The 1,153,433-nt window shown below is 41.5% G+C and overlaps 2 protein-coding genes and 1 pseudogene across 5 annotated transcripts; 1 reads left to right on the top strand and 2 right to left on the bottom strand.

Moving 5' to 3' along the window:
* Positions 1-253,955: 253,955 nt before the first annotated feature.
* Positions 253,956-1,005,422, bottom strand: LOC140483870 (metabotropic glutamate receptor 7-like). Of its 4 annotated transcripts, none has more exons than XM_072582653.1 (10): positions 1,005,403-1,005,422; positions 800,685-800,901; positions 662,902-663,037; positions 659,387-659,541; positions 605,882-606,019; positions 542,783-542,983; positions 522,604-522,743; positions 438,453-439,388; positions 305,921-306,167; positions 253,956-254,745 (listed from the first exon to the last, which is right to left on the bottom strand). In XM_072582653.1, the coding sequence occupies exons 2-10, from the start codon at positions 800,794-800,796 to the stop codon at positions 254,696-254,698; spliced, it is 2,115 nt and encodes a 704-aa protein (XP_072438754.1). In that variant the 5' UTR covers positions 800,797-800,901; positions 1,005,403-1,005,422; the 3' UTR covers positions 253,956-254,695. The 4 variants fall into 4 exon arrangements, with proteins under 4 accessions (XP_072438754.1, XP_072438752.1, XP_072438751.1 ...); XM_072582651.1 differs by lacking the exon at positions 1,005,403-1,005,422 and adding an exon at positions 1,003,552-1,003,661; XM_072582650.1 differs by lacking the exon at positions 1,005,403-1,005,422 and adding an exon at positions 1,002,209-1,003,418.
* LOC140483517 (serine/threonine-protein kinase NLK-like) lies at positions 906,626-908,302 on the bottom strand (annotated as a pseudogene).
* Positions 1,005,423-1,086,149: 80,727 nt separating the features above from the next.
* Positions 1,086,150-1,153,096, top strand: lmcd1 (LIM and cysteine-rich domains 1). The gene is made up of 6 exons (XM_072582649.1): positions 1,086,150-1,086,458; positions 1,100,146-1,100,231; positions 1,111,196-1,111,451; positions 1,132,838-1,133,212; positions 1,146,775-1,146,990; positions 1,149,039-1,153,096. The coding sequence occupies exons 1-6, from the start codon at positions 1,086,432-1,086,434 to the stop codon at positions 1,149,198-1,149,200; spliced, it is 1,122 nt and encodes a 373-aa protein (XP_072438750.1). The 5' UTR covers positions 1,086,150-1,086,431; the 3' UTR covers positions 1,149,201-1,153,096.
* Positions 1,153,097-1,153,433: the final 337 nt, after the last annotated feature.

Here is a 1,153,433-nt window from a genome sequence, read left to right as displayed (position 1 = left end):
GAAACTAATTTTATTCACTCATGCCCTTGAGGGAGGGAAACTGGCATCCCCCACCTGGTCTGGCCTACATGTGACTCCAGACCCACAGCAATGTAGTTGACTCTTAACTGCCCTCTGGGCATTTAGGGATGGAAGTAAATGCTGGCCAAGCCAGCAACGCCTTCATCCCATGAATGATTTTTTTTAAAACTCAGGCTAGTTGGAAACTGGGGAATTTTGGTTTTCTTTTGTCTCTACGGGAGAACTGTGCAGCTCAATGTTGGTCATATTTGGATTCAGGAAGTTCCAACAATAACTTTACAGTCATACATTTGTGATAATAATGGACCAAAAACCCCTGCTAGGTCTACTTAAAGGGGAAAGGCAGTGCTGCCCAAAACTTCAGGCCTAATTTAGCAATGGACTTTAATACTAAGTGAGTATAACTACAAGCTGGAAAGTTGTCTGGCAGGCTGAGAAGAGAATGTGGATACATTGAGCCACCTCCTTCTGGTGGATACACCAATGGTAATGCCATCACTAGAAGAATCCATAATCGTTTTAAATGTTTTGGACACACTTTCAGTCACAGTTGATACTATCAATCTTTGAAATCAGAAAGATCCAGTTCAGGCAAAACGGAAACAGCTGGTGGTGGTGGGGTGGGGGTGGGGGGGTGGGGGGGATGTGGGGGGAGTGGTGGGGGGCGCGGAAAGCAAAGCGCCATCACAGCCAGAATTGAAACCTTTTTGGACATGGAGAGACCAGTTCACAGTCAAGGACAGCAAATAATTATGGGAAGCAACAGTGATTGTTCCAAGCAAACGCCACCACCAGATACTGACTAAACTCTGATTGTTCCAAGCAAACATGACCGCCAGATAATCTACCGGGTCATCCAGAGGCTTCCAAAATGACGATGTTGGCGAGATAGAATCATAGTGTCATGGAGATGTGCAACATGGAAACAGACCCTTTGGTCGAACTCGTCCATGCAGACCAGATATCCCAACCTAATCTAGTCCCATATGTCAGCACTTGGCCCATATTCCTCCGAACCTTTCCTATTCATATACCCACCCAAATGCCTTTTCAATGTTGTAATTGTACCAGCCTCCATCACTTCCTCTGGCAGTTCATTCCATACACACACCACCTAAGGGGCATGAAGAAGTTGCCTCTTAGGCCCCTTTTATATCTTTCCCCTCTCATCCTAACCCTATGCCCTCTAGTTTTGAACTCCCTCACCCCAGGGAAACGACTGTCGGTTTATCCTATCCATGCCCCTCACGATTGTCTAAACCACTATAAGGTCACCCCTCAGCCTCCAATACTCCAAGGAAAACAGCCCCAGCCTGTTCAATCTCTCCCTTTATTGTTATGTCTGATGGCCAGGATTGGATGCAGACATAGTTACATTGGTGGGGAGTGCCCAGAGTGCCAGCAAAGACAAAGATTATTGGCAACAGCTCCTTCACATTCATGAGAATGGCCAAACAAACCCAGGACTTGGTTACACATTGGCTGTGCAGGTCTTTTTGAGATCTCAATGTTTTTAGTCATTGTGGATGCTCACACAAAGCAGCTGGATGTGCATCAAATTAGTCAAGCATAGGAACGACGATAGAAAAACTGTGTGCATGTTTTGCAATACACAGACTTCCAGATGTGTTGGTCACAGATGATGGGCCAACATTTACTTAAAAGGAATTTGAGTATTTTCTATAGTTGAATGATACTTGCCATATCAGGACAGCCCCATACCATCTATCACCCAATGGTCTGGCAGAAAGAACAGTTCAAAGTTTGACAGCAGACTTAAAGGAACAGCCTACTGTTTCACTAGATACCGAATTGTCTCGGTTCCTATTTAATTATAGGATCACCCCTCATGCAACCACAGGGAAAGCTTGTGTTAATGGGAGGAGACTCCACACCAGGTTAAATCTGATCTTTCCAGACCTAGAGGGGAGTGTGAAAAGGCATCAGGAATGGCAAAGCCGGACTCAAGACTCCACTAAACAGAGAAACAGTTTACATCAGGGTACAAATTTTGCAGAAATGGCCTTGCATGGGTAAGAGGCACGGTTAAGGCATTTGTGTAGGTGTGACAGTCCTGAACATGTTTGTGGGCCACAGGAAAGCTGCAAACTTGCAAATGGTGCAAGAGCAAGACATGCCTGGCTCCACGACAGACTCTCCGCCTGTTCCAAAACCCATGGGTTCTTCCTTCTCTTTCAAGCGCTGATGATACCTCAGAATTTGAGGTGGATACGGTGGATGTTGAGGTTTTGACACATTTGCTGCCTGAAGAGGAGAATGAATTTCTTCCGAGACGCTCTGGGCATAAGCGGTGAGCTACTGAGCGTTACTCATTCCCCATATCAAGGGCAGAGTTGGTGGAAGCTGACCTGGTGCCAAAAAGCTCCAGAAGTAGTTAGAAAAGTGAACGAACCTATGTAAAGGACCTCTACTGTTTTTCATCCACAGAAGAATCCATACACTAAACAAACAGTTCTTCCGAGCCGTATCAGAAATTAAAGACAGTAAGTACCAAAAACTTTCATTTACTTACCCCCACACTCTGGGTTCCTCAACTGTTCCGGAATCTTCCATCAGCCTCCGAAATCATTCGGATGCCATTAACCACGTGGCCACTGCAGTGCCCGTGGCAGCAAGCGCCGGCACGAACCATGACGTCATTTCCGCCCCCACTGACCTCGCAGCCTCCGCGATCGCCGCCCAGACAACCGCCTCCACAATCGCCAGGAAGACCATCACCGACAGATTCGCGGCCTCCGCGGGTGCACGGCTATCGGGAACATCACCGTTTCTGCTGTCGCCACAGCCACTTCCGCCCCCTGGGTTGCCGTCGCCGCAGCCACTTCCGCCCCCAGTGACATCACTCACCTTCACAACAATCACGCCGCATGCGTCTCCGCCCCCACGCCAATTTCCGTCACCATGCCTAACCCCGCCCCCACGCTGATCTCTGTCCCCATGCTGACCCCACCCCACCCTGATTCCCGCACCCATGCCTAACCCCGCCCCCACTCCTAGCTCCAGCCCCACACCAAGTCCTAGCTCCCAGCCCTGCCGTGTTTTCACTATCCCTCCAGAACTACCCCTCTCTGAGGATGAAAGATCAGTCCTCGACAAAGGTCTCACCTTCATTCCCCTACACTCTCGGATTAATGAGTTCAACACACGGCGAGACATCGAACAATTCTTCCTCGCCTTCGCCTCCACGCCTACTTCGCCAACCAGAATTCTCGCCCACCCTCTGACGACCCCTTCTCCTGCCTCCAATACACCCCATCCACCTGGACACCCCATGCTGGCCTCTTACCTGCCCTCGATCCCTTCATAGCCAACTGCCGCCGCGATATTAACCGCCTCCACCTCTCCACCCCCCTCACCCACTCCAACCTCTCACCCTCGGAATGTGCAGCCCTCCACTCCCTCCGTTCCAACCTCAACCTCACTATCAAACCGGCAGACAAGGGAGGCGCGGTAGTAGTTTGGCACACCGACCTTTACACCGCTGAGGCTAAACGCCAGCTCGCGGACACCTCCTCCTACTACCCCCTTGACCATGACCCCACCTCCCACCACAAAACCGTCATCTCCCAGACCATCCATAACCTCATCACCTCAGGGGATCTCCCATCCACCGCCTCCAACCTCATAGTCCCACAACTCCGCACCGCCCGTTTCTACCTCCTGCCCAAAATCCACAAACCTGACTGCCCCGGCCGACCCATTGTCTCAGCCTGCTCCTGTCCCACTGAACTCATCTCTGCATACCTCGACACGGTCCTGTCCCCCTTAGTCCAAGAACTCCCCACCTACATTCGGGACACCACCCACGCCCTCCACCTCCTCCATGATTTTTGCTTCCCCGGTCCCCAACGCCTTATCTTCACCATGGACATCCAGTCCCTGTACACCTCCATCCCCCATCACGAAGGACTCAAAGCCCTGCACTTCTTCCTTTCCCACCGTACCAACCAGTACCCTTCCACTGACACCCTCCTTCGACTGACTGAACTGGTCCTCACCCTGAACAACTTCTCTTTCCAATCCTCCCACTTCCTCCAAACCAAAGGAGTAGCCATGGGCACCCACATGGGCCCCAGCTATGCCTGCCTCTTCGTAGGATATGTGGAACAGTCCATCTTCCGCAGCTACACCAGCACTATCTTCCACCTCTTCCTCTGCTACATCGATGACTATATCGGCGCTGCCTTGTGCTCCCACGAGGAGGTTGAACAGTTCATCCACTTTACCAACACCTTCCACCCTGACCTCAAATTTACCTGGACCGTCTCAGACTCCTCCCTCCCGTTCCTAGACCTCTCCATTTCTATCTCGGGCGACCGAATCAACACGGACATTTACTATAAACCGACCAACTCCCACAGCTACCTAGACTACACCTCCTCCCACTCTGCCCCCTGTAAAAACGCCATCCCATATTCCCAATTCCTTCGTCTCCGCCGCATCTGCTCCCAGGAGGACCAGTTCCAATACCGTACAACCCAGATGGCTTGTTTCTTCAAAAACCACAATTGCCCCCCAGACGTGATCAACGATGCTCTCCACCGCATCTCCCCCGCCCTTGAGCCCCGCCCCTCCAATCGCCTCCAGGACAGAACCCCACTGGTCCTCACCTACCACCCAACCAACCTCCATATACATCGTATCATCCATCGTCATTTCCTCCATCTCCAAACAGACCCCACCACCAGGGATATATTTCCTTTCCCTCCCCTATCAGCGTTCTGCAAAGACCACTCCCTCCGTGACTCCCTCGTCAGGTCCACACCCCCCCCACCAACCCAACATCCACTCCCGGCACCTTCCCCTGCAACCGCAAGAAATTCAAAACTTGCGCCCACACCTCCCCCCTCACCTCCCTCCAAGGCCCCAAGGGATCCTTCCATATCCGCCACAAATTCACCTGCACCACCACACACATCATTTACTGCATCCGCTGCACCCGATGTGACCTTCTCTATATTGGGGAGACAGGCCGCCTACTTGCGGAACGTTTCAGAGAACACCTCTGGGACATCCGAACCAACCAACCAACCCAACTACCCTGTGGCTCAACACTTCAACTCCCCCTCCCACTCCACCAAGGACATGCAGGTCCTTGGACTCCTCCATCGCCAGACCATGGCTGGAGGAAGAGCGCCTCATCTTCCGCCTAGGAACCTTCCAACCACAAGGGATAAACTCAGATTTCTCCAGTTTCCTCATTTCCCCTCCCCCCACCTTGTCTCAGTCCCAACCCTCAAACTCAGTACCACCTTCCTAACCTGCAATCTTCTTCCTGACCTCTCCGCTCCCACCCCCACTCTGGCCTATCACCCTCACCTTAACCTCCTTCCACCTATTGCATTTCCAATGCCCCTCCCCCAAGTCCCTCCTCCCTACCTTTTACCTTAGCCTGCTTGGCACACTTTCCTCATTCCTGAAGAAGGGCTCATGCCCGAAGCGTCAATTCTCCTGCTCCTTGGATGCTGCCTGACCTGCTGCGCTTTTCCAGCAACACATTTTCAACTAACCTATATCCTCAGACTCAGAGAGGGAGGGATGTAGTGATTGTAATGACATTATCTGGGTGGACCTCATAGAATATGAGTTGCCTGTTTGGGACTGTTTACCTGGTCCAATCACGGAGCCCTGACTGATAGAAAAACACAGGAGTGTTGGAGGTTATGTTCACTCTGAGAACTGGCTCTGAGGGAGCTGGATCCGTGTCAAGTACTTGTGATGTGTAAATAAAGGATTTCTTGGTGATCGGGTGCCAGCTTCTGTGGAGTTATTTCAATCATAAAACTCTTCTTTTCCGAAAGCTGGGACTTGTGTTTCTTCCTCCAGGATTATTTGAGGATTAAAATATTTGACCAACATGCGATGGCTCAAGGTAATTGCTGAATAATTGAATATTGACTACATTAGGCTTCTCTTAAACATGTTTTAAGTTATTTTTGCACTGGCAAAGCTTCATTTATTATGCGTTCTTAGTTGGCATGAGATGATGTTGTAGGTGTTGATGGTTAATATTCAACACATGTTGGAGGTGGCAGCCTAGCCAAGCAGGAGGCAGTAGGTTCCTGCTCTGAAGCACATTCATGAACCAGTTGAATTTTCAATATATCATATCATTGTTACCTCATGTACTTATCCAGTTTCTGTTTTTATGCATAAAGAAATGTCAAATTTCCAACACAATGGAGAACCATTTTAACACACAGTGATGGAATGAGTGAGCACTGCAATTCATCAAAGATCATTTTTACATCCATAGAGTGGAGGAGTTAGATGTCAGAAATTACTTGTTCATGCGAACTGTGAAGGATGATTCAGCTGGCAGCTGTACGTTCAAGTCAGGGTATTATTAATAGGCCAAATAAATGAGTAATCAGCCTGAGGAGGAGAGTGAGAAATCAATATCAGTAAATCACGGCCGTCTGACCTGCTCATGGCAGATGCCTCTTAATTGTTTCCACAGACAACACATCAGAAAAATGAAAGGGTTTATTTTGTTTGTCAAGCAAGGAAGAGAATGCATGACATGTAAAATTAAGAAATCCAATTCTGAAAATCCAAAGAATGAAAGAAAGAGAGAACTTTTAATGGAATAGCCAAGTGAATAAACCAGCATTCTTCCCTCTGGAGCATTATCCAGCTAACTGCTTTATTTCTTCCTGTCACAGTTTATGTTCATTTTAAAAGCAGTCATATGGAAAAGAGCCGACCCGTCACCAGAATGTATTGCTCCAAATAACCAAGAGCAGAGCCACTCATTCAATTCAATACAAGCATTTTGTAACTCTTTTTCCTTCTTTGAACATTTTATTTAATTGAAAGTTTACTTTTCAACTTGATATCGCAATATCCTGTCTCACAATAAGCTTGTCTCTTTTCCATGAAGCCATTGGGAAGTGACAGACAGACGACAGAAAGAGAGAGAGAGAGAGAGAGAGAAAGAAGGAGAGAGAAAAACAAACAATTGTACGAAGGTTCACATTCAGAAATTTCCATGGCAGGGTCAGTTTACATTACAGCTTAGTATTGTGAGAGAGGCAGTTGACCTTAAATGATTAACATGAAGCTTTTATATACATAGGACAGTCTGTGGGAGGCACTAGTCAGCTTGCTGTATCTGGCTTTCTTTTTACTGTTAACAACCACCATAACTTAGATTAGGGTTGAAGATACTCAAGTCTTCGATCAGTTTAATGTAGTTAATCCAATCTTACGGTTAACCTGCTATTTTACTCGCCAGGTAACAAACTTTCTTCTTAATTAAAGACCTGTATAGACTTATATGTAGTCATCCATCACCACTTCCTATAAGTAAGCCTTAACTAGTACTAGAAGAAGAATTGGTCTCTACTCATAGAGGATCTCAGAAGAACCAGGTACCATCTATACATATCTCTTCCAACAAGTGCCACAAATGTGACTTGTTTCTCATTCTCATTAAGCCCTAACAATTCCTAATGCATGGTGGCTTCAATCCATTTACTGATTGATAAATCTTTTTGGCAATATGTTGACCAAGTCATGGCCAGTGAAGTGTTTACTCTCCTTTCTTCTAAAGGGATTAATCATGATGAGTGGTGGTTTTCCCCTTGATTTTCTATAAAGTGTGGGGATGAACATATTGGATGGTAACACACCAGCCTCATTATTGAGAAAACTTGACTCATCATGTGCTAATCAGCTCATTACAAGAGGAAAGGCAAACCTAAGTGAATTTTTTTTGCTGATCACAAGCCTTGACATTGGTGGCCCAAAATGTCAGCAACTTCAGCCAATCCAGATTACTCTTTGGGCTGATCCAACAGTGAGAAGGTAAATAATTTTATACTCTCTTCAAGGGGTGAGGATCATAGGAGAGAGGGTTTGGGAATTTGGAGGCAAAGTCAGGATAGTGGTTTTTCAGAGGTCAACCATTTGCCTTACCATTCATGCCTCTGATTGCTCCCAAGTTTTGGGTGACTACAGCACCCCCCCTCCCCCAGCCCAGTGGGTAGGTTGCCACAGTTTCTGAATTGGGAAAGTGGCCACCTTCCCTGCTAAGAAGACAGATATCTGGAGAGTTGGCTATTAGTGAACTCCTCCATCTGCTGAAGCAGGACCTGGGACATGATGGGGTTTTTTTATGACCATCCAACAATGGTAGCTATCCTGGTGACAGCTACACTGACCTTTTGTAAAACTAGCTCTTTCCAAGGAACCACTGAGAACCTGGAACATCTCAGTCGCCCAGTCTATACACTGATGCAATTTGTGCCAGATCATACCGGTTCCCCTTGGATTGGCTATTTTCCCACGTGTTCACAGTGAAGAGCGACTCTGGTTTGTTCAGCTTTAAAACTATAATTTGAAGGTTCACCAGTGCCAAGAATCTCAGGACATCCTGGCAATAGCAAGTTCCTCTTCTGACGATGAGTAGCAATATTGGGCTAGCGTCGGACAAGTAAGCTGCCACAGATGCAGGGTATATATTTACTGGGTTTGGGATGAATGCATGAGAAAACTCAATTGGCCTCACAGAGAGAAACCCTCTTAGCCAAAAATAACACGTAGTCGATTTCTGTTAGGATTCAGTCCATCAACTCAGTATATCTGGGGTTGGAAGGGTAAAGTGGGGGGGATGAAGATGTAGATAAACAAACTGGAGAGTGGGAGGGCAGAGGGAGACAAGGTTCATTGTGCTGCATGGGAGAATGGGAGGGGAGAGATAGATAGAGTTCACTGTGCTGCATTGTGGACTGGGGATGGGAGAGAGACAGGGTTCACTGTGCTACATTGGAGAGTGGGAGGGGAGAGAGACAGGGTTCACCGTGCTATATTGGGGAGTGGGAGTGGATGAGCGACTGGGTTCACTGTGCTGCATTGGGGTTTGGGAGGGTGAGAGAGACAGGGCTCACTGTGTTGCATTGGTGTTTGGGGGGAGGTGAGAGACAGGGTTCGCTGTGCTGCATTGGGACTGGGTGAGAAAGAAGAGAACATGTACATTTGTGTTCCAACATTTGGTTCCAGGATGTGGAAGTTTGTCTTCACTGACAAAGTCCAGGATCCTGCTTTCCTAGTGGGTCAGGGGCTAAACATTGGCTGCCCCACCATCCATGCTAGCTATTTCTGCCCTAGTATGGCTGTTATCTCTTGCAATGTGATTGAATGAGATGTAAGCGTGTGATATGGCTATTGGTGCAGGTGCAGGTCGAGGGAAGGTTGATGAGGTGTCCCCAGTGACTGAGTAGAAAGCACAGAAAGCGTGTAGGGTTAGTAATGTGGGAGCATGGAGTACATGAGAGTGAGTGAAAGAAGGTGTTGCATCATGCAGGGGGAGTGGTAGAGCATGAGCCTTAGTCAGAGGTGGGGGCAGAGATAGAGGGAGCATAAAGTAGCAGAGACAAGACAGTAGCATTTATCCCGGTGGAACAGAGAATGTTACAGTCCTTTTCTCTATATTGCTGGATGTTTCTTGGGATAGTTGAGACCGCACTGTCTCAAGTAGCAACTTTGGACCAGGGTGGCAGTGCGTGGCAAGTCTCATTTGTCAGTCCTGGGAAAGAGGGTAGCCCTCCTTTGTACTATCTGGTAGACCAGGGCCTCAAGTCTTTGTCTATAGAGCAGAGCATCATTTCCCCCTTACCTGCCACGTGAGGGACAAATACATCGAAACATTGGATACCTGTTCCACTCACTCCTCTCCCCCATTTGCTAACACTATGCAAGTTATAATTTTCCAGTTCCCTTCAGTCTTATCAGGCATGAAACATTAAGATTGTTCCTGTCTCCACTGTTGCTGTGAGACCTGCTGACTTTGTCCACCAATTTCCATGTTTATTTCAGATGTCCAGCATTTGCAGTTCTTCGCTATACCTGTTGTTTCATTTGCAGGCTAATCAATTCATTCACATTTACCCCTCAACTGCAAATTGACTTTAATTCGACTGTTTTCCTATTGATGGCAACAATAATGTTAAAACTGTGAAGTATTGATCAGTGCACACTACATCATTATGGGATAGCTTTCCCCATTACTGCTATGCTCAGAGGGCCATTGCACAATGCAATTATTTTGGCAGGCTCACCCAGTCAGAAGGCAATTTGAATGTCCAGGTCTTACTTGCCTGGTTCTGGTGCTCAGGCAGGAGTGCTCACAGACAGCTCACCTGTTAGGGAGTTGTGAATTGCATACCAAACATCAAACACTTCAAAGGTGAATCACCTCATAAAGTGAGGTGTACTGAATCTCTCCTACATCTGAACACTGTGATACTTTCCCTCATGCAAAGTAATAGGGTCATAGAATTATAGATGTCATTATAGAGTAATACAGCATGGAACAGACCCTTTAAGCCAACTTATCCATGCCGACCATGTTCCCAAACTAAATTAGTCCCATCCGACTGCAGTTGGTCCATATCCTTCCAACCTTATCTAAAATGTCTTTTAACTGTTGTAACTGTACCTGCATCCCCCACTTTCTTTGGCAATTCATTCCACACATGAACCACTGCCTGTGGTTGCCCTCATATCCTTTTAAATTATTCTTCTCTCACCTTAAAAATATGCCCCTTTTGAATTCGCCCAACCAAGGGAACAGACCTTTCTCTTCAACTTATCTATCCCCCTCATTATTTTATAAACCTCTGTAAGGCCACCCTTCAATCTCCTACCCTCTAGTAAAAGAAGTCCCAGCCTATCCAGCCTTTCCTTATTACTCACTCGTGGCAATATCTTTGTAAATCTTTTCTGACCCCTCTCCAATTTAATAATATCCTTCCTAAAGTGACCAGGGGATTACAGGCAGGCGAGGAAGGAGCTCAAAAATGGTCTGAGGAGAGCCAGGAGGGGGCATGAGAAAGGCTTGGCAGAATGGATTAGGGAGAACACAAAGGCATTTTACACTTATGTGAGGAATAAGAGAATGGTCAAAGAAAGAGTAGGGCCGATCAGGGATAGCATAGTGAATTTGTGTGTGGAGTCTGAGGAGGTAAGGGAAGCCTTAAATGAGTTTTTTGCTTCTGTCTTTATGAAAGAAATGAACTTTGTAGTGAATGAAACCTTTGAAGGGCAGGTGTGCACGCTGGAATGGACAGAGATAGAGGAAACTGATGTGCTGAAAGTGTTGTCAAACATTAAGATTGACAAGTCGCCAGGCCCGGACCAGATTTGTCCTCGGCTCTTTGGGAAACGAGAAATGCAATTGCTTCGCCACTTGCAAAGATCTTTGCATCCTCGCTCTCCACTGGAGTCATACCTGAGGACTGGAGAGAGGGAAATGTAATTTCTCTCTTCAAGAAAGGAAATATGGAAATCCCCAACAATTACAGTCTTACGTCTGTCGTCTGCAAGGTGTTAGAAAGGATTCTGAGGGATAGGATTTATGACCATCTGGAAGAGCATGGCTTGATTAAATGCAGTCAACACGGCTTTGTGAGGGGCAGGTCATGCCTCACAAACCTTATCGAGTTCTTTGAGGATGTGACTAGAAAAGTTGATGAGGGTCGAGCTGTGGATATGGTGTATATGGACTTCAGCAAGGCATTTGATAAGGTTCCCCATGGTAGGTGCATTCAGAAGGTCAGGAGGAATGGGATACAGGGGAACTTAGCTGTTTGGATACAGAATTGGCTGGCCAACAGAAGATAGCGAGTGGTAGTAGAAGGAAAATATTCTGCCTGGAAGTCTGTGGTGAGTGGTGTTCCACAGGGCTCTGTCCTTGGGCCTCTACTGTTTGTATTTTTATTAATGACTTGGATGAGGGGATTGAAGGATGAGTCAGCAAGTTTGCAGATGACACAAAGGTTGGAGGTGTCGTTGACAGTATAGAGGGCTGTTGTAGGCTGCAGCGGGACATTGACAAGATGCAGAGATGGGCTGAGTGGTGGCAGATGGAGTTCAACCTGGATAAATGCGAGGTGATGCATTTTGGAAGGTCGAATTTGAAAATTGAGTACAGGATTAAGGATAGGATGCTTGGCAGTGTGGAGAAACAGACAGATCTTGGTGTGCAGGTACATATTCAGATTCATTTAAGAAAGAGTTGGATAGAGCTCTCAAGGATTGTGGAATCAAGGGTTATGGAGATAAGGCAGGAACAGGATACTGATTAAGGATGATCAGCCATGATCATATTGAATGGTGGTGCAGGCTCAAAGGGCAGAATGGCCTACTCCTGCACCTATTGTCTATTGTCTATTGTCATATATCCCTTAAAATGGCCACCCAAGTGGGCAGGATTGTTAAGAAAGCATATGGTGTTTTGGCTTTCATTAACAGGGGGATTGAGTTTAAGAGTTGTGAGATCTTGTTGCAGCTCTATAAAACTTTGGTTAGACCGCACTTGGAATACTGCGTCCAGTTCTAGTCGCCCTATTATAGGAAAGATGTGGATGTTTTGGAGAGGGTTCAGAGGAGGTTTACCAGGATGCTGCCTGTCTGGAGGGCTTATCTTCTGAAGAGAGATTGACTGAGCTCGGACTTTTCTCATTGGAGAAAAGGAGGAGGAGAGGGGACCTAATTGAGGTATACACGATAATGAGAGGCATAGATAGAGTCGATAGCCAGAGACTATTTCCCAGGGCAGAAATGACTAACACGAGGGGTCAGAGTTTTAAGCTGGTTGGAGGAAAGTATAGAGGGGATGTCAGAGGTGGGTTCTTTACACAGAGAGTTGTGAGAGCATGGAATGCGTTGCCAGCAGCAGTTGTGGAAACGAGGACATTGGGGACATTTAAGAGACTGCTGGACATGCATATGGTCACAGAAATTTGAGGGTGCATACATGAGGATCAGTGGTCAGCACAACATCGTGGGCTGAAGGGCCTGTTCTGTGCTAAACTGTTCTATGTTCTATGTTCTATACACAGTACTCTGGAGCATTAGTTTGTTTACTTTTCAGAAAAAAATATATAATTGGAGAAAGAAATTGGAATACAATGTTCAAAACGAAAACATTTTAAAATATACGATAAAATTTAAATTGAATAAACTTATCAAACCAAATAATTCTCACTTAAAGATGCAATACTGTTAAAGGAAGACGCCAGTGATTACTTTGTGATGGTGTTTCAACTCTGATTTAGAAGAGTAGTGGGCTGAAGGCTCACTTAATAAGTGAGCACATAATGAGTCTGAGAGTCAAGTGTAGGCTTTAAAGAATACTGCACTCTCAGAAATGCTGTATTTTAGATGAGATGTGAAAACGAACACATCCTTTCAGGAGTACACAAAAAATCATGCAGTGCTATTTCAAAGCAAAGCAGTGAAGTTGTCCACAATGCTCATCAATGAGTGCTCCTCAACCAACACTATCAGTTATACATTGCTGTTTTGTGAGACCTTGTTCTGTATAAGTTGGTTGCTGCATTGCCCAATGTTACAAAATGACTACTCTTCCAAAGTGACTTCTTTAGCTGTAACACGCTATGGCATGTCTTGACGTCATGAAAAGCATTACATTAACGCAAACAATTCCTTCACTTATTTTACAACAATATTCTTTCGGACAGTTGGTGTGAACAACCATGGATAGCTAATGGCAATGTGTGCAAAAACATGCAAAGATGCACCTCAACATGCAGGTAGAAAAATGGTCAAGTGTCACACTTAATCTCTTGCATGGCTTTATGACAGCTGAAAGGGATGTGTAATGCCCCTTCATTTAACAGAATAATTTTACTTCAAGGCAATTAACAAATATTGTCAATGAACTAACTGCATTTTCTTGAAATAAAGAAACATTTAAAAAAATGTCATCATGCTGTTAGAAACTTAAACGATTCACAGTACCATTTATTTCAAAGAAAATTGAGGGTTGATAAGGGAATGGGCTCATTTATTGAGTGCGGCTGAATGCAGATTTGCCAACACTGGTGGGTGCCAAAAGAGTTAAATTATTTTACAAGCTCTTCAGGTTCTTCATTTGCATTTGCTGTCGAGGTGCACTTGGCGTGTGGCATTTTGAATTGAACTTAGAGTGACAGTACAGCAAACACAATAGCCATCTGCTTCAGGTGTCCAACTGAAGTCATTGTTGCACTTGAGAAGTAGCTATATGTCATACGCGATAGCATCTTACATTACTCAAACATGCTGACAGGCGGTCACACTGAAAAACAGCACTCCACATTAGCAATGAAGAAACAGTCAACTGCACAGTTCATTGGAATGATGCACACAACACACAATAGGTGATGGCTGGAAGAGATGGCCCTGAATAGGAATGCCATAGCAACAGGAGTAGGCCTTTCATTATCGCAAGCCTGCTTCTCCATTTAAGGACATCATGCTTATTTTATGTCTCAATTCTAATTACCTGCCTTTTCACCATAATGCTTGATCCTAGACCTAGCAAAACACTATCGCTGTAAGCCTTGTAAACTCCACTTAATCCAGCATTCAGGGGAAGAGGAGGGGAGTTCTTTCTTGATGTGATGAATGCTTCCAGATTTTGCTTTTGAATAGCAAAGTCAGGACGCAGTGGTGCAGTAGCAACATCTCTAGACTAGTAAGCTAGTAGTTTAGGCCAATTTTCTAGGGAGAGCGTTTTGAATCCCACCAAGGCAGACAGTGAAATTTGAATTACAGACATTCTTCAGAATCCATGAGGGTTCCATTCCTCAGAACCCTGGCAAATGATGAAATTAGCAAGTGCAGAGTTCATTCAAAACTGGGTTAAAAATTGCAGATACACGATTTTGCCCACAGATGTTCATTTATGTTGTTACTTATTTTTGGGTACAGCTTGGTGAACTAGTGATTTCATGGATACAGAGGATTAACTGTAAATAAAATTTTGGAATAAAAACCTAACCCAATGACAACCACGGGAACACAGTTGTAATGAAAAGAAACCAGCTGGTTCACTAATTTCCTTTCGGGATGGAAATCCACCATCCTTACATGCTCTCCATGTGACTCCAAACCCACCGCAATGTGGCTGATTCTTAACTGCCCTGTGGATAATTAGGGATAAGTAATAAATGCTGGCTGAGCCACTGACACTTACATCCTGGAATGATTTATTTCTAAATCCTAAGCTTATTGGGATAAAGCAACTTTAAGGATATTGTCTATAATTGATATGTGTTTTTTGATAACCTTTCCTGATTAGTCTACAGCCCAAACAATGAAGTTGATTTTTTTCTCATTGCTCTGCACACTTCTCTTTGTAATTTTAATCTTATCATAGACATGAAAGACATGGACATCACAAATGATGCAGTTGTAATGTCAAAAAAGCTGGGTTCAAGTCCCATCTGTCCCAGATGTGCTTCCTAATATGTCTAAACAGGTTAATCTATGTTTTTATTGGAATATTAAAGAGGATACTGATACACAAGAATGGTACAATCCTTCTCGACTGTAACATGAGTGAGGCAGCAGTGAAACCAATTGTTGCTATTGTTGTATTCCGAAATGTCCACAAATCCCTGGAGGTTCCCCCACCACTGCACCTGAACACTGTTATCCTCACCCCACCTTGGCTAGGAAGAAAGCCCTGGCTCAAATGCCCGACTTCCTGTTATATGTGACTCTGAAATTGAATAAACTTGCTGAATGATCATGGGGATAAAGGAATAGTATCTTCCTATAATTCAAACATAGACTATTGTAGCTGCTGGAATCCAGCTGGCCTAGGATTCAGCTGGTTTAGAGCACATGTCTTCAGTCCTATTGCTGGCATGTTTTCAGGTCCCATTGACTTTACAGTATCCAGTGTCTTCAACATTTCCTTAGTATATTTGGAATGGATTGAATTGGCTGAAGATGCCGTAGCCCTCAATAGGAGTTCAAGTTTGATTGTTCTTTTCCTATATTGATTCCTATATTGAATCAAAAGATGTGCAGGTTAGGTGAATTGGCCATGCTAAATTGCCCATAGTGTTAGGCGCGTTAGTCAAGGGTAAATATAGGGTAGGGGAATAGGTCTGGCTGGGTTGCTCCTCAGAGGGTCAGTGTGGACTTGTTGGACTGAAGGGCCTGTTTCCATACTGTAGGGAATCTAATCTATCTAATCTAATCTCTCTTGCAATGATTGATCTTTCATGATGGTGATGTTGTGGAGGACGCAGCAGATCAACGAAAGCTCCAGTATGTATCATAGTACCGTGTCTGAGCCACTTTATTTGAATACTGATGGTTTTATTCACTCTGTGTCTGGTGGCAGAGTGGCTCTCATTATATGCACACTGTCTTGGTGTGGTGGCAGAGGTGACTTCTGAATAAGATGGAGTGGGAGTGTTTGATAATCTTTGTCTCTGGGCAGCCACTTTTAAGTTCTCCCTGAAGGCCTGAAGATGTTGGGAACACCAGGCTGCCTTAGAAAGAAGGCATTGCAACTTTGTACATTCATTGAAATTAGCAGGATAATGGGTAGTCATTGAAATTAAGGTCTATGTTTAGTCACACACTAGATACACATTAATGTAATGATGGTCTTTGTGATTCCTATGCCTCTCCTCATTGACAGGGGTGTCCTGCAATGTCCATTAACTCAATGGCTGCCTGTACCATCATGAGTTCCACTAACCTAGCAATTCCACACAACCCTGCATCTTGCTCGTCTTTCCATATTGAGAAATTGATGGAATAATTTCTCCTTGCTTTCAAAGCTTCCATCACCTCCCAGGTACAGTGATACTTGGCAGTATTTCATCATCACTAACACTCAACACCCCAGGAGTGCGTACTCAGCCCCCTACTGTACTCACTGTATACCCATGACTGCGTCACCAAATACCATTTACAAGTTCGCTGATGACACCACCATAATCGGTCAAATCTCAGATGGTGACAAAACAGACTACAGACGGGAGGTGGATGACCTGGAAAAATGGTGCACTGAGAACAACCTAGCTCTCAATGTTAGCAAAACCAACAAACTCGTTATTAACTTTTGGCGGGATATTACTCATGGCCCCCTACACATTAACAGCACAGAGGTGGAATGAGTGGAGAGTGTCAAACTCCTGAGAGTGGCCATCCACAACAAGCTTTCTTGGACTCTTCATGTGGATGCACTGGTTACAAAGGCCCAACAACATCTCTTCTTCCTCAAGCAGCTGAGGAAACTTGGCATGACAGCGAATACCTTTGCTAACTTTTATGGGTGCACCATTGAGAGTATCACTACCTGGTATGGCAACTGTACCATTCATGATTAGAGATGGTCAAAGAGAGTGGTGAACTCAGCCTGGACAATCACAAAGGCCAACCTCCCGTCTATGGAATCCATCTACCAGGCCCGCTGTCAAGGAAAGGCTGCCAGCATTCTTAAAGATCCGCCCACCCTGGCAATGTTTTTCTACAACCACTACCATCAGGGAGAAGGTACAGAAGCCTGAACACATGTAACAGTCTTTTTTGAAACAGTTTCTACCCTACTGTTGTTAGAATACTGAATGGACTCATAAACTCTTAAAAATTCGCCTGTACTTGGGTTTTTGTTTTTGCTGCTGTTTACCTATTATTTACTATCTATACTACTTATCTCTGTGATCTGCCTGTATTGCTCACAAGACAATGCTTTTCATTGTGTCTCAGTACACGTGACAATAAATTCAATGCAATTCAATTCAATTAAAAAGTCTGGAAAAAGTTTTCTCTGTCATGGTTCAACTGAGAAGGTTCAGGTAACACTGACATTGGTACATAGCTCTGTCTATGACGGCCACTAACAGTGTCATCTCATCATGGTGTGAGGCTCTAGCCCCCCTCTTGTCAGAGATGGCAAAGTCCTGTGAACCAACTCCTCACACTGCTCATGGCTGTGATGGAATTATTAACTGTACTAGCTGAAATCTCACAGTGGGTATAAGATCCCTTCCTACTGCTGTCTCTTTGAAGCACTATTCCCTAAAGGGTCTGCAGCCTCTGCTTCCTTTTTCTGCTATGTTGCAGACTGGAAGCTCAGCAACCTCAACCTTCATACTTCCTTCATAGACAGGTAACTAAATCCACAGTCCTGCATGAGTAGATGCAGCAGTTTGGCAACAAACCTCCAAAGATGAGCCACAATTCTTTCCCAAACATAGTCAAAAACAACCATCTTTCCAAAAGGATTTGGAGGGCACAGCGGGGTCTAGCGAGTTCAGCCAGTGTTTGGGACAGCTTTGCATTCTATCATACAGTGAAAGTCATCGAAACCTGCATTAAAGCAACTAAAATTCTCCCTGTTAGACCCCTGCTCACTCATCTGGTGCACACAATGCTCGGGCCCTTCCCAGCAGGGGTTACTGCAGGGTTGACACCTAAACATTTAGCATCATAGATAACATCGCCATCTTCTTCCTTCAGGTCTTCTGGAGCAGTAATGCCAGTGAGATCCAATTTCATGGTCAATGTCACTTCAAAAGGATCATACTTGGAGGACTTTCTCATGTATGAACATTTTCACGTGTCAACCAGATTTTGAAGTGCTCCAATATATACCGTTATTGAAGATTGCAGTGGGTCTACAGCTGTCTTGGCTTATTTACTCTAAGGTACTTAAATGATGCAACGCATTTTGGGATATCCTGAGGTGATAATAAGCGCAACTAAAATGATTTTTTTGTCTTTCTTTCATTCTCAAGTTCGTACAGGAATTTTATAGCATCATAAAAATTACATTGAAGCTTATTTCTTTTGCCTCAGTGACTGTACCAACAAATAAAGCATTTCTATCAATTTAGTTTGTCAGAACTTCAGAAAGGATAACCAGTTCTGGATCTCTAACTTTGGAAATAATGATATGAACAAAGACAGCCCTCAGATGCCTGAGGGTTGAGAGGTGGAGATGAGGAGTAAATGATGAGTTTCTTTGAAACTGGACAAGAAAAAATGTCTACGCACATGCAGAGAAAAAAATTCAGTGGACCTTGTTCAACATTCCATTTAATAACTAAAGATGATAGTCATCAAACGCAGTCACTGAAAGTTGTAATTATTTCTGAATTTTAGTTTCAGGATTTAAAGAACCTCTATTATTTGAAAGAGGTTGACCATGAAAGTTTAACCCAGTATGTAATCAGCATAGTACATGTTGTGCCATCCCGCCACTCAGAATAATTGGCTTATTGTTAGGTTTCTCATTCATTTCTATAAGCACTTATATGAAAAAAAATCCACAAACAACTTATTGATTAAAATAAAATGGAGGTGAATAGAGAGTGAGCAATAGTTGAAGAAGATTTTAAATTGGGAGAGAAAATGAAAATCAACAAGAGTGGATGACACCAAATTTAGGGGATATGGTTAATACAGAGCAAGACGATGACAAAATGCTTGAAGATTTTAGTGAAAAATGGGTCAGTAACTACTTTAAACCAGATATTTAAATTAATCAACATAGATTCTTTTGACATCCCACAAGGCTGTGACTGGGGCGAATTATCCCTCCTCACCATCCTTCACTCCTTTGAGCTAATTATGTGGAGCAATGCTCACATGTTTCCTTTCTTATCTGCCATCCATTGCACTGAGCTAGTTCTCTTCCCCTCTCGACATCACTTCCTCTTATCTCTCCTAATGATCTTGCTCCCCTCCTACTTCCCATTGACACGTCTCCACTTTGTGATTTGTGCATCGCTGACACCAAGCTGTAAGTCACCACCATCTCCCTCAACTTTCCAACACCTTGAAATTGTCACACTCTTCACTTGACACCCAATGAAGAATAAGATAAGGGCTGCTTCAGCTAGCAGAGGGGAAACCAATGTTGGTATCTTCAGTCCCTGCTACAAAATCCATGTTCTTGACCTCGTTTCCCATCCCTCTCCCACGTATCTGTCTGAAGTTGAGCCAATCTGATCATAGTGTTGCTTATACACTTAGAGTAGAGCTCAGCTTCTCAGCACTCATCTATTTCATCACTATGACCGGCTTATTTTTTAACGCTGTAAAGTCACATGATTCTAACCTACCTCAGCTCGTCAGTTGCTGAATCCATCATTCATACCTTTGTGGTCTCTAGAGTTGGCCTCGACCATTCTAAACCTTCTCCTGGCCTCTGGAACTGCTCAGACATGATTAGCCACGTGGTTGCTCCAGCCACGACCGCCCTGGAAAATTATGGTGCCACTTCCATCCGCGCCACCCCACAGACCAGAGCCATTACCAACCACACCGCCTCTGCGATCGCCATCCAGGTAACCACGTCTGCAATCGCCGGGAAACTCCAGGGCAGCCGCCGCAACTGGTTCTAGATCCACCACCACTGGCACTGATGCGATACCTACTCTATATGCCACTTCCATCCCGAAGTTGCCGCCACCGCAGCTATTTCTGCCCTCAGAGATGTCACTTACCAGAATACAGATGACTATATCGGCCATCAGTAACGTCACTCACTGGAACTCAGCCAGCAATGTCGCTGACATCATGCGTTACATCACTTCCACTCCTGCGGGCAGGGCCGTAGGCCCCACATCTGCCCCATGGTGAGTGTCACTTCCGTTGGTGATGTCTCTCTCCACCCCGTAACTGCATCCACTTAATTGGCAGTCTCCGCAACCCACCCCAGCTTCAGTTCCATCCCAGGCCCTAGCTCCCAGCTCTGCTTTTTTTTACTATTCCCCCAGACTTCCCCTCACTGAGGATGAATGTTCAGTCCTCCGCAAGGCCTCACCTTCATCCCTCTACACGCTCAGATTAATGAGTTTGACACACCCTGCGATGTTGAACATTTCTTCCATTGCCTCAGCTTCCAGGCCCACTTTTTCAATCAAGACTCCTGCTCACCCACTGAGGACGCCTTCTCTCATCTCCAACACACCCCATCCACCTGGAGACCCCATGCTGGCCTATAACCTGCCCTTGACCTCTTCATTTCTAACTGATGCCGTGACATTGACTGCCTCACCCTGTCCACCCCCCCTCACCTACTCCAACCTCTCACCCTCGCAATGCATAGCCCTCCATTCCCTCCGCTCCAACCCCAACCTCACCATCAAACCAGCAGACAAGTGGGGCACTGTGGTAGTTTAGTGCACCAAACTCTACACGAGGTGCCAATTCGCAGACACTTCTTCCTATTGCCCCCTTGACCATGACCTTACCTGCCATCACCAAGCCATCATCTCCCAAACCATCCACAACAGTGTCACTTCTGGGGATCTCCATTCCACAGCCTTCAACCTCTTCATCTGTAAACTCTGCACCACCCGGTTCTATCCTCTATCGAAGATTCACAAACCCAACTGCCCCAGTCGACCCATTGTCTCAGCCTGTGTCTGTCCCACTGAATTCATCTCTTCTGACTTCAACACTGTCCTGTCCCCCTTATTCCAGGAACTCCCACCTACATTCGGGACACCACCCACACCCTTCACCTTCTCCAAGATTTCTGTTTTCCCGACCCTCTAATCTTTAACTTCACCATGGACATTCAGTCCCTGTACACATCTATCCGCCATGACGGGGGCTTCCAAGCCTTCCGTTCCTTCCTCTCACACTATCCCAACCAGTACCTTTCCACTGACACCCTCATCCACCTGGCTAAACTGGCCCTCATCCTTAACAACTTCTCCATCCAATCCTCCCATTTCCTCCAATCTAAAGGGTTAGCTATGGGTAGCCACATGGGTCCCCGCTATGCCTACCTCTTTGTCGGGTACACGGAACAGTCCATCTTCCGGTACTACACCGGCACTATCCCCCACCTGTTCCTCCACTACATCGATGACGGTATCGGCGCTACCTCATGCTCCCACGAGGAGGTTTAATGCTTTATCAACTTCACAAACACTTTTCACCCTGACCTCATATTCACCTGGACCATCTCAGACATCTCCCTCCCCTTCCGAAACCTCTCCCTCTCTATCTCTGGTGACTGACTAACCACAGACATCTACAGCAAACCCATGGACTTCCATAGCTACCTGGACTATACCTCCTCCCACCCTAACTCCTGTAAAAATCTCATCCCTTATTCCCAATTCCTCTGCCTCATCTGTTCCCAGGGTGACCAATTCCACCATAGATCATCCCAGATGACCTTCTTCTTCAAAGATAGCAGTTCCCCCTCCCACATGGTCATTAATGTCCTCTAGATCATCTCCTGAATTTCCCGCACCTCCGCCCTTGAACTCCATCCCTCTAACAGCAACGAGGATGGAATTCCCCAATCCTAACCTTCCACTCCACCAACCTCATACATTGCATCATCCACCGCCACTTCCGCCACCTACAAACAGACCCAACCACAGAGATATATTTCTCTCCCCACTCCTGCCAGCGTTTTGGAGAGACCATTCCCTCCGTGACTCCCTTGTCAGATCCACACCCCCCACCAGCCCGCACCCCACTCCTGGCACCTTTCCCTTCCATTTCAAGAAGTGCAAAACCTGCACCCACACCTCCCCCCTCACCTCCGTCCAAGGTCCCAAAGGATTCTTCCACATCAAACAGGACATTGCCGTAGCTCCACTAATGTCATCTACGGTATCCGTTGCACCCGGTGTGGTCTCCTCTACATCAAGGAGACAGGACACCAACCTGCAGATCGTTTCAGAGAAAATCTCTGGGGCACGCACACCAACCAGCTCCACCGCCCCGTGACTGAACACTACTCCTCCCACCCCACCAAGAATATACAGGTCCTGGGCCTCCACTATCGCCAAACCCTAACAATCCGACATCAGGAGGAAGAATACCTCATTCTTTCACCTTGGGAGCCTGCAACCACATGGGAATATTTTGGATTTCACCAGTTTCCTTATTTCTCCTCCCCCATCTTATCCCAGTCCCAAGTCTCCACATCGGCACTGCCCTCTTCACCTGTCCATCATCTTCCCCATCTATCCGCTTCACCCTCCACTCCAATCCATCAACTTCTCCCCCACTTTCATCTACCTAATGCATTCTCAGCTACCTTCTCCCCAGCACCACTCCTCTCCCATTATCTCTCAGCCACCCCCAGCCCACAAGCTTCATTCCTGATGAAAGGCTTATGTCTGACATGTCGATTCTCCTACTTCTTGGTGCTTTTCCAGCACCACATTCTTGACTCTTGTCTCTAGATTTGCCTGATTAATGTGGACAATCAGGCACAAAAAAAAGGCTCTCAGGGTATTGCATGTTAGTACAAGTAGAACAAAAATAAGCCATACTGGTTCTAACCCAACAGTTGCATTGTCTGCATCCTCGCATAATAGAAAATCATGCTATGGTGAAAAAGTTTGTAGCCTTACATTTGACACATATGCCACATACACTAGAACTAATCAGGATATGCAAGAAAGCACTTGACCACGATGTGAGGGAGCCCATTTGTTCAGAAGAATTAAGGATATCTGTTATTAGGGTCAATAGACCAGTGTAAAGAAGGTGATAACATTTGTTCACTTGTGGAATGTGTGGCAGTACTTCCTTTTGACCCCAGGGCTGAAAACTGCACGTATTTTACAGTTGGATGTTGGATAACTGAATTTCTGACTTTGTTCAGAAGTCTCTGAACAAAACGCATACTCAATAGGAAAAGAACTTGTAATTTAATAAGCTGAATAGAATATGCACGTAACACAACAATCCTGGCACATTTTCATGTGTACCGCACTGAGACAGATTTGAATTTGTGAAGCTCAGCTCCTTAATCTTGACTGTTCTGGAAGATGAATATCTCATTACCTTTACAAGCTCAGAAACCAAAATGGCTGAAACTGAGATAGTAAGAAAGTTGGATGATGTTCATACATGAGAGAGAGAGAGAGGGAGAGACAGGATGGAAGCCAGTGAGAAGGTTAACTCTTTGTGGTTTGATTAGAGTGTACACTTGCTTTTCATGGATTGAATGTTTGTGTGTTGTTCCCTGGAGCTCGAGATCCAGGAATGTTATGAATCTAATTTGCATTACGGGAATCTAGGATGATTTTTTTGAAAGCCATTTTGTATGACAATGGTACTGGGCATGTTAGCTGAGCGAAGTTACCTCATGACCTTTTCCACATAGTTTAGACTCGTCTCTCATTATGATGTACTGTTAAAAGGAAAGATTATCTTGCCAAGGTAATTGGCTATTTGGCCTGGCTTGATCAGGGTTCCCACTTTGCTGTGCATGTAGCCTAATTAGTCAAACATACTCAGACCTGTCAATTAGTTTCTCTTCCTTTACAAACTTTTGCCGTTTTGTTGCTGCTTATCTGATTAAGGACATGTGGTGTTTTTGCAATCTCGGTATCAATTTCTGTATAAAGACAGTTTGTTTGCAGCAATGAGGGGAGTAGCCTGAGAGAGCTCTTAGGGGTAAGAGCTGGCACCGCTACTTTGCTAATGGTTTTAGAACTTTAGCTCAAGTCTGGCTTGTAGGTCTCTATGTTATAATGTAACATTGATGCCATTGATAAATAAAGGTAATAATTTAAACTGAACTGCCTGTTAGAGTTTTATATTCCAGATTACCACAGAGTACAATCTCTGGGACAAACCAAGAGAGGCTTACAGGTCAAGTCCATTAGGGATTTGAATGGGAAATCATTGCAATTCTTTTCTGACCCCTTTCAAGTTTCACAACATCTTTTCTATTGTAGGGAAACCAGAATTGCATATAATATTCCAAAAGTAGTTTAACCAATGCCCTGTACAGCTGCAACATGACCTCCCAATTCCTATGTTCAAAGCTCTGACCAATAAAGGAAAACATACCAAATGCCTTCTTCACTATCTATCTACCTCGACTCTACTTTCAAGGAGCTATGAACCTGCACTCCAAGGTCTCTTTGTTCAGCAACAATCCCCAAACCTTACCATTAAGTGTGTAAATCCTGCCCTGATTTGCCTTTCCAAATGCAGCACCTCGCATTTATCTGAATTAAACTTCATCTGTCACTCCTCATCCCATTGGCCCATCTGATCAAGATTCGATTGTAATCTGAGGTAACCTTCGCTGTCCACTGCATCTCCAATTTTGGTACCATTTGCCAACTTACTAACTATCCCTCCTATATTCACATCCAAATCATTTATATTGATGACAATAAACAGTGGACCCAGCACCAATCCTTGCGGTACACCGCTGGTCACATGCCTCCAGTTTGAAAGGCAACCCTCCCTCCACCACCACCCTCTATCTTTCACCTTCAAGCCATTTCTGCATCCAAATAGCTAGTTCTCCCTGTATTCTATGTGCTCTATCCTTGCTAACCAGTCTACCATGAGAAACTTTGTCAAACATCTTACTGAAATGATTAGCTATACAATTTTTTCAAATGCATCATGTATTATTGATTGTTCAATTTAAGTTAATGTATGACTTGTATTTTGTATTTTATTTATTTTGACTAAAACTGGTTGAAACAGATCTGGGCATAATTTAACTCTGAAGACATAGCCCCTTCTTCTGATTGTACATTTTCATTTTTGTTGGTAGACTGGCAATATTTCAATTTTAAAATCTCTTCTTTGTTTATAAATCACTCCAGGCTCTCAATCCTTACTATCTCGGTAATGATGTGAAGGAGCCGGTGTTGGACTGGGGTGGACAAAGTTAAAAATCACACAACACCAAGCTATAGTCCAACAGGTTTATTTGGAAGCACTAGCTTTTGGAGCTCTGTCACTTCATCAGCTAGTTACTACACGATGAAGCTTCCAGATAAACCTGTAAGGCTATAATTTGGTATTGCGTGATTTTTAACTTTATCTCTGTAATGCCATCAAACTGTACAAACCGTCAGCTTCTCTGCACTTCTTGATCACAGTGCCAACTTGATAGACACTTAACTGTATCGTATCTAAATAAGAAACTGAATGTACACTGAGTACTACATCGATAGTCCAGATAGCACACGTGACAACAGTTAGAAGCATTCTCCATCAAAGCTTTGATAATCTTTATTTTTTTTTAAATTTTGGCTGTGAATATTGGTCCTTCAGCCCGACATGCATCAATCCCCAATTCTGGCCTCTTGAGTATGCCCAGGGTTAGTAATTGTACCATTAGTAGCCTTGCCTTCAGCTCCTGAGGCACTAAGCTAAGACAGAGATGAAGGTGATTATTTCTCTCGGAGGATAGTGAAGCTTTGGAATTCTTTATTGCAGACGGCGATTAAGGCTGGGTCAATAAGTATATTCAAGGCTGAGATAGATTTTTAATCAGTAAGGGAACCAAGCGTTATGGAGAGAAAGTAGGAAAGTGCAATTGAGCATTATCATCTCAGCCATGATCTCATTGAATGATGGAACTGGCCCAAGGGGACAAATGACCTACTTCTGCACCTATGTCTAATCGTAGAAGTTATGGAATTTCTTTCCTGAACATCTCTGTCTTACTTCTTTTCTCCTTTAAACAGTCTTTAAGACTTCCCTTTCAACTGCCCTAATTGCTCCTTGATGTTAGATATTGTTGGGCAACCTTCTTGTGAATCACTTGGGATGTTTTTGTACATTACCAGGCCTAATGTATGGAAGATGTAATTTTTGTAGCTACCAGAAAAGAGCTCATAGTCCACCTCGCCTTTTTCCCAAGAATGATAAAGTGATAAAAAGGTGAGAACCGATGCTCAATGGATGGGCGCTAATAAGACACTCACGTTTGAAAGTCTGGCTTCAGTCTTGATTTGATCCTTACTGCTGATAACCATAATTTGCATTTGCTTTAGAAATCCGTGGGTTTAACATTCACTCCTGATTAGACATGACTTTCTTGAGGTGACGTTTGCGGGCTGAAGTTCAAATTACATTTGCCCTTAAGGCGTATTATAACATCTGAACAGACTGATTCATTATTTTCCTATATATGAATGAGACTCTTCTCCTATGGAAGTGTGGAGTGTACCGACAGGTGCATGAAAGCAGATTTCAGGCTGAACAAGAGGGTGGACATGTTCTTAGGCATATCAGTGGAGTTCTTGTTGAAGCAGTCTGAGGAATAGGGATGGACTGCGATGGTCAAGAAAGCACAACAATATCTCTACTTCCTCAGGAGGCTAAGGTATTTTGGCATGCCCACAGGGATTTTTGCCAATTTTTATAGATGTACCATAGAAAGCATCCTATATCACAGCACGGTCTGGCAACTGCTCTTTTCAAGACTGCAAGAAACTAGAGAGAGTCGCAAACACAGTCCAGTCCATTATGAAAACCAATCTTCCATCCATTGACACCATCTGTACTTTCCGCTACCTGGGAAAGCAGTCAACATAATCAAAGAGCCCTCCCCCACCCCGGCTATACTTTCTTCCACCCTGTTCTGTCAGGCTGAAGGTATAAAAGTTTGAAGCATGTATGAACAGACTCAAAAATAGCTTCTTCCCTGCTGTTATCAGACTTTTGAACAGACCTCTCAAATGTTAACTCCGATCTCCCTCTGTCTGTATCTTCTCGGCAGCTACAACACTGCATTGTGTACTCTGTTTTGCTACCATAGTGCACTTTTTATGGTACAATCTGCCTATATAGCCCTCAAAATAACACTTATCACTGTATCTCAGTACATGCGACAACAATCAATCAATTAATCACTCGCTTTTTGGTAAACTTCTCTTAGAATTTCCAGAATGAATGATTATGGAACATTAGTAGGCAACTTAATTGTCAATCTATTGTTGTTATTAGTGCTGGTTTCAAAAGGTTTATCAACATTTGCCTTTTCTCCAGAATAAGAGCTAAATTGACAATTCAGCTTAAGATTTCAGGTTGGCTATTTCTTTAATGCTGAAGAATTTGGTCTAAATAACTCCTGGAATATTTACCAATGGTGCGCTAACTAATCAAAGAGGCACATGGAATGCAATAATTCATATTAACAACATCCTCTCAGAAGATTAAAGCAAAATAGTTTATTATTGTGTACGATGGCGTATGTCAAGTCTTCTCAAAGTGGATGTTGTTCACTCAAACTGGCAAGAACTGGCCATCAAACTCCCTGAAGAGTTCCAGCATGACAAGTACACCTCATGGAGTAGAAAGTGAGAAATTAATGCCAGATCTCTATAGCAAAGCATATTTGATGGATATGTCCACAGAATTGTTGTGGCACAGAGGAAGTTAATTTGGACCATCATGTCTTTGCTAGACATGCCTGAATGCTTTTAATGGAAGTAGTCTATTTCATAATCTCAGTCAGGATCTGGCATAGTTACAATAAAGCTCTTGAACCATACTTGAAGAGCAATGTTCCCTTTTGACCGCACAGTCACTCTGAGGCTCCTTGGGGTTCTGCATACACAAATAAATGTATCGGCTTGTTTGCACACTGACATTCTGTTTTGGAAAACGGAAGCTTTTTTTCACCCACAACCTAGTTTCTCAATTCTCCTCATGTAATATAATGCAAAAGCAGCACAAAAGGTCTGTTAATTGTAGCTGTTACAGTGGACTTCCCCGGCCCAGATGAAATAGAAGGGCAGGCCGCTCACCCACACATCTAATCATAGTGACACTTGATGACAATTCCCTTTTTGGACATGCTCATTTCCTGGAAAATGTGTTTAGAACAGAATTCCCTTTCCTGGGAGAACTTGAAAACCGGGAAAGTTGCAGCCATTGAATGATTATGGGAGTTTATTTGCCCAGTAGCAAAATAGAAAGCGGGAGGGCGAGAAGATGGAGAAAGGGACAGAGGGAGCACAGAAGGGAAGGTGATGGAGGAAAGAAGGAAAGGGAGCATGGGTAAAGTAGTTCAGAGCAGGATTATGAGGTGTTTGGATGAATTGAACAGAGTCCGTGTGGAGTCACCAAACAACCTCAATGAAGGGGGGGGCTTGGAGCTGAAATTCAGTCATGTTTGAGGAGATGGCCTGTCCCTCCCTCCATCAAACACTAGAAAATTCTTTCAGAGAAAATCCCTCAAACACTTTCTCGCCACATGTCAATTTCTCAGAAGTGAGAAACATTTTTCACATTTGGAGTTCACCGGGTGCCTGGAAAGTGTGGGTGGAGGGGTGGCCTCCAGGGGCGGTAGCAGCAATGCCAAGATGAGCTGGATATGTCTCCATTTCAGTCCGGGGTCTCTCAGAGAGTGAGGAACTGGTCCTGGGCAGGTATTCATCCAATGCTCCATACCCTCTTGTCACTAGTGATGGACAAACAACTAACAGGAGCTGGAGATTCCACAAACACCCCCATCTCATTGCTGGGAGTTCAGCACTCAGTGCAAAAGTCAAAACTGATGTACTTGATTCCATCTTTGGCCAGATATGTTGAATGGATAATCTCTCTCGCCTCCTCCTGAGGTCCCCTAGCTTCATAGATGCCATTTTTCAACCATATCTATTCACTCCACACGATATCGAGAAATGGCTAGAGGCACTCAATATTGCAAATGTGTGCATCCTGACAACATTTCAACAATAGCACCAAAGACTTGTGCCCCAGAGCTCACTGCAGCTCAAGGTAATCTATTCCTGTACTGTTACTATACTCACATCAATGGGGCAACTTCGAACATTGCCCAGGCATGTCCAGCATGCAAAAGCATGACCAACCCAACCCGGTCAATTATCACTGGATTCATCTAACTTTGAATATCAGCAAAGTGATGAAATGGGTCATTGAGAGTTGTACGAAGTGGCAGCTGTAAAGGAATAACCTGCTCAATGCTTGTCCACCATCTACAAGGGACAATTCAAAAGTATAATTAAACACTCTTCACTTGCCTGGATGGATGCAGCTCCAACACAACTCAAAAAAACTTGACACCAGCCACTTGACACCAAAGCAGCCCACTTGACTGTTTGCCATCCACCCACCTTAAACAGTCACTCCCTTCACGTCTGACACACAGCAGTGTGCAGCATCTACAGGGTTCACTGCTGTAATTCACCAACAATTTTTGTCAGCACCTTCCAGCCAACTGAAAGACAGGGCAGCTGTTTTTGAGAACACCATCACCTGGTAGTTCCTCCTGAGTCACTCCTTCGAAATCTATCACAGCTCCTTTACTATCACTGGGTTAAAATTCTCAACCTTTCTCCTTCACAGCGCTCCAGGTATTCTTACATACCAAGGGTATTGAATTGAATTGAATTTATTGTCACGTGTACTGAGGCACAGTGAAAAGCTTTGTCTTGAGCAATAAAAGCAGATTGCACAGTTAAGTAGCATCGAGAATAAATAATAGATAAAAAGCAGCAAAAACACAGGTACAGACAAATGTTAAGAGTTTGTTAGTCCATTCAGTATTCTAACAATAGTAGGGTAGAAACTATTGCGAAACTGGCTGGTGCATGTGTTCAGACTTTTGTACCTTCTCCCCGATGATAGAGGTTGTAGAAAAATATTGCCAGGGTGAAATGGAACTTTAAGAACGCTGGCAGCCCGCGGGCCTGGTAGATGGATTCTATAGACAGGAGGTTGGCCTTTGTGATTGTCCGGGCCGAGTTCACCACTCTCTGTAACCGTCTTCAATCTTGAATGGCACAGTTGCCATACCAGGTAGTAATACATCCAGAGAGAATGCCTTCAATGGTGCACCTATAAACGTTGGCAAGGGTAACCGCTGTCATGTCAAATTACCTCAGTGCCTGAGGAAGAAGAGACATTGTTGGGCCTTTGTAGCCAGTGCATCCACAGTAAGAGTTGAAGAAAGCTTGTTATTGATGACCACTCCCAGGAGCTTGACGCTCTCCACTTGTTCCACCTCTGTGATTTTAATGTGTAGGGGGGCATGAGTAACATCCTGCCAAAACTCAATAATGAGTTCCTTGGTTTTGCTGGCATTAGGGACTAGTTTGTTCTCAGTGCACCATTTTTCCAGTTCTTCCACCTCCTGTCTGTAGTCTGTTTTGTTGCCATCTGAGATTCAACCGACTATGGTGGTGTCATCAGTGAACCTGTAAATGGCATTAGTCTGGTATTCGGTGGCATAGTCATGGGTCTACAGTGAGTACAGTAGAGGCTGATACGCACCCCTGGGGGGCTCCAATGTTAATGTTAGTGACAATGAAATATTCTCCCCAATCTTCACTGATTGTGGCCTTTGGGTCAGGAAACTGAGGATCCAGTTGCAGAGAGTGGGGCTTAGTCCGAGGTCACTAAGTTTAGTAATCAGTCTCAAGGGGATAACAGTGTTGAAGGCTGAAATTTAATCATTGAGTAGGATTCTTATGTAGCTATTCTTGGTATCAAGATGTTCTAGGAAGGAGTGAAAGGCAAATGATATGGCATCTGACATGGATCTGTTGGTCTAATAAGCAAATTTGAGTAGGTCAAGAGTAGTGGGGAGTCTGGAGTTGATTAATGCCATGACCAGCCTTTCAAAGCACCTCATGACCACCGAAGTTAGGGCCACTGGGCAGTAGTCATTGAGACAAGCTGCATGAGACTTCTTAGGCACAGGGGTGATGTTGGCCGTCTTGAAACAGGCAGGGACAGGGGCCTGCTGCAGGGAGAGGTTAAAGATGTCCGAGAAGACCTCTGCCAGTTGGTCTGCACATGCTCTGAGTGTACGGCCTGGTACTCGGTCTGGTCCTATCGCTTTCCTTCGCATGAAGGAAAACTGATTTGACTTCTGATGCAGTGACTGTTGGGATAGGTTCGTCAGGACTTGTCAGAATAGGTGTTACCTCTCTGCCAAAATTCTGCTCAAAGCAAGCAGAGAAGACATTGAGACAATCTGGGAGGGATATGTCATCACCTGCTATCTTGCACGGTCTTTTTTTTTGAACCTGTGATATCAGAAGTTGTTTAAGAAAGCAGCTCATCACCAGTTCCTCCGAAACAATTGGTGATGTGTAATAAATGCTGGCCCAGGAAGGAAAATATACGTTCTCTCAAATGATTCAGAAAAATGATGAATCACAATTGACAACTAAAGAAGACAACAGATGAGATTATTATTAAAGACAGGATCACTCATAGTAAAGTACATTCATAGATCTGTCTAGTACATCGCCACCATAGGCGTGAGTTGAAGGGAGAACTAATCACCCCAAAAGCAGTTATTTCCAATTACCTCTAAATTTTATGATGGATGAGGAAACTGTAGACTCTTAAAGGGGTGATTTTAACTAATTTTGCCTAGTGATGAACTAATGGAGTTGTGCTGGCCATTCATTTTACACCCCACCTATCTTTACTTTCCATCAACATCAATGGCTGGTAAAACTGTAAAACAGGCATTGACCTGATCCAATGAGTAGTTTTGATTAAAAGTATCATTCAAAGTTCTTCTACTTGAGATAACATCAATGCTGTAACCACTGGGTAATAAAGGGTGGCAACAGTTTCCCTCACCCCTTCAACTAGCCCAATAAATTATATGTGCTGAGTTAGTGATTAAACATTGCAGCCTCTCCTATTTACCTTTTATTTACAAAATGAAACCTGCTAAACGCTATGCTTAACTGAGACTAGTCAAAATGTCTGAAATTTAACACACATTATCAGAAGAAAATGGGGTAACAATCAAATCCAGGCAGAAAGAACCAGTGCTTCTCAAATATCTTTTCTTTAATATTGCTTCAATTTGTAAACCACACAGAGAGCTTCTGCAATAGTTTCTTCTAAAGTCATTCCACAAACGATGTGCCTCAAGGGTATTTACCTTAGGTTAGACTCAATAACCTTTATCCTAATTTCTCCTATGATCCATGAGGAATTCCTGATAGAGCACAAGTCACTTATAATGGATCCATCCATAACAACCTGATGGTTTTTTTCCCACAATGAGTGATGAAGTTTGTAATTGGGCATAGTGCATTGGCAGCCTGAGCACGAAGTGAATTGGCTGGAAGGTAATTTTGTTGTGTCTAACGAGAGAAGCTGTTTACAGGAGCATGGCTTTCATACTTCTGGGACTGTGTGAGGAGAGATTAAGGGAAAATGATGAAAGCAATTTAAACAAGGCCACAACAGCAGGAGGCATTTAAGCAGCATTTAGAGCAATTAGCCAGGGTCACTGATATCAGAACAAGGGAGGCACAAAAATCTTCCAGACAAAAGATGCTCACAAACTAGGTGGACAAGTTCAATACTCTTGACAACCAGAAACTAAACATGTGTTATTTTCATTTGAAACGCTCTAGTTGTTTTTGCAAACACTTTAGCATATCCAAATGATGAAACAAAAACAAAGAGCAATGATTCTCAAATACAAAAATATCGTTCACCATTTGAAAGCTGATTTTCTCACCAGAAGAAACTTAAACAATTTAGTGTTTGTAACACGATGTGTTCACAACAATTTATTTTCTTTGACCAATTCTAAGTGAAGAGAATCAATTGTAATTGTGAATTTAACATGCAGTTTAATTGCATTTCAAACCGTAATTTTAAAGTTTAAAGGAACTCATAAGTTCATTGCACCCCAAATGGCAATTATTTCTTTATTGGCTATTCTGAGCCAGGTCTGTGAAAAATGACAAATTATTTATAAAAATGATTATTTCTAATTTGAAGTCATTTTTGGATCCGTAAATGATCTTATGGGTGAAATTGACAAGATACTTTGAATAACAACAATCCTTAAAATAACAAAACAAATACACTTTAATATGTCCATCAAAATGACACCTGTAATTAGATATCCATGTCTCTTTAGTAGTAATTGAACTAGTCATTTGTACCCTGTACTGTCCACGAATAGTAGGCACCAATGATAGTGCCATCGGGATCCCAATTATGGCAGAGAACACTGATTAAAATATTCCTATTTGACTCCCAACTAGTTCCAGAGAGCAGCTTAAGAACCTTAACCTTTTGTTATAATGTAATATTGCCTCATTGGTGAGGTGAAAGTCCCTGCCCTTGACATCAAGGTTGCATTTGACTGAGTGTGGCGTCAAGGATTTTATCAAAACTGGAGTCAATGGGAGGTAGGGGTAAACCCCTCCTCCATTTGGAGTCACACCTAGCACATAGTTGTGATTGTTGGAGATCAATCACATCAGCTCCAGGGTATATCTGCAGGAGTTCCTCAGAGTAGTGTCTGAGTGTCCTTCAACTCCTTCATCAATGACCTTGCTTCCATCATAAGGTCAGGTGCAGGGATGTTCGCAGGATATTGCACAAAGTTCAGCATATTCCCATTTCCTCAGACACTTAATCAGTCCATGTCCAAATGCAACAATACCTGGTTAATATCCAGGCCTGGGGAAGTAACATTCATGCTACATAAAGGCTAGGCAATTGACCATCTCCAATAAGGTACATCTAACCATTGCCCATTGCCCTTCAATGGTATTACCATCACTGAAGCCCACACGATCAACAGCTGGAGTGTTACCATAAACCAAAAATTGAACTGGCTAGCCATATAAATACAATGGCTACAAGAGCCAATCGGAATCTAAGAATCCTGCAAGTCTAACTCATCTCCTGATTTCCCAAAGCCTGTCCACCATAAACGAAGCACAAATCAGGAGTATGATTGAATGCTCCCCACTTGCCTGGATGGTTGCAGCTCCAACAACACTCAAGAAGCTTGACACCATCCAGGACAAAACAACCCATTTGATTGGCATTACATCCACAAACATTCACTCCCTCCGCACCATTGATCAATTGCAGCAATGTGCACCATATATATGATGCACTGCACAAATTTACCTAAGGTCCTGAGACAGGTCCTTCCAAACTGCTGTCTACTTCCATCCAGAAGGATAACGGCAGCAGAAATGCCACCTCAAATGTCCCCTCCAAATTTCCCTCCTGTCAATAAAGGTTTTGCTGTTCCTTCAGTGTCATCAGGAATTCCTTCCCTATCAGCATTGTGAGTCTATCTACACAATATAGCAGTTCAAGGTGACAACTCACCACAATTTTCTCAAGGACAACTAGGGATAGGCTATAAAAGAGGCTAAGCCAGTGACACCCACATCCCATGAGGATACATTAAAAAATTGCTAGTCCTGCATTCTAAGGAAGACATCAAGAGAAGGATTAGACTCTCCTTTATTGCATTTATAAGATTAAATCATAAATGGAAACCTAAAGTTTGCTTTAACTGAAAATAGATGAAAGCAGTTATGAAGTGCTAGTTATCTCTATATTCATAATGACATCTGAGGGCATTCATTTAGTGTAAACAGACCATAAATCAGTGCTGTGCTAATAAGACATGCTTGGTTTGAAAGCCTGGGTTTAAATGTAATTTTAATTCTAATTATGAATAATTTGAACTTGCCTAGAGGTGGTAAACCAGACACAGACAGATTTAGTGCTCAACCGCTGATTATTGCAATTTTCATGGAACGATCTGTAGTGATTGTAACAAGGTCAGCCAGCTAAATGTCACAGAATATGAGATCCCTGACTGGGGCTGTTAATCTGGTCCAATCAGGGAGTCTTGGCTGGCAGATGAAAAGGGGAATGTCAGAGATTCTGCAACTCTGAGAGCTGCAGAATTATGTTATAGTCCTTGTGGGTTCCAGGCATCCACTGGTGTAGTGTACACTTGTTGACAAACACTGGCAATTATAAGCCTACTTCAGAGAGTGAGTGAGACAGTGTATTGCTTCTCAAATATGGGGAAAAAGCCAAGAAAGAGGATAACCTCACCCCATTATCCATTTCCCCTATAACAGCTGGTGCTGCCCTTTCTCTCTTCAATTCCTCCACCCATCCCTCCTGCTGACCAACAGGGGTTAGTAACAAAGTGCTCCCTGTCTCCTAAAAACTCTCATTAGATATCCAATATGGTAGACTATCACAGCAATTACTCTTTTTAGTCCTCAGAGAATTTCAGGAATAATGGATGAAGGGAAACACTTGAGTTAAAAATCGCACAACATTATGGGCGGCACGGTGGCACAGTGGTTAGCACTGCTGCCTCACAGCGCCAGAGACCTGGGTTCAATTCCTGCCCCAGCTGACTGACTGTGTGGAGTTTGCACATTCTCCCCATGTCTGTGTGGGTTTCCTCCCACAGTCCAAAAATGTGCAGTTTAGGTGAATTGGCCATGTTAAATTGCCTGTAGTTAAATGTTAAATGTAGGGGAATGGGTATGGGTGGGCGCGCTTTGGCGGATCAGTGTGGACTTGTTGGGCCGAAGGGCCTGTTTCCACTCTGTAAGTAATCTAATTAGGTTATAGTCCTACAGGTTTATTTGGAAGTACAAGCTTTTAGAGAACTGCTCCTTTGTCAGGTCTGAAGGAGCAGGGCTCCAAAAGCTTGTACTTCCAAATAAACCTGTTGGACTATAACTTAGTGTTGTGTGATTTTTAACTTTGTCCACCCCAGTCCAATACCGGCACCCTCCACAACACGCAAACACTTGAGAAAGTGTTCCAAACAGTGTTTAATGAGGTTCAATTATCTTCCTTATAACCTGCAGTAAAAGATATACTTTTTCAGCCGTACACGATCCTTCACAACAACCCGTAGACTCCTGTTCAAGCAAGTTACTGTTAGAAGAGGTTGTTAGGACAAGTACCATCTTCCAAAATGCAATGCAGCTTCCTTAATGAGTGCAAACAAGCAACCTAAGTGACAATCAGCCCTGAATGATTCTCCTGGCACAGTTCCTAGCACAATCCTTGCTCCTTTATCCAGATGGCATCTTGCAGCCAGTTAGGGATAAACCAACATTTCCATTGAAGATCACGTAGTCACCACATGGGAGGGCCTTTTATGCCTGAGTGTTTGGGGAAAACACACACTGAGCTTCGAAGCAAAGGAAGAGTTGATGAGCAAAATACTCCTAACAGCTGAGCTGAGTTGTTCACGGGAATACTGAGCATACCAAGAACGCAATAAATCAGGAATGACACTATAAGAACATTTCTCCAACCAATAGTAATGAATCAGAAATTATATATCTGAGTCAATAAAGTGTGAAGCTGAAGAAGTACAGCAGCTCAAGCAGCATCATAGGAGCAGGGCAGTCAACCTTTCAGAAATTAGACATTAAAGCATGGCTTAGACTGGCAACAATGACATACAGAAGATCCACAGAATATGGATGGGATACTTTTGGCGTCCTTCAGGAATGGATGCAGCTAGGATACTTTTCCTGTTTCTGCAGACATGAAGCACATGGTACTGAGGAAGATCAGGGAAGAAAATTGTGTCCTAAAAAAGGGATACAAATTACTAAAACAGCTGATGACTTGAACTGTCAAGACTGCAGTGAATTAATTCACCCTATCATCATTGCTGCATAGGCAATAGGGAGTGCATTCATAGCGCTACAACATTTGTCTTAAGCTCCTGGCCCAATGGCAAGTCCCAACATCACAACCTCCATCACCCTGCATAAGTCAATGAGTTGGGTCCCAAATCTATTCCAGCCAGATTGGAGAAATCAGACTCCATGCTGTGGAACCAATCCATTCCATACCAACTGAGCTAGCTGACCAGACTAAATTTTGTTCCCCTGAAGGTCGATTGGCTGTCAAGCTAAGAGGCATAAAACCTGACATCATTTTAGGTGCTAATCTGCTTGTGTGCCACTGCAATTCTATCTGCAGAAGGGGAGATGTTGGGTAGTCACCCACCAACTTTCTCACGTGCCAGGTAAGACCCTCATGTGGCCAATTAATGACTACTTAATGGCTCCTTCCCATGCTACCACAATTCTACCTATAGTAGGCAAACTCTGGTGCCAAGTAGGAAGCCTGGCAGCTTGCATTGCTCATGGTGGTGGCAGGCAGGAAGATGACATGTTTTCCCAGGTCTAAGGCACCCCTGCAAAGACCTTTTCCCCAAGGTTATCTCCTTCTCACAGTCCATCTATCCTAGGCCTCTCTCTTCATTGATGACCTTTTTTGTGGATTGGCTGCAATCTCATCAGTGCTGAAAATGTGTTGCTGGAAAAGCGCAGCAGGTCAGGCAACATCCAAGGAACAGGAGAATCGACGTTTCGGGCATCAGCCCTTCTTCAGGAATGAGGAAAGTGTGTCCAGCAGGCTAAGATAAAAGGTAGGGAGGAGGGACTTGGGGGAGGGGCGTTGGGAATGCCATAGGCTGAGGGAGGTCAAGGAGAGGGTGATAGGCCGGAGTGGGGTGGGGGCGGAGAGGTCAGGAAGAAGATTGCAGGTTAGGAAGGCGGTGCTGAGTTCGAGGGATTTGACTGAGACAAGGTGGGGGGAGGGGAAATGAGGAAACTGGAGAAATCTGAGTTCATCCCTTGTGGTTGGAGGGTTCCCAGGTGGAAGATGAGGCGCCCTTCCTCCAGCCGTCGTGTTGCGATGGTCTGGCGATGGAGGAGTCCAAGGACCTGCATGTCCTTGGTGGAGTGGGAGGGGGAGTTGAAGTGTTGGGCTACAGGGTGGTTGGGTTGGTTGGTCCGGGTGTCCCAGAGGTGTTCTCTGAAACGTTCCACAAGTAGGCGGCCTGTCTCCCCAATATAGAGGAGGCCACATCGGGTGCAGCGGATGCAATAGATGATGTGTGTGGAGGTGCAGGTGAATTTGTGGTGGATATGAAAGGATCCCTTGGGGCCTTGGAGGGAAGTAAGGGGGGAGGTGTGGGCGCAAGTTATGCATTTCTTGCGGTTGCAGGGGAAGGTGCCGGGAGTGGAGGTTGGGTTGGTAGGGGGTATGGACCTGACGAGGGAGTCACGGAGGGAGTAGTTTTTTCGGAACGCTGATAGGGGAGGGGAGGGAAATATGTCCCTGGTGGTGGGGTCCGTTTGGAGGTGGCGGAAATGACGGCGGATGATACGCTGTACATGGAGGTCGTTGGGGTGGTAGGTGAGGACTAGTGGGGTTCTGTCCTGGTGGCGGTTGGAGGGGCGGGGCTCAAGGGCGGAGGAGCGGGAAATGGAAGAGATGCGGTGGAGGGCATCGTCGACTATGTCTGGGGGGAAATTGCGGTCCTTGAAGAAGGAGGCCATCTGGGTGGTACGGTTTTGGAACTGGTCCTCCTGGGAGCAGATGTGGCGGAGATGAAGGAATTGGGAATATGGGATGGCGTTTTTACAGGGGGCAGGGTGGGAGGAGGTGTAGTCTAGGTAGCTGTGGGAGTCGGTCGGTTTATAGTAAATGCCCGTGTCGATTCGGTCACCCGAGATAGAAATGGAAAGGTCTAGGAAGGGGGAGGGAGGAGTCTGAGACGGTCCAGGTGAATTTGAGGTCGGGTGGAAAGTGTTGGTAAAGTGGATGAACTATTCAACCTCCTCGTGGGAGCATGAGGCAGTGCCGATACAGTCATCGATGTAGCGGAGGAAAAGGTGGGGGGTGGGGCCAGTGTAGCTGCGGAAGATGGACTGTTCCACATATCCTACGAAGAGGCAGGCATAGCTGGTGCCCATGCGGGTGCCCATGGCTACTCCTTTGGTTTGGAGGAAGTGGGAAGATTGGAAAGAGAAGTTGTTCAGGGTGAGGATCAGTTTAGTCAGTCGAAGGAGGGTGTCAGTGGAAGGGTACTGGTTGGTACGGCGGGAAAGGAAGAAGCGGAGGGCTTTGAGTCCTTTGTGATGGGGGATGGAGGTGTACAGGGACTGGATGTCCATGGTGAAGATAAGGCGTTGGGGACCGGGGAAGCGAAAATCATGGACGAGGTGGAGGGCATGGGTAGTGTCCCGAACGTAGGTGGGGAGTTCTTGTACGAAGGGGGACAGGACCGTGTCGAGGTATGCAGAGATGAGTTCGGTGGGGCAGAAGCAGGCCGAGACAATGAGCCGGCCGGGGCAGTCAGGTTTGTGGATTTTGGGCAGGAGGTAGAAACGAGCGGTGTAGGGTTTTGGGACTATGAGATTGGAGGCGGTGGATGGGAGATCCCCTGAGGAGATGAGGTTCTGGATGGTCTAGGAGATGATGGTTTGGTGGTGGGAGGTGGGGTCATGGTCAAGGGGGCAGTAGGAGGAGGTGTCCGCGAGCTGGCGTTTAGCCTCAGCAATATAGAGATTGGTGTGCCAAACTACCACCGCGCCTCCCTTGTCTGCCGGTTTGATGGTGAGGTTGGGGATGAAGTGGAGGGAGTGGAGGACTGCACGTTCTGAGGGTGAGAGGTTGGAGTGGGTGAGAGGGGTGGAGAAGTTGAGGCGGTTAATGTCGCGGTGGCTGTTGGCTACAAAGAGATCGAGGGTGGGTAAGACACCAGCACGGGGTGTCCAGGTGGATGGGGTGTGTTGGAGGCAGGAGAAAGGGTCGTCAGAGGGTGGGCGAGAATCCTGGTTGGAGAAGTAGGCGTGGAGGCGAAGGCGCGGAAGAATTGTTTGATGTCCCGCCGCATGTTGAACTCGTTAATCCGAGAGCGTAGGGGGATGAAGGTGAGGCTTCTGCTGAGGACTGATCTTTCATCCTCAGAGAGGGGTAGTTCTGGAGGGATGGTGAAAACACGGCAGGGCTGGGAGCTAGGACCTGGTGTGGGGCTGGAGCTGGGAGTGGGGGCGGTGTTGGGTGTGGGGGCGGGGACGGAGATCGGCTTGGGGCGGAGTTGGGCGTGGTGATGGAGATCGGCGTGGGGGCGGGGTTAGATGTTGACGGACATCGACATGGGGGCGGGGTTAGACGTGGTGACGGAGATCGGCGAGAGGGTGGGGTTAGGCAAGGTGAGAGAGATCGGCGTGGGGGTGGAGTTAAGCGTGGTGACGCAGATCGGCGTGGGGGCGGAGACACATGCGGCACTGTGGTCGTGCAGGTTAGTGATGTCACTGGGGTGAAAGTGGCTGCAGCGGCGGCAACCCAGGGGGCGGAAGTGGCTGTGGTGACGACAGAGACAGTGTTATTCTCGATAGCCGCGGAGGCCGCGAATCTGTTGGCGATGGTCTTCCTGGCAATCGTGGAGACTGTTGTCTGGGCAGCAATCGTGGAGGCGGTTGTCTGGGCGGTGATCGTGGAGGTGGTTGTCTGGGCGGTGATCGTGGAGGTGGTTGTCTGGGCGGCGATCGTGGAGGCGGTTCTCTGGGCGGCGATCGTGGAGGTGGTTCTCTGGGCGGCGATCGTGGAGGCGGTTGTCTGGGCGGCGATCGTGGAGGTGGTTGTCTGGGCGGCGATCGTGGAGGCGGTTGTCTGGGCGGCGATCGTGGAGGTGGTTGTCTAGACGGCATTCGTGGAGGCTGCGAGGTTGGTGGGGAGGAAGTGATGTCATTGTCCGTGCCGGCGGTTGCTGCCGCGGGCGCTGCAGCGGCCGCATGGTTAATGGCGCCGGACTGGATTCGGAGGCCGATGGAAGATTCTGGAACAGTTGAGGTACTTACTGGTAAGTGGTACTTACTGTCTTTAATTTCCGATATGGCTACGAAGAACTGTTTGTTTAGTGTATGGATTCTTCTGTGGATGAAGAACAGTAGAGGTCCTTTGCAGGTCTATGAGAGTGTTGTCCTGAGCTGGGGTAGGGCTGACTGTAGGGAATGTAGGTAGCAGCGCATGGCTGCAAGCGTGGAGCGGAGGATCCGGAGGGAGGTCTGTTGCTGGAGGCTTCAGATTTGTTGTAGGTACTGGTTGTCCTGGTTGGGTCCAAATTTTGTTGGTCGGAACGTAGTTCAGAGTCCGTGCGAGATCGGTCGGTTCCGTAGGCAGGTGCTGAGGAAGGAGATGTGGCTGTGGTAGCGAGTCTGTTTGAGAACGTGGCTGAAGAGCTTCTGTGCAGAGGAGATGACCTGGCAATCTTATCAGTGGTCACTGATTTCAGTGGCAGCTATGGGACCCAGACAACCAGCCAACATCTGAGGTGGAATTTCAACCCCAAATGATTGGAGAACTCCCACCTTGTGACAACTAACATCCTGCTGAGCAATAAATGGTTTCGAGGTAACTTCAGTGGTTTAGAGGACTCTTGCACCATGGTGGTAGAATCTCTACCTCCAAGCTAAATAAGCATCAGGTTGAAGTCCCGACTGCTTCAGAGGTGTGTATAACACCTTTGTGCAGGTTTATTAAGCTTATTTACACTTGTGCACATTTATTATACGTTTTGAAAATTATCGCTTTTTTAACTTGTCTTTAAGTTGACACTTTTCCACATCTTTTCATGTGCACTGTTCTGAAAAGGAAATTCTGAGGGGTGATCCAACAGTTTAAAGTTATGATGATGCTTGGTAGACTAGATGTTACTGCTCATGGAGCTAGTGAAATCAAGAGGGCATGAATCTAATGTTGTTGTGAATAACCCAGTAAGGACTTAGACAAATCTCATTATCTAGCGACTTATTGGAATGAGGTGCTTGCTACAACATAAAGCAGTTAAGATAAGTAATGTAGTATTTGATGGAACTGTGACAAGTAAATGAAGGAGAAAGTAATAGAAGGATATATTGATGGTTGTGGAGTGTGGTGCACCCTATCGCAGGTGCCTGAGATACTGGGTTTGACTCCTTCTCATTGGACTTGGGCAGTGGACATTAAAACTTACAGGAGATTTTGAGGTGCAGTCTCTACCTCTAAGCCAACAGTTTAAGTCTGCTCCAGAGGTGTGTAACAACTTCACCGAAAAGGAACATTAGGAGGTGTTATATTGATAGGGTGAGGTGAGAATGGTTGGGAGAAAACTCATGTGGACCATAAAGACTGACGCAAACCTCTTGGTACAAACGGCCTGTTTCTGTGCTGTACAATCCTTGTGATCCTGTGTAATGTTCATCTTTTATTTTGTATTTTCCTCCTTCACCTCTCATTTTGACCATTCTCCACCTCTTCAGTTATGTACAGTATTTTTAAAATTCAGTTAAGAGCTATGGGTGTTGCTGTTAGACTTGCATTTAATTGCCCTGGAGAAACTAATGGTGAACTATCACTACAGTCCTTAAGGGATAAATTTACCGACATCACTGTTGGGAAAGAAGTTTTAGGATTTTAACCTGTAGGCAGTGAAGGAATTTTGTCACAGTTCCAAGTCAGGATGGTATTTGTCCTGGAGGGCAACTTACATGGTTTTAAATATGTTTGTTGTGGTTTTCCTTTCAGGTCACGGGTTTGGACAGTGCTGTTGATGGAGACTGGATGAATTGCTGCATTACATCCTGTGACTGGTACACACTGTTGCCACTACAGTGAAGGTAATGAATGTTGAAGGTGGTGAATGGGGGGGGCAGGTCACACAGGCCACTTTCCCTTGGATGGTGTCAAGCTTTTGGAATGTTGTAGGAGCTGCATGCATTCAGGCAATGAGAAATATTCCACCACATTCCCACCTATGCCTTGTTGATGTTGGACAGACACTGGGAAGAGTTGGGTTACTCACCCCAGAATTCCCAGCCTATAACCTGTCCTTGTAGTCATAATATTTGTATGGCTGGTCCAGTTCAGTTTCCGCTCAATGGTAAAGCCTCAAGATCATCATGGCACTTCCAGCTGAAGATGAATACAAACTCTTAACCTTGCCTTTTCACTGGTGTGCTGCTCTTCCCCGTTGTTATGGGTGAGGATATTTATACGGCTTTGTCTTCAAGTGAGTTGTTTAATTGTCTCTCTTCTATTCATGACTGGATATTGCCAGATTTGAAGTACTTTGATCTGATCCGTTTGTTGTGGGATCGTTTATGCGATCAAGCAACCACAAGCCCAAAGTTTGTGCATTCTAAATTGACCCAGAGCCAGAGGAATCAGGCATGACAGAAAATTGGCCAAATTAGAGTAAACAGCAGTCAACATCTATTAGCTACAGAGAACAGTGGAAACCAAGGGCAGATAAGCTACAAAAGTTTGAAAGGAACTGGTTACAACCAGCCCAAAGATTATGTAGTGGAGAAATGTTGATCAGGCATTTTGGCATCTTGATTGCCAGATATACACATTTTACACTTCCTGGCATGTTAACAGTGTTGATGTGACAGCATTGGATGATTTGAACCCACCTCATGAATGCCATTGGCGATTGGCCACGGAACATTCTGGAAGGTCAAGGGCAGGAAGGGTGAAAGCTACCCCCTCAGTAATGACTGGCAGGGAACATTTGCAGCAAGCCTCATGTCAGAAGACCCATGTGTCAACCCAAGAAGACCGAGGAGAAACTCCACCCTAACATTCAAGACCCACCTGTGGGGAAGAGAGCCAGTACTACATCAGAGAGGAAGGAGATACCAACAGCCCAGCTCAAACATATGGATTGCTGTGGGTAACATTTTTTCACTGGTAGATACAGTGAGGACAAAGTAAATATTATGGGAATTTGGAAAGTGCTCACATTGTGTTTTAATAAAGAATATCACTGAATTCTGTGTCTCTTTATTCGCTTCACCAACAAGAGCACTCAGTTGAAGTGTTTTTAATACTTACAATGCCAAAGTGTCCAAAGCACAGCCAGTACTTAGCCCTTACCTATTGGATGCTGCTTTCACTGTTTGAGATACAACTATTCCAGTAATGTTATCCTCATTAGGTTGGCAGCTCTTTTTCATGGATTTCTGGCATTGGTACCTGCTGGCTGTCCTGACTGAATGAAGATTGATTTCTGGCTTGATGTTAATGATAGAGTAGGGGATATGTCGGGTCACGAGATTAAAAACTGTGATTAAATGTAATTCTGCTGCAGCCAATACCCCACAGTGATTCATGGATGTCTAGTTTTTGAATTGTTAGGCCTTTTTAAAAACGTTCTGATTTCACATAGTGTTAGTCCCACATATCTGTAATACATCAAGGATTTAGAACATAGAACATAGAATATAGAACATAGAAATTACAACAAAGTATGTTTTATTCCTTGAGTAAAATCCTCAACACATACTGTAACTTTGATTATGTTTCAAGTCATACCCAAGAAAACAATGACTTTTTTTTTCGTTTTCTGGAGAAGGTTCAGAAAAGACTTAGCAGGATGTTGCTGGGAATGGAGAGTTTGAGTTATAAAGAGAGGCTGGATAGGCTGGGACTTTTTTCACTGGAGACAAGTTGGAAGCTGGAAGAATATAGCAAGCCAGGCAGCATCAGGAGGTGAAGAAATCAATGTTTTGGATATAACCCTTCTTTAGGACTTCAGTCACATTGAATGAAGCATTGACTTCTCCCCCTTCTGATGCTGTCTGGCTTAGTGTGTCCTTCCAGCCTTCTACTTATCTACTTTGAATTCCAGTATCTGCAGTTTTTTTTGTGTCTAACTTTTTTCACTGGAGTGCAGGAGGTTGAGAAGTGACGTTAGAGAGGTTTATAAAATAATGAGGGATATAGATAAGGTGATTAGCCGGTGATTTTTCCTGAGGATGGGGATTTTCTAGACTAAGGGCATATTTTTAAGATGAAAGGAAAAAGATTATGAAAAAGACATGGGGGCAATCTTTTTATACAGAAGGTGTTTGAGGTGTGGAATAAACTTCCAGAGGAAGTGATGGATGTGGGTACGGTTACAACCTTTTAAAGACATTTAGACAAGTTCACGAATATGAAATGTTTGGAGGGATATGGGTGCAGGCAAGTGAGAGTGTTTAGTTTGAGATTATGGTCAACATGGATGAGTTGGATTGAACGATCTGTTTCCACACTGTATGACTCTAGGACTATGTTAAAAAATAGTGACAGAAACTCAAATGGAACGCAAGAATAGAGGAACAGCCCAGCTTGAAAATCCTTCCTGAAAACTGAACTATTACATAAGCACAATAATGCAGCTGCTGGGAATCTGAAAGAAAAGTGCAAAAGGTTGAAATTACTCAGGTAGATCAGGCAGCATTCGTGAAGTTAACAGTTCAGGTCAATGCGTCTCAACTAAGATCAGCATGGCCAGACAGTGAATGCAAAAGGGCATGAATCATCTGCTTATGATGGGAATAGCTTGCTGACTCTGAATACGTTGTACCCGGCCAATGAAATATGGAGAGACACAGGGCACGGCCAATTCCATGCCTTCAGCTGATGGGTTCAGAGATCGTGGCACCACTTTTGAATGGCAGCTGGGCAGTCACTACTGCTGTACTGGTGAGGGCGCAGTTGGAAGGGACTCCAGTAGCAACATCTCAATCTTAGCCTTCCTCAGTAGACAAATGTCACTTTACAGACTCCTTGGTCCAGTGTTTCTACTTTTCTATGTTTCCTGCAGATTCTTCCTGAGTCAGTCCTGGAGCTGCCTGGAGCTGCCGATCCCCATTAGCAGCATCGGGAAATCCTCTGATCTGCCCAAGGGAGGCTGGACAGAGATTGCAGAGGAGACTATCAGCCCGGGGTTCCACAGATACATCTCAGGTCTATGAAGGAGCCTTCAGTGCTCAGTAAGGATAGGCAGAGGGAAATAGTCAGGCACAGTAGTAGCATCAGTAAGCCTGTGTGTAAGTAAGAGAGCTTTTGCCCGAAACATCGATTTTGAAGCTATTTGGATGCTGCCTGAACTGCTGTGCTCTTCCAGCACCACTAATCCAGAATCTGTGTGTAAGTAGACCAACAAGTAACTCATCTTTACCGCTTTCATGCTGAAAGTAGCACAAGATTGCGAATGTTGATGGATAGCCAGGGAAATGACTTGCTAACTATCTTGTTCAACCTTGAACTTCTCACTCAGAGCTCCCTCTGAGCAGCAGAGGGTGTGAACAGTGGCAGCAGAGTTTATGGATAAATACCTGAGGAGTGGGGTTCAGAGCAAGGCTAGTCGGAGCAACAGTGGGAGAGGAGCAGAGTGGAGTGAACATGAATTCCACAGGTGGAGCTCCTGAGTGACATTGGGGTCAAATGGTGAAGTAGGGTAAGAGAATTGGATGCTAGGAATCAATTTTAGAGAGTTGGTGAGCAGTGCCTGGAGGTAAGCAAAGTGTAAAGTCCTTATTTTTGTTATTTATGGTTTGTTAGGAATAAAGAGCGAGAGAGAGATCTGATTTGGTGAATAGTAGGTAAAGTTGTGTTATTGGGTTCCTAGCGGCATCACTGGTAGACAGAGTGGTGAAGAGAGCATTTAGCATGCTGGCCTTCATCGGTCAAAACATTGAGTATAGGAGTTGGGATGTTGGATTACAGTTGTATAAGTCATTGGTGAGGCCACATGTGGAGTGTTGTGTACAGTTTTGTTCACCCTGTTATTGGAAAGACATAGTTAAACTGGAAAGAGTGGAAAGAACACTTATGAGGATGTTGCCAGGACTAGTAGGCCTGAGTTATAGGGAGAGTTTGGCCAGGAAAGGACTTCATGCCTTGGAGGTTGGAGGAATGAGGGGTGACCTTATTGAGGTGCATAAAAACAGGAGGGGCATAGATAGGATGAATGTGTATAGTCTTTTTCCCAGGGATAGGGAATTGAAAACTAGAGGGCATGGGTTTAAGTTGAGAGAGGACAGATTTAAGAAGGACCTGAGGGGTAACCGTTTTACGCAGGCAAGAATGCGTACGTGGAATGGGCTGCCAGAGAAAGTGATTGATGCAGGTACAATGACAACATTTAAAAGCATTTGGATAGGTACATGGATGGGAAGGGTTTGGAGGGATATGGACCAAATGTGAGCAATTGGAACTAGCTCAGTGGGCACCATGGTCAGCATAGTCCAGTCTGGGCCAAAGGGTCTGTGTCAGTGCTGTATAACTCTATGATTCCATTTAAATCCTGAATGGTTTACCCCCTTATTCTTAGACTATGACCTTTCATTCTGGATTTTCACAACATCTGGAACATTTTTCCAGTATCTAGATGGGATATTGTTGGTGTGGACCCCTTGGCCCGAATGGCCTGTTTTCACACTGTAGGGATTCTATGATTCTACGATTCCATGATCTAGCCTGTCCAGTCCCATCAGGATTTTATATGATTCTATGAGATCCCTCCTCATTCTTCTAAATTTCATGAGTACAAGCCCAGTTGATCCAGTCTATTTTCATCATGACATGCCAGTAGTCTAATAATCAATTATTTCTCTGGGTTTGATTAACTCCTTGGGTTAGGTTGCTTCAAAGAGGATATTATAACTTATGGAGAAGATGTTACAGCAATCAAGTGATTTTTCTGTGTGTGCAGTTTCCAGACCTATAGCAGTTTAATTGGCAGTCAGTCGCACACATTGTATGCACATAGCGCATCAAATTCTTAAAGGTCAACTCTCTTAGAGGCAAGGTTCACGAACAACAGACAATTAAACAACTCACTGGAGAAGGAACATCCACAAACCTCTGCATCTTCAATAATGTGAGATCCCAGATTATTAGTGCAAAAGGCAAAGCTGAATCATTGCGTGCATCTTCGACACCATGTCAGCAAAGTCGATAAATTATCTCAAAATACTCTGACATTGCTGCTTCACCTGTCGACTAATTGTTTAGCTATTGTACAAGAAGGGTGACTTCCATTCAACTACACAGACTCCAGCTCAGCCAAGAATTCACAGTCAAAAAGTCTTGGAAATAAAATTTCATTTTCTGAAGAGAAGTGAGAAGTTGAAGGCATTTACCAAAAAAAAACAACAGCAGTCACCAACACTTCAACGTAGAAGCTATCACAATATTTGGCAGAAGTATCAATCAATATAGATCAGCCTTCAGCAATAATGAAAATAAATTATTGAAACAGCTTTAGCAATTTTGAAAGAAGAGAACACAGATTAAAAAAAAAGCTTGGCATCTAAATGTAGAAAGCCAGCTAATTAGAGGGCACACATTTCTGTCACAGCCCATATTTCTGTCAGCACACTGAGTGGGCAACAGCACGTAATGTAGTCAAGTTATTGTCAAGTCTACTAATATTTGCATAACTTCTGGTCTTGTGGAGAAAGAATAGCACATACTGCTGAGTTTCCACAACTCACAAGCAAATGGAGTTCTTTCAGCCCACGTATGAGCTAATTAAGCATCTCTTACAGACAAGATTGTTTCGCAAAGAACTGGGTTTGGGTGATGCTCCAGCTAAACAAGCATTGGATTCAGTGGTCCCATAGCTAAAGGAGATAAGCACAGCTTCTTAAGATATACTGAGTAAACCATACAATCTGTACAGCATTGAAGGTGATCATTTGGCCCATTTTTTCTGTCCGATCTCCTTGAAAGAGCAGAGTAATTTACTATCATTAAAACTCCATATATATCCCATATTTTTTTAAATAAAATGTCAAATTTCCTTTTGACATTTCCAGCACCTTTCTGGGTAGTACGTGTCAGAACTTAACCCTCCATACGAAGGACATCTCTCTCTTAATTCCCCCTCTGCTGGTACTTTTGCCAATTATTTCAAATTTATGACCCCTAGTTACTGTGCCATTTGCTAGAGGAAGCAGCTTCTCTCCACTTGATATACCATAGCCTCTCATAATATTGAAACTTCCCAAAAGGTCTCTTTTTTTTTTCTCTGCAGTACCAGTAAGAGATTATATTTAGTCAGAAGACAGTAAATGGACTGTGGCATTTTGTATATGAAGGCCTCCAAATAATTGACATTAAGGACAGCATTAGGTGTCAAAATCAGCATAATCTTCAAATTACACATACTCATCTCTTTGGAGAATACAGCTGAGGATAACCAGTATTTTATTTTAGATTCCCTACAGTGTGGAAACAGGCCATTCGGCCCAACAAGTCCACACTGACCCTCCGAAGAGTAACCCACCCAAACTCCTTTTTCCCCTCTAACTAATGCACCCTACACTATGGGCAATTTAGCATGGCCAATTCACCTAACCTGCATATCTTTGGATTGTGGGGGGAAACCAGAGCACCAGGAGGAAACCCACGCAGGCACGGGGAGAATGTGCAAACTCCACACAGTCACCTGAGGCAGGAATTGAACCTGGGTCCCTGGCGCTGTGAGGCAGCAGTGCTAACCACTGAGCCACCATACCTACAACCATTCAACAAGATAGCTCACCACTAGCTTCACAAGGGTGACCAGGGAAGGACAATAAAATGCTGAACCAGCCAGCAACATCCATGCCTCATGAATAAAAAAAAAACCTCTGCATACTTTATTGAACCACCACAGCACTATGTTATTCCCTTTTTATCAGCAGGGCAGTCACCAGCCACAGTTCTCTCACAAGAACAGTATATTAGCATGACCAGGTCACACTGTTGTCAAGGCAGGGACAGTAGATTAGAGAAAGCACAATTAATGCCGACACTGTTTTGTGAATGCTGCATGAATATCATTTTCTTACTTTTGGTGGAATTCATTAAAGGAAAACAGACCACTGCAATGATTATTTTTGTGTACATGTTAGTTCTATACTGAACTTGCATTATCAGGTGACTTTTTTATGATGTGAAATGTATACTTGTGAGGAGTAGTCTTGTTGGTTCATGAGACAGGAGCTGAAGTTAATTGTGGTATAAGGCATTGAAGGGGTTAATTTCTGGCAGAGCCTCTAGCAGTTCAAGCTTCTGATGGTCTGCAATATGCCAGCATTGTTTTCAAGTAAGGATCAGTTAGACATATGGCAGTGAAAGGTTTGCATCAATATCCTGCAAGCTGATTTTCCAAATCTGTACCCAAAGCTCCCAAGTGGTTCTGGATAATAACAAGCAATTGTTTGATACAGCAGCCTGTGAAATGGCATCTTGAGCTCTCTGGAACTCCAGTGAATTTGCAGCATCCCTCAGCCACATCTGCAAAGCTTGTTCATCTCTTGCGGTCTCCTAAGGGGGATGCAGAACATGAATACTCTGTTACCTCAACGTTTGTAGCATTGCCCAGTTGCCAGGGGTTATTGATGTTGGGATGTTAGATGTAATTAATTGCAGTGCACCTCCTGGTTCTGCCCATCACACTGAATTAGTTGTGGAGTGCTGAAATCCAAGTCTGGAGAAACAAAATAATTTGCACATATCTTCTGCAATGGCTTGAATTTTGGCAGAACGATCTTACTGAGACATCATGGAGTGAAAATACATGCAGTGAGTCATGCTTAATGAGATGTTTCATAATACTTCATCTAAAATAAGCTTTCTGCCTGACTGATTTTTATCGCGAGAAGATGCAATGATTTATCAGTTAACTAGATGTCATAACAAGCATCATTAAGGACATTTGATTACTGAGTGACATAATGCATCTTGCTCTGAATATATTCATCTGTCATCTATTTCAACCACCCATCCCTGGGTAAAACTGAAAAATTAAAGTTCCGCAGAGTAGCAGCTAACATTTCAAAGGAGCAAATCATTTGTATTATGTTGGTGGCCCGTCATGTTTGAAACTGCCATGCAGTATAAATTTGAACTCGTGGTCAAAAGAGTGCAGGATACACAACAAATTGCTAGATATTAGTACAGACAGGAATCACCATTACTATTTACTTATTAGGGACTGAAGCCTTTCCAGATTTTCTGTTGGATGGGTTTACGGCATTCAGAGACTGGAAAATGTTTTTCACTGTCCCCTACTTTCACAGTGCAGAATTTCCTGGAGCACCTTTTACACAAGTGATGAGTCACTTATGTAAGATTAGAAGGGATGTTGATGAGATTGTGTGCTTATGCACTCTCAAATCAAGAAGAACAGGATCCATCAAGTTAAAAATCACACAACACCAGGTTATAGTCCAACAGCTTTACTGGAAGCACTAGCTTTTGGAGCGCAGCTCCTTCATCAGGTGGTCCACAGCCAGCTGATGAAGGAGCAGAGCTCCAAAAGCTAGTGCTTCCAATTAAACCTGTTGGACTATAACCTGGTGTTGTGTGATTTTTAACTTTGTACACCCCAGTTCAACACCGGCATCTCCAAATCAGGATCCATCTAGCATGCCTTCTATCATGCTGGTAGTCTGTGATTATAGTAAATTCCCTGTTTTTGAACTTGGGACATCAAGTTCCGATGCGCACATGTTCTCCCAGCCACCACTAGCAGCGCTGTCCATCATCTCCCTTTATTCAGGCGCTATTACAATGGGTAGCTCATTGGATTTGTGGTCACTTCGTGAAACCTTTCATTCATAAATCTACTGTGTCATTGAAGAAGAATCCCACGCAAAAGTGAAAAAAAAATTCTGGCTTTGAAACCGAAAATGGAAATGGGTGAAAGTCTGAAAAAGGAAACGAATCCCAATGTGCTTTAGGAAGGAAATCAATGCTGGTTTGCCAAGGATTTTTTCAGAGGACTGGTGTGTGAAAAATTAGGTCTATCTAAGGGTGTTTCTCATGCAACTTAATGTAACGAGCATCCCCACCCTATACATGCCGGACAATGGGAGAGTTTACTGTAGATGATAATGCAATTGTTTATTCATTTATTATGGTGATACGACTACAAAGGCTTTCATGAACCTTTATAAAATTGGCTCAGTCTCAGTTGGAGTAATGTGTCTAAGTTCGAGCATCACGCTTTAGCAGGATGCATGTGCCTGTGGAAAGTGGGGAGAAAAGACTTACGACACTGGCCTTAGGTATGAGGAAATTCAGTGGGGCAGAAGCTGAAGATGTTCTCCTCAGGTAAGAGAAGGTTGAGGGGACTTTGAAGTGTTTCACTTCGGGGAACAGAAGAATGGCAAGAATTAAATTGATCTATTTGGTAGAATTGTTGAGAACTAGATGGCATTGATTTTAAAAAAAGGAAATAACTGCAGATGCTGTAAATCAGAAAGAAAAACATGAACTGCTAGAAAAGCACAGCAGGTCTGGCAGCATCTGCAGAGACAGATCAGTTGTAGCTTTCCAGGTCCAGTGATCTTTCCTCAGAATGGGGTCGATTTAAACTGATTGGTAAAAGAATTAGGAGCAAGTTGTGGGAACACATCTTTATGCAGTGATTGGTTGGGATCGCTAATTCAAGCTTGAGATTGTGCGAAGGAAGATTTAATTATGGTTTTCGAAAGGGAAAGCATCTGTCGACCAAAGATTTGTAGTATTACAGAGAAAGGATGGGAATAAGATTAGCTGAATTCCCACACAGTCATGATGGGCTGAAAGGTCTTCTGTTGCTCTGTTGCATTCTATGATTCTATTCTATGATTTTAAAGTCCTGTGAGAGCTGATCAGACTGTTAAAAGGCCATTGATCATTTGGTTTAAAGAATGTATGTTTCATTTCAGTCTCTCTTTATGCCCATGTAATCTGTTTTAATGTTTGCATTGTTAAATGATTCAAAGTAGCTTTGATTAATTAACATACGGAAAGTCTTACGTTATTCGCCTGGCTACTGTTCAGGTCTGTGAATCCCTGGAACATCTGTTTTGTTCATTTAGTGGCAGCTGAATAAACAAGGGCTACAGTGGCCAGGCCATCTGTATGAAAACAGATGTTTCAGTGCAACAACAAAGGCAAAAACACTTGATGCTGAAAATCTGAAATAAAAACAGCAAGTGCTAGAGAACTTCAGCAGGTCTGGCAGCCCAGTGGAGAGAGAGCAACGGAGATAATGTTTCAAGTCCATGTGACTCTTTTTCAAAACTATTCTTCTGATTCTGCGGAAGGATTATGCTGGATTTAATACATTCATGTTGTTTCTCTCTCTACAGATACTGCTAAGACTGCATGAGTTTCTCCAGCACATTTTGGTTGTATATTGGATTGTATGGTCCTGGATTTAATTATGAGATAGATCACACAATGAGATAGATTCTGGCTTTTTTTTTTGCAAAATTCACAATATTTAGGGTGACATGTTGGCTCAGTGGTTAGCACTGCTGCTTCACAGCGCCAGGGATCCAGGTTCAATTCCTGCCTCAGGTGACTGTGTGGAGTTTGTACATTCTTCCTTAGTCTGCATGGATTTCCTCCCACAATCCAAAGATGTGCAGGTTAGGTGAGTTGACTGTGCTAAATTGCCTGTAGTGTTAGGTGCATTAGTCGGGGTAAATGTAGGGGAATGGGTCTGGGAGGGTTGGTGTGAACTTACTGGGCCGAAAGACCTGTTTCCATATTGTAAATCTACAAAATCAGTGATACACCAGCTTTTATTTCCAAGGAAGAATACATCATGAAATGTGAAATGGGTAAGTGAAGCTACTCAGATAATTTATATGACAATGAATAGGAATAGAGAAATTATAAGAGGAAAAATCGAACAAACTAACAAATGATCACTGTTCTTTCAGTTCATCATTTCATGGGATTTGATCCTGGCTAGCCCGGCTTTTCCTGGTTATTCCCATTGCTTTTCAGAAACCTACTGGTGGTTGACTTTTTGAACTTCTGCAGTCCTTCCAGTGAAGGCACACTGACAGTGATTGTGAAAGGAAATTCCAAGTTATTTGAACAAATGCCAGTGAAGGGACAAATGAGGAAGGAGATTTGACAGGATTTCCGTAAGCAAATGGAATTATTTGCCACAGAATTCCCAGCCTCTGACCTGTTGTTATAGGCAGAGTAGAATCATTGAAGAATCTTAGAATCCTTACAGTGTGGAAGCAGCCCATTGAGTCAAGACCAACCCGTCCAGACCCACCCCCTCTACCATACTCCTGTAACTCAGTATTTCTCATGGCTAACCCACCTAAGCCTTACATCCCTGGATTGTATGGGCAATTGGGCATGGCCAATCCAGCTAATCTGCATATCTTTGGACTGTGTGTGGAAACCAGACCACCTGAAGGAAACCAACGCAGACACGGGGACAACATGCAGACTCCACACAGTCACCTGAAGGTAGAATCGAACCCAGGTCCCTGGCACTATGAGGCAGTATTGCCAACCCCTCAGCCACTGTGCCACCGTTAGTGCCTAATAGTGGATTTGTTAAATATTTGGTCAATGATTGAATTCAACAACGGCAATGCCATTGAATGACAGTGGAAAATGGTTAAATTCCCTCTTGTTGGAGACGTTCGTTGTCTGGCATGTGTGCTGTATGCTGCCTGCAACTTTTCAGTCCAAGCCTGAATGCTGTCCAAGTCTTGCTGCATATAGGCACAAAGTAATTCAAGTATCTGCTGAAGAATGAATGGAAGCTGAACTCTATGCAATCATCAAGGAACATCCCCAGTTCTGACCTGATGAAGCTGCCTCCCTTCACTCGCCTCAATCTGTGGAAAGGTCCAATGTTGCAAATTAGGCAGTACTATTTAGAGTCCATCAAGTTAACGCTGTTGTGCTTTTATTGCAATGAGAAAATCTAACAGTGCTGCCTGAAAACAGCAAGGACAGTAAATATTTCACATTTTGGATTACTGCATGGCCATTTCTTATGGACAAAGTCAAAAATCACACGACACCGGGTTATAGTCCAGCAGGCTTTTTTGAAACTGCAAGCTTTCAGAGCCCTGCTCCTTCCTCAGGCAGCTAGCTTTGCGGTTTCAAATAAACCTGTTGGACTATAACTCGGTGTCATGTGATTTTTGACTTTACCCACCCCAGTCCAACACTGGCACCTCCACATCATTGCTTATGGAGACAAGGACTGCCTAAGATGTTTCAATTAAGAAAGGACCGTTTTGTTCACTGTTTTTGAAGCTTGACTCACTTTCTGAATAGCTCTCTTCATGCCAGCAAAGAACTTAAGACTATGCTACATGTAAATCTTTATTGGGATTTGGTAGTTCAGTTGGCTGGATGGCTGGTTTGTAATGTAAAGCGAGGCCAACAATGTGGGATTAATTCCTGCATTGGTTGAGGTTCCCATGAAAGACTCTCTGTCTCGAACTCTCCCCTCACCTGAAGCACCGTGGCCTTAGGTAAACCATGACCACCCGTAGCCCTATGATTTGGTACGGCTATGGTAATTTGGATACAAAAGAAAATATGTATGTCAAACAGTCTGCAGTGAAGTGCCACATACTGGGAAACAACTTCTTAATAGCTCAAAAGCTTTATCCAAAAGCTAGAGCATAATGACAAGTGAGGCTGCATGGCATCTGCTTCAGATGGCTCCATGTCTCAAAGAGTCACTTATTCTTACCTTTCAGTCTGCGAAAATTAGCAAAACATTACATTCCACAAAAAAACATTGAGTGAATTAGAGTTCAGTTCACATCTAAGAGGATGAAATACTCATCAAGGTGGTTCCAGATGCTGCATTGAAAATTAACTTTTGGAAGGGCTTTTGCCTGAAACTGCTCCTCGGATGCTGCCTGACCTGCTGTGCTTTTCCAGCACTACACTCTTGACTCATTAACTTTTGTTTATCAAGGTATCTGAAGTATCATAGATTCACAAACCTCTGATTGATTGTTTTATTGATTCTTAAAAGAAGCTGTATCTTACAGTCATCGAGCCATACAGCATGGTAACAGACCCTTCGGCCCAACTCGTCCATGCTGACCAGATGTCCTAAATTATTCAGGTCCCATTTGCAAGTATTTGGCCCATATCCCTCTTAACCCTTCCTATTCATATGCCCATCCAGGTGCCTTTTAAATCTTATAATTGTACCAGCCTTCACCACTTCCTCTGACAGCTCATCCCATACACACACCACTCTCTGCATGAAAATGTTACCCCTTAGGTCCCTTTAAATCTTTCCCCTCTTACCTTAAATCTCTACCCTCTAGTTTTGGACTCCCCTTACCCTGAGGAAAAAGACCTTAGCTATTCATCTTATGATTCACCTCATGGTTTTATAAAACAATATAAAAACAGCCTCCTGATGTTCCAGAGAAAACAGCCTCAGCCTATTTACCCTTTCCCGACAGCTCAAACCCTCCAACACTGGCAACATCCTTGTAATTTTTTTCTGAACCCTGTCCAGTTTCATTTCATATTTTCTGTAGTAGGGAGACCAGAATTGCACACAGTATTACAAAAGTGGCCTAACCAATGTTCTGTACAGCCGCAACATGACCTCTCGGCTGCTCCTATACTCACTGCAATGACCAATAAAGGCAAGCATACCAGACGCCTTCTTCACTATCCATTTTCAAGGATCTATGAACCTACACTCCAAGATCTCTTTGTTCATTAACACACCCTACCATTAAGTGTATAAGTCCTGCCTTGATTTGCCTTTCCAAAATGCAGTACCTCACATTTGACTAAATTAAACTCCATCTGCCCTTCCCCAGCCAATTGGCTCATCTGATCAAGGTCCCATTGTACTCTGATGGAACCTTCTTCACTGTCCATTACACCGCTGATTTTGACGTCATCTTCAAACTTACTGACCATCCCTCCTATGTTCTCATTCAGATCATTTATATAAATGATGAAAAGCAGTGGACTCAGCACTGATCCTTATGGCACACCGCTGGTAACAGACCTCCAGTCTGAAAAACAACTCTCCACCACCACTCTCTGTGTTCTACCTTTGAGCCAGTTCTGTATCCAAATGGCTAGTTCTCCCTGTATTCCATGTGATACACAAATCACCCTCTGTTAATCAGTCTATCATGAGGAACCTTGTCAAACGTCTTACTAAATTCAATATAGATCATGTCCACCACTATGCCCTCAACAACCCTCTTTGTTACTTCTTCAATCAAGTTTGTGAGACATGATTTCCCACGCACAAGTTGTCTATCCCTAATCAGTCCTTGCCTTTCCAGATACATGTAATTCCTGTCCCTCAGAATCTTCGCCAACAACTTGCCCACCACTGATGTAACGCTCACTGGTCTCTCGTTCCCTGGCTTTTCCTTACCACCTTTCTTAAATATTAGCACCACATGAGCCAACATCGAATCTTCCAGCATCACACTAATTACTATTGATGACAGAAATATCTCAGCAAGAGGCCCAGCTTCACACAGAGTTCTAGAGTATAATCAGTCCAGGGGATTTAGCCACCTTTATGCATTTTAAGATATCCAGCATCTCCTGAATTGAATTGAATTTATTGTCATATGTACCAAGTCACACCAAAAAGCTTTGTCTTGCGAGTAATACAGGCAGATCACATGGTAAATAGCATAGATAAGTAAATAATAGGTGAACTGCAGCAAAAAACCAAAACACAGGTACTGGCGAATTCTATGTTCACGTCTCCTCCTTTGTAATATGGACACTATTAACTTTTCAAGATGTTGTTATTTATTTCCCCAAGTTCTCTAGCTTCCATATGCTTCTTCACAGTAAACATTGGTGCAAAATACTCACTTAGTATTCCCATCTCCCCATCTCCTGCAGTTCCACAAAAAGGCTGATCTTTAAGGGGCCCTATTCTTTCCTGAGTTACCCTTTTGTCCTTAATGTATTTGTAGCATCCCTTTGGATTCTCATTAATCTTATTTGTCAAAGCTATCTCATGTCCCATTTTTACCCTCCTGATTTCTATCTTAGTATACTTCTACTGTCCTTATACTCTTCTAGGGATTCATTCGATTCCTGCTGTCTATACCTGGCATATGCTTCCTGCTTATTCTCGACCAAACCCTCAATTTCTATAGTCATCCAGCAGTCTCTACACCTACCAGCTTTACCTTTCACCCTAACAGGAATATACTTTCTTTGGACTCTTGTTACCTCATTTTTGAAGGCTTCCCACTTCCCAGCCATCACTTTGCCTGCGAACATCCGCCCCAATCAACTTTTGAAAATTCTTGCCTAATACCTTCCTCCAGCATAGAACTTTAACTTTTAGATCCGTGCTATCCTTTCCCATCACAATTTTAATAGAATTTAATAGAATTACGATCTTTGGCCCCAAAATGCTCCCCCACTGACACTTCAGTCACTTGCTCTACCTTATTTCCCAAGAGTTGGCCCAGGTTTTCCTCGTTCTCTAGTAGCTACATCCAAATATTGAATAATAACATTTTCTTGCACCCACTTAACACATTCCTCTCCGTCCAAGCCCTTAAACCCAATCGGTGTTTGGAAAATTAAAATCTCCTATCATAACCACCCTATTATTCTTGCAGGTAACTGAAATCTTCTTACAAATTTGGTTCACTGACTATTCAGGGGTCTGTAGCACAATTCTAATAAGGTGGTCATTTCGGATTTATCAGTTCCACCCAAATAACATCCCTGACAAATTCCACAGAATATCCTCCCTAAGTACAGCCATAATATTATCCCTATTCAAAAATGCCACACCCCTTACTTTCTTGCCCCCTTTCTATCTTTCCCATACCATTTTTATCCTCAAACATTAAGCTCCGAGTCCTGTCCGTCTCTCAGCCACATCTTTGTAATTTCTATGATATCCCTGTGCCATGTTCCCAACCATGCCCTGAGTTCATCTGCTTCACCTGTCAGGCCTCTTGCATTGAAATAAATGCAGCTTCATTTATCAGTATTATCTCATTCTCTGCTTTGTTCCCACCTGCTTTGACGGTTTGACTTTGTCCTCTTCACAACTGTAGCAGTCTTAGACTGATTTCTTTTCTCACTATCTCCCTGGATCCCCACACCCTGCCCCCCCCCCACTATCACACCTTTAAATCCTCCCAAGTAGCACATAGCAAATTTCCCTGCCAGTATATTAGTCCCCTTCCAAGTCAGATGCACCCATCCTTCTTGTACAAGTGACTTCTACCCCAGAAGAGATTCCAATGATCCAAAAATGTGAATCCTTCTCCCCTGCACCAGCTCTTCAGCCATGCATTCATCTGCCCCATTCTCCTAATATAACCCTCACTAGCTTGTAGCACCAGGAGTAATTCAGCTATTACTACTCCCAAAGTCCTACTTTTTAACCTTTTTCCTGTTTTCTCTCCTCAGAACCTTGTCCCTTTCTCTTCCTGTTTTGTTGGTTCCAAAGTGCACAACAACCTCCTGTTGGTCTTTCTCCCCTTTGAGAATAGTCTGCACTCTCTCCGAGGTATCCTTGATCCTGGACTAGGGCAGCAATACACAATTCCGATGTCTCGCTGTCGGCCACAGAAACGTCAATCTGTGCCTTTGACTAGAGAGTCCCTCATCACAATTGAATGCTTGGAATCTGATGTTGCTTTAATGCCTGTCTCGATACCGGAAACTTGGTTGTCAGTTCCCCTGAGAGTCGATTGCATCCTATATTTTCCAAAACAGCACACTTTATTGAGATGGGGATAGCCATTGCAGACTCCTGTACCACCTGCCTCCCACTCCCATCTTTCCTAGAGTTAATCCATCTACCTTACTGGGCATTTGCAGTCTTTCTCCCTTCCTGAAACTGCTATCCATCTCACCCCCGGCTCCTGTAAATTCCTCATTGCCTCTAACTGCCATTCCGACCACGTGGTCCGATAGGATTCGCAACCAAATACACTTCCTGTAGAGGTAATCATCAGGAACATTGAAATACTCCCTAATCTCCCACATCTGACAGGATAAGCACATCACTCTACTAAAGGCCATCTCTGCACCTTAACAATGCGCAGACCCAGAAAATAACTGCTCCGAGATAAATTAATACATGCGTTGCATATTTGTTTAAAGAGTTTAATCAAGAAACAGATCTTCTGTTGGAATTTAATTCCTTTTGCAAATCCTAGGCCATGTTTAGATAAATGGCATGTGCAATGGGTCACATATGGGCAGAGGCCAAATAGGAAGCTGGAAATTTAGGAGACTTGGATAATGTGACAATTCCACATCTTCTGAATTGCAAGATTTGACAGAAGGGACTCGATTGATTCACAACAGAAAAATTCTTCTGTACATTTGGGTTTATTGAAGTTCACTTCTCTGGTTCACTGGCACCAATCACTCTTGCAAGCAAATCTGAACATTTTACTTTTCGGAATGGAAGGAGAGTATACCCAAGAGACCTGGACCAGACATTGATGTTTTTTGCATGGGTGCCCCTTCATTTTCTTTTGAAAACAGACCAAGCAAACAATTCTTAGTGAAATGATGTTTGATGAATAGATGCGTGCTTTCTTTTACAATAAGAGCAGTAATAATTGGATCCAGAAGGTAATGAATATTTTCATGGAGTCATACAAAATAAAGAACTAGCCATGTGGTTAGGTTTTATCTCATGGTCAAGATTAAAGTGGTGCTGGAAAAGCAAAGCAGGTCAGGCAGCATCTGAGGAGCAGGAAAATCAATGTTTTGGGCAAAAGCCCTTCAGCAGGACTATCTCGTGGTGTTCAATCAAAAAAAATGTTGTCCAATACAATAGCTGTGAGTTGAGTTCTGCAGGCAAGACAGGGTGAGGATTTCCTGCAAATCCAGCAGAATTTTCTTTAATTTTCTTTCCCTGTTTAATTTTCTTTCCCTGTGCAGTTTTCTGCAATAGGCAGCATATTTGACAGTCTGTGAGTGAAGCCATCACCAATTCTGGGGAAGTGAGATAGACCTGAATAGTTCAGGGTTCAAAGTCCACTCTGTAGGAAATGGGTGTGATCAGATGCAGTTCTGACATTGGGGCAGGGTGTGAGGACTGCCTATGACAGGAGTAATCCAATGATTTATTGATGCATTTGTCGGATGTGAGTGTTGCTGGCTGGGCCAGCATTTATTGCCAGTCTCTAGTTGTCCTTGAGAAGATAGTAGAGAGCTACCTACCTGAAGTGCTGCAGTCCACCTGCTGTGGGTTGACCCATCAGGGAGAGAATCCCAGGGTTTTGTCCAAGTGACAGTGAAGGAACGCTGATAGATTTCCAAGTCAGGATGATAAGTGGCCTGGAGGGGAAACTGAAGGTGGTGGTGTTCCCATATATCTCCTGCCATTGTCCTTCCAGATGGAAATGGTCACGCATTTGGAAGGTGCTATCTAAGGATCTTTGGTAACTTTCTGCAGATTGTACACACTGCTGCTACTGAGCGTCGGTGGTGGAGAGAGTGGATGCTTGTGGATGTGGTGCCAATCAAGAGTGCTGCTTTGTCCTGGATGGTGTCAAGTTTCTTGAGTGTTGTTGGGGCTGCACTCATCCAGGCAAGTGGGAAATATTCCATCACACTCCTGACTTGTGCCTTGTAGATGGTGGATAGGCTTTGTTGGGGAGGGGGGGGCGGTCATGATGTTGAAAGGAGAAGAATGCAGACCGATTCTGAGGATTTGAATGTTTAATTGAGTAGTTTGTCAGTGCTGAGAAAGTACTATCTGTTTTTTTCTGGCTCACAAGTGACATTGTAAAACTGAACTTACTCAAAGAAAAACACATAATCCACTCAATTGATATCAGCCTTTTCACCATATTTATGGTATCCAATCGCCTCAGACTAGGAAAACTCGCTTTCTGTGGTAAAAACAAAATAATAACGTGAAGGCATTGAGGCAAGGAACACGGGCTAATTTACTAAATTAGGAAGAAGATACTGAAAAGAATCACAGTGAAAAACGTGGTAGTTAGATACATGAAGGGTTTTTAAAATTAATAAGGAGGAGGTATTGAATAGTCTATTTGTACTTGAAGTTGATAATGAGCCAAGACCACATGAGATGCATCCAAGAATATATCAGAAGTTCAACTCACTGTTAAAAGTCGTCACAGAGTTTTTAAACTCTTATAGCCAACATACATTTGAATTCTATTTGTGATATATTTATTCTTCTGTAGCTCATTTGTTCTCAAGCTAAAACTGAGCTTACTCAAAGAAAAACACATAATCCACTCACTTTTTAGTGACTTGTTAAACTAATTTTTTTTTCGATTGCTTACCTCCCAGGGAATTGGTCACGTGACCATTTAAAGATACTGTCACTTCACATAGAATATAGGTTCTCCCCAAAATGTACATTGGTCAACACACCATAAAGGCATGGCATGATGGCAGTGGGGATGAGCCAACAAGTGGCAGTCACACCACTGTTGGCATGCCATAATTTATGGGTCCATCCAACTATTTTCCTGCCCACAGATAATGGCTCGCCCATCTTTTCTGCATCTACTGTATCAAACCTGTATATTACCATAAACACCACTGTCAGATCAACCCTCAAGGACCTATCTTTGCAGAGTAGAGCCCTGGCGTGCTCAATCTTTCTTGAAATGATAACCTGTCACGCAACATAAAACATGAAGTGAACTGTGCTCCTCAGGACACTTTTCGTATCGTTAAGTGGGAGAAGAAGTGGCATCTGATGGAAGAGGGTGCATGGAGCAAAATACATCTTCTGACATACATTCAGCAAGATGGATCTCACATATTAATGCTTTAACCTGCCATTGTTGTCACATTAAATTCCTGAGGGGAAAGTTGAAATGGAGCTGAGATTCTTCACAACTCCCTGGAGTTCTCTCCTGTCATTGCATGTAAGTGCAGACGCATCTGTGAATGCATTTCCAAAATTCTTATTTTAGTAGACATGCTGACCTTCTTCGTATATTTGTTGCTACGGAACTTTGCAAAAGATGTGCAGGAAGAAACTCTTTGAAGATTGCGGATTGAATTGATAGAAAGAAAGTTGGAGAGACATGAATAAATAGACTTCAGTCATTGGTGATCCTGACTGACACTTGTGAAAAACGAAGTACATGTCAACGAGGTAACATCTCAAGTTGAGTGTTTCTCCTTTGTATGGTCAATAGTTAACAGAGCACCACCAAATATAACCATAACAAAGGCAGACATCTCACACATTGACTGAGTAGTTTGAAAGGTAATAAAACTCAGGGAATAAAAGCTACCAACAGATATGTCACCTCGCCGTTGAATTTCAGCAATTCACAATCAACATTGTGAGGAAATTGAATAAACAAGTGAGAGAATATTGGTCCAGATTCTCATTCCTGAGATAGTTGAACAGAGTTGGAAAATATCCAGGCTTAGTACAGTGTGCCTTGGGAGGAACTGGCCCAAATGGCCTGATATTCATTGAGAAGTTGGGGTAGGGGGGAGTTGGTATGCAGCAGCATAGTTGCTATTTGAATTACACCTGAAAAACAGCTCAGAAACCGGCCAAATGTCAGAGCTAGGAGAAAGTGAGGATGTAGATGCTGAAGATCAGAGTCGAAGAATGTGGTGCTAGAAAAGCACAGCCAGTCAGGCAGCATCCGAAGAGCAGGAGAGTCGATGTTTCGGGCATAAGCTCTTCATCAGGAATGAGGCTTGTGGGCCCAGGGGGCTGAGAGATAAATCAGAGGAGCATGGGGCTGCAGGGAAGGTGGCTGGGAAGGTGGGGGTGAAGGTGATAGGTGGGAGAGAAGGGTGGAACAGTAGGTGGGAAGGAAGATGAACAGGTCAAGAGGGCGGTGCCGAGTTGGAAGGTTGGATCTGGGATAAGGTGGGGGGAGGGGAAATGAGGAAACTGATGAAATCCACATTGATCCCATGTGGTTGGAGGGTCCCAAGGCAGGAGATGAGGCATTCTTACTCCTGGCATCGGGTAGTAAGGGATTAGCGATGGTGGAGACCCAGGACCTGCATGGCCTTGTGGGATTGGGAGGGAGTTAAGGTGTTCGGCCAGAACTAGCTGGTTAGAAGGCCCACATTAATGCCCGGGCTTTGTAGCAGTTGTAATAGAAGCAGCTTAGCATATTCCCTCACCCCTCTTATCCACAACCCACTCCCCATTTCTCTTTCACAAGAATTTCTGCCTCATATGCCCTCACATCCAATTAATACTGGTACCTATCTGGGGTATTGCCCCTCAAACTCTTCATGCCAACCCAGAAGCCCCAGCTCAATTCCAAGTTCCTGAAGCAAACTTAGTAACAATTCATATCAAGCCATACCCTGTTCCATCTGACCACCCTTTGACCTATATCAATTTACCAAATAGTCACCATGGGCTGACATCAGGTGATATGCTAGCATGAAACAAAATAAATTTCCAACCATCTATTGCTAATTTTAATATTGAAAAATGCTTTCACTGATAGAAGTCAATCCGATAAACTTTAATCCACCCTAAAAAGTAATAAATGTTTGAACTTGTAGCCTTAACCCAAAAATATGCAATACCTTAATAACCTTAGAACTTTCAATCATACTGTGAATTTTGAAGTTAAAAATCATACAACACCAGGTTGTGTGAATGACTCAGACTATGGGAAACAAACCTCACTCCAGTGAAATGGGATCTGTTTAAACTCGGTTAGAGACAGAAAAAACTGCAGGTGCTGGAATCCAGAGTAAACAGGCAGGAGGCTGGGAGAACACTACAAGCCAGCCAGCATCAGGAGATGGAGAAGTCAATGTTTCCAGTGTAACCTTCTTCAAGATTGGGGTGGGTATAGGGAGAGCTGCAGGTAAAGGGGGTGGCGGGGCAGGGTGGTGAATTGGGGATAGGTGAACACAGGTCGAGGGTACGACCTGGTTGGTCACTGGGAGGAATGAATCCAGTAGGTGGCAGGGAGGAGTGGAAGGAAGGGCTGGGAAGGGAGTCGAGGATGGAGAGTGAGGTTATTGAAATTGGAGAACTCAATGTTGAGCCCTCCAGGCTGTAAGCCCTGCCCAGGCAGAAGATGAGGTGTTGTTCCTCCAATTTGCATTGTGGTTCATTGTGGCAAAACAGGAGACCAAGGATGGTCATATCAGAAAGGGAGTGGGAAGGGGAATTGAAATGGGCGGTGACTGGGAGGTCCGATTGGCCCCTGCGGGCTTGGCTGTGATGCTCAGTGAACCATTCCCTAAGTTTACGTTCGGTCTCCCTGATGTAGGGAAGACCACATTGGAAGCACCTGATACCATAAACTAGGTTAGAAGAGAGGCTGGTGAATCTCTGTCTCACCCTGGAAGGACTGTTTGGGGCTCAGGATGGAGATGATGGAGGCTGGTGTACCGGCATGTTTTGCATCTTTTCTGCATGCAGGGGAAGGTACCTGGGGATTCAGGTTCGGGGGTGGTTAGGGTTGGTGGAGAGAGTGGCACAAACCAAGGACTGTCAAAGGGAACAGTCCTTGTGGAAGGCAGAGAGGGTTGGGGAGGGAAAGATGTTCTTGGTGGTGGGATCTAGTTGGAGTTGGTGGAAGTGTTTAAGGATAGTGCATTGGATGCGGAGACAGGTGGGGTGGAGGTGAGGACAAGGGGGACTCTATCTTTATTGTGTTGTGGGGATGGGGTGGTTTAGAGCAGTGGAACTGGGAATGGAAGTGGTGCACCGGAGTGCTGTCTGGATGACAGAGAGAGGAAAAGCATGAGATGTATGAATCACATCTCATCCCCTTTCCCCAATCCAGTGAAAGTAGGGTTTGTTTGAAAGTGGGGGCAGGAATTCCAGATTATGCGTCCCATTGACATTATGGATAAGATGTGGAGCATTCTCAACTCTGCAGAGATCCAGGCCATTGTCTCCAAGCTGCAGATGAGAGAAGAAAGCTTTACTGAAAATTGAACAGAACTGCAAGGTTTCTTCCTGATGGTTGGATGTTCTGTGGTTGTCATAGTTTCACTTGAGCCCTTTTACTGGAAAGTCTATTTTAAAGCAAGTCATAGAACAGAAAGGCACCCTCAAAAGAGCTTGAATTACTTTTGAATCTTTTTTTTTCCTTAGCGTTATTCATCTGAAAGAGGAAATGTTTTATCAACCTGCATGCAAGCTTGTGTTTTTTGGACTCCTGTTGACTTCAAAAAGTGTGGTGCTGGAAAAGCACAGTCGGTCAGGCAGCATCCAAGGAGCAGGAGAGTCAACATTTCGAGCATAAGCTCTTCATCAGGAAGTGCTTATCCAACGCCTCCGCATCCAACGCATCATCCTTAAACAGTGCATGGACAGCTTCCGTAATCTCCCTTACACTGCAATGAATAGTGCATTCTGGGATGCTGGAGATCTCACCTGCTCCTGCCTAAAAGCAGGCCAACCTGTAGTCCAGCCCATGGTTACAGACACTGATATTGCCACCTTGCCATGCTCTTAGTGAGATGGAGACATTGCACTCATTGTTCCTGCCTGAGGTTGAGATGTGAGACTGGGGTAGGTGACATTTAACCCCTGATGCATTGTCACTCTGGGCGGTTGAGCGCTTGCTAACCAGAAAACGGCTGATCATCCCTCCAACTCGCATTGGTGGAGTGACCTTTCTGGACTGAGCATGTGTTCATCCGTTTGTGATAAAGAGATGGTGTTAGCTAGAGCATTAAAGTCAAAAAATGGCATCGTTCAAATCAAACTGACATTGGAATGTGGACTCAAATTGCAACCTGTCTGGTCTGGTAAATTGAACAGCACTTACCAGCACCCTGACTTTCAATGAGGTTCCAGTGAACTTGCTCTGGATGTGTGCAGGAGTGGTGTAAGCACTATTTTCACCCTGAGATGGCACATTTGCAACCGAAAAAATATGGCTACACAGGTGAATTTTGCAGCATTGATATTTCATGTAATTACGTATGCATAGACTGAAATCAGTATCAAACAAGAAGCAATTCATTCATTTGTACACCAAAACTAGATCCAGTGTAGCCTTTTTGAAACTAGCAACTTATCTGATATAATTAATCCATTCTCTTTTCATTCTCCTCGTGTAATTCAAAAGAGAGCGGTACACTTGACAGTTTGCTTGATTCCATGCCTTTGTTAATGAGATCCATTAAGCATTTGATGTCAGGCTTATTTTGAGTTACTGCCTCCACTAATTCAGTGGAGCAGTAGCAGCACAGTGCTTGTACGTGAGGCAGAACCGTGTTATCATAATGCGAATGTGAAACCTGCTAAGGTAAATGAGAAAAATTACAGCAATTGGTAATAAACCAGAATTGAAATGAAGTGACTGTACAGAGACATTGCAGGAATAGAGAAACAATGGACAAAAACCAGTATTATAAGAAGCATTATTCATTTTCTTTTGTTGTAGGGCTAATGCTGTGTAAAACTATGTGTTACTGAGGAACTAGGTTTCAGGGAGACAGTGGACCTTTGTTTACCAACAACAATCATGCAACGTCTTCACAACATATGATTGTAATGAATATCCCTCTTCACCATCATAACTGCTCCCTGTCCCCTCTTCAAAATCATCACAACCTCTAGTAGTTTCCATATTGTCTTTAATTCAACAGATGTAGTCATCCAACAGAATTTTTGACTCACAGCTCATAGATCATGAGTTTCCAATCCCACAATAACTCTCACATCACTCTGTGACTCTCACATCAGTCAACCTAATGTGTTGTTGATAGCACTGGAGAAGAAAACAATTATTGAGCATGAAAGGAGCCAAATTATCATTTAAAAGCCTTCAGGGATAACTGTGTCAGTTTTATCACCACATGGATCCAGGTCCATATGGGATTTCCTAGAGCACTTCCCAGTCAACAGCTAGGTTCAGGTTCAGCTAAAAATTGATCCCCCAGGTCTCAATTCCATTCATTTTCTGGACCACTAAGCCCCCACAAACAGGTCATCCAGTGAGTGTAAGGTTGCTTGCCATGCTGACTGTAAACTTAAGATCAATCCCAGGACTCTAAACATCAATGAAGCAATGCTGTAAAGCACAGCTTCATAGTGAAGAACACTCACTATTGGCTCCACCATTTCTTTTCCTGCTTCCATATGAAAAGTATATTTTGAGGATGAATACTGTATTGATTGTGATGAGGTCAACCAGGAGAACGTCTTGGAATATAAAGGTCCTCTGTCAGCAAACAAGGATCCATAGAATATGTGGCAAGATGGTGGCAGAGTAGGACACTCCACTCACAGCTCCTCAGCTCTGCCCGTTCTTTTTCTTTCTTTTTCTCTCTTTTTAGTAGTTTTGAAGCAGTGTATGGGGCAAATACGTCCCAGAGCAGCACAAGGGGAAACGAGTCCTGGAGCAGCGCGAGGAGAAATGACTCCTGGAGAAGCGCAAGGGGAAATGAGTCCTGGAGCAGCACAAGGGGAAATGAGTCCTGGAGCAGCGCGAGGGGAAATGAGTCCCGGAGCAGCGTGAGGGGAAATGAGTCCTGGAGCAGCGTGAGGGGAAATGAGTCCTGGAGCAGTGCGAGGGGGAAGTGAGTCCTGGAGTAGTGCGAGGGGAAATGAGTCCTGGAGCAGCGCGAGGGGAAATGCGTCCTGGAGCAGCGCGAGGGGGAAATGAGTCCCAGTGCAGCACAAGGGGAAATGAGTCCTGGAGCAGCACAAGGGGAAATGAGTCCTGGAGCAGCGCGAGGGGGAAATGAGTCCTGGAGCAGCGCAAGGGGGAAATGAGTCCTGGAGCAGCACAAGGGGAAATGAGTCCTGGAGCAGCACAAGGGGAAATGAGTCCTGGAGCAGCGCAAGGGGAAGCAAGTCTTGGAGCAGTGCGAAGGGAAATGAGTCCTGGAACACCGCGAGGGGAAATGAGTCCCAGAGCAGCGCGAGGGGGAAATGAGTCCTGGAGCAGCGCGAGGGGGAAATGAGTCCCAGAGCAGCACAAGGGGAAATGAGTCCTGGAGCAGTGCGAGGGGAAATGAGTCCTGGAGCACCGCGAGGGGGAAATGCGTCCTCGAGCAGCGCGAGGGGGAAATGAGTCCTGGAGCACCGCGAGGGGGAAATGAGTCCTGGAGCACCGCGAGGGGGAAATGAGTCCTGGAGCAGCGCGAGGGGAAATGAGTCCCGGAGCAGTACGAGGGGAAATGAGTCCTGGAGCACCGCGAGGGGAAATGAGTCCCAGAGCAGCGCAAGGGGAAATGAGTCCTGGAGCAGCGTGAGGGGAAATGAGTCCTGGAGCAGCGCAAGGGGAAATGAGTCCTGGAGCAGCGCGAGGGGGAAATGAGTCCTGGAGCAGCGCGAGGGGAAATGAGTCCTGGAGCAGCGCGAGGGGAAATGAGTCCTGGAGCAGCGCGAGGGGTAATGAGTCCTGGAGCAGCGCGAGGGGAAATGAGTCCTGGAGCAGTGCAAGGGGGAAATGAGTCCTAGAGCAGCGCAAGGGGAAATGAGTCCTGGAGCAGCGTGAAGGGGAAATGAGTCCTGGAGCAGCGCGAGGGGAAATGAGTCCTGGAGCAGCGCGAGGGGGAAATGAGTCCTGGAGCAGCAGTAGGGGAGATGAGTCCTTGCTGCTATTTGAAACTCTTTACTGAACTGTAATGTCAAGCCTTTAACTGTATTATAAACTATCTTATTTTTAACTTATTTTTTAGACGCTGTAAGTAATGCTACTACTTTTCTTTTTATTTCTTTTATTCCTGTTGGATCCTAAATTTCTACCTCAGTACTTGTACCCAAGATGGCACCATTAGAGGCAGCCATTGTAAAAACTATATTCCTGTACTTCTGTACTAGAATGCATGTGACAATAAAAGGATACCTATCGTCTATTCTATATGAGTTTCCTGATTGGACCAGATTAACAATCAGGGAGCCCTGGTGTCAGATATAAACAGGAGTGTCAGAGGTTCTGTTCACACTGAGAGCTGGCTCTGAGGGAGCTGGATCAGTGTCAAAGACTATGCACATGTTAATAAAGGATGACTTGGTGGAGTTATTTCAGTCCCCACCACCTGATGAAGCATTTCCTTATGGAAAAATATAAAAACAGAGAGAATGTGATTTGACTACAGCCATTCCCTGATCACCTCAGTTGCAACGTACACTGATTCCAGAGAAACAGAAGCAACTTTGAGGGTGAAGCTCAGTCCATTTATAATTTTGATTCAGATTTATGTCAATTTACGATGTGTTCCATTCTATCCATTTTTTAAAAATATCTTTTTATTGAAAAATAGATTTTTTAATATTACAAAAAATACAAAACAATACAATTCAAAACAATACAAAGAAGGAAGAACACAAAAAAATTAAAATCCCAAACGACATTCATGTACAAATGTAAATATATATATAAAATTATAACAAAAAACAACTAACTACTTAAAAATAAATAATAACTGACAGCAAACTAAAAAATAATGCTAATACAGCTCAGCAAAACAAAACACTAACTCTCGAATATCGAGAGCATTAATTACCACATATTCATATGTTCACAGTTCCCCCTCTCTGGATATTGGACTCGTAAAGCACAATCCTTATGGCTGTATAAAAGCCCTTATTAGTGTGGCAGACAAATCTGTGTCCAGATATTCCACACAGGGCCGTCATGTCTTTTAGAAATTCTCAGTTTTGTGGTTTACATACTTGTAAGAAAATCCAAGGGGTTATGCTCCATAACAATCTTACGCCAACCCAACAGGCCCAGGGAATGTCCGCATGAGCATGAATTTCAATGCAGACCACAGCGCTGTAATCCTCCGAAGCTTGGCCAACGAGGACCTGTCAATCTTCATGGCTGCCTTCAACCGTGCTTTGAGGAGACGTTGATGTTCATCCTTCTGCCGCTTCCTACTGGCAGACTAAGAAATAACTAACCCCCTGGCATAGGCTTTGACAGTTTCTCAAAGGATAGATGGACTAGTAACCGAGCCTGAGTTAATGTCTAGGAACACCCAAAATTCCCTAAACAAATACTCCACAAACTTATTATCCTTAAGGATAAAGGGGTCCATTCACCAGTGCCTCAGACCCACTATAGCATCCTTATTCTTAACCAACAGGTACACTGGAGTGTGATTGGAGATGAGAGTTGAAAAGTGTGGTGCTGGAAAAACACAGCAGGCCAGGCAGCATCCAAGGAGCAGGAGAATCGATGTTTTGGGCATAAGCCTTTCTTCAGGAAGGAACTGTGATTGGAGATGGTAATATTACTAATCGTACAAGATGCCACCAATTTCAGGGTTGCCACGAGGGTCAGAAAAAACTCCATCCTGGTGTGACATCTGTGTAGATTGGGAAGAAAACTTAAAATCTCGACCTGTAGGGTGGAGACGCATCCAGACGTCCACCAACCCTAACTCTATACACAGTTCCACTAATTGTTTAGTTTGTGCAGAGTATGGGAGGGCCTTTAGGCAATCTGTCTACCATGGGATCCATAAGACAATTAAAATCTCCCCCGATAATGATGTGCCGGGACTCGAGACTGACCAATTTAGAGAACATCTACCAGAAATTTGAGGGGATGGGCTGGAGGACAGTAAACATTTAAAACACCGTATTCTTCCCCATTATCATAGCTTTGAGAATTACAAACTGCACCCCCCACCCCGCCCTGTGTGTGCCTTTAACACAGTCTAGTAATTTAAATGGGAGATTCCTCCGAACCAATATAGTCACTCCCCTATTTCTGGTATTAAATGATGAAAAGTAATCAAAGCCATTCTGCTGTAGTTTCAAATGCTCCCTATCATCCAAGTGTCCCTCATGTGATAATGCAATATCCACCTCTTTCTTTCTAAGACTCTAAAGTACCTTTTTCCTCTTAATTGGTGAGTGGCTCCTCTTGATGTTTGAGGTACAACATTTAATCAAGTCATTAGCCATAAACTTCCACAGTAACATTTAGATTCCAGAGAGGAGGAACTCGAATTACAAATCCCCTTGCCTTAGTGTTGCAAGATCCATTGAACATAAAAACTACATAAACTAAAACCACGACAATTAACAAACCTACAAAGCTATCAAAGACTATATACAACAAAAACCAAAAAAAAACAAACTAACATAGAAAGCGGGGGAACTCACCCCCTGCCCAAAGGGGGCAACTACACATCCCAAAACCCAACTTCCCATCCCGCTGCCAATAGAGCAGCCAGGGCATTTAAATACCTGAACCAGGCATACACTGCCCATATGTAGGCATCTAGCCATCCCAACCATTTTCCTCCTCCTAGCTAGAGCCGCACCACAAACACAAGCAACAAAGAAAGAAGATGCACCATGGAATAACAATGTGTACAAAGAAAATTTGAAAAAAAATTAAGTACCCCACCCATCCTTTGGTATAAGTTGGGAAACAGCCATCCCCGAGCACAGATTAGTCCCAGTAGTAAAAAGGAAAATAAAGCCCCAACTGATCTTCCTCTCTTTTTTAAAGAAAAGTCAAGATATACCCAAACAACACCACTATTTGTTCAGATTAAGTTAATTTGTCCGAAAAGTCTCTTGCCTTCTCCAACATGTCAAAGAGATGTACAGATCTATCTAAGGTGAACCGAAGCACTGTTAGATACCTCAGAGATTACTGGATCCCAACCTCCCTCAGTCTTTTCTTGATGCCAACGTAAGATTTCCTTTTCTAGATCACCGCCGTTGAGAAGTCCTGGAAGAACATGATCATTGAGCCCTCAAATTATGGCCTTCGGATCTTCCCCTGGATTCTGGAAGCTTCCACAATTCTCTCCCGATCTCTGTAGTGACGAAACCGCAACAAGACTGGATGAGCATGTTGGCCCAGACCTGACCTCCACGCTGTGACCTGGGGAGCCCTCTTAATATTCAAGCTTCTCTTCCAGTCTCCAAGTCAAGGAATTTTGGTAACCAGTCCTCAATAAGTTCCATTGGTCACTCACCTTCCTTAACCTTGCTTACCGATGATCTGAGTTTTTATTCTCCTGCCCCTGTTCTCGAGGTCATCAACCTGGTCAAGCAAATTACGGACCTGCGCCTCCAGGGCCTGGATTGAATTCTTGGAGGAATCAGTATCAGCTTCCACCACTGTGACCCTGTGTTCTGCGTCATCCGTCCTTTTCTCATGGTCTCCCAGCTGCTGTTCATGCTTCTGCAACATGATAGAGATCAGGGCCAGCTTGTCCTCTATCTGCTTCCCCAACATCACGTGTGATTTTGTGAGCTCCTTTACCAAGACCTGGTAGGTAATTGAGTCCAAGGATCATGCAGACTGGGCCACGGATCTGGCCTCGGATGTACCTCCTCCTTTCTTTGGCATCCCTGGATGGCGAAAACTGAGGTAAGTTGATCTCTAACAGTTTCTTGGGACTCCACGACCTTTCCAGAGTTCCAGGATGTCGCAATGGTCCGGGTGTGGTGGGTTAGGACTTTGTCCCACTTGCAACATGGTGCAGAGCTCTGCAGCATGATCTTTCCAGATCGCTGCCATCTTGGATCCCCCCATTCTATCAATTTTGCTGAGCCGATCACCAGACTCACTGAGTTGACAAATGCAATGCAACTGCAATCACAACATTTCTTCATCCAGTTGACCAACTTGTGCATTAATACCAAAACCGTGTGTATGTCAATAACATATGTTTTCAGAGTGGTATACACTTACATTTTGCACTGATGTACTGTCAACTAGCATTGTACAGCAAACTGAAGTAGGTATTTGGGATGAGTTGTCCTGCTGTTTTAAACTGGTGGAGAGAAAAAGGAATAATTTCTGCTTCTGGTTGTAATAGTGTTGCACAACAACTTTATTTAATTCTTGTTCTGAAGCTGCAAGTTAACCTTGGGCATAAACAAGTTTTTCAAAACTTGACAACAGGATGCCAGACACAGAAGGACATTAAGATTACAGGGAAAGTAAGGACAGAAGAACTTTAAGATTAAAGGAATCAGTAAAGATAGTTGGAAGTGCAATGCGATTGTTGTGGAGAGTTAGGTGCTACTCTGTTAGCTATGCAGTGAATATATGCCCTGTGCTAGTCACCCATATTAAACTTCCACTACAGCAGAAATTGAATTCAACTTAGAAATCAGAAAAAGGATATCTGTTAAGATGGTGTTGAATTATCAAAAAGACTCAAATGGTTCACTTAGATTCTTCAGCGAAGGAAAGCTGATGTTCTTATCCAGTTTAGCTGAAATCCCACAGTAATGCAATTGATTCTCAACTGTTCTCTTCTTAAGTAACCTGTATTCAATTTAAAGTACTCATAGGGTTCAAGCAGGTCTCTGACTAACTTGTCGGAGCAACGATGGATGAAAAGTGCATGCCTTTCCAACTTTGCTCACATCCCAAGAAACAATAAAAGCAATCAAGAGCAACACATTAACGAAACTCTATATTTTCCACTCATCAGGATAAAATATTCAAATACTAGAATATCATATTGTAAACAATGACAACAATGTATGCTCCAGGAACGTGCCTGAGTAGGGTAGTCATTGTCCAACAGGCTAAATATAATGAGGTCTATTTCTGCACCAAGCTTGGAAAGTAAGAAAATGACAAAGGCCCTGTTTATGAGATTGGTTAAAAGGCTATTTTATGGAGGTTGGAGCTGTATGAATCTGTGTGCATATTGACTGGTGGAGGTGCACTTGCAGTACTTGTGGAGAACCCATCAGTGCATTTCTCAACTGGGGCAAACATCTGTGGCAAGAGGCCTTTAAATAATGGTCTTTTCCGATTGAATCTTTTTGCAATGCCCCAACATGCATCACATAGTTCTGGAGGTTGGAATGTAGCAGTCTGCAATGCTTGGTCTCCATCAGCTCTTTGCACTAGAAGCCCAGCAATACTTGAGCAAGCTGAAGTGTGTGTTTTATCAAATTGATGGTCCTCCAGCAGTTGTTGACATTTATCTCGATACTCATCCCTGCAGGTAGGATGTTGTAAATTAAGGCTTTTGGAATGAAAGGGGGCTTGCCAACCAAGAGTTATAGTGATGCTATGGAGCTAATCAGCGTACACCTGCTCTTCTAACTCCATGGTCAGGTAAGTGTGTGAGTTTTGATTGTTCTTCTATCTAAAGGCCAATAAATTTGTGGGACAATTCATAAAGTTGGCCTCAGACCATATACAGAGGAGCCTCGATTATCCGAAAGACACAGACAGGGAGTATTTTATTCAGATAATTGAATGTTCGGATCATCGAATGTTCGGATCATCGAATGCTGGATAACACGGTTTAGCCTAGCATCAGGACCTTGCGATCTTGCCTGAATAATCCAAAATTCGGACAATCGAATGCCAAATAATCGAAGTTCCTGTGTAATTTATTCAAGGGGCTTAAGGTGTGGTTTAGTCAGATGATTGAAACATTTCCCCAGTGCCACAACAGATCAGTTTTGGATCAGTATGATTAACACAGTCAGGAAAGAGAGTTGCCATCCAGAGTGAGACACAGCCTGAATATATATTTTGGGGAATTTGGAGGCAGTATGGAATTCTGCGCAGAGGGGAAGGGGTGCTGTTTTCTTGCTTTTCTTGGTTCATAGTTTGGAAGGTTTTTTTCAGCAGGATAAATCAAAGTCCAGGATCAGGGCCCCAATACAAGAGAGTGGACAACACAGGTAAACCGTAAGTTCATTGCTTGGTGATAGCTACTAATTTGACTATCTATTATAGGTGATTTCAGATTGATGGTAAACAGGGAAAATATTGACAAGCTATAAACTAAAACATAAGTGTGTAATTTTAAAAATCAAATTAAGAGCTAGGTAATCAAAATAGAGATTCTAGGCCAGGCCATGTATTGTAACTGCATGATGCGGGAGCTGGTGGACCCCATTATAGTTTGTAATGACCACATCTGCAGCAACTTTTGGTTCCTTGAGGAACTTCAGCTTAGAGTTGATGAGTTGGAGTCTGAACTTTGAACACTCAAGGAGAGGAAGAGTTAAACAGCAGTCATATTGTTTAAATTAATTACCTCAAATTTGATCAGTGGTCAGTGACAGGAGGGTGTGACTATGAGTGTGGCAGGTAGAGAGATCCAGGAAGTAGTGCTGAAGGAGCCTCAGCCCCTTGAACTTGTCTAACAGGTTTGAGATTCTTGCTCCCTGCGTGTATGAGAGTGGGGCTATAGGGAGGATGAGTAAACTGGCCAAAGCATTGTGGTATACAAAAGGGGGAGAAACGAGAAATATATTTGTATTCGAGGATAGTGTAGTCAAAAGACTAGGCTCTATTCCCTGTGAGCAGAATCGAGGGTCCTGAAGACTGTGTTGCCTGCCTGGTGCCTGGGTTCAGGATATCTCATATGGGCTGCAGAGGAACTTGATGTGGGAGAGGAAAGTTCCAGTGCTCATGGTCCATGTAGGTACGACTAACAGCAAGATATAGATAGAAAGAGGAAAGGGGTTCTACTGAGGGAATATGAGTGGCTAGGGGCTAAATTATAAAGCAGAACCAAAAAGAAAGTAAGACGAGTTTTGGGAGAGACTGCGCAGGAAGTCAGAGAATGGCTCTAGAGTTCAACAAAATCAAAAGACCAAGCACGGAACTTTCATGGCTGACCAACTGTGAAATTGCAAGCAGCTCTGGAACAAAGAGTGAAATTTCACAGCTGACCTTGGAGAGATTTCATTATTGCAACTGCTCACAGCAGGGAATGTCAGCATTTCAGAGCCCAATCAACTAAGTGTTTGCTTTGAAGACTTATAAAACTTACTAATCTTGACCTGTTTTGATTTTGTAGATCTATAAAAGTGAGTAGGGTAGGGTATATTTTTTATATTTTCGTGAAATCTGTCTCTTGATAAATTTTATTTTAGGTGTTAAGTTATCCTAGAGCAGCATTTTCTAGAGCAGTAAGACTATGCTATTTTCTGGGTCTGTAGGTTGTTAAGACACAGAGATGCCCTTTAGGAGAGTGATGTGTTTTCCTGTCAGATGTAGGAGGTCAAGGAGAATCTATTCGTCTCCAAGGAACATGTTTGGCTCTGAATCCTATCGGATTGCATGGATCAGTTGGAGTGAAAGTTAGAGGCAACGAGGAACTTACAGGAGCCGGGAGTGTTACGGATGGCGGTATCAAATGTAGAGAAACCACACCTACAGGCAGATGGACAGGTTACCTCCTGGAAAGGTAGGAGAGAGAGGCAGGAAGTGCAAGAGTCTCCTGTGGCTATCCCCATCTCAAACAAATGCAGTCTTTTGGAAAATGTAGGTGGTGATAGACTCTCAGGGGAATGTAACACATAAGCCAGATGTCTGCTATTGAGACTGACTCGACTGTAATGAGGGACACATCAGGTTCCAAGTAGTCGATTATGATAGGGGACTCTCTAGTCAGTGTTGGGTCCACTGCTGAGATAATCTTCTTCACTGTCCACTACACCACCAATTTTGGTGTCCTTTGCAAACTTACTACCCATGCCTCCTATATTCACATCCAAATCATTTATATAAATGATGAAGAACAGTGGACTCATATCTCTGGTCATAGGCCTCCAGTCTGAAAAACAACACCTTCTATCTCCAACCATCAAGCGTATTTTGTATCCAGTTGGCTAGCTCCCCCTTGATCTAACCTGGCTAACCAGTCTATCATATGGAACCTTGTTGAACACCTTGCTGAAGTCCATATAGACAACCTCTACTGCGTTGCCTTCATCAATCTTCTTTGTCACCTCTTCAAAAAAAGCTTTCAAATTAGTGAGCCATGATTTCCCAAGTACAAAGCCATGTTGACTATCCCTAATCAGTCATTGCTTTTTCAAGTGCATGTAAATCCTATCCCTCAGGATCTCCTCCAGCAACTTACCCACCACTAATGTAAAGCTCACCACACTATATTCCCTGACTTTTACTTAAATAATGGCAACCCTCCATTTTTCGGGCATCTAACCTGTGAATGTCAATGATACAAATGTCTCAGCAAGGGGCCCAGTAATCTCTTACCTAGCCTCCTAAAAAAATTTGGGATATACCTGATCAGGTTCTGAGAATTTATCTCCCTTTATACGTTTTAATGATTTGGAGATGCCGGTGTTGGACTGGGGTGTACAAAGTTAAAAATCACACAGCACCAAGTTATAGTCCAACAGGTTTATTTGGAAGCACTACCTTTCAGAGCGCTGCTTCTTCATCAAGTGGTTGTGGAGTATAAGATCATAAGACACAAAATTTATAGCAAAGGTTGTCCCAGAATGTCCCTAATCCCCTCATCCAGATCATTAATATATAAAGTGAACAGCTGCGGCCCTAACACTGAACCTTGCAGGACATCACTTGTCACCAGCTGCCATTCTGAAAAAGAACCTTTTATCCTAACTCTCTGCCTTCTGTCAGACAGCCAATCCTCAATCCATGCCAGTAGCTCATCTTGAACACCATGGGCCCTCACCTCACTCTGCAGCCTCCCAGGAGGCACTCATCAAAGGCATTTGGAAGTCTAGATAGATAACATCCACTGGGTTTCCCTGGTCTAACTTACTTGTTACCTCTTCAAATACTCCTAACAGGTTTGTCAGGCACAACCTCACTTACTAAACCCATGCTGACCTGTTCTAATCCGACCCTGCAGTTCCAAGAATTTAGAAATCTCATCCTTAACGATGGATTCTAGAATTTTACCTACAACCGAGGTTAGGCTAATCAGCCTGTAATTTTCCATCTTTTGTCTTTATCAGTTCTTGAGCAAGGGGGTTACAACAGCGACTTTCCAATCATCTGGGACTTTCCCTGATTCCAGTGATTTTTGAAAGATCACAACCAATGCCTCCACTATTTCCTCAGCCACCTCCCTCAGAACTCTAGTATGTAGCCCATCAGGGCCAGGAGATTTATCAGTTTTTAGATCTTTTCATTTTTCTAGCACTTTCTCTTTTGTAATGGCTACCATACTCAACTCTGCCCCCTAACTCTCCCTAATTGTTGGGATATTACTCATGTCTTCCACTGTGAAGACTGACACAAAGCACTTATTAAATTCTTCAGCTATTTCCTTTACTCCTATCACTAGCCTTCCTGCATCAATTTGGAGCGGCCCAATTTCTACTTCTGCCTCTCATTTGTTACTTATATTTAAATGAAGCTTTTGTCTCAATTCTAATATTACTGGTTGGCTTACCTTCCTTATTTAATCCTTTCCTTCCTTATTTCTCTCTTTGTTATCCTCTGTTTGCTTTTGTAGTCTTCACAATCTTCTGATTTCCCAATGCTCTTGGCCACTTTATAGGCTCTCTCTTTTTCTTTGATACATGTCCTGACTTCCTTTGTCAGCCAAGGCTGTCTAATCCCCATCCACCGGATAATCTTTCTTTTCTTTGGGATGAACCTATGTACTGTATCCTCAATTACATCCAGAAGTTCCTGCTTTGTTGCTCTACTGTCTTCCCCACTAGGCTTTTATTCCAGTTGATTTTCGTCAGTTCCTCTCTCATGCCCCCGTAATTACCTTTACTTAACTGTAACACCATTGCATCCGATTTTGCCTTCTCTCTTTCAAACTGCAGACTGAACTCTACCGTATTATGATCGCTGCCTCCTAAGTGTACCCTTACTTTGAGATCTTTTATAAAGTCTGGCTCATTACATAGCACTAAGTCCAGAATAGCCTGCTCCCTTGTGGGGTCCATCACAAGCTGTTCCAAAAAGCCATCCTGTAAGCATTCCATGAATTCTCTTTCTTTGGATCCACCGTTAACATTATTCACCCAACTCATTTGCATATTGAAGTCCCCCATGATCACCATGACCCTGCCTTACTGACATGCCCTATCTATTTCCTGGTACATCTTGTGCCCCTGGTCCTGACCACTGCTGGGAGGTCTGTACATAACTCCAATTATGGTTTTTTTGCCTTTGTGGTTCCTCAACTCCACCCACACGGACTCCACATCATCTGATCCTATGTCATTCAGTGCCATAGATTTGATTTCATTCTTAACTATCAAGGCAAACTGCCCCATCTGCCAGCTCCCTGTCTTTTCAATAAGTCGTAACTCCTTGGATGTTTAACTGCCAGTCCTGAACCCCCTGTAACCACATCTCTGTGATGTCTACCACATCATAATCATTCACAATGATTTCTGCCTAACTATTGGGGTGCTCATAGTCCAATCCCAATAAAGTAATCATCCCTTTCTTATTTCTAAGTCCCATCCAAATGTCTTCACTGGGCATTCTTCCAGGAATTTCCTCCTTAAATACAGCCATAATGTTATCCTTACAGTGGCTATTCCTTCTCTCTTGCCCTCCTTTCTATCTTTCTGAAAGAATCTATACCCGGGAACATTAAGCTGCCAGTCCTGCCTCTCCCTGAGCCACGTTGCTGTAACAGCTATGATATCCCAGTCCCATGTTCCCAACCATGCCCTCAGTTCATCTGCATTAGCTTTCAAGCCTCTTGCATTGAAAAAAAAAAGTAATTTATCAAGCTTGTCATAATTTTAAGATTTGGAGTAAATAGTCTCAAATTGAGCATAACCCGTCTTGTATGTTCATTATAGTTCACGACCTGTTTAAGTTAGAATGATAGAACATATCAAGTAATATCAAGTAACTTTGTTCTTTAATTACCTTTGCAGACAGCTGTAAAATAGAACAAACTTTGTAGCAAAATAAAAAAAATTACATTAACTTTTTTTTCAAATCGCTTCATGTTAGACCACTTGCAGTCCTTGATACGCCAGTTTAACTTAATTGACGTTGTTTGGATGGTCACAATTCCAATAGATTGTATGATTCTATGTTTCTTTCTCTGTAAAGCAATTCACCAGTTCTGAATTTGTCCTGAATAGCAGTCAATCAGGCAAATAGTTATCCTGGTGGTCTCATTGGGATTTTCCACATTTTGCAATGGCCTGTGTAACAGTGGGACCTGATTATTGGTATACTCTTCCAACTAAGTCTTCACAGTACCAGCAGGCACAATAATGTCGTAAACACTGAGATTATAGCCGATGAAAATTTGGGCACAACCCTACAATTCAACTTCAGCGCATCAGTCATAACCACTGCAGCATCAGAACATAGATATTATAGTTCCATAACTAAGCAGCTGCTAATCATTGCTTTCATTCTCACCATCCGTAGTTTTTGCCAATAAAACCTAGTGGTCACAAAATTGTGATTTGATTATAACTGTCCAGATTTTCGTGACTTGAAACTTAACAACACACATCGGGATCTCCGTGTCACAAAGAATGTTAGGAAATGTGAAGGTTTTAAAAGCTTTAGCCTTTGAAGGAAGTTATGTGACTGTAATATAGAAAAATCAGGTGGATAATAAATTGGAGAATTTAAGCAAATATTTCACTGAATTGAGATGTCATATAATCGCAATTTTTAATGATTGCGATTTCTTGTACAAATCTGCAGAACATTTATTATTTAAAAGTCTCTTTCTGCATTTAAGCTGAAGAAAAATGCATGACTCAACATAAAATGAGCCCATAATTGTCAAAATATAAATTTCCACGTTAATTTATTGCTGATATATGTAGATATGTAACCCCGGGGGATGGAATATGAGATGCTCTACATCTAATCCCACTTTGAATAGGAAGCTATTCCAAACTAGGTGGACATTCTTAAAACTGAAGAGAGACAGAGATAGGAGTAAAATGTGAGTGCACATTGAAAGTAAAGGAAAATTCCTTTATCCAGGAGATGCCGGGCTGAGAACAGACTATTTGATTTCACTTGTGCAAGTTAGCACCCATGAACATGGTCTTCAGTTTTGATTGAAGCTTTTGCTTTGACTGTTTTAATTATTTATGTTCACTACTAACCTGAGGTGATTTGCTCTTAAATGCATTATCTAGTTCATTTCTGGCATGTGGTCATAACTGGCTAGCATTAGTAGCCATGTTGAACTGGTGAATTCCTTCTGAATCAGTTTGGGAGGTGCCGTGTAATTGCTGCATTGGAAACGCAGTTATTATGGGATGGTGAGGTGTAAGCAGTAAATGTTTATGGTGATGCAATCCAACAGGCTGTTTTGCTCTGGATGGTTTTGAGCCTCTTGTGTTTTGTTGAAGTTGCGCCCATCCAGGTAGGTAGAAAGAATTCCATCACATTTCTGACTTGTTCCTTATAGATTATGGAAAAGAGTTGCAAAACTCAACCTTAATTGTTAACGTAATTTTGAACATCTGCAGAAGGTTTTTTGAGGAAAATGCAGAAAATGCCACGCTATTATGTTACGGGGCATTCATTTGGTATTGCAGCTGACACCCTAGGGGAGTAGCTTTGTGACAAGCGGAAGAGCTTAAAGTGGCAGAAAGAAGATCATAGCAGGTGGCAAAACTCAAAGGAAACAACATTCAAAAGAGGTGTCAAATATTTGCCTATTTTCTATCATCATTGGACATGGCTGTGCATTGGAGGGTGTGCCACCAATTCCAAGCTAGCCACTGCCTGTGCACGTGTAGATGGAACAAGTGATTATTAGCATGGCCTTTGTATTACAGTTCAGAGAAAATCATCGTTATCAGCAATGTTACAAATTACACAACAGCAGTTTATAGTCCAATAGGTTTGGACTATGACCTGGTGTTGTGTGATTTTTAACTTTGTCCACCACAGTCCAACACCGGCACCTCCACATCTCCATTGTCAGCAATGAGGAACAAACCTGCATTACAATTTAAATGGAAGATAAGAGGAGGTCGGAAGCATTTTTTATCTGAATCACCCTTGCCTGTGCAAAATGTCACTTCAACAGATCAAATCTAATTCGGATATTGGGAGTTTCTGATTTGAGGCTTAACAATCAACAAACTACGATAATGCATAATGAAGGATGTCATTATTTGTGTGCTCAAGGAGGTGAAAGTAAAGTGTTTATGAGAGCCACTTTAATCACTTTATGAGATTTTCCAAGTGTTAGAAATATCTCAGTAGAAAATATTGTACAATACTCACTAATACCTTTGCGCCTTCATGTTCTTTCCACCAGGTAGACGTGGTGTTTATATAATTCACAGCTATTGAACAAAGGGTGGTATGACCCCCAGAGCATTATTCTGCATTTAATTATACACATTAACCTACTACTAAAGGATTTATTTATTTTAACACATGAAAATAACATTTTAAGTATTCAGATTCCATCCCTTACTTTAATAACCATAATATTAAATTAAATTGAGTTGTGGTGATACTATGTGTGGAGTATTTCGAAAATATAGTACTCACTAGGTTATCAGTAAAGTAGAAGATAGGCTTCTCATACAGTGACATACTGGTAATATCGTGAGGCATATAAGCTAGCAGCCCAGACCAATGCTTTGAAGGCATGTGTTCAAATCCCACCATGGTGTCTGCTGAAGTTTAGATTTAATTAGTAAGATCTGGAATTGAAAGCCATTTTCAGTCATGGTGACCTCAAAACTATCATTGGTTGTGCTAATAACTCACATAGTTCATTTAGGAAAGGAAACCTGATATTTCACAAGCTCTGGCCTACATGTGATTCTACGAGGTAAAAACAATAACTGCAGATGCTGGAAACCAGATTCTGGATTAGTGGTGCTGGAAGAGCACAGCAGTTCAGGCAGCATCCAAGTAGCTTCGAAATCGACGTTTCGGGCAAAAGCCCTTCATATTCCTGATGAAGGGCTTTTGCCCGAAACGTCGATTTCGAAGCTACTTGGATGCTGCCTGAACTGCTGTGCTCTTCCAGCACCACTAATCCAGAATACATGTGATTCTAGATATCCAACAGCATGGTTAACTTGTAACTGTGCTCAATATTGACCCCAGTAAGCCATTCACTTCAAGGGCTGTTAGGGAGTGGCAACAAATATTGACCTACTCAGTGGTGTCCTCAATCCACGAAAAAATAAAGTTCTACAAAGATTATCCCCTCAGGCTCATTGGAGAAATGCCAGCTATTTTACTCTGTGGAAAAGTGTTAAGCTATATCATTCATCTCATTTTCATGAATCAACTACATTCACTGACAAATTAGACTCAAAGTATTGTTGAAAACATTACTATCTTACTTTCATTCTGCCTTTCATTGTTGCAGTTCTAGAAACCAAAATAAGTCAGTTTTTTTGAATGAAGAAGTCCCAGATACTGTCTATCATCCAAAGTGCTGTTGTTGGTCACCACTGGATTAGCATGAAGCACAGCATCCTCTACACTGCTTCAGCACTGCTGGATCAAAAAGGGAAAATGGGACAGGATTCCTGCACTCGGTTGCAATCCACAGATCTCTGGTTGAAGCTTTCATGTAGCTAAGGATTGACTGACACATAGAAAGATAGAAAAAATAGATCAGAGATAGGACATTTCGCCATTTGAGCCTGCACCATCGTCAGTATGGCTGATTATCCAATTCATTATCTTATTTCTGCTTTCTCCCCATCCCCTTTGATTCCTTTCAGCCCTAAGAACTATATTTAACTTCTTCTTGGAAACATTCAGTGTTTTGCCCTCAACTACTTTTTGCAAATTTAATGGGCTCATTGCTCTCTGGGTGAAGAAATTCTTCATCTCTGTCCTACTGCCCGACCCTGTATCCCTAAACTGTGACTCCCAGTTTTGGATTCTCCCACCATCGGGGATCTCCTTCCTGTATTTACCTTGTCTAATCCTTAGAATTTTATAGGCCCCAAGAGACCCCCTTATTCTAAAGTCCACTGATTGCAGTCCTATTAATCCATAACCTTTTCATGTGTCAATCCTGCCATCCCAGGAATTAGTCTGGTAAATGTTATTTGCACTTCCTTCACAGCCAGACTTTCCTTCCTCGGGTCATGAGATCAAAACTGCACACAATATTCCAGGTGAAGTCTCACCAAGGCCCTGTACATTAGTAGCAAGACATCCCCATTTCTGTGCTCAAATCTCCTTCTATGAACATAACATTTGCCTTCTTCATTGCCTGCTGCATCTACACGCTTACTGTCATCAACTGGTGTACAAGGACACCCAAGTCTCGTTGCACCTCTCCTTTTTTTCCAATTCAGGCAATAATCTGCCTTCCTGTTTTTGCTACCAATGTGGATAACCTCACATTTATCTTCATCTGACATGTATTAGCACTCAACTTGACCAAATAACGTGACTCTGGTCAAGCACAATTGACACTCACCATCAAGTCTCATACATGAAATAACTTCGATATTACACAACTTCAAAATTCTGCACATCAAAATCATAGTTATGTAAAACTAGAGTGTGCTGAGACAGAAAGTTTTAAAAGGGAATTGGACTTATACTAGAAAATGGAAACAAAGGTGGAGGTGGAATTAATTAGCTGGCCCATTCAAAGGAGATGAAACAGAGCAGATTGCATTTAAATATTTCTTTCAATGTTGTAACATGTCCCAAGACATTCACAGGAGCACAGACAACAGAATCTATGATTCATAAGGAGACATCAGAAACTGCTACTTGGGCCAAGTGGCCTCCTCCAGTAACTTATGATTCTATCATTTGAAGAGTTTAACTGCTAGGAAAGAGCAGGTATATGACAGTGAAACCCTGTGCATCTACACCCACAAACTTTCTTTTAGATCATAGAAATCTAGTAGTGCATGGCTAACACTCCAACTGCAGCTGAAAATGCACACTAAGATTTGAACACAATACTCTTCTAGATTAACACTACTGATGTAAAAAGACAGTAATGTGTGGCAATACTATAGATGATGGTTCTTACTAATAAAATTATCTATGAAGCCTTATGATATCACAAGTGATACATCATAGAACATTGGACAGTACAGCACAGAAACAGGCCTTTTGGCCTACATTATTGTGCCAAACATGATGCCATATTAAACTCATCCCTTCTGCCTGTCCATGGACCATATCTCTCCATTACTTGCTTCTTCATGTGCTTATCTAAAAGCTCCTAAAATGCCCCTATCGTATCTGACTCTACCACTACCCTTGGCAGCATGTTTACAGGCATCTATCACTCTTTGTGCCCCTCACATCCTCTTTGAATTTTCCTCCACTTTCCTTAAATGCATGCCCTCTAGTAGTAGACATTTCAACTCTGGGAAAATTATTCAAAGATTTTTCTGAGAAAAAAACTGTCAACCTTATCTATACCTCTCATGATATTGTAAACTACAGTCAGGTCTCCCCTCAACCTCTGCTGCTTCAGAGAGGTTCAGCCTTTCCTTATAGCTCATACCATCTAATCCGGGCAGATTCCTGGTAAACCTCTTCTGTACCCTCTGCAAAGCCTCCACACCCTTCCTGTAGTGTGGTGACCAGAATTGAATGCAACATGGCCTAACCAATATTTTATAAAGCTGCAACATGACTTCCTGACTCTTTTATTCAATGCCCCAACCAATAAAGGCAAGCATGCCATATGCCTTCTTTATCACTCTCTGTACTTGCCTGGTCACTTTCAGGGAGCTAATGTCTTGAACCCCAAGATCCCTCTGTACATCAATGTTGTTCAGAGTCCTACCGTTAACTGTATGCTTTCCCTTTACATTTGATTTCCCAAAGTGGAACACCTCACACTTACCCGGATTAAATGCCAGCTATTTCTCTGCCCACATCTGCAACTGATCTATATCCTGCTATATCCTTTGACAACCTTGTACACCAGCCACAACTCCCCTGATCTTTGTGTCATCTGCAAACTTACTAACCAACCCATCTACATTTTCATCCGAATCAAAAATAAAAATCACAAACAGTAGAGGCCCCAGTAAGGATCATTGTGAATACCACTAGTCACGGACCTCCAGCCAGGAAACACCTTTCCACCATTACTCTCTGTCCTCTATGGGCAAGCCAATTCTGAATTCAAGTGGTCACGTCACTGTGGCTCCCATATATCTTAAGCTTCTGGATGACCCTACTATTAGAGGATAGTGAGGACTGTAGATGCTTGAAAGTCAGACTCAGTAAAGTGTGGAGCTGGAAAAAACACTGCTGGTCAAGCAGCATCAGAGGAGTAGGGGAGTTGACATTTCAGGTTGGAACCTTGCTGCTTGACCTGCCGTGCTTTCTTCAGCTCCACAATTTATCACTCCTTTCATGAGGAACCTTGTCAAAAGCCTTACTAAAATCCATGTAAACATCATCCACTGCTCCACCCTCTTGATCACTCTCATCATCTCCTGAAAGAAATTAACCAAGTTATTAAGAGATGACCTCCCCATACAAAGTCATGCTGACTAATTCTGATCAGACTTGGCTTTTCCAATGAGAGTAAATCCTATCCCTAAGCATCTTCTCCAATAGCTTTCCCAACCACCAATGTGAGACTCACTGGTCTATAAATTCCTGCATTGTCCCTATTTCCCTTTGGAACAGAGCATTTGGAGTAGATTGGGTGTCTGCTTTGCAGAACACCTGCATTCTGTCCATAAAAGTGACCTTGAGCTTACAGTTGTCTGCCACTTTAACAGTGTGTTCTCCAGCCAATATTTCTGTCTCAGGCCTGTTGCAGTACTCCAATGAGGGTCAGTGCAAGCTGGAAATACAGCATCTCATTTTCCACTTGGGTACCCTGAAGCCTTCAGGACTCAATACAAAGTTCAATAATTTTAAGGCCTGAGTATGTCCTTTATCCACCCCCACACCCCAGGCCCTGTCGTGACATGGACTTTCAGTTCAGCCAACACATTTTCACTCAGTTATTATCCCCATCATCCGCATTTCTCCTTCTGTAATGTTCTCCTTTCTTCCTTTGTCTGCCTAACTTGGTTTCTCTCTCACTGGGTTCCATCTCTGCCAACGTGTTCACTCCTTTTCACCCCTTGAGCCTACATATCTACTATTTTCCTACCTACTATCAGTTCTGAAGAAGGATCACCAGACCTAAAACACTAACTTTGCTTTTTCTCCACGGATGCTGCCAAACCTTCTGAGATTCTCCAGCAATTTCGTTTTGCTCTCTGGCACCTTTTTTGGGTAATGACAAGGATTGATTAAAACAGCCAAAGAGGAATGTAGTGATTAAGGAATGATGGTTACTTTCTGCTTACATGGCCATGTGTGGCATGCATGTCCAAATAAATGCTCATTTTTTAACCTCCTGCATTTAGATAAATATAGCAATGGAACAACAATGATTCCCCAAAGTGGAAGTAACTAATTAAATTACATTAGCATTCTTATTATAACAACGCTAGACTTTCTAAATGCATGTAATCGGCATGTTAACAAATTTCCCAAGTTCCAATATTTTATTTCACCATTAGGATGAAGAAAGGCAAGAGAATGTGCTAGAGATCTCAGTAAGCTCCAGGTGAATTAAATTAAATGCAGACAATGTTAAAACCTGCACAATAAGGCCTTATTGAAATCTTTTTACCTTCATCTTTGTGCTTCCACAACCTGCTGTTTTCAGATTTGAATGTGCAATAAACGTATCAATCCATGGGTAGTTAACAGGACTCGAGAGGCATCAGCTCTTAGTGGTTGCAAAAAACTCTCAACCTAATTGAAAAGTTGGGGAAAGTACATTTTGGGTCTCTACAAGATTGCAAACGATGAAATTGCTTTACATTTTCTACTGCTGGAGCAGTTAAGATGTTACTGCCCCACCAGACCAAACAGAACAGCAGCATTTATGACAATATCAAACATAAGATTTTAGATTATATAGTGCTTTAGCACATTCTCATAATGTTTTATGGTTTCAACAAAAAATGTTGCAATGTAGTAGAATTAGGCACAGCATTAAACCATTCATGACTCTATAATTATATGATTCTATAATTCAATCCCTTGAAACTGCTATACCTTTCAATAAGATCATAATCAATAGGCATTTCAATTTTATTTTATTGCCTTTGCTTTGTTTCCCTAAGTGTTCAACAAACAAAGCCAATACTTTTGAAATGTGTTCATTGTTGTTATGCAGACAAACAGGAACATCAGTTAACAATCAGTGAACAGGAACAATTAACAAGTGAGGAACAGACAATTAGGCTTTTTTTTCTGCTTTTGGTTGAGCCACTAGCGTCAGCCATGTTGACTTCTGTTTTCCCGCAGAAGTGACAATAATACCCCATGATATTGAGTTGCATTTAAAACAAAGCGAAGATTTGCAAGATTTGTTCATAGAAAACAGTGCCTCCAGAATGTTGTCTATAGATCTCCTTGCCAGATCTTCATCATGGAACTGTAATATAGTAGGATATTTTGAATTGTGGAACACAGAGAATAGCAACTGGGAACACCTTATTTTAAATGTCAAGTTACTGTATAATTTTCAATATGATTTAAGTAGCTCGCTTCTACCCAAATGCAGACTGATATGAGGCACTAATATTTTCTTGATTGTAATACTGTCATTTACATTGAAAAAAATGACTGTTTGTTACATTCTCCGTAAATGTGAATCAAATCAAAAAATGCAACACCATAGTTAGATTAAAGATTAACCCTAAAAACCAGAAAGCAAATTATCCACTACCATTCTAAAGATATTTGAGGTTGCCTCTAGGTTGTACTTTCAAAATATTCAAACTTTATCATCCACTTAGTGCTTCAAGTGAGTGATCCTCAAGAGAAGCCCTGACAAAAGGTGAAAAAGTTGGTCCCACTGTGCATCATTTACCAAGAAGAAAAAAAATATTATGTGGGTTGTGTTTCTTAACCTTTTTTAAATGAGATAAAAGTGTCAAGTGTGTGACTCAAACTCACAAGCAAGAGTATTCATATTTCCCAGATGTAAAAAGTCTGCAACTTAAATGACAATGCATATTGATGGATGAAGACTAAGTCAAAGAGATAGGCTTTAATTTGAGAAGGTCCTTTTTTTATTAACTTGTTTGAATATCTTTATTTTCAGCTCAGACAGCACATGAGAAGAAGTCATCTCCCATGAGTCATTTAGCATGGTCAGAAATTTTGGATTAAGAATGATTATTACTGACATTGTTAATTCATGTAATAGCATTGAAGGGATGTATATATGTCCTCATAAGGACACAATATTGAAAGAGCATTGCAGCTGTATACTGTAGAGGGTCAAATCAGGGCTTTGCTGCTACCACACTCACCAGATTGTTAGCCAGAGTGTGCAAGTTTTTGATGTGATCATGGAATCTCAAATAGTCTAAAGGTCACATAAACTAAATGATATACTAACCTATAAACAGGAAAACCCATGAAACCCTTATTTAATACATCATTAGTACAGAGATATAATGATAAGCCCAAACAGATCAGCCAGAAAAAGCAATGAAGGTAGAATGCACTGTTCTCACTAAATGATAAAGAATAATGGAGTTCATCTTATTTATACTCATTTGTAAATAATTCAGGTTATTGGATGGGCTTTCTTTCATGAGACTGCTCCCCTGAATAACATGGAGCACACACTCTTCGATATTATTAAGATATCCTTCTTCCTTATCTTCTTTAAAATATTGAATTGTGCTCATTTTTTCTTCCTCTATCCTTTCCCAATGTCTATGGTTTAGCCTAAGCATAAGCTATTCAGCTGCATTATTTTCTGCTATCCATCTCACCACACTTTGACTGGGCTCTTCTGGTATAGAGATCCCTATCTCTGAGGTTTAAGTCCCATGTATTCCAGGGGTGTGTATTAACATCTCTGAACAGGCTGATTAGAAAATATCTCCTTCGACCGATTGCTTTTTCTGTGGATGTTTTCTATATAGACCAGATTGTATTGGGTGTATGTCTTCTTCTGTGGTATTTTCACTTTTTCTATTAAATGCTAACTATCCCATCATCCTTTGTGAGCTATTCAGGTTGCTATAGGAACAAAAGTAAAGGTCACTTATTCAGTGTGGCAGAAAGTGGGGAGTCTTATTCCACAAGGGTCAGTAATGGGGCAAATGATGTTTCAGAATTTACATTAGTAATGCAGACTTTGAAATCAAAAATCCAATTTCTAAATGCATGGATCAATGACACCATTATGTGTGTTTTTGTGTGATGGAAGTTGATAGTCAATTCTAAGGAAGGATGTTATTAAATTGGAAAGGGTAGGGAAAAGATTTGCAAGGATGTTACCAGGACTGGAGGGTTTGAGATATACACCGGCACCACTCCCCACCTCTTCCTCCGCCAAATTGATGACTGCATTGGCACCACCTCGTGATCCCACGCAGTGGTTGAGCAATTAATCAACTTCACCAACACATTCTACCCTGACCTTAAATTTACCTGCACCATCTCTGACACCTCCCTCCCCTTCCTGGACCTCTCCATCTCCATTAATGATGACCAACTTGACACCGACATTTTTTACAAACCCACCAACTCCCACAGCTACCTGGATTACACCTCTTCCCACCCTACCTCCTGCAAAAATGCCATCCCGTATTCCCAAATCCTCCGCCTCCGCCGGATCTGCTCCCAGGAGGACCAGTTCTACCACAAAACACACCAGATGGCCTCCTTCTTTAGAGACCGAAATTTCCCTTCCCACCTGATTAAAGATGCCCTCCAACGCATCTCGTCCACATCCCGCACCTCCACCCTCAGACCCCACCCCTCCAACCGTAACAAGGACAGAACACCCCTGGTGCTCACTTTCCACCCTACCAACCTTCGCATAAACCAAATCATCCACCGACATTTCTGCCACCTCCAAATGGACCCCACCACCAGGGATATATTTCCCCCCCCAGTCATTTCCACCTTCCGCAAAAACCGTTCCCTCCGTGACTACCTGATCAGGTCCACGCCCCCCAACAACCCACCCTCCCATCCTGGCACCTTCCCCTGCCACTGCAGGAATTGCAAAACCTGTGCACACACCTCCTCCCTCACCTCCATCCAAGGCCCTAAAGGAGCCTTCCACATCCATCAAGGTTTTACCTGCACATCCACTAATATCATTTATTGTATCCGTTGCTCCCGATGTGGTCTCCTCTACACTAGGGAGACTGCACGCTTCCTAGCAGAGCGCTTTAGGGAACATCTCTGGGACACCCGCACCAATCAACCACACCGCCCTGTGGCCCAACATTTCAACTCCCTCTCCCACTCTGCTGAGGACATTGAGATCCTGGGCCTCCTTCACCACCGCTCCCTCACCATCAGATGCCTGGAGGAAGAACGCCTCATCTTCCACCTCGGAACACTTCAACCCCAGGGCATCAATGTGGACTTCAACAGTTTCCTCATTTCCCCTTCCCCCACCTCACCCCAGTTCCAAACTTCCAGCTCAGCACTATCCCCATGACTTGTCCTACCTGTCTATCTTCTTTTCCACCTATCCACTCCAGCCTCCTCCCTGACCTATCACCTTCATCCCCTCCCCCATTCACCTATTGTACTCTATACTATTTTCTCCCCACCCCCACCCTCCTCTCACTTATCTCTCCACCCTTCAGGCTCTCTGCCTGTATTCCTGATAAAATCAAAACGTCGATTTTACTGCTCCTCGGATGCTGCCTGAACTGCTGTGCTTTTCCAGCACCACTCTAATCTAGACTCTGGTTTCCAGCATCTGCAGTCATTGTTTTTACCCGGTTTGAGATATAGGAGAGGCTGGATAAGCTGGAGTCTTTTCCACTAGAATTTAGGAGGTTGAGGGGTAACCTTTTAGAGGTTTATAAAATCATGAGGGACATAGGTTAGGTGACTAGCAATAGGGTTTTACATAAGATCAGGGAGTTCAAAACCAGAGGGCATAGGTTTAATGTGAGAGGGGAAAGATTTAAAAGTGTCCTGAGGGCAACTATTTCACACAGAGTGGCTCATATATGGAATGAACAGTCAGAGGAAGTGGCAGCTGCAGATACAGTAACAACATTTAAAAGATATTTGGACAGGTACATCAATAGGAAACGTTTAAAAGGATGTGGGCCAAATGCTGGCAAGTGGAACTAGTTAGGTTTGGGACTAACAAGTTGGACTGAAGGGTCTGTTTCTGTGCCGAATGACTTTATGACTCTACAAATTACAGGACAATATAGATAAGCTTGCAAAATCGGGAAATAGTTGGCAAATGTGTTTCAACACAGATTTGAGATAATATATTCTAGTGTGAAGGATAAAAGGGATACTTAAGTTTACGTGGAAGACACAAATGAAAGTAAGGTAGGGGTACAAACAGATCTCAGAGCACAATTATATCAATTGCTAAAAATTATTTCAGATTTTGACAAAGCCAAAAAATAAAGCAAACCAAGCAGTAGACTTAATTTCTAATGGGATCAAATTGGCCAGTAGCAAAGTTAGGCACTTGAATCAAAGATTGGTTAGACTACACATATTATACTGTTGACAGTTCTGGTAACTAGAAAACTACAGGGGCTTTGATGAAGATGTAGACAATGTTTGCCAGAAGAATACTAGAAACAGGTGTGCATACCTATAAGGAAAGGATTGACAGGCTGGGTCTCTTTGGTCTTAAGAAAATAAGTCTGAGTAGTAACCTAATGGGACTTTTTAAAAATTATGAACGATCTTGATAGAACAAATGTTCTCTCTTATTGGGAAGAGCATTAGAAGCCACTAAAATGAAATGGTTACTGAGAAATTCAAGGGGACATTAGAAGCTTCTTTCTCCAAAGTAGGTGAAGAATGTGGGACTAATTAACCCAACAATGGTTAAAGCAAAAACAGAAATTGTTGGAAAAACTCAGTAGGCAGATATACAAAGTCGGGTTAACATTTTGAGACTATTGAGCCTATTAGAACAGTTCTGTGACTTTGCAGTTAAGGGTAATTGTTATGTGATTTTTTCTGGAGTCCAACAGATACAGCAAATTCCAGACAGTGGATGAGTTTAAGGAAATTACTTGTATTTATATTCATGCTGGGATATTCAACAGAGGTTTGTTGGGAAAGAAATTTGGCTGTTGCAATAACTACTTGACCAGTGTTGGCAAGGATCTCCAATGGATTCCTTGTAGCTAGTGTTGTAGAAGGGTCTGAGGAGTGCTGCACCCATTATGTTGATTCCATGCACCACCCATTTTGTTGATCCCATATTGACTTAGAATAATTTAGGATAATCTACAGTGAATATTTTGTCCACGTCAAAGTTTCTCTCCCAATATCTAACACATCAATGTATCCCGTAACTGGTTGCTAACCTACAATAAATGATATCTTTTAATTACAAGAGACTCAGTTAGTTAGACCAGGAACGGAACTGGTTTCTCCTCACCGCATGAGAACTAGTAGGCTCCGTAGTTTCCTACACTTAAAGGCAGCATCTTTCATTCTAAACCAACTGCTCATTCCTGATGAAGAGCTTTTGCCTGAAACATCGATTTTCTTGCTCCTCAGATGCGACCTTTCCTGCTGTGCTTTTCCAGCACCACTCCAGTCTTGACTCTAATCTCCAGCATCTGCAGTACCCACTTTTGCCCAGCAGCTCATACAGTCCAGTGATGCGTACCCATACATCTTTCTGACTGAGTTTTAGGGTATAGCTGTACAGTCTTAAGAACAAAGAGTAATGAAAGTTTCAGTGCAGGAGCAGGCCCTTCAGCCCTCCAAGCCTGTGCTGATCCAGATCCTCTACCAAAGACCTGCTGCCCCTTTTCTAAAGATCTGTATCCTTTTGCTCCATGCCCATTCATGTATCTGTCCTGATATAGCTTAAATGACACTATCATTCCCCGCCTCTACCACCTCCGCTGGCAATGCGTTTCAGCCCCCACCACCCTCTGCGTAAACTACTTTCCACGCATATCTCCACTAAACCTTTCACCTCTCACTTTGAATTCGTGACCCCTAGTAATTGAGTTCCGCACTTACCCCTCAATCTCCGCCTATCTAATTAAAATAGTCTGAATCTATTCAACCTCTCTTCATAGCTAGTGCCCTCCATACCAGACAACCTTCTTTGCACCCTCTCCAAAGCATCTACATCCTTTTAATAATGTGATGACCAGAACTGTATACAGTATTGCAAGTGCAGCTGAACCAAAGACCTATACAACTGTAACATGACCTGCCAACTCTCGTACTCAGTACCCCACTCAATGAAGGAAAGCATGCTGCATGCCTTTTTGACCACTTTACTGATCTACGTTGCCACCTTCAGGGAACAATGGACCTGAACACCCAGATCTCTCTGTATGTCAATTTTCCTCAGGACTTTTCCATTTGCTGTATGGCTCGCTCTTGAGTTGGATCTTCCAAAATGTATCAGCTCGCATTTGCCCAGATTGAACTCCATCTGCCATTTCTCTGCCCAACTCTCCAATCACCTATATTTTGTTGTATTCTCTGACAGGCTCCTTCACTATCTGCTACTCCACCAATCTTGGTGTCATCTACAAACTTGCTAATCAGGCAACTGATACCTTCCTCCAGATCATTTATATACATATCATAAACAACAGTGGTCCCAGCAAGGATCCCTGTGGAACACCACTGGTCACAGGTTGCATTTTGAGAAACTCCCTTCCACTACTACTCTCTGTCTCCTGTTGCCCAGCCAGTTCTCCATCCATCTAGCAAGTACACCCTGGACCCCATGTGACTTCACCTTCTCCATCAGGCTACCATGGGGAATCTTATATAATGCCTTGCTAAAGTATATGACATCTACAGACCTTCCTCCATCAGTCAACTTTGTCACTTCCTCAAAAAATTTTATTCGGTTTGCAAGGCATCCCCTTCCCCACAAAAAAAGACCATGCTGCCCATTATTGATAAGCCCTTTTTCTTCCAAATGGGAATACACCTAATCCCACAGTATCTTCTCCAGCAGCTTTCCTACCACTGACATCAGGCTCACTAGTCTATATTTACCAGGAGTATCCCTGCTACCCTTCTTAAACAAGGGGACAACATTAGCAATTCTCCAGTCCTCCGGGACCTCACCTGTATTCAAGAATACTTCAAAGATATCTGTTAAAGCCCCAGCTATGTCGTCTCTCGCTTCCCTCAGTAACCTGGGATTGATCCCATCCAGACATGGAGACTTGTCTACCTTAATGTCTTTTAGAACACCCAAAGCTTCCTCCCTCCTTATGCTGACTTGACCTAGAATACTCAAAGATCTATCCCTAACCTCAACATCCGTAGTGTACCTCTCCTCAGTGAATACTGATGCAAAGTACTCATTAAGAATCCCACCCATTTTCTTTGACTCCACATATAACTTTCCTCCTTTGTCCTTGAGTGGGCCAACACGTTCTCTAGTTACCCTCTTGCTCCTTAGGTATGAAAAAAGGCTTTGGGATTATCCTTAACCCTGTTTGCTAAAGACATCTCATGACCCCTTTTAGCCTCTTAATTCCTCATTTCAGATTGGTCCTACATTCCTGATATTCTTCCAAAGCTTCATCTATCTTCAGTTGCCTAGACCTTATGCACGCATCCTTTTTCCTCTTAGCTAGTCTTACAATTTCACCTGTCATCCATGGTTCCTTATCTTGCCATTTCTATCCCTCATTTTCACAGGGACATACCTCTCCTGAACTCTAATCAACCTCTCTTCAAAAGCCTCCCATATATCGAATATGGATTGACCTTTAAACAACTGCTCCCATTCTTCATTCCTCAGCTCCTGCCGAATTTTGGCAAAGATGGCCTTCCTCAAATGTAGCACTCTTACTTTAGGACCACTCTCGTCTTTGTCCATAGGTATTCTAAAATATATGGAATTGTGATCACTATTCCCAAAGTAATCCCCTTCTGAAACATTAACGAACTGGCTGGGCCCATTTGCCACTGCCAGGTCCTTCCTAAGTTGGACTATTTACATATTGCTCTAGAATACCCTCCTGGATGTTCCTTACAAATTCTGCTCCATCCAATCCTCTAATACTAACTGAATCCCAGTCAATGTTGGGAAAGTTAAAATCTCCTATCACCACCATCCAGTGGCTCCTACATCTTTCCATCATCTCTCCACATATTTGTACCTCGATCTCACATTCGCTGTTGGGAGACCTGTAGTACAGCCCTAACATTGTTACTGCACCCTTCCTTTTTGTGCACTGCCCATATTGCCTCACTGCTCGAGTCTCCAATAGTGCCCTCCTTCAGCACAGCTGTGATATTTTCTTTGACCAGTAATGTAATTCCTCCACTCTTTTTACCTCCCACTCTATCCTGCATGAAGCCTCGATATCTTTGGATGTTTAGCTGCCAGTCATGGTCTTCCATCAACCAAGTCTCAGTAAAAGCAATAACACCACACTCCCACTAATCCAAGCCATAAGTTCATCTGCCTTACCTACTGTACTTCTTGTATTAAAACAAATGCACCTCAGATCACCCAGTACCTTTGCATCCATCATTTGTTCCCTGTCTCCTCTTGCCCTTAGTCACACTGACCTTATTATCTAGTTCCTTACAGGCTTTAGTTACTGCTTCCTTACTGTCCTCTAACCCCACCCCCCTGCCACATTAGGTTAAACCCTCTGCAACAGCCTTAGCAAAAATTTCCCCAAGGACATTGGTTCCAGTCCAGCCCAGATGGAGGCCATCCAATTTGTAATAGTCCCACCTCCCCCAGAACCGGTCCCAATGTTCCAAAAATCTGAACCCTTCTCTCCTGCACCATCTCTCAAGCCACGCATTCATCCTGCTTATTCTGTCCTTCTTACTCTGATTCGCACATGGCACTGGTAGCAATCCTGAGATTACTACCTCTGAGATTCTACTTTTTAGCTTGGCTCCTAACTCCCTAAAGTCTGTTGTAGGGCCTCATCCCATTTTTTAACCTATATCATCGGTGCCTGCATGCACCATGACAACTATCTGTTCACCCTCCCCCCTTGAGAATGTTCTGCAGCCAATCCGAGACATCCCTGACCTGTGCACCTGGGAGGCAACATACTATTCGGGAGTCATATTTTCGACCACAGGACTACCTATCTGCTCCCTTTACAATTGAATCCCTTATGAATATTGCCCTTCCACTCCCAAACAAAATGGTTTCACTCACCTTCCCAGCAGCCCTCTGGTCCTCACTCCCACCTCTCCACAAAAATGCAATAAAATGGTATGAACGATTACCAACAGATATTGGGTTTAATTTACAATGCATTGGACTATATTTTTCTCTCCAGTATAATGCATTTGATCTATGAATTATTACATTATTATTATTTGGCTCTTGCTCAATCCAAACTATATTCCAACCTTCAATAAGGTCACCGACTTTAATTGAAGGAGACTTCAGCGCATGACTGCCTACCTCCAACTGTTTTGCACTCATGTTCACACTGCAGCTTTCCTGATATGACACCTCACAGTGAACAGATGTTTTGACAGTAATTTTACTCCTCAAAACTGGGTGGTATTGGCTTGGGTGGAAACACCCAAACCTGAGCACTTCATTTCTCAAACCCATCCACCTCTAGTATAACAGCTGCTAAAGGGAATCAAGCAGCCTTCCCTTCCAATTCCCAATTATAAAAATATTCCAATTTTAATATATTATCATTGAAAAAAAGTTTGAAGAAAATTAAAAGAAAATACTTAGTTCTTAGTTATCATTGTCCTACATTCTCGAAACTACAGGACAATTCTGGGGCATTGGTAATTCACAACTTTTAGCCCAATTCCTTCTTAATTCATTCAGAGATAAACCATTTCTTGTGGCAATGAATACCACAGAACAAAATTTCCTAAAAATGTATTCAAGAGCCTAAGTTTTAGCTACCAAATAGTAACTAAAGCAATGTAGTTACTGGAAAGTTATGCTGTTGTCTAATTTTTTTTTTGTTGATGTTATATCTGAATTCCCTTTGCTCAGATGAGAATGAAATTGTCCTTTGTAGTTGTAAGCAGAAATTCTGCCAATTCCAAAGTGGATTTGAGTAATGGCCTGTCGCTATTATATCAGCAAACAGAAAAATTCAGGATTCAAGATTATTAGCACTATAGAGGAAAACACAGGTAATAATTTTTAATAAGGGAAACATTGCTGGAATAACAAAGTGTGAGCAAAATATCTTCAGTGGATGTCATGTACTTGACTGAAACCGTACACCCACATAGACATTGTTAAAGGCACATGCACCAGAAACTCCAAATAAATTAAATGCTGCAGTTGTTGACTTAGATCTCAGGGATGGAACTGGGTGTGTTGTGTATCAGTACAGCAATTTGCTGAAGCATACAGCCAATTGCTGGCTTTAGCTGCACAATGGGTGAGGATTGAGAAGAAATTACAATGTACAGGAATGCAAGAGGTCCTCTTAGGTCAACAGACTTTATGGTAACAAGTTACAGAGTAACAGTGGCAGCATGGTACGACCACAAAGGGAGGGATAAAAGATCTGTAAGATAGGAGGAATGAAGTCTAATTGTGGATAACTGAGCTGATGAGCAAATATTCTATCTACGACACAGACTACAGCAGCTCATAAAGGCAGCTCATCATCAACTTGTCAAATGTGCCTAAGGACAGGCAACAAAATTGCTGGCCAGCCAGCGATGCCCATGTCCTATGAGTGAGTAAATTAAAAAATGTAATAATTCAACAAATACAGTCACAGCCAAATGGAACAATCTTAATTAAACTTCATCAAGTTTGCTTTTCTTATCATTAGATTACTTAATATTCAGTAGCAATCAATTGTAATCTGAGAGATAAAAAGTTTGCAAATGCTATTAAGAGAGATTATGCTCTTTATCTGTGAATGCTGCAGGAGACATACAACATCAATCAACAAGTTCCTCGTTGTATAATCCAGTTTCAATAAATAGCACAAATAATCTGTTTTTTTCTGATCAGCACAGAAACCTGCCCTTCACCACTTCCAGCACATGTCACACAGTGTTGTGTTACTGAAGTTGTATCGGAATTGGTACAGTTTGTGGATGTTGTACCAAACCAAACTGTTTCGACTTTGAATAATTAAAGTAGCAGACAATCGAATACTTTCATAGTTCAAAATTACTTGGAATTTAAGTATCTGGTGTTGAATTATAGGAAATCACAACTCCCCTATATTTGACAAATGACTGCTGTTAGGAACTTAAGAAGATAAGTATCACTTCAGGCCCTCAAACATGTTCAGCTATTCAGTTTGAACTTAGCTAATCTGCATCTTAACTTCCACTTTGGTTCCCTATTCCTTAGTACCTTTGCCAAAAAAAACCAATTCAACTGCATTTGAGGCAGATTTCTGCCCACCCCGCATGTGAAAAAGTGTTTTGTGACTTTGCCCCTGAATTACATGGCTCCCATTAAGGTCATTACTAATTAACCTGCTTTGAGATGTTACAACACACCTCTGGAGCGGATGGGACTGCTTGGGATTGAACCTAGGCCTTCTAGCCCAGAAATACCAATATGCCACAAGATCCTGTTCTGGCTGTAATGGTAAGGTTGCAGAATACTACATGAAATTATGAATATTGAAGTGTTGAATTTAAGTGCTACTCCTTTAAAGAATTGCAACTGACTTTAATTCGTGCAGGTAAACTTTAAGTTCAGCAAGTCTAGCAGAAGGAAGTTTTGTGATGCACTGATGGAGTCCCTACCTCCAAGCCACAAGCTCCAGGTTTCAATCCCACACCAGGATGTGCTAGCTATGGTAGATGTTTCAGTAATGTGGCTGAGTAGGTCAATCGTCACCTTGTAAACTCTTCCTATAATACCCAGTAGGAGGCAGCAAGAGCAGGAACATTTCCTGGCCATCTATCCTGCAGAAAGTAATGACAAGCCGGTCCAGTACTTTCTGAATAAACATGGATCAATTCAATAGAATCTTCACAGACCCCAAACAAATTGGACTGTGGTGAAGTATCAAGTGAGGCCCTTTTAAACTCAAGACCGAAATGTTGCATTTTCCAACAAAAGTCCTGGGTATTGAGTTTTGGTTTGCACTGGAGAGTGATGAGAGTGGTAAAATGAAAATTGTTTCTCATTATCACCCTCATTACTACTAATCTTGACTCATTAATATGTAAGCTTCAATTCCCCCAACCGCCAGATGGAAACCACATGCCAAGCATTCCCGACATGGGAGTCAGGGCAGATATGTGGTGACTCCAGCTCAACGCTTGCTCCTCTGAACTTCCATCCTGGACACCCAGCACCATTTTCTCAATGGGCAACAGTTGCATGCACCCCAGTTCCATCGAAAGTGGCATCCAACATGGACCGGCCTCACCATATCATCGTGGGACATGTCCGATCCACTTACAGAATCCTTCCGCACTTCAACACTCCAGTTTGGAGTGCACAGGCAGCTTTCATTGTAATGTTGCTGCAAGGACATTTTACACACAGGCAGAGGCACTCAGCTCACAAAGTGGCGCACAGAGCATTTTAGGGCTGCTCACTCACTCCCCTAGCAACCAATGGGCTTGAACCTACCTGGGCTTGCAGCATCCCTGCCTTGCCTTGACTTTGTGCACTTTGTCCCCTCAGCCAAAGCATAAAGGCTCACAGTACTTTTGCCTTTCTGTTTAGTGTAGACTGAATACTAGGAAGCTTGTTAGCAGTCATTGGTTGAAGGAGTAGATAATTCACTGTGTAACAATATCTCAATAAAGTATTAACAGCCTACATGGCAAACACACTGCATGTACATCTACCAAACGGTCATGTCACAAAAGTCAGAAAGGAACATTCCTCATTTAGACCCAGGGACTTACTGTCAGTCACTAGAATCCCATGCAGTCTTCAAGGGCTTTAACCAATGTCAGTCCAGGAACATGATGTGGTAAGATCTCTCACCGTTTGGATACCTTCCCGGTAAGGGGGAGAAGCTTAATACCAGAAACCCCACCAGCCATCTTGTCTCTCTCTCTCTCGGTCCTATTGCAGGACATTTACTCTTGGAATGTGATAAAAGGAGGGATTGAGTGAGATGCAAGTGGCTGGTACAGCTGTTAGTGCAGGTGGAGATAAGGAAAATGTGCTCTGAGTAAGAGGTACAGTGGCCTTGTAGGGTTTGTAGCTTGGGAGATTGGAGTGGGTGAGATCAAGTGAAGGAAGATATTACATGCAACAGTGACAGTGGTCAAGCATGCATTTTGGCTGGACTTGGATGCAATAGCATAAGAACATCAGAATTAGGTGCAGCAATAGGGCATTCAGTCCTCAAGTCTGTCCTGTAACTCCAAAGTATTATGGCTAATCTGTTGCAAGCCTCATGCCCTCTTTCATGATAGCCCCTCATAGCCCTTAACTCCCCATTTTTAAAAAAAATCTATCAACTTCCTCTTTAAATATTTGCAGTGATCTGGCCTCCACAACTCTAAGAAGAACTTTCTTCACCTCTCTGTTTTAAACTGATGTTCTCCTATTCCATAACTATGGCCCCTTGCAGCAATAGAGTGACTGAGCAGAGAGAAGATAGCGGCACTTATCTTTGCAGAGCAGAGATTGCCCTTCCTGCAGCATTGCTGTGCATTACTCGCTCCAGTCAAGACTATACAGACACGGTAGTCAATTTCAGACTGTGCTGCAGGGTCTGGTGTTGTGGTCTCCTCTGCTAGTCCCAGGAGAAGATAAATAGCATTCCTCTTCACCATCCATTCTACCAGGACTCCAGTTTATTGTCTACAAGGCATGCTGGGGGGGGCAAATGTCACTAAACACGCATAGCAGGAGTTCCAGACTGTTTTGCACTTGACTGGGTGCTCAACAGCTTTTTAAAGATGGCACCAGCATCACAAGGATGTCTCTGCAGTGGTGAATGTTTCTGCTTAATAGCAAATGGAAGAGCCAGGCTATTATCAGGCAAGAGGGTCACAACAGTTTCTAGTGGATGAGTTGATTTTGGGATGATAGCATGAGAAAACTCATGTTTCAGTTTTAGGGCAAAATCCCTCATGAAATTTGACAAAAGTCACTCTTAACCAATGTTTGGTTGAGCTCAGCTTCATGGCGCAACCCTCAGAAATGAGGATGGGGGAAGAAGCAGACAGCCTATGCTCAGACCTGAGCTTCCTAATATGCAGTAACCTAATGGCATTAGCAGGCAGTAGGAATTCATTCTGGCATTTGTTTCCGGCTGGGAATCCATTTGTGGATGATAGGAATGAAGATTGAATTGGGTTCAGTTGATCGCAACGAACAGTGGCATTTTTTGCGATGAGCATGATTTGCTTGATATTTCTCTTGCAACAACCTTTTCCCTTTAGTCTTCACAGTTGGACAGTCTATCAACATTCAATTTAAAGAGTCGCACTTGGATGAGGTAGCAGAAAGTGGCTGCCATTATTTGAATTGTGAGACCAGCAAAAAGCTCAAACCTTCAACAGAAAAAGGTGGATTCAAAGAAACTAGGGAGAGAATAAGAGAAAACTCCAGAGACAATAGTCATTCCACTGCAAATTGTAGTGGCACTTTTGATCTGCATATATTTCATTCTAGTTTTTAATACAAAGTTTACAATTAATCACTTGGTACTTAAAATATGTCTATCATTGTGATTTGATTGCTTCTCATAAGACTGATAGTAAAAGGTGGCAGGCCAATTAAAGTGGAGATGTCAGATTGGAATAATTAACAGATGAAAATTGATGTTGAATATGTCATTAATTCAAATCATTTTGCGAAAGGTCATTACAATCTGGGTACTTAGACACATCACATAGATATCTCAACAAGCTTGATGTATTATATAGCAGTTATTAAGTTAGATTTAGCTTTAGATAAATAGAATGCAGCTTAATTAGAGAAGACCACACATTGATGAACCAGAACAAACTAAAATGGATCAAGTCTTTCAACATTAGAGAAGAGAGATTGAAGGACACAGCAGCTGTCCCTTCCTCATTACTCAATCCATGTCCCAGGAAATCTATTGCCTCTCCCATTTATATATGAAAATTGATAGATACACGGTCAGTAATTTTGTTGACTTTTGTTCTTTTGGTTTGCATATTCCTTTTGCTACTATTTTGTAAGCTATTAATACAAATAAAGTAAATAGACTCATGACTGTAGATAGAGTCAGAGATTCATACAGCACAGAAACACACCCTTTGATCCAACTCGTCTGCACTGACTAGACTGTTTTAAGCCAGTAGTAGTAAAGCAACTAAGCTAGTAACCCAACATCCCAGATTAATGTTCTGGAGCAAAAGGCTCAAATCCCATCATGTCAGGATGTAAGATCAAATTCAGTATGGCCACTTCCAATGAAAATTCCTTATCTCTCCATATGGTTCCCCGCTACATGATGTTACAAATAGTTGCCGTCCTCAAGTGTTGTCCTTCCTTTCCAATCAGTTCCAATCCCTTTCCTGCCTCAGCTTGAACTTTCAATCAATCAGACACCATCCACAACAGCAGGAATTGTAGTTGTGGAGTGGTAATGCTACTGAGCTAGTCACCCAACATCCCAGATTAATGTTCTGGAGCAAAAGGTTCAAACCTCATCATGGCAGATGTTGAGATTTCAATTGAATAAAAATGTGGAATTACAAAGTTAGCCTGCAACTAACTGTTGATTGCTGTAAAATTTCAGGTTCTTTTAGGGAAGGAAATATGCTGTCCTTTGATAGTCTGGCAGACATGTGTCTCCAGTTCCACAGCAATGCAATTGACTTTTAACTGCCCTCGAAGCAATTCAGATAGACAATAAATGCTGGACTAACCAGCGATGCCCACATTCCATGAGTGAATAATAAAAATGTGTTACAGATTCCTTTCCTCTCCATTGCAAAGACTGCCTGCTTTCACATCTGTAACATTACCCACCTCTGCCTTATCGCAGCCAATTCTGTATGGAAAACTTCACTCATACCTTTGTCACCTCCAGACTTGTATTTTCCAATATTCTCCTGGCCCACCTCCCATCCTCCACCATCTGTCAGTTTGGGATCATTCCGAAAACCTGCTGCCTTTTTCATCTTTTCCACATACCAACATTACTTTGATTTTTACATAGAACATAGAACATTACAGTGCAGTACAGGCCCTTTGGCCCTCGATGTTGCGCCGCCTACACTATTCCATGTACGTCCATATGCCTGTCCAATGACAACTTAAATGCACTTAAACTTGGCGAATCTATTACTGTTGCAGGCAAAGCATTCCACATACTTACTACTCTCTGAGTAAAGAAACTACCTCTGACATCTGTCTTATACCTATCTCCCCTTACTTTAAAGTTGTGTCCCCTCGTGTTTACTATTCCCATACTTGGAAAAAGGCTCTCCCTGTCCATACTATCTAACCCTCTGATTATCTTGTATGTCTCTATTAAGTCACCTCTCAACCTTCTTCTCTCTAACGAGAATAGCCTCAAGGCCTTCAGCCTTTCCTCGTAAGACATTCCTTCCATACCAGGCAGCATCCTAGTAAATCTCCTCTGCACCCTTTCCAAAGCTTCCACATCCTTCTTATAATGCGGTGACCAGAACTGTACACAATACTCCAAGTGTGGCCATACCAGAGCTTTATACAGCTGCAGCATAACCTCCTGGTTCCGGAACTCAATCCCTCTATAAATAAAGGCCAAAACACTGTATGCCTTCTTAGCAACCCTGTCAATCTGGGTGGCAACTTTCAGGGATCTGTGTACATGGACACCGAGATCTCTCTGCTCATCTGCACTCCCAAGAATCTTACCATTAGTCCAATACTTTGCATTCCGATTACTCCATCCAAAGTGTATCACCTCACACTTGTCCACATTAAACTCTATTTGCCACCTCTCAGCCCAGCTCTGCATCCTATCGATGTCTCTCTGCAACCTACTATATCCTTCGTCACTATCCACAACTCCACCGACCTTAGTGTCATCCACAAATTTACTAACCCACCCTTCTAAGCCCTCATCCAGGTCATTTATAAAAATGACGAACAGCAGTGGACCCAACACAGACCCTTGCGGTACGCCACTAGTAACTGGACACCAAGGTGAACATGTTCCATCAACTACAACCCTCTGTTTTCTTTCAGCAAGCCAATTACTGATCCAAACTGCTATGTCTCCCACAATCTGCATTTTGTACAATAGCCTACTGTGGGGAACCTTATCGAACGCCTTGCTGAAATCCATATACACCACATCAACCGGTTTACTCTCATCTACCTGTTTGGTCACTTTGTCAAAAAACTCAATAAGATTCGTTAGGCACGACCTACCCATCACAAAACTGAGCTGACTGTCCCTGATCAGATTATTCTTTTCTAGATGATTATAAATCCTATCTCTTATAACCTTTTCCAACACTTTACCAACAACTGAAGTGAGACTCACTGGCCTGTAATTACCAGGATTGTCTCTACTACCATTTTTGAACAAGGGAACCACATTTGCTATCCTCCCGTCCTCAGGCACTATTCCTGTAGACAGTGATGATTTAAAGATCAAAGCCAAAGGCTCGGCAATCTCTTCCCTTGCTTCCCAGAGGATCCTAGGATAGATCCCATCCGGCCCAGGGGACTTGTCTATTTTCACACTCTGCAGTATATCTAATACCTCTTCCTCGTGAGCCTCAATCTCTTCTCGTCTAGATGCAAGTATCTCTGTATCTTCCTCGCCAACATTTTCATTTTCTATAGTGAACACTGTCGAAAAATATTTATTTAGTGCTTCCCCTATCTCCTCTGACTCCACACACAACTTCCCACTATTATCCTTGATTGGCCCTAATTTAACTCTCATTGTTCTTTTATTCCTGACATACCTGCGGAAAGCCTTAGGGTTAACCCTGATCGTATCCACCAACAATTTCTCATGTCTCCTCCTTGTTAGCTCTTTCGTTAGGTCTTTTCTGACTACCTTGTAACCCTCAAGCGCCCTAACTGAGTTTTCACATTTTGTCCAAACATAAGCCTTCTTCTTCTTCTTGACCAGAGATTCCACTTCCTTAGTAAACCATGGCTCACACGTTCTATATCTTCCTCCCTGTCTGACAGGTACATACTTATCTAGGACACACAGGAGCTTTTCCTTGAATAAGCTCCACATTTTTAATATGCTCATTCCCTGCAGTTTCCTTCACCATTCTACACTTCCTAAATCTTTCTTAATGCATTGTAATTTCCCTTCCCCCCAGCTGTAACTCTTGCTTGGTGGAGTATACCTATCCCTTTCCATCACTAAAGTAAACCTATCAGAATTGTGATCGCTGTCTCCAAAGTGCTCACCTACTTCCAAATCTAACACCTGGCCAGGCTTGTTACCCAGTACTAAATCTAAAGTGGCTTCGCCCCTTGTTGACCTGTCTACATACTGTGTCAGGAAGCCCTCCTGCACACACTGGACAAAAACTGACCCATCTATCGTACTCGTACTGTAGTGATCCCAGTCAATATTTGGATAGTTGAAGTCCCCCATGACAACTACCTTGTCCCTCTCACTCCTATCGAGAATCATCTTGCTATCCTTTCCTCTACATCTCTGGGACTATTTGGAGGCCTATAGAAAACTCCCAGCATGGTGACTTCTTTCCTGCTTCTAACCTCAGCCCATACTACCTTAGTTAATGAGTCCCCAAGCATCCTTTCTACAACTGTAATATTGTCCCTGATCAACAATGCCACACCTCCCCCTCTTTTACCATCTTCTCTGTTCTTACTGAAACATCTGAATCCCAGAACCTGCAACAACCAATCCTGTCCCTGCTCTATCCATATCTTCGTAATGGTCACAATATCGAAGCCCCAGGTACCAACCCACGCTGCCAGTTCACCCACTTTATTTCGGATGCTCCTCGCGTTCAATCCAGGTTCTCACTTGCCAGTGTCAGATACTTGATTTGGGAACTCCCTACTCTCATCCTTTTCTGTACCTGTCCTACAATTTTGGTTCCCATCCCGCTGCTGTATTAGTTTAAATCCACCTTGGTAGCTTTAGCGAATTTCCCACCCAGGATATTGGTACCCCTCTGGTTTAGATGAAGACCATCCTGCTTGTAGAGGTCCCACCTATCCCAGAAAGAGTTCCAATTATCCAAAAACCCGAAACCCTCCCTCCTGCACCATCCCTGTAGCCACGTGTTCAATTCTTTTCTCTCCCTATTCCTCACCTCACTAGCACGTGGCATGGGCAGCAAACCAGAGAAAACAACTCTGTTTGTCCTAGCTCTAAGCTTCCATCCTAGCTCCCTGAATTTCTGCCTCAAGTCCCCATCTCTCTTCTGACCTATGTCGTTGGTGCCAATGTGGACCACGACTTGGGACTGCTCTCCCTCCCCCCGAAGGATCCCAAAAACACGATCAGAGACATCACGGACTCTGGCACCCGGGAGGCAACACACCAACTGTGAGTCTCTCTCGTCCCCACAGAACCTCCTATCTGTCCCCCTAACTATCGAGTCCCCAATGACTACTGCTCTGCTCGTCTTCCCCCTTCCCTTCTGAGAGCAGCAGGTGCCCCACTGCTTTCCCCTGGTAAGTCATCCCCCTCAACAGTGTCCAAAACGGTATACTTATTGTTGAGGGGAATAGCCACAGGGGATCCATGCATTGCCTGCCGGTTCCCTTTCTGTCCCCTAACTGTCACCCATCTGTCTTTTTCTTTTATCTGGGAAGTGACTACCTCTCTGTAAGTCCTGTCAATAGCCCCCTCTGCCTCCCAAATGATCCGAAGTTCATCCAACTCCAGCTCCAGTTCCCTAACACGATTTTCGAGGAGCTGGTGTTGGGTGCACTTCCCACAGATGTAGTCAGCAGGGACATTAGTGGTGACCCTCACTTCCCACATTCTGCAGGATGAACATTCCACTGCCCTAAACTCCATTCCCACTATTCTAACTCCCGAAGTGACTACTAAAACAAAAGGATTAGGAAATAAACTAGTTACCTTACCTTGTCAACCTGGCTCCCACAACTTTTTTTTAGGTTAGAGGAGGAGGATGGATGGGAGACACTACCCGAGAAGTGTTCCAGGTAATGCAACCACACAAATATAAACTGTTCTACTTACCCTTCCCAGAAGTCCTTTGCTCACTTTTCCCTTGCTGGCCTGAAGGTAAGAAAGTTAAATATACTTATTGGCCTTCCCGACAATCACCTCGCACCAACGTCACCTTCTCCCGGCTCCCGCCTCTCTCTGCTCCGAAGATTTTTGACCCCCATTGGCTCATGGAGAGTGAGTGCCTGAAATTTTCAACATTCATCCTAACTCTTTCATGCCTTCAGTTCGCTTCTATGCCCATGCCCATAAAGTCTGGATTTTTGACTATCACGCTATCCCTTCACTCATTGTCAGCCATGCCTTATGTTCTTTACACATTGCCTTAAATCTCTGGGCTTCTCTATTTCACTCTCATTCTTTAATACCCTCAATCACATGCCAAAATAGAGTACCTGCCTTTTCTCACATTGCTCTTTGTGGGAGCTTGCTGTATCGAACATAGAACAATACAGTGCAAAACAGGCCCTCGATGTTGCGCCGACCTGTGAACTATTCTCAATTTGTCCCTATACACTATCCCATCATCATCGATGTGCTTATCTAAGGATTGTTTAAATCTCCCAAATGTGGCTGAGTTGACTACATTAGCTGGCTTAACATCTAACATCTGGCTTAAATCTATCACCCCTCAATTTGTAGCTATGTCCCCTCGTACAAGTTGATGTCATCATCTTAGGAAAAAGACTTTCACTGTCTACCCTATCTAATCCTCTGATCATCTTTTATGTCTCTATCAAATCCTCACTTAGCCTTCTTCTTTCCAATGAGAACAGACCCAAGTCTCTCAGCTTTTCCTCATAAAACCTTCCCTCCAGACCAGGCAACATGCTGGTAAATCTCCTCTGCACCTTTTCCAATGCTTCCACATCCTTCCCGAAATATGGCGACCAGTACTGTACACAATATTCCAAGTGTGGCTGCACCAGCATTTTGTATAGTTGCAGCATGATATTGCAGCTCCGGAACTCAATCCCCCTACCAATAAAACCTAACACAACACTTCTTAACAGCACTTCCTAAAATACAACCATGACTACACTTTAAAAGGTGCTTCATTTTCAGAGTTGGCCTGCGGTCATAAAAGGCACTATACAAATGCAAGATTTTTCCTTTGTCTGCTGACAAAGCTTTACTTGCTCTGTGACTTCAGCTTTATGGACATAGCGCTCTCCTTTTTTAAAAGGTAGGCCTCGCTGAAGAATCTTTTGATGTTTTTCCATATTGAAGCTGCTTTATAAATGCAAATTTTTGTGGATGCCTTTGTGAAGTGTTCATTTAGAATGAATGCTAGTCATTCCAGAGTTTAAAATTGGACCGAACAGTCTAAAATGCTATCTGTATCCTTCCAAGGTGGGACTAATTTTGGGAACACGTTTTCTTTCATAAGCACATTTATGATGGCAAAGAACTTGGTTCTTCATATTTACTGAGAAAACATATAGCATTCTTACATAAATCTAAACTGCTTATTAATAAATCTGTTTGAGAACCTACAATGAGACTTTCACTTCCATACAAACCCCACTGACACAACAGTTCATTAAATCCTCCTGCTCATCAAGAAACAGCCTACCCTGCCTGCACAGCTTCCTTTCACTGCCTGAGGTCCCTTTCCATCCCAAAGCATATCATCTATTTATAGGCCAGCTAATGCCTGCTCAGTTGGTAGTGACGTTTACAGCAATCCTGTCACAACTGTGTCTTAATATTTGATATTTGGGGAAATATTGTATTTAATAAAATTCAACAGAGTTGTCTTTCCAGTGGGTGGGCAACTGGACTGCCAGGCTGAGCACAGAGTAGACCGTGGCAGTACTGCTCTGGAGAAGAATCGCTCACATCCCCATCCTCCTCCCTCTGTAAATGTTTGCAAACTCACCCCTAGTTACAGACTCGATGCTTTTCAATTAGATTTGATTCTGTGGCGAGGCTGGGGTGGTTTGAAAAGCTGGTGCAAGATTGGAAATCCTCAAGGAAGCTGTTTGATTCATCACTTTTCACATTCTGCAAATGCCCTGTCCACCCATTGACAAAAAAAACCCAACACATCCTATTCCAAAGAATACAGGTAAAACCGATCACTTTACTCTTCGCATTCAGTAAATGCCAAAGCCATGGCATTTAATAGGTTCAAGAAGGGCTGCATACTTCGAGCGAGAGACCATCCACCCCATATTTCTTCTCTTTTTTAAAGTAATCTCTTGGGATCAAGGATGACATTCCTCCATTCTGATATGGTGGATTCCTGAGGTGACTAAGTAGTTCAATGCTGGACCTATATACTTTGCCTCCTGCCGGGAGGAAGGACCTTGGTGGTCTTTGCTGATGCAGGTCAACGGAATGGGTCAGCTTTTCAGAGGGTCCCTCTGCTGTTTGGCCCTCACCTCCACCTGAGCTTGCCGGAGATGCTCAACATGATCGGACTGCCCCCAGGTTGGGCGAGAGTCTCCCCTGAGCAAGTTGGGCTTTCCATATTTTCAGGGAGGCTCTGAGGCCAGATTTGTAAGGGTTTTTTTTTTACTCTCTCCTCCTGGTGACCATTTGCCATATTGAAGCTCAGGTTAGAGAGCTCATTTTGGAAGGGGATAGTGCTTGTCTGAGGCATGTGGATATTGTGATCCACCCTACTGATTCATCGTGATTAGTACCTTAATGCTGGGACGTTGGACTGAGAGAGGATACTGATGCTGGAGCATCTACCCTCACAGAGGATTTGTAGAAATTTGTCAAAGGTTTAATGGTGAGATTTCTTGAGGTGTCTGTAATATGCTGGCCAATCCACCCAAAGATTGACCTCAGGGCTTTTGGGGAGATTTGCCTAGAAAGGGTGAATTTTGGAAAAGGAGGCAAAATGAACAGCATATGTGTGAAGGAGCTTATTTGGTTTGCTGTCCTGTAGTATGTCCCAAAGATTTCAAGACTAGGGGGTACATTTTTAAAGTGAGTGAAGAAAGATTTAGAAAAGACATGAGGAGTATTTTTTCACACAGAGAGTGACTTGTGTGTGGAGGAAGTTCTGGATCGGGTACAGTTATAACATTTCAAAGACATTTAGACAAGTACATGGAATCAGAAATGTTTGGAGAAATATGGGCCAAGCGCAGGCAAGTGGGACTAGTTTAGTTCTGAGGAAGGGTTACTCGACCTGAAATGTTAACTTCTGATTTCTCTCCGCAGATGCTGCCAGACCTGCTGTGTTCTTCCAGCAATTTCTATTTTGTTTCTAGTTTAGTTTTGGATGATGGTCAGCATGGACTGGTTGGACCAAAGGGTCTGTTTCCGTGCTGTATGACTCTATGACTCGACATCCCCCCTCATGCCTCCAGCAGAATCACAAGAGTGGCAATACTCCAATCAGATTCTCTGTTTATACTGGAACCATGAAATCTGCCGTAACCTCGACTTTACATTTTGTATCAGCACAGCAAGTGAGACTTAAAGCAATTCTTCATCAAGTGGGGATCTCTCCTCCAGACACTTGAAGTTTAATGTTCAAGATCACGTGCAGAAACACAAGTCACTTATTAAATCAAGAATCCATTAGGCTAATAGGAAAGATCAGATTGTCATGACTCTAACAGTGGGAAACCATTCTCATTATTTTTCTTGTCTAGTCTTTAGCCTTTTACACAACTGACCACAGCATGCTTCAGCAACACTGCCTGTGTCATCCTGTTTGGTGAGACATAATTCATTGGCTTCTGGTTATGTGTCTCCGATCATTAAACATGGAATCACCTGCAATGGCATTTTTTTCTCCCTACTCCTCTGCTGTTCTCCAAGGATCTATCCTTGATCCCTTCTGATTTCTCATCTATGCTGTATCACTCACTGGCATCATGAGAAAAGTCAGCCTCAGGTTACACTTCTACACTGACAACACCCAGCTCTCCCTCACCTCCACCTCCCTCAACCCTCTTCAACAACACTGAATTCCCACATTGCTCATCAGCCCACAGTACTGGATAAGCAGAAATGCCCCCAGTCAAAGGTTGGCAAGATGGAGACCACCATCTTCAGATCTTACAGTAAACTCCTTTCCCCAGCGACAGAATCCATCCACCTCCCTGGCAACGGTGTGAGGCTGTTCCCAACCTTTACATCATATTTGACGGCGGGATGAACATCAGCCACAAAGCTGCTCATTGTCTAGACTGCCTATGTCTCAGCTCCATCCCTATCTCAACTCATCAGATGCTGAAGCCCTCTCCTATGGCTTTGTTGTCCCTAAACCCGGCTGTTGAAATGGACTCTTGACAACCCTCTTGCATTCTGCCCTCTGTAAACTTGAAACCATCCAAAACTCTGGCATTCGTTACTGTACTCACACTCAGTTCCATTCACCAGTGCCCCTGGTACTGGATGGTTTGCTTTGGCTCTCAGTGCCTTAACATTAGAAGTCTCAATCTTGTTTTCAAACTCCTCCATAGCTTTTCCCCTCCCTATTTCATCCAACCCCAGAAATCTTAAAGGTATCTGCACTCTGTTCTTTTGAACAACTTTGGGTTTTAATTTCTCCATTGTTGGTGAAATTGGTCTTTTGATGGTGAAATTCTGCAACTCCCTCCCTAAAGTTCTTTGTTTGAGTTCTTTAAAACCTGTCTCTTTGGCCAAATCTTTGGACTTGCTACAACCTCACTCAGATGCCAAGTGTTGCTTTATAACACTTTTATGAAGCATCTTGAAATATTTTATTATATTGAATTATTACAAAAGTACATATGTGTAAGTGTTGAAATAGGAAACTGTGTAACCATTATAGGAAACTGTGCAGTGAGTATTGATAATAGCAAACTGAAGATGACTGGAGGCAGCAATGCTAATTAAGCTATATGATTGCTGGGGTGGCAGGACTGGCATATGAAGAGAGATTGAATTAGTTCAGACTATATTGACTGGAGTTTAGAAGAGTAAATGGTGGGAATCTCACAGTCACTATCAAATTCTAATAGGATAAGACAGGGTAAACACAGAAAGGTTGTTAATTGTGACCAGCGAGTCCAGAACCAGGGGTCACAGTTTAAGGATACAGGGTAAGCCATTTAAGATTGAGACAAGTGGAAATTTCTTCACCCAAAAAGTGGTAAGCCTGTGGAATTCTCTGACAGATAATGCAGTTGATGGCAAAAGATTACATATATTCAGAAGAAATTAAACATAGTTCTGAGTGTTCTGTTACCCAGATGTACTTTGCATGGTATGACATGCCTGTACCACACAAAACAACACTTTTCACTGTATTTTGGTACATCTGACAACAATAGCTCAATCAATCAATAAAGAGATCAAAGGGTATGGGGCAAAAGTGGGAACAGGATACTGAGTTGGATGCTTAGCCAGGATCATATGGAGTGGGGAAGCAGGCTCAAGGGCTGAATAGCCTACAGCTGCTCCTACTTTCTATGTTTCAGTCTGAAATACCTTAGGATATTTTATGAAATAAATATACTTTATACATCTGGCTATGTAAAATTTCATTTTATCTATCGTATTATGGAAGTTCACTCACAGTTACATTTATGACAAAGTCACCAACAGTTTATGATATACTAAGGCATGAAATAAAAATGGCAGCACCAACCTCTTTCCAACCATTTTCCTCTTTCTTTGTGAGTGCATCTCAAATCTAGTCATGATTAAGTAATGTCATTTTTCACCCAGAGAATATGAGCCTCATCCAGAAATGAAGAATGGACTTCCTCCATAAGGTGCACAAAAGCAAAATGGTAAATCCGTTCTTCCCAACACACCATTGCGCTTTCACTCCACATCATTGGTGCATCATAGGGGGCTTCTCTTGTAAATAAATAGCAAATGTTGCTGGGAAGTCATTGCTTCCTTTGCTTATCTGCTTCCTGACAAATAATGTTTGCAGCTACCTGAATGCCTACAAATTCGAACAAACTAATGCAACTGACCAAGGAACTCTGTGTGCTGGTTTAAAAAGGAATTGCATTAGAAGCTAACCCTGCCTACCGATTTAACCATGTCCCCACCCTTGATGAATCATTACAGTCTCCTCCGATTGTGCCCAATGTGGGTTTTTACAGAGGCTTCTGTAATGAAACTTTTTCTATAAGATTGCAAAGACACTAATGGATATTTGTTTTAAAAAAAGCTTTTTGATCCTTAACATTTATTTTGTTTGTTAAAACAAGTACTGCACACCGATGAAACTAGCAAGCTATTCTGTATTTTTTAAAGTCCTTGGCCGTTTAAAACAAACTCAGAATACTAATAGATGATAGACAGACACTGATTAACTGCATGTTTTGTGCTAAATATACTTGCAGCTCTATTAAGAAGTCTCCACCACGCTTAAACATATCAAAATCAAAGAGACAAAATTAATAATTACATGCTAACTCTGCCTAATAATACTGTTTCACAGAAGATTTTGTATCAACTTTGTGATGAATCCCTTTTTGGTTGTATGAAGTTGTGTTACAGCGTCAGCACTCAGTGAACATTGTAACATTTAGGAATACGAATGGATGTATTTTATTGTCCCCTGGTCAACATGGATTATGACCAGCAATCTGGGAGATTCCTGTGAGAAATCGAGCAATGCCTTTCTCACTTGTGGGAGCCACGCATTGCATTTTCAAATAGCGTTCCGAATGGAGAGACCAGATTCTCGCCAGGCTGCGATGAGCCGCTTATTAACAGCCTTATTATTACTTGTTGTCAACTTCACAAACAGTAAATCTCACTTCATTAATATGCAGCTTCCTTTCCAAAAACCCACTGCGGGGAAGCTAGTGCGTTGACAATTCCCGTTACGAAAGTCAGAATGGGTACCTGGGGACTTCAGCTCGGACTTGCTCTTCCACACCATAATCTTGGATACCAGTCAGTCACATCTCAGGGCCTGACCCAGACTCTGACCACAGGCATTGCATGGTATCTGACAACTACCAGTCTCTCCGACCACCCTGAAATCTTTCCCATCTCCTTACAAGACACAAGTGCTCTTTAAAGCTACACCAGAGGGTGCAACAGCAATGAACATTGAAATGTTGCTGCAAGGACACTCTGCACAGAAGGACATGCACTCAGCTTGGGGATTGAACCAGTCTGCACGTCATTTACTTTCTTAGCACTCACTCAACTTCAGCCTAGCTGCATAGTCACAGCATCCCTGCCTTAACTATTTGCACTCTCCTCACCAGAGTGTCATAGAGTGATAGAGTCCTACAGCACGGAGACAGGCTCTTTGGCCCAAACTGGTCCATGCTGACCAAACTGCCCATCCACGCTAACCCCGTTTCCCTGCACTTGGCCCATATCCTTCTACACCTTTCTTATCCATGTGTTTGTCCAAATTCGTTCTAAATGTTGCTAATGTACCTGCCTCAACCACTTCTGCTCACAGCTCATTCCAGATGCATACCACCCCCCTGTGTTAAAACGTTACCTCTCAGGTTCCCTTTTATTCTTTCCCCTCTAACCTTAAACTGATGCCATCTAGTCCTCGATTGCCCAACCCTGGGAAAAAGACTAAGTGCATTCACCCAATCCATGCCTCTCATAGTCTTATACACTTCTATAAGTCTTCCCCCCACCACACACAGTCTCCTACGCTCTAAAGAAAAATGTCCTAACTTGTCCAACTTCTCCTTATAACTCAGACCATTGCGTCCAGGCAACATCTTTGTAAAGTTCTTCTGCACTCTTTCTAATTTAGTAACATCCCCCCTGCAGCAACTCAATTCCACAACAACTAGCATATCCCCAGCCCCCAACAACACCTTGGACCACCACTGTCCCACCACTTTCCCAGCCAGAGTTACCAGGCTTACATTACTTCTGCATTGCCTTGCTATTTAGAGCAACCACAACATCAGGAAGCTTGTTATAACTGTCAACAGTCCTTAGTCTTATCAGCGGAGACCATCTTCAGATTGGTGGGGATCCGGTCAAAGGCTGCCTCTGGTATCAGTTGAAAGGTTTGCACATGGTTATTCAGCCACTTGGTGCTGTCAGGATCAGGGACATCACTTCATAGGGGTGAGGGGCTGACCATTATTCATCCTGCCTCTTTCTGCCTGAGGTGGACTGTTTTCTCCTGGAATTAGAGAAGGAGAGAGAGATTGAGTGAGATGAAAATAGGTGGCACACCTGGGTGTTTGTGAGGTCAAGATTGTAAGGTGTCCCGAATGAGTGAGTTAAACGATGCAGAGGACACGCAGAGCCATGTAGCTGAGACCAAGTGAGGGAAGGTGTCACATGTAATAATGAGAGCCGTAAAGCAGGAGGTGGGTACAGTAGCAGAGATGGAGTGAGTGTGTGATATCAGAGAGAAGATGGTGGGACTTACACTGGCCAGAACGAGAAGATAACTGACTTTCCTTTCATGCCGGGTATTCCTCCAGATGATGGAGACCAGAATGGCCTGGGTGGAAGTCTCGAGTGAGGTTGGGCTGATGACCTGGCATCCTGCACCAGTCCTGCTGGGAGAGAGCATCCCTGGTCTACACCATTCTGACCTCTAGGTACCCATCTGCAGGTGACAATTTCCCCTTGTCTGCCAAGTTCAGGGCAAATGTCATGAAAAGCCTAGGGGACCTCCAGACTGTTAGTGCTTATCCAAGTGATAGAGTCCTACAGCACGGAGACAGGCTCTTTGGCCCAAACCGGTCCATGCTGACCAAAATGCCCATCCACGCTAACCCCGTTTCCCTGCACTTGGCCCATATCCTTCTACACCTTTCTTATCCATGTGTTTGTCCAAATTGCTTTTAAATGTTTAAACATGGCTCGGGCCCAGTGATGGCACTCTGTTGTGGGATAAGACAGCAGTGATGAGTTCTTGCTGGTGTGGGAGTGGTAGAATCCAGCTAACATCAGAGCAGAAAGGGCAGGGAGGGAGGGGGCCATGGAAGGGTCATAGCTAGTTAAGGAGCCATGAGAAATCACTAAGCCCTATTGAAAGAAACCCCCCATGAAACCTAATCGAATCAGCATCCAAAAAAAGGTAAGATTCAGCCCAAAGACTCTGCCCAAAATCAGGACTGGACTCTGTTTCAGAGAGTTCCCAGCATTAGATCATTGTCCAATAGAAGTTTAAACTTCCTGGGACAGAATGTGTAGCCAGCACACCAGGATTTTCAAGAGCTCCTGACATACATCCTTCGGTATACATCCAGCCTTTAGCTGGAGGCCAGAAAATCTGGACCAATAAGAATTTAAATACAAGGAATTGAGCTAATGTTACCAATCAGTAGAGCAATCTCTTCAAATATCGTCTCAGTATCCAATGTAAACGGAGGATGATATACAGATGTTTAAAAACAAATTACATTTTCTCCCTGAGTGGTTAACACAGTTTTGAATAAAAGAACTTGCAAGATTTCCCAATTTGCCGTGACCTTTCTGCATTGAAATGGCACAAAATCTCCAGTGACTTCCAGATAAGTTATCCACTGGAACTTGCACAAGCATTAATTTTCCGCATGACTTTGTTTTCACCGCATAGCTGAGCCACTCCATCCTCTTCTTGTTTGCCTCACAATCCAAGAAAGACTGAGAACATTTTTTTTGTGATTTGTGTTTCACTTAACTTAGCCCTCATGTTCAGAAAATTGTTTACTGCGCATATCAGAATTGGTGATTGCCTGCTATCTTTCACTAATAAACAATGTCCCCTCCATCATTCCTCATTAGAGAATTCAATTGAATCTCTGTAATTATGTTATACATAACCAACTGTCCAATTATTAAAGCACAAGCATTCTTATTAAAAACTACTGGAATGTATTTTACAATTAGGAATGTTTCCAAATGACTGCCTGATGTTTTGGTGAATTGCTCTGTATGTTAGTTTAGAAGAATAGCAATCTATTTATTTCAAATGTGTGTAAAAATAGAGCACAGAGGAAAATCAGATTTTCAGCCTGAATATTCATCTGGTTTCACAGACCACTTTGTGATGGACCAAAAGGTCAAAGGGCTCTAATTTAGGGCATCAAACAACTAATATTAGAGACTGAATTTGTTACATATATGTTGCAACAATGCTTTTTGATATGGAGAATATTAGAAAGGATCAGTAAAAGATCTAGTTCCTGTTGTGACATGATGGGCAATAATGTGTTGCTATGGCAATGGGAATCCTGATACTTCCTGCATCTGTTCATTGTATTTGTGGCCAAGACTGGTGTGTAGAGAGGAAAGAGATTGCAAAGAAAGAAGCCAAATCTGTTCACATTTTCATGCTCTCATACACAACTATTTTCTTTTGCCGAGCGCCAAATCATCCGATGTATTTTTTTCAACTGTTAACCACTGCCAGTAAATCACCCACATTCTCCAGTTGAGTAATTTATATCTGAAGCCCTTTTAGAGAATACAGACCATCAAAGATGAGAGAGAGAGGTAAGGAGGCAGGAGGGGTCTAAATCAAAATGGAATTGGAAGGGGCTTGCACTTTTGTATTTTTTTTATACCCAGAAGGGCTCTGAACACACAACTGAACAATTGTTTTCCCCATCACCAAAACACCCGTGGTATTTTTGCATCAATTAACCATTGTCAGTAAACCATCCATGTTTTCCAATTGATTAATTTACATGCAAAGGCAATGCAGACCATCCAAAGTAGGGAGATGGGGAGGGGGCTAACTCAGGTTAATCATCTTTTTCACAGGTTAACACAATCTCAGGACACTGGAAATGCATTTCACAGCTAATGAATTATTTTTGAAATGCAATAACTATTGCAAATATGTGCTGGTAGCTAATTTGCATGTGGTAAAATCCCAAGAATAAAAATGAGAGAATAGCCAGTCACACTATTTTTTTTAAAGAGGCGTGTTGAATAGCTGGAAAACTAGACTCCTTTCATTGACAAGTGCCAGGGTATATTGTACAGATTGTACTTTGATCTAACATCTTGTCTGAAAAAGACACCTTCCTAACTCAGCTGAAATGACAAGTGTGCTACATCAAAGTTTTGAAGAAAAGGGAGGATTTAAAATGCACATTGTTTATGATAATATCAATACAATTTCTTTGAACAATTTTCTAATGCTTATTGTTATAAACTCCAAATTCACAAGTGTTGGTCACATTTTTATAGGTTTGATATTTTGCAATCGTGTCTTGATTTCGAGATCACCCCCATCCTCTTTGCACGTGTAAAACTCACTGCGCACTAAATGTATGCCTTCACTGTTTCCAACATTCTGCCAATTCTTTTCAGAGGCTAGAGTTTAGAAGTAGTCCAGGGTTGGGATTAGAGATGACGGGCCCATAATGTCACACTGTGGGAAGTTTGTTGAAACCCATTAAGGCCGATCATGGTGTGGCAAGAGGCATTGGTTTAGGTTAAAACCATGGAACTAAACTGGGGCTAACATAGAAATGACTTGTTTTGAATCACCTTCTCTTTCTTCATCATATGTTGGGGGCTCAGTGCTTCTTTCATCAAGCCCTCCAGCCTTGGTGACTGCACCTGTCCCTGATTGGAGAGCAAACCTGTTCCTTGTCAATAAATATCTGACTGCATAAGCTTACCAAGGAGGCAATGTCTAGCTGGAACATGCTATGTGGGATTGGGACCTGGAAGTCAAGCAGCTTCTCCACCCGATATTTTCAAGCTGTCAAAAGTTCCTAATGTTGTAAGCGTAGAATTAGGCCATCAAGTCTGCTCCACCATTCAATCCTAGCTGATATGCTCTCCACCCCCACTCTTCAGCTTTCTCCCCATAACCCTTCAAGTCATTACAAATATATCTAACTCCACCTTAAATTTACTCATTGTTCCAGCATCCACCGTAATTCCACAGATTCACAACCCTTTGGGACAAGCTGTTTCTCCTCAACTCAGTTTTGAATTTGCTACCCCCTTACCCTAAGACTATGACCTCACATCCTGGAAAGCGTGACAAGAAGAAGCATCCACTCCACATCTATTTTATCCATCCCTTTAATCAATTTGACTGCCTCAATTTGATGTCCCCTCATTCTTCTAAATTCCAGACAGTATAGGCCCAAACTGTTCAATCTCTCTTCTTACGAAAACCTCTCATCTCTGAGATCAATCTAGTGAACCTCCTCTGAACTGCTTCCAATGCCACTACATCTTTCCTTAAGTAAGGGGATCAAAACTGTGCACAATATTCCAGGTGCAGTCTCACCAATGCCTTGTTTGGTTGCAACAATATGTCCTTACCTTTATATTCTATTCCTTTAGCTATAAAAGACCATTGAGTCACATTGGGGAATGTTGAAAATTAATTCTCATTATTATTGGACAATCGCAAGATTAAAAATTTTAATAAGTATGCAGAGTTCCACCATTCATCTGACCTTTAGACTCAAGTTGCCAAAAACCTCAAACCGGATTTCTGGACTTCACAAAATTACCAATTCATTCCAAGTAAGTAGACTTGACCCCAGATAAACAATTATGAACCACCAACCTGTAATTCTATTAGTTAAAAAGGTAATCACCTTAGCAACTCTTGCCTCCACAAACACACATGCAAAAAAAGAAGTATGTGTGTTAGGGATGGAGGGAAAGACTGAGACAGCAGTTCAGTGGTTCCTTTTGATAAGGCTACTGAGATGATTCTTATGAGTCTTATGCTGGTCAGAACTTTGCTTCTCAATCTTCCTTCTCCAGAGGCTTTCACTGGTTTGCAGGAAGTGCAGGGGAATGGTTATAAAAGGTCTCTCACTTATTAGTTAAATTTCACAGCTTACAGCAACTGCTGAAGGCAACATAAAATGGTTATCTTCTGGCTTAAAGTAAATTTCATTTCAAAGAGTAGAGAGCTCCTGACCTGGTGGAGCTCTGAAGGCATTGTTGTATCTTGTTCACAGCCTCAAGCTGTTCAGCTACCTGAGAACCTATTACATTGTCATTGGCAGACAGAAGGCCTTTGTCATCAATAACTAATCACTAGCTCATAGATCAATCTTGTTTGTTGCAAATCAAACCTCTATTTGCACACAATCCTTTGGCTCCAGTTTGTCTGCAAACTGTACATCAACTACTGCAGCCTATTTAATACACAGAATATGGCCACGACTGCAGTAAAAGAAGGGGGGAGGGTGCAGTTTGCCTTGGTCCGACTGTCTGCAATGTGAGGGATCGATCAGATGTAAAGTGGGTTCTACATTTCTGAAAGAGGCCTGATTTGATTCTCCTGTCAGAAGTACAGAGCTTTGCTGAACATAACAAAGGCAGGAATGAAGTGGCTATCTGATTGTGATGGCCACTCCCCAGAAATTCCAGCCCCAAACATACCTGGTTGCATTTCACCGCGAACATGAATTCACACACTTTGCAAGAATAATTGCATGGTATAGGAGGGATGAGGTGAATAACATGGATTTTGCTTGGTTAATGTAATAACAGGGAAGGCATTAAAGTGATTGCCTAAAAGACTTTTTTTAAAGAAGGATTAAGTTGTTGCAATAATTCATAAGAATCTCTCCCCCACCCCCAGTGTGGAGAGAGATATCCCTGGTTTGGAACACATGTCAGGGGTCCTCACATCTCTCTATTGGAGCATTTTGAGACAGAGACATTCAGCAACAGGCAGGATTTATTTTTTAAATAAATGAAAAGCTGTCAAGGCAATCAGGTTCAATGAAGGATATCAGAAAGACCAAGTGCTGGAGAGTAATGTTATTTCCTCAATTCAAACAAGACAACCCACAGATGTGAGGCTAAGTTGTAGCAATTAAATTCACTGGATGTGATAATAACTGCTGCCCTTGTCGTTTAAAACCTATGAAATTGAGCAGCTGAGTTATTCATGATCAGCCTCAGCTCAGCTTGTCTGCTTTCGTGTTCAAAACAGTTGGAGAACCACATGCTAAAGACAGGCAAGAGGCAGCTGTGGAGGGAGTGCAGGATGCAAAGGGACATGTGGGGCTCATTAGCCAACATGTTAGATCGAATTTACAGCACGGAAATAGGCCACCCAGCTATGCCAGTGTTTCTGCTCTTCGTAATCCTCCTTCCACGAATCAGGGTTTCTTTATATAACAGCGATTGTTAGCAATCAGACATGTTCAGCACTAAAGTAGGAAGGCAAATAGCATATTGGCCTTCATTACGAGGTGATTTGAGTTCAGATGTAAGGGTATCCCATTCCAGTTATGGTATTGGTAAGACCCCACCTAGAGTATTCTGGGCAGTTCTAATCTCCTTACCTAAGAGAGGGCAGTGGAAATTCATGAAACCAATATCAGATGGCAGGACAAGCATACGAGAGGTTACCTTCGCATTGTAGAACAAAGAGGCATAGGGGTTCAGAAACATAATTCCTGATGAAGGGCTTATGCCCGAAACGTCAATTCTCCTGCTCCTCAGATGCTGCCTGATCTGCTGTGGTTTTCCAGCACTACACTCTCAACTCTAAGCTCAAACATCTGCAGTTCTCACTTTCTCCTACATAATTCTTTGAAGTTTACGTCACATGTAGACTGGACAATTAAATAGGTGTTTAGCACACTTAATCTGGCAGCATCTGTGAAGAGAAATCAGAGTTAACATTTCGGGTCCAGTGATCCTTCCTCAGAGTTCGACCCGAAACATTAACTCTGATTTCTCTACGCAGATGCTGCCAGATGTGCTGAGCTTTTCCAGCAACTTCTGTCTCTGTTTCTGATTTTCAGCATCTGCAGTTCTTTCAGTTTTTGTTCAGCACACTTGCCTTCATTGCTCAGGCATTTGATTGTATGAATTAGGAAGTCAAGTTGAGGTTGTACAGGACTTTGGTGAGGCTTCTTCTGGAGTACTGGGTCCATTTCTGGTTGCCCTGTTATAGGAAGGATATTATTAAGCTACAGATGGTTCAGAAGAGGTTTACCAGAATGTTACCAGGTCTTGAATGTTTAGGTTATAAAGAAAGGTTGGATAAGTGGCAATGTTTTTCACCTAAGCATAGAATGTTGAAAGATGACCTTATAGAGTTTTATAAAATCATGACGGGTATAGATAAGGTTAACCATGGATGTCTTTTCCCTCGGATGCTGGATTCCAAATCTAGGGGGCACACTTTTAAGGTGAGAGGACAGAGATTTTAAAAAAGTAATGAGGGGCAAATGTTTTGCACAGAGGCTGGTTTGTGTGTGAAATGAACTTCCAGAGCAAGTGGTAGATGTAGGCATCATAACAATGTTTAAAAGATATTTAGATAAGTACATTAATAGGAAAGGTTTGGAGGGATATGGGCCAGGAGCAGGCAAGTAGGACCAATTTAGTTTGGGATTATGTTCGGCATGGACTTGTTTCCATGTTATACGACTTTATTACTCCATGTCTGGGCTTGTATTCACTAGAGTTTAGAAGGGACCTGATTGAAACATGTAAAATTCTAACAAGGCTGGACAAGCTAGATGTAGGGAAGATATTTCAATTGCTGCAGAGTATAAAACCAGAGATCATAGTTTCAGAATAGAGGTTAGGCTACGTAAGACTGAATTCAGGAAATATTTCTTCATTCAGAAGAATGTGAAGGCATTGGACAAAGTCTAGGGATGAGGAGGCTGCGAGGAGATCAATTAGAGGTATTCAAAATGTTAAGCGGTCTGGACAGAATAGATATGAAGAAATTGGTTCCACTCATGAAGTGATCATGAATGAGAGAGAATGGATTTAATATAATAGGATAAAGAATCAAATGAAATAGGAGGAAAGGCAAGAAGTACAAGTTTAAGATTTGGAATGCACTCCCTCTGTATGAGGTGAAGGCAAATTTAATCAAGGCATTGCAAAGGGAATTACACTGTTACTTGGAAGGAACAATGTGCAGAGTTATAGGGAGAAGGCGAAGGAATGGTCAGAAGTGAGTTAGTCATTCAGAGAATCAGTGTAGACACAATGAGCTAAATGCTCTCCTTCTGTACTGTAACAATTCTGTCATCCTGTGAAGAAGGCACTTTTGAATAAAGATGTTTATAGTGGAAAAACCAGCTCTGAAACTTCTATGCTTATCAACTTGGTGCAGAATAAATAAAATTATTTGGCTATGGAGATGAAAGGATCACTTTTTTTAAAAAAAAATGAATGAGTAAGATCTTCAAATAAGTAGCCAGACAAATAATGCTGATGTTCACTCAAATTTGAGGTGACAGTTGTTGAGTCAAATAAATGGAGCAACATTGAGACTAAGAGATTTGAGCAGGCAGGAGGTGGTTGTTATTGAAGGAAAGGAGGTAACAGTGCCTATGACATCCTCAGTGTCAGGGATTACATAGAGGCAGAGTGTGGTCGACAAAGAATTTTCAGTATTGCAAAGGTGAGTGAAAGGGACTCCCCTTGACATTGAAGTTAATTCTGAGCAGGTGCAGCATCAAGGAACTCCAGCATAAGTGAAGAATCAGCAGGAATCAAGAGGAAAACTTGCTGCTGATTGCATCATACCTCACACAAAAGAAGATGGTCCTGGTTGTTGGAGGTCAGTCGTCTCAGCTCCTGGACATCTCTGCAGGAGTTCATCAGGATGGTGGCCTGGGTCCAACCTTCTTCAGCTGCTTCATCAATGACCTTCCCTTCATCATGAGGTCAGAAGTGGAGATATTTTGCTGATGAGTGCACAATGTTCAGCACTGTTCAAGACTCCACAGATCTCAAACAGTCCAAATATAACAAGTTTCGGACAATAGCCAGACTTGGGCTGACAAGCAGCAATTAACAATAATGCCACACGACTGCCAGGCAATGGCTATTTCTAATGGAAGGGCACTTATCCACCCTTGGTATTCAATGACCTTGCCATCACTGATTCCCCGCCATCACCAACTGGGGTGTTACCATAAACTAGAGCCTAAACTGGAATATGTATAAATTCTTTGGCTACAAGGGCAGGTCAGAGGCTAGGAAACCTGCAGCGAATAACTCACCTCCTGACTCCCCAGAGTTTGTCCACTATCTACAAAGGATCAGTCAGGAGAGTGATGGAAAATTCCCCTCTTGTTTGAATGAGTGCAGCTCCAACACCATTTAAGAAATGTGACACCATCCACAAGAAAGCAACCCATTTGTTTGGTGTCATATCCACAAGCATCCAGTCCCTCTGGTGATGATCAGTAGTAGCAGTGTGTAACATCTAAAACATTTAACTGGAGAAGTGACATGCAGTTTGATATCAGTAAATCAGAGGTGAACCAGGCAGGTCTTCGAAATGTCAAAGAGGTTTAAAAATATTGGAGATTATAAAGATTTATTGAGCGAAGCGAGGAGTCATCGTGGCTTCAAAGGAGGGAAGGTAAGGAGTTTGAAGGAGACATGGAAAGGGTTATAACTTGGAGTCTGCTCAAATAGGGGAAACAAACTGGAGAACTGAAGGGATGTCAAAGCTGTGAAACATGGTGGAACATGTTGCTGAGGAGGTCTCTGTCAGTGAATCTAATTTTCAGTCAGCACCAAGATGTTAACTGATTCATCAGGATCAATCATACATTTTCATTGCATAGATAATCTGCTGAAGTGGTCAATAAATGAGGAATAGGAAGATGATTAGAAAGGTGAGCCCTAAGGACTAAGTCATATAAGATCTGCATTGAGGGGTGGTTGTAAAGCAGTCGCCTTCGCTAATTTGGGGAAACGGGGGCCCCTTTGATTGTGAGGTTGGCAGACGATACTCAGCTTTCAGCAAAAGAAATTTTAAAAGTACGCCTATCCTTTCACCATGTCCCCTTTTATCTCCCATCCCACTTGTATGTCGGCCCTATTTCCTCCAAAGCCACTGATCCAGGATTTACTATAGGGAGGATGAAGCAGGAAATATCAACTTCTACTAATGAAAATCTCATTGAAACACACTATACCAAAAATGTCTCCTTTAAAAATCCCTTCATATGAACATTCCAACGTGAAACAAATAAAAGTCTACTTACAGCTAATCCTTAAATAACCTTCTAACACCTTTATTCAAAATAATGAGAGAGTTGACTACTGACCAGACCGTTCAATACTTGGATAAAATGGGCCCAGCTATGGAAACAATCATAAACAATGAAGGCCATTAAAACTGAAGGAATAGGTGACATTTTTCTTTCTAATTCACCTCTCAACATCCTCTCAATCGAAGCACTCTATGAGCATTTGGGGGCTTTATTTTTGATGTGCAAGTTCAAAAGAACATCTAAATGGGCATCTAAATCACTTCAAGTTATTACACCAGAGATTCAAAACACTGCAGTGAAAAAAATTGCAAGAGAACTAACAATTTAAACTGAAAGGACACTTGTTTTTGCTTTGAATGTTGAAGTTCATGAAAGAATTCCAGGGGCAGATTGATAGTTTTTTTTATTGGCTTCCCATTCCAGACTGGAGTCTTTCTCCCTCTAATGTAAATCTCATTTGAGAGGTGATAAATTATGCTTATTTACCGAGAGGTCTGAAACCATTAAAATTGCAGTTAAAATGCATATCCTGTAGTGGAACCAACAAAGGGGAGATTTGTGTAAGGCTTGAGTGATCCTGTGCCGGGCAAAAATATTCAGAAAAGGGAATGGGGGATTATTGACTTCTGGAATGGGGTCCCTGAATCCAGGCCAAGAGATCTAGTGATGGAAAGTTGTTATTCATCATTTGTCCTTTTTTAGCTGGAAAATTAAATAAGGATAAATGGGACAGCTCGAAGATGGGTGAAGCTTGCCATTGACAGTGGTAATCCAATATCTGATATGTAACAGAGGAGCTAGAGGGCAGACATCAAGTTTATGTGTTGGCAGTTGTGCTCAGGCCTGGTCAGTTCTCTCAGTCCATCAGAGTGCTTGTAATCCTGAGCTGAATGGACGCCTATGGTTTGGGATTGCTGAGGAGGCAGGGTTTTGGGTGTAGCCCTACCTCTGAAGGGCCAATCTGCCTGAAGTCCTGTGGCCTTGAGTTCTCAGGTGGCCCAAAGGGCAATTCTTTGAGTCACAATTGTAATAATATTCATCCAACCAAGATACCTCATATACCCACTTTTGTGGGGTTTCTGCAAATCCTCCAACAATGGTTTGGTGAGTGAGCTGAAAAATTTGACACTGTGCCAAACCAGTTGTTTGACAATACAGACTAAACTAATATCAGATGTTCTTCAAATACATGACAAGAATGATAATTACTGGCACTCAACATTCAAAATCAAACTGACAAGTCACTGAATAACAATAAGAACATTGCTCTTGCTAATGTACATATTTGAAGTCTTCATATTCATTACAATATCTTTCTACCTTTGCATATGATCATTTGCACCAGAAACATATTATCGTAATGTATTTTATCACTACTCATACTTAGACGATTAATGGAATGACCTCATTATGAGCGAGAATGTATGCACCATTCGTGAATAATATATTTCAGAACTGAGTTCAAATTAATCTTGTAGACCAAATTAATCTTGTCATACAAGTTCACTCATTACTTCGCTGAATCTAACTCCTTAAAGTAGAGCACTATCTAAGAGAGATTAAATATATAAATTTCTAGGTAAAATTCCATTGGAATTTGTCACAGCTCGCCAAGGCTTCATGCAAATGTGCTTGTCTCTTTGATAGGATTGAAGCATTATTCTCTAATTCTCATTATTTTTTGCTTCAGGTCTGCTTGGAGATGGAAAAGAATCAATAATTTATCAAGTAATGCTTTCCGTTGACTCGGTAACTTTGCAGTTATGGCTGCTGGACATTTTCTCACCTTGTCTTCCGCCTAGGAACCCTCCAACCACACGGGATGAGTATAGATTTCTCCAGCTTCCTCATTTCCCCTCCCCCCACCTTATCTCAGTTCCAACCCCCGGATTCAGCACCGCCCTCTTGACCTGCAATCTTCTTCCCGACCTCTCCGGGCTATCACCTCATCTTCTGCCTAGGATCCCTCCAACCACACGGGATGAGTGTAGATTTCTCCAGCTTCCTCATTTCCCCTCCCCCCACCTTATCTCAGTCCCAACCCCCGGATTCAGCACCGCCCTCTTGACCTGCAATCTTCTTCCCGACCTCTCCGGCCTATCACCCTCACCCTCACCTCCTTCCACCTATCGTATTCCCAGCGCCCCTCCCCCAAATTCCCTCGCCCCTACCCTTTATCTCAGCCCGCTTGGCATACCAGCCTCATTCCTGAAGAAGGGCTTATGGCCGAAACGTCAATTCTCCTGCTCCTCGGATGCTGCCTGGCCTGCTGTGTTTTTCCAGCACCACATTTTTCAACTCTGGTCTCCAGCATCTGCAGTCCTCACTTTCTCCTTTTTCTCTTCCATGCCAACATGGTGATCTAGTCTACTCAGGAGACTTTGGATCCCAGTTGGATTGAACTAAAGAGGCTTGACCTTTAATCCCTCGATGAGAACATTCCCATCAGAATGGTGGGCCATAAGGGCTGGGTGTGGGAGGAGGATTGAAAATCTGTCGGGCTTTCTATTGCTTGGAAATCCGACTACACTGGGGAGGTTTATGGCAGGGAAGTAATTAGTCATGGGGAGATGAGTTCAATTGCAGAATGGAGGCAAATGATGGCAGGCTAGGGGATGGAAGCTTGTTGTTCCTTCGGCTAACGATCTGCATGCATTTCCCTTCATCAGTCGAGTTTACTGAGATTCGCAAATCTGAGTCGAACAGTGCTACTCCAGAAACAAAAATAAACATTCAAGAACACAATTTCATTTAACAATCAAAATGACTGGCTGCCTCTCAGAGAGCAGGGTGGTCATGCATCCCGACCCCCACCTCAATTTGTGCCACTTAAAACAAGTTGGAGTAGATAGACCATTTAAACAGTGTGGTAAAGTGGGGTGCACGATATTTACTGTGTTGTCACATACACAAATTGGCCATGAGGGAAGTGGGAACAGCCTGCTTACTTGTCTATAGTGACAGCTGGGATGCCCAGAACATCCATCTTCATCATGAAGCTCATGTACACAAAGCCTTGCACCAACATTATACACAAAACAGAATGGATATCTCCACTCTCAACCTATGACCACACACACAGCCTGAGGGTAATGTGGCATGTGAGAACACATCGGTTACTCTTGGTCAACGTGGAGCCTTTCTTTGCTCTCCTCCTCACTCCGAGGGGTCCTCTGCCTCAGCCTCTGGTATCTCCTTCTGCACACCCACATTACACTCATCACCCAGTGCCACCCTACCTGTGTCCAAGGACCCATCAAGGTGACTGTGTCACTGCTGGCGGAAGGTTAGTTTGTAAAGAATGATTGGGCTTGGTCTGGTCTATGCCTTTGATCTGGTGAGACTGGAGTAGTTGGTTATGCTATGACAACCACAAGGAGGCATTATGATAGTTAATTATACATGAGAGAGCAGAAACCTCTGCAATGCTCTCCCACTGCCACTGATTAGATTAGATTAGATTACTTAGATTAGATTAGATTACTTACAGTGTGGAAACAGGCCCTTCGGCCCAACAAGTCCACACCGCCCCGCCGAAGCGCAACCCACCCATACCCCTACATCTACCCCTTACCTAACACTACGGGCAATTTAGCATGGCCAATTCACCTGACCTGCACATCTTTGGACTGTGGGAGGAAACCGGAGCACCCAGAGGAAACCCACGCAGACACGGGGAGAACGTGCAAACTCCACACAGTCAGTCGCCTGAGGCAGGAATTGAACCCAGGTCTCTGGCGCTGTGAGGCAGCAGTGCTAACCACTGTGCCACCGTGCCTGCCCTTACCACTGGATGCCCCTTTCAGTGAAAGCATTGCATACCCCAGTCACCATCTCCACCTTGGCTATCTTGGTATGTCTGAGTACGGCACAGTCACTGACCCTGGCAATCTCCACTTCCCCCTTGTCCGTGGTGATAAAAATGCAACTTCCCAGTCTGTCAGGCTTCCACCTTGACCATTTGTCCTGCAGAAAACATTGTTGGCTTCTTTTATCAGAGTTGCTCCTATTCATTAAAATAAAACTGCAATGTAGCAGGTGTTTGGAAACATTCTGGCTCGGAGCCATTATGGCAGAGTCAATAAGTGGCGTCTACACATACTGCTCCCTTCTTCACAGGAGCAGGTCATGCACTCAGGTGGATTGTCCCAGATACCATTAGTTGAGTTCAGAATGAGTGGAGAGCTGATAGATACTCTAGAGCTGTCATGCTCTGAGAGGTAGCTATGCAGCATCAAATAGGAGAATCCAGCTCACAGCAGCATGGTCACCTCATCTGCTGTTAAACAAGGAGTTGGAACTGATCTAGTTTCCTGTTGGCCATTCCGATGTTTCTTTTTCACAAACCATGTCTTCCCACCCACTTTATACAATACAACAAAATGAGTGAAAAGGGTATTGAAATGTTGCTCTTAGTTTTACAGAGGCAGGATTGCAAAGAAGAGGAAGATATGCTTCAGTTGGACAGAGCCTTGGTCAAACTCAATATTGTGATCCAGAGAATATATTGATGTTGGGGAGAAACTGCACAGATCTAATAAAATGGCACTTAAATCCATGTAACAAGAATTTGGCTTATGTTTCCGTGACTATGATGGATTGACAGCTACTCATCTAAATGGTTAAATGGCATTAAGTGTTAATAAAAGTAGGTCCAAAGAAAATATATCCTTTGTTGGAAGATATTTTAACCAAGAGGATCCGACATTAAAATTCAAGGAGTGATATCTGGAAACACTCCTACATTTAAATTGTTAAAAATTGCCAATTCTATCCGCAAGAAGACAGGGGATGCTGGGTCTATTAAAATTTTTAGGTTTAAGATTGACATACATTTTCTTTCATTAAAGAAATTAGGGACCAAGAACTAAAGATAGACAAATTAAGTTGAAGCACAGACCAACCGTGATGCCATTGAATAGCAGCATATGCCCAAGGGATTAAATAGGCAACCCTTGTTTCTGTGTTACTACAAGCACTACAAAGGTTGACATTTATGAATAATTTTATCGCCTTTTAAAAACTGTTTTGAAACCCCCTTATGCCACAATTTTATCTTGATTGGCAACGCGTCTATAATTTTGAGTAGGTCTGCCCACTCCCCATTTGCAAGCAGAAACTACCTCCCTGTGTGAGGCTTAAACTACTGCAGATGGCTTATTTAAATAAGATGCATGAGCTGGCCTGGCAGCATCTGGTGAGGCCAGCTCATCGCTCTGCTGATACAAACTATTGGGTCTGTGTGACTGTCTCAGCTACTCTTTTAACCCCCAATGGGACAACGTCGAGCATTGCTCCATTCCAAATAAGCTTTTGCCAATTGCACAAAGCAAAATCAAATGCTACGCCAGTTTCTGGGCCAGTCCATAGATCAAACCTTGGGATGTTCCTGCCTCTGTTGAAAAGGCAGGGGGATTTGACACCAAATGAAAAGCATTGACAAAACCTTTGAACACAATGAAACAATCTCCAGTCATCCCACATTGGCTTTGCCATTATGGTGTTTCAGCAGAGGATAATCAATGTTTAAGTTTTCTTTTGTCTTTTAAATACTTTAATTATAAAATTTGTCAATCAAAGTTTCACAGCGACTGTACTGGAATGTGAAATGAAGTGAGTAGCACTACATTAATCAGAGCCTTTTGAGAAGAATGCAAATACGCATCGTCCTCTGAGGATTTCAATTTGCTTTAATGTTATTCATTAAGTTTTGTTATTTATTTTGTTAGTAATCTACTGAAGCATAATTTTCTTTTAAATTGCATTTGCTAAAACAAATATTTTCTGCAACATAAGAAAAAGCTTTATAAACAAACACTCATATTTGAATTAATTAGCAAATGAAATGAGTTTATTTGGGATCAATGGCAAAATTGATTCCCGAATATGTTTCATTCGAACAGAACGGTACATTCTTGAAGTTAAGCAATAGAATGCGATTTGTGCTATTTTCCACAATCAGATTGGTAAATTATGAGATGGGGATTTTCAAACTCATGCATCTAACTGATGGGAATAGCTCAACTGTAACTCTAAAGTGCTCTCACTTCTATATCAGAAGGTCATGGGTACAAGTCGAATTCTAGAGCATTGAGTATACACTGTGGCCTGATAGTCATGAGGCAGTATTGTTGAAGATGCTGAATTTCAGATGAGATGTTAAAACAGGACCCCATCTATCTTTTAGAATAGTTATAAAAGATCCTGTAGCATTCCATGAAAAAGGCCAGTGGAGTTTTGCTGAATTTCTGGCCAATATGTATCCTTCAACGAACATCACAGTAATAAATGATCTGAGCATTACAGAATTGTCTGTGGTACCTTACCTTGTGTATGTTCACTGCTGTGCTTCCTAGTTCCAACTGTTCCAACGATCTTTCAAAGCACTGTGTTGACGGTGGCGCAGATGTCTTGAGGTTATTTAGATTGCAATGTAAATGCAATCCCTTCTTATTTCCTTTTAATTTTGTGTGGCCCATGTGGTGATGCAGGTTATCTTCAGAAAAAACAGAAGTGCCATTAATTGGGGTCTCTCTGACCATTGTTAGTCTGATTCTTCACTCCACAATGGTCCCTCTTCCCCAAGAGGTTTACTCATCGGTACATGCAGCTAAATGTATCCGATTCTTGGGGTCCAATGAAAACAAAAAATACTAGCAACCACAGCGGGTCAGGCAGCATCTGTGGAGAGAGAGCAAGCTAACATCTGAGTTTAGAAGATTTTTCATCAGAGCATGGTCGCCCAATATTAGGTTGAAGGATTCAGATTTGTTACTTCATGACTGGGTTCCTCAATATCTTCACTGTGCCTGAGGAAAGCAAAGTAGGTTTTCTGGTCAATATAGCCAAATTTTGCAATGCATTACATCAAATTTCCAGCTGTTTAGCAGTCCCTTTAATTTTCAGGTTTAACTCTGGCACAGATATACCTCATTGTTTGTAGTTAATTACTGCATATCAGAATTAGACTTCAACATTGTTATTTCCTGACAATACAAATTGTTGATGTTCACTTAGTCACCTCTTTTTAAAAAGATGGGCAGCCAGGACTATCACAGTGCACCTACGCCTAACAGGATTTGAAGCTAAAAAGATTTGAACTCCCTCAGTTAGTTTGTCACAATACCGTGGTGACACAATACAGTGAGCCAATTCCAAAACATCATAAGAGTTTGTCAATCTTTTGTAAAGTTGTTGGATCTTGGTTTCTTCTGGGTAGAAGAGGTGAATTTCTAAAAGAGGGAAAACCTAGAATGGGATGTAGAGGTTTGGATTCAGGTGTCATAGTCACCCAAGTTAGGTAGATAGTCAACAGTTTGCAAGTAATTTTAAACAGTTTCAGGTTTATTAAGAAACAACAGTTTGGACATGATTTTTAGATCAATGGACAGAAAAAAGTATCCAAACAGTTACAGATGAGGATAGTTCACTGATATCAATATAGTGCTGAAAAAGGGAGTGTTAATCTCTATAACTTGTGATGCAGTATCCTATTTTGTGGTTGGAATTGAGGGGATTCCACCCCTGGTCTTCCTCCATCTTTCATGGTCCAGTTTGCATTGAAAGAAGGTAGTCGCTTGATGAACATTGCCTCCTCAATGGGACTGCCCTCGAATAAAGATTTGTTAATATACTTTAATTCTGATGGAGTCTAGTTTATACTGTACTATGTCAGTCATCTGTTTAATGTTTTCCAATCAATGAATACAGGACAGATATCCAAGATGTCAGAATGGTCACCTCTGTTTCTGTCCATCTCCCACTCAATATCATTCTTTGGTTCTTCTGAGACACATCTGTAGATAACTAGCTGTACAAGGTGTCTGATGATTCCTTGATGTCAGTCAGGAATATATCATGGTACTGAGACAGTGAGTTTGTGCTTGACCTCTACCGCCATGCTGTCACTGTCCTTGCTGTTAGAATTGTTTATGCCATAATCAAGCCATATTAGTATATTTCATATGTTCTAAGCTCTACAGAAAATACCAGCTTCTAAAGGACTCTAATTTCTTACAGTGGGAAGAATAACCCATTGCATAAGGGAGTGATTCTGAAAAGGTTAATGTTGGCAATGGCATTAGGCTCCACCTGATCTGATGACATCGCACAGTCTTGGGTGGAGAATTGAGAAGTCCGACTCCAGGTTCCAATGAGATTATACATCTTATCTCTGGCTCCTCATAAGCTGGAGGCAGCAACTCTATAACTCCTTTCAAGTCCACAAACTCCATCACCAAGGATGACAAGGGCAGCCAGTGTATGGGAACAGCTTCTTGTCCAAGGTCCACAATATTTTGACCTGGATCAACAACAGCATCTGTCCACTGTCATTGAGTCAAAGTCCTGAAACTCCCTCTCGAACAGTATTATGGATATCCCGACAAGACAATGACTACAGTGGTTCAAGAAAGCAGTTCACTATCACATTATCCAGCAAATTAGGCATGGAGCAATAAATGTTAGCCTAGCCAGCAATGCCCAATGAATAATAACAAAAAAGATTTCCGTTCTTTACTTTATATTTTTCTTTCTGAAAGATCTTATTTTGTTTTAAGTGGTGGAATGATGGAATTTTATTTAATTTTCTTACTCTTATAAATATACATTCTCCTTTAATTCCGCTTCCACCTTTGTAGCATTACTTTGATTCCCTCAGAATTTGCTTTGTGTTTCTGTAATGGAAGTTTGAGCCACAAACTGCATTTTGGTTATTTCTAAGCTGGGATCAATTGCTCAAGTAAACTCAGTTTTTATTTTTCCGTTCTGTTGGGGCAAACAATGAGTAAAGAAGAAAGCATTTCTGGCCTCAAATAATCTGCGACATACTTAAATCACAACAGTAAAGGGCATATTAATTGTCAAGCATGATGGACATGGTGAGTGAACTGTACAAACAGCATTGCTTCTGCCTCATGGATCCATAAGGAAAGAGGAGACCACTCAGCCAATTATGCATATGCTAGTTCTTAAAAACTAATATCTGGACCCATGCGCCTGCTTTTTCCTCAAAATTATAGTTCAGGTCTACCTCCAACTTCTTTTCAATTGTATCAATTTCAAGTATAATTTTAAATATAGAAATAAAAGACAAGAATGCAATTCAACCTTTCTGGATGCATGGAATGATATTAGCCAATAAAAAGGAAAGTCTTCTGGGTGAACAGGTACCAAATCACCATTGTCTGTTGACAGCCTAGTCAACATTTAATTTTAACCATCCCACCAGCCTCCACACAACACATCCAGCTAAGAATTGGGGATACTAGTGATGGACTGCTTCTGTCTTGCAATAAACATTCGTGGGCGTTTTTCTATACAGTCTGTTGCAGCTCGTTCTTTACCTTTCATAGGTTATTTTTGCCGATCAAAGGCAAATTAGGATTTGATGACCTAAGACATATCTTTTGGCATAACTTTGCCTTGGGTATGAATACATCCCCTATTCATTTCTAAGGAGGCAGCTGTTATGAGGTATTTTGTGAATAGGGTACACTGAACAATCACTTAATAATGCATTTCTCAACAGTTGGTTAATTTGCTACATTCTTACTTTTCAAATGCTAATCTTCACTGTATACTACTTAAAAGCTTCTTATTGAGGTTTTCATTTATTGAGAACAAATCTACAGTAAATGTCACCCAATCCTCAAATGATCCATTAGCTATAAAATGATATTTCTTTAAAATGAGTTGGCATTTCAGTGTTGACCATCCATGAGGGAAGATTCCATGCATCAGTGGATGGATAGATACTGAAAGTCCAGAGTTTAAATACACAACAGCATAACTCCAAAAATTAATTACCAGTTGAACTCTAAGTTTAACTGCCTTGCTCCCATAAAGAATAATAGTTGCATGGGTGTGAGGCTTGGAAACTGTAAGTCAATGCCTGTTTCAGTGAAGTTATGCACAGATTATACAAACTGCAGAATTACAAGGTTAAGTCACAGAACCTAATTGAAGGATCTAGATTTTGAAGTCTTAGGTTAATCATACATTAGCAAATCATACACAAATCATTTAACGTTACCCGAACCTGAAGTGAAGTTATTTAAATTTGGTTCAAGCTCACTTTCTTTGGTAACTACGTACCTGAAAATTAATTGAGTGGTTGTACTCCGTGTTCTTCGGAGGGTTTTGGTTGACAGGAAGTCCCAGCATTTATGCAGCCTCTCTCCTGAGCACAGTAGATTTGCAAGGAACTCAAACTGAGCTGTATCATATTAATTCAGAAAGAATACAACTTGGATGATGGAGGAACTGTTGACTTCCAATAAACAGTGAAATGTATTCACAGGAGGGCTGGATGCTCACCAGCATATGGACATTTGAATTAGCAACAGGAGCAGACTGTTCTGTTCCAGAATCTTCTTCACCTTTTATAGATCATAGTTGAACTGATTATAACCTCATGCCTGCATTTCTGCCTATCCCAATAACCTTTCAACCCTTGGCTTAATAAAAAATTATTTCCCGGAGGGATCCAAGATGGCGGCAACCCAGCAAGTCTGAGTCTATAGTGCTCCTCCCAAGACTTGGGCAAAGTGGGCCACCACCACACTCACCAAATCATTTAAGATAGTTTTTGCTTAATGTAATTAGTTGCTCAGTACTAAATTTAAACAGTCTAGTCTCCTGTAAAAATGACTAAAGGGAAGGGAGACTGCAGTTCTCAGCAGGCAGGAACCCCTCCCCCACCCTCCCCAGCTGTAGTAGAGGTGTCCGCAGCCAACCTGGGGGACTTATCAATGGTGGCGAGCCTCGTGGAAATAATTTCCAGACTTGACGCGAAGAATGACGCCTCCATCGAATAGTCCCGGAGCAGATTGAATTCACTCTCGGCCGCGCTACAAAAGCACGACCAAGACATTGAGGAAATCGAGCACCGAGTCGGAGGGGCGGAGCTAAAGGCCGCAACCTCCGAGGCTACAGCAGAATCGGCCGTGAATCGGGTCCAGATTCTCGAACAGAGAGTCCTTAGAAAATCACATCAACGACCTTGAGAATCGAGGTCATTGAGAAAATATTCGTTTGCTGGGCCTTCCCTAACAGGAAGAGGAAGGCCAGCTTACAACGTTCCTTGAGCAGTAGCTTCCACAGCTTTTAAATCTGGAGGCTGGATCAGGCCACGTAAGGGTAGAATGGGCCTACCGGGTTGCAATGCGTGGCCCCGGCTGGAACCAGCGCCCCCGCCTGGCCCTGTTCCAGCTGCAGAGCTACAAGGAGAGGCTGATACTCTTAGAAGCTTCCAGAAATCTTGGGAAAGATCCACAAGCCATGATTTATAAAGGATCCAAGATTATGTTATTCCAGGACTTTTCCCCAGCTTTAGTCCAAAAGAGGAAGGCGTTTGACGAAGTGAAGAAGCATTTAAGGGACTCCTTGTGCTACCCAGCAACGTTATGCTTTAGCCATGAAGGGTCCATGTACAACTTCAAATTGCCGGAGAAGGCTAAGGAATTTTTGGACTCTCTTAGATAAATTGTAAGAGTTAATTGATGTTGTTTTGCCCTCCCCCCACCCTGTTTACCCCCCTTTTTTATCCCTTTCATTATCTTACTGTTTAATATTATCTCCGGGGGGTGGGGAGAGGAGTTTATTTGTTCTTCACTTAGCGATTTTCTCCACCTCCCCCTTTTTTAAAAATATATATATATAGGCCGAGGGGTCTAGTTAATGTAGGTGGGGGGAGGTGGTTACCTTATCCTATTTTATCTCTGTCTTTAGGAGCAGGGTTGTTATCCCCTGTTATTTTGTATTACTATATTTAATTATTATTTGTTGAGACTGTAATTTTATAGTTATATATGTTCATACATGTTATTAACATTACCAAATATATCCAGGTGTTGGTGTGGGTGGGGAGGGAGGGGGGGGGGAGGGGTAGGGTACTCACTGTTAACTCTAGCTCTGTAGTATATTTGAATTTTCTTTATCCTATCGTGGGGTGCCTGGGTCAAGGGTGGGGCACTGGTTGGGAGAGGATATGATGGGCTTTTGGAAAGGAAGTGATGCCGCCTGGGAACAAGGGGGAAATTCTCCATTTGAATACATTTTACAATTTTATATTTTTTTTATTTAGAAATAGTTTTTTATGATATTTATGATATTGATGTGAGTGCATTAAAGCGCCTTTATTTTTGTGAATTTTATATGCTCTATGCTCAGGATGTTTTGGATAGGGTTTCTTCTCCCAAGGGGTCTTGGATTTGCTCAGACGTTTATGGTTAATCAGTCAATTAAATGGTGCACCTGGAATGTCAAGGGAAGTATCTCTCCTTTTGGACTTTTCGAACTTACCCTCCCTGGATATGTACGGGAAGAGATTATTTTCTTTTCTCTCTTTCTGTGCAAGGAAAAATATTTTGGTAAACTGGGTGGCTCAGGGCCCCCCTGGACTTTCAAATTGGCACAGGATAATCATGGAATATACTCCCCTTGACTTCCTTACAAATATGGTGCACCAAAAAACCAAATTATTCCATAAAATATGGCAGCCCTTCTTGAATTACACAAATACAGATATTTCGGCCATCCTAACAAGGGCTTTGATCCTATGAGATGGCGAACCTGGCTGGTCCAGGGCCCCTTGGGAGAGGAATCCCGCACGAATACGGGTTTTGTTACGATCTGATATTAACACATTCCGAGCATATATTTCACTACTCAATTTCTATGTTATCTGTCGATTTTTTTTCCTGAATAATGTAAGAGATTTAATCATACACTCTGGTTAGTTGTAGGTTAGATTAGTAGTTAGGTAAAAAACAATGACTGCAGATGCTGGAAACCAGATTCTGAATTAGTGGTGCTGGAAGAGCACAGCAGTTGATGCTGCCTGAACTGCTGTGCTCTCCGAGATTAGTAGTTAGTTGAGTTTTGTTTTTTGTTCTCGGTATCTCTTTTTTTTGTTTGATAGATTTTGGTTATTATTTATTTAAGACTTAATTGTATATCAATGTTTATACTTGGTTTTTTTTATTTGTAAACTTGTAAAAACATGCTAAATTTTCAATAAAAATATCTATATAAAAAAAACTTCCCTCTCACTTAAAAATATTCTAGAACTCTGTTTCCAGCATCTTTTCACAAAGAGAATTCCAAAGACTTGTGCATGTCTAAGGAAAATAAATTCACCTTGTCTCTGTTTTAACTGGATAAATCCTGATTTTTGAACAGTCATACATCTTTAGACAGAGTCTTTCTCTCCACAAATATCCAACAACACTCCAGAGGAACTTGGACTTGAAACAAAAAGTTAACTGCACTTTTCTCTCACCATAGATGCTGCCAGACTTGCTGAGTTCCTCCAAGTTACAAGCAACCTTCTGTTTCCTCTTCTCAAGTGGTCAAAAGCCTAGTCTTTCCAACCTTTTCTCATAAGACAATCACTTGTCCCAGGTATTAGTCTGGTAAACCCATGTAAACTGCCTTCCATGTATTTACATCCCTCTTTGAATAAGATGACTAATATTGTGCAAGAATCAAAGCAACTCATTCTTCGAGGTTGGTCGTGAAAATTCCTCAATGGCATTTGTCTTTGCATTCCGTGGGGTCAACCTCCCATGACCGATGTCATGCCCCAAGAACGTCACCTCTGCCTTCGCGAATTCAGTTGTGTTTAAGGTTATCACTAGTTTTGCTTCTTGTAATCGTTCAAAGAGCTCTACCAGCTGTACCATGTGATCTTTCCAGGACTTACTAAAGATCCACTACATCGTTCAAATAGTTTGTTAACCCAGTCACAACTCTTTTCATGAGTCTTTGGAATGTGACGGGGGCATTTTTCATTCCAAAGGGCATCACTTTAAACTGATATAGCCTACTTGGGGTTACAAACACAGATATTTCTTTCGCTGTCTCTGATAATGGTACCTGCCAGTAACCATGCATTAAATCCAACTTGGTGATGTAACTGGCTTGTCCGACTTTGTTGACACAGTCCTCAATAGACAATAGACAATAGACAATAGGTACAGGCGTAGGCCATTCTGCCCTTCAAGCCTGCACCGCCATTCATTATGATCATGGCTGATCATCCTCAATCAGTATCCTGCTCCTGCCTTATTTCCATAACCCTTGATTCCACTATCCTTGAGAGCTCTATCCAACTCTTTCTTAAACGAATCCAAAGACTGGGCCTCCACTACTTTCTGGGGCAGAGCATTCCACACACCTACCACTCTCTGGGTGAAGACGTTTCTCCTCATTTCTGTCCTAAATGGCCTACCCCTTATTTTTAAGCTGTGTCCTGTGGTTCGGGACTCACCCATCAGCAGAAACATGTTTCCTGTCTCCAGAATGTTCAATCCTTTAATAATCTTATACGTCTCAATCAGATCCCCTCTCAGTCTTCTAAACTCAAGGGTATACAAGCCCAGTCGCTCCAATCTTTCAACATAAGATAGTCCCGCCATTCCAGGAATTGACCTCATGAACCTACGCTGCACTCCCTCAATAGCCAGAATGTCTTTCCTCAAATTTGGAGACTTGGACTTGAAACAAAAAGTTAACTGTAATTTTCTCTCCTCCAGTCTAAGAATTGGAGATGAGTCCAATTTTGTAATGGTGTTGACATTCCAGTAATCCACATAGAATCATTGAGTCGCATCCAGTTTGGGAACTAAGACAAACGGCGCAGTCCACTCACTCTGGCTTCATTTGATGATATCCTTGTCGAGCATGGCCTCCACCTCCATTTGGACCTGTCTGGCTTTGAAAGGATTAAACCGATAGGGCTGTTGTTTTATCGGAGCTGTATTCCCTACATGTACTTCATGTGTGTACTATGCTCCTAAGACAGATAGCTTACTAAGGCATCCCATTCCACAAGGACTTTTTCATTTTTTACTCCATTTTGAGGCACATCGAAATCCACATCATTTGGATTTGATTCCTCACTCTGCAGGGCAATAACTTACACCTATTTCTCCAGTTCTTTTTCTCTAGTATAATATAGAGTCATAGAGTCATAGAGATGTACAGCATGGAAACAGACCCTTCGGTCCAACCCGTCCATGCCGACCAGATATCCCAACCCAATCTAGTCCCACCTGCTAGCACTTGGCCCATATCCCTCCAAACCTTCCTATTCATATACCCATCCAAATACCTCTTAAATGTTGCAATTGTACCAACCTCCATCATGTCCTCTGGCAGCTCATTCCATACACGTATCACCCTCTGCAAGAAAAAGTTGCCCCTTAGGTCTCTTTTATATCTTTCCCCTCTCACCCTAAACCTATGCCCTCTAGTTCTGGACTCCACGACCCCAGGGAAAAGACTTTGTCTATTTATCCTATCTATGCCCCTCATAATTTTGTAAACCTCTATAAGGTCACCCCTCAGCCTCCGACGGTCCAGGGAAAACGGCCCCAGCCTGTTCAGCCTCTCCCTGTAGCTCAGATCCTCCAACACTGGCAACATCCTTGCCAATCTTTTCCGAACCCTTTCAAGTTTCACAACATCTTTCCGATAGGAAGGAGACCAGAATTGCATGCAATATTCCAATAGTGGCCTTACCAATGTCCTATACAGCCGCAACATGACCTCCCAACTCCTGTACTCAATACTCTGACCAATAAAGGAAAGCATACCAAACGCCACCATCACTATCCTGTCTACCTGCGACTCGACTTTCAAGGAGCTATGAACCTGCAATGTGGTTTGAACACATTCACATTACACACACAATACCTTTTTTTCTATCTGGCATCTTTACTAGATAGTTCATCTGACCCAACTTTTTCTCAATTTGATAGGGACCATTAAACCTGGCTTTGAAGGGATCTCTTATCACTGGTAACAGTACTAGCACATCATCCCTTCGGGAAAATGTCCGAGTACCAGAGCTTTTATCTGCTACCTGCTTCATTCTATACTATGCCCTCTTTAGGTGCTGTTTAGCTTACTCACCTACTTGATTTAGTCTCTCCCTCATCTCCGATACATAATTTAAGAATGAGATCTCCAAATTTGGTGCTGTCAATTTTTCTTTAATCAATTTCAAAGGGCCTCTCACTTCATGCCTGAATATTAACTTGAGGGGAGTGAACTGAGTAGATTCATTTGGGGCATCTCTAATGGCAAACAATACAAATGGAATACCTTTATCCCAACCATTCAGGTCATTCTGACAGTATGCTCTCAGCATGGTCTTTAAGGTCTGAGGCCACCTTTCTAAAGCTCCCTGGGATTCGTGATGATAGGCACTGGATTGAAAGTGCTGAAAAGCTAAGCTATCCATAACCTCCTTGAATAGCCTAAATTTGACCCTTGGTCCCACTCAATCTCTCTGGGTAGCCCATACCATGTGAAGAAAGCTGCTAACTCCTCTGCTACCTTTTTTGCCTTGATACTCTGTAATGGAATTGCCTCCAGAAATCTGGTAGACGCATCCATTATGGTTAACATGTACTGGTTCCCACTTCTGGTTCTCAGGAGGGGTCCTACGCAATCAATTATAACCCACGTGAAAGGTTCTTCAAATGCAGGAGTTGGCAACAAAGGTGCTGGTTTTATTACAATCTGTGGCTTACCTACCACTTGGCACATAAGACATGTATGGCAAAAGTTAACCACATCCTTATACATTCCAGGCCAATAAAAATATTTTTGTACCTTACCCTGAGTCTTTCATACCCCTAGGTGACTTCCTACCCATAACACATCCTGTTATGTTACCGACAACACAATCAGATGCAATTTGGCCCATTTCTCCTCTGCACTAACCTACCATGATCTCTATTTCCATTTTCGGATTCTATCTTTCCAATTATAATCTTCTGGAATATTCTCCACCTCCTTTTTGGAATACGCATCCACATATACATATCTTTTATAGCCTTGTCTTACTGTTGCAAGTCTCTTAGTCTTGAAGGACTAAACACTTCTGTCTGACCCTCTGCCTATACAGGTTTTTCCTGCACCATTACATCAAACAGGGTATCCGTGAAGTGAACCTCAATTCCTTCATCTTTCTCTTTACTTTTCACTTTGTGCTGTGACTTGTGATGGTGGGAAAACATCAGTAAAAACACCTGAGGACTTTCACCTCCTGTCCACCTTCTTGGGCTTCTTTTTTATCCTGTGGCAAACTCTTACCAGCATTCTGTATTCTTGGTTTCATAGAGTAAGATCTCCCCTTCTCCCATTTTTTATCCCTCACAGGACAAAATTCTGGCTGGAAGCTTGTCTTATGTACCAACATGTATTCATCTGCGAATTCTGCTGCCCTTCTCACTTCCTGAACTTTCTGTTCCTCTATGTGAATTCTTACCATCACTGGAAGTGAATTTTTAAACTCCTCCAGCAGAATCATCTCTCATAGAACCTCAAAGGTCTTATCTATTTTCAAAGCACATACCCATCTATCAAAATGATTATGTTTAATTCTTTCAAACTCAACATAAATCTGACCTGATTCCTTCTTTATGTTTCTGAGCTGCTGTCTATATGCTTCTGGCCTGCTTAACCTCTTCATAATCTCTTGATCCTTCATCTGACAACATGGCAAATACCTTACTAGCTCAACCTACCAGTTTAGTTTGAACTAGCATTACCCATAAATCCTCAGACCACTCCATCTACACAGCCAATTTTACAAATGAAATAAAGAAGGCTTCAACATCTTTCTCATCAAAATGTGGCAGATTTTCTACGTATTAATCTATATCAATACCTTCTTTTTTAATCTCCATCCTGTTAAGTTGACTTTGCTGACTAAGTCACAACTTCTCAAGTTCTCTCTCTTTATGCTCAGCTAGGAAACTTCTCTCTCTTTCTTTTTCCTCTCACTCTTTCTTTCCTTCTCCCATTCTTCTCTCTCTCTTTGCTCAGCTAAGAACCTTCTCTCTCTCCTTTTCCTCTCTCTCTCTTTCTCTTTCTCTCTCCGTCTCTCTTTCTCTATTTATCGTCTAACTTCATTTTCCCCAATTGTAACTTAAGTTTTTCTACCTCTACTGCACTTGTTTGTTTCTTTGACACACAAGTGTTTCAGTAATTCCCTTATAATTTCTGTTTTACATTTGTCCTTGTTTAATCCCAAATCTAATTTCTTTGCTAATTCAAAAAGTATGGCCTTTTTCTTTCTTTCTAAAATTTCCTGGCAAATTTGAGAATCATCTACAAATCCCAGAGCCTCTTCAGCAATTTTAAGAGCCATTTGCTCAGTTTTAATTTAATCAACCACAAGTCACCAAAATTAAACAAATTGCCTCACCTATGTTTATTTTCTGTTATTGGTCAGAACATTGAGTATAGGAGTTGGGAGGTCATGTTGGGGCTGCACAGGACATTAGTTAGGCCACTTTTAGAATATTGCATGCAATTTTGGTCTGGTTCCTATTGGAAGGATGTTGTGAAACTTGAAAGGGTTCAGAAAAGATTTACAAGGATGTTGCCAGGGTTGGAGGATTTGCGCTATAGGGAGAAGCTGAACAGGCTGGGGCTGTTTTCTCTGGAGAGTTAAAGACTGAGGGGTGACCTCGCACAGGTTTATAAAATCATGAGGGGCATGGATAGGATAAATAGACAAAGTCTTTTCCCTGGGATCGGGGAGTCCAGAACTAGAGGGCATAGGCTTAGAGGAGAGGAGAAAGACGGCAAGCCCCCAAACTGTTACATCACAGGGTAAATCCTCCTGCTTAATTTAAACCAGCGACACAGAAAAGATTTATCCTGTGCAGCAATCTGTGAACATTCAAGAGGCCGAGAATTATTTAAAGTAAAAATTAACAACTTTATTTCTTAAATTATCACAGAGAATAATTGACGAATAACTATCTACAACTCGTTCCTCTAACCTATTACTTTCCTTTCTGCAATTCTAGTCCAATAAACCCCCCAATTAAGATTTCATTCAAATTTCAAAACCAGCCAGCTGTCGAATCTTCTTTTTATATCTTCCTCTGTCTTCTTTTGTTCTTCTTATGGATTTCTGTTTCACAGTTCACTGGTCAATAAAAGTACCTTTATGAGAGCTATTTTTCTGGTAGTCTGTACATGCTGGTGGCTTGGCAGTTCTTCTCCAACTGTTCAATTTTCCCCAGTTTTATAACGCAAAACATCAGATTGTTTCATTGTGTTTTGTTAATATTGTCAATATCCTAAATGCAAACTTGATTGGAGGTTTTTTTTTGGGGGGTGGGCGTGTATAATTTAAACTGATTAGCCGAATTTGAATTTGTTTTTTGTCTTCAGGCAACCAGCTCACTAGCTGCTGGACCAAAAGGTTACATTGTATCTTGTTCTGAACACTTGGTGCTGTCAGGTAGTTTTGTTAGCTTTTAACTCTCTTAAAGGTACTCCTTACACCTTCATAACACCAGGATAGAGTACATCAGAACCCAGATACGTGTCAACTCACAATCTGGTGATTGTGCTTTTCCTGACTTACTCTCCTCTTTCAGTTCTGATTTATTACTGCTTCTGGGATATTTCCTCTAACCTCCAGTGAAGATTGATGCAAAATACTTGTTTGTTGTCTCTGTTACTTGATTATTTTTCATTATTCGTTCCCAATTTTACTTTCTATAAGACTGCACTCATTTTGTAATATTTTTATGCTTTAAATATTTATAGTCTCTTACTAACTGCTTTTTAAAAATATTTTTGGTCATCTCTCTCTTGTACAATATTTTCCTCCTTTGTTTTGATCAGTCTTTGCTGCTTTTTATATTCTGTCCAATGTTCTGACTTACCAATTATCTTTGCACAATGGTATTTTTTTTCTTTTCGTTTGATACTGTCTTCAACATTTCCACCTCACCTAAAATTAAAGAATTTTCCTAACTCATTCGAATGCAAATGCTTTGTGTTTTCTGAAATATCCATTCAAATGTCTGCCCCCTCATTTATTGCTGACCTATTCTTTAATCTGATTTGCCAATTCCCTCGGCTAGCATTGCCTCAATGCACTCATAAGTCCTCTAATTAAAATTTACAAAAATTGTTTTAGATCCAAACACTGTCCCTCGAATTGAATGTAAAAGTCAATCATATTACCTGATGAAGGAGCAGCGCTCCAAAAGCTAGTGCTTCTAAATAAACCTGTTACATTATACCCTGGTGTTGTGTGATTTTTAACTTTGTACACCCCAGTTTAACACCGGCACATCCAAATCAAAAATGTAAAGTTACCCTTTCAAGCCATTGAGGATGTTCAGCAGTAATAATGAACTAAAAACAGTTGGTTCTGCTAGAACATGCTCGTTCCATTCTCGTGTAATCTCGTATTATAAGAAAATTGCACAGTAGCTGCACTATTTAAACGAATGGGGCTTGAATCGTGTTATAGCCAATACAGGAAATATTGTACTGTACAAATAATGGTCTAAATTCTCCATGATGTGTTAAAGCCAATTCATGTTGAAAGAACACATGTTATAGTAGAACCAACTGTGCCAATTATATCTCATTCAAAATGTGTAATTTTTTTTAATAGATATTTTTATTGGAAATTTAACATTTTTACAAATTTACAAAAATAAAAAAAGCTCTCAAGTACAAAAATTGATATACAATTAAATCTTAAATAAATAATAACCAAAATTTAACAAAAGAAAAATACCGAGAGAAAAAAACAAAACTCAACTAACTACTACTCTAACCTACAACTAACCAGAGTGTATAATTAAGTCTCTTACATTATTCAAATAAGAGAAAGAATAAAAAAAAACCAATGGATAACACAGAAATTGGATAGTGAGATACATGTTCGGAATGTGTTAACGTCAAATGTAACAAAACCCGTATTCGTGTGGGATTCCTCTGCCAAGGGGCCCCAGACCAGCCAGGTTTGCAATCTCAATTAAGTAAAAGCCCTTGTTAGGATAGCCGAAATATCTGTATTTATATAATTCAAGAAGGGCTGCCATATTTTATGAAATAATTCGGTCTTTCAGTGCACCATATTTGCAAGGAAGTCAAGGGGAATACATTCCATAATGAATCTGTACCAATTTGAAAGTCCATGGGGGCCCTCAGCCACCCAGTTTACCAAAATATTTTTCCTTGCACAGAAAGAGAGAATAGAAAATAATCTCTTCCCATGCATATCCAGGGAGGGTAAGTTCGAAAAGCCCAAAAGGAGAGATATAGGGTCCACTTTAATTTCTGTTCCTAAAATTTCTGTCAGGGTACTTGCTACTTTAGTCCAGTATCTACAGATCTTATGACAGGTCCATAAGCAATGTACAAGAGTGCCCACCTATATTTTACACTTGGGACACATTGGAGATGTTCCTGCCTTAAATTTTGCCAATCTATCCGGTGCTATATGGGCCCTATGAAGCATATTCAGCTGGATAGCCTGAGTTCTGTTGCAGATGGTGATTCTTCTGGTATTTTCCCAAATGTCATTCCACGTTTCTATAGAGATTTCTAGTCCCAAATCCTGATCCCATGTTTTAAGCAGATTGTTCATATCTCCCGATACTTCATCATGTAGTAAATGATAAATAGTACTGATGGAAGATACCCCCATTGGCCGTAGCACTCTACATTCTCTATCTGATTTATAAAGACTATCTAATAACGTAGTCTTCTTCTGTATATAATCTCAAATTTGGAAGTACCGAAAGAGATCACCATTAGGTAATCCAAATTTCTGACGCAGCTGTTCAAAAGACATCAGGACCCCTTCTTTAAATAGGTCCCCTAAATATGAGATACCCCTGGATCTCCAGAGTTTAAAAGTGGCATCTGTAAATCCCGGTTGAAATCCCCATGCTCCCACTATCAGAGTATAGGGGGATGTTTTATATGAATTGCCCTCATTTTGCCGCATTATATTCCAAGCTTTAATTGTGTTTAGTATTATAGGGTTTTTACAGTGATCCATAATGATATTCCTCTTGTCTGAAAATAAAAGGTTAATAAGTGGGCATTTTACTTGAGAAGCCTCGATGTCCAGCCAGATTGATTGCGGATCAGACAAGATCTAATCAGCTATGTAACTTAATAGGGAACTTAACTGATTTTTTCCTAAAATCTAGGAAGTCCAGTCCTCCCTTGCCTGTGGAAGCTGTAGCTTCTTCAGCTTAATGAGGGGCCGTCTATGATTCCAGATAAAGGAACCCAACCAGCCATATAATTTACGTAGTGCCAGCCTCGGCAGCATCACCGGAAGCATTCTCATAGGGTATAGGAGACGGGGCAGGACATTCATTTTAATTAGTACTATTCTACTCAGCCAGGAAATTGGAAGGTCTCCCCATCGCTGGAGGTCCTGCCTTATCCTTTCCAGTAAATGCAGAAAGTTAGCCTTGTATAACTGACCAAATACTGGGGTGATAAAAATGCCTAAATATAAGACACCCTCCAGGGACCACCGAAAGGGAAAGTGGGATCCGTCCACTAAGTGGGGTATCATAGCAAGGCCACCCATTGGCATAGCCTCTGATGTTGAGAAATTAATTTTATAGCCTGAGAATACACTAAATGTATTAATAACTTGGATTAAGCAAGGCATGGACATCAGAGGATTACTGAGAAATAGAAGAACATCATCTGCATAAAGGGTAATTTTATGTTTACCTGTACCAATCCTCGTGGCCATTATATTAGGGTCAGCCCGTATAGCTTCTGCTAGTGGCTCAATTATTAGTGTAAGTAACAATGCTGAGAGAGGACATCCCTGACGGCAGCCCCTATCCATACTGAAGCTATCTGAGCCTAATCCATTGGTAACCACAACTGCTTTGGGATCACTATACAATGTTGAGACCCATTTGGTAAACACCTTTCCAACGCTAAACCTTTCCAATGTGTAAAACAAATATGACCATTCAACCCTATGGAATGCCTTTTCCGTGTCTAATGAGACTACTACTCCTGGTATCTTTCCCTGATGGCAGGCTTGAATCATATTCAAAACCCTTCTAATATTATTGGATGATCTACGGCCCTTAATAAATCCCGTCTGATCCTCCTTTATGATATGTACCCTTTTTAGCGTTTTAGAAAGGATTTTAAAATCTACATTTAGCAATGATATTGGTCTGTATGACACGTAATATTCTGGGTCCTTACGTTTTTTAAGGATAAGAGAGATATTCACCTCTTTCAGCGAAGGCGGGAGACAGCCCTGACTGTATGCGTAGTTATACATGTCTATAAGTGGACCAGCCAATATTCCTATAAATTCTTTATAGAATTCAGCTTGAAAGCCATCTAGGTCAGGTGCCTTACCGCTCTGAAGTTGCCTGATCGCGTCAAGTATTTCTTGGACTGTTAGGGGAGCATTTAACACCACTACCTGTTCCGGATTTGGGTCTGGAAAGGTCAAATTTTTTTAAAAATGATTGCATCCTCCTAGTCCTGTCTTCACAATCCTGCGATTTATATAAATCAGAATAAAATTTTCTAAAGATTGCATTAATCCTTTTATGATCATGAGTCAGAGTACCCGTACTTCCCTTGATAGACGTGATAGTTTAAGGGGCCTTTTTTTTCATTGCAAGAAATGCTAAGTATCTACCCGGTTTGTCGCCAAATTCATATAACCTTTGTTTTGCAAATAATATTTCCCTCTTAGCCATTTGGGTAAGCGTGGTGTTTAAAGCTGTTCTAAGGGCCGTAATTCTTTGCAATTTGATAATAGAAGGTCTATCAGCGTATGCTGTTTCAGCCGCTTTTAAGCGAGCTTCGAGCAGACGCTGTTGTTCTCCCTTTAATTTTTTCTGGGTCGCTGAGTATGAGATGATCAGACCTCATGCGTAAGCTTTGATGGTCTCCCACATCGTTGATGGGTTGCTAGCCGTACCTAAATTAATTTCTAAAAAAATTTTAAATTCTTGAGAGAACTACGTTACAAATTTACTATCTTTCATCAGGAAAGGGTCCATACGCCAATGCCGAGGGGATGTCTCATTGTTCCTCGCCTTGATTTCCATATATACAGCAGCGTGATCGGAAATTGCTATACTGCCTATTTTACAGGATGATATGGAATTTTTAAAAAATCGAGGGGGCAAAAAACATATCGATTCTGGTGTGACATTTATGTGGATTGGAGTAAGAAGAAAAATCTCTGCCCTGTGGATGAAGGCATCTCCATACATCTACTAATCCTAATTCTTTGTTCAAATCCACCAATTGTCTAGATCTGGGAGATACTCCTGGAGTACGCTTGGGAATCCTATCTACTTCCGGATCCATAATACAATTAAAATCTCCCCCTATAATTGTATGATGGGCACCGAGAGCCATCAATTTTGAGAAGGCTTCTGTTATAAATTTAAAACGCTGTGCCGGGGGGTAATACAAATTTAAAATCCCATATTCCTCTCCATTTATAAGGGCTTTAATCAGAAAATATCATCCAGATTTGTCTTTTATTTGATTTAGGATTTTGAAAGGAAAATTCTTCCGAATAAGAATAATAACTCCCCTACTTTTTGAAGCAAAAGAAGAAAAAAAGGCCTGATCAAATCCACCCTGTTGTAATTTCAAGTGTTCTTTATCCAATAAGTGTGTCTCCTGTCGGAGAGCTATATCAACCCTTTCTTTCTTGAGATTTGATAATATTTTTTTCTTTTTGATTGGCGAATTACTCCCCTTGACATTCCAGGTGCACCACTTAACTGATTGCTCAACCATAATCGTCCAGGCAAATCCGAGACCCCTCGGGAGGCGAAACCCTATCCAGAACATCCCGAGCATAGAGCATATAAAATTCACAAAAATAAAGGCTAATACACTCACAATAGTATAATAAAAAACTATTTCTAAATTTAAAAAATATAAAACGTATTTAAATGGAGATTTTCCCCCTTGTTCCCAGGGGGTATCACTTCCTTTCCAAAGGTCCGTCGTATCCTCTCCCAACCAGTGCCCCACCCTTGACCCAGGCGCTCTCCAGTAGGATAAGGAAAATTCAAATATACTACAGAGCTTGAGTTAACAGTGAGCACCCTACTCCACGCCACCCCCACCCCACCCACACCAACACCTGGATATATTTGTTAATGTTGATACCATGTATAAACATATATAACTATAAAATTACAACCTCAACAAATAATAATTAAATATAAATATACAAAATAACAAGGGAAAACAACCCCGCTTCTAGAGACAGAGGTAAAATAGAATAAGGTAACCACCTCCCCCCACCAACATTAACTAGACCCCCCCCCCCCCGGCCCATATATATAGAGAATAATTTAAAAAAATTAAGGGGGGGAGAAAATCGTTAAGTAGAGAACAAATATATAAATCCCTCTCCCCACCTGCCAAGATAAAATTAAATAGTAAGGTTAAAAAAAGGGGGATATAAACCAGGGTGGGGGGAAGGCAAACCAACATCAATTATGTCTTACAATTTATCTAAGAGAGTCCAAAAATTCCTTAGCCTTTTCTGGCGATCCAAAGTTATACACGGATCCTTCATGGTTAAAGCGTAGCGTCGCTGGGTAGCGTAAGGAGTACTGAATATTTAAGTCCCTTAAACACTTCTTCGCCTCATCGAATGCCTTCCTCTTTCAGGCCAGAACTGGGGAAAAGTCCTGGAATAACATGATCTTGGATCCTTTATAGATCATGGCTTGGGGATCTTTTCCAAGATTTCTAGTGGCTCCTAGGAGTATCTGCCTCTCCTTATAGCTCTGCAGCCAGAACAGGACCAGGCGGGGGTGCTGGTTCGAGCCACACTGCAACCTGGTAGGCTCATTATACCCTTACCTCGTCTGATCCAGCCTCCAGATTTAACAGCTGTGGAAGCCACTGTTCAAGGAACCTTGTAAGCTGGCCTTCCTCTTCCCCTTCGGGAAGGCCCAGCAATCAATGTGGTTCTCTAAGGTCCGGACTTGCTGTTCGAGAGTCCGGACCCGATCCACGGCCAATTGCGCTGTAGTTTTGGAGGTTGTGGACTTTAGCTCCGCCCCTCCGACTCGGCGCTCAATTTCCTTAATGTCTTGGTCGTGCTTTTGCAGCGCGGCCAAGAGTGAGTCCCATCGACTTCAGGATTCTTCAATAAAAGCGTCGATCTTCGCATCCAGTTTGGAGATGATTTCCACAAGGCTCGCCACTGTAGGTAAGTCCCCCAGGCCGGCTGTGGACGCCTCTGCTGCAGCTGGAGAGGGTGGGGGAGGGGTTCCTGCTTGCTGAGAGCTGCGGGCTCCCTTCCCTTTAGTCATTTTTACTGAAGATTAAATTGTTTAAATTCAATACTAAACAACTAATTAAATTAAACAGCTATTTTAAATGATTTGGTGAGTGTGGTGGGGGTGGGTGACCCACTTTGCCCAAATCTTGGGAGGAGCAATGTAGACTCAGACTTGCTGGGTCGCCGCCATCTTGGATCCCCCCAAAATGTGTAATTGTTATCAGTTTTTTTTTAACAGTCAGACTAAGAATACAATGTGTTAGCATATCAAAGATTCCTAGTTGATTGCAGTCCAGGAGGTGGGAGAGACATAGTGGAAGGGACTCAACATTACAGCCACTGAAGAAATGCAAAATTACACACAGCAATTTCTGGATTTCCGTATTATTCTGCATGGATCTCAATCCCAAAAATTGCTGTCAGTTTCAGAAGAGTAATGACAGTTTTGTCACCATTGCTATTGTAAAATCAGAACCAGTAGGTTTTAAAATTATTACTTTGTACTTCGATATTTTCCAGCAGAAATGAGCATTACATTTCTAGCAAACTGAAGTCGATATCTGCTGGATAGCTTACAACATGACAGCACATGCACAGCAATTCTGCAACTAAACGTCGGTTGGGAGGTGTCCTTTTTTGAAAGATATCAAGAAATGGCGGAAGCTTCTGAGGGGCTGAATGGGTCTGTCCTATTTTTATATTCCACAATATCACCTTCCAGCAGATGCATCAGCTTGTGGATTCCCCATTCCAGTGAAAATACTTGTTAGTAAAGTTTCATTTCAGCCGGTATTCTGGTCAAGAAATATCCAATTTGAGCTAATATACTTATCAGTTAGTGCGTGATTCCTGGCAGTAGTGTTACTTATAATAATCAAATCCAATCTTATAGATTTACAAATATTTTGTAAAATCCATGAAACCTTAATACTTAACCTTACTCTTTTGCTTTTATCTTTTCAGACTATGACTTCTTCACCCTCATCGCCTTTGATCTCATATTGATATCCTGAGCAATTCAGTCGGCCATCTATTTGTAGCCTCTACTGCTCGATACTTTATTTGGTTCCTCAAAGAAGGAGAACGATAATGGGTTGATATTCTTGTAAGTTCCCTTCTTTTACATGGAAAATGTTTCTAAACAATCAGAACTTACCAATGCTGAAGGTTTCCTGTATACTGGGTGAGCTTACCATGGGTGAAGACTTCAAATGTGTGTCGCAAGCACACTCACGACAATATTTTCCAACTCCTGTGGGGAGAAGCATGGGGAAGCTTCTTTCCCTTATTTCTCTACAGAGTAGTAGAATCGTATTTTCATAAGTCATAAAGCAGCTGGTTAAAATCCCACTTTGAAAACGTTCAAGTACCCTGCCAAATTTATAACCAGCAACTTGTGTTTGCATTAAAATAAGCCTAACACAATGTGCTGTTTTGTGTAAGTATGTCTAATATTGCTTCCTTGGGTTGTGTTTGAGGTTGAACTTTATCTCAACACAGTCTATTCTGGGAAAAGTACAATGCATATTCAAGTAGATTAATAGCATTATCAAGCTTCCTGAATCACTGTGGAGCTTAAGCTACATCAGCTACAGGCTGTTTGTTAAGAGGCGTCTGGCAATGGTGATGGTGCAGTGATTCAACTTTCTGACTGGAGCATGTTTCAGGTCAATAAGTTTGAGGTTCTGGAAGGAATGAGAATTAATTATGAAGTGCAACGGGTCTGATGAAATTGAACCTGATAAATGCCAAATTTAACAATGATGCAGAATCACTGACACCGAATTAGAACTCCACTGAGCTTTGAAAGCTTGGAATAATTGCTATTTGGATTCATACCATAGAAAAGCCGTAGCATACGGGGTCAAACATTCATTGCTGAGAGCGCAATGCTGGGATGCATTCTTTTTTAGAGATACGAAGAGCTTGTTATATCAAATCTATTGTGAGCTTTTCAGTGACATAATTACCAAATGATCAGATGGTGAGAAAAAGGCTTTGATGGAAAAAAAATTGCAACTTGATGGCAGCTTTATTTATTGAGCTGTTCCTTTTTCCAATGACTCTTAATCTTCAGTGGCTGAAGTAGTTTGTGGATCCATTTTTGGTTTTCTATAATCCTATTTACTGTGGAAAAGGAAGTTAGTGTCGAGCACTTTGATCTGATGGACAGTTTATAGATCCACACATTTTTCAGATATATGTTTAGACCTCAGGCTATTTCTTTTAGTTTAAATTTTACCTTGCTTAACCCTCTCTGGGCTAAAATGCCACTGTGAAAAGCAATGGGCAACAGCAAGATCCTCAAATCCAGTCAATGTCTGTGTCAGTTATAACTAGAGCATCAGTTTGGATTATTTTTGGTGAGGAAAGCGAACAGGTGAAGAATGGTGAACTATTATTGAAGAAAGGCTCAGATTTGTTTATATATGATTTATTTTAATATTGCCAACCACAGAGTTTAAATCACTTAGTTACAATAGGTGCAAAAGGTTGGCCTATTAGGAATGAAGGACACTCCCCGAGTTTCATTGTTTGAGTCTAATCTGCATAAAGATGTTATTCATTTTGAAGCAAGAATCATTTGAAGCTCTACCACTGGACATTGAGATGTTGAAAGACCATAAGTTGCTTAAATACTTATATTTGTCAGAAAAACAATTGAGATGGCATAACAAAAACAAAATGAAAATATAAAGTCAACTTGGGTCAAATGTATAACAAAAATGGGCAGGCTAATCAATAATAGTTGTGCTTCTTATGGCATTTTAATGCATAATTTCTATTTCAGTCATTATCATGGAGGATTGGAGGTTAAGGAGGTGGTGGGCGGGCGCCTCCTCGTCGCGGACGTTAAATACAGAAACGCTCCCGTGAGACTAATCAACGTGTACGCCCCAGTGGGTAAGAGTGAACGGTTGGCCGTCCTGCAACAGCTTCCACTGCTGCTGGCTACGTCTAGGCCGGTCATTCTGGCCGGAGACTTCAACTGCATCATTGATGCAGATGGACGATCCGGCGGGGGGGACAGTAAACCGGACGCTACGTCCAGGGCCCTGATGGAAACGGTCAAAGACGCCAAGCTGCACGACGTCTTCAGCACCCCTGCAGATGGAGCGCAGCGTAGATACACCTGGTCACGGGCAGACGGGTCTATCCACTCAAGGATAGATTACCTGTTTGTGTCCCGAACGCTCTCGGTCAGATCCACCGACGTCAAGCCGGTGTTCTTCTCTGACCACTGCCTCCTGATGGCCGACTGTCACCTACAGGACGAACAGCGGGCGGGCAAGGGAACGTGGAAACTGAACACTAAGCTGTTGACCCCGGGAAACATCGAAGAGCTCAAGAGGGATTATGCAGGTTGGAGAACCGTGAAGCCCCTCTTTGAGTCTCCAGCGGACTGGTGGGAAACGGTAAAAGGGAACATCAAGAGGTTCTTTATCCTCAAAGGTGTCCAGGAGGCGAGAGAGAGGCGGGGAAAACTGTCCCAGCACCAGGAAAGTATGCAGAACCTGCTCCTGCTGCAGACAATGGGGGTCGATGTCACGGAGGACCTCAAGGAGGTGAAGGGCCAGCAAGCCTCGCTCTTTGCCTCGGAGGCCTCCAAGATAATCTTCCGGTCCAGGGTCCGCTCGGTGGAGCAGGACGAGACGTGCTCACGATTCTTCTTCCAGAAGGTGCACAAAGAGAGCTCCGTGCTCAGCAGCCTGAAGAAAGAAGATGGCTCGGTAACATCATCTCAGGCTGACGTCATGAGGATCAGCAAATCCTTCTACGCCAGCCTGTATGACTCGAAGCCAACCGACAGCGCGGCCTCCCAGTCGTTCCTGTCCTCTATCACGGAGGTCCTAGATGACGGAACACGAGAGAGGCTGGACCAGCCGCTATCTCTGGATGAACTGACCAAAGCCCTCGAGTCCTTCGAAAAGAATAAAACTCCCGGAAGCGACGGCTTACCGGTCGAGGTTTATTCCGCTCTTTGGGACTTGATCGGCCAGGACCTGCTGGAGGTGTATGTCAGTATGCTTCGGGCAGGTACCATGAGTGAATCCATGAGGAAAGGCATCATCACCCTCGTCTACAAGCAGAAGGGGGAGAGGGAGGAAATTAGAAATTGGAGACCGATCTCACTGTTAAATGCAGACTACAAAATCTTGTCAAAGGTCATCGCCAACCGGGTCAGGTCTGCTCTGGGATCGGTGATCCACCCGGACCAAACCTGTGCTGTACCGGGCAGGAAGATCTCTGAGAGTCTCGCACTCCTCAGGGATACGATCGCCTACGTGCAGGACAGGGGGGTGGACACCTGCCTCATCAGCCTGGACCAGGAGAAAGCCTTTGACAGGATATCGCATACATATATGAGGGATGTTCTCTCCAAAATGGGCTTTGGGGAGGGAATCGGAAATTGGATCAGACTGCTCTACACCAACATTGTCAGTGCAGTCTCAATCAATGGGTGGGAATCAGATAGCTTCCCTGTAAGATCTGGAGTCAGGCAGGGATGCCCCCTCTCACCCGCCTTGTTTGTGTGTTGCATAGAGCCATTTGCCGAATCCATCAGGAAGGATGCAAGCCTGAGAGGGGTGACTATTCCTGGCAGCGGGGGCCTGCAGGTTAAGGCCTCCCTGTACATGGATGACGTCGCTGTTTTCTGCTCTGATCCGCTGTCCGTGCACAGACTCGTGTGCATCTGTGACCAGTTCGAACGGGCCTCGGGGGCCAAGGTAAACCGAGGCAAGAGTGAGGCCATGCTCTTCGGGAACTGGGCCGACCAATCCTCTATCCCCTTCACCGTCAGGACGGACCACCTGAAGGTGCTGGGTATTTGGTTCGGGGGGGCTGGGGCGTGCACCAAGACCTGGGAGGAGCGGATCAGGAAGATGAGACAGAAACTAGGCAGATGGGGGCAACGGTCGCTCTCCATCGCGGGAAAAAACCTGGTCATCAGGTGTGAGGTACTCTCAGTATTGCTATATGTGGCACAGGTCTGGCCTATCCCCAGGACCTGTGCCGCCGCAGTCACCCGGGCCATCTTCCAATTCATTTGGAGATCAAAGATGGACCGGGTCCGAAGAGACTCTATGTACAAAGACCGGTGCAATGGGGGAAAAAGCACGCCCAATGCCACCCTCACCCTGATGGCCACCTTTGTGTGTGGCTGCATCAAGCTGTGCGTGGATCCCCGGTACGCAAACACCAAGTGTCACTACGTACTGAGGTTCTACCTGTCCCCGGTGTTGTGAAGGATGGGCCTGGCCTCGCTGCCGCGGAACGCTCCGAGTAGTTGGACCGTTCCGTATCACCTGTCCTTCGTGGAGAAATTTATGAGGAAAAACACCTTTGACCACAAGTCCATCAGGAAGTGGTCAGCACGTAGCGTCCTTGAGACCCTTCGGGAAAAGGAGAGGGCGGATCCTGTCGAGCGGTTCCCTGAGCAGACTGTCAAAGCCATTTGGCAGAATGCCTCATCGCCAGAACTTTCCAACAAGCACCAAGATGTGGCTTGGCTGGTGGTGAGAAGGGCTCTGCCTGTGAGATCCTTTATGCATGCCCGGACTCTCTGCCGCACCGCACGCTGCCCTCGAAGTGGCTGCGGGGGGGAACGAGACTGTCACACACCTCCTTCTGGAATGTGCCTATGCAGAGGAAGTCTGGAGAGGAATGCAGTGGTGCTTGTCGAGGTTCGTCCCGAGCAGCGCCGTGACGCGGGACTCCGTGCTCTACGGCCTGTTCCCCGGGACTCACACCGAGAGGAACATTAACTGCGCCTGGAGGATCATCAACTCGGTGAAGGACGCTCTCTGGGCGGTCCGAAACCTGTTGATCTTCCAGCTGAAGGAGTTGACCCCGACCGAGTGTTGCAGACTGGCACATTCCAAGGTCCAAGACTACGTGTTGAGGGACGCGCTGAAGCTTGGGGCAGCTGCAGCCAAGGCGCGGTGGGGAAAGACCACCGTGTAAGATCGGCCTGCCGAAAGAAGAACAGGGGGCCCATACAGACGTTTTTTTGGGCTCTGCTGATGCCTCAGCCAAATATATGTATATATACAAGATTGAAAAATGCACAGGATTGTAAAGGACAAGGATAAAGTCGAATCTGTGTTTGTAAATATGGACATATGTATGGCATGATCCAATGTACAGACCATCAAATCATTTATGAATAAAGTATATTTTTGAAATAAAAAAAAAATCATGGAGGATTGGATTACTGTCAAAAGCAGGAAGAGGAAACCTCCCAAAGCCACCCAGCGAAGGGGGAAGCGACACCTACACGACGAGGATACAGGCAGCTTTTCCAACGGTGAGGACGGGCGCAAGGAGGATCGTCACCCGAGGAAGAGACAGAGCGCCGTGGGGAAAAAAGAGGGGAGCACTGCCCAAGCAGGAAAAGACAATCCCTCTGAGGGGATGGGTAAAGGCCTCCCCCGACCTGGTGAGAACCAAGAGGAACCCACCGGCCCACAGCTCCAGGAAACTGGGAGCAGTGGTCCTGTGACAGCCCCGCTGTCAGATGGAGAACTGGACTATGCGGACCCTGGGCCCAACTCGAAGACACCAGAGCAGGGAAATGGCTCCAGCGTGGAGCCGGACAGCTACCTCAGCCCTGGGAAGGTCCAGCAGTTTGCCATCACCACGGGAATGCACACAGCTACCCCAGAGGGGCAAGACCAGCAGCAAATGGACACTGTTAACCGTGTAAACTGTTAAAATGGGGTTAAAAATTGCCAGCATCAATATGCGTAGCATCAAATCGACTACGTGATGTGTTTCTGTGATGGCCTTCCTGGCCAACGTTAAAGCCGACGTCCTGTTTCTGCAGGAGTGTGGGATACCGCACCTCAACAGCTACAGGAGATGGTCGAACTTGTGGGCCCATGGGCCATCAGTTTGGTCGGGGGGCAATGATAGCCACGCCTCTGGCCTGGGTACCCTGTTGCGGGGAGGCAACTTCACCATCTCCAAGGTTAAGGAGGTGGTGGGCGGGCACCTCCTCAGCGCGGATGTCATATACAGGAATGCTCCCCTGAGACGAATTAATGTGTACGCCCCAGTGGGTAAGAGTGAACGGTTGGCCGTCCTGCAGCAGCTTCCACTGTTGCTGGCTACGTCCAGGCCGGTCATTCTGGCCGGAGACTTCAAATGTATCATTGATGCAGATGGACGATCCGGCGGGGGGGACAGTAAACTGGACACCACGTCCAGAGCCCTGATGGACACGGTAAAATATGCAAAGCTGCACGACGTCTTCAGCACCCCTGCAGATGGAGCGCAGCGTAAATACACCTGGTCACGGGCAGACGGGTCTATCCGCTCAAGGATAGATTACCTGTTTGTGTCCCGAACGCTCTCGGTCAGATCCACCGACGTCAAGCCGGTGTTCTTCTCTGACCACAGCCTCCTGATGGCCGACTGTCACCTACAGGATGAGCAACGGGCTGGTAAGGGAACATGGAAGTTGAACACAAAGCTGTTGACCCCGGGAAACATTGAGGAGCTCAAGAGGGACTACGCAGGTTGGAGAACCGTGAAGCCCCTCTTTGAGTCTCCAGCGGACTGGTGGGAAACAGTAAAAGGGAACATCAAGAGGTTCTTCATCCTTAAATGTGTTCAGGAGGCGAGAGAGAGGCGGGGAAAACTGTCCCAGCACCAGGAAAGTATGCAGAACCTGCTCCTGCTGCAGACGATGGGGGTCGATGTCACGGAGGACCTCAAGGAGGTGAAGGGCTAGCAAACCTCGCTCTTTGCTTCGGAGGCCTCCAAGATAATCTTCCGGTCCAGGGTCCGCTCGGTGGAGCAGGACGAGACGTGCTCACGATTCTTCTTCCAGAAGGTGCACAAAGAGAGCTCCGTGCTCAGCAGCCTGAAGGAAGAAGATGACTCGATAACGTCATCTCAGGCTGACGTCATGAGGATCAGTAAATCCTTCTATACCAGTCTGTATGACGCGAAGCCGACCGACAGCACGGCCTCCCAGTCATTCCTGTCCTCTCTCACGGAGGTCTTAGACGACAGAACACAGGAGAGGCTGGACCAGCCGCTATCTCTGGACGAGCTGACCAAGGCCCTTGAGTCCTTCGAAAAGAATAAAACTCCCAGAAGCGACGGCTTACCGGTCGAGCTCTATTCCGCTCCGTGGACCTTGATTGGCCAGGACCTGCTGGAGGTGTATGTCAGTATGCTTCGGGCAGGTACCATGAGTGAATCCAGGAGGAAAGGCATCATCACCCTCATCTACAAGCGGAAGGGGGAGAGGGAGGAACTCAAAATTGGAGACCAATCTCACGGTTGAATGCGGAATACAAAATTCTGTCAAAGGTAATCGCCAACCGGGTCAGGTCTGCTCTGGGGTCGGTGATTCACCCTGACCAAACCTGTGCTGTACCAGTCAGGAAGATTGCTGAGAGTCTCGCACTCCGCAGGGATACAATCGCCTATGTGCAGGACAGAGGGTTGGACACCTGCCTGATCAGCCTGGACCAGGAGAAAGCCTTTGACAGGATATCACACAGGTATATGAGAGATGTTCTCTCCAAAATGGGCTTTAGAGAGGGAATCTGCATTTGGATCCGACTGTCTACACCAACATTGTCAGTGCAGTCTCAATGAATGAGCGGGAATCAGATAGCTTCCCAGTCAGATCTGGAGTCAGGCAGGGCTGCCCTCTCTCTTCTACCTTGTTTGTGTTCTGCATAGAGCCATTTGCCGAGTCCATCAGGAAGGATGCGAGCCTGACAGGGGTGACTATTCCTGGCAGCGGGGGCCTGCAGGTTAAGGCCTCCCTGTCCGTGCACAGACTCATGTGCATATGTGACCAGTTCGAATGGGCCTCGGGGGCCAAGGTGAACCGCGGCAAGAGCGAGGCCGTGCTCTTCGGGAACTGGGCTGACCAATCCTCAATACCCTTCACCGTCAGGACCGACCACCTGAAGGTGCTGGGTATTTGGTTCGGGGAGGCTGGGGCATGCGCCAAGTCTTGGGAGGAGTGTATCAGCAAAGTGAGGCAGAAACTGGGCAGATGGAAGCTATGGTGGCTCTCCATCGTGGGATAAAAGCTGGTCATCAGGTGTGAGGCACTGTCATTGCTGTTATACGTGGCACAGGTCTGGTCTATTCCCAGAACCTCTGCCCCTACAGTCACCCGGGCCATCTTCCAATTTATATGGATGTCAAAGATGGACCAGGTCCGAAGGAACCCGATGTATAAAGATCTGGGCAACAGGGGAAATATCACACCCAGTGCCGCCTTCACCCTGATGGCCACCTTTGTGTGTGGCTGCATCAAGCTGTGCATGAATCCCCGGTACGCAAACACCAAGTGTCACTACGTACTGAGGTTCTACCTGTCCCCGGTGTTGCGAAGGATGGGCCTGGCCTCGCTGCCGCGGAACACTCCGAGTAGTTGGACTGTTCCGTATCACCTGTCCTTCGTGGAGAAGTTTATGAAGAAAAACACCTTTAACCACAAGTCCATCAGGAAGTGGTCAGCACATAGTGTTCTTGAGACCCTTCGGGAAAAGGAGAGGGCGGATCCTATCGAGCGGTTCCCTGAGCAGACTGTCAAAGCCATTTGGCAGAATGCCTCATTGCCAGAACTTTCCAACAAGCACCAAGACATGGCTTGGCTGATGGTAAGAAGGGCTCTGCTTGTGAGATCCTTTATGTACGCCTGGACTCTCAACTGCACCACACGCTGCCCTCGAAGTGACTGTGGAGGGGACGAGACTGTCACACACCTCCTTCTGGAATGTGCCTACACAGAAGACATCTGGAGAGGAATGCAGTGGTGTTTGTCGAAGTTCGTCCCAAGCAGCGGCGTGACGCGGGACTCCGTGCTCTACGGCCTGTTCCCCGGGACTCACACCGAGACGAACAGCAACTCTGCCTGGAGGATCATCAACTCGGTGAAGGACGCTCTCTGGGTGGTCCGAAACCTGTTGATCTTCCAGCTGAAGGAGTTGACCCCGACTGAGTGTTGCAGACTGGCACATTCCAAGGTCCAAGACTACGTGTTGAGGGACGCGCTGAAGCTTGGGGCAGCTGCCGCCAAGGCGCGGTGGGGAAAGATCACCATGTAACATCTGCCTGCCTAAGAAGAACAGGGGGCCCACGCAGTCATTTGGGCTCTGCTGACGCCTCAGCTTGATATATGGACATATGATTGATAAACATACAGACCTGTATATACAAATGATAAAATTCTGATCTCTATATGCAAATGTTTATGTATGTATGGCATGACCAACTGTACAGACCATCAAATTATTTTATGAATAAAGTATATTTTTGAAATTAACAAAAATCACGGAGGGAGCAGATGGTACCTGACGTATGCAGGGCAGCTGAAAGTCTGCCAAACCTGCAGGAGGTCGGGCCACGTAGCGGCGGACTGTAAGGTCACGATCTGTTGGAACTGTAAGCAGGAGGGTCACCCGAACAAAGAATGCAAGGAGGCCAAGAACTGCAATCTGTGTGGGGAGGTGGGCCACGTGGACAAGGCCTGCCCAAGACGAGGGGCCACCACCTACGCGCAGATGGCCAGAGGTGGACCACAAAAGAACAGCTATGCAGCACAAACCAGCAAGAGAACAGTGTCTGGAGGCACGCAAAAGGAAGGACAGGCCGGTGCGGAGCAGATGACAGCCACCGGAGAGGTACAGCGGCCAATCGAAGCTCCTACAGGACAGACGGAGGAGGAGGAGGGAACGAAGGAGGCAGACCAATGGATTCTTGTACAAAACAGGAGGGAGAAAACCCATCAGGCTGCCAAAACCTCCCAGAAAAGGGGGAAACGGCAGCTGCACGGGAAAGACATGGACAGCTCTTCAGAGGGTGAGGACGGGCGCAAGGAGGGTCGTCACCAAAAGAAGAGACAGAGCGCTGCGGGGAGAAAGGAGGGCAGCACCTGCCTAACAGGAAAGGACGAACTTCCTGAGGCAATGGGAACAGACCACCCCCCCACCAGGTGAAAGCCAGGAGGCCCCCACCGCCACACAGCTCCAGGTTACTGGGAGCAGCGACCCTCTGACAGCCCCACTGTCAGATATAGAACCGGACTGTGCGGACCCTGGTCCCGGCCTGATGACACTGGAGCGGGCAAATGGGGCCAGTGAGGAGCTGGACAGCTACCTCAGCCCCGCGAGGGTCCAGCAGTTTGTGTTCATCACAGGGATGCAGACAGTTACCGCAGTGGGGCAGGACCAGTGGCAAATGGACAAGGGTAACCTCACAACCTGTTAAAAATGGGAATAAGAATTGCAAGCATTAATGTGCACAGCATAAAATCTGCTGTGCGATGTGTTTCAAGGTTGGCCTTCCTGGCCAATGTCAAAGCCGATGTCCTGTTTCTGCAGGAGTGTGGGATACCGCACCTCAGCAGTTACAGGAGATGGTCGTGCTTGTGGGCCCATGGGCCATCAGTGTGGTCGGGGGGCAACGATAACCACTCCTCAGGCCTGGGTACCCTGTTGCGGGGAGGCAACTTCACCATCTCCGAGGTTAAGGAGGTGGTGGGCGGGCGCCTCCTCGTCGCTGATGCTATGAACAGAAACGTTCCCTTGAGACTAATCAATGTGTACGTCCCAGCGGGTAGGAGTGAATGGTTGGCCGTCCCACAACAGCTTCCACTGCTGCTGGCTATGCCCAGGCCGGTCATTCTGAAGGAAGAAGATGGCTCGGTAACATCATCTCAGGCTGACATCATGAGGATCAGCAAATCCTTCTATGGCAGTCTGTATGACTCAAAGCCAACCGACAGTGCAGCCTCCCAGTCATTCCTGTCCTCTATCACGGAGGTCTTAGACGACGGAACATGAGAGAGGCTGGACCATCTGCTATCTCTGGATGAGCTGACCAAGGCCCTCAAGTCCTTCGAAAAGAATAAAACTCCCAGAAGCGACGGCTTACCGGTGGAGCTCTATTCCGCTCTGTGGGACTTGATTGGCCAGGACCTGCTGGAGGTGTATGTCAGTATGCTTCGGGCAGGTACCATGAGTGAATCCATGAGGAAAGGCATCATCAACCTCATCTACAAGCGGAAGGGGGAGTGGGAGGAAATCAGAAATTGGAGACCAATCTCACTGTTAAACGTGGACTACAAAATCTTGTCAAATGTCATCGCCAACCAGGTCAGATCTGCTCCGGGGTCGGTGATTCACTCTGACAAAACCTGTGCTGTACCAGTCAAGAAGATCACTGAGAGTCTCACACTCCTCAGGGATACGATCGCCTATGTGCAAGACAGAGGGTTGGACACCTGCCTGATCAGCCTGGACCAGGAGAAAGCCTTTGACGGAATATCACACACGTATATGAGGGATTTTCTCTCCAAAATGGGCTTTGAGGAGGGAATCTGCAATTGGATCCGAATGCTCTACACCAACATTGTCAGTGCAGTCTCAATCAATAGGTGGGAATCAGATAGCTTCCCAATCAGATCTGGAGTCAGGCAGGGCTGCCGTCTTGTTCGTGCGCTGCATAGAGCCATTTGCCAAGTCCATCCGGAAGGATGAGAGCCTGAGAGGGGTGACTATTCCTGGCAGTGGGGGCCTGCAGGTTAAGGCCTCTGTGTACATGGATGACATCACCATTTTCTGCTCTGATCCGCTGTCTGTGCACAGACTCATGTGCATATGTGACCAGTTCGAACAGGCCTCGGGGGCCAAGGTCAACCGAGGCAAGAGCGAGGCCGTGCTCTTTGGGAACTGGGCTGACCAATCCTCTATCCCCTTCACCATCAGGACTGACCACCTGAAGGTGCTGGGTATTTGGTTTGGAGGGGCTGGGACGTGCCCCAAGTCTTGGGAGGAGCGGATCAGGAAAGCAATGCAGAAACTGGGCAGATGGAAGCTACGGTGGCTCTCCATCGTGGGTAAAAACCTGGTGATCAGGTGTGAGGCACTGTCACTGTTTTTATATGTGGCACTGGTCTGGTCTATTCCCAGAACCTGTGCAGCTGCAGTCACCCGGGCCATCTTCCACATGATGTGGAGGTCAAAGATGGACCGGGTCCAAAGAGACATAGTGTACAAAGATCTGAGCAAAGGGGGAAAAGCACACCCAATGCCGCCTTCACCCTGATGGCCAGCTTTGTGTGTGGCTGCATCAAGCTGTGCGTGGATCCCCGGTACGCAAACACCAAGTGTCACTACGTACTGAGGTTCTACCTGTCCCCGGTGTTGCGAAGGATGGGCCTGGCCTCGCTGCCGCGGAACGCTCCGAGTAGTTGGACCGTTCCGTATCACCTGTCCTTCGTGAAGAAGTTTATGAAGAAAAACACCTTTGATCACAAGTCCATCAGGAAGTGGTCAGCACGTAGTGTCCTTGAGACCCTTCGGGAAAAAGAGAGGGTGGATCCTATCGAGCAGTTCCCTGGGCAGACTGTCAAAGCCATTTGGCAGAATGCCTCATCACCAGAACTTTCCAACAAGCACCAAAACATGGCTTGGCTGGTGGTGAGAAGTGCTCTGCCTGTGAGATCATTTATGCACACCCGGACTCTCAGCTGCACCACACGCTGCCCTCGAAGCAGCTGAGGAGGGGACAAGATCATCACACACCTCCTTCTGGAATGTGCCTACTCAAAGGAAGTCTGGAGACGAATGCAGTGGTGTTTGTTGAGGTTCATCCCGAGCGGCTCCATGAAGCGGGACTCCGTGCTCTACAGTCTGTTCCCTGGAACGCACAGTGAGGCGAACATCAACTGTGCCTCGAGGATCGTCAACTCAGTCAAAGACGCTCTTTGGCCTGTCCGAAACATGTTGATCCACCAGCTGAAGAAGTTGACCCTGACTGAGTGTTACAGACTGGCACATTCCAAGATCCAGGACTACCTGCTGAGGGACACGCTGAAGCTTGGGGCAGCTGCCGACAAGGCACGGTGGGAAAAGACCACCGTATAAGGTCTGCCAGCTGAAGAAGAATGGGGATGGGTGTCACGCAGCAATTGGGCTCCACTAACACCTCAGCTAAACACCTGGATGAATAACATAAAAACTTGTAAATAGTCCAAAGATGTGCAGGTCAGGTGAATTGGCCAAGCTAAATTGTCCGTAGTGTTAGGTAAAGGGGTAAGTGTAGGGGACTGGGTGGGTTGCACTTCGGCAGGTCGGTGTGGACTTGTTGGGCCGAAGGGCCTGTTTCCACACTGTAAATAATCTAATCTAATCTAATCTAAAAATGACTCAGTCTGACCTCTGTATGTAAAGACATGAAATGTATACATATGAATGGCATCACCAACTGCACAGCTATCATAAAATTTTTATGAATAAAGTATATTTTTGAAATTTAAAAAAATTTACCACTTGACCGTAAGACATTGTGTCTTTAGGTTTCCAATTTAGTCCATTGATTCCTCAGTAGATGTGGAGCAAACAGGTCCAGCAAGATACTGAGTGATGTCTTATCTCTCATCTTCACCCTCTCCAGTTTAGAGAGGGAAGGCATTGTTGCATTAATGCAGGAATTCTAGACCAGATGGGAAGTCTGTATTTAAGATAATTAAGTGACATTACAATATGTGGCATTACATTATAAAGGTAACTGTCTCGGTGTAATGGAATGAGAATGGTGTGTTAGTAATGTTTACACAATTTATTGTGACATCACTCAACACAAAAGCCAGATGATGTTTAAGTCTGTAATATAATAATTACGTAAATAATTAATGCCATTAATAAACTTCAAAACATGTAACTCAATTCCTTTTTTTATTCCTTATTTCACTCACTATTTCTTTTGAGTATCTTTCTGGCACTGTCATAGAGTCCTAGAGTCCTACACCATGCCGACTAAAATGTCCATCCATGCTAACCCCATTCCCCTGCACTTGGCCCGTATCTTTCTAATTCTTTCCTCTCCATGTATTTGTCCAAATGCTTTTCAATGTTGTTAATGTACCCACCTCAATCACTTCTGCTGGCAGGCAGCTCATTCCATATGCGTACCACCTTCAGGTTCTCTTTCATTCTTTTCCCTCTAACCTTGAAGTGGTGCCCTCTAGTCCTCAGTTCGGCAACCCTGAGAAAAAGACTGAGTGCATTAACCCTATCCATGCCTCTCATGATGTTATACATTTCTATAAGGTCTCCCCTCAGTCTCCTACGCTCGAAAGAAAAAAGTCTTAGCTTGTCCAACCCCTCCTGATAACACAGATAGTTGTGTCCTGGCAACATCCTTGTCAATTTCTTCTGCACTCTTCTCAGTTAAATAACATCCTTCCTCTAACAAGGTGAACAGAACTGAACAGAATATTCCACGTACAGCCTCATCAACGTCCTGAATAACTGCCATATAACTTCCCAAGTTTGATATTCAATGCCCAGACTGATGAAAGCCATTGTGTCAAAGGTTTTCTTCACTGCCCTGTCTATCTGTGACTCCACTTTCAGAGAGTTGTGAACCTGAACTCCAAGATCCCTCTGTTCCACTACACTCCCTAAGGCCCCACTATTCACCATGAAACTCCTACCTTGATTTGACCTTCCAAAATGCAAGACCTCACACTTATTTATCTTAAACTTAATTTGCCATTTCTCGGCCCATTTCCCAGCTGATCAGGGTCCTGCTGCAATTTCTGATAACCTTCCTCACTGTTCACGAAACCGCCTATTTTAGTGTCATCTGCAAACTTACCAATCATGCATTGTACATTCTCATCAAATCAGATAAATAGATAACAAACAGTAATGGGCCCAGCAACGACCACTGAGGCACTCCACTAGTCATAGGCCTTCAATCTGACAAGCATCCTTCCACTATTACCCTCTGCTTCTTACCATTAAGCCCATTTTGTATCCAATTTGCCAGCTTGTCCCGGATTCCATGCAATCTAAACTTCCAGAGCAGCCTACCATGTGGAACCTTATCAAAGGCCTTTCTGAAATCCACATAGACCATGTATACCACCCTACCCTCATCAACCTTCCTGATCACTTCATTAAAGAACTTTAACAAATAAGTGAGGTATGAACTCCCACTCACAAAGCCATGTTGACTATTCCTAATCAAACCCTGTCCTTCCAAATGCATGTGTCTCAGAATCTTCTCAAATAACTTATCCACCACAGCTGTTAGGTTTACTGGTCTGTCGTTCCCAAGCTTTTCTTTCCAGCCCTTCTTGAATAATGGCATAACATTCACCACCCTTCAATCTTCCGGGACCACACCTATGGCTAAAGGTGATGCAAAATTATTAGCCAGGGCCCCTTCTCTAGCCTGTTGCAGTGCTCTTGGATATATTTGGTCAGGACCAGGAGATTTATCCACCTTCATACATTCTAATACATCCAACACCTCCTGTACTGTGATATGGACTGTCCCCAAGATATCACCACTAACTTCCCCAAGTTTCCAAGTCTTCATGTCTTTCTCCATGATAAACACAGTGAAAACATATTCATTGAGTACCTCACCCATCTCCTGGTTCTACACATACATGTTCACTTTGGTCCTTGAGGGGCCCATTTCTCTCTCTAGTTATTCTTTTTCCTTTAATAGATTTCAAGTACATCTTTGGATTCACCCTTATCTTCTCAGCCAATGCTATCTTGTGCCCCCTTTTTGCCCTCCTGATTTCCTTTTTCACTACACTCCTGTATTCCCTGTATACCTCCAGGAACTCCCTTGATCCCAGCTGCCCGAACCTGACCTATAGCTCCTTGTTTTTCTGGTCAAAGCCTCAATATTTCTTGTCATCCAGGGTTCCCTATTCCCAACCTTGACCTTCACCCTCACAAGAGCATATAGACCTTGAACTCTAGCTATCTCACTTTTAAAGGCCTCCCACTTGCCACAGGTTCCTTTGTCGGCAAACAAACTACTACAATCAATCCCTGAAAGCTCCTGGCTAATTCTATCAAAATTTGCCTTGCCCCAGTTTAGAACTTGAACCTGTGACCAGGTTTGTCCATCTCCAAAACTATATTTCTTCATAAATATTTTTATTGAAAACCTTTTTAAATCTTTTACAAAATATTTATGTACAAAGAAAAAGAATAACACCATCACAACAGAAAGAAAGGTAGTACAAAAAAGGTCATAACACAGTACCATTGTTAACAAAACAAACATATCTACTTAACTTAAACTAAACTACAAACATATTCAATAAATACTAACTTAAACTAAGTTCAAATAACATAGATTAAATAATATCTCACTACTTTATTCTATCTCAGTCATCACACCTCCTCTGAGGATCCCTCCCTGGGAGCACCATCTACAGTATCTATATTCTTTTCCCCTCAGTGTCCTCCTCCCAGGGCCCCGTGGGCACCCGTACTGATTCCCACGGCTATACCACGGCTCTAATTAATATTGCTGATAAGTCTGTGTCAATAGAATTTAGAAAGGGCCACCACATCTTATAAAACTGCACTGTTTTGTGGTGCAACACGTTTGTGAGATAGTATTGAGGGAGATGCTCCATCACCAGCCTACGCCTACGTCAACCGGAAGCGGCAGAGACAGGCCACTATAAATGCCGGAGAAAACAGCACAGAAGCGCTTCACAGGAGGCTCCCAAGCACTGAGGATGTCACCTAGACAGGGGACGAAACATTTGCAAGACAAGTTCCCAGCTCGGCGAACAGAACCACAACAACGAGCACCTGAGCTACAAATCTTCTCCCAAACTTTGGCCACCCCATAAGATCTGGGGGGGTTTTCTGACATCCAGTTCACCAGAATGTCCTTCCTCGCAACAGTGGGTAAGAAGATTAGGTAAAAGTGAGGACTGCAGATGCTGGAAACCAGAGTTTAGATCAGAGTGGTGCTGGAAAAGCACAGCAGGTCAGGCAGCATCTGAGGATCTGCTCCTCAGGTATGAATATTGCACAATCTCTTCTCGTGTTCCCCTAGAGAGGGAAAATTTGGCAACCCCAAGAGGAGAAATACCTCATTAATTTCAATCCCCAGAATAACCTTTAGCTCCCCCACTATAGCACTCCAGTATCTCTGGTTCTTACAACATGACCAGTAGTAGTGTGTGAGTGTGCCTATACTAATGTTACATTGGGGACACCCTGATGATACTCCTCTGTTGAACTTGGCTAGCCTCTCTGGCACCATATAAGCCCTGTGTAAGATCTTCAATTGCGTGGCCTGCGCTCTGTTACATACTGAGATTTTCCTTACATTCCCCCAGATGTCTTCCCATACCTCCGACGAAATATCCTCTCCTAAGTCTCGATTCCATGTCCTACAGAGTCCTTTCCATGTCTCCCCAGGCGCGACCTTTCTGTAAATGATATGAAGTACTAAGTGAAACAGCACCCATACACCGAAGTACCCTTTTCTCCACGTCTGATTTGTAATACTGACCGAGGAGCATGGTCTTCCTCTGTATATAGTCCCTTATCTGGAAATATTGGAAAAGATCCCTATTAGACAATCCATATTTCTGACTTAACTGACTAAATGACATCAGGACCTCCCCTCAAATAAGTCTCCCAGCAGAGAATTCCCTTATTCTCCCATGCCTTAAAGCCGGAGTCCATTGTCCCAATTTTAAATCCTTGGGTTCCCACCAATGGGGTAAATGGCGAAGTCTTGGACCAATTGCCTTCGTCTTGCCTCATTATCCTCCAGGCTTTTACCGTATTTAAAATAATTCGACTTTTACACTGCGGGGTCATGGATTTCATCCTGTCCATGAATAATAAGTTAATTAAAGGGCATCTCGACTGCGAGGCTTCAATATCAAGCCAAATCGGCTCCGAATTCCCCCGTACCCAGTTACCAACATATGTTAACAGAGCACTTATTTGGTATTTCTTCAAATACAGAAGATGCACCCCTCCCTCAGAATGCGAAAGCTGCAATTTAGTGAATTTAATTAGAGGACATCTGTGGCACGAAATAAAGGAGCCTAGCCAACCATTGAGCCTCCGTAACACTTGTCTAGGTAACAACAATGGGAAGCATTCTCATGGGGTACAGCAGTTGAGGAAGAACATTCATCTTAATCAGGGCTATTCAGCCCAACCATGATAATGGTAATCCCTCCCACTGCTGCCAATCTTGTTTTATCCTCTCTAGTAGTTGTACATTGTTAGCTTTATACAGCTGGTGGAAGGAAGGGGTAATAAAAATTCCCAAATACAGAAAACCTTTTGATGACCATCGAAACAGGAATTATATTCCATCCTTTAGATTAGGCACCTCCGCTAATCCCCCTACTGACATGGCTTCCAATTTTATAAAATTGATCCTGTAACCCGAGAAACCACCATATGAATTAATTGTTGAATCTGTCGAGGAACAGACTTCTCCGGATTGGCCAAAAATAAAAGGACGCTGCCAGCACGTAGGGTGATCTTATGCTCCCCCATTCCCACCTGTGGCAGCACTATTTCAGGATCCCTTCTGATAGCTTCAGCTAAAGGCTCAATCGCCAAGGCAAGTGATAAAGGACACCCCCATCGACTACCTCTTCCAATATTAAAGTTAGTTGACTTAAAACCGTTCGTAATGACTGCCACCTTAGGATCGTTGTACAGTACTGCTACCCATCTGACAAAGGAAACCACCCCTCTCCCCCACCCCAGACAAACCAAAGTGCTCTAGGACCTCAAATAGATACTGCCATTCTATCCATTCAAACGCTTTTTCTGCGTCTTGGGAGACCACAAACCCGAGGATCAATCTTTCCTGGCATACCTGTCCTATGTTCACCACCCTCCTGGTATTGTTGGAGGAGCTACGGCCCTTAACAAAACCTGTCTGGTCTTCTTTTATAATATAGGGCAAGACCTTCTCCAACATGAGAGGTGGCACCTTGGATAGAATTTTAAAATCTACATTCAACAGCAAAATTTGTCTATATGAAGCACATTCTTCGGGATCTTTCCCTTTCTTTAAAATGAGGGAGATATTAGCCTCCCTAAGACGAGGCAACAGACAATCCTATGTATAAGAATAGTTGTACATCCCCAGAAATGGCTCCACTAACATGTTATGGAATTCCGTATAGAATTCAGTTGGGAATCCACCTAGCCCCTGGAGATGCCTTATTGCTTCCTGCACTTCCTGTAGCATTATAGGCACATTCAAAAGGGAAGCCTGTTCCGTATTTCTATTGGGGAGGTCCAGACTTTCAAGAAAGGAGTACATTGCCATTGTATCGTGTTCGCTCCCCTCTGACCAATATAGCTCTTCAAAGTATTCCCTAAACCTAACATTGATCTTTTTCAACTCGCTGGTAATCGTATCAGCCTTCTCCCCAACAGAGGTAATAGATTGGGAAGCTTTTTTCCTCCTAGTCAGATAAGCCAGATATCTACCAGGCTTATCTCCAAATTCAAACAATCTTTGTTTGGCAAAGGAGACCTCTTTTTTAGCCACTTGTGTGTGCAATGAGCCGAGAGCAGCCGGAGAGCCATGACCCACTGCAGCTTGACCAATGAAGGCCTATTATAGTATGTTTTCTCAGCTACCTTCAGTGGGGCCTCCAGCATCCATTGCCGCTCCTCCTTCTGCCTCTTTCTAGTCATCGAATATGAAATGATCAGATCTCGTAAATATGCCTTAGTGGCCTCCCAAAGCATTGCCGGATTACTAGCCATACCTGAATTAATATCCCAAAAGGTCCTGAACTCTCTTGTAATATATTCAATAAATTTACCACCCCCTAACAAAAATTGATCCATGCACCAGTGACGTGCACCCATTCCACTACCATTGACTTTAACATCTTAATACACTGGTGCATGAGCGGAAACAGTTATATTCTCAATTTTGCATGCCAATGTTCTGTCCAAACCATCAGCTGGCATAAAGAGTATGTCAATTTGCATATGATGCTTGTGTGGGTTGGAATAGAGTGTGAAGTCTCTTGTATTAGGGTGGAGGTCCCTCCACGCATCCACTAGTGCCAACTCATCGCACGTGGCCACCAACTGTTGAGACTGCACGGGCATACCTGCTAGGCCTTTTGGCACCCTGTCAACCTCTGGATCTATTAGGTGATTAAAATCCCCTCCTATAATCATACGGTGAACCCCAATTTAGCCATTAATTTAGCCATAGCATCAGTCAGGAATTTAAGAGAGTGGGCCGAGGGACAATATACATTCAAAACACCATATTCTTCTCCATGTCTTAGGGCTTTAAGAATGCTAAACCGTCCATGTTCATCCTTAATCTGCTCCATTACCTGAAAAGAGAGGTTCCTTCTTATGAGTATAGCTAATCCTGTACTCTTAGAGCTGAAGGATGAGAAAAATACCCTGTCATAATCCCTGTGCTGCAGTTTCAGGTGCTCCTTATCAGTTAGATGCGTCTCCTGCAGTAGGGCAATGTCCACCTTTTCCTTCCTAAGGCTTGTCAGCACCTTCTTTCTTTTAATGGGGGAATGACTCCCTTTTACATTCCCAGTGCATCACCTGAACAAATCACTAGCCACAGTCATCTAGGGCAGCCTGTGGTTTCCCAAGAGGAGGGAGCTTATCTGAGGTATGACGAGTTACAAAAATATTAATTCTATGAGATCTAAGATCTATTCCTACAAAAACAACACACGGTGGCACAGTGGTTAGCCCTGCTGCCTCACAGCGCCTGAGACCCGGGTTCAATTCCCGACTCAGGCGACTGACTGTGTGGAGTTTGCACGTTCTCCCCGTGTCTGCGTGGGTTTCCTCCGGGTGCTCCGGTTTCCTCCCACAGTCCAAAAGACGTGCAGGTCAGGTGAATTGGCCATGCTAAATTGCCCGTAATGTTAGGTAAAGGGGTAAATGTAGGGGGAATGGGTGGGTTACGCTTCGGCGTGGCGGTGTGGACTTGTTGGGCCGAAGGGCCTGTTTCCACACTGTAAGTAATCTAAAAATAAGCACTACATTTAACTGAAACAGACAGCAAAATAACCCCCAATTCACTCGAGATCATCCCCTTGCCCATAGGGGGCACCCCTCCCAATCCTTAGTACCACCTTAACTCTCTCTAGCTGAGGCCGTGGCCTAGCCCCAGGCAAATCATAAATGAGGAATGCCTGTTATTTACATTCTGCAAGTTAACAATGAATACCCATCTCCCCTTCCTCTTTTCTTAGCCACACATATAGCCACCCCCAATACAAAATCAAGAGGACAGCAGTAAGAAAAAAGGAACCTTAGATAATATCAACCGACCGATATATAAAATAATTCCAATTTTACAATTTTACAACAAAACTGTACATATAAAACCAATAACCACAAAAACGGGTAAATGGGGAGGGGGAAGTAGAAAGGAAGGTAATTTAAAAAAAACTCCAAACCATTGTCCACAATGATGGCCCCTCCCCTCCCACCCCGGCTCAGGTCCTTCATTTCAAACACTTCACAAAGTCCTTCACCTTTTCTGTGGAGTCAAAGTTATATACCATCTGCCCCCCCCGGGTGGAAAGCAACACAGCCGGGTACCTCAAGGAGTATTGAATGTTCAGGTCCCTTAGTTCTTTTTTATCATCAAATGTTCTTCTCGTCTTAATCAGGGCTCCTGAAAAGTCCTGAAAAAAAACTTATCTTTGAGCCTTTATACATTAAAACGTGTGAATTCCTTCCCAATCTTCTTGCTGCTTCCACTATTAACTGTTTTTCTCTATAATACAGGAGCTGCACTAGGTGCAGGTCCGGCCCAGGCCTGAGCATTGCGATCTGGTAGGTCCGCTCCACGCTTACCAGGCCAGACGCCAACTCCAGCTCCAGGAACTTCGGGAGCCATCCCTGCAGAAAGCTGACTAGGTCCTCGCCTTCCTCGCATTCTCCCAGAATTCTCCCAGCATTCTCCATAAGCTTTTCTTTTGATTTCTGGTTTCTAGGTCATCGACTTGATCTTGAAGGATCTGAACCTGGTCTTCTTGCGTTTGGGTTCTTCCTCCCGAGACCTCCGCTACAGTCTCCGATCTCCACTGGTCCTCTCCTCCACTGCCTCCATTCTTTGTTCCAACAGCTGGATTTCCTGCTCAAGCGTTTTTAGCATGGCAGATAGTGGCTCAACTGCTGCTCCACTCTCAGAGCTTGGTAAACTCCCAGAGTATGTGCTGCTGTCCTGCTGAATCTAAAGGTGCCATCCGGGGAGACCGAGTACTGGCTGCAGGCACCTCTGATGCAGTAGAGGAGTGCCCTATCTGCTGTGTTCCTATAGGCCCCTTTCCTTTCCTAGACTTCATCCTGGCCTTAAAGCTGTCCCAGATGATTTCAACAGCTCCAAATATTCACTAAGTTTAAATTAATACTTTTTTTCTCCTGGGGGTGTTGATAAGAAGGTTGGGGGGTGGGGGATGGTGGTAAAGGTCCACCTTGCCCAGGGGTATGGCACAGATCCCAGCACAGCAGACCACTCAGACTGCCACCATCTTTGATTCCCCAGTCCATAACTATCTTAAAATTAATAGAACTATGGTCACTGCTCCCAAAGTGCTCCCCCAACTGTCACCTCAGTCACTTGTCCTTCCCTATTTCCTAATAGTAGGTTGAGTTTTGCCACTTCCCGAGTAGGACCCGCAATACACTGCTTGAGGAAACATTTTCTGAATGCACTTAACAAATTCTACCCCATTTAAGCCCTTAATGCTCTGGCAGTCCCAGTCTGTGTTAGGAAAATTAAAAACTCCGACTATGACAAACCTATTGCTCCTTCAAGTCATAGTTACAGAGTCATAGAGGTGTATAGGACCGGAGCAGACCCTGTGGTCCAACTTGTCCATGCTGACCAGATATCCCAACCCAATCGAGTCCCATTTGCCAGCACGTGGCCCATATCCCTCCAAACCATCTTATTCATGTACTCATTCAGATGTCTTTTAAATGGTGTAATTGTACCAGCCTTCACCACTTCCTCTGGCAGCTCATTCCATACATGCACCACCTCTGCGTGAAAATGTTGCCCTTAGGTCCGTTTTATATCTTTCCCCTCTCATCCTAAACTGATGCCCTCTACTTCTGGACTCCCCCACCACAGGGAAAAGAGTTTGTCTATTTATCCTATCTATATCCCTCACGATTTTATAAACCTCTATAAGGTCACCCCTCAGCCTCTGACACTCCAGGGATAATAGCCCCAGCCTATTCAGCCTCTCCCTATAGTTCAAATCCTCCAACCCTAGTAACATCCTTGTAAATCTTTACTGAACCTTTTTAAGTTTCACAACATCCTTCTGATAGGAAGGAGACCGGAATTGCACACAATATTCCAAAAGTAGCCTAACCAATGTCCTGTGCATTGCAACATGACCTCCCAACTCCTATATTCAATGCTCCAGCCAATAAAGGAAAGCATACCAAATGCTTTCTTCACTATCCTATCAACCTGTGACTCTACTTTCAAGGAAATATGAACCTGCACTCCAAGGTCTCTTTGTTCAGCAACACTCCCTGTATTCCATGAGATCTAACCTTGCTAACCAGTCTCCCATGGGGAACCTTGAGGAACACCTTACTGAAGTCCATATAGATCACGTCCACAACTCTGCCCTCATCAATCTTCTTTGTTACTTCCTCAAAAACTTCAATCAAGTTTGTGAGACATGATTTCCCATGCACAAAGCTATGCTGACTATCCTTAATCAGATCTTGCCTTTCCAAAAATATGTAAATCCTTTTCCTCAGGATTCCTTCCAACAACTTGCCCACCACCGAAGTCAGCCTCACTGGTCTATAGTTCCCTGGCTTGTCCTTACCACTTTTCTTAAATATGTTAGTCAACCTTCACCTTCCGACACCTCACTTGTGACTATCGATGATATAAATATCTCAGCAAGAGGCCCAGCAATCACTTCCCTAGCTTCCCACAGAGTTCTAGCATACACCTGATCAGGTCCTGGAGATTTATCCACTTTAATGCATTTGAAGATATCCAGCACCTCCTCCTCTGTAATAGGGACATTTTTCAATATGCCACCATCTACTCCCCCACATTCTATATCTTCCATGTCCTTTTCCACAGTAAATCTCCCCAATCTCCCTACATATTTGTTCCTCTAATTCCCATTGACTATTTGGGGGCCTGTAGTACAACCCCAATAACATCACCATTCCATTTGTATTTCTTAGCTCCACCCACAAAGCCTCACTGGATGATCCTTCAGTTATTTCATCTCTGATTACTGCTGTGATACTCACCCTAATCGAAAATGCAACTCCACCTCCCCTCCTACCAGCACCTCTGTCCCACCTAAAGCATCTGTACTCTGGCGCATTAAGCTACCAGTCCTGTCCCTCCCTTAGCCATGTTTCTGTAACGACTATAATATCCCAGTTCCACATACCTATCCACCCTCTGAGTTCATCGGCCTTACCTGTCAGTCCTCTTGCATTGAAATAAATGCTCCCTGTCATGTTCCAGCCTGATCTATCTCTTCCCTTAGCTATTTCTGATTACGATATCTCCTTCGAGCTTTGCACATGCTTCCCTGATGTTGAGGATTCCCACCCCAACCCCTGACAATCTAGTTTAAACCCTCTCTTGCAACACTACAAATCTGACCCCCCCCCCCCTCCAGTTCAGGAGCAACTCATCCCTCTTGAACAGGTCACCTTGGCTCCAGAAAAGATCCCAATGATCTATAAATCAGAATACCTGCCTCCTGCACCAATTCTTTAGCCATGCATTCATCTTCCATATCCTCCTGTTCTTACCCTCACTAGCACATGGCATTGCAAGTAATCCTGAGATTATCACCAACGAGGTCCTGGTTTTTAACTTTTTTCCTAGCTCTCTGAAATCACTCTGCAGGACCAATGTGCACAATGACTTCTGGTTGCTCACCCTCCCCTTTGAGAACATTCTGCAGCTGCTCTGAGACGTCCTGGACCCTGGTACCTGGAAGGCAACATGCCATCTTGGATTTTCGTTTGTGGCCACAGTATCTCCTATCTGTGCCCCTAACTATCGAGTCTCCTATCACTAATGTCCTGCTGTGCCCCAAAGCCAGTTGTAGTGCCACCAACCTGGCTACTGCTGTCTGAAGTTGTACTGTAGAAAAAGGTAATTATAAATAGACTTCTAAAGGGGATATTTGTCCAACACTAATTTGATATCTCTAACTCCTATACTCAAAGGACTGAGCATTGAAGGCAAGCATGCCAAATGCCTTTTTAACCACTCTGTCTATATGTGATGCAAACTTCAAAGAATTATGTATCTGAAATCCTAGGACTATCTTTCTCTGCAACATTACCCCAGGCTCTGCCATTAATTGCATAAGCCTTACACTTGTTCATTGTACCAAAATGCAACACCATGCATTTATCCAAATTGAAATCGATCTGCCATCTTTCAGTCTATTGACCCATTTAATCAAGAGTCCTTTGTAATCTTAGAAAACCTTCTTCACTGATGCATGGTCTTTAAATAGATTTGATTATCAGATCAAAGAAAATGAAATGAAATTAAGAGGTGAGGCTGAAAATGCAGACTTCATAGATTCCCTACAGTGTGGAAGCAGGCAATTTGCTACATCGAGTCCAAACCCATCCAGAAGAGCAACCCATCCAGACCCACACTATACCTGCATTTCGCATGACCAATCCACCTAGCCTGAACATTCCTGCACACTATGGGCAATTTAGCATGGCCAATCTACCAATCTTTGGACTGTGGGAGGAAACCGGAGCACGCAGAGACTCATGTAGAATGTGAAATCTCTAGACGGACAGTCAGCCAAGGCTGGAATCGAAACTAGGTTGCTGGTGCTGTGAGGCAGCTGGACTAACCACTGAGCCACTACACCAACCTTCTGAAAAGGTGTCACTTCAGATCATCATTTATTTGATTACTTATTTATCAACTCCAGAACAATTTGGATGTGTTCATTTAGCAAGAAAACTAACCAATATTTTAATGATAGTTTGAATCTTTCTTGATTGAAATGGAATTTTCAGCCAACCAAGATGCACTAGTGACAATGAAAGTTAAGTAAATGATTTTTTTTATTGCTTTGTGAAAGTTTTGAGCTGATTGAAAAGCACAGATCTCACTTATTTTCAATTTCTCAGGGGAGATCACTGAAAGACATTTTCTTTCATGGCCACACAGCTGAACATGGGAAATTATTTTCAGCAATATGCAAAATGATTTTGAAATTTGATAGAAAAAATACTTGACAAAGCACAGCCTGACAAAAGAAATAGATTCAAGCCTTAACTAATCCATTGGAGATTTTGTAGATATTGCTACTACACAAAGTAAATGCAGAAAATGCAATAAACCTGGAGGTTTTTTAAAAAATGGCGAAATTCCTGATCAGATATTAAAGAAAATGAAATGGCAAACTTGCATTTTAGACAGAAAATTGAGGAAAAATGCAAATAAATTGAGGGGTAAGAACTAGACATTTAAAAACAACAAAAAAAAAGGCATGTGGAGAACAGCATTGTGCAATTGGTTAAGGGACCTGTACAGATATATACCTTCAGCATGAAATTATGGATGTCATCAGTAGAGTCTCCCAATTCACTAATTCATATTATCCTGTCTCCATTTTCAGTGACCAGGATCAGTTTGAGCGTTTTAGGCAACTGGATCAATAAGGGGGGAAACTTTGCTAAATATTAAATAATTAATGAGCCAAAGCATCAATTATGAACTTACGCAGTACATGGATAGAACAAAGTGGATTTGTGGTTATGTGAAATGCAGAGTGAAGAGAAAGCACAAGGAACACACTAGTACTCCACCTCGGTGAACCGTCATCCCACTGGGACCAAACATTTAAGTACATTCTTCAGAAAGCTTCTCCTAAAGAAACAGAATGCTTGCAGCTAGGGGATGACTCTTGCTTGACACTCCAAAACACTAAAAACTAGAGATGTTGCAAGCTCAGTTCCTTGTCTCATAACAGCAGTGGTGCAGACATCTGTGTTCAGGTCGAGCAGATCTTCACTTTTATCCCCTTTCGAAATCTTTGCCTTTAAAACTGGACTCAAAGCTCAGCAAAGCAACAAAGTTGAAAGCTGGCTTGCTGTGATATTTCTGTTGCTGGTTCTCCTCCGAAATGGGAACCTGCCTTTGTCATTCATATCACCAACTGTGCCTTCAGCTTAAGGGGCTTCTCAAATTATGAGAGAAACCCATGCGCTGTTCCAAGACATCACCCTTGGTTCCTAGCCCAGGTCTAAAAGTAACCTCCAATGGCTGCTGAGCAGACTCCAGATGAAAAAGCCATAACAGGGGATCCCCCTCAGGATGTGGAGGAGTCATTGGAAGCTCTGACCCTACTGTCCTTACTGTCATTTCATCAGATGACTGAATCTAGTACAGGCACAGACTGAGGACATTCTGGGACACCAGAGCAGATTGGTGTCATCTGCTGAAGGAATGGGTGGCCTTTCCACATAGGAAGCATCTAATTTATGGGAGTTGGGACATTGTGTTGACGTTTCACAGGACATTAGTGAGGTCTCTTCTGGAGTACTCTGTCCCGTTCTGGTTGCCCTGTTTTGAAAAGAGTATTATTAAGCTGGAGACTGTTCAGAAGAGATTTACCAGGATGTTGCTGGGAATGGAGGGTTTGAGTTATTAGGGGAGGCTGGGATTTTTTTCACTGGAGCATAGGAGGTTGAAAGGTGATCTTATAGAAGTTTATAAAATAATGAGGGGTATAGATACGGTGAATGGCAGGTGACTTTTCTCTCGGTAGGGGATTTCAAAACGAAGGCGAATACTTTTAAGGTGAGAAGAGAAAGATTTTAAAAAGTCATATGAGCAATTTTTTTATGCGAGAGTAGTTCTTGATAGGATAGTGAAGAAGGAATTTGGCAGCAGAGGGTGGTGAGTATATGGAAAGAGTTGCCAGAGGAAGTGGTGGAGGCTGGTACAATTACAGCATTTAAAAGATATCTCGATGGGTATATGATAGGAAAGATTTAGAGGGATATGGGCCAGATGCTGGCAAATGGGACTAGATTGGGTTAGGATATCTGGTCGGCATGGACAGGTTGGACCAAAGTGTCTGTTTCCGTGCTATACATCTCTATGACTCTCTGAATCTATGTGTGGGTTGAACTTCCAGAGGAAGTGGTGAATGTGTGTGCACTTACAATGTGTAAATAAGTTTAGGTAAGCACATGAATGAGACATGTTTGGAGGGATAAGGGCCAAGCGCAGGCAGGTGGGACTAGTTTAGTTTGGGATTATGGTCAGCATGGACTGGTTGGACCGAAGGCTCTGTTTCTGTGCCGAATGGCTCTATGACTCCTTCCGAGGATCCATTGGGGACCTGTGTGATAGATCATACATGCATTGTTTAGAAAGAAAGTGAGGACTGCAGATGCTGGAGAGTCTCGGTCGAAAAATGTGGTACTGGAAAAGCACAACAGGTCAGGGCAGCATCCAAGGAGCAGGAGATTCGACGTTTTGGACATTAACCCTTCATCAGGACTGTGTTGAGAGTGCTGTGTTATCATGCATTTGAATTCATTAATTGAAGAATTCCACTTGATCAATGTCCGACTCATGTGTGATCATTGCCACCACATCTTAAATGTCTGCACCAGATGTCCTAGAAGCGGCCATGATGGCTACATTGTGATAACTCTGAAGATCCTGCCTCATTTCAAGAACTGAAGGCCATGAAAATGATTATTGTTGAGATTCCAAGAGCTAAATGTCATAAAGAGGATGTCTACTGTTAGACCACTGGAAGAAAAGTGGAGTCTGTTGGCCAGGAAGCAGACAACACTGGATAGATTCCTGGCTAGAGGGCTTCGATATGTTGAGAGTGCCCTGCTCAGATGTTGGCTTATCTTCCTCGGTTGCTATTTCCACAGGGCTAGGGATCACAGACTGACTGGACGTGGAGAGGCTAGGCACCTCTGAAGTGTCCTGAGCAGAGATTTCTTGGGGAGTCTGTATCATCCATCCACTAGCAACTCCCTGTTTGCCTGAGGGCAAGTGAGATCACAGACCCTCATCACTCAGGTTCCTTCGTTGCTGATTCTGAGCATCAATGTATCAAGTGATAGAGTGCAGTGTCCTTTTCTAGCAGCTACTGACCATTGTGCCAGAGCTGACTTTCATGGTGGCCATCAGCCAGAAGCAGCCAAGTACATCCGTGCTGGTACTGATAATGGTACTTGACTCCTCTGACCTTCAATCCAGTTTACCAAATATTTCACACTAACTTGCATGCTGCCTCAGTGTACTTGGATGAAGTTATCCATAGCTATCATCTCCAGTCTGGGGCTGGGGAGGTGCCCAATGTCTAGCAGTCCTCTGATAGCCAGTGATCTGGTGCAATCTTCCTTGGCCAGTTGTGCAGATGTCCCAGCGATGTGCCCGCTGGCGTGAGATCCCGAATGTATTTGACATAGAGGGCTCACTGCGATGGAAGTCTCTGAGCTAGTGGGGGGTGCAGGCGGCATTCTTGCAGCTGTATCCTTTGAGGGATCTGTGGCTTTTCCCTCAGAGGTGGTGGAGGAGGAGAGGCTGTGGATGGAGGCTGTTTAGGTACGGTTAAGACCTGCAAAAGAGAAGAGAGAGAGAGCAAGTTGTGAAATAGAGGTGGCAGCTTGAGCTTATCAGGGCAATGTCTACTGTGGTGATAATGGGAGACAGCACAGCACAATTAAACTTTCTTGGTTGTTTTCATAGAGAGGTTTTGACATTCCCACACGAGCAGCCTTGATCCTTTGCTGTAATCTCACGGGCTTTTTCCTTTTAAGGAGATGAAGAGATGAATGTTGAACACATCAGCACCTGCCTTTGCTCGTTCAGATCTAAAATGGGATATTTTCTCCTGCAATGAGACAAAAGGAGGGACTGAATGAGTTGCTTGTGGATGGAAGAGATGTTAATCATAGTTCAGGAACAGGAGATGTGATGAGGCATCACCAGTCAGCAAGTAGGAAGCACAGATGACAGGAAGGCCACATACTCTGGGGGAATGGCGTGGCTGAAAGCCATTAGGAGAAAACATTGCATACAATAATGCCATATGCCCATCAGCCTTGTTTGAAGGTGTGTGCAGTGGCTGGGTTAGAGTGAGTGCAAAGAAGCAGAAATGATGTGGTGGCATTGAGCACAGATAGCTATTGACCTTCTCACAGCGCTGTTGTACATTTCTACTGACTGTGGAAATGGCACTCACCAGGGTGAATATCACTGTTTATGCTGGCAAGGTCGGAACTGTGACTTCTGTTGGTGGGTCTGAGGAAAGAAGGCAGCCCTTTGTTTCATCACACCATCCACCTGGATCACCAGGTCCCTTCTGAGAGTCAGGGTACCAACCTCCCTTTCTCAGCCATTTCCTTTCAGATTGCAGTGGAACATCCATTCCACATTTAGAATGGCAGTTTCTGGTTTGCAGCGTTTGAACTAGTGCATGCATCCATGGTATAAATATAGAGGGTTAGAGTTAGCAGAAGCAAGCACTTCCACTCCAGCAACTGCACAACACAATGACAGGGCCTGGATGGAGCCTAGGTACATATTTAGTGAGCTGAGCAGGGGAAGCTAAAAATAACAAGATCCATGGAAGCACACCATCCATGAAACTGTCTGAAAATGATACTGTTGGCCAGGGCTGCAAAGGGTTAAAGCTCCAATGGAGAGACTGAGAATTGCTCAAGCTGAGTGAGTGGACATGCTACAGTCACATATCCAATGGCTATTGCTCAAAGCAATCAAGGAAAAGCAAAGCAGTTCCGGGACCTAATTGGGATGATCAGCACTTTGCATCATGACATGATTGGACAGAAGCCAATAAGAGGATCAGGGATAAAACTCAGCATGCCCTCAGCTTTCTTACATAACTTACAGAGAGAACAGCACATGAGCAACCCCATGCTAGGAAGTCAGATAAAGGAGGACAAAGGAACAGTGTACCTAGCCAACTAAACATTCCTGGGTAATGTGTTTCGATATAAGTGCAGTACAGGTCAATCTGCTATAATGCACGTTATGTTAACACGAATTCACTTGAACGCGATTGCGTTTCGATATGAGTGCGGTACAGGTCAATCTGCTATAATGCGCGTTATGTTAACATGAATTCACTTGAACGCAATTGTGAAATGGGGACACTGTTACTAAAACACGAACTCTTAAAACATGTGTTGGCTGTAACATGATTACATCAGCAAAACTTTAAGCACTGTTTCTAAAGCGTGATTTTCCTATAATACAAGGTTGCACAAGAACGCAACCATTATGTTATAGAAGAACTACCTGTATTTAGGTAGCAGAAAGGTGACTAGTGTTTTTTTATTTTAACTGTTTACAATTTGTATTTAGGAATAGTTTGATATTTGGATATTTTTGATACTTCCTATTCATATACCCATCCAGATACCTTTTAAATGTTGTAATTGTACCAGCCTCCACCACTTCCTCTGGCAGCTCATTCCATACACGTACCACCCTCTGCATGAAAAAGTTGCCCCTTAGGTCTCTTTTATATCTTTTCCCTCTCACCCTAAATCTATGCCCTCTACTTCTGGACTCCCCCACTGCAGAGAAAAGTATTTTTCTATTTACCCTATCCATGCCCCTCATGATTTTATAAACCTCAGTAAGGTCACCCCTCAGACTCCGATGCTCCAGGGCAGTCAACTCAGACCAACATCCAATGGTCTCCTCCTGTCCCATGAATTTCTATAATTCTGTGAGTAGGAGTATTCCAAGCACACAAATAAAAACATTAAGTCGATTCAGGAATGAATCAATGCGAGGCAGCCTTTTTACAAGTTGCACACACTCAGTTAGATGAAAATTCAAAGAGTTGGAAACAAAGCAATATTGCAGAAATAAAACATGATTCCATTGCTGCTACAACAAGAGGATGATGATCATAGATGAGGCAAAAGATGCAAAAGCAAATAAAAAAACTCAAGGCAATTGATAGACTGGATGATTATTGTCTCCAAACACTCAATAGACTGACAAATAACAGACCATGTGTACGAAGCAATAACCCAAGTCCAATTACTGATTTCAATAAAAATGAGATGGATGTCCAAGATAGGTTAGAAGGGTTCAACACAATGAATCCATGGGGATGGTCTGCCTTTATTTCAAAATAAGAGACAAGAGGAGATATCTGGGGCACTGGTGATAATTGAGAGATTCAGTACACACAACAATATGATGATATATTGATCTGAATAGCTGCCCATTTTCATGACAGACAACAAAGCTGTTACAGGCAGTCATAAACACATGACTCTTAATACTATTATTTTATGTAGTAATGAAGTATCAGGAATAAACAAGGGAAATGTCTTTAGGGTAATCCAGCCAACAAAAACTGATGTGGATTCAGAGAGCAATGTTCTTGACATCTTTGAGAAAGTGCCCTACGGAAACAACATATATGGACTTGCAAAAATAAGTTGACCAAACTCTACATTGAATTCACGGACAAGCAAATGGGATTCAAAGTGACATTTAGTAATCGACATTAAAAGGTATAATATAAAATAGATATACAAACTGTGATGAGCTGCAGGACAGTGTGCTAAATCAGATGCACTGGGATATGTTATTTTGAAGTTATCTGTTTGTAATTTATGTCAATTACCAGAGTGCAGAAATCGAATGCAAATCAGTCACATTCACAGAAGAGAGCAAATTAGGGAAGCTATTGATTCTGAGGTGGCTCTTTGGGAACTACAAAAGCATTTAGGCCAGATTTGAAAGAGTGCCTAACAATAGCAGATGTAAATTACAAACATGTAGGATGACACAGTGTAGTGAATAGTATTGAGATCATTCAAAGGGTGAAGTGGAGAGGCATCTTTGGGCCATAACAGATCTGATAGCAAGGACAAATCTCCTGAAAACCAAAAAAATGAGAAAGAAGGAAACATTTTCTTGAAAACCCAGCAGGAAATATCAGTTACCACTTTTGTTCTCCCACTAAAGCCTACCTTTAGCTCATCTTCTTGCATGTCAATTTGACCTAGTGTGGGGTGCGTAATTGACTGATTCTCCACACCCCCTAGGGTACATATTTACTACAAAAGTCTGTAGTCTAGTCATCTCAAGAGTTTTTAAAGTAAAATGGAGCCTGCATTGAAGCTTGCTGTGAAACCCATGTACCTCTAAAAACAGCAAATTCTAGATGGATATTCACAAAATTCAAGTGGGTAATTCAACAGTTCTGCAACGATTTAAAAATTTTTGATTGCTTTAGGAATACTCCTGTACATTTGAGAAGACAATGAGAATATGGAAGAAGGAAATGTCAAATCTACCTGCAGCCTTGCTATAGACTGTACAATGAAGCACATCTCTGTGTATTATAATCCAACAAAAGCAACAACATGAGCCACTCTTTATATTGTAAAGGAAACGTCAATAATTCACAGGAGGAGATATTAGGGCAAAAATGGTTATTAAGTTGGGTGTTAGGTCATCTTGTAGGAAGAGATTCTGGGGAGAGATGTCTGCCAGATACAATGTTGGAAGTATACCACCAACTGGCTGAAGATACCTGCCAGGATTCTAGACATATTGAGGGCCACTGATGCTATCAATTCATCCTAGGCATGGTTGGGTTATCTAAATCAGTTAGCAAATTGAGTTTATCGAAAAGGTAATGAATTCTTTGTGCAAATTGACATCTCATTCCTCCAGACCCATCAAAAGTGGGAGCGCGAGTATTCAGCTGTTGAATGGAAGAAGTTCCTATATTCCAGTGCATTAATCTGATCGAGCCAATATGGTGTGAAACACTTTATGTGACCAATCCTCAGTAACAGAATAGATTTTCAAGCCTTAATGTACGATTGAACGTGATGCCACTTACCTAATCCAACATTATGCTCTGGAAGATCCCAGCATTTTTTGCTTCCACAGCAGCCATTAAAATCTCAACAAGGCCAGGGTTTTCCAAGTGGCTGCTTAGGGATGGCGGAAGCCAACTTCATCCACGTCAATGAATTCGAGATTATCATATGCAAATAGGAAGTGGAACAAAGTGCTGTGCACTAAATGCCACACCACACAAACTAAGCTATTTGGACCCTCTCGATTGGTTTTATTGTGACCTTAACTACACTTCCCAACCTACCCTCTACAATGCCCTCTGTAAATTCCACCAGCTCTGTTGAGATTTTGAACCCAGACAATAGCCTGAGCTTCTTGAGTATTAGGCCAGTGACACTACTTTTACACCAGCAACTCACAAGCTAGATGGGCATTTGGGACTCCAAATGGGCTTGTAGTCTTTCTTTGCTTGGCTATGCCCCCGGGAGCATCGCAATACAGCCTATTAAAGCCACCCACAACTGTAGTCAAATACTCTGTAATTTTAAGTTAAAAAGTGACCGTTACTCCTATGTATACAAAGAGGCACAATCTGTTGGAAGGCCTTTATCATCAGAGCATAAAGAGATTACTCAGGATAGAGAGCTGGTGGCACTAGGCAACCCATGGGCAGTTGCAAGAAAGATTGGGTTATAAATCTTCACTAACAGTTTCAGTGGACCTAAGGCAGCTCATCTCCAACTGGAGAACTATTTCCATTTATGATTCTTTGCAATTTTTTTTATTGCTAGCCATTATTCAAACTAACACATTTTTAAACCCTCTCAGGGAAACAGCTATTATAAATTTTACCAGCACATAAAAAAAAGGGTGACCAGAGGCCTCAATGGAAAATTGCATAAAGGCTGCAGTCTTGAGAAGTACCTGCCTCACTTATCAGGTACAGTCACCTCCAGAGAAATGTTTTGCATTTTGGTGGTTTCAAATAATCAGGTAGAAGACGCGTCCAGTCACTTTTCCAAAGGGAGAAAAATCTAGCCTGCATCATAAGTTTAGAAGACATTTAGAAATGAGGAAGAGATTTAGCCCATCCATAACAAGTCTGCATTCATCGCCAACAACTTATAAATATAGAGCACATTTTACATTTTAAAAATCCCAAGATACTTCACAGAAGATTTATCAAACAAATTTTGACAGCCAGCCACCAAACGACCAAAAGCTTCTTTCAAGAATTCGGTTTTAAGCAACACATTAAAGAAAGAAAGCAATGTACAAATGTAACATTTTATATCCTAGTATCTGGACGGCTGAAGGCATGTTTATCAATGATGGACCAATTAAAATAAGGAATGATCAGGGTTGGAGTAGAGCAGATATCTCAGAGCATTGCAAGGCTGCTGGAGATTACTGGAATGAGGAAGGGTGAGGCCATGATGAGAGTTGAAAAGAAAGGCAGAAATTTAGATGTTAATCTGGAGCATTTGTGGGTCTGTGATCATAAGGTATTGGGTCAACAGGACCTTGTGAAGGGTAGGATGAAATTAACAATATTTAGGATATTTTCAAGTTCATGGAATGCAGAAGATCAGAGGCTGCCCAGCTGAACATTGGAATAGTCGAGTCTAGAGATAAAAGATTGTGGATGAAGGTTACATGACGGACTGAGAGCAGGGTAAGATCAAGCAATGTCATGAAAGTGAGGACAGTAAGATTCTCTGTCTCCTCTCCAAAGCTTACAATGAGTTCTTAACTGGAGTATCTGGATATCTGTGCTAAGGACTGGTCACTCAGTTGGATCTGGGGAGGCCCATTCAGGGAAGTATTACATTCAACATTGAAGTTAAAAGAATGTGGATATTGGGAATTAAAAGGCTGAAGGTTATGCATTCAAAAATGCCTTTTCACTTTACAAAAGTTATGTATCTACTTAATTCCTTTGTCATTTTCTTTGCCTTTATTAATAGCTCTAGTTTGGTTTTAGACCTTGTCTTTATGTGAGGAAGACTGATCAGCAAAGACCCCCAACTTTCATAATATATACAAGTGACCTGGATAAGTGAACCAAAATGCTACATTTCCAAGTTTGCTGAGAACACAAAACTTTGCAGAATGTGAATTGTGAGCAAGGTATAGGAAGGTTTCAAGGTGATTTAGACAAGTTGGGTGAGTTTGCAAACACATGATTGATGCAGTACAACATTGCTAAATGTGAAGTCATATAGTTTGGTGTGAAAAACACAAGGCAAGAGTATTATTTAACTGTTGATATATTGGAGAAATGTAGATATCCAAAGGAATCTGGTGCACCTTGTATACCAGCCAAGGAAACCAACAGGCAGGTGCATCAAGGAATTAGGAAGCCAAATGATATGTCACACATCATTGCAAGAAGATTTGAGTTCAGAAGTCGGGATGTCTTACTACAGTTATACAGAGTCGAGAGTGTGGTGCTGGAAATCTCATTCCTGATGAAGGGCTTATGCCTGAAATGTCGATTCTCCTGCTCCTCGGATGCTGCCTGACCTGCTGTGTTTTTACAGCATCACACTCTCGACTCTGATTTCCAGCATCTGCAGTCCTCACTTTTTCTACACGTATACAGTGTCTTCGAGAGACCATGCCCTGGGGTATTGAGTGCCTCCGGACCTAAGAAATTATGTGCTTGCCATTAGAGGGAGTGCAGCTGAGGTTAACCAGGCTAATACATTGAATGGCAGAATTGTCCTTAAAGGAAAGATTGCTTCAACTGGACCTGTATTCACTAGAGTTAAAGAACGAGAGGAAATCTGATTGAAAAGTATAAAATTCTAGACAGACTAAATGCAAGGAGGATGTTTGCTCTTATTGGGAGTTGGGGGGAGTCTAAAATCTGGAGATAGAGTCTCAGGATATATGATATACCATTTCGGACTGAGATAAGAAAAACATTTCTTCACTCAAAGGAGAGTGAACCTGTGGAATTCTCTACCGACAGAGGCCATGTCACTGAACATATTTGAGAGAAAGATAGATTCAAAGTTTGTGAGAAGATTTGTAGCTCGGGTGCTCGTTGTTGTGGTTCTGTTCACCGAGCTGGGAATTTGTGTTGCAGACGTTTCGTCCCCTGTCTAGGTGACATCCTCAGTGCTTGGGAGCCTCCTGTGAAGTGCTTCTGTGATGTTTCCTCCGGCATTTATAGTGGTTTGTCTCTGCCGCTTCCGGTTGTCAGTTCCAGCTGTCCGCTGCAGTGGCCGGTATATTAGGTCCAGGTCGATGTGTTTGTTGATAGAATCTGTGGATGAGTGCCATGCCTCTAGGAATTCCCTGGCTGTTCTCTGTTTGGCTTGTCCTATAATAGTAGTGTTGTCCCAGTCGAACTCGTGTTGCTTGTCATCTGCGTGTGTGGCTACTAAGGATAGCTGGTCGTGTTGTTTCGTGGCTAGTTGGTGTTCATGGATACGGATCATTAGTCTGTCTTCCTGTTTGTCCTAAGTAGTGTTTTGTGCAGTCTTTGCATTGGATTTTGTACACTACGTTGGTTTTGCTCATGCTGGGTATCAGGTCCTTTATCCTGGTGAGTTGTCGTCTGAGAGTGGCTGTTGGTTTGTGTGCTGTTATGAGTCCTAGTGGTCGCAGTCGTCTTGCTGTCAGTTCAGAAATGTTCTTGATGTATGGTAACGTGGCTAGTCCTTTGGGTTGTGGCATGTCCTCATTCCGTTGTCTTTCCCTTAGGCATCTGTTGATGAAATTGCGGGGGTATCCGTTTTTGGCGAATACATTGTAGAGGTGTTCTTCTTCCTCTTTTTGCAGTTCTGGTGCGCTGCAGCGTGTTGTGGCCCTTTTGAACAGTGTCTTGATGCAACTTCTTTTGTGTGTGTTGGGGTGGTTGCTTTCATAGTTCAGGACTTGGTCTGTCTGTGTGGCTTTCTTGTATACCTTTGTGGTGAATTCTCCGTTAGGTGTTCTCTGTACCATCACGTCTAGGAATGGGAGTTGGTTGTCCTTTTCTTCCTCTCTAGCGAATCTGATTCCTGTGAGCCTGGCGTTGATGATCCGGTGTGTGTTTTCTATTTGTGTTTTTAGTGATTACAAAGTGATTACATATGTCATCTACATATCTGACCCAGAGTTTGGGTTGAATTTGCAGTAAGACTGTTTGTTCTAATTTTTGCATTACAGCTTCTGCTATGGGTCCAGAGATGGGTGAGCCCATGGGAATGCCATTGATTTGTTCATATATTTGGTTGTTGAATGTGAAGTGTGTTGAGGGGCACAGGTCCAGTAGTTTGAGTAATCCGTCTTTGTTGATAGGTTCCCCGTCTTGTTGTTTGTTCTGTATGTCCAGCAGGTTGGCTATAGTTTCTCTGGCTAGGGTTTTGTCGATAGAGGTGAACAGTGCCATTACATCGAATGAGACCATAGTTTCTTCCTTGTCTATATGTATATTTCTGATGATGTCCAAGAATTCCTGTGTTGACTGTATAGAGTGTCTAGATCCGCTGATCAGGTGTTTCAGTTTCTGTTGTAGTTCTTTAGCCAGTTTGTGTGATGGTGTCCCTGGTAGCGATACAATGGGTCTGAGTGGGATGTCTGGTTTGTGCACTTTAGGTAGTCCATAGAATCTGGGGGTGGTGTTGTTTTCAGGTTTCATTCTCTGTAGGTCAGACCTGGTTATCTGTCCGTTTTTTTGCAGGTTCCTCAGTGTGTTGTTTATCCTATTGGTGAGCTGTGGGGTGGGGTCAAACTCCCTCTTTTAGTAGGTGTTAGTATCTGCAAGTAATTGTTGCGCTTTCTGGATGTACTCTGCTTTGTCCAGAATGACCGTCATTCTGCCTTTGTCTGCTGGTAGTATGATTATGTTCTTCTCATTTCTTATCAAGATAGATTTGTTAGATTTTAAAGGCAGGAACATGGTATTGAGATAGAGGATCACATTGAATGGTGGAGCAGGATTGAAGGGCGCAATAGTCTATTCCTGCTCCTAGTTTCTATATTAAGTCTAGATTCTTTCTACTAGGTGCCAATTATCTTGAGACATAATCAAAATCAGTTCAGTTTTTGCTAATAGGCTCAATGTGATTTCGTTCATTCTTTGTTTGGATTTGGAATACTTTGACACTTAAGTAGAAATCTCTAATTGAGCTTTTGTAATTCGGTCCGGTGTTTGCTTCACTCTGGTTCTGTATCCCAGGTTGGCAAAAGATGAAAGGTCTGACTATAGTTTCATTTCCATGAATTTCCTAGCACTTCCAATTCAAGACCAAATGCTGCATTTCTAGATTGGTCTTCATCATGCCTTCTGTGCCCCAGACCTAGTGATCAATTGGTGAGGCACTGACACTGACTCTACCCTTCATGTTTGGAAAGGTGACAAAAATCAAACAAAAATCGTTTAAGTCCTGTATGGACTCAACCCAAAACAGAGTCTCCCAAAACAGGATCCACAGCCCCAGCCTAACAGCAATTGGTGATGAGGGATCAAAGTTAGCAAAATAAAAAGCAAATGCTTTGATTAAGTATGTAAATACTTGGAGCATACATTTTCAAACTGTGAATGTCATGAAAGAATCCCAATATACCTATTAAAGTCCTGCCTCTCAATAGATACCTATATTTGCTGATTTATTAGAAACCTGTGTGATAACAGACAATGTATGATGAAAGCAAGTGGTAACTTGCTTTACAGTTCAGTGCTAATTCCAAGTAACCCACATTTTGGCTGGATGGTATTGAATAGTACCATCATTGGACGACCCATCATTGGCATTGAATGAAAGAATGTACAGCTACTGTGATCATGCTGTTAATTTCCTTTTTGTTTTCCAGACACCTTTTCAGTTAGCGAACATTAATGAAGTATTGAAGGAAGAACATTATTGGAGTATTATCGACATTGGGAAAGGGTGCAGTATGTCCAGGTGTTAAAATGGTCACAGTAAACAAGCCTCAAATGTCTTTCTACAATTGATTTTTATAGTCTCACATCATTATTGCATTATATTTCCTGTTCCATCTTGAGTAAAATTAGCTGGGCTGGGCAGAGGCTATATGCCGACTGGCTTCAGATAAGAGGAAATATTCTACTGTACTCCTGGCCTGGTTGCACGTACAGCTATTTCATTGCTTGCTTCATAACTGAATTTTTTATTAATAAATTCCAGTATCAGATTTTAATAGGGCAGCACAGTGGCACAGCGGTTAGCACTGCTGCCTCACAGTGCCAGGATCCCAGGTTCGATTCCATTCTCGGAGTTTGCACATTCTCCCCGTGTCTGCGTGGGTTTCCTCCGGGTGCTCCGGTTTCCTCCCTCAGTCCAAAGATGTGCAGGTCAGATTAATTGGCCATGTTAAATTGCCCATCGTGTTAGGTCCATTAGTCAGAGGGAAATGGATCTGGGTGGGTTACTCTTTCGAGGGTCAGTGTGGACATGTTGGGCTGAAGGGCCTGTTTCCACACTGTAGGGAATCTAATCTAAAAATGTCTCCCTGCTTTAGCAGCAGATGCTCATGGCACACATTCCACAAATCCATTCTTTCATCTATAAGTTGGAATGAGTGAAGTGTCACGTATGTAGGTTTTTTTTAGCAAAAGACAAATTATCTATTGTATTGATCCATTAAATTGCATTCCATGGTTCAAACATTTAGTGCCCTGAGCCCATTTACAGGCTCTTTTAACAGGCGCAGTTCCGAGCTCTTGAGTTTCCTCCCTACACTTCCCACTTTTCCAACCCTAGTCTCATTTAAAACGTACTTTAAAAGCTACCTCTTGGACAAAGACTTTGGTGAAGTGATCCAATATCTCCCTGAGAGACTAGGTATCATATTTTGTTTCATAATGCTCCTGTGAAGTATTTTGGGATGTGTTGATGATATATAAGTTGTGTTGTGTTGTAGCAAAAAGAAAACAGTCATTCATTACCACCTGGAAAATGACCCACCATATGGGTTTTAACAATGAAAGAAAATGCCGCCAAAATCCTACAGCCGATAGGTCTATTTGAGTCCTGCATGTAAAACTGGATTGTCCCATATGCAGATCATGAGGTGTCTTCTTCCAATTTAACTGTGGCTTGAGATGGCTGCAGGCTACCATCAAAAGGAACATATTTTTTTTAAAAGATGCTTACCTGAACTTAAAGGTGAGAGGAACATTGTGGCAGTCCCACCAGCATTCAGTCAGCCCTGCCTTGATCGCCTTCACTTTAAACATAACCTTGGGTAGCTCTGTCTCCATAGTAGCAACTGTGGATTATTGTTAAAATAGAAAGGCTCCCACCTCTGATGTGATGATCGATTCAGTCAAATACATCCCGAGCAGCGCCGTGAGGCGGGACTCCATGCACTACGGTCTGTTCCCTGGGACACACACAAGGCGAACATCAACTGTGTCTGGAGGATCATCAACTCGATGAAAGACGCTCTTTGGTCCATCCGAAACCTGTTGATCTTCCAGCTGAAGGAGTTGACCCCGACTGAGTGTTGCAGACTGGCACACTCCAAGGTCCAGGACTACGTGTTGAGGGACGCGCTGAAGCTTGGGACAGCTGCCGCCAAGGCGCGGTGGGGAAAGACCACAGTGTAACATCTTCCTGCCTGGGCCCACCCTGTCATCTGGGCTCTGCTGACGCCTCAGCAGATGAGCTGGATAGTAAATGTACAGACTTGTATATATGAAAATTAAATTTTTATGTCTGTATATAAAGCAATGTAATGTGTGCACAAGAATGGGATGACCAATTGTATAGAGATCCAATAATTTTATGAATAAAATATATTTTTGAAATTAAACAAAAATCGATTCAGTCAAATACTAATTGTTCCTTGTATGAGTTCAGCACACGCTGCATGAATAAACTTCAAGATCCTGCTTTTTCGCTAGAGATGATGAACAAAGTGCTACCAGATGGTCACATTCTGAGTTCTGAGGAAGTTAACTCAGAAGCTCAACCCGAAACATTAATACTGATTTCTCTTCATAAATTCTGCTAGACCTGCTGAGCTTGTCCAGCAATTTCTATTTTTGTCTCTGATCACAAGCTATATTGGATAACAATGACAATGATACAGAAAGACTGATTATCTGCGTTCTGCGCTAATAATTCAAGTTGAATTTATTTTGCTACTGAAACAAATTCAGCACCCAGTTAATTATATGTACACTGCAGGATTATATTTTGGGAAGAAAATGCTGAAATTGCACTTATTTACATATTAATAAAATTAAAATAATATACGATTTGTTCTATTATTTGTGTGGCAAAATCCACGCTGTTCTCAGCATGGTATATATTTGAATATTAGCTCAGCTTGCATAGAATCTGTTGTCATTACGTTTACTGAAATCATGTGAAATGACTTGCATCGATTCAGTGTCACCAATCCTTCTTATTAGCATCAGTCTATTTTACTGACACCTAGTGGTGATGGATGCCCAACAGATATCTTTGGCAGAAGAGAGAGACTAAGTCATAACAAATAAAATGGGTTTATTGCATAGAACTTAATAGCTTTATACACTATATCTGAGTTGTACAAGAGTCCTTGGTAGATATCTATCTCTACTTGAGTAATTACACATTACTGAAACTGAATTGGGAGCAAAATATCTGAAAATAGCTCCTGTCAGGAATACACTTTTATGTTCTGATGGGTAAAACGTCTTATGTTGTCCGTTTTTTTTTTCAGGTTCGAACTTCCTTATACAAAACAACCTATAGGTACACTGTCATCTAGCATGTTAGAGTTATTGAACTTTTAAACTGTAGTTCTCAAAAAAAAATCACCTAGCAGTCAATAAAATGCAAGATCTGGTAAACTTAACCTTTATCTAACAGACAGCACAGTGAACAGTGATGCAAAGTTCAAAAACAACACTGGCTATGATGCCTCTTCTTTACCACTCAGTATTTCTAACTCCCATTCTGTACTGGAAACAGCAAATACCAGAGATTATAGCAGGTCAGACAACATCCACGGAGAGACAACAAGCTAATGTTTTGAATCTAGATGACTCTTCATGAGAATTTTCATGAAGAGTCATATAGACTCAAAATGTTAGCTTGCTCTCCCTCCATGGATGCTGTCTGACTGGCTGTGATCACCAGCATTTGTTGTTTTCAGTCCAGATTCCAGCATCTGCAGTAATGTGTTCCTACCTCTCCTATTCTGTATAGTGGCACAGGGTTATTCACTGCATCCTTAATCTAGAAACTTGGAAAATGCTTACAAATACTTCAACAAGCAAACCATAATAGCAAATGGTGTCATCATTTTTATTTCAAATTGATCAGTACCACGATTTGATATCAAAAGGTGTAATTTGGAACATGATTTGTAAATGCCGGTGTTGGACTGAGGTGTACAAAGTTAAAAATCACACAACACCAGGTTACAGTCCGACAGGTTTAATTGGAAGCACTAGCTTTCGGAGCACCACTCCTTCATCAGGTGGTTGTGGAGGACACAATAGTAAGGCACAGAATTTATAGCAAAAATTTACAGTGTTATAAAAAATTACAGTAACTGAAATTATACATTGAAAAAAACCTTGATTGTCTGTTGACTCTTTGATCTGTTTGAATACCATGATAGTTTCACTTCTCTTCTGTATAAATCACAAAACTTTTTTTAAAAAAAGTTGCATTCTCAGGTTAATTTTAACAACTGGTGATAGCTAGACAATATGTTGAAGGTGTTAGCCTCCTTTATTCTCTGTCTATTCCATGATGTTTAGATTGATTCTAATCAAAAAGTGAGATAACAGAGTTTTATATGAATTCATGCAGTTTTTGAGCAAAGTACAATGTAACTCTGCAAGTACAAATTCACCCCACAAAATATATGTATATGTGTGCATGTGGGTCTTTGTGTGTATGTGTGTGTGTGTGTTTGTGCCTGTCTGTTTGGGCGGTTGTGAGTGTGAGAGAGAGTGTATATATGTGTGTATATGAGTATAGAGTGTCTTAAGTCTGTGAGGGAGTGCATGTGTGAGTGTGGGAGTGTGTGTGTTTGTGTCTGGGGTGGGGGATGTGAGTGTCTGTGAGAGAGAGTTTATATGTGTGTGCGTGAGTGTCGTGTGGTCTAAGTCTCTGAGAGGATGCATGTTTGAGTGTCTGTGTGTGTGTCTCTGTATATGTGTGTCCATGTGTAAGTGTGTGTATAGGAGTGCCTCTGTGTGTGTGTGTAGGAGTGTCTGTGTGTGCATATAGTGCAATGGTGGTCACCTGTAGTGTGTCTTGTACCCAAGGTCTCGGTTGAGTCCCTTCCTTCAGGTATGGAACTTAGCTATCAGCCTCTGGTCGGCCACTTTTCACTGCTGCCTATCCTGAAGTCCACCTTGGAGGATGGTCACCCGAAGTTCCAAGGTCGAATGTCCTGGACCGCTGAAGTGTTCCCCAACTGGGAGGGAACACTCCTGTCTGTTGATTGTTGTGCAATGCCCATTCACACACACAGACACAAAGACCCACATGCACACATATACATATATTTTGTGGGGTGAATTTGTACTTGCAGAGTTACATTGTACTTTGCTCAAAAACTGCATGAATTCATGTAAAACTCTGTTATCTCACATTTTAGATTAGAATCAATCTAAACATCGTGGAATAGACAGAGGACACAGGAGGCTAACACCTTTTGATTTCGCTGCTCCTTGGATGCTGCCTGAACTGCTGTGCTCTTCCAGCACCACTAATCCACCTTCAATATATTGTCTGGCTAATACCAATTGTTACAGTTAAACGAGAATACAACTTTTTCAAAAAAAAAGTTTTGTGATTTACACATGAAAGAAGTGAAACTATCATGGTATTCAAACAGATGAAAGACTCAACAGACAATCAAGGTATTTTTCAATGTATAATTTCAGTTACATCACACTGTAAATGTTTGCTATAAATTTTGTGCCTTACAATTGCGTCCTCCATTACCACCTGATGAAGGAGCGGCATTCTGAAACTAATGTGCTTCCAATTAAACCTGTCGGACTATAACCTGGTGTTGTGTGATTTTTAATTTGGAACAAGTTTATTAAATGTCAAAACCAGTGGCTACTTGTCTTGAAAAGCATTCAGTTGTTTTCTTTCAACATTGTGGTTCCCTTCAATCACCTCCAGTTACTTCACAGTCAAAATACTCTAACATTCAAAAGCCATTTGGTAACTTTGTGAAAGTGATTTGCAGGATCTGTAAATATATCTCTCAACAACTTGTGATTTGATAAGCGTGACTGATTATATATGCACCATCCTTATCAGCCATACTTCCTGAAAACTGAGGACGATCAAATGGGGCACATAAATCATGCACAAAAACAAAAATTTCTGGCAAACCTCAGCAGGTCTGGCAGCATCTATGGAGAGGAATTAAAGTTAACAGCTCTTAACATAAATTGTGTGCCTGCAAGTCTTAAATAATAGGAGTTGTCTAAGTATAGAAGAGTTGTAAAAGGTAATGAAAATGTCATCCAAAATGATTATCAGTCATGTAAATAAATTTCAAACAAGCAATGTCTGAACTTTGAAGAAAAGGAATAGAAGCAATACAGCAAAAGAAATCATTCCACTGTGTGATGTATTTGCGGCAGTTTCCTTTTGTCAGATGAGACTTGTAATTTTGTCATCTGACAAACTGATGAATGAGTAGCAATACTCAAGTGATACACAGAACGCATGATTTGGTTTCTTGCTGTCACAGCCCACAAACTGTAGGTAGGAATAAACTGATAGTAAAGAAATAGTTTACCTTGGAGATATACTTGCAAAACTAAACCAACCACATTTCCAATTACTCCGATCAGACCCCCAGTTGAAACCTTTGCCTTTATCAAAAGAGGTTTGCATTCAAAGTGGTTCCTAGTTTTCTACTTGAAATGTTTTTCAAACAGCAAAACAATGCAATAAAAAACTCATGGAAAATATCGATTAAATTATTTTTTAACATAGTAATTTTTCATTCTGCCCAAAATGTATTCCATTATGTCAACTTGAGAGAACCATCAAAACACAGATTCTCATCTAAAATATTGAAATATTTTAATCAAATTCCCAGGTTGTCAACAAAAATCACCATTGACTCATTGGCAACCATATACCTCAAAGGCAATTTGAAGTTTATGCCGCAGGAACTTATTTTTCAGGTTACCTGCACAATCCAACGTAAGTTGCAGGAATACACGTATTAGTGGAAGTCACTGATTTGTGGAGTGTAACAAACTTACAGAATTCCTGATGAAGGGCTTTTGCCTGAACCGGTGACTCTCCTGCTCCTCGGATGCTGCCTGATCGGCTGTGCTTTTCCAGCACCACTCTAATCTTGACTCTGATCCCAGCATCTGCAGTACACACTTTCGCCATAGAGAATACTTACCTGGTTTGTTATTCAGAAGTAATGCTGTTGGCTTAGTTCAACAGTTCAGATATTCCTGAAGTCTAATTTTCTGCCCATCAAAATGCATCCTCCTGTGTTCTTAGCTTTGCTACTTTGGTCAGTGTATCTGACAGGGCTGGGTGTTTTCTTTTCATTTGTCAGCCATTGGGCAAAATACCTAGCTCTCTAGATCTTAGAGTGGTGCTGGAAAAGCACAGCAGTTCAGGCAGCATTCAAGGAGCAGCAAAATTGACGTTTCGGGCAAAAGCCCTTCATCAGCATTCCTGATGAAGAGTTTTTGCCCGAAACATCGATTTTCCTGCTCCTCAGATGCTGCCTGAACTGCTGTGATTTTCCAGCACCACTCCAATCTAGAATCTGGTTCCCAGCATCTGCAGTCATTGTTTTTACGAAAATACCCAGCTGACATGGGATGATAGTTTAGCTTAGTCATGTATGAAGTTGGCTACAATGGCATGACAACTAGGTATGTTATCACTGGGCTTTGTCTCCAACCACGCACCTCCCCTCCTCCACACCTTCCACCCACCACCCCACCCCCAACTCTGCCCAAAAAAAGGCCTCAGCTGGAAACAGAGTCACTGCCTGGGAATGAGAATATGAAGATGCTCATGCAGGACCTTTGCTCTGGTTTGCTGTGGAGTGCTTGTCACAGTCAATATAGCCTGCTGTATGGTACCATTGGGACTGGTGTTTAAAACAGCCGTGGTGTTTGGGTTCTGCCTACTCCACTTTTTCTAACATCGCTGCACACGCATCAGCTCAACCCCAATTCATGTTGGGAACTGGTACCATCCCATTTCTCTCTGCTGTCTGGGAACATTTCAAGCTGCAAATAAAATGAGGTGCGAGCAGGTTTTAATGAGGATTAGCTGAACTGACCTTTTATCCTTTATTTTGTGCTAGTCATCCACATCACTATCATATCCATTGGCAGGAGACTTCAGACTCCCTTAGCCTTTGCATTCTTTGTCTGTGTAATTGTACCTTGATTATGTTCAGGACAAACACTACACTGAACTTTATTCCATCGCTTCTTTAATTCTGAAAACGTTATGTGAGAATGCCTCAGAAATATTTCAACTTACCTTGGAAAAGAAAGTTCTTTTGATGAAGTGATATTTTCAAAACATGCCGAGCAATAGAATAATCACTACGTGTATGACATCAGTGTGGTGGAGAAGGTAAATCATGCACTTGAAACAATCTAAAATGCTTCTGGTCTATTGTGACCCACATCACATATGTTTAGACAAAAGGATAATGGAAACAATTGAAGAAACAAAATGTTAAAGAATAGGTTTTGACCAGCTTATTTTCTTTTGCAGGGCTGCCAGGCCTATTCCACAACCTTGTTTTAATATCAATATGCAGGCCTAACCTCAGTGTATTTTCACTAATGGGACTAGATTAGGTTGGGATATCTGGTCGGTATGGACGAGTTGGACCGAAGGGTCTGTTTCCGTGCTGTACATCCCTATGACTCTATAACTCTGGATGAAGCAGCAATGTATAAGAGGATAAGGCAAGGCAATGTTGTGATCATTCAAGTAGGTGTAATGTAAGTAAGCACTAAGAAAATAAGCTAATAGCCCTGCATCAAATGCATGAGATGCTGCCTGTCCCTGCTTGCAAAGCAGCATTGAAGTATGAAGTACTGGTGCGTTCCAAAGTGCAGCACTCAAGTGCAGATCTGATTTGCAAGTGAGTACAAAATGCCTTATGCTGATGTAGGAAAGCTGGTGCTTTGATGATGCCAAACTCCATTGACAGAATGTGCAGATAGTCACTGGATGCAGAGTATGCCCTGTGCTGTTGGAGAATGCTGGCCAAGATTGAGGCCTGGAGAAGGCACCAGAAAGCTGCGGATACCTGTGCAGAACTTCTGTCGGGAACTGGTGCCGTCTAGTTTCTCTCGGCTGTCAGGGAACATTTCATTGCATGTAAATGAGGGCTGATCAGGTAATAATGAGCTCTCAATATGAGCAAATTGTCTCTTCTTCACTCACTAATGAGATTCTTATCTTGTTGTTGGAACCCCATGTGGGAAATTGAACTTTTTTGCTCTTGGTGTTTGAAGTCTTATTTTTCCAGTTTCATCATACTTGCCACTGGCTCGCTACTGCTCATGTTCTTCAGGGGCTGGACAAATTTCACCGACTGTCTTTCATTGCATTTTATGGCCAATATCACATACTACTCCCCCGTTTGATTTCAGCCTCAGGTGACTGTGTGGAGTTTGCACATTCCCCACCATGTCAGTGTGGGTTTCCTCTGGGTTCTCTGGTTTCCTCCCACAGTCCAAAGATGTGCAGGTTAAGTGGATTGGCCATGCTAAATTGCCCATAGTGTTCGGGATGTGCAGGCTAGGTGGATTGGCCCTGGGGAAAGCAGGGTTTCAGAGATAGGGTAAGTGGGGGCAAGTCTGGGTGAGTTGCTCTTTGAAGAGTCGGTGTAACCTTGATGGGCCGAATGGCCTGCTTCCACACTGTAAGGATTCTATGACTTCTCCCTCACACCCAGAGTGCACTCCAAAAAATATTGCGAGGGTGAACGTCAAAATTGGCAGCCCACCTACCAATGCAAATACACCATTACGCGTCAATTGAGCTCGGTAATGGCTCAAATTATCCAAATGTAATGTTACCTATGCAATAACATGGTTAGGCAGGTGAGAGTGGGTTGGGTGTTTTTTTGAGAAACAGTTTTTAATATTGGCAGAAAAGAATTGGGACTCTATTGTTGAGAGGTGTCCTTTGTGCATCGTGGATATACCGAGGTGATAGTACCTGCCTTCCTGGCTGCACTGCGGTGCCTACTCTTTTGCCCTCATGCTTCATTTTCTCAACTGTCTTTGTCCAAAGCCCTAACTTCCCTTTGCCCAGAATCCACAACTGCATTCCTTACAGGCCTGCCTACAGTCCCAGCAGTGCCCACTGCCAGGCCTAGTAGGCTGCAACAGATGCCAATCAATATGGTTAGAGAGACCTTCAGAGGGTGGGATGTCCTCCCAAGAGATGTATGAACATGTCACTCTATCCCTTGTTATCACTGCCTGCAGTGTGTTATTGTCATCATAGAATCCCCACAGTGTGGCAGCACCCCTTTCCGCCCATCGAGTCCACACCAACCCTCTGAAGAGCATCCCACCTAGACCCACTCCCTTACACTATCCCTGTAACCTTGCATTTCCCAATGACTAACCCATCGGACACAATGAGCAATTTAGCATGGCCAATCAACCTAAACTGCATATTTTTGGACTGTACGAGGAAACCAGAGCACCCAGAGAAAACGCACGCAGGCACAGCAATAATGTGCAAACCCTAAACAGTCAGTCACCTGACGGTGGAATTGAACCCAGGTCCCTGGTGCTGTGAGCCACTGTGCCACCATGCTGTTCTGGGGACATTTTATTTTGGTTGGTCCCCAACACACCTTTTAGTCAGCAGTTTGGAGGCTGGTGAGCAGTACACTTCCTTCTTCCCTCCCAATTAAATGCGACCCACCTCCCCTGTTGAAATGTAAAAAAAATTCCAAAGAAAGATGTTTCGGATATTTCAAACAGTTGAAAGCCTTTGTTGAAATAATGACCGTAACCTTTCACACAGGTACGGGATTGCTTCTAACATCATCACACTGCTATTATTACCTCCTTGACACCTCTCCTTTTTCAGGTGCTGCAAAATACTTCATTATTTTTACGTGTTATGTATTTAATTATAGTGGGTTCTGACAGGAAGCCTGTCACTACACCCAGAAGCAACCTTTAGGAATAAGGGAGAATGAGAAATGAGGATTAAACTCAGATAGACAGGCATACATTAGCAGATAGACAGCGGACAGATGGGTCCGTAAAAAATACAAGTGAAAACTAGTGGTGCATGGGGAACAAATGTTAAAAATAGGGGGATAATTGGTGGAGAATGCATAAAAGTGGTTTAATAAATGCAACGCAGACTTTAGTTATTTGCAGCTTGCTTGTAGTATTAACAAATCTGTTGCCCACCTGGGGGAATTTGCTAATCAGACCATGTGTTAATGACGCAAATGCCTTATTTAACTACTCAGAAGGGTGAAAATTTAAAACAGTATCATCTTACTGACCTTGGATTAACAGAATTTATTTGGGAAGTACTAGACATGCTCACAAGCCTGAAAGGAATCAATGAGAGTAAAGGATATAAACATATATTAGACCACTTAATTGCTCAGAAAAGTAATATTTATCTCATATCAATCTTCTTTTGTGAAGTTCAGCTCTCAATACCTCCTCATCACTCCCCTCACATGGTTATATCTCTCTCGCACACACTCTGGTCACAAGCTTAATCATCAACCCAACTACCCAGAACATTTTGAAATTCTGCTCATTTAATATTGAAGTCTGGACTTACAAGAGATTCACCAGATTAATTAAAGAGTTGAATTCCACAACAAGTTGGAAGGATATACGATTAATCCATTCATTGGCTTTAAGCAGATTACAGAGATGTGTTTGAAAAAAGCATCTAATCCTGTTTTCACTGAATACTTTCCTGCTCCAGTTATTCCAGACGTTCTCTCATCAGAAGGAATTTACAGAAATCTTTATTCAGCAAAAGGAATTGTAATACATTTGAAGAAAATATCAATCAGGGATTTTAACAAGAAAAGATCCAGTGATTTTTTTATTTTTTTTATTTTGTAACTGTACTTTAAAAGAAGAAACTTTTCAGCAGGGAGAAGTCCAGGGTAATAGGGCTGAGGCAATTGGAAATCCTGATGACAGATTTGAGAAGGATTCACAATAGTACAAGACCTCTGAGGGGTCTGAAGAAAGGTCACTGGACCTGTAATGTTACCTCTGCTTCCTCTCCACAGATGCTATCAGAACCACTGAGTTTCTGAACGAAACACCTTCATTAATGAGATGTACATGAGGTTCCAAGCAATCAATTGTGATAGGTGACTGTCTTGTCAGGAGCACAGACAGACATTTCTGTGGCTGACAGAGAGAAAGCTGAATGATGTGTTATCTCCCTGGTGCCAGGATAAAAGATATCTTGGAGAAAGTGCAGAAGAGGAGAGGGACCAGCAGGTTGTTATTGTACACATTGGAACTAATGACATAAGGAGAGAAAAGGATGAATTGAATTGAATTAATTTAATTAATTGAATTGAATTTATTGTCACGTGTACCGAGGCACAGTGAAAAGTTTTGTCTTGTGAGCAATACAGGCAGATCACAGGTTAAGTAGCATAGATAAGTAAATAATAGGTAAACAGTGGCAAAAACAAAAACACAGGTACAGATGAATGCTAAAAGTTTGTGAGTCCATGTATCTTCTCCCCGTTGGGAGAAGTTGTAGAAAAACATTGCCAGGGTGGGATGGATCTTTGAGAACGCTGACGTCCTTTCTTTGAAAACAGGCCTGGTAGATGGATTATATAGATGGGAGGTTGGCCTTTGTGATTGACCGGGCCAGGTTCACCACTCTCTGTAACCATCTCCAATCTTGAATGGTACAGTTGCCATACCAGGTGGTGATACATCCAGACAAAATGCTCTCGATGGCGCACCTATAAAAGTTGGCAAGGGTATTCGCCGTTATGCCAAATTTCCTCAGCTGCCTGAGGAAGAAGAGATGTTGTTGGGCCTTTGTAACCAGTGAGCCCACATGAAGAGTCCAAGAAACCTTGTTGTGGATGACCACTCCTAGGAGCTTGACACTCTCCACTCGTTCCACCTCTACGCTGTTAATATGTTGGGGGGCTTGAGTAACATCCCGTTGAAAGTCAATAATGAGTTCCTTGGTTTTGCTGGCATTGAGAGCTAGGTTGTTCTCAGTGCACCATTTTTCCAGGTCTCCCACCTCCCTTCTGTAGTCTGTTTTGTCACCATCTGAGAATCAACCCACTATGGTGGTGTCATCAGCAAACCTGTAAATGGAATTAGTCTGGTATTTGGCGACACAGTATTTGGAGACTCTGAGGCAAGAATATAAGAAGTTAGGCAGAAATTTAAAAAGGAAGTCCTCGAGGGTAGTAATGTCTGGATTACTCCTGGTGGCACAAGCTAGTAAGAGTAGGAATAGGAGGATAGAGCAGATGAATGTGTGGCTGAGGAGCTGGTGCAGGGGAGAAGGATTCACATTTTTGGATCATTGGAATCTCTTCTGGGGTAGAAGTGACCTGTACAAGAAGGACGGATTGCACCTGAATTGGAAGGGGACTAATATACTGGCAAGGAGATTTGCTAGAGCTGCTTGGGTGGATTTGATCTAGTAAGGGGTTATGTGGGACCCAGGGAGATAGTAAGGAAAGAGATCAATCTGAGACTGGTACAGTTGGGAAAAAGAGCAAACCACACAGTCAGGGCAAGCAGGAACAAAGCCAAAGACGAGGTAGGACTGATAAATTAAACTGCATTTTATTTCATTGCAAGAGGCCTAATAGGTAAGGCAGATGAACTTAGTGCCTGGTTGGGAACAAGGAACTGGAATATCATAGCAATTACAGAGATATGGCTCAGGGATGGACAGGACTGGCAGCTTAGTGTTCCAGGATACAAATGCTAAGGGAAGGATAGAAAGGGAGACAAGAGAGAAGGGGGAATGGAATTTTTAATTATTGATAAAGGAGATCTCAGTTATCTACCAGAATAGTAGCCTGGTTATGATAGAGAATTTTAACATTCCAAACATACACTGCCATAGAGTTAAAGGCTTGCATGGAGAGGAATTTGTTAAGTGTGTAAAAGAAAATTTTCTGATCCAGTATGTGGATGTACCTACTAGAGAAGGTGCAAACTTGACCTGCTCTTGGGAAATAAGGCAGGGCAGGTGACTGAGGTGTCAGTGGGGGAGCACTTTGGGGCCAGTGACCATAATTCTCTTGGTTTTAAAATAATGATGGAACAGGATAGATCGGATCTAAAAGTTAAAGTTCTAAATTGGAGGAAGGTCAATTTTGATGGTACATGGCAAGAACTTTCAAAAGTTGACAGAGGGCAGATGTTTGCAGTTAAAGTGAGGGTTGAAAAATGGGAAGGCTTCAAAAATGAAATAATGAGAGTCCAGGGACAACATATTCCTGTTAGGGTAAAGGCAAGGTTGATAGATGTAGAGAATGCTGGATGACTAGAGAAACTGAGGGTTTGGTCTAGAAAAAGAAGGAAACATATGGCAGATGTAGACAGCAGGGATCGAATGAATCCTTAGAAGAGTATAAAGGAAGTAGAACTTTCTTAAGATGGAAATCAGGAGGGGGAAAAGAGGGACATGAGATAGCTTTGGCAAATAGAGTTAAGGAGAATACAAAGGGATTTTCTAAATATATTAAGGAGAAAAGGGTAACTAGGGAGAGAATACAGATCCCTTAAAGATCAACAAGGCCACTTATGTATGGAACTGCAGGAGATACCAAATGAGTATTTTGCATTAGTGTTTGCTCTGGAGAATTATATGGAAGATATAGAACGTAGGGAAATAAATAGCGACTTATTGAAAAAATATGACTTAACATGTATAGTGGATAACTCCACAGGACCTGATCAGATGCACCATAGAATTCTGTGGGAAACTGGGGAAGTGATTGCTGGGTCCTTTGCTGAGATAGTTCTATCATCGATAGTCACAGGCGAGATGCCAGAGGACTAGAGATTGGCTAGTGTGTGCCACTATTTAAGAAAAGTAGTAAGGAAAGCCAGGGAACTATAGATGGGTGAGCCTGACAACAGTGGTGGGCAAGTTGTTGGACGGAATCTGAGGGACAGGATTTACATGCATTTGGAAAGGCAAATACTGATTAGGGATAGTCAGCATGGTTTTGTGCGTGGGAGGTCATGTCTTACGAACTTGATTGAGCTTATTGAAGAAGTAACAAAGAGGACTGTTGAGGGCAGACTGGTGGACATGATCTATATGGACATCAATAAGGTGTTTGACAAAGTTCCAAATGGTAGGCTGGTTAGCAAGGTTAGATCACAGGGAGAACTAGCCATTTGGATACAGAACTGGCTTGAAGGTAGGAGACAGAAGGTGGTGGTAGAGGGTTTTTTTGCAGACTGGAGACCTGTGACCAGTGGTGTGCCACAAGGATCGGTGCTGGGTCCACTGATTTTTATCATTTATTTAAATGATTTGGATGTCAACATGGGAGGTATAGTTAGAAGGTCTGCAGATGACACCAAAATTGGAAGTGTTGCGGACAATGAAGGTTACCTCAGAGTGCAACAGGATCTTGATCAGATAGGCCAATGGGCTGAGGAGTGGCAGGTGGAATTTAATTTAGATAAATGTGAGGAGCTGCATTTTGGAAAGGCAAATCAGGGCAGGACTTATACACTTAATGGTAAGGTCCTGGGGACAGTTGCTGAACAAACAGATTTTGGAGTACAGGTTCATAGTTTCTTGACAATGAAGTCGCAAGTAGATAGGATAGTGAAGAAGGTGTTTGGGATGCTTGTCTTTATTGTTAAAAATCACACAACACCAGTTTATAGTCCAACAGGTTTAATTGGAAGGACAGGCTTTCACAGCACTGATCCTTAGTCAGGTAGCTAGTGGAGCAGGATCATAGAGCACAGAATTTAAAGCAAAAGATCATAGCATCATACAACCGATGCGAGAGATTAAACAAACCTAGCTTGGTGTTATGTCTTTCATTTTTTAGAATGGATTGCAGGTTCCGATTCATTAATATGTAAATCCCAGAACTTCTTTCAAATCACATTCCTGAGATAACTTAAGTTTTTATTTTAAAAAAGTGACATCTCAGCTCAGACAATGCATTAAAGGCGTGAGATTAGAGTCTGTATGTATTCCAATCTTGAGTCAGACTGGTTCTATTTCCAAAGAAGGAAATTATAAAATGTCACATGGATTGACTGTCTCCAGCCAAAGCTAGAGGGCATAGGTTTAAGGTGAGAGGGGAAAGATTTAAAAGGGACCTAAGGGGCAACTTTTTCATGCAGAGTAGTAGTATACGTCTGGAATAAGGTAAAAACAATGACTGCAGATGCTGAAAACCAAATACTGGATTAGTGGTGCTGGAAGAGCACAGCAGTTCAGGCAGCATCCAACGAGCAGCAAAATTGACATTTCGGGCAAAAGCCCTTCATCAGGAAGGGCTCCTGATGAAGGGCTTTTGCCCGAAACGTCGATTTCACCGCTCGTTGGATGCTGCCTGAACTGCTGTGCTCTTCCAGCACCACTAACCCAGTACTACGTCTGGAATAACCTGCCAAGGATGTGGTGGAGGCAGTACAATTACAACGTTTAAAGGCAGCTGGATGGATATTTGAATAGGAAGGGTCTAGAGGATATGGACAAAATGCTGGCAAATTTATCTAGGATATCTTGTTAGCATGGACAAGTTGGACTAAATGGTTGTTTCCATGCTGTACATCTCTATGACTCTAAGACTCTGATTGAACATAAATCTACAGAAGTGATCAGACCTCAAGCTTCATCCTTCATCATCCATGAAACCATACAAACAGCATTCCTTCATAAACTCATTTACAACATTTCTTATACCCATAAAGCAGGCAACACAATTTATTAAAAGGACTGACAGATATTGTGAACGATCCTGAAAATCCTTTGTGAGACTTATTTACATTATTATTAAGCAATAAACCATAAAACAAGAACTGCACATGGGAGACTGAAAACAGCAGAATAACTGGATGCTGATTACTTAGTCCCTCATAAATATTTAGAAGCCATGAATTTTAATATATTTCATTCATTTCCACAATTACCAAATAGATAAAGCAAAAATGTAGGGGTAGTATAGACAGATTTCTCAATATTAATTCCGAAGTTCAATTATGAATAATTGAATTCCCACATCTTCAAAATGGGGACAATCATTTAAAGGGAAGACAACGTTCACCATAACATATCTGTGTCTTTTTTACTCAGGGAGTGATAGCAGTCTGGAATGCACTATTTTGCCTCAACTAACCCCCCCAAATCACTTCACAACCTTTACAAAAAAACGTATTAGGATGTGCACTCGAAGTGTCACAACACTCAAGTTCTAATGCTGAAACATTGGACTTGTGTAAAATTCATAAAGCCTTGGCTGTATGGACCTGATGGGCCAAACGGTCTCTTCTGCACTGTATGATTCTACAATTTTCCTGAATGCTTAACATTATATATCTGGATAAAATAAACCCTTGCCTCATACAGGGGACATTTTACTGCATCCAAATTGCCCTGCGGGAATTAACTTTCCAGTCTTTGGATCAAATTCTCATTATTTCCCCAAAGCATTGATTTTTTTAAAAATTAGCCTATTAACTAGTCTTTTCATTACATTTACATCTTCATCAAATTGGCCCGATTGGTTTTCCTATGCTGTTTGTATGGTTTGATGGATGATGAAGCATGAGGTCTGATCATGTGTACACCCTGATGTACTCTATAACAACAAAGCTCCCAGTTTAGAATCAGAGAATCCCTACAATGTTGATCCAGGCCATTTGGCCCACCAAGTCCACACTGAGCCTCTGAGGAGTACCCGACCAGATCCATTCCCTACCCTATTACTCTACATTTACCCCTGACCAATGCACCTAATCTCTACATCCCCGAACACCATGGGCAATTTAGCATAGCCAACTCACCTAACCTGCACTTTGGGTTGTGGAAGGAAACCGGAGCACTCAGAGGAAACCCACACAGACACAGGGAGAACGTGCAAACTCCATACAGACAGTGGCCTGAAGTTGGAATTGAACACAGGTCCTTGGCGTTGTGCGGCAGCAGTGCTAACCACTGAGCCATCGTGCCACCCTGAGAAGACAGGGTGCTCCCTTTCTATTCACTCTCAACTGTAGCTGGCAGGATTCAAACCTGCACAGGGAAACCACAGGCTTTCAGGGTCATTGCGTTAACCATTTGGCCAAAAACCACTTCAGGTTAAAAAATACACAGTTCTCTCAGCTCTGGTCAAACATGACAACTACTACAGTAGTGGTTGGCTGTTTGTGATTTCTAATTGAGTTTCTAATTGGGCCAATTTGATGAAGATGTAAATGTAATGAAAAGACTAGTTAATAGGCTAATTTTTTTTTAAAATCAATGCTTTGGGGAAATAATGAAAATTTGATCCAAAGACTGGAAAGTTCATTCCCGCAGGGCAATGGAAATTTTGTTTTAATGTCTGTGTTCCCCTCTCACAAATTTCATATTGTAATAAGCATATTTTATTGGATTTTCTAAATGCCTAATGTTTTACAGGCTCCTTGAGATCTCAAAGTCGCTGTGTTGCAGTCCATCTACATGAACTGTATTGACCCTGTGATTAGGTGAACAGAATTCTGGTGTTGCTTTCCATTAAGGAGCCACTTTACTGTTCCACTTAAAACAGATGAAACACATCACAATTCTCAGCTCCACCAATGTCACATGAATACATAATTAGAGAGTTAAAAGACACAGCCTCCAGCAGCAATTATTTAATCAAGTAATCACCCATTACTTCTTAATCACAGATATAATTAATAGTTAATTGATTAAAAATTACACTCCTAGTCAATACACTGCAGGAGACATGACCCTTCTGCTAATGAGCCAGATTACCACTTTATGATGTAAAACCTAGCTTCTCTGCAATAGTGATCTTCCCATTAGTCCAGAATTGTGTCTTAATTGCTGTTGATTCCAAGTTAGTGCTTTGATTGACAGTATTGTTAAATTCAGAAGTAAACTTTTAAAAATACACTCTGCCTGAACATTTTTATGAAGTGTTAATGAGTATTGTATAGAATCACAAACAAAGAGGCTATTCATTCCAATCAGTTTATACTTCTTGCCCTATCAAGATACCCTCATCTTCCTTCCTCCCTCTTGTTTGCTAGCATTTCAATTCAGCTGTGCTGTTCACCTCTATTACTCCATGTCGTAGCAAGTTACACATTCTGACCATCTTTTGAGTCAGTCAATTTCTCCTCTTTTTCATTGGATTTAGTGACGAGTAGTTTATATTTATGGCTACTTGTTTGGACACATTAAGAAATGGAAGCTTCTTTACCAAGCCAGCTTAATTTTAAAGATATTTATCAGAGCAGTTCTTAACCTTCTATTTCCTAAACCAAGCACCTTACAATCTTTCCTAACGGATACAATTTCTTGGGTCTGGTACCTTCTTTGTAAATATTATTTGTCTTTCCCAAATGCCTATTGGTTTTGTGATTTTAGATGATCAGAACTGAACAGATTATTCTGAGTATGGTATAGTAAAAGTGTAACACTGCTTTAATGAGTTTCTTAGCTTACAATTCTGTACTTCAAATTAAGCCCAGTGATTGGCTTGTACTTTTTAAAATGAAATTGTTAACTTGTTCACGATTTGTGAATCCATGCCTTTTGCTTCTGAAAATAATAGGCTCATGTATTAGGCGTTTTCCCTTTTTATTGTTACCAAAATGCCACAGCATAATTACCTGTCAACATTAACTTGCCACTTGTTTGCCTGTTCTACAAGTATGTGAATACTGCCTTGTATATTGTCAGTCATCATCTGTATTACCTACTCCAGCCAATTTGGAGTCATCTGACTGAAGCATTTAGACAGAAATGGATCAATTATCCTCAGGATGATTAAAAAAATCCAAGAAACTTTGAAAAACACCAGTGAGGTTACTATGTATATCATCAATTAACATTGATGGATGCAACTGTTATTGTTTTTTGACCAAGTTAAGATGACACAAAAAAATAATAATTGATGTCTTATGTACTTATTCACCAGCAAATATTCTGGTTACTAATATTTTTTTTGTAGCTTTTAGCTGAAGTCCTATATCAATGAAACATGTTTTATTTGTATTTACCTTTGATCTGAGTGCTGTGGACATATGCTGCTCACAATGTAGTCCCTTCTATAATAGGGAGATCAATAGACACTGAGCTTCCACAGGCTTGTTATTTTAATTCAGCACCATGCTCTCAAACTTGCATTTCTACCTTTCCTTGACAGCACCGTTCCAGTTAAGCTCAACACAAGCTTGAGGCACAAGCTTGTTGTCTGTATTTCACATTGAGTTCTTGGTTTGAAATTGTTGAACTCAAACTCCCATTTTATGTTTCTTTGTTTCCAAAGTGCTAGTCTTAATATCATTTTTACATTTGGACAGAGCGGTTCATTATTTTGCCATTCACACTCACTCTCGATAAATGCTTTTGTTTATTTATTATTCCAGTTGAGTTATTACAGGATAGGTGTACCACAGTAAGTGTCTTTTGCCAAGCTAATATTCTCAGTATTGAGGTACTAGACACACATGACCAGCTGCAGTGAGTGGGCTATTTGGTCCAAAAGTTGATAGAAGATTTCCTAAACGTGCTCTGCTCTAAGCTCTGGAATGGGAAGCGATCACTACAAGGGCAGGGGAAATGCTGCAAGGTCTTGCTGTAAGTAATTACAACATCCCCACTGTCGAGTGGGAGTCACTTGCCCTAGAATGTACACTGAGGAAGCAACCACAAAGACATTAACGACTTCAAGTGAAGCATGTGGAGACCAAGTAAAAGCAATTGAAAGAGTGCATCGAATTCAGAGCATCCCATGCACCTGCCTGACCAACTGCCACCTACCCTACCTGTGGTAGAGACTGTGGATCCAGAATTGGATTATTCAGCCCTCCCCAACCTCCACCCCAAAAGTGGAAGCAGGTCATCCTCCATCCCGTGACATTGTTGAAGAAGAGGAGAAATGGTTATTGCCAATTTATTTGCCTTTTATTCTATGACACTTTTTTTGTCATTTAATCAATCCTGCTCTTCAACCTACTTCAGGTCTTAAGCTGCTTCTTTTCAATTATACAAAGCACATGCTATTTCTGCCTTCAGTTATAAGTCATATTACACAGAAACAGGGCCCTAACCCCCTTATGTCTCTGCCAAATTACAGTATCCCAAAGCTACTGAAGAAGAGTCATATTTGACTCAAAGCATAAACCCTGGTTCTTCTCCACAGATGTAATTCCACCACTTTCTGCTTTTATCTCAAATTTCCAGTATCCATAATGTTTTCCTTTAATTGCATTAAAATTACCAAGGGCCAAGGTACTCTACTTCAATAAAATTCTAATTCAATTTTAATGTATAATAAAGTTGCTCAATTTTAATATGTTTAAAAATTCAAACAGTCGAAGCAAAAGGGGAGAGGTCAGAGTTTTGGGTGATATTAAGTAGAAAGAAATGCTATTTATGTTCCACTTTAGAATCATTGCTGTCATTGCAAAATCTGGAATTACAGTATGACTGAATGTTATCTGTGAGTGAAACCTTCATTACCTCTGAAAGCCATGGACCATGGTGAGAAATTTGGGAAAATAAAGGTTCTTTGGCATCGAAAGCAAAAAGTCCCAATTTGCAACCAAATGTTGGACATTGACATTATCACTCATTATTGCTTAATCTCGACTTGTTCTCCCCTTACTGGATGGAAACTCAACGACAAACGTTCCTGATGTAAACTTTTGAATAGATATTTGCCAATTCCAGCTCACTCTTCGTTCCTCCAGATTTCTTTCTTGGATGTCTGGCATCATTGTCTCCGGGCATTTTCCATGGGCAATAATTAAGTGCATCCCACATCCATGGACATTACTGTCTGTTGTGCCAGCCCCTGGAGAGGAGTCATGAAGGTTCTCAATCCCTTTGCAGGATGGATCTGCCTCTTCAAAGCTGCATTTTGCAGTGCACTGGCCAGGTCACTTATCATGCTTTCAGCAGTGATCTATCAAGGTGGTGGACATGTTCCCTGTACAACACTGTACTATTATCAATCTCAAGCCTACAGCTTGCACCACCAGCTCATGCGACCAACACACTGCATATGGGTCAACCAAATGGCTATGTCCCAGTGTCAAAGGGGATCACTGTGGGATCCATCATTCTTTTCTGTTAACTTAAAAATAATTATACACTCTCTCTCTTTTAAAACATGGGAGCCATTCACTCCATTCAGTCTATACTGGATCAAAGGTAGAGCTATCCAATTAAACTCGAGCTCTTGTTTGTTTGTATCATTTTGTAACTCCCCACCCACCTTTTTATGTCTACACCCAATTCTCTATCAAATTACTACTGAATCTGGTTCTACCGCCCCTCCAAGAAGTGCACTCCAAATCATTGTGTGTCTCATAACATAAGAGAAGAAATTGTCCTCCACTCGCCTGTTTCTTTTGTTCATAATTTTGAATCTGTATTCTCTAGATATCAACCCTCCAGCCAGCCTTCAGTACTAAAATCTCCAATAATTTTGAACACCTCTATTAAGTTTCATCTTTGTTCTCCGTAGCAGAGAAGGTAAATGTCAGACTGTGATAACCATGAAGCAGAGTTATGGGATCAGCTTGAGGTCTGGAAACTTGGATCAATGCAGAATGAAAAGTTGTTGAGAATGAAAATATTGGGACTGAGGTTATTTATTCCACCCTGTCATCACTTTGCCTGTTAGTCATGTCAGTATGCCACCCATTCCTTCAATTTCCAACAAAAATCCAATTGCAAACAAATATTGGCGCACACAGATTTAATTTTGTCTTGAAATGCTTTCTAGAGAGCTTGCTGTGAAATTTAAAAAATAATTTTTTTATTTCTTCAATAGTTAGAAGTCACAGAGGAAAATTGGATTTGTTGGTGTGCTCATGCATTCGTACAGAATAAATCTCCATTTCAACAGCTCAGAAACAATTGTTCCATTTTGAAAACCGAATACCATAGAATGATGAAGCATCTGATGGTTGAAAACTTGTATTTTCTTCTGGATGATCTCCCTATAAGACTAAAGCAGGCTAGGAGTACCCAGAAAAATGTATTAATGAATTTTGTGATTCTACATCACTTCCTTCCATAGATTCCGTATGTGGCCTGACAATTGATGAATAGATAATAAGTAATGGGGAAAATAGAAAACTCATTGCAGTGGGCTTGGGTCAGCCAATGTTTTTCTGATTTGGCCGGTCAGAACACACGGGAAATATGCATGAAGAGGAAATGAGTAAATGAAATAATTTTGTTTGGCAATCTTCAAACCAATCCTGATTTCTGTGATGACGCTATGGTTTTAAGAGGTGTGTTTTGTCCTGGTTTCTTTTGTACACAGATTGGGAGACAGGTGACAAGCAGTTTGAGATGATAAACAACATGAGGCCTTGGTTTTTTTTTAAATTTTGGAACAATCTAAGCAGCTTGAGTTGGTGTGGTGAAGCTCTCTCACATCCGGGACTTTTCACGAGGCTTCAGCAGCTGTTGCTGGGGTCTCAGCAGGGTTGGAAGGCAGTGAATCTCTCCCAGCTGCTACAAACTCTTTCAGAATTGTCTTTTGATCAGAATTAGAATCCTTACAGTGTGGGAACAGGCCCTTCAGCCCAACAAGTCCACACTGAACCTCTGAAGTATAACCCACCCAGACCCATTCGCCTACTATAGTATATCTACCCCTGACTAATGCATCTAATCTGCACATCCCTGAATGCTATGGGCAATTTAGCATAGCCAATCCACCTAACCTGCACATCTTTGGATTGTGGGAGGAAACTGGAGCATCCGGAATAAACCCACGCAGACACTGGGAGAATGTGCAAACTCCACACAGACAGTCACCCAAGGCTGGAATTGAACTCAGGGCCCTATGAGGCAACATTTTTTTGTTATTTCAAAAATATACTTTTATTCATAAAAATATTTTGATCTGTACAATTGGTCATGCCATATGTATGTAAACATTCCATTTCTTTGCATATAGAATTTATCATTGGTAACCATACAGACCTGTATATACAAATCCTATATACATATGTTTAGCTGAGGCGTTAGCGGGGCCCACTTACAGCGTGGGCCCCCATTCTTAGGCAGACAGACGTTACATGGTGATCTTTCCCCACCGCGTCTTGACGGCCACTGCCTAAGCTTCAGCGTGTCCCTCAACATGTAGTCCTAGACCTTGGAATGTGCCAGTCCACAACACTCAGTCAGGGTCAGCTCCTTCAGCTGGAAGATCAATAGGTTTCGGACAGACCAAAGAGCGTCTTTCACCGAGTTGATGATCCTCCAGGCACACTTGATGTTCGTCTCGGTGTGTGTCCTGGGTAACAGACATCCCGCTGCTCGGGACGAACCTCGACAAACACCACTGCATTCCTCTCCAGACTTGCTTTGCGTAGGCACATTCCAGAGGAGATGTGTGACAGTCTCGTCCCCCGCGCAGCCACTTCAAGGGCAGCGTGCGGTGCAGCAGAGAGTCCAGGCGTGCATAAAGGATCTCTCTGGCAGAGGCCTTCTCACCACCACCAGCCAAGCCATGTCTTGGTGCTTGTTGGAAAGTTCTGGCGATGAGGCATTCTGCCAAATGACTTTGACAGTCTACTCAGGGAACTGCTCGACAGGATCTGCCCTCTCCTTTTCCCGAAGGGTCTCGAGGACACTACATGCTGACCACTTCCTGATGGACTTGTGTTTCTCTTCATAAATTTCTCTACGATAGACAGGCGATACGGAACGGTCCAACTACTTGTTGGCCATCAGGGATAGAGTGCCAATTGGTGTGTTTTTTTTTACCCCGTTTCCAGAGTTTGTTCATCGAGTCCCTTCGGACCCTGGCCATCTTTGATCTCCACCTGAAGTAGAAGATGGCCCGGGTGACTGTGACTGTACGTGTCCTCGGAATAGGCCAGACCTGTGCCACATGTAGCAACACTGACAGTGCCTCACACCTGACGATCAGGATTTTTCCCGCGATGGAGCGCGACCGTAGCATCCATCTGCCCAGTTTCTGCCTCACTTTTTTTTTGATACACTCCCCCCAAGACTTGGCGCATGCCCCAGCCCCTCAGAACGAAATACCCAGCACCTTCGGGTGGTCAGGCCTGACAGTGAAGGGGATGGAGGATTGGTCGGCTCAGTTCCCGAAGAGCATGGCCTCGCTCTTGCCTCGGTTGACCTTGGCCCCCCCCGAGGCCCGTTCGAACTGGTCACATATGTACATGAGTCTGTGTACAGAAAGTGGATCCGAGCAGAAAACGGCAACATCATCCATATACAGGGAGGCCTTAACCTGCAGGCCCCCACTGCCAGGAATAGTCACCCCTCTCAGGCTCGCCTCCTTCCTGATGGATTCGACAAATGGCTCTATGCAGCGCACAAACAAGGCGGGAGAGAGAGAGGGCAGCCCTTTCTGTGAGGCAACAGTGCTAGCCATTGAGTCACCGGGATGTTTTTGCCTCCTGGATTGGAGAACTACATGTGATACCATCTATTTTCTGAATTTGCTTTTTGCCAAGGTTGAGTTTATGAAATGTTACTGTATTGGAACTGTTTAGTAGTAAAATAATTTATTATTCCGTTAAGTTTTGCAAGTTTAAGTTAAGTTTTTCCTGAAGTTCTTTTGTTATTCAATAACTATAGTGTTTGAATAAATTGTGTTGTGCTTAACGTCGAGTTGGATTGTGGGAGGAAAACAGAGCACCTGGAGGAAACCCACACAGACAGGGGAGAGAATGTGCAAACTCCACACAGACGGTCATCCGAGGTTGGAATCGAACCCAAGTCCTGGCACTGAGGCAGCAGTGCTAACCACTGAGTCACCGTGCCACCAAATAAAAATGTGAATGAAAAATATATTAAGTTTCCTTTTTCATAGCTTTCATCTTCTGGGGACAAAAATGAAATGAGACAACTTGAATTCTTAAAAAAAAAAGCTCAGTGACTTGCATTGAATTCTTCACTCTTAACCAAAAAGATGTTTGATCTTCGATCAATCAGTTCAAAAGGGTTAATACCAGAGAGTGCCATAAGCAGCACCCACTATAGTGATGGTGTATGGACTTGGAGTCAGAATATTTTAGGATTGATACCTACCATCTGATCATCTCAATGTCTCTGTAAAACTGTCTATCATATCGATATAATCTATAACCACTTACTGACCTGCTAAAGTTGCCACCCAGGTTGATAGTGCTGTTAAGAAGGCATACGGTGTGTTAGGTTTCATTTGTAGAGGGATTGAGTTCTGGAGCCGCAATATCATGCTACAACTATACAAAACGCTAGTGCAGCCACACTTGGAGTATTGTGTACAGTTCTGGAGACCAAATTTTGGGAAGAATATGGAAGCATTGGAAGAGGTGCAGAGGAGATTTACCAGGATGTTGCCTGGTCTGGAGGGAAGGTCGTATGAGAAAAGGCTGAGATACTTGGATCTGTTCTCATCAGAAAGAAGGCAGCTAAGAGCGGATTTAACAGAGACATACAAGATGATCAGAGGATTAGATAGACTTTCACGGTCTACCCCATTTCCTAGGATGGTGATGTCAGCTTGTATGAGGGGGCATAACTACAAATTGAGGAGTGATAGATTAAAGACAGATGTCAGAGGCAGGTTCTTTACTCAGAATGGTAAGGGCGTGGAATGCCGTACCTGCCAATGTAGTCAACTCAGCCACATTAGGGCAATTTAAACAATCCGTGGATAAGCACATGGGTGATGATGGGGTGATGTAGGGGAACGAGCTGATTATAGTTCACAGTTCGGTGCAACATCGAGGGCCGAAGGGCCTGTTCTGCGCTGTATTGTTCTATGTTCTAAAGCCAAATCCTGTTAATTACAGTATGCCCTTCAGTTTGAGCAAGAAGTGGTTTACCTCTACCACACTAGACCCTGTAGTCTCCCTCACTTAAAGAGGATGGTGACATTATTTTTTTGTCATGAGCAGAAGATCCCACAGAGTGGTGCACTTGTAAAATTCTTGTAAAACAATCTTGAGTTCTACCTAACTGGAAACTGTGTGGATTAATAAAATTTAGGCTTTCCAAACTTTGATCATGTTTGTTCACCTGAACAATCTGATAACTGCATGCTGTGTTGCATGTTGTACAAGGTTTGGCAGTAAGAGGGGCTCTTGTACTGTGTAGAAGTCAATGTGAGTCTTTAAATTAGGTTTAGATTAAAGCTATGGACTCACCAAAACAGGCATCGTGCTGCATTTCCAATGTCTTGTACTGTTGGTCTGTACAACAGAGAATGGACAGTAGGGGTGGAAGGAAGGTGGTGGTGAAGGGTCACATGAGGAAACTGGGGTGGAGTTATCGTGAACTGAGTGGGAAGGAGCAGGAGTATGAGAAATGACCCAGTGGTTGAAAAATAGTAGTGTGGAATCATGGAACAAATGGAGGGAGCACAGTCAATGGCAGAGGGGAGGGAAGAGGTTCCAGGAAAGCATGCTTCCACCAGCCGCCAGGAAATTCTGATTTCCTGTTTGGTGGGAGCAGGCATTGTATTTTTTTTTGTTGTTGTGTAATAGTTTTCTTGACCACACTAAGTTCCAAAACATAGCGAATGAAATATTTTTGAAATGTAGTTACTGTTGCATTGCAGAAGATGTGAAAACTGCCACAAGTAGCATTTGTGGGACAATGACCAAATAATCTCCGTTTTTGTTACAATGATTTAAGGGGCAAATATTAGACCATAAGACATAGGAGTGGAAGTAAGGCCATTCGGCCCATCGAGCTCAAATATAAACCCCATCTCCCCCCCCCCCCCCAATTTAGTCTCCTTTCAAAGTCAAAGCATGCCAGCTTCTATATCCATCTCCAGTTAGATTGAGCCTGGGCTTAATGTCTGAAAGTCGAGACTTCCAACAAGGCAGCTCTGCCTCAGTATCTCAGGGTCAGCCCAAATGCTGACAATCAGTTCTACAGTAGGACCTAAACCTTGAACATTCTGATTCAGTTTGAATCATGGCTGTACACAATTCATGGATGTGATCCTGCAGAGCAAGTTAACTACTTCCTCTTCTCCCTTTTGAACTTTCTCTTGCCAAGAGAGTTCTGCATATAAGCAAAAGCTTTGAATGCTTTCAGGCCGGTTACTTTTCTGTCAGCAATTTGTTTTGTGAACTGCCCTTGGCACTGAAGTATTATAATCAAGTCCCGAACTGTCCAGCTCTCACTTAGACATGATTAACATTACAGCCTCAAAGGAACTCAGTAATTGAAGCTACATATTTTTGTTTTACCGTCATCCTAAGACTGAAGTTATGAGGGAAATTCTGGAAATCTGCAGAGTCGGGTTTGCCCTATGTTCAACGTCTCTGGTACTACCTCCTGTATACCATCCTATGCATGAATCAGCATTTTCTAGTCACCAGCTTATACCAGAATGTGAGAGCTTAGCTGAGTATTTAGGAAGCTCCATTGTCTGATGCTCAATATGGTTAGGAGGTGGCTGTTAGCTTCTGTTTGGGATGGTGGTGATTTGGGTAACTCCTCCTACCCAAGATTCACAAGCCTGACTGCCCGGCTGACCTAGCATCTCGGTCTGCTCCTGCCCCACCAAACTTCTCTCCACATACCTTTTGATACTGTCCTATCTCCCCTGGTCCAGGAACTCCCCACATATGTTTGAGGAAACCACCCAAGCCCTCCAACACCTCAGACTTTGGTTTCCCTGGCTCCCCATGCCTTATCTTCACCATGGATATCAGTCCCTATACACCTCTATCCACCATGACCCGGGCCTCCAAGCCCTCAGTTTCTTCCTCTCCCAATGTCCCCACCAGTAACCCTCCACTGATGCTCTCATTCGTTTGGCTGAACTGGTCCTCGCCCTCAATTTCTCCTTTATATCCTCACATTTTCTCCAGGCCAAAAGGGTAGCTGTGGTCACCTGAATAGGCCCCAGCTATGCCTGTCTCTGACTGTTCCACGTAACAGACAATCTTCCGCAGTTACACCAGCACCATTCCCCACTTTTTCCTCCGCTGCATTGATATCAGCGCCACCTCATGCTCCCACGAGGAGGTTGAACAATTCGTCAACTTCACCAACATATATTCCACCCAACTTCTAGTTCACCTGGATCATCTCCAACACCTCCCTCCCCTTCTTGGACCTCTCCATCTCCAGCAACGGTGATTGACTCAACACGGACACCTACTACCAGGATGACACCTCCTACCACCCTGCCTCCTGTAAAAATGCTATCTCTTATTCCCAATTTCTCCACCTCCACCACATCTGCTCTCAGGAAAACCAGTTCCAATTCAGAACACACCAGAGGGTCTCCCTCTTCAAAGACCACAATTTCCCCTTCCATGTAGTCGATGATGCCCTCCAGTTCAGCCGGGCAGTCAGGCTTGTGAATCTTGGGTAGGAGGAGTTACCCAAATCACCACCATCCCAAACAGAAGCTAACAGCCACCTCCTAACCATATTGAGCATCAGACAATGGAGCTTCCTAAATACTCATTCACTTCCCACACCTCTGCCCTCGACCCACACCCCTCTAACAGCAACAAGGACAGAACTCTCCTCGTCTTCACCTTCTAACCCACCAACCTCTGGATACATTGCATCATCCTCTGCCATTTCCATCACCTACAAACGGACCCTACCACCAGAGATATATTTCCCTCCCCACCCTTATCTGCATTCCATAAAGACAATTTCCTCCATGACCCTTGTCAGGTCCACCAACCACCACCTCTTAGCACCTTCCCCTGCCACTGCAGGAATTGCAAAACCTGCGCCCACACCTTTCCCCACCACCCCCCACCTCCCCTCCATCCGAGATCCCAAAGGAGCCTTCCGCATCCATCCGTTTTGCCTGCACTTCCACACATCATTTACTGTATCCGTTGCTCCGGATGCGGTCTCCTCTACATTGGGGAGACAGGACACCTACATGCAGAACATTACAGAGAACATCTCCGGGGCACCCACACCAACCAACCCCACCACCCCGTGGCCAAACATTTCGACTCGCCCTCCCAATCTGCCAAGGACATGCAGGCCCTGGGCCGCCTCCATCGCCACTCCCTAACCACCCGATGAATGGAGGAAGAATGCCTCGCCCTCTTCCACCTCGGGACCCTCCCACCCATGGTATCAATGTGGATTTCACCAGTTTCCTCATTTCCCCTCCTCCCCCCCCCCCACCTTTTTATCCTAGATACAACCTTCCAACTCAGCACAGCCCTCATGACCTGTCCTCCCTGTCCATCTTCGTTCCCACCTATCCACTCCACCCTCCCCTCAGCCCTATTACTATTACCCCCCCCCACCTCCATCTACCTATCACACTCTCAGCTACCTTTCCCCCCCAGCCCCACCCATCTCCCATTTATCTCCCCACCCCCAAAGCTCCCAGCTTCATTTCTAATGAAGGGCTTTAGCCCAAAACATTGATTCTCCTGCTCTTGGTTGCTGTTTTTCCAGCACCACACACTCTTGCCTCTGACCTCAAGCATCTGCAGTCCTCACTTTCTCCTAGTTTTCTATTACTCCCGATGAAAGCTCCAATGTCATTGCAATAGTTTACATACTCCTGACATATTGTAATCTTGCATCACATTCTTTTCCTATGAGTCTGTCAGTGAAGTGGATTTTTCTAAATATGCTTTTCCAAGATAATCTCATTCAAAAACTCTGAAATAACAATAACTGTTCTCCCTTCACCTGTATCCATCCGGTTAATAAATCTTCCTAAATGTATTTATTCCTTATTCCAGTAATTGTTCAAATATGGCTGTCTTGCACTGAGACACTTTACTGAACAATAATAATGAAATGTTTAAAATACAAAACTTTGAGCATTCTTGCATGTTTCCAGCTATTAGCACATTTTGCTCAATCGTACGTAACTTTCATGTTCATTCTCTCTGAACTAACAAGACTACATTTTAATTGTTCTCAGAAAATCTCTTAAACTCAGATGAACTAAATGAATTTAGAGCACCAATTCTAATTCATTAATAATGGCTGATAAAATTCTTAAAATTGCTGGTAATCTTGTTACAAATATGAGCTAAAAGTTGCTGCTTGAGACAAATCCAGTGACATGAAATCTTGACTTTTTTTGTTCTCCTCTCCTGATCAAGAATCTATCTATATCAGAAACAAAAGCAGAAATTGCTGGAAAAGCTTTTGGTTTCTATCTATAACAGCGTTAAATATGCACAAGCACTCTGCGCCCACAGCTGTCTGTGACTTGGAGTTCCAAAGACACTCAATCTTCCAAGAGCAGAAACTCCTCCTCATCTCAGTCTTTAAATTAGCACCACTTAATTCTGAGACAATGCTCTCTGGTCCTATACTCTCCTCTAAGGTGAATTATCCTTTTATCATCTACCCTTTCAAGCCCCTTAAGAATCCTATACATTTCAATGAGATCACAATTCACTCTCCTAAATTCCATTGAGTAGAATCCCAACAGGTTTAACCTTTGTTTATAACACTCCAGACCAGGGATCATCCCAGTACCTCCAAACTGCCTCCAATGAAAAAATATTTCCTTTCATAGTGGGACCAAGACTGCTCACAGTGATCCAAGTGTGGTCTCACCAACACCTAGTACAGTTTCAGTCAGGCTTCTCTACTCTTGTATTCCAAACCTCTTGAAATACGGAGAAGTGAGAGAGTCAATAACTGATGAGCTTACACATGTAATGTTGACTCTCCTGCTCCTCAGATACTGCTTGACCTGCTGTGCTTTTCCAGCACGATACTTTTCGATGCTTGAAATTAATGTCAACATTCCATTAAACTACTTGATTTACCTGTTGCACAATCCTGTTCTGAACAAAAGCTTTGCAAATTATCTCCCACTGTATAGACTAACTGCAGGAAAGGAGCAGTGTCTTTCATGGTATTTCTCTGTTTTTAACATTTTCACATTGAGTTCAAATTGGACATTTACCAATTGCTTCTTTTCTCAACATTTATCTTAATGTTTTTGGAAATAAGCTGTAGGTATCACAACATTTTTTTTCTCACTAGAAGTCAACAGCATTTTTGATTAATGTCAATTCTCTTGAATTTTTTGGCTACTTTTATCAAACTTTTTTTTAATCAAAATCACTTCACTTTAACACTTTGAGCCCACTTGTCAAACACAAATTTGTTGTCAAATTCAAATTAATGGTATCTAATTTTTTTTTTGCAAATTGGGAACAAAAATTCTCAATCCTTTAAACATTGTTAGAAGGGCTTATGCCCGAAACATCGATTCTCCTGCTCCTTGGATGTTGCCTGACCTGCTGCGCTTTTCCAGCAACACATTTTCAGCTCTTCCCTCCATACCAGGCAACATCCTAGTAAATCTCTTCTGAACCCTTTCCAATGCTTAAACATCCTTCCTATAATGTGGCAACCAGAACTGTATGCAATGCTCCATGTGTGGCTGAACCAGAGTTTTGTACAGCTGCAACATGACGCCATGGCTCCAAAGCTCAATTCCTCTACCAATTAAAGTGAACACACCGTATACCGCCTTAACCACCCTATCAATCTGGGTGGCAACTTTCAGGGACCTATATACATGGACACTGAAATCTCTCTGCTCATCAACACTGCCAAGAATCTTGCCATTAGCCCAGTACTCTATATTCCTATTACTCCTTCCAATGTGAATCACCTCACACTTTTCCGCATTAAACTCCATTTGCCACCTTCTGGATTAGTGGTGCTGGAAGAGCACAGCAGTTCAGGCAGCATCCGAGGAGCAGCGAAATCGCTGTTTCGGGCAAAAGCCCTTCATCAGGAATAAAGGCAGAGAGCCTGAAGGGTGGAGAGATAAGCGAGAGGAGGGTGGGGGTGGGGAGAAAGTAGGATAGAGTAGAATAGGTGAGTGGGGGAGGGGATGAAGGTGATAGGTCAAGGAGGAGGGTGGAGTGTATAGGTGGAAAAGAAGATAGGCAGGTAGGATTCAGGACATGGTTGAAGAGCTTCAGGGCAGAGGAAATGACCTGGCCCTCCTCTAGCTTATCTCTCCACCCTACAGGCTCTCTGCCTTTATTCCTGATGAAGGGCTTTTGCCCGAAACGTCTATTTTAATGCTCCTCAGATGCTGCCTGAACTGCTGTGCTCTTCCAGCACCACTAATCCAAAATCTGGTTTCCAGTATCTGCAGTCATTGTTTTTACCTACTCCATTTGCCACCTCTCAGCCCAGCTCTGCAGCCCATCTATGTCGCTCTTAAACCTGCAACATCCTTCTGCACTATCCACAACTCCACTAACCTTCGTGTCATCCGCAAATTTACTATCTCATCCTTTACACTCTCATCCAGGTCATTTTTATAAATGACAAACAGCAGTGATCCCAAAACAGATCCTTGCAGTACACCACTAGTAACTGAACTCCAGGATGAACATTTCACATCAACCGTTACCCTCTCTGCCTTCTTTCACCTAGCGAATTTCTGATCCAAACTGCTAAATCACCCTCAATCCCTTGCCTCCTAGAATAATTTCCATCTGGCCCCAGGGATTTATCTATTTTCACACTTTCCAGAATTGCAAACACCTCCTCCTTAATGAGGCTCAATCCCACCTTGTCTAATAGCCTGTATCTCAATATTCTCCTCAAACCTTATTTATCCTGTGCGAATACTGATGAAAAATATTCATGTCGCACCTCTCCTATCTCTTTGAACTCCATGCACAACTTCCCACTCCTGTCCTTGATTGGCCGTAATGTTACCCTAGTCATTCTTTTATTTGTGATATACCTTTCGAAAGCTTTCCAGTTTTCTTTGATGCTACCAGCCAATGACTTCTCCTGGCTGCTCTTAGCTCTCTCTTTTAAATACTTCCTGCCTAACTTTTAACTCTCAACCACCCTAATTGAGCCTTCAAGTCTCATCTTCACAAAAGCCCTTTTCTTCCTCTTGACAAGAGTAAAAGACCGGTTCCCTCGCTCAACTACTCCCCCCACCAGACCGATACATACTCATCAAGAAGACACAGTAGCTGGTCCATGAACAAGCTCTACATTTCAGATGTGCCATCCCTGCAGTTTCCTTTCCTATCCTATGCATCCTCAGTCTTGCCTAATCGCATCATAATTGCCTTTCCCCCAGCTATAACTCTTGCCCTGCATATATACCTATCCCTTTCCATTGCTAAAGTAAACATAACCAAATTGTGGTCATTATCACCAAAGTGCTCACCTACCTCCAAATCTAACATCTGACTGAGTTTATTACCCAGTACCAAATCCACTGTGGCCTTGCATCTTGTTGGCCTACCTACATATTGTGTCAAGAAACCCTCCTGCACACATTGAACAAAAACTGACCCATTTAACATACTTGAACTATAGTGTTCCCAGTCATTATTTAGAAAATTAAAGTTCCCCATAGCAACTACCCTGTTACTTTCACTCCTATCCAGAATCATCTTTGCTGTGCTTTCCTCTACGTCTCTGGAACTATTCGGAGGCCTATAGAAAACTCCCAACAGGGTGACCTCTCCTTTCCTATTTCAAACCTCAGCCCATACTACCTCAGTAGAGGTGCTGCCATCAAATGTCTTTTTCTGCCACAGTAATACTGTCCTTGACTAACAATGCCACGCCTCCCCTTCTTTTACCATCTTCCCTGTTCTTACTGAACATCTAAACCCCAGAACCTGCAACAACCATTCCTGTTTCTGCTCTATCCATGTCTCCAAAAGTGCCTAGTCATGTCATAATTTGAATGCTCCTTGAACATTTTCTTTTATTTATTAATGTTACCTCAAGTTATGTCACTTGTCCTCTTTTTTTCGTTCAGTCAAACAAATCTGCAACTCAATTTTCCATAACATTTACCTCATTCCCACATTCACCCATAACACCACTCTCTGAGGCACCCTCGTACTTGCACACAATCTCTATATAATCATTCAATTTAATAACATTTGTTGTTTTTAAAGATATGTTTTGAAACTGCTAATCAACAACTATCTATTTCAGCATCACAAAGGAAGGAAGGAAAAAATAGTATCTTCTAGTTTTTTTACTTTTGTTTTCCTATTTATTCAGTGTTGGATTTTATGATGCATTAATCCAGAGAGAGCCTCATAGAAATTCTAGTCATATCAAATGAAACAAAGACTTTTGGACAACTGAAACATGCATTTTGTAGTGAATTTTGTTTAGACCAGTTTTGTATAGAGGCATTTCACGTATAACAGCTTTAAAATATACAGTAGCAGACCACAGAAGGTTAATGAATTATTACTGGCACTTGCAAGTAGATACACCCACAATAAGATAGCTCCATGAAGTGCACAGAAATGAGACTTCCATACAAATACCAACAATGTCTGTTTCTTTCAATAACATTCTCCGTTACTATGAGGCTTCCAACTTAATTCTTGTCAACCATTCACTGACATTTAGTAAAGTTAAATTTCTTCGCATATTAGGATTCATATGTCAGTTGACACCCTTTAGCAGCTGGATTACCCAATTTATGGATAACACCTTGACTCCACCTAGTTTTTTTAAAGAAGTAATTTCATTGTTGCTTGCTTTATGATTAGCACATTCACATATGTTCTAACAGTTATTCAATTTTCCAGATCTCTTGGCTGGCTTGCTGTTCTGCAAAACGTCCCCTTTTATGGTTCTCAGTACTACTATCTCTGGGGTCATTATCTCAGCAGACCTTGTGAGACATTGTTGAGGCAGGTTTGGCTCAGTAGTGAGTTGTTTTTGAGATTGCATTGAAACGGTATAAAGACAATAATTGTGTGCCACATAATGTAGTGTCTGGTTTTGGCTTATTTAATTGGTTTTTAACTTCTAACCCTGACCTGGTCAAAGCTACTGCCATATTTATTTTCTCTGGGTTACATTTCAAAGGCTATTCTTAAGCAATGCATGCAGTTGTCTTGGGTGTCCAGGGTGTTGTATCTCAAACCTTTAATAATCATCAGTATAAGAGCAAAGGAGTCAAGTTTTATTGCCATGGAAACAATGGGCCATAGTTTACCTACAGCTCCAGCACATTTTTTTAAACAAAAAAAAATCCCTTGTGTTTATAAAAAGTTGTTGTATTTTGACCAATACATTTTCTATGCTACTTACTTGTTCTCATACCCACAATGCAGTTCTTTGGTCAACATACTTTTTTTTTCTTCAATGTTCCACTTCACCACCATGGAAGAAATCAAGTGCACTAAACTCCACTACAACCAGCTTATCTTTATTAATAGGACAGAAATAAAAGTGTGGCTACATGATTCAAAGTAGTGAATACAACATAAGGATAGACATTTGTGTGTGTGTGTGTGTGTTAGAGTGCGGGTGTGAGAGCCTGTGTATTGGTGTACATGTAAGCATCGGTATACTCCACCTACAACATCTTTTTCAGGTAAGCAAGTCTGGCCATCACTGGGAGCTTCTTTAGATAGTTCTCTTTTTTTCATTTTAACTAGAGCAATAACGATGACATTTTCTTGAGGTTATTAATTCCTATGTCTCTTTCTATCTACTTCTTAAATACTTTAGCATGCTTGTGGAGATATTTTTTTTGAAAATAGAACCAAAGATTTTTAAAAATGTAGATCATTGGAAAATATTAATAATGTGGCTGTAACTGGCAGAAATGTCAATGATTTAAGTATTTTTTTTGGTTTACCTCCAAACACCAAGAAGTGCCTTGTATATGAATTAGGCAGGGAGGGATGAGCAATTCTGGGACTTGAGGTGGAGTCTAGATTAGAGTGCAGCAGGTCAGGCAGCATCCAAGGAGCAGGAAAATCAACATTTCAGGCAAAAGCCCTTCATCAGGAATGAGAATCAAGTGAAGTCAATTAGGGAAATTGTCCACATTTGCTCATTTCTGTAAAATCTAACTACATCTGTCAACTTTAAAGATGCAGTTAGAGAAAAACTGACTTCAATAGATTTTGTTCGCACCATGAACTGAGTGCTCACAATGTTTTGCCCAATAGGTAGGACAATCTCTGTGCTGGGTGGATTTTTGACTTGATACCTGGGCACAGTGGGTGGAAGTAAACATGAGGCAGTTTCTCAAATGTGTCCAATTGGCAGCAGTGGCTTCTGCACCTAGATGATGATTTGAATGTCCAAACCCCTAACTTCTCTTGGTGTGAACTGTGCTGTGATTTGTACTGTGACAAATGCCTTACTGATCTGAGTTGATTCACCTAATTCCAGGTCACAATGCTGTTGTTAGTTTTCTCACTAGTTGCGTGATCTGCGTAACTGAGCAGCATCAATAAGTATTGAGGTTATATAAAAATTGGGTTAATATTGTTCAGAGCTGTACATATTCCTGACAGGCAGCTAGGAGGTCCTGATTAACATAGACATTATACACAAAGCAAGACTCATCCGATCATAATCAGAGGTAGCATTAAAAAAGAATTAGCTTATAAATAAATAATATGGCATGTTTGCTGACAGGCTCATCAAGAATTATTAAGCAGAGAAGTGCTTAATTTAGTGGCTCTTCACTCAGTTGTATTTATTATTCACTTTGATTATAATCATTCAGCTTCATTGCATAAATATCAAAGTCTTTTTCTTCAGCTGGCACTTAGATCCTGGAAAAAAAAAGTGTGTTCGTGTTCCAACTTAAAGAATAACTAGCCACCATTTTAGGCCAAGCACACACTCCAGACTAAGCTCCTGAATCATTTTCCGATCTCTTTCACCATTCTCCACCCAGTTATCTGTTCTGTTTTCTATTCCTTTTCTCTTTTTAGTCTCATTTTAGCTTAATGGTTTAATAAGAACATAAGAGCCAAAGTAGGTCATTTGGTCCATCAAGCCTGCTCTGCCATTCAATAAAATCATGGCTGCTCTTTTCATAGACTCAACTCCACTTCCCAACCTACTCACCATAACTCTTAATTACATTACTGTACAAACATCTACCTTTGCCTTAAATGCATTCCATGAGGTAGCCTCAACAGGCAGGGAATTCCACAGATTCACAATTCCTTTGGTTGAAGACATTCCTCTACAACTCAGGCCTAAATTTGCTTCTCCCCTTAATTTGAGGCTATACTACCTAGTTTCACCTGCCAGTGGAAACAACCTCCCTGTTTCTATCTTATCTAATCCCTTCATAGTTTTATGTTTCCATAAGCTCCCCCTCATTTTTCTAAATTCCAATGACTATATTGCCAGTCTACTCAATCTCTCGTCCATAATCCAAAATCAACCTAGAGAACTTCCTCTGCACCCTCTCCAGTGCCAGTGCATCGTTTTCTAGTAAGGAGACCAAAACTGTACACAGTACTCCCGGGTGTGGCCTCACCAGCACCCTATACAGCTGCAGCAACTTAATTTTATTCAAATATCTGTTGTGATGTTTCTGAAGCTGATAAAAGACATTGCAGGTTAGAACTGTATTCTTCCAGGGAAAGAGAACATCACAAGGTCTACCTTCAATTCCTTAAGTGATAACTGATCACTCTAGTGCTCTACACGTTCTGATCTTTAAAAGCAAGTTGATATCAAGTTCTCACGAAGAACAGGTGATGTGGCAGAGTGTAGCATGTTAACTGTTTGCTCTCCCAATAATTATCATCAGGGTTTTGAGACTGAGTGCCTGTCATGACAATAGGTTCCATTTTCTAACGCAAATATCATTCATGATGATCTAACGAGGGTGAGAGTCGTACAAGATGGTACTAAACAGGGGAAGGTTCTGGTTTGAACCATCATCACCTAACTAAACAAATCTGAAGTACCTTGTTTCCCAATCTTCCCCTGAAAGTTTGTTTGAAGAAGTGGGCATTCTTATCCAATGAGCATATAATCTCAGAGGGGCAGCTTGGTGAGAGAGCTTGGAACTGCTCGCCAAAAGCAAGAACTTTGTATTTTCCTTTCACAGATAATAAAGGACGACAGTATTCAATATGTGATTAGCTAAGGAAACAAATGACAGAAAACATCAGTGAAATCTAAGTCGGTGAGTTACATTTTTTTGTAATTGTTTGAATAAAAAATTGAGAACTAGAACTAGCTTGAAAATTGTGATTGTGAAGGAGCTGGTGTTGGACTGGGGTGGACAAAGTTGAAAATCACAACACCAGCTTATAGTCTAACAGGTTTATTTGGAAGTATTAGCTTTTCAGAACACTGCTCCTTCATCAGGTAGTTGTGGAGCAGGATCATAAGACACAGTATTCGTAGTGAAAGATCAGTGTCATGCAATTGAAATGATATATTGAACAAGCCTAGTTTGCTGTAAAGTCTTTCATCTTTTAGAATGAGTTGTAGGTTCGGTTCATTAATATGTAAATCCCAGAATTTCTTTCAAATCACATTCAAGATAACTTAAGGCTTGACATAAATAAAAGGAGACAGCTCAGCACAAAAAATACATTTAAAGGTGTGAGGTTAGAGACTGTTTGTATCCCAATCTTGAGTCAGACTGGTTCTGTTCCCAAAGTGGGAATTTATAAAATGCTATATAGATTGACTGACTGCCTGCAGGTTGCCTGCCTTTTGAGTAAAAATAGAATATCTGCAAATCCAATTCTCCATTGCAAATTCACCCAATAGACATATGTGTGAATATATTGTCTGAGCTGAGATGGCACATTTTTAAAATAAAAGCTTAAGTTATCTTGAGAATGTGACTCAAAAGTAGTTCTGGGATTTACATATTAATGCACTGAAACCTGCAACTCATTCTAAAAGATGAAATACTTAACAGCAATCGAGGTTTGTTCAATATATCGTTTCAATTACATGACACAGATCAATGGCTATAAATTTTCTCTTATGATCCAACTCCACAATTGCTTGATGGAGGAAAGGGCTCTGAAAGCCAGTACTTCTAAATAAACCTGTTGGACTATAACCTGTTGTTGTGATTTTTTTCCACGTTGGAAATTTGTGGTTCTTGCCTTCTGTGGTGATCAAAAAGAATTGATATTTTCAAAACACTTTACAATGATGCACTCTCCAACAGAAACGAAATGTGAAACTGACCACCTTGCATTGTTGCAAAGTCAGAGTCTTTTACACGATGGTTTAAGATGTAATAGATAACTGGGGAATAATGCAGTGCACAGATGGTGAAAATTCATTTCAAAGTTACTTTTTTATTAAAATTGCCGAATTTATGCAACCATTTCAATTCCACACTTGACTGATATAGCAATCCAGATTTCAATAGAAGGGCCATGAATTAAGTTGAAAATGCTGTTATCTGCTGAAAATATCTTCTTAATACATTTGCAGCACTGAAGGGAATAATTAGGACCTTTTAGGATTGTGTTGTACTTTTTTATCTGCAAGGTCACATTTTATATTTTTTTCAATCATTAGATTACTCCCACTGTCTCATGCAAGCGAATACAGAAAATAAAAAACAGAAATGTGTCCACTGGAAGGATGATACAAGAGGGAAGGTTTTACATTCCTTGAACCCTGGACCTGGTTCTGGAGAGGTGACAGCTGTACAAAACAGATGTGCTTTGAACAGAGCTGGGACTGAGTTTCTTGCAGGGCATTTTACTAATGCTGCTGACGAGGCATTAAGGGTTTCTGTGGGCTGTTCCTGGAAAAGGTAAAACTGAGGAGGAAATTTCAAGTGATGATTGTAATAACCTCCCAAACCAGGTGCAGGGTCCAAAGAATGTAAAACCCTACATCATCCTTCCAGTGACACATTCGTCTGCTTGTTTTTCTTTTTTCTTTGTAAATTGCTTGCATGTGACTCTGGGAGTAATCTAACCACTATTATTTCATAAGTCCTGGGGCCATTCTGTGACATCCATAACCCTAGCACCAGGAAGGCAGTGAAAGTCCTAGGCCCAGCCATTTTCATCTGCTTCATCAATTACTTTCCCTCCATCATAAGGACCGAAGTGGAGATGTTCATTGGGGAGGTTCACTGATGATTACATGACGTTCCATGCCATTCACAACTCATCAGATTCTGGCTTTTCTTTCTCTCTCTGCACTGCATCAGGTGCTCCCGATGTGACCTTCTCTATATCGGGGAGACCAAGCATAAACTTAGGGAATGGTTCACCGAACATCACAGCTGGGTCCATAGGTACTGACCGGACCTCCCAGTCACCATCCATTTCAATTCCCCTTCCCACTCCCTTTTCCAATATGACCATCCTTGACCACCTCCATTGCCCCATTGGAGGAACAACATCTCATCTTCCGCCTGGGCAGCCTGCAACCGGGAGGACTCGACACTGAGTTCTTCAATTTCAAATAACCTCCCTTCCCATCCCCTGACTCTCTTCTCCACCACCAACTGAATTCATTCTTCCCATTGACCAACCAGGTCATACCCTCTGCCTGTTTTCCCCAGTCCCCACCTCACCATCCTGCCCCTGCCACCGCCTTTATCTGCAGCCGCCCCCACACCCACCCCAAGCCCTAAAGAAGGAGTACAACTGAAATGTCAACTTCTTCTCCACCCCCTGATGCTGCCTGGCTTGCTATGTTCTTCAGTCTCCTGCCTGTCTACTTCCTCAGATACTGAAGCAATTCATGTTCCAATGCAACAATATCCAGGCTTGGACTGACAAGTGGCAAGTAACATCCATGCCACACAAATGACAGGAAATTACCATCTCCAATAAGAGACAATCTAACCATCAGGCCTTGACATTTAATGGTGTTACAATTACTGAACCAAAAACTATCACCATCCTTGGGGTTGGCATTGACTGGAAACTCATTTGGACTCACTAATTATGACTTACAAGAGTAGGTCAGAAGCGAGGAATATTGTGGCAAATAATTCACCACTTGAATCCTTAAAGCCTGTCCACCATCTACAAGGCACAAGTCAGGAGTGTAAAGGAATAGTCCTTCCTTGCCTGGATGGGTGCAGCTCCAACAACAGTCAAGAAGCTTGACACTGTCCAGGGCAAATCAGTCCTCTTAATTGGCACCATATCCACCAACATCCACTTACTCCACCACCAATGCTCAGTAGAGACAGTGTGTACTATCTACAAGATGTATTGAAGCAATTTGGCAAAGATCCACCTTGGACAACACCTTCTGAACCCATGACCACTTCAATCTAGAAGGACAAGGGCAGCAGACACATGGGAATACCGCCACCTGCAAGTTCCCCTCCAAGCCACACTCCATCCTGACTTGGAAATATATTGCCATTTCTTCAGTCACTGAGTCAAAGCCTGGAATGTCCTCCTGAATGGTATTGTGGGTCAACCCACAGCACATGGACTGCAGTAGTTCAAGAAGTATTATCTTATCAAGTGCAGTTAGGAATGGGCAATAAACATTTGGCAGCCAGCTATGTTCATACCTCATAATCTAAATAAAACAGTATACTCTGTACACTTGTTACCCTCAGTACTACTTCCAAATGGTGTGACTCCTCAGCTAAGGGAAGGTGGTAATCAGCAGCAGACTTTTGTTCATGTTTGAATTGATACCATGAGATAGATGAGGATTGAATCCATTGAGAATCTAGGGACAACGTTCTCCTGACTAATACCACTCTCCACTTTGGATACGCCCTGTCCCACTGACAGGAAGGACATTCCAGTTCTGTCCCAATGTTGATGAAGGAAGCCTGGGCTTTTGATATAATTTTGTAAGTAAACTAGATCTGGCTTGAGTAGTGTGTTGGATAGCCAATTTAGATGTCCCTACTTGTTAGTGAGGAGAATTTTACAGGTTGACTGGTTTGGGTGTGCTTGTGTTTCGTTTGGCGCCTATGCTGATGCCAGATACTCGGATAGTTTTATTCTCCTTTTTGGCTCTGCAAGTGAATACTCCAAAGCTATTTCAGAATGAAGAGCCAACCACATTGCCATAAGCCAGAACAGATAAGGATGGCAGATTTCCTTCTCTGAAGGACTTTTTTAAAAGAGCAAATGTCTGTATAACTTTAGTTGCTTCAGAATAATCATTACTAATACTTGCAGTTTATTCTACATGTTGCTTAATTGGGTGAATTTAAATTCCCCAGCTGCCATGGTAGAACTTTATCTTCTGTCTTCTGATCATTGATCCTGGACTCTGAATTATTATTCCTGTAACAAAACCAGGATGCCACCATTCCCACAAGTAGGACACTATTCATAAGCAGACGGTTTAACCTGGTAGTTTTACTTTCCCTCTATGTTGAGTTCTTGGTGAGACCAGGAAAATGGTGTGAGAGAAGCTTGTAAATCACATTCAGCAAGTCAAAACTGAAGAAAACACTTTTTTCATTCCAACATTTTAAGAGTTTGCGTGGATTTAACACAATGCAGGAACTCTGCAGGCATTGGCTTGGTAAACCAAATGTTAATAAATTAAATAGAAAAGATAAAATTACTCACCATCATTCTTTGTCATTCCTGAGGCAAACTAAATGTAATGATTTGCTCTCCGGTCCAGAACAGTAGAATAATGAGATTCTTTACCAAAAGCAGATTTTTAGCATCAACTGCACGTGCTGTCACTTAATCAATTTCAACAGTTTTTTAAAATTAGTTGTTCGCTTTGATCAGTAAGTATACAATTTCAACAAATTTTGATGTTGATGCATTTTTATGTCCTGATCAAGGAGTTGGTCAAAATGTGAGTATTAAATCATGTTTATATAATGTTCGAATTTAGGGAGACAATTTTTCAGGCAAGTGTAATCTTTCAATATATCAGTTGCTATCCTGTTGTGCACACGTCTGTCATTGTGCGATCCAGAATTTAAAATACTAGGTTAATTATGAGCTGCTGTGACTAAGTAGATTCAGCTGAACATATTTCACTGCATTTATTTGTGACCACATTTTATAGGAAGAAAAGATGTTTAGAGATGTGAAAATGGAGACTTTGTTTAGGCAATTGCACTGCATGCTTGAGCAGACAGTTCAATTATTTCACTGCAGTATGCTTCAGCATTTCCTAACTCAAAATACAGAAAGTTACTGATGCATTTCTAGATAATATCAGCCATGGAAGCTGAGCCTGTGTTTTCATTTTTAAAAAAAATGCTAATTCTGTTGTTCCCCTTTATCTAGCTTTCATTTTGTTGGAATTCCTGAAAGCTGCATTAGGAAATTTCTAAGAATCCTCTTTCTGATCGATGAAATGTGCGGCAAAGTGTAGGCAAGGAATTCTAGCATGAGCAGTGGTCTTCCCCTGTATCTTTGTGATATTAAACAGTTTATTTAAGTTAGAAACAAATGGATAAAATATGGAATTTATCTTGTGACATGCAGTCCTCCCCTGTTGAGCTCATTTAAAGATCATGGTCACTGTCAAGCAAGCTTCAGAACTCGAGCCACTAGCTCATTCTTAAGCCCAGTTCTATCTTGTTTCCCATTAACCTTTGGATGGAAGAGATTATAGGCAGCTCCAATCAACCACTTGGAAAAAATTTTATATTACATCCTTGTACATTTTTAATCAAGCTCCTCAATGCCTAATTACACAGAATTTGCTTGTTCAAAAAATCCCTTTTGCATTGCCCATAATGGAAATCTGGAAGCCAAAAGCTTGAGACATCCAGAATATTTCCCATAGTGCTTAAAAAAAATTGGTGTTCCACTGGTATGAAATGTCATATTAATATAGAAATATTAGGTGTTAGGTCAGAATCCTAAGGGGGGCCCAATAGATATCAGATTCAATTTCAATGTATTTAATTTTGTAGATTTCATTCCAACCTAGAGTTATAAACTTTAATATTCCTCCCTGTTGCAGAGGAGGTTTAGTGCAAACTAGTGAGGTAATGTTGGTTCTTAATAAGATTGATATAGAATATTAAGTTGATGTACTTTGTGAAAATAACACTGAAATGTTGCATGTACCATAGTCAAATTCTTATCCGATTACTTCCTCAACTTAATGACAACTGCTTTAAAGAATCACCCAAAGTATTACCATTTGAGAGGATGGTCATTTAAACCATCGTGTACACCCTGGCTCTCTGAGCATTTTAATTTTTATGGCAATCCCCTGTTTTTCTTTTCACTTGCCACAATTCACATCTTTTCTTTCCCTCCTCAAATAACCACTCGTGCCATCTTTTAACCTGCCTCCATTGCAGCTCCAGGTATTTCAAATCCACAAAACTCACATGGCAAAAGTTATCATTTGCTTCTTTTTCAAATCACTTTAAATCTGTGCCTGAAATTTTTATCCTTTTTATAGAGAAGGAACACTTTTTTCTTTCCCCCCACCTCCCCTTTTTTTAATCTGCTCTGTCTAGTGCCCTGGTGACCTCCTAACAAACTTTGTCTTTGCCTTCTCCTCTCACAGGAAGTAAGTAGTCATTTCTCCAATCTGCCTTCACAGCTAAAATCTCTCAACCTGGGAACCACAAATGTAAACCTCTTCCGCATTCTTGTCTTTTTTTTAAGTTTGCCACCAAGACTTTACACACTTGTTGAGGGCTAACTATGACTTATATAAGTTCAGCGCAACCTCTTAGATTCTTGTGTACTCTGCCCTTTTTTAATAATGCTCAGGACACCACATGCTTTATTAAATACTCTCCCCACCTGTCCTACTTTTTTATTAACATGTACACATGCATCTACGTCCTTCTGAACCCTTTTTATATTTTTTTGAATACCTTTATCCTACCATGATGAATCAGCTCAAACTTCTCTGCATTGAACTTCAGCTGCCAGCTATCTACCTATTCCATCAGCCTTATTCTTTTGAGGTTCTACATTATCCTCCTCTATTCACAATGCTTTACAAGATTTGAACCGACCATGCACTTTGAAATTATCCCTTGTGCACCAAGATCTAGATGGTGAATATAAATCAGGAAAAGCAAGGATCCGAAATTGGTCCCTGGAGAGCATCGCTCCAAGCCGTACTCCAGCCTGGAAAATATCCTTTAACTTTCTGATTACTCTGCCAATTTATAACTGCATTACTACTGTTGCTTGCATTTTATGAGCTGTAACTTCTGCTCACAAGTCTGGTATGCAACACTGTATTGAACACCACGTGGAAGTCTACACACAACACTTCAACAGCATTACCTCCTTCAAGCCTCTCTGTTATCTCTTCAAATGACTCCAGCAATGTCAACACAACTTTCTTTAAGAAACCCATGCTGGCCCTTTGTAATCAGTCCATCATACTATCCTATTCCAAGTAACTGTGTTGTTAGAAGCTTGCCCACCACCAAAGTTAAACAGTTCTGTAATATCCTTTTTGTTAACAAAGGCTGTAATGTTTGTAATTCTCCAGTCCTCCAGTGAGTCTAGGAAAGAGGGCAACTAGGGAGAGAATAGGGCCCCTCAAAAATCAGCAAGGCAGCCTTTGTGTGGAGCCACAGAAAATGGGGGAGATACTAAATGAATATCTTTCATCAGTATTTACTGTGGAAAGGATATGGAAGATATAGACTGTCAGGGAAATAGATGGTGACATCTTGCAAAATGTCCAGATTACAGAGGAGGAAGTGCTGGATGTCTTGAAATGGTTAAAGGTGGATTAAACCCCCAGCACTTGATCAGGTGTACCCGAGAACTCTGTGGGAAGCTAGAGAAGTGATTGCTGGGCCTCTTGCTGAGATGTTTGTATCATCGATAGTCACAGGTGAGGTGCCTAGAAGACTGGAGGTTGGCAAACAGGGTGTTACTGTTTAAGAAGGGTGGTAAAGACAAGCCAGGGAACTATAGACTGGTGAGCAAGTTGTTGGAGGAAATCCTGAGGAACAGGATGTACATGTATTTGGAAAGGCAAGGACTGATTAGAGATAGTCACCATGGCTGTGTGCATGGGAAATCATGTCTCACAAACTTGATTGAGATTTTTGATGAAGTAACAAAGAAGATTGATGAGGGCAGAGCAGTAGATGTGATCTATATGGACTTCAGTAAGGCATTCAACAAGGTTCCCCATGGGAGACTGTTTAGCAGGTTAGATCTCATGGAATACAGGGAGAACTAGCCATTTGGATACAGAACTGGCTCAAAGGAGAAGACAGAGGGTGATGGTGGAGGGTTGTTTTTCAGACTGGAGGCCTGTGACCTGTGGAGTGCCACAAGGATCGGTGCTGGGCCCTCTATTTTTGTCATTTACATAAATGATTTGGATGCGAGCATAAGAGGTACAGTTAGTAACTTTGCACATGACACCAAAATTGGAGGTGAAGTAGATAGCGAAGAGGGTTACCTCAGATTACAACAGGATCTGGACCAGATGGGCCAATTGGTTGAGAAGTGGCAGATGGAATTTAATTCAGATAAATGCGAGGTGCTGCATTTTGGGAAAGCAAATCTTAGCAGGACTTATACACCTTAATGGTAAGGTCCTAGGGAGTGTTGCTGAACAAAGAGACCTTGGACTGCAGGTTCATAGTTCCTTGAAAGTGGAGTCGCAGGTAGATAGGATAGTGAAGAAGGCGTTTGGTATGCTTTCCTTTATTGGTCAGAGTATTGAGTACAGGAGTTGGGAGGTCATGACGTGGCTGTACAGGACATTGGTTCGGTCACTGTTGGAATATTGTGTGCAATTCTGGTCTCCTTCCTATCGGAAAGATGATGTGAAACTTGAAAGGGTTCAGAAAAGATTTACAAGGATGTTGCCAGGGTTAGAGGATCTGAGCTACAGGGAGAGGCTGAACAGGCTGGGGCTGTTTTCCTTGAAGCGTTGGAGGCTGAGGGGTGACGTTATAGAGGTTCATAAAATTATGAGGGGCATGGATAGGATAAATAGACAAAGTCTTTTCCCTGGGGTCGGGGAGTCCAGAACTAGTGGGCATAGGTTTAGGTTGAGAGGGGAAAGACATAAAAGAGAACAAAGGGGCAACTTTTTTCACGCAGAGAGTGGTACGTGTATGGAATGAGCTGCCAGAGGATGTGGTGGAGGCTGGTACATTTTCAACATTTATGAGGCATTTGGATGGGTATATGAATAGGAAGGTTTGGAGGGATATGGGCCAGGTGCTGGCAGGTGGGACTAGATTGGGTTGGGATATCTAGTCGGCATGGATGGGTTGGACCGAAGGGTCTGTTCCATGCTGTACATTTCTATGACTCTATGGCTAAAAGGTTGTGGCCAGTTTTTTTCCAATTTACACTCTTTATCTCCTTGGTTTATTTATTGTTATTTGTACTGAAGTACAATGAAAAGCCTTGTTTACAAGCAGTAAAGGCAGATGATAGTAAGCAAAGATGTACAGAACAGAAGATTTCGACGGAGGCATATAGGTAATATTTCACAGGGGGTACAAGAGAGATCAATATTAGCAAGATCAGCATTGTTTGAGGCTTGAGAATCCATTCATCAGTCCAATAATGGCTGGGAAGAAGCTGTCCCTGAACATGCTGGTGTGTGTTCAGGCTTCTGTATCTTCTGCCTGATGGAAGAGGTTAGAGGAGGTCATCACCAGGGTGAGAAATGTCTTTCATGTTGGCAGCCTTTCCACGCTATGGAGTCCATGGATGGAAGATTAGTTCCCGTGATGGCGTGGGCTGTGAACACCACCCTCTGTAGTTTCTTACGATCCAGGGCAGAGCAGTTGCCATGCTAGGCTGTTATGCACCCAGACGGTGTGCTTTCAATGGTGCATCTGTAGAAGTTGGAGAGGGTCCTTATGGAGATGCCAAATTTCCTGAGCTGCCTGAGAGGAGGAATGTCCTTTGGTGCCTTTCATCTCCTCCTAGTGTCTTATCAATGTTAAGTACTAACAGTTTATTTGATGTTGCCTCCTTGCCAATATAGAATTCTCCCGCTGCCCAAGTTTCCTCCCCTAGCACATTGGCCTGTGTAACATCTGAATCCTTGGTAAAGACAGATGCAAACTGCATACTTCAGGCCTATTTCCATGTCTAAATCCCCTTTTCCTTTGTCCTTAGTCTGCCTAACTCCTCCTTTAACTATCCTTTCCTACTGTTTGCCTACCTTCGGAAGATTTCGGGATTGCCTTTTGATGTTGACTGCAAGCCTTTTTTCCCGAATTCCTCTTCACTTTTTTTTTGCTTTTTTCTAATCCCAACTGAATCTTTTGGTTTTCAGTTTTATTTACTACTTGATGCTAGTCCATAAACACTTCTTTGCATATTTATTAGCCTTTATCTCTCTCTCTCTCTCTCTCTCTCTTTTTCCATCCAATGTGCTCTGCATCTGTTCCCTCAAACTTCTGCCTTTTTAGAGAGTGAACCTTGACAGCACCAAAAAAAAACATTCTTCAGATACTAAATGAGCTGCCTTCTAATGTTTTGTTTTCTGCCAATTGTTTGGTTATGGTCTACTTGGCATAGCTCCATTCTGGGGGGGGGCGGAAAGTGAGGTCTGCAGGATGCTGGAGATCAGAGTCGCAAGTGTGTTGCTGGAAAAGCACAGCAGGTCAGGCAGCATCTGAGGAGCAGGAGAATTGACATTTCGGGCCGAAGCCCTTCATCAGGAATGTGGCTGGGAGCCTTGGGGGTGGAGAGATAAATGGGAGGTGGGTGGGACTGGGGGAAAGGTAGCTAAGACTTCTAGCTCTGTTCTGCCCTATTAGAAGTCAATTCTTCCCAGTTAATGATTCTTACTCTGGATTGCCCAATACCGTTTTCTAAATCTTTTGGATGTAATGATCAATGTCTCTTGCATGTTTGCACACAGACACTTGATCTACTTGGTCACCTCATTTCCAAGAAACCGATCCAGTACTGCTGCCTTTTGTGTTGGATTGCACACTCGTCCAGTGGAAAAAGACTTTCGTTTAAATAAAAAGTCCAAAGTTCTTTAGTTTGACCCAGAAACTAATCCAGAAGTTTATTCTAAATATCTATTATTAATCTATTACTATTTCACTGTGAAGCTTTTCTAAAGAAGTCAAAACATAAAATATTTGATAGTGAAAGACGTTATGCAATGCTGCTCTTCAGATACCAATACATTCAGACAGAATTACATTGCAGGATTTACAAGTTTGATTTAAATATAGTTAATATACAGACTCTTTTCTGCAAATTTGAGACTTCGTTCTTCTGCCCTGCATATAAGTCAGTATATTTGAAAATATTTTATTTCATTTTTCATAAGTGCATAGAAGGATGGGGAATAAATGAAAGCCATTTCAAAGAGTAGGTCCTCCTGTAAGACAGAAATACATTGTGATGAGCCAAGAAGTATCTGCTTATGGACTCCATTAAGTAACCATAATATCTGATTTAAGCAGGAACCCACACAAAGTACAGGCACATTTTTTTAAAGAATATTTAATTAAATAATGTTAAAGTGATGTCCTGCAGATTATGGAAATCTGAAATAAATATGGGAAATGCAGAAGAAACTTAGCAAGATAGGCAACACCTGTGGAAATAGAAACAGAGTTCAAGTTTTGAGGCTTGTGACTCTCTCTCTAAAGCATTGACATTAAACCTTTCTCTTACTCCACAAATGCTGCAAGACCTGCTGAGCTTCTTCAGCACTTTGTCTTAGAAGATGAAACAAAATATATTCAATCTCTTTTATTTTTCACTTTTTTGACTTCTCCACCTCCATTGCAAGCGACTGGTAATGATGTCAAGAAGGGAAGGACAGATCACCCCTCCTTGATATGCAGAATGGGTTGTATTCTTGCTGAAAGCATTTTGTAAATCAGCTGACGGGATCATCCAATGTGGAAATCCAAGCGGATACCTAATGGGTTCAGCTCACCCTAGCTGCAAACAACCTTCATGATGTGTATAGCCAAACTGCAGAGCAGGGCATTACCAATGAGCACCAGCCTCACACATGCTCCTCTCATCGCACACACTTCCAGCCAAATTTCAGGCAGCTATTGCTGCCACTTTGGCACCTGTACCGCAGGGCAGAAATGTTAATGCCAAACTCCATTAACATGGAAACTAAAAGCCAGTGGCATGAGAGCACTTTTTGTCATTTCCACCATTGAACACATGGATATTACACACTGTTCAGGAGAATAGCCTCACACATATTTATCTGTCTTTCCATCACGTGATGACTGAGGTACGAGGGGAGAGGCTGTATTACAACCAGTCACTGGGCAGGTCTGAGGGGCAGATTGTTGGTACTTCACAGACGGGATGTTGACAACTTCTGGCATGCAGGCCGTATGCTCTCCCTATCCATTGCCAGCATTGAACTTTGCTGTGTGGGACATATGACTGCCTGGGGAACAGCCTGCACGCCAACTCCCACATAGCCAGTCAAACCGTGAGCAACGCTAAAGGTGAGGGTATGGGGCCTAAAGTGTCAGACTGAACCCTGCTCCCACATGATGGCATGAGTGCTCACTCTATTTCACCCACCACATCATAACGTGTGTTTAGGGACCAGCGAAGGGATGTCAAAATGTAATGAAGCATCTGTGCCCTACATGCAGACTCGGACAACCAATATGAATGGAGTAAAACAGACCCTTATTGTACTTTCTGAACTACCCATTGTGTTTGGGGTGGAGGTTGCCTGCTCCACACTGGAGATTGTTGGTCCTGACAGCTTGGGGTGATCCTGGTGTGGTCTTGACTGGGTCATCTTGCCTGAGGTCTGAATTCCTGAGGATCAGACAAGTTAGTGGTTGAGGCCCTCTGCAGTGTCCTGCACATGCAATATTGAGGGTGTGGCTCCTGACTCTCCAGTGAGGATGGGGCCCTACCTCCACCAATCTGACCCCTAAAAAAACTCCATGCACTGCCTTTGGTTCTGCTTCATGGGCTGATGTGCTTGAGACACTACACTAGCTGCAGTTGTAAGACCCAAAAGGCAGAAGGTATGGTGGTCAATGGTTAGAGGCAATGTTCAATGCAGCACAATGTAGGCCTAGCGAATGTTAATGTTTCAGTGCTGTTACAAGTAAATGCTTACTGGATTATCTGAACATGGGTGTTTCTTCATCCCAGTCGTCTCCTCTTGGGGAAGGAAGTAATCTGGCTTGTGGAACACCCCTTCCTCTCCACACCACCACCCTGCCCAAACCCAACCCCATTCTAAACTGGTTCACCTTCACTAGTTGTGGAAATGCTGCCTTCTGTTATGATGGAGAGAAGGTAAATGGGTCAGATACAAGTGGACGGTATAGCAGTTAGAGAAAGGTGTTCTGAGGAAGTGAGAGGCAATGGGGAGAGGACACACTGTTAATGGTGTTGGTTACTTCATCATCTAAATGGTTGGTTTGTGATACAGACTGGCACTGACCCTGTTGGTTCAATCCCTGCATCAGCTGTGGTTACTGTGAAGGTCTCAGCCTTACAATAGTAACCCTCAGGTTGAAAACACCCCATCAGTCATCTCTCTTTAGGGGGAGTGGGGTCTGGGACAGCACAGTGGTCAAGGATCTGGGTTTGATTCCACTCTTGGGTGACGGTGCAAATTCTACACTTTCTACCCATGTCTGTGTGGATTTCCTCTTTCTGTCCAAAAATGCGCAGGTTAGGGAGATTTGGCCATGGGAAATGCACAGTTACTGGGATAGGTTAGGGTTTGGGTCTGTGTGGGATACTCTTGGGAGGATCGGGGTAGGCTGGAATGGCCTGCATCCACACTGTAGGGATTCTATGATTCTTCTATAATTTGGATGGGATCAGGGGAGTGAGTGAAGCAAAATGTTGCATGAAACAGAGGGAGTATCAGAGCCTTGTTAGGAACTGAGTGCAAAAGCAGAGAAGCAGTGAGTTATAGAAAGTAGAGAGCAGTACTTATCCTGGCAACACAAAGTCACTGACCTTCTTTTGACACTGCTGCCTGGGCCTCCAAATCCTGGACAGGGCACTGACTTAGTGTTTGCCTGATCATGCAATCACCTATGCGGTGGCTCAGCCTTCTCCCTCTGTCCTTTTTGAGAAGAGGATTGCACTCCATAGCACCATCAGCCCGACCTCCGAGAATCCGTTGGAGCGTCGTGCAGCCAACTTATTCTTGTCTGCCATCTTCTTCCAGTCCTCTGCCATCTGCTACCAATCTTCTGGATGCTCAGCAGGCTCTGAAAGATGGCATGGCTATAAGCGATGGTGATCTTCTGGTGGATGCCCAGTGAGTCGCAGGTTATCCTGGGCATGTAGTAAGAAGGGATTGAGAAAGAATGTGACACTCGCCGTTGGATCAGCAAAATGGCTCCACAAAGCTCGACAATTATTTGCATATAGTGGGAAAAAAAAGTAAGATTCTGCTCCGTGGCATTAATTATTGTCGTTAATAACGTTCAAGACATCTGTTTCAACAAGAACCTGACTTTGGTGAATTTTATATGGGCCAACATATAGCAAACCTCAACCCGTCTCAGTTTTGGCCACTGAATTTCCATTTGGGCTCCTACCAATCTCTCTGCTGTCACTCCACTAGAAAAGCAAAAGTCCTTTTCTAAATAATGTAACCACTTCTCTGGGATTTCCATTGCTTTTACATTGAGTGACAGTGGGAAATTGACAGCAAAAGTATTACCAGTGAGCAATTAAATGATGTATATGAAAAGGACAGCTTAAGAACCAAAATGTGATTCAAAGAAGGTTTTGTTAATAACTTACATTCTATTTTACTTAAAATGTATGTGCAGTGATACAAATTGGATTTTCTCCGTATTAGTCAAATATTTCCCTCTGGAATTTGTAATAGTCTGCCCTGGTGAAATGGTGTTCAGTTGCTTTTCTTCTTCAAAGACTCCATTGACTGATTACTAGGTTACGAACTCCGCTTCATGAAGTAATCCGAGATTCCAAATCATTTGGGTTTCATTCACAATTTTTAAAACTTTCTCTGCCTTAATTTTTTTTTTGATTTTGGCTCATTACGATGCTAAGGAATAGAATATTCTTTTATCATCTGTTTGACTGAAGAGCAACAGAGGTCAAAAGCCAAACTGGTATGGATTCTGAGTATCATAAATGTACATTTAGCTCATCATACTTTTATCAATGTACTTCCCATATTAGTGAGCTACATACAGATTTATGAGCAATTTTGTGGATTAGCAGTTTGCCTGCTGGATACACTGAATCCCTTCATACAGCAACTGGAACAGTCTCATGGGTCTTAGAATTTAAAAAAATATTGGGGACTCTGTTCAACTTGTGAGCAAGTAAGACACCTGATGTAGCCAGAATTGGTCTGAACTGTGATGATACCTGTCGTTGTATTGGTTAGCTATTCATTAATCAGTAATCACACTCAGGGGCTGGCAGTACTCATAAATCATACTGTGACAGGCCTGAATGCCTTGGGAAACATAGGCAATAACAGCAACTAGGAAACACTCCAAATTTATTTCAAAGTCTAAGGAAGCATTACCAGCACTGAAACAGGTTAGTTGTCCCAACAGAGTCATGTGAGCTTTTATTCTCTATGTAAAATCTTCACCACCTCCTCAATTTTTATCAGTGCATTCTTTTACCATTTGTTTTAAAAACCCTCGCTCTTATTCTTGCATCAAGGAATTGTGCAGTCACTAGAAATGACTTATGAACTTCATAATGTCACTCCATGGTTGCTTCAAAGCAAAGAATAGAGTCTAGATTAGAGTGGTGCTGGAAAAGCACAGCATGCTGTCAGGCAGCAACTGAGGAGCAGGAAAATCGACGTTTCAGGCAAAAGCCCTTCATCAGGAATGGAGGCAGGGAGCCTCCAGGGTGGAGAGTTAAGTGAGGGTGCCGGTGGGGGGGGAGCTGGGACTGGGTGGGGGGGGGGGGGGGGGGGGGGGAGGGAGAAGGGAGAAGGTAGCAAAGAGTACAATAGGTGAATGGGGGTGGGGCTGGAGGTGATAGATCAGAGAGGAGGGTGGGGGAAGGTAGCAACGAGTAGATTAGAGTAGTACTGTAAAAGCACAGCAGATCAGGCAGCATCTGAGGAGCAGGAAAAGCGACGTTTTGGGAAAAAGCCCTTTGTCGTCACAACCTCAAAGCAAAGAATCTCCGCCTGAAAGGATTAGGCATTAAATAAACATTTTGAAAGGAGCATTTCATAAATGAATACTCTCTGTACAAAAGGGACATATTACGAGAGAGCTTCTGGTATGACAGTAGATTATACCTGGTTTTCTGAATTCCCAAAATATGTTCTTGAACGGAGTTCTGCACCAATTAGAAAATTTATTCCAGGGTCTCAACATCCTGAAATTATATCCTTTTGCGTTTTGTTCGCAATCTATTTTGGTGAGAAAAGGTATTGCTTTCCACTAGAGTATTCCCCTGCCAATCAGTTAGAGTCCAGAACATCTCTCCTACAAGTTCCTGCAATAACAAATCTGCATACCTCTTGCTCTCCATCAGAGAAATTTGCTTGCTAATGAAGGATCCTCTTAGCTCCACTCTTTGATTTCAACTGATAAATGTGGAATCGATCATAAAGACACATTTATTTGGTATTATATTGCATTTTGGACTCAAATTTCTGCAGTATTCAATCATTAATCATCATCTCATTGCAGAAATCTCTAAAGGCTGATATGAAATCTTTGAGCACACTAGTATACAAGTACCAATATAAAGGGCAATCAGGTTATTGCTGATGCTTAGTGAGTGTGTTTGCTTTGTTTATAATGACAAGTTGCATAGATGTATGCTGTTGTCAATATCTTGGCAATGGATGAATTTAATGATTTCAAAGTCAAATTAATAAGCAATGCCTTTTCTCTATTATTTTGAAAGTGCTGGTTAGGGCAAATGAATGTTATAACAGGTAGACAGTAACCTTTTCAACTGTGTGAATTGAATCCCTTTTAGTGACCAGACTGTTGACTGTCAAGGTGCAATGAGTTTCGGCAGTCTCAATCTATTCCCAACAGCATAAAATTGCAACGTAAGTGTCCACTGGATACACAGTCACTATATGAAAAATCTTACTTTGTCACTAATTGAAATCTGTTGAGAACTGTCACAGAATAACTGTTGTGAGAAATGAAGAACAGATGTTAACATGATGTACTGAGAGGCCTTCTCTGAGGCCGAGGTTGAAGAACATTGTTAAGCAATACTGAATAAGCTTTATTCCTTCATAATTGTGACACAAGATTGGGTGATTGTTTATGGAAAATTGACTTACTGTTGTATCAATATTTCTTGGCTTAATGACCACAAGTTTAAATATTCTAGAAAATGTTGAGCATAGGAAGTGATGCTATAACCTTGTCCCATATATCAGTTTACAATTTGAAATGGGCAAAAACATTACGAGCGATAGAAAAAATGTATAAAAATGGTACCTCATTACAGCACCATTGCAAGATTCTAAGGGTGTAAATACAACTTTTGGGGAAGGTTCAACTTGAATTGTACTATTTGCCTGTCATACAATAACCTGATTTTCATTTCCATTGAAGTGCTACATTATGGCTCATAATGGATAGCCATTCTACTCTCCACCAATTTGTGCTCCAACCAAAGCTGGATGACTTATTATTCAACCCACCTAACTTCCCTCTCCTCTAAAATCTGGTGTCATTGTTAATCAAGCCACCATTGGCTATTGCATTATTAATCATTATAGTCATTGAGTGAAGAAAAGACCCTTTTGGCCCATTTGAGTACACACCAACATAACTACCACTATAGGTACACGAGCCCTAATTTCCTGCTCTTGTCCCACATCCTTAAATGTTAGAACATTTCAAGTGCTCGTCCAATTTTTTTTAAAGGTTTTAAGACTTTCAGTCACCATTACCTTCCCAGGTAATGCGTTCCAGATTCCCAGCATCAAAAGTTTTAATCCCTTCTAAATCACCTGCCCCTTACCCTAAAACTATGCCTCCTTGTGATTTCCCAAGGGGAACAGCTGCTCTCTATTCACCCTGTCCATGCCCCTCATAATCTTGTACACCTCAATCACGTCTCCCTTCAGTCTTCTCTGCTCTAAGGAAGACAATCTAAGTCTATCTATTCTCTCCTTTGGGCTCAATTTCTCCATCCCAGGCACCATCCTGGTGAAGCTCCTCTGTTACCCCCTCTAGTGCTATCATATCCAGTAGTGAAGTGACCAAAACTGCACAAGAGTATTGGCTTGACCAACATTCTGTACAACTCCAACGTTACCTCCTTGCTCTTATACTCTATGCCACAACTGATAAAAGCAACTGGTCCATATGCCTTCTTAACTACCCTATTCACATGCTGACTTTAGGGATCTATGAATAATTATGCCAAGACCCCTCTGTTCCTCTAAGCCTTCCAGTGTTCTTCCATTCATTAAATACTCTCTTCTTTCTTCTTCCAAGTTGCATCGTACTTATCAGGGTTAAATACCATCTGCCCATCTGACCAATCCATCGTTATCGTCCTGCAGCCTACAACTAACTTCACTTTTAACCATCCTCCCAATCTTGGTGTTCTCTGCCAACTTGCTTAACATTTCCCCCAACATTTTCATCCCTATCATTTATGTATATAACAAACAAGGATCAGTGGTAGGATCTTTATTGTGGTAAACCACAGGACAATAGCCTCCAGTCATTTACAAACACTTCTACCACTACCCCTTTTATCCCCTTTTACTAAGCCAGTTTTTGATCCATCTCACCAAGTTTCCCTGAATTCCATATTTACAGATTAGATTACTTAGTGTGGAAACAGGCCCTTCGGCCCAACAAGTCCACCGAAGCGCAACCCACCCAGACCCATTCCCTTACATTTACCCCTTCACCTAACACCTCGGGCAATTTAACATGGTCAATCCACCAAACCTACACATCTTTGGATTGTGGGAGGAAACCGGAGCACCCAGAGGAAACCCACGCAGACACTGGGAGAATGTGCAAACTCCGCATAGTCAGTCACCTGAGGCGGGAACTGAACCCGGGTCTCTGGCGCTGTGAGGCAGCAGTGCTAACCACTGTGCCATATGTTTTAATCTTCTCTATCATGTGGGACTTTGCTAAAATCCATATAAACGGCATCAGCTGAACTTCCCTCAACCATACACTTAATTACGTTTTTGAAAAATTCTAACCAATTTTTTTAGGCATAACCTCCCTCTGACAAAGCCATCCTGTCTATCACTAATTAACTCCTGCCTTTTCAAGTGGAAATTAATTCTCCTCTCCTTTCAGGGAAAAGATTGGAGGAAATTCTATCACTAATGTAAGACTCACCAGTTTGTAATTTAGTGGTTCAGCTCTACCACCCTTTTAGAAAAGCAGAACCACATTAGCCATCCTCCAGTCCTCTGGAAATTCCCTGGTGGCCAGAAAGGAATTAAAAAGGTGTATCAGAGCCTCTGCAATTTCCTGCCTAACTTCCCATTGCAGCCTGGGATGATCTGAGTGAGGGGATTTTTCTGTTTTTAAACCCAACACCGTTTTCAATACCTCCCCATTCCCTGTGTAAAACTGAGCATGTTCCTCACAGTCCCATTTCCTTTTCCAGAGTGAAAACCGAAGAGCGTATTCATTTAACACCCTTCCAATATCCTGATGCTTTACACACAGGTTGCCCTCTTGTCCCCTAATGGGGTGGGGGGTCTCTTTCCTGGTCAACCTCTTCCCCTTTAACGTATTTATAAAATATCTTACAATTATCCGTAGTCCTATTCACAAATTCTTCTTCATGACCCCTTTTCTGTTCTTCGAATTGCTTTAAGTTCCCTCTTATGCTTCCTATATTCCTTGCGGGCAGTAGCTGAATTACTCACTTTGGACTCGCTAAAAGCCCTTATTTTCTTTCTTATCCAGTCCTGAATTGTCTCAGATATCTCCGAACTTATTGCTGCTCCATTTTCCTGCTAAAGGGTACTTGTTGGACCTGTACCCTCCCCAGCTCCTTGTTAAACGCTCTTGACCGTAAACTTACCAGCATGATTCTGTTCCCAGTCACCTTTTGGCCAGCTCCTGCTTTATTTCAATAAAATCACACACACACACACACACGAACACACAATCCAGGACTCCCCTTGCAGCCTCAGAACTTGTCTGCAGATCAGAGGAAAAATTTGTTGCCTTCACCTGTATCATCCAAATGAGTATCCTGTGAGCACGTCAGCTGGTGGGATATCAGGATAGTGATCCCTCACAGGCCCTTCTCAAGCAGGAAACCGCTGGCACAAGTAACAGAACCAAGCAAAACAACCTTAGGATTCTATAATGCCTCTACAGATCCAAAGGGAATGATTGAACTCTGAACTCTGTAAACAGCAGTAGCTAAATTTATTTGATTTCCCCATTAGAGAAGTCATCCTAAGCCACTGCACAAGTTCGCAGACAGTGATCATGAGCGTTGTCCATACCACCTGTCAGCTTTTATGATAACGTGGAGTCATGTTGTTGTGCGAGTTTGAACCACAGGACTGTAAAATATGTTTGTGACATCTGGAGCAAACTGAGAATTAAAATTTATTTCTCATTTTTAAAAAAGGTTTCCAAAAATAATTCATGTTTGCCTCTATCGTTGAAGTTTGATGACATCTCGAAGGTTGATCGTGTCTGCTTTATTTTAACTGCACCTTTTAATCAACCGTCTCTATTCACTAACTCTTTGCCTTGCTAATCAGATTGTGTGATAATTTAAACAATCTGAGACTACAAATTTTTTTGCAGTTGTCATGTTGACACTAAGACAGACATGTTTTAACAGATGTTGACTCCATTCAAAATAACCAACAATTTATAAGTTGTAAATTTTATTTACTACTAGATGTTAATAGCAATATTTGGAATTAATCACCAGCATAGAGTATAAAATAAATAACTGATTAATTGATCATAGGTTCCGGCATTATCCTTTTGCTCAACATCTCTATTTTAAATAAAAGGACAGTTGTGAGGATGTAATTCATTTTCAATTTTAAACATCTGATAGTCAATGTAACTATTTTTGAAATGGTAGTCCAATTTTTATATAGATAGTCATCACTGGTTATTTCTTCAAACACTTTGCAATGAATTTGCTTTGAATTTTCAGTGACTGTAATATACCAAAAATGTTTGTCCTTACATGACAGTTTTTGCTCCACTTTCAAAACATGTTTTGTGATTCATCCTGTCTATTTTTGTCACTTTTTTTTTGTATTTTGAAAACACTTACCCTGACAAGTTTTCTTCTGTACTCATACCCTGAAAGTTCTGAGTTGCTGTACAATTAATGTAAAACACGTGAAGTACAGAAACAGACTCATCAAGTGACATCAGTTACCTTTTGGACTGCCTTGTCCAGTGAGAGCCCAGACAGTGAACAACAAGTATTCACCTGATAGTTGTGCCTAATCATGTCTTCACATCAAGGTAGATAGGGTTATGGTTAGATAGAAGGTTAGACAGAAGTCCTGCCTGATCTTTCTTCCCCTCTCTCTTCGGATCAATTGCAACATGTTCTTCCAAGAACAGCAGTTAGATCATGGTAGACTATGTATTGAATATCTTATTTGTCCATTTTGCATGGTTCAAATACTAATACTAAAGCAAATTTGGATTTTGCTATGCATCTTAAGCAAGGTGGCCCAAGTTGTATGCAGCTCAACTATCCACATTCTGGTAACATTATAACTTTTTGTCAAATGCTTAATTGAACAGAGGCAGGATGAGGCTGCAGTTAGAGGTAGGACCACTGTGCACAATACTTCAACACAATGAAATTGAAGAAAACGGGTTTTCCACATTTCTCTGTTTGGCTCATTTGACATTTTAGAAACTCCCAGACAACTGAGTCAAAAGCTACAGCAGGCATTTGATAAAACATTAGTTAGTACATCTAAAACCAGACCATATCTTTTGTTTCTTAACTGGCAACATGATCTATGCTTCAGTTTTTTTTTTGCCATTTCGGGACCATGAATTTATGTATTCCCATTTTGGCTCTTCTGTTCCACTACTTCTTTTGTTTCTCTTTTATACTCTTTGATCTATCCACCCAGATGTGTGAGTGCTTTACTTAACAGGGAAAGAGAAATCCTTGTTGATACCTTATTATAAGAGGCTTTAGATGGCTGCTGTCCTGTTTTCATCTGTCATCTCCTCATTGTGTCAGATAAATATATTCCCATTGCTTGGAATAGACAAATAGTTTCCCACTCTTAAAAATGGGTCCATAGTTCAGGTCAGAATATCTCTGGGCTCATAGATTCTAAAGCAGCATCCTTAATTGCATTTAAAAAGGGAACTGAATAACTGATGTAAAAGGACAAAACAATTGAAGTAAATGTATGGCTGGTTCAGGGAGCTGGCACTGCCACAATAGAATGAATAGGTAACATGGTCAAAAGAAAAGTCTGCACCAAACAGAAGTTTGACAGTGTGAGATTTAAATGGGTCTTTGTTAGTGCTTATGATAAATTGTTCCTTGAGTTTTTTTCTGTCAGAAACACTTGCACAAGAAAATGAATGACCCTACAAACACAAGGTATTTTTAAAAAGTTATTCAGAGTACTTTATGCATATTTTATTCAAGATAAAAGGCTTAGTGATTGTCTAAAAGAGGCACTTCTGTGGAAACAAGAAGCAGAAAATACTCTGCTATTCAAATCAATGGATAATAATGTCATCACTCCTGTGTGTTTTTTCTATGATACACTTTCTAGAAGTTCACACTGGTACAGTTGTTTCTAGCACATTATTGTGGTAGGACCATATCTCTATCAGTTTGTATTTTCTGACAGGCACAACTCAGTGAACACTAGCCCTTCCATCATCATAATCTTCAGTTATATTAATCTATTTCCAATGAAGATGCGCGCACACTTTTTTTCAAGAGCATAACACTTCAAAAATGACCTCACTCTTAGCGTACTGCACAGTACAACTATTACAGCATGTGTCTGTCCCATTAATGTCTTCATCTTCCCAGGACTAAATATAGAATAACACCAGAAACAATTTTTTTGCATGAATAAAAAAATTAATCCAAATGGTTTTATTCCTTGTGCTGATACATTCTTTTAACAACAACATCATTTATTCCAATTAATGAGTGACCGTTTTAAAAAAAAACATATGTTTGGCTGAAAGAATATTCCACAATATTGGCACATAAGCATCAAGATTAATGTCAATACTTATTACAAACAAACTGTAGAAAATTAACATGCTTTCATAGTCCTTTATCACATAGCTCCATAGGGGGCATAACAAGACATGAACTGTTGACTAAACAGGGAATTCCAAGACCAATTAATAAGTGTAATTGCATTCAGGAAGCAACAGTGAAACAGAAGCAACAAAGATGCACTACGCAAAACCTCACAAACTATATAGATGGGATTTTATTTTCTTTGAGTGTACTTCCAGACTGCAGTTTTTGACAAAGATTTAACAAGCCCTGTGAGAGCTCCGTTTTTCATTGTAGTTTGCCCACGAGGAAAGATGCATTGGTTTTAGCTCTGACTGATGCGCCGGGTTACGCACATAACAACACAATAGTGCCAGTGGCTTGCAAGTCCAATAAATCCAATAGTTGTTTCAACGAATTATTTCTCAAGGAGCACATATCAAACGCCTGGATCCTCCATGTTCAATCGTTGAGATAAAGCCTGGATACAGACTCCTCCATAGATGGGCAGTAGGGCGTATGGAGACCTGTGCCTGATGTCTGAAGAACCTGGCCTCCCTCTTCTCTGGAGGAGGCTGTTTTTAAATAACAAGATCATTGTAGCTTACGTATTTCTTTTTGGCTGCTGGGCCTGTAGGAAAGCAGCAAGATGAAAGTTAGAGCTGGGAGGGTCATTAGTCAATGTTCTTACACAATAACAATGATTACTTTCTTCAAAGAAATGCATGAAGTGACACTGATCAACAGCAGTCACTGAATAAATGATTTCCCTTTTGATGAGAAACCTACATTCCTCAAGGCTTTACACAAACATTTACTTCCATGATCTCTTGATTAGTCAATGGAGTTGACCAGCATAGGCAGGAGTCAAATAGCATCCTTTTGTGCGGTTAAAGTCTGTAAAAGGTTCTGATATTTGCAAGTTTATACAACTCAGCTCGTTACTTAATCTCAAATCCTAAAAGTAAAAATTCCCTTTGTGCCCAGAACGGATCGAAATGGGGAAAACAGAAACACTCCACATAATTTCTCCCGCAATCCAATAATTACATCACTCAAAACTAAAGATATACATTACCTTGTGGAAGTGCAAGTCATATTGTATGTGGACGTTTGACTGAATCAAAATGAATTTGTAGAAAACAAAATGGGAAATGGTTTAATCTGCAGACATTCTTCGTAGTGATGATGAATTGATTTATATTAAGGAAAAGGATCAGGAATGAGATTTGCAAATATAATTAGTAATAACTGCTTTGATATCAAATTGCTTTTCCTTTGTTTCTCTTTCCAATTGTCTTCCCTCCTCTCCTCAGGGAACTGTCTCATACCCGATGTGATTTTTGATGTGTTTACTGCTTTGGTCAAATATTCACAATTGCTGCCTATCAACAGGTAATGACTGTTGTCAGGATATTCAACTGGGGGAAAACAATCCGAGCCAAACCTAGTGCTGTCCTAATAGACTTCTACCTTGGCTTTGATTCCAATAACATTCTCCTCATGCCAATCACTCCTTGCTTTTATTAATTGTGTTTTCCTCCATCCAGATGGGGGGTATTAGTTAGGTTTTCACAAGCACAGAAAAAGGAATACTGACTGAAACTGTGGTATGGCTGTGGTTTTAAAAAAAACCTTTTGGAATAGAACATGATAGCAGAGGTTACTGGAGCCAGTCTTTGGAAATAAATAACACCTGTGTGAAATATTACAAGCCTAAAATTCCTAACTGCAGCACACCACCATTTTGGTAAGAATTGATTTTTACATAGTAAAGGGAATGGTTAGCTCGGTTGGCTGGATGACTGGTTTGTGATGCTGACTAACAACAATTCCTGCACTGCTTGAGATTACTATGAAGGACTCTCCCTTCTCGACCCTTGCCTGAGGCATGGTGACCCTCAAAGCAGCCTGATGGTCCAGTAGGACTATGGTAACTTAACAATTGACTTCTCCATGTTTTAAAAAAAGGTAAACTCCAATTAATACCCTCCTAGATGCAATATAATTAAAAACAAAGACAGCATTCAATAGAAGAATGATACATCAATTAAGTAAAAGCTAGTTAATATTGAAAACCAAAGTTTCAGAACCATCTGAAATTAGAAAGTCAAATGGAGTGCTGCTAATCATTGGAAAGGGAATGTAATATGAAAGTAGGGAGGTTTTGCTGCAGCTGTAACAGGGCCTTGGTGAGACCACATCTAGAATGTTTAGGTCTATTTGAAAACACATGAGCAGGATTCAGCTACCACTTGAGCATGCCCTGCCATTCGAGAGTGTAGCTGTACATCGAGATTTAATGTAAACTTCCTGAACCATCCCATAATGTCTAGAAAACTATCAATCTCTGCGGAAGTTTACAAACAATTCACATCAGCTGGGTGATTAAATTCCTCCTCCTGTCCGTACAAATTGGCTTGTCTCTTTATTCTAACAGTGTAAGAATTTTCAAAGTATGAGGTTGTTTGTTTGTTTGTTATTCTTCAGAATACAAGGGCAATCTCCTCACAGCACAGTACCACCTTGGGACAACATGTAAGCTTCTGAAGTGTCTTGGTTGGGTGGATAGTGGGAGTGTGGTTCCTTGTGGGGGAGATCACAAGTAGTGGGTACAGTTTAAGAATAAGAGGAGGATTAAGAGAATAATTTTCTCCTGAGGGTCATCAGAATATATTCAAGTAGTTACATTTTTGTGAAAAAAAAGGGACTCTGAGATTATTTGGGGGGGTGGGGGTGGCAGGGAAAAAAGTGGAGTTGAGATGACTACCAGATGAGCTGTAACAATTGAATGAAGGACTGTATAGCCTAATCTTGTTCAGCTCTTTACACTCCTTTTGTAACTCATAACTCACATTTCTTTTCACATTCACCCATTTAGTGATTCTTTCTCCCCTGCAACTTTCATCTCTCTCTCTCTCTCTCTCTATATATATCTAATGTTGCAAACTCTGGAAAATACCTACACCTCTCTCTTCCTTTTCATCCTTTTAAAACCTTCTCTTTGACTAAGCTTTGTCTGTCTCCCTTCCTTTCTATTCTTGGCCTAAGGACTGGAGAATGTCAGTCCCTCTACAGTAAGGGTCTTATATTTACCCCTGACTAATGCACCTAACCTACAGATCTCTGAATAATATGAGTGATTTAGCATAGCCAGTTCACCAGTTAAAAATCACACAACACCAGGTTATAGTCCAACAGGTTTAATTGAAAGCACTAGCTTTCGGAGCGCTGCTCCTTCATCAGGTGGTTGTGAAGTACACAATTTTAAAACACGGAATTTATAGCAAAAGTTTACAGTGTGATGTAACTGAAATTATACATTGAAAAATACCTTGATTGTTTGTGTCTCTCATCTGTTAGAATGATCATGATAGTTTGACTTTCATATGTAAATCAAAACTTTTAAGAAAAGTTACATTCTCAGCTTAACTGTAACAATATGTGTCAGCCAGATAAAATGTTGAAGGTGTTAGCCCCGTGTTCCCTGTCTGTGCCATAATATTTAGACGGATTCTTATCTAAAAAGTGAATTAACGGAGTCTTACATGTCATGCAGTTTTTGAGCAAAGTACAATGTAACTCTGCAAGTACAAATTCACCCCACAAACGTGTGTGTGTGTGTGTAAATAAAGTGGTCTAAGTCTTTGAGAGGGTGCATATGAGAGAGTGCGGGAGTGCGTGTATAGTGCAATGGTGGACATCTATAGTGTGATATGAACCCAAGCTCCTGGTTGAGGCCCTCCCTATGGGTACGGAACTTAGCTATCAGCCTCTGCTCGGCCACTTTTCGCTGCTGCCTGTCCCAAAGTCTGCCTTGGAGGATGGTCACTTGAAGGTCAGAGATCGAATGTCCCGGCATCTCCAAATCAATTCACCCAGTCTGCATATCTCTAGATCTTTTGCGTCTCACTGAATTGTGTAAGTTGAAATTTTGTACAATTAATGGAAAATCACTGAGCTGAACCTTTGTAATATTAAAGAGAAAAGCACAAAGTTACTGATTATTTCAGTGGTAATTAAAGACCTTTGGCCTGGGGAAACTAATTTGTGTTTTCACATTTTTCTTTCTATTTTGACAAAATTCCCAAGTCCTTGACAATAATAATCTTTTGAAAGGTTAATTGTTATTTCAATTTAAAATGGGTAAGTCCAATCATTTATTTGATTCCTATTAAAACGTAAAGAAAAACGAGTGTCTTTTGCTGCCTTTGAGATATGATTGACAGCTTCTTTCCCTGCTTGACAATGTTACTTGCTGTTGGATGCCTCAAGATCCCTTGATTTGATGTCAGATTCAAATTAACATCAAGAAAGGGAAACCCATGCCCCAGAGATCTCTGTGGGAAGCTTTCTTTGAGGTCAATAGTGAAGGCCATTGCTTTGCTGATGCAAAATCCAGACCAAAATGATGCAATTTGCTGTTAACCTAATTCAGCTGAAAGCAGAGAAATAGTGGGAATATCACAAAACCAATACACTTTAAACAATGCAGATTTATTTTTGGAACACACAATTATGTTGTGGTTTTTGTCTAGTCTTCAATGCAAGCATTCCCCACCTCCTGAAAAGATGTGCAAATTCCTTAAAAGATAACAGTATCCCCCTTCCTTGTTGATATATGTTTATTAGACAAAAAGCCTGTAAGACTGTTTCCACATTAGAATCTTAAGACAATAGATATGGGAGCAGAATTAGATCATTTGGCCCATCGAGACAACTCTGCCAATTGATTGTACCTGATAAGCTTCCCAACCCCATTGATCCCTTTACTAATTAAGAACCTATCCATCTCTGTTTTAAATACTTTCAATGACTTGGGCTCCACAGATGCACCACACTCTCTAGAAATTCCTCCTCATCTCCGATCTATAGGGTTGCCTCTTCACTCTGAGGCTGTCTCCTTGGGTCCTCGTCTCTCTTTCTTGTGGAAACACCATCTTCACATCCATTCTTTTCAGGCTTCTCCGTATTCTGTAAGTTTCAATCCAATCCTCCCTCATCATTTCTGAACTCTAAATACACAGCCAGGGTCCTCAAATGTTCTTTATATAAAATGCCTTACATTCCCAGGGTCATTTTTGTGAACCTCCTCTGGACCCCCTCCAATACCAGCACAAGCTTCCATAGTTACTGGTCCCAAGACTGTCTGTGATATGCTTAACATGATCTGACCAGATCCTTACGCAGTCTCAGCAGTACATCCTTGCTCATGTATTTTAGCCCTCTCAAAATGAATGCTAACAATGCACTTGCTTTGCCAAGTCTCTTTTGTGCTTCAGATTTCTGAAGTTTTTCCCTATTTAGAAAATAGTTTACTCTTCCTAGCAAAATGCACAACCGCTCACTTTCCCACATTGTATGCCATCTGCTACTTCTTTGCCCATTCTCTCCTTGCCTGTCCAAGTCCTTCTGAAGCATCCCTGCTTCCTCAACACTACCTGTACCTCCATCTGTCTTTGTGACATCTGCAAACTTAGCAAAAATGCCCTCTGTTCCTTCATCCAGATCATTATTGTATAACATGAATAGTTGTAGTCCCAAGACTGACTGACTTCCTGCGGAACCCCACTAGTCACTGACTGCCACTCTGAAAATGACCATTATATTTCCTCTCTCTGCCTTCTGCCAGTAACCTTCCTCTAACATCATGGGTTATCATCTTATTTAGCAACTTAGAGTACGGCACCTTGTCAAAGGCCTTCTGTAAATCCAAATAGATCATGTCCACTGGCTCTCCTTTGTCTGACTTGCCTGTTAGCTCCTCAAAGAATTTGAACAGATTTACAAAGTCATACAGAATCAGCCCTATTTTGCCATGCACTTCAAAGTAATCTGCACTCAATCTCATCTTTAACAATGGATTGTAAAATCTCATCAACAACTGAGGTCAGGCGAACTAGCCTATTATTTATCATCCTCTGCCTTCCTCCCTTCATACACAGTGGTATTACATTAGCCACTTTTCAGTCCTCTGGGACCCTCCCTGACTCCAGTGATGTCTGAAGGACCACCATTAATGCCTCCTCGGCTATCTCCTTCAGGGCCCTTGGATATAGTTCATCTGGTCCTGATGATTTATTCACCTTCAGATCTTTTCAGTTTCCCAGCACCTTCTCCTTAGTGATGGCCACTGCACTCTCGTCTGCCCCCGACTCTCTTAAAGTTCTGCTTTGCTGCTGGTGTCTTTCACCATGAAGACGGATGCAAAGTACCTATTCAGTTCCTCCGAAATTACATTGTTCCCCATTACGATGTCTCCAGCCTCGTTTTTCAGTGCTCCAAAGTCCACTCTAGTGCCTCTTGCCTTTCTCCAATATCTTAGAAAGAACCACTCACCATCTTTATTTATATTACTGGCTACCAGCACAAGGGATAAGCAGCCAGTCTACGACTTGACATAACATCAGGTAGATCTTCAGTGAATAATTATTTAGGGCAGGAATTAATTCCACAATTTTTCTGAAAAGGATTATGGAATTCTCTGCCAGTGTGTCAGGAACTATAATTCTATTTTGTTGTAAAGCTGGTGGTCTGGTTGGCACAATATCTTAAACCTGTGCAGCTCTCCATCTTGCCTTTCTGCTATAAACTTCTAAAGTCCAAGCATGAGAATGCCTAATCACAAACCGCTGACTTTAATTCTCCTGTTTCCAGTGGTGCCCAGGCCTGAAGCTTCACAGAGGTTCCCAAATGCATAATTCACTACCCATTTGCTTTTGCTTCTCTTACAGCAAAGACCCGTGGTGTTAAAAGGTTTGAATTTGTTTCCACTTCTCCTCTGCACAGCACTGAAAATGATAGACTTGTTCATGAGTCTATTTCCAGCAGCCTCTCATGAGTAAAAATCTATGTGCTCCACAGGCACACAAGTTACAACTGAATTATTTTTCACGCATGAATGAGCAAACAGAAAATACACTCACTTCATGTGAAAACCAAATTATCTGCATCTTGTGTCCTGATCTGTTTGGAAGGCAAGACCAGTGCTGGTGCATGAACTGTGAAGTCACAGCCAATGCCATACACACATCTTACACATCCCAATTCTAAATTAGTTTTCCTTTTCCCATTCTCAAGTAACAAGCTACAATTTCACATGACTATTTGTTCCACAGGCATGTGTTGCTTTGTGAGGAAAGAGGATACTTTACATGCATTCCCTTTCCTAACTGTCGGAATTAAAGCTCCACAAAGTGGCTGCTATTTTAACACAGAATACTAAATTCTGGGGAGATCCTTAACTCAGAGCAAAACTTTCTCAATGATGTTGACAAGTGCGAGACTGTTGGGAAAATACAGCAATAATGAAGAAAATGATTCTTTAAGGTGAGTAGAAAAATGTTCTGATTATGCAGATATTGGCCTGGATTTGCCAATGGCAAGACAATCAATCATTTCTGCAATTTAGATGTGAGTCATACAACACAGAAACAGAGCGTTGGTCCAACTCGTCCATATCAACAAAGTTTTCCCAAACTAAATTAGTCCCGCTTGCCTATGTCTGGCCCATATCTCTCTCAAACCTTTCCTATTCATATACCTGTACCTGCATTGATCACTTCCCCTGGCAGTCAGTTTTGAAATGCTCCAGTTTAAAGAAAAGACCTGTGCTGTTCATCTTATCTATGCTCCTCATGGTTTTATAAATCTCTATTGAAGGCCACCCCTCAGTCTCCTGTGCTCCAGTGAAAAAAAAATCCAGTCTCATCTTACAACACAAACCCTTCATTCCTGGCAACTACTTGGTTCATATTTTCTGAATTGTTTCCAAATTAATAACATCCTTCCTATAGCAAGGCGACCAGGACTGTACACAGTATTCGAAAAGTTGCCTCACCAACCTCCTGTACAACCTCAACATGGTGTCTCAAACTGTATAATCGATGATCTGAGCAATACAGGCCCTTCTTAACACACTCTCTACCTGTGACGCAACTTTCAAAGGACTACATACCTGAAACCCTAGGTCTTTCTAGTTGATAACACTACCCCAGAGTACTACCGTTAATTATTTTACCAAGATGTAATACCTCGCATTTATCCGAGTTAAACTCTATTTGCCACTCCTCAGCCCATTGATCAAGATCACTTTGTAATCTTAATCTGCAAACTGAACAAACGATGCCTCCTAATTTATCATCCAAAACCGTTTCTATAAATACCAAACAAAAAGTGACTAGCACCAAACACTGCTGGTCACAGGCCTCCACTTCAAAATACAACCCTCCACCACCCTCTATTTCCTACCATCAAGCCAATTTTGTATCCAATTGGCAAGCTCTCCCTGAAAGTCTAATGCTGGAAAAGCACAGCTGGTCAGACCGCATCTGAGCAGCAGGAGAGTCGACATTTCGAGCATAAGCTCTTCAGGCATGCATGGGCCGGGTGCTGGCAGGCGGGACTAGATTGGGTTGGGATATCTGGTCGGCGTGGACGGCTTGGACTGAAGGGTCTGTTTCCATGCTGTACATCTCTATGACTCTACATGCACTAAAATTCCTGGCTACGAGCAAGCATGACCACGTGACTGATTTGATAGCTGTGGCTGTGAAGTAATGGCAGGTCAGCTGTAAAGTTTCAACTGCCTTCCACAATTCACGAAGACATTTCACAGACGGCACAGGATTCCAGATCTTTTTCCCTCACAGCTTTTCTGACTCCAGAGAAGACCAATATCAAAATTTTGACATTGATTTTCTCTTTTGGTACGATGAGCAGGCACCTCAATACCAACCTTGGCTCTCCCTATCTGGTCGTGGGCCATTTCCACCTGTATTGAGACAAGGCCAGGGACTGAAACTGGCTGCTTGTGTTGGCTCTGATTGAGGAAAGGTGGTGAGGTGACCCAATTGTTCGAGTAGGCAACTAAGAAGGGAGGAAGGGTAAGTGGTCGTAGATGATGGAGTAGGAGGAGAGCCTTTGAGGGAAGATGCTCAGTGGAGTTGAAGTGTGAAGCAGCAAAAACAAGACGGTGGCATTCACCCTTCCAGAGCGCAGAAAGCCATTAGGTTTCTTTCTGTGTGGCTCCTGACTGTGGGTCCCATACTAATTCAGCTGCAAGACATTCCACTAGTTATGGATCAATGGGTAGCATTCTTGCCGGTGTGAGGGGGAAAAAAAAATTCAGGCTCGAAGCTCACTCCAGAGCATACAAATCCAGGCCCACCTCCAGTGCAATACTGAGGGAGTGCTCCACAAGTCAGTCAGTCAAAGCGTCACAAATATCCACACCACAGAAGAATGCTCTTCAGCCCACCGGGTTTGTGTCCATTAAAACCAAGTACCTGATTATTCTTATCCCTTAATCTTGGCATTACAAGTGCACATCTAAACCACCCTTACAGGCATTTCAGATTCCCCATCACCGTTTGGGTGAAATTTATTTCCTCACATTCCCCTCTGCATTTCCTGTCACTCACAGAAAATCTATGATCCGTCCATCACAGGGAAATGCCCCCCCTGTCTTCTCTATAGGTAGTTAGGATAGTGAAGAAGGCATTTGGTATGCTTTCCTTTATTGGTCAGAGTATTGAGTACAGGAGTTGGGAGGTCATGTTGCGGCTGTACAGGACATTGGTTAGGCCACTGTTGGAATATTGCGTGCAATTCTGGTCTCCTTCCTATCGGAAAGATGTTGTGAAACTTGAAAGGGTTCAGAAAAGATTTACAAGGATGTTGCCAGGGTTGGTGGATCTGAGCTACAGGGAGAGGCTGAACAGGCTGGGGCTGTTTTCCCTGGAGCGTCGGAGGCTGAGGGGTGACCTTATAGAGGTTTACAAAATTATGAGGGGTATGGATAGGATAAATAGACAAAGTCTTTTCCCTGGGGTCGTGGAGTCCAGAATTAGAGGGCATAGGTTTAGGGTGAGAGGGGAAAGATATAAAAGAGACCTCAAGGGCAACGTTTTCATGCAGAGGGTGGTACGTGTATGGAATGAGCTGCCAGAGGATGTGGTGGAGGCTGGTACAACTGCAACATTTAAGAGGCATTTGGATGGGTATATGAATAGGAAGGGTTTGGAGGGATATGGGCCGCGTGCTGGCATGAGATCGGGTTGGGATATCTGGTCGGCATGGACATGTTGGACTGAAAGGTCTGTTTCCGTGCTGTACATCTCTATGACTCAATATGAGCTGAAATGTTAAATTGAGGCCACGTCTGCTCTCTTAGATAGACTGAAAAAATGCCGTTGCTCTATTTTGAAAAAGGAGCAGGGGAGCAAGTCCAAGTATGTAGGCCAAGGCTATTGGGTCCCTGTATTACTGCTGTTTGTGTGAGCTTGATGTATGTTACTTGGATGCTGCACGTTCTACATTACAGCAGTGACTGCACTTAAAATTGTTATCATTAGTGCTAAAACACTTCGGTATGCCCGGTGCTTATGGAGGGCGTTACATAAATGCAAGTCTGCTCTTCTCAAGTGAGCTTTGCCCTGTAACATCAGATACTGAATTCACCAGGTTGCTCTTCATTTTGAAAATCCCTTCAGAATTCTTACAGCTGCCTGCACAACAACATCTTGGTGCCCCACAGCTGACCCTCACATTTCACAGCTGGATCTGTGCCTAAATCTACATAACAGCTGCAAACACCAGATTTTATTCCCCATCAGCTTCACATTCGAACCTTCAACTTGCAGACTGTTGACCAATTTTAGTGAACTTGGAGAGAATCCATAAAGACTCTGCAGTCACCTTGGTAATGTAAATTGGCTTCTTTTCCAAATCCAGAAACAGAATTGCAAAAGAAGCTTGGCTAATTTGAAGCATTTTGAAACCAGTTTTATAACACTTGCATTCTGAAAGCCAGTTGTTTACTGGTCTTGACTAAAGCGCACCATCACCTTGGAGTCTGTTAATGCTGTGTGCAAGTCCCATGGTGAAAAAGGAATTTCTTCACCCAGAGAGTTGTAAATATATGGAATTCCTTGCCCAGTGAAGAAGTTGATGCTACTTCAGGAAACATTTTTAAAGATATTTATTTTGTACAATTAAAGGGATACAGTGAGTGCGCGCGGGTAAGTGGATCTGAGTTCACGAAAAGATCAGCCATGATCTTACTGAATGGCAAAGCAGGCTCGAAAGGTCAGACTGCCTACTCCTGCTCCTAGTTCTTATGTTCAGAGATTGGGAGGTATAATTTGGGCCAGCACTTTAACAGTACAGCCTGCTTTCGGCACTGTGCTAGTTGCTGCCTTGCTGATGAGGCTTTCAAGAAAGATCCCATCTGTCCTTTCAAGCGGCTATAAAAGATCCCACAGGTCTATCTGAAAAACAGCATGGGAATGCTCCTGTTGCCCTGGTCAATATTTCTCTCTCCATCGATATCATCAAAAATAGATCAATTGTTCACTTCTTATTACTTTTCACTAAAACCCATAGACCAAAGTTCTTACTTACACACAAATGTTTACAGTACAGGAGGAGTACATTTGGTCCATTATGTCAGCTAAGATCCACTTGTATTCATCTCATTTTGCAGTTCCAAAGCCTTGTAGGCTGTGACAATGCAAGTGAATATATGAATCCTCCTTCAATATTGTGAGAGTTTCTGACTCAATCAGCCTTTTAGGCAGTGAGTAGCAGACTCCACCACCTACTGAATGAAAAATTTCTCAATTCTCTGCTTAGCTTTCTCCCTCTTGCCATTAAACTGATGTCTCCTGATGATTCACCCCTCTGCAAATGGAAAAGGTGTCTTCCTATCCAGCCAACGTACCCTTCTCAAACTTTACTGCTGCAAGGAAAGCAATCCAATCTTTCCTCATAACTTTAAACCTCCAACCTGAGCAGTATCCTGATGAATCTCCACTGCTCTCTCTCTAATGTAATGACATCCTTAAGATAATGTGATTTGAACTGCCCTGCTACCTTCACGGATCTGTGCATATGCACGCTAAGGTCCCTCTGAACTTCAATACTTCCCAATGTCTGACATTCATAGTATAATTCATTTATCTTGTTAGACCTCTACTTGTGCATTACTTCATACTTTTCCAGGTTGATTCCATGTGGCACTGCTCTGTCCGACTGACCAGTCCATTAACATCATCCTGCACTTTACAGCTAACCTCCTTCGTATTTACCATTCCTCCAATTTTCAAATCACCTGTGGATTTCTTGGTCAAGCTTCCAACATTTAACTCCAGATCATTAACGTACACCACCAACAGTAAGAATCCCACAGGGAACAGAATTCCAGTCACAGAAACATCCCTCTACCATCCTGCCTCTCGGCCAATTTTGGATCCAATGTGCCACATTTCCTTAGATGCCACAGGTTCCGTCTTGACCAGTCTGCCAAGAGGAATCTAAAGTCTTAATTAAAAGGCAATGTCGATCATATCCAATGCATTAACCTCATCAACATTCCTAATTACAGAGAAGCATTATTTATACAGACTGCAGTCTGCGTTGAATTCAATCATCACAATAAGAGTGTCTTGGTCATAGTCATTTGGTTTAAAAAAATGGCCTTCATCCCGCCATGTCTATGCCACCCAACAAACACTAAACCATACTAATCCCATCCACCTGAACTTGGTACATAGTTTACTATGCCATGACATTTTAAGTACTCATCTAGGCACTTCTTAAATGTTGCAAGGGTACTTGCTTCCACCACTGTCTCAGGCAGCAAATTCCAAATTTCTACCACCCTCTGTGTCAAATCCATTTAAGAATATTCTGTTTCTATATGACAACCTTTTATTGTTCTAAACTCCAGAGAATACAGACCTAGTCTCCTTGCTCTCTCCTCATAAGCCAGGCCCACTGTTCCAAAAATGTTCACTCCAACTGTGGGAAATATATCCTCCCTTAGGAAAAGGAACCAGAACTGCACACAATACTGCCGGTGCAGTCTTACCAGTGATCTGTATAACTGAGACAAAACATCTTTGTTCCTGTAATGTGTTAAGGCTAACATACTGTTTGTCTTCCATTTAAAATCCAGTGTACTCAAGAAAGGATCCTTTGATATCAACACAGGGCTTAACTACTGCAAAACTATTCAAAACCTCAGCCCGACATCAAAGTATAGTGACAACCTCTGCATGACCAAATATTTTTAAAAGTCTATCACATAATACATTTCATACCTGCTTTAAAATGAGATTGTTTAGCTCTTGAATGTAGAACTTCTCTGACATAACTAGACTATGAAGATCTCTCTTTTGATCGTTATTGCTTGCAAATCATTTTTGCTCCCTCACTAAATGGAATGAACCCCAAGCTCAGATATTGTGCCCCAAAATCCTGCCACCTCATAGTTAAACTAGACTATCTGTAAATTACTCACTGCATCTCTAGCCATGTTAATTCAGCTCTCACATATTGACAGCCTCAATCACTCCTCATGAAAGATTCACTTAAAGTTGTCTCAGTTTTCCTTTATTTTGTCCACAAGCCTTCCTAAAGTAAATACCTAGGTAAAAAAACAATGACTGCAGATGCTGGAAACCAGATTCTGGATTAGTGGTGCTGGAAGAGCACAACAGTTCAGGCAGCATCCGAGGAGCAGTATTCCTGATGAAGGGCTTTTGCCCGAAACGTCGATTTCACTGCTCCTCGGATGCTGCCTGAACTGCTGTGCTCTTCCAGCTCCACTCATCCAGAATAAAGTAAATACCTGCCAGAACTAATGAGGCAAATAAGGAAGATCATTATTCTTCTGAAAGAGTTTTTTAAAATGTCTTGGTCACAAAATTCCCTCAGCAAGTATATTTTCTGATTGCATTGGTTATACAACAACCAGTAAAGTCATGAGATTTATTCTACAATAACATGTCTTCTACAATAACATAACCTGGCTTCTTTGTCTTCAAATGTTAAATTAGATTCAAAGTTCCTTATCGCTGAAGGATGGTGCAAATGATTGATGCAGCTAAGAGATTGATGACGGATGGGTTTGCAGAGGTGCCCATTGTACACTTGACAATATAATTTACCTTGGTGGAAGTCACTGAGGCATGAGATAAGATACTGAGTTGACAAGAATAAACAAAATTGAATTCTTGTAGCTCATTAATTTTCTCTTCATGTTGATGCTTATGACTTTCAACCTTTTATGTCTGATGTTTCCAACCTCTCAGATACATTATGCACAGCATTTCTTATGCCTGAGTATACATCCTTTTTCACTGACTCTTGCTGGGGCTAGTCACCACTGCTAATATGGGTCTCTGACATCTTTCCCTTGTGGCTACCCCATTGGGTGAGGTCAGTGGACTATTGGCCTTGGCTCATCCAGTTTTCAAATGAAATCCTCAGCGGCACATTATCCAGGTGTCATTACAACTTTAGCACTGGGAAAATCTGGCTAGTTCCTTCCTTCCCTAACCCATAAAGTGCTTGAAACCTAGTGCCACAATGTGTGGATTTGTTCATCTTTCATTTTCTTTTCCATTGTTAAAGTTTTGCCTTTAGCCTTCTCTTTACTATGCATGAATCCCTAATTCAGGTCAAGTAAGAAATCTACACCAGTGTTCAACAGCTGAGACTCAAACTGGTGAGCAGAATTACCAGAACTGTGTAAGTTACCACCTTCTCCAAAACCCATTTCCTCCCTTCCTTCATCCAGGAGGCACTTGGTTATTTTTTGCAGAAAGAATAAAGAAAACAATATAAAATTATGACAAAAAAAATTAGCAACCAATATGCTATAACATGGGAAATTTAATATTGATTGGTTGTGTTTTGTACACAGCAATATCAATACTGAGATGTTGGACTAAATCCAGATCAAAGTGAATGGAGCAAGTGGACTCATTCAGGACAGGGGCTATAAACTGGAAAGCACCTAAAATTAAGTTGATGTCATAGAGTCATAGAGACATACAGCATAGAAACAGACCCTTCAGTCCAACCCATCCATGCCGACCAGATATCCCAACCCAATCTAGTCCCACCTGCCAGCACCCAGCCCATATATATGTCTGGAAAATACTGTCAAGTGAGGTGCCATTGAATCCCTATAGTGTGGAAGCAGACAATACGGCCCATTGAGTCCACACCAACCCTCCAAAGAGCATCTCACCTAAACGCACAACCTACCTTATCTCTGTAGCCTTGCATTTCCCATGGCTAATCCACCTACCCTGCACATCCCTGGACACTATGGGCAATTTAGCCTGGTTAATCCACCCATCTTTGGACTGTGGGACAAAACCCATGCCAACACAGGGAGAATGGCTGTGTGGGTTTGCACAATCGCCTGAGGGTGGAATCAAACCTTGGAAATAATCTACTTGGTATCTCAAAAACAAATGTCTAGAAAAGCAAACACTGTTGGAATCATTAGATCAGAGTCAGGTCGTGAAGGCCGCTCTTTCACTGGGCATACATCAGGCTGGAAATGTTGGGTAAGATTTTTTTCGATCTAAGAGGAACTTTCAGCCCCACAAAAATCAGCGAGACAATGAAAACATACTTGGTTCTGGAGCAATCTACAGCTGTCCTTCTGAATAGCACTGTTGACTACATAATGCCAAACGCTGATGGGCTTAGCACTTTAGAGTACATCCTATGCCTAATGGCAAGCCCTAAATTTGTGCTTTGGATTCTCTGTACAAAATAGGACACCAAGTAGCATAATTCCAGTGGCTGACATGGAGGGCTGTATGCAAAGATGCCAAGTAGATGGAGACCATTGAGAATGGTGTGGCTAGTTCAGCTGTAAACCAATCTACATCCGGTTAAGGCTACAAAAATCATTCCTGTCACATGCTAGTCATAGGTATGCCACTGGCGCTATTCATTGCGAAGTTTTGTTAAAAACCTCAATGGTCCATATCAATATTTGAAAAATGATAATACGACAGAAGAGGTTCATTTTGTCAACTGGATGGAATTTAATGGCTTCCATGAGCGGGGAACATTTGAAGCTTGGGATTTGCAATCTCTTCAAATGGTTAAATTAATAATTTCTAAAAGATCTTTCTTAGTAATGGTGATACAAAAGTATGAACTTTTTAGTTTATGTGTTTGCTTTGTTCATCCAGTCTGTAGACCTGCAGTTGCACATTGTGGTTAACACCTTACAGTCCTTGGAGTTGGCCCAGCAAGCTAATGCGTGATAGAAGATCACTGCAGAAAACCATCTACAAGACTTCACTTAGAACTGTGATGAAATACTTTCCACTTGCCTGGTTGAGTGTCTTTCCATCCAGTGCTTAAAAAGCTTGACACCATTCAGGATAAAACAGTTCGCTGAACAGCATCCTAATCACTCCCTTCATCGTTGGTGCACAGTGACAGTAGTTTGTACCATCTACAAGATGCACTACAACTCAAGCATGGCTCAACAGCATTTCTCAAACGTGACTTTTACCAGCTAGCAGGACATCGGTATTCGATTATATGGGAACACGACCCATTATATTCTATTCTAAGGCACACATTTTCTTGACTCAGAACAACATCAGCATTCTTTCACTGTCGCTAAGTCAAAATCTTGGAATTACTTATTGCACAGAGCCTTGTGACTGCACTTCTATCACAGGAGTTCAACAGGCAGCTCACCATCACCACCTCAAGAACAATTAGGCATGAACAATAAATTCTGGTCTGGTTGGAGATGCTTAGAACGTTTGAACAAAGAACAAAGGACAGGAAATCAATTCAATGTGTGCAAATGCAAAGCTATCAATATGGAGCACAGCATTCTAACAGATGGATATGTTAAGTTGAATTGTGGTAGTATGTGTTGATCAGAAAGAAAATGTGGCTTTATACTGTGTAAAACATTAGGACTGTTGAGTCCTTGCTTCATTACAGCAACTGAAGTATTGGGGATAAGGTAGCAGAGAGCTATAACTACTGAAGGTTGGATTACTACTATATTGGTTGGTGACTGGGTCCTATTTGGCATGCAGTTCGGGATACAAACTCACTATGATGATACTATGGGTTTAAGAGGTGTATATGAAGACAGATTGAAACAGAGATCCCAAAACGTCTGACTCGTCAATGAAGTGAACAGCTTGAGAGGCCTTGGGATGTTTTATCAAGTTGGAACAATAGAGGCAGCCTGAATGGGTGCGGTCAAGCTCCCACAGTACCAGGATTTTTAATTTAGCTTTCTGCAGTTGTTGGGGTCTTCCTGGATGTGGAAGCTTTTATTCCTCTCTCTCTGTTACAGTAAAATTGACTGTCCCCCATGCTTTTGTAGCAGCAGGAAGAGAACCCCAGCTTTTAGCTGTATTTGCTTTTGCCAAGGGTGTGTTTATAGAATGTTACTATATTAGAACAGTTATAGGTGGATTCTGGGTAATCCAAGATGGAGGACGCGAAAACTTTCTGGTTGTAAGAGCTGCTCCTTTTTTTTTTGAGGTATTTTAGGTGTTGGAGGTGATGTCCTCAAATTCCAGGAGCAGTAATTACTATTTTATATGCTGTTGCATTGTTTTGGAACTTTGGGGGAAAAAAAAGTCAAAACAACAGCAGTTTAAAAGGGAGAAGAGCAGACAAAGGAAGCACATGGTGAGGACAGTGCAGGAGAGAGAGAGAAAACCTGCACAGTTACCGCCTTTGCTGTTTGAATTCGTGTATCGCTGGTCATCGGAGTGCATCTGGGAAAATTAACAAACAGTGAAATTCACAACTAATCTTGGAGGAACTGTCGGGTGAAGTTCACAGCACGGAATCAGATGTTAATCATTGTTTTAAGTCTATCCAAGAGAAAGGCTGCAGTAGTGGGAAAAGTGGGTTCTTTCTTGATTTTATGTTTTTGGAGATAAGTCGCTTGATTAAACTTAAAATATAAGCCATAGCTATTAATTTAACCTGGGGCAGTGTTTGTCAAGGAATAAGAAGGTGTTATTTTCTGGGTCTGTAAATTGTGAAGGAACAAAAATGGCCTTTGCAGTGATATGTACTTCTTGTCAGATTAGGGAGTTTAAAGAGAGTTTAAGGGTTACTGCGGATTATATCTGCCATAAATGCTGTTGGATGCAAATCTTATCAGATCGAGTGGATCGGTTAGAGAGACAGATAGAAGCGATGAGGAATTTGCAACAGCTACAGTATGTGATGGATGGCAGTGATAGGAAAGGGGGGAAAGTCTCAGATACAGTCAGATGGGTTAACTCCAGGAAGGGTAAGAGAGGTGGGCAGCTAGAGCAGGAGTCTTTTGTGGATATACCCATTTCAAACAGGAATGCTATTTTGGAAAATGTAGGGGGTGATGGATTCTCAAGGGAACATAGCACGTACAGCCAAGTTTCTGGTATTGAGACTAGCTCTAATGCAACGAGGGGTACGTCGACTTCCAAGAGATCAATAGTGTGAGAGGATTCTGTAGTCTGAGGTACAGACAGACGTTTCTGTGGCCAGCAAAGAAAAAGCAGAATGGTGTGTTGTTTCCCTGGTGCCAGGATCAAGGATGTCTCAGAGAGGGTGCAGAATGTTCTCATGGGGGAGAGGGGCCAGCAGGAGATCATTGTCCACATTGGAACCAACGACATTGGAAGGGAAAAGGTTGAGACTCTGAAGGGAGATTACAGAAAGTTAGGTAGAAATTTAAAAAGGAGGTCCTCAAGGGTAGTAATATCTGGATTACTCCCAGTGCTACGAACTAGTGAGGGCAGGATAGAGCAGATGAATGCATGGCTCAGGAGCTGGTGTATGGGAGAAGGATTCACATTTTTGGATCATTGGAATCTCTTTTGGGGTAGAAGTGTCCTGTACAAGAAGGACGGATTGCACCTCAATTGGAAGGGGTCTAATATATTGGCAGGGAAATTTGCTAGAACTGCTTGGGAGGATTTAAACTAGTAAGGCGGGGGGGGGGAAAGAGAAGAGGGGGAGGGGGGATCCAGGGAGATAGTGAGGAAAGAGATCAATCTGAGACGGATACAGCTGAGAACAGAAGTGAGTCAGGGCAGGCAGGGACAAGGTCAGACTAGTAAATTAAACTGCATTTATTTCAATGCAAGGGGCCTAACAGGGAAGGCAGATGAACTCAGGGCATGGTTAGGAACATGGGACTGGGATATCATAGTAATTACGGAAACATGGCTCAGGGATGGGCAGGACTGACAGCTTAATGTTCCAGGATACAAATGCTACAGGAAGGACAGAACAGGAGGCAAGAGAGGAGGAGGAGTGGCATTTTTGATAAGGGATAGCATTACAGCTGTGCTGAGGGAGGATATTCCCAGAAATACATCCAGGGAAGTTATTTGGGATCTGAGAAATATGAAAGGGATGATCACCTTATTGGGATTGTATTATAGACCCCCCCAATAGTCAGAGGGAAATTGAGAAACACACTTGTAAGGAGACCTCAGCTATCTGTAAGAATAATAGGGTAGTTATGGTAGGGGATTTTAACTTTCCAAACGTCAACTGGGACTGCCATAGTGTTAAAGGTTTAGATGGAGAGGAATTTCTTAAGTGTGTACAAAACAATTTTCTGATTCAGTGCGTGGATGTACCTAATAGAGAAGGTGCAAAACTTGACCTACTCTTGGGAAATAAGGCAGGGCAGATGACTGAGGTGTCAGTGGGGGAGCACTTTGGGGCCAGAGAACATAATGCTATCCATTTTAAAATCGTGATGGAAAAGGATAGACGAGATCTAAGAGTTGAAATTCTAAATTGGAGAAAGGCCAATTTTGACGGTATTAGGCAAGAACTTTCAAAAGCTGATTGGAGGCAGATGTTCACAGGTAAAGGGACGGCTGGAAAATGGGAAGCCTTCAGAAATGAGATAACAAGAATCCAAAGAAAGTATATTCCTGTCAGGGTGAAAGGGAAGGCTGGTATGTACAGGGAATGCTGGATGACTAAAGAAATTGAGGGTTTGGTTAAGAAAAAGAAGGAAGCATATGTCAGGTACAGACAGGATAGATCAAGTGAATCCATAGAAGAGCATAAAGGCAGTACTTAAGAGGGAAATCAGGAGGGCAAAACGGGGACATGAGTTAGCTTTGGCAAATAGAATTAAGGAGAATCCAAAGGGTATTTACTAATATATTAAGTACAAAAGGGTAACTAGGGAGAGAATAGGGCCCCTCAAAGATCAGCAAGGTGGCCTTTGTGTGGAGCCACAGAAAATGAGGGAGATACTAAATGAGTATTTTACATCAGTATTTACTGTGGAAAAGGATATGGAAGATACAGACTGTAGGGAAATAGATGGTGACATCTTGCAAAATGTCCAGATTACGGAGGAGGAAGTGCTGGATGTCTTGAAACAGTTAAAGGTGGATAAATCCCCAGGACCTGATCAGGTGTACCCGAGAACTCTGTGGGAAGCTAGAGAAGTGATTGCTGGGCCTCTTGCTGAGATATTTGTATCATTGATAGTCATAGGTGAGATGCAGGAAGACTGGAGGTTGGCAAACATGGTGCCACTCTTTAAGAAGGACAGTAAAGACAAGCCAGGGAACTATAGACCGGTGAGCCGGACCTCGGTGGTGGGCAGGTTGTTGGAGCGAATCCTGAGGGACAGGATGTACATGTATTTGGAAAGGCAAGGACTGATTCGGGATAGTCAACACGGCTTTGTGTGTGGGAAATCATGTCTCACAAACTTGATTGAGTTTTTTGAAGAAGTAATGAAGAAGATTGATGAGGGCAGAGCAGTAGATGTGATCTATATGGACTTCAGTAAGATGTTCAACAAGATTCCCCATGGGAGACTGATTAGCAAGGTTAGATCTCATGGAATACAGGGAGAATTTGCCATTTGGATACAGAACTGGCTCAAAGGAGAAGACAGAGGGTGGTGATGGAGGGTTGTTTTCAGACTGGAGGCCTGTGACCAGTGGAGTGCCACAGGGATTGGTGCTGGGCCCTCTACTTTTTGTCATTTACATAAATGATTTGGATGCGAGCATACGAGGTACAGTTAGTAAGTTTGCAGATGACACCAAAATTGGAGGTGTAGTGGACAGTGATGAGGTTTACCTAATATTACAACAGGATCTGGACCAGATGGGCCAATGGGCTGAGAAGTGGCAGATAGAGTTTAATTCAGATAAATGCGAGGTGCTGCATTTTGGGAAAGCAAAGCTTAGCAGGATTTATACACTTAATTGTAAGGTCCTTGGAAGTGTTGCTGAACAAAGAGACCTTGGACTGCAGGTTCATAGCTTCTTGAAAGTAGAGTCGCAGGTGGATAGGATAGTGAAGGTAGTGTTTGGTATGCTTTCCTTTATTGGTCAGAGTATTGAGTACAGGAGTTGGGAGGTCATGTTGCGGCTGTACAGGACAGTGGTTAGACCACTGTTGGAATATTGCTTGCAATTCTGGTCTCTTTCCTATCGGAAAGATGTTGTGAAACTTGAAAGGGTTCAGAAAAGATTTGCAAGGATGTTGCCAGGGTTGGAGGATCTGAGCTATAGGGAGAGGCTGAATAGGCTGGGGCTGTTTTCCCTGGAGTGTCGGAGGCTGAGGGGTGACCTTATAGAGGTTTACAAAATTATGAGGGGCATGGATAGAATAAATAGACAAAGTCTTTCCCTGGGGTCGGGGAGTCCAGAACTAGAGGGCTTAGGTTTAGGGTGAGAGGGGAAAGATATAAAAGAGACCTAAGGGGCAACGTTTTCACATAGAGGGTGGTACGTGTATGGAATGAGCTGCCAGAGGATGTGGTGGAGGCTGGTACAATTGCAACATTTAAGAGGCATTTGGATGGGTATATGAATAGGAAGGGTTTGGAGGGATATGGGCCGGGTGCTGGCAGGTGGGTCTCGATTGGGTTGGGATATCTGGTCGGCATGGACGGGTTGGACCGAAGGGTCTGTTTCCATGCTGTACATCTCTATGACTCTATTGAGTAGTTTATTATTTTAAATACTTCAATAGAGTTACAGTTAAGCTAATTCCTTTATTTTGTATGTATTTCAACTATTGTGTATGCATAAAGTATGTTTTTCTTCAAGCCTTTTAGTTTGACCAATTGAATTGCACCCATAATGCAATGGCTGGCTCTTGGGCCTTTAAAATAAGGAAAAGGTTCAGCTCTAGGCCATCTCCCTGATCTGTTGTGAAGGGGTTTGGTGCAGTCTGTACCACTTATACAAAACACATGATCACCACCGACAGCAAAGAAATGGTTTATTTCAAGAGTTGAAGCCAGGGAGGAAAAATGAGGGCATTGAGATACTCTGAGGTGATAAGAGTAATTCTAGAGTAATCACTTTTCAAGGAGACATTTCCACAGCTCTGCCAACCAAAACTTATCGCAGCAACTTGAATGAAGGGCCTGAAAATATAGTAGCTACATTCACTGATAAAAAATAGGTAGAAGCAAGAGGAAGCTATAAAGAATATCTCATTCGATAGGTTAAGAAAATGAACTAAAATTTGGGACATGGAGCATAATGTAGGGTAAATGTGATCTTGTCAATTTGGGCAGGGAGAAAAGATAAGCAGTATATTGTCTAAATGGAGAGACTGCAGAACTTCATTGTCGAGGTGGATCTGGGTGTGCTGAAACATGAATCGCAAAAAGTGTTGGTATGCAGGTGCAGCAAGTCATTCAAAGCCAAATGGCCTATTGGCACTTGATGCAAGCGGAATCAAACACAAATTTAGGAAGGTGTACAAAGCCTTAGTTCGACCGCATGTGGAGTACAGCACACAGTTTTGGTCAACTTACACAAGGCAGGATGCAATTATGATCAAAATATTTCACTACTTCTTGAATGTTCACCTGACAGCTGATTGTTAGTCTTGTGTAAGTTATTTCCTGGGATAGGAGTGGAGGATGGGTCACTGAGTTTGTTTAAGGGCTGAAATAGATTTTTAATCAAGGGACTCAAGGATAATGGGTGTTGCGCAGGAACATAAGAAGCAGGAGCAGGCATAGGTCATCCAGCCATTAAGCCTGCTCTGCCATTCAACAAGGTCATGGCTGATCTTTTCATGGGCTCAGCTCCACTTACACACCTACTTCCATAACTCTCCTCAATTCCTTTACTGTATAGAATTTTGAACTGTAAAAGGAGGCCATCATCATAACAGCCATGATGTTATCAAGTGACAAAATACTTGGTGTGTTGAAAGGCCACCTCCTTCTCCTAATCCTTGAGCTCTCTAAGAAGCAACGCTAAAACATGCATCCTTGCGCTGTCTCAGATCGATGCAACTAAAGCATAAAATGCAATCACTGGTTACTCAGGGTCACCCAGTTCATAGACACCTCCCTTCATAATGTTAAGCGCTGTGAGGCAGTACAGTAGAATGCCCTCCTCCTTTAATTATGAAATCCTAAAAACATCATGAAGTTGGTATTCCTCAAAAGATGGAGTGTCTCTTTATCATGTTGCTATTTTCACCATGATTGGATGAATTTTGGCCAAATCCAGAAAAAGTCTTTGAGGGGTAACAAATTCTTTGCTTACAAAGCTTTGATAGTAACTCTGCTGCCTAACTGAGATTTGACAATTGAGTCATATGAGCAATACTCTCAGTCAGGCAACACATGGACAAAAATAGAAATTGCTGGAAAAAAGCTCAGCCGGTCTGGCAGTATTTGTGGAAAGAAATCAGGGTTAACATTTTGGGTCACGTGACCCTTCCTCCTTATTTAGTATTTAGCACATTGACACATGACACACGACCTGTGAAGCTGTGCTGGGACTGTCACATCAGTATTGCTCAGAACAACATCCTGGAGACCCTACTGAGATAGTCTGGCTCCAGGGGAAAAAAAAGAGAACAAGCAAACTATTGTCTGACAAGCACATTTGGTGCACTGGCAATGAAATGTCAAATTATAATTATATACTGTATATACTCCTTGAAATTCAAGTCAACCTCAGTCAATACATTGCAGTGTGTTTGTTTCCTTAATCACCATTAAATCATTCAAACAATCTAGTAGTTTAGCTGCTGCCTGATACTGTTCTATCAATGAATAAAATCATTGAGCCGATTCGCAATGCTACAGGCTCTCCAAGGCTAAAGCACTTCTAATCCGTTATTATGTTATTATATAATGGAGGTATTACGAAAGATGGAGAATGTGAAATAGAAGATGACAAGCATAATATTCAAACCAATGAACCATTTGCTAGAAACACCAACATAGAAACGGTGGTCAATGTTTTACAGTGACTTGATAAACCCACTGGTTTGTGAGCAACAGCATTCCCACGGCCCTGATGCCCACCCTGTTCTGTTGCTGTTGTATAGTGGATCAAGCAAGGCTTAGACCTGCCCACACACCACTAAGGACTCTTTCGCAGGCCAGTAATAACCCTAAAGGGCTGCTTCCCGCTCTGCTTCGACGGTGAGCTTTGTATATCATCCTTGGGTGGGAAGTGGGCTTTGCCTCTTTGAGCAGTTGCCATTCTGCATGGAAACCTTCCCCAAAGGTGTGCCCTCTATGGATGTTCCCTACACCACCAGCCCCACTCCACTCCCTCAAACCCTATCCCTGATTTTCCACCACTTTGGGCCTCAGATCCTTATCTCACCGTGACAGTATCTGCACTTACCAGATCCTGTACTTCTGCTTGTGAATCTAGGCACTGTCCTGGCACTGCTACTACTGGGACTACAGAGTTTCCGACCAAACAGAATCGCCAGCAACACTCTCTCGGAGAGGAGGTCCCAGCTCCAGGCATTAAACGCTACACATTGAACGGCTGGTGCATAAAATGTCTGGGGGGGGGGGGAGGGGGAAGTGGAGGGGGGGGGTAAGTGGGGGGGAGGGGGAAGTGGAGGGGGGGGGGGAAGGGGACGGGGGGGGGAAGGGGACAGGGGGGGCGAAAGACAGTCAGCATCAGTAGGAATGTATTCCTCTTTGACTCTTCAGGTACAGAATGGGAAGCCTCATCAACCAAAAATTCATGCCCTGTAACCCATTCTAGGAATAACGACAAGTTGTAAATTTCTAGAATTTGGTAGTTGCTGGTAAAAATCACGTCAAGTTATTAGTGCAAATAATTTTTGGTTTAATTCTGTTTCATTTACTGTAAAAGTTCACCCCAATTATCTATTGTGATTGCACTATTAGCATCAGAGAATTGCCAGAACATTCTTAATGAATGAGACTAACTTTCACAGCTGGCAAAAAAAAGAAGTGCACACAGAAAGGATCAAATGCTGGCATATGTTACTGCTAAATTCAGGCTAAACTTTGGCTGTTGTGTTTCATTTTAAATGACATCAAATATGCTTTGATTTTTTTTTTATCTTCTAAAGTTCATTCATTATCTACCCTTCTCCAAATTAAATCTAACAGGACTGAGGTATCAAAGGCAGTCAGATAATATGCTCACACTGGACATAATGACGGTAGCAGGCTGAAAAATAATTCAAACTATTTACCAGTTAAAACTCCAGTCACATCAAGCAGATGTTAAAGCATTAACAATTAATAACCAGTGTGTGTTGTAGCAGTAAAGAGAATTTGCTCCCACCGACATTCTTAGCTGCAGCTGGGGGCTATTTTCCGCCCCTGGCTTTCAGAAGCAGCGAAGTGACCAAATCCACACCATATCACAAGTGAAAAGGTTTACAAGATCATCGGATTAAAATTTCCATTTTCAAACATTTCAGAAAGGACAAAATCATTTGTTGCCTTAAGATGAATAAATTGGGAAGGGTATCACAGAAAAATGCATTTCTTAAAAAATAAAATCTGTTCTGTCCAATAATGCACTTTCATTATTAGCAGGGAAAAATGAATGGCCAACCACAGTACTGTTCTATCAATTAATAAAAACATTGAGCCGATTCACAATGCTACAGGCTCTCCAAGGCTAAAGCACTTCTAATTTATTATTATATAATGTAAGTATTATCAAAGATGGAGAATGTGAAATAAAAGATGATGGACCCAAAGTAGGGTCAGGAGCTGGGGAAGCTGCCTCAGCCCTCAATCTTCTCTATTAACACATCTGAAGTTGAAGCAAGATGCAACATCAGGTGAATCGGCCATAGAGTAGGGAGGAATGGAGCAATGCTGCCTACAGCCAACTTTGCACCCCCTTGCTGAATCCTGGTGCACCTTTGATACAATAGGATTTCTGCCTTCCCTCTTCGGCCCTGGCTTCTGATCACTTCTCTGGCCTTGTTTTTGGGAGTTGATGACTGATGATAACAACAGTCTGCAGAAGCTTGATGTAGTGGAACAAGCCTGATGCTTGTGCTAGCATCCAAAGAGCCAACAAAAATTCGAGGGTTTTAAGACTTCTTGAGTTCTATCTGGTGCCTCAGGTTTTTCAGCCATTCAAGTTGTTCGACTGCCTGCCACTACCCAAAAAAAAATGAACATCATATTTAGGAAATGAATAAATATCCCTATTGCCTAGCATCATTAAGGCACACGCCAAGAAAGAATGTCACCTTCCACCGTTTGCTCAACACCTTTGGGCAACGTCGACAAACATCTAAACACATTGAGTAAACCAAAGGTTGTGCACTCTGCCAGTGTCCTGGGTGCAAGTATTGAAGACGTCTGCTCTAAAACTAGTTGTGCCTGCAGCCAAGCTGTTCCAGTTCAGCTACAACACTGACATTTACCTGACAATGTGGAAAATTGTCCAGGTATGATGTGTCCTCAAAAAGCAGAGAAATTCAAACCTGAGCAATGACTAACCTTTCAGTCTATTCTGAAACACCAGCTGGAAGGTGTCAATGATAGTACTGACAAACAGATGGACAATGCTATGACCTACAGGTTTGTATTCAGTTCCACTAGGAATACTGGGGCTACAGAGCTCGTTATAGCCTCGGTCCAAACATAGACAAAATTTGAATGTCAGAGCTGAAATGAGTGACTGCCCTAAACATCAAAGTAGCATTTAATAGAATGTGGTATCAACAAGCTCTCGCAGAGGTGAAATCAATGAGATGCACAGGGGTGAAGCTCTCCATTGGTTAGAGTCCTACTGAGAATAAAGGAAGGCAATAGTAGTTGCTGAAGGCCAACGTTTTAAGCCACAGCTTAACATTACAGACGTTCATCACGGTAATGTCTTCAGCCCAATGAACTTTAACTGTTTCATGAACAAGTGTCGTTCCATCATATGGTCAGAAGTGGGCACATTTGCTACTGTTTGCACAATTTCAGTAACATTTCTAACTTCTCAATTACTAAAGTAGCTCCTGCCCACAGGCAGTATTTAGGCTGTGGCTGATCAGTGACAAGCAACATGCACACCACAATGATCATCATTAATAAGAAAACACCTGATAATCTCCCCTTGCTTAATCCTCCTGCTTCCAACATCCTGGGGGTTACCATTGACCAGAAACAGCACTAGATCAGCCATGTAAATACAATGTCTCTAAGAGCATGGCTGGTAATTGAGTGGCGAATTTGTGACTTCTCAAAGAACGTGAACCATCTACAAGACACTAATCAGAATGTGATGACTCACCGGTTGCCACACTTTATGACATAGTTTTTCATCTGCCATATTCTTACACACACAGGCCCTTTTACTTCCTCCTCACAGCTTCCTTTTCCACTGAATTTCTTTTGTCATTGATAAACCAGGATCTTTTCACACATTATCTTTGCTAAGCCATTAACACAACCCACAAATAGTTGCCATCCAAATATTGATCATTTTCCAATATCCTGTGGTTGCTGACTGCCAATCCAAAAATGTTCTCTTTATCCCCAATCTCCATTTTCTGTTCATTGAACAAACTTCAATCACTGCCAATATATTCCCTGCAATGCTATGAGCACTAACTTCGTTTAGTAACCTTTTGAGTAAGACCTTTATTGTACTATTTTTCAAAATTGAAACAAATTACCTTCAATGATTCACTGTACCCAGTCTGCAGGGTACAACGTTAAAAATTACGACAGATTTAACACAGGTTCATAAATCTTTTAACTGAGCTCAGTCACATCATGATTTTCGAAGTGCCCTGTCATTACGTTCCTAAGGATAGATTCTAACATTTCTCTGATACCTGATGTCAGCTAACTAGCCTGTATCTTGTTACTTTCTCTGCTCGTACTTTCTGAATGGGGATAGGGTTAGGGGACTACACTAAAATCTAAGGCATTTTAATAAATAAAAACCAATACATCTGCTATTTCTGTCACTATTTCTTCTAAAAAACCAATGACGTAGGCCACCAACTGGGTAATTCCTGGCAATTTATCCTTTTGTGTTCTGACTGAAAAAGTACTGTTTTGACTTTAAGTAAATGGAAAACAGTGTATTGAGTTTCTTGGTCTTTCTGAATAAAATGCCATCACCCAGGAAGCACACTTGCTCCTTGTGCCTCAGTGCAATGCTAAATGTTGTATCTTGAATAATATTCAATATGATTGAAAACTTATTAAATTCAAACACCAGTTTTTATTTTGCAGTGTGTGGAAAATGTCTGGGCATGGATTAAAATGGATCATTTTCACACAATGCAAAACAATGTTCGCAATGAACAGTTCTAGCTTAGAATATCATGAGAATTGGAAGTTTACATCTAGAAAGGGAAAATGTAGTCATTGTAAATTGCAGTGTGTAACTGTGTGAAAACAATCCAGAAACTAACAGAAAAGCACCATGTGGAGAATGCATGTGGCTTTAATGTTTTGGAAAGGGAGGGAGTTGGAGGGAAACATCCAATAAAACACTTTTGTCAATCAACTCTTTTCATCCCGAACACAGTTTAAGGGATAAATGGGGGAAGCCAACCACCTGGGTGTGCAGTTACACCATTTGCTAGCTCCACTTGGCACCACTTCGAATCCTAAACTCAACCCACTTTACAACATATTGCTGAGCAAAGCGCACCCTCTGAAGAAAAAGCATCACACCAAGCTAAAGGAGCACACATTTTTATGTTAATGTATTGTGTAATGAATATCTCTATCTTACTGCAGACAAAGATTGTTTTTGTGAGTATTGATCAATAGAATGATGACTTCTCTGTTTAAAGGTAGAAATACAATGCTGAATCTACACATTCCATGAACGATTGAGATGAAGGTATTAATAGTGAGGTGCAGCATGCTGCAAAATCCATTCGATGAAATGGATTGGAATGAGGAACCAAATGATTTAAAGCCAGACTCTCATAACCTTTCTCCAGATAAAATCAGACTACTCAGCTCTTCATTTCCTCAGAGCTGTCTCAACTTGGGAGCGTTCCAGACAGCAATGACTGCCGGCCAAAATGACCAAAGAAATAATAGTAATTAGCTGTTATACATACCTAGCATGAAAATTCTACCTGGCATGTATCATACTTTACATGAATGATTAGTGTGAAGGCAAAGTGCTACACTTTTCTGATTGTTCTCGTGAAGGCCACACCAATTTGTACCAGAATGTGATTTGATAAAGGTTTTCAATGATGAAAGGAGGACAAAGTAGGCAAATACAAACTTTTTGCAATGTCAAGGGGGGGGAAAATGGTGGCATAGTGGTATCACCACTGAACTAGTAATCCAGAAGCACACGCTAATATCTTTAATTATGACACAGCAACTGGTAGAAATTCAATTCACTTTATTATTTAAAAATATGGAATTAAAAGCTAGATTTGATTTGATTTATTGTAGTCACACATATCTAAGTACAGTGAAAAGTTGTGTATTGCCAGGACGACAGGCATTTCATAGCAAACAAGGTCATACAAATCATAGGGCGATAGGGTGCTTCGACAGAGTGAGGCATACAAGGTTACAGCTGCACAGAAGGTGCGCAAAGCAAGATTACTATTATTTGAAGTTAGAGAGGTCCATTCGGTAGTCTAATAACAGCAGGGAAGAAGCTGTTCTTGAACCTGTTGGTGCTTGTGTTCAAGATTCTGTATCTTCTTGTAGTACCATGAAATTATCAATTGACTAAAAATCCATCTGGTTCACTAAGATTCTTAATGAATATAATAAACTACCCTCTTTACATGGTTTGCCATTCATGTGATTCTATACCAAAGCAATTCTGAAGCACCCTCCATATTTCCAAGAGAACTCAATTCAAAGGCAATTGGGAATGGGCAACAAATATTGGCCTTGTCAGGGATACCTGCATCCTGTAAAAATAATTAAAAATAAAACTGAAGCAAGATTGACATAAGATTAGTTGGAAAGACTTTGAACGAAGGGAAGTTGCTTCATTTTTGACACACACAAAGGGTTGAGTACTGTGAAACGCACTGTTAAAATTAGTAATCAAAGCTGATTCCATCTCAAATTTCTAAAAGAAATGGGTTAGTCTGATGCGAGAAAGTGACACAAGCAGAGAGATTACAATTAGTGTTTACATGGGCGATAAACAGCAGAGACTTTGTTGCTGAACCTGACCTGTACTGTAACTCCTCCGTATTGAGGTATAAAAACACTGTGCAGCAATTGACTCACCCTGACTTGACATGAGTTTCAAGAAGCAAATGTTTGTTTGATTTGTTACAAGTAAGTTGAGCTTGCATAGTAGCTCACAAAATTTGTCATACCCACTAATGCATTCTGACTATGCCACAGGGAAATGCATTAGGAACTTTCATGCAAAAAGCTGTCTGGCAAAATTACATTTCAGACAAAACATACAATTTTGATCACAAAGTATCCTGTAAACAATGGAGAACCAACAACCCTTAAAACACTAAGTTTAATGCTACTATAGTAATTATTGCGTTACTTGTTGCTGTACAAAGTTGATAACATCTGAAAGGATTAACTGACATAATGTGCTCAGTTCTGTGGGTGAGGATGTATCGGACTTAAAGCTCTTGAAACTCAGTGGTAGTGCCCCTAACTCTGGGACAGAAGGTCCAGGTTCAAGTCCTTCTTGCATGGCCAAGCAGGTTAATTAAACAAACTTTATAAAGGACAAGTACTACATCCATGCAGCAAACAGTCATGTGTACTTACTCTCAGCTTGAGCCTGATGTCTCAGCAGGGAGGATTATGTATCTTAGATATTATGCACACAGTGCAAAGAAAGGTGTATGATTTATACATATTTTAATGTTATTTCAGAGTTTAGGTTTTGAACTAGTGGTATGTGGGTTTTGATCATGTGTTTGAGGGGGTTTAATGATTCATTTGCCATTATTTCTGAACCCATGATTGTTTTAAAACGATTTGAGAGAGAAAGTGCCTGAGGTGTCAATGAGAATTTGCTTCCTGTGTGGGTGTTTATGATTGATAAAGCCAGAAGTCACACAACACCAGGTTATAGTACAACAGGGTTATTTGAAATCAGATGCTTTCAGAGCACTGCTCCTTCATTGTGAAGTCTTGGTGTCGTGTAATTTCTGACTTTGTTCACCCCAATCCAACATCGGCATTTCCACATCATGACTTAAAAATGAATAAGCATTAGCGTACTTTTAGTTTAGAAGGATACGTTTTTCTGCTTCAGGGGAAAAATATATAGCTTGGAATGCTTTTAGTTTTAATTTGCAGGTTGAATTGAAATGAAAAAAACCAGTTTCTCCCAGAGAAAAGAGTCAATACAAAACAATTAGGAAATAGGCTACCTCAAGGTAATGCTTTCGTTGAAAGTTCCAGAACAGAGGTGTTTATTTAGAATTGAGTGACTTACTTGAAGCTTAGAAGGTTAAGCACAGATGCGTGTCTAATCTCCCGAAATATCTATCAAACTTTCAAGACCAAGATTTGAAGAAACAATCAAGTCAAACCTATAGATGCGATTGATAGCAAAGGTGGATGGTGTTCAGATAGATGGGATGATATTCTTAGTGTGTGTTTCAAAAGTCCTAACTTGTCCAATTTCTCCCTGTAACTCAGACCATTGAGTCCTGGCATCATCATAGTTTCTTCCGCACTCTCTTTTTAGTTTAGTAACATCCTTCCTATAGCAAGGTGACCAAAACCGAACACAATACTCCAAGTGGGGCCTCGCCAATATCCTGGACAACTGCAGTATAACTTCCCAATATCTATACTCAATGGCCTAACTGATGAAGGCCAGTGTGCCAAAAGCCTTCTTCACTGCCCTGTCTACCTGTGACTCTATTCTCAAAGAACCATGCACCTGTACACCAAGGTCCCTCTGTTCCACAACCACCTGATGAAGGAGCGGTGCTCCGAAATCTAGTGCTTCCAATTAAACCTGTTGGACTATAACCTGGTGTTGTGTGATTTTTAACTCTGTTCCACTCTGTGTGGGAATTCTTCTCCATTTGACATCAGCAACATAGACTAATATCGGTAAGATGCATTGATAACAGTGTATCTACCCAAAGCATCTCATATGTTTCCAGTGTCAATATATCACCATGTTGAAAGAGGGACAGATTTCACCAGATATATCATTTGTGTGTAATTTGCCGTTGTTTAGGGGCATTGTCTTGTTGGACAGTGTAAATTCCCTTCTGTAGTTGCTGGATTCAGATGGGAATTCACTTCCGATCCTAGTTGACTAGGTCCATAACACACAACTACCTCAAACTTAATAATAATAAGGAAGAGAAATTTGTGTCTGCATATTTCAGGACCTCACATTGGTGCTTGAAGAAAGATGGTCAAGTTTATATTGTAGGAACAATGCATGCCAATTTGTATACTACAATTACATAATGATCAGGTATCCTGCCTTAGTGATACTTATTCTGAGCTAAATCCTGGTCAGGACATGCAGAATTCACTTGCCCTTCACTGGTACTTAGTAACACTGCTGAACCACATTCTGTCTCAGGGGTGAGACCATTACCAACTAAGCAACTGCAGCTGGTAAGCTCACAACTAGTATGGAAATAAATAAATTCACAATGTTACTGTTAGAGGAGATTCTGTTCTGAAACACCCAATATCAAACTGCATTTCCCAATACAAATATCACTCACCTCAGAAAAATCATAAAAGGTATAATAACATTAATTAATAGGACTGTTCGAACATTTTCTGGAAGATGAGTACTAACTCACTATTGATGAAACAGAATGACTATAAATGTCGTAATTTCAAAACCACCAACACTGAGAAACTTTTTAAAATATTATTGTTTTCAAATTTATGGCAGGTTTTTTTTAATTTAAAACAAAAGGTTACAATACAGAGAATTGAGAGAATGAGCAACAGACTAATGCTTTTGTTCTGAACATATTTGTGGTAAAATAAATGGTGAATGGTGAACAGTGAATTTTATCTGCAACGTTAAGATGAGATAAAGATTTTGAAAAGTAGGCTCTAGCAAGCTGATGGAAAAGGTGAAGTCACATGGGATTGACAGAGAACTACTAAAATGGATAGAGAACTAGCTTAGTTATAGAGTGATGTGGAAAAAGTGGTGTTGGACTGGGGTGGACAAAATTAAAAATCACACACCAGTTTTTAGTCCAACAGGTTTATTTGGAAGCACTGGCTTTCAAAGCGCTGCTACTTAATCAGGTAGCTGTTATGTTCCACAGCTACCTGACAAAGGAGCAGCACTCCGAAAGCGAGTGCTTCCAAATAAATCTGTTGGACTATAACTTGTTGTGATTTTTAACTTAGTTATAGATGATAGAGTAGTGATGGAAAGGTGCTTTTCTGACTTGAGTCGGTGGCCAGTGGTATTCCGCAGGGATCGGTTTTGGAACCCCGATTGTTGTAATATATATTTAAATCATTTGGAGGAGAATGTAGGTGGCCTGATTAGTAAGTTTGCAGATGACAAAAAGATTAGGGGTGCTGTGCTTAGTGAGCAGTATTGCCAGAGGATACAGCAGGATATAAGTAGGCTGGAGATTTGGGTATAGAAATGGCAGAAGAAGGTTAATCCAGACAAATCCAAGGTGGTGCATTTTGGAAGATCTTGTTCAGGAGGGAAGTGTACAGTAACTAGCAGGAACCTTAGTGTCATCAATAGAGTACAGAAATAGTTTACCAGGATGTTGCCTGGTTTGGAGGGTATTAGCTATAAGATTTGTTTTCACTTGAATGTCAAAGGACGAGGAGAGACCTGACAGAAGTTTACAAAATTATGAGAGGCATGGATGCAATGGATAGTCTTTTTCCCAGGGTAGAAATATCACTTACTAGGGGACATAGTTTTAAAGGAGATGTGAGAAGCAAGGTTTTGTTTTCACACAAAGGGTTATAAATGCCTGGAACACACTGTCAGAGGAGGGAGTGGAGGTGAATACAATAACAACCTTTTAAGAGGCATCTAGACAGATATATGAATAGACGAAGAATGGAAGGATATCGACCACATAGGAGCAAAAAGATTTTAGTTTAGAAAGTCATCATGTGTCAGTGAAGTCTTAGTGGGCACAAGCCTAGTTTCTGTGCTGCACTGTTCTTTGGTCTTAAGTTAACTTAAACAATTGGTAATTCTCTTAAGACTTTTTTAAACTCCTTGAAAGTAATGAATGTGACTTAACTGTGTCATGCACCGATCCTTGTGGCACTCCACTGGTCACAGGCCTCCAGTCTGAAAAACAACCCTCCATCATCACCCTCTGTCTTCTACCTTTGAGCCAGTTCTGTATCCAAATGGCTAGTTCTCCCTGTATTCCATGAGATCTAATCTTGCTGAACGCCTTACTGAAGTCCATATAGATCACATCTACTGCTCTGCCCTCATCAATCTTCTTTGTTACTTCATCAAATAACTCAATCAAGTTTGTGAGACATGATTTCCCACGCACAAAGCCATGGTGACTATCCCGAATCAGTCCTTGCCTTTCCAAATACACGTATATCCTGTCCCTCAGGATTCCCTCCAACAACTTGCCCACCACCGAGGTCGGTCTATAGTTCCCTGGCTTGTCCTTACCTGTAACACTATACTCTGCATTCTGTTCTATTACCCCCGATATACTTTTGTATGGTATGATTTATCTGGTCAGCACACACAAAAGAATACTTTGCTCTTTTTCTTGGTATGTGTGGAAATAATAAATCAAACCATTTGGCATTTGAGAGAAAAAGAGGGTTCCTCCTTCAAAATTAGACTACAGTGATTCCTCCCAAAAAATATGCATCTATGTGGGAGTTGGCTGAGAATAGGCATGGTGAGCCAGTGGTTAGCATTGCTGTCTCACAGCGCCAGGGACCAGAGTTTGATTTCCACCTCGGGTGACTGTCTGTGTGGAGTTTGCACATTCTCCCAGTGTCTGCGTGAGTTTTCCTTCCACAATCCAAATATTTGCAGGTTGGCCATGCTGAATTGTGCACAGTGTTCAGGGATGTGTAGGTTGGGTGCACTAGTCAGTGGTTAAATGTAGGGGAATGGGTCTAGGTGGGCTACCTCTTCAGAGGGTCAGTGTGGACTTGTTGGGCTGAAGGACCTGTTTCCACACTGTAAGTAATCTAATCTAAAAAAAAACACCCAAGCATAGTCAGCAGAGCTCAAAGGAAGAAATAACTTCAGCCCTAGCATCTTTACTCACATTCAATCATTTGTCCAATGGGAGCATTGATTCCATCAAACTCTTGATTTCCAATGCACAACATTGTTGTTATTATTATTTAGCAATTTTAAAGACAAATAAAACTGACATGTATTGTATGAACTGTCATCTCAAATGAATTGTAACATCTGAAATACAGACGATTTTGAAGAGACTGAACAGCCCGGGTACTCAGCAATTGTTTCCTGACTGGGGGGTGCAGAACACAGGGTGCAGTTTCAGGAAAAAAGGACCATCATTTATGACTGAGATGAAGATAAGCTAATTCACTTGAAGGCTGGGTGTCTATGGAATCCCAGAGGGATGTGAGTGCGCCATCACTGAATATAATTAAGGCTGAGATAGGGAGATTTTCAGTTTCGCAGTGAATCAAAGGATGGGTGGAGTAGCTGGGAAAGTGCAGTTGAAGGTGAAGATCCATCTGATCATACTGAATGGTGGAGCCTGTTCAAAGTGCTATCGATCCACTCCTGCTCCTTATATTCTTATGGATCAGAGGAGTTCAGTGACTGATTGCATTTAGCTGTCCACTGAGCTGGTTTCTGCTAGACAGGACCAATCCAAATTGGGGCTTCAGAGTGAAGAAATGGTCATTTCATAGATTCATACAGTGCAGAAAAGGCCCTTTGGCCTATTGAATCTACACCAACATCACTACTAAAAGTGCACAAATTCCAATTTCCTGCAATTGGCCCATATTTATGAATGTTATTAGATGTGAAGTACTCATCCAAAGTACTCATTTAGTGCAACTGTGTTTCTACAGATTAACTAACTAAGGGTTGGATGCTCATTGATTTTTTTTTCAAAAACAACATGTATCCACCTTGGATCATGGTCCAAGTCTTAACCTCTCTTTTTGTGGTGCCCATATGTGGTCTGCAGGCTTTGAGCCAGTGTATTGGAGATTATCACCAATTACTGAGCCACCTAAACTGGGTAATCCCATAATTCAAAGATGTGCGGGCCAGGTGAATTGGCTATGCTAAATTGCCCATAATGTTATGTGCATTCGTCAGGGGCAAATATAGGATAGTGGAATGGGTCTGGGTGGGTTACTCTTTGGAGGGTCGGTGTGGACTTGTTGGGCTAAAGGGCCTGTTTCCACACTGTAGGGAATCTAATCGTGAACTGTGACATACAAATGATATAAAGGATTATAAGGCAAACCGTGAATGCTAAACTGATCACATTAAATACATCATGAGAGCTAACAAAATAAATTTTATAGAAACCTTAAAACTTATGCATGACAATAACGGTTATCTTAGATTTAGTCATTTATTATTCAGTTTCCAATTAGAGTAAAAATCTTGAAGCCTTACGTTAACTAAAAGTACAAAATAAAGCCCTTGATTTTATGGAGATGCTTTAAGCATGACTGAACATGATAGAGAGGATTAGATTGGAAGGGAGGCTCAAGAAACTTAACATGAGAGAAATAAAACATTGTAAGCACTTTGTAAGCTGGAAAGGTAAATAATTCGATTAAGAAAATTCTTAAGAAATGACGAAACGACCAATAAGGTGAATTCTGATCTTGAGAGAATTGGTTTTGAATGAAAATCAGGGTTAATGCTCCATTGTGGTACTGAGGGAGTATTGGAGGTGCCATTTTTCATGTAGTACAGTATACAGGGGTCCCAGGAGCCTGATCAGGTGAATGTAAAAGATAACATTTTCAGGATGGGTGAAGCAGTTTTCTTTGGTATTTGTGGGAAGTTGCTGTACACAACTTGGCGACTATTTTATTGGCTTTAAGAGGTATATTTTGTCCTGGTTTTGTGAAAAGAGCTTTTAAGACGGAGGCGCTGAGCTGTCTATTTAAAGCTAATCAAGTAAACAGACTGTGCGGCCTAGTTCTTTTTAAATGTTGAAATAATAGAAGCAGCATGAATGGGCGGAGTCAGACCCCCCACAGAACTAGGGCTTTAGTTTAGTTTTTAGTAGTTATTGTGGTTCTGAATTTGGTTGTGGGAGCTGCCATATCGGTGTCTCAACCTGAATTACATGTGAGACAAACGGTTTTACGAACGTTGCCATTGCCAAGGGGTGTGTTTATAGGATGTTAACAGTTGCTGTTTAGTAGTTACATAATCTATTATTCTGTTAACAGCATTAACATTTTGCCAATTCTTCTTTCTTTTGTTTGTATTGTAACTGTAGGGCAAGAAAAATGTGTGTTTTGCTTAAAGCCTGGTTACATAACCAATCAAATTACATCTGCAACACAACACTTTACACCTGCCTTTAAATCAGATAAAAGTTATGGCCTTAGGCTATCTCGTTCATATGCTTGTGAGGATATGATCTGTCAATAAAAATTACTTACATGACAACAGTGGCTTCCCTTAAACTATTTTATTGGCTATAACATGCTTTCAGATATCCAGCTGCCTTGAAAGTGTCATATAAATGTATACCATGTTCTCTTTCCTCCTTTTAAAATGTGAAATAGGATAGCAGGAGTGAGACACAAGGTAGTTGTCATGGGGGACTTCAACTTTCCCAATATTGACTGGGAACACTATAGTACGAGAACTATAGATGGGTCAGTTTTTGTCCAGTGTGTGCAGGAGGGCTGCCTGACACAGTATGTAGACAGGCCAACAAGGGGCAAAGCCACATTAGATTTGGTACTGGGTAAGGAGCCCAGCCAAGTGTTAGACTTGGAAGTAGGTGAGCACTTTGGTGATAACGATCACAATTCTGTTATGTTTACTTTAGTGATAGAAAGGGATAGGTGTATACCCACTGGGCAAGAGTTACAGCTGGGGGAAAGGCAATTACGATGCGATTAGGCAAGGTTTAGGAAGCATAGGATGGGGAAGGAAACTGCAGGGGATAGGCACATTAGAAATATGGAGCTTATTCAAGGAAAAACTACTGTGTGACCGAGATATGTATGTGCCTGCCAGGCAGGGAGGAAGCTGTAGAGCGCGGGAGCTGTGGTTTATGAAGGAAGTGGAATCTCTGGTCAAGAGGAAGAAGAAGGCTTATGTTAGGATGAGATGTGAAGGCTCAGTTAGAGCACTTGAGAGTTACAAAACAGCCAGGAAAGACCTAAACAGAGAGCTCAGAAGAGCCAGGAGGAGACATGAGAAGTTGTTGGCAGATAGGATCAGGGTAAACCCTAAGGCTTTCTATAGGTATTTAAGGAATAAAAGAATGACGAGAGTAAGATTCGGGCCAATCAAAGATAGTAGTGGGAAGTTGTGTGTGGAGTCAGAGGAGATAGGGGAAGCACTAAATGAATATTTTTCGACAGTATTCAACTCTAGAAAACGACAATGTTGTCGAGGAGATTACTGAGATACAGGCTACTAGACTAGGTTGGATTGAGGTTCACAAGGACGAGGTATTAGAAATCCTGCAGAGTGTGAAAATAGATAAATCCCCTGGGCTGGATGGGATTTATCCTAGGATCCTCTGGGAAGCCAGGGAGGAGATTGCTGAGCCTTTGGCATTGATCTTTAAATCGTCATTGTCTACAGGAATAGTGCCAGAAGACTGGAGGATAGCAAATGTGGTTCCCCTGTTCAAGAAGGGGATTCGAGACAATCCTGGTAATTATAGACCAGTGAGCCTTACTTCAATTGTTGGGAAAGAGTTGGGAAAGTGTTATAAGAGATAGGATTTATAATCATCTAGAAAAGAATAATTTAATTAGGGATAGTCAGCACTGTTGTGTGAAGGGTAGGTCATGCCTCACAAACTTTATTGAGTTCTTTGAGAAGGTGACCAAACAGGTAGATGAGAGTAAACTGGTTGATGTGGGTTGTATATGGATTTCGGCAAGGCGTTCAATAAGGTTCCCCACAGTAGGCTATTGTACAAAATGCGGAGGAATGGGATTGTGGGAGATATAGCAGTTTGGATCAGTAATTGGCTTTCTGAAAGAAGACAGAGGGTGGTGGTTGATGGGAAATGTTCATCCTGGAGTCCAGTTACCAGTGGTGTACCGCAAGGGTCGGTGTTGGGTCCACTGCTGTTCATCATTTTTATAAACGACCTGGATGAGGGCGTAGAAGGGTGGGTTAGTAAATTTGCAGATGACACTAAGGTCGGTGGAGTTGTGGATAGTGACAAAGGATGTTGTAGGTTACAGAGAGACATAGATAAGCTGCAGAGCTGGGCTGAGAGGTGACAAATGGAGTTTAATGTGGACAAGTGTCAGGTGATTCACTTTGGCCGGAGTAACTAGAATGTAAAGTACTGGGCTAATAGTAAGATTCTTGGTAGTGTAGATGAGCAGAGAGATCTCGGTGTCCAGGTACATAGATCCTTGAAAGTTGCCACCCAGATTGACAGGTTTGTTAAGAAGGCATACAGTGTGTTAGCTTTTATTAATAGAGGGATCGAATTCCGGAACCATGAGGTCATGCTGCAGCTGTACAAAACTCTGATGTGGCCGCACTTGGAGTATTGTGTACAGGTCTGGTCACCACATTATAAGAAGGATGTGGAAGCTTTGGAAAGGTTGCAGAGGAGATTTACTAGGATGCTGCCTGGTATGGAGGGAAGATCTTACGAGGAAAGGCTGAGGGACTTGAGGCTGTTTTCGTTAGAGAGAAGGTTGAGAGGTGACTTAATAGAGACATATAAGATAATCAGAGGGTTAGATAGGGTGGACAGGGAGAGCAAAATAAAGATCAGTAAGGTATACATTGCAAAGAAGCTAAAGGTCGTATATGCAGCATTTTGGATATGTTACCTAATTATTTGCAAAATGAAACAACATTCAGTAAATGGACAAGAAAGTAATAGAAAGTTTATGAATGCGTGCAAGCTATATGGTTAAATGAGTTTATGCTGATGAATCAAAAGTTTCAAGTGGAGAAAAAAAGAGCAGCTGTGTGTGGCAGGACGTTGTGGGTGAACGTTATCAGATGGATTAGCATTTTCAGAGATGTGAATCACTGTGAATATAATGAAATGAACATGACTATAGCCACATGGTTGGATTGAAGTATTGATAAGCAGGAATGTTTTACTCCATTATTGGTAGTGGCACTTTGCAATGTATTTGGCTGAGTTTGATTAAAAACAACAGCACCATCCAAAATATTGCCAATCTGGTGGCTTGACATTTGGTATTCGGCAAAAAACAAACTCAGTTTATTACAAACGGGATATCGGAGATTCACGGTGTGGGAATAATGACTCAAAATAAAACACGGATTCATTAATGAATGCTTTTAATGTGCAAAATGCATTGGTGATGTTTGAAGATGCTTTTGAATTTGTGTTTGAAGTTAATGCAGATGATATGTTACATCTCAATGCAGAAGGCATTTGATAACATCATTCACACCTGTCTCATATCTCACAATGAAATTCTTTGCAATTAAAGAGCGAGTGACAACTTGAGTAGAAAGTAGAGAATGGTTTGCGTCTGGGTGGCAATAGTGTGACAGCCTGCTTTTGATGATTCAAAGGTGTTTGAGCACTATAAAAATTAGTTATCCAATAATTCAATTTGGTGGGAATTCAGTGCTCAAGAGCTTGAAACATGACTAGTTTCAAATGGCCTGCACGAGTCACTAATGGGAGCTTTTCTTATGTTTTTTAAAAGACATCACCTTGCAAAAAAAAATTTATACTTGAGGAAAATTTGAGTCTTTCAAAGAATTGGTATAATTCAAAGGAATCTACAGAGATCAGAGATCAATCTGTTCAGGAGATGAATTGCAAATGACATTGAACACTGGGAACTGCTGAATAGTATTAAGTGAAATAAACAGCAGATAAAATGACTGCATTTTAATTGAAGGAAGTGCTCAAAAGTTATCTTCAAAGCAGATGTGGCCAGGGAACAACACAGGAATGGCATAAAAGAGCTAGGTTCATCAATAAATACTAAATAATAACAATAAATCAACAGAAGTGGCAGGAGTGGACAGGATGAGAAAAGTTTTCGAGCTGCTGGGAACTAGGAAGCTCTCGGGAAAAAAAACATTGCAAAGACAATGGGAACATATGGCTCCCAGGATCAATGCCAACAGAATAGTTCCAGAGACCCAAACCTAGTACCACAGATGTTTAATGACCTCATGAAAGTATTCAAGATTAGTGAATGTACTTTCACACACCATCCCTGAGAACTGCAACATTCGTTTTACACACTGCTAAAGGCACCACATTCTCATTCGTCACCTATCAATTACGACTCATACCTTGGCTTCAGTGTTTCACTTCATCTTCATATAATTAGCACTGCTGCAAGGCACACAGACACCCTCAGAGCTTGCACACTGCTAGCTATACAATGAGAAAAGCACACCAGCCAAAGACATCACATCATGCTTACCGACTCAGATCCCTATCTCTTGAAGAACAAGGTGCTGCACAGCTGCAGCACCTAACCAGTGAGGAACAAGCCAATTAGAGTGCTGAAGCCACTGAAACTGACAGTAGATAGGTACTTAATCCTCCTTACATTCCACTTCTGCCTCACACAAAGCTCTCTTCTAGATTACAAGCTTCAGATGGTGTAACATGGATGTTAAACTTTCCAACCCGCCTGTCATGATCATTCTACCCATTCCTGCTTTCAGATACACAACTGGCCAGGCAGTACTGCGGCATCAAGTTAAGGAATACAAAGAAAACAGTGGTGCTGAAGAAACTTTCATCACTTGTACTCACACTTAACCAGAAACAATGTGTTCCAAAGTGGCACCTGGACAAGATGAGACACTGGACAAGTGTAGGCTACAGCAGGGCAAGGAGAAATGTTTCTGTTCAAAGAGACTCTGATGAGTTGGCCTACAGTAAAAGGCTGATGGACATACAAACTGAAATGTTTGGCGCAGTGACAGGATTGCTGAGGTGCAGCCCTCAAGGAGTAGTGGTAGCATTATGGAGCACAGTTGTATTAATTTCTCAGGAGCACAACATTCATCCTCCCATCACTGCTAAGCTGCTCATGCCTTTCTTGTCACCCAGCAGTCAGCCAGCCACCCCTTCCAAGCTCGAGATTATCCTGTAACTTCATCTATAATCTCCCTTGCCAAAAGATTATTAGGTGCTATCAGCTGGTGGAAACCTATGTTAACACTGAGTAACAGCACTAGGTCAGGCAAAGGCACATGGGAGACCATAGAATCGTAGAATCCCTACAGTGTGGAAACAAGCCATGCAATTCTGGTCTCCTTCCTATCGGAAAGATGTTGTGAAACTTGAAAGGGTTCAGAAAAAAATTACAAGGATGTTGCCAGGGTTGGAGGATCTGAGCTATTGGGAGAGGCTGAACAGGCTGGGGCTGTTTTCCCTGGAGTGTCAGAGGCTGAGGGGTGACCTTATAGAGGTTTACAAAATTATGAGGGGCTTGGATAGGATAAATAGGCAAAGTCTTTTCCCTGGGATTGGGGAGTCCAGAACTAGATGGCATAGGTTTAGGGTGAGAAGGGAAAGATATAAAAGAGACATAAGGGGCAACTTTTTCACACAGAGGGTGGTACATGTATGGAATGAGCTGCCAGAGGATGTGGTGGAGGCTGGTACAATTGCAACATTTAAAAGGCATTTGGATGGGTATGTCAATAAGAAGGGTTTGGGGGGATATGGACCAGGTTCTGGCAGGTGGGACTAGATTGGGTTGGGATATCTAGTCAGCGAGGACGGGTTGGACCGAAAGGTCTGTTTCCATGCTATACATCTCTATGACTCTAAGTCCACACCGACCCTCTGAAGAGAATCCCAGACAGGCCCAATCCTCTTCACTATCCTTGTAACCATGCATGGCTAATTCACCCAGCCTGCACATCCCTCAACTCAATGAGTAATTTAGCGTGACCAATTCACCTATCCTGCACATCTTGGACTGTTGGGGGAATTCAGAGCACCCAGAAGAAACCCACGCAGACACGAGGAGAAAATGCAAACTCCATGCAGACATCCGAGGCTGGAATCGAACCTGGGTCCCTGGTCCTGTGAGGCAGTAATGCTAACTACTGAGGCACCATGCCACCCTTGGGTACAGAAGAAATGCACAATAGTGATGAATGTCTTCTGCAAGTAATAATGGAACTTTTTAATTGATTTGCTTGGTTTAAAGAATTTGTTTCATGTTGGCTTTCATTTCACCCTTTGATGTGCAGTAATAGAGGGAGGGAAGATTACCTTCATATCACCTTTCTCCCCATTGGTGATGCCTTCCTCAAGATAGTGCAAGTCTGCTGACTCCATGACATTAGCTTTAGCTAATGATGCAGATGACCACCCTACTCTGGTTTTACTTTTAATTAAAAACCACTGAAAGTGGGAATAAAGTAGGGCTTTATTCAAACAAGCCCACTTCCCACCTGTTTGGATATGTTAAAATTACTGCTGCCATTGCACTATAAAGGACATGGATATCCACTTCCAAATTCATCCAAATCTAACAGTCTATATTTCCCGAGAAGGATATTTGATGGTAAATAAAGTATTGAGCTTATTCCCATTTGTTGATCAACAGAAAACTCCAATAAACAGGCACAGGAGGGAAGGAGTTGATATCGATAATATCTGTCTCTGCCTGAGGACTGTTCTCTGTTCACACCAACACAAAAGCCCCTTTGATTGCAAATATACAAATTCAATACAAATACGTGACAGGGATAGTCAGGATGAATACGATGGAAGAAAATTGTTGAATCATCAACATAAATTTAAATAATGAGTGAGCAAGACAGTTGCATTATTATCACAACTTTTCAAAAAATTAGATGGGTGACTTTTGCTGTCAAAGTAATGGCAAGACTAATTGTGCTCAATGTTATTTCTGTACACATATACAGCAACCCCAGGCAAGGAGCAGATGTGTGGTTAATTGTGAATATCTAAATGTTGCTGCCAGAATTAGTTTTGCAAAAACTGTATTTCACATCGACCTCACTATGAAATGCCATATCTTTAATAGATTTATGTCTTAAAATAAGAACTACTGGGGATATTTGGGGCTAGTAATTACAAGTGTATGCACCCTTTTAATTATAAAAGTTATGTTTTAACTTACATTTGGTATATAAGTTTAATTATATAAGGAACAGAGCACTGCTGCCTCATAGCGCCAGGATCCCAGGTTCAATTCCGGCCTCGGATGGCCGTGTCTGCATGGGTTTGCTCCAGGTGCTCCAGTTTCCTCCCACAGTCCAAAGTTGTGCAGGTTAGAGGGATTGGCCACGTTAAATTACCCATGGTATCCAGGGATGTACAGGCGAGATTGTTCTGGATAGGATTTTTTTTGGAGGGTCAGTATTAACTGGCTGGGCTGAATGGTTGCTTCCACCCTATACGGATTCTATGAAAGGTGTTGATGAGTGTGAAACCGCCTCACAGCCATTAACGATTACTGCAGGTTGTGGATTGTTTTGAGATTTAATCATGTCAAATTTCAGAAACTTTTTTATTTTGAGTATTTTCCCTTTTGCTTCTTCTGTTTTAGTTCTGTTTTACCTCTCAAGATTTCACAGCCTGTACCTCATTTGACATTATAGTTCACTATCATTGTAAATTTTCCAATACTTCAATCACATTGGTTTAATAGATATGCTGTTTTCTCGTCCATTCAGGTACCAGAGGCCCTGTTTCCCTTCCTCCCTTGAGGTGAATTGAGCTTGAACAAAACATGATTATTATAAGTGAAGACCCATTGAATCTAACTAACGAGGACAATTTCACAATCACCTTTAACTTTGTTGCTGATGGGCTACAAAGTCACCAATGAATTTTACTTCACTGTATCATAAGTTCCCTATATAACTCATTTATCTTTTAAATAGTGTTTATAAATACAGAATTAAACCATTTTTATTGGAGACAATTTTAATAAGATCTCCATGTAACATGAATAATAGGCTTAGCAAGAATCTTCTGTTCTTGTTTAATAATTTGTGGTAGCAAACTGCCAAATTTATTTCTGAAATCGAAGTATGTGACTTTAACACAGTGAAATGAATTACATTTTATTAGGCAATTATCAAATCACTTTGTTCCAAGACAGTAAACTGTAATTACCAAGTACATTGCATTTTTCTTATTTCCATTTTTTAAATTCTTCCGCTTTACAATGGATTTGCAGAAGTCTACAAACTCTTAAGATGATGGAAACCTGACAACGTTATTGAAAATTAATGTACAAAGCAATGCTTTGATTACCCCGGTCTGTCCTCCCACCCATTTTAGCAAAGGGATGACCCTCACTGCTCATTCCCTACTTCCTGGAGACCCCAGTACTCTACTGGAAATTGGCAGCCTTACCGGTGTCTAGGAGAAAATGAGTTTCAGGGCAGAGGAGATGGCAACACAACGCCTGGAGGAAGAGGGCCTCATCTTCCGCCTAGGAACCCTCCAACCACAAGGGACGAATGCAGATTTCTCCAGCTTTCTCATTTCCCCTCCCCCCACCTTTTCTCAGTCCCAACCCTCAGACTCAGCACCGCCTTCTTGACCTGCAATCTTCTTCCCGACCTCTCTGCCCCCACCCCCTCTCCGGCCTGTCACCCTCACCCTAACTTCCTTCCATCTATCGTATCCCCAACGCCCCTCCCCCAATGCCCTCCTCCCTACCTTTTATCTTAGCCTGCTTGGCACACCCTCCTCATTCCTGAAGAAGGGATTATGCCCGAAACGTCGATTCTCCTGTTTCTTTGATGCTGCCTGACCTGCTGCGCTTTTCCAGCAACACATTTTTAAGCTCTTACCAGTGTCTAGACCTGGCATTCACAATGTACTTAAGTGCCAGTCTCTGTTCTGTGATTTATCTTTTTAATATTCTGGTTCTAAAAAGGTCAATTTCTTTTCCAGATGCATAGTCTAATCATGTATAAGACAATGAAGTTCACAATAGCATGCTTAAAGGGGAAGGCACTTCCATTATTAATTCTCATGTCCACATTTAAAATGCAATCTGCCTATAACGGTCACATAGTAATCACAGCCTTTCAGCAGTGATTTAGTACTTTGCGTTTATTATATGTTACAGTTACTGCATTCTTATTGCAGGCAAACAGAAGTATTCCAACCACACTTTTTTCTCTGTCTCCCAAGTTGCCAAAACTTAAGTTTTATTCAATAGAATATAGAACAGTACAGCAGAGGAACAGGCCCTTTGGTCCACCATGTCTGCGCTGACCATGATGCTATTCTAAACTAATCCCATCTGACTGCACATGGTCTGCATCCCACTATCCCTGCTTGTTCATGTGTCTGCCTAAATGCCTCTTTCACGTTGCTACTGTATCTGCTCCTACCATCTCCACTGACAGCATGTTCTGGGCACCTGCCACCTTCTACACCAAAAACAAAGACTTGCTGCAACATCTCCTTTAAATGTTTCTCTTTTACCTTAAACCTATGACCCTAATATTTGACATTTCCACCCTGGGAAAAGACTCTCTCTATCCAGCCTATCTGTGCCTTCGGAATTTTAAATGCTTCTATTAGGTCGCCTCTCAATCTCCAAAGCTCCTGCGAAAACAATCCAAGTTTGTTCAACCTCTCGTTATAGCTAATACACTCCCAGTCCAGGCACTGTTCGGAATCCTTTGACCCTCTTCAAAGCCACCTTCTTATAGTGTGATGCCCTGAACTGCACACAATACTTTAAACAACAAAAGTTTCATACAGTTGCAACATGACTTGTCAACTTTTACACTCAATGCCCTGACAATGATGGCAAGCATGCAACATGCCTTCTTTACCACGTTATCTACTTGGATTGCCACTTTCACGGAGCTATGGACTTGGATCCCAAGATCCCTTAGTATATCAGTCCTCCTAAGGGACATGCCATAAACTGTACACTTCCCATTTGAACGCGCAAGGTGCATCACCTAATACTTGTCCAGATTAAACTCCACCTACCATTTTCTAACCAACTCTCCAACTTATCTAGACCCTGCTGTATCCTTTGCCAGCCTTCCTCACTATCGACAACTCCACTAATTTTCATGTGGTCTGCAAACTTACTAAACATACCATGGAAATTTTCATCCAAATAATTTATACATAGATTACAAACAATAGAGATCCAGCACTGATTCTTGCAGAGCACCACTGATCACAGACCTCCAGTCGGAAAAAACATCCCTTTCACAATTCCCCTCTGTCTTCCATGACAAAACTGATTTTGTAGCTGAAAAATGTGTTGCTGGAAAAGCGCGGCAGTCAGGCAGCATCAAAGGAAAAGGAGAATCGACGTTTCGGGCATAAGCCCTTCTTCAGAAATGAGGAGAGTGTGCCAAGCAGGCTAAGATAAAAGGTAGGGAGGAGGGACTTGGGGGAGGGGCATTGGGAATGCGATAGGTGGAAGGAGGTTAAGGTGAGGGTGATAGACCAGAGTGGGGTGGGGGCGGAGAGGTCAGGAAGAAGATTGCAGATTAGGAAGGTGGTGCTGAGTCTGAGGGCTGGGACTGAGAAAAGGTGGGGGGAGGGGAAATGAGGAAGCTGGAGAAATCCGCATTCATCCCCTGTGACTGGAGGGTTCCTAGGCAGAAGATGAGTCACTCTTCCTCCAGGTGTCGTGTTGCCATGGTCTGGGGGAGTTAAAGTGTTCAGCCACGGGGCGGTTGGGTTGGTTGGTGCGGGTGTCCCAGAGGTGTTCTCTGAAATGTTCCGCAAGTAGGCAGCCTGTCTCCCCGGTGTATAGGAGGCCACATCGGGTGCAGCGGATACAGTAAATGATGTGTGTGGAGGTGCAGGTGAATTTCTGATGGAAATGCTTCCTCATTTCCCCTCCCCCCACCTTTTCTCAGTCCCAGCCCTCAGACTCAGCACCGCCTTCTTGACCTGCAATCTTCTTCCTGACCTCTCCGCCCCCACCCCCACTCCGGCCTATCACCCTCACCTTAACCTCCTTCCACCTATCGCATTCCCAATGCCCCTCCCCCAAGTCCCTCCTCCCTAACTTTTATCTTAACCTGCTTGGCACACCCTCCTCATTCCTGAAGAAGGGCTTATGCCCAATATGTCGATTCTCCTTCTCCTTTGATGCTGCCTGACCTGCTGCGCTTTTCCAGCAACACATTTTTAAGCTCTGATCTCCAGCATCTGCAGTCCTCACTTTCTCCAAAACTGATTTTGTATCCAACTTCCCAACTCACTGCAGATCCCATGTGACTTAGCCTTCTGGACTAGACAACAATGGGGGATCTTAACAAATGCTTTAGGAAAAACCATATTGATAACATCCACTGCCCTGCCCTCATGAGACATCTTTGTCACTTCCTCAAAAAAAACTCAATTAAATTTGAGAGACAAGACCTCCCCTGCAAAAAGGCATGCAGACTATCCCCATTATTTTCCAAATGCAAGTAAATTCTGTCCCTAAGAATCTTCCCCCACAATTTTCCTTTTGCTGATGTAAGACTCATTGGCCTGTAATTTCTTGGATTATCCTGTTGCCCTTCTTAAACAAAGGAAAAACATTGGCTATTCTCTAGTGTTCTGGGACCTTGCTTGTGGCTAAATAGGATACAAATGTCTCTGTCAAGATCTCAGCAATTTCCTTTGCTTCCTTCAGTATTTTGGAATAGATCATGTCAGGCTCTGAGGACCTATCTATCTTTGTTTTTTTCCAACACCTCCTTCTTCTTAATATCAGCATGCCCTAGAATATCAACATAACCCTCCTTAATCTTACTACCATCCATGCCCTTCTTCTTGGTGAACACTGATGAGAAGTATTAGTTAAGGATCTTACCCACTTTCTCTGACTCCACGCACAAATTCCCTCCTTTGCCTTGACTGGACTGGACCGACCCTTTCTCTAGCTACTCTCTTGTTCTTAATATACGTATAAAATGCCTTGGGATTCTCCTTAATCCTCCTTGCCAAGGACTTTTCAACGCCCATTTCAGCCCTCCTCTTCCATCATTAAGATTTTTTTGCTTCCTTTATATTCCTCAAGTACTTTGATTTCAGTTTGCAGTTTCCTAAACCTTACTTATGCTTCCTTTCATTAATTAAACTTTCAATATCAATTTAAATTATACACGATATAGAAATTATCACAATATAAACAAAGGAACAATGTCTGACTTTAAAACGGTTGCATGAGTAGATCCAATTATTCTATTCAGTCTAATTTACCTTCACTCAAAGACTAATTTTAATCTTGACTTCCTATATTCAACATCACCGTATGAAAGGCAATAACCTGAATGTAAAGTACTGGGCTAATGGTAAGATTCTTGGTAGTGTAGATGAGCAGAGAGATCTCGGTGTCCAGGTACACAGATCCTTGAAAGTTACCACCCAGGTTGACAGGGTTAAGAAGGCATACAGTTTTTTAGCTTTTATTAATAGAGGGATCGAGTTCTGGAACCATGAGGTTATGCCTCAGCTGTGCACAACTCTAGTGCGGCTGCACTTGGAGTATTGTGTACAGTTCTGGTCACCGCATTCTAAGGATATGGTAGCCTTGGAAAGGGTGCAGAGGAGATTTACTAGGATGCTGCCTGGTATGGAGGGAAGGTCTTACGAGGAAAGGCTGAGGGACTTGAGGCTGTTTTCGTTAGAGAGAACAAGGTTGAGAAATGACTTAATAGAGATATATAAGATTATCAGAGGGTTAGATGGGGTGGACGGGGAGAGCCTTTTTCCAAGAATGGTGATGGCGAGCACGAGAAAGCATAGCTTTAAATTGAGGGATGGTAGATATAGGCCAGATGTCAGAGGTAATTTCTTTACTCATAGAGTAGTAAGGGTATGGAATGCTTTGCCTGCAACAGTGGTAGATTCGCCAACTTTAAGTACATTTACGTCGTCATTGGATAAACATATGGATGTACATGGAATAGTGTAGGTTAGATGGGCTTCAGATTGGTATGACAGGTCGGTGCAACATCGAGGGCCGAAGGGTCTGTACTGCGCTGTAATGTTCTATGCTCTATGATCCTGAAGCACAAATTATAATATGTTACAAATACTAATACAAAATGGTTTGTAGTACCCACAAGAATTGAATTTGTAGAACAATGGGCTGACAAGTTTAAACTGGGTTCCAGCCAAAGCATTGAATTTGTTGTACTGAAGACAAGAAAATAAACTTGACAGTCTACTGGTCATACACCCTTGTTACTGATCCACTTGATCCATTTCAACCTGCCTGCTGACAAACGTTGCTCTCAGGCTAAGGGGGAAGTTTACTGAGCTAAATCCCTGGATTTAAATCTTTTTTAAACTAAAAGAGCTGTAAAAGACGCAGATGGGCCAGCAAAGGACCACATTTGGAAGATGAAATATGAGAGAAAGTTATCTAAAAACACTGAAGCAATAATAATCACCAAGTTCGGCTATTATAAAGAGTTTGTTAGTTTTACATTATGCAAAGACAAACCATGTGGATGAAGATAAGTGACACTGATAACAACTGTTTACATAATAGGGATGGAGACTGGATTAAAAAAAAACTCTGCAAGTATTTTCTTAATCAGCCTTGAGACGGAAGTAATTATAAATGAGAAGGACAGAAATATTTAACTAGGATTAAAAAGAGGTACTAATTCATGTCTGGGTTATGCTCCTGTACAATCAGATACAGGATAGGTTGCATTAAATCCCATAAAATGGCTTGGTGGGGGTGGGGGGGGATGTGAGGAAGAACACAGTGGCTCAGTGGTTAGCACTGCTGCCTCACAGCTTCAGGGACCCAGGTCCGATTCCTACCTCGGTGGGGTGCTCCGGTTTCCTTCCACAATCCAAAGATGTGCAGGTCAGGTGAATTAGCCATGGGATGTGTAGGTTAGGTCAGGGGAATAGGCCTTCATTATTTCTTCACTTTTTTTATTAATTGATTACTATATATGTATTTTGCTCCCATTTTATATAAATGCATCTTTTTGAACAGGTTCTTCCACTCACTGTACATTGCAATTTTCCTGGTAAAAGAAAGGTTATCTGTGTAGAAATTTACTTGTATTTTTCTCTTAACATTGCATGAACAAAGTTCGTAGAAAATTATTGGTAGCAATTAACACTAAATGGATTATGCAAACAAATCAGCAACAATAATTTAAAAGCAGGCAATGACTTTTATGAGCATAGATTTCTGACATAGCGGTAGACTTTAGTTCATACAACCAGCCACATTTAATTAGTTGAAACAAAACATTTCTCGTAGTTTGTTTTCAGTGTTAATGTTAAATTAAGCAGATTTGCAGTATCTATTTCTGAATTTATATGACCCAACCCTTTACTCTTTGTATGATGGATGCCTGAGTAGCATCTCTAAATATTGTAGTACAAGGATTTTGAGAACTGAAATGAGTGCTACACCTCTAACCACAACAAATAACAGGCAATTTTATGAATACTAACTGAGTCATAGGTTTGGAAGGGCTTAGAACAGCAACATGCACACAAATGTAATAAATTATCAGTTTAAGATAGAGTTCCCTGCACTGTTTACTCAATAGGCTTGCAAATGGGCATCACATTGAATTTATTAGGTTCAGCCACTTGTCACGTCTTTAGAGAGAGACCACAAAAATAGAAGTTGCTCATATATCCCATATACTTACTGTTCGGATCTACATTTTCACACAGCTCTGTTTTGGCTTCACCATTAGGCCTGTCTGAGGATTTATGGGATAGTCGTGAAGACATTGTTGCTGCAGTTACCACCGCCTTAAAGCTGCGCTTTCGCTTCTGGACGTTCTGTTCTGGGTGGAAGATGATGATGTAAACCTTCGGCATGTATAGCATACCCAGAGCCACAGAAGCACTTAGGTTCATGGATATGGTTAGGGTGGTGGTCTGTATGTACATCTGGAAAAGAAGATAAAATGAAGATGATATGAAGATGGTTGCACCAACATTTGGTTCTTCAAAGCCAAAGATAACCACAGAACATTTCAGTATTTGGAAAGGGTACAGAATTATTATACTCAATATACACAATCTTGGAGCATCTTATGTACCAATGTTCACAGTATAATTTTCCCTGAAGGAAGGGGTCATCTAAATAATATCATTTACACCAGGCCACTACCACTGCACCACAGTAGCCCTAAGAAGAAAATTGTACTCTGTACAGAAACAACTATGGCATTTACAACCCTTTAATCATTTTTGTAATTTGAAGTAATTCATTGTTTTCTGACTCTGAAGCATTTCTGACAGATATGATAAGTCATTTTTTTTGGTTACATAACCATGGAGCAAATAAAAGTGACTACCTGTGACATGCCCATTTGAGACCCTCCTTTTAAGTGGGCAGATGCCACAAGACATTGAATTAACTTATCATATTTATAATTCACTTCAGTAGTCTGTATAATGTTGTTCAAATCACCATTTTCTAGATGAATTTAAATTGATACAATTGTTTCAGGGCAAATGTATTCAAACACAAATGCATCTGTAAATACCATTCTCATTTTCAGATTGTTCACTTTTACCTGGAAAACACTGAGGTAATTCCATATTTTAATCATCGCTTCCTGATTGTGTTTATTGTGAAAGACACACTCTGATTCATTCAAATACTGGGAGAAATGTAATTTACCTTGATAAAGTCAGAAGTTCTAACTTACTCCGTTTTTACTTATTTATGGGAAGTGAGCATCACCAAAGTCAATGTTTATTCACCATCACGATCTGCTCTTGAGAAGGGAACAAAGCCATCTTCTTGAATACAACTGAATACCTGTTAGGCCATTTCAGACAGTACATAGCTATCAATTATATTGTTGCAGTTTTGGAGACACTTATAGGTAAGACAAGGTAAGGAGAGCAGATTTCATTCGCTAAAACGACAGGGCCAAGAACCAGAAGTCACCAGTTTAAGCTTATTGATAAAACCTTTATATTATGAATGGTTAGGGTCAGCCTGAAAGTATAGTGGAGGCTGATGCAATATTAGCTTTCAAAGGAAATTGGATAAAGATCTGACGAGAAATTTATTGTGGGCCTGCTTAAAAATGGCAGGAGTGTAGAATTAACTGAGTTGCTCTCGTAGAAAGCTGGTCATGAGCTTAACAGGCCAAACTGTCCCTTCTGTACTGTAATAATTCTAAGTTCCAGTGAATCAGTTCGGCTTTTACAATAATCCAGTCATTTTATGATCACCATAGGTAATGCTACCTTTTTCTTTCAGATTGAGTATAAATTCCAAAGCTGCCATGATGGGTCACAAACTGACCCCACAAGATCCTTCGCCAAGATCTTGGAATTAATAATCTGGAAATATATCTACTATGCTACAGTACCCATCGTAGTATTTGCACTTACCAAAGATTGAATAAAACAGTGCCTCAGGTCTCACACAATGTCCTTCTCACTCGGTCTATTAAAAATCTAATTATTCACCAGTCTTGCATCCACCCTTCTCAGTATTTCTATTGCTTGGACTGAAAATCACATCAAGGGAGAAATAGCCGTACAGTAAGGTAAAGGTAGACAACCTTTCATCCAAAGTCCGAAAAGCTCAAAATCCGAAGGTTTCTTTATGAAATTTTTATCTCATTAACAAAGTTGTTTGGCTTGCAAACAGTTAACCCAACTTCACATCCGTTCGATGTGTGTTACTCAGATGCGATGTGAGTGTGTGGGGGATGGGGGATGGCCCAGCACTGGCAGGCCTCAATTCTGTCTCAGGGCCCATTACACTCAGTGAGTCTGCTATTCAATAAGGTTTTTTTTTAAATTTCACTGTTGAACTGTCACTTATTCCGAACTTCAAAAAATTCAGAATTTTAAAAAACCAGCTAGTCCCGAGCGTTTTGGATAAAGGATTGTATACTTGTACTAAATACAGGATTTAAACCATTTTGTGAATTGGTGCTGTGAGGATGCTGCTCCTTTAACAAGGTTGTGCCTTTCTTGGATTTTTTTTTCAAGAGGGTTCATAACCACAGAGACTCCAGGAGGTCTAGGTTTAAAGAGTTTTAAGGCCAGTTTGATTATAGTTAGCAGATACTGTCTCAGGCAACAGGCTATCAAGTTTAAAAAAAAACCTGGACAATGAAAGGGGAGTTATCAGTTCTCCCAGCTCAGCTCTTCTCCAGTTTGGTTTTGGTTTTAGCAAGCAGTCTGGTTGTTCAAGGCTACTAGTGAGTTGTGATGCTGTTGGACCCAATGCAGCTGGTCCAGGCTGGTCCGCGCTCTCTGACATTTCTCCTGTAAAACCCTGCATTTGATTTTAGCTTTTGTGCCAAAGGGTGTTTATGGGGATTGTTGCTAGTATTTGGAACAGCATCATTCAATTGGGATGATCTGTTGGATTTTCGGATAGGTTAAGTTATTCTATATTCTGTTCTGTTTTGTTTAAAACTATGTGGTTGGACCAGCTGCATCACGCCTGGAATATCCACCTTAAAACAAATAGCAAAGTTAGGATCCAGGCTATTTGCTTGAAATGTTTTGAAGGGGTCCATAACAGTGCCCATATCAAGACTCGCTTTAATGCGTCTCTTTTGTTGCTTTGGAGGTAGCGATGGTGGCTGTTGTTATTGTAGTCTTCCATGTGTTGTGATGAAGCCATTCCCACAATGCAGTTGGGTAGCTTGTCCTGCACCTCAGCCCCCACAACACTGACAAAGCAGTAATATATGCCCAAATCAGAAAGGGGAGAGAGAGACAGGAGACAGGAGACAGCACAAAGAAAGATGGTTGTGGTTGTTGGAAGTCAATCTCTTCATCCCATGCATCTGCAGCAGGCATTTCTCAGGGTGATGCCCTAGGTTTAACCATCTTCAAGGTTTGGGGGGGATTTATTGATGGTAACACCATTGAATGGTTAGATTGTTTATTTGAGATGGTCATTGCCTGGCATTTCTTAGAAGGAATGCTTTCACTTATCTGGATGAGTGCAGCTCTATTAATGCTCAAGAAGCTTAACATAGCCAAGACACAACAGCCTGCTTGATTGGCATCACATCCACCATCTTCCACACTTACTCCTTCCATCTCCAATGAACATTGGCAGCAGTGTGTCCCCACAAAAGAGACAATGTAGCAAAACACCCATTCCAAACCCACAACCTCTACCATCTAGAAGGACAAGGGCAGCAGATACAAGAAAAATCACAAACTGCACTTTTCGTCCAAGCCACAAATCATCCTAACCTCACAGTATAAACCATTCCTTCACTGTCACTCAATAAAATTTCTGGAGCTCCCTTCCGAATCACAATTGGGGATGGACTATTATACCCCAATGCATAGACTGCGGTGCTTCAAGAGGGACTACCAACCTCTGAAGGGAAATTAGGAATGGACAATAAATACTGAGATAGTCAACGATACCCACCTCCTTCAAATTCATTTTTAAAAATTGGAGGGGAAGTTGAAAGTGTCTCTATTCCAATGTACCTGAAGTCCCTGTATTCCTAGATGAATGTTATGGGTTTCTGCAGAGATGGAGGCTTAGCTTACTGGGTGAAGCATCAATCCACTGCACCACTTTGTCTGGACGATGTGAATTTTGTGAGTAAATATTCCATCATGTTTCTAAGTTGTGCATTTTAGATGGCGGTAGCCTAGCAAGTGAGCCATTCATCACAGAATGCTCGGTCACAGATGGAATAACCATGACATTTAGTGAGCAGGTTCAGGTATGTTTCTTGTCCATAGTAGCCCTCAGGATGTTGAAAATGGTGGAATTACTGATGGTAATGCTATGGAAAGCCACATGGAGTTGTCAGTCTTTGTGCATGTTGGAGGTTATTATTGCTTGGCAGTCATGTGGAACACGTAGTTCTAAGAGATTGCATTGGAGTTTAACACTGTATAATTATCAATCATGTCACCCTCATTAATATATAATCTTTTAATCTACTACCTGCAGGATAGAAAGATGCTGAGAATTCCCGACATGACAGTCAGAGTGAATACCTGGTGACTCCAGTTTGCTGCTTACTCTGGTTCTCCATCTTGAATCCCCAGTACCAATGGAATAGATCAAGGCCATCAGCAGCACACACTCCATATCACTGGATGCTGGCAATGATAGGCATCTCTACACCCTCATGGCACATGTTAGATCCACTTGGAATGCACTGGTAATTATCATTGGAATACTGCCACTTTGTGGACAGAGGCAGGCATCAACTTCGGATTGGACAAGGCTGAATCTCAGGGCTGCTCTCTTACTTTTTTAGTATTCATTCACTAAGCGCCCACCTAGGTGCTTACCTACCTCTTGCCTCTCAGAGCTTTGTCCCCTTAGCTAAAGGATCACAGTATTTCTGCCGTGACTTGCTTTTTACCACAGACACTGAGGCAGGCAGCTTGGCATGGTTGGCAGCAATAATCAGTCAAGGGACGTTTTGTTGTCTGACACCATGCTGTGTCATCTTGCCTCTGCACCACGTGCCTACAGCCTACATGGTAAACACACTCTCTGTGCATCAACCAGCCACGTTTCAAAGGGAAGCAGTTCTTAGTCATGCCAAAGGAGACAGATATCCTTCAGTCGGGGGGGTCCTGGCACAATAAGTCAAGGGCAGTCCAGGGGTTTGGGTATGTTCTTTCTCTGAGTCACCACTCCATCAAGAGTTCTAGGTCCCTGTCTGCCAAGCAGGGTGCCAGTTCCCTGTTATTTGCCATGTCTGGGGCAAATGTTTCCCCAGGATCTATAACCCAACTTCTGAATAAATGATGCCTTGTACCTTCTTTGCTTCACACTTCTTGCATTTTTTTCACATTTACAATATACGAGGAGCTCTCTGACAGGATTAAAAAACAAATCTTGTACTCACCCAGTACTGAATTCCAACCAATTGTGCCGCCGAAAGACACTTAACAAATGTAGGTGCTTATGGGCAAAGATGCTTTTAAAATCAGAAAGCACGTAACATCTCAGGCACATTAAAAGAGTTATTCTTCTTAATGGTGATGGTGGTCATAGCAACTGTGCTTCCTCTTAAATTGAAAAGTACATACAGGTCTATTGTGGCAATTTTAGTTCGCTTTGAGGCACCATCACAGAGTACATTAATTTCAAAATTACGTTTTATGATTTCTTTTATCACAGCAATAGAAACCTTTGAACTAAAACAGAGCAATAACAGGTAATATATGCTCACTGCAATGTTAGGTGTGTGCATAGGCAGTGTCAAACATCAACACATTGGCCATGGTCTCACCTCACCTCACCTACCTCTCAAATTTGAAAGAATGCACACAGAATCCGCAACATAAAACAGGTCACAACAATTGGGCCATGCTGGTATTTTGACTTGTTACATGCCTCCTATCAGCAACCCTTTCACAGAATTATTCTACTGCTTTCTCTGTCATGTCTTTATCTAATATTCCCTTAAATGCATCTGTGCCACAGTGTCGTGGTAACTTGGGTTCAATCGTATTTCCAAATCCATCCAGAAGAATCTAAATTGCTCACTACCTTTATGCTGTATTTGAAACGGAGATAAACGTTTGACCACTGTCTTGATAAGGGTGACCATCATACAGACATTATGGAAATGAAGTCTCAAGTTCACGTCAATGATACCATCTTTCATGCTTTGTGGCAATATTACTGAGATGGATTCAGGACAGACTTAGCAACTCGAAAAATAAATTCTGTAACGTGTAATGTTCAACCACAATCGGTAACCTCATGAATCAGCACATCATCTGCTCCATCATTACCATCAAGTCCAGTGATCAATCTACATTTAATGAGGGCAGCATGTGAGGAGATTCCTGATGAAGGGCTTTTGCTCGAAATGTCGATTTCGCTGCTCCTTGGATGCTGCCTGAACTGCTGTGCTCTTCCAGCACCACTAATCCAGAATCTGGTTTCCAGCATCTGCAGTCATTGTTTTTACCACCTTGAGGAGCAGCACCAGGCATACGCTAAAAATATACTCCAGGCACAAAACAGGATTGCAGGCAGGTTAACCAGCAAAACCAACGCAGTCAGACCATAGAGCTTCCATAACCAATGGATGAGATCAGTCCTCTGCAGTCCTGCCACAATCAGTTGTGAGTGGTGCTGGAGAATTTAAGAATTAACATGAAGAAGGGTCTCCAGCCACATCCCCCTTCTGCATTCTCAATAATGGAGCTGTCTGGGACATCACAAATGTAAAGGATGAGCTTGAAGTGCTATTTGGATTATGATTCAACAGTGTTTCCTTAGATTCCTTGCATCACTCCAGCTAACATCAAGAAAGGGTTGAAAGTACTGTACACTGCAAAGGCTAGCAATCCTGGCAACATTCTGACTGTGTCCAAGCTGTTCCCATCCAGCTACAACACTGGTGCCTATTAGAGTTTGAAATTTGTCTAGGTATGTCCTTTCCATAATAAAAGGGTGAATTCAAACCAGATAATATTGCCCCATCAGTCTACTCTTGATCATCAGCAAAGCGATGGAAGGTGTTAATGACAGCACAATTAAATAACATTTACTCAGTAATAACCTACAGAACAACATTCAGTTTTGTGTGAGGCATATGGTCCCAGGATGGATAAAAAAAGCTTAGTTTAGCTATGAGGTTGGAGTGACTGCCCTTGAGATGAGTCTTTCATCAAATATGACCTGAAGATCCTGGCACAATCAATAGGAATCTAGGAAACTCTCCCCTGGTTGGAATCTTAGCAAGCACAAAAAGGATGGTTGTTGGAGATCAGTCATGTCAGCTCTAAGACATAGCTACAGGAGTTCCTCAGGCTAGGCTGAACCATCTTCAACTACTTCATCAATGAATCCTCTCATCATCAAAATGTCAGAAATAGGGCTTCTCATAGATCACTACAGTGTTCAGTAGGATTCACAACTCCTAATATACTGAAGTAGTTTGTTCCTACATGCAGCAAGTCATTAACAATGTTCAAGTTTGGGGTAAAATGCGGCCAGCAATATTTGTGATAGGGAATGATCAACTCAACAAGAAAGTGTTTAACTGTGTGCCAATAATATTCTGAATCTTGCGTTATCAATGTTCTGGGGCATTGTCATTGATCAAAGACCAAACTGGATCAAACATAAATAATATGGCTACCAAAGGAGGTCAAAGGTTAGGAATGTAATTGGGAATGACTTAATCCCCATCTCTTCAAAGCCTGCCCAACATGTACAAGGCACAAATCAGGAATGTGATGGAATTGTCTCCATTCTATGGATCCGTGCAATTGCAACACCAAGAGGTTTGATACCATCCAGGAATAAAGCAGCCTGCTTGATCCACACTTTATTCACCAGTTTAAGCCTTCACCTACTACATCACCAGTAGGCATAGGCAGTAGTGTGCATTTTTTACAAAGCATAGCACAGCCACTTTCCAAATCCATAACCACTACCACCTAGAAAGAATAAAGAAAAGAGATACTTGGGAATACCACAACCTGAAAAGTCTTCAAGCTCCACAACATCCTGACTTGGAACTAAATCATTATTACTTCACTGCTGTTGGGTCATAAACCTGAAACTCCATACCCAACAGCTGGGTATGTGCACCACATGGACTCCAGTAAGTCAAGTTGGCAGCTCATCATCATCTTCTCAAAGATAATTAGAGATGGACATCAAATGATGGACAGCCAGCAATCTGCCCACATCCTATAAGTGAGGCCAATTATTTCCTCCTCTAACCTGAGCTGACTTCAATGCTGATGAGGCTTATGTTTTTCTGAATCCTTCATCCATGCATTTGTAACCTTCAGATTTGACTATTTTGATGCATTCCTGGTTGGTCTCCCAGATTCCACCACCATAACCTTGAGGTTATCTGAATGATGAATGGTGAATGGTTTATTTATTGTCACCTATATCCTGAAGATACAGTGAAATGTGTTTTGTTACCACAATCAGGCACAACTTTAGGTTCAATAAGGGTAAAAAGAAATTACTTGAATAAGAGTTCATCTTCTGTTCAAACTGAAGTTTCAAGCACAGTTTTAGGGCTTCTGCAAGGTTTTTGTAGGGTGTTATGGTCCTCAGGAAGTCCTGCTCCTGGAACAACGATGACAGCAGTGCCCAGGGAGACCCTGGCCCTGCTGACTCGTTGACATTACCAAGAGTCCTAATGCTGCCTGGAACCCCCATTCAAGGCACCGCAACGGCCAAGAATTCAGGCTCTGTACTATCATTGCCAGGTATCCCTGTTCCAGGCGTCAATGCGGTAGGGAGTCCCGGTTCGGAGCACAATTAGTTCCGCTAAGAGTCCCAACCCACGTTACCAATGCTGTAGGCATCGCCCTGCTGACACTGCTCCTGCCTCACAGACTAAGAAGAAAGGAAGAAGAGGAGAAAAAAAAGATGAAAATCACAAAGAGAAAACTAACCTGGGGGCCTGGAATGGACGGGCTCCAATGACCTACCGTGTTGCCACCAACTTGGGAAAAATTCCAATACGGACTAAACCCCTATTCACCATCACCAACTGCTTGCTGATCTCCGTTTTAAAATTCACATTCTTCCTTTCACATACCTTCCTGCATCACTCCTCCTTGCCTCTGAAAACCTCCAGGCATATTGCTCGACAGGGTATCTTTGCGGATCTAATTCTGGTTTCTTGTGCATCTCCAATTTTAATTCCACCACCAATGGCAGATGTGCTTCAACTAACCAGGTCCTATGTTTTGGAATTCCACCCCAAGACTTCTTGCTTTGCTTTCTTTTTCACTGTAAGCTGCTTTTTGAAATCTTCTCTGAGCAAGATTGGGGCCATGTGTTCTGATTAGATTAGAAGATTAGAATCCCTACAGTGTGGAAACAGGCCCTTCGGCCCAACCAGTTCACACTGACCCTCCGAAGAGTAACCCACCCAGACCCATTTCACTCTAACCAATGCACCTAACACTACGGGCAATTTAGCATGGCCAATTCACCTAGCCTGCACATCTTTGGACTGTGGGAGGAAACCGGAGCACCCGGAGGAAACCCACGCAGACATGGGGAGAATGTGCAAACTCCACACAGACAGTCACCCGAGGCCAGAATCGAACCTGGGACCCTGCTGCTGTGAGGCTACAGTGCTAACCACTGAGCCACCGTGCTGCCTTACGTGACTCAGTTGCAAATTTTTATACACAGCACTCCTGTAAAGTCCCTCTGACATTTTGTTTAAGACATCATATAATAAAATATTGTTGAATTTCCTCTTGGATTTATGAATTACCATCTTATTTTCGGAAGGTCTAATTTTACTCTCTTGTAAAAGTCAAAGTACCTTCACTACATCTCCCCTGTCAAACTCTCTCAAAATCTTTTATCAGATCAACCTTCTGTCATTCTTTTCTACACAAAGGTCCCTACAATCACGAACGGCTCATGGTGGTAAGGAACGATTCCTTTAACTTCATTTTCACTGTGGCGCAGAGGGTTCTGCATCATCTCTCTTGCTCAGGAGTCACACAACACCAGGTTACAGTCCAACAGGTTTATTTAAAATCACAAGCGTTACTCCTTCGTCAGGTGAATTTTCACTTGCTGGCATGGCTGCTTTCGTTGGGAAAAAGTGAGGACTGCAGATGCTGGAGATCAGTGTTGAAGAGCGTGGTGCTGGAAAAGCACAGCTGGCCAGGCAGTATCTGAGCAGGAGGAGAGTTGATGTTTCGAGCATAAGCCCTTCATCAGGAATGAGGGTGGCCCAAGGCGGCTGAAGAGATAAATGGGAGAGGGGGTGAGGGTAACTGGGAATATGACAGGTAGATGAAGGTGTTGGGGGTGGGGGGGTGATGGTGATAGGTCATTCCAGTACCACGCTGTTCGATTGCTTTATTTGGGAAGGCAGGCTTTCAAGTTCGATATAAAAATTAACAGAAAGGAGGGTGACTACGATAGCCTTCACTGCCAATTCAACTTTGAATAATCATGATGGTTTGCAAGTGATTTTGTGAATGATGGCATGCTAAACTTCCAAAATATCTGATAGGTGAGTGACCTGTTCTCTTTCTCGATTGCCAGGAGATAACAAAAAAAACTAATGACTCAATATAGACACATGGACAAGAGAAAGCTTGTGAATGCTGTTAAATAGATCTCTCCTTAAAGTAATAATGCAGGATGAAAGAAACAATAAATAAGACACTTGGGTATAAGGAGGATCATACAAGTAGTTATGTTCAACTTGGATGGAATCTTATTGAGACGACACATGGAATACTAAAACAATTCCGATCTCCATATTATAAAAAGGATGAAGAATCACTGGAAAAAAATGCAGAGACAAGTTAGAAGGCTAACATCAGAACTGGGGAGTTACTATGATCAGGAAAGGCTGAAGAGGCTGGGTACCCTCGTCTAAAAAAGAATGAGCTGATCAGTTCATTAAGAGCGTGAAATGGTTTGGTGAACTAGATAGAGGTAAGATGTTTCCACAACCAAAGGCCATTAATTTAAGATAGTCACTAAAAGAATTCAGTAAGGAATTTGGGCGAAACCTCTTTACTCTGAGTGGTGAGGATGAGGACTCAGAAAATCATTGATGGGTAACATCTAAGGAGAAGCTAGGCACACACATAGAAGGAAAAAATGGAAGATTAAGCTTTCAAAGTGGTAGGAGAAGTGGAAGGAATTTCATGGACAGCATAAACACCAGTACAGATTATGTGAACTAAATGGTCTCTGTCTGTCCGGCCCCTTCTACATTACCCATGAGATTTTTTTTAAAAAATGCCTTTTCAACACCTTTATGTGTTCTATTTTCTTCAGTGATGCCCAGGTATGTGGCCACCTCAGAACAGGACCTTTCCCAGTTTGGATCTACCAGATGCTGATAGCCATGCATTTGTACAATTGACAGTGCTTGAAACAAGTCAAGCTTGTTTTCTGAACACAGGAGGTACAGATTTCCATATATTCAAGGCAAATTTCATTAAGGAAAAAATGAACTGCAGATTCAGAAAATCTGAAACTAAATCAGTGTGTACTGAAGATATAGAGCAGATCTGGCAGCATTGTTGAGAGAAAAGCAGAGTTACCGAATCAAGACATTAACTCTATTCTGCTCTCAACGGATGCTGCCATTCCTGCTGTGTCCCTCCAGCATACACTGTCTTCGTTTCTTTAAAGAGGTTTACTATACCTCACTAGCATTTTTTAAATAGTTACAGGTCAATATGACACACTTGGAGAAAAAAAAATATTCTTCTCAGACGAGAATGGACAAACTGGCTTCCTAGCATCTTTGAATTTTCAGACTTTTTGACAACATGTTCCATGGAGTTTTGACTGATTCTTACTGTCCTGCTATGACAGACTTTTTAATGGGTTTACAGATAGAAACCTGGAACTTGACTAACTGTTTCAATGCAGTTTACAGGCATATTATCAGGCAAAATGTGACACCAACCAGATATTTAAAAATTCTGACAGGTGACTAAAATCTTGATGAATTGGATTGAACATAATTAAAAATGGTTGGGGGTCACATTTTTTATGTTTTACAAGTATTCCTATTTTCTGCCTTTTCCTATTGTTGTATTGCCCTTTCAGATATAGCTGTGGTCGCTATATCTGAAAGGGCGATACAACAAGAATCATAACTTTACCCGTGACATGCCATTAATCCAGTGCTTGACTGTTTAACATCTCTCGAATATGAATGGTTTGGCAAGATTTCCTTTTTCTCCAAATATAAAACCAAACTCAAACAGCATCCTGGTGAAGAGGTGGTTGGCAAATTAATTCCAAATCATTTCATTTTATCAGACCGTGGCTTGGCTTCAAAATCAGGCCTCCAGTGTGCAGGGATGCCTGATGAGCAAAGCTGAGGTCACTGTGCTGCCCATTAATTTTTTTAAGGTACTTATGATACTATGGCTTTAAGAAGTGCCCTTTCTTTTGGAGGAGAGGTTTTAAGACAGAGGCATGGAGCTGTCAACTTGAATCCAATAAAGTAAACAGTTGGAAAGGCCTTGGGTTCTTTTTTTAAGGTTGAAACAGTAGAAGCAGTGTGAACAGGTGGGGTCAAACTCTCTAAGAACCAGGATTTTGAATTTGAGTTTTCTGCAGTTGCTGAGGTCTTGATGCTGGATGTGGAAGCTTTATTCCTCTCTCTGCTACAGCTAAAAGCTGGGGTTCTCTTCCTGGTGCTAGAAATGCATGAGAGACAATCTGTTTTCCTGAATTCGCCTTTGTTAAGGGTGTGCTTATGGGATGTTACTATACTGGACAGTTAATTAGTATAGTTGTTATTTTATTAAGCATTTCAATATAGTTACAGTTAAGCTCATTCTTTTCTTTATTTTGACTATATTTTAACTGCAATGTAAAAAAAAGTGTGCTTTGCATAACTGAGTAGTTGACCACCTTAAGGTGTTGTAAGGTAATTGCAACACTTTACAATTACCTCTAAAATAAGAAACAAATATGGTCTATATTATCTTCTTAAACTATTTTGAGGAGGCTTGGTCTGGTGTATAATTTGAGGTATGTAGGGAAGAGGTGTTGGAAATTCTGGAAAGGGTGAAAATAGATAAGTCCCCTGGGCCTGATGGCATTTATCCTAGGATTCTCTGGGAAGCAAGGGAGGAGATTGCAGAGCCATTGGCCTTGATTTTTATGTCCTCGTTGTCTACAGGAATAGTGCCAGAAGACTGGATGATAGCAACTGTGGTTCCCTTGTTCAAGAAGGGGAGTAGGGATAACCCTAGTAACTATAGGCCGGAGAGTCTCACTTCTGTCGTGGGCAAAGTCTTAGACAGAATTGTAAGGGATAGGATTTATGAACATCTGGATAGGAATAATGTGATCAAGGATAGTCAGCATGGTTTTGTGAAGGGCAGATCGTGCCTCACAAACCTTATTGAATTCTTTGAGAAGGTGACTAAGGAGGTGGATGAGGGTAAAGCAGTAGATGTGGTGTATATGGATTTTAGTAAGGCGTTTGATAAGGTTCCCCATGGTAGGCGACTGCAAAAAATATGGAGGTATGGCATTGAGGGTGAGTTGGAGGTTTGGATTAGGAATTGGCTGGCTGGAAGAAGACAGAGGGTAGTAGTTGATGGTAAAGGTTCATCTTGGAGTGCAGTTACTAGCGGTGTTCCGCAAGGATCTGTTTTGGGACCATTGCTGTTTGTAATTTTTATAAATGACCTGGAGGAGGGGCTAGAAGGTTGGGTGAGCAAGTTTGCGGATGATACGAAAGTCGGTGGAGTTGTTGACAGTGAGGAAGGATGTGTCAGGTTACAGCGGGATATAGATAAGCTGCAGAGCTGGGCAGAAAGGTGGCAAATGGAGTTCAATGTGGGTAAGTGTGAGGTGATTCACTTTGGTACGAGTAACAAAAAGATGGGGTACTGGGCTAATGGTCGGATAATTGGTAGTGTGGATGAGCAGAGGGATCTTGGTGACAATGTACACAGATCTCTGAAAGTTGCCACCCAGGTAAATAGTATGGTGAAGAAGGCATATGGTGTACTGGCTTTTATTGGTAGAGGAATTGAATCCGGAGTCGTGAGGTCATGTTGCAGTTGTATAAGACTCTGGTGCGGCCGCATCTGGAGTATTGTGTGCAGTTTTGGTCGCCATACTATAGGAAGGATGTGGAGGCACTGGAACGGGTGTAGAGGAGGTTTACCAGGATGTTGCCTGGTATGGTAGGAAGATCGTATGAGGAAAGGCTGAGGCACTTGGGGTTGTTTTCATTGGAGAAAAGAAGGTTAAGGGGTGACTTGATAGAGGTGTACAAGATGATTAGGGGTTTAGATAGGGTTGACCATGAGAACCTTTTTCCACGTATGGAGTCAGCTATTATGAGGGGGCATAGCTTTAAATTAAGGGATGGTAGGTATAGGACAGATGTTAGAGGGTAGATTCTCTACTCAGCGAGTCATGAGTTCATGGAATGCCCTGCCAGTAGCAGTGGTGGACTCTCCCTCTTTATGGGCAATTAAACGGGCATTGGATAGGCATATGGAGGATAGTGGGCTAGTGTAGGTTAGGTGGGCTTGGATCGGCGCAACATCGAGAGCCAAAGGGACTGTACTGCGCTGTATTCTTCTATGTTCTATGTTCTATGACACACATCACTGCAGACCAATGGAGAACAATGAAGAAAGAAGTAAGGAGGGAGAAGATTAAACATGAGGGTAAGGTAGCCAGTAATATTAGGGAAGATTGCAAGTGTTTCTTTTGATATACAAAGGGCAAAAGAGAGGCAAAAGTGGGCATTGGGCCACTGGAAAATGATACCGGAGAACTAGTATTGGGGAACAAAGAAATGGCAAAGGAACTGAATGAGTGCATCAGTCTTCACAGTGGAAGAAGCTAGTACTGTCCCAAAAATTCAAGAGAGTCGGGGGACGGCAGTACACACATGAGTACAGTGGCCATCGCCAAGGAGAAGGTGAAAGGAAAATTGAAAGATCTGACAGTGAACAAATCACTTGGACCAGATGGGCTGCACCCTAGAGTTCTGAAGGAGATAGCTGAAGAGAGAGTGGAGGCTTTGGTAGTGAGCTTTCAGGTATCACTGGAGTCAGGGAGGGTCACATTGGACTGGAAAAGAGTAAATGTAACCCCCCATATTTAAGGAGGGAGTAAGGCAAATGATGGGAAATTATAGGCCAATTGGCCTGACCTCAACTGTTGGTGAGCATTTGGAGTCCATTGTGAAGGATGAGATTTTTGAATACTTAGAAGTGCATGGTAAAACAAGATCAATTCAGCATGGGTTCATCAAGGGAAGGTCATGCCTGACAAATCCGTTAGAATTCTTCGAGGTGGTAATAAGCAGGTCAGACCAAGGAGAGTCAATGGATGTTATCTATCTGGATGTCCAGAAGGCTATTGATAAGGTGCTGCACAGGAAGCTGCTGAGTAAGATAAGGGCCTATGGTGTTAGAGGCAAGGTACTAGCATGGATAGAAGCTTGTCTGTCTGGCAGAAAGTGGGGATTAAAGGGTCCTTCTCAGGATGGCAGCCAGTGACAAATGGTGTTCCACATGGGTCAGTATTAGGACCACAACTTTCTACTTTATCCTTTAATGATCTGGATGAAGGAACTGAGGGCATTCTGGCTAAGTTTGCAGATGATACTAAGACAGGTGGAGGGACAGATAGTATTGAGGTGGCAGATAAAATACAATGTGGGAAAGTGTGAGGTCATGCACATTGGTCGGAAGTATAGAGACATGAGCTATTTTCTAAATGGAGAGAAAATTCAGAAATCTGAGGTGCAAAGGAACTTTGGAGTCCTAGTCCAGATTCTCTTAAGTTAAACTTGTAGGTTGAGCTAGAAGCTAAGTATAATGTTGCCTTTCATCTTGAGAGGACTTGAACATAAAAGCAGAGATGTACTTCTGAGGATACAAAAGGCTCTGGTCGGAACACGTAGAGTATTGTGAGCAATTTTGGGCTCCATACCTCAGGAAGGATGTCGGGTCCAGAAGAGGCTCATGAGAATGATCCCAGGAATGAAAGCCTCAACATATGAAGAACGTTTGAGGACTCTGGGACTATACTCAATGGAATTTTGAAGCATGAGGCTTGATCTAATTGAAACGTACAGAATACTGAATGGCCTGGACAGAGGGAAGATACTTCCAATGGTAGGAGAGACAAGAATCCAAAGGCACAGCCTTACAATAAAGGGAAAACCCTTTAGAACGGAGATAAAGAAAAACTTCTTCATCCAGAGAGTCGTGAATCTGTGGAATTCATTGCCACAGAGGGCTGTGGAGGCCAGATCATTGAGTATATTTAAAACAGAGATAGATAAGTTCTTGGATACCAAGGGGATCAAAGGTTACGGGAAGAAAACAAGAAAATGGAGTTGAAAAACCTATCAGCCATGATCGAGCGGCGGAGCAGAGTCAATGGGCCAAATGGCCTAATTTCTGCTCCTGTGGTCTTCTGGTCTAAATAAGCAGCTGCCTGGTCTTGTGGTCTAAATAAGCAGCTACCTGTCCCTGTGCTCAAACTTGGTGATTGAATCAGACAGAACTTCTCTATAGAGACCCTGCATGATCTTCTATAAGTGACTAATCTCTCTCAGCAGCAACATGTCACTGTTTTCATACAAGTGGATAATTATCTGTTCACGAAAAACGTAACACTGTAAAAGTCTGTCAAACACTGGCAGTTAAGTGTGGGTTTGGGCCCAAATATTGGTCCCACATGCACACCATGTGCAATTTGCACCACAGAATGAACACAGCTTAGCTTGTCTGAAGAGACATGAGACTTTAATGCATTTAGCTTAGCAATTAATTTCCCACGAGTTGAGTCTGGAGCAATGATTGTATGAAAATGCACAGAAATACATCCAACCATTCTAATATCATCATAAAGTGGTGCACTTAAATTTTAATGCTGTCTGCAGGATATAATTCTCCTTCAGAAGTTGCTAGCAATGTACAGAAGATGGATGCTTTTGATCACATATACTGCGCTGACTACACAACTACTTAAAGCATACTTTAAAATGCTATGGTGAATTTGCAGCCATCCGTATAACCTTCTGTACACATGAATAAACAATATATTAACTTAAAGCACAAGTTTCCCCATTTGATTATTTCAAAGCTTTATTACATAACTAACTACATTAGCACAGATTTTGTTACAAAAATAATATTGAGGCTAATAGTGCTCATTGTTGTTTATGTCAAGTTTTTCCATGCTAACCACTTGCTCTTAGCATGATAAGTCTTAATTGTTGCCAAATGACTTTTCTGACATTGGCAATTAATATGAGGATGTGTAGAACCTCATTCTTCAGGTTTTAAATATTGCTGGAGAAGTCTTTTAAAAAGTAACTTTCTTTTTAACTTGTCGTTTTCTGTATCTGTTTCATATTGTGTTCATTATTCTGACTGACATTTCCTGGTACGAATGCCGTGATGCTCATTGATGGCTCTTCAATCAAATGCACTAAGTCGACACACAGATGTGTGCCCTGTTCACACAAGTAACCCAGAGCAGATGCTGCTCCATTTGGATGTCCCACTTACAGAAACCTGCCATGAAAGATCCCTTAGAAAGTCTATGGCAATCTCAACTCTAACGAATGACTTGCGGCATTCGCTCATCTCTCACAGCACAATCGGCATCTCATGGTATCAACTTTAATTCCTTAAAATTCAAAGCACTAAAAAGATCTTTCACTTCCAACCATGGAGTTAGAATTCCAAACAATATCTATCATCTGTCACTAGAAATCATGTCCAATAGGTATTTCTTGCGCTAAAAAAAGAGAGACAGACCCCTCTTCCAAAAGGCAACAGATAATAATAAGTAATTTGTCCTTCTAGTTATGCCCCTCTAGTTGGCTGCTAATCTATTCTATCTCAGATCAGAATAGGCCTCAGAGAAAGATAGAGAACTAGACAGAGAGAAAAAGAAGAAGGAGGAAAAAATGAGAAACAAAGGATCTGCAAAACCACAGCTTTTTGGCAGGATGTAGCTGGATATCAATAGACTGATGTTAAGAGCTCTTGGACCTAACCAGGTTGGGAGATGGGTCTCTTCCCAACAGGGAAAAAGGCAACACAGGAATCAATGTAACAAAAACAAAATCAGGCTGGAGAGCAAAAAGCATTCATGTCACTCTGGTTTTCTGCTTCGGAACCTTCAATATATTTAAAACATTTATAGGTCATTCAATTCTTTAACTAGTGTTGACTATCAAAGTAAGTAAAGAACTTATTTTATGCTGCTACGTGTGAAGTATACCCCAATCTTACCTAATATGGGAGCTGCTTTCTTCAACTGTAACATCCCATCACATGTGGGTAACCTCACAATGCTGTCAGGACAAACTGGAGTTCTCAGTTTGCTTGGTTACCTCCTACCGTTATATCTCAATGTTGGACACAAGTCAGTGTTACCTGTTATTATCTCCAAATCAATTGAAAAAAGTAATAATAGTGGAGCAATCAGTTACAGTGATTATATTAGTGAAATACTTCCGATTACTAATTTGTCTTTAGTTAGTTGGGTGATTGGCAACCTTATTGATCTTGGTATAAATGTAGGAGTCGAGGCTGAAACACATTAACTTGTGGTCATTGCTCTTTCGATGTTGAACATTCAATATCTTTTGTGCAGATGTTATTTATGCACATTAGCAAAACTGACTCCTCTTCAGTAATTCTAATATTAACACTATCCAACATTGGAGTTTATTACTTGACTGGCAACACATATCATTGAGAGTCAGTTCGCTCAGTTGGCCGGACAGCACGTTTGTGATGCAGAGTAATACCTATGCGGGGGTTCAATTCTCACATTGGTGAGGTTACCATGAAGGACTCTCCTTCTCAACCTCTCCACCTCTCCCTTTGTCTGAGGTGTGCTGACTCTCAAGTTAAACCACCAACAATCTCTGGCTCTCTCTCTCTCTAATGAGAGAGCAGTTCTATGGACCATTAAATTAGGGTGGTGCTGGAAAAGCACAGCAGTTCAGGTAGCATCCAAGGAGCAGGAAAATCGATGTTTCAGGCAAAAGCCCTTTATCAGGAATACAGGCAGAGCGCCTGCAGAGAGATAAATGAGAGGAGGGTGGGGGTGGGGAGAAAGTAGCATAGAGTACAATAGGTGAATGGAGGTGGGGATGGAGGTGATAGGTCAGGGAGGAGGGCGGGGGAAGGTAGCAAAGAGTACAGTGGGTGGATGGGGGTGGGATGAAGGTGATAAGTCAGAGAGGAGGGTGGAGTGGATAGGTGGAAAGTAAGATAGGCAGGTAGGACAGGTCATGGGGACAGTGCTGAGCTGAAAGTTTGGAACTGGGGTGAAGTGGGGGAAGGAGAAATGAGGAAACTGGTGAAGTCCACATTGGAGTTTATTAGGACTATGGTGACTTTACCATTTACATATCATTCTATTAAAATAACAACTTCCCATCATTATATTACGTACTGAGACATTGTTATTTTGCTCACTGCATGTACAATGTAGTGAAACTGGGGACTTTCAAACTTATCCCAAGTCTTTTGAAGCAATATTAAAAGAAAGACATAAAAACAGAAATTGCTGGAAAAGCTCAGCAGGTCTGGAAGCATCTGTGGAGAGGAATCAGAGATAACGTTTCCGGTCCAGTGACCCTTCTTTGGACCAGTTCCTCAGAAATTCTTAAGGAGGATCACTGGACCTGAAATGTTAATTCTGATTTCTCTCCACAGATGCTGCCAGGCCTGCTGAGCGTTTCTACCAATTTCTGTTTTTGTTTCTGACTTCCAGCTTCCACAGTTCTTTATTAAAGAAAGAGTTGTATCCATATAGCACCTCACAAGCCCTGATCTGCTTTGCAGCCATGTGATTTAAATCAGAACTGTTACTATGGAGGGGGCAACAGCCAATTTATTCAACAAAGTCCTGCAGACAAGGAGAGATAATCTACTTTTAGGTCATATCACACAACACCAGGTTATAGTCCAACAGGTTTGTTTGGAAACACTAGCTTTCGGAGCGCTGCTCCTTCATCAGGTGGTTGTGGAGAATAAGATTTTAAGACACAGAATTTATAGCAAAAGTATAGTGTGACGTAACTGAAATTATATGTTGAAAAAAAAAGTTCTGCGATTTATATATGAAAGAACTGAATCCAACATGGTCATTCTATAAGATGTGAGACTTAACAAGCAATCCAGGTCTTTTTCAATATATAATTTCAGTTACATCACACTGTAAACTTTTGCTATAAATTCTGTGTCTTACAATCTTATGCTCCACAACAACATGAAGAAGGAGCAGTGCTCCGAAGGCTAGTGCTTCGAAATAACTGTTGGACTATAACCTGGTGTTGCGTGATTTTTAACTTTGTATTTAAAGGTCATGTTGGTTATGGGAGGAATGTCCGTCAAAACACGGAGCAAGAGTTGAAATAAAGACAGAAAATGCTGGAGACATTCAAAAAGTTAAGCAGCATCTATAGAGAGAAACTTTGAGGCACACATAACTCTTCTTCACATCTGAAAGGGGCTGGAAATTTCTTTTTTTAAATACTGTTTACAAAGGGGGAGATGGAGTGAGTGGAATAGATGGTGACAGTTCCAGAGCAAAATCCAATGGGCTTCTAATGGTTTGCTTTTATGATTTTTTTTTTAAAGAGATAGTCTGCTCGTTGCTCTTTTTGCAATATTCTGATTGATTGGAATAATGCTGTGGGATCTGCTATAGGTAGCTGAGCAGGAGATAGAGTAAGCATCTCTCATCTCTCTCTCTCTCTTTTAGCATTGCCTCAAAATTGTACTGAAATGTACTTAAGTCCATCGAAAGGTTTGGAAACACCACCAATTAACTCAAAAATTTTCAGTCAATTTTTTTTTAGCAAGTGCAAAAAATTAGAAATGACTATTCTTAAAAATCAAATTCCAGTTGAAATTGAAGTATGTTCTCCACTAGACAAGAACTTTCATGACTTCAGGACATCTTCAATTATTTTACACTCAAGGATTTTATTTCCCCCCCCAAATATGACTTTGCAATGGAGGAGTTATGGCAGCCAATTAGGATGCAGGAAGGTCCCAAAAAGCAGGAAAAAAAAAGACCTGATAATTTGTTACCCTGATACTAGGTGTGAAATAAATATTGGTCAAGATACCTGGGAGAACTCCCCTGAATGAACATTGCAACTCAACAGAGAATTGCGGCTAACTGCTACCTTACTATGGCTCAAAATAATTTCTTGGACCACAACTGCTTGCAGACAGTATCTTCCATTTTAAGAACCACTGAGAGGGAGTCTTCCACTTTGAAGGTGAAAGATATGTCAAATAGAGGTAACACAACAGAACACAGCAGAACTGTTCTGCAAATCTGAAGCTTATCTTCGGATTTGGCTGAGCTGGTGTGTAAACATGCTGGAGATCAAAGTGGAGTGTGGGGTGCTGGAAAAGCACAGCAGGTCAGGCAGCATCTGAGGAGCAGGAGAATCGAGCCCTTTATCAAGAATTATAGTTAACATAGTTAACAAGAAACATAGTTAATACTCGAGTTCTGAGAAGAGGAACCCTGCTCTCAAAAGGTGCTTCAGCAAGGTCACCTTTGTCAGTGCTTCAAGGCTTCCAAATACTCTTGTGACAGCACTTGGGTAGTAACAGCAGCAGAAAATGTGTTGCTGGAAAAACGCAGCAGGTCAGGCAGCATCCAAGGAGCAGGAGAATCGAAGTTTCGGGCATGAGCCATTCGAGCTCATGTCCGAAACCTCGATTCTCCTGCTCCTTGGATGCTGCCTGACCTGCTGCGCTTTTCCAGCAACACATTTTCAGCTCTGATCTCCAGCATCTGCAGTCCTCACTTTCTCCTAGTAACAGCAGCAGATGTGGAAATCTGGCTCGGAACCAGATCACACCTTCCTTCATTACTGTGGGACAGGGATGCAGTGGCATATTTACCCGTGAAGACAAAGTAGTTCAAATGATGATACTCCCACTATAAACACAAATGTGAAATTGCAAAAGGTGGAATAGTGCAGAATGTTGAATTTGGTTGAGGGACCTGCCAAGCATGACATGGGAGTTGTGGATAGGATGGGGTAGGGGGAGTCCCAGTTCAATAATAAAAAAGGCGACATCCTACAAACCACGTTATGGAAATTTGCATCTGTACTGATGATGCATAATGTGCTTTTGAGGTCATCTTTATTCCATACTCAAGTTTGCCTCCATCATGTGTAGCTCATCTCCCACAATTCTACTTTCACTCCTAACCTTCCTCCCATAACTACAACAGGATTCCCTTTCTTCCTCACCTTCCATCCCACCTGCCTTCAAACTGGGTCATTTTTCACCTCTCTTTTTCAACCTTCATTACAACACCATCACCCCACTCACACATCTCACTTTGCGCCCTCTCAGCATTCCCTCTGTGCCTCCCTGATCCATGTTTCACCATCAATATCCAATCCCCTAAGCACAGTATCTTTATATGAAAAAGCGAGAGAAATAACATACATTCAAAAACTCTGCCTTTCTCCACTGCCCAAGGCTCCAAACACTCTATTCAGGTGGAGCAGTGATTTACATGTACCTCTTTCAATCTAATTGCTGTATTTGCTACTTACTATGTGGTATTCTTTATCCACCCATTGCTTATCATCTTAATCATCCAAATTCCTTTCCTTTTACTGACACTGTTCTAATTCCCTAGTCCACCAGACACTGCAGACAGATCAAAGTAGTTGTGAAGTGAGGGCACTGCGTATTTGGTACCTGGGGATGCCAGGTTGCAATGCAATGCCATCCAAGTCTTATCAATTAGAATAAACTAATATAAAAGGTTACATCTCAAACATTTCCCAGATTATATGCACCTTAACTGGGACACAGATATGACAAATGAATGCACAGGTCATGTCAGATGTTTTTTTTTGATTGAGGATCTGTGATGCAGAGCTAATGGTTTTTATAAATTCCAAAGCAGATCCCAAAGGAAAACACAATGTCAGTGCCACAATGACAAACTGAAGCTTTGAAAACAAGCTCACTGCAGTCAAAAGGTTCTTCAGTGGTTTCCTAAAAGTAATTATGAGGAAGAATGGAAGAATGAATATTTATAAAGCACTTCAAGCTTTGTTTCTCAACTTCTTCAAGATCTCTTCACAGTGGTCTATTTTGAGTGCAGTTGCTGTTACATAAGCAGCTACTTTGCATATATTGAGGCCATATATATAGTAACAGATCAATCAGTTCTTTTGATATGCATTTTGGCAATGCATTAGAGCTAAAAAGGGCCATCCACATTAATTGAACAGCATTATTTCCGTAGGCCTCTTTTAAACTGATCATTTTCTTTGAATTTATTCAACTAGGTGGGAGGCAGTCTGAGCCCAGGCCAGCCTGGGAGATGAGTCCCAGAGGTGAGCCTTGGGCTGAAGGCCAATGCTAAGGGCAGCGAGGCTCGTGTTCTGAAGCCCAGTGGGCACAGACTCAGCGAAAAGGACTGTAACTTGAGTACTTTAAAGATACTTTTTATTCTTCTTTTGCACTTGGAGTATTTTGTATACTTTAAAAAACTTTATATTCCCATGCTCGACTATGTTTGTACTCTTTCAATTTTGTAACAAACACTTAAAGTATCTGTAACCAGATATCCTGTACCAAAGATGGCATCAACGTGGTCACCTTACAAACTGTTAACTGCACTCATTTGAGCACACGTGACAATAAAAGTTCTTCTATTCTATTCTACATCTTATCATGACTTACAGTTCTGCAAGGGTTTGAGGAACAAAGTTACTTTGATTCTCTTATGAATGATATTGCTTGAAGTAAAGTGAATTATTTTGTTCAACAAATGCAGTATACTGAGGATTAGCCTGGGATGGCTGTAGACCTTTTTTTAATATTGACTTGTGGGACATGGGCATGGCTGGCAGGTCAGTATTTATTGTTTGTCCCTGGTTGCCCTTGAGAAGGTGGTGGTGAGCTACCTTCTTGAACTGCTGCAGTCCATTGTGGATTGATCCACATTCCATTAGAGAGGGAAGTCCAGGATTTTGACCCTGCAACAGTGAAGGAACAACAATATATTTCCAAGTCAGGATGGTAAGTTGCTTGGAGGGGAACTAGGAGGTGGTGTTCCCATAGATCTATTACCCTTGTCCTTTTATATGGAAGTAGTTGTGGGTTTGCAAAGTGCTGTGAGAGAATCTTTGGTGAATTTCTGCAGTGCATCTCGTAAATAGTATACACTGCTGCTACTAAGCGTCAGTGGAGGGAGTTGATGTCATGCCAATTGAGGGAGCTGCTTTGTCCTGGATAGTGTCAAGCTTCTTTAGTATTATTGGGGCTGCACTCATCCAGTTAAATGGGGAGTTTTCCATTACACTCAAGGCTTGTGCCCCACCAAGAGATGTACTTTATCAAGAAATTTCAATAGCCCAAACATGACAGAGGAAGTTGCACTCATGTCTTATTCTCTTGGATTCTCCTAATTCACTTGAGGTTACCACAATGGTTGGTGATCATCCCTCTCCATTTCTCTTCCAATCCTGTGATTAAATCTGTCAGCACATGTCTCCAACCTGGTCTAAGGCCTTCCTCATACCTTTATTCCTGACAGTTCCACTTCTATTTCTAGCTCACCAGATTTTCTCTCTCTATGCAATAGGTAACCAGCTGCTTTAATGCCTTTTGGCTACTTTCTTTGTTGCTGCCAGAAACTTTACAAAATCCTAATGGCTGCTTTTGGTACGATCTATTCACATTACTCCACTATATAATTAACACTTAGCTCATGCTTTTAATGAGTCTTAGCTTTTAGAATATACCCTTTAGAAAGTGAGCTGAATAGGTGCTCCTCCTCCTGGCATCAGGTGGTAACGGTTTGGCAGTGGAGGAGGTCCAGGACCTCCATGTCCTTGACGGAGTGGGAGAGGGAGTTGAAGTTTCAGCCACGCCAGTGGGGTTGGTGGGTGCGGATGTCACAGTGGGATCCTGCAACCACACAGGATAAATATGGATTTCAACAGCTTCCACATTTCCCCTCCCTCCACCGAGCCTCCAGCTCGGTCCTGCCGTCTGGAACCGTCCATCACTGCCTCCTCTGACCTATCACCCTCTCCCTCACCTTTATCCACCTGTCGCTTTCCCAGTTACCTCCCCCAACCCCACCCCTCTCCTATTTATCTTTCAGCTTCAACCCACAGGCCTCATTCCCGATGAAAGGTTTATGCTCGAACATCAATTCTCCTGTTCCTCGGATGCTGCCTGACCTGTTGTGCTTTTCCAGCATCACACTCTCAACTCTAAGATAAGTCAGTTTGATAACAACCCCAAAGGTGCTACCTCATCATGAAGGTGGATGGAGCCTGAGCAGACTTGGCATTTATCAATTTGAAGGGAGGGGGATTTTCTCATTATGATGTGATTTGCATATCACAAGGAAAAGATGGCCAAAATAAATTAATCATAGTTAGACAGACCAACATGAAAAGCAAAACAAAACACTAACTTCAGCTCTGAAATGAAGCTTAATCCCAGCTTGAATCCTGTGAGGAACAACGAATAGAAGATCGCCCTATTTGAAGCTTGTATGACCACTGTCTTACAAGCTTCAAATAAGGCAATCTTCAGTGGTCTCTCAGTGTCTTATTGCAAAAGATAGCAATCAAACTAAATTAGCTGGGAGATACTAGAAAAGTAACCAGAATGACTGAGGCTACTAAATTGGAGAAAATGAAAGTTTTACCTCTGAGAACAGCTGAAACAGAGGAAAATTCTCTACTGGACTTTAACATATTTATGGGTTGTCCCTTACACAGTTAATTTCATTAAGATTAATAGTTCTCAAAAGAGAATTAGTTAGGTGCAAAACACTTAAGTTATGGTCCATATTTCTAATCATACTTCCTTTGTTAATTATTTTATATACAAGGTTGTGAGATTGCTCAAATCTTGAAAGGCTTGATTACTTTATGATAATTAAAACATGTGATGTTTTAGTATAGAAGTCTTATTCACTGTGCAGACTAACAGCCAATTGGTCAATTAAGCAAACAGTCAGTAAGTCACTCAACTAGTAGCCGAAGTAAGCAGAGAACCTAGACTATGTGCACGTGTGAGGTGTCATGTTAGTTCATGTAGTTAATGTCGTCATAAACTTCCAAATATCTGATTCACATAAATCTGACTTACAGTGGCCTATGTTACATGGGCTGATGAATAGAAAACCATTATAATCTCATACAATAATATTTGCTTTAGTATAATTGACGTATAATTCTATTGATTAAAATGTGGTATCTGGATTTCTTATTTAAATGTTAATGGTCCCCAGCAATATCATAATGACATGTCCATCTCAGATTTCACATCTCATAAGTATTCAGGATTCTGGATGATATATCAAGGCCAATCTCTCAACTGCCTTTTGCATTCTTCCGTTCAGTTACAGTGATACTTTTCAATCACATAACAGCCAGCTCCACCTCTTGCAATGATTCCATGCAGGCCATTATTTCAATTACATTTCTATATTGTTGTATTTTGCTACCATTGACTCCACTTGAAAATACTTACTTGCATCAAATCTTCACCCATTATCTTTACACCATCGCTGTGATCTTCTTTGTTAGGCTCAAACTGACAGGATAGAAATTGAATGCTTAGTCTATTGATCCTTATCTTCCAGTGGTTTTCTCCAGTTCTCCATGTACTCAATCCTGTTCACATTAACCTCACTGATAGCTCAACATGAAACTTAACCTCAAATGATATTGGTTATTTCCAATTGGTCAACAGTCTCACCTACTTGCGCCTGCTTAGCTACTTGATTACTGCATGCCAATGTGCCTTTACAACTAAGTATGACCCTGGAACATGATGCTTACTGGAGCATGGAAGTGAAAATTTCTATCACCAATTTGTGCCTTTTCAATAGAACACGATGACCGCAGAATGGAGTAGCTTTCATTTCTGTATCACAGAGTTAAGTTATCCCCAAGGAAGGGTTCAAAATGTATCAGCTTGGCTGAATGCCACCCCTTGTGAGATTCTCTGAAATGAAAAGAGAAGAAATAGTTCTTTACTATTTTTTGTAATTCTTTACTCCTATCTAAAGAGGGCTGCATGGATTATCTCTTTACCTTCTTTCTATACTGCACATTTCTTCCGTGGGCTCCTTAAAGTTCTCCACTGCCATTCTTTATCGCAACCTTCTTTATCGCATCTCTTGCATTGTCCAGCTACTGTGGGACAGTTCCTATGTGGTTCTGTTCCGACCAAGGTGAACGTAATCAGTACTTCTCCAGCAAGTTACTCATTCCATCTCTGCACCATCACTTTGAGATCTCAAAGGGTCCATTTTCATTGATTCTGACCCTCTCTTGTTGCAAACCAATCTCCCAGCTGTCCCCTGCCTTTCCAAACTCCTTTGCCTCAAAGACCTTGTGTTGTTATTTGTCAAATCCGTGCTGAGCTTTCCTTGAACTCTACTTGACTCTCAGCAGACGTCGAGCCTTGTTATGCTTGCAGCTATTAATGTTTTTGCAGCAAAGTTAATCAAAATGATAAATGCAATCCTCATTGACATTTTGTCTTCCCTACAGCCTTTGACATACTGGATCACATTTTCCTCCATTGCCAACTATCAACTGAGGGATTTGCCATTACTTAAAGCCATTCCATCCATTCCAATGGATCAACTTTCAATTTTCTCCTGTCTAACCCTTTACCTTCTATGCTCTGCAATCTGCTGGTCACATCCTATCCTGCTCAGAGTTCCAATTTCTCATTATCACGTTACATTCACTGAAAAATGTGTCTCTTGGTTCACCAAATTTTCTATTTAAAATTCTCATAATCATCTCCGTGACCTCTTCCAACCAACAGCCAACCGATGAGTATCCAGTCCTTCAACTCTAATACTCTTGTGCACCTCTTCATTCATTTGCAGTATACCTTCTCCCACTTGGATCTTCCATATAGCCCTCCAGGGACTATCTCTTTCAAGATGCCTTTCAAGTGCCTTTTTTAAAAATCAAACTTTTGGACATCTGCTTTAGCTTAGCATCTATTTTTGTCTAATTATATCTCTGTGAAGTACCTTGGGATATTTTTCCTGTGTTAAATGAATGCAAATTGTTGCTATTAACACCACTTATTCCCATCTTTGTAACACTGCCCACTTCCATTACCACAACAGCCCTTCTGTCAATGAAACACATTTTTCTCAGCTCTAAATTTAATTGCTCCCACATACTTCTTCCAAGCTACTTTCCACAAATTATAACTTGACCAGAAATCTGTTGGCCTGTGCCAATTCTATTTGCTCATCACATAGATCCTATTCAATGTAAACTGGGTCTTTGATCCCCAATATGTCCAATGTACTCCCTTTTCTTCAAATTTGTTCATTTTCTAGCTTTTATAACCTCCTCCAGTTTTATACCTCCCTTTCCTCCTGATCCTCTGACTCCTGCCATTGGATGCCCTGTCAACCTTTGCTCTAACATTGTTGGTAAATCCATCAGCCATCTTGTGACAGTTTTCTCTACAATTCATTCTGTAAACCTACTTACCACTCCATGGTTTTCGCCTCTATCAAAATCCTGAAAATTTAGCATGAAAAGATGTAGATTATTTTAAAGACCCAATGACCTGATGAATGTATTTCAGGTAAGACAACCTCAAATACACTACTCATTCTGCCCCTTAATGTCCTCAGGATGACCAGAAATCAAAAACAAAAATTGATGGCAAACTTTGTCCCAATAACCTGAGAACAACAAATGTTGGCGATCACAGCAGGTCAGACCAGTATCCATGAAGACAGCAAGCTAATGACTTAAATCTGGATGACTCTTCATCAGAGGTCTAATGAAGAGTCACCTACACTTGAAACATTAGCTTGGTCTCTCCATGGATGCTGTCTGACTTGCTGTAATCTCCAGCATTTCTTGTTTTCAGTATGTTTTCCAACATCTGCAGTAACTTGCTCCTACATTTTGTCCCAATAACCTCTTTTTATTGCACAAATATAATTTATTCATTAAAAATAATAAGTATGAAGTTTTCTTGTTGTCCCAATAACTTATCCCAGTAATAAAAAGGAAAAGTTTTTTTTTCCAGACTAAAATTTTGATGAATATTCCTACTTTTGTCAATGACTTTGTGACATTTACTGTCCATTCACTGGAACATTCCACAGTTATTTCCAAGAAATACTTTGGGTCTCCTATAAATTATCAGTGATTTAACAGTGGTAATTTATGAGACAGTTTCTTGTACCTGTTTAAGAGGATCACATTCAATCAATTATTTAGAGGTAAATTCCCAGGTGCTGTCATTATAAAAGGAATTTTGTTCTCCGTGTTCTGGCTAAAATCCATCTCTCAACCAACATAACTAAATCAGATTAACTGATCATTATCAAATGACTGCTTAGGAAGTTTGCTGTGCAATATTGGCTACTATATTTTCTAAATTACAGCAGTAACATCCTTTCAACAAACTACAACATTGGCTATCAAGCATACTATCGAACTTGAACGGTCGTGAAAGTTAATAAATAAATGTGTCTCCTTCTCTCTTTAAAGCCATTGGAATGAAGTGTGAAAGCAAAAGGCCCCATCTCGCTCCTTAAACAAAGTGTTTTTTTTTCCTTTTTGACTCTCTTTATGCGAAAGAACAGTGACAGATAGTACTTCCTTCCAGGAAGTGAGTCTCTTTGGGCTGGACAGGAAAATGAGAGCTATTTTGTAAATGTCATCAAGGATTTGGGAATTTTAGCAGTTTGGAAGAGAGCTGTTCGTATGCCAACAACATTAAATTGTTATACTGTCTGATTTTCTATCGTATGCATTTAAAGCAATGTTGAGGCCCATTGGTGACTATTTATCTGCATTTCCTATCAAACTGATTGTGGAAAAAATTTGCTTGTTATCACACTGTCTGCTATTTGATTAAGGAATGTGAAATTCTGAGCAGCTCAATGGAGAGCGTATGCATACAATGTGGCTATCGATCAGTGTCTGACTCTGTGTTGGTACCTTTGATGATTTTACATGGCATCAGTCAGACAGTAATGCAGCATTGCCTTCATAATGACTACATTTCAAATATAATTCATTGTGCAGTGTTTTATGCTGTCCTGTGAATGTGATAAAGCACTGTACCAAAGTCAGTACATTCTTTCTATTGCTTGGTAAAAGCATGAAACTTGAAAATGTCTGAATGTGTTTGAAAAGTCCCATTTACATTTTATTTTACATGAGCATTTAATTCTGAAAACTTTAACATTTATGAACATATGCGTGGAAATAAAATAAAATGAATGCTTCTGTGATATTCCAGTATTAATTAGTAATACATGAATAATAGTTTAAATTTAAATGGTAAGCCTCTTTAATTATTATAATTAGAATATTTATCATATCCCAAAAATGAACCTTCAATACGGGGTGGCGGGGTGGCTCAGTGGTTAGCACTGCTGCCTCACAACGCCAAGGTTTCAGGTTCAATTCCAGCCTCAGGAGACTGTCTGTGTGGAGTTTAAACATTCTCCCAGTATCTGCATGGATTTGCTCTGGTTTCTTCCCACGTTGCAAAGATGTGCAGGTTAGGTGAATTAGCAATACCAAATTGCCCATAGTATTCAGGGATGTGTAGGTTAGGGGTAAATATAGGATAATAGCGTAGGGGAATGGGTCTGGGAGGGTTACACTTCAGAGGATCGGTGTGGACGTGTGGGCCGAAGGGTCTGTTTCCACACTGTAATGATTCTACGATTCTAATATTACACCTGTCACAGATATAATGTGCGCTCTCGACCTGCCCTAGATCAGTATGTTTTGTACAGTACAAGGTGTATCTTTTCTTACCCTTGGAGTGTGGATTCCAATTAAATAATTCAGTAGCAAACATTTGAGGGTATATAAACTGAAAGTGGTCATTTATTCTCACACAAATACCCTAAGTTATTCCATCATCCACCCAAACTCTCACACTCACACATACACGTAGATTGAATGCAGATAACAGTAGAAACTCTTTGCACAACAGTTAACTCAGTTAGCAACAAACAAAAGTTTTAGAGTTCTCCAGTTTTGAAGAAGAGTCCCTGAACCTGAAAGGTTAACTCTGCTTCCTCTCCACAGACACTGTCGGACCTGCTGGGTTTCGCCAGCTATTTCTGTTTTTGTTGCAGTTAACTCAGCTTTTGGTTTAAGATCTCCAGTCTCCTTTGTGGCAACCTTGTGATCTCCGAGATGGAGTTAGTAATTTAAAGTTGAAATGAGGGTCTACGAAGCAAAGGGTTTACAGTCGGCTGTGGGTTCCTTGTCATTGAATGTCAAAGGAGAATGGATCTTAGGTGTATTTTAAAACTGGATCACGTAAAGTGCTTTGTCTACATCGATACCTTGTAGTTGGTTCTCAAGCCTTCTCCAGAAACTGGCTGATGACTTCATAAATCTTTCCCTCTGCAAACAACATCATAGCTGATCTTTTAAATAGATGTAAAACCATCATTGCCTCATCCAATGGCATTTTGCAAGTTCAAGCTGGGCTCCAAATAAGATGGCAATACACTGATTCCATATCCTGTGCAGTAAGTCAACACTTCTGAGACCAACCAATCTAGTTTTGATAGGAAAGACCTTGATGGTGTAATGGAAGGTTAATGGTCGCCACTGAATTACAACTTTTCCTTTTGTCCAGTGTGTTAACATGGACAGTTTGGAGACTCCATAGTCTTTTGGGTTGGCCCAGCCTTAAACAAAAAGAAGTGTAAATTCTACAGATGACTATGAATATCCATATTGTTATGGACCAGACCAAATCGCCATCCAGATGCCTTTTAAATGCAGTACTTGTACCAACCTCAAGCTCTTCCTTTACCTCTTAGGTCCCTTTTGCATCTTTTCCTTCTCACTTTAAACCTATGCCTTCCAGTGTTGGACTCCCCTACCCTGGGTAAAACACCTTGACTATTCACCCTATCCATCATGCCCCTCTTAATTTTATAAACCTCTATAAAGGAAAAACACGGTGGCACAGTGGTTGGCACAGTGGTTAGCACTGCTGCCTCACAGCGCCAGAGACCCGGGTTCAATTCCCGCCTCAGGCGACTCTCTGTGTGGAGTTTGCACATTCTCCCTGTGTCTGCGTGGGTTTCCTCTGGGTGCTCCGGTTTCTTCCCACACTCCAAAGATGTGCAGGTCAGGTGAATTGGCCATACTAAATTGCCCGTAGTGTTAGGTTAGGGGTAGATGTAGGGGTATGGGTGGGTTGCGCTTCGGCGGGGCGGTGTGGACTTGTTGGGCCGAAGGGCCTGTTTCCACACTGTAAGTAATCTAATCTAACAAAAGTAATCTAATCTAGTCCCAGCCTATTCAGCCTTTCCCTATAGCTCAAACCCTCCAACCCTGACAACATCCTTGTGAATGTTTTCTGTACCTTTTCAAGTTTAACCACGTTTTTCCTATAGCAGTGAGACAATTTGGAAGGTAACTTACCACCACCTTGTAATTGTAGGGCAATTAGGAATTGGCGATAAATCCTGGGCTAACTAGTGATGCCCACATTCCTTGAATGAATTGAATAAACTGATACTAAGTAGGGAGATGATCATTTAATTATTGAATAACATAAGGTTTGTTGCACATGTTCTGCTCGATAAATATTACACAGCCACTCAGAGGCTCAAATTCACAAGCATACACCTGGACAATGCGTTTCCATCATATATTCATGCTTATCAATAAATTATTTGCAATAAGAGTCAATGTTGGGCTCAACAGGAATTTCGATTTTTGTTCTCAAGCTTTACATTTTGCAAGACCTACTAGAAGGAGTCAATACTGACATCATTGCAAAGTTACAACTCACCAATTACCATGAGTGATTAGAGGGGTTTTACTCTTCACAGTTGGTTAACACAGTTTTACCATGGTGACTCACCGTGGTTATAAAAAATCACAACAAACCAAAATTGAATCTATATTTCAAAGAAAACTATAGAACAACAAGAGTTACTAAACTACCAAGTCTGCTGCCTCCACAATGTGCTTCATCATAGACTTTAGCCAACCCACTTAATCTTTTTGAGAAAGGCACCACTTTGCAGGTAATATCTTTCACATGAAACAGCAGCTCTACAGCAATGCTACCAATGCTTTGTAATTCAGAAGATACTATATATTCAGCCCACTCCATTCAACTCTGATTAGTTGTTCCAATAAATGACTCACACTTGGTCAAAGAAGCTTGTGAATTTGTGCATTGTGAGGATCACGTTGTACTGTATCCAATCTGGGCACATTCACACATTGCCTTTGATGTTGCAATGAAATAGAAATCTTTCTCTTTTTGGCACCAAAGCTGGTACATAAACAAAGTTTGAAGCCAGTGATCTCAGAATGCATTTCACTCCGTACATGAGCAATACAAGTCATGACATATGGTCTGTGTAGGAAGCTTGGAAGCAGAAATACAGCTTTCAATCTACGGTTCCCAAAGCTTTTCATCACTTGGTGTTTCCTAGCCTCACTTCAGGATCTGCTGTAGACTAATTGATAAAGATCAATTGCCAGGAGAGGTGGATAGCCTCAAAGGGAAAGAACAATTTAAAAACACCAACAATACTTGGAAATGAGCATTGTAATGATGCTGTGTGAAAACGTGCTTGCAGTATTTCTTTGAAACATGATGAGAACACATTGTGAACTGTATAGACAACGTTGTTTTATTCAAGCAGCAGAGAAAAATGCTAGAAATAGTGGCATAATTGGTATTTGTTTAGAATAGTTTTGCTAACAGACAGTCCTTTGATTGTTTTCTTCAGGCAGGACCACTTGTGTGGGTTCAGGAGAGCTCAGAACAATAACAACTTCCATTTTGGTTCCTGAGCAGGGGCTTCCAAGCTTTGTATTTGGACAATAGAGGATAACCCTCTCACTTCCAAAGAGAAAACACATAAAACTTTTCCTCTTACTCCTCTATAAAGTAGTAACAGGAAAAAGAAATCTCGTAGCTGTTCTTACTTAGCATAAAAACTACTCTTTCTGCCTTTCAATGGTGGATTTGCAATGGGGAAAATACTTTCAGAGGCACTAAAGGGGTGAATTCTCAACTGATGAATCAAGGACTGAGAATCTGTATACTGTATGCTTCATGTCTTCACAGAATCCCTACAGTGTGGAAACAGTCCATTTGGCTCAGCAAGCCCACACAACTCTCCAAACAGTAACCTACCTAGACCCATTCCCTTATCTTATTTTTCTACATTCACCCCTGACTAATGCAACTAACCTACACTATGGACAATTTAGCATGGCCAATCCACCTGACCTGCACATCTTTAGACTGTGGGAGGAAACTAGAAGAAACCCACGCAGACAAGGGGAGGATGTGCAAACTCCACACAGACAGTTGCCCGAGGCTGGAATTGAACCCAGGTCTCCGGTGGCTATGAGGCAGCAGTGCTAACCACAGAATCGGAAGGAATTGAAAGGAGTTAAAAGCAGCTGAAAGAAAACAACACATCAAAGTCAAGTGAGAGTGAGTGAGTGAATGAGTGAGTGTGTTTGCATACAGGCGTGCATTTATGTATATTTTAAAAGGATGTAGACTTTAAGTTTTGAGGTTTAAACAATTCATATTTCTTTCTTGCCATAGGCTTTAAACAGTTTGATTACAATAAACAATTATTTTCTTGTTAATGAAATAAACCTGGTGTGTTTATTCTTACAACCTGAATTAGACCGTTAGGTAAATTTGAACAACTTAGTGGTTTAATGAAATGTTTATATTTGACAGAACTCGGGGAGTAGTCAGGCGTGATTTCCAGCTCACTAACCCAATGAATCATGACAACATACTGCTAGTACTGGAGCACCATTTTGAGGTTATCAAAACGAGTTGGACCAGTACGCGTCATTTGAAAGTTTTTCTGTTTTTTTCCTTATGCAATGGTGGTCAAAGGTGTTGGAGAGATGGGCTCCATCCTTACCCTGGATTGTCCTTACATTGGAGTAAATAGCATGCCCTTTCAACATGCCCTGGCTTCACTGGTGGGAAAAAAGCCACTGTTTGTACCTGGCAACATGAAATACTTTGGAATAATTTCTATCAGCTACTTCCTGAGTGTTCCAATTTCCCTTAAACTGTTAACAGTTGCTACTGAGATAAGATTATTGCTGCAAAATCTGCCAGAATAATTAAGTGATGATCTAATTAGAAAGGCTTTAATGTCCAAGTTTCATCCCAAGCCAAAGTAAAAAGTTTGGATCAGGATAAGCAATTGCACAATTGTATCATTTTAAAGTACAGATATTAATCCTTGCATTGCTATCATTACCCATTACAATTTGAAGTGGTATTCACTAACAGTAATACAAATAAATTCTCACTTTTATGCAGTCATAGAGGTGTACAGCATGGAAACAGGCCCTTCAGTCCAACTTATCCATGCTGCAGATAAGTTTGCAAGATGATAGAAAATGTGAAGGTTCACATAGAATCAAACAGCATAAGAAAAGACCCTTCAGTTCAACCAGCCCAGGCCGAATGTAACCCCAAACTAAATTAGTCTCACTTGTCTGTTTCTGGCCCCTATTCCTCCTCAGCTTCCTTATTCACATACTTGTCAAAATGTCTTTTAAACATTGTAGTTGTGCCCACATCCTTAGGAAGTTGATTCCATATGCAACCCAACGTCTATGCAAAACATTTGCTCTTCATGTCTTTTCTCTCACCTTAAGAAGGCACCCCCTAGTCTTGAAATACCCCCATTGTCAGGAAAAGACAACTACCATTAACTCTACCTATACCCCTCATCATTTTGTAAACTGCTATAAGGTCACCTCTCAGCCTCTTATGCTCCAGTGAAAAATATCCCAGCCTATCCAGCCTTCCTTTATACGGCAACTCAAACCTTCCATACCTGACAACATCCTGGGAAATCTCTTACATGGTTGCAGTATTCTGATGCTTCAATGGGCTTACCTAAGTTTGGTTGTAAACACTGATTATTATTAGATTATTAGATTCCGTACAGTGTGGAAACAGGCCCTTCAGCCCAACAAGTCCACACTGACCCTTCGAAGAGCAACTCACCCAGACCCATTTCCCTCTGAATAATGCACCTAACACTATGGGCATTTTAGCATGGCCAATTCACCCGAACTGCACATCTTTGGAGTGCGGGAGGAAACCAGAGCACCCGGAGGAAACCCACACAGACACGGGGAGAATGTGCAAACTCCACACAGACAGTTGCCTAAGGCTGGAATCGAACCTGGGACCACTGAGCCACCGTGCTGCTCATGGTACTTATTGTAATTAGTACCAATGACCTATGGTTGGAGAAAGGGGAGTTGTGGGGGGTTGGGCGAAGAGGAGGGTGGGGGTCACACAGGATAGAAGTTAATCAAGGCACCCATGCCAAATTGTTAACATTAACCCCTAACAAAAAGTGTAAGCACGTGGACATTATGTCAAGATGAGCTTAAAAGTCACTTCTGATATTAACTCTGCCCCAATACTCTGCCAATACTTTCAAGCAGTTTTTACAAAAATCTAGTCTGGGATATGGGAGATGCTAGCAGGGCTATCATTTACTGCCCTTCTGCTATAATGTCTGATAGCTGGTGATGAGCCACCTTCTTGAACTGCTGCAATTTGTATGATCAAGAAATATCTACATTTCTAGTTGATAATAGGACCTGGCATTTTACCCCAACCTTAAATAAAGGAAGGGCAACAAATGTTAAATTTATGACAATGCAGAATAAGGAAGAAAATCTACAACTGATGGTGTTGTCACGGACCTGTCATTTGTTACTATCTTTTAACTCTAGATGATTCACCAATAGAACGTTATAACCAAGTTGAAAAACATAAACTGTACAGAAATGAGCAGTCAAGTCTCTCTCCTCACAAGCCAGATAGGCTAATCTCATTCTCCTGCTTACCCCACCCCCCAAACACTTTCCTCCAGCTTTTTACAAAACAACTATCTAATATTCCTGCACAAGTTGTCGAGGAATCAGTATAAGGACTTTTTTTTTTACTTGTCAAACCACATTTTGTGATTATCTTCACTTCAAGGTTTGTGTAAAGATTTGTAGCTTGGGTGCCGGCTGTCATAGCTGTGGGTTTGTTCGCCAAGCTGAGAAGTCCCCAACAGGGGGCGAAAGATCTGAAAATCAACTTCTCAGCTCAGCGAACATACCCACAACTACGATTGCCTTCAGCTAATGCTAATAATCAAATCCTTCAAATCTTCAAATTTTCAACCCTTAGCATTCATTGCATTGACAAAAGCTCAATTTGTCAGAACTCTCTTATCCGCGGCATTGTGGCTCAGTGGTTAACATTGCTGCCTCACAGCGCCAGGGAGCTGGGTTCAATTCCCACCCCGGGCATCTGTCTGTGCGGAGTTTGCACATTCTCCCCGTGTCTGCGTGGGTTTCCACCGGGTGCTCCGGTTTTCTCCCACAATCCAAATGTGTGCTGGTTAGGTGATGTTGGCCATGCTAAAGTGCCCGTAGCGTTAGGTGGATTAGTCAGGCGTAAATGCAGGGGAGTGTGTCGAGGTTGGTTGCTACCCAGAGGGTTGGTATGGACTTGTTGGGCTGAAGGGCCCGTTTCCACAGTGTAGGGAATCTAATCTAATGTGGAATACTTCATTCCTTATCATAGGAGATGGAGTAAGCCATTTGGCCCATTGAATCTACTTTGCCATTCAACTGGACCACAGCTGACCAATTCAATACCATTTCCAACACAATTTCATATTCCATGATATTTTTAATACCGCAAAATATGAAAATCTCTTGAATATACTCAATAGTTGAACCTCCAGAGCACTCTTGGGTGGGAACATCCTAGATTAACCAGCCTTTGAGTGAAGAAATTCCTCCACATTTCAGTCCTCTAGATTTCCCCCTTTCCCCCTCTACAACTAACCCCCAACTACAGGGAACATCCTTACTGTTAAGCCCTGTAACAATTTTGAAACCTTCAATGAGATTAAATTTCATTCTTCTCTCAATACTACAGAATATCAGTCCAGTCTCCTTTATTTCTTCTCATAGGACAATCCTTCCACCTCAGGATTAATGGGTAGAGAATGTGGTGCTGGAAAAGCAGAGCCAGTCAGGCAGCATCCAAGGAGCAGGAGAATCGATGTTTCAGGCATGAGCCTTTCATCAGGAATGAGGCTTGTGCGTCGGGGCTGAGTGATAAATGGGAGGGGGGGTTGGGATAGGGAGGTGGTAGCTGGGGAAGCGATAGGTGGATGAAGGTGAGGGAGAAGGTGATAGGTGATAAGTCAGAGGGGGCAGTGATGGACGGGTCTGGAGGGTGGTGCCGAATTGGAGTCTTGGGACTGGGATAATGTGGGGGGAGGGGAAATGAGGAAGCTATTGAAATCCACATTTATCCTGTGTGGTTGCAGGGTCCCAAGGAGGAATATGAGGTGTTCCTTCTCCAGGTGTCAGGTGATAAAGGTTTGGCAATGGAGGAGGCCCAGGACCGGCATGTCCTTGACGGAGGTGGGGTGGAAAGGCAGGAGGGGGGGGGTGAGGGGGCGGTGGGTGCGGATGTTCCAACGATGTTCTCTGAAACGATCTGCAAGACGGCGTTCTGTCTCCCCGATGTAGAGAAGACCACACTGGGTGCAACGGATGCAATAGACTCCAGCATCTGCAGTCCTAACATTCTCAACAAGCTTTTATATAATTGCAAGATCTCTTTACTCGGTACTCAAATCTTTTTGCAATAAATGCCAACATTCCCTTTGCTTTACAAACTGTGATAACTTGTGAACAAGGGCACCCAGGTTATTTGAAAACCAACTCTTACCAATCTCTCATGGTTTAAGCAATACATTGCATTTCAGTTTTTCTTGCCAAAATGGCCTTTATATGATACTTCACACACCACATTCTTGCCCACTCACTTATCCTGTCTAAATCCTATTGAAGCCTCTTTGCATTCAATCAAACACACATTCCCACCACATTTTGATAATTCATAAGCTGTTTAGTTTATACTTCTCTTTCCCTGCTTTTATATGCTGACAAATAAAGTACATAATTCCAACTATGATTTAACCATGTCCTTGCATAAGTTTAAAGAGGCCTCATTAAATTTGTATTCTGTGGTCTGTACACAAAGGTAAGACATTTACCAACATCGAACTGACTTCTTTAATAACTTGAGAATCTGCAGACAATCAGCCCCTCCTCTGTTACTCCATTTGCCAATGATTTGGAGATGCCTGTGTTGGACTGGGGTGTACAAAGTTAAAAATCACACAACACCAGATTATAGTCCAACAGGTTTAATTGGAAGCACACTAGCTTTTGGAGCGCCGCTCTTTCATCTGGTGGTTGTGCTATAACCTGTTGGACTATAACCTGGTGTTGTGAGATTTTTTAACTCCATTTGCAATAGGTGTTTGGCTCAGAAATGTTATTTGTGTTGGTGGAAGTAATTCAAAGTCAGAGCAATTCAGGAGAGATTGGGGAAGAAACAAGATGACTTGGCAATTCCAGTTACTGTTATTAGTATCAGGAATATCTGATTGAAATGCCTTATGAAACACTATCTTGGTGGGACAAAGCATCTCCAGCAGGAGACCACTGAGGTAAAAGAGCTGTGCTAATTTTAAAAGTGCTGCAACCCACACACTCCACTGTCTTACCCAGAGTTGTTAGCCGAAGGTGGAGGGAGTAGGATATTTGTAATATATACTTTAGTAATGCAAACAATCTTTATTCCATAGTAACTGAACAATCATTCATCTAAAAATGAGGTTAAAATCAGAGAGCATTAAAAAGACCAAAAAAAACACTACAGCTTAAATTCATCATCTAACTTGACAATTAAATTGGAATAATTATGATAATAATAGTAATTATCCTGCATTCCAGCAAATACGCACATTTTCTCAGTTAGAATTACATAAACATCTTTCTAGCTTCCAATTGTTGGTTTTCAAATTACCTATTTGAAAATTAAACCCACTGCTGTTTACACAGCAAGGGTGAACAAAGTATAATGTGAAAGAGTTTAAAGAGACAATACACCGTGATTTGGTTAGCCCGGGGGTTTCAAAGCTCTTTAAACAATGGACCGTAAAATAACTCACTTGAAAGAACAATTCTAGTTCAATAATTCTTGTAGATAAGATGAAGATCACATTGCCAGTTTGGTTAATTTGAATCCAATTTAGCTAAGTTACTGTTATTAGTTGCTTGCAGCACAAGCAGAAACTTAAGTGTAATCACCACATTAATACCATAGCTAGAAGAGCAAGTCAGACAAGGTTAACTTATGCTTTATCTCGACCTGCCCTACCAACAATGATCTGTGCACATATACGCTCTAATCCTTCTGCTCCTGCACCCCCTTTAAAATCCAACTCATATCACATGATTGTCTATCCATGTTCCGCCTGCCAAATATATAGCCTTATAATTTTCTGCATTGAACTTCATTTGACAGCCTTAGTCTCCCTTTATCAATAGGAAACTCAGCGGTCACCTTGTTGGCTGGCAGTCTTTTCTTATAACTCCTCTGTGCTTCTCAATATGTGCTTGCATTTCCCTTATGAAACATCTGAATTCCTTTTGGTTCTCAACTATATCTTCTACCTGACACTTGCCATAAGCACAACATTTCTTCTTTATCATTATCTCCTTTTTGTATAGACTGGTGCTCAGTTACAAGTCTACCCACCAACCTTCATTTTCCAGTTCATCCTGTCCAGCGTCATTTTTGCCCCATTGAAGCAGGCTGTCAACCAACTGACTTTTCTTACTCTGGATTAACTATTGAAATACTCCACTATCATCCTAAATGTTATGACAAAATGAGCATTGTCACCTCAATGTTACGCTACAGACACTTGATTTGCTTAGCACACCTCATTTCCAAGAACCAGATCCAACAGTGCATTCTTTTTAGTTGGATTGGACACATACTGCTCCGGGACATTCACTTGAATATAATCTTGCCTTTACATTAACAGTGTCCTAATTTATGGCCAGATAATTAAAGTCCTGCGTTATAATTGCTCTACAATATCGGCATTTCTCTGTAATTTCCCTGTAGATTCGTTCCGCTACATTCCTCCCTCTGGTTGGTGGCCTATAGAATCCACTGAGCAAAGCAATTACATGCTTTTTTTTGTTCCTTACTCTAGCCAAATTGATTCTGTCTTTGAATGCTCTGAGATTTCCTCTTTCCCCAGCATTGCAATGTGTTCCTTCACTAATACGATCACCCTTCAGCCTTATCTATCATTTGTGAATACTGTGTGTACTAGGAATATTTAACAAGTAGTCATGCCCTTCTTTGAGCTGTGTCTCTGTTTACATTGCATCATATTTCCACATGGAAATGTGTGCCTGTAATTCATCAATCTTGTTCACTTTTGCTTCATACATTCATTTGCCTGTCCAGTAACTTCAATTTAGATATAATTATGTGTTCCCTGATTCTAATGTCACTTATTAAAACTTGCTATTCACTATGCTAGTGCTATCTGTCTCCTCACGTATTTTATGAGCTCTGGTATTCTTGTCTAATATTGTCTCTCGGTCCCTACACTCCTGCTAAATTTACTGCAAGCTGCCTCAATAGCATTAGCAAAATGCACTGCATGGAACTCAGTCCCAACTCAATCCAGGTGTATTCTGTCCAGCTTGTACAAGTGCTATTTTGAATAGTGCCAGTCTCAGTGTTCCAGGAATCTGAAGCCTTCCTTCCTGAACCGACGTTTAAATCATTCATTCATCTTCCTTACCCTCCTGCTTCTGTGCTCACTCATATACGGCACTGGAGAAATCCAGCCATTATTATATGTATGGCCCTGCTTGCTAATATTATACTTAGCTCCTTAAATTCAGATTGAAGGACATCATCCCATTTTCTACTGAAGTCATTGGCACCCAAGGGAACTACTTCCAAATGGACCTTTGAGCTTTCAGTATTCTGGCATCTAAGTCAAAATATTTTGCAGCAACTGATGGAGCAAGCATAGAGTTTCTTGACTTGCTTTCACATATCCCACATATTCATGAAACAAAGGGCTTTTGCACCATCCTTTACGAGATTGGCATGTGTTTTGTTGATAAGAACATTGGTTGTACTTTTATGCATAATTAACTAAACTGCATGATCTAATGATTGGTGTCTTTCTATGAAATTATTAGCTGTAAAATCAGTTGCCAAGACTAAAAACACTGTAATGAAAGTACTTTCTAGTGAGATCACAGACCAAGACCACAACTTTCAGTTAAACTTAAGCTGTTATTTATAAGGCTCTGAAGTTGTTGATTCATTCACGTATCTTTATGCTCAGTATTTAAAATACCACATATAAAAGTACCTCTTCACCTTGGGAGGAGGGATTGAAGAAAGCATTATTTGCAAAAATATAAATAGCTTGCTTATCCCCTGTCTTTCTTTTTGTAGCATTTTGTCAAAATAAAGGCTGGCAGTGAACACTATTTTGCAGTTTACATTTATCCAGTGACAGTTTTGAGCTCTCTGCATCAGATGCGCTTCCCACACTGTTTTGACAGATTGCCTTCAGATTACTTGCTCAATAATACATTCCTTCTTCCACTCGCATGCAACACTTCCACCTCCCTGTTCCAACATGGGTAAGGCTTTCCGAAGCATATTGCTCAGTAAACATCAATGAAACCACTTTGTACCAATGGCATTCATTCAGCAGTTGCGACTTGGTTGAACACCTTCCTCCCACAACCAAAACTCACTGACTGATCAGCCAAATGTTTTGGATGTTCTGGGACTTGCACTAATGCTTTTTAACCAACCAATGACTGGTGTGACATGGTGTATGCCAGGGATTTGTGCAGTCGGAAGCAAAGATGCGGTTTGAGCTTGGTGACATGGCACAAGGCTCAAGAGAAAAAGAGGCAGAGGAAGAGTAGGTGGCTATTGGCCACCATCAACATAGTTCAAAACACGAAGCACTGTGTTCACATTTGGCCCGCGTGTCATACTGCTGATTCAAGTCAATAACTGAAAGTTCCGACTGAAGCATCTGTTGTTTGCTTTTAAGCCACAAAAATATATTTGTTTTTTTTTCGATTAACTACCATCCCTAATGGGGAACAAGTAAAACCCATGCCACTTACCTGTGCAGGCTCTGCTGTCCTCTCATGGTCATAGAGACCTCATCCATCAGTTTGTATAGCCTCCAGCTACAGATGTGAAGGACCTTAAGAGACTACAAAGCCCCCACAGCGTTTTCTATCCTCCAGTGAGTGTTATGTGAAAAACTACTCTTCAAATACTGTGCTTACTTGCTCAGACAGCGTATTGTTACAATAAACCTTTCTGGGTTTCAGTGTGTGTTGATACAAATCTTATGACTTGGAGTTATATTCTTTGGTAAAATGGCTATACTGGTCTCTGCTAGCAGTTTGCAGCCTGTAAGAGTTTCTTCATGTCATGGTCCGACTCCGCAGGTATCTGCAAACTCTTTTATTTGCTCTGTTTCACATTACACTGTTCTCTCAAGTACACTTCTCACTAATTCAGACTTTTCCATCCTTTTTTTACAGTCACTTGTGCATGACTGCTGTTGCCATCACCATATACATTACCTCATGATCAAGGATGGAGAACACAAATCTAAGAGCCAATCAACAGGCAAGGCTAGAGATTATAAAAAGAATAAAACTAGACACTGTCTGAATGCGCATAACATTCAAAATAAGACAGATGGACTGAGAGCCCAAATTAGCAAAATAAGCACAATCTAGTAGCCATTACAGAGACATGGCAACTACAGGTGGCGTGGTTTGGTACCTGAATATTAAAAAGGTACTATACATTTCGACAGGGAGTTAAGAAAAGTGGTCATTTAATGATGGTTATAAACACAACAGAGGGGGAATTACCTAAATTCAGGAAACCAAACGTAGTGAAGGTTTGGGTAGAGATGAGAAACTATAATGACAAGGAGTCATTTATAGAAATGATGACAGGAAACACATGGTATCTGGAACATATAGGGACAAATCAGGAATGTTTGTCAATAAGACATGATGATAATCATCAGAAACTTTAATCTATAATATATTGGAAAATTCAGGTGAGCAAAAGAAGCATAGATGAAAAATTGAATGGAAATTTCTTCGAACAGTACATGCTGGTCTAGGTAACCTGTAATAAGATAGAATTAATTAATTAGTAACCTCACTATGAAGGTACACTAGATAAAAGTGTCCAAATTATGACTGAATTTAACATTCAGTCTGAGGGAGGAAGGAAAAAAAATTATTAAAACTTAAATAGAGGAAATTATGGGAACATGAAAGCAAAACCGAATTGGCAAATTTTGCTGAAAGATAGGTCAAAAGAGATGCAATGCCAGATATTTAGGAGGATGTTTCTGATTACAAGGAATGAACACAATCCAAAGAGTCAGAAGAATTCCAGGGATGGAATCGGCATCCACGGTTAACTAGAAAGGTTAAAGATAGTATTGAACTTTAAAGAAAAATTGGATTGACTGGTTTGGATAAAACATTAAAATAGTGACGAAATAATGAAGAAGGATGAAAAAAATTAGAGTATTAGAGGAAGTTAACCAGAAATAAACAAATGCTAGGAGATTCTATAATTTCATTTTCGAAAAGTTAATAAAGTGAACAATAGAAACGTGAGTCTGGAAAATTGATTGCGGCAAATGGCCGAAGAATTAAAGAAGATCTTTATCCATCAGTTTTCAGTGCAGAGGGTACAGAACAGGAAATTAAAAAGAAAGAGGAAGTCAAGGAATCACAATCACCAGACGAAGCTTACTGAGTACAGCAGAACCTTGATTATCTGAATGAGATGGGCGGGAAGTACAGTACAGCCTGAATTATCCGAACATCACTTATTAGAATTTCAGATTATCTGAACAAGGTCTCAAGGTCCCGTAAAAATGGTATTAGGTAACTCAGCATTCAGTGGTCAGTTAAAAGGCATTACAGTGTGCATTGCCGAATAACCAGCAAGCATAAATTAACGATCAGATAGGCTATCCGAACGATCAATTATCCGAACAAAATGCTCCCCATCTGTCTTGTTTGGATAATCGTGGTTTTACTGTATTTTGTTCGGATAATTGATCGTTCAGATAATCGATCTAATCGTAAACAAGCAGTAATTCATGAGTGCAGGTTATCCGAACATTTCTCGGTTATCCAGCCATGCACGCCATAATGCTGTTTAACTGATAACCGAACGCTGAGTTGCCTAATAGCGTTTTCACGGGACTTTGAGATCTTGGGATTATCCAAAATTCAGATAATTGATGTTCGGATAATCCAGGTTGTTGGAGCTGCAGGCGAACAAGTGTCTGGGTCCTGATAAACTTCATTCTAGAGTTACAAGACGTGACAAGTGAAATACTTGATGCACTGGTTTTAAGTTTGGAATACCCTGAACAGTGTGGGCACCTTATCCAAAGAAACAGATTTTGGAAGCATTTCAAAAAGGTTCACTAGGCTGATGCCAGATGTGGAGGAACTGTTTTAATAGAGAAGTTGCCTAGATTGGGCATGTAATCATTGGAATATACACAAACGAGAGGCAACCTACAAGATTCTAGAGGACTGGACAGGGTAGATGCAGCAAATTTATTTCCCCTTTTGGGAGAGTTTAGGGCCAGGGCGCATAATCTCAGAATAAGGGGTCAAACATTTAAGAAAGAGATGTAGAGGAATTTCTTCTCTCAGAGGGTTGTGAATCTGTGAAAATCTGGACCATGGAGGGCTGTCAAGCCTGAGTCAGTATACATACTCACAGCTGAGATAAACAGATTTTTAATGTGGAATTAGTATGGGGAAAAGGGAACAAAATGGAGTTGAGGATTATCGAATCAGCCACGATCTCATCGGACGATGGAACAGACTCAATGGGCTGAATGGCTTGCTTCTGTTCATATGGTCCCATGGCCTGAAACAAAACTCCACACTGAGACAGACAGAGATAATTAGGGCTGATGGACAACAACTTGTTCAACATCCAAAGAAAAATGAAGAGAAATAGAAGTGGACAGATTTAAGGCGGGAATTCCAGACCTTTGGCCATGCAGCATGGTTGTCGATGTTGGAGTGCTTAAAATATAGAAGTTAAAAGGTCCAGAATGGTGGGAGGGCTGGCAGAGATTCGAAAGGGAGGGAGTGTCACATGATTTCAAGATCAAAAGTCCGCAAGATTTCCTCAATTTTTTTCCAATAACTCAATTACATGAACCGAGAGATTGCATCACCTCCATGAATTGAATGGGCACCCTTTAGCTGAGGGCCAAACTCAACTCAAGATGTCGTGCAACCAAAACGCTTTACACTCTTAAGTTAATATATTCTCAGGACATTACAGAACATTTAAATCCAAGCATCTAAGGAGATGTTAGGAGAGTTCAGGAGCATCCCCGTTCTCATTGATTTAGTAATATAGTTTAGTTCTTCAGTTCTTCTGTTGATGCTTCTCCAGTGACCTGGCATGCTAAATACTGAGCAGACGTGGGTACTGCAGATGCTGGAGATTAGAGTCAAGATTAGAGTGGTGCTGGAAAAGCACAGCAGGTCAGGCAGCATCCGAGGAGCAGGAAAATCGACGTTTCGGGCAAAAGCCCCTCATCAGGATTCTTGATGCTAAGTACTGAGCTCACCTTTAGATACTGTGATATTTGCAGCAGCAGCAAATTCAGCAATGTAGATTTCCAGACAACAATTCTGAATTTAAAGTGCTTGATTTTCATCAATGTATTCTATGGCCATTCAAAAATATAACACCATGTGCTTTGCAAAAGATACTTGCAATGGATTTTCAACGTTAATAATGTGGAGCCATCAAAATAGTCATGTCTGTCCAACACATCCATTGATACTGATAAATACTAGGTTTTGGTGAATTACTGCCAATGGTGTATTAGAGCCTTGAAAGGATATTCAATAGCATGATCTACTTGTGTCCCTTTGTGCCAGTAATTATACCTCCAGAAAGTATCTGGGAGCAACTTAAATACAAATTACTAATTTCCAAATAACCTGTTAAAGTAACTACATAAGTGGCCATTTATCAAGTATGGATCATAGGTGTTTAATTCTCTTCCACATGGTCACTGCAATTATTGGCTAAATGTAGCCGTGAAATAGAGTCAAGGGATGATTTAGCACCAAAGAGAAGAAGGGTAAGACATACTGGGGGAAAACAGTTCACTTTACATGGGATTTGGGTGAAGTTTAACTTTCACAGCCAACTTAAGCCCCTAAATGTAGCATTGGTATAAAGATGAAACCTCTTCAACTAATGTTAAATGCATAACGTTGCATGAGTAATGCTGATACAGCATTTGACACTTTGAAAATGATTTACTCCATCGTAATTTCAAGACTCAAGTGGTACAGTTTGGAGGGAGTGGGTGCTCAGTTGGAGTGCTGAGAAAGCTGTTTGTGCTTTGTTGGAGCAGGAAGAGGGATTGATATTTCAAAAGATCTGATGAAGGGCTTTTGCCCGAAACGTCGATTTCGCTGCTCATTGGATGCTGCCTGAACTGCTGTGCTCTTCCAGCACCACTAATCCAGTATTTCAAAAGATCTGTCAACAGCTACACATTTCTGGTCCACATTTACATATTTTGCTTGTTTAAGTATCAGTAGGATTGTTTTCACAATTAAACCCAAATCAAGAAATCCATCCAACCACCACCCTGACAGACATGCTATCAGGATTGAAATTTACAGACAATGTCATAGCTACATCATCCCAGGCTAAGTTCTGTCCCACTGGCCAGATAGATCTGGTAGGGATAGGGGACAGTGGTGCATAGTCAAGGAGGAGATGCACTGGGAGTCCTCTTGGCCCCAGTAAATCATAATAACATCAGGTCAAACATAGTGGAAAATCTATTGCCCTCTCTCAGTTAAGGAATCAGACTCCTCTATATGAACCATCAACTGGATGAGACACTGAAGATGAAACAGGATAGATTTAACTGATATAGCAACCAAAAATTGGACATCCAGGAGGCATTTGGAGCAGTGGTCACTGAATTTTATTAAGTCACCTTTGGCAACCTCATGGTCCTGTATATCTCACACTTTATCATTACCATTCAACCAGGATATCAATCTTAGCTTAATGAAGAGTGCAGGAAGACATCCCTGGAGTAGCACCAAGCATCATTAAAAATGAAGGGTCAAGCTGGAGAAACTACAGTCCAGAACAATGCACGTGCCACACAGCTAAAGCAACATGCAATAGACAGTGCTAACTGATTCCAAAATTAGTGAACTAGATCAAAGTTCAGCAACCCTGTCGCATCTACTGTGAATGATGCTGGGCAATTCGTCAACCAACATGAGAAAGATGCTTCATGAATATTCCCATTCTTAATGAGGGGCACACCAACTGATCAATCCAAAAGACAAACTGAACCACTTGGTCCCACCTTCAGCCAGAATTGCTGAGATGATGATCCAACTTTTAACCTTGCTCAATCTTCAGCCTTTTTGCTTCAATCCACGTGATATCAAGAAACAGCTAAATGTACTAGATGCTGTAAAGATGATGGGCCCTGACAACATTCTGGCAATAATACATAATGAACTCATCATGTCCCTAACCAAGCAGTTCCATGACAGTTACAAAGTTGGTATCCATCTGCCAGTTTGGAAATTAGGTCAGGTTTGCCCTATGTAAAAAAGGCAGAACAAATCTACTTTGACCAATTACTGTCTTATCAGGGAAGAGGCACAATTATTACAAGGCTTCTCCAGCAACAACCTGCCCACTGATGCTCAGTTTGGGTTCTGCCAGGTCCACTCCACTCTTGACCTTATTGCAGCCTTGGTGTAAACAGAGATAAAAGAGCTGAACTCAACAAGTGAAGAGAGAATGACTGCCATTAGCAGCAGACAGTATTTAATGCATTTGCCGTCAAGGAGGTCTTGTAAAACGAGTTAACGGAGATATGGGGAAAAAGTCTCCACTGGCTGGTGTCATACCTGACACACACAGGGAGTTGGTTGTGGTTCTCAGAGGTCATCTTAGCTCCAGAACATGTCTGCGGGAGTTTCTCAGAGTTGTGTCTTAGCCCTAACCATCTTCAGCTGCTCCATCAATGACATCCCCACCATCATAAGGTCAGAAATGAGAATGTTCGCCAATGATTGCTCAATGTTCAACATCATTTGCAACTCCTCAAACACTGAACTGAGCTGTTAAGTGGCAACTATAACGGTTGTGTTCTGCAAGTAATGCCAGATAAAGACCTTGCTGAACAAGAGAAAACCTAAACATCCCTGCACTTGATTTTCAGTAGCATTACCATCACTGGACCCTTCACTATAAAGATCCTAGCAACTATTGTTTACAGAAAATGAAATAGTTGAGCTGTATAAATATTTTGACTATAAGAGCATGTCAGAGGCTAAGAATTCTGCATCAAGTAACTTACCTTCCACCTCCCATATCTACATCAATGTGGCACAAGTGATGTTATACGCCCCATGTGCCTGGATGGGTGCAGCTCCAATAACAATCGATAAATTGGAAAGCATCCAGGGCAAAACAGTCCACTCGACTTGCACCCAACACACTACCTTCAAGCATCACTCCCTCCACCATCATTATAATGTGATAGCCATGTGCATCATCTACAAGATGCACTGCAGCAAGTTAACCAGGGTCCTTCAACAGCATCTTCCAAGCCTGTGAGCTCTGCTACTGATAGGGACAAGGCCAATGTTTGTATCAGAATGCTACCACCTAGAAGTGCCCTTCAAGTCACACTTCACCCTGACTTGCAACTTTATTACTGTTTCTTCATTATGTTGTAGAAAAGAGAGATCGAGGGATGCACATACATAGTTCCTTGAAAGTGGTGTCACAGGTAATCAGAGTGGTGAAGGAGGCGTTTGGCATGCTTGCCTTCATTGGTCAGAGCATTGAGTACAGAAGTTGGGATGTCATATTACAGCTGTACAAGAGATGGTAAGGCCACATTTGGAGTTCTGTGTATAATTCTGATCGCCCTGCTGTAGAAAGGATGTTATTAAACTGGAAAGGATACAAAAAAGATTTACAAGGGCATTACCGAGACTGAAGGGTTAGAATTACAAGGAGAGACTGGACTTTTTTCCACAGGAGCATAGGATACTGAGGGGTGACCTTACAAAGGTTTATAAAATCAGGAGGGGCATTCATAGGGTGAATAGCCAAGGTCTTTTCCACAGGGTAGCAGGGTCCAAAACTAGAGGGGATAAGTTTGAGGTGAGAGGGAAAGATTTAAAATGGCCCTGAGAGGCAACGTTTTCACTTGGAGGGTGGGGTACATATGGAGTGAGTTGCCAGAGGAAGTGATAGAGAAGAGTACAATTACAATATGTAAACTTTTGGAAAGGTACGTGGACAAGGCAAGGTTTAGAGGGATATGGGCCAAATGCAGGCAAATAGAACCAACTTAGGAAACCTGGTCAGCACAGGTCAAAGTCTGGTTCCATGGTGACTCTCGTCGCTTTGTCAAAAATAATTCTCACGGTGTGTGAATGTACCTGATCCCTAAGGTCTGCAGTAGCTCAAGGCAGCAACTCACAACCAATGCCCTCTGTAAGCTGCATGGCCCACGCATCAGAAAAAAAAGTCACATGCACCCCACGAAGCCCAGCACCGCTGAACTGTCAGCCTGTACTTGGTACTCACATTTACACAACACTGAACCTCAACTTCTGAGGGAAAAAAAGGGTCTCAGAAGAGAGGAGTCTGTAGTGACCATGACTATGGTGGCTCAGTGGTTAGCATTGCTGCCTCACAGCGCCAGGGACCTGGTTTGATTCCAGTCCCAGGCAATTTCTGTGTGGAGATTGCACATTCTCCCAGTGTCTGCGTTGGTTTTCTCCAGATGCCCTGATGTCCTCCCACAGTCCAAAAATGTGGAGGTTAGATGGATTGACCTTGCTAGCTGCCCACAGAACCCAAGGATGTACAGGCTAGGTGGGTTAGCCATGGGAAATGCAGGGTTACAGGAGCAGGGGTGGGTCTAGGTGGAATACTCTTTGGAGGGTTGGTGTGGGCTGAATGGCCTGCTTTCACAGGGCAGCCACAAGGGTGAAGATGGAGGTAGCCAGAAGGTTATGATGCAAATAACCAAATTATATTTTACTTACATATTTCTTAAACTTATTTTAATCTTAGTTTATTAAGCAAACAATGTCTGAAAGAAAGGTAAAGGTGCCCTTGAGAAGGTAGTGCTGACCTGCAACTAGGGACAATCAATAATGGTTGACCCAAGCAGCATTGTCTACATCCCACGAATGAATAAAAAGGAAGATTCTGATCTGAATTTGTTTATAAGACTGTCCTTCCATCAATTTTGAAACTGACTGCTTACAACTGTGTTTCCTTTCTAACAGCAATGAAGTAATTTCATGTTAGCAGTGACCTTGATATATAGAAGATGGCGATGTTTACAGCAGAAGGAGCTTGTGTTATGCTTGGAAAGAAAAATTAAGTAGTGGCAGTGTTGGGACAGCATTGCATTTACCACAGGAAAGATCTTGGAATAGATGATGCTTCGAAAGAGGTCTCAATTATGCAAGATACTGAATGATTGTAATTGATTATACAATGTTCAGCAGGTCATCCATGAAGAAAGAACAATCTGAAGAATTTGCCAAAGTCACCAAAGTGTGATGCAGTTGTATTTCAATATTTCCATGAAGTGAGGGGGCTGTCAAGGGAGTACATTAATGCGAGACTGCAATGTCTCGACTGGAGTTCTGCACAGAGCAAGTGATTAAGTGCAACAATCCGATAAACAAATATTCCCCGGAAATGCTCACAAAGCCACAATGTTGTGTTGCATTGACAGCTCTGAACAATGTTCTAGGTGAACTGGCATCACTGAGCCAATTTTTTTTTCAGATAAGCTGTTTGACAACAATTGAAGCGATGCGATTTGCAAAGGCCAAGATGAATAAACTGAATGCTCAGAATCTACGTGAATGTGTTTATTGAAGTGAGGAACTTAAAAAGCTTCTGCCTACTTTCGAAAGTGATGTGAGCACTGCTGCAAGTTATTCAATAGTTTAGCAGATTTCCAGAAGAGGAATTAAAGGTAATTAAATCTGTTTGCTCAAGCTGGAATGGCCAAGACAACTGATGATGAATTTGGAAAAAAATTTGACTATGAAACAAGCATGGCCACAAAGATATGTGGGCAATACTACGCATTCAAATACATGGTGGTGGAAAACGTAATGTGGGATCCATTTCAACATTCAGTGAATTGGTGGAGTATGCTCCAAAACGTGACCAGTTTCAAAAATATCTATTCATCTGTGCAACATTTCAGACATCGAGTGCAAACTGTGAGCATGGCTCGAGCTAAATGAACTGGATTAAATCTAAATCCAGAAATACATCACTTGGGCATCTTGATTTTAATTAAGATGTATATTTCAACCGGATTAAGTATTAAACTGGATGTATTATACAATCACTGGGCAGCAAATAAAGACAAATGCTAAAACCTGCCAATAATTGAATGAAGATATTACCAGTGTTATCTTTTGATCACATGTGGTGAACATGGTGCCGCTGTTAAATGGGTGCTCAGACAACCGGGCCAAGAAAACACTTTAGCAGGTAGAACACCTGGAATAGCAAAGTAATATAAATGCACACCTTTCATATTTAAATTGTGGAAAAATTGCCGTACGATCTTCACTAAATGGATGCTCTGGGTTAAATATACCCAGTGTACTTAACAGCTCCACAAAGATTAGAAGGAGTATTGCTCACAACTTGCTCAAAGTCAATGGAGAGATGGGCAATAAATGCTACCCCAGTTAGTGACACCTACATCCCACCAACAAAGAAAATAAAACACAATCCCTAACAAAACCAAACAAAGAATTACTGGAAATCAGAAACTAAAACAGAAATTGCTCGAAAATCTCAGCAGGTCCAGCAGCATCTGTGTACGGAAAGCAGAGTTAACGTTTCGGATCCAGTGACCCTTTTCCAGAACAATACTTGCTGGTGCTAATCATCAAAGGTCAATGTTTCCACATCGCTTATCATCACTGAACTGCAACAGTGGCATACAGTTGGAAAATAGCCCACTGCATTTTTATTGTTAAAAAATCCATCAGCTGACCAACTTGCACCTCTGATAGGCAGCTCGGTGGCTCAGTGCTTAACACTGCTGCCTCACAGTGCTGGGGATCTGGGTTCAATTCCACCCTCAGGCAATTGTCTGTGTGGAATTTACACCTTCGCCCTGTGCGGCTTTCCACTAGGTGCTGCGGTTTCCTCCCAAAGATATGCAGGTTAGGTGGATTATCCACGCTAAATTACCCATAGTGTCCAGGCATGTGTAGGTTAGGTGTGCTAGTCATAGGAAATTACAGGAATGGGGTAGGGTGGGGCAGGTCTGGGTGGGATGGTGCCCTGAGGGTTGGTTGGGCCGAATGGCTTTTTACCACACTGTAGGGATTCTATTCTATGAATAGAAAATCAACTGTGTCATCTCTGCTACTGTAGGGTTGAATTCACCTACATTTCATGAAACAATCCTGGATGTATGAAATCTGTCTCTTCAAGTGGCTAATCGGGTAGATGGCTGGCAGCAGCCAAGGCATTCTGTTTAATCCATTTGTACACCTACGGTCTTCAAAACCTTAACTGTACATCAAGATTAATTACAGCGCACAGGTTTAATAAAGGCCACTACCTAAACATATGGGAAGATTCTTTGCCTCATAAATTTCTTGTCAGACTTCAGGACTACAAGTAGAATGAGAGTTATCACTCATACTGTCATCATAATGATTCTGATTTATAAGAGACATACTATAATAAGCTGCTCGGTGCTGAATCTGCTTTTTCTCGGCACTTTCATCTGCAATTTCTTTAGTGTAGAAGAGTGCAGCAGGTGTGTCTGGCAATTTTCCTGCCATATGTCGCTGGATGAATGTCAATAAGGATAAATGGTATGAATGTAATGACTCTGAGAGACTAACAGCAACAGACAGGATCCTGATAGAGAGCTGTTCCTAATAATCTATGTCTTTTTTAAAGTAAAGGATGGTTCTAAGCACATAATTTGCAGTCAGAGTTCAGGCACGTTCTTCTTCTCAACAAACTGTTTGTGTTTGAAGTTGGTGTGGTGCCATAACAATAGACTTTTGCTATTAAGATAACTTCAATGAATAGCGAACCTAGCTCAAGATCCTAAAAACATGACCTAGTTTCCATGTTATAGAAAACTCTACCCACTGGAAAATGTACTGCTGGGCCGTTGTGCCTATTACCATACCATTCTATAAACTGCATATGCCCACTGATTGTTGTGTTGGAGTATTGGTGACTGCCAGTTTAGCTGCTATAATAAACTCTGTGACAAGATTAATACAAATGTCAAGGTCTGTGACAAGGTTAATACAAATGTCAAGGCACTGTCTAAAACCAATTAAAGCATATGCAACTAGAACTCAGCTGTTCATTTTCTTGAATTCCACCAGTCCTTCACTGGTCCTTGGCCTCTCCTGGGTATATTGCCAACATATCACTGGTCTATGTAATGAGGAGCAACCAACTTCTGATTAGGTGGCACTTCTTGAAGTGAGCGGGTATTAGAATTTCCACCTTCTCACAACATGGTCCAGAGGAAGGTATATTGCTGATCATTTAAGTGTCTAACTGACACATAACACAGTGGGTCTTCCCCAGGGGAGACAATATGAGTGTGGTGGAGATGAGAGCTATGTTGCCGAGAATACATTTTACCCATAATCTTGCATAAACTTTGATTTATTCAGATTTCAGTTGCCCATTTCCTTTCATACATTATACCCCCACTCCCTTTTGTTCCCCTTAGCATACATTGATTTCATGTCCACCAATCCATTAAGTTTTAATATATTTCCCGTCATTTTCAAATCCTTCTATGACCTTAGCCCATCAATTATTTTACATGCTCACTGTTCTTATATTATTCCATGAACTCTTCAATGTTTGAATTCCCTAGGCTTCTGTGTATCTCCTCCCCTTTATTGTGTGGTTCATGATATATTATTTACTTAATTTATTCTTGTTCTGTAGACTTCTCTACCTTATTCCTCAACCCCATCTTTCTCACTCCATTTTCTGAATTTCTCAAAACCCAGAATTTTTATCCAGCCCCTTGCCCAACACTCTCAAAGTGGTTTGTCTGTGCATTTGTTTTGTTTCTCTCCAATCCCTGCCCATGGTAGTGTTACAGCAAGTCTTATAATGACATTGACACAATATACTTGCATACACTGCATATTTCAATACAGAAAATGACAGGCAGAAAAGACAGGAGCTGGTCCATCAAGGCTCTCCTACATGCATGTAAGCTGCATCCTGACTGTATGTCTCCAAGGACCTGAAACCACATTAATAACAGATGCTTTGAGATCTGCATCATCACTTCAAGATCAAATTGGTTGTGTGTTAACTATACTAAATGTGCAGAGTGAGCTATCCTTCATGTCAAATCGTCACGGTCTCCAAACATTTATTGTGAAGGCTTTGTTTTGCTTTGTGGATACTCCACAACCACCTGACGGAGCATCACTGTTTTCCTTGGAGCATCGGAGTCTGAGGGGTGACCTTACAGAGGTTTATTAAATCATGAGGGGGATGGATAGGATAAATAGACAAAGTATTTTCCCTGGGGTCGGGGAGTCCAGAAAGAGAGGGCATAGGTTTTGGGTGAGAGGGGAAAGATATAAAAGAGATCCAAGGGGCAACCTTTTCATGCAGAGGGTGGTATGTGTATGGAATAAGCTGCCAGAGGTAGTGTAGGTTGGTACAATTGCAACACTTAAAAGGCATCTGAATGGGTATACAAATAGGGAGGGTTTGGAGGGATATGGGCCAGGTGCTGGCAGGTGGGACTAGATTGGGTTGGGTTATCTGGTCAGCATGGACGGGTTGGACCGAAGGGTCCGTTTCCGTGCTGTACACCTCTATGACTCTATGACTCCACAACCACCCGATGAAGGAGCAGCACTCCAAAAGCTAGTACTTCCAAATATACCTGTTGGACTATAACCTGGTGTTGTGTGATTTTTAACTTTGTTTTGACCGAGATCAATCTGAACACTGAGGCACAGACGGCCTCACACAGGGTACCTCACACCTTAAATGCATTATCTGGGCCTCTTGTTAAAGTTTACTTGAGAATGTAGCTTTAAAAAAGTTGTGCAATTTACATATGAAAGAACTGAAACCAACTTGTTCATTCTGAAAAGATGAGAGACTTAATGAACAATCCAGGTGTTTTTTCAATATATAATTTCAATTACATCATAATGTAAACTTTTGCTATAAATTCTGTCTCTTACAATCTTATTTTCCACAACCACCTGATGAAGGAGCAGAGTTCCGAAAACTAGTACTTCCAAATAAACCTGTTGGACTATAACCTGGTGTTGTGTGATTTTTAACTTTCTACATAGAAAAGTAGAGAACAGCAATAAATAGTGGCTTAGCCAGGAAAGCCCATGTCACATGAATGAATGGTGGGAAAAAAACATTTTTCTCCCTCTCTTGCAAAGGCAGTAACACTTGCTGGATTGGAATTCTAAAAATGGGGACCACTATCAAGGTCAAATTTCTATAGTTGAAGTGTAAACTATTTGATGGCAAAGGCCATCACAGATAACTCTTGACATGATTCTCACCTTGCAAATAAACATAACTACACTGACAAGGTGGGCTTACTAGAAAATGAGGAGGAGTGCAAAATTTTTGTCTCCTGGATTCGGGGGTTGAGTCCAATTGTGGTGTACTTAACTGGTGTCTGACCTGAATTAATGAATAAGAATCTGAACAAACTAAAAATGTAAGCTGACTCGTTCAATCCTACATGAGGCTTTTCCTTCACTCAACACAGATGACATTGTGTTGATATTATTTGCTGTGATTCAAATATATTTTGATCTACAGTACTAAGTATCAACTTGTGAAATAAATGAGACAATTAACCTAGGTTACGTGAGATAAGGATGGAGATTCATGTGGAATACAAAGGCAACTTTTAAAGTGCAACTTTTAACTAGGAAAATATCTGAAGATGCTTAACTGTAATAATAAGCCACAAAAGCAGATCGAGATTATTAAAAGCTTGTGCAAAAAAAAATTGGTTTTAAAGAGTGACTAGGTGGAGCAAAAATAGAGGGCGAGTCGAGGTTTTGGAAGGGTATTCCAGAGATGGGGACCTAAGTAACTGAACACTCAGCCACCAATTGAGTCCAAATAAATTAGGGATACACAAAAGGCCTGAATTAAAGGGGTACAGATGTCTTGGAGGGTTGCATGGCTGGAGGAAGTTAGAGCAAGATGGACAAGATCATGAAGGGATTTAGAAACAAGGATGAGAATGTTTAAATAAACACCATCAGTTAATGTAGGTTTGCAATCACAGAGCAGACAGGGAAATGGGGCCTGCAGCAAATGAAGACATGGATAGCAGAGCTCTGGAGGAACTCTAGATTCTGAAGGCTATGAAGGGTAAAATGCAGGTTAGCAGCCAGGACTGCACTGAAATAGTCAAGATGAGATGGAAGTAAATGCTGGAGTGAGGGCTCCAGAAGCAGATGAGCTGAGAGAGGAACCAAGTCTAATTAGGAGAGAGGGAGGACTGCAGATGCTGCAGAGTCAGAGTCGACTAATTGGGGCACTTGGAAAAGCACAACAGGTCGGGCAGCATCTGAGGAGCAAGAGAGCCAACATTTCGGGCATCACACTTCATCAGGACTGCATTGTTTCAGAATGCGATTGAAGAACTTCAGGGTGGAGGAGGTGACCAGAGGGTTGCAGGAGACTGCGTTGGGATTAATAATGACATCCCTTTAATGTTACCAGGCCTCAAATTGTGATAGTAAGTGACACATCTCAGATCTGACAGATTACCATAGTGTCAGTTCTTCACTATCTAACCAGTTGATATATTTCTTTCTTCTTGGAATGGTTGTATTTATCAAAAGCAAAATGTTATAGCAAGAGAATGACGTCTTCATTTTACTCTTCACCTTATGACAACAAAAAGTATTCCAAATAATGTATCGTACAGATTGATTACAATTCAATTGCTCTGAAAATGCACATTCCACACAAACTAACTGCAAGTGCCTCCCACATACTTAGTCATGTTGTTAAAGAGATTTAGTTGGTGAAAATGTCTCAGAGGAATAAACAGTAAGAGGTTTTAGAGCCCTTGCTGCTTTTTCATTATTTTCGTTTTATCCTTTTGTCAATTTTTCATCTGGAACTGTGAACCGGGAACTGAGAGCCGAAGATGATTTGTCAGACTGTGGATAACAGCTTATGTTAAAAGTAAAACAGACCAAACAAGCTTTTGTTTATTCATGAAGCCAGGCCTGGAATTTAATGACAGGTTGATTCCTGATCAAAAAAGTTCTGCAGACACCTTGTCACCAGGGAAGAGCATTATATTTAAACAGAGAGCAGAAGCTGGCTGTTAGCAAGGTCAGTACCTGAGAATTAGTTCCACGATGTCTGAAAAAGACCTTATGTTCAAGCAGATAGCAATGTTCAATGGTACCTGGAATCTCGTGGTGGAGACGGTCAGTCTGTCAGGCAGAGGTCAGAGTTGGAATTGGTTTTTGAACTGTGCTTTCTGTAAAAAAGCAATCTGGCTGTTGATGCGCAGCATGAAGATTTGAAAGCTCTTTGCCTAACCTCCCAGTAGCAGTTATAGCTAGTTCAGAGAAGAGAAACTATAAGTACTACTGCCTTTATCGGAGTGAACTGAAAGGTGACCCTGACTGACAGCTTCAGAAAATCAATGAAGAAACAATCATCTAAGCCTGTGGAACCACACATCCAACAAACCAATTCAGTAATCTGGACAGTTTTGTTATTTTCTTTTATTTATCCCTTATCGGTGTTTGCTTGACTTTTGTTTGCAAGGAGCTGAAAACAAAGGGTTTTTTTAGGTTTCAATTATAGATTGATTAAACAACTTGTTTGTTTAATTTTTGTTTTGCTAAAGTTATTATATTATTAATAAATTGCTAAATGTTTTGTTTAAGCTACAAACCAGCCTCTGGAATTGATTATTCATAGAATTTGGAACTAGTTATTCAAAACTCTTGTTTGGGAACCACTGGGGGTGGAGGGGGGGTCTAGAATAGAGTGGTGCTGGAAAAGCACAGCAGTTCAGGCAGCATCTGAGCGGAACCACTGGCGTAAATCTTGATTTGATTTATTACTGTCACATGTACAGAGGTACAGTAACTAGGAGAGAGTGAGGACTGCAGATGCTGGAGAGTCAGAGTTGATAAAGTATGGCACTTGGAAAAACACAGCGGGTTGGGCAGCATCTGAGGAGCAACAGAGTTGACGTTTCAGACATAACCTTCATCGTCAACTCTCTTCCTCCTCAGATGCTGTGTCTTTTCCTGCGCCACACTTTATCGACTACTAAGGTACAGTGAACAGTGTTACCTTACGTGTTTTACAGGCAGATCATATGATAAAAGTGCATTGGTGCAATAGAACAGTGTGCAGGATACAGTGTTCTAGCTGCTGAGAAGGTGCAGAAGGAGATCAACATGAACATTAAAGAGGTCCATCCAAAGGTTTTATTATGTCAGGGGAAGAAGCTGTTTTTAAATCTGATCGTATGTGCATACAAAATTTTATAACTTACCCAATGCAAAAGGATGGAAGAGAGTATAATTGGGGTGGGAAGGGTATTTGATTACGTTGTTTGCTTTCCCAAGGCAGCAGCAAGAATAGATAGCAAGTTGCTTTGCAAAGTACACAATTCTCTGCAGTTTTGTGCAATCTTGGGCAAAGCAGTTGCCATACCAAGTTGTGATGCACCCAGATAGGATGCTTTCTGTGGTGCATCTATAAGGTTTTGTAAGAATATTTGCGGACATGCCAAATTTCCTTAGCATCCTGAAGAAGTAGAGGCGTTGAGGTTCTTTCTTTACTGTAGTGTCAATAGCTGTGAACCAGGACAGATTGTTCGTGATTGTCACTCCCAGAAACTTGACACTCACGACCATCTCCACCTCAGGTTTGTTGATGTAGACAGGGGCAGGCCCTCCACTCCACTTCCTGAGGGCAATAAACTTCTCCTTCGTCTTGCTAACATTGATGGAGAGATTGTTGAGGGTTTTTGCAGTTTTTAAACTTACTGTGTTGCGAATGATGAGGTAGTAATACTGATTTGGTTTAGCTTTGTGTCTCTGTGTCACAACAGAACTGCACTGAGACTGACAATTCAGGGTGGCCTTCTGACCTTGAACTCATTCACTGGTTAACAGGGTTAATATTTTTGCTTATTACTGTGTCAGTAATCTTTGATTATCAAATAATATATTGAACGTCTCAAATGAATATTTCATTAGTTACATAATATGTGGTGTTACATTATTTTAAATTTGCACTTTTGTTCACCTTGCTTTTTTTCTTCTCATTTTTCTCTATAAAACCCTGTTCAAAGTCTGCCTCTCAATATTAAATCACAATGTTTCTCTTCTTGATTCAGTTTATCTGACCTTCTGATTACATTCTCTCACAACAATGCTGCATTTTGGATGGAGGAGGTGTTCTTCCCTGCTGGGGGCCAAAAGGTCATCTTAATCTGTTAGTGTTCAGACAGGCTAACCTATCAGTGAATGTAATGGAAAATTAACAAAATTAACATTTATTGTGAAATCTGTAAAAGAATACCTTCCTAAGTCAATTTAATGCAGACAGCCTGACTTTGCAGACAGCCTGTCCTTGCAAGTTTTGCAAACAATCTAATTTGGCAGTGTCGGGGGAAAACACAAGGGCAGTCGCAGTTTTTTCAACAGTAAAGGAATGGGAAAACAATTCCTTATGTGGAAAAGGGCTCGAACTGTTCAGACGCTGATTGTCCTTGAGGTGAGATAAGGCTGATCGAAATACGATATAAAGGAAACATGTGAATGATACTCGGGACCCCTTGCATAAGGCATTTTGTCAAATGCACAAGGTCCCTTTGCACAGGCCTGTAATAAAATTTTTCTTTGCTCTTGCTAGCATTTGAGTCGAGTCGATTTAATTTCCATGACTGTGAGACTCCGGTCATTTATTCAATTCACTGACAGCAACTCCTATTTTCTATCCTCAGGATAGAATTTGTTCAAGTTGTAAGAAAAGCAAAAAGATCGTTATCATGTTCGCTCATTATCGCTACAGCATCAAAGATTTATGTTAGGAGAATAAGGAGATTTGGAATACTAAGTTTTGGCATTCCATATAACGTCAAGCAATGTTTTCTACAGTGTGTTTGTTGTGCCCTTAAAAAGACCAGGAATTATTTGAACTACTACAGACATTTCCCATCCATTTGAGATTTTTTTCACTCAATTTATTTAGTAGGGTTTGACACATTTTTTCACAATCTACTGAGTAAGCTTACAGTGCCTAAACATGTGCAGAATCTAAAAATGGTTACAGGATAAATGGGACCCCATTTGGCCCATTATGTCAGTGAAGGCTCTCTGCAAGACCAATTCAGCTAAGGCCATACCACCAGCTTTACACGTTAGCCTTATAAATTCTCTCTCTCAAGGTACAATTCCCTTTCATAATCCATGATTAAATCTGCATCCACCTCTCTCTCTCAGGCATGCATTAGTGATCTTAACTGCACGGTGTTCCTTCAAGAATTGGTGTCCTCTGATTCTTGACCCTTTCATCAATGGGAATAGTTTTTCCTCTACCCACTCTGTCCAAATATCTTGAGTTCGAACATCTCGACCTAGTTTTCACTTAACCTTCTCTCCTCCAAGAAAACCACCACCACTTTTGACAACCCACTTACATAATAGAAGCTTTCCCCTGAAGCATTCCTGTCAATCCTTTCTGCATTTTCTACAAAACCTTCACATCCTTCCCAAATTGCGATGCTCAGAATTCTTTAGTTGCAGACAAGTCAGTGTTTTAAATCGATTTATTATAACTTTCCTGCTTTGGTACTTTTATATCTTGTCTGAAGTAGTCCAGGATCACATACATCTTCTTAACCACTTTCTTGTCTTGCCCTGCTTTGTCATCAACAATGAATTGTGCACATATCAAGTCTGTCTGATTTTGTACCAACCACTTCCTGCCTTTTCAATTGTGCCCTTTTGTATTATACTGCTTCTATGTGTCCTTCCACCAATCAGTACCTTTTCACATTTTATTGCTTTGTATTCTGAAATATGTGGAAACCAGATTCTTTATGATCAAGACATGTCAAGAAAAGATTGGGCCCAGCATCAACGTGACGAACCAACTGTAACTCTTTGTCTCATCAAAAGGTAACTGTTCATAAGCATCCTCCATTTCCTGTCACACAGCCAATTACAAACAAGTAAATGAACATACAAATCAGGAGTACGCCAGTCAGCCGCTGGAGTCTGCTCTGTCATTCAATAAGATCATGTTTGATCTATTTGTGTTGCTCATTCATATTCCCATCTATACTTTTGATTCCCTCGCTTAGCAAAAATATTCAATAACACGGACTCCCACCACCCTCAAAGACAAACAACCTGCTGAGCAAGAGAAAAAAATCCGACCTCTGGCCTAAAAGGGCGACCCCTACTTTGAGAACGTCCTCCAGTTGTGGACGCACTCCCAAGGGGAAAATATCTGTATCCATCTTATCAAGATCATTCAAAACCTTACACACTTCAATTAAGCCACTCCTCATTCTTGCAAACTGCAGGGAAGACAAGACTAGTTTGCCAGGCAGACGTGCGTACTGCAAATGCTGGAGATTAGAGTCAAGATTAGAGTGGTAATTGGAAAAGCACAGCAGATCAGGCAGCATCCAAGGAGCAGGAAAAGTCGACATTTCGGGCAAAAGCCCTTCATCAGGAATGAGGCTGGGAGCCTCGGGGTTGGAGAGATAAATGGGAGGGGGTGGAGCTGGGGAGAAGGTTGCTGAGAGTGCAATAGATGGATGGAGGTGGGGATGAAGGTGATAGGTCAGAGAGAAGGATCGAGGAGATAGGTGGAAAGTCTGCCAACCTATCCTTACAAGTTAACTCATTCATTTCAGGTATCAATCTAGTAAGCCTTCTCTGAACTGTCTCCAATGTATTTACATTCTTGCTCAAATAAGGAGGCCAAAACTGCACTTAGCATTTGAGATTGGGGTCTCACCAATGTCATCTTATAACTGAAATATAACATCCTTACTTTGACATTCAATTCCTTTCACAATAAAAGATAACATTCCACTAGCCTCCTTAATTACTGGCTGTACCTGCATACCAACATTTTCCCCTTGAGTTAAAATACCTAAGTCCTTCTGAAGCTCTGAACTCTGCAGTCATTCTCTGCTTGGGTAATGTGCAGCTTTTTTCATTCTTCCTGTAAAATGACCCATTTCACATTTTCCTAACATTGTACTCCAAATGCCAGATTTTCTCCATTCTCTCAAACTATCCATATGGGTCTTCAACTCCTTATGTCCTCTTCACAACATACATTCCTCCTTACCTTTGTATAATCTGCAAACCTAGCCGCCATGCCTTTGCTCCCTTCATCTAATTCGTTGATACAAATTGCAAAAATCTGAAGCTGCAGGAGAGGTTTTGATAGGACAATACCGATCGCATCCTGGAAATTAAAAGTTGACCTACTTAGACCTATTATGGTTTCTGCCAGCCAACAAGCCAATCTTCTAATCCAATCCATATTAATAGATTACCCCTGCACAATTTCTTTTTATTTTGCATAATTATGTGAAATCCAAGTATAATGCATAGCGCTTGTTATTCCTTCAAAGAATTCCACCAAACTGGTTAAACAAAATTTTCCTTTCAGGTGCCAGGCTGACTTCTCCTGCTTCCCTTAAATTTTTCTGACCACCCAGTTTTAACCTCCTGAATGAGTAATTTTAATAACTTCACCATGAAAGGAATCAAGTTAGTTAGCCTGTGGTCTCCTCCTTTCTGCCTCCCTTCTTTCTTGATAAGATGGCTGACATTTATTTATTTCTAGTATGATAGAACTTTTCCCAAATTGAGCAAATTTGGATAAACAAACACTAATGCACCTATTACCTTATCTCCACTATGTATCAAGATCCTCGGATCAGGTCCATCACAAGGCTTTAGGACTTGTCAGCCTGCAGCTCTGTCAGATGGCTCAGACCATCTTACTTAGAGACAAAAACAAACTGCAGATGCTGGAATCCAAAGTAGACAGACAGGAGACTGGAAGAACCCAGCAAGCCAGGCAGCATCAGGAAAGGGAGAAGTTAGTGTTTCCTGAAGAAGGGTTACACCCAAAATGTCAACTTCTCCACCTCCTGATGCTGCCTGGCTTGCTGGGTTCTTCCAGCCTCCTGCCAGACCATCTTACCAGCAACTGTAACTTCATAAGTTCCACTTTCCTCGCAACCTTCTAATTTACAACTATCCCTGGATTTTTTTATATCCTCTCCAGTGAAGGCAGAAGCCTTCACATGCCCCTTCTTTAACATGTATTATTAACTCCTTATTCGCAGTCTTCAGAAGACCAACTTCTTTCTTTATTTACTTCTTTCTTTTGTAGATATTGCAGAAGCTCTTGCTATCTATTTTGATATTTATAGCTGGATTCCTTTCACGCTCGAATTCTTTCTCCTGATTAACCTTTTAGTCATTCTCTGCTATTCTTTACATTCTGATGAATTGTCTGATTTGCCACTGATTTATTTCACAAATATATGTTTTTACTCACATCTGATACTTCACTTCTCTTCAGATTAGCATGGATGATACGTTTACTATGGAAAATAAAGAACATGAAAGTATGGGAAGGGTTAAAGCATGAAGACCACTGGCAATCTGTGTTCTGTGGAAGGCAGGATGGGATAACCATAATGGAACATTCTTACACCAATTAGCAGAGTTAGGTTAAGGCTGAAAGGCCACCATGGTGAAATGAGATAACACAAGTAATAAAGCAAGTTTCTCTGTTAAGTGTTATTATGACAGGATTGGGACCGTAAATATTTGGGACATGACATTAAAATATCTAATTAATAGTTAGTAGAGTCAGCTTGAGACAGGAGACTATTGTACTAGATGGAATAGCAAAATATCTATCATGATAGGTTAGTCTGCAAAGAAAGATCACTGTAGCAGAAGTGATAATAAATATCTAATCATGACATGAGGAAAATATCAAGTAGGGTCTGGAATGAAAGACCATTATAGCAGAGTTAGCAATAAATATCTAACCGTGTCATTAGAATAACATTAAGTACAACTAAAGAGATAATGGGAACTAACATCACTGGTTTATTGTGTAGCCAGAGTGAGGTACTTTGATTAATATAGTCGGACACGCTGATAAGCTAACAGAAACATGACAAAAAAAAATAAAAATCCCTGACGTTCGTGAGCATTCGAGAATCTGCTTTCTCAGTGTCACGTTTTTTTGTTTGCAAATATAAGACCTATTTCTTGAAGAACTCTCTGCGTCTCCTGGTGGTTCTCTATATTTTCTCCATCACACTACTCCCTTGGAATTTTTCTCGGAGTACGACATACTTATTCTGAACATTCTGAAATTTCTCTTCAAATGTCTACGGCTGCTTCTCTTGTGATCTGTCTCCTAGCCTGGTATCCCAGTTCACTTCAGCTAGCTCAGTTAGCATGGCCACATTATTGTCAGTGATAGAGGTTTAAAATACTTGCCTTAGACCCATACCTCTCACGTTTATATCAAATATTAAATCCAATTGTAATATGGGTTCTGCTATCTCAAAGCCTTTATTATGGTCATTAAATAATTCTGTCTCATTATGTAATAGCAAAACTAATATAAGCTGCCCTCTGATTCATTCCACACTCAGAAACTATTGTAAAATCGTTCTATGAATTCTTTATTCCAGCCAATCTGACTCATCAAGTTTATGTGTAGCTTTAATAGCCCATGATTACTGCCATCCCTCTATATCAATCATTCAATGATTTTTTTCTTATATGCTTCATCTTGGTAATCAGGGAAGAAGCAGTCTACTCCCACTAGTGACATTTGTCATTTCCACCAAAACCAATTCTGCATCCTGATCTCCTGAACCAAGGTCATCTCAAATGATTGCATTGATACTATTCCTGATTAATATTGTGGCCCTTCTTGAACGTGATATTCCCAGTACTGTTCAGAACCCAACTATCATCATTCTGCAGCTTCATCTCTGTATGTGTTATGGACCAGACCAGACTAGAATCCTCAAAATGTTTTAGGAAGGTAGCCCAGACCCTAACTCTTTCTTATTTTAATGGTAGATAATGAAGTGCCATGTTTCAGATGTGATGCTATTCAACATCAAGTAAAACAAGATTTATTTTAACACTATAGTTAGAATAAAAATAAAATAAAGTATAATTTAGAATAATTTAATTATTAGAAAACTTAACTGAATAATAGATAATGGCACCTATCACTAATTAACTGTTTGAATATAGTGCCTATCTATAAACACACCCCTTGGCAAGAAGGCAAATTCAGATAGGGTTGCTCGCATGCAGTTCTCCAGTCCAGGAGGAAATAACACCAAGAGATATTTCAGAGGAAGTAGCAGCTAGGAATCATTCACTGAAACTTCCAATGGTTCTGAGACCCCAAATAGCTTCTGAGTGCTACAACTAAAAAACTCTAGAAAGCCTGGTCTGTACAGCTGGCCACTCCCATTCTAGCTGCTTCCATTGTTTGAACTTTTTTTTAAAAAAAACTAAAGACCTCCTAAGCCAGTTTGGCACCTCTGCCTTTACAACCTCTCTTTCAAAAAACCCAGGACAAAATATTTTTTTTAAAGTGACAGCATCATTACAAATAGCTATCAGATTATACCTATTTGGGCCAAAATTCACTTTCAATGAATCTACTTTGTTATGAGTTATATGTGCAATAAAATACAAATCCTTTAGCTTTGCCTATCTTTGTGGCTGTAACTTAACATCCATCTGCCACTTGACCGGTTATGTCATAGATTCCAACTATTTTGGCAAGCCCATTATCAAATATATTTTGGATTTCCTCATATATTTCATCAATCACATTTGCCTCATAAATCCTCTATTTGGTCATCGAAAAGCTAAATCAACAGATAAACATGATTTGCATTTGACAACTTGTGCCAACTTTCCTCAAAGAATTCACACTGACTCAAATTGCTGTAAATCTTCTCTGCAGCTTTGAAAAGCTTTCCTTTGATCAAAATTAAACTAATTGACCTCGAGTTACTTCATCATTGCGCACTATTTAGAACAGGGGTGCAATATTCAAGTACCAAGTCCTCTGGAAGATTTGGCGATCATGTCGAGTACCCGATAATTTCTATCCTTACGTCCTACAGCTATCACAAGTGCATCTTCTCCGTTCTTGGTGACAAATCAATTTTTAGTATAACATTTCTTAAACGTCTTTATCAACTATCTCCTCTTTCACAATAAATTTGGGAGGATCTTCTTCCATGAGCAAAATGAGTATGAAGTATTATATTGATGATATTACTGGACAAATCAGATCCCAGTTTGAAATCTCACTGGATAGATCATATTTTGTTTTTGCTTTGCTGAAAATTCTCCATAATTTTGTCTCTCCCTTTTTCTTTAAACCCTCTCAGCAATGAATGTTGTGTTTCTTCAACTCTTAGACTTGTCTACTCAAAAACCTTCGTGCCATAATTGATGCTGATGCCTTAAAGTCACCAAGTCTCCAAGTACTGACCTCACTGCTCTCTGAAACTCTCTTTTTTATCTTTTAAGAAAGGAATCAAAAATTACTGATTAATTAAGTTCTTGATCACCTGTAAATATCTATTCTATTACTTATTATAATATATATTATCGATTTCTTTGGTTCAGTGGAGAGATATGCCTGATTCTATTGCATTCTGGGATATTCTACTACATTAAGGACATTATGCAAATACAAGTTATCGTTGTTTTAAAGGTTTTTTTCACTGAAGAGATCTATGTGCTCCACTTAGCAATGCCCACTCCCCTCCATGTTTCTAACCAACTTTTCTTTTTATGTAGTATATTAAAAGGAAACACATTTAAGTACTTTTACAAATAGTTAGAATGCCACAAAGTCATCATGGAATTTTTTTGAACGGATGCACTGTTTTTATACAGGCAAATAAACCAGCCAATTTATACACTTCAATATCTCTAAAAGAGAAAAAAATGGCCACAAAATTGATGCTAGTTGAGGAAAGAATAGTGGCCAGGATACATGTAGAACTCCCGGTTTTTCTTTAAATGATGCTCTGGAATTTTTACCATCTATTCCCATGGGCAGAGGACACCTTATTTTAAATGTACACGTGTAATTTGGAAATATTATAAGATGGTAGGATGTCTGCAATCTTCTTCCACAAAGGAAAAGTGATGCTAGGTTAACCACTGATTGAAAACTAAGATCAGAGGAACTTTGTATGAAGGGATTTTTAGATAATGGCCGTTAATGATATTATGAATCGGTCACGAACACATTAAGTAGCAGAAATTACCCAAGAGGCAATATGACTTATTCCTACATTCCAAACTGCAGTATTGTATTAGAGTTTTAACCCAGATTAGTTATGGAGGTCTAAGTAGTGGGGCTTGAACCTGTGGCCTTAACTCTAAAGCTGACAACTTAAGTGCACAGTTTCTTTTTATGTCACGACACAGGATCTCTGTCTAACTTGTAGTTGCTCTTGCACTTCCATAATTCATTAAAAAAGCAGTTTGAAGTTTTGTGTTTTTAGAAGGGTAGACACTCAAAATAACAGGCAATCCCTTATGATTTTCAAATACTCTCTAAGTCTTTCCTATTGCATTGAAGGAATGTTCTGAAGTGCTATATTTTAATGAGGAGATTAATCCAATATATCAATATGCTGGTTCAGTTATATGGAACAGATCCCACAGTACAGAGGGTGCAAGGAAGTTCTCCTTGTGTCCAGCAGACCATTTTCACCATAACAATGCCAGCAGTAACATATTACGTGGTCACGTCACACTGGTCTTTTGGGGGATTTTGCTGCACATTAATTGGCTATTGCATTCATTGTGTAAACCTGGTGACTTCACTTTGTGCTTCATTGTGTCCTGTTGATGTGATTGTCACTGAAATAAATGCCTCTTTCTTTTACATGTTCACAATTTTAAATTGTTTGCCCATGGGACGATGGCTCAGTGGTTAGCACTGGTGCCTCACAAAACCAGGGACCCCACTTAGATTCAACCCTTGGGCGACTGACTCTGTGGGGTTTGCACATTCCCCCACATCTGCGTGGATTTCCTCCAGATGCTCGGATTTCCATCCACAGTCCAAAGATGTGCAAGTTAGATGGATTGACAATGCTAAATTGCTCAATGTATCCAGGGATGTGCAAGCTAGCTGGGTTAGCCATGGGAAACGCAGGGTAACAGGGATAGGGAAGTGGGGTGGGTCTGGGTGGGATGCTCTTTGCAGGGTCAGTGTGGACTCAGTGGGCAGAATGGCTTACTTCCAAACTGTAGGTTTTCTAGATCTGTAATCATTTCATAGCTATTACTGAACTACAATCCCAAACTGATGACAGTAGGAATATTATACAATTAATAAAAGCAATAACCTGGATTTTTTGACAAATGCAAGGACAGACAGCAAACTGCATTATTTCCAGCATGACATGTCATCTCCTCTTACAAGGAGAAATAATGTGTTTGATTGGCTGATCTCAGAGGTTGCATGAAACAACATCCTTTTTCTGATTTAAAAGAACTTGTCAAATTTTAACAAAATTAGGTCTCAAGGCAAGTCTTAAATGATGAGACTGGAAGTGCAGAAGAATCAAGAAGGCCTGAGAGACTTTACACTAATGTGACGAACTAGGTAATGTCCAGGAAGCCTCTAATTAACATCATTATTCTTTCATCAAACCCAGCTGTGCTGTGGTACATCTCCTGTCCAGGTTCTGCTGGGATAAGCAATGACTGACAGAATTGGAATGTTGAAGATGACGGGTTTTAGTTTGTTTCATCGAACAATAAACAAAAAAATGTCTTTTCCCGAGGTGACATAACAGAACGAGTCTAGGTTGTTATTTTTCGGTTTTGCAATCCAGAAGATGTAATTTTGCTCTCCTGTGATGTGTTATTCCTGGAAGCCATCAATAAATTCTCAACCCACATGTTAATATTCATTGAAAAAGATCTTTCGATTTGGTCCTGCGGCTACATTTTATGAACAAATACTTCTGAAGCAATTGGGAAGGACAATTTTATGGACATTCAATATTTCAGGCCAAAGACGATGAAATACAACTAATATTTCTGCTCTATATATCAGTAAATGTTATATTATTCAGATATATTTAGTTTAAATAGTATTGTTTAATTTGTCCTTCTGAAGTGAGACGCAAGATGAATCCATACATTGGGAAAATCTATATTTAAAAACTATTTTCCAGATATATTAGTGACAGAATTTAATTGATCTTAAAGTTGTGCAAAGATTTTGAAATTATTTAAGTTATCTTCCAGTTATAATAGAACTTTCTAAGAGAGATCTAATGCAAGCAAGTAAACATTCTCATGAAAGGTTTAACCTGGTGAAATGCATTGAAGAATTTTCTTCTTAGGAGAGTCAAATACACCTTCAAAGGTACCTGCTGCACCAGTAATATATTCCCATTTTCAATTCTTTCGACCTCAGCAACCTCAAAGAATTCATTTGTAATAATTAATGTCAAACTGAGGGCAGGCTTGCACCATTGAATGATCCCCATGGGACCTGAACTGGTTGACTGAAACTTATTGCATGTTGCATTACCAACTACCACGAAGGAAACATAGACCATCGCCTCTTTCATTTACAAAGTGAAGTGCCCTGGGACCTGCTTCTGAGATACTGTTAGAATTTTTTGTTGTTGTTAATGATTAGAATATAAATATAAAGAGTGCTCATTTCAATTGCAACCTAATTTTCCAAATTGCTTGAGTTTTCTTTATTGTGAAAGGATACTCTCACTTCGTAGTCTCAAAGTTTGATTATTGGCACTAACTAATCGAAATGAATATTAATATTGTATCACAGCTGCTTAAAATCCATGGAAGTTCACAGATACACAACACAAGGACCAGAGTTTTGTGCTGTTAATTAGTGGGAATTCAAATGAAGAGCTGCAACAGTGAGGGGAAGGCAGAGCCCTGTGTTGACAAACTACCATACAGATAAGTCCTCTGAGAATGACTGAGAGTATTCTTTATGTCACCAGTGGTCTTTCACTGTGGTGATTGTTAGTGCTGAGGAATTGGGACTTTTTTTTTCACTTCCAGTACCACTTCACATCATTATCAAGCACTCTCCCAGCAGTGGCCAGGTTGAGTGCCAAGCAATGTTCTCTTGGCTTTATCCCAAAAAAAGGTCAGTTAGCTCAGTTGGTTGAACAGCTGGTTTGTGATGCAGAGTGACACCAACATCACGGGTTCAATTTCCGTACTCGTTGAGATCACACCTTCTTGACCTCCTTCCTGGCCCAAGGTGTGGTGACCCCCAAGTGAAACCACCTCCAGTTGTTTCTCTTTAACGAGCGAGCAACCATTTGATCATCTGGGGCTGTGGTAACCTTGCCTTTATGTCAGCCTAAACATTACTTACCTCTCTTCTACCAGTTGATCCATTATTGCAAGGGCACATTTATATCAGTTTGATTCACCATATGCTGCAGGGCTATAGCTACTTTGATCTGGACTCTCAATTCATTTTGGATCAGAGCATTGGAGAATCAGGAGAATTGCCTATTTATTTATTTAGATGGGATTTACACTGAACACACAGATGTCTGAACCATCCTATCACCCATTGACTTGCTGCTGACATCTTGACTGATTAATCCATCAATGATTATTATCAGGTGCCTTGCTGGTGAGACCTTTAATGATTAAGAATAGTTGATGGAACAATAATCTCTTCAATACCCGGAAACTATACAGCAGTATCTTAGCCATACAAGAAATCACAGACAGAAATCTACCAGTCTCCGTCAGAACATAACAGTCATGTAGCTGACATGCATAAGTGCACAAATCAATCATTTATTTTTCAAATGATACACTGATAATGAAGTGACCATTAGTCAAAGCAGCACAAAGCACAAGTAGAGAAATCGACGTTCCAATAAACGTCGCTATGCTTACAGGATGATGGCATTCTTATTACACCTTCTTAATAGTTCCAAAGCAATTCCTGTTTGTAATAAACAACCAACTATAGTTTAATATTTCAGTTCAGCTAGTACATTCCTACCACTGCCAAATTTTCAAAAGACCTCTGAAGCAAATTTATACATTTTCCTGCTTGCAGTTTAGTTATATGTGATGAACGCAATAACTTGCATGAATAATTACTTGATAGAATAAAGACTAAAGCATTGCTAAAATGGCACATGAAGTTGAAGCTTTTCATCTTGCACACATCAGAGCTGAATTGCAAGAAAAATTAAGTTTGGAAAGGAAGCATGAATTTATGTGGCATGAGAAGGGGTTCATACAAACAAGGAACATGGGTAGGCCACTCGGCTCTTCAAACCTGTTCTGCTATTCAATAAAATCATTGCTAATCTGATCTTAAACACAACTCTACGTTCCTGCATATTCCTGGTAATATTTATTTACCCCCTTGGTAATCAAGAACCTATCTACCTTTGCCTCAACAATATTTAATCTGACTTTTGAGAAACCCCCAAAAGTATCAACACAGCTTCACTTATATTACTGTTGGCAATGCGATGATAACAGTTCTTAGAAGCCAGCATAACAAATAGTTAATGTCAGAATCTGGGATGAGTTAATTCGATTAGAAACTAGACAAATGTAGATACACAGCACACAGCAACAAGACTGAGATGCTGTCTTCAACACAAGAGATTCAACACATCAGGGAAAGTGAGAGCAATATGATGGAGAAGAGCAGAAAGGAAAACAATAAAACAAAAAAGGGAGAGGTCCAGAAGTGCATTAACACATAGGAGGGACTCTGAGCAGACCTTTGATTTATTTGTATATGGAATCCCATTTTCCTCAGGGAAGAATCTGAACACAAAGAGATGTCTGTTTGCTGTATCTTGCTATCATCCTACAATGTGGCATATCTCTCACTCATTTTGAAAGCATGAAAGATTGCAAGCAACTGAAAAGGATTCAAAATGTCACCAGTCCAGCATGAAACAAACTAACCTCACTTCTCAGCAGAAGCCTGAAAATTAAAGACAATTGATGCTTAAACCTTCAAGCAACACAACTCAAGAGTTTTAGGGATGGTTCAGTACATTATTTTAGCTTGTTTTTAATTCTGTTGGATCAATACTCATGTTACATATATTTTCAATGCACTTCAAAACATGTAACAATGAAAACTTGAATTTAAAAGCATCACATCCCAAAATCCATCAGAAGAGAAAACATAGTGTCCAATTGGAAGAGGAGGAATTAGGAAGCTTGATGGCTTTTAAGAACAATCTTAAAAGAGGTCAGGATGACGGAGATGGAACTCAGGGCTGAGGCAAGTAGAAGTAAAGTTTCTGATATGTGGACAAAGTAAATTTACAGCCCACGAACAGGCCCTTCGGCCCTCCAAGCCTGAGCCGATCCAAAAATCACTGTCTAAACCTATCGCTCAATTCCTAAGCATTTGCTTCCCACCTACTCATGCATCTGTCCAGATGCATCTTAAATTAATCTACCATGCCTGCCTCTACTACCTCTGCGGAAAACGCGTTCCAGGCACCTACCACCCTCTGTGTAAAGTACTTGCCGTGTGTACCCCCCTTAAACTTTTCAGCTCTCACCTTGAAAGCTTGACCTCTCATTATTGAATTCTTTACCTTGGGAAAAGGCTTATCTCTATCTACCCTGTCCATACTCTTCATGAGTTTGTAAACCTCAATCAGGTCCCCCCTCAATCTCCTTTTTTCTCGTAACCTACTCAACCTTTCTTCATAGCTAGCAGCTTCTATACCAGTCAACATCCTCACAAACCTTCTTTGCACCCTCTTCAAAGCGTCCACATCCTTTTTGTAATGTGGCAACCAGAACTGTAAACAGTATTCTAAAGTGCGGCCAAACTAATGTCTTGCACAATTTTAACATGACCTGCCAGCTCTTATACTCAATACCCATCTGATGAAGGCAAGTATATAGTATGCCTTCTTGACCACTCTATCCACCTGTGCAGCAACCTTCAGGGTACAATGGACCTGAACTCCCAGATCTCTTTACTCAACTTTTCCCAAAGCCATTTAGTGTATAATTCGCTCCAGAATTAGACTTATCAAAGTGCATCACCTCATATTTGCCTGGATTGAACTCCACCTGCCACTTCTCCACCCAATTCTCCAGTCTATCTATATTCTCCTGTATTCTTTGATAGTCCCCGATGCTTTCTGCTATTCAATCAACCTTTGTGTCATCTGCAAAATTGCTGATCATATCAACAGTGCCCTCTTGCAGATCATTTATGTATTTCACAAACAACAGTGGCCCCAGCATTGATCCCTGTGGAACACTACTGGTCACCTTTATCCATTTTGGGAAACTCCCTTCATCTACTCCTCTCTGTCTCCTGTTGCTCAACCAGTTCTTTACCAACCTAGCTAGAACACCCTGCACACCACGTGACTTCACTTTCTCCATTAGTTTACCATAGAGAACTTTATCAAACGCCTTATTAAAGTCCATGTATATGACATCTACAGCCCTTCCTTCATCTATCAACTTGGTCACTTCCTCAAAGAACTCTATTAAATTGCCAAGGCATGCTCTCCCCCACACAAAATCATGTTGCTTTTTACTAATAAGCCCATTTTTTTCCAAATATAAATAGATTTTACCCCTCAGTACCTTCTCCAGCAACTTTCCCACCACTGACGTCAGGCTCACTGGTCTGTAGTTACCTGGAATATCCCTACTACCCTTCTTGTACAGGGGGACAATATGAGCAACCCTCCAGTCCTCCGGCACCTCACCTGTGTTTAAGGATGCTGCAAAGATACCTGTCAGGGCCCAGCTATTTCCCCTCTTGCCTCCCTAAGCAACCTGGGATAGATTCCATCCAGTGCAAGGGATTCATCCACCTTAATAACCTCTAGCCTACCCAACACATCTTCCCTACTTATATCAACGTGACCCAGAGTAATCAAACTTCTATCTCTAATCTCAACATTCATCCCTCTCCTCAGTGAACAATGATGCAAAGTAACCATTCAGAATCTCACCTATTTTCTCAGCTTCGACACACAGCCTTCCTTCCTTAACCTTTAGTAGACCAATCCTTTCTCTAGTTACCCGCTTGCTTCTTATATAAGAATAAAAGGTTTTGGGGTTCTCCTTAATTCTGCTCACTAAAGCTATTTCATGACTCCTTTCAACTCACTTGATTCCTCATTAAAGACCGGTCCTACTCTCCTGATATTCCTCCAGGTCCCGTTCTGTTCTTAGCTGCCTGAACCTCATGTACGCTTCCCTTTTCCTATTGGCTAGTCATACGATTTCTCCTGTCATCCACGGTTCACTAATCTTGCCTTTCCTGTACCTTGCACTCAACAGGACATGCCTATCCTGCACTATCTTCAACCTATCTTTGAAAGTCTTTCACATATCAAATGTGGACTTCCCTTCAAATAACTGTGTCCAATCCACCTTTCCCAGCTCCTGCCTAATTTCGACATCGTGGACCTTGGCCCAGTTTTGTACTCTTCCCTTACAACCACTCTCATCTTTGTCTCAGAGTATTCTAAAACTTACAGAATTGTCGTCACTGTTCCCAAAGAAATCCCCCACTGCAACTTCTACCGCCCGGCCTGGACAGCTATGATAAAAAAGAAAGATCAAGAGTAGATGAGTGGAGAGTTTCAGAGATGTTTTTGTACACTGGAATTAGCCACAGTGACAGGGAAGAGAAATGGAATGGATGATGTAAACACAAGGGTAAGAATTTTAATGTTGAGGTATTGTGTGGCTGCAACTGAAGCAGCAAGGGCAAAGGCAACATGTGAGTAGGAGAAGGTTCAAGTTTGGAGAAGTTAAAGAGGGTGGAGAATGAAAGTCTGGCCAACACAGTGATTCTGGAGGATGAAAAGTTATGGTTGGACTGACAGTTTCAGCTTCAGCAGAGGCTCTGGTGGGAGTGTGTACAATCAAGAGGACAAGAGCTGATTTTAACTTTTAGGAATTCGAACAATTGGGTGTTAGCAGCTCCACAGCCAGTTACATAACTCACCCTTTTCATTGCCTTCATATGTATCAGCTGGTGTATTCCCTAACACTGCCAAATTTTCAAATGACATCTGAAGCAAATTTATATATTTTCCCCACTTGTAGCTTAGTTATGTGCAACGAACATCATAACTTGCACAAAGAATTACTTGTTGGGACAAAAGTTAAGCATTGCTAAAATGAGACATCAAGTTGAAGCTTTTCATCTTGCATTCATCAGAGCTGAAATGCAAGAAAAATAAAGTTTGGAAAGGAAGCGTGAATGTATATGGCCTGAGAAGAGGTCCATACGATCAAGGAACATTGGTAGGCCAATCGGCCCTTCAAATCTGTTCTGCCATTCAATGAAATCATTGCTGATCTGATCTTAACCACAACTCCACATTCTTGCACATGCCTGAAAATATTTATCCCTTTGGTAATCAAGAATCCGTCTACCTTTACCTTTAAAATATTTAAGAATCTGCACACACTGCCTTTTGAGGAAGAAACTGCAAAGATTCACAAACCTCAGAAAAGAAATGTTAATTATTTTGAGTTGAGGTGTTGAGTGAGTGGACTATGACATGGTATAGTTAACTGTCTTAGTTAACAGATTATTCTCACCAACAGAATGTCACTGTCTAATCAAAATGATATTCTTCCTACCACATAGATAAGTATATGAGTTTCAGTACCTGTGTGATGCCAGGTTTGTAGGCCGCATAAATCAATGAAAGCTTTACTGTATCAAACAACACATCTCTCTGGTAGTCCACAGTGATCAGCGCACCAGCTCTGCTCAACCAGCCTTTTCTCGCAAGACTCGGACATGGTGCCCAAACATTAGACGTAGTTCTGCATTTACTAAACTAATCCGGAGTACGCCAATAATGACATGCAAAACCAATTTATGATTATCCTTCAGCTTGCAGAGAGATTCATTTGTGTGTGATCTAATTGTTCATGTCACAAGCTACGTGTATTCACATGGTCCTGTTCTTTGTCAGCAAATGGAGTGTATCCACACATCACAATTTTATTGAATCTCTGCTGCATCCCCAGGGTGTTTCCGTGACCACAGTCAATTGGCACTGCCCAACTTGAATTTAATCAGTTAACCTAGTTACCTTCCTACTGCATCACAGAGCTAACCATAGTCCAACTAATCAGCTCTTTATTCTCATACCTCATTTATTTTCTTCTGCAATTTTTACATTATAAATTATTGTTTTGTTTCTTAAACAATGTTGGAGAAACTCAGCAGACCTAGCAGCATCAGTAGAGAGAGAAACAGTTGACATTTCAACTTTGAAATGATTCTTCTTCAGAAATTAAAGCGGTTTGAAATTTTTTTAATATACTTTTGACAGAAGGGCTTTGTCGTCTTTTTCTCTTTCGGCACCATTAATAACTTCTTTGTCTTTTGTGCTGGGCATCTCTGTCAAAAGTATAGAAAAAAAAATTCCAGTAGCTTTCAGTTCACAAGTAGAGTCATAGCAGTCTCAAAACATGAACTCTGTTTCTCCCTCCAAGATTCTGCCAGACCCACTGATTTTCTCCAGCATTCTGTGATTGGTTCAGATTTGCAGCTTCTTCAGTATCTTGCTTTAGTCGAGCGTTTTCTTCCTAAAGTTGATTTTCTTGCTATCTTGTGATGAGTACAAGATGAAAATCTTCATCTTGCTTTTTAGCAGTTTGTGTAAACTCATAAATCAGTAAAAATTGTTATGGATTTGTATTTCAAGAAGGCAGCCCAGACCCTCATTTTTATTTTTTTAATAAAGGCAGATGTAGAGTGGATATTCTAGGAGCGATGCAGCTGGGCAAATCACTCAGCTTTAAACAAAACACAATTTATTTAAACATTACAGAGGAAACTTGAACAAAAGAAAACAGAATAACAACATATTTGATGACCCAACTGACACAATATCTTAACAATGCTGTTCCAATCCCTGCAACATCTCATAAACACATCCCTTGGCAAAAGGTAAATTCAAACACAACACCTTACAAGCTGGAGAGGTTTCAGAGAGAAAGTTCAGGCAAGACCTCTGTTGAAACATGAAACCTCTTTTTACTGTAGCTGCTTCTCTAGGTTCCAAACTGGAAAAAAACTGAACTGGGAGAACTGGCCACCCCCCCTGCCATTGTTTTCAAGTAGATATTTCCAGACATATTGGAACCTCTGCCTTTACAACCCTTACTGAAATAACCAAGGACAACAAAACCTTGTTAAAGGGGCACAATTGTCACAAATTTCTAGTCAATTCTTCTGCTAACGTGCACTTACCTTGTTTATATTTAAGTCATTATTTGTTTTCCAAAGAAATTAGCTAATGGCAGCAGCAAACATTATTATGATATTCCCAACAGGACAATACCTGTTATACCCCAATCTCACAAAAGAAAAGCAAGCAAAGTTCCAAGGAAGAGAAATCAACAAGAATTCAAACAGGTGAATCATTTCTACAGGAATGGGAGCAGAAAGCTGGGGTGTGTGAAATTAGTCAGGCACAGTTTGGTTAAATGATGCTCAACGTACATATACTGAGACAAAAAAAAGAAGCTGAGATCCCAAGACTGTGACCAAGAGTGGAATGATCTTGGTGTAGAGTCCATGTTTAATTCAAAGTTATCTGATTTTTCAAGGAATGCTTTGCATTAAATTCCTGGTTTGTTTTATTCAAATTAATTCAAATGATTAAATAATTCTAAATTTTAAAACAAAAACTGAAATCATCTTTGAATGTTTGGTTAATTTATAGTAGACTAGTTTTTCTCTCACTGTAATTTTGCTTTTGGCATAATTAATGCAACCTTGTATATATTTCAGACAATAAGTATTATTGCAAGCTGACAACACACCAGTTAAGTCAATATTAATGAGATAACACAGCACAGATGAGCCAACTAGACACTTTCTAGTTATGCTTTAGTTCAATACATCACATAAATTTCATCAGATATAATTCAGAAGTTAGGAAGCACTTGCCTAAGTTAGAGCTCTGTCACACTGAAGACTAGAAATCTGGTCATTTTGGTGTCTTGCAGCAGCAAAAATGGAGCAGAGGAATAGGAATCTGCAGCACAAGGCATCAGTTCAGGTGAACAGTGTTCATGCCGGTTTTACTTCAGCACAGACAGCTCCCTGACAGGTATAATCATCGAAAGAGCCAGAATTGCATGCATTTATTCCCACTGCATTTTCTGTACCTGCAAAAAACACTGCAGACAACGATTCTGACACCTTGGATATCTTCCAGGCTCCAGCTGTCACTTTTTGACTGGAGCCTGCAAACTAGTTCAAAATAAAAGCCTAAATCAGTCTCTCAACTTTCTGTATGGGAATATATAGAATCCCTACAGCATGGAAACAGGTCATTTGGCCCAACAAGTCCACACCAACCCTCCGAGGAGTATCCCACCCAGATCCATTCCCCTAACTAATGCACCAAACCTACACATCCCTGAACACTATGGGTTATTTACCTAATCTGCACATCTTTCGACTGTGGGAGGAAACCCAAGCAGACACAGGGAGAACATGCAAACTCCATACAGACAGTCACCCGAGGCCAGAATTGAACCTGGGTTCCTGGAACTGTGAGGCAGCAGTGCTAACCACTGAACCACCATGGAGCTTTTCATTCCTCCGTTAGTACCCTCCACCCAAATGCAGGATAAACGTAGGGCTTATCATAAAAACACAGAAGTGGATGGAGCCGGTCCCTCAATTAATGACAGCTTTTGCAAAATTTCATCAATCGCTGTTGTTACCAACAGATCTCAGACTGAAGTCATATATTTGGCCAATTTAATGTGTGTAACTCAAAGTCTTGACATGACCCCCGAGCCTGGAAATGGTATAGACCTTCTTTCATGTAATCAGGGAATGCTAGTGGTATGAGTGGGGCATTCCAATGCAATGGAGCTGAGTGCCTCTCCTATGAACACGCCACTTATGATCCACTTTGAGAGCTTATCAGGTTGGGCAAGTTGAGGTGAATATTCCCAGGAATGGTGCAGTGAACCCCAATGTGCCCGGTGGTCCCTGTGTCAGCCAAGAGCAGGTGCTGTTCTGACCCAGAACTAGGTTCAACGCAAGGTGTCCCAGGCAGAATTGAGTCTGCGGCTGAAATGGAGCTGTAACCACAGATTGCAACATGGAGAGATAGCACGGTGAGCAAAGTGGAGCATTCAGAATTTGGTGAGAGTGGGAATTTGTGCAGGGTAGGGACATGAAAGGTGGCACGCCTTTTTTCCCTTAAATATTTATAGTGCTCTTTGTAAGCTTCACTCAGAATTTAAAAGAATCAATAACTAATATTTCATTAAATTAGATATGTAAACCATTTAAAATAATTAGTTTAAAAGCTAAATATAAATCAAAATCACTAAAACAATCTTTAAAACAATAAATACACAAAATATGGTTCAAGATAAATGGCAGTGCAGAAGGTGTGTTACAGTTATACTATGTGGGAATTCATACATAGCAGCATCATTCCAGGGACTCATATCTGCAGTAAGTCTCTGCAGCTCAAGCCCCTTCAGCAGAGAACATGAGTCTCAGTTGCAGACGTGACAATATATCAAGGAGGGAGTGAGTTACCTGGGTACCTTAATTCAAAGCCAGCCAGATTCCTTCTGTTAGCTGCGGCTTGCATCGCATTATTGATCAAGGAAAGGGGGATGTAACTGTGATCCAGGCAGGTCAGAAGACGAAATGCCAGGATGATGGAAGAGCTCTCACCTTCGTCATTACCCAATTGGTATGAGGAATTTTGTAATGATATGGATAAGAAGAATGAACACAAGCAAAGTGGCCACAGGCGTGTTGTACGGGGAGCTGTTCAAGTGAAAAGAGTGAAAAAACATAGCAGGGGACAGTACAGTCTGTACTAATCTCTGTAGCTACAGGCAAGAGTTGCCTGCCTGATGTAAAGATTAAAGACATAATCTTTGGCCTAATTCTAAGGAGGGGAGGATCCAATTGTCATGATCCTTATCAGAACCAACAATATTGGGTAAAAATGGTATGATACCCTGTTGGGAGAGTTTAAAAAGAGAGGAAATGCCTTAAGAAGCATGTAACAATCTCTCGATTACTGCCTGAGCCATGTCCAAATCTGTATAGAGACAAACAGATTACAAGTTTTACTGCACGAATGAAACAGGGGCACTAAAACTGGTATTTCCATTAATGTGCACTGGTACACATTGTTCTAATGCATGGACTCCACTCAAACTCTATTGGTACCAGAGTATTGGCAAAACATATAGGAACAGCAATAAAATGAGTTTGGTTACTAATGAGGGGGGGGGGGGGGGGGGGGAGAAGGGGGTGAATTTACTAAGAGTACATTTAGAAATCTGAAGCAAACATTAAAAACTGTCAGACAGAGTTGTGCTTTGTGGATACTCAAACATTGTATAAGGTGACAGTAAGTTTACTAACAGCATTTAGGTTTTTGGCATTTTAGGCAGGCTACATCAGGCGAAAACAGCAAAACATTAAAACATCTGGGGAGTGCCTAAAGCACATAGATGAATTAATGTTGTACATTTAGATTAAAGGATTTGATTACTAGCTGTGATTGAGACATAGTTGCAGGTTGAAAACTGCATATTCTATGTAGTATATTTAACTTTTAGATTATAAATGCAAAAGGAGGCTTCATAACCTGGATTATGAGCCAATGGCTGGTGCGAAATAATCCAAAAAGTATGAATGGAGCAAGAAGCTAAAATCGGAGAAGCAGGACAAAGATCCCCTCATCTCCACACACTGATAACTTCAATCACACCTTGAATTTTTCACTCTCATAGTTATTTTCAATAAATATTGGAAACTAGCCCAATGCTACAATAGCTTTCATGAAATTATGATTGTGACCTTCACGAGTGGTGAAAATATAACTGGACCGATCATCGTTAAGAACCTGTGTCAAATATTAAAACAAAACTATACCATTGATAAAGAAAAAGAGCACAAATGCTCAAAGGTGATTGTCTGTGGCAAAACGTCTTCCAATGCAATTTGCTTGCACTCCTCTGTTTCCTCACTGACTGCACAGACATATGGAAAGCTAAATAACATTCTAGGATAAGGAGATATTGTGGATTGCAGTGAAGGATAAAGAGCAAATGTGCATTTACACAGCGCCTTCATGACCTCAGCATATCCCGAAGCACTTCACAGCCGATAATGTACTTTTGAAATGCACTCACTGCTGCAGTAATGTCCGGAAATGGGTCAGCTAATTTGCAAACAAGGTCTCACCAACAGTGTTAAGATAAACAAGCAATTAAACAGCTTCATTGATGTTGGCTGCTGGACAAATATTGGGTCAGAACCACGAGTGAATTCTCATCATTTTTTGATCTTTGATGGGCAGACCTGGTCTGACATCATATTTCCAGACAATACTTTCAACAGTGCAGTCCACTCTACAGTCCAACTGCCATGTAAGCCAAGATGATATGCTGAAGCCTCTGGAGTGGGATTTAAACCACAAGCACCTAATGCAGCAGCAATCATGCCGCAGCTGCCATTTACAATGTACTTCAATTCTGTATCATGCTATATCTGTGAAAAGTTCATTTATATAAAAGAAAAATTGGTCAGCTCATCAAACATGATTAATCTCAAAACCTTTCAGATTACAAGCTTGCTCATCTTTGATTCAAAAGCCTAAGTATTTGCTAACAGCTGAATTCCTCCAAATTATTTTCTCACTTCCAGAAACAAAAGTCTAAACATATGGTAACCAAAAAGGTTTGGACAAATAATATAGGTAAGATGAAAATGAACTGTACAAGGTGATTTTGACTGACCCAATGCAAAAGGCAAGTAAAAGTGAAAGGACTAAGAATCTGTCACGACGCAAAGAGCACTTGTAAATCTACAGGTTCCAGCAGACCTCATCAGGTAAGGTTTTTTGGGACAGCGCAGGAAGATTAAAAGGATTCGCACATGATTAAATGCATTTGATAATGATTCTGAAAATGAACGTTAAGAAGAGGTGTGCAAGGAATGCGCAAACGCTCAGCAGGTTATTGATTATGATATTGCAGATTATATTTTACAGCTGCCTTCCATTAGAAGTTAATTTTTGTCTATTATCCCTTGGCACAGTCCAGGTTTTCATCTAATTGACTAAATGACTCCAGCTAACCAATTATTGTTGTTCCTAATGCATTACGATTAGAATGGATTCTGGCTGTGGAGACAGCTGGTTATATGTCAAGGAACAATTTTCTCTCATCCATTAGTGTCAGCTTTCTGTTAACTTTCTTCCTTCTAACCTGTTATCATTTTTACTGTGTTCCAACTTTCAGGTGATTTTAGTGACTTTAACATCTCATAGATAAGAATGACATTGAAAAACTTAACTAAGGTCAGACAAGCAATGTCAATGATTCTCACTAAGCTCTTCATGTTGTTCTTTACCTCTTTAGCTTACTGTTACCTAAAAATGACTCAATCCCGACCATGTGCATTAAATATACAGTTTTAGACCCCTTTCTTGTGATGACCCTGTATATCATACTCGAGTGAGCTTGTTTCAAAATGAAAGATCTATTGGTTCAAGCCAAGAGTAATTTCTGCTTGAATTTGCCACACTGAATCTCATCAGGGCTTGCACATTATTAGTAATTGAGTATGTCACAGTCGTGCATCATCTCAGGAGATTAAAACTCTGCCCACATTGTCACAAGACCAGGAATTGCACCGGTAGGAAGGAAATTAATCCTTTGTAGACGTACACTTGGGAATAAAGGACGATCCAAGATCAATACAGGACCATAAAAATTACACTCTGATTTCTATTTAATAACCTCCACTTCATATTTCACTATGTCAAAATTCAGCGGTTTAATTAAGCGAAGTTCATGATAACAGCATAATGTCTGCTCACTTAATGAAACCTGCTGATGTTGCTAATCATTGAAAGGAGAGCAACAGCCAATAAGATTCAAACATGATCAGTTCAGCATTTGACTTGTTCAAGGATGATGCCAGCCATTCCTAGGTTATAAATTCACCTCCCACTTTAGAAAAAAAAGTGTAAGGTAATGGTTGTGAATGGGTTATTATTTGTGTTAGAATGGGTGCACTGACATTGCACATATTTCTGTGGTGGAGGCATAGAGTTCCACTCTAGCTTTCATAGTGAGTAGACATATCTGTACCAGCCTCTTAAGCGCCTGGTGATTATGTCTGACCAAATGTAGTTGTACCTATTCTTATTGTGCACTACTTAAAAGGGTGCATGCCCTATCGTGAATCACTTGATAAGTCCAAGGCAAAGCAAAAACAAAAGAAGATCGGTTGCAGAAAACCACCTTAAACAATCACTACCCAATGCTACATACTGGTAGAGGTAGCACAAGACACTGCGAGGTACCCAGAGTTGGCATCTGGGAAAGCAGCACTGAAAGAACCTTCAAAATGATCTCTGAAATATTTTAACTTCAAATATTCAATAGGGAACAAAATAACTTTGAATATGCACATTTCTGAAGAGAAAACAAGTAATACTTCCTGTTAAAATCCATCAAAGTTCTGTTGGGCAAAGAAATGACAACAACATTTTGAGTCCTCTTAAAAAAAAACGAGTGCAACTTCTTCTTCTGTACACTGTGAGGCTGAGCATGTACAGGCGGAATGTATGAAGATAGCACTTCATCAGTTTTTAACAGAATAGAATGAACATAAAAGCTCAGGCAGAAGAAATGCTTGAACAAGGCCTTAATGAATAATTAAAATCACTTTGGGCAACTCCATTAGCAACCAAAACGCTAACAGAAAGATGAGAGCAACCAATTCCTCCTGGACTACAAAGGTCTCAATGATCCTTCACAAATAGATTCATTCCGGTTGTTTATACTGTAAGCTGGATGTAAGTGTAATTCGTCGAGGAGCAAGGTAGCCCAACAGCATCCAAAATAAGATGTTTTGTTGTCTGAATATATTCGCACAGTCTGAAGGTCCCTTTTAAATCTTTCCCCTCTCATCCTAAACCTGTGCCTTCCAGTTCTGGACGCCCTCCATCTCAGGGAAAAGACTTTGTCTATTTATCCTATCTGTGCCCCTCATGATTTTATAAGCCTCTATAAGGTCACCCCTCAGCCTTCGATGCTCCAGGGAAAAATTCCTATTTAGTCCCTCCCTATGGCTTAAACCCTCCAACCCCAGCCACATCCTTGCAAATCTTTTCCGAAACCTTACTTGATGGGAGACCACCTGGGAATACCAGATGCAGTCTGCTTAAAAGTTGGCAGCACAGTGGCTCAGTGATTAGCACTGCTGCCTCACAGTGCCAGGGACTCAGATTCGATTCCAGCCTCAGGGGCGACTGCCTGTGCAGAGTATGCACATTCGCCCGGTGGTGCATGGGTTTCCTCTGGGTGCTCCATTTTCCTCCCACACTCCAAAGGTGTACAGGTTAGGTGAATTTGCCAGGCTAAATTGCCCATAGTGCTCAGGGATATGTTAGGTATTTTAGTCAGGGGTAAATATAGGATAACAGGGTAGGGTGGGGTTACTCTTTGGAGGGTCGATGTGTGGACTTGTTGGGCCGAAGGGCCTGTTTCCACACTGCAGGGATTCTATGATAACACTGCAGATTCAGGAAATCTGAAATAATTGTTTGGCAGTACAGAACTTAACTATTGCTAAAAGGAGACAAGATGTCAAATCTTTTTTTTGTCTTGCACTCAGACTGCAGTTAGACTCTGATTGGTGAGGGTGTTGCCATGGGAATACATCCGAGATTGGCAGTATCCGTGACCCTTGGGGAGCTTAACCTGACAGTTCACTGCTGCGGCTGTGTTTGTTAACAACGATCCAATCAATCAGCGTCTTCTCATGATGTACAAACAGCCGTCCCTTCTTTCAAGTTTGTTTCTTGCATCCTCATCCTGATGAATGCAAAATGAAAAGCTTCAACTTCTTGTCTCCTTTTTGGCAATATTTATGAAATCCGAAATAACAACCGAGAATGCTGGAAGGACTCGGCAGGACAGGTAACATTGGTGGAGAGCGAGCAGAGTTAGAGGGTTGAGTTTAATGTTCTATGCTGTTGCATGTGCAGTAAAACAGAGCCTGCAACCTCAGCATTGGGTATGTTTGTTGCTATCGCCCTCCTTAAGAATAGGGATCTGTAGCCTGCTTGGCATAGTGTGCAGGGGAGAACTACTTATTGATCTAACTAGGCGAAGCTCTTGTATTAAACGCAATGTAGTTTATTTCAGGTTAGCAACTAGTTATAGCATGCATTCAGATATTATGAGAAGCTTCTGGATGTTAGATCTTGGTGCTCTGAGAAACTAAGCTGCTTTGTCGACAAAATATCATTATAGTGAGTGATACATAAATACTCCTCCTTTCAGACCCTGACACATGGCCTGTCTCAGCTGCAAAAGCAATCCCCTTCCCCTCCCAGGCTTCCCGACATGTCGAAAAGCTAACCGGGTTTCTTTCTGGATGAACGTCCCGTCTCTAAGAGCTTCCAGCCAATCAGAGGCAGGTGGCATTCCAATCCAGATCGAGTGATACCAAGAGCTGTTCACTATTTCTGTCGTCAGCTCAGCAGCAGCAGCAGCAGGCTGGGAGGTCCCAGAACACGGCTGTATCAAAGGCACTTGCCTGGGCCAGCAGTAAGCTGGTGGCAGGAGGGTTAATGTAACAGAGAGGAATGGATGTTCCTTTTTGAAAGGAGGGATGCACTTGCATCCAATATTATTTTTGGAAGTGAGAGCCAATGCTTCGGAACACCGATCTGTGAGCGGAGAACCTCCAAGCAGATGCGGGCTTAGAGGGAATATTTCTATCATTTGAGGCTGAGGAAAGGAACCTTCCAAGAAGGTTCACTGAGTTGGTTACAAATAGGTTAGGATTCTCCAATGAGGAAAGATCATGCAGTTTGGGCTGAGTGTGTGTGCCAATTCTGAGTGGGACTGACACAATATTGGCTGTGAGAATGGTTTGTTTATACGGGAACTTAGGATTGGGGACACGGCTCAAAATAAGAGGTCCCTGATTTAAGATGGTGTTGAGGAATATCGTTAACCTTTGGAATTCTGATCACTAGATAATAACGGGTATGGGATATAGGTAAAGCAGTGTTACTTCTGCAGTCATAATTACTAATGCAAGGTAAATGAACTCACCAGTGTATAATTGTTTCAACCAAGAGCTGAGTCAACAAGAATGAAAACTATGTGAAGGAAATATGTAATTGTTTTTGTATTAGCTAAAATGCGCATACAAGAATGAAATGTGCCTGCAAACAATGGTAGATGCTACAGACAAATAGATAAGGTGCTGTGAGGGGACGGGGGTTAAGCTAGATATGCCTTTGCAAACAGTAGTTACAAGCATCTGTTTCCTGCTTCTGCAAAAACAAAATCCACAATGAAAAGGTCATAAGGCTCAGTATGGATGAGGAATGGGAGGAAAGGTTACAAGCAAGGGAACCAGATGGTAGTGAAGGAGGATATACCTAACAATGGACCACAGCAGGATGTGGTGAAATGGCCAAGTAAAACTTGTACTTTGTTATGCACAAGGCTTGATAATTCAGGAGATAAACAACTGTAATGGGCGCCGAGTTTGGAGTTGTGGGAGGAGGGAAAGAGAAATAAATCCTATATAAGATAAACTCTGCGTGTCTATTTTAGGCACCATGCTTGCAAGTGTATAATAAACGGTACTGTTGCTTCAGATCTTGTCTCGGACTAAAACTATTGAAGTGAGTGGGTTCTATTTCCCACATGGGAGAGGGAGTTCATTATTCATCCCCCATACCCATCCAAATGCCTCTTAAATGTTGCAATTGTACCAGCCTCCACCACATCCTCTGGCAGCTCATTCCATAAACGTACCACCCTCTGCATGAAAAAGTTGCCCCGGAGGTCTCTTTTATACCTTTCCCCTCTCACCCTCAACCTATGTCCTCTGGTTCTGGACTCTCCCACCCCAGGGAAAATACTTTGTCTATTTATCCTATCCATGCCCCTCATGATTTTACAGATGTTTATGAGGTCGCCCCTCAGCCTCCAACGCTCCAAGGAAAACAGCCCCAGCCTATTGAGCCTCTCCCTATAGCTCAAATCCTCCAACCCTGGCAACATCCTTGTAAATCTTTTCTGAACCCTTTCAAGTTTCATAACATCCTTCTGACAGGAAGGAGACCAGAATTGCATGCAATATTCCAACAGTGGCCTAACCAATATCCTGTACAGCTGCAACATGACCTCCTAACTCCTATACCTAATGCTTTGACCAATAAAGGAATGCATACCAAATGCCTTCATTATCCCATCGACCTACGATTCTACTTTCAAGGAGCTATGAACCTACATGCCAAGGTCTCTTTGTTCAGCAACACTCCCTAGGACCTTACCATTAAGTGTATAAGTCCTGCTAAGATTTGCTTTTCCAAAATGCACCACCTTGTATTTATCTGAATTAAACTCCATTTGCTACTCCTCAGCACATTGGCCCATCTGGTCAAGATCCTATTGTAATCTGAGGTAACCTTCTTCCCTGTCTAGTACACCTCCCATTTTGAGGTCATCTGCAAATTTACGAACTATACTTCCTATGTTCATATCCAGAAACCATTTACATAAATGATGGAAAGTAGTGGACCCAGCACCGACCCTTGTGGCACTCCTTGTGGTCACAGGCCTGAAAAGCAACGCTCCACCACCACAACCACCCTCTGTCACCACAACCACCCCTTTGAGTCAGTTCTGTATCCAAATAGCTAGTTTTCCCTGTATTCCATGAGATCTAACCTTGCTAACCAGTCTCCCATGGGGAACCTTGTTGAACGCCTTACTGAAGTCCATATAGATCACATCTACTGCTCTGCCCTCATCAATCTTCTTTGTTACTTCTTCAAAAAACTCAATCATGTTTGTGAGACATGATTTCCCACACACAAAGCCATGTTGACTATCCCTAATCAGTCCTTGCCTTTCCAAATACATGTAAATCCTGTCCCTCAGGATTCACTCAAACAACCTCAGCTAGACTCACTGGTCTATAATTCCTGACTTGTCCTTACCACCTTTCTTAAATAATGGCACCACGTTAGCCAACCTCCAGTCTTCTGGCACCTCACCTGTGAGTATCAATGATACAATATCTCAGCAAAGCACCAGCAATCACTTCCCTAGCTTCCCACAGAGTTCTAGGGTAGATGTGATCAGATCCTGGGGATTAATCACTTTTATGCTTTTCAAGACATCCAGTATTTCCTCCTCTGTAATATGGACATTTTTCAAGATGTCACCATCATTTTCCCAACATTCTATATCTTCCATTTCCTTCTCCACAGTAAATGCTGATGCAAAATACTTGTTTAGTATCTCCCCCATCTCCTGCGGCTCCACACAATGGCTGCCTTGCTGATCTTTGAGGGGCTGTATTCGCTTCCTAGTTATCCCTTTGTCCTTAATGTATTTGTAAAAACCCTTTGGATTGTCCTTAATTCTATTTGGCAAAACTACCTCATGTCCCGTTTTTGCCCCCATGATTTCCCTCTTAAGTACACTCCTACTGCCTTTATACTCTTCTAAGGATTCACTCGATCTAGACCTGACATATGCTTCCTTCTTTTTCTTAACCAAAGCCTCAATATCTCTAGTCATCCAGCATTCCCTACACATACCAGCCTTTCCTTTCACCCGAACAGGAATATATTGTCTCTGGACTATCGTTATCTCATTTCTGAAGGCTTCCCATTTTCCAGTTGTCCCTTTACCTGCAAACATCTGCCTCCAATCAGCTTTTGAAAGTTCTTGCCTAATACTGTCAAACTTAGCCTTCCTCTAATTTAGAACTTCAACTGTTAGATCTGGTTTGTCCTTTTCCATCACTATTTTGAAACTAATAGAATTATGGTCGCTGGCCCCAAAATGCTCACCCACTGACACCTCAGTCACCGCCCTACCTAATTTCCCAGAATAGGTAAAGTTTTGCACTCTCTCTCTAGTAGGTTCATCCACATACTGAATCTGAAAAATTAACAAATTTCTCTCCATCTGAACCCTTAACACTATGGCAGTCCCAGTCTATGTTTGGAAAGTTAAAATCCCTGACCATAACCACCCTATTATTCTTACAGATAACAGAGATATCCCTACAAATTTGTTTCTCAATTTCCCTTTGACTATTAGGGGGTCTATAATACAATCCCAATAAGGTGACCATCCCTTTCTTATTCCTCAATTCCACCCAAATAACTTCCCTGGATGTATTTCCGGAATATCCTTCCTAGTACAGATTTAATGCTATCCTTTATCAAAATTGCCACTCCCCCTCCTCTCTTGCCTCCCTTTCTATCCTTCCTGTAGCATTTGTATCCTGGAACATTAAGCTGCCAGTCCTGCCCATCCCTGAGCCATGTTTCTGTAATTACTGTGATATCCCAGTTCCATGTTCCTAACCATGCCCTGAGTTCATCTGCCTTCCCTGTTAGGCCCCTTGCATTGAAATAATTGCAGTTTAATTTATCAGTCTCACCTTGTTCTCTGCTTTGTTTCTGCCTGCCCTGACTGTTTGACTCGCTTCTGTTCTCAACTGTACCAGTCTCAGATTGATCTCTCTCCTCACTATCTCAGTGGGTCCCAGCCCTCCACCTTAAAAGTTTAAATCCTCCCAAGAAGCTCTAGCAAATCTCCCTGCCAGTATATTAGTCCCCTTCAAATTTAGTTGCAATCCGTTCTTCTTATACAGATCACTTCTACCCCAAAAGAGATCCCAATGATCCAAAAATGTGAATCCTTCTCCCATACATTAGCTCCTCAGCCTTGCATTCATTTGCTCTATCCTCCTATTCCTGCCCTCACTAACTCGTAGCACCAGGGGTAATCCAGATATTACTACCCTTGAGGACCTCTTTTTTAAAAAAAAATCCTGTCTAACTTTCTATTTTCTCCTTTCAGAATCTCATCCTTTTCCCTTCTTATGTTGTTGGTACCAATGTGTACAATGATCTCCTACTGGTCCTTTTCCCCTTTGAGAGCACTCTGCACCCTCTCTGAGATATACTTGATCCTGATATCAGGGAAGCAATACAGCATTCTGATTTTTCGCTGCCGACTGCAGAAATGTCTGTCTGTGCCCCTGACTGGATAGTCCCCTAACACAATCAATTGCTTGGAACCTGATGTACCCCTCATTACATTAGAGCCAGTCTTGATACCAGAAACTTGGCTGTTCATGCTGAAAGTTCATCATCCCCTATATTTTCCAAGACAGTATACTTGTTTGAAATGGGGATAGCCACAGAAGTCTCCTGTGCTACACGCCTACCTCTCCTATCTTTCTTGGAGTTAACCCATCTACCTGACTGTATCTGCGGCTTTTCTCCCTTCTGATAACTGCCATCCATTATTCGCTTCCCCCCCCCAGTTCTTGTAAATTTATCATTGCCTCTAACTGTTGCTCTAACCGATCCATTTGATCTGACAGGATTTGCAACCAACATTTATTGTAGATATACCATACCACTCTAATAAAGGCCATTTTGCTCCTTCCAATCTACAGACCCAGAAAATAGCATGCTTGTTTCCAATGGGAAACTGTGCCTGGAGTTGACTGGAAAAGTGAGATTGTGAAAGAACATGAAAATTAGTTAAACTATTACTCAACACACTCAACTGAACTTTCTTTGTTGTGGTTCTGTTCGCCGAGCTGGGAATTTGTCTTGCAAACGTTTCGTCCCCTATCTAGGTGACATCCTCAGTGCTTGGGAGCCTCCTGTGAAGCACTTCTGTGCTGTTTCCTCCGGCATTTATAGTGGCCTGTCTCTGCCGCTTCCGATTGTATAAATGCCAGAGGAAACAGCACAGAAGTGCTTCACAGGAGGCTCCCAAGCACTGAGGATGCCACCTAGACAGGGGACGAAACGTTTGCAAGACAAATTCCCAGCTCGGCGAACAGAACCACAACAACGAGCACCCGAGCTACAAATCTTCTCCTAAACTTTGAACTTCCTTTAATGAGTGCTTTATACTGTAATAATTATGATATGAGAATGCAACAGCAATTTGCATTGAGATTGTGTAAAATGAGCAAGCTTTAGTACAGAGTCTCATCAGAAATACTAGGGCAAATGATCAAAGGTTTATTTTAAGCAGAGAGTTTGAAGGTATGACTTAAAGGAGAAAATAGAAGTGGAGAAGCAGAAGAGTTTGGGGAGAGAAAACTGAACCTTCAGACATAGTTGGCTTGGCTTGGCAAGATGACCAATGGTGAACTAATTAAAATTGCCGATGCTCAAGAAGCCAAACTGTAAGTTAGGGCACAAGCAGTATATTTTTGATTAGCCTCAAGGTTATAAAGAAAAACCAATTGCAAGTATATTAAATAGTCAAGTCTTGGGAGAGTCAAGTCTTGGGAGAGTCAATAGCAAATCAGTCAAGACAGGGGTGGAGTGTCATGATTTTCGAAAACCAGAAACAATTGGCTTTAATGATATAGTAAGTGGTGAGAAGCTCATTTCTGGATAAAATATGGCATACCATGTTGTGAATAATCTGGTTCATTCTCAGTCTGTTGCCAAGATTCTGAGAGATAAGATGTACATGCATTTGGAAAGACAGGGATTGATTTGGAGCAGTCAGCATGGCTTTGTGCATGGGAGATCATGCCTCACAAATTTGTTAGAATTCTTTGATGAAGTGACCAGGAAGGTTGACAAGACCAGGACGGTAGATGTAGTCTACATGGGTTTCAGTAAGGCCTTTGACAAGGTTCCACATGTTATGCTGCTCTGGAAGATTAGAACACATTGAATCCAGGGGGAGCTGGCAAATTGAATACACTGTTGGCCTAATAGTAGGAAGTGGAGAGTAATAGTGGCAGGATGCTTGTCAGCCTTGGAGGCCTGTGACTAGTGGAGTGTCTCAAAGGGTCAGTGCCGTGCGCATTGCTGTTTGCTATCTACATCAATGATTTACATAAGAATGTACAAGGCATGATTACCAAGTTTGCAGATGACACTAAAATAGGTGGTATCATGGACAGTGAGGAAGATTATCAGAAATTGCAGCAGGACCTCGACCAGCTGGGGAAGTGGGCCAAGAAATGGCAAATGGAGTATAATATAGATAAGTTTGGGGTCTTGCATTTTGGAAAGTCAAATCAAGGTAGGAGTTTCACGGTGAATGGTGGGGCCTTCAGGAATCCAATGGAACAGAGGGACCTTGGAGTTTAGGTGCATGAAAGTGCAGTCACGGGTAGACAGGGCAGTGAAGGTGGCTTTTGGCACACTGGCCTTTGTCAGTCAGGGCACTGAGTACAGAAGTTGGGAAGTTATGTTGAAGTTGTACAGGACATTGGTGAGGCCCCACTTGGAGTACTATGTTCAATTTTGGTCACCTTGCTATAGGAAGGATGTTATTAAACTGAAAAGAGCATGCAGAAGAAATTTACAAGGATGTTGCCAGGACACAGCAGTTGGAGTTATAGAGAGAGGTTGGATAAGCTAGGACTTCTTTCTTTAGAGCATAGGAGACTGAGGGGGGAATCTTACAGAAGTGTATAAGATCACGAGAGGCATGGATAGGGTGAATGCACTCACTTCCCCGGGTTGGGGAATCAAGGACGAGAGGACATCAGTTTAAGGTTAGAGGGGAAAGAATAAAAGAGAACCTGACAGGCAACCTTTTTACACAAAGGATAATATATATATATGGAAAGAGCTGCCAGTGGTTGAGGCGGATACATTAACAACATTTAAAAGACATTTAGACAAATGCATAGATAGGAACAGATTAGAAGGTTATGGACCAAGTGCAAGGAAATGGGGTTAGCATAGATAGACATTTTGGTGGGCATGGACCATTTTGGGCCAAGGGGCCTGTCTCCATGCTGTAAGACTCAATGACCCTAAGAGGGCTGGAGTTGGTGGGTCTGGAGTTGAGTTAATGACACAGCTCCAGAGGCAATGGTCTCCAAAGGTCTGCTCAATAATTAAAGGAAATTTCTGCTCGTTTCGCTGCCAAGTAAAGCCATCTGACAATTTAAAGACAATAACAGAGATTGTGGCCAAGTCAGGAGAGGGAACAATTAGCAGAGCTGGGTGTCAGCAGTAGCCTTAGAAGTCATGTGGCATGGTGGCAGTGTGCATACCTCTGAGCTAGGAGGGCTGGGTTCAATTCCCATCTATTCTACAGGAGTGCAACAACATCATTGAACATGTTGATTAGAAAGTACAGTGGAAATATCCATTTTGCATTTGAATGCTGCTGCTGAGGTGCAACCTTAGAAAACATGTTTGAAACAGGGTCTGTAATTGAGGACAGTATTTTGGCTCAACAGGTGAAGCTTTTAAGATGATCATGTGTTGGATTGTCTTTTTAAACTGAAATTAAATTTAGCCCATTCTGTATCTTGGCTCCCAACAAGCCACACTTGGGGAAAAAAAGACAAGGACAGATATGTCAATAGTAAATTGACTTACTGGCTCAATGCTCTGGGCAGAAGTGATTAAATAAAGGAAAAGAATAGCAGTTATTGAGGTCAACAGAGAGAAGAAGCTGCATGTTCTAATGAGCTGCCAAAGCTGGATGCATAGCAGTGACAATCTCCAATCAAAGAGATTCTTACCACAATCATGAGGAATCTAGGAGGTTCTCCTGGTATGGGCAGGGGCAAGATTCATCATCAGAGTGGGTAATACTGCTGGTAATGTTTAGCTCAGAGGTTGCAGGAACTGCGCAGCTCTCCAGTTAATTATCATTACCTCCCGACACAATGCAAGGTTTTCAGAATTCAGAAAAGAGAAAGAGCTATCCTGTTGTGGATTATAAAATCCACTGACCATTTCAGTGAAAGCCATGGCTTGACAGGAAAGATTCTTACCGATTTAGGTAATATTAATCACGGGATTATTAAACATTTGCCAAATAAGTAACATTGACCCATGATTTTTTTTTCTCTTTCCTCTCATAACGAAATCATGTATTAAATTTGATTAAGACCACACTTACTATTTAATCTGGAGATGATGGGTTAACCACTCTGGTATAACAGCTTTTCTGAAAAATTTAATTTTGGCTAATGGCAAGCTACAGGGCTATGCAATTGTGATCATTGAGGGAATAAAGACATCCAAGTATATTGTATTAGCATTCAAAGAACACATACCATAGTCATATAATCACATCGCTTTAACACTCACAGTGTTATTACATTGCCAATGTTACAGTGACATTGTGTATTGTTCAATTTTCTCTAGTCAGTAGAAGTTAATGTTTTTGTACTATACCTAGATTAAACATTACCTTTCCCCTCTGGAACCTGAGTTCAAGACAAACATAGACAGCTGGGATGAAATCTCCTCTCAAGTACAGTTATGAGAGTTCTACATGACATTCATCACTCAATCTAATTCCTAGTGGCAAAGGCTTACAGCACAAAACTGCCCTTAATTTAGCAATTTCATTCAGATGCCAGAGGATATTGTCAAAACAGCAAGATGCTGGCACAAAGGCAAAATGACTGTGTTTTTCTAAGACTGAGGATGGAGGTATAATTATCAGGACAGAGCAGGGTGAAGCACTATTCTATATCTAACTTGGCTATTTTCCTGTCTTGCTTTTTCATGTCCTTTTTTTAGCACTAACACTTAACACCAAATTCTGGACAAATTTCATAAACAAATAATTAGAATAAAACCTTTTACTTTTCATCAAAGTCACATCTTTCCAAATTAAAAACACAAAATTACTCTTGGCTCAGGATATATCATTCCAGGCAGCTGATCCAGTATTTAAAAATATAGCATTTCCAAAGGAGTTCGGTTATAGAATGACAGTAACACCGAGTGGTAAAATTCAGTTCATTCAATGTAAGTACACCATTCAAGAAACAAAAATTCTTGATAAGCAGCACCAGTGGAATCAGTACAATCTCAGCCTCAAGTCCAAGGTGCACAAGTGAGTGCTCCAAGTCCTCATAACAACAAAGATAAACAAGACACTGGGGAAACAACTGCCAGGACCTCACTGAGGAACCAAGTGCTGCCATTACATCTCCAATGTCTGAAACTGAGACTTCCCATACATTGAAATTGCACTAAATCTATTATGTAACATAGCGTGTATACCTGGACAACTGTGAGCAGTTCTGAGCACTATACCTTAAGAAAGATGATATCAACTTGAAGGGAGAACCCTTACTCAAAGAGTGAACATAACAAGGAGGTATTACACAAGTTGAATAGTAAAAGGTGAAGAGTTGAAACAATTAAAAGTTACAAAATATTAAAAAGTGGGGTATATAGTCAGGAACTATTTCTGCTCATTGGGTAGTGTAGGCCTAGGCTGGGCCTTTCAAGAGTCAAACACTTCTGAATAAATAAGTGATAGAAGCTTGAAATTTCATTCTGTAACTGGAGATTTTGGGTGGGCACAGCAGAGAGCCCAGTGTAGTGAGGGTTGGGAGTAGCATTCCTGCTAAGAGTCTCTGTGTCTGTTGTGGACCTAAGAGCTCAGTGCACAGCAGTAACTTCATGGACCCTTGTGCATGTTCCGCTCACACAGGCAGCCACTCAGCTTAGGGAGATTGTTAGTCAGGAGAGGCCATTTTTTGTTGGAGGTCCTGTGAAAGGACATGGAGAGAGTTAACATTTTGGAGGTGGTCTCCTCAGGGTTAAGGGGTCTCCACAACAGAAGTAGCCATTTTCTTGCCCATCAGTGGCCCACGCAATGAAAGCTGTTAGATTGCTTGCTTTGCTAGCTGCCTAAGCATAGTTAAAATGTCCACTTTAGGACCTAAGGGAGAGTAGATTGCTTGATGCCTTACCTGCACTCGGCTGTCCTACCCACACCATCCTCTTATAATATGTGGGACAGGTCCGGGTAGATAGGAAGATGATGGTGATGGACTAGCCTGCTGTTTCCTTTTATGTGCATCCTATCCTTCCTTTCAGTGGCTTCAGACACACTGATGGAGATGGGGGAACATGGTGGGACATAAAACTCCGCCATTGAATAGCACAGGCTCAATGAGTACTCAACATGGTTTCTTCTGTTCCCACGTTTCTGATAAAGTTAAGACATTATCTTGGGCAAAATGTCATATTTGCTTATTTATTACCAAGGTTCCCCTCAATTCGGCAAACATTTGTGGCTAATTTTAAGATAAAATCTCACAGCCATTAAGAGTAAACCACAGAATATTGTTTTTGTTTTATTGAGGAATCATCTCACTTTATGGTGTTGCATGTTTTCTTGTTCCTTGTATTTAATTCTTACAATACTGTCGTTCAGATGTCATTAACCTAGATGCCTGTTCTTTACAAATCTTATGAAATTAATGTTCAATCATAAAGTCACATGAGCCATGTGCCACCCCTTTATTTTAACTCAAATTATCAGCAATTTATAGATGCAAAACAAATTGTTAATGTTTAACTAATAGGTTTCTAATCTGTGCATTAACATTGGGGAAAATTCAACCACGTCCTGCATTCTAACCAAAAGCATTTATTTCCTCCTCTACCATGGTACAAATGATTTGGCTTTTGAAATCTCTTATTCCTTGACAATGGTAATTAGCCCAAGCAATGTTAGCCATCAACAATTGTATATTGGAGGCTTATAAAAAGAAAATTCAAGAAAAGAATGGGAGATACTTATTTACATTCCACATATTGACCTTGTCTAAATGTCCAGCAGCAGAGGATTGATACGCAAAACGATGGCAATGCATTTCGAAACAACAGGCTGGATTTTGTGGTTGTGATGGCATTCGCTGCATGAATTCTATGAAGCTGACAGCTATTTCTGGCATCCTTGCCTGCACAGTTCAGCAGCAAAAACCCATTGTTGTCATTGATTTTCTGCTCATCTACAGGACTGCTGCTGAAGCCCTCACAAGTAGAAATTACCAAACTGATATAAACATGCATTTTTACGCCATTATGCTCTCTGTTTACAAAAGTTATACTTGATTTTCATGGCTGAACAACCTCTGTGGCTGCAGGAAACCTTCTTATATTTGCGCAATGATAACAATTTGTTATGGACCAGACCAGACACCCTCAAAATATTTTAAGAAGGTAGCCTAGCCCTAACTTTTTCTTGCTTTTCAAGTGTAAAGTGTGTTCCAAATGCAGTGCGACTGGTCAAACTACTCTATGTTAAGCAAAACATAAATTATTTAAACACTGTAGTTAAAATACAGCCAAAGCAAAAGGAATTTACAATAACTTAACACTATTGGAAAATTTAACAGAATAATAGATACAGTAACCATCACTAATTAACTGCTCCTGTATAGTATTGTCCCATTAACACATCCCTTGGTAAAAAAGGAAAATTCAGACACAGATTCTCACACAAAGTCCTTCCATCCAGGAGGAAAAAACATAGAGAAAATTCAGACAGAATCGCAGCCAAGCGACATTCACTGAAACTTCCAACTCTGTTGAGACCCAATAGCTTCTGCTTAAAACTGAACCGAAAACTCCGGAAATCCTGATCTGAGAGAACTGGTCACATCTATTCAGGCTGTTTAAAAAACCCAAGGCCTCCCAACTTGTTTACTCTAGTGGTAATGATAGACTACTCAGCACCTCTGTACTACATACTCTCTTCAAAAAACAACCAGGATAAAACCTATTACTAAAAATAGGTTTTTATCTGTAAACTGCTATAATTAGAGTTAAAATAAAGTAGAATTTCTTAAGGGGTGGCACCTGGTTCATGTGACTTTAATTTATGATTGAACATTCCCAGGTGCAAAACACTAATTTCACAAAACAGATTTGCAGAGGACAGGTGGCTCAGTTAGTGGCATCTGTACAGTGTATTGAAAATTAAATACAGTGCTCGAGAAACAGAAAAACCTGCAACACCATAAAGTAAGATAATTATTTAATAAGACAAAAGCAATATTCTGTGATTTATTCTTAATGGCTGTGAGATTTTATCTTAAAGTTGCACCGTCAGCACAAATTTCATAGACTTTTAAAAGTATAAGATACATTTTTAAAAGTTTGACATTTTGGCTTCTGCTGTGATCTTGTGTGCATGTCCCAATTTTTACATTTTTTTTTCAATTGTGGGAAACAAAGGTTTCATGATAAATTCTGCTCAATAATTTCTGGATTGCCACCCATGATAATTCTGTAATATGACTATATGTATAGCCTGTTTGGTGGCATTAATTCTATTGGGCAGTGAAAGAAATTTATGTCAGGAAATATGAAATCCATTACCACATTGCTCGATCTTTGCAAGCAGGATTTGTCAAGTTCAGCAGCAAGTGATGTTGCCTCGCCACCAACCATAAAATCCTGGCAATTGTTTTCAAGAGCTTGTATGATCACAAAGACCACAAAACATTGGCGTAAATGTGGCCATTCAGCTCACTGAATCTCTTATATCATACAATGAGATCATGGCTGATCCAATAACCCTCAGTTTCACTTTCCTACCTTTTCCCTATAACCCTCAATTCCATTACTAATTAAAAATGTTTGCCTCAGCCTTGAATATACTTACATCCCAGCCCCAAAAAGCTCTCCACAGTAAAGAATTCCACGGAGACACTACCCACAGTGTAGAAATTCCTCCTCATATCCATCTTAGATACATGGGCCCTTATTCTGATATTATGCCCCCAGGGCTTAGACTCTCCTACAAGGAGAGACAACCTCTTGGCATCTACCTTGTCAAGTCCCCTAATGACCTTGCATGTTGCAAAAAAGGTTGCCTCTCATTCTTCTAAATTCAAATGAGTACAGGCCCAATCTATTCAACCTCTCCTCATAGGGCAGATCCTCTGCACCTGGTATCAAGCTAGTGAATATTCTCTGGATTGCCTCCATTGCCAATATTTCTTTCCTTAGAAATGGACCTAACTCTGTTCACAGTATTCCAAATGGCTAACACCTTGTATAATTTTAGAAATACCTCCCTACTTTTATATTCCATTCCCCTTGAATGGTGGCCCAGTGGTTAGCACTGCTGCCTCACAGCACCAGGGTACCAGGTTGAATTCCAACCTCGGGTGACTGTCTGTGTGGAGTTTGCATATTCTCCCTGTGTCTGCGTGGGTTTCCTCTGGGTGCTCCGGTTTCCTCCCACAGTCCAAAGATGTGCAGGTCAGGTGAATTGGCCATGCTAAATTGCCCATAGTGTTAGATGCATTAGTCAGAGGGAAATAGAACATAGAAGAACATAGAAGAACATAGAAGAACATAGAAGAACATAGAAGAACATAGAAGAACATAGAAGAACATAGAAGAACACAGCGCAGTACAGGCCCTTTGGCCATCGATGTTGCGCTGATCCAAGCCCACCTAACCTACACTAGCCCACTATTCTCCATATGCCTATCCAATGCCTGTTTATATGCCCATAAAGAGGGAGAGTCCACCACTGCTACTGGCAGGGCATTCCATGAACTCACGACTCGCTGAGTAAAGAATCTACCCCTAACATCTGTCCTATACCTACCACCCCTTAATTTAAAGCTATGCCCCCTCGTAATAGCTGACTCCATACGTGGAAAAGGGTTCTCATGGTCAACCCTATCTAAACCCCTAATCATCTTGTACACCTCTATCAAGTCACCCCCTAAACCTTCTTTTCTCCAATGAAAACAGCCCCAAGTGCCTCAGCCTTTCCTCATATGATCTTCCTACCATACCAGACAACATCCTGGTAAACCTCCTCTGCACCCATTCCAGTGCCTCCACATCCTTCCTATAGTATGGCGACCAAAACTGCACACAATACTCCAGATGCAGCCGCACCAGAGTCTTATACAACTGCAACATGACCACAGGACACCGGAACTCAATTCCTCTACCAATAAAAGCCAATACACCATATGCTTTCTTCACCATACTATTTACCTGGGTGGCAACTTTCAGAGATCTGTGTAAAATGTCAGCAAGATCCCTCTGCTCATCCACACGACCAAGTATCCGACCATTAGCCCAGTACCCCATCTTTTTGTTACTCATACCAAAGTGAATCACCTCACACTTACCCACATTGAACTCCATTTGCCACCTTTCTGCCCAGCTCTGCAGCTTATCTATATCCCGCTGTAACCTGCCACATCCTTCCTCACTGTCAACAACTCCACCGACTTTCATATCATCCGCAAACTTGCTCACCCAACCTTCTAGCCCCTCCTCCAGGTCATTTATAAAAATGACAAACAGCAATGGTCCCAAAACAGATCCCTGCTAGTAACTGCACTCCAAAATGAACCTTTACCATCAACTACCACCCTCTGTCTTCTTCCAGCCAGCCAATTCCTAATCCAAACCTCCAACTCACCCTCAATGCCATACCTCCATATTTTTTGCAGTAGCCTACCATGGGGAACCTTATAAAATGCCTTACTAAAATCCATATACACAACATCTACTGCTTTACCCTCGTCCACCTCCTTAGTCACCTTCTCAAAGAATTCAATAAGGTTTGTGAGGCACGACCTGCCCTTCACAAAACCATGCTGACTATCCTTGATCACATTATTCCTATCCAGATGTTCATAAATCCTATCCCTTACAATTCTCTCTAAGACTTTGCCCACAACAGAAGTGAGACTCACTGGCCTATAGTTACTAGGGTTATCTCCACTCCCCTTCCTGAACAAGGGAACCAATTTGCTATCCTCCAGTCTTCTGGCACTATTCCTGTAGACAACGAGGACATAAAAATCAAGGCCAATGGCTCTGCAATCTCCTCCCTTGCTTCCCAGAGAATCCTAGGATAAATGCCATCAGGCCCAGGGGACTTATCTATTTTCACCCTTACCAGAATTTCCAACACCTCTTCCCTATATACCTCAAAGCCGTCCATTCTAATTAATTGTGACTCAGTATTCACATCGGCAACAATGTCCTGTTCCTGAGTGAATACTGACGAAAAGTATTCATTCAGTGCCTCCCCAATCTCTTCAGCCCCCACACGCAACTTCCCACTACTATCCTTGACTGGACCTATTCCTACCCTAGTCATTCTTTTATTCCTGACATACCTATAGAAAGCCTTTGGGTTTCACTCTCAATCGCCCCAATTGAACCTTCACGCCTCATCTTGACATAGGCCGCCCTCTTCCCTTTGACAAGGGATTCCAATTCCTTATTAAACCATGGCTCCCTCACACAACCCTTTCCTCCCTGCCTGACAGGTACACACTTATCAAGGACACTCAATAGTTGCTCCTTGAACAAGCTCCACATATCAATTGTCCCCTTGCCTTGAAGCCTACTTTTCCAAGGCACACATCCTAAGTCGTGCCTCACCGCATCATAATTTCCCTGCCCCCAGCTATAACTCTTGCCCTGCAGTGCACACTTATCCCTCTCCATCACTAGAGAAAAATTAACGAATTGTGGTCACTGTCCCCAAAGTGCTCACCTACCTCCAATTCTAACACTTGGCCTGGTTCGTTACCCAGAACCAAATCCAGTATGGCCTCACCTCTTGTTGGCCTGACTACATATTGTGTCAGGAAACCCTCCTGCACACATTGGACAAACACCGACCCATCTAACGAACTCGAACTATAGCTTTCCCAGTCAATATCAGGAAAGTTAAAGTCCCCCATAACAACCACCCTATTACTTTCACTCTTCTCCTGAATCATCCTCGCAATCCTTTCTTCTACGTCTCTCAGACTATTAGGAGGCCTGTAGAAAACTCCTAACAGGGTGACCTCACCTTTCCTATTCCTAACCTCAGCCCAAACTACCTCAGATGGCGAGTCTTCATCCATCGTCCTTTCCACCGCTGTAATACTATCTTTGACAAGCAATGCTACACCTCCCCATCTTTTACCCCCACCTCTGACCCTATCAAAACATTTAAACCCTGGAACCTGCAACAGCCAATCCTGTCCCTGTTCTACCCATGTCTCCGTAATAGCCACAACATCGAAATCCCAGGTACCAACCCATGCTGCAAGTTCACCTACCTTATTTCGTATACTTCTTGCATTGAAGTATATACACTTCAAGCCACTTTCATGTTTACAGGCACCCTCCTTTGAGATTGATGCCATGTTCCTAACCTCCCTACACTCCAGGTCCTGCACCCTAAAGCTACAGTCTAGGTTCCCATGCCCCTGCAGAGTTAGTTTAAACCCCCCCAAGAGCACTAGCAAACCTCCCCCCAAGGATACTGGTGCCCCTCAGGTTCAGGTGTAGACCATCCTGTTTATAGAGGTCCCACCTTCCCCAGAAAGAACCCCAGTTATCCAGAAACCGGAATCCCTCCCTCCTCAACCAACCCTGTAGCCACGCATTTAACTGTTCTCTCTCCCTATTCCTCAACTCTCTATCACGTGGCACGGGTAACAAACCAGAGACAACAACTCTGTTTGTTCTAACTCTGAGCTTCCAACCTAGCTCCCTGAAAGCCTGCCTAACATCCTCAGCCCTCCTCCTACCTATGTCATTGGTGCCAATGTGGACCACGACTTCGGTCTGGGTGGGTTACTCTTCGGAGGGTCGGTGTGGACTTGTTGGGCCAAAGGGCCTGTTTCCACACTGTAGGGAATCTAATCTAAAAAAAAAAGGCCAACATTCTATTTGCCTTCCCTTTACCCACTGAAGTTGGATATTAGCATTTTGTAATTCATGTGCAATGATCCCTAATCCCTCTGTTCTCGAGCTCTTTGCACTCTACCTCCATTCAAATGATATTCAGCTACTCTATTCTTCCTGCCCGAGTAGATAATTTCACATTTTTCCACAGTATGTTTTATCTGCCAAGTTTTTGCCCATTGGCTTCACCTGACCATTGCGATATTGCATTCACTTTTCTCATCTAAGCCATTAATATTTATTATAAATAATTGTGGTCCCAGCACTAATACTCGTGGTACTCCATTAGTTGTAGGTCATCAACCTGAAAAGGCCTGCCTTTTCCAGAGTCTCAGTTCTTCCACAGTGTGTTATAATTCTGATGAGCTTCTCAGTCTATGATAAATTCATCAAGACTTGGGATTTAAAAGTTCTTTGTGACAAACAAAAGCGATTCTTTTGCACGAGAGTTCTGAAAAACATCATTCTGGACTCAAAACATCAACGCTGTTTCTCTCTCCACAGGGTTTCTCAAGCACTTCCTGTTGCTATTTATCCTGAATGCACTTTGAGGTCTTGCTGAAAACCCTGAGGTTTTTCTAATGCACTTAAAAGTTTCGCTAACTAGTGTAACGAACATTAGGGAATCACAAGTTAGAAAGTGCACAAGCTAAAAGGCCGGAGCCAATTAGTGCATGGTATATGCCATGTTACCTTAAATCCTAACATAGCTTAGTTTAACAGAAATCTTCCTGTGGCAAATAGCCTGAAAATTCAAATTCTGAAGCTCACATTTCACAGATTTCTCAATCACCAAATAACCTAGCATCAGCTAAGAAAGCAATTTCTAAAAGGAGAACAGTGTAAACTCTGAGCTCCCATGTTTGAACAGCCAAAAATTCCACTAGTTTAATAAATGAACAGTATATTTAACTCTTAGCCTTAATTACAGTTCACTCCTGCCCTTCACAGTCACCCTCCCTCACTTCTATAAATAATCTGAATGATGTTGATCATTGTAATAGCCCATGTCCCTTCAAATACCGTTCATTGGCTTTCATAAAGTGGTATATATGTGGGTAAATCAAATTCACACCATGGCCTTTTGCATTGTACGTGCAGTTAAATCAAGTCCACATCATTGGGTAGGTTTGCTATCACCACCCTGTAAGTGTAGTTATCTAAAGGGTCTAGTGTGGTAGGGGAAAACTACTTACTGCTCCAACTAGAAGAGACTCTTGCATTGAACTGCAAGTAGTTTATTGTATTTGTTACTGGTTGCATTCATGTGATATTGTAATGTAATCTAATCTAATCTAATAGACTGTAAGAAAGAACTAGAGGTCAGGTCTCACTCTTTAGTTCTATCCTCAAATCTGTATGATACCATCATTATGGCGGTGCTTGAGGCAATTCTCAGTACAAAACCTTTCAAGGTCTTTACGGTATTATACATGCAGATCATCTGACAAGAGAGTAAACAATGACGAACAGGAAAAAGCCCTTTTATATTCCTAGCCTGTCTGACACAGTGCAGTGATATGTACACCAACGTATAGGTACCACACTTTAACTGCAACCTGGGATAGACAAATCTGGGTTAATTTAAAATTCAGTGATCATCATATTCTCAAACATCTACATTTTGTGTCCATTTATCAATAGAGACATGTTAAAAAGAATGTTCTTATATATATATTGAACTATGACTTGGTCTAAGGTGTGAAGTTTCCAGCTAACAATGCTGAAAAAAAAGGAAAAAAAGTATTGGAACACAATTCGACCGACAAAAGCTGCTGTATTATAGGACTCACTTGCTAACTTTGGATCAGTTGCAAGGCTGATTCGTTTTGACCTTCAATAGCACTAAAGATGCACATATACTTTTTTTTAAAACCTGGTTCCCTTCCCACAGATGTATAACTCATATTACTGCATAACAATCTGAGGACATCATGTACCCAGTGAAATTGGATCTGGTTCCTGTTGTGAGCTGAAAAATATGTTGCTGGAAAAGTGCAGCAGGTCAGGCAGCATCCAAGGAGAATCGACATTTCGGGCATAAGCCCTTCTTCAGGTTCCTGTTGTGCCTACAGCTAAGTTACAGAGACAGTGTAACTTAGCTAAAGGAGAAAGATAGAAGGCTATTGTGTTTTGTTTGCACCTAATTTTTGATACGTTTAAGATGCAAAGGCTTTATTAATCTCTGAAGGTACAGTGCTGCATGAGTGCATTATGAAGAAATTTAAAGCACTATATTTGTGATTTGCACTAGCATATTAAGAGATAGTTGACTCAATTCTGTCAATTACTGTTTTATTAATATTTTGTTCTTTCATCCCATAAAAATAAGCAAAAAAAAGCAATACCATCAATTCTTCCTCACTGACACAATGTGCATATGTCATGTCGACTGAACTATAAGACACTTTCTGGGCAACTAAAGTTACAACAGGTTTTCCCAACTCAATCATGATCTATGGTGGAATATCAGAAATAAGCTCTTAGAGTTGCAAGATTTGAAGCAGTAATATTTGCTTGAGTTCCAGATTTTCCAGAATCAGAATGTTACAATGCTGAAGGAGGCCATTCAGCCCACCATGTTTGCACTGGCTCTCCAATCTCCTGCTTTATCTCCCATAACCCTGTTCAAATTGTAAATAATCATCCAGTGCTCTGTTGAATGCCTCACTTGTGCCTGCCTCCACCACATTTTCAGGCAGTCTGCTACAGACCCAAACTATTAGCTGCAGGAGAAAGCCTTCTTTCACCTTACATTTGTTTTTCTTTCACAAAATAGTTTCAAACTAGTTCTTAACCCTTTTACAAGTGGGGAACATTTCTTCCCAACTACACTGTCCACACCCCTTATCGTTTTGAAAATATGTCAACTTTCCCCTTGGCCTTCTCCTCTCCAAGGAAAACAGTCCCAAATTCTCCAACTTTTCCTTATAATCTAAAGTTCTTATAAGCTTCTTCCACATTCTTCACAGTGCATTCATATCCTCTCAGTATTATGGCACCTGTAACTGTACCCAATATTCTCACTGAGTAGCTATTCCAACAGACACTCTGATCAGTGTCCTACACAAGTTCAGCATAACTTCCTTGCTCTTGTATTCTCTGCCCCTATTAATGAAGCTTAGATTACTATACTTTTTCAAAAACAGCTCTCTTGACCTGCCCTGGTTAGAGACATGAAAAACTGCAGATGCTGGAATCCAAAGTAGACAAGCAGAAGGCTGGAAGAACACAGCAAGCCAGGCAGCATCTGGAGGTGCAGAAGTTGATGTTTCAGGTGTCACCCTTCTTCAGGATTTCCTCATGCTGCCTGGCTTGCTGAGTTCTTCCAGCCTCCTGCCTGTCTACTCTTAACCTGCCCTGCCAGCTTTAATGATTTTTCCCATACATGCTCAAATCTCACTATTCCTGCACACAATTTACAATGCTACACTGTCTGTCCATATTCTTCGTTCACAAGTTTATCACAGTCCACTTCTCTACATTGTCCTTTATCTACCATCTATCCACCCACACTACCAATGGGCCAATGTATTTTAGAAGTGCTACACTATCCACCTCACAGTTGACTAATGTCCTAAACTGACCCCTGCACACCAAGATCTTGATCATAAATCCACGAACACCACACCTTGCCCTCGTCAATTTTCTTTGATTGGACATGATTTTCCCTTCTCAAATCCATGCTGGTTCTTCTGAATTAATGCATGTCTCTTTGCCCCTTGTGACTATGAATTCTAATTTGTATAGCTGATGTGAGATGGTTTTCCATAAGCAAAGTTAAGCTGACTGCTCTGCAACTATCGGACTGATCTATATAACCATTTTTGAACAGGGCATAATATTTGCAATTTTCCAGTCCTCTGGCAATACCCTGAAATTGAAGAATTCATTTCCTTCAATGTATTTTATCCAATCTGGTTTAAGTACTGATAGCTTATCCAACACGCGCTCCTTGTCAATTTTTAACTCTTCCTAGTGGCTGAGTTTTCTCCTCTGTCACATGGCCTGGATAGTACCTGTCCCGTGGTTAAAGACAGAGGCAAAAAACTTCATTTAACTCCTCAGTTACACCTCTTGCCTCCATTTGTAAATTCCATTTTTGATCCTGAATTGATCCTATTATTCATTTGATTATTTCATCTTTTCATTACAGGTTGGTTATAGAAGAATTTAGGATTGCTCTTTATGTTAGCTGACAGTCTTGTTTCATTATGCTCTTTGATTTGCTTAATTGCTTTTTCACCTTCCCTCAGAATATTTTGCATTCAACTTGGTCTCAAATGTATTTATGACCTGTTGTAAGCACGCTTTATCTTTTTCAAGTTTATTTCTCAGAGTTTTCATCTAAGGATCTCTGCATTTGTCCCATCTTGCTCTTTTAAGGGAACATGACTTGACTGTGGCAGAATCCTCTCCTTTTTGAAAGTATGCCATTGTTTGTCTCTTGTTGCCTCACCAACTTTTGGCTCAAGTCTATCCTCCCTAGCTTTGTTGTTACTTCATTGAAGTCAGCTCTCCGCCAGCTGAATATTCTTACTGTGGATTAACCAATGTCATTTTCCTCCATCATCCTAAACCTATGATACAATGATCAGTGTCCTCCAAATGTTCCTCCACTATCACTTGATTCACCTCATTTCCAAGAACCAGGTCTGGCAGTACCTACTTTCTCACTTGACTGGGCCCAAACTTCTGTATTAACAACCTCTTTAACACAATCTAGGAATCCCTGCTTCTCACTGCCCTTTGCACTACTATTTAGTCCTGAATTTGGTTACAAGGTCCCTTTAAACGTACCTGTGGATGCATGTTGGATCTGGAGGCTGAGAATCAGGCAATGTTAGGTCCGGGATTGGGGGATGGGGGTTGGAGAGGGAATAGTCAGGCTTGGAGATTCCATAGGGTCTGGTTAGGTCCGTGGGCAAAGAGTCGTAGCTTGATGCATATGGGATCTCAAGATGGGAGGGTTGTTGGAGAGTTAGAACCACTTGCAAGTTGGGGGGGGGGGGGGGGGGGGGGGTCATCTGTCTGACCCTTAATGTAAGTAAGGGAGAATACTCTCAAGTCTCAGTCTCTAGCTCAGAGTTAGGTTCCAAATGATGGGTCATAGCCAATCACAAGTCTCAACTTCCCTGTCTATTCTCATGAAGTTAGTTCTGAAGGGTCTTCTACATGGTCCCAATGAGTGACCCTAGTCTCCGCTTATACAATAACTATTTTCCCATTGGAAGATTTGCTGACATATATTAAATGTGAACATTCATTTTGTAGAATCTGACTCTTCACATTTTCATTTTGTAGATATTTTTAGTCCCATCTAGCGGCTCCTTCACTAGGCTTCAAGACCCGTCCTGTCTCCATCTAGTTGCACTCTTACCCTACCAAACACCTTCTCATTATTCCCCAACTCAGCACTTCTATCCACAGCAAATCAATTGCTTTGTATTTGCATTTAGCAGTGACAAATCCTGAAGGAGGAGCAAGTTTAGGTCTTGTACATTCAATGAGGAAGTAGATGTACCTTTCCACTTGTGAAGTGAGTCTTGTGTTATGCCTTTCACTAAGTATTCCTTTAGGAAATGTGATACCATGATTGCACCATAGCATATGACTGCATCATAGCATATTACCTGAGGGTACAGAGGTCTCATACTGCATCTTACTTCAGATGACTAGGAGCATGCTTCTGTTGTGATGTAACAATCTATTATTATGCAAGACACTTAAATGCCTCAGAAATGTGATGTTGTACATTGTAGTTGCAAAGGATGTCTGTTGCATTCTTCAATACCACAATATCCACAGCTGGTTTCTTACAGTATATGCCACTTCAGATGAAACACTCTGTTGCAGGAATAACTACGCCAAGTCTGAAAGCAGGGATCATCAATATAAGATGATCACTGTAAAACCAGGAAAGATTTTAAGACAGAATTGTCATTAAGAAAGTGGTCAGAATGTGAAACTAGCACGTATTTGGAGAAGTTGAGCCAAAGAGCTGGTAACTATTTAAAGGGAAACCTTTGGAGGGGAGGACAATGTGTTGATATGATTTGGTAAGGCAGTATTCTATGGTAGGGCTTATGTAAAGTGAAAAGAGCAGGAACAGAAACTGATCATTTGAGCAATATTCCATGTAAGGCCTCATATTATGGGAGCAGAATCAGGCCATTCAGCCCATCAATTCTGCTCTGCTATGCAGCAAGATCATGGCAGATCTGATAATCCTGAACTCCACTAACTTGCCTTTGCCCCATAACCCTTGATTTGTTTACACATTAAAAATCTGTCTACCTCAGCTTTAACTATTCTCAATGACTCAGACTCTATTGCCATCTGTGGTAAAGAATTCTGCAGACTCTTTAGCCTCTGAAAGAGAAACCTTCATCTCAGTCTCAAATGTGCAGCCCCCGATTCAGAGATTATGCCCTTTGGTCCTATATTCCCCTACAAGGAGAAACAACCTTTCTGCACCTACCATCAAGTCCTTTCAGCATCTTACATGTTTCTATAAGGCCACCTCTTGTTCTTCTAAACTCCAGTGAGTACAGACCCAACCTACTCAACCTCTCTTCATAAGAAAGTATCTCCATACCCAGATCAATCGAGTGAACCTTCTTTTGTCTGCTAGCAATGCCAATATATCTTTCCTTTGATGGTACCAAATCTGTTTACAGTATTCCATGTGCAGTCTCACTAATGTCTTGCATACTTCTAGTAAAACGTCTCAATTTTTATACTTCATTTCATTTGAAATAAAGGTCGACGTTCCATCTACCTTCCCTATTACCTGCTGTCTAAAAGGAACATTGCAATTAAGGTTAACGTTCATTTCAAAATTTAACACTCAAGGGATAAGTATGGTTAATACACATATTAAGTCTGAAAATATTTGGTGGTGCCAGTGTTGGACTGGGGTGTACAAAGTTAAAAATCACACAACACCGGGTTATAGTCCAACAGGTTTATTTGGAAGCACTAGCTTTCGGCGCACTGCCCCTTCATCAGGTGGGTGAAACTGCAGTGCTTCCAATTAAACCTGTTGGACTATAACCTGGTATTGTGTGATGTTTAACTTTATATTGGGAAAAAATACCAAATCTCCAGAGCACAAATTTGTCAAAGAGCCAGCTGAGCACAACAATAGTGGATCACCAAGTCAATGCCAGATTGACAGAGGCCAAAACAAACCTTGATGTACACAAAGCAGTTGATACTTATCAGTAATCAGCAGAGGACAGTCTGAACCCCTGGACGACATGACAGCATGAGTGCAGCACAGCAATTATAACATGGATGGAATAAAGAAATTGGATTGAGCTGTCTAATAGATTACGCCTAATAATCACTGCAGTAAATCACATAAGAGGAGAAAATGGTTCACACACAGTATTAAATGTGTACACGTTGCTTATATTTTAAAAATTGCTAAAACACAGAGAATCAAGGTAAAACCATCCTTCCCAGATCACAGTAACGAATTAGTAGCATTTTCCAAAAGTGTCATTCACACAGGAGGTGGCATGAAGTTCACAGTCAACCTTCAGGGGCACAACAAGAAATCTTTGCCTTGAGCAACATACACACGCTTGGCTTTGTCTTTTAATGCTATCAGTTTGCAAGAAAGCAAAGACAAAATTAAATACATTTGTTGCAAGGTTGCTTATACAAACAGGCCACGTCATCAAGCTAATAGAAAAGGTAATGTGGTGTTTAACTGAAGAAAGATGTCTTCCAAGGCCTGGAAGAGAGAACAACCAATCCTTGAACTTCAAATATGCCAGGCATTAGGATTAATGCAAAGAACTGATGCAGTCACTAAAAAGTAAAACTTAAAATGACAGGTATGTTTGATGATGATAAATTTAAAAAGACTTGAGTTGCAGCACATGAAAGCAGATCAGCCAACTCAAGTTTGGTCATTTAGCCTACGATAAATCTATCAGGTAAAATGAGAATTAATGTTTGTGATGAGCTAAACATAAGGGAGGAATGTGATGCATTTCAATTTAAAAAAAAACAAACGAAACTGGTGGGACAGAAGTGTAGTACGAGCATTACAATTGCAGTCAGACCAGATTGTGATCAACCAAGGATTGATCTCAATTTTTAAAAGACATCTATAAATATAGCTGTTAAAAGAAACAATTAGATTGTAGAGAAAGGAATTAAAGGATTATTAAATGTCAAAATCTACTTGGCAGAAGCTGTGGCCACAATAACAAAAGCTTGCATTTATACACAGTCTTGATGAATTCTCTTTTGAAATTTGCTATTAAGTCAGCTCAAAACTTCCCCTTTTCAGACTCCAAAGCTGACTGTGCAAAGCAAAATCAATCTCCACTCAGGTTCTATTACCACTACATTAAATCTGTCCGTTCTCGTTACTGAAAGCGCAAACACATCCAGCTTGTTTACTCTGACAAGCCTATTAACTTTCTAGGGTCAGGGTCATTTACACGTTTCAGTTGATCCACACTGCAACTCGGACAGCCACCTGAGATAGGGGTGCAGATAATTGGGGATCCCTGCAACATTTTAGCAAAATATTAGCAAGCCCCAGGAAGGGGGCTTAAAGTCTGGGTTTTGAGTTTTTTTCTGGCAATGCAGTCAAGCGGTTTGGACAGACTAAAAGCTGTCTGTCAACATTTAATTCAGTCCTTCCTAATGGTCTTGCAATGCTCGAGTGCCAGGTGCATATTGCTGGTAGCATACAGTCTTAAAGAAAAGTATTTCCTCTGATGAACTCCCTCTCCCTCCTTTACATGATATATATCATGGCTATCTGTTAAAGTGTTGGTATTCCTGAAGAAGCTAGAAAAGAGGTAGACTTTTCTCTATTTTCCAGTCTAACAGCACAGAAACAGACCCTTCAGTCTAACCAGTCCATGCCGAACATAATCCCAAACTAAACTTGTCCCATCTGCCTGCTCCTGGCCCATATCCTCCAAACCTTCACTATGCATGCATCTGTTCAAATGTCTTTTAAATGTTGCAATTGTACCTGCAAGCCACTTCCTCAGAAGTTCGTTCCACGTGAGAACCACTCTCCACGTAAAAAAATTGCCTCTCGTGTTTTTTTAAACCTCTCTCCTCTCACCTTCAAAATGTGCCCTCAGTCTTGAAATTCCCCCATCTTAGGGAAAAGTCAACTACTATCAACTCTATCCACACCTCTCATTATTTTATAAACTTCTATTAGATCACCAGTCAACCTCCTACGCTCCAGTGAAAAAAAGTCCTGGGCTATACAGCCTTTCCTTCCAACACAAATCTTTCTGAAACCTTTCCTCACTAACTTCACAATCTCTTAATTTTAGAATAAGTTCAGTTATTTCTTTTTCTGTGTCAAAATTTTGTGTTCTTTTTAAAATCCTGAATCTTTTAAGTTTTTCTTGGTTTAAGGTATATTTCATCCAGTTTAATTTTAATCTTCAAGCTGTTCCTTTTCTCTTCCAGATAAAATATTCAATTAGTCTTTTCTTTCTCTTGCTTTCTTGGGGCTTACCTTCTTTTTCCCACAATTTCAGCTTTCAATTTCACACTTCTGAAAAGAAATATAGACTCTTTTTCATAGAAGTTTAAGCTCGAAATGGAACCAAAATACAGCAGGAACCCTTTTGATTTTAAAGTGAAAGCAATTCCTCTGTGCATGCAAAATAAATGGATTTATTCTGGTTAAAGTGTACTCAAACAGCTAAGGACTATTAACTCTCAATACTATGGAATTATGTGGAATCTGAAAAAACAAACATTTTCTGTGTTGGTGATGGCACATTCTAGCCAACTAAATTCTTCCTCATCTGACATTTTAGTTTCCAGCAGGAGTAAGGGTTAATAAGTTTGCAGATGGCACCCAAAATTGATGGTGTAGCGAATGATGAAGGAGGTTATCTGAGAGTACAACAGGACCTTGATCAGATGGGCCGAATGTCTAATGAATGGCAGATGGAGTGTAATTTCTATAAATGTGAGGTGTAATGTTTTGGTAAGGCAAATCAGGGCAGGATTTAGACACTTAGGGTCCTGGCAAGTATTGCCAAACAAAGAGACCTTGGGGTGCAGGGACACAGTTCCTTGAAGATGGAGTCACAGGTAGACAGGATAGTGAAGAAGGCATTTGATACTTGCTGTTATTGGTCAGTGCAGTAAATATAGGAGTTGGGATGTCATGTTCCAGCTGTACAGGACGTTGGTTAGGCCACTTTTGGAATACTGCATTCAATTCTAGTCTCCTTGCGATAGCAAAGATATTGCTAAACTTGAAAGGGCTCAAAAAGGTTTATATTGAATAAGCTGCCGGGTGGAAGCTTGTACAATTAAACATCTAAAAGACATCTAAATTGGTACATGAATAGGAAGGGTTTAGAGGGATATGGGCCAAATGTTGGCACATGGGACTATGTTACTTTAGGATATTTGGTTGGCATGGGCAAGTTGAATTGAACAATTTATTTCCATGCTGTACAACTCTATGACTCTAAAAGTACCTTGACAGCAATTAGAGAACCTGAAAATCTTTCTCCATCCCTCAGATGAACCGTGAATGCTATCTGCAGTATCAAAACTACTGTCCCAATTGGGAGTAGGTAGGTCAGCACAGACAGTAATTGAACTGGAATCTTCTGGGCTGGAAGGATTAGTATTTGATACATAACATGTACTTATGGAGGGCATTTGTCTTATTTATCTGTCCATCTTTGATTGGAATGGAGGTTCACCGAAAGACACTTAGACAATGTCAGTCTCTTCAAACCTGCAAAATCTCCTTCGCTAACAATGATATGTAAATTTAGAGAGCTGCCACTGCTGCAGTCATACTCAGAACAATTACACTCAATGTTCTCAATCATCATGCTTCCACTGATAAATCAGTACAATTGCATGTTAAACACACCGAGAAGCAGCTCTGAGAGAAACAAAGATGCAGAATGTGCTTTCGATATTGGAATTTACTCTTCACTGCCAAGAGTTGTTGGTAGTAACATTGGCTCTGACTGAGCAAACTGAGTCCTGAAATACAAAGGTTGCAGACTTAGCCTTGTCAAGTTGCAAATTTAGCAATACCAGGAAGAAACTTATTTTGCATTATGTCTGACAATCTCTATGTCCAAATATCTTTGATTCATCACTGTATCGTAGCATGTATGCCAAGGGTACAAAGGTCTCAAACTTCATCTTTTTCTGGGACTGTTTGAAGTATGTCATTCTACTTGAAGCATGTCTCTCCTCTGTTGTAATCTAATTGTCCAATGTTAGCACAGACACTTATGTGCCTCTAAATGTAATAGTTGCACTATTAGTTAGCTATAATGTATCTATTGGATTCTTCAATACCATGCCATTTTCTAACGTAACAAGAGGTAATGTAAGGATTGGCGCATCATCTAAAACCATCCTGCTAGAGGCAAACTCAGATGAAGTCAATCTAGTTTTTACTAAACTAAATGTTAACGAACACCAATCATCTGATTAGTGTCTCTGGCTTTATCAGTGTCTGTCACCTCTATTATTCATATACTGTGGCTGCAGGCCACAATATATAAAAGATATATTACAACAGCTCGCCACATGCAATTCAATAGTACCTCTCAGCTCAACCATCTCTGTTCTTGAGAGCAATGCCATGAAAACCCATTAGTTCCAATCAACACAAAAATTAGTTAAGTATGAACAATTCTCCACTTAGTCAAAATACCCCCTCTAAAGCAACGTCACATAAAAGATTAAGATGGCCCAAGGCCAACTAATGGGGGCAGATAATAAATACCAGCTTCACCCTCATGCTGAAAATCTCATGTTACTCCTTTATGAATGAATATAGAGAATTAATGTGCTGTGCTAGAAGCACAGACATGTTAGAAGAGAGCTATTTATTTATTAAATTGAATGACATTAGCATGTGAGTTATATTGAACATGGTAAGGTTTTGGAATTATGCCAGGAAGGGTGTACAGTAATTGAATCAGTTTTCAATTGATTTTCTGATTAAACAACTGAGATAAGGTGAATAATGCAACTGAGATAAGGTGAATAATGCAAGAGATGTGGGAAGGAGCCATTTCTCTTTTAAAATGGGATGGGGAGATTTTTAAAGGGTTGCAATAAATTTTATGCTTTCTCCCTGTCTCCACTGTCACCAGATTGCAAACGAGAAGCCAGCTTTTTTTTTAAATTGTGAAGATAGATCTTTCGGAATTTTTTTTACATTGAATTAGAATCTCAGCCGCAAAACCACAAAGACTTCCCCTGTGCCCCACTATCACCGCCCCCCCCCCCCCAAAAAAAAAGTTAAGAAATTAAAGGAACACCAGCATTGTACTTTAGGAAACAACGTCTTCCTCTGTACGAAAACATTGCCACTAAGAAAGGATGTTTCAAACAGATTAGATTAGATTACTTACAGTGTGGAAACAGGCCTTTGGCCCCACAAGTCCACACCGACCCTCCGAAGAGTCACCCACCCAGACCCATTCCCCTACATTTACCCCTTCACCTAACACTACGGGCAATTTAGCGTGACCAATTCACCTAACCTGCACATTTTTTTTGGACTGTGGGAGGAAACCAGAGCACCCGGAGGAAACCCACGCAGACACGGGGGAGAATATGCAAACTCCACAGACAGTTACCTGAGGCAGGAATTGAACCCGGGTCTCTGGCACTGTGAGGCAGCAGTGCTAACCACTGTGCCACCATGCCGCCCGTATGAAGAAAAGATATTTATTTAGTGCCAAAATCTTACCATATTCCAAAATGTTTCGCAAGCAACGAAGGTAACATTGCAATTGTCATATTGAAACATGGTAACCAACTTATGCATAGGTTCCTCAAAGCAATGGTGAGATAAGCATTTTCTTGGTTAGTTGAAGGTCAAATATTCATCAGAACACCCCGAGGAGAACTATCCTGCTTTTCATGCATAATACCATGAGATTTTTATATCCACCTGAGAGAGAAGTTGGGGTCTCAAGTCTATAGGCTCATTGAAAGTTAGCATTTCAATCGTACAATACTCCCTCAGTGCACTGAAGTGTTAGTCTGGATGTAGTGTTCAGGTAACTGAAATCAGCCTCAATGGACAGCTTTCAGAATCAAAGGTGAGTGTTCAACTGTGGTCATCACACAAAGCTACGTGATCTTGAAATAGAAATTGGATCGATTTGGACTGCTACATGCTGTTCCATAAATCCTATACAGTCCCAGAGCAAGACCAGATGATTACTAAGATCAATTATCAATAAAAATTCAAACTTCCAGACAGCGCAGATAGCATGTTGTTACACACTTTCAGCGTTCAACAAGATGAAACTAAATGGAATCGAAATTATTGTATTTTAAAGTAACCCTCGCAGGAAAAGCAGAATTTAGTGCTGCTAACATGGGTCTCACCGTCAGTTGGAAAACTGATCAAGAGTTTTGTGTCCTCCATCAGGGAGTGCCTATTGAAATGAAATTCCCACCAGGCCAGCACTGGACTTACTTGGCCAGCACTGGACCTTTCACAGGTGGAAATCCTACTACCCCATCCACCACATCCAACAACTTTCTTAGAGCTGCTGGCCAATCAGAACTCTCCACTGCTTGTCAGGGCCACCAGCAGTTGGGGCTGCTGCTGGCAATGCATCCACCAGAGGCTTAGGGTCAACAAAAGGCCTGGATGATAAATGATTGAGAGAGATGGATGGACAATGAGGACAGGGATGTAACTGGCTTGGGGACAGGGCAAGGAGCCTTTGGAGGTGAAAGCAGGATTTGGCTTTCAATGTATGTGCAACTAAGCCCTCTCCACGCCATACCCCTGATTTCCACCCAGATATGTCGACAAACAAACCTGACTGAATTGACTTTCAAGCTCGCTGATAGGTGAAACCTGAAGGGCTTATGACCAAAATATCGATTCTCCTGCTCCTCAGGTCTGCCCGACCGGCTGTGCTTTTGCAGTTCTCACTTTCATCAAGCTGTGCGTGGATCCCTGGTACGCAAACACCAAGTGTCACTACGTACTGAGGTTCTACCTGTCCTCGGTGTTGCAAAGGATGGGCCTGGCCTTGCTGCCACAGAACGCTCCGAGTAGTTGGACCGTTCCGTATCACCTGTCCTTCGTGGAGAAGTTTATGAAGAAAAACACCTTTGACCACAAGTCCATCAGGAAGTGGTCAGCACGTAGTGTCCTTAAGTCCCTTCGGGAAAAGGAGAGGGCGGATCCTATCGAGCGGTTCCCTGAGCAGACTGTCAAAGTCATTTGGCAGAATGCCTCATTGCCAGAACTTTCCAACAAGCACCAAGACATGGCTTGGCTGGTGGTGAGAAGGGCTCATGCTTATGAGATCCTTTATGCACAGCCGGACTCTCTGCTGCACTGCACACTGCCCTCGAAGCGGTTGCGGGGGGACGAGACTGTCACACACCTCCTTCTGGAATGTGCCTACACAGAAGAAGTGTGGTGAGGATTGCAGTGGCGTTTTTCGAGGTTCGTCCCGAGCAGCGCCGTAATGCGGGACTCCGTACTCTATGGTTTGTTCCCCGGGACGCACACCGAGACGAACATCAACTGTGACTGGAGGATCATCAACTCGGTGAAGGACGCACTCTGGGCGGTCCAAAACCTGTTGATCTTCCAGCTGAAGGAGTTGACCCCGACCGAGTGTTGCAGAGTGGCACATTCCAAGGTCCAGGACTATGTGTTGAGGGACGCGCTGAAGCTTGGGGCAGCTGCCGCCAAGGCGTGGTGGGGAAAGACCACCGTGTAACATCTGCCTGCCTAAGAAGAACAGGGGGTCCACGCAGTCAGTTGGGCTCCGCTGACACCTCAGCTCGATATATGGACATATGATTGATAAACATACAGACCTGTATATACAAATGATAAAATTCTGATCTCTGTATGCAAAGAATTTGAATGTTTACGTATGTATGGCATGACCAACTGTACAGCCCATCAAAATATTTTATGAATAAAGTATATTTTTGAAATTTAAAAAAATCTGCAGTTCTCACTTTCCTCTGGGAATACCTGCATACCCTGACATAAGAAGGCAGAGGCAGCAAGGCACCAGGGATCACAACTGTGCAACCTGCTGCCCAATTAACTGCACACCCCATGCTGTGAGGGGGCACTACATTTCACCCAGAGTCCACACTCCTGCCTGATCATCAGAACACTTGACACTGCTTATAGTGAACCCTGTAATAGACAGGAAGGAGGCTGGAAGAATGCAGCCAAGCCAGGCAGCATCAGCAAGTGGAGAAGTCGACGTTTCAGGTGTAACCCTTCTTCAGTCCTGAAACATCAAGGTCTTCACCTCCTGATGCTGCATGGCTTGCTGTGTTCTTCCAGCTTCCTGCCTGCCTACTTTGGATTCCAGCATTTGCAGTTTATTTTGTCTCGATAGTGAACAATGAAGGTGAGAAGTCTTCTTTACTAATTCTACACCCTGATGTACATTTAAAATTTCAGCACTGAATGCTGCATGTAACTCTCCTTCCAGGAGTTCAATAATATGATTTTATAGATTACAGAAATTGGAGATCATCTAACAGGCATGGCTTAGCATCTCATGATCTTGCTAAGCAGGAGGATTAAACCCAACTGCACAATTCCCAGGACAGAGAGCACACAATTTTATGGTTTAAATACAGTTTGCTCAGTGATACAAATTAAACATCACCAAAAGTTCAGAATGCACTTCTTTTCTCACACAAAACAATGGAGAAGCTGTATGGTGACACTGTAAAGGTGCATTGATCAGATGTAGTTGATTATTTTACAAGCTAGACTTTGTGATATCAAATGAAATATGATATGAATATGCTTATATGATATATGCACAAATTTACACCTTTAATCAACTGGCAAAATGTTTGGTACAGCAGAAATAAAAAGGATGAGCTGTTTCTCTGTAGCTAATTCCAACAATAGAAATATCTCCAACAATAAAAAACATTTTTATTCATTTGATCATGTTTTCCTGCTGGCTGCTCTGGAATGACAGTAAATATCAACATCACAACATCTGTAGAAATTTGCTAAATATCGAGCAACTTATACTGTACCCAATTTGCAACTTGTTTTGCAAAAATAAATTGGGGCTTAAACATGCTGCACTTTTATAGATTCAGATTGGTTCCTAATGCGAAACATTTATAGTGGGTCTTTACTTTTGTACAAAGTCCCATGGGTTAACCAGGCAAAATTTGACAATGGGCTAAAGGTGGTGTCAGGGCAGATGACCAAAAGCTGGTCAAAGAGGTAATATAAGGATTGTGACAAAGAGGAAAATACAGAGATTCCACTAAAAATCAACACATTTACCAAAATTCTCTCTAAGATTTTTTTTTAAACTGAATTCCACTTTGTGGTGCTGCCCCTTTGGAATTATTGTTCCTTTTTTTTGAGATAGGCAGATAAAATAAATTTTGCAGCTTTGGAACCTGACATTAAAAGGTTCAAAGTGATAGCGATTTTTGAGAAGATTTGTAGCTTAGGTTGACGATAAGTATGTAAGATAGCTCACTGAGCTTGAAGATTTGTTTTCAGATGTTTCATCACTATCACTAGGTAACACCAACAGTGAGAGTCTCTGGTAAAGCGCTGGTGGCATGTCTTGGTTTCTTAAGGTGGGTGATGTCATTTCTGGTTCTTTTTTCAAGGGAAAGTAGATAGGATCTATGTCGATGAGTTTATGGATGGAGTTCTGGTTAGAATGCTATGCCTCTAAGAATTCTCGTGCGTGTCTTTGTTTTGCTTGTCCTAGGATGTGTGTCGTCCCAGTCAAAGTGGTGTCTGTCTAGATAGAAATTAGTGACAGTAAGTCGTGTATTTTGGTAGCCAGTTGGTGTTCATGTATCCTGGTGGTAAGTTTCCTGCTAGTTTGTCTGATGTAGTGTTTTTTCACAGTTCTTGCATGGTATCTTGTAAATGACATGAGTTTTGCTGGTGGTATCTATTCAATCCTTTAGGTTCATTAGTCGCTGTTTAAGTGTGTTGGTAACTTTGTGGGCTAACATGATGCCACGTGGACTGAGTAGTCTGGAAGTCATTATTGATAAGTCTTTGATGTAAAGTTATGTGGCTATAGATTCTGGTTGCGTTGTGTCAGCTTGTTTGGGTTTGTTTCTGAGGAATCAGCGAATTGTGTTTACAGGTTCAATGTGAATTAAGCTTGGCTACAAGTACAGAACAATTTTGATGATAGTGATAAATTGATGTGTGTTATCTCAGCTGAGGAAGAGTTGGCACAGAAAATAGATGTGGATCAGCAATACATCAAGAGAGACTTAACCAATGTCATGAGCAAAAAAAAAGACTTTTACACCTTGACCTTTACTCAGACATGATCAGTCCAAAGAAGTGTCAGACTGGGCTTGAAACGATAGCCTGGGTCTCTCTCCACTGATTCTACAAGTCCTCCTGAGTTTCTCCAGCACTTGCTGTTTTTATACCTGACCAAGGTAATCAGTTGGCACCCAATGCAAAAGCTGGAAAATATCTCTCACAATTACAGGACTTCGCGACAAGTTATTGATAAAACTCTTTTGTCATCTCCAGACTTATTAAACTCCTGTAAAGTCCCTTGAGATGTTTGCCTACATTGCAGGTTATCAGTCTCAATCCATTCATAGAAATTTTGATGGCTCTTTCGCAGAGCTTCCCATTTAATCCCAATACCACACTCCCTCTCCATTGTCTTATAAATATTTGCTTCAATTATTTAACCAGTTCTGTTTTGAAGGTTACTGCTGAATTTACCAGTGACACTCTGTCAGATAGTGTTCCAAATAATAACAACTCATTATGGAAAGCAAAAAGATTCCGCAAGTCCTCTCTGACTTATTTGTAAAACAGCTTGGGTTGAATTTTACCAAAACTCAGCTTTCGACATCTGGGAGTTTCATGGAGGATTTCTCACCGTGAGGTCTAGTGCATTTTCACAAACATTATGAAGTGAACAACACACAACGTACAACTCCACGGTAACACTTGTGTTATTTTGCACTCACCAATATGGATGAGCAGGGAGATTCACTCCCTACTGAAGTTCAGGTTTGAGGCTTTCAACTCGGGCCATTATGGCCCATACAGGAAATCTAAGGCCGTCAGAGATGCCAAGAGGCAATACCAAACTAAGCTTGAGACCGAGATAAACCACATGGACATCATTTGTGGCAAGGCTAACATGACATAACAAGCAACAAAGTGGAGTCAAACCAAATCATGGGGAACCATACACCTCTACCTAATGAGCTCAATGCATTCTATGCTTGCTTTGAACAGAAGGACAGTGAAACAATGTCACCTATGGCAACAGTTTGAGATGCACCGGAAACCACAGTCACTGCCGCAGGCATCAGATTGGCCTTCTTGAGAGTGAACTGATGGAAAGCGAACGGCTGGAATGGAGTGCCCAGCCATGCACTCAGATCCTGTACAGACCAGCTGCCGCGAGTATTTGCTGACATCTTTAACCTCTCCTTACGATAATCTGAAGTCCTCACCTGCTTCAAGTAGACCAATATCATCCAAATGCTAAAAAACAATCATGCCACGTGCCTTAATGACCAGCATCCGGTGTTTCTGATCTCCACAATTATGAAGTTCAACTCCAGCCTCCCAGATTGCCTTAGTCCTTTATAATTTGCCTGTTGACGGCAGACACCATCTCCCAGATGCACTGGGACATCTGGATACCAAGGACATCTATGTCAGGACCCCATTTATTGACTGCAGCTCTGCCTTCAACACCATAATTTCATACAAACTCATCTCTAAACTCCGAGTCCTACATCTTGGCATCCCCCTCTGCAACTGGATCCTTGCCTTCCTGACCCATAGATCGCGGTCAGTCAGAATTGGCAACAACATCTGCTCCACCATAATCCTCAATACCAGTGTCCCACAGGCTGTATACTCAGCCCCCTACTATATCCCTGATACACTCGTGATTGTGTGGCCAAATTCCGCCCCAAATCCTTTTGCAAGTTTGATGGCGACATCACCATTGGAGGTTGGATCTCAAATAACAACGAGACAAAGTACAGGAAAGAGATTGAGTGCATATTGTCATGGTATCAAGACAACAATCTCTCCAAGATTAGCAAAATGAAGGAGCTGGTCATTGACTTCAGGAAGCGGAGTAGAGAGCACGCTCCTGTCTACATCAATGGAGCTGAGGTGGATATGTTCTGGAGCATCAAGTTCCTGGGAGTGATGATCACCAACAATCTGCACTGGTCCATCCAAGTTGGCGTGACAGTCAAGAAAGCACAACAACACCTCTACTCCCTCAGGAGGCTAAGGAAATTCAGTGTGGCCAGAAAGACTCTTACCAATTTTTATAGATGAACCATAGAGTGCACCCTGTCTGGATGCATCACAGTGTGGTATGGCAGCTGCTCTCCCCAAGATCGCAAGAAATTACAGAGAGTCATGAACACAGCCCAGTCCATCCCACAAACCAGCCTTCTGTCCATTGACTCCATGTCCACTTTATGCTACCTTGAAAAACCAGCCAGCATAATCGAAGACCCCCTGCCACTCCAATTATACTCTCTTCCACCCTCTTCCATTAGGCAGAAGGCATAAAAGTTTGAATACACACAAAAACAGATTCAAGAACAGCTTCTTCCCTGCTGTTATTAGACTCTTGAATGGAATTCTCAAATGTTAATGCAATCTCTCTCTGTGCACCATCTCTGTGGCTGTGACACTGTACTCTGCACTCTGATCTGTTAGCCTGATGCACATTATAGGGTACGATCTACTTGTATAGCACTCAAAACAATTTTTCTCGCTGTATCTCAGTGTACATGTGACAACAACAAGCCACTCAAATCAAAATCAAAACAAATCAAATAGTTAGCTCTCGCCAGTGTTGGGACCTTCTACACTGTGGGCCCCATGTTAAAACTACAACTGGGCAATCTGTCCCAAACATTGCCAGGCTGGTCTGAAACACCTGCCCCGGTCAGTGCAGTGTCCACCAGCTGGGAGACTGTGCAGCAATAAGGGAAGAAAATTCATGACCTTCAGTTCTCTCAACTCTGTCATTGTACTCCTCTGCCACCAAGGCTCATGGTCTGCCATTTTCAATATTGCATGGAGCACCTTCCTTTAATGGCCCTCACCTACCCCATTCCAAAAAGACCATGATGAAGGCCAGGCCTGAAAAAGACCTGCTCAGGATTTAGCATTGTCTATATTCTCTCCATTATCTGGAAAAATAGCAACCTCAGTATAAATGAGGCAGAGGAAATGTAGAGTAATAGGGTGGGGGAATGGGTCTGGGTGGGTTACTCTTCGGCAACCGGTGTGGACTTGTTGGGCCCAATGGCCTGTTTCCACAGTGTAGGGATTCTGTGAAAATCTATGAATTCACCCCCCACACTCTCACCCACACATACATCGTCTCATAATCTTATGCTCCATCACACTCTCACACACTTAACCAAGCATGCGCGCACACCCACAAACACACACATACTCTCTGAAGCGCACTCGCACATTCTCTCTCATGCGCGTGCACACACACACACACACACATAAGTCTATGGGGTGAATTTGCATTTGCAGAATTATATTTGCTGATACATTTTATTTTGTTCAAAAAGCACACAGCCTACAGGCTGTCAATCCATGTAACACTTTATAGATTCCTACTTTGGAAATAGAACCAGTCTGACTCAAGATTGGGTTACAGGCAGACTCTAACCTCACACCTTTAATGCATTGTCTAAGCTGAGATGTCACTTGCTTTCAAATAAACCTTAAGTTATCTTGAGAATGTGACTTAAAAGTAGTTCTGGGATTTACATATTAATGAAATGAAACCTGGAACCCATTCTGAAAGATGAAAGACTTAACAGCAATCTAGGTTTGTTCAATATATCGTTTCAGTTGCATGACACTGTATTTTTGGCTGTAAATTTTGTGTCTTATGATCCTATTCCACAGCTATCTGACGAAGGAGCAGCGCTCCGAAAGCTAGTGCTTCCAAATAAACCTGTTGGACTATAACCTGGTGTTGTGTGATTTTTAACTTTGTCCACCCGAGTCCAACACAGGCTCCTCCACATCATTGTCCATATTGTCCAGGGGCTGGAAAATCCCTTCTCTTAAAATAATATTGTTTTATTATTGACCTTTCTGCCATCGGAAATAATTTATTTGCTTTACAGCCACTCATGTTTTTGACCTTTCCATCAAAACCCCTCTCAATCTTCTTTACGGAGAATAATTTCAGTTTATTTTGAGTCTTTCCATCATGTGAAGCGAAACACTTGGTGCATGACTCCCCAGTGCAGTACAGAGGGAGCACTATGCTGCCAAATGTGTCATATGCAATATTGCCCATGGGACATTAAACAGAGTCCTTGCCTGCTCATCCAGATGGATGTAAAAAAATTCTAAGGCATTGCTTTGAGGTGCAAAGGAATTCTTCCCCATTGCTCAACATCTGCATCACTTAACAAACCACTGATTATCTGTTCATTAACACACAACTCTTTATGGGATGCTGCTGTGAGCAAATCCTTCGTTCCTACATGGTTGCAACATGCAGAGGTTGTGAGGGGTGCTCTGGAAATCATAGTCTTCACGTTAATAAAACTGGAGTTGCTCTTGTAGGTAAAGCATGTATTGATTTGTTACCTTTTTGACGCATAATATTGCTACTTCTACGATACACATCTGAGAGCCTGGTAATTAAATAAACTAGGTTACTTTTGAATAAAACACAAGTGAGTGGCAAATTTCTCTTTCCAAAAAGATACTCAAAACTTCAGATTTCCTCAAATAAAACTTGAATTTCATATGAAATGTCCCCTAGTTGTATTGACCTTGTGGCCTTGTCCAGTAGCTTTGAAATCAGCTGCCTTGCACCCTGGTTGTCTGAGTCAGGATATCACCGCCATTCTTAAATGGTACCATCTGCTTATCCAAATCACTCTGGCAAAAAAAAAAGACCCAGAACAAGTGCCCACGATAATGCTTGGATGTTCCCAGCAGCAACAGTACTGTTACCTATAGCTGCTAAACAGCAATCCTTCTGAAAAAACAAGTCACTGGGGATAGAGCCTTTATGGAATCATTAATTACAACACATCCTTTGTTCAGTTCTACTTGCTTCAACCGAATATACCAATCACCCATTTAACAGATTTTTAAAAAAAAATTCATCAGCTAACACCTCAACGGAGGTGACTTTACAGGTTGTCTTTGCAATAGGATCCAAAGTACTCCAGAGAATGCAGTGTGAATAATGATTATACTGCAAATGCAGCTTTTGAAATATAATCTCTGCACAGTACCCAGGGAGCCATACCTCTATTTTAATTGCAACAAATTCTATCAGAGCGGTCACTGATTTGGACCTTTATTGATCCTTCAACACTACTGCAGGCTGCCAACAGCAATTCAGAATGTTTTTACTTCCTGCGGTTGGCTTTGGTTTTCTGTAAAATAAAAGGAATGACCTACATTTCCTCAGCAAGAACAATTACTTCTGGATCTTTTCCTGAAATTTACTGCTCACTTGCTAAAGAAGAAAGTCATCCTACAGAGAAAGTTAGAGACAGATTTCTCCCCTACTAAGATTCAAAAACATTTGTCAGAAAACAAAACAAGCTGGGTTGATTATTCTGGCAATATCTGTGGGCCCTTCACTTGAACTTTGCTTTCTTTTCTCAAATTCTCTACAAGCATTGAATGATTTGTTGGAAGCTTTCTGTCATTGTTTGCAAAACCATAGGAGACCGGAGTACATGCAACAACAAAGGGAAAACTGCAGGTAATCTTTCAAATGAGGCACTTTCTGATGTGATATAGCATCAAATAAATATAACCATTATTTAGCTATTGATGCCCAGCCAGCACTATTTATTTTGTCTCTACAACATACTTTAGGCTGAATAAATTCAAATAAATATGCAACTAAGGTTTAAACTGGACCCCAGGCTGTTTAAAAGAAGTTGCTTTTACACAGCCACTTGCTATGATCGAGAATACATTGTCTAAAAAGCGTGGTGGAAACAGATCTAAAAGTCACTGTGCCAAAGGAACAGGATGTACTTTTGAACAGGAAAGCATTTGCAAGGTAATGGATTGAAAGCACTTTCAGAACCAGCATAGACACAATAGGGCAAATACCCTCCTGGTGTGCTGTATAATTGTATATGCATACAACTGGGATTGTACGTGATGTTTGGGCAGGCAGTTGATTACGATTAGATTAGATTTCCTACAGTGTGGAAACAGGCCCTTCGGCCCAACCAGTCCACACCAACCCTCCAAAGAGTAACCCACCCAGACCCATTTCCTTCTGACTAATGCACCTCACACTATGCGCAATTTAGTATGACCAATTCACCTGACTTGCACATCTTTGGATTGTGGGAGGAAACCAGAGCACCCGGAGGAAACCCATGCAGACACAGGGAGAACGTGCAAACTCCACACAGACAGTCACCTGAGGCTGGAATCGAACCTGGGACCCTGGTGCTGTGAGGCAGCAGTGCTAACCGCTGAGCCACGGTGCCTCACCATTTGATGTTGAAAATGGTATCCATGGCACAGAGCCACACCTCTGGGTTAAGTCATCGCAGGTAGTGTACAGGTGAGGGTGTTAGAAATTGTACAATGAATAGCAATCAAAAAGCAAACAAAGCAGGCAGATGACTATGTCCATCAGTGGGTAGTACCAACTTGACACTCCTGTTGCCATTTTGAATTCACTGCTTTAGCTAACACTCTTGTTTGAACAGGTGTTAGTGCAGGTTAGTTGCAGGTTGATTTCATCCGACCTGTTATGACTGTTATGATTGGTGCTAATTGAGTTTTACTGACTTCAGTTCTTCTAGTCAAACCAGTCGTTCCTAGTCATGAGTGCATCGATACCCATTTCGCCTGGAAGAGCGCAGATTGGGAGAACAAACAGAGACCAAACAGAGCAGGACAAGCTCGTGAAAGAGGGAGACGGACTCTGCAGGATGCCAAACCACTCCTACTTGAGGAAGCACTGCTCCGACTAGCACCTGAGTGATGTCTGTGCTCTGGTTAGGACGCCCTAATTGAAATCTGTTACCTGCTGGACCCATAGCTACAACATTAGGGTGTGACAAGAATCACATTGACAATGGGTGACAGGGTGATAAATCTTTCATACCCTCAAATCATTGAGATATAACTTAATTTTGTTCTCACTCACCATAGAAAAGCAGGCAGAATTAAACAGGTGGCATAGCCAGAATTTCCAGGGTTTCCATACACCATGACACTAACCTCATTCGCACTATCCTGCAGGTGCTTAATGTAATTTCTGCCTCATACCAGAACCCAAAGCAATTCTACACCCTCAATGGCCATCTGGTGTGTGGCCTCAATGTGTATGTCAATGCCTAATATGCTAGCACCCATCATGATGCCTTCATTTTGTGCCAACTGCATTTGAGCTTATATAAGGATGTAGAGTGGCTAATGCATGACAAGGATGTTTGCTAACAACTCCTAGCGTATGTCTATGGGCAGCAATAATAGCCATGCTGCCACATAAAAATGATCAAAATCGGCACTAGCATTCTGAACCAGTGTTTCCACTACTTAGACCATTTGGGAGGAGATCAGCAATACTCAACAGAGCAGGTGGCTGTAATGGTCTGCTGTGTCTCGTGTAACCTGATCATGAGGGAAAGCCCTTGTCACCAGCTACACACTAAGTAGCTGTGGAGCAGGTAAAGGACAAGGAGGAGGTAACATACACAGCCTTTTTCTGACTTGGCTGTCTGTGAACATCTCAACCAACAACAATAGCAGTAACCACAAGTCCAATTCCCCAGTCACTAACGATTCCCGACCTTATCTTCCCTCTGTTCGTGAACATCAGAGTGCTCACTTGGCCACAATGTAAAATTGGATAATACCACAAAATGAACAAAATCTATAAATGGAGTTATTTCCATATTTCATACAAAAGTCAGTAAATCACATGCTTGTGCCTCATTTCCACATTCCTTTGCCTGTTTTTATGTTCCTTCTCAACGCTACTCCAATGGCTGCAGCCTGGCTGGTGGAAGGCTGCTGACATTGGCTGGGGGAGAATGCAGACAGCCTTGGATAATAACCCTGAGTCTAGCAGACTGTACTAATGTGGCACAGGCAGCAGGTCTGTCTGACAGACAACAGCAAGAGTACAGCAGAGGGAGGAGTGATATTTGAGTCACTACCACTCCTCGGGTCAATGATAAGATATTGAAAGTAGCATTCAGTGATCCTGACCAGTCTTGCGAGGTCACTGACCTTCTCATGGCACTACATCCAGGTCCTCAGGTCTGGAACAACTATCCTCTCAGCATGTGGCTGCAGTGACTTCCTGTCCTTTACAGATATTAGATATTTGTGGGTGGCACAGTGGTTAGCACTGCTGCCTCACTGCGCCAGAGACACGGGTTCAATTCCCGCCTGAGGCAACTGTCTGTGTGGAGTTTGCACATTCTCCCCGTGTCTGCGTGGGTTTCCTCCGGGTGCTCCGGTTTCCTCCCACAGTCCAAAGCTGTGCAGGTTAGATGAGTTGGCCATGCTAAATTGCCTGTAGTGTTAGGTGAAGGGAAATGGGTCCGAGTGGGTTGCTCTTCGGAGGGTCGGTGTGGACTTGTTGGGCCGAAGGGCCTGTTTCCACACTAAGTAATCTAATCTAATTTCTCCTACTTCCCAGCTCCTCACTGAAGCCCCCCGAGAGCGGACCTGAAGAGCTTGGCACCCACTAACCATAACTGCTGTGGCAAATCTTCAAACCAAAAGCCTCAACTTGAGTTAGCTTTTTCTACTGAGCAATCCTTCACCCTGCAGATAGAAGTGCAAAATGTGACCCAAACATACTGTGGTGTGTTTGTCTATTCACAGAAAGCAGACAGCTGATCAAAATTCTGCCACTGTCGTTATGAACTAATAACCAGCCTTGCAATAAAATGTAGTCACAACAATTCTAATTCCTTCGATTTTCAGCTTCTCGGTATCTGCCTGTCCTCTTTCTCTGTTCTGCTGTTGGATCAGAAGGATCGATATGGGAAATCACCTTTGCAGCGTGACATCCATCATTGTTGGAGAAAGGATGATATACTGACTGCGGAGGTGAATGTCCAAATCGATACACTCGCTACATAAATCTGAAGCTACTCAAGGCCTAGTGGAATTAAGCCATTGATGGTGAGTAGTGATGCAACGATGCCCAGCAGACCCTACATTGATCATCTGGTCAAGGTCAGCAAGTGCGAAGGGTGTTTGGCTATTTTACAACAGTTTCAATTTAGTCATGTCGCACAAAAGGGAAGAGATTGGAAACAGAGAAAGTTTAGCTCTCCACGTTTGCAAGGCTCCTCCAGGTACCACGGACTAGTCCAAAAACGCAAGATGCTGATGCCCAGTGCCAAGGTTAAGGCTGAGAGAGAGAGAGAGAGAAAACAAACCAAAATTCTTTTCATCACCATTTGCGTGGAATTGCCCAACCAGAGTGGGGTCCCCTATGCATGGCACAATTTGTCAAAAAAAAACCAGCAATCATGTATTTTATAAGCAAAACTTATGTTGAAATATACAACTGATACATTGGATTTTGAATGCTTGCAGTGCTGAAAACAAGGAGGAGGGAGCAACTGAATACAGAACCAATAAAGTGAGAAACTTACTAGCTTCAAAGTTAAAAATCACTGGAAAAACTCAACAGGACTGGTAGGACCTGTGGACAGAAATCAGAGTCAACATTTCAGGTCCAGTGACCCTTCTTCAGATTAGAATTTAATAGACAATAGACAATAGAATTCCATAGTTTAAGGCCTGAATCGTGACTGATGAGACTCCCAGTACAGAGTGGAAGAAAATAGGAGTTACAAAATTTAGAGGAATGCAGTTTTCTTGAAAGGTTGTACATATGGATAAAGTTACAGAGATAGTAAGGGTCAAAAGGATTTAGAAAATGAGGATGACCATTTTAAATATTAATGTGTTGTTGGATCAGGAAGCCATAAGGTCAGTAAGCACAGGGGTAATCGGTGAATGGGACTGTGTTTGGTTTGGGCTTGTGCTCAATTAAGTGGAAACTATTCAGAAGAACTACAGGAAGACGAAAATTACATTTTTTTTCTGTAAGTTCAAGAAATGCAAAGGGTTCACTTGATTGAGATTGTTCCATTTCAGCACTCCATTGTGCTCATGCAGGATTTTGGTGATGGTTTTCTTAAGGCCTCAGGGAACAATTCTTTGTAACATTTGTTAAATCTCTTTTTTACACAAATCTCTTTTGCCATTCTCACCTCAGACAACAGGAATTTTTCCTGCGGTTGTTTTAATGGAAACTATCTGGATACAGGAATGGGGTGAACATCCCACAAAGCTGTTTGTTTATTTGAGCAAACCAACCACCAGCTGTACCTTGGTAGGATTCCTGAAACCCTGCTTGGAAAAACTACCAACCAGCCTCCAAAATTCATGTCATCACATTTAGTTTCCTGTTGTGGTAAATAGTTTTCTCTTTACCTGCAGCAGAGAAGGCTCATTAGATACACCACCACATCAAATGCACTTTTCCAGAACCCACCTGTTCTAAGCAGTGAGGTCCATTTTAAAAGGATCAGGTAAAATTGACACTTGTGTTTTACACAAGGGGTTGTGTGTAATGAATTAATGGACTGCTGTTCATTTGAATAGTCTCTCAATTATTTAGTACATGAAACGCAATGAAGCTTTAAACTTAAATCTCTTTCCTCATCACTGAAGCAAAACAATAAATTATTTCTGGTGTGAAACCCAATCATAACCTGCTCGAACAGTAGGGACAATGGAGGGTAATCACTTTCTTTCCCAGCTCAAAATTACTGCTGTAGATTGCTACGATCTCATGTTGATCTTGGTTATTTTCCAAGTTTCAGTAATGTATTCCAATACAATACAGTCAACTTACATAGGCAAGTTACCACTTGAAATCCACACCATGGGTTTATTTGTAGAACAGAATAGGATAAATTAATTGCATCAGGTCATACTTGGAATCAAGTATTTTAGGAACGCTATAATGTGAAGGTTGATGTTTCCATTAAATATAAGGCCAACAATAGACCACACAGTATCTCAAGTTCATTCTATGAATAAATTAAATCAAGGCTCATTTGTATCCAAAATTAATTTTCCTGTTATAACTCCATATTCTAACGAGCCGAACAGATATCTAGCAATCTAAAATTTGCAAGTCCAATTGCTTTACCATTTATGAACTTTTGAGGGAGCGAATTCCAGATTATGACCAGCTGAAATTAGAATTCCATAGTTGGATAGGATTCCTCAGAGTCTGGGGGAGCATTGGTGTGCCTGATGAGTATAGTTAATTACAGCACCTTAAATATATGAACCACAATCTCTTTCATGATGGAGAGCGAGAGAACCTGACATTGGTTGGCTCAACACAATGGACATTATAACTCATTTCCTGGTTACGGAGCAATTTTAATCACAGTTCTGTCGGACATGTCAGCCTAAACCTCCAGGAAGATATGAGGAAACACACAAGGAAAGAAGACAGGAAGAATTAATTAAGAACTGTGTATATGAATATCAATATTCACTCTGAGGAAAGTGAAACAGGCATTGGAGTGTAGTTATAATAACCACTGTGACCTGTCCATATTGTTAATGATTAAATTAATCACCACTGAAACAAAGACAAAGATTGGTGCTTACTGAACACATTTCCTAAACCAACAGCAAGAGCAGCTAATATCAAACAATATGAAGAAGAAATATTTTAAAAACAGTGAATCAATATCACACAGAAACCAAGAATTATAATTTTTGAAAAAAAAAATCTACCTACCTTTTCTGCTGACTTAGCAGTCCCAAAAAATATTGGAATAAAGGCAAGCCATACTATACAGGTAGTGTACATAGTGAATCCTATAGGCTTAGCTTCATTGAAGTTCTCTGGGACGCCCCTTGTCTTGATGGCATAAACAGTACATGTCACCATTAGAAGGATGCTATATCCCAGGGAGCATATGATTTGTAAATCTGTAATGTCGCATTTGAGGACTCCTCTCGCCAGCTCAGGATCCGAGGTCTTCTGCTCATCATAGTCGATGATGGTATTTGGTGGGTCAATCCCAAACCAGATGAAGACTCCGAGAAGTTGGACTGATATGAGACTGGATGTGATTGCTAGCTGGGATGTCGGGCTGATGAGTCTGGGTGCTGTCACAGCCTTCTTGCCCTGCTCAAAGATGCGGAAAATCCGGTTGGTCTTAGTCAATAAAGCTGCATAACTGATGCACATTCCGAGGCCCAGGAAGATGCGGCGGAACGAACAAATTCCCATGTTGGGTTTGGCAATCATTAGGAAGGTGATGATGTAACAGAGGAATATCCCTGTGAGAAGAACGTAGCTGAGCTCTCGTCCAGTCGCCCGTACAATTGGTGTATCGTTGTACCGTATAAAAGTAGCCATCACGAAAATAGTGGCAATGATTCCAAGCATGGCAAGAAACACTGGGATAATGGCCCACGGTGAATGCCACTCGAGCTTCACAATCGGAATTTGGCTGCAACCAGTCCGGTTCTCGTTAGGCCTCATGTCGTAGCTGCAAAGGGAACACGTGAATTCGTCGCGTTGATACTGATAGCCATCACAGAGCTCACAATGCCAACAGCAGGATACGCCCTTCACCATTTTCTTACGCTCTCCAGATTTGCACGGCAAGCTGCAGACCGAGGTAGGGAGCTCATGGCTTCCTCGTGGCCACAGCATGTCTTCTACCTGTGAAGAGGCAAACAGAAGATCAGCACAGTGAGAGGTCCTTGGACTTATTCTACTCAGATGGAATGAATGAACTAGCCAGCCATACTGGTGTGACCAGATTCGCTGTGTTTGACCTAAAAGATGTCGCCAAAAATACTCATACCAGACCCACTTTTAACAGAAGTGATTTAAGAATTCACCTCTGCACATGCTTCTTGTCATCGTCCCTGAAATGTAAAATAGTCAAGAGAAAAATGCCAGAAATGTCAAAGAAATAAATCAAGTTCTGAGACTGTGAACCCACGTATCATTCCTGCTACTTTTTGATGGTTCTTGACCTGAAAATTTAAAATAAGCCTGGATCCATTTCTGGGAGTTCTTCAAGACTAATGGTCCCTGCCACTGACAAATATTTCTTTGTTACAGAGATTCTGTGGGTGCTCCTGTTTTTTTCCCCACAGTCCAAAGATGTGCTGATTAGGTGAGTTGACCGTGTTAAATTGCCCACGGCGTTCAGGGATGTGTAGGTTAGGTGCATTAGTCATGGGAAATCTAGGGGATTGGGTCTGGGTGGGATACTCCGGAGGGCCAGTGTGGACTTGTTGGGCCGAATTACCTGTTTCCACACTGTGTGGATTCTATGAATATGCACTTTCTATAGGAACAAGGCAGTTCTTCAAATTATTCTTCATTCAGAACGGAGGAGACCTGTGGAAGTTGTGATCACAAGGAATAGTTCAGGTGGGTAGTACTGATGCCTTTAAGGTTAAGTCATATATAGAAGTACGTGAAGTGGGGAAAGAAAACAAAGAGGACATGTTGGTACAGTGAGATGAAATAGGTAAAGTGTGGCTTGGGTGGAACATAAGCAAACCTTGTAGGCTGAAAAACTGTCCCAATACTTTAAAATATCTTTGTAAATATATCATAATGTTCATTTATCTGGTAACATTTTAAAGTTCTTAATATTTCAAAATATATCATCAGCCTTTCTTTCTTACTTATGTTTGAGACAGTTATAAGGAAACAGTCCATTCAGTCCATCTCTTTCATACTGATCAAATATCTGCAATGAATCTAGTCCTATGTGGCCCATTTCCCGCTAAACCCTTCCCATTCATGTACCCATCCAGATGTCTTTTGAATGTTGTAATTGTACCAGCCTCCACAACTTCCTCTGGCAGCTAATTCCATACATGCACCACCCTCTACAAGAGAAAGCAAATACTTTGCCAAAGTGACCATACCAATTTCATTAATCTGTTAAGACTCAAGGAATTTCAAAAAGATCAAATTATTGTTTGTACAGACCCAATTTCAGAGATTCAATTAACTATAATTCACCAGCTTCTTCATTTAAAGTATCTTATTTTAATTTAATTAGAATGAGTAATTTAGTAGCACTCTTACATAAAGGATTTGTCCCTGACACTACAATTGTATTCTAAGTTATTTGTCCATTTTTATGGCTCAGTCTTCATTGCATGGTAGTTATGTTTACTTTTTAAAGTTTTCTCCTGGCATCAAATCTTCAGTTATATTTATTCCTGCTCCTCGGATGCTGCCTGACCTGCTGTACTTTTCCAGTACCACACTTTTTGACTCTGACTCTCCAAGATCTGCAGTCCTCACTTTCTCTCAGTCCCATCCACAACCAACCATCAATATATTCAGTTTTGATTTGCTTGAATTAACAGCTTCAGTACTCAGCTTTGAGTCAAATGCTTCACAAAAGATGCTTCCACTTCAAAATATATTGGGAGAAAAACTGAAATATACAAACTTTAAAATATATTTTCAAAGTTGGAAAGGATTATGATAATTGGATTCAGTAAACGAAACAAATCAAGTTGAAAATATAATGAATGACCGATTAGAGAGCAACCAAATTTTTTTTTATTAAGCATTTCTAACTTACTTTGTTTCTTGACATAATCTAAGAGCCATGCCAAAGTGGCAAAGGAGATCATGGTCTTCCAAATTCCAATGACATCATGGGAGCCAATCTCATTCATGTTCTTTTCTTAGTAACAGTCAGTTGTACTGACCATATTTGACTGGGGAATATGGAAGCATAAGGTGGGTGTCCATTGCCTTCCTCACATACAAAGAACAAAGAATAGTTCAGCACAGGATCAGGCCATAAGACCAGAAGACATATGAGCAGAAATTAGGCCATTCAGTCCATCTAGTCTGCTCTACCTTTCAATCATGGCTCTCTGCCTGTATTCCTGATGAAGGGCTTTTGCCTGAAACGTCGATTTTCCCACTCCTCGGATGCTGCCTGAACAGCTGTGCTTTTCCAGCATCATTCTAATCCAGAATCTGGTTTCCAGCATCTGCGGTCATTGTTTTTACCTGATAAATTTCTCAACCCCATTCTCCCGCTTTCGCCCCATAACGCTTGATCCCCTTGACAGTCAAGAACTTATCTATCTCGGTCTTAAATATACTCAATGACCTGGCCTCCACAGTATACTGCAGCAGTGAATACCATTAACTGACTACTCTCTGGCTGAAGACATTTCTCCTTATCGTCATTCTAAAAGGTCTTCCCCTTACTGTGCCCTTGAGTTCTAGTCTTTCCCACCAATGGAAATATCTTACCAGCATCCACTCTGTTCAGGCCATTAAGTATTCTGTAAGTTTCATATAGGCCCTTTAGCCCACTGAGACTGTGCTGTCACATGACACCTTTGTAAACTAAATATCTTTTCCCTCTACATGGTCTACATCCCTCTATTCCCTGCCTATTCTTACATTCATCAAAATGCCTCTAAAACATTGCCCTTGCATCTGCATCTATCAGCTGTTCTGATGGTACACTGCACGTACTTACCACTATGTCAAAAACGTATGCCTCACATCTTCTTTAAACTTTTCCACTTTTACCTTAACCCTAATACTTGATATTTCTACCTTGGAAAAAGATTCTAACTATCATTCAATCCATGCCTCTCATAATTTTGTAAACGGTCTATGAGATTGCCCCTCAGTCTCCAACAGTAAAGCGAAAGCAATCCAAATTTGTATAATCTCTCTTCACAGTTAATACGCTCCAACCAGCAATGTCCTGGTAAACCGTTTCTGTACCCTCTCCAGACCTTCCACATCCTTCTGCTAGTCTGGACACCAGAGCTGGATGCAATATTCCAAATGAGGTTTAACCCAAAGTTCTACATCGCTGCACAATGACTTGACACTTTTTCCACTCTATGCCCTGACTGATGAAGAAAAGCATGCATACATCGTCTTGACCACCTTATCGACTTGTATTGCCACATTCAAGGAACTGTGGACTTGTATGCCTGGATGCTCCTGTATATTAATGCTACTAAGGCTTCTGCCATTGACCATAAACTGCTTTCTTGCATCAGACCTTCCAAAATGCATCACCTCACATTTATCTGGATTAAACGCCACCTGCCAAGTCTCCACCCTTTTTACATCCTGTTGTATCCTCTGACTATCTTCCTTACTATCCAAAGCTCCTTCAATTTTTGTGCCTTCTGCAAATTTACTAATCAGACTATCTACACTCTCCTCCAAATCATTAAAATATATTACAAACAACAAAGGTCCCATCACTGATCCCTGCAGAACACCACAAGTCACAGTTCTCCAGTCAGAAAAATATGCTTCCATTGCTACTCTCCGTCTTCCATGACCAAACCAGTTCCATTTACCAACACACTGTGCAGCCATTTGACTTCACCTTCTGTACCAGCCTGCCACAAGGAACCTTGTCAAAGGCCTTGCTAAAGTCCATGTTGGTAACATCCACCACACATTGCCCTCATCAATCACCTTTATCACTTCCTCAAAAACTCAATCAAGTTTGTGACCTTCCCCTGCATAAAGCCCATCACTAATATGTCCAAACTTTTCCAAATATGAATAAGTCCTGTCCATAAGAATCTTCTACAATAATGTCCTGACTACTCTTGTTAGGCTCACTGGCCTGTATTTTCCCAGACTATCCCTGTTGCCCTTCTTAAACAAGGAAACAACACTGGCCATTCTCCAGTCTTCTGGAACCTCGCCTGTGACTGATGTGTGAAGGGAATATAGACTCTCTTCCCAGAGGATCATCTGCCTTGCACCAACCAGCCAGTGTTCTCAGAAGCCATAACTCCTCTGCCTTGTAGAATTTGTCAGATGAACTATTGGCCATTTCTGAGTGCCCTGAACACAGACCCTTCCTGGTGAGCCTGCTGAACCTGGAACTCTTCAATTACATTGTCAAGTCATTCAAGTACCTTGCATAGTAATGAGCTGTAAGGTGTTGGAAATTGTTTTAAATAACACTAATATCCCACTGAGTTGCATCTAGGATGCACGTAATAAACTTTTCTTCCTCTCCACCTCACTTTCCTCCATTCAACCACTTCATAAAACCTCCCTCAATACCTGTCCAAATATCTGCATGTGGTTCAATGTCAGATGTTTGTTGGTTAACGATCCTGAAGGACCCAGAGGCATTTCTACCTACATTAAAGACAATGCATAAGTACCAGATGTTGTTGTGGCCTGAGAGTTGTATACCAAATGGCCAAAGAAGACCATTTTACCAGAGCTATGGCTGGTTCCATAGTTTCAAGTAACATTGAAACATGTCCATTTTTCTTTGAATAGTACACTGGATTTGCTTTGGTACAAGTAAATGCTTTCTTTTGTGGAAATGCTGTTTTGGTTTGTTCCTCTGACTGACAGATGGCTTACAATGCAATGCCGGAAAGAAAATTTCAGCCAGTGCTGCAAATGTTTTTAAATATATTATGCTTTTTGCAGCATACAATACTCCATACAAGCCCAAAATAATTAATTTTCTTATTTCTCTAAATAGAAGGGTATGATTCGGATTTCAAACACCCATTCCCTGAAAGGGATATAGTAATTAAAAAGTCCTTTCTACATTCAATGTGGTTGGCTGAAATTCATTATTTTGACAAAGTCTTTAATCATTTATTTGAAAGGGGTTGAAGCCTGCCAGAACTTGGGCAGACACCCAACACTTAACTCCTGCCCACAGCAAAACAAACAATTTACAGAAGGAGATTCAAATCTCAAACTCAAATTTGCACGATGTGACTGGGTTCTGCACTAGAGAGCTTCTCACTGCTTTTTTCCACACGATTCTGAATGGTTGCACGAGCTTGCACCATGTTCTTCTATTAGTTCCAAAAGGAAGCAAATACCACATCAAAAGGCGATAATGCTCAGTTTAATTCATCATTGTATTTATAAGCTAATTGCACAGCAATACTGTGCATTTATTTATGACCTTTAAGGTAGCAAATCCCTTTTGTGACAGAATTAGCACATCAAAAATATCATGACATTTAGGCCACAAAAGGAGATATTAAGACCTTGTCAAAAAGGCAGGAAACTGGAAGTACAACACAAATTAAACTGATAAACCATTATGTGTTTGAATGTTCAGAATTTCATTTGAATAACTTTTGACTCAAGTCTCTCATAAATTGATGGAAAGGCCAGCTTCCATGTAGTGTCTCATGTTACCTCAGGCAGCGTAGCTCAGTTTCATTACAATCAACCTTGTCATTGAAATGGAGGCTGAGCGAATGGATTTTATCCAAAAATCAAGTACTCATCATATGAACCATTCCAACCAGTCAAGTGTATAAGGTGTGAACAATGAGCACTCGATGGGCTAGACAAGATTAAAGGATGAGTCTACTTTCCCCAGACTACAAGCTTGCATAAATTAATACTGTAAAAGGAATTGACTCAGACATCATGTACTTTTCGAAGCTCATTAATTTAGGAATACTGGCAATACCACCAAAGGGAAGCCTGATGAACCTAAGGAACAATAAATACTTTTGACAGCTTTGTACATTGGCCTTGGAGCCAAAGGAACTTAATGTCCCAGCTATTGCTAATTACAGCCAATGTTTAAATCCACAATGCTTTTGTGCAGCTAAATTCATGTTAAACGTGATTTTTCATAAAGTATTTTACAGCTAATATTTTCTAAGAACAGTCATTGTTATAATGCAATGTAAATAACATAGGAGTCAATTATGTCATAGCAAGGTCCCACTATGTGTTTTGGTGATGTTCGTTAAGGAGTAAACTTTTGGCTAAGACAGCTGCTCTTCTTCAAATGATACATGGAAACTTTTAATAGTGGCTTATGAAGTCATTTACTATCCCATCCATACAACGTGTCTCACTGCTCTACAGTGTGGGACATTTGCAAAGCTGCACCAAAGTGTCAGCCTACAAGGAGTAGGACTTGAACCTATACGTTTCTGAATCACAAGCACGAGTGATAACATTGAGCCATGATGTGCATAATATATCTAAGCCAAATGCTCAGGAAAGGATCAGCTGTTCTTATTTTTGTCTAAATTTAACCTTTAACCTCCCAATGAAATTGTCTACTGACCATCCATATTAAGGGATTTTCTGGATCCAAAATGAATGCTGACTGAAGACTACAAAAGTTCATTCCTTTCAGGACCTTGAGGTTCAGCTGACAAGATTTTCACTTCAACTCGTAATCTTGGAGACTAGTAATTAAAAACTAGCTTTCAAAATTCTGTAAATAACTAATTCTCTTTTTATTAAGGAAAAATCAAAAGAATCGCAACTCATGATCTGAAGTGCAAAACTACTGGATACAAGTAGCCATCATAGGTTTGGTATCAAAGAAGCATACACAGAGAGCATAAAAATGATAGAAAGATACTTCAGGACAGGAGGAATTACATTTGAGATTGGCAATAAAATTCCACAGGATGAGAAACATCTGTGAAGCCAACAGCTAAATAAATAGCATTCATAACATTGTCCTGTGAGGTTTTGTTGGAAGGTTAAAAGTGCCAAGATTGTGTCAAAGTAGCCCTTCCATTATCCAAGGCAATTCCATTGCTGATTAGTACAAAAGACTGCACTCAATGTGCTCATAATTGAATGCTCATTCCTAGAACAAAACAATTAGAATATTTACTTAGTCAGATCATTGTAACTTAAGCTGTGTTTAATGCAGGCCTTGTTCATCTTGTCTGGAAGTGAACAACTGCAGCTTAAAGACTGAAAAGAAACTTGCATAGTGAAGGTGAATTATAATGCAATTTAAACACTTCACACAGTTTACATGTAGAGCTTTCTCCTGATATATGAAACAAATTTTTGACATGTTTCTTTCATGAGTTGCAAATCTAAAAGATTAAAGGATTTCTCTGTTTAGAACAAAAATATCTTTGTTTACAAGATAATATCTTTTGGTTTCTGAGAGTCATTAGTTTAGGCCATTTTGAACAGTAATTGGCATTTCATCCCACACACAAAATTTAACCTTTGGCCTCCCAATTAAATTGGCTACTGATCATCCATATTGAGGGATTTTCTGGTTCTAAAATATGCTGACCATTCTTGACCTTTACCTTTGACCCACAGAAGTCAACTTCAATACGACATTACACTTGGGGGTTGTTCCGTTCAGGTGTTATTTGACAGAGATTGTATGTACAGTCTGTGCTCGGTTATATGCCATGGACACCAAAGCCATCAACATGAGTTTTCCTTTTTGTGTGTATAGAGGCCAGTCCAGCACTCCAAATTGCTGAAAGGAATGAATGCATGCCATTGCTGATATGCAGCAGAGTCTCCCAGGAGCAGAGACAAGAAACTATTGGAATTGTTGGTAATGGTCAGTTATTAGGTTGATAGAAAACAGGACTGATCACACACACTAATAGAGTCAGATACCTTTAAAATTATTTGGGTCTCTTTATAATTAGTTGTGCCATTCTTGTGCACACATTACATACAGACATAAAAAAATTATTTTTCCTATATACAAGTCTGTACATTTACTATCCAGCTCTTCTGCTGAGGCATCAGCGGAGCTCAAATGATTGCGTGAGCCCCCTGTTCTTCTTAGGCAGGCAGATGTTATACGGTAGTCTTTCCCCACCGTGCCTTGGCGGTAGCTGCCCCAAGCTTCAGCGCGCCCCTCAACACATAGTCTTGAACCTTGGAATGTGCCAGTCTGCAGCACTCAGTCGGGGTCAACTCCTTCAGCTGGAAGATCAACAGGTTTCGGACCGCCCAGAGAGTGTCCTTCACCGAGTTGATGATCCTCCAGGCACAGTTGATGTTCATCTCGGTGTGCGTCCTGGGGAACAGACCATAGAGCACGGAGTCCCGCATCACGGCCCACTCGGGACGAACCTTGACAAACACCACTGCATTCCTCTCCAAAGGCACATTCCAGCAGGAGGTGTGTGACAGTCTTGTCCCCCCCGCAGCCGCTTCGAGGGCAGCGTGAGGTGCAGCTGAGAGTCTGGGCGTGCATAAAGGATCTCACAAGCAGAGCCCTTCTCACCACCAGCCAAGCCACGTCTTGGTGCTTGTTGGAAAGTTCTGGCGATGAGGCATTCTGCCAAATGGTTTTGACAGTCTGCTCAGGGAACCGCTCTCCTTTTCCCGAAGGGTCTCAAGGACACTACGTGTTGACCACTTCCTGATGGACTTGTGGTCAAAGGTGTTTTTCTTCATAAACTTCTCCACAAAGGACAGGTGATACGGAACGGTCCAACTACTCGGAGCGTTCCGCGGCAGCGAGGCCAGGCCCATCCTTCGCAACACCGGGGGGACAGGTAAAACCTCAGTATGTAGTTACACTTGGTGTTTGCGTACCGGGGATCCACGCACAGCTTGATGCAGTCACACACAAAGGTGGTCATCACAGTGAGGGTGTGTTTTTTCCCGTTGCCCAGATCTTTGTACATCAAGACCCTTTGGACCTGGTCCATCTCTGATCTCAATATAAATTGGAAGATGGCCCAGGTGATTGTAGCGGCACAGGTTCTGGGAACAGGCCAGACCTGTGCCACGTATAACAGCAATGACAGTGCCTCACACCTGATGACCAGGTTTTTACCCCTGATGGAGAGTGACCGTAGCTTCCATCTGCCCAGTTTCTGCCTCACTTTGCTGATACACTCCTCCCAAGACTTGGTGCATGCCCCAGCCCTGCCCGAAACAAATACCCAGCACCTTCAGGTGGTCGGTCCTGACTGTGAAGGGGATCGATTGGTCGGCCCAGTTCTCGAAGAGCATGGCCTCGCTCTTGCCTCAGTTGACCTTGGCCCCCGAGGCCCGTTCGAACTGGTCACATATGCACATGAGTCTGCGCACGGACAGCAGATCCAAGCAGAAAATGGTGATGTCATCCATTTACATGGAGGCCTTAACCTGCAGGCCCCCACTGCCAGGAATAGTCACCCCTCTCAGGCTCGCATCCTTCCTGATGGACTCGATAAATGGATCTATGCAGCACACAAACAAGGCGGGAGAGAGAGGGCAGCCCTGCCTGACTCCAGATCTGACTGGGAAACTATCTGATTCCCACCCATTGATTGAGACTGCACAGACAATGTTGGTGTAGAGCAGTCTGATCCAATTGCAGATTCCCTCCCCAAGGCCCATTTTGGAGACATCTCTCATTTACGTGTGTGATATCCTGTCAAGGGCTTTCTCCTGGTCCAGGCTGATCAGGCAGGTGTCCAACCCTCTGTCCTGCACGTAGACGATCATATCCCTGAGGAGTCAGAGACTCTCAGCGATCTTCCTGCCCGGTACAACACAGGTTTGGTCAGGGTGAATCATGGACCCCGGAGCAGACCTGACCTGGTTGGTGATAACCTTTGACAAAACTTTGTAATCCGCATTCAATAGTGAGATTGGTCTCCAATTTCTGAGTTCCATCCTCTTCCCCCTTCTGCTTGTAGATGAGGGTGATGATGCATTTCCTTATGGATTCAGTCATGGTACCTGCCCAAAGCATACTGACATCCAGCAGGTCCTGGCCAATCAAGTCCCACAGAGCAGAATAGAGCTCGACTAGTAAGCCATCGCTTCCGGGAGTTTTATTCTTTTCGAAGGACTCGAGGGCCTTGGTCAACTCATCCAGAGATAGTGGCTGGTCCAGCCTCTCCTGTGTTCTGTCGTCTAAGACCTCCGTGATAGAGGACAGGAACGACTGGGAGGCTGCGCTGTCAGTTGGCTTCACGTCATACAGACTGGCATTGAAGGATTTGCTGATCCTCATGATGTCAGCCTAAGATGACGTTACCGAGCCATCTTCTTCCTTCAGGCTGCTGAGCACGGAGCTCTCTTTGTGCACCTTCTGGAAGAAGAAACGTGAGCACGTCTCATCCTGACTGCTTATCTAAGAGGCAGTTCATTCCAAATGCACATTGCTGTCAGGGACTGTCCCTCAGTTTGAGGATGGCTCAGTGTTGCATGTTTCTGCTATGGATGAGTGGGGAACATGCTGATTCACACATCTTTGGACACATGAGGCAGAATATCTCATAAGCTGATCTGACCTGAGGTGCAGGATTGGTCTCTTTGTCTCTTTTTCCTTGCCACAGCTCTTCCCCACCACAAATATATCCTTAAATCAAAGCTTGATGGAAAATTTCGTCGCCATTTTGACCAATTAGAAGCAAGCAGTCATTAATGCCAATTGTGCCACACTTCAAGGAGAGCTCAGAGTATCTAAGTTGTGCCTGCAAACACAGCAGGCAACCATTCAACTACAGTAGCAGTGATGTTTTGCTATGATTGTATAGAGCCTAAGTGAAACCACACCTGGAGTAGTACGGGGGAGAGAGAGAGATAGAGAGAGCCCAAGTTCCATGTCGAAGAATTGCATGGCCCGCTTTGTCACATTCCTCCAATTACCACTGTATGGAGGCTATGATGAGCCATAATTTGTCTGTGATGTGAATGCCAACTGCTCACATTACTAAGGGCTTGCTCGGTTTCGATGTTCCTCATACAGAATCATTGAAAGCTTGAGCAGTGGACTTGGCAGATGGAATATAACATGAAAATATGAGGTTATGCATTTTGGAAGGAAGAATAAAGAGATTATTAATTAAATGAGAAAGACTACAGAAAGCTACAACCAAAGAGGGATTTGGATGTCCTCTTGCAAGAGGGCAAGTGACTAAGGTTTCAGTGGGGGAGCACTTAGGGGCCAGCAACCATAATTCTACTAGTTTTAAAATAGTATTGGAAAAGAATAGACTGGATACAGAAGTTGCAATTTTAAATTGAATGAAGGCCAATTTTGACAGTATGAGGCAAGAACTTTCAAAGGTTATTGGCGGGGGGTGGGGCACGGAGTGGATGTTCACAGGTAAAAGGATGGCTAGAAAATGGGAAGCCTTCAAAAAGGAGATAACCAAAGTCCAGAGACAGTATATTCCTGTTAGGGTGAAGGGCAAAGTTGGTAGGGTTAGGGAATGCTGGATAACTAGAGAAATTGAAGTTTTGGTCAAGAAAAAGGAAGCAGTCAGATATAGACAGCAGATATCGAATGAATCTTTAGAAGAGTATAAAGGCGGTAGGACTATACTTAAGAGGGAAATCAGGAGGGCATAAAGGGGATATGAGATAGCTTTCACAAATAGAAGAAAGAAGAATCCATAAGGATTTTATAAATACATTAAGGACAAAAGGGTAGCTAGAGAGAGAATAGGGCCCCTCAAAGATCAGCAAGGCAGACTGTGCATGGAAGCTGAAAATGTGTTGCTGGAAAAGCGCAGCAGGTCAGGCAGCATCCAAGGAGCAGGAGAATCGATGTTTCGGGCATCAGCCCTTCTTCAGGAATTCCTGAAGGGCTCATTCCCAAAACGTCGATTCTCCTGCTCCTTGGATGCTGCCTGACCTGCTGCGCTCTTCCAGCAACACATTTTCAGCTCTGATCTCCAGCATCTGCAGTCCTCACTTTCTCCTAGAAGACTGTGTATGGAACCAAAGGAGATGGAGAAGAAACTAAATGAGTATTTTGCATCAGTGTTAACTGTGGAGAAGGACATGGAAGATACAGAACATGGGGAAATAAATAGCAACATCATGAAAAATGTCCATATTACAGAGGAGAAGAGGCTGGATGTCTAAAAGCACAAAGGCAGATAAATTCCCAGAACCTGATTAGTTGTACCCTAGAACTCTGTGGGAACCTAGGGAAGTGATTGCTGGATCCCTTGCTGAGGTATTTGTATCATCGCTAGTCACAGGTCAGGTGCCGGAAGACTGGAGGTTGGCTAACATGGTGCCACTATTTAAGAAAGGTGGTAATGAAAAGCCAGGGAACTATAGAATGACGAGTTTGACATCGGTGGTGAGCAAGTTGTTCGAGGAAAACCTGTCCCTCAGGATTGCCATGATTTGGAAAGGCAAGGACTGATTAGGGATTGTCAACACGGCTTTGTTCATGGGAAATCATGTCTAAAAACTTGAAATTTTTTTTGAGAAGTTAATGAAGGGGGTTGATGATGGCAGAGCGGTGGATATGATCTATATGGGCTTCAATGAGGTGTTTGACAAGGTTCCTCATGGTAAACTGGTTAGCAAGGTCAGATCACATGGAATACAGGGAGAACTAGCCATTTGGGTACAGAACTGGTTCAAAGGTAGAAGACAGAGGGTGGTGGTGGAGCATTGCTTTTCAGACTGGAAGCCTGTGACCAGTGGTGTGCGCCACAAAGATGGATGCTGGGTCCTCTACTTTTCAGCATTTATATAAATGATTTGGATGACACCAAAATTGGAGGCGTAGTGGACAGCGAAGAAGGTTACCTCAGAGCAGTGAAATCCCCCACGTTAGGGAGAAGATACCTGTTACTCACTTTATTGAAACCCCTCATTTTATAGACCTCTAAAAGGTCACCCCTTAACCTTCTAAGCTGCAGTGAAAAGGTCCCAGCCTATCCCATCACTCAAACCGTCCATTCCCAGCAACATCATGGTAAATCTCTTCTGAACCTGTTCCAGCTTAATATCCTTCTGATAACAGGGTTACCAGAACTGGACACAGAACTTCAGAAGAGTCTCACCAACTTCCTGGACAACCTCACATGATTTCCCAACTCCTGTACTCAAAGGTCTGAGCAAATGTGCTCAACACCATCTTAACCACCTTGTCTCTATGTTTTGGAAACTTCAAAGAATTATGTACTTGAACACCAAGCTCTCTCTGTTTGACAACCATTGGGAGCTCATTGCTCATTGGCAGTAAAGTTTGTGTGAGGTGCCAAAAAATAACGTGTGGTTGAAAAGTTCCTCCCAGCAGAACAGGTGAAGCAAAACTGTGCACCTCAACAACTGCGAAGGTGGCAAAAGATAGTCTCATTCATTGATCATAGCTAATCTGATAATCTTTAACAATACTTTCCTGCCTTTTCACTATAACCCTCGATTCCCTTACTGATTAAAACCTGTTTTTCTCAGCATGGAATATAATTAACAACCAGCCTCCAGAGTGCTCTGACATAAAGATTTCCACAGAACCACCATCCTTCCTCATCTCTGACTTCGATGGGTGTCCCATTACTGTGAGATTATGCCCTTTGGTTCCAGTTTCTCCAAGAATGGAAAACAACCTACCTGTATTTATCATGTCAACCCCTCCCAACAATCTTAAATATTTGCCTCTCATTCGTCCAAGCTCCAGCAATTACAGTCCCTACTCAACTTCTCCTCATATAACATTCCCTCCATTCTCAGGATCACTCTCGTCCTTCTCTGCACAACCTCTAAAGCAATTATATATTTCCTTGGATAAGGAGTCCAAAGTGATTTCCAGGTTTGGTCGGACTAGTGCTCTGTATTGTGCCCTTTATTTCAAGAAAGACTTTCTGATATTGCATTCCATGTACTTTGAAATAATAGCCAGTATTCCATTAACCTTCACTATTATCTGCTGAACTTGAATGGGAACTTTGTTTTTGTGATTAGAGTCATAATCATGGAGCCATAGAGATGTACTGCATGGAAACAGACCCAGTGGTCCAAATCATCCATAGGATGTTACTATGTTGGAACAGTTACTGATCAGTAGCAAAATTATGTCTTCAAATCCAAGCTTTCAGAACTTGAGTTATTTCTCTCACACACAGAGAGATGACAAAGAGAAAAGCATGACAACCAATGTTAGCAATTATTTTTTAAAAAAAAGCACATCTTGATATTTCCTCACTTTTTTGGACTGAAAAAGTAAGAAGCTGCTTTAAATCAAGGAGACCAGGCAAAGATATGGCTGCTGTTTATAAACTTGTAAACTTATAAACTTAATCACCTGTTATAGGAAGGATATTACTAAGATAGAGAGAGTTCAGAAGAGATTTACCAGCATGTTGCCAGGTATGGAAAGTATGAGTTATAAAGAAAGGCTGGATAGATTAGATTAGATTAGATTCCCTACAGTGTGGAAACAGGCCCTTCAGCCCAACCAGTCCACACCGACCCTCCAAAGAGTAATCCACCCAGACCCATTTCCCTCTGACTAATGCACCTAACACTATGGTCAATTTAGCATGGCCAATTCACCTGACCTGCACATCTTTGGAATGTGGGAGGAAACCGGAGCACCTGGAGGAAACCCACACAGACACGGGGAGAATGTGCAAACTCCACACAAACGGTCGCCTGAGGCTGGAATTGAACCCAGGACCCTGGTGTTGTGAGGCAGCAGTGCTAACCACTGAGCCACTGTGCTGCCCCCACCAGGGTGCCACCCTTGGGACTTTTTTCACTAGAATATAGGAGGTTGAGAGGTGACCTTATAGAAGTTTATAAAATCATGATGCGTAGAGATCAGGTTAATGGTAGGTGCCTTTTCCCTAGAATGGCGGATTTGAAGACAAGGGGACACATATTTTAAGGTGAGAGGAGAAAGATTTTGAAAAGACATGACAGAGAATATTTTTAGACATAGGGTGGTTTATGTGGGTGGCACAGTGGTTAGCACTGCTGCCTCACAGCACCAGAGACCCGAGTTCAATTCCCGCCTCAGGCAACTGTTTTTGTGGAGTTTGCATGTTCTCTCCGTGTCTGCGTGGGTTTCCTCTGGGTGCTCCGGTTTCCTCCCACAGTCCAAAAATGTGCAGGTTAGGTGAATTGGCCATGCTAAATTGCCTGTAGTGTTAGGTGAAGGGGTAAATGTAGAGGAATGGGTCTGGGTGGGTTGGTCTTCGGCAGGTCGGTGTGGACTTGTTGGGCCAAAGGGCCTTTTTCCACACTGTAAGTAATCTAATCTAATTTAATGTGTGGAGTGAACTTCCTGATGTGGTGGGTATGAGCACAGTCACAACGTTTAAAAAGCATTTGGATAAGTACCTGAATAGGAAGGGCTTGGAGGAGCAGGCAGGTAGGACTAGTTGAGTTTGGGATTATGTTCAGCATGGTTGGACCAAAGGGTCTGTTTCTATCCTGTATGACTCTATGAGCACATTGTGAGTTGTGTACAATGTGTTTTCCTGGAACAGTAAGAGAGCAGAGATAGACATCATGGAACTGATGGATTTTGAACTGAAGGAAAACTTTTTGACAACATTTCTGATTGGTCCTTGACCAGGTGATCATGGCATTTATGGAGCCAATGCAGCAGAGAACAACCAGCTGCAAAAAGAAAGCATAAAAAAAACAATGTCTCTCTCTTTCTCTTGTGGGGGTACCAGAAAGTTTCCAGTAACAGCTAACTGTCTTCCTTTAGTTTTCTCTGCAAATCCCCTTGTTAAAGGAGGAAACAATGCCTTTAAAGATAGTGAATGAATATATGCTTAACCAGTGAATGAAAGATTGCATTGGTGTGCAAACAACCTTATGTCAACAACAAAGAATTGAAAAGGATTTGAAAGGAAGAGAAAGAAAACGCTCATTGAATCTGTAGTGCAAACTGGTGCTTTAAGACTGTTTCTCCCTGATTTTTTTTAAAAATCACCAATAATATTAATGTATTGCATGCCTATGTTTGGGAAGGGGGAGATTTAGGAAAGAACAGAGTTAACTTGTAGAGTTATAAATCAGCAATTCATGTTGCATAACTGCCATTAGTTCAAGACAGTTTTCACACTAATGAGCTTTGATTTTGAGCACCCCACCCCAACAATGTAAACACTGGACGGTGAAGCAGGTTCGAGGAACAGAGGCTAGTTGTGTATCAACATCACTCAGACCTGCAAAACTTCATGTATTAGCATGAAACACTGATGGTAACACCTCCTCGACCTATTGAACTTGTCACCTCCTCAGTTTTTAATTCTAATGGCCCAAATGAACTTGGAACACAATCTTTTTGCTCCCAGTTGTTCCCTTTTGAATCACTCACTTTCCTAACATTTCACTCTGGTGAACTGGGAGCTTGACCTTTCACTTAGCTTCCTCACTGGGGAAAGAAAATGCTTTTCGTTGCTGCTGTGCAATTGAAGAACCTGGTCGACTGTGATATTTGCAATCTCACTTCCGTCAAAAATAAATTCCTTTCAAAGTTAGAGATAGAAGAACCAAAGTAGATATGTAAACTACGTTCATCTGAGGATAAGGGGGAAAATGAATCACTTATCTTCAGAAGCAGGGCAAGGTTCATTATCAAGAAAAACAGTTATATATTCAGCAAGTATTAGATATGTCACTAGAGATCATAATCAAAAATGATAGTGTGTGCACAATCCACATTTTTTTATATAAAAACTGCAATAGTTTAATCTGAAATGGAAACAAAGACTAATGTGGCCCTGAAAAAGGCAAGATCAGGCACCTCCTTTCAGTTCAGTACTGTGTTGTAGATTTCAAAACAAATCAATGATAATTTGAATTATTGGCATTGCACACAGAATGCGAGCCAGTATTTCATATTCTTTGTACACAGGTGTGATCCTTTGTGACACCTCAATTTCCACCTGAAATGGGTACACTGTTGGTTGAGTATACATACTACTTGTCTCACATTAACATTGGGAGGTCTTTTTAGGTACAAACCATCCTCTTATAACCATGACATTGATGTGCCTGGCTCAATGAAGCTTCTGCTAGCAGATACATTGATGGGAGAGGATTTGTGCATGGTGCTGCCATTGAAGCCAATGATAGAGGGCTTGCCTTTAATTGTTGAGATTTTCATTGCTGATCATTTGTATGGCATGAATGTTGTCTGCCTTGTCAGCACATGCCTGTAAACTGTTCAGGTGTTTTTGTGAAACTGGCATGGCTTGATGAGTTACAGGAGATGTTTTGGATGGATTTGAAGACAGTGGAATCATCATTGAACAATCATGGTTGATGCCATGACAGAGAAAAGCTCATCATGAAACAGAGGAAGATAGTTAAGCCGAGGATGCACTAACAAATATACATAGCAGATCTTTGATCCATCAATCTAGGGTGAATTAGAAATCAAACAAAGAATTGTTATGAATGCGTTACTAATTAACCACTTAATTTCTATCTCTGTTCCCAGAAAGAAAATATTCCACCATTGTTCAAAGTGTTAATAAAATCACATTGAAGAGACTTTTCCTTTAAGAAAGCAGATAGGTAGAAAGCAGGAAACTACAGTTCAGTTAGCCTGTCATCTGGCATTGAAAAATGCTAGAGCTCATTTTGAAGGAAGTAGTAACAAGCTTTTTCAAAAACCAAACTAAAATCAGGCAGAATTGATTGGGTTGACAAATTTATCAGTCTTCTCTGAGGATGCAGAGCTGGCTGAGTCACAGAAGACAGAGAGTAGTGGTGAAAATGTTTTTTTTAAAACTGGAGATCTGTGACCAGTGGTCTTGTACAGTGATCAGTTGCAGGGATCTCAGTTGTTTCAAATAAAAGTAAATGATTTGAAGGAGAATGCAGGTTGTCCGATTACTACGTTTGTGGAAGACACAAAGATTGGGGGAACTGTGAATAGTGGGGATGATTGCTCGAAGATACAGCAGGATACAAATAGGCTAGAGACTTGGGCAGAAAAATGGTAGGTAGAACTTAATCTGGAAAATTTGAGGTGATGCATTTTGTGGAAGATTTAATGCAGGATGCAATCATACAGGAGATCTCAGACCTCAGTGCAGGTTCATAGCTCCTTGAAAGTAGCGTCGCAGGTAGATAGAATAGTGAAGGCGGCATTTGGTATGCTTTCCTTTATTGGTCAGAGTATTGAGTACAGGAGTTGGGAGGTCCTGTTGCAGCTGTACAGGACATTGGTTAGGCCACTGTTGGAATATTGCGTGCAATTCTGGTCTCCTTCCTATCGGAAAGATGTTGTGAAATTTGAAAGGGTTCAGAAAAGATTTACAAGGATATTGCCAGGGTTGGAGGATTTGAGCTATAGGGAGAGGTTGAATAGACTAGGGCTGTTTTCCCTGCAGCATCGGAGGTTGAGGGGTGACCTTATAGAGATTTATAAAATCATGAGAGGCATGGGAAGGATAAATAAACAAAGTCTTTTCCCTGGTTTAGGGGAGTCCAGAACTAGAGGGCATAGGTTTAGGGTGAGAGGAGAAAGATATAAAAGAGACCTAAGGGACAGATTTTCACGCAGAGGGTGGTACGTGTATGGCATGAGCTGCCAGAGAAAGTGGTGGAGGCTGGTACAATTACAACATTTAAAAGGCACCTGGATGGGTATATGAATAGGAAGGGCTGGGTGCTGGCAGGTGGGATTAGATTGGGTTGGGATGGACGAGTTAGATCGAAGGGTCTGTTTCCATGCTGTACATCTCTATGATTCTCTTTGCCTGGGCTCCTTAGCACAATGGGATTGCCTGAAATCCTGACAATGATAGAGGCAGGATCACTGTCACACCTTTCTAGAACTACAGCGTTAGGACTGGAAGTCTCACCATGGAAGTATCGACATACAGAGGGATTGAGGTGTGCAGGTTCACGGTTCACTGAAAATGGCTAAACAAGTGGATAGGGCAATCAGGAAGGTCTATGACATGCTTGCCTTCATTGATCAGGGCACAGAATATTTAAATTACAGCTGTATAGTTCTGTAGTTAAGCCGCATTTGGAATACTGCATACAGTTCTGGTTGCCACACTACAAGAGGACGTGAAGGCTTCAGACAGGGTACAGAAAAGGTTGACCAGAGTGTTGCCTACTTTGGTGGGCATTAGCTATGGACAGAGATTGGAGAGACTCCATTTGTTTTGACTTGAATTTGGGAGGCTAAAGGAGAACCTGACAGAGGATTACAAAATAATGAGAGGCATTACAATAAGTTTCAATCTGCAATTTGAGAGGGAGAGGGTACAATCGGAAGTGGCAATATTTCTGCTGAATAAAGGGAACTATGGAGCCATGAGGGAGGAGCTGGCCAAAGTACAATGGTGCAATACCTTAGCAGGGATGACAGTGGAGGAACAATGGCAGATACTTCTGTGTATAATGCAGAAGATGCAGGATCAGTTCATTCCAAAAAGGAAGAAAGATCCGAGGAGGAGGCACGGGTGGCCATGGCTGACGAGGGAAGTTAAGAAACATATAAAGTTAAAAGAGAAAAAGTATAACATAGCAAAGATAAGTGGGAAAACAGAGGACTGGGAAGCTTTTAAAGAACAACAGAGGATTACTAAGAAGGAAATACGCAGAGAAAAAAATGAGGTACGAAGGTAAACTGGCCAAAAATATAAAGGAGGGTAGTAAAAGCTTTTTTAGGTATGTGAAAGGCAAAAAAATGGTTAAGACTAAAATTGGGCCCTTGAAGACAGAAACAGGGGAATGTATCATGGGGAACAAAGAAGAATTGAATTGGTACTTCAGGTCTGTGCTCACTGGGGAAGACGCAAGCAATCTCCCTGAGGTAATAGTGGCTGAAGGACCTGAACTTAAGGGAATTTATATTTGCCAGGAATTGGTGTTGGAGAGGCTGTTAGGTCTGAAGGTTGATAAGTCTCCGGGGCCTGATGGTCTACATCCCAGGGTACTGAAGGAGATGGCTCGAGAAATCGTGGATGTGTTGGTGATTATTTTCCAGAGTTCGATAGATTCGGGATCAGTTCCTGCGGATTGGAGAGTGGCTAATGTTGTACCACCTTTTAAGAAAGGTGGGAGAGAGAAAGCAGGAAATTATAGACGAGTTAATCTGACTTCAGTGGTGGGAAAGATGCTGGAGTCCATTATAAAGGATGAAATTACGACACATCTGGATAGTAGTAACAGGATAGGTCAGAGTCAGCATGGATTTACGAAGGGGAAATCATGCTTGACTAATCTTCTTGAATTTTTTGAGGATGTAACTCTGAAGATGGACGAGGGAGATCCAGTAGATGTAGTGTACCTGGACTTTCAGAAAGCTTTTGATAAAGTCCCACATGTAAGGTTAGTGAGCAAAATTAGGGTGCATGGTACTGGGGGCAAAGTACTAACTTGGATTGAAAGTTGGTTGGCTGACAGGAAACAGAGAGTAGTGATAAACGGCTCCATTTCGGAATGGAAGGCAGTGACCAGTGGGGTACCACAGGGATCAATGTTGGGACCGCAGCTTTTTACAATATATATTAATGATATAGAAGATGGCATTAGTAATAACATTAGCAAATTTGCTGATGATACTAAGCTGGGTGGCAGGGTGAAATGTGAGGAGGATGTTAGGAGATTACAGGGTGACTTGGGGAGGTTAGGTGAGTGGTCAGATGCATGGCAGATGCAGATTAATGCGGATAAATGTATGGTTATCCACTTTGGTGGCAAGAACAGGAAGGTAGATTACTACCTAAATGGAATCAATTTAGGTAAAGGGGCAGTACAAAGAGATCTGGGTGTTCTTGTACACCAGTCAATGAAGATAAGTATGCAGGTACAGCAGGTAGTGAAGAAGGCTAAAAGCATGCTGGCCTTCATAACAAGAGGGATTGAGTATAGAAGCAAAGAGGTTCTTCTGCAGCTGTACAGGGCCCTGGTGAGACCACACCTGGAGTATTGTGTGCAGTTCTGGTATCCAAATTTGAGGAAAGACATTCTGGCTATTGAAGGAGTGCAGCGTAGGTTCACGAGGTCAATTCCTGGAATGGCAGGACTACCTTACGCTGAAAGACTGGAGCGACTGGGCTTATATACCCTTGAGTTTAGCAGACTGAGAGAGGATCTGATTGAGACATATAAGATTATTAAAGGGTTAGACACTCTGGAGGCAGGAAACATGTTTCCGCTGATGGGTGAGTGCCTGACCAGAGGACACAGCTTAAAAATACGGGGTAGACCATTTAGGACAGAGATGAGGAGAAACTTCTTCACCCAGAGAGTGGCGGCTGTGTGGAATGCTCTGCCCCAGAGGGCAGTGGAGGCCCAGTCTCTGGATTCATTTAAGAAAGAGTTGGATAGAGCTCTCAAGGATTGTGGAATCAAGGGTTATGGAGATAAGGCAGGAACACGATACTGATTAAGGATGATCCGCCATGATCATATTGAATGGTGGTGCAGGCTTGAAGGGCAGAATGGCCTACTCCTGCACCTATTGTCAATTATGAGAGGATGGAATGAATAGTCAGAGTCTTTTTCCCAGAATGAAAATGTCAAATAACAGGGAATAATACATTTCAGATAAAAGGGGAAAAGTTGAAAGGAGATGTGAGAACCAAGGTTTTTGTACAGAGAGTGATAGGTGTCTGGAATGCACTGCCAGAGGAGCAGGTAGAAGCAGATATGAAAACAACATTTAAGAGGCATCACAACAGATAAAGAATAAGCAGGGAATAGAGGGATACGGACCATAAAGAGACAAAAGGTTTTTAGTTTAGAAAGGCATCATGTGTCAGCACAGCCTTCGTGGGCTGAAGGGCTTGCTCCTATGCTGTACCATTCTTTGTTCCTTTACGTCTCTCAAGAGCTGTTAGAGATAGATTCAACAGCATTTACGGATAGTCAGTAATACAGTCAATGAACAAATGACAAAGAAAGCAACAAGCAGTGTAGATAAATGGAATCAATGGATGTAATGTACTTGGATTTCCAAAAGGTATTCAAAAAGGTGCTACTTGAAATTATTGCACCAGATAGGAACATATGGTGTTCGTGGTTAAAAACGAAAGACATGGAGGATTGACTAATGGAAGGCAGGGAGCAAGGATAAAGATCCTGTTTGGTTTGACGGGCTATAACAAGTTGAGTGCTACAGAGATCAGCACTTAAGCATCAACTATTTACCATCATCATTTGTTCCTTTTATGAATGAACAGAGTGTATTTTGCCAAATGTGGTGGCAATACAAAAATAGATTAGATTAGATTACATTACATTACATTACAGAGTGGAAACAGGCCCTTCTGCCCAACAAGTCCACACCGACCCACCAAAGCGCAACCCACCCAGACCCCTACATTTTACCCCTTCACAAGTGTGGACATTGGAACACTGGAAAATGAGGCTGGAGAAATACTAATAGGAAATAAAGAAATGGCAGAAGAACTGAAATGAATTTTGCATCAGTTTGCACAGTGACAGACACCAGCAGCAAACCAGAACTTCAAGAGAGTCAGGAGGCAGAGGTAAGTGTAGTAGCCAAGGCTAAGGAGGAAATGCTAGGAAATCTGAAAGATCTGAAGATGGATAAATCATCTGGACCAGATGGACTACAGTCATAGAGACACACAGCATGCAAACAGACCCTTCGGTCCAACTCATCCATGCCAATTAGATATCCTAAATTAATTGAGTCCCATTTGCCAGCATTTGGCCCATATCCCTCTGAACCCTTCGTATTCACGTACCCATCCAGATGCTTTTCCAATGTTGTAATTGTACCAGCCTCCAACACTACCTCTGGCAGCTCATTCCATCCACACACTCCCCTCTGCATGAAAAAGTTGCCCCTTAGGTTCCTTTTAAATCTTTCCCCTCTCAGCCTAAACCTATGCCCTCTAGTTTTGGACTCCCCCACCCTGGGGAAAAGACCGTTGTTTATTTACCCTATCCATGCCCTTTATAATTTTATAAATCTCTATAAGATCACAGTTGAAGAGTGTGGTGCTGGAAAAGCACAGCCGGTCAGTCAGCATTTGAGGAGGAGAGTTGATGCTTCTGGCATGAGCCTTCAGCCTCAGACGTTCCAGGGGAAAATGACCCAGCCTATTCAGCATCACTCACTCAAACCCTCTAGTCCCAGCAACATTCTTGTAAATCTTTTCTGCACCCTTTTAAGTTTAACAACATCTTTCCTAAAACAAGACGACCAGAATTACACACAGTATTCCAAAAGTGGCCTAACCAATGTCATGTACAGCCAGAACATGACCTCCCAATACCTCTACTCACTGACCAATAAAGCAAAGCACACCAAACGCTTTCTTCACTAGCCGAATTACCTGTGACGCCACATTCAAGGAACTATGAATCTGCACTCCAAAGTCTCTCTGTTCATCAACGCTCCACAGGACGTTACCATCTCAAATTTCTGATGGAGACAGCTAAGGAGATTGTAGAGGCATCGGAGATGATTTTTCAGGAATCATTGGAGCCAGGGAGGGTCCCAGAGGACTAGAATCTTATAGGCTGTTTAGCCTGACCTTGGTCATTAGAGTTCATTATTAAGGATGAGATAATGGGGTGGCATGGTAGCTCAGTGACTTGCATGCTGCCTCACTGCGCCAGGGACCCAGGTTGGATTCCAGCCTTGTGTGAAGTTTGCATGTCCTCCCAGTATCTGCATGGGGTTCCTGTGCAAGTCCCGATTTCCTCCCACAGTCCAAAGGTTAGGTGGATTGGCCAAGCTAAATTGTCCTGTAGTGTTCAGGGATGTGTAGACTAGATGGGTTAGCAATGGTTAATGTGGGGTTATGGGGATAGGGTCCGATGGGTGGAGAGGGAGGGATGTGCTGGGGCTGAGTGGGATGCTCTTTGGACGGTTGATGCAGACTCAATGAACTGAATAGCCTCTTTCCGCAGGATTCTGTGCTTCAAGTTTGCGGAGTACTTGGTAAAATAGGTCTGAGTCAGCACGGCTTCATCAAGGGAGGTCATGTCTGACAAATCTGTTAGAATTCTTTGAGGGGGTAATGAGCAAAGGAGAGCCAGTGAGCATGGTCTATTTGGCTTTTTGGAAGGCCACACAAGAGGTTCCTAAATAAGGTAACAATCCATGGTGTTAGGGGTAAGGTAGTGGCATGGATAAAGGATAGGGTGACTAGCAGAAGGCAGAGAGTGGGGATAAGGGGGTCTTTTTCAGAATGGCTGCTGTTGACTAGTAGACTTCTGCAGAGGTCCATGTTGGCACCACAACTATTCATAAACGATCTGGATGAAGGAACTGATAGTATTGTTGCTAAATTTGCAGATAACACAAAAATAGGTGGAGGGACCCAGTAGTGGCACGGAGGCAAGGCAGCTGCAGAGGACTTGGACAGGTGAGCCGAGTGAGTAAGGAAGTGGTGGATGGAATACAAATGTGGGCAAGTGTGAGGTTATACATTTGGTAGGAAGAGTAGAAGCATAGATTATTTTCCAAACAGGTTTCAGAAATCCACAACACAAAGTGGTTTGGGCATCCTGGTTCAGGATTCTCTTAAGGTTAACGTGCAGGTTCAGTTGGGAGTTAGGAAAGCAAATGCAATGTTAGGATTAATTTCATGAGGGCTATAGTACACAAGCAGAGATGTAGTGCTGAGGCTGTGTAATATTCTGATCTAATAGCAATAAATTGAGAGCAGATTGGGGCTGGGGGAAGGTGGGGGGTAGTAGGGAAAAGTGTGTTTTTTGTGGGGCAGTGGTATTTTCTTTATTTATTTGAGGGATGTGGGCATTTCTGTATTGCTCATCCCTAGTTACTCTTGAGAAGATGGTGGTGAATGATCTACAATTTACAAGAATGATCCTGGGGATGAAGGGCTCGTCATGAGGAGTAGTTGAGGACTCTGGATCTACACCTGGAGTTTAGAAGAATGAGGGGAATCTGATTGAAACTTACAAAATATTGAGAAGCCTAAACAAACTAGACATGAAAAATATATTTCCACTAGTACAAGAGACTAGGACCTGAGGGCACAGCCTCAGAGTGAAGATACAAACCTTTAGAACTGAGATGGGGAGGAATATTCCAGAAGGCAGCAGAAGGTATGTCATTGAGTGTGTTGAAGACAGAGATAGATAGATTCTAAATTAGGAAGGGGGTCAAGGGTTACATGGAGAAGGCAGGAAAATGGGGTTGAGAAACATATTAGCGGATGTAATGGACTGAATGGTCTAATTCTGCTCCTGTATCTTAAGGTTTTATGATTTAATAACCCAAAGACAGTAGAGGAATGGTGATATATTTCCAAGTAAGGATGTGGCTCAGAGGGGAACTTGCAAGTGGTGATGTTCCCCTGTATCTGCTGTCCTTGTCCTTCTAGGTGTGCAAGGTGGTAAGGGGTCTTGGTAAGTTGTTGCAATACCTCCTGTTGACAGTACACCCTTCTTCTAACATGCATCTGTGCTGGAGATGTTTTATATTGAAGATACTAGCTGGGATACTAATCATGCAGGCTGCTTTGTTCTAGATGGTGTCTGGCTTCTGGAGTATTGTTGGCTCTGTACTCGTTCAGGCGAGCTCCATCATACTCCCATTGTGTGCTTTGTAGATGGGTAGATAGGTTTAATAAGGCTGGTCCCATACAGTTTCTTGTCAACAGTAACTCCCAGAATACTGAGCAGGTAGATGTCAGAGATGGTAGTGTTAAGGTGATGTCACTGACTGGTTAACCAGAGGCCCAGCCTAATACTTTGGGGATATGGGTTCAAAGCCCACCATGCCAACTGGAGGAATTAACATTTAATTAAATATCTGGAATTGAAAGCTTGCCTCACTAATGGTGGCCATGAAACAATCAGCAATTGTTGTAAAAACCCACCTAGTTCACTAATGCCTTTCAAGGAAGAAAATGGCCTCCATTTACCCATGAGCCTACAGCTGACTCCAGACCCACAACATTGTGCTTTACTCATACAAACATGCATCTATGCAGTGGAAGCAAAAGTAGGCCATTGCAGACACTGACATTCAATAAGATCATTGCTCATGCGATTGTAATCTCAAAACCACATCCCCACCTCCACCTAACCAGTACTATAAAACTGCAGATGCAATCTCACCATTTTCTCTGTACAACTGAAGCACATTCAGTTCCCCTTACAATGAATTCCAACATTATGTTAGCTTTCTTATTTACTTTATTTACCTGACAATTCACTAATTATGGGTGGCACGGTGGCACAGTGGTTAGCACTGTTGCCTCACAGCACCAGAGACCCGGGTTCAATTCCCCCTCAGGCGACTGACTGTGTGGAGTTTGCACATTCTCCCCGTGTCTGTGTGGGTTTCCTCTGGGTGCTCCGGTTTCCTCCCACAGTCCAAAGGTGTGCAGGTTAGGTGAAGTGGCTATGCTAAATTGCCCGTAGCGGTAGGTGAAGGGGTGAAATGTAGGGGAATGGGTCTGGGTGAGTTGCGCGTCGGTGTGGGCTTGTTGGGCCGAAGAGCCTGTTTCCACACTGTAAGTAATCTAAAACCTTTTGTGATTCATGCAATAGGATGCCCAGTTTCCTCTGCATCTCAGAGCTTTTCAATCTCTCACCATTTGAATAAGATTTCATTCTTCCTGTCAAGTTATGCCTTCTGAAATGGCTGAGGATCTTACTCAATTCAAGAATAATGAGGGATGGGTAACAAGTGTTGTCCTTGCCAGTGATGCCCACATCTCATAAAAGAAATAAAGTAAAAATCCAATGATAATGCCATTGAATGTCACAGGCAATTGGTGGCTTGCCTTTTGGTGGAGATAATCATTGCCTGGCATTTGTGTGGCATGAATGTTATTTGTCAGTCGTCAGCGTTGACAAATAGTCATGTACTGCTACGATGCCTAGGGAATCACAAATGATGCTGGCATGGTGCACACATATTCAGCTCTAACCTTCTGATAAAAGAAAAGATCACCTATGAAACAATTCAAGATATTCTGGTCTAGGACACAACTCTGAGGAACTCCTGCAGTGATGTCCTGTGGCTGAGAAGATTGCGGTCCAACAACCACAACCAACCCATCTTCCTTAATGCGAGGTATGACTCCACCCAGCAGAGAGCTCTCAATCTCAATCCAATTCCACATTTGCCAGGACTCTTCGACGCCACATTTGGTCAAATGCTACTTTGATATCAAGGGCAGTCACCCTCACATACACCAGAAATAGTTCAGGGAAAATCCATAAACAAACCACCCATGGTCATGAGATAATTCCTAATTATCTGCAGCAGCTAACAATGCAGCTGTCATGTTATAAAAGCAGGCTTTTAGTCAGAATTCCATTAACTGAAATGTTTTGACCATCACAAAAAAAGATTCTGCTTCATGGACAGCAGTATGAGTTTTATTCCGTAACATCTTGAGAGAACAGTCAACCAATTTCATGTATTGCAGTCATTGTCAAGCTGTAGAGAAAACTCAGTTGTTGCTCCTGTGTGGATTAGTCCAGAACAAAGAGAATTAAACAATCTTGTAGCAATTCTTGCAAGTGCAAAACAGATCAAATGGTTCAGTTTTATGAGGCTTTCTCCCGCATCTTAATGATATCTGTTATAATGTTCAAAGCCACTCCAGTTTGAGAAGAATTCAGATGTTAGTCTTCATGTCTATAGACCAAGAAAAGTTTCATCAACCTGAAACATTAACCATATCTTCCCAAAGCTGACTGACCCAATGACTGTCACTGGCATTACCTGTTTTAGTGCTTATTTAAGAGCTCCTCTTATTCGTGGGCCACTGAAGACTGCCAGCATACAGGAAAGTTTAAACTTTTGAAATGATAGTTCTTGAAGAGTGCATATCTTGATTATTGCTGAAAAAGGAAACATTTGGTTTGAACTTTTTCTTTTTGCACTTAAATCAGGACAATTGGCAAGAATACAAATTTAAGGAGAAAACCAACAGCTATACCATATGAGAGCGCGCTATTTGGCTGATTGGCAGAGGCATTGTCATGGAGAATCATTATCTGACACATGCTCCATGACGACACTTCCACCAATCACAGGCTATTTTCCAACTGTTCTGCCATTTCCTCTCATAATAGTGTGTGTTTGTTTCCCCCTTGAAGTGAATGTTCTTGCAAGTTGTCCCAATCGGTGCAATGAAAAGCTTGAAACACAGTATTTTTTGGCAAAAGTCAGGTTTTCAAACTTAACCTGAAAGAACAAAGATCGGATATGGAGCACTGGAAGCCCTTTCTCCCATTTACAATGCGCTACCATCTGCTCCTCTCAAACCTCCACCCCAGCTAAACTCAATTCTCTGCACCCGCCCCAACTACTGCCAGATGCATGCTTCCCTCCCATGGTTTAATTGAGGCCAGCCAAACTTATCTTCCCTAAACCACTGAAGTTTCTCTCAATGCCTAGTTACCATTGGAAAGAAGCTACAGAGATTGAGAGCCAATTTCCGACAAACCTTGAATGTCAGATGATGTGGCATGCCCACCAAGGACATTGTCTGTTTCAGAAATGAAAATGGATGCAAATCAACTTGTTAGCCTGCAATCTGCATTAATTAGTTGACTGGATGACAATGGCTTCCTTTTAAGAGCAGCCAGCAGCAGATGGTTGTGGCTTCAGTAAGATTGTCCTGGAACAGCAAAATAATTTGCTAATCCCTATTTGAGATAGCTACCCTACAGCCTCCTAATCCAAAGTTTCAACATTGAATGCACACAAAGGGACTTACTGGCTGACTGTTGAGCAGCTGTCTCACAGACAGGACTATTACATTTACTCCTGAGCACAAAGATTTTAAATGCATAGATTTAACATATTGTAATTTGCAGAAAGATTAAAGGGGAGATGAGGAAATGTTTTTGCACACAAGCTAGTGATCTGGAACTCTTTGCCTAGAAGGATGTTAGACGCTGAAACTGACATCACACATTAAAAAGTACTTGATGTCTGTTTGATCTCTACGACTGCAGACATCGGAGAAATTTATTCCCACAATTCACTCCTTTGAATCCTGTTTCATCCCAAACAAATTACACACAATACATTTAGAGCAGTTAGCTACTGCCAGACTATCCTTTAACTGATTTCACAAATGAAGAATTTGGATTTATCTTGTGCTCCTCAGGGGTCCCAAGGTGAGTGGCAATCACAGAATGTAATCGTCTGTGTTGGATAAGCAAATATGATATTCAACCTTGTGAGCAATAAGATCCCACAAACAACACAGGAATAAATAATTCAATACTTCGTTTGCACAGAGTTAAAAAAAGATTAATGCACCAGAGGAGAGGAAAACTACATTATGGAGCTGGGTCTTTGGAACAGCTACCCGATTTGTCCTATCCTTTTCTCATAACTACAAGTTTCTCATTTCAAGTACAGTAGATATCCAAATCTCTGAAAAGCTATTGATTGAGGAGAATATGCTGGCCAGATCACACCCATCCTATGTTTTTCACACAGTGCCACAGGTCACTTATTCATTCAACTCCCATTAGAGCCAACACGGTCTTTGTTTACATTGACAACTGAAAAATACCATCTCTAATAATGCCACAATCCTCACTGTTACATGAAAATACCAAGTACAAATGGCCAATAATTTCACAAGAAGCCCTCTTTATTAGATTTGTAATTGAGGCTAGATAATTAATATTTTACCTTCAAGATCAATAAGAGATATCACTATGCAGACAATATAAACCGACCAGAATGCTAATCATAGAGTCAGTTACATGATGTATACGAGGAGAAAGTGAGGACTGCAGATGCTGGAGATCAGAGCTGAAAATGTGTTGCTGGAAAAGCGCAGCAGGTCAGGCAGCATCCAAGGAACAGGAGAATCAACATTTCGGGCATCAGCCCTTCTTCAGGAATGAGGAAAGTGTGTCCAGCAGGCTAAGATAAAAGGTAGGAGGAGGGACTTGGGGGAGGGGCGATGGGAATGCGTTAGGTGGAGGGAGGTCAAGGTGAGGGCGATAGGCCAGAGTGGGGTGAGGGCGGAGAGGTCAGGAAGAAGATTACAGGTTAGGAAGGCGGTGCTGAGTTCGAGGGATTTGACTGAGACAAGGTGGGGGGAGGGGAAATGAGGAAACTGGAGAAATCTGAGTTCATTCCTTGTGGTTGGAGGGTTCTTAGGCGGAAGATGAGGCGCTCTTCCTCCAACCGTCGTGTTGCCATGGTCTGGCGATGGAGGAGTCCAAGGACCTGCATGTTCTTGGTGGAGTGGGAGGGGGAGTTGAAGTGTTGAGCTACAGGGTGGTTGGTTTGGTTGGTCCGGGTGTCCCAGAGGTGTTCTCTGAAACGTTCCGCAAGTAGGCGGCCTGTCTCCCCAATATAGAGGAGGCCACATCGGGTGCAGCGGATGCAATAGATGATGTGTGTGGAGGTGCAGGTGAATTTGTGGCGGATATGGAAGTGTCTCTTGGGGTCTTGGAGGGAAGTAAGGGGGGGGAGAGGTGTGGGCATAAGTTTTGCATTTCTTGCGGTTGCAGGGGAAGGTGCCGGGAGTGGAGGTTGGGTTGGTGGGGGGTGTGGACCTGACGAGGGAGTCACAGAGGGAGTGGTCTTTTCGGAACGCTGATAGGGGAGGGGAGGGAAATATGTCCCTGGTGGTGGGGTCCGTTTGGAGGTGGCGGAAATGACGGTGGATGATATGCTGGACATGGAGGTTGGTGGGGTGGTAGGTGAGGACCAGTGGGGTTCTGTCCTGAAACATTTACTATAAACCGACCGACTCTTATAGCTACCTAGACTACACCTCCTCCCACCCTGCCCCCTGTAAAAATGCCATCCCATATTCCCAATTCCTTCGTCTCCGCTGCATCTGCTCCCAGGAGGACCAGTTCCAAAACCGTACCACCCAGATGGCCTCCTTCTTCAAGGACTGCAATTTCCCCCCAGACGTAGTCGACGATGCCCTCCACCGCATCTCTTCCACTTCCTGACCTCTCCGCCCTCACCCCACTCTGGCCTATCACCCTCACCTTGACCTCCCTCCACCTAACATTCCCATCACCCCTCCCCCAAGTCCTTCCTCCCTACCTTTTATCTTAGCCTGCTGGACACACTTTCCTCATTCCTGAAGAAGGGCTGATGCCCGAAACATCGATTCTCCTGTTCCTTGGATGCTGCCTGATCTGCTGTGCTTTTCCAGCAACACATTTTCAGTACATGATGTATACAAAATACTCAATGATCTGTCACTCTAATAACTGGGGGGGGGAGGGGGGGTGGGGGCGGGGGGGGGAGGTGGTGGGGAGAAGGTATCCAAGAGTACAATAACTGGATGGAGGTGGGGATGAAGGCGATAGGTCAGAGAGGAGGATGGAGTGGATAGGTGGGAAGGAAGATTGGCAGGTAGGACAGGTCATAAGGATGATGCTGAGCTGGAAGGTTGGCACATATATACTGTCAAACTGCAAGACAGAGAAACTGTTTCAAGCTTCTGTCAATCAGTCAGGTGGTTGGTGAAGGGCTATTCTTCCAGGAGTTCTTGTCTTCCCAAAAGGGAATCAGAGTGTTTCTGGACAGCCTCCCAATGATTGTATTGCTACAATTAAGATTATATGACAGGTTGATGGACAAATTCTCTGTGCAACATTGAAAGTTGAACTGCAAAAGTGCAACTTTACCAAAGGTCCTTTAATGACAGAAATTAAAACGAAAGGTGAGAATCAAAAATACATCAAATAATTTTTGACAATCATACAATCTAAGCTGGTGTGCATTCCTCTGAAACAAAACAACAAATGGATCACCACCTTTGGTAAGGCATGCAAAAATGCAGCATATCCTAACTAAACTAGGGTGTTTGGGTAGGCACATACATCCATCTATTAACATAAATTTCAAAATACATTCTTCTATTCACCAGACCTGAGCCATTGACAGTCTTCAAACCCTGGTAGGCAGCCAGTGCAGATTTAGGGTCAATGATGAGGCAGTCAAAATGTTTGTATAGTATTACATCCAGATTGTAGCCATCCCTCAATTTTCCTTTTAAGCTGCTTGACCGCATGTTATTTCTTTGACATATTAATTTCATAACTGGTCACAGTTCCTTGACATAGAAAGTCCAATCTACAGAATGTACAGCTACCAACATATCTTTCATTACACTAATGACAGTGCATGGTAGCTGCAGTTATTAGAGTAAAGGCCAACTATACATTATTAAATATCACTCCATTGTATTATATTGCCAGTTTTAATAACTCCACTTGCTTGTTTGAAGTACCACATATGTGGTCATAATTTAATCTCCATATTAATAGTGAAAATCAGAATCTGAGGTAAAAATTCAAGTATCCCGAGCCACTGTAAACTCAGCTTTTAAAGTGAATTAAAAACAGAGAGAGTAATATGATTATTTTCAACAATTGCAACTCTGGGGTGAAACAGTAGGAATGTGTACTCACAGGATGAGAGACATCTCAGCTAACATTTTGCATTCAATATCTAAAATGTGATTAATTGTGATTAAATGATACCTTATAATTCATTGACAATAGGTCCACATGGTAAGGTCAACTGTCTTCACAGTCTTGTAACAGTGGAAAACACTCAGTTGTAAGTTTGAGAACTTAAATTCCAGTGATATGTATTCAAATTTAGTCAGCAATTAAGGAGGTTTGGTAGGAGATTCAAAACAAAAATGTTGGGTAACATTTGGTCTCCAGTCAATTTTTCTTCAACTTGGTTTCTCAATGTGTGCAATATGAGCAAAAGTCAATTCATCATTTATACCTATTTACCCTGAGGGCATGACAGGTGGAATTTAATACTCTCCCCCATGCAAGGTTTGGTGCCAGGAGGGGGAGTATGTCATCAGGCCCTTAGGGTGGGTACAGACCTCATCATCTTACTGCCACTACTGCCAGGTCGTGTTGACACTGCTCCGGGTCAACCTTTCCAACCTGCTCGCAGGTGAAACCCTTCAGTGGGCATTTAATGTCCATTTGAGGTCAGCAACCCACTGCTACAGGTATTCACTTAGCACCATGCAAGAGGCCTGGAAAGCCAATGTTATTGGCACTGTTTGCAGATCTCAGGCAGGTTCTTCATTCAAAAGCACTCAGCACCTCATTGATGGTTCCTGCATCAGAAAGAGGGGGGGCTCCTGTCCACCAAAGGAACTTGCTGCCAATCTCCCTGCAACAATCAGCCTGTTGCCCCCATCCCACCATTTCGCATCTGTGTTTCAGTCCTTGATGATAGGTCTTGGGTGGTCTTGCTGGTAGTTTCAAGCCCCTCCATGGTGGTAACGCTGACTAATGAAGAACTATCTACGTGGCCAGCGGTGCTTGGTGGATGGGACCTTTATTCCTGAGGACACTGCCCAGCTAAGTGCCTGATTGGTATTACATTGCTGGGTCGATATCACAGGTCCATAAGGAGGCCATTCAGCCTATAGTGCCTGCAACCGTTTATCTCCCAGTGGCAAGATAGACTATTTCTTTTTTATTCAATAGTGATTAAAGTGACAACAAGTAAGGAAAAAAAAATTTTAGGGAAAGGCTTTTGCCAAAAAACTTATCTCACTCTATCCCTTCATTGTATTGTATTTCTCACTTCTATTCAATCCCCATTGATGTTTTCCTTGGTAAGTCTAACCTGAACAAAAACTTCTGTCTAACAACCCTTTTACTCTTAACTTTTTCTTTATCAGCAAATGCTGAAAAAGCCTTCCATTACCATGAATGGTTTGCCTGGGTCACTTTTCTATTGTCCTTCAAAATCTTCAGTGGAGTCAGCTTTTTCCTAAAACAGAATGATGCACATTTTCTTTAACCATTCATCATAAAGCTTGCCTTCCACCACTATTTGACCACCTTTTTGCTTAGCTTCGTTACAGTAGCCTTTGTGTTTTGCAAATGGAGAGTATAAGCACAGTACTCCCTCAGATAACTTTCCCTGTCAGCATGCCATTCCATTTAACACAGACTAATTATTTGCATTCGCAGATTATTCACATGAACCAATTATCCCTGAAACAAAAGTCCTTCTGCAAGTGGCTGCATGGTTGCTCAGAATTTGTCTTGACTCTTGTTTCAGTGCCATCTGAAAACAGACAATTTTGCTTCTAATATTCTTGGTTAACTCATTGACATACAGTTAAAACAGCTAGAGTCCTCAGACCACCTCTGTGGTATCTTGCTTATTAATCACTTACAAGCCAGAATGGTTTAAGTTAACAGTTGGCTCTCTCTGCTTTCTACTTTTCAATCAATTGCCAGACATTACCCTGTGGCATCACCCACTAATCCCAAAAATTGAACCATGTTAAAACGTTTGAAAATGAAAGCATTTAATATCAAACTGTACTTATTTTGTTGACTAAGCCGATTTAGTTGAGGCCATTATAATATGTAAAACTCTACATCAGCCAAGATTTGTATTGGCTTTGTTCTATTCTGTAGCTGGTGTCCATTGCATACATATTTAAAGATCCAGGTATGTGTGCACCTACCTGATTCAACTGGATATGTTCAAGTGAGAAAAGCTTTTTCGTCTCTTTGTTCTCATTCCTGCAGATTATCAACCCTGTCTTTATAACAATGGTTAGCTGCTTGTAAATGCCAAATTATCTAAACTAATTTTTAAAAAAAGATATCTGCATTAACACAGTCTTTCACAAACTCAGGATTTCTTAAAAGGCTTCATAACAAAGAAAATAATTTGAAGTGTAAACCCTTGTCTGTTGAAGGGAAACATAGCAAGTAATTTATGCACAGCATGGTCGGCGAACAAAAATGATATCAACAACCAGATTATATAACTTAGTGATACTGATTGAGTAATATATTTTGGTCAGGATATTAGAGACATATTCTGCATTTCCCTGAATATCGCATTGGAATATTTCACATTAACCTACGGATGGAGATTTGGTTTGTCATTCCTTTTGAAAAAGATCACCTCTAATAGTGTAGGATATCCTCTATGCTATACTGAAATACTGGTCAAAATTACATGATCATAAAGCTCAGGCTAATATTTAGGTATTAAGCAGCATATACAGCTATTCAAACAGGGTAAACACAGATTGCTGCCAGTAAGAAGTAAATGGTGGTGTAGATTGTTCATTTCAATTTTAAAGATTTCCACAATCACATTAAAATTCAATGCTCTGACAGTTGGATTAAAAGCCAAATTGATGTGAGGTCTTTTCCTAACTAATATAATTTGCCAGACTGGTATCTGTTTGGCTGAAGTTATGCTGGACACTGTGCACTGCACCAAAAGCTCTTTAGAGCAACATGAAATATCTAATGAATTTGACAGGGTGATGTGTGAAACTAGAGTGTGGAATTAAATACCTGTAAAGCAGAAAAACATGACACCTTAACTACAACTGTGGTTTAGTTGAGAAATTAGGCCAAAGTAAACAAGGAATATTCAGAAAACTGTAAGCTCATTTAATACTGTGTATAATTATGGCTCTTTAAAAAAAATCGCCTTGCCTGAAATTGTGCACAGAAAGCTGGAATGGTTTTCAAAAGTACTTCATCCTTGTTGATTACTGGATAAGTCCACAGTAATCAGATCAGTCTGATTCTAAAGTCACATAGGTGAAAGACTCCAAGAGCTTGCTACTATGAGTTTTTTTGTCCTCAAATCAAGAGTTATTATTGTCAGATACCTTGCCATACTTAAGAAAAACGTGAAGCAGCTAGAGCTTATCAATTTCATAAGATAGCAGGATTGCTATGGCTATGTCTTTGACTTAAAAAAAAATTCCTTGAATTGAACATTATGAACAAATTTGATTCTCCATTTCGCACTCTGAGATACTTGCTGTAAAGTTATATCGCAATTAGATCATTCTGTTGGGAGTCCGCTGAGGATATCAATTGCAAATGTAATCTGTCCCAGTCAGAAAACAAGACAGGCTCTAAAAATTTATTTTCACTTTCAGCAGGAAATACCAGCAGTAATGTTGGGAGAAAAATTCTTCTAGCCATTCCTGCAAATTGATGCAGATAATGTTTTATTATCTGCTGGCTGCGAAACTGATGCTTAGCATTGACATGCCATGTGTTGATCTTTGAACATGTGGCCATTATTTAATAAATTTAATAGCCCATTTCGAATTTAAAGTATACAGGTGCAAAATAAATTTGGTGCAGTTTTGAAAACTGTCAAAGACTGTATAACCCATGCGACTTCCACTCTTTTGCTTGGATCCCATTGGAACTTTAGTTATTTTGTGACTGCAGTAATATTGAAGACATTCAGTTAATATTGTCTCATGTCACCAATTTCTATCACTTCGATCCTTTTAGGTGTTAGCGTGACTTGATGAAATTTCTTGCATATGTGGGGTGGTGATTTGGGGAGTTGAGCTTGGGCAGTTGTGTAAAAACAAGTCTCAGCAAATCGGCTAAACACCTCACCCTGATTTCTTTCCCATTGAGCGACAGAAGCATCGAATTCTGAATGTGCTGAGAAATAAAACACAATTATTGAGCCTAGGTATAATCAATTGCCATTAGCATCAAATTGGCACCAACGTTAATAACCATCAAACAATCTACCTTTGTGCAATAGGAGCACCGCAGTGTGGAGAATAAAATATGGAACTGTTACTTGAAAAACTACTCAGATCAATTCAGTACTGGTAAGGATAAAAACAGTTTTTTTTTCTCCCTAAAAACTGTTGAACCAATAAACAATTAAATTCAGAACATTATCCTAAATGCACCTGCCATTAAATTATTATTATGAAGGTTGAAGAAGTTTAAGCTATCATTCTAAATAATGCAACCAGATCTGAACAGAAGGTTACAATCTTACATGTGTAAAAAAAACAAATGAATCCTACTGACGAGACAGTGACCTACATTATTTTCTGCATCAACAGAATGCCCATTATAAAGCCCATAAACAGGGTACAAGTAAATTAGCTATCTTCAAGGATGGTGCATGTTTTGGCACAAACAGGTATATTTTAGTTGCATGAATATCCCATGTTGCTTCAATTTGTCAACTCTACCACCAAACCAAGCAAATTCTTGACATTTGCTACCCTCCAAAGAAGTTTTTCCTCATTCCTCTACCAATCACCTTAAATCTGTGCCCCGTATTAATGGATCTTTCGCATTTCAATTGAGTCACCAATCAGCCCCCTCTGTTCTAAGGAAAACAGACCCAGCCCATCCAGTCTTTCTTCATAGCTGCAATTTACCAGTCCTGGCAACATCTTTGCAAATTTCCTCTGTACTTTCCGGAGAGCATTTATGCCCTTCCTGTAAAGTGGTCTCCAGATTGTACTCAGAACTCTAGCTGGAGCCTAATCATTGTCTTGTGAAGTTCCAAGCATTATATCCCTGCTTATATATTCACTGTCTCGCCAACCAAGCGCTATCCGAAGGAGAGATTCCAGATATGGGCCTGTTCTGAACCAGGAGAACTGACAGCAAGAACCTCAGCAACTGGGAGCACTTTAAAACCGTGTTTTCCTCAGTGGCGAGCTGAAATTCCCGACACCCCAAAGTATCCGACCTAGCCAGCAGGAAGGGGAAGGTGGGCGGTGACAGTGCACTGGGGACCCCAGGTTAGGAAGCCTGATTAAAAGTTTCTGTGTTAAAACCGTTTTTAGGTTCTAATAGTGTTTAATCTTGCATATAGTATATTTAACAGTATTACTGTCCTCTGTTTAGTTGATTGTCTTATGGCAAATCTGAAAACTCAGGGCTGAACACAACAGCCAGCAGACTGGAAGACTGGGAGCGGAGCGGTTGCCGACTGGAAAACTGGAGTGGGATGTGACAGCCGGCACACTGACTCATAAACAATGATTTGTAATCAGTGAAGAACTAGGATCAAATTTTACACAAGATATGTGGAAAATTCCAGATTAATTGGCCAAAAATAGGGAATCAACTTTTACACAAGATCAACTATTACTCGAGCATATATGGTAAATGCGGAGATTCTTTTGCCCTGAAATACCAGTCTATTGCCTTCTTCATTTCACATTCCTTAAATAAGTCCAGTGTCGAGAACCAGGGATCTGGGGGTGATTTGAGCCATATATAAATCAGAAGATAACTGATTACAACCCAGACCCTACAGTTCAGTCCTATTTGCATCTCCTTCTGAAGCAGTTCATACAAGCATACAGCAAGATCTGAACAATATTCAGACATAGGCTGCTAAGTAACAAGTATAATTCATAACAGGCATGCCCATCTCCAACAAGAGAATATGTATTCTTTACCTCTTTGACATTCAATGGCATTGCCATCACTGAATTCCACATTATCAACATCCTGCGAGTTACCACTGACCAGAAGCTGAACCGTGCCAGGCATATAAATTATTCGGTAACAAAAGTAGGTCAGAGCTAGAAATTCTGAGTCAAGTAACCAGCTGCCTGATCCTCCAAAGCTTGTCTACCATTGGTAAGGCACAAGTCTGGAATCTGGTAGAATACACCTGCATGCCTGGATGTGGGCGGCACGGCGGCACAGTGGTTAGCACTGCTGCCTCACAGCGCCAGAGACCCGGGTTCAATTCCCACCTCAGGCGACTGACTGTGTGGAGTTTGCACATTCTCCCAGTGTCTGCGTGGGTTTCCTCCGGGTGCTCCGGTTTCCTCCCACAGTCCAAGAGGAAACAATCCTAGTGGAAGGAACACGGTGTCAACAATCCTTCTCACACCAAGAGTGTGCAGGTTAGGTAAATTGACCATGCTAAATTGTCCGTAGTGTTAGGTGAAGGGGTAAACGTCGGAGTATGGGTCTGGGTGGTATACGCTTTGGCGGGTCGGTGTGGACTTGTTGGGCCGAAGGGCCTGTTTCCACACTGTAAGTAATCTAATCTAATCTGTAAGTAATCTAAAAAAATGAATGTAGCTCCAATAACTCTCAAGAGGTTTGACACCACCACAAACAAAACAGCCCACTATTCTGTAAATGAAATACTGAAGCAACTTGCCACATTTCCTTTGGCAACATCTTCCAAAGCAATGAGTTCTAATGTCTAGAGAATCAAAGGAGTCAGGCACAAGAAACATCCATGTTCTGCTCTAAGTTGCACATCAATCTGATTTTCAACTAGATCTTTCTGAGGTGGTTGAAGATGCCGCTCAGTATTGCCTCCTCATGGCTAATTAAGGTTTGGCAATAAATGCTGGTCTTGTCAGATGACACTCACAACTAATGAATAAATAAAAAAGGCGGGGTACTGAGTAGGAAATAAAAATGTTTATTCTTTAATAGGGCAGGAGGGTTGGCTACAGCATGCTGGCCAGTACCTTGCCAGTACATGGCAGTAGATGCTGGAGGTGGTGAGGGGACAACTGGTGGAAAGCTTAGAGGCTCTGTGCACCTGAGCATGAATGATGGAGGAATCCATCTTCCACTGCAAACCACTCAAAGTTACTAGATTAGCATTTTTAAATATTTCAAGGAACATTTCCCAATGTTAAAAAAGTGGTTAAAAGAATTACATTCTAAACTTCTGCCTAATTACATTGGAACAATTTATTCCTGGTCATTTGAGATTGTAAAATTGTCTGAACAGGAAGCTAGGTTGCAAAATGATTTCAATTTTGAATGCTATTTGCACCCAGAATACGGACTGCATCCAAAGCAGAAACTCATAGCTGCTGTGACTAATATGCATGGATGATTGTTAAATGAGTCAAATCGTCAATTCTAGGTTAGAAAGAAAATATTGGGGCTGACTTTTTTTTTGACACCGTGTTCCTGCCACTAGGACTGGAAGCATCACCTTTTGCATTTACATGGGATAGGGCAGGATGTGAAATGGAATTATCTAATGGCTGGCTTGTTATCTGAATGGGAAAGTGGCATCCACCAGGATGGCAGAGTCAAGTGATGATGGTGGAAGTGTCGGTGTCACTTTTAAACAGCTGCCAGCCAGCTCTCTTTTGAATTGACACAGCAACAAAGGCGGCTGAGGGGACCAGTTGGTGTAACAATGGCACAAGCAAGATCCTGGGTTTAGCCATGCCTCCCTGGAGGTCTCCTCCAATGTTGCTCATTCAAAGCAGGCAGGAGGCCAGCCAGCCCAAAACAGCCTGGTACAGATTTCACATGAGCTCAGCAACCATGGTGTCACCCCTAGCTCCTGGGGGCAGTACCATAGAAGGGCCAATGATCTTATGAAAGTCATCAAAGGAGGTGCACCACAATGGGCTCTGCAATAGTGTAGCCATATGGGAAGGTATGACGCGGAATACTAAGAGGGGGGCGTCTATCACAGTTACTGGCAATGGAGTAGGGCAGGAGGGTCAGCTACAGCATGCCAGTACCTTGCCAGTACAAGACAGTAGATGCTGGAGGAGGTGAGGGGACAACTGGTGGAAAGTTTAGAGGCTCTGTGCACCTGAGCATGAATGATGGAGGAATCCATCCAGGTCCTGAGTGCTGCCATTTGTTCAGTGTATGCTTTCTCCATCCAGAGACTGGAATTCCCAGTCATAATCCATCAGGCCAGCCAGTAGACACTGGAGATTGCGGACTTGCATACCATAGCCTGGTATGTTGAGAAAATAATTGGGGAGGAATGTGCATTTTTTTGTCAGCATATTGGACTGTTGCAGGGAGTAGAGTGATATAGGTGTCCCTGATGTATCTGAGGACTCCCCTCCAGGCATTCCCAATGTGAACTGTGGCTCCTCAGCCCCTCTGTCAGTCGCAGTTGCCCCTCACTTGACCAATGGCATCCCAAGGTCAGCTGTCTGCCTGTAAGTACCAGGTAGTAGCACATAGAACAGATAAAAGATGAGACACTAGCTGCACTTAGGGCTCACGGCTTACATTTTGATTTTGTATATTTACTATTAAATTTCTGATGCAGAACGGCAAGAATTATTTTCCCATCTGTTGGACCTATCTGGACTTCAAGAACATTATGGCTCCAAAAGGTTTAATGACTGACAGCACACTATGAACCACTTCCCTTCCTACAGCATGCACAATGACTGGGGCCAGGTAAATGGTAAGGTACACAGGTGAGATGGCACAAGGGCTGAAGCTTCACTATGTTGCATGGATCTGTCAATAGTGGTCATATGAACCATTCTCATCACAGAGAGGGTCTGCTAGATGCGAGATGCATCAGAGTACACATGTACCTCACCACTTACTGAGACGGTCCAAAGTGCTGACAGTGAATGCATATGCCTCACCAATCCCTCTCTGCCTCTTTCCCTTGTCCAGTGCTTCACAAGGCTCATACAGTCGGCAACAGGTCCACATACATCTCCAGCATCCACTGGCAGTTCTGTTGGATATAGCTCCCCATGAGGATTGCTAGTCCTCAACATCTGAGAAAGTCAAATGCACGTTCCGTTTCACATCCTGTGCATCATGTGTGTATCATGTGTGAGCATCATAGGGTGGTGTCCTCTCATGGAGCCCTGGAGCTCAGCAGAATTCTGCAGCTGATCATCCTCTCAGTCCCTCTCCTCACTGCCGGAGGAGGCATTATGTTCAATGATATCCTCATTGTGCAATTACTCTCCCCCTTCTTGGCAGTCCAGGATACAGAGGATAGAGCACCTTACAATGATATTGCTAGGATATACAGTACAGCTCCATTAGAACTGTTTCAGCATCAGAAGCACACCGTCAGTAACTTTATGGCCTGTAAAATGATGACACCTAATTACACCTCAGCAGCTTTTGTAACTCTCCTCTACAGCAGGGCTAGGTTTCCTCGCATGTATCACACTTTAAATGGGTAACCATTTTCACCCAGTATCTATCCTTATAGGCACACGATGAGAGACATGGAATTGTCTGCCCATTGGAACTGCCTTAGTATGTAGGTAGCATGACCATTTGCCCAAGAGTCATGTACACCCAAGAGGAAATAGTTCCCATGTTCACAGAGCAGCCACACATGATGTAAATGGAAGCCCTTCCTTATGATGAAGGCTACAGGCTGGTCAGACTGCATTGGTGCAAATGCTTATACTGGCTGATCCTCCTGAACTTGCATTGCTGGTCCCTTTGGTGCTGTGATGAGGCAAAAACTGAGAGATCCCACATATATCTCTCTCGTGTGAGATCCTTGACACAATATGCCCAAGCAGAAGACACCAACTGCCTTTCCACAAAAGTTGGCCGCAAGTCACTGCAATAGGTCCCAATTCTAACCAACCTCTAATGTCTCCAAGGGAGGAGGGGGGACATAAAATGTCAACCTGCATTTCAAATGGGGCCATCGGATAAAGAAAATTCGCTTACATTCCAGAAAAATGTTTTCAAAAAACAATGTGAACTGGCAAAATAATTGACAGTGATATTATGTATTTTGGATTTGCAGAGTGGAGTTCTTACATTCAGCAATATTGTCTGAGAAGGGGGTGGGGGGCGTTCTGATGTACAATGACTGGTCATTGATCGGCATGTTGTATGAGCTATCTGGTAGAATTGCTGCCAACATTCTCCTTCCTGGCAGTACAAGTTACGACGTGAAAAAGATGAATATTGTCTCACAGACTATAAGGAAGACCAAAATGGTAGGGCTCACTCCTTTGAGATCCTAAGCTGTTCTTCCTGCAACTTTACATGACATGATCATAGTAAGTGATGCTTAAGGTGACTCCTTGAGAGGGTTAATCACATCACTAGATAAGTTCTACCCATCAGAATATCAACAAGTTCTTATGTGTTCACCAGAGTTCCTGAGTTATTATTCCCAATGTTAACAGGATGTAGCTAAAGTGCCATTATGTATTTTCTCTTAAGTTGAGCCTGATGTCTTTGGGTACAGTTTTGATCTCCTTACTTGAGGAAGGATGTACTAGCACTGGTGGAACATTCACTTAAGTTGATTACTGAATTGAGAAGATTGCCTTAAGAGGAGAGATTGAATGGATTGGGATTGTACCCATTAGAATTTAGAAGAATGATGGGGGCTGGGGGAATTTCATAGAAACATATACAATTATGAAGGGAATAAATAAGATAGAAGCATGGAAGCTGTTTCCACTGGTGGGTTAAACTAGAAGTAGGGGGCATAGTCTCAAAATAAGGGTGAGCAGATTTAGAAGTGAATCGAGGAGGAACTTCTTAACCCTCTCAGGTATTAATGGCCTTGTACAAACTATGGCAATTGCCAAGAGTCACCTTAAGCATCACTTACTATGATCATGTCATGTAAAGTTGCAGGAAGAACAGCTTAGGATCTCAAAGGAGTGAGCCCTACCATTTTGGTCTTCCTTATAGTCTGTGAGACAATATTCATCTTTTTCACGTCGTAACTTGTACTGCCAGGAAGGAGAATGTTGGCAGTAATTCTACCAGATAGCTCATACAACATGCTGATCAAAGAACAGTCATTGTACATCAGAATGCCCCCTCCACCCCTTTCCCAGACAACATTGCTGAATGTAAGAACCCCATTCTGCAAATCCAAAATACATAGTATCACTGTCAATCTGTGGAATTCCCTGCCCAATGAAGCAGTATGGCTACCACGTTAAAGATTTTAGGATAAAAAAAAAGACTTTTGAACAGGAATTAAGGATGACAGTGAGTGGGCAGGTAAGTGGAGCTGAGATCATGAAGAGATCAACCATGATCTTACTGAATGCAGAGCAGGCTCGATGGGCCAGTTGGCCTATTCCTGCTGCTATGTCTTATGTTCTTGTGTCTTATATGAGACAACCATACATTTTAGACATTATGTAATTAGTTACCATCAGATAAATATTCATTCTTTATCAAGTCATACGAATCTTTTGACAATGACATTTTGTGTGCATCCTTCCATGCATGCTATCAACAGCCCGACCAACACCAACAAGGATTGGTGGGGGCAACTCTACCTAGGACGTCCCAGATAGTATCAGCCAAAACTAACATTTTAAAATCTGCTGGCGGTGGTGCTATACAATGTTTCAATAATTTACAACCCCCTTCTATATAATATAGTAACTCGTAAAAAGGGAATGGAAGATGATTTACAGGTCTACAATGATAGGTTAGGGCAATTGAAGTAATTTGTTTGCTCATTCACAGACCTGGTCCAGACACAATGGGCCAAATAGTCTCTTTCTGCATTTTATGATTCTAATCATATAAGTTTCACCACAGAAGTTTGGCCTTTGAAATCACTGTATTCATGCCAGGTATTTTTGAGAACAATGCAACACTAAATCAATTTTTCTTCTCTTTCTCTCTCTACGGTCCTATATTCCCTTTTGTGTACTTTCACTGAAGGAATTGATGAATCTGCCTCAACAATTCCCTGTGGAAAAGCATGTCTTGTTTGCTATCAACAAAACTCTGCAACAGGGCTTTTTTTTAAACTTTGATTGCAGTGAATTAATTTATCTAATCAACTATTTAATATATTAATGACTTGGTAGCTGGGAGACAGAAAGTACTGTAGCCAAATTTACAGGTGACAGTGCAATGAAAAATAAGAAACTTACAAGTAGCTATGGATAGGTTCGGAAAACTGGCCAAAAATGTGGCAGATGAGGTTTAATGTGGCCAAGTGTAAGGCTATCCATTTTTGTTAGAGGAACAGAAAGGCAACTTCATATCTAAATGGAGAGAAACTTCAGAGTACTAAAGTGCTTGTTTTTGGTCCATATCTCTCTAAACCTTTCCTATCAATGTACTGATCCAAATGCCTTTTAACTGTTGCAACTGCCCTGTAAAGTTGCCCCTCAGGTTCCTTTTCAGTGTTTCCCCTTTCTCATTAAACCTATGCCCTCTAGTTTTGGATTCTCCTACATGAGGGAAAAGATTTTGGCTACTCACCTTATCTATGTCCATCATGACTTTATAAACCTCGACAAGATCCCCCCTCCTATGCTCCAGGGAAAAAAGTCCCAGCCTATTCACCCTCACCTTAAAACTCAAACACCTCAGTTTCGATAACATGCTTGTAAACCACTTCTTGCACCCTTTCCATTTTAACAACTTATAGTAGCTTCTTATAGCAGGGCAACCAGAATTCGATGCAATACTCCAGATGCGGCCTTACCAACGTCTTGTACAGACATAACATGATATTCCAACTCCTGCACTCAGTGCTCTGACCAATGAAGGCAAGTATGCTAAATGTCTTCTTCAACACACTATCTACCTGGGGCATCACTTTCAAGGAACCATACACCTGTGCCTCCAGGTCTCTCTTTTCAACAACACTCCCCAAGGCCCTACACCACGAACTGTGTAATTTACGACACGCTTGCCCTGAATTTGTCTTACCAAAATGCAATACTTTGCATTTATCTAAATTAAACTCCATGTGCCATTCCCCGACCCACTGACTCAGTTGATCAAGATCCAATTGTACTCTTCGACAACTTAGTTCACTGTCCACAGTACTACCAATTTTGGTGTCATTCTCAAACTCACCAACCGTGCCTCTTATATTCTCATCCAAATTGTTCATATAAATAACAATCAACAGTGTACCCAACACTGATCCTTGTGGCACGCCACTAGTCACACGCCTCCAGTCTGAACAACCACCATTCACCACCAACCTCTGTCTCCTACCATCAAGGCAACTTTTTTTTTTATTAAAAGCAAATTACTGCGGATGCTGGAATATTGGAGAGACAAAGCGCCGATTGGGTGATCGCTTTGCTGAGCAATCAGGTCCCTGGCCTTCCCGTGGCTTGCCACTTCAACACACAATCCTGCTCCCATGCCCACATGTCTGTCCTTGACCTGCTGCAATGTTCCATTGAAGCTCAATGCAAACTGAAGGAACAACATCTCATCTTCCAACTAGGCACGTTACAGCCTACCGGTCTCAACGTTGAATTCAACAACTTCAGATGATTATCCCATCTCGACCCCTCTGTTTTCAGTCATGCAAGGACTGTAATAAACAGTACATTGGACAAACAGGCAGGAAACTAGCCACCAGGATACACAAACATCAACTAGCCACAAAAAGACATGACCCTCTCTCACTAGTATCCTCACATACGGATGAGGAAGGACACCACTTCAACTGGGACAATACATCCATCCTAGGACAAGCCAAACAAAGACATGCACGAGAATTCCTTAAAGCATGGTATTCCAGCCGGAAATCTATCAACAAACATATCGAGTTAGACCCCATCTACCACCCCCTGAGGAAAGGAACAGGAAGTGACTTCACCACAGGAAATAACATCACCAACCCAAAGAAACCCAAACATATAAATAGAAAGCAGAAATTTCAGCATTGCTTCGCATGAGGTCCACTGAAGATGTTACCTAGTAAGGTAACAAAACATCTGGAAATGAACCTACATCCAAACCTCAACCTGAGCTACAAATCTTCTCAAAACTCACCAAGAGACTGAACAGTTTAGGCTTGGACTTTCTGGAGTTTAAAAGAATGAGGGGAGATCTAATCAAGTATAAAGCATGCCAAAAGGGAATAACAAAGTACATGCAGGCAGGATGTTTCCTCTTGTGTAGGGCAGTCTAGAACTGGAGATTATAGTTTTAGGATAAGGAGTAGCAAATTTAAAATAGAAATGAAGAGAATTTACTTCTCTCAAAGGATCATGAATCCATGGAATTCATCACCCCAGAGTGCAGTGGATACCAGCTCTTTGAGTCAATTTAGGGAGCAGATAAGCAGATTTGGAATTAGTAATGTTTTGAAGGGTTATGGGGAGTGGGCAGGAAAGTGAAGTTGAGACTAGATGACATCAGCCACGATCATATTAAATGATCGATCAGACTCGAGAGGCTATCTCCTCCAGCTCCTAGTTCTTACGTTAAGAACATCTCATCACAGATTTTCAAAACAGTTAATAACTGGAGCACTTTCAATCCATCAAACCTCGGATCACATTTTAATCTTTATTAAATCCTCTTAACCATCTCTGCTATGGTGAAAGTAGTTTATGCATCACAAAGATTTATTTGTGACTACAGTTCCTCATTCCTAAACAGCACGAAGTTAACAAATATTATTAAGTGCTTCGAGAAGCTAGTCATGGCCTACATCAATTCCGGCCTCCCATGATCCCTTGCAATTCATCTACCATTGCAACACCATCTCTCTCTGGCCTGACACTCATCCTTGGAACATCTGGATAAGAAGGATGCTTACATCAAGCTCTTACTTATTGACTACAGATATGCTTTCAACATCAAAATTCTAACCAAAATAAACTCCAAACTCCAAGATCTCGGTCTCTGCTTCGCCCTCTGTATCTGGATCCTCAACCTCCTGACCCACATACCGCAAACAGTGAGAATATACAGCAGCAGCAGCTCCTCCACAATGATCCTCAATACTGGTGCTCCACAAGGATGCATAATCAGCCACCTACTGTACTCCCTGTTCACTCATGACTGCGTGGCCAAATTTTGTCCTAACATCATCTACGAGTTCACTGGTGACACCACGCGTCGACTGGATCTCCAAAATGACGAGACAGAATACAGGAAAGAGATAGCGTGCTTGGTGGCATGACATTAAAGATTAACACTCTCTCCCTCAGCGTCAGTAAAACAAAAGAGCTGGTCATTGACTTCAGAAAGCAAGATAGAGGGTACATCACTGTCTACATCAATGGTGCTGAGTTGGAAATTGTCCAGAGTGTCAAGTTTCTCAGAGTGATGATCATCAACAATTCGTTGATGCGACGGTCAAGAAAGTACAACAACTCTTCTACTTCCTCAGGAGGCGAAGGAAACTCCATTCAGTCCATCCATTGACTCAGTCTACATTTCTTGCTGCCTCAGAAAGGCAGTCAGCATCATCAAGACACCTCCCATCCTGGTTATAATCCTTTCCAACTTCCACATCGGGCAGAAGGTATAAAAGTTAAACACACATACCAACACATTCAAAAATAGCTTCTTCCCCGCTGTTATTAGATATCTGAAAGGACTCTCAAATTTTAAACATAATATGTATCTCGCTCTTTGTGCACCTTCTCTACATCCATAACATTGTATCCTTCGCTCTGTTCTATTATCCTAATGCACTTTGTCAGGTGTGATCTGCTGCACTGCCCTCAAAACAAAACTTTTCACTGTATCTAGGTACATACGACAATAGTCAATCAAATCAAATCTAAAAATCAAGTCAAAGATTCCTATCCCCTATTACTTACTTGCAACTATTGATTACATGTGGGCATGAGGCTGAATTACAGCAATAGGTTGTTGGTCCTCTACGTGCATAATACTTTCCCATACTCATTACATTTGAGAGTAAAACATGACTAATAGCCTCTAGAGTAATGAACAGATGAGCAGCTATCAACTACAGAACTGTATCATAGTGGGAAGGAGAAGAGGTGGGGAAGGAATGGCTGATATTAAAAACTAAAGGAAAGGAGGGAGAGGAGAAAGTTTGAAAGATAGGAAAAGAAAATACACACAAAGAAATTTCACAAGTCTAATAGAGTACCAGTTGGAATATTCAATAGTTGTTGGGGGTGGGGGGGTGGGGGGAAGAAGAGAATCTCAAAATAGCAGATGCAACACCTATGAGTTAGCAAGTGTGGCTCACACAGGATAATTATGGCATGAGCCCAAGGGTGTCTTATCAGTGCTTAAAGCATGCACAATAGGTCACGTTTATCGACTGTGCAGTCTGCTTTAATGTATGTTCTGCATAGATGTTCAGTTGCCACCATCTCCATCATTCACTGCTGCGGGTGGGTACCACTAGGTACACACTTATTCTTCAAGTTAAATTATCTGTGGTTGGCAGGACATGTTATTTATATCCCTGACACAAGAATCTCAAAGCAACTATTCTGTTCTGAACTCCATTGTAGCAGGAGGCTCTCATGAGGACAGTGCACTAGCCTCTGAACACTCATCGATCTAACCCTTTTTCGCACACCTACCCACATGTTATAGAGACTGCGGGTTGTGCAGTGGACTTATCAGCCTCCTCAATCCATTGAACTAGTATGGAAATCAAGTATCCTTAATGCTGATGAAGTCCATACATAGTTCAGTAAACCCAGAATGCTACTGGGGAGGTACTCCAAGAATATTGAGCTAGCAAAGATGAAAGAATGTTGATAAATGCTCAAGTTAGGATGTATGTGGCCTGGAGTAGAATTTACAGGTAATAATGAGAAATATCTGCTTTCTTTGTCGTTTTAGCTGTGAGACATCATGGGTTCAGAAAAAACTGTCAAAGGAAGTCTAGCCATCTGCTTCAGTGCATCCTGAACGTAGTAATCACTGTAGTCACTGAGCATTGGTGTGAAGGGTGTGAATGTTTAAAGTGGTAGATGGGATGCCAGTTAAGAGGGATGATTTGTTTTGAATGGCTGTGAGCTTCTTGAGTGTTGTTTGAGCAGCATTTATCCCAGTAAATGGAAATTATTCCTTCCCACTCATGATTTGTTCCTTGAAGATTGTGGACAGCCATTGGGGAGATCGGTGGTGAGTTACTCAATGCGTAACTCCTGGTCTGAGCTGCTCTTAGAGGCACAGCATTTATTTGACTTGTCCAATATTCCCCAGCATATGAATGATGAGGGATTTAACAGTAATAAAACAGTCGAATATCAAGGGGGAGATCTTAGATACTCTCTTGTTGAAGATGATCACTGCCTAGCACTTGTATGGCTTGAAAGCTGCATGCCACTTATCAATCGAGTATGAACAGCGTTCAGATCTTTTTGCTTACGGGCACAGAATGTGCGAGTAACTGAAGATCCACAATTAGTGCTAAGCGTTGTGCATTCGTCAGGGACCATCCACACTTCTGGTATAAGGCTGGAAGTTAAATAATTGATGAAGCCTCTAAAGAGGGGTTGGTCAAGGAGAGGCCCTTGACAAACCCCTGCAGCAGTGTTTTCGGGTTCATTGAAACCAGGTAGCAGCATGATGTTTGCATGCTCTCTGCCTCAATGCTAGCAGGTGCCAGTTCATTGCAAGTTGGAGCATTTGTGCTCAAAAACTAGAGCTATCTAATTTTCAGCCCATAGTCATTAATCAAACATTGAAAATGTTTTTCTTCTTGTTAATACAGTAGCATTTATAAAGGACATCTATGAAATATAGTCAGCAGTATGGCCAGATTCACTGGTGAACTCTTCAGGGATATTTGAATGCCAGATGAGCCAAGTTTCCACATGGACCAGCTGTGTTCTGGCAGCCTGATTGGCAGGTTGATCACAGCCTAAGGCATAGCTTGGGAGTCTAAGGACTGTTGACATGTTCTTAACATGACCAACTGGAAAAGGAACCACCATTCCAATAGGCTAAACTTGAATTGAATTGAATTGCATTTATTGCCGTGTATACCAAGGCATAGTGAAAAGCTTTGTCTTGCGAGCAATACAGGCAGATCACAGAGTTAAGTAGCATAGATAAGTAACTAAAAGGTAAACAGTGGCAAAAACAAATGCTAACAACACTAGGGTAGAAACTGTTTCAAAACCGGCTGGCGCGTGTGTTCAGGCTTCTATACCTTCTCCCTGATGGTAAAGGTTGTAGAAAAACATTGCCAGGGTGGGATGAATCTTTGAGAGTGCTGGTGGCCTTTCCTTGACAGCGGGCCTGGTAGGTGGATTCTATGGAGAGGAGGTTAGCCTTTGTGATTGCCCGGGATGAGTTTACCACTCTCTGTAACCGTCTCCGATCTTGAATGGTACAGTTGCCATAGAAAAAGTATGAAGATTTTATGTCGCCTGATCCCACTATAGTTCCCACAAGAGGATATCGCCAGTCGCCTTTATCCTTGATGCATTTCAAAGTTTCTTTGCAAAAAGAATCAAAAGACAAGCTAGTTCTGGTTGAACACGTTGCTACAGCCTCACTTCCTTTTGAAGGAGGATGACTAATAATTTAATTTCAGCAAGATTTCCTTGAAGCAATGTCTTACTGGTAGTTCTTGGCCGATACAACATAACTACTTTTTAAAAATAAAGGCTTTAAATTAGGCTGTGCAAATGTTTGTCTAATACCAATTAACACTGCAATTAAAACAGCAGGTAAAGCAATTCCACACCACTGAATTACCATTGGCATATTAATAATTACACACTGCAATTTCAACACCAAGAATCCCTCGATGGCAGTGGCCGCTGTGAACATGCATTAAAAAGAAAAGAACTTACAAACAAGACTTCAGAGATTTAACTGTGGAGAAAACAGTTTTTCTTTTAAGAAATAACAACCATTGTAAAAATTAGCCTCTGTATCCAGTTCTCTGTTCTCTCGTTACTCCCCGACTCCACAGGACCTTCCATTATTGCTCAAATTCACCCTCTGCTTCTCCAGGAATGAGAGAGGTCAGACAGCATCATCCAAAAGACTGATCTCTTAGGAACATTACACTGTACTGGACTAGATTAGTCATTTAACTTAACCCTATAGCCAGCATATATTAGAACAAGGGTGGGTTTCAAGGACATTATTATCCCAGAGAATCACTCATTGGGTTCACAAGCTTTACTATTTGTTCTTTCATGAAGATGTGAGCATTACTAACTAAGCCAGCATTTACTTCCCATCACCAACTGCCAACTTCTTGAACTGCTGCAGTCCATGTGGTTCAAGGACACCCGCATGGCTGTTAGGAAGGGAATTCCAGGATTTTGACTCGAGAGAGAAATGATAATACAGGATGATGTGGGCTTGGAGGGAATGTGTAGGTGGAGGTATTCCCATAAATCTGCTACCCTGAAACAGAACATTAGTTATACCCTTAATCAGCCTTGCAACAGTGTGTTCACAGGAAATGCAATGCTTTGCCCATCAGCTCAGTGAAGTCTTAAAGTTCATCCCCTTTGGATATTGATGGCTGCTGTTCCATTGCTCACTCTTCCAAACTATGTGCACACACTCTAACAATTTCTATTTCATGGGTTGAAAGTAAACTTGAGACATAAAGGGGCAGCATGTTGGTTCAGTGGTTAGTCCTGCCACCTCACAGCGCCAGGGACCAGGGTTCATCTTCACCCTTGGGCGACTGTCTGCTTGGAGTTTGCACATTCTCCCCATGTCTGTATGGGTTTCCTCCGGGTGCTCTGGTTTCTTCCCACAGTCTAATGATGTGCAGATTAGGTGGATTTGCCATGCTAACTTGCCCATAGCGTTCAGGGATGTGCAGGCTGGGTGGGTTAGCCATTGGAAATGCAGAGTTAGGTGTGGGTGGGAGGCTCTTTGAAGGTTCGGTGTGGATTCGATGGACTGAAGGGCCTGCTTCTACACTGTAGGTATTCTCTGATAAAGCTGCCACTTGCAAGATTCTTCCAGTGAAAAAAGGAACTTGGTTATCCGATAAAAGATTACCTCACCCATGTCAAATAATGTAAATTAATACTTAAGCTGTAGTAACAGATCAATCCCACAGGAATCTCAGGAGGTGTAAATATATGAGTATTACTTGAAAACTGCCAGAGTTGGAATAATTCATCTCTGTCAATATGAACGAGATTTTCTGACCATCATACTAGAGCCACAATACTATTTTTGCCTCACTGAGCAATCCCAAGTAAATGGCTAACAGATATCTGTAAAGCTATATGCTGTGTATTCTAACAATAGTTTTCTCTGTTTCAACTAGTGGGACTTAGTTCTTTGCATATTTGTCCCAATTTATGAGCAGTGTGTCTGAACATCAGCAGAAATTCTTCAAAGTAAATTTTTTTAAAGCATTGTCACCAGAATTAATTTCTGCATACTGTTAATTTCTATAAATCAACATTAGGTTCTGCATTTTGTTTTTCTGCTCATGGTCTTTGAATAATTTATATATCAGCTATCCATCTGAAAACCGCTTTGGCAGAATAACGTACTCCAGATGGGGAATCTATGGCATAATGATAATATCGCTGGACTCATGGTTCAGAAGCACCGACTCAGGCACCAGTAACACAGGGTCAAATGTCAATAGGGCAGCTGATGGAATTTAAACTTAATTAATGAAATCTGGAAACATGGAGGTTGAGAGGTAACCTTGTAGAGGTTTGTAAAACCATGAGGGCCATGGCTAGGTTGAATAGCCAAGGTCTTTTTCCAAGGGTGGGAGAGTCCAAAACTAGACTGCATAGATTGAAGGTGTGAAGGAAAAGATTTAAAAGGGACCTAACAGTCACCTTTTTTCAGGCGGAGGTGGAATGAGCTGCCAGAAGAAGTGGTGGAGGCTGAAATTCCAACATTTAAAAGGCATCCAGATGGGTTTATGAATAGGAAGACTTTGGAGGAATATGGGCCAAGTGCTGGCAAATGGGATTAGATTAATTTGTGGGTGGCATGGTGGCACAGTTGCCTCACAGCGAAGGAGACCCGGGTTCAATTCCCACCTCAGGTGACTGGGTGGAGTTTGCACATTCTCCCCGTGTCTGTGTGGGTTTCCTCCGGGTGCTCCGGTTTCCTCCCACAGTCCAAAAATGTGCAGGTTAGGTGAATTGGCCACGCTAAATTGCCTGTAGTGTTAGGTGAAGGGGTAAAATGTAGGGGAATGGGTCTGGGTGGGTTGCGCTTCGGCAGGTCGGTGTGGACTTGTTGGGCCGAAGGGCCTGTTTCCACACTGTAAGTGATCTAATCTAATCTAATCTAATTTCGGATATCTGGTCAGCATGCATATGCAGACCAAAGGGTCAGTTTCCATGCTGTCCAAGTCCATAATTCATTCGCAGTTGACCATGAAATCATCATCAAAAACTCAATTGGCTTGCTAATATTCTTTAGGGAAGGAAATTTCCCGACCTTGTTCAGCCTGGCCTACATGTGACTCTTGGCCCAAACCAAGATGGTTGATCCTTAACTGTTATCCGAGATGGTCTAGCAAGCCACATCAGTTCAAAAGCATTTAGGGATGTACAATAAATACTGGTCTTACCAGTTACACTCACTTGCATAAAAGAATAAAGCAAAGCTGGTGAAGATAGTGGATGAACAACTGAAAAATCATTGGAGCTGAGTCAACCAACCCTTATGGAATTTTAAATATGCATGTTATCTCAGATCACCTTCTCCATCAAAATTAGGTCTCATCAAGCCCTTTAGTGACTGTTTGGACTGAAGGGTCTGTTTCTGTGCTGTACAGCTCTACGATAAATGTTTATACTTGGGGATGATGAGACCTTCTTTCAAAGGGAGTTGAGACATTAAAGTCCTCAATTAAAAAGAGAGCATGTGCCCCAGTGTTTTCACTCAATGTCAGAAATGATTAAAAGAAAGATGCAAAAAAAAGTATTGGACCACAAATCAGGGTGACAGATTTCACTTCACACTTTACATTTAAGCATCCTGGCAGCAATTAAATGAAAATAATGCACTTAATTTGAGTTAAACTGTTTCTTTCCTTCTCCTAAAAAAAAAGTTAAGGGAAAGATGTTTGCCTTCATCATTTGAAAATGTACAGAATAAGCTGGCCTAAAGAGAGAAATAGTTCCCTGGATTTCTTGACTGACTTTTTAAGCCACATTTTTTAAAAATATCACAATGCCCCTACCCACACTTTCAAATCAAAAAATTCAACTGGGCCTATTCTCCATATCTGAAAAATGTGTTGCTGGAAAAGCACAGCAGGTCAGGCAGCATCCAAGGAGCAGGAGAATCGACATTTCGGGCATAAGCCCTTCCTCAGGAATGAGGAAGGTGTGCCAAGCAGGCTAAGATAAAAGGTAGGGAGGAGGGACTTGGGGGAGGGGCGTTGGGAATGCGATAGGTGGAAGGAGGTTATGGTGAGGGTGATAGGCCGGAGAGGGGGTGGGGGCGGAGAGGTCAAGAAGGCGGTGCTGAGTCCGAGGGTTGGGACTGAGATAAGGTGGGGGGGAGGGGAAATGAGGAAGCTGGAGAAATCTGCATTCATCCCTTGTGATTGGAGCTAAGATAAAAGGTAGGGAGGAGGGACTTGGGGGAGGGGCGTTGGGAATTCTCCATACTCAAGGCAATCATCTTACATCCATCATTCCAAGAGGTGCTAAAACATTAAACTTTACCTCTTGCTCCAACAGATCTTTTACAGGTCAAAAAGGAAAAAACTAGTCATACATTCATGACTACTACAGGTCAATGGGAGAAGATGTTTTGTTCTAAGAACATAGTGAAAGTAGTCAACTATTTAGCCTGTCAAACATATTCCAACAAACAGGTTGATTTTCTTCAGTTACTCACCTTGGTTCCTTATCCCTCACTGTACTTAACAAAAATCTATCCAAATTTAGTTTTGAAGTATTCAATTCACCTAATCTCAGACATTGCATTTTTATGTTGTCTTTAACATAATAAAATGCTTCAAGTTTCCGCACAAGCACTATCAAACAAGAATCGGCATAACATCACATAGACTAATGTAGACTGGAGAACCAAAAGCTTTCTTGAAGGGGTAAGCTTTAAGCAATGTCTTAAAAAAGATAAGAAGGGTAGACAACAGAGCCGTATAGGAAGGGATTGCAGATGTTTGGGAATTGACAGCTGAAAACACAAGTACCAAAAATGGAGCTGTACAATCAAGAATGTCGAACAACTATATATTAGTGCAGAGCAGAGATCTCAGCAAGCTGTAGGAGATCACAGAAATAGAGGCAAGCCACAGAGGGATTTGAAAACAAGGATGAAGCTTTTTAAAACAGATACGCTGCTTCTGTAGTGTAGGTCAATGAATATCGGATTAATGGATGAACAACACTCCGTGCAATCAGGCCAAGGGAAGCAGAAAATTGAATGAGCTCAAGTTTTGACCTCAAAACCTTTACAGCGGCAGAATTTCAAGTTTTCTACCTCCCTTTGTGTAAAATGCTTTCTGCAATCACCCCCCTATATATTAACTGTAAATTTTAACAGGAGCATAAAGTGTTCTGTATGCCTTCTCCAGATGAAATAGCTTATTCATTTTCTCTGATGTTGTTTGGTAGCCATACAAAATGCAAAAAGGATGGTTATGCGAGTGGGTATGTCAAGCTACATGTAGCAGGGGAGGGCACCTCAGGGAATATCTGCACCTTCAGAAGAGGTGCTAAAAGAAGCGGGGAAAGTGAAATTTAGTGAAGCCAAAAATACAAAGCAAATCTAGCAACGCTCGCTGTATTCAGAGATGGCCCTTGTCCAATTAATTAGAGTTGCAATATTCTTCGCTTTGGGCTTTCTGTAAACTTGTCGTGACAATCTGACAAACAAAACTGCTAGGACTTGGTAATTATTGCAGCTCATATCTGCCTGCTTGACCTGTAGGCTACAGTAAGCTTTGCATTACATTATCTCCTGAGCCAACCTGTTTCTCAAAGATGTAAACTTTCCAGCTTTACTCTGGAGTCTTAGAGTTGGTACATAGTTTCTCCGTGTTGCTAAACTCTTGGTGTTTGGAAATTCGGTTGTTGAGAAAATCTGACGTCAACATCTGGTTTCAACTGAATAGAGCCAGCAACACTGCTTTCAATATGATAGGTTGGCATCTCTGAACTGGATTTCCAAACCTTGGAAGCGCTAAGAGTGGCTGCAGGCATACATTGAGAAATCACATTGCTAGAGTGTACCAGTGCATCCTGAGTTGTCATTGCCGGCAATGAAAAGCTTCTGATCAGTGGGTGGGGGGTGTGGAATGCCCTTGAGGCATGCAAGGCTGTTGGAATCATTCAGGCCCCAGAGATTGGCAAAGGATGCACTGATGAATGAACGTCCACCAGCTTAAGGAATAATACTGGTAGTTGACATCAGATAGAATTATGAAGAGGAACTTTAGCAGATGCATCTTCCAGGTGAGGAGGCGGTCAGCAGAGGAGCACAGCCAAGAGGAAGGAGGTGTTACCCAAGACAGATAACTCTCAGGCAACTATCTGCTGGAGGAGATTATATTCATCCAAGATGATGGTCTGAAACGTTTACGCTCTGGACCACACGTCTTGATGCCTTAGGCCACTGTCCAACTTGCAGCCTTCAAGCTCACTCATGGAGCTGACATTTTTCATTTCAGGGGGCAGATGTGAATGTGAGTGGGATCTCACAGCCAGGAGCTGATCAAACTGTCAGGCAGATCATGGGCTGCTTATTGCAAAGGGCAGAGTGGGCACTTTGACACAGATGGGCCACTACCAGCATACATAGAGTTTATTGGGATTTACTGCTTGAAAGGATTCCCTCAGGATATACGGGGTTGTTGATTGCACCCACTTAGGCATCGATGTGATGTCAGACCGGCCAGTCAGATTCTTGATCAGAAAAGTACTCCACTGACTTAACGCTCATCTGGTTTCTGACTATGGGAACGGCTGTTCTCAGTTGCTGAGCAGTTGCCATGATTCCTTCATCTCCTCAGGCCAACGTTCAGACAGTGTGTGCGCGCATGCTGGGAGATAAGGACAACTCCATGAGGAGATAGTGGCTGGTGACCTCTTCTGGAACACGGTTTCCAGTTCTGGTCTTCCCATTATAGGAAGGATAAAATGGAGAGGGTTCAGAACAGATTTACCAGGATTATGCCGAGAATGGAGGATATGAGTTATAAGGAGAGACTGGATTGTCTGGGACTGTTTTAACTGAAGCATAGGAAGTTGAGAGATGACCTTAAAGAAGTTTATACAGCCATGAGGGATACAGATAAGGTGAACGGCAGGTGTATTTTTCCTAGGATGGGGTATTTCAAGACTAAATGCCCCCATGTTTTTTTTTAAATCTTTCACCTCTCTCAAATTTTTAAGGCTAAGAGGACAAAGATTCAAAAAAGACAAGGGGACATTTTTACTTTACACTAGAGAGCAGTTTGTGTGTGGAATGAACATCCAGAGGAAGTAGAGGATACAGAAACAATTACAATGATTAAAAGATATTTGGATAAGTAAATGAATAAGAAATGTTTGGAGGGATATGGGCCAAGTCCAGGAAGGTGGGACTAGTTTAGTTTGGGATTATGGTCAGCATGGACTTGGCTGGACTGAATGGGCTGTTTCAATGCTGTAGGACTCTATGACTCAGTCCGGTATTGCGACACAGATACAGAGGGGCATTACGGCCAGAGCTGTCACCTGACACAAAGCAGCATTCAACAAACCACCAATTTATCAAAGATGTGCTTTTAATGTCTAGACCGTTCAGGTGGTGCACTCTAATAGGAGTCAGCCAGGGTGTTCCATATTATGGCTAATTGCTGTAGACTGTACAGTTTGTCCAAAGAGGATTTGAGCTGCAACACCACTTCACCACTGGAGGTGGATGACAATGAGATTGAAGAGGAGGTGGTGGTGGAGGAAGATGAATGACCACTGCCAGGAGCCTGGTGCCCAGGCATCGGAGGAAGGTAACGGTAGGCTTTCCAGGCCTCATGGTGATCAGCAGACCACAAAGACGACATGGATAAAGCAATATTTCACTCCTTATTTATATGACAGGATGAAAAAAAAAACCTTGTTTGCCACCAGGGGGCAGACTCTGGTGAGTTGTAGGTAACTGGGAAATGTATCTGTTGCTGGAATATTCAGGACTGGATACTGCAAGTTTTTGATGAGTTGAAGGCTCAGGATTTTCTCTATGATATGCATTCACTTTTGAAAGAGAAGGCAGCATTTTTACTTAGTCGTTTGTGTGCAGTGATCCGAAGTGAGTTTCTCCCAGGACTGGGTCAATATCAAAACTCTGAGGAGAAGCCTGAAACATTTCATTGCAGCACTGTCTTTGACCACGATGAGGGCGCAATCCAGACTCATGGCTCTCTACAGATGATCTAATAGGTGAGCATCGCTGGCATTCCGGCTCCATTACCGACTCAGCTCAACTGTGATTTTCTTATTATAGTATGGATGCTTGCAGTACCAGCTCAAATGAGATCCTCTGCATTTGCTGTTTTGTCTCAGTACTAGATCCTTAGGAGTTTCAAAATGCAGCTCATATTCAATGTTGTAATTGATCAGCTCTGGGCGAGATGGCTTTGCAACATGCCCCGCAGAAAAGGTAATTATCCAGCATGCGCACACATTTAAATCATCGCATTCCCAACGAAAAAGCATTATATTTGGGGTCACCATCATGATGAATTGCCCCAACAGATAGCACAGAACTGTACCAAGTGCAGACACCCTGTCCCCACCACCTCTCCCTTAATTTTGATATCCAGTTTTAATGACACGCATGTCTGACTGATTATAATTACTCCAAGTGAAAAGAATTAGTGTTTTACTCACGTAATCTATTAAGCACGTTCAATAGCATGGAGCCTTGCACTCTTGCCTATCACTTCTGGGTGCTCTGTCTGCGACTCAGATGCATTGGTAGCCTGCTGCATTGTACTTGCAATGCTCATGATTCTTATCTCCAATGTGCTGATGCCCTTGGGGACTCCCGTGCAGGCAGCTATACCTGCAACATTACAGCGACAGACTCTGTCCCAGGGCTTTGTGATTGAGACTGGCCCACATTCAGAGGAGCCTGAGAAGTGACCTCCACCAACGTCCTCCACTACATGTGGGATGAGACCAGCACTTGAAGCAACAGGCATGCACACCTTCCACCTCTGCACCACCGGAGACACTGAAAGGTCCTTTTCTTATATTATTTCAAAATGTACTTTATTCATAAAACATACTTTCATATACATAGTCACTGACACATACGGATGGGCACATGAATAGGAAGGGTTTGGAAGGATATGGTTCGGGTGCTGGCAGTTGGGGCTAGATGGATTGGGATATCTGGTCGGCATGGACAAGTTGGACCGAAGGGACTGTTTCCGTGCTGTACATCTCTGACTCCATGACACAGTTTGGTTCTATAAAATAACATATCAAAGAAACAAACATTGGAGTTTGACTCTACCCAAACAAACCAAAGGCATCTAGTGTTTGAACCAGTTTATATTCACATACCAGGGGGGCCTGAGAACTGAACAGACCCCCACTTAACTTTCCCAACTGCGCCATTGTGATAGCTGCCCCAAGCTTTCGTGTGTCTCTCAGCACATAGTCCTGAACCTTGGAATGTGCCAGTCTGCAACACTCAGTCAAGATCAACTCTTTGTTCTGGAAGACCAGCAAGTTTTGGCCAGACAAAAGAGTGTCTTTCACCAAATTGATGATCCTGCAGACACAGTCGATGTTTGTTTCAGTGTGCGTCCCAGGGAATGGCCTGAACCTCGACAAAAAGACATTGTATCATTCCTGTTGCAGACAGCCCCACTCTTTCTGTTTGTCAGTGTGTTGCTCCTACGTCCACATGAGGGTGGTCAGTGTCAGGGGAGCAGCTCACACAGTCGAATCCAGGTTAAAATGGTGGATTCCTCCATTTTTTGCCACGACCTAACATTTACAAATTCACCCATCCATCCTTAATCAGCTGGTTCTTATCCGTATGTTCACTCAGCCTCTGCAGATAGATTACAGTCGGTAACTGCGGATAGATTACAGTCGGTAACTGTAGATCGATTACAGTCGGTATCTGCTTATAGATTAATGTGACTGGCCCACAAATGATATTAAAATAACAGAGTCGAGGCTTCCAGGTTTCTCCCTCCTGCCTTCCAGATTAAAGGAGTAAGATCTCCAGTTCTCCAAATCTGAATGAAAAACCAGCAATACAATAAAACTGATCATTGCTGGTCTTATTATAAGCCAATTAGCATTTCCTTTATCAATTCAGACTTCATCACAACAAATGTGGTCAAACCTCCTTGTGAATCATTGGATGTGCTGTCAGCAGCAGTAAGACATTTGTTTGACATACTGCGAAGGCCTAGCTGTATAGATAACATTATGGGTAATGTCAGTATTCTCATTGTAGACAGCACTCTGATTGTGTGCAGAATGATCAATGGCGGTTTCTGAAGTTTAATATTGTATCGTTCATGGAAACCAAATGTGTTATTTTGCATATCTCTTTGCAGTTATCAAACAATTGTTCTTTGCATGAATCAGACAGCTATTCAAAGCAGTAATAAATGTCCGAGCAGTGAAGGATTGGCTTTGTGATATTGCACAAGCTCCCTTCTGTTGAATGCGCAAATCATGTAAATGCACAAATCATTTTGATGTCTTGGACCATTCTGTGTCAGCCCAGGTTGTTTTCAGTAACCAAAGTAAAGTTTGCCCTCTTCAGTCAGTTTTTGCATGCACCAGGGTATGTTGATTAAGTTATTGCTTAGCAAGAAGGAGTGTGATGTACTTGGCATTGGGCAATATGGAAAGCCTGGTTTGGTGCAATACTGTGCTTTGTACAATGTTTGGGTCATGACTTCAAATCTTGCCAATGGAAATTTTGGAAACGGAGCCATAAACGCTGATAAATATCCCCCATAAATAAAAGCTGGCTCACAAATATCCTTCAGGGACGTGAAAATGCCAAACCCACCTTGTATAGACAACATGCCAGTAGTCTGCATGAGTAAGTTGACTCTTAATACCTCCAAGACCATTGTGTCCTTGCAAGCGTCACTCCATTCCTGAGAGGGCAGAAGACTGTAGTTTGTAAAAGAAACAGATTTCTGCCATTCCCTCTGATACTGTAAAAGCAATACCCAACATTGCAACATTCATCACCCAGAAAGACAATGGAAGCAATTGTATAGGAGCACTATCACCTCCAAACTTCCTTCCAAATGAAACAGCAGCCTGACTTGGAAATTTATTGCTATCTTTCACTGTCGCTGGGTCAAAAATCCAGCAACAGCAGACCTGACCGTACTGTGGGAGCACCTTCCCTACATGGACTCCAGCAGTTCATGAAAATGGCTCACTATCATCTTCTTAGGGACAGCTAGTGATAGGGAATAATTGCTGGCCATTGGCAGTAACACTCCCATCCTGAGAATTAATTTAATAAAATCCTGACAACCTTCCAAAGAATGGTTGATGACAAAGGTAATTTTGAAATCTATTTACAGAAATATCGAGCTCCCAGAAGAACAGGGATAAAAGCATTCTCTGTAATAAACAACTGGGAGTTGGAGCCCACATGGCAGGTTAAGGGGGCGTGGGCTACTTGATATACTCAGCAAAGGTTCACAGAGCACTGCTGTCAGCTCTGAAGATATTCTGCTTTGGCATTCACCCTTAGGATAAAGAGAGCTTTTGTGTTCAGGAGGCTTATACATGGAGCAGAAAATCTCACTGGCAAGATTGATATCTTGCATTTTAAGCATCTCAGTTATAGGGGGTGAAGTTGGTGAGCAGTTTTTTTTTTGTTTTACAGCCGTGAGTGATAAAAAACTGAAACATTCAACGAGTAATAGAGGAACACATTGAAGTGATGCCTGAGATTAATAGGAGTTGCTATGGCCTGGGCCTCTTGGAAGTGCACATTAATGCCTGCTCCATCATACCAAACAAATCGGATGTCTGCTATTACCTCCAAAAGCTTGCTCATGTCAGGGTGTGACCCCTGCCACTTGGCCGAGAGGACATGTTGCAAAGAGGAGGATCTTGCAAAGAGGTGGTACTAGGATTCAAACATCAATATTGTCACACTGGAAGAGTGGCAGCAGATGCATGCACTGCCACTCTCTCAGCTGGTATCTCAGCAATACTGGTAATCCATTGACTGACCGAATACAGAGCAGCAGTGGAGTCTGCAAACCCCTTCAACTCTGGTGTCTGTAACAATGTGACAACCGTCTGACCTGACACATTGGGAAGTTTCTACCTCAGTGACAGCTTCTTCAGCAACATTTCGACGACGAGTAGCTTCCAGCTGTGTTGTGAAGGAAACTCAGAGGTCAACCACCAGACACTGTGTCACGGGCGGGTTGTAAATCACATTGGGAACCTAGCCCCCCCATTCCATGGTGAAAAGAATGGGTTCTGAGCTCTACATGAAATCCTGTGCTGTTGGAAATGGACTACGCCAAACTCCTTTACAGCAGACATAGTTCAAATACCTTGATGTGCTACATGATAAATCACTCTCTTGCAAATCAAAGGCCTCATCTATAATCCCAGAGCGGAGCCCTCCAAGAAGGTGGCAAATGAACTGCCCTGCCCTCAGGACTTTGTTGCAACACATTTGTACCCAGCGACTTACCGAGCTGAATTCAATGTTGGCAGCAGTGGCAATGATGCTGAGCCAGAAATTCAGGAACCTTAATCATTTACAGGACCCCTGATGGAATTCTATTCCAATCAGGGAGTTTATTACCTGCTATTGGGGTTTCTAATCCTGTAAGGATAGAGATCATGCCTTCAAGAGTTTTTGGTCAATTGCAGGGCCAGCACCTCTTCAGCGTCATTTGTTTCCCAACCAGTAGAGGCCACACTTCCGATTGTTGGTAGAATGCCAACGGTGATGGGAAGAGGCCATTAAGTTGCCTATTGGCCTTCTAACTTATCATCTTAATCTTTGCCACTGCTGCCGGAACTAAGCAGAGCCAAGAACATAATGGGCACTCCACCCATCCATCAATATGCAAGGTATTTGATACTGTAAAGCTTATTGCTGAGCCATACAGCATGCATCATGCTCCGGCCAGTATAATGATGAAAAGACCTGGGTTCACTGGATCAGCTATCGAAGTGAAGAATTACCAACGCTTTATAAACAACAGTGGGTCATCATTGCTGAAATCAAAAGGAATTGAGAGACACAATTAAACCCACCCTTGTGATCTGGACTTTTGATCTTCAGAATTTTGCTTACCACTGTCGATATTTTCCCACCCATAATATCTGTGTCAACCTGTCTTTTTTGTCTGTTTTATTTGTAAATGAGTGAGAATGTTTTTTGAACTTTTGTCGCATTAGTAATCAATTCTTTCCTCTGCCATTTGCTTGCATTATAGCAGATTTATTTTCTGAGCCAACATTGTCTATCTTATACGTTGCAGGCAAGGATGCCCAGAGGGAAACCGAGCAAAGGCTACGACAACGGATAAATGGGCACCACACAACAATCAACAGACAGGAGGGTTCCCTCCCAGTTGGGGAACACTTCAGTGGTCCAGGACATTCAGCCTTGGACCTTCGGGTGACCATCCTCCAAGGTGGACTTCGGGACAGGCAGCAGAGAAAAGTGGCCGAGCAGAGGCTGATAGCTAAGTTCGGTACCCATAGGGAGGGCCTCAACTGGGACCGTGGGTTCATGTCACATTACAGGTGATCACCATTGCACTATATACACACACACACACCCCCACTCCCACACTCTCACATGCACCCCCTCACAGACTTAAGACACTCTGCACTCACTACACACACACACACATACACTTTCTCACACTCACAACCCCCAACTCAGACAGACAGACACACACAGACAGACAGACAGACAAAGACCCACATGCACACATATATTTTGTGGGGTGAATTTGTACTTTCAGGGTTACATTGTACTTTGCTCAAAAACTGCATGCATTCATGTAGAACTCTGAGCTCAAAAAACTGCATGAGTTTATGTAAAACTCCGTTATCTCACTTTTTAAGATTAGAATCAATCTAAGCATCAGGTCATAGACAGAGAACACAGGGGGCCAACACCTTCAACATATTGTCTAGCTATCACCACTGTTAACAGCTAACCTGAGAATGCAATTTTTTTTTAAAAAGGTTTTGCGATTTACACATGAAAGAAGTGAAACTATCAGATGAAAGGCTTAACAGACAATCAATTTTTCAATGTTTAATTTCAGTTACATCACACTGTAAATTTTTGCTATAAATTCTGTGTTACGATCGAGCCCTCTGCAATCGCCTGATGAAGGAGCGTCACTCTGAAAGCTAGTGTGCTTCCAATTAAACCTGTTGGACTTTAACCTGGTGTTCTGTGATTTTTAACTTGGTACATCCCAGTCCAACACCGGTATCTCCAAATCATATTTTCTGAATATAATTGATGACACTTCTCAGGCTGTCTAATTGATTATCTTGGTGGATTAATTGGGATTTTACACATTTTTGGTGGCTTGTGGAAGAGCAACTCTATGATGAGCAGACTCTTTGCAGTAAAGGCATGATGAAGCGAAGTATTTGCTTTCTGAACTGCTTCCTGCAGATACATGCTTGCTTACAGTGACCAAGGTACAAAAGACATCCAAAGTGCCTTTGCCCATCAACACTGCCCAACTTACCACCATCGAAATAACACTCTGCCAGACTATCTTTCTTACCAAAGTGGATAACATCAGACGTATTCATGTTATACTGCATCTGCTACATATTCATCCACTTTCTCAAATTGTTTCAGCCTCTTTACATTCTCATGTGTGTTATCTGCAAATTTGGAAATATCACATTTGATTCCCTTATCTGAATTGTTGACATACACTGTAAATACCTGGGACACAAACTACTGATCCCTGCAGTACCCCACTAGTCAAGATAAGAATGAAGAGCATTAGCAGTTCCTTCATGTACATGTCACCACGACGTGGAGGTGTTGGACTGGGTGGACATTGTCAGAAGCCACATGAACAGGGTTATAGTCCAACAGATTTATTTGAAATCATAAGCTTTCCTAATAAAGGAGCAGCACTCTGAAAACTTGCGATTTCAAATAAACCTGCTGGATTACAGCCTTGTTTCGTGTGACTTCGGTGTCTGACACTATTCAATAAGATGGTGGCAGATCTGTTTGTGTTCCAAACTCCACACTTCCATCCAGCCCTGATAAATTTTGATTCCTATACCGAGCAAGAATCCATTTATCTCCACCTTCCACTCTGGAAAATATTCATTTATTCCTGTTGTTTCATGTCTGGAAACCACTTCTCAAATCATGACATTATATGATTCCCTACTCCCAACGCTTCCATGTGGCAGACTAACTTTTGAACTGTGCCAGTATTTGTGCTGCTGATGGTGCTTTATCAGAGGTGTGGGCACCATCTGTCACATGAACTTTTAGCCAGATAGGCAGGATAAAAGCAACCTGTGATTTGAAATGGCACATAATGCAGAAACAAACTGTCTTGCTGAATACTCTGCAGCATCAGACACAATGACATCTGTCACAGACAATTCCATGATGCCGAGCTGTCTTCACTAATGGGCTCATACTCTCTGACTACACATCAATCCTCACTCACTGAATCTATATAACATTTTAGCCAATCAATTTCATACACTGTCATAAATAACTGGATCCATGACTCAAACACTCACCATTGGTCTAAAGCTTCTCACGACTAGAACAATTCCTTCAAACTGATCATTATCATAGCTTCATCAACCTGTAAATTCTCTGTGTCTACATCACTTCCAAAACCCTGTTTTACAACTTTAGGCATATAATCATCACATGATATTTTGTTAACTAACTTTGGCTACTCATTTAACATGTCTATATCCCTTTGTAGCCTCCAAATGTTCTCGTCATAGCTTGCTTTCCCATCTAACTTTGTTATCATTAAAGTTGGCAAAAATACTCTTGGTCTCTTCATCTCAATCATTTGTATAAAATGAAAATATTGAGGAAACAGCACTTACCTATGTGGCACACAATGATCTTACTGATCAAAAAATAATCCATTTATACCAAACTCTCTGTTTCCTTTTAAATAGTCAATTATCCAATCATTCCCACTTTCCCAATGGCTTTATTTTTCTCAATGACACCTAATATGACAGCTTATCAAATATCTTATTGGAAACTGAAATACAATGTACCGACCAATTCCTCCTTATCCACAGCACATATTGTTTCTTCAGGGAACTGCAACAAATTGGCTAACATGATTTCCTGTTCATAAAACCAAGTTGACTCTCCCTGATTACCTTGAACTTTTTGAAGTGTTTTGCTGCAAAGTCTTCAATTAGAGCTTCTAACACCTTCCCTATGACAGATGTTAAGGTTACTGAACTGTATTTTCTTGCTTTCTGTCTCCCTTCCTCAGAATTTTTTAAGATTAGATTAGATTCTCTACAGTGTGGAAACAGGCCCTTTGGCCCAACAAGTCTACATCGACCCTCTGAAGAGTAACCTACCCAGACTCATTTCCCTACATTTACCCTTGACTAATGCACCTAACACTATGGACAATTTAGCTTGGCCAACTCACCTGACCTGCACATCTTTGGATCGTGGGAGGAAACCCACACAGACACGGGGAGAATGTGCAAACTCCACATAGACAGTCACCTGAGACAAGAATCAAACCCAGGTCCCTGGTGCGGTGAGGCAGCAGTGCTAACCACTGAGCCACCGTGCCACCCATCATGAATGAAAGAGATGTACCTGCTAATCCTGAGCATTACGTCCATCAAGACCTAGGAATCGTAAACCTACAGTTGCAACAATTTACGCAATACCACTTTCCTGATGACAGCAATTTTCTCCAAGATCCTCCTTTCATTCCATATCTTGATTTACATCTATTTCCTCTATCGTATGATTGCAAGATATATTTTCAATTTATCTATCGTCTTCTTATTTCATATTATAAACTGGACAGTCATACTTTCCGCAGGATCACACTCACATTGCTTGCTTATTTCTCCTTGAAGTATTTATGGCAAAAATTTTTATCTGTTCATATTTCTGACTAGCTTGCTCTTTTTCTCCAATTTTTCCCTCCTGATTTTTTTTTCTTAGGTCTTCTTTCAATATTCTGTCCAATTTAAACCTGCCGCTCATCTTTGCATAATCATATGTATTTTTCTTTAAGGTCCGGTACTCTCTTCAGCATTTTACCTGACCATGAATGTTGGAACGTCCCCTGGGAACTTTTCGTTTTGCTTGGAATGCATCTACTCTGCACATTCTGGAATGTTCGCCACTGCATCTCAGTTGACCTATCCCGCAACCCAACTTGCCAGCTCACTTTAACTATTCTGCTTTCATAGCCTCACAACTGCCCTTCATTAACATTACAATATTAGTCATCATCTCACTGTTTGTTCCCTCAAATGGAGTGCAAAATTCAATTATATTATGGGTCTTGCTACCTAGAAACACAAGTTGATAATTAATCTTATCTCAATACACAAGATCAGGTCAAATATATACCATGCTGTCTGGTTGGCTCTAGAATGCACAGTTCTAAGCAGCAACACTGAAAATATTGTATGAATTCCTCATCTAGGTTACCTTTGCTCATCCAATGTTTTTCTTTCCATGCAGATTATAATTCCTTATATCATTGCTCCTTTACCGAGCTCCTGTTCTCCCTTTATGCACCATCCTACCATGGAGTTACTGCCTGGAGGCCTTTACACCACTTCCACGAATGACTCAATGTCTTTATCATTTCTCTTTGTGACTTGAAAACTCTTTCATACCTTGATTTCCTGATCTGAAGTTAACATTCCCTATTATGCTAATGGCAGGATTAATTTAGTATTAATAATGAAGAATATTTCAGTCACCTAGCTCAAGCATAGCCTTTCCCAAGGTCTGAGTTCAATGACTGGTGTCTGAAAAAAAGAGTTAACTTCTAACTAAAATTAGTTACCACAGTTATAATAAAATGAGAGTCACTGAAGATTCCTCTGGAGAGGATGAAATCTGGACACAGCAATGCACATAACGCATTGATTACTCTCCCAGTGAATCATTATCGCCACAATACTGTTCTTTTTTTGAGAGTCAGAGAGAGAGAGTTCACTGAACCCTTTCCTCATATGTATGGCCTCCTCAATTTCTTAATCACTTGTGTCACTCCTATTCTTTGTAACAGCACAGCTACTGTTGCAGCGGTATGAGCACTTTGCTGTTCTTGTATGTAATCCTCCAATATCAATAGCCTGATCTGTACTTGAACTGTCCTTGGCTAGAAGAGTGTGTCAGAGGTTAGGAATACCAAGGTACTTAACTGTCTTCTGCCTCTCTGATACTTATCCATCATTTATAAGGCACAAGCTTGAGTTATTCTTGTCACATGTACTGAGATATAGTAAAAAGGTTTTTTGTGCGCGCTGTACAAGCAGATCATACCATACAATGTGCATCAGGGTAGCAGGACACAGTGTAAAATACAATGTTACAGCCGCAGAGAAAGTGCAGAGAGAGAGATCAATGTTACCATTTGAGAAGTCTGTTCAAAAGTCCGATAATAGCAGGGCCTTGAATTTGTTCGCACATGTATTCAAACTTTTATATCTCCTGCCTAATGGAAGAGGGTGGAAGAAAGTATAACCGCAGTGGAGGGGTCTTTGATTATGTTGGTTGCTTTTTGGAGCAGTAAGAAATACATATGGAGTCAATGGATAGAAGGCTGGTTTACATGATGGACTGGGATATGCTCATGACGCTCTCTATAGTTTCTTGCGGTCTTGGGAATAGCAGTTGTCATATCACACTGCGATGCATCCAGATAGAATGCTTTCAATAATGCATCTATAAAAATTGGTAAAAGTCTTTGTGGACATGTTGAATTTCTTAGCTTACTGAGGAGATAGAGACATTGTTGTGCTTTCTTAACCATATGGGTGGACCAGGACAGATTGTTGGTGATCATCACTCCTAGGAACTTGCCACTTTTGGCTATCTCCACCTCAACATCATTGATGCAGACAGGGACATGCCCTCCACTTCATTTCCTGAAGTCAACAACCAATTCCTTCATTATACTGATGTTGATGGAGTGATCGTTTGCTTTACATAATGCTGCAAAGTACTCAATCTCTTTCCTGTACTCTATCTCATTGCCATTTGAGGTCTGGCCGACAACAGTGGTGTCATCAGCAGAATTTGGTCACACAGTCACGAGTGTAATAGGAGTATAATAGGGGGCTCAGATCAGAGCCTTTTGGGATACTGATGTGGAGGATTATGGTGGAGGAGATGTTGTCACCTATTGTGGCTCAGGAAGCCGAGAATCCAGTTACAGAGAGGAGAGCCGAGATGGAGGTCTCAGAGTTTAAAAATGAGTCTGTTTGGAATTATGGCATTGAAGGTGTAGTCAACAAGTAGGAACATTATGTAGGTATCTTGTTATCCAGATACTCCAGGTATGAGTGTAGGGCCAGGTAGATGGTGCCTGCCATGGGCCTATTGCTTTGCTAGGTGATTTGCAAAGAATCATTGCAATGTGGCCCCTGGAGTTGTCATTCATGTTGACTGCTCTTTGCTGTGAGAGTATTGCTGGAGCTGCACCCGGCCAGCTAAGTGGAGAGCATTCTGACTTCTGGCCTTTCGCAGGCCCAACCTCATGAAAACCCAGAACAGAGGCCCGACCAGCCCAGGAACAAGACCTGACCCCACGGTGACCTGACATTGAGGGAGCCTTTCCAAACCAATTACAAGAGCCCCTGGAATACTCAAGGCTGCGATTAGTGGTCAGAACCCCATCAGGAGCACACACTTACCTTCCAGGGCAGCAGACTTCCCTCTCCGATGCCCAGCATCGACTAGGAGCGGCAACCTACCCAGGAAACATGAGAAACGTGCTGAAGTGCCCCCTCCCCAGCACACTCCTGGCAAATGGCCAAGCCATTGCAAACAAATTGGATGACCTCAGAACTAGACTCCCCTTCCAAAGAGGATTGCGAGATTGCTGTGTGCTCTGTTTCACAGTGAAACTTGACTCACTCCTGCTACACCAGACTGTGTCTTATACCCTGAGGGTTTCTCACCAAATGATTCGCTTGGCGTCCTCAGGCAAGGCAAGGGATGGTGAGGTCTGCTGCTTTCTGATCAACCCCACCTGGGGCTCAGACATGGTGACCCTGGCGGATTACTGCTCCCCAGACCAAGAATACCTTATAGTGAAGTGCTGTACCTCCTAGCTGCTGCATGCGTTGACCTCCACTATCCTGACAGTGGTCCACTCTGCACTCTATGCAGAACTGAAGAGTGTACTTGATGAAGCACACAACACTACAAACAGTCTTGAGATGGAGCATCCCATTCACTACCTTCAACATGTGCACCCTACACCACCAATGCACACTGGCAGGCCAGATGAATGTCTCATCCAAATGATGCATTGCAGCAACTTACACAAGCTGCCTTCTTAACAGCATTGCAACATACGCAGAACCATCCCCAGGATAGGCTGAACTGTCCTTCTCCTTGGGGAACCTTGCACTTAGACCAGAGGCACCTGGAAGAATCTAGAATCTCCTCGGATGCCGCCTGACCTGCTGTGCTTTTCCAGCACCACACTAATCTTGACCCGCATTTCTGGGTGTACCCACACCCCATGGTGTAATTCAAGATGTCAAACCACCACCACCTTCTGAAGGACACTTAGTGATGGGCAATAGATACCAGTATCATCATCAATGCCCACATTCCATAAACAGATAGGAAATAATCTTGATTGGTCCAATTGAAACCTAAACATCAAATATCTCATACTACACAGGAGTTCAGAATACACAGCATTAAGAAAGAGGTATATTGTATTCTCCCAGTTGGTAAGTTTACTAACACTTTTCACAGGTGCCTGCTGACTGCATATTGGTGGGAAAATAGTTGAAACTCAGTACAGGCAGATGGGATGGAAACAAGATATCTCTTGGACAGATTGGTAGGGATTGACACCTGTAAACGGGTGCAAGAATAATTAAGAATAGACGCAGCGTTCACAGAAAAAGAGAGAGCAATTCTCAACTAGCAACAACAGGCTTTTTGCTTCCAAGAAAAGCAAGATGTCTAGATTCTTTAGTTTACCAGCAGCTACAACTCTCTTGGATGGCACTCACTGTACACGGATGCAATGGAGAAGCCCAAAGACCTAAATAGATGAAATCTCAGGCCAAACCATGACAAAATGCACATACTGTGAGCAAGCTTGCTTGTCAGAGCCTAACTAACTTTACCCCGTTCTGGACTAGCTTAACTGAGTCAGGAGCACCATTTGATCATTTGCCTAGTCGGAAGGAGTCTAAAAATGCTCCAAATTTTTTTTTTTCAGTTTTACATAATGCCTTTTTTTAGGTTGTCACGCTACTCAAGTACTAAGACTACAAAATCAGAGTTTGCATATCACAGACTCTCACTGGAATGCAGCTCTCCAGTGACTGCAGGGCTTCTATTTCAATATTAAAATGAGGGACACTTGCAGCCTCCTGCATATAGATCTAAACCATATAGCAGTGTCCTGAACACCCATATGGATTGGAGAGGGCCCTTCTTACAGCTAAACTGGCTTTCAGTATTTCCATTTATGCCCAAACCAGTGGCAAAAATATTGTTTAATTTGCATCAGGCATTGTTCTGTGAAATTCTCCTGAATGCTCTTGTTTAGGATTTGATATGTAAGAAAGCACAAAAAAAAACTAAAGACAACAAGCAGCAACAACTTGATGCACAATGCCCATGTTCACGTGGTTAAAATGGATGTGCCGCAATCTGGGGGAACAGGAGTTGAAACCCTCTTCTTTCGAATGTACTTGCCAGTTTCAAAAAGCTGCAACTCCTTGCTCCTAGGATCCCGATCTAGAGGTAGATTACAAACACATTACCTTCTTTGGCCAGCCTTTAAAAGGGATTGTTAGCCTTTGGCAAACCTTTTAAACTGGCTCGGGCAGGTATGTCATATCAAAGCATCCCAACAAATTAGACAAGATACAGATCTTTCTCACATCTCAACAAAGCAAAAGAAAATCTGACTAACTCTCCTTCACGAAGACAAGCTCCTCTTCCATGGAAAACACAATTATCTTGAAGGAGGTGAGGAAGTGGGTCAGAAGTATGTGGGGAAAAATAACAGCTACATGTATGGATAGAAAATTCAATGAACAGAAGGCAATATCAATTTTTTATTTGGATCCTGGAAAGTAGTGGGAATAGCACTTCAGAGAAGTGTGAGATTTATGCTGAATATACATTATTCTGCTATGGTTTTACAATGTTTTAGGTGTCTGTGTATTGTCCTGAGAATACTGGGAAGGACAAAAGCTGAAGAATTCCAACAAATCAATCGCACTGTCCAATCTGTAATTCCATGCTATTTGCCATGAGATAGTTTATTGCCTGTGCAATGAGCCTGCAGTGAAATGTGGCTTGAGAAATGGAATTAGACAGGGTTGATGAATGGAGATAGTATTTGCGACACTGGGCACCCTCAATCACTCTGACACTGGGTTGTATTGGTGTCCCATGTTGACCACACCACAAGATACCTCAAAGAATATTTGTCATAATTCACATGATTTGACCCAAGTGCAAATGTGTGATTAATGAATGGGCAGAAGCTTCTCAAAGCATGCAGAACATGCTAATAAACTTGCCTAAAATCAATGCAAAAAACACGACAACTAAGTACTCCATTATTATGATAGTGATTCAAAAGTAAAAACATACAATTCATCACTCAATTGTGCTTTCCACTCTGTGAAAGACAAATATCTTGAGTTTAAACTGACTTTTTGTGCTACAGTAGCCATGAGGTCCTCTCCAAATGTGTCTCAGTCAAAGGAGGAGAACTGGGCTATGCACAACTCCTTGAATATTCCCTACCATTCAATTATAGCTTTATCCTTTTGAACTGTTAATTTAAAAATCTGATGTTCTAGACTTAATAACACTTCAATTCCCAATGCTAGATGTCTAATATCTTGGGATGAAAGAGTTCTCCCTGATCTCCCTCCTAATTGACCCTAGTTATGTTACCTGCTTCTCCCTCTACCACTGTGAGTAGTTTCTCAATATCTACTCTGTTGAGTATATTTAATACCTTAAGCTCCTGCTTCAAATCACCACGTCAGTCGTTTGGTCCAGTGCTTTGTCTGAAAATGGTAGTACTGCGGGCATGCTTTATGTGCCCATTGTGGGTACCTTGGGCTGTTTGTCCCTGCATAGATATTGCACTCTCTTTTGTCTTTGATCGTTGGGCATCAACGTTGTGTTTTTGTGAGGCCGCTGCTACTCTTCGCTCATTGGATCCCAAGCGCATCATTATTCTAAACTGGTGCTCTCTCATTGTCTTTCGTACTGTAATACTTTTTTATTATGCTGGGGTATACACGCTTTACTAAATACAGTTCTCTAGTAGTGTCTTACTCCTGGTCTTTCTCTAGACTCCCTTGTGCTCTTCTCTGCACAATTCAGTCACCTCATTAGCATATCCATATCTCATTATGTTACACTTACCATCACTTTAACTGATCTGCAAACTAGTCTTGGCACCAAATCATCTTCTTTGTTTTTAGCCCTGCTCTCCACTTCCTGTTCTCTTTCCCACTCTTGCTCAGTTTACATGCTGATTTTTCCCCTGTTTGGAACAATGCTCAGCCAAATGTCTCTCCATGTTGAGCAAAGGCAAGTCATTAACTATTGCTGCAGTCCAACAGCACTGCCTAAATAAAGCATTTAGATATCTATGTGCTAAAGCATTTAGCTATCTATGGTTGACACTGATAAGGTTGGAGTTGCTGAACAAATTGGTTCCTTCAGCAAGAAGGTGCAGATTCAATGAAGATCAATCAACTGTACCCTGCTCCATGGGACAACTTATTACAATTCCACAACCTTACGAAAGAGAATGAATGTTGATTTGTTCCTTGTAGTAGATCCAAGCTTAAAATTCTAACAATTTTCTGATACTGTTGTTGTATTAAAACACAGTTGGCATTGAATAGCAATTAAATTTCCTTGCAAATTCTACAAACATGCTATATTTCTCACAAGTGCAGATATTCTGAATTATGATCTGTAAGACTCACAAAAGAATTTGCCCTGGAAACCATGGTTTGCTCTAGTCACACTCTTCATTTTGGATCAGTTGCCTCTTAGAAAGTTAGGTATTCGGCATTTATCATAACAGTGAAACTCTGTCCTCATCCCAGTCTTGCCTTTCATCTGACAAACATTTTACAATAACCTCTAAGAAACATTGTCTGAGCAGCCCTGAAAATCACTTCATGTTTAGAGATAATGTTGTCAGTTAACTGATATTTAGATTAGCCGTCATATGATGTCAAGCTTAAAGTGTTAAATTATGAACTTATGAATTATAAGTTGCATAAACTTATTTGGTAGACCTTCCAGTATAAACTATTGTAAGGTGGTCCAGTCGACACATTCAGAATGTTAAAGTGATTCACTAGGGTAGATACAGTGAAACTCTCAACTGGAAGGACATCAGGAAAATAAGAAAGAAGCTCAAATTTTAGCCACAATAATAAAAGGTGAGTTCATCAATGCACTGCATTATTACAGAAAAAGATCTGATGGCAACGTCTGGCTTCCATAAATGCATGGTTAAATGTGATAGTTCAGTTGTCAGAGTAGTCTGCTTTCCTATGAGATGCAGTCTTCCCCAACACACTTGTGACTGAAGTCACTGTTGCGAGATAAACTTGGGACACTTACTAATTTTTCACTAAAACTAACAGAAAAATAAACTTGGTCTCATGCATTTAGGAGTGGGTAAGCTTTTAATAAATGGCACAATGATACTTTGAACAGTCCCAATGGCCCTGAAAGAAAAAACAGATTGTGAATCTCATTCCCTCAAAAAAAAATTTTGCAAATTTTGAAAACTAAATTAGATATTAGCTTTTTTTAAAATAATCTTGCTCTGTTCCTTAATCTCATCTTCATTACCAATCTTAAACATAGCTTTCTTGCTTAAATCTAATCTCTACTTCATGCTTGGACAGTGTATGGCCCAGTGAGAACTTTTCATTCAAGTTGGTGGAATAGGTTTGATATTGCTCGCCCTGTGCACAATTGCTACAGATCCCTTGCGAGTGCATAACTATGTCTCTCACTCCACATCAATAGACATCTCTGCTGCAATGTTCACAAGAAGTCTCTGGGCAACTGTTAATAGAGTCGATGGTGACGACTGCATATGGAAAAGAGTGAGAGTGTGTGAGAGCGAGAGTGTGAGAGCGAGAGTGTGAGAGCGAGAGTGTGAGAGCGAGAGTGTGAGAGCGAGAGTGTGAGAGCGAGAGTGAGAGAGCGAGAGTGCGTGTGTGTGTGTGTGTGTGTGCGCGCGCGCATGTGCACGAGTGTGCATGTGTTTAGATATGCATGGCATGTGTTTCCCAACCACCCCCTCCCTTTGTCCTGTTCTTCTTTAAATGTCATATGTATTGCTTCCACCTTTGACAATGAATCCGCATTCAAAACTTCAACATGTTTGATGTCTCATGGGCTGACCTGATAAGCATAAAGAGCGTTTACTACTTGAATTTCTTTTTCAAACATATATTAATTTGACAAACAACATTCTCTTCATATTCAGTTGACAATCTTAATTAGTCAAAAATAAAATACAAAATAAGCAAGTGTATCATCAAGTGCAGCCTCCACAAACTTTGCGCTGTTAGATTACCAAGTTGTCTTAACTGTAATTAACATGTCTTTCCCACCAGTGAATATTTCACCCCTTGCCACCATTCCTCAGGACATTAATTCTGGGAGGAGGTACAGTACAAAAGATACTGTCCTCCATCTTAAGGCTGCTTATAGCCATTGTTCATGCATGAGGTTTGGTTGTGAGTGACATCAAGCCTACTAAACCAAAGGGTCTCACAGCTTGAATCTATCCTTGACTGATGTACTTTTAGAGAAAATAGCAGACAGTGGTCAGGTCCAACAACTAAGGTACATTTCCTTATATATAGATACCAGTATATAGTCGGTATATAGATAGCGATGTTGTGGTTCTGTTCGCCGAGCTGGGAATTTGTATTGCAGACGTTTCGTCCCCTGTCTAGGTGACATCCTCAGTGCTTGGGAGCCTCCTGTGAAGCGCTTCTGTGATCTTTCTTCCGGCATTTGTAGTGGTTTGAATCTGCCGCTTCCGGGAAACAACTACAAATGCCGGAGGAAAGATCACTTAAGCGCTTCACAGGAGGCTCCCAAGCACTGAGGATGTCACCTAGACAAGGGACAAAACGTCTGCAACACAAATTCCCAGCTCGGCGAACAGAACCACAACAACGAGCACCCGAGCTACAAATCTTCTCACAAATATAAATATCGACTCTATCTCAGAACAGTAAAGCCAGTTCTGATACCAGTAAAGCCGGTATAGCTGCCATGCCTATTGTCAGTTCAGGTCAGATGAGTCAAAGCCAAAGATTGGGACATACTCTAATATAGAGATGTACATTACAGATGGAGCCAGTTCTCGCTGTTTGAAACGGTTACTTGATTCATCACACTTTCCCATTTCTTTCTCACCGCCCTGTATCTTCATTTTCCTTCAAGTATTTATTCAATTCCTCTTTAAAATTTACTGTTGCTTCTCTTTCCCCAGCCTCTCTAGGAATGTTTTCCAGACCATTACAGGTAGTTCTCCTGGTTCCTCTTTTCGTTCTTATCTCTGACATTAACAATCTTGAATCAGTGTTGTCAATCCTTCTGCCAGTGGAAACAGTTTATTTTTATTTACTCTATCAAAGCCTATTTAAGTTTTCAACATGTCCATTCATTCCTTCCTTAAACATCTTTTCCTTAAGGGAAATGATCCTACCTTCTCTAGTTTCTACACATAAAGGAAGTCCTTCACACACAAGTAAAACAAACAGAATTACTGGAGAAGCTCAGCAGGTCTGGTAGCATCTATGGAGAGAAAGACAAGGGCCATACCAGACCCAAAACATGAACTCTACTTATCTCTCCACAGATGCTGCCAGACCTGAGTTTCTCCAGCATTCAGTGCATTAGTTTCACATTTTCAGCAAGTGCACTATTTTGCCACCATTTTCATAAATCCCCTCTGCAAACTAAGGGCTTTATATCCTTCCTAAGTATGATGCCAAGGATTAAACATAAAAGTCTAGCTGATATCTTACTGGCATTTTATCAAAAATTTTACATTATCTCCTCGTGTTTGCACTTTATGCCTTTATTTATAACATAAAATCGACATGGATTTGGTATGCACTAGATAAATTTGTACAGCTTCTGGAGGGATAACTAAGCAGTTTATCCATTGATTAACATCTTGAACTAACATTTTAACACATTGGATTCATTTTTCAGGCTGTTTAGCTTGCCAGTACAACACCGTCATTGTACCTCCTCCTTCTCCTCCTACCCTCTTGTCAGTCATTTTAGCCTCTCAGTCACCTTTAAAAATGCATCATCTGTGGTTAGGAGTGGGTGATGTGAGTTCAGGTCCATGCCAACACTACCTTATAGAGCAACCCACGGATAACTCACTTCCCACATAGATGCTGTTAATATCAATGGGCCAAAATTTAGCAGGGGATCAGACTGGCATTCTGCAGTGCTGTGCTGCTGTGTAGTCACCATTCCTTAACATTATCACATACTAGGCAATATTGTAACAGAGTTCAAAAATAAGAATGAAAACACCTGCAAGGAAAGTCTATTTCCACTGTCCAGTTAGTTGCAGAGTGAAAACTGTTCAATTAAAAGGACACTCACAGTTCCACAACAATATGTTTATTGTAATGATGGCCCTTCTAGATGAGCTGAGGACTTTTTTTTTTATTTATTCTTTCATGGGATGTGAATATCACTGACAAGGCCAGCATTTGTTGTCCATCCTTAATTTCTCTTGAACCGATTGGCTTACCATGTCATTTCAGGGACTAGTTAAGAGTCAGTTTGAGTCTGAGTCTAGAGTCACATGTACGCCAGGCCTGGTAAGGATAGCAGCCCTCCTTCCATAAGGGCAATGATATCATTACTGAACACGTTTTGGTGTGGTGAGGGTGAATGACAGTGCTTTTTAGTTCTCATCCATTAATGGTATTAAGAATTTCCAAGTTAATTATAAGAAGGAAGATACATGGAATCCTTGCATTCATTCTAATCCTGAAACTTAAGTTTGATCAGATGCAACCTACTCAACCCTTCACGTAAGAATAGCATTACTGCTCAGAACAATGGTTGTTCTGAATCACTTAATTGTTTAATAGTAAGTGTCACAACTGAAATCTATCTTAATAATTGTTAGCACACTACTGGAAATCATGCAGCTTTGGAATCCAGATTACAATGTCTTGCCATTTTTCTGACAACTGCCTTCATTTTCCATTACAACACAGGCAATTATCTGTTGGCTTTAATAGCAACTTGCCTTTTCTTCCTAAATGCGCCAGAAATTTAAGTAGGATGTTAGAAAACACATTGAAAAACGCAAACCGTCATTAAAATTCCGACACACAAACGTTGGTTCAGTTTAGAGGTAAGTTCTGATGTAAACTGACATTCCCGCCTGTTCTGACCTGACATGTCATTAGATCCAAAAGGCTCGAGTTTTCCATTGAAAAACATTTCAAAATTTTAGCTCGTTTTCGATTGTTTCTGAACCTGGCATCGTAACGCATTGACTACTTGAAACATATTATTTCGAAGTCAGCAGCAGTTTAAGTTCACTACTGACAAGTAAGCTAACTGATCACTTGGCTTTACATGGTTTATTTTTGCTTCAAGGAAGTACTTGGTCACTATTGTCTTTACAGCAACACTCAACTCCAATTAGAAAACACTTTGAGTTACAGGAGTCCTTTTCGTAAATGTTACATCAATACCGCTTGCCCCAGCACAATAATAGCCTTCAGGAATTATTAAGGAAAATTTAAATCGTTTATTCACAGCAAAAGGGCAATTTCGAATTTCCATGCCTTTAAATAGGTGACTTCTCTCAGAATTCAACTCAAAGCCTTTGGATATCAACATTTTGTTAGAGATTCAGAACAAAAAACAGCTTCACTTTTATAAACAAAGCATAACTTAATTCTGTTCCGTAAGTTCTATACTTAAAGTTTCCAAATAAAAATCTGTCAAGAGCACCCTATGATGTCAGACCACCTTGTTTTCAAGGATGACTTATTCCTTTTTTACATTTGGAGATTATAGTCTGTAAGTAATGTATTCTGTGTTTTGCTGACACTAAACACTTAAGTTTCCAATGCAATTTTCAAGCATTATAATGGAGATAAATTATCAGCAGGCCAAGAACATCATGGCAGGGAATTTGTCCAACTTACTTCTGAGAAATTTCTATAAAGTATCACGGATGGAGAGGCATATGGATTAATAAAACTGTAGACAGTACAAATAAAGTGAAATTATAACCATTAATTGAGCTAACTCTTTTGACAGTATTAGGCAAGAACTTTCGAAAGCTGACTGGGGGCAGATGTACCCAGGTAAAGAGATGGCTGGAAAATGGGAAGAAATGAGATAAAGAGAATCCAGAGAAAGTATATTCCTGTTAGGGTGAAAGGAAAGGCTGGGAGGTATAGGGAATGCTGGATGACTAAAGCAATTGAGGGTTTGGTTAAGAAAAAGAAGGAAGCATATGTAAGGTATAGACAGGATAGATTGAGTGAATCCTCAGAAGAATATAAAGGCAGGAGGAGTATACTTAAGAGGGAAATCAGGAGGGCAAAAAGGGGACATGCGATAGCTTTGGCAAATAGAATTAAGGAGAATCCAAAGGGTTTTTACAAATACATAAAGGACAAAAGGGTAACTAGGGAGTGAATAGGGCCCCTCAAAGATCAGCAAGACGGCCTTTGTGTGGAGCCGCAGAAAATGGGGGAAGATACTAAACAAGTATTTTGCAGCAATATTTACTGTGGAAAAGGATATGGAAGATATAGACTGTAGGGAAATAGATGGTGACACCTTGTAAAATGTCCATATTACATAGGAGGAAGTGCTTGATGTCTTGAAACGGTTAAAGGTGGATAAATCCCCAGGACCTGATCAGGTGTACCTGAGAACTCTGTGGGAAGCTAGAGAAGTGATTGCTGCGCCGCGTGCTGAGATATTTGTATCATTGATTGTCACAGGTAAGGTGCCGGAAGACTGGATGTGGGTTAACGTGGTGCCACTGTTTAAGAAGGGTGGCAAGGCCAAGCCAGGGAACTATAGATCAGTGAGCCTTACCTCGGTGGTGGGCAAGTTGTTGGAGGGAATCCTGAGGGACAGGATGTACATGTATTTGGAAAGGCAAGGACTGATTAGGGATAGGCAACATGGTTTTGTGCATGGGAAATAATGTCTCACAAACTTGATTGAGTTTTTTGATGAAGTAACAAAGAGGATTGATGAGGGCAGAGCGGTAGATGTGAGCTATGTAGACTTCAGTAAGGTGTCCGATAAGGTTCCCCATGGGAGACTGATTAGCAAGGTTAGATCTCACGGAATACAGGGAAAACTAGCCATTTGGATACAGAACTGGCTCAAAGGTTGAAGACAGAGGGTGGTGGTGAAGGGTTGTTTTTCAGACTGGAGGCCTGTGACCAGTGGAGTGCCACAAGGATCGGTGCTGGGTCCTCTACTTTTTGTCATTAACATAAATGATTTGGATGCAAGCACAAGAGGTACAGTTAGTAAGTTTGCAGATGACACCAAAATTGGAGGTGTAGTGACAGTGAAGAGGGTTACCTCAGATTACAACAGGTCCTTGACCAAATGGGCCAATGGGTTGAGAAGTGGCAGATGGAGTTTAATTCAGATAAATGCAAAGTGCTACATTTTGGGAAAGCAAACCTTAGCAGGACTTATACACTTAATGGTGAGGTCCTCGGGAGTGTTGCTGAACAAAGAGACCTTGGAGTGCAGGTTCATAGCTCCTTGAAAGTGGAGTCGCAGTTAGATAGGATAGTGAAAAAGGTGTTTGATATGCTTTCTTTTATTGTGTACAGAGTATTGAGTACAGGAGTTGGGATGTAATGTTGAGGCTGTACAGGACATTGATTAGGCCACTGTTGGAATATTGCATGCAATTCTGATCTTCTTCCTATTGGAAAGATGCTGTGAAAGTCGAAAGGGTTCAGAAAAGATTTACAAGGATGTTGCCAGGGTTGGAGGATTTGAGCTATAGGGAGAGGCTGAACAGGCTGGGGCTGTTTTCCCTGGAGCATTGGAGGCTGAGGGGTGACCTTATAGAGATTTACAAAATTATGAGGGGCATGGATAGGATAAATAGACAAAGTCTTTTCCCTGGGGTCGGGCAGTCCAGAACTCGAGGGCATAGGTTTAGGGTGAGAGGGTAAAGATATAAAAGAGGACGAAGGGGCAACTTTTTCACGCAGAGGGTCATACATGTATGGAATGAGCTGCCAGAGGATGTGGTGGAGGCTGGTACAATTGCAACATCTAAGAGGCATTTGGATGGATATATGAATAGGAAGGGTTTGGAGGGATATGGGCCGGGTGCTGGCAGCTGGGACTAGATTGGGTTGGCATATTTGGTCGGCATGGACGGGTTGGACCAAAGGGTCTGTTTCCGTGCTGTACATCTCTATGACTCTAAAATTGAATTTGACTGGCTATAATGTAAGTTCTTCTGCAGCCATGTTTTATGTAAAATTCTGCTCGGACCATGTCTTTTTATGCAAACCCTATTATGTCCTTAGGTATTTCATTATGCAGCTTGGATCTTACAGGGCAGTGGTAGCCCTGTCCATGGACCAGAGAACTGTGTGAAATCCCATCTCCAAGAATAGCTCACTACTCAGACAGCTGGCTGCTGTTCTGTCCCAGCAATGCCTGCAAGAGAAGTGGCCACTGTTGGGACAGCACTCACCCAGAAAACTGCAGCATCATAAATGCCTCTCTGGAATGTAAGTATGTGGAGTCAGGGGACAAGGTGGTGCCTGGGAGGAAATTATCATTGCTCAGGGTGAGGGAGTGGGGTGGATGAGTCCTTGAACAATGAATCAAAGTGCATCCAAGCACCCACCTCTCTCAAAACCCCTCTACTAAAATGTCAGTGGCAGCAGGAAAAGGCTTTAAAGACGGACCTTATTGACACCTTAAGAATCTTAATTGTTCCCTGGTCTGGAATGTCTATCAGCTTCTGCCATGATCAATGACTGAAACCAACTATTACCCTTCCACTTAATATTTTGGCCATCCCTTCCACCAACCTGAAGCTCTGTGGCCCCAAATGCACTCCATGCATTCCTAACACACCGCCACTGAAATGTGGCTTTTATCTATACATTAATATAAAAATAGCATGCTAACATTTTGTCTGTTAACATGGTCATGTTCACACAGGAAGCTGAAAGTGTAATAGCAACTGTCATTTCACAACAAACATCACCAGCTGAGAACAGTTGTTTTGGTCAATGTCAGTGTACAATTTGTACACACTTGATTTACATTCCACACCACAACGAGGTATTTGACACAATTGCCAACATCTGCCCTGTCACATGCTGCCGCTTTGCTTTATATGGAGATCCTTTGTCTTGGTATTAAATAACTACTATAAGTGGGAAGCACCAGTTCTCATTTTAGAACCATTACAGATAATCAGGAAATCTACACATGGTAGAGAGCTATTACAATGATGTATGTAAAAATCATTTACTACTCGAGTGATCCCCAAATATTAAGCTTTTAGTTGTTTTCACCTCAAAGTTATAAGCATATTAATAAAGCAATGTGTATGGGTCAAGGCAGAGGATTCGACATCAGAAATTATTGTTTAAACAGGCCAATACATGTTGTTACAAAAATTGCGTTGCTAATAGAAACAACCTCAAACACTTTGTTTACAGCCTGCAATTGTTCCAGAGATGAAACAAAGCATTCCAGCATTCAGCAGTCTAAAGTTATTTCTGTGGGATACAATGACAAATCCAGCATTACGAGTCAGGGTTCACGAGATAATATTTGATGCAAGATTGGACCAGAGAATTAGTGCCAGAATGCTCTAGCCTATCTCCATGAATGCTTCCTTCAAACAAGTTCTGTGTTATTGATTTTACCCCTCACTGCTGCTGTTTACTTCGCCCAGACTGTGTTCATAGGGGTGACTTACCTTGAGATGAAGATGGTCTGTCCATTGGCCAATTTTGCGGTAGTCCCAGGTATGGTTTCCAACAAGCTGGTACTGGAAGATGTCGTAACGGCCTGGAGCATCTCCTTTATCATCAAACATGACAGGGGTTCCAGCACTGCCTGGAGGGAAAAAAAACAAACCAATGTAACTGAGCGGCATTTAAGAGAATGGGTTTCTCAAATAGAACAACCTATTGGACATTAAAATGGTAATTTTAAAAACACATTCTCAGAATTATTTATAAATAAGTGGCAAAGTCTAAGCTACTTTAAAGAATAATTTGTTTTCAAAGTTTAATAGAAGAATGTAGCATGGCACACAGGAGATCTTTACGGAGAAGCAAGTCAGTGAACAAAGCTTTTTCCCTCCTGTCATGTTCGATCTGCCTTTGAGAGATGTTCTCAGTAGATGACAGTCTCAGCTGAGGAATCTTGACTTGCATCCAGAAAGAGCCTCCCTTTGCAATATATAGTCCCCTTTTAGTAAACAGCAGATCATCATACGGATGTAAACTTGAGAAACTGATACAAATAGTTTTACTTCTCTTCAACTCGGCATTGCTTTCATCCACAAAGACAACATAAACCTAAATATACTGCATTGCTGTTCAGGCTAAACTTTTTTTTTGCAGCATGAGATGAGAGAGCATGAGATATAAAATGATTCAAATTTACTTAGCGCTCAAACTTACAATGTAAGCTTCATTGCATTAGAGATCAATTAACACATTAAAGACAACAGTAAATAGAATCTTGAAACATCATGAAAGGATACCCCAACATTTTACATTAAGAAAAAAATGAACTTGCATTTACCCAATTTCATTAACATCCTCAATATGAAAGTTTTTCAAAGCCATTTAAAATATTTTTAGTAGGAATCACTGCAGCATACGAATGCAGCAACCAATGATTTACAACACCTTTTGTTTAAAAAAAAATCACTTCCTGATTTCACTAAATGACCTTTAAGATATGTCTCTTGCTGAGAATTATTCAGAAAATACTTTGTTGTATCCATCCCATGGACTCCATTTATAAGGTTAAAGAACTCAATTAAATCAATTTTAATCATCTAAATGAAAACAAATGCAAGCCAAGTTCATATAAATGATATAGTTCAGTTCAGTTCAGTTCAGGTAAGTGACCACTTCAGAAAGATTAGTCAGACATGACCTTTCTTTTACAAGTACATGTTGTTGACTTTATGCAATTGGATGAGTTTCAACTGATCAAAGTCGATTCAACATTCTACTCATTTGGAACAATTATGCCCAAGTAAGGTAACCCTTTTGTTCACAGTTCAAAATTGCTTGGTGTTCACTATCTAAACCTATTCATACTGTGAGCATTTCTTTATCTAGAACGGAGGAGAAAGTGAGGACTGCAGATGCTGGAGATCAGAGCTGAAAATGTGTTGCTGGAAAAGCGCAGCAGGTCAGGCAGCATCCAAGGAACAGGAGAATCGACATTTCGGGCATCAGCCCTTCTTCAGGAAAGAACTTTATCTAGAACTGAACCAAGGCTGCAAGGATTCAATCATTTCTGATCTGAAAAAAAGTATCAGCTCAAGACAGGTATTCAATGTCTTCTCTTGGCTAGCATTGTCTATAAGAACAACTGACCTCATTGTTGAATTGAAGGATAATTCAATCGCCCCTATACTTAGCTGGTCAAAAACAAAATGGATCATAACAAGAATTGACTTTGCAAGCTGTCTGGCTCAGTAATACCTTGCTATGAGGAATCTCAGATTTTCTTTCACGGGAAAGTTGATGAAGTAATATCAGACTTCAGGCAATTATTTAGTATTTGTCGCAAATTACTGACTCATAACTCATTGTAATGTTGAAGGAATCTGCATTTATTGAGTCACCTGCGATATCAAACTTCGATAAAAATAGAAAAAAAAAATCACATCTCTACACAAACAAAGCATGAGGATTCCCAAAGTCTTGGGCAAGATTTATCCTTCACACAACAACTTGAAGAACTGATTAGGCTGTTAGTAATGTGTTTTGCTGCTTTGGCAGCTTTTGGTACAAAGTAAGCTAACTGCATTTGCTTGCATATCTACATTGGCTCCACCTTAAAAGTAACTGGTCGCACAGTGAAGTAGTTTGGGATATCCTAAAAGTATGATCTTCCTCCATGAATGAAGTCCTTTCTTTGAATGTCTTGCACATCATGAGAAAAAACATCTGCTTGAAGTTGTGCCAACACGTGTGTGACAATGAACTTTCCACTCGTGTTTCAGCTTCATTATGACATAGCCTGAAATCCTCGGTGTACGGCCAAGCATGAAATCAAGGACTTACATCAGGATTGCCACCACGAACCTACCAGCTTCCACAACATGGTGGGATTTCACAACAACTTTTAGCTCCTTCGTGTTGTGCCTGAAAATCTTGCTACATTATTGCTACTGGAACCATTTACTGGAACAGCAATTGAGCCCTTTTTCCATCTTGCAATGGATAGAGGAAGTATTTGAAAACCTCTATCCCTGGCCTTTCACTGCATTCCACAAACTCTATCTGAATTTGTTGCACACTGAGCAATGAGGTGGGAATCCCAACCGCCGCTGACCCCATAGTCAAAAGACTCCTCATAAAATATCTCAAATATATAACCACTATTAGACCTTCAAGATATTTCCCTTTGAAGAATTATAACATTTACACATCCAAGTCTTTAGTATTTTTGCTCTGAGATATAATTAGCTGTGGGATCAGAGTTAAAGAGTACCATCTGAGGGAGTCCGATTTTGGGTAAGACATTGTTTCTCACTGTGGAATTTATAACATTGCCTTTCGTCATTTATATAAATGATTTGGATGTGAATACAGGAAGTATAGTTAGTGAATTTGCAGATGACATCAAAATTGATGATGTAGTGGACAGCAAAATAGGTTACCTCAGAATACAATGGGATCTTGATCTGAGGGGTCAATGGGTTGAGGAACGGCAGATGGAGTTTAATTTAGATAAATGCGAGGTGCTGCATTTTGGTAGGGCAAATCAGGACAGGGCTTAGACACTCAATAGTAAGGTCCTAGGGAGTGTTGTTGAACAAAGAGACAATGGAGTGCAGGTCCATATTTCCTTGAAAGTGTAGTTGCAGCTAGACAGGGTAGTGAAGAGATCAGTGTATTGAGCATAGGAGTTGGGGAGGTCATGTGGCAGCTGTACAGGACATTGGCTAGGCCACTTTTGGAATACTGTTCGCAATTCGGGTCTCCCTCCGACAGGATGGATGTTGTGAAACTTGAAAGTGTTCAGAAAAGAACAACAAGAATGTTGCTAGGGTAGGAGGGCTTGAGCTATAGGGAGAGACTGAATAGGCTGGCGCTGTTTTCCCTGGAGTCTTGAAGGCTGAGGAGTGACCTTACAGAAGTATCCAAAATCATGGGGGACATGGATAGGATGAGTAGTCAAGATCTTTTCCCCAAGGTAGGTGAATCCAAAACGAGAGGAAATAGGTTTAAGATTAAGAAGAAAGATTTAAAACAGAGTATTTGGAAACCCCTTATCCCCTGCTCCCCACTCCACTTCCCAAACACTCTATCTGAATTTGTTGCACATTGAGCAATGAGGTGGGAATCCCAACCTCCACTGACTCCATAGCCAAAAGATTCCCCACAAAATATCTCAAATATATAACCATGATTAGACCGTAAAGATATTTCCCTTTGAAGAATTATAACACATTTACACATCCTTATTATTTTTGCTCTGAGATATAATTGGCTGTGGGATCAGAATTAAAGAGTACCACTTGAGCGTGCTCGATTTTGGGCAAGAGATTGTCTCTCACTGTGGAATTATGTTACATGCAGAAGTCCTATTTGTTAGCGAAAGGTCTGCAAGAGTTCATACTGAGGGCTGCTATGAGCACCTGTGCTATAATTATATGATGGTATATGGACTTGTGCGCACAACAGCTCAAGTGTTCGGAAGAGAAAGACCACATATCCAGGTCCTCCTCAGTCTCCGTGACAATATCATATTAACCTAACTTGCAAAATGCTAACATGCAAAATGTTATTTCTTATTCAATAAGAAAGTTAGACCAAGAATTGGTTTTCCTCTATCACAATATCATAGAATCCCTACATTGTGGAAGCAGGCCATTCAGTCCGCTGAGTCCACACTGACCCTCCAAAGAGCATTACACCTAGACCCACCCCCCACCCTATCCCTGTAACCTTGCATTTCCCACGGCTAATTCACGTCATTGGCATATCCCTTTACACCATTGTCAATTTAGCATGGTAAATCCACCTAACCTGCACATCTTCGGATTGTGGGAGGAAACCAGAGCACTGAGAGGAAATCCATGCAGACATGGGGAGAATGTGCAAACTCCACACAGACAGGATGGAATCGAACCTGGGTCCTTGGTGCTATGAGGCTACAGTGCTAGCGATTGAGCCACGGTGCTGCCCTTGCTAGATTAAACAGGTCCTGTAAATCACTATATTTAAACAGAAGAGTGGCAGCAAATCTACCATATGATGAGGTGCAGACACAGTTTAGTTGCACATTAAACATTATGAATAGGATTTCTCAGTTTTATCTGAAAGCAATGATGTTAACACTGTGCTTCAACATCTGTGATTTATGTATATTTTAGTATTACTTCTTTTAGAATGTGAGTTTTGAACTGTTGGTACATGGGCTTCTACAAAAGGCTTTAATCATTAACTTTTAAGTGTTTGAGTAGCATGGAAGCTTACTTTAAAACAGCATGAGAGAGAGATTTCCTGGAGTGCAACAGGGTTTTCTTTTCATTGGGTGAGTTTTATGAGCGAACAGAATAAACAGTTGTGCATTACGTTTCAGGCAGAAGTTTTTGAGATTATTTTGCTTTGGCTCAGGGGTAACACCCATAGCTTGATGAAATCCATTTTAGTTTCACTTTTTGCAGAATTCTTGGCTGAAGCTGGAATCGTAAAACAGTTTCTCCTAAGGGAAATAGTTTAGAACACATAAGAGATAGATCTCAGTGTAAGGCAGTTAGTTTTAAAATTTCAGACCAGACATATTTGGTTAAAACCTGAAGGGGTTGCCTGAAGGAGAAAAATAGATAATAGATGCAGGAGTAGGCCATTCTGCCCTTTGAGCCTGCACCACCATTCAATATGATCATGGCGGATCATCCTTAATCAGTATCCTGTTCCTGCCTTATCTCCATAACCCTTGATTCCACTATCCTTGGGAGCTCTATCCAACTCTTTCTTAAATGAATCCAGAGACTGGGCCTCCACTGCACTCTGGGGCAGAACATTCCACACAGCCACCACTCTCTGGGTGAAGAAGTTTCTCCTCATCTCTGTCCTAAATAGTCTACCCCGTATTTTTAAGCTGTGTCCTCTGGTTCGGCACTCACCCATCAGCGGAAACATGTTTCCTGTCTCCAGAGTGTCCAATCCTTTAATAATCTTATATGTCTCAATCAGATCCCCTCTCAGTCTTCTAAACTCAAGGGTATACAAGCCCAGTCGCTCCAGTCTTTCAGTGTAAGGTAATCCCATTCCAGGAATTGACCTCGTGAACCTACGCTGCACTCCCTCAATAGCCAGAATGTCTTTCTTCAAATTTGGAAACCAGAACTGCACACAGTACTCCAGGTGTGGTCTCACCAGGGCCCTGTACTGCCGCAGAAGAACCTTTTTGCTTCTATACTCAATCCCTCTTGTTATGAAGGCCAGCATGCTATTAGCCTTCTTCACTACCTGCTGTACCTGCATGCTTACCTTCATTGACTGGTGTGCAAGAACACCCAGATCTCTCTGTACTGCCCCTTTACCTAAATTGATTCCATTGAAGTAGTAATCTACCTTTCTGTTCTTGCCACCAAAGTGGTTAACCATACATTTATCCACATTAAACTGCATCTGCCATGCATCTGACCACTCACCTAACTTGTCCAGGTCACCCCTGTAATCTCCTAACATCCTCCTCACATTTCACCCTGCCACCCAGCTTAGTATCATCAGCAAATTTGCTAATGTTATTGCTAATACCATCTTCTATATCAAAAAGTCGAAGCTTAGCTTGGTGAAGGTTCAAGGAAGACACTATCAGATTCTCGGGACCAGGAATTGAAATACACGTTAAGTCAAACTCTTGAGATGTGAGAAAGGAATTCTCTCTCTTGTAGGAGTGACGTAACGTACTGCAGGGCTTAATGGCATTGTATTTTAACACACTGTATTGTGTTAATCAAATGCTTAATTGTTGCTACAGGTAAATAGCTTGGTTTACTTGTTTTTTTATTCATTTGATTTTACAGTAAATGTCTGTTTTATTGTTGAAAATGTGTCTGCAGCATTGTGGTTCAGTGAAAGACAATTTTGTTAAACACAATAAAAGCAGAATACGTTGCATTGAATGGTATTTCAGTTTGATGATCTGACTTGTGCAATAATAACATCAGCTCAGATCATAACTACATAATACAAAGGTTTTTTTTCACAATATATGATTCTCCTTATGTCAACGTTAAGATTTATCAAATTCTTAACCAGGTAGTTTGGTAATGGACATCACAAATCTTACTGTATCCTTTAATAATCTTACGAAAATACAAAGTTTTGTTACAAAATCAGACAAATTCCAGATGTTATTTTGGGTTCTCTTCGTGGGATTGAACATTTTTAGTCAAAGGAAATCAGAATTCTGGCTCATGAGGAGGATTTTGTTTTACTGATCTCATATCTAATAATTAACTAATATCTATAATGATATCTAATTTCTGCTATCTCCCCATTCTGTCATCTTCTTAAATGAGTAGCACCTGATTATGCCTCAATCTCCAAAACTATAATGTTTTATAGACTTGCTAATGATTACTAAATCTACAGAATAGGAACTTGTTACCAAAGTTTCACCACATTTCAACCGGTCTCCCAAAATACCCTCTTATCCAGTTATGGTCAATCTTTCCATAGTACAGGTTTCTTTACAGAGATAATAAGAGGGACAATGATAAGTGCAAAAAAATTAAGGTATGTCAATCCTGCTTCTTTTCCTCCTTTATTCTTTCATAGAATGTGGGCATTGGTGGCTTTGCCTGAATTTATTGTCCTTTCCTAGCTGGCCTTTAGAAGGTGGTGGTGAGGCACCTCTTGAATCACTGCAGTTGATGTGGTGTAGGTACACTCACAGTGCTGCTCAGGAGGCAATGATTCACTGGATGACTTTCTACCCCCTCCACCAACCTACCACCTCTCACACTTCCCACTTTCCTCATTAGCAATGTTAAGCTGAGCCAAACACTTTAATCCACAACAGAAAAATGTAATCCTTCCAGATTCACTTTTTCATTGCAACTTACTGACTTGATTCATGACTCAACTTGGTTGTTAATTTTTCTTGTATATGTTAATAAAACATTTTGCTATTGATTGATAATTTTTTTTCCCACACAAATGCATCAATATCGGAAGAATTCCACTATGGAATTGGAGATGAAAGTAGGATGAAATGTTATACTTCAGTTGTATGGGGCATTTATGAGGCAGTAGTTTGAATGTAGCTTGGTCTCCTTATTTAAGGCAGGATATTGGAGGTAGTTGAGAGGAGGTTCACTAGATTCATACCTGAAATAAGCAGATTGTGCAATGTCAAAAGTCTGCATAGACTGGGATTCTATCCACTGGAGTTCATAAGCGTGAAGGGTAACTTAATTGAAGCTTTAAAGATTCTGAATGGATTTGACAAGGTGAACATGGAATTAATGTTTACTCATGGCCGGTCAACAATGCAGGGTACTATTTTAAAATTTTTTGTCCTTTCAGTGCAAGGATAAGAATTTTCTTTTCTCTGAGGGTTGAATGACTTTCAAGTGCCTCACCTCAGAAGGCGGCCATTAAACATTTTTAAGATGGAGGAACATTGATTCTTGTTAAACATGAGAACAAGAGAGTGATCAGAAATAGATAGGAATGTGAAATTTGAAATACAAACACATAATCCATGACCTTATTGAATGACAGAATCGACTCAAAGAGGCCAAATGTTCTACCTATAGAAGCATAGAGTCATACAGCAGGGAAACAGACCCCTCAGTCCAACTCATCCATGCCGACCAGGTTCTCTGAACTAAACTAATCCCATTTGCCTGCATTTGCCCCATATCCCTTTAAACCTGTCCAAATGTATTTTAAATGTTGTAACTGTGCATGCATCTACCACTTCCTCTGGCAGTTCATTCTACATATCAACCACCCTCTGTATAAAAACATTGTTCCTAAATCTTCGCCTTCTCACCTTAAAATTAAGTCCTCTAGTTTTGAACTTCTCTACCCTAGGGGAAAGATCTTTGCTATCTCCCTTATCTGTGTCTCTTTTGATTTTATAAACCTAGGTGAGGTAACTTCTCAACCTCCTACACTCCAGGGAGAAAAGTCCTAACCTATCTAGCCTTTCCTTATAACTCAAACCCTATAGTCTCACCAGTATTTTTGCAAATCCTTTCTATGCCCTTCCCAATTGAATAATTTCCTATAGCAAGGTGACCAGAGCTGTGCACAGTATTCCAAAAGTGGCCTCACCAATGTCCTGCACAGCCACAACATGATGCCCTAACTTCCATGCTCAATGTTCTGACCAATGAAGGCGAGTACGCCAAATGTCTTCTTCATCACCCTGCTGGCCTATGACTCCACTTTGAAGGAACCGTGCACTTGAATCCCTCGGCCTCTCTGCTCAACAACACTCCCCAGGGCCCTACCACAAACTGAATAAGTCCTGCCCTGGTTTATCTTCCCAAAATGCAAAACCTGGCATTAAAACTTCATCTGCCTCTCCTCAGCCCATTGGCCCAGCTGATCAAGATCCCGTTGTACTCTTGCGTAACCTTCTTCACTGTCGACAATACCACCAATTTTGATGTCATCCACAAACTTAATAACCATGCTTCCTATATTCGTGACCACCAGTCTACCATGTGAAATGTCATCAAAGGCCTTCCTAAAGTCAATGTAAACAACGTCTACTGCTTTGCCCTCATCTAGCTTCTTGGTCATGTCCTCAAAAAACTCAATCAAGTTTGTGAGACATAATCCCCCATGCACAAAGCCACGTCGACTATCTTTAATCAGTCATAGCCTTCCTCTTAGAAGCCCTTCCAACAACCTACCCACCACTGATGTCAGACTCATCAGTCTATACTTCCCAGGTTTTTCCTTGCAGCCTTTCTTAAATAAAGGCACCAAATTAGCCACCTGCAATCTTCTAGCACCACACCCCTGGTTGCAGCTAACACAAATACCTCCGCTAGAGGCCCCGTAATTTCTTTCCTAAAATCCCACAATGTGTTGCGACACCCTTGATCAGGCCCTAGAGATTTTTCTACCTTTACGTTCCTATGCCTCCAGCACCTCATCTTCCATAATGGGGACTGTTTTCAAGACATCAATATTTACTTGCCGGAATTCCTGAGCTTCCAAGACTTTCTCCACGGTAAATACTCATGCGATTTTTTTGGTATCTCTCCCATCTCCTGCATTCCCACACAGACAGCCACATTGATCTTCAAGGGCTGCATTCTCTCAGCAGTTGCTCTTTTGCCCTTAATGTACCTGTAAAATTTCTTTGGATTTTCCTTAAACCTTATCTGCCAAGGCTATCGCATACCTGCTTTTTGCCCTTCTGAACTCCCTTGAAACTTAATAAATTCACTTGATCCCAACCTGACATATGCCACCTTCTTTTTCTTGACCATAGCCTCAATATCCACTGTTTCCTGTTTCTACCATTCCTATTTTGTTTATTTGTCTATATTTATTAAATCTTGAAAAGAAAAAAATTCAGTTGATGGGTCTGTTTTGTCTCCCTTTTGACTTGGGTTTCTAATGCTTTAGATTGGTCAGAATGCTCCAGGAATGAAAGATCCAGGAAAATATCTCCAGGATACTGTTAATAGCAAACCTGCAGACAAACAAAAAAACAATTTCAATCATAGGAGTTGTGTCTTATAGCTTTTTTGGGTTAAGTGCAGCTCACAACAAGGTTGGTGGAGATATTTTCACCATGAGGCTGAGCAAGTTATCTTGCTGAACCTTACTAAACTTGAGACATTAATTGCCATTACCGCCCCAAGTGTCACATTTGATATCTGCCCCATCCTATCATGTGTGAGGACAATTTGCTACTCACGGAATATCTTTTTTCAGACCAGCATCCCTTGCATTCTGGCCATCTTTCAAACCCTGCCAGGCACCTCAAGGAGGAGTGGCATCTGATCTTTGCTGGGCAATGAGGAGACACGGTTAAGAGGAGAAGCTGGCACAATGGTTCTCCAACCTTGAAGCACTGGTTGACAGGGTGGTGTAGAGAAGGATCATCCTCTTCTCTGAAGGCCAGCACTCAGGGCCAAGACACCACACCATGCCAGCCTGGTCACAGATCGCCACCTAGGTCAGTGCCATGCTCAAGACAGTGGAGGATTGGGGCTGCAATGCCTTAAGAAAAGTAAATGGCCTTCGCCGCTCCACCAGGGGAAGTGCCATTCTCTGCTGCCTCATATTCACCCTATCTCTGCCTCTTCACCCACCTCCCACCAAGGTTCATACACTTTCACCCTGAGACTCGCAACACTTTTCCTCACTTGGTCTCACCAATCCCATCAGCATCATTGCCAAATTGGATGGATCTGATTGGCAGGAGAGCAGGGGCAGTGGGTGCTGATGTCCACGTCCTCAGCAGGAACAAGGAGGGGATCCTTGCTTGTGCAGGAGAGGATTGAGGGCGCTCCTGAGGGAATGGGGAGACCTCCATGCCCCAGTAACTCAGTAAATCCCACTTGTGCTTGCACCGAAACCCTGACATTAGCTGGGCAGTCAGTGTCATGCATCAGGCACCGATTGTACCCAGTGACCATGATGCTTTTGGCTTCTTCCTTCTTACAGGTGCAGCCCGCATCCCAAGTACATGCGCAGAGAGCTGCCTGACTCCTCCAAAGGGCAGGACCTCATCTTCTGTGGACAATAGTGTCCAAGGCCCCATGGAAGCATTGACAAAGCTGCCTCCTGGACCTACTCCCCATCAGCTCCAATACTGAAACGTTGGTGAGATGGATAGGCATTGAGAGTGCGGGGTCAGACTCACTGATGGGGGAGGTAGAAACGTCCAGGGCTCAGGCACTTGGAGGAGGGCTGGAGATGAGGAACCTGCTGAGAGAGGGTACAGGAGAAGTCAGTCTGGTCTCGGTGATCAGGGGATTTATAGAAATCTGCAGGGAGAATCATGAATGGCAGATAGGCAGTGTGGAAGCCCATCACTGATGCAATGTCACCGATCCTGCATCACATGCCTGTCAAACTTAGAGGTTACAGCGAAGCAGCCAGTCATACCTGGGACAGTCTGTCTACCTCCATGGATAGGTCGGCAGATGCTAAGGAGAGACAGACCTAGCACCATCAAGGGCTGATGGAGAGTTATGCCCCCCGATATTGATACTCAGGACCAAAGGCAGGGAGGGAGTGGGGTTGGGTGGGAGCCTTAATTCTGGGTCAGGATTAAAATAGTACTGGAAAAGCACAGGAGGTCAGGCAGCATCAGAGGAGCAGGAAAATCGATATTTTGGGAAAAAAGCCCTTCATCGGGAATGGAGACTAGGAACCTGCTGAAAGAGGAACCTGCAGCCTCATCCCTGATGAAGGGCTTTTGTTCGAAACATCAATTTTCCTGATCCTCAGATGTTGCCTGACCTGCTGTGCTTTTCCAGCACCACTCTAAGCTTGACTCTGATCTCCAGCATCTACAGTACTCCCTTTCACCTAACCTTACTTTTGGACCAGATGCCCCATCCTCACAAGGAGACTGGGCAGTGCCAGGCGACACCCAGTCAGAGCAAGAGCCAAACACAGGCCGTTTGTCCCATTTGCATGCAGGTGACTGCAGAAATGGCTGGAGGCCTCCAGCTCTGATTTTTTGGAAAATCAGACTAAGGAGGGTCAACTTTCCTCTGGTAAGAAAACCCTCAGCATGACTGGCCCGTCCAGACCCAAGTGCCCCCAGGTTGTCCAAGCAAGTCTTTTGGTCCAACAGTCTCCACAATGGAGCAGGCATCTACAAACCCATTGGTGATATAGGAGAAATCATTGTGGCATAGAGGAAGGGAGGGGAGATTGGAATTGTTGTCAAGACACGTTGTGGAGGCCATGGCTGGCAGTAATTTAAATTGCTTGCTTTGATAACAAATTCTCCACTTTTCCCTGTTCATGCGATTATCCGTGACTTTGTGCAGGATCTTCACGGTTGGATTCAAATGGTGGCCATTGAAAGACTACGCACTATTATTGCCAGAAGTGCATTAGATCTTTACTGTGTCAAGCGGATGGACAACAAGGCGTCCCACTCAAAAAGAAACCCTACATCGAGGTTCAAGACCCACTTAATGTCAAGGCAACAAAAAATAAAGAAGTGCAGGTGCTGAAAACCTGAAACTAAATAAACAAAAATTGCTGGCAGCAGCTGTGGAGAGAAAGCAGAGTGACCCTGCTTCAGTCCTGCAGTTTCCGTTTTTGTTTCATAATTTCAAGATAAATGTATTCAACCTTTAATCTGTTTGTGGGACATGAGCAACACTGTCAAGGCTGACATTTATTGCCCAGCCCCAATTGTCTTTGAGCAGATGGTGGTGCATCACCTTTGGATCCAGTGAATTCATTGTGACATACTTGCATCCACAATGCTATTAGAGAGGGAGTCCTTGAAATTTAATCTAATGACAATGAAGTAATGGCTACATGTTTCCACCCCAGGTGGCCTGTGACTCCAGGGGAACCAGAATGAGGTGTTGCCAAGTTCCTGCTACTTTTAATCTTCTAAGTAGTAGCATTGTTACCAACGATTAGGATGTACCGACTTGAACATAGTTAACTGTCCCAAGGTGCTTCACTGAAATATGAAACAGAAACATTAATACCCAGGTGAATATTAAGACAGATGAGCAAAAGCTGTTCAGAATATTATCAAGGTTTTAAGGAGGATCTTAAAAAGAGAAAAGAAAGGTAGATAGGTTTAGGGAGGGTTATATTCTTCAAATATGTAACATAAAAATCACAATGTTCATAGATTCTAATGTACATGTAACGATTATTCAATAACAAAGTACAAACTTCCCAATAGATGGAGACATGCTGAGGTTTTTAAGCCCACTTATCCAATGCGTGTCGCAGTTGAAATTTGAAAGAATGCGCCTTCAGAAGGAGTGAGTTTCGTCTCAGGGGGTGTACTGTCACTTCATTGGAACTGCATTGATTAGGTTACTGATTATGGAACAGCATGTTCAACATGAAAGATCTTTGAGTTGGGCTGCTTCTACCTGCCAGTTGCAAAGGTGAAAGGGCCTGCAGTTCAAAACTGAACTAGGTAGATGAAATTAAAATAAGCAGATCACTATAATGTGCTGAGTTGCATTAAGACAAAAATATTTAGTGCAATGTAGTGACTTATAACCAATGTCAAGGTATCTTCAGTTTTAAGGTCCAAATTCATGTTTGTATTTTCTAAACAGGTCTCCCAAACAATTAACTTCCCTTAGCCCAAACTACTTGGTACTGTGCAGGTTCATTAATCCAAAAGAAAGAGGAAGTGAACTGATCACAGGGTTATTGTTGAAAATGACAATTGCAGCAAATGTTATGCATTAGAACTGAGGAATGCTAGTTATTGACTTTAACGTTAATTAACTTAAAACATCAATACTACTAGGTCTCTAAAACCGAATGTTGGAAATACTCGGAAGATCAGGGTATCTGTGGAAGAGATTTCATTTTAGGATTAACGTTTCATACCGTTGCTTTGTCATAAAAATTGCCAGCCTTCTTGCTGTGTGTTGACAGCAGTTTCTGCTTTCATTCCATGTTCAATTTACCTCATCAGCTGCTGTACCTATTTTTTCCTTCTGAATCACTGTAACTTCTTTCTTCCTCCCAACTCCCAAAGGTAATAAACAACAATATCAATCTATTCAACCATTGTGCAGCCATGATCCCAGGTGCACAGGCATCATCATACTCTGTGCTGTATTTGATAATCTTTGTCTGTACTTCTCTCTCTAAACCTTTAAACCTGTTCCTAATCAAATATTTATCTCACTCTTTTGAAAGAGAGTCCATCAACATGACATTAACTTCTGTTGCTCGTAGTCTGCTTAACACGTAGTGAGAAAAGGTTCCAATCTCTATCTTCGCTTCAAAGCTAACTGAAACTCCTGCCTTCAGTTGCACATTCAATCTAAGCCAATATGGCTAGTTGGCATTAATTCATTCTAACTTACATGGCCAATTGGCCTCTTCAATGTCTTCCAGCCTTGCTTTAAAATAAGCTGTAGCATATTGTCTCTTTAATACCTCGCTGATACTGAAAACATATTAATTCAGCACTTTTTAAATATTCAAAAAAAAGAGCGCTGCTTCCCAAATTTCAATGGTGCTGCCAATAGCCACAGTTACCCTAGGAGGCTGACATCAGATAAACTGAATCAAGTAATGGACATGTCTGCCTTGGTGCCAAGTTTTCTCACAGAATCAAGAGGCAAACTGTAGAAGGTCACAGACATAAAGGTGGTATTACTGAGTAAGCATACCTCCAAGGGTTTGCAGCTTAATCGTTAATCTTCTATTTTTTTTTCTCCCCTAATGAATACAACCAGCAGCATAAGATTTCATTCGCATCTTTGGCACTTCAGTTTTTATTTCATATTCTACATCCCTCTGCCTTCTCAAACAAAGCCTCAAGAAAATTAATGCTCAGACTCTGGCCTCATGTGCATTGTGACAGGTTACTTGGACAAGCACAAGCCAGATCTCTCTGACCTTCTGGTTTCAGCATTTGTAATGTTGGCGTTTTAAAAAAATTTCATCAACTAACTTGTAAGAATTACCACGTGATCACAACAAGAAAGGAAAATGGCAGAAAGGGTCTTTGAGTGATTTTTTAAAAATACTGTACAACTTTTCACAATCACAGGTGGAGTAACCAATTCCCCAGGATAATTTAGTTATTGAAGAAAAGCCATTTAAAATGATTGTTCGGCTCAAAGGCAGAATGCAACAAAACTTGATGCAGGCTGCTAAGGATTATTTTAGAAACATTCAAAAGTTCAGCCAATTTAAACCTTTTTTTATTCAAGCATATCTCTTCTTTTATCCAGATAGACAAGGGCATTTTGATTTACTTAGTTGCATTTGTACAGGCAAGATATCATGTTGTGCTACATTATCTGAATAGAAAGGACAGGAAAGGTCTCCAAGTTTGTGGAGGAAAATCTTCATTATATGTTCAGCCCAATGCTGTAAATAAGAATTTATTGCAAGTCAGATTTTGTTTTTGAAGAAACAAAAAAAAATCCATCAAACAAGAAGTGCTCTCTTCAAAGCGTTGATGACTTATTGAAGAAGTGGCCAATTTCAGAATTGATTGCATCTCATGTTACGAGGAACATGAGCCTACATATTTCCTTTTAGATCACGCCTTTTAGCACAATCAAAAATGGTTTGTTTTCAAAAAGATATTGCTGCTGCCATTGTTTTGTATCCATGAGGGCATTTTGGCCCATATACTGCCCAAAGTATGATTACTTGAATGTGATGCATTGTTATTAATTGGCAAATGAATCAGCAAATTCAGGGATTCAGAGATTTGCGGTGTATTGGCAATCTCTGGAATCTTTAGTTCTTTATGCTGTTCCACCTTTTGCTTCTCACAAGCAACGCTGCACTCTCTGCTATTTTAACAAATTTAGAGGATTTGAAAACTAATAGTCTTGCCACAGAAAATGGAGATTGGAAACCAAGTCTGCATATTCTTTTAGCAGCCAAGACATCATCATATCAATCACATTTTCTGACCCAAAACAGAAACAACTGGAACTATTAAGTTCCATTTGTTCAGGTAGTGAATTATTTTTCAAGATTGAAAGAATATTGAGATTTTTTTTAAAATGCTTTTCATTTGCTTCTGTCCTTAATCAAACTAATCTTCAATTTTTCCATCTATACTTTCATTCACACTCCTTCCTCATTGTTTCTTTAGCTATCCTTGAATATCATGGGTAAGGAAATAGATTGATGACCCAATCATTTCACAGGTCTCAGATATCCATTGCTCCTGTCAGTTTACACTTCTCACAATTTAATGCACAAAAATATCAAGATGCTAAAATAGTTCATCTAACTGCATACACTGCAAGATCCTTCTCATCGGCAAGATTTTGTTGTACTCATTACTTTGCACTTCAGAAAACAATAATTACTTAGAACACTTGATGAAAGTGTTTACAAAAGCCTCAAGGATCAGGAGAATACATGCCAGATGCTATGGTCTCCAAGCCACCAGTTATCTCCAGGCTAATACAATTATTAGTGAGTTTGAAGATATGTAGCTCAGGTTGAGTTTCTGGATGTAAGCTTGCTCGCTGAGCTGGAAGGTTCATTTTCAGATGCTTTGTCACCATGCTTAGTAACATCAGTGAGCCTCTGGTGAAGCACTGGTGTTATGACCCCCTCTGAGAAAAAGAACAGAAAATGACTTCAGCACAGGGCATGACATCACCAACCCAAGGAATTCTCAACACATGAACAGAAAGTGGGTCATAACACCTGCGCTTCACCAGAGGCTCACTGATGATGTTACCTATTATGGCGATGAAACATCTGAAAATGAACCTTCCAGCTCAGCGAGTAAACTTACACCCTAATACAATTATTTTACATCAAGGCATTAACTAGGTAGATGAGATTTGAGGAAGCCATAGATTAGTATTTGAGTCAAAACGTGTGGCGCTGCAAAAGCACAGCTGGTCAGGTAGCATCCAAGGAACAAGAGTCGACATTTCGGGCATAAGCCCTTCATCAGGAATTTGTATTTGGTCAAGTCAGTGAAAGGTCAAGATACTGCACTGTGAATGAAATAAAGCTTGCATTTGAAATGGGCCTTACTAGCATGAACCAACTACATCTATTGCTCTTATTTATGGACTCTGCACTTAAGAAGTAAAATACTACTTTAAAGCAAAGAGACTGTGTTCAGAAATGGTTGCTGTTTTAAAAACCAGGTCCACTGGAGCACGCTGAGTTGCATATATTTCCCTTAGTGGAATAGTGGAAGGAAAAAACAGACACCATAGAGTCGAGTGGCTCTGAACTAAAGGAAAATTGCTTGATGACAACATTCTAATTGGCTCCTGGTCAAGTGGTCATGGTTTGTGCTAGAGCAGTCAGGCAGAGAACCACCAAAACTGCAAAGAGGAAAGCATTAAAAACATTTTTTCCTTCATGTATGGAGGTACCGGAAAGTCTCCAGTAACAGCTAGCTGTCCTCTGCAAACTCAATGTTGAAGAAATAAAATGTGCTTTTCAAGGTAACAGGCAGCACGGTGGCTCAGTGGTTAGCACTGCTGCCTCACAGCACCAGGGTCCCAGCTTCGATTCCAGCCTTGAGCAACTGTCTGTGTGGAGTTTGCACAGTCTCCCAGTGTCTACGTGGGTTTCCTCCGGCGCTCCGGTTTCCTCCCACATTCCAAAGATGTGCAGGTCGGGTGAATTGGCGAAGCTAAATTGTCCCTACTGTTAGGTGCATTAGTCAGAGGGCAATGGGTCTGTGTGGGTTACTGAAAGGTCTGTTTCTGTGCTACATGACACAATAATTCTATAACAGCAAAGAACTGTAAAGGAATTGAAAATAAGCAAAAACAAAACAAATTGTTGAATTTGGGGGAAGTTGGATAACTCAATTAAATTGGTTCTTATTTGTAATAACTCCAGGAGTACTAGGGTTTGATTTCCAGTGCCAATTGCAAGCTTGTGCCATACTTTTCCTCTTCAGTAACCCATTCCCTCAACCTACCTCAGAACACTTGCAATGTTAATTCATTTGAACTCTAATGTTTCAAAGCATATAATGAATGACCAAGGCTATTAAACTTAATGCTCCCCAGCAACCCAACCCCCCGCATATGTTTCAATTACTGCTGTTCAGGTACACACTATTTGAAACAACACTACTTCGCCCTGCATAGATGTCCCTTCACAAAGCATTTCTGTGTACAGGATCAAGCTATCTCAGAATAACAAAAATTGTTACGGTCCAGGAGGTGGTTATTTCACCAAGCACATTTTACAAGCTCACTGAAGAAGCAATTCACTTGGTGTCACACCCTACGTTTTCCCCATAAACTTTCACATTTTTCATTTATAGATAATAATCAAACTTCCTCTTCAATGCCTCAGCTGAACTTTCCTCTACCACATACCTAATCCAGACTGATGGTTTTTGATACCTCAATCAAATCTTCTCTAATCTTTCTCTTCTCCAATGAGAGTAGTTACAACATTTCCAATCTATCCACATTTCTGAAGTGCAATAAGACAGTTAACTAGTTAGACCCCCAATGCAAACATGGCCCCCAGAGGCTAGGATTCCAAGATCTACCACTACTTTGATTTATTTTCTCAATCTTAGACTTTTTTTCTGACTTGTTTTTGCCTTTTTGATTGAAAAAAAATGTATTGAAGGTTTAGCTGCTGTGTTTTAGCATCAATACATCATTGTCCTTTGGGGGAAGCAGTCCTGTATATGAACAGCTCAGAACAGCAAGAGGATTTCACTAGTACTGTCTGAATATTTTTAAAAATTATTACAAAAATACCTGTTATATCTGAAGGCGCACTCTATTTGGTCTGGTCATAATCGATTACTTTTATTTCTGGGCCAGAATATTCCATCAAAGAATAACAGAAACAAAATGAAACAGCTTGTGCGTAATTGTTAGAATGGATGCATATCCATCAGAGGACTAGCATTCAGTTGCTAACATGTAAATGCTAAAACTAGCAATCTAGGGTCCCACATATATTTTTTTTACACCTCTTGGACATATATTTGATTTATATTCGATGAGGTGACAAACCCCCACTCCCCCCATTAAGTGTCTCACTCAGCTTCTTTTTGGAATCAGGTTGAAGAATACTTTATAACTTCAGTTTAAATGCCAAACCCTGATGTGATCACACATCTAAAGACAATTGGAAGTGCAGCGTTGGGATTTGATAATGCCCATTACCCTTTTTTTAAAATCGGTAATCAATTGTCCCTTTTCAAAGTCACCTTGTCATCAGTGGCCACAGTGAAACTCCTGGTTGCAGGAGGATAGTTTTAGCAGTTTCTGTGACAGTGATGCTATTTGTATAACACATCTCTTGATTCCATGCTGCTATCCTGATTTTTCTATAACAATAAGAAAAAAGGTTATACAGTGCCCTATTGGCTTTTTACTTCACAATAGCTGACACAGAGAACTAAACAAAAATGAGTCTGAGATCTGGAAAATGTCAGCATCATCATTATAGAGACCCATGAGTAAAAAAAAAACTTAAAAGCATTGGACAGAGATTACCAAGGGGTTTAACCTTCAGGTTTATAGTTCACCTGACTAGAAAGTTGCATTTTCTGAGATTGCATTTCTTGATTTAATAAATGTTTGGCAGCATTGGAAATACCATTACACAGGCATTGCTCATCATCTGTCCCAATCTACTGCCAGAACTTTCAAGGTAAAATGTCGTACAAGAGGTGTTAAATTCAGCACACAACCCACTGATAGCTAAATCCTACTGTCTAACCTCTCACTAAAATACCAACGTAAGGGTTGCACTGACTGCATTTATTATTCACTAGTGCCTGGTGAGTCAAAACATGTAATTTAATGTACTTTATCCAGACTTGGGGTCAATGTATACATATATACCAAATTACCAAGGTAGTTATTGAGGTAGATTTTCCCATCCTTCTCCTACACTAAAGTTCACTTTAAGAAAAAGCAGATTGCATTTTGAAGTTGATCTCAGGTCTCAAATGAAGTCCCCAGAGTTTGAGTTCTTTCCCTGCAAATTAAATAGGGCTGGTGCCCAGGAGGGACCAAAATCTCTTATCAATGTGCTGACTTAAACAGAGAACACTGATTGCGCTACTAAAAAAATGTCACAAGCACCTGAGATTAAAAAAAATTTGCTGCAGGAAAATTAGATGACCATTTGATGTGTGTATCTTTTCTGAAACACTTGCAATTGAACAATGACAAATTCAAAAATAATGAACAATGATTCCTCATTTCTCCAACAGTGTAAGAACAGCAAGCTTACCATTAAAATGTATATTACGGATGTATCCCAGGAGGTCATCTCCATTAATTGGGTCCATCGCAGGACAGATGCCAATATAGCCTGGGCACAGAACTTTGTGCATGTTGTGCAGGGCGTGGGCAATGGCATATACAGCATCAATCACAAACTGAACTTTGCCCTCCTGTTGGTATTGGGAATGTGTTCCAATCCTCTCTTCACCTACAATAAGGGGATGGAAATTCAGTAGTAAAAATTAATTGTTACAATGATCTTTAAAAGTAATATAGTTAATCTAGAACATAGTCTAAATGATATATATTGACAGATATTTACTTATGCAATATAGAACATATATAACATAGAACAATACAGCACAGAACAGGCCCTTCGGCCCACGATGTTGTGCCGAACTTCTAACCTAGATTAACCACCCATCCATGTACCTATCCAAATGCCACTTAAAGGTCGCCAATGACTCTGACTCTATCACTCCCACGGGCAGCGCATTCCATGCCCCCACCACTCTCTGGGTAAAGAACCCACCCCTGACATCTCCCCTGTACCTTCCACCCTTCACCTTAAATTTATGTCCCCTTGTAACACTGTGTTGTACCCGGGGAAAAAGTTTCTGACTGTCTACTCTATCTATTCCTCTGATCATCTTATAAACCTCTATCAAGTCACCCCTCATCCTTCGCTGTTCCAACGAGAAAAGGCCGAGAACTCTCAACCTATCCTCGTACGACCTACTCTCCATTCCAGGCAACATCCTGGTAAATCTTCTCTGCACCCTCTCCAAAGCTTCCACATCTTTCCTAAAGTGAGGCGACCAGAACTGCACACAGTACTCCAACTGTGGCCTAACCAAAGTCCTGTACAGCTGCAACATCACTTCACGACTCTTGAATTCAATCCCTCTGCTAATGAACGATAATACTCCATAGGCCTTCTTACAAACTCTATCCACCTGAGTGGCAACCTTAAAAGATCTCTGTACATAGACCCCAAGATCCCTCTGTTCCTCCACCTGACTAAGAACCCTACCATTAACCCTGTATTCCGCATTCTTATTTGTTCTTCCAAAATGGACAACCTCACACTTGGCAGGGTTGAACTCCATCTGCCACTCCTCAGCCCAGCTCTGCATCATATCTAAGTCCCTCTGCAGCCAACAACAGCCCTCCCCACTGTCCACAACTCCACCTATCTTCGTATCATCTGCAAATTTACTGACCCACCCTTCGACTCCCTCATCTAAGTCATTAATAAAAATTACAAACAGCAGAGGACCCAGAACTGATCCCTGCGGAACTCCACTTGTAACTGGGCTCCAGGCTGAATATTTACCATCTACCACCACTCTCTGCCTTCGACCGGTTAGCCAGTTTTCTATCCAATTGGCCAAATTTCCCTCTATCCCATGCCTCCTGACTTTCCGCATAAGCCTACCATGGGGAACCTTATCAAATGCCTTACTAAAATCCATGTACACTACATCCACTGCTCTACCCTCATCCACATGCTTGGTCACCTCCTCGAAGAATTCAATAAGACTTGTAAGGCAAGACCTACCCTTCACAAATCCGTGCTGGCTGTCCCTAATCAAGCAGTGTCTTTCCAGATACTCGTAAATCCTATCCCTCAGTCCCCTTTCCATTACTTTGCCTACCATAGAAGTAAGACTAACTGGCCTGTAATTCCCGGGGTTATCCCTATTCCCTTTTTTGAACAGGGGCACAACATTCGCTACTCTCCAGTCCCCTGGTACCACCCCCGTTGCCAGTGAAGACGAGAAGATCATTGCCAACGGTACTGCAATTTCCTCTCTTGCTTCCCACATAATCCTAGGATATATCCCGTCAGGCCCGGGGGACTTGTCTATCCTCAAGTTGTTCAAAATGTCCAACACATCTTCCTTCCTAACAGGTATCTCTTCTAGCTTATCAGTCCGTTTCACACTCTCCTCTTCAACAATACGGTCCCTCTCGTTCGTAAATACTGAAGAGAAGTACTTGTTCAAGACCTCTCCTATCTCTTCCGACTCAATACACAGTCTCCCACTACTGTCCTTGATCGGACCTACCCTCATTCTTGTCATTCTCAGGTTTCTCACATACGCATAGAATGCCTTGGGGTTATCCTTGATCCTATCCGCCAAGGATTTTTCTTGCCCTCTCTTAGCTCTCCTAATCCCTTTCTTCAGGTCCCTTCTGGCTATCCTGTATCCCTCCACTGCTCTGTCTGAACCCTGTTTCCTCAACCTTATGTAAGCCTCCTTCTTCCTCTTTACTAGACATTCAACCTCCCTCGTCTACCAAGGCTCCCTCACACGACTATTTCTTTCCTGCCTGATCGGTACATACATATCAAGGACACGTCATATCTGCTCCTTGAAAAAGTTCCACATTTCCACCACATCCTTCCCTGATAGCCTATGCTCCCAACGTATGCTCCTCAAATCCTGTCTTACAGCATCGTAATTTCCCTTCCCCCAATTGTAAAATCTTCCTTGTTGTGCGCAAGGAAGATTCAGTCCATTCCTTTTGTAGAAATGCCAAGCCACTTACTTGAAATGATTAAGAACCAAAAACGTAGACAGAAAATGTTATTTGAAGGCACTAAGCATTAAAACATTACCACTGCCATTAGAATTTAGTGTTCTAATACAACTATATTCTAATTGTGGATAAAATGCCCACATAAGACTTATTTCAGGGGGTGCAAATGGTCCAAAACATTGTTGTATCACAAGGCATCATTTATAAATATAGTTGACAACTAATTTTATGATTGCAATTTAATGGAGCATGGGTGAATTTTATCAAATGTATCACAAATGTAGAAACAATATCACCTTCAAACAATGGTGGCAAGTTTGAGGTGATATATGACTGAATGGCTTGCTTTGGAAATACATTTCATTCGTTTCAAATAAATGACAGATACCTAACTGCACAGAGATGGTAACACATGATCAAAGTGAAAAAGAAACAAAGTTGAAAATTATATTGTGCTTCAGGATTCAAAATATTGTTTGGACGAACACAAAATAACAAATTGAACATTTAACATAGACTCAAAGAGTCATTAAGCAGTAATCAATCGGCAGAATTGGTGGCCCAATTTTTAATGCCCTGTCCTTCAGCAACAGACTTCAGGTAAAAGCAAAGAGGCTCAAGTCTCAGACAGAAACAAAACTGAGCTAATTCAACTTTCAATGGTGTCTCCTAACCCAGGAAATCTAAATTTGAGATTCCTTCATTAATTTTCAATAAGAAAGCAAGCATAAGCATAGAGTTAAATAACAATGAAGCAAGTCCATTAAGGATTTCTACTGAAATGCCATCAATACTTCAGGTTGATATATGCCTGTTTCTTGACAAGGATGACACCCAGATCTTTCTCTTTATCTTATCGTTATGACACTTATTGACCTGTTGTGTACTTTGAGCATTCTCTACAGCAGTTATTGGAATCTTTGCAAACTGCTTCCAGAGATAAGTTTGCGCCAGCTCTTGGATGTCTGAAAGCTGTCTGCTTTGCATTGATAGAATGGCCAGAGATTTCCATTTGCACATTTCTGCAGCCTTTAATTTCCTTCCTGTTCATTCTAATGAGAGAACATAGAAACAATTCTAAAGGATGACTGCGTTTAATTTTGTCAAGAAAGAGTGCGGGGAATATTGAGAAAATAGAAGATACATGTTTTGAGATAGAAAATCTTTCTTGTTCCTCAAAATTCTTGTTTGTCTATTTAATTTGTATACTTAAGGGGGAAATCAGGAGGACAAAAAGGGGACATGTGATAGCTTTGGCAAATAGAATTAAGGAGAATCCAAAGGGTTTTTACAAATATATTAAGGACAAAAGGGTAACTAGGGAGAGAATAGGGCCCCTCAAAGATCAGCAAGGCGGCCTTTGTGTGGAGCCACAAAAAAATGGGGGAGATACTAAATGAATATTTTTCATCAGTATTGGCTGTGGAAAATGATATGGAAGATATAGACTGTAGGGAAATAGATGGTGACATCTTGCAAAATGTCCAGATTACAGAGGAGGAAGTGCTGGATGTCTTGAAACGGGTTAAGGTGGATAAATCCCCAGGACCTGATCAGGTGTACCCAAGAACTCTGTGGGAAGCTAGAGAATTGATTGCTGGGCCTCTTGCTGAGATATTTGTATCATCGATAGTCACAGGTGAGGTGCCGGAAGACTGGAGGTTGGCAAACGTGGTGCCACTGTTTAAGGGCAGTAAAGACAAGCCAGGGAACTATAGACTGGTGATCCTGACCTCAGTGGTGGGCAAGTTGTTGGAGGGAATCCTGAGGAACAGGATGTACATATATTTGGAAAGGCAAGGACTGATTAGGGATAGTCAACATGGCTTTGTGCGTGGGAAATCATGTCTCACAAACTTGATTGAGTATTTTGAAGAAGTAACAAAGAAGATTGATGAGGGCAGAGCAGTAGATGTGATCTATATGGACTTCAGTAAGGCGTTTGACAAGGTTCCCTATGGGAGACTGTTTAGCAAGGTTAGAGATCATGGAATAAAGGGAGAACTAGCCATTTGGATACAGAACTGACTCAAAGGTAGAAAACAGATAGTGGTGGTGGAGGGTTGTTTTTCAGACTGGAGGCCTGTGACCAGTGGAGTGCCACAAGGATCGGTGCTGGGTCCTCTACTTTTTTCCATTTGCATAAATGATTAGGATACAAGCACAAGAGGTACAGTTAGTAAGTTTGCAGATGGCACCAAAATTGGAGGTGTAGTGGACAGCGAAGAGGGTTACCTCAGATTACAACAGGATCTGGACCAGATGGGCTGAGAAGTGGCAGATGGAGTTTAATTCAGATAAATGCGAGGTGCTGCATTTTGGGAAAGCAAATCTTAGCAGGACTTATACACTTAATGGTAAGGTCCTAAGGAGTGTTGCTGAACAAAGAGACCTTGGAGTGCAGGTTCATAGCTCCTCGAAAGTGGAGTCGCAGGTAGATAGGATAGTGAAGGCGGTGTTTGATATGCTTTCCTTTATTGGTCAGAGTATTGGGCACAGGAGTTGGGAGGTCATGTTGCGGCGATACAGGACATTGGTTAGGCCACTGTTGGAATATTGCGTGCAATTCTGGTCTCCTTCCTATCGGAAAGTTGTTGTGAAACTTGAAAGGGTTCAGAAAAGATTTACAAGGATGTTGCAAGGGTTGGAGGATTTGAGCTATAGGGAGAGGCTGAACAGGCTGGGGCTGCTTTCCCTGGAGAGTTGGAGGCTGAGGATTGACCTTATAGAGGTTTACAAAATTATGAGGGCATGGATAGGATAAATAGACAAAATCTTTTCCCTGGGGTCAGGGAGTCCAGAACTCGAGGGCATAGGTTTATGGCGTGAGGGGAAAGATATAAAAGAGACCTAAGGGGCAACTTCTTCATGCAGAGGGTGGTATGCATATGGAATGAGCTGCCAGAGCATGTGGTGGAGGATGGTACAATTGCAACATTTAAGAGACATTTGGATGGGTATATGAACATAGGAAGGGTTTGGAAGGATATGGGCCGGGTGCTGGCAGGTGGGACTAGATGGGGTTGGGATATCTGGTCGGCATGGATGGGTTGGACCAAAGGGTCTGTTTCCATGCTCTACATCTCTATGACTCTATGACTGTGTTGACTGGTACATCTGACCGGTACAATAAGTTCAAATGTCTGGAAATTTAAACCAAAGAGAAAGGTTCCAGGTTTGCACGCAATAGGACAATGTCTCTTACCATAATGGTCACTGATACATCATTGGCCCAGAGTTTGATTTGAAAATAATGGTGAGGCAAACAGCATTTACTGTTCGTTATAGGCCCATCTGACAGGAACTTCCAAAGAAAAGAGACGTACATTATAAAAATAACTATAAATTTAAAAGTGCTATCAGAGATGCACTGCTCCTCCTAAGAATGTTCAAAGCAGTATCTCACCACTTGATTCCCATTTCAAATGGATTAAAAGGTATAAGTCACTGTACTGACAGAACAGATTAAGCTTTGTCCGTTTCTGACAATGACACAAAGCACAATTTGTGGTAAACCACCTTTCTGGCATTGAAAATTAACTTTAACAATTGTGGAGTATAAATCCTTCAGAATTTAATTGATGCACTTGAAATAAGTCCACAGAGGCCAGTACTCCGTCACCGAGTTATCCTTTATTTACATGTGCTCTGTCCTTAGCACTGATCGAGCTCCCTCAGAGCCAGCTGTCAAAGCGGACAGAACCTCCGACACTCTTGTTTATATGTCAGCCAGGGCTCCTTAACTATACCAGATTAACAGCCCCAATCAGGGAACTCAGATTCTGAGGTCCATTTGGCTGGCCTTGTTACAATCACGACTGCTTTTGAAGAAAGGTATACATTTTTGACTACTTTTTCTTTCTAGCTCTCTTAATTCAAACTTGCTATTTTATTTAAATTTCTGTATGTGATTTGCCATTGAATTCACTTTTCAAACCAACAGCTTGGACTCTACATGGTTCAATAAAGATCCATTAAACTGATTGGTTAAAGCGATACACTATGGTCTACTAAGTCCCAGAGGTCCTGTGAAAAGTGCCATACAATAGTACTAGATACAGTGAATGTTTCAGGAAAATAGGAACATCATGATGTCAAACAACATGGAGTACAGAAGCATCTTTTCACATTGTGAGCCAGTTAACTGCCTCTTCTAATCCAGAAAAGCTTAACAGTTGAAGCAGGCACTCTCTCTAATGCCCACTCATATACAACCTCCAATGTACTAATTAAGTGGAATGACACATATTAAGGGAAGACAGTCACATCATGGCAAGGTCACTGGATTACTAATCCAGAGGACTGGGCTAATTCTGTGATGAAATGAGATCAAATCCCACCACTCCAGCTGGTCAAACTTAGGCTCAACTGATAAAAAATTTAGTTGAAAGATTGTCTCAAAGACCACAACCATAAACCATCATTGATTTTCGCAAAAAAATATCAAGTTCACTAATGTACCCTACGGGGGAAAAGAAAGCTGCCATTCTTACCTAGTCTGGCCTCCATGTGACTCCAGACCTACAGCAACATGTTCACCCTCCGAACTGACCTCTGCAGTGGCTAACCAAGCCACTTAACTCAAGGGTAATTAGGGATGAGCCACAAATGCTTCCCTTGCCAGCTACACCTATGTCCCAAAGAATGAAAAAGTTTTTGCTGATGTCCTTCAAGTTGCAAATGACCACAGGGAGTATTGCAGTCGGCGAAGAACTTCAAATTCTTCTGGTCCAACCAGTTGCTCACAAACATGTGCGCACTAATAAGCATTATGTTTAGAGCACTGCAGGACTGGAAGATTGAACAGAATCCCCGCAGAGTGGTTCATCAGGTAGTTATAGTGTACCAGCCACCTGTGCTCGAGTAAGGATAACCTACTTGAAATGTTTAACCCACTCAGTGCAGGCGGAGGTGGCGGGGGAGGGGAACACCATCTGTAACTGTAAAGGTGACCATGGAAATAAGATCTTAAGCTTTTCTTGCTCCATATAGACAATCTGCAACACTTGGTAATCTACCAATTGTTGCATAGGAAAGACGCCACTGAGGCATTTTTTTCAATGAGTTGGATACACCTCATTCTGCCAGTGGTGGCCTGCCTGTACAAAATCAGGTGTCAGTGCTCATCACCATTTGTATCAATGGGTCTTCCCCCTGCGGCTAGTCCAGTTGCTACTCTTGGGCACTTGAAATGGAGAAGGGACCAAAAAATGCCAACACCATCAAAATGTATTAACCAGAAGAGCAAGCAGGATGAAGGACAAGTGGGATGAGGAGAGGATTAGGCAGGAGGGAATCATCATTTTAGTTGGTTTAATTATTCCCACCCATGGCCTCAGCAATAGCAAACAAAATAATGCCCAGCACCATTTCTTTCATTGTGGCCAAGAGATTCAGTCACCCCTGTCTCCCACTGGTTAGTTCCTGCTGCTTCCAGTTATCAATCAACTTTACCTACTAGAGAGAAGTGAGTAGATTCAGTGAGTGCCACATAATCTATTTGCTTAACATGGCTATCACTGTTGACAAGGTGGCAATATAGGCAACCTGCGAAATGTGGCTGTGTAGGCTGCAATTGTGTTAAGTCTGTCAGGTTGTGGGTGAAGTAACTGCACAGAGGCCATATGCTATCACCAAGTCACCCCTTACTTACATTTGGAGTGTCCTTGACACTGATTCTGCTTCCTCAGAGCCAGCTCTCAGAGTGAACAGAACCTCTGACACTCTTGTTTGTATCTGTCAACCAGGGCTCCTGGATTGGGGCGGTTAACCTGGTCAAATCAGGGACCTCTTATTCTGTGAGGGCCGCCTCATTACAAACACTACAGAAGGGAAGCAGACGCTAGGTATGAACTCCAATTGATAGACTGGTTCGAGCAAAGCTTCAAGTGCAGTAGCTAAAATTTCGAGAGTCCACCCTCTCCTATATACTGCTTTTCACCGCTCTTTCTCAGATTAGATATATTTTGTGATTTGTAGAACTTGCTTCAGTCACAATATGCTTCACTTTATGAAACGCAGGCATCGACAAAGCAATGCAGGACTATTTTTACTGTGTCATTCATTGGCGATATTGGTCTCCTATGAAAAAGTCCAGCCTTTGGATGGCATGGTTTGTGAAATAACTTGAGAGAGACCAGCACCAAGTAATCTTTTATTTAAATGTGCACATAGACTCTGACCAGCCAACTCAAAGCCAGTTGCTACACTAAAGAGAAAGTGAGGACTGCAGATGCTGGAGACCAAAGTTGAAAAGTGTGGTGCTGGAAGAGCGCAGCAGGCCAGGCAGCATCTGAGGAGCAGGAGAATTGACGTTTCGGGCATAAGCCCTTCTTCAGGAATGAGGCTGGTGTGCCAAGCGGGCTGAGATAAAAGGTGGGGGGTGGTGGGGGGTGGTGGGGGGGGGAATGGAGGAGGAGGGGCGCTGGGAATACAATAGGTGTAAGGAGGTGAGGGTGAGAGTGATAGGCCGGAGAGGGGGTAGGGGCGGAGAGGTCGGGAAGAAGATTGCAGGTCAAGAGGGCGGTGCTGAATCCGGGGATTGGGACTGAGATAAGGTTGGGGGCAGGAGAAATGAGGAAGCTGGAGAAATCTACATTCATCCCGTGTGGTTGGAGTGTTCCTAGGCGGAAGATGAGGTGCTCTTCCTCCAGGCTTCGTGTGACCAGGGTCTGGCGATGGAGGAGGCCAAGGACTTGGATGTCCTTGGCAGAGTGGGAGGGGAGCACTTTAACTCCCCCTCCCACACCTTCACCTCCTTCCACCAATTGTATTCCCAGTGCCCCTCCTCCTCCACACTGCACCCCCCCCCTCCACCCCCCACCCCCCACGTTTTATCTCAGCCCGCTTGGCACACCAGCCTCATTCCTGAAGAAGGGCTTATGCCCGAAACGTAGAGTCTCCTGCTCCTCGGATGCTGCCTGGCCTGCTGCGCTTTTCCAGCACCACACTTTTCAACCCTACACTAAGCAGCCCTTCTGAATCCCTTGTTTGTAAGTCAGCCAGGACTCCCTGATTGGGCAAGGTTAACAACCCCATTGAAGGATTTCATAATCAGTGAGATCCACTTGGCTCTGTAAAAACTATAGTGATTGGAACGAGAGAGCTTATTCAATAAGAACAAACTTGACCACATTGCAGTCAATTTGAGCAAATTAATGGTACTTTGCAATCCCATGCCCATTTTTGGGCAATAGTGTACAATTTAGGCCCCAACACATTTCATGTTACAAGATTTGATAGTGTTGATCCTATTGCAGGGCAAGGCTTAGTTACTTCAGATGAAATGTGAAGCAGCTTCTGTAATTCAGACCTGGAGATAGTCACCTTAAGTTCAAGGTGCTCAACCCTGAGATGAGCACGACTGTCCTACTCAAGTCTCCTACTCACAGTACAGGCCAGGGCATTGCGTAAATCTACCTCATGCTTCAACTTGTTGGATTTCAAGTCCCTCTGTTTGGTCAGTGTTTAGAGCACTGGGAGTGGCCTCTCAACACTAGCTTCAATAGTTCTATTCACATTATTTTCCTATAGTAGTGCCTCACTAATTATCGAAACGCAGTCAGCTCCATATTAGGACTAGTGCTTTGATGCTGTGAAAATAAGCAACCTTTGATGTAATTCTGATTTGAAAGGACTCAAATGATAGATTTTAGATTAGGAGGAGATCCATTTCCATGAATGCTCTGCCTGGAGGCAGGTTCTTGACACGTTTTCAAATGATTCTTCATTCTTGGCTGTTTTCTTAGCAGAGTTTTCCAGTGGTGTTTTCCAATTGCCTTCCACTCCCAGGGCAGGGCAAGGAGACAAGTTCCAAATCTATCTCAGCTGGAGCAGGAATGGAACCTACATTTTTGGCATTAATCTGAATTACATCTTTACCAGCTAGCCAACTGAGATAACCACCCTGCCCCCGGATGCTGGGTAACAGACAAAAATTAAAATGTTGTTGATTTATTCAGATAACTTTAGCATAAAGCAGATTTCTCACCCTGTTAGGCAAATAGGAACATACATATAACTGCCATGATCTTTCCAGTGTCACGAATTAACATCAATTCAGCTTCTATGATGCTCTCAGGACATATCTTGCCAAAGAATTGCACAGAAGATGTGAAAACTTTCGTCTTACTGCTTCACCATTTGTTACAATGCAGTCTGACAGTCAAAATATTTGCTTAGTTTTCTCTAAATTATGGAAGCTCTTTCCTGGTCAAACTGCCTTATGAAAATTGAGTGTGAGACAGATGGAATTTATCGTATTGGACAGTCATCACAGCCAGGACATGACAGATCTAGATGTTTGTTTATTTAACAGTCTCTTTTATGCTCTTTTTTCCCAATCTTGAGACCATCACAACATCAAACTTCATTTATTGAGGAGGACTGGCAATAATGTTCACATTTCAATGACCTGTTGCTTCATAGTTACTTAGTCGAACTTGGACTTACATTTCTGTTTCTCCCTTAGGTGTTTTTGAATCCTTTTGTGTAGGAGTTTACTGCCTTCACCAAAACTAACTCATCACTTTGAGAATAACAGTTTGTGGTGACACAGCATTTTTCTTGTGGAAAAGTACAACAAATTGCTTAGCAATGGTATAATTAAACACCATAAGCCCTGCAAAAGGAATAATTACTGTCGACCTTGCCTTTACAAAGTACTCATTACAAAATAAGATTACATCATCAAGGAAGACTGCAAATTTTGTTAAGCTTTAATCAGGTAAGTTATAGGTCAATTCCTACAATTGCATCGTAATCAATATTATCTCTGTGATGTTGCAGACCAAGTATTACAAATTACTGTAAATATCTTACTGAGTTTTGAAGTCATAAATAATCATAAGACATAAATTAATTGCATCTTGTAAATTAGTTCTTATCTTAAGCAGTGCAATTCTACACAAGGGATTTAGTAAATGAATAACGAAATTAATTGCTTGAAGCAATGAGCTTTGATTACAAGTAAGTTTTAATGTAATTTTTTTGGAGTTAGAACTAGTTAACCAGTTTTAAAGCTTACTTTATGCCTTTGAGTAAGTCATGCTTATTAACTGTTGACTGAATGAATTAACTTGATTCAACTTTAAAAAGATTAATAAACTAATTTGTTCATGGGCTATTTAGCGGTCTTAATTTTTTCAGAAAGTTTCAAGTAATGTAGAGTTTACAGATTAAGGGTGACTTTGAAGCAGTTTTTGGAAAACTTATTCTGATTGCATTTATGTTCTGGGATGGCTGAACTGGACTGTATGACGGAAACTTAAGAATGTCATTATAGTGAATAACCATTCTGAAATTTGAATTGAGTTATAAAAAAAAATGAGTTGCCCCTTTAGGCACATCAAAGCTCATCTTTCTTATGACCTTCATGGAAAATATGAACTATATCAGACTGTACTCAGCACAATTGTTCTGACTTGCTTCTTTTATTTATATTAATTTTGAGCATCTAGGCAAGCCCAGCATATATTGCTCATTTTTTGTGGTCCTCAGGAAGGCGGTAGTGAGGTTTCTTTCTGTACCATGTAGTTCAGTCCATTGGTTGAAGCTGCTCGACAGTACTGCTCAGTTGAAGGTGACATGTTGCAATGGTGCGCCTTTGTGACTGATCTTAATCTCAGATGATCAAAGTTGAGTGTTTTGGAGTTTTTTTCCCTGAAGAATCCTTGGCAATTGTTGGAAGGACCACTGCAGCTCTCACGATCTGCAGTTGTAGAACACCAATGTTGGAGAGGGTGGATGCATAAACCAGATGAGGTACTGAACAATAATTGTTGCATTATAGAAGTTTACAGGACAGCCAAGACCCTTCAACCTGTGCCACTCAAAAAAGTTAACGAGCCTAATTCCACAATTCAGATACTCATCTGTAAGTTTGAGTTTCAAATGCATGTTCAAGCACTTTTTAAAACTGCTGAAAGTTCCTGCCTTGGACACACTTAAGGGCGATTCCCGATCCCTGCCAATGTATGGATGAAACATTCGCTTTAATTCTTCTGCAAAAAGACTTAAAATTCATACCTCTGGTTGTTGACCACCTTGAAGATGCAAATAAATTCATCCTGTCCACTCCATGTTGGCCTCTCACCTTTTAAAAATATATTTCAATTAAACCACCCTTTTAAAGTTGTAAAGAAACAGCCCAAGACCAACTAATCATTCCTCATAACTAAAAGTCTCTGTTCCTGGTCACATCATCTTAAATCTCCAATGTGTTCTCACTAAACTATTCTGGATGGTACTCACGCTCTCGAGTATTGTTGGAGCTGTGTCCATCCAGAGTAGTGGAATGTTGTGGTACTAACTTTTTGTTTGGCGGTTTAGGAGAAGTTTTGAGATTATCACCTGATTATTTTAAACTGGGAAGTCAGAATTGCTATTTTTGATCCAGATCAGACAGGAAGATGGTCACTTCCCTTCCCAGGGCTTTTCCAGCAAAACTTCTGACCTAGGATCCATCCCAACAGAACCAGTTTAAACTTCCCAGGCTATTACCTCATTGTCAGTACATCAAGACTTCCAAGAGCTCCTGATGTGCATTTGTCATGGTACGTCCGGTTTCTGACTATCCAGAGACTGGCAAATTCAGGCCAATATGTACAATTCATTGGTAGATCGACTGAAATGTAAACTCAGATCTCATTGGTTTATTTTCTACCTTTTTAATTCACTACTTCCGTCGTAATATGCCGATCTTATATTAGCATAACTAAGATTAAGAATGTCACTAGGATGGAAATGTGAGACTGTATTAGATTTACGAAGGGGAGTGAGTGTATTTTATGAGCAGCATTGCATATGGATTGCAATTTATTACAAGATCAAAATAAAAGCAAGATGGATGACATTGAAATTTCTTATAAACAGTAACCAAATGCTATTGATTTGAAATAAACAGTAACTTATGTTGCAATGTATCATTCAAGAAATTATTAGAAAAATATGGTATAAAAAGATGTTGCATGGACCGGAGACATATCAATTTACAGAGATGAGAAATACATGATGCGTGCAATGTGTGCCTTGGCCTTGGATGAACTCAGGAGTCTCAAGCCTAATGATGATATGAAGGTATTAAGTATGTACCGTGTGCATGCATATGTTATATACCGTGATGAAATCTCCCATGGAGTTGCACACTAAGTCTCAAATTTACGATAGCAATTTTATATACTGCAAAACATTTCACCAGGTACCTATCAAAAAAAATTCCCATTTACACTTGCTACAAACTTCATTAATTACTTAATACTACAAAATCCTACCATCAGTCTTGCCATAAGGCTTCAGCCATACATTCTTATCAATAACACCAGAGGGAGTCGAGCAGAATGGTTTAGAGAAACAATTGTGGTCAGGAGTCTTGAATTCTGACAATGTGAGGCATTGCAAAGATGTGGCACAATCCCTCAACTCTGCACACACTTGACAATATTTGAGTTAAGTATGTTATTTTCTGAAGAGTTGGTGAGTTTACTTTAAGACTACACATTAACCAGTGCTCAATGTTAATTTAAAATTATTCAGACTAGAGGCCAGTCTCTTCGTTTCTTTGTGCACATTTCATTTGAGGAGCCAATTTGTATTGTGGCTCTCGTATTCCTAGTTCAATACATTTTCTGAATATTCCATACATTCTGCCTTTTTCACCATTTATTGAAAGAAAAAAGCTTTCATATCAACATTCTATTTACAGTAGATGATGTGAGAACTCATAAGAGTGTACACAAATCGCAAAACCTGGATATTGCTAGCAAATCTCCCATAGCAATGTTCAGGCAAGTCAAAAGATATGCTGCTTTTTGACAAAAGGCAAAGGGCAATGTGTTGTTGCAGCCACTTATTTACCAACTGAATGTTTGTGTCACGTAAATGAAATGTGGCAAAGGAAGTATTACAATAGTTTTACGTTTGGATAATATACAATGTAGATAGGCACACGGATAATGTCCATTAGTTGTGGAGGCACAGAGGTTCATTTGAATAGATATGGCTTTCTCGTACAGTTGAAAAGTTTAGAGGACAAGAAAAGCTACTTATTCTTTTACTGCACAATGTGATGCTAGTGATATTAGATCTCTCACGGCCTAGCTCTAAGGACAAGGGTGTGAGAGTGTTGTGTGTGAGAACCAGATATCATTTGCTGAAAACATTTTGTTGCAAAAAGAAAAATAGTCCACTGAAGCAGCAAATAATGATTTTCTTGGTAATACACGCAGATAGAACACGCATATGAATGTACCTCCATGTAGAAATGCATACAGATGATTACAGCACAGAAGTTTACACTCACAAATAGAGATATGTACATAAATTAGCTCAAAATCATGTTGCAATTCAGCTCACCATTTCAATTATTCCAGTTACATTTTTAGACAATCATCAACACTTCGCCCAGCGATCCCTAAGCTACCATGCCCGAATAGACTACCTCCCTCAAAGTAACTCAAACCACCCCTCCCAATGCAACAAGGACAGAACCCTGCTGGTCCTCACCTTCCACCCAACTAAACTCCGCATACACTGCATTGTCCTCCGCCACTTCCGCTACCTACAAACAGAGTCCACCACTAGGAATATACCTCCCTTCCCACCTCTAACAGCGATCCTGAGATAGCATGCCCTCCACGATTCCGCTGTCCGATCCAGATGCTCCACCAACCCACACTCCATTCCTGGCACCTTCTCCTGCCAACCACAGGAAGTGCAAAATCTGCACCCATACCTCCCCACGCAGCTCTACCCAAGGCCCCAAAATATCCTTCCACATTTGACAGAAATTTATCTGTTCCTCCAACAATATCATCTACAATATCCGTTGTACTCAATGTGGTCTCCTCTACATCAGGGAGACAGGACGCCAACTTTCAGATCATTTCAGAGAACATCTCTGGGACACCTGCACCCACCAACTCCACCCCTCTGCGGCTGAACCCTTCAATTCTCCCTTCCACTCCACCAAAGATATGCAGGTACTGGGCCTCCTCCATCGCCATACTCTAACCACTTGACGCCTGCAGGAAGAACACCTCATCTTCCGCCTTGCAAACCTGCAAACATATGGGATTAATATGGATTTCAACAGTTTCCTCATTTCCCCTCCCCCACCTTATGCCAGTCCTAAGCCTCCAAATCAGCACTGCCCTCTTGTCCTGTCCATCGTCTTTCCCATCTATCCACTCCACTCTTCTCTCCGATCTATCACCTGCTCCCACACCTTCATCTTCCTTCCCTCAGCCCTACACCCTTCCCTTCTCAAGTTGTTAATCGTGAGGGTAGCAGGTTAAATGATAGGCTGGGTATTTAAGTCCAGATTTTAGTCAAAAAATCCCTACATTGTGGAAACAGGCCATTAGTCTACACTGACCCTCCAAAGGGTATCCCACTCAAACCCATTCTCTTACACTATTACTCTACATTCCACCTAACTAATGCACCTAGCGTACACATCCCTGAACACTATGGGTAACTCACCTAACCTGCGCATCTTTAGATTGTGGGAGGAAACCAGAGCACTGAGAGAAACCCACGGAGACACTGTGCGAACATCCACACTCCACACAGACCGTCACCCCAGGCTGGAATTGAACCCAGATCTCTGGCACTGTGAGGCAGCAGCGCTAACCACTGAGCCACTGTGCTGCCCATGTATATAATCAGAAAGAGCAATAATCTTAATGTCCAATGTCTGACATAAACACAGCACAGCACTATCCAGTCTGAAAAATAACCATTCACAGATACAGAGAAAATAGCAACAGGAGCGAGTCATTCAGCTCACTTCACCATCTGATCACGGCTCTATCTCAACGCCATCCTCTCACTTTCTTCCCATACACCTTTAGGTGATATATATCTATTTCTTCCTTAAATATACTTTGAGGGTTGTCATCCATAGTCTTCAGGGGTAAAGAATCTTAGGCTCACTACTGTCTGGGGGAAGAAATTTCCTCTCATCTCAGTCCAAAAGTACCTATTGCATATTCTGAGGCCACAGCCCCTTGTTCTGCATCTCACAATGAGAGGAAACATTATCCCTGCATCTAGCTTTGCCATTCCAGTAATCAGTCTGGTGAGCATTTACTGTACACCTTTCACGGCAAATAAACTATTTCTTCAGAAATTAGACCAAATCTGCATGCAATACTCCAGGTGTTGTCTCACAGCTGTACAGCTGCAACAAGATTTTGTGCTCCTGCAGACAAATTCTCCTGTAATTCATGTCAATGTACCATTTGGCTTCTTTCTTACTTGCTGCACCTGCATGCTTCCTTCCAATGACCAGTGTTCACGGACACTCAGGTCCCTTTGTACAGTAACATTCCTCAATCTACCACCTTTTATCTAATATTTTGCCTTTCCTACGAAAGTGGAGAATTCTCTCTACAACCTCCTCACCACTCACAAACGCACCTAGTTTATGTCATCAAAAAACTTGGGAAATATTGCATTTATTTCTTTTATCTAAATCATTGACCTATTTGTGAATATCTTGGGTGAAGCACTGATCCATGCAGTACCCCACTCGTGACTGCCTTCTGCTCCAATAATGACCCCTTTATTCTTACTCTCTATTTCCTGTCAGCTAATCGATTCTCAATCCATGCCAATATATTACCAACAATATGCATTTATTTTGCAACATTACCTCTTATCAGAAACTTTGAAAATACAAATATACCACATCCATTGGTTCTCCATCAACTATTCTACTAGTTAAGTCCCTTCTTAAAAAAACTCCAATATGATTGTTGAAGACAATTTCTCTTTCAAAAATCCATGTTGATTTAATGCAAACACACTGGCATTTTGTAACTAGTATTTATTTCCTGGTTTTTCCCTCTCCCATTTCTTTAACAGTGGGGTTATATTTGTCACCCACCAATTTGCTGGACTGTTCAACAAACTAAAGAATTTTGGAAGATGACAATGAACATATTCAATCTTTCCATGGCCACCTCCTATACTGCCTTTCAGATTGTAAAGTAGCATACTTCACCTTGGTCCCAAATCAATCTCACCCTTGCTCTTTCGCCCCATTTTGAACAGATGTGACAACATTGATAATTTCTGCTGTTCTCTGATGTCACTTCCATTAAAAGAAGATTGGAATATTGTGACCAGAGCTTTAATATTTTGACATTTATTCCTCTCAGCAACCAAGACTGCCTGCCATCTAGACCAAACGACTTTTCCAACTGCCAACCTTTATAGTATCTCTACAGTACCTACTGTTATCCTATATAACTTCACTATTGAGAATTTACAGTGAATTTATGAGAGAGACAGAAAGATAAATAGTGAAGGTGATATTTTAGACTATAATTTGCTTAAAGTCTCTTAACCCCCTCTCATTTTAATTACAACTGAACAGCACTTATTGACCGTTAACTCCCTTGGTTTATTTAAATCACCTCTTAACCATCCAGCAGGAATAGCTTCAGTGACTCATTCATTTTCTGATAAGTATGGGTTTCCATCTCCGGTATCATCTTACTGAACACAAATGGTATCTATATACTTGTAATAATGGTGCACCCAAAGCTGCAGAGTACAGCAGAAACAATGTCTCACACCACTTCCACTTATTTTTTTATTCTGTGTTCTGCATTTGAAAAGCAAAAGTGTGTTTTATTTTTATGAGCTTCATCAACCTGCATACTCATTAATAATTTATTTCAAACCCAAAGGTCTCTTCTATTCATCTAAACCTTTCAGTCGTTTTTTTTTTCCCAGTACTCTTCTGCTGCCATTCCTTGTTTGTCTTCCTACCCTGAATTGACATTCCTTCAGACATGCATTCTCAAAATGCACTATTTCACTCTTAAAATAAATTGCATCTGCCAGTGAAATTACTGCTTTCCATCATGGAATTAAAATGTTGCATGCCAATACAATATTTCAAAGTGATAACTGTTCAGCTATCCATTCAGAAGTACTTTCTTGCATTTGATGACCTGGTGACTTTCCAATCCGCAGGTTTCCAATCCACAACCATTCACTGCTATAAATCATGAAAGTAAGTTAATTACAAATCTACCAAACAAAGTGCTATTCACAAACAAATATTTGTCAAAGTTGCAGGTGAGAATGCTGCAATTTGCTTGCACATTTTAGTAGTGTACATCAACCATATTGACACTCAGCAGATATATGGTCTAATAATGCTCATAAAAATAAGTTCATAAAATTTAAGTCACAGGTTTATCCAATTCATCAGCTTCCAGAGGATATAAAGCGTGGCTAGTGTTAAATCCATATTCCACATTATGCACTTGCATCAAACAATTATGGGAAGGCTGGTAGGTATAGGGAATGCTGGATGACTAAAGAAATTAAGGGTTTGGTTAAGAAAAAGAAAGCATATGTCAGGTATAGACAGGATAGATCGAGTGAATCCTTAGAAGACTATAAAGAAAGTAGGAGTATTCTTTAGAGGGAAATCAGGAGGGCAAGATGGGGACATGAGATAGCTTTGGCAAATAGAATTAAGGAGAATCCAAATGGGTTTTACAAATATATGAAGGACAATAAGGTAACTAGGGAGAGAATAGGGTCCCTCAAAGATCAGCAAGGCGGACTTTGTGTGGAGCCACGGAAAATGGGGGAGATACTAAATGAATATTTTGGATCAGTATTTGCTGTGGAAAAGTACATTGAAGATATAGACTATAGGGAAATAGATGGTGACATCTTGCAAAATGTCCAGATTACAGAGGAGGAAGTGTTGGATGTCTTGAAAAAGTTAAAGGTGGATAAATCCCCAGGACCTGATCAGGTGTACCCGAGAATTCTGTGGGAAGCTAGAGAAGTGATTGCTGGGCCTCTTGCTGAGATATTTGTATCATCGATAGTCACAGGTGAGGTGCTGCAAGACTGGAGATTGGCAAATGTGGTGCCACTGTTTAAGAAGGGCGAGAAAGACAAGCCGGGGAACTATAGACCAGTGAGCCTGACCTCGGTGGTGGGCAAGGTGTTGGAGGGAATCCTAAGGGACAGGATGCACATGTGTTTGGAATGGCAAGGACTGATTCGGGATAGTCAACATGGCTTTATGCGTGGGAAATCATGTCTCACAAACTTGATTGAGTTTTTTGATGAAGAAGCAAAGAAGATTGGTGAGGGCAGGGCAGTAGATGTGATCTATATGGACTTCAGTAAGGCGTTCGACAAGGTTCCCCATGTTAGACTGATTAGCAAGGCTAGATCTCATGGAATACAAGGAGAACTAGCCATTTGGATACAGAACTGGCTCAAAGGTAGAAGACAGAGGGTGGTGGTGAAGGGTTGTTTTTCAGACTGGAGGCCTGTGACCAGTGGAGTGCCACAAGGATCGGTGCTGGGCCCTCAACCTTTTGTCATTTTACATAAATGATTTGGATGCGAGCATAAAAGGTACAGTTAGTATGTTTGCAGATGACACCAAAATTGGAGGTGCAGTGGACAGCGAAGAGGGTTACCTCAGATTACAACAGGCTCTGGACCAGATGGGCCAATGGGCTGAGAAGTGGTAGGTGGAGTTTAATTCAGATAAATGTGAGGTGCTGCATTTTGGGAAAGCAAATCTTAGCAGGACTTATACACTTAATGGTAAGGTCCTAGGGAGTGTTGCTGAACAAAGAGACCTTGGAGTGCAGGTTCATAGCTCCTTGAAAGTGGAGTCACAGGTAGATAGGATAGTGAAGGCAGCGTTTGGTATGCTTTCCTTTATTGGTCAGAGTATTGAGTACAGGAGTTGGGAGGTCATGTTGCGCCTGTACAGGACATTGATTAGGCCACTGTTGGAATATTGCATGCAATTCTGGTCTCTTTCCTATCGGAAAGATGTTGTGAAACTTGAAAGGGTTCAGAAACAATTTACAAGGCTGTTGCCAGGGTTGGAGGATTTGAGCTGTAGGGAGAGGCTGAACAGGCTGGGGCTGTTTTCCCTGGAGCGTCAGAGGGTGAGGGGTGACCTTCGAGTTTTACAAAATTATGAGGGGCATGGATAGGATAAATAGACAAAGTCTTTTCCCTGGGGTTGGGGAGTCCAGAACTCGAGGGCAGAGGTTTAGGGTGAGAGTGGAAAGATACAAGAGAGACCTAAGGGGCAACCTTTTCACGCAGAGGGTATGGAATGAGCTTCCAGAGGATGTGGTGGAGGCTGGTACAATTGCAACATTTAAGAGGCATTTGGATGGGTATATGAATAGGAAGAGTTTGGAGGAATATGGGCCGGGCACTGGCAGTTGGGACTAGATTGGGTTGGGATAGCTGGTCGGCATGGACGGGTTGGACTGAAGGGTCTGCTTCCATGCTGTACATCTCTATGACTCTACTTATAAACTGCTTTAATGTCGGTTTCTGTGAAGTTGCGAATAAAAGGTGCCTCACTTTAACCAACAGTCGCTGAAGAATACTCCATCATTCTAGTTGGGTCAACACAACTTATGGAGGTGATGGGTACCCGATATAATCGAATTCCAGTGAGGTGGTCTCATGGCATGGCCATTTACAGCTTTCATGAAGAAACCTACACAATAAGGACTGGTGTGCTTAAATAATGAATAAAAATACCAAGAAATAATTCAAAATAGTCCAGTGTAGCTTCGCCCAGGTTGGGTCAACTACACTCAAAGGCCTTCAGCAAATGAGGTAGATGTTTCCTTGCTGCCAATAAACTTTCAGTTGACAGCAGTTTATGACCTCGCACAAACCAAAGCAAAGGCCATTGTGATACATCCCATGCAGCAATGTGACTGGAATCTGATAGTGCTATATTGTATTGGTCACTGGAATTATTAATCAGTAGCACCAGTTAGTTTCAAAGTGTAGTTGCGAGTAACCTGGGCTGATTTTTCCCGAAGCCAGCAAAGTCGGAACCACATATAGAAGACATTTAGATAAGGACATGTATAGGAAAGGTCTGGAGGGATATGGGCCAGGAGTAGGCAGGTGGGACTAGTTTTCTTTGGGAGTATGGACTGCTTGGATCGAAAGGTCTGTTTCCATACGGTACGACTATGGTTTGGTATTGTACACCACCCTACATCTCTCTGATGGTTTATTGAAATTAATTTATTATGCTTTGTGTGTTGGGTGAACGGTTGCAACTGCTTACTATTGAGTGAAATCACGAGGTCTGCGGTTGCTTAAACCCATTTGAAAAATACCATCATAAGATGGTTCCAGCAGAGAACAAGGTAATTTGTCACATTTGTCCAAGATATTTAAAAATAACTCTTCTGGTGTCATTTCTCTGCTGTTTCCCATGGTCCTTCCATACATAAATAATTATTTTCAAAGCCCTGATTAAATCTGTCTCCAGCATACTCTCAATCATTGCAGCCTGAATTGCAGCTCATTCCATAAACGTACCACCCTCTGCATGAAAAAGTTGCCTCGAGGTCTCTTTTATACCTTTCATGCTCCTGTGTATAGAAATCTTTTCATTGCATCAGAAGAAAAGGAAAGTCTGAGCGAACAGAAGCAGGTGACTTGTTGAAAGGTATCCTGTGGTATATCTGGGGCGATCACGTGGCAGAGGTCCAAAGAGTCAGATTTTGTGGCATCCGTCAGAGTGCACAAAACGTGCAATCCCATTGACCAAAGGAGTGGCAATCGGAGTCAGGTGAACAGTATCTTTAAGTGATGCAACAGAAGGGATAGCCTATTTTCCCCAACATGTAAAGGGTTGGCAATACAGTGCCAAGCAGAACCAAAGGTGGCCAAGGCCAACAAGAGGCTTTTGGAAATCACAAAGAGGTTTATTGGCCTCAATTGGAGGTGGAATATGAGTGCAATATTTCATCCACATTTACCTACCACCCAAGACAATGAGTCAGACAAAACAGAATGCTGGAACGATGGGATAGTTTCATGTAGCAATAGTCACACTTAGAGTCATAGAGATGTAGAGCATGGAAACAGACCCTTCAGTCCAACCCGTCCATGCCGGCCAGATATCCCAACCCAATCTAGTCCCACCTGCCAGCACCCGGTCCATATCCCTCCAAACTCTTCCTATTCATCCCCCTATACCCACCCAAATGCCTCTTAAATGTAGCAATTGTACCAGCCTCCACCACATCCTCTGGCAGCTCATTCCATAAACGTACCACCCTCTGCATGAAAAAGTTGCCTCGAGGTCTCTTTTATACCTTTCCCCTCTCACCCTAAACCTCTGCCCTCGAGTTCTGGACTCCCCAACCCCAGGGAAAAGACTTTGTCTATTTATCCTATCCATGCCCCTCATAATTTTGCAAACCTCTATAAGGTCACCCCTCAGCCTCTGACGCTCCAGGGAAAACAGCCCCAGCCTATTCAGCCTCTCCCTGTAGCTCAGATCCTCCAACGCTGGCAACATCCTTGTAAAACTTTTCTGAACCCTTTCAAGTTTCACAACATCTTTCCGATGGGAAGGAGACCAGAATTGCAAGCAATATTCCAACAGTGACCAAATCAATGTCCTGTACAGCCGCAACATGACCTCCCAACTCCTGTACTCAATACTCTGACCAATAAAGGAAGGCATACCAAATGCCTTCTTCACTATCCGATCTACCTGCGACTCCACTTTCAAGGACCTATGAACCTGCACTCCAAGATCTCTTTGTTCAGCAACCCTCCCTAGGACCTTACCATTAAGTGTATAAATCCTGCTAAGATTTGCTTTCGCAAAATGCAACACCTCGTATTTATCTGAATTAAACTCCATCTACCATCTTTTAGCAAATTGGCCCATCTGGTCCAGATCCTGTTGTAATCTGAGGTAACCCTCTTCGCTGTCCACTGCACCTCCAATTTTGGTGTCATCTGCAAACTTACTAACTGTGCCTCTTATGCTCGCATCCAAATCATTTATGTAAAATGACAAAAAGTAGAGGGCCCATAAGGAGTGCCCGATCCTTGTGGCACTCCGCTGGTCACAGGCCTCCAGTCGGAAAAACAACCCTCCACCACCGCCCTCAGTATTCTACCTTTGAGTCAGTTCTGTATCCAAATGGCTAGTTCTCCCTCTATTCCATGAGATCTAACCTTGCTAATCAGTCTCCCTTGGGGAACCTTGTCGAACGCCACACTGAAGTCCATATAGATCACATCTTCTGCTCTGTCCTCATCAATCTTCTTTGTTACTTCATCAAAAATCTCAATCAAGCTTGTGAGACATGATTTCCCACACACAAAGCCATGTTGACTATCCCGAATCAGTCCTTGCCATTCCAAATACATGTACATCCTGTCCCTCAGGACTCCCTCCAACAACTTGCCCACCAAGATCAGGCTCACTGGTCTATAGTTCCCTGGCTTGTCCTTACCACCCTTCTTAAAACAGTGGTACCACGTTTGCCAACCTCCAGTCTTCCGGCACCTCACGTGTGACTATCAATGATACAAATATTTCAGCAAGAGGCCCAGCAATCACTTCTCTAGCTTCCCACAGAGTTCTCGGGTACACCTGATCAGGTCCTGGGGATTTATCCACCTTTAACCATTTCAAGACATCCAGCAATTCCTCCTCTGTAATCTGGACATTTTGCAAGATGTCACCATCTATTTCCCTACAGTCTATATCTTCCATATCCTTTTCCACAGTAAATACTGATGCAAAATATTCATTTAGTATCTCCCCCATTTTCTGTGGCTCCACACAAAGGCTGCCTTGCTGATCTTTGAGGGGCCCTATTCTCGCCCTAGTTACCCTTTTGTCCTTAATATATTTGTAAATACCATTTGGATTCTCCTTAATTCTATTTGCCAAAGCTATCTCAGTTCCCGTTTTTCCCTCCTACTTTCTTTATACTGTTCTGAGGATTCACTCGATCTATCCTGTCTATACCTTACATATGCTTCCTTCTTTTTCTTAACCAAACCCTCAATTTCTTTAGTCATCCAGCATTCCCTATACCTACCGGCCTTCCCATTCACCCTGACAGGAATATACTTTCTCTGGATTCTCGTTATCTCAGTTCTGAAGTCTTCCCATTTTCCAGCCGTCCCTTTACCTGCGAACATCTGCCTCCAATCAGCCTTTGAAAGTTCTTGCCTAATACCATCAAAATTGGCCTTTCTCCAATTTAGAACTTCAACTTTTAGAGCTGGTTTATCCTTTTCCATCACTATTTTAAAACGAATAGAATTATGATCACTGGCCACAAAGTGTTCCCCCACTGACACCTCAGTCACCTGTCCTGCCTTATTTCCCAAGAGCAGGTCAAGTTTTGCACCTTCTCTAGTAGGTACATCCACATACGGAATCAGAAAATTGTCCTGTACATACTTAAGAAATTCCTCTCCATCTAAACCTTTAACACTATGGCAGTCCCAGTTGATGTTTGGAAAGTTAAAATCTCCACCTGAACCACCCTACTATTCTTACAGATAGCTGAGATCTCCTTACAAGTTTGTTTCTCAATTTCCCTCTGACTATTGGGGGGTCTATAATACAATCCCGATAACGTGATCATCCCTTTCTTTTTTCTCAGTTCCATCCAAACAACTTCCCTGGATGTATTTCTGGGAATATCCTCCCTTAGCACAGCTGTAATGCTATCCCTTATCAAAAATGCCATTCCCCCTCCTCTTTTGCCTCCCGTTCTGTCCTTCCTGTAGCATTTGTATCCTGGAACATTCAGCTGCCAGTCCTGCCCATCCCTGAGCCATGTTTCCGTAATTGCTATGATATCCCAGTCCCATGTTCCTAACCATGCCCTGAGTTCATCTGCCTTCCCTGTTAGGCCCCTTGCATTGAAATAAATGCAGTTTAATTTATTAGTCCTACCTTGTCCCTGCCTGCCATGACTGTTTGACTCACTTCTGTTCTCAGCTGTACCCATCTCAAATCGACCTCTTTCCTCCCAATCACCCTGGGTCTCACACCACCCCCCCCCCCTTACTAGTTTAAATCCTCCCAAGCAGTTCTAGCAAATTTCCCTGCCAGTATATTAGTCCCCTTCCAATTTAGGTGCAATCTGTCCCTCATGTACAGGTCACTTCTACCCAAAAACAGATTCCAATGATCCAAAAATGTGAATCCTACTCCAATACACCAGCTCCTCAGCCATGCATTCATCTGCTCTGTCCTCCTATTCCTGCCCTCACTAGCTCATCGCACTGGGAGTAATCCAGATATTACTACCCTTGAGGACCTCCTTTTTAAAATTCCACCTAACTCTCTGTAATCTCCCTTCAGAGTCGCAACCTTTTCCCTTCCAATGTTGAAGGTTCCAATGGGGACAATTACCTCCTGCTGGCCCCTCTCCCCAGTGAGAACATTCTGCACCTTCTCTGAGACATCCTTGATCCTGGCACCAGGGAAACAACACACCATTCTGCTTTTTCTCTGCTGGCCACAGAAACGTCTGTCTGTACCTCGGACTACAGAATCCCCTAACACAATTGATCTCTTGGAAGCCGACGTACCCCTTGTTGCATTAGAGCTAGTCTCAATACCAGAAATTTGGCTGTTTGTGCTACGTTCCCTTGAGAATCCATCACCCCCTACATTTTCCAAAACAGCATACCTGTTTGAAATGGGTACATCCACAAAAGATTCATGCTCTAGCTGCCGACCCCTCTTACCCTTCCTGGAGTTAACCCATCTATGTGACTGTATCTGAGACTTTCCCCCCTTCCGAGAACTGCCATCCATCACATACTGTAGCTGTTGCAAATTCCTCATCGCTTCTATTTGTCTCTCCAACCGATCCACTCGATCTGATAAGATTTGCATCCAACAGCATTTATGGCAGATATAATCCGCAGTAACCCTTAAACTCTCTTTAAACTCCCACATCTGACAAGTAGTACATATCACTGCAAAGGCCATTTTTGCTCCTTCACAATCTACAGACCCAGAAAATATCACCGTCTTATTCCTCTACAAACACTGCCCCAGGTTAAATTATTAGCTATTTTAAGTTTAATCAAGAGACTTATCTCCAAAAACATATAATCAAGAAAGAATCCACTGTACCCACTATGAAGCCTTTCTATTGGACAGACTTAAAACCACAATTAACTTATCTGATTCTGTGCTGTGATCTTCACCCAACAGTTCCTCCAAGATTAGTTGTGAAATTCACTGTTTGTTATTTTTCCTAGATGCACTCAGATGTCCAGTGATAGACGAATTCAAACAGCAAAGGCGGTAACTGTGCAGGTTTTCTCTCTCTCTCCTGCACTTTCCTCACCATGTGCTTCCTTTGTCTGCCCTTCTTCCTTTTGTACTGCTGTTGTTTTGACTTTTTTTTCCCCCAAAGTTCCAAAACAATGCAACAGCATACGAAACAGTAATTGCTGCTCCTGGAATTCAAGGAAATCACCTCCAACACCTAAAATACCTCAAAAAAAAAGAGGAGCAGCTCTTACAGCCAGAAATTTTTCCCGTCCTCCATCTTGGATTACCCAGAATCCTTTTGCGCCTCAAAGAGGATCTGCTGCATGAATTTGATTTGATTTATTATTGTCACATGTGCCAAGATAGTGAAAAGTGTTTGTGCTCTATAGGCAGATCATACCATACAAAGTGCATCAGATAACAGAACGAAGTGCAGTATGGTGTTGCAGCCACAGAGATGGTGCAAAGAGGAAGATTAACAGTAACAGTTGAGAGGTCCACTCAAAAGTCTGATAACAGCAAACCTGGAGGTCCTGCTTCAGTCATGGTCACCCACTGGAACACCTCAGAGTTGGACTTCATTAGGGAGTGGATCTCCTGGTCCATCCATGGATTTTAAGTGGGGAACATTCCGATTAACTGTACTGGCTAAGCATTATTCTACACACCTACTAATGAAGTCTATCACGGTAGTGGCACACTCTTTTAGGTTGGCTGCTGAGTTTTTAAATATGGACCAGTCCACTGACTCTAAGCAGCCCTGTAGAAGCCCTTCTGTTGCCCCACACCAATGCCATACTACTTTCTGTACTGGGTCCTCATGCTTCAATTTCTGCTTGCAAGCCAGGAGGAGCAGAAGGTATCAGGGCATTTCATCTCAATTTGTCGCGCTGTGTACTTCATCAAGTGCACTCATCACCTCTGCATGGATGTAGACCGCTGTCAGGTTAGCGGAGGTGAACTCGCACAGCAGATACTAGTGATGGTATTTCACTATAAGGTATTCTAGGTATGGGGAGCAGTAACGCGCCAGGGTTACCATGTCTGAGCACCAGGAGGTGTTGATCAGGAAACAGCAGACGCTACGCCCCCTTGCCTTGCCCGAGGACGTCGAGGGGTCCATTTGGTAAGAAACCCTCAGGGTGTAAGGGACAGTCCGATCTAGGAGTGAGCCAAGCCTCCCTGTGAAATGGAGCACACAGCAATCTCTGAATTCCATTTGGAAGGGGAGTCTAACTTTGAGTTCATCTGCCTTTTTTCCCCACTGGGGGTGTGTGTGTGTGTGTGTGTGTGTGTGTGTGTGTGTGTGTGTGTGTGTGTGTGTGTGTGTGTGTGTGTGTGTGTGTGTGTGTGTGTGTGTGTGTGTGTGTGTGTGTGAGAGAGAGAGAGAGAGAGAGATATATATATATATGTCGGGGGTGTGTCTGGGTGTGTGGGCGGGGAGGGCACATGCACGCATGCGTAGTACCGAAACCCTGAATTTTCGGTCTCATCTGAAGTCCAGGGGGTCTTCCCCATTTGCTGGGTAGGTAGCTGCTCCTGGTCAATCCTGGCCGTCAGTGAGGGATGCCTACTACATCACCTAAAGATCTGCATCAATTTCATTGGAATGGAAGATGAAAGGGCTAGGACATTTCAAAGCAATCAGGAATACCTTAACTTCGGAGGAGCTGGTGTTGGACTGGAGTGGATAAGTTAAAAATCACAACACCAGGTTATAATGCAACAGGTTTATTTGAAAGTAATTTCTTTCGGAGTGCCACTCCTTCATCAGATGATTATGGAGGTTAAGATCAGGCTCACAGAATTTAGAGCCAAAAGGTTCCTGTGTCATGGAGGTGTGATACGGTCAACAATCTTAGGTTAAAACTTTATTTTATAATGGGATGTGCTGGTTTCTGTGCTTTGACATGAAAATCTATGACTTTGCAGGTGATCTTGTTCAGGGAAAATACAAGAGAGGTCCAAATGTGCAAGTCCAGACAGGTAGCCTCAAGTTTCCACTAAGGGAAGGTTAGTTGCTCCCTTTCACATGCCCCCGGTTGATCATAGTTACTGGAAATATCAGCTTTGAGAACCTTCCCCATGCAAAGGGGTGAGCTAAAGTAGTCCAGGAGCATATATGTACCAATGATTCATCTGCCTTTATTGTTATCCCTCTTCGGAACCTCACAGGTTCAGCAAAGCAATCTCAGACCAAAACATATGCATAGCCTGATAAAACCTCTGATAGCCGGTTACATCTATTTGAAGGAGATATTAAAGGTCAATATAAAGAAAACGCTGAAGTGGAATCATCAAGCACTAGAATGCAGGACAAGGAGGTGGAGATGGAGAATAGGACTCTCCAGAACAAAAAGATACTTTGCCAGCAGCTACTGTGGTCTCAAAAATAATTTGTTCCAAAGAAGAGTCACTGCTTCTCTCTTGACACGTTACACCAGATCTGCTGAGCTACTCCAGTGTTTTTTCATTTATTCCAGATTTATAGTGTCTATATTCTTTTGTTTTGCTTTTATAGAATGAGGTCTCTGTCGTGTTATGACTCATGATGTACTTTCCAAAGACACGCTCATGATATCAGCACCATATCATAGCATTTGACCTGTGGGTATTATGGTCTTAGTCTCCATCTTAACTGGGGCCACTTGAAGCATAACACACTGATGCATGCATACCGCTTGAAACTGAAGGGTTTATTATTAGCCTAGACAATCAAATGCCAGGGATTGTAATGGAGTGGCTAGAATGAATCTGTATCGAATCTTTCAGCACCATGTTACACAAGTCGAGATCTTATTCCATGAGAGTTAACATAAGTATTGCCTCATCAAGTACAAATACGCTGTTGAAGATAGAAGTCAATAACATGATTTCAGATCATACAAATCACCATTAAGTTTACTCGAGGAGGGAATGCTTGGAGATAGACTAATGCAGTAACTCAGTGATACCTCTAGCCAGGAAGTCCATGTTTTGCACTTACACAGGGCAAATGTTTGGAATCGAACATGTCTCGACACCTACCACACAATCCCTATTGGTCAAGAAAGTTGCTTCAACAATCTAGTCTCCTGAAATACACAGAGAAAATAAAATTGCAAGTACTGCGCATATTTCTACTGTCAAAAAATGCGGCGCTGGAAAGCACAGTAGGTCAGGCGACATCCAAGGAGCGAGTGTGTCAAAATTTTGGGCATAAGACCAAAACATCAACTCTCCTGCTCCTTGGATGCCGTCTAACCTGTTGTGCATTTGCAGCATCACAAACTCTGATCTCCAGCACCTGCAGTTCTCACTCCCTCTCACTTGCATATATCTATTGCCCAAGTACACATTTCCTGCCTCTGCTCTCACAGGACATGTCCCACTCACTTATTTCTGTATTTAGAATGGTTATGTAAGTAACCTGGAGTCAATCAGGAAGCAAGAAGTTTCTTTCATGCAAAGATCATCTCCGTATGCAGCTTTGATTGGCCAGAGGGTTGCTTCTACACAGTATGATTCTCTGAAATGATAGAATGGATGCAGATGTGCACTTAACTTTGTGACCCTGAAATGCAAGTTGACTATAATTGACTCAGAAAATTCTAATGAATGCAGTTCCAACTTCTTTTACTTATGACAAGCAGATTCATTACCCAGACATGTAACAATAAGGCAGTTTCACAAATCAGATTCTCATGTAATCCAATGCATCGGCATAACAGCATTAACAAGGTTTGATTCATAATTGAAACTTGAACTGTTGACCTTCTGCGTAAAAGGGAATATATTAAGTCAAACACCGACTATCCAAAATTAATCTGCCTTCTTAATCAGTCCCCAAAGTTTACTGCTAGTCAATGTTCGCATGTTCAGTTTTTAGTTCAAGTCAGTGTTGTCAGTGAAGAAAAATAATGGAGCAGGGAATGGATAAAGGAGACAGCATGATTTTTTTTTAAACTACCTTTTATTTTGTATTTGTGAGTGATGGTACATAGTTTTTAGTGTTGTAAAAGCACTCAGCAATGTCAGGTTGGTCTAACATATCCAGTAAACATTGCAAAGTGCTATCGATTCAAGCTGCCAGTCTAAATCAAACCTCAAGTTAATGTGCAGGTGCAGTGTGTCTGAAAGAATGGATGCTTGACCTACCAATAATATTTGCCATAGGGCTCGATTTCCTAGCCCTGGGTCATAGATTGGGTCACAGAATGGTCACGATAATATTAGGGAGCCATGTCAGGACAGCTCTCCAGTATAGTCCCATTAATGGGGACTGTTCCTAGCTGTGGCACCATTTGTCAATTAGCTGCCTGTCAAAAAGAGGCAGCAGTTATTTTAAATAATTAAAAGGAAACAAAGCCTCCCATCCCTGACAAGGACGGGATGGCCAGCTTCCTGGAGACAGCTTTGCTGCAGTAATCCAGAGAGCTCCTGTGGCCACATTGATCCTCCCAGTAGAGTTTCCCCATCAATCAGCAGAGCCTGCTGCCCATGGCCAACCTGATTTGTGAAAAATACTTATTGTTCCAGGGTGTCTTAGCTACTTCAGCAGCTTCCATTCTATCTAACGTATGACTGAAGCTCCTGAGCTCCCCGATTGGCCAGCAGCATTGGGAGTCTACCCATTGTCTTTTATTGTTGTGTGACTTCTGACATGGTCAGTTAGGAGGCCACCTCAAACAATGTTAAACGCAGTTATCGGAGCTCTTGGCTTTGCTAGTCTGCCCGAGTTCAAGTCCTACCTGCTCCAGAAATGTGTAATAACATCTCTAGGCAGGTTGATTCAAAAATATTTTAGTTGTTAGGTCAGGACTGAATTGCAATCAGGTATGTCATTTTGCACAGTCAAATGGTTACCAATGATCACTCTTATGGGCCAAGACTCCATGACGATGATGGTTTGAATGAAGCATGCACAGGTAACCAACAAACACGACCAGTGATGACCCAGCACTCTCAGGAAAAGGGCAGAGTAGTAGCGTATTACAGATGTGGAGATAGGGTAACTCTATTCTTTTTATATCACCTTTCAGTTAACCATAAGATATAGCTTGTGAAGGAATGTTTTAAACTTTTGAGTGTTGTGACATTAAAGGGTAAACTCAAAAGAAACTTTCTAAATGTCACTGGGTCAAATATTCTGAAATTCACTCCCTCACAGCATTATGGGTCTACCCACAGCAAATGGACTGCTGCAGTTCACTAAGGCAGCTCATCATCACCTTCGCAATGACAACTAGGGATGGGCAAAAATGTCAGCTGAACCAGTGATGCCCACATTTCATGGATGAATTAAAAAAAGACAATAACTGTTTACTTACACAACATTCAAATGCAACAAGACACAGAAATACAAGAAAAGAGGAGTTCTAGATATGAAACATGCACTTAGATTACTAACATTGCAACAGGAAACATGTCAGGTATCCTTAACAAATCATTTAAGATGAAAGGAGTTGTAGACCTGAATGGTTCTCTCTTGGAAGAGAGTAGGCTTTTTATACAAACTGGTGCCAAGCTTCTGTAGAGAAGAAACATAATCTTGCAGGTGAAATAAGTGAGTCTTTCACTGCCTGACAATCCATTTGATACAGGATTCCCCCTTTCTTACTGAGAACGGTCTCTCAATGCTGCTGGTTCAACGCAGCCAGATTAGTTTGTGTCTGGTCAGCCACTTCTCCAGCTGCTTATGGTCACTTTGGGGCAGTTTTAACACGTCCCATATCATCAGCCAAGATGAGTGGTCACAATTGATGGGGTGGGGGACAGAGTGGGGAAAGAAAAGGGATGACTGCTATCCCATTGGCATCGCCATTGTAATTGGTTCACTGAATGTCCTCATTCGATACTGTTACCTCATGGTACCAAGTAGTCTGATAGCCATCACCATTAAATCCTATTCATTGCCATGATGGCGAATCATCAATCTGCGCTTGGAAACCCTAAGTGCATTTTTAAGCAACTTGCCAAACATACTTTCTTGTCTATACAGAATACACAAACAGTGGGCGGCACGGTGGCTAGCACTGCTGCCTCACAGCGCCAGGTTCAATTCCCGCCTCAGGCGACTGACTGTGTGGAGTTTGCACATTCTCCCAGTGTCTGCGTGGGTTTCCTCCGGGTACTCCGGTTTCCTCCCACAGTCCAAAGAAGTGCAGGTCAGGTGAATTGGCCATGCTAAATTGCCCGCAGTGTTAGGTAAGGGGTAGATGTAGGGGTATGGGTGGGTTGCGCTTCGGCGGGGCGGTGTGGACTTGTTGGGCCGAAGGGCCTGTTTCCACACTGTAAGAAATCTAATCTAATCTAATCTAAAAAGACTTTCCACAAACCACAGAGAATATACCATCAACTATTCTATGCCAAGATTAGAGTGGTGCTGGAAAATGCTCCCAGCCTCATTCCCAATGAAGGGCTTTCACCCGAAATGTCGATTTTCTTGCTCCTTAGATGCTCCCTGACCTGTTGTGCTTTTCCAGCACCACTCTAATCTTGACTCTTATCTCCAGCAACTGCAGCACCCACTTTTGCCTAATCAATTATTCTGTGTTGGTTCCTTTATTTAAAACCTGTCCAGTTGTGTGACTGTCAAAGCCAAGAAAGAAACACATGCTTATTATCTAACATTGGAATAACTTGGAATAAACTGTAGCATTCAGTAATGTAAAGCAAATAATCTCATGCAATTCTGATATTATAATCCCGAGTGGTACAGAAGTCAACGTTTTCATTCAAATGCTGCATTCAAAGAATGCTTTTCTTTTCCCTAACGCCTGAGTGGGAAACTCTCCATCGCTGAGCTGACAGTTCACAAGGTTCTACATTCAATCACAAGTTAGTGAGCTAGTGGATCTCACTCATGGTAGTGACTGTCATGCTGTCAAGTATCCAATGATCCAACCGCTGATCATCATGCACCAATGCAAACTGAAAGTAAGTGTGTGGGAACATTGAGAAACTGCTTCAATTACATTGCCTCTGAATCATAACAGGCATAATTATACAAGAATGGACACAAAACCAGGGTAAAATGTTTCATGATGCTTAGCTGAAGTAGAAGGTTGTACATCTTTACGACATGACTCTTCACTGCTCTTTGAGGTTTTGATCATTTCACAAGGGATTTTGGTGCTTATACATTTGTAAACATGCAATAAGACAGAACTAAAATAATATCGCTGTGACATTTTCCAAAATACAAACATTTGCTTCTTTGCTATCCAAATATTTACTCAGTACCACTTCAGCATCAATGACTTTCGCTTTCAAAACTGGTGGGGAATCCAATGTGTGATATTTCTTCGAGGTTAATGACAACAGTTTCTGGTGACACATTCCAGTGCTTATGCCAGTGGGTTTATGGATCCAAGATTTACTTCTAAATTGGAAGATCAAACATATGAGGTATCTCTGTTGTTACTGAATTTTCTTGTGCTGTTGTTATTTTCGAGATGATCGGGGTTTGGGGTGGCTGTAATAGGAGCATATGGCAATACAACAGTACTACAGAACAATATAAAAATACACAGAATACTGGGAAGGCACAGCTGGTCAGGCAATATCTGAGGCGCAGGAGAGTCGACGTTTCGAGCATAAGCACTTCATCAGGCTTACGCTTGAAACATTGACCCACCTGCTCCTCGGATGCAGCCTGACCTTGCTATGCTTTTCCAGCACCACACTTTTTGACTGTGATCTCCAGCATACGCAGTTCTCACTTTCTCCTAGAATGCTGAGAAGGACAGATAGAACCTGAGGAGCATACAATAAAATATTCGGATGTTCAGCCTAAGGAAAAAAGTAATGAAGTTTAAATTAGAGTTAAAGTGCACGTATACGAACGTGTAGAATGTGGAGAGAGAGAGAGAGAGAGATTGTTAAGTTGCAGGCGCAGATTATCATATGGAAATACAATATTTTGTGATGATAACTGAGATCTGACTGAAAGTAGTGTAACACTGGCTATTAAACATGGCCAAATACAAGGTGTTCAGGAAAGATAGGAAATGGAAGGAAATTAGAGGTGGCAAAATTGATTAAACAGAACACTGAATTGTTGATGAGAGAGGATGTCCTAGAGGGGTCATGGACAAAACCTATTTAGCTAAACTAACGGCAAAGAAAAGGTGCAGTTGAAATGCTTGTTGCAGTCTATAGGCTATCAACTTGTGAGAAAGTTGTAAAGGCATAAATCTAGGAGTAAATCAGAGAGTTGCAATAATTACCTTGTGAAAATGGAACAAAGGAATTGGGGGCAGGAGTCAGCAATTCAACCCAGCAAGCCCTGTCCGCCATTTTACACAACCATGGCTGATCTTATCCTGGTCTCAAGTCGACTTTCCTACCCGCTCCCGTAGCCCTTTAGACGGCTTTTCATGAGAAACATTGCTCTTCCTTGAATCTGTTGACCCCATTGCACTCTGGGACAGTGAGTTCCACAGATTCACAATCCTCAGAGAAGTAGTTTCTCCTCAACTCAGTTTTGAACCGACCTCCTCTCGTTCAAGATCTATGACCTCTTGTTCAAGACTATCCCACAGGGGCGAACATCTATTCAATGTCTACCATATCAATCTCTTTGAGCATTTTATATACCTCAAGCAGAACCTCTCCTTTATTCTGAACTCCAGTGAGTACAAGCCCAAGCTAATCAACCAAAGGGGAGTTTTTATTATCTACATATAGACTGGGGTAGTGGTCATTGCAAATATAGAGTGGATAAATGTCCCGAGACCACATTCAGGAGAATTTCCTACAGCACTGTGCCTCCAGAAGAACAAGTGGAAATGCTCGACCTAGTTCTTGGCAGTGAGATGGGTCAAAGAGATTAAGAATCTATAGAGGAACGTTTTGGGCAAGGTGGCCATGTTGTCATAACGTTGGCATTGTCTATGGAAAAAAGGCCAAATACCAATTAAAAATAAGAGAACGCATTAGCCCTAGATAAATTGGAATCAAACACTGACAAACAAAACTATAGTTGAACAATGGGAAACTGTTAAAGAGACGGTTCAAATATAGTCAGAACATATTTGCTTAGAGGAAAGGTAGGGCAAAAAATGCAAAGCTCCTTGGATGATGAAAGAGGTAGAAATTAACAGGAAGGTGTTCTTTTGACAGATATCAGGTGGATAATACAACTGAGAACCAGACTCAACATACCAGAGTCAGATGGGAGTTGAAGAAAAGCCAATAAAGGGAATCAAAGAAAGAGTATGAAAAGAGACTGGCAGCTAACAGAAAAGAAAATCTAAAAGCATTTTACAGGCGAATAAATTACTAAAAGGTGGCAAAAGGAGAAGTTGCTCAAATTGTACATGAAAATGGGAGTTTGAATGGGAAGTCAGGAGGCAAGGCTAGGGTATTAAAATGTGCATCTAGCAAGAAAGACGATGCTGTCCAGGTCACAGTGAAGGAAGACCAAGTTCAGAAACTTGAAGGGTTTCAAATTCACAAGGTGGTATTATTGGGTAAACTGGTTGTGCTTATACTTGTTCAGATACCAGGACCAAATAAGATACACGCAAAGGAAAGGGAATGTGGAAACTGCAGAACCACTAGTCATGACTTTTGTAATCTTCCTTGGATCCTGAGAATTACAAATATTTTTATTTTGAACAACGATGTAAGGTTAGGCCAGTTCGTTGTTGCTAAGAAGCTTCTGGAAACTATTATTTAGGACAAAAGTAATAGACACTTGGGCAAACACAGGTTCATTAGCATGGCCAACATAGATTTTAAGAGCAAATATGTGTGACTAATTTAGTGTGGTTTTTGATTAAGATAGTAGAGAAGGTTATTGAGGGTAGTGCACTATAGAGGTCACAGAAAAGGCATTGTGAAGTGCACACAACTGACTTAGAAGCAAAGTTTGAGCTGATAGAATAAAAGGAACAATGGTGACATGGTTATGAAATGGTTTGAATGACAAAAACTGAGAGTAATGATTTTAAAATAATTTCCCAGACTGGAGGAAAATTTATGTTTGAGTGTCCAAGGAGTTAGTACAGGACCCCTGCTCTTCCTGACAGATATTAATGATTTTGCAGAGCACAATGTCAACATGTGAAGATGATCCAAAACTTGGAGCAGCAGACGAAGTGACGAGGCCCAGAGGGGCAGCCGGGAAGGAAAGCAGTGACCATATATATCGGCAAGGCGGCTAAACCCAAGACTCTACAACTGAGTGGGTGTTCAGATATGTGGAGTATGGATGATAGGGCAGTTGCTCGCTCCTCCTGCAGAATGTGGCAGGTGGGAGACATGGCACATGTCTCCGCTGGCTACATCTGCAGGAAGTGCACCCAACTCCAGCTCCTTGAAAACCATGTTAGGGAATTGGAGTTGGAGCTGGATGAACTACGGATCATTCAGGAGGCTGACGGGGTAATTGAGAGGCGTTACCAGGAGTTGGTCACTCCTAAGGCTCAGGACAAGGATAGATGGGTTACAGTTAGGGGGAGGAAAGGAGACAGACAGACAGTGCAGAGATCCCCTGTGGACATTCCCCTCAGCAATAATTATACTGTTTTGGATACTGCTGGGGGGGGAATGACCTACCAGAGGAAAGTCATAGTAGTCAGTTCTCTGGCACTGAGCCTGACACTGTGGCAAAGAAGGGAAGGGGGCAGAATAGAAAAGTACTTGTGGTAGGGGACTCGATAGTTAGGGGAATCGACAGGAGATTTTGTGGTCAGGATCGGGATTCCCGGAAGGTATGTTGCCTCCCTGGTGCCAGGATCCGGGATGTCTCCGATCGGGTGTATAAGGTTCTAAAAGGGGAGGGCGAACAGCCAGAAATCATGTTACATATTGGCATTAATGATATAGCCAGGAAAAGGATCGAGGATAAAAAAGTGATTTCAGGGAGTTAGGATGGAAGCTGCAAAGCAGGACAAACAGAGTAGTGTTCTCTCGTTTACTACCGGTGCCACGAGATAGCGAGGCGAGGAACAGGGAGTGGGTGCAGCTTAACACATGGCTGCGCAGCTGGTGTAGGAGGGAGGGCTTCAGATATGTAGATAATTGGGATGCCTTCTGGGGAAGGTGGGATCTGTACAAGAGGGACGGGTTGCATCTGAACTGGAAGGGGACCAATGTCCTGGGTGGAAGGTTTGCTCAAGTAGTTCGAGAGGGTTTAAACTAGTATGGCAGGGGGGTGGGAACCTGAGCTGTATACCGGAGGTGAGAGTTGATGCAGATGAGGCAACAGCAAGAGGTAGACCAGCTAGTGGGAAGGAACCAAGGGATCAGTTAAAGTGTGTTTGCTTTAACGCAAGGAGTATCAGGAATAAAAGTGATGAACTTAGAGCATGGATCAATACCTGGTGCTTTAATGTTGTGTCCATAACAGAGACATGGGTTTCTCAGGGGTACGAATGGTTGCTGGATGTTCCAGGAGTTTAAAGCATTTAAAAAGAATAGGGAGGGGGGAAGAAAAGAGGAGGGGGTGTAGCACTACTAATCAGAGAGAGTATCATAGTTACAGAAGCTTCCATTGTCGAGGAAGATCTGCCTACCAAGTCAGTATGGGTGGAAATTAGGAACAGCAAGGGAGCAGTCATCTCGTTAGGGGTTTACTACAGGCCCCCCAATAGCAGCAGGAAGATTGAAGAAAGCATAGGTCGGCAGATTTTGGAAAAGTGTGGATGTAGTAGGGTTGTTGTAATGGGTGACTTTAACTTTCCCATATTGATTGGAACCTCCTTTGAGCAGAAGATTTGAATGGAGTTGTTTTTATAAGGTGTGTTCAGGAGGGTTTCCTAACTCAGTACGTTGACAGGCCGACGAGAGGAGAGGCCATTCTAGACTTGGTGCTCAGAAACGAGCCGGGGCAGGTATCAGATCTTGTGGTGGGAGAGCATTTTGGTGATAGTGACCACAGCTGCCTCACATTCTACATAGCTATGGAGAAGAGGAGGATTAGGCAAAATGGGAGTATATTTAATTGGGGAAGAGGAAACTATGATACGATTAGACATGAGTTAGGAAGCATGGATTGGGAGCAATTGTTCCATGGTAAAGGCACTATAGACATGTGGAGACTGTTTCAGGAACAGTTGTAGCAAAGTGATGAATAAATAGGTCCCTCTGAGACAGGCAAGAAGGGGTAAGATAAAGGAACCTTGGATGACGAGAGCGGTGGAGCTTCTCGTCAAAAGGAAGAAGGTAGCTTACATAAGGTGGAGGAAGCTAGAGGATTACAGGCAGGCGAGAAAGGAGCTCAAAAATGGTCTGAGGAGAGCCAGGAGGGGGCATGAGAAAGGCTTGGCAGAACGGATTAGGGAGAACACAAAGGCATTTTACACTTATGTGAGGACTAAGAGAATGGTCAAAGAAAGTGTAGGGCCGATCAGGGATAGCATAGGGAATTTGTGTGTGGAGTCTGAGGAGGTAAGGGAAGCCTCAAATGAGTTTTTTGCTTCTATCTTTACGAAATAAACGAACTTTGTAGTGAATGAAACCTTTGAAGAGCAGGTGTGCACGCTGGAATGGATAGAGATAGAGGAAACTGATGTGCTGAAAATGTTGTCAAACATTAAGATTGACAAGTCGCCAGGCCCGGACCAGATTTGTCCTCGGCTGCTTTGGGAAATGAGAAATGCGATTGCTTCGCCACTTGCGAAGATCTTTGCATCCTCGCTCTCTACTGGAGTCGTACCTGAGGACTGGAGAAAGGGAAATGTAATTCCTCTCTTCAAGAAAGGAAATAGGGAAATCCCTGGCAATTACAGACCAGTAAGTCTCACGTCTGTCATTTGCAAGGTGTTAGAAAGGATTCTGAGGGATAGGACTTATGACCATCTGGAAGAGCATGGCTTGATTAAATGCAGTCAACATGGCTTTTGAGGGGCAGGTCATGCCTCACCTTATCGAGTTCTTTGAGGATGTGACTAGAAAAGTTGATGAGGGTCGAGCTGTGGATGTGGTGTATATGGACTTCAGCAAGGCATTTGATAAGGTTCCCCATGGTAGGCTCATTCAGAAGGCCAGGAGGAATGGGATACAGGGGAACTTAGCTGCCTGGATACAGAATTGGCTGGCCAACAGAAGACAGCGAGTGGTAGTAGAAGGAAGATATTCTGCCTGGAAGTCTGTGGCGAGTAGTGTTCCACAGGGCTTTGTCCATAAGACCATAAGACATAGGAGTGGAAGTAAGGCCATTCGGCCCATCGAGTCCACTCCGCCATTCAATCATGGCTGATGCGCATTTCAGCTCCACTTACCAGCGTTCTCCCCGTAGCCCTTAATTCCTCTAGACAACAAGAATCTATCAATCTCGTGGGCCTCTACTGTTTGTAATTTTTATTAATGACTTGGATGAGGGGATTGAAGGATGGGTCAGCAAGTTTGTAGACGACACAAAGGTTGGAGGTGTCATTGACAGTATAGAGGGCTGTTGTCGGCTGCAGCTGGAGATTGACAGGATGCAGAGATGGGCTGAGAGGTGGCAGATGGAGTTCAACCTGGATAAATGCGAGGTGATGCATTTTGGAAGGTCGAATTTGAAAGCTGAGTACAGGATTAAGGATAGGATTCTTGGCAGTGTGGAGGAACAGAGGGATCTTAGTGTGCAGGTACATAGATCCCTTAAAATGGCCACCCAAGTGGACAGGGTTGTTTAGAAAGCATATGGTGTTTTGGCTTTCATTAACAGGGGGATTGAGTTTAAGAGTTGTGAGATCTTGTTGCAGCTCTATAAAACTTTGGTTAGACCGCACTTGGAATACTGCGTCCAGTTCTATGGAGAAGGTTCAGAGGAGGTTTACCAGGATGCTGCCTGGACTGGAGGGCTTATCTTAAGAGAAGTTGACTGAGCTCGAACTTTTTTCATTAGAGAAAAAGAGGAGGAGAGGGGACCTAATTGAGGTATATAAGATAATGAGAGGGTTAGATAGAGTCGATAGTCAGAGACCATTTCCCAGGACAGAAATGGCTAACACGGGGGGGTCATAGTTTTAAGCTGGTTGGAGGAAAGTATAGAGGGGATGTCAGAGGCGGGTTCTTTACACAGAGTTGAGAGAGTATGGAATGCGTTACCAGCAGCAGTTGTGGAAGCAAGGTCATTGGGGACATTTAAGAGACTACTGGACATGCATACGATCACAGAAATTTGAGGGTGCATACATGAGGATCAGTGGTCGGCACAACATCGTGGGCTGAAGGGCCTGTTCTGTGCTGTACTGTTCTTTGTTCTATGTTCTAACTACAAAACAGGAGATTGACCATTGTCAAAATGGGCAAACAACTGGCAAGTTAAATTTAAAGTAAATGAGTATTCAGTGATTCAGTTTGGTAGGAGGAACGAGGAGAAACCAGATAAACTAAAATGTACTATCTGTAAAGGGAGTGAAGGAGCAAGTGTCCTGGGTGTATACACACATTAATTATTGAATACAGGAAAATAGGACTTTGGAGCAGAAGTAGACCATTTGGCCCTTCATATCTGCTCCATTATTCACTAACATCATGGCTGACTTCGCATCAGCTCCACATCCCATAACCCTTAACTCCTTTGTCAAGCAAACATGGCAAGTCAGGTGGAGAGTGCAGTAAATAAAGCATGCAGCATCATGGGTATTTTGAATAGAGGTAGAGAAAGCAAAAGCAAGGTGGTTGTGAGAGACTCGTACAGTACATTGGTGAGGTTCCAAATGGAATATGGAATCCAGTTTTCAGTACCATACTTCAAGAAAGATGTGAAGGCTTTAGAGGTGATGGAGAAAAAAAACTCATAAGAATGGTTCCAAGATGAGGAATTTCAGAAAAAAATTGACAAAGTTGGGACAGTTTTCTTTGGAAATCGGAAGGTTGAAAGAAAATTTGATAGATACATTCAAATCATGAATGTTCAGAAAGACTGTTTTCATTGGTAGAAACATGGAGTGCACAGGTTTAATGTATTTGCCATCAGACAAATCGATATAATGAGTGCAAAAGTTCACACAGTGACTGAGCGCATTCTGGAAAACACAGGCCGAGAGTGTGTCAAGTCTGGTTCAATCAAGGCATTCAAGATCAAATTGATTTATTAGCTGAAAAGGAAGAATGTGCAGAACGACATGAAGTTGATGGAAGTGCAACACTCAGCAACTTTTCAGAGAACGTACCTGATGGGCTGAAGGACGTTCTATGCTGAAATAATTGTACAATTCTATGAATAACAATGAGTGGTGTTGCAGACCATATCAAATGGGGGGTTGATGTGGCAATACATACTTAATATTTTTCTCATGAAATCCATTACTTTTTTTTGTTGAAAATTTCATCATACAAAGGCATTTTCATAAAATGAGAAGGATAGCACCTTTATCTCAAAGACATCTCCCTTTTGGACCAAATCATATCCATTCTAATTAAGGCTACCTGGGGTGGAATATATTTTCAATTTGAAATTGCAAATTGATAAGATGAATATCATTCCATGGCGCAATGTGAATTAACTGCAGCTATTTCTTCAGTGTCCTGATCGTATAATATTTAGCACACAATACTAGAATAAGTAAACAGTCAAATATTATCATCAGTCTCCAGCTGACTTGGTTTCACCTATTGTTTTTGAACAGGAGTACACCACTCAAGAGCTCATATACTTGACCAAGTGGCCAAATAAATGTGCAAATGCTCAAATTTTGTATAAATTCAAAATAAATTATGAATTATAAACTAGCTGATTTCAAAGTAATTGTGTTCACTAACAACTGACAATGCCAAAAGGGAGAAAAGAAAATCAAGAAATCATTCATTCATTAGGTTAGCACTGCTGGCTCACAGCACCAGGGACCTGGTTCGATTCCAGCCTCGGGCAACTGTCTGCGTGGAGTTTGCACATTCTCCCCGTGTCTGCGTGGGTTCCCTCTGGATGCTCCGGTTTCCTCCCACAGTCCAAAGATGTGCAGGTCAGGTGGATAAGCCAAGCTAAATTGCCCATCGTGTTAGGTGCATTAGTCAGAGGGAAATGGGTTTGGGTGGGTTACTCTTCAAAGGGTTGGTGTGGACTTGTTGCGCCGAATGGCCTGTTTTCACACTGTAGAAAATCTAGTCTAACCTAATAAAATTAGGAGCCCAAGCCATTTGCTCCCGTTGGCACCTAATAGTGAAGTCCACATGTCCATCGAAATGCCTCAGGTCAGTAGGATTACTCACCATCAGAGACACCCCAGGTCATCTCCTCTGCACAGAAGCTCTTCAGCCACGTTCTCAAACAGACTCGCTACCACAGCCACATTTTAAAATTTTTTATCCTCACTTTCTCCTCACCATCAGGACTAGCCAGGTCCTAAATGAAGTTAGCAAGTCCCCGACTCCATCTCACGTGAAGGACCAAGTGGAGAAATCCAAGAAAGTCCTGCAAAGAAGATCCTTCCCATTTACTGGTGGGTTCTGTCAGTTTACCATTGGGAGGCAACAGAAACTGGAGGTGCCAAGGGAATGCTGAACTGTTGGAAGCAGCGTCTTTCAAACAGACCAGAAAACTGAGACCCTGATTCTCCATTCAGGTGGGTGCAAAAGAGCTCATGACATGAGTTATTCAAAAAGGAGTAAAGAACATGGAGTGCTGTGTACACTTCTGGTCACCATATTTGAGGAGGATGCATTTGGAAGCAGTTCAGAGAAAGTTCAAGAGGGTGATGCCTGGAATGAGGGTTTTCCATTGAGGCAAGTTTGAGCAGGTTGGACCCATATTGGCTACAGTTCAGAAAATGCAAGATTGAAATATCTAAGACTTTGGGTGAACACTGACAGGGTGTTTTCCCCCTTGGGGGAAATTAGAATTGGAGGCACAGTTTCAAAACAAGGAAGGATGCCCTGAGGCATGGTACATTGGTGAGACTGAGCAGAGGCTACAGCAATAGATGAATGGACACTGCACAACAATCAACAGACAGGAATGTTCCCTCCCAGTTGGAGAACACTTCAGCGATTAGGCACATTCAACCTTGGACCTTCGGGTGACCGTCCTCCCAAGGCGGACTTCAGGACAGACAACAACGCAAAGAGGCCGAGCAGAGGCTGATAGCCAAGTTCGGCACCCATGGGAATGGCCTCAACCAGGACCTTGGATTCATATCACACTACAGGTGACCCCATTGTACTACACACACACGAATACACTCTCTCATATGCTCACCCATACACTCACCCTCTCACAGACTTATTCCCCTTTCCACTCACACAATATACATACACCCATATGCACACATACACATAGAAGTTTGTGGGGTGAATTTGTACTTGCAGAATTACATTTTTATTTTGCTTAAAAACTGCAAGAATCCATGTAAGATTCTGTAAATACCTTTTTTAGATTAGAATCAGTCTGAACATTGGGGCACAGACAGCCTCACACAGGGCACCTCACACCTTCAATGCATTATCTGGGCCAACATGGCACCTATTGCTAAAGTTCACTTCAGAATGTAACTAAGTTCTGAAGAACTGAAACCAACATGCCCATTCTAAAAGATGAAATACTTAAACAATCCAGGTCTTTTTCAATATAGCATTTCAGTTACATCACACTGTAAACTTTAGCTATGAATTTGTGTCCTACGATCTCATACTCCATAATCATCTGATGAAGGAGCAGTGCTCTGAAAGCTACTGCTTCCAATTAAACATGTTGAACTATAACCAGGTGTTGTGTGGTTTTTAACTTTGTACACCCAGTGCAACACCGGCACCTCCAAATCATCAAAACAAAGAGTCTCCCACTTAAGATGGGGATGAGGAGGAAATTTTTTTATTAAAGCTTTCAGAATTCTCTTCACCAACTCGCAGGCTCAAGGGGCTCTTGTTCCTATTTGTTATGTTTTTAGTGCTCAGTCCTCACCAACATTACGGAAACAGATTATCTGGTCATTATCCGACTCCTGTTTATGGAGCATTGCTGCATAAAATTTTGATGTTTCCTACATTATGGCACTAACTACACTCCATTGATTGTACTGTTTGACATCCTGGGGGGCACAAAATGAGTTATATACATGCATGTCTTATACTCGACCTTCCCACATTGATAAGCAATAAGAAACTCTCTTACAGAAGTCAAAATAGATAACTGTAAAAACATTGAACTCAATTATATAACACATCACATGTCAGAAGCAACTTATTGTTTTACATAACGTCAGAACACAATCTCTCACTATATCACTTCACAGTGATTGTCCTGGGCTAGGTTGATCGCCGTTAAATGTCAGCAATAACTGGGGAATAAATCTGGATTATAAAATAGAATTCATTCAAGTTTAAAGTCTCACACCCAATTCTTATTTATTAATCAGTTTACAGACTGTTTTCCCCCTTGGTGCTTTATGTATTGCAGACAACAAGCAACATTTGGAAAAATGCTTCACAAAATTGCTTGCTACACTATAATGCATCTTAAAGAAACACTTTGGTTTGTTTATATTGTTTGGAATGGTAATTTTACCATTAATCAAATTCAACTGCCTTTTGTATTTGCCTCACAAAACACAAGGTCATAAATATTCAAAATGGAATAAATTTAAACCACATCTGCAGTGCAACAGACCAGACTTTATAACATACTTATTGAAGTGAAATTCACTCAGATGTTTTGCCAAATGGCACAATGTACTATTAACATTGACTGCAACACCTGAACAATGAAGGACATGTAGACTCTGATTTTGACACTTTGTATTTTTTTAAAAATGGCCAATCAGTCAAAACAAAGACTTCTCTCAGGAAATGGTGCAGCCTGTCCCATCAGTTGAACTGGATCAAGTCAACTTGTTTAATACACGAGTTAAGGTGCTCTTGTTTTGTTTGTGAGTGTTAGCCACTCTGAAGCTAGCAGTTGTGCCAGACACGTTCCACGAAGAAACAACTCTCCCTCGAGATCTGACAGCAGGCATGGGCAAGCTGAGCTTTTCATTTCTGCATATTTCCAGTCTGCAAAAACAAGATCAGCTGAAAATCTTGCTGGGACTGTGCTTGGAATTATCTTGTGAAGATAATGATTAAAGCCCTTTAATCCAAAGAGAAGCCATTCTTCCCATGTTGCATTTGAAACTATTTCTCCTAGCTTATGGTATCTTTCTGCACCTTTAACCTGAACAGGAGAAGTGATTGTCATGACCCCAATTATTTAATTGTGAACCAATTCAGCATCAAGCCATTAATGGAGTATACAAAGAAACTGGATAACTTCCTAATTTACACTGGATCATCTCTTGGACAGCCCAATGTTCTTCATTTCACATCATCTTCTTGCATTTATTCCCAATCTAAATACAGTATTTTTAAAGCACATTATAAAGTGATATGTGACAAAAACAAAAAGTAAGTAATGTGCTAAACTGTGCTATTTCTTTAGATCAATTTAACAGCAGTAGAATTTTTTTTTATTGGGAATCCACAAAGTTCCTGAAATGGTTAAGCACAAATAAATTAACCTGAATGTAGAGTGACTTCAAAAATAATGTCGAAACAATAGAGGCCTCTCATCTTTAGTCACTTCCACCGACTAAAATTCCACATTAGCTAAAAATATTTCAACTAATGTGATGTGACCACTGCACATTTTCATTGTGAACTTCAGAACATGAATCATGGGATTACTCATTATTTTAATATTCAGAGGAGCTTGTAGATTTATCTGCAGGGTCACTCATAAGTGGTGTGCACGAGGTATATGTTTGTCACTCTTATACCTCTAAGCATTGTTCTGAAAAGTATGCAATGAACAAAAATAATTCATTAATAAGAATGAATTAACGAGTTGTCAAAAGGGAATATTGCAATTTGTCATGTTAAGCTGCATGTAGGATTTTCCCAGTGGGTTTCAGGGCTTGACTGTCAGGGTGAAATGGGAGTCAGAATCTTACATTGTGTGGAGAACAGTTAAAACTCATCTGTGACTTTTCCTGAATTGGCCAAATGAATGGCTGCAGGATGGTCACATATTCAATTAAAGATGGTGGCCAGGCTCTCAATGTTGAAGTGCCAACATGAGACTCAAACGATACTGAAGGAGGAGCAGCATGCTCTTCACAGTAAGTGATAGAGAGGGGGGGGGGGCACAGTCATTTTGAGGCCATTAAATAGCCCTTTATATTTGTATTGACCACTAATATGGAAGGGAAACCCTTTTACAAAATGGCCTGTGGCCTCAGTTGAAACGAGAAAGGGAAGTCTCTCAACTTGCTTGCTGCACTGCCCCCTAGCTCTGCTGCTGGGCACTGCTTCCAGACAATGTCAAATATGTGTGATGTTCTGAAGAAGAATCACACGTGGCCTAAAACATTGACCCTGTTTTTCACTCTCTCTACAGATCCTACCTGACTTGCCAAGTTTTTCCAGATTTCTGCTTCAGGTTTCCAGCATCCACAACATTTTGCCTTTATTATAATATTCATGTTAGGCATGTGCCATTACATTATTAAACAGGTAACCGACCACTTTGCTATTTGTTGTTTTTTTGCAACTGCATGTCAACACACAAGATATTTTAATGAGATGGGATTAAAATATGTCAATATTGGTCACAAATAACAACTCTGACCCAGCTGGATCTCAATGATCTATCTGCTTGGATAGGGCAGAGATTGCAAATGGATAATTCTGAAACTCATTCTTCCTGGCAAAGTGCAACCTCACTTAATCAAACGGACTGTTCCACAGTCCCAGTGCCCACCAGAGTCAATAACTGACTGGACTGTCTCTGGGTGAGCTTGTTCCATTTCAAATGACTTGGCCTTTGTCATGGACACCCACAGAAAACTGGGGAATTTACGATGTGACAATAGAACATGCCCACGGGATACATCAAAACAGTAGGAATGTAGAAGAGAGCTTAAGAATATTTTTTAAAAGAGCAGGAATAGATATTTCAGTCCATTGAGTGTGCTCCCTCATTCAGTAGAATCGTGGCTGATCTCATCTCTACCTCAACTCCACTTTCTGGTCAGCTCCGCAAAATTCTTTACCACATCACTCTTCAAAAATCTGCCTGTCACTTCCTCAAATTTAAGGTTATAAATTCTTATTGAGCTGAAGATATTTTAGAATTCGAAAGGTGAAAGGGAAGAGATCTGGACTCCGAACAATTCTTGAGCACAAGAAAACGAATTAGCTAACAGAGATTAGCTTGGATGTACACAACACTTTAACAAATCTTCTTGCTCCTAACAAGCAAAACATGCCATTTCTCACAATCACAGAGTTGGAGAGAAATGCCTGTCTCAAGCCACTGTTAATGGAAAGACACACATTTGACACTAGAAAAGGTTTGTGCGCATATGTTGCAGCACTGAAGAGTTTATTGCATTGCATCTTTGGCCCACTCTTAGATGATGCATTTCGAAACAGACTAAGGCAGGTATTGCTGGCAAAGAATTCAAACCAAGTTACTAAAAACATGAAATCTTACGTTTGATCATGCAAGATTGATACGATCTCCAGGAATGAAAACAAAAAGTGCTGTGAATCTGGAAGCTTCCACCAAGCCTGAAGTAGAGAACGCCCTGGTCAGATTGGAAATGGCGCTCGTGGCTTACTGATTTGTTATCTCTGTAGTGGCATCCATGCAACAGAGAGACATCAACACAGAAACATCAATTACTTTAATTGCTAAAAGACAGAGCAAAAGCCAAAGCAGCAGTGACTGTTCATTCCAGTAGCCATGGAAAACAGTGATGCATCGAAGGGGAAATTTACAACCTTGCAGTCGTTTCAGACTGCTTAAGCAAAGAGAAGTAGGACTGTATGGTATTTCTGTCTTTAAAGAACTGGTAAATCAATTAGTCATGCATGACATCGTCATGCACATTGTTTTAGTGCAGATTGCCACTTTATCAGTAGAAACGTTGTTGCAAGATCAACAAATCAAAAGAATGGAATTTAATGAGCAACTTTCAATGAAAAGCTTCAGACAAATTTCATTTTCTTGGAAGTTTCATTTTAACAATCAGACCAAACATAATTTAAATAGGAATTAAGCATAGTATGCATTACATTTTGTAGCTTCAAGATTCTGATCGTCATCAGGTGGTATTCTAGCCGCTTTTCTTCAAAGATTTACCCAACAATTCCAAAAGCCATATAACACAGAAATAGAACCTTCAGTCCAAACAGTCCATGTCGACCATAATCCCAAGGTAAACGCGGAACACCCTGCCTGCCCTTGGTGCATGTCCCTCCAAATATTTCTTTCATGTTTATATCTAGATGTCTGTTAAACTTTGTAACTGTACCTACACTCATCACTTCCTCTGGCAGTCCAGACCACACACAAACCAGTCTGTGTAACAAAATTGCCCCTCATATCTTTTTTAACATCTTTATCCTCTCATCTTAAAAAATTTGTGTCCTAGTTTTGAAATCTCCTCCCGAGGGAAAAGACACCTGCCATTCATCATATCTATACCACTCATTATTTTTATAAACCTCTATAAGGTCACCACTCAACTTCCTCCGCTCCAGTGAACAACATCCCAAACAATCCAGCTTCTCCTTATAAATCAAACCTTCCATTCCCAGCAACATCCTGGTAAATCTCTTTTGTACCCTCTACAGCTTAATAATATCCTTCCTATAACAGGCGACCAGAACTGGATACAATACTCCAGAGAGGCCCCACCATCAACATAACATCCCAATTCCTATACTCAAAAGTCTGAGCAATGAAGGCAAGCACGCTAAGTGCCTTCTTAACCGCCCTATCTTTCTATGATGCAAATTTCAAAGAATTACCTACCTGAACCCTGAGGTCTCCCCATCCTGCAATACTACCCAAGGCCCCACTATTAAATGCATAAGCCCTGCTTATTTATTTTATCAGAATGCAATATCTCACATTTATCCAAATTAAACTCCATCTGCTACTCTTCAGCTCATTGACCCAATTGATCAACATCTCTTTGTAATCTTAGATAACCATCTCCATTGTCCACTGTACCACCAATGTTGGTGTCACCCTCAAACTTATTAACCATGCTTTCTATATTCTAATCTAAATTTATATAATTTACAGATAAAAGTGGACCCAGAACCAACTCCTGTGGAACACCGCTGGTCACAGGCCTCCAGTCTGAAAAACAACCTACTCACATCTAACAGCAACTCTATTCAATCTGAATTTCATGGGTGTGATCTTCAGCAAAATGGCACATTTTCTGTAGAACTTCCTCACCTCGACTAGTGGGAATCTCAATGGCATAGATCCATTTGTACTACTCTATATGAATGGAATTGAACTGAATTTATTGCCGTGTGTACCAAAGCACAGTGAAAAGCTTTGTCTTGTGAGCAATACAGGCAGATCACATAGTTAAGCAGCATAGATAAGTAAATAATAGGTAAGCAGCAGCAAAAACAAAAACACAGGTATAGGTAAATGTGAAGAGTTTGAGAGTCCATTCGGTATTCTAACAACAGTAAGGTAGAAATGGTTTCGAAACCGGCTGGTGTGTGTGTTGAGGCTTCTGTACATTCTCCCCAATGGTACAGGTTGTAGAGAAACATTGCCAGGGTGGGATGGATCTTTAAGAATACTGGTGGCCTTTCCTTGACAGCGGGTCTGGTAGATGGATTCTATAGATGGGAGGTTGGCCTTTGTGATTGTCCAGGCCAAGTTCACCACTCTCTGTAACCGTCTCCGATCTTGACTAGTACAGTTGCCATACCAGGTGGTGATACATCCAGACAGAATGCTCTCAATGGCGCACTTATAGAAGTTAGCAAGGGTATTCCCCGTCATGCCAAATTTCCTCAGCTGCCTGAGGAAGAGGCATTGTTGGGCCTTTGTAACCAGTGTGTTCACATGAAAAGTCCAAGAAAGCTTGTTGTTGATGACCACTCTCAGGAGCTTGACACTCTCCACTCGTTCCACCTCCGTGCTGTTAATGTGTAGGGGGGCATGATTAACATCCCGCCGAAAGTTAACAATGAGTTCCGTGGTTTTGCCGGCATTGAGAGCTAAAACTTCAGTGGCAACCCTGTGCATTTTATGGTCAAATGTGGTCAGGCAATCACCTCAATTAACAGTTAAAAACCGCACAACACCAGATGAGCATTTGTGACTTTTGTTTTTTCATTCTGTCTACCCCAGTACCTCCTCACCATTTCAAACAACAGAAGCAACTACAACTACCTTGAATTTACATATTACCATCTCCAAGTCACATGGAGTTAAACCTGCCTGCAGCAGACTACTGGATGACACGACCTCAAATGGTTCTGTTTCTTTATCTGCTTTTACCCAGATTTAATTTAAGGTGTGAACAATAAATACAAACTTTGAAGCAAGAGTCAGTGCACCTAACAAAATATTTATCACGTCATTTGTTCAGACAACAGTTCGCATATGCTCCCCAACTTAATCTCAAATCACAGATTCCATCACAACACAAAATGAGGGAATTTAGTGAAGAACATCTAAGTGAAAAATAAATTTAATTAAAAACGTGCTCCGTTAAAGTGCTAGAAATGTACGGATAGATGGACTGTGATGTCCAATGGAAGTGCAAGTCTCTCAAGTTATCCAATGTTATTGCGTGATAAGTGAACAAACTAATGTTAATGAGTGAGAATTAGCTTTGTTAGTTGAAATTAGACTGCAGATATATTTTGTAAGCGGAGACAGCCAACAGGTTTGATCACCAATTGATCATCTGTAACAATATTTACAAGGATAGTTATAGAGTCATAATTTGTGTGGAAGCCCATGGCTGAACTTGATCTGTTACAAGGCCAATATTTTGCACCCCAGGTCTTTGAGCTCTCAACACTCAGGTTGAAGAACTAATGAAGCTACAGAGACATGATGTACTGGTGAATACTGATCACAACAATTGGGCAACAACCCACAGTAATAGTGTCCAGGTGAGACAAAACCATGAGACTTCACCAGGTCTACAAAGGCACAATCAGACAACTGATAACAGGCAGTAACCACTATTGATCTCAAGATTTTGTAAGCAGATATTCACAAAGCTGGATTTGTCTCTTAAGTACAGCTCAATGTGGATAAAGCAAATCAATAGTACCAAATGATGAGCAAGGGCTTATACTCCAATGGACAGTGACTCTCTAGTGTGACATTTCTCCAAAAGGCTTCCAAACTACAATTGATACAATTTTATCAAGGAGTGCTGCATCGCATACACAGAATGACGTGTTCATCGTGATTAGGCCAGAGGAAGAGAATCTCAATTGGAGACTGAAATGGAGCCAGTGACAAGTAGGCCCCTAATGCAATCCAAAGTAGCACCTTGGTCTAGAAATCCATCAAAATTGGCCAAATAGATGGTTAAGCACAAGACAGAGGCTATTGTCAATGTAGCAATGCCAAAATACATGTCTAAGCTTTGATTTCTTTTTTAGGCATAAACCAATCCTACTTGCAATTTCTGCTTGAGTTTTAACGTGGTGCTAGCTCCATTACATGAGTAATTGAAGAAACATGTGAAAAGGGAATGGAATGATGCCTAATAGGTATTTATGACATATATAAGAGAGTTTGACCAGTGGTGCACTTCACCTTCATTTGGACACAAGTATTGGTGTTGGGCAGTGATCAGTCATATTGATGACAGCCAAGAAGCCTATAGCATTCTCATTGTGTATTACTATCAGGAACAAACACAATGATATTACACAATGAAGTGCTATGTGCTTCTCATATACAGTACAGACAAAAAAAGGATGATATACAGATAAAAAAGGAAGCAATAGGATCATTTTCAGAATCAAAAAGTTTCAAAAGTTTTTGTTGGGTAGAAATTTCACATTAGTAACAGATCATAAACTTGTTTTAACTATTCAGGGGCAAATTTCTGAAATATCAACAATGGTAATGTCAAGGAGCAGCAATGGGCTGTACTTCTCTCTCAGTACAACTGGAATATTATACATCACAGATGAAAAGAAAACATTTTTGCAAATGCACGGTTGTGTTTACTGCGTAAGGATCGAGATAGAATTTCAGAGTAAAGAATCAGCCAGTTCAGACAGATGAGGAGGAAATTCATCTCACTGAGGGTAACGATACTATGGCATTCTTCACCATAGACATCTGTCAAGCTTGGGTCATTGATCACACTCAAGGCTAAGATAGACAGGTTTCTAATCAGTAAGAGAATCAAGGTGTTATGGAATAAACAGGAAAGTGAGTTGAGAATTATCATATCAGCCATAATCTCATTGAATGTCAGAGCAGATTTGCTGGGATAAATGGCCTACGTTTGCTCTTACATCTTATTGTCTGATATAAGTTTGTAAAGGTACAATCTTCACAACAGTAGTAGCAGATGATAATTTTCCAAACTGAAACTATGGCTAAATCCAAGAAAGCCTCAATATTGAAATGACATTGAATGGTTGAACAGAGTTTGACCATCCTACAGACAAAGAACTAGAATAATCATAATGAGTGGTCATGTGAACATGGCTGCACAATGTGGGGTCACAAATGCTGGGAGTAGTTCTTTGCGAGATAGGATCTGGCAGAACATCGTGCTGACCACTCATTCTGAACATCAATAGCCTGATCTTGTCAGTGATTTATAATCAGTCAGTCATAAGCAAACGTAATGTTAGCCAAAACCGTGCAAGCAAGCCATCAAATATCGTCTGCAATTGTGGTCATGGTGGAGTCATTGAGAGGTCACGAGAGTGCCTGTGAAATGGAAAACACTGGTTCTTTGGATTATCAATATGCACCAAGGAAGTGGATCAAAGTGTCTGACATCAAAACACCAACGGACAATGAACAAACTTCATTTTTAGTGGTTATGGCATACTCAAGGGACTTTCCCCAGTGAGGGGTGAAATAAATCATGAGTCTGATCCATTTGATCATGCATTCATGTCAGAGTCTGAAACAACTCAGATTTTGACGTCATAAGTGCAAGTTTCCAAGAAGCTAACAATCTGTGCACACGACTGAAGTCAAATAGCCCAAATTCTGGCTCCATGTCAAAACCTAAAAGGACAATCATAGGAATATAAAAACACAGAAAATAGGAGAGGCCATTTGGCCTTTTGAGTGCTCCACCATCCAATACAATCCTGCCTAACCAATACGGTCCCCCGTTTCCACTTTCTCTCCATATCCTTTGATCCCTTCAGCCCTAAGAACTATATCTATCTCCTTGAAAACATTCAATATTTTTGTCTCAACCACTTTCTGTAGCTGAGAATTCCACTGGCTCAACACACTTTGGATAGAGAAATTTCTCCTCTTTCACAGTCCTAAATGGTCCGCCCATCAGGAAGGCTTTACAACTCAATTACTAAACTCAATTTGAAGGTGTATTTTCAAGGAAAAGTAAAATAATCATGACAAGCGTGCATATATATAGATTTGTGAATAATAGTTGAAGCAGGAAATAGAGTCGATAAAGTGTGGCGATGGAAAAAGTACAGGAGGTCAGGCAGCATCGGAGGAGCAAAAGAATCAACATTTCAAAAGGAAATAGTTCATTAAAGAAACCATTTTCTTTAAAGAATCAGTGTAGTGTAATGTATTGATATATTATGAGCCTGTGCAGTCCACAATGATTTCTATCTTTCTCTGCAAGCCCTACGTTGGAGCAACCAATATCTCCAGGAACCCAAAAGGCCAAAGTTCCTAGATAATCTCTGACAACAGGTCCCAATTGGTCCCTAATCAAGGAAACCAGGTAAACCTGGTGGGGTTGACCTAGGAAATAGACAGGCCAGCTAGCCGCACAAAATTCACATGAGATTATACTCCTCCATATCTTCTCCGCCTAGAGCCTAAAATTCTGTCCTCAATTTCCATTTTCTTGCTTCATCAAATCTTCCAACAGCCAGCTTAAGCAGCAAATGAAAGAAAACATTAACACAGGATCTCCTAATTTTGTATTCAGACACCAGCAATTCAACTGAAATTAAATTATTCCAGAGTTTCTTTCAAGCTTGGTTGGTGGGGGGGGGGGGGGGGGGGGGGTGAGTAAATCATATTGCTAACTAGGAGTATCCAAATATGACATGAACTTTACTAACCCCTAACAGCAAAAGGTTGGCAGAGGTAACTTTCCTACACTTTTTTTTAAATAGTCTGTTTGTGAAGGCAATGGAAAAGTTCAAGGAGGAACTGTATGATCTCTAAAGAGTGTCTTATCACATGTTCATTTCAAAATCATTCAACTAATTTTGGCTTTACCGCTGAAGGACAATTGAATGGAACTAAGGGTGAACTAAATGAATATGGATGGGGGGAGAAAGTAATGCAACTCCTACTAAATGAGAAAATAGAAAAGCATCTGGAAATCAAAACGTATCCGTGAATAGTCAGCAGGATTTCAAAAAAGGCATGTCTTGCTGACTCAATTCCATTTAATTCTGTGAAGAGGTTCGAGAGAGATCACATCAGGATTCATTTAAAAACAAAACCCTTGCATAAGGTGCCACATAACAAAACAATAAATAAATTCAGAGCATGCAATGTCAAGAGGTAACTACAGGATGGATGCATAGGTACAAGACAGAAAGTAGGGACTCGGTAATAAGCATAGCCATTCAAGATATCAGAACATGGAATGAGGGAGTCCACATGGATAGTGCTGGGACCACAAATTATGTCGATAGTCCCAAACTTTAGAATCAAAAACCGATTATATAAATTTGCAAACTATACATAATGCAGTGCTTTCTATGTAACAAACAAGAAAACATTTCTCCATAGACCTGCGTTACTTCATCATTTGGAAACTGCCCTTCCCTAAAGGTTGTCCTTACGTAGATGGCTCACATTTACATTTTGCTCTGCTGCGTCTTGAGCCAGCTTGCACAGTGGACAATCATGTTTTGTATCCATTTTGTACTGTGTAAGCCAGCAGTCAAAGCATGTTGTAAGAGTCACCCAACAAGCAGTTTCAAATAATGGCTACATTTGACTGTTTCAAAGTATCAGTAGCATTCAATGCTGCCTTAGAACAAGGGTGTAGGGCTTACTAGATCTCTAATAAGTCACTCAGAACGGTTCATGAGTTAGTCTGTCAATAGGTGCCAAGAGACATCCAGGGAGTTAGATGTTGCATCAGTGTTAGTGTTAGGGCAGAAGGAAATCCTTGAGAGCTGTGGGGGGTCTTGGATGAAACTATCTGCTGTTGATTGTAAAGGAAGCCCATAAGCAGTGTTTGCTTTGTGCAGCCGAGCAGGATCAGAGTTCTTAGAAATTCAGAGCAATTCTACTTCAACAAAATCAGGTGTCTGTAAAGATCTTAAATGGTGGCTGTGAGTACGTGCTGGAGTGCATTAACCAGGATCCAGAGCAGCACAGTCCTGACCAGGAGAGTGAACTACCAGAATGTGAGGCACCATTGAGGTGGTCAATGATGATATGGGAGCTTTGAGGAAGCTCGAAAGCTAGGTCTTTGAAAGAGAAAAAAAACCAGAATTATTTGTAAAGCTTTCAAGAGATATAATGATACGTGGGGCCCCTCAGTGACTGTGAAGTTGCTGAAGAATCAGTGGGACTTGCATTGACTGCATTCTCCTATTTGATGTGCTTTGTGGGGTGTTTGGTCACAGTTTGCCAGTATTCCAAATGTTTTTCAGATTATTCTGGATACTAGAAGATAGATTCTGTGTGTTAGAACATAAATCATGTATTCTAATTTTGAACAGTAAATTTTTTATTATTTGTTCAAATTAGTGGAATCTTGCAGCACCATCCTCTGAGCAAGTACCTAGCTCTTGTACTTTGGTAACTAAGCAAAAATTGCTGGTATTGAGCTAGATTATAAACGAAGTGCATCCATCTGGTCTGGGTTCATAAGATTGATTTCCACAACACTCCCAACTATTGTATTCCACAATATTTCCACCTCACAACAACATTTGAAACAAAAGGCCTCATTTTCCCTTGCTTGTGAGTAACACAATTGCAGTTATTCTAGTCACATGGAAACGAGGCAGCCACAAAGTGCCCTTCCCATGCTTGCTCTCTTTTCTCGGAGAGGAGGCATATTCAGAAAGATGCCTGAAAGAAATTGATATTTCAGGTGGCTTACTCAGAATGTAAAATGAAAACAGCAAACAACAAGGAGCCGAATAAAGGATTGCTTTCCTCTCTTGGTCACAAAGATTGCACAGATTTTGGAAGGCAGACAGTGGGCCTTCCAAAACTTGGAAATGCTAGTTGGTCCAGGGCAAGCCAAGTGAAACATTAGCCAAGGAAGGAGAAAAATCCTTGCTGTGTCAATAATTCTCCAGTTCAGGAATTTTTCACGATTATCAATTAAAATGGTCAAACCTCTTCAACAGATACAAGGAAACTTAGTATATTACAAGCTCATCTAAAACTTTGCACATCAGGAGATGCAACTTCTAACAACTGAGATCTTTTGCTGATGCATTTTTGACCAACTGTGAAAGCAATTGACTTTCACCTTGATGAATGCTATTATGTGAATCCAAATTCTCTATTAGCATATCAAACAGGTGCGCAGCATCTTCACAATTAATTTAGGATGAGTTCCAGATGGAATTCTGTCAGAATCAATCCAATTTGAGTTGATCCTGACCCATCCTGAATTGATTTAATTTCTGTTCTGCTTTGGGATCAATTCCAACTGTTAACCTCGTCAATGCTGTTGCTATCTATTTTATTGCAGAGAGCTTTTATTTTTAATTCATTCCCAACTGAAATTTTATTAACACATGAGAATGGGCAGCTTCCTGTTAATCCAGGAAGGGGTCCTACCATGTTCAGAACACCCAAGAATATAAGAACGATAGTCTTGCATATTATGGAACTTTCATGACATGAACTCACACCAAATTGCTTCCTAGCCAGCAGAGATTTATGTAATTACATTGTAGACAATGCCTAACAGCTATTTTGTACAGAGTAAGGCATGACACAACACAAATTAGCTAAGTGGCCACTTAATCTGATGGGCAATAGTGCCCTCCAACTTTTCAAAGGAATAAAGAATAGGATTGAACCCACCAAATACAAAATCCCACATAGTCACAGTACCCAGAAAATAATAAAAACTGGTTTGTGTCAAAAAGTACAGCTATTTGAATATAAAATATCCTAACGAATTACCATCAAATGTATGCCAGGCAATGCCATGGTCCTAAGGGAATTCCAGCAAAGTCATGGAAGGGGGGGGGAGCAGCTAAGGGGCAGAGATCCACATGTAGGTTTTACAAAGCCATAGCTTAAATCCACAATGCTGGAATACTTGGAGGTGATAGATGAACCACACTCATTCATTTGTACTTGCTGACACGAAGCGGAGACTTTCTACAGTGGAATAAGGATGCAATGAGTTAACATGGCTGTTATTTCCAAATCTATTCCACCCCTGACTTTCTGCCCCAGGGATTGACAAAATGCTTAACTTAGTAGATGTTTACATCTTGGGTTAATTGAGATCAGAGTGGGCTTTGGAGTCCACTGAAACTGATTTCAAATCAGGAATAACTTATTGGTCACCCATTTATGTCACACTTTCAGCAAATGGCTATTTTGCTTAATAGAACATGAAAATATCGAAAGGAGGGAGCTTCATGGAATGAAGCAGAATGTTCTCCTCATTTTAGTTTGGTTAAGTGGTTTTCTTTTAATTCACTCATGGGGGTCACTGGCTGGCATTCTTGAACCGCTGAAGACCATGTTCTGTTGGTTGACCCACAATTCCATTAGGGAAGGATTCCAGGATTTCAACCCAGTGACAGTAATGGAACAATGACATATTTCCAACTCAGGGTGGTGAGTGGCTTGCAGGGAGTGTGGGGGGGGGGACGGGGGACGAGGGGGGGCGGTGTTGGGAGTGGACTTGTAGGTGGTGGTATTTCAATGAATCTGCTATACTTACTGTGCCAGGTGGACATGATTGTGGGATTGGAATGTTGCTGTCTAAGGATCTTTGGTGATTTTTGGCAATGGATAGTATACACAGCTTTGCTGAGCATTGGTGGTGCAAGGAGTGGATGTGGTGCCAGTCAACTGGACTGCTTTGTCCTGGATGATGTCAAGCTTAGAGTGTTGTTGGAGCTGCACCCACCTATGCAAGTTGGGAGAATTTTCTTGATTTGTGCCGTGTACACAGGCTTTGGGGAGTCTGGAGGTGAGCTACTCGCCTCAATATTCCTTGCCTCTGACTTGCTACTGCTGAGTCCAGTTCAGTTTCTGGTCAATGATAGCCTCTGGGATGATGATAGTTGGAGACTCAGTGATGGTGGTGTCTCTTATTGGAGATGATCATTAGATGGCCTTTTTTGCTGCAAATGTTACTTGCTACCTATCAGCACTAAGTCTGGATATTGTCCACATCTTGTTGCTTTTGGACATAAAGAACATAGACATGGACTGCTTCAGTATCTCAGGAGTTGCAAATGGTGCTGAACATTGTGCAATCATTGACTAACATCACCACTTCTGGTCTTATGACGGAGGGAAGGTTATTGATGAAGCAGCTGAAGATGGTTGGCCCTAGGGCACTACCCTGAGGAACTCCTGCAGAGATGCCCTGGTGCGGAGATGACTGACTTACACCATCCTCTTGTGGACCAGGTATGACTCCAACCAGTGGTGAGTTTGCCTCCGACGCGTGCTGATGCCACACTTGGCCGAATGTAGCCTTAATGTCAAGGGCTGTCACTCTTATCTCTCCTCTGGAATTCAGCTCTTCTATCCATGTTTGATCAAAGGTTATAATGAGCTCAGGAGCTGAAACCAAACTTAATGTTACTGAGCAGATACTAGTTGATGACACTGTTAATACTACTTGATAGAATTTGTCATCAACAGTGCTATCACCGACGATCAAGAGTAGTCTGATGCAGTGTTAATTGGCTGGATCGGATTTATAGAGTCAAAAAGAGATGTACAGCAGGGAAACAGACCCTTCGGTCCAACCCGTCCATGCTGACCAGATATCCCAACCCAATCTAGTCTTACCTGCCAGCACCTGGCCCATATCCCTCGAAACCCTTCAGATTCATATACCCATCCACATGCCTTCTAAATGTTGCAATTGTACCAGCCTCCACCTCTGGCAGCTCATTCCATACACATACCACCCACTGTGTGAAAAAGTTGCACCTTAGGTCTCTTTTACCTCTTTCCCCTCTCACCCTAAACCTATGCCCTCTAGTTCTGGACTCCCCCACTCCAGGGAAAAGACTTTGTCTCTTTATCCTATTCATGCCCCTCATGATTTGCCCTGTTATACGTGTACAGAACATACCGGGCAGTTTTCCACATTGTCAGGTACAGAGTTTCAATCCTTTGCAGAATCCAGCAGCTGTTTTAAATATCACGTGGAGTGAACCTAATTGGCTGAAGACTGTCGTCTGGCATTATCTCCAAGAAATATTGGAGATAATAGCAGGTAGTTTGAAAAGGAAGTTATAATAGACCATTTGGGTGAGAAATCAAAAATTCCTGTGAGCTTTCAAAGTCTAATGCATTTTTTTGGACCTGGCTCCAGCCTTCAGGATGTAGCAGTCACCAGCAAATTGGGTTCCAAGACTGGTCACATCAGAGCTAGCCTAACCTTTCCCACCTCACTCAACAGCTATTCACCTGAGTTCACTTAACTGTTCACCCAATTCAAGAAGCGGGTGAATGATTATGCGTAATCATTTCTAATGACAGCTGCTAATACTGCAATTCTATCGTCAACATTGAGTCAATTACAGAGAAAAAAATGGATCCTTGGGAGCCACTCAATTCATTAAAGCAGTGATTGCATTCTCTGCAAATTTGTCTGAGAGGCTAGAAGGACAACTTATATAGAAAATGAAAATACGTTGACTTAAGTTGATAGGATACAATTTATTAAAGTTGAGTTGAAAGTGTAAATGTAATAAGGAAAAAACAACTTCAATTTCTTTCCCTTAAATCAGCCAGTAATACATGCATCTAAATATCTTGCAAATGCCTTATGAGTAAAAGGCTTATTGAACAGTTCCATAATCTCCTTAAGGCAGTGAACACAAGGACTATATATACACAATAAGCAAATTTGTTGGGGGAGAAATGAAGACTCCAAGAGGAAGGAATTGACCTTATGTCACACCTTACCAGTCCCCCATGCCCCCATGGTCACCAAATTAACTTTGAACTTCTATTACTGTTTATAGACAGGGGAATATGGCCACTATTAGGCCCCATAAACAGCAAAAAGATAAATCAAAGAATAGTTGCAGGAAGACAGAGCACAGAAGACATTCATTCGATCTGTCAAAGACATGCTAGTTCTCTGCGAGAACAAGTCAGTAGATCCCACTCCCTTTTCCTCAGAGCATTGCAAATGACTAGTTAGTCACTTCTGTTTTTAAGATTATTTTGTACATTGTTGACAAGGGAATAAAAATGTTGCCTTTTTATCTGCCTGAGCTATTATATCAAATAGTGTAACTGCTATCTGTAGATCTATGATCAGCTTTCTTTCCATACTCTTCTCTCCACACTATGCACTCTCCATCCATTCCCATCAGCTTTCAAATCAAAATATATGAAAAAGTATTCTGATCTCTAACTTACTTCATATATAGAACATTCTTATTGCAGTTTAAGTTTTCTGAAAACGCTGCATAGACTCCTACAACAAGAAAGTGAACATTCGACCCATCATGCTGCTTGGTACAGTTTCTATATTCCACATTCTCTACCCGAAGCCATCCCAATTAATCCAAGACTCATCAAGGTTCTTTAATGGGAAGAAGTATTATTTGCTGTTCCATGTCTTATTTTCTTCCACACTCTTTTGTACTGCAAAATCAAAACATTCATTGGCTTAGAAAATAATGTGGACCATTTATTCAACCTGCAGTTGTAGATTCCCTTTCCATCAGAGCGAATTCAACATTCAGCAATTAGGTTGGGGGGTTAGATCTTCAAATTGACCCAAAAGCCAAACTTCAACCATCCAAATTGAGCAAACAAAATCTTCCCAGGTTCTGCTATGAGCCACACTGGTGCATTTTTATTATTAGCAAAGTATTTTATCTAAATCTACTTTTTTTAGAAGGACAGTAGAGGAGCACTTTGGAGAAAATGTGCCTTCTTGTCTTTCCCACCTTGCTCAGTGTCTAATGGGTATATCCTCCACAGATATCAGGACCAGCAAGGGAAAGAAATATCCGTACATTCGTAAATGAATATCCATGCAAATGACAGTGAGATCCCATGTCAAATAACCAAACAACTCATTTTACGATGCCACAGTGGAGCAATCACAGTGGTATTCTCTTTAATTAAACTGTGACTAGATTCATCACAGAATTAAACCAAACTTGTGGTGAAGTAGAAAGCTCTCTCTCTCATGCAGACTCTTTGGCAAAGCATTATATCAAGTACAAAATTTGGTTTCAGATTTGGTTCTTCAGCCATGCTGCTATCTGATCTCAACTGGCAGCTTTTGCTTGGGGTAGGGTGTTGACACCAATCCTCTTTTCTACACTGGTTTTAAAGGTTGGTTCAGTTAACTGTGGCCCAGGATGAATCACTTGTGAGGCTTAACAAGAATTAGTGCTTGTCTCAACAGCAATACACAATAATAAATACTAGTTACACTAACTCTTAGACATAATTATTAAGACAATCCAGAGTCAGGGATGACATCCCCATTGGGATTGTGAATTCTCCATTCAATGCTACATGACTTGAGCTTTGCTGGAGCCTAATGCAACCTCCAATATCAACCGTTTCAGAACCTTCTACAACGTCAGCAAGGTAATGTTAAAAGGCATTGCATTTTTGTTGTAGGCTCTGATAGCAAACAAAAAAAGGCTACATTCTAGTTTTCTAGGGTGCAAAGTTTGCTGGAAGGTACACCCCGAGGTGAGGAATGAAACTAGCTCAGCTGTCCTGCTCGGTGAGTGACCTCACCTCTGTGCCTAGCTGCAGCCATAGAAGAGTGATCCCACGTTTGAGATACCAAGAGGAACTAGTGGAACCAAATTCTGTTGCATTGCAGCACATCCAACAAAAGGAGGGTAAAAAACTAGCCAAAATAGAATCCCATCAGCTTGAACTATGCTGCTTTCTGCGGTGAAGATCAAACCATCCTATCAATTTTCATGTTTAATACTTTGGTAAATCAAATTCAGAAAGTGTTCCTAATATCTAATCTTGTACGTCAAGTGACAAGTGACTACACTCAGTTGCAGAGTAATTCATTCATTTCCGCAGCCAATTTATTACACATCAATAATAATGACGCATCTATTGTATTAAAAGTCAGAATGAAATCAATTTTCTGCTTTTGTGAGAATGTTAAACTTCAATATGCAGAATGTTTACATTATTAATAGTTGAAAGACAAAATGGAAGCTGTCACCTCATAAAATATGAAAGAATAAAATCAGTCTGACTGTTACATTACACCACACTTTCCATTGTCTGCACAATTTGATCAAATTTCATTACTGACATTATATCTAAATTGCTGCTGTAGTGAGACCTACTTGGAAGAGTTAATGCTAACAAAGGACAAAAAGAAAGATAACCTGTGCATTTCTTTGCTGTGTCTTTTTTCGATCCTGTTCGAGTCACTTGACAGTCAAAGTTCTCTTCCCAAAACTCTGCAAACCAGACATTTCTTCGATTATTCTCCAAAGTCCGACTTGTGAAATAAGTGTCAAAACCTAGTGGGAAAGAGAACACAGATCATGTCTAGATTCATTGAGTAAGAGAGTCATACAGCACTGAAACAAATCCTTCTATCCAACTTGTTCATGCTGACCAAGTTTCCCAAACTAAACTAGTCCCACTTGCCTGCATTTGAGCTATATCTCTCTAAGTTGAGTGTGTGCTGCTGGAAAGGCATTGCAAGTCAGGCAGCATCAGAGGAGCAGGAAAATCGACGTTTTGGGCAAAAGCCCTTCACCACTTTCTCCTAAATCTCTCTAAACCTTTTCTATTGAGGTACCTGTCCAAATGTCTTTTGGATATTGTAAATGTAGCTACATCCAACAATTCCTCTGGCAGCTCAATTCACACATGAATCACACTCTGTGTGAAAGGTTTGCCCTTGGGTCCCTTTTAAACCTTTCTCCTCTCACCTTGAAAATATGCCCTTCCAATATACCTCTGCTATTCACCTTACCTCTGCACTTCGTGATTTTATAAACCTCTGAGGCCATCCCTCAACCTCCTAGGCTCCACTGAAAATATCCCAGCCTATCCTTAAACTCAAACCCTCCATTATTAAATTGGAGAGGGTTCAGAAAAGACTTTGCAGAATGTTGCCAATAATATCCTTCCTGTAACAGGGTAACCAGAACTGGACACAGTACTTCAAAAGTGGCCTCGCCAATGTCCTGTACAACCTCAACATGACGGCCCAACTTCTATACTCAATTGTCTGAGCAATGAAGGTAAATGTGCTAAAATCTTCTCAACCACCAGATTTCCTTTCCAGATTTGAATTGTATTGGATTAGCTTTATTGCCCCAGGTACTCACATGAAAAGTTTACAAGTCACCATTTAGGGCTCCATTTTAGCTACCAAAGTACCTAGGTCCAAATTCTTAAGTCCAAATTCTTAGGGTATGAAAAATTAGATAAATAATGAAATAAAAGATCCAGCAATAACTGAGTAAATATAGAGAAGAGTTCAGAATAACAGACTGTGCCAGGCTTCACCTTGAGGCTGGGAATCAAGGTGATGAACCACTACTGTTAGGAAGAAGGAAACCAGGCAGGAGTGGGTACTGCAGATGCTGGAGATTAGAGTCAAGATTAACGTGGTGCTGGAAAAGCACAGCAGGTCAGGCAACATCTGAGGAACAGGAAAATCGACATTTTAGGCAAAAGCCCTTTATCAGGAATAAGGAAACTCCCAGTGCTGTTCCAAAGTGAGTTCCAGGAGTTTGAATTGGCAGCAGTAAAAAACAATAAGCAATATATTTCCAAGTCAGAATGATGCATGACTCAGAGGTGAATTTGCAGGCGGTGGTGGGAGTGGTGGATATGGTAAACGTAGCTCTAAGAGATTGTCCAGGTTATGGTTATGGAAAGGGCTGTTGAAAGAGGCTTGGTGAGTTTCTGCATTGCATCTTACGGATGGTACTATCTGCTGACAATGTGCACTGGAAATGAAAGGAGTGAATATTGAATGTGCTGGATGGGATGCTAATTAACCAGGCTGTTTTGTCCTGTATGGCATGTGAAGCTGCTTGAGACCTGTTGGACTGGCATTTATCCAGGCAATTGGAGGGTATTCCATTGCATTCCTGATTTGTTTCTTGTTAACAGTGGCAATACCTTTGGGAGACAGGTGATGAGTTACTTGCTGCAAAAGTCAATGTTTAACCCGCTCTTGTTGCCAGTGTTTGTGTGGTTGGTTCACTTCAGTTTCTGACCAATGATAATCGTGAGAATTTTGATCATGGTGAATTCAATGAATTCACTATAATAGACTGGGGCTTTTTTCCCTGTAGCGGAGGTGAAGGGGGGACCTTATAAAATCAAAAAGGGGCATAGAAAGAGTTTTCCTCGGGTAGGGGAATCCAAAACTAGTGAAAGAAAAAATATATAAAAAGGACCTGAGGGATAAATTTTTCATGCAGAGCCTGGAATGCGTATGACATGAGCTGCCAGAGGAAGTGGGTGAGGCTGTACAATTACCATGTTTAAAAGGAATCTGATGGGTATATGAATAGGAAGTGTTTACAGGGATATGGGCCAAACACTGCGAAACAGGATTAAGTCAGTTTAGGATATCTGGTCAGCACAGATGAGTTGGACCAAGGGGTCTGCATCCATGCAGTATAACTCCATGACTCTACAACAGTCTTTTGCTAAAGCAGAAAACTAAATTAAGCAGCAAACAAAGAAAAGTTAACACAATCAATACAACCCCTTAGCCTTGTTGTCACATAATACCTTGTTCCAGCAAAGAAATTCCAGCCAAATGAATCACGGTCAGGAAGTCCTTGCATTTCTGGATAAGTGGTATTGAAGGTAATTCCAGATGCTATGACTTAGAGACATTTTTGCTTTCATGTTCTCTATCATATTCACGTAAACAGTGACGGTTTGGGTGGATAACGCAACATCCTTACGGAGCCCAGTTTTTAACTAACCATGAGCACAGAGCACCGTGATATTCACTAAAACATAGAAATAGGAAACACACAAACCAATCACCCAAATTAAAGAATGTGTTCATCTTCAACACTGCTAAATCATTCTATTAAAGGAGGGTATAGAGGACATGAAAATTTTTTTTTCAAAGACTTTAAAAAAATTGAGCATCTGTATTTTCTGTTTATTGTAGTCAATGTTTTCTGGTGTACTTTTTGAATAGATTCAATTTTGATGGAACTTACAGCACAGGAGAAACCTTTAGCACAAGGATAGGAGGAGAGAAATATCACATTGATATTGCACAATAATCAGGACATTGCAAAATGTGTTTCTACAACCAAAGACATACTCAAATCAAACTCATATCAGACCCAACTTGTTGATCCATACATTTACCAGGGATCTCATCTCTTTGTTTTGTATGGAACTCTTACCACATGTGGCGTGTCACCAGTAAATGGCTGTTGTAATAAATAAAACTCTTTGTAATTCTGCATGTGTGTATTCCACAGTAAGCAACTGAAATGTGTGTGTTAGATAAAATGTCAAAGACTGTATTACAAATGAGCAATGATTAGCGCAATCTTAGTCATTCCCTCTAACAACATTGTATTTAGCAAAATCACCCACAGGAGAAGTGTACACACACAGACCAGTCATAGTTGGGTTTCCAGAAACAAAATTGACATTGACCTCTTGGCTGGAACCAGGGTCAGGATGTGGGAAGAGGGAGGTGGTGGTGAGATCAATTATTTCTTACATTCTAAGAGGCTATAAGACAAGCGGTTATTATAACTCAATGCATTATATCAATTCAGTCATAATCTCAGTGGACAATAACTGAAATGTTATACTATATGTTGCATTTGGAAATTTTTCTGGTGCTCAAGAAATTTACTTGGGAAAACTTCATGTGTTCTTTTCTAGATTGGCAGTCTTTTTCTTTGCTGACATTCTAAACGTATTTAAGTTGAACACTATAGGAGAATCTAGAACTATGGGGGTCACTGTTTAAAAATGAGAGGTTGTCCTTTTGTAAAAGGAATGTTGTGACACTTTATTTTCACCAAAGCTGAACAGTCCTTGGCACCATCTTCCTGAAAATGTGGTGGAAGCAGAGTATTTTAAGAAAGTGGTGGATAGATTATTGATAAGGCAAGGGGGTTGGAAAGTTACAAGGATAGGGTGGGAAATGTGGATTTGAGATTACAATCAAATCAGCTGTAATTTTATTTAATAGCACAGCAAGCAAGCAGGCTTCAGAGGCTGAACGGCCTCCACCTGTTTCTTGATCACATGTGCATATACCATCATCACATACAGAGATCCATGCTTACCGTGTATAGGTGCACACAATTAGCTGAGCAATTCATTATCCGCATATGTACTCCTACACTCAAAGTTAAATTTTAAACTTGAATTAGCTCTGTGCAAGTGAACAGCCATGGAAGTACAAATGTCTTGTTATTTTCCCTTTCTAATATATCCTAAATCTTTCACATTTTGATCTGCTTGAGGCTGATCTAATCTCCGACATTCTAGCTAAGGCCCTGGGTTCCAGTTCCCTGCTGAATGATAACTCACTGCGACCACACACCAAACCAATCCAGGCAGCATTTGAGAGTGAGCGTTTACATTTTCCTTCTTTTCCCCAGTTTCATGTAGTCTCCTGACAATTTACACTCCTTAACCACTCTCTCTGGTATGTTGCCCACATTCTCATGATTCAGCTGTGAACCTTACTGAACAATGAAAGGAGGTTATTTGCCTCATTGCTCAGACTCGCACCAACAAGGGTTAGTGAAAAGCAAATACGATTCAGACACTGATTTCAATCCCTACCATCTTACCAGGGATGTTGAGGCCAATTGCAGTGTCCATACAGTCACCCGCTCTGGATCAGCTCACTCAGCACAGACCAAGAATTGAAGCTGAACTGCTTTCCATCCTTTTTCTGCCACTTACGGCATATACTCAGTCATTCAGGGAAATTGCTGCCGTGAGTTGTCAATCTTGTAAAAACCCTAAACAACTTTTTAAAGCAGTTCGCAAACAGCCAATGTTATTAACTGGACCACCTGAGAATTACTTGGGCAGCAGAAGCAAATCTTTTCCACTATTTTATTCTGTTGCTTTTAAAGCTATTTTCACAGTCCCTGCTCATGATTCTTCATGCCAAAGAGAAATAAATTGTACTTTGCCTGTCTTAACATATCTGCTGCTGCATGCACTACTGCAGTGATGTAGAGAGAATGACAAGCAAGAAATGGAAACAGAGTCCTATCATTTCATAATCTATGAGAGATATTGACAGAGCCTTCAATTTACTGAGGAAAATCAAAGCCATTTCAACAGTGATATACAATAACTAAACAACTCAAGCTGTGATGATTTGATATCCAACCTGTGTTATAAATGTGATTTTACAAGAAAAGAAATTGATGCTATTGATTGTTCTCAATTGATAAGCATTGCCAGGCTGCCATTTTGGCAATGGACTCCATTATAAAAACATTATGATGCTCAGGTAAATTTTATTTTCTTAAAAAGCTTACGATTATTTTGATGGAAACTGTTTATCTCAGCGATAACTTCAGATCTAAAGGTTCAAACATTTATGGCACTTTTCAAATTATCTTTATTGGTATTTCATTTCATGAATATCAATATTCACAACGCACATTGTAAGAATGAATTGCATTTATATAGCTCGCTTCAATGTAATAAAATACCAGTAGGTGCCTTACAGGGACATTACAAAGCATTGGCTGCTATTGAACTGCAGATGCTTAAGCGACCACAAATATCTAAAAACTAGGTCAATGTGAAATATTTTAAGGAGCATTTTAAAAGATTTAAAAAAGATAACAAAGGAATGAGGATTGGGGGGAGGAAACTGGACATTTGGGTGCAGACAAGCAAAAGCATGACCAGTAATTGGGCAGAATTTAAATCTGCAAACTCGAAGAGGCCAGAATTAGAAGAATGCAGATATGACAACAAGAGAGAAGAAAGAAGCCATTTGACTCATCTTTGAAACAATTACCTCATTCATCCAACCCAATCACAGATTCCACTCAGTTCAAACCCCATAGGGCTTCCAAAAGCTCTCTTTACAAATATTCACCATTCCTTAGTATTAGTGCTCCGAATTCCTACAATCCCTACATGCAATGCATTCAAGATCATAACAACTTACTGAACTAAGAAAAAAGAAGCCTACACTCAATGCTGAATAGCCTACCAGCATTCCTGCCTTGTGTTCTCTGGTTAATGATCGCCCTACCACTGGAAACAGTTTCTGTCCATTTAGTCTCATCAAAAGACTTCAATAAATTGAATACCTCAATTAAATTTCCCATGAACCTTCAAATAAAAGCAAAATACAGCAGATGATGGAAATCTGAATTAAAAAGAAAAAAGTGTTGAAGAAACCTAACTAGTCTGGCAACCTCTGTGGAGAGAGAAACAGAATTAACGTTCCAAGTACAGTATGACTCTCCTTCTGAACAAAATGGAGTTGGAAAGTGGTGGTTTTTATGCAGTTGACAGAGGGGCAGGAGGAGCAAGTAGATCAGATTGTGAGTGCACCCAAAGCAAAAGACAAAGGCGATGGTTATGGTGAGATAGCTGTGTACAAGAGGGGGTAATATACTGGCATCGATCGAGGTTTGATTAAAGGAAGCTAAACTGAACAAATATAAATGGGTTATTCTCAGATTAGTAAATGTGACTAGTCAGGTCCCCAGAGATGCTATACTTGGGAGTCAGATATTCATAATCTAAATCAATGATTTCAATGTAAAATATGTAACATGACAAATGGGTACCAAAGTTAATGTCATTACATTTAGGCAGATGACACACAACTGAGTGGGAATGTGTGTCCTTTAGAATAATGCAAAGAGGCTTTAAAGGCACTTGGACAGTCTGAGTGACCAGTCAATAATATGATGCTGGAACATAACATAGGTAAGTGGGAGATTATCAACTTTGGTAGTAGCAAAGGAGGTCAGAGTATTTTGTAACTGGTGAGAGATCGGCTTTATGTCTCAAGGAACCTAGATATTCTTATTCATAAATTACTGATAAAGAATATTCAGGAGCAACAAAGAATTAGGAGAGTAAACAGTATGACTGCCTTTCTTAAAAAAAAAGAGTTAAGATGCTCTGCTTCATTCCATAGTGCCTTGGTTGAAGCAGACAAGTTTGTTCTCCTTTCTCTAGGAAGAATACACTGGCCATTGATGAAGTGCAGTGGACTAGTTCCTGGGATGGTCAGACTATGTTATGAGCAGTGACTGAGGAGACTGGTCTATAGTCTGTAGAGTTCAGGAAAACAATCTTCACAAAATTCTTAAAGGAGTAAATAAGAGAGATGCAGAAGGGTTGTTTTCTCTGGCTGGGAGGTCTCAGTGGTTAGCACTGCTGCCTCACAGCGCCAGGGTCCCAGGTTCGATTCCAGCCTTGGGCGACTGTATGTGTGGAGTTTGCACATTCTCCCCGTGTCTGCGTGGGTTTCCTCCGGGTGCTCCGGTTTCCTCCCACAGTCACAAAGATGTGCAGGTCAGGTGAACTGGCCATGCTAAATTGCCCGTAGTGTTAGGTAAGGGGTAAATGTAGGGGTATGGGTGGGTTGCGCTTCGGCGGGGCGGTGTGGACTTGTTGGGCCGAAGGGCCTGTTTCCACACTGTAAGTAATCTAATCTAATCTAATACAGAACCAGGGGAAAAAAAGTCTTGGAATAAAGGGTAAGCTATTTAGGATGGAAAAGAGGAGGAATCTCCTCATTCAGAATGTTATAAATCTTTGGAATTCTATAACCCAGAGGTGAGTGGTCAAGACAGAAATGAGTAGAATGAGTAGATTCTTAGATGCTTATGACATCAACAGGTATGGGGATAATGGCGGGAGATGGGGGGGGGGGGGGGTGCGCATTGAGGTACATGGTCAATGGTAATAGAAAATGGCAGTGCAGATTCAAGTGGCTGAATGGCCTTGCCCTATTCCAATATCCCTAAAGCACATTATCACTCAGTAACCTATGGACAAGGACTGCCAGCTCCCTTTAGATATCAACACTTCCCAATCACTCATCATTCAATGATGATGCATCTATTCCTCCTAGGAATAATATCGACATCTGAAGATAGTGTGCTATATTCTGAATTTGAATTGTATTGGCCTGAATTTTGTGGTCAGTAACAAAGGAATGATATTTATTGTTTATGACACCAAAACATTCTTATGCAAATGTTTTAATGCTAACTGGTTGTCATGGGCAGCTGTTTCATTGTCTTGACCTCTGCTGATGATGTAAGATATGTGAAATCAAGATAAACATAGATGCACTTTACCCAATCAGATTAAAGATGTCTCACAATGAGACATGCGAAGTCTAAACCAGGAACTGTACACTTGATTTAATACGTAGATTGCAAAATAAACATTGGGAATAAAAGCTGGGATCAAAAACAGGAAAAATAAACAAAAAAATTATTTCAATTGTTACTACTAGTTATAATCTAACAGACTAAGACTCCACATTTGAAAAAAACGTGGGGGATCTTCTGGCAATAATTATCGTTGGAAACCCATTTATATACATATATATTATATATGAGAACTATGACAAAACAAATATGGAACGGCTTGGACATTCTGGATTGAAAGTGTTTTGAGTGGATGAGAAGTTTCTAGAAGTTGTGTTCAGTAGTAATTACTGAATTTAGAAGTTGCCATGCGATCAAACTACTTTGTGAAAAGCTTCAGAGATGAGATGGGTTTTATTCCTATAAAAGTTTGATAAACTTAGTTTGGAATAGAGGAGACCTTGAACTTGGTATCAAAAAGAAAGCGTTCTCTCTCGCTTTCTCATGAGAGAGAAGAAATCATAAATCAGGATGAGCTGCACAAATTTCCTTCAGTAAAATATCTTCAGGGAATCTGGGCAAGTTCCAGAAGTCAGTCTTTCTCATTAAACTCTGAACTGTTACCTCTATTCAAAGACCCAACTTTGACTGACTTAGAATTTGAACTGAAGTCTGATTTGAAGATCAAATTGATTCTACAACAGTGAGCGCTGTGAGCTTGCTGACAAAAAAAATGACGAGACTGTGAGAAGTCTTCCTTTTTTAAAAGCATCCTTTGAGTTTAGACCTTTGACCTAAGAGGGGTTTTCCATTTGCCTTTTTTCTTAAACACATCTCATCCCCACAGACTTTGTCTGCCAATCTAATTGCATGCTTCAGATTAAGAGGACAGTTACAAATTGACTATTCTATGATTAAGTGAATTATTTATGCATTTGGTAAGGTACACTGAGTAGGGAGTCTGATGCCAGTCGTGAGGAAGGTAATAGGATCCATTTTCAAAACTCTTAAAGCAGAGCACTTAGAAAACAGTGATGGAATCAGACAGTCACAATGGATTTACAAAAGGATAAACATACTTGACACATCTGCTGGAAGTCTTCAAGAATGTAACTTGCAGAAGTGATCAGGGGAGCCAGTGGTCGTGGTTTATTTGAACTTTCAGAAGGCTTGTGACAAAGTCCACATTAGAGATTAATGTGTAAAAGTAAAGCACATGAGATTAGGGGCAATGAATTGGGATGGATGGAAAAAAAATGGTGAGCAGACAGGAAATAAAGTTTAGGAATAAATGGGTCTATTTTTGAATGGCAGGCAGTGACTACGGAGGTACCACAATGCTCAGGATGAGGACCCAGCTATTCACAATATCTGTTAATGATTTAGATGAGGAAACTAAATGCAATATTGGATGAGCTGTGGGGAGGATACACAGATATTAGAGTGTGATTCAGACAGGCTAAATGAGTGAGCAAATTTATGGCAGGTGCGGTATAATGTGGATAAGTGTCATTTTATCCACTTTGGTAGCAAAAATGGACAGTCAGTTTATTATTTGAATGACTGAACATTCTCCTCACTGAATTCAATGAGACCTGGGTGTCCTCCTGCACCAGTCACTAACAGTCAGCATGCAAGTACAGCAGGCAGTGAAAAAGGTAAACTGTATGTTGGCCTCCATAATGACAGGATTCGAGTGCAGGAACAAGGATGTCTTGTTGCTATTATAAAGGACTTTGATGAAGCCAATTACTTGGAATGCTGCGTGCAGTTTGGTCTCCTATTCAGAGGAAGGATGGTCTTACTATAGAGGGGGTGCAGCAAAGGTTTACCAAATCGATTCGTGGGATTGATGTATGAGGACAGATTGAGCTTGGAGTTTAGAGGAATGAGGGAGATCTCATAGAAACCTATAAAATTCTAACAGGACTAGACAGGTACAAGAAGGATGATCCATTGGTGGGCGAGTCCAGACCAGTGGCCATAATTTAAGGATAACGGTAAACATATTAGGACTGAGATAGTGAAAAATTTCTTCACTCAGAGAATGGACAGTCAGTGGAGTTCACTACCACAGAAAGCAAGTTAGGTCAAAATAGTGCATTTTCAAGGAAGTGATAGGTATAGATTTTGTAGCTAAAAAAATCAAGGGATATTTGGGTGGGGGTGGTGAGGGGAGTGCAGAATTAGGATACTCAGCCACACTCACATTGAAGACCACACGATATAGGAGCAGAATTATGCCATTCAGCCCATTGATTCTTCTCCACCATTCAATCACGGCTATGCTTCTCAACCCTATTCTATTGCCTTATCCTTATAACCCTTGATCCCCACACCAATCAAGAACTTATCTCAAAGACCTGGCCTCCACAACCTTCTGCAGAATTTATTTCCATAGATTCACCACTTTCTAACTTAAGAAATTCTTCCTCATATCAATTCTGAAGATTCATCCCTTATTTCAAAGTTGTCTCTGCTGCTAGGAAACATCTTCTCCACGTCAACACCATCCAGGCATCTCAGCATTCTGTAAATTTTAATTAGATCCCCCCCCCCCTCCCCAATCCTTCTAACCTCCTATTTAGTACAAACGCAGAGTCCTCAACCACTGACGAGAAGCCCGTCTTTCCCAGGATCATTCTTGTGAACTCCTCTGGACCCCCTCCAAAGCCAGCACATTCTTCCTTGTATGTGGCTCAAAACCGGTCACAATATTCTAATGCAGTCTGACCAGAGTCTTATACTGCCTCAGCCGTACATCCCTGCTTTTATATTCTAGCCCACTCGAAATAAATGTTAATATCATAATTCCTTTTCTAACTGCCAACTGAATCTGCATGTTATTCTTAAGAGAATCCGAAAATGGACTTCTCAGTCCCTTTGTGCTTCAGATTACTGAAAGTGTCTCTTTTTTTTGAAAAAAAGAGGCTGTGCCTCTAGTCTAAGAGCAAGTGAGGACTGCAGATGCTGGAGAGTCAAGAGTCAAAAGGTCTTCCCACCAAAGTGTATAAACTCTCGCTTTTTATTCACTTGTGGGACATGGCATCACTGGCTGACCAGCATTTATTATCCATCTCTAGTAGACCTAGAGAAGATGGTGAACCATGCAGTCCATGTGCTGTGGTTTGACCCACAATGTTATTAGGGAAGCAAATCCAGGAATTTGACCCAGCAACAGTGAAGGAATGGCAATATATTTCCAAGTGAATATGGCGAGTGACTCAGAGGGGAGCTTGCAGGTGGTGTTCCCATGTATCTGCTGCCCTTGTCTTTCTTAATGTAAGTGACTGTGGGTTTGGAAGATGCTGTCTAAGGATCTTTGGTGAATTTCTGTACGACTTCTTTTAGTTAGTACACACTGCTTCTATTGGCCAGAGATGGAAGAAATGGATGCTTGTGGATGTGCTGTCAATCAAATGGGCTGTTTTTTCCCCGAATGGTGTCAAGCTTCTTCAGTATTATTGGAGCTGCACTCATCCTGATTTGTGTCTTGCAAATGGTGGACAGGCTTTGGAGAGTCAGGAGGTGAGTTACTCACTACAGTATTCCTAGCCTCTGACTTGTTGTTGTAGTCACTGTGTTTTTGTGGTGAGTCCAGCTTAATTTCTGGACAATGGTAACCCTAAGGATGTTGATAGTGGGGGATTCAGTGATGGTAACACCATTGAACGTCAAGGGGCAGCGGTCAGATTGTCTTTTATTGGAGATGGTCAATGTCTGGTATTTGTATAACATGAATGTTACTTACCACTTGTCAGCCCAAGTCTGGATATTGTCCAGGTCTTGTTGCATTTGAACACGGACTGCTTCAGTATCTGTGGAGTCATAATGGTGCTGAACATTGTGCAATCATTAACAAACATCCCTACTTCTCTCCAAACTGTACGCCATCTGCCACATCTTTGCCCACTCTCCTAGCTCAAAGATGTCGATTGACCTACTCCTGCCACTATCTTCTATGATCTTATGTTTTGTGGGGGCTTGACTATCAGCACACTCCTATCAGAATCATAATCCACTTCATCAATTAACTCCTTCACTCAGGTAATGATTTCACAGTTAACCTCAGGAATAGTGTTTACAGATTCCCCTTGATAATTGATATACTCGGGCCACAGTTTCCTGTTAATAAAATACTTGTATTTCTTCCAAAGCTATGTTGCAATGTATATTATCAATCAGTGCCTTGGTCCAATGCTCAGAAGTGAAAACAAGTTTGACTTCACATTCCATACTTTCAGTACAAAATGGTCTTGAAGTTGAAAACACCAGATTTGGTTTACAAATAAAAGTTGTGGTGGGTCATCAGAGAGAACCATTCTTGAATTCTCATCATCATGGTTTTGTTTCAAGATGAAAAGATACACAGATATTTCTTGGAATCAATGCCTGAGGCAGCTTGGACTGATATACGACAAAGAATTTAAGCCCAAAATCGTCAAGCAGAAAATTCAGAGAAATTTTGGCAGCTTTAAATGTAGAAGCTGTATAACAATATATACATTCTCTGTGACACATGCTTCACACAAGCATTGACTCATTATCAAAAACTGGTCTTGCTGAGTAAGATTCTACCTTCACTGAGACTCTTCAATTAGGCAGACCATTCATCAGCTAATTCTGTCTCAGCACTAGTTGCTTCACCAGGAAATTTAATTTTACGTAGACAGCAATGCTCATTGAAACACTTGAACTATCCAGAACTTGCAATGAAACCTTCTGTCAGAGAACCCTCATGTTGCTTATTATGTACATTTTCAGACTGACTTCTGTTCTTTTCTTGGATGTCTATCAAAATAAGAGGTAACTGATACCAGTCCTGGTGTTTGATTTGGAAAATAAAGTTTGCTCATTTTCTCTATTATGCCGTTTCCACCTCACCCTGGAAACACTCAATGGTGTCTGACTGTGCGATTAGTTGATATTGATCAGTGCTACAGTCTTCTTACTGTTGTAGGGGGCAGACCATACACTTAACCAACATCAACTGGTCATTCTCCATCCTCAAGAGATTATAATGCACCCAATATCACGGTTAGGCTGGTGGTTTTTCTTATTTCCTTGGCAGCGGGCTCTCTTCTACCATTCAATGAATTTATGGTTCATTTTAATTACACTTTCTCCTTTTTAGTGCTCTCTCTCCTTTCTTGTTCTATCACCACCTCCTCTTTGTCATTCCTCCTCTCCCTCTCCTTTTCAGCTCTCTCTCACCCTTTGACTTCCTCCTTCTTGATGATGTGACTGTTTCCTTCCCTTTCTCCATTCCAGCTCTGTCTCTCTCCTTCCTCATGCCCATCATGAATGAACCTGTTGGGATGATGCAATGACATGACATCAGAAAACATTACATGTTGCTTTGTATGCTAGATCTGGATGGAGCTGTCTTCCTCTTCAGTTCTCCACCTGGAGGCAGGTCTGATCCATTGTGCAACACAGGGAGCAGGTTCCAAATTTAACCCAGACAGAACAGAATCAAACCTGATGCTGTTGGCATTAATCTGACTTGTGCCAGTCATTTTTTAAAATTCATTCGGGATGTGGGCATCACTGGCTAGTCCACCATTTATTGACTATCCCTAATTACCTAGAGGGCAGTTAAGAGTCAACCACTTTGTGGTGGTTCTGGAGTCACATGTACAGCAGACCAGATAGGGATGGTAGTTTCCTTCTCCAAAGGACATGAGTGAACCAGTTGGGTTTTTCCAACAATTAACAATGTGCCATGGGCATCATTAGAACCTCAATTTCAGATTTTCATTGAATTCAAATTCAACTGTCTGCCAGGGGATTTGAAGCTGGGTTCTGAGAACATTGTCTGGGTCTCTGGATTAACAGTCCAGCGATAATACTAGGTTAGCACCTCCCCTGAATCCATTCAACTCAGCCAAAATTTGCCCCCCACCCCCCCCCACCGCTTTTCAATCAGAACTGCTGTGACAATATATAATTTTGTCTGGACTTTGTGAATGTTGATGGCAGAATCACCAATTTCCTTCAATCACATGACTGAGCAGGTGTATCTCTTCCTTTTTCAGCCTTCCAGTAACATCTGTTGGAAGGAATTATAGGTTGAAACTGAACCTGTCTGACAGCATTATGAATGAATCTTAGACAGTGCAATAGTGAGGAGTCAACTTCTTGGCTTTGTTTGGTCACTGAGTTTCTTCAAGGAGGATGCAGACATTTGTTTTCCCCCAAATGAATGTTTCCTGACAGGAAGACACAACAACTGCATTCCAAACTAAAATCCCTCTGCAGAAACGTAGAGCTGGGAAAGGAAGAAAATAAATTCAGCCCCGATCATCCTGGAAACAGCCAGTAGGTAGATCCCAGAGGAACTGATAGGCTGGTATCAATGCAACAGATTATTTACTGAAACGGTACTTTATATGAACAGCAAATAAAAGTGTAATATTGAAAGCACTTGCTCTCATTAAAAGTGCTTATGGTCTAAAGCAAAACAGGTTTGATGCTAGACTAGAAGCAAATTTCTTTTATCATCAGTCAAGGCAGCAAACTGCCAGTAAACCTGTCTTCACATTGTGATTAAAAAAAAGTTAGAGTTATTTACTTAATTTTCCCCTTGATTTGCATATCTTCAGAGTTTCAGTGATCTTTTCCATTTATTCCCCAACAGGCATTGACTACTCTAATTTGGTAGGGTGCATGCAAGATTATGCTTTTGACATTCAAAACCATGTTAACAATTAAAAGAATTACAAAATCAAAACTCCCAAAGGATGGAGGATACCTTGGATAAACAGCAGACAAAAAATTGGTCAAATGAACAAGAATGAATTCATACATTTGAAATATTTATCAATTATATCTTTGTTTTTAATAAAAAAGCCACATGCATTTCTACAAATTAGCACAAAGGTTCAACTTGAGGGATAATACAGTGAGGAAAGAGCATGTCAGCCCTGTTAGAGCAATGTGTTTGTTACATTTACAGTGCACTGTCCATTTTAAATAATGCAATTTTTTTTAAAAAAAGACATTCAAAGTCGGATCATGATTAATTCATTAATAAGACTTTTTAATGTATTAAAATCCTTTCATGGTCCATCCTTTTTCTATCTCTATACTATCCTTCAGTGCAGCAGCACCATCCCCTTAAACTGACACAAACATTCCAGCCTTTATGCTCTGTGTATCATTTTATCTTCACCCTACTATTACTAAACTATTAATACTAGACACAAGTTGTGCAATTCCTTCCATAAAGCATACTGCTTCTCCAGTTTCTTCTTATCTTTCAATACCTTTCACGGAGTCAACTTCATTGTTCAATAATTTGAAGATCTTTCCACTGTCTTCTGATTTGGATCAGCGTTTATTTGGTTTCTGATTATAACTGTGTGGCAACTTAGAACATCTTTGCACTAAACAACAATATTTGGTATTTGTAAATGTTAAATGAGAGTACTAGGAGCTATTGATCTTTTATGACTCTGCTTTCCCACTGTTAGACCTAACTGCCTCCAGAACAGCCTGGAGTCCTCCACCTTTGATTTTAGGTCTGCAGCTGAAATCAAACGACTGGCTTGCACCTTTCAAAGCACCTGGACACACACATCTAATAGCTAAGTCAGTACTTCTGAATTGTAGACACCATTGTAACTTGGAAAATACGCAGGTCAATTCTCTCTTACAACATGCCAAAAACAGCAATGTAAAAACTAACCAGGTAAGGTCATTTTCATGATTTCAGTTAGTGGATTTGTGGTGACCATGATACTGGAAATAACTCAGCTCATTCTCCTCTTCAACGACGTTATGGGAGCTTTTACATCAATCCAAGAGGACAGCCCAGATTTTGCTTCAATGTCTCAGCCAAAACATAGCATTCCCATAACAACTTTCTGAAGCATTGGACTCAGGCTCAAACATCGAGCAAGGGTTAACCCCTTCTAACTCAGAAGTCAGGATACTAATGTTACTGAATTCCTTTTGAAGATGGATGTTTTTCAGAAAGCATTTCACATGGTCCAGTTGTCCACCTGACAACTACTGCAATTTCTGAAAACTACTGCAATTTCTGAAAACCAAATCCAGTGAACTCAATTGCTTGACAATTCTCTACTTTAAAGCTGTAGAATTGGATGGAAAGCAAATCTTATTTTCACTTTTGAGCATCAAACCGAAGCACCCACTGATAATATACGTAGAAAAATATCTTTGGAAAATATACAAGAATTTCAATAATGGGATGTCTTGACAATTCATTTTGTGAAGAAATCTGGAAACCTAATAATATAAACAACAGCTGATCAGCCAAGTGGTAATTTTAGACTATTTTTCCAAGGCTAGAAAACATTTTCTCACTGATAAAATCATGGCAATCATGTATTATTTTTAGTGGCTTCATCAACTCTTAACCAAAGAATAGGACAGACATATAGAGAGGCTGATATTCTCAAAGTATGACTTATCTTTGCCAAATCAGAGAAGAAAAAACACTTGAAACATGGATGAATGCATGAGTTGTCTATTTTGGAAATACAACTGATACAACCCAGCGTTATACAAGCCTCTCCCCAGCCTTCATGAATATAGCCTCCTATTTCCCACAATGCACCACCATGCCATCCCGTTTATGTGCCTTTCTAGGTTTCCCTTCAACTCTTGTACCTATTCACTCCTTGGGGTAGGCAGTTCCACATTCTAGCCATTCCTTGATTAAAGAGGGTTCTTCTTAATTTTCTCTTGGATTTATTAGTGACCATCTTACATTGATGGCCCTTAATTGTGGTTTCAACCTCACTTCACATTTATTCGCTGATATATTAAAATCTTTCATAACCTTGAGGGCACCCCTCAGTCTTGAGTTACCTTATTTTGAATAGCTCCAACCCCTTCTATCTTTCTCAACTGATGCAACCTCTGTTCTGGTTTCACTACAGATCATATCTTTTTTAGCCTGTTCCCCAGAGCTATGTACTCTTTATATATGGAGACGAGAAATGTGTGGCCTAACCAAGATTCAGTCCACATTTTTAGCAATTTTTGCATGCTTTCATTTCTATCCCTTGAGAAATTAATCTGTGGTACTTGATTTATATTCTGCTGGCCTGAAAGTCTCAATCAATTGTGTATCTGCACACCCAATCCGATCTGTTTTCTACCCTGTTCTTTTTCTCAAGAGTATATTGCTTCCTTATTCAATCAAACGTAGTATCACTTCATGCTTATCTATAGTGAAGTTGCTGTGTCAATTCATGCATGTCCTATTAATGTATTAATGTCATTTTTTATTCTGTAATGATCCTATCAACTGCAGTCCTCACTTTGTTTCCATGAGAGAATTTTCAAGTTAACTCAATTTCAATTCCATCTATAAAGTGCAAGCAACAAGGGTCCATGGAAAATCATTTCCTACCTTTTATGATTTAAGTAACTACATTTGATCTCTGCTTCCTGTTTTCTATTCAATAGTCAGGCTGTCATCTATTCTGCTCTTTGTGCTTAATTCACATGTTCTGATGTAAGTTACAGATTATAGTAAGGTAATTTATAGTCACTTTTCATTCTGGAAATCCAAATATATTACATCCAGCAGACCATCCATATCTACCCTTCCTGTTACTTCAGGAGATTCAATTAGATTGACCAAGCACAACTTTCATTTTTATATTTATGCTAATGATCTTTTATCATGTGGTTTGTTTCCAGACTGCGATAAGGCAGCCATAGGGTATCACTAATTAAACTCCCTGTAGAGCTTGTTGAGTGCAAGTTCCTTTGGTAACAGACAATGACCTGCCCAGCTGGAACTCATCTGAGTCCTGGCTCTGACAGTGCTGAGATAGTGCCCCTAGTGCCCAGTGCTGATGCTGCGACAGACCCGGTTTTATTCCCCGTCTCTGGAGCTTTTCGATTGAGGTGGCAAGAAAGGCCAGAGGGCTCGGGGTGGCTGCAGCTAGGAGGTGAGGAGAGGCTTCCTCAATGTACGTGTGCACTCCGGAAAGCTTTGTCAGCCCAATGCTTTCAACAGAAGCTGGAAATATACGTGTTGCAAGATGGTGGCAGAGTAGCCAGAGCTCATCTGCTCCACCCGCTCTTATTTTCCTTTATTTTTGTCCTCCGTGTACTTTTTTTCTTCTCCTCCTCCATTTCGTTCCTTCAACTCCTGACCTCCAGTGACAACTCCCAGCTTCCTGCAGTGGCCCCCCCAGCATGGTGTGTTGCTGGCGGAGTGTGGGGCTGGGGTTCTTTGCTGACTGGAAGCTAGGTGCCAGTGTGGTCTGCTGTACTGAACTCTCTTTTGGAATGCTGGACATGTTATTTCTGTATTGTCTTAAAATCTTGAAACTAAAGAAACCATGCCTAGGTACTTTTGTACCTGAGTTGGTGCTGTAATTTGTGACACAAACTTTTCACTAGTCGCATTCAGTATGTGACAATAAAGCACATTATATTCTATTCTAGATCAGGAAACCAGAGTTAAAGACTTGCCTACTTCAGAGGTGTGTCAGAGGTTGATTGGAAAATTAAAGACAAGCAAAACTAGAGAATTCTTGTGTGACAGTGTTCATGTCGCTACCTCTGGGCTGAGAGTCCTGGGTTCACATCCCACCTGCACTAATATCTCTGAACAGGTTGATAAGAAAATAGGAGATCTTTCTTTAAAAAAAAAAGTAGACCCAGTTGGGCTCTTGTGGTGTGGTGGTAGTGTCCCCACCTCTGAGCCAGGAGGTCTGAATTCAAATCGCACCTGTCCCAGAAGCGTGCAATAATATGTTCAAGCAGGGCAATTAAATTATCTATAAAGTGGACCCAGGGATGGGTCTGAACATCTGTTTGTCCTGGGCCGGGACTAGCTTATGTACGCAGTGACCAGGGGCGCCATTTTGCTGTTGAACAATAAGCAATGTTCCTTTCCAGTCAAGCTTCCAGAGTTATTCCACAGATATTTCTATTATAAGTTGAATTAAGGACTTAATATCTACCCAGCCAGGGACATTGGTATATAGTTCCCTTGATTTGCTTTATTTTGCTTCTCATACACAGGATTATTTTAGCTGGCTGCTGGTCTTCTCACACACTTCCTTTTCAAATGAATTTTGATCAACATGAAATAGTGCCTCTGGAGTCACTTCTAGAACTTCTCGTTACATATTCTTGAAAAATTACTAACACAGCAGCCATTGCGCTATTCCTCAAGCCTTGATACGTCTATTTTTCCAGCTTTTTCATCTATACTACGAATTGTAACACACACGCTAGTGCTGAGATAAAATTAAACTCAATGACTTGCGCCTTCAACTGCAACACTGACCCTCCGACTTCGGTCATGTTCTATTAGAAAACATGATTAATAGTCATTATACTTCCTGCTGCTTTCTGAAACAGTTAACATCTACTGATGTTATACATAATTAAAGAGGCTCTCTCCAGCTCTGTTTTGAGAGGAAATACAGATCTGCAGGCATTGATCACCTCCTTGTTTTCTTCATTCACACCGATTTGTATTCTTCTTGTATGCATGTAATACAAGGGCAGTAAAGGTAGTCCCTTTATAGAGCATTTAGATTAGATTAGATTACTTACAGTGTGGAAACAGGCCCTTCGGCCCAACAAGTCCACACCGCCCCGCCGAAGCGTAACCCACCCATACCCCTACATCTACATCTGCATTTACCCCTTACCTAACACTATGGGCAATTTAGCTTGGCCAATTCACCTGGCCTGCACATCTTTGGACTGTGGGAGGAAACCGGAGCACCCGGAGGAAACCCACGCAGACACGGGGAGAACGTGCAAACTCCACACAGTCAGTCGCCTGAGGCGGGAAATGAACCCGGGTCTCACACAAGAGAAGCACAAAGCCAACTGACTGTATACTGCTGGAGCATGCTGACCATTTCCATCCAGCCACCCAGTTCTGTTGTTACCTGGCAACATTCAAGGGAGATAAAATGTCTGTAAATTCTACCCATCCAATTGTCTATTGGAGGTTTAAGACAAGAAATCAAAAGTATGTATTTCTTCAGAACAAAAACTATTGTACCTACTCTGTGCTTCACGACCTTACCAAGATTTTCAATGAATTGTGAAAGAACCTTTTAAGATTGTGTTCGAAGTGCTCCTACTCGTCAGACCATGAAAATCTCACAGGAAACTAATGTGTGCCTGGCTAAATTTTCATTGGTGGAAAAAATGCAGTGTTAAAACAAAACGTCATTGGATTCCAGCACCAATAGGAGAAAAGAAATCTAAACTGAATTACTCTAACACATAGCTAAAACTCACACCACAAAATAGAATGTAGCTGCAAATACAAATTCACGTATGTGTGTGAGAGTGAGAGTGAAAGAGACACACACACAGACAGACAGACAGAGCGTGTGCAAGAGAGAGAATGTGTGCGCGGCGGGGGAGGATGTAGAATGTGTGCACACTTGATAGAGTGCGTACACAAGTGTGATGGAGTACATGTCTGTGAGAAGGGTGTGTGAGAGAGAGGGGTGTGTGTGTGAGAGAGAGAAAAAAAAACGGAGAGAGAGAGAGTGTGTGAGAAAGAGAGCATGAGAAAGGGAGTGAGAGAGCAAGAGAGAGTATTGGAGAGAGCGCGAGCGAGAGTGCGTTTGAGAGATCGAGAGAGAGTGAGAGAGATGGAAACAAGTCAGAATGGTATGGGACGTGAAGAAATAATCACAGCTGGTTCTGGCTTCTGTACATCTACTGTCCTGCTTCTTCTAGGTGCTTGAGGTTGCAGGTTCGGAAGGTATGTCTGTCGGAGCTTTGTAAAGTTGCATAAAGATGGTAGACACTGCTCCCACCGTTGAGTGGTGGAGCCAAAGGGAGTGAATGTTTGGGGTGGTGGATGGGGAGGCAATCAAACGGTTTGCTTTATCTTGCATGGTCTTGAGCATACTAAGCATCACTGGAATTGCATCCATCCAAACAAGAGAAGAGTATTCCATCACACTGCTGAATTTTGCCTTATAGACGATGGGCAGGTTTTGGGAAATCAGGACTTGCATTATTTACCAGCTCTTCTTGCCATCAGAAGGTGGGCCTAGATCACTTTCTGGTCAATTGTAAGCCCCTCCAGAGGGTTGAAAGTGAGCAATTCAGCAAAGGCAATTGAATGTAATGTGTAGCTTGTTAGATTCTCTCTTGTTGGATATAGCGATTTCCTGGCACTTTCGTCGAACAAATATGACTTGCCACTCATCAGCCCAAGCTTAGATATTTTCTAGGGCTTAGCGTATCTGGGCACAGACTATTTCAGTGTGTGAGGAATCACAAATAATACTGAGAATTGTGGAAGACACCAGCAAACATCCTCAAATGAACTTTTGATGAGGAAAGGTCATTGATGAAGCAGCAGATGATGGTTGGGCTAGTGACATTACCCTGAGGAACTCCTGCAGTGATATCCTGTGTTTAAGGTCAATAAATTAGTAGACAAAAATATTTATATGCATTTCCAGAAGAGGATTCACAAGTTTCTACAAAAAAAACCTCTAGTAACAAAAATAGAATCTCAAATTAGGACCAATATAATAACATGAGTAAGGAATTTGTTGGGGTTTCACTTGCCAGAAACTGACCCACGGTGTCTTTCACAGAATAGAGTGATGCCTTATCTTTCCATGATATTCATAAATTATTTCAGTGAAGGAACAAGTTTGTTGAATGAACTAAGTGGCACAGTTAATAGTGTAGAGAGGAACAGAGAAAGTTGCAAATGAATTTTGATAGATTAAATGGGCAAAACGAAAAGCCAGTGTAATCAAGTTAAAAGCAGATCATGTCTGCCTAACTTGATTGAATTCTTTGCTGAGGTTGTTTCAGGTAACGTCATTAGTTTTATTTACATCAACTTTCACGGATGCCTTTACCAAGTGTCACACAAAACACCACCAATGGAAATTAAGTAGAAAGTGATTGCATGGCATTGAAAATGGGGACAACAAACACTAAAAATTCTGAAGTATTCATCTTTATCTTCGGGAAGTTTGAATACAAAGGGATAGAAGCTATATTGGAGTTATAAATAACAGAGGATTTATCATCGTGGTCTCAAACTGTCTTTACACTTTCAATGACTTATGCCAGTATATACACCCAGGTCATCTGCTCCTGCACCCATTTATAATGGTGCTCTTTAGTTTATACACAATCACTTCAAGGTTCTTCCTGCCAAAATGAATAACTTCACATCGTCCACATTGAACATCATCTTTCAGTCTTCTGCCATTCCACCAACTTATTTCCACCATACTTTATGTCATCTGTACCATTGAAACTGTGGCCTGTATACCAAGATCTGGGTCATTAACACACCAGAAGAAATAAGTGTGAGAACACTAATACACAGCAACTCCACCAAAGACCTTCCTCTAGCCCCAACAACATTCACTGACCATAGCCTCTACCAAAATTGGTCACTCAGCCAATTTTGTATGTATGTTGGTTTTATTCCATGAGCACTAACTTTGTCCACATATTTGTTGTGTGACACAGTATGAAACACCTTTTGGAACTCAGTGTACACCACATAAACATGATCAATCTCATTAAGTTCCAGCAATTTATTTAAACATGATTTCATAAATACCAGAGTTTCGTAGAACTGCAGCATAACCTCTGTGTCTTTATACTCCAGTCTTCGAAATATAGCGGCTTGCATTCCATAAGCCTTATTGATTATTTACTATGCCTGTTTGGGGCATTTTGAAGATCTATGCAGCTGAACCTCTAAATCTCTTTGGAAATCCATGGTATTTAACTTCATAATATGGAAAAAGTAGCCTGATCTCTCATCATCAATCCAAAACATGCAGCCTCTCACTTGTTTACATTGATGACCATTTACCACAATTTTGAGCATTCACCTAGTCTAGCTATATTCTTGGTAATTTCATGTTATCATCTACACTATTGACAATGCTGCCTAACTTTGTGTCATCAGCAAAGAGGCAATTATAATTCTTGACAGTCATGTTTGAGTTACAATTTGCAAACATCAACCAGAACCTTAGGAAACAGCAGCACTGAGATTGAAGTTCCCAAATCTGATAAACATATTCAGAAATGTTTTGATTGTTCAACATTCTGCACTCATACTTCAAGCATGGTTCCATATTTCACCCTTTCATGATTATCGATACCTAAGAGACGTAGATGCCAGGGTCGAATGGCCTCAGCCAAAGGAAAATGTGGCCCATCACCTCCCGTCTGTAAATGATGCAAAATTGGGCACGACATATGAACAATTTCCCCGGAAAGGTTCCATTGCCAGAGTTGGCAAGTATACAATTTACCCTAACACCTACACTAGAGTAAATGCCACAACTAAGGAATACAACATTGCATGTTGTCGTCATGCTCTGTTGATAGAAAAGATATTCTTCAAAAAGAGGCGGCAAGTGCTTATCATGAAAGAATGAGAATGCATGAGCCCAGATTTTGTGATCAGCTATGAAGGAACCACATTAACCCACAGCAATCAGCTGCTTATAATTCTGAAGCAATTGGCTATCTGATCCAATGGGGCATTGTCTGGAGTGGATCTGAAATAATGCTTTCACTGATATCGTGGGCCAGATTTTCAGAGTCATAGAGACTCCAGGAATGCTACCCAGATCTGGAAGTATCATTCCTATTTCAGACCTCTTTATAACTTTTGGGAAAAAAGGGCCAGGCCATGAAGCATACATGATAACAAATTGGCTAGACCATTTAAATTCAGCACACGGGATAAGACGACCAGAGTTTTGTTCCGGGGTTGGCTTCACAATGTCATGGCGGCAACATAAATATTCTTGAAGGACTGATGAGTTTGGTAGACGAGTTAAACTGTCAGGTTATTTAAATTCCCTGCACTTAAAAGGATTTTTTTAAAAAATGAACTGCATCTGTGAAAGTAAACAAAATCTGTTCCAGCAGTCTCAATAGCGGTTTGCTGATGTAACTCCAAGTGCAATCAGAATAACATTATTTGTGCTTAATTGCTTTCCACGGCATATAATTACAACAGAGTAAGGTTACAAAGTCAAAATTTTATGACAATTAAAGACATTATTAAAGAATTAGCTGTATTGAATGGGATTGTGAATACAAATGTTTGCCTTTATAATGGATTAAGTACTTTGGGGATTTAAATACACCGAATAGGAGTTGTTTGTCAATAAAGAAAACTCAACAAATATTTAGAACTTTATTTTACTCCATTTCATCATGATTCCTGAGTCATGAGTTGGCTGAATATTTATGATTAGATTAGATTCCCTCCTGTGTGGAAACAGGCCCTTCGGCCCAACAAATCCACACCGACCCTCCGAAGAGTAACCCACCCAGACCCATTTCCCTCTGACTAATTCACCTAACACTGTGGGCTATTTATAATGGCTAATTCACCTAACCTTCACATCTTTGGACTGTAGGAAGAAACTGGAGCACCCAGAGGAAACCCACGCAGACACCGGGAGAATGTGCAAACTCCACACAGACAGTTGACAAGGCTGGAATCGAACCTGGGACTCTGGTGCTGTGAGGCAGCAGTGCTAACCACTGAGCCACCGTGCCGCCCTATGATATTGAAGCGGCTATGTAAACGTTAGCTGAGTCTACAATCCTCCCAAGGCTTCAGGAAAGCTCAAGACTAAAGTAATATGAACATATGAACAAGGAACAATGGTCGGCCACTGAGCCCTTCAAGCTTGTTCCATCATTCAATAAGATCTGATTTAAACTCAACTCCACTTTGCTGAATATCCCCAGTAATCTTTCATCCCCTTGGTCATCAAGGTTCTAACTACATCTGCCTTAAAAACGTTTAAAGATTCCATACCCACTGCCGTTTGGGAAAGGGAATTCCAAAGATTCACAAAGAAAAAAAAATCAAAATCCTCATCTCTGTTTTAAACTATGGCCCCAGTTCTAGATTCTCCCACAAGGTTTGATGTGCTTTCAGGCAAGATGTAAAGAGAAAGCATGATAAATGGGTACCACTGGTTGATATGAGTTGGCACTAAATTTGGACAGAGGTTACAAAGGGTAATGGGAATGAGTCAGTGTTGGCACTAACTTGCATTAACTTGGCAATCGATACTTTTAAGGATGATGGAATTTGGCTGGGTATACAATGGCATGCATGCAGCACAGGAAACATAAAAGGATGAGGGGATTGAGCCCAATTTTCAATACATCATTGAAGACTGAGAAAGACAGATGTTTAATCTGTGGAACCAAGTTGGCTCTTTCAAACTGTGCCCTCAGCACTTCAATCTTTTTAGTTCCCTCCAGCCTCTGTATGGGGGTACTGGGATCAATCCTGCACCAATTAAAGGCATTCAAAAAAACCAAAAAGGACCTTTTCAGTGAACCCAATGAACAAGGACCACTGAACAGCCTTCCCAGTCTTTCTTTCCATCTATCACACCCATGTTCTTTTGCCTGTCTTTATGCAGAAGGAAGCATTTATAAGGTAGAGTTTTAACTAGTGTAGATATATGGTGACAGTTCATAATTGATTTTTTTTTGTAGCTAGAGGCTATTACTTTGTAATAAGTAGTAATTGTTAAGTACCGAAACCTGGCCCATGCTTTCTGTCGAGTGGCATAAAAGGCAGGTATAGTGGGGAATGTTGAGTACATTTCAAAGTATTTAACTTTTGTGATGACTCCAGAAACAATGGGGCTTGATTTTCAGCATGGTACCTCAGTAAGGTTTGACATGTGCTTTGATTAACTAATATTAACATGACCATCTGGGTTACTTATTCTCACATGAAAATATGCATAAACAACTGAAAGCTTTTTAATGCTACAAACAGCTATCATTGAAAATCCTGTGTTAATTCATGTTGAACATCATTCATTGAATGTTTTCTCAGATGTTGTGTTCATTCCTTAAAGTAAATAGATAGCTTTGCTGACATTTGTTTTCCTTGTTCTACAATGAAATTGTAAAAAATGATCCAAATAATCTGCAATATGGATGGGCTACATGTCTACATTAGTTATGCTATGTGAAAAACTGAATGATGATCTTTGTGCAACATTTTAAACACAGTATGACTTAGGTAAATAAAGCTTAATGTTCAAAGAGCTAACAAACTTACAAATGAGAAATTTTTCAAGGCTTCACTTCCACTTTACTGTTTCACAGAAAGCAGAAACTTGGCGCCTTTACAGTATTGTTCATATCCTCCGAGTATTAAAAAGTATTTTTTAAAGTTTAGTCACTCGTTGAGTATAATATGTGGAGGAAGGAGGTGATTTACTTTTGTACTTAAGAACAGAAACGCAGAATGATTTTTAAAAAACTTTATGTTCAGAGAGACTCGAGAGCATTCATACAAAGCTCAAAAATCTCATTTGCAAGTTTTGAAGGCAATAAGGGAAGGAAGCAGCATATTGGCAGTTGTGCAAGGAAATTGGACTACAATAATAACTAAACCTTGCATTGGTGAGACTGCACCTGGAGCACTACTTGCAGTTGTGGCCTTCATATTTAATACTTACATTCGTGGTAGGACTACAAAGGCTCCTGGATGAATATGGAGAGAGCTAAATATATTGGATCTATACTCTCTGGAATTTAGGAGAGCAAGTGGTAACTGAAAAGTACAAGATTCTTCTAAGCTATTGCAGTATAAACAGAGAGAATGTCTCCCCAAGGAGACTGAAGCACAGGGTCAGGATAACAAGACAATAATATAGGAATGAGGCAACAGAAAACTACTTTAGTCAGAGTCCAAACTACGTTAGTGAGTGTCTTTGGAATTCTCTAACCCAGAAGACTGTTGATGCTGATTTGAATTCATTTAAAACTGAGACTTTTTTCTCTTGGGGAATCAAGAAATAAGAAGAACTGGCTGGAAACTGGGGCAGATGTAAAAGATTTGCCATTCAGTATAATTATGGCTCAATTACTGACTCCTCTCTTTATTTCTTGTTTAACAGAGTGAATATGACAACCGATTTATATCTATGAAGGTCCAGTGAACAACAAGATATATGAAGAGGAATAAAGATCCTTAAAAATAGGAATATAGGTTAATAAGGCCATTTTAAAACACAACCAAAGCACTGGAATTAACTTCTAGCAGGACAGAATTGAAAAGCAAATATGTTAATCTGGTACAGAATCTTGGTCAGATCTTTGTAATGCAATGTATAGTTCTGATACATATTTTTGTACACACACAAATATATGGTGAAAGAAACAGTTAATGAGGCATTGAAGAAAGTACAGAAAAGACATGTTAAATGGTAGCTAACCAGAGATGCTATAATTATCAGAAAAGAGTGATTGGACTGGGACCTTGAAAATGGAACACCAAAGATGATCTTTTAGAGGTCTCCAACTAATGATTGAGTTGATAGGATCTATTTGTGCATAGATCAAAACTAGAAATCATAAATGTAAGAAAGACATTAATGAAACAAATAAGGAATTCTGGAAATGAATGTCTTAACAACAGTCAACTCAGCATCTGGTGGAGCTTTTGAGGCAAAAAATATATAGATACAATATGAAGACAGATGTTGCAAAAAGATCGAATGGAGTTATAGATCAGGAACATGGGGAAATCCTGATGCAGTTGATACCATGGATTTGTCCAACTAGAACCCTCAAAAACAGTCACCAACTTACAGCAAGAGCCAGAGGTATTGGAGATTTCATAGTTCCAACTTCTTTAAGCTCAATAATTATCTAAGAAACTTTAGAGGATTCAAACTAGCTCTAATTCCTGGATCACTGTTAAATCAAACCCCCTATAAGGTAGCCTGACACCTCCTCATAGACCCAACCCCCACCAACTCCTCCGTTACCCCTCCCCAACCTCAGATATAACTCCTGTTGCCTCTTCTCTGAGCCACTAATGTCAGACCCAAATCCTATCTCCAATCCTGACACCCTGGATATGGGACAGCCAATCCCTATAGATCCAATTCCATCCCTCCTCTTGATCCTTTGGATTACACTAACCACTTATCTACTTACTATCTCACTAACTGAACACTCGTATATAGCATGCAACTGCCACCCTACACCTTCATCTACCTGGCACAAGTACCCCTTACCTGATACCTGCCTGCCACTCTATGCTCTGTACATCTGTCGCTTCACCCCACTAACCCTCATCCAACTTGCACTAAATCTCTCCACCTCAATGCAACCCCTCAAACTCCCAACTGTGCACGCTTTTCTTAACCCATAACATCCTACTTCCTACCACCTTACACCTCTACTCCCCAACTCACCTGTTATCCTACACTTACCATCCCCATTTCTCGCTCTCTCACCCATACCCCACTGATTTTTATCTTCCTTACCCAGTAGTCCCTTCTCTTACCTGTCACCTTACACCTCCTCACTCACTTGCTACTGCACACATCTGCATGCCCCCATTACCCCCATTTGCACATTTACCTTCTTTTAGTAACTATTCAAGTGACTACACGGCCATTAAAATCAACAGATACAGCAGTTACTGCTATAAGAGAGGGCATTGGTTTCCACACCATCCAATCTACTCCTGCTTTTACGGATTTCAGGACTCATTCATGCTGCTTCATGGGGCACTGGCCTGAAAGTTCACACAAGAAACTGAGCCAATGGTAAGTGGGTAATTGATTGGATCTGGATCAGAAATTGAGATCTCTATCCAGCCACAGAGACTTGGACCTTTGATAATTGTGATGATGCTGCTCTTTTAACAAGGTTATGGTGTCCTTGATTTTTTCTTCAGGGAGGTCGTAAAAGACACAGCCTCCTAAAAGTCCAAGTTGAAGGGTTTTAGGGCCAGTTTGATTATAGCGAACAAATTCTGCCTCAGGCAGAAGGCTTTTAAGTTTTGGAAAAACACTTTTACAATGAAAGGAGAGTGGCCTGTTCTCCCAGCTCAAGTTTTCTCTGGTTTAAATTGGTTTTAGCTCAGTGTTCTGAAGCTGCTAGACCCAATGAAGCAGATCCAGGTTGGTACTCTCTCTCGGACGTCTCACCTGTAAGATCCTGTGTGTTTGACCTTACCTTTTGTGCCAAGGGGTGGTTATGGGGATTGTTCCAAGTAATGGGAACAGAATCATTAAGCTGAGATGATCTGTTGGGTTTTTGGATAGGTTAAGTTATTCTGTTCTCTCGTTTATTTTTCATTCGATGATCTTGTAAATAAATTCTGTTTTGTTTAAAACGAAGTGGCTTGCCGAGCTGCGTCACTCCTGGAATTTCCACTTTCCACCTGCTTAAAAAAACTAGCAAGGTTACGGACTGGGTTACTTTCTTCAAATGTTTTGTGGGGATTTGGTCCATAACATAATAATGTAGATAAACTCGAGAGAGAAAGGAAAAGATGTGTATGCTTCACATGGACCACTTCATTTGATTGACTTGATATAAATGATTAAATATAACCAGTGATGATCACCAAGAGAGAATTATTGACCTGGAACAAGAGCCACTACATCAATCTTCTTCAAACAGTACCAGTTCCTGAGAAAGCAGACAAAACCTTGGTTTACTTATTTCATCTGTAAACTGCACATCAGACAATGCAGCACTCCCTCTGTACTACAAGACCATAAGATAGAGAAACAGAATTAGGCCATTTGGCCCCTTAAATCATTCGATCATGGCTTAACCCCATTCTCCAATCTTCTCGCAACAGCGTCTGATCCCTATACTAATCAAAAACCTATTAATCTCTCACTTAAACACACTCAGTCACTTGGCCTCCATAGCCTTCTGTGGCAATGAGTTCTGCAGATTCACTATCCTCTGGCTGAGGAAGTTCTTCCACATCCCAATCTGTATCAGAACTACAGGTAAGATTTTGTGCTGCAGATTCCGCAGTAATTCTTGCTCTCCAAACCACAAACATGAATCAAAACTGGGCAATGGTCAATGGTGACTAAAACCTCAACACAGTATAAACCTCTATGAAACAAAATGGCAGCGATGCCAAAGGGACAAATGATCAGAGTGGAGTTTTTACAGAGTCAAAGCTAACTTTGGCACAGCAGTGACAACAAAGCTAATTCCTTTAGTCAATTATCCTTTCTTTAAAGAAGAGATTTTTTTGAACGGCACATGTTCCCAAAAATGTCATTTCAAATTCATAATTCATAGAATCATAGAATCCCTACAGTGTGGGAGGTCGTCATTTGGCCCATTGAGTCCACAATGACCATCTGAAGAGCATCCTACCCAGACCTATCCCCCTACTCTATCCCTGCAACCCTGCATTTTCCCATGGCTGTTCCACCAAACCAGCACATCCCTAGACACTATGGACAATTTAGCATGGCCAATCCACTGAACCTGGACTTCTTTGGACTGTGGGAGGAATCTGGAGCAGCTGAAGGAAACCCGCACAGACACTAGGGGGAATGTACAAACTCCACACAGATAGTTGCCAGAGGGTGGAATTACACCTGGGTTGTTGGCACTGTGAGGCAGCAGTGATAAAACACAGAGCCACCATGCTGCTCATTCACCTTTACTGAAGGAGAACTCATATTCTATGAGAAGGAGCATGTACTGATTGGATTTCAGTCTGAGGGGTAATAAACTCAAATAACTGCATTACCAAAATCCACCCTTTATTTATGAGTACACAAGCTAGCATGGAGTCAGTCCACAACTGAGGAGATTCTAATCTTCTGGTGACACATTGGCCTAGGTTAACAATCCCAATCAAGAAGCTTGTTATTAACGAGGTCACCTTCGTCTCAATTACTACATCAACAAGCATTAAATTGCTTTTCACAGCTGGATAAATACCCAATCCCCAGCATGGAGGATTTATTCCCAAAGCTGGAGGGGGGATTGTCCTTCACAAAGTTTGACATGAATCACGTATACCTGCAATTGCAATTAGATGAGGATTCTGAGAAGTATGCTGGGTAATTAATACCCAGAGGAGTGTGCACCAATACAGGACACTGTCATCCAGGGTATTATCAGCCTGTGCTATTTTACAGAAGATGATGGAGAACATTTTACAAGGTATATCAGAGATGGACATTTATCAGGATGATGCGCTAATAACTGGGAAGACCAAAAAAGGAGTTGGAAGGGTTTAGTGGGATATGGGCCAAGTACTGGCAAACGGGATTGGATCAGTTTGCGATATCTCATTTGCATGCACAAATTGGATCAACAGTCTGTTTTTGTGCTGTATATTTCCATGACACTGTACGTCAGCATCATCCCAGAAGACAATGTGCACATACTTTTTTGATGTCTGCAATAATATGCAGATGGGGTGTCAGTTGATGGCTAGCCTTGACTACGAAATAGCATTAAGAACTAGGAAATGACAAATGGTCCTCTACAGTTTGAATGCTGAAAATTGTCAGGAAGCAATCGTCTCAGAAGTGATTGGAAAGAAAGTTCTGCTGGAGTGTTGCGGGCTTGTAGCAGCGGACGTGTACTGCAGGAACTGCAAACAGGAGGGTCACTTGACGAAGGACTGTCAGGAAGAAAAGAGCTGCAACCTGTGGGGGGGGCGGGCCATATGTACAAGGCCTGCCCAAGACGAGGAGCCGCCACCTACGCACAGATGGCCCGAGGTGGCAACACGAGCCGCGGACCGACTAAGTCCAGCGAGGTACCGCAAATCAGCACAGGAACGGTGCCTGGAGGCACCCAGAAGGAAGGGCAGGCTGTAGCGGAGCAGGCGGCAGACAGCGGGGAGATGCAGCAGCTGACCCAAGCTCCTGCAAGACAGACAGAGGAAATGGAAGAGGAGGGATCAAAGGAGGCAGAGCAGTGGGTTATTGTCAAAAACAGGAAGAGGAAACCTCTCGAGGGCCCCAAAGCCACCAAGCGAAGGGGGAAGAGACACCTACAATATGAGGATACAGGCAGCTCCTCCGAGGGTGAGGACGGGCGCAAGAAGGGTCGCCACCGGAGGAAGAGGCAGAGCGCCGTGGGGAGAAAGGAGGGCAGCACCGCCCAAGAAGGAAAAGACGATCCCTCTGAGGGGATGGGTGAAGGCCTCCCCCTACCCGGTGAGAACCAAGGGGTACCCACCAGCCCACAGCTCCAGGTAACTGGGAGCAGCGGCCCTGTGACAGCCCTGCTGTCAGATGGAGAACTGGGCGATGCGGACCCTGGGCCCAACCCGAAGACACCAGAGCGGGGAAATGGCCCCAGTGTGGAGCTGGGCAGCTACCTCAGCCCTGGGAAGGTCCAGCAGTTTGCTGTCACCACGGGGATGCACACAGCTACCCCAGAGGGGCAAGACCAGAAGAAAATGGACCCCTGGTAACTGGTAAAATGGAGTTTTAAATTGCCAGCATAAATGTGCGTAGCATTAAATCGGCTACGCGATGTGTTTCAACGCTGGCCTTCCTGGCCAACGTCAAAGCCGATGTCCTGTTTCTGCAGGAGTGTGGGATACCGCACGTCAGCAGTTACAGGAGATGGTCGAGCTTGTGGGCCCATGGGCCGTCAGTTTGGTCGGGGGGCAACGATAGCCGCGCCTCCGGCCTGGGTATCCTGTTGCGGGGAGGCAACTTCACCATCTCTGAGGTTAAGGAGGTGGTGGGCGGGCGCCTCCTCGCGGACGTTAAATACAGAAACGCTCCCGTGAGACGAATCAACGTGTACGCCCCAGCAGGTAAGAGTGAACGGTTGGCCGTCCTGCAACAGCTTCCACTGCTGCTGGCTACGTCCAGGCCGGTCATTCTGGCCGGAGACTTCAACTGCATCATTGATGCAGATGGACGATCCGGCAGGGGGGACAGTAAACCGGACGCTACGTCCAGAACCCTGATGGAAACGGTCAAAGACGCCAAGCTGCACGACGTCTTCAGCACCCCTGCAGATGGAGCGCAGCGTAGATACACCTGGTCACGGGCAGACGGGCCTATCCGCTCAAGGATAGATTACCTGTTTGTGTCCCGAACGCTCTCGGTCAGATCCACCGACATCAAGCCGGTGTTCTTCTCTGACCACTGCCTCCTGCTGGCCGACTGTCACCTACAGGACGAACAGCGGGTGGGCAAGGGAACGTGGAAACTGAACACTAAGCTGTTGACCCCGGGAAACATCGAAGAGCTCAAGAGAGATTACGCAGGTTGGAGAACCGTGAAGCCCCTTTTTGAGTCTCCAGCAGATTGGTGGGAAACGGTAAAAGGGAACATCAAGAGGTTCTTTATCCTCAAAGGTGTCCAGGAGGCGAGAGAGAGGCGGGGAAAACTGTCCCAGCTCCAGGAAAGTATGCAGAACCTGCTCCTGCTGATGGGGGTCGATGTCACGGAGGACCTCAAGGAGGTGAAGGGCCAGCAAGCCTCGCTCTTTGCCTCGGAGGCCTCCAGGATAATCTTCTGGTCCAGGGTCCACTCGGTGGAGCAGGACGAGACGTGGTCACGTTTCTTCTTCCAGAAGGTGCACAAAGAGAGCTCCGTGCTCAACAGCCTGAAGAAAGAAGATGGCTCGGTAACGTCATCTCAGGCTGACGTCATGAGGATTAGCAAATCCTTCTACGCCAGTCTGTATGACTCGAAGCCAACCGACAGCACGGCCTCCCAGTCGTTCCTGTCCTCTATCACGGAGGTCCTAGATGACGGAACACGAGAGAGGCTGGACCAGCCGCTATCTCTGGATGAACTGACCAAGGCCCTCGAGTCCTTCGAAAAGAATAAAACTCCCAGAAGTGACGGCTTACCGGTCGAGATTTATTCCGCTCTTTGGGACTTGATTGGCCAGGACCTGCTGGAGGTGTATATCAGTATGCTTCGGGCAGGTACCATGAGTGAATCCATGAGAACAGGCATCATCACCCTCACCTACAAGCGGAAGGGGGAGAGGGAGGAAATTAGAAATTGGAGACCGATCTCACTGTTAAATACAGACTACAAAATCTTGTCAAAGGTCATCGCCAACTGGGTCAGGTCTGCTCTGGGATCGGTGATCCACCCGGACCAAACCTGTGCTGTACCGGGCAGGAAGATCACAGAGTCTTGCACTCCTCAGGGATACGATCGCCTACGTGCAGGACAGGGGGGTGGACACCTGCCTCATCAGCCTGGACCAGGAGAAAGCCTTTGACAGGATATCGCATACATATATGAGGGATGTCCTCTCCAAAATGGGCTTTGGGGAGGGAATCGGAAATTGGATCAGACTGCTCTACACCAACATTGTCAGTGCAGTCTCAATCAATGGGTGGGAATCAGATAGCTTCCCAATCAGATCTGGAGTCAGGCAGGGATGCCCCCTCTCACCCGCCTTGTTTGTGTGTTGCATAGAGCCATTTGCCGAATCCATCAGGAAGGATGCGAGCCTGAGAGGGGTGACTATTCCTGGCAGCGGGGGCCTGCAGGTTAAGGCCTCCCTGTACATGGATGACGTCGCTGTTTTCTGCTCGGATCCGCTGTCCGTGCACAGACTCATGTGCATCTGTGACCAGTTCGAACAGGCCTCGGGGGCCAAGGTAAACCGAGGCAAGAGCGAGGCCATGCTCATCGGGAACTGGGCCGACCAATCCTCTATCCCCTTCACAGTCAGGACTGACCACCTGAAGGTGCTGGGAATTTGGTTCGGGGGGGGCTGGGGCGTGCCCCAAGACCTGGGCGGAGCGGATCAGGAAGATGAGACAGAAACTAGGCAGATGGGGGCAACGGTCGCTCTCCATCACGGGAAAAAACCTAGTCATCAGGTGTGAGGTACTCTCAGTATTGCTATATGTGGCACAGGTCTGGCCTATCCCCAGGACCTGTGCCGCCGCAGTCACCCGGGCCATCTTCCAATTCATTGGGAGATCAAAGATGGACCGGGTCCGAAGAGACACAATGTACAAAGACCGGTGCAATGGGGGAAAAAACATGCCCAATGCCACCCTCACCCTGATGGCCACCTTTGTGTGTGGCTGCATCAAGCTGTGCGTGGATCCCCAGTACGCAAACACCAAGTGTCACTACGTACTGAGGTTCTACCTGTCCCCGGTGTTGCGAAGGATGGGCCTGGCCTCGCTGCCGCGGAACGCTCCGAGTAGTTGGACCGTTCCGTATCACCTGTCCTTCGTGGAGAAATTTATGAGGAAGTACACCTTTGACCACAAGTCCATCAGGAAGTGGTCAGCACGTAGTGTCCTTGAGATCCTTCGGGAAAAGGAGAGTGCGGATCCTGTCGAGCAATTCCCTGAGCAGACTGTCAAAGTCATTTGGCAGAATGCCTCATCACCAGAACTTTCCAACAAGCACCAAGACGTGGCTTGGCTGGTGGTGAGAAGGGCTCTGCCTGTGAGATCCTTCATGCACGCCCGGACTCTCTGCCGCACCGCACGCTGCCCTCGAAGTGGCTGCGGTGGGGACGAGACTGTCACACACCTCCTTCTGGAATGTGCCTATGCAGAGGAAGTCTGGAGAGGAATGCAGTGGTGCTTGTCGAGGTTCGTCCCGAGCAGCGCCATGACGTGGGACTCCATGCTCTACGGCCTGTTCCCCGGGACTCACACCGAGACGAACATTAACTGCGCCTGGAGGATTATCAACTCGGTGAAGGACGCTCTCTGGGCGGTCCGAAACCTGTTGATCTTCCAGCTGAAGGAGTTGACCCCGACTGAGTGTTGCAGACCAGCACATTCCAAGGTGCAAGACTACGTGTTGAGGGACGCGCTGAAGCTTGGGGCAGCTGCCGCCAAGGCGCGGTGGGGAAAGACCACCATGTAACATCTGCCTGCCTAAAGAAGAACAGGGGGCCCATGCGGACGTTTTTTGGGCTCTGCTGATGCCTCAGCCAAATATAGTTGCATAAGATTGAGAAATGCACAGACCTGTATATAGCAATGATAAATTCTGATCTGTGTATATAAATGTTGACATATGTATGGCATGACCAAATGTACAGACCATCAAATCATTTTATGAGTAAAGTATATTTTTGAAATAAAAAAAAGATTGGAAAGAGTTAACCGCAGCAAATATAGGCTTTAATTAAAAACACCACCACTAATGCCTTGATTAATGAAGTTATTGACACTAGTTCTTTGACCCGCAAACAAAAAAACACAAATTCAAATCCAAGGCTTACTTCCAACAAACATTTAATTTCTGCAGTTGAGTGTGTTCATGACTTTACAGAGCTCAGTTTCTCACCATGGAGACAAAGGCAAAAAATTGATTTAAGATGTACTTGCTGTCAGTATTGCTCTCATTGAGGGTCTACAGATTTTTTTTTGAAAAGCAGGTAGAAAATGTTTTCTTTCAGGGACTGACAATAACTTACCCTCACATATTTCTATGAAAACGGTAGGTGCCTGGAGTACAGTTAATGGTGCACATCATTTCCACTCGCTCATAATGAGAAGTCATTCTCATGAGGCAAAGCTTCTTCTCCTTTCTCCAAATGGACTTTCCTTCAGTTATCACATATTGGACACATTGTTCAAAGTTAAATCTCTGGCCCCTTTCCACTCTTTACAGCTGCCGCACACGCCTTGTATATTAATTAATTCAGATCCTCAAAAAGCTGCACAAAGCCCACATTTGTTTTTTTTTTGAAAACGCATTTCAATTTTCAAACACTTACCTGCTTTGCTTTTAACAGCTATTGTGGATTCGGCTTCCTGTTGCGATTCTGGAGACCACCTCACGGTCAAATAATTTTTGTGAAAAAGAGATTTTCTAAGAGTCTCCAATCTTTTGAAACAAGAACAGAAATTGCTGGAAAAACTCAGCAGGTCTGGCACAATCAGTGGAGAGAAATTAGAGTTAATATTTTGGGTCCAGTGACCCTTCCTCAGAACCCTCCTTCTATTCTTTTGATGATTTTAAACTTGACTCTAAGCATTTATTCATTGACCAATTTTGTGCAACTATTTATCTTATCAAAACTGGTCATCATTGGGAAACCCTTGTCAAATCTATTTAATTATCACGAATGAAATGAATGGCACACATGATCTAATCTGAAGTTTGAAAGTGGTTAGGTTTTTAGGTAAAACTTTGTATGCACCTTCTCTCATTTATCCTCATAACCTATACCTCTGGATGTAGACTTTAATGTCTATCTTTTTGCTTTATTTTTTAATTTCCAAACTTATATTACATATATCAGTAATGCAGTGTAATGTCTTTCTTTATTTTCCCTATCTTATGTACCTAAGATTTGTGCCAAGGTGCTTTGTACCTAAGATGGCATCACGCGTTAGCAACATTATATACTTTTCACCATTCTGCTGTTCTTTTGTAACTTGAGTACAAGTGACAATAAACCTAATTCTCTCATCCTAGGTATTAAATTTGAGAATCTCTGCAGTATCTTCTTCATTTTCTTAACATCTACCCTACCTGTAAGGATTCAGAAAAGATTTACAGGGAGAGGCTGAACAGGCTGGGGCTGTTTTCCCTGGAGCGCAGAGGCTGAGGGGTGACCTTATAGAGGTTTATAAAATCATGAGGGGAATAGATCGGATGAATAGACAAGTTTTGTTTTGCCTTGGGGAGGAGTGGGGTGCACAAGAGAATCCCGAACTTGATAGGTTTAGGGTAAGAGGGGGAAAAATTTTAAAATGGACCTAAGGGGCAATGTTTCCATGCAGCTGGTGGTGCCAGAGGAAGTGGTGTAGGCTGCTACAATTACACCATTTTTTAAAAATAGAATCCCTGCAGTATGGGAGAAGGTCCTTCAGCCCAACAAGTCTACACCGACCCTCTGAAGAGTTACCCACCCACCCAGACCCATTTCCCTCTCCTATTATCCTATATTTACCCCGACTAATGCACCTAACACTATGGACAATTTAGCTCGGCCCATTCACCTAGCCTGCACATCTTTGTGATTGTGGGAGGAAACCAGAGTACCCGCAGGAAACCCACGAGTTATAGGGAGAATGTGCAAACTCCACACAGTCAGTCACCCAAGGCTGGAATTGAAGCCGGATTCCTGGCGCTGTGAGGCAGTTGCGCTAACCACTGAGCCACTGTGGTGCCCATTTAAAAGGCATCTGGTTGGGTATATGAATAGGAAGAGTTTAGAGGGATATGGGCCATGTGCTGGCAACTGGGACCAGATTAGGTTAGGATATCTGGTCAGCATGGAGAAGTTGGACCGAAGGGTCTGTTTCCATGTGGTACATCTCTATGATTCCATTATGATGTCTAAAGCCGAAGACAAGATCCTAGTGAAAAATACCCAATGGACTATTAAAACAAACACTTAATACTAACAGTAAGGAAGGCTGATAGAGATAGACACTGGGGAACAATCCATCTTCCCTACATGCTGGAACACCATGTATAATGGTAAGAGAACAAAACTTCATGAAGCGACAAGTCTCCAACCATGTACAAAATGATAGATCACACTGTCACCATTACTTAAATTGTTGAGTTGACTTTTTTCTTAACTTCTTTTCCCCAAATCAAAAAAAACTATCCAAGTTGCCTTATTTACTGACTTACTTGAGTCTATATTCTCTGGAGTTTAAAAGAATGAGAGACAACCTCATCAAAACTTATCTGATACTGAAAGAGCTTGATTGGGTAGACATGGAAACTGGGAATTCTAGTAAAAGGGGCCAACTGTTGAGGACTGAGATGAGGAGGAATGACTTCACCTGAATGGTGTGAAGCTCTGGAATTCTCTACCTCAGAATGTTATGGACGTGTCACCATTGAATATGTTTAAGCCTATCGTAACTTTTTTTTAAAGTCTCTCAGAAAATCAAGGAAAATGGGAAGCAGGTGGGTCAGCAGAGTTTAGGCCCACAATCAGCTATGGTCACATTAAATGGTAGAGCAGATACAATAAGTCAAGAAGTGTGGCGCTGGAAAAGTACAGCTGGTCAGGCAGCATCCGAGGAGCAGGAGAGACCATCATGAAAAGCTTATGCTCAAAACGTCGACTCTTCTGCTGCCTGACCTGCTGTGCATTTCCAGTGCCACACTTTTTGACTCTGATCTCCAGCATCTGCAGTCCTCACTTTCTCCTGGACAATAAGTTGCATGGTCTACTTCTGTGTTTATTTCCTGTGTTCTAATTTACATATGGATTTAACTGTACAATCTGTGCCAAACAGCATGAGAACTCTTTTACAAGTGGCTGGCTTGCACTTGAGAAACTCTGAACCACAAATAATATTTGATGAGTCCTCCACAAGGTCAGGAGCCAATCATAAGACATCAGCCCACACGAGGTGGGAAGTTTATATCCCATGCTCATTTTTGTCAGCCATGCTGATAATTAGAATTAGCTCATTGTCACATGTACTCAAAATGAGTACAGTGAAAAGTGTATAAGTCACCACTTACTTGCACCATCTTAGGTACAAAGATCCCAGATGCAGCATCTTTAGTTACAGTTCATTGAAAAATAGAGAAGTAAAAAGTCCAGATAATGTATGGAGTTTGCACATTCTTCCCGTGTCTGCGTGGGTTTCCTCCGGGTGTTATGGTTTCCTCCCACAATTCATTGATGTGCAGAATAGGTGAATTGGCCATGCTAAATTGCCTGTAGTATTCAGGGATGTGTAGGCTAGGTGCATTAGTTAGGGGTAAATGTAGAGTAACAGGGTAGGGACATGGGTCTGGTTGGGGGACTCTTCAGAGGGTGGGTGTGGATTTGTTGGGCTGAATGGCCTGTTCCACACAGTAGGAATTCTATGAAAGAGGAATGGGATGAGAAATGCAGACCACATGTATTGTCATGACCGCAAATCATGTAGCTGAGAAACGAGAGCTCTTAACTTTGCAGTGATAATCGTTTTAATTGTTAGGTTTCCCTTCTGGAGATTACTGGCTGCTTGCGACATTCCACTGTACTCCAGTACCTCTCCCGAGTAACAGTCAATTTACACATTAACCTTGCTGGGAGTTAAAGTCATCTATTTACTTGCAGAAATATCACAGCAACATAAATCCTGTTTGCACCGAGTGCCCCAGACATGAGTTGCTAGTTAGGAGGTGAACATTTTGCTGTCATGTTCAACATGTATGGGTTTAACTGTACAATCTGTGCCAAACAGCATGAGAACTCTTTTACAAGTGGCTGGCTTGTAACAACTCTGAACAACAAATAATATTTGACGAGTCCTCTACAAGGTCAGGAGCCAATCATAAGACATCTGGCAGCAAATATGCACCAGCCGACCCTGTAAATGGACTGTTTTTTTCAGCTCGCTGCTCTTGTGCATGTCTGTCAAGTTGTGACTTCACACTCATTTCATTGATTTAATAATCTCTGTTTTATTAGCTTTAGACGCTGATAGTCAGACCTAGCAGATTTAATATTGCAGATCTGTACCTGTGGCAGCCTCAGACAGTGCTTGACCTTGCAAGTGACTGTAATGGATGTCAGAACAGAATACACAGCGCTCCCAGACACAGATGCCAACGTCTTCAAATTGCAAAGAAAGAATTCTCCCTTGAGATCCACATTGTGATATTCTTAGCATTACAAATCATGTCTTTGATTTGTGTTGCCTGCTTCCTGACATGTTTCACCATTTAGTAGCCATTCTTATAGCCATTGTTTTCACTTACTGTGCTCTGTCTGGAATCACAAGAGACGCATGTCAGTAACTCACAGTGGCAGTAAATGTGCTCTATTTACATTGGAAAGGCCTCTGATTGCATTACAATCAGAGTGCCTCACATGTTTTGAGCAGGATTCTTCTACCACCAGTGTCTGTGACCCGAGGGATCAGAAAATGTTTGTTCACTTAGTTCTTAATCTAGAGTCTGGGGAACAATAATGTCTGAACATCCTCTCAATAGAGCTGCATCACAGACTACTCCCCGTGGTTCCAAAACTTTATCATTCTTTCCCTGATTGATCACTCCATTTAGTTCTCAAGATCCCATCCATTTTATGGGAATCTTTTAAGTGAATTAAAATTGCAATATGTACACTATTTGACCCATCCATGTTTCCTTAAGTGCCGGTCAGATCTGAGTGACCCATGTGGTTTGGGATGAGGGTGGCCATGGAAAGGAATGCTACACATGGTGCAGCGTATTCTTAACACAGCCTGGGTTTGCCCCAGTCCCCTTAAGACTGAATAAAAACCGAAAGAACAGCAGATGCTGTAAGTCAGGAACAACGGAAATTGCTGGATAAATTCCACAGTTATTGGGGCATAGAGATGTACAGCACGGAAAGAGACCCTTCGGTCCAACTTGGCCATGCTGCCCAGATCTAATTTAGTCCCATTTGCCAGCACTTGGCCCATATCCCTGTAAACCCTTCCTATTCATATCCCCATCCAGATACATTTAAATGCAGTAATTGTACCAGCCTCCACCACATCCTCTGGCTGCTCATTCCATACACGTACCACCCTTTGCCTGAAAAAGTTGCCCTATTGGTCCCTTTTAAATGTTTCCCCTCGAACCTTAAACCTATGCCCTCTAGTCTGGACTCCCCTACCCGAGGGAAAACACCAGGTCTTTTTATCCTTTCCATGCCCCTCATGATTTTATAAACCTCTACAAGGTCACCCATCAGCCTCAACACTCCAAGGAAAACAACCCCAGATTATTCAGCCTCTCCCTATAGATCACACAAAGAAATCAAGTCTTCACAAGCCTTGTGAAGTGAAAGCTATTAGCTCATACCCAATTGATCCAGTCTGTGTTTGTCTTATAGTGGTGGGCTGTCGAGAGGGGAATGTAAGGCCATGCTGTGGAACTGTCCATCTGATCGGTGCTCTTCCCGATAGCATCAGTGATGGCGACAGGCAGTTAACCTGCTGATACGAAGGAGTTGTTTGACAAGTTGTGGAGGGAAATCAGAGAGTTAACATTTCGGGTGGAGTGACCCGAACATATGGCAGCCTCTGCAAGCCAGGTTCAGTCTCACACTCTATCCCTGCAGCCTCACTGGATTGGGAAGCAACAAGATGTGATAGCTTTGAGGTATAACCCACAGATCAAATCCCACCATTGCAACATGCCATAAGTGCTGTGGGTTGTGAATCTTATCAGATCGAATGGATCGGTTGCAGAGACAGTTAGAAGCAATGAGGAATTTACAACTGCAACGGTATGTGATGGTTGGCAGTTATAGGAAGGGGGGCGGGGAGGTGGGAAGTCTCAGATACAGTCACAAAGATGGGTTAACTCCAGGAAAGGTAAGAGAGGTAAGCAGCTAATGCAGGAGTCTTTTGTGGATATACACATTTCAAACAGGTATGCTGTTTTGGAAAATGTGTGGGGGTGATGGATTCGCAGGGGAACGTAGCACCAACAGCCAAGTTTCTGGTATTGAGACTGGCTCCAATGCAACGAGGGGTATGTCGGGTTCCAAGAGATCAATTGTGTTAGGGGATTTTGTAGTCCGAGATACAGACAGACGTTTCTGTGGCCAGCAGAGAAAAAGCAGAATGGCGTGTTGCTTCCCTGGTGCCAGGATCAAGGATGAGGGTGCAGAATGTTCTCAAGGGGGAGAGGGGCCAGCAGGAGGTCATTGTCCACATTGGAACCAACGACATAGGAAGGGAAAAGGTTGAGATTCTGAAAGGAGATTAGAGAGAGTTACGCAGGAATTTAAAAGGAGGTCCTCAAGAGTAGTTATATCTGGATTATTCCCAGGGCTACGAGCTAGTGAGGCAGGAATAGAAGGATAGAGCAGATGAATGCATGGCTGAGGAGCTGGTGTATGAGAGAAGGATTCATATTTTTGGATCATTGCAATTTCTTTTGGGTAGAAGTGACTTGTACAAGAAGGACGGATTGCACCTAAATTGGAAGGGGACTAATATACTGACTGGGAGAATTGCTCGAGCTGCTCAGGAGGATTTAAACTAGTAAGGTGGGTGGGGGGGGGGGGGGGGGGGGGGGGGGGGGGGGGTGCGGGGTGGGACCCCAGGGGGATAGTGAGGAAAGAGATCTATCTGAGACTGGTACAGTTGAGAACAGAGGTGAATCAAACAGTCAGGGCAGGCAGGGACAAGGTAGGACTAATAAATTAAACTACATTTAATTTCAATGCAAGGGGCCTAACAGGGAAGGCAGATGAACTCAGGGCATGGTTAGAAACATGGGACTGGGATATCATAGCAATTACAGAAACATGGGTCAGGGATGGGCAGAACTGGCAGCTTAATGTTCCAGGATACAAATGCTACAGGAAGGATAGAAAGGGAGGCAAGAGAGGAGGGGGAGTGGCATTTATGATAAGGGATAGCATTACAGCTGTGCTGAGGGAGGATATTCCTGGAAATACATCCAGGCAAGTTATTTAGATGGAACTGAGAAATAAGAAAGGGATGATAACCTTATTGGGATTGTACTACAGATCCCCTAATAGTCAGAGGGAAACTGAGAAACAAACTTGTAAGGAGATCTCAGCTATCTGTCAGAATAATAGGTTGGTTATAGTAGGGGATTTTAACTTTCCAAACATAGACTGGAACTGCCATAGTGTTAAGGGTTTAGATGGAGAGGAATTTGTTAAGTGTGTACAAGACAATTTTCTGATTCAGTATGTGGATGTACCTACTAGAGAAGGTGCAAAACTTGACCTACTGTTGGGAAATAAGGCAGGGCAGGTGACTGAGGTGTCAGTGGGGGAGCACTTTGGGGCCAGCAACCATAATTCTACTCGTTTAAAAATCGTGATGTAAAAGGATAAACTAGATCAAAAAGTTGAAGTTCTAAATAGGAAGGCGGCCAATTTTGACGGTATTAGGCAAGAACTTTCAAAAGCTGATTGGGGGCAGATGTTTGCAGGTAAAGAGACGGCTGGAAATGGGAAGCCTTCAGAAATGAGATAATGAGAATCCAGAGAAAGTACATTCCTGTCGAGGTGAAAGGAAAGGCTGGTAGGTATAGGGAATGCTGGATGACTAAAGAAATTGAGTTTTTGGTTAAGAAAAAGAAGGAGCATGTGTCAGGTATGGACAGGATAGATCGAGTGAATCCTGCGAAGAGTATAAAGGCAGTAGGAGTATACTTAAGAGGGAAATCAGGAGGGCAAAAGGGGACATGAGATAGCTTTGGCAAATAGAATTAAGGACAATCCAAAGGGTTTTTACAAATACATTAAGGACAAAAGGATAACTAGGGAAAGAATAGGGCCCCTCAAAGATCAGCAAGGTGGCCTTTGTGTGGAGCCGCAGAAAATGGGGGAGATACTAATCAAGTACTTTGCATCAGTATTTATTGTGGAACAGAATATGGAAGATATAGACTTTAGGGAAATAAATGGTGACATTTTGCAAAACGTCCATGTTACAGAGGAGGAAGTGCCGAATGTCTTGAAATGGTTAAAGGTAGATAAATCCCCAGCACCTGTTCAGTTGTACCCTAGAACTCAGTGGGGAGCCAGGGAAGTGACTGCTGGGCTGTTTGCGGAGATATTTCTATCATCGATAGTCACAGGTAAGGTGCCAGAAGACTGGAGGTTGGCTAACATGGTGCCACTGTTTCAGAAGGGTGGTAAGGCCGAGTCAGGGAACTATAGACCAATGAGCCTAACCTCAGTGGTGGGCAAGTTATTGGAGGGAATCCTGAGGGACAGGATGTACATGTATTTGGAAAGGCAAGGACTGATTCGGGATGGTTAACATGGTTTTGTGCGTGGGAAATCATGTCTCACAAACATGATTGAGTTTTTTGAAGAAGTAACAAAGAGGATTGATGAGGGCAGAGCGGTAGATGTGATCTATATGGACTTCAGTAAGGCATTCGACAAGGTTCCCCATGGGAGACTGGTTAGCAAGGTTAGATCTCACGGAATACAGGGAGAACTAGGCATTTGGGTACAGAACTGGCTCAAAGGTAGAAGACCGAGGATGGTGGTAGAGATTGTTTTTCAGATGAGGCCTGTGACCAGTGGAGTGCCACAAGGATCGATGCTGGGCCCTCTACTTTTTATCATTTACATAAATGATTTGGATGCGAACATAAGAGGTACAGTTAGTAAATTTGCAGATGACACTAAAATTGGAGGTGTAGTGGACAGCGAAGAGGGTTACCTCAGATTACAAAAGGATCTTGACCAGATGGGCCAATGGGCTGAGAAGTAGCAGATGGAGTTTAATTCAGATAAATGTGAGGTGCTGCATTTTGGGAAAGCAAACCTTAGCAGGACTGACACACTTAATGGTAAGGTCCTAGGGAGTGTTGCTGAACAAAGAGACCTTGGAGTGCAGGTTCATAACTCCTTGAAAGTGGAGTCGCAGGTAGATAGGATAGTGAAGGCAGCGTTTGGTATGCTTTCCTTTATTGGTCAGAGTATTGAGTACAGGAGTTGGGAGGTCATGTTGCGCCTGTACAGGACATTGATTAGGCCACTGTTGGAATATTGCATGCAATTCTGGTCTCTTTCCTATCGGAAAGATGTTGTGAAACTTGAAAGGGTTCAGAAACAATTTACAAGGCTGTTGCCAGGGTTGGAGGATTTGAGCTGTAGGGAGAGGCTGAGCGGGCTGGGGCTGTTTTCCCAGGAGTGTCGGAGGCTGAGGGGTGACTTTATAGAGGTTTACAAAATTATGAGGGGCATGGATAGGATAAACAGACAAAGTCTTTTCTCTGGGGTCAGGGAGTCCAGAACTAGAAGGCATAGGTTTAGGGTGGTCTGAATATGGAATGAAGTACCAGAGGAAGTGGTGGAGGCTGGTACAATTGCAACATTTAAGAGGCATTTGGATGGGGATATGAATAGGAAGGGTTTGGAGGGATATGGGGTGGGTGCTAGCAGGTGGGACTAGATTGGGTTGGGATATCTGGTCGGCATGGATGGGTTGGACCGAAAGATCTGTTTCTATGCTTCACATCTCTATGACCCTAATTCGCCTGTTTATTCATATTGATCTGCCAGAACACTACAAGAATCCAACTGATTAACTAATAGCTTTCAGGACAGGAAATTCACTGCCTTGACTCGAGCTGACCGATGTCTCCAATCTGAAAAAGCTAAAGGTTGGCACATTATGGGCCACAAACCATGCCACCCACATCAACAAACTCAGCAAAATCAGCAATAATCTACTGCCTGTACTATTTATCTGCTTTGGCATCAATATTCAGCTCAGTGTCATGCATGAAGATGCCAACAGAGAAAACTGTCTGTCTACGTACAACAGGTTTGAAATAGAATAATATTTTCTGACAGCACGTAAGACAATGAGGAATATCAAGAATGGGAACAGAGCATTTGGAGTTAACGTTTCGCAGGACACTTACAGAACAGCCATCTAATCAACAGATCATTAATCTTTATAAGGCTCATGTTAGAACAATTTGTATTAGTCCAGTGCCTTCAACAACAACTTACACTATGCAAGTTGTGTAAACCTCCTGAAACACTTCACAGGACCATTAGATACCACTGCTGGAGATATGAGATCAGATGACCCACAACTTGGTCAAAGAGATAAGCTTCATGAAGTGTCTCAAAGGAGGAAAGCAAAACAGAGAAGTGGACAGGTGTCGGGAGGGAAACTACAGAGCTTAGAGTCTAGTCAATTGTAGCATGGGCAGCAACGGTGGAGTTATAATTGGGAATGCACAAAGCATAATTAGTTCAGTAAAATATCACAAGGTAGATACCGCATTATCAAACAACAAACTTATAAGAGGTACCAAACAGATGATCAACTGCTGGTCAAAGAGGAAGGACTTTAATGTTCATTATCAATGAGGAGGAAGGGCTCGAAGGATTTATGGAGGGAATCACAAAAACATAGAGGCTAGGCAGGTGCAAAACCTGCCAATGGTGGAGCAGTAAAAACTAGAGACATGCAAGATGTCAGAATTGGAGGAATCCACAAATCCTACAATGTTCTACAGCATTAGATGCAATGGAGACAGGAAAGTTTACACCCAGGAGGGATAAAACAAGTTTTGGATTTTTTGAGTTTTAAAATCTGAAGCATCAGTTTAGACCAGCAAGCACAGAGATGGCAGATGAATAAGACTTGCTCAGGGTTTGGATAAGGACAATAGAGATTTGATTGAGTTTAAGATTGTGTGGTGAAAGTTGGGAATCTGACCCAGAAACTATTAGATTGATCAAGTCCAGTACTTTCCAGAGACACTTCAACTCCTTACCTAATTATTTTCACTCACATCTGGAGATGAACTATTTTATACAGATACAGCTTATTCCCCCTCCCCCACAACTTGTAAAACAACCACTTAGTGTAAGCAGGTTAACTGCCTGTCGCTATCACTGATGCTATCAGGGAGAGCACCGATCAGATGGACAGATCTGCAGCATGGCCTTACGTTCCCCTCTCGACAGCCAACATCTATAAGACAAACACAGACTGGATCAATCGGATGTCAAATAATAGCTGTCACTTCACAAGACTTGATTTCTTTGTTTGACTCTGATCTCCTGGGATATCTGTATAGTTCTTGCCTAAGTGCTCAAGTATTTGATAAAGGAAGTCAACTGATACCGCTCACTTCAATCAGACACACGTCCACTCCATCAAAGTCAAAACTTAGTTTGAGTACAGGCCAAACCAGACAGGAACAAGCATTAGACAGTCGATTGACACATATAAGATTGCACAGAGATAAACAGTGATGGAAATACTAGATTTAATTCAGAGCAGAATTTGGGAACATAATGTATGACACATCCTTTGGAGGATTCTGCAGGGATAACTTAATCAGAATATAAAGTACTGAACAGATAAATTTCTCCGATAGTCTGGATAACCAAGACTCCAGCAATTCTCTACTCTTGAAATCTAGTATTGGAAATCATTTCAACGAAGCCAAAAATACACTCAGCCTCACTCATCACCACTGCTAAAACATCAAGTCACTTTACAAAGGCTTTCTCCTGTTAATTACATATTAATCACTTTCTGGAACTGTTCTTTTTTTTAACGTTTGTTGCAATGTATTTCAGTATTTCTATTTTTAATACCATTTTAAAATCCCAGTTAACTTCCATCTTCTGGTTGGAGATTCCCAGTAGTCTATTATTATAAGCCCACCTCTCAGGTTTAATGATAAGTAAACGGTGATGGATTCTTTGTGTTGTGTATGTGAAACGAGTGATAGCTAAGATTCCCCCACAATGGATTGTTCACTTTTTTACTTCAGATAATTAAATATCTTTGCCCCTAGAAGCTCCTTAAATCCAATCAAAGGGAGGCATACAGCAGGAAGTTGGAAAATCTGAAACTGAAACAGGAAATTCTGGGAAAAATTTTGAAGATGTGGCAGCTTGTGTGTGTTGGGTGGGTGGGGGGGTGGGAAAGGAGAGGATGGGGAACAAGCACGAAAGCGAGCATGCAAAAGAGCGAGAGAGAGTGTGTGCAACGAAGAGCGAGAGAGAAAGCGAGGGAGAGTGAGAAAACATCTAACATTTCAGGTTTGTGACCTTGCATCAGTACTGAGAAGAAGTAACTGATGCAATAGGGTTTCAGCAAGGTCTGGCTGGACAAAGGGATAATGGAAGGCAGTAGAGACAGTGGGGCAGCTGACAACTCAGTCTTCCAGAACCAAAGGAACTCTCAGTGGGACGAGAAAATAATTAAAAAGATACTCCTGAAGGTTGCTGCTGTGGGCAAGCGAAAGCAAATGACACCAAGCAAGCAAAGAAACAGAAACAAAGTGCAATCAAGTGTTTACGGTCTGAAAATGCTAAAAATCTAACGTCAAGTCGAGAGGCCACAAAGTCCCCAACTTGAAGGTGAGCTGCTGTTCCTGAAGTTTATGTTGCGCCACCCGGCAACAGTCAAAAGCATTGAGGTCAGTATGGGCACAGACAGGAGAATTAAAATGTCAGGCTATCAGAAGCTACAGTCGTGTTGGTAGGCAGGGCAGAGGTGCTTCATGAAATGGCCATTCAATCTGCACTTGATCTCATCAACGTAGAGAAGGCTACACGAGCAGCAGTGGAAATGTGGACTACCATTGAACAGAGCACAAGTAATACTTGGAAGGGCCTCAGACTAAGCGGAGAGAAGAGGTAAATGAGGTGGTGTTGTACGTCCTTTTACTCTGACACTTTTCCCTCCATCCCAAAAACACAACAATCCCTTCACCTCATCTTCTCCAGATACGGTGGAACATTTCACACCATTTTTGCCACTTACAGCCACCACCACAAGGGTGCCTCCTTCCCTACTTTCCCTCGGGTCAGCTCCTTCCATTATACCTTGGTCCACTCCTCAGTCACCCCCAAAGTCCTACTCTCCTCCCACAGATTCTTTTCAGGAAAATATAGGAAATGCAGCACTCAGTATTTAAAGCTTCTCTCATGTCCGTCCACGGCCCCAATCAGTCCTTCGAGGCGATACACCATTTTGCTTGTATTCTCATCAGTCTGCACTCACTACTGACAATGCTGTCTCCTCTATACTGGTGAGGCCAAATACAGATTGGAAGGCTGCTCTGCAGGGCAACTCCATCCTCACGTTACTATCACCCTGAGAATCCAGGGGCCTGTGATTCGAATTCCCAGTTTGATCTCACACTGAAATCTCTGTCCTACGCCTACTGCAGTGTTCTGTGGATGCTCAACAAGTTGCAAAAACAGCACCCCCCCCCCCCCCCCCCCCAACAAACCCCGTCTGCTTTTCTAGACTCAACATGAAATAAATGGCCTGAAACAGCTGAACTCCACCTTCCCATTGTATTCCCTATTCTTCCCTGGTGTTTTGTTCCCAGTCAGCAGCACACTTCCTTCCAAGTAATGTTATCCAAGGTATTGGCTCTGAAAATAATTACATTGTGAATTAGGTTTACTGTGACGTGTACTCAAGTTTCAAACAAACAGGAGCAGAGTGAAAAGTGTACAATGTTGCCCAAACGTGGCGTCATCTTGGGTACAAACTACCTCGGTGCAAATCTTTAGCTCCAAAGAAATTGAGAAAATAGAGAAAACATTACACTACATTGTAAACAAACACAGTATAAGTTAGGAAAATAAGAAATAAGAAAATAAGAAAAATAAAAAGATAGTCAAGGGCTGCTTTAAGCTCCATGAGCAGCACGGTGACTCAGTGGTTAGCACTGCTGCCTCACAGCACCAGGGACCTGGGTTCGATTCCAGCCTCCGGTGACTGCCAGTGTGGAGTTTGCACATTTTCCCTGTGTCTGCGTGATTTTCCTCCAGGTGCTCTGGTTTCCTCCCACAGTCCAAAGATGTGCAGTTCAGGTGAATTGGCCATGTTAAGTTACCCGTTAGTGTTAGGTGCATGAGTCAGAGTGAAATGGGTCTGGGTGGGTTACTCTTACAGATAAATTGACAAATTCACCCCAGATCTTGAACGGGCTGGATCTATGTTTCACAACAATCTTCGCAACAATTCTTAACTAGCGAATTACAACCTGTACCAAATTGCTATCAGCAAACAAACAAGGCCTCTATCTGCTAAGACTCACCAATGGTTATTCCTCTACCATTGTGAATCAATATGTACTTAAGATCCAGTCAAGCAAAGAGCATTAGTGGCAACATTCTTCTATTTACCAAAATAAAATGCAGATCTTTTGTTTCCACATCTTTTCTTAGCCCATCTCCATTCCCTTTGGGTTCCAGAGGACTAACTTTTATTTCATTCTATCTCATCTGAGTTCCATCCCATCATAGGATTTCCTTTTGGCCTTGTCCAAACCAGCCAGTGCTCAAATCTCGAACTTTTTTCAGTTCTTAGAAAAGGTTACTTCAACTCTCTCTCTCTCTCTCTCTCTCTCTCTCTCTCTCTCTATTGATCTGATCGGACAAGGTCCCCAACCCACCCTTTCACTCCTGTCTGCTTGTACTGATGTGGATCTGTTCTCATGGAGAATTTCTCACAGTTAATGCTCATTTGAGTACAAGATGCATCAGAAACCCCAATCCCAGCCAGAGGTAAACCCCTGGGGAACCATGTTGACTTCACCATACAACTTCACACATCTCAGAAGCACACATGTTTCAAAGCAGGGGCCTTGCTGATGCCTCCAATTGGACTGACTTCAATAAATACACAAACGAGACTCCATTTACGAACCCAGATCATCCCAGTTCTGGACTTTAAGAATACACTTGTCCTCACAAACATCCATTCAGTCCCACTCAGAAATTCAACTAATTCACACAGCAGTAACTACATTCGCAATTCCTCCAATGTAATAAAACAGTGAAGTTGTCACACACGCATTTTTTAAAATTAGATTACATTACAGTGTGGAAACAGGCCCTTCGGCCCAACAAGTCCACACCGACCCGCTGAAGCGCAACCCACCCATACCCCTACATTTATCCCTCACCTCACACTACGGGCAATTTAGCATGGCCAATTCACTTGACCTGCACATCTTTGTGATTGTGGTAGGAAACCGGAGCACCCAGAGGAAACCCACGCAGACACTGGGAGAACGTGCAAACTCCACACAGTCAGTCGCCTGAGGTGGGAATTGAACCACTGGGCCATGCAAAAGGGTGTTTGGTCAGATTACCAAAAGCTCAGCCACAGAAGCAGGCAGAAGTGCTACGAAGGAGAAAAGTGAGGTAGAATGGTGGAGGGGTGCAAGCTGGGTGTTCCAGATCTTAGTGAACTGAAGGTGTTAAAATCTATAACGTCCAAGAAGCCGGAATTAGAGAAGGTCTGACCTCTCAGAGGGGCAAAGCCTTGAAGGATTGTGGGAGAAAACAAACACGTTTAAATAAAATTGAATGCAAGAGCCCAACAGACCAATGAAGGTTACTTTAAAATAATGCACAATTTGTCACAGTGTCAATGAATTCTGTTGCAAATTCCATTCAAGGTACAGAAGACTTTTCTACAGAGAGAGAAAGCAGGATAATGGACAAGATAGAAACCACTATACGCTCCTCTCCATATCTCCATAACCACTGTTCAGGCTTCACGTCAGAGTTTCAGAAGAGTAGGTGCTGTTTTTTTTTAAAAACACAAAAGCATAATTTCACATCTCTTCAAATTCATTAAGTTGACTTCAAACTGAAACATCCCAGTACTCTCAGCTAGGAGTTATCAGAAATTCTCACCATTAATGGTAAACCAATACACCTGCTGGACTATAACCTGGTGTGTGATTTTTAACTTTGTACACCCCACTCCAATACCGGCATCTCCAAATCAATGGTATACCAGGTTTCATCAGATCTCTCAGTGAGCAAGGGAGGGGGCTGATAAATGAGAAAGCAAGACTGCATGAACCGAAATGTCCAAATATTGTGCATGCGGAGGTGAGACTGAATAAATAGAGAAGGTAGTCCCTTCTAAAATGACTGTGTCACTGTAGTCACACTCTCTGCAATCATTATCCCAATGCTGATGGTGAATGTTTCAAGTGAGAGTTCAGTTCATGACTGGTGCCAACTAGAGTTCTGGACTCCCTCTGCTGGTTACTTAGGCAATTGCAGCATATTTTCCAAACACAAGAGAGAATTACATCAGCAATGAGGATCAGAGCATAAAAATTGTTGAGAAAGTTAAAGTATCACACCTTCAAGCTGTGGGTGTTTTACACTCCCTGTGCCCAATGCACACATTTATGAAAGATTACCCTTCAACCCTCGATTTCTCAATTACATGTTGTCGCTTGACAGCATCCTTTGTATGTTAATAACTAAGATTACAGAAGCCAAATTTCACTCAAAGTGACCAATTTCACTACGCCCACCTTCCTGCCTGCTTGAGTCACTGCAACTAGTGTGGAAAACTATTTGGGAATCAAATAACATATCTAGCCTTCCCAATTCAACAGAAAAGACTATTAACCTTGAGCAGTGTTGAAACATTAGGAATGACTGGAAAGCTGACTGAATGCCGACAATGGGTTTGAAGAGCAGTCTTAAGTGGGGCCTTCAGAGGTCAGTGCTGGAACTGCTAGACTCTATAAAAGGATGAGATCGTAAAACAAGGATGTGAAGTGGAGAACGTTCCAAACTGACCAACTGAACAGCTTATAAAGAGGAGGGCAAGTCGTCTGGACAATGGACAATCCATTTTGGATAAAACTTGACTGGTGTGGGAGCATACTAGAGTTACAAGAGTTGAAAATGCATTGCTATTCTTAAATGAAGATTAAGAGGCCAGACCATCCCAGACACCAAAATGTCAGTTATTTCAAGAAATATCGTGTCACAATCTTGTTAAATGGTGAAACAAGTCAGCTGAATGGACTACTGTTGCCATGACTTAATCAATCAGAGAACAGAAACTGTAGAATTTCATTATATAAGTGAATCTCTTACCCAAAGTTTTATCTGCAAAAAAAAAAGCAACATAGGAAATTGCAGAACAATGAGAAACAAAAGGAATCCCTTATGTACTAGATGCTTACAGATGTAAAGGCAGCGTACGAGATAAAGCTGATGTTATTCTAACACCATTCAATAAAAGCATTTGAATGGTTCCCTTGAAAAGAACTGTGCTCCAGACTCAAAACACCCAAATCAATCACTGATACTAAGGCAGACAATTCTGAAGAGATAGAATAAGTCAACTGCTAAATCAAGTGGGACCAACGTTTGAGCAATAGCACTTCTAAATGAGGATGCTGGAAAAAATATTACTCTATTATAAAACATGTCAGCTTTACCATCTAAAGCGTGATATTCATGAGTAAGATGGTGCCTCTTGAACACTCATCACTGCTGATACATCATGTCAGTTAAGCAATGGAGTGATTCAACTGCCCAAGTTCTTACCATCCACGGAGGCTCTTTTGGGTAGAATGGTGACTGCCCCCTCAGCCATTTCCCCTTGTTGTTTTACTGGAGAGTGTTTCGAGCCCCAGCTGTCAGAGCCGATCCAGATAAAATGGCCTGCTTTATTTGCTCTTTTGGCAGCTGCGAGGACCTGCCTGTGTGAAATAACCAAGAGGTCCTCAGTCAAGAGAGCCTGGATTGAACACATTAAAAAGGAATATTTAAACAGGTACAAAAGTAACGATTTACAAATACAGCACGTTAGTTTAAAAAAGACCAATCTGACAGCCCTGCCTTTCTTACTCACCGGCGACACTATAAATGTTTACTGGCTACTGAACAGTAGCATCCTGTTGAGTGATGGTGAACAGTGACTTGCTTATAGGGGGAAGGCTACTGGCACCTCTGTGGGGGAGCTGAAAAATGTATCCCATCAACCAGTGTGCTATGTTGCTGGCACAATCATGACCAAGGATCAATTTTCCCCAGGGATAAGATGGGGATTCACTATTAAGCAGGTTAAATGATCACTTCAGACCTCTTGGCGGAGGCCCACTGGAATTTCCAGTCAGCCCCCTCCATGCCCTCTGAGGTGTTTGGGAGGGGCAACCAAATGAGTTGCCTCAAGGAATCCCCCAGTGGAGGATGGCATCACTCCAAGCAGACTTCTACGCTCTCTCTCTCTCTCCCTGCCTGCCCACCACTGCTGCTCAACATCTACTGATGGTCAGACTGTTGAGGGCATCTCAAAATTGAGAGGTTTGGAAAAGTAGAGAGAGGTCACAACCATGAGAAGACATTCCTCTTTCTCACTTGAACTGCAGGCTTCACCTCCTACCCAGTTCTGAAAGCCTGATATACCTCACAATTTAAGGAGCCCACCGAACTTGGAGACGAGAGGTTTGGAGGGACAACTGGCTTTAAGTCCTAATTTTGCTGCAGCACCACTAATTATTTGTTTCAAAGAAAATCACAAATAGTGACTGGTCCCCACACAGTAGAGTTGGTGGGGGGACGTTTGAGAGAGAGCTCCATTTTATCCCAATGTAGAGAACCCAAATTATAACTCTGCTTAGGAATGAATGATTAATTCATGTTTTTCCTTAGTTTGACTTGATTCAAACAAGCCACCAAACACAAAAATTATTGAAGGTTCACAAGAAACATCAAACCAGAGGGAAAATGACATTTATATAGTATCAAAGGACAGTACTGATTCGTTGGCAAGGAACCCCTCAATGGTAGAGGCATTTCAATGGAAAATGCACCCTGTTAGTGATGTCAGACAGTTAACTGACAAGTGGCTAGCCATTAAGGATGTGCAGAAGTACCGTCCTCTATAAATGATTAACAATGTGTCCTTATTTATTTCCTCCATCCTACTTCAATTCTGTGGCAGACAACCATCTCTGGTCTTAAGTTACGTTAACTTGGGTCTTTTTAAATTCATAGTTTTAATATACGGGGGGGGGGGGGGTTCAATGTCATTGCGTCAGTGATGGAGGGTAACACGTAGTCAATTCCTGGATAGTCTTATGCCAAAATGTTTAATTCTTTTGTGGTCCTGTGGGAATTATCCTTCTCTTTAGTTATCTCATGTTCGCTTCCTTCCAGGACAGAGAAATCAAGATCTAGCTCTTGTTCAAGTGGAGACTACTCTGAATATGTATATGGTGAGAGGTCAACCAGTGCTGAGGTGGGAAGTTATTTATGCCCTTCACTATGATAACGTTTTGATGTTTCCATTGATGAAAAGCAACTCTCCAGGCCTAACTAAAACAGAGAGTAAAATTGGAATATAGTACACAACAAAGTAATGAACATCAGGCTTAGAATGAACCAAAACATTTTCAGCAAGTCAGACTCTCCAATTGATAGTCATTACAATTTCACAGAATTAAAACCTTCCAAACCTTAGCTCAATCTATCATGTTATGCTGTGTGAACTCATATCAATGTACAAATAGGTCCTCTTAAATAAATATCTTTCATTCTGAACGCATGTCCAAGCAAATAATTGTTCCCACTTAGACTGGAACAGAGTTGGTATTTGTGCTTCTCTCCATGACTGACACTAAGTTGACTTTCTTAATACAAGGATACTGAAATTAACTAGAATTAAACTGCAGGGAGTTGTTAGATATAGCCGACTGACAGGTATGCTATCTTTGGATGACAAAAAGTATTCCGAATCAGCATCACAAACTAACATCTGTTTTAGCTTACCCAGACATGACCTGCTGAGATGTTAGTCGTTTGTGAAATATTTAAGTGGAGATAATCGAAAGATGGATCTCGAGGAGCTAAGTGATGGGGCTGTAACTATCTCCTTTCACAGCTTGTTCCATTTTGCAATTCTCCTTGAAAAGATAGATTGTTGACACATTATCTTAGAGACGAATGGTTTCTATAGTGTGTCGATGGCTACCACATACTTTGTCATTGCTGGAGGGCATGTAGAGACTGGTTTCTGTCAGTTCCCACCAATGTGTTCCATATACGACAGAAGACAGCCAGGTATGATACTGGTACATCCTTATTGATTCCTGCTGAATTATGCAGCTCACTGCCTTGATATACCTCACTATGTAAGGATGCTGCAAAACTCGTAGACTGCAGGTTTAGAGGCACAAATGGTTGTAGGTTAGAACTCAGATTTCTCCTCAGAAATCTGACAGCCTTGGAATCCTTATTGAAGGTCATTTTAAAGAAGAAGCCCCATGTATGGTTGTGAGTTTACCTGTTGCAGAACTTGATTACAGAACTTAAAGTCATCTGTTTCTGGAGTTAACATGTCGATGCTGAACACGCCATGAAAATTGTTTTGATACTAAATGCTATCTGGCATTGGTCATGCCATATTTGCAATTGCAGAAGACCACATTATGGTGAATTGATATGACGTATACAGGACTAAGAAAGGAGAACCTTTCTAGCATACTGTTCAAGTTGGAACAAAGGAACGACTGAAGCTATATTCATGCAGCTAACTGAAGCATTCTGGATCACACCGTGCCCTTTGCCTGAGACATAGCAACCCTAAGGTTAAGCTCATCAGCAAGTCACCTTTCTCTCAACCTGGGACTATGGTGACATTGACTTCTCTGACTGGTGTCTTACAGATGCTGGATAGGTTTTGAGAATGGAGTGATTCACCACAGGCAATCACAGTTAGGGCTATGATGCACACTTTGTTGGTATAAACTTGTACTGACAAACTTAGTGGTGAAACAAATACTCCCAGAGAGTTAAGTGGGAACAACTTGCCTTTAAACCATCAAGAGTCACAAGAGTAACATCAAAATTTCATCCTCCGACCTGCACTCGTTGCCATTGGTTTCCAGAACTGGCTGGAGCTGTCAGAAATGGATTAAGCTTTTTCTTCAATGACAATTAACTGTCAAGTTACAGCTTGTGTAATACTTGAAATATTTATCATTGGTTGCCTTACTAGAAATAACTCAAGACGCCAACGTTCGGAGCTGACAAGTCGCATTTTGACTTGACCTGCTTACCTGATATCATCTTCATTGGCAAAAATGATGACACCACGAACCCCCGGTGTGTCTAAAAGACTCTTGATGATTTTGTCAAAGTCTGCTCGCTTGGGGTCCGCTGGGATTTTCAAAGATTGAGCAATGCAAATCCCACCTATGAAATATGAGAAGTACAAAGATGTAAAGAATAAAAGGTACAAGGAAAAAAAAAGACCCTAATTAAATTTTCACCAGGAATTCAGTTTTACATTATTATTCCATACATCAGCAGTGGACTTTTTTTGTTCTGACTGCCGAATACCTTTCACTTCTACCGCGTTCTTTTGATTTAAGATTAAATGACAGCACATGGCTCAATTTCACGAAGAATTTAGTTGTTAGGCCTTCTCACATGCAGTAACCTTGAATGGTAGCACAGACTCTTTCAAGCACAGCGTTTTGCTGCATCTGATCTCCTTCAATGATAGGCAATCTCAAAACTGACCCCCCTTTAAAGAGAATTTTACAATCTAACTGTTTTTCAAGAGGACAACACAGAATCTGGAGGGATGATTTAGTATGAAACTCAGTAACTGTCACAATGAAAAATAGCACTCAACTACTTTGATGACTCAAGTGTCTGTTTTGACAGAGAAGAGAGATTCAGTGACACTACTGTGTTCCTCAATTTAAAACTGACTTCACTCTCGCCTGATACATTTATTCAAGATGGTGGCAAAGTAGCAAGGCTCAGCCCCTGGCTCATCCGCACATGTCTGCTTTCTTTTCATTTTGTCTTTCCTTTAAAGCCTGGAGAGTGGTGGGTGAAGGAGGTGGTCTCCGCTGGCAGTGGCAACAACACCAAGACGAGCAGAACATGGCTCCATCGCAGCCTGGAGTCTCCCGGCGAGTGAGAAGCAGGTAAATTTCCAGGCCGAGCCTGTCCACTCCAGGCTGGGGCATTCTTTCCTCTCTCTCTTTCTTTTTCTTTCCTGTTTCTTCACCTGGGTCAGCACGGTGGCTCAGTGGTTAGCACTGCTGCCTCACAGCGCCAGGGACCCAGGTTCGATTCCTGCCTTGGGTAACTGTCTGTGTGGAGTTTGCACATTCTCCCAGTGTCTGAGTGGGTTTCCTCTGGGTGCTCTGGTTTCCCCCCACAGTCCAAAGATGTGCAGGTGAGGTGATTTGGCCATGCTAAATTGCCCATAGTGTTAGGTGCTTTAGTCAGAGCAAAATGGGTCTGGGTGGGTTACTCTTCGGAAGGTCAGTGTGGATTTGTCGGGCCAAAGGGCCTGTTTCCACACTGTAGGAAATCTAATCCAATCTACCCTTCATCTTCCCGAGGAAGGAGTGGTGTCAGCAGGGATTCCTGACTTTGTAAGCCCCATGGGCAGACTCCTGGGACAGTAGCTGGGCATTAGCTGCAGCGATGCTGGAGCATGGTCTCCTGGCTGTGGTAGACCTAGCACAGGGACTGTGTATGGGTCCCTGACTGAAGAAGACTAATCCTACTTAAGTATTTCCTTTTATTCTTCTTGGCTTGTGAAACCAAACACTTCTCACTGTATCTCCCCAGATACATGTGACAATGAACAAATCATTCATTCATTTGAATGTTCCCTTCACATTCGTTCCAACACCAGGAACAAAAGTGTACATATGTTTGATAATGATGAGCACGACACTGTAGAGACAGGTTTGAAGTAGTTCTACATTCCGTGGATGCAGACTGAGATAATTCATCTCTCTGCATCCCTACAGCATTTTTGGAAGATCCTAATAAATCCCACTCCAATACACTTTGCCCATAAAATTTCCTTCACAACTTCAGGATAGAACACTACCATCAGTCACAAATGACGGCACTAAAACAAAACTTGCACATTGATTGCATTGCTCATGGCCTTTCGATGTCCCAACATGATTTACATTCAATGGAGTACAGCCACACCCCCAAACGCTATATTTTCCAATCGTGTACCTAGCACTTTACCTCTGAGGATCCATCCAAAGCATTGTGTGCAATTAAATACAACCCTGATAGTTGCAGTCCATTCTTGACAGTGATAATTTGCCACCACTAACTTATCCTCTAGTGCATGCAAAAACAGAGCAGTCAGGGCTGTCTCTGCTACACACTTTGTTGGTATAAATACAGACAGGTGCAACAAATACTCCCACAGAGAGCTAAATGGTAACATCTTGCCTTTAAACTACCAAGTGTGACAATAGTAATATCAAACTTTCATGAAGTCAAAGGAGAAGATAACAGTCGTGATTTCTGTCTACTGTTGGTGAGTTTCCCCTTGACCTCAGATACACTGAATGGTGACATCTCAGGGGAAGCCGTTCAGGCCATTAAGTCAGTGAGGGCTTTCCAAAGCAGCAATACACCTACTACCACATCACACTCTTCTCCCTGTAACCCTGCACATACTTCCTTTACAGAAAGTAATCCAATTCCCATTAACATGCGTTGATTGACGCAGACCCATCACAATCTCCGGCAGTGCACTCCAGATCCCAACCACTCACTGCGTGAAAAGGATTTCTTAGTGTGGCCATTGTTTTGCTGATTGCCTTAAATCTGTGCCCTCTTTTTCTCCATCCTTTCATCAATTGGAACAATTTTTCCCCATCTACCTTGTCCAGACTCCTCATGATTTTGAATATCTACTAAATGCTCTCTCGAACCTTTCTTTTCCAAAAAGAATTGTTCCAACCTCACCAATCCACCCACATGACTGGCATGCCTCATCCCTGAAACCATTTTCATGGCTCTCTCTCATGCCTTTGTATCCCTGCCGCACACTTCAATCTAACACACCTTTCCCTCCCTCGGCCCCCAAGGTTCATGTGGACACTGTGTTCCTTCTCACAGGTATCCTCCCAGGCCAAAGATGTGCAGGTTAAGTGGATTATCCATGCTAAATTGTCCATATAGCATCCAGGGATGTGCAAGCTAGGAGTGCAAAGTTAAAAATCGCACAACACCAGGTTATAGTCCAACAGGTTGAATTGAAAGCACGAGCTTTCTGAGCGCCGCTCCTTCACAAGGTGGTTGTGAAGAATACCATGATATTCAAACAGATGAGAGACTCAACAAACAATCAAGACATTTTTCAATATATAATTTCAGTTACATCCCACTGTAAACTTTTTGCTATAAATTCTGTGTCTTACAATTGTGTCATCCTTACATTATCTTTTGGCTACATGACCCTCCACTTTTTTATTTTAAGTACTTCACAATTTCACAGCTCCTTGTTCAGGTCGCCAGCAGATATTCAATTGCCTTCCCAAGCCATCTCTCTGTATGCTTCTCTGTGCCACACTATACTGAGGACCACTATACATTTCTTACATCAGCCTCAGGAAAAGCAAATTCCTCAGCTGCGTTGTTTTCCAAAATGCAAGCTAAAATAAAGCCCAACCTACATTTCAACCATAAAAAGGAGCATTTTCTCTGCTTGAAATACACATCCAACAGTCACCTCCTTCTTGAGCTCACTCAATCAAAAATCCTCTCTGTTCCAAAGTTGAACTGTGTATTGCTCTGTCAGCAAATAAATCAAGCAAAGTGCCTTTTTACTTTCAAAAAGAACACTTGGATTCTGTAATCAAGATAATTAATGTTCATTACTAAAAGAGACACAAGTATTTCTCCAGACTGCTTGGCTTCACTGTGAGCTTAGAGATCTACACTGAATTTGAGGACAAGAACCAGGCTGCATTTAAATGTAATAAAGCCAGGCTGGATTGTTTTCTATTTATAATCAGAGCTGTTAATGCCAGTTGCACCCCCTTATGCCTAAATTTAAAAGTTATAATCTAAAATGTGTGAATTATGACACAGATATTTGCAGCTACACAGATATGCAGCACAGTTTAAATGATATACAAGAAATGCTGTTTGGAAATAAACATTGTTGTAGATTGACTGCTGGATTATAATTGGTAGAGGTTCATCTATGTCAGAAGTTATTTGAAAGGATGAACATAAGAGACAATGGTAATAAATAGCCCTGGCAAAAGCCAAAGCAGAACTAGTATTATTTCTTATAGCTGAGAATTGGATATCCACTTGGATCTACTGGTGTTATTGTTGCTATGGGAACTAGTTGCTTTTCTAACATTAACAATTGTAAGGTGAAATAATGCTTATGTATCTAATTTGAGCACAAAGAGCAACTATAGTTATCATACTGTCTGAGGTGGCCTCAGACAGTCAGAGTCTGTGCTGTCCTATGCTTCTTGAAAATGGTCCATTACTTAAGGAATTACACATGAAAAAAAGTCAACTGAACTAACTGCTATTGGGTTAAGATGCTCCAACAAAAGGTTGGAGCTGAATTTTCATGGAAGACTTGGAGATGGCAAACATCCCGACTTGCAAATCCATATCAATTGACATGCAAGATATTTTGGTTCTGAATGTCATGGAGTCCAGGAAGTCCATTGCCTCCAGAAGCAGATCTAAGATGGTAATGGATATTGGAACATACGGACATTGGCAGACCTGAAAGCCCACCTCAATTTATGGGGGCATCAACCCGATTATAATGCTGAATGTCAGGTCCTGAAACATTCATCCTTCACCAAGCAACCACAGGTCAACTCCCCCTCATGCATGTGACCTCCATGCCCACTTGTAACTTCACACTTGCTTCCATGCACCTGAGGCCTCCAGCATGTCTTTGAAATGAATATTTTTAAAAAGCAACAATCTAATAGAATTATCATTCAAATGTACTTTAAAAGAAAACTCTCATTGATAAATACTTGATTGAAGTTTACTCAATGTTGAGACTAAGTGCTTTATCCTCAACATTCATGCCCAGAAAGACACTGGTTCGGCCGCATTTAGAAAACTGTTTACAGTTCTAATCGTCACATTACCAAAAGGATGTGGACGCTTTGGAGGGTGCAGAGAAGGTTTACAAGACGTTGCCTGGTATGGAAGGTGCTAGCTCTGAAGAGAGGTTGAGTAGGTTAGGTTCATTTTCATTCGAGAAAAGGAGATGGGGGGTGGGGGGGGGGGGAGCGCCTGATTGAGGTTTACAAAATCATGAAGGGTATAGACAGGGTGGATAGAGAGGAGCTTTTCTCCCCCAGGGTGAAGAATTCAGTTACGAGATGTCATGCTTTCAAGGTGAGAGGTGGAAAGTTTAAGGGGGATACACACGGCAAGTACTTCACACAGAGGGTGGTGGGCGTTTGGAATACGTTGCCAACAGAGGTGGTAGAGGCAGGCATGGTAGATTCATTTAAGATGCATCTGGACTGATGCATGAGTAGGTGGGGAGCAGAGGGATATAAATGCTTAGGAATTGACCAACAGCTTCAGAGAGTACATTTGGATCGGCTCAGGCTTGGAGGGCCAAAGGGCCTGTTCCTGGGCTGTGAATTTTCTTTGTTCTTCTTCTTCTTTGAAACGGAGTCTATTTACAGAAGTGGCTCAATTCCACTAAAACTTGCATGGGATTTGAACTGACCAACCCTGAACTGGAGCCAACAAGGATGGTATGCTTACATACAGGTTACATGTTTGGACCCTTACTTTGGCAGTGAAAACTGCCAGAAATAGAAATAAGGGTAGAAATCAGGAATTAAGGTGTCGGCCTTTTAAGTACCATAAATTTACCTAAATCAACAAAAAAAAGAGATTGCAGTTAACTCTGTTTCTCGGTCTACTGATGCTGCCCACCTTGCTAATTGATTGCAACTCTTTTTTTTTGCCTAATTTCAGATTTCCACCTTCATTAGCGTTTAGTTTTATCTCACTGCATTGAGGGCCATGTATTTCTGAAAGGGCAAAGGGCAGATATCTTGTGTTTGTTCCTCTGGTCTCTGCATTGCACAGTATAACCGAGCAAGACAACATGGATGGAATCCACAGAAAAGGACAGAGTGTTGGAACAAAGGAGGCAATGACAATTGAGATCGAGTGAGTTCAATTCTAATTCTAACTAAAATAATGAATAAATTTGGGCTTTGAATTTCTATTAGCAAATTGGCCACTTAATAAAAGAAAATTTTGCTTTGCCCCAATCCTGGATTTGCTGCATTACAATGGGAAAGATGTTTTATAATTGGACAGAAATAATCTATTTCCAATGACAAGTCTTATAAGAAAACTAAACTGATGTTGACTCATTTCACATAAAACCAAAAAACACAAATTGAAAACAGGCAGTCAAAAAGATTAAAAGATGCTTTTATAAAGGAAGAAAAAGTCTATTATTGTATCCTCTTCATGCTCCAAGCCCACTATATGGCTTGAGTGTTACAGAATTGTGTGATATTTTCACCTAAAAGTCCATCTTTTCTCTCCCTGCATCTGCACTGTTATTTTCTGTGTACACAGTGAGACAGCTATTTTTAAGCAATTAATTATTATTTACTTAGATTGCCCATATCAATAAAACATCATACCTTCTGAAAGTTTAGATTCTGAGCACCGTATATTCTGAATTCTATGTCAGATGCATTCATTCACTCATAATATTCACCTGACTACCACCAAGGTAACATTGAATGATTTCACTGATCATATATCAACACAGAATTACCCTCAACTCAATTATTACCAATGACTGCCATTGATGTACAGGAAGTATTCCAACCTCAAATGGCTTAGTTTTCATGGTTTATAACATAACCAATTGAATTATTGTCTTTACATGTCAATGGACTCCAGTAACTATCCATCTTTTTGCTCTTAAGGTCACTTGGTTCTGTAATCCAAGGTGTCGAATGGGAGTTTTCTGTCATAGTGGCTGATACTTCAAACTACATCAAGTCATGTATCTAAGAGGAATGAGGACCTGTATGGTTTTTCAGATATCTATCCAATATTATAGAAAATCATATCAAATTGGTTCTTGTCCACAAAGGGCCTAAAAAACTAAGTGTGTGGGAGATTGTGTTCATGTGAATCGAGGGGGGGGGGGGGAAAGAGAGTACTTGTTGACCATCATCTACCCTGAAGAGAGAGAGCGCGCAAGAGAGAGAGAGAGAGAGAGAGAGAGAGTGTGTGAGTGTGTGAGTGTGTGAGTGAGTGAGTGAGTGAGTGAGTGTGCACACGCAGGTGCGTGTGCAGGGCATGCCCTCAGTCTTTCAAAGGAACCTTGGCATTTAATTCTAACCTGTTTTCACCTTTGCAGTCTAACATGAGGGAAATTACTCACTGTATAAAAGTACAAAGTTGCTTTGAATTCCAGATCATGTTTTTGCATGTCATCTAGTTTCTGAAAGTATTTCATTGTTGGTGCCCATTCAGACCTGATGGAATAAAGCTTCTGTGTACACCAGGAAATATGAAAAAAGCAGTTGCAATGCCAAAGGGTTTACCTTTGACTAAAACAACAGCATCAACCACCAACAAACTGTAGATCTCAGTTCTACATGACAGGCAAGGGATAGAGTCGGTCTCGTAGACAACCTTGCAGCTGTTAGGAGGACACTTAGATTCACATATCATTGCAAAGATTCCTATACATATTTATTGAATAATGTTTTTTTTAAGATTCCTTACAGTGTGTAAACAGCCCCCCTTCCCCCGGCCCAACAAGTCCATACCAACCCTCCGAATAACAATCCATTTCCCTCTGACCAATGCAGCTCATACTATGGGCAATTTAGCATGGCACATCCACCTGACCTGCACATCTTTGGATTGTGGGAAGAAACTGGAACACCCGGAAAAAACCCACGCAGACACGGGGAGAACGTGCAAACTCCACACAAGCAATCACCCAAGGCAGGAATCAAACCCGGGTCCCTGGCGCTATGAGGCAGCAGTGCTAACCACTGAGCCACCATGCCACCCATATGTCGTTGTGCACTTCTACATTACTATGAACTGTCTATAGTCTACTGGGACTCATATCAAAATGCAATCAGTCCTGTGAAATATACTTCCAAAATGAAGATAATTTGCTTTTATAAAGAAAGCGTCAAAGTTAACCAGAAAATATGAAAAACAAATTTCCAATTTAGCTCTAACAGATTTTCCCCATTCCCTCTTCTACTCATGTGCACTTTATTTCCCTAATCCTGATAATTAAGGAATTTCTGTTGATAACTCTTCAAATATCACAAATTGCTCAAAGAGGATCAATATTTTATTTACATCCATTATACAACAAGGTAACAAAGATTTGTCAGGATTGCAAGTGCCTTTTCCTTATCAGATCTATCACACAGAGAAAACCAGTGGAAACACAAAGGATTCATCATCTGACAATTCTCATGATGATTATTCAAACTCTATGTACTTACAGCTAGCTTGCATCTCTCAACACATTGCTCCACTCAAAAAAAAAACTATACATCTATTTCAGAGTTCAAAAAAAAAAGACACAGAGACAGGAATACAAATTTACCCAAACAAAACATTCAATCACAAGCAGACATTGTAAAAACAATCAGTCCTTCAATTCAGATACACACTTGTTGTTTTCCAGATCTGCAATCAGTGTTTGGAATTTGACTATTTTGGAGATTGAGGCTGCTGTTCTGTGGAGGCAACAGACAATTCTCATTTTCATAATACGATAGAATCACAGTAGTTTGACTTACAGGTGTCATAATCCTGCACTTAGGATAATGGATCAGAAAATCTAGGCCGTTAAGGTCAGAAATCCAGAGCAAGCAAAACAAAGTGCTCAATTACCTTTAGAGGGATTTCCAGACCTAGGAGCTTCCCCAGCTAAAACAGACTAGCCCAGCCAAGAATCCAGACTACCTGCAGCAGAATGGATCAACACCGAGGCCACAGACTTTTTTTTAAAGCAGGAGCTGCCATGCGCTAAGATTAATAGGCCATAAAGCCACATTGACAAACTACTGAGAGAAGCCTGTGGCTAGGTCTTGTTCCAAGGTTGATGCTCAAGTTTGCCACAATCTGATTTGTTGTGCGTAATTAATCCAGGTATTTAATCAAAGCAGCAGACTCACTTCAGTCCCTAAGTGAGGAGGTAGGGAGTCAGGATGGTGGGAGGAGGGGAGTGATGACATAGTGTAGAGTGGTAGAAGAATGAGAGAGTTGGGTGCCAGGCATGATAGCAGGCACCTGGCGAGTGATTACAGTCAGTTGGATCAGAGAAGTTGGAGAAACATGTCTGGAGTAGACATCTTCACCCCAAGAATGATAAGCTTGTGGAATTCTCTGCCACAGAAAGCGGTTGAGGCCAATACATTGAATATTTTCAACAAGGAGTTACATATAGATCTTAGGGCTAAAGGGATCAAAGGTTATGGAGAAAAAAAATGGGAACAAGGTCTTAATTCAGAGATTCAGCCATGACCACACTAAATGGCGGAGCAGCTTTGAAGGGCCAAATGAACTTTTCCTGTTCCTGTTCCTATTATCTATGTTTCCATGGAACCATAGCTCAGTCAGAGGGTTGAAGTTGACTTCAATGGGTGGGAGGTTTTGGAATCGGGCCCAGGGTTGGGTTTGATTGGGGGGGGGAAAGAAGAGTGATGGGCAGGTTGGGATAGGATGTTGATGCCGTTCTGTTCGCCAAGCTGGGAATGTGTGTTGCAGATGTTTCGTCCCCTGTCGAGGTGACATCCTCAGTGCTTGGGAGTCTCCTGTGAAGTGCTTCTGTGATGTTTCCTCTGGCATTTATAGTGGTTTGTCTCTGCCGCTTCCAGTTGTCAGTTCCAGCTGTCCACTGCAGTGGCCGGTATATTGGGTCCAGGTCGATGTGTTTGTTGATTGAATCTGTGGATGAGTGCCTTGCCTCTAGGAATTCCCTGGCTGTTCTCTGTTTGGCTTGTCCTATAATAGGAGTGTTGTCCCAGTCAAACTCATATTGCTTGTTGTGTGTGACTACTAAGGATAGCTGGTCATGTCGTTTCATGGCTAGTTGGTGTTCACGGATACGGATCATTAGCTGTCTTCCTGTTTGTCCTATGTAGTGCTTTGTGCATGGGATTTTGTACACGACGTTGGTTTTGCTCATGCTGGGTGTCGGGACCTTTATCCTGGTGAGTTGTTGTCGGAGAGTGACTGATGGTTTGTGTGCTGTTAGGAGTCCTGGTGGTTGTCGTAGTCTGGCTGTCAGTTCAGAAATGTTCTTGATGTATGGTAACGTGGCTAAGTCCTTTGGATTGTGGCATGTCCTCATTTCGTTGTCTTTCCCTTAGGCATCTGTTGATGAAATTGCGGGGATATCCATTTTTGGCGAATACATTGTATAGGTGTTCTTCTTCCTCTTTTTGCAGTTCTGGTGTACTGCAGTGTGTTGTGGCCCTTTTGAACAGTGTCTTGATGCAACTTCTTTTGTGTGTGTTGGGGTGTTGCTTTCGAGGTTCAGGACTTGGTCTGTGTGTGTGGCTTTCCTGTATACCTTTGTGGTGAATTCTCCATTCAGTGTTCTCTGCACCATTACACCTAGGAATGAGTGTTGATTGTCCTTTTCTTCCTCTCTAGCGAATCTGATTCCTGAGAGTGTGGCATGGATGATCCAGTGTGTGTTTTCTATTTGTGTTTTTAGTGATTACAAAGGTATCATCTACATATCTGACCCTGAGTTTGGGTTGAATTTGCAGTAAGACTGTTTGTTCTAATTTTTGCATTACAGCTTCTGCTATGGGTCCAGAGATGCGTGAGCCCATGGGAATGCCATTGATTTGTTCATATATTTGGTTGTTGAATGTGAAGTGTGTTGAGGGGCACAGGTCCAGTAGTTTGAGTAATCCGTCTTTGTTGATAGGTTCCCCGTCTTGTTGCTTGTTCTGTATGTCCAGCAGGTTGGCTATTGTTTCTCTGGCTAGGGTTTTGTCGATAGAGGTGAACAGTGCCGTTACATCGAATGAGACCTTAGTTTCTTCCTTGTCTGTGTGTATATTTCTGATGATGTCCAAGAATTCCTGTGTTGACTATATAGAGTGTCTAGATCCGCTGATCAGGTGTTTCAGTTTCTGCTGTAGTTCTTTAGCCAGTTTGTGTGATGGTGTCCTTGGTAGCGATACAATGGGTCTGAGTGGGATGTCTGGTTTGTGCACTTTGGGTAGTCCATAGAATCTGGGGGTGGTGTTGCTTTCAGGTTTCATTCTCTGTAGGTCAGACCTGGTTATCTGTCCGTTTTTTTCACAGGTTCCTCAGTGTGTTTATCCTATTGGTGAGCTGTGGGGTGGGGTCAAACTCTCTCTTTTAGTAGGTGTTGGCATCTGCAAGTAGTTGTTGCGCTTTCTGGATGTACTCAGCTTTGTCCAGGATGACCATCATTCTGCCTTTGTCTGCTGGTAGTATGATTATGTTCTTATCATTTCTTAGTGCTTTTCGTGCTTCCCTCTCCTTGGTATTGAGGTTGTGTGTTTATCTTTTCTTTGTTATCAGGGGTATGATACTTTGTCTCATTGTTTGTTGTGTCTCTTCTGTCAGTCCATTGTTTCTGAGTGTGCATTCTAGTGCTGCTAGGAAGTCTGCTGTCTTGGCGTCCCTGTGGTTATAGTTGAGTCCCTTGGCCAGTATTGTTCCTTCCATGTCTGTGAGCTGTCTGTGGGAGAGGTTTCTAACCCAGGTATGTGTTGTGGTGTCTTCTCTGTTGTGTGTTAGTTTGGCCATTTTTTTTCTTTTAGTGCCTGTTTTTGTGGTGTGCGGTCCTGTTCTGTCCTATGGCGACGGCCTGTTCTATGGTCCAGGTCCATTCTTGATGGTGGTTTTTGAAATTCATGATTTTTGGCACGCAAGTTCTTGTCTGTATTTGTTAGTATGTTGTGTGCGTCTATAATCATTACCTGGATCTTCCCGAATCCTTTCTGTCTGGTTGTGTCTCTCACTTGTGGGTTGTTGACTGGTGGTCTGTATCTGACACATGACAGCCAGACTACTACAACCACCAGGACTCATAACAGCACACAAACCAACAGCCACTCTCAGACAACAATTCACCAGAACAAAGGACCCGACACCCAGCATGAGCAAAACCAACGTAGTGTACAAAATCCCATGCGAGGACTGCACAAATATCTACATAGGACAAACAGGAAGACAGCTAACGATCCATGTCCATGAACACCAACTAACCACGAAACGACACGACCAGCTATCCTTAGTAGCCACACACGCAGATGACAAGCAACATGAGTTCCACTGGGACAACACTATTATTTAGGACAAGCCAAACAGAGAACAGCCAGGGAATTCCTAGAGGGATGGCACTCATTCACAGATTCAATCAATAAGCACATCGACCTGGACCCAATATACTGGCGACTGCAGCGGACAGCTGGAACTGACAACCGGAAGCGGCAGATGCAAACCACAATAAATGCCGGAGGAAAGATCACAGAAGCGCTTCACAGGAGGCTCCCAAGCACTGAGGATGTCATCTAGACAGGGAACAAAACATCTGCAACACAAATTCCCAGCTCGGTGAACAGAACCACAACAACGAGCACCCGAGCTACAAATCTTCTCCCAAACTTTGAGTGGGATGAGTTGAGATGGACTGGACAGGGTGGTAATGGATCACCAAGAGTTGGAGGAGTGTCTCAAGGGTGGAATTAGGTTGGTCAGGAACAGTGAAGTTGGGGGGGGGGGAAAAGAGTTTGTCATGTTGGATCTGTTCCAGAGTGTGGGTGTCAGCGTGCAGGATTCAGGGGTGGGGAAGAGATAGTTTTATAGTTTATTGGAAGTTAAAGCTAGTTTGAATCATGTAACTTTTTTCTGCTGATCTGAATGGGTAGTCAGGCCAAACCCCCGATTTCCAATTTTAACCCACAGCTGAAGTTCTAGCTACTGTGGGTCCTTGATAATCTGAAGTCCCATACACTATGAAATCACTCAATGGAAGTTCCAACAACTATTACGTGTCAGCTCCTCAGGACTTCTGAACGATCCCAACCTTTACATCCTTTCGGGTATGTTCGTCTCCAACTTACTACATGAGAGATATTCTGAGTCTAGTTATGACATTCCATGCTTTAAAATATCTGAAAGCCACTTTGACAACTGTGACAAGGCAAGTTCGAGATGGGTAGGTGGTTTGGGTGGCTGGTGGATGAGGGGGTTACGGTGACAGAGTGAATGAGGCAGTACAGGCTCCAGGAGAGAGAGAGAGAGAGAGAGAGAGAGAGAGAGAGAGAGAGAGAGAGAGAGAGAGAGAGAGAGAGAGAGAGAGAGGCTGGCGAATAAATGGCTGACAGCTCCAGGTAGATCGAAGTTTTGATGGGTTGGAAAGATCAGTATGGGCCCACAAGGTTAGGTCCACAGGAAGTTGGGAGGGTGTTGGATCGAGTCCAAACCAGTTGGCAACTATTTGGAGAGCATGAGACCTGGACTGGCTTAGTGACTGAAGTGAGGCGGCTACTTTGATTAGACACTTGTATTAATGATACACAACAAATCAGATTATGGCAAATGTCAGCATCAACATTGAGAGGATAGGATAGCAAAAATGATCATTGATAGGAGCGAGTGTGATAGAGTAGTTATGGGAGATCTTCGACTTTCCAAATATTGACTCGGAATACTATCATTTAAGCACTTTAGATTGGTCAGTTTTTGTCCACTGTGTTGCAGCAGGGTTTCCTGACACAGTATATACACAGGTCAACAAGGGGTGAGGCCATATTAGATTTGGTACTGGGGAATGACTCCTGGCCAGGTGTTTGGAGGTAGGTGAGCACTTTGGCGATAGTGACCACAATTCAGTTATGTTCATTTTAGTGATGGAAAGGTATATATTGCAGGGCAAGAGTTATAGCTGGGGAAAGGCAATTACCATATGATTAGGCAAGATTTAGAATGCATAGGATGGGAAAGGAAACTGCAGGGGATGGGCACAGTTGAAATGTGGAGCTTATGCAAGGACCAGCTACTGCGGGTCCTTGATAAATATGTACTGGTTAGGCAGGGAGGAAGTTGTCGAGCACGGGAGCCGTGATTTAATAAGGAAGGTGAAACTCTTGTCAAGACAAAGAAGAATGCTTATGTTAGGATGAGATGTAATGGCTCAGTTAGGATGCTTGAGAGTTACAAGTTAGCCAGGAAAGACCTAAAGAGAGAGCTAAGAAGAGCCAGGAGGGGACATGAGAAGTCATTGGCGGATAGGATCAAGGAAAATCCTAAAGCTTTCTTTAGGAATATATCAGGAATAGAAGAATGACAAGAGTTAGGTTAGGGCCAATCCAGGACAGTAGTGGGAAGTTGTGTGTGGAGTCAAAGGAGATAGGGGAAATGCTAAATGAACACTTTTTGTCAGTATTCACACGAGAAAAAGACAATATTGTCAAGGAGAATTCTGAGATTCAGGCTACTACACTAGATGGGATTGAAGTGCATAAGGAGGAACTGTCAGCAATTCTGGAAAGTGTGAAAATAGATAAGTCCCTTGGGCTGGATGGGATTTATCCTAGGATTCCCTGGGAAGCCAGGGAGGAGATTGCAGAGTCTTTGACTTTGATCTTTATGCCATCATTGTCTACAGGAATAGTGCCAGAAGATTGGAGGATAACAAACATTGTTTCCTTGTTCAAGAAGGGGAGTAGAGACAACCCTGGGAATTATAGACCTGTGAGCCTTAATTCAGTTGTGGGTAAAGTGTTGGAAAGGGTTATAAGAGATAGGATTTATAATTATCCAGAAAGGAATAAGTTGATTAGGGATAGTCAACACAGTTTTGTGAAGGATAGGTCATGCCTCACAAACTTTATTGACTTCTTTAAGAAGGTGATCAAATAGGTGAATGAGGATAAAGCAGTTGATGTGGTGTATCTCGGTTTCAGTAAGGCATTTGATAAGGTTCCCCATGATAGGCTATTGCAGAAAATATGGAGGCATGGGATTGAGGGTGACTTAGCAATTTGGATTTGAAATTGACTAGCTGAAAGAAGACAGAGGGTGGTGGTTGTTGGGAAGTATTCATCCTGGAGTTCAATTACGAGTGGGGTATCGCAAGGGTCTGTTTTGGGTCCACTGCCGTTTGTCATTTTTATAAATGATCTGGATGAGGACATAGAAGGATAGGTTACTAAATTTACGGATGACACCAAGGTCGGTAGAGTTGTAGATAGTGACGAAGGATGTTGTAGGTTACAGAGAGACATAGATAAGCTGCAGAGTTGGGCCAAGGGGTGGCAAATGGAGTTTAACGTGTACTGGGCTAATGGTAAGATTCTTGGTAGTGCAAATGTGCAGAGAGATCCCGGGGTCCAGGTACTTAAATTCTTGGAAGTTGCCACCCAGGTTGATAGGGTTTTCAAGGCGGCATACGCTGTGTTAGCTTTTATTGGTAGGGGGATTGAGTTTTGGAACCATGAGATCATGCTGCAGCTGTACAAAACTCTGGTGCAGCCACATTTGGAGTGTTGCATTCAGTTCTGATCACTGCATTATAGGAAGGATGTGGAGTCTTTGGAACGGGTTCAGAGGAGATTTACTAGTATGTTGCCTGGAATAGAGGGAAGGTCTTGTGAGGAAACACTTGAGGCTGATTTCGTTAGAGAGAAGGTTGAGAGGTGACTTAGTAGAGATGTGTAAGATAATCAGAGGGTTAGATAGGGTAGACAGCGAGAGCCTTTTTCCTCAGATGGCAATGGCTAGCATGAGCAGATGTAGTTTTAAATTGAGGGGTGATAGATATAGGACAGATGTCAGAGGTAGTTTCTTTACTCGGAGTAGCAGGGGGCATGGAATGCACTACCTGTGACAATAGTAGACTTGCCAACTTTAATGGCATTTTAATGGTCATTGGAGAAACATATGGACGAGAATGGAATAGTGTAGGTAAGATGGGCTTCAGATTGGTTCCACAGGTCGGCACAACGTTGAGGACCGAAGGGCCTGTACTGTGCCGTAATGTTGTATGTTCTAAGTTTTAGGACAAAGATGAAGAGGAACCTCTTCACCCGAGACTAGTGAGCCTATGGAAGTCTATGCCACAGGAAACTGTTGAGACCAGAGAAATTAAGTCTTTCAAGAAAGATGTAGATAATAGTTTTAGGACTAAAGGGATCAAAGGGTAGGAAACTGGGTACTGTATTGGATCATCAGTCATGATCATACATTGAATGGTGTCGCGGGCTCGGAAAGCCAAACGGCCCACTCCTTTTTCATATATTCTATATATCCATGTTACTTGGTGACATTGAATGAGGAATAAATATTGACCAGGAGAACAGGGAATAAGGTGCCTGCTTTTTAAAAAGAAATTACTACCACGCGTCTACTACTGAGCTGACAGGACCTCAGTTTAATATCTTACCTCAAACTCTGGCAGCATAGCATTCCCTCAGTACATACTGAAGTGCAAACCTATGTTCAAGCTCTTATCTGGGACTTGAACCTTGAGTATTGTTTCTAGAGAGGGCTATCCTCTGAGCCATAGTTGAATCCATTAAAAGAAACTCTTGCCCACAAAATTTCATTTAATGAGTATTTAACGCTCTGCTGTGATCAATACACTGATGTGTGAAAGTTCATTGTTTTTAATCATGCTCTTAAATCTAAAATTAAAACATTTGGCCAAACTAAGTGCCAGAAAATCAGCCTGAGTGACTTTCACCTCCTGCAGTTCTACCAGGAAAGCCTCTCATTCTGAATTAAACCTGAAAAGCATATGCTTCCTGAGGAAGCACTCAATGGAGTGCACACTGCACCAAGGTATGACAATCGTTCATGGAGACTCATGTGCCAAAACCCATTCCAGGTGTTGCAAGTGATAAAACAACTTTTGTCATGTAGCTAAATTTTCAGTCATTAGTAGATAATGCTCTACCTTAACAGTCTTTGATACCCAAGTCGATGCAGAATGCATCATGTTTTCTAACTATAGGAGTGATGATGTCCACTGACTACAGACATTTCAGAGTCTACAAACTACAAAACAAGAGGAAAAATGGCTCCATCACCACCATTTAATATGATCAGGGCTGACCTGTTTGCATTTCCAATTCCACATTCCCAGCAACTCCAAATAACCCTGTTTATTGGAGTTTCCCATTAAGAATTCATCCATCTCTTTCTTAAAAGAGATCCAATAGACCTGCTCCCACCCCATTACCTACCAATTCTCACAAAGTTCCAACGTTTCTTTCATCTTGATCTAGACCAGATGGGCCAATTGGCTGAGAAGTGGCAGATGGAGTTTAATTCGGATAAATGCGAGGTGCTGCATTTTGGGAAAGCAAACCTTAGCAGGACTTATACACTTAATGGTAATGGCAATGTTGCTGAACAAAGAGACCTTGGAGTGCAGGTTCATAGCTTCCTGAAAGTGGAGTCACAGGTAGACAGGATAGTGAAGATGGCGTTTGGTATGCTTTCCTTTATTGGTGAGAGTATGGAGGACAGGAGTTGGGAGGTCATGTTGCGGCTGTTGGTTAGGCCACAATTGGAATATTGCATGCAGGTCTGGTCTCCTTCCTATCGGAAAGATGTTGTGAAACTTGAAAAGGTTCAGAAAAGATTTGCAAGGATGTTGCCAGGGTTGGAGGACTTGAGCTATAGCGAGAGGCTGAACAAGCTGGTGCATCAGAGGCTGAGGGGTGACCTTATAGAGGTTTACAAAACCATGAAGGTATGGATAGGATGGATAGACAGACAAAGTCTTTTCCCTGGGTTGGGGGAGTCCAGAACTAGAGGGCATAGGTTTAGGGTGAGAGGGGAAAGATATAAAAGAGACCTAAGGGGTAACGTTTTCACGCAGAGGGTGGTACATGTATGAAATGAGCTACCAGAGAAAGTGGTAGAAGGCGAGAACAACTGCAGCATTTAAAAGTCATTTGCATGGGTATATGAATAGGAAGGGTTTGGAGGGATATGGGCCGGGTGCTGGCAGGTGGGACTAGATTGGGTTGGGATATCTGATCGACATGAATGGGTTGGACCGAAGGATCTGTTTCCATGCTGTACATCTCTATGACTCAATGACTCTATCTGAAGTAAGATGGAGCCATGGGACATGCTGAATTGGATCTAATGCCTTGTTGCATCTGACTCGATACTATTATGCAACTTGTTGACCCCCTGTCCTGTAACACTGCTTAATACAGAAACGCCGATGACTATTAAAAGTTAGTTTTGTTGCTAATTACATATATTATTCCTTCAGTAGATAGCATTCTATTAATTAATATCGATGAACTTCATAGTATTTATTGGCATTCCTTAACAAAGATTGAATAGGTGTGTAAGAGTGAGGTTACATCATGCTCTTTTGTCTTGGGGTTTTCAGCCCCATCCATGAGTTTCAAACAAATTGGTCAAGGGGAAGGCGGAATTACGATGAATCTTCAATCTGAGGCTTCTTTATGATACTGTTTATTACTGATTAAGATTAATTATTTCAAAACATGGCAATCGGATCGACCAGGTTCTTTTTCTTTTTTCACTAATGGCACGTTGGCTTCGCTGGTTAAGCTAACATTTATTGTCCATCCCTAATTGTCCTCAAGAAGATTGTGGAGTTGGGATTATGGAGCAAGTTCCAGGATTTTGACCCAGTGACATTGAAGAAACAGTGATATATTTCCAAGGCAAGATGATATGCAGTTTGGAGATAAAATTGCAGGTGACGGCATTCCCACGCAGTTGCTCCCCTTCACCTTTCAGATGGTAAAGGTTCCAAGGTGCGGAAGGAGCCACCCAAGGAGGCTTGGTGAATCATTCTTACATTCTTGAAAGTTTCCATAAATTCTACTGTCTAACGCTATTTTGTCTATTCCACCTGCTTCTATGTATGCACTTCTCTCTCTCTAACATCCCCTTTCTCTCAATCCTGCTCCCACTGTGTCATTCTCTGTGCCTAGAGAAAAGCAATCCCGTAACTTCATTGGAAGGATGCTCCAGGTTTCAGCTAACCGAAAGACAACACATAATAGACCAAGATTCACTTCTTTTTTAAATGGAGGACAGTTTTCGGTCATAAGGCATCATCTTGGACTAATGTAGTTCCAAATTTAGCACCTTAAGTCATTTGTTGCTTTTTGTAATCAGCAAAATTGTGTTGAACAGCTATGTCTATTTGAAATCTAAGACAGTAGCTTAAGTACAACAGGTTCTGAGTCATCCAAAGTAATACAGCCAACCTCATTAAGGGCAAGGTCTTAATTTGCCCTTGATTCTTCAGCTATTTGTCTAGTTTCTGACTGCATTTCAACAACTTGTTTTCATGACATTTTGCTACAAGTCAATTATTCTTGCAAAGGCTAACAAAAGGTCTTTCTTATGCAAATCCTGTTTACTTTTTACCTTCTGCTCTGGCACGGAGAAAGCTTTGTGGATTCTTCAGCTTTGGCTTGGAGCTTGCCTCTCTTACATCTCAAGATTTCCTTGACTTTTAAATATCACACACTCAATCTGTTGCATCAACTCTGGGATAAATTTAAATTGTTCCTCCATGCTTTCAAATCTCATTAGTTGTCAACAAAGTTAGTTTCGCCTCTTGGAGCAATCTCTTTTATCCACCTGAATCCACAATTGCAACAAATAATATATAAAAAAAGCTCAGTGTCACTTCATCCATTAGTTTCAAATTCTCAGCCTTTAATAAGTGTGACAATATGTGCCTTTAAGAGGGGTTTGGTCTGTCCAGGTTCTCTTGAAGAGAGGTTTTGTAAATTTGGTACCGAGGTGTCTTCTCCATGAAAAGTACAGTAAAATAGCTTTAGGATTTTTTTTTAAAGTTAGAAGAAAGAACCATGAGTGGGTAGATTCAGGCTTAAGTGCACCCAGGGTGATAGTTTTACTTTCAGTTGTTGAAGTTGGGTTTTTGAGTTGAAGTTGTCAGATACAGCACTCTCTTTGCTGCTAGATTCATTCGCTCAGAGTTCCAATCTCCTGGACTGGATGAGATAGCAAGTGAGGGAAATCCATTTTGCTGAATTTGCCTTTGCCAAGACGGTGTTCATGGGACATTGCAATACAGGAAAATCTGATGAGTAGCAGTAAGATAATGTATTATTCTGTTAAGTCTTCCAGAGTTAAAGTTATACCAATTTCTATTGTTTGTATTTTGTGGTGTAAGAATAAAGTGTGCTTTGCTTAAAGCCCAGTAGTTTGACAAATTGAATTATATCTGGAATGCAGCTTCTAACATTAGCCTTTAAATAAGATAAAATTTAGGGAATAAGTTTGTTTTGAAGCGATTTGGTCTGTCCATAACAATGGGTTCTTGCAGTGCTGTATGTTAGTTAGTTTTGAGAAGATTTGTAGCTCAGGTTAAGATTCTGGATGTAAGTTTGCTCACTGAGTTGGAGGGTTTGTTTTCAGGCATTTCACATCATACTAGGCAACATCATCAGTGAGCCTCTGGTGACGCACTGATGTTATGCCCCGCTTCCTATTCATGTGTTTAGGTTTCCTTGGGTTGGTGATGTCATTTCCAGTTCTTTTCCTGAGAGAATGATAGATGGGGTCCAAATCAATGTGTTTGTTGAGAGAGTTCCATTTGAAGCGCCATGTTTCTCGGATTTCTTGTGAGTATCTCTGCTTAGCTTGTCCTAAGGTAGATGTGTTGTCCCAGTCAAAGTTGTGTCCTTCATCATCTATGTGTAAAGATACTCGTGATAGTGGGTCATGTCTTTTTGTGGCTAGTTGATGTTCATGTATTCTCGTGGCTAGCTTTCTGCCCGTTTGTCCAATGTAGTTTTTGTTTCAGTTTTTGCTTCAGTTTTTGCAAGGTATTTTGTAAACGACGTTCATTTTGCTTGTTGTCTGTATCGCGCCTTTTAAGTACATTAGCTGCTGTTTTCGTGTGTTGGTGGGTTTGTGGGCTACCATAATGCTCAGAGATCTGAGTAGTCTCGCAGTCATTTCCATGATGTCTTTGATGTAAGGAAGAGTGGCTCGGGCTTCTGGGTGCATTCTATCTGCTTGCTCAGATTTGTTGTTGAGAAATTGGTGGATTGTGTTCATTCGGTACCCATTCTTTTTGAATATGCTGTCAAGCGGTTTTCCTCTGCTCTTCATAGTTCCTCTGTGCTGCAATGTGTGGTGGCTCATTGAAATAATGTCTTAATGCAGCTTCATTTGTGGGTGTTGTGATGATTGCTTCCATAGTTCAGTATTTGCCCCACATTTGTTGTTTTCCTATAAACACTGGTTTGAAATTCCCCATTGACTGTTTGTTCTACTGTGACATCTAGGAATGGCAGTTTGTTGTTGTTTTCCTCTTCTTTTGTGAACTTAATGCCAGTAAGGGTATTGTTGAAGATTTCTTGCAGTTTGTTTTGTTTAGTGATGACAAAGGTGTCATCCATGTAACATACCCAAAGTTTGGCGGAGCTGTTTGTTTGAGTCTCTGCATTACTGCCTCTGTTAAGAACGGTCAATGGGGAACTTCAAACCAGCATCTACAGAAACCGACACCGACAAACAAAGCAGCATTAGGGCATTATTTCAATGAGCCACCGCATACTGTAGCACAGAGGAACTATTAAGAGCAGAGGAAAACCATCTATAATACAGCGTATTCAAAAAAAGAATTGGTACCCAATGAACAGTCTGCCGATTTCTCAACAACAAACTCAAACAAGCAAACAAAACGCACCCACAAGCCCTAGCCACACTCCCCGACACCAAAATCATCTTGGAAATGACTGCCAGATTACTCAACACCTCTGGTAGCCCACAAACGCAACACTAGCTAATGAACTTAAAAGACCCTATACAGACAACAAGCAAAATGATCATCTACAAAATACCTTGCAAAAACTGTAATAAACACTACATTGGACAAACAGGCAGAGAGCTAGCCACGAGGATACATGAACATCAACTAGCCACAAAAAGACACGACCTACTCTCACTAGTATACTTACACACAGATGAGGAAGGACACAACCAACACATCCATCCATCCTAGGACAAGCCAAACAGAGACACGCATGAGAATCCTGAGAAGCATGGCACTCCAACTGGAACTCTATCAACAATCACATCGATTTGGACCCCATCTACTAACCTCTGGAGGAAAAGAACCGGAAATGACATCACCAACCTGAGGAAATCTAAACACATACATAGAAAGTGTGACTGATGACGTTACCTAATATGGTGACAAAATGTTTGCAAACAAACATTCCAGCTCAGTGAGCAAGCCTACCTCCAGAGAGGTCATATGTCGCATGACAATCCAGCACTCCCTATTGAAATTCATCTCTCCCAAAAGGAAATTCTTGTCATGTTGGCTGTGCTGAGAAATTTGTGCCAGCAATAGGTCCATTTCATACATGATTTGATATATGGTCTCTAGTTACATCCCAGTCTCAGAGTGTGGAGTAGACTGGCTCATATCATTTCCCATTACTCTCAGCAATGCCGTTACCAGCATTCATGACTGCAACAGATTAAGCATCGCCACAAAGGAACAGCTTTTTCAGCCTCAGTGAAATATCTGCCAATTTTCAGCAAGACCCATAAATGTTCAGAATCTGAGGAGGTGGTACAGCACCACCTGCCATTGTCGTGACCATGCTTTCGTTTTTCAGAGGCTTTGTGATTCATGTCAACAACGAAGTTATTTGCTCTAATATTAAAGGTGACTTTAAGCAATCACTGCTACTATCAAGTATCAACATATCTTCAAATATCAGGCATAGCCATGAGTTGTTACAGAGAACATCATTGAAAGGTATGTATACACACAAAATAACTAATTCATACACAGTATAAAGCAATTTTGTTTTTAAAAATTTAAATAAAACTTCTGCATTAACTTTGTTTTTGCTCTCAAGAAAATGCACATTAACAGCAAAATCTCTGATATAAAGCCTGATAAAAACCAATAAATCCTTAAAAGTAATATAAAAAAAGAGAGAAAAATATTAAATAATGTGGATTTTCAAAACCATCAGTTTTGTTCTGCATATTTACAAAAAAAAAGTCAAAGTTGAGCTGTTGGAATTTATCATTGGATGGCTGGAGTCAGCAGACACTTTCTACATAACGCCTCATGTCAGAGAAACTATAAACAAGGAGTGGTGACCAAAATCTGTCTGCTGCATTAATTGCTCCTTAGTTTGACATGAGTGTGTATTACTGCATCTCAGGAGAACTTTACTTTGCACATCTGAAAATGTTAATGGGAAACACGCACAAACTGAATTCTAAGTCTGATGACAAGTGTGCGTCACCACAAATGTTACAGAGTTCCTGATCAACCTTCTATTATAATGTTGCCCTTCACCTCAGATGTTTTTCCTTGCTCTGACTTTTCTTCCATGTATAGAGAAATGTTGTTGAGAAGCTGTTAAGGTTGACTTCAAATCTCTTCAATTATTTAAAACATCTAATTTTATTGACAAATACATTTTTTTTCCCCCAAAATGATCCTTTTGCGCAACTTTAGTTGTGAAAACTTAGGTTGGTGAATAAACAGTCTCCATTAGATGGTACAGTGGCTCAGTGGTTAGCACTGCTGCCTCAGCACCAGGGACCTGGGTTCCAGCCTTGGGTGACTGTGTGGAGTTTGCATATTCTCCCAGTGTCTGCATGGGTTTCCTCCGGTTTCCTCCCACAATCCAATGATATGCACCTCAGGTGAACTGACCATGCTAAATTGCCCATAATGTTTGGTGCATTAGTCAGGGGTAAATGTAGGGGAATGGATCTGGGTAGGTTTCTCTTCAGAGAGTCAGTGTGGACATGTTGGGCTGAAGGGCCTGTTTCCATACTGTAGGTAATCTAATCTAATCTCATTTCACATCTTCAGTGTCAGACTCACATCAGGTATAGAACAGCTATTTATAGATCAACATCCTGCTCATCTCAAATACATGTTTCAGCCCTAATTACAAACAGACAAGTTAATAACACCAGTGCTACAAGTATCAATGCACACCAGCCATGTGGCCTCTCTTCAGATGTTTGCTCTTATTAAAATGGTTGTTAGCTTAGTGCACAGTACACAAGCCTCAATACAGCAGGTTGCGTATTCAAGAAACACCACAGAAACTTAAGCATAATATTTAGTATGTGCTCTAGAACAGTGCCTAAGTGAGGTGTGCTGTTGTGTGCCAGTTTTCTAATGAGATATTAGACGGAGGCACAATATACTCTCTCAAGTCGACATAAAAGATCCTGTGCTGCTATTTTGAAGATGACAGGGGAATTCTCAGTGTCCTGCCCAATATTTCTCCTTCAATCAACATCATTACAGACAGATTTGGAGCTTAGGAACAGGAGTAAGATATCGAGCTCTGAGCCCATTCAATCATTCAATTAGATTATGTTTAATGTGCATCTTCAATCCTCCAATCTGAATTAGCAACCCAGAATACACTTTGTTAATGAAAATCTATCACAGATGTGACATTTTATCTTTGGAGGAGTCTGAACAACTTCTGAAGGGAGTAAGGTACAGAATTCCTCTACCTTCTGCATGATAAAAGAAGCCTGATGAACTCGCTGATCATCCTCTTGCTGTTTGTGCGCAAATTGCTGGCCACATTTCATACACTAAACAGTGACGACACAAGCACTTCATTGACTGTAAAGTGTGTTGGGGCAGCCTGTGGTCATGATAGGGACAATAAATTCAAATCCCTTTCTTTCTTACAGGAGGTAAACATAGACTTATTAGTAATACATGGAGCTTCTGGAACAAATCATCTTCAAATTGACGGAATAATTGCCTCAGTGTGCTGGAGATAAACATTTAGATTGTGTTGTACATGAGCAGTGCTTTGCAAGGTCTTAATTTACAATTAGTTTGAAAATTACTGAGAGCTGATTGGCAGCTTGCATTGATGCTTTTCCTTCACACTACAGATGATGTAATTAACTGGAAGGCTAGATGCATAATGACCCTGGGATACATTATTTTGGGAAAATCATTAAAGAAAATTGCTTTTTGTTCTTAGGAGAAGGTCGGAAGTCCCATGTTGAAAAGATTTATTGCATAACTTAACCATTGCATCATCTTATTGTGAGGATGAGAAGAGGTTCTCATTAGATATATTTGCAACAAATTGAATTCAGAGTTACCATGGAAACAGTAGTTGGGACACAAAGCATGGCATTCTGCCATTTTTATAAAACATGTTAATGTAAAGGGTAGGAGGCAGTGTGTAGACAGAAGTCGACAGAGTGGTGGCTGCAGTCACATTTCAAACACTATTCAAGTTATTTGCTCCTCCACCATCATTTCACATTCTCGAAAGAGTCAAACGCATTCAATAAGAATCCAAATACTGGCGTACCAGTGGTTGATGGTTCCAAACAAAAGATTTATGGCCTGGCATGAGAGCTTAACAAGTTCCTTCAGTTTAGTGTCAACACAACCTAACTGACTATTCAACCAGAACCTACATTTTTAATGCTTAAACTGCTTGCATTCTGTCATGGTTCAACGATTACAACATTGGAATGTCTTTATTTTACTTGGTCTAACTATATAAGCTGTAATCCCTAATTTTACCGATGATATTACGATTCAGTCACAGTATGGCAGTAGTCAAATGTAAGTTAGCAGAGATAAAGTGAGAGACTAGATTTCTTTGCTAAATGAAGACCTAGGGCTACACAATGGCTCAGTGGTTAGCACTACTGCCTCAGAGCACCAGGGACCCAGGTCTGATTCCAGCTTCGGGCGGCTGTTTGTGGCGTTTGCAAGCTCTCCCAGTATCTTTGGGGTTTTCCTCAAGGTGCTCAGGTTTCCTCCCACAGTCCAAAGATGTGCAGGTTAGGTAGATTGGCCATGCTAAATTATCCTGTGATCTCCAGGGACGTGCAGGTTTGGTGGATTAGCCATGGTAAATGTGAGGTTACATGGATAGGGTAGGATGGTCTTCCGGGAGTGGTACAGATTCAATGGGCCAAATGGTCTCCTTCCACACTGTTGGGATTCTATTGTAGTTGATGTTCTTTTACAACAAAATGGTAGTGTCCTGGTCAGGTACTGGTGTGAGCTCCATTTATTGAAACCTGTTTCACAGATCGGGTGGGATTGAACCCCTAACATCTGTACTGGGAATCCAGAGTCCATATCCACAAAGGCAACCTTGTTCTTCAGTTACAACAGTTATTTTACAGCAACTTTTGTCAGTAAACATAGTTCATTACTGAAAAGAGAAAACAACGCATAGTCCTATCATAGAATCCCTAAGTATGGAAACAGGGCATTAGGCCCAAGTCCACACTGACCCTCCAAAGAGTAACCCACCCAGATCCATTCCCCTACCCTATTACTCTACATTTTCCCCTGATTAACGCACCTAATCTATACATCCCTGAACACTATGGGCAGTTAAGCAAGGCCAATTCACCTAATCTGCACATCTTTGGATTGTGGGAGGAAATCAGAGCACGCAGACACAGGGAGAATACGCAAACTCCACACAGACAGTCACTCTCAGCAGGAATTAATCCTGGGTTGCTGGTGCTGTGAGGCAGCAGTGCTAACCACTGAGCCACCATGCTGCACATGGACACAGTATGTTTCAGTCTCTGAGAAGTTGCAAATGGTGATCACCATATAATCAATGAACACTCCCATCTGACCTTATGAGAGAGGAAAGTCATTGATGAATCAACTAAAGATGGTTTAGCTGAGGTCACTAGCCTGAGGACCTCGTGTAAAGACATTCCAGGACCTCCATGAATGACCTCCAACAACCAAAGCCATCTTCCTTCATGTCAAGCTATACAAAGGTCCGAAAGGGTTAATACCTGATTGGGTTATGCTTATTGCACTCAATGTGATGTCATAAAGGAGACTTGGTCAGAATAAAGGAGGAGCACAGACCTGGGGCTAAAGTGCTCTGTAATGTAGGTCATATTCGTGTAACTTGTAAACAGTTTCTGCTTTGCAATAAATTACACATCATTTACTCAACAAGATCCTTCTTGCTAGATTAGAAAAGGCACATATCCTAACCCATACTAGACCACTTCAGGCTTACAAAACCCATACACAATAACGTCAGCCAGTGGTGAAATCCAATTCCCCAGCAACCGCTTGTTAAGTTCCATGCTGAAAAAGCTGAAAATGTGTTTGAGAGAGTGAAGTGCTGCATTGGCCTGATCTGACCAAGTTAACCAATTTCATGTGCTTTGGAACCATTCCAGTCTCAAGTCTAATGGATCTTCACGCAGGTGCTAACATATTGAATATTTTCTTTCCACCGTTGATGCAATTGGCTTCAACCATGGTTCCATTGAAAACCTGCAATTACATTGAACATTATAAAACATTGTAGAGCATTACAGCGCAGTAGAGGCCCTTTGGCCCTCGATGTTGCGCCGGCCTGTGAAACCAATCTGAAGCCCTTCTAATCTACACAATTCCATTTTCAACCATATGTTTACACAATGAACATTTAAATACCCTGAAAGTTGATGAGTCTACAACTGTTGTAGGCATGGCTTCACCTTCTCAAAGAACTCAATAAAGGTTAGTGAGGCACGGTCTACCCTTCAAAAAACTTTGTTGACTATCCCTAATCAACTTATTCCTCTCTAGATAATTAAAAATGCTATCTTTTATACCCTTTTCCAAAACTTTAGCCACAACCGAAGTAAGGCTCACTGGTCTATAATTACCAGGGGTTCTCTCTACTCCCCTTCATGAACAAGGGGACATTTGCTATCCTCCAGTCTTCTGGCACTATTCCTGGAGACAATGACAACATAACTATCAAAGCCAAGGTTCCGTAATCTCTTCCCTGGCTTCCCAGAGAATCCAAGGATAAACCCCATTAGCCCAGGGGACTTAGCTATTTTCACACTTTCCGAATTGCTAAAACCCCCGCCTTGTGAATTTCAATTCCATGCCAGTATTCCCCTTGACACATTGTCTTTTTCTAGTGTGAGTACTGATGTAAAATATTCAAATTGCACTTCCCCTATCTCCTCTGACTCCACACACAACTTCCCACTACTATGCTGGATTGACCCAAATGTTACTCTAGTCATTCTTTTATTCCTAATATACCTATAGAATGCTTTAGGGCTTTCCTTGATCCTATCGGCCAATGACTTCTCATGTCCCCTCTGGCTCTTCTTAGCTCTCTCTTTAGGTCTTTCCTGGCTAACTTGTAACTCTCAAGCACCCCAACTGATCCATCACGTCTCATCCTAACATAAGCTTTCTTCTTCCTCTTGACAAGAGATTTAACTTTTTTAGTAAACCACAGCTCCTTCGCTTGACCACTTCCTCCCTGCCTGACAGGTACATACTCATTAAGGACACACAGTAGCTGGTCCTTGAGTATGCTCCACATTTCAATTGCGCCCATCCCATACATTCTAAATCTTGCCTAAATGCATCATAATTGCCTTTCCCCCAGCTGTAACTTTTGCTCTGTGGTATATACCTATCCCTTTCCATTGCTAAAGTAAATGTAACCAAATTGTGGTCACTACAATGTACCTCTAAATCTATCACCTGGCCAGGTTCACTACCCAGTACCAAACCTAATGTGGCCTCACCCCTTGTTGGCTTGTCCACATACTGTGTCAGGAAATCCTCCTGCACACAGTAGACAAACATTGACCCATCTAAAGTACTCCAACTATAAACTAGAAAGTTAAAGTCCCCCATAACAACTACCCTGTTACTTTTGCTCCTATCCAGAATCATCTTTGCTGTCCTTTCCTCTATGTCTCTGGAACTATTCAGAGGCCGATAGAAAACTCCCAACAAGGTGACCTCTCCTTCCCGGTTTCTAACGTCAGCCCATACTACCTCAGTAGATGAGTCCTCAAATGCCCTTTCTGCCACGATAATACTGTCCTTGACTAACAATTCTACACCTCCCCTTCTTTTACCACCTTTGCTGTTCTTACTGTAACATCTAAATCCGGAACTTGCAACACCCATTCCTGTCCCTGCTTGATCCATATCTCCAGAATGGCCACAACATTGAAGTGCCAGGTACCAACCCATACTGCAAGTTCATCCACCTTATTCCGGATGCTCCTGGTGTTGAAGTAGACACACTTCAAATCACCTTTCCACTTGCTGGTGCACTCGTGACCTTGAAACCTGATTTCTGACCTCACTACTCTCAACCTCCTGGACACTGGAACTACAATTTAGGTTCCCACCTCCCTGCTGAATTAGTTTAAATTCTCCCAAAGAGCATTAGCAAATTGGTCCCCCAGGATATTGTTATCTTTCTGGTTCAGGTGTAGACCATCCTGTTTGTAGAGGTCCCACCCACCCTAGAATGAGCTCCAATATTCCAGGGTGTGCGACACCCTCCCTCTTGCATCATTCTTGTAGCCATGTGTTCAACTCCTCTTTCTCCCTTATTCCTCACCTTGCTAGCACGGGTAACAAACCAAAGATAACAACTGTTTGTTCCAGCTCTAAGCTTTCGCCCTAGCTCTTTGAATTTCTGCCTTAAATCCCTATCCCTTTTCCTACCTATGTCGTTTGTGCTTCTGTGGACCACAATTTGGGGCTCCTCCCCCTCCCCCATCAAGGATCCTGAAAACACGATCAGAGACATCACGAACCTTGGCACCTGGGAAGCAACACACCAACTAGGAGTCTTTCTCGTTCCCACAGAACCCCCTATCTGTCTCCCTAACAATGGAGTCCCCATGACTAATGTTCTGCTCCTCTCCCCGCCTTCCCTTTTGAATAACAGGACCAGACTCGGTGCCAGATACCTGTACGTCATGGCTTACCCATGGTAAATCAACCCCTCCAACAGTACTCAAAATGGTATACTTGTTGTTGAGGGTAACGGCCAGAGGGTATCCCTGCACTGTCTGCCAGTTCTCTTTCCATCCCCTGACAGTAACACATCTGCCTTTTTCTTGTACCTGAGGTGTGACTACATCCCTGTAACTCCTCTCAATAACACCTCCCCCCACCTCCCGAACAATCTGAAGTTCCTCCAGCTCCCTATCATGGTTTCGGAGGAGCTGAGTTGGGTGCACTTCCCACAGATGCAGTCAGCAGGGACACTAGTGGTGACCCTTACCTCCCACATTCCGCAGGAGCAACATTCAACAGCCCTAACCGCCATTCCCACTATTCTAAATTCCCAATGGGACTGTAGAAAAATAAAGAAGAAAAGAAAAGCTACACTATCAATCCGGCACACAGAACTCTTATTTTTTGGTTAGAGGAGGAGAATGGGTAGGGTCACTACCTAAGTAGTGTTTCGGGTAATGCAACCACTAAAATATAGTGCAATGAGATCATGTTGTGCTTTTTTTTAAAAACCAAGCCTGTGTCTACTTTTTGCTTTTCATGGAGAACTAGAGGGAGGGAGGGAGAGAGAGGAAGCAAGAAAAGCAGAGGAAGAGGAGGAAGATAGCAATTTGTATTCATGCATTGCCTTACATAACCATGGACTCTCTGAAGCACTGTTGAAATCCAGCCACTCATTCAAAACAGGAAATACAAACAGCCAAATTGCACACTGCAAGTTACCACAAACAATAGTCTGATAAGGACAAGATTATCTACTTCTATAAAGTTTGCTGATGGTCAAATATCGACCAGGACAACTCTCTATTTTCCATCAAAATAATGCTGTGCTCTTTTTTTTAAAAGCACCCACTTGACAAGATAGGTGCCTCAATTTAGTGAATATTTCAAAAGATAGTACATCCCAACAGTTTAGCACACCTTCAATAACATACTGCAATATCAGCCTTTATTTTGTGTTCAAGTATTGAAGTGGAACATGTGTGCCTACAGCCTTGTGATTTAGAGGGGAGACTGTGTCAATTGAGCTGCTGTTAACATTCAGGCGCTGGGAATTCTGAGTTGAGTAAATTATAGAGTCAGTGACCAAGATTTACAGCACAGATAAAAGCCCTTCAGCCCACTGCATTCACATTGGTCATAAACCACCTAACTCTTCTAATCCCATTTTCCAGTACTTGGTATTGTAAGTACCCATCTAAAATACTTCTGAAATGTTATGAGGGTTCTGCCATTCTCTGGATTTTCTTCACATCTGCTCTTAACCTCTGTCCCTTACCTTAAAACTATGACCCCTAGTTATTGATCCCTTGATCAAGTAGGAAACTTACTTCTTGTCTAACCTAATTATCTCTCTCATAATTTTATACACCTCAATCATTCCTACTCCAAGGAAAACAACCTCAGGATGTCCAATATCTCTTCATAACTAAAACTGTCCCAAGCCAGCAAATCTTATCTGAACTCTCTCCAGTGCTATCACATCCTACCTAGAAAGTTTAGTACAAAATGACAGACAATACTCAAGCCTACAATGTTTTGTACAGTTCTAGCATAACCGCCTTGTTCTTAGACTCCATACCTTGACTAATAAAAGCAAGTATACCATATGCCCTGGTAACAACCTCTTTATTTACCTGTCCTGATACCTTAAGTTACCATGATCATCAGTGCTCCCCAACATTCTACTGTTCATCACGTATTCCCATATCTTGTTTATTCTGCCCAAGTGCATCACCTCACATTTATAGAGTCATAGAGATGTACAGCACGGAAACAGACCCTTCAGTCCAACCCGTCCATGCCGACCAGATATCCCAATAAAATCTAGTCCCACCTGCCAGCACCCGGCCCATATCCCTCCAAACCCTTCCTATTCATATACCCATCCAAATGCCTCTTAAATGTTGCAATTGTACCAGCCTCCACCACTTCCTCTGGTAGCTCATTCCATACACGTACCACCCTCTATGTGAAAAAGTTGCCCCGTAGGTTTCTTCTACATCTTTCCCCTCACACCGTAAACCTATGCCCTTTAGTTCTGGAGTCCCTGATCCCAGGGAAAAGACTTTGCCTATTTATCCTATTCATGCCCCTCATAATTTTGTAAACCTCTATAAGGTCACCCCTCAGCCTCCGACGCTCCAGAGAAATCAGCCCCAGCCTGTTCAGCCTCTCCCTATAGCTCAGATCCTCCAACCCTGGCAAAATCTTTTCTGAACCCTTTCAAGTTTCACAACATCTTTCCAATAGGAAGGAGACCAGAATTGCACACAATATTCCAACAGTGGCCTAACCAATGTGACCTCCCAACTCCTGTACTCAATACTCTGACCAATAAAGAAAAGCATACCAAATGCCTTTTCACTATCCTGTCTACCTGCGACTCCACTTTCAAGGAGCTATGACCTGCACTCCAAGGTCTCTTTGGTCAGGAACAATCCCTAGGACCTTACCATTAAGTATCTAAGTCCTGCTAAGATTTGCTTTCCCAAAATGCAGCACCTTGTATTTATCTGAATTAAACTTCATTTGCCACTTCTCAGCCCATTGGCCCAGATCCTGTTGTAATCTGAGGTAACCCTCTTCGCTGTCCACTACACCTCCAAATTTGGTGTCATCTGCAAACTTACTAACTGTACCTCTTATGCTCGCATCCAAATCATTTATGTAAATGACAAAAGGTAGAGGACCCAGCACCGATCCTTGTGGCACTCCACTGGTCACAGGCCTCCAGTCTGAAAAACAACCCTCCACCACCACACACTGCCTTCTACCTTTTAGCCAGTTCTGTATCCAAATGGCTATTTCTCTCTGTATTCCATGAGATCGAACCCTGCTAATCAGTCTCCCATGGGGAACCTTGTCAAACGCCTTACTGAAGTCCATATCGATCACATCTACTCACAAAGCCATGTTGACTATCCCGAATCAGTTCTTGCCTTTCCAAATACATGTACATTCTCTCCCTCACAATTCCCTTCGACAACTTGCCCACCACCGACGGTCAGGCTCACTGGTCTGTAGTTCCCTGACTTGTCCTTACCACCCTTCTTAAACAGTGGCACATTTGCCAACCTCCAGTCTTCCGGCACCTCACCAGTGACTATCGATGATACAAATATCTCAGCAAGAAGCCCAGCAATCACTTCTCTAGCTTCCCACACAGTTCGAGGGTACACCTGATCAGGTCCTGGGGATTTATCCACCGTTAACCATTTCAAGACATTCAGCACTTCCTCCTCTGTAATCTGGATATTTTGCAAGATGTCACCATCTATTTCCCCACAATCTATATCTTCCATATCATTTTCCACAGTAAATACTGACGCAAAATACTCATTTAGTATCTCCCCCATTTTCTGCGGCTTCACACAAAGGTCACCTTGCTGATCTTTGAGGGGCCCTATTTTCTCCCTGGTTACCCTTTTGTCCTTAAATGTATTTGTAAAACCCGTTAGATTCTTCTTAATTCTATTTGCCAAAGCTATCTCATGTCCCCTTTTTGCCCTCCTGATTTCCCTCTTAAGTATACTCCTACTTTCTTTATACTCTTCTGAGGATTCACTGGATCTATCCTGTCTATAACTGAGATATGCTTCCTTCTTTCCTTGAGTACTTCTTTCACATTTTGAAATAAGATATCATGTCAATATAATTGACACAGTTCAATATTTTGACATGTTTGCAATTGTGTATTCTTTACAACTGTTTGGAAAGGCTTGCAGATATTTTAAATCAACCAATTCAGTCATCACTACACACCTCTGGAGCAGATGGGACTTGAACCCCGGTGTCTTGGCTCACAGGTAGGAACACAACTACAGCATTCTAACTCTAAAGGTTTATTAGCATTAAAAGTGAAAGATTATGACAAGCGACACTGGTTAAGAAACATTAAACTTCTGCTGGTAAAATGCTTTGGCAAGTTAGGAAATGGTCAAAATTTAAGAACAGAAGGGTTATAGTGGGGTTACACCATAAGTGAATAAAAGGAATGTTCATTACAGACATGAGAAACGAAGATTCAAACCTTTTATCTCAGTGATGCCATTACAGGCACTCACCTTAAATAAAGAGTCATCCCTCTCTCCACTTTGAAGCTTCTTGCTTAGCTGGGATTGCTGTAATTGGTTTCATTTTGGAAAACATCACTTGATGCTATTTCCTTCAGTTAATATTATGCTAAGGTTCTTAAAACAAAATGCTAAATTGGCTCACTTATTTCTTAAGCAGCCTTGTAGGGAATCTTCCTCTCTCACAACTCAGGAGCCTTCTGCTTCTCAATCTCTCCTTTCACTGACTTCTAAGCAATTAAAGCCCTGACTGGTTGGATATTTCTACTAACAGCACCACTGATAATATAGGTGTTTTCTTTCTGCACACAAATTCCACTCCTCTCTCGAGTTGTAAAACTGATGTTTGCAAACAATTTAGCAACTAACTCCGTTGACTATTTCTTGGCCATTTAGCAAAATGCACAGTTTCTTATAAAAGCTGTTTAGAACTGGTTGACTCAATATGCCTTCCTAAGCTTCTTTGAGGAGAGAGATCAGAAAAGCCTTTTACAGAACTAAAAATTAAAATCCATGACCCCCACTCAATACACATCTACTTGCCTTTGAAACCCATTTCTACATTTCAGTTGCATGACTATCCTGATAGCTTATTCCATGAATTCATTAGCTATTTATCTGAATTAGCATTTGTGCTTCCAAATTGGCATTTGTTTCTTGGCAATGTGCGCTGGCAACATTATTGTCCACTCCCTGTCTGGAGTTCACAATGGGAAATGAAATACTGTTCTATCATTACCACTTAGTTGGAACATGCTCACCCGCATCTGAATTGAGATATTAAATATACACCTGTCACTGCTGATGGAAAATGCCAGGAATAGGCAAGATTACAAGGATCAAATGATGTTCATAGCTCAAACAAGGCCAAAATCAGATCTTAATAATTAGGAAACATTAGGGGTGTTTTCATTTAAATATACAACTTATAAAATCAAAAAGAAGTTGCTATCAGATGTGCACTAAAATAGAATCCAGTGCATGTTTAAGTCAAGCACTTGGCACAGTGGTTAGCACTGCTGCTACACAGTGCTAGGGACCCAGGTTTGATTCCAGCATCATCTGTGTGTGGAGTTTGCACATTCTCCCTGTATCTGCGTGGGTTTCCTCCCGCAATCCAAAGATGTGCAAGCTAGGTGGATTGGTAATGCTAAATTGCCCATAGTGTCCAGGGATGAGCAGGCTAGGTGGATTAGCTGTAGTAAATGCAGGATAATGGGGATGCTCGTTGGAGGATATGTGTTGACTTGATGGGCAGATTGGCCTCCTTCCACACTGTAATGATTCTATGATCCTTCAGCAAATGGTCACCAAGCAGATATAAATATTAAATATTATTAATTTGCATTGACATTAAAGAATGGCTAAATTAAGCACACCAAAGGTTTCAGTTAGCATCCAGAAATTATTCAAGTGCACTTGTACAAGAAGAAACTGGGTTTACTCCAAGCTAAATAATTCTCAAGGGAAACATATTCTGACAGATGATATATCCTGCGATATAGCAAAAATATTCCAAAGTTAGCAAGTTTTGAGAAGATTTGTAGCTCAGGTTGAGGTTCTGGATGGAAGTTTGCTCGCTGAGTTGGAAGGTTCATTTTCAGATGTTTTGTCTCCACGCTAGGTAACATCATCAGTGAGTGTCCGGTAAAGCACTGGTGTTATGTCCCACTTTCTATTTATGTATTTAAGTTTCCTTGGGTTGGTGATATCCTGTAAGAGTGGTAGATAGGATCCAAGTCAATTTATTTGTTGATAGAGTTCTAGTCGGAATGCCATGCTTCTCGGAATTCTCGTGTGTGTCTCTATTTGGCTAGTCCTAGGACGGATGTGCTGTCCCAGTGAAAATGCACCCAGAAACCTGAGCCACTCTCCCCCACATCAAAGACATCTTGGAAATGACGGTCAGATTACTCAGATCACTGGGCATCATGGTGGCCCACGAACCCACCAACACACAAAAACAGCAGCTAATGAACTTGAAAGACTCCACAAAGACAACAAGCAAAACAAACCATTTACAAAATACCTTGCAAGAACTGTAACAAACACTACAAAAGGTCAAACAGGCAGAAAACTAGCCACCAGGATACATGAATGTCAATTAGCCACGAAAAGACATGACCCATGATCACTAGTATCCTTACGTACTGTTATGTCATGGGGTAAATCCTCCTGCTTAATTTAGAACAGCAACACAGAAAGGATTTGTCCCATGCAGTAATCTGTGAAAATTTAAGAGGCCAAGAACTATTTAAAGTAAAAATTAACAACTTTATTTCTTAAAGTATAACAGAGAATAATTAACTAACATCTGTTTACAACTCCTTCCTCTAACATTTTTTTTAAAACTTTCCTTCTCTAATACTAGTCCAATAAAACCACTGATTAAGTTTTACTGAAAAATTCAAATTTCAAAACCAGCCAGCTGTCGAATCTTCTCTTTATCTGCCTCTGGAGATTAGCTCTCCAGAAATTTCCTTTCAGATGATAACCTTCTGGAATATTCTCTGCCTCCTTTTCAGAGTACACATTCACACATATTATATATATATAATCTTGTCTTGCTGTTGCAAGTATCTTAGCCTTACGGGACTAAACACTCCTGTCTAACCCTCTGCTTTTCAGGTTTTTCCGACACCATTACCTCAAACAGGGTATCCGCTAACTGAACTTTAACTCCATCATTTTACTCTTTACGTTTTGCTTCATGCTGTAACAGATAATAGTGTGATCTGGTTACTGCACAATCTGGGAAAATACCAGAATATTTCTGTTTTAACTCCTCAGTTTCTTGGTCTTCTCCACAATAAGGGATGTCACTCCCACCTTGAATCCTGCAAAATCATTACAAAGAACAAACTGAATTCTTGGAACTGACACTCTGTCATTCACTCCCAATGTAACTTTCCCAGTCTCAGGTTCGCACTCCAACCTGATCTTACGTAGGGAAATGTTAAATTTCTGTCCATCTATCCCACAAATTACCACACTCTCAAGTAACAGATCAGAAATAGTGCATTTTTGCTCATCCCTTACTATCAGCGACTGGTTAGATCCTGTACCTCTCAAAATTTTAACTTCATGTCCTTCTCCCCCTGTTCTTTCTGCATAAACTTTACCCACAGAGGCAAATTCTTTGTTGAGCTCAGGTACTAACTCCACACCCAGCCCCTGCCTAGGTTGTGCACTCTCCTGCAGCTCCTCAGCTCTTCTTGGGGTCTCCTTTACTACCTTCACTAATGCCACTGGTTTAGCTTCTTTCACCACATCTTTTCCCACAATGCCTTTTTTAAAATGACCAGCACTGTGACTTTACGTGTCCCACTTTCTGGTAGTGAAAACACTTTTTCCCAATGCCCTTCTAAAACCACCGGCACCGTAATTTCTGAGTCCCACTCCATTATAGTGAAAACACCTGAGGCCTTTCACGTCCTATCCACCCTCTAGGGCTTCTTTAACCTATGGTCAACCCTTATCAGTGTTTTTTACTCTTGGTTTTGTAGTGTAGGATTTCCTCTTCTCCCAACTTCTATCCCTCACAGGATGAAATTCTGGCCAGAAGCTTGTCTTATGCACCATGTATTCATCTGCTAATTCTGCTGCCCTTCTCATTCCTGAACCTTCTGTTCCTCCACGTGAATTCTTATTGTCTCTGGAAGTGGGTTTTAAACTCCCCTCGCAGAATAATCTCTTGTAGAGCCCCAAAGGTCCTATCTATCTTTAAAGCCAATGCCCATCTATCAAAGTGACTATGTTTAATTCTTTCAAACTCAATACAAGTCTGACCTCGTTCCTGGTGTTTCTGAATTGCTATCTGTATGCTTCTAGTACTAATTCATAAGCACCTAAAATAGCCTGTTTAACCTCTTCATAATCTCTTGACACCTCATCTGACAGCGTGGCAAATAACTCACTAGCTCTGCCTACCAGTTTAGTTGGAACTAGCATTACCCATAAATCCTAAGACCACTTCATCTGCCTAGCCAATTTTTCAAATGAAATAAAGAAGGCTTCAACATCTTTCTCATCAAAATGTGGCAGAGTTTTGACATTTTTGTATATATCACTACCTTCTTTTTAATCTCCACTCTGTTAATTTGACTTTACTAAGTCCCAACTTCTCAAATTTGCTCTCTCTTTCTTTCTCTCTTTGCTCAGCTAAGAATCTTTTTTCGCTTTCTTTCTCTTTGTTTATCTTCTAACTCCATTTCCCTCAATTGTAAATCAAATTTTTCTACTTCTACTGCACTTGTCTGTTTCTCTGACATACCTAAGTGTTTGAGTTTCAATTTCAGCTTTACTTCTGTCCTTGGTTAAACCCAATGTAACTTATTTGCTAATTCCAAAAGTATGGCCTTGTTCTTTCTTTCTAAACTTTCTTGGCAAATTTGAGAATCATGTTCAAATCCAAGAACCTCTTTCGCAATTCTAAGAGCCATTTCTCACAGTTTTAATTTAATTAACCACTGAAATTAAACAAATTGCCTCACCTACATTATATTTTGAAGATCTAGGACACTAACCTGTAAGTGTTTAAATCTGCTGGGATTTTTCATCCCCCAAATCTATTCAAATCTGTCCAAATCAGTTCAAATCCCAAACACAAACCTCCAAAGCTTCAGATTGTGTCATTGGTTTTTAATATTGTCAATATACTAAATTCAAACTTGATTGGAGTTTGTTTTTTTTTGGGGGGGGGGGGGTAATTAAAACCGATTGGCCTAATTCAAATTTGTTTTTTGTCTCCAGTCAACCAGCTACACGAGCTGTTGAACTTTGTATCTTGTTCAGAACACTTGGCACTGCCAGGTAGTTCTGCTAGCTTTTAACTCTTAAAAGGTACAAACACCCATATCTTCATAACACCACAGATGAGGAAGGACACAACTTTGACTGGGACAACACATCCATCCTAGGTCTAGCCAAATAGAGACATGCACAAGAACTCCCAGAAGCATGACTTGGATCCTGTCCACTACTCTGAGAAAAAGAACAGGAATCATCAACACAGGAAATTACACTGACCCAAGGAAACTTAAACATACAAATAGAAAGTGGGACATTACACCAGCGCCTCATCAGAGGCTCACTGATGATGCTATCTGGTATGGTGTTGAAACATCTGAAAACAAACCTTCCAACTCAGTGAGCAAACTTATATGCATATCCCAAAGTATAACTCTTACATACATACTTGGAATTCTGCTGAGAATGTATGATCCCACGTATTTTGGGATGATCCACATTAATGATAACATCTTTCTGTAATGCTCAACCATCCTCTTGTTTAACTTATGACAGCATTCAATGTGAGAGTTAATTTGGCAATTACTACAATGTCGGCAATGCAACTTAAAGTTCATTTCCAGAGTTTGGAATTTACCAACTGAATCCAGTTAGAGGTCTGTTAATCTAGGACAGGATTATCCAACAAAATCAACCCCAAATCTTCTGTCTGCTTAGGGGTACCAACCTACCCCTTTCGCTTTCACTACAGATGTCCTTCTTCAGAACCTGCCCATTATTATTCCAAATTTGCTGCAATGGATTGGAAACATTAGTCACTCTCTTGTGTTCCAAGAACTGGAGTCTTATCAAATTGCAGAACCCAAGGGTATAACAAAACTCAGAAATCTCACTGGAAAAATGATTAGGGCACTTGGAGGTCACAGGACAATGAACAATGAACCAAATGGCAAGTTCAAAATGCTGTTCGTCTTCATTTGCTGCATGTGAGAAGCTTTAGGTTGACCATTAGTGAAATTGGAATGTTACCTGCACTGATTATAGAACTCTCATTGCTTATTTGTTACCTTGAATGTGACTAAGCATCAACTATTATTAATGACAAAATTAATATAGAAACCATAGTCAACCTGCCAAATTCCAACATGAATAAAGTCTCATGTAGGAATATTAAATTTCTTGCTTACTGTTACAATTTTGACAAATTAATGGACAGTCTTTTCCATCATTTCTTTTGATGAAGGGAAAGAGTTGACCTTGAGAAGGTAGAGCTGCTTTACACTGTCACCCAGAATAGTCATGAAAGCCATCCATTAACAGCATCAACATTTGATTTCAAACCCATCCTATCAGGGCAGGGGAGTGGGGGTAAGTGGGGGGGAGCGCAGCATTCCCATATTGACTTCTTGTCCCTACGTCTGAAAGATGGTCATCAGCTATTCACCCTGAAACAAAAAACTTGTTTTCTGCATCAGATATGTATGGACAAGCATTTGAGTTTTCACCCAAGTTATTCTCTCATGTTTAGTATCAACCAGTCATTTAACGTCCCTTTCAATCCAGAGTGCACCAATTTGTGCCCATTATTTAGATAAACAACAGTGAGAACATGGGATGATAGTACAATTTACAGCGATCTAATTCTGTGCTTCAGAATGATTTAAGTACTGCCACATGATTCACCTTTTGAAAGAAGGCTCACTGATTTAACATCCCTACGAGATCAGATTTCAGGCTTTGAACCAGTAAGTAGTGTTATATATGCAAGACAGATGAATGAACATTAAACAGTGTAATGCAATGAACTAGACATTACTCTAACCCTCTTGATAACTAATGAATATGCCAGTTGCTTTCTCTTGAAACTGACTTGAAAAATTCATACCTTGTAAAACATTTGCACACTACTTTAGCTATTACCCTTATTGCTGATCCTAAAATTTAAAAGCACTTTAGCATGCCTGCAAAACTGAAATGACACCTGCAGACTGTCTGAGCTGCTTCAAGATAATTCACAACAGAAAAACGGTGACCTAAGCTGTCCAAAGAGAACTCCATCCAATTGTCAGCCATGGTCCTCTTTGAAAGGTCACAAACATGTCTGTCAATCAAATCCTTACAAATGGGAAGTGGTTTTCCAACGTTTGACATTGGGTGTTTGACATTCCAATGTTCGATGCTTCTCACTGAATAGGACTGCATCAGTTAGACTTCCTAAATTTCCTAGATTAAACATTTATCTTCAGTCCTTGCTGCAAACTCTGTTGCCTCTTAACTCTTACCATGTTCCAAAGTCAGCTGTCCGGCCCAAGCTAAGTAAATCCTTCCCTAAGTCAGTAAAGGGCGCAGAATCAGAAGACCACACCTGAGTGAGATGTAGACAAGGTGGAGTAGAAAATTTGGTTCATGTCGTAGGTTTTGTGAACTCTCATGCTTTAACACTGGTAGTTCTGGGATAAAACGCGTTTCGGCAGCACATTTTGACTATAACGCCACTGAAGAATTAGGGAATGGTATTTTCGAGAACGCTTACCGCCGTTGGCAATAGTGTGATTCCAGCCGTGAGCAGTTAGCACGCTACATTCCGTGCATGTGCAGCTTGCACACTGAAATTCTCGTGCAGTGCTGCACATACACCTGTGTTCTTGCCATTCTGTGCATGTGTCGGTGTCCATGCCGAAGTCTGTGTGCTGTACTACTCATGCATTAATGTCAGCTACTGACAGAGCAGCACTGTGAGCGCAGTACTGTACAGAGAGCAGCTTTCTGACATTTTTTAAATGTACTGTGTTAAATTTATTTTTGTTTCTTTAATAAAATGATTTCAACCTACATTCAGGGTGGGCTTTACTTTATGTTAAATGTTTGATTGTGAATGATATTTTTTGCTGGTCTGCCCCAAACCTACTTTTCCCATAGGTCCCATTATTTCTATTAAGCGACTTTCTATTAAGCGAAGTTTTGCTGCAATACAACTATGGCATTACAGGAGAACGACATGTACTTTTAGCTTCAGACTTTGCGAAGGAAGTAATAACCTTCATGCAAGTTAAACTGCCTTGTTAAATAGTGGGCTGACTGGCACTGGCATCTGTTAACCACCTGAAAGTAGTTGGTTCAATTGTTGTTCATTACTGTATCAGGAAGTTAAACTGCAAATTGACTCATCAGCAGCTTGGTATAAGAGCTAGGTTTTTGAACCTGCTCAGATGAGAGCGGTGCTGGAAAAGCACAGCAGGTCAGGCAGCATCTGAGGAACAGGAAAATTGACGTTTCAGGCAAAAGCCCTTTTGAACCTGCTTAGTCGGTCAAGGGTGTGCAGTCATGGTTAGAGATATTGCCTGAGTGGCTTGTAAAGGGAGGGTAGTAACAAATTTAGTTCATGGAAAAAAAAGGTACTCCAGCTTCCAAATTATTTTTTTAAAAATCAGTCTCCAGTAGTTGATGAGTCTGTGTGTCCGAGCTAGGAAAGTATAAATCCATATTATAGCTGTGTAAACTATTAACTTAACCACTAATTAAATTAATGCATTTGGTAAACTGGCAGGAGTGATTTTGTACCATGACTGCAGCATGATAAATTCTGTGAAATTCAATGCAAGTCCAAACAACCACATCGGTTCAGTCTTACTCAGCTGGAGTCCGAGTTGCAGGAATTGCAGCACATCAGAAAGGGAAATAGTTACCCAGATACAGTAGAACCTCAATTATCAGAATGAGACGGGCGGGGAGTATTCTGTTTGGATAACTGATCATTCAGATAACCAATCTGATCGTACATGAGCGATGATTTGTGCCAGTTATCTGAACATTTCTCAGTTACCCAGCAATGCACGGTATAATGCTGGTTACCTGTTAACTGAATGCTGAGTTGCCTAATGCTGTTTTTAACGGGACCTTGAGATCTTGTTCAGATAATCCGAAATTTGGATTATTAATGCTCGGATAATCAAGGTTGTATTGTACTTGGTTCCAGGAAGCAATCACTGCCTTTAAATTAGGTCAGTAGTCTGGGAAAGGAGAGTGCAAATGCAAGTCAGACAGGCAAAGGGAATCAGCATACACGATGGAGAAGTCACAACCACTTAAACAAACACTTAAATGCACTGTATCTGCAGAGAGAGTAATAAAGTTAACACTGAGTCCAGTATGAGTCTTCTTCAGAAAGATGAGAGTTCGTAGCAATAGCTATAGTCAGAAAATATTGGTGGGAGTAGTTTACAGACTGCTGAGATGTAATATTCAGCAGAGGATTAAAAAATAAATTACTGTAGTTTGTACAAAGGCAATGTAATCACTGATATGGACTGGGACAATCAAATTGAAAGTTTTTATTTGCTCATGTGGTGTGGGCAATGTTAGTAATGTCATGCACTCATTGCTCATCCCAAATGTGAATAGTTCATATACTTGCTTTGGACGTACTACAGTAAAGGTTTACTGAATTAGTCCTTGAGATGAGGGGATTCCCCTCTGAGAAGAGGGTGAAAAAATCTAAGTCTGGAGTCTCGGAGAATGAAGGACGATCTCACTGAAATGTAGGAGATTCTTAAGAACTTGATAGGGTAGGTGCTAAGAGATAGTTTCTGCTGGTCTTAGACTTTAGAATGATCATTAAGGACTCAAATTGCAAGACATTTCTTCTCTCAAAAGTTGTGAATCTTTGGAATTCTCTGCCCCAGAGAGTTGCGGATCTCCATCATTGACTATATTTAAGATCGAATACATAGATAGTTTGTCTCAGGGAATCTAGGGAAATGGAGACAGGGCACGATGATAGAGTTGAGACTTCTGATCAGCTCCATTCATAATGAACAGCAGAGCAGACTCAACAGGCCAGATTGTCTACTTTTCCTCCTCTTTCTCGAGTTGTTCTCTAAACCTCTCTGTATCTCCAGTTTTCCATCCTCTCTTCCAATGCTTCTCAAAATCTAATCCTTGAGCTAAATATTTGGTCACATGTTCTAACATCCCTTTGCTTTGATCAATGCCAAATTGCATTTGATTACACCTCTACAAAATGTCTTGAAACATTTTATCATTGATAGTAGGTTTTCTCAGACTGTGTTATTTTTGTTATAGCTTACTTTGGCTCATCAATTTGCACAAATGCAGCCGACTCTAATCAACTCTTATGGAAGCAAACCAATTTGTCATTGAGAAATATTCAGAGAGATGTTAAGTTGTTAATTCTTCACATGCTGCTTTTGGCATTAAAAGAAAAGGCTTGCATTTAAAAAAAGTACACAATCTCAGGACACTCCAAAACACGTGTTCAAGAAAGTATTTTTAAACAGTGATTACAATTTGATTATAGGAAACAATTGCAATGTGATAAATAACCAGATAATTTATTTTAACCATGTCAGAATAAATATATATTAAGAGAACAGACTCTCTGCTCTTTTTCAGAGTGACTGAGATTTTTGTGTCAACTCAGGCGAGTAGCTGGGGCCTCAGTTTAGCAACTCATCTGATGGTGAAGTGTTCCCTCACTCTGGCATTAAGGTATCAGCCAAAATTTTGTGCTCAAATTGAAGGAATGAAGCTTGAGCTACATTCTTCGAATTCAGATACCAAATACAACCAAACATGAATAAAAAATCCAAGTTAATAGGCAACACAGAGTGTACACGTTTTAAATCACAAAAGCCCTCATGTTCCCTTTGGAGCCCAAAACCTGCAACTTTAAAAAAGGATGCTCATTAGTTTCAGCAGTTTTGAGTTAGCCCCATTATCATAGATACTTCTTTCCAGATCATGTTCTAAAATAAGATGAAAGACTTTGAAATCCCAAAGCCTGCCAAGGAGTGAATAACAAAAAATTAAAAAGGGAGATGAAGCAAAAGAGAGGGTCAGGAGTTTAAAGAATCGAAAGGAGAATACAATATGCTTGTTGGACATGTTTTGAATCCAATATAAACATGTATCATGCTTAATTAAACCATGATTAGTCTTATGGTGGAAAGCAGTGTTTCAGGCATATTCTTTGCAAATGAGAACCGCATATTTACAATTTGCCTAATGTTTCGATTACAGCTCTAATTACAACTCTCCCAGCTATATCACCACCCAAATATAAACAAGCACGCTTCAAAATGGTTCAAGATTATGAAAAATAAAACTGTGGATGCTGGAAATCTGACTGGACTTAAAATGTTAACTGTGCCTTCTCTCCAAAGATGCTGCCAGGCCTGCTGAGTTTTTCCTGAAAATGGTGTTATTTATTCAAGTTATGCTCATTCTCAAAATGTCCATTCATTTGAGAACAGGATATTTGTGAAAATTCTTTTGCTGGAACATTATTATTGAATTTGACATGGTTTGATGGCTGAGAATTGATCGTGCTTTGGTTTGAATAAATAATGATTATAAACATAATAGCTTTTTGTAAACCTCTTCATCACGATTACTGATGTCTTCTTTAAGCTGGCAATGTCTGCTCTCAGATCTGAAGGAAAAAGAAAAGCTTTCGAGGAATTGGTAAGCATTTTAATGAACCAATACCTACTCTATGATGCCAATTTATCCAAGAAAGATAGATTTGTAACTCCAAGAAAATATTAACTGTCAGCTCCTCTATTCTCTGCTAATCTGACTGATTTATACATTTGGTTTTGGCACAATAATTGTATTGCAATGAGAAAGGAACAATGAGCAGAAAGAGCAGAGCTAATTATTGTCTTTTGACATTAAGTAAGTAATTGTGTATTTTATTTTAACTTGTGTATTAACTTTTCTCCCTTCCCACTTGTTTCTGTCTTGATTCATCAAGATGGTTTATTTTCTTACTCCCTGCAGCTATTAACATCTGCGAAGGAGTTTGCGGAATGCTTGCATTCACTCTAAGCTTGACCATTACCAGCAGTCCTTTCATTTGTCCCACTGTCCTCAATCAACAGTCTTAAATGCGAACTTTTGTGTTAAAGTCACCAAACAATAATTGCAAACAGAAACTCTAGATGAATTGATGAGCAGAACTCCACAAAGCTAAAATCACAGTAGTATTTCCAATGTTACCAGCCCAGAACTTAGCAGAGAATACCATCAGCCCTTTGATATTTCTCTCTCGGAGGCTTGGTATAATGTTAGTGGTCCACTGCTGAAACTCAGACTTTGTTCAGCTCTCACTCTCACATACACATAGAACATAGAACATTACAGCGCAGTACAGGCCCTTCGGCCCTCAATGTTGCACCGATCTGTTATACCAATCTGAAGCCCATCTAATCGACACTATTCCACGTACGTCCATATGCTTGTCCAATGACAAATGTACTTAAAGTTGGCGAATGTACCACCGTTGCAGGCAAAGCATTCCATACCCTAACTATTCTCTGAGTAAAGAAACTACCTCTGACATCTGTCCTGTATCTATCACCCCTCAATTTAAAGCTATGCCCCCTCATGCTCGCCGTCACCATACTGGGGAAAAGGCTCTCCCTGTCCACCCTATCTAACCCTCTGATTATATGTCTCTATTAAGTCACCTCTCAACTTTCTTCTCTCTAACGAAAACAGCCTCAAGTCCCTCAGCCTTTCCTCGTAAGACCTTCCCTTCATACCAGGCGACATCCTAGTAAATTTCCTCTGCACCCTTTCCAAAGCTTCCACATTCTTCTTATAATGTGGTGACCAGAACTGTACACAATACTCCAAGTGCGGCCACATCAGAGTTGTGTACAGCTGCAGCATGACCTCATGGTTCCGGAACTCGATCCCTCTATTAAAAAAAACTAAAACACTATATGCCTTCTTAACAAACCTGTCAACCTGGGTGGCAACTTTCAAGGATCTGTGTACCTGGACACCGAGATCTCTCTGCTCATCTACACTACCAAGAATCTCACCATTAGCCCAGTACTTTGCATTCAGGTTACTCCGACCAAAGTGAACCACCTCACACTTGTCCGCATTAAACTCCATTTGCCACCTCTCAGCCTAGCTCTGCAGCTTATTTGTAACTCTGTAACCTACAACATCCTTTGTCACTATCCACAACTCCACCAACCTTAGTGTCATCTGCAAATTTATTAACCTACCCTTCTACGCCCTCATCCAGGTCATTTATAAAAATGACAAACAGCAGTGGACCCAACACTGACCCTTGTGGTACACCACTAGTAACTGGACTCCAGGATGAACATTTCCCATCAACCACCACCCTCTGTCTTCTTTCAGAAAGCCAATTACTGATCCAAACTGCTATATCCCACAATCCCATTCCTACGTATTTTGTACAATAGCCTACTGTGGGGAACCTTATCGAACGCCTTGCTGAAATGCATATTCACCACATCAACTGGTTAATGCACATCTACCTGTTTGGTCACCTTCTCAAATAACTCAAAAAGGTTTGAGAGGCACCACCTCCCCTTCACAAAACCGTGCTGACTATCCCTAATCAAATTATTCTTTTCTAGATGATTATAAATCCTATCTCTTATAACCTTTTCCAACATGTTACCAACAACTGAAGTAAAGCTCATTGGTCTATAATTACCTGGGTTGTCTCTACTCCCCTTCTTGAACAGGGGAACCATATTTACTATCTTCCAGTCTTCTGGCATGATTCCTGTAGACAATGATGATTTAAAGATCAATGCCAAAGGCTCGGCAATCTCCTCCCTGGCTTCCCAGAGGATCCTAGGTTAAATTCCATCTGTCCCAGGGCATTTATCTATTTTCACACTCTGCAGGATTTCTAATACCTCTTCCTTGTGAACCTCAATCCCACCTAGTCTAGTCGCCTGTATCCCAGTATTCTCCTCGACAACATTGTCATTTTCTGGAGTGAATACTGTTGAAAAATATTCATTAAGTGCTTCCCCTATCTCCTCTGATTCCACACACAACTTCCCACCACTATCCTTGATTGGCTCTAATCCTACTCTCGTCATTCTTTTATTCCTTAAATACTTATAGAAAGCCTTAGGGTTTACCCTGATCCTATCCACCAACAACTTCTCATGTCTCCTCCTGGCTCTTCTGAGCTCTCTGTTTAGGTCTTTCCTGGCTACCTTGTAACCCTCAAGCACCCTAACATACGCCTTCTTTTTCCTCTTGACCAGAGATTCCACTTCCTTCCTAAACCACGGCTCCTGCGCTCCACAGCTTCCTCCCTGCCTGGCAGGCACATACATATCTCGGTCACACAGTAGCTTGTCCTTGAATAAGCTCCACATTTCTAATGTGCCTATGCCCTGCAGTTTCTTTCCCCTTCTTATGTTTCCTAAATCTTGCCGAATAGCATCATAATTGCCTTTCCCCCAGCTGTAATTTGTGCCAGTGGTATACACCTATCCCTTTCTATCACTAGTGTAAACATAACAGAATTATGATCACTATCACCAAAGTGCTCACCTACTTCCAAGTCTAACACCTGGCCGGGCTCATTACCCAGTACCAAATCTAAATGTGGCTTCACCCCTTGTTGGCCTGTCCACATACTGTGTCAGGAAGCCCTCCTGCACACACTGGACAAAAACTGACCCATCTATAGTACTCGTACTATAGTGTCCCCAGCCAATATTTGGAAAGTTGAAGTCCCCCATGACAACTACCCGGTCTCTCTCACTCCTATCGAAAATCATCTTTGCTATCCTTTCCTCTACATCTCTGGAACTATTTGGAGGCCTATAGAAAACTCCCAACAGGGTGACCCCTCCTTTCCCGTTTCTAACTTCAGCCCATACTACCTCAGTTGACGAGTCCCCAAACATGCTTTCTGCAACTGTAATACTGTCCTTGACCAACAATGCCATACCTCCCCCTCTTCTACCATCTTCTCTGTTCTTACTGAAATATCTAAATCCTGGAACCTGCAACAACTATTCCTGTCCCTGCTCTCTCCATGTTTCCAAAATGGCCACAACATCGAAGTCCCAGTTACCAAGTTCACCCACCTTATTCTAGATGTTCATGATAACGCAAATATATTTCTATTTTAAACATTGGCTCAGAGAAGCAAGTGCTGTTTCAAACCTGAACAAAATATTGTAGACTGGTGATACCAGCCTTTCTCCCTTTTCTCCTTTATGTCTTCCACCTTTTTGGCAAACTACTAACCTTATATATACTGAGAAATTGCCAAGATAGACATCTCCTCCAAGTGGAAGGTGCAATCATTTGATCTGGAATCAAGTTATATGCAGAAGGGTATCAACATGAGATTGGAAATGAAAGGCAACATTTGCAGTTCCATACATTTGACAGAAATGACACCTTCTTTGAGGATAATGGAAACGCAGACATAGAATCTAGGAGCCGGAGTAAGCCCTGAGGTCCTCAACATTATCATGTCTCATCCTCGAGCTTAATGTCATATTCCTGCTGTTTCCCCATATCCCTTAATACCTTTAGAATGTAAGCATTGATCTAATCCTTGAATATATTCGGTGACATGGCCCGATAGTTTTCTGTGGTTGAGAAAACCACAGGTTCACCTTTTTGAGTGAAGACATTTTCCTCTGGTCTGCACTATATCCTAAATCAGTGACAACTGGCTCGATACTAAATAACCAGGGAAAATATCCTTCCTGCATTTTTTTTTGTCCAGCCCTGTTTGAACTTTACACATTTTAATCAGATCCCCTCTAATCCTTCTAAGCTCGAGTGATCAACAGGCCTAGTCAAAACAATCTCACCTCAAAGGTCAGTACATCCCTGGTCTCAGTCCAGGGTACTTCTGCTAGAATCCCTCTATGACTGAGATGTTAAGGGGTTAATTTGTTCTGCTGACCTTCAAGAAATTGGATGCCCCAAGGGTAGGGTGGTATGTTTCTCTATCCTTAAGGTACAATGTAAAATATTTTAAATTATCATCTCTTCCTATTCAGAGTAAATTTACATCATAATTTCCTACTATTCAGAGTAAATTTATATTATCATCCCCTATTCAGAGTCAATAAGAACATTGCAATTAAAATTCTGACTACTCCCTGCAATAAAAAAAGAACTATTCATATCAGATCTTGCCATTAAGGAATGATTTACATTACATTGTTTGTGGAAATGGTCATGTCACTGCATTATTTCTTGAGTGGCATGTGACTGTGGGGAGTGGCTGGGGTTGTCTTGTGGGCATTATTGTAAAGATCTTGTATAAAGGAAAGACTGTTCCTTTGTTCAGAGAGCTTCTCTTGTCATGCTTCGCAAGTGTTGCAAAGAGTCTTAAGGGTTCCTCCAAAGCTTGTACTTGCTTAATAAATTTTGGCTGTTCACAGAAATTGAGGTATTGCCGGTGCATCAAGAATGAATTTCAAAAAAAGAACCTAAAATGACAAATGTCTCATTTCCTAGGTAGGGAGGTCAAAACTGCACACAATACTCCAGGTGTGGTTGCACTAAGGGACAGATCTGCTTTCGACAAATTAGCTACATCTCACTGTCTTTCTACCCCTCTCAATTGTTAACATCATTACTGGCAAAATTAGAAACATCGGGATCCGATCTTGTCTGGTGACACTTCATTAGTTGTTCTCTCCCACCCGAGCTTCTAATTCTGCATTGGAAATATGCTGGAGTAGACAACTTTTCAATTGCCTCCCATTAAAGTGGAACACAGACATCAATTCCGTTGGTATTTCTATATTGGAGTTCTTTTCAGTATAATAAAGTGAAAAAAAAAAGCCAGAACCTTTTATAATAATTCATTTTCAAAGTTATGCTTAAAACAAAGGCCGTATCCTCGCACCACAGTTTTGGTATAGGAATTTTGGATGTCCTTGTTGTATTACTTAACATGTAAGTATACATGCGAGTGGTGTAGGTAGCCAGTTATGATGCTCATTTCAACTCCATTAAACTAACTGATCAGGATATTGTTATGGCCCAGGACAAACCCTCTTCAAAATATTTTAAGACTAGACCCTAAATTTTTCTTATTTTAAAGGCAGACATAAAGTAGATATTCCAGGTGTGATGCAGCTGGTCAAACCATTCAGCTCTAACCAAAATAGAATTTATTTAAACACCATAGTTGAAACATAAATAATAAAAAATGGAATTTAGAATAACTTAACTATTGGAAAACTTAACCGACAGCAATTTAACTAATTAACTGTTCCAATCTAGTAACATCCCATAAACATATTCCTTGTGAAAAAAAGGTAAACTGAAACGCAGGCACAAGGGAACAACATCCAAAGAGATTTCAAAGAGAAAGTCAGTCAGGAATCATTTGCTTAAGCTTGCAACCTTCATGGACTCCAGCATCTTTTGACTGCCACAGCTAAACCAAACTAGAATAAAACCTGAACTGGGAGAACTGGCCAAGTTAAACTAGGCTCTTCCTAGAACCCTGGGCACTGCTGACTTTATGACCTCACTTTAAAAAAAAGAGCCAAGGACAAAATAACCTTGTTAAAGTGGCAGCATCGTCACAATACATATCTGGCATCTTATGGAGACACTCAATGCTAATTGAACAGTCCTTTCTTTCAGTTTGCAATGCAAGGCAATTAGAAGAAAAGGAGAAACATATTGACCAAAAGAATATTTGATACAGGACAAGTCTACAAGACAAACAATATTTCAAGAGCATTTTTCATCCTACCTACGTAATCCTCCACAGGTGATGGTCTACAGTATATGCATTTAGATCCTTAAAGTTCAAAAACAGCTGTGTAGACAATGCCTCACACATTGCTCATTAAAACAATAAATTCTGAGCTGCTTTCTTCACTGACAGGCTAAGCAGCCTTATTTATTACATCCAATAAAAACTTAGTAATTAGGAGTGACTGTCTTCTCTTAGTTACTATGGGTCCAAACAAATTCTCAGTGAAAGCCATCAATAAATCATTCAGATGCAACACTTCAAATGTCATTCCAAGTCCAACAATGCACTGTACTCTGTAGATGAAATGACTGATCTGGTATCACAGCCTGTTAAATGACGCTGATTTGATTTTTCTTTTAGAGTGAAGTAATGCCTACAGATATTTATGGAGAGTGCCTTTCTGATGTAGTTAAGAATTTGTTATCCAAAGGTTCCATTTACTTCTAATCCCAGTGAACACAGCACGATTTATTTTCCCCGTAATATAGGCTTTTCTGTGACATGCACTAGAGACACTGAGCCAAACAGAATGCAGTTTGCAATAGGAAGCTCTTCATTCTGTGCATTGATGCACTTGTTTAGACTGAGAGCCCAAAGGAATAGCCAGGAAGTGGCTCACAATTAAATCTTTTCATACACTTCCTTGCATTTCCATCAGTGCGCTGAAACAGTTTATATTTCTTCTTGGAATATACATCCAGTTAACACTTGACCTCCTAAATCTGAGTTGGCAAAGAAGCTTCTGACAGCTTCTCAGTGACTGGAGGCCAAATCATAAAATTAATGCATCAGGCAAACATGGTTAGAAACACATTCAATGCTTCTCGGCAATGGTGCAGTTTCTGGAATGCCACTGTCATCTAACAGGACAGGAACATTCCGGGAAGAGATAAAGAAAGGAGAAAGAGTGTCGAGGAAAGGAAGAAGGTGTTACGACATGAGGTCAACCCTCCTGCTTAATTTAAAACCAGCAACACAAAATATTTATCCCATGCAGTAATCTGTAAAAATTCGAGTGGCCAAGGAGTATCTAAAGTAAAAATTAACAACTTTCTTTCTTAAAAAGTGTAACAGAGAATAATTAACTAACAACTATTTACCATTCCTTACTCGAACCTATCCGTTACATTCCCTTCTAAAATACTAGTCTGATAAAACTCCCAACTAAGATTTACAAACAAAATTCATCATCTCAAAACCAGGCAGCATTCGTTCTTCGATTTGGATCTTCCTGTGTCTTTTTTTCTTCTTCTTAGGAATTTCTTTGTCACAGGTTACTGATTGAAACAGTACCTTTTTGAGAGATATTTTTCAGGCAGCTATGTTACATGCTAGGCTTGACAGTGCTCCTCTCAACTGTTCAATTTTTCCTGATCTTGTACCCCCAAAGCATCAGATTGTGTCACTGGCTTTGAAGGTTGTCAATATATGAAATTCAAACTGGATTTGAGTTGATATTTTTCGGGGTATAATTTGAACTGATTGGCCGCATTCAAATTTGTTTTTGCCTTCAGACAACGAGTTAATCGAGTTTTTCGAGTAAGTGTTACATTGTTGACTTATTGAGAGCACTTGGTGCTGTGTCCAGTAGTTCTGCTCCTTTTAACCCTCTTAAAGGACACCCACATCTTCATAACAAAAGACAATATAAAGGACAAGCAGAAGGGAGACTTTGGGAGAATGTTGTAAGGAGAAAAAAGGAAGATAGTGGGAGAGGAGAAGAATCCTTGAGAAAGAGATGACCAGCTGATGAAGTTGAAGAGCAGGCCATGTTGAGGAATGGTTGAAAGTCCAGGATAGCAGAGGTGAAGAGCAGTAGAAAAGGTGCTGGAAGTAGAGGGTGGGGAAAAAAAAGAGAGCAATAATAAGAAAATGGCAAGTGATAATGACAGAGAGGGGCTGGGGAAGGAAGAGTATCTGTCGCCAAATGAGGAGGAGAAGTAGTAAAGGAAGAGGGAAAATTGCTAAGAAAAAGGGCAAGTTTATCTCACACAAAATCTGCATGAGCAACAATTATGGGTTCCACTGAGATAAATCCAGTCCATGTACTGTCAGCAGCTCAAAGATTGTACAATTGAAAGCATCTTGGAATTCATAAAAAAAAAAGTACCTCGCTGCTTTGATTCTTCAAAGAAACTATTAAGATCTTCGATAAAGAGAAGAAAATGTTACCTCACATTCAGGAACATGCTACCACAGCATACAACTCAAGTGAAATATCAACCTGTATTTATTAAGGGCCAAGAGGGTCCTTTTAACCTTTTGGCACTTTCTAAGCCTGATGCAGTTCATGCATTAAGACAACGTCAGCCTCGAGATCGAGCGACGTGATATTCTCTGATAAGCAGTAGTAATTAAAAATATTAGTAACAGCATAAAAGTAGCATCAGATCACAATTAGACAGATTGTCTGGATTTCCACTTCAATTTAAATTTCACTAAAATCCCCAACAAAAGTAAGTGGACTTGTCCAAAACCCCACACCAGTTCACTCAAGCTCAGGCTGAAATTAACACCTTTGAAACATAACACCCACTAGAGGGCTCAAAGCATTCAGCTAAATATCCACACTTCATATTGTGTTATACCCAACAGGGTGGTAGCAGTTAGCCTGGGATCAGAGTCTGTGAAGGATTGAAAACAGAAGGTTGGCAAGTCTGATGACTGACAGGACATGTGAAAAGCCGACAGTCAATGTGAAAATAAGGCCAGACTGACATGTACACTTTCAAACGAACATCACATGTCTGAAAACAAACAAGATTGGCTTTGACACCTTGACTTCTTTTACCTTTGGGTTAGATAGCCACTGGTTAGAAAAGCAATTTGAACAAACCCCTGGACTATGCAATTTATGAGAAACATAGATACATGCTGTTTCATGCACACAGGCAGAGAGAGAAAAAAACACAAAGACAGGGATTGACAAAGACTAAGAGTACAGACAAACACAGTCAGGCAGAGATGGGTGGGTGGAGCGAACAGACAGACAGGTAAATATAGATCCAATGCATACATGCACAGAAAACCTAAACACTGCTAGGTAAATCCCTACCAGTGGGAAATGCATGTGAACATATGAACTAGGAGGAGTAATAAAAACAGAAATTCCTGAAAAACCTCAGCAGGTCTAGCAGTATCTGTGGAGATAAAGCAGAGTTAATGCTTTGGGTCCAATGACCCTTCAAGGGGCCCTTAACTTTGCCAACACCTTTTAACTCTTTGCTGATCAAAGCCTGTTTATCTCTGCCTTTAAAAAATTCAGGAAGCCTGCTTCCACCTTCTTTTCGGGAAGTATGGTGCAAAGGTTCTCAACGCTCAGGAAAAAAGTTCACCTAATCTGTTGTAAATGGGCGACCCCCTCCCCCACCACCCAATTTTTAAACAGTGACCCCAAGTAGTAAATGCTCTAAGAAGAGAAAATAACATCTCCCCATCAATCCTATCAAGACTCCTCAGGGCTTCATATATTTAAACCAAGTCATCTTTTATTCTTCTGCACTCCAGTGAATACAAGCTAAGCCTGTCCAACCTTTCCTCCTTACACAATCTATCCACTGCAGGTATTTGTTCAATAAACCTTCTCCAGTCACCACCGACATATTTATGCTTCCTGAAATAAGGTGCCCAATACTGTACACTGTATTCCAGATGGGATCTCACACTTGCCCTTTGTAACTGAAGTGTGACCCTATGACAAATGAAAACATTCTATTAGCTTTCCTAATTACTTATCTTACTTGCATATTATTTTTCTTTTCAAATCATATAGGAAGACACCCATCTCCCTATTGGGGCTCTGCAATCTCTCACTGTCTAAATAATAACCTTCATTCTCATTCTTCCTGCCAACATGGACAATTTCACACTGTCCTGCATTTACTGTATCTTTATTCACAAACTTAACTTACCTAAGTTAAAAATCACACAACACCAAGTTTTGGTCCAACAGGTTGATTTGGAATCACTAGCTTTTGAAGGGCTGTTTTTTGTTACTTCATATCACCTTTATAACTTATTTCATACCTTCCTTTCGATCATCAGCAAATTTGCCAACTATACCTTCTGTTTCTTTATTGATATCACTAATACAAAGTGTAAACAGTTAACATCCCAGCACCAATCTTTGTGACAGACCACTCTGTACATTTTGCCAAACTGAAAAAGACCCAGTTATATAATCTTGCTGCTTTCTGCAAGTGAGCCATCCTTTTATCCATGCCAATATGCTACCTCCTAAACCATAAGCTTTTGTTTTCCATATGGCGTAGATCGAGATGGATTATTGGTGAAGAAAGCATTTAATTCACTATACATGCACATTGATTTAACTGGTATTAACTTTAACTAAATCTGAGCTAAAAACGACATAATCCTCATTCCAGAGATGTTTTAACACTGCAGAAGTACAGCTTCAAAATAATCAAAGACCAATTAAGCCAGAAAGCAGAACTCCTCAACATGCCAACCAGTTAATCTCTGCACAGAACAATTGTGCCCAAGGGTCAATCTTGGGGGCCATGTTCATTCTACAGAGACCTAGTTAATATTCACTGCAATAGCTCAGGCTGTTATAGATTTCACCAGATCACGATCCAGTTGTTAATGCCAGATTTTTATAAGCTGTACAGTAGGGAGGAATGAACTTCATTTGGAACATCAAGATGTTGCAACAGGTTTGGATGGAGAGTAATTGAATGAAGTTATTGATGGGATTGGTCTATAGATCTCCTAGCATTTGTTCCATGTGAAGACTCGGTGTTCTATGCATCAAGAAACAATGTGGGCTGATAAGAAAGGTACGGCAATAATCATGAAAGATTTTCAGCTTCATAAAGATTGGTCAAACCAAACTGGCAAGCGAAACCTAAGCTCCAGTTAATAGTGTAAACAGGACAGCTTCTTAGAACAACACGAGAGAAATAGAAACATGTTATTTTAGTCTTAGTAATGTGTTTTTTTTAATTAATATGTGAAAGGTAGACATAGCTGACTGGGCTAATATTTATTTTCACTCCATAGTTGCCCTTGAGAAGGTGGTGGTGAACATTATCTGAAACATATTGTCATCCTGACTTGGCATTCTGTTACCATTCATTCAGTGTCACTGGGTCAAAATTCTAAACTCCTTCCTTAATGACATTGTGAATGTACCTACATCACCTGCAACAGTTTACCATCACCTTCTGGAGGACAATTATGGTGGTAATAAATGCTATCTGAGCCAGCGATGTACACATCCTATGAACCAACATTTTAAAACGGTCACAGCCAGGATGTTGTGAACAGTTCTGGTTCTTGTATCTAAGCAGGAAAGACATACTGGCTTTGGTGACAATCCACAAGAGGTTTATCTTGGGTAAAAAGGGGTTGAATCATTTGAGCCTGTACTCACTGGAGGCTAGAAGAATGACAGATGACCTTAATGAAAAATGCAATAGTCTTGGATGCTGAGAGTTCATTTTCCCTTGTGGGGGGAGTTAAGGCAGATAGCACAATCGCAAGAGTATAGCATTGTAGATTTAGAGTAGGGATTTTTCACTGTGTACTATAAGCTGTACAGTTGGGAGGAATGGACTTGACTTGGAACACTGAGATGTTCTCTTCTCTCAGAGCCATCAATCTGTGGGATTTTTTTAACTGCAGAGGGCTGTAGAGGCTGGATTAACTATGTTCATGGCTAAAACAGACATTTTTAATTAGTATAAGAATCAGAGTTGTGGGGAAAACAGGAAGAAAATGGAATTGAGGATTATCAGATCAGCCAAGAACTCAATGAATAGCAAAACACACCCAATGGGCAAAATCCATATTTTATGATTTTACTAGATTTTGTCAATAACAGAAAATTAATTTATTGTAACACACTTAGCTTTAACCAAAAAAATGAGAGAGCAAGTTACAACATCTGATACTGCTATGCAACTTAAACAATACCTCTTCACGCCCCGCCAAGTCCACCCACACTCAATCACAATTACAAAAGACAAAGACCAAGTAGTTTACTATGTATACTATGGATAGGTAAAGAATATAGACCATGTAAATTAAATTCCAAAAATTAACAGTCAAGACCATGAGACGGAAACTTATGTTCTCATCATGCTGTTCAATTAGCAATCCATGATACTGCTGTTTGCAGGGTGATTGCTGTTGCTTGATTCAATGGTTGATCAAGTGTACCCAACTCTCAGCACAAATCTGAGGGAGTTTCCTGGTCATAGATAACCAATCAAAAAACAAAACCTAGTTTTGCCTGGTCTCTATTTATTGATAGTGACCAATTTTCTATCCATTTTAAAGTGTTACGACCTCTGTCGAAATTCCTACTTTCCATTATGTTTTGTACAATGCCTTGCGAAATGTCCTCGGGAAATACACATACACTGTTTCCAGGATCCCCTTTATCTACAACATGTTATTCCTTCAAATAACTCTAATAAGTGAGTCAAACTAGATTTCCTTTCCACGATTTTTTTTTGACTAAAAGCTTAGCTAATGACCTCCTTCATGATTGATCCTAGCACATTCCACATGACAGAAGTCAAGGTCGTTGGGCCTTTCTCTGCCTCCCTTCCTTCTGAATACAGGGGCTATATTTGTTACTTTCCAGTCTGATGGGGTCTTTCCTGAATCTGATTAATTTTGGACAATTAACGACATTACATATGCGACCACATTACCTGCAGCTTTTATGGATTTAGGATGAAATTCATCAGGAAATGTAGACTTGCCAGCTCACAGCTCCAACAATTTGGTTCACATTACTTCCCTCGTGATTATAATTTCATTAAGTTCCTCTCCACCTTCCCCTTCTAGACTCATAGCTATTACTGTAATGACTCTTATAATGGAGACAAAAGGAAAAATATCTGTTTATTTCATCCATCATTTCCTTCTACTTCGTTAACTTGCCACTTTCTCTCTCCAGAGGACTATCACTCACTTTCCTCAGTCTTTTCCTTTTCAAGTATCATGTCATCCATTTTTACAGTTTTAGCTAGTTACCTCACTTCATCTTATTTCTTTCTCCTGATAAATCTTTCAGTCATTCTGTAATATTGTTTATATTATGCCTGCCACTCACCTTTGCCTAATTGTGTACTTTCACTCGAGTTTAATGTCTTTAGTTAAACGACGATCACGGGCCCTCTCCTTACAATTTTTCTTCATACCGTTCTGAAGTAACCCCTTAAATATCTGGGGGAGGGGCGTTGGAAATGCGATAGGTGGAAGGAGGTTAAGGTGAGGGTGATAGGCCGGAGTGGGGGTGGGGGCGGAAGGGTCAGCAAGGAGATTGCAGGTTAGGAAGGTGGTGCTGAGTTCGAGGGTTGGGACTGAGACAAGGTGGGGGGGGAGGGGAAATGAGAAAACTCGAGAAATTGGAGTTCGTCCCTTGTGGTTGGAAGGTTCCTAGGCGGAAGATGAGGCACTCTTCCTCCAGCCGTCGTGTTGTTATGGTCTGGCAATGGAGGAGTCCAAGGACCTGCATCACCAGACCATACCAACAAGACGGCTGGAGGAAGAGCGCCTCATCTTCCGCCTAGGAACCCTCCAACCACAAGGGATAAACTCAGAATTCTCCAATTTCCTCATTTCCCCTCCCCCCACCTTGTCTCAGTCCCAACCCTCGAACTCAGCACCACCTTCCTAACCTGCAATCTTCTTCCTGACCCCTCAGCCCCCACCCCCATTCCAGCCTATCATCCTCACCTTAACCTCCTTCCACCTACCGCATTTCCAACGCCCCTCCCTCAAGTGCCTCCTCCCAACCTTTTATCTTAGCCTGCTTGGCACACTCTCCTCATTCCTAAAAAAGGGCTTATGTCCAAAACGTCGATTCTCCTGTTCCTTGGATGTTGCCTGACCTGCTGTGCTTTTCCAGCAATACATTTTCAGCTCTGATCTCCAGCATCTGCAGTCCTCACTTTCTTCTTAAATATCTGCCCCTGCTTCTTTATTGAACTACCCTCTCATTTAATATTCCAGTTCACATCAGCCAGCTCAGCTTTCATGTTCACCTAGGTGCTTAAACAACTAAATAGTTGGTTGGAGATGCCTTTAAGTAAAATACTACACAAGTGAAAAAGAGCAGAATTAAAGATTAGCAATTGAACTGTAGTTGGGATAAGGGATGAAACAAGACAAGATCATTAGATATGGAAAGCCTGGCACTAATGAGAACAATGCCTGATGCTGTTGAACTGAATGATGGTACATGTAGCTGACTACAGTGAACATTTGCATATTCTTAGAGTACTGTCTTAGGCTGCCTGGGCCGGACTCTCCCTGTATATAGGTAAAAACAAGTACTGCAGATGCTGGAAACCAGATTCTGGATTCGTGGTGCTGGAAAAGCACAGCAGTTCACTGCTCCTCGGATGCTGCCTGAACTGCTGTGCTTTTCCAGCACCACTAATCCAGAATCTCCCTCTAGAAATTTAAACAAATTATCATGAGTCTCTTGGTAGTTTATCAAATCACATCACAGCATTTGACCTTATTTATGTTTACCTTTGACTCATTCTTCTCTTTCAAACTTCAATCATCATATTCTCGTTGATACTACCTGCTGTCACTCTGAAGTCATTCATTAATCCTGTCACATTGCGCGCAGGCGCACACACACACACACACACACACACACACAAATGTAGCATAACGTGGCCCAATAACCCACAATGCTAGGGTAATGTTATTGGAAATACAAATTTAATTAATAATAGATGGTAGATGGTTACATTTGAATTTTTTTTTAAATTGTAATAAAAAGCTCACCTAATGGTGACATAACAACTGCTGATTTTCGAATTATCTGTTTCATTCATGTCCTTTTGGGAAGGAAATTCCTTACCGGTTCTGGCCTAAATGTGACTCCAGCCCACAGCAATCCTTAACTGCCCTCTGGATAATAAGGTATTGGCAATAAACGCTGGCCTTGTCAGCAATATCCATAATCACATTAATGAATAGAACAAAAACCTGCCCTGATTAGATTAGCTTCGATTAGATTCCCTACAGTATGGAATCAGGCCCTTCGTCCCAACAAGTCCACACCGACCCTCCGAAGAGTAACCCACCCATACCCATTCCTCTACTCTACATTTACCCCGACTAACGCATGTAACACTATGGGCAATTTAGCATGGCTAATTCACCTAACCTGCACATCTTTGGATTGTGGGAGGAAACTGAAGCAGCCAGAGGAAACCCATTCTGACATGTGGAGAATGTCTGTGTGGAATTTGCACAGTCACCGAAGGCTAGAATCAAACCCAGGTCCCTGGCACTGAGAGGCAGCAGTGCTAACCACTGAGCCACCATGCCGCCCCTCTAGTCAGTTTCAGAATGTGCCAATCTAAAAAACACTAACTTGAAACCATTGTCTGAAATTTCTTTCAGACTCCCATTGCCAATCTGATTTTTCTAGCTTATTTGGAGATTGAAATCACCCATGATTACTGATGTCCCTTTACCACAAACGCCAATAGCTGTCCTTGTATACTTCTTCCTACACGATGGCTTAAGTCGCCTATAGGTGACCCCCCCACTGGTGACTATATTTCTTTATTATGCTTCACATCCACCCAACTTATTCAACATCTTAATCTTCTAAATCAAGGCCACTTCTAACAATTGCACTGATGTCATCCTTAATTAATAATGCTACTGTACCACCAGTACCTGGCTTCCTATATTTCTTGAATTCATGATCCCCTTAATACTCCAGACTCAATTCATGTCTTTGTAATGGCGATCAATTAGATTTATTTACTCTGATATACACTATCAATTCAATTACTTTACAAATGTCACATGCATTCAGGCACAGACCCTTCTATTTTTTAAAACTTTGTAACATTCAGTCTTGACTGCTGACTTATTCACTCCCTCCCTTCCAGACATTCTCTGTCCTTAACTTCTCATGTCAGTGTTTTACTCTCTTGCCTTATTTCTGTAATTTCTGTATCTGACCCCATTATTTAGTGTAAAGCCCTCTCCACCTTCTTGGGATATTATTGCCATAACACTGGTCCCAGCACAATTCAGACATAGACCATCCTGATGTCCTCTACTTTTCTCGGTGCTGATATCAGTGCACACTAACTGGAACACACTTCTCCCACACCAGGTCTTTAGCCATGTGTTGATTTAATTAATCTTATGCACCCTCTGCCAGAACAAATAGGAGAACTGGAGGACGAACATCTTAGCAGTAACTACAAAATGGCAAGATTCAAGATCAGGATGGAGACTGACGTAAGTAGGGTAAAGATTAAGGTGATAAATTGGAGGGAGAGGGGGAAAAGAGGTGGTCTCCAAGATGGCGGTGATCTGAAAGGATCAGGTTGCAGAGCTCCACACTGCAGCACAAGTGGGACCAACTGTTAACCCGCCCATCCCAGACCATTGCAATACCATGGGACTCCAGAAAGATCGTGGAGTCCCATGAAACCGTGAAAAATTAACTTACCTACGTTTCTAGCCATCCAGAGATGCTGAAGAGAGGAGGAGCGTCTGAGGCCTGGCCTGCAGCCTGGCCTGCAGGATCCTCCGACAAGATTACTTTCCAGGCCCTGCTGAACGACCTTGAGAGATGTTGGGGAATCAGATAGAGGAGTAGCTGGTCCCAATCTTTATCATGCTGCAGAAGCACGAACAGCAGCTGGGAGACCTGGAAAAGACGACAGATGAGGTGGGGCACAGTGGTGGAAGCTGATGCCAATTCCTGTAAGGATTGGATCCAAGCCCTGGAGACGCATGTCTGTACTATGCGCAACCAAATGGATGATCTTGAGAACAGGGGCAGAAGAAAAAATATCCGGATTATTGGTCTGCCCGAGGTTAAGAAAGCTGAGCGGCCTGTGGAATATATTGACGACTGGCTGCAGAAATTCCTTAACTTGGAGGTTGGCATGAGAGGCTTGAAGATAGAGAGGACACACTGGGTCAAGGCGCAGAGATCGGGTCTGGGTCAATGTCCTCGTCCTCTCCTGGTGCGGTTTCATCACTATAGAGATGAGGAGAGAATTGTGTAAGCTTCCAGAATCCAGGGAAGGATCCGAAGGCCCTAAGATTATGTTCTTCCAGGACTTCTCAGCGGTGGTGATCTGGAAAAGAAAATCTTATGATGGTGTCAAGAGAAGACTGAGGGAGCTTGGGATCCAGTTCTCTCAGAGGTATCTGGCGATGCTTCAAATCACCTTAAATGGATCTGTACATCTCTTTGACATGTTGGAGAAAGCAAGAGACTTTGCGGACAAATTAACCTAATCCAAAAAATAGTATGTACAAATAGTAGTGTTGTTTGGATAGGTCTTTGTTTTTGTTTTCTAAAACAAACCAAGGAAGTCCAGTTGGAGCTTTCCTTATCCTTTTTTTTTCTAATTGATAATAATTTGGTTTAAACTCTGTTTGGCAGCATTTGAGATGTGTACTTTCAATTTCTAAGTTAAGAGATACAAAACGATAGGTGGGGCATTGACCTCTTTTTTTTAATTAAAAAGAAATTTTGTTTACTTCATTCATATTGCCATTTTATGGTGCATTTACTTTCTTTTCTGCTTGTGTTTGTGGTGTGGCTCTAGCTATGAGGGGGGAAAATGGTTGGGATGGCTAGATGCCCAATTGTGGGCAGTTTAAGATGGGTAGTTGCCCCTTTATGGCAGGGGTGAGTTCCCCTATTCAGCACCATTGGAACTTTTTTTTTGGCTTTTGTTGTTTTTAATCTTTGATAGTTTTGTAGGTTTGTTGAACGTAATGGTTTAAGTTTATGTAGTCATTATGTTTGATGGATCACGTGACAATAAGGCTCAGCAATTTGTAGTTTGAGTTCCACCTTTCTGGAATTTGAATGGCACTGCAGAAGGTTATGGCTAATGATTTGATTAAATGGTGTACCTGGAATATCAAGGGAAGTCACTCATCAGTTAAGAGGAAGAAGGTACTTTTGAGTCTTAGAAAGGTGAAGGTGGATATTGCTTTCTCACAGGAGACACACTTGAATAATAGGGAGCATTTGAAACTACAGCAGAATGGCTTTGATTGGGTTTACCTTTCAACATTTAATACTAGAAGTAGGAGGAATGTCCCATTTAAGTTACTGGAGTGTATTAAAGACACACACGGGAGTTTGTAATTCTTAAAGCCTTGGTAAATGGGGAAGAATATGGTGTTTTAAATGTTTATTACCCTCCAGCTCATCCCCTAAAATTTTTGGTAGATGGGTTTTCTAAAGTGATCAGTCTCAAGTCACAGCATGTCACTACAGGAGGGGAATTCAACTGACACAAAGAGCCCACAGTAGACAAGTTGCCCAAAGCCCCCTCTGCACAAACTAAACAACTGGTGGATCTGTGTATGGAGTTAGAGTTGGTGCACGTCTGGAGGCGCATCCACCCTACAGGCAGGGATTTTACTTTTTTTTCCAATCCACACATGTCACACCAGGATGGAGTTTTTCTGACTCCTGTAACAACCCTGAATTATGGTGGCATCTTGTACGATTGGTAATATTACTATTCCTGATCAAGCTCCAGTGAACTTTTCAGTTAAGATTAAGGACATTACAGGGGGTTCGAAGCACTGGTGAATGGATCCCTTTATCCTCAAGGATAATGAGTTTGTGGAGTATTTCTCTAGGGAATTTCTGGCATTCCTAGATATTAACTCAGGCTCGGTTAGTAGTCCATCTGTCCTTTGGGAAACTGCCAAAGCCTCTGCCAAGAGGTTAGTTGTTTCTTACTCTGCCAGTAGGAAGTGGAACAGTGAGCTGCAACATCTCCTTGAAGCACGGTTGAAGGCAGCCGAGAAGGCTTACTTTGACAGGCCCTCGTTGGTCAAGCTACAGAGGATTACAGCGCTGTGGCCTGCGTTGAATTCCGTGCTCATGCAGACAGCAAAAAAGGAGCTTACTTTTGCAAAGCAAGGGTTATATGAGCATGGTGACAGGCCAGGCAAATACTTAGCATATCTCGCCTGGAAAAGGAGTGCCCCACAAGCCATTACGGCAATTAGGGATGGGTCTGGGAACTTAACATGTGACTTGTAAAAGATTAATGTGGCATTCCAGAGATTTTACCCGAAATTATATCAATCTGAGGGTCGTGAGGAGGGACGGGCCAAAATGAAAGCCTTTTTTTTAAGGATCTGGAGCTTTCAGGCTTGACCCCTAAACAAGAGACCTTTCTCAATGCCCCCTTATCAGAGCAAGAGGTGTAAGAAGCTATGAGGCAGCTTCAAAGTGGAAAGATACCCGGTCCTAACAGATTTCCCAGCGAATTCTACAAGGAATTTATAAGCATACTGTCAATCCCGATGCTCAATATGTTTAATGACTCATACAGCATGTTTAGCCTCTCTCAGAGATGGTGAGAGACAATATTTCATTTATTCTTAAAAAAATGAAGGTCCTGGAGGACTGTGGTTCATACAGGCCCATTTCAATCCTAAATGTGGACTTTAAAATCCTCTCCAAGACTCTCACATTAAGGGTGGAGACTGTGTTACCTTCTATTGTTAAAGAGGATCAGATGGGCTTCATAAAGGGCTGCAGATCCTCCAATAAAGTTAGGAGACTGCTTGATGTAATTCAAACATGTCAACAACAGTCAGAACAGGGATTGGTGATTTCTCTAGATGCAGAGAAGGCATTTGACAGAATTGAGTGGCCATACCTTTTCTATACTCTGGAGCAGTTTGCTTTGGGCGAAATCTTTCTAAGATGGGTAAAGATTCTCCACAATGACCCGCTTGCTGCGGTCATCACCAATGGGGTACAATCAAGTAATTTTAGCATTTTTAGGGGCAGCCGGCAGGGCTGTCCCATTTCACCACATTGATGATTGAACCATTGGTGGAGACCATTTGTAGGGATCCTAATATATTAGCTTCAAAAGTGGGGTCAAAATCACATAAGATTTCATTGCATGCGGACAATGTCCTAGTTGTATTTAAATCAAATCCAGCAGTCTCAGTGCCTCACCTGATACAATGCATCTGCACGTTTGGTGCCTTTTCAGAGAACAAGATTAATTTTGCTAAATCAGAGGCTATGCCAATGGTGGTCTTGAGGGCAAATATCGATTCCCATTTAAGTGGTCACAGTGGGGTTTTGAGTATTTGGGCCTATTCATTACTCCAGGTCTGGATTGGCTGTTCAAAGCCAATTTTGTCCAATTATTTGACAAAATCAAACAAGACCTTCAAAGATGGGAGGCGCTTCCAGTATCGTAGTTGTGTTGGACAGCACTTATTAAGATGAATACTCTTCCCTGTTTGTTACACCCTAAACAGATGCTCCCCCTGTTTTTCAATAATGAAATATTCAGGAGACTAAATGGCTAGTTCAGCCCCTTTATTTGGCATCGTAAGTGGCCCCTCATTAAATTAGCTAAACGGAACTGCCTCACAGTTTGGGGAGAGTGGACTACCTGGACATTAAAAGCTACCAACTAAGCTTGCTTTTATCCTACCCGAGTGATTGGATTTGTGGGACCCTCTTTCAATATGGGTAGATATCGAAGCCTCCCAGGCAAGGTGCCTCCTTACCATCTTGCTGTTTTTGGACAAAGTGAGGACAGTTAGGGAATATTGCCATAATCCAATAGTTATCAGTACTGTCAAAGCATGGACAGCAATTCAGCTGAGGGTAGGCAATATTGGCAAAACATCTTTTACACCTGCAGTGGTTATGCTAGGTTTTCAACCAGGAATGATAGATTCAGGATTCAAACATTGGATAGCTAGGGGTGTGTCTTACATGGGCAATTTATTTGAGGGAGACACAATTATGTCCTTCCACCAGTAAGCATGGAAATACGAGTTATCTAACAGGGACCTCTTTTATCATTTTCAAGTTAAAGATTTTATTCAAAAAACAGACTACACTTTTGACTGATCCTTAAAAAGCCGACTTAGAGAGGAGGGTGCTCAGTGCCAAGAGCACACTTTCTGTCAGCATTTGATATCATCAATTGGATGGGTGCCCCCTCAAATGAGTTCAATCTGCAGGGTATGGGAGAGAGCGCGCTAGATGTCGAAGTCTCCTCAGAGGCATGGAAAGATATTTGGGAAAACGCAAGAAAGATATCAATTTACAACAGGACTCATGCTTTACAGTTGAAGATTCTCCACCAGGTCGACTTGGCTCCTGATCATTTGTCAAAATTTAAACCAGGGGTATCTTCAGCATGTTCCAAGTTCAAGGTTGGTATGGGCACTCTTATCTATCGTCTCTGATCCTGTGGTAGGGTTCAAACATATTGAAGCGCTGTGGTGGGTGCAGTGGAAGGGATTTTGGGTGTAAGGGTGGAGAAGGACCAGATTTCTCCTCTTCTGGGCCTGCCCAGTGTGTTCCGTGCAAATGCAAATAAGAAAAAGCTTTTCAATTTCCTCACTTTTTGTGCAAGAAAGAATATCTTGCTAGGTTATCTTGCTGGGTATCTGAAAAACCCATGGGCCGTTCTGGTTGGCAGAAGATTGTTATAGAGCATATCCTCTTGGATTTTCCCACAAGTATGGTACACCACAAAACTGAGAATTTTTATAAGATATGGCAGCCCTTTTTGGAATATCTGGACACAGGTTTTTCTGCCACACTAAGGAGGACTTTTATATAACTGTAACAATTATGCTTTATGAGTCCAGTATCTGGGGAGGAGGAACAGTGAACGTATGAGTGTCTTGTTTGGCTGAGTTGAGTTATTACTATTTATTGTTTGTTGTTGGTTATTATTGATTTAGTTTAATAATTAGTTGTAGGTTTTATTCTGTATTTTTCTATATATACTTATACCTTTTGTACACAAGGGTGGGTTGGGTTTTTAAAAAACTTTTTCTCGTGCTTTATTTGTATTGCTCTGAATTGTATTGTTTTGTATTTGTTGTAATATTAAAAAATCAATTTTTCAATAAAATATATCTACAAAACGTGATAAACTGGAGATCAGCACATCATAAGGCAATTGGAAATACAAGCAAAGGCTAAACTAAGAGAAACCTTGACAAACAAACGTTAAAAAAAACTAATAGGATATCTTTATAATGGCAAATTAAAATTCAAGAGAAATGGTTTAAATTTTAGCATAAAGGAAGCCATTAAGGGGCAACATGGGTGAATATCAAACAAGAAGGATTACTGAATCTAAAAGTAGCGCTTAGACATCAAAGGAGGTAAAAGAAATATGAACAACATAGTAAGGAAGGTTTAAAAAAAAAGTAGACAGACAAATGATAAATTCAAATTATGAAGCAATATCAAAAGAAAAAGCATTCGACAGGCACAAACTAAAACAAAATAAAAATTCAAGTAGGGATGGAAATAATAAAGAGCAAGATAAACTCGCCGACAATGACAGAAATACTACTCTTACTTCACCTCAGTTTTTTTTAACCCAGCAATGAACAAGGCCACTCGTAGTTGAGCTTAAACAAAAAGAAGAAACTCAGGATAGAAAGGGAGAAAATATCTGATAAATTTGCCAACAGAGGGGATAAAATTTCAGATCCACACAGAAGAGGGATAGTACCAGATAGCCAACAGATGCTAATGTTATAAACAAAATGAGGGAACAAAAACTATAACAAACAGCTAAAGTATGACAGCTTGACAGGTAAAATCATCTAGAGGCTGAAAATACAATAACGTACTTGTATTCCAAAATTCTAACTTATATTTAATGTATCCAATTTAATACATTAAGACATAACAGAAAGAGGAGGGAAGAGGCATGTAGTCTATATGATATCCTTGAATTTCCAAAATGCCTTTTAACAGGCACCACACAGTTCGCTAATGACACAAGTTAGACCACATCCAAAGAACAATTAAAGAGATCAATAATAAACGGGCTAAAACAATGAGAAAATTAGATTTGCGGTACAGAGTAGTTATTCAGATTGAAAGAGAAAGGTGCTCTTCAAGGAACAAAATTATTCATAATTTACATTCCTGTTTTAGACACAGGCCAAAAACTTCATATTAAAATTTGCACCTGATGGGATATGGTTAATACGATTAATATTGGGTCCATTTTTTAAAAGTTACAGACTCAATAATTAGATTACAAATGAACTTTAAAATAGTCAAGTGTGAGGTGATGCACTTCAATAAGACTTTTTTAAAAAAAAGAAGTTACACAGTAACAAATGAGAAACCAAACGGGCAGCATTGTGCCTCAGTCGATAGCACTGCTGCCTCACAGTTGGATGCCAGTCTTGGGTGACAGTCTATGTGGAGTTTGCACATTAGACCATGAGACATAGGAGCATAAATTAGGCCGTTCAACCCATCAAGTCTGCTCAATCATAGCTGATAATTTTCTCAACCCCATTGTCCAGCTATCTCTCTGTAACCTTGATCCCCTTGACAATTAAGAACCTATCTATCTCAGTCTTACATATACTCAATGACCTGGCTTCCTGTGGCAGTGAATTCCATTGATTCCCCACTCTCTGGCTAAAGACGTTTCACCTCATCTCTGTTCTAAAAGGTCTTCCTAGGTCTTCCCTAGCTGTGCCCTACAACTGGAAACATCTTCCCAACGTCCACTCTGAACAGTATTTTCTAAATTGCAATTAGATCCCCCTCATCTTTCTAAACTCTACTGAGTATAGACACAGGGTCCTCAAATGTTCCTCCCACATTAAGCCTTTCATTCCTGAAACCATTCTCGCAAACCTCCTCTGAACCCACTTTAGGGCCAGTACATCCTTCCTGCGATATGGGGCCCAAAACTGTATAATACTCCAAATGTGGTCTGACCAGAGCCTTATAGAGTCTCAGAAGTTCATCCTTGAATATAAAAGTAGGTCCTGTCAAAATAAATAACAACATTGCATTTGCTTTCCTAACTACAGACTCGACCTCTAAGTTTACCTTGTGAAAATCTTGGATTAGAACTCCCAAGGTTTTTTTTGCAGTTTAGGCTTCTGAATTTTCTCACCATTTAGAAAACAGTCCATGCCTCTATTCTTCCTACCAAAGTGTATGACCTCACACTTTCCCACATTGTACTCCATCTGCCACTTCTTTGCCCACTCTCTTAACCTGTCCAGATCCTTCTGCATCTCCCCACCTCCTCAATACTACCTGCCCCGACATTCTCCCTGTGTCTGTGCTGGTTTCCTCCCACAATCTGAAGATGTACATGTTAGCTGGATTGACCATGGCAAATGTGGGGTTACAGGGATAGGGCGAGCGCTAGGTCTGGATGGAAAGTTCTTTGGAGGGTCAGTGCAGACTCAATGGGCTGAATTGCCTTTTTTATGCATTGAACAGGATTAAAGAGTAAAGTGAAGAAATTATTTTAAAAAGCATGACAGGGTACCCAACACATTTATAAATGTTAAACCACTGAGCAATTTATTTCCATGTAAATAATATTCAAAAGTAGTGTTGTGACATCAAACTTTAATAGGGTATGATCATTGCCTGGACCTCATGATCTAAAAATGTCATAGAAGCACAGGAAAAAGGTGAAAAAATAACTTGCATAAATAGTACCAAAATACAAAGATTATGGCTGAGGAAAGATTGAACAGGTTGGGTTTCGTTTCCGGTGGAAAAACTTCAGTGAAATGATAGTAGTGTTCAAAATTATTGATGTGTTGCATAGGGCAGAAGTGGAGAAAGTTTCCAAGTGGGAGATAATTCAAATATGTGCTTTCAAAGGGAAACTAGATTGTGTTTGCGCACGTAGGTTTGTGCGTGCGTCAAGATATGTTGGCTTAGAATGAAATAGACTTGCATGGAAAATCAGGAAGGGCTGATAAAGGGCTTTTGCCCAAAACGTCGATTTCTCTGCTCCTCGGATGTTGCTTGACCTACTGTGCTTTTCTAGCACCACACTCCTGACTCTAATCTCTAGCATCTGCAGTACTCACTTTCACCTAGATTTGCATGGGCTAATTTGGACCTTTTCTGACGCAGGGACACTGGACCCAAAATGTTGACTCTGCTTTCTCTCCACAGATGTTGCCAGACTTTGAGTTTCTCTAGGCATTTCTGTTTGTGCTTCAGATTTCCAGCATCCACAGTTCTTTGCTTTTTGGCCTGTTCCTGCATTGCTGTTTCTCCACAATCTCTGTGAGGAGGACAGTATAATATCAACGTGAACAGGTACACAAACAGAAACTTTGCCACTTTTGCACCGGTGTTAGTGCTGGAATGGGAAACGCCATTCAACCATTTACAACTGTGTGATTTAGTTGACATCATACATTCTGTACTGATATTCCATCTGTGGGAACTGGGCTTAAATGCAGCCAGACCAATGAGAGAAAAGGCTCTTCTTTTCGTTAGCTACAAAGTTCACATTTGAAGTGAGTTGCAGAAGCTTCAATCCAGCTCCTAAAAAGTAACCATGTACAGAAGAGTGTCCACAGTTTAACACAAACTGACGTTTGCAGACAACTATATAGGTGGCATGAGAAAAGACAAAAGTACCACACTCTTGCATTAGGATCTTGTCAGGTTGGGGTTTTGGTACAGGTTCAGGTAGAAAAGCTGGAGTTTTATTCCGTACTTTGGCTTACCAGAGCATTTGATGATAACATTCGCTGAATGAGATAGAAAGAATTACATTTTCCATGCAAAATGGGCACAAGTGTCATTATGATTCCATCCATTTTATTTTCTGTCACTTTTACTTAATTTGTGTTATCTTTTCTTGAGCATGTAAAATGAATTTCCAGCATTGCCACGCACACGTTAGAAGTCAGGAGAAATTTTCAAATGCCTAGCCATAATAAGCACAATGAGAATATCTATAAAATACCACAAAATTAACTTTGCTGGTGAAATTGCAACCAGGCAGCTCAACTGAATAATGCATCTAAAAGTCTCAAAGCAACCACTGATTGAGCCTCAGTCACTTATGTAATGCAATTCAACATGCTGGGTACTGGGGTGGTGCAACAATCAACTGCAGAATTAATTGCAGTCATAAAAATATGATAAAAGAGGAAACTGAATGCAATAGACGAGAACGTGAATTTGACTGGATTATTTGTGCAAGAAAGATATTTCAGACACAAGGTCTTCTGTAGTCCAGCTCTCATTGGCAATTCTGAGGTTGTAGGGTTGAGTCCCTCTTCAGGCAGATCGGTGAATGTTCCGAGTTCTGTGCTTTGTGATATGTAGGCCATTGTGCTAATGGAGTGTTGCACTGTCTTCCAATTAAGATTTGAAATCAAGGTTCTTTCTGTTCTCTCCGGTTGATGTCAAAGATCTTGCGGCATTAGTTTGAAGAACTGCAGAGATAGTTCTCTCCTGCTCCATGCAGGATCTATTCAAAATCCATGAGCAACTTTGAACCTCAAATTTGGAAATGCACATGGTAGAGCAGGCTATAAATTACATCTGAAAGCATAATTCACAAAATTTATCATTCTTAACATTATTGTTAATGCTGTGTTAATGCTCATGAAATCACTTGACAGCAACTAAAGAACATTCTCAATGAGCTAGAATATCAGATTGATACAGTATAAAGTGTGTTAATTATGCTAAAGTCTTAAAATTTGAACTGATTAGGTATAAACCTTTTAAAATTAAACCTTAAAGAGCTGTACAGCATGGAAACAGACCTTCAGTCCAATCAGTCCATGCCGCCCATAATCCTAAACTAAACAATCCCATCTGCCTGCGCTTGGCCCATATCACTGCAAACATTTCCTATTCATGTACTTATCCAAAATGTCTTTTAAACATTGTAACTGTATGTGCAACCACCATTTCCTCTGGATGCTCATTCCACACACAAACCAGTGTAAAAAAAATTGCCTCCATATTAAAAACACAGTTTCCTGTTCTCATGTGTTCACTCAAAATTTAAAGTTGACAAGAAAATTATAAACACACTATATTTATCCCACAGCCATCATCACTGAAAAAACAGAGGAACTCGATGCCCACTCAAGATAAATAATACTATCCTCGCACTGCAGGGTCCTTTGATTTATGCAGTCCTTTTGTTTAAGAGAGAATGCAGTGTTCAATAAAGTGGCTTAAGTTGCACTGTTTCGAAGACAGGCTTTAATGAATAGTCAGATCTATTCAGTAATGCTAATTACACACACCCACACATAATGAGAAAATGGTATTTAAGATTCAGATTTCCAACATCACCCCCCCACCCCTAATTTTATTTAGACAGTCACATTACTATTCACAGTTTGAAGTAACAGTTTGGTGCTGTCTTATCTGCTTTACTTTCATTATGACAAGGCCACCAACAGGATTTCACACACTTCCGCTTGCATTGTGCCCAAAACTCAAGAATTTCCCCTTCTGTTTCAAGAAAAAGGCAAACAAAATCAAAGTTACCAGCTGACACCCAGTGTTCTCACTAAACACCAAGTGTGACCAAACCAATCAACATAACATCCCTACAGAAAAAGGAATGCCACAACTGAATGTTATAACTAGCTAAGGAGAACTGAATCAGTTTCCAACCTTTCTACTGCTTCAGTTGGCTATAATAAAGATGTAATAATGTTGTTGCATGAGACCAATTGAAACATAGTTTACTGTAAAGTTAACAAGAAACAAATAAGGAACCAAATACAAGAGAGAAATGTTCAAACACTGAGACACTAAGATTTCTACAATACTCGTGGCTGCCTTAAAGTCTTTAAGGTCTCCTTAAAATGTTGGGTTTAAACTGGAGACCATGGTGGGTTGAGGATGATCTGGATCAAAGGTATCTTACCAACCAGTGAATCAGAAGCATATCTCGTTAGATTTCAACTTTGATGAGGAATTAGAGCTAAACACCAAAAAACACCCTCGAAACTTGAAACCACAATAAGTACATGTTTTACCTTGTTTTTTTTTTGGATTTGTATTTTTATTTTTGTCTGGGAGAATGATCTCAAACTCGAGTCAAGCAACAGTGTTACATAGTCATACTCTCAGAGTCTGACCCTCCAGACACCGTCATCACCATCCCTGGATATATTCTGTCCCACCAACAGGACAGATCCAACAGAGGTGATGGCACAGCAACATACAATCAGTTGCCCTCAGAGTCCTCAACATGCACCCCAGATCTCATGGCATCTCATTGCACCAGGTTAAACACTGGAAAGGAAGCCTCCTGCTGGTTATCATGTACAAAATTCCCCCAGCTGATGAACTGTATTCCTTCACATTCAACCATATTTGACATAGACACTGAAGGTGCTAAGAAAGGAACAGAATGTACTCACTGTGGACAATTCTAATGTCTATCACCAAGAGTGGTTTGGCAGCAGCATTACCGATGTTGCTGGTCAGGTCCTTAAGGCCATAAGTGCTAGACTGGGTCTGCGGCAGATGGTGAGAGAGCCAACAGGAGGGAAAAACATACTTAACCTTATCCTTACCAATCTGACAGCTGCAGATGTATATGTCTATTACAGTATTGATAAGAGTGTCCACTGCACAGTCCTTGCAGAGATCTTCACATTGAGAATAAAGTCCAACATGTTATGTGGCACTGTCACTGTGCTAAATGGCACAAATTTCAAACAGATCTAGCAACTCGAGTGGACATCCATGAGATGTTGTGGGCCATGAACAACAGTAGAATCAAACTCCAACACCATCTGTAAACTCATCCTCAGCATATCCCCCACTCAACCGTTAGCATGAGTTTAGAGGATCAACCCTGATTTCCTGGAGAGTGCAAGACAGAATGCCAAGAGCACCACCAGGAATACCTAAACATGAAAGGTCAACTGGTGAAACTAGCAAACAGGACAGTTTAGATGCCAAACAGCACAAGTAGCAGGTGATAGACCGAGCCAAGTGGTCCCACAGCCAACAGATCAGATCTGAGCTCCGCAGTCCTGCCACATCCAGTGGTACAGTGCTTCAGTGGTTAGCACTGCTGCCTCACAACACCAGAGACCCGCATTTGTTTCCATCCTCGGGCAACTGTCTGAGTGGAGTTTGCACATTCGCCCCGTGTCTGCGTGGGTTTCCTGTGGATGCTCCGCTTCCCTCCCGCAATCCAAAGATATGCAGGTTAGGTGAACTGGTCATGGGAAATTGCCCATTGTGTTCAGAGATGTGTAAATTAGGTGCATTAATCGGGGTAAATGTAGTGTAATAGGGTGGGGAATGGGTCTAGGTGGGTTACTCTTCAAAGCGTTGGAGTGGGCTTGTTGGGCCAAATGGCCTATTTCCACACTGTAGGGATTCTATGGCATTCAGTCATGAATAATGGTAGACAATTAAACAATTCAATGGAAGAGGAGGCTCCACAAATATCCCTGACACAACAGGGCAAAAGACAAGGCTGAAAAGTTTGCAGCAACCTTCAGCCAGAAATACCGAGTGGATAATCCAGCTTGGCCTCCTCCATTGATCCTCAGCATTACAAATACCAGTCTTCAGCCAATGTGATTCAAAGTGACTGGAGGCACTGCTTACTGAAAAGACTATGGGCCTCAACAACATTCGGCAAAAGTACTGAAGACACGCTCCAGAACTTGCCGCATCCCTAACCAAACTCCTCACTTCAGCTACAACACTGGCATCTATCCAACAATGTGGAAAATTGCCCAGGTATGCCCTGTACACAAAAAGTAGGGCAAATCCAATTGTCCCGTCAGTGTACTCTTAATCATCAGAAAACGATGAAAGGTGTCATCAACTGTGCTGTCAAGCAGCACCTGCTCAGTAACATCCAGTTTGGGTTCTGCCAGGGCTGCTCAACACCTGACCACATTATATTCTGAGCTCAAACATTGCCAAAACAGTTGAAATCCAGAGGTGAGCTGAGAGTCCCGTATTTGACATCAAGGCTATACTTGACCAAGTGTGACATGAAGGGGCCCTAGTGAAACTGGAATCAATGGGTATCAGAGGACAAAATCTCAACTGGTTGGAGTCATACCTGACACATAGGAAGATGGCCATCATTGTTGGAGCTCAGTCATCTCACCTCAAAATCACCTCTGCAGGAACTCCGACACCCGACCATTATCAACTGAAAGTTAATTAATTTCACCCTGCCCATCATCAGCTGTTTCATCAATGACTTTCCCTCCATCATAAGATAAGAAATGGGGATGTTCGCCAATGATTACAGAACGTTCAACACCATTCACAACTCTGCAGATACTGAAACAATCCACATACAAATGCAACAAGACCTGGACAATAGCCAAGTTTGAGCTGTCAAGTAATGTTCGCGCTACACAAATGCCAAGCAATGACCATCTCCAATACGATAAAATCTAACCACTGTGCCTGGACATTTAATTGTATTACTACCACTAAATCCTCCACTATCAACACTGGGAGGTGAGAGTTTACCGTTCACCAGAAACTCAGCTGGACTCGCCACATCAATACGAGATCCATGAGCCTTCTTTAACATGAAGATGAAGGATGTATACAACATATATTGTGCATTAGTAAAGTTTTGAAACGAAAGTTAAATAGTAGAATGAAATTAATTAACTTTCAGCACCGTACTTAGCTGTTTTAATCCATATGCTTTTCAACAATCTATGTGCATCAGAGTAAGGAATGTAAGAGGAGATGAATCCTTCCAAAGAAGCTCAATCGCACGGAAGCAAAGATTTTTGGATTTAGTAGGAAGGGATTAAGCCTGATCAATGATGTCCTTTAGGGAAGAACAGTTGACTTTAGGTTAATCGGTAACTGGACTAGCGCTTTGAGCATTATTTACATAATTTGTTACGGTATGAATCTTCCAGGAAGGAAAATCACCACTTGTTAAAAAAAATGCATTCTTTTAGTCAATAAGGCTGAAGCTGCTGATTAAGCTGTATAAACATAATCAATTGCCACTTTCTCATTCATAATTGTGATCAATTATAAAGTTTTTTTCCACTTCAATATAGCACAGAATTTAATGCTTGAGTGAATACAGACTCCTATTTGTTACAGAAAGGTGAAGGTGACAGAGTTGAGTTGTTGTGTTTGTACAGGAGCCGCCAATCAAACAGAACAAATCTGAAATATTCTATATTCTAGTGTGCTCATTCTCTGCCTGGCTTGTAACCATGGTTAAAATTAATGTAAAACATTCCAGTAATAGACAGATCTACATAAGCAGGTTTGTTAATCATTAATAGATGAGAGTTCTGAAAATATAAGAAACAACAGAATAAAGGGTTTTATATAGGGAGCTTATGCATAAATGCAACAATTACATTGGATTTGGACAGGCCAGTTAGATATTTTAGTCATTGTGTGCATTCAACCAATGCTTTGAGGATGCTGGATGCATTCAAAGGGAATAGCAAAGAGGCAATATACATGTCAAAAATGAGAGGCTATGAATTAGGAAAGAATTGGAAAAATATGCACATTTTCGGTGCTTCTCTGTACCCAACAGCAGATCTGGAATTGATTGGCACTTCCACTCTGATGTCAGGAATTGACTCCGACAACATTCCGTTTAATATTCAAATTACTGGTGGTGTGCACAGGATACATGTGTGAGCACGTGGGGTGGAGGTAGATATTCATAAATGGATTCTGTCATTCACCTGGGCTGAGGCCTCAAGTTGTTCTGGGAGCTTGAGAATTTTGTAAAATGAATCATGGAGTTCCCTGGGAAATTAACATAGATCTGCCCAATTCTTTGCTTTTCATGAAAGCCCTTACGATTCATAAATATTACTGTCTAATTCAATGGAGCTCCCAAAGGCTACAGGAGCACAGTCAGTGAGCTTTTGCAGTCTAGGGAAATAAACACTGGCCACAGAGCCCATTGCCCTCACTGCTTGGCATCTCCTCTCTGGAATAAAGTGATTAATTTAGTCACATGACTCAAGAGGGTATTGGTCACCACCCTGGCCCGCCTGTATGAGACAGCCTTTGATATGCTTCATGCCACCTTTGGAGCTGCAGAAAGTACTGATGACAAAAGTGCTGAAGACCACAGTCACCTTGAGGGCAATGGGAATGAAGTTCCCACCTAATTCATTGCAGTTCTTTCTGCAGGATCACACATATTGCAGTGACTACTTTGCCAGAACCTCAGATGACTGTCTGACATCTACACGGATATGATGCAATGGCAAGTTAATACCAGTCTTTGACAACACCTTCCCTGGATTGGCTGCATCCTGATCGGCATCTCCCTCTGCGATGTCTGCATTGTGGTCTCTGTGGTTGACTGGCATGAGCCCTTCTTTGTTACATCCACTCTTCCAGCTCCCAACTCTGTCTTTAGAGATCCCTCTTCTAATCCTTCACTACCCAAACCCACCCAAAAGTGCATATCCTCTCACCGTCTATGCCAACACTCAGCTCACCCTTTCCTCAAGAACAAACCATGACAAGCAGACCAAACACAGCCAGAAACCCTAACCACCTTACCATACATCAAAGAAGTTTCAGAAATGACAGCCAGATTACGAAGACACCGCGGAACCCTAGTAGCACGCAAACCCACCAACACTCTCAAACAAAAACTAATAAACTTAAAAGACCCAGTACAACCCATGGACAAAACCAACGTCATCTACAAAATTCCATGCAAGGACTGCCACAAACACTATGTAGGACAAACAGGAAGTTAGCTAGCCACCAGGATACACGAACACCAGCTAGCCACAAAAAGACATGACCCTCTCTCCCTCGTAGCCCTACACACGGATGAAAGAAACCACCATTTCGACTGGGACAACACATCTATCCTGGGACAGGCTAAGCAAAGACATGCCAGAGAATTCCTAGAGACCTGGCACTCCAACCACAACGCCATAAACAAACACATAGATCTAGATACCATCTATCAACCCCTCAGAAAACCAACAGGAAATGACATCACCACAAACCCCAGGAACCCCATCCAGGAGAAAGATATAAATAGAAAGCAGGAGACAACAGCTGCGCTTCACTTGGAGGTCGCCATTGATGATGTTACCTAGCCAGGTCATGAAACATCTGGGTATCAAACCTACAGCTCAGCGAGCAAACCTACACCCTCACCCTTTCCAGTCCTCAGCCACAGTGCATGTGGCCATGCTCTTGCCACTTCCTCTGAGCCTTGTGCTACAGAATATGAAAGGTTTGATCTTGTAGACAACTCCACATAGCTAACTGCTGCATGCCACCTTTAACTAAATGCGAATCAGATACTACAATGTCTTGAAGGTAGGACACTTCTATGAAAACCATTAATTTTGTGAATACTCATGGAACAAACTGACCATGGGACAGTGAGGTAATGATCTGACACCACCAAGCCACCAACCTCATCTCTGCATTTCACTCCACTTTGAAGAAACCACAATTTTAGTTCCACCTATAATTAAGTATCCGTGCCAATGCCATATTTCCTGATGTGTTTGTGACTGGATGAAGAGGGAACCTTACAAAGGTTTTCTAGATAGGACTTCAGCTGGATGTTGCATCACAAGGCTCACAAAGAGGAAGTTAGAAGAAATAAAGCACAAAAACTCGATGCTGGAGATTGCAAACAAAAATAGAAATTGCTGGTAAAACTCAGCAGGTCTGGCAGCAACTGTGGGAAGAGTTAATGTTTTGAATCCGGTCTGATAAAGAGTCACCGGACTTGAAACTTGTTTCCTACCCAAGCTTAAAAAAAAATGTTTCCATGGAGATGGCTATCAGGACATGAAATGCTTTCATAGCAATGGCACTGAAGGGAAAGAAGAAAAAGTCAATGAGAAGACAACTGAAAAAGTATTTGAAGAAAATATTTAAAATTTAATTCCATAGAAAGAATCATAAACAAAGAAACACAACCAACAACTCCATCTGGAGACTTAGCACCTTTTATTAATAATATTTCTGTCTCGCTGCAAGATTCCTTCTTCCAAAATGTACTAACTGATAAAGGTTCAAAAAGTATTTTCATGCAAACAGCAAATGCTCCCAACAAAAGTTTCATAAAACATGGTTCTTCTCCTTTACTAGCAACAGAGTGCAGTTGCTACAGTTGATTGTCAATGCCTCAACAGAATCTACTGTGTCTGGCATCTAACAGGTGAATGAAGAAAAACAAAAAAAAGAGGGTCTGGAGTGAAGGGCTGTTGTGATGCAGTGGTGGTGTCCCTGCCTCTAACCCATGAGGCCTGGGTTCAAGTCACACCTGCTGCTGAGGAATGCAATGATATCGCTGAGCAGGTGGATTAGAACATCTTGAAAGGTTCTGGAGTATTAAAGAGAGTCTTAAGTGTGTTGTGCTATGTCTATATTGAATAAAATGGCAGAGTTCATCAATTATTAAACCAAGGCAGTGCATAAAAAGTACAGTCCTACCTTATTAGGACCAGTGTCTTTAATCTGAATCTTTAATGCAACATTGCCCACTTCATTTAAATCAAAGTATTCACAATCATTGACTTCAGGTTCCAGTCCACCCAGATTTGTAGTGACAATGTTTTTCTTCTAATTTCGCAGAATAAGCAAAGGTAAACTGTAACTGCAAGTGCACAAGGAAGGCATTAAGCCTACTCCTCACTTTATTGGAAAGCATTATCCCATTTCCCGCTGAGTGTTGACGAATGTTAACCCTGTTTCTAGCTAGTGGTGATGAATGTTATCCCATGTTTTTGCCTGTTTCAGCAATACTTTCAGCTCAGTTTTTTTTTGTGTGAGGATGACATGGTGAAATATATCAAAAAAGTTACATTTCATTCAAAGACACAAAATGCTGGCTGATGCAGGAAGTCAAGAATTCACGTTGGGCCGATTTTTTGAGATACGGTTAAACCATGTTTCTAGGTTGCACTATTTATAAGGGTGACTTCTGTTTCTAACCTGTGCTATATGTAATCTGAAAATGCCAAATTCTGACACCAAAAGAACAGGCGGAAATAAAAGACTCTTTCCACACTGAAATCTCTCACAATGAATGCAGTAAATTTGTCATTGAGGAGTTAATACAAAAACACATAAAAGAATAACTAAAGTGCACTATAATTAGGTCATTAACATGCAACTTAATATAGAAAGTACAAGTTGATGGATCAACTAGGCTCTCTATACAAATCTTACTGAGGTGCAGACACTTATCTTGGCATTTCATTAGCAGTAAAGATTCAAAGCAGTGCGCTCAATTCAGGGCCATGCAAAAGTAATGAAGCACACATGACAGGTACTCACTTCACAGCACGTCGCAGTAACACAAGTTGCATTACCCCATGACCTGCTAAAAGCCACAAGGACCTGAATATTGGAACTGTTTATATATTGGTGCTGGATTCCATTTCATTTTTTTTATTAATGACAGGAGGGACAGTTCTGCACCAGAATCCCTTATTGAAGCCTTTTAGTTCTGTCAATGTATCTTAGATATTTATTCTCTTCTCACAATAGATTGCCTTTTTCTGCCCAGCATGTCTATAATCTTGTGGTGTACCCTTGGAGCCTAGTTTTAGATCACACTCTTTTGCTGCAATGAGATATCATGCCATGATACACAGAGTCAATTCAACCGAGCAAATCAAATGAAATAGGTCCACTGAACTGGAACAAGAAGTTATTAAAAAAGTAAGGTTCGCGATAGGCTTTTCTTCTGTGCATCATCCTGGCAATATTCGTAGCATGAATGCAGAATGTTTAACGTTGCCCATGATGGTCAGTAAGAGTAATGTGAATAATACTTTAGTTGACTGCCTTTATATATCCATAACAAATAGACTGCTCCTTATCATACAGTGACAACTTGCTAACTAATGTTTCCTATAAGATTATGTCGCCAAAGGGTTGCTTGCGGTCACAAAACCTGATAGCTTGGAGTATTTTTACTCCACCTCAGCTATCAGTCAAACATGTCGAAGTTTGTGATTACAGATTAACTATCTGGAGCAGAACACAAAAAAACATTAGAAAGCAGGAGGAATAAAGATAAGCAGTCATTTAATACTTCAGCCCTACACAGATGATCTCCACCTGCATCTATCCATGAACTCTGGACATTTAATCCTCTGAACAACAGATCCACTTCAATATTCTCTGATCAATAAAGACAATCAAGCAAGACCACTGAACATTCATCCACTCTAACAGTTTCACCCTGACCTGTTGTCCTGCACAAATGTCAATGATCTTATCATCCATTCCTCCAGTAAACAGACAAGACCATGTGGTTGACTTAAATCCATAGTTATCCTGAGTACAAAACTAATATTTCAACAAATAGGCTACAGTATGTAACATTTAATAGAGAACAAACCAGTGCAGAATGTGAAATACCTTTAGTTTTTTTAAAGCCAATATCTATATGGGCTATTTAGGACACTGTCCTATTGAGAAAATTGATATTTACCAGTTTAAACGTTTTAATCAACGTGTTTAATGCATTGTGACACCCCTCTGTCATCATCACGTTCCAAGGTAGAAACTGAACTCAGACCTTTTAGTGGTAATGTACCTACCTCTGGGCTAAGTGCTAACATCAGTCAGTGGATTATCACACAGCAACAGAACTTCTCAGAAAAAAATGTAAGATTGTGCAGGGACTTACTAAACAGGACAAGACTAATCACAATCATGCGTAAAAGATGATTAACAATCAGGAAACAGTCTGTGCCAAAGCTAATTCATTTTTTCAATAAGTAACTGTACAGATTGTCATTTAGATTAGATTAGATTAGGTGCCCTACAGTGTGGAAACAGGCCCTTCAGCTCAACCAGTCCACAGCGACCCTCCGAAAAGTAATCCACCCAGACCAGTTTCCTGCTGACTAATGCACCTAATACTGTGGACAATTTAGCATGGCCAATTCATCTGACCTGCACATCTTTGGACTGTGGGAGAAAACCAGAGCATCAAGAGAAAACCCATGCAGACATGGGGAGAACGTGCTGTGCAAACTCCAAACACACAGTCGCCCAAGGCTGGAATTGAACATGGGTCCCTGGCACTGTGAGGCAGCAGTGCTAACCACTGAGCCACCGTGCTGCCCACTTCTGAAACACTTTCTGACTGTCAGTGATTTGTGTAATATATGTTGGTAAACAATTATGCAGGGCTTAATTGTTTGAATTGGAACATTGCCTATAGCCTATTGTAATAATTCATAAACTTTTTTTCAAATTGATCTTGTGTTAAGAAAGGAAATCTATTTGAACACCTCATTTTTCATTTGTCATAAATTGAACATTCATACGGGAGGGAAAAATTCTTGTCTTCTAGCTTCAAAAATTATTTTCATCTTATCACTATTGCTGTATTGAATAGCAATGAAGTGCTTTCAGGCTACTGATTCAGACTACCTTGCAGCTTCTCACCAACATGAGAGCTTCTGATATTTTCTATTCATTGGGATATTTTCTGCATTGCATACCAGAGTTGCACATGGTTGATAAATCTTTCACTCTACTTAGATTGAACAAAGTTTTGCCCCTGGGCAAGAGGGGAAAACAACTTTCAGTGCTTCAGATATGCATCAGACCCATTTCACCTGTCGTTGCCTCTCCTAAAGAGCCTTGCAAACAAACACCATTGATTCACACATGGCACAGTCTCTCAGGTATGAGAAGAGTGCAAGGTTCATGGGACAGCAGAGGGAACCAAAAGTAGAGAGGGTTCACCTACTAATCAAACACCTCATTCATCAAACAGCTTCTGGTACATTTTCTCCCTGAATTCAGCAATACTTCTGTACATATAATGAATTCTGTACATATAATGATATCAGAGGGGAAAAGAGGCTTTTTTTTGATAACTATATCTCAGATGAATTAATTTCAGTAAGAAATACAAAACGTGTTAGGACAGTAGGTTAGACAAAAACGTTAGCTTACTCTCTCACCATGGATGCTGTCTGACCTGCTGTGATCTCCAGAATTTGTTCTTTTTCGACAGTATCGTTAGTACAGAAACAAGAGACAATGCTTCATCAAAGCTGCAACTAATAAGCAAAAGTATTAAATTATTTTAACAGTGACTATCATTAGATAAAGGTTCCTCAATAAGGTTCAAGGCATCAAATAAGTGAATATGAATTTCTACAGATACAAATGACAGCGAGAGAACTTAACAGAGCTTGTGCTTAGTTAATCCACTTTAGATATCTGCCCCATTTAAAACTAGAATTTTGGTGAGAGAAACATAGAACATATGAACATGAGTAGGCCATTTGACCCTTCAAGCCTATTCTGCTATTTGACATGATCATAGCTGATCATCCAACTCAGTACGCTATTCCTGCTCTCTCTCCATACACTTTGATTTCTTTAACCCAAACACGATATCTATCTTCTGCTTGAAAACATTCGATGCTTTGGCTTCAACTGTTTTGTGTGGCAGAAACTTTCACAGGGCCATCGCTCTCTGGGTGAAGAAATTTCTCAGAATCTCAATGCTAAATGGCCCACCCCATATCCTTAGACGGTGAATCCCTGGAGTCCAGAACCATTTTCTCCCCTAGTCATCAGGAACACTCTTTGTACATTTACCCTGTCCAGTCCCGTTAGAATTTTATAGGTTCCTGAGCGAGTCCCCCTCATCCTTTTCAACTCCAATGAATATAGTCCTAACCAATCGAGGCACCCCTCATACATCTGTCATGCCATTCCAGGAATCAATCGGGTAAACTTGTGTTGCACTCTATCGATGCCAGAACAACCATCCATAGATAATGAAAAGGTGTCCCTGCTTCTGTATTCAAATTCTCTCATTATGAAGACCAACATCCCATTTGCCTTCTTCCTCTCCAGTTGCATGTGCATTCTTACTTTCAGCAACTGGACAAAAACACCCAAGTCTCATTGCACCTCCCCATTTTAGATAATAATTTGCCTTTCAGTTTCTGCTCCAAAGTAGATAACTTCTTATTTATCCACCATGATACTTGATCTGCTGTTTGCCCACACAGCAAACTTCTCAGGTAACTCACACAACTTGTCGAAAAGAAAGGAAAGCATTAATTCCAGCGAGTAAGGAACATATTAAAGTACTGATCATCAACAAACATATTAAACAGGAGGCACCAGCAGATTTCACCAGAACCCAGAAAAAAGATGTCACAAAGTGAAAATCCAGTCTCAATAAGCTGCCCAATTTCTCTCACTGTCTCAACTAACTTAAGGTTGGAAGATTACGTGCAATTCTGGTCTCCTTCCTATTGGAAGGTTGTGAAACTTGAAACAGTTCAGAAAAGATTTACAAGGATGTTGCAAGGGTTGGAGGATTTGAGCTACCGGGAGACGCTGAACAGGCTGGGACTGTTTTCTCTGGAGCGTCGGAGGCTGAGGAGTGACCTTATGGAGATTTACAAAATTATGAGGGGCATGGATAGGATAAATAGACAAAGTCTTTTCCCTGGGGTCGGGGAGTCCAGAACTAGAGGGCATAGGTTTAGGGTAAGAGGGGAAAGATAGAAAAGAGACCTACGGGGCAACTCTTTCACTCAGAAGATGGTGTGCATATGGAATAAGCTGCCAGAGGATGTGGTGGAGGCTGGTACAATTGCAACACTTAAGAGGCATTTGGATGGGTATATGATTAGGAAGGGTTTAAGAGGGATATGGGCCGGGTGTTGGCAGGTGGGACTACATTGGGTTGGGATATCTGGTCAGCATGGACGGTTGGACCAAAGGGTCTATTTCTATGCTGTACATTTCTATGACATTACTGCCAGGGGCCAGGAGAATAACACAATCAAGAAAAACAAAATTGCTTGGAGGCTTTTTAAAGCTCTCGTGAAACATTATCCGTGTGGCTTTTTGAAGGCACATGAAATCTGACCGCATGAACTCTGTGGCATTACGTCAAAAATGGAATGTATGTTGTGAAGAGCACAAAGACAATTTTTTTTTATTTGGAACTGGCCTGGAAAGATAATGCATTTTAATTTATGATCTAATGACGACTGTGGATGAACTGTTGCTCTGCTCAGGACTGGCAGCTGGTTGAATGTTGAATAAGTCAGTTAATCAAGGAAGAACCAGTTCTGATGGAATTGGCAGGAGAGAGGGTGATTTTGGATATCTCCAGAGATGATGCTGATGTTTTGTTTCTCTCTCTCTATTATGTAAATATTCCAAAGTCTGCTGAAACTGTATTAACCTCAGAATTCAAAGAATGCATACAGTTCTAGTTGCCAAGAATTTCATGAAGTCTTGTTTCAATCATTAGAAACTGCTTATTGAACCGGCAACTTAATTCTTTTAAATTTTCCTTTCTTTAAATTTACCCCATAACTCTGTCTGTCTGCTTGTGTGTGAATAGGTTTTTAATCAAAGAAAATTGGATTTTAGATCATAGATATTAATTAAATTTGGTGTCCAAGATCTCTTAATCATCAAATCTGATTAGGAACAATTGTGAAGATTGAAGGGTCATTGAATGTTTTAATTTCACAGTGTTTTGTGAATCCAGTGATAATGAGACTGATTTGGTTTGCCTTGCTATACCTGTATCGTAATATTCTCTTATATAAGGAAGGTTCAAGTTCAGAGATGGTTTACTGAATTGATAATTGAAATGAGTGGGTTGAGGTAAGATTGAGCAGGCTGGACTTTTTTTTTGAAAGTATAGAATAACAAGTGGTGATTTGATCTTCTTTGTAAAAGCTAGAAAGGTCTTGACAAGGTAGACATGATAAAGATGTTTAATCTTGTGTAATATGGTTTTAATATTAAGATTCATCTGTTTGGGACAAATGAGGGTAATTTTCTTCTAGTCTTTGGAACTCTTTACCTCAAAAGGTGGAATCATTGAGTATTTTTCAAACAGAGTTGAATAGATTCTTGGAAGGCAAGAAATCAAGGGTTTGCAGGGATAGGCAGGAATGATGTCACTGAATTCTGGAACAGGCTCAATGAGCCAAATGCCCTAACTTCTGTTTCTAATTCCTATGTTGGTACCGAAGTATGGGAAAGGAAACCACCTGCTTATTATCACCGACCACTCATCCACTCCTCTTGCCTGATGGATCAGTTCTTTTCCATGTTGGACATCAATTGAAAGAAATATTGAGGATTCAAAGGAAATGGCTGTTAGTGTGGGTCTGTTATGGATGGTGAGCAAACCAAGAAAGAAAGACTTAACTTGGTCCCATTCTCACTAATCCACCTGCCCACGTTAGTGTTATAAACAGTGACCATTGCATAAACCTTTTCAAAAATTAAATTTAACTTCCATATTGAGTTGACAATTCAACATGCTGGTGGTTCCATTAACGTGCTAAACAGAATAGATTGAGCAGATCTAGTAACTCAAGACTGGGTATCCATGAGGCACGGTGAATCATCAGCAGAATTGCACTGAAGCACAATCTGTAATCCCATGGCCCAGGAAATGACCCATTCTCTAATCACACTGGGGGATCAAACTTGATTCAATGAAGAGTGCAGGAAAGTATGCCTGGATCAGCATCAGGCACAGCTAAAAACGAGATGGATAATTAAGCAATGCTTTGGAGACAGCAGATCCAGGAATATCCTCGATAAATGGGGGAGCCCAGCATAGCAGTGCAAACGATAAGACTGAAAACGTTGTAGCCATGTTTATCCAGGAATGCCAAATGGGTGAATCTCAGCCTCAGGATCCTAGTATTACAGATGCCAGTCTTCAGCAATTCAATTCATTCCACATATGAAGACTCTAACCAGCAGAAAACCATCAATTCCAATTTTGCCAAATGTCCTTGACATCAGACAGAGTTGAATGCAGCCTTGATGTTCTCACCTCACCGTGGAACCAGAGTTTCCATGCAGTACTTCATCTTCAACTTGAATGTATACTATACTTTTCCCAATGAGCTAAGTACCTCAATGCATCTCAAATGTAGCTCTCCTATGCTAGCCAATGTAATGGCCTATGTAACTTTACAGATCAGAACCGTATAATCAAATCACTACAGTAAAAAAGAAACAGCATTGCAATACATATAATTATTCAAACTTTTTTTGTATTTCCAAGTCTGTAATGAACAATTTTGGAGGCAGGGGACATTTTCCCAAGATTCACAACTCCTTTGTACGACAGATTTGGACAGAAGGGTCGAGCTCCTCAAAAATGATGACCAAGAGGCAATTAGGCTGACCATCTTCACAATACAACCAGCAAGGGTGGGAGTGGAATGGAATTAGAATAGTTAGTTGGTTGTTTTTGACAGGACCGAATCAATGGTTTGAAGGCCCTTTTTCTGTGCTCTATACCTCTATGATTCTATGAGTACTGGATGCATGAGTGCCACCTACATCTTTATTATTCCTCGTCAAAGCAGCATGAAGGTGTAATCTGGTAACTGATCCCTGCCCCATTTTTAAAAGGTCTCACAAGTTAGCTTTTTAATTAGCCCTCACTAAAACTCCAGGGCTTTGTCTCAGACAGTTGCCAGACATGGGAAAAAGCTATGTGGTTGCAAATGAAAACAATAGCTTTGGCACTACCAAAGTTTAGTTGGAGGTCATCTGTGCTCTTCCCATACTGTACCAGAGTATAAAAGTACAGGTGCAAAGTGTTCAAGGGAGAACTTTACTTAAAGAGAAAAACATTGCAAGTCATAAATGGACAGAGCATTTGATACAACCTCTGAGACAACTTGATTGATTTTGAATCAAATTGCTACAGATGCATTAATATTGATAGGTGAGGGAGAATTTAATATACAGCATCAACTACAGGGATGAAGTTGAGGGGGAAGTACATGAGGGCATGATTACTAATTTGGACTCAGCAGAGAGCAGTTAGATGGGTCAAATGGCCTTTTATCAATCTAGGATATGTAATAATCTCAAAAATAAATTTCAGTATAGAAAAGCATAGAAAAAACATCTTCAGAAGTCTCATTAATAACTGCTCCTTATGCAATGATCACCATGTTCTGCTGTGGATTGGAATTGTGGATTAGTATTGACATATTTTGTTGCTTGTTCTTCCTGATACTTTATATATAGAAATTAGGTGTTGACAACACCACACTCAGCTAAGCCAATAGCTGGGGGCTAGCATTTATAAAATTATACCTCTGTGTGGGTTACTACCTTCAGCAGAAAATGGGTAAAGGAAAACAAAGTGCTACATTTACTTATCATAAACTCACAAGAAACTGTGGTTACACAGAATGAAAAGGCAAAGAAAAGTATTGAGGAAGAGAAACCATTTGACCAACCAAACTCAGTTCTTCAAGCAGACCTTGTCTAATACTGTAAGAACATACTTTAAAGTAGTAAATTTCTCCAAAGTCAATAGAATCACTTGCCTAAGTGACAACCTCTGACTATTAAGCAAGTACAATGCTTCATGATCAGCAGATGGCTTGGGTGGGGTGGATTGTTGGAGTGGGGAACAGTGTAACAGATGTGTTATGTAACTTACTGTAGTGAATGATTATATGAGCTTATTGCATATGATTCAATTGCATATAGCACTCTATTGAAATGGAAAAGAACTGAAGTCAGATCCTTAGTAATGCCCATGAATTCGAAGACAAGTCCAACCCAGTTAGATATTTTATGAGGAAATTCTCCTCTCCTTTATTTTGAACATATAATTAGAGTGATGATGTGAGCTAGCTTGGCATTTGAAATTGTGGTCTATTTGTTATGGACTAGATCTGACCAAACCCCCTCAAAATATTAAGATATGGTCCAGGCCCTAGCTTTTTCTTACCTCAAAGGAAAATGGAAGATGTCGTGTTCCAGATGCAATTCAATTGTTCGAACTATCGGATTTAAAGCAAAATACACTTCATTCATCCACGAGTGTAAAAATATAACAAAACGAAAGGATAACAACTCTACTGGAAAACTTAACACAATAATAGATAAAGAAACTCTTACTAATTAATTGCTTCAATACAGTAACATCCTATAAATACAGCATTGGAAAAAAGAAAATTCAGAAACCAGATTGTCTCACATGCAACTCCTTTTGGCTGTGATCAAGAGACAGAACGATAGCTTCCACTTCCTCAAGAACCCAACAGCAACTGCAGCTGAATGCCAAAACTAAAAATCCTGGTTTTCTTGGTTAGAGCTTAACTACACCCATTCAGGCTGCTTATATTGTTCTAACATTTAAAATAACCCCAAAGATTTCACAAATTTATCTTCAGACTGCTCAAGACCTGTCCCCCAACCTTGCTCTAAAAGAAACCAGTGCAAAGAATACCCTTTATGGCCATAATATTGTCATACTATATACACAGCATTATAGAGTTGTTCAGCACTGAAACAGACCCTTCAGTCCAACGTGTCCATGCTGACCCAATGTCCTAACCGATCTAATTCAATTTGCCAGCATTTGGCCCACATCCCTCTAAACTCTTCTTATTTATGTACCCATCCAGATGCCTTTTTAAATGAAATAATTGAACTCGCCTCCACCACTTCCTCTGGCAGCTTGTTCTAAATACACACAATTCTGTGTGAAAACGTTGCCCCTCAGGTCCTTTTATAAATCTTTCCCCTCTCACCTCAAATGATGGCCTTTAGTTTTAGACTCCCTTAACCCTGGAGAAAAGACCTTGGCTATTCACCTTATCCATGCCCATCATGATTCCATAAAGTACAGCCTCTAATAGACATTATTGAAAATGGAAATTCAGAACATGCGGCTGTTTCTTCTCTCAATTTCTGATGGGCATTCTCCTATCGAAGTATCAGCCAGAAGTTGAACCATCTTATACCAGTTTAACAAGAAAGGTTCCTACATAGACAAATTGGACAAGCAGTCAATAACAAACAAATAAGAGTGAGAGCAGTATTTACGTAGAGTTCAATAAATCTGTCAGATACATATAATATGCACATAACACCCCCTGAAACGTCGACTCTCCTGCTCTTTGAATACTACCTGATCCGCTGTGCTTTTCCAGTGCCATACTTTTAGACTCTGATCTCCAGCATCTGCAGTCCTTAATTTCTCCTGCACATAATATATGCCAATTCATATGCTAAAGGCAGCGTGACTGTACCAGTCCTTCTCTATTTTTCAGTACTTTCACAGTGAACTCCTGTAAACTCAGAGCTTCAGAATTGTAGAGCAACCACAGGTCAGAGAGGATGACTAAATTCTCATCCCACCTACACTGAAATTTGTTTCCGAACCATATTTTAGTTTCAAGTGGAACTGCAAAGGGCATCGCTCAAATGCTGCAGGAATAGGAAATTGGTCTCTTCAAGATTAATTGTTTTGAATTTGTATGAATGCACAATGTTGGTAATATTAATACCTAACAAGTCTTCTTGTGATTTTAAATATAGCATGTGTTTACAAATTTCTTCATTTTAAAAAAAATATTACTTGTGTCAATATCAGTTTGCTTAGCAACTATGCCAGTACTCGACAGCTCATCACTGCACACACATCTCAGAGTACAGCAGATGTTGACAACAGCAATATCTTTTGATGAATGACATGGCACATTTAAAACCCCTTGGCTGCAAACAGATACAACAGGACTAATGCCAGCACTTGAAAATAAGTGCTTGATCGCTTGCCTACTTGGTATCTTCAAAGTATCATTCCTTGCTAAAAATACAGGCCATTAACACCTGATATTTACAGACCAATAAAAACAGCATGTCCAAACATTAGACAAACTCCACATTCACTACTCAGTATTACTTCACAGAAAGTAATGGATTCAGAAACAGACCCTTCAATCCAACGTGTCCATGCTGACCCAATGTCCTAACCGATCTAATGTGGCTACACATTATAACATAAGCACATTCCAGTTTTGTTTATGTACTGTGTCATTAGATTGTCTCACAGCTCTTATGCTGAGAAATCATTGGATTATGTTTTTGCCATTGCATGTCTATTTCTTTGCAACAAAATGGAAAGGCCAATCTTTATTACTGTTTTTGAATGCCATGGAAAATGTATGTTGATAATGAGTGGTTGAAACACCATTGGTATAACAGCACCACGCCATACTATCATCTATATAGTCCTTCCTCCACTGTCACAGGAAGCCAGCTATTAGAAATGTTCTGTCACAAATGAGATTCTCTCATGAAAACATAATTTTTGGGGTATTTTAGAATCACATTTTGCTCCAGAGCAACTGTGACCTTCCACTCATGAAATCACTGAGTTCTGGAAATCTACAAGAGATGGCCATTTAGCCCACTGAATAAGTGCTGGCTCATTCATTCTGAACAAATTCATCAAAATGAGAACCAGCCGATCCTGGGCTGCGCTGGTCTTTCTACATCTAGGTGAGAATGCTGATGTGGATCATCGCTCTGCAGGAATCAAAATTGTTATGGTAGAAGGAGGCTATTCAGCCTATTGAGTCTGCACCAGCTCTCTGAGCAATGAGGATGAACAAATTCCTAGTTTCAGTGTTTCAAGGCAGTGAAAGTGACATTAGGGGCGACAGTAATTGTTACGGAATAATGCAAACATTTGATCTGCTGACATAAAGCAACTTCTTGCTCTCTTAAAGTATCCAATTAGTAATGACTACAGCCTGACAGTAGATGGTCAACGTGACTGTCCTCTGCAGAAAGTTTATCGCATGAGAGAAATGGAAAGAGGCTTGTTACTCTTCAGGGCTTTTATCTTTTAATAAAATTGTCAAGTGGATAGTAAGATGAAAAAAATAGCCCTTTATATTATACACATCATGACTCACAAACTTGATAAGAGTTTTTTTGAGAATGTAACCAAAATAATTGATGACAGCAGAGTGGTATGTGTTGTGTACGTGAACTTTAGTAAAGCCTTTGACAAAGTCCCATGTGGCAGATTAAAGTTAGATCACATGGGATTCATGGAGAGCTTTCCAATTGGATACAAAATTGGTTTGACAGTAGGAGATAGAGAGCGGTGATGGAAGGTTGTTTTTCCAGACTGGAGGCCTGTGACCAGTAGTGTTTCACAGAGATCAGTGCTGAGTCTACTTTGTTACTAATCTTAATGATTTGGATGGGAAGTTAAAAGGCATGGGTGGTTAATCTGTTTGTGAATGACATCAAAATTGGAGGTAGAGTGGAGAAGATTATCTAAGTTTACAAATGGATCAAAGGGTGGTTGAGGAGGCATTTGGCATGTTTGCCTTCATTGCTCAGGCTACTGAGCATAGGAGTTGGGACAAAATATTGAGGTTGTTCAAGACCCTGGTGAGGCCATGTTGAGTACTGTGTACAGTTCTCATTGTTCTGCTACAGGAAGGATATCAAATTGAAGAGGTAATCGAACAGATTTACCAGAGAGTTGCTGAGACCAGAGGGTTTGAGTTTAAGGATAGGTTGGATAGGCTCAGACATTTTCACTGGAATGTGGGAGGTTAAGGGGAGACCTTACAGAAGTTTATAAAATTATGAGGGGCATAGATAAAGTGAATAGCAAAAGTCTTTTCCCTAGGGTGGGTGAGTTCAAAATTAGGAGGTATATTTTTAAAGTGAGAGGAGAAAGATTTTAAAAGGACCTTCGGGGCAACTTTTTCATAAAGGGTGGTTGGCATATGAAATGAGGAAGTGATAGATGCAAGTACACAGTTATAACAGGAAAGGTTTAGAGGGATATGGGCCAAATGTGGACAAGTGGGACTAGTTTACTTTGAGAAACTTGGTTGGCATGTTGCATCAAAGTGTACGCTTCTGTGCTGTATGACACTATATGTCTTAACAGTTTTTTAATTGAAAATCAATGACTGGTGCTGTACTCCTTAGGTCTTAGGACGTAGGACTTTTCTTGGTAACATTTATTACTAGCCTGGAATTTGGAGAGTGTCATTACCAAATAGGTTTCTCACCAAATCTGGCAATGCAGTTAGTTTGTTGAAATTGAAAGAGCTTCATCCCGAGATATTCATCCCGAGAAGCAGCCCTAGGAAGCATGCAGAAGAGAACTTGGAACTGTTTTTGCAACAATCAGATGGGAAGGTGAGGTTTATGCATGTGACTGGAAACTTTCAAAGTTTGAGCAAAATTGCTTTGCGCTGTAAATTCATGGTGGTTCAGACAGCACAATGCAGTATTAGTATCTTTGGCACGCTGGTACAGAACCCGTCTGTCCACTCCTTTGGCAATGGCAGTATCCCATCTATTTTAACTCAAGAGAAACCAATTTGAGAATGTTCAGGCTCATTTCACACAAACTCTTGGCGTTGTCAGAGAGAAGTAGTTTTGATCCCAACTGTCTGAGCTCGTTTCAAAGCTCAGTCCCCGAGGCAAAAAAAACAGTGTTGTAGATGCACTATCCATCCCCAAACCAGGTTACATATGGACTGTCACAAAATCATAAAAGGAATGAGCTGCCACTGTCATTTTGAGAGAGGAAGAAAAATGGCTTTTAGTAATGAGAACTGAATGCTTAATATTCCACACAGTGTGGTAATTTGACCTATTTTCTTTGTGAGATTGACTGAATTTTATATTTGATCAGTATCCAATGCTGCAGTGCTCTGGTACAGAAGTATAAACATTACCAGACCGATGTTAACACTTTGACAATGTATATTGTACGATGTGAAATATAATGCATCAGACCAATTGCTCACTCACTCACTTAGTGGATTTTTTTCAGGTCATGATGAGTTTTCGTTGGACCTATTGTGAAAACAGACACCTCACTCTTCTAATGATGGGAAAAGCTATTGAGCAATAACAATGTGTATTTCTATAACACCTTTAATACAATAAATTATCCCAAGACACTTCACAACAATGTTACAAAGCAAAAAGTGGACACAGAGCAACATAACATGATGTTAGGGCAGACAGCTCCACATAAACAGCTTCCTCTTCTTCCTCACCTAAATATCAGCACAACCCAACTATTCCCTTCTCCATCACAGGCTTCAATATATCTATGCTATTTGACTGAACCACTCTCCAGTAGTGAGTTCACTTTCTAATCACTCTCTGGATATGCTTCTCCTCAATTTCTGGTTGTTCAATGTATAATCATGGCCTTTAGTTTTCTTCTACCCCAGTAATGCAAACAATTGATGTGTCAAACAAATATTTCACAATCATTACCACCTCTTGGTCTTTGCCAAGAGAAAAGAAACCCAAATTATTCATTTTTTCCTGACATGTATAATCTCTCAATGTTGCGATCATCTTTGTTGCATCCTCCCCAGGACTTGTACATCCTTTTTATAAGACAGCAATCAGAACTATATGGTGTTGTAACCAAGATTCCATACAAGTTCAGTATAACTTCTCAACTTTTGCAATCCATTCAGAGGGAAATAAATACAAATGTTTTAGTTGGTTTTTTTTTAAATACAGCCTTGTGGACGTACATTAGCATTTCTTCACTTATATTTTTAACTTATTTACTGAGAGCTGGGAATTTTCCTGATTCCACCCAGCTTTCTTGGGGGAAAATGTCTGTAAAGATTGATTTTCAATCCAGGGCAGCTGGGATATAATGGAATCTGGTGGCGTAATGGTATCGAAATAAATGGGTAACCCAGAGGCCCAGCGAAACATGCTGAGGAAACAGGTTCAAGTCCCAAACTGGTGGAATTTGAATTTAATGAATAAGTCTGGAATGTGAAGCAAGTTTCATGGTCATCATTACCATCATAAATTGTTGCAAAAATCCATTTAGTTCAACAGGCAAGAAAATCCATCATCCATGCCTGGTCTGGCCTACCATATTTCAACCCTCCCACAACAATGTGGTTAACTCTTAGCTGCCCTCTGAAGTAGCCTAAAAAGCTACTCAGTTCAATGGCATGAAGCAACAAATGCTGGCCTTCCCAACGATGCCCACATCCCATTAAAAAACAAAAAATGTTGGGCCTACAGCAAATGCTTGGAGGCAGCCAGATGCCAAGCCAGTTTGAAAAGGTGCACTGTGGCTCTCTGGGACTTCATCCCAGTTAAAACAAAGAAAGAAACAAAAACATAGCCTTCTAGCCCTCACCATTCCACGGGCCCCCATATACCAAACATTAGGCTGTGCTGGCCCCCACTCCAATGTGCCCTTGTAACCTCCACATAAACCTAATTCCTTCAACAGCTCCCCTTGGTTCCTTACCTTCTCCACGATCATTGCACTTCCATATCCAATCAGTGTACATTCTCGATGGAACCACTAAGCCAAAATCACACACAACTTAAAAATAGTTATTAATTCATTGAAAAACCCTTCTATAATAGTTCCAAAACAACCAAGCAGACTCTTGAAAACATTAACAGCAGAAACTGTAAACATTTGAAACCTCATTGCCTTATTGATGGAATAGATCACGAGCAAAGAGTTGTCAATTGAGCAGTGCCTTCTCTAGGCCAAGGCTGTTTCAATCAACCAATACATTTGTTGGCTGCCAGCCCAGAATAGAAAATGAAGTGTGGAATGCATGATGGGCCATGGGGGTTTGGTCAAAGAGGGGGGGGGGGGGGAACATTGGTTTGTGTTGAGGGTATGGAAGGGCTTATGTTGACAATGAGTTTTGGCCAAGAGCTTTTGAATTTGCTTTTTGAACGATATTTTCATCAAGGCTCACATGCATCCTATGGTCTGAGAATCACATGACTGTGAAGGTCTGGTATGACTTCAAGATTGTGACAAATAGCATAACATGAAGTCAGCAGGGATCAGGAGTGAAGGATGCAGGGTTACGGCCAGCACCAGCTCCATCCCTTATCCTGGGATGATGCTAATAATTGGTACAGCCAGGATCTGAAGTCCCAGAACTGGGTGCTGGCCACTGTACTCAGGAGAAATCCAGGCTTAGTACCTCGTGTGCTTGTACACCAGGTCCTTTACTTCTCTATCCATTTCAGTTCCAAGCAATAGGTGATCTATTTCACTTACTTTTCTAAATCTAATCATTTCCAATTATCTGTTCTGAAATCAGTTTATCCGTTCCACAATTTATTTCTCAATATAAACAAATACCAACTTTTTTTAAAATTTAACCTATTTTTCTAACCAACTTGGTATTTACACACACCTCTGGAGGTCTCTCAGTTCAGGGGCAGCAACATTACAACTGTGCCACAAGAGCTCCTAAATGCCAATTTACTAATTGCTTCTTGTAATTTGTTGCAGTGCCTCCCAACATTAGCTACAGATGTCACCTGAACAATGATAAAATGTGTTCTTGATTCTAAAGTCAAAACCAGAAATAGAACTGATAAACAACTCAGATCCACGTGGGACCCATTTTCTGAGTAGCTCCTGCTAACTCCTCTTCTTTCTGTCTAGAAGTCACCGAAAAAGAGTTTGCAAAGAGTTAAATGAAAATAGAAAAGAAAGCAGGAAAAGTGGAGCTGACAGCACCGGTAAATGGAATCTCAGACCTTAGCCATCCTAAGAACTCCAGCAGCTCTGAAGAAAGGACATTTATTATAGGTTCAAACTGATTACAGATTCTCATAGCCTTTGTTTTCCTTTTCAAAACTTCAGGCTAAAATGCAGAAAATTGTTCTTGATTTTGAGGTGCATTTTTCTAAATAGGAAATCATGAAATACTGGTTTGAATGCAAAAATACAAAATGATGCCATTAACCAAAAATTGGAAGCTGAAATATTCCCTGCTAATTGATATAATAATTAAGAACCATATGTCATTGTGATCCTTAGTCACACAAACCATTCCACATACAGTGATTCATTGGAATGCAGAGATGCTTTAGGACATTGTCAAAAAACGCTTAGGAGTGTGCAGTGAGTAATTCTGATGTAACCAAATACACGATACCAAGCATGTGAAAATCAGAAGGCTTTTTACAGGGTTGCTTTTACAGTAATAATTTATGCAATTCTACAGAAGCAACAATCATGTCATGAGTTCCCTGATGCTTTTTCAGCTAGGATTACAATCAGATTGATGTTTAGCGTAACCATGATATTCTTAAGTCTGGCATAATGTTCACAGCTATTTGCTGTAATGCTACTGCATTACAACAAGTGAACATAAATCACGTACACTCTGATGTCATTGATTCCTTCTGGGTGCAGGCAGCATTCCACAAAAAGCCCAGTGCAGAGCATTACTGACTGAAACTACTGTGTATAGACAGATGGAGTATGCATTCTGATGGCGCTCAGTACTTTTCCGGTTCTTCAGTGAGAAAAAGAGTTTTTGAGCATGCCGATAGTGGAGGAATTTTCCAGAAGACAAAATTGGAAAATGAGTGAATCTTGCAGTTCTAAAATATACATGGAGTGTAACCATCAGTGTATGTCAGCAATGACTCAGTTGGTAGCGATGTCGCCTCTGAGTGGCAATGTTGCAAGAGAAACCTGAGCACAAAACCTACACTGACACTTGGAAGTGGTGGAGAAGGAAGTTTCTATGGCAAGTCTTTTGGATGAGACATTAAACCAAATCTCTGCAATGCCTTTTCGACTGAATACAGAAAGTCTCCTTCCATGATGTGTACGAAAGCCAACTTATTCTGGCCATGTTTATTCCTCATTCCATATCACAAATTACCAACATTATAACTGTTGGTTAGAGCTTTCTGTGTGTAAGCTGATTGACACATTCCCTACATGACAACAGTGACTATGCTTGATTAAGAGTGTTGTATTAATGAATGTCTTTCTCTCTCTCATTATTATTGGTATTTGCAGAGCAGCTAATTGGAGATGACTAGGAGGGTATGCTGGAGCTCTACCATGGCATGAGTCATTGCCTCCAGGAAGATAGGGCAAGGGGAGAAGACTGGAGAGCTTTTTTTGTTGTAAAAAGAAAAATGGAAAACAAATCAAAGGAAACATCCTGAATTTGCAATCAGATATTCTAAACAGGAGAGCTGCTGCAAGGCAGCACTGGTCAAGGAAATTGTGCTCACAACCAAGATTCTTCTTCAAGTTCAAGAAATGAGCTAAAATTTTCAACAAGCAGATCTGCCAGTTCCCTGATCTGTACTCCAGGCAAGTACAGTTCTTCAGTGGGTGCGGAGAGAGAATCAGCGCATCACCCCCCCACCCCAATTTTCTTGAATTTTGAGCAACATGAAGATGAAACACTGTGCAAGATAAAGGGCTGTGTTGATTAAACTTAAGGTGGGATAATTGAGCCATAATTGAGGATTTAATCTGCACAAGACAAACATATGACATGTGATTGACACTTAATACAAAGTATTTAAATTAACTAATAATTTGCCATTTTTGCCCTCCCACATAATCATAGTATCCCTACAATATGCAAGCAGGCAATTCAGCCCATCGAGTCCAGACCTACACTCCGAAGAAAATCCCACCCATCCCTCATCCTATCCCTGTATGTTTGCTTTCTCCCATGGCTAATCCACCTAGCCTGCATATCCCTGGAAACCCTGGGCAACTTAGTGCAGCCAATCCACCTAACCTGCACAGCTTTGGACTGGAGGTGGAAACCGGAGCCCCCAGAGGAAATCCACGCAGGCAGGGTGAGAATGTGTAAACCCCACACAGACGGTCACCTGAGACTGGAATTGAACCCAGCTGCCTTGCAGGGAGAGGCAGCAATGCGAACCACTTAGCAACACTGGTACATCCCAACTGTGCAGAAGAAACGCTGCCTCTTCCACTAGCTTAGCAACAGCTTTAATACTATGACCCCACTCCAAAACTGAACTGGATTAAATTAGGTTCGAAACTGGCAAATTCAGATGTGTCTAGATATCAGGTACGTGACCAAGTTTGTTCCTGTTTTAAAAAAAACCTCCTAAAACAATAAGCACTGGCTACAGACATCCATCAGAAAATCATTGTGAAGTTAGATCAGCTTAGGAGACGACAGGAATATAGTGGAAGGCAGTTATGAGGTAGGCAGAGAGAAACGAGTTGCCAGAGGATGTGGTGGAGGCTGGTACAATTGCAACATTTAAGAGGCATTTGGATGGGTATATGAATAGGAAGGGTTTGGAGGGATATGTTTGGAGGTGCTGGCAGGTGGGACTAGATTGGGTTGGACCGAAGGGTCTGTTTCCATGCTATACATCTCTATGATTCTATGAATATCAGGCCAAGTAACTGATGCAAGAATCATATGTACAATAATGGTGTATACACTGTGAACAGTAGAGGATTGTATTGATAAGATGATTGCAACACACAGGAGTGCAGAATATTTAGTAACCAAGAAATAAGCAATGTGAGAAGTGATGTAACATGAGGCATGTCTGGGCGGTAAAAAAAGAAATGAGGTGGTTGACAGAATGAACAGCTGCCTCTTGACAGAAAAGATGCTCTGTAAAAATCAAAGGGAAATCAAAAGTGGGCTCAGTGGGATCATTACAACAATACATGCAGAATGTATTTAGGAATTGCTCACAGGAAGAGCCAAAAATCTAAATAAACACACAACACCAGTTTTTCAAATTCGCCAAAGGAAAAACAATAAGGTACCTGTGGGAGATTGAAAGCTCCTAAATTAACCACTCCGGTTCAATATTTTTAACAAAAAAGCATAAATTTGTATCGATGCTTTCTATATATTATCAGAAGTAGGACAACTGGTCCCATATGCTGTTAGGTAGGGCAGGCAAAAGAAAATGCTATTTTAAAGGGAGACTTCAATCAACAGGCGAATTGGTCATACTAAATTGCCCATAGTGTTAGGTGCATTAGACAGAGGGAGTCTGGGTGGGTTACTCTTCGGAAGGTCGGTGTGGACTTGGTGGGCCGAAGGGCCTGTTTCCACATTGTAGGGAATCTAATCTAAACCTCATGTAACCTGGAAATTCACAAGGTTTCGAGTCAGAGTTGGTAGATATAGTGCGTGACTGTTTTATGACCCAGTGCATCAAGGAACAAGAAGAGGCCGTGTTCACTTTGGCCTGGTATTCATCAGCAACCATAAAAGAAATGGAGGTCATACCGTCCGAGAGGAAAGCATCCATAGAAGCAAGGAGTTTCAAGTATACATAGACTTACAAATATCAAAATACCAAGAGGCAGATGCATAAGCTTTATTTTAAAAAATAATAAAATAAATAGAATAACAGAGTAGCTGAAGAAAATAAACTGATAGGTTGGTCAGTGATAGTTTAGCAGATGCTGAGTGAGTGTAATGCTGAGCACGCCTGATAAACCCATAAATACAGGCTAAATACTTTAACCTCAGTGCACAAATAAGTTAGAAAGGGAGATGGAAATTATAAGTCACATGTTAAAGTTTTACAAGAATAAGAGATTCATTTGAACAATCACAATAAAACGTAGAAACATGAAAAGTACAATTAAATGGGGCAAAGATAGTCCAGAAAAATGCCCATCTTTGATATGCCTAGCCTCAGCTAAATAAAATCTTTCAGTATCACAACAGCAAGTAGGTGGTTAATGAAGAGACACAAACAGGTTAAAATGGAGAACGGTTGCACAGCAGTAAATATTCTGAATGACTATTTTTTTGCAAGCATTCACGAGGGAAAAACTCAAAAACATACCATCTTAAATCAAAGACACCCCAGTAAAATCAATTACATTATTACAAATAAATTCAAAGTGCTAGACAGGATGAACACAATCAAAACCAATAAATCCTTAGTAATAGTTAATACTCATTTCAGAGCTTGCAGAGAGATGGAGAATGAAACTTGTGACATTCTGCCAACAATCACAAAAGAATCAATGGACTATGGGGAAGCAACAGTAGACTGGAAATAGGCTGATGTGGAGTTCGTACTCAAACAATAATGAAACAGACAGAGGCTATTACAAAAAAACCCCAAAGATTTAGGATGCTGGAAATCAGAAACAAATTGCTGGCAAAACTCAGCAGGTATAGTAGCAGAATTAATGTTTTGGGTCCTGTGACTTAGTTATTATGGACTTGTTCATCTCAGTATAATGCCAATAAATAATAGATTATCAGGAATATCTATACAATACTAGCTTAGTTAACAGGAATTATATGGGTCCAGAACAGAAAGACCCTGAATGGCAATCCTGTTCAACTTCTTAAGTGGCAACTTACTGAACTGTGGGAAATGCTATGATAACATATACCTCCAATTCCAAAAGGCTTTTCATAACATTTAATTTGAATGGGGTATCAATCAACTCAAAATGGTGCAGATTCAGAATAGACTTCAACATGGATGAGTTTAAGTCGAACCTTGATACATTTGAGGATGGAGGATATGCCCCAGCTTTAGGCACCTTCTCCTATGCAAGAGAAGACCTGTGTGGAGGATAGGTACTAGTGTAGGCTAAGTGCACTGAATGGCCTGTTCACCCCAAAAGCTTTGTACTGATATTTGTGCCCTGCACTGGTTTGTTCCCATCCTATTCACCAAACAGAGTGAGGAGATCCTTTTATTCGATTCTCCATCATAAAGTTATCGCTATTCTCAAAAGTACATCGATATTTATTCCGATCTTCCCAGATGGTGGAGAGTTTTACAACCTTGTCAACTCTTGGTTTAAAAAAGAACTTACATTCCTGTACTACCCTGGTCTCAATCTTTTACCTCCGATGGAAAATGGATTGCACACAATAGTTACCTAGTGGGCATGTCTAAAGTTTGCAGGGTATACTGCCAGGCACCTTTCCCTTTAATTTCTTAGAGACACAAACCCTCTTCACACATCATCCCACCACTACTCCCTTTCAGATAATAAGCCCCTACTTCCATTATGAGGTCAGCAGCTGGAGAAGCACACTCCTTGAGTCAACACCATTGGTTCAGTGGTCAGGGACAGGAACCTCAATCCTTGCAATTGTCCAACTGATTAATAGTTCTTACAACTTATATGGACAAGAGTGATGCATGTTGTGTGGATGAGCCAACTGAACACTGAACAGGCAGCCAGTCAGTGGAGGGAATTAACAGAAATGTAGTGGCATTTGGGATATCAACACCATTACTTGCAGGTGAATCCTGCATTGCTATATTGCCAGGGTTTAGGATATCTGCTTAAGGCAGGAAACTTGGAGAAAGCAGAATTTCAAAGGTGACAATCTCTGGATTGGCTCATTGTCTAAATGCAAATTAGAGTCATAGAGATGGACAGACTGAAGGGTCTAACTCATCCATGTCAACCAGATATCCTAACCTAATCTAGTCCCATTTGCAGAACCTGGCCCATATCCCTCTGAACCCTTCCTATTCATATACCCATCGAGATGCCTTTTAAATGCTGTAATTGTACCAACCTCCACCACTTCCTCTGGCAGCTATTCCATACATGCACCACCCTCTGTGTGAAAAAGTTGCCCCATAGGTCCCTTTTGTATCTTTCCCCTCTCATCCTAAACCTATGCCCCCTAGCTCTGGACTCCCCCACCACAGGAAATGACCTTGTCTATTTATCCCATCCATGCCCCTCATGATTTTATAAACCTCTAAGTTCACACCCTCAGCCTCCAAAGCTCCAGGGAAAACAGCCCAAGCCTGTTCAGCCTCTCCCTATAGCTCAAATCCTCCAACCCTGGCAACATTGTTGTAAATCTTTTCTGAACCCTTTCAAGTTTCACAACATTCATCCAATAGAAAAGAGACCAGAATTGCACGCGATATTCCAAATGTGGCCTAACCAATGTCCTGTACAGCCGCAACATGACCTCCCAACTCCTGTACTCAATACTCTGACCAATAAAGGAAAGCATACCAAACACCTTCTTTACTATCCTATCTACCTGTGATTTTCCTGTCAAGGAACTATGAACCTACACTCCAAGATCTCTTTGTTCAGCAACAGTCCCCAGGACCTTAACATTAAGTGTATGAGTCCTGGGGGAAGATTCAAAATGGCGGCGACCCAGCAAGTCGGAGTCTGTGGTGCTCTGCCTAAGTCTCGGGCAAAGTGGGGCACCCGCTTTCACCTCACTCTTTAAATCATTTAAGATAGCTTTTGCCCAGCGCAGTCAGTCATTTTGCATTAAACTTGGATAGTTTGGTGTTGTTATTAAAATGATAAGGGCATAAACTCATACAGCTCTCAACAGGCAGGGACCCCTCCCCCCGACCCCTCCCCCCACCCCCTCCCACAGCAGCAGAGACGTCCACGGCCACCTCGGGTGGACTTACCTGCAGAGGTGAGCCTGCTCTCCGGGATCACCAAACGTCAAGAGAAGATCAACACTTTTATTGAGGAGTCCTGGTCCGGGTGGGAGTCAATCTCAGTCACGTTGCAGAAGCACAACCAAGAAATCGAAAACTTGAGCAGCGTATCGGAGGGGCGGAGCAATGGGCCGCAGCCTCGGAGATGGCTGCAGAGTTGTCCGTAGGTCAGGTCCGGGCTTTCAAGCAGTGAATCTGGACGCTGGAGGAGCACATAGATGATCTCAACAATAGGGGCTGTCGGAAAAATATTCGGTTACTGGGCCTTCCCAAATGGGAAGAGAAAGGCCATCTTGTAGATTTTTTGGAGCGATGGCTCCCACAATTATTGATGTTGGAGTCAGGACCGGCCGGGTGTGGGTGGTGTGGGCCCACCGGGTCGCTGTCCACAGGACCGGGTCAGACCAGCACTACCACCCGGTTCTAATCAGTCTCCAATGCTACAAAGAAAACAAATGCTCCTGGAAGCCTCCAGAGTCCTGGGGAAGGATCCCCAGGCCATGATGCACAAGTGTTTCAGAATAATGTTATTCCAGGACTTCTCTCCAGCTGTGGTCCGCAAGAGGAGGGCATTTGTTAGGGCGAAGAAGCGTCTGAGAGACCTAACCATCCAATACTCCATGCATTATCCGGCAATGCTGCACTTCAGCCATGGACAATCAGTTTACAACTTTGGGTCACCAGAAAAAGCAAAGGAATTCTTGGACTCTCTTGAATAGACTCAAACCGTATGGATAACAACTTTATTTTGCCTCACCCTTTGTTTACCCCCCATTTTTTTCTTTTTTTGTTCTTCCTTCTTCCACTCATCTTACCCTGGGGGTGGGCAGGGGGCTTGTTCTTTACTCTTCCTTTGGTTTCCTTTTTATAGTTTGCATGGCTTACTTGATTTGTGGGCGAAGGGGTTTTGTTTTGTTTTGTCTTGCCCTTTTCTTAAGAGCGGGGTTTTCCTCTTTTCTCATTGTACTTCGATGCCTCATACTCACCAGGATTGTAACTTTGTAATTTTATATATTCCTATTTTATACTGTGTTTGCTAAATGCACCCAGGTGTTGGTGTGGTGGGGTTACACACTTCTAACTCTGGTTTTATAAAATATTTGAATTTGTATACTATATTCTATAATGCCTAGGCTGAGGGCAGGGCCCTAGCTAGGAGAGGTTATGGTGGGGTTATCGATAGGTAGTTATGCCCCCTGGGAGCAAGGGGAAAGTCGCCTGTCAAATATGTTTTGTGTTTTTTTTTCTTATGAATAGCTTTAAATTTTGTTGGTTTAAATGTTTTAAAGAATTTTTTTATTTGTGCATTTCCTACGGTCTTTATTTGAGGTTTTCTGAGTTCTTCCTCCGGGGCGGGGGGGGGGTCTCGGGCCTGCCTGGACAATGGTGGCTAGCCATTCGCTTAGGTGGTGCACCTGGAATATCAAGGGGAGTAATTCACCAATCAAAAGGAAAAATATATTATCAAGTCTCAAAAAAAAACCAGGGTCGATGTAGCTCTCTTACAGGAGACACATCTACTTGACGAAGAACACTTAAAGCTACAACAGGGTGGATTTGATCTGGCTTTTTTCTCAACTTTCAGTTCAAAAAGTAGGGGAGTAGCCATTCTCATTTGGAAGAATCTTCCTTTCCAAATGTTAAGCCAGATAACGATGAGTCTGGACAGCATATATTGTTCAAAGCCCGAATACATGGAGAGGAATATAGAGTTTTGAATCTTTATTGCCCACCCCAAGCACATCCCTTTAAATTTGTAACAGAAGCGTTCTCTAAGTTGATGGCTTTTGGAGTCTGCCATAAAATTATAGGAGGAGATTTTAATTGTATTATGGACCCAGAGACAGATAGGATATCTAAGAGCACTACGGGTATAACTCTGAAATCTAGACAACTGGTGGATTGGAATAAGGAGCTAGGGCTGTTAGATGTATGGAGGTGCCTTCATCCTCAGGGTAGAGACTTTACTGAGGATAGAACTGAGAAGATGGAATCCTTCTTTGAAAATTTGGCCCTTCCGGGCTTAATCTCAGAGCAGGTGTCGATCTTGAATGCCCCACTAACAACCCAGGAAGTACTCAATGTGGTTAGGCAGCTTCAGAATGGCAAAGCGCCTGGACTAGACGGATTCCAGGTCGAATTCTATAAAGAATTTATAGGGGAATTGGCCGGGCCACTCATAGGTACGTATAATTATTCACATAGTCAGGGGTGCCTCCCACCTTCGCTGAGAGAAGCAAACATCTCTCTTATTCTTAAAAAGGGAAAGGCCCCCAGAAGATCATCATGTAGATCCATATCCTGACTAAATGTGGATTTCAAAATTCTTTCTAAAATGTTAGCATTAAGATTGGAGAGGGTCTTACCATACATCATAAAAGAGGACCAGACGGGATTTATAAAGGGCTGCGGGTCAACTAATAATATTAGAAGGGTCTTAAATATGATACAAGTCTGTCAACAGGGAACAATACCGTGTCTAGCTGTCTCCTTGGACACAGAGAAGGTATTTGATTGGGGAGAATGGCCAAATCTTTTTTATGCACTGGAAAGGTTCGATGTTGGAGAGGTATTTACTAAATGGGTTTCAGTGTTATATAATGATTCCAAAGCAGTGGTGATCATCAATGGTTTAAGTTCGGATAGCTTTAGTGTTGGCAGGGATTATCATCAGAGATGTCCTCTTTCACCATTATTACTCACGCTAGTGATTCAACCACTGGCAGAAGCTATACGAACTGACCCTAACATAATGGATCCGAGGGGTGGATCGGGCAAACATAAAATCACTATGCAGATGATGTCCTCCTCTCCTTAAGTGATCCTTTGGTCACTTAAGCCGTGCCCCATCTAATCCAAGTGATCAATTTATTTGGGATGTTCCCAGGCTATAAAATCAATTTTGTGAAATCTGAGGCCATGCCGTTGCGAGGTCTTGCCAGTATATCCAATTTATTGAATGGATCTTGCTTTCCCTTTCGGTGGGCACTAAAAGGTTTTCTGTACTTGGGTATTTTTATCACCCCAGTATTTGGTCAGCTGTATAAAGCTAATTTTGTGCACTTATTAGAGAAAATAAGACAGGATCTTCAATGCTGGGGAGATCTCCCAATATCCTGCTTAGGCAGAGTAGTCCTAGTCAAGATGAATATTCTACCTCGTCTTCTATATCCTATGAGAATGCTCCCCCTGATGCTGCCGTGACAGGCGTTGTGTAAGCTCTACGGTTGGCTCGGTTCCTTTATTTGGAATCAAATGGCCCCTTATCAAATTAGAAAAGCTGCAGCTCCCACAAGCAAGGGGAGGACTGGACTTTCCAGATTTTAGGGAGTACCAATAGAGCTCCTTATTATCTTATATAGCTGATTGGATCTCTTTTGACCCACAATCAATCTAGCTAGATATTGAGACCTCCCAAGCAAAATGCCCCCATATCAATCTTTCATTTATGGACAAGATGAGAGCTATCATGGATTACTGTAACAACCCTATTATATTAAATACAATTAAAGCCTGGAGGGTAATGCAACAAGAGGAGAGTAACCTGCAAAGTAACACCCCTGATACTCCTATAGTGGGAGCACCAGGATTTCAGCCAGGGGTGACAGATGCTACATTTAAAACTTGGAAGTCCAGAGGTATCTCCAGCTTGGGAGACCTGTTCGATGGGGAGGTTATGATGTCCTTTGAGCAGTTGCACCAGGAGTTTGGACTGCCTAACAGGGACCTTTTTCGGTATTTCTAAATACGAGATTATATACAAAACAAAAATGACCACATTGGTAGTTAATCTCTACAAGTTGGATAGGGAAAAGAGAGTGCTATAGCCAATGGGGCCGCCTTTGGTTAGTACTCTTTATCACTCATTAAATTATAAAGTATTCAAAGACATGGAACGATTATTTAAAACCTGAAATCAAGAATTAGGGTTGGAAGTCTCATTAGAAATGTGGGAGGACATTTGGGAAAATGCCAGAGAGATCTCCATTTGTAATAGAACTCAGGCTATACAATTAAAGAAACTCCACAGGGCTCATACAGCACCTGAGTGACCTGCAAAATTCAAGGCAGAAGCATCCCTAATTTGTCCTAAATGTAAAATAGAAGTTGGCACTCTCATACATTGTCCCAATACCTACGGATCTTATGGCATGTCCATAGCCAGAGTAGCGAATGCCTTGACAGAGCGCTTGGGTACGGAGATTAGATTGGATTCAGTGTCCCTGCTTTTAGGCCCTTCAGATTTTCCCTCCCTGGATGTGTCCGGGAGGAAATTATTTACCATTCTTTCTTTCTGTACAAGAAAAAATATTTCAGTGAATTGGGTAGCTGAAGGCCCTCCAGGACGTTCGAACTGGCACAGGTTAATCATGGAATATATCCCTCTTGGCTCCCTCACAAATATGGTGCACCAAAAAACGGAATTATTTTATAAAACATGGCAGCCCTTTTTGAACTACATTGACACAGATATTTTGGCCATATTGTCCAGGGCTTTTGTCTAGCTGTGGTAGTAGTTCTGGCTGGTTTGGGGACCCCCGGGAGGAGGAATCCCATATAAATACTGGTTTTATTATGACTTGATGTAAATTTATTTTGAGCATCCATCTAGTTATTTAATTATTTTGCTGTTTATTGCTAGTAATGTATGATATTCTATTTTATGTTTTAGTTGATTGTAGGATGGATTAGTAGTAAGTTTGGTTTTTCTCTCTCTTTTTTGGTTATTATTTATTTATTCTTATTATTTATTTAATTTTATATTGAAGTTTATACTTGTATTAGTTTTGTAATTTTGTAAAAAATCTTAGAAATTTTCTTTTTTCAATAAAAAATACCTATTAAAAAAAGTGCATGAGTCCAGTTCTGAATTGCTTTACAAAATGCAGCACCTCTCATTTGTCGAAATTAAACTCCATCTGGCACTTCTCAGCTGACTGGCCCCATCTGATCAAGATCCCGTTGTACTCTGAGGTAACCTTCTTCGCTGTCCACTGTATGTCCAACTTTGTTGGCAAGGTGTAAAAAAAGATTGAAAAACAAATGCATGAATCAAAAACTCATGTGGGAGAAGCGAATCTGATTCCTGAGCTCCAATTTGTTCAGCACTGTAAGGCCAGGGGAAGTTGGGAGCTATACAATCAGGTAGGGTTTATATGAAACATGCTGAGGCCAGGATTCTATTAAGTCATGTAACCAGCTGAGTAGAGAGGGCTTTAAAAACAAAATGTCAAGGGTGTGGGGTGTGGATAAATCATGTAGGGGAATATTGAGTAAATTAAAATGGAGGTAGCAAGGCAACACATCAAGGTAGCAATTAAATAAAAAGATATTCAAACATTGCATGAAGGCAGTGTGCTAGCAAAACAGACCAGAGTTTACAAACACCATTAAAAGAAATTGAATTAAGCGCTCTGTACCTGAACGCGCACAATATTAGCAATAAAATTGATGAATTGTCCGTTTATATAGAAGATCAATATAAAAGATGTGCAGATGCTGGAACAAAAAACACAAATTGATGGCAAACAGTGTGCCTGTGGAAATAAAGCAGAGCTATGTCTGGAGTCCCATGTCTCTTCATCACAAGAATATATATACAGCCTGATAGTCACGCTAGAAATGTGGCTATCAGGAAAACAAAGATGAAGCCTGATATCCTTGGATCTATGACATACAGGAAGGAGAAGATGCTGGGAGAAGATAGTAGGTTAGCCTCAATAAATAGAGGTAATAGTATTGTAGTGAAAGATTATCTTAATTTTAAAGTTCAAAGTAAAGAATAATATTTGGATAGATTTAAGAATGAGCAAAGGGGCAGAAACTGTTGGTGGATGTTCTTTATAGACCAAACAGCAGTAACATAAATCAAAGTATAAACCAGGAACTTAGTGGAGTAAGTAACAAGGCTAATACAGTACTGATGGGAGACTTAAATTTATATTTGGACTGGGTAGATTTAATTAACATTAATATTGTGGAGGATAAACTCTTGGTGCATACGCATTGCTGGACCAACAAGGCACGAGCTATTTATCGCATTGTGAAATGAAAAAGGCTAATTAATAATCTCACTAAAAAGGAGTCTTTAGGAATGATCACAATATGATTTTACCATTTTACATTATGTTTGAAAAAGATGCAGGTCAATCAGAATCTAGTGTTTAAATCTAAACAGGGGAAACTTTCAAGCTGTAAGGAGTGAATTAGCTGAGGTAGATTAGGAAACTTTTTTTTCACAGAATTCGATACTGGACAATTCTTTCAGCGTTAACAATTGCTTAGCATATAACAAAAACACATTCTTTTAATGCACAAAATATCCAACACAGAATGTGTTCCCATCATTGGTTAACAAAAGAAATCAACAATGGTATTCAATCAAAGGAAAAGATCTGTAAAGTTGCCAAGTAAACAAAGGCTGAAGGTTGATTGAATTTTAGAATTCTTCAAAAGATGACCAAGAAAAATAGGAGAAAAGGGAAGAAAGAATGAGAGACGAAACTAGTGTAAAAAATAAAAATAATGAACTGGAATAGCTTCTGTATACTTTTAAAAAATAAAAACAGATGTGGATCCATTCCAACCAAAGCCAGAATTTATAATGGCAAAAAAAGAAATAATGGTGAAATTAAATACATTGCTTTCATAGAAAAATACCAAAGAATCTTCCAGAAGGTGAGATTTTAAAAAGACACAAGAGATTTTTTTTTTTTACACAGAGGGTGGTTTGCATGTGGAATTAACTTCCTGAGGAAGTAGTTAATGTGGGCACAGTTACAACTTTTAAAAGACACTTCAATAAGTACATGAATAGGAAAGATTTTGAGGTATGTGGGCCGGGGCAGACAGGTGGGTCTAGTTTAAGTTTGGGATTATGTTCAGCATGGACTGGTTAGACCAAAGGATCTGTTTCCATGTTGTATGAGTTTATGACTCCATAAGCAATAGAATATCTGTGACTGCAAATTATCAATATAACAAATGCAGTACTTGAGAAATTACTGGGATTTAAAGTGATTCAACTCCCTGGGCCTGATAGTCTCCATCGCAGCATGTTGACAGAAATGGCAGATGCTTTGCTGATCATCTTTCAAAATTTCTACTGCCTCTGCAGACTGGAAGATGCCAAATGTAATCCAAATATTTAAAAAGGAGGAAGAGGAACAAATTGGGAGCTGTAGACTAGTTAGCCTAACATCAGGTATGGGGAAATGCTAGAATCTATAATAAAAGGTCCAATAAAAGGAGACATAGAAATTATTTGTAGGACTGAACAAGATCTATGAAGTAGGAATCAGGTTCAACAAGCCTGGAAGATGTGTGAAGATTTACCTAACATAATAGACAATGGGAATTAGTGAATATTGTATATTTAAATTTTCAGAACATTTTTGATACAGTCTCACTTAAAATGATTGGTGAACAAAGTTAAAGCACATGGCGATTTGGAGATACACTGGCATGGACTGAGAAATTGTTAACAAACAGAGTGGGAACAAATGGATGATTTTCAGATTGTAACCATTGAAGTATCACAAAGGTGAATGTTTAGGCACCACTTATTCACAATCTATATGAATGATCTGGATGTGAGTTAACTGTAATATTTCCAAGTTTGCAAATGACAAATAAGAGGTACAGTTAGTAAGTTTGCAGATGACACCAAAATTGGAGGTGTAGTGGACAGAAAAGAGGGTTACCTCAGATTGCAACAGGATCTGGACCAGATGGGCCAATGGGCTGAGCAGTAGCAGATGGAGTATAATTCAGATAAATGCGAGGTGCTGCATTTTGGGAAAGCAAATCTTAGCAGGACTTATATACTTAATGGTAAGGTCCTAGGGAGTGTTCCTGAACAAAGAGACCTTGGAGTGCAGGTTCATAGCTCCTTGAAAGTGCAGTCGCAGGTAGATAGGATAGTGAAGGTGGCATTTGGTATGCTTTCCTTTATTGGTCGGAGTATTGAGTACAGGAGTTGGGAGGTCATGTTGCGGCTGTACAGGACATTGGTTAGGCCACTGTTGGAATATTGCATGCAATTCTGGTCTCCTACCTATCGGAAAGATGTTGTGAAACTTGAAATGGTTCAGAAAAGATTTGCAAGGATGTTGCCAGGGTTGGAGGATTTGAGCTATAGGGAGAGGCTGAAAGGGCTGGGGCTGTTTTCCATGGAGTGTTGGAGGCTGAGGGGTGACCTTATAGAGGTTTACAAAATTATGAAGGGCACGGATAGGGTAAATAGGCAAAGTCTTTTCCCTGGGGTTGGGGAGTCCAGAACTAGAGGGCATTGGTTTAGAGTGAGGGGGGAAAGATATAAAAGACATCTTTGGGGTAGCTTTTTCCACACAGAGGGTGGTGCGTGCATTGAATGAGCTGCCAGAGGAAGTGGTGGAGGCTGATCCAAATACCGCTTAAATGTTGCAATTGTATGGGTATATGAATAGGAAGGGTTTGGAAGGATATGGGCCGGGTGTTGGCAGGTGGAACTAGATTGGGTTTAGATATCTGGTCGGCATGGACGGGTTGGACAGAAAGGTCTGTTTCCATGCTATACATCTCTATGACTCTAAAAGCAGACACTGAGTTGTGTGGAAGATGCAACAATGCTTCCAAGAGACTGGAGGACTTTAAGTGAATGACAGAAATTGTGCAGATGGAATACAATGCAGGAAAAATATTCACCAGCAGGGATAACAGGGAACATACTGGCTCAGTTGTTAGCACTGCTGCCTCGCAGTGCCAGGGTCCCAGGTTCGATTCCAGCCTTGGGTGACTGTCTGTGTGGAGTTTGCACATTCTCCCTGTGTCCGCGTGGGTTTCCTCCAGGTGCTCAGATTTCCTCCCACAGTCCAGAGATTTACAGGTTAGGTGAATTGGCCATGCTACATTGCTCATAGTGTTAGGTGCATTCGTCAGAGGGAAATGGGTCAATGTGGACTTGTTGGGCCGAAGGGCCTGTTTCCACACTGTAGGGAATCTAGCCTAATCATATTTAACATCTATGGTTAGGGGCTAGGAATGCTTAACCTCAAAGAAATTTAGATATCCTTGATCAGGAGTCAAAAGGTTAACCGGCAAGCAATTACGGTGGCAAATATTATGTTGGCCTTTATACAAAAGGACTTAAGTACAGGAATAAATATGCCTTACAGTGATTATACGGTGTTAATGTGAGACCACACTGGTCATTTGTGTACCGTTTTTATACTCCTTACCAAAGGAAAGATAAAATGGTCAATAAAACATGTGCAACAATTGGTTATTTATTCTTTGGTGTTTAAAGGAATGAGTGGTTCTCACATTCAAATGCTTATACTTCTTACAGAGCTCAACAAGACAGATGCTTCCTTTGGCTGTGTCTGTCCTGAACCAGAGGACAGAGTCTCAGAATAAAGGACAAGTCTTAAAGGACTGAGATGAGGAAGTGGTACTTCATTTGGGTAGTAGTTGGTCTGCCCTATATAGCTGAGAAAACTTGAGTACATTCAAGACGGACTGATTTTTTGCACATTATAACATCAAGCAATATAGAGATAGTGCATGAAAATGGTGTTCAATTAGAAAATCCAACATTGTCTCACTTAATGCCAGATAAGGCTTGAAGGGCTGTACGGGCAACTCTGCTCCTATTTCTTCTTAGATTCTGATAGAAATATCTGGACTTGAAATCACAGACATCATTTAGTTTTGATGTGAAGGCGTTGCTGTTGGATTGGGATGGACAAAGTCAGAAGTCACACAACACCAGGTTACAGTCCAGCTGGTTGATTTAAAATCACAAGTATTTCGTTTTTAAACTCAGGACTGATGCAGGGATACTTTAGAGACTGGCTATAAAGTGGGTGAACACACAACCCAACACCTTTAGGAACCAAGTCAAGATGCAGGTTGAATCAATGGGACTGTAGTCAGTGGCATGGGCGTGGCACAAATTGAATTGGAGCAGGTTAAAACTATGTTTTTAACTCAACATACCCAACAGGAATATGATCTTATTGAATGACAGAATAGCCTCAAAAGACTGAATGGCCTACTCCTGTTCTTAAGTGGGCTTGGCTTGTACACTCTCTTACTTCAGAGGTAAACAGCACCTGACTTAGAATTAACTTATTACCACAGTCCATGTTAAATCTGGCCTATATTTCCTGTGGTTTCCATTTCCACAACTCAAAAGCTCGAAGTGTCAAACAGAGTTAAGTGAATAAAGGGTGCATTTTAGTGCTCTGCAGAAGCATTGTAGTCACAAATAAATATGGTTCTATTGTGATTTAAAAATGCAGCCGGGTCTGTGCAAGAAATAAATTTTGCAAATCTTTCCTCCTCATTTGCTTACAAACAGGCAGTAAAGTGATGCAAATTCACTTCAAATTGAATCATTGTTCACAGCTGTGATTGAAGTGCGTGGAACCTTCTGAATTTATTTTCCTGTTCAACATTTTATCATTGTATTTTCAGCAGCAGCTTTAATCTATTGGGCTTCTCATGAACACAGAGAAGTGTCCTTAAAACGCCTGCAAGCCAGATGAAGAGAAATGAGAGGAAAAATAGGATGATCTTAAGGAAATAATTAGGAAGGTCAAAGGCAGAACAAATCGAGTGAAAGGGAGGGATTTGGAAGGGTAAAGCAGTGGAAGGAGCTAGGAAGTTCTAGAATGTGCTGTCCAATGACGGGTAGGTGTTGGAGAAGGGGCAGGACTTTTTTGATCATCTGAAGAAGGGCTTGTTATATATATTATATATCATGATTACCTGACTTCACGGCAGTGAAATCTCTGACATGAAAATGCAGAAGTGTATGGCATAGGTGGTCATCATTTTGTCCATTTTATCCATTGATTCAATTGGAAAAACAACTATCTAATCCACTTTCCATCTTTTGGGTTGTTACTTTAAGGTTACAGTCTGTAAATCTATTCCTATGCTCAATGTGATGAGGCCTTCTGCCTCCACCAGCCTGTCAGGCAGAAAAATGGGAGGCCCCAAAACCTTATTACCTTGGTGGAAGCTGTATTTTGATTTCGGAAAATAAAATTGACCAAAACAACCCCTAACTCAAGTTCAGCTTTCTAAGACTAATTCAAAACAACATTTTCCAGAATTGAACAAGACTTGTATTGAAATAGGTGGCTCTTTTACCAAATATGGGAAATCAGCAAGGGGTGGTCTAGTATGAATCAAACACATGAAGGATTAAGGTAATCTTTCTATGCCGACTTTTTAAAAAATATTGTAAAACAAAGATTGAATTTCACATTCTCTCAAATAATAATTAGCTTTTATTCTGGACTTGCCAATGTATGTACTTAACTAATAGTTATCTTGTTTAAAAGTGGGCTATTTGTTCCAAAACCTTTCATTTGTCAAATATCTTCTGCTAGTTTTGGGAGCTGAGTCGGTGGGAACGGTCCAGTGAGTCTTTTGCACAATTGCCTTTTATCATTTAAAAGCAGTACTGTACCATTTGACAGCCGGCTCCCTGTTGAATTCAGAACCATGGCCAGCAACCATAACGTTAAGATCGACTGCTCAGCAGTTCCAAAGAACTGACATGGACTTTTTAACCTCAAAAGTGCTATCTCGTTGCGCGATTTTCGACTCGACACCGAATCGTAAATTTACTTGTTACAGTAAAATTATGTTTTAAATTTAAAATGCCTCACTTAATATTAAGATTGAACAATGTATCTTTATTCTGGATTAGTGGTGCTGGAAGAGCACAGCAGTTCAGGCAGCATCCGAGGAGCAGTAAAATCGACGTTTCGGGCAAAAGCCCTTCATCAGGAATAAAGGCAGAGAGCCTGAAGGGTGGAGAGATAAACTAGAGGAGGGTGGGGTGGGGAGAAAGTAGCATAGAGTACAATGGGTGAGTGGGGGAGGGGATGAAGGTGATAGGTCAGGGAGGGGGGGTGGAGTAGATAGGTGGAAAAGAAGATAGGCAGGTAGGATAAGTCATGGGGACAGTGCTGAGCTGGAAGTTTGAAACTAGGATGAGGTGGGGGAAGGGGAAATGAGGAAACTGTTGAAGTCCACATTGATGCCCTGGGGTTGAAGTGTTCCGAGGCAGAAGATGAGGCGTTCTTCTTCCAGGCGTCTGATGGTGAGGGAGCGGCGGTGAAGGAGGCCCAGGACCTCCATGTCCTTGGCAGAGTGGGAGGGGGAGTTGAAGTGTTGGGCCACGGGGCGGTGTGGTTGATTGGTGCGGGTGTCTCAGAGATGTTCCCTAAAGCGCTCTGCTAGGAGGCGTCCAGTCTCCCCAATGTAGAGGAGACTGCATCGGGAGCAACGGATACAATAAATGATATCAGTGGATGTGCAGGTAAAACTTTGCTGGCTGTGGAAGGCTCCTTTAGGGCCTTGGATAGAGGTGAGGGAGGAGGTGTGGGCACAGGTTTTGAAGTTCCTGCAATGGCAGGGGAAGGTACCAGGATGGGAGGGTAGGTTGTGGGGGGGGGGGGGGGGGGGGGGGGGGGGGGGGGGGAGGAGAAACGTGGACCTGACCAGGTAGTCACGGAGGGAACCGTCTTTGCCGAAGGCGGAAAAGGGGTGGGGAGGGAAATGTATCCCTGGTGGTGGGGTATTTTTGGAGGTGACGGAAAGGTCGGCGGATGATTTAGTTTATGCAAAGGTTGGTAGAGTGGAAGGGGAGTACCAGGAGCGTTCTGTCTTTGTTATGGTTGCAGGGGTGGGGTCTGAGGGTGGAGGTGCGGGATGTGGACAAGATGCGTTGGAGGGCATCTTTAATCACGTGGGAAGGGAAGGGTCTCTAAAGAAGGAGGTCATCTGGTGTGTTCTGTGGGGGAACTGGTCCTCCTGGGAGCAGATACGGTGGAGGCGGAGGAATTGGGAATACGGGATAGCATTTTTGCAAGAGGTAGGGTGGGAAGAGGTGTAATCCAGGTAGCTGTGGGTTTGTAAAAAATGTCAGTGTCAAGTCGGTCATCATTAATGGAGATGGAGAGGTCCAGGAAGGGGAGGGAGGTGTCAGAGATGGTCCAGGTAAATTTAAGGTCAGGGTGGAATGTGTTGGTGAAGTTGATGAATTGTTCAATCTCCTCATGGGAGCACGAGGTGGCGCCAATGCAGTCATCAATGTAGCGGAGGAAGAGGTGGGGAGTGGTGCTGGTGTAATTACGGAAGATCGATTGTTCTACGTAGCCAAAGAGACAGGCATAGCTGGGGCCCATGGCTACCCCTTTGGTCTAGAGGAAGTGGGAGGATTTGAAGGAGAAATTGTTAGGGGTGAGGACCAGTTCGGCCAAATGAATGAGTGATGTCCGCCACCCCTATTGCCGTATCTGCCACCACTTCTGCCCTCACCAACGCCACTCACCTGCATTCTGCTGACACGCCCCCCCCCACAGATCCCACTGTCACCATTCCCAGCCCCCAGAACTCAGAGGGAACACCACCCCTGCTCATGACTCCACCCCCATTCCCCCCACCATCACACCCACTCCAGTTACTGGCTCCGCCCCATTCCCACACCAGATTCGCAGATCCCAGCCCTGCTGAGTTTTCACCATCCCTCCAGACCTTCCCCTCACTGAGGATGAACAATCAGTCCTCAGCAAAGGACTCACCTTCATCCCCCTCTGTCCCCGCATCAATGAATTTAATACAGGCCGTGACGTTGAACACTTCTTCCACCATCTCTGAGCTTACTTTCACAATCAGGACTCCCACCCACCTCCAACACACTGCATCCACTTGGACACCCCACACTGGCCTATTACCTGCCCTCGATCTCTTCATTTCCAACTGCCACCGGGACATTAACCGCCTCAACCAGTGAACCCCCCCTCCCCCACTCCAACCTCTCACCCTCACAATGCGCAGCCCTCCAATCCCAAATTCACCATCAAGCCAGCAGATAAAGGGGGCACAGTGGTAGTCTGGCACACTGACCTCTTCACCGCTGAAGCCAAACGTCAACTCGAGGACATCTCTTCCTATTGCCCCCTCGACCATGACCCCACCCTCCATCACCAAACCATCATCTCCCAGACCATACAGAACCTCATCACCTCAGGAGATCTCCTACCCACAGCTTCCAACCTCATAGTCCGGGAACCCCACACTGCTGGGTTCTACCTGCTTCCCAAGATCCTGACCACCCTGGCTAACCCATTGTCTCAGCATGCTCCTGCCCCCACTGAACTCATCTCTACCTACCTCGACACTGTCCTATCCCCCAGTCCAGGAATTCCCCATATACGTTCGAGACACCACCCACGCCCTCCACCTCCTCCAAGACTTCCGTTTCCCCAGTCCCCAACGCCTCATCTTCACCATGGATATCCAATCCCTTTACACCTCCATCTGCCAAGACCAGGGGCTCCAAGCCCTCCATTTTTTCCTCTCCAGACGTCCCCAACAGTACCCTTCCACTGACACTCTCATTCATTTGGCCAAACTGGTCCTCACCCGTAACAATTTCTCCTTCGAATCCTCCCACTTCCTCCGGACCAAAGGGGTAGCCATGGGCATGCCTGTCTCTTTGTTGGCTACGTAGAACAGTCAATCTTCCATAATTACACCGGCACCACTCCCCACCTCTTCCTCCGCTACATTGATGACTGCATTGGCGCCACCTCGTGCTCCCGCGAGGAGGTTGAGCAATTCATCAACTTCACCAACACATTTCATCCTGACCTTAAATTTACCTGGACCATCTCTGACACCTCCCTCCCCTTCCTAGACCTCTCCATATCCATTAATGACGACCGACTGAACACTGACATGTTTTACAAACCCACAGACTCCCACAGCTACCTGGATTACACCTCTTCCCACCCTACCTCTTGCAAAAATGCCATCCCGTATTCCCAATTTCTCCGCCTCTGCCGTATCTGCTCCCAGGAGGACCAGTTCCACCCCAGAACACACCAGATGACCTCCTTCTTTAGAGACCGCAATTTCCCTTCCCACGTGGTTAAAGATGCCCTCCAATGCATCTCGTCCACATCCCGCACCTCCGCCCTCAGACCCCACCCCTCCAATCATAACAAGAACAGAACGTCTCTGGTGCTTACCTTCCACCCTACCAACCTTCGCATAAGCCAAATCATCCGCTGACATTTCTGCCATCTCCTAAAAGACCCCACCACCAGGGATATATTTCCCTCCCCACCGCTTTCCGCCTTCGGCGGAGACCGTTCCCTCTGAGACTACCTGGTCAGGTCCACGTTCCCCCCCCCCCCCATCCTGGCACCTTCCGCTGCCACCGCAGGAACTTCAAAACCTGCGCCCACACCACCTCCCTCACCTCCATCCAAGGCCCTAAAGGAGCCTTCCACATCCAAAGTTTTACCTGCACATCCACTAATATCATTTATTGTATCTGTTGCTCCTGATGTGGTCTCCTCTACATTGGAAGACTGGACGCCTCCTAGCAGAGCGCTTTAGGGAACATCTCCAAGACACCCGCACCAATCAACCACACCGCCCTGTGGCCCAACATTTCAACTCCCCCTCCCACTCTACAGAGGACATGGAGGTCCTGGGCCTCCTTCACCGCCGCTCCCTCACCACCAGACGCCTGGAGGAAGAATGCCTCATCTTCCGCCTCGGAACACTTCAACCCCAGGGCATCAATGTGGACTTCAACAGTTTCCTCATTTCCCCTTCCCCCACCTCACCCTAGTTCCAAACTTCCAGCTCAGCATTGTCCCCATGACTTGTCCAGACTTCTCCTACCTGCCTATCTCCTTTTCCACCGATCCACTCCACCCTCTCCTCCCTGACCTATCACCTTCATCCCCTCCCCCACTCACCCATTGTACTCTATGCTACTTTCTCCCCTCCTCCACCCTCCTCTAGCTTATCTCTCCACACTTCAGGCTCACTGCCTTTTTTCCTGATGAAGGGCTTTTGCCCGCAACGTCGATTTCACTACTCTTTGGATGCTGCCTGAACTGCTGTGCTCTTCCAGCACCACTAATCCAGAACCTGGTTTCCAGCATCTGCAGTCATTGTTTTTACCTAATGTATCTTTATTCCCTTTTGTTTTATTCAAAGGGTCTCCATGTGGGTCTGCTTCTGGGCTTGGCCAAAGCGACCATTAACAGCTCCCAGCAGCATGCTGGAGGGAGTGACGTAGCACCCGTAGCACACAAGGGTTGGGACTCATCATCATCCCTGATAAAGACATTTTGATGAGCTTTTGTTGTAACTTCCAGCTGACCTTTAGACTTTTCATTGCAGTGCCTCACCAGGGGCTGTCTTAACCATTACAGTTCATTTAAAAGAGTAAAAAGGATGTTTGGTGACAGCACTGGACCCCAATCATTACCAAGTTGTCAGTTCTGCAACCTTTCACACCAAGTACAGACTTTCGAAGGAGAGAGGCAGCAAACATAAACGTTGGTGTTCATTACCCAGTTTTGTCAGTTGCATAGCGTCAAACTCTCTTTCTCTCCCAAAGTATTGCTTCTTAAATGCAATACACACTGCAAGTAAAGCTAGAAAACAAACTGTGATACTGTGAATCGGAAACAAAAAATTGAAACTGCTGGAAAAGCTCAACAGGTGTGGTAGCATCTGTGAAGATAAACCAGAGTTGACATTTCTGTTCGAGTGATCCTTCTTCAAAACCTTACTCTCTGGGAGAACTCTATTTACAGCTCTGCAAATACATATTCAAAATCCTCGAAAGCTTCTGCTCCCATCCAGTTCTCTCTACGTGATCATACGTCAATGGCATCATTATACATGGTGACACATTCTCTCAACGCATCATTACTCCACAGTTCCAAAGGGGGAATATCTCCAGTGGGGCAGGGCGGGGCAGAGCGCGTCCCTATTACCGCAATTTTCCCCTTTGTCTCAACCCAATTTTCAACACTTGCGTCCTCCACATGCCACAAACTGAACAGACCTCTGTTAGGTTGTCTCTTGGTTACCTGCACAGAGGAACTTGATTTATAGCTCCTCAGACCTGTTGTGCCAGTCTATTAGGTCATAGCTACTCAATGGCAAAGTTGCATATTTCTTGAAAAACCGTAATACTTTGAAACAATTTTTCACATTCTCTGATGGATGGCAAAGTGCAAGGGCTGTAGCTGTGTGAGGGGAGTATAAGCATGGTCGCCCCATTTTGGCATCTCAAGTTTCTGAACCCAAAAGGTGAGAGATTGGCCTGGTAGCACCGACACTGCATGCGCTATTGCATGGATCAGACATGGAATCTGATCTTAATTGCCTGTAATTTCAGTACATTTAACATGCTTGGAATAGACCAATTTGTCCACACAACATTGGAATAGACCAGTTTGTCCACACAATCGATGAAACAGCTCCACAACTTCATCTGGGCTGATCGATAGGAGGCAACTGGTGGTTATTATTGCTGGATGGTTATGAGGGACCTGTAGGAAAGGAATGAACAATTATAGGCGCAGACAGACTAGACCTGTTGCCAACTGATCTTCCCTCCTCTACTTTCGCCACTAAATAATGTGGTTTAATTGCTTGAAAACACATTCATTGTTAATTTTAGAATGCTTGCCAACTGACAGCAGACTCAATAGCTTCCAGCTCGTTATACCATTGTTCACTGAAATGAAGTGAGTGTTATATTCTAAGACTCAATCCATAGCCTTTTCAAAAATCTCTGATTTGCTAAAATCAGGTTGATGATTTACTTAGATTATGTTTGATTAAATAGAACTTAATGTATCCAAAGCAATTCAGAAAACCCCAACATTGCTTTCCAAACAAAACAGGTTCTTTAAAAAAAAGGCATGTCTTTATTCTTGTGAATGAAACTCCTGACTGAAATCTATCCCACCAATCAGAAAATCTTAAATTTGTCTGCAAGGTACTTTAACTTGGCTTTTGACTTATTTTGTGCACGCGTGCAGGTGCCAGATCTCTCTGTGGAGATTTCAGGGCTGACTCAGTTGTGTGCTTGAATCCCACACATGGAATCAAAGATAACTGGGTCACAAACATGCATACTCAAGACATTTAGTTTGTTTTCCTTTCTCTATCCTGCCCTTAGATTGGATGAGCAAGCAGTCAGAAACATAGGAAGTTGGACTTCACAGCTTACTGCCATGATTTTGAATAGTTGCCTCTATATCCTAGCTATGAAATGACTGCCCACTATTCAACCTGCCAGAGGTAAATGACAGCAGACAGCCCAAAAAAAAATTGCCTGATTTTCATGATTTCTGCATATTATCACGAGTAGAACCCCCAGCGATATGTTCCCTGACTATGAACATATATGGTACTGGTTTTAAATTTGCCCATTGATTCACTGATACTGTGTTTCCCCCTTATCTGGGCTGCAACTTTATATCTTCTCTGCAAGGCACCCACAGATCTGAACCTCTCTTGGTAGTGGTGGAGATTCTGTCCTCACCATGGACACATGAAGCCAGGATAAAATGTTAGGGTCAGAGTAGCAGGAGGAAGTCTATCCCTACCATCCTGAAAGGGTGTCATCAAATGGAGCAATAAGTGATCAGTTTAAATCTTTAATCACCCAAGATTACTTGCCTTCAATTGATTTGATGGCTATTTTAGTGATGGCCAGAGTCATTCTTGAATAATATTGGATCCCTAACAGAAAGACTGACACATGCAAATTAAATAAGAAAGAGGCAATTATGCACCTTCACCTTTCAATATTAGAGTTAAGGTTGCCATAACCTTAACAGACCAGAGGGCTGCTCTCTCCTGAGGAGTTTAGCCTGAACACATCTTAGGCAAGAGGAGAGGTTGGGAAGGAGAATTCTCCATGGTAGCCTCAGCTGGTGTAGGTGTTGAAACCCATACCATTGGCATCAATCTGCATTGCAAATCAGTTACCGGTTTACAAATCCATGCCGACTATGCCCATCATCATCCAAGTGTCAACTGATCCCATGGTTAATATCTTATATATTCCCTGCTACTAATGTAAGGCTAAAAGATCTGATGTGTCCATGTTTCTCTCTCCCTCCATTTTACATAGTGGGTGACATTTGTCACCTTCCAATCCACAGGAATTAATCCAGAACCTGAAGAAATTTGGAAGGCTACTTCCAAAGCATCAATGTCTCAATAGTCACTTCCTTACATCCCTCACTTCTGGGATGTGGATGACCAGATCTTGAATTTATCAACCTTCATCCATGTTAGGTTCTTCAGAATAATCTGCTCATCTCCGTGAACTCATCTCTCTCCCTAGCCACTTGGATTATGATTTCTGATATTTTAATACAATGGAAATAGACTCAAAACAATCATTTAGCTTCTCTGCCATTTCTCTATCCCCTACTATAAATTCTAATTCTGCCTCTAAGGGACCATCATTTTAGCTAGACGTTTCCATTGTTAAGTATCTTTGGAAACTTCCAGGGTCTTTGATTTTGATTATTTTTGCTCTGTTCACCTTCTACTTTTCCTGTCCTTATCAGCTTCTTTCTGCTTTGTTGTTTTCTGGAAAACCTCCAATCCTCAGAATTACTGCTATTTCTGGCAACTTTACACATCGTTTCTTTAAATCTTGTACAAAACTGAACTTCCTTTGTCAGTCACGGTTGAAAGACTGTATTTTGGGTTTTTGCACCTGGAAGGAATGTGTAGTTGCTCCACGTTAAATAATAGTTCTTTAAAGATTATCCATTAGCTATGTAATCATGCATTTTAATGTATTTTCCCAATCCATCTCTGCCCAAGTACACCTGATGCCTTTATAATTTCCTTTATTCAAAGTAGACCCACTTGCTTCCAAATTAACTATCTCTTTTTCAAACATAATGTAAAATTCTATTACGTTGTGGTCACCCATCTCTAATACATTCTTTTGCAACACGTTTGTTAATTAGCTCCTTTTCATTATGTAATATTAAACAGCATGCGCTCCAGATGGCTCCTCAAATCTCTTCTAGTAAACCATCCTCACCTCACTCCAGCAACTTGTCCTCCATAGTTTTAGATCATAAATAACTGATTCAGTGCATAAGCAGATTGAAGTGACCCATGATAACAGTGTTGCCCATGTTACATGTTTCTCTCATTTCCTGATTAGCATCATGCGCACATTATCAACCATTTGGTTGCCTATAAATAACTCCAATCAAGATCTGCTGCCTCTTGCTGTATCTTAATTGCACACATTGTGCTTTTGATCTGGAATACAGAGGAACGTTGATTATCCGTCATTCGACTATCCGAATATTAGATTGTCTTGCAAGATCGCAAGGTCCCGATGCTCAGCTAAACTATGTTATCTGGCATTCGATTATCCGGAATTAGTTTAACCGAATGAAATACAGCCCGCATGCTCCCTTTGGATAACCAAGGTTCTCTGTACACCTTTACTGAATGCAATTCATTATCATTACAATTCCACATCTTTTTCCTTCTTGTCTTCCCTTCGTAAATGTTGAATATCCTTGAATATTTGACTCCCAGTCCTGGTCATACTTTGTAACTGTGTTTGTGCCTTAAGATAATTTAACTTGTTGCGATGCTGCATTCTTTCAGGTAGATTGCCCTCAACTTTATCTTATTTGACATCACTCCGATTTCAAAGCATACTGGATGCTTAACTTTGTTTCTTGTTTTTCCTAATCTCCCTAGCAATTTGTTTTTTTTTAAATGTCCTGTTACTAACGTTAGTTCTTTGCAATTTTGATTCCTCCTCAGGTTCCCATCCTGACAAACTCATTTAAACTGACTCCAACATCACAAACGTATCTGACAGCCATCAGTCCCAGTCCTGTGAAATTAAAAGCCATCCAGCTTTCACTCATCCAATCTGACCCACAGCCAGTCCCAATACATACTTCAGAAATCTGATGCCCTCCCTCCTACATCAGTTCTCCAGCCCTACATTCAATCAATCAATCAATCAATCCTCTCGCGCTTATGCTTACAAGCGCATGGCTCTGGGAGTTGTTGTGTCACCATCGTCTTACCAGACCATAGGGGCAGCTCTCTCCATTAGAGAGAGAAGCGACTGGTAGTAATGTAACCTGAGGGCCACCAGACCTCAGGTGAGGGAAGAGGTTGAGAAGGAGAGTCCTTCAAAGGAACCTTAAACCGGTGATGGAAATTGAACCCACGCTGTTGGGATAACACTGTTCTGTAAACCGACCATCCAGCCAACCGAGCTAAACCGATTCCCAACTCTGGGAGTAATACTGAGATAACTGCTCGTGGTGGTTCTTTTAGATTTCAGTGAGTTTTAGAACTTATCCCTCTTCCTTCCAATGTCATAGGTGGTCCACAATCTACTGGCTGGTATCCCGGCCCAGAAGGATGTCTTATAGCCAAGTTTTCATAGCAAGTGACATCCTGTCATTATGGACTCAACCTACTACCCTAAAGTCATGTTTTGTGATACAGAAATGCCAATATGATCCCCTTTGGAATCCTCTATAACTGATGTTCTCGGATCCTCCTTCCTCCTCTCCAGTAGAGCCGAGTCACTCATTGTGCCATGGGCTTCACTCCGGCTGCACTCCCCAGAGAAATTATCATTTTCACCTGTTTCCAATATGCAACGCTGATTAGCAAGCAAGACAGACTCAAACTCTTTGTCAAACTCAACAAAAACTGACTGGTTTTCTCATAGAGCCTCTCTGTCTGTACAATTCTCGTTATCCACATAGTCCTCTGCCTCATTTTGCTCAACAGAGTCTCTAACTGGTGCTCAAGTTCTGAAACCTGGGGGTCAGGCTTGTGCTGCAGTGACATTTCCTGCAGATATGTTTGTGCAAAACATGGCAGGTTCCTGACTTTGCACATATCTCAGGATATATGCTCCACGTGGCCTTTCTGACCTACCATCCCATAACATTAAACAGGTTCTGGAAGGCATTTTCTTAAATTTCAAAAATATACTTTATTCATAATTATATATACATATATATATATATATATATATATATATATACACACACACACACAATTACAAACTTCGTTCAGTTCTGTACAATAGCAGATCAATGAAGCAAACACTGGAGTTTGACTCTATCCAACAATCAAAGGCATCTCTTACTTGAATCAGACTATACTGACATGCATTTGAGGCACCAGGGGGACCAGATAACTGTATGCCCTCCATTTAATTTCAGAAGAAAGACCTTAGATAGTGGACTTTCCCCACTGTGCCTTGGCAGCAGCTTTAGGGTGTCCCTTAGTATGTAATCCTGGACCTTGGAATGTGCCAGTCTGCAACATTCAGTCAGGGGTCAACCCCTTGTTCTGGGGGACCAACAAGTTTTGGGCAGACCGAGTTGGTGGTCCTCCAATCACGGTCAATGTTTGTCTCGGTGCACATCCTTGGGGAACAGTCTGCAGAGCATAGAGTCCTGGGTCACAGAACTGCTTGGGACGAACCTCGACAAAAACCATTGAATCTCTCTCCAGATTTCCTTTGCAATGGCACATTCCAGAAGGAGATTTGTGACAGTCTCAACGTACCCATAGTTGCTTCAAGGGCAGAATTTGAGATTCTGGAAGGCATTATTCAGGCAATTGTTATATCCAGGAATGCACTACTTTACCAGAATGGATAGTGTACAGAATCATTCACATCCATTTCATGTCAATTTATAGTCAGGTGCCACAATCAACTTCTGAGTTTTAGATTAGGTTAGATTAGATTCCCTACAGCGTGGCAACAGGCCCTTCGGCCCAACCAGTCTAGACCGGCCCTCCGAAGAGTAACCCACCTCAACCCATTTCCCTCTAAGTGACCTCACACTATGGGCAATTTAGCATGGCCAACTCACCTGACCTGCACATCTTTGGACTGTTGGAGGAAACTGGAGCACCCGGAGGAAACCCACGCAGACACAGGGAGAACATGCAAACTCCACACAGACAGTCACCAGAGGCTGGAATCAAACCTGGGACCCTGGTGCTGTCTGAGACAGCAGTGTTAATTACTGAGCCACTGTGCTGCCCCTTGTTTGAAGAGGTCACGTTGAATTGTAGACTGACATGAATCCAGGGGAGATGATCTTAGAGTACCAAACATGGCATGTTTGGAATGACTGCAGTCTCACCTTTCTTTAAACTGGCACCAAATATCAGCATCTTCAAAAGGGAGAGAACTCGTCATTTTATTTGATATTGCTGACTGCTGTTTGGGAATGACTTACATTACAGATTAGAGCTAACAAGCAGAGATGAAAAGCTTGCTGCAAGTTCTGGCTGATCATTACAGTGGACTGTGCTGTGAAGGTTAACAGACCAATTAAGGTACATGAAAATCTCCTTCATTTGGAGTATCAGAAAAATGCATATTTGTAAAATAATACAAAGGAGGTGCAGCTGTGAATTACTTTATTTTTCACTCAAGATTGCATTTTCTTAATCCCTTCTTTATACAAAGAAATTTGCAGCTGGTGGTGACATCTAAAACATGCCCGAAAACCTGTTGCCAGGTCACACCTCAGAAGACCGCAGTGAACTCAAATCTTTCTATCCCCTGTTGCTCAAAAAGTACATGCAGCTGAAATAAAGGAGCTGGAGGCCCATGTGGGAGCCAGATAAAAGACTAGGACTCCACTTATGGCAGATTATAAATGCAAAGACAAACACGGAGTAACTTTGTTTCAGACACTTAAAACCTGCCATCTTACAGAGACATTTTAGACAATCAAACATTAGTCACTATTGCGATGTAACAAGTGCAGCAGTCAATTCACACACAAAGTTCCTGCATTGAGAAATAAGATGACAACCAGATAACCAGCATTATTAAAACAGATTGGGAGAGAAATTTCGACCTGGACAACAGGAGATATCCTCCACTGTTGTTTTAAAGTTCAATTTGTACTTTTACATTGAACCATGTGGTCAGGCAATACAACCAGGGTGGCACAGTGGCTCAGTGATTAGCACTGCTACCTCACAGCGACGGGGACCCGGGTTTGATTCCAGCCTCAGACAACAGTCTGTGTGGAGTTTGCATATTCTCCCAGTGTCTGCATGGGTGCCCCAGTTTCTTCCCACAATGCAAAGATGTGCAGGTTGGGGAATTGGCCATGGTAAGTTGTCCATAGTGTCCTGGGATGTGAAGGTTAGGTGCATGAGTAAGGAGGAAATGTAGATAATAAATTAGGGGATTGGGTCTGTTTGGGTTATTCTTCAGAGGGTCAGTGTGGACAATTTGGGCCAAAGGGCCTCTTTCTACACAGTAGGGATTCTATGACAACTTAAAAATGAAAATCCAATAGCAATCGTGGATGCTGGGAATCTGAAACAAAAACAGAAGTTGCTGGAAAACTCAGGAGGTCTGGCAGAATCTGTACAGAGAAATCAGAGTTAACATTTTGGATCGAGTGACCCTTCTTCAGAACTGATGATAGCTACAAAAAAGATGTCTTTATACGGATGATGGAGTGAAAGAGTAAACAACAGGTGGAGATAGAGCCCAAAAGAGAGAAAAACAAAACAGTTGGACACAAAGGAGTGGGCAGAGCTGGTTGGAGTGGACTGATTTAGGAGTTTAACAGCAAAGATGGCTCAGGAATAATGGCAGATGTTTAAGAAAATAGTTGATGGCTCACAAAGTGAGAAACTCCGCGAGAAAGAAGTATTCAAGGAAGGGGATGAGTCAACTATGATTAACTCTGGAATTTAAAGATGGTGACAAACTGAAAAGAAAAACATATGATGTTGCAACGATTAATTAGGCAGAGGATTAGGAAAACTTTAAAGGCAACAAAAAAAGGGAGAAAGTAAACTTTGAAGATAAATTTTCAAACAATATCAAGATGGACAGCAAGAGCTTCTGTAAATAGATTAAAACAAAGACAGAAAGCAAGTGAATAGGCTCCATTGAATATGAGGTTGGGGAAATAATGAGGAACCAGGAAATGGCAGAGGTGTTGAATAAATACTTTGCGTCAGTTAGCATTTTTTGAGATGATTTGTAGCTCAGGTTGATGATAAGTATGTAAGTTAGCTCTCTGAGCTAAGGTTTGTTATCAGACATTTCATCACCATACTAGGTAACATCATCAGTGAGAATCACCTTAAGAAACTAAGACCTAAGACCTATACCTATACATGAGAGAGGCGGGACATGCCACCAATGATTCACCAGAGATTCTCACTGATGATGTTACCTGGTATGGTGACAGAATATCTGAAAACAAACTTTCAAGCTCAACAAGCTAACTTACAGACTTTGAGACTGGGAGAAGACCATCCAAAAATATTGAATAATCAAGAGGAAAGGAAATAGATATAACGACCAGAGGGGGAATTAAAAAATACTGGGAAACTAATGGGCTAAAGATTGATAAGTCTCCTGGGACCAATGCGTGCATTCGAGTACTCTATGCTTTAACATTTGAACATCATTCCTTGTCCGAGGCATATTTGATATTCGGCTTTGTTTTGTTTCTGTCCTGTTTTTTCACTTGCAGCTTTTCTCTTTCTTGTTACTAATTTAACACTCTTCTAACTTCGGTTATCGCTAAAATTAGTTTAAACCAACTGCAACAGCACTCCCAATGGGATACAACAATCAGCTGCATTAAAATGTAACTTATACAGCTTGTACATATTCAATTGTCCCAGGACTGGTCCCAAAGCATCAGGAATCTAATGTTTTCTGTCTGTTTCTGGTTCTCCAGCCACATGTTCAATCAATGAATGCTCCTATTCTTATGCTAACTAGTACACGGCACTGAGAATAATGCATGCTCCAGTTAACCAGCTTCCCTCTCTGAAATCTGATCTGAAAGAGATGCTTCATGTCCAGTTGATTTTATTTTAAAAATGCAAAAATCATCATGATAGAATCATACAGCACAGGGGTGGCACAGTGGCTCAGTGGTTCCACTTCGGGAAACTGTGTGGAGTTTGCACATCCTCCTTGTATCTGCGTGGGTTTCCTCCCACAATCCAAAGATGTGCAGGTCAGGTGAATTGGCCATGCTAAAGTGCCTTTAATGTTAGGTGCATTAGTCAGGGGTAAATATAGCGTAGGTGAATGGGTCTGGGTGGGTTACTCTTTGGAGGTTGGTGTGGACTTGTTGGGCTGAAGGACCTGTTTCCATACTGTAGGGAATCTAATCTAAGAGGCCTTTCAGCCCATCCAGTCTGTACTGACAATAACTATCATGAAAGGCGCACTAATCCCAATTTCCTCCACTTGTCCCATTTAATACCTTTCCATTGTTCCACAAATTAAGGTGGGATTACATTGCCTTACCTCAGGTAAATGTTGTCTTAATGGTAAGGCAAAGGATTGGGAAAGTTTTAAAAACCAATAAAAAGGTAACAAAAAAAATGGAGAAAATGAACTTTCAGGGTACATTTTCTAGTAATATCAAGATGGACAGCAAGAGTTTCGTTAAATATATAAAAATGAAAAGAGGTGGCAAATGAACATTGGAAACAAAAGTGAACTTCAAGATTGTTAGAGAATGTTCCGCCCACTTCCTCTTATAAGCAGCTTCCTTGTCTGGAAGGGAATGGAAATTTCATTCTCAAATACAACTTGTTCAGCATCCAACTACCCAAAGGGATGCCATAGTGTGCAAAGCACTTTGACCTGCCTGCGACAACATAATGATTTCCATTCCATGACATTAATTCTGTCTTCCAAAATACAAATTTCTCACCAATTATCCAGGCCCCCAAGTCACTAAGTGTTTGTTAAACTGTCCAAAACAATCAGTGCCTCATCAGACAATGTATTACAAATGTACGCTTTATTTACTTCTATTTAAACTGCATTTCGCTTCTCTACATTTGCCCTCTGCAGACAACTGAATATTGCACTCCGACACATCATAATCAGAGTCAATAATGTGTTAGGACATCCACTGCTTGCATATGTAGCAGTCAGGTTTCTCAACTAAGAATTCATGCAGTATTGTCATCCTTTATAGAAAATACACAGTTAAGAATATTGCCCCGTTCGTGAGTGTTTGATCATACCTGAAACACATACGAGGTCAGTTCCAGTCTCCCTGTAGGGCACCAAAGTGGAAATGATAGAACAAGAGGGATGACTAACTGAAGTTAGGAGGTGTCCAAGCCCACTTCCAGGACTTGGCAGAATGGCAGGTGAGCTGTTCATTTAAAACACACAGACAATACAAAACTCAAGTCGAGGCAGTGACAAAGTGGCCATTTCACTGGAATAATAACCCAGATTAGTGTTCTCAGGCTGCAGTAAATGGCAAACTTGGAATTCAGTTAAAAACTTGGCATAATGACAACCTTGTAACCACAGTCACTTGTAAAAACCTAATGTCCTTCAAGGAAGGAAAACTACGATCCTTATTGTCTGGCTTATCCATGACTCTAGATCCAGGGCAACATGGTGGATGCTTAACTGCCCCTTTAAATGGCTAAGGAGCCATACAGTCCAAAAGAAAGTCGGGATGGGCAATAAATGCTCGCCCAACCAGCAAGGTCCACTTTCAAGAATGAACTTTTAAACAAACTATTTGCAAAGAGCTGGCACGGTGACAGACTAAATTGTGTCCTCTTGAGGTGTAACCATTCTGATTCTATATTATGATGATACGAGGTGAGATATTGGGCAGACATACGTGTGCTCAAGGCATTCAGTGGTTTAAAACAACATGAAATTTTGAGACAATATGTCTCACAATACACAATATGAATTCACTTCACATGTGAAGCTATTCGAGACATCCTGGTAAGTGCTTTATAAATACATCATTATTTCTGACTCTTTTTCTGCTAAATACTAAAGATCAGCATTTGTAGTGTTGTCAAATCAAATACCAATTGTAAAAATCAAATAGAACTCCAATCATATTATGATCAAAATTGTTACTGGCAATCATGCAATTTTATTAATCCAAACATTAACTATTATTAGTATTGATTTGAGAATGCACACTAATAAAAGAAACAGGTCTGACATACAGAATTTGAGTAGACCTTAAATTTAATCTGGCATCAGTTGAATCGGACTCTATTTCAGTGGTAAATAAAATGAGTTCATTGTGATAACCTACAAAAGTAATAAGTAAATTGCTAAATATTTTCCATCTTTCTCTATGGTGTTGAATGAATAATAACTTAATTGTAGGAATTCTGTACCACAAATTAAAATATGATGCCTTGCTAGCATTTGTTGAATTTGGATCCAACATGACATGGATGAAGGGAATTCAGTTTCTATTGAAATCTTTTATTACTGAATGAACAAGGAAGAAACATATTAAAATATCCCATCAGGTCATAGTTCAAACCAATGACCTCCATCTCCTGGAAGGACAAAGATATTAGGAACCCCACCCCCTCCAAATCACACACAAATTGCTCTTGATGCCTGTCACTATCCCTTCACCACAGCTGGTCTAAAACCTGCAAATTTCTGTTCAATACATTATGCAAATATCTTCACTACAAGGACTGCAGCGGCTTAAAAAAAGCTCACCATCATGTTTTCAAGGGAAACTAGAGATAGACAATAAACTTGGGTCTTGTTAGCAGCCCTCCCATATCCCAAGAAGGCTTTCTGAAAAGAAAATCTGATAAGTGTTCGTCTCCTTCCTAATTAAACGTTAAGATCCTACTTCAATTTGATTCAAGTAGCTTAAAAGTGATAAGGGAAAAAAAATAACAGTGAAACAGTTTACTGAGTATACTTGACAGCTCCTAGAACAATTTTACATGTTACAAAACAAAAATCCTATTAAACAGTCCAACCCTTTAATATAGTATGTATTGGAATGAGACGAGTTTTCTACATCCTTCAACAATTAGCCCCCAATGCTCCTTTTATTAAGGAGTACATCTCCTGAAGCAAGCTAAAGAGGCCACTGTGAGAAAACGAGAGCTAATTAGCACAGCCAATGGATGGATTGCAATATTTATAATAATAGTTTCAAATCATTTTGAGGGAAATGGATCTGGAATTGTTCATTGCCACTTGCTCAAAACCCATCACTGGAAGTGTTCCATTGGGTATCCGTGATACAGCACTAAAACATTACCGATGAAGACTTGAGCTGAATTCCTGAATTAGTTAGAAAATTCTAACTGTTCGCTCATACCCAGACAGAGAGGAAAAGAATGATAACATCAGGCTGTGAGATAATGGTGGCTATTAACTACACTCAGACATGATGCACTCGTCCACCCAATAATCTGTCAGCCTCAAGTCCATTCGACTATATGTGACGAGTGTCTGTGAATTAAATACAGAGGAGCTGTAAGCACCCAAGTACCCTAAACAATACCAATTTTTAATCTAAGCTGCTGATAATTGATTCTCATTAAACAGAATCACCATTAAATTTAAAAAGCACATTCCATTCATTGTGAGCATATGGAATTCCAATAAAATGACAGTATATGGGAAAATGATACTGTTTAACACATCATGTCTGTGCCAGCGCCTTGGAACAACTATCAATTACTCTCATTTCTCTGGCTTACTCTACAGCCTTGCTTTTATTTGGCTCCAACTCTTACCCAACTCCCTTCTGAAAGTTACTTTTGATATATTGCTTCCATCAGCCTTTCAGACAGTTCCATCCAAACACGACAACTTGCTTTGCAAAAATATCTTTATCTGTTATGTTGTGCCTGGTTCTATTGCCACTCAAAATAGTTTTATTGCCACTCGAAGTGGGTTTTCCATACTTAAGCAACCAAAACATTTCCCGATTTGAACACCTCTATTAAATCTTCTTTGACCTTTCCTTCTCTGAGAGGAAACATTTTCTCAAATACCTCTACCTAATTTAAATCTTTTATTATTTGTAACACTCCCCTCCAGTCTGATAAACAATGGCTCGCCACTGATTTCTGCTTTCTATCCTGACCAATTTTGTAGTAAATAAGCATGGCCTTTTTCACTCAATAGCCCTGTGAACCCAACTTGAAGCCCATAGTGCGGTACTAATCAAATGTCTTTTCAAAGCCCACCATGCACATATTAAAATGCACTACGCTCAACTATCCTGTTATTTCACTCATTCAGCTTCGTGAAACACAACTCACCTTTAACATTTTATTTTTCCAAGTGCCAATTAGTTCTCTCCCAAACAAGTGTTTGACTAATTCTCTCCATTAGGCTGACTGGCGTACATTCCTGCTCATTCCTCTCCTTATTTTTTGAACAGGGGCGCAATATTTGCAATTTACATTTTCCAGTCCTCTGGTACCACTCCCATACCAACAAGTATTGGAAGATTATAGTCAGAACCATGACCATTTCCATATTTACTTCTTTCAGGAATAAAAGGTGCATCTGATCTATTCCAGGTGACTTTTCTGGTTTGAATACTGCCACTTGTGAGTACTGTTTCTTTATCTGTTGTAAACCTCTTCAACTTCTTGACCTCCTTCTTTACTGCCATATTAATGCCTTCCCATCTCAATTTCATTTTAGGAAATTTCATTGGAATAATTTCTTCTCACATTTTTCTCACGTATCCCCTTTGCATGGAATTTCACTCATCAAAGCTTTCTCTTATTCATTCCCATAGCCCTTATGTTACAGGAATACTCTAGACCAAAGGCTTCCAAACTTCATTTATGAAACAATTGGTCCTGCACACCTACCAGCATGCACGTTGTGTCATAAAGCTGTTTTCCACACATTGATTCTATCTTTCCTCAACCTGCTCTGTATATCCTGCATTTACAACTCCTCTACAAACCTTCTCAAAACCGATCTTCTGTCATCAGGATTTGTCTACGGTGTACTAACTTCTTCCCCCATGGCATGAATCCTTTTCACTGACAATCTCAATTTGCAAACTTCCTTTGGATATTTTGTATTGTTATTAAAGATGCCACATGAATGCAAACTTTGTTCTGCTTTTATTTTTCAGGCTACTCAAGTCAATTGAACATTTTCTTATAAAGGCAAGACCCCTTCAAATGTTGGGACCACTGTACATTTATATAATTGATAAATAATATATTTCATGAATGAATTATCAAATGACATCTAGCCTTTTGATGTTGGGGTCATAAGAGATGGAATTTTCAAATAAAAACATTTAGAAACTCTGAAATACCCTGTTGCGCATGGCATAGCGCCATGAAACTTTCAGATCAGTTGGCTCTACCCAGCTAATTTGTAATAATCATCAACAAAATCTCAAAGCAGCCAAACTCCTTGCTGGATATAATATGTGAAACCAGGGTAGGCAATGTGCTTGTATTTCTCTGCAGTAGCCATGCGGAAATACTGAAACCTGCTCTAAACCAGGGTAAACGATTAACGTTTGGAGCAATTTACCGCACCATTTCTCCAGATCCCTGAAATGCATCTCCAGCCGAGATTCCTGCACACACAAATATTGTGAGCAGGTTACTTTGTTTCTCCAGGAAACATCAGGGACATGAGAGTGATACTATCCTCCCAGGTGATCCTAACAGTTTGAAAGAGGCCAGGTTTTTCAAAGAGACAACTAAACAGCACTCAGAAGCTCAAATTGCTGACTGAAGGGTTGCTGGTGATCAAATAGCAGAGAGCACTTTCCCCAGGGCAAACATACTAATCTGTTTCTGGCCATGTCACATGCTCTTCCTTTGGAGGACAATAATTGATAGAATGTCTGTATAATTAATTGGGAAACATCCTAACTTTTTAGATATTTACAAACATAACTCAATGAAAAAAAATGATGCATTAAAGGATTTGAGTTGGATACAAATTTCAGTGACATACCCCTTGTGCATGCTTCCTGAACCCAAGGGGTACCACAGTTTGGGAATACCTGTTCTATATTGAATAACCAACTTTGTTATCTAACAGTATTTGTCTCATCTTTTGTCATCTGTTAACTATTTTGAAAATATTTCTGACAGTGATTGCAGAAAATCAAGTCTTGTCCAGATTATAAGTTAATCCTTTTATTCCAAACATCAGTTTGGGGTGCTAACTACATTTGAAAATACAAACTTACAGGTCAACACAAGTATGTGGGGAAATGTACGAGAGAGTCTTTAAATGATCTCTCACCCCTTACAAGTTTCTAGTTTGAAAGATGAACATTAAAAGAGCACCCTCTGCAACTGAATGTAACTGGCAAGCAAACTTAATCAGAGAGGAAGTTGAACAATTTGTCAGTTTTGCCATACAGCACATGACAGAAATAACATGCAATGCAATACAATCTGTGCCACCATGGCCTGTACAAAAGCATGTTCAGATGAGATCAGTATTCCTTAATGATAATGCAATGTGCCAAACAGAAACAATTTTACTCGTGAGCTATGCAGAGTCAAAGTCGTACAGCATGGGAGCAGAGCCTTTGGTTCAAATAATTGGCGCTGACCAGACATCCCAATCTGACTGAATTTCATTTGCCAGCATTTGGTCCATGTCCCTCTAAACCCTTTGTATTCATGTACCCATCCGGATGCCTTTTAAATATTGTAATTGCAACTCTCAAGCCATTCTCCAACCTCCCATGTGCTCTCTCCCAATCTCATAATCTCGCTCTCTCTCTCTCTTTTCCTCCCTTTTAAAACATTGTTGTTTTTGAATTGGTTTTGTTTATTTTAAAAATTCCAAAAGCAAAACCAAAAACTTGGAGAGACAGTAATTACTGGTCCAAGAATTTGAGGAAATCAGCTCAATCACTGAAAACAAAATCTCAAAAAAAGGAACAGCTCTTACAGCCACAATTCTCTCCTGTCTACCACTTTGGGGTGGTATAAACAGCTCAGAATATTCAAAATATAATTCTTAAAATATGAAAATTGAATAGCGAAGATATAAAATTCTGACTCGAACTATTTATTCTAGTCAAAGAAAAGTCACTTAGCTTACTATTCTATGTTAAAAGTCACTTAGAATTAAAAGGCACATTTTAAAAATATGCAATGATTTAGAATATAACACCTTTATGAATTGCCAGGAGATTCCACAACTAGGGATATCACTCAGATTGAATTACTGAATGATTCAAAAAGACCGAAGGAAAGATTTTCCAACTAAAGATTTCTATTTGTCTCTTTGCTCTGATTCAAATTGGTTATTTACTCATTTTACTAGCTGTAATCCACTTTCAAAACATCTTAATAAATGCCTTGAATAGCCACAAATAAGATGGGCAAATGCATTTTCCCATAACATGACGCATGGAGAAAACTAATTCATGTTCAGGTGCGGGCGAAAACTAATTCATGTTCAGGTGCGGAAAATCATGTTTGAAAACTCTCATAAGACATTGACAAAAATATGGGTAATAAATCAATTCCCACAACATACGTTTTTGGCTTAATCAGAAAGAATATTTCAATTATGGCATTGAGAGAATAAATAAATCTCACTTAACACCTGCAAATCCTATTTGGGCCTGTCTGTATTCTGGCCCGACGACCCCTTGAAGGGAAACATATTTTAAAAGCTTTTTTCCAATATTGTGTCAAATGTCCTGTGACAGCAAATATTTCCTGTCATTCACTTTCTGCACTATTGTTTTATTTCACTTGACAGCAACATCCAAGTCATTTCTGAATTAATGCTTGTATTACACTGCCTTTAGTATTCATTAAAATTACTTTAGACCCTCAATCTGTTGTTTGCGGCAGTAACATCAACTGCCTCAGACCAAATATTATTTTGGAGGCTAAAATCTTTCAGAAATTGTTGCCTGCTTACTGTGATGTCTATTACCCCACAGCCAGAACCATGAATTGGCCATTGATTTTCTTACGCTATCCATGTGTGAGTGGGCCTCTGCATTCTGACCTCACTCAGCTCACCAATCCATGCCTACCAGCTGCCTGATAGACCACATCCCTCTCCTGTTCCTCATCCCTAGCACAGACTTCTACGTCCAAGTTCCACCTAATAGCAATAATCAATTGCCTGTCACAACCTCAATGCCCAGACATTATCTGTATTCATGGCCTGTCACAGACAATGTTGTGATTTGAAGGTGAAAGTAGACAAGTATTTAAAACATCGATAAATACAGGACTAGCAATTAGGGACAGTGGGAGTACTTTCTAAAACCACGTTAAAGGTGGCAAAGGTACAATACACCAAATGTTAGTCAACTGTAACTTTGTACTACTACTGTTAGAGGGTTCTTCGTAAACTCAGAGCTCAATACATGAGCATTGTAGAACAGCACTCAACAAATTGGGTAAAGTCAATGTTGAACACAAAGTCACACAAAATGTAAAATGCTGTGGTGAAAGCATATCTTGAGTGCACTAAGTAATGCACACAATAAAATATTAAAGCCATTGAACCAGCTCAGATAAAAGGCAGGAGAATGACACATTCTCAGTGGATCAAGAAGAAAGATTGGATTTACTGGCAATTGTCACATTGTCAGCTAGAAGAAAAATAAAAGTGTGTGCACCTGATCACATTCAAGTGGGAATTTTAAACCACTTCGAGCAAGAAAGGAGTAGAGGTGGGATTACAGAGAACAGTAAAATTTACACGGCTAAACATAGGAAACCTCGCACTAATCCACTAAAAGGGGATTTGGAGACTATCCAAATTGCTCACTTTGGCAAGGTGTTTCAGTGATTATGATATCTAAATAAGGTTCCATTCTGCGAACATTGGGAGCTATTTTATTTCATTGAGCATCCTGGAAACATGATAGAAACTGCAAGTTACCAGGTCCAGCAGGTTTGGATGTGTCTGGCAGCTTGTAGTTCAGGAGGAGCGAGTCCTTGCCTCTTCCACCTTTGCAATCAGTGTTAATTACTTTGCTTTTCCTGCTTGTTTTCTGTCAATGTAACTTCTGTAATATTGTGAAATTTTGTAACTTAATGTTTGAAATTACTGTGTTTATTTTTAATTCTATTTGACCTGGAAGCACTGTTCCATCTATGCTTATTAATGCGAACAAAACTGATTGAGGCACCCTAATCTTATGCTGTACATTGATTAAGATTGAATCAAGTTACCAAGTGCACTGATGAATAAAAATGTCTGTTCACTCCAGAGAGGAATTATAACTGTATTCAATGTTGAAGTGAGTTCTTACCAGCTTCCTTGGAGACCTGTACAAAGGCCTCCACTCCACTCTCGCCGTAGCTTCCTTCCGAAGCCAATGTGGACACATAATTCCATCCAAAAGCCTTCACAATGTCCACCATGGCCTGGGTCTGGTAAGAGTCTGGTGGAATGACACGGGAGAAGAAAGCATAGCTGCTGTTATCACTCAACTCTGGCGCAGTAGAGGCATAACTGATCTGCGGAATCTAAACAGAAAAGGAAAGAAGGTTACTCTTCAATTCAATACAAAAAGTGCAGAAGATTCAACATGGAGCTTGGCAAATCTCAGCTTCATTTCAGGGAGATTCAATTTCACACAAGATAACTATGTACTAAAGGAAGGGGTTGAATGCAGTCATGATAATGGAGTTACGGTGACTGATTTATTTACTTGAATGAACAATGGATAAAAGGTATCTAGTGAATGCAAGATCTTCTGCCTTTCCAAAACACAGCAGCAGAGAAATGTGAAAAGTGACATTTAATCAGTGGCTATGGGGTGACTGATAGCAAACTAGTTTGAACATATGGACTTGTGTTTCTTTTTTAAGAGCGTATAATATTAAAATAAATCACCCTTTCAATCACAATGAATGACTGCCATTCCAGACAGTCATTTGACATGAAGAGGAACACTCATTAACAGTGTGCATGTGACCAGAAATTTTACATGTCAAAGTTTTGACAGTAGATTATATTTCACGAGATATCAGTATTTTGAGAGAGAACAGTTGAAATCTGAGAAACTGAGTACTTAAAGACTGAGCATACGAAAGGAAATGCACCATAAAAACATTGGAGCTTACATTGTGCCTCAAATCACAAGGTTTGCTTTCCTGTTGCCGAAATCTCTTTGCTTGCAATAGTTTCTGAAGCGCTCAAATGACCCCACTTGGCAAGTTTAAAAAATGTAAATAATTTAAAATTTGGTTTGCTTCTCCGGATTATTGACATGGCACTGCAGTGCTGAAGGAATGCTGCATTGTTTCACTTGCTACAATTTAAATAAGACATCAAATCAAGAACATACCCTCCCTATTGTCATGGTTTAAAGGATTATTAATGGTCCTTTGTCATAAATCAAAAACAAGAAGAAAATTCTCTCAATTTACTGGCCTATATCCTCTGTCAATCACTACCCACCTTGCTGTTTGCAGGGTCAGGCTCTGAAAAAAGCCAGCAATGACATTAGTCTGTATCACAATTGTTGCACTTCAAGGAAGTAAATTGTATATGACATACTTGAGACATTTCTGACAGATGCAATAGTTATACAAACACATGACTTTCACTCAACTGAAAAATTTGAGAGATGACAGTCCAAGACTTGCAATTTAACTTGTGAAAATTTCAAGGAGGCCAGTATCACTGAGCTGAGCTATTCATAATCAGGTTGTTGGGTTCAATCCATTATCTATGCTGATTTAACGATTGCAGTTTTGTCAAGATATAGAGATCAAAAAAACCCCAAAACATTCTGTAATTTTTTGCTGTATCTTAAGATAGGTCAGGGGGATCTAGCCTCCTGATTGTGAGTTAGACCGTAGATTGTGGTCAGCTTACCAATAAGCCTGGACTAGAATCCCATTTAAAGAATTATCAGCATCACAAGTTACCATAAGGTGCTTACTCTTAGTTAAAGATGAACAATCAATCAACCCTCAAAACTACTCTGCCATTCAATTAGATTAATGTGTTCTGTACCTCAAATGAATCGACTGACCTTAGCTCCAACCCTTACTAAACAGGAATAAATTAAACTCCAACATATGTTGGCAGCTGCATTGCAAGAAAAGGGAAAGAAAATGTGGTTGGAGGTTTGGGTTGGAGAAGTAGAAGACCATCCTCAGATTAGGTTTTAAGAGTCAAAATATAAATTAATGAACCACCCAATTGTCATGCAAAGCATTGTAAAAAAGCAGTCTTGAAGTGCACTATTCTTCTGCTCTGCACTTGTGACACTCGCCAGCAAAATTCCAACAGCAAACATCCCAATCATTTGTAATACTCCAATTGTTAATTCTGATAACTCAAGTTACAAGAAATTCTAAACCAAGAACAGAAAATGCAGGAAAACTCTCCACAGTCCAGAAAACACCTATGGAGAGAGAAAATAGCCATACTGGTTCAGGCCCGTTGAGGTGACTTTTCCCATCTCCGGAATTTGGGCAATGGTAGCTTGACATGGTTTCCAGCAGCAATCAGTCAAGGGAGTGAATAAGTTGCTGGATGGCACCATGCTACATTAATGTCATACAACAGCTTACATGGCTGTAGTGTTTGGACTACAACTGTTTACAATATGTATTAATGCCTTGGAATAAGAAAGTGAATGTACTACAGCCAAATTTTCGTATGACAAAAATAGGTGAAGAAGGTTATGACAGGCTCTCAGAAATCCCACAGGGCAGATAAAGGCCATTTAGGTCATCAAGACTGCATTAACCCTCTGAACAGCATCCCACACAGACAAGAACTCGCCTCTAACACCGTAACTCTGCATTTTTCCATGGTTAATCCACCTAGCCCACACATCCCTGGACACTAAGGGGCATTTTAGCATGGTCATTCCAAATGTTAGCATTTTAGCATCCTTGTACATCTTTGGAGAGGACTACAAACCTTTTACAAATAGATATTGATAGGTTAATTAAGTAGGGAACAAAAAGTTGGCAAATAGGAGTATAGTGTGGAAAATGTCAAGTTGTTCATTCTGGGAGAACAAAAGAGGAGAATATTATTTAAATGGAGAAAAACTGCCAAAAGGGATTGTAACACAAAGGGATTTGGTGGTGGTGGGGGGGAACTAGTGTAGTTAACAGTGTGTTGCTGGAGGAGCCCAGCAGATCAGGCAGCATCTGAGGAACAGGAAAATCAACGTTTCAGGCAAAAGCCCACCGTTCCTCATGAAGTGTGATGCTGCAAGAGCCTGCTGGGCTCTTCCAGCGTCACACTCTTGACTTAAATCTCCAGCATCTGCAGTCCTCACTTTTGTCCATAGAAAGCTAGTACACAGGTGCAGCAGGTAATCAGGAAGACTAATGGAATGTTAACTCTTATTTCAAGAAAAGTTCTTATTTCATTGGAGGCAGCTTAGAGAAGGTTCATTTGGATGATCCCTGGTATGGACAGATTGTTTTAAGAGCAAAGGTTTAACAGACTGGGGCTCTACTCACTGGTGTTTAGAAGAATGAAAAGTGATCTCATTTAAATACATAGGATTTTTAAGGGGCTTGACAGGGTAAGTGCTGAGACGATGTTTCCCCTCATGGGAGTGTCTCTGACCAGATGGCATAGTCTCAGAACAAAAGGGCTTAGATCAGAGTGGTGCTGGAAAAGCATAGCAGGTCAGGCAGCATCCAAGGAGCAGGAAAATTGACATTTCAGGCAAAAGCCCTTCATCATGAACCTGCTCCTCAGATGCTACCTGACCTGCTGTGCTTTTCCAGCACCACTCTGATCTAAACTCGGGTTTCCAGCATCTGCAGTCCTCACTTTTGCTTCAGAACAAAGGGGCATTGATTTAAGACAGAACAGGAAGAGTATCTTCTCTCAGACTATTGAGTGTCTTTGGAATGCCTTGCCATAGAGTCCTTATGTATATTTATTGCTAAGATAGATGGATCGCTGATCAGGAGAATCCAGGGTTAGAGAGAGAAGGCAGGAAAGTGGACGTGAATGTCGGACCAACCATGATCCTCTTGAATGGTGAAGTATGTCGAGGGGCCAAATGGCCTACTCGTGTTCCTGTATCTTATGATCATATGGTCTCATCTATCAAGGCTGTTACTGTTGTAATATGTGCCAGATCAGCTTCATCTTAAAAGTTAATATCTCAGGGAAAGCAATATAAACTTCTCTGTCCTAATGACGGGTCGCGGGACTCAAAACAGTAAGTCTAATTTTCTATCTTTCCATGCTGTCAGACCTGTTGAAATAATGATTTTATGGGGGGGGGGGGGGGGGGGGAGGCTCAGAAAAAGTAAAGGATTAAAGGCACTTTTTAAGCAAGTGAAGAACTCAAGTTACCAATTAACCCGAATCTAATTTAGCGATGGAAATAAGAGATTGGATGGCCTTCTCCTGTTGTTAAGTTCCATTAATGTGTGTGTTATATATCTTATGTACATTTAAATACATATAAAATGGTATTATTTTGTCAGAAGTGCATCTTTTCCATAGCACCATATTAGGCTTTGATCCTTCACTTCATGCATAGCATATAGCCCCTTTAAATTCACTAACTGTACAAGGTCATGACCCTACTAAAGTCTGTGCATTCATGTATAGTGTACACCTGAGACAATGCATCAAAAAATCCATTAAAAACAGAATACTGGAATCAATTCTGTGCTGTCAAGTGGATTATCTTCCTTCGTAAGATGTGCAATCGCTTTTACGTCATTAAATTTAAATGTAATTTACATAAATACTACATCACTGGGGAATTCGCAATATTTTTATTGACTTTTTTCCAAATCTTAGAACCAGATCTAGCATTGTGATATTGTTCCTGTTGCAAGGTAAATGGAGTATTAATTTCACAAAAAGACATTGCTCCATTTCTTGAACTACTCAAGTAAAACTGAGAGAAAAGCATGTCAGTTTGGCAGCAGAGACAACCTAATATTTCATTTGAAAGCTCAAGTTTTCCCTTTCAGACTTAATATTGCTTTTGTTAAAACAAAAAGCAAGCATTTCTCCTCCTTAACATTGTAAAGGCAATGACAAATAGCATGGACACACACATTTTGCTTTAAATATTTAGGAAATAAAATTGAGAAGACCCATTCTTGCACCACCAATATAAATCATTTTTGTCTGCTTTTCTTTTTATCTATTGTATTTATAAATCCGTGAACCTCTCATTGCTTTTCACTAAAGTACCAGACAGTGGTTTGTGATGCACACTTTATAACTAACTACAGCTACAAATTTGTCTCTTCAAGGTTTTGACACATATCTTGTAAAGTAGAACTCCAGAAAATGGTACCCATCAAATATATGCACATGACATAAGATTACATCTGAAGGTCCCACCAAACTGTCCATTCCAACCTCAGGGAAAAATAAACTTCCTACAACACTATAATTTCCAAATCATACTTCAATCAGTAATGGCTTCTATGAGTTGGTCAGTTAATTCCATGCCAATTGTTGTTAAGTTGGGAACAGATTTTTCTCTGTGGCTTCACTGAGTTATTTCCCTATAGATGTAATGTCTGAACAGTTTATAAGGCAAGCAAGTGCAAATTTGGCAGAGAGCCATTTAAAGCTGCAAACAAGGAAAATTCAATCTTGCAAGTTTCAAGTGCTGTCTGGTGTCAGAATATGAACAGTGCAAAAATGTTAGTCTGCAACCTCAAGTAGCCAAGAAGAGCAAATTGCTGTTTGACACAGTGAAGAAATAATATTACTAAATTCAGTGAACAACTCCCATGAATGTTCAGGGTGTAATCTAAGAACAAATCATACAAACATGATGATTGTAGGTCTGATTCCACGTCACAATGAATTAGTTGCTCACAGTCACAATTAGTCGCTAGAGTGAAGACAAGTAGATTAGTTCCCACTCATGATTACTCTTCAGTGACACAGAGTGTGAAATGTGTCTTGAATGAACATTGGTTAAGGTGAAGAGCAATAGCCAATCATAATGCCGGTCTGAATTCTAACACCCAAGAGAGATTCAGTCGTGGTTGGCCTTCCAATCTTCCATACCATCTTTAAACCATAAAAGTGTGAGTGGGTGAGGAGGCTTCAAAAAGGAGAATATCATAGAGCTACACAGCATAGAAGCAGGCCCTTCAGCCCATCAAGCACCACACTACACTAATCCCAGCTAACAGAGAAATGGAGCGTGTGGAGTAGGAGAACATTTCACATGCATGCTCGCAGTGATAGTGGGAACATGTAGTAGCGAATGATTTCAATTCATTGACCACTGGGTTATGGACCCAGTGAACTTCCCCTGCACAACTCTGCTACCCAAAAGCAAACTCAAATATGGGATTGAGAAGGAAAGTGACCCCCAGAAGTCCAAGTCTCCTGTAACTTTTGGTCTGGATGACAAACAAAGCTGATAGTGCAAAGGAAATGCCACCTCTGGATAGTCTTGAACCATGCACCTTTTGGTAAACACACTGACCATGTGCACCAGAGACAGATGCCTTTCTTCATTGTACTGGACTTCATTAGCAACATATTTTCTATAATACTTGAGTTACACAAAACATTTATGTAGAAATCAGATAAAACTGACTCAAGGTTTGAGAATTTTTTTTTTTAAGATTACTTACAGTGTGGAAACAGGCCCTTCGGCCTAACAAGTCCACACCGCACCCGCCGAAGCGCAACCCCTACATCTACCCCTTACCTAACACTACGGGCAATTTAGCATGGCCAATTCACCTGACCTGCACATCTTTGGAGTGTGGGAGGAAACCGGAGCACCCGGAGGAAACCCACGCAGACACGGGGAGAACGTGCAAACTCCACACAGAGAGTCGCCTGAGGCGGGAATTGAACCCGGATCTCTGGGGCTGTGAGGCAGCAGTGCTAACCACTGTGCCACCGTGCCGCCCACAATCTAGATCAATCTCTGCCATACTTATCCTGTGGTCTCTCAAATTGGATTATTTTCTTTAAATCAACTAAAGACAGATTAGTTGTGCTGGTAAACAGACCATACCTGCCTAATGAAGCTGGTGGAATAACCCATAAAAGAAATTTGCAGTCTGCCTTCTTTTTATTGCCAGTGATCTGCTGGTGCCAGATATAGCAACATCATCAATTCACTGGCCCTTGAATGTCAGCAGTAAAATTCAATAATTGGGAGGTGAGGTGTATGTGGTGACTGGCAGCAAACTACATTCCTTTTGTGAAGCTATAAGGAAACCTCTCTTTGTATTTGAATTCTAGTGAGGGCCATCAGGGATTCACTGATCACTGTCAAACACCTGAAGTTACTGATCATGTACAGTGCGTGGTGCAGCCAGTCACTGATGGATTTCATGAAGACAGCCTCAAAAAAAACAAAAGGATATTTATGTGCACAACAAACCGAAATGTTCTTTTTAAAGCATGTATAAATCTAGGAAGAAGTCAAGGTCACTGTTATTACATCTATGGTCAGGCAAGCATGTACTTTTAGGAATTAATCAGTGACATGTCGCATATTGCTACGCGATATTTTTGTATAAAGGCATTAGCTGCAACTTGAATGGCTACTGCTAGACTTCCACTCAATTGGGAAAGTCAATTAGTCAAGCAGCTCAAGGCTCGGCTACACCAATGCCTGTGATAGAGTTCCCATGTGTTTAGTTGCTCTGTAAGCAAATCTTCTGATACCTGTTCTCAGTAAAATTCCAGTCTCAGTGCTCGTGTTACAAGCGTTAGCAAAATCGTAAAATCCAAAGAATGCAGTCACAGAGTTAATAAGTCCAGCGAAGACAGTCAAATCAGGGAATAATAGCAAAAATAAAAAACTCAAGTCCCTGCCTGAATGCACAAAGCCTTCATTAACTGATAGACAAAAATAAACATAATTAAATGGATTTTACACAGAGATGTAGCAGTGATCCAGGTTGAAAACTAAATATTTTTTGAAAGTGCAAAATGACAGAGAGAAGAGGAGGAAGTGGCCCGGATAATAAGGGATGATTTCAGAAAAGTATAAAGGAAAGCTAATGACTTGGCAAAGCAGCAATTAGAATAACAATTAGAATTACTTCATTCTCTCAAGAATAAAAAGGATGAGGAAATACTGATGATACCTATAAAGCACTATCAGAAGCTATCAGTTGCATAGGGTATTAGTCGAAAAATAAGATTAGCATTTAACAAGGCAATGCAATAACTCTGACTCTCACCTACATGTGTACAGGACAAATTCAATCAGCAAAAGTAATTTAGAAAACACATTCATAGAATGCATTCAAGAGTGTTTCTGAGAACGTTACATTGTGGAGCCAGCCAAAGAAAAGACTTTGTTAAATCTTGGTTAAAGCTTAAAGGGTTGTTGGGAAAGTAGGCTTTCTGCATTTAATTTAGTCTTTAACAAAATAGCTCCAGGGCTGGATGGTATGTGGCTCACTGAATAGCATGAAACAAGATGCCCACTCTCTTCCATTGGCCCACAAACATCCTGCTCTTGGTCTTTATCCGTCAGTAACAAGTTACACCATGCATACCTATCGCTGGAACTGGGTAAACTAATCTGAGCCCAAAAACAGTTAACAGTTAACTTCAAGAATAACTATAAGTTAAAGTTGATTTTTTCATTGTCTGATTTCCTCATTACCATTCATATGCTTACACAGATCTCAATTTCGGGTACTCTTGTTTCTGTCTGAATTATCTCTTGTCTCATGCACTGACCAACTTCTTTCCTTGTCACACTAAGATTTGACAGCTGTGCACTTCCAATGAATGGATAGTGTCAGTTCTGCATGTGCACAAATGCTTTAAAAACAAAATTCCCAGCCCACTGAAGAACAAGGGAAACACTCTCACTGTGATGCTCCTGAACTGACACTCAGTGGAATGTTAAGTTGAGAAACAGGCTAAAAGAATAATGTATACCTAGTCCTACATTGCACTCAGCCTAATATCACCCTCTAAAGGATGGTTGGCAGTAAAAGGATTACAAAAAATCTTGATCTCATTCATCTCAGCAGGTTTGGTTACTTTTGACTCAATCTATTGGTTGATTTCTCCATCATATATACTCTTTCTGATCAATTGTTTTCAGACCTTTTGTTTTACGATTGCTAGCATAGCATGAACTGTATTTTACTTTTGAGAATTAGTATTCTAGGCTCTTCTCAATGCTATCAACTCATGATCACAGCCATTACCCTCCTATATAGTTAAAATTCAAATGTCAACATGCAGTTAGAATGGCAGTCATGTTTGTTTCGAAATCATTTTGTAAAGCATCAGACATTCAGCTGCTTAATTGGTCCATTGTATTGAGTTCGATCAGTGCATTGCGAGAGAATGGAATATTTACTCACTCACTGTCACATTACCTTGACCATGAGCTTTCACAGTCCCACCATTGCCATGAATACCCTTGCTAGACCAAGTAGCTTGCGAATTTTCCCCTTCTGTCTCCTTTCTATGGACCAAAACAATATTTTTGGAGCATCACTCCAGTAAGGTCATCTAAAAGAATCAAAGTAAGTACTAAAAATGCTTTAAATCTCCATGCCATTCAGAAGCAACTGGAACAGAGTGGAAAATGTTTACCCCCAAAAAGAATTTATATACAGTCGAGAGCGCAGTGCTGGAAAAGCACAGCAGGTCAGGCAGCATCCAAGGAGCAGGAAAATTGATGTTTCGGGCAAAAGCCCTTCATCATGAATTCCTGATGAAGAGCTTTTGCTCGAAACATCAATTTTCCTGCTCCTCAGATACCGCCTGACTTGTGCTTTTCCAGCACCACACTCTCGACTCTAATCTCCAGCATCTGCAGTCCTCACTTTCGCCTAAGGATTTATATACAGCCTGCCCAAATGAACCGCAGTCAGAACCAGACAGAGAGGATATATTTATCCTCGCAACTTGCATTCAGTTCATATCTATATTCTCAAAATGAAAGAACTGTTTCTCAGCTCACTCAGGCTCCCAATTACAGTCTTCCTGCACAACAATGAAAAGATGCAAAGGATGTCTCTCAAATTAAACAACCTGAACAGCCGATTTATCCAGATTCAGCCAGCACACATCCCCACAGAAGTGATAATAGAAAACATAATGTAAAGCATTTTATATCTCTGAAGCTTTAAAGTGCAGCTTTTATTCAAGATTGAAACACTTGACTTATCACATGAGAAATGCCTTCAATGCTTATTCATATATCGAATGACAATGAAGTGCAGTAATTGTTGCTTTGTAGGCAGAGCATGTATTAATGTGCCTCCCTTGGAACTTGATAATGGAAGCTGAATAGTACAATGCCTTGCAACAACAGGAACATTATTCTATGCAACCCATCATGTACATTGGACTAATTTTGGAGCTATATTAAAATGTTCCCATCTCTCACTATATCCAGAACACTCAATTGCTACAGCCAAAGGCAGCCCAAGATCATTCAGAAATGTTACTAACAGAAGGAAAGGGTAGCCTGTAGTATCCAGATTCAAGAGAAGAATAAAAAGTGTTTTATTTTAAATATACACCTTTACAACAGTCAGAGATGGGACTTTGAGGGCAATATAATGTTAAGAGATTAAATTTTACTATCTCTCTGGACATTAATGTAATGTTAAAGGGCTGAAGTGTCCTGTCTTTCTCCAAGAAGTTGAACACTGTCTCACAGACAGCATGCAGGAATCCAGATGACTCCATTGTAATCTACTTGGGCAGCCATTTACTACTATTCAACTGCGATTATCAAATTAATCTCTCATTTCAGTCTCTTCCAGCCAGAAATGCTTTCATAACCATCCCCCAGCCAATCAATTTCATTTGTGTGATCATCCCCTGAAGCTAGGACATATCACACCTACATTGTCTTGGGGAATCACAGAGTCAGGAAACTGTTGGCATAACGATTCCCCAGGATTAGGGGATTTATATTATCTCAGAGGATGACCTCATCCTACCATTGTACCTGGGATAATGTGGTTCAGTTGGGGGAGGGGGGGGGTGGTGGCGGCACATAGAGAAGGTGGCAGGGGGATGTGCAAACATTACCAACTGACCTATATCAAGTTTCTTTTGTTAGGGACCTCTTGACTCGACTTCACATGCCTGCGAAGAGTGGCTTGTTACAGCCTTTAATAAACTTTAACTGTTTGCAGAAGTTGCTGCATGCAAATAGCATCTCGTGTACGAAACCTCAGGACAAGAGCCTAACAGCAAGATAGTTCTAAAGTTGAAATTCTGGTGAGCAGCAGGTTTCAGTACATTCCCCACCTCAGTTTTTTTTTGAAGATCCAAACCACCAGGTAAATCAAGCACATCCACCAGGACTCCTGCAGATGACACTGCAAACTAACAAGGTTCAATCCAGACCAGGGCCCAAACTCCAAATTCACACAGGGGAGAAATGGAAGGGGCTCTCTCCTGGGCTTGTCATTGATTGAGGAACCTTGCAGCAGTAAATTTTGGAGAAAACCAATCTCTCATTACAAATCCAGTTAAACTGTGTCAATGTGAATCACTTCATTCAACTTGAATATTCAGGGTGAACTGTGAAGGGGACAAACCACAATGAAGGGATATATACTAAATGGATATAGAGGAGAGACAATCAAACTGCTAGCCAGGATGGAGGAGAAAACAGCCTATGTTAGGGAGCAAGTGAGGGGCAGACTGGGCTTCCTTCTCCTTTCACAAGTGTCAGACCATGCAAAATGGCAGTCAAAATGGTGGAGTGTGGCACTCACAGCCAGAGGAATGGAAGAAAAAGAGGGAGATGGTGGTTGGTGGTGGAGGTTGGGAGGTGGGAGGTGGGAAAAGTAGGGAAAGAGAGAGAGGGGGGCAGAGCGCTAAAAAGAGATGTGGAGGGAATGCAGAGAGGGAGGCAAGGGGAAAAAAGTGGGAGCTGCTCAGGGGAGAAGTGACAATCATGGGAAGGAGTGGGAGAGGAAGGGGGTTGATGCTGAATGGCAGGAACAGAGAGAGACTGTGAGGAGAGGACTGTGGGTGAGGAAGAGAAATGGGAAGGAAAGGAAAGGAAAGGAATTGAGTATTTAGTGGAAGGGTTTGAGGGAGTGAGAGAGGATGGGAGAAGGAGTGAGCGAGCAAAGCTGGGAGGGAAGACGGGTGGGAATGAGAAAAAATGGAGAGTGTGAATCATGGGAGGATATGAGCATGAGTGAAAATGAATGTGATAGAGGGAAGGTGTTTGTGGCGCGTGCAGGGGAAGGGTGAGGTAGCTGAACAGCTTGTAACTAAGAACAAAAAATAATCATCGTCATCAGACCTCCACCAGCTCAGGACCTCTCTCTGTTCTCTGCAGTAAAAGCCTGAAGAAAACACGTTTATTTTCCCTTCAGCAGTTCCTGTAAACTGTGACTTTTAACTAATAAATCAGATACTTCTACAATGTGAACTAGTCACCCAATGCCTCTTGTGAAAGCATCCAGAGGAGGACAACCAATGTGCTGTATTCTGATCAGCACAAGAAACATCTCAGCAGATCCTGTAGAATGGGATCACTGAACTGCTTTTCAAGTTTTTCCTTCTAGCCAAAGCACTGGTGCTTTTTCTTCCCCTTTTTTTTGTTTGAGAGTCTATGTGTGAACATGTGCACACCTAAAGGGGAGTTTATAAGGATTATTAAACTTTCAACTAGCAGAAGTATATGCCAATTGTTTAACTGTAGCTAAAGTCTATTTACTTTACATACATAAGTATTCTTGTTTAAGTCAAGGAACCTAACCCACACTTTGTCATCATGGGTATGCAAGTCAGATAATTTGGAGAAATCTGCACATTTCTCAAAATTCTTTTAGCTTTTGTGGCATTTCTGGTACAGTGGGATTTTCAGTGTGCTTCTCCAGTGGTGAATAACGTGCACCTTTGGAAAATCCAGATATAGTGCATCAATAGGCTCCCCTTTATCGACCATGCTAGTTACATTCTGAAAAGACTCAAAAATTTGTCAAACAGGATCTCCCCTTAAAACAGGCACATTGAAAAGCATCCTATACTTAGAGCAAATCAAAGTGCATCATTAAGATTTCCTTAAGAATAGATTTTATTGGGTTTTATTGCCTTGAGCTCCCCCCAGTAGTGATTGAAATGAAGAACTTTAACTTTGCTTTTTAGCTCTTAGGTTCTGTTTACTGCTGGTATATGGTGTCTTTCTAATTGTGAACTAATTCAGAAAAAGAAAAATTCAAACAGAGAACTAAAGTGCCACAGGAATAAATTCTGGGACTTAGGTTATACGAATGACTCGGGTCCAAATGTTTGATAGCTATATTTGTCAAAGGCATCAAGACAGATGATGAGGTGGTAAAGAGCGACAATGGAATATAGAAAGAAAAAGAAAATAAATGACAGATGGAGTTTCATGTGGGAAGATATTACCTGTCTATTTTAGCAGGAAGACTAAAAGGGCATTACTGCATACCAGTTAAATGAAGAAAGATTGCAGAACCTGGTGGTACAAAGGGATTGAGAGGACTCAGAGCATTGATCACAAAATATTAATGCGCAGGTACAGCAAGTGAATAGGAAAGTAATTGAATGCTAGCTTTTACTGCCATCAGAACAGAATACAAAAGTAATAAGTTTCACTGACGCTACGCAGGACTTAGGTGAGACTACACCTGGAAAACTGTATTCATTTTTTGGCTCATTATTTGAAAAAAGATACAATTGTATTTGAAGCAGTTCAGAGAGGTTCACTCAACTCAAACAGTTTGAGCAAGTTGGGCTTATTTAAAAGAATGAGAGGTCACCTTAAAAGGAATGTGTAAGATCCTGAGGTTACTTGGTAAGATGGATAAAAGGAAGATACTTCCTTTGCGAGTGGAAGATGAAAATGTGGGGCAACAGATGAGAGGTCTCCCTTTTAAGGCAACAACTCAACTTTCTTTCCAAGGGTCATTAGTGTGTTGAATTCTTTCCCTGAACAGCATCAGAGGGCTTGTCACTGAGTATATTCCAGACCAACTTAGGTAAAAGTTTGATAGACCCAGAAAGTCAAAGGAGTCACAAGAGAAAAGAAGGTACAATCGAGACCACAACATGATCAATTATAAATTTACAGAAAGTTTCAGCAGGTCTGAAGGACCAGTCAACCATTGCCCTCAAATCCTATGTCTTTACATATACTAATAGAACAAGAGTGTATTTTCTCTTCCACTGCTTTCACAAGTGGCAATAACACGTCTCCCGTCTGAACAATATCCACCAATTGCACGTCACAAGACAGAGAATATTTCATCATACTCCAATTTACCTGGTTGAATGCAGCTCCAATGCCACTAAAGATAATTAGTGATCTTCATAATTTGCACAGAATTCAGCACCATAAACATTACCTTCACCACTGGCATACTTTGGCAGTGTGTCATCAATAAGAGAGACTGCAATAACTCATGAAGGGGATCCGTGAGGACCGTGGATGCTGGAGATCAGAGTCGCATGTGTAGTGCTGGAAAGGCACAGCTGGTCAGGTCAGCATCCAAGGAGCAGGCGAATCAACATTTTGAGCATTAACCCTACATCAGGAATGAGGCTTGTGAGCCAAAGTGTCTGACAGATAAATGGGAAGGGGGTGAGGCTGGGTGAGTTGGGGCGGAGGAACCTGGTGAAATCCACATTGATCCCATGTGGTTGGAGGGTCCCAAGGTGGAAGTTGAGACATTCTTTCTCCAGGAGGAGGCCCAGATCCCATTTATCTCTCAGCCCTCTTGGCCCACAAGTCTCATTCTTTATGAAGGGCTTATGCTCAAACCATTGATTCTTCTGCTTTTCCAGCATAACTTATGAAGGCTCCTTCAATAGCACATTGTAACCCTACAGCATCTACACCTAGCAGCCAAGGAAAGTAGATATACGGAACCACCGCAATTCCTCCAAGTTATACACCAACTCGACATGGGACTATATTGCCAATCTTTTACAGTCACTGGGTCAATATCCTGGAACTTGCTCCCTCATAACAAAATGAGTTGACCTCCAGCACATGGACAGTAGCAGTTCAACAACATATCTAACCACTTTCTTAAAGATCGTTTGGAATAGGCAAAAGTTTTCACTTTGCTAGCAATGCCCACATTCTGAGTGAATTTTAAAAAAGTTCCATCAGCGTTTGTCTTGTATCAAATGACAAGAACCAGAAAATCCTTCAGTTTTGTCGCACCAGTTGCGAGACGCACATTTATTCCTCTCCTAGAAATTGAGTGCTGCACTGAGCACAAAACAAAAATCTAAAATGCAGAAGCCAGAGAGATGGGGGAGATTAGATTGTTAGCCAGTCTGCTTCTGAGCTGGAAGGCTCTGGGTTCATGTCCTTCTCAGGAACTCATTGGTCACAGAAGGAACATTCAATGGATGAAAACTATGTGTTAATCAGCTGGCAAATTCCACTCCACACCCTTTTCCCAGGAAGAACATGAAGATCCACAAAACAACAAAATCTGAGAGAATCAAAAAGTAAAAGAGAAGGCCAATTAATTCATTTCTAATCAAACAATATCACAATAGAAGCATTTTGAAGCACAATTTGACACATTCAACATACAAGTTATCAAAGCCAATGACTAAATGCTTCATCAAAAAGATAGAGTTTAAATCCGCTCTTAATAGGAAAAAGAGGTAGAGAGATGAAAGGAGGGAAAGCCCCAAAGTCATAACCACTAATAGTGGAAAAAAATCTTCAAGAATTCAAAAGTAGAGAAATGCAATTTTCTCAGCAGGATATGGGAGGATTTTATAGATTTAATGGGCATGGTCATGGGGTGATTTGAAAACCAGGAGAACTATTTTAAAAACATGGTGTAGTTTAAGGCAACGGTTACAGAGATGATGAGTGAATGGGACTTGGTGAGAGAGTTAGCAAAGGGACAGCAGATTTTGATTACTTCAAGTTTATGAAAAGTAGGATGTGGGAGACTGAACAAGAGTAAAATGGAACAATCCAAAAGGTTACGTAAGGTATGGGTGGGATTTTTTGTTAGTGGGCGATGGCAGACCCAGATGTTGTGCACGTGGAAATAGGCATTCCCAATCATAGCACCAATGTGTGGTTAAAACTTGATGTCAGAGTCAAACGCAATAACAAGGATGTCAACAGTCTGATGAAATACATTTAATTTGCCTGGGTGAGTGCAGCTCCAATACCACTAACAATTAACACTATCAAATAATATTCATAATTCTACACACCATTCAGCACCACAAACATTCACTATCTTCACCACCAGCACACTTTGGCAGAAGTGTATCTTGGGTTAGTGACAAGGGATTGTCATGGGGAATTTCAAAAGCTGGAAGACTATGGGACGAAGGGGGCATATTGAGCGAAAGCAAGGACTTAGGAATCCTGTGGAACAAAAGGCATAGGTGGCATGATCAGTCTCAATTCTCCTTTTGTCTGAGGTACTTAGTTTCCATATATCAATGGTCAGTAGGATCCAAGTAGATTTTGGTGTTGCAGAGGAGTTCCGCACTTGGCATCCTCTCCATAGTAATCTAACCAGTGGCAGGGATTCATGCAGCTCCACGCAATACATGATGTCATCCCATGGTACACCATTAACTGCATTATTGTAAGCAGAGAAAAAGTCAGGGAGGGTGAAAAGTGTTCATGTTTGCAATTATGAGGGAGCAATACAATTTCTGAAAATCATAACAGCAATGTGCACAGACAAGGAAACGGCAGCATTGTGCAAGAGACTGACAGCTATGTGTCAGGAGTAGACCAAGCACACAAAATAATTTTTGAATTAAGTAATTAAGCTTTCATTATTTGCTGAAGGCTTAGAGCGTCTAAATGTGACATGGAGGACAACATTGTTGAAAGTGATTTCAGGATAGCAATCTGAATAATCGTGGTGCGTAATAATAATGCTTATGTTTACATAATGTTTTTTTTAGATCAGAGCTTATCAAAGGACTTCAAACAGAGACTCTCTCTTTGATACATGGCAACTTCTGTCATCTAGGGAAATGTGCCAAAGTACCATAAACAATAATGAGCTGAATATCAAGTAACAGAATACCAAATACGCCTTTCCCACATTCCAGGGAAAATTCCCTTATTCCAAAGATCTTGAACTTATGCAAAAACAGACAAACAGATCTGTGATTTAACATTTCAGTTTAATTTGTATTGCTTTTGACAGCATAACACCCTCTGTACTGTCAACCTTCAACGGCCGCAATGAACAAAGTATTTCATGCTTCTGCAGTACACTTCGCCTGTTCAGTGTATATTAGAGTAAAGCATCGAATAAATCCTTCAAAGGTTGCCAAAGCCTGGACTATGTGCCACTCTTTTCAACAAAATTCAATACAATTTACATAACGTCTCCTGTTTTTAAATGAATTTCTGTCAAGAATATTTATTGAGTAAAATGGATGCCATTGAAACAGTGCTTTCACCAGCAAGAGGACACCATATGTCTACTACTTTGAGCTCTAATCTTGAAAAAGCAGATCCTCAAGCTCTGGAAAATCTGAGAGTGAGTCAACTCAATGGGAGGTAGCTTCTAAATCTAACTAATTGAAGTCCAACTGATTGAACAAAGTCTTTGAAACATATGAGTTCTAAGGTAGCCACAGAGGAACAAAGATATAAAACCTGAAATACTGGAATAAATATTTCTGAATTAGGAATGGTCGAGCCAGCTACTCCTTTCAAGCTTAAAACCTATGACACAGTGAATCCTCCAACATATTGTACAGTAAATGCCTTAAAATCAGCTTCAGTGACACATGTACTCAAATGAGTACAGTGAAAAATTTACAAGTTGCTGCTTACAGCATCACCCTAGGTACAAGTTACCTAGGTACAGATTTTTCAAATGTTTAGAGAAAAAAAATTAGAAAAAGAAAGAAATTAAAAAATCTAGCATTATAGATCGCAGGAATGAATTAGAATTTTTTTTAAATTAAGACAATAGTCCTTCTAACCCAGTCCACACCAGCAGCTAGCCTCAGCTCCAGACCACAGTAGGCGTCACCTCCCGGCTGGGAGACCGCTCTCAAAGCCAAATGTCCACATTGAGACCATGCTAGGTTGAGAGAATGCCATGCCAGGGTGACAATGAGGCCAACAGTCCAAATCCACATGGAGGCCGGGAGTTCAGGACATCACTGAGAAGAAGGAAAAAAAAAGAGAAAAAAGAAGAAAAAAGGAGAAAAAAGAAAAAAAAAAGAAAAAAGGAACTGACAGAGCAGGCGAGCTTCAGCTCAGGAGTCCTATTCCATTGCCATCTTGGATCTGAATGTCAAGCATATGTGCAATTATTAGTCATAATGGCTATCAATATATATGTGCAATTGTTGACAATTATAGCTACTACTGCAAATTTAGTTCCTGGGAAAACCAGTCAATACCTTGGAGCTTTATCATCAACTGGATGAAATTATGAATTTATAAGTTAAAGCATCCATTCACCAGGACTGGCATCTCTGGAATTGGAAAATAGGGTGCTCCACACGTTCCAGATTTTTCACGCCTCCTTTCACACGCTGAAGCATAATGCTTGCTCCAATCCACAACAAATTCATAGCAGATATTCAGTTTTCAAAAACTTCCGTTTTTGTTTTGTCATGCAGTTTGCATTTTACAGTCAGTCAAATTGCCGAAAACAAACTTGAACTTAGGGCCATTGGCAGAACAGGACAACTTCAAAGTGCAATGTTTTGGAAAGAAGAGTTACAAAGTAGTTCATTAACTGAAGTGCCTATTCTCTAACACTTGACTTTAATGGGGGGGTGGGGGGGTGGAAGGAGAGGAATTGGAACCTTGCTCTGAATAACTAACTCCTATCATTTGAGCTTAGATGAAACCATTTACATGATGCAATAAAACTAGTTTGTCGACAGAGATGCAATCCTGAAGAAACATGGCGCTGGAAACGATACAGCAGATCAGGCAGTATCTGAGGAGCAGGAGAGTCAACATTTTGGGCATAACCCTTTTCATCTGCAGTCCCCATTTTCTCCTAATCCTGGTACTATCAACAGTTTCCAGCTGTACAACACAAACCACTTTGGCTTCTTCAAATTGTCTTGTTCAAAATAGCCCTTGGTTTTTTGCCAGGACCAATATTATAGTACATACAATGATGACAGCCTGTGTTAACCATTCCCTCATGACCAATTAGTGAGTCAAGCTTATGAAGGCTTGTGTGAAAACACAGAACAAACAAGCACAGGCTGGTAGTTATGAGCCATTTCATTAAATGTGATAACGGCCTCAGATGCTGACAGATCAAAAAGGCTGGTCCTTAGGCAACAGAACATATTAGATGAACTTAAATCGTTATAAAATAGAGTTTAAACAAAAGTAAAACTTGATAATATTTTGTTCACTGTACTTTGTTACTTTATCTTGTGATTCTAAATTTAGTACCATCATTGGATGCAACAGAAGACATTTGATATCTTTAAATGTCCAACATGAGGAACACATTAAGAATCTGTTTGCCACAAAGGTCATATCACAGTCCAAATGCACATGACTCTGGGAAAAAGATTAAATACTGCATTAGTCTAATTGAGGCAGAAATAAACTGGAAATCACTAAAAATGGTTTTGATGGGAATCTTGTTTCCCTTCAATTCACCTTTCAATTCAATTCCTATATCGAAATATTTGTCTTCCAATTTAGGTTAAATAGGAATAAAACGAAGATGAAATTAATGTAGAACAAAGGACCATAACGGTTGGAGCATTATGCAGATCCACAAGGCTAAAAACATCAGATAGAGATCAAATCTGGGGCCTATTAGAGCAAAAAAAACATGAGAAATGAGAAATGCCACTTTAACAGCTGAAAAATGGCAAGACTTCACAAATGAGATAGAGTCCAGAGACAATATACTCCTGTAATGGTGAAGGGTAACACTGGCAAGTGGGGGGAATGCTGACATCTAGAGAAATTTTGGTTCTGGTCATGAAAAAGCAGGAAGCATATGTCAGCTATGGACAGCAGGGATCAAATGAATCCTGAGAAGAGTATAAAGGCAGTAGGAGTATACTCAGGAGGGAAATCAGAAGTGCAAAAAGGAGACATGAGACAGCTTTGGCAAACAGGGCTAAGGAGAATACAAACACATTAAGGACCAAAAAGTAACTACAGAAAAGGGAGAGAATAGGCTGGTCACTAAGGAGCCCTATGTGTTGAACCACTGGAGAAGGGTGAGATACTAAATGAGTATTTTGCATCCGTATTTACTGTGGAGAAGGATATGGAACAAGAGAACTTGGGGGAATAAATAGCGATATCTTGAAAGGTTTCTGTACTACAGAGGTGGTGGTGCTGGACATCTTAAAATGCATTAAAGGGGATAAATCCCCAGGACCTGATCAGGTGCATCCCAGAACTTTGTGGGAAGTGATTGCTGGGCCCCTTGCTGAGATATTTGTATCATCAATAGCCGCAGGTGATGTACTGGAAGACTGGAGGGTGACTGACATGGTGCCACCACTTAAGAAGGGTAATAAGGAAAAGCCAAGGAGCTATAACTGGTGAGCCTGACATCGGTAGTGGGAAGACTGCTGGAGCGGATTCTGAGAGGCACGATTTATATGCATTTAGAAAGGAAAACGTTGACTAAGGAGAGTCAACATGACTTTGAGCATGGGAAATCATGACTTACTAACTTGATTGAGTTTTTCGAAAAAGTAACAGAAAGGACTGATGAGGGCAGAGCGGTGGATGTGATCTATATGGACTTCAGTAAGGCATTTAAAAAGGTTCCTCACGGTAGACTGGTTAGCAAGGTTAGATCACATGAAATACAGGGAGAACTAGCCATTTGGATACAGAACTGGCTCAAAAGGTAGAAGACAAAGGGTGGTGGTGGCAGTGGAGGATTGCTTTGTGGACTGGAGGCCTCTGACCAGTAATGTGCCACAAAGGTTAGTGCTGAGTCCACTGCTTTTTATCATTTATATAAACGTTATGAATGCAAATATAGGAGGTATAGTTAGTAAGTTTTGGAGATGACAGTAAAATCGGTGTAATGGGCAGCAAAAAAAGTTACCTCAGAATACAACGGGCCCTTGATCAGATGGGCCAGTGGGTCAAGGATTGGCAGATGGAGTTTAGTTTGATAAATGTGAGGTGCTGCATTTTGCAAAGGCAAACAAGGCAGGGTCTATACACTTAATGGTACGGTCCTGGGGAGTGTTGGTGAACAAATGATCTTGGAGTGCAGGTTCATAGTTCCTTGAAAGTAGAGTCACAGGTAAACAGGATAGTGAAGGCGGCGTTTGGTATGCTTTCCTTTATTGGTCAGTGCATTGAGCATAGGAGTGAGGTCATATTGCAGCTATACAGGACATTGGATAGGCCATTTTTGGAATAGTGTGTGCAATTCTGGTCTCTCTAATGAAAAATGTTATGAAAGCATTCAAAAAACATTTGCAAGGGTGTTGTCAAGGTTGGCGGGTTTCAGCTATAGGGAGAGGCTGAATATGCTGGGGCTGTTTTCCCTGGAGTATCAGCAGTTGAGGGGTGACATTATACAAGTTTATCAGGAAGGGCATGGGTAAAGATACAAGGTCTTTTCCCTGGGGTGGGAGAGTCCAAAACTGGAGGACATAGGTTTAAGGTAAAGAGGAGAAAGGTATAAAAGAGACCTGAGGGTAAACTTTTCACACAGAGGGTGGTGCATATATGGAATGAGCCACCAGAAGTAGTTGTGGTGGTTGGTATAATAATAACAACATTTAAAAGGCACCTGGATGGGTATATGAATAAGGAGGGTTTAGAGGGATATGGGCCAAAGGCTGGCAAAAGGGACGAGAGTAATTTAGAATATCTGGTCAGCATGGACAAGTTGAACTGAAGGGTCTGTTTCCTTGCTGCAGATCTCTGACTCCATAATCCCTCAGAAGAGAGATCAAATTGACCAAGTGTTACCATCTCTATTCCTGTTGAGAACTTGTCCTGCATTCTCTTCTGGGTATGCAGAATGCCGTACAGGAGCCACGTTGTCAGTTGTATTTTAAAGGCTAAGTATTCTTTGGAAATGGAGCCTGCTAAACAATCAATCAGTCTTTGCCTACTCTCATATTTCAAACTCTGTGCCCTCATCTTTTTCAAATCAGTAGACACTTACAATTACTTTTAATTGGAAATAATGGTTCATTATTCACAGTGAACAGCATACTTTATGTTACAACTTTATTCTGAAAATTGTTCTTTCATGTTTTTTTTCTTCCTATAGAACAAATTGTTCTCTTACTTAGCTGCTTTGATTCTTGTTGTGATAGAACTTTATAAAGAATGCTAATGTTCCAGTGACCAGGATGCAGACCAAGTGATTGACTCCCAGAATCTGTAATAGTTGCCAAGTGTAAGTGTTAGGAAATGCAGCTTTGATTTTCTGTAACAAGTACAGAACTCCCCCAACAAATCTGTTAAGCATACCGACCTTAAGGTTTTTAAATAACTTAAACCCTCATTGGTCCCACAGTGAGATTATTAATTGTGTGTTTGGGAAATACAAAAACACAATAATTAGGATCTAATCTAAAATATCCTTCAAACTACAAGACCATTTAGTACAAATCTGCACTGCCATGGAAAAAAAAAAGTCGCAGGCAAGGGTATCACCCCCTAAATCTTACATTAATTTTTATGCTTTGAGAGAACAGTTAAAGATCGGCTGAACATGTCAAAATTAGACATTTTAACCTCTCTTGCAAACTGCAGGAATGTATCAAAATTTACAATCAATCATCTATTAGCACTTTTTTTTCCAAAACACATACTCTCTCTATTCAGCTTCCAATTTTCTGTTACAGGCTTTCTGCCTCTTCCAGATAACGTGGTGGAGGACAGAACTTGTTCAGAGCAATATGTTCACATGCACTGGTTGACTTGCTATAGTCAGGGAACCTGTATCTCCTCTGAGTGCATTTACATGTGGTCTGTGGTGACTATAAAGTGCACATCACTTGTGACATGGAATCAGAATGGCGTAGATAAAGATGTGCGTGGATTTTTGTGGTTTCCTAACTCAAAGTTATCAATCTCACTCAGACTGATGTAGGTTCAGTTTATTTAAAGACCCAAGATAGATGTGCTCAGCAGGTGCCTCTGGTGGAGGAGTACAGTAATTGCAGTCACAGAGAAACAAAAGAAGTTGCAGTCTTAGGGTGTGCAACTAACACTGATTTTGGTAGTAAATCAAATGATCTCTTGGTTATTAGCATTCTCTTTTTTTTAAGTTTCACAACAATAGTGAGGCAAGATGAATCCTCTGTTGGCCAAATGAGGGATGAGCTTAAGGACCACACCATCCAGAACATTGTGTGAACTATATCAAGCTAAACAATCACTTATGACACATGACATGCCCAGTAGATCATGGATGCAGTTTGGAGTAGACATCTTCACTCTCTCAGAAACTGAATACTTCGGTCATTACCAACTACTACTCTGACTACTCAGAGATGGGCCAGATGATGTCAACAACCATCAGTAGGATTGTAAAGTCTGAAAGCACACTTCATACATTAATGCAAGCCAAACAATTTGATGTGTGACAATGGCCCTCAATTCAACTACTGCATTTCATAAAGAATTGGGAAATTCAACACCACCATTACCTCCACACCATCCCCAGTGAAATGGGGAGGCTATGATAGCAATGAAAATCAGAGTGATCACAAAGAACTTACGCAAACCAAGTACAAGCTAATCAATGAATCAAGAAATACTCCCACTGAAGACATTGAACATAGTCCAGTTCAATAATATCATGTTACGTACAAACTACTCCTCTTAATGAAGAGAACACTCAAGTCAGAAATAGTAACAGGTAAAAAACAAAAAGGTCAAGGTGAAAGGACAGAAAGCCAAGCTTCAATATAATAAAACTGCAAAGTCATTGGTGGATCATGAGCAAAAGAAACTTCAGTCACATGAAGTGAACAAATCATATGGATCACTGTATGTAAATGCTTACACTTTCAATGAGCACATTTAGACTTTAGGCAGCTAATAAAGCAAGATATGACACCTGCAGAGATCACAGAATGGCCACCAGTATCACAGATCCGTTGCTCCCCAGCAACAGAAATATATCACAGCAAATTAACTTGGCAATAATACTTGCCACCACAATGACACACCCCAGGGAATAAACATCATTGAAATGAGCAGATACCAGACAAAACACCAACAGTAATGTACTCATGCATCAGTGGAAGACCTGCATGACTAAGAGACTACATTGGCAGGAACTGATGAAAGTGGGACTGCCCAGAGTTAACCCACTGTTCTGTTAAATGAAAGAATTTTCTGAGAGGCCTTGCATGTTGATTAGAAATTACGTAGATATTTTTTCCCCAACTATAAATGGCAGTGTATCTAAGTTTTAGTTTTTTTTCTACAGAAGGGGTATGTTTAGAAAAATGCAGTTGCAAATTTAGTGTATTGGTTGGGTATGCCATAGACACATGACTTCAACCTTTGACGTGTGCATTCTGGAACAGGCATTATACAAACAACTTGTCATATAAAATGGACAGGCCCATAGAGAGGAAGTGTCTAAACATTATGTTCCAAGTTTCATATGTGAAGGATAGGTTTAATAGAAAGCAAATCTTTCCCTGCAGTCATTGTTGTTAGTTGATTTTAATTAGCATTAAATGCAGAAATTCTCCTGTTTTTACAGACTATCTACAATCATATTTCCCAAAGACTATGAGATTTCAAAATGCAGCTCTTAATGATGGAGGTATGGAGCATGCACCTGACCTTGTCTGGTAGCAAAGAGTCTCATACCACTTGTGCATGCTTGAGAGTTTAATAAGTAGGATTAACAATATTTCTCCTTGACCACAGAGGCCATTGTACTTATTGCTAACATCAGATAACCTGGATCTGTGCATTAATGCCAATTTTCACATATCACACTGGTGAGGAGAGAGATTAAATTTTTATGTGCAACACAATGGTAGATGTCTTCACTGCAGAACAGAAGTTTTTTTTTGCAGATCAGCATCAGCATCAGCCAAATTTCTGCTTGGCTGGGTCACCCCAGCTGATTGGAAGTCCATCAAATTATGTGGAACAGGGTGAAATTCTGCTCTAACCTAGGATAATCACTGCTCTGAGACATTTCAGCTAATTAGATACTTGGCGATCTTTGGTCCTGCCAGGTCTTCCTGCTAGGGTATCCCAGTGCAGGGCGATAGAGAACTGGATTGGGAAGCCAGAAGGGGAGCACACTGGTGGAAGTGTGGCACACTCCATCCTCTCCGCTTAAAAGACCACCATGTCAAACCTGGCAGCACCATCTTGTGTCTTGGTCACCTCTTTGTGGTAAGAAGAGGCTCCTCAAGTGGCAATTAATTGGTCATTTCGTAGCCTCAATCGGCTCGAAAGACCGACTGGCTGCCTAAAGTCTAGCTAGTCAATTCGACAAATACAAAAAGGGAGGTTGGTAAGCTACTGGCATTGTATCATCAACTTGGCATCTCCTGCTACCACCTGCCGGCCCATTTCTGGTAGGGATAGCTGTTCAATTCTACCCATATATTGCACCACCTTCCCAAACTCAGGAAAGCAATAATTCTTCAGTATCAATTTTCCATATCCTACCTTACAATGGAATTATATTCAATGTATGCATATATGTGTGTGTGTGTGTGTGTGTGTGTGTGTGTGTGTGTGTGTGTCTGTGTGCGCGTGCGTACATACATATACAGAACAATCTCAGTTGTCTGAACATCAATTATCCAAATTTCAGTTTATCCACACAAGATCTCAAGTTCCTGTAAAAATTTTGTTAAATTTAAATAAAAGCACAGTGGGAGCAGGCAGCCTGGGCTGGCGGCGGGAACAGGAACATGGTCGCCACGGGAACCCTGTTCCTGCTATTGTCGCCACCATGGGAACCTTGATCAATAATCCGAACAAGCAGTTATCCGAACAAAGTACTCCCCGCCCGTCTCACTTGGATAATCGAGGTTGTTCCGTTCGATATATATTTATGGATGCACATATGTATGTATTTTTATAATCAGAGAGTCAAAACATGTTATGGTTCAATAGCAAAATAAAATTTATGGTCTATTTGAGTACTATAGTGGTCATTAAACATTTACGCAAGAGACTGCCAATGTACTTTGAACAAAGGCTCATTAAAGTTTGTTATATACAAGGAAAAAAGTTTCATTATAAAAGAACTATTTGAAAACAGTGTTATAACAATATCAGAAATAATGAATCAATTGTTTTACTTCAACAACTTACAAAAAAACTTCAGTAAAAGCGAGTTGTCTCCATTTTCAAGTTCTTTTGTTCGGTTGACATGGCTGTAATTGGTGTCTACAGCTTTCTTCTTAGTAACTTCTAAGTACTTTCAGAGCAAACACATGGATTTTCCATATACTGTTTCCAGCATTATCTGGCTAGTCGTATTAGCTTAGCACTTCAGCTTCCACTGTTTAGTTTCAACAGCGAGGGACTTGCTGATCTTTTGCTCGCTTACACTTAGGCATGCCAGGACTTTTATCCCAGTCAGACTGCTTTACAGACTACATTAACAGCATTCTGACACTACAGACCTTTCCCTTTCTGAATGAACCCTGCTTACTGTTCCTTTTCTTTTCCTGGATGACTCTGACTGTGTGTCTGACTTGATTGTGTTGCTAGGCTCTTCCTCTCTCAAAACCACACAGGTCTTGAAGCCAGGTAAAATGTTAATTTTGTAATCTTTAAGACATACTATCTTAAAAAATAAACAGATGGTTTTAAAGCATAACTATTTATAAAACTAGATAGTCCTGACACTTTCCTGAGACTTGGAGAATAATATCTACATATCATTGGTACAAATGCTCTAATAATTGTTTATAAGGTGTAAAAGTCTTGCACATTCTACCTCATTAAATAAATCTACCTTTTAACAAACAAGCCACTCAAGCTTGTCATCAGGCAGAACTCAAAACAAGTCGGCCTTCAAATCATCCAAATCATCCATCCAAAGTAGTAATGCTTCATATTGGGCCCATCAAAATCCCTCGGCCCACCTCATATTATCTGAGGATGGGTCTCATGCTGTATCTGAGGCTGGGACTCCCACACACAAAAGGTGAAAATGGGCAAGGGCTGCTAAAAGAACACAGTAATTCAGAATGACACCGTACTTTACATATCTTGATTTTATAGAGCACTTCATTATAACTGAACCTTTTGGAGGGTTGGAGACAGTGCGGGGGAAATACTGAGACATAATTTTTGGACATCCTAGTTTTGCCATATTGCTAACGAAGGATAGAAAGCTTGGCAAATGCAAGTCTCCCTATTATAAGCAATGTAGTTGCTTAGTCATGTCATAATCCATTCACAAACATGTAGTAAGATCTCGTGTCATGACTTCAGAAATCAACAGTTCTTTTCTGTACTTTTTTAAATCCCTTATATAAATGCAAGTTGGTGTGGGTAAAAATATTATGTCACTCCCATGCCATTCATTCTTCATTAGTTTTCATGAGCAGATTCATGGGAGCAGTCTTACATTTTCAGCAACTGTTTTGTTTACTTTAAATCTCAAAAGCACCTTGTCCTACATTGTATGAATCAGACTATAAAGATTTATGGTCTCATCATTTTTGAATGGGTACAAGAGCATTATATTGAACAGAGGACCTCCTCATTAATTAGATGCACACTGCAAGTTAACATTTATTGAAAGACCAGTTGGTGCTAAGGTCCACAGTGCAGCATGCTATCAAAGGTTATAACAATAAAATAAATGAAAAAGTAATGATTTGCCACAGCAAGTTTTTGCATTAAACACTGATCATCACATGTAAATAAATACAGGCAAACCGTTCTACAAATTTGAAGACCCAAAGAGAGTGAGAATATAATTTTTTTTTAAACTCATTCATGAGATGTAGATAGTACCTACCGCCTAGGCCAGCAGTTATGTCTCATCTCGAATGGCCCAGAGGGCAGTTAAAAGTTAGACAGGTTGCTGTGGGTTTTGCGTCAACCACTGACTCAAGCATTTACAGAATGGTAGGAGGCCGTTTGACCCATCTTGCCTGCGTCAGTCAACAAAAAAATGATACTAATTCCCATTTTCTAGCTTTTGCCCCATCACCCTGAAGGCAATGGCAACAACAGTGCATATCCAAATAAACAGTCATTGTTCGGAGACTCTCTGACTCAACCAGAATGTGAAAATAATTCTCCTCTAATCTCCTCAACCTTAACATCTCTATCCCCTGGTTACTGACCACTCCATCAATTGGAAAAACGCTTGCCTTTTCACCCTATATATATGATGTGGAGGTGCCAGTGATGAACTGAGGTCAGAAGTCACACAACACCAGGTTGCAGTCCAACAGGTTTACTTAAATCACAAGCTTTTGGAGTGCTGCTCCTTCGTCACTTCACCTGACAACCTGGTGTTGTGTGACTTCTGACCCTGTTTCTGCACCTCAATCTTGTTACACTTTAATCAGGTCCTCTCTCAACCTTTGCTGCTTCAAGGAAAACACCAACCTCTCCAATCTTTCCTGAGAGTTCAGACAAAAATAGAAATTGCTAGAAAAGCTCGGCAGGTCTGACAGCATCTGTGGAGAGAAATCAGTTAGCGTTTTGGGTTGAGTGACCCTTCCGCAGAATGAAAATTCTGAAGGAGGGTCACTTGACCTGGAAGATGCTGCCAGACCTGCCGAGCTTTTCCAGCAACTTCTATTTTTATCTCTGATCGACAGCAAATGCAGTTCCTTTTTGGTTTTCCTTATAGTTCAGACCCTCCTGCTTTGTAGCATTTGGTAAATTCCCTTTGCATATTGTCTACTGCAATCACATCTTTCTGACAGTGTGATGACCAGAACAGCACACAGCACAGCATTCAGTTATAGCTCAACCAGTGTTCTACATATTGTTCCAACATAATATTCTTGCTCTTGCATTGCTCTTGCATTCCATGCCTCAGCAAATAAAGGTGCTACGTATGCCTTCTTAACCACTTGGTCTAACTGCCTTGCTACTTTCAGAGATCAGTGGACATGCACACCAAGGTCCTTCAGATCTTCAATGCTTTTTAGAATCCCAACATTCAGTGTAATTCCTTGTCTTGGTAGCCCTCTCCAAACGCATCACCGCACTCTTTCATGGGATGAATCTCTTTTGCTGCTGCTTTGCCCAGCTGGCCAGTCCAATGATATCCCCTTTCAATTTACGGTGATCCTCCACACTCTTGACCACGACTTCTGGTGTCGTCCACAAACATCATGATCTGTTACACTGCAGTGGATCTGTAATCCTATTTAGATCAGACTGGGGGAGTATAATAGATTTCTTTCCCTAAAAGACGTTAATGAATGAGATGGGTTTTTACAACAATTGAAAGTGCCCATGTGGTGGCCACTGGGCTAGCATGTTAGTTGTAGAGTTTGATTCAAATTTCACCATCTGCCGTGGTGGGATTCAAACCAAGTTCCCCAAGAACATTAGCACGGGATCCTGAATTATTAGCCCAGTGGCATTTCTGTCACACTACTTCTCTATTAAACACTGATTCTGAAACCAGATGAGGTTTCCCTGACAATCAACTATGGTTTCAGGGTTGTCAGAGTCCCAAGTTCAGATATTTACGGAATTCAAATTCCACCATCTGCCAGGATTCAAACCCAGGTCCCAAGAACATTGCCTGGATCTCTGGATTAATAGTCTAGCGTTAACGTCACAAGACTATCAACTGTCGGACAGAGCTAAGATTCTATAGGTGAAGGGAAAGGAATTTCAAAAAAGCACTGTACATCCAGGACAGACTATCCTGGCCAAAGCTCCTCCCCTGGCCAAAATCAGCAAAGCAGATCAACTCACCATTTATCTCAATAAATAACGAGGGATGACTTGCTGTAAAATAGCTGCTATGACTTTTTTTTTTAAACAAACAACAATAACTACATTCGAATCACTTCATTACAACTTCAAAGTTGTGAAGCCAATTCGGACATAATTTCAATTTTAACAACCCCAAATATTCCAGTTATATTCCAGTGTACACATTGACCTTTGAAGTCTCAATAAATCTCTAGAAAAAGGAGGTGGGGGTGGCTTAAATTGTAGATTGACTATAAAAGTGAATCACGGCATGACATAGGGGGACTGGTGTTTGAAATGTCAATGCGTAGCCTGGTCATGTCTTAAACCCCCATACAAATTTGCAACACAGTCCTTAATCACCTATTTGATCAGCTGTGGCCAGTTGAAAAGTACCCAATAAGAAAAAAAACACAGGTGAGGGGTGAAAACCAATGCCTTCCTGCCTTCTCCTAAGCAGAAGGCACCATGTTGTTTTGTTAAAAATGTTGAGTGTGTCTATTTACATGCTGGGTAAATGCAAAATCATGATTTTTGGCTCAGGAAAAGTTAGGTCCATTTGTACTGCAAGTTGATTTCTGATTTACACAACTAAGCAATACCCAATGAAAACAGGACTTATTCTAGTTTTGCCCATTTGACTTGAGTGACAGTGGAGTTTAACCTTTTATTTCAGTGGTCATCCATACAGCAATGAAGAATTAGATATAGTCAATGTAATGAGAATTAGGCATATGCAATTGAGAAATCTTTTTGAGGTTGTGGCTTCTTCATGGTAATCTTGACTTCATGGCTGACAAAGCAAACAACTGTAGTGTGGTAAATTAAAAAATTCAAAATATTGCATATCACTTAAGAAAAACTACAGCAAGTAATGGTTCTGGAGAAACCATGGAGAACAGAGTGAATCCCTTCTTCATTAACCAACTTCAAAACAGTTTGTACTTCATTAATAATCTAAGTGTAATCACATTGTCACCCTGTGTAATTAACAACAGTCCCTTTATACATCCAACCTAACAAAAGCTAAATGAGAAATAATTATATTAATACTCTTAGCTGCAGAATATATAATTGTGGAAAATGAACACATAATTGTCAAAAACAATGTACACTAGAAATCCAAGAGTAGGTTCATGCTAGGTGCAATTTGACCAAATTTTTCCAGAGCCAAAAATCATATTCTTGCATTTACTCATCATGCAAGGTGGCCCGCTTTCTCAGGAACATGGTATTAACGCTTTTGGGATGTCCCAAAAGCATTACCGAAGAGGTCAAACATGCCTGCTGACTTCCACGATTTGTGATTGACCAAGAATGCATCAAACACACAGAGGCTTTTTTGGAGACAAGGTGAAGGCATCACAGAGTGCACAAACCGACAAAACAACTTACTGACTGGACCTTTAAGCATCTTAAATATGGCAGAGTCTGGAGATTGCAAACTGGACTTAAGCAGCCATCTCAGTACCTATTAAACTGGAATGCAAGAATACATTGTTAATCCCAAGCGGTTTCCCAAGAGGAGGAATGGAGCATAATGCAATGGAACAATGTGCAATTGCGAATGTGCTGCACGCTGACATACTGTATTACAGCCTGTGCAGTTGGCCATTACAGCAGTAATGATTGGCTAACATGGTGCCACGATTTTAAAATGGTGGTAAGGAAAAGCCAGGGAGCTATAGACCAGTGAGCCTGGCATCAGCGGTGGGAACGTTGTTGGAGGGGATCCTGAAGGACAGGACTTCCATGTATTTGGAAAGGCACGGACTGATTAGGGATAGTCAACATGGCTTTGTGTGGGGAAATTGCATCTATCTAACTTGATTGAGTTTTTCAAGAACTAAAAAAAAAGAGGATTGATGAAAGCAGAGCAGTGGCCGTGATCTATATGGACTTCAAACTGACAAGGTTCCCACTGGGAGACTGGTTAGCAAGGTTAAATCATGGGAAATACAGGGAGAACTAGCAATTTGGATACAGAACTAGCTCAAAAGGTGGGAGAGAGAGGTTGGTGGTGGAGGGTTGGTTTTCAGACTGGAGGTCTGCAACCAGTGATGTGCCACAAGGATTGACATTGGGTCCACTACTTTTTTGTTATTTATATCAATGATACAAATGTGAATATAGGAGGTATGGTTAGTAAGTTTATAGATAACACCAAAACTGGTCGAGTAGTGGACATCAAAAGAAGGTTACCTCAGAGCACAATGTGACCTTGATCAGATGGACCAATGGGCTGAGGAGTAGTAGATGGAGTCTAATTTAGACAAATGTGAGGTGCTGCATAACAAAGAGACCTTGGAGTGCAGGTTCAATAATGCCTTGAAAGTGGAGTCACAGGTAGACAGTGAAGGCAGTATTTGGCATGTTTGCCTTTATTGCTCAGTGCGTTGAGTGTAGAAGTTGGGAGTTCATGTTGCGGCTGAACAGAAATTGTTAAGTCACTTTTGGAATACTGTGTTCAATTCTGGAAGGATATTGTGAAACTTGAAAGGGTTCAGAAAAGATTTATAAGGATGGTGTCAGAGTTGGAGGGTATGAGCTATAAAGGACAGGCTGAATGGGCTGCAGTTGTTTTCCCTGGAGTGGCAGGGGCTGAGGGGTAATCTTAGAGAAATCATGAGGGGCATGGATACCAAGGTCTTGGGTTTGGGGGCGGGGTCCAAATATAGAGGACTTAGGTTGAAGGTGAAAGGGGAAAGATTTAAAAGGGACTTAAGGGCAAATTTTTCACATAGAGGGTGATATGGAATGATGTATGGAATAAGTTGCCAGAGGAAGTGGTGGAGGCTAGTACAATTACAGCATTTAAAAAGGCATCTGGATGGGTATGTGAATTGGAAGGGTTTAAAGGGATATAAGCCAAATGTTGGCAAATTAGATTAGATTAATTTAGGATATCTGTTCGGCATGGACGGGTTGGACCGAAGGATCTGTTTCCATACTACAGCTCTATGACACTATAAGTCATTGATATATTGCAATATAGATTTTTCTATTTGCATTTTAATTTTCACAGAAAATAGTTGTGAACTGAAAAATCACACAATGGATAACACAGTCTGGGAGGTCTTGTGGTATCGTGGTAACATCTCTGCCTTTGAACCTGAAGGTTCAGTTTCAAGTCCCTTCTCGAACATGATGACCAAGGAAGCTATATTCAGAATGCAGTCAAACAGGTTGAGTATCAACTTGTAAAACCTTCGCACATTTGTCAATAACAGGTGGCAAGAGCTAGAGAGATGGCTGGTCAGCCTTGCTTTGGAAAGAAATTGGAGCTTGCTCTGTCCACATCTCCAGGCTACAGCATGGACGCAAAAATGTATGTTGTCACCGATTGTCTGGCAAACCTGCATAGCCACAGAGAAGTACCTTTAGCACAGAACTTGATCCCTGTTCCAGGGTGGATTCAGACCTGCCTCCTTGTTCTCCCCATGGTTGGTGTTGTTGCACTGTAAGTCAGACTTACTTTCAAGCAGCAAACTTGAAGAACAGCAAGTGCGATGAACAATTATGGAGCACACCATGCAGCAGTGGAAGGTATGACTTCAATGCATCGTATGATTCATTACCTTCTAGTGCTAAGACTGCAAAAAACCAAATTGTTTCAATTTGCATATTGCGCCAAACAATAATTCCTTTTCCTCCTATTAAATGTGAGCTACGCTGCGAGGTAGGAACGGAGTTGGAGTTAAAGATTCGGCTGACCTAACATTATTTTCCTGTTCCTAGAAATATTCCAAAGTATTTAATGGCAAAAGCAGATTCTCTCAAGTTTCTTGTAATTATTTAATATGGCCTAATTGAGTGAACACATGTAGCTCTCCTGTTTTTGTTTATTTATTTGTACGATTGGACATTGCCCATCCTTAATTGCCCTGGAGAAGCTGCATCATGTGCAACATTGTGTTGAATCACTAGCGGGCACCATCAGAGCTGCTAGAGAGTTCCAGGATTTATACATATTAGTGATGGAGGAAGAAGAACATAGTTCCAAGTCAGGATGCTGTTTGGCTTGGAGAGAAATTGTTGTTGGTGGTATTTACATACATTCCCTAGTCTTTCTAAGCAATAGATGTCATGGATTTGGAAGATGCTACTAAAGCAAAAGTAGTTGCTTCTGTTGAATTTTATTGATAGTGCACACTGGTACCACAAAGCATCAGTGGTGGATAGAGTGAATTTGTCACGATGATGTAAAGTATGACTTATTGAAAGACTAATTGCAAATGTTTATCTTGAACTAGAAGAATCTGGACTTTCATGGACTGAAACAAACAAAATGCTGGGGAAACTCAGCAGGTTTGGCAGTATCTATTCAAAGAGAGAAACAGAGTTAATATTTAGAGATTGGTATGGTTTATTCACAACAGAAGCATAATGGTATTTTTTAAAAAATACTTCTGACAGAAGCAGTGTCTCCACACTCAAAGTTATAAAAAAAACCAACATCTTTCAGTTGTGAAGAGTCATACCAGACTTGTTATGTTAATTCTGTTTCTCTTGCCACAGTGACTGCCAGACCTGTTGAGTTTCTCCAGCGTTCTCAGTGTTTCTTTCAGATTTCCAATATCTGTGGTATTTTGCCTTCTTTCATGGACTGAAAGGATTTTAAAATGGGGTCACACAGTTAAAATGGCCACTGGCATTACTTGGCTCACAGGAATTGGACTTGTTTCATGAAACCAACATGGACTCAACAAAAGGCAGCCTGAATAACTTCTGTCATGGCAGACTTGACTCAATCTGATTTTCACCATTAGGAGAATCCTTACACATTAAAGATGAAAAATTGCCTAAAATGATCAAGCCTGAAAACAAAAGCTTAAGGAGACAGAATATCCAGCTCACTTATGTTTCAAGGAACTTTAGATGAACAAAGGCAAAGTAAATGGGTTGTTGACTGCAGAACTAATTAGGATAGAAAAGGCATTCTGGTTCTGGAAGCAAAGCAGGTGACAACACTGAAGGAATGTCAGGAAGCTTAAGCGTCAAAGTTAACTGCAATGTTTCACAGTAATGACTCAAGAGGCAGTTGACATGGTGGCTCGGTGCTTAACACGGTTGCTTCAGTGTCAGGGACCTGCATTCGATTCCAGCCTTGGGCGACAGTCTTTGTGGAATTTGCACATTCTCCCAGAGTCTGTGTGGGTTTCCTCCAGGTCCTCCGCTTTCCTCCCACAATCCAAAGATGTGCAGGTCAGGTGAATTGGCCATACTGAATTACCCATAGTGCTCAGGGATATGTAGGTTAGGTGTATTAGTCAGGGGAAATGAAAAAGTAATAGGCTAGGGGAATGGGTCTGGGTGGAATACTCTTCAGAGGAGTGAAGTGGGCCTGCTGGGCCAAATGGGCTGTTTCCACACTGTAGGGATTCTATGAAGCTAAATGACCAACCATGATACCAGGTTGTACTCCTTAAACCTCAAAGGCATCCAATATTATCTTACTGGAGACTGTAGATTGTAAATTCTTTTGTCTTCCTTTTGAAGTGGTGTTGGTAGGTGTCTAAGTGACTTGGCAAAAGTCATACACTTGACACCTTCAATGATTTTGCTGCATTAACAGGTAATACAGTTGATTAAAAATGCACTAAAACCCTATCAGAAAAGAGCAATTTACTATTTTAATGAAAAAAAGCATAGCCACACAATTAGAAAAGAAATCTTAAAAAAAAACTTATGCTGTGACCAAATGGGAAAGCTGAAAAGAGGATGATTTGCCCCTCCTCACCTAATCTAGTATTTAAGATGGCAAATGAGGTGCCAAAAACACAAGCTGCTTTCACCTGGCAGGTGTTGAGCTTTTTGAAGTTTATCAGAGCAGTACTCCTCCAGACAAGTAGAATGGATTTTATCATAATCCTGATTTCTGTCTTATAGATGGAGGAGGCGCTTTGGAGAATCAGCGAGTTACTCAAAACAGAATTCGCAGCCTCTGACCTTCTCTTGTCACAGTATTTATATGGCTGGACTGGCTTCGTACCTGGTTGAAAGTCAAGAAATTATGACTCAATATTATCTTACTGGAGACTGTAGATTGTAAAGACTTTTGTTTTTACCTTGCTATACTTTTCATTACGGACTGGACTTGGGGAATAAAACAGACACTTGAAAAACAATAATTAGAGAAATAATAACTGCCAGATAATTGCAATTAAAAACAAGTTACCTGACACTCATTGCAAGTGTGGTTTAGACTGCTGTTTCCTCATTAGTGGGGGACAGTATCACAGATCAGCTGGAGTCAGGGGCGTGTTTACAAAGAGACACTCTGCTGGCAACAAGTAGCTGATTGGTCTGTTGAATAGTGACCAGAATGATGATGACAGAGGCCTTTTGCCTGTCACCAATGGTGTGATTGGTTCTCACATAGCCAAACAGCTTGTGACTGTCAATGTTTGGGTCAGAAGCCATCTGACCTCCAAAAAGAAAGATGTCCTTTCTCTGCGAAAAATAGCCTGTCAAGCCTAAAAAAAAAAGTCAGTTTATTTCTCATCAGATGCTCTAAAGCTGTGGCTCTGTACCAAATCAGAGATTTTATAAGTTGTGACCCAGGCATTAGGGTGTCTCTTGGAAGCATGCACAGAATGATAATGGAGCAGACAAGGATCATTGAGCTGACTTCCCAGCATTTCTTACCTCATAATACACTGTTGGTACATTTGGAGGGGTTCTATAAAGCAGAGCTTTAACGAGTAGCATTCCATTTTGATGGTTTGTAATTTTGTCTTGAGCTAAAATCTATTTATTTACAACAAATAGTAACTCTTGTTAAATACAGACACTAGTTCATGCTCTCTATTAATCTGGAAATAAGACAGGAAAATTGACCCTTCCAATCCTTTGCTTATGGCAAAGGCTAAACTGATGAGGTACTAATTGATCAGATTGGATTTGTCCTACTTATTGTGTACAGGGGATACCTGGGTAGTTTTTGACATTGTTTCATAAATGTCTGTGTGGGAACAGCTTAGATCAGGCATAGTTACTTTTGGTGCACAAGTCTTCAATATTGTAACCACGATGTTGTTACGTAGCCTATGGTGGATCCACTGCCTTCAGGCATTTCTTGACATCAGAAAGTGAATTGGATGTAGATTGAAAATTATACTGGGAAGGTCAGGTGGGGGCTGAAATGGATCATCCACAACTACTGGAACTTGAGAAATTTCATGCTTCATTTACACTGCTATGCCTTACATCAATGGAAGTGTACCACAACATATCAATGCAACAGTCTAACAAACCCAAATACAGCAAAGCAGCAACAGAACCTCCAAGGAGTGTGTCCCATACCAGCATGGGTTTCCAAAGAGAATATGTTCTGTGTGGGATAGTCCTCATTTCATGAGATACCCAGCAAGGCATTAGTGCGACTAGGGGACTATTACTGTAAACTGCCTATTAAAGCTCAAACATTAACCCATGTATTTTCTGTATCATGGATAGATGCGTACGTCAGTAAACCAATAAACTTTTTTTTCAAAATTAATCAAAGGATAACTTTTACACTAAATTTTAACATCTCCTGATTCATCTTTTTGCACAACAGAAGTATAAAGTCAGAACTGAATTGTCATTTAGATCATAGTTGATAAAAATGTCTTAACTCTTTTTGCTAATTTTTGTTCCATTTTCCCATGTAACCCAAATAAGTACCTGTTAATATCAATCCTGTGATGATCCATGTGTTTTGGGAAAAGCCTGTAGGTTCCTTTTTGTACAATGTCCCCTTTAGGACCAAGGTAAACTATGCACTGCTCTGAAAGAGGTTCATCGGTTTCCTCTGTATCATTAGATCCCAATAAAATACTCACGTCACCAGATCACATCACCATGAACAAATGGAAAGATAACTGCAGTGGGATTGGGTTGGCCTGTTTGCTGCTGAAAATATATGGCTTTTGTGCGGCAGCAGTAGGGTTACTGCACCAGGGCCACCTTGGTCCAACGCCTGCCTGCTCCAGAGGTGTGCAATAACAGGTTGATTCAGAAATACAGATGAACCTCAATCATTTGAAGGACACAGGTTGGGCGTATTTCATTCAGTTAATCGAATTCCAGATAACCGAATGCCAGATAACATAGCTTAGCCAAGCATCAGGACAGTGTGATCTTGCTGGATAATCCAATGTTCGGATAATGGAATGCCAGATAATTGAGGTTCCTCTGTATCTACAAATTGATCCCTTTACAATGGAAGGATCTTTCCAAAAAGTGCACAGGTAATTTCGCAAGGACTCTTGTGGTGCAGTGGTAGTGTCCCTACCTCTGGTCCACAAGACCCAAATTCAAATCCCACCTACTCCAGAGCTGTGCCAGGGCATCTCTGAATGGGTTAGGTAGAAAATATCTCCATAGAGAATTTGTGGAAAGAGCAACTAAGGTTCTGTGAATCAAACAGTATTCTATTGACAGTCATTGGATAAACCAGTCCTTGAGGACTGAGCAAAATTGTGTTACTGTGCACGGTATCGTGATCAAAAGAGGAGAAGGCTGAAGACACAAAGGTCAAGGGTTGGAAACTGAACAGAACACATTCCTCATGGCAATGCTGAGACTATAATAACCATCATTAAACGCATTGCAGAGGGGAATCTTTGCAATCAGGAAAGATATGCACATTGTTTGAACTCTTCAGATAAACATGGTGACTGAGAGTTAAGGTACAAAGCAATTGAATGGGAAATCAAAGACCCCACATAGCAGAAGCTAAGTTGGAAAGGTTGTGAAATTGCACAGAATCAGTCATTGAGATGTACAGCACAGAAACAGACCCTTCAGTACAACTCGTCCATACCGACCAGATAACCTAAATTAATCTCGTCCCATTTGCCAGCACTTGGCCCATAACCCTCTAAACCCTTCCCATTCATATACCCATCTAGAATGTGTCCTGAACATTATAATTAACTCAAGATCCAGAGTCTAATGGAGACATGAATTCCATATTTGCACTCTTCCGAAAAGATATTTTTCCTGACTCCACGCTAGTTAGGTTTAAAGAGTTTAAGAATCTTGAAGTAGAATTGGGCATCAAAAAGATACCATTGTTGAAATCTCGCAGTTATCCCACTGATCTCCCATCATAACTCTGCTGTGATACAGGGAGAATCATAAAAATCATTTGGAAATTGTGCAAACTTGCAAATTAGAACATTTTTAAAAGGTTTCATCAGTCTGTCAGCTCAACAGCTTTCAAGGAAAGGGGCATGAATGGATCAGTCAAAATCATGAAAATGGCACAGCACAGAGGGAGCCTATCATTTATGTTGATACTTTGAGAAAGGTGCCCAATTCATTGTCAACGTCTGTTCTTCCCATAGCCTTGCAAATCTTGCCTTCTCTCAAACAGTTACCCTATTCTCTTTGAAAGTTACAATTACATCTTTTGCCACCATTCTATGCAAACAGTGAAATACTGCAATAAAAAAAAATCTAGCTTCCCCATGACTCTTTTTGCCAATTGTTGTGAACCAATCTCTTCTGATCACTGATGCCCCTGCCAGTGGAAACAGAATCTCCTTCCTTGTTTGATCAAAATGGCTCCCAGTTATGAACAACTCAATTAATGTTTTCCATAATCTCTGCCTTAAAACCAACAATCCCATCTTTTCTGGACTCTCCACATTAATTGTTGTCCCTGATCCCAGTATCAGCATGGTATGCCCCCAATCAGGTATACATCCGTCCTTTCCATTGGATATAAATGTCAATAGCAGAAAGGAAAGACCACATCTTCTAATGTCCTGGCTAACACATTTGAACCAATATCCCGACATCAAGTTGACTGGTAATTTATCATCTTGCTATTTGTTAAGATAGTGTGCATTAATTGAACTTTGAAAAGGTTTCAGTGGCAGTAAAATGCTTTGGGATGTCTAAATGTCATAAAAATATTATGTTGAATGATTTTGTTTTGAGGAACTTCATATTACTGAGCATCTAATTGGACTTTTTTTCCCTCCAAGGAGTTATTTGAATCCTCACTGAAAGGGATATGTCTCAGCAAATATTTAAAAATGACAGGTTTTTACAGAATACTGGAAGATAATGTTGAAAATCAATATATCCTTCAGTTACAATAGGGACACCAACTGCATTAGTAATAGATAGCAAATAATTTGCCTGCAAAGTATTCTTTTATCATCACAATCTATTTGCCAAAAAGTTATAACATATATTTTTAAAATTCTACATTTAGCTCACTAAGCCAAAACAACATAGATGGCTTCAAAGTAGTTTATTATACGTGAAATATATTAACATTTGGAGAGATAGAGAAGTGGCCATGTAAGCTCATTTTCTGGTTATTACCTCTTCTCGAGGCTAGACAGACAACAGTATACATTTATATAATTCCTTTTAATGTACTAAAATGTCTCTATGAGCTTCACAGCAGCACTTTTAAGCAAATTTGACACTAAGTTGGAAAAAAAAATTAAAGCAGACGACCAGTGGCTTATTATAGATAAGCATCTCAAGAGGAGGAAAGAGAGGCAGAGAAGGAAGGAAATTCTTGGTAGCTAGTGGCACGATCACCAGTGGTGATGCAGTTAATATCAGGGATGCTCAAAAACACACTCAGATGAAGATAATCAGACAGCTACCAGGAAGTGCAACTAACTCAGTATCTGAGTAACAGAGTTCACAGTAGAAACAGAAAACAATAATTAAAATATAGCCTTTTCCTTTATTCATTTGTGGGATGAGGCCAGCATTTATTTTCTGTCCCTATTTGCCCTTGAGAAAGTGGTGGTGAACTGTGATTTTGAACCACCGTAGTCCATCTGCTGTGGGTTGACCCACAATGATTTTAGGGACTGAATTTTAGTATTTTCACCCAGCGACAGTAAAGGAACAGTATGGAGAGTGGCTTGGAGGCATGTTCTCCTGTATCTGCTGCCTTTGTTCTTCGAGATGGAAGAGAGTTTGGAAGGTGCTGTCTGCGGATCTTTGGTGAATCTTGTGGATATTACACTCAGCATCAATGGAAGGAATGGATGCTTGTGGATATAGTGCTAATAAAGCAGGTTACTGGATTAGTGGTGCTGGAAGAGCACAGCAGTGCTGGAAGAGCAGCTCGTTGGATGCTGCCTGAACTGCTGTGCTCTTCCAGCACCACTAATCCAGTATTTGGTTTTCAGCATCTGCAGTCATTGTTTTTACCTAATAAAGCAGGTTGCCTTGTCATGAATACAGCCAAGCTTCTTCAGTGTTGATAGGGCTGCACTCTTCCAGGCAAGTCAGGAGCATTCCATCACCCTCCGGACTTGTGCCATATAGATGGTGGACAGATTCTGAGGAGTCAGGTGGTGAATTACTCGCTGCAATATTCCTAGCCTCTGCCCTGCTCTTGTAGCCGCTGTGTTTATGTGGCGAGTCCAGTCAAATTTCTGGTGAATGATAGCCCCCAGGATGTTGACAGTGGGGGATTCAATGATGGTGACACCATTGAATATCAAGGACGGTGGTTAGATAGTCTCTTATTGGTAATGGTCATAGATGGGCATGAATGTTACTTACCACATGTCAGCCCCAAGCCTGGATATTGTCCAAACCTCATTGTAATTGAACATGGAATGCTTCAGTATCTGAGTTGTTGCATACGGTGTTGAACATTGACGATTGCACAATGAGCATACCCATTTCTGATCTTATGATGGTGGCAAGATCTTTGAATGAAGCAGGTGAAGATGGTTGGGCCTAGTACACTACCTTGAGGAACTCTTGCTGAGATGATGGACCTCCAGCAACCACAACCATCTTTCTATGTGTCAGGTTTGATCCTAACCACCGAAGAATTTGCCCCCGATACTCTGTTTCTAGTTTTGCTAGGGCTCCTTGATGCCACATTCAATCAAATGCAGCCTTAATGTCAAGGGCTGTCACCTCACCTCAGGCATTCAGCTCTTGCGTCCATATTTGAACCAAGGCTGTAATGAGGTCAGGAGCTGAGTGGCCCTGGTGGAACTCAAACTGGGCGTCACTGAGTAGGTTATTGCTGAGCAGGTGCTGCTTGATAGCACTGTTGGTGACCTCTTCAATTACTTTACTGATGATCAAGAGTGGACTGATGGGGCAGTAATTGGCCAGGTTGGATTTGTCCTTTTTTTTAAAAAACATACAGGACATACCTGGGCAATTTTCCATATTGTCAGGTAGATGCCAGTATTGTAACTGTACTGAAACAGCTTGGCTAGGGAAGGGGAAGCTCTACAGTATAAGCCTAAGTACTATTACTGGAAAGTTGTCGGGGCCTGTAGCCTTTGCAGTATCCAGTACCTCAAACAATTTCTTGATATTATGTGGAGTGATTCGAATTGGCTGAAGATTGGTATCTGCAATTCTGGGGACTACTGGTGGAGGCAGAGATGGATGAATTAGAATCATCATAGAATCCCTATAGTGTGGAAACAGGCCCTTCAACTCAATAAGTCCACACCACTCCTCCGAAGAGTAACCCACCCAGACCCATTCCCCCTACCCTATATTTACCCCTGACCAATGCACCTAACCTATACATCCCTGAACACCATTGGCAATTTAGCACAGCCAATTCACCTAATTTGCACATGTTTGGATTGTGGGGGGGTAGAATCGGAGCATCCGGAGGAAACCCACGCAAACACGGGGAGAACTTCACACAAGACAGTCGCCCGAAGTTAGTATCGAACCCAGGTCCCTAGCACTGTGAGGCAGCAGTGCTAACCACTGAGCCACAATGTCTGATTATTTAGAGACCAATGAATTGGGAAGAGCAGCCGTGGTGAGGCAGAGGCGGGTGTCAACAGCATTAATGTGGAAAACGCTGCCAAGGGGCAGCACATCATTGAGAAATAGGAAAGTGGCAAGGATTGATACTTGTGGTCACTAGAGGCAACAGTGAGGAAGCAGGAAGAGAAGCCTTTGTAGGTTGAGAAAGTTTTGTGATTTACATAGGAAAAAAGAGAAACTAAAATGGTCATTCTAACAGATAAGAGACTTAACAAACAATCAAGGTATTTTTCAGTGTATAATTTCAATTACATTGTATTGTAAACTTTGGCTATAAATTCTATGTCTTACAATCATGTCCTCCACAATCACCTGATGAAAGGGCAGCGCTCCAAAAGCTAGTGCTTCTAATTAAACCTGTTGGGCTATAACCTGGTGTTGTGTGATTTTTATCTTTGTGAGTCATCCTTGATCTAGAGTTCAGTCGATAGGAAAGGAGACAAATGGCTACAATCTTACCCAACTGGAAAACAGTGAAGAGGCAAAGACCATGTTGTGGTTAACCTTGTCAAATGTGTGAGAGGAAAGGAAGGAAGCAGCAGAGATAGCTGATTACCATTAAGATCAAGCTTGTCTAAAGAGACAGAGTTATTTTCATTTGTTTTTGGAGGGGAAGGTGAAGGAGAAAGGCATTTAAAAAGACAGCTTTTTAACATGGAAAGTAGCAATCCAGCATGATCCTGACAATGAGTAGCATTGACAAATGGGATGATGTCTGATTGTGCACCAATGTGCACTCAGTACTTGGATATTATGCATCACAAAGACACCAACATTATTAAGTAGATCAAGTCTCTTATGGATGCAGGAGCTGTTTTCTTACATTGCATAGGAACCTTACATTACGTTGATAAAAATAAAAACAGAATCTATGCACCGTCTTCTGATTCCTTTCTGTATGCACTTATATAGCAAACACTCTCAACCAGTCTGGCTTCAAGCTTATTACCAGAATATATTTCTGAGGCAATTGCCTAATACAATGCTGACAGAGTGCCAACATTTTCCACAAGTCACTCTTTGGAGAAAAAATTACACCCTCAAGTCGGAGGGCTATTGCAATAGCTCAGGTGAAAAGCCCCGCAACACTATTTTATGAACATACAGATCCCGTAGTATCCTGACCAACATTCTTTACTCAGCCATCACACCACTGCAAACAGATTAACTGGCTGTTAAGTTCATGTGCAAGTTTACTCCATACATGTTAGCTGATACCTTGCATAATATGATCCACTTCAATTTAACAAACAGGAAGCAACGTTCAATATCCTGATAGCTACGGAAGATGGAATCCTGTTTCTTAACAAACGTTCAACTTTATACCAGACATTATGATTAAATATTCATCAACAATTGGAAATTATACACCATAAGTCACAATAAAAATCCCCCCACAATGCTGACAAAAGAAAGCTGTATAGAATTCCGCTGTCCGGAGGAATAGAGTTCTCATCTCCACTCGAATTCATGAATAAAATAGGTGAAAGAGTAAGGCAGTATTGGTTGTCGATCCCCAACAGAACCCTTGAACTGTTTTCAGATGGCAGCTAAGAGTTAACTATATTAGTATGGGACTGGAACCACATGTAGACCAGACCCAATTAACTATGGCAGATTTTCTTTCCTAAAAGGATATTGAACCAGACAAATTTTTAAGATGATCAATAACGGTCATCATGGTCACCATTACGGAGACTAGCTTTATATTCCAGATTTCTTATGAACTGCATTTAAATTCCACCAGCTGCCCTGGTGAAATTTGAACTCATGGCCCTGGGTGTTCGTCTGGGCCTCGATTACCACTTAAGGGACATCACCACTACGCCAACATCGCCCCAGTTATGAATTACTTTAGATATTGGGCCCTTGGTTTTTGATCTGCTAAGTAAATAGATGCAGATGTGCAACTTATCACAGCTGATTAATTTTTTTGTGTGTATATTTATTAAATTTTTTTTCACTTTTTAACAAAAACAAACCAAAGCTATAAGTACAAATATATAGAAAAATAGAAATAATATCGTACTATTGTTTTATTACAATAACATTAAAAATTGCCTACTACTCTTTAATACAGTCAACTCATTTATTTAACTTAAACCAAATTAACATAAACTAAAAGTAAATAAAATAACATTAAATTAAAATTACAACCCACTAAGCTTAAATTGCCCCACACTGCACTATATTACATTGCTCCAATCGCCGCACCTCCATCAGGCACCCATCCACAGGAGCAACAGTGATTATACCCATATTTACCAAGCTTCCCTGTCCCCCTCCTCCAGTGTCCCTGGACTGCCATATACCACACCCTCATGAATAAATAAAGGCCCTAATCAGTACTGCCAACAGATCCATGTCAACATAATTTAGAAAGGGCCGCCATGTCTTATAAAATTGCTCATTTCCATGGTGCACCATATTTGCCGGGTCATCCTGAGGGACGTTCTCCATCACAAGTCTGCGCCACCCTGCAAGACCTGGAGGCTTTTCTGATAGCCAATTCATTCCAATGTTTTTCCTCACAGTGTGTAAGAATGTTGAATAACCTCTTCCCGTGCTCACCCAAAGAGGAAAGATGTGCGAGCCCCAAAAGGAGAGACACTGGGTCCTCCCTAACTTCCATTACCAGGATCCTCTCCAGCTCATTCACTATGGCCCCCAATATCCACAGATCTTGTAACGGTACCAAAAGTAATGTGTAAGGGTGCTAATACTGTTTTTACATTTAGGACATTTCAGAGTAGATCCTTTTCTTAAACTTTCCTAACCTCTCTGGTGCCATATGGGCCCTATGGAGGATCTTCAATTGCATCACTTGTGCCTTATTACATATTGAAATCTTCTTTACATTCCACAATATATCCTCCCACATTTCCAATGAGATTTCTTCCCATAACTCTAAAGTTCATGGAGTCTCTCTAGGGCATTCCCTCTCTGCAGATGATATATGGTACTAACAGAGAGTGCTCCCACATCAGAGCACTCTTCATTCTATATCCAACTTGTAGGGCTGGATCAAGAGTGTGAGCTTCTTCTGTATGTAATCCCTAACCTGGAAATATTGGAAAAGGTCCTTATTAGGGTTTCCATATTTCTGACCTAATTGGCGAAAAGATATCAAGACCTGTCCCTTCAACAGATCTCTCGGGCAGGAGATTCCTTTATCCTCCAATGCTCTTAAGCCGATGTCCTTTGACCGCAGTCTAAATCATGGGGCTCCCCCTAATGGGGTGAACGGTGAAGTCTTAAGCAAATTGCCCTCACCCTGCCGCATTATCCTCCATGCTTTCACAGTATTTATGATAATTGGACTTGCAAAGTACTCAACTACTGACCTCATCTTATCCATGAGCAGTAAGTTTATGAAGGGACATTTTGCCTGCAAGGCCTCCACATCCAACCCAAATCTCCACTCCCGGCACCTTCCCCTGCAACCGCAAGAAATGCAAAACTAGCACCCACTCCTGTGCTTTTCCAGCAACACATTTTTCAGCTCTGATCTCCAGCATCTGCAGTCCTCATTTTCTCCACATCAAGCCATATCGACTTCGAGTCATTCACCTACATATGACAACAGGGTGCCTATCTGATATCCCCTCAAATCTGGGAAGTCCAACCCCTCCTCCCCCCCCCCCCGCCAATATCTCTCACAAGTTGCAACTTGGTGAGTTTAATTAAGGGGCACCTATAGCACCAAATAAATGATCCAAGCCATCCCACAAACATCCACAGCACCTATTTGGGTAAAAATAGCAGAAGCATCCGCATAGGATATAACAACTGAGGAAGAGCATTCATTTTAATCAAAGCTATATGGCTTAGCCACAATATGGGTAGCCCCTCCCATCACTCCAAGTCCTGCTTTATCCTCTCAAACAGCTGCCAGAAGCAAGAGGTAATAAAATTTCCCAGATTCAGGAAACCTTTCTGTGACCATTTAAAAGGAAACACCATTAAGTCCTCCAGTTTTGGTACCTCCACCAATTTCCCCATAGGCATGACTTCCGATTTTGTGAAATTTATCTTGCATGCCAACAAGTTACCGAATAACTTATTAGCCAGGGTATGGACTTTTCGGCTAGCCAAAAACAAAGCGATTTAGCAAACAGAGCGATTTTGTGTTCCCTGATTCCCACCTTCGGTGCCCCATTACTTCACAGTGTTTTCGGAGAGCTACCGCCAGTGGTCCAAGTACCAAGGTAACAGTAGCGGCAACAGGGGACATTCCTGTTGGCCGCCACCCCTCCACACCAAAATTGCTCAATTTAACTCCAATCATGATGACTGCCACCATGGGGTCTTTATATAACACTGCCACCCACCTGGCAAAGACTCCTCCCAGACCAAAACAATCTAGAACAGCAAAGAGATACGACCATTCCACCCGATCAAAAGCCTTTTCTGCCTCCAGGGAGACCACCAAACCCAGAATCAGTCTCTGCTGACATATTTGCACAATATTCAAAACCCGCCTGATATTGTTGGAGGAGCTGCAGCCCTTGATAAAACCCATCTGGTCTTCTTTTATAATAATGGGCAGCACCTTCTCCAGGGAGATAGTGAGGAAAGAGATCAATCTGAGACAGGTACAGTTGAGAACAGATGCAAGCCAAACAATCATGGCAGGCAGGGACAAGGTAGGACTGATAAATTAGACTGCATTTATTTCAATGCAAGGGCCTAACAGGGAAGGCAGATGAACACGGCACGGTTAGGAACATGGGACTGGAATATCATAGCAATTACAGAAAATAGTTCAGAGATGGGCAAAACTGGTAGCTTAATGTTTCAGAATACAAATGATAAAAGGAGGATAGAAAGGGAGGCAAGAGAGGAGGGGGAGTGGCGTTTTTGATAAGGGATAGCACTACAGCTGTACTGAGGGAGGGTATTCCTAGAAATACATCCAGGGAATTTATTTAGTTGGAACTGAGAAATAAGAATGGGATGATCACCTTATTGGGATTGTATTATAAACCCCTCAATAGTCAGAGGGAAATTGAGAAACAAAATTTGTAAGGAGTTCTCAGTTATCTGTAAGAATCACAGGGTGGTTATAGTAGGGGATTTTAACTTTCCAAATATAGATTGGGACTGCCATAGTATAAAGGGTTCAGATGGAGAGGAATTTGTTAAGTACAATAAAATTTTATGATTCAGTATGTGGATGGACCTACTAAAGAAAGTGAAAAACTTGACCTACTCTTGGGAAATAAGGCAGGGCAGGTGACTGAGGTGTCAGTGGGGGAGCACTTTGGGGCCAGTGACCATAATTCTATTAGTTTCAAAATAGTGGAGTAAGATAGACAAGATCAAAAAGTTGAAGTTCTAAATAGGAAGGCGGCCAATTTTGACGGTATTAGGCAAGAACTTTCAAAAGCTGATTGGGGGCAGACGTTCACGGGTAAAGGGAGGGCTGGAAAATGGAAAGCCTTCAGAAATGAGATAACAAGAGTCCAGAGACAGTATATACCCATTAGGGTGAAAAGAAAGGCTGGTAGGTATAGGGAATGCTGGATGACTGAAGAACTTGAGGGTTTGATTAAGAAAAAGAAGGAAGCATATGTAAGGTATTGACAGGATAGATCGAGTGAATCCTCAGAAGAGTATAAAGGAAGTAGGAGTATACTTAAGAGGGATTTTACAAATACATTAAGGACAAAAAGGTAACTAGGCAGAGAATAGAGGCCGAAAATGTGTTGCTGGAAAAGCGCAGGTCAGGCAGCAACCAAGGAACAGGAGAATCGACGTTTCGGGCATAAGCCCTTCTTCAGGAATGAGGAAAGTGTGTCCAGCAGGCTAAGATAAAAGGTAGGAAGGAGGGACTTGGGGGAGGGGTGTTGGAAATGCGATAGATGGAAGGAGGTCAAGGTGAGGGTGAGAGTGGGGTGGGGGCGGAGAGGTCAGGAAGAAGATTGCAGGTTAGGAAGGCGGTGCTGAGTTCAAGGGATTTGACTGAGACAAGGTGGGGGAGGGGAAATGAGGAAACTGGAGAAATCTGAGTTCATCCCTTGTGGTTGGAGGGTTCCTACGCGGAAGATGAGGCGCTCTTCCTCCAACCGTCGTGTTGCTATGGTCTGGCAATGGAGGAGTCCAAGGACCTGCATGTCCTTGGTGGAGTGGGAGGGGGAGTTGAAGTGTTGAACCACAGGGTGGTTGGGTTGGTTGGTCCGGGTGTTCCAGAGGTGTTCTCTGAAACGTTCCGCAAGTAGGCGGCCTGTCTCCCCAATATGGAGGGGTGCAGCGGATGCAATAGATGATGTGTGTGGAGGTGCAGATGAATTTGTGGCGGATATGGAAGTATCCCTTGGGGCCTTGGAGGGAAGTAAGGGGCGCAAGTTTTGCATTTCTTGCAGTTCAGGGGAAGGTGCCGGGAGTGGAGGTTGGGTTGGTGGGGGGTGTGGACCTGACGAGGGAGTCACGGAGGGAGTGGTCTTTATGAATGCTGATAGGGGAGGGGAGGGAAATATGTCCCTGGTGGTGGGGTCCGTTTGGAGGTGGCGCAAATGACGGCGGATGATATGCTGTATATGGAGATTGGTGGGGTGGTAGGTGAGGACCAGTGGGGTTCTGTCCTGGTGGCGGGTGGAGGGGTGGTGCTCAAGGGTGGAGGAGCGGGAAGTGGAGGAGATGCGGTGGAGGGCATCATCGACCACGTCTGGGGGGGAATTGCGGTCTTTGAAGGAGACGGCCATCTGGGTTCTACGGTATTGGAACTGGTCCTCCTAGGAGCAGATGCGATGGAGACGAAGGAATTGGGAATATGGGATGACATTTTTACAGGGGGCAGGGTGGGAGGAGGTGTAGTCTAGGTAGCTGTGGGAGTCGGTCGGTTTATTGTAAATGTCCGTGTTGATTCAGTCGCCCGAGATCGAAATGGAAAGGTCTAGGAAGGGGAGGGAGGAGTCAGAGATGGTCCAGGTGAATTTGAGGTTGGGGTGGAAGATGTTGGTAAAAGTGGATAAACTGTTCAACCTCCTCGTGGGAGCACAAGGCAGCGCCGATACAGTCATCGATGTAGCGGAGAAAAAGGTGGGGGGTGGTGCCAGTGTAGCTGCGGAAGATGGACTGTTCCACATATCCTACGAAGAGGCAGGCATAGCTGGGGCCCATGCGGGTGCCCATGGCTACTCCTTTGGTTTGGAGGAAGTGGGAGGATTGGAAAGAGAAGTTGTTCAGAGTGAGGACCAGTTCAGTCAGTCGAAGGAGGGTGTCAGTGGAAGGGTACTGGTTGGTACGGCGGGAAAGGAAGAAGCGGAGGGCTTTGAGTCCTTTGTGATGGGGGATGGAGCTGTACAGAGACTGGATGTCCATGGTGAAGATAAGGCGTTGGGGACCGGGGAAGTGAAAATCATGGAGGAGGTGGAGGGCGTGGGTGGTGTCCCGAACGTAGGTGGGGAGTTCTTGGACTAAGGGGGACAGGACCGTGTCGAGGCATGCAGAGATGAGTTCGGTGGGGCAGAAGCAGGCTGATACAATGGGTCGGCCGGGGCAGTCAGGTTTGTGGATTTTGGGCAGGAGGTAGAAACAGGCGGTGCGGGGTTGTGAGACTATGAGGTTGGAGGCGGTGGATGGGGGATTCCCTGAGGTGATGACGTTATGGATAGTCTGGGAGATGATGGTTTGGTGGTGGGAGGTGGGGGGTGGGGTCATGGTCAAGGAGACAGTAGGAGGAAGTGTCCGCGAGCTGGCGTTTAGCCTCAGCGGTGTAAAGGTCGGTGCGCCAAACTACTACCGCGCCTCCCTTGTCTGCCGGTTTGATAGTGAGGTCGGGGACGGTGTGGAGGGAGTGGAGGGCTGCACGTTCCGAGAGTGAGACGGGTGGAGAAGTTGAGGCGGTTAATGTCGCGGCAGCAGCTGGCTATGAAGAGATCGAGGGCAGGTAAGAGGCCAGCACGGGGGATGGGGTGTGTTGGAGGCGGGAGAAGGGGTCGTCAGAGAGTGGGCGAGAATCCTGGTTGAAGTAGTAGGCGCGGAGGTGAAGGCGGCGGAAGAATTGTTCGATGTCACGCCGCGTGTTGAACTCGTTGACCCGAGAGCGTAGGGGGATGAAGGTGAGGATCAGGGTGAGAATAGGGGCCCTCAAAGAATAGCAAGGCTGCCTCTGTGATGAACCGCAGGTGGTGAGGGAGATACTAAATGAATATTTTACATCAGTGCTAATGGAAGATACAAAATGTAGGGAAATCGATGGTGACATCTTGAAAAATGTTCATATTACAGGAGGAGGAAACGCAGGATGTCTTGAAATACAGAAAAGGGGCTGATCAGGTGTAGATTAGAGTGGTGCTGGAAATGCACAGCAGGTCAGGCAACATCGGACAAGCAGGAAAATAGACGTTTCAGGCAGGAGCCAAATGAATGCTAAAAGATCAGTCCGCAACAATTGCCAGTTGACGATGACAGTTGACGAGGACATTTCTGGCTGGCAAATCTCTCTCTCCCAGCTCCCTACCACTCAGTAACTTGTTATTTATTTTAATGTCAGAGATCCAACCTTGCATAGTCTCCATCAGTTTTTATATTGAAATATATTTTAGTACCTATTTGTTATTGCAGAAAGCCTTCATTTCTCTGGCACACCCTACTTTTATACTCTAACTTCTTTGCAATAGAGGCCAACATTCCATGTGCATACCCAATTGCTTTTTTTACCTGCACGATAACTTAATATTCCTGCTTTATTACTGCATTCCAGTTCCTCTTCCTTTAACAAACATTATGATATTTTTTAAAAGAAAAAGAACTTCTGTCACATGGTGGCTGCGGCCTAGGCCAGTGTTTACTGCCCATCCCTAATTGCCTCGAGGCAGTTAAGAGTCAACCATATTGCTGTGAAAATTCAGTCACATGCAGGCCAGATCAGTAAGGTCTGCACTTTTCATTCCATAAAATACCTTATTAAAACAGACTTTTTTTTAAAAAAAGAAAATGGTCAACTATGTACTTACTATTGGCTACTTTGATTTTATTCTAGATGTTCGTTGAATTCAAATTTCTGTCATACTAGGTTTTAAACCTCTCTCACCAGAACATTATGCTGGGCCTCTGGCTTAACCAAGTCTCCAGTGGCATTTACATGATGCCACCAACTCCTTCAATCTTCCTATCATTAAACCACCTTTGACTTTCCCACGTTATATTCCATCTGCCAATATTTTGTCCTCGCCTGTGACCTACTTACGGCCTGTTGCAGGCTCATTCAATCATCCTCACAACCTGTTTTCCTATCTATTAGGTAGCATCAGTAATTTGGGTTCATTACACAATCCCATCAAAGCCCTCGATATGGATCTATTCATTATACAGATGGTTATCATAGGGTAATAATCATTCCCAGTTAGTTTTACAATTCGCAATATTACTATTATTTAGCATAGGCCTTATAGGGGTAAATAATTTTAAAATCAGCTTGCTTCAACTATTCATCTCTGAAGGACACCTCCAACCATGAAAGACTAAATTGAAAATGTTTATCTTGAACAAGAAGAAAGTTATTACTGTCAAAAGTCAATGATGAAATTTGGATATCGGATCAATGATTGTGCAACAAGGTAGCTCAGAAAAAAAGCTTAACCTTGGGTTCTGACTCCTGACATACAAAATTGTCCAAAGCACAAGATACTATTTGGAGAAAGCGAGGGCTACAGATGCTGGATATCAGAGAGGAGAGTGAGGTACTGGAAAAGCACAGCCAGTCAACCAGCATCAGAGGAGCAGGAGTCGATGTTTCGGGCTTAAGCGCTTCATCAGGAATGAAGGACTTATGCCTGAAACATCGATTCACCTGCTCCTTGGTTGCTGCCTGACCTGCTGTGCTTTTCCAGCACCGCACTCTTGACAAGACACTGTCAAGAAAGACATCTCTCTAAATCTTTGAATACTGAATTTATCCAAATTGGCAACAGAAGTGAATACAGTGGTGTCTAAAAAGCCAGTGTCTGAATACCTTTTAACAAAAGTGGACAGATAACTTACCCACTTACATCAAGGAATGGAAAATACTACCAGACCCATCATGAATTTTTAAAACGGTTTCACCCTGTAATGCAATGTGTCAAACATACAATAATGAGCCATGGCTGGCACCAAACTGGAAGTGAAAATGAACGAGAAATTGAGCATTTTATAATGTTAGTTAAGTTAGAGCATATTGGCTCCTGCTCAAACATGTATTGATTTAGCTAAAGGAGATAGGAAATCAGCTTGGTTGTAAGTACAAGAGATGCATAATGGAAGTGATTCTACTTTGTCTTTGCAGAATACACTATAAAGAATCTTTCCTTCCTGAGCCTTTGTTGGCTGGATATTTAAAAAGTTAATAACTGGCATATGTATCATCTTCCACCTATGCACTTCCTGATCCCAATCTAGTGTCCTATGCACTATTAACATATGAAATATTAATCAGACACAAACATTGCTGAAACCATTATGAAACGCAATCTGGACTGAAAAAAAAATCTATCGAAATACTACTTCTGTTCTGTTGCCTTGGACCACTCCTGCAAACCATTCCTGCATATTTAAAAGCAAGAAAAGCCTGATCAGCAATAGCTGCTGTACAAAAGCCCAAAGTCCTAAAACAATGCCAGTGACTGCTTAAAGTAGATTTCCTCAGAGATCCCTAAAATCATTACCATTTAAACTCTGCAATTCTGACATTATCCCATCCAATAGGTTTCTAACCAGGAACTTAAACAAAGTGAGAGCAAAACAACCCCATCAAGATTTTTGTAAAAAACATATTTCGCGTGAGGAAATTGCCCATAATCCCAAAACTCCCATGAAATGACACATCCAGTGCTGGCAAGCAGTTCAGCACCATGACTCAAGTGTCCATCAATTCCAGTGAGTTGCAAACTGGGAATACTGCAAATCTGAAAGTCAATTCCTACCTGCCAGCAATAGAAAGTAGAAGCTCAAAAAGGTGGGTTTGTCACAGAAGATGTCCATTTACCTCATTAATGTGGTTCTCTGTTAAGTAACTCAAGTGGTCCCACTCCTCTACTCTATCGCTGCAGGCTTTCAAATGCCCATCTAGTCTTTACATCCACCATCCTTGGTGCAGAGAATCCAGGATATTACTCGCACTGCATACAACAATTCTAACTCACCAGCTCTTGCCCAAAACCTGAAGGTGCCACCTCATCCAGAACACAACCTTCTACTCACCATGGAACGTTTGATATTGTCTGTCAGCCATTCATGAAGTTGGTAAAATTGGTTTAATTTGGATCACAGATTACTGGCAGCTGTTTTCATTACTACAAATATGTTTAAATACAGCAATTTTTCATCACTGTCACTACAGCCGTGAGAGATAATTCCCAACCATTACTTTAATTCCAGAGTGGAATTCTCCATGACAGTGATAATAACTATTCATTTAGATAGGATATAATTATGACTGACATATTCATAGCGTAGTCAAAAAGTGTGGTGCTGGAAAAGCACAGCAAGTCAGGCTGCATCTGAGGAGCAGGAGAGTCGACGTTTCCAGCAATAAGCCCTTCATCAGGAATGTTGAAGGGCTTGTGCCCGAAACATTGATTCTCCTGCTCCTCGGATCTTGCCTCCTCTGCTGTGCTTTTCCAGTGCCACACTTTTTGACTCTGATCTCCAGCATCTGCAGTCCTCACTTTCTCATATTCATAACATACATCATTTCTGGGGTGTGGGTATTACTAGCTAAGCTAAAATATATTGCCCATCCCCAACTGCCCTGGAGAAGGCAACAAAAGAAAAACAAAATAAATTGTGCAAAGCCATAAGGTCTGGAAATTTTCCCTGCTGATTACCCAATTGATAAACCAAACATCCAGTGCAATAGCACTGAAATTCCACGCAAGCAGAGTGTATAAGGTCTCTGCCCTTCAATCACTAAACATTCCCACTTCTGACCTTATGATGGAAAGAAGGTCATTAAATGAAGAAGCTGAAGATAATTAGGTTGAGGACACAACCCTGAGGAACTCCTGCAGAGATGTCTTGGAGCAGAGATGACTGACCATAATCATCATTCTATTTGCTGGATATGACTCCAATCAGCAGACAGATTCCCCTCATCCACATTACCCATTGGCTGTAGTCCTTGCTGCCATAGCCATGAAATGCTGCCTTGATGTCAAGAGCAGCCACAGTCATTCCATCTCTGGAGTTCAGTTCTTTTGCCCATGTTCAAAACAAAACTGTACTGAGTTCAGAAGCTTAGTGGCCCTGGCATAATCCAAAGTGATCAGCAGTGGGCAGGTTACTGCTAAGTGCTACTTAATGACACCATCATTTTGCAGATGACCAAGAGGACTGATGGTGTGGTAGTTGACTCAGTTGGATTTGTCCTGTTTGTGCACTGAAGATACCTGGGCATATTTCCATTTCTCAGATCAATGCTGATGTTATAGCTGTATTGGAAGAACTTGTCCTAAGGCTGCCACATGTTTTGCAGCATGTCTTTAATACTATTGCTGGATTGCTGTCAGGACCCATAGCCTTTGCTGTATCTCCAACCATTTCTCAATATCATGAATAGAGTTGGCTGAAGTCTGGCATCTGTCATGCTGGGGACCACTGAAGACCAATATGAATCATCTACCCAGCACTTCTGGTGCAAATGCTTCAGCCTTATCTTTTGCACTGAAGTGCTGCACTCCCCCATCATCAAGAGCAGGGATACTTGTGCAGCCACCTCCTACAGTGAATTGTTAAACTCTCCAACAATCAGAGCTTTGATCTGATCGAAGGAATCGAGAAGCTCTGACTGTCACATGCTGTTTAGCACAGAAGTAAATCTGTAGCTTCACCAGGTTGATACCTTAATTTTTAGGCATGCCCTCTCGCACTCTTCACTGAACCACATTTGACGTTATTTGTAGAGTCGGGGAATTGCAGATTGTGTTTGACTACAATTCTGCTGCTGTTGACAGCCCACATTATCGCACAGATATCTAGTATTAAATTGCTAGATTTTTTCAAAATCTGTCCCACTTAAGTAAAGAATCACACAACACCAGGTTATTGTCCAACACCTGTCGGACAATAACCTGATGTTGTGTGATTTTTAACTTTGTACACCCCAGTCCAACACCGACACCTCCAAACCATGCCCCATTTAACATGGTGATAATGACAACAGCAATACCAAAAAATATTCTCCATATGAAGACTTTACTGAATCTCCAGCAGGATTGTGTGGTAGTCCCTCATGCAAATACTGTCATAGACAGGTGCATGTGCAATGGCTAGATTGGTGAGGATGAGGTCAAATCTGTTTTTCTCTTGTTGGCTCCCACACTACCTGCAACAGAGCTAGTTTAGCAGCTATGTCCTTTCAGACCCAACCAGCTCCATCTATCGTGCTGCTGCTGAGCCACTCTTGATGAACACTCAAGTTCCCCGATCCTGAGTACATGCTGACTATTACCTCTGATTCAGTTTTTGAGAGGTGGAGAAGTGTGGGAATGGGGTGAGAGTACAATGCATGGCAATCAGCAGGAGGCTTCCTTGCCCACATGTGACCTGACCTCATTCGACTTCACGGAACCTAGCAATGTGAAGAATTCCTAGGCTGCTGACCAATATTCTGTGGGCGTCATCTGGGTCATTGTCCATAAAGGTACGATTTCGAGGGTATGCTCAGCGAAGAATTTTTTTTTTCAAAATTCCAGATGAAGAGCTTTTGCTCAAAACATTGGTTCTCCTGCTCCTCAGATGCTGGCAGACCGGCTGTGCTTTTCTCCGATTCTGATCTCCACTCCTCGCTTTCTCCCTCATTTGTGAGGCAGCTCTCCCAATTCTGCCAATTGCCTTCACCCATTCCCTATGATAGAGAATGTTTCAGAGTCAACAGAGATGTCTGCAGTTGTCATTTCTAATGCCTTGGTTGATGCCATGTGCTCCATCCAGTTTCATTCCTTTGAGACTTTCAATGCCAGATACAAGTCAACCACATTGCTGAAAGACTGGAATCACACACAGACCAGATCAGGAGAAGACAACTGTATTCTTCCCTAAAGACCATCAGCAAACCATATGGGTTTTAACAACAATTGACAATGGTTTCATTGCCCTGTTCTCTGAATTTCTAATTCAGTAACAATACCACTTCATCATTGCCTCTCAAATACTAAACATGAGTCCATCTACAGCAATATCACCTTTCTCAAAAGAGATAAAACAACCAAGTAGCTATCTGCTCGCGAACACAGAAATGGTGAGTTTAATTCTCACTGGTGATCACTGCATGTCTGCACTCAAGAAATGGTTCACTGCTAGTTTGTCATTCTTAATTTAACTAACATCCAACTCAAAAAGGGAAACCAACCATATTGCCTTCTCTGGCCTGTCTGAGAGAAATGCTGGACCTTTAGACCTTCAGGGCAACAAGGGACAGGAAATAAATAATGCCTTGCCAGCATTGCCTACATTCCAGTAACAAATTGCACCAAAGAAAATCAATGATGTCACCAGTGATCAATCAACTGCAATGTAAAAAATTGTATTCCGTGACACAGGCTCTTAATGAAAATGTTCACGAGGTTCCGTTTGTAGAATTTTTTTCAGATTCTGATGGATGTATTTACAGTGAATTATAAAAATACAACTATCCCCCTGAGTAGAAAAGTGAGTACAGTTCCACGTCATCATTTAGTCAACAAAGTGCAATTAACACAGCATCTGTTGAATGTAGAAAATGTAAACACTAAACAAGCACGTATTGGGTAATGGAATGTGAAAGATTGAACCAGTTCTAAATAAAAAGTCGGTCCTCAATTACAATTATAATATCTACAGGAATTAACTTTTAAAAAAGGATTGTTTAGCTACTGAGTGAATTAGGGTTTCAATCTATCTAGACTATTAACATTAGCAAAGCAGCCACAAGTTGTTCAAAATGGGTGGAGAGACAACTAATCATTAGGATGCTCATTTGCCTACTTCACATTGACCAGAAAAAAAATTACCTTTGTATGTGAAGGTGAGTGTTCAGGCTGTATCCCAGATATTTGATGACATAACCTAGGCCTTCAGTGCAGTACCTACATGCTATTTTATAGATACAATGTTAAACTGAACTCCCTTTTTCCACTCGTGTGGATGTAAAAGATACAATGGCACAACTCTGTAGATAACCAAGGAAGCTAATGAGACATTCTGGTCTGCTTTTATCCCTCATCACCTAACCAATCATTGCAAGGGATCTCACTGTGCGAACATTAGTGTTTTTCTCAGATTACAAGTGTAACTACAGTTCAAAAACTACTTAATTAGCTTTAAATGCCTTTGAGGTCGTGAAAAGGCATAACAGAAAGTGCTTCTTTTATTATCTTTCACTGTGCTTTTGTACTTCAGTTTGAACTCCCTGCTTCAGTGAAGGTCACAATACTCCAGAGACAGCCACGTCTGTGTTAAAAATGCAGAGGAAGCAATCAAAAATGAAGCCTTTGCTGCCCAAAATTAAAGTAGCATTTTCTTCCATTCATCAGACCATCATCAGTAATTTCTTGTACAAAACTGAGAAATATGAGAACAGGGAATTAACTTTCTCCAGAAAGTTAAGCTTATTTAAGTACAGTTTCTATTTGTAATTGAAGTAAGCTCTGAAATAAAAAGGACTGAAAACAAGTTTTCCTTTTCCAGTAATGTAAAAAGAAAAAAAGGATATTACATCTGTTTTCTCTATCACACCTCAACAAATTACCAGAAATTTACTCCCAATAGTTTCAGTGAAGGATTCTCCTCACTGTTTGGGGAAACTTTAAACTTGGAAGAGAAAAGGCAGGATTTTCCTTTTAAGATGCTTTACAAAGGAGGGGGGTGTGAAATGGGGACAGAAACAGAAATTTCTCAACAAACTCAGGAGGTCTGGCAACATCTGTGGACTGAAAATAAGAGTTAACGTTTCAGGAACAAAAACAGAAGTTGCTGGAAAAGCTCAACAGCTCGAGCAGCATCAGTGAAGAAAAATCAGAGTTAGCGCTTTAAGTCACTGCTAGCTGCTAACAATGGATGGTGTGTGTAATGATAACTAGGCCTGTTGCGTGAGGTAGGGGGCTAGGACATGGGGGAGATCAAGCCCTGAAATTATTGAACTCTATAGGGAGTCAGGAGGGCTGCAGGGTCCCCAAGCACAAAATGAGAAAATTGTGCTGAGCTTCGCTGGAGCACTATCACAAACCTGAGACAGAGATTGTGGATGTAGGTTTGCTCGCTGAGTTGGAAGGTGAAATGAACCTTCCAGTTCAGCGAGCAAACCTACATTCAGTACCTCAACCTGAGCTACAAATCATCTCAAAACTTGCTGAGACAGAGATGTTGGCCAGGGAATAGGGTGGAGTGTTAAGATGAAAGGGAATTGGAAGCTCAAAGTCTTTTTTTGCAGGCAGAACGTAGGTGTTCTGAGAAGTGGTCACCCAGTCTACGCTTCATTTCACCAGTGTAGAGGAGACCACATTGTGAGCAGCAAATGCAGTAGCCTAGATTGGGAGAAGTGTTGCTTCACCTAGAAGGTGTGTTGGCCTTGGGTACTGAGGAAGGAGGTGGCAAATGGGAAGTTTTATACCTTTGGCGATTACAAGGTAAGGTGCTGTGGGGCTTAGGGAAGTGTTTTGGGAGTGAAAGAAGTTTGGACAAGGGTATCCCAAAGGGAACGGTCCCTTGGGAAGCAGGCATGGGAGAGAGGGAGGGCAATACATGGTATCTCACCAGAGGTGATGGAAATGATGTATTATGCTCTTCTGGATGTGAATGCTGGTGCGATGGTAGGTAAGGACAAGGGAAACGCGAACAATGTTGCAGAAGGAAAGAGAGGGGGTGAAGACTGAAGTGCAGGAGATGGGTCAGACGTGGCAGAGGGCCCTGTGAACAACAATGCTGGGGATGCCTTAGTTGAGGAAGAAGGTGGACATTTCAGAGGATGTCAACGTTGGCCTCATCGGAACAGGGAAATAGAGGAACTGAAAGAATGGAAGAGAGTCTTTACAGGAAACAGGGCATGGGGATGCATAGTCCAGGGAGTTGTGGGATTCAGTAGGTTTATAGTGGATATTAGTGGCCAGTATATCCACAGAAATGGAAAAAGGGATAGTGAAGAGAAGGGAGGAGTCAGATGAAAGTGGGGGTGGGGTGGTAGTTGGAAGCAAAATCGATGAACTTTTCCAAATTCCAGACAAGAGAGGGAAACTGCATCAATGATATTATCGATATTTCAGAGAAAGAATTGTGGATGGGCACCGGAATAGGACTGGAACAAGCAATGTTCCACATACCCCACAAAGAGACAGGTATAACTGGGGCCCATGGCCACCCCTCCGACCTGGAGAGAATGAGAGGATTAAAAGAGAAGAAGAAGTTGTTGTGGGTGAGGATGAGCTCGGCCTGGCAGAGGAGGGTGGTGGGTGGGTGGTGACGGTTCAGGACTTTGCTCCAGGGAGAAGCAGAGTGCCCAGAGACCATCCTGGTTGGGGATGGACGGGTAAAGAGATTACACGCCCATGGTAGAGGAGAAGCGACTGGAGCCTGCAAACTTCTTGTTAATGTTAATGTCTCAGGTCCAGTGACCCTCCTCCAGAACTCTGCTTTCTCTTCACAGGATGCTGTCAAACATGCTGAACCTCTGCTGCAATTTCTGTTTTAATTCCAAATTTCCAACATCCACAGTGTTTGTTTTAGTGGAAGGAGAGATTTTGGTTAAAAAAAAACACACATGTAATTTTAACACATTTATTCATAAAAGTTATGGAACGTTGAATGCTGACAGCAGTGGAAGAAGAAAAAAAAACAGAAGAACAACTGCAGATGCTGCTGTTCATTAGAAACAAAAACCAGACATTGCTGGAAAAACTCAGCTGGTCTGGCAGCATCTGTGATGAAAAATTTAACATTTCTGGTCCGGTGACCCTTCCTCAGAACCGATGGTAGTTAGGAGAGTGTTGGTTTATATGCAGACAATAGAGTGGTGTGGTGGTGGTGGGGTTTAAGGAGTAAATATGAAGTCAGAACACAAAGGAGAGAAGAATCATTGGAAGACAAAAGAGCCGATAACATTCTGGCTGCGAGGGTGAATAGCTGTTAGTGGAGACTGTTAGTGGCTAACAATAGTTGATGAGATTTTTTTTTTTAAAAACTGCAGTTGCTTGAATCCAAAGGAGACAGGCAGGAGGCTGGAAGAACACAGCAAGCCAGGCAGCATCAGGAGGTGGAGAAGCCAATGCTTCGGGTATAACCCTGCTTCAGGGCTGGGGGTGGGTGTAAGGGGAGCCGTGGATAAAAGGGGCTGGGGAGGAGGGGGAGGAAATGGAGTGGTGAGGTGATGATAGGTACAACATGGCAGGTCAATGGGAGGGATGAATCCGATTGGGCGCTGGAAGGAGTCGTCGGTCGGAGGGATGGAAGGGAGCAGGCAGGGCTGAAATGGGAGTCAGGGGATGAGTGGGAAGATTATTTGCAATTGGAGAAATCAAAATGTTGAGTCCTCCAGGTTGAAGGCTGCCCCAGCAGATGATGAGGTGTTGTTCCTCCAAATTGCGGTCTACGTACATGTGAAACAGCTAATGCAGAATGGCACGATATTAAAAAAAAATCGAAGCAACTCCAGTCCTGCCACATTCAGTCAAAAATAGTAGGGGATACTGAAACGGGAATAAGAAACTCCATGAATATTGGAACCCTGAGGTGATGGCAGAGCCCACTATAAGGTAAAAGGCAAGACCAAAGAACTTGGAACAACCATCCCCAGTTAAGGGGGTGATTTTCATATCCTCCTCAGGATCATAAAAGTCTTTAGAAACTTTGATGATTCTACACATCATCATAAAAGAGCTGAAAGTACTGAAATCTACAAAGGTCACAAGCCCAAACAACACCGGTTGTAGTGCTGCAGTACTAGTTAAAGCTCCTTGACAAGGTATTCCAATACAGTTACATTTGGAAAATTACCCAATTAAGGCATTTCAACAAAAAGGTCAATTACATCCCAGCCCATTAGAAGCCAATCAGTTCACTTTTGATCACCAGCAAAGTAATGGAAAACAATCAAGCAGCATGAACCAATAAACACTCACCAACGTTCAGTTTGCAAGAGTTCACAGTTCTAGATTCAGACTTGGACAAAAGGCTTTAATTCCAGAGGTAAAGAATCAGTAACCATCCTTTGAAATAAATGTCACATTTCACCGAGAAAGGCATCAAAAAGCCCACTTAAAATTGTAGTCAATTGAAAATCATTGTTAAAAGCCTCCACTTGTTGGTATCATACCGACACAATTGTTCGGATCATTACAGGCCAAATATCTCAATCCCAAGAACTGCTGTAAGAATTTCTCAGGGTAGTGTCAGGTCCAACCATCTTCTACTGCTTCACCAGTGACCTACCCCCTTCTATGTATAAGCTCAGAACTGAAGCTGTTTACTGACAATTGCATGGTTCCAGTCCTATTCATTTCGCCTCAAGACACAAAAAGGCCCATGCCATCATATTGCAAGCCCTGAACAGCATTTAGACCCGGGCTGAAAAGTGGCAAATGACGTTTAACAAGTGCCATTCAATGTTCACCTCAAATGAGAGAGTGTCTAATAATGGCTCCTTGATGTTCAGTGGTATTAACATTGCTGAATTAACCAGTGATCAGAAATTTAACTGGACTAGCCATGTAAATACTGTGGCTGCAAGAGTAGGATAGCACTTAGAACTTCAGCTGCATATAAAACTTTCCCCAATACAGCCCCCTTCCCCTTCTCCTTCTCCCTCCCCCCCACCCCCCATGTCAACCATTCACAAAGCACAATTCAGGAGTGTGGCAGACTACTCTCTACTCATCAAGATGAATGCTATTCCAACAACATGCAAGAATCTTGGCACCATCCCGGGTGAAGCAGTCTGCTTAACTGATACTCCATCCACCATCTTCAACATTTATTTACATAAAAGCAAAACACTGCAGGTGCTGGAGAAACTCAGCAATTCTGGCAGCATGCATGGGGACAGAACCAGAATTAACTGACTTCAATACAACCTCTCAGCTCTGAAGATGCTGCTGCCAGACCTGCTCAGTCTTTTCAGCAATTCCCTGTGCTTGCTTCATTCTCTTCAACAGCGACATACAGTGGGAACAGGGCATACCATCTAAAAAAATGCACTGCAGCGGTTCACCAATGCTCCTTCTACAACTTTCATTCCTCAAAGCTCTGCCATAGAGAAAAACATGGGTGACAGTTGCACTACCTGCTATTACTCCTGCAAGCCAAGCACCAGCCCACCCTTCCTGACAACATTGTACATGTACTTATACCAACTGCAGTGCACCAGTTCAAATAGGCAGCTCACCATGACTTGAAGACAATGTGGAATTGGTAAAACAAAATTAACTTTACCAATTATGCCCCAAGACACTGGAAGAAGCAAGAGAAACCACACAAGATGGGAGAATTATTCCAAGTGTTGACCAGAGACTTAGGATCCACCTCAAAAGTGGAAATCCCTGGTCACCCACCGTTAAAGTGAGCCCAGCATCAAAATTCATTGCGTCTCCAAATAAATCAATCCATTGTAACTGAAAGAATCAAGAATGAGGGAAACATGGAGGCCCTCAATTTGTACTCTTCTCAATTTACCTAATGATACAACCAGAATGAACAATATTAAGGTACTTTAGTTCCTCCAGTTATTGAGACACATTTGGAGAACTCCAGGAAGAGAACTGACAGCGAGTTAAAAAAATCCAAAACAACTGCTGATGCTCAAAATCAGACAAAGTACAGAAATTGTTTAAAAAGCTCATGTCTGGTAATATCTGTGGGGAGAAAATGGAGACTCTCTTCTGTTGCTTTGAAAGACCTGCACAAGCTCTCACTAAATTTTAAACCAACAGAAGAGGTATAATTCTACCAATTGTGAGGAAAGTGTTAACTATAGTTTTTCTCCAGGTGGACTTACTGGACAAGTCCATGAAGAGATATGTTAATGCGACATTGAATCACATGGCATGGGAACCTGAAACTGTAAGGCCCTCTCTTACCATCCCAGAATATAGTTATTTGTAATAAAACTGGTTATAGCTCATTTAAGACTGTAAATCTGCACTTACTGCAATTATGTCCAGTGAGTAGGTTAAAGTGTACCAGAAGATTACACCAGTGAGCATGCATGTGGTACAAGAGGAACTCGAACTGACTACAATCATGAGATCACAATTATTTTTACACCACTCTGCTATTTGTAGAGGTGGTGAGATGACATTAGCACCTGTGCCATTTCCATCACTATTGTATGCACCACCCACTTACAAGGTTTCCAAACAGAGGTGCCAATCCATACTTTTTTCTATGCCAATCACACTTCCATGAATTGGTGACAATAAAAAACAGCAGATGGCCTTACTTTTACACCTCCTTCTACATTGTTGCTTTCGGATATCTACGTTCCTCCAACTGACACTGCCTGGTTCATCAGCTGAAAATCTTTTTTGTAAAAAAAACAAATGCTAACCACTCCTTTATCCATGAAACTCAAACAATTAGGAGTAGCAAAGCCATTGGAATTGCACTCCTAATATCTAGAACATCGCTGTTTGTAGGATAAATATATACACACACACAAAAACATATAAATGAGGCATAGGAGACCATTTGGCCTCTTCAGCCTGTTCTGCTATCCCATAAGATCATGACTCATCTGATGACTCCAAATTCTTGCTTATCCCTTATAACCTTTCACCTCTAACTCATGAAGTATCTATTTTGTGTGTGTCAAAATTATTCAAAGACTCTGTTCCCACTGTCTTTTGCAGTAGATTTTCAAAGATTCATGACTGAGAACATTTCTTTCATCTGTTCGGAATGAGCCACCCACTATTTTTAAAACAGTGCAGACCAGATTTCTTGGTCCTCCCATGGAGGAAATTTCCTTCCCGCAACCACCCTGTCAAAACCACTCAAAATCTTATATGTCAATCAAGTCATGTCTTGCTCTTCAAAACTGCAGTGATACAAGTTTAATCTGTTCAATGTGTCCTCATAAGACAACATATTACTTCAGTAAACCTTCTCTTCCATCAATGTATGTACATCCATCTTTACACACGGTGACCAGTACTGTACATAATACTCCAGATAGGTCTTACCACTTCACATTTTCTTGGTTTACACCACGCGCCACTTCTTTGTCCACTCACAGCTTATCAATATCACTTTGTAGCCTCATGTCCACTTTCCAACTTACTTTCCTACTTATCTTTGTGTCACCAGCAAATTTGACAACCATACCTTCCGTCCATTAAAGTCACTTATATAACTTGTGAAAAGCTAGGACCTAACACTAATTCCTGTGGCACATCACATATTAAATCTCCACAAACTGAAAATGACTTACTTATGCCTCTACTTGGTTTCTGGATAGCTTGCCAAATCTTCTATCCATTCTAATATGCTACTTGTTACACCATGAGCTCAGACTTGGCACATTATCAAATGTCTTCTGTATCTAAGCACAATAAGTTGACCAGCTCCTTTTTTTTCAGCCCCAGAGCATGTTAGTTCCACAAAGAATTCCATTAAAATGATAAAACAAGGCTTCCCTTTCCCAAAATCATGTTAACTCTGTCTGATTACCTTGGACGTATCCACATATCCTGCTGTAGACATTTTAGTAAAACATCTGATATCTTCCTTTGTACAGATGTCAAACTAATAGGCCTACAATTTCATAAATTTGTCTACCTCCTTTTTGAATAGAGGAGTTCCTTCGCTATTTCCCAATTCAATTGAACGCTACACAAAACTACAGAATTTTGGAAATTTTAACAAACCCAACTATCTCACTAGACATTTCTTCTAAGAGAAAGTGTGACTGCAGATGCTGGAGATCAGAGTCGTAAAGTGTGGCGCTGGAAAAGCGCAGACAGTCTTTTAACACCCTCAGATGCAGTTTATCAGGATGCAGGGGCTCATCAACCCACAGTTCTGACAATTTGTTCACTATCACTTGCCCAGGAATTATAATTTGGTTCTTGTTTCTCCTGCAATTCCTGATTTATGGCTGTTTCTGGGATGTTACTTGTAATTCAGAGTGCAAATGGATTCAAAAATCCTGCTCATTTTTATATTATTTTCAACTATTAAGTCAAATTCAACGTTAATGTTGAGCAACTTCAACATTGTTCATGGAGTATATTATCCTTAGCTGTTTTAGCACCATTGTTGCGTTTTCCCCCTCTCAGTACATGCAATACTTCATTATTGTCTGGATGAAATTATACCTGCCAAAGCTTTGATCCTTCCAATATTTTTTTCAGCTAATTTCATCATTTCTGAGCTCCTTCAATTCCTCTGTTCTTCTTAGTTCATCATCAGCTTTCAATCTATCCATTTCCATTGAGCCTTGAATCTAAATCATTAATGCAAAAGTAAGATAACGCTGACCTGTGAATGCTTGCAGTCCCCAACTCAATACTATTCCCTACCCTTTCCAACATTTGACAATGTACTGTTTCTATATTTTAGGCAATGTCTGTCTCTGCCTAATTTTGTCCTGAATTCCCAATTATAAGCTTCAACCTTTCACGCAGAGTGTATTGCCTTTGAAAGAAAAGTGTGGACATGCCATACATGAGCAGTGAAAGAATAATCTTTGCCAACTCATTAATCTCCACTTTGCATTACAGATTCTGTCATATTTTTAAACTTAAGAATTGACCAACCTTCATAAGGACCTATAAGTACTCACGTGCAGTTCCAGCATCTAATACAAATCTCCTTGACTGAGGAGTTATAATTTTTATTCCCTTTTTCATTCAAAAACCTTTTATCTTTAACTTTCTCAATCTAAAGACACTGGCTCATGTTGAGGCTTAGTATCAAAAGTGCTGTCAATTCATTAGCACTTTGCCCATGTGAACCATTATGTTTCCAGCAGCAGCATATATACCCTTTACAAGGCATACGGCTGCAAATCATCCAAACTGCTTTTACAGCACCTTCTAAATCCATGACATTTCCCATCCAGAATGACAAGGCAGCAGATGCATGGGAACACCATTACCCACAAGATTGCCCCCAAGCACCCACCATCCTGACACTGAACAGATCACTGGTCCTTCACCGTTTACTGGATCAAAACCCGGGTACTCCCTCCCTAACAACACTGAGGTCACAACGTTGATCAGCAAACAGAGGATTTGATGGGCAACAGAAACAAGCTAACACTATGGCAGCAGAGTTTTGGATGAAAGACAGTGTAGGATCGGAGGCCACTCAGGTGTGTGTTGGAATAATATAGTTAAAGGCTTCTTTTTTAAAAAAAGCACATAATGAGGATTTCAGCAACAGGCACACTGAAGCAGTGGTGGGAGACGTTCCAAACAAATGAGCTATGTCAGTGAATATTTCCATAGAACTTCAAGCCTTTCATTTTAAGGGATAAATAAATTCTCCATTTACTGTGCCTAAACTACTTAAAACATTTCTGCATCTTAAGGATTAAATACCACATTTAAAATTCCACGAGCAGGATTCAAAGCGAACAATTTTGGATTTGAGAGATCCACCTGTGGCACTTTAATAATTATTCATGGTTGTGAGAACCATTTTTTTTAAAAAACTCATTTCTGGTTTGGAGTGGTGAACTGTGAGCAGAGGGTGACTTCTGGACGGTGGGCAGCAGCTTGTTTTTAAAGAGAGAGAACAAACAAACTGATGCCTTGTATTTGTTTATGTTGTCAGGGCTGGAAGTTAATTGCTGGTTCATTCCGGTTCAAAGAATGTTCTATAGCTGGTTCAGTTCCAGAACGAGGCGATATACTCAAGACAGATGGCAGACGTCAAATGTTAACAGGGATTTCGTGGGGAGACGGCCAGTCTGACAGAGGGAGTCCGGCATTTGAATTAGTTTTGGACAATGTTTGGGTCAGAAGGTTGTGCTTGTGAAAGCTCCATGACGGAAATTGGATTTGTCCCTGGTTATCATTGATTTAAAAGTTCAGAAAATAGATTCCTAGTTATAAGAATTACATGAATATCCCTTGGAGTCTCTGAAAGTTATCTGCATACATTGGCATTGTCAGAAGCTAGTCAAAAGCGTAGTGCTGGAAAAGCATAGCAGGTCAGGCAGCATCCAACAAGCAGGAGAATTGACATTCTGGGCAAAAGCCATTTCTTCAGGAATCCCAATTAAGGGCTCTTGCCCAAAACATTGATTCTCCTGCTCCTCAGATGCTGCTTCACCTGCTGTGCTTTTCCAGCACCACACTCTCGACTCTGACCTCCAGCATCTGCAGTCCTCTCTCTCCCCTAGTTGTCAGAAACTAAACAAAGTTATAATTCCATGTATTTGCGAGAGAACGGAAACCCGGAAACAGCTTAAATGAATTGACCAGTTACAACTCATCTATTTTATTTTCTTTTGATTTATCCCTTAACTGTGTCCATTGTCTGACAGAGAAATTGGGGAGCTACAATCAAAGACGACTGGGTTTAAATCATAGACATTAATTTGATTACCTCGCGGTTTAACTTTAGTCTGCTAAAGGTACTGTATTATGAATAAATCGTTAAATCTTTTGTTTAAGCAAAAATCTGGATTTCGGCATTGCTTATTCACAAAATCTGGCAGTGGTCAATTAAAAAAAAAGTTCGATTTGTAACCACATGGGTTAATTTTTGAGAGTCACTGAGCATGTTAAATTTTACTTTCTGGATTAGTGGTGCTGGAAGAGCACAGCAGTTCAGGCAGCATCCAACGAGCAGCGAAATCGAAGTTTCGGGCAAGAGCCCTTCATCAGGAAGGGCTCTTGCCCGAAACGTCGATTTCGCTGCTCGTTGGATGCTGCCTGAACTGCTGTGCTCTTCCAGCACCACTAATCCAGAATTTGGTTTCCAGCATCTGCAGTTATTGTTTTTACCATGTTAAATTTTACTGTCTTGTCAATTTGGCTGACTCCATGTCAAAACAACAATCTCACTGAGCCTTTGGCCTGTTTCCTGGACTGATCAGCCCAGCAAAAAGACATTCAATTTAAGTAGTCAATTCCATAATGTGAAGGAGCCAGTGTTGGATTGGGATCATTTTGTGTCTTATGGTCCTGCTTCACAGCCATCTGATGAAGCAGAGCTCCAAAATCTAGTGCTTCCAAATAAACCTGTTGGACTATAACCTGGTGTTGTGTGATTTTTAACTTTGACCAATTCCACAGTAATGGGATTTGTAAATGAAGCCCAGTCTTTCCTTCACAGAAAGCAATATGACCAACTGCAGCTTCATATCTGCACAAACTCTGCACTCACTAAAAGGGAAGTGTTGAAAGGATAGGGGAATGAGGTAGAGTGATATAGCTACAAATGTTACTTATTTGCACATTAAGCAATTTAATTCGAGTGCATTGAAAATCATAGCTTCCAAGTATGTCACTACTCAAACCACTCCCCACTGCGTTAACCAGGATTCTACAGCCGTGTTTTCTGTTTGCTTCAGTCACTAATGTTTTTCTGATATCACTTTACCCTCGCCTTGATTATTACAGGCTTTTCCAAACCTTTTGAATCATTAAACACATCCTGGAGTTCACAACATCCTGAATTTGCTGAATCTCCCGAGACCAGAGTGTATTTTTAGCCAAGTTATTTGCATCACAAGACACAGAAGCATGAATAGATCACGCAACCCATTGAACCTCCTCTGCCACTTAAATAGATGGTTCTGATTGTGATTGCTGATCGGACTGTGGTCTGAAATCAACTCTCCTGCCTTCCCAGTCCACCAAACAATAACTTTTGACTTTCCTGTAGATCAAAAATCTGCTTAAAGCAGCCCTGAACATGCTCAATGATCTAGCCTTCATCGTTCTCTAGTGACCAGAGTTGCAAAGATTCCTCTATAGAATTTTTACAAAAAAAACATTTTAACTTGGCCCACCCCAGTCTAACACTGGCTCCTCAACATCAATGCTCTATAGAAGTAACTTCCACATCTGCCTTTAAATTGGAGAGTCATTATTTTTAAATTGTTTCCTTTTGTCCCGACAAAAGAAAAATCCTGTAAGCATCGACCCACTTGAGTATTCTCAGAGTTTTGTAATGTTTCATTAAGATTGCCTTCTATTCTTCGGAACATCAATTTGGATACACCCAGCTTACTCAACCTATCCTCATAAGACAACACCTCCATCATCCCAGGAATCATCTGTGAACGGTTTCTGAACTATTTCTAATGCAGGTAAATCTCTTCTCAAGTAGGAGTCCAAAACTTACACTCTAGCCCAGATGCGGTCTCACCAATGCCCTGTACAGTTGAACCAAGTCTTCCAAATTTTCATACTCCATCCCTTTGCAATAAATACCAATATTCAATTGGCCTTCAGAGGTATCTGCTGTACTGGCTTTCTAACGTTTCGTGGTTCATGTCCTCAGATCCCTTTGTTTCACAGAATTGCATGGCTTTTCTCTCCATGAAATAAAGTCCTGCTTTTCTACACTTTCTGAAGGTTTTTTTTAAAAAGATTTTCTTGAGGGATCTCTATTGGGTTTCAGGGGCTCCTCTTTCATTCTCACGTACTCATTTATTAGCAGTCATGAGGTCGTAATACTTTCCGTATTTCTGTTGACGTACAGGGTAATTGGACTCTCAAACAATTAAAATAATTCATATTTACAGTCAATAATTATCAACACTCCTTTGAAATTAAAGCCACAACATATAAGCTAAGCCTTAATTACTTAGGCACAGCATTTAAGCTAACATAAAACAACAAGCAAAGTGAAGAAAACAAAAAAAAACAAAGATTTCTACATACGAGAGGCCAGCACAGTAAACATACCTTCCACAGACTGTGGAAGTCACAGCTAATGCACTTCCATTGCATATTCACAAATCTGGAACATTTTAGCCAGGCAGAAACTACCATTTTTAAACTTTCTTCTTTCTTTCTGTCCCTCGCTGTCTTCCTGCACACACTCACTCCAATACAGCACCCCCTTGTAGCCTCCTTTCCCACTCACCTAATTCTCTTTTAGTAGCCTCTGCCTTCACCCCCAAATGCCCCACCGTCACCCTTAAATGCCCTTTACAACCTCCTTTCCTTTCCTCTATGCCCTCAGTTAAGAGCTCCCCCCAGCAACTCCCTCACAGCCAGCCCTTACTTTTTAATCTGCTCATTCATCCTTCAGCCACAGGTGATTTTTCCCTTACATCTTTGGATTGGTTGATTTGAGTGTCTATCTCCTGCAAACATGGGAGAGAACCAACCTGCAATTGGTGAAACAGTTCCTCACTGTTTCCTTCAACTCTATCATGGGGTGATCTTTCCAGTGATTGACTTTAACCAGCCATTCCACTGCCCCCTTGTATTTTGAGTCCTGATTGCCAACTTGAAAATGATCTATTCATTCTGACGAACAAATCCTCTATCCATGCTCATATCATAAGTACCATGACTATTCATGTTATCATCAAATGCCTTTTGGAAATCAAAAATACTACATCTACTCATCCTCTTTAATCCACATTGTGTTTAACAATTTGATTCGAGTTGTTTGACAATTTCCCTTTCATAAAGCCACATTGTTTAGGAAATGAAGATATAATCAGAATGTTATTTCCTGCTTAATAATGGATTCTAAAATGTACCTAGATCTTGTAGATCATAGAAGACAGCAGGATAGGTAGATAAGGTGGTTAAATGATTTTGTTAGTTAAGGCACTGAATACCAGATCAAGGAGATTGTGATGGAGCTATATAATGATGTTAATGTTAGTCGAGAGTGTGGTGCTGGAAAGGCACAGCTGGTCAGGTAGCATCCGAAGAGCAGGAGAATTGACGTTTCGGGCAGAAGCTCTTCCTGAAGAAAGGGCTTATGTCTGAAATGTCAATTCTCCTGCTTCTCAGATGCTGCCTGACCAGCTGTGCTTTTCCAGCACCACGCTCTCGACTCTGATCTCCAGCCCTCACTTTCTCCTATATAATAATGTCCGTCAGGCCGCAGCTGGAATACTGTGCGCAGTTCGGGTCACCACACTCTGGGAAGGATATGATTGCACTAGTGAGGGTACAGAAGAGATTTCACCTGGAGGTTGCCTAGGCTGAAACGGTTCAGCACATGAACAGTTGGGGCTGTTTTCCTTGGAGCAGAGAAGGCTGGAAGGCAGACTAGACTGAGGTGTACAAAGTACAGACAGGGTAGATAAGGAGGTGCTTTGCCACATAATCAAGGGGTCAAAAACCAGGGTGCATGGTTTTAAGGTACTGAACAGGGGGTTTCGAGGAAAAGGTCTTCTTTTCATGCTGTAAAAACCGAATGATTCTCTGACAAATGTTGACCGAACTGGCTTATAGTTTCCTACTTTCTGCCTCCCTCCTTTCTTGAATAGTGCTGCTCCCATTTGCAATTTCCTCATCCTCTGGGACTTTTGCAGAAACTTGTCAATCTTGGAAGATTGCAACTAATAGACCCACAGTCTCTGCAACCAGTTCTTTTAAGACATGAGGATGTAAGTCATAAGGTTCAAAGGACTTGTCAACCTTCAGTATTTGGAATCCTTAAGGTCCAGTGATTACAATTGTTTCATGTCCCTTCGATCTTCACCCATTCTCGGATGCATTTGTGTTTTCCATTTTGAGGATAAATCCAAGTTATTTGTCCAAAAATCTCTACTATTACTTTGCTTCGCATTGTTACTTTCCAGTCTCAAAAGAACCAATACTCATTTTAGCTATTTGCATTTTCCATTTTTGATGTATCGCGCTAGTGTCTTTTCTCATACCCCAATTTCTCCCTCTATGCTATGCTTTGATTGTCTCTGAAATTGCCAACTCTACAGGTCTGCTGTGAAACCTTACCCTTTTTTGTTTCAATTTGACACTAGCTTTAGCCTCTTTAAATTAACCACAGATAAGGCATCTTATCTTTTTTTTCCTTTCATAAATGGACCATATGTTTGTTCAGAGTTTGAAAAGGCCGATTAAAAATCCATCACTGCCTTTTTAACCATTTTTCCTTTTGAACCATTTTCTCAGTTCTCTGTAGTCATTTTCATAAACTTAAATAAAAGCAATAACAAGGGTAAGAACTATAGCTTCATACACATAAACTGTGAACTTGTATTATGTCATGTTCACTCTGATAAACTAAGAGTCATTTCATGAGAAGTCATTTCTTAAGCTGGTCTCATTATGCATTACTGGTTATAAAACAGCTCATTCACAAGTTGGTTCCAGAATGTATTCTTCCAAAAAACAACTATCTGAAATACAGTTGGGTGGCTTGATGGCTAGCACTGCTGCACAAATGACTTTGGTTCGATTCTACCCTCAGGTGACTGACTGTGTGAAGTTTGCACATTGTCCCCATGTCTGCGTGGATTTCTCCAAGTCTTCCAGTTCCCTCCCACAGTCCAAAGATTTGCCCTGCTAAATTGGCTATTGTGTCCAGGGATATGCAAGTAGGGTCGATTAGCCATAGGAAATGTCAGGTTACAGAGATGGGGTTTTAGGGGGGGTGGGCAGAGGAGAGAAATGATTCTTCAGAGGGTCTTCGTAGACTCAATGGACTGAATGGACTTGGGGTGTCTGTAATTCTATACACACAGTCTTTGAACTCATCCTCTCGGCTCCTTGTGTAGCTACTGCTATTGGACATACATACTGACATGCCACTGAATTATAGTTTTTTTTCATCTCCACCCAAATTGATACTACACTTCGATTCTCTAAACCAAGAAGTCATTTCTCACTTTTCCATTGATCTTATCCTTGACTAACAGAGTTGCCCTACCTTCTTTTTATTCCTTCCTATCCTTCTGAAATGTCAAATATACTTGAATATTCAGTTCCCAACTATGTTTGTTTTGCAAGCAGATCTCTGCAATGCTGCCAAACTAATTTATTTCAATAAGTGCTGTCAATTCAGCTATCGAGTTATGAATGTTTTATGAATTCTGATAACATGCTTTTATCACTCCCTTTTTACTACATTTCTCCAATTTGATTTTAGCTGCTTATTTTTGTACATGCTGTCCCTCGCCATGATACTCTGTTTTCTTTCGTTATTGCTTTGGCCTTTTTAAATTTTCAGGTCCCTTTCATAAGTATCTTCCCCCCCCCCCCCCCCCAATTATTTGTCTCTCCAGCTCCAGTTACAGGATCTGCCAGCACTGGTCCCAGCATGGCTCAGGTAAAGATTATCCTGATGGTACATCGCCCTCTTTCCCCAGTACTGGTGTCAGGCCCAATGAATCAATCCCATTTCTTCTACACCAATCTTTGCATTCAATTCTCAAAAAAATCCCATAAATAACTTGCTAAGTACACAAGACCTCTTTTCCTTAATAATAAAAAAAAAATCAACGGATTTCACTAAACTTGGAAGCATTTTTACAAGCTTAGGATCTGGCCTTGAACAAACTTGGCTGATGAGTGATGCAAGTCACAGCAGGAAATGTGACCAATACACCATACTCGAAGTAGACACACATTTTTTTAAAAAGGTAATGATAAGACAAAGTACAAAATATGCTTAAGACCTGAACTACACATTTTAACCCTTCCATGTGTACATCAATGTCTCTTTCCAATGTTTTCAAATTAAATATATAAAAACACTTCGAATGCCAAGGCTTGATACAGATTTAAGTAGATGTAATTTCACAGCAAGTGAACATCAACAGCAACTGCTACGGATGAATATCTTTCGAACATAAAACCTACATTTTCATGATAAATGAACATAGATCCACATTTCTCCAACATTGCTGTTTCATGTTGCTTCAGTAAAATAAAAAAACCTGTATTCTTCTGGGCCTGACCAAAATCTAAGCAGCTTAAATCCAAAACAATTTCATAGCTTTTACTGGACCTGACTGTTAGCAAGTGTTTCTGTCTCTCATTTTATCTCTGTATTCACAGCCAGGGAGAAAAGTCAGTTGGATGGACGTTTAGTCACTCTCCTGGACATAGACTTTGAAACATTCTGGGTGTTTGTTGACTACCAAGGCAAATGAATCAATTACTTATTGTTATAGTCCTCAGGCAAAAACAACTTGAACATCTGGCCAGCTATTATCATAGTATCATTGTAATATGGTGATACATGAGAAAGTTTGGTACAAAAATGCATCGGTACTGTACTTACACTACTGGACAAGATTTCTTTGGTAGGTCATTTGCATCAACATTAGGGTCTTACAGTAGGAGAATGCAGACAGGCAAACTATTATCTAAATCATTGTGTAACAATGATTGGTTTTATTTAATATTAACAGAAAGTTAGCATATGCAAAAATATAGCAAGTTAGCTCACCCAAAGTAGTAAGCAGATCCATAAAGGCTCAGTAAAAATTGTGTACATGCCAGAACCACCTTCAAAGTGACATATAGGACAAGTCGATGGAAGAATTTTAGACTGGATAAATGATAGAATAAAGTGATTTCCATAAAATATTAACACTTTAAACAGTTGACATAAATCATGAGCAGTGAATATAATACCAAAGTATGTAGCCTCAAGGTCACTGATCCAAAACGTTTATCTAACTCACTCAACAGCTATTGCCAAACCTGCTGAGTATTTTGAGCACTTACTGCTTTTTTTCTAAATTTCCAGCGTCCAAATATTTTGGTTTTATCTCATGCCATAGTTCATTTCCAAAAACATGTTCCACAGTATGTATCTCTACTACATCAGAAAAATATGCATATCTAATTTTGCTCGAAGAAATTTGGCACTTATAGCCTCTTTGCTCATTATGTTAAAAATCACACAACACCAGGTTATAGTCCAACAGGTTTAATTGGAAGCACACTAGCTTCCAATTAAACCTGTTGGTCTAGAACCTAGTGTTGAGTGATTTTTAACTTTGTACACCCCAGTCCAACACTCGCATCTCCACTATGCGTATGGTTGATTGCAAGTTCAACTACATACTTCAGAAAAATAGTTACTTATGCCATTAAGCAAGCAGACATTACTTACATCAAACCTTGGGGTTATCTCAGTATGATTTCTTAAGGTAAACAAATACGACAAATAAAAAAAACTTGCATATATATCAAGACTCTCATCATTCTGGAATGTCTCAAGCTACTTTACAGCTAAGACAAACTTTTGAAGTGTAGTCACCATTGTAATGTGAGGCATGTTGTAGCCAAAGGAGTGCACAGCAAGCTCCCATGAACAATGATGGACTAATACTGTTTCATAGATGTTGGATGAGTCACATGCATTGGCTAGGACATCCAATTTTAATAATGAAATTATGGTTTCCAATACAGTAAACATACCACCTCTGGAAATTATTATGCATTTTAATACAGGTAATAAAACAGTTTAATCTCTGAAAAGTTACGTGCAAGTTATCAGATGAAGCCGAATGATTAGATTCTTTTGAAATCCGCAGTGCTACAATGATCTGGTTCACTGATGGGTGACTTCAGATCTAGGCTTAAATCCAGTCACAGAATTAAATAAGATTGGACAAATTCCTCCACGGACACAGTTGGACTGATGACAAGTAGCCAACAAGCCATATGCAATCAGCACCAGCTAGGCATTTAATAATCCGGAAAGGTACAAGGACAGTTTGCATGGAAATACAAAGATAATACTGCTGTAGGAGGGTTATGCTAACAATCACTATTAGAACTTGCAGACAGAACTTCAGTCTGTTTGCAATTGCTCTCTCCGATACCAAGTTGAAGAGTGTGGTGCTGGAAAAGCACAGTTGGTCAGGTAGCATCCAAGGAGCTGGAGAATCAACGTTTTGGGCATATGCCTGAAACGCCGATTCTCCGGTTCCTCGGATGCTGCCTGACCGGCTGCGCTTTTCCAGCGCCACACTCTTCGACTCTGATCTCCAGCATCTGGACTCCTCGCTTTCTCTTCTCCTCTCCCAAATCTGGGAACGACTTAGGGCTGGCATTGGAAATAAAATGTCAACTTTTATTTATGGGATTCTAGTTTCTTGATCAGCCATTCTACATTATCTCGATAATAACAGCTGCATTTCAGTCAAGACACCCTCCTCCAAAACATAGAGAAAATGTGCCATAAAGACATTATGATGAAAGCAGATGTCAGATGGATTTGTACTTGTTGAGGTAAGTAGTGCTGAAGAGAGACAAGTAAAAAAGGTACTTAGACTAAGCCACACTTCCACAAAAAAGCCATCGAGTAGAATTTATTTCAGGAAAGAGAGAATAATCCATAAATGGCATAAAAGCAGAAAGGAAGTAAAATAAACTGCCACATTTAAGCTGTGAATTTGTAAAGTATTCACAAAGGAGAAAAATAATACCACAGGCATTTAAAAGGATTTCACTTCAAGATCAGCCACTTGGTCATGATGTCTCCATATGTTGATTCAAATATATTGCCTTGAGAGATGGACAATTAGTAATCCTGGTAGTGCAATTACTAACAGATCCCATTGCAAATCTAAAACATACTTAAAGCCAAAAACACTGCAAAACACTGCAAATTAGATGCAAAACTCATCACATTTTACAAGCAGAAATTAATGGTGGACATTTCAAACGGCAATACAACCTATAAATAGCAAATAAAATATTTTAAAAACACTTAAAGGGAATCACATGTGAATCTTGCTTTAATAGTCTACTTTGAACTTCCTTCCATTGGTATTATCCTAATTGCCATGACTAGCACTTCATGGGATCGGTCACCTCTGCTAAGATATGCTTTAGAAAGAGGATTGATCGAGGTAGCTCTCTGCCACTAATACTCCTTTGCTATACTTTGTCAAGAGCCTGTCTAATGATCGGTGGTAAAGGATACATGAACCTGAAGGCTTTTACAGTAGACCCACTATTCCTAGTTAGCAAGATAGTTGTTGAAAGATAATAAATAAAATGACAAGTCAGACTAACTAATAGAGCACATTTGTTCCCCATGAATCATACAGTCATAGAGGTGTACAGCATGGAAATAGACCCTTCGGTCCAACCTATCCATGCCGACCAGATATCCCAACCCAATCTAGTCCCACCTGCCAGCACCCAGCCCATATCCCTTCAAACCCTTCCTATTCATATACCCATCCAAATGCCTTTTAAATGTTGCAATTGTACTAGCCTCTACCCTCTCTGGCAGCTCATTCCATTCACCTACCACCCTCTGCATGAAAAAGTTGCCCCTCAGGTCTCTCATATCTTTTCCCTCTCACCCTAAACCAGGAATGGGGAACCTACGACCTTCTAGCCAATGTGTGTGGCCTTCTGAATGAATCCAAATTTTGCAGAACAAACATTTTTTAATAATGATTTTTTTGTCCTTTATTATTCTTATTTTAATCTTAAAATGAATGTATTTAGAATACCAGAGAGAAAAAGAAAATTCAACGAAATAATCCTCACAGAATGACCACCACAAAGAAAAAATTGCTAAGTCATAAGGGCTATTTCGACACCTGCTATGCTCATGATTTAGTTATAATGCGACTCTAGAATGTACGTTACCTTCCCCACCTGACTGGCGCCACTACCGCCCGAGGCTGGTTGGCGAGAGCCTGTGGGTATCCAGTACGCCAGTATTTATCAACTTATGACAACAGTGCACGTGGCTTTCCGCTTGAAGTGAAATTTAAGAATTGTTACACAGTCTAACCCTATCAACATTTATTTTTTTAAATTTTGTCACTTAACAGCCCATCATGTCAAAGAAGACCAAGAAAACACTGAAGGAAGAAAAGAGGGGTTTTAATGAGGATTGGGAACTACAATATTATTTTGTGTCTGCTAAAGATAGGATGACTTGCTTGCTTTGTGATAAGCATTATATTTCTTTGATGTTGATATTGCAGTATCAGCATTACGCCACTCATAAGGACCACAAATATTTCAAATTAGAGGGAGAGGTGTGGAAGGTTGCATTGCTGAAATTAAGAGATGAAAAGCAAAAGCAAAGACTATTTCAAGCAGTATTAAGCATTGGGCAGCACGGTGGCACAGTGGTTAGCACTGCTGCCTTACAGTGCCAGAGATCAGAGTTCAATTTCCACCTCAAACAACGGTCTGTGTAGAGTTTGCACATTCTCCCAGTGTCTGCATGGGTTTACTCCCACAGTCCAAAAATGTGCAAGTTAGGTGAATTAGCCATGCTAAATTGCCCGTAGTGTTAGATGAAGGGATAAATGTAGGGGAATGGGTCTGGGTGGGTTGCTCTTCGGAGGGTCAGTGTGGACTTGTTGTGCCGAAGGGCCTGTTTCCACACTAATCTAATCTACTAAGACACGGAAAAAATGCCACTGAAGCAAATTATAAAGTAGCTTATATACTCGGGAAAAGGGGGAAGCCCTGTGGAAATCGTAAAAGAATGTATTGGCGAAGTTGCAGGGTGCTTAGACCCCAATAATGTTCCAAAGTACAAACAACTGCCTCATAACTGATTGGCAGCATGAATTAGCCCTCAATGTAACAGAACAACTCCAACAAATACTCCAAAAGGAAAATACATATTATTCAATCACTTTGGATGAATAAACTGATACTACTGACTCAGCGCAGGTTTGCCGCTAAGAAAGATCCGATTGGAATATGGAAAAATGTAATAGAAAACCCGTGCCATTCGGCAACCTGCACGAAAAATGCTTTCTTGCTTTTCGACCACTTATTGCTGCGAATCTACATTCTCCTACTTAACCAAAATCAGGATGCCCTTAAGGTCACTTAAGGTCAGATACCCATCTAGAGGATCAGCTAAAACTGCAGACCTCCATGCTGCAACCAAATATTCAAATGCTTTCCGACAAAAAGCAGTCACAACAAAGTCATTAAAAGGTTAGTTAACTTTAGAATTAACAATTTTTTCACTTTTTGAAGTTAGTTATTACATAGTAGTTAGATTTTTACAAAACAATTAAATATTCTTCAAAAGTCACATTAAAGTTTCTTGGGTGAGGCCTTATTAGATTACAACGAACATAATGCGGCATTCCAACATGAAAAGGTTCCCCACCTCTGCCCTAAACCTATGCCCTCTAGTTCTGGACTCCCCCACTCCAGGGAAAAGACTTTGTCTATTTATCCTATCCATGCCCCTCAATTTTGTAAACCTCTATAAAGTCACCCCTCAGCCTCCGACGCTCCAGGGATAACAGCCCCAGCCTGTTCAGCCTCTCCCTACAGCTCAAATCCTCCAACCCTTGCAACATCCTTGTAAATCTTTTCTGAACCCTTTCAAGTTTCACAACATCTTTCCGATAGGAAGATCAGAATTGCATGCAATATTCCAACAGTGGCCTAACCGATGTTATGTATAGCCGCAACATGACCTCCCAACTCCTGTACTCAATACTCTGACCAATAAAGGAAAGCATACCAAACACCGCCTTCACTATCCTATCTACCTGCAACTCCACTTTCAAGGAGCTATGAACCTGCACCCCAAGGTCTCATTGTTCAGCAACACTCCCTAGGACCTTACCATTAAGTGTCTAAATCCTGCTATGATTTGCTTTTCCAAAATGCAGCACCTCACATTTATCTGAATTAAGCTCCATCTGCCACTTCTCAGCCCATTGGCCCATCTGATTAAGATCCCGCTGTAATCTTAGGCAACACTCTTCACTGTCCACTACACCTCCAATTTTGGTGTCATCTGCAAACTTACTAACTATACCTCTTATGCTTGCATCCAAATCATTTATATAAATGATGATAAGTAGAGGGCCCAGCACTGATCCTTGTGGCACTCCACTGGTCACAGGCCTCCAGTCTGAAAAACAACCCTCCACCACCACCCTCTGTCTTCTACCTTTGAGCCAGTTCTGTATCCAAATGGCTCGTTCTCCCTGTATTCAGTGCTAACCTTGCTAACCAGTCTCCCATGGGGAACCTTGTCAAATGCCTTACTGAAGTCCATATAGATCACATCTACCACTCGGCCCTCATCAATCCTCTGTTACTTCTTCAAAAAATTCTATCAAGTTTGAGAGACATGATTTCCCGTGCACAAAGCTGTGTTGACTATCCATAATCAATCCTTGCCTTTCCAAATATATGTACGTCCTGTCATGCAGGATTCCCTCCCTGAACTTGCCCACCACCGACATCAGGCTCACTGGTCTACAGTTCCCTGGCTTGTCCTTACCACCTTTCTGAAACAGTGGCACCTTGTTAGCCAACCTCCAGTCTTCTGGCACCTCGCCTGTGACTATTGATGATACAAATATCTCAGTAAGAGGCCCATGGTGGAGTAGAATTCACTATCTCCACTCTCAGACTCTGTATGACAGCAGAATGGTGGAGCCTAATGTAATAAGATCATTAATTTGTTCAGAATGATTACCTTACACAACTTCTCTCTCAAGCTTTCCTCCCCATGGTTAACCATTAATGAGTTGTGCAAATAAGTAGATAATATTTATTACTACCTTATCTACCACCAACCACCCATCCCCAAAAGTCTCTGACAAAAATCTCATTGCATGACAGTCATTTCATTTGGGCCATGCAGCCTCATCTCTGTAGATTTAGACTTTTGCTTCTTCAGCCATGACAACAGGTCTGAAAGAACTCTAATGCCTGCTCCTGTATCAAGCTCTTCAACCTACACATCATTGACTGAAATATCCAAGGAACGGTTCATTACCATTTTAAGGGCATTTAGTAGCTAAACTTGTATGCCCCATGCGATGGTTGAACAGAAAATCAATACCAAGGTGGGCAACACTATAAAATAATTTATTTCCAGGTAATTGGAATAATTCTAAAAAATGAAGAACGAACAAAGGAAGGAAGGATACTATTATGGAGGGCATTCCAAATGGTTTACAGAAGGCATATCTACCACAAGCCTGCAATATTGACAGATGTACTTCGTTTGTTGCAACTGCAAAGGAAGCAATTTCCAGAATTAAATGTCACTCTGGCACACAACACATCCGCATCTTTGTGATCTGGAGTGAATTCTCTTGTAAAACTGTTAAACACAGGGGCCTTTGCTTGTTTATCACTTTCTTGCATCTTAACACTAACAGATCACTTCTGTACCAAATATGCATCATGAGACAAATTAATCCAATAGACTTTTCTACAGATGCATGCTTTTTTTCGTTTATCAATGGTCATTTTTAAACTGTGATTTGTTAAAGATATATGCTTTTTCAGATCATGGCACAATACCAACTGCATCTTCCATTTTATATTACTAAGAACGTGATACATTATAGTTGGTGTTGTATTTTATACTTCAGAGATACCTAGGATGATATATGTCCACTTGTACTTGTCAACAGGAGTTTATTTTAAAAAGCTTTAAAATTTCTGGACGTATGGTAACCCCAGTTCAGCCTACGTGACCACACCCAGCTTTAACTGATTCTTCATTGTGTGCAGTTAACAGACACAATCAGACACTGTACAACTGAATGTCACCGTAGTAAAGGTAATTCTCCTATAAGGTATGTTTATTAAAGGTGATTTGGTTGTAATGCAGACTTTTTTTTAAACAAAGCGAACTCCCATTCACTGTTATGCGATTCAACACCCCAGCACTTCCCTGATCAGTAAATCACAGCCTCACAATCCTCTGTCTGCAAAATGCAAATCCAGTATGTTCAGCTAAAACAGGAATGCAATCAGCCCTGCAAGCCTTGAAACTGGGAATTGTAGTCTACATTTAGAAAGAACTTTATTTCAAAGAATCTTGAGGAGGATTGGATTTCCATGGGGCATCACATGGTCAGTTTGCTTGTGCACTCTCTGTTGCAGGGCTTGGTGAAAGGTACAGTGCTGTAGTCAGTGATTTTAGTGTTAAAGTATTATGTTAATTGTATTATTTCATTAAAATATATAATTGAAAGATATACTTAGATTGTGCTATCATTTGTGTTAGGCTATTATTTTTGTTTTGATTTTTACTGATATTTTTGGCAGTTTGCCCCTAACTGTTTTTCCCCATTGGCCCCATTATTTATATTGCATGATTTTCTATAACACTGTCAGACAGGAATGCAATTTTCACGTTATAGGAGAACTATCTATATAGCACAGATTGCAGGCTGTGCAACCAAGAGTTTTATATGTGCAACACATTTAGAGAGGTATTACTCAAACACGTCTGGGTCATGTTTTGATGAGACCTTCAAAAGCAGATGGTGAAACATCGCAGCACGTTTCCCATCTCATAAGTAACTCATCCACAATTATGTTTCATTATATTTTCAGAAGTTGTTAAAGTCCCAGTGCAAACACTGCCCTTGTCAGCTCATGTTTTTGAACAAAAGAAAGGCCTCATTGCAAGAGTGCTGCTGACAATTTTCCATCCAGTAACATCCTCCACCAATAAAGAATGAACAAACCTCCATTACGAAAGCCATTTTCACAATCTCTGGTCATCCCAAAGCATTTCACAATGAGTTACAATTTAAGTGTAGCCACTATTGTAATGTTTGCTGCTGTCAATGTATCTTTAACTTCTTTATCGAAAGGTGCATAGACTTCAACTTTGGCTTCATTTAATGCTCATCTCGTTCAATGGTCCAAAATGAAACACTTTTGCAGCACTTGATACTATTGGCAAATCCATTCAGGCACAGGCAGCAATAGGGTCCAACCAGAAATGTCAATCAACATTACCCTGAGGACCGCAGAATTTGGCAATTATTCCGGAAGAAATCCAGGGGAAGAATCATTCAGACGTTAAAATAAACTTAGAAGCTTTTGTGCCAATTAGTTTTGTTATTTTTGTTTAGTAACCAAAAAAGTATTGGACTGGAGGAAATAAAAGTTTGTTTGTTAACTGACAGTCCAAAAATGTTAAAGTTGGAGGTGAAACAAACAGTGAAAGTGGGCAGGGGTGGTTGAAAAGACGTTCCTATAATGAACTCACCCAGAAAGTGTAAAAAGATACTACTCACACAAGAGCGAGCTGCTTGCTCCTCAAATTTCATGTCATACCAAGACCAGACAGACATTATACCAATTAAAAGCCAACTTCCATGGTTGTGTACTTTTCTACATTTGTTATGCAGTCTTTGATGTTCTGTAAAATTAGAATACCTATGAAATGTGCCATCTTTTTCCTCCATTTAAGGAAGACAACTGTCAAATACAATGAAGTAATTCATGGCATTTACTTCATAGTATCTAAGAAAAATAAATGTAACTTACACAAAACATTCAGTGCTAATAACTGGACTCAAGTACTTGCATGCCCCAGTTATGACAGTGATCGAAGTTGCAGTCACTCAATGTGAGGTTGTGATTTCAAATGAAAATATCTTAAAAATGGTGAAACTGAATGGAACTAAGAGTGAAAAGCTGGAGGCATAAAAGAACTCTTAAATTTTTCCTAAACAAACAGCCAGAAGAGGTGAAATGCCAAATGGCTTACTTTTCTCCTGTAAGATGCTATCAGCATCAAAAGGGGGTGCTGAGTTTTCTATTACATTCTGTGACCCAAGATCAGCACAGATCAGAATGGGAACACACAGCTAAAAACCTTTGCACATAACGAGCTGTAGGCAGTAGAATTATCTCACTTCCTACTCACTGATGGCATATTTCCAATGTTAGAATGATTTTTGATAGTGTTGTATTACTCCAGATGTTCACTATCTCCATGGATACAGCTACTCCTCTTACTGAGCAGTCTTAGGACCTGCATGTGTTTTTTTTGGTTCAAAGTACACGACGGAACTCTGGATGCATCTGAAATAGCAATTTGCTGCATGTGGACTTTAAAAACTAGTTTCAACTCCATGCTGGAAGTAGAACAGGATCTCGCTTTCTTGTAATCCTGACTAGCTCTCCGATGTAACCATACTGTACACGATACTGACAAGAGAGACCGAACTTATCAGCATTGATCTGAACTCAAAAGCAGCAATGCACATGTGAGAAGGTTAGGCAGAGATCATGTGACTGTGGACTATTCTGTAGAGTGAATGTGTCTGTTGCTTTTAATCAAGATTGTTTCCACCAGCTTTCAATCCTAATCAATTAATAGAAGGTAAATGGAGTATAACAGGAAAAAAAATTGTTTTTGTGCTTTCAAGGTTAAAGATTGAGGTGCAACCCAAAAATCACATTTTCAGACTCTGGAATCTTTAACAAACCCTGGCACAGACATGAGAAGGTCGAATTATGCTTAGATTATATACATACACTGGGGTCAATTTTAAATTAGCAGATGGTGGAAAATGTGCATGGATCTTAAACCGTGGGGAAGATGAGTGATCAATTTCAAGAGGATATAGGCTGTAGGAATGGACGGACACGGGACTGGTGAAATCCCACAGAAAAAGTGTCAAGTAATCCACTTCAGCATAAAGAACGAGGTAAGATGAGAAACAAAATAAAGTATACAATTTGAAAGGATGCAAGAGTGGAATAACTGGAATAAGCTTATGCATAAATCACAAAGTGGCAGACAGGTTTGAAAAAGTAGTTGGTAAGGCATACAAGATTCTAAGCTTTGTAAATGGGAGGCACAAAGTACAAATGCAAGGAAGTTACAGTGTACCTGTATCAATTACAGTACTGTGTACAATATTAGGCACTGCACGCTGAGGAGTAGAAGGCACTGGATAGAGCACAGACAGATTCCAGGAGCAAGAGATTTGACTTATAGATTGGAAAAAAAAACATCGGGTTGTTATCCTTATTAGGAGCAAATGGTGAGAGGAAATTTGCTAGAAGTGTTCAAAACCATGAGGGGGTTGGAACAGAGTAGGTAGGGAGCAACTGTTCCCATAGGCAGAAAGGTCAATAACCAGAGGACACTTGATGAGTAGAAGAACAAAAGGTGACACGAGGAAAAGCCTTTTACAGAGTTTGTGGTTAGGATCAGGAATACATTGCCGAAGTGTGGGTGTAGGAGGTTCAATCATATCTTGCAAGAGGAAATTGAATCAGCATCTGAAAACAGAAACGTGCATGGCGATAGCGAAAAGGGAAGGAAGTGGGACAAGCAGAGGTATTCAGGTCTGCTTCCAGGAGTAAAAATGGAGTTGATGTATTGAAAGGCCTCAGTTTGTGTTGTGCTATGATTGTAAATCAAGTTGAACACAAATTGATTAGGCACAGCACATACGGAGTTTGACACACGGACTGGATCAAAGCGAACAGATGGAGGTTAGACCTAAGCTTGCAATACTCAATTACACTCCCAATTAAGGTCAGCATTGGTTAGACATAAAGCCCTCGAAATTTGAATTTTCTTTTCCGGAGATATTTGTGAGAAAGAATTTTGCCTTACTTTTGTTAAAGCACGTGAGGAGTAAAAATATGTCCTAATCACAACCTCAAAAGACTTCTTTCTCACCCCACTCAAAATGTTCTCTCAACCTGATATGTACCATTTTCCATGCAGCATTTTCAAGCATATTATAACACATCTCTGGGACAAGGTGGGACTTGAACTTGGACTTTCTGGCCCAGAAGTAAGGTCACTACCACTGTGCCAAACCATTCTTATACCCGGAGTTCAATACCAATTACTTACCTTCTGCTTTTGAGTTGAGACTGCCCTTACCCATTTCACAAAATGTGACAGAGCTAACACCTCTGCCTCCATTGTCTCAGCATGCTCCTGCCAACCCATTGTCACAGCATGCTCCTCTCCTCCTGAACTCATCTGTACCTACCTCGACACTGTCCTATCCCCCCCTAGTCCAGGAATACCCCGCATATGTTTGAGAAACCACTCATGCCGTCCACCTTCTCCAAGACTTCCGTTTCCCCGGCCCCCAATGCCTCATCTTCACCATGGATATCCAATCCCTTTACACCTCCATCCGCCATGACCAGGGCCTCCAAGCCCTCCGTTTTTCCCTCTCCCGACATCCCCAACAGTACCCCTCCACCGACACGCTCATTCGTTTGGCTGAACTGGTCCTCACCCTCAACAACTTCTCCTTCGAATCCTCCCACTTCCTCCAGACCAAAGGGCTAGCCATGGGCACCCGTATGGGCCCAGCTATGCCGTCTCTTTGTTGGCTAGGTAGAACAGTTGATCTTCCGTAATTACACCGGCACCACTCCCCACCTCTTCCTCCGCTACATTGATGACTGCATTGGTGCCACCTCGTGCTCCTGGAGGAGGTTGAGCAATTCATCAACTTCACCAACACATTCCACCCTGACCTTAAATTTACCTGGACCATCTCTGACACCTCCCTCCCCTTCCTGGACACCTCTATCTCCATTAAATGACTACTGACTAGAACCAAGTTTTTTTTTGACAAACCCACCAACTCCCACAGTTACTTGGATTACACCTCTTCCCACCCTACCTCCTACAAAAATGCCAACCCATATTCCCTATTCCTCTGCCTCCGCCATATCGGCGCCCAGAAGGTCCAGTTCCACCACAGAACACACCAGATGGCCTCCTCCTTTACAGACCACAATTTCCCTTCCCACGTGGTTAAAGATGCCCTCCCACACCTCCGCCCTCAGACCCCCCCTCCAACCGTAACAAGGTCAGACCCCCCCGGGGTGCTCACCTTCCACCTTACCAACCGTCACATAAACCAAATCATCCAGAGACATTTCCGCCACCTCCAAACTGACCCCCACCACCAGGGATATATTTCCCTCCCCACCCCTTTCCACCTTCCGCAAAGACCATTCCCTCCGTGACTACCTGGTCAGCTCCACACCGCCCAACAACCCACCCTCCCCTGCCACTGCAGGAATTGCAAAACCTGCACCCACACCTCCTCCCTCACCTCCATCCAAGGCCCCAAAGGAGCCTTCCACCAATATCATTTATTTTATCTGTTGCTCTCGATTCGGTCTCCTCTACATTGCTAGGAGAGTCCAGTCTCCCCAGAGTGCTTTAGGGAATATCTCTGGGACACCCGCACCAATCAATCACACCGCCCTGTGCCCAACATTTCAATTCCCCCTTCCACTCAGCCAAGGACATGGAGGTGCTGGGCCTCCTTCACCACTGCTCCCTCACCACCTGACGCCTGGAGGAAGAACGCCTCATCTTCTGCCTCGGAACAGTTCAACCCCAGGGCATCAATGTGGATTTCACCAGTTTCCTAATTTCCCCTCCCCCCACCTCACCCCAGCTCCAAACTTGCAGCTCAGCACTGTTCCCATGACCTGTCCTACCTGCCTATCTTCCTTCCCACCTATCCACTCCACCCTCCTCCCTGACCTATCACCTTCATCTCCACCCCCACTCACCCATTGTATTCTATGCTACTTTCTCCCCACCCTCCTCTCATTTATCTCTCCACCCTACAGTCACACTGCCTCTATTCCTGATGAAGGGCTTTTGCCCGAAACATCAATTCTCCTGCTCCTCAGATGCTGCCTGAACTGCTGTGCTTTTCCAGCACCACTCTAATCTAGAATCTGATATCCACCATCCACAGTCCTTGTTTTTAACCTAGCTGGAATTAAGTCAACATCCTAAAAGTAGATTTTCAACTTGGAGCCAGGCACAGTCAGTCAGTTCAAGACGACAGGTCGATCAGACAAAACCAACAAGAACGCAAAGAAGGTGGTGTGTGAATTTAAATTGGAACCATATCCAACCTACTGTGCAGTGAGGCCATCTCCTGCTAATTAACTCCTTCACAATTAGTTAATAGTTCAATTTTTTCATTTCCTTTCTTTGCCCTCTTTTAGAAAGAAGTCATATTGATTCGTTATCAGAATTCACATTCATCAGCCACAGATTCAGTAAGTTCTTAACTGGGAACTCTTCATATTTAAACCTCGTCATACTCTCTGTGGAAGCTGCAGGCAATACTGGATGCCATCAGTGGTTAACTCACTCAAGAGCTTTCCAGAAGATAACAGAGAAATTAAAAGTGACCAGAGTTCCATGTACTGATTAGGTATCTTTGCACACTTTAAGGTTCCTGTGGCATACTGGTAATGGCCCCACCTCTGGGTCCGAACATCTGGATTCAGGTCCCACCTCAGGGTACGATGGCCATAGAAGTGTGTCATAAAACATCCAGTCAATACAAAGTGCTGCAAATGTTGGAGGTACTGTTTTGGATGAGAAGTTATTTAGCTGCACTGTCAAGTAGACACAAACATTGTCTCAATGTACTTTTCATAATGTTGATCCTTCAAGCAAAGATGATTACAACATTTAGCTATAAATGCTGATGGAGAGATAACTGGCTCTTTCCTACAGCAAAACAAACTTGGGAGGAGTCCTGAAATTATGCAAGGTGCTACAGAAATGCAACTTCCTCGCTGATGAATCCATAGAAGAGTATAAAGGCAGCAGGAGTATACATAAGAGGGAAATCAGGAGGGCAGGATGGGGACAGGAGATAGCTTTGGCAAATAGAATTAAGGAGAATCCAAAGGGGTTTTACAAATATATTAAGGACAAAAGGGTAACTAGGGAGAGAATAGGGCCCCTCAAAGATCAGCAAGGCGGCCTTTGTGTGGAGCCACAGAAAATGGGGGAGATTCTAGTTGAATATTTTGCATCAGTATTTACTGTGGAAAAGAAGATGGAAGATATAGACAGTAGGGAAATAGATGGTGACATCTTGCAAAATGTCCAGATTACAGAGGAGGAAGTGCTGGATGACTTGAAACGGTTAAAAGGTTGATAAATCCCCAGGACCTGATCAGGTGTACCCAAGAACTCTGTGGGAAGCTAAAGAAATGATTGCTGGGCCTCTTGCTGAGATATTTGTATCATCGATAGTCACAGGTGAGGTGCCAGAGGACTGGAGGTTGGCAAACGTGGTGCCACTGTTTAAGAAGGGTGGTAAAGACAAGCCAGGGAACTATAGACCAGTGAGCCTGACCTCAGTGGTGGGCAGGTTGTTGGAGGGAATCCTGAGGGACAGGATGTACATGTATTTGGAAAGGCAAGGACTGATTAGGGATAGGCAACATGGCTGTGTGCATGGGAAATCATGTCTCACAAACTTGATTGAGTTTTTTGAAGAAGTAACAAAGAAGATTGAAGAGGGCTGAGAAGTAGATGTGATTGATATGGACTTCAGTAAGACGTTTGACAAGATTCCCCATGGGAGACTGATTAGCAAGGTTAGATCTCATGGAATACAGGGAGAACTAGCCATTTGGATACAGAACTGGCTCAAAGGTAGAAGACAAAGGGTGGTGGTGGAGGGTTGTTTTTCAGACTGGAGGCCTGTGACCCGTGGAGTGCCACAAGGATCGGTGCTGGGTCCTCTGCTTTTTGTCATTGACATAAATGATTTGGATGCGAGCATAAGAGGTACAGTTAGTAAATTTGCAGATGACATCAAAATTGGAGGTGTAATGGACAGCGAAGAGGGTTACCTCAGATTACAACAGGATCTGGACCAGATGGGCCAATGGGCTGAGAAGTGGCAGATGGAGTTTAATTCAGATAAATGCGAGGTGCTGCATTTTGGGAAAGCAAACCCTTGTAGGACGTATACACTTAATGGTAAGGTCCTAGGGAGTGTTACTGAACAGAGAGACCTTGGAGTGCAGGCTCATAGCTCCTTGAAAGTGGAATCGCAGGTAGACAGGATACTGAAGGCGGCGTTTGGTATGCTCAGAGTATTTAGTAGAGGAGTTGGGAGGTCATGTTGCAGCTGTACAGGACATTGTTTAGGCCACTGTTGAAATATTGCGTGCAATTCTGGTCTCCTTCCTATCGGAAAGATGTTGTGAAACTTGAAAGAATTGAGAAAAGGTTTACAAGGATGTTGCCAGGGTTGGAGGATCTGAGCTACAGGGAGAGGCCGAACAGGCTGGGGCTGTTTTCCCTGGAGCATCGGAGGCTGAGGGGTGACCTTATAGAGGTTCACAAAATTATGAGGGGCATGGATAGGATAAATAGACAAAGTCTTTTCCCTGGGATCAGGGAGTCAAGAACTAGAGGGCATAGGTTTAGGGTGAGAGGGGAAAGAGACCTAAGGGGCAACTTTTTCACGCAGAGGGTGGTACGCGTATGGAATGAGCTGCAGGAGGATGTGGTGGAGGCTGGTACAATTGCAACATTTAAGAGGCATTTGGATGGGTATATGAATAGGAAGGGTTTGGAGGGATATGGGCCGGGTGCTGGCAGGTGGGACTAGATTGGGTTGGGATATTTGGTCGGCATGGACGGGTTGGACTGAAGGGTCTGTTTCCATGCTGTACATCTCTATGACTCTATAATGAGGATCATTAGCCTACATCACAATGGAATCTGACTCTTTCCTCACCCAATATATACACTTCCAGCAGGGTATGCCGATTGCCCATCAGGAATAGGAGCGCTGCCCAATTTTCATCACAATTTTCTTTATCACGATCCAAAGTCAACTGAAGCTAATAGCAATACCTCTCACTGACAACCAAGGGAAGACAAGTTAACACATCATAGACCAATCTTGCTACCCATAGGTTCCTGCCAAGCATAGGTAACTACTCTACACAAATCCATTAGAAGATTAAGAGACTGTGGGTTTTGATTGTACAAATTTGAGTATGATTGGCAATTTTGGTGAAAATTGTGCCGTTTGAGGATGAGACACGCTAAGTTTCTCTTCAAGCTCCTTTGACAACTGAATGCATGAACCATGAACCCAAATAGAGGTAACATTTTAAAAAAGTATTCTCATTAAAAGGAGATTTTTTAAAAAAATTCCCTTAGTGTATTTGAGAATTGTAAAGCGTGAAAATAGATAAATACCCCGGGGCCAGATGGGAGTTATCGTAGGATTATCTGGGAAGCCAGGGAAGAGATTGCCAAGCCTATGGCTTTGATCTTTATAGCGCATTATCAACTGGTATAGTGCCAGATGACTGGAAGATAGCAAATGTTTTCCCTTGTTCAAGAAAGAGAGTAGAGACAACCCTGGAAATTACAGATCAGTGAGCCTTACTTTGGTTGTGGGTAAAGTGTTGGAAAAGGTTATAAGAGATTGTAAAACCCATCATTGAGAAAGGAATAAGTTGATTAGGGATAGTCAATATAGTTGAGGGGTGTAGGTCGTGCCTCACAAACCTTATGGAATTCTTTGAGAAGGTGACCAAACAGGTGGATGAGGGTAATGCAGTTGATGTGGTGTATATGGATTGAAGTAAGGAGTTTGATAAGGTTCCCCACTTTAGGCTATTGTACAAACTACGGAGATTTAGCAGTTTGGATCAGAGATTGACTGGCTCAAAGAAGCCAGAGGGTAATGATTCATGGGAAATGTTCATCCTGGAGTTCAGTTAGGTGTGGTGCACCGCAAGGATCTGTTTTAGGCCCACTGCTATTTTCATTTTTATAAATGACCTGGAAGAGGGCATAGAAGGCTGGTTAGTAAATTTGCAGTTGAAACTAAGGTCAGTGGAGTTGTGGATAGTGGGGAAGAATGTTGCGGGTTACAGAGGGACATAGATAAACTGCAGAGCTGAGCTGAGGGGTTACAAATGGAGATTAATGTGGAAAAGTATGAGGTGATTCCCTTTGGAAGGAGCAACAGGTATGCAGACTACTGGGGTAATGGTAAGATTCTTGGTTGTGTAGATGAGCAGAGAGATCTCAGTGTCCGTGTACATAGATCCCTGAAAGTCGTCACCCAGATTGATAGGGTTATTAAGGTGGCATATGATGTGTTAGTTTTTATTGGTAGAAGGAGTGAGTTTCAGAGCCACGATGTCATGCTGCAGCTGTATAAAACCCTGGTGTGGCTGCACTTGGAGTATTGCATACATTTCTGGTCATCACATTTTAGGAAGGATGCGGAAGCTTTGGAAAGGGTTCAGAGCAATTTACCAGGATGTTGCCTGGTATGGAGGGAAGGTCTTATGAGGAAAGTTTGAGGGAATTGAGGCTGTTTTCATTAGGGAGAAGGAGGTTAAGAGGCGACTTAATTGAGATATAAAAGATCATCAGAAAGTTAGATGGGGGGGGGGGAAAACAGTGAGTGCCTTTTTTCTCTGATGGTGATGGCTGGCATGAGGGGACATAGCTTTAAATTAAGGGGAGATGTCAAAGGTAGTTTCTATATTCAAAGAGTAGTATGGGCATGGAACACACTGCCTCCAACAGTAGATTTGCAACTTTAATGACATTTAAATGGTCATTGGATAAACATATGGATGAAAATGGAAGAGTGTAGAATAGATAGGCTTCAGATTGGTTCCACAGGTCAGTGCAACATCGAGGTCCAAAGGGCCTGTTCTGCGCTGTAATGTTCTATGTTCTATGCTTGAGTGTGGTAACTGAACAGTATTTAGTATTTACACTGGGAAGGTGATGTTGTTGTGATATAATCACTCGACTATTACTCCAGAAACGCCATTAATGTTCTGGGCACCTAGGTTCAAATCCCACGATGGCAGATGGTGGAATTTGAATTTTTTTAAAAATCTGGAATTACAAGTCTAATGGCAAACATGAAACCATTGTCAATAATCAAGATATACCCACCTGATTCACTAATGCCCATCAAGGAAGGAAACTGCCATCCTTAACTGGTGTGGTCATGTCATTCGAGCACACAACAATGTGTTTGACTCTCAACTGCCCTCTGGACAATTAAGAATGGGCAATCAACACTGGCCTAGCCAGCGGTACCTATTTTTAATCACTCACAACGTGCGGGTAAATCACAAATTGGCATTTTAAACTGCACAGTCAATTTACAACCTGCAAGTAACCAAGGAGATGATGGCAAAGAACTAATGTCACTGGACTGGTATTCCAATGTACAAGATAATGCTCTGGTGATACAAGTTCAAACTTTAGAAGAAACTCAGGACAAGGGCAATTAGGGATTGGCATTGCCAGCTACCCCCATATCTTGTGAACTAATGCAAAAACCTGAATGTAAATTAAATGCCCTCAAACTATGTAAATTTTATTTCTCTTCTTGAGCTTACGGAGGAACTGCACTCCAATCAAGAGAACTAGTTATAAGCTCGAGTGTCCATGCAGCTGACCCCTGCTCCCATTTGTTATGATTCAGGTACAACACAGTCAGCCTTTTTTCAGAAACATACAATGGCAATTTATTCACCAAGGATAGGACTGGTTCTGCTAGAGCTTTCTCCCAGTCTTTTTAAAACTAGCACTTAAGATCACAGAACTTTGGTTTGCATAGAACCTTCCAGATCTAGACAATAGACAATAGACAATAGATGCAGGAGTAGGCCATTCTGCCCTTCGAGCCTGCACCGCCATTCAATATGATCATGGCTGATCATTCCTAATTAGTATCCTGTTCCAGCCTTATCTCCATACCCCTTGACTCCACTATCTTTAAGAGCTCTATCCAATTCTTTCTTAAAAGAATCCAGAGACTGGGCCTCCACTGCCCTCTGGGGCAGAGCATTCCACACAGCCACCACTCTCTGTGTGAAGTAGTTTCTCCTCATCTCTGTCCTAAATGGTCTACCCCGTATTTTTAAGTTGTGTCCTCTGGTTCGGCACTCCCCCATCAACGGAAATATGTTCCCTCCTGCCAGAGTGTCCAGTCCTTTCATAAGCCTATACGTTTCAATCAGATCCCCTCTCAGTCTTCTAAACTCAAGGGTATACAAGCCCAGTCGCTTCAGTCTTTCCGTGTAAGGCAATCCTGCCATTCCAGGAATTGACCTCGTGAACCTACGCTGCACTCCCTCAATAGCCAGAATGTCTTTCCTCAAATTTGGAGACCAGAACTGTACACAGTACTCCAGGTGTGGTCTCACCAGGGCCCTGTACAGCCAACTGCTCTATTGAGCCAACTGCTCCAATGTCAGGAAAATTGCTGCAAACTAAACCAACTAAACCCAGAAGGTGTAAGCCTGTATGATTATAGGAGTATACTTCAATATCACCTAGTGGTTTTTAAGGTTGGAACTTTATTTTAAGGATTGATTTCCCACTCATGACAGCACCCAACTAGATACGAAATTAATCAATAACCATTATTAAAATTAAGTGAAAGAGTACTCAAACTTTGGAGAAGTATCATGCTGCTATATCATACTCTGTGCAGATGTTACCAGCCCTAAGCATATACTTATTTATTCCTTGATTGCACATTTTATTTGATTCTTACAAATCAAATAATTGAACCAGGCAGTAACAAATAATTTGAAGCACTTTCCATTAAGTAATTAAGTGAAGCATTACTCCTAACTTAGCTAAATTTAAGTGACGCATTCATTCAGAATATAAATCCATGGCATATTGAGTTGGTCGGACCTACTGGGTGTGGACCTGCCAGTCCACTCCAAGAGTCAAAATCCTTCACCTAGATTAAATAATTTAAATTTGGCTTCCAACTAGTGTCACTTTAGCAGTAGCCTCAGACTTTCAAGGAAGGAACATGTTAAGGAAATTAGATCAGTGTGTAGAAATAAGCAGAGGTAGTAGGGAGCAAGAGGAAGGCCGAACACACTGACCTCAGAAGTTGCCTGAGAGTTTAAAAGAAACGTTGTGAAATATTGCTCGCTCTTCTGCTTTCCCTCCTTCTCCATTTAAAAAAAAATAACCAGCAATTCTATTGCACTTGTCATAGTGGTGTTCAGTCTCTGTTTTAATAATAGGAACTAAGACAACCTATTTACACACAGCAAGATCCCACACACAGCAGGAGGTAATTAAATAATTTCTATTTCAAGACGTCATTTAGAGTCATTGAATCTTACATAATTTTCCGTCCAACTCATCCATGCTGACTCGATTTCCCAAAACTAAATTAATCCCATATCCCTCTAAACCTTTCCTATTCATGTACTTATCCAAATAACTTTTAAATGCTCTAACTGTGCCTGCATCTACCACTTCCTCTAATAGCTCATTCCACATACAAACCACCTTCTCCAGAAAACGTTGCCCCTCTGGTACCTTTTAAATCTTTCTCTGTTCATCTTAAAATTATGCCCTATAGTTTTGAACCCCCAACCATGCATTACTATAACGCAAGTGAGTCTTTCTTATATTAGGTCATTGGATGCGAATATTGTGGATCAGGCCAGCACTTGTTGTCTACACCTGCTTTCACATGAGGTGGTGCTGAGTTGCATTCAGGAATTCCTGCAGTCCTTGAAGTGTAGGCAAACCAACAGTACTCCAACAGCAAGTGAAGGAATAGCAATACAGTTCCAAATCAGGGTGCTGATTTGTATATTCTGAGGTTGTATATTCTGAAGGGGCTTTTTAAAGCAACCCTGACGAGTTGCTGTAGTGGATCTTGTATGCAGCAGACACGGCTGCTACTGTGTTTATGTATTGGAGGGAGTGTATGTTGCAGTGGTGGAGAGGGAAACAGGCTAGTTCGCCCAAGGTGGTGTCAAGCTTCATCAGTGGTAGTGGAGCTGCACCCAGCCCAGCAACTGCTAAGTGCTCCAACGCAACGTGTAGATGGGGTACAGACTCCTGGGAAGAGAACAGTGATTTACTTACCACAGGAGTCTTAGCCTGTTCCTGTAGCCATAACATTTATCTTGATGGTCCATTTTCTGGTTAATGGTAACCTCCCCTCTTCCCCCAGGATGTTGATAGTGAGAGATACAGAGATAGTACTAGGATTGGATATCAAGATGAAATGGTAAAGATGCTTTATTGTTGGATGTAGCCATTGCCTGGGATGTGTGGGGGCTAAATGGTGTTTGATCAGCCCAAGTGCAGATGCTGTCTGTACTTTATTGATTAATAAACTGCCATGAGCCCCTAAGTGAGACTAGTACACATGCACAATTTAAAAAAAAAATAAAAATCAACCAACATCAGGTTATAGGCAAACAGGCTTATTTGGGAGCACTAACTTTCTGAGCATTGCTCCTTCATCAGGTGGTTGTGGGGTATAAGGAATTCTGAGGAATTAAAAAAACAACAATTTATTTACCTACGGAGTTGAACTGCAATGTCAAGGGTTCCAACTGCCATGCTTGGGCATATTACAATTACTTTAAGCAAACAAAAACTCAGAGCATGGTTTCACTTAATCAATTGCTTGCAACACTGACCCAGAAATAAATATTTGCTTTAAAAATTCAAGAATGCATTTGAGGGCATAAATATCAAAGCGTGAAGAGATTTCCTCTAATTTTGTTTAAAGAGGGTGATGAAATGTTTTGATTGACCCACCCGACAAAATAGCTCCATACTGATAAAAACAAATCATTAATCCAGTAGTAACTTCTGGAGTTGGATTTAAACACTTCATTAATTTAATCTTTCTTTGGCTTTCGTCCCTCAACATGCTCCTATCATCCCCATTTCCCAGCATCCTCCACTTCTATGGTCATCACCTGTATTCCTCTGTACTACAATTGTTCAGAGCTTGGCTACAGCCAGGAATCTTAACAGAACTAACCTGAACATCACAGTAAGAGGAGTCGTTCCAATGTGTACTTTTGTGTAGTGAGACTCACTGGTCTATGTTTAAAAAGTGTGACCTATTTTGATGCATTATGCACCTAAAAATAAACAGACCCATCTGTTTAAGTGGGCTCGTGATCTGCTTTGGAGGATGAATCTTGCTCCTAACATGTCAGTAAAGTTGACAGCTCCATTAATGATGGCAGCAGCTGTGTGCTGGAAAATAAGGCAAACACTTGGCTTTCTGTCGCCAAATAAACAAAGCAAATTGTGGCTCAAACTTTTGTTCCTATTTCTTTGGATTGCATGGGAAGGTCCACAGAATTATTACAATGCACCTATTGTGTAAATAAACAAACAGAGGAGGAACAGGAAACATTTAGTCAAAGTCTGTGAGAAGATTTGTAGCTCGGGTGCTCGTTGTTGTGGCTGAGTTCACCGAGCTGGGAATTTGTGTTGCAGATGTTTCGTCCCCTGTCTAGGTGACATCCTCAGTGCTTGGGAGCCTCCTGTGAAGCGCTTCTGTGATCTTTCCTAGAGGCATGGCACTCATCCTCAGATTCAATCAATAAACATATCGACCTGGACCCAATATACCGACCACTGCAGCGGACAGCTAGAACTGACAACCGGAAGCAGCAGATTCAAACCATTACAAATGCTGGAGGAAAGATCACAGAAGCGCTTCACAGGAGACTCCCAAGCACTGAGGATGTAACCAAGACAGGGGACGAAACGTCTGCAACACAAATTCCAAGCTCGGCGAACAGAACCACAACAACATTTAGTCAAGTTAATGCAAGGCTAAAATTAGGTTAAGTGTCAGAGTGTTCTTCATTTCGAAGTAAATACTGAACCAGTTGATCAGGGTGATAACTTATATGGTGAACTATATTCACTGAATTCTTTTAAGTGAGTCAAGGCTCAGAGTGTTACAGTAGAGGGAGAGGGCTTCGTCAAGTAACAGTGCTCCAAAAAGCTTATACTTTCAAATCAACATGTTGGACAATCGGCCAGAGGATCTCTTGGATTATTGTCAATTATCGAACAAGAGCAGACAGGATATTTTCCAGACTTGTGTCCCCATGACTCAGCTGAGCTTTTACTTCAGACTATAAGATTGCAGATGGAGTGCAAAGTGCATGTTGCATGATACACTCTGCACATGGCTAGCATCCTGGAGGAGCTTGCAGCTCTTTTTGTGGCTTTCTGTCACTTTTCAACTGTTTAGGTAAAGTATTAGTTTCCATCAATGACAACATGCAATGAAACAGCATTCTTGACTCCACTGAAATGCAGTGTAAGGGAAAAATGATGTTGAACCAAAAGGGTTTGAAATTATGATTGGTGGCTAAACACTTTATCAAACAACCAAGCTTAACAGGAGAGCCATAAAGGATTGTTTAAGTGGTGATGAGGAGGATTAAATGATGACAGCTGACACAGTTATCTTGGGTACTAGGTTACCAATCACTTGTGGTCAAGGTGTTATTCTTCGTACATTTAAAATTCCAATAATGGTTCAAACATCATATCGTAAAGTTCAATGGAAACACTCAAAAGGAAAATTAAAAAGTACAGTGCCAATTACCAAGGTGATGATGAATTCAAGCACATGCAGCAGCTGCCACAATAAGATGTGAACCATGATGTTGGACTCCGCATGGTCCCCACATTATGGATTCCCAAATGCAGACATATCCAGGGAAGCAGGGCAAACAAGTCAGGCACTAACCACCTTCGCCACAGTTCACTACCTCAACCCAGGGTTAGCCACCTTGGCCAGTCCCAGGAGAAAATCCACATGGAGGCCATTCGATCTGCCCAACCCTACCCACACAAGATATGGATAGATCAAAAACATGGGGCTAACGAGTGAATCAAATATTTTAAATAATTAAATTGGAGCTAACTAAATTAAATTAGCCCCATAATAATAAGTCAGAAAACAGTTTCCTATGGGACTGCTGTAGGCAATACTCTCTACCCCAGATGCCCAATAAGTATTCTGTCGCAATATTTTTAACCAAACTGTTCAGACATGTGATACACTCTAGCTCAGGACGTAGGGATGCCTTCACTGCGCCACAAGAGCTCTCACACTAGTTCAGTTTTTAAACAGCATGACACAGCTGAGCCTCCATGTAAACCTCTCCAACATCCCAGCAAAGAAAAAAAGAACTAAATTTTTCATCAGCGCCATGGCAGGGCAGGATAGAGACAGGTCCATAATTTCCAATTGTGAGACTTGCCAGCACTTTCCTGCCTTCAGCTCATTCCCAGCAGACCACATCTATTGCTTTCCCACTGGTTTCCTGCAGTGATGGGAAGTTTCCAGTTGGCAAACAGACTGCCTACAAATATTGGAAAGGAGGCAGACTCCCAGTTGATGGTGAGAATGAGGAAACAGCATATAAGTAAACCATACAGTCTCTTGAGCCAGTTCCTCCTTTAGTGGCTGATCTATGGCCTAACTCCATATCTCTCCTTCAGCCCATATCCCTTAAAACCTTTCCTTCAGGAAAATGTACCTCAGATTTAAAAATCAAACATGCCCAACATCCACTGCTATTTATGGAAGAAAGCTCCAAACAACCACCACCCTGTCTTTTCTTGTTAATATCTTGAATACTTTGATCAGATCACTTCTTAACAAAGTGTCCTTTTGGAATCCTCAATATTCTTGAGCTGGAACATGGAAGAGGTGGTTGCCTCTTGTTGACGAGTCCAGAACAAGGGTCAAATGTTTAAAAATTAAGGTCATATTTTAGGACTGAGATGAGGAGACATTTTTTGTGGGCCACACATCTTTGGAGCTTTCTGCCAAGGTGGCAGGGGGTGGAGCCATTAAACATTTGCTAGGCAAATGTCGATTAATTCCCTTGACTAACCAAAATAAAAGTCTAAACGCTCATGTGTATTCATAAAACAAATCGCTCAGCCATGATAGTATTAAATACTGGAGTAGTTTATCAAAGGGGGTTAAAATGGACTCTTTCTGTTCTCAATCCATTCGTGTGAACTCCCGTCACCAATTGATGCACAAATGGCAACAAAATCTCACCTCGAGGATAAATCTAACAGTAGTAATTGCTTAGGATTCCTGTAGTTTCGTGATAATGTCCCTGCCTCTGGGCCAGAAGGCCTGAGTTCAAGTCAGGTGTGTGTCAGAACAGGTTGATTCCAAATTCTGTGGATGCTAGAAATTTGAAATAAAAGGGAAAATGCTGCAGAAACTTATCAAAAGCTACTGCCGGACATGTTGCGCTTTTAAAATTGCAAGGAATTTGAAAAGAGGGACTGGAAGGGGTTTCAGCCATCTTGAGGTACCTGCTCTTTTCCTTCCTAGCAGCAAGTTATCATTTCTTCATTGCAATGCCCGCCAGTTTCCAAAACCAACATGACTTTTTTTAGTTGAATGGTGAGTATTCCCTCATTACTATTACTCTATCCAAATTGGAGCGTCCATGCAATTCTATGCAGGGTCAGGACCGAGAAACTATCCAAAGGTCAAAGTTCTAATCAGACAACAAAGTTTCAATCCATAGAAGAAAGATGAAGTCCATATGGCCCCATGCTTGTCTCAGTAATTTTCTATTAGAAATAAAAGCTCATGAACCCTGTTTCCCCTGCTGTTTGTTCTGAACTGACAATTTTTTCCTTCTTACATATGCTCCAAGATTCCTATTTTGAACAAGAGTCTGCTTTTAAGGTTTCGCTTTCCAGGTCACAACAAGGTACTGCTGAATAACTGTCAAATTGTTCTTCACTGTAAAAGAGTCAGACAATGCCAGAAATTATTGAGCAAGTTTCTTCTGATCATTGATGGCTGTTATTAAATCCTCCATGAGATAAGACTTCAGCTGCATTCCAACAAGTCTAAAAGTGGATTATTGCAGCTATTACCATTAGTCTGCACCACACTGCTGAGTGAGATAACTCTAGCTTTTTCCCCCTACCTTGTTCTGCTGCTGGAAAATCTGCTTCCATATATTATTTCAGGTAAGTACAGCCAACAGAATGGAATACGAGGACAGGGGTTACTGCCCTGCACAGTCAGTCTGAATATGCATCAACATGAAATAGATGATCACACAGAATCTTTCTCAATCATCTTGTCGTGGGCATTTTGGAATAAGCAATAAATTCTGGCTTTGCCAGTGACTTGTTAATATCAGAACAACTGTCAGCACACAAGAATCCACCTGTGACAGACCTAATGCAGCTCACAAAATGTAGTTAAACCTGCTAATACCACCACCTCCATCTTTCAGAAAAACTATGCATTAAGTGTCATTCTTCTTCACTTACAGATTGTATAACGCAGTGACCGGTTTCCACACGGACGGTTTAATTTTGGCCTTTTGTGCATTTGCCTCTTTTTATCCCATCTGTGACACCCATCCACTATAATCCTGTGCTTCAGGGTTCCCTCACAAACCTTTTCGCCTGACCATCCATCACCACCTCAATTTAAAGATGTCTTGAATCCCTATTAAGTAGAATATCAATAGTTCCTTCAAATCAGTTCCTCCAGTCTTGGATATACAATTCCCGGTATCTAACTCCATGTGGAACAGTTTAAGGCTCAGTTTCTATGAAATGTACAGGATTGATCAACGATGTCAATGCACTTTTTCCCTTTAAGCAAACAATTGAACCTCTCTTGTAATCGGTTCACTTTAACCTCAATTGAGGTGAGCAAGAATTCCAATTAACAAAAAACAAGAGTTTCCACTTTGGGCTCAAAACAACAAGAGAAGCCAAAGTGAACACTGGTTTTGAGAAGCCATTCAAATATGAGGGAACATGTGTTCTGATATTAACAAGTCACTGGCAAAGCCAGAATTTATTGCTTATTCCAAAATGCCCACGACAAGATGATTGAGAAAGATCATTGCAAACATTTGCAGTCAATGTGATTACAGCCACAGTACTGTTCACATTTACCATCAGAAAAATATCCCACGAGTGAATGAAGTTGTAGTTTAAAATGTAACTTTTTTTTTTGAGTTGCATTTATTCTTGAGTTGTTTGAACAATACAGATAAAAATGGGTATTTTCCAAAAACATTTTTAATCGCCACGTCAATACAGCTCCGGAGTGTAATCCTATAACCCAGCTAAAAAAAGACCAAAACACAACCTTTCCTGGTACTCTGTATGATTCAGCATAGCAGCAAGATCATTTCAAAAATTGTTCAAACATTTAACATTTTTCTTGTTGCACACAGCCTGCTTTTTAAAAGCCTCCTTATAGGTTCATGAATGGGTGCAATTAATAGAGATTTGCAATAGTGATTAATCTAGTTGGGCACGGACCAGTTTTGTGTATGGGCCTGGCTTCTAGCTAATGTTTTTGTTAACTGGGACAAAAGCACACCAGTACTTTCATAGCCATTGCAGTCTCTACATCAATGCACATCTTTGCTTTCTATTTCAAAAGATTATGGCACCTCAGGTTTCATTGAAGACCATTTGTAGATGAAGTTCCGGAATTGTTTGGGACAACTTTCCCAATTTACCAGAATTACATTAAAAATGACAAACAAGGCTAAATATCAAGCCAAGGAACACAACAATGACAACCATGAATGTAGCAACTCTCACAATGTAATAGTTCAGGCCATTTAATTATGAGCTAATACTGCACAGGAGCAGGGTGAATTTGAGAGGGATGGAGGCTGATGTTATAGGCAACATGAGTATTGAATGTGCTCTTGAAGACAAAAGTTTCTGCACTAAAATTTCAGGTATACGAATGATAGAGACATCGATTATGTTGCAAGCTGGCATCCAGAATCAGAGGAACAAGAATGGAGCAAGACTTTGTAGCTTAATTGGTCTTTTCAGAGTCACTGGAGCTAATGCAAAGTCACCTTCACAAGATCATCATGTCTCCACAACCACTGAGTTCAGATCTTTATTATTAGCATTCCCAAATTGACTGTGTTTGAATTACCATGCATCCATGTTCTCTACTCAAATAAGTACACATAGGCCCATCAACCAAGTGCCAGTGGGATGGAAACATTTGGAGTCAGTATAGAGTGAAAGCAAGTTATCCTTAATCCCAACGGATTGCCTATAAAAGAGGAAGTGGAATGGCTCTTATTTTTGATATGCATTTCTGACCTAGTTTGGATATACTAGGCAGAATTCCAAAGCTGCAGACAAAATGTGGATGTAAGATAACTGGCAAAACAGCCAGAGGTGACAAGAGAAGAAATGATTTTAAGTAGCAAATTGGTACAATCTGGAGTTGAAAGACTGGTGGAAAAACATTCAATCATATTTCAAAACAGCAATGAATAAACTCAAGTGAAGGAAATTTACAAGTCTGTAGTTAATGTGACTTAAGTTTTCAAAGAGCCAGCAGACACACAATGGACCAATAGTCACCTTTTAATACTGTCTGTCTTTTTTTTTGACTCAATGATCATATAGATACAAAACCAAATTGGCCCAGACTCAAAAGCATATAATTAGTAAATAGGAACATGTGGTATCAGATACAGAGACAATGTTAATACATTACATTCACATTGAAGCCTGAAGCCTCTAGTACAATTACAGTATATTAGTGCTGACTGAACGTCTTTGTACTGCAAAAGCCATCTGTTCATACCACAAAATGATTTCTATGGTTCAGTATCCACATCAAAACACAAGTATTGGCAATTGTGTCAAAGTTTTGACTTGCAGGTTTTGTTCTTAAGCTTCCCTTAAGGTAGATTTCAGTGACCTGTAACCAACATGGACACCCTGATAGTAAACTGAGGGGATAGCTTTCACAGATGCATAAGTTACATTGGTGATGGAGTATTACTTTGTGGGAATTTATCAGGGACTTTCACATTCAAGAGAACTGTCAAGATCACTTTTCATTACCTTTAAATCACAGGCACTAAGAGGGAGTGTCACACAGGAAAATCGCAGTTGTATGAAGTGATGGATGAGAAAGGGTTAATCTTGGAGCTAAACTGAAGCTTTGCCCATTCTGATACATAATGCAGCCACAGGGTTATTATTCTGCAGGTCAGCACCTTGTGTAGCATGGGCTGATGTAGTTGAAGACACTCAGTTTTGTGCCCCTCACATACAATAAAACCTGTATAAAGTTACTAAGATGCAATCTATTGAGGCTTGTTTGTGCACCCTTCATAAGAAATCACTGCAGTTTCCCTGAGACTAGCATACATATGAATGAGTATTAGCATTAACCAGGAACTGAACTGAACTAGTTACCCTGGCAACTATGTTGGGTAAAAACAATGACTGCAGATGCTGGAAACCAGATTCTGGATTAGTGGTGCTGGAAAAGCACAGCAGTTCAGGTAGCATCCAAGTAGCTTGGAAATCGACGTTTCGGGCAAAAGCCCTTCATCAGGAATAAAGGCAGTGAGCCTGAAGCGTGGAGAGATAAGCTAGAGGGGAGAAAGTAGCATAGAGTACAATGGGTGAGTGGGGGAGGGGATGAAGGTGATAGGTCAAGGAGGAGGATGGAGTGGATAGGTGGAAAAGAAGATAGGCAGGTAAGACAAGTCCAGACAAGTCATGGAGACAGTTACTGAGCTGGAAGTTTAGAACTAGGGTGAGGTGGGGGAAGGGGAAATGAGGAAATGAGGAAACTGTTGAAGTCCACATTGATGCCTTGGCGTTGAAGTGTTCCAAGGCGGAAGATGAGGCATTCTTTCTCCAGGCATCTGGTGGTGAGGGAGCGGCGGTGAAGGAGGCCCAGGACCTCCATGCCCTTGGCAGAGTGGGAGGGGGAGTTGAAATGTTGGGCCACGGGGCGGTGTGGTTGATTGGTGCGGGTGTCTCGGAGATGTTTCCTAAAGCGCTCTACTAGGAGGCGCCCAGTCTCCCCAATGTAGAGGAGACCGCATCGGGAGCAACGGATACAATAAATGATATTAGTGGATGTGCAAGTAAAACTTTGATGGATGTGGAAGGCTCCTTTAGGGCCTTGGATAGAGGTGAGGGAGGTGGTGTGGGCGCAGGTTTTACAGTTCCTGCAATGGCAGGGGAAAGTGCCAGGATTGGAGGGTGGGTTGTTTGGGGACGTGGACCTGACCAGGTAGTCGCGGAGGGAACGGTCTTTGCGGAAGCCGGAAAGGGGTGGGGAGGGAAATATATCCCTGATAGTGGGGTCTGTTTGGAGGTGACGGAAATGTCGGCGGATGATTTGGTTTATGCGAAAGTTGGTAGGGTGGAAGGTGAGCACCAGGGGCATTCTGTCCTTGTTATGGTTGGAGGGGTGGGGTCTGAGGGCGGAGGTGCGGGATGTAGACGAGATGCGTTGGAGGGCATCGTTAACCACGTGGGAAGGGAAATTGCGGTCTCTAAAGAAGGAGGCCATCTGGTGTGTTCTGTGGTGGGTGCAACATGGCACAGTGGAAGTGTCCCTACCTCTGAACCATAAGTCTGAGTTCAAGTCCCACTCCAACATAGGTGTATCATATATCTCAATAGGTAGACTTCAAAGCATTCACTGGATGTTCTTTTGGTGCAATGGTAGTGTCCCTGAGATCGGAGTGCTGGATTCAAGTCTCAACTGATCCAGAGGTATGTCATAACTTCTCTGGAGAGGTTTTTTAGAACATATCTATAGACTTACAAACTGTGCAGCTCCTGCTGAAGCTGATTTCAAGGCACAACGAGTACAAGTCCAGCATATTCCTAAAAGCATATCTTTACAATTCTCAGGGGTTTTTTTTAAAACTTCTCCGAAATGTTTCTAAATAAAATTATAAGCTTGTCCAAACGTAAATGTACTGCAAATTTTAGACTCCAGTGAGAACCTAAAATGTTTGTCATTAGCAGTTTCTTCCACTTACTCCCATACCAGTGGAGATGGGGGCATCTCAACGGGCTGAGCAACTATGGAGCTGATAAAGCTTTTAAATGCAGACTGTGGATTGATGCATAGTGGAACTTTGTTCTCTTTCTGCTGTTCCAGAATGAATTGATGAATGAGCTCTTCAACTTGCCAAACAGATGTCAGGTTTTTTTTCAAAGCGGTCATCAAATTTTGGATTAGTGATGGATTCAAAATCATTGGTAAAAACACATCCTGTACGTGTGGTATAACAGCATTTGCACATACACGTGTGGTATCAGAGGTGTCCTTCATCCAAGCATGGATGAGCCAGGGCATCCTTTGCAGGCAGGTTTTGATCCTTCAAAAAGAATAACATTCTGCAGGGGTGGTGAACAACTTCATAGGTAGCCTGGCTGGATGGTGTGTAAAGGACAGGAACTGATAGCTGTTTACGAGGACCCCTGAGTATGTGAGCCTTGGCACCTTCACATGCTGTCCACATGGCTTCTAGTGATGGAGTTCCCAATAGATCTGTGAAGAAGTCCAACTGTTGAATCGGACTTTAAGCCTGGAATAAGATTCAACAGCCTACAGGCCAGATATCAATGGCAGCTACCCATCAGGATTTCTGGTCCTTGGTAATACTGAGTGACAACTTCCTGGGTCACATGACAGGACTCAACTTCTTCTACGCTTGCAAGACCAAAGTCACAAATCTTAAGGACACATTTGCTGTTCACAAGAAGGTTCCCTGGTTTGATACCTGTGTAAAATGCCAGCTGAATGCAGATACTTCAACCCTCTCAAAATTTGGTACAGAAAAACTTTGACATGATCTGAACTCAGTTGTTGTCGAGGCACGATTTTGTGAAGGTTACTTTGCATTCGCTCTGTGACAATACAGATTTCTTCAAAGTAGTCAGTGTGTGGTGGTTGGAGTATATCAAGCGCAGAAAGCACATTATCACATTTGGAAAAGCAGAGCATCTTCAGCTCACCGAAGACCCCCTTGCAGGAAACTAGATTCTGGAAGACAATTGGGCATAAGTGCAACTCTCTTTCCATCCCTCAGATCCGTTACTGCTTAGACTACTCCGAAGGCTCCGTATCTGTTGGGCTTGATGTCCAGCTGAGGTACCTTGGCAACGGCTATGGCAGCGTGAATCTGCTTGGAGACCTGGGTTCAGCATCACCACTGCCGCGGCTCAGTGGTTAGCGCTGCTGCCTCACAGCGCGAGGGACCCAGGTTCGATTCCTGCCTTGGGCGTCTATGTGTGAAGTTTACACATTCGCCCCACATCTGCATGGGTTTCCTCCAGTTACCTCCCACAATCCAAAGACGTGCAGGCCAGGTGAATTGGCCATGCAAAATTGCCATAATGTTTGATCCATTAGTCAGGGATAAATATGGGGGGGGGGGGAAGAAAAGAAATCGGTCTGAGTGAGTTGCTCTTCAGAGGGTCCATGTAGACTTGTTGGGCTGAAGAACCTGTTAGGGTACCTAATCTAATCTAAAACATGAGGCTACAAAAGCAAGTCAGAAGCTAGGTATTCTTCAGTGAATAACTCATTTCCTGTCTCCCCACTTCCTGAGCACCTCCCCACTTGTCCAAGTGAGTGCAGTTCAAACAATAACCTGACACCATCCTGTACAAAGTAGCCTGCTTGATTGCCACCACATCCACTCCCTTCAGCACCAATGCGTATGGTCTACAGCAGACGTGGGCATTTTACAGCCCGCGGGCCATATCCAACCCTTTGGTCGCTCCTGTCCGGCCTGCATGAGGTCAATCTTAGATTAGAACATAAATGAAAAAGTATTTACGCCATGTATGCAAAACAACTGTGTTGCTTTTGTTTTAAAAAGGATTTAATTTTTAAAATTTATGTATGGACGCATGTGCATGCGTGTGTGCGTGAACAGTTAAAAGTGATGCTTGCTGGCTAGCCCTCAAAATGTCAGTTCACGCCAAGACAAGTTATGTCATATCCCACAAAATCACCAGAAACAGTAAACCATTTTCTGATGGAGAATTTATTAAAGGAGTGCTTGTTGGACTCTGCAGAACTAATTTGCCCGGAGAAAAAGGAGGCATTTAAGAATATGCCCTTCTCCCGACGCACTGTAACGAGAAGGATTGGGGACATAGTGAGAAATCTGGAGCTTCAGCTGTAGCACAGATCAGTCAACTTTGACTTTTTTTTCCTTGGCTTTGGATGAGAGCTGCGATGTACGTGACACAGCCCAGCTACTCATCTTCGTACATGGGATAACTACAGACTTTAAAATCATGGAGGAGCTGGTAGCCATGCAGTCAATGAAAGGGACAACAACTGGTAATGATTTGTTCACAGAGGTAAATGTATGTTTGGACACGTTGGAACTAAAATGGGACACGCTGGTGGGTGTGACAATGGATGGTTGTCCAAATCGAACAGGAAAAAAATGTTGGACTCTTCAAGAGAATGCAGGATAAAGTGACCAAAATTGACCCTGAACAGAAATTGGTATTTTTGCATTGTATTATACATCAGGAAGTATTGTGTAAGTCAGTGTTAAAAATTAACCATGTGGTTGATGTAGTAACTCAAATAGTTTACACTTGCAAATTGCACTTTTGGACAAAAATGAGACTGAACATCATGACATAGGCTACCATGCAGCTGTCAGGTGGCTCAGCCCGGGAAAAATGCTGAAAAGTGTATGGGACCTGAGAGAAGAGATTCAAGATTTCTGTGTGAAGAAAGGGAATGGCATTCTACAGCTTTCAGATGCAGACTGGATTACAGACCTTGGCTTTGCTGATGATGTGACTGCACTTATGAATGAACTAAATGTGAAACTGCAGTGTAAGGGCCTTTTTGTGCATGAAATGTACAACTTGGTGAAGGCTTTTATGAGAAAGTTGCAGCTTCTCTCAAGCCAAGTGGAGGACAACATTCTCACCCAGTTGCCAACACTGAAGGAAGCCACACCTTCAGATGATCGCCTCCACAAGTACTCATCTATGCTAGAAGCACTGCATGGTGAATTTTCAAGGCGATTTCAAGACTTTAAAATGGTTGAGAATGAAATGCACATGATTTTTCCTCCCATTTACATGCAATGTGGAGAATGCACCTAGTGAGGTTCAGCTTGAACTCATTGACCTGCAGTCTGACACACTTCTGGCAGAGTACTTTAGGTCATTCCCACTGCTTGATTTTTACTCTTCCCTCAAAGAGGAGAACTTTCCACACAAGGAGGCATGCGCAGAAGATTCTAGTCCTCTTTGGATCTACCTATATATACACACAAACAAACATTCTCAGGGATGAAGTTCAACAAATCCAAATACAGATCCTCTATCACTGATGATCACCTCTCAGCTGTCCTTCACATATCCTCCATAGACATTCAACCAGATATCAGTGCACATGTTCAAGCCCAAAACAGACTGGATTTTTCCCACTAAACAAGTAAAATGAACTGAAAAACATCAAAAGCACTTATTGCTTTTTGTATAGAGCTGTTTGTTGTTTGTAATACTGAACAATAATGAAACAACTTTTCATTATTGGTTTGTGAGATTAACAATGTTAAATAAAGTGAAATACTGAAATTGTTTTACTGTTTATTTCTTCCATATTTGACCTACTCCACAATTTCATATCTTTTTTGTAACAGAATCTTTATTCTTTTGATTATAAGTTTCTGTGCAAAACTATATAATTTAGTACTTTTTAACAATAGGAGAAAATTAATACTGAGCAGAATTATGTTCAACTTATTGTTGGTTCGGCTCTCCAACACAACTCAGGTTTCTCATGTGGCCCCTTGTAAGAATTAATTACCCACCCTGGTCTACAGTAAACAACCACCACCATCTAGAAAGACAAGGGCAGCAGAAAAATGGGAATACCACCACCTCGAATTTGCCCTCCAAGCCACTCACCGCCCTGACTTGCAAACATTTCCCAGTTATTTCAGTGACACGGAGTCAAAATCCCTCTTTACAAGGCACTGTGCATCTATCTACACCAAACTGACAACAGCAATTCAAGAATGCAGCTCACCGTCACTTCCTCAGGGAAGCGAAGATGAGCAGTAAATCCTGGGCCCGCCAGTGAAGCCCACACCCCATGAATGATGAAAGAATAGAATACAGGTCACTCAGCCACAAACTTGCTCACATGTCAAGATCGCAGCGGATCTAATTATTCTATATTCTTATCTACCCATAATAAATTCTTACATCTTTGCTTAACAACAAACTATCTACATTAGCCTATTTAGTGTTCCTTTGTTCAGGATGTTTCCTCTTGTTGGAGAATCCAGTCTACACTTACCCTGGCAAGGAATCTCAGGATTTTACATGCATGTAAATTAAATCACCTCATCACTCTAAACCTCCATGGATACAAGCGGAGCCTGTTCAAATATTTTTCATAAGATAGTCGACCCATTCTAAGTATTAGACCAGAAAGCTTTCCGATCTTTTCTCCCCACAGGTGCTGCCAGACCTGCTGAATTTCTCCAGCAGTCTCTTGCATTTGTTTAAACTTTCGAGAATTGCTACAATGCATTTATATCCTTCCTTAAAAGGAAAAGTCAATACAGTGTACAGCATTCTAGATGTGGCCTCAGCAGTGCAATGTAGAACATAAGCATAACCTCCCAAGTCTAGTATTCTATTCCCCTTGGAATACATGTAACAGTAAAGGAGAACATGAGGACTGCAGATGCTGGGGATCAGAGCTGGAAAATGTGTTGCTGGAAAAGCGAAGCAGGTCAGGCAGCATCCAGGAAGCAGGAGAATCGACGTTTCGGGCATAAGCCCTTCATCAGGAATGAGGAAGGTGTGCCAAGCAGGCCAAGATAAAAGGTAGGGAAGGGGGACTTGGGGGAGGGGCGTTGGGTATGAGATAGGTGGTCCACCTATCGCATTCCCAACACCTCTCCTCATTCCTGAAGAAGGGCTTATGCCCGAAACGTCGATTCTCCTGCTCCTTTGATGCTGCCTGACCTGCGACGCTTTTCCAGCAACACACTTGTCAGCTCATATACGTAACATTACACTAACACTTTCAATTCATACGCCAGAACATTTAATCCTTCTGCATGTCAAAACATTGCAGACTCACACAGATAATATATTTCATTTTTATTCTGCCTAATTTTGATAAATCTCATTTTGCCACATAATAGTCCATTTGCCTACGTTAGTGCTCTTGCACAACTTACCCAGATGCTATTCACAACAAGCATACTTACCAATCTTTGTCATGCCAGCATTTTTAGTAACCATGCCTTCAGCTCCTTCATCTAAGTCATTTAGATCAATTATAAAAGGTTGAGGCCCCAGTACTAATTCCTGTGACAAGCCAGCCGTTACATCTTGCCAACCAGAAAATTACTAATTTATGACTTATTTTCCTGTTAGTTAACCAATCTTCTATCCAATCTAGTCTGCTACTCATAACATCATGAGATTTTACTTTTCACAATAACCTTTGATATGGTACCTTATCAAATGCCTTCAGAGTCGGAAAGAGAATTGGTGACAGGCATTAAATTGTGGCCTCATTTAGTCTCAGTTAACTGTAAAATGAACCCATTGCATTATTTTGTGCAAGAACAAGAGCGTTCTCCTGCTGTATTGACCAAAATTTATTGTGCAATCATTAATTGTTTTCTTTTATAAAATTGTGAAAAGCGGGCATTGCTGACTGGCCTGTTTTTATTGCCTGCCCCTAATTGCCCTTGTGAAGGTGGTTGTGAGCTGCTTTATTGAACCACTGCAGTCCTCCGGCTGTAGATAGCGAGGATATTCAGAATTGTGAGCCATCACCAGTGAAGGAATCGCAATATACTTCCAGATCAGGATGGTCAGCAGTTGAGGTAAACTTGCAGGTGGTGGTGTGCCCAAGTATCTGCTGCCGTGGTCCTGCTAGATGGAAGTGGTTATGGGATTGAAAGGTGCTGTCTAAGGATCTTTGAGTTTCTGCAATGCATCTTGTTAGGTAGTACACACTGCAGTTTTTGACCATTGCTGTTGGAGGGAGTGGATGCTTGTGGATATGGTGCATGGATTCTCCAGGCAAGTGAGGAGTATTTCATTATACTCCTAACTTGCGCCTTGTAGACAATGGACATATTTTGGGGAGGCAAGAGCTGAATTTGGGAATACAGGAGCTGTATTCCTACCCTCTTACCTGCTCCTGTAGCCACTGCATTTATATGGAGAGTCCAGCTGAGTTTCTGGTCAATGATGTCTGAAGGTGTGGGATTCAGTGATAGTATATCGCAATGTCAAAGAATGGTGGTTAGATTCTCTCTTGTGCGAAATAGAAATTGTCTGGCGTCAATGTTACTTGCCACTTGTCAGCGCAAACCTGGATGTCACCCAGATATTACTGCATTTGAACATAGGACTACTTCAGTATCGAAGGAGTCACGAGTGGTGCTGAACATTGGCAAATATCTCACTTCTGACCTTTTGATGGAGACAAGATCATTGACGTTGCAGCTGAAGGTGGTTGGATCAAGGACACTACCCTGAGTAACTCCTGCAGACTTAAGATGACAAATTGCATGCCAGTTTTTATTTAAGGGGCTTGAAGTTCAAAAATAAGCAAAACCAAAAATCACTAATTATGGAAAGCTTTAGTGAGATCACACTTTGTATACGTCCATAATTTTATTCTCCATATCGAAAGAATGTTATATAGAATCAGAGATGTACAGCTTGGAAACAGACCCTTCGGTCCAACCTGTCCATGCCGACCAGATATCCCAACCCAATCTAGTCCCACCTGCCAGCACCCGGCCCATATCCCTCCAAACCCTTCCTATTCATATACCCATCCAAATGCCTCTTAAATGTTGCAATTGTACCAGCCTCCACCACATCCTCTGGCAGTTCATTCCATACACGTGAAAAGGTTGCCCCTTAGGTCTCTTTTATATTTTTCCCCTCTCACCCTAAACCTATGCCCTCTAGTTCTGGACTGCCTGACTCCAGGGAAAAGACCTTGTCTATTTATCCTATCATGCCCCTCATAATTTTGTAACCCTTTATAAGGTCACCCCTCAGCCTCCAACACTCCAGGGAAAACAGCCCCAGCCTGTTCAGCCTCTCCCTATAGGTCAAATCCTCCAACCGTGGCAACATCCTTGTAAATCTTTTCTGAACCCTTTCAAGATTCACATCTTTCCGATAGGAAGGAGACCAGAACTGCATGCAATATTCCAACAGTGGCCTAACCAATGTCCTGTACAGGCACAACATGACTTCCCAACTCCTGTACTCAATGCTCTGACCAATAAAGGAAAGCATACCAAACATCGCCTTCACTATCCTATCTACCTGCAACTCCACTTTCAAGGAGCTATGAACTTGCACTCCAAGGTCTCTTTGTTCAAGAACACTCCCTAGGACCTTACCATTAAGTGTCTAAGTCCTGCTAAGATTTGCTTTCCCAAAATGCAGCACCTCGCATTTATCTGAATTAAACTCCATCTACTACTTGTCAGCCCATTGGCCCATCTGGTCCAGATCCTGCTGTAATCTGAGGTAACCCTCTTCGCTGTCCACTACACCTCCAATGTTGGTGTCATCTGCAAACGTACTAACTGTACCTCTTATGCTCGCATCCAAATCATTTATGTAAATGACAAAAAGTAGAGGACCCAGCACTGGTCCTTGTGGCACTCCACCGGTCACAGGCCTCCAGTCTGAAAAACAACCCTCCACCATCTCCCTCATTCTTCTACGTTTGAGCAAGTTCTGCATCCAAATGGCTAGTTCTCCCTGTATTCCATGAGATCTAACCTTGCTAATCAGTCTCCCATGGGGAACCTTGTCGAATGCCTTACTGAAGATCATATAGATCACATCTACTGCTCTGCCCTCAATCTTCTTTGTTACTTCTTCAAAAAACGCAATCAAGTTTGTGAGACATGATTTCCCATGCACAAAGCCATGTTGACTATCCCAAATCAGTCTTTGCCTTTCCAAATACATGTACACCCTGTCCCTCAGGATTCCCTCCAACAAATTGCCCACCAGAGGTCAAGCTCACCGGTCTATTGTTTAGAAATTTTAATTGGAAGCAGTACACAAAAGTTCACTAGAGGATGACAGAGTTGTCCTGTAATGGGATGCTGAGTAAATTGGATCTATGCACACTGAAGTTCAAAAGGAAGAGAAGTAATTTCATCAAACCATAAAAGGTTCTGGAAGTATATAGCCACTCGTTCATCGGCAATGGCTCACAATCCTGAATATCCTCACGAAGGGTAATGGTTTGTAGAGGTAGTTTGCCCTGACTGGGGAAGTCAGAACCTAGGACAACTCTCATTTGATAAGAGCTCAACCATTTAGGACAGATACAAACTACCATTTACAAAAAGAGTTGAGCGTCTCTGGATTGTCAAGTGTGTTTTGGATGCTCCTTCATTCATTACATTCAAGATTGAGATTGACAGATTGTTGCTGCTTCAACAGAATCATTCAGAAATCAAAGCAAAAACGGTTTTTCCCTCTCTCACCATAGATGCTGCCAGACTTGCTGAGTTTGTCCAGCACTTTGATTTCATTGAGATTTCCAGCAACCACAGCATTTTACTCTGATCAAAGATTGGGCACGATCACATTGAAAGTTGAAGCTGACTTGAAAGGCTGAATTGTTTACTCTTGCTTCTAAAATGTTCTTAACCATGTAACTGTCCACAGTTAACTTCCCTTGGAATGGACTAAAATGGGATAAGTGATTACTTAAACCAAGGAAGAGGCAAAGAAAAACTTTGCAGTATTTAAAACAAGTTATTGAAGCACAGAGTGTTGTATCTACAATGCTGCATTACCGGATCTGCAAAGGGGAAATTCCAGACAAAATGGCACTGGCAGCCAGTCTTCAGGGCAATTTTGCCCAGAGACAATTGGCTTTCTAATCACACCATTTGATGTGATGTAAGAGGATGCAGGATAGTAACTAATCACATGACTAGCTCCTGAACGGGTAGCTACACCTGTGTACGTGTGGACAATACACGAGAATCACCCAGCCTGTGCAGAGAGAGCACCCACCTCCCCGTCTCCCTTCTGTATGGAGAAGTAAAAGAAGTGAGATAGTAGCTAGCTACTCGCAACTTTGATTAATTTTTCACATTTGAGAGACTCTGGGAATAATGGTGCTGGATTTCCAGTGTATTATCCCGGTGACTGACAACATCACTGAAAAAAAAATTATCTCAGATATCTCATTGCTGTTCATATGTCTGAAAAGACACACTGGTTTCATACAGGACAACAATTCAATAGTTGGAAAGCACTTGGAGATGTCCCATGGTCATTAAAGGTACTGTAGCAAATTAAGGCCCTTCCTTCAGTTCTCTATCAAAGTTATAATTACTACTGCTCAACTTTGACAGCAATCATTACCACACTGCTCAGCGCTGGATGGCATCACAGCTGAGTCCAACCCTGCTCCAGCTCAATAATGTACATCTCTGACATGCCCCTCCATTCCACAGCATATTGAAACAATTGCTGTCTCTGTACAGTTAAATCATGGCAAAACTGGATTCCAATTTCCTGGCCCGTACCATGTAGCTTTCTCCTGGAGAAACTCATTGAGGCAATAAGAGTGTGGCAGTATGTTCTCCTTCTGTTAATATGAAACAAAATCTTTGTAAATTATTGCCTTGTACTTTATCTTAAAAGTCAGGCAACCTGTAACAAAAAAACTCCAAGACTGCAGAAAAGATTGTGAAATTTGAGCCAACATATAAACTATTTTTTTTAACATTATTAAATTCACCTTCAATTACAGTGCTTTGTTTTTAGAAATGATGTTTTGGATACCAATTTGTATGGGCAGAACAATCACAACCTCAGCACATGATCAGTCAGCGATTTCACAGCATCTATTCCAGTGGGGAACAGTGTGCCAATCACATTTCTTTGGAAGCAAAATGTTTACAATTATGACTGAACTGTTGAAAATTTAATTACCAAATGCAGATTTTGCATATTAATACTTCATATACTCCACCGCAAGAATCGGAGAATGGAAGCTTATTGAAAGGCTACAACCACCTTTTTGAATTTGCCAACAGATTCATTTTATCGTCAGTTTCTTAGCAAAGCACAAAACATTGAAAGCAACAGCAGGAACGGCAACTTTGGAAGGGCGAAAACTTAGCAAGATGAACACTCAGATGTTTTAACATCTAGGGAGTTGGCCAGTAAGCACTCAAAAATTGGCAGAATGCAGACTGGACCAGAAGGCAGCAATACAACAGGTATGTGAGCTACCTTCTTGAACCGCTGTTAGTATGTAGAAACATCCTCAAAACATTAGGGAGAGTGTTCCAGAATTTTGTCCCAACAGTGAACGAACAGTGATCTGGTTCCAATTCAGGGTGGTGTGTATGACCAGGGGGAGCATCGTGTAGATGGTGGTGTCTCCAATGCATCTGCTGGTCTTGTTGCTCAAAGTGACAAAGGCCAGTTACTGCAGTGGATCTTGGACATGGCACACACTGCTCTCACTGTCCATTGGTGGCAAAGGTCAAGGACAAAATGCCAAACACTTGGGCTGTTTTGTTTTGGATGGCATTCAGAGTATTATGCCTTAGATACGGTGGACAGACTTTGCGGAGTCAGATGAGGAGTTACTGGCCACAGAATTCCTAGCCTCTGACTTGCTCTTGTCAAATGTACACGACTGGTCCAGTTCAGTTCCTAGTCAATGGTAACCACAGGATGTTAATGGCAGGGGGATTTAGTCACGGTAATGCGACTGAACGTCAAGGGACGAGAGTTAACATTCACGTTACACAAGTGTCTGGGAACAATTTTCTCCAGCATGAGAGAATCTATTTTCCTGTTTGTACCTTGATTTTGTGTAGGTCTTGCTGCATGTGGACACCAACTATTTCAGTATCTCAAAGTCATGAACGGTGCTGAACATTGTACAATTGTCAGGGGACAACCCCATTCCTGACCCTATGATAGAAGGAAAGTGGTAAGTGTATGGAATGAGCTGCCAGAGGATGTGGTGGAGGCTGGTACAATTGCAACATTTAGAAGCCATCTGCGTAGGTATATGAATAGGAAGGGTTTGGAGGGATATGGGCCAGGTGCTGGCAGGTGGCAGGTGGTTTCAGTGTGACAGCAGATTGGGTTGGGATATCTGGTCGGCATGGACAGGTTGGACCGAAGGGTCTGTTTCCATGCTGTACATCTCTATGACTATGACTATGACTATGACTAGGTATTACCCCATGGAATGCATGCAGAGATACTCTGAAGTTGCGATGACTGAACTCAAACCGCCATTGGTGAAGAGAGAACAAAAATGAGAGAAAGTGCCTATCTGGGCAGCTATCATGCATTTCCAAGCAGCTTCCTGAGAAAATCTGGCAATGTTTTGAGCATTGGCTTTCTGCCCTGAGATGTGAGAAGATCAAGATGGTTGAACAAATGAAAAGGAAAAAAAAATCTTGAACATAGCACTGGCATTGCCATTCACCGCAGGGGTCCATTGACTGTTTTGCAAACCATAAAGGATTTGTTTGTACCAGTAACATCCAGGTTCAACATGTATAGCTTTAAGTAGATAATATTATAATGCTCGATAAAGCAGGTTGCGTTTGGATAGAAAGACCATTCTATGATCAACCATCCTCAAAAGCTGATGATAGTTTTAACATAAAACAAGCGGTGACAAATATCAAAACATGAACTTAAATATTGTCCTGAATGACAAACATTTCTCGCTTTTGCCTATTTCTCATGTAATCGTCTGGAGATCAGTCATTTACTTACAAGATTGCGTCTATCTTCTCATCAGATCATCTGATTGAAAATCAGCCCACACACAATTAGGAGGAACTGAATATATAAATAGTGTTGCTCGTCTCGCAAGCTGGCTTCTCAACAGGTGATTTCAGTGTGACAGCAACGAGGGCGTACATCAGCCTTTCACTTGGCTACTCGTTGTGTGAAAATGCTTTCATTCTGTATGCTGCAAGGATCCTAAGTAAAATTATCTGCTCCTGAAGCTTGACAATATGGCAATTTTTCAGGTCAAAGATAGAGAGTTGAGAGATGGGGTCTCTGGCTCCTACTTCTTTTCTGTGGTTTTCTCTGTGCCCACTTCCTTGGACGCGGAAGCATACAATATCCAACAATGCAGAAGACTTCCCATGGCTCCTGATCACTGCAGAATTATTGTCTTAGAAACATTGGTAACATAATATTGTTGGTGAAATTAATTTTGGATTGTTTGCACTTTAGCTTAATTTAGCATTTAATCTAATAGGAACACCAGTTTATTAACGGTTCCCTGAAAAGGGCACTTGTGGCATTGATTACTGTTAGGCAAACTACACCCTCAAAAGATCCAATTAAATTAGACCCTAGTAAAAGGAATTTCATCCAGGTAACAAAAAAACAAATTGCTGGAAAAGCTCAGCATATCTGGGAGCATCTGTGGAAAGAAATCAGTGTTTCAGGTCCATTGCCCCATCCTCATAACGGATGGTAGCTAGGAAAAAGTTGGTTATGTGAGAAGACAAACAATTGCAATACTGCACTGTCAATTAGAATTAGGAATTCAAGTACATAATGAATAACTTTGCACATTCTACATAGCAAAATAAAAACACTGCCTCAAATAATCCAGTTCCCAATTTTATAATTGGGAACTGCATACAAAAATTGAAAGCCCCAATTTCTGACGACTTGTACTACAAACTGTACGTTGCAAGTCATCTTTTGCATGTCGAGTGTGTTATTGGACAGTTGCTATTCAATGGTTAAATTACAGCAAGACGACATAACCATTAGAAACCCAGAGCTCTTCCTCAATGTGAGATCATTATTTTCTACTACGTCGCTTTTGTAATCCCAATATTGTCTGTTGCCTACTCAAACTGATGCGACATTTTTTGCTGTTGCTACAGTGGGTATTATTATGTAGCATGATAGCTGAAATATCATTTTAAATTAACTTCTGCTAGATTACCTTTGCTTCCCTTAAGAATTAATTGTATCAAAAAATCAAACCACTTTTAACAGGAGCTTGGTGGGACAGAGTGGCATCTACTTAAATTTATGCTATCACAGTCACATGAAGATCACAGTTCTATTGCATCAGTCTCTTGTGGTTTTGGCAGGGCTAAGAAACCATCAAGGTCCCAACTCTTCGTCATTAACAAACACTTGCTTATACACAGATATGCACACCATATTCATCTAAGCAATTACTCCACTCAGTCAAATCGCCAGCTAACACTCACCAATGCTTCAGTAAGGAGAAGCTCAACTGGAAAGATCTCTCACAGGAGTTGCTTGTGTCGCAAGTGTGAAAACCTGTTGGAATTCTGAAGAGATGTTTCAAGAGGTGTCAGCTGATTGGAGAATAGTTCTAAATAGTAAACTGCCATTTACATTAGATCTGAAATTACAAACAGCTTCCAATGGTGGGAATTTGTAAACATAATATTACTTTGAAATGAAATAGTCAGTATTTCAGGTTGATGACAATTTCTATTTGGCAACATGGATTGCTTTCATACCAATGACATTACCATCAGTCTGATAAAACTAGTCTGATCATTACCTCACAGAAAGGATCACTTCCTAATTCTCATCCTAAGCATGAAGCCATAATCATTTCAATACATATCAGATAGTCAGACGACAGACCTTTTAGTCAAATCGTCCATGCTAACCAAGTTCCCAAACTTAACTAGTCCCATTTGCCTGCATTTGGCCCATTAACCTCTAACTCTTCCTATTCACATACTTGTCCAAATGTCTTTTAAATGTTGTAACATCACCTGCATCTCCCACTTTTTTTGGCAGTTCATTCCAAATACTACCACCTTTATTTTATATATAGCCAGTGTTCTTTTTCTCCCACACAAAATACTGTGGATGCTGAGGATCTGACAAAAACACAAAGTGCTGGGGAAACTCAGCAGGTCTGGCAGCATCTGTCGAGAGAAATCAGAGTACATGCATACTGCCTATAGTTGTCAGATCAGTCATTGGGATGGAACCACTGGAATTTCTGAATTTCTTTTTCCGCAGGTGAGGACTTATCATCCCCATTCATGAAAACTAGCACGAAGCATTGTACCAATATGTACTCCGTTTCCTTGTTGCTCATTATAGGTGTACTCAGCTTCTCCCTAAAAAAGACAGTCTGCTGATTTAGCATGTTGTGAAAAATTATCTAAATTGCTTTAGTTTTCACTGGCATCATTCTTTAATAATTTTCTCTCATCTCATCTGACATTTACTCTAAGCAACTCTTAACCAAGTCTTATACAATTCTAATCTTGCCCAGTTTATCTTTTAGTTTCCTCTACCATTCCAACATTGTTGTCAGAATTAAACAATTATAGTCAGTTAGAGATCTGGATACAAGCTACTTCAATTTAATATTTTTACTTTCATTATTGGTTTCAAATTTTTTATTTCAAGTCTGAAGCAATTTATGACTAGCAAATTATTCTCTGTATTCTCATACAGAACTTCTGGACAGCAGTGGCCAGCACTTCTGCCTCTCAGCACCAGAGACCAGGGCTTGATTCCAGCCTCGGGCCACTGTCTGCATGGAGTTTGCATATTCTCCCAGTAGCTGCGAGAGTTTCTTCCAGGTACTCCGGTTTTCCCCCTCAGTTCAAAGATGTGCAGGTTAGGTGCATTAACCATGGGAAATGCAGGATTACAGGGAAGGGGTGGGACTGGGTGGGATGATCTTTGGGTCAGTGTAAACCTGATGGGTTACTTCCACACTGTAGGGATTCTAGGACGTCTACCCATCAGTCAACAATTAGTATTACTTCATCCTCAAAACGTTAAACCAAATGGTTTCCACCAAGTCTTCTTCTGCTATTTCTACCTTGTTAATAGTTGTTGTTTAATAATGTCACACCTCCATGTAGCCACATCGATCTGGTCAACTCCACATGCTACTGCTAGCTATATTCAGACCAATAATGACAATTTCTCCACATATGACTCCAGGGGTTTAATGCCCAAAATTCACTATTTAGACCTATTCTCCAATCAGCTGACACCTATTGAAACATCTCTTCAGAATTACAACAGGTTTTCACACTTGCTACACAAGCAACTCCCTCAACACTCCATTGCTTCTTTTGCCAATTATCTTCAATCTGTGCCCTCCTGTGAGAGATCTTTCCAGTTGAGCTTCTCCTCACCTACTGTGTAGACTCTATTCTGAATTCCTCTCTTATCTCCCTTCAAAATTCACTTCAAACTTTCAGCTCCAACTTCTATTTATCAATCTTCATTTCTGAAGTTCCTCATACCAGAAGCCATTCTAGTGAATTATTTTTGCACCCTCTCTATTGCTTACACATATTGAATTTATTGTCACCTGAACCGAAGCACAGTGAAAAGTTTTGTCTTGCGAACAATACAGGCACACCAGAGTTAAGTAGCATAGATAAGTAAATAATAGGTAAACAGTGGCAAAAACAAAAACACAGGTACAGGCGAATGTTAACAGTTTGAGAGTGTATTCTGTATTCTAACAACAGTAGGATAGAAACTGTTGTTTCTGGTGCATGTGTTCAGGCTTCTTCAATTGTAGCATGCAAAAGGGATAATTCTACAGATAAGCCCAAAAGTGTGTTTGATATAAGTTAATGATATTACTTTGTCATTCTATACCCCAATTAATAACGCCTAGGTCGCTGTGCGCTTTACCAACCACATTCTCACCTTGCCCTGCCACTGTCAATGACTCGTGCATATCTGCAATGGCATACCTTATAGAATTAGGCTCTTTATTTTCTCCCCCGTTTTCTTCCTACAAAAATGGATCATTTGAGTTTTGAAATGGTGCCATGTCATGCTGATCTGGGTCTGTAATGATTGACTTGTACGTGTTTCTATTGCCACTGTAATTTTAAAAAAACAGAAAGAGGAGGAATAACTTCCTTGGAGAGTAATGGAGCTTTGTTTTGGATGGGTGGGTTTTGCAAGCAAATATACAGGTGGGCGTTAGATTTCAGATTGAAGGATCCAGAACATTTTTTTTTGGTTTTGGGGAACCATCCAAAGATTAAAGAAAGCTTTTTGGTTCCAGCCTTGGTTGAAGCCAAATGTTGCAAACCAGTTGCTTCTGAAAAAGTAAGAACTGTTGAGAAACGGCCCACCTCAGCGTTTGCGAGTCCCAGACCAGAAGCATTAGGTTACAATCCTGAAGCAGATATTTGAAGCTGAAATATCCCCAAGCTGAGTTGTATGAAGACTTAAAGGAAGAGGATATCAGATTCTCAAGACAGAATTGAAGCATCAGGGAAGGTTAGACCATAGGGATGAGAGAGAAGGGAATTTTCACTGGTGCAGGTTCTGTTAGGATTAAATTGATTGTATTGTACCATGCTTTTTGAAATCTGTAAATGTGCGTTATCAGTGAACAGTTAAGCTTTTCATGAACAAACCAATAGCTATTTGATTGGGATCAAGATCATTTTCACAAGCCTAGGAACTTCAAACTGCAATGGCCTTTATCTTATCTGCACAGGCCCCCTGACAGCACCCCCTCCTTTCTGTCTCTATAGACATGCCCCCCCACCATGATTGTTAAGCTTATTATCTGTGTTTGTGCACGTGTTTGATGTCACTTTTTTACGATATTGTTATTCTACTTTACTTTGTGAAAGGAAAGAATAAAATTAAAGTTTTGTTTCACTGATAAACTTGAATCTGCACTATTGTGTGCTGCTGTTTCAGTGAAAGATCATTTCATTGCAGTGAAAGTAAACATGATCCATCAAGCCAGGATTCAGTCTGAGCCCACTCATAACATCAGTTGCGATCATAACTTTAGCTACAATTTAGCTCATAACTCTGAAGTTAGGTGTTTCTTTACCCTGAACAGTATTTCTCCCTTTTTTTTTGGTAAATATATTAATTAGCAAACTTTTAACTTTACAAACATATAGAATTATTGAAAAATACAATCAATAACAAACATCAACATAAGAAAAAAACAAATTACAATACAACTACTGCCTCCTATTAACCTACCCTCTAATACAAAACAAACTCTAACACTGTGCAAAGCAACACCAGAACAAAAACAAAACAAAACAAAAAAAAACAATACACAACAGCTATGCTCGGCACAAAGCTCCTAAACAAAGGAATGGGAGCAATGTATATATACCCGTATTAACTCAGGAGACCCCTTCCAGGGCTCAGGACTTGACAAATCTAACCATCCTGGTTAAACAAACACCCTAGTTAAGACAACTGACAAATCTGTTTCCAAATAACTCAAGTAGGGCTGCCATGTCTTATAAAAATGGTCTGTTGTGTGGTGCACCATGTTTGTAAAAGTATCCAAGGGAATGTACTCAATAATTAATTTCTGTTATCCCAGCAAGCCTGGCAGGTTCTCAGACACCCAATTCATCAGAATATTCTTCCATGCACAGTGTGCAAGAATATTAAATAGTTTCTTCCCATGCCCATATAAAGATGATAAATTCGGTAGACCTAAGAGGAGAGATATCGGGTCTACTTGGACTTCAGTCCTCAATACCCTCCCTATCTCTGCCGCCACAGTGCTCCAATAAACACGGAGCCTGTGGCATGTCTAGAAGCAATGGGTAAGAGTACCTACACTTATTTTACACTTGGGGCACACTGAATATACCCCTTTTTTAAACTTCACCAGACGGTCTGGTGCCAGATGAGCCCTGTGCAGAACCTTTAACTGCGTAGCACATGTCCTATTACAGATTGAGATCTTTCAAATATTTTCCCATATTTCAGAAGAGATCTCCACTCCTAGCTCTTGCTCCCAGACCTCACATAACCGGTTAATATCCTGCCAGGCCCTGCCACCCAGCAGGCAATAAAGGGCACGAACCGCAAAAGGTGCTTGTGGAACGTAGCAACAACCTCTCTGTTATAGAGCTTCGTGAGAAGCGTGGTCTTCTTCAGGATGAAATCCCTAACCTGAAAAAAACGGAAAAGATCTCTGCTGGGTAACCCGTATTTGCAGCTCAGTTGCTCAAAAGACATCATAACCTCCCCCTCAAACAAGGCTCCCAAACTAGAAACTCCTCTCGCTGCCCATAGTTTGAACCCTGAGTCCATCATCCCTGGTCGGAACCCTGGCATGCCAACTATAGGTGTAAGTGGCAAAGTCTTGGATAAACAACCCTCACTCTGATGCATCACCCTCCATGCCTTGACTGCACTAATGACAATGAGGTTGCGGCAGTGGTCCATAACTGTCCTCATCTGATCCATGAACAATAGATTAATAAGAGGGCATTTTGCTTGGGAGGCCTCAATATCCAGCCATATCGAGTTTGAATCATTACCTACCCAATCGCAGACAAAAGGACAGCAGAGAACTCAATTGATACTTTATGATGTCTGGGAAATCAACTTCTCCCCCTCCTTGAGACAACTGCAATTTAATAAGTTGGATGAGGGGCCGTCCACGATGCCAGACAAAGGAACCGAACCACCCCATAAGCTTCTGCAGCGTTGACCTGGGAAACATTATAGGGAGCATAAGCATGGGATAAAGCAAAACAAGGAAGAACATTCGTCATCTTAAATGAGAGAGACTCAACCCAACCATGAAATTGGAAGAGCCTTCCATCTCTGGAGATCTCACCTAATATTGTCGAGCAAGTTAGCGAAGTTAGTCCGAAACAACAAATCAAACTAGGGGGCAATAAAAATGCGGAGGTACCGGAACCCTGCCTGCGACCACTTAAAAAGAGAACGTAGGGCCACCTTCAACTTCTGGCACATCCTTCAGGTTCCCCAAAGGCATAGCCTCCGATTTTGCAAAGTTAATCTTATATCATGAATTAGCCCCAAATGAATTAATACATTGTATCAAATGGGGTACAGAGGTCATCGGGTTCGATAAAAACTGAAGGACACCATCCGCATACAGCGTAATGTCGTGTGCCCTCGATCCCACTTCCGGAGCGGTTACGTGGATGTTCTGACGAATGGCCTCTGCCAAGAGTTCTATCACCAACGTAATCAACAGCGGTGAGAGGGGGCAGCCTCGCGAACTACCCCGACCAATTGTAAAGTTTCCAGACTTCACCCCATTGGGGATAACTGCGGTCAGAGGGTGGTGATATAAAACCTCCACTCACCTAGTAAAGACTCCACCCAACCCAAACTGTTCTAAGATATAAAAAAGATACAGCCATTCCACCCGGTCAAATGCTTTCTCTGCATCTAAGCAAATCACCAACCCCTAAATCAATCGTTGCTGACAAACTTGGACCATATTCAGCAACCTTCTAATATTATTAGAGGACCTACTTTCTTTTAAAGCCTGTCTGGTCCTCTTTAATAACATGGGGCAACACCTTTCCCAATCTCAGCGCCAGGATCTTGGACAGAATCTTAAAATCTGAATTTAATGGAGAGATGGGCCTGTATGAGGCACAATCCTCAGGAACCTTCCTCTTAAGGAAGGAAAGAAATATTAGCTTCTTTCAAAAGATGGTGGTAGGCATTCATGCACATAGGAGTGATTGTACATCTCCAACATCGGCCCTGACAGAATCCCTATAAACTCCCCAGATCACCATCAGGGCCAAGCGCTTCCCCACTCTGAAGTTGCCTACCTGCCTCCTGTATTTCCTGAACTGTCAAGGGGGCATTAAGGAGAGAGAGGCCTGTTCCAAGGTTACACCTGGGAGATCCAGGTTTTTAAAGGTCTCCATTTTAGCCCTCCTGTCTTCACAACCTTCAGACTGATACAATTCAGAGTAAAAGCTCCGAAAAGCCTCATTAATCTTTTTAGCATCGTATGTAAGGACCCCAGCGCTGTCTCTGATTGCAGTAATGGATTGGGGAGCACGTTTTTTTTCCCCCAAGTCAAGTACGCTAAATAATTCCCTGGCTTAGCCCCATATTCGAACAGCCCTTGTCTAGCAAAAGCAAGTTCTTTCTTTGCGTTTTATGTTAGTATCGAATTCAAGGCAGCCCAAAGGGCCATTATCCGCTGTAGCTTAGTCACCGAAGGCCACGCAAAACGTGCCGCCTCTGCGGCTTTCAACCATGTCTCAAGTAGACGCTGCTGCTCCTCCCCCTGTTGTTTCCAGCTAGCCGAATAGGAAATAGCTAATCCCCTCACAAAGGCCTTAGCAGTCTCCCATAGCATGGATGGACTATTAGCTGTGCCTGGGTGGATAGTCAAGAATTCCTGAAACTCCATCAAAAAGTATTCCACAAATTTGGAATCCTTAAGGAGAAAAAGGGTCCAAACGCACATGCCACAAACCTAGCCCCTCACTCTGGGCCTTAAGTTCCAAATATACTGCCTCGTGATCAGAGATAGCTATATTCCCAATTTTACAGCCCATAATCGAATCCAGAAGGGCCGAGGGAGCCAAAAAGAGGTCAATCCTCTTGTGACATTTATGTGGGTTTGAAAAAAAAAAGGTGAAGTTCCTGCCGGTAGGGTGAAGACATCTCCAAATATCCACCAGCCCCAACTCCTCACATAAGTCAACACCTGCTTGGCCTGCAAAGAAATAGTTGGGGGCCCACAAGGGATCCTGCCCACTGTCGGATCCAAAAGACAATTAAACACCCCCCCTATAATAATGTACCGTGTTCCAAAAGCACTCAACTTAGAGAAAGCACTAATCAAAAATTTGAGGGGATGCGCCGGAGGACAGTAGACATTTAAAATGCCATATTCCTCCCCGTGTATCAAAGCCCCAAGTATAATAAACTGTCCCCGCTCATCTTTCACCTGCTTTAATAATGTTAACGGAAGATTTTTCTGGATAAGTACCACCACTCCCCTATTTTTAGTAATAAGGATGAAAAGAATACCAGGTCACAACCCCCTGTTGTAATTTCAGATGTGCCCCATCATCAAGATGGGTTTCCTGCAACAAAGTGATATCAACCCTTTCCCTCTTAAGGCTAGAAAGCACTTTTTTTCAACAGGCAAATGACTTCCCTTAATGTTCCAGGTGCATATTTAGCAAGACACTTAACCATATCCCCTTTCAGATACCCTTGAACCCATCGGAGGGAGAACCCAGCTTACAAAGCAGTGAGCAGAAGTAAATAAGGACTCAGAATCGAAAAACTATATATACAAAAAAACTACTCAATCATACCTATAAACAACTATTACTACCACAGAAAACTACAAAGAAAACCAACTATAAAACCTTGAATGGAAGACTCTTCCACCTGCCCATAGGGGGCACTCACCCTACCCATCGCCTCCTTCACAGCTCCTTCAAACCCGGACTGTGCCCAAGCCTTAGGCCAGAAAAAAATACAAGGAGATGATCCTTAAATCAACAGAGAAAAAAAAAGACAGTCAGGATGAGCACTCCACCCATCCCTAGCTTCATGTCATCCCTCCTTGTGATTAAAAAAGAGAAGCAGAACAAAAAAAAGGGGGCTGGTGAGAGAGAAAAGAGACAACAAAGAACATCCACAAATTTTCCCATCAGAAAATCCAGCTATTAAAACAAAAAGGAACTTATTCCAAAGTCTTTTCCCACCCTTTCCAAAAAGGAAATTATAAGGGAGAAAGAAAGGAATAAAAAAAAGGGAAGGAAAAACATGGGGAAAGATAGAAAAGAGAACAAACATTAAAATAGACAGATTGGCCTGAAGAATACAGTTAAAGTGTCCACAAAGTTTTTAGCCTTATCCACTGAGTCAAATGTATAAACTGAGTCCTCGTGGCTGAAGCGAAGTACCGTGGGGTATCTCATGGAGTAGATGCCCAGATTCCTCAGCCTCTTTTTAACTTCATCAAAGGACTTCCTTTTTCGAATTACAGCTGCTGAAAAATCCTGGTAAAACATGATTTTTGACCCCTTGTACAGCAGTGCCTGTGGATCTTTTCACAGGTATCTGGAAGCTTCTTTGATTTTTTGCTTGTCCTTACATGAATGCAAGTGCACTAGGATCGGGCAGAAGTGCTGCACTTGCCCTGACCTGTGCACTGTAACCTGATAAGCTGTTTCAATCTGAAGCCTGCTGGACTCGACATGAAGGCCCAAAAAAACTTTGGCAGCCTGCTTTCAAAGATGCTGACTGGCTGCTCACCTTCAGGGAGCTCGACAATGCAGAGATTTATCCCCCCGACCTCAATTTTTAAGGTAGTCGATATGGTCTCGCAAGGCCCGCACCTCTCGCTCCAGCACCTGGATCCGACTGGATGAGGACTCCACCGCAGTTTCCAAGGCCTTAGTTCAACCCCCCCACCTGGTGGTCGGGCAGGAGAGGCTGCTGCTAATGCAGCAGTCTCTGGTATGCCTGGTGCTGCAGGGGAGTGACTGCCCTGCCACTGTTTGCTTGCTCCTTTTCCCTTTGGCATTCTTCCCACTCCCAAATATATTAATAAATAAGCATTCTGTAAAGGTTTTAAACTAATAATTCCACCACATAAGTTGGCCAGGAATGGCAAAAAAACACCAGTCTGCCTTGGCTGTTATGCAGAGCTGTCCACCGCAGTTCTACAGAATCGCCGCCATCTTGCAGAGTCCTCTCCCTCATTTTTAATCAATGGTTTTATATCAATTCAATCACAGCACATCTAGCTACTCCCAGAACTGTGTCAAACATTTGCATAGAGAATGCATTCACAGTATTCACATAAGTACTCACTTCAAGATTATTACTTTAACTCAAAATGAAGAATATCTGAGCAAAAGCTATTTTGTGTAAGGACGCACAATCCGAGAGAAAACACACAAATGCATAGTATGGCATCGTCAATATGATGCAACAAGTTACATTGACTCCAACCTTGTAAAGAATCCTCTTGCTGTGCTGACATGACATTTCTTTCAGCCACCATCTTGATGGAAAACTAAAACCACATACTAAATTGTAATCAATAATAAAAAGGAACAAAAATTTCTCAGTCATCACCAATCTTGCCAAACAAATATTGTTTCAAAGTCAAATTCCTAAATCCAGCAAAGACATGAAAACTCTGCCAAGCTACCTCAAAACTGCTGATGCAACTGCAATAATCATAAATAGCCCAATAGGACAACTTTTCTTGGTCTTTTGTAGAAGACGGATCTCTAACAATTTAATATTTTGAAACATCCCATTGTACTTCACGGAGTATACCTGATTAAAATCTAACACAACTACATCAAGAATTATTTGGCCAGTTGATGAAAAGTTTAACCAACTATTTTCTTTTTCCAAATAATTCTTTAAAATACACAGGCAGAGATAAACTCAGGATACGCTGTTGAACAGGAATTCTAATTTTTGGCCCTAATCTGTTTAAAAAGTATTGTACAGGAGGCCAGAATTAGGGGAACGCAGAAATTACAAGGAGTTAGATGAGGTGACAGAGATTATAAGAGACAAAGATTCAAAAGGATCTGAACACAAGGCTAGGAACTGTGAAATCAAGCCTTAGATGAACTGTTAGCTATTGTAGGTCAGTGTACATGGCATGATGTTTTGATCATACTGAAAATGGATCATCAACATTCAAATATCATAATTTGATTCTAATGCTCAAGACTAAAAATTGTTTTGCAAAGGATAAAAAACTAACCTAAAATGGCTGTTGTAATCACCAGAACAGGCTGAACTAAATACATGAAACCAGTGAGCAAGGATCAGGCAGACAGAATCAAAAATTAACAATAGAAGAAAGGTCTCAAATTCAGACCTGCACTTCCCATTTGATCGACACGGTTTTTGGAAGGTACATGTTGTGATGAAACATTGTCTGCAAAGTATCCATCTTAGAAAGACAATGGGCAGACTCCAAAGTGAATGGATCTTTATAAATAGCCGATTCTAAGCAGCAGAGACGAGGAAGTTGGGTCCATAAAGCAAGAACAGAAGGCACTTTGTCTTTTTTAGAACTTGAAACCCTATGCTTGTCGAAGGAAAATACTTCGAACAATTGTGCACGGAGAATCTAAGGCCGACAAATTTCACCAGTTTCTAAGTCTTCCATGCAAAGATTTATGAAGCTGAACAGTAAAGAATATATACCCTTAAGTCTGGCCTGCAGCCCGACAAGGGAGTGCCACATGGCTCAGATGTAATGCAACTAGTTATTATTTCTTGTACACCACATAGCAATTAACAAAATAATTAGGACTCTGATCACTTTCACAACTCTAGGAACTTCAAACTGCAACGGCCTTTACTTTCCTATCTGCACAGATAGAAAGGTGGGTGGGGGTAAGGCTGTCTCTATAGGCATGTACCCTTTTATTTTTAAGCTTATTACCTGTGTTCATGGGTTTGTTTGTTGTCACTTGTTTTCCAAAGGTTGAAGGAAACAAAACACAGTCAAGAAAATGTTCTAATAATTGGCTCCTTATTACTGGTTGGTTAAATTATGTTTTAATTTAAACATGATAGCTGTATGCCAAAAATAAATATATTTGTTCCAAATCACGAAGAGAAGGCTGAAAGAGGGAAGCCAAATCACTTTTCCTCATCTTTTTAACCATGACCAGGGAACAGGATGTTTGAGCGATTAGCAAGTGTGCTGTTTTGTGTACAATTGTTTTGAGACTTAGCAGCAACTTCTTAAATGTAAGTTTACTACCAGAATGCAAAGAAATCAGGTCAGACCAACATGTACAAAACACACTGACTATTCATGGGTACAGTTAGTTATCGGGCAGCCATTTTAGCCACCGACACTAACTTCAGTAAAAGCTCTTTACACACAATGAGAACAAATGTATTTTTCCTGCATATTAACAAACATCTCCCACTGATCTAGCCAAATCTCCTCGTGATTTTAAATGCCTTACTTAGATTATCCCTTAAACTCATCACAATGGCACCCACTGTTTGCCCAATCTCTGATTATAATCAAGAAGAGTTTCTCTTAGATCTACTGGTCAGCTCTCAGGATTGTTTCCAAGTGCAAACCCACTAGAAACTTCATAAGACTTCTTGAACAAGCCAATTAGTACCTGAAGGGTTAAACACAAGATCAGTTTCTCCCATCAGGATATAAAGGGCTGTTCTTAAGAAGTGTTAATCAGTTTCTAAGTCTTCAGTGCTGGACTTTATATCGTTCAACAGTAAGTAATATATACTCTCAAGGCTAGCTTGTATCTTCACGAAAGGACTATCATGTCACTCAGATGTAATGTGACTGGTTTTTAATGATGTGGACGTGCCGGTGTTAGAATGGGGTGGACAAAGTTATTCAATCACACAACACCAGGTTATAGACAGAGATTTAACATTGTCATGAAATATTTGATGTGGATATTCTTCCCCATTTGGTAGTAGCAACTTAGATTAATATGGATTGGTGACATCTCAGATAGCGTGTGTGTGTTTGTGTGTCCCCATTGGGACTAAAACTGCTTAAATTCTTCCTACTTTTGATGTCTAAAGTCATCTAAAGTGACTGCATGGATTACAACCCAGTTTGCAAGACAGAAGTTTCTTTTAGGATTAAAAAAGGGAATGAGAGAAAAGAAAGGGATAAATGTTGTTGTATTGTCTGTAAGCTAGGAATTTATTAGCCCAGAACCAATGGTATGTTTAAATGCCTTCCAGGGCACTATTCAGGGTTGTACTATCTCGGCACAACATCATAGGCTGAAGGGCCTGTTCTGTGCTGTATTTTTCTTTGTTCTACTCGTGTCAGATTTATTGTCTAGCATGACGCCAACCTAGGCAAGTCCCCGGACCAAGTAACTTAGCAAGTTAGAATTAACTAAAGTGCTCTAAGCTTTCCAAGCCTGAAAAGGGATTTCATTACATGATGCAGAAGATGATCCAAAGAAAAACAGATTTCACAAGAAAGTCAGTGAGATAGGAACTACCACTGACAGACACAGAGACAGGCAGGGAGAGGGAGAGGGAGAGGGTGAGAAATAGACATGAGAGAGGCGCTAACAGTGGAGCTCTTTAGTGATTAGGACTCCATGTCTTCAAGATATAATAGTGAGCTAGATGGAGGTGTACAGGGGCACACAAATTCAAAAAATGTGAGAATAGCAGAGACTTAAAAACATAGGAGCAGCACTATGCCATTCAACCCCTCAAGCCTGTTCCATTACTTAGGACACAGCTCAGCCATGATCGTATTAATGCCATGTACATGCCTTTGGCCCATATCATTTAGTACCTTTGCTTTCCAAAAATATCTCAGATTTAAAACTAACATCCGATCGAGATGCACTGTGGACTGTGAAAAGGATAATGTAGAACTTCAAAAGGCTGGCAGGCAAATAGAAAATTACATTTAATGCAGCAAGCTATGAAGAAGTTTATTTCAGTAGGGAGACTATTGAGAGACAATATAAAACTAACTGTAAAGTTCTAAATGGGTCTCGGAACGAAGTGACCTGGATACGTGTGTGGATAAAAACAGGTTGAGAAGGCAGTTCAAAGCATACGGTATCCTTGGTTTATCAATAGAAATAAAGAACACATTAGCAAAGATTTACTATTGAACCTTTACAAGACACTAATTCAATCTCAGTTGGAGTATTATGTCCAGTTCGAGCCGCTGCAATTTAGGAAAGATGAGAAGGCAGAGAGAGAGAGAGAGAGAGAGAGAGAGAGAGAGAGAGAGAGCAGACAAGATTCACAAGAATGGCCAAGGCTGAGGAACTAAAGTTGGGTAGATAGATGTAAGAAGTTTTCTTTAAAGAGAAGGCAGAGAGGTGGTGTTCAAAATCATGACGGTGATTTTGTAGATAGAAACAAACAGTAGCCATTGGTGAAAAGAATGAGCACAAAGGGTCACGGATTTAAAGATAATTGGAAAAAACAGCAATTATTACATGAGGAAAAACTTTTCATTCAGCTAAGGGTTGGTAGCTGGAATGCCTTGCCTGGAAATGGTGAAAACAGGTTGAATAGAGGCATTTGAGGTGAAAATGGGTTTTTGGCTGCGAAATACCATGGGTGGGGAGCACAGTGGGGGAATAAATGGGACAGTAGCATGAGACTAGTTGGCCAGATCAAGAAAACAGGCTGAATGGCCTCTTGCACTGTACTAATTCGATGATTCTAACAGAGAAAAATGCACACATTGAAGCAAGGCCAACAGAAGCTACCCGATGAAGGAGTAATGCTCCGAGTACTTTCAAATAAATCTGTTGGACTATAACCTGTTGTGGTTTTTAAACTTTGTCCACCCCAGTCCAACACCAGTTTCTCCACATCATAAGAGTGGGTCACAGAGACACCAATCGAGTCAGAGCAGCTCAAAATTGCTCTCAAGAGCAAAGACAATTGCTCACAATTTGTTTATTAACTCTATTGTCTGTGTTGCTTTTCCAATTCATTGTTTTATTCTTCCCTATGCAGTGTATTTTAGCAGATTTTTCCAAATAACAACCTCTTGACAGAAACTGCCAAACGAAGTGTTACTTTGGCACTTTTTTGAACCGGTTTCCCACCAGCAGTTTCATGATGTTTGTTGACAAAGCCCAGAGGAGGATCCTGCCTATCCAGTTTCATGCAAGTGAGTAATGTCTCAAACGTTAGATCATTGCAATCAGTCAATGACATTTGGACATCATGACTTTCTCATTTCCCAATGGAATACCCACTTACTTCAAATTTACTTTCTGTATCAGTATAAAGACAATTTTCTTGTACAATGTGATAAATCCTGCAGATGGAAGAATTTTGAACTCTCTAAACATTTAGAAGCTGATCTTGTAAATGAGAAGAAGGTTTCTGATTTATTTGCCTCCCCCCCCCCCCCCCCCCACCCCACTACTTTTTCATTTCAAAAGATGTGCATGCAGAATCAATAAACAGCATCCTGCATTCATCAGCAGAGATTCTATCACTATTGACATCAATTGAGAAAGGCTTGATGAATACTTATTGATAAGACATCATAAACTAAGATATTACTCCCAGATTAGCCAAAAAGCCTTGTCGCCTGGCTTTCTGCAGAACATGCATTCATTCTGAAGTTTTAAAAAAAAAGAGAGAGACTGCTACCTGATTGCACATTTTTTAAAAAAATTCCAATGACTGTAAACTGGAAAGGGAAACAGATTATTCAGACAAAAACAAACCACAAACTTGACAAAGCAGCACTTGCATGGTCACCCAGGAATTCTAAACCAGAGTATCATCCCAGCAGAAGGTGGAGTGGCACATCGGGATAATGTGTAAATCCCAACATAGCTTACTCAGAGGGAACAGCCTGGCAAAATTCCCCTGCATCTGGAACCCTCTGAGAACATCCAGGAATCAAATTTGGGAGGGTTCTGACTTACTTAAGTTTAACAGTTACCTCAGTGTAGTTAGATATTTTTTTTTTAAAAACTACCCTAACTCCTGGGCAACTATTAAACAGAAGCCCTGACTCACCAGCGATCCCCTGACCAAGCCCAAAAAGATTCACAAGCAACCCAAAACACTGCCGCATGTGAATGAATGAGAGAGAAAAGTGTATCAGAATGGAGCACCAGAATGTCACCTTTACCAGAACTTCACAGAACAATGCTGAACAAGGATGGAACGTTGAACACTTCCAAAGTCGGTTGGATTCAGGCCAGATTCCACCATTAAGTCAGGTAATAGTCAAGTTGGGTTGTGAGGTTTAACTTGCTTGAGGACTGTTTTGTTATTTTGGTTGCTACATGCAATAAGGTTCAAATCATTGTTTCAGTACTGGTCTGAGAGATTTCTTAATAAGTAGCCAAATTAAAAGCTAACTTATGGCGAGTTCCCCACAACACTCCCCAACCTCCTTAATATCCATCAGCCCGACTAAATCCACTTCTGCCGGTTAGAAATGGGGGGAATAAAAAATTGTTGTTTTTGCAGATATATAAAAAAAAACAGAAAAGGGGTACAGCAAGAGAACTGTTAATTCTGCAGGTATTTAGGGAAGAGTATCTCTACTTTTCAGTGTATAATTGTGGTTAATTAAATACTTACTTTGGTGTGTAATTATCATAGCAAATAAGTTCTTTTTAAAAATGGTTTTCAGCAAAAAGCTGAGATAACCGAAATGCTTGGGCTATACAAAATGATACAAGTTAATGAAATGTCCGAGGATGTACCAGCAGAATTGATACAAAATGTTAAATCAGATCTTGATGTACTGTCGACAAAATAATGTGTGTGTCAGCACTTAGAGGGGAAGGTTGCCAACCTGGGGAAGGGGGCAATAGGTGTGGAGCATAGATGGGCAGAGGCAAATACTAAGAGAGATTGGGTAATGCAGGAGTCAGGAGAGGTGACCTCACGCAGCTCAAAAGTATAACTGTGTAGTAGTTTGAATAATCATCACTTCAATTGTTGTCCTTTCTTGCAAGATCGTAGAATAAATTGTCTTGTTTCCAGCTTTGGTGGTCTCGTCTAAATTTTATTGAATTTTGTTTCTAACATGTCCCACCCTGAACCCCATGTGTCCATATCATCGCCCTAACAGTATCCTGTCAGATCCAACCTGCTACTCCTACCTTTCCTTAACCCTTCACCCCACTAACTGCTTCCCGCCTATTTATCACCCAGTAAACTGGCCAGTGTATCTGGTCTCCTACCCTCACACCTACCCTTTCACAGCAGCTGTCATACTGGCTGCTAAGCTGTAGAATATGCACACTGCTGTTAAAAGCAGGGAGGAGGGGTGTAGATCTAATGCTGATGATGATCCTCTCCACTGCCAACTGTAATGCTGTCAAGAAACAGCTCACCACTGCTTTTGTAACAGAGGACAAAAGTGCCTTGTTTTTTGGAGATAGTAAGGATTGTAGATGCTGGATGTCAGAGTTGATAAGATGTGGAGCTGGAAAGGGACAGCAAGCCAGACAGCGTCGGGAGCAGGAAAGTTAACATGTTTTTGCCTGATTAGTGTAGGAAAGAGGCCCCAATCCTGGTCAAACTTTCTTTGGTATTGCCTTTAGTAAAGTAAAACATCTCAATACACGAGTAGATATATTTTGTTCATTTTACTGTGTTGGCAGAGTCACAAGTTATAAATGTTGTCATGGGAGGTCCAGGTGAGTCACCTGCATAAATACAACAGAGTGCTTTGCTTGACCATTCCAGAGGGCAGTTAAGAGTCAAATCACATATAAGACTGAACTGGGATAACACATTTCCCATCAAATGTCATTAGTGGCCCAGATGAGTATTTAAAGACAACTACATTAGTTTTCATGGTTACTATGACAATCAGCTTTTTATTCTAAATTTAATGAACTAAATTTGACATCATCTGCCATGTGAGCTCGTACTACGTTTTCGTACTGTGGTCAAGACCTCAATGTAGATTAATGCTAGAGTCCAAACCCTGTGTGTGGCAGACATGTGCAAGCCCTCCACTTGAAAGCAGGCAAATGCTCCATCTCAGAGTCTCTGGAAAACAACCTGGAGCTGAAACCATGCTGACATAGCATCATACTGATCAAAAGCACAAAGTAGCTGGCCCACCCATCCCAAAAATCAATATAAAAAAAAAATCCAGCTCATTGTATCCAGATTTTTGATCTGGAGTTCCATTTTTACGAAATCAGAAACATCGTCGCTGTGCTACTGCATCCAATAATCTCCCAGAAGAAATGTTTCAAAAAGTGCATTAGATATAATCAATTTGCAGCTCAGGACTTGCTCGTTTGCAGAAGAGCGGAAGCAGCATGCTGCTGGACAGGCCTGGGTAATAACAGCTCGGATCAAAAATGCTGCAAAGATGCCAAATCTAGCCCATGACTGGTGTTATTAAAATTAAACAGAACAGCAGGGGGAAAAAGGCTTCATGAAAATCCCAATCCTCAACAGTGCCAGAGCACTGAGCGTAGAAGACTGATCACCAGCTTCAAATCATCAACCAGAAATGCTGGCTGGATGATCCAGGTCAGCTGTCTGACATCACAGACATCAGTCTTCAGACAATTTGATTCACTTGAGTCTTAGAAACATGGTTGAGTGCATCGCGCACGGATAAAGGCCATTGGCCCCAACAATACCCCATCTGTTGTGAAGGCATGCTCCAGACCTTGAAAAGCTACACACTTACAGCGATAACAACTGCAATCAACTCCACAAAGTGGAAAATCTCCTCCCAAACATATCGTGACCATAACAAGCCGGTCAAATCCAAGCTAGCCATTACCACTTCATCAGTCCACTTACAATCACAAGACAAGTGATGGAACGTCTCATTGACCGGGTTATCAGGAGTAACACATTTAGTCACCAATAACCTGTTCACTAAAGCAATCCATGCTTGGATCACTTGGCCCCAGACCTCATTACAGCCTGGATTCAAATCTAGGTGTGACATGAATGTGAATATCTTTAATATCAAGGCAGCATTTGACCAAGTGTGACATCAAGGAGCTAGAGTGAAAAGCAAGTCTTTGGGGACTGGCATTGGGAAGACTTGCTACTGGTTCAAAGTCAAAACTAAAAAGTTACACTCAGCCCTAGGACAGTATGGTGCTGTCATCAGGACAGCACTTTCTAATCAACCACTTTCAGAGGCTTCAATATTGATCTTCTTTCCACTACAAGTTTGGAAATGCTAGTGTTCAATTATGATTGCAGTGTTCATTCTTATTTGCAATTCTTTAGGTAATGAACCAGTTTGTACTCCATTCAGCAAGACCTGGACAAATTCTCTGGGCTTAAAAACAACAAAATTCATATAACACGTCAGGCATTACCAACATTAATCCAACAGTAAGTCTTAAACATTTGACCTTCAGAAGAACATCAACATCAACAGGTATATGGACAACTCCAAAATTATCCTTTAAAGAACACAAATGATAATGTTAAAAATTATCACTAGTTCTCCATTGTTCCTGGGTCAAAATCCTAGAACTGCACACTAATTAGCATTGCAGAAGTAAACTTTACTAAGACGACTCCAATGGTTTAGGCAGGCAACTCACTACCTCCTTTTCAAGATCATATATGGGACAAGGTTTTAAACATGCACAACGCAAGTTCTTTTGAGCTGTACCTTACAGGACCGATTGGATTTCCTTTGCATGCTCCATTCAGTTAATGGTTTCATAATCCAACAGAGTACTGCACTGTAGTGAGCAGAAAATCACTGGTTTAGAGGACAGAGTCAAGATTCTTAATGGCCTGAGTTATAAGGGAAGTAAAGAGGACAAGAATAGAGGATAAGAGGAGAAAAATCAGTTCAAGTTCTTCTTGTTATTTAATGCACCCGCCTCATGTTTATTTATGAGGACATTAGTTAAGGACAGAGTCTGACAGTCCCATTTGGTGAAGCAATCATCTGGGTAACATAGTGGAGGGTGACTGGGACTTGGAATTGTTCACCCATTTTCTCTCTATCAGATAGCAAGTTAAGAGTCAAAGAAAACCACATCCATTTGCCAACACTTAGGAATGCAAACACTTACATCCAATTTGACCCTTCTTGAGGCAGACAGCACCTGCTGAACTATATGGCAGAAATATCCTGGCCATCAGTTTAGCTATGTCGTACAGAGGAACCTCGATTATCTGAACAAGATGGGCGGGCACTTTCGTTTGGATAAAAGATTATTCGGTTAATTGATTGCCTCTGATGCTCAGTTTTCTGTGATGTCTGCTCGCCATTCAGGAGACAAGGCAGCAGCACACTGCGTGTGAGACCCTGCCCCCTGTCTGCTCCCCCCAAAATCCCACCTGCTCCCCCTTTCTTCCCCCCCCACCTCAACCCCGCACTCCCTTCCATGCCTACCCACCGTCCAACCCCTGCCCGGCCCAGCCAGACTGTACAACAGCAAGACTGCTGCTGCCTTTGTGGGGTAAGCCCTGTACAGGACAATGTTGGAGAGATGATCTTGGAAAGGGGTGGGTTTAGGGTTCACCCTTGCGTAGAACTCCAGGCAAAGTGTGGTGGGAGAGAGGGCGGGAGGGTCAGTCATTTGGAGAATGTGCCCGGACTGTCCAAGACTGCACTCGGCAGCATTTCAGTGAGCAGAGTTAGTTTTTAATCATTGTACCTGTAAACAAAAGGCACGATCAGGGTTGAAACAGCTCTTTGACATAATGTTTCTATCAGGACCTTGAGATCCCCCTTTGGATAATCCGACATTCGAATAATTTGGATAATCGAATTCCTCGGTCTTTGTCTTGTAACATGCACAGACTGAAAGAAAAGGTAGCATTACAAAGTTCTTTTTCTCTCAATCAATACTTTTTTTTCTTGGGAGTTATTGAACTTTCCTGGCTTCATTGCACATTGCATTGTATTAAATGCAAAATATTAAAATGGATGGCAACATGAGTGTATAAGTCTATTTGTGGTTGTGTTAAGCAATGACTCATCGGTATTGCAGTTCTTGCTCCATTGGAATCTTGAAGGTTCCAAAAATAAACTCTCAACAACTGACTGCAATCGATTATGTTGACAATGAGATAAACACTGATTAGGTTAATATGAAGATATTAATACTGAATCCTATCAGTCTAGTAAAAGGGAGACTGACATTAACCTGAACGCTGGTGTACAAGTTGAACACAGAATTTTAATGAAGGCTGCTTCTTGCTTCTGTGCTACTGACTGCACAGGTTAAGATGCAGTGCTATGCAAGGAGCATTCATAAATCTTGGGCCAGAAGTCCATTTCCTAATTGACAAATACCTAATAATTGACATGCTGTTTATCTCAATTCACTAAGTAAAAGGAACCCATTTTCAATCAAGTGACATACTTATATCAGGAAACCAAGGCTTTATTTTCCCCCATGTGATTAAAAAGAGGTGTATTGGTACTAGTTATCACTGGGACCTGGTAAAGAGTCACATTTCAGGTACTGTGTCAGTTCTGACAGGTATAAACCAAGTTTGTGGTTGAACTATATTCAGCCCGACCTTGTCCTAACCTCCAAATACGTGCTTCTAAATTAATATGGCATTTTAAAAATCTTGTAAACCAGTCATGCTATCACCTCAGACATACAAGTACACATTTACATTATGGTCTTGTGCCGAAGAGGATGAAAGTGCTGGCAGCCAGCTAACATTCTTCAAATCGATTATTTGGAGCAACATATTTTTAAAGATATTGTGTACTTGTGGTTTGTTATCATGTGACTTCTGCTGCAAGTTGCTTTCACTTCAGAATGAGTAGCCATTCAACACGTGAACTGTAGCATCTGAAGTATGCGTCAGAAAAGTGTGAGGATTTTCAGCACTGGAACAAAGCCAGCCACAGGAAATAAAAAGAATTAGAATTGCACTATTATACGAGTCAGAACAGCTTGAAATGTTTCTGTCTGGCAAGTTGTGGAACAGAAAGGCCATTACAATGCCTTCTACTCTCAAACAGCAAAAATATAAAGCAGCCAAAATATTAAACTTAAAAATACTAAACAAATAAGAGTAGCAACTCATTTCGATCCCCCAGTGCTGCATACCACATTGCACTCCAGACCTCAGAAGCATAAAGGCCAGACTGAAGAAATTTTGAAGGCTTTAAGGATACAGTTTAAACTCTCTAATATTTCATATGAATGTTAATATTAACAAAGATCAGGGAGTGTGCGAATATTGAGGAGTATGTCACAGCACTGACATATCCAGCTGCATTGAGTTTTGGAACAACTGCAAGGTGATCTAGTCACGAGATAAGATTTCTTAGGCAGAAGAAGTGCTCTTGCCCTGAAAGAGAAGAAACTTGCTTTGAAGCTCAGTTTGTTAATTAGCTCGAGAATATTAATGGCAGAACAAACAAGGCGGAGATACTTTCCAGGCAAGGACAACATAATGGAAAAAATATGCAAAAAAAAAAGAGCCAGTAGAATGATCAAGAGGACAAGATGCAAATATTGCAGAGGATACCACAGAAAAGGGAAAAGGAAGTACATACTTCAGGGGGAAAGCGGTGTTTTAACTGCAAGAAGCTGAATCACTTTGCATGCAAATGCTTAGCTATAAAGGAACAAAGCAAGCTCAAAAACAGTGGTTACTAGAGAGATGCCAGATACTGACAAAATGTTTTACACCATCAGGTCTAAAATGGTAAGAAGTGACTTTATGCAACATAATTAGCTCTGCAGACCCGTGCAAATTGGTTCAAGATGCCAGCTGAAAACGAAACGCAAAAATGTAAAAGGTGAGACTATATGATGGAACAATGCACTTTCCAAATGGTCAAATGAAACACAGGCCAACATCTGCAGTGCCAGACAGTCGACACTAAGCAAATCTAATCATCTCAGTTGAAACAAGTGCGAAGCTTGGACAGTTAACCTGAAGCATGCTGGAAGGGATTCATTTTTTGGGGGGTCAATAGGCATTGATTGCTGAACAGGTGCTTAAAAGATGTAATTTTTCTTTTGTAAGTCTTTGATGACATTTTGTTGAATATCACCTCCAAGTCCTAATTACTCATTAGTGTGAGAAACTCTATGCAGTTTCACTGCTAAGGACATAGAGTGGCAGTAAGGTACAGAACACAATGCAGCTTTCACTCAATCAAATGATCAGCAACAACTGCCCAATGCGCTCTTGAAGACATCAACCCAGCAGAGGCATTAAGTTGGAAAGAGAAGCAACCAACTCTAATGAAGCCTTCACCATGGGAAAAACACTGTCTACAGAAAGAACATCACTCAAGCAGTGTGCTGACAATGGAAACACTGCAGATGACAACTCACACACATGCCATGAAAAGACCAGAATGGTTTTGGATGGGCAAGTGCAGTGATTGACGAATATAGAAGTAACTAGAATTAACAAAACAGGTTTTGTTCATGAATGATAATTCTCGTTGATGACCTTGTATAACCTGTAATTAGTAATGGTAATTCTTCCAATTCTTTTTATTTTTAAATGAAAAGGAAGATGTTTGGAGAAATGCATTCTTAAGGACTAATGGATTACCATGGTCTTGTGATTTCTGCTAGAAATAGCTTTCACTTTCAACTGGGGCTTCCTGAAGTGCAGGCTAGTGGTGACAAGATTAAATTGAGGCCACAAACTCAGACCAAAATGAGCAGCACCCCCATTTTCACCATGCTCAAATACAGGTCGTTCTGCTAATAAACGTAGCAGTTATGTTTCTCTGCAACCTCACGCTATAGAAAATCATGCAATGGTAAACCACTATAGGAAATCACACTGTAGAAGATCACTAAATAGAAAATCACTATACCCATTCAGTAGAAAGTTCACAATATCCAAACAATGCCCACAACTTGTTAATCGTGATGACAAACTGTGGATTATAGCAGAGTGACCTGTCGGCCTTTTCCTCCTGCCCTGAGGGATTGCAACACTCTCTTGAAATGGAGTCACAGCGAGGGAAACACCTGGGAAGTGCTGTTTTAGAGTAGCCTTTAAAAACAGATGCAACCTCTTATTTTGACAGACTTTGCATTCATGCCCCAGAAGTGAAAGTTAGTGTTGGAACTACACCGTCCACGTTCCCTTTAAGTAAATCAACTCACAAGCATGAAAAGGACAAAATGTCAAAACAAAATAAAACCACCTGCTAGTTGTCATCTCAATTTTTAAATAAGAGGTTGTGTCCTGTTTTGTTAACTTTCTTGCAGCATCGACAACAAATGCAGAGTTTGACAGAGAAAAAGGCAAAACGAAATGCTTCAGTTTTTAGCCAGAGTCATACTTTGCATATTTTTGAGCTAACTGGGAAAAAAAAATCACCAAAATGCAGTTCTAAGATGGATAATCACATCCCTAGTTGGTATTCCTAACAGACAGAGAGGTGTGTTAATGAACAATTGGAAACTTTATCCTAAAGTAAGGAAATTGCAAAGTGACAATTCTTGCTGATTAAGTGTGAGTTCTGACTTCTCAACAAGTAATATTGAAACGTGTTGAAACTATGATCAAGATATTTGGGAGTAAGGCACTTTGAAACCTTCTGATTTCAACAATGCACTCTGCAGTGGTATCATTGTTAAAATGGGCATCCTTTCCCCAAAAATAGCGGAAGAATAAATATTTTGTGTGTCAAGCAGATATGGATTTTCTTGTGAAATCCATATCTGCTCATGTTCATTATGACAAGAACGGTGTAGAACTCTTCTTTCCTTGAAATGAAAATGGCTTTTCAATTATTTTCCACCAAGATATTGCTTCTTCAAGCAAGTTGTTATTTTCATTTTAACATGTATGGTATTAAGTTACAGAAATAAAATGAAAATCGCAAAAATAACCTCGGTCATTATTGCATGACTGTGTGTGGGGACCTGCTGTGCACAGATTTGCTCTTCTGTTCTTTACATTAACGTGGCGTACACTTCACTAGCTTACAGTGCTTTGAGATTTTGTGAGGACACACAAAAGGTACTAGATTGACAGACAGATTAATATGCATTTGTCCAACCTCTCACTTCATAGGAAAAGTGAATCATCATTGCACAAGCCATGCACAAGAGATCTTTTTGCAAGATGATTCCAATCCAATTGATACTTTGCAGGTCAATGGTTGGTCATTTTTGTTTTAAAAATGACAGACATATTAGACACTGATTGGATTCTTTTACAGTACAGGAAAGAGGGCAAGGTTCAACACTAAACTGGACCTTTTTTGGTTACATACATATTACCAGTGTAGCTACCCTGGACACAGAAATTTCAAATCAGATGAGACATTACATGCATATCAAATCTCAACATGAAGTACAAAGCCAAATTCTAGCTGATCAGATAGTACAGTGAACCCAATCGCACCTCCATCCATTAGAACTTTAATCTGGAGCTTTAGTGAAAGATTGCTGTCCGACAGCTCCAGCTTGTTATCTGAAAAACCGGCCTGCACTTCCAATCTACTGGTTTGTCTCTGCAGCCTGTCGGTCTATCTGACTGGAGTCAATCTCTGTTTTTGTGAAAAGCCGCACAGGTAAGGGTTGTGGACTCGATTGATGTGCAGTACCTCTGGCACCCAATAGCAATACTGTGGCATAGACTACACAACAGCAACTAAAGTTAAGTATCACTCTGACAGGTTCTCAGCATGTAGATAAACTACACTGTCTAGTCTAAACTCAACCTTATTTGCCCTTCAGAAACAGCTATCTAGGAGGTAAACAGACATTTCTCATAGCCAGCAAGATCCATCATGTGATGTAATTCTTCCATGCATGGAGAGCCTGAGGGGCATAGATAAGGTAAACAGTCTTTTCCCTAGAGTAGGAAAGTTCAAAACTACAGGGGATAGGTTTAACATGAGGGGGAAAAGGTTTAAAAGGGACCGGAGGGGCAACTTTTTCCACAGAGGGTGGTGTATATATAGGGAATGAACTGCCAGAGAAAATGGTAGATGCAGGTACAGTTACAACATTCAAAAAATGTTTGGACAGGTACATGAATAGGAAAGAATTAGAGGTATGTCGGCCAAATGCAGGAAAAATGGGACTACTTTAGTTTGGGAATCCTGGTCAGCATGGATCAGTGTGATCAAAGAGTCTATTTCTGCGCTGTATGTCTCTATCACTCTTGGTATTTAAGCCTTTACATTGTGTCATAAAAATACATTTTCTGGTTTCATTTTCTGAAACCTTGCCTCACCCTGTGATCAGAAATAGCACGGTCGCTAAATTGCTAAGGAACATTGGTGCTGATAAGTACATTGTCTTTTTAAATGCAGCTGTTTGGTGCCAGATTCTAACTAAAATCACCATTTTTTAAAAAAGTAATACAGGATACACAAGGGTCATTCACTTTAGTCACAATCCTAGTTTTGCTTTTCAAAAGTAGTACAAAGCAGCAAAGCATTTTTGAAAAATATAGGAATGCAGCTCTCTGCTTGAAGACTTCTCAAACTACACTAGGCCAGAGAGAACTGACAGAAACACTTATGGATTAACAATAATTCTAATGCAGCTAATAAATAAAATGAGGCCCTTGTGTGCAGCCTGTGCTTCCTGTAAGCCACAATTGTTTTCATCTTGCTTCCACACAGCCACTGTGCCTGGTCAAAGTCTGCTATACATATGTGGCAACATTATCACAAAAGGGAAGGTGGGATGGATGGTGTCCGAAACAAGGCAAATGGCCTACTCATTTTGAAGTAGCACCATGAGATCTTTAACATCTGCCTGAATCATTTAAATCAGGCAGTTAAGACCTCAATTACACATCTCAGCCAGCTCAGATGTTTATGGACCTCCTGATACTCGAACCTTTCCCCTAGAACCTACTTCAGACTGCAATCTTGGCCACCATCCCTCAGTATTGACATTGCTAAACACACACACACAGTACTGGGGCACAGCATGCTACACTATCAGCTGACATCTCAACAGGTGGTGGTATTGACCTGGCAAAGGGACCACATAGAATCAAGCAGCAGTCCCTTTGCAGACCCTCTGTTGCCAGGATACACAGCATACATGCTTTATACATTGAAACAAAAAAAAGCATAAATATAATAACAGATGAAGAAGGAGGTTAGCATCAGTGTGTAGAAGAGGCTACAGTATTTTACAGGATTATAATTATTAGCAATTATTATACAATGACTCAAATTAACAACTCATTGTAGACTTAGTACAGCACAGATATAGCTGTGAGCAATTTCCTTACAAATCAGATTTTAATAACCTGTACTGTTTATTATCTGAATGTAAAAAGAATATTACATGCTTTGAAAAGAAGTTTTTAATCAATGGGAAGTTTAATAATACCTTGTATATTTTGGCTACCTCATTTATCCACTTGTTTACTGAAATTGATTTTCTTATCAGTTCAGAGTTAAACAGAAAACTACAACCCTTATCTGCCCACAATTTAAATAATTGTCCAAATTCAAAATAAAACTTCAAATGTTCCCAAGGTGCCAAAGAGATCTTCCTCTATTTCTCTCTCTTTTTGGCCATTGCATTCAAGAGCGCATTGGGTTACTATTTGTATTTTAAAAATGTGCAAGGGTATGGGGATAAAACAAGAGATTAGCACTAGGTAATCATGATCACTTAAGGAGCCAATGCAGGCAGAATGGATCAAATGGCCTTTGTCTGCACCATAACAATGAGATTTGCAGTATAACTAAAGTACCAGGGAAGTTTTCTCTTCTGCAATTTGAAGATTATGTGGTGTACACATGATCTCTTTCAATCAGTGAGGTGGCTTCATTGAGAAGAAAAGTCTGCCTGATGACAGTCTTCAGATTGGTCAAGTCACAGTTTAAGAGAGTGCTTAGTGTACTTAAATATTCAAAAGCCTGTAAACAAGCAGCATTTGTTTTCATTTCTATGTGGAAAGACAAAAAGCTTCGCAACTCAAGAACAGAATTCCAATACAACAGACCAAAGTCTACCTCATCAAATATTAAATAAAACATTGACATTGCTCTGTTGGAATCATGTTTTCATTGATAAAATCAAAAGAATTGGAGGGAAATAACTCTACTCTTGTGGTCTGAACTACAGAATGTTCCTTCTCCAACTTTATATTTTTCTACTCAAATGTTTGTCAAACCACACATCTGTTTTGTGCGAGATTACTGCATGCATTGGAGTTTTAGAAGGGCATCGCACACAAGTAAAATTACAAACCCATTTTGCCCATGCTGAAAAGTTTATATGAATAGTTATTTTCCTGTTAAAGGTAAAGCCTCAAAGTTAATTTTGCCCTGAATAGCAGTCAGGAAAATTCTTGCTCAATATCAGCAAAACTGAAGAACTGAAGGAGGAGAACACACCCCCATCTACAATAATGGAGCTGAGATTGAGAAGGTGGAGAGCATCAAGTTCCTTAGAGTGACAATAATTGACTTGTCCTGGACTTCCCATGGTCAACAACGGTCAGGCAGCTCATGAGATTCGACATATCTGTAAAGGACCCTCACCAACTTTTACAGCTGCACCACAGAAAGCATGCTCTCTGGATGCATAACGGCCTGGTATAGCCAACTGCTCTGCCCAGGACCCTAAGAAACTACAGAAAGTTGTGTGCACAGCCCAGACCACCATGGAAGCCAACCTCCCATCCACGGACTCAGTTTACATGTCTCGTTGCTGCAGAAAGGCTGCCAACATCATGGAAGGTCCATCCCACTCCAGCAATGTCAGGCTAAATAAATGAATAAATCAAAAGTCAAATCACAAGTCAGGCCACACCTGGAATACTGCGAACCTTTTTGGAGGGACTGTCTTATGTGGAGAGGTTGAATAGGGTTGGGCTTGTGTTCACTGAAATGTAGAAGAACTAGAAAGACCTTACTGATACAAACAGACTTCTTAGAAGGCTTTACAGAATAGATGCAGAGAGATTGTTCCCCTTGAGTGCACCTTGGGCATAATCTCAAAATAAGGAGTCACCATTTAAAACAGGGACGAGGACGAAGTTTACTTTCCCCCTCTGAAAGGGGTGAATCTGTAGAATTCTTTACCAGATAGAAGGCTGTAGAGGTTATATTGGTAAAAATTAAGCATGAGATACAAATTTAAAACAGTAAGGAAATCAAGACTGATGGGGAAAAAGGCAGGAAAGTGGAGTTGTGAATTATCAGATCTGCCATGATCTGACTGATTGGCAGAGCAGACCCAAGGGATCAAATGACCTATACCTTATGGTCTTATTGTATTCTAACTGCACGTAAGCCACATTTTCTTATTTCCAAGGCAGAATGTTCATAATCTCAAAAGAATATTTCATTGCACACAGACTCCTGAAGGCCAACCCAATACTACGTATCCTAAGGCACCAGCCCTACATTAGATACTTTGTGCCCTAAACAGTAACTACTGATGTCAATCTGCCAAACCACACTCCTAACATGATTAAATACCCAAGTAGTACAGCTCCCCAGCCCATCATCTAAAATATCATAACCATTCACTGACTCAGATAGTCCTCACACAACAAGGTGTCACCACCAACAATGAGCAGCTGAAATTTTGGCCAATCCTTCCCCAAACCTCAAATGAATTGCAATGCTCCTTGGCAGAGGGAGATCGAAGTTGGCATAAACAGGACTCAAATCCAGGACTTTAGGATCTTAATTGCTTAATGATATTAGAAAGCCAGTCCATGGCCTCCTGTCATCACTGGTTGTACATGACTTGAAATGTTGATGCAAACAAGGTTTACTCATCAGTGCAAAGAGAATTCACCAGCTTCAGATACTTTTTAAACACTACAAATACAAACACAAAAGATTACATGCTTATCCATTCACCATCAGTTGCAATGTTCAGTGTAACCATTTAATTGCCAAGTGAACTGACAGCGTCATAGAACTGGGATAATACAAACACCTGAATCTGCTACCAGGTTATGGTCTTCTAATCCTCAAGGATCAATAAGGGTATCTGATAATCTAAGTGTGCCAGAAGTAGATAATCCTCTTTCTACAGGATACAGTACAGCCCCGTAGTAGCATCCCAGAGACTGACAGCTAAAGTCACAGCAGTACAATACACGAGGTCATTCAGCTCATCACAACGGTGCTATCTTTTTCACTGAGCAATCCACTAGTGGGCGGCATGGTGGCACAGTGGTTAGCACTGCTGCCTCACAGCGCCAAAGACCCGGGTTCAATTCCCGCCTCAGGCAACTGTCTGTGTGGAGTTTGCACGATCTCCCAGTGTCTGTGTGGGCTTCCTCCGGGTGCTCCAGTTTCCTCCCAAAGTCCAAAGATGTGCAGGTTAGGTGAATTGGCCATGCTAAATTGCCCATAGTGTTAGGTAAGGGGTAAATGTAGAGGTATGGGGGTTGCGCTTCAGCGGGTCGGGGTGGACTTGTTGGGCCGAAGGCCTGTTTCCACACTGTAATGTAATCTAATCTAATCTAGTTCCACTCTTTGGCCTTAATCTTGTAACTTTTTTCTTCAAGTTTCTATTCAGTTTCCTTTTGAAGGCTCCAACTGAATCTGTACCCACCAATTTACACACAATGTACTGTAACGACTCGGTTTGCACATTTTCCATTGCTTCTCTTCTCATTCTTTTGCCAGCCACCTGAAACCTGACTGAAATTAGTCATAATGGGTGGTGTTTGGAACTTATTCTCAACAGACAGGAACAATCTGAAATCGGCAACATGAAAAAATACCCTTAGAAAAAGAATGCCTTTTGAAAATGGAACAACTTCACCTCTACATTACTTCATTAACAGGTTATTCAGTCACAGGAGAACACAGCTGAAATTCTGCTCACAGATTTAAGTTCCAACAGTGGTTGCCTACAGCAATACTGACCAATTCCTCCTCTGTTGCAGAGTGAGACACTACATTTCTTGCAAAGTCATAGCACGCATGCAGCGATTTCATAGAATCCCTACAGGGTGGAGCTGGCCAGTTAGCCCATTGGGTCCACACTGACCGTCCAAACAGCATCTCACTCAAACCCACTTTATCCCGGAATCTCCTACAACTGATCCACATAACCTACATCCCCTTAGATATTATAGGCAATTTAATAATGGCCAATCCACCTGAACTGCACATCTTCAGACCGCAGGAAGAAACCGGAGTACCTGGAGGAAACCCACAGACGCAGGAGAATGACTGAAGTGTGCACAGTTACCTGAGAGTGAATTGAACCCAGCTCCCTAGTGAGGAGAGGCAGCAGTGCTAACCTCTGAGCCACTATGCTGCGCCTACTTACCGATAGGCAGGTGCCTAGCATCTTCCAATTCTCACGAAAAGTCACCTGAAATGTTCACATCTGTGAAGATTCAAACAAAGTTGTCTGAACAACTGAACTTTCTTACAGGGTCGTAATTTCCAAATCATTCTTTGCCTAAAAAGGCTATTAATTTGTTTTAATACTGCTGTTAACAGACTGCGGTCTCAAGACTGCACTATACCTCCTCGGATTTCTCTCTTTACTTCATCTAAGAATAACTATTGTCTCACGCACCAAATCCCATAAGCTCATTATTTACATTCTAATATGCAAAAATGGGTTACAAATCTCTAACTGGTTTCATTCATCTCTTCGAGCCCCAACAGCATGTGACTGTAGTCAGAATATCACCATGCACATCACTAAGATGCTCATTCCCTGCCATACTACACTTCACAAGTGGCTAAAATGATAAAATTACCAAGAATTTGCATTTCTATAGCACCCTTCATGATGTCAAGGTGTCTTGAAGCATTTCGCAAACAATAAAGCACTTTCAAATTCCAAGTGATTATATTGTACTTCAAATGTTGCAAATTGCTTTTACTTCTTTGCTACTTCTTACAGAAGTTGGCTCTTCTACAACTCAAAATTCATTTAGACATTTTTGACATAACTTTTCATGTCTTGTATTTGAAGGTGTACTCATTGCAAAGTGAAATGCAAGATGCAGCAGAGGTCACGTGGTCATCTACAATAATTTAATAAATGCATTGTTCCAAACACTGATGGCTTTGTTGTTCACTGTCACACTATCAGTCTCACTTGTAGAGATGTTTGTGAAAAAAAAAGCTCTCTTTAATGCCCTGAGGCAAGTAACATTTTCTCCATTTACAGCTGCAGGGATCAGTTTTGCAGTTGCATTTTATACAATAAATCAGATGTCTGTTCACAGTTGGCTCCCCAATTTGTTTAAAAGGAGGTTGTTACTAAAGCAAAAATTGCTGGTGCTGAAAGTCTGAATTAAATAAGGATTAGTGGAAAGAGAGTTCAGCCAGTTAACATGTGGAGACTCGAACAAAGTTAACATTTCAGGTTGGTGACTTTTCAGAACTGAAAGATGCAAGGCATCTCTCTGTGGGTAAATGCATTGCTGCAACTTTGCATGTCAAAGCGGGACACAAAAAAAAACGCATCACCATTTTGATACACAGCAGGAAAAAATGGTAGTGTCGGTGCCGGCAACCACTCTTGTATCTTAGACCTGTGAGCATCATTTCAACTAAGTTCTCTTATGACTGAATGGCCTGTTAATAAAGTAAGGTAAAATTGCCATAGTACTACTGGACTATGGGGAAGCTGTCTCATTAAAGCTGACTTCTGGTAATGGTTTAACCTGAAGGAAGAGGTCGAGATGGAGAGTCCATCACGGTAACCCCAGTTGGTGAGAGAATTGAACCCACTCAATTGGCACATTCTGCAAACCAGCTGGCCAGCCAACTGAGCTAACTAACCCTCCCCCCCCCAAAGTCTGTTCACACACAGCATTCACTTCCACGCGTAAAAGAAAAACAACTAGAAAACAATGGACATAGAAGGTGGGAAATGCTTCCTGTCAATACACAAGACGAGAAAATGGAAAAGCAGGAGAGTGTCTGAGAAGAAGGGCTCCTGCTGAAGATCGAACCCAGGTCCCTGGCCCTGTAAGACAGTAGTGCTTACCACTGATGAAGGACTCCTGCCCAAAAAGTCAATTTTCCTGCTCCTTGGATGCTGCCTGACCTGCTGTGCTTTTCCAACACCACTCTAATCTTGACTCTAATCTCCAGCATCTGCAAGTCCTCACTTTCGCCTGGGAGAGATGAAGAGTGAACTATGGTGGCTAAAAGGAAGGTAGCACTGAAGGACAATTGCAGCAGCAACTCTATCTGAACCAGGTTCTTTTAAATCACCATGTGCAGTTAGTGGGGAAAGGGGGCAAAATGATACAGACAATGAATCCTACAAAAGAAGCCTGACAGCATTAGTCCAGTGCTCACTGCATACTGAGGAAAGAAATCAACTCCTGCTCTCAAAAACAGAAGGCAAATCTAAATCCATTTAGGATTGAATCATGTCATCATGGAATCCCTACAGTGTAGAAACAGGCCCAATGGCCCAACAAGTCCACACCGACCCTCTGAAGAGTAACCCATCCAGACTTATTCCCCTACCCTATTATCTTATATTTACCCCATTTAATGCATCTAACCTACACATGCCTGATCACTATGGGCAATTTAGCATGGCCAATTCACCTGACCTGCACAACTTTGGACTGTGGAAGGAAAACCACACAGACATGGGGGAGAATGTGCAAATCCCATACAGGCAGTCACCAGAGGCTGGAATCGAACCCAGGTTCCTGGCCCTGTAAGGCAGTAGTGCTAACCACCGAGTACACTGAAAGGAAAACAATAATCTCAGCCAACAAATCTTTAGAGAGAGGTGGGGGTTGACTGCAGGAAAAACAAGCACTTACCTATATCCATACACCATGACTTCAATCCTCAAACAGAGGTAAATACTGTGAATGCTGAAAATCTAAGAAACACAGAATGCTGGAGAAACTCAGTGGATATGGCAGTATCTGAGCAGATAATAACAGAATTAACATTTCAAGTCCTGCATGGCTCTTCCTCAGAAAGTTCTATTCTTCAATTCCAAAGAGTCGTCATACTGGACTCCACCTGCTAACTTGGTTTCCTCTCCACAAATGCTGCCAGATCTGTTAAGTTTCTCCAGCATTCTCATTTTGTTTCACTATAATTTCAATCTGGGAAAGCTCTATGGCTACCATCCCTTTTGTTGTAATATGCTACTTTTTATGTGCAATGGAGAAAGGCAGGTAAGACCTTAGCTCAAGAATTCAACAAAAAGACCTCTGACAATACAACATGAACTCCGGTCCCCCTCCTGTCCACAGGGGCAACCAAGGGAGCTAAAAAAAAAAATCAATGGCTGCAGGTGCTGGACAATTGAAATAAACACAATACAGGAAACTCTCAGCAGGTCAAGCAGCATCTCTGCAAAGGGAAAGACAGTTAACAGTTCAGGTCAGCGACCTTTCATCAGGCATTTGATCACTTGGACACACACCAAAAGGTAGCTCACCAAAATGATAATTCCCGATAAACAGTTACCAAGGCCATTTGCTCTCGGTCTGACAAAGCATCTGCAGGGTGCACATGGATTTTGGTCTGCTCTTCCAACATCCACTTTCACATTTCAACCCCTTCATTCCCACAACAAGCCATTGCTTTGGTGACAGTAGCGCCACCTGGTGGACTTTGTTCTACGGCAACCTGACTAAAGTGATATGGCACATTTCAGGCTGGATTTACCTTCCTTCTTACAGGTAGGTATTTGTGCAATGCACTTCAAATTCCACAGGACTCTTATATTGCTCAGGAATGACTCAGCAGTGGCATTTTATTACATCTAATAGGGTTCTGAATTATTAGGACAAGTTGGCTAATGCATTAACATGCAATTCAAACAAAATTTCTAAATCTAGTCAGAAAGGTACATGATCACCAGTAGGAAGTGTTGCTGTAAAAATGTTGCTTCCATGGTAACCATTAACACAGAGTTAGAGGAGAGAGAATGAATGTACACATAGCTATCAGTATAACAGCTAAGCATGGGTAAAATGATTCTCCAATTCAAGGGGCCAGTTTTCAATTTCCGTTACCAGTCCAGAGCAGACAGGTTTCAATTGCCAACTGAGTCAATCCCAATTTAGCAGCACCAAAGCAGAGAGGGTATACTGAACTTCCATGAAGCTCTGCTTAGGTATTATCTTGAATATTGCATTCCAGCTCTCATCACGAAGATTGATTTGAACTTTCTTACCGAGGAGCAGAGGACATTTATCAAAATGGTTCCAGGGTTGGGTGCGAGGTTTAGTTTCAAGATCAGATTGGAAGGGAAGAGGGTGTTCTCCTTCCAGGAGAGGAAGGTGAAGGAGGAGATTTGTAAGGGGATTCCACATTTAGATATGGCAGTATGGGAAAACTCTCCCCAATAACTGATAGTACAAAGACTACTGGATTCAAATATAAAATTTTTGCCAAAAGTAACAGAATAGTATGAGAAGGAACTATTTTATGCGTTATGGGAATGAACTGGAACTCACTGCCCACAAATGTGACAGATGCAGAGCCAATAATTGCTTCCAAATGGAAACTGGATAGGTGCTGGATGAAATTAATTTGCAAGGCTACACAGACCAAGTAGGGGAGTTGGACGGATTAGCTCACTTTGCAGGGAGCTGACATGAACTCTGTTATGGAGGTAAAAACAATGACTGCAGATGCTGGAAAGCAAATACTGGATTAGTGGTGCTGGAAGAGCACAGCAGTGCAGGCAGCATCCAACGAGCAGCGAAATCGACGTTTCGGGTAAAAGCGAACCGAAGGGCTTTTGTCCGAAACGTCGATTCCGCTGCTCGTTGGATGCTGCCTGAACTGCTGTGCTCTTCCAGCACCACTAATCCAGTATGAACTCTATTATACCTAATGGCCTTTATTGTTCTGTAAATTACTTTCCCAAATCAGCAGGGTAGGCGAAAATTACCCTAGTTCAACCAATATACAGTGCCTCATCCAGGTGAGGGGAGTGGTAGCAGATTTTTAAAAAATAAAATATTTGTTGCAAGGAGAAGAACATAAGAACTGGGAGGAGGAGGCCATCTGGCCCTCTGAGCCTGCTCCACTATTCAATAAGATCATTTCTGATCTTTGCATGGACTCCGCTCCACTTACCCGCACTCTGACCATAACCTTTAATTCCTTCACTGTTCGGAAAATTCTTAGCTTTCAAAACATTCAATGAGCCAGCCTCAACTCCTTCACTGGGCAGGGAATTCCATAGATTCCCAACCCTCTGGGAGAAGAAGTTCCTTCTCAATTCAGTCCTAAATCTGCTCCTCCTAATTTTGTCCTAGTTTCACTTGCCAGTGGAAACATCCTATCTGCTTCTATCTTGTCTATTCCCTTCATAACTTTACTTGATTCTATAAGATCCCCTCACCCATTCTTCTAAATTCCAATGAATATAATCCCAGTTTCCTCACAAGCAAATCCCACTCAACTCCAAAAATCAACCTAGTGAATCTTCTCAGCACCCCCTCCACTGCCAGTATGTCCTTTCTCAAGTAAGATGATCAAAACTGCTCCTAATACTCCAGGTGTGGCCTCACCAGCACCCTGTACAGCTGAAGTATAACCTCCCCACCTCAAACTGAATTGCCTATTGTTCTTAAAAAAAAAATTGTGACCATATATTAAAATGCGCAAAATGCTAGACAACCTCTAGAAATTTACAGGGAGCTGTTCTGTCCAAATCAAAGACTTGAAGATGTTTTCTACTCCTAAAGGCCTTACACAAAAAAAACTGTTGCAGCTAAATCATGATCTAATTAAATAGCAAAAATAAGGACAGAATGGTTCAGTTCTACATTAGTCAAAACAAAATTTCCAAAGATAGGGATTATGTTTAAAAGGTGCAAGACAAAATAAAAAGAATCCAGGGAGTGCTTGAAAATTTGAGGACAGAAATAATCTGGGTAAAAGTAAGTTTAAGACCATCCCAAAGAGTTCACAGATCACTTCAACCACTTACTTATTGTCCTGTAAAATAGAGCAGGAATTCTTTCTACATCTGTTGGCAAGTCCCACAAACTTCAAAACAAAAGAGCAAATTGTTCACATGTATGTTAGGGAAACAGCAGAGAAACATATGCAATGTTGACAACAGAGCTGTGGAAATCAGTCTCTAATCTCAGAGTAAGATTGTATTTTGACACTAAGACCCAACAGCAGAAATAGACCATTGAGCCCAATAAGAGCTGTGCCATCTTTCAACAGGATCAAGGATTACACTCACTCAATGGCACCCTCCCGATTTCCCTATAACTTATAATTCCCTTATTGATTAAAAATCTCTCTCTCTCTTAGCCTTGGGTACGGTTAAGCATCTCCAGCATGTTTGTAATGGAAAACCAACACTTCTCAAATCCCAGAAACAAATCTCATTCGATGATACCAAACTACACATATGCAAAAATCAGCAAGGTGCAAAATAGCTGAAACAATCTTTTTTCCTCTCTGCATCCAATCCAACCTAACATACCAACCTCACCAACAGAAGTGTCATGGCACAATCTCACTGTGCACTGGATTCATATTGAAAAATACATTTATATAATTTCTCAGTCACTGAATTGGTCGATCAGAGATTTTATAAAAGGAACGTGCCATTTTTAATAAATTGCCCACTTTAGCAATTTGATCATAAACAAAAAGTTTATTGTAAGTTAGGGCTGGGATTTAAAAAATAATAATTTTGCGAAGTCTTATCAAGTGCCTTGTATTATAAATCCTTTTAAGTAGAGTCATAGAGATGTAGAGCATGAAAACAGACCCTTCGGTCCAACCTGTCCACGCCGACCAGATATCCCAACACAATCTAGTCCCACCTGCCATCACCCAGCCCATATCCCTCCAAACCCTTCCTATTCATATACCCATCCAAGTGCCATTTAAATGTTGCAATTGTACCAGCCTCCACCACTTCCTCTGGCAGCTCATTCCATACACATTCCACCCTCTGAATGAAAAAGTTGCCCCTTAGGTCCCTTTTATATCTTACCCCCTCACTCTAAACCTGTTGCCCTCTAGTTCTGGACTCCCCGATCCCAGGGAAAAGACTTTGTCTATTTATCCTATTCATGCAGGTATATCACCAGGAAAATCATACGCTTTGTGCAAAACACAGCCAATCCCAGAGCCAACGCTCAAGTCCACAGAATCATCAGCCTCAATATTTATCTGGGGCAGATTGAAAACACTGTTTTAAATAAAGTACACCCAAATTCTGGTTGAGGGTAGAGAGCTACTTGTGTTTTTGTCCCTTACAGGGAGAATAACTGGGGAAAAAAAACTTTGTAAGAGATTATTTTACACAAGGGTTTCGTGTATTGAGAGAAAATTCAATTAAAATTTGATTGGGAACTACCAACTCTGCACAAAGGAGTCATTAAGCAGCACTGTCAAAACGGAAGGTCCAGGTGTTAAAGGACTAGCTCTTCATCCCCTCATTCTCCACATGAACCCCACCCACCCTGGACATTGATAGGTAGAATTATGTGGAGAATGAGGGGAAGAAGAGATAGTCCTTTAACACCTGGACCTTCCGTTTTGACAGTGCTGCTTAATGACTTCTTTGCGCAGAGTTGGTAGTTCCCATCAAATTTTAATTGAACTTTCTCTCAATACAAGAAAACCCTTGTGTAAAATAATCTCTTACAAAGTTTTTTTTCCCCCAGTTATTCTCCCTGTAAGGGACAAAAACACAAGTAGCTCTCTACCCTCAACCAGAATTTGGGTGTACTTTATTTAAAACACCCATTAAATTATATACGATTCACACGTCCCATTTGATATTGTTGGCTTACAGAGAATCACAATTGCACATAATCAGGAGCTTGAGTTCACAATTATTCATTCAGATTACAAGGGGGAGCTGTTCCAAAATTATATAATAATGGTCCTAAGCTTTAACTTGTAAATCCACAATACGTGTTTTTCTGAACCACTACATTCATAAATTGTACTGATTTGTTCTGTTGTTTACAATTTGCAAGAATTATTTTTTGGTATTTTCTCCATCAATTCCTACGCTACCCTCCCTCTTTTTCTATATCCTAATCTTTTTTATGTTTTTGCAGTGGATAGTTCATGTTACGTTCAGAGATGATCATAATTGAGCTCAAAAGAGAACAGATACAGAGCAGAGCTGTGGCAGGAAGGATGGAGGTTACTTAAAAACATGAACGATAAATTCTGACACATTGAGAAACAGGAATAAGTGGATGAAATAGATTGTTCATTTTAAAGAATGCAACGAGCTGCGAGAGGAATTGGAGGCAGCGGGAACAAATTATAACATTTAAAAAAGGCATCTGGATGGACACATGAATAGAAAGGGTTGAGGGGGATATGGGCCAAGTGCTGGCAAACATGACTAGATTAATTTAGGATATCTGCTCAGCAGGGATAAGTTGGACTGGAGGGTCTATTTCCATGTTGTGCATCTCTATGATTCTAGGTAGAATTTTGGTAACCAGTTGCCTTGCAGAGAAATTGTCCTGTCACCAGGAAGTGGTTAGAAATTCTCACCATCAATGCAAGATGAGCAAACCGATTGAGAAGAGTGAATGAAATCAGGAACAAGGAAAGACAAGGAAGGGAGTGAGCAGCACAATGAGTTATATGCCCTGTGCAACGGGTGAACCGAGCCCATACACTAGCGCTTGCAGTCAGCTTTAAAAAAGGTCCAACATTAAATAGCCTTTTTCTGAAATACACACAGGGTTACATTTCATCCTTGTTCAGCACGAAGTGGACACCTCCAATTGGTAAGGATAGCATGAGAAAATGGAAAATTCCATATTAGTGGCACTGACTGGAATTAATCCACTGAACTAGGACAGGGGAAAAGAGTTCTTCAACATCCAGTCTGTATTGTACTCTATACTGAAACAGTGATGGTGACAGTGAGTTCAAAAAGTGTCAATGTGTTCCATTCCAAGAGGAGGACAAATGGAATTGACATACAGATCAGCAGCTGTGATCTGACAGTACACAAACACAGATGGAGGGGCTAAATGGCAAATCCTCCTGAATCTAAAGAGACTACTTTGTCACCGCTCACCCCAACGAGCAGAAAACATTCACAGTCCGTACCATCTCAACTCAAAAAGGAAAAAAAAACAGGCCAAGTGAGAAAGGAAGACAAGAAGAATAAACGAATTTATATTATGACAAGTGCCTCTTGCAGATTCACTGGAGGTGCGTTTCCATGTCAACCTCCATTTTATACAGACATTATTCATGACAACATTTGAGAAAAAGGTCAATGTCTACACCATGAGAAAAAAAACCCTTCAAATGAAGCACACTAAAAGACTTGCAAAATGGCCTCAGAACTTTAGGCTTTACCCTCATTTTCTTTTCATGCAATTTGTTCTGAGAAATATGGTCTCATGTGTATAGCTGGGTCATAAAACTAGAGTGCTCCAATAAACCTTTTACTGAATCCTGTTCCATAAAAGTAGCAATAACAAAAAGACCCATTATCCACAAGAATCCAAGTTTTTGGGACAGTTTTACAATGATTGCATCATGTGCAGCAGAAACAACAACAACTTAGTTTGAAAGTACACCGAAGGTAGGGCTCTCACTTACTCCGCGATGCATTAGCAAAGTCCAAACTAAGATGTCCTTTTGGGCTCCTGGTTTCATGGCTGCGTCACTAGGAAGCATTTCCAAATTGAGCATAAATAAAAAAACAATGCAGCAGCATGCCCACTTGGCCTTTCTTACAGTCCTTATAACTGTAGCACTGAGGGGGAAGGTGGACCAGGAATATTTACAGTACTTTGTCTCAGTGTCTCCATCAGGGAGTCCAGAGAGAGAGAGCGCGCACCAGTGAGACAGCCAGAGAGAAAAGACGACTTGCACTCTTATATTGCCCTTCACAATGTCTGCACAGTCCAAAGCACATTTCAGCCAATTAACTGCTGTCACTTGTAAATGCAGAAAACATGGATAGCAAATGTTGCACAACAAAACCACCATTAAGAACAATGAGATAATTAACCAAATTATCAGTTTAGGGATAAATGTTTCCAGTGACACCAGGATGAACATTCCCTCAGCTGCACATTTGCTCTCAGGCTCTCACAACTTCACCTCCACTTTGTCCAGCCACTCCTGTGCACTGACCTCACACATTCACGCAGTAGAGACATCGACCAGGATGGTTCCCTAGATCTTCTGGTGTGCGTGTGGGGGTGGGGGTGCGGGTGCGGGTGCACGCATGTGGTTAGGTACCACTCCCTCAGTGGGACATAGAAATATAGTGCCTACATTTTGTGCTCAAGTCGCAGAGTGGTATTTGAACACATATCCTTCTGACTGAGTTGGCAAACACCAAAACTCTTACTCCATGGAGGTGGAGAGAAATGTTATTGGAAGGAATAAAACCAAAATTACAATTAAGTAACAAAGGATTCAATGAAATTGACAAAAAAAAAGGTTGAAATCAAATATTTATATGGTGTAAAGTTATTCTTTAGATTTCTCCCAAGGGAAAGTGGGAATGGCGAGCTCAATATTACATTTGTTCGCTCATCAATAAGCTAATGCAATGCACTAGTGAATGTAGTACTTTAAAAGCAAAAGGATTACTAAATAATGTAATGGTCAATGCAAACCTCCATATCCAATAAAATTGTTCACTTTTCACATGTGTAAAGCTCAAATGTGACAGCTGCAGCAACACATCCAGCTCAATATTGGCTGCTCGGAATTTTCTCGGACCTTGGCTCAACTCAATAGGCAATAGTGCAGGAGTAGGCCATTCTGCCCTTCGAACCTGCACCACCATTCAATATGATCATGGCTGATCATCCTCAATCAGTATCCTGTTCCTGCCTTATCTCCTTAAACCTTGATTCCACTATCCTTGGGCGCTCTATCCAACTCTTTCTTAAAGAAATCCAGAGACTGGGCCTCCACTGCCTTCTGGGACAGAGCATCCCACACACCCACCACTCTCTGGGTGAAGAAGTTTCTCCTCATCTCTGTCCTAAATGGCCTACCCCTTATCTTTAAGCTGTCTCTTCTGGTTCGGGACTCACCCGGCAACGGAAACATGTTTCCTGCCTCCAGAGTGTCCAATCCTTTAACTCCAGCTGAGACTGAAGAGAAAGTCTCCCATCTATTGGCTGTCAAATTCCAAAGTGATAGTATTGACAGTGTTGGCTCTGTTCTTAGCCTACATTGATCCACTGCATATCCTATGCTTGCCATAATCTACAATGAACTGTGTTGATTTCTGTACATTAGCCTGTCATGGAGTCATGTGGAGATAGAGGTCTTGAGCTATTGACATGGCTTGTATCACAAAATTATACACAGTCCGGTTCTACATTTACTGATATAACTGTATGTTACATATACAGAGCTAACTGACTGAAAACAGCAACCATGACTGCAGGTGAGGTAAATATCAGATTATTGTGATGTCATGTAAATGCCTTAAAAGGGACAATGCCTGTGTAGTGCATAATCTGTTATAAGACCATGAGACCACAAGACATAGAAGCAGAAATTAGGCTATTCAGCCCATCAAATCTGTTCCAGCATTCAATCATGGCTGATAAGTGTCTCAACCCCATTTTCCCTGTTACCTTGATACTCAAGAACCTACCTATCTCCGTTTTAAAGATGCTCAATGACCTGCCCAACACAGCGTCTTTGGTAATGAATTCCATAGATTCACCACTCTTTAGCCAAAGAGGTTTCTCCTTATCTCTGTTCTAAAAGGTCTTTTCTTTACTCTAAGGCTGCGCCCTTGGGTCCAAGTCTCTCCTACCAGTGGAAACATTTCAATGTGTAATCTGTCCAGGCCATTCAGTGCTATACAACGAGTCTACATAAACCAGGAGGTTTCGCACATTTACATTGCAAAATAATTTCCCTGGGCAAAATAAATGTAATGAGATATTGTGGAAAGTGGATAAGCTTTCTAGCTTAAATAAAGGCAAGGAAGAACTTCTTCATTATGTCTAGCTCTGAAGACACTGAAGTGGGTAATAGAGGGACGATACTGAAGACCTGGAAAAGAGGAACCACTCACCATCGGTTTATTATGAGTGCAATAAGACACCAATCTGTGGGGCCTGTACAAATCTGAGGCTCCATTAAAAGTATATCATAAACTAGGTTCAATTCTTGAGCATTGCTGTGATCACCTTAGCCGAAATAAGGGATACAGTTTGGAGTTCCTGTGTAGTCTTTCATTGTTGTGTTTTCAATCCTCTCATTCTTAGGCACCAAACCTCCTTAGGTGAGCAGCGCACGAAGATGCTGCTTTGCGAGAAGAAAAAGTTACTTTAACCTGCAGTGGCAAGTTCAATTTTAAATATTCAGCATAATTACAGGCTTTTCTGGTTCTTAACAAATGCCAGTCCAATATGGAGGAAGAATAAGTGGTCCATGTTTATTTCCTTGTCACTCCTTCCTCAGGAAAATCATTTCCCCATTCAGTGAAGGAAAGAACTACCTCACAGCTAGCAAAAGGTCAATTATTTTGAGGTGGTAGTGCATATGGCAGATATATGGTGGCTCACTGGTGAGCACTGCTTCCTCACAGCACAGGGACCCAGTTTCGATTCCAGCCTGGGCAACTGTGTGGAGTTTGCACATTCTCCCAGTATCTGCGTGGATTTCTTCCAGGTGCTCTAGTTTTCTCCCACAGTCCAAAGATGCGCATTTACATGAAATGACCATGCTAAATTGCCCCATACTGTAGGTTAGGTGCATTAGTCAGGGGAAATGTAGAACAGTAGGATATGGGAATGGGTCTGGATGGGTTACTCTTCCCTACTCTGTAGGGATTCTATGATATACCTTAAAATTGGTCTCACTGAACAAGTGCTACAATTGAAATATTCACTGCTTCAAATTCTGCATTCTTATCTATAAATTAGGGACTGATTGTAGATGATTGCTACAATAAAACACAGCTTTACTTCTTAACCAATTCTGATTTGATTTGATTTTTTGAGACAAAATTACATTTTAAGGGTGTTATATCACAAGATGATGTGTGTTACTATTAATCATATAAATATTGTATAACAATTTTTTCATGCAATTTACGCAGTTTGTGTTCTGTTGGGTCAGGAGAGGGACATTTCTGTGAAGGGCTTCCTCAGTGAACGTGTAGATGAACTTGCATGTGTTTACACAAGTGTGCATATGCACATGTGTGTATATACACACATTCAGCCATATTTGTGTCTGAGGGGAGGAAAGAAAAAGGTATATAGTGGGAAGGCAAAAAGGCTGTCAGACTATCCAAAGGCCTGAACCTTTCCAGTCCCAAAAAGACACGGTGAGTTGTTAGGAAGAATATGGCAAGATCACAAACATTAGATTGTAAAAAAAAGTCTGATTTTCCACCAAAGCTTTGAATGGCAAGATGATAGCGAGCAGGAAGAGACCTATTTACATCTCATTCGTACTCCACCTTGACCCATTTATATGCAATTTCCTAGTCATCATAGTGGAGAGAAATTAAATAGTGACAATTTCTGACGTGAAAGTGGCTACCTGGTATCTCCATCTTTGTCAGAGTCACCCAATTGAGGTATATCAGGGTATGCTCCATGGGCACTGACCTCTTGCAAACCCATCTGGAAGGGTAGATACCAGATGTGCAGCAGCTTCAACAAATCACTTTTGGTACATTTTGGATGAACGGGTGCTCCGTTCACCATTTCAACGCACGCTCCAAAGTGCAGCAGTCAGCTTACAGTGCCATGCTGTTGCCAGTCTGTACACAGAGATAGGCATGCACATTCTGCATTAAAACACGATACATCTCAGGGTTCTTAGGTTGCTAACTCAGTACTCACTGACTGACTACTTGGATGTTAACAGCATCTCCGCACTGCCTTCACACACATTGACTTATAGACTCATCGTACTTCAGTCTCACTGTGCTTTTTAATACAGTCAAGACCAGACAACTTATCCTGTTTGCCAGCATTGATCAGTCAAGGAGGTGGAAATGTTGTTATACAGTTACCTATGGAGGTCAATGCCACATCCACAGCACACGCAAGCAATTCACGCTAAATTTACGCCAGCCAAATGACTATCTCTCAAAGTCTAAACGGAAGCAATCCTCAGTCAAGGGAGACTATTAGTCAGGAGATACCAGTACAGCAAGTCAAGGAGAATCATCACTATCAGGCAAGGGGCTTGGACATGGTTGGGCAGGTGCTCGGAATCACTGAGCTCTGTATCATTACATTCCAGCGAGTGTCACACACAACTGGTGCAACCAGACGGGGGATAAGTGCCAAGCCAGTTAGGAGAAATAAAAGGTCTGCTGAGGAATCTGGTCACTCAGTGAGGGCTGAACTTTCAGGTTGGTCAATGGGCCAAAGTTAATTCTGAATAATGACAAGATGTGGTGCTATGCTGGGATTTGGGGTAAGAGTAGCATTCCCCTAAGAGGGTTAAAACATACTATTGCTCTAAGGAGACCAGCCAGTGTAGCTGGTAATCTTGCAGCTGTACTTACAATACCAATTCGAAAGGTAATAATGTAGAGTGGCAATACAATTAGCAATAAGAGCTTCGATTTGGAATGAAGTGTCACCTGTGCCCTTTGAAATTATTTTCTACTTGCCCTCCCACTGTGTGTACTGCTGACAGCACTCGATCTGCACCTTATGGCAACAGTTAGAACAGGAATCTCTGACAGTGGCAAACATTTCTACTGCTGTTAGGTGCATGCGAGCAACATCATTAACAATTGGGATGCATACATAATATGGTGAGCAACATAAAATTGCATGAGATAGCTCATGAGAACTCAAACTTCCATGAAACCCTCCGAAATCAATACTTAGTCAGCTCAAAGAGTAATACAAAAGGAAGGTTCAAGAGAGAAAGAAAAAAAACGAAAGATCAGGAGCAAAGCAGACATCCAAACATTAGCTCAGTGTCTTTGGTCACTGCAAGGAATACAAATAACATTATGTTGAAGTGCACTACGAGACGAATCATTAAATGAAAGTAAGGAATAGGGAACTTTGGAATAAGGCAAGGAAACGCTGTTGAAGCAACAGGCCCAAAAAGGTTAAGTCCATGAGACAGAGGGGGCAATGGTTGGATAAACAATGAACATTGTCAGGATATTAGTGATCAAGGATGGTTCCAAAAGAGGAAGGTTGAGATTTAAACTGAGTAATAGGCAGGGAGATGGAGACAGTTTCAGGAAAAAAAAATAGAGAAGTGGCTGAGGTAACAGCTCTAACTATACATGTGATCGAGCAGCAGCAAGGAAAAAGAGATGGTAAGTATGTTAATGGTGAGAGACACAAACTAAGTCCTGTTGCAGATGGACACAGGATTGCTTGGGAGTGTGCAATTCTGAAGGAACATTTGAATGGATCAAAAACAGAACACTGGGAATACAAAATTAAAACCTAAAAATACACAACAGCTCAAGCAGAAACCATGTTTATACAGCATAACATCATCAGGGAAACGTTTCAAACTTTTTGTCCCTAAGACTAGATATTATTACAAATTACATAGAATTTATAGAAAAGGCTATTTGACACAATTTACTGTACTGTATCAGAGGTTATAAAAGACATCTTTGTCCGACTTCAATCCTATTTCCCGCCTCAGGCGACTGACTGTGTGGAGTTTGCACGTTCTCCCCGTGTCTGCGTGGGTTTCCTCCGGGTGCTCCGGTTTCCTCCCACAGTCCAAAGATGTGCAGGTCAAGTGAATTGGCCATGCTAAATTGCCCGTAGTGTTAGGTAAGGGGTAGATGTAGATGTAGATGTAGATGTAGATGTAGATGTAGGGGTATGGGTGGGTTACGCTTCGGCGGGGCGGTGTGGACTTGTTGGGCCGAAGGGCCTGTTTCCATACTGTAAGTAATCTAATCTAATCTAAAAAACTCCTCATGGCATCGCACATACCACATTCTAACCATTCTCTGGCTAGAAACTTTTTGCCTGAATTTATCTCCAATTTTTAATCTGTTACTATCTTATGTCTCAGCAGAGTTTTGTCCTCCTCCACCAAAAGCTACATTTCCAAATATACCCTATCCAATCCCTACTGAATTTGCAAGGCCTCCTTTGAAATAGAAGATCAATTTGCTCATTTGAGAATGCAGAGCCCTAGTTTGTTAAGTCTTTTCTGAACTAAGTCATTCATAAATCTTGCTCCCACCTTCTCCATTGCCTGCATCTCTTGTGCAAGGTGGAGACCAGGACCGTACATGATAATCCTGGATAGTCTGTCCCAGTCACAGCTAATGGCAGCAAGATAACAAGACAGGAAAAAAAATCTTCTTTTTTACAATTAAACCAGGAAAAGGAGTGTCACTCTACAAGAAATGGATTTATCTTCCATGCAACTTATGCAAAAATTTAGAAAAAAACAAATTTAAAAATTCTCAAAGAAAATCATTTTGCTTACAAACTTCTGATGGATTTAAAAAAATTCCCTGCGCTCTGCACATGCTTATTCACCAGTTTTGAAATTCTTGCAAGGCCACAACAATCACATCCATCAAAACTATCATTTCACAACTGCACAGTAAAGTTCATACATTAATTATCATCACTTCCCAAGGTTATACATCAATTGGCCCTCAGGTTCCACTTCATTGCCTAGATATTTGCAGTGAAGTGCCATATTTGCATGTGCTTCTGGACTTTTAAGCATTGATTAGAAGGTAGAACATCAAACACCTAAAATATACTGTTCGTCCCAGTTCCCTCTTCAAAAATGCAGTTTCTAAATTATCACTTTCATCCAAAGACCCTTCCAGACGGCCACGTTTGGACTTGACCTTGGATCACTGGATATCCCTACTTTGCCACAGCACAAGAATAAATTTCAGAATATTCAAGCAGCTCCAAAACACTGCTGCAGTGAAGATGTTGATGACTGAACTGGATGATTTTTTTTGTCACTTGTAAGATCACTCTGGCGTGCAACATTTGCATTAGCTTAATGAATTGACCCTCATGCGAAATTGACCTGAAATTGATGAAAAGATCATGGCAAAAACTAACGTAAGGGAAGCACTGAAAGCTACTGATGGCGCATTATGCTAATAATGCATAAAAGGGAACTTTGTTTTGAATGCCCACTTGCAACAGAATATATCTCCTTGAATCATGCTGAAGCTGTCTGTAACATTCATTGATTTATAACATTTAGATGTTCCCATAGATGACTAAATGGAAATGACATTGAGTGTTACTTCAAATCTCTTTGGTAAACTAAACTGCTATTGACTTAATTATACATTGTAATGTTAATGGTGCCTGTGAGGAAAGAAATATTGGAAATCGAAATGTCAATTTGCTTACAAAATCTACCTGTAGATGAGAACAAGTTCAGAGATTATAAGCAGTCTTGAATTTATTTGAGGTGAAGTGATTTATTATTTCTACTTTATGCACTCTGTACCTAATAAATCATACTCTGACCTAACTAGATCCTTGTCTTACCATGCTGAAACTCTTGCACTTTTGCCAAAACTTTATTTTGCAGACTTTAACTTGCAAGACCATTCAACAAACGCGACAGAAATAAGGTGAACTGGGTTGGGGTGGTGGGGGTGAGCGGTGGAAATTATAGTAATGGGAAATTCCTTTTTAATAAGGGCAACTGGATCACATACCCCACTGCTGAAAACTGTTTCAGAACTATCTATCTAGCTAGTCACACACCCCAACACTTTACACATAACAGTTCAAACATGGCCTTTGCCACTGCAGATGTCTAACTGCCTTCTGAAAGATACTACTGAATCCACCCTATTATTTCAGTCAGTATATTCTAGATAATAATAAGAGCACATACAAAGAAAAAAGTTTTATTCACCCCTGTTGCTTAAATCCCTACTGTAGCATTACAACATCGCCTCTAACACAAGAGCAGATTCAAGTCTGTGAAGCATGTGACAATTCACAAACAAATGACAACGTGCTATGGTAAGGTCAAACATGGCTTGCCATCAGGGCATCTTCCCTACAGGGGCTGGGAACAATGACCGATCAACAAACTGTTGGCTCTAGCTCCTGCCGATGCAAGCTTGGAAGCTGTTTCAAAGTCCCACCAACTTATATTGAGGCCACACTCAAATTATATGTTGACATCTGATATTTACAGGAGTAATTAATATATTTTAATGAAAAATAGCACAAATTGGAAAAAATTACAATGTATTTATACTTAAATGAAATATTACCTCAAACTATGCTTAATGCTGTATTCCAAGATATATGATGAATAAAAGCACCTCAGCACATCTTTAAATCTTCCATCAACAAATAACCCTCGATATACAACCATTCTTGCCAAACAGGCGAACCTGACAGTTGATCCAAATGCATCAATGACTCTCAGACAACAAATGAAAGAATCTCTCGATGGTAATCGTTAAGTGAGAAATGTTATCCAAACCTTCACGCTGCTCCTTATTCTTTAAAGAGTGTTTTAAGACCTTAAACAGCTACCTATGCAGATATTTGTAAATGTTCCATTCCAAAGACAACACCCCCCCGCCCACCCCCACCCGCTATAGTGCGGTATTTACGACAGAAGTAATATCACATGCTCAAGATATTGGTATGTCACAACTTCAGACTGTAAAGCAAATCAACTAACACCTTGGAGCTGGAGACTACACTGAGCAATCAGGATCAATGACAGCAAACCTAGCCTGTTGTAACATGGAGGAGTGACTACTCCAGTGGTAAACAATCCAAACTTTGAGTTATGACATCTCAATAAATTGCAGCTCAAGAATTATTTCATTGAACTTATGAGGAGTCCAGAGTTAAATGAGAGGTAACTGCAGTCACCAAGGTCAATTATTAATACTTATTGTAAGTTCATGCGGGGGGGGGTGGGTTCTTAAAAGATACCTGCTATATCCCACTAAATACTCAACTTGTGATCAACCTTCCCAACACCAACTCTTTAGGCTCAACATTCATTTGTCTGATTATGCCTCAGCAAATCTTTTTGGATTTTTTAATGTTAAAGCTGCTACATAAAAATTGAACTTTGACTATGGGAGGAGAAGGAATCATCAGAAGTCGATATTCCTTAAAAAGTGGTCATTTCTCTCAGAAGAAAGTAACATGGTACTTCAGAATCTGTAAATATTTCCAAAATCAGCAATGAGACACTGGTATCAAAAGTCGTGAAAGAAAATCAATGATCACGTAAATTGTTATTTTGACAAAAGGGAGACATTTTATAAAGTAATGTACAAGATGCAGGATTTTATGAAATCCATGGGCACAATACACTGCATTTTGATTGGACAGATCCAAGGATTAACTCAACTCAATTTCGTAGGTCAACACCCCTCTCTACAAAAAAAAAAGGTTAAAATCTAAATTTAGAGGGATATGGGCCAGGTTCTGGCAAATAGGATTAGATTAGGTTCAGACATCTGGTCAGCATGGACAAGCTGGACCAAATGGTCTGTTTCCATGTCATACATCTCCATGACTCTATTAAGGATCTGACCACAATGCTGAGCTCAATGACAGGTTCTCTTTTGCAGTTTTAACAATGGAAACAACACCACCCATGACTACTACCACTCTAGCTACAGGATATAAGCTATCTTGGACACAGTGCAGCTATTCACTATTATAGCATCTGCCAGCTCCATAATGACTAACAGGAAAATCAGCGATGTCATGGGAACTCACTTCAAATTCCTTGGCAGCCCACAACCTTCTTGAGTCATACATCTACAGTCACTGGGGTCACAATTCTCAAATTCCTTGTCGAACAAGACTGTGGGAGCCACATCACCATAAGAATTAGAGATACAAGGAACCAACCCAATACCCATTGTCTCGGAGCAACAATATGGTCAGCAATGTGACCACACCAGCCTCATTCACAACCCATCATTTTATTGCTTCAATAACCTTAACTCATCAACTAGTGAAAATAGTTCTCACAGATTTACTAGAGTATCAATTCATGTTTTTAAACTCTTAATTTTCCTCTCGACTTGCTTTGCACCGGTTTGTCTGGTCTCTCCCTTCATCTCAAACCTTTTCAATCCTCACTGATACCCTTATGAAAATCAGGCACTCAATTTCAAAATATTTTAGTTGCAGCCTGACCTCTTTTTAAAAAAGATTTAGTGTCGTCTTTCTGATTTTCTACTCAAGAAAGCTAGGATCCCATTCATTTATTTTTTGGCGTGATCAATTTAGGAGTGTGGCAGAAAGCCATCTGAATGTAGAAGACCAAGTTTTTTAACATGAGAGTATAAGTTTTACCAATCTGGCCTTCCCTGGTCTATCTTAACTAATTTCAGAAACTTAAAATATCCACATTTCAACAAAAGGCAGCAAAGTGTGAACAGTAGGGGAGGAAACAAGAGTAAAGTTACAGCAAGCACCAAAACCAGCCATTAAAGCTTCTAGAAATATATGTGAAAAGAAGATTAGTGAAAACAAATGTAGGTTCTTTGCAGTCAGAAACAAGAAAACCTTTAGCAGTGAAAGAAGTGGCAGAAGAATTGAACTTACAGTTTGATTTTGCCTTCACAAAAGATGGCACAAATAACCTCACAGAATTGGGGGAAAAAAAGTCAAGAGAGACAGAGAGCAGAACTGAACGAAATCACCTCAAGGCAGAAAATGGTGTTAGGAAAGTTCATGATGTCAAACTGTGACAAAAATCAACAAAATCTACATCCCAGAGTACTTAAGCAAGTGGCCCTGGAAATATCGGATGCATTAATGGTCATCTTGCAAAATTCAGGTCACGTAAAAATATACATATATGTACGTGACCTGGATGAGGTAACCCAACACAACATTTCAAAGTTTCCGGAGTACATAAAATGGGGCAGATTGGAAAGTGGTGAGGAGGATGCAAGGGTCTCATAGCGACTTAGGCAAGTTGAGCGAGTGGGACAATACATGACAGATGCTGACCGAATGTGAAATCACATACTTCAGTATGAAAAACAGAAAAAAAGTTATTTAAAGAGTCATGTGGATGGACAAGGGAATCTGAATGTCCTTGTTCACCATTCAAATGAAATTGGACAGGCAGGTGCAGTAGCAACTAAGAAAGCAAATGACACGTTAGCTTTCATTGCAAGAAGGTTTGAGTTCAGACAGGAGGTGGTCTTACTGTACCTACATAGGCTCGAGACCACACCTGGAGTAATGTACAGCTTGGTCTCCCTACTTAAGAAAGGATATACTTGCCATACAGAGAGTGCAGTGGAGGTTTATTAGACTGAGGGGGGATGGTGTTGACCTATGAGGAGAGATTGGTTCAAGTAAACCTGTATTCACTCGAATTTAGATGGGTTCAAGGGGATTTGAATCAAATGGATAAAATTATAACAAAGTTGGACATACTAGAAGCAGGGAGAACGTTTTCACTTTCTGCAAGTCGAGAACCATGCAACTCAGTCTCAAGATATGGGGTAATCCGCTTAGGAGGAGATGAGGAAATGTTTCTTCATTGAAAACGGTATTGAATTTGTGACATTCTGTATCACAGACGACAGTGGAGGTCAAGTCTGTTTATATATTCCAGAAAGAGACAGATACATGTTTAGATTTTAAAGGCACCAAGAGGTTTTTAAAAAGGAGCAGGAATATGGCAGTGGGAAAAAGGATCACCCATGATCATATTGAACAGCACAGCAGACTCAAGAGGACAAATTGCCAATTCCAACACTACTTCCCATGTTTCTACGAAATTCCATCCGATATCTAATTGTTTAATCAAATCTACTTCTTCCTGAAGTCCCAAATGCTTCACAGTTAAACACCTTTTTTTGTCTCAAGTATAAATTTTGATATTATATTCCCTACATCCAAGTCTAGATCCTTTATATATATTGAAAATACCAAATGTCAGCAGAGGAACAGCACTGCTAACATTCCTTTAGGCTGAAAAACTGCTGTAAAATGCACTCTCCATGTGCTGTTGTTTAACCAGCTTCAATTTTTTTTAAAAATCAGAAGCTTGGTGAAATGCCTCATCAGTAAACTATACAAACAACATAAGCAGTATTGCTTTTGCCAATACATACGGTTTCTTTGAAGATGCCCATTAAACCAGTATGGCATTTTCACATCCTCAGGAGGATTTAAAATGTTTTATCGTTGATCCTTTTACAAGGGCAGTCACACATTTATGGAGACAAGGACAAAATTTGAGCACAAACTAAACCAGATAAACGATGGCATCATCCATTTTTGACAAGCGTTGAGCAAGGTACAGATTTTTGACGAAAGATTTTAGTTGAAAGTACTGGGACACATGCACACTTTTTCAAACTATGCAACATAAGATTTTAAGTCTATCCAAATTAACAGGCAATTCATGCAAAATGTACATAGTCAGCAATCAAACTACACCTCAAGTGTCAGCCTTGATGAACATGCTTATGTCCTAGGAGACAGTGAGGTCTGCAGATGCTGGAGATCAGAGTTGAGAGCGTGTTGCTGGAAAAGCACAGCAGGTCAGGCAGCAGCAGAGAGCAGGAGAGTTGATGTTACGGGCTGGAGCCCTTCATTCCTGAAGAAGGGCTCCGGCCCAAAATATCAATTGTCCTGCTCTTCTGCTGTTGCCTGACCTGCTGTGCTTTTCCAGCAACACATTTTCATATCCTAGAGAGGCTTGAACCCATTAGTTCATAAAGTTGTTGCACCAAATTCTTCCTAATGTTTGCACTAATCTGGATCACTAAGATTTTATGTTTGAAGTCCTGAATTAGTAAGAATAGGATAAGATTGGCATTCCAAAATAGCATCAGAAACCTTAACTTATAAACAAAAGATAACAATATAAAACGTAAGTAAATTTTGTTCGCTCCAAAATATTTAAGACATATTCCAAAACAAATAAGCAAAGTTTCAATCACCACACATTCACCATCTTGTATTTGGTAAACATTAGGGATGATTATTTCAGTAATCTTTGTCAATACTAATTGCATTGTACTTTGCTTTAGAGTCTGTTACTAAAGAAACTTTAAACTAGTTTTTGCACTTTTATGGCAAGAGTGAATCAAAGAATTAAGTGTTAAAAGTTGGACACATTCACTGAATAAACCTTTCACTTACACATAATTAGCACCATTGCTAGATGAAGAAACCCAACTTAATATTGAAATTACAATGTTAACACTAAATCCAGCCAATTGACAGGATGAATAATTACTTGTTGCCAATTCTATTAAGTTCCATTCATTGTCACCAATTCCACTGCATCATTCCACTTAATCTCAAACTCTTGACAAACTTTAACATGGTAAATCATTTTAACCCCCTTCAAGCTATGCACTGTGTTATCTTTTCTTGATTCCATTTCAACAAACCCAAATCAGACTCCACTTCTACAGACTGCCTGTGACTTCCCACAAAGACCTTCCCCCTATCTCTCTGGTGACCATCTGCTTTACTACTTCATTTCCTAAATCCTCCATTTCACGTTGTCAGACCACTTATCCACCATTCAGTATAGAATGAGCCATGGTTAATTCTGGTGTAATGTTAGAAAAGAACCAACCGAGTGCAAGGACTCGTGCTACAATCCCATCTGAGGGTAATCCTGGACAAAATCAATTCTAATCAAAGACTTGGCTTGATAAATCAAAGGCTTTCTTTTTCCTTTACCATGGAGGTCCATCACTGAACATTTTCACAAGATATTGCCAATGTACTTTTCACAAAACATATTTAAAAATCATTCATTACACCAAGTTGAAATGAACGAACACCATACATTATACAAAAGCTATCTGAAATTCTGTCATAAATATTGGACAAAGAAAATTGATTTTACTGCATAAACCTTATAGACACCCAAACCTGTCTCCATGTTAAAACTCATTGTTTACCTGGCACAATTGTAGTCTGTTTTCTCTTGGCAATTTTCTGCATTCACCTCTCCTTATTTCAAGACCCTTGAACAAGTTACTAACTCAATTCACTTAGTACTGGTCATGGGTTCATCAAACGCATGTCTCCAACATCCTTGGAGGAAGTCTTTCCTCTCCGACACATCTGCAGTTTTCCGCTTCTGTAGACTGCTTTCAAACAAATTAGGACTTCTCCCAGTCATGAAAGCTTACGTGCTAATGACTATACCTCCTTAATAAGGAACTCTTCTCCTTGACTGAACTCGTCCAGTATTCCCTTAGCTGGGATCATAATTATATCTCAGTGAAACGTGATTTGATAGACCACAAGGTTTATTTTTGCCATTTAGTTTTCAACGGAGGGAAAAAGCAAAAGAATGAGAAAGAATTAAAAAAAGAATAAATCAGATAAATTTAGAAAGATAGAAATCAATGCTTTACCAATAATATCCTTTATTGACACAACCCCAGTGGAAAACCTAGTTAGTTCTTTACTCAATTGACAAGGTCACAAGCATTTCCTTCCAACCATTTCCTGCATATTGAACAAACATGATTTTTGTTATCCATCTCTCCTAGTGGTACACAAACAAAGGCTAACTCCTTGACTTTTCTAACTGAACACTCAGGAAAAAAAGGTCGGTATATTTTATAGTAACTTTGGTCTGAATCCTTTATTCAGAAGTCGGCCTGCTTCTGACCTTAATTTCAGTAGATATTTAAAGCTTAAGTTAACAATAATTTCTTCAGCAATTCTCTTAAGGGGTAGCTTATCCAGTCAGTCATTTAGCTTAAGTGTCACAGTTAGCTCAATTGACTGTACGACTGGTTTGTGTTGCAGATTGATGCCAACAGCGGGAGTTTAAGTCCTGCACCATCTCAAGTTACAAAGAAGCACTGCCCTTCTCAACCTACCTGAGTCACCGGAGAGATGGTAGTTTTCAAGTTAAACCATCAATAATGGTCTCCCTCCAGGGCTACGGTAAATTTACCTTTGCATCCATTCAACTCATGGCACCTAAGTTAAAAGGCAGCATATCAAAAATCTCTTGCTTCATGAAAAAAGAAACCAACAAAAGCTACAAACATAACAACTTATTTGCTAATGGAAGAGGCTGTCCTGCCGAAACTGCCCAAGTTACGATGCAGGATTGATATGAACATGATGCACACAGTTGGTTCATAGTCACAGTCACAACTTTGCCTGTGTAGATGATCCATGTAATTCAGTGTAATCTGATAACACACTTATGACAATTGGAAAATCGGATCAGAATTGTCTCCCATTTTGGTCAAACCCCATCTGACAGATCTGCATGAAGTAAAACTTGAACTGAATGTCTCTCATTTCTTGGAACTCCATGTCATGGAGAATCTGACAGTTCACAGGTCAGCATTAAAAAGGTCTTTGACCAGAGAAAGTTAATTTGCAACCCAATGGTAAAATTAGCAGAGTTAAATATTGCTTTCATTACCAGACCATACAATCAAGTAGCCAGGACCACCATAAAAAAAAGATGGCCATCATGAAACTAGTAACAGGAAAATTGCTAACTATGCCAACTGCATTACAATAAATGAATGGGATGGTTTAGCTCAGTTGGCCAGATGGTTCGTTTGAAAAGCAGTGTGATGCCAACAACGTGGGTTCAATTCCCATTGCTTGCTGAGGTTACCTTGAAGGCCTTCCCCTCTCTCTCTTCTCTTACCTGATGCGCACTGGCCCTCAAAAGTTAAATCACCACCAATCATTTACCAGACTATAGGCTGCTCTGTCTCTCTCTAATAAGTGCTATGGTCTCGTAAAACTACACTGACACATCAACTCGACATGTACAGAGCCATTTAATGACAATAGATGAACTGTCTTGTAGCAAGTAGTTCTTTTCAACTAAACCTGTATCTACTTCAACCAACGCTTGGCACACAATTCCCCATTGCCCTTATACCTCATCCAATCATAAGTATTGCGTGCATGTGATACAGAGTCTCCAATAAGACAGCACCTACTAATTTCCTATCCCTGCTATGATTCTTAAAGAATACAAATTCAGGAATTTTCAACATCAGGTCTCTGGTTGTTGACGAATGCAACTTTGACAGCTGTAAGAGACAGAAAGAAAAGTTACTCAAGAAAATCTCAAAACATACATACCACTCTCTAATTGGACAAGTTTTTTTTGAAAATAAAAAGTTTTATTGTTTCTTGATCTCCCATGATCAGAGTTCTGACAGTAACATTGAGGAATCGAGTTGTACACTGAATTAGAACACTGAACTGGCACCTGCAGAACTGGTATTGATGGGACACACTGAGCTGCTTATGGACAATTCTCATCTTAGGAGACCTTGAAAGTAAACCAAAAATGTACCAAAGATTTACTCATAAAATATATTCAACTTCCAAGTTTTGTTAGATTCCACTAATTGCATTTTATTTCACAGACCTATATGTGACAAAGCTGTAATAGATTTGCGTGGGAAAATGGCAAATATATATCCTGTAGATGAACTGCGACAAAGTCTCCCAAATGGACATCCTGCTCAGTTCATAGGGAACAAGATCTTTGAGGGGAAAGTGAGGACTCGGATGATGGAGATCAGAGCTAAACATTTGTTGCTGGAAAAGCGCAGCAGGTCAGGCAGCATCCAAGGAGCAGGAGAATCGATGTTTCGGGCATGAGCCCTTCTCCAGGAATGAGGAAAGTGTGCCAAGCAGGCTAAGATAAAAGGTAGGGAGGAGGGACTTGGGGGAGGGGCGTTGGAAATGCGATAGGTGGAAGGAGGTGAAGGTAAGGGTGATCGGCAGGGGTGGGGGTGGGGTGGAGAGGTCAGGAAGAAGATTGCAGGTTAGGAAGGTGGTGCTGAGTTCAAGAGTTGGGACTGAGACAAGGTGGGGGGACTCCAGTTTCCTCATTTCCCCTCCCCCCACCTTGTCTCAGTCCCAACCCTCGAACTCAGCACCACCTTCCTAACCTGCAATCTTCTTCCTGACCTCTCTGCCCCCACCACCACTCCGGCCTATCACCCTCACCTTAACCTCCTTCCACCTATCGCATTTCCAACGCCCCTCCCCCAAGTCCCTCCTCCCTACCTTTTATCTTAGCCTGCTTGGCACACTTTCCTCATTCCTGAAGAAGGGCTCGTGCCCGAAACGTCGATTCTCCTGCTCCTTGAATGCTGCCTGACCTGCTGCGCTTTTCCAGCAACACATTTTCGGCAAAGAGATCTTTGAGCAAGGGACCATTTCAAAATGGAAAAGGAAATAGTGTGCTTTATTAATGGGACATCTGTGCAGTACTATACAACAGACTAAAGTGAAATAGCTCTGAATAATGAAGTATATAAGGGAACAGGATCCTTTACTGCACTAAGGAATCTCATCAATTACACTTAATTATATCCATCTGCAGTAGTTTCTAAACTGCTGCATTTGCTAAAGCAGTTATTGACTTTTTTCCCAGCTTTGTTAATACCTGTCGAAGCAGACATCTTACACGGAAAAATGTGTTTTGCTGTCACCAATATCGCACTTGCTTCAGCTGCTGCTAATTCTAAAATAGGTTACACGACTGAAATTTAACATAAGTGAATGTCAGCACTCACTATCAGACAAGGCTATATCTCACCTTTGCGCTGCCCATTTTCTCCAATGCTACTAAGCTGATACAATCCGCCACCTTAATTTGGCTGCTCTTTCATGTACAAGAGAGGAACAAAAAAAAAGTACAAACTCCTCGCAAATGTGCAGACATGTACTGCATTCATTTGGACAAATATTTCATTTTGGCTAAAGGGCTGCTGCACTGGAATGGAATCATACCACAGGAGGTGGTCACTCCCACACATTGGAACAGTGCATATCTTGGAGAGGTTTTCACTTAATACCAGTTACCTACGCTTTCCTTCTAATTAACAGGTTGCATATTGTGTGTACACAGGTAGGAGCTAATAGTCGATGACTACTTATACATCCTGATACCATAACCAAGTCATAGAATTGATAATCAAGTATCCGATGTAAATAGCCTTGTGGAAAGGGTATCACATCTCCAAGGATGAAACCAGCCCAAGGCAGTGCCTGTAGAAGACCAAGCTAGTCAGAGATTTGATCCATGATGTCAGTGATTTTGCTCCCTCTGGGAGTTATACAACGGAACTGCTGAAGGCCTTGAAAGACATGCATGCACTCAAATTCAAAGCGGGATGGCGCGTACATCTGTGCTAAAAAGGAAGAGAGATAAACTCAGCAATGTGCTGGTAGCAACGAGAAAGGCAGCTGCAGAGAAAGATTAATGCTGCCATTAAAACAAGTTAAAAATAGATACTTATTGTCACCAGTGTGGGTTGTAGTGCCACAAGCTATACATTTGCTACATCTCACTGTGTCTAAATCTAAAGCCAAGTAAAGAACAACTTCTGGCATCCTCCTTGATCAACTTGTTGTCATTTTAACATTTTATTGCCTTTCAATTCTAGATCCAATTGCTGTTGTACGAATCTAGTGAAGCCATTCAACCTACTGACAGGTTGAAGAGCCAGACTTCAACACAAACAAACAATGCCAAGGAAACTCAGGAAATGTGAACCCAGCTGAATTTGCTACATCGGAGCTTGAAAAATGGTAGGAACAAAAATGAAAGGTTCATTATTTCAATACATGATCTGCCCATATATGATACAACACAAAGAGATCTCACTCCAAAGGCCACATGTTCAGATGGCCACATGTACAGGGTGCCCATTGAAATGGTTGTTGTCAGTTCCAAGCACAGATACCACTTTCATTGCAACCCAATTGCACCAGTGGGTGAAAAGAAGCCAAAAAAAAACCCAGCCTCCTACTCCATCTTGTTGTTGTTCAGTTTAAGAGAACGTGGTATTTTTGGAGGTTTATGCATAACCCTTATTAGAAAGGTACCGAATAGCTCTGCAATAAATCAAGTTTATATCATAGTGAAACTATTTGTCAGACACGGTCAAACTCCTTGCAAGCCATGAGATCTCGTTGGCCTCTGTGTTATAAAATTGATTCTACGCTGCTGTAGCTGCATACCAATCATTAGCATGGATCGAGTTTTCATCGGGTTAGAGCCGGAAATGTCATAGCCGAATATCATACTTGGCAGAGGTATATCTGATGCAGGCACTATACCCTGCTGAAAGTGCCAGATCCCAAAATAATCTTTTGTACTCCCTCACAAATGAAAGCACAGGGTGAACAAACATCTACAACTTTTAATCTACTCAGCAAGCCTAATCAACAAATTCAAATTGAAAATAATCAAAGATGCACCCATTCCAACGAGTTCCCACTTACAACCTAATCTTTTGATCAAATTGGGATTCACAAGAATGTAAAATGGTGTAACCAACATCAGAAATTTCTTCAAGTCTAAAAATCTAAGTCTTAACTCATTTAACAGCCATTATGCACATCAGGCACTTGAATCTACAATAGATGAGGTTTTATAAATTTTATTATACTCATGTTTACACCAAAATCCAGAGGAACATTCCGTACACTAGGTTCCAGTGAGAATATTCTTGAAAAAGCCTCAAATTTAAATTGTAAAAGGAAATGAATGACTTATTTTCCTGCAGCACCTGAAAAAAACAGCTTACACTGCTAAGCTAACCCCAAGCATCCAATGAACCTGTTATTCCATGCTACAAAAAGACCTATTTCCACACTAGCACACTGGATGTTGCCAATTCTAAATAAAGTGAAGTGAAGAGTTTTAAAGAACTGTTCACAACATTTTGTCAGACCACAGTCATTGCAGAGTCTTTAGTTGTACTGATAAAATGGGCATCCTTCTTAAATCACCATAAGAGAAATCACATCATTTACCTCATGAAATCATGCAACATAGATGACGACCATGGGGGCCTTATGTTCAACAGACTCTTAGAAAAGGCTGTCCAGTTAGTCTCACTCCCATGCTTTGTTCTCCATTTCCCTTATTTGGTCTTTCCAGTTAAATATCCAATTCTTAAAATGTTAAAATAAAATTGATACAGATAGACATGCAATTAACTATTAAAGACTGTTGATTTTGACATATCATGTAAAAGGTTAATCCAACATTGCATTTAATTATCAACAACAAAAGAAAGTTCACTTTGAATTCTGACAGAGTTGTTTTCAGAACATTAAAGAGAAAGCAATATGAGAGAATACATTCAGTGCAATGTGTTGGTGGGGAGCGAGATGGGTGGATGGGTGGTGAAACTCAAAAGATGGAGGCAGGATCATTTAACTGATTTCAAAAAGGAACATCCATTCATCTGCCGAACATTTATTGTATTACGCTCGATTCCTGGATTCGCATCCTGTGGGAAGGCAGTGCAAAAAAATCCAACAGCAGCTGGACATTGCTATGTATCCAGCACTCATTATTTCCTAGTTGCGGATTCAGAACTAGTTACTATGGACGTCAGTTTTAAGTGTTTTTTGCTTTTATGCCTTTTGCAGTTTTGCTCTGGGAATATACTCAAAGACCTCTTTACTTGAGGAAAAAGAAAATTAATTCTTAAAAATAACTAAAGACAGAGCATTTTCTATTGAGAATGTTGTACTCTCAGTAAATGTTTCTTTCTTTAGGGAACTGCCACCATATGACAGACTTGTATTTCTGTAGTGTTCTGTTTGCTCATCTCTCGGAGGAGATTATAGCTTTGTTTAATTCAGTACTGAAAGTTCTCAGTAAGTAGGCTTTCCAAACTATCAGACCATAAAAGTGTGTTGTGTGCTATGGAAGGAAAACACGGTCAGGAATCAAATTATTAGTTCAGGTATAAATAAGGAAACCGAGATTGCATAAAAGGAAAGAATGCAACTTATAAAGCACCCTTTATAATTGCAGGATGCTTCACAAAACATTAAGCACTTTTAAGGTGTCTTCACTGTTGAAAGTAGAAAGGAGCAAGTTGCTAGGTACAGCTGATCACTGGACAAGCCCAAGGCTTAGGAGGAGGGGAAGAGTATGCGGCAAGTTCGAGAGTTCATTTCACAAACACATCTTAGAAAGGAGCTCTGAAAAGTTAGGGCAAAAAGCTCGGCATCATTCCTGCTGAAGCATGGCACATAGAAGCTTCAATAATAATCTATACTTCGACACAGCAAGTTAAAAGGAAGCAGTTTTTCAACCAATACATACATGGTCTTTCAAAAGTTGGCACATGTTGCTACCCTGCTACTAAAAGGATTCAGCAATCATGGTCAGACTTTGAAGATGCAGCTAATGGACTTACTCCCAGAACAGAAAATAATAGCCCTAACCTACTAAACCACCTCCATCAGAGGGGGTAGTGCCCTTGGAAATAGAACCCAGAATAGCTGGCCATCAAAGCAAGACAAGAAAATAAACTTTACGTTTCTTAAAGAAAACAGCACAATAACTGACAATTGGTTTCTTCAAATAAAGATCCGAGAATTAACAATATAATCCCTCAAGTGGAGGCCCATTCTCAGTATTAGGACTTGAGGGGTCAGAAATAACAGGAACAATGTGTTTCATCAGCAATCTGAAGTACACAAACCCGTCAGTCTAACCGATCCAGTCTCACCACACCGTCTTTGCATAGGTTCTTTAAAAGGAGACCTATAACTCAATGCTAAATTGTTACCAGTTTGCTTCTGTAGATCTCCATTTACTCAATTACTTTGCTCCATTTTAAGTAATTCAGTTTTAATCTACCTTTTCTGGATCAAATTCAACAAAATTGAGGCACTGGAAAGCAATCAACTGCTTGCATTAAGTGTCAGATGCACGAGTTCTGTCAGCAAGCACACTAACATTTTGTCTCTCAATACATTATCTACTATCAGCAAATAGATGAATTACAGAATAAAACAAAACATGGATTTTAGCTGTTACACATGCAATTTGTAACCTAAAAAGTATTGCCGTCTTAAAAATAAAAGTACTGTGTTTAAATAAATCTGGTCAGCCACGCTTTTTTTTTCCAAATCATGAGGCTCAGCTCCTGCATTTCACCAAGATCTTTGCTTAAATCCAAAGGAAAAACATAGCTGCCTTATAGGTTTACACAGGCAGTTTTGACAAACAAAGACATAAGAAGTTATCATGGAAAAACTTGGCTCAGAAGTAAGAGAAAAATATTGTAATGGAAAATTAGGTTCTGGAGACAGGAAGTGCACGCAAGCAAATCTGTGCTGAGTGGCAGATTTAAATAGCTTAATTACAGAAACTAGATTACTTCTTGAAACTAACTGAAAGTACGTCTTTGTTCCATTTATTCGCATGAGGTTTTTTTTCACTCTGCCTCTAACACAGGGCTTGCTGTAGTGCCACATTTGTTTCATTATCCACTCTAATGTCCCCCATTTAGATAGGTGACAATATTTTCCTACCACTCTTCTTCCCAAGTTAGACATAGAAATCTCACTGATCATAGCAATGTGCATTGATTGGATCTGATTGACGTCAGTGACGGCATTCAAACTCAGCGTGAGAGGCTTCCACAAGCATTCACCTCTAACCTTGCAATATGATTTATTTTGAGAAACAAGACAATCCCAAGTAATACAGTCAGCTAAGACTATTCTGTTTTCACTAAGTATTTGGGCATGTCAAACACAATGAATATTTGTGTTTAAGTTTTCTTTGGTTTTCAAGTCACATAATTCGTATTTGACTAGCTGTCACAAACATCACAATCTACATTTTGCAATGCCAAAGGAGCAGAATGTAGTTTACAACTTCCTTAAAATGCATCTCATTTAATTTGTTCACAAGAAATTTTAAGTCCAATCATTTTCTAATTTGTCATTCGGTTGAAACAAGAAAACAGCTAACAGTGCATCTCTCACTCATACATACAGCAAGCTGGAAGTCACCAGAGCCCAAAGCAATTGACAAATTTTAATTGACTTGCAAGCCCCAGATGGAGGGCATGCTTTCATATGCAGATCTCTTACAGGCATTGTTAACGTGACATGGCCAATTAATTGGTTAAGCAGTTCACCAGGACATAATAAATTACTGCCCAGCTCTCTCCAAATTACTAGGTAGTCAACCTCCCAAAAACAGAATGCATGCTTACCTCCATTTAGTTACAGGTCGATGATTGGTTCTGTTTGCCACCTATCTAAATTAGGCATAGAATTGGTACTGCACAGAACTGGGTGCATGCGTACCTTGCCTTTGAGAAAGTTCATCCTTAAGGACAATTCATTATTGGCTAAGGCTCACAGGGCAAGTGCCAACGTACTATCCCCTGAAAATTCTAAAATAGGTGCCCACAGACATGGGAAGCCAGTCAGTGTGCAATGGCTCACCAATTTCATGTATAGGATCATTCATGCTGGAGTGGAATCAATCCATGTGGATGTATAGATGTGCATCATAGAAACTACTGGACTTACAATTGCAAGTATACTAAAATGACCATAATCCATGGAATCAGACATTGGAGACAACAGAAACTCGAGATGACTGCACAAAACAAAAGTTTGAAAGAACATTAAGTTATCAATGTTTCCAATGAATTAATAAAGCTAACATCTCAACTCTCTGCTGTGGAAAGATAAATAAATGGTTAAGAAGAAAAGGCTGAAGTAGGTCTAATTAAATTCAAACAAAGAATACCATCTCAGATGGAGAAGTCTTGAGAGGATCTTTGTGCTTCGCTGACAAAGATAAATGAAAAGATTAATTAAAGAGAAAGCATGGAAGTAGGATGAAATACAATGCAAAGCCTACTAGTTTACAGGAACGTCTGGAACAACTTGCCAGTAAAATAAATCAGGCTCAGCAGAGCAATTTCACAAACATCAGCTTCACTTCTAAGCAATGCTGGAGAAAAGAAAAAAGGTGACAGATGTATGTTTTTGCAGGTCTATCTCCACAATAAATGAATTGTGCATAATTTCTGAGACAGTCCTTTTGAAAAAATATGCTAACAATAATAAGCTAATGAAAGAAAAGAATTCAAGCAGAACAGAAAACCAAACAATATTAAGTGGAAGAAGTTTTGACTTTCAAATAGTAAGAAAAAATGTTGCAGGGTGGACATGAGTTGAGCAGACGAGGGAGGAGAAAATCTACTTGACCAAAGGCAGCTTTAACTCTGATACAATTATAAAAATGCATGGTGTTAAACCAAAAGCTGCAAAATGAACTCATACCCCTTAAGGAACAGAGCAGTAAATTCCAATTAAGGTTTGCACCACTTGAAACAGCTTATAGGAATGAGATCTATGGTTCATCTAAAAACAAACTTGGTTGCAGGTTCAATAGGGTATGAAAATCCTGGAACCACCACCACAGTTCATAAAGAAAAGCCTGATATTACAAACAGAAATAACAGAATGTCATTGATGACTGGGTAATCAATGACACTTCCAGATGAAGTCACTATATATGATCTGCAACATACCATCAAATTACTAGTTATACAGATATATGATTACTGGTTATCACAAAAACTCTGTTGGAAAACTTGTTGCCCACTTAACTTATCAATTTGCAACCTGCCTTTACATCTATTTTTGTCATCTGCAGATATGGCCACAGTACATTTTCTTTCTTCGTCTAAGTCATTAATATATTGTTAAGAGCTGTGCTCCCTGTACTGATCCCTGTGGAATACCACTGGTCACAGGTTGCCACCTTGAAAAAGAACCCCTTACCCGCACTCATTGCTTCCTGGTCATGCTCACCATGTCTCAGGATAGCAGCAAAGTTGAGATGTCAGGACCTTCAAAGTTAAGGTTGTTATATTCAGTTACAAGTGAATTCTTACACGGGAGTGGAGTGATCAGTCATAATTATAGTCAAACAACCTAGCAATGAATATGCAACTTTACAAGAGTGAAGTTTCATTTCTTCAGAATGTAGATTAGCGTTGGAGATTTCTTTTAAACAATTCAGAATTTCTTGAAAATAATTACTTCCCCTTATTGCTCTTCCTTTCCCAATGTCAAATTTACATTCTGGGCAGGATTTACTCCAATTTATAATTCTTGCTTTAAACCTTCTGTAAAAAGGAGTGAGGATTCTTCAATCTAACTAGTTGAAGAATCTGGCCATGATGTGCCAAAGTCTCAACCTTCACAGATTGTCTCTAGTGAATGCTATACTGGATCATGTCCCAGTGATTGTAAGTGAGTATTTCAAAAGCCAATAGGCAGCTATCAGCATAGTGCAAAGCAAGTTCCTTCACCACTGACCATAAAATCCAATCACTATCTGGGAATAAAAGACCAACATCTATGTAATGATAATTAAAAATGAATTCTAAGGACCAGTTTTTTGCAGGATTGTCTGCTCAAATAGCTCTGAACTCCTTGGAAGACTGCCATTTTTATTCAACACCTTCTAAAAGATAATTTCAATGAGAAAGATATCCTGGAACTCAAGCAACCGCATATTTCAGTGGTATATAGACTTCATTCATACATTTCCAATTTATACCCTACACCTTCAATCCAGCCTCAACTTCCCCTCCCCAATCTCAAGCAAGTTCAAATAACTAATCCCATTTATCATAACTTAATGTTGTGGCAGGAGGCCAAGAAAGCAACATGTAGAATTTCAAAGCTAGTGCGAACATAATTTGAACCAGGTTTCCTCAGGTAATCACTAAAATCCTGCGCCAGTGACTTCTGCAGGAAATTTGCAAGCAAGTACAAATTCAAGGTGGTGCTCTCCACTGTGAAAGAGGTCAGCATGCAGGCTCATATGGCTTACTTGCAAGTGTAACTTTTCCAAATATTGTCTTAATCTATTTTGCTTGAAAGAATTTGGGGTTAAGCCATATTAATACCTTATGGCTAATATTTGATTCAGTTCACAAAGTTAGTCTCCCAGAGACTTGCAAGCCAACCTTTTCATTCTGTATAATCTGGTTCAGATATCAGTAAATCCTTCAATCATGGTGGGTATATAGTGGACAGCAAGTGTATTCATTGGATCACACGAATGGAAGATCCATTTACATGAATGACCAGTGATATGAAGTTTAACAATATCTAATGCACAGCATTTGGATTGATGATGATTAGGATTTAACTTGAATTGAGATATGAAAGAGCTTCACTTTAATATTCTGCAGGATTTTTGAGGTGAATGGAGACAATTATATTTTATTAAATTTGATCAGGTTAATAAAGCAGGACAGGCTAAAAAGCCTGAGAAAATATGTGTGGCACAAAAGCTACAGAAATTTCTAACTGTGCAGGTATGGGAGAGCTCCAAAGATCCCAGAATCTCAATGAGTCTCATCAGAAAAAAAAAAGGGGGAAATGTTCAGTATCATTGGCAACGCTGAATAGCACTACAGACCATGTCTCAACGCAATAAGATCTGGAGAGCAATCAGGCTTACTGTGATGAATTACAAAAATAGAAATTGCTAGAAAAGCTCAGCAGGTCTGGCAGCATCTGTGAACACAAATCAGAGTTAACATTTCAGATTGAGTGACCCTTCCTCAAAACCAGGTTGATAAACACCCAAAAAATATTCTTGCAACACAATTACCTGCCTATGATCACCTCTAGCAGTGAGATTACCACTTAATATTTTGGAATTACTACTGACTAGAAATCTCACTGGACCAGCCACATAAACAGATTTATCAAAGAATGACTTCATAAAGAGAAAATATAGAAAGAGGAATTTAATATTCTTAAGTCTTTAACTAATTAATTTAATAATTAACACTCATTACAAATTCCATATATTCCATCAATACTCTTCATTAATTCTGAACACTAGTCAATTTCACTACAATCAACCCAACACTAAAGGAATTTGACAGTCCACATAACTAAAGCCAGCTTTTCCCTGCTAGCTTCAAAGTTTTGGCATCCTTCAAATGTAGCATGTCCAGAATTTGGCCTCATGATCCAGCTGATAAAGATTTAATATAGCTTCTATTTTATATTCTACATTTTGACTGGTAAAACCCAAGACCTTATATAATAGGCTAATCAGGTTAACCAGCTACTGATACTTCATTATAAGCACTTACAAATACACATGCAGAGACAGAATTGATCAAGTGTGCTGCATATCTGGAATGAAAATGATTGGCTGCTCCTTTCTCCAATCCACCTACACACTGAAGAACAAAGTTTTTCAATGCCAAAAAGTCAACACTTCACAAAATCAAAAAGAAAAGTACTCTGGGCAAGATTTATCAGTTCCTGTCACCCCCATCACAGAAATGGAGATACAAGCCAACGACTTACTTTAGCAATGCCACAAAACATTCACGTAGAAGCATAACATGGAGAGAGGTGACCACAAGTGCCACCACAGCAGAACTCAAGCCATAAGGCTTTTTTCTTAAATTTGAAGAGGCTGCAACTGACATTAAAAACTAATTTTCTGATTGATATCCAATTTGGAGCCTCCACTTTCAGGTTCAAATACTTTCAAAAACTCACCTACTTCTTCCTGTCGCTTTAATGTTCCCCTTACCCTGATCAATCCTGCTACTCTTGATCTCCCTTCATTTACCTCAGCCAAACTTCAGGCTTTCTGAATGCTGTTTAACTAATATTTTAATAAAACTCCTCAAAAAGTTAACTTTTCAATTAAACTGTCACCAACTCTATTGTTTTTCACCAATTCTATGTTGCAAATTTCCAAAGCTACCATGTAGACATGGAATCTCATTGTCAACACGAGTGAGCATTTCTCTAACTCTAAAACACATTTACCATCAGAATTTCAAAGTTGAACCTTATCTTTATCTGTTCAGTCTTTCGTATCTGGACAGTAGCATGCAGCCTTCCCATTTAATGCGTCCATTCATCCTGAATAATATGCAGATGTTTTCAAAGCATGGGAGACGAAGTCAAATGCAAACTTGCCCTCAAATGAGATCTGGACCCACACTTGCAACAGAGGTCATTGGGTAGGAATCAGAAGTGCGAACAGTATTTCTCTCTCCTAGTCATTGGGGCAGAGACAGCATCTGGTCAACTGTAGAGACACCAGCAAACTCCACACAAGTCAGTGATTGAACATAGAGGTCCTGTCTTGACTTTTAAACCATCCTGAACAGCAAGAGGAAAAGCGAACAACTTTTATTGAAAAAAAAACTTATTGAAATGCTCTCCATCTCTCACGTAACTTTGTTTTTAAGTCAGCACTGCTGGTTAGGTGGGCGAGCGTTGTTAATTCAGCCTTTGCCTCAGCTACACAGAAGGCATAATACAGGTGTATACAATTAAGAATGCTTTTGAGTATCTCCTTTGTTGAAAATTGTTGAAAATCAGTTGTATCCCAGCATGAACATCTTTAATACCTTTCTTCTAAATATTAAAACTTTCAAGTTCATGCATAAATTGCATTCACAATTTCATCTTTAGGCACCAGGTCAAGATCCATTAACTGGATAGAGAGGAAATAATTCTTATTACAGCAAGAGAGCTCTGTCTTATATCAAATCCAAAAATGAAACACTGTTGGAATGCTCATTATGAGCACTGAGCTGAGACCATATGTCAACAGTGCAAAATAGCTACAGTTTTGGATGCATTCCAGGGTTGGCCTCAACTTTTATTTTACTGGAACATCTTGTTCAGTAGAGAAGGCCTAAATATATACGTGCAAACTTAAAAGTAGCAATGAGGGTGATTTGGTGGGTGGGGGGGTGTGGTGGGGAGGTGTAGAGGAGAAAGAGATGTGAAGAGGTTTTCAAGCCAGGATCGAGATACTGGCTTATCCCACTGTGGTGTAAACATGCACTAACCTACCCCTAAGGATTCCAAAAGACTGAAAATATATAAAATATTCAAGGTTATTATAGTAAAAAGCTCTTACGCTTGAAATGATCCCAGTTGAAGTTACCACCAGACAGCTCAGATCCCCAAATTAAATCTAACTTGACAGATCTTATTTCGTTTCCCTAAATTACTGTGGCCATCTTTAACTGAAATATAAATACAAAAGGCTGCAGATTTGGTTTTAAAAATTAGACAAATTCACTACAGAATAGAAATAAATGTAAACTAAACCAAACCAAGCTCAATAGAGCAGAATTTGAAAGAATTGACAACAAAATCCCATCCAATCCCCAGCACCATTTATATATAGTTAATAAAATCCAGAAAAAGATTCTCCTTCCTTTCCCAAATATTTAGGATGATTAATTATGCCTTCTCAGTTCATATCCTGAGAGCTGTGGAGCTTTTCTTTTGAGCATCTACCTGACACCTTTCAGACTTGTAACTTCATTTTGCTCCTAAAAGCTTATTTTCCTTTCAATTGATCTTTGAGTTATCTGAGCTAACCTCTTTAAATGGGTTGACTCATTTTATCTTATGACGCTCCTAAGACACAGCTTGGGGTATTTCACCACGTTAAAGATGCTACATAATTGTCGTCTAATGTAGGAGTTAGTAATTAGTTGTGCTATGGTCACTTTGCATCGCATCACTTGCCAAAGTGCTCTCCTATTAACCCCTCTAATCTGTTCCACACCTTTCCTTGTTAAAAGATCCAGCAGTGATTCATTTCATATGTTAGATAAAACTATTTTCGTATTTCCTATTTCTTCCTGTGTAATTGGGAGATGTTAAAACATTCCATGATTATTTTATATTTGTCACTCACCACAGTTTTCCCTGCATATTTTTTACTTCAGTTCTTTTCCAATTGAGAGTGAATAGTATTCCCTGCTGCATAAGGATGGCAGGTCTTTCCTTTTAAAAAGGAACTATAGTAGCAAGGCTATGTTTTTTTTAAACCATCATGTTATCCAACACTGAAATTCATCTCCAACTCCCTCAGGCAATCAAACAAATCTCCAAGAGTAATCAGTAATCAATAATTAGACTCTCATACCAATGGTGTTAGATTCCTTCAGTCGCACAATCTCCCAGTATGCAAGACAGAAGGTTCCTGGTCACTTCTGCTCTTTGGCCTTTTTCAAGGTCTATCAGTTAACACTTTACATGATTGAATCTCAAACTAGGACAACTATAGAATAACAAAAAACTGAAAAGCTGGAAAAGCTCAGCAGGTCTGACAACATCGGTGCAGAGAAATCGAGTGATCCTTCCTCAGAACTATAAACTATAGAATAGTATCTCAACTATCTGTCAGAGAGCAATGTAACTTAAATAGTCAGTGAAAAACAAATAAGATGGCTTAGATTATCAAACTGCATTGAATATACTGTTTTTTTTTCTAGGAATAAATAATTTTGCCATTATTAATTCTATTCAATTACCAACTGATCCTTGACAAAACCAAACACTTGGTCCTGAGTAAGTAGTGCACTGGCAACAAACACACATTTGGAACATTTCAACAGCTTTTAAGCGTGCTGGTGAATAAGTACAGGTAAGATAAATAAGTAAGGTTAGTAGCTGGATCAGTTTTCACTGGATGGGATTTGATAAATTATTGAATCACAGGATAGAGAAGGAGGACAGATGGTGAGGTCCACTCAGTTTGGGGCTGGATATGGATAAATTCAGAAAGACGGTGCTGGGATGGGAGGACTAAATCGGGTCTGGTCAGGTCAGGTCAGGAGCTGGTTTAGGGTGGGTCTGTTGTTTCATTGTCTCAGAATTGATGGTTTTAATTGATCTAACATTTCCTGGGTATTTATCCAGTAAAATACCACAAGTCAGGATGGTATAAAGTCTGCAACTCTCGCAGAGGATTCCCAAAAGTAGGGAAATTGGCCATTGGAAATTCAAACTTTCAAGGCCAAGGCAACAGAGTCAGTCCACTGAGACTTCCAGAGTACCAATTTGCATTTGACTGGATTGCCAGAGACTGGAGACAGAGTTTGGAACGTCTAAGCCCTTGTTTCATGACACCTTAAGTTACCACTTTAGATAAGGACTTCACACATTCATCTGACACAGAAACTACATTGAATGTTTAAACAAACTGTTTTGGTGTGTATTGACTGGGAAAAAAGTTATTGCATTATGGCTGCAAATTGACAAAGGGTATTTAATGGCTACCCTTTTCTCCTGAATAATGACATACAGAATACAGAGTTTTAATAGGTGGTTCATCTAGTTTTCTACCAAGCTAATCAATATTCCTGATTACTTATTTAAAACTTAGTAATCTACTTTTAAGCTCAGCTCTATAAAGGATATTAAACCCAAATCCATTCCAGTCTGAATAACAGTCTCAAAAGGTGTTATAAGGAACAAATAGAGCAAGTAGTACCTGACAACAACAAAGGAGCTCAAAGTTAAAATATTTCACTGAGCGATGAGGTTTGCTGCACTCTGATGTGTCCGTGGTACAGGAGCTAAGAGAGTCTCCAGTTTAGGATTCTTCGCAATTTCAGAATAACCATTCACCAGGTTGACTATCGTGGATAAATGACAGATGTAGAAAGTCTATCCTCCGCCTGGCATTAAAGCAAGTGATGACATGTAACACTGTCAATGCACCAAGAGCAACCAATCTAATGAAGACAGAATCAAACCAAGTGCCACTTTGCTCTTCATGATTTAACTCTACAATACAAATTGCACTGACCTACTCAGCTGTCTGGGTGCCACACATCAAAAGGAAATCTGATTGGCTCAAAAGGCAGTGCACCCATCTGTTTCATTGAAAATGCTCAAAAGAAATCAAAGACCAATAGTCAATGGATTTACTCTTCACAGACAACTGACGGCAAAGAAGAATATCGCTATCTTTTTCTTATGCCGCGTCAGATTTCAGATCAGTATTGTATAACCAATAATTGGTCAGCCAGAGTTCCAAAATGCTCAATGCATTTTAAGGACAAATATAGAGCATGACTTCCATTAAAATTTTAATTCCAATTCATTACAATAAAAAGTGTAGTCGAGATGACCATGTCTGGTGTGGCCATAAACACAAATACTCCCAGTTCCAACATTAGATCAATGTGGCAAGAGAGATACTTTTAATTTTACAAAAGGAATATAAAACATTCTGAAAGAATCAAGCTTAGTAATAGCCCTCTTGCTCTGGTCAGAAATGCAAGCGCTGGACCATAGGTTTGGAACTGATAGCTTAGTGCAATACTGAGAAAATGCTGCATTGTTGGATTTTATTTTGTGTAAATGTCAAACCAAGATCCCTTTCTACTCTTGCTAGTAAAAGGTTCCCATGGCATTATTTGAAGAGGGACAGAAATTCTCTTTGGTATGATAGCCAATATTTGTCTCCAAAACAATATCAATAAAACTGATTTGATCAACTTCACACTCTTAAATGGTAGGACATTGCTCTCCAGAAGACATTCTGAAGCTGACTACATTATGACAGTGACTATACTCCCCAAGCATTTTTCTTATTAATGAAGCATTTTGGGAAGTCTGAAGTCATAGAGGTTTCTGCACAATATATATTATTTTAAAGTCACAATCAAAAATGCAGTAACAGACAAAAGACTTTTTAAAAAATAAAACCAACGACTGTGGAAGGAATTGTTGCATTTATAAAACCACTACAGAAATTTGTGTTTAGTGTTTATGTTGCTTTGATCAGGTGGTGGAGAGAAGATTATTTTACAGACCACATGGCCACAGGGTGTAGACACAAAGAAATTTGGCCAGCAACAAGTAGCTGATCAGTTTGTACAATAGTAACCAGTTGTGGATGCCAAAAGGTCAACAACTCAATGGTTCCTGGGCAGCTGAACAATTTGTGGATGTGATAGAGAAGAGTTAGAAGGGCAAGGTGCATATCTTTCAGTCATTCCCATATGGTAATAAAAATAACTTTATCCTTAAGAAAGCCAGATATTTTTTCCTACCAGTTGCTGTAAGCTGTTGCATTTAACCAGGAACTAAGACATTTGGAGTGAGTACCAATCACCATGTGCCTCCTACAAAGGCAATGATCTTGGCCAATCAAAAGAAACATGGATGGATAATACTGAACTGCGGTTTTACAGGGGGAGGGAAAACATGGAAAGATTTGCTGGTTTTGTAGCTGTCTGAATGGGAGTGGATAGAACGTTTAAGAGGATAGAATTTTAACTACTAGAGTCATCCATTGACAAGTCATTGCTGTTCCTTTATGATTAGAATGTCCTTATTTGTAAGGATGGTATTTCCTTAAGTACAGGAGTCTCAGTTTTTGGTAACTTGATTTCATCGGACATAAAATCAGAGACTTTGAGTGAGTTCTTAACTTTTATGGTGACCCCTGCAGGAGAGAGGTTGAAACTAGAATATTTAACCAAATGGGTTTTAAAATGACAAAGCACATGGATCAGTGCTGGGTCCATTACTTTTTGTCATTTATATAAAGTGATTTGGATGTGAGCATAAGAGGTATAGTTAGTAAGTTTGCTGATGACATCACAATTGGAGGTGTAGTGGACAGTGAAGAGGGTTACCTCACATTACAACAGGGTCTGGACCAGATGGGCCAATGGGCTGAGAAGTGGCAGATGGAGTTTAATTTAGATAAATGCGAGGTGCTGCATTTTGGGAAAGCAAATCTTAGCAGGACTTATACACTTAATGGTAAGGTCCTAGGGAGTGTTGCTGAACAAAGAGACCTTGGAGTGCAGGTTCATAGCTCCTTGAAAGTGAAGTTGCAGGTAGAATAGCAAATACGACATTTGCTATGGTTTCCTTTATTGGTCTAGAGTGCTGAGTACAGGAATCAGGAGATCATGTTGCAGCTGCACAAGACATTGGTTAGGCCATTGTTAGAATATTGCATGCAATCCTTTTCTCCTTCCTATTGGAAAGATGTCATGAAACTTGAAAGGATGTTGCCATGGCTGGAGGATTTGAGCTATAGGGAGAGGTTGAATAGGTTGGGGCTGTTTTCCCTGGAGTGCTGGAGGCTTAGGGGTGACCTTATAGACGTTTATAAAATCATGAAGGGCGTGGATAGGATAAATAGACAAAGTCTCTGCCCTGAACTAGGGAAGTCCTGAACTAGAGGGCATAGGTGAGAGGGGAAAGATATAAAAGAGATGAGGGGCAACTTTTTCACGCAGAGGGTGGGACATGTATGGAATGAGCTGCCAGAGGAAGTTGTGGAGCCTGGTACAATTGCAACATTTAAAAGACATCTGGAAAGGTACATGAATAGGAAGGGTTTGGAGCGATATGATCCAGGTGCTGGCAAGTGGACTAGATTGTGTTGGGATATCTGGTCGGCATGGACGAGTCGGATCGAAGGGTCTGTTTCAGTGTTGTACACCTGACTCTCTTTTTTTTCCCCCTTACTACCCCCTCCAATCCACCCCAATGTTAATCTTTTCAGATCAACTATAGCACTGTAAGTGACATTCATGCACTTTGCAATAATTTTGTCCAACTCAAAAAAAGTCACAGAACTACATCCCTATTGCAACAGTGAACTTTCGCTTATTAAAAAACCAACCACCTTCCTTGCCTTTCCGACATTTCGCTTTAGAACTAATTGGCACAAATTAGCTAAGACTTCCAAAAATTGATTGCAAGTGTCCAAACCTTAAAAGGACACATATGACAGACACCTTCATCTATCGACACTCCAAAAGACAATCTGCAGAATACCAATCCACAGTGAACCCAGAATTATTACCCAAATAGCAACAAAGGACATAGAAAATAGATTTACTTCTTTAAATGAAGCAAAATCTTTAGATTAAGACCAAACTTGGAGACATATCATCCACTGGGTTGTCAAAGATTTTGCTGCTTTGTTTACCAAAATTTTAATTTTGTTGAAGCTATATTGTCTCTCTATAAACCAATAAAAGCATCACACCTAAAAGCATGGCTTTACACTGGATAATTATTTCCAAATAATTAAACTGGAATCATTCACAATTTCATGATTGGTTATATAGATATTAAGAAAATATAAAAATGAGTAGTTGGAGTGTTACTGATCTGGGCATAAGCCCATGGCTTATATCAAGCCATTTGTCCACTCATCAACCTGACACTTAAAATCCCTTCTGTAGCATCTAATTGCAGTCTCTAACTTGAAACCTTGTCAATATAATGAGCAATAAAAATGTGAATGGCATTGATCTTTAACCACTAAGTGACATGAACTCATTAACAAGGTTTGTTAAATATTCTAATGACATCCAGGAGGAATGCAATCATCCTAACAATGCTTGCTGCACTTAGATCTCTCAAATGTAACACTGGACTCCAGAACACTGGTTTAAATCCAGGATTGAAGAGTGACCCAGCCTTTAACGCACCAAGAGCTGCATCCTGAAAAATCAATTACTACACCCAGGCTGGAATGGAGCAGTTCATCAACTTCACCCACAACTTCCACCCTGCCCTTAAATTCACCTGGTCTTTCTTCACCTCTCCAGTTCCATCTCCAGCAACAGTCTACAGATTGACATCTACCATAAACCCAGACTTCCAAAACTACCTGAACTAGACTTCCTCCCACCCAGTATCCTGCAAGAATTCCATCCCATTTTCCTAATTCCATCTGCTTGGACGATGAGGCATTCCACTCCCAAGCATCCCAGATGTTCATCTACTTGGGACAACATGCTTTTCCCCTCCTCTGCCATCCAGTCAACCTTTCACTGCAGCTCCTCCATTCCCTACTCCATTGCTCTAAACCGCTCCCCCCTTCCCCAAATCCAAATGCAATGTAGACAGGGTCCCTCATGTCAACTTCTACCACACCAGTCTCTGTATCCAATGTATATACATACACACTTCTGCCAACTCCAACTAAACCCCACTATCAAGAACATCTTCCCCTCCCCACCCACTCTGCCTTTTGTAAGGACCGTTCCCTTTGCCAATCCTTGGTTTGCGCCACTCTCCCCTTCATCTCCCCTGAATCATCCTCTGCAACCATAAAAGATGCAAAACCTACTGACACACCACCTCCTTCACCTCCATCCAGGGTCCCAAACAGTCCTTCCAACTGAGACAGAGGTTCACCTGCCTCTCCTCCAACCTGGTTTACTGCTTCCAGTGCGCCCGATGTGATCTTCTCTACATTGGTGAGACCAAATGTAAAGTCAGGGAACATTTTGCTGAGCATCTCAGCCAGGCCCGCAGGAGCCGACCTGACCTCCCAGTCACCACCTATTTCAATTCCCCTTCCCACTCCCTTTCCAGCATGACCATCCTCTGCCTCCTCCATTGCCACAGTGATTCAGACCGCCAATTGGAGGAATACCACCTCATTTTCTGTTTGAGCATCCTCAAGCTCTGAGGACTTAACATGGAGTTCTCCAAATTCAAGTAACCTCCCTTCCCATCCCTTCCATTCCTCTGACCAGCCCTTCCTTCCAGCTATCAAATGGATTTATTCTGTTGACCAACTAGGCCATTACCTCTACCTGTATTCACCTACCCTTACCTCACCACACTGTCCCCACCCAAAACTCTCCCAACCCCCTTCTTTATCTGCAGCTCCTCTTACACCTCCCTCCACAGTCTGCAAGGGTTACACCCGAAATGTTGACTCCTCCACCTCCTGATGCTGCCTGGCTTACTGTATTCATCCAGCCTCCTGCTTGTCTACCTTTAAGACACCAAGAAGCAGTCTTAGTTGCTCAGAGTTCGAAAAGCCAGTCAGGAGAAAGAGAAAGCAACATAATTGTTGTGAATAGACTTGGACCAATGTTCATTAATCATTTCTTTTTACAGAGCTCTGAATTTCAAGCATAATCAATGATATCCAACAATAAATGTCAGGTTGCTGCACAGAATATCTTACACGTGAGAAGAATCTTGTCTTTTGAAATGATTCAGACCTCCCTTGGGCAGTGGTGATGAGCACTGTTGGATCTATATCACCAGAATACAGTTTGAAGCCATATTTATTGTGGCTAAAATAGAACTAAACAGCACGCTTCCATTATATTCAAACAATGGCTTCCTTACATATTGTACAGGTGCCAAAAAGACCTGGAAAAAAAGTATAGAGTGCATTTGTAAACAAAGTAGCTTCATAGGGCAAAGGACTTCTATAGCCTACTTTTGTATTTGTATCGCAGGGGAACGTCCTACAACATTTTGCATTATAGCACCACATTGGGAAGAGATGCCTGCGCTGCTTTTCCCTCACTTTATACTATTACTATTATCTCAGAAAGAAAACCAGCTCAACTGTTTGTTTTGGTGACACTGACGTTTCAAACAAAAAAAAAGGTACAAATTGTACAAGAAGAAAACGTTGACACGCATATGCTTGCTGTTACAACTCGACAGAACGGAGAGCTGGGAAGGTTAACCATGTGCATAGTGCAGTTGCTAGGTAACCCTAAATCCATCAAGCACCCACCTTTCTATCCCTTCCATTGCTTGCAAAGATGAATCTGCCTGGGTTCAGATTTACAAGCGTCAGTAGCTACATTATCTATCTGACCATTCTTCATCGAAGTAAGTGCAGGCAGGTTATTTGCAGCCAGCTCTGTTCCAACATACACCTACATCCATCCACACAATGGCTGAGCAACTTCCCTTGTTCACTGTCACTTATGGAATCTATTGCACTCCTTTTAGCATGAGATCAGTTAGTTTAACCAGTTCAGGAGAATAATTTGGCATCTTCTTTATGACTTTATAATCTTACTGATATTTATTAATTCTTTGGTTTAAAATTTGCAAGTCACAGCTTTTAGAACAGTGGAGTAATCTCTAGAAGATGCCACATTTCCTCATTACAATTGGATTTAACACATCATACTTTGTTTAGAAGTATTTTATTCAACTTATAAATTGGCAGATAATTACAAGAATTCAATAACTATTCCATAGCTGGCACAGCAATAAAGGAGGACATTAATCTAACTTGGTACAATAATAAGGTCAAACTCAAAATATAAAATCATAATCAATTCACATAACATCAAGTTAAAGTGCATGATTCCATTTCTCATCCTTTGACCAAATGGTTTTGGACATCTTAACTAACATCAGTTTGTGTGTACAAGTACAACAAAAGTCTGTTGTCACACAATACTGCATTGCTGATACTCAGCTTGCAAAGATACAGACATTCCAAAGATGGTACCATCCAAATTCACAAAGATGTTCTCTGATATCAAGAAGTAGTCTAAATAAGTCAACAATGTAAAAATTGTATAAAAGGACATGCATACTCAAACCAACTGCTCACACAGACACAGACAAAAATAAATGAGGGAACCATGGATAACAACTGGTTCCACCGACGCCAATCATAACTATTTCATTGGGGGAGGGGGGAGAGAGAAAGAGTGGCTTTTACAAACAAACAAACAGTCTAGTGCCTCTGGAGCCAAAAGTGATGCAAGTGTTTTGTCCATTCCAGAACTTATAAAAATTAATGCGAACAATGAGGGAGCACTCGGTGGGATGCTCTTCAGAGGGTCAATGTGGATTTGATTGGGTTGCTTCCACACTGTAGGGGTTCTGTGAGAGTCAGAGGTATCATCATTCAGCAAAGACATTCAACACCCTGCTCTCAGGTCAATGCAATCTTTTCCATCACACTATTTCAACACCAGAAATGCCCCGATAGGTATTTTTTCCTGCTATTGAGTTCTCTGCCCAAAGAAAAGGTATTTGCAACCATTCATGGAACCACTTTAAAGCACAGAGATTTTTCACTATGGGTAAGGTGCCAAGGCAGGCCGCAAATTTGCCTCAGCCGGAATGGGGTTTGAATCCATATCGTCAGCATGACTCCATTCCACACACTAACCATCTAAGCTGAGCCAATCGATCCCCCAATTTATTCCATGTAAGAATAGATCATCTGCTCATTACCATCTTGCTGTTTGCAGGTAATTGTTGAATATAAATCCACTGCTGCATTTTGTACACTACCAGTAATTGCTTGACCGTGCATACTTGGGGATGTTCTGAGGCAATGAACGGTACCTATAAATCAAAGACTGCTTTCACAAAGGCTGTGTTTATAGTGAATGGAACCACAAGGTGAAGCGACCAGCGTGCACGTGCAGGAACATACACAACATCACCACCTAGCGGTGTAGTGGCATGCTGCCAATAATGTTGCACTTGCTCCTGTCAAGCATGAGTGCAGCATAACTGTGCAATGTGTATGCATTGTCTGCCTCCATCACATGGTAGAGCTCATCCTGTTAAAGAAATAAAGTGGACCAATTCATCAAATTGATTCCAGTTTTGGCTGTCACCTTTACAAGGGAAGCACCAATAGGAGAGGGGTGGGAAAGACTGCACATGGAGTGATGACGTCAGCAGAACATAAGCAGCAAATGCTGAAGCATGTTGCCAACAGCTCTATGGCCAATCATTAAAGTGATAACCTTATTTCTCAAATCTGGCATTGAATTGACATAAGAGTTGCTACACAAATTGATGCAAATTCAAACACAAGAAACAGATGTAGGCCTTTCAGTCCCTGAAGCCTGTTGTATCAAATTAAACATGGCTGTTCTGTAACTCAATTCAATTTTTTCACTATTGTCCCATATCCTTTGATACAATTAAGAAAGGAAAATAATAGATATAACCCCAAGGCAGCTCCTTCCCTCAGATGCCGAGAGTTTAAACTTTAATCATTGTTTATACACAGTCTGTGACAGCTGCAGAAACTCTGCATGCATTTGGTATGGCAGTAGGACTTTTGAGAATGGGAGTTTAAACAACTGAGTGGAACATCAGCCAAGCAAGCAATTCACTGGCAGCTTCAGCAAACTCTGCAAAGCAAGGAAATGAATAAGCAAATGCTACAATCTTACAGGGCTTTTCTTTTTCAAAGTCTGTTTTTCAAGTTACAACAGTCCATTTGCTTTAAAACTCAAAATGCTCCTGTATTCTTTGAGTTCACCTTAAGAGACATTCTTATCACTTGTATGCTTCGTCCATCAACAAAGAACAATTTGGCCAATAATTTTCTGAATGAGGGTTTTTTGCCTGAAACGTCAATTTTCCTACTCCTTGGATGCTGCCTGACCTGCTGTGCTTTTCCAGCACCACTCTGATCTTGACTCTGATCTCCAGCATCTGCAGTCCTCATTTGCGCCCAATTATTTTCTGGGTCAGCTGCCACCCTGAATCTGGCAAAGTTAATTTACACCTATTTTCTTCAAAGTGAAGAAGAGCATCTAATAGCAAAGCCAGAGCGAAGAAAAAGGCTTTGAACTGCCCTCCTTTTATGTGGGACATTTAGTATTACTGAGACCCATCATAATTCATTAAATTTAGTCCAAACTGATTTGGGTTTCAAAATAAATTCTGCTCATCTCACTTCCAAGCTTCCAGCCCGTCCTCATGGCTGTCAGAAAGCAGAACTCTGGAGAACAATACTGAAGTACCTGTAACTGCTACAATGGCAGTATAGATTGAACTCCTTCCAACAAAAAGCATGTTGGTGTTATGCAAGACTGACTGATTCAAGCTCCAAGTTGCTATTGACACCACAGGCGCGCGCGCGCACACACACACTAAAATATTCATGCATTTTATTTTTAATCCAAACCAGCTAACTTGCAACAGATGGAATTCTGGTTGGAAACAAGTGGAATGATGACAAATCAAATTGTAATTCTCTTTCACAAAATGAGTGGGGAAATTACATTGCCGATTTATGTCACGGTTAACAATTGGAAAGCCAATCAGAACGGTTGAGTGGCGGCTCGGGAAAAAAAACATACCCTCGTTAGAATACACAGCAACATCATAAAGAATTTAATTTGGAATGTAAGCCCTGAGATAACTATGTGTAGCAAGCAAAATTTTCCCTCACGATTGTGATTTTTGTTTGAACCAAATATGCATAACCCCGCACTGGATCCTAGCGACATAGAACGTTAAAGAGAAAAACAAGCTAGCGCTAAATACGTTTGAAGAGACCTGTCAAAATCGAAAAGCCTCTGCTAATCTCCAGTGGGCAGGATCCAGACTGTGAAGACCGTCACTGTGGAGATTGATTACGGAAGAGGTGGGGAAAAAAAAAGGATACAAAACCAGCAAGCATTTAAAATAAAAACAGGGAAACGAAATAAATAAATATATAGATTTAAAATGAATGCATTCATTCATCGGTCATCAGCAAAAAGATGTCTCACGGCTAAGTTTATGGGCGAATGAAATTCTCAAGGGACCAGCTCAGATTGCCTCGTTCAGAGGGGATCGAGAGTTAATGCAAACTACACCTTGGGTATCATCAGTACGCCAATTCCCACGAGGGATACAGAATGTACCGAAAGAACAGCACCTCATTGCAACACTCTGCAATTAACCTGTTCAGTACGGACTGAACATTATTGGCATTGAAGTGATTAACTTCGGAGGCAGTGTGCACAACTGAATAGGCAAGAGATTAGTGCATGCATGGGAGTGTTAGAGTCATACAGCGTGTTGGCCAAGCTTTCCTAGATTTAAAAAAAATCTAAAGCAACATGAACTTCAGAACGATAGCAGCGTTACAGCTGCTCGGCCCATCGTTCCAACACCCAGCTCGTCAAATGCTCATGACCTCGTGCCAATCTCCTGCCTTCCCTCCCTTCATACCTTTGCCCACTGTTTATATCAAGTAATCATCCAACGCCCTCTTCAATGGTTTAACCAATAGTGGGTGTACATCAACAATACACATTGATCAAGCGGCCTCACTGTATTTTTTGTGTCCCAATGCTATTTACTTCAGCGCAGGTCGTTCTCAATAAGCTGCCTGCTTTAAAAGGGTGCTGGGATCTGTCCCCTTGATGACATTTCTCCTAACACTTGCCCCCGTGTTGCCAGTGCGATACAGATAACCCAGCCTCCGTGCGAGGGACATGGTGAAGCTGTCCGTGTTTTAAAACGAGAGGAGCCCTGGCTCAAAACGAACTGAGAAATTCGGGGGGGGGGCGGAGATGGAACGGAGGGAATCCCTCCAGAGATCCATTTTAACGTGGTGGCGACAGTCCAGACAGGTAGATTCCCCTCTCTCTGCATTGGAGGTTCCCTACAGGCTCAGAACTCTGGCATTAGTGATATTCCTCATTCCACTCACAACCCCACGGAGAAAAAGTGATTTACTGGGCGATTATGTCATGCCTGTTACAACGCGTCTCCTGGGCAAAACAGAAAGGAAGCAGCTTATAGATTTTAAAAACGTTTCCAAAAATATCAAGCCTCCCCTCTTTCGGGGAGGAAGGTTTTGATCAGAATTTGATCTCGCTTCGTGCCCCCACTCCCCACACGCACCCTCCTTGGGCGAGCAATATGCAGTTCAGGTGATGAGCTATTATTTTCGACGTTGTTACAACCTGCACTTGCGTTCCCCGATCCAAGGTTTCTCAATGTATTGCTATCCAACAGACCTCCAGTGCCGGTCTACATAGTGCCCGGCTTCCTCACCAACGGGGTTGGGAGGCGGCTCACAACGGGACCATTTCGCCGGGCACAGTGCACACTCCTGCTCACTCGTGAGGAATTCGGCCACTTAGTCCAAATGCTGGCCCAACTTACTCGGCGACCGATCGCCAGTAAAACCGTCAACTGCTTAGACTTTAAATCCACAACCCTTTTCTTCCCCCCCGAGCGTAGCTAGAAAAGGTTAATAATCTCACTTAACCAAAGCTGCCGCATACTAAGCTAATTTACCTGCCTCTGTGTGCACTCCCTTTTCTAAAACAAAAGAGACAAGTGAATCTAACTGGACACGAGTTTTCCCTTAGAAGAATTGCAAACTCCCTGCCAATGTTTTGCTTACTCGTTTCTAACCCTCTTCGGACACGTTCTTATATGCACGTACGTTATATAATGGAAAGCTCATCCCGTTTATCAGGAAACGGACACCAAAACTGTTCTAAGTTCCAACCAATCACCCTGCTAAAGAATTGAAGAGAAAGTGGAAGGGGGTGGGGTGGAATAGAGATACAAATCATTTGGAGAGCGCAAAAGATTAGGGATGCGCTCCCAAGGAAAGGCCAGCGGCGTTCATCTTGATCTGGATTTCAGCTTCAGAGTGCTCAGAAGGGTGACCCTGCCAGCAGTCTGTGTACAGGAAGCAGCAAACTGGCTGTATGTGTGAGTGTGAAAGAGAGACAGAGACACACACACACACGGCTAAATGCTCGAATTCCTCTCCCTAAAGGCGGGAGGGCGGGAGGGAGGGAGGGAGGGAGGGGGGTAGTGGTGGTGAGAAAGGGTGTCCCTCCTACCTTGAAGAGTCTCAGGATCTTGGCCACCATGATAGACACGGAGCTGGAGGAAGCCCCAACCACGCCAACTATCCTCTCGGGCTTGACAAAGATCGGGGGCTCCCCGTTGGTGCACCTCACATCCGTGGTGTCCTTCTGGATGTGAGTCTGAACAAAAGTGAGCGACTGCTCCAGAGCGTAGATGTCCTTCGAGCAGGTATCGAGGATGTGAGCTCCCAGCGTGATGTTGGGCAGGAGGTCCGGATCGCTGTTGATCTGGTCCAGGGCGTAAAGCATCGCCTCCAAGCGATGGATTCCCTTCTCCTTCTTGAGGTCCCCACAGGGTGTCCCCTTAGGCCCTCTGGCGTGAACTGGGAAAAGGCCACCCAAGGTGAGCTCTCCTTCGATCCTGATGGAGTGAGTGGCGAAAGGTTCCTGAGCCGCGCTCAGCCCGTAACCCACGGCGACCCAAAACAATCTCCACAAGGCGATCCCTGAGTAGACCATCGTTCACTTGCCAGCTGCTCGCCCCGAGTTACAATCCAACTTCAGTTCTTAAAAAAGGCACCTCTTTTGAAAATGTTGAGCACTCCAAGCAATAGCAGTCCCAACAGACAGGGCAACAGGCTGGGGGAACGACATACTCCTGTGTTAGCCTTGCCAAGATAACAGGGGGAGGGGGGGTTCGGAGATCCTCACTACCTCAGTTGCTCGGTTTCCAGTGAAAGCCCATTGAAAGTTGGACAGTTATTGAAATAACGTGATCCATTCTTAGCTTGGGAAGGAGAGAGGAGGTAGAGGAGGTGGAGGAGGGGGGAAAGACCCGCCTCCCCCCCACCCACGCCAAAAACTCCTGTCACCCACAACGGTGGGTCTGCACGGAATGTATACCCAAGCCCTCCCTCCCTTCTCTCTCTCTCCCTCCCCGCTTATGGAGCGTGTGCGGTCGGCGTGATTCTGAGTACAAGCCGCTCTCTGCAGTAGCCCTCCATCCAGTCCCCGATCACTTCGATTCTACCAGTGAAAAGACTCTCGCACAACAGAGTAGAGAAGGGGGGAGGGAAAAAGGAAGAGAGAGGGGGAAAAAAAATCACAAAGAATTCAAGTGGCTTCAGCTGAAAGCAGTGACGCCGTGTACCAACTCCACCCAGTATCACTGCAGTTAGCAAAGCAACGATCGAGGAGCCGAGCATTAGGAACCGGGAAAAATAGACACCATTAAATTACTGATACAGAATAATCTTTCAACATCCTCCCGAGACATTAGAACACAGTCCCTCCCCCCGCACTGTCAGGCAAGCATCGTTAAGTTTCATGTTAAAGACTGCAGGATTACAAACTGCATTAGTTGCTTACGCCCCTACCTTACGGCTGTGCATCACATTGCATTTTTCCTCTCTTTGAGGGGGGAAATGTAGTGTGGTAGAAGAATGTGTGTGTGTGTGTCTCTCACTTTCACACTGATTGCTTTGGTCTTGAGACTCCCCGGATAATGACCGAGGAGTTTTTTTTTTGGACATTTGCTGAACATTCTTCAAAACAAAACCTCCTGCTAACCGAACACAGCTAGTCATGTGTGGGAGCTCTAAGAATTCTTTACGAGAGTAAATGAGCTGTGTGCGTTTTTAGGTCTAACTATTAGAATGACACCCCATCATCTTGTCTCAACATTCTCACCTTGGTAACCTGGATGAATAGGTGACACATTCTTCCACCCCTCCCCCATTTAATTGAAACGTTATCATTCCCTCCCCCTCTCCAAATCCATGACGGGCCCATCTTTCATATTTTGTTGTCAAAAAAAAGTCTTCTTTAATTCCATTCAAACTCTTGAGTAAATTATTTCCTGGTCCAGCGCCCGTTTGCTGTTTGGGAAACAGTGATACCAACCAATAAACTTTTTCAAAAAAAGACAGATTGCAGCATACAGGGAACGTGAGTATAAAGCTATTACCAAATGACCAGAAGTTGATCGACGCTTCTATGTTAATTGCTGGGTGCCATCCGACGTCAAGGTAACGCTATGCAAATCAGCAGCTCGCCAATTAGCATTGCCTGATTGGATTTTCCCATAGCCAATTCACTGCCTCTTCTCTTTGTCAATTAAAATGATTACTTCGACAATCAGAAACATCTGAACCTATCAACTGTAAGTGAGCATTTTTTAAAGAGTTCTAATCACCAAGTAAAATAACTAATACAAAGTAACATTTTTAAAAAATGAGGTGAGGTATTGCCTCTTCTAACTTTTCTCCATTTCTGCACTCTTATTTATAAGGTTCCGTGCTTTCTGTCTCTCTTTTAAAGTTCTGTTAAACATCTTTCAAGAATTCAGAGCTAATTTGAAATACACAGAATTGCTTCTTTAATCATAGCCCCGAATTTCTGTTAACCAGAAGACGTAAGAAATTGAGGCAGATTAAAAGATATTTGTAAGTAAATTGACAAAGAACCTTTACAAACGAAGATGTAGGTATCTAGAACACCCATCGTTTCCAACAACATAATTTCAATAACTAGACACTTTACAGAAGGGCTTATTCCCGAAACGTCGATTCTCCTGCTCCTCGGATGCTGCCTGGCCTGCTGTGTTTTTCCAGCACCACATTTTTCAACTTTACAGATGAACCAAATTGAACTGCTTGTATTGAAGAAGTGTACCATGTGACATAGTAGTACAGTCTCTCCCCTCGGTACCAGGGGACCGGTGTTCAAGTCCTACATTGCCTTGATTGTGCCTTTTCTCATGTCGAACGGGTTACTTACAAATACAACAGTTAATAATTAATGGTGCGAAGAACAAACAATTTCCCGCTGACTTTATTAATAACAGAGAACAGACATTGCTGGAAAACCTCAGCAGGTCTGGCAGTATCTGTGGAGAGAAATCAGAGTTAATGTTTTGTGTCCAGCGACCATTCAGATTTTACGTCTTTACGAGGTTTGGTGGGAATATTCACTTTAATTTATATTTTACATTTGTTAAAATATTCTGTAACTCTAATTTTGAGAAAATAGCTTTAAATTTTACCTAGTAACAAGTGTGGAATTGTTAAGCTGTCTACATCTTCATACATTGCTAGGCTCGATGGAAATCGAAGGGGAACTGGACTCGAAACATTAACCCAGTCGTTCCTCTATAGATGCTGGCTGAGTGTATTCAAACCCGTTCGCACATAGTCGGAGATATTGTTATATACTACAAAAAGTCTTACAAGAAGTCTGGAGCTGGGACTTGAACCTGGCTCAGAGGTAGGAGCACTATCATTGTACCAAGAGAGCTAAGTAGGATAAGCGGCAGCAGATTAGGGACCCATTCGCCCTGCGTGTGGCAGTGCTGAAAAGGATTTGGAGGCGGGATAAGAGGCTGGTTGATAGTTTTCGAGGGTGGGACAGGAAAACTTTTGACCTTAAAGAGGGTAGAAAGTATAGGGCACCTACAATTAAATGGAAGAACCACCTCCAGAAATCACCGGGAGGTGTAGAAATTCTGAGGAACGGCCAATTCTGTGATAAATTAGTGCAATGCAAACTTCGCTGAAACCGTGGGCAAACCATAACAGATCGCCTCCATCGGCGAAACAATGAATTACACGGCGATTTCTGTTGTGCCCCGAACACTTTCGCCCCACACTTTTGGTACTTTAGAGCTGTATAGGAGTTCAGATTGCACATGCTTGTTACTAAAAAGAGGTCGAGAGACCAGAAGTTGCAGCTTTTATGATTTGAGCTCAACAGAAATGATTTTGGTGACTATTTTTTCCTCATACTATCGCACAGAGAACATAAAACGTCGAGATCAATCGGGATTAACTGGGTTTCGCGCTAGTGAGCGATTCCCTTTTAATGAAGTGTCCACCTATTCCCCGGTCTCATCAGGGGCGCGAATCACAGTTGACGTGGTTTGAACTGTGTTCACGACATCATGAATAACATTTCTATTTGCTCAGGTGCTGAACCGCTATAGCTTAAAATCCTACAAAAATCAGGATGAAACGAGGTGAGTTTTTTTTTAAAAAAAGAACATTCTTCTCGGTTCTTTAAAGTGTGAATTTCTCTTCCCTAAAGGTAGTGGGTGCTGGATCTTTAAATCGATTCCAGGCCAAGTTGGGTAGATGTTCGGGAGACACCCGAGACCAGGGTTATCGTGGCCAGATAGGAAAGTGGGGTTGCGATCATAGCCATGATCTTATTGAATGGTGGAGCAGACTCGATGGATTGAATGGCCTGCGTCTAAGCCTTATGTAAAATAAGGCATGCATTGAAACATATACTTACAGCTAAGGGGTGGTCCAATTAATTCACATTGCAAAACTTTATCTGCTTATCTCAGTACCATTTAATGACAATAATCAGTAGATTTGGTTTCATGTTCTCATCTAACACCCCCCCCCCCCCCCACCACGTGCAATTGTTGGGATGTGAACGTTATTTGTCTTTCATTGTCCTGTCAGGAAAGAACAGACTGCTTTTGCCCATTAACTGCGGGGCTATCTTTTTAAGGTGTTTTCACCGTAAACTGTAAATTTCCTTTTGTGTTTAATGTATTCCGTCATTCTTGGTAAGCTAGATCATGGTCACCTCTCAGATGCTTTGGATGGGAAAGAGTTAACACAGGCCAGGGCCTATTTAATTCATTTCTAAATGTGAATTGCACTCATCCTTTTGATGTTCATGTCTCTTGCAGAAGTCAAATTATTGCTCTTTGATGGAAGATACATTTTCCTTAGAAATTGCTCACAAGATTCCTAATACAGTACATCAATGAAATGGCGTCATTCTTGTTGGTGTAAGTTGTTTGATATCTATTTGTGTGTATCTGACAAGCAAAAAGCAACACAAAGCTACCTTTTTGGTTATCATCAATTCACGGAGGGCGTACTGCCATATTTTATTCAGTAGCTCAATAATGATACCAGGATGCCCTCATGTGGATAAAAACAATCAACTCAGTTGAACTTTCCACCAACAAGTTGTATAAACTAACATAAAAAGGAAATGTGGGATGGAAGTCTGAAATAAAAATTGATAAGTCATCAGTAATAATTTTATTTCACTCTCAACAGATTTACAGAGTATATTTCCAACACTTTTGTTTTACTAACCGTATAAAGTAGATTGCACACAAATATTATCATTAGTCCTCTGCAGTCTATTATTTTCTTACATTTAAGACTAAGATCAATAGACTTTGGTCAGGTGAGCATTGCAAAAGACATGGTTTTGAGATAAAGATCAGCCATAAATCTTTGAAGCCTAGGGAGGATGCAGAATGATTCCTGTTACTATATTTGAGTGTTTTACAGCATTTTTTCCCATAGAGGTTGTAATTATAAGATAAAAGCATTCAGATGATGCTGAGAAGTAAGTGAAATAACACCAATTAAAAATCATATGATAACATTCTTCAAATGAGATAATTGCCCAAGTTGCCAAGTAGTATGATAATTATCCACAAGTTAAATAGGGAGTGATTATTTTTGCAGTTACAGGCCCAAACTTTGCTCGGAGCAAGAGCAGATTGTTAATGTCAGCTGGCCCTGAAAGGCTAATGATTCTGTTGCAATCATTGCAAGTTTACCAAATAATATTCAGTAGTTTATTACCAGGAAATAAACTGACCAGTTTTAATTTAATGATTTGTAGAAAAAAAAGTATGATCTGGGTTTGCAGCTATACTCTTTACAATTGATGAGATTAGATTAGATTACTTACAGTGTGGAAACAGACCCTTTGTCCCGACAAGTCCACACCGACCCGCCGAAGCGCAACCCACCCATACCCCTAACCTAACACTACGGGCAATTTAGCATGGCCAATTCACCTGACCTGCACATCTTTGGACTGTGGGAGGAAACTGGAGCACCTGGAGGAAACCCATGCAGACACGGGGAGAATGTGCAAACTCCACACAGACAGGTGCCTGAGGCGGGAACTGAACCCGGGTCTCTGGTGCCGTGAGGCAGCAGTGCTAACCACTGTGCCACCGTGAGAGACAACCCTTTTGAAACATACAAAACTCCTCGGGGCTTGATAGAGTAGCTGCAGAGAGGTTGTTTCTGCTTATGGGAGACAAAAGGACCAAAAGGGATAATCTCTGAATCAAGATTGCATATTTATTACATAAATAAGGAAGAATTTCCTCATCAGAGGGTAGTGAATCTATGAAATTTTTTACTGTAAAGAACTGCCAAGGCTGAGTCATTAAATATAATAGACAGATTTTTAAACAGTAATGGAATCAAGGGTTGCAGGTGAAAAGATGGAAAATGGAGTTGAGGGTTATCAGATCAGCCATGATCTCAGTAAATAGTGGAGAAAATTCAATGAGCTGAATAGTCTACATTTGTTCCTACATCTTATTGACATAAACTCAAACGGTGCTTTACAGTATACAAAGGCTTTGACGTATAACCTATCATGGATTAACACTTATTTATGCAATATACTTTGAAATATTTCAACTTTCTGCCCTTAAAATGTAGATATTTTTTCTAAATTTTTCTAAAGTTTTATATAAATTAATATTGATCAAACACATATTCCATTTGTTCTACACCATTTGCAATGGGAGCAGTGAATTAATAGCAGGTGGTAACATATATACTGTCACAAATGTGTAGAGAAAGAAGGTTAATCTGTCTTTAAAATCGACACAAGGAATCTTGTAAAATGCTTTTCAAAAGCTAGATGATTTAAATTTCACTGCAGCCAAAGCAGACAACCCAACTGAGTTATCTTCTGAATCGACCACAAAAAGTCATTAAATAATTCGAGGCTCAAAAACAGAAATTGCTGGAAAATCTCAGCAAGTCTGGCAGCATCTGTGTAGAGAAATCACAGTTAATGTTTTGGGTTTGATGAAGGGTCAAAGGACCCTAAACATTAACTTTGGATCTCACTCTACAAATGCTGCCAGATCTGCTGAGCTTTTCCTGCAATTTTCTGTTTTGTTTCTGAATTCCAGCATCCACTGTTCTTCCAATTTTTAAGTAATTCAAGGCTTCAGATTTGGTAACTGAACTCTCAAAGGTGTGAAGACTAATTGGCCAATAGGAGAAGGTAGGGACATCAGGAGGAATTCCAGCATAATTGACTTTGAATCATCGAAACCCTACACTGTGGAACCAGGCCATTTGGTCCATCAAATCCATACAAACTCTCTGAAGAGCATCCCACCCAGACACAGACACCTATATATAACACTATATTTCCCATGGCTAACCTACACATCCTTGAACACCATGGGGTAATTTAGCACAGTTAATCCACCTAGCATAGAACCCTTTGGACTGTGTGAGGAAACAAGAGCAAGCTCTCACAAATATGGTAAAAACGTGCATACCCCACATGGATAGTTGCCCAAAGCCAAAATCAAATCCAGGTCCTTGGAGCTGTGAGGCGGTAGTGCTAACCACTGAGCCACTCTGTCACCTTTGCTTTGTGGAACAATAATTTATTGAAGTAAATATTTTCAGCCGTTTTATTTGCCTGTGGTGAAAGCTAGTTGAGGACAGTCATTTGAGGACCACCTTCTGCGCACCATGAGAAAGACGTCTTTGTACAGAAAAAAAGAAGACACAGGAGGACATTGGTGATAAACCAGCTGAAGAGCTCCTTTACTGAATCATGCAATGCAAAAAGCTATAACCTAAAGTAGCATAAAATTGAAACAAAGGGGATATCACTCACCCCTCAAACTTAGTCAAACTATGGGATTAACTTCTGACTATTTGATTTCTGAAGCCATCACAATATTGAGTCTATCTTGAAGTTTCAATGCCTTCACTTCAGAAAAGAAATCTTCAAGTCTGCAACAATACTAGATATAAATTGCACGGTCATTTTCATACTTAATTTTATCCTTACTTTAAATCTTTGTACATGTATTTTAGCTAATAATTTCACTATTGTTTTATTTGGGTAACTTTCAGCAATAGATAAACTTACATTTTATCTTGCCCCAAGCATAAAGCTGTGCTGCTGAATATTTTTCAGCTAAAACACTCAAGAATGAAAAAAGTTGGCCGCGTAAGAATTTTACAAATTTATAGTGGAACCTCACTGAGGTCACTCCTATTATGTGCTTGTGATAATACTTGCACAGATCTTCTGGTAAAATTTCAATAACCACCGTGACAACAGTCCTTTTTCAAATAAAAACAAATTCCAAATTCCAAAGGCTTACAGTAGCAAAACGAGTCAAATCAATAAGTAAATAAAACTATAGATAAGACTGAGACAGTCAGGATACGTAGTCTGTTTTGGAGCACATAGTTACAATTTGGATGCCTATGTCCTCATACGTTAATAGATTAAAATCATTACTATTGCTCCATATAAATATCGCAATAAATGTTGTTAAAGGAAAAGTAAGATTTTTGTGTTTGTATTGTGATTTTCACCATTTTAGCGTGACACAAAATGCTTTACAGTCAATATTGTACTCTGGAAATGTGGTCACTTTTATCGTGCAGGAAACACAGCATTCACTTTCTACATTGTACTATCCTTGAAAGAGTAAAGAGGTTAGAATAGATTAGATTAGATTAGATCACCTACAGTGTGGATAGAGGCCCTTCAGCCCAACAAGTCCACACTGACCCTCCTGAAGAGTAACCCACCCAGATTCATTTCCCTCTGACTAATGCAACTAATTCTATGGACAATTTAGAATGACCAATTAACCTGACCTGCACATCTTTGGTGTATAACGGGCAGAAAAAACATGGTTGATGTTGGTTGAGGGGTAACCTCTGACTGAGACAAAGATGATCTCCCTGCTCTTCTAAATATTTCATGGAATTACTTACATTTAGATTTCTGCTCTGCTCTTTGCACTTGTCCAACAATTAACTGGAAGTTGTGATCATATGAGTTGTTCCCTGCATGTATTATGATCCCATTGTGTTCTGTGTCTGAATGCATACTTGTCTTCATTTTGAGGTGTGGAATTATTGCAAGAACATTAAGATAAACATTAAGATCAACAATAAGTATGTGGTTTTGGATACTGCTGGGGGGGATGACTTACCAGAGGAAAGCAGTGGGGCACAGGGCTCTGGCACAGAGTCTGTCTCTGCTGCTCAGAAGGGAAGGGGGAAGAGGAGCAGAGCGGTAGTCATTGGGGACTCCATAGTTAGGGGGACTGATAGGAGGTTCTGTGGGGACAAGAGAGACTCACGGTTGGTGTGTTGCCTCCCAGGTGCCAGGGTTCATAATATCTTTGGTTGTGTTTTTGGGTTCCTTAAGGGGGAGGGGAAGCAGCCCTAAGTCATGGTCCACATAGGCACCAATGACATAGGTAGGAAGAGAGATGGGAATTTAAGGCAGAAATTTCGGGAGCTAGGATGGAAGCTTAGAGCTAGGACGAACAGAGTTGTTGTCTCTGATTTGTTACTCATGCCACATGCTAGCGAGGCAAGGAATAGGGAAAGAGAGGAGTTGAACACATGGCTACAGGGATGGTGCAGGAGGGAGGGTTTTGGATTCTTGGATAATTGGGGCTCTTTCTGGGGTTGGTGGGACCTCTACAAGCAGGATGGTCTTCATCTGAACCAGAGGGTACCAATATCCTGGGGGGGAAATTCGCTAAGGCTATTGGGGTGGGTTTAAACTAATCCAGCAGGGGGATGGGAACCAAAATTGTAGTTTGAGTATAGAAAAGTTTGAGAGTAGGAAGGTCTGAAATCAAGTTTCAGGGACGCAAGATGGCACCAGCAAGCAATAAGTTGGTTTGAAGTGTGTCTACTTCAACGTCAGGAGCATCCAGAATAAGGTGGGTGAACTTGCAGCATGGGTTGGTACCTGGGACTTCGATGTTGTGGCCATTTCGGAGGCATGGATAGAGCAGGGACAGGAATGGTTGTGCAGGTTCCAGGATTTAGATGTTTCAGTAAGAACAGAGAAGATGGTAAAAGAGGGGGTGTGTTGGGGGGGGGGGGGGGGGGGGGGTGGTGGTGGCAGTGGGGCGGGGGTGTGGCATTATTGGTCAAGGACAGTATTACAGTTGCAGAAACGATGTTTGGTACTCGTCAACTGAGGTAGTATGGGCTGAGGTTAGAAACAGGAAAGGAGAGGTCACCCTGTTGGGAGTTTTCTACAGGCCTCCGAATAGTCCCAGAGATGTAGAGGAAAGGATAGCAAAGATGATTCTCGATAGGAGTGAGAGAGACAGGGTAGTTGTCATGGGGGACTTCAACTTTCCCAATATTGACTGGGAACACTATAGTACGAGTACTATAGATGGGTCAGTTTTTGTCCAGTGTGTGCAGGAGGGCTTCCTGACACAGTATGTAGACAGGCCAACAAGGGGCAAAGCCACATTAGATTTGATACTGGGTAATGAGCCCGGCCAGGTGTTAGACTTGGAAATAGGTGAGCACTTTGGTGATAGCGATCACAATTCTGTTATGTTTACTTTAGTGATAGAAAGGGATAGGTAGGCACGAGTCACAGCTGGGGGAAAGGGAATTACAATGAGATTAGGCAAGATTTAGAAAGCATAGGATGGGGAAGGAAACTGCAGGGGATGGGCACAATAGAAATATGGAGCTTATTCAAGGAAAAGCTCCTGTGTGTCCTAAATAAGTATGTACCTGTCAGGCAGGGAGGAAGCTGTAGAGCACAGGAGCCATGGTTTACGAAGGAAGTGGAATCTCTGGTCAAGATGAAGAAGAAGGCTTATGTTAGGATGAGATGTGAAGGCTTAGTTAGGGCTCTTAAAGGTTACAAGGTAGCCAGGAAAGACCTAAAGAGAGAGCTCAGAAGAGCCAGAAGGAGACATGAGAAGTTGTTGGTGGATAGGATCAGGGTATACCGTCAGGGTTTCTATAGGTGTTTAAGCAATAAAAGAATGATGAGAGCAAGATTAGGGCCAATCGAGGATAGTAGTGAGAAGTTGTGTGTGGAATCAGAGGAGATAGGGGAAGCACTAAATGAATATTTTTCGACAGTATTCACTCTAGAAAACGACAATGTTGTCGAGGAGAATACTGAGATACAGGCTACGAGACTAGGTGTGATTGAGGTTCACAAGGAAGAGGTATTAGAAATCCTGCAGAGTGTGAAAATAGATAAGTCCCCTGTGCCGGATGGGATTTATCCTAGGATCCTCTGGGAAGCCAGGGAGGAGATTGCTGAGCCTTTGGCATTGATCTTTAAATTGTCATTGTCTGCAGGAATAGTGCCAGAAGACTGGAGGATAGCAAATGTGGTTCCCCTGTTGAAGAAGGGGAGTAGAGACAATCCTGCTAATTATGGACCAGTGAGCCTTACTTCAGTTGTTGGTAAAGGTTATAAGAGATAGGATTTATAATCATCTAGAAAAGAATAATTTGATTAGGGATAGTCAGCACGGTTTTGTGAAGGGTAGGTCGTGCCTCATAAACCTTATTGAGGTCTTTGAGAAGGTGACCAAACAGGTAGATGAGAGTAAACCAGTTGATGTGGTGTATATGGATTTCAGCAAGGCATTCGATAAGGTTCCCCACAGTAGGCTATTGTACAAAATGCAGAAGAATGGGATTGTGGGAGATATAGCAGTTTGGATCAGTAGTTGGCTTGCTGAAAGAAGACAGAGGATGGTGGTTGATGGGAAATGTTCATCAAGGAGTCCAGTTACCAGTGGTGTACCGCAAGGGTCAGTGTTAGGTCCACTGCTGTTCGTCATTTTTATAAATGACTTAGATGAGGGCGTAGAAGGGTGGGTTAGTAAATTTGCAGAAGACACTAAGGTCAGTGGAGTTGTGGATAGTGACGAAGGATGTTTTAGGTTACAGAGAGACATAGATAAGCTGCAGAGCTGGGCTGAGAGGTGGCAAATGGAGTTTAGATTAGATTAGATTACTTACAGTGTGGAAACAGTCCCTTCGGCCCAACAAGTCCACACCGACCCGCCGAAGCGCACTGACCCAGACCCATTCCCCTACATTTACCCCTGCACCTAACACTACGGTTAATTTAGCGTGGCCAATTCAACTGACCTGCACATTTTTCAACTGTGGGAGGAAACCGGAGCACCCGGAGGAAACCCATGCAGACACGGGGAGAATGTGCAAACTCCACACAGTCAGTTGCCTGAGTCGGGAATTGAACCCGGGTCTCTGGCGCTGTGAGGCAGCAGTGCTAAACACTGTGCCACTTTGGTCGGAGTAACCTGAATTCAAAGTACTGGGTTAATGGTAAGATTCTTGGTAGTGTAGATGGGCAGAGAGATCTCGGTGTCCAGGTACACAGATCCTTGAAAGTTGCCACCCAGGTTGACAGGGGTGTTAAGAAGGCATACAGTGTTTTAGCTTTTCTTCATAGAGGGATCGTGTTCCGGAACCATGAGGTTATGCTACAGCTGTACACAACTCCAGTTGGCCGTGCTTGGAGTATTGTGTACAGTTCTGGTCACCGCATTGTAAGGATATGGAAGCCTTGGAAAGGGTGCAGAGGAGATTTATTAGGATGTTGCCTGGTACGGAAGGAATGTCTTATGAGGAAAGGGTGAGGGACTTGAGGCTGTTTTCGTTAGAGAGAAGAAGGTTGGGAGGTGACTTAATAGAGACATATAAGATAATCAGAGGGTTAGATAGGGTGGACAGGGAGAGCCTTTTTCCAAGTATGGTTATGGAGAGCACGAGGGGGCATAACTTTAAATTGAGGGGTGATAGATACAGGACAGATGTCAGAGGTAGTTTCTTTACTCAGAGAATAGTAAGGGTATGGAATGCTTTGCCTGCAACTGTAGTAGATTTGCCAACTTTAAGTACATTTAAGTCGTCATTGGACAAGCATATGGACGTACGTGGAATAGTGTAGGTTAGATGGGCTTCAGATTGGTATGACAGGTCGGCGCAACATCGAGGGCTGAAGGGCCTGTACTGCGCTGCAATGTTCTATGTTCTATAAAAAGACTTTCTTCGCAAAACATTGTATAATGGAATTTGTTGTTGAATTTGGAAGGATGAAGTGCACCCATATGTGTGGCTGTTTATTTTGAGAGGTGTTATGTCACCGGAGACATTTAATTGTGTTCAAATGTCCCTCAAGAGAATTTAATCAATCAAATTTCTAATCAAAATATTTTGACAAGTACGATCGATTATTGAGTAATTGCTTACTAAAGAATGGTTAGCTCAAAAATATCCCACCCTGTTAATATATTGGCATGGGTAAACATAGCTATGCAGCCAAAAAAGTGAATGGCTGTACAGTTTATTTTGTTGACTCCCAGAGACATACTCAGGCTGTTGGTTAGAGCATTGGAATACCCAGACTGGCTACTTCAGCTCACTACACATAAAATTATCAAACAGTATGACACAAAAGGAAGCCATTTGGCTTCTTAAGTTTGTACTAACTCTTTCAAAGAGCTATAATTGTAGATGAGGAAAGTGGTGAAGGTTAAGCAAAATGAAATGGAGCAGTGCAGGTATCCAGAGTAACCACAATGTCGCAGACTCTGCCATTGTCATTCCTATTCATAACTTGTTCCAGCAGCAGTGCAGACCTACCAGACATCGTGGGTGTGCACAGTCAAGAAGGACTTGCTCTGGGAATCCTCAACATTGGCTCTGGATCCCACGAAGCCTCATGACGTCAGGTCAGATGTGCTGAAAATCTCCTAGCTGCACACAAAATACTTGTGATTATTTTTTGGGACCATTAGCATATTTATTTCTTGATCATCTCTTCAGCTAAGTATCAGAGTAACAGTCAAGATGGAACCATCAATATTTTCCTCTCCATCAGAGACCAAGCATTTTGTTGACTGCTTCTGTTTTCAAACCCAAAGATTAGCAGCCTTGTTAATATGCACCCGCTCTGTCTTTAAGTGGGTTCATGATTAGAATTCTCCTGCATCTTTGTTGAGCATTATGCCAAGGTAAATAATGTTTGCCTCATGTAGGCTTTGCTGGTTGGACCAACATTCATTGAACTGGGGTTGATATACCAGGTAACAAAGTTGAACTTGTGTTTAAGTAAATCTTTACTGTTGATGGCCCACAGTGCCTTCTGGATGCTCAGTTTTGAGTTGCTACATCTCTTCAAAGTTAATCCAATTTAACTCAAGATCATGACAAAAAACACAATGTTGGGCATCCTTAATGTAAAGATGAGACTTCATCTCCACCACCTTCTGCAAACCTAGTCTAGCAGTTCTGTCCTATAGGATCTTGTCAGTTGAGTCAGGAGTCATGCTAATGAGCCACTCTTAGTCATCGACGTTGAAGTTCTTCACCAGAGATACCTGCTGCCCTTGCTTCCCGCAGTGCTTTCTCCACGTATCGTTCAACACTGGGAGCACTGATTCATCAGTTGAAGTAGTTGGCAACCAGCTGGAGGTTACTTTGCCTATGTTTGACCTGATGATGTGAGACTCTATGACATCCAGAGGCAATGAGCAAATTATGTACAACATAGAACAGGAGTACCAACACATTCAGAAGAGAAGGCATTTACAAAGCTTCCTGCATCAAATTGACAAAAGTTGTTCAAGTGATACGCAACCTCATTTTCCAACTTTGCACATCTCTGTGCAGAGATCTGTGTAACATTTTCTTGGAATCCCTGATCGACTGTATGATCTTTAATAGTGCTACACTCTTTTATATACATTTTCATTGTCTCTCGAGATATTTCAAACCACCTTCAACACAACCCGAAATCGGACAATGTTTGAGAGTCACTATGCTAGTTGCAGAATGTTGACTGTTGATACCAAATGAAAGGTGCTTCCCTTTGGGGAGCCTTACCTATAAGAGGACATACATAGCCACTTTATAAAGCTCAACTTTAAAAGGTAATAGAATGAGAAGGATCTGCCCCCCAGTTGGCTGAGCCCAGTTGGTAAGGTTCAAGAGAAATAGAGAGGGCTGAAAAATACACTGTCTGATTTTGTCTTGTATGGAGAAAGTGAGGACTGCAGATGCTGGAGATCAGAGCTGAAAAATGTGTTGCTGGAAAAGCGCAGCAGGTCAGGCTAGCATCCAAGGAGCAGGAGAATCGACATTTCGGACATAAGAAGAAGGGCTTATGCCTGAAACATCGATTCTCCTGCTCCTTGGATACTGCATGACCTGCTGCGCTTTTCCAGCAACACATTTTTCAGCTTTGACTTGTATGGTCCTCTTTCAAAATTTTTGTGATTCACATCTGTACTCTAATCACTTTCTTCATTAGATTCAGCCTCTTGTTTCAACTCCTGAGAATATAAATGCTACTTCTGACACCACATGCCTCCTAGATTAATTTGCCTGAGCTTACTTTTTACAAAAATTTCTCATTGAGAGGGCTAAATTTCGACCTTTTGTTAGAATTCCCATGATGTATTATCAGCAGTCTGTATTTCCCTTAAAAATAATATAGTCTCCCTTCACTCCAACTGTAATCTAAATGCAAGGTTTTGAAGGAGAGATGTGTGGAGATCAGGGTTCTCATCAGCCAATACCTGATTCATGTTGCAGTTACACTTGTTTCCAATAACAATTTCTTTAAAGTTGAGTATGAATCATTTCCGTATAATTATACTGTTATGATAATGTTATTGAAAAGCTCAAATTCCAGATTGTAATCTGGCTTGATAGATCACATTTATTTTTTATTTTAATGGGATGGACTTTCATAGAAACACAAGCATGCAATCTAGAGATTGGATTTTGACACAAAGGAAATAAAGATGAAATAGAATAAACCAATCTATTTCCATGTCACACAAGTTGACTGATTTCAAAACACATATTTCGAGACAACATTTCATCTACCCCTTTATAGTCCTTAAATACATGAGACAGAATTCCCTTCCCTGACACATCTATACGTTAGACTTTAGTGGTACTTTCAATTCCCAGACTTGAAAGTCTGATACTCTGTTCCTTGAGTATTACATGACTGAGTTTAGACTTTCTCAAGGTACTCAAAGACTTATTTCAAAGTAAATTGAGCTTTTTAAAACCAGGTATCCAGGACTATATTAGATTTTAACATGGTTCACACTCTCCAGAGTGTGTGATGCCTTTAAACCACATCAACTGATTTGGTTTCCTCTATTTAATTGACAAAAGTTGTTCCCTAATGTGGATGTGGCCAGAGAATATTCCTGCAAGTCTCTGGAATGAGTGGAGTGTAATTTTTTTTTCCATAAGTTATGAATAGGTAATAAGATGGTATGTAATAGCTCTATAATTAGGCATTTATTAGAAACAAAAAATGGTGTATCTATTATGCTAAATGATTGAACAGTACAATGGTTTCATACAGGAGGTGTAGAAATTGAATTGAATCACAAGGATAATATTACTAGATAGTCTACTATTTGTATATTAATATATGGAAACCACTAAGGAAATGATTCTCACTACTCCAAAATTGTAACTTCATCCTGCTGTGGACAGGCTGATTATCATATTATTTATAAATATGTATTAATGTTAATTAGCACAGTGTGAAGTTAGTCTGTGTTGTAGTTACAACTATTTCCTTAGTAAACTCTTGCAACATTACAGTTTGCTTGAGCATCTGGTCATTAATTCCTTCTGACAAAAATAACCTGTACGCACCTGCATACTTATGTGTTGGCTAGTGGTTGGCAAGGCATTACCTGAGGTTGATCGGAAATCTCTTATGGTGATGTTGACACTCACTGAAAGTAGAATGAACTAATGTATTCTCAACATATGTCACTCTACACAGAAGTTAATGGAGGAAAATATGTCTTCTTAGGCTAACAAGCATATTTTTGTTTGAGAAATTTTCATTCAAAACTTATCTATTAACCCAAAACATCAGATAGTAACTTATTGGTCGGTGACTCTAATGTAAGGATCTCACATCGACACTATGTTTTGATGGAAGTATTTCAGAAGATGAATTACCTTCTTTAAGATTCAAAGAGTAATAGAAAAATCTGAACCGATAAAACATAATAACTGATGTTATATGTACTGATTAGACAACAAAGAACTCAAAGTTACAGGTCAAATGTCAACCTCATTAATGAATAAATTGAACAGAACATAAATTCAAATTTAAATAAATGTAATTACATATGGGAACTCCACTAATAACTAATGTTGAAAGCCTGAGATATATTTTCTGTTGCTTTGCAGTTGACTCATTCTTCATATTTTTCCTAATCAACGTGTTCAGAGATATTATAACATACCTCTGGAGCAGGTAGGGCTTCAATGCAGGCTTCTCAGTCCAAGGGGAGGGACATTACCACTGTGTTACAAGAGGGTCCCTGACCCATTTCCTGTTGAGTTGGATATGGTAAGCACTTGCACCTGGAATAGCTGCAAAAATATGAATAGATCGACAATGAGGTGGGAAGGTGAGCCTAACTCTGAGCTCATTTTCCTTCAGCAGAGAGCCAAAGCAAGTGAGCCTTTGTTTTTTACATTCAGTGCCTTAGAATTTGGATAGCAAGATGGGCATCAAGATTGGAGGACCTACCCACCATTATCACCATAAGGTGCAGGAGCCAGAAGTCGACCATTTGGTCCACAGAATTTGATCTACTTTTCAATGAGATTATGCCTGATCTGATAATCCTCAAGAACATTTTCACTTCTATTCCCCATAATCTTTGGTTCACTCAGGGATTAAAAACTAGTCTATCTTATTCTTAAATATACTTAAGCCATTCTCAGCAGCTCTCTTGGGGTAAAAGAAATCCCTGTCCTAGTTGAACAACCCCTTACTCTGATATTACACCCTTTGGTTCTAGCTTGATACACACATATTGTAGAACATTAACAAGTATTGTAAATCACAATGTCTCAGCAAACTCACAATTCATGTTTGGTATGAACAACAGTGGCAGTGGATGGCATCAGAATTGTTGCTTCATGCATCAGGAGTTGATTTAAAAAAATGTTTTTCAAGCAACAGGGTGATTAAAACCTTGAGGATCCTTCTGGGCAAGCATTAATTCTCATTCATTTTATGGCAGAAGGCCTGTCCTTGGGCGATTCATAAAGCTGCAACTTCTGCAAGCGAATTATCACAGCTGCAAAACTCCTCCAAAGTTTGCAAACTGTGGAAAGGTTTCCAGTGCCTTTTGTTTTGCCTGTTGGAGTTTGCACAAAACTTGGCCAAAAACATGAAAGGTGGAAAACATAGACTTTTTTTCTTGGAAAATAGATGTTCACAAATATAGGATAATTAGAAAAAGAAAAAAGATATATAAACCTTTATATTGCTATTCACATTATGACTGATTTACACCTGAACTCCATTTACTTGCCTTTGTTTAACATTGCTCGATACACTTAATATTAATTATTGCAATGTGTTGGATATCTGCTGATGTCTTTCACGATATTGCATTCTTTGTTTTACTCAGATAACCAGAGTTTTGTGATAGAATATAAAGAAGACACAGATTTCTAGGTCTGATCGCCTACAAATCTAACTGATCATATTTAATTGCATTAGAATGGGAATGCATTGGGTAGAACAATCCAGGAGTGCAGGCAAACAGATCAACAGCTATGCCTGAACAACTACTTGCTTTTCAGTTGTTATTGGGCACCTATGACTTGCAGTAAAACTCCGGACATCGCATGTTATTGCTAATTTAAAACAAACACAGCAGCCCAGGATTTTTTTTTAAGAAGCTGATTAGGAATGATACAAATAGTTTGGGTTTCATGTCCCTAAACTCAGTGCGTACTCAGCGTAAACTCCAAATGCCAGTGTTTTAAACTGTTCTCAATGTTTCAATTCTTGTGCCAGTTTATTAGTGTTTCATAAGATTAAAAAATCTCTTTTCCAAGATTGACCATTGAATGAATCAATTAAGGTAAATAGGAAGGCAAGTCCTGAGGCCATTTGAATTAAGCAACTTGGTTGGATGGTGAGTACGGCTTCTCTGATTACATTGACTAGAGGCTATAAGGATCAATAAGATTAGATTATGTTTTGACTCCTTTAACTAAAACAGGCTAATCTGTTTTTTTAAATGCATGGAAAATATTGTAAATAGAATTGTAAGTATGTTGAGCATAAACCTGCTATTATCACCCTGATATTGCAGTTTCACCCAACTCTTGTCTGATGGATGAAGGCCGATAATCAGATGTCTTTAAACATGTGGCTTCTTTCACACTATTGCCATCTTTTATTTAGTTTCTAAACTGGTATTTTGCATTCTTTTGCTGCTTTATTCCAAGTCTGCAAATTGACAATCCCTGGTTGCCAAATGAGTCTTAGGTAGCCAAGCAGGAGGCTGGAAGAACACAGCGAGCCAGGCAGCATCAGGAGGTGGAGAAGTCAACATTATGGATGTGACCATTCTTTAAGACTGGGGGTGAGAGTAAAGGGAGTTGTAGAAAGGGGGCGGTGGGGAGAGGTTGGAGTGTTAAGATAGGGATAGGTGAATGCAGGTGGGTCCGGCTTGGTTGGTTGATGGAAGGAATAAATCCAGTTGGTAGCTGGAAAGAAGAGTCAGTCATAGAGCCAGACAGTATTGAGTCATAGAGATATAGATATGTACAGCACAGAAACAGACCGTTCGGTCCAATTCATCCATGCCGACCAGATATCCCAACCCAATCTTGTCCCACCTGCCAGCACCTGGCCCATATCCCTCCAAACCGTTCCTATTCAATATTCCAACAGTGGCCATCCAGATGTCTCTTAAATGTTGCATGTGTACTCGCCTCCACCACTTTCTCTGGCAGCTCATTCCATACAAGTACCACCCTCTGAGTGAAAAAGTTGCCTCTTAGGTGTCTTTTATATCTTGCCCCTCTCACCCTAAACCTATGCCCTCTAGTTCTGGACTCCCCCACTCCAGGCTAAAGACTTTGTCTATTCATCCTATCCATGCCCCTGATGATTTTATAAACCTCTATAAGGCCACCCCTCAGTCTCCGACACTCCAGGGAAAACAGCCCTAGCCTATTCAATTTCTCCCTATAGCTCAAATCCTCCAACCCTGGCAACATCGTTGTAAATCTTTTCTGAACCCTTTCAAGTTTCACAACATCTTTCCGATAGGAAGGAGACCAGAATTGCATGCAATATTCCAACAGTCGCCTAACCAACATCCTGTACAGCTGCAACATGACCTCTCAACTCCTGTACTCAGTACTCTGACCAATAAAAGAAAGCATACCAAACGCCTTCTTCACTGTCCTATCTACCTGTGACTCCACTTTCAAGGATCTATAAAGCTGCATTCCAAGGTCTCTTTGTTAGCAATACTCCCAAGAACCTTACCATGAAGTGTATAAGTCCTGCTCAGATTTGCTTTCCCAAAATGCAGCACCTCACATTTATCTAGATTAAACTCCATCTGCCACTTCTCAGCCCATTGGCCCATCTGATCAAGATCCTGTTGTAATCTAAGGTGATCTTCGTCACTGTCCACTACACCTCCAATTTTGGTGTAATCTGCAAACTTACTAACTATACCTCTTATGCACGCATGCAAATCAATTGTATAAATGATGATGAAAAGTAGTGGACCCAGCACCGATCCTTGTGGCACTCCACTGGTTACAGGTCTCCAGTCTGAAAAACAACCCTCCACCACCACCCTCTGTCTTCTACCTTTGAGCCAGTTCTGTATCCCAATGGTGAGTTCTCCCTCAATTCCATGAGATCTAACTTTGCTCACCAGTATCCGATCGGGAATCTTGTCAAAGGCCTTACTGAAGTCCATATAGATCACATCTACCATTCTGCCCTCATCAATCCTCTTTGTTACTTTTTCAAAAAACTCAATTAAGTTTGTGAAACATGATTTCCCTAATCAGTCCTTGCCTTTCCAAATACATGTACATCCTGTCCCTCAGGATTCACTCCAACAACTTGCCCATCACCGAAGTCAGGCTCACTGGTCTATAGTTCCCTAGCTTGTCCTTACCACCTTTCTTAAACAGTGGCACCATGTTAGCCAACCTTCAGTCTTCTGGCACCTCACCTGTGACTATTGATGATCCAAATAACTCAGTAAGAGGCCCAGCAATCACTTCCCTAGCTTCCTACAGAGTTCTAGGGTATACCTGATCAGGTCCTAGGGATTTATCCACTTTTATACATTTCAAGACATCCAGCACTTCCTCCTCTGTAATATGGACATTTTTCAAAATATCACCATCTATTTCCCTACATTCTGTATTTTCCATATTCTTTTCCACAGTAAATACTGATTTAAAATGCTCATTTAGTATCTCCCCCATCTCCTGCTGCTCCACACAAAGGCCGCCTAGCATACATTTGAGGGGGCCCTATTCTCTCCCTAGTTACCCTTTTGTCGTTAATGTATTTGTAAAAACCCTTTGGATTCTCCTTAACTCTATTTGTCAAAGTTATCTCATGTCCCCTTTTTGCCCTCCTGGTTTCTCTCTCAAGTATGCTCCTACTGTCTTTATACTCTTCTAAGGATTCACTAGATCTATCCAGTCTATATCTGACATATGCTTCCTTCTTTTCCTTAACCAAACCTTCAATTTCTTTAGTCATCCAGCATTCCCTATACCTACCAGCCTTTCCTTTCACCCTAACAGGAATATACTTTCTCTGGACTCTTGTCTGAAGTCTTCCCATTTCCCAGCCGTCCCTTTACCTGCAAACATCTGCCCCCAATCAGCTTTTGAAAGTTCTTGCTTAATACCATCAAAATTGTCCTTCCTCCAATTTAAAACTTCAAGTTTTAGATCTGGTCTATCCTTTTCCATCACTATTTTAAAATTAAAAGAATAATGGTCACTGGCCCCAATGTGCTCCCCCATTGACACCTCAGTCATCTGCCCTGCCTTATTTCCCAAGAGTAGGTCAAGCTTTGCACCTTCTCTCGTAGGTACATCCACATACTGAATCAGAAAATTTTCTTGTACACACTTAACAAATTCCTCTCCATCTAAACTCTTAACACTATGGCAGTCCCCATCTATGTTTAGTCAGAGGAGTGGAAGGGAGAGCGTGGCGCTGCGAAGGGAGTCGAGTAATGGGGAGGGAGGTTATTTGAAATTGGAGGACTCAATGTTGAGTCCTCTGGGCTGAAGGGGGCCCAGGCAGAAGGTGAGATGCTGTTCCTCCAATTTGCGGTGTGGTTCAATGTGGCAATGGAGGAGGCTGAGGATGGTCATGTTGGACAGGGAGTGGGAAGAGCAATTAAAATGGGCAGTGACTGGGAGGTCAGGTTGGCCCATTGTGGGTCCGGTTGAGATGTACGGTGAAACGTGCCCTGAGTTTACGTTTGGTCTCACTGATGTAGAGCAGACCACATCAGGAACACTGGATACAGTAAACTAGGTTAGAGGAAAGGCAGGTGAACTTCTGTCTCACTTGGAAGAACTGTTTGGGGCCCTGGATGGAGGTGAGGGGTTTTGTATACCGGCAGGTTTTGTATCTTTTACGGTTACAGGGGAAGGTTCGGGAGGGTTGGCGGGGTGAGTGGTGGGGAGAGTGGTGCAAACCAAGGATTGGTGAAGGGAACGGGTGGGGAGGGGAAGATGTTCTTGGTGGTGGGGTCTAGATGGAGTTGACAGAAGTGTTTAAGTGTGATACATTGGATGCAGAAACTGGTGGGGTGGAAAGTGAGGACAAGGGGCATCCTGTCTTTATTGCATTTGCGGGGGGGGCGGGGGCAGGGGGTTATAGTAGTGGAGTGGTGAATGGAGGAGGTGTGGTGGGGAACTGTCTGTGTGACAAAGTGGGGAAAAGCATGTTGTTCAAAATAGATGGGCATCTGGAATACTCAGAAGTGGAATGTTTCCTGGTCTGAGCAGATGTGATGGAGGCAGAAGAATTGGGAGAACGGGATGCAGTTCTTGCAGAATACTGGGTCGGAGGAGTTGTAGTCCAGGTAGTTATGGGAGTCTGTGGGTTTATAGTAAACATCCGTCTGTAGATTGTTGCCAGAGATGGAAACGAAGAGGTCAAGCAAGGGCAGGGAGGTGTCCGTGATGGACCAAGTGAATTTCAGGGCAGGATGAAAGTTGTGGGCAAAGTCGATAAATTCCTCCAGTTCAGCCTGGATGCAGGATGCAGCAGCTGAAAAATGTGTTGTTGGAAAAGCGCAGCAGGTCAGGCAGCATCCAAGGAGCAAGAGAATCGATGTTTCGGGCATAAGCCCTTCTTCAGGAAGCAGCAGCAATGCAGTCATCGCTGTAACAGCGGGAGAGTTGGGGGCACAGTGCCTATGTAGATATTGAAGGTGGACTGTTTGGCATAGCCAGCAAAGAGGTAGGGGTAGCCTGTCTTAAGCATGATAAAAGGCTGTGATTTTGTGAAGTCAAGTTCTACGTAAATCTATTCAAATGGAGATATAATGGAAAATATAAATAGAGCTCTATGGTTATATCAGAAATGTCTGTTAAACATACATCGATGATGGGTTTTAGTTGAAGCAAACCTTCAGGCTGAGAAAAATGTAATTGATTTCCATGTAACTTAATGAACTACTTACTGAGTATTGATAGCTTTGTGACTGAACTAATCTACAGTCATGATTGTTTGTTCACCTTTGACACAAGGCTTTGAATCCAGTAGGATTCTGGATGTAAATGTTTTAAATAAAAGGGGTTCGGGAATTCTAATCAACTTCTGATGGTGGATAACTACAGATCAAAATTTCAAGATTCTGTAATTATGGAGTAAGAATACTTGTCCTTTTAGAGCTGTAAGCCCACATTTTAACAGTTCCACCCCAACTCTGACAATGAAGCATTAAAACGCACAATAATTATAGAAATACATTGATTTCTAAAGCCTAGAAGCAAGCCATTCAGCCTAGCAGATGGAAGTGTCCATGCCTCTACAAACCTTTTTCAGATACTTTGTTTCTTAAAAAGATATTTTGCAGGATTATTTACAAATTGAGCAAACTTTGCTCTTGCAGATTCACAAAAAGAAAATGAACTTTTGTTATACTTAAAAGTAAACCTTAAACCCTGACCCACTTCAGCTGTTACCTAAGAACTAAAACATTTGGGCTGTTGGTTCTGAAGCATAGTGAGTTTAGATATTTTTATGCTTCCTGCTCAGACATGTTATAACACACCTCTGGTGCAGGAGGGCCTTAAATCTAGGCCTTCTGGCTCAAAGATAGAGACACTACCACTGCACCACAAGTACCATTATAACAACTTGGCATTTTGGATTTAATAACAGTTTCTCAGCTCCTGGCCCCAATATTTTCTGACAATTCAGCATTTGAATTCTTACTGGCAATAGTCCAAAGTCAACTAGCTACCATTTGTTTGACTTGCTAGAATTCCAGGACCAAAGTGACCAATTAATCAGCCTTTACAAGCGTGCCCAATGCTAATTTAAATTCTTCTCCCATATTGTTTCATCCTTTAATTGCTAATATGAGTGTGAACAGGGCATTTTATACAACTATGTCCTGTTGCAACCCTATTTTAAACATAAGTGACAACTAAAGAAGAAATAAAGTTTATTTCTGGTGTGCTGTGCATGAATCATAATTCAGTGATAAAGATAATGCAAATCTGTTGAATTCACCTCACCAGGAATGAAAAGCACTTGCAACAAATCATAAGGGGATAATAATATCTTTCTAGATGGAAGAAGTCAATGCTTCTGAGAGGATGCAGGGTAGGTAATGTATGAGAGTGCATTACCATGGATTCTGTACTTCTGTTTTGTGGAGAAACTAAAGGAGGCATGGTGCTCCCCTCAGAGCAGAGAAGGTAAAGAGATTTGATTGACATGTTCAAAATCATGAATAGTTGTGATAGTGTAGAACCCAAAGGATAGAGGAGAATTTGTTTGCAGTGACAAAAGGGTTAGTTTTGATAACACAGATTTAAGATCATTCACAAAAGGACTGGAGACAAGATGAGAAACATTTTTGTGCAGTGGATTGTTATGCTGTGGAATTCACTGCCTAAAGGCTGGTAGAAGCAGATACATTAAATTTCCAAACAGGGAATTGGATAAATATTTGAAAAGGTACATAAGACAACAACAAAAACCTTGACTTAGTGGAATTCTGCAGAGATCTATTAGAACGGCCATTGGCATGAGAGAGTTCAGTATTTTGGAGAGTTGAGAAGTTGGAATTTCTTTCATAAAGGGGATATTTAATAGAGGTGTTCAGACTCACAATAGATTTGATCGAGTAATTACAGAGAAACTGACAGAGATTTAAGATGACTTGAGAGCTAAGTGAGGTGTAGCTCTTATATGATGCAGTTGTGACTTAGTATGGATGTGCACTGTCTGAAAAGGCCATGGAAGCAGATATATTGAGAGCTTCTGAAATAGATTTTGATGAATATTTGTCGAGGAAACAATTATGAGTTTTATGGGGAATTGGCAGGAGAATGAGATTAATTAGTCTTACTTTCTATAATAAGAGCTAATATGCATTGAAAGGTTTTTCTTATTTATATATCTTATAGTGGTCTTCATTTAAGAACATGTAAAAAAAATCCCAAAGTTCTCTGTTCTATGTAAGCTGGAAAACTTTGAGTATTTAATTCCTACAAGGAAACAAATACCATTAACAATTGAGAACAATAGTTACAAATCAGCAAGAGTGGGGCAATAAGAAAATACCCACATTTCTCAGTTCAGAAAGGGAGTGCTCTGAGCTATTGTTTGTAATCTAGATCAAATGCCATACAGCACTGTCAGAGAAATTAAAAATTTCCCTCATTCCAAGTTTGAAGCTTTAGGGAACAACATTTCAATTCTCTGAACCATTAGTTGTGAGATCCTTTTTAGCTCCTTGAAACTGGGAAAAAAAGATAAATTTCTTTGTTCCTGATATTGTTATTATAGATAAATTTTGAATGAACCAACTGTAGCTTGAAGTTAAAATGCAGATCAGATTAATCCCTTTAAATATAAATTTCTTTTATTTGTCTTTAGCAACTTGGGTTTTGAATTGTCGCCAAATCCTGTTCCAACATATTCAAACAAATTTTAATTGCCATAGGGACAGTGATTGCTACAAATAAGAAATTCACTCTAAGTAGTTTAAAGAAAATAACAATGACAGGAGTTGGAGCTAACTTTACTTCAGGGCTATTGAAAAATCAAATTACAGTCTTCAAGTTGATCTTTTCAGAGAAGACAAAATTTATAGTGTTTGTCCATTGTTTTAATGGAAATTTCAATGCTTACTATTTCAAATTCTGTCTCAGAAATTGAATGAGTGCTGAAACCAGAGTCTCAGGTGCACATGCGAGCAGGTCTGGTTTTACCTTTGCCAAATTCTCAGGGCTCTATTTAACAGAATACATTTTCCTCTGGAGTCTTTACATAAAGAACTATATGCTCAAAATCAGTCACATTCTGATCATGTAACCAATCGCAATATTTTTGTTCACTGGGTGCAGGAGCTGAATTTAAAGTTATCCAAATTCTTTGGAATTCACCCAAACATGCTTAATACATGCACATCCAATTTTCACTTCTTAAAATAGAATATGAAATATCATTGGATTTTTTGAGGTTTTTTTGAGGAAGAACAGTAGTTAATGGACCTACACTCACTTTGTTGAAATTAATCCAACTTCAAGTTTATTTCTGATCATTTTTAAGCAAAGAGGAGAAAGAAATTTTAATCCTAACTGTATAGGTTGTATTTAAACTTCAAGTCCAAAGTCAAAGACTGGTGCTTTATGTGAACAAACTTCACTCCTGAGGCATGTTGACCCTTAGATTAAACTCGCTGACATGATGTCTCTCTATTATGACTGCAGTCCTCTGGATCTGAGACTATGGTTACTTTACTGGTTTCTTTGTTACTGGAGTAGATCATTCAGCTCCTTGGCCTTTGTCACCATTCAATTATTTCCTGGATGATCCAGACCTCATCGAAACTACTCACAATGTCTTGATATTTTTACCTTACGCAAAATCTCTCACGTTAGCGCTTGAAAGCTCCAATCATCTTAATATTTCCAACCTTTCAGAGAAGCAAATTCCAGAAGCTCACTCCAAAATTCATACAATCAAGCGATACTGATGAAGGGTCCTGCCTGAAACATCGACTCTCCTGCTCCTCTGATGCTGCTTGACCTGCAGCTCCACATTTTATTGACTCTCACTTTCCAGCATCTGCAGTCCCCACTATCTCCAGAGATAGATGTCTGGCATCTAGTTTCGGTTCTATGGTTTTTCAGCACAAAATGCAACAATGGTGTTTGCATGGCTAGTGGACCAATCTTGTCAAAATTACTTTTTTTTTGAGACAAGTGAATGTTAGGCACTAATTTATTGAAAAATAGTGGGCACTTGAGAATTATGCTGACTTCAACCTAAGAAAGCATTCAAAATTTTACCATGCAATGAGATGGATGCACAAGCTCTTCACAACCTTATGAATAATCAAAATCGAAGTTAAATTTTATCATACTTTCCTCGTGCTAGTTAATATTTGTCTAATATTCAGATTTTGGAGTGTCAATGTACAATTTCTCATTTTGGACTCTCATTTGAGCTTATTGCAGTTGTCAATATGGACCTTGTCTTTCAATCTACAACGCTGAAAAGTACTGATATTCTCCCTCATTAATCCTTTGTAAACTCATTTTTCAAGACTGTCTGAAAGATACAGCCCTCAGTTAATTAAATGGATGTCAATATAATGATTAGTTTGGATGTAAACATTGTACAAGGATCTAGATTCAGTTCACATGCTCCAGTTTGGCCATAGCTATCCCATCACATAAAACCCCAACAAGGCACTGTGATGCATCAACCAATTGATCAAATCACTTGGCCCACCTACATAATTGACGTGGAAGAGTTGGACCGAAGGGTCTGTTTCTGTGCTGTATGACTCTATGACTCTATAAAGGTAGTGTGACATAAGAGGGTTGCTGGTATCTGTGATGCTCTATCCTGGCACAAATCTCTACCCTTGTGGAAGAAAATGATGGAAAAATATTTGGAAAATAAATCCACTGCAACAATGAGTTACTCCATCTCTGCACTCATAAATAAGAACAATAATAAATGGCATCGAGCATGAAGTTTGAAAGTTGCTGTCCTGAATCCAGAAATAAAGAGGTTGCAAAAGGTACATGGAACTCAAATAGTCCTCAATATAGGTCTATTCTGTTGATTGATTTCCTTCTCAAACTAAAATGTAATGATCTGTCATGTAAATACAAGTTAATACAAGATTTAAATAATGTTCTAAACTGAAAACAATAACCAAAATCATTTGCTGTGTATCAATAAGGTTGAACACTTCAGCTGTCATAGTAGATATGAAAATGTTCCATGCATGGTGCATAGATTTGGTCACAAATGAGCCAACAACGATTAATACTGCTGCCCACTAAAACACAGTGAAAAAGGGTTTTTCTTATCATTAGTCTCTTCTGAACGTGAAAGAAGGACAAAATTATAGATATTCACGTGGGGTTGTCTCACCCAGTAATATTGTGCACATTGCCAAAGCTTGCGAGCAGAAGAATTCAGTGGCAGACCAAAGGAAAATCATTATTCTTGTACAAAATGCTTGCAATGTTCCCTCTGGGCTGTAATGTTGACTATGGTTTAATCTCATTAGATTCTTCAAAGTTGGACTAACCTGTAGCGACTGTAAACGAGGTCAATCAGGTGGACCTCATACAACATCAGTTCCCTGACTGGGGCTGTTAATCTGATCCAATCAGAGAGCCCTAGCTGACACATAAAAAGGAGTGCCAGAAAGTTCTGTTCACTCTGAGAGTTGACTCTGAGGAGTGTCAAGGACACCCCACTTTTGGAAATAAAGGGTGATTTGGTGATGGATACAAGGTCTCCACATCTGGGCTCCACAGAAAGACCAGTTCTCCTTTCTTTAAATTAACCTATTTTCCTAATCAACCTGTTCAGAGATGTTATTACACACTTTTGGAGTAGGTGAAACTTTCACTGGCAACGAGAGAAAAGCATGTTCCTGAAAAAATTCACTTGCAACAGTCATCTTTGAGCTGGGATAAGCATTTCTGGCATCATGCCCCTAAATGGAAAGCTTGACTCAGTTTGATCCTGTCGTCAAAGAATGTGAAAAGAATGCATTTTTTTTTCTGGGCAAATGACATTTGGGCAGATGAAAAGCAATAAGTAATTCTCCTGACAGCTTGTGGGCCCACATCTTTTTTGTTTATTTGGAGCCTAACTTTCCCTGAGGCACCAGACACAAAAACATTTCAAGAGTTGATGGATTTAGTTAAGGTAATTTATGACCCAAAGCCTCCTTTAATTCTGAGATTCAATCGGTTTATTCAGCAATTTGAGAACCAGGGATTCTGGAATTTTGACTAGGTTAAGACAACTGGCTGAGGCATGTGACTTTGGCTAATGCAGTGCGTAGGTATGCCCAGATAGAGAAGGAAGGTCTAATGGTCATATTTGGAAGTTCCACCAATATTTTTACAGGCATAAATTTCTAATAATGATGGTCAACAAACCCCTGCCCAGTCTATTTGAAGAGGACAAGGTAGTGCCACCCACAGCCTCAGGCCAAATTCAGTGGTGAGCTCTCATACAAAGTGCATATAATTACAAGTTGAAACATCATCTGGGTGGCCAAGTTGCAAATGCGCATGCATTGAGATACTCCCCACTGACAGATACACAACTGGTGGTATTGCCACTTGAATAATCTGTAAAAATCTGGACACACTTCCAGCTGACTGTGTCAGACCTTGGACACAGAAGAATCCGATCCGAGCAAAACTGAAACAGCTGGTGGTGATGGAGGATACCAATATCTATCACAATTGAAACTGTTTTTGGACACAGAAAGACAAAATTTTGATCGAGGATGGTATCTTATTTATGAGGAGGAAGAATGACTGTCCCAAGCAAAAGTCGTTGTTACATAATGGCTGAATGCCACCAGAGTCATCCAGGGGTTTCCAAAGCAAAGATGCTGGTGAGGAGTTATGTCTGCTCTCCAGGATTGGATGCAGACATAGCTGTAATGGTGGGGCAGTGTCTAGAGTGCCAACAAGGCAAATAATTACAACCAGCAGCTCCCCCACATTCACAAGAATGGCTGGATAAACCTTGGACATGGTTACACATTGACTGCAGGTCCTTTCAGTGGCTCAATGTTCTTATCCAATGTGGACAGCCTACTCAAAGTGGCTGAATGTGCATAGAGTTCATTCATCATATGTACTCAGACTCAGTGGGGAAGGGATGGAATAATTGTAACAAGGTCAGCCAAATGGATGTCATGCGATAGGAGTTCCCTGATTGGGGCTATTAGTCCAGTCAAATCAGGGAGCCCTGGCTGACAGATTTAAATAGGAGTGTTGGAGATTCTGTTCACTCTGAGAGTTGGCTGTGAGAAAGCTGGATCAGTGTCAAGGACTGTGCATGTGTAAATGGAGGTTGACTTGGTGATGTGATGCTGACCTTTCTGGAGTTATAGAATCATAGAGATGTACAGCATGGAAACAGACCCTTCGGTCCAACCCGTCCATGCCGACCAGATATCCCAACCCAATCTAGTCCCACCTGCCAGCACCCGACCCATATCCCTCCAAACCCTTTCTATTCATATATCTATCCAAATGCCTTTTAAATGTTGCAATTGTACAAGCCTCCACCACTTCCTCTAGCAGCTCATTCCATTCACGTACCACCCTCTTTGTGAAAATGTTGCCCCTTAGGTCCCTTCTTTATCTTTCCCCTTTCACCCTAAGCCTATGCCCTCTAGTTCTGGACTCACCCACTCCAGGGGAAAGACTTTGCCTATTTACCCTATCCATGCCCCTCATGATTTTGGAAAGCTCTACATGATCACCCCCTCAGCCTGCGACGCTCCAGGGAAAACAGGCCCAGCCTGTTAGGCCTCTCCCTATAGTTCAGATCCTCCAACCCTGGCAACAGCCTTGTAAATCTTTTCTGAACCCTTTCAAGTTTCACAACATCCTTCCAATAGGAAGGCGACTCAGAACTGCACACAATATGCTAACAGTGACCTAACCAATGTCCTGTACAGCTGCAACATGACCTCCCAGCTCCTGTACTCAATACTCTGACCAATAAAAGAAAGCATACCAAACGCCTTCTTCACTATCCTATCTGCCTGCGACTCCACTTTCAAGGAGCTATGAACCTGCACTCCAAGGTCTCTTTGTTCAGTAACACTCTCAAGGATCTTACCATTAAGTGTATAAGTCCTGCTCAGATTTGCTTTCCCAAAATGCAGCAATTCGCATTTATCCAAATTAAACTCCATCTGCCACTTCTCAGCCCATTGGCCCATCTGGTCAAAATCCTGTTGTAATCTGAGGTAACCTTCTTCACTGTCCACTACACCTCCAACTTTGGTGTCATCTGCAAACTTACTAACTGTACCTCTTATGCTCGCATCCAAATCATTTATGTAAATGACAAAAAGTAGAGGACCCAGCACTGATCCTTGTGGCACTCCACTGGTCACAGGCCTCCAGTCTGAAAAACAACCCTCCACCACCACTCTCTGTCTTCGACCTTTGAGCCAGTTCTGTATCCCAATGGTGAGTTCTTTCTGTATTCCGTGAGATCTAACCTCGTTAACCAGTCTCTCATGGGGTACCTTGTCAAATGCCTTACTGAAGTCCACATAGATCACATCTACTGCTCTGCCCTCATCAATCCTCTTTGTAACTTCACTGGTCCTCACCACCCTTCTTAAACAGTGGCACCACGTTAGCCAACCTCCAGTCTTCCACTCACCTGTGACTATCGATGATACAAATATCTCAGCAAGTGGCCCAACAATCACTTCTCTAGCTTTCCACAGAGTTCTAGGGTATACCTGATCAGGTCCTGGGGATTTATCAACCTTCATACATTTCAAGACATCCAGCACTTCCTCCTCTGTAATATGGACATTTTTCAAGATGTCACCATCTATTTCCCTGCATTCTGTATCTTCTGTATCATTTTCCACAGTAAATACTCAAGCAAAATACTCGTTTAGTATCTCCCCCATTTTCTGCAGCTCCACACAAAGGCCCTATTCTCTCCCTAGTTACCCTTTTGTCCTTAATGTAGTTGTAAAAACCCTTTGGATTCTCCTTAACTCTATTTACCAAAACTATCTCATGTCCCCTTTTTACCCTCCTGATTTCCCTCTTAAGTATACTCCTACTGCCTTTAAACTCTTTTAAGGATTCACTCGATCTATCCTGTCTATACCCTACATATACTTCCTTCTTTTTCTTAACCAAACCCTCAATTTCTTTAGTCATCCAGCATTCCCTATACCTACCAGCCTTTCCTTTCACCCTAACAGGATTATACTTTCTCTGGATTGTTGTTATCTCATTCTTGAAGACTTCCCATTTTCCAGCCATCCCTTTACCTGCGAACATTTGCGCCCAATCAGCTTTTGAAAGTTCTTGCCAAATACTGTCAAAATTGGCCTTTCTCCAACTTAGAACTTCAACTTTTAGATCTGGTCTATCCTTTTCCATACTATTTTAAATCTAATAGAATTATGGTCACTGGCCCCAATGTGCTCCCCCATTGACACCTCAGCCATCTGCCCTGCCTTATCTCCCAAGAGTCGGTCAAGTTTTGCACTTTCTCTAGTGGGTACATCCACGTATTGAATCAGAAAATTTTCTTGTACACACTTAACAAATTCCTCTCCATCTAAACCCTTAACATTATGGCTGTCTCAGTCTATGTCTGAAAAGTTAAAATCTCCTACCATAACCACTCTATTATTCTTACCGATAGCTGAGCTCTCCTTACAAGTTTGTTTCTCGATTTCCCTCTGACTATTAGTGGGTCTATAATACAATCTCAAAAAGATGATCATCCCTTTCTTATTTCTCAGTTCCACCCAAATAACTTTGCTGGATGTATTTCCAGGAATATCCTCCCTCAGCACAGCTGTAATACTATTCCTTATCACTCCCCCTCCTCTCTTGCCTTCCTTTCTATCCTTCCTGTAGCATTTGTATCCTGGAACATTAAGCTGCCAGTCCTGCCCATCCCTGAGCCATGTTTCTGTAATTGCTATAATATCCCAGTCCCATGTTCCTAACCATGCCCTGAGTTCATCTGCCTTCCCCATTAGACGCCTTGCATTGAACTAAATGCAGTTTAATTTATTAGTCCTACCATGTCCTTGGCTGCCCTGACCATTTGATTCTCTTCTGTTCGCAACTGTACCAGTCTCAGATTGATCTCTTTCCCCACTATCTCCCTCGGTCTCACCCCCCCCCCCCCCCCCACCTTACTAGCTTAAATCCTCCCGAGCTGCTCTAGCAAATCTCCCTGCCAGTATTTTAGCCCCCTTCCAATTTAGGAGCAATCCGTCCTTCTTGTACAAGTCACTTCTACCCCAAAAGAAATTCCAATGATCCAAAAATGTGAATCCTTCTCCCATACACCAGCTCCTCAGCCATGCTTTCATCTGCTCTATCCATTTTGAGTGCGAGCAGCAGGCGGAGGTAAGACGATCCCGGAAGACTGCAGCTCAGGTAAGGCAGTTTTTAAAAATTACTTACCGGTAGTAAACAGCGTGTTTTCTCTTTCACAGAAGGAGCGGGAGCAGCGGAGGAAGTGATGAGGACCAGAGGGGCAGCCAGGCAGGAAAGCAGTGACCATATATATCAGTGAGGCGGCTAAACCCGAGACTCTACAACTGTAGTGTCTCCCACCCGTCCTCCTCCTCTAACCTAGTTAATAAGGTAAGGTTCATTCTAAACTTCCTCTATTGAATATAAGTTTGTTATTAATTTTATAGCAACTTGAACTAAGCTTTCAACTTTAGCACTGAGTGGGTGTTCAGATAAGTGGAGTATGGATGATAGGGCAGTTGCTTGCTCCTCCTGCAGAATGTGGCAGGTGGGAGACATGGCACACGTCTCCGCTGGCTACATCTGTGGGAAGTGCACCCAACTCTAGCTCCTTGAAAACTGTGTTAGGGAATTGGAGCTGGAGCTGGATGAACTATGGATCATTCGGGAGGATGAGGGGGTAATTGAGAGGAGTTACCGGGAGTTGGTCACTCCTAAGGCTCAGGACAAGGATAGATGGGTTACAGTTAGGGGGAGGAAAGGGGACAGACAGACAGTGCAGAGAATACCTGTGGACATTCCCCTCAGCAATAATTATACCATTTTGGATACTGCTGGGGGGGGATGACCTACCAGAGGAAAGTCATAGTAGTCAGTTCTCTGGTACTGAGCCTGACACTGTGGCAAAGAATGGAAAGGGGCAGAATAGAAAAGTACTTGTGGTAGGGGACTCGATAGTTAGGGGAATCGACAGGAGATTTTGTGGTCAGGATCGGGATTCCCAGAAGGTATGTTGTCTCCCTGGTGCCGGGGTCCAGGACGTCTCCGATCGGGTGTATAAGGTTCTAAAAGGGGAGGGCGATCAGCCAGAAATCGTGTTACATATTGGCATTAATGATATAGCCAGGAAAAGGATCGAGGATATAAAAAGTGATTTCATGGAGTTAGGATGGAAGCTGCAAAGCAGGTCGAACAGAGTAGTGTTCTCTAGTTTACTACCGGTGCCACGAGATAGCGAGGCGAGGAACAGGGAGCAGGTGCAGCTTAACACATGGCTGCGCAGCTGGTGTAGGAGGGAGGGCTTCAGATCTGTAGATAATTGGGATGCATTCTGGGGAAGGTGGGACCTGTACAAGAAGGACGGGTTGCATCTGAACTGGAAGGGGACCAATGTCCTGGATGGAAGGTTTTGCTAGAATAGTTCGAGAGGGTTTAAACTAGTATGGCAGGGGGGTGGGAACCTGAGCTGTATACCAGAGGTGAGAGTTGATGCAGATGAGGCAACAGCAAGAGGTAGACCAGCTAGTGGGAAGGAACCAAGGAATCAGTTAAAGTGTGTTTGCTTTAACGCAAGGAGTATCAATTATAAAAGTGATGAACTTAGAGCATGGATCAGTACCTGGTGCTATGATGTTGTGGCCAATACAGAGACATGGGTTTCTCAGGGGCAGGAATGGTTGCTGGATGTTCCAGGGTTTAGAGCATTTAAAAAGAATAGGGATTGGGGAAAAGAGGAGGGGGTGTAGCACTACTGTTCTGAGAGGGTATCACAGCTACAGAAGCTTCCAATGTCGAGGAAGATCTGCCTTCCAAGTCAGTATGGGTGGAAATTAGGAACAGCAAGGGAGCAGTCACCTCGTTAGGGGTTTACTACAGGCCCCCCAATAGCAGCAGGGAGATGGAAGAAAGCATAGGTCAGCAGATTTTGGAAAAGTGTGGACATCGTAGAGTTGTTGTAACGGGTAACTTTAACTTTCCCAATATTGATTGGAACCTCCTTCGAGCAGAAGATTTGAATGGAGCTGTTTTTGTAAGGTGTGTACAGGAGGGTTTCCTAACTCAGTACGTTGACAGGCCGACGAGGGGAGAGGCCATTCTAGACTTGGTGCTAGGAAACGAGCCAGGGCAGGTATCAGATCTTGTGATGGGAGAGCATTTTGGTGATAGTGACCATAACTGCCTCACATTCTACATAGCTATGGAGGAGGAGAGGATTAGGCAAAATGGGAGAATATTTAATTGGGGAAGAGGAAACTATGATGCGATTAGACATGAGTTAGGAAGCATGGACTGGGAGCAATTGTTCCATGGTAAAGGCACTATAGACATGTGGAGACTGTTTAAGGAACAGTTGTTGCGAGTGATGAATAAATATGTCCCTTTGAGACAGGCAAGAAGGGGTAAGATAAAGGAACCTTGGATGACGAGAGCGGTGGAGCTTCTCGTCAAAAGGAAGAAGGTAGCTTACATAAGGTGGAGGAAGCTAGAGGATTACAGGCAGGTGAGAAAGGAGCTCAAAAATGGTCTGAGGAGAGCCAGGAGGGGGCACGAGAAAGGCTTGGCAGAACGGATTAGGGAGAACACAAAGGCATTTTACACTTATGTGAGGAATAAGAGAATGGTCAAAGAAAGAGTAGGGCTGATCAGGGATAGCATAGGGAACTTGAGTGTGGAATCTGAGGAGGTAGGGGAAGCCCTAAATGTTTTTTGCTTCTGTTTTTACGAAAGAAATGAACTTTGTAGTGAATGAAACCTTTGAAGAGCAGGTGTGCATACTGGAATGGATAGAGATAGAGGAAGCTGATGTGCTGAAAATGTTGTCAAACATTAAGACTGACAAGTCGCCAGGCCCGGACCAGATTTGTCCTCGGCTGCTTTGGGAAACGAGAAATGCGATTGCTTCGCCACTTGCGAAGATCTTTGCATCCTCGCTCTCCACTGGAGTTGTAGCTGAGGACCGGAGAGAGGCAAATGTAATTTCTCTCTTCAAGAAAGGAAATAGGGAAATCCCCGGCAATTACAGACCAGTAAGTCTCACGTCTGTCGTCTACAAGGTGTTAGAAAGGATTCTGCGGGATAGGATTTATGACCATCTGGAAGAGCATGGCTTGATTAAATGCAGTCAACACGGCTTTGTGAGGGACAGGTCATGCCTCACAAACCTTATCGAGTTCTTTGAGGATGTGACTAGAAATGTTGATAAGGGTAGAGCTGTGGATGTGGTGTATATGGACTTCAGCAAGGCATTTGATAAGGTTCCCCATGGTAGGCTCATTCAGAAGGTCAGGAGGAATGGGATACAGGAGAACTTAGCTGTCTGGGTACAGAATTGGCTGGCCAACAGAAGACAGCGAGTGGTAGTAGAAGGAAAATATTCTGCCTGGAAGTCTGTGGTGAGTGGTGTTCGACAGGGCTCTGTCCTTGGGCCTCTACTGTTTGTAATTTTTATTAATGACTTTGGAGGAGGAGATTGAAGGATGGGTCAGCATGTTTGCAGACGACACAAAGGTTGGAGGTGTCGTTGACAGTATAGAGGGCTGTTGTAGGCTGCAGCAGGACATTGACAGGATGCAGAGATGGGCTGAGAGGTGGCAGATGGAGTTCAACCTGGATAAATGCGAGGTGATGCATTTTGGAAGGTTGAATTTGAAAGCTGAGTACAGGATTAAGGATAGGATTCTTGGCAGTGTGGAGGAACAGAGGGATCTTGGTGTGCATGTACATAGATCCCTTAAAATGGCCACCGAAGTGGACAGGGCCGTTAAGAAAGCATACAGTGTTTTGGCTTTCATTAACGGGGAATTGAGTGTAAGAGTTGTGAGATCTTGTTGCAGCTCTATAAAACTTTGGTTAGACCGCACTTGGAATACTGCGTCCAGTTCTAGTCGCCCAATTGTAGGAAAGACGTGGATGCTTTGGAGAGGATTCAGAGAAGGTTTACCAGGAGGCTGCCTGGACTGGAGGGCTTATCTTATGAAGAGAGGTTGACTGAGCTTGGAACGTTTTCATTGGAGAAAAGGAGATCTAATTGAGGTATACACGATAATGATTACAGATTACTTACAGTGTGGAAACAGGTCCTTCAGCCCAACAAGTCCACACCGACCCGCCAAAGCGCAACCCACCCAGAACCCATTCCCCTAACCTAGGGGCAATTTAGCATGGCCAATTCACCTAATCTACACATTTTTGGACTGTGGGAGGAAACCGGAGCACCCGGAGCAAACCCACGCAGACACAGGGAGAATGTGCAAACTCCACACAGTCAGTTGCCTGAGGCGGGAATTGAACCCAGGTCTCTAGCGCTGTGAAGCAGCAGTGCTAACCACTGAGCCACCATGCCACCCACATAATGAGAGGCATAGATAGAGTCAATAGCCAGAGACTATTTCCCAGGGCAGAAATGGCTAACATGAGGGGTCATAGTTTTAAGCTGGTTGGAAGAAAGTATAGAGGGGATGTCAGAGGCAGGTTCTTTACACAGAGAGTTGAGAGAGCATGGAATGTGTTGCCAGCAGCAGTTGTGGAAGCAAGGTCATTGGGGACATTTAAGAGACTGCTGGACATGCATATAGTCACAGAAATTTGAGGGTGCATACATGAGGATCAATGGTTGGCACAACATCGTGGGCTGAAGGGCCTGTTCTGTGCTGTACTGCTCTATGCTCTATGTTCTATCCTCCTATTCTTGCCCTCACTAGCTCGTGGCTATTTCATAAACTTAACTGGGTCTTGGCTGTGATTTTCTGAATCAGTGGAAATCATGCCAAAATCTTTCTCATACAAGGAAGACAACCACAGTTACAAATTGCTGTCGGGAAGTTCAATGAGGTCAACTCTTTAAGCATTGAGCATTCAAGGTCTCCATGTGTGGGCTCCACAGAAAGACCAGTTCCCTTTATTTAAATTGACCTATTTTCCAAATCAACGTATTCAGAGATGTTATTACATACTTCTGGAGCAGGTGAACCTTGAATCCAGGCATACTGGTCCAGGGATAGGGACAACCACTTGTCTCTTGACACACCACCTCACTCAGACATGCTTAAATCATGAATTACTTCGGGAAGATTCTGAAAACATAGGCCTTTTTTTTCAAAGTGCTTAATAAAAGATGGATCATTTTAAAAATGAAATGACTATGGATTAGGTAAACATGACAGCAAATTTGGACACGGCAGCATCCTGAAAGAATTCCAGATCAGTTGATGAAGCGATAATTATTTATGGCAATGGAACAATATTGGCCATGAGAACCTTAGGAATTCTGATGTTTGAATAATATCACCTACAACACCTGCATGTTGGCCATTGTTGTTATGCATGGAGCTCAGTGTAAGTTTAAACACACATCACTGAGGATCAGTAGGATGAACTGATGCATAGCAGGCTGAACAAAGAACATGATCAAATTTATTAAAAGATTTGATTAAAAGAAGAAAGTAAAAGTCTCCTTCAAGACAAATATGTTACAAAACAAATTTGAAAAGAAAATTATTGTAACCTGATGGTACTATTTTGTTTCATTCACTATAGTAAGGCTTTTAACTATATAATTAGAGACATAGGAATTTTCCTAACTTCGTCTCTGGCCAAACAAAAGGACCATTGTGGGTCAGGACCCCATTCAGGGATTCAATGTGTGTTGCAGTGTCTCTTCAATTGAGCCGCGGTGTCAGCATCCCACCCCTAGGTTCATCAACCAGACAAGAAACTTGGGTCGGATGATCTGTAATTCTAGATTAGAGTCGTGCTGGAAAAGCACAGCAGGTCAGGCAGCATTCGAGGAGCAGGAAAACTAATGTTTTGGGCAAAAGCCCTTCATCAGGAAAACGTCGATTTTCCTGCTCCTCGGATGCTGCCTGACCTGCTGTGCTTTTCCAGCACCATTCTTATCTAGACTCTGGTTTCCAGCATCTGCAGTCCTCACTTTTGCCTCGTTGATCTGTAATTCTGTCAAAGGAAGCAATTTAAAGGGCCACCTTAAAGCGTTACAATGCCTGACCAGCCCTTGGATTTTTGAGACTGCAGGTATACAGTTGGACGACCACTTTCTGTATCTCTTATTCTTTCTTGGAGTTTTTTCTGAGGGATCTTAGGGACTGCAGTGAGGTGAGCTTTCTCAGGTTAGGAAGAAGAGGACAACATTTCTGGCCAAGCAAGTGTTGTTATAAAAGGCAAAAGAAGGCAATAGCAGGTGTGCAGTACCTCCAACCTGGAGACTGTGCCCTAAGAGGATTCTGTTACATAAACTGGGATTGTTTTTCTCACAGGACAGAATGTTAACAGGAGAGTTCATAAAAGTATTCAAAAGTTTTGCAAAGAGTAAATAAGAGGGTTGGAATATAAAAGCAGAGATGTACTACTAAGACTTTATAAAGCTCTGGTTAGGCCCCATTTGGAGTACTGTGTCCAGTTTTGGTCCCCACACCTCAGGAAGGACATACTGGCACTGGAACGTGTCCAGCGGAGATTCACACGGATGATCCCTGGAATGACAGGTCTAGCATATGAGGAACGGCTGAGGATACTGGGATTGTATTCATTGGAGTTTAGAAGATTAAGGGGAGATCTAATAGAGACGTACAAAATAATACATGGCTTGGAAAAGGTGGATGCTAGGAAATTGTTTCTGTTAGGCGAGGAGACTAGGACCCGTGGACACAGTCTTAGAATTAGAGGGGGTCATTTCAGAACAGAAATGCGGAGACATTTCTTCAGCCAGAGAGTGGTGGGCCTGTGGAATTCATTGCCACGGAGTGCAGTGGAAGCCAGGACGCTAAGTGTCTTCAAGGCCGAGATTGATAGGTTCTTGTTGTCTAGAGGAATTAAGGGCTACGGGGAGAATGCTGGTAAGTGGAGCTGAAATGCACATCAGCCATGATTGAATGGCGGAGTGGACTCGATGGGCCGAATGGCCTTACTTCCACTCCTATGTCTTAAGGTCTTATGGTCTTAAGAAGAAACTCTTTCTATTTAGAGAAGAGTCAATAATCAGAAAACACAGCTTTAACAAAATTAGCAAAAGATTCAAAGCAGAAATGAGGAAAATTTAACTAATGGAGTGAATCACTTCATGTAGAATGCACGACCTGAGAAAATGGACTTAGCAATTCTTAACAGGGAGTTGGACAACTACTTAAATGAGAGAACAATGCAGGATTATGAGAAGGAAGCAAAGCACTTGAGTCTAGCTGGAATTCTCTTACAAAGAACCAAATCAGACATGATGGTCAAAGACCCTCCCATGTGTTATAATGTTCTATGATTTTGAAATAACTACCATATTAAAATGTGTACATAGGGTTCATTTTAGGTAGTGAGCTCTTGAAATGTCTGTGAAGAAACAGGTGCCTTCAACAAACAGGCTTTGAATCAATATTCTTCTAAAAGCCCTAGATTGCTCTCTGAGGGACTGTTTTCCTGAAGTCAAATTAAGTAAATGAGGAAAAACATGATAAAATACCACCTCCATTGTACCAGTGATACGAAGCATACAGCTGTTAATAGTAAATGTATTTTCACAAGTCAGTATGGTCTCCTGTTTATTTCTATGGAAACCTGCTGAAGTATGACAAAGTGTATGTTTTAGTGGCTGCCCCTCCTGTTCTTCTATTCTAAATGCTAATTATTCATCTGTCAGCAATAGTTTCATCAAGGTAAACATCATGCTTCAATTTTTACCCACTTGCACTTTTGTAAGTATCAAACAGAAGGTTTCCTCCTTAATCTGTTTCTATACTCCCTGATAGGGACATCCATGTTTTATGAAATGTGACTGATATCAATTCTATGTGAAGCCTCCCAGCCTGCGGGCTCTGTAAAATACAAAATAAATGCTTTTCCAATCATCTTCAAACTCATTTTGATACTGACCTGTCAAAAATGTGGCATATTGGATCTGGGAAATTTGCAGCACAGCACGAACAAACCTGGAGAATTATAATGAAGTGGCTTTGAATGATCACCCTTGAGGATCGACAAGTTGCATTAATCCTTTATCAAGGAGTTTGGAACACTGGAAAACGTCGTCTGACTGGAAAGGCTGAACCCATTATCAAATCCAAGCATCTTAGAAAGTTTTGTTTAATTCTTTGAAGGGACATGGCCATTTCTGGCTGGACCAGTATTCATTTCTTATCCCTAGTTGCGTTTGTGAAGGTGGCAATGAGTTGCCTCCTTGAACCACTAATGTGCTGTTCGGAACAAAGTTCCAGGATTTTGACCCAGTGACAGTGAAGAATTGATGATCTATTTCCAAGTCATGATGGTACATGACTTGAATAGTCACTTCAACAGAGAATCTACTATTTGTGATATTGGGTCAGCGATGTCAATTTTCAATGGAGAGGTTTTACGGCATTTTAGGTATTAAAATGCAGAAAGAACAAGAGCAAAGTATTTTCTCAAGTTGATTAAATATTATATGAACCAAATGGGTATGATGCAAAACCTCATTTACTTGTTTTATTTATTTCTTTTATATTAATGTTGCTAAGCAGAATTTCACAATCTCCTAAATTTGCACCAATGCTCAGGATATATCTGTTTCAATCAAGTAATGATTTCTGTCCTCTTAAGTTTATTTGACCTCTTTATACATGGAAATAAATGTAAGATTTAGTCACATTTTAGATATGCCCCCTTTCCGAGAATGATTCCGTGACTGTTCATCAATATATTCTTTTTACTTTTCTTTCAACATGCCAATAGAAAATACAATAGATTTATTTGAAAATGGGAACATTTGTTGCCTGACAACAGAGCTTTTTATCCAATAGGATACCCTCATGGAGCTTGGATGGAGCATACTACATGTGGCTTGTTACCAGGCAATTTGATTATAGCTTTAAGAGCTTCACCAGATCTGAAGCAACATGCCCACTTCAGCCTTCTGAAGATAAGGTATGAAGTTGACTGTTACAACTCAGTGAATGAAAGAAGTGGAGCCTATAAATATATAGAGTCATAGAAATGTACAGCATGGAAACAGACCCTTCGGTCCAACCCATCCATGCCGACCAGATATCCCAACCCAATCTAGTCCCACCTGCCAGCACGTGGCCCATAATCCTCCAATGTAGAAGAACACTTTTTTTTTACAAAGCCACAAATTCAAATATCACTCACTTTACATCCAAGTACCACAGTTTCAACTTGCTTCTACAGATATGAACACAAGTAAATCTTCAGTCATGTCCACCAGTTGAATGCATTCAAGCAACCTATTAATATATTTTAATAAGAAATGCAGCAAAAATCTTTACTGAGGGGATGTTGAAAATGTGGTTCTGGATAGAGTAGCTGAGGTGAGCAATGTAAATACAGGCATGGAGATGCTAAATACATGAGAGAAAGAGAAAAGCTGAAGTAAATATCGATAGACTTAGATAATGTGGGGTGAGATTAGGCTGGTGTGGAGGATATAGCATTTGGGATGAGTGGCTTCTTCTGTGTTGCAAAACATTTCATTCCTAACTTGCAGTAAAAGTTTTGCTGGCCTATACTGTAAATATTGTATATGTATCTGGGTTCTGAAGGAACTGAAGAAAAACCTTTCACTATATTGGGTAACCTTTTCACTAAGTCTCTCCCTTCTGCATTCCCTATTGCTAAGTCAATGGGTCACACAAGGTATTGAAGCTAATTTGTAATGTTCACAATCTTTGAGCTATTATTTTCGCATCTTGAGTATGTAACTCTCAAAGGGACATTGATATATTGACAAAGGTTCAGAGAATGACACTAAAACTGTTCTTCAGGTTTATCAAATAACTTCTTACAGCTTATCGCCAAGGTCCTGTACTCCACATGTCGATTGTATTAGTTTTCTGCATTGTTTTTAAAGTTTGCCATCATCTTCACTGTTATTTTTCAAGTATAGAGTTTACTTGGTTTTTCCTTCGCTATTTTATCAGTACCTACAATCAGTAACTGGCCATTTCACTTGAGAAGATAGTGGTTTTCTGTTAAATTGTTGTGGTCTTATTGAAGCTTAAGGAATAAATCACAACAAACCAATGAATTCTTCATGGAAGCTGCAGAACTTTATGAAGGACGAAGATGGATGCAACCTCTTGTACTTTCTTTTAGATTGCCTTCGGCCCAACAAGCCCATACCAACCCTCCGAACAGGAACCCACCCAGACCCATTCCCCTACATTTACCTCTGACTAATCCACCTAACACTATGGGCAATTTAGCATGGCCAATTCACCTGACCTGCACACCTTTGGACTGTGGGAGGAAACCGGAGCACCCAGAGGAAACCCATGCAGGCACAGAGAGGATGTGCAAACTCCACACAGACATTTGCGCAAGGCAGGAATCGAACCCAGGTCCCTGGTGCTGTGAGGCAGCAGTGCTAACCACTGAGCCACTGTGCCACCCTCTTTAGCATTTATCGAGAGTTCTTCTGCTGATGTTATTTGGAGCCTCTTCACTGATTTGAACAAGAAAGATTCTGTTTAAGAGTTTTGTAAATTAAACAGGATTTTTAAAATCTGACAGTCAGTAACATCACACATTTCCAAAAGAGGATTATAGTTGATTGGAACAAAATGCCCCTGGTATGTACAGATTTGTTACATACATTATCCAATTAAAAAGTACTTACTGAGTCAAAAATATAATTTTGAATCTATGTTACATTTTCAGTTTTTATGATTTAGATTTTTTTCTGGCTTGAAGTTGTAGGAAGAAACAAAAATCTCACAAGACAAGCGGAAAGGAAGAAGTCATGTGATTGGAGATGCTATTTGCAGCAGAGTACAAAACATTTTATTTTTCTAGAGTTCTTCTTGAGATTAACCTTTTGATTTTGGGAGGCCTGTTTTGCTTTTTGCGGGTGAACTTTTAGTTTTCAAGAGCTACCTTTTCATTAGGTGATGCAGTCTTCTTGTATTTGGACTCACACAGAATTAAATGAGAATTCACACTATCCTCAATAATTACCAATTGTATATTAAATTTAACACAACACAGGGAAGCATTGATTTCCCAGATACCGCTGAATTTAAATTGGTACAAAACAGGCAAAACTTAGCAATTCTGTTTTCCAAAATAATTGTTCCTTTTCAACAAAAAGTCATCACCTTTACTTGGTCAAAGCACAGGCAGGTGGGACTAGTCTGATGGACTGGCTGGTCTGAAAGGTATGTTTCCATGCTGACTGGCGTTATGACTATAACTCTTAAACACAACTAGATTGGTGAGTTTATAGCAATTACAATTCCATCACATATCCACAAAAGTGGAAGATTTTAACCACACAGTCACTGCCCTTTTTAGTCAATCTCAGATTTCAATTTCAAACTTAAATTTAATAATTGACACATGCTATTTACAAGAGCATTCTTTCCATGTCAGAGCTCCTGAGAATATGCAGCCATGGACAAGAGATTACATATTAATTTGCAAGTAACTCAGAAATTGATTTCAAAGTTTTCTCAGCTTTTTGTTAGATCCTTTGTTGACTGATTTGAAACTGTTCTCTCTTCTCAGCATCCTTCCTCCTCCACTGTAGTTTCCCTGTCTCTTTCTGTCCTCACAGTCTTCCTCTTTCTTTACCACTCTCTAGCAGCTTTCTTCTGTCTCCCACATCCCTTTCAAACTTAGAGCCTTTTCACTCATATCGCCCTGTCTCCCCATCTGCTTGTGGCTACCTTGAGTCTTTACTTATCTCTCCACATCCCCCTACGGCTCCCATCTCACCCACCATGTTGTAGCCTATAGTTTCCCACCAGCCTCCTTGAAACCTCCTTCTTCCACCCAATCCCTCTACTCACGAGCCAGTCAGACAGATATCCACCTTGGCAAAACAAAATACACCCCGATTCTCCCTCATTTGTTGCTGATTGATTCGCTAGTGAATTCACCAGCTCCTCATGATTTGTTTCTACTATTCTATTTGTGGGGTGACTTTTATTTGACTTGTGTGAATTTTCCTGGGTGATCTGGGGGTCTGTCAGGACTGATTCACCCAACAGTCCAGTGTGGTTTATGAACATTAAGTTGTGGTAGTCCTCACAGTGTGGAAAGTGTTTGGGACAACACTAGGAGGAAGCTAGTGCTATCAGGGTTATATAGCAACAGGTTTCACTCTGTACAGTTAGGGAAGTTAAGAGACAACCATATTTCTGTGTGTTGGCAGTAATATGTGGTCGGGGTGGCAGATTTCCTCTCTTGGACAGTATCAGTGAACCAAATAGGCTTTGTAAAAATCATGAGCATCACGACTAAGGCCAGTTTCAAATTTTAGATTTTATTAATTGAGTTTGACTTCCTTCAGCTTAGTGGAGGGGTCAATAACCAAGGGAAAATTTTTAAAGTAGGGAGCAGGAAGTTTAGAGGGAATTTGAGGGAAAGGTTTTTCACCCAGAGGGTGATGCGTATTTGGAACTCATAACCTGAAATTGTGGTAGAGGTACAAACTATCAAAACATTTAACCAATAACCATATGAACACTTGAAACATCATAGCATACATGGCCCACATCCCCATTGACAGTGAGATTAGAATAGATAGGTGTTTGGTGATTTGGAGATGCCGGTGCTTGGACTGGGGTGTACAAAGTTAAAAATCACACAACACCAGGTTATAGTCCAACAGGTTTAATTGGAAGCACACTAGCTTTCGGAGCGACGCTCCTTCATCAGGTGATTGTGGAGGGCTCCGATGAAGGAGCGTCGCTCCGAAAGCTAGTGTACTTCCAATTAAACCTGTTGGACTATAACCTGGTGTTGTGTGATTTTTAACTTAGGTGTTTGATGGCTGGCATGGACACGATGATCTGAAGAGCCTTCTACGATGTTGTAAAAGCTCTATATGAGTCTATGATATGAATTGAACCCATGCACGTCTGTATTATTGGTCCAGTGACATTTCTACTCCAACACATCCCCAAGTTAGAATGAATAGATAGCAATAGTTACTGAAGAAAATTAAATCATCTTTTAATTTAACATCATGTCACATGTTGCAGAAATGTTCAAAAGATGCTTGGAAGTGCAGTTAAATTTGCGTCGCACCTATCCTCATACAGGAATTTCCAACACACAGCAACAAGATAGTGTGTGTGTGTGTAAATGTTGACCAGGGCGTGAGAATAACTTCTGATTTTGTATGAGAGGTTTCATGGGATCTTTCCCACTCATCAACTGGAACTGATAGACAAGGCATTTCTTTTCCTTTTAAACCACATAACTGGAGCCCTAGCGATGGGGTCGTCCCTTTTAACTGCTCTGTCCTGTTTGCCCAGATGTTATTTTTTCAAGCAATCTTTAAAGAAACTCTGTTAGATTTCCAGATGGTTTGGGAAAAATTATCTGATGGGACCACTCTCTCCCAAAGTTTTGGTGTTCAAATTTTGATCTTCATTTGTAACTGCTTTGAAGAGTGAAAGCTTCCCTTCCAATAATTTTTGAGGCACCATATGAGCCAACACAATCACCTCTCCTCCAAAATGATGTGAAGACCAGACTGTAGTGATGCTTATTGTCCCGCTATATCCTCTATTTAAACCATCTTCAAAGCTGTGATTTCTCTGTGGTTCCTCAGTTTTTATTCCAGTTCTATGCTTGGCTGCTTCAGCATCTCAACTTAATCAAGATTTCATCCTTTATTATGGACTACTTCATGATGAAAGTTTATCAGCTCTTATCTGCTCGAATAGTGATGCCAGTCTTCACCTGGCTCCACAGAGCTTCTATCCCCTCATTATCAGTGTTCCCAAATCCCATTAACAATTCCAGCACCTCTTTCTTCCCGGGATAGTCACAGACAAATGTCTCTGCATTTGGTGATAACTCAGATTAACCATCTCTAACTTTGGTGAGACCTCCACCTCAGTGTTTCAGACCCTGTTATTTCAACCATTCCACATTGTCTCTATCCTGCCACTATTATGCAGTGGCATGACCACTTGTCTGACACCTTAGTCTCCAGCAGATGTCCTTAGCTTGCAGAGGCCACATTGTCTGAGTTTTAACTATCATGTTCCCATCTTCATAAGCAATTCCATGTACAAGCTTCCTTTCCCCACATTGTTTCCATCAGTGATCATCCATTTATCCAGCCAGACTCTTGAATTCCTCTCACACTTCATACAACAATATTGCTAACTGTGCCTTTAGTTGCCTAGGCCCTGGAAATCCTTCCCTAAAACTTGTCGGCTCTGTCTCCTTCCTGAAGATACTTCTTTGAATAAACCCGCCTTCACTTGTATCTCCTTAGCTGATGTGGTGTGAAATTCTGCCTGCTCAAGTACCTTTGGATGTTTCATTGGCCCAGACCCTTTAGTCTCCAGATTGTCATGGATTAGACGTACCCCTAAAGCTACACGTTGGGATCCCTCAGAAGTCCTGATATAGCAACCCTGCAGGAATTGCCCAGGAAGTTTAAACTTCTGATGGCCAATTCTCCAACTCCTGGAATCTCTGAGTGAATGTCTCCAACTCTGAATTGGAGTTGGAGCATTACACAGGTAATGTTACAAGGCAGATTAAAACCATATCAACCTCTTGTGTAATTATGTAACTAACCCTTTTCCCAATCACCCTCAATCTGATTTCCTGACATCCCTCTTATCCCTTCCACCACAATCCCACAGTCCTCTGAACCCCCTGAATTTCTGATAGACTTACCCAGACCCTGGCCCACACAAAAACACAAGCTGACCCTACCTCATTATCTTGTCATCGGCCACCCCAGCTATCACTTTACCTGCCCTGCCACTGTACTTAGCTGTCCCGCTACTCACTTTGTCACCCTACCTGGTATCCTGCCCACCCATGTGCCTATTTCCTTCAGACCAATCATCAACATTGAAAAGCTATTTAAATATCTTAAAGCTTTTCAATGTGTTGGTGAATGAAAACTTCCCAAATAGTGCAAAACAGATGTCCCTTAATAATCCTGCACCACAAAAAAGGAGTCTGATGTCAAGTGTCCATCACATTTCTGAAGAGGCCATTTTGAAACATGCTGACCAGAGTTGTGGATGGCTACATTGGAAAATAGTAGCTAGAGAAGGGACAATCCAACAGTGATTGCTACTCTTAGAAGATTCTGACCATTGTGTTAAAGATGCTATATAAATTCCAAACATATGATGCACTGCTCTCTCATTCATACATTGTTCCATTTGTCCATTGCTGGTGCTTATCACCTACCAAGCATATGTTGTCTCCATAGCACTGAGATTTTATTGCATTTTTGAAAAAAATTAAGTGAAAGGCATAGTGATCAGAAGGACTCTGTCTATCAGCAAGTAATAATACATAACACACACCATTCATAATTTTCCCATGGGTGTATTGTAAAGAAATATGTGATGATTACATTTATAAACCTTTCTCCTTTGTTTATTTATTCACTTACATCAGTTCAGGATTTCCCAAAGAGCTTCCCAGCTCATTTAATTTTCTATTGTTGTAATGTAGGACTCAAAAGAGAGAAAGTGGAAGGATTGAGTGAAAAATATGGTGAAGAAAAAAAGCAGCCAATACGAGGATAGCAATTAGAAAATTAGATGACAGACACAAAAAGCGAGACACAGAAAGTTAGACATAAGTGATAGAATACAGAATAATTGAATGAAGAGACAAACAGTTACATGTAGAGGTACATTGATTTTGTCCATGAAAGATGCTGTGGGCAATTAAGTATGATACAGTTTGTTTCTTAGCACAATGTCTTGTTGCCAAAAATACTCTATCCTCTGACTCACCTTGAATTGTCTACTGATAGACATTAAATTGCATACAAATAAAGCAGAATGAGGTCTATGAGTAAAATATAAATGACTAAAATAATGGTTTCATCATCCACAGACTGACGGTTGTATCTTGAGGACACCTTTGTGATTTGCAAGTAGCAAGAAAATTGCCTCTCATTTTAATTATAATCCTACCACATTAATGTTTATGTGCAATAATCCTGCCAAAGACATCAATTGTTGGAATATCAAGGGCATCTCTATGATAAGATTTCAATAAATAGTACAAATGTATAAAGTCATAAAAGATTAATTTGTAACATCATCATTGGCACAGCATCTACTGCATCTCAACACTTTATCTTAAAAAATAATGCTATCCTTTGAAAATTGAAATTCTTATTTGCTGATTAGAATAAGTTCCTCTCAGTCTTTATATACTTTGAGCTGTGTTTTTTAGAGTAGGTGAAAAGAAAATTATGGTGCACAGCATACACTCTGCCACTAGAAGTCACTACATCTCACAGTTAAATGAAGAAAAAGATAGGCTGGTTGCTAATGTTAATGCCAACACCTGATTGAAACTTGTCCTTATTGGTATTCTTCATTTTCTCAGCCTATTGCAACCACATTGTAATTGCTTCACTATTCCAACTTCCCTGACTGCTTATTCTGAACATTCATCAACATCTCAGTGAAGAAGTTCTGTTCATTTTTAAGTATACTTGACACTCCTGAGATTTTCTTCTTCACCTCTGACCATAGCCAATTTCATGAAGCTCACAGAACTGGGACTTTGGTGCATCAAACAATAGCAATATCAATCATCAGGTCAAACTATAAATAAACGCAGGTTCGGACTGATCAAAAACTGGACATTGAGAATTCCCAGCAGGAAAGTCAGTGCAGGTACCTGACGACTCCTGTCTCCTTTTAGAATCCCTATAGTGTGGAAGGAAGCCATTCAGCCCATCAAGTCTGCACTGACCCTCTGAAGACCATCCCCAAACCCCCACCATATCCCCTAACCTCACTTGGCTAATCCACCCAGCCAACTCATCCCTGAACACCAGACAATTTCAGCATGGTGACCCACTTAACCTGCACACCTTTGGACTGTGGGAGGAAACTAGAGCAATTGGACGAAACCCAAGCAGACACAGGAGAGAACGTGCAAACTCCACACAGTTGCCCAAGACTAAAATTCAACCTGGGTCACTGGTGCTGTGAGATAGCGGTGCTGTGAGATAGCAGTGCTAACCACTGAGCCACCATGTTGCCCCATACTCCTCCATCATGGATACTGAGGATAATATGTCAGGGCACGCTGCATGGGAAATGGGCATCCACAAATGCTGACACCAGACGCATGCCAGCCACTCCATACGGCACTGCTCAGATGCACTTACAGTCCACCCCTGCATTTCAGTGATGCACTTTGCCACACGCAGGTGCCTTTCAATGCAACACAGCTGCAAGAATGTTTGGCATGTAGAGATGGGCACTCAGCTCAGAGATTGGACCACGGAATGCCTCAGAGCTGTTCATTCACTCACTTACATTAGTGCCCATGATGTGAAGGAGCCGGTGTTGGACTGGGGTGGACAAAGTTAAAAATCACACAACACCAGATTATAGTCCAAAAGATATATTTGGAAGCACTAGCTTTCAGGGCACTGCTCCTCCATCAGGTAGTTGTGATGAAGGAGCAGCGCTCCGAAAGCTAGTGCTTCCAAATAAATGTGTTGGACTTTAACCTGGAGTTGTGTGATTTTTAAATTAGTGTTCATGGCAGCCTGCTTTGTCTTTTCTGTCCTGTTCCTTCTGCCACAGCTTAAAAGTCAGATATACAGATAAATACCTTGCCACCATCATAAGGTCAGAAGTGAGGATTTTCACAGATGATTGCATAATGTTCAGCACTATTCACAACACTTCACATACCAGAGGAGTCCATGTTCAAGTGCATCAAGATCTGAACAAAATGCAGGCATGGGCTGACCAGTGGCAAGTAACACTATAAGTAACATTCGCATCGCAAAAACACCAGGCAATGACAATTTCCAGTAAGAGATAATCTAACCACCACCCCTTGACATTCAATAGCATTACCATCACTGAATCCCCCCCTAACAACACCCCGGGAATTACCATTGATCAAAAACTCATCTGGACTCATCATATGAATACAGTGACTACAAAGGCAGGTCAGAGGCCAGGAATAACTCACCTCTTGACTCCGCAAATGTCTGTCTGCCATGTGCAAGGCACAACTCAGGATTGCATTGGAATACTCCACAAATTCAATATGGTGGCAGCAAAGTAGCAGCATTTGGGGTCTTGAGCTGGCAGCTCATCGGAATTGAATTGAATCGAATATATTATCACGTGTACTGAGACACAGTGAAAAGCTTTGTCTTGCGAGCAATGCAGTCAGATCACAGAGTTAAGTAGCACAGATTAGTAAATAATAGGTAAACAGCAGCAAAAACAAAAACACAGGTACAGGCAAATGTTAAGAGTTTGTGAGTCCATTCAGTATTCTAACAACAGTAGGGTAGAAACTGTTTCAAAACCGACTGGTGCGTGTGTTCAGCTTCTGTACCTTCTCCCTGGTGATAGAGGTTGAGAAAAATATTGGCAGGGTGGGATGGATCTTTGAGAATGCTGGTGGTCTTTCTTTGACAGCGGGCCTGGTAGATGAATTCGACAGATGGGAGGTTGGCATTTGTGATTGTCCGGGCCGAGTTCACCACTCTTTGTAACTGTCTCTGATCTTGAATGGAACAGTTGCCATACCAGGTGGTGATAAATCCAGACAGAATGCTCTCGATGATGCACCTGTAAAATTTGGCAAGGGTAATCGCCGACATGCCAAATTTCCTCAGTTGCTTGAGGAAGAAGAGATGTTGTTGGGCCTTTGTAACCAGTGCGTCCTCATGAAGAGTCCAAGAAAGCTTGCTGTCGATGACCACTCCCAGGAGCCTTACACTCTCCACTCGTTCACTTCTGTACTCACTTCTGTGCAGCTAATGTGTAGGAGGGCATGAGTAACATCCCTCTGAAAGTCAATAATGAGTTCCTTGGTTTTACCGGTATTGAGAGCTAGGTTGTTCTCAGTGCACCATTTTTCCAGGTCTCCCACCTCTCATCTGTAGTCTGTTTCATCACTATCTGAGATTCGACCGACTATGGCGATGTCATCAGTGAACTTGTAAATGGCATGAGTCTGGTATTTGGCAACGCAGTCATGGGTATACAGTGAGGCCAGTAGGGGGCTGAGTACACACCCCTGGGGGGCTCCAGTGTTGAGTCTTAGTGAGGATGAAATATTGTCCGCAATCTTCATTGATTGTGGCCTGTGGGTCAGGAAGCTGAAGATCTAGTTGCAGAGAGTGGGGCTTAGTCCGAGATCCATAAGTTTACTAATCAGTCTCAAGGGGACAATAGTGTTGAAGACTGAATTGTTGTCAATGAGTAGGATTCTTATGTAGCTGTTCTTGGTGTCAAGATGTTCTAGGGAGGAGTGAAGGGCAAGTGATATGGCATCTGACGTGGATCTGTTGGTCCGATAAGCAAATTGGAGTGGGTCGAGTAGTGGGGAGGCTGGAGTTGATTAATGCCATGACCAGCCTTTCAAAACACTTCATGATGACCGAAGTTAGGGCCACTTGGACATTATTAGTTATTGAGACATGCTGCATGAGCCTTCTTAGGCACAGGGATGAGGTTGGCCCTCTTGAAACAGGCAGGGACAGGGGCCTGCTGCAGGGAGAGGTTGAAGATGTCCAAGAAGACCTCTGACAGTTGATCTGCGCATGCTCTGAGTGCATGACCTGGTACTCCGTCTGGTCCATTGTTTTCCTTCGACTCCCCCGAAGGAAAACTGATCTGACTTCTGACGGAGTGACTGTTGGGATAGGCTCGCCAGGATTTGTCAGAATAGGTGTTACCTCTCTGGCAAAATTCTGCTCAAAGCGAGCATAGAAGACGTTGAGACAATCTGGGAGGCATGTGTCACCGTGTACTATCTTGCACAGTCTCTTTTTAAAACCTGTGATGTCATTCAGTCCTTGTCATAGTCGCCAGGTGTCTGTGTCTCTAGTTTGGATCCGTATTTGTCCTTGGCTGTCTTAGTGGCTCTGCGAAGGTCATTCTTGGATTCCTTATATTTGAGTGGGTCTCCTAATCTGAAGGCGTCACACCTAGTTTTTAGCCAGTTCTGTTATGTCCTGATTCATCCAAGGTTTCCTGTTGGGGAACACCTGGATTGACTTCCTCAGTATGCAGCCCTCTTGCTGATAAAGTCTGTGTCGGTGGTGGCGTACCTGTCCAAGGTACCTGTGGACTGGTTGAACACGGCCCAATCAGCCGATTACAGACAGCACCGGAGTTGATCCTCTGCCTCCTCCAACCAGCACTGGACCTGTATCCATGAGGGGGTCCTGGACATGCATTTTCCTTTTGTTTCTGTGTTTTTTAAAAATTTCTGCTTTTGTGTTTTACTCTAGCTGCTGTATTCTAAGATGGCGCTGGAGATTGACAACTTTGTACACTTTTTTTCTGTATTCCTGCGCACAAGCGACAGTAAAATCTTTTCTAATCTAATCCACTCTCTTGCCTAGAAGGGTGCAGCCCCAACAAACACTCAAGAAGTTTGACACTATCCAAGACAAAGTAGCCCGCCTGATTGGCACCACATTCACAAACATTTACTCCCCCAACACTGACACTCAGGAATGTGTACTATCTACAAGATGCACTGCAGAAATTCATCAAAGACAGCACCTTCCAAACCAACGACCACTTCCGTCTCGAAGGACAAGTGCAGCAGATACACAGAAATGCAACAATCTGCAAGTTTCCCTCCCCCCCACCAAGCCACTCACCATCCTGACTTGGGAAATGTATCACTGTTCCTTCACTGTCGGCTGGGTCAACATCCTGGAATTCCCTCCCTCAAGGGCATTGTGGGTCAACATAAGGCACATAGACTGAAGCAGTTCAAGAAGGCAGCTCACCACTACCTTCTTAAAGGCAACAAATGCAGTGACGTCCATGTCCCACGAGTGAATTTAAAAACAAAGTACTGCTGCATTGCCTTATAATTTAGTGCAGACACAAAGCCAAGCAGCATATCATGGCTGTCAGCAGTCATCAATTATGGGGACGTGCATCTCGCTGTATGGCAGTGTGAAATGACAATCTTACTCCTGCACCCTGTGCCATCAGTTTACGTGACACAATCCTCTGTGTGTGTTGCAAGCAAACAGCCATCTCTCAAAATCAAAGGGGATTAGTCCTCAGTCAAGTTAAAGGAGAAACACTTCAGTCAGAGGGTCTTGGCTAAACTCCCATGTGAATCCCAGGGCTTGGGCACAGTCAGGCAACTAGTGGGAGTGATCACAGTTCAGGGGGTCCGTAACTTGTCAGGCCAGGTAGTGGGTCACAGTGGACCATATAGGCCCAGTGTTACCAGTTTGGGGAGTAATGGAAATATAGTGGCAGAACTGTAAAGAGCTTAGTCAGGGGTCTGATCACTCATTGTTAAGGTCAGTCTGGCTACGTTGGCCAAGTCCAACTTGATCAGTCCAAGGGCGGGCTGTCCTCTAAACATTAAGGGAGGTTTATCAGGGGGCCAATGCAATGTCTAGGAGGCTGGGAACATGAGGGGGAATGAAGGCGAGCAACTTAATATTTAAGAGGGGAAACGATGGAGCATGGGAGGGAAAGGAATCATGCAAGAGGGAGGATGGTCTCTGGTAAACAGCATATTGACTTCAATGTGGGCACTGCATGGCTAGGCCTGACATGTTTACTTGATGAAGCTGGGGCCAGGGGCAGGCTAACGTGGCTAGATGCAGATTTAGATAGATGGTTTGGGTGGACAGGGACGATCATCAAATGGGGATTTCTGTATGGGGTTCATCAAAATAGAGAAGTGGAATCTGAATTTCGAATTGTGGAGTGAGCTCTGTTGTCTTTCACTGTTGTGCAGGTACCGATGTGCATTATTGATGAAAATGGCCTTGATCACACCTAGACTGGGCACAGAGAAATGGGCTTTAATATTCAGCAATGTGGGACCATTCAAAGGCATTATGCAGGCACCACACACTGAAGCTGAAACATATCTGTGCAGACTATATGCTGTGAAAACTATTGTGTGCATTTCAATCTTTGAGCACATCATGCAACATCACAAATCAATCCCAATATTGTCTGTCATGAATTAGCACCGTTTTGCTTCCTGCAAAGATGGAGCCTAGTTTCCAAAGTAGCACACACATGATTTACTCGTACCTGCACATCGTACAGGGGCTGCTCACTTCATACCTTGAACTATAGAACACTGTGTAATGCTAAGGATGAATGGGCTTTGAACCTTCTCTGTTGCAGTTGAGGATAGGCAGACATTTGCAAAAAGTAAAAAGTGGCAAATGGTAAAAAGTGAACATATATTTACAAACATGACAACTATTTACAGTAATGTGTCACCCATCTCATCTACATGCACTCATAAGGCATTCATACCTTCTATCCCACTATGTCTCAGTGCAGTCCTAAGTTCTATCATTGGGGTGGAGGGAGTTTGCCTTACTGTGATGCCGATCCACCTTGGAGGTTTGGTAAAATGACTGGGTCGATGCGGGAAGGGTCAGGGGCTTGTGTCTGGAGGATCTGGAAATTCTGAGTGTAGCCTGACCATGGACAGGAGTCCTCTCTTCATCTTGGATGCTGCCTGAACTGCTGTGCTCTTCCAGCACCACTAATCCAGAATCTGGTTTCCAGCATCTGCAGTCATTGTTGTTACCTCCTCTCTTCATCAGCCAATACCAAAAGGGAGGCAGGCAGGGTGATGGTTGAAGGCCCAGCCACCTCTGGAGTGTCCTGAGAAGATACTTTTGGGGGGTGGGTGTTTGTGTGTGTGTGTGTGTGTGTGTGTGTGTGTGTGTGTGTATTTTTGTGTTTGTCTGTTTGTGTGTGTGTGTTTGTGCGAATATGTATGTGTGCGCATGTGTGTGGGTTTGTGTTTGTGTGTGTTTGTGAGTGTGCATGTGTTTGTGCATCTGTGCGTTTGTGTGTGTGTAAGTATTTGGGTGTGCGTGTGTGTGCACGTTTCCTCCACTGGGTTGGTATCTACTGGCAACATCCTATCACCTTGTGAGAAAGGGGCACCTGAGTGAGATCAGGGTCCCTCACCACCCTGTCATCATACCGTTGGTGCTAGTACCAATGGCTAAGAGCTGTGGGCTGAAGGTGTGAGCGGCTCTCCAGCAGACCCTAAGACTGCTGGATCTGCCTCTCCATAGCAGCTGCCTAACTGTTCACGGTGGCAGGCGGCCTCTCGCATGCCTGAAGCAGCAGGGCCCCAAAGGGTTGCCGTAGTCCTGCAGCCTTCGTGTTAGCTGGCCCAGTGTCTCAACAAAATTGCCTGCTGCTCCTGAGTCTGCCTGTGCATTTGTCTGCTGTTGTTAACTGCCAACACCATTGGGTTCTGTACTGCCTGGAGCTGAGCAGAATCCTGGTCTCTGGCTGCCACACAAATTCTGTTGGTACCGACAGGAGACAAAACAGAGAATGTGGTGACTAAGGAGAATAATCTGTGGCATGATGACATGCAGTGGAAGTAATGGAAGAGTAGCGTCACCATGACTCAGGCTTTTTACCTGGTTGCCAGGACTTGAGTTTTCCACATCCTCACAGGAACAGTCATGGTTTATGCCAGCCAATGCCAAGATCCTTTCCTCTTCGGAAACTGAACGCGAGGCACCCCCATCACCCAATGCCGCTGACCCCACCCCGGTCCTTTCAACCATTGTTATGGACTTCTATTCTCCTGAAAAGAGAGAAAGGGAGAGATAGGAAAGTGCAGCTGTTAGTGCAGATACTGGTGAGGTGTCCTGAGTGAATGAGTTGGTAGGGCAAAAGGTATGCAGGCTGAATTAGTGTGGAGGAGTTGAGGCGAGTGAAAGCAAGTGATAGAAGATGCTGCATGCAATAGTGAGAGAGATAGAATATGTGCCTTGGTCAGAGGTGGTTCCAATAGCAAAGATAGAATGAGTATGAGGTAGCTGAAATCAAGTGGCACCTATCCTGGCAGAGTGGAAAAGGTCATCCAGCTTCTTCCTGTGTTGCTAGGCATATCTCTGGGCTGTGGAGACCACACTGATCCAGGTTATGACCTCAGACCAGGTTGGCCGTGTCTGGTGTCATTGCCTCCTCTGATGGTCCTCTGTTAAATGGACAGCCCTCCTCTGTAGCCCTAACCAACTAGGGCTTCATGGTCCCTGTCACCAAAGCAGGACATCAACTTGCCTTCACCTGCCATGCCCTGGTAGAATATGTGGAACTGTGCAGGGCAGCTCCAGAATCCCAGTGCTTAACAGAGTGCACAACAGGCTTTTAAATATAGCACCAGAACCAGGTTTGTCAGTATATGCTGGGATACACTGGCAGCGTTGGTAGTTGAGGAGCTGAGTTTGTGACGATAGGCCCAAGAAAACTCTCCAGGTCTCACACAGAGGAACTCTCTGTAAAATTTGACAAAATTGACCCTTTGCCAAAATATGGCAAAAGATCCAACCCAATATCTCAACTGGAGACCATCCAAGAACTTTGAGTACTGTAATAATTGGATTGAGCGAGACAAGCCCAATGTGGGCTGCCTGCTGAGAATTCACTCCTGGAATGGTGGAGTGTTACCCCATTTTATTGACAGCCATACTGGTGTAGAACTGATTTGGGAAGTTAATAAGAAGGACAGACTCCTGATTCCTGAAATATCATCAGAAATAGTGAGAAAAGATTGCACTTGGTGACAGCAGAATGGCAGGGGCACACTACTCATCCACATGCAGTTCCAGTTAATTTTCTGTGATTTGTCATGTGACAAAAGACAAGAAAGGTTGAATTTTCTTTTAATAGAACTAGTAGAAAGTATGCATTTTAGCCTAGGAAGATTTCAACACCATGCATGTAATTTAGTTGCATGTTCACAAAAAAATACAATTGTCCAGCCAATGTTTCAGCGATCAAAGACTCTTTCTAAACACTATTTTATAATGTAAATCCTCATTTGATTCCCACCTCAGGCGACTGACTGTGTGGAGTTTGTATGTTCTCCCCGTGTCTGCGTGGGTTTCCTCCGGGTGCTCTGGTTTCCTCCCACAGTCCAAAGATGTGCAGGTCAGGTGAATTGGCCATGCTAAATTGCCCGTAGTGTTAGGTAAGGGGTAGATGTAGGGGTATGGATGGGTTGCACTTCGGCGGGGCGGTGTGGACTTGTTGGGCCGAAGGGCCTGTTTCCACACTGTAGGTAATCTAATCTAATCTTGATTGTGGCTCTTTCATTCTAGAAAGTTAAATGCTTTGTTTACTCAAGGTCCTTTCTTTGCTACAGCCAATTGTACTGTTGCAATTTTATAAAGAAATTATATTGCACAGTATTATTTCGAGCCTCTTGCATGAGATTAATTTTTGCAAAGCCATTATTCTTTTGTATTAAATACATAAGTATCTTCATTTAAATATCAGGAACAGCACTCTCAAAGCAGTTGGTATTCATATACCATAATTGCATAATTCAAGTGTTCAATAATTGCATTAATTTCAAGGCCATTGTATTTGCTAACAAGTACATCCTAGCATTATAGTTTAGAGACTTAAATAGTCTGGAGGGATAGTGTGGGCGTAACTGTTTAGTAAAATATATTATGTGGTAATATGGTCCAGTCTTTAATGTCCTGCACGCATAGACACATAAAACACATTAGCTAAATGCTTCAGGATTTGCAAGTTTAATTTTAATGATCCTGATATGTCATATGTAAGTGGTGCCTTGAGCTTCTAATTTAAGGATTTTAGTTAGATGGTGCATGTGATGGGAAAGTGAGATAAATTAATTCAAAGAGCGCTCTAAGAGAGAACATCTCAAATTACTACAGCTAGCAGTTTCTGAACTTGGCAATAACTTGCTCTCATGTCAATTCAAGATTAGAGCTGTTGCAGAGTTTAGGAATAAGAGACATGAGCTGGAATATGTCAAAGTATCCCTCTATCAATCTATCAATCTCAGCTTTGAACATATTTATCTATTGAGTATCCACAGTCTTCTGAAGTGGATCATTTCAAAGATTGACAATCCTTTGAGTAAAGTAAGTTTAGTGTTCCCTTTTATTGAGAGCTAGCTTCCAATACCATTCTTTCAGGGCAATAAAGGAAGAATGCAGAGAAAACTAGGAATGGGATATAAATACAGAAAAAGGTGGATGAACATCTCTGGCATCATTGGAAAAAGAGTGAGAGAAACAGAATTAATGATCTGAGTTGAATATGGATCTTTTTGATTTTAAAGAAGAGTCATAATTGATGGAAAAGATTAGCTTTTGTTTTTCTCTCTCCATAGCTGCTGTCAGACCCTGCTGAGTATTTTTACAGCACTTCACTTTCTGCTTTAATTATTGTTCTTTTAATATGGATTATTTATGAAGTGGTGATCCCGCATTGATACATTTTGAAAATCTGCTTTTAAAGTTGTACCCCTAGGTCCCAGCCCTCAGTGGAACCTCAGGCTTAGATCCACCTCTGTCATTAATTTCTGAATGGACCTCAACAACTGGCTCCTTCCACTATTCCAAGTTGTTCCCCCTACCACGCCATCAGACAGCTAACACAACTGTATAGATTTCTGCTCATAATCTGTGTCCTGCTGAATAAACTATCCCTTGCCATGACTCCATGCTTTTTGCTCTGTACTATTGTGCCATGGCCCTCCCTAAAGTTTTTGTTTATGTCTACAATGGTGGTGGTACCTCATATGCTCGTTGGATAATGGCAAAGGATCACTCTTCCCTAGTGTTGCAGTGGTGGTCCCCTTATCTGGCTCAATTAGTCACATCTTACTGTCTCTAACCATTAATCAAATTGAAACTATCTTGTTACGATTGAGCTCAGAGTGCACTAGTCCTGTTATTCTACTGGTCACAACATAAAATGAAAATATTTTTGTCAGTTACCAAGGTGACCCATTCAATACTTTATATCAAGCTTTATAACTTAAAAAAGATCTGAGCAGCATGTTTTTTAATGCAGTAGCTGGTTAACATAGTCAGTAATTTAGAAGTAAAGACACACACGCACACACACACACACACACACACACGGTCTCTCTCTCTCTCTTCAGGAAAAGCAAAAAGTAACAGATTTCTCTGTGGAGATTGGCTTTCGTTGCTACAAGGAAAAGTGAGGACTGCAGATGCTGGACACCAGAGTCATCAAGTGTGGTGCTGGAACATCGACTCTCCTGCTCCTTGGATGCTGTTCTTTTTCTTGATACAAGGGAAGTACCAATATAGAATGCTCAGTGAACACTGGTTTAAAGGGGATTCCAACAGGTGTACAGGATAAAATGGTCAGAAACATGTCACCCTTTTCAGCAATATTCAAGCTGTGTTCTACTAAACAACTATTTGTAGTTAATCACAAATTTATTTTTTTAGAGATTGGCTGGTACTTAACTATTGGTTATAGGTTATTAGTTTTAAACTTGTTACCACCTCAAGCTTATACACCTCAACACTGAAAGCCAAAATGAGACAACTTCTTCTCTATCTGCACCAAATTCCCATACCCACTAAATCCTCAACCTTTCACTTCATTTATATTGTGAACTGTTTATGTGGAAAAGTGAAGAAGGAACAAGACAAAGAAAGTATGGTTGCATTGTAGGTATTAACAGTCAAAACAGTTCTAGCAGTGGTTCAGTACCTGGCATCAAAATCTCTTTCTCTCTTTTCTGGTGCTAGTGAGTCTACTAGATATCTCTAGTATTTTCAATTGGCCTAAATCACTGCCTTATTTAGTCATTTTCAACAACTCATGTTTTATTAATTGCCTCACAAAATAATCGCTGCCATTTTTAAATCTATTTGCAGCTTTCCAAAAATCTGTTTGCACGTTGCAAAAGTTGTGTTCTCCTTTCCATCCTTTTTTAATTCCTTTAATGGATTCACTTACATTCCAGTTCACAGTTCTAACAAAGTATTCACCACCTGAAATATTAACCCAGCTTTTCTCCTTATGGGTGTTGACAGATCTGCATTGGATATGTTTTTATTTTTTGAAAAGGTCCTCCAGCTGAACTCCCTCAGGCTTTAAGAAATAGATTTGTTCACTTTCAGTGAATCATTCATGTTTATTACTTACGTCTGCAGTGACCTATGAGAACTGATCTGTCAAATCTTTGAGTGACATCTTATGAAGGTCAGATGTTCAATTCCTGCAAGGACTGTAAAAAGAGAAAGACTTGCTTTTCACAATTACTGGACATCTCAAAGCCCTTTACCTCCAAACAAATAGTTTTGAAGTATACTCACTGTTGTAATATAGGAAACATGGCAGTCAATATGAACACGGCAAACTCCCACAAATAGCAATGTGTTAACAATGAGATTATTTATTTTTTGCAGTGTTGATTTAGAGCTCGGTATTGGCCAGGGCACCAGGGATACATCCCCTGCCTCATCTTCAAAATATTTCCATATGAATTTTTACAATCACCCAAACTGAGCAGACAGATTGGGCCTCAATTAATGTTGAAACTGAAAGATGGCACAGCCGGAAGTGCAGCATTGCCACAGTACTGCATTGAAGTGTCAACCTCAACGTTTTTGCATTCAGTCCCTCGAGTGGACAGTTGGACTGAATCTTTTTTTTTTGATGAAGTGTGATTCACGGCAAGTCTGGTGAAGTGATTTTTGCCATGAGGCCAAGCAAGTTTTCTCACTAAACTCGTCAAATTGATTGGTGCTTCAGGCCTCGCATTGAGAAGCACGTCTGATTTTGTCCCATTTTACCCCACACCAGCCTGGTCGGGAGATCGCCACCTGCGTCAATGCCATCTCCGCAGTGAAAAGGAGGATGCGACACGAGAAGAAGGTGAATGACCTCCGCTCTGTTATGGTGAGTGCAATGCTCTGCTCACTGCTACCTTAAACTTACCTGTATCACTCCACCTGCCCCCTGCTAATGCTTAACCTCTGACACCCCCTCTGTTGCATACAATACTTGCCCTCACTTGCCCTATTACACCCATTTTCCCACGTGACCAACTCTTCATGTCGTCCGCACTGCCTCTCCACCCTCTCAGAATATTCAACACCTTTGCCCACATGCACCAGCCAAAACAGGCATTGAAGTCTTGCTCATTCACCCCCTTTACGTCTTCATAGAAAAAGACAGCCACATCCTGACATCTGAGTAAGTACCATTACAGTTAAATAGTCCCAAATTTGGTAAAATTACACTGACAGCCAATTTAATATAATCTGTCAGGCTTGCAGTATAGTACACTTGCAAGCTACATATGTAAGCTACATATATTAAGACATAGGACCCTATTCATTGCAGACAGAAATAAATTGTATACCTGTTTCAACCAAACAAAATAGGCAACAGCTGGCTGCAGTTTGTTGCACATGCCATTGCCTGGGCTATTCAGAGTTAACTTCTCGGTTTAACTTTAAACCAAACTTGGCACTTTACTCTCTGTCATTGTCTAAGAGCATTGTCGATGATGCCATTGTCTCTACAAATCAGAACCCACTTGCCAACCAGGAGAAAGTGAGGACTGCAAAACCTGGAGATCAGAGTTGAAAAGTGTGGCACTGGAAAAACACAGCAGGTCAAGCTGCATCTGTGGAGCAGGAGAGTTGACATTTTGGGCATAAGTCCTTTATCAGGAATGTCATTTGCCAACCAATCAATATTAACTTTACATGTGTTATAAAATGTTGTTCTCCCTTTACACTGGTATTCTTGCAAACGTCCCAATGAGCACTTCATAAAGTGCTTCATTAGTTGTAAAGCCCTTTTGGACATCCTCAAGCCACAGAAGACAATCGATAAATGTATTCTCTTTCTGCACACTAGAACATAGAACAGTACAGCACAGAACAGGCCCTTCAGCCCATGATGTTGTGCCGACCATTGATCCTCATCTATGGACCCTCAAATTTCTGTGACCATATGCCTGTCCAGCAATCTCTTAAATATCCCCAATGACCTCGCTTCCACAATCTTTGGTGGTTGTCAGCAACTTAACAAATTTTAGCTCGGGTCTCAATATATTCGGGCAATTTTCTATATTCTGAAATGCTCTCAACCTCTTCTTGCAGGAGCACACGCAATAATTTGGATTGCCTGCCACCAGACTTTGAACAGGATTTTAAAAATCTCTTTCATGAAATGTGTGTTGTCGGCAAATCCAGCATTAGATGTCCCTCCCTAACTGCCCTTGAGAAGGTGATGGTGAATGTGTTGGCTGCACTGGATGCCCATTAGAACAGAAATCTAATCATTTCATGATAATATGTCCTTGTTTTGTGGTTACCCTTGATCTGTTGATGTGCTATCTTTCCAGGGTTGTTAGTAGTTTCATTTCTGTGAATGCTCCAGGATTTTTCTCTTTGCAATTAAAATCCTAAATAATATTTTGATGTTCTAAAATGTTGCTGACTACTTAGCTAAAGTTTTTGTTCCGTCCTTCACAAATGCTATTTTTTTCCTTTGTAGCTCTTTAGGTTAGGTGCAGAAATTGAAATCTATAGAGCATCAAGTCTTTCTTTAAAATATTTACTGCAAAACTTTGGTATGCTGCTGTTTTACTGCCTGCCCTTTTTTAGCTCGAACAAACCTACTGTTTTTGTCATTCAAGAATTTCTGGCATCCGAGCCAGAAATTCTTAGTACACCTTGATAATGACTTCTTGCAGGAACTGACAGTGTAGATGAGCTGTGTAGTATTTATTCTTCCTTTGTAAGCTATTGTGTAGCAGGTCTGGTGCCTGAATTGGTGACCTATTGTAGCTGTTATGTGGGCACGACAAAAATAAAGCTGTCTGATGACCTTATTAGACAATTCATTTGTAATATCCCACCGGGGTGCTGAATATAACTGCAAAGGATTTAATGAAACACTCTGTACCAGGTCCCAGGTTTTGTGCAACAGAGGAACATACTTCAGTGATGATTCATAGAACAAAGCAGACTTCGGTTCTGGTTACTTCCATTGATTTCACCACCACACGCAGGCACCAAGCTATTCAAATACAGCCAACTATTCACAAAGCTATCCAACATTTCACATTTTACAAAGTCAAGGATTTGCCCTTGCCATGCAATCTAACCTAACATATTGTTCCATTTTAGGTCATTCTTCATTTATTAATGTATCCATGTTAAATGGACCTGAAGCTGGCTCAGTCAAAGTTTAGTGTCAGTGATTACTTGTTGAAAATATCAAGATTAGTCTGCTGGGCCCAATACCCTCAATAATCAATTCTTTTTCTAGAGTGACTAGGATCAAAGAGCACAGATATCATTCTAAGATCATTTGAGGTTTTACTCATTCATGCACAGGGTCCAGCCTAAATCGTCATATTTAAACTACATCTTATTTAAAACACAACATTAACTTACTTTGCAGTATTGCTCCATATTAGCACCAGGCTCCTCAACCTATGGGTTTTCTGCAATGTGTTTTTATTATAACTGTAGCAACTAATATTTTAAATTGGAAGAGGGAATAATTCTGATTCAACTAGAGCCCATTACTACATTAAAATTATGAATCTAAGCATGATGTTGCCTTATATCTGAAGGAGATCATCTTAACGACAACTATCGGCACCATTGCAATATCCAGAAATATAACTTTTGTGTGAATTGCATTTTGAAAAAAAGCAGTTTTAAATTTTCCATCAATATTTATCTATTTTCTACTAATCAGAATGAAGTTGTGCCCTGTCAACATAGCAGTCTGCTCCCTCAGCTCCAGGATTCCTAATGCCAGGAAAAATTGATGTATGGTGTCAAATTTGATAGGACTTCAAATTCCCATGAGCTTCAGTTTATACAATTTTAAGTGTTTATACAATTTACATGAATTGTGTATTCCTTCAAAAATGTATACTAGTTTCTTGTTGATTAATGAGGGTATTGGCCTTGTAACAAGTGAGCTGGATTGTCTGCCACTCAAATGACATTGCTGATGGACAGCATCTAGAAAGTTGACATTTGTTATCCAAGGATGACCATCTCTCTTGTATCACCCTCACTCAAAAGCTGGTTATTTTCAATACAAATGTTCAGCAGATCCATGTCTAAAGCTGTATTTGTTCCAAGTTTAAATTTTAATAAAACTATTCTGATTTGTTCAATTGAATGGATTTGCTTCAATTGCCTTAAATACAGACATTTGCTGCTTGGTCAATCAGATGGTCAGACAATAATGATGATGTTATCTGGGAGGACTAATGCCAATACCAATATGAGAGGCATGGTGGCTCACTGTTGCCTCACAGCGCCAGGGACCCAGGTTTGAATTTGCCCTTGGGGGACTGTCTGTGTGGAGTTTCCACATTCTCCCTGTCTCTGTGTGAGTTTCCTCTGGATGCGCTGCTTTCCTCCTACAGTGCAAAGATGTGTAGGTTAGATGGATTGGTCATGGGAAATGTGGGGAGGAGGTGGGGGCCTGGGTCTGAGTGGGATGCTCTTCGAAGCAGGGAGGTTTGATGCAGACTTGATGGGCCAAATGGCCTCTTTTCACCCTGTAGGGATTGTATGATTCCATTATTGTGACACCTTATTCATGATTAACAATCAGCCAGCTTCATAGGGCTGATAGAAACTGGAAGCAAGCAACTTTATCATCCAACCAGTGAATCCATTTGAGCTGTTAATTATGATTTTCTTCATACCCATACTTCTAAGCTATGGTCCTCATTAGAGTCATAGAGTCATAGAGATGTACAGCATGGAAACAGACCCTTCAGTCTAACCCGTCCATGCCAACCAGATATCCCAACCCAATCTTGTCCAACCTGCCAGCACCCGGCCCATATCCCTCCAAACCCTTCCTATTCATATACCCATCCAAATGCCTCTTAAATGTTGCAATTGTACCAGCCTCCACCACTTCCTCTGGCAGCTCATTCCATACACGTATCACCCTCTGTGTTAAAAAGTTGCCCCTGAGGTCTCTTTTATATCTTTCCCCTCTCACCCTAAACCTATGCCCTCTAGTTCTTGACTCCCTGAACCCAGGGAAAAGACTTTGTCGATTTATCCTATCCATGCCCCTCAGAATTTTGTAAACCTCTGTAATGTCACCCCTCAGCCTCCGACTCTCTAGGGAAAACAGCCCTAGCCTGTTCAGCCTCTCCTTATAGCAGAAATCCTCCAACTTTGGCAACATCATTGTAAATCTTTTCTGAACCCTTTCAAGTTTCACAACATCTTTCCGATAGGAGGGAGACCAGAATTGCACGCAATATTCCAACAGTGGCCTAATCAATGACCTGTACAGCCACAACATGACCTCCCAACTCCTGTACTCCATAATCTGACCAATAAAGGAAAGCATACCAAACGCCTTCTTCACTATCCTATCTACCTGCGACTCCACTTTCAAGGAGTTATGAACCTGCACTTCAAGGTCTCTTTGTTCAGTAACACTCCCTAGAAACCTTCCATTAAGTGTATAATTCCTGCTAAGATTTGCTTTCCAAAAATGCAGCACCTTGCATTTATCTGGATTAAACTCCATCTGCCACTTCTTAGCCCATTGGCCCATTTGATCAAGACCCTGTCGTAATCTGAGGGAACCTTCTTCGCTGTCCACCACACCTCCAATTTTGGTGTCATCTGTGAACTTACTAATTGTACCTCTTATGCTCGCATCCAAATCATTTATATAAATGACAAAAAGTAGAGGACCCAGTAATGATCCTTGTGGTACTCCACTGGTCACAGGCCTCCAGTCTGAAAAACAATCCTCCACCACCACCCTTTGTCTTCTACCTTTGAGCCAGTTCTGTATCCAAATGGCTAGTTCTCTCTGTGTTCTGTGAGATCTCACCTTGCTTGTTTCCCATGGGGAATCTTGTTGAACGCCTTACTGAAGTCTCTCTAGATCACATCTACCATTCTGCCCTCATCAATCCTCTTTGTTACTTCCTCAAAAAACTCAATCAAGTTTGTGAGACATGATTTCCCACGCACACAGCCATGTTGACAATCCCTAATCAGCCCTTGCGTTTCCAAATACATGTACATCCTGTCCCTCAGGATTCCCTCCAACAACTTGCCCATCACCGAGGTCAGGCTCACTGGTTTATAGTTCCCTGGCTTGTCACTGTCACCCTTCCTAAATAGTGGCACCACATCAGTCAACCTCCAGTATTCCGGCACCTCACCTATGACTATCGATGATACAAATTTCTCAGCAAGAGGTCAAGCAATCACTTCTTTAGCTTCCCACAGAGTTCTAGGGTATACCTGATCAGGTCCTTTATGCGTTTCAGGATATCTCTGTAATATGGACATTTTTCAAGGTGTCACCATCTATTTCCTTACATTCTGTATCTTCCATATCCTTTTCCACAGTAAATACTGATGCAAAACATTTGTTTAGTATCTACCCCATTTTCTGTGGCTCGACACAAAAGCCACCTTGCTGATCTTTGAGGGGCCCTATTATCTCCCTAGTTACCCTTTTGTCCTGAATGTATTTGTAAAAACCCTTTGGATTCTCCTTAATTTTATTTGTCAAAGCTATCTCATGTCCCCTTTTTGCCCTCCTGATTTTCCTCTTAAGTATACTCCTACTGCCTTTATACTCTTCTCAGGATTCACTCGATCTATTCTGTCTATACCTGACATATGCTTCCTTCTTTTTCTTAACCAAACCCTCAATTTCTTTAGTCAACCAGCATTCCCTATACCTACCAGCTTTTCCTTTCACCCTAACAGGAAAATACTTTCTCTGGATTCTCATTATCCCATTTTCCAGCCATTCCTTTACCTGCGAACATCTGCCCCCAATCAGCTTTTGAAGGTTCTTGCCTAATACTGTCAAAATTTGCTTTCTCCAATTTAGAACTTCAACTTTTTGATCTGGTCTATTATTTTCCATCACTATTTAAAATCTAATAGAATTATGGTCGCTGGCCCCCAAGTGCTCACCCACTGACACCTCAGTCACCTGCCCTGCCTTATTTCCTATGAGTAGGTCAAGATTTGCACCTCCTCCAGTAGGTACATCCACATACTGAATCAGAAAATTTTCTTGTACAGAGTTAACAAGTTCCTCTCCATCTAAACCCTTAACATTATGGCAGTCTCAGTCGATGTTTGGAAAGTTAAAATCCCTCACCATAACCATCCTATTATTCTTACAGATAGCTGAGATCTCCTTACCAGTTTGTTTCTCAATTTCCCTCATTATTAGGGGGTCTCTAATACAATCTCAAAAAGGCAATTATCCCTTTCTTATTTCTCAGTTCCACCCAAGTAACTTCCCTGGATGTATTTCTGGGAATATCTTCCATCAGTACAGCTGTAATGCTATTCCTTATCAAAAATGCCACTCCCCCTCCTCTTTTGCCTCCCTTTCTATCCTTCCTGTAGCATTTGTATCCTGGAACATTAAGCTGCCTGTCCTGCCCATCCCTGAGCCATGTTTCTGTAATTGCTATGATATCCCAGTCCCATGATCCTAACCATGCCCTGTGTTCATCTGCCTTCCCTGTTAGGCCCCTTGCATTGAAATAAATGCAGTTTAATTTATTAGTCCTACCTTGTCCCTGCCTGCCCTGACTCACTTCTGTTCGCAACTGTACCAGTCTCAGATAGATCTCTTTCCTCACTATCTCCCTGGGTCCCTGCCCCCACCTTACTAGTTTAAATCCTCCTGAGCAGCTCCAGCAAATCTTCCTGCCAGTATATTAGTCCCTTTCCAATTTAGGTGCAATCTGTCCTTCTTATATAGGTCACTTCTACCCCAAAAGAGATTCCAATGATCCAAAAATGTGAATCCTTCTCCCATACACCAGCTCCTCAGCCATGCATTCATCTGCTCTATCCTCCTATTCCTGCCCTCACTAGCTCATAGTACTGGGAGTAATCAGATATTACTACTGTCGAGGACCTCCTTTTTTAATTCCTGCCTAACTCTCTGTAATCTCTGTTAAGAATCTCAATCTTTTCCCTTCCAAAGTCATTGGTTCCAATGTGGACAATGACCACTTGCTGGCCCCTCTCCTCCTTGAGGACATTCTGCACCCTCTCTGAGACATCCTTGATCCTGGCATCAGGGAAGCAGTACACCATTCTGATTTTTCGCTGCTGATCACAGAAATGTCTGTCTGTACCTCGGACTAGAGAGTCCCCTCACACAATTAACCTCTTGGAACCTGACAAACCCCTTATTGCTTTAGAGCCAATCTCAATACCAGAAACTTGGTTGTTCATGTGACATTCCCCTGAGAATCCATCACCCCCTACATTTTCCAAGTGGGGAGAAGAAATGCGACACCTTTGCTTCATTTTTCACCTTTAATGAAGTCATATGAAAATGGCATAATTTAACTCCCAAAAAGTACACAGAATGTTTGTTGCCAAAAACACTTCTCAGAAAAACTTTTCCTTTAAAAATGTTGGGGAGATGGGATGAGAAAGCAAATGTGGGTTTTACATTGATTTATGTAATACTTATTAGTAGTTTTTAAGGTGTTGTCACATAATTTCCATTACAGCTCATACTATTTCAAGCAATCCCTGGAAATAGTGCTAACAATTTTTCCTTAATATTTTGAGTCTAGATGACCCACTGTGATCTCCAGCATTTGTTGTTTTCAGTCAAGGTTCTAGCATCTGAAGTAATTTGCTCCTTCCTTAATATTTACACCACCAGGGGGCAGTCTCACTGGATGTTCTACTCCATTTCGCCAACTTCAAGAACTGCCCAAAGACTGAAAGTCAGAAACAAGCACTCAATAATGAGAAATTTATGTAAAATCCTTGTTACTTCCCCCCCACACAAAAAAAACACAAACGAAAATAACTTGCTGGAGAAACTCAGCAGATTTTGTTACATCAGTGGAGAGAAAACAGCCAAAACTTCAAAGTTTCAGAAGGCGATCATAATAGTGGTTCAGTGTTATCAGAATATTGGAGGCCAGGAGCTTCACTGCTGTGAACACTTTTGCATATACCGTATCTGTGCCTTGTACAAAACTACTTGCGCACTAAAAACCTAGTCGCTGAGGAAGGTTGATGTAAAAGTTGTGCCTTTTAATACAAAGCAATACAATGAATACCTTAGCATCATTATCTGAATGTACACATATGACAACAGCTCACAATATCACTATTTTCTAACACCGTTTTCCTTTCTAGATGGTAGTTACTGTGCAAATTGTATCAATCATTTGTATTATATTACTACCACGAAGCAATGTCAAAATTATGAGATGTCTGCAGCTTGAAATCTCCAATAGAGTTTTTCAGTTTCTCTGTTTGTGTTAGGCGTTTTCTCTTATGGTTTCTGTTTGCTTATTTTCTCCCAGTAAATGACTTCTCTTTCACTAACTACCTTCCCATCTCCCTTTTCCACTCACACTATCTTTCTTCCCTATGTGCGTATCTCATTCCCTTTCTGTTTGGTCTCCCTCTACACCCCTCTTATACACTCATATACTACTCCTTGCAACATAGGTGTGTATATGTGTGTGCGTGTGTCTCACTCTCCCTTTCTTTCACTCACTTTTCTCTGCTGTCTCATCTCCCCAGACACCTGGAAAGAATTGTAATGGGCCAAGATTTAGTCCTCACCAACAAGGTGGTAATCCAGCAAAAACTAATTTTCATTTTTTCTCCCATCCATGCGTGGCAGATGAACAACCCCACTGGAACATTGCCCAGGCAATGAAAGGCTGTCCCAACACTCCAACCTTTGGACAGTTGTAGGATTTTTCCTCAACACTTTGCCTTGGCTTATTCTTTTCTGCAGCAACATGATCCTGACTTTAAGAGTGTCTATTGCAGATCACTTCCAACATAATCAACAGCAGCATTTTTTAAATATTATCTGGCTGATATATTCTGAAGAAAAGAATTGAAAACTATCTTAGGTCTATTTTCTCACCTGGATAATAAAACAGATTCTGCATGTTTCCTTCCGTGTTCTAAACATGTTTATCTACACATACGCAATCTCCAAATCCCTTTTTTCAGACTTTTATCCATTAAGCTAATATTCAGCTTTTCTCTTCTTCCTCCCCGTACTTTTCCTCCTCACATTATATTCCCACTCCAAAGGTTTTTTCCCACTTTGTTAACCCGTCAATGTCCGTCAGTAGATTCTTTGTCCATTCCTCATGACTTGCCTTCCCACCTACTTTTGTGCTACTTGCAAATGTCTCGAGATGTCTAGAGTTTGTCCTTGGATTCCAGCAGCCTAGAATTGTCTGCAATGAATCAAAGAAAATGAAGAAAGTAAACTGTTGGGACACTATGTTACCTGACATGAAGGACTGAGAAACTTCGATTCATCTTTAGTGATTTTGAATTTGTGTACTCAGTGCCTTCAAACACCAATAATGTGAAATGATTGAAATTCTTCTGAAGCAGCCAGAACTCTTAGTCAAGAAACTGGACATTTTTGAAACACGACACCATAACACAATCTTTATTATCCAGGAAATGATCTTTCCATTTGCTTTTTGATAGAATAGTAATCATTATGTACAGGTGGGTTATCACCTCTGCAGCCTCAGGTGACGTTTGACTCTCAGCAGAGAAGCTACGAAGGGTTATGAGGTGAATGCATCAACTTCAATTCAAGGCATGGACAGGGCAATTCCAATCTGAAACGATTTCCATCAGACAAAAATGGCACATTCACAAAGGAGCTTTGGGGTACCGGGAGTATTCAGGGATCCCTGCTAAAAGCATGAGACTTCACAGAATCACAGAATTGTTTTGGGACAGAAGAAGGCCATTTTGCCTTCACTAGTTCTATTCACTAGTGCCAATCTCCAGCCTTGTCCCCATATGTTAACATGTTATTTCTATTCAAATAATCATCCAAAGCCCTCTTGAATGTTTTAATTCAACATTGATCTCAATGGCACACCAGCAACTGAAAAACTATAACAGCATTTTTCTTCATTTACATTAAAAGAGGCTTTTCTGAACTTTATTCCAAACGGAATTCATGCAAACTTAAATCACATCTGACACCCTCGATGCCCCTTGCTCCCAAATATGGGTGAATTGTATCAGGCACAATGTTAAAGACATTGATTAGCAACATCAGGGAAACAAGGTCAGGATATGCTACTGATCAGACAGCTGCAATCCTGACCCACTATCACAAAGATGCAAACGAGTGGATCTGGTGAATTAAAGGCAATCTGTACCTTTTAGTAGCTTTTGTTGAAAAGCTAATCATAGAAAACAGATACTTGGATCATTAATGGAGAAATGGTGGATGGTTTTCCAAATAGGATTTCTGAATCCAAATTAATCCAAAATGGAAGAATGTCTGATTGTGTTTAAGGAAAGGGTTCCTTCACACTTCCAAGCCAAAGCGGTTAATAACAACAACAAAAAAATTGTTTTTTTAAAAACTTTGCTAAGAAGCAATTGGCTCCAAATCCATGCATTGGATCCAATGTGTACACCCAGCCTTTAATAAATCATTTTGTTAGGGAAATCCAGTGCTGACAGTTCTGTGGAAGAAATCCTCCCAGAAGAGGAATCCAGCACAAATCTGTCTAAATCATTAAGAGGAGAAAATAAAAACACTGAGGTGCTTGACGTCTCTACCTGCTTAACTCACAACATATTGTTGGCATATTGTTGTGACTGTGACAATGACAACGCTTTTTCATATAGGCATCCTATAGTCCACTAATAGGCATGGACCTATAAATATATGATTAGTTGGCATCCTTCAAGGGGAATAATAGGGACAGTTGATATCAACTTCAAGTAACATAGGACACTTTAACAATGAAGTGGAATTCATTTTCTACAGTATTGGCACGTTATAAATGCAAGCTATTTTTGTTAATATATTTCAGGAATAGTGCTGATTTTTCACACCAGCGCTATTTATTGCACTAATGTACTACCTCCCTTAGTCTTCCTCCGAGTAACCATCCTGTGGTGTCTGAATGACTCTATCAATCACACATTTTTATACATGTGAGTCCAACAGGGACAGACTGAGAATGGCTACACACGCTGATGCAGAACGTTAACATCCTGTGAAACAGAAAAGGCAATCATTCCATCAGTTGGATCCTAGGGGTTTTTGTTGTAACCTGGCAACAAAAATACATCGTAATAAGCAGAGTTCTACACCATGATAAAGGGAAAACGGTCTGATATACCAGCATTTGAATGTAAAGAAATATTTTTGCTCTGTGTTTTCTTCCCCCATCACCTCCCATTTGCAGTATCTGTCCTGCTTCCTACAGAGAACTGTGTTGCTAACAATTGCTGATGAGGAAAGATTTCATACAGTTTCTGTGTCAGCCCACCAAGGAATGGTTTCACACCAGGAATGTTCAAAATGCAACCTTCAAACCCTGCAACTCAGCTCCTGAAGCCAAACAACTCAGTTCAATTCGTATTTATATTTCTGGCCTGTGTTTTGTGATGATTATCGACTAAATAGTTTGAAGGGAGCCATTTTAGTCTCTGGCAAATGAATATTAAACTAAAGAAACTAAGATCTTGAGTATTGCTAATAAAGCAAATGTTTTGTTTCAGCTTTTCATCTTGCACTCATTGTCCTGATAGGTGTAGGATGAAAATCTTCAATAAGATATGTTTTTTTTGTCAGTGATATGCAGAACTAACATCAGCAAATGGAGATGTATGCAAATTGGTGGGAGCGTATATTGATTAATAGTGGCCTCCCTCTGCCTTTATTCTGCCACATGGCTCCCCCTCCAATACCACTCACCCTCCAAAGCTACATCATAAATATTTCTGAAACCCATGTCAACAGAAGATTTGGAAAATGCCAGAAGCTCTTGGAGGGAAATAAAGTCCAGCCTTCCTTTCTCCATGAGCTTCCTACTTCCAAAACAAGCTAGAAAACTGAAAGGAAATTCGAGGATATGGAGTCACGTGGTAAGTGTCATTCATTGTGAAACAGCCTTGTCAAAAGATCATAATCTGAGTTTTTCAGATCAGAAGGAGACAATTTTCTTGTTAACTTCTTCACTCTGGTGGATTTTACTATCACATGAACAATTTGGCAGCTCTGTGTTTTGTAGTCTCATGTTTCATCCTATGAATCTAACAGATAAGTATTTATGGACGCTGCCACATAATATACTGAAAACTAATGTACAACACATTATGAGACATTCGTTCCATGTGTGTCTTACATTACAACAGTGATTGCATCAGATGTATTTCACTTTGAAACATTATAAGATTTTGAAAGGCATTATATAAATTTGGAGTATTGTGCACAGTTTTGCGCCCTATATCTTTGGAAGGACATACCTCCCCTGGAGCATTTTCAGAGGACATTCATAAGAATGGCCCCAGGAATGAAAAGTTTATCACATAAGGAATGTTTGAAGACTCTGGGTTTACACTTGATGGAGTTTGGAAGGATGAGGGGGAATCTAATTAAAATATACAGAATACTGAATGGCCTGGAACGAGTAGATGTTGGAAAGATGTTTCCATTGGTAGGACCCGAGGGCACAGCCTTAGAGTAAAGAGAAGGCACTTTAGAATGGAGATAAGGAGAAACCTCTTCAGCTGGAGAGTGGGGAATCTACGGAATTCATTGCCCCACAAAAGGCTGCGTAGGCCAGATCATTGAATATGTTCAAGACAGAGTCAGATAGGTTCATGAGCATTCAGAGGATCAAGTGTTATGGGAAGAAAGTGGGAGAATGGAGTTGAGAAAATTATCAGCCATGATTGAGAATAGCAGAGCAGACTCGATGGGCTGAATGGCTTAATTTCTGCTCCTATGTCTTATGGTCTTATAAATGCAAATTGGCAGGAGTTCTTCTCTATTACAATTTTTTTGCTTATTTCTGCTCTCATTTGGCAAAGCATTAAAAATTTAATGCAAGTTATAAGTATCACCAAAGCAAGTCCAATCATACTTTGATGAAAGCCTGTGAAAGTTAGGCAAAAAGCTGGAATCCCACAGTTTGGTGTTGGAGTTTACCTAGCACATGAGAGGAAGTTGGATACTGTGGGCTTTGATCAACCATATTGGAACATCTACAAGTTGTTCAAGCACCACATTCCTCATATTTGCAGAGAATCAATCTTTTACTCAGCACTTCCTTGCATGTGTGATTGGCAGCAATAAAGTAAACATTCAAGGATGTTTAAAGCAAGTTTTGAAAAATGCCAGCACTATTAGGGAATGTAATTGTCAGAGATAGATTTGATGAGCCCTGCAAAGCTAGAGGCAGAGGAGGGGAAGATAAACTCCTGGACAGTAGCTAGATTGGTGGAAGGTGTGTACTGGTGAATAGAATTGGCAGAGGTTACAGAGATAGAAAAGAATACGTTCTGAAAATGACCATTTTTAATTGAATGAATACAATCTGAGGAGCTAATGGATGTTGATATCAACAGCATACATTATTTTTTGAATATCCTTTATTGTCACGTGCATTCAATATAAAGTACAGTGAAAAGTGTGTACCTCGCTTCTACATAAGTGCCATTCACAGAATAAAATAAAAAAAGATAAAGGCAGTCCAAGTTTTCCTTCTCTGCTGCTACAGCACACAGCCATCAGAGTCCCTCTCCAGGCTTCCCAACATAAGCCATGCTGCAGAGAGAGTCCCGCTCTGGGTTTTCCACCCCATACCATACTACTGTCAGGGGCCTACTCCACATGGAAGCAACAGTCCCGCTCCAAGCTTCACATGTGACTGACTGTCTCTGTAGCCACCCTGCCCCTGAAAATGCCACTGCCACTCCAGAGGCCATTGATGCTGCTCCTGCCAAAGAGCTCTCTTTATCAGGTAAGTTTGAGGAAAAAGAAAGGGGTAGAAGGAAAAAGAAAAAAAGAAAAATGCAGATGAAGGAAGATAAGCTGGTCACAGGAGTCTGTACGCTGCCTACACCACTGCCTCTGCACCATTAGGATTTAAGTATGGGATTTAGGATGAATTGGAGTTAACATAGGTTGTAGCTGCTGATATTGGACAGCAGAATGCCAAACTGAAGGTGACAAACATATTAATGATATTGATGGTAATGGGAATGAGGGCTATGTTGAAAGTGGCCAGTGTTGTAGAAGTGGAGTATGACAGTATTGGTTGTGAATAGAACGTAGAATATGAAGGTCAACTTAGGTCCAAATAGGATATCAAGGCTACTGAATGTTAAGTTTAATCATACTGAGGGAGAGTGATTTTGGAGAGGTACTTGTGTTGTCAAATGGTATTGTCTTGTTGGACCCAAACTAAATGGCATCAATTTGACCAAACTTTTCTTGGAAAATGTTCCAACTCAACTGTATCTTGATGTCAAAATTTGTAGATTGAGCTTTCATTAGCAAGTTTTGTTGTCTTAACGTCATAGTAAAATTCCATGGTGCATAAACATCCTACACTATCAGAATGCCAAATATTAAGATTTTCATTAATCATATAAATTGGAATTAATGTTCACCATGTGTAATACTGAATTATGCAAGAATAAGCCATTGTAATTCACCTAGTCACTTTATGTCTAAGACATTATATCCACATTACACATCATATATCTAGCCATTTGTTTTCTCCAGGTATTTACAAACTTATTCTTGAATTCTGACTAATGCAGTCAGCCTTCATTGTTGTAACAGTACATTTTAAAAATTCACCATCCTCTTGTGTAAAATGTTCAACCTAGATCAGTGCTACCCAAACCTTTTTCCCCATTGTGATCCTTGTGAAAATTGTGAGACCGGAAGTTTGAAAGTAGGGTAGAACTGGGGAGGAGTTGTGAGATGATGAAAGATTGTGAGAGTGATGGATGGAAAGGTTTGGCGAGAGAGAAGAGTGAGAGAGATTTGTGAGACCGTAGGGGTGGAGAATGGCACAGAGAATGATGGGATGTGTTTAAGCTGAAGGATTCTTCAAGGTCTGCATTTGTGGCCAATGCCACCAGTAGGTGGAGCAATGTGTACTCATGCGTAAAATTGGAATGTTGCTCCAGCTATGATGGACAAATAATTACAACACTGAATAAAGGGGAATCTGAAATAATAAAAACAGAAACTACTGGAGAACCTCAGCAGGTATGGTAGCATTGTGTCAGTCCAATAAGACTCTTATTTGGAAATGCCATAAAATCTGTTCCTGGGCTAATCTGTAGTGGTAATGTAAATGGACTAGTAATCCAGAAAACCAGCCTAATATCTGGGGGCAGTTGGTGAAATTTGTTTTATTTTCAGAAAGGGGAATCTACAGTTGGCACAAAGGTGACAATTAACTGCTGTTAGACTCAACTGATTCATTAATATCCTTTGGGAAAGGGAATCCAATGTAGTTACCTGGTAAGCCAGGCTTCTGATTCCAAAACCATAGCAATATGGTTGACTCTTAGCTGCCCTCTGTGCAATTAAGAATGACAATAAATACAGAAGTAACTAGAGATGCCCACAGGAATAAAACAAGCCCACAGGTAATCAAGAATGGAGTCTGAAACATCCTTGCTGAGAGTCACATGGTTCATTGACATATTGTGTGATGATTCAGATCAGTGTTTGTGATTTAACATGGTATTTCCTGACTTGCAAAATGCCATTGACAAAGTGTTGCATAAGATTTCTCTCACAAATTATCGTTAGTTTGTATGTAAATATAACATGGTGTGAAATATTAACTGGCTGAAGTGAAATAAATGGCAAAATAGGAGCTAGGATTGTGGAACAAGGCCAATACAATTGATAAGGTGACCTTGGGCCTGGTATTCTGGTTCTGGAAATGCAGTTTTCACATAAATTTCCAAAGACACCAAAGTTTAAGCTTAGTTGACCTGATCAATGACAAATATTCCCTTATGGAATTTGTTATATTAAACTTCATATTTTCAATGGCCTGGATGTTTCCACAGCAGATGGCCACAGGAATAGGCAGGCACTGGAGATGAGAGAGATGGACGGAATAGCTCAGCTCTTGGTCAAATAAAACACTACAAGGGTTGAGAATGCTCTGGGTCAGTCTCATGCAACAGCATCAGAGAATCATAGAATCTCTACAGCATGGAAGTAGGCCTTTCAGCCCATCAAACCCACACTGACCCTCCGAAGACCATCACCCCCCGACACCATATGCATGTAATTGTGCATTGTCTGTGGCACACCCACCTCACCTGCATATCCCTGGACACTATGGACAATTTAGCATTGCCAATGTACCTAACCTGCACATCTTTGGACTGTGGGAGGAAACCGGAGCACCCTGATGAAACCCACGCAGATATCAGTAGAATGTGCAAACTGCACAGAGGTAGTTGCCCGAGGGTGAAATCAATAGATTAAGAGAGGAATGGAGTCACTGGTTAGGGGACTATTTGGAAAAACATACAGTCTTTTCCTACCACACTTTATTTTACTATTCACTCATGAGATGTGGACATCATTGCTTGTATGCTTCTTCTTGACTACTACTGTCATTTGGTATATACACACACTACAATTCTGTTCGTAAGGGTATTCTATATTTTGACTCAATGACACTGATGGCAATATATTTATAGGTGGTGTTCCATTGTATCTGCGGCCTTTGTCCTTCTAGACGGCAGTGGCAGTGGGTATGGAAGATGCTGTCCAAGGAGGTTTGTTGAATTTTTGCATGGCTGTTACTGATCATTGAAGATGGAAGGACTGAATGTTTATGGATGTGGTGTCAAACAAATGGCCTGGATGGTGCCAAGCTTCTCAAATGTTGTTGGAGTTGCACTCATCTAGTCAAGTGGGGATTATTCCATCACACTCCTCACTTGTGCCTTATAGACTGTAATCAGGCTTTGGGAGTCAGGAGGTGAGTTACTTGCTACTTCTGATCTGCTCTTGTAAACACAATAGTCTAGTCCATTTCAGTTTCTGGTCAACAGTAAACTGAAGACATCAATAGGTGGAGATTCAGTAATGATAATGTCAATGAATACCATCGGCTGAGAGGTGGATTCTCTCTTGTTGGAGATGGACTTTGCCCAGCACTTGTGTGGAATGAATGTTGTTTGCTACTTGTCAGCCCAAAAATGGATATTGTCCAGTGCTGTATTTGAACATGGATTGCTTCAGTCTCTGAGGGGTCGCGAGTGGTGCTGAACATGATGTAGTCATAAACTTCTGATCTTGTGATGGAGTGAAGGTCATTGATGAAGCAGCTAAGGATCGTTGGGCCAAGAAAAGTCCCCAGAAGAACACCTGTATAGGTGTCCTGGAGCTAAGATATCTGAACTCCAAACAGCATTTTCTTTTTCTTCCCAGCAGGAGGCTCATACATAGCGCAATTTCTGGAGCTACAAGTCAATCCCATGGTCAGCGTGTCGACATTGATTGCTAAGTGTGGAACACTGAAATGTCTGCTCACATGTGCATCTTAGAGGAAACATTGCTTTCAACTATTACAACCATTTTACTTTGTGTAAATTACATCTAGATCTCCCAGTGTAGATGTAGTATATTAAGTGGGGCAACACGGTGGCACAGTGGTTAGCACTACTGCCTCAGAGTGCCAGAGACCCGGGTTCAAATCCCACCTCGGGCAACTGTCTGTGTGGAGTTTGCACATTCTCCCCGTGTCTGCATGGGTTTCCTCTGGGTGCCCCGGTTTCCTCCCACAGTCTAAAGATGTGCAGGTTAGGTGAATTGGCCATGCTAAATTGCCCGTAGTGTTAGGTGAAGGGGTAAATGTAGGGGAATGGGTCTGGTGGGTTGCTCTTCGGAGGGTCGGTGTGGACTTGTTGGGCTGAAGGGCCTGTTTCCGCACTGTAAGTAATCTAATCATAAGTAAGATATAGAAAGATTTATAGTAAGGTCATTTGGTCCATTGTATTCATTCTGGCCCAATAAAGTCTATCTAATCTAACTTCATCTTCAAAGACTAGATCCAATATTTTGTAAGTTACACCTCAAGTACCTGTCCAATAATTGAATGTGATGAGAGTGTCTGCCTCTACAATGCTTTCAAACAAAAAGTTCTGGATGTTCTACCATTCTCTGGTTGTAAACATTCGTCCTCCACTCTAGTCTAATCCTTCCGCAAATTATTCTGAGTCTATGGCTTCTGACTTGCAGATGACACAATGATAGTAGGAAATTATGCTGTGAAGATGCCAAGGGGAATTTGCGGATACGTTGAGTGAATAAGATACAAAATCTGGCAGATGTTGCATGCCATGGGAAAATGTGAAGTTGTTCACTTTGACAGGAAGAATGGAATAGCAAACCGAGAAGGCCTGCAGAACTCTAAGGTGCAACTGGATCTCAATGTTCTAATGCATCAGTCGCAAAATGTTAATAAGCAGGTATAACATATAATCAAGAAAGCTAATGGGATGCTAATCTTTATTGTAAGAGAAATTGAACATAAAATTAAAGATGAAATGCAAACAGAAATTGTTGGAGAAACTTAGCAGATCTGGTGCCATCTGTAGATAGAAAACAGAGTTAACATTTCAAGCCCAGTGACCCTTCATCAGATTATCACACACTGTTCTAAAGTCCAGTGGAAACAGGGCCACCCTGTCCAACCTCTTCTCACAAAGCAACCCACTCAATGCAGGTACTAATCTGGGAAATGTACTTTGAAACACCTTTTGACTCATTTACATCCTTTTATAAATAAGGAAATCAAAACTGCACACAATATTCAAGTTGTGGTCTCACCAATGCCCTGTATAATTGAAGTAAAACATCTTTACTTTCATAAAATAACTACCTGCAAATGCTGGAAATATGAAACAAAAACACAAATTGCTGGAGAAACTCCACAGGTTTGGAACCATCTGTGGTAAAAAGACAAAGTTAATGTTTCGAGTCCAGTTATGCAGGTTATTGGTGAGATCACATTTCAAATACCATGTGCAATATTGACCTCCTTATTCATGAAAGATCGTAAATGAATTGGAGGTGTTTTAGAAGATGTTTCCTGCACTGGTACCTCCACTGGAGTTTGGAAGAGAGTGTAATGACTTAATTGAAATGATAAGATCTAAAAGGGTCTTGACAAGATGAATATGAAAAGTATATTGCTTCTTGTGGTTGACTCCAGATCTAGGGGACATTGTTTTAAAATTAGGGCTTTCCTTTTTAGGACTGAGCTGAAGACATTTTTTTCTTTCAGAGGGTTTTGTGATTTTAGAACTCTGCCTCAGTAGATGATAGAAATGAGATGAATAAACTTCTTCAAGATAAGAGTAGATAGATTCTTGCAAAGGAGTGAAACATTGTCAGAGATAGGCAGGAATAGAGATTCAAATCATCCAATGATGAAGGGTCTATACCCACGCTATGTAACTCTGTGACAATGACTCTATGATCTTACTGAATAGTGGAACAGGCTTGAGGGGCTGAATGGTCTAATTCTGCTCCTACTTCATATGTTCATATGATTATTGACGTTTCTGCTAAAGAATGAAAGATTTTCTGTCCACTCTATTTCAGACCTTCATAATTTAAAACACCTCAATTAAATCTCTCACCAGCCTTCTCTGCTGCAATCCTGATTGTCCACTCTTTTCTCAGATTAATAGACCAATTTATAACAACGTCATCACAAATTTCTCAGATGCCTTTATGATGTAATCACATCCTTCTAGTAATGAAGTGTACACAATATTCTAGCTGTAGTCTCACAAGTGATTTAAGCAGTTCGAGCCCAAGAAGAGTCTAAGCTGCCTGTTTTCATTGTATCTTCTTTGTCTTCTTGCCTACCTCCTATTGTACTCTTAGACCTCAATAGGAATCTTTTCCTAGGTATCTCTATCTCTCTACACATTTCAGAATCCTGCAGTTTATTAGAGTATTACAACATGGAAACAGGCCTTTCAGTCCAACCAGTCCACACCAACCAATTTCCCATACTAAACTAGCCCATCTGCCTTTGCTTGGCCCATGTACCCCTAAAACTTTTCATGAACTTAGGCCAAATATTTTTTAAATGTTGTAACTGTACCTGCATTTACCATTTTCTCTGGCAGTTCATTCCACACATGAACCACTTTCTGTATAAAAAAGTTGCCCCTCATGTCCTTTGTAAATCTTTCTGCAATCATCTTATATGCCCTCTAGATTTGAACTCCCCCATCCAAGGGGAAAGATTAAATTTGCTACAGTGTGGAAACATGCCCTTCAGCCCAACAAGTCCCCACCAACCCTCCGAAGAGCAACCCACCCAGACCCATTTCCCTACACCTAACACTACAGGAAATTTAGCATGGCCAATTCACCTAACCTGCACATTTTTGGACTGTGGGAAGAAACCAGAGGAAACCCAAGCAGACACAGGGAGAATGTGCAAACTCCACACAGACAGTTGTCTAAGGCAGGAATTGAACCTGGGTCTCTGGCGCTATGAGGCAGCAGTGCTAACCACTGTGCCACCGTGCCACCCCTCTTGTTGTTTACCTTATGTATGCCCCTCATGATTTTATAAACCTTAATAAGGTCACCCAACAACCTCCTGCATTCCAATGGAAAGTATTTCCACTCTTTCCAGTCTATTTTTTATATCTCAAATCTTCCATTCCAGGCAACACCCTGGTAAATCTTTTTCTGAACCCACTCCAGTTTTACAATATCCTTTCTGTAACAGAGCGACCAGAATGCCACACGAGAGGCCTCACTGATGTTCTTGTCCCGTTTGCCCTTCCTTCATACTTCTCTGGGTTGAATTACATTTGTCACTTTTCTTCCCACATGTCCAGCCTATTGATAACTTCCTCCATTCCACAGCCATCTATCTCACTCACCGATATGACTTTTTTTGGTATTATTTGCAAATGTGTTGGTCATATAGATAGTTAATGATAGTTGACATTTCCCTAAAATGAGAGATTTCAATGAGAGGGGGCACATTTTTAAGGTGGGATGAGAGAAATTTTAAAAAGAAACAAGGGTTTTTTTTACACAGGGTGGTTTGCCAATTGAATGAACTTCCCGAGGAAGTGGTGGACGTGGGTACAATGACAGCACATAAAAGCGTTTGGATAGTTACACTAATAGAAAAGATTTGGAGGGATATGGGCCAGTAGCAGGCAGGTGGGACTAGTTTAGTTTGGGATTATACTGGATTAGTGGTGCTGGAAGAGCACAGCAGTTCAGGCTGCATCCAACGAGCAGCGAAATCAACGTTTCGGGCAAAAGCCCTTCATCAGGAATAAACCTAGTTTGGGATTATGTTTGGTATGGACTGATTGGACCAAAGGGTCTGTTCCGGTGCTGTTTGACTCTATGACACTATGTCACAAACCACAAGCAACACACAACCAAACCTTGCAGAACTTCACTGGAAGCAGCAATCTTCCAGTGTTAAAAAAAAGCCTGTCAATCATTGACTTTTGCTGCCTGTCACGGAACCAAAATTAAAACCTACTCTGCCACTTTCTCTTAGACTCTGCGAACTTTTAACTGAGTGAAGGGTCTGCCATGTGGAACCTTGTTAAAGGTCTTGCTGAAACACATGTAGACAATATCAACCACGCTCATCAAGCTGCCTTGTTCTTTCCTAAAATAAAAGTGAAACATAATCTTGTCGTTACTGATTTAAGCTGCCTTAAGAATTTGTAACAAGTCTAAACCACAAAAGTACTGCTTTACCCTTCACTAATGACTAAAGTGCAGTTGTAGAGAAGTGAATGACTAATTACAGCATTTTACTGGAATTTAAATGCAACTCAGAAATTGTATAATTTTGGGTCTTCCTCGCTGACTAAGAAAGAACACGCATTCTACGTCTTGTTTATATCTCGTCTGCATTGTTGTATAATGAATGGGATGAATCGGTGCTATTTTAAGAGTGGAAAAAAAGGAAGTTGCTCGGTTCCTTGGCGTTTTTTTTTGGGAATTATTCGAGCAGTTTTGCTCAGAAACATCGATCCGGAGAGCTACGGGACCGCCTGACGTCAGATCTGCGGGAAATAGGCGTTCCCAGAGTGAGTGGAAACAACACAAATACAGCTCCCTCCACCAACCCACTTCCCCTCAATCCCAGGGCAGCACGTCCAAGTTACTCTTGATTCGCCTCTACATATTCCCAAGCTCTGCCGTCCCTCTCAAATAAAACTATCACCGGGTACAACTTGCAGTGTGCGGCTGGCAAGTGGCAAACACACACACAAACTGAAAGTCCCAGGACTTAATTTTTTTTTAAAATTTGAGAAACCGGTCAAGAGAGAAGGAAGTGGGGGTTTGCAGAAAACCGACATCTCAAGTGATCGATCCACTGTCCGAAAGGGGATGGATCTCCACACGGGGATGCAGAAGGTAAGTCTGAATGAGCAAAGACTGGACTTTCCCAGGTCACCGTAAGAAAAAAAAACTGTGCTTTTCCAAGTGAGGGTTCTTTTTTGCTATAACATTCACTCGTTTGCGGGCAACAGATTCCTTTGAATGGATTTTGTGCAGTGAGCTTCAGCCGCCAATCAATTAGGGATTTTTTGCAAAGAGTGTGCAAGAGGTAAAATAAAACATGATACAACTCTCTTCATGTTTAGAGTTACAGTTCACGCCTGAGTTGGTTCTGCCTTTAATACTAATGACCGGGAGCATTTAATTGTTCTTTATCGGCGCCTCCCCAGTGCAGCCCCTTTCCCACACTCTCAATATCCCAGCGATGGGCAGAATTTAAGGCTGTTATCTCCTGTTTGTTGGGCGATACTCTCAATCCGGTCATTCAAGAGAAACTTTGGAGTCGAGTAACAGCCCCTTCCCTTGCCGTGAGGTGTGGCGCCCAGTTGAGAGAATGGAAGGAAATCTAGCGCCAAAGCAAAAAAAAAATAAAAGCGGTTTTGCTGTGTGCCGAAGGCAGGTTTCTGAAGTGGGCTGTAGCTGGTGTGGTGACAACGGCCGAACCACCCTGGCATTTTCCAAAAGGTACCCCATTCTTCCCAAACAGCGGACAGAACAAAAGGTTTGCTCTGCACCGCTGTGGTAAATCTGCATCTCTTTGTACCATCCCAGCCTCACTGGCTGAGGGGGTGCAACTGCTTTTCTCGCAATCATTTAACGTAGAGGCAAACAGGCACTGTAAAGCAATGTTGCTTTACTCTGTCTCTGGGTGGTGGACCCGGGAGAGGTAAGACAGTTGGGAGGACCCCTCAAGGCTCCCACCCCCCCACTTTGGTATAACGCAGGAGAGACAAGCAGTTTCTCAAGAGGAACATTCCCCAAAGTTCTGTGTCGGGGACACGCACCTCTTTAAAAATAAACAATTCTTCTCACGCTGAAAAATGTGCGTGTTTTGTTTCAGTTATCGTACAGGTTTGTTTAAATGGACGGCCACCTCCTTTCGCCTGAGAGGTTTTCTCTTCAGTTTAGGTCTTGGCTGTTTGAATCTAGAATCCTGCAGCGCCGAGGGAGTATGTCAGTGCCCCAGAAGATAATTTAAATCGAGACCTTGTCTCTCCCTCCAGTTCAAATGGAGATTTAAGCCTGTGAGGCATTATTTCTTACTGAGCAGCCAGTTCTGCCACCTTCTATACCATGTGGTCATAAACACCTCAAGATATGGATTTAATCAGATTTTAAGCTAATTAAAAAAAAAACAAAATAACTGCGGATGCTGTAAATCAGAAAAAAACCCCAGAAGTTGTTGGAAAAGCTCAGCAGGTCTGGCATCATCTGTGCAGAGTAGACGGAGTTAGCATTTCAGGTCCAGTGACCTTTCTGTTTTTGTTTGTTAAACTGAATTGTTGCTTACTGGATTTTGTCAGCTCCTGTGTCCACTGACCCATTTTGAAATGGGTTGCATTTTGAAATAATTCATTGCATTTTCTGAAGAGCTCAAGATAGTTTGTAGTATTGGAAAGTCATAAAAATTGATACTATGCTAAATTAGAAGGTGTTACTTACTGAATAACTGTTTCTAGAAATACCTTTTCATAAGTTTTACCCACTTGATAAACAAGATTGTACTCCAGGTACAGGGATTTTGCATGCATTAAAATTATTCTGAGTTCATGACCAAATTTGCAGACTGACATTTGTACTTTGGATCTTATGTGAATGCTTTGAAGAAACTGCAACATTGCGAGCAAGTTCCTCATTGTCACTTCCTCAGGGTCGAAGATGACTTGCTTCTAAAGTGCCTGGAGTTTGGGCCGAAATACCTGCCTGTTGGCAGGATGGTTCAATTCCCATTTACTATTTTCAAGCTATAAGAGACTCCTGCTCAAATATCTGAAGCTGAAACATGGTGTGTGGGAAAGTAAATGTACAGCCAGCAGGGACCTACTAAGTGGAAGTGCTCTAGTTATTACTCTATCGCAATGCCTGCAGCAGTCACATGTGATTGATTTGTTTTTAGTAAGTTGTAGGCTGATTTTGCAGTGACAATGCATTTCGCAGCATCTGCTGTTACTTAGATTTGCCTTTGAACATTTTAACTTTATAAAGTATTGTATGGCTATTTACTGGAATATTACACCTCAGGGAGAGAAACTGGTCCGTCGGGAGAATGGGGCAGTCAACTGTGTACCTTCTCAACCAGGCTGTGAACTTTATAAAGGAAGGAATGAGTTGCATGAATTCAAGATAATTAAGGAATGGGATGAGAAACTGAGAAAGAAAGAAAGATTAGTTTGGGAAAGGAAAAAGACAATGGAAAAATGAACAGATATCTAAACATGTTAAATGGGATATTTTTGTAAACCTCTAATGTTAATTTTAAAATTTGCCAAGCATTTGGATATGCACTTGCAGTGACTTAGACTGTCAAGGGAAGATGATGTCTGAAAAGTTTGATTGAATTTTTCAAGGAGGTGACCGGACATGTGGATGAGGATACTGCAGTGGATGTAATCTACCTGGGGTTCAGTAAAACTTTTAATGCGGTCTTGCATAGGAGAGTAGTTAGGAAGGTAATAGCCCGGGGGATCCACGGACAATTTGGCAGATTGGATCCAAATTTGGCTTAGTCTGGGAGGCATTGAATGATGGTTGATTTTGTGTCTGGAACTCTCTGTCCACTTGTGCACTGCAGAGGTTGGTGCTGGATCCTCTGCTGTTTGAATTGTACATGACTACACAAGAATGTAAGAGTTTGATCAGTAAGTTTGCAGATGTCAGGACAGTATCACGGCTCTGAAAAGTGAAAATAGAGTGGTGAATGGGTGACTAAGGATCAGCTTGAGTTCAAAGTCTAAAGATTGTGAGAGCTATCAAGATCCTGGTCAAAAATAAGTTAGAGAAAAGGATACATAATAAATCTAGATTTCAACATTGAGGGAGAAGAGGGAAATCACATAAAGAGGTGGTTTTGGAGCTTTGAAGTCCAGACAGGATAGTATAGAGAAACACTGACCATACTAATATCAATAAAATTGGTTATGACAGTTGAGTTATAACAGATTGGAGCATGGAATTTAAAGAATGATGACAGGTTTTCATTTCCCTCTGTACTGAAGTCTGAGAGATAGGGAGTAATGGAAATGCCAACACAGACATGGCAGCGATGTTTCAGTTGCTGAAGAGCCCTTAGCATGAAGCATCCATTCTGGACCTCCTGCTAGTGAGCAGGCTCCTGGTTGTCAATGTACACAGCAGTGAAAGTGGATGTGCCAGGATTGCATGTTGATGGTGAATGTTGGAATGACATTGCATTCATTCTGCATGCCTTTTGAGTGCCTGACCATGGCTGACGATGTAACTGAGGCCTAAAGCACAGTTGAAGTTTGACCCACACTAGAACCTTCTCTCTGCACCTGTTGTGGAGATCCTCCATTGATTTGACATGATTACTTTGATATTTAGGGCATTAGGACCCAGGAGAGATGTGTGTTCTACACCAGCATTTGGTTGCATAACTTGAGCTATTATTATCAAAGCCTCCTTTTGTCACTTTGTAGTGATGAATGAGTGATGCTAGTCACTAGGTGAATGTTGCTGAATTCATATCAGTCCACTCATTACAAAGCACTGAAATCAGAAACTCAACGGGAACTCTATTGACCTGTTATGCATTAATAACAACCTATGAATAAAACAACAGATTTGTCTCTCTGCAGCAGTCTTTTTCTTTGAATTTATGGCATTTATCTGATGGTTTTGACTGCCTTGGTTTAATTATTACTGGTAAACTTTGTACCCAGAGATAATAATAACTCTCTGAATGCCATCTCTTAGGAGTCTGGCTAACTGGCATAAGTGTGCTGACTTTTTCTCCTTTTCTGCTCATTGGGGCATTTAATGACGTAGAACTTCCTATTTGTTACATTGATATCTATGACTTTCAATCTGGAGGTGGAGAAAAGAAAAGGTGTTGAGGAGAGATGGGGCCAAACTGGAGTTTTACACCACTTTGTGTGGCAGTCACCCTGCAGGGTTTAGCTGCTGGTGCAGTTTGTGATTTAGACATGCAGCAGGACCGAAGATGTGTGCCTCTATACTGGACGTGGAGTCGATCATCTTTCTACTGTGTAACTTGAGTATTTTTTCCTAATGCTCAGAAATTTACCAGCGTTCATCCATCTTGCTGATGGGTCAGCCACAGGCAGGCATCTTCAGAATCGTTCAGGCTTTTCCTTCTCAAAGATTTGTAGTTTTGGAGGGCCAGGGATAAACCTATGCTCAGAAAAGTGAGGGATCTTGGCATTGTTATTTTGAATTGATTAAGCATAAATCAAGGTCTATATTTCAAGGTGGAAAGAAAAGTGAGGGTTACCAAGAATATGTCATTGGTTGCTGTCAATCTCACGGTTAAGGGATTGGAGTAGGAAGGTTAGACTGGGAAAAGTAAAGAAATCCACAGCTTTGAGGTACAGGGACAAATGAATTAAGGAAGAGGTTGTGAGAGAAGTAATGATTTGAATGTGATGAAGCAAGAGTATTGCAGCATAGCACATTTGGAGCAAGTTAAGAGGCCACTATAGGAATGATTAGAAATTTGGGATGAATCAAGTGTACAATATGGGGAAATATGAGGTTATGCACTTTGGCAAGAAGAATAGAGGAGGTAAATATTATTTAAATGGAAGAGACTGCAGGAAGGTATGAAAAAGAGGGGTTTGGGAGTCCTTGTCCAACAATCACAGTAAGCTAGCACCCAGGTTCAGTGGGCAAGAGATGGAATTTTGACTGTTATTTCCAAGAGAGTAGAGTATAAAAGTAGAGAGGTTTTGTTAAAACTATATAAGGCACTGGTCAGACCATAGCTGGAGTACTGTGGAACAGTTTTATTCTCTTTATCTAATGAAAGCTATACTGGTATTGGAGGCAGTCTAGAGAATGGTCAGTTGGCTGATACCAATTATTAAAGGCTGGCTCTTATGAGGGGAGGTTGCATAGATGACACGTGTGCTCATTGGAATAAAGAAGAACAATAGACAACCTTTTTGAAATGGAAAAGACAGTCACCCATGTCGGAGAGTCTCAGACCAGAAAGCATAATCTCAGACCAAAGGGTTGCACAATTAAGACCGAGATGAAGAAGAATTTCTTCTCTGTGTAGCCATTCTGTGGAATTCTTTACCACAGAGGCCTATTAAGGCTGGGTCATTAAGTATTTTCAAGACAAGGATAAACCGATTTTTAAAATCAGAAAGATAATCAAGGGTTGTGGGGAAAAGGCAGGAAAGTGGCATTGGGGATTATCAGATCAGGTATGATCTAATTTAATGGTAGAGCCAACTTGATGAGTTGAATGGTCTACTTATGTTCCAATGTCTTATGGTCTTATGGGTTGTCTATGAGATTGCCTCACACAGTCAGGATACAAGCAAAAAGGCACAATGTGAGCAATTTTTCAAATATTGAATAGAATCAGACCTTAAAGCAAATTAATTTGTTTTTGAAGACGAAAATGAGTATTTTCGTCAGACTACGACAAATGGAAAAGAGTTTGGAGTTCCCATTGGTATTGGTGTAAGTGCTATTGATGAGAATTGATTAATGATTAGAGGGGAACAAAGATGGAGATTACAACTTTTCCATTGGAGATAGTAAGGACTGCAGATGCTGGAAGTCAAAGTCGATAAAATGTGGAGCTCGAAAGTCACAGCAGGTCAGACAGCATCGGAGGAACAGGAATGTTAATGTTTTGGGTCAGGACCCTTCATCAGATCACACCTTTTCCATGATGAGCTACTGTTGGACTTGCAGGAATGTGAAGAAACTCTGCTTTTCAAAAAAACAGAAGAAATAAGACATTAATTTGACTGTTATAACGGGTGCAACGATATGCAAAATTGTACTGCAAAAGGAATCGGACTTAGAACACAATCTATTAAGATATTGATGAAAGCAGAATTCAATAATCAGCAAAAAATCAATACAGTTTGATGATAATTGGAAGAGATCATTGGTATGAGAAAAATTCTTGGAAGAAATAGGTGAATTCCAGGGGGAAAGAGAAACATTGACCGTGGCATTCCTTGCAGAATGGCTAGAACTGTATCAAAGTATTTAATTTTCTGTTTGTGGTGTGAGATGTCAGTTTGGAACATGGATCAAGCACTCTCTCCAACAATACAAATTAATCCAGTCATCAAATAACACGTCATGCTGGACTAGCTGCCCTCCTGGTCTCTGAGTGACTTTGCCAATTTATATCAAACTATTTCACTATTTGCCATGCATCCCATTCTTGCTGGTGGTCAGTCTTTGACTTTTGATTTTTTTAATAAATAGCGACTAGCTTGAACAAACATAGGAACACAGTTGTAGCTTGTAATGCAAAATTAATTCATGTGGATCAGTGGAAAAGTAATAATTAAGGGATCAAGGAAGGAAAGTCATTATAATAAGCTATTTGGAAAGAGATCCAGAGTTATACAGGATAAAACTGAAATAATAACTCAACGCTATGCTAAAATTTATATTGCAAAGGGTCATTAAAGTACTGGTTACACTGTCGCAGAGTCGAGCTAAATCAAAAGGGATTGTATTGTTCCTGTTAGGGATTGGTCAGAGTCCACCTGGAATACATTGTGCAGTTTAATCACTTAATCGTAGGGGTAATGTTATTACCCTCAAGATTGTATTGAAGCAGAAAACAAATCCCTGGTGCCAGGCATTTCAGTTATGTAGAAGAGATGAGGGTATTGAACTATGATTCAGGTAAGGAAAGATTTTAGTTTAATTTAATCAAAGTTTATGAGATCATATAGAAGAGAAATGTTGATCCAATTTCCCTTTTCAATGTGGTTTCAACTAAACCAAAACTAATGGTTCTAATAATACAACAGCTGTGTGATTTATCAAATAGCAAGCTAGCACCATAAGAGAATGCTGCCAGTATAAGGTGTTTGAATTTGTACTAGAAAAGACCCAAATATTTCTATTAATTAAATTATGAAGTTGGTTTTGGCTTGAGTAACTTACTATTGGAACTTGCAGTCATTAGTGTTAAGTTACTCTTGCAGTCATTATACAGCTGTGCACACAATCCAAGTTAGAAATCATAATTTTGGCATCTTACTGAAGATGCTATTATACTAGAGTCCTCTGACATCCCTGCATCCACAAACAACTGAGAACTGAATGAGAAGAAAGTTGTTTTGTGTCTGGGAATAAGCTTCTTAAGTATCGAATATCTTAAATATTTTTAATACTTTATAACATTTATCTATTGGCAAGCACAGTAAAAGATTTAATAGAGGCTTAAAAAGACGCATTGCTGGAAATTTGAAACCAATGGAAAATGCTGGAACTCGTCAATCAGCTCCTATGGCGAGATCAGACAAGTTCATGCTTCAGGTGTGGACCTTTCAGAACTGAAAAATAAGGAAGCAGAAAGTAATAATAACCCAGAGAGAGTGAAACTAACGTTAACAACTGAAGAGACACATGGTCTCTTATGGTCATGTCTAATATGCCCCCTCCTGTCTCTGATTTTTACACTCAGGGGTCCACCAGCTTTTTATTTTGAAGGAGAGCATGAAACCGAAACAGTAACTCATCTGTCCCTTTCTGCAGATGCTGACGGTCTTGCTGCTTCCCACTCCACACCCTGGTAAAGCTGTGTGGAGGATATACATTGTTCCTATCTTGTGACTGTAAATTTGAGCTCATTCAAAATTCTTCTGCCCATATGCCAGTTTGCAACAAATTCTGGCCATACTATTAGCCTTGTGCTTCCTGATCGAAATCAATTGCCATCCTGACAATGCCTAATTTTTACAGTCCAGGTCCTTGTATTGAAATTCCTCACTTTACTTTGTCTGCCCTACAACCTTCCAAGATGTCTGTTCCTCCACTCCTAGCTTCTTGTGAAATCCCCAATTGCATACGCTACATCATTAGCAACTGTGGCTTCAAATGACTGTGGCTTTTGGTCATTTGTCCTTGAATGAAAACTCTGTAAAACACCTTGTGTTGTACCACATTAAAGGTTCTACATAAATGCATGTTTTGGTGAAAGGTTTCTAGCCTGAAACATTGGATGGAATTTAACCTTGCTGACAGGGGTCTAGTCCACCAGCTGGAGAGCTGACAAGAGCCCTGCATCATCTCCTTTGCGGAAAGTGTGCAGTTTTAAGGGCCAATTAAAAGCTAATGCCAGGCATTTGCTGGAATGAAGCCACCTGGGAACTGCTGTCCAATCAGATGTTGGAAGTTGTTCATTGTAGGCAAGATCTACACTTGGCAATGCACCCATTGAAGTAAGATCAGCAGGCACATGGGCCACAGGTGAGAGCGGGATCAGGGTCATGGGAGGGATTTCAGCAGCAATGCAGGGGGTTGGCGTCCAGTGTACCCAGCCTTTCCAGGTGCCACCCTTCCAGATGGCAGATCTCCAAATCTGGGACTGACTGTCAATAGGACAGCCTACCAATGAGAATGCCCACAAGCAAACCCAAGACATTTATGATTAACAAGCTTCCCATGTGGTGAGTCGTCAGTTTGCTGCTGGCTGAATGCTAGAATGATGAGAGGAGACCATCAATTGGGCATTAATTGCCCGCTTTAGGGTATGAGTTAGCATTGAAGCAAGAAGTGCACAAGAACTGCCTTGGACCTATTTGGGCAGAGACAGAATTGTGAAATTAAAAGTCACCCCTCTCCCCAACCTACCAAATACATCACCATGGAAATTTCACCTATTAATTTTGTTGTAGTTGTGGGTATGTTCACTGAGCTGGGAAGTTAATTTGCAAATGTTTTGTCTCTGTCTAGGTAACATCTTCAGTTCTTTGGAGCCTCCTGTGGAAGCACTGTTGTACTGTAAACCAAATAAAATTTCAGCAGACACAGTACAGCAGCACTTCATAAAGCATTGATGATGTCACCTAGACAGGAGACAAAATGTCTGCAAATCAGCTTCCTAGCTCGGTGAACATACCCACAACTATGACAGCTGGCACCCGAGTTATAACTCTTTATGCAAACCTTGAACCTGTTAATTCTGTTTTCCCCCTTCATGGATGCTGCAGAACTGCTGAATATTTCTGAAGTTTTCATTCAAGAGTCTGAAGGAATTAGATTATGTTGAGAGTGTGTCAAACATTCTTTAGCTGTGAAGGTGGTAGTGTTCCAGGGATGAAACTTTTCAGCAATTTGAAGAAAGGGCAAATAGAACATCAGAAATTGGAGGAGGAGTAGCCCATTCAGCCCATCAAGCCTCCCCTCCCTCCACCCTATTCAACAAGATCACTGTCTGCCAATGCTCATCCACTGATTTTACCTCAGTCTACTTTCCTAGCCACCTCTAGATAAATCTATCTTCGCGCCTCTGCAATTGCACTTATTTATGCTCACCCTTGTACTGAATCTGAAATTCCACTATGTCGTGATCCTACCTCCTTGAAGATTATAAACAATGATACCTTATTAATCCTACCTCATTATTGCATGATTAAATCTACCATAGCTTGTTCCTGAGTAGATTACATATGTACTAATCTCAGAAACAATCCTTGATATATGTTATAAATTCATCTTTTGTGTTCCTCTCTCTATGTGATTTTCGAGTCACTATGCAGATTTAAACTATTCATGACAACTGTCGTACTCTTCTTACATGCTTCCATTATCTTCCAGTTTATCTTTTATCCTACAGTGTGGCAAGTCTTTAGCGAGACTATAGATAACTCCCATTTGTAACTTCTTTGCCTTGCTGTTCCTTATTTCCACCTCAACTGATTCCACATCATTGCACTTCTAGCATGAGTCACAGAGTATTTGAACAAACCTGTACGAACAAAATTATCCCACCTTCTTTTCCTTTTTTGCTAACTCTTTCAGAATATTAAATATCTTGGAAAATTGATTTCCCAATTTTGGTCACCTTGTAATCATGTCTACATACTGGTTATCAAGTCGTATTCATTTACTTCTATTTGGACTATCAACTCCACCACCTTGTTACAAATGCGACATGCGTTTGGATAAAGAGCATTAAGTTTTGACTTTATCGTACCATTATTGCTTACTTTGATTTGAATTTCTGCTGCACCTGTTCCCTAGCTGTTATACTTTGACTATTGTTTGTCCCTTCACCTCTGCTGTCTTGTCTCCTTTCATTTTAAAAAAGACTTTGCTTCAATTGAGCCTTCTCCCCACTAATCAGTCGAAAGCCCTATCAACAATCCTAATTATACGATTCACCAGGGCACAGATCGCAGCATTGTTCAAATGAAATCCTGTGGAATAGCTCTCTTGTTCCCCAATGCTGATGTCAGTGCGTCACAAATTGGATTCTGTTTCTCCCACACGAATCCTTGAGTTATGTATTTACGTCTATAAGCTGTTTACTTTATGTTAATTTGCTCATGGTCAGGTGGTAATCTGGAAATTATTATTTTTGTTGTTCAGCTTTTTAATTTTGCTCCAAATGACTGCTTAACGTTTCTTCAGAGAGTCAGAGAATGGGAGCATGACTTTGCATCAGATTGTCAATTTTTAACTGGATTAAACGACTTGAATGCAAAACCATGCCCAGGCAGGGACTTGACTTGGACCCTTAGATTAAAAGTCGAATGGTTGACTGACTGAGTGGCTGATCAAGTTAGCCCAGTTTTTCAGTGCCTTTCTTATCGTAGGCTCTGAATGATGGGAGCATTTCCAGACATTGTTCCTTTCTGCCAAATGAAGTTGTAAAATGTCAGTGGATCCGGAGATTTCATTTACATGGTGCAGACTTATGATCTGGAATTCTGGTTTCCATTCCCTCTTTTGGGTTTTGTTTGGAAACTGATCCTGACATCTGAGTAGAACAACAATATTGCTTTTTAGGAGACTTCTCAGAGTGAGGGAATGTTGAAGGAAATTGCAGCATGCTTTACTCTCCTGATTGCTAGACAAGACTAAGGTTCTGTTTTAAATATGTCCTGTGATTGATTACCAGAGTTTGTTACACCTTATGTTATGATGACAGTATTGTGAGGTTTTGGAGACTTCCAATACTGTGTAATATATTGAAAGCCAAAGTAAATGGTGCAGTAGAAGAAGAAAAATTTCTATAGTGCAGAAAGAAGCCATTCGGCCCATCAAGACTACACCAAATGTCTGAAGAGCATCCCACCTATACACAGCCCTCTACTCTTAAAACCATCACCCTACTTTTACCATAGCTGATCCACCAAGCCTGCAAATCCCTGGACACTACGGACAATTTAGCATGGCCAAAACACCCAACTACCCATCTTTGGACTGTGGGAGGAAACCCACACAGACACAGAATGTGCAAGCTCCACACAGTCAGTCACCCAAGGTGGGAATCAAACGCAGGTCCCTGGCACTATGAGGCAGCATTGCTAACCACTAAGCAATCATGCCACCCAAACCCCACCAATTAGATAAACTACTCCCTCAACTACTATTTATCAGGTTAAGGGACTGATTTGGTACTGGCTGGTATCAGATATGCTTTCAGATGTTCTGGCAATGTCTGTTGATAGTTTGGGTTTTATATGATTGCGTTATGATATCATATATGGAAATGTTCATCTAGAGTCATGGTTTGTCATGCCTGCATGCATGACACTGACCATATAGAACCTTAGATATTATACAGACCATCTTGTTCATGCCGATCCAAGGAGACCCAGAAAAGACAACCACATGGTGGCCTATAGGCTGTTCTACCTGTAATCCTGAAGCAATTATGGCAGAACTTTGGTGGGCATATAGCTGAATGTTCCAGCTTTAATTTGCCCAGTAAGAGTCATGTTCCATCCCCTCACTATAAGGTGAAACAATGAATGCAAGTTAATTCCAAAGATAAATTTGACTGAGTGACTCTGGATTAAGAGGTTGACTGCTGAGTTCTGAGTTTGAATCTAGTCCCAATTTAGTGGGCTACAAAATACCTGTCTCTGTTAATTTTAATGGTCCTAGAGTGAAAAATCTTGGGTATTTCAATCTCATTGAGAGGACAAAGTTCAAAGCTGCCTGCAAGTTGCTGCTGTGTTGGTAACAATGGATGGGCTTCCGAGAATATTATGTTAAAGTAAAATTGGTGAGGCAAAGTAGGAGGAAGTTTCATCCAAATTTAAGGTACGCTTACAACACGTGGGCATTCTTTTTCTCAATGCCTTCCATGAGGTTTTGGCATATTACTGGGGGACAGTTCCACGTGGAGCCTCTCACCCTCTGGTAATTTAATCCAAGTTGTTCTTATTTGGGTTAGCTTTTTTGGTGAATATTATGTCTGTCTAACCCTGGAAACATTTGAATTACAGGCAATGGTATCATCACCAGACTTATCCCTGCCAACATGAGTTACTGACATCCACCAGCCATAGGAGTCTTATCAATTTTGTTTCCATAATTAGATTAGAGATCCCCTCCTATGATCATGTCTAATGTTATTTAGCTTGGTACAAATTAAGATCAAACCTGGAACTGTATTGCTCAGTTGTTTCCTGGATAATTAGGGAGCGATGAAAAACAGGGATTTGTACTGATATTGAGGACTTTTCCAATCCCCTTCATTGCATCCTTTTACTGAATGCATACGTGGTAATGTCACCAATTGTAACAGTGCTAGACATCAGGATACATATGACCAGGTATGGAAAATTCACACTTGCCAGTTTGCCTGAAGTCAAAGGTATTTGAGCCATCTTTGACGATTCATGAATATCTGGTCAGATTGGACGAGTTGGACCGAAGGATCAGTTTCCATGCTGTACATCTCAATAATGGGTCTAAAATGTCCCAGTTTGATTGTGAATGTAGTTCTCCACTTATCATCCAATGTGGACTTCTCCAAACCTGAGCTTGTCCAAGTATAGGACAAACAGCAGAAAAGTGTAAGTGCAGATCCTTTTCAAACATATGTGAATAATTCAGTTGGGGGTGTTGGTGGACTGACTTGATGGGATCATGTGGAAAAACATGTCATTGTTGAATTTTCAATGGGTTAAGACCTCATAAATGAAAATGCCACAATCCACTGTTGATACAATGCAGAATGCTCAGAAATCGTTGGTGGCCCAACTGAAATATTGGTGATTTGTTGGCATTTTAGAAATTGCATGTGTTCTGTTTAGGCATTTGTTAATGTCTTGTTGAACTCACCAATTGTACCAGCCAATCTTTAATGGCAGGAATTGAGGCTATATTGACTGAAAACAAAATCCACATCACAACGTTGGGAACACTGTTGAATTTTGATAGATACTTGGTATTTATAGACAGTAATAAACAAGGTTCATATGATCTGATCCTAGCATCACTGGTGGCGTGCTATACTCTACTGCTTCATCACCAATGATTGAATATTATGGAGAAAGGGCAATGAACTAATTGGACTGATCTTTCAATGACCTGACACAGTCTTGGCTTCCTCTGCATCACTATATTATTAAAATAAGCTTACTTTTGCACAGCTAAACTGCAGGAATATCTATAACACTGGATAAATATTCTGGAGCAATCATGAAGATATTTTCTAGAAGATTTCCTCAAGATGCTGTACGAAGTCTACAGCAGAACAGATAATATGCATTTTATGGGCAGATTGAGCATGAGTTGACCTTTTTTCTCATTCTTATATTTCTTTCTCTTTCAGATGTCCATTCTCTATCAAACAGGAAAAGGGGTTTCATGTTTGGGATGCAGAGGAATGTGCAAAGCATTTGAGCCACATCCTTGGAGGTAAGTGATTCCTTGATCAAAAGTAGCCTTTTATAGCATATATGGAGGCCATTCAGCTCTTGGTAGCTGTGCTAGTTGTCCCATTGATTGACAGTTTTACCCTGCAGCCCTGAATTCATTGCAATTTCAAGTCACCAAGAAATCCAATAAGGAATTCTTAGAAGAATCATCTTTGCCCAATGAGTGATGTGCATGTGAAGGTGTATATCCTGACAAATGATTTACATTATAGATACATTTAAGGGGAAGCCTGGTGACAATGTTAGATTTAGATGAGGAATGCGCCTTTGGAGAAGATTTGTAGCTCAGGTTGTAAGGTTTCTTAGGTTCTGTAAGTTCTCAGATGTTTTGTCACCATGCTAGGAAACATTATCAGTAAGCCTCCAATGAAGCGCTAGTGTTCTGTCCAGCTTGTTAGTTATGTATCTTGTTCCATTATGGTGGGTGATACCACTTCCGGTTCTTTTTCTGAGAGATTGGTAAATGGGGTCCAAATTGATATGTTTGTTAATGGAGTTCCAATTTAAATGCCAGACCTCTAGGAAGTCCTGTGTATTTCTTTGTTTAGCCTGTCCCTGGATAGATGTATTGTCCTGTTCGAACTGATGTCCCTCTTCCTCTGTGTGAATGGCTACCATGATGCCGAGAGGCCAGAGTAATCTGGTTTTCATCTCTGAGATGTTTTTAATGTATGGTAGTGTGGCTAGAATCCCTGGGTGCATTGTGTCTTGTTTTGGTCTGTTGCGTAGTGATCTGCAGACTACACTTATTGAATACCTATTGTTCCTGAATACTTTGTATAGGTGTTTTTCCTCGGCTTCTCTTAGTTCCTTAATGCTGCAGTGTGTTGTGGCTTGTTTAAATAATGTCCTGATGCAGCTCCATTTGTGGGTGTTGAGATGATTGCTCCTGTAGTTGAGTATCTGGTCAGTGTGTATGGCTTTCCTGTAAATGTTGGTCTGTAGCTCCCCATTGGCTTTGCATTCTACCGTGATGTCTAGGAAGGGGAGTTTGTTGTTGTTCTCTTCCTCTTTGGTGAACTTTATACCGGTAAAGATATTGTTTATGTGTTTCTTCTAATTTGTTGCGTTTTGTGATGACAAAGGTGTCATCCACTTAGTGGACCCAAAGCTTGGGCTGGATTGTGGGAAGAGCTGTTCATTCTAACCTCTGCATAACTGCATCTGCTAAGAGCAATATTAGTGATCCCATAGGCATCCCATTAATTTGTTTGTAGATCTTGTCATTGAAGATGAAGTGTGTTGTGAGGCACAGGTCTACTAATTTGAGGATGCTGTCCTGGTTAATGGAGTTGGTGCTGTTCGGGTGTTTGTATTCTTGATTCGTCTAGCAGTGAGGTTAGTGTTTCTTTGGCCAAGGTGATGTTTATTGATGTGAACAGGGCTGTCACGTTCAAGGAAACCATGACCTTGTTGTCCTCTACCTTGGTGTCTTTGATGTTAAGGAATTCCTGGGTGGAGTGGGTGGAGTGGCTTGAGTCTTCTACTAGGTGTTTCAGTTTGCATTGCAGTTCATGTGCTAGTCTGCATGTTGGTGTACCGGGAAGTGAGGCCGTGTCTGAGGGGGAAACATCTGAGATCAAATCTACCAGCTCAGCAAACAAACTTACAACCTAATAGGATAAGGAATAGTGGGAAGAGGTTTGAGTGGAGCATAAACACTACCATGGCCCAGTAATAGCAAGTGGCCTTGTTCTGTTCTATGTATCATATGCACTTCCCTTCTGAAAATTACCATTGAATCTATTTTTGCCAACCCTTCAGGTAGTGAATTCCAGCAATTCCATGAAAGCATGTTTATTTAGAAGAAGGGTCTCTGAACTTGAAACATTAACTCTGTTTTCTCGACATAGATACTGCCAGACCTGACGAGATTTTCCAACAACTTCTGTTTTTGTTTGATGCTTGTTTGAACATTGCTTCAGGAAGTAATCTGCTACTTTATAAGCCTGTCAGAAATTTAGCAACCTACCAGAAATTTATATGGCCTTACTGCTGAGAGGGAAGATACCTATTTAGCAATGTTAGTTTTACAAAGTGTAAGTTTGCATTTGTTTTACCCATAAATGGAACATGATTCTGTTATTATACTGTAAGTGTCTTGACTGCAGTCATAATCTGAAACCCATTTCCTGTCTGTTCCTACAGCGGTGCCACAAACTGTTAAACCCAGTCTCAAATCATGAATACAGATACATGTCTGAAGAGAACCTAGCATGTATGATTTGGCCAACATTTTACTTCTAACTTTGCACCATTGCGACTTCATTGATCGCATGATTAATGGCAGTGGAAGAAGGCAAGCATAGGAAGAGAAGAATGAGTTTTAACAGCTTAGATTTGAATATGGTGGGACAGTAAAATGTCAGTCTTATACCCAAACTCCTTACTAAAGCCCCCAAGGTTTTCCAGGGAGGTGTTCTAATTATTTAAATATGTTGATGAGCATTTGTGACTCTGATTTGATTTCCATTATAAATTTTATCATCTGCTGTCCAAGTTTACTGAGGTTTGTGAACACCAGGAACTAAAGAACAGCATGAGTTTTTCAACCACAAAGTGTGGGAGTGCTTCCTACCTGCGCACCAACGTTATCTGTGACTCACTCCCATGAATGGGACGTAGTCTTGCCTCCTGCTGACTTCTCTTTCCCTACCAGCTGTGTCTCCACAATCTTTCCCTACCCTGTTCTTTCCAACCCTCTCTCCCAATTTTGCATTCAATGGCTGTGAACTCCTACTTACCCGACAACCAAGCAGACTTGACACTGGGACAAACATCTTACTTCTATCTTGCTGGTAGACTCTGCAGGATGTATACTTCCACATTTCAAGACTACAGAACTGGATTTATGGAGAACCTTGCAAGATCTGAGCATTTTATTAATTTTCCTTCTCTATTGGGGAGGTGTAAATAAAGTTTGTTCAATATTGGTTGTCTGTAGCTCAGCATGTGTTAATCTGCCAACAGGGACGGTGATGAATTTGTGATTGAATTTTTTAAAAAAACGTTAAAGAAATTAAGGGGATGAGGAAGATGTGAGGAACATTGGGAAGTGGAACAGTTCGCTCTCAATGTCAACAAACTCCTTGCAGGCCATCATATGTGATTTTCCCACCATTCTTGTCAATGTCCATATCACTCAGGGACTGGGAAGTTTCCACCCCTTGTTTTGATGATTTGGATAAATGTTCATGTCCAGTAGCACAACAGCCAAAACTGTTGCGGTTTTGAGAAGTTTTATTTTAATTTAATGGTGGCACGGTGGCTAGTGGTTAGCACTGCTACCTCACAGCGCCAGGGACCTGGGTTTGATCCCACCCTTGGGCAACTGTCTGTGTGGAGTTTGCACATTCTCCCCACGTCTGCGTGGGTTTCGTCCGGAAGCTCCAGTTTCCTCCCGCAATCCAAGGATGTGCAGGTTATGTGGATTGGCCATACTAAATTGTCTGTAGTGTCAGTGCCCGGAGATGTGCAGGCTACGAGGTTTAGCTATGCGAAATGCAGATCTGGGGTAGGGGGTGTGGATCTGGGTGGGATGCCCATTGGAGTGTCAGTATGGGCCAAATGGCCTGTTTCTACACTGTGGGGATTCTATGATTCTGCAAGTATGGTTGTCAGATAATGATCCATAATTTGCCTCAGAAACGTTTGAAATATTTTTAAAGTAAGAATGGAGTCAAATGATACATATGGAGCACTGCTTTGGACACTGCACTTCAGGAATTGATTTTGAAATTGGATTTGAAAGCAGTAAAAAGTGAAATTTTGCCAGACTAGTAAACATTGCTTTCAGGGTTAAGCAAACCAGTCAGCTTAGCTTGTATTCCCCTTAGCTCTAAGGGTTGAAGGTGAGTTGATTGTAGACTTTGAAATTGTAAAAGGATTCGACAGCATTGATACAGAAGTGCATTTTCCTTTGGTGAGGGTGCCTAGAACCCAGTGACACAGTCTTAACCTATGGAGGTAAGCCATTCGTGAGTGAAAGCAGGACACACCTTTTCACAAAGCTTAATGGAATTCTGCATTTCTCTCTGGGTCAACTGTCAGCTTAATGTCTTGAGATTGACAATTGTTTTATTAGGTAAATGGAGTTGTGGTGCAGGCTAGCCATGATCTAATTGAGGTTAGAGACAAAAAAAACTACAGATGCTGCAATCCAAAATAGACAATTAGGAGACTGGAAGAACAGAGCAAGGCAGGCAGCATCAGGAGGTGGAGAAGTTAACGTTTCGGGTATAACCCTTCTTCAGGACTGGGCTACACCTGAAGCGTTGACTTCTCCACCTCCTGATGCTGCCTGGCTTGCTCTGTTCTTCCAGCCTCCTGATGATCGAACTGAGGGTCAGGTTTAAGGAACTCTGTAGTCAACTCTGGTTCCTTTTGTTATCTCTGAAAGCTCTTTTTTTTAAAACCACAGAATCCCTATTGTGTGGAAGCAGGCCATTCGGTCCATATCTTTTGAAGAGCATTCCACCTAGACCAACCGTTTCCCTGCATTCCTCATGGCTTATCCACCTAACCTGCATTTCCTTGAATACTATATGGGCAATTTAGCATGGCCAATCCAACTAACTTGCACATCTTTGGACTGTGGGAGGAAGCCCACGCAGACAGTGGGAGAATGGCTGTATGGAGTCTGCACATTCGCCTGAGGCTGAAATTGCACCCAGGTCCCTGGCGCTGTGAGGCAGCAGTGCTAACCACTGAGCCATTGTGCACCATTCCAGTTTGATATGGATGGCTGGTGTGGGATCTGGACACATACAGATATGTGTAGATACAGACTAATTTGCATGCATGGACTTCATACATTCTTGTCAATCCCTAAAATTATGTAGTTACAGAGGAATTTTACAATGAGACATCTTCCTTTCTCAAGGAAAGAGTCATTTCAGTGGGTTGAATGTTAAATTCCCAAAGAGAAAAGAGTCACATCCCAAAAATGTTGGTTCAATTACATTGGGACTTTTAAATAGTCTGTAAACTTTCTACATCAATGCTGATTATTTTTTTCCCTGAAATGGATGATCTTGAACACTTAAAAGTTTGGTCTCTGAGGATCTGAATGACCTGTGTGGATGAAGGCTTGTTTGTTTATATGGGAGACGTCAGTGGGGGATTGAGAGAAAGAAATGTCAGGCAGATAGAACAGGAATGTATTTAGTTTTGATACTTAGTAATTCAGACATTATATTAATGTAGTTTCTGTCTCTGTGGTTGAGTCATGCTAGGTGGAGACTGGAACAGTCAACTGAAATGCTTCGTGCTTAACTCTTCTGGGACCATGATTGTCAAATTCTTCAAGTCACACGCCATCCCAATTTTCAAATATATCATCACTCTTGCATTGTTGTCGGGTTAAAAATCATGAAACTCCCTTCTAAATAGCACTGCAGGTTTACCGACATCGCACAGATTCAAGCAGCCAGCTCACCAACACCTTCTGAAGGACAGTTATGGATGAGCAATAAACTCTGGCCTTGCCAGTGATGCCCAACACCATGAACATCTTTTAAAAGTAACATAGAACATAGACATAAGTCCAAGATTCATAACTCTCAATGACTGCAGGATCTGTGGATGAGAACCAAGCTATTAGTGACTTATCAGAGTGAGACCCAGGCCACTTTTAGGTACGTCAGTCCCAACTCTTAGCCAAAGATACAGCCTCCCCACTTCCTCAACACTAACTGTCCCTATGTCATCTTTGTGTCCATATTGTACCGGTGTGACAATTTTTAAATTTCTAATTTTAGCTGTCCTATGATCTGTCTCTATATGAAATTACAAATTTGGTGCTGAGATAAAATGAGTTTCTTTCTTGTTGTCTTCCTGCCAAATTTGATTTTAAACAAGCATTATCGAAACAATCCAGCGCCAACACAACTTTAGCTGAAGAAAGATCAAAACAAATCCATATTTCATCTTCAGATTTAACTTGAGAAACATGATTTAAAATGTATTTGATTAGTTATTTAATGCAGAATGAATGACCTATCAGGCTTTGTGGTTTTGATTTGCAGCAGGGATTAAAGTGAAGATTTCTTTCTCTTTCCCTTCACTTTAATGCATGTATTCCATTCAGATGGGCTGTGTTGAATTCCAGTAAGGGTTTACAAGATAATTAGAATTAGATAATAGACAATAGGTGCAGGAGTAGGCCATTTTGCCCTTCGAGCCTGCACCACCATTCAATATGATCATGGCTGATCATCCTTAATCAGTATCCTGTTCCTGCCTTATCTCCATAACCCTTGATTCCAATATCCTTGAGAGCTCTATCCAACTCTTTCTTAAACGAATCCAGAGACTGGGCCTCCACTGCCTTCTGGGGCAGAGCATTCCACACAGCCACCACTCTCTGGGTGAAGAAGTTTCTCCTCATCTCTGTCCTAAATGGTCTACCCCGTATTTTTAAGCTGTGCCCTCTGGTTCGACATTCACCCATCAGCGGAAACATGTTTCCTGCCTCCAGAGTATCCAATCCTTTAATAATATTATATGTCTCAATCTGATCCCCTCTCAGTCTTCTAAACTCAAGGGTATACAAGCCCAGTCGCTCCAGTCTTTCAGCGTAAGGTAGTCCCGCCATTTCAGGAGTTGACCTCGTGAACCTATGCTGCACTTCCTCAATAGCCAGAATGTCTTTCCTCAAATTTGGAGACCAGAATTGCACACAGTACTCGAGGTGTGGTCTCTGTACAGCTGCAGAAGAACCTTTTTGCTTCTATACTCAATCCCTCTTGTTATGAAGGCCAGCATACTATTAGCCTTCTTCACTACCTGCTGTACCTGCACGCTTACCTTCATTGACTGGTGTACAAGAACACCCAGATCTCTTTGTACTGCCCCTTTACCTAAATTAATTCCATTGAGGTAGTAATCTGCCTTCCTGTTCTTGCCACCAAAGTGGATAACCATACATTTATCCACATTAAACTGCATCTGCCATGCATCTGACCACTCACCTAACCTGTCTAGGTCACCCTGTAATCTCCTAATATCCTCTTCACATTTCACCCTGCCACCCAGCTTAGTTTCATCAGCAAATTTGCTAATGTTATTACTAATACCATCTTCTATTTCATTAACATATATTGTAAAAAGCTGCGGTCCCAGCACTGATCCCTGCGGGACCCCACTGGTCACTGCCTGCCATTCCGAAATGGAGCCGTTTATCACTACTATCAGCCAACCAACTTTCAATCCAAGTTAGTACTTTGCCCCCAGTACCATGCACCCTAATTTTGCTCACTAACCTTATATGTGGGACTTTATCAAAAGCTTTCTGAAAGTCCAGGTACACTACATCTACTGGATCTCCCTCGTCCATCTACAGAGTTACATCCTCAAAAAATTCCAGAAGATTAGTCAAGCATGATTTCCCCTTCATAAATCCATGCTGACTCTGACTTATCCTTTTACTACTATCCAATGTGTCATAATTTCATCCTTTATAATAGACTCCAGCATCTTTCCCACCACTGAAGTCAGACTAACTGGCCTATAATTTCCTGCTTTCTCTCTCCCACCCTTCTTAAAAAGTGGTACAACATTAGCCACCTTCCAATCCTCAGGAACCGACCCTGAATCGAACTCTGGAAAATAATCACCAACGCATCCACGATTTCCCGAGCCACCTCCTTCAGTACCCTGGGATGTAGACCATCAGGCCCCGGGGACTTATCAACCTTCAGACCTAACAGTCTCCCCAACACCAATTCCTGGCAAATATAAATTCCCTTAAAGTGCAGGTCCTTCAGCCACTGTTACCTCAGGGAGATTGCTTGTGTCTTCCCCAGTGAACACAGATCTGAAGTAACAATTCAATTCTTCTGCCATTTCTTAGTTCCCCGTAATATATTCTCCTGTTTCTGTCTTCAAGGGCCCAATTTTAGTCTTAACTATTTTCTTTGCCTTTCACATACCTAAAAAAGCTTTTACTATCCTCCTTTATATTTTTGGCCAGTTTACCTTCCTACATCATTTTTTCTCTGCGTATTTCCTTCTTAGTAATCCTCTGTTGTTCTTTAAAAGCTTCCCAGTCCTCCGTTTTCCCACTTATCTTTGCTATGTTATACTTTTTCTCTTTTAACTTTATATGTTTCTTAACTTCCCTCATCAGCCACGGCCACCCATGCCTCCTCCTAGGATCTTTCTTCCTTTTTGGAATGAACTGATCCTGCATCTTCTGCATTATACACACAAATATCCGCCATTGTTCCTCCACTGTCATCCCTGCTAAGGTATTGCACCATTGTACTTTGGCCAGCTCCTCCCTCATAGCTCCATAGTTCCCTTTATTCAACAGAAATTATCTGCAGATTTAGAACATTTGGCCCGTCAAGCCTGTTCTATCATCAGTAAAAATTTGTCTGAACTGATCTTGGCATTACTGCATTTTTCTGCCTACCTGTCATAACCCTTGAATCCCTTGTCAATCAAAAATCAGTCTAATTCAGCTTTGAACACGCACAATGACCCAGTCTTCACTGCACATTGACAGAGAGAAATTCAAATTATAATGGACCTCCAAGAGAAGAAATTTCTCTTCGTTTCTGTCTTAAATGAGCAACTTCTTATTTTTTTAGATTGTCCTGCAATTCTAAATTCCTCCAGTAGAGGAGACATCTACTCAGCATCAGAGTTGAGAGTGTGTTGTTGGACAAGGATTCCTGAAGAAGGGCTCCAGCCTGAAACATCGATTTTCCTGCTCGGATGCTGCCTGACCTGCTGTGCTTTTCCAGCAACATACTCTCAACTCTCATCTCCAGCATTTGCAGACCTCACTGTCATCTACTCAGCATCAACTGTGTCTCTCCCCCTTGAAATCTTTGATGTTTCAGTAAAATTGACTCTCCGTCTTCTAAATTCCAGTGAGTATAGACCCGACCCACTTCACCTTTCCTCCTAAAACAACTCCTTCATCCCAAGAGTGAGTTTAATGAACTGTGTCTGAATCACTTCCAATGCAACTCTATCTCTTCTGAGACAGTGAGGTCAGTACTGTACACCATACTCCAGGTGTGGTCTCACCAATGCAGATGTTGCAAGATTTTCATCCCTTGTTGGTCCTCTGTTATGTTTACACACTTGTCTCTGTTTATCATTACCCTTATCTGTTTACTCTTTACTGTTGCCTTGCTCTTTCCCTTGAACTTTAATGCTCCCATCAGATGTGCCTTCCTTTCTATATACACACTCCCACTATTTTGTCGCAGACCTGCTCTCCAGCCCGAGCTATATGATTTATCTGCTCCTAGCATGGTAAGGTGAAGGACAATCCATTGGTACATCTCCCTCTTTCCTCAGTAGTATGTCAGTGCCTCTCATGTCTTCCAAACCAGTCTATGAATCTTTTCATTCTGCTCCTAATTATTCCATGCCAACATCCTTGGGACTCAGGTAATTTTCCAGACTCAGTTAGCCCTTTGCGTTCTGCTTTTCAGTTCAGCCCTGAGCTGCTCAGATCACCTCAGTAAGCCCGCTTTGTTAAGTCCCACCTATACAATAAATGTCCACAGCAAATGGGACATTTCCCCTTTTCTACACATTCCTCTCTATCTGTGAAGAAGTGTCCTTATTCCTGTCACCTGACATGCAACATAGCCTTCAGGGCTCATGTTCTTTACTGCAGAGAAGAATGTTTAAGCCCCAATGTCACCATCACCTTCTGCAACTGCATTGTATTTTTTGACCCTTGCTTAAATGCCCTCTGACTACATTGCTGTAGTCAGTTTTCTTGGCCTCTACAATCCCTGATTCAGGCCTCTGTTCTCTTATTGCTGTCTCATCTGAGGGATATTACGATCTAATGTAGTTGCAGAACCTGCCCAAATATTTCTTCCAAAATTTTGTTATGCTCACCAACAGTATGCAGTGGCTAGAATCACTCAAAGTGATAGCAGGGGTCAGGCGAAAGGAGATGGAATAGGTAATGGAGAGGTGTGTGAGGCTGACCTAAAAGCAACTTGGAGGGAGGACAAGTGGTGAGAAACAGGAGTTGCAGCTTCAGATGGGCGACTATTGAGACCCTGGGTTTGAGGAATGGTGAAAGGAGAAACCTTTGATTTATTTGGAGTGGGGTCATATGACTGTAAAGTAAGACGAGAAAATCCGAAGCCTCGACAGTCGCTTGGTAAGTAAGCAGTCACTGAGGAGACAGTGCTACCAACATATCAGGCAAGTCAGAAGAGAGTTCCAGCTTGAAGTGGGGAGAGAAGAAAAAAATTGTCAACTCAACCTTGATGGTGACGGCGATGATAAAAAAAACTCTGCTTTCATTTTATAGCCTTCTCATTTTCTCATACCACTGGATGTATCGAACACCATAGACAGCAGTCACATTGGGGCATGATGCAACTCTGTCCCTGCATTGGTAGAATTGTTGCTATCAATTGTAACTTCAGACGTGTGCACTATACAGAACTTGTAACATTGCAGTGCTCAAGCTATTTATTCTTGAGCCTAGGAGGTGTTAACAGATGAATGATACCATTTTGTGCCAAATTTGAAAAAGGGTTTTATCTGTCCTAAGGGCTCTTTCCTACAGCACAGCGGATAAAGCATATGCCAATTCTTGTTTAACTTGTGACTCTAGATATCAAGAGAGAGGGAAATATCTCATTGCTCATTTCTGTCTGGCCTGAACTATGATTCAGTTCCCAGATGCTACTGAGCTTATGTTGTTGGATGTGCACCACCCAATCCCATTAGATAATAACTTGTTATGCAGATGCTAAACTACTTTTGCTATAGCCTGTCTTCCAAAATGCAGACTGGGCCTTGTACAAAGTGCATTTTTTTTCATCAGATGTGTGAAGGCTCAAACAAACAATGGTACTTTGAATTCTGAAACTTGACTGATTCCACCAGATGATGGTCATTCCTGTACAGACAGATGAGCCCTATCTAATGTTAATTTGCTTGCTTTTGATACAGGAAGATATGCAAGTCATGCAAATGCAACCAAGAGGATCACAACTTACACTCTGATGCTGAAGATGATCGGAAAATCGGCCGCCTTTTGGCTGACTCTAACTATTCTAATCTGACTGCGCGAGTGAAGGGAGGAGATGGAGTCCGCATTTATAAGAGGAACCGAATGATTATAACCAATCCCAATGTAACAAAGAAAGATCCAACTTTTGACACAGTCACCTATGAGTGGGCCCCACCAGGGCTGACCCAGAAACTGGTAAGATGATTCACTCAGGAGAGCTTGCCTTACTGAAAGTATCAGAACAATGTAAACATAGTCTCTAATGGGAGGTAGGATTAACTAAATACAAGAAAAATGAATTATTTTGTAAGTGTGAAGCAACTAACTAAATTTGCATTAAGAAAATTAGTGTGTAATAACGTGTTTTCCTTTACCTAAACTTGTGTTGTTTTGCAAACCAAAAATGTTCAGAAACTACTACTTGTATTTATATAGCACCCTTGAATAGAATGAAACAACCCAGGGTACTTCTCAGGAGTATTATAAAACAAAGAATAATGTCAGAACCACAGAAGGGAATATTATTTGGTCAAAGTGGTAGCTTTTAAGGTGAAGCGGCGTAGGGAGGATATTCCAGAGCTTGGTTCTAGACAACAGAAGGCATAGCTATTAGTGTTGGAGCTAATAAAATTGGGAATGCACAAGAATTCACCATTGGATAAACATAAAATCATAGAATTCCTACAGTGTGGAAACATGCTGTTTGGCCCAACAAGTTCACACTGACCCTCTGAAAAGTAACCCACCCAGATCCATTCCCCTACCCTATTATCCTATATTTACCCTGACTAATGCACCGAACCTACACATCCCTGAAGACTATCGGCAATTTAACATGGCCAGTTCACCTAACCTGCACATGTTTGGATTGTGGGAGGAAACCGGAGCACCTGGAGGAAACTCACGCAGACACAGGGAGAATGTGCAAACTCCACGCAGACAATCACGCGAGGCTGGAATTGAACCCAGATCCCTGGCGCTGTGAGGCAGTAATGCCAACCACTGAGCCTCTGTGCCAAACCAAGCTTCCTCAGAAAATTCTGGTGGTGGAGGAGAATACCGAGGAAAAGAAAATCTAGAATGAAAAGAGGTTGTGCATTTATATGGTGACTTCTACAGCCGAAGGAAATTTCATAGCGAATGGATTAGTTTTGAAAAGTGGTAACTGTTTTCATTTGGGAAGCAGGACAGCCAATTTACACAAAGCAAGCATTTCACAAACAGCACAAGGACGATGACGATATAAACTGTTCTTTTTGATTTTGAATAAAGGATATTGCGAATATATATAAATATTGACAGCACAGCAGGATAACTGTCCATTTAAAAGTGGCATTGTGAGATATTTAATTCTACTGAGGGGACAGGTGCTTCCGACAATGCAGCACCCATCAGTCATTACTGAGGTGTAGAGTCAGCCTAGATTTTTGTGCTTCACCTTGGGATTTGGATTCAAGTCATTTTCCAATTTACGTCCTAGCACCCATGATGCTACATTATTAAAATGAGTTGGGAACAGGTATTCAAGTGCAAAGATTTAACCATTCACTATGTATGAGCAAATGTTCCCAGAACCAATCTTGGTTATACATGAATATTGAAGCACATGGACACATCCGCAAAAAATGGCTCCAAGTTCCATTCCTGGATTACGCCACTTGTAGTTCTTCCAGAGCATGTTAACTGACCTATAATGCTTGGCCCAGAAGGGGAAAAATTAGGCATAAATCTCACAGTTCTTTATTCTCATTGCTAAAACCTCTGCCTTGGGCAAGGACAGGATTGGATTGAGCTGCTTGTCCATTGCTCGATCATCTGCAATACATATCGCTTACATATGAAGACCAGGTTCATTTAATACATAGATAAGTCAGGGATGGCTGTATGTTTGAAGCTGCAAGGTGGAGTCAGGAGGGGACAGCTGCAAAGGTTGAGAGAGGGAGGCTGAAGGGAAGAGAACACTTGTCAACAGCTAAGTACTCCGGTAAGTAAGAGATTACTTGAAATCACAGAGGTGATTAAGTACATGGAATTGAATGTTAAATCTTTAAGGCTGCATATATTTAAGAGCTTCTATATGGGGAGAATGCAATAGAAGCTGTTGTCATGAACACCTTGTGTCAGATGTTAAATTTAAATCTAAGACTTTGATCTGCGATGCAACAAGAAGCACAATAACGGTTTTATTAACTTTTCTTGCTTTGTGTAGATGTGATAGAAACAGATTCGCTGCGAATTAACTAATCTGTGGAAGGAAGAGTGTAGGGCAATGTGTCAGTGTGTGCTACTTCTTCTGAAAAGAACTGCCATTGTTAACTCTTATGTGTTGTTTTTAGGCCAGTTTATATCATTGTGGTGTCTAAGAAATTAATGCTTTTCTTGTGTGTTTTTTGTGGCTTTAAGTGTAATGGAGGCTTGTCAATTATTGACGATATTGATGAGTTCTTCTCATGCTGATTGTGTGTGAGTGCAAACAAAAAGTCCACATCAACACAAATATAGAGTGTGTTGTTACTAAATGATGGCTTTGGCTAATAAATTAGATCGTGACGTGAAAAAGGAGCTCTTGCAAACCAAAAAGCAACTCCTGAAAATCAAAAACTAGCCCTCAAATGTCTGTTGAAAAACCCTCTGTGGGTGGGGAAAATATGTCTTTTCTGCTGAGTAAATGAAGATATGCTAAAGTGTCTTCACTGTTAGTTTAAGAAAATGATTTCATTTGTAAACTGTCAACAAATGTGGTCAAGTGCAGAACTGAATTAAGCAGTATGGAAACCTTTTTGCCACAACAGCCCCTGTTATCTTTTCATCGATCCCACAGATCCAGGGAATCTATAGTCAAAGGATAACAACCCTTTTGATGTGCATCAAATCTGTACATCAATCTGTCTTTTTATCTCCTTTCAAATAAAGAATTGCAGTCCTGTGACAACAACATGGTGAAACTGATGTGCACGGCAGATACCCCCTATTCTAATATGTGATGAGAAAGTTTTAGTTTTTCTTTGCGGATGTTTGTAGCATTGGACAGCTGTTTTGTATTCTGAGCTCAATGTAATTATGAAATAGTCTTTGCATTGCCTTGCAATTGTCAGTGGCTGCAGCTAAACACTGATCTCGCGCACACACACACATAAAATTGCAGAAATATTCAATTATTACTCTGTAGAAGGAGGCCATTTTGTCCATCATGCCTGCACCAGCTGTACAATCTAGTGCCAATCTTTTACCTTCGCCCCATATTCCTGCGCACTATTACGATCTAAATGGTTGCACCACCTTGTGTCTGCTGTCAAAATGTGTTTCTTTTTCGTGGAAAACTAAATTGACAAAGAAGATATGGGACTGGGATGCAAGTAAAATTAGGCTGTTTTTTTACCCCCTCATGTTTGGGTTTATTTCCAGTGGGTCCCAGATTTAACCTGTTCTTTTGGACAGGTAAATGGGAGATCCACAGGAAGCAAGTAAGATCAACAGCTCATTGCATTCCTGTCCTACTTTAAAATTGAAGATATTGTGTCTAAGGTAGTGCCTTCCCTTGTATCTAGCACAGCTAAACTAGAGCCTGCTAGAACAAGCTCATTGTCAAATATGAGGCGAACATTGTTAAATACTTCAGTTGGAATATTGTACGTAATTCTGGGCACAACGCTGTAGGAATGACATGATGTCTTTGAAGAAGGAGGAAAAAAAATTATTACCATGGTTCAGGTATTTGGGATGGGAGGGTTATATGGATAGACTGGACTAGTTAGAATTGTTCTCCATCAAATGGAGATGATCAAGAGGAGCTTTGATAGAGGTATTTAAAATAATGAAGAGGGAGAAAATCAAAAGAAACTGTTTTCTGTGATAGAAGAATTAATAATCAACGGTCATAAAGTTAAGGTGATTTGTAAAAGAACCATAAGTGGCAGGAAGAAAATCAATATTTAATGCAATGAGTAATTTCGATTTGGAATGTATTGCCAGATAGGTACAGGATAACAATTCAATAGCATCTGTCAAATGTAGATTGGATGAATACTCAAAGGAGAAAAGAAGAGTAGGATCAGTAAAGAAGGACGATGAGCTAACTGATTTGTACTTCAAAAGAGCCAAATCAAAGTTGATGGGTGACAAATAGCCTCCCTATGACAGACTCTCAGCAGGCAAATTTCAATAATAAAACATCAGTAAGTGTTTGAGGTTACTGTGAACAGCAGGTAGATACAAGAGTCATTAAATACCAACAGTTAAGCTCTGAATAAAATCTGCGCACTGTTCAAGGAATGAAAACTGATTCTGACTTTTGGACTCTTGAAGGTCACAACAGGACTCCATTCAGCAACATCTGTATTTACTGAGAATCATTTTTCTGCAGCAGGTCCTTGTCAGTCAATTCTGTCTCTAACTGGGGAGTGGTTGTGGACCAGGTTGCCTGATAATAATTTAGTGATTTCCTTTGGGATGAAGTGTGAACTTTCTGTTTCAATGGTGCAGCTTACATAAACAATCATGATTCTTTAGTCCAAAGTTATAATGTCTTAGCAAGTGTTCAATGGTTGCATAGCTGTGAGATTGATCCAGTAAGTGGCAACATCATTGCATTATCCAAATTAATTGCATTACTTAAGTGCATCATATCTTTTGGCTGTTATATTATTTTGTTTTGTTTAGCTCGTTGCCATATACTTAAGTACTAACCTTTGAAAACTGTGATCTTTTTAGATCAGACTGTTTAAAGTCTTGATTAAAGTCCACAGGTCTGGCAGTATCCATGGACAGAGAGAAAAATAGAGTTGCCGCAGTTGTGGGTATGCTCGCTGAGCTGGGAAGTTGATTTGCAGACGTCACGTCCCCTGTCTAGGTGACATCTTCAGTGCTTTGGAGCCTCCTGTGAAGTGCAGCTATACTGTCTCTTCTGGAATTTATTCTGATCCGTTCCTGCTGCTTCCGGTTGTCGGTTCCGGTTGTTCGTTGTAGTGGCTGGTATATTGGGTTTAGGTCTATGTGCTTGTTAAAGAAGTCCATGGATGAGTGCCATACTTCTAGAAATTCTCTGGTGATCCTTTGTTTAGCTTGTTCTATGATCGTTGTGTTGTCCCAGTTGAATTTGTGGTCCTTGTTAACAATTCAGCAGTATCTGTCAAATGTAGATTGGATGAATACTTGAAGGAGAAAAGAAGTGTAGGATCAGTAAAGAGATAACATTACAAATATAATATAAATCTTATTCTGGAAAACAACCATATGGACTCAAAATGTTAGCTCTGTCTCTTTCTCCACAGATGCTGTCAGACACTGAGTTTCTCCAGCCTTCTGTTTTTTTCCAGATTTCCAGCAACTGCTGTATTTTGATTTTTTTTGTTTTGCTTGTTTATTTGTCTTGTCTTAATTGATCGGACAGATTTTTCTGTTTCACACCAATGGAGAATGCAAAGCAGAGGAGACAGATATCCTGTTTTGTATTCCCGACAGATCTTTTGGTCTCCCTTGTATCTGGTAATGTGTTATGTGGGAGATTTCATAAGTGATCTCAGAGTAAAAGGTCTCCTGAAAAAAAATGTCATAATGGGGTAGAAATTAGCATTCAGATTGAGAGTGAGAATCTTGGGTAGGAAACAGCTGTGGTAAACCTAAATAAGAGTTATTACAGAGAAACGAGGGCAAATGTAGCTAGAGTTGACTGGGTAAGGACTCTAGCAGCAAACACAGTTGAAGAACAATGGCAGATGTTTACAAAAATAGATCATGACTTAGAACAAAGGTATATCCCAGTGAGGAAGGAGGATTCTAGGAAGAGGATTAAGCAACCACAAATAACCAGCAAAGATAAGGGCAACATAGTTAGAAAAAAATTACAATGTGGTAAAGATTACGCATGACAATAGAATTGGGAAAGATTTAAAAGCCAACAAAATTTAATCTAAAAAGGGCAAAATTAAACTTTGAGGGTAAACTTGCAAGTGATTTCAGGACAGACAGCAAGACCTTCTTTAAATATATAAATGTGAATGTATGCTCCTTAAAAACTAAAATTGGGAAAATAATAATAATAAGGAACTAGGAAATGGAAGAGAAGCTGAATTTTAAAATTGAATCAGTATTGACGATAAAAGACATCTAGTGGTAGTCCAAAGGTACTAAATATTAAAGGGTCAAAAGTGGAAGGGGAAATTAATATAGCAGCTATTACTGGAGGAAAAAAATACTTGTAAAGCAAATGGGGATAAAAACTGATAAACCCCTGAACCTGATGGGAAACATCCTCGGATAGTAAAAGAACTAGCTACAGAGAAAATGGATAATTTTGGATTTTGGAAAAGTCCTGGAAGTTTGGAAACTGCCAAGGTAACAACTTCATTCAAAAAGGGAGGGAGCCAAAAACATAGGTAGCCGTTGGCCAGTTAGCTTAACACCTGTCATTATGAAATATCATGCTTCTCTGGGGTCGTGCATTGGCCCACTGTTCACAAGGTATTCACAAAGGTTAATAGATTTTCACAAAGTACACAAAACTTCCCCAGTTACCTATGTGCTTGGACCTAGGTGAACTGAAATCACAGACCAGGTTTCAGTGCTCCACAAGAATTACTGTAAATAAAGTCTACATACATAGAAAAGATGTACAAATTGTTGACATACAACTTCACTATTAAAACTCTAATTTCCTTATGACATTTCCCTTACATGCACATACAGACAAAAATATTAGTGTTATGAATGGAGAGGAAAACCTCAAGAAACAGTTCAATGGCCTCTGGCCATAGGTTTTCTGAGAGATCCTTTTGTTTGCCAAGACTTGTCCTTCAAACTTTTTTCTAGTTCCTTTCCCTTCCTTGCAGCAGGCACAAGTGAATGGCTCACAAATTATAAAGTCTATGACTTATTGCTTGAAAGAAACAATTGGTGGAAGATGATGACTGGTTTTCTTCAGGTTTCAGGTACCTTCTATTGTAGAGAGACCACTTCCAGAAGACCTAAAGCTTCTGGCAATATCATTTACACCCACAAGTTTTTCAGCTACTCACAATCAAATCATGTAGTTTTTAGCTGCCAGGTGTCTCAACTCCATGTTTATCTCTCCACCCTTCAGGCACTCTGCCTCTATTCCTGATGAAGGGCTTTTGCCCAAAACGTAGATTTTCCTGCTCCTCAGATGCTGCCTAAACTGCTGTTTTCCAGCACCACTCTAATCCAGAATCTGGTTTCCAGCATCTGCAGTCATTGTTTTTACCTACTCAACTCCATAAACCAATCAGCTATACTTGTTGCCAGTTGAGTCTCATTGGTTCATAATCCTGGTACTAGGCCCAATACTTGAACAAAGGAGCAGTATCAACAGAGCACAGGGCGGAAGTGACAGACTGACGTCCAACATGAATTCATTAAGTCCAACCAGATAATGGACTCTGAAGGATTAATCACTGTTGAATTAAAATAATTTAGTTCATAGTCAGCACTTCCAGTATCCCATTTCAACATAGGGAAATTAGCCAAGTCTTGCGAATTTATTTTATGCCTTAGATTGTGACAAACACTAAGGAAGCAATTTATATTGTATCAGGATCTATGTGAAGGCTATTTTTCTCTATTGCATGGATCTGCTAGAATTGGCTGCAACTCGAAAGTTATTCACTGAGACCCACAGTTCAAAAGATGAATACCAGTAAGTCTTCTTTCAGTTTATAATTGGCATCATAAAACATGTGCATTGGCTGCCAGCATCACTAGCACAGGCTATGGCAAAATGTGCATGTAACTGTCTGCAAATCTAGACAATGAGCCTTATGTTATTTGCGAGAAAAGGTGGAGAATAGCTTTTGCTAAGAGAGTCTGGAACAAGGAGTCAACACTCTTAAAATTGAGAGTTAGACTGTTCAGGGGTGATGTCACTTCGTCACACAGTGATGATGCAAGTTTAGTAGACTCTGTCACAACAAAGGAAAATCAACTGAAAGTTTCAGTACTCCGATTAGTAAACTTTTCTTTGACAAGTGATTATGAAATTAAAATGCGTAATTGAGATACAAAATGGCTAGGACCTGATATTTGAAGACTGTAGTCCTGCCGCCCCACCCCCCCAATACCTGTAGGGGGATACGTTCTAGGACCGACCGTGGAAGCCCGAAACTGCGGATAAGAGCGAACCCATCTATTTAAATTGGAAACGTACCGTCCTGGCAGCCTTCTGGTCCCTGGTCTGGAACGTTCCTGATAATATATTCTAGCCGTGGTAAACCGCGGGTAACTGAAACCATGGAAAACGATTCAGCGGATATAGGGGGTTGCCTTGCATTCAGTTGTGATGTGGGTGTCGTTGGCTAGGCTAACATCTTTTGCCCGTCATAACTGTTTGTGAGAACGTATTGTGGTGAGCTGCCATCTTGAACTGCTTCCAGTGCTGTTAGGAAGGGCTAGCCAGAATTTTGATCCAGCAACAGTGAAGGAACAGCAATATAGTTCCAATTCAGTGTGATGTGCAGCTTAGAAGGAGCTTGCAGGCAGTGGTGTTCCATTTATTTGCTTTATTCTTTTAGATGATAGAGATCATGGGTTTGAAAGGTGCTGTCAAAGGTGGTGATCAGATTCCTTGCTGCAGTTTTATTGTTTAATCCATGTCCTTTTTTAATGTCTACAATTTCACTTGGCAGCAGAACTCAAAGAATATCAATTAGAATGGAACACTTTGCTTTATTTCCCTTTACTCAAGGGATTTTGAGGCTGTCTGAACTGATTCAACCACTTTCCTGGATGAAATCAGCTAACAGTGCACAAGTAAGATGTGTGGTTTTCTGATCTTGCTGTTAAATGCCAGACAATCCAATGCATTTGTCTAGTACAAATGCTTTGGTAATGCCACAAGCCATAAATTACCACTTTATGTGAACATGTCTGAGGACTTCTTCCTGAGCTGGGATAATGTTGATGCCGTTGTTTACATAAAAGCAGTCTGCAAGTTTAAAGCCCGAAATCCATGCAGAAGCATCTCAGAATGTTTGTGATCCTTATGAACATTACTAACCTTGTCCTCCCAGACATTATGGCAGCTTCACAGCTCACCTTCTGATGGTTCGGACTATGAGGTGTGTGTCAGTGTGGGGTTGGCCTACTTTTCCTTCACTGTGGGAGAGATGCATGTGAAGTCTGGTTGGTGGAAGGTTTCCTGCAGCTTTCCTTGATACTGTCAAAACAACGCCAAGCTGAGCAACTGCCATGAATCTCTTGGTGACCATTGACCTTTTACATGTCTCTGCGGTGGGAACTCTACTTGTTACAAGAATTAGCAGGATCATTGCAGCGGTGCTTGTATTACAATTGCACTGATTAATAACCTTCGAAAGGGTTGCCATGGCCTCAATGTATCAAATGATCAAAGTGCACAGTAAATTAAGTCTTCTGTCAATATCAGCAGGAACCTTATGTAACTATCCTGACAATCTGTCTTGTTTCAGATTATGGGAAACAGATTTTTTAAACTCCGATTTTAGCCAAGCAATGCTGCAGAGGTTTTTAACTGAACTTCATTGTCAGATTCTCCTGGACAATTCTGTGCTGCTGCTTGGAGTGCAAAATTAACTGGTTTGAAATCCTATGAGCTCTTTATTCATGTTAGGAGAGAGTTGCGGTTCCCAGTCCTGTGAATGAGGGACTGAATAGCTGAAATAATCTCCGGATAGGGACACCAGCTACAAAATAGGACCTCCACTGAAGAGTGAGCAATCACAGAATACAGCAGCAGATTATTTTGTGAAGGATGATGTAAAAGACAGTGCTTCAATGTTCACTCAACCCTGCCCCTAGGCCTGCAACTGCCTATGATAAGGTGAGCAAGGGCCAGCAATCCGTACGTCCTGCCACAACAAAACCCTTTCACGGTGGATCAGCTGATGGTTGTGAAGACAGACAAAAGATTACAACCTTCAGTTCCACAGAAATACTCTGATCTTTGAATCAAACAATAGCTCACTAAGGCCGTGTGGGACTTGGTGCATGACAGGCCTCCCACTGTAAAGAGACCATACACAGTCCTGCCAACTCAAACATGGATAATTCCTGTGTCTTGGGTGTCAGGCTAATATTTTCCCTTTCGAGGATTCTCTATCTGGAACAGACAGTCATTGCCGCTTGCCCATTGCTGTAGTTTTGGCTACAATTTGATTGATAGCTGTTTCCTTTGAGGTCTCCCAACCAAGTATAAAAAAAACCTTTTAGTCATTTTGAAAGCTAGTGTGTGACGCAAATGTTTCGCTCCACATTCTGGCAGTGAGTTAGAACTCTGTGATATTTGGAACTCTGAATTGTCTCCTAATCTCAAATAATGGGGTCCGATATGGCTCAGTTGGTAGCACCCTCACCTCTGGGTCCTACGGTTCCAGCATAAGCATTGTGCCTAGCACATCAATGTAGGACACTGTTGCCCTCGGGTAAAAGATTCAGCAGCACAATATCAATGATGAGTGAGGACCGTTTAGTGTTGATGTTCTGATCAACATTGATGCCTCAATAAGTATCTCAACACAGATCTTCTGCTATTATCACTTGAAGTCTGTGGGAATTAGTTGTGTCCAAATTGGTTGTCACGTTTCCTCCATTGCAGCATTGACTATGCTTCAAAAGCATTGTGAGCTAGAGAATGTTTTGACATGACTAGTGGTCTTAACAAATTCAGACCTTGCTTTCTTATTGTAAAGAATTCTGCTAAAAAGACTCTTGGAATCTCAGAATGATCTTTGATTTTGGATCCTGATCATTTACCTGTGAAAGTTAAGTTGTTTATTTTTACCTGATCTGCCACTCAAGAATTTTCTCTGTATCATCTTTAAATATAGAAAATTTAACATTTAACTTGACCAAGAGTATCTTTCCATTATAGTGTTCTGCTGTTTTATTTTCTTTTTTAAAAAAATACAAAAAAAGGTAACATCTTGAGCTATTGCAAGTGTGAGCTATAACACCCTAGATGATTCATTTCCTGAATCACTATCACAAATACCAAAGCATGAGACAAAATTTTAATTCATAAAAAACAACATGATTTTCTTGGGGGTGAGATAAGAAGCTGGCATACATAGATTGACATTTCCTTGAATGATCATTACTGGCCAGTGTTGCCTAATCTCCAGGATGGATTTGAAGTTTTCTTCTATTGATTCCTGGAATGTGCGTGTCACTAGCTAGGCCAACGTTTATTGCCCAGAGGACAGTTCAGAGGCAACCACATAGCTGTGGGACTGGAGTCATATGTAGGCCAGACAAAGATGGCAATTTCCTTCCCTAAAGGACATTATTGACCCAGATAAGCTTTGCCAACAGTTGACAATGGATTCATGATTATCATTAGACTCTTAATTTTATTGAATTCAAATTCCACTATCTGCAATGGCTGGGTTTGAATCTCAGTTCCCAGTCATTAGCTGAGTCTTTGGATTAATAGTCGAGCAGTAATATCCCCATGTGCCCATAACTTGAAGGATTGCTTTTTTGAGAAAGATAATTTTAAATTTTCTTCTAGCATTTCTCTTTACAAATTGAAAAAGTGTTGAAGATGTGAAAAATGCCACTTGATGGACCGTCAAGAATCCTCTAATTTGGGAATGGAGAGTGTTTTCTGTTTTTAAAAGCCACAGGAAGTGAGGATAAATGTGATGGAGAGCCAAAGCTGGAGAAAGCCATGTGATGAAGCCTCCAATAACTGCACTTCATCAGAGTTGGTAACCCTGTTTCCACTGTTTTTGAGAAATTACAGATGGTTGTGTGAATAATCAATGAAAATTTTCTCATTTCTTGGGGAGAATACTGTGCAAGTCATCTGATATTTGCAGCTGACAAATAACACTAATGTTTTCAGATTATTTATTGACTTGTTTTTCTTCCCCGTTCCCACTCTGACCTAGTTCACACAGGCACCTCGAGGTTTCACACTGATCACCTTTTATTTTCAAAATTCACCTTTCTTTCAGAAAAGCAACCAGTTGCTTAATTTCTAAATCTATGCAAGTTGGATGGGCAACTAGGTTGAGCAGTAAATACTGGCCCAGCTGGCAATGCCCACATCCCATGAGTGAATGAAAAGGAATATACTGGCTAACTAATATGTCACAGTCTCCTGGGAACAGCCCACAGAAATTACAGATCATGGGGCTGGATTTTATATGGTGCCAAGTTCTGTGCCCCCCAACACCCCATAACATGAACTCAACCGTGAACACTGTCTCTGACACTTTTTGCTCAATGGTTCATTAATTGGCTCAGACTGAGACTTCAGACCTTATTTGGAAAGAAGTTCATATCTGTTCCTGTTAATGATAATAGTCTAATCATCAAAAGTAGCGTTGGCTTCAACCTTAGCTGGGACCACAGGCACTCATTGAAAAAGAGGTTATGGAGACCAACTGATGATAAGTCTGAGGCAGTAGCAGAAGGTGATTTGCAGACAAGCCCCAGTGAAGGTGATGTGAATTTTGTGTTGGGTGCAAGCTGGCAAGACCAGCTGGGGTACAGATAAATGAGGTTATATAATGTTTTGTTGGGCATGTGCATGGTGTGTACCTCTGGTCAGTGGAATACCCCTAAATAAAATATTCTCCCCAGCCATTCAACGTTGGACACACCAGCCCATCCTGACCTGGGCTCTGTCTTCCACAGATAAAATATTAATGGTTGCAGAAGGATCCTAGTAATCCTGGGAATGACAGTTCATCTGTTGCCTTGTAAACTAGAAGACTGGTGGGAAGGCACACAATGTATTTTATGAGCACCCATGCCCACACCTTCAAAGCTGCCAATCCAATCTATGTTTTCTGTTCTTTGCATTATCTAATTGTAGCAAAGTGATATAACTTAAACATGACAAGACTATCAAGTTACCTAATCCAAATAGCTCTGTCCTTTATTAGAAGATGCATCACTTAAAAAAATCTAACAACACAATTTGTCTCACGGTCAGAACTTGTCTACTTTCATGTCGAAATCCATTTCAAATTTTGTTCTGTTATCCCTTTCCTGTCTACATTAGCCGTTAATTTGATAAATTAATCACAGTCTTGCTCATTGAGTATTACCTTGAGTTGCCTCATTTGAGTACCTTGAACATACTCATTTTGGCTCCGGCCAAAAAGTGGAGTCAGCCCCCTCCTATGTCCTCTGAATTATCAGAGCAATAGGAAGAGAGGTGGGTATTTTGGGAACTGGATAGTTACAAGTCTGCAAACCTTCCTGCGAACAGGAATTAACCTCTAACATTACTACAGATTGACGAGAATTAAATTAACTTTATTTAAAAAGTTCTAGTGACCAGTCCAGAAACGGCTCCACCTGAGAGGAAAATGTCATTGTATTCTATGCTTCAACATTCTTGTTGCTGGGATATGGTATGTGATCAAACTCATCATGCCAGAGGAGAATTACAAATGTGCCTGAAAGAGAAGTAGTGTTGGTTATGCCAGTCGCAGCAGGAGTAGCAACAGTGTTGTTGTATTTCACACTGCCCATTAAGTTCATATCAGGGAGTCAGGGATTTTACTCCTAATTGCTATTTAAGTGATGGTGCTAGAGTGCTGAGCTGGAGTGTGGAAAGGATCAACCATGCTGTGATGAACAGCAGATTTAACTAACCTGCTGCTACTCGCTGTTGAAACTTATGCGTAAAAGATGCCTCTGTAACAAAGCATCTGGTATTCCTGGATTCATATCTTCAAGAGGAGGGGTGTAGAACATTGGCACATTCCAAAAAAAAAACATACAAGAAGTTTGACTTTTCTTCAGCCAAACAAATTAAACCAAATACTGTATGGGGATAGTGTGAAGAGATTTTCATTCCTGTTCTTGGCCTGTAGAGAATTGCTTGCACATGTTTTCATTATTAGTTCAGACTACTAGGAGCTATAAATCATTTCTTGCTGGCCCTAGAATCCATATTCTGAAGAATTTTAGTAAGATCTACATCCCATCTGCTATGACCCTCATGTCCCTGGCTCTGTGTCTGTGTATGCAGGAAAAATGGGCAAATGTGGAGCATTGATCTGTCTTCTGTAATGTTAGCTAATTATGTTCTAATCCCTGGCATAAAGGAGAAAGTGTAAAGTTCAAGTGGGACCCTTCAGCAAATGTTGGCTGACCTGGTGTGTATTTACAGCATTACACAGTTATGTTTCTTCCTCATTTAAGCTCCAGCTTGTGTACAGTACAGATTAATAACAAATTCCCTCAGCAGCTATAGATCTATATGTGGGCTTTTGACTATATAGGATGCTGCAGAGGCTCAGGAACAAGGGTAAAGCTTGTTGACATTGCTTTGCAATGTGTGTCTTGCACTTGATACTATCTAGTGCACTCTTGACATTGGTTGACAACCATAGCAAATGGAAAGAAATCAACACCGTGTTCTTGTTTGTTTAACCAGCTGCATTGTGCCACATCACTACATTAAGAGATTCTGAGTCATAAAGTCATACAGTACGGAAACAGACCCTTCAGTCCAACGGATCCTTGCCGACCCATTCATCTATTGTGAAGACTCATGCAAAAGACCTAATCAGTTCATCTGCCATTTCCTTACTTTCCATTGTTAATTCTCCAGTCAGTCTTTCAAATGGACCAATGCCCACTTTTCAACTCTTCAAATATTTACGCAACTCTTACTATCTTTTTTTTAATATTTGTGGTTAGCTTTCTATCATACTCTAAATTTTCCCTCTTTATTAATTTTTTGGTCATTCTTTGCTCTTTTTTATGTATCTGTCCAATCTTCTGATCCATCACCTGCCTTTGTACAGTAAATTTGTTTTTTCTTTAAGTTTGATGCTATCATTAACATTCCCAGTTGACGTGGATGATGGATCTATCTGTTGAAATTTTTCTTACTTGTGCTAAGCTATTGAGGAATCCACATATGTAGAGATTCTACATGGCCAATGTGATGTATACCCTTACATGACCCTTACTGTCAATTGGCCTCCAATGGCACATGATGCTTCTCTGTCTTGTCTCACGTCCTCCTCTGATTGCCCATCCAGGGGAATCCCTGTCGAAATTTCCTTGACTCATTCTTTCAATGAATCCTGTAGCATGGGACAGCACAGCAGTTGCTTATTTTTAGATGGGGTCTGTAGAAAATTTCCTGAATAAAAATCACTCAAGTGATGTTGAAATCTAGTTAAGTGTCCTAGAAAGTGTCCCAATGCGATTCAGAGATCCTTTTTACAGCTTCAGCAGCAAGAGAAGATGAAATGGGGAACCCATTAACGAACTGCTTGGAACTTACATCAACACTGTCTTCACTCCTAAAGGGCTGCTTGTTGTTGGGTGAGGGCAGTAGTTGGAAGTGCTAGCCACCAAAACAGTCTGCAGCCTTTTCAGTGAGAACTACCGGGTGTTTTAGTGGCAGTTAGCTGTTTAGAGGCAAGCTCCTCTGGGCAGTCATTCACAATGTAGGCTTTGACTCTTTGACCAAGATGGTGTCTTGAGCTGAGTCCAAACTAACCCTGTAGCTTAAGACCCCATCTGGGCCACTTCAGAGACTCTTTAAACTAAGGTTTATCAGTCCAAATTCCACCTAGAAGGGCAGAGATTTTTGGGAATTTTTTTCAATTTTGAATGCTGATCAATTTGATTCCAGAAGCCTACCGGCAACGTATTTCGTGTCTCAATGAGAAAGCCTTTCCAAAAAACTGGCCGAATTAGAACCATACAGCATATCAGAAATTATATTTTGGATTCTCTGCATTCAAAATTTAAAACTCAGAATCCAAGAAATGTCACAACACAGTGGAGGCCATTAAGCCTACTTTATCCTCAGCGACTCTCCAAATGCGCATGTCCTTCTGTAGTATTCTCCATACTTCTACCCATAACTTCATCCATTGCTCTTTTTCAAGTAACCACCTAATTCCCTTTTGGACTACTTCTATCAAAACAGCCTCCTCCCACCATGCCCTGAACCAGCGCATTTCGGATCCTGACCACTCGTTGCCTGAACCTTTTCTTCCCATATCGTTTTTGCTATTTTACTAATTATTTTAAACCTGCCCCTTGTCGTTGGCAGTCCTTCCATGGGTGTGGATAAAGTTACACCCCTTCAAAGTTGCATAAATTCAGAAAATGTGTGTGGAACCGCACTCCTGTGTGGGTAAGGTTGAAGCTCATTTAATGAGCAGCGTGGGAAATGTTTGACAGAAATTTCAGGCAATTAATGCATAAGCTCAAAGTTATGAAATTGAGTGTGAAAATGAGTTCAAATCATTCGTACCCAAATTGCCCTGCTCTTTAATGCAGAGAATTTACATACTTTGGCTGTTGTTTCAATGCAAGATAAAAAGAGCTTCAGGCTGGATAATTAACATGCTTTGGGATATTCATGATTGCTAAATTAAGCATGTGATAACAATGAGGGTTCGATCTTTGGTTCTCTGTCAGCAGTTGTCTGACTGGGCTGTGAACTGATCAGTAATAAGTGACACTACTTGTTTATGAAGTCTCTGGTTTTCATCATTTTTGGATGTATGATGCAAAGAAGTGCCCTTATTTGGGTAGTAGTTTATGGATGCAATCAACTAGGACCAGATGATTTCATACTTGTAGATTCCAGCTTCATCCTTGGCCTGTTTTCCCACTATCCTGATGTTTTCAGAAGTATGTTCCCATTGTGGTAGAGTGGGCGAAATGCATCTGGGTTTTCCAGCTTATATTTGCTACTTCATAGACCTTTCTGAAAGATGTATTGTTGAAACTGGATGTAATTCAGGTTTAACCAAGAAAGAATGCCAGATGCTGGAAATCAGAAACAAAAGCAGAAATTGCTGGGACAACTGAGCAGGTCTGGCAGCATCGGTAGAGAGAAAGCAGTGTGAATTTTTTGGATCCAGTGACCCTCCTTCAGACCACCTTCAGAAGGAGGGTCAACTGGACTTGAAACGTTAAGTCTGCTTTCTCTCCACAGATGCTGTCAGACCTGCTGAGTTTTCCCAGCAACTTTTGTTTGTGTTTCTGTAATTCAGATGCCGTCATGCATATTGGTTCCTGAGGATAATTATCGAAATGGCTCAGACCTATTGATGGTGAATTTCCCTGATATTGGTGTCATTCCCCAACAGGATCTGCAGGCTTTCTGAAACATCGTTTTCCTTTGTTACTCCTTAGTGAGTCCTGGGAAAAAGAGTGGATTTTGTACTTTTTCTGACTTCATCATCATTTCATCTATGGCATCTTGCACCATTTCAAATTTAGATGTAAGCCACTCATTGCACTGTGCATTGTTAGAGAGCTGGCCTTGAATGCTATGGCTACATATATTCACAATGTAATTAACAGTCTGATCACTACTGCTTGCTGTGTTCTATTTGAATTTCAGTTGGAGCAGGTGGAATGTCGTTGCACGGAGAGTGCTAATCCTGTTGTGTCTGGGTTACTTTCCAAGGGAGTAGAAGCCCTGAAGGTCCTACTGTCAGAGTACACACCATGCCATTCATTTTTCTCATCAAAACCTGTACTGTTCAAAGCATAACATGGATTCTCAAAGTCCTCATAGATTGGTATGTTCAGGTTGGCTTCAGAGTAGTCCACTTCTTTGAGCAATCTTGCCTTCATGAAGTGGGATTTTCTGAATGGCAACCATCACGGCTGCCAGAAATGCCAAGTGGACGATCCATCTCGGCCTCTGCCAGTTTCCCTCCAGCACCGCAACAGTACTGAAAACTTGTGGTCCAGAACTTGCCAAACCCCTAGCCAAGCTGTTTCAGTACAGTTGCAACACCAGCATCTACCCATGGAAGGAGAAAATTGCCCAGGTATGTTCTGTACATAAACATAATAGAACAAATCCAAACCAGCCAATGACCTCCACATCGGAATACTCTCAATCATCAGTAAAGTGACAGAAGGTGTCATCAAGAGCGCTTTTAATCAGCGTAGGGTCGACAAATAACCTGCTCAGTGATGCCCAGTTTGAGTTCTCCCAGGGTCACTCCGCTCCTGGTTCAAACATAGACAAAGGAGCTGAGTTCCAGAGGTTAGGTGAGAATGACAGCTCTTGACATCAAGGCTGCATTCAACCAAGTGTAGCATCAAGAAACCCTAGCAAAACTGGAACCAGTGGGTATCGGGGAAACCTCTCCGGTGGTTGGAGTTATATCTGGCACAAAGGAAGATAATTGTTGAAATGACACTACAAAGGCCAGTATCCTGTCACCAAGGCACCTTTTATTTAAACATGGAAAGTCCTTGATACTGATCCAGCTCCCTCAGAGCCAGCTGTTAGAGTGTTAAGATGTTTGACATTCTATTTCATATCTGTCAGCCAGTGCTTCCTGATTGGATCAGATGAACAGCCCCGATCGGGAAACTCATGTTCTATGATGTCCACCTGGCTGACTTCGTCACATCCCACCTCTTCTGAGTCTGAGGATATAGGCCGGTTCTTTTTCTTTGAGCTCCTGCTGGGGTGTTTAGCACTAGGTCAGATGCCTCCAACTGTGCATATTGCAGCGTTTGACACACAGCTCGCCACCAAAGTGGCTAAATCTGCATCTAGCCCTGGCCACCAGACGTAACTTCTCGCCAACATCTTCATTTTGGAAAACTTTTGATGACCCAGGTAGAGTATCTGGCGGCGACTTTTGCTTGAACCAATCATTGTTGCTCCCCATAGTAATACGGCTTTCTCCACTGTGATCTGGTCTCTCTATGACCAGAAGGGTTTCTATACTGGTTGTGGTGGCCCTTTGGCTTCCCCCATCACCACCAGCTGCCTCAGTTCAGTCTGAACTGAATCTTTGTGTCCAAAGACTGATGTTATCAGCTGTAACTGGATGTGTGCCCATAAAATTTAAAACCATTTTGGATTCTTCCAGTGGTGGTACCATTGGTGGTGTACCTGCCAGCAGGAGGGGGTGCATTCTTTATTCTCTACTTGACCTCCTGGTGGAAGTGTTCCAACTTCTAATTATATGCTCATAGTATTAGAGCCCATTGCTGAATTTGGCCTGAAGCTTTGGGTGGCACTGCCTTGTCCTCTTTAAGTAGACCTAGCAGGAGTTTATGGTCTGTTATTATGACAGATTATGTCCGTAAAGGTATTGGTGGAATTTCCTGAATCTAAATATGACCATTAAACTTTTCTTCTCTATCTGGGCATATGTACACTCTGCATTAGCCAAAGTCCTTGATACACACACTACTGGGCATTCTTCTCCAATGGGTCACCTTCAAGCAGATGTTACCCCAGTGCTGTACCGGGAGGCATCGCTTCTCAATACCAGATCTCACCTGGGATTATGGTGTGTTTATGTGTGATAGAGGATGATAGCTGTTTCTTAACTTTCCTGAAAACTATGACTTGGCTTGGCTACGTGACCGTCTCCAAAGCAGACCCTTTTTGGGAGCTGAAGGAAGCCAGGTGATGTATGAACTTCCTGTCATAATTCCCCAGCCCAACGAAAGATGTAAGCTCTGTAAGCCCTCACTTGATCACCCAACCCGCTCTTGTCAACTTCGTAGCCAGGAAGGTCACTTGGGGTGCCTGGAACACACTTAACGCATGATGCCAGAAATGTTTACCCCAACTCAAAGATGAATTTTGTGAGCAAATTTCTTCAGGATATTTGCTTTTGTTGCCACTGAAATAACTTTAGAGAGATCAGTATCTAATCACCAAGTCACCCTTGATTTTCACGTGGAAAACCGTTGACACTGATGCAGCTGCTTCAGAGCCCATCTCCAATCTAACCACTGCCGCTTGATATTCAATGGTGTTACCATCACTGAATTCTCCACTGCTAACATCCTGAGGGTTACCATTGGCCAGAAACTCAACTGGACTTGCCACATGAACACAGTGGCTACAAGAGCAACTCAGAAGCTAGGACTACTTCATTGTGTAACTCACCTCCTAACTCCCCAAAGTCTGTCCACCATCTATATGGCTCAACTTGGGTGAGATGGAATACTTCCCACTTAGCTGGATGGTGCAGCTCCAACAGCACTTTAGAAGCTTGACGCCATCTAGGACAATGCAGTCCACTTGTTTGCCACCACTTCCACAAGCATCCACTCCCTCCACTACCGATGCTCAGTCACAGCAATGTGTACTATCTACAAGATGTACTGCAGAAATTCACCAAAGATCCTTAGACAGTACCTTCCAAACCCATGACCACTTCTATCTACAAGGACATCAGATACATTGGGACACTGCCACTTCCAAGTTCTCCACCAAGTCACTCAATATCCTGACTAGGAAATATATTGTCATTCCTTCACTGTCACTGGGTCAAAAACCTGGAATTCCCTCCCTAAGTGCATTGTTTGTCTACCTACAGCAAATGGACTGCAGCAGTTCAAGAAGGCAGCTCACTACCACTTTCTCAAGGGCATCCAGGGTGCAATAAATGCCAGCCAGCCACACCCATGAGTGAACAAAAAAAAATGCAGTGTTGATTTTAGTGTGCCAGTGATTGATTAGGCTGAGGATAATGATGAAGCATTTTTGTGCAGCTGCAGTTTGCCCACACATGGGGCAAATATTTCTCTGAAGAGTGCAAAACATCAAGCCGAGCAGTGTGAAGAGCATTTTCTAAGCTGTACCAACAGAGCAATGTAGTTGATGTGTGGAATCTGCAATGTGGTTTACTATTGATAGTATACTCACACTCAGTAATGGAGACTGCAGACTGTCATTATACCAACATAGCCAAGCACTAGGGACATCTGTAACCATGAGATGCACTCCAGCAACTTGGGAAGAGTGTCCTGTTACTTGAGGATATGTGTGATAGAGGATGCAAAATAGAAGGTGCAAAAAGAATAGAAAGCTGTGCCCCCTCTCCTCATCCCACTTTCCCAAGGAAGCTGAACTGTCATTGGAGGAGTGAGAGTTCTACTTTAGTTATTTATTTATCCATTAGACATGCATGGACTACAGCCAAGAAAGATATTTCCTGATGTTTTACCAGTAAATTCCTGTCCAGTTACTCTACTCCAACTCTTTGAAATCTTATGCAGCCCATGTGTATTCAGTCTGGTGTTGCTCGGTGCCAAAACAATGTCTGTTTAAAATGATAATAAGAATTATCTTTTTAAAATCTTTTCATTGTCATTGAAATTTTAATTGCATGTAAAGTATTCCAGAACTGTCTTCAAGAGGAAGAAATTTAATCAGTGTGATGTACTGGAGAATAAATCTGACATGATAAATAGGTAACAATACTTTAATGAGAACTGAATTTTAATATAATAGGAGTGGACAGTGTAATCAGCAGAGAAATGTTCCAAACAACACAATATTTGTAGAATTCCATTAGTGCTTCAGAATGAGTAATATGCAGACACCAACGATTGGCAATAATTTATTGCCATTTATAGTAAAACTTTACAATATGAAAGAAAATGTTTGTAAAGCGTAAGAAGCTTTATATTTTGCAGTCTGAAGTGAATGAAATGAATATTTTATCTCTGCACATGTTATGTTGTTATTATAAATTAAAATGAAATTCTGGCATTAACTTGGCAAGAATTAAAGCCATGTGTTTGATATTACACTTCAAAAATCTTTTTTTTCCTCTTTTCCACCCCCCACCCCCCAACTCTCACTTTCCACTTGCCAGGCTATTCATTATATGGAACTTATTCCAAAGGAAATGCAACCAATTGCTGGCACAGAAGGGGCGTACTATCGCCGTAAGCAACTAATGAGGCAACTGCCAGTCTACGACCAGGATCCCTTCCAATGCCATGCTTTGTCAGAGAGTGAGGTGAAAACCATGGAGGAATTTGTCAGGAAGTACAAGAGCGAGTCGCTGGGAGTTGGAGAAGTGGCACTGCCAGGCCAGGTGGGTAGTGCCAAAGAAAAAGCTAACCAGAAGCAGAAAATCGAAGCCACGGGGCAATTTGGCAATGGCAAGATAGCAAAGGGGGAGCCTCAGCATGGTCCTGCTTCAACCAATGGAACGCCGACAAAAGCCCAAGAGAAAAATGAATATGTGAGTAATTAGTGTAATTTGGCTTAAATTGAAGTCAGACATCAAAGTATGAAAGAAATAAGATACTTGTGGATGCATTTAGCTTTCATGTGTATTTTAAACTTTTTTTTTCCAAAAGAAAATAGCTTCTTTTGGCACATGTGAAACCAATTATTCCAAGGTACACATCAGGAAATATTCTTGCTGCTCTTTTAGAATGATTGCGCATTTCAGCACAACTACTTGGCACTTTGATTTTGTGCACTCTCGTGAAAAGGTTCAAAGTGTTTTTATTGTCCTTTCTATTTTTCTGTCATTCTCTAACTATTTCTTGCTCTCTTCTTCTTTCAGTTTTTCTTTTAACGTCCTTCCCATCATTTGCTGCAACAATCACAGTGTTGAGAATTGGAACTTCATGCAGTTCACTGCAAGTAGCAAATGAAAGCAGAGCTGGGCATCTTTATTTGTGCGTCTGTCTTTCATCCCTTCAGTAACCTGGAGCAAGTGATTGACAAGCAGTGTGTTTTACAATCAGCATTTATTTAGTCATTGAAGAAAAGGAAAGATTAGATTAGATTACTTACAGTGTGGAAACGGGCCCTTCAGCCCAACAAGTCCACACCAACACTCCGAAGAGCAACCCACCCAGACCCATTCCCCTACATTTACCTCTTCACCTAACACTGCGAGCAATTTAGCATGGCCAATTCACCTAAGCTGCACATTTTTGGACATGGGAGGAAACCAGATCACCCAGAGGAAACCCACGCAGACATGGGGAGAAAGTGTAAAGTCCCCATTGACAATGACCTGAGGCTAGACTCGAACCTGGCACCCTGGTGCTGTGAGGCAGCAGTGCTAATCACTGAGCCACATGTTGAAACGGTTCAGAAAAGATTTACAAGGATGTTGCCAGGGTTGGTGGATTTGAGCTATAGGGAGAGGTTGAATAGATTTGATTAGATTACTTACCGACCCTCTGAAGAGCAACCCACCCATTCCCCTACATTTACCCCTTCACCTAACACTACAGGCAATTTAGCATGGCCAATTCACCTAACCTGCACATTTTTGGACTGTGGGAGGAAACCAGAGCACCCGTAGGAAACTCAAGCAGACACTGGGAGAATGTGCAAACTCCACGTAGTCAGTTGCCTGAGGTGGGAATTGAACCTGGGTCTCTGGCGCTGTGAGGCAGCAGTGCTAACACAGATCAGGGCAAGGCAAACTTCACCAGTCTTTGATATTTGTCATTCTGCCCTCTTTCACTTTTAATACAAGTGGGGTGACCTTTGAAGCTTTTACAGTTCACCGTGGCTCAAGACTAAAGGAAAATGTTAGATTACCTGTTGTCTTCTGATGCTCCTTTCGTATTTGCATTTTATTTTCAAAATTTTCAAGAGATCCTTGATTTTCTACTTTCTGTGCTAGTTATTAAAGAAAGGTTCCTTTCTAGAAGACTTAAATGAAAAAGCTCTTTCTGAAAACCTAGTACTATAAATTTACAACTGTACCATTGTGATAGTTTTGAACAAGTTTCTGCTTGTCCAAAATGCCTGATTTGAATAGCATAGTTGGTGCAGCTTAATTCTAAGTCTTATGAAAGGTGAAAAACAGAGACCTATATTGTTCATTCTTTTGAGTTATTAAAGAAAAAAGTTAAATGCTACGATCTGAAGTGGCATTCTGTTTAATTATCGTTTCGGCACCTCAACACTGAAGTCATGAACAGGAGTAGATTATTTGACCACCCAGGCCTGTTTCATGTTCAGTCAGACCTTGATTGATGTGTACCTCAACTCTACTCACCTACCTCAGTTCCGAAGCTTTTGATAGCTCTACTCCACAAATCTCTTGGCTCGCCCAGCTTTCAAGGTTTCTTCATTCAGCTGCTAAACCTCATCAAGTTAAAGGTGTACCAGCTGCCAGTTCTGCCTTGGTTTGACATCCTAATGGCCTGATGTAGCGGAATAGCCTACTCACAGATTGTCCAAGAGGAGTGTATGCATCGAAGAACAATGAGCTGAATCTTACCTTTTCTTTTGGCTTAGCATCCATTTTGTCAAGTTTCATTGAGAGTTTCACTCCATTAGATCTAATAAGCTTTGCTATTTATCCAGACTGGCTTCATTAAGTACCTATTAACCCCTAAGGCTTATCCAATTCTAGCCTGAATCTACCACTTGTTGTATTCTGAACAACACGTCCCTATCAGAATGGACCAGCACCCTGGCACTAGTGCCATCTTTATAAGACTGCTGCACATGGAGGTCAGTTCTGTCAGTCCAGAACTACCCTGTCCCCAATGCATGGCAGATAATGGGAAATTGGTGCCTCACATTATGGACCGGAAGTCCTGGTGGATGGAGTGGTGCAAAAGAGAAGTACTATCCATCCCCAGGCAGAGGAGGCCACAACCCTACTGGCCTAGTCTGAGGTTGCCACTCAGGTCAGTGCAGTCTTGGGCATCAGTAAGAATGTAAGGAAGTCAGTGACCTGCTTCACTCTGCCAGAGCAAGTGCCACAACTTTCTTTGTGCTACCTCACACTCGCTGTATTTCCGCTCCTGCACCTACCTTGCACTAAGACTCGTGCTGTCTTATTTTCACTCTGCTATCAATCACTTTTATCCACCCAAATCTCCCACACCTCTAACCTTCTGTGTTTCCTAATTGCTAGCTCGAGACACCTCACCATCCTTCCCTACCTGCTCCAGCAATAATGTCTGTGCCAGTCACTTTCATCTCTCTCAATCACTCCAGGAGGAAACAGCCAACAAGAGAAGAAATAGTCAGGACAGGTGATGAGGTGCCTGGCATCGTTTCATTTCCCTTCAAGGAGTGGCTGATTGACTGTGTATCCATGCCCCGGAGCTGCTATAGGAGCTGCCTTTGACTTATTATACAGGGGCCTCCTTACTGAAAGCTGTCCCCCTTTATTTGACAGAGGCCTGCTCACAAGTTTCCTGGCTTTGTGTCTGCGCTAAATAGCAAGGCAAAACAGAATTGCCGTGAGTCTCGTAGTTCTGGCAAATGAGAGAAAGTGCAAAATGCAAAGGCATGGCAAGGAGGGATGCGGTGAGAATCCAGGTGCACTCATAAAGGGTGAGCACTAAGAGAGGACCAGCATTGTATCCTGTGGAAAATGTCCAGCAGCCGTACGGCAGTCATTGGTGCTACTGCACTCCGAGGTTATGATTGAACTGCAAAAGCCTGCTCTAAGTGTATTGGAAGTGTGCCCATGATGATGAAGCTGTCAACTGCCTTTAGCCAGGCTCGTGGATGTAGAGAGTGTGTGGTCACTGCACACTGGTACTGGGTGTCCAAGATGAGCTGGAGTTGCCAAATACCTGCTCACACTTCCATTCCGAGAACTCTTGGCACTAGATTCCTGATGGCGGAATGTCGAATAGGAAGCTAATGGAAGTGAGGTGAGAAATGTGGTTAATTGAGCTGACAACAAGCTTCATTGATATCTTATTGCTTAAGCGACAATCTTGTCTTGACATCTGGAACTTTGTTGGAAAATGCATCCTGTTACTCCCAATGTTGAGAGAGGTCTTGCTCAATTTCTCAGGTGATTCTCTCAGATTGCTCACTGAGAGCTCACGTTGTTCAGGCCCCTATCAGATTCCACCTTATATGTTTTTTTAAAATTTCAGACAAAGGACACATTGCTGGTGAAATGTCACTCCCACTACCATGGGATTGAATGATGGGGATCAATTGGGATGTTTGACAGATAGCTATAGAGCTGAGAAAAGGTCGATTTTTGAGTCACAAATGTCATTCAGTGTGTGAAAATTAGATGCTATACCTCTGAAAGAAAAGCACAATGCTGAAAAATCTCAGCAGGCCTTAGATTATTAAGATTACCCTCAATTACTGACGACAATAGTGTTACAATTCAGCAATGTCAGAGTGACAAAATGCACCATTAAGCCTGGCAATGTAATCTTTTATATAACTTTGCTAGGCTTCGAAGTCCATCTATTATATTATGGTTTTCCCTCCTGGGACAGCAAACATGGCTCTTAAGACCACATAAAAAAGCCAAGTCTGTCGTATTCAGTGGGAAGTTGAATTTTGTAGAGGCAATATAGCTGTAACTTGAAACAACCACTTGAAAGCACTTGTAATGATGAATGGAATACAAACCTGAGAATGTCCAGCTGCAAAACAGAGCCTGGCTAATATCAAGCGTTTTCGGAAAAAATCTTAGAACCTGAACTCCGACCCTTGCCCTTCCTGAACCACTAATTACAGTAGAATTACCAGGGTCTGACTGAATTGAAGTCAGATGTACAGAGTTACCTTTTATGATGAGATTAATTAATAAGAGGGGAAGTGAACTGATCTTGAAAATGTACAATAGGCAAACCTCAAATACATAACTCCGTGAGAAAATACCAGTGTAATTTCAGATTGCCAGCATTCACTTATGATGTGATGTATGATTGGTCATGGTTTCCACCAACTGTATTTAGAAGATGTTGTTTTCTTGTTGATGGAAAAGAGTCACTTATTATCTTTGCATTCATATATTTGCGAAGAAAGAGTGGGTATTCTTCTGGTGCACATTTTGCCATTCCGATGGGGTCTACAATGCGTGAGCAAATTGTGTCATCGTGCAGTGCAGGAGAGGGGAGATTTTTTTCATCAGAAGTCCAAAGGAAAATAAATCAGTTCCAGAAGTTGGGGGCTAATATTTTGAAACCTCCCATTTTGAATTGAAATGTATTATCCTCAATAGTTCAACCTTTCTGTAAAGTTTGGAGGCTTTCCTGCTCCACAGGCCATTTCATTTTAGATTCTAAAGTGATTAGCAATCTTATTATGTTGGAAATTGCAACCATGTGTAAAAATGTGAGCCATAAATAGGCGAGTTCATGGATGCCCCAATCCTAATTGAAACTAGTTACGGTTCAAATTATGAGCAGGATGATGTATTGCAGATCTCAGTTCTGTCTGGTGCACAGTGAGGGCCACAAGTGATGACTTTTTGCGACACATGTCGTAGCCAGACTAGAATGTGATAGATGGCAGATAGTCATCATGTTTGGAAGCCTGTTAGTACAGGTAAAGATATTTGTTGAGGATAGGGAGAGAATAAAAGTGTGTAAATTGATCTCTGGCTATGCTTGAAATTACATTCCTTGCCTGGTGGCTAGCTGATTACATTCAACACAAAGAGCTCACTGTTAACTTCCAAAATTCTAACGTTTGCCTTTTTAGAAAAGTTTAAGGGTTTTTTTTATATTGTCCTGTTTACCACTTTCTTCAAACAATGTGACATCTCATCCCAAGGAATGCACAGACCTTTTATAAATTTGCATCTAATATTTCAGTTGGTACAAGGCTGACTTGATACTCTGAAGCCATCAAGGCACTAATAGGGGCACTGTATTTTCTAGTCTCCATTCTTTGTTGAGCTGTTATGCAAATGCTTTAAGATTCTGGTAGATGTGACAGCTTCTATGCTGCGATAAGAAAAGTATGGTGCTGTCTTGCTGTGCTGGGCAGTGTTCCTCCCTTTATCCAACACCATCAAACAGAGTGACAGGCCACTTATCATGTTATTGTTTAGAGAATACTGCTGTATATACATTAGCCCATGTGTAAAGGTTTAAAGTCACAAATTATATTATATTCAAGAAGCCTGTAAATGCTCTATACATTCAAGCTGCGTCTGAGAACAGTGAATTTGATGTGAAAATAATTTGAATTTTGTGCATTTTTTTCTGAATTCCTAAATTCAACAATGATGAGGAGCTCATGGGATTCTATTTGCTGAGACCACAGTTGCAGTTACCTCAGCTGCTTCTGTCTCTTCCTCAAGCCAACTGGGCCAGGCTCCCCCAATGACTTTCAACTAAACATTTTTCTCTGACTTCTGGTTCACTTCTATTTCCTCCACTAGCACAAACCAAACTCATCCTTGACGTGGGACTCACATTCTGCTGCATTGACCAGTCACTTTCTTTTCCTGAATCCCATGTTAGCTGACATTGTTGACAGTTTTCTCTCTTCAGGTTCTGTTCTTCCCTCCGTCAAATTTACTATGATCTCTCTTTTCCTTAAAACCTCCAACTTTAACCCCTCCATTTTTGCAAAGTATGCGACCATCCAATCTCCAAGTTTCTTTTCCTGATCAAAATCATTGGATATGCTATTTCCCCCAAATCCACATACATCTTGCCCTGAACTCCATGCTTGAATTCTTTCCAATCAATTTCTCCCCTTGCCACAATAATCTCAACTACATCTTTCAAAGTCACCAAGTAATGCTCTGTGCAACTGTAACAACATTAATAAATCCATCATCTTTGGTTACCACCACAAACTCCATTCCCAACTAGGGCAATATTCCCATCCCTAATAACTGCCTGTGACTAAGCCAGACTGTATGCATCCACAGTGTCATATTTGGTCCTATGATGTACTTCTGGTCACACCATCACTGAGACCATCCATTTCCATCTCTGCAACATTGGTCGAATCCATAACACCTCAGTGTAACTGCTGTTGAAAACCTTGACCATGCCTTTTCTATTCCCTAAACATTTCCTACCTTGCATAAGCTTGAGCTCGTCCAAAGCTCTGCTACCAATGTCTTTACTTGAGCCACACCCCATTCCCCAATCAACCCAGTCCTTGCTAACCCTACAGTGGCCTCTGGTTAATCAGCACCTCATTTTCAAATGCTAACACTTGTTTTCAAATCCCTCCAAAGCTTCATCCCTCCCTTACTCTGTAACCTCATACATTCTTCTGAGATAGCTAGGCTTCGCCAATTCTAGCCTTTTGGGCATCCTCCATTTTAATTGTCCCCATCATGAGTGAATGAAACTTCAGTTGGAAAGATTCTGGGCTTACAAGTTTCCTCCCAAAACTTTGCTGCTGCACAATCTCTGCATCCTCCTTTATGGACGCTTTTTAAGATCTGTGTCATTGTCCAAACGTTTAGTAATTTCTCCTCATATCTACTTGTGTGGCTTGATGCCAAATGTTGTTTAATAAATCTTGTGATTTCTTGGTGCAGCAAAGATGTTATAAAAATATAAGCTATTGTTCTAACTGTCCCACTATGTCAACACTGTCTTATCAATACCATAATGACAGTTGGAGTCCTCTTTTAACTTCTAGGATCAGAATGGCATGCCGCACCCCCGCCGCCCCCCCCCCCCCCCCCCCCGCCCCCCCCACCCCCCCATCCCTATTGTACTGAAGTCAAGGATCATCACACAGTCCTTTTTATTTTATCTGGTATTAATAAAACCATGCAAGTCATCACCTTTGCCTTTCCTCCACATGAATATTATGTAATACTTTTAACTCTGCAAATTGTTTTTCTCAATGTGTCAGAGCTGCTTTTGCTTTGTATTTTTCACCTTCAGGAATTCTGTCCAGACAGAGCCCAAATGTGCAAGGTTCAGTTTTTTTTCTGCTAGAAACATTACAGAATTTATTTGAGCCAGAGTGCCAAACCTTCATAGATTCTCCAAATGCCTCCTTAATGTCCAACAGCTGAATTTTTTTCTTCACGATAAACATCTGAGGATTGAGCCTTCCTTCTCAACTTTCAGGTTTCCCCGGAAGGTGAAATGAGAACACTTGTCATGCCCAGATGCTAGTGTGTTAGAGGGAGGCATTAGCATTATGGTGTTGTCGTTCTGCTCATGAGTCCCTTATGCAGCATGGGTCCAAATCCTGCCAAGGCGGTTATTCCAATACAATTTTTAAAATAAATCTGGCCTAATGGCAAACATGTAACCCATTGTCGATTGTTGTAAAAAATCCATCTGGTTCACTCATGCCCTTTACTGAAGAAACCTGCCAACGTTAGCTGGTCTGATCCCTGACCTAAAACAATGCGGTCAATTCTTAACTGCCCTTTCAAATGGCCCTTGCAAGCCACAGTTTGTGGGGCAGTTAGGGATGGGCAATAAATGCTTGCCGAACCAGAATCACCTATCACCTATGCATGAATAAAAGGAAATATTTATCAGAAGATATTTATGTACATGTCTTGAGATGATCTGAAAATGAATATAGTTGTTATCCTGGTCAGCAGATTGCTGAAAACTAAGTCACAAGTTCTTGTTGTATTCCTTTGTGACAATCTCTAATTTATTCTTTTGTGATAAACATTGGAGGAGAGAAAAATATCGTGCATATTGGAGACAATAGAACTGGACAGTTAATTTAGGAGATCTTAGGCTAAGAATAAGCAAAGGTTCAATGACCTCTTTCTGTGTTATAAACCTCTGCAGTTCTACATTTAATATCATTATTTTACTCCCCCTTCCTGCCATATGTCTGTTTCTGTGCTGCATGATGATTATACAAGGACACCAAGTACACATCATTACCGTGATGATGTGTCCACCTTTGCTATTTAAGGGATTATTATGGCTGATGATGCTGGAAGTGTCATGGCTAGAAATTTCCTCATAGCTCTCCTCACCCCATCAATGTAGTTAGCTTAGTCATATGAATCCTACAGTCTAATGATACAGAATGCTGCTGGTCTGAAAATCTAATATAATCATGCCTGGACTTTTTTGCTGACTCAAATAATGTTCTTGGGACCCACAAATTGTCAGACACTCAACACTGTTAAGATAGGTAAGATTGATTCCTTTATGGTAACCTACTGAGTATAGAGTCACAGAGATGTACAGCATGGAAACAGACCCTTCAGTCCAACCTGTCCACGCCAACCAGATATCCCAACCCAATCTAGTCCCACCTGCCAACACCTGACCCATATCCCTCCAAACCCTTCCTATTCATATACCCATCCAAATGCCTCTTAAATGTTGCAATTGTACCAGCCTCCACCACTTCCTCTGGCAGCTCATTCCATATACATGAAAATGTTGCCCCTTAGGTCTCTTTTATATCTTTCCCCTCTCACCCTAAACCTATGCCCTCTAGTTCTGGACTCCCCAATCCCAGGGAAAAGACTTTGTCTATTTATCCTTTCTATGCCCCTCATAATTTTGTAAACCTCTATAAGGTCACCTCAGCATCTGACACTCCAGGGAAAACAGCCCCAGCCTGTTCAGCCTCTCCCTATAGCTCAAATCCTCCAACCCTGGCAACATCCTTGTAAATCTTTTCTGAACCCTTTCAAGTTTCACAACTCCGATAGGAAGGAGACCAGAATTGCACGCAATATTCCAACAGTGGCCTAACCAATGTCCCAACATGACCTCCCAACTCCTGTACTCAATACTCTGACCAATAAAGGAAAGCATACCAAATGCCTTCTTCACTATCCTATCTCCCTGCGACTCCACTTTTAAGGAGCTATGAACCTGCACTCCAAGGTCTCTTTGTTCAGCAACACTCCCTAGGACCTTACCATTAAGTGTATAAGTCCTGCTAAGATTTGCTTTCCCAAAATGCAGCACTTCGCATTTATCTGAATTAAACTCCATCTGCCACTTCTCAGCCCTTTGGCCTATCTGGTCCAGATCCTGTTGTAATCTGAGGTAACCCTCTTCGCTGTCCACTACACCTCCAATTTTGGTGTAATCTGCAAACTTACTAACTGTACCTCTTATGCTCACATCCAAATCATTTATGTAAATGACAAAAAGTAGAGGACCAGTATTGTACGCCTACTGGTCACAGAAATGCTGACAGTTTAATTTTCATTTGAATGTTGTCCTGTTAAAATCTTTCTGATTTCAGATGTTGCACTACATGTTCATTGAAAATTAAAAATTGTCACCATATGTTAATAGCATTTGATGTTTTTGTCTCTTTGATCCAGTTCAGTAGATGCAAACTGTTGCCAGTTTCTGACACTAATGTATTATTTAATCAGTAGAACCTGTGCAAGACAGGACAGATGGAAAATTGAAATGATCTGTCTTGATTTGATCAAGGAGTTTGATAATGCTGAAAGCTATTATGTTTGCAGGCAAGGGAAAGAGTAGGGGCAGCAATGGGAAAATGTATTTACAAAGATTCTTCCATTTCCTGACTGTTTTATTGTCACTTTGTAGCATTAATACAGTTCTAAACATACTTTGGTTTCTGAGGTGTTGAAGCCATTTATTTCTGATAATATCTGAGGAGCATTAAAGGAAATATAGATGTAAGTGTGGAATGTAGATACGTTTTATCATTTCAAAGTACCATTTATGTATAGATGGGACAGATTTCTCACTGCCAAGTAGTATTTGATACTTTTTTTTCCCTTTATTCGTTCATTGTATGAGGGCATCGCTGGCTACGCCAGCATTTATTGCCCAGAGGGCAGTTTAAGAGTCAACCATATTGCTGCAGGTGGAGTCAGATGTAGGCCAGATCAGGTAAGGATGGCAGTATACTTCCCTTAAGGATATTTCCGACAACTGATTCATGGTCATCATTTAGGCTCAATTCAGATTTTTTTTCCCCACAGAGTTCAAATGCCACCATCTGCTCTGGTGAGATTCGAACCCATGCTCCCCAGGACGTGGCCAGGGTGTCTGAATTATTAGTCCAGTGACAATACCATCAGACCTTTCCTCCCCTATACACAAAGAAGAGTCTTAAACAACATATTGAAGAGATTTTCTTTCTCCCCTTCCTCCTATCGCAATCTTTTTGTCCAAAGATTTGTGTTTCTGGGTTGGAATGGCAGATTCCAAAGACTGTCAGTGAAACATCACAAAGTGCAGATGTAATAAATTGGCTGCTTCTACGTTTTTCACCCATCATATTTCGCCTTCCTTTCACTGAGACAGTCAACTTGTCTGTCCTGCGTTGACCGTCTCTTGGCATTATTTTCTGTGTACTGCCCAATTGTCTCTCACAACCAAAGTAGTTAAACTGTTCATTTATTTCACCACTTTTCAGTTCTCTGTTTTACTTATTTTTTTGTTCTCGCCTGGTCTCTCACTCTCTCATCTCGCTCCCCCACCTTTGTCTTCCTCTCTCTGTACATTAGTCAGTGCCCATTTTTACAGACAGCTAAATCCAGACCTCACCGAGCGGTGAGGCACAAATTGGCAGCTGGAAACTACCAATTTATAAAGTAAATCTCTAGTATAGTAATATATCTCATCTCACTTGATGATTGCAACACAAGTGGTGGTAGCAAAACCAAGACTTTTTGTTAACTCTGAAGTAATTATGTGGCTGTCTGCAATTGAGTGAATGGTAAAATATACAAAAGAAGTATAGTCTGTTTGGGGGGGGCAGGGAGCTAGCAGTGTGATTGAAATCATTCACAAACTCCTTTCTTCACAATCCAGACAGATAAAACAGTGTGTCATTCTCAGTTTGGGGAATGTGAGTAAAGAATCAGTCCAAGTTTCATTGCTGTAGTTGTAAATTAATCCGGTAAAGCTTTAACTAATTTATTCTTGAAGGTGATGTACTTTTGTAAAGTTTTTACCCTGAAATGTGCAAAGGCATGCTTCAGTCAAATGCACAACTGCCATTTATGGTCCTGGCTATGCAGGGAATGTTGCCACATTGGCATTCCATAACCAAGAGGATAGGTCTACATTTGGGAATTTCACTCTGCAGTGTAAACAGGGTGGATTCCGCAACAGACTCAGCCTGGACAAGTAGTGCCACTTGCAGTTGAACTAGCCCTATGTAACACCAAATTGGTATTGATGGACAAATTTCAGAGAGGACTACTGCTAAACAGGTTAGTGAGCATTACCTCATATTCCAAGCTCCTTGGATCTCAGTTGACCTGTGATTCAGGAGTTAATTTTAAATTTACCCCTTACATTAGGAAATTGGGAGGATCTGACCACTGAGGAGGCGGGCTCCTGTTGAGCCTGAAGTAGATGATGCAGAAACTCTAGGCCTGTAAACTTGGCTTTAAGGGACTTGTTGGAGATGTCGAGTCAACAGAAGAACATGAAGCAGAGGTTCCAGAGATTGCAAACAGAATTAAGCAAAGGATGGAGGAAGCCATCCAGATTCTATCTATTATCATGTCTCTGGCATGTGAGCATTTGGTTGTCTTTGAGATCATGTCTTGGAGACCTAGATCCAGTAGAACACGCAGTGGCTGCGGCATATGCATTTGGACCATTGTGCTGGCATGGATACAGCTTCACTAGACAAGAAGGGGATAAGGCACCTAAATATCACTTCAGGTGCCCCTTTTCTTGATGGATGTGCCATACCACACTCACATGCAAAAGACGCATAAAGAATGGATGTTTTATTCCAGCATACTCAAAAGGTTACATTGCCTTTCTAATTCCCCTCTTCCAATGCCACAGTGTCTCCCACAGGTGAAGTCAAGGAGGATGCACCAGCAGACTTGGAGTCCTCTAATCCCCAGCTCACCAGGATACCAGCCAAAGTCACCTTGGTCAACAGGGTACAGCAGTCAGCAGCTGCCTTCACCTTAGCTGTGGATGTTGAGAAAGCATCAGGGGTATTGGTGTGAAAAGAAAGCTTAAGACATTATTAAGGCACAGTGGTGACACAGGCCTGAACGTATATAAATTTCACTTGAAAATGCATGTTTAATCACAGTTGTCAAATATGTTGCCTTTTATTACGTTGCCAGTTTCCACAATGTTATTGTGCCTTTCAGGCTTTGCATTTAATTCCCTCTCAATTGGTGGCTACAGGTCTATGGATGCACCATTTATTGTGCCATAGTAAAATAGCAGTAGTATCTGTGAGTATCTTGCCGTGTATAAGATTGAACATTGGGCATTATTTATGGAGTTGCAGCATGGGAATGCATCTGTCAACCTATCAGGTAGTGTTCACTGCAATGTCTTCCTCTGAGGCTGCTGCTTAACATTGTCCAGATGGTGCCCACATGATTGTCAATCTACCAAGTCTCACTCCCTGTTCTTATTGTCACCGTTCCATCCCCTGACTACCCTAAAATTTAATCCTAAGGACTCCAACAAGGACATCTTTAGGACCATTTATCCACTACACTGCCTGTTGAGAAGATCCTTCTATTGCCCAGTCACAGAAACACCACATTTGTGAAGAAATTACCCTTCATCCCTTGACAGGGGGCACTATGCCTCTCATCCCCACACAGTCTGCTTCACTTAGCCTGCTCCATGCTCTAAGCCGCTTTGATTTCCCCCATCCAATCTCAATCAATACCTCTTTGAGGAACGCTCCACACAGGGGACAAAGCAATGGCTATTCACTATAAATTCCGGCAAGTATAATGCCTCACCTGTGGTATACCGCTTGTATGCAGTCAAGGATTAGAAGGCATGGCCTGATTACATACGGAGAACTTAACTATGAAAGGTAGCTTAATTCTGGTGAACAGGCCTTTTAACTGAACATGCATGACACCCAAATGCCTACAAAATGGTTTCCCACACTTGCTGCTGGTAAACTGAACCTTTTAAAGTTCAGAGAACTTAATTCCCAACTTTCATCTTACTATTGGGAGAGTTTATTTATGAGTCTGACACAATTAAGATTCCTATTCCTGCTCCCGAGAGCATCATTGTAGTTTTGCTAAGGGCAACTTCATACCTTGTTACTAAACTCTGTTTTGTTGATGTAAGTGTTTACTTGAGTTATTATTGCACTGTCACTCATGAGTTGGGTTTCTCTACTTTGTTTCAGCGTTGTGAGCTTTGCAAGCAGCCAGTTAGCAACGAGAACCCCGTGGTGTATGGGGAGCGAGCAGGGTATGACAGGCTCTGGCACCCAGCGTGCTTTTTGTGTAGCTGGTGCAGAGAACCTCTGGTGGATCTCATCTACTTTTGGAAGAGTGGGAAGCTCCTGTGCGGTCGCCATTTCTGTGAGAGTGAGAAGTACCGCTGTGTTGCCTGTGATGAGGTGGGTTTTTTCTAATTGGAAACATTGGTGCAGAAAAGCATAAGCACGTCCCTTTCCTAAGTCCTTGCCTAGAAAAAATTTGGTCACACAACAGAGTCTTTCGTGTTGGCTTATGCCTGCAAATTAAACTGGACAAGTGGACCACTGCCACTGCTGTAGTGATACTCTATTGGATGGGTCCAAATGAAACAGATATCACCTCCTGTGATCTTCATTCTGCAACTCTGGATTTTGCAAAATAAAGCGATGTCCAGGGCAACTATCCACATGTAAAGCTACTGCTGCAACAGTACAGTCGGTCCTGAATAACACAGCTACAGCTTCAGAAAGTTTCTGCACTTCTGATGGACTTGGCAGAACTGTAAGCTGGTCAGAGATGTACAAGTTCACCAGCAGAGCAAAGAACCTGAAGGAAGTATTTTTTTTCCCCACTCTACTTGCTCAGCCAAGCTCCTGATTGAGAGAGATAGATAACCACTTTATTGAAAAATCATTATAATGGCAGATGCCAAGTTATGATGATTTTACAAATGAAAACAATTAATCATAATTATTTACATAGATATAGACAATCACTTAAAGAAAAATAAATTTAATACAATAAAGCGATTGCACAATGATAATCATTAAGTACGTACATAATTATAATAATTCACAAACTGTTGCTGTCCTTAATCTATAGAATAAAACTTAAAGATCTATTGCATTCTTCATCTTGTTCAAATGATCACAGATTGTACATTGTCATGCTGATTTCATTCAATCTTTTACATCATACAATGGAGAGCATGTCTCATTTCAATAAAATAGTAGGTTATAGAGGATCTCAGCATAACATTTCAGTTTCTTTGCTTTGAGTGTGCATCATGTAGTAACACCCCACTAAAGAGATACATATCCACATCCTTCTACATAAGAACAAGGAGTCCACAGGATCCAGATCTTCATTACTCCTTGTGCTCTTGAGTGCAGGGTGATTTGTAGCAGCTATTTGCAGTCTGGTATAAAAGTTCTTCTTTATAAAGGGCCCTTTATTATCTTCATTATTAGCTGCCAATGTTTTCCACACAATATTGCTGTCAGAAAAACCATCAGTAGCATTGATCTTCAAACTAACCCACGGTTCTGAATATATCATGTAAGACATCAGGATCAGTGGCTCTATCTAAGTTTAACAATCATGCCCAGAGATGACACCAAAATATAAATCTGTTCCTAACGTACAGATTTGTGAACAGTGGTCCGCACTCTGGCTGTTCTTTGGAGTTAACCTGGCCACGCTTTAGTGGAAATCTGTACAAAGGCTAATTTTACACACAATTATGATATTTACTTTCAAATGTAGAATTAGGTTTTATTATCACGTGTACTGAAATACAGGGATACAGGAGTACAGTGGAAACATTCCATTTTGCCATTCACGGCTCCACCTTAAGTAGACGCAAAATCTTCAGCAAAAAATGGCAACAAAGAAATAAGTTAGAAGTTCAATATTACAGTTCTTTTCGGTATAAAGTAGTAAATAAAAAATAAAGTTAAAAGTTCCAAATTATATTCATTCTTTAGTCTTGGGCCTGCAGTCACTCCAACCTGGGCTTTCCCCATGAGGGTTTGATCTCTCGCACGCTGGGCTCGATCTTGTGAACTTAATGGTCATATTTATAAAAGTAACATATTCGATAGGCCTTGGATTGGCATTTAGTATCAACACCATATACAACCCAGTGGAGTGCATCTGTCTGGAATGGGATGATGTAAGTAGTAACCAAATTTATGGGTCCAGTTTTTGAGCTTGATAATACTTTGGTCATGAAATTATGCATTTAGCTGGGTTGATAGCATATGCTAAGTCAGAAGATCGTGAATTCAAGTACTCCAGTCATACATTTTCACAGTGCTATTGGAGTGTTGCGTGGTTTAATGTAGTTCATTTAAGTGATGGCCCCAATTGGTACACAAGTATCTGGAATAGGGCTGGTGGAGATCTAAATGAGAACTGCTTTGAGGAAATAAAATCCTGTATTGAACGCAATCTTTTTTTGTTACAGTTGATTTTCTCAGAAGACTACGTAGAAAGTGAAGGACTGACATGGCACAAGAAACATTTCTGCTGCCTGGAATGTGAGCAGCCACTGTTGGGAAAGTCCTATGAGCTGGAGCAATCCAAGCTGTCCTGCACATCCTGTTACAAAAGCACCAAGAAAATATGATGGGCTTTCCCTGGAACACTGATCCATGTTGTGTTTTCATATGCAGTACACATTAAAGCTAAGAAAGTTTAGTCAGCTAAAAGCATAGGAAGCAGATCTAACTATGATACCGTAAACAGTTTCTATGAGTGAAGCAGTTCTACAGAGTGGGCATTTTTTTTGTTTTATTTATTGTCACTGTATTTTGTAAATGCATTTTACAAAATACAATGAAAAGTATTGTATAGTGTCACCACTCTCTGACGCCATCTTACAACATAGACACATAAACCAGCATATCGAACCAGGCAGAAAAATAAAGGATCCTTTAAAATCTCTACAAGATTCATTTTAAGACCATGGTGAGGTTTGTGTTATTAATTGATTATTTTGCAATGCCCCTCTGACCGAAACACTTCACCATCCATAGAAATGACCCTTTTTTAATATAAAATGCTCAATGGATGTAGGTTTGCTCACTGAGCTGGAAGTTTCATTTGGAGGCTCACTGATAATGTTATCTAGTATGGTGACGAAACATCTGAAACTGAACCTTCCAGCTCAGCGAGCAAATCTACAGCCAGAACCTCAACCTGAGCTACAAATCTTCTCAAAACTCGATAAAATGCTCAATCTCAGCATTCACCTTCTCCGTAAAACACTGCTGCACACAACCCTGACTGCTTGAAAAGAAATTCTTCTATATAAATAGTTGTTAGATGTAGGTTTACATTTGTAAAAGTGACGATATTCAGCTGTAGATCACTGCTGGATAGATGACAGAAAATATTGAAAGAAATTGTTTGGATTAAGCATGCAATGGGTGTTGATATACTGAACTCCTCGCCCACTTATAGGTCTCTGGGAAACTAATGGTATCTCTTCTCTCCCAATTAGATTGGAAAAGAAGGATATGGATGTGAAGTGTTTAGTACCACTATATGGCTATCTTTTATCATTCAAATTTCAAGACCTAAAATATACCTTCACCCTTCAGAACCTGTCAATCTAAGGCTGCAAGATTTTATACTGGTTGAGGATAAAAACATTGCAATCTCATTTGTACGGTCCCTTTATCCAATATTGTGGAGGGATTCTGCTCGATTCCTTTCAATGTTAATATATTTAGAATTGAAAAAACAACCTGAGGGCATGGCATGAAATGGATCATGGAAAATTTAGTCTGGAGTCTACTGAACGGACATTCCTGTGGGGGGAGTTTGAGCTAAAATTAAACTGCTGTTGGCATTCAATGTATACAGCTGTATATTATTGTAAAGGTGAAATCCTTTCGGATGATCACTAACAAAATATCAGCACTTGGAATTGCATCCATTGTATTTTGCAGTTTAATTTAAACAAAATCAAACTTGTGTGAAAAAGATGACGTGAGAATTTCCCAGAAGACCCCCATCTGCCTCAGTTGGTAATGGCAGTGAATGAGCCAACCTTATGATTTGATTGAACAATGCCGAGCTAGTGCAGGAGGAAGGGTTTTGCTGTGCCCGGCTATAGAAGGGAAAATCAACCAGGATTCACATTTCCACATCATCATCCAGTAACCTCTGTCTGTGAATGAAGGGAAATGTCACGTTCTGCTGCAATGCCTATCAAAGTCAGATAACCCCTCGGCACACTCTGTGCAATGGCAGAGTGGTCACATGGGTCAGACACAGGAATGGACTCCTGTACCTGTGGGCTGTGCCACAGAAAGAAATGATTACCTCCTACAGAGGCACTGAGAAAACTTAACAGCAATCATATCTGTCAGTTTACAGTTTAAGGTTACTGCTTCTGAGGTGATCCAGGCTAACCTTAGCTTCGATTTGACCAAATTGTACAAAGTCATAAGGGCATGTAAAGCTTGAATTTTGAATGTGCTCTTGGGTAATTACATTGTTGATGGGATTTTTTTTATGACAGAGAGACCAATCTTGGTGTCTTCATGCTGAGAATGTTCCTGTTTAAGATATTACTGCACAGCTGCTTATACAGCACATTCAAGTGATATTTCTCTTGCAGCAGATAAGTTGACACTTAGATGTATTGGAGAAAGAAATGCCTGAAGTCTACATCTGTACAATTTATTAATGCAATGATATTTAGATACCAGTTAGCTTCAGACAGAGACAGAATAAAGTTGCATTTACTGTCTTTTTACATAGTCACTTTTGGAAAAGTATCTCAGTGCTTCACATCAGAATAACTTCAAGATTTCTAGATCAAAAATGCATTAATTCTTAGCTGTAGTTGAAACTATATGTAGTGTCTGGGCCTATGAAGTAAAAAGTTATGAATTCACATTTCCAGCGAAGAGCATCATTGAGGTGGTGCACATGATGGGAACTGAAGCATGTGGGGCAGTCAATATGATAAGTCCCCAGCCCATAAATTCCTAGAGAACCTATTGACTTGTATATCAAAAGTTTTTCCCCATCGGCACTCCTTGATAGCTTAAGCTATATGAATCTGTACACTAGTTTGGTTCTTGTGTTAGTAACCATATCCCATTGAGTTATTGGGGTTTCTTCAGTTTAAGATATTTCCTTGCAATATTTTGTTGACGATAAAACATTCAATACAGATGCAAGATGTTTGCAATCTCTGTGTGCATTTCTGGAGACTGAGTGTTATGGATCAGACCAAGCCCTTTTTAAAATATTAAGAAGATAGTCTAGACCCTAACTTTTTATTTTCTTTTAAAGGTAAGTATAAGATGTTATGTTCCAGAGGCAACTCAATTGGTCAAACTGTCAGGCTTGAACCAAAACACACTTTATTCGTACACTATAATTAAAATTCAGACAAAATGTAAAAAGAATTGCCTTAAGTTTAGCTATTGAAATGCTTAATATATGTTAACTACTGCTAATTAACTGTTCCAATATATTAACATCCTATAAACCTACTCTTGACAAAAGCAAATTCAGCAAAATAGATTGTCTCCCATGCAATTCGAGCAGCAGGAAGAGAAACAAGCTTTTAGCTGTAACGGAGAGGAATAAGGATTTCCACATTCAGTCTGAAGACTCCAGCAACTGCTACCGAAGCCTAAAACAGCCTATAACTAAATAAATCGGATTCTGTGGAAACTTGACCTTACCCATTCAGGCAGCTGCTAATTGTTCCAACTTAAAAAAAACCAAGGCCTCGCAAACTGTTTATTGGATTTCAAGCAGACTGCTAGGAACCTCTGTTTCAACATTCATTGAAAAAAAGGACAAAATGCATCACTTAAAGCCATAGTATTGTCACTGCTAGGATGGACAATATCAAAAGCATGAAATCTTCATTCTATGTGAATTAATGCCTCTATTTTGATTAATGGATGGAATATTAATACATTGAATGTTCACAGTAATATCTACCAGTTTTACTGAGTGCAACAAGTAGGTGGAATCACATAGATGGAGGCGGAGGAGTAAAAAAAAATATTTTTCCAGAAAATAAATCAGAAACCCATGGGATCAAGTCGAATACTGGATTAATATCCTCCCAATATTAGACACCATTGCCTCCAGTGATGAGGAAAATCAGATCAGTGCAAAAACCAGTGTTGCATGTGACATGATAGTTTCCTGACACATTGGTTATCTCTCCTGACACTGACTTCAATATTTTGAGTCTAACTGCATGGCCCTGTTGTAGACTTTGACACAGAGAACTGCAGATGTATACTGTAGTGTGCACTGAACGCTGACTGTCCAGAGGCATGCTTATCACTGAGGATTAAAGAATGAAAGGAAAATGTTATCTGATATGTTTGAGTTTTTTTTCTTCCACATGTAACAATGATAGTTTTTAAGTTAATGATTGTGTGTCTGTGTTGGTGCAACTATGAATGATTCATTTAAATGCAGACTTTTGTAGATATTTAACCCTTTTGAAAACTTAAATAAAAACTCAGAGCACAAGAATTTTGTATTTAGTTTTAAATGTTTCCTAGTTCTGTAAGCTGCCTTTCCCCAATTTCATTCATAATTTAGTACAATTTATGGAAAGTGGATGTGATGCAGACTCCACAGCAATATTGCAAAAGCACACATTGCCTGAAATGTATTCAGAGAGTTTTATTCCTTCTAGCAAGATCTGATGTGTTCTGTGAACTGTTCCTTGAGACTCTCAGCACTCAGCAATGTCAAATGACACCAGTGTCCTTGAATTTTTGTTGCTTTTGCAAAAAGATTTAGACCCTCAGTCAAAGCTGCCCCTTGTCCTAGATGATAGAAATGCCAGCATTTATAGTGATATTCA

This window comes from Chiloscyllium punctatum, chromosome 12 (genome assembly GCF_047496795.1).
Source record: "Chiloscyllium punctatum isolate Juve2018m chromosome 12, sChiPun1.3, whole genome shotgun sequence".
NCBI lineage: Eukaryota > Metazoa > Chordata > Chondrichthyes > Orectolobiformes > Hemiscylliidae > Chiloscyllium > Chiloscyllium punctatum.
The sequence above is the reverse complement of the archived record's forward strand: the minus strand, read 5'-3'. Positions and strand labels throughout refer to the sequence as shown.

Bases quoted from the DNA above. Each gene is read 5' to 3' on its own strand.
- LOC140483870 (XM_072582650.1), bottom strand. From the start codon at position 1,002,694: ATGGTCTACTCAGGGATCGCCTTGTGGAGATTGTTTTGGGTCGCCGTG. The intron at 800,902-1,002,208 runs GTAGGAGGGACA...TTTTCTGTTTAG, and splicing joins AGATCCTGAGACTCTTCAAG to ATTCCGCAGATCAGTTATGC. The intron at 663,038-800,684 runs GTAAGAACTCAC...CATATTTCATAG, and splicing joins ACAGGTCTCCAAGGAAGCTG to GTGGGATTTGCATTGCTCAA.
- lmcd1 (XM_072582649.1), top strand. From the start codon at position 1,086,432: ATGGATCTCCACACGGGGATGCAGAAG. The intron at 1,111,452-1,132,837 runs GTAAGATGATTC...TCCACTTGCCAG, and splicing joins CAGGGCTGACCCAGAAACTG to GCTATTCATTATATGGAACT. The intron at 1,146,991-1,149,038 runs GTGGGTTTTTTC...TTTTTGTTACAG, and splicing joins GCTGTGTTGCCTGTGATGAG to TTGATTTTCTCAGAAGACTA.